Below are 997,539 nucleotides of genomic sequence, written 5' to 3'. Positions count from 1 at the left end.
TTTTTCGTGCTAGTTGTCTTTGTGCTCATTGTTTCGCACTTGTTACCGGTATATTAGGTTACGTTTTGCCACGTTCTGCCCAGAAATGGCTCAGAAAAGATTTTCGTACAGTGCTGAATTCAAGTTAAAAGTGATCCAGTTTGCAAAAGTGAATGGAAATCGTGCTGCTGAACATAAGTTTGGTCCTCCTCCAACTGAGAAAGCAATCAGAGACTGGCTACAGGAAGAAGAAACCCTACTGAAAACTCAATGGCAGAAGGCGGCCATGAGAGGCAGGTCAGCAAAATGGCCTGATTTAGAGAGGGAATTGAAGATATGGATTGAAGAACAAAGGGCAATTGGAATTCCTGTGTCCACAAAGATGGTTCAGCATGAGGCAAGAAGAATTGCTGATGAAAAAGAAGTTACTGATTTCAAAGGAGGACACAATTGGTGCTTCAGGTTCATGAAACGGAATGAACTAAGCATGCGTACACGCACCAGACTTGCCCAAAAGATGCCTGAAAACTATGAGCAGAAGGTCCTTGAATTTCATCGTTTTGTCATTCAATGTCAGGAGACACATCAGTTTAAGTCGGGACAGATTGCAAATATGGACGAAGTCCCTCTTCAAGTCCCAAGTAATAGAACTGTTGATAACAAGGGGGTGAAAACTGTAACTGTGAAGACAAGTGGGCATGAAAAGAGCCATTACACAGTTGTTCTAGCTTGTTGTGCTGACAGAACCAAGCTGCCTCCTATGCTGATTTTCAAATGCAAGACAATGCCAAAAGAAGACATTCCTCGAGGAGTGATTGTCCACGTTTACAACAAGAGTTGGAATCAGGATGGGATGAAGATCTGGTTTGAGAAAAAGTTTGGAGCAGGAGACCAGGTGGGCTCTTACGCAAACCTGCCCTATTGGTGCTTGATCAGTTCAGGGCACACACAACAAAAAACACAAAGGAGATTGCTGCAGAGCAAAAAACAAAATTTGCCGTCATACCTAGAGGCTTGACATCCCAGCTCCAACCACTTGATGTCAGCATTAACGAACCCTTCAAAGCTGCCATGAGAGACGAATGGAACCAATGGATGAAGTCTTCTGGGGACAATTTGACACCAGCAGGAAGAGTGAAGAAACCAACTATAGGAGAAGTTTGTACCTAGGTGAAAAGATCCTAGGATAATATCAAGATTGAGATCGTTGTCAAGACTTATGGCATTTCAAATGACATAGATGGAACTGAGGATGAGGCAATATATGAAGACAGTGATTCGTCATCAGACACAGATGAGGACAAGCTAATGGATGGGAGTTTTGACAGTGATGAGGAGTTGTATGAATTTTATGATGAATAAAACTTGAGTTCAATAACTTTACGTAATATATTTTTTGTTCAAATTTCGGGCCCCAAAATTAAGGTGCGTCTTATACATGGGGAAATACGGTAGTTACTTTAACGAGTTGTTCAACTCTTGAAAACTAAAAACCCGATTTGAAATCTAGTTATATATCCTTGTAGATCTCTCAAAGAGCAACAATTTTGTTGCTCAATTGTACACAACTTGTTGCATCACTGCACTTTTTTTTTGTTAGTTGGCGCATCGGCTTCTGTGGCCATATTGCACCTCTGAAGGTTTTTGCATTTTCTACTCTGATCCAAGCCCAAGACGGGATTTGAACCCGCGACCTTTGGGTTGCCAAGCAGGCACTTTACCCACCCGACTGGCCCGGTCGGCACTGCACTTGTTGTGTATAATTGAGTTTTCTTGGGCCCATGCGCTGTACTTGTTGCATCACTGCATGCAACAAGTACAACGCATGACAAAATCTATAGCCCAGCGTTTGAAGTTATATTGTGAAAGAAAGAAAGGGAAATTGGACAGAAATGTGAATATAGATGACTCTCTCTCTCTTTCTTTCTGCTGCCGACTTTGGTGCTTGCTAGATTTGCGATTCTGTCGAAATCTTTGAACACATTTAGTTGATGTACCTTTAGGCTTGTTGTTGTTGTTTTTTGGTTTTTAGGAGCATTAGCAACTGAGGCCATATTGCTCCAGGAATACGCGGTGGTCATTCCCTTGACCTTTCCGCATCCTCCGTATTTGGTGGTGACGGGCTCGAACCCCGGTCTAATCAAGAAGCGTGTGCTACGCACTGCTGCTCCTTCCCACCTGGCTACGGAGGCGCCGTAACTTTAGGCATCGTCACAACTTAACTAAATGAAACACACCCGCACTTCTCAACAAATGCGAAGTAACTGAACGAAGCAGTTACTTTAACAAGTTTTTCACTCTCGAAAACTAAAAACCCGATTTGAAATCTAGTTATATATCGTTGTAGAGCTCTCAAAGGACAACAATTTTGTTGCTTACTGTTCTTGTCTAACATTTATAGTTTTCAAGATATTGCGAAATCAAACTTGAAAATGCTTGACTTTTTCAACTCTCTCAACTTTGCATTGCTATTACTCGGGAACCATAAGAGCTACATCAAAACTATTTATAGATGTAAAAACTATGTTTCCTACTGAACAATTCTGTCGCTTACTGTTTCTGTCCATCTATCATAGTTTAGAAGTTATTGGGAGTGAAAGTAACCAAGGCGCAACAGCAAATGACCAAAATGTGAACTTTTTAGTGTTTTTGAAAAAAATGATATTAAATATCAAAATTTCTCATTTTTCCTTGCATATTCGTTGATGGCATTATATACCCGACAAAATAAGTATAAATTGTTTATACTATTGTCTATTAGTTTCAGAGATATAACAGCTGTTAGGTACGTTTCACTTTTCATGACAGCCTGAGCACTGCCCAGCACAGATGTTATTCACATCAAAACAATAATTACTAATCCCCAACCACTGAGTTACCAAGATTAATGTATTGCTGCAGGGTCTGTCAGACAACACAGTACTATTGTCAGGTTAAAAAGAGAGTGGATTCTGATCATCATGTTTATAAAGACAAAATTGTTGATTGCAACGTAGCCTACATGTGGCTCTATATCTAACAGACTATATCTCATTCTTGGTTCAGGATGATCACACAGATAAAAGACACAGAGACATTCATACATACATTTTTAATGCTGCAATAGTATTGCATCTGACAGAACAGACAACCCTGAACAGAAAATATTTAATCCTGGTGATGACTCACTGGTTGATGATTAGTAGTTGTTACTTTTTGTACCATTTTATGTCTTTAATCTTGTACATGCTGCTTCCCCCCCATTTACATTGCTGTTCACCTTGTGTAAGCTGAGGGTCCTGTGAGGCTACACAATATCATTTGTTATTCCATCAGATACAGCCAAGTAAAGTTCATTGTGTAGTGAAACTGCTTTTCATCACAAAGGCATGTGTTTTTCTCTATCAAAATGTATCTCTAAGTTTAGCACTCACCTATGTGAGTATTATTACAGAAAATATGGGAAATTCTGGTAGTTTGTGGCCATAAACAGCAAATCAGCTAATCCTAGAATTGCATTTTGGGAAAGTATCATAATAGTATCCTACATTACCCAAAAACTATTAGTAAATTAATAAGAGGAGTTTACCTCAATATAGTACGTGGAACATTTCCGTATGATACCCTCCAGAAATTAGAACGGAAAAAACGAAAAAATCGACAACTTACCGGTACATTAAAGTAAAATATAAATAATTAAATAATCAATTTAACACAATTCAAAATCAATTCAAAACAATTAAAATTCAAATTAACGCAATTAAAAGAATTAACGAAAATATTCAAAACGATTTTTGAATTTTTGGATTACCAATGGGTTTGAGCCTGAGTGGCTTAATGTCAGAGATCTATCTCTCAACGATTGAGCAGATACATTTGACACCTTTTCTTCCCCGTATCACATACCATGGGAGGTATTTAGACGATGTTCTAGTTATTACTGATAGTAGTACTATCCAAGACATTTTACATTCGTTTAATAATATTCATTCTAGACTCAAATTTACATTGGAAAGGGAAGATACGGATACTAAGTCATTAAACTTTCTAAATTTCACGCTTACCCGTGACTCGAACAAAATACAATTTAGCATCTATCGAAAACCCACAAACACCGGTATGCTTCTTCATTATAATAGCTACCACCCGTTCACCTACAAAAGATCGATTATCTTTAATCAATTTCTAAATGCCTATAAATATTCAACGACGGATTCTGCTTTGGACTCAGAAATACAAATATTAACTAGCAGATTCTTGAACAGGGGTTACCCCATTAACACAATAAATCGAATTAGGGTACAAGCTAAGGATAGGATAAAAAATACTACACCAATCAGCAATATCAAAAAATACTTTATTTCTGTCCCATATGTTGAACAGTGGCACAAACAACTTAACAGATTCTTTAAAGATACCGAATTTAAAATTATAGCTAGGCCTATACGGAAGTTACACACTATACTGAACAATCGCTCGGTTCTTTCCGCGTTCGCAACACAAATTAATGATCTAGTATACATTTCTTGCGGTGATTGCGACTCGTCTTACCAGGGTTCGACGCAGTTTTCTCTTAATATTCGTGTAAATCAACACGAAGCCTCAGTTCGTGCTTCTCGGTCAGCAGCGTCAGAATTAGCCTTTCATGCCATTAACGAAAAACATACTTTTTTATTTAACGAGGCCAAAATACTTAACGTTCAACGTAATTATACGCGACTATTAATTGCAGAAACCGTTGAAATTAAATTACACGAGAATTATGTTAATGTTCGGCGGCCATATTTGATCTCCGATGCGTGGACCTTTACGCGCATGCGCGAAGACATATAATCACTATTTAAGTTGCAGGTTTAGCCTGATTCGGTAATTTTCATTCCTGTGATCACGACAGTCGGTCGAAAAGCATTGTCAGCTTCAGGAAGGAAAATCGTTTTGAATATTTTCGTTAATTCTTTTAATTGCGTTAATTTGAATTTTAATTGTTTTGAATTGATTTTGAATTGTGTTAAATTGATTATTTAATTATTTATATTTTACTTTAATTATTTATATTTTACTTTAATGTACCGGTAAGTTGTCGATTTTTTCGTTTTTTCCGTTCTAATTTCTGGAGGGTATCATACGGAAGTGTTCCACGTACTATATTGAGGTAAACTCCTCTTATTAATTTACTAATATTATTATCAACGTAGAACATATTGAGTATTACAGCTCTGATTCATACTATCTAATTACCCAAAAACAAAAAAGCCTAAGCCTAGAATGTTATTATGACATGTAGTGTGCATCACAGCCATATAACTGATGCTTCAACATGAATGAAAAAAACCACAGATCATCACATTTTACAATTCTACAATGGGGAGTGTATTGACATAGCTAGGCAAGTTGCGTGCTACATATGATATCAGCTGCAGTACCATACACTGATTCATGATATTATTTGTTTTTTCCTATTGAATTTAGCACATATCAATTTGCAAGTGACACATCTTAGTAACAATACACATGTAGGTGGTAATGTGCAAGTAAGGCTATTCACAAAAAAAAAATAAAAGTTATTGCAATAAAAAATGGGTACAGCGACGTATTGCCATTATTTTTGTACTTCAGTTTGACGTTACTTCATCAGAAACAGCAAAGTACAGTTCATCATGTAATGAAACTAAAAAAAAAAAAATATATATATATATATATATATATTTGTAAAATAATAAGAGGAGTTTACCTCAATATAGTACGTAGAACACTTCCGTATGATACCCTCCAGAAATTAAAACGAAAAAAATCGACAACTTACATTAGAGTAAAATATAAATAATTAAATAATTAAAAACCAATTTAACACAATTTAAAACAATTAAAAATCAATTTAACGCAATTAAAAAGAATCTAACGAAAATATTCAAAACGATTTTCTTTCCTGAAGCTGACAAAGCTTTTTGAATGAAACATACGGTCTCATTTCGACCGTATGTTTCATTCCTGTGATCACCACAGGAATGAAAATTACCGAATAGGGTTGAACCTGAAACTTAAATAGCGATTATTTGTATTCACGCATGTGCGTAAAAGTCCACGCATTGGATATATATATATATATATTGCCGGTTAATCCAAAAATACAGTAGGTCCCCAACGTATGTAAGAGATACTTTCCAGGACGTCTTACGTAACTTGGGAATGACTAATAAAATATTGCTACTATATCCCTTATGTGTCAAAATTACAAAAACTATGTAATATCCTCAGAAGAATGAAGAAAAATAGCTATATATTTTTAATTAGTTCAATTAAAATCTTTATCTGGGGACAGCAGTGAAGTAGCAGAAGTGGCACATAAGAAACAAAAACATAAAAGGAAGAAAAAGCGCATGTTATTGTACTGTAAAAACTGATTTGTATTTCGTAGCCCTGGTTATTATAGTTGACTTCATTGGTGCCAACCGCTTCTCGTATTCTGTCTTTCTCCTTTATTATCGTGCTAACCGTTGCCACTGACAAATCTGAATTCTGCACGATACTTGTTAACATTTGGCCACTTTCATACATCCTTATTATTTTAATTTTCTGATCCAACTCTATTGCTTTCCTTTTCTTGATAGATTTACTAGTACCACTGTCACTTATTCTCATAATCGGCACCACGATAACGGTCAAAATTAAATTTTCTGAAAAAAACTTCACAGGGTGAAGGCGAAAACTCGCTATTATCACCCCACGCAAGCTCAGATTTACTAAAGGTCATTTCTAGAGATTACTGCCATAAAACAATAAAAACAATTTTTGCACTTTCCGGGTTATTGGGCTTTTCTGTTAATACAATCTATTATAAACGAGTAGTAAACTCGATCTTATTGCATTTGTGATAATACCGATAGCTGAAATTCTGTGGGATTTTACATTATTATGGTGAAATGTGTGACCCCCTTCATTGAAATCTTCAGTCATATAAAAAAAATATAAATAATGCAATGTAAATCCGAAGCTATGTAAGTTGGGGACTTACCGTATCGAAAAATGTTTAGCAACCTACATAAAAAGTATGGCGATAGATAAAAAATTATAAAACTTACCATGCACTACTCGCATGTCCAATATGATGCTTCCCTTTAATTTTTATGATGTCGATTTTAAATCTAATAGCTTCTCTTTATTTTTTACAGTGTTGCATATGGTTTGGTCACCAACATTATAAAGATTCCTTAGAGATTTAACAGATGCACCGTTTTCAAACTTTTGAATAATTTCAAGTTTTTGTTTAATCAAAAGCACAACTCTTGCATTTGCCCATCATTTTCGTGATTTCTAAACAAAACAAAAAAAAAAGTTACTATAAAAAGAAAAATCCGACATCCTTGACATAAATAACGAAACAAAATCTGTCCTTTTGTAGTGCAACGGAACAACAATCGACGCGATGCACTAAAACAAACTAAACATTTGGTCTGTTTTTTTTTTAGCGGCAGGTGTGAAGACAGCGGGGGTTGCAAAATAATAGGCACACTAATAATCCCAATGACGACTTACACTGTGCTGCCACTTTATTAGGTACACCTGCATAGTAGCGAGTTGAGCCTCCTTTAGCCTTCACAAAACACCTGAATTCGTCTAGGCATGGATTGAACAAGATGCTGAAAACGTGCAGGAAGGGAGTACCATGCAGGCATGAGTGTGTCACGCAATTCCTTGAGATTCGATGGAGGTATAGGCCTGCAGTGAACAGCCCTTTTCAGCTCATCCCAAAGATATTCAATAGGATTGAGACCCAGGGCCACTGCAGCAAATAAAAGTCACTGTCATGTTCCTGGAACCATTCCATAGTGATTCGGACTTTGTGCACCAGCGCATTATCCTGCTGGACGTAACCATCTGACTGAGGATAAACTGTCAACATGAACGGTTGGCACATTATAGCCTTAGCTGCTAATGTGCCAATAAAACCCAACCAACCAACCAACATGAATGGATGCACTTGGTCAGCAAACGATGTTTAGGTACAATGTGGCATTCAGATGTGATTCTATGGGTATCAATGGACCCAACGTGTGCCAAGAAAACATTCCCCACACCATAACACGACCACCTTGCACAGTAGTCGTCAGACATGACGGGTCCATGGATTCACGTTGTTTGTGCCAAATTTTGAGCCTTCCATCAACATGATGCACCAGGAACTTTGACTCGTCAGACCAAGCAACTGTTTTCCAATCCTCTATAGTCTAGTGCTGGTGTTGCTGTGCCCACAGGAGGCATGCTCTCTTGTTCTTCATTGATAACAATGGTATGCGATGTGGCTGTCATAGCCCATTCGTGACAAAGTGCAACTAGTGGTCCGTTGCGATATTTTGTTATGTGCACCAAGGTTATATTCTGACATGATGTGTGACATTATGGCCCGTCTGTTTGCTTCCACAATTCTAGCCATCCTCCTCTGACCTCTCTCATCAACAAGCGCTTTACCTTCATTTTCTATTTTCTGTTAACATTTTTCTGAAAATTTAAGTGTAATTAACAAACTATTTTTTATCTTTAAAAAATAAGTATTTCTATTGATCAAAATAAACCTTTGTAAATTTTTAATTATCATCAAAAATAAAAATAAAATAAAATCGACAAGCATTGCAATCTACTGATAAAAGGTCAAACATCAGCGTATTCCAAGCACAATTCGAAATACCATAGTTTTTTTCTACTGCCCAGTTAAGGAAATTTTTTTGTTTAACCCAAGAAGAGTTTACATTTTAATTTGTGATATTTTTTAAGCTAGTTTTTTTTATTTTTAGCAAAGATCAATACTCTTTTTCTGTAAGGAAGTTAAAACTTTGTTAATAAATATGACATCTTTCATCACTGGCAAACCATTGATGCCATGCAAAAACTAAGATCACATTAAGAACCCTTATACCAAGAATAGATTGATAAAGACAACAAGATTTGCAGACAACCAGGTATTGATTGCTAATAATGAGGAAGAATTACAGAGCTCCTTGGACACTTGAACAGCAAAGTAAAGGAGTACAATATGAAGATTAACAGCAAGAAAACCAATATAATGCTAATTTCAAAGTGGCCAAAAGAAGAATCAATGCAAAATTAGATGGAATAATATTGGAAGAGGTCGACAGATACTTGGGAAGCATAATTACAGAAAATGGAAAAGGCCTGGGGGAAATAAAAACAAGAATTGCAGTGGGCAAGGGGGCATTTAGTAATAGATTTTTTTTTAGGAGCATTAGCAACTAAGGCCATATTGCTCCGTGAATATGCGGTGGTCATTCCTGACCTTTCCGCATCCTCCGTATTTGGTGGTGACGGGCTCGAACCCCGGTCTAATCAAAAAACGTGTGCTACAGACTGCTGCTCCTTCCCACCTGGCTATGGAGGCGCCTGTTTTAGTAATAGAAAAGAACTATTGAGAAGGAATTAAGAAAGCACGTGGTGAACACATTAATATGGATTGTTGTACTATATGGCTCAGAGACATGGACACTGGGAAGAGAGGAGATTAGACAGATAGAAGCATTCGAGATGTGGGTGTGGAGAAGGATGGAAAGGGTGAAATGGGTGAACAGGGTGAGTAACGAGGAAGTTTTGAGGAAAGTAGGTGAAGAGAGAATGTTAATAAAAGAACTAAGAAGAAGGCAAAAGAACTTTATAGGACACGTATTGAGAAGAGAAAGCATTTTGAGGAAAGTAACTAAGAGGGAGATGTGTGGGAAGAGAGCTGTTGGGAGAAGGAGAATTGGAATGATGGATTAGAAGGGAAGAGGAAAGCACAAGATAGAGAAGCATAGCATCAATGGAGCCCTGAACCTGCCCGAGGGCAGAGAATTAGAAGAAGAAGATATATATACAGTATTTTTATATTATGGGGAGGATTATAGCAAGATAATCATATAAAGATATATACCTTGATAGTTCTACAGAAAATGCATAGGAAAATATATATACAAAAGGATAATATACAAAACTTATTGTTGTTTACCCACAACTTAGGTGACTTCACCTGGGGTCAACCACCCAAATTGAAAGTAAAACAGCGATAAGGGGTTCTCGGTTTCTGTGATGATCAATATGCACTAAGGCAAAATCAACTTTGAGGTTGAATAACCAAAAATATAATTTGATGTGATATAACAATAAATTTAGAGGTTATATTAATAATTTGAATCTAAACTATAACACAATAAGAAAGTTTTTTTAAAATAATACTGCAAAGCACTCATTGTTGACCCGACAGAGAATGAAGTATGTAAGTTTATAAATTAAAGTAGGAATAAGGTATAAGGCATATTTACCGTATCCAAGCCAGCGAACTACGTGGTTTCTGGTTATTCAACCTCAAAATTGATTTCGCTTTAGCACATATTTATCATCACAGAAACAGAGAACCCCTTATTGCTGTTTTACTTTCAATTTGGGTGGTTGACCCCAGACGAAGTCACCTAAATTGTGGGTAAACAACGATAAGTTTTGTATATTATCCTTTTGTATGCTAAATTTTGAACATTATATTATCCTATGTGTTTTCTATAAATCTATTGAGGTATATATCTTAATGATTATCTTATTATAATACTCCCCATAATATTAAAAATACTATATACAACACATTATGGACATAAATGTTATAACGTAAGATCACTCATCGGTGAAGACAGGATATTAGAGCTGTAAAAGGAATTAGAAAATGTGAATTGGAATATCATCGGTTTGGCTGAAACAAGAAGAAGAAATGAATCACTTATAAGTTTATCAAGTGGAAATCTGCTGTACACCAATGGAAACAGTGAAAGGAGTGAAGGTGGAGTTGGGTTTCTGGTCCATAAAGATTTTAAAAACAACATTTTGGAATTCAAAATTACATCACCAAGGGTGTCAAGACTAATACTCAAGGTTTCTAAGAGGTACAAGCTAAAGATTATAATGATTTATGCACCAACATCGAGCCATGATGATGAAGAGGTTGAAGAAATGTACACCGAAATTGAGTCTTCTAGATGAGAGAGAAAACCCACTACACTATTATTATGGGGGACTTCAATGCTAAGGTTGGAAAAAGGCAAAACAGCACAGAAAGAGGAACTATAGGAAATTTTGGAATTGGTGAAAGAAATAAAAGAGGTGAAAGACTTGTGGAATTTGCAGAATCTCAAGGACTGTCAGTAAGGAGCACTTTTTTCAAGAAAAGGGTGAACAGAAAGTGGACATGGAGGAGTCCAAACGGATTAACAACTAATGAAATCGACTTCATCCTCACTAACAGAAGATATATTGTGAATGATGTTACCGTCCTGAATAAGGTAAATGTTGGAAGTGATCACAGAATGGTAAGATGTACACTTGATATAGATGTAGGAAAGGAAAGGAAAAAACTGACTCGAGTAAATAATACAAAGGTCTTTGAGATAACAGAGGAGGAGAAAAAGCAGTATGTACTGGAACTTAAGAACAAGTTTGACCTTCTCGATACTGCTCAGGACCAAGATATCGACAAGGAATATTACAACTTTCTGAAAGTAATAAAGCTCAAGAAACCTATAGGGAAAAAGAAATCCAAAGAAGAAAAAATTAGTCAAGAAACACTTGTCGTGATGAACCGAAGACGACAAATGAAGAGCAAGAAAAACACTGACAGGGAGAAAATTGAGTATACTGAGTTATGCAAAGCCATTAGAAACAGACTCACAGAAGACATAAGAAGAAGATTTAACACAAGAAAAGTAGAACAAGCATTAAGGGAAAACAAAGGATTTAAATCAGCAGCCATGAACAGTAATACAGAAAGACAAATGATACTGAAACTGAAGAATAGCGATGGTGTACTTATAAACAGCAGAGAAGGCATAATTCAAATAGCAGAAGACTACTATAGAGAATTATACAAGGAGCGAGGGAATGATGCCAGCAGTGGGGAAGATGGATTGCAAAGTAGCAACATATACAACATACCCGATATTTTTCCTGATGAGGTAGAACATTCATTGAAGAAAATGAAGAATCAGAAAGCCCTGGGGGAAGATGAAGTTACTGTAGAGTTGTTAAAATTGGGAGGAAGAGACATAACACAAAAACTGGCAAGGCTCTTCACAAAGTGCATTAGAAAAGGTGTGACGCCTAAGCAGTGGAATAATGCAATCATAGTTTTGCTGCATAAGAAAGGAGATAAATCAGAAATTGGAAATTATAGACCAATTAGCTTGTTATCCCACATCTACAAGTTGTTCACAAGGGTCATTACTAACAGATTAGAAGGAATACTTGATGAGAATCAACCGAAAGAGCAAGCTGGCTTTAGGACAGGATTCTCAACTATGGATCACCTTCACGTAATATCACAGCTAATGGAGAAAGCAAATGAATATAAAACACCATTATGCCTGGAATTTGTGGATTATGAAAAGGCATTTGACTCCATACAGCATAAGGCAATGTTTCGGGCACTGGAAAGACAAGGAAGGCATAGAAACCCCATATATTATGACTTTGAAGAAAATATATGAGAGTGCTACCTCCTTTATTAGACTAGACAAAGACAGTAGCAAATTTAAAATCGAGAAAGGAGTTCAACAAGGAGACACAATATCTCCGAAGCTGTTTACTGCTGCCCTTGAGGAAGTTTTCGGAAGATTAGACTGGTCGCAGAAAGGAGTCAATGTGAACGGAGAGTACCTAAACCATTTAAAATTTGCAGATGACATTGTGGTCATAAGCCACGGTCCCAAAGAATTAGAGGAAAATCTTAATCAGTTATGCACAGTTAGTAAGGATTTTGGACTAAAGATGAATATGGCTAAAACAAAAGTAATGATGAACAAGTATGCCACGGAAAGGGAAATAATGACTGAAGGCGCAGTAATTGAAAAGGTGGAGTCATATACTTATCTGGGACAATTTATTAGCTGTAATAATGATAAATGGCTGGAAGTCAAGAGAAGAATAAATTTTGGATGGATAGCATTCAGGAAATATAGTCACATACTGAAGAGCAATATCCCAGTTTGTCTGAAACGTAAAATAATGAATCAATGTATGCTCCCCACCATGACTTATGGAAGTGAAACTTGGGCACTCACCAAAAGAATGGAAGAGAAGCTGAGAACTACACAGCGAAGAATGGAACGAATTATATTGGGAATCAGACTGTTAGATAAGAAGAGAAACACATGGATTAGGCAGCAAACTCAAGTAAAGGACATTCTTATCAAAACTAAAGAACTAAAATGGTCTTGGGTAGGACACATAGCTCGAAGACATGATGACAGATGGACTAAGAAAATAACAGAATGGTACCCAAGAGGAGCTAGAAGAAAACCTGGAAGACAAAGGCGGAGATGGATAGATGAAATTCTTGAGTTTTTGGGTAGTAAATGGATGGCCGGTGCTCAAAACAGAAGGAACTGGAAAGTTGCTGGAGAGGCCTTCATCCTGCAGTGGATTTAAAATGGCTGATGATGAGGGACGTAAAGCATCCATTGCCACCGCAAGTGCATTAGCCCATAAATACAGTTTATTGATGTCAGTATATTAATGATTACCTTCCATCTACTCATTATATATATATATATATATATATATATATATATATATTTTGTGTATTGTATGATATTAGTAAAAAAAGTCAGTTGTTGGACTTAATTGGCCCATTGCAGTTCGATTTAGCTCAAAGTCATTGTTTGGCTGTTTAGCTAAAGGGAGACAAGTAATTAGGATAGAAATAGGCACTCCTGCCCTGATATTACACTAATAGCTCAGAATGGGGAAAATTTTAGTTATAGGAAAGTAAACGGTATATGACTGAAGAATATAAACATGTAAATAGAATTACTTATTCAATTTTTTTTTCTCATGTGCAGGAAAAATTTCACAAGTACAAAATTTACAAAAGTGTGCAATTACAAAAATTTTACTTTAATATTGTGGTAACCAGCTGAATGCTTAAACCTATAAAACCACCTGTTGCTTGCCAAAAACTTGGCTTGGGATTCACTGTACTTATCCTTAATATCTTCATAAATACTTCTTGCTTTTGCTTGAATGGCTATTAGACTCAGGGGCACTTGCTTCTGAATCTGATTTTCCATCCATATTATTAATAGCTTTCCATCTTCGATACAGCACCTGAATGCTGTTTTGTGATCAGTGTTGATGCTTCAACATGTCCTTTTATATGTGCACTACCCTTTAAAATAGTATTCACTGTTGAAGCAGCGAGACCTAATTCCCATGCAATAGATAACAAACTTTGTCCTGCTTCTTAATCATTTTCATCTTCATTTCTAAATCAATTTTGTTTTGTTTCCTAGCACTGCCACCACTTGCATTTTCAGTTGGTCACTTTCCCTTCATCATTGTGATAAGTAAATAGGAATGAAGAGAAGGTTCTGAAAATTTATTTGTTTTTTATATGATTGAAGATTTCAGTGAAGGGGAAACACATTTCCCCATAATAATGTAAAAACCCACACAATCCAGTTATTGGTATTATCACAAATGCAATAAGATCGAGTTTACTACCAATTTATAACAGATTTCACTAACAGAAAAGCCCAATAAACCGGAAAGTGTTTTTACTGTTTTATGGGCGTGACCTCCAGAAATGGGCTTTAGAAAAATATCACAAAGGCGTTCAAAATTGATTCTTATAACAGAATATATGATAACAAGGAAAGTGTAGCACATTCTCTGGCCAGACCATATAGCCCTTCCTCTCAAGCAATAGTAGAATTTGTAAATGTGTTGGCTGCATATTTTGTTATTTGGTTTTTAAGAGCATTAGCAACTAAGGCCATATTGCTCCAGGATATGCGGTGGTCATTCCCTGACCTTTCCGCATCCTCCGTATTTGGTGGTGATGGGCTTGAACCCTAGTCTAATCAAGAAGCGTGTGCTATGCACTGCTGCTCCTTCCCACCTGGCTACGGAGTCGCCCACATATTTTGTTTATTCATCCTTTAGTTAAAAGTGATTTTTTTTGTATTGTGCTTATTTGACATAAATTTATATAAAACTAACACAATTTCCATTATAAAAATGACCTTTTAGTGAGCTAAACAGCTATGTTATATAGCAAAAATTTCAACTTCTGAGGTCTTGGAACGAATTAACAAAAAAAAAAACCAATGTGTTATTGGGTTCAATTACGATATTTTCACAATACACTGTACCCCCATTTATTCTTACAGGATACAAAATACATTTCCATATTTTTTCGGTTTGCACTGGTCGGCAAAAACTTACATAAAGTCGAATTTATGTAAGTCGGGGAGTGCCTGCATTCTTAAACTTATGCTGGTATAATAATAAAAAAAATTTACTAGCTCTATCTATGCAGCCAGGCGAAAGTAGGAGAGCAGTTTCATCAAATTATGAAAGCAATTATGCAGAAACCTCTCAAATAACGCAAATAACATATATACAGTAAGTCCCATATGGTCATACAGTAAGTCACAGACATACATTCCAGGACTTCTTCTGTAAGTAAAGTTTTATGTGTGTGATTTGATTTTTAGGAGCATTAGCAACTAAGGCCATATTGCTCCGGGAAATGCAGTGGTCATTCCCTGACCTTTCCGCATCCTCCGTATTTGGTGGTGACGAGCTCGAACCCCGGTCTAATCAAGAAGCGTGTGCTACGCACTGCTGCTCCTTCCCACATGGCTACGGAGGCGCCCTCAAGTTTTATGTAACTCAGGAATGACTAATAAAATATTGCTACTGTATCCCTGATGTGCCAAAATTACAAAAACCACATAATATCCTCAGAAGAATGAAGAAAAACAGTTATATTTTTATACATTAGTTACATATATAGAAAAAGTTATATATTTTTAATTAGTTCAATTAAAAACTTTATCTAGGGACAGCGGTGAAGTAGCCGCAGTGGCACATAAGAAAAGAAAACATAAAATGAAGAAAAATTGCATGTTATTGTACTGTAAAAACTGATATGTATTTCGTAGTTTTGGTTATTATAGTTGATTTCATTGGTGCTGATCCCTTCACTGCTTCCTGTATTCTGTCTGTGACCTTTATTATCGTGTTTACTGTTAAACCCTGACAAATATAAATTCCGCTCGATACTTGTTAATATTTCACCATTTTCAAACATCCTTATTATTTTAATTTTGTAATCCAAATCGATCACTTTCCTTTTCTTGGTAGATTTACTAGTGCCACTGTCACTTATTCTCTTAGTTGGCACCATGATAATGGTCAAAACGAAAACATCAAAACGAAGACTATTATCACCTCACGCAAGCTCACATTTTAGCTAAAGCACATTTCTGGAGATCACTACCATAAAATAATAAAAACAATTCGCAGTTTCTGTTTATTGGGCTTTTCTCTTAATGCAATCTATTATAAATGGGTAGTATGCAATCTATTATAAACGGGTAGTAAACTCAATCTTATTGCATTTATGATAATACCGATATCTGAAATTCGGTCGGTTTTTACATTATTATGGTGAAATGTGTGACCCCTTCACTGAAATCTTCAGTAATATAAAAAACATAAATAAATTTTCAGAATTTTTTCTTCATTCCTATCTTTTAAACTTGTTACTCCGTATCCCACTTGTGCAATTTGTGCGTGCCATCCCACTTCATCATTATTGATTGTTTTTTTTTTTTACTTTTTAAATTTTACAATCCTAAAAAAAAAAAAAAAAAGCGGAAAAAAATTTACCTAAGACCGAAGTTATGTAACTTGGGCTAACATAAGTTGGGGACTTACTGTATATGAAATAAAGTAAATTAAATAACTAAACAAAACATAATAATAAACAGAAAATAAACCTGTGTTTCCGTCTTCACAATGTACTAAGCAGCTGATGTTTAAATTTCCCCAAGCTGTAAGCCTCTAACTACTCATGGAAATAACTTGTTCCAATAATTAACATATTGCTGGCTAAAACAAAACTGTTGCATGGAGTAACTCGGCATTTCACTGAGCAAAGAATTTAGCCAGGATGTGGGGGGGGGGGGATTAATTAGATATACTGATATGCAGCCATATTATAAATTTATAAATCTGCAAAAATCACCTATTGTAACCATGTATGTGACAAAATTATTCAAAAAACTGCAACAATTATGAACATATTTTACTTTAAAAAATATAGTTGTGTTGATCAAAAAAAAAAAAAAAAAAAAATATATATATATATATATATATATATGAAATATGAAAACGAAGAAGTGGAAAAAAAGGAAAAACAGTATTCAAAAAAAATTAATTCGGCATTAATTCAGATTTAATTCTACTTAATTTTATATAGGTTCTTAACATTCTTTTTTTCTTCAACTAGGCTCGGCATTTTGTGTTTAATAACTTCTCCATATATATTTTTATTTTATTTTAATCGGTGACACTTATATATATATATCTATACACACACACACACACACACACACACACACACACACACACACACACACACACACACACACACACACACACACACACACACACACACACACACACACACACACACACACATTTGTATATATTTCGAGTTTGGATATTTGTAAAATAATAAGAGGAGTTTAACTCAATATAATACATAGAGGTGTTCTATGTACTATATTGAGGTAAACTCCTCTTATTATTTTACAAATATTGATATCAACGTAGAACGTATTGAGCATTACAGCTCTGATTCATACTATTCAAGTCTGGATATATACACTTAAAAAAAAAGAAAAAAAAAAAAAAAGGTTGATCTGATTCAAACTTTCTCTCCCCTCCCCCCAGTGCTTTTTTTTTTTTTTTGTTTGTTTGTTCCTGGACAGCAAGTTTTGAGATGTAGTTACATAACATTAAAACGAATACTTACAATTATATGCAATTATTTCTTTAGCAGAACTTAAGGCCTCACATGCTGTTTTTTCTAAATTTTCCACCTAGAGATTTTTCCTGAAAAATAAAGATATTACTGTATTTTATATACATAAATTATTTAAAGCATATCATACTTTTTAAACTTACTGAAGAACATAACATCACACATGCACATCAAACGATATGTCCAAAAGAATTACATTCTGAAGATTTCCACAAATATAGTTTAAATGCCTATAGGAAAAGGGAAGTTAGTTCTAAATTCAAATTCACAAGATACTGATAATTTTGCATAAGAACATTAATCATGTGTATTAAAAATAAAGTAACCATAATGCAGACAATAAATAAAAGCTCATATTACTGATAAAGCCACTGAAGAGCATATTTCTACTACATGCTGTAATTCTCTCCTTAGCATAAGTATACCTAACGTAAAAGTACTCCTTTGTTCCACATTTAAAATTGGCCAAAATAAATAAAGGCAGTTTAATTTTTGATGTCATAAAAATAAAGCAACCATAACGCAAACAATAAATCCACTGAAGGGCATATTTCTACTACATGCTGTAATTCTCTCCTTAGTACACGTATACCTAACATTAAAGTACACCATGTTCCACATTTAAAATTGGCCAAAATAAATCAAGGAAGTTTAATTTTTAATGTCATCCTCTATTTTAAATCTGTTATGAACAATCCAATTTTTGAAAGAGTTGGTTTATGCATGGTTACTGCACGTACATCAGAATTAGTAACAAGGATGTTACTAATTCTTGGCGGATACCACCATTCAGACGGCACCACCTCGAAGCTTGTTGACTTACTCATTGGTGGGTGGGCAGGTACCCTATTGTTGCAATAGTGACAACCCAGTTATGAAGTATAAGTCCACAATATGAAAGATGCTTGATGGTGTGCGTAGTTTAATCTAAAAATATTTCTTGACTAAATGTCTGATCATTTAATCGTTTAATTTTATCTCATATTGATTCACAATATAAGATATAAATAAACGATGCATTCATACCATCTGGGTATAGAGAAATGATGTACGTGCATTAACCATGCATAAACCAACTCTTTCATACTCTTAGACATTTAGTCAAGAAATATTTTTAGATTAAACTGTGCACACCATGCAGCATCTCTCATATTGTGGACTTATAGGATACCTGCCCACCCACTGATAAGTAAGCTAACAAGCTTCGAAATGGTGCCATCTGGGTGGTGGCATCTGCCGAGAATAAGTAACATTAGTCTTCTCCACTGGTGAAGCGTTACTTATTCAAAGCAGTGCAATACCTCAGCCACTTGTGAAGGTTGATTCACAATATGAGATATAATTATCATACTAACTGTTTAGTAGAAATGATGTGGTGCAGTAACCATGCATAAACCAACTCTTTCATATTGTAGTTTCTTCTCTCCTTTATTATTTATACACTTGAAAAATTATGCATTATTTTTGGATGATCATTTCAATTAGTGTATGAATGCATAGTGGAGACTGATAAGAATAAAGTAAACATGTAATGCAAGAAGTCTGATTGTTGATGAACTTGCTGAGGTAGCTGACAAACTGAATGAGTATTTTGCATATACATTAACACATGAGGAAGTCTGTAGGGAAGTGGAGGCCAGTAGCTTTTCAAACTCTGGCAGGGAGCTAAATGATTTTATAATAACTGAGAGCAAAGCGGAGGAGAAATTGTTGAAACTGAACATAAGAAAGGCACATGGGGTGGATGGGATATATCCAGTTATATTAAAGGAGGCAGCAAAGGAAGTAAGCAAACCCTTAGCCATAATTATGAAAGCTTCCTTGGACTCGGGGGGGGGGGGGGTCCCCACGGATAGGAATGTGAAAATGTGTCCCCAATTCACAAAGGGGAATCAAAGGATAACACGAGTAACTACAGACCTGTTAGTTTAACTTCAGTTCCAAGGAAAATAATGGAGTCACTGGTTAAAGAAGCAATGTAGAATCATCTAGACAAGACTGCAGTTAGAGTTGAGGAGACACAGCATGGGTTTGTTAAGGGGAAGTCTTGTCTGACAAATTTGACTGGATACTATGATGTGGTCACAAAGATAATGGATGCAAAAAATAATTTTGATATCATATACTTGGATTTTAGGAAAGCTTTTGATACTGTTGCACACGGAAGACTGCTGTACAAACTGGAGCAGTATGGCATTAAGAGCAAGTTGCTATAATGGATAAAAGGATGGTTGAGTGGAAGAAGACACAAGTGGTAATCAATGGACACTGCTCGTCGTGGACTAATGTTATTAGTGGAGTCCTCCAGGGTTCAGTGTTGTTTTCTGTATTTATCAATGATATTGATGAAGATATCAGGGTTAATGTTGAAGTTTGCAGATGATACAAAGGTTGGCAGGGTTGTTAATGGCAGTAATGATAGTACACCACTGCGACAAGATTTGGAAAAGTTAAGCAGATGGACAACTGAAGTTTCACATTGACAAATGTAAAATACTGCATATGGATAGCAGTAACCCCAGAGTAATGCACCAACTGGGTTTTACTTCACTCAGGGTAGTGGAGAATGAAAAGGAACTGGAGGTAATTGTGCAGTCAGAGATGAAGTTTTCTGATCAGTGTAGACAGGTTACAAAAGTAGCTTGTGGTGTCTTGTCAATGATATACAGTAATTTTGCTAGCAGGGATAAGAAGGTGGTTGTCCCCTTGTATAAGGCAATAGTCAGGCCACACCCCGAGTACTGCATACAGGTCTGGAGGCCTCATTTTAGGAAATGATGTTGAGCTACTAGAACAAATACAGAGAAGAGCAATGAGATTGGAGAGTGGAACAAAGGGTTGCTGTTACCAAGAAAGGCTTCTGGGTGCTGCAATTTGCAGCACCCAGAGACTAGGCACCTGCCAGGTGATCTGATTGAGGTATAAAAGGCCTTGAATGGATTGAGCAGGCTCAATGCTGATGAGATTCTTCCTCTTTCTCAGATTACAAACCTGAGGGGGCATAAACTGAAATTAAGGAAAGACAGTTGTCAAAGATGTGCAGAAATTTGCCTTTAGCCAGCAGGTAGTTGATTGCTGGAACAAACTTCCATCTGTTGTTGTGGAAGTTGATAGCTTAAATAAATTCAAGGCAGAACTGGACAAACATTTGGAATGAATAGATTGGTGAAATGGGAAGGAATTTTTTTTTTTTTGCTAATGCTGTATAAGCTTGCATCATATGCCTCTACTAATGCTAACTTCCTTTGTTAAAAACTTTACTTTCTCCCATCTAACTCTCATAATAGTGAGGCAGTTTTCTTTGGCACTTAATGTTCGCATTAAAATCACCAAAGAAGCTGGCTTCTTTTTCTGGTTTCACATTTCCAACTGTAAAAATGCTGAAGCTTTTGTAATTACTAATTACTTTTACATAACTTGTTTGTTTACTTACCAGAATACCAAACAATAACCAAACACCCAACACTGTTTTTCTTTTCCTCACCAACAACCCTTCAAAGTATACATTTAACAATAGTGATCATCTAAGTACTTCAGTTCACAACTTGGTGGATTCCTTATCCAGCAGAACATTCTTCCATAAATATTTTCAGCCTCATATCACGTGGCATTACAAAAATCTGAAATGGGATGATCTAAATGCCTTTGCTCAGACTATGTCAATGAAATTACTGTTGTACGGATAAAATCCTTTATTTCACATTCCACCCGAAAATAATGTCCTGTATCTAAATGTTTTACCAAAATATGCTATGACTGTTCACAATAAGGATGATGTAGTATAACACGAGTATCCAAATCTGAATCTTCATTTTCTACTTACGCAAAAGCCTTTCTAACAGTTGTAAAAAAAGTTATTCAATCCAAACATAATTTTAAATTGTTAAGAGCAAGGTACTTGCTTCTTCTCTAAATGGAGTCAAGCTTTCTGGTCTGTATGCCAAAGCTATTGGCCGCAATTTCTGTTCATCCATAGTTCACCTGTTACAATACAATGGTTCAGCTGCACCGTCAGCAATAAAACTAAATATAAAGCTGACTGACTCACTAACATCCTGTTTTTCCTCTCACTCCATCTTAAAGCGAAGCAATCTTCAGGTCCTGATGGCATTTATTTACTTGTTCAAAATCTGTGATCCAGAGCTTGCTCCTCTTCTGTATTTATTCCTCACACTCTCTTATACAACTGTTTTTTTTCTTCTGCTTGTAAATTTGCCCATATCCAGTAATTTCCTAATAAAGGTTCACAAATCCCCTCCCATCCAGTTATTTCTCCATTATACTTAACCCTACTCTTTCCAAAGTAATAGAGAAATCCAACAACTACCAACTCTTACATTATTTCCAATCTTCCATTGATCGATCATTAGCAACATCTATGTGTTGATCGGTATTGATCCATTGGTGATAATTGGCTTGTGTTACACATCTTTAGGCAGATTCAACAGAGAAGTTCATTGAAATTCAATCAATTGTTTCTGTCATTTACAAAGTTTTTCAATAAGGTTTTCTAAGAAAGCTTCCATACCATTACTTTACTTATTAGAGGGTTAAAGTGGTGAAACCAATGTCAGTCCCCAGAGCAAAGTGTTGCCAACTTCCACCTCTTGAATCATATAGTATGCATGATGGCTTGTTTTAAGTTATGATGGGCATAATGACAAAATCCAAAGTTCCATACATTGAGGGCACAAATGGAAAAAAAAAAAAAAAAAAAGGATTTGCAGGCCAGTCAACACATTATGTCAAGGAGCTGGGTATATTTTTGTTGTTGCATGTATGTCATATCCAAAAATTTCAATAATTCATTAAGTGGTGCTCTATCTACTTTTTTTACTTTATTTACTAAATGCATCATGAATAATCAAACAAAGAGAAAAACCTATCTATGAAGAGATCTAACTCCCAAATGCTTGCATTTCCATGTTCATTTCACAAACGTATGTGGTCTCAGTTACAATCTCAATGATGTCCATTTTCAACTAGTCTGCCTGGCCACACAACTTTTTCGGACAGAATTTCAATTATTGATTGCTTCAACTACTACTCATCTAAGTTGCCCTAATTATTTACTCTACCATTTATTTTGCATCAAAAGGTAGTACTTGTGCACTTGACCACTCTGATACCTCCTCTGGCTTAAAATCTCTCTACCCAATTCTGTCAAATTCATCTGTTACATCTACCATTCTCCCAACTTTACTGATCACTGATAACTCTGACTTCCAAAACTAGACTTTCCTAATAGTGAGGTAATTTTCAAAGAAAATTACCTCTGTTAGGAAAATGGGTAATGCACCTTTTGTCAAATTCATCTGTTACCTCTGCCATTCTCCCAACTTTACTAATCATTTGGAGCTCTGGCTTCCCTTTTCTAAAATTAAACTTTCCTAATAATGAGGTAATTTTTCTTGTGATTACTAATCACTTACCTACCAGAATACCACACAATCAACACATCCAACACTCTTGATCTTTTTCCTGCAAATGACCATCAAAGTACATAGTCAATGTTAGTTTTCCTCTGGGCACCTCAGATCAAAAATTGGTGATGGGCTCTTCTCCAATGGATCCTCTTTCTTGTGGCCAATCTCAGCCTTATGTCATTTGGCACTACAAGAATGTGAAAGGGGATGATCTGTGCAATTTCTATTCCTCATTTGGATTATTTTAAATCTTCTGGTCCCAATGTTTACTAAGAAGATATCAGTAAAATTATTCTTTTAGGTATTAAATCCTTTATTCCGCAATCCAGCTTAAAACTCTCTTTTATCTAAACCTTTTTCTTTTCCTAAATCCTACTTTTCTTCTAACTCTTGTAGAGGTGCTCTTGGTAAACCTCCTAACATCCTCCTAACCTCCTTGGTAATCAATGGACACTGCTCATCGTGGACTAATGTTATTAGTGGAGTCCCTCGGAGCTCAGTGTCGGGTCCATTATTGTTTTCTGTATTCATAAATGATATTGATGATGGTATATCAAGTTTAATGTCAAAGTTTGCAGACGATACAAAGGTAGACAGGGTTGTCAAGGACACTACTGACACTATGCTGCTGCAACAGGATCTGGAAAGGTTGAGCAGATGGGCTGAGAGGTGGCAAATGAAGTTTAACATTGACAAATGTAAAGTACTACACATGGGAAACAGCAACCCCAGAGCAACGTATCAACTCTGTGGTACTACACTGACAATGGTAGAGAATGAAAGGGACCTGGGGGTGGTTGTGCAGACAGATATGAAGTTCTCTGAGCAGTGCAGACAGGCTGCAAGAGTAGCTCATGGAGTATTGTCAATGATATACAGGAATTTTTCCAGCAGGTATAAGGAAGTGATTATTCCCTTGTATAAGGCAATGATCAGGCCACACCTAGAGTGGCCATACAAGTCTGGAGGCCTCATTTCAAGAAGGATGTAGAGCTGCTGGAACGAGTACAGAGAAGGGCAACAAGATTAGTGAATGGAACAAAGGGGTGCTCTTACGAAGAAAGGCTTAAGTTTTGCAAATTACAGTGTCTGGAGACTAGGTACCAGCGAGGTGATCTGATAGAGGTGTATAAAGCATTGAATGGTTTGAGCATGCTCAATGCTGATGGGATTCTTCCTCTCGCTCAGAATAATCACCTGAGAGGGCATAAATTCAAATTGAGGAAAGACAGATGTAGGATAGACGTGCGGAAATTTGCCTTTAGCCAGCGAGTGGTTGGTTGGTGAAACAGACTTCCATCCCTTGTCGTGGAAGTTGATAGCCTAAATAAGTTTAAGGCTCAGCTGGACAGGTGTTTTGAACGAACAGAGGGTTGAAGTGGAAGTGGTTTTTTTTTTTTTTTTGGCTGATGCTGCATAAGCTTGCTTTCTTGCATCAAATGCCTCTACTAATGCTAATGCTAACATACCCAATACACTCCACTCATGCCTCCCATGATCTTCAGACAGTAGGCTGTTAGAAGTCTGAACAATCTTGATGCCAAGAAAGCTTCAGGGTCCTGGTGTCATTTCTTCAGTTGTTTCCAAAGGCGTCAATTTTGTCTTCTTGGAAATTTGCTCATTTCAATCCAGTACCTAAAACGGGTGAAAGTGATAAATTTCTTCATTCCAATTATTATCCCATCGCACTTACCTCAACGCCTTTCAAAGTAATGGGGAAATCCATCAACTGCCAATTCTTAAACTACCTTGAAGCCTTCCATCTGATCAACAATCATCAATATGCATTTCTTTGGTTACAATGCACAGGCAATACATATATTGGCATATGTTACAATTCTTCGGATAAATTTGATGGAACTCAAGCAGTTGCTCTTTACATTAGAGGCTTCTGGTTGCATTAAGCATAAAGGTTTTCTAAACAAATTCCCATTTTTATTTCTTTTTTTTCATAACTGCATACCGGGTGTCTAGACTAGATTTCTCTGCAATCACTCACCATGGTTCATGATAGGTCTCTGCCTTCTAACTTTTCAAATAATTTTGGAAAAATCAAGCATTAGTGGAAAGGTTCGTCTTTTCTATTAATTACCTTCTACTAACCAAAAATTTTATCCACAGTTTTGCTCGTGACAGGCTACATTTCATATTGAGAAACACTGCAGGACAGAGTTTCTCAAACTGCAAGCTTCAACTTCTCAAATATCAACTACCAGTAACTTAAATGCTGAGCTAGTGCTCCTATACTCATCTTTAATGAACACTCAGATTTCTAAACATCACATATCAGTATTAGAAAATATTCTAACTTCTAACATCTTTTGGCATACGCATATCACAAATACTGCTTCTTCATCAAAAAACTGTTTGTTTTTTTTGCCCTCAGTTTTATCTTTCTTCTGAACCACTTACTCTGTACAAATCTCAAACATACCATACTGAAATATTTTTCCAAAACTGGGGTGGCCTTAAAAGCTCTTTTTCTCAAGCTTCTATACTGTTCAAAAGAGAGAAATCACGGTAAAACTGCATTCCTTTTCTATAGATACTTCATGTGCACGGTTCTTTTACATTGACATTTGTAATCCCCCACCACCCTCTTCAAAAACCAGTTCAAACACATGTAGCAAACAGTGAACATCATTTGCTGTCCAATCCAAACTCCACACAATCAACTTTTCCACATTTATCTTCTACTTCTGTTTTTTGGAACAATATTCCAACACTCCTTCCTGAAAATTACAATCTACAGAAATTCAAGTCTAATGTGAACAACTATCTCCTTGTCTTCTCAGCTTTCAATCCATATATAGTAGAAGAACTCTTTATTTCATACAAAAGGCACATGCCCTTCATGGCTACAAGCCAGGGGTTAAAAGTCCAGACACGATAGGAGGGAGTACATGATGAGAGCCTTGTCAATCAATTTGGCCCTGGAGGAAATGTGCAAGGCTCAAGGGGTAATATTATTTTCAGCCTGGTCTGTGCTTCTAAACAGGAGAGACTGCTTCTACAGGATTGGGATACACTTAAATAGAAAGAGTGCAAGAATATTTGCTGATGCTATTGAGCCATTGTTAAGTGGGTCGGAAAACTGCTAGCATGGGGGGGATTCGCAGAATAAAGGGTTAAAAGTAGCCACAGGCAGAGGTGATTCTTGCAAAACTTCTTTTAGAATAAGTAGCGACCTGGAGCGAGGGGTGCTGGGGGTTTCAGGGACTGATGGCAATCATTATGAAACAGGTGGGTATATGGGATGTGTTAGGGTAACTAATAATAAGAATAGGAACATGTATACCAATGCTAGAAGTATAGTAAATAAATTTGAAGTGTTGGTCAAGACATCAAAGGTGGATATTGTTGGGATAGCAGAGACGTGGTGTCACACAGATATAAGGAATGCAGAACTGGCATTTGGGGAGTACAATGTGTACAGAAAGGATAGACAGGATAGGAAGGGAGGAAGGGTTATGCTGTTAATTAAGAAAAACATAAAATCAACAGACGTGCATCCAGTTGATATAGATGAACAGTGCACTGTTGAGTCAGTTTGGTGTGACACTGTGAAAGCAAAAATAAGAGAAGTGTGTTATAGGCCTGATGACTCGAATGAGTACAATGAACAATTGTACAGAGAAATAGTGGGCTAATAAATCAGAATGTCTTGTAATGGGGTATTTTAACTTCCCAGATATTGACTGGAACTTGTGGGTTGGTCACTCACACACTAGTAAGACTTTTGTGGATTTACTGGATGATTGTTTTCTGCAGCAGCATGTTCGAGAGGCAACCAGAAAAGGTATCAGCTCTTGATCTCATTATAAGCAGTGATCATTCGTGTATTAAGAATTTGCAGATAAAGGAACCACTAGGTGGCAGTGATCACAGTGTACTGATGTGGGATTTACTTAAAGATATAATTACCATCCGGGGTAAAGGAAAGGGTTTTTGCTTCCGTAAAGGTGACTGCCGTGGTCTCAGACAGTTTTTAAATTCTATACAGTGGGATCAACTGATGATTTTACCAACAGCAAATTCTAAGTGGGAAGCAGTCAAGGAATTATCGTGGAAGCTACTAAACGTTTCATACCTATTAAGAAATACTGTTCAAGGTTTAGGCCTAAATGGTTGTCAAATAAACTAATGAGACTCGTGGCAGAGAAGAAAAATGCATGGGATACATATAAATTATCAGGCGACACAGAAGCCTATGCCAGATATAAGCTACTCTGTAATCAAGTCACAAAGGAAGTTAGGCAGGCAAAGGCAAATTACGAGAAATCTTTGGCAAAGGATGCTAAGAAAAACAGCAAGGATGTCTTTACTTATATAAACTCTAAAAGGAAAGGGATGAATCTGATTGGTCCACTTGATATCGATGGTTCGACTGTTGATCCTGCTCACATAGCAAACAAACTGAATGAGTATTCTGCATCTACATTCACACATGAAGAGTTATTAAGGTTTGAAAATGCCAAAAGGTTATCAAATTATAACAGGGTGCTTAATGATTTTGTAATAACTGAGAACAAAGTGGAAGAGAAATTGATGAAGTTAAACATAAGAAAGGCACCTGGGGTGGATGGGATCTATCCAGTTACATTAAAGGAGGCGGCAAAGCAACTAAGCAAACCCTTAGCCATAATTATAAGAGCATCCTTGGACTCAGGAGAGGTCCCCATGTACTAGAGATGTGCAAATGTATCCTCAATTCACAAAGGGGGGATTGAAGGGTGACACGAGTAATTACAGACTAGTTAGTTTAACTTCTGTTCCGAGTAAAATAATGGAGTCACTGGTTAAAGATGCATTGCAGGATCATCTAGGCAAGACTGCAGCAATAATTCAGACACGCACGGGTTTGTTAAGGGAAAGTCTTGTCTGACAAATTTGATTACAAAGGAACTGGATGCAAAAAATAATTTTTATATCATATATTTGGATTTCAGGAAAGCTTTTGACACTGTTGCGCATGGAAGACTATTGTACAAATTGGAGCAGAATGGTATTAAGGGTAAGTTGCTACAATGGATAAAAGGATGGTTGAGTGGGAGAAGACAGAGGGTGGTAATTAATGGGTGCTGCTCTTCGTGGACTAATGTTATTAGTGGAGTCCCACAGGGTTCGGTTTTGGATCCGCTGTTGTTTTGTATATTTATCAATGATATTGATGAAGGTATATCAGGCTTAGTGTCGAAGTTTGCAGATGATACAAAGGTTGGCAGGGTTGTTAATGACAGTAATGGCAGTGTGCTACTGCAACAGGATCTAGATAATTTGGGCAGATGGGATAAGAAGTGGCAACTGAAGTTTAACCTTGACAAATGCAAAGTACTGCATATGGGTAGAAGTAACCCCAGAAAAACGTACCAACTGTGTGGTACTACACTTAAGGTGGTAGAAAATAAAAAAGACCTGGGAGTAATTGTGCAGTCAGATATGAAGTTTTCTGAGCAATGCAGACAGGCAGCCAGGGCAGATCATGGGGTTTTGTCAATGATATATAGGAATTTTGCTAGAAGGGAGAAGGATGTGATTGTCCCTCTGTATAAGGCAATGGTCAGGCCGCACCTTGAGTACTGCATACAGGTCTGGAGGTCTCGTTTTAGGAAGGATGCAGATTTGCTTGAGCGTGTACAAAGAAGGGCAACAAGATTGGTGAGGGGAATGAAGGGATCCTCTTACCAAGAGAGGCTTAAGTTCTGCATGCTGCAGTGGCTAGAGACTAGACACCTGCGCGGTGATCTGATTGAGGCGTATAAGGCCTTGAATGGGTTGAGCACGCTGAATTCTGATGGGATCCTTCCACTTGTTCAGATTACAAACCTAATGGGGCATAAATTCAAATTAAGAAAAGACAGATATAGAATAGATGTTCGGAAATTTGCCTTTAGCCAGCGGGTGGTTAATTGCTGGAACAAACTTCCATCTGCCGTTGTGGAAGTTGATAGGTTAAATAAATTTAAGGAGGAACTGGACAGGCATTTGGAGGGAATGGTGTGATTTTTTTTTTTTGGCTGATGCTGCATAAGCTTATAACACTTGCTTTCTTGCATCACATGCCACTATTACTACATGCAAAAAGCCTATTATTCAGCTCTTGTTATTTTCAATCTGTTTTCTATAACATATCAATATTTATTCCCCGATAAATATTTTTCACTAATTTTTTTAATACAATAGTGTTTGCAACTTAAATTTTATATTCTAAATTTAAAAATTTTCACTTCTTTCCCCTCTTCAAGAAGTATTTTAAGGATCAAATATCAACAGCAGCTTGTCTGTTTTTCGCAATATGACATTCCTGTTAACATTGAAGATCTGTCTGGATGACAACACAGAACTAATTTTTCCTGCCAACAAATATGATCCCTTTGTTACAACCAATGGGGTAGTACCATTAGTTGCAACAATGGTTTGGATTCCATCAGTGGCTGGAGGGATTTAAAGGTCTCTTCAATCGAAGCTGTGTTTAGCTGATCCCAGGCAGAAGGAGTAGGAAATTTTCTTGTGGTTATTCCAGGTTTCTCAGCCTCACAAATGCAAATTAGAAAATGAACACATTTGTACAGACATAATACACAATTAAGCAATATGGTCTAAGTCAACAACAAGCATTGACAGTGAGATTCAAAGCCTAATATTTCAGGGGACCATGAAACAACTGCTTGCAAAGACAGACAGCATGAACTGAATGACCATCACGTCAGGAGTTCTGAAGAGGAGATATTAAGAAGGTCACAGAAAACACTGTGGTATAATGGGAGAAAGTCATCTATGTTGTAATGAATGGCATGTGGAGGAACATATGGCCAGAGTGCACTCCCAGTGTTCAGGAACTTTCCAGTGTCCCCAAAATTCAGTTATAGATTGTAGAATTTGCAAATGAGATGGGCTTTGACAAAGAGGCTTCCGCAGCCGAGTGGGCAGGAGCGGGAGTGCAGTAGCACACGCTCTTTGAGTAGACCGGGGTTCAAGCCCCTGCCTGCTGAATACGGTCGATCTGCCAACCCGCACTGGACCAGCGTGGCAGATTATGGTCCATTTCCCTCAGTATGAATTGTTGAGGAGGCTTCCACCCTGCAGTGGGTTGATAATGGCTGCACTTTATTTATTTTTTTTTTGACAAAGTAACAAATATGGTGGAATCACATGATGCTAAGCTGAGCTAATAATGGCTGAGGTAATGGCCATATCGCAGTCTGGATCCCTGGAGCAACAAAGGAAAACGTTCAGGAGCAAGAAGAAATGCAATCAGCACTGCAAATAATATAGCTCACAACAAAAAGGATGATTCAAGCTTTCAGTTTGTTCAAAAATGGGATGGCCATTCTCATTGATAATGACCCAAAAGTGAAACAAAGTACAGTCAGTCCTCGTATAGCACGATAGTTGTGTTCCTAGAAACCCTTGTGCAATGCAAAATCGTGCAATACAAACAACAGGCCCTATGGGAAAAATAGGGTTAGGTGCCGACCACCCAAAATTTAACACACATTTGTAACCAAAACATTACTAAACACAATAAATAATTGTAATAAAATACTGACGTATTTTTTTACGACTATTACGTAATAAAATATTGCTAATGCTTTTGCTTCTATCGTAAGCAAACTTGTTTTTTGTTTGATTTTCTATCCAAACAGATGACAGCCTTTCCATCTCTTCCAATTCTTTGTGTCTTAATCTAATGGATTTTAATTACACTTTGAGTTGTTCCTGCTATGAAAGTTGTTTTTATTTTCTCTGCATTCTTTGTATTTCTCGGCATTGCCTCATTTAGGCCTGTAGCACTTGCAATATCACATGGTCTTTCATTTCGCTCAAAGCGTTTCACAATTTCATATTTTTTCTCTATCGGCAGAGGCAGACTGGCCATAAGCTTTACCAGGGAAACCCCGGTGGGCCGGAGGCCGGTGTGATCTTGGCCATAAACCACTATAAATTTTCCTGGGTAAGAATTTTTGACCCAGTCCGCCTCTGTTTATTGATATTGCTTTTCTTTTTCTCTCTGAATCTGCAGTGTCTTCACCAGGACACTTCCTTTTCACACCTTTTAAGTATTTTACTCATTTTTAGGGAATAAAGCACAATTACAAAACGAGGAATCACGCTTGATACACGCATGTAGCAACTGAATAAACAACACCGTAAAGGCCGAAATACACTATTAACACCTCACATTTCTAGGGGTTACTACCATAAAACAATAAAAACAATTTCCAGTTGAGTTTCTGCTAGTGGAATCTTATAAACTGGTAGTAAACTCTATCTAATTGCATTTGCGATTACACCGATTGCTGGGAATTGTGTTGGTTTTACATTATTATGGTGAAATGCGTTTCCCCTTCACTGATATAAAGAACATAAATACTTTTCAGAATCTTCTCTTCATTCCTATTGTGTTGCGTTTGGTTGGGGTGATTCTGTGTTCGACTGCCATTTCTTGTAAACACAAAGGCGAATCGTGCATAAGCAAATTCAGTTCGTGTTATATAAGATATCGTTCCCCTATTTATAAATCGTGTATGATCGAATTCGTGTAGTGCAAACACGTGTTATACGAGGACTGACTGTAATGTTATTTTTAATTGCTTTCCTGGTATATAAGTTAGTGCAAATGCATCATGACTATATGCAGTAAATAAACCCAAGTTATTACAGCAGTATTGTTTCATTAGATCTCACATTGTGAATTCCTTCAGAACAAGTTGCCTATCTGGTTAAACTTTGAATAAGTAACATTGCCCCAATAGAAAAGCTCAATGGATGCCACCACCCAGACAGCCGTTTCTGGGTGGTGGTACCCACTGAGAATAAGTAAAAATAGTCTTCTCTATTGGGGAAGTGTTACTAATTCAAAGTATAACCATACAAGCAACTTATGGTGAAGGTATTCACAATATGAGATGCAATTAAATTATGCCACTATAATAACTTCAGTTAATTTATTGCATACAGACATGATGCATTTGAACTAACTTATATTTCTGTAAATTTTCCCGCAGTATTAGTATTAGTAATGGCCATACGGTGGAAAGAAGCCTAAGGGTTATGCCGCACCAGCCAAAAAAATAAATAAAAATAAAAAAAATAAAATAAAATAAAATAATTAATAAATAATAATAAGAGAAAAGGAAACAGACAATCTATGCATTTCCCTCCTCCCATAGGTAACTATCCAGCTGACCTTTGAATTTCCCTAAACTGTCAGCCTCAACCACCCATGTAAGGTGGTTGAGGATGACATAACAGATTCCAGTAATTTATAACTCACTGACTAAAATAAAATTTCCCGCAATCCAGTCTAAACATCTCTCCCTGTAACTTGAATTTATGGCCCCTACTTTTAGTATCATTTATAACTGTGAAAATATTTATAACTATTAAATAAAAATTTCAAAAGTAAAAAACAAAGACAAAAAAATGAAAACAAACTCCAAAATAGTATAAAAAATTCTGTTCAGAAGAATCATAGAAATTCCCATACAGGACTGATTACATATTCTTGTGTGACTGCCCTTTTCGTCTGTTGGTCAACAGCAGAACGAAGAGACTGCAAAAAGTTCGGACATAAAAATTTGGATTCCATAATTCTAATGGTGGACCATGTAGTTTAATAAACAACAAATTTGCCACATGCTTAGATTACTATTAATATATATTTTTAGTAGCAATGGGTAAAATAGATATTATTTCTCCCTCTCTTTTGATTATGCCACTGTTCATAATATTAGGTGTATAAATTTAATGATTTTCTATTACGACATTTAGAAAAAAAGTACCAGAACATCGTTCCGGACCGAATACACCACTGATAAGAACGTCCTTTTTCTGATCTCACCAATCTGAGGCGTTTGCCCTGAATTTTTATTAAATATTGCTTTCCTGGTTTAAAATTGATTTGCTTAATTTTTGTGTTTAATGAGTATTCAAGTAAAGCTCATATTACTTTGTACACTGGCAAGACCAAAAATTTTACTACTATAATGCATCTTACTCTTTGTAATACATAAATGTGAATAATCCTGGAAGTTATGCCAGTGGTAGGATAGCTACCAGTAGGGCCTCCTAAGCTGGACAGGTCAAAGATAAGGGAACAGACTAAGAGAAATGCTCTGGTCCTCCAGGTTGGAGGATTAAAAATAGGGACAACAACCCTATCTCGTAAAAATGTATCCATTATGAAAACCAAGACAGTTGAGTGAACAGACTGCCTCTCCATTACCAAGACCCGAGCGATAGAAAAAAGAACTACGACTTGGGACACGGAATGTAAGAAGCCTTTTTAGAACTGGTGCATTCATAAACCTTGTTGAGGGGCTATTAAATACAAAACAGGTATTACAGTAATCCAGGAAACAAGATCGATAGGAAAAGACTGCATGAAAACCCAGCACTTCACGATTTTCTGTTGTGAGGAATACATAGACGTGAATTTGGAACAGGCTTTGAATTTAGCAACAATCTATTAGAAAATATCTTAAAGGTGAAATTCATCTCAGACAAACTATCCTATAAAGAAATTATAATAGGTAACTTGTGCAACATTTTTTTTTTTATCAATATAAATGCTCCAACGGAAGACTGAAGTGAGAAAACAGAAGATAAATCCACCAGTAACTTGAACTATATCAGGGGTGGCCGACAAGTCGATCATGATCTACCAGTCGATAATTATTCAAATTATTTAATTTCGGTCGATCACGACAAATTTAAAAATATATATATAAAATAGATTAGTCAAAATCTAAAATTTATTATTATGCACCCCACTGCATACGCTTATTAAAATCTGTTCAACCACATGACTACGCTTGTCGCCGCGCAGCCGCTAAGCTTGTGTAATGAAAATTCACAGTTACGTTATGGAGAGCATAGTGTATGCATCTAATTCTTATTTAGCTTACTTAATATTAATAACTGGACAGTGTTATACGTTAATTTAATACCCTTTGATTTAAAATGAATACTTAGAAAACAGGTAAAAAGCAAAAAATTACAAAGAGTAAAAAGTATCATTTAATGATAAAAGAAGCATGTTGTTTGATTTGAAATGCTCCTGTGGCTATACCCAAAAAAGGAAATTTAGAAAGGCACTTCAATGCACTCCATGGTAAATACCAATCCGATTTTCTGCCTAACAGTGACCTTAGAAAAAAGAAATTAAAAGAACTTAAATCCAGATTATTCACACAACAAAATTTATTCGTGACACCTAATTTACAATCTACTGTAGTAACTGTAGAATCATTTAAAGTGATTCATCTTCTTGCAAAAAATGCAAACCATTTTCTGATAGTCAATTCATCAAAGATGCATTTTTGAAAATAACAGATTCCCTTTTTGAAAATTTTAAGAACAAAAATGAAATTAAAAGTGCTCGTCAAGATCTGCAATTATCTTGAAATACTGTGATGCGACGCATCGAAAAAATGGGTAAAAATGTGAGCAAATAATTTGCGTGCTCATATTCCTAATTGTGTGTCCTTTTCTTTACAACTGGATGAATCTACAGACGTCAGTAATACAGCTCAACTGGTTTTTGATGATTCTGCCACTAGAGAAGAATTGCTGGGTATGGATTCATTAAAAGAAAGAAATAGAGGTCTTGATATATTTAACGCATTCAAAAATTTTATAAAAAAAAATTAAATTACCACTATTTAAGCTCGTATCAATAACAATTGATGGAACTAAAGCAATGACTGGGAATCTTAATGGATTCATCGCATTGTGCCAAAAGGATGACGAATTCCCAGATTTTTAGAGTTCCTACTGTATCATCCGCCAAGAAGTGTTAGCCACAAAAAGATTAAATACTAAGTGTTATGGACATAGTTTTCAAAAGCACGAATTCCATCAGAGGACAATCTCTTCAAAGGAGACTTCAAAATGAAACTCGATAAAAATGAACCAGATATGATATTACACACAGATGTGAGGTGGCCGAGTCGGAATAAGTTTCTACAGAGATTTTGAAATTTGATGAATAAAATTAAAAAATTTGTTGATCAAAGGGGAGATGATTATCAGTAGCTACAAGATACGAGTGGTTGTGTGATCTGAATTTGGAATTACAATGGAAAAATAAAAATGAGGGTAACATGATTAGTAGTATTTCTGCATATAAATATCAATTTTTGGCAAAGGCTAAGGATCTAAATGAAAAAAAAAAATTCGATAATTTTGCAAATATGCAAGATCATTTGCAAAAATATCATGTTTTTGAATTTAATAAGTGAGAAATATGTTTCTGAAATTGAGAAAGTTGTGGATGATTTTGAAACCAGATTCAGTGATTTTAAAATGATTGAAGACATCAGCATTACCATACGATGCAAGAAAGCAAGCTTATGCAGCATCAGTCAAAAAAAAAAACCGCTCCATTTCACCCCTCCGTTCATTCCAAATACCTGTCCAGCTCAGCCTTAAATTTATTTAGGCTATCAACTTCCACAACAAAGGAAGTCTGTTCCACCAACCAACTACCTGCTGGCTAAAGGCAAACTTCCACACATATCAATCCTACATCTGTCTTTCCTCAATTTGAATTGATGCCCTCTCAGGTGATTATTCTGAGCGAGAGGAAGAATCCCATCAGCATTGAGCATGCTCAAACCATTCAAGGCTTTAAACACCTCAATCAGTTCACCTCACAGGTGCCTAGTCTCCAGACACTGTAAATTGCAAAATTTAAGCCTTTCTTCATAATAGCAACCCTTTGTTCCGTTCACTAATCTTGTAGTCCTTCTCTGTACTCATTCTGGCAGCTCTACATCCTTCTTAAAATGAGGCCTCCAGACCTGTATACAGTACTCAAGGTGTGGCCTGACCATTGCCTTATACAAGGGGATAATCACCTCCTTATCCTTGCTAGACAAATTCCTGTATATCATTGACAAGACACTATGAGCTACTCTTGCAGACCGTCTGCACTGCTCAGAAAACTTCATATCTGCCTGCACAATTACCCCCAGGTCCTTTTCGTTCTCTACCACTGTCAGTGTAGTACCACAGAGTTGATATGTCACTCTGGAGTTACTGTTTCCCATATGTAGTATTTTACATTTGTCAATGTTAAACTTCATTTGCCACTTCTCAGCCCATCTGCTCAACTTTTCAAGATCCTGTTGCAGCAGCGTACTGTCATTAGTGTCCTTAACAACCCTGTCAACCTTCGTATTGTCTGCAAACTTGGACATTAAGCTTGATATACCATCATCAATATTATTCATAAATACAGAAAACAATAATGGACTCAACACTGAACCCTGAGGGACTCCACTAATAACATTAGTCCATGATGAGCAGTGTCCATTGATTACCACTCTCTGTCTTCTCCTCCTCAACCATCCCTTTATCCATAGCAGCAATTTGCCTCCAGTGCCACACTGCTCCAATTTGTGCAGCAGTCTTCCATGTGCAACAGTATCAAAAGCCTTTCTAAGATCCAAATATATGATATCAAAATTATTCCCTGCATCCAGTTCCTTTGTGACCACATCATAGTATCCAATCAAATTGGTCAGGCAAGACTTTCCCTTAACAAAACCATGCTGTGTCCAAGCTATTACTGAAGTCTTGTCTAGATGATCCTTGTTGTTCAAGCATTGTTCAATATATTTTTTATCCAGAAATTGCAGGAGAAAAAAAAAAAAAAAAAAAAAACGCAGAGATTTTTCACATTGCAAAATTATTACATTGCGAAACGATATCTTCCTAAAAGCCAGGTCATCAGAAAAAGACTTTTGGAAATATGTTTACTGAAAAAAGTACCCAAATGTAAAAAAAATGGAGTGAACTTTTAAATTCCTGTTTGGTTCCTCATATCTATGTGAATCAGCCTTTTAGTATTTGAAACAAACGAAGAATCGCTCTTCTCTTATGGACTTGCATATAGAAGATTCTTTACTGTTCGCCTTATCACAGTATATCCCAGATTTTGAAAGCTTGTCAGATGACATTAAGACACAAATTTCATATAAATTAAAAATTTAAATACGTATGAATTTAAAATAAGAATTCTGAATTGTATTTAATTTTAAAATTTATAAACAACATTTTTCAATGTGTGTTGATTAACTTTTTTAACCATTGTGCAATGATATTCTTCAAAATGGTAGATTGCAGCACATTTTGAAGACAAAAAGTAGAACGCATCACAAATTAAGTTGGCCACCCCTGAACTATATGACAAACTGGAATGAAAAAAAATTGCCACCCACATCGTAGAGAAAATCAATAATTTTTTTTTTTTTTTTTTTTAAGATTTCAAGCTTCAGCTGTTTCTAATATAGCTTTCAACTCCTTACAAATTTTGTTCTGTATGTTACAATAAGAATGAGAGAAGGGATATCTATAAATCTTTCTATAACCAGAGAATAGAAAGTGGTAGCAAAGAACAAGAAGTCCTCATATTCTCTCTACATTTTTTAAACTAAAATACGGTCATTAAAATCTCCTTTTTCTGCTAATATTATATAAATCAATGGGCAGAAGAACTTGCTAAAATCAAATATATATTAACAATTTTAATACAAAAAAAATGTTCACTTTAATTATCTACCCACTATACTAACAAAAAATGAATATTTGCAGTTGACTTTCATGATCTCAATGAATGAATAATAGTTACTTATTTGAAGCAACTGGTAATCCTGTGCCTCATTTGTTCTGAATCAGTTTCCCCTTATGAAAATGTTTAACTTTGAGCAACAGCACTCCACCAGGCATAAACAACGGTATGAACTCTACGGACAACTGCAATTAGACAAGCCTGCAAGTTTAAAATAATCTTTGTGTATATAGAAATCAATACTTAATCAAGGAGTAACTCTATTATGCAAGAAAACTACCAATGAAAACTTACTTCAAAAGTGTTATTACATTTTGGTATTCTGTTAAAAATATAAAATTAATCAAAATTAATTAAAAATTAGATGTTGTTCTGAATTATGCAAAGTGCAAACTTGGTTGATATGCATTGTATTCCCAAATCTTGTATTAAATTTAATTGACACATCCCATAAGAAATACCAGTTTCACTAACAACCTTGTGGATAATTAAAAGCAGATCACCCTTGACCTCTGGTCAGGAGTTATTGGTGTTTAACTATTAACTATCCACAAACACAAGTGACTGAATCACTAGCTTTTGATCAAGAAAACAAGTAAGCCAGAGCAAGGCTCAAATTCAATGGAAAAGCAACACCCTTTAAATACTGAAAAACAAGGTGTGGGGGATTTCAGAGACTGCTGGGAGTCATTACAGAACAAGTAAATATCGGGTGGTTATAAAATGTTTCCCTATTCAGGAGACCCTAGTGTCAAAACGGTTATAGATAGCACTGTGAAAATCAGTGGGTGTGTCATTTAGGGTATAGGGAAGCATTCTGTAGAAGAAAAAAATTAGTTCAAATTTCCACCACAAGGGGAGAAATTGGCACTGTAAACATAAAATGGAATACATAACTTAGGATTAGATTTTAATATCAGAATTCTGAAATATACAGATATTATTCTATGTACTTTACTTCACTTGAGATGACATTCTGAAAATGGAGAACTACGTGTGACACAGTTTCACATAGCATCTCATTGGCTATATGCTGTTTAACGCTTGCTTTCAAATCGAAAAGCGGCTGTATGCCACCACGGTAAACTGTCTTTCAGGTATCCCCACAGCCAGAAATCACAGTTGTTGTTGTTGTTATCTGGTTTTTAGGAGCATTAGCAACTAAGACCATATTGCTCCGGGGATATGCAGTGGTCATTCTCTGACCTTTCCACATCCTCCGTATTTGGTGGGCATGGGCTCGAACACCGGTCTAATCAAGAAGCGTGTGCTACGCACTGCTGCTCCTGTCCACCTGGCTACGGAGGCGCCAGAAATCACAGGGATCAAGACCTGATGATCGGGCTGGCCAGAACTGCAGAGTCTCTAGAAATGATTTTCAATTGTTGAACGGAAAGTTCCTTCACTTGTTGACCAATGTGGGGAGGGATGCCATCTTGCACAAACACTATGGTCTTCAAGCATCGCCTTTGTTGCAAAGCGGGAATAAAGTGATCTCTTAGAAGAGCGCAGTACCATTCACTAGTTACCGTACACCTTATAGGGCCATGAGGAGTAGACTCTTCAAAGAAAAATGGTCCAATTATAAATAAACTCTGCTTTGAATCCACACCACACTGTAACGTATGGACTTTATAGTGGTCTTTGATGCACAGCAGATGGATGAGAATATTCGGCAGTTTTGTGCATTTACAGCCCCATGAAGAGTGAAATGTGCCTCATCAGACCACAAGATCATTCAAGCCCATATATCATCAAGTTCCATATAAGCCAGAAATCATAGAGCAAAGTCTATTCGTTGTTGCTGATCACAAGACTTTAATTCTTGCACTACATGAATCTTGTAAGGGAACCAGCATAAAATTATTCAAAGCACTTTATGTATAGTAGACCAAGTCTATGTATAGTAGTTCAAGTCTTTTGACACACCTCTGGCACTATTGACTGGTAGTGTTTCACATTCTGACCATTGTAACCGCCACTTCATCCACTACCTCCGTTCCAATACATGGTCGTCCCTGCCTGGATTTACACCTAACTCCACAGTCGCTTCAAATTTCTTTATTAGTTTTGGAAGCCCCACTGATGTCAAAGGTTCTTTACGTAAACCTTTAAGTTTCAAATTTTCACATAGTGCTGCATTAGCATTACTATCATTCTGGCAGGATAGTTTTACTAAAAGAAAACAGGTTGTCATTTGCATAAACAGTGTGTCTTGAAGTAAATGACAACTTTCCCCCTGGTGGCGAAATTTAAACTATTTTTTTTTTCTTCTACAAATGACATACCTACCTATTTTCAGAGTGCTATATCTAACCATTTTGACACTAGGGTCTCCTGAATAGGGAAACTTATTTTATAACCACCCAGTATGTGGGCTGCGTTACGTAGCTAAGAATAGGTGTGTACACCAATGCTAGGAGTTTGGTAAATAAATTTGAGGCGTTGGTCAAAACATCAAAGGCAGATATTGTTGGGACATCAGAGACATGGTGTCACACAGATATAAGAAATGCAGAATTGGAATTTAGGGAGTACAATGTATACAGAAAGAATACACAGGATAAGAAGGGAGGAGGGGGTTACACTATTAGTTAATAAAGCCTTAGCCATAATTACACTACCCAAAATGATTTTTACCTCCAGCTTTCCAGGATTCAGATGTTTCACATGCTAGTATAGAATCTGTATGGTGTGAGATAGTTGGAAACAAAGGTATAATGCAAGTAGGAGTAATCTACAGACCAGGTGATTGTGAAGATTATGACGAAAGCCTCTACATGCAAATGGAATGGGCAAGTAAGCGTCAATGTCTTATTATGGGTGATTTCAATTTGCCTCTAATTGATTGGAGAAATTGGGGAGGAAACTCGACATGGGGAACAAAATTTTTAAATCAACTAGATGACTGTTATTTGTATCAACATGTCAGGGAAAGTACTAGAGAAAAGAATATCCCAGACCTCATCATTACCCATGAATCAGATGACATAACAGGGCTGTCAGTAGAGGAACCAGTAGCAGGAAGTGAACACGGAGTTCTATAGTGGATGATGATGAGAGAGGTAGCAGCAGTAAAAGGCAAAGGAATGGGTTTTAATTTCAGAAAAGGAAATTCCAATGCCTTAAGGTACTACATGGCTTCTATTAACTGGGTAGATATCGCACAGAGAATGAACACATTTGAACTGTGGTATGCTTTTAAAACATTAATCACAGATGCCTTGAATGCGTATTTACCATTTAAAAAAAAAAAAAAAAAAAAAAAAAAATACTCCACGAGGAGGGTTCCAAGTTGGATGAATAGCGAAGTTGCCACATTACTTGAGCAGAAAAAGGTGGCATGGAAAGGTTACAGAGCAATAAAAAGAACTGAAGCCTATAACAGCTACAAGATGATCTGTAGTAGAGCCACAGAAAAGGTTCGACAGGCAAAGGCAGTTTATGAGAAATCACTAGCAAACAGAGCAGATGGGGGGGGGGGGGATAAGGAATTCTTCACATATATAAATGCCAAGAAGAGCAGGAAAAAAGAAGATCGGACATTGACGTAAGGGAAAGGGGATAGTATTAAATACACCAGCTGCCGTTGCAGATGAACTCAACAGTTATTTTGCATCGATATTTACAAATGAAAAACCTTTTGTGGCAATGGGAAATTGTGGGAGCGAAGCTGAAAAATATGTAATTAATGATATTGAAATTTCGCAAGATTATTTAATGAAAAAACTTTCGAGCCTACAGGCCAGTAAAGCTCCTGGAGTTGATAGAATATACCCTATAATCTTAAGGGAGGCGGCAAGTGAGTGCATTGAACCACTGAGGCTAATTATGCGAGCATCACTAGACTCTGTGGAGATTCACTTGGATTGGAAAAGAAAAAAGATAAGCAATCAATAACAAAGAACACAGCACAGGCAACTTGCAAGTAAAACGATATGCGCAAGTGGGAACGGAGTAACAAGTTACGAAGCTTTAAAAATAGGAATAAAGAGAAGATTCTGAAAATTAATTCTTTTATAAGATTGAAGATTCCATGGAAGTGTAAACACATTTCACCATAATAACCCACAGAATTCCAGCTGTCGGTATTATCGCAAATTCAATAAGATCGAGTTTACTATCCGTTTATGATAGATTGCACTAACAGAAAAGCTCAATAAACCGGTGACTGCTAATTGTTTTATGGTTGTGATCTCCAGAAATCAGACCGAACCACATGGTACAGTCGGAGACAATCATAGGATAATCTCCAGTGCTGCGGTCTCCTGCCCAAATTAAACAGCATGTTGTCCCAATTAAGCAAAGTAAACTCTGTCTATTTTCTCGATTGGGTTCTGTTTTTTAAGATTTGCCCCAAATAAACGGCTGCCCTGATTAACCGGTGGCCCAAATAACCGAATCCACCGTATAAGAATTTCCTATCACGTCTCAGGTTTAAGATTTAAGGTATAGATAGATAACTGGATTCGGTACAAAGATATCATTACTGTTTGAAATACAACTTTTAAGCTTATTAATTTGTTTATTGGGCTAAAAGTTAAGCAAGTATATCACTACTGTTCTTGCAATATAATATATTTTGATTTTGATGCACTTTTCAAGACCAAGTCAGTATTTTTATTAATTTTATTACACCATTCAACTGTTCAATATATAGTGTATTGAACTTCTATACACTATATTGAACTACGCTACAAGAATTGACCTTCTGTTCAAATTTACCAATTGCTTTTACTGTTTTTAGGTTAATACATTGTTAAAATGGAGAAGACAAAGCACAGAACTTGCGTGAATTACCCAGACGACTCTGCTATGTTTGTGGATACTTAACCCCAAAAACTCAAAGGAAGAAAATACATAATCGTCACAAAAGTTGCATATTCATTGTACTTCGGCTGCAAGATTGGTGACCAAGAAAAAAAAATTGGACTCCACATATCTGTTATGTTACTTGTACAACGAACTTAAGCTATGGTTATATGGCAAGCTGAGAGTATTACCTTTTGCCATCCCTATGGTGTGGCGCAAGCCCAAGAATCATTTCGATGACTGCTATTTCTGCATGACAAAAATAAAAGGTATTTCCGAAAAGAGCAAGCACTGCATCAAATATACCATCAGCGATTAGGTCAGTGCCACACGGTAAAGAACTGCCAGTACCTGTACCACCAAAATCTTGGGGTATCGGAAGTAGTGATGAAGGTACAGAAGAAATTGTTTTACCAGATGTCGCGAAACCATGTACTTTAAGCTTACATGACTTGGACTACGAGCCAGAAAAAGAAAAGGCTCCACACTACATAGAACAAGAATTAAGCAACTTGATCAGAGACTTGGGCTTACCCAAAGAAAAGGCTGAATTACTCGGATCCAGACTACAACAGTGGAACTTACTTGCCAAATGTACAAACATTACAATATATCGTAAGCGAAATGAAGGGTTTTCAAGATATTTTGCAATGGAAAACAATGTGTGTCTGGCAAAGACGTTGTTGGTCTTATGCATGAACTGGAACATTGATCACAATACCTCTGAATAGCGTTCGTTTATTGATGCGTCAAAGCTAAGTTTGAAAGCAGTATTGCTTCATAATGGAAATACTTTATCATCAATTCCTCTTGTTCATGCTGTTGGCCTGAAAGAAACTTACGACAGTATGTCCCAGATTCTTGCTGCTGCTGCTGTATGTTACAATGACTATGGTTGGAATATTTGTGGTGGTCTCAAAGTGATTGGACTGCTTGTTGGGTTGCAAGGTAGTTTCACTAAATACTGTTGTTTCCTGTGTTTGTAGGATAGTGGTGCAACAGCCAAACACTACATCGTACAACACTGGAACAAGAGAGATGAACATATTCCCGGCAAAAGCAATGTAAAGTATGTTCCACTGGCTGATCCACAAAAGATTTTTCTTCCCCCTTTACACATCAAGTTGGGCTGATTAAGAATTTCACTAAGGCACTGGATAAAGAAAGTAGAGGATTCACATATTTACTGAAAATGTTTCCAAATTTATCTCATGCAAAGCTGAAGAAAGGAATTTTCATAGGTCCTCAAATAAGAAAGCCTCTAAAAGATGAAGAATTTCAAAGAAACCTGAATGATATTGAACTGGCTGCATGGAAATCTTTCAAGGCTGTGGTACACGGATTCCTCGGAAAGAGAAAAGAAGAGAAGTATGAGCAACTGGTGACAAACTTGCTGAAATGTTACAAGAACATGAGGTGCCAAATGTCATTGAAAATGCATTTCCTTCATTCCCATCTGGATTTCTTTCCTGAAAACTTAGCAGATGTCAGTGATGAAAAGGAGAGTGCTTCCACCAGGATGAATCTGCAATGGAAAAACAATACCAAGGTCACTGGGACTCTGCCATGATGGGAGATTACTGCTGATTCCTTAAATGGGAAAGCAATCTAGAGTATAACATATATTGTGTGTAATAATTACAACCATTTATGCTGATGATGTATAAAAACAAGGAATTTAAAAAATGTGTATATCTTTTGATGTAGACGTGACAGAAGTAAAATATTGATATTTTCATAATCAGGACATTAATTTTGTTCAGAGTAACTAACTTTCGTTCCAGAGGTATGACGAAAAAAAAAAAAAAAAATTTGCCAGGTAGTGAATTATGAGCTTCCTTGGACTCAGAGGTAAATGTATAAATGTGACCGCCCCATTCACAAAGGAGGATCAGAGGGTGACACAAGTAATTACAGACCTGTTAGTTTAACTTATGTTCCAGGGAAATTAATGGAGGCACTGGTCAAAGAAGCACTGCAGGATCATCTAGACCAGGGGTGGGCAACAGCCGGCCCGCGACGATGTTGAATCCGGCCCCCTCGGTAAATGCATAAATATAGAAAATCCATACCTGACTACACGCGCCGTAAACGTTCAGCTTAATTCGGTTCAATCGGGAATCGCGGCCAGTACAACAGTAACCAAGTGATTCTACGCAGCGTCAAAGAGTTATTTCCTAATTATTATTGTAGCATCGATCGAATGAAGTTCCTCTGGGTTTGACTTCTTATTGAAAAAAATAATATTGGTGCGAGATATTTTATGTTTTATGCCTTTTCTAATTATTACAATTTTTAATTTAATATAATTTATAGCCCATAAAATGAGCCAATTAAAAAAAAAAGAAAAATTGATGCTGAATGCCGCATTTTCAATGATAATTGGACATTCAGATATTTTTTTTAAAAATACATTAATAATTTGGTAATTCAAGTAATATAACATTTTTTAGGTTCTGATTTTTTTTATTAAATTGTTCAATCTATTCCGGCCCGCATATGATGCGAAAATTTCATTCGGCCCACATCATGATACGAAAATTTCATTCGGCCCGCTGACGAAAAAAGTTGCCCACCCCTGATCTAGACAATACTTCAGTTATAGTTCAGACACAGCATGGCTTTAAGGGGAAATTTTATCTGACCAATTTGATTGGATACTATGATGTGGTCACAAAGGAACTGGATGCAAAGAATAATTTTGATATCATATACTTGGATCTTAGGAAGGCTTTTGATACTGTTGCACATGGAAGACTACTGTACAAATTGGAGCAGTGGGGCAGATTGATGCAATGGATAAAGGGATGGTTGAGTGGGAGAAGACAGTGAGTGGTAATCAATGGGCACCCCTCTCTCTCTCTCTCTCTCTCTCTCTCTCTCTCTCTCAGGGTAACTCAGAAATTTTTTTTTTGGCCGGTGCAAAAGCCTCAGGCTTCAATGCACCATATGGCTAATAATAATAATATGCATTTTCAATCAATGCAAGTTTCAGTTAATACGGTCACAAACATTTATACCATTCCTCTATATATGCTCCATAAAATTACGAATAGTGCAGCTGATTATGAAACAAAAAATTTTTAACAATGCAAAAAAAAAGACTGCCAAAAACTGTCATCAGTAAACAGTGTTGCAAGATTGTGCTTCTGCTGCTCCATTATCCTGCCATAAGCTCAGTTTCGCTAAAGCAACATCCAAGGCAGACGTGTCAAAGCAGTCTCTTCCCATTACTGTATTTCACACTAAGTAATAATTAATATTTTGTAAAAGTTCATATCCAAAAGGAAAAGTGATATATCAGTGGAATCCGATAAGAAGAAACGTAAAGTTATTACTTTGGATACAATGCATGACATTATTAAACGGTTTGATAATGGTCAAAGCAAGAGAAGCATCAGCATGGCACTAAGCCTCAATGAATCTATGGTATGACTAATCCTGTCTAAATCTAAGGAATACACAGAACAAGTTAAAGTTGCATAAACATCTTTTAGTATGCAGTGCACTAGAACAGAAGTCCTATTTTGGATGAAATGGAGAATCTTTTAATAAACTGGTCATCAGTAAACAGTGTTGCAAGATTGTGCTTCTGCTGCTCCATTATCTTGCCATAAGCTCAGTTTCGCTAAAGCAACATCCAAGGCAGACGTGTCAAAACAGTCTTCCCATTACTGTATTTCATACTAAGTAATAATTAATATTTTGTAAAAGTTCATATCCAAAAGGAAAAGTGATATATCAGTGGAATCCGATAAGAAGAAACGTAAAGTTATTACTTTGGATACAATGCTTGACATTATTAAACGGTTTGATAATGGTCAAAGCAAGAGAAGCATCAGCATGGCACTAAGCATCAATGAATCTATGGTATGACTAATCCTGTCTAAATCTAAGGAATACACAGAACAAGTTAAAGTTGCATAAACATCTTTTAGTATGCAGTGCACTAGAACAGAAGTCCTATTTTGGATGAAATGGAGAATATTTTAATAAACTGGCTGGAAGATTGCAATAAAAAAGGCTTGCAATTGGTACCAAAATAATGGTAAAAGCATTTAGCCTGTTTTCATCACTCAGAGAAAACAAATTCAAAGAGGATAGGATACAACAACGATATTTTCTGCCAGCAGAGGGTGGTTTAAAAAAGTGTGAAGCTCGAACTGGAATGTATAATATCAATTTTAATAGGGAAGTGGTGAATGCCAATAAAGATGCAGCCGCCAAATTTCCAGCACATTTTGAAAAAATAATTGAGGAAAATAATTATGATGACGATCCAAATTTTTAACGTTGACGAAACTGGCCTTTATTGGAAGAAAATGCCATCTAGAACTTTCTTGGCTAAAAAAGAAGAAAGAAGAAAAATCACCTTCAGTGTTTCCTCCCTTCTGTTGGGAGGAAACACTGAAGGCAATTTCTAATTGAAACCTATGCTTATTTATCATTCGCTAAATCCAAGGGCTTTATTAAGAGGTTGCAACAAAGCATAATTTCCTTGTAATTTGACGAGCAAAATAAAAAGTCACTGGTCACACAAGCGCTGTTTGAAGACTGGTTTAAGAATAATTTTTATCCAGCAGTTGAAAACTACTGCAAGCAAAAAAAAAAAAAAAAAAAAATCTTACATTTAAAGCCCTCTTGGTTCTTGACAATGCCCCTGGCCATCCTACTGCACTGAATGATCTCTGTGAAAATGTAAAAGTATGATTTTTACCTCCAAACACTACGTTTTTGCTACAGCCAATGGACCACAGCATAATTTCAACTTTCAAGCCCTATTTATAATAAGAACATTTGCACAGGCAGCGCAGGCTACCTATGGGGGGGGGGGAGGTGCAATTTCATTGACTGAATTTTGGATGAATTTTAACATTAGGCAAGTTACTGAAAATATGAATCATGGCAAGAAGTTACAGCTAGTACAATGAGGGCTGTGTGGACAATGAGGACTGCACAAATAACTTTTATGGCTTCAAAAATTGAGTTGACGCTGTTATTAAATAAATTAGCGCCACTGGAAAGGATCTTGGCTTTAAAGATGTAGATTCCCCTAATGTCAGAGAATGCCTGGATTCGCATTCACAGTCACTCACTGACACGGATCTTATAGAATTGGAGCAACATGTGCCTACGATGAGAAAGAAAGAATTGCAACTGAAGGAGGAGTGTCTCTCCAAGGAAATGTCATTATAAAGGAACTTGAGCAGATGTTTCAAAATTTGGAAACTGTTAAACAACAAAATTATGGATTTAGATCAGAATGTGGAAAGAAGCATGCTAGTTTGCCGAACCCTAGAAAACGGAATTAGCTTATATCATAAATTTTATAAAGAGAAAAAGAAGGCTACAACTATTCAAACAACACTTGAAAAATATTTTTCTTGAAAGTAGCATATTCATTTTTCACTCATTTTGTAGCTCATTTCTTTAATAAAAATTTTTTAGCTTACTTGCTTTTCATTATTCTTTAGATTTCTATCTATGTACACAGTTAAAACATATTTTAAAGGCCTAAATTAAGTCTTCTGATGAATGTTCCAAAACATCATGGATAAATTAAAATTTTATCCATTGGTTTTTAACTTCAATATATGCGGTTTCTAGATATACGGTACACTCGCACAAATTAACTGCATATATCAAGGTTTACCTGTACAGTCAAACTTTTACTGCAGTAGTTTCTGAAGTGATTTTCTTAGTTTTTGTATAGAAATTGGGTGCAAAAACCTGTCAGGTGCCCTACCTGACAACTATTTATTTTTTTTTTTATGGAAACCCCAAACACGAAGGTATTAGAACCTATAATACTTAGTACTTATTAATAATATTCATTAATAAGTACTAACTTATTAATAATATTCATGAAAGTAAATCAGACTTAGACATTAAGCCTGCAGATGATACATAAGCTTGGCAGGGTGGCCAATGCCAGTACAGTTTGTCCCCAACATACGTAACAGGTACGTTCCAGGACTTCTAATGCAAGTCGATTTTTACGTAACTCGGGAATGACTAATAAAATATTGCTATCATATCCCTGATATGTCAAAATTACAAAAATCACATAATATCCTCAGAAGAATGAAGAAAAATAGTTATATACCATAATAATTAAAAACTTTATCTGGGGAGAGCTGTGAATTAACAATAGTGGCACATTTTTTTTTTTTTTTTATGAAAACCCCAAACACGAGAGGTATTAGAACCTATAGTACTTAGTACCGTGCTTGGGTGGGTTGGAGGTTGAGAAGATGAAAGAAGATATTTGTTGACATTAGACTTGAACTTCAGTAGACTGTAATTTTCAGGAAATACGTATGAAGGAAGGTTGTTCCAGAAAACGGCAGTTGAATGAATAAACGAGGAAGATGAAAAGTTGGTTCTGTGAGTCTGGAGTTGGACAGCAAATGGATGTTGGCTGGTGGCTGCACGTGTTCAGACTGTTTTGAAGGAGAGAGCGGGAATTATAGAAGCCAATTCAGAAGAACAGTGCCCATGGAAGTATCTGTACAAAAGGCATGCAGCAGAAACAGTACGTCTATGAGACAGCGAGTGGAGAGACTGTTAGAGAGAAGTGTTAATTAACCTAAATGCCCTCTTCTGAATGGAATTCCAGAAGCCTGAGAGAGGTTTTGGGGCACCACCCCAGATGTCGGTACAGTATTCCATGATAGGGTGGATTTGCGATTTGTACAGAGTGAACAGCTGTTTGGAAGAAAAGTAATGCCAAGAGTGAAAGAGAAAACCAAGTTTTTTAGATGCAGAGGAAGCAATATTAGTAATGTGCTTGTGCCAAGAGAGAATAGAAGTCAGAGTAATCCCCAAAATAGATATATCATTATGCCTAGAAATCATATATCATTATCACCAAAGATAAGCATAGGAGCAGAAGAATCCTTTTTGCGAGATATAAGACAAGACTGAGTTTTAGAAGGATTGAAATCAACTAAGTTGTCTTTGACCCACTGGAGAATTATCTGGAGATCGCCATTTAAGGAATTGTTAGCAGATATTTGAGAAGTTGAAGCTGACTGAGAAGGGAAGGTTTCTCAAAATGGAAAGTGGAATGCAATGTGCTGTCATCAGCAAAACTATGGATAGCATTTCCAGTCAATGGAAGAAAGTCATTAATATACAAGAGGTTAGAAGACAGAGAGCCATCAACCATCACCTTCAAGGGAGCAATCAGAGAGAAAACTGGATAACAAATTACAAACAGTTGGCAAACCATAAGATGAAAGCTTGTTTAGAAGACCTTTATGCCAAGTACAATCGAAAGCCTTTGAGATGTCAAGAGCAACTGCTTGTGTTTCACCGAACTTTTCCATTGAATTTGTCCATAAATGGGTAACGTAAGCCAGAATATCACCAGTGGATCGACACTGACGGAATCCATACTGGTGATCATTGATCAGACGGAAGGTTTCTGGGTAGTTTAAGAGTTGGCGGTTAATTGATTTCTCCATTACTTTAGAAAGAGTAGAAGTAATTGCAATGGGACAATAATTGGATTGGGATTTGCCACCCTTTTTAGGAACTGGTTGGATATGAGCAAATTTCCAAGCAGAAGGAAAAACACCTTTGGAATAAGAAAGTGAAAAAAGTGCGGCAAAGAACAGAAATCAGTTCAAGAGCACAGGTTTTGAGAACAAGTGAAGAAATACCAACAGGACCTTGAGCTTTCTTAGCATCAAGATTCGTCAAAATCCTTGTGACATCCTTTTGACAGAAGATCATAGGAGGCATTGAATGGAGCGTGTTGGGAATGGTGGGAGGTGTTTTACCAAGATCATTAATACACGAGTTGGAAGAAAAATGGGATGCTAGTAGGTCAGCTTTATCCTTGGCTGAAGTGACAACAGAACCATCTGGTTTTGACAGAGGTGGTAGCAAAGATGGGCAACAGTTGCGGCCAATAGCTTTGGCAAGAGACCAGAATGCTCGGCTACAATTAGGGCAAGAAGCAAGTTTTCTACTCTTAAGCCTGTTCAAAATCTAGTTTGGACTCATTAATAACTGATTTACAATTGTTGCGAGCTTTGGTGTAGACAGAAAATGAAACTGAAGAATTGGAAACAAGTCAAGAATAATTTCACTGACACGATCTGAACAAACGTTGAAATCAGAAGTTTTGAAACAGTAATCTGACCAAGGGAAAGAAGAAATGAAATCTCACAGGTCATCCCATTTTGCATTCTTGTAATGCCAAACTACACGAGGTTGGGAACAGCCATGAGATAAAGGCTTCATTTGAGAAGAGAATCACCAAGTTGTGATCTGAGGTGCCTAAAGGACCACTCACTTCGACGGTGTACTTAGAAGGGTTGTTTGTGAGAAAAAGACAAGCGTGTTGGCTGTATGGTTAGGATTGTCCGGTATTCTTGTAGGTAAATGAACAATCTATGCAAGATCATTAGTAATTGCAAAAGCCTCAGCATCTCGACTGGCTGGGTTGATGTGACTAAAAAACGGAAGCCAGCTGGAGTTGTGAACATTAAAATCGCCAAGGAAAATTACATCACTGTTAGGAAAGCTGGACTGGAGAAAGACAAAGAGCTCCAAGTGATTAGTGGAGTTCACAGAACAGTACAGACAACAGATGAATTTGACACAATGGGGTAGAGAGATTTTAAGCCAGAGAAGATCGAAGAGAGGAGATTCCGAATTACCAAGTCTCTGAGAGGGAATATCAGAACGGACATATACACAAGTACATGTGTCTTGTGCATATGTCATTTGAGGCGAAAGGAATCATACAACGAATAATTTGGGCAACTGAGATGAGCAGCAGATGATTCTTTCAGAAAAAGAACATGGGGTTTGGCAGACTGCAAGTGGAAATGGACATCATTGAGATTAGAATTGAGACCACGTATATTTGTGAAATGAATTAAGAAGTGTTTGGAAGGTTTAAATCTTTTCGCAGATAAGCTTGCTCTATTAGTTTGACAATTCATGGTGTATTCAATAGTAAGAAAAAGTGGGGGGGGGCGACATGCTGTATGAAGTAATGAAATTTTCGGATACGGATACACATGGTAAGAATATATACCCAGATCCTTGACATAACATGGCCTCGACACTGCCCCCCCCCACCACATACACACTACTAGGACTCCCTACAGTCACTTATCTGGCAGAGAGAGGTAGCAAGATTATACACTAGCTGATCCGGAAGCCTCCTAAAGAGTTACCAATAGATTCAGTCCAGTGTACTAGCTAGCAGCCGGCCTGCGAACACCATTTTAGAGCTGTACCCTCGAAATGCAAGGAAGATTGGGTCTTGCCATGATGTTCATCATAACCTCAAAAGTCATCAATCATACTGCATGATGGAAGATATGGGGAAGGGTTGACCGAAACTTAGCGCTGGAGACTAAACATGGGTTCCACCACTTCAAGCCTCCAATAAGCAAAGTGGTGGTATTGCCCTGGTTGATGAGTCATCTACCACCTAGTATTGCTGGTAACACAGAGGGGTGGCATTCCTCCATGTTGTGTGGGCACCACTCGTCGATCCCTGCTTACAGGGTTGAGCACGCTAAATTCTGATGGGATTCTTCCACTTGTTCAGATTACAAACCTAAGGGGGCATAAATTCAAATTAAGAAAGGACAGATGTAGAATAGACGTGCGGAAATTTACCTTTAGCCAGCGGGTAGTTAATTGCTCGAACAAACTTCCATCTGTTGTTGTGGAAGTTGAGAGGTTGAATAAATTTAAGGAGGAAGTGGACAGCCATTTAGAGGGAATGGTGTGATTTTTTTTTTTTTTTTGGCTGATGCTGCATAAGCTCATACCCTTGCTTTCTTGCATCACATGCCACTACTACTACATTGATTCACACCTGGGTGGTCACCCACCATGTGCTTGAGCATGGAGGTTATACCCAGGATTACTAACAGTCCCACTTTGTGAAGGTGCAAGCAGAGGATTTGGCTGTCACAGACCAAGACTTTGCCGAAATTGGGTCCACTTGACTTGAATGTCACCCGAATATCAGTTTCATCAGCGTTTTAGACTCCCATGTAGCAAGTACAGCTTGTCTGGCATATCTGAGAGAATGTCTGTGACAACCTCAAGGACCATTTGGAGTTTACTTGAAGAATGATATGGTACTGGACAAGCACTGATGCTGTTCGTTTAGAGTTTCAAATTACTTGTTTTTGCTCTCCCACTAGATGCTGTCACATCTGCCATCTTATCCTAAATAAGATGGTAGACTTTTTTTGTTTGTTATTGTAATATTTAGTATTTATTTAAAAAATCATATTACTTGAAAGATTTATTTTGTTTATTTGTTTCTGAATAATTTATTATTGTTTTCACAGCATAAAGACAAACACAAAACCCAATATTCTCTCAAAATGGCCCAAGTAACACACAGTTTCAAATTCTGCGTGCTGTGAAGTGTGCCAATTTTGAAATAAATTATGAAATAAGCTGGAAAATGGAAGTAACGAATAGTATCAAATATATATAATTTTTTAAATCCTTTAGTAATACGATACGTATTCAAAAAATAAGTTACACCTGCCGCCATCTCTTGGTATAATTGTGCAACAAACGTGGCGCCTGCGTAGAATGGAGTTCATATCGTGTGCCTCCTGGTAGGCGAGTTCCGTTGACATAGCGGTAACAGTTGTGTAGGAGCAAGCGTTCATAATGGCACGTCAGCTAGAATGTTACTCCAAGTTCAAGGTATGTGGGCAAAACATCTGAATTATTCTGAGATTCATCATGAAATAACAGCAGTGTATGGGAAAATGCAATGTCGCGTCCAGCCATAGTGAAGTGGTGCCAGCAGTTTGAAAGTGGTCGCACAGAATTGACAGATGCTGATCGAAAAGGAAGGCCATCAGCGCGAACCACTGCAGACATGATGCAGGTTGATGAAATGATTCACAATAATCGAAGACTGACAGTTGCAGAAATGGCAAAGGAGCTGGATATTTCGATAGGCAGTGTTTATTCCATCGTTCGTGAACATCTTGACTATTGCAAATTGTGTGCATGATGGGTTCCTCCTTCACTGACAGACGAACACAAAGGTCAATGTTTTTTGTCTTCTCTAGCATTCCTTCAATGCTATTCTGTGGAAGGCCGTGACTTCTTATGCCACATCATCACTGGTGATGAAACATGGGTGCACCATTTCACCCCAGAAACGAAGAGAGCGTCTATCGAATGGGAAGACACAACATCGCATGTGCGGAAGAAATTCAAAGTTGCACCATCAGCAGGAAAAGTCATGGCCACTGTGTTTTTCAATTGTGAAAGAGTTGTTTACATGGAATTTATGGCAAAAAGTGCAACAATTAATGCTGCCTCATACTGCCAAACATTACGGTCTTTGCAAACAACCATGAAAAACAAGAGGCTGGAAAGTTAAGCAAAGGTGTTGTTCTCATTCAGAACAACGCAACGCCACGCCACACAATGCACACACAACATGACACTTGCTACAAAGTTTTGGATAGGAGGTATGGCATCATGTGACTATCACATCTTCAGCAAGCTGAAAGAACAATTATTTGCAAATGATGAGCAGATGCAAGCAGCAGTTCAATGGTGGCTGAATGCCCAAACAGTGGATTTCTATCATCAAGGAATCGAACGTTTAGTCACACGTTCCGAGAAGTGTTTACACCAACTCGGTGTCTATGTGGAAAAGTAGTGCAAGGTATGTGCTTTCTATTGCATGTTACATACCTCAATAAATGTCTCTTGGGCTACAACGGTCAAGTGTAACTTATTTTTTGAATTACCCTCATATTTATATACATAATAAGTAATTTAATTTAAGTTTAAATTAAATTTAAGGTGAAAATTTACTGTAGATATTAAAACTCATTCAATAGCCTAGACACATACTCTACATATATGCTACATTGTCGTAGCCTAGGTACGGGTATATATATGCTGCACATATGCCAGTAGCTTCCCTCGGGCAGTCAGTGGCAACAAGTGTTCAGTATTCTTAATTTCATCCTGATGAAACGACGTGAAGCTTTTCAAACTTTTCATTTCACAATTTATTTTTTACCCCTTTAAATACAATCGAAACTATATCTACATCTTGGTTAGAAACCATTGCCAACAATAGTGTTATGTTTGGCAGCAAGTTTTACCCCATTTGGCAAATGATTTCATTGGTTTTGAATCGCAAGTTCAGACAATTGCCGAAGACATTGTGAAGATTGGAAAATACTTTGGACACTGCCAATGTACATGACTGCATTGACTCACATGCAAATAACTTAGATGATGCAACTCTCCTTGAAATTGATGAGAAAATTGCATATGAAGAAGAGAAAAACAATTCTGAAGTGAATAACACTGAAGTGGCACCAAAAGAATTTTCAACAGAAGAATTGAAGAAAGTTTTTCGGGGCTTGACATGGCCTGCGAGACAATTATGAATGGAGATCCAAATGTTGGATATAGCATCAAGATATGGCAAATTTTATAAGATGGGATTCAATGCTACAAAGACTTGTATGCCGAGAAAAAGAAGAGATGACTTCACTAAACTTCATTTTTGAAATACCCAACTAAACAATAAAGCTTTTTTCTCATCTCTCATGATGTAGAAACCTTTTCATTAATAAAATTTTTGCAATATTTTTTATTTCAAAAAAACTGGCTATCAAGCGCAAATTATTTATAGATTTATTATAATTTGTTTATAGACTGTTTCTCTGATACGCATTCATTTAAAACCCATTATAATTATACCTCAATCAGAATGGTTTCACATAACATGGAACAGTTTCAGTACCAATTATCAGTGCTATGTGGGGTACTACAATCCATTAAGAAAAAACAGAATTTAAAAAAAAAAAAGCGTTTTGCAAAAATTAAAAATAAAATGGGCACCAGTCGTGTACCCCACCACTGTCTTTGCTATAAACAGATGGGGATGCCACCAATACCAGACTAACAGAGAACAAACTGTTGGTCATTTCTGATTACATGCTCCAGAACCCAGAGAAATCTCTTGGGCTTACCACAACATAAACTGAACACTTCTTCACACAAATACATTTAAATATAGGGTCAATAAAAATCGTCATTATTAGAGCAGATTGAGAGAAAAAAAAAAAAAGGAATATATTAGCATGATTTCATGTTATGAATATAAAATAAGCCATGTTTCTTGAGAAGTTATAATGAAGAGCTTGGAAAATTCTTGGGGAACTGAGGTTCCTTGAATGTAGCCAATGGTCAAGAGGAAGAGCAGAGTAGCATACACCCTTTAAGTGGACCATGGTTTAAGTCAGTGACTGTCTTCAACCGCATAATGCTGTTGAAGGAAGAGCATAATCATTCTGCCCAAGGTTGTCTAACTGATAGACCTTGGGTTCCTACTGGTCACATGACCTAAAAGCCCTAACTATCTCAGATCTGACATTGGTGAAGTGACAAATGAAAGTTGAGAACTACCCTGGTGTGCGGCAGAGGCATAGCCTGAGGTGTGAATGCTGCTGTTACTGATAAGTGTTCAACTTCAACAGTGAAGGAAATGTGATGAGAAACGTGAAATTATCCACCAGTTTACAAAAAACATCAATAATGCAAACACACACATTTTAGGTAATAGTAACAGAAAAGTGCAATGGCTTTGAAATTACCCTGGAAAATATCTACCATCTTTAAGTTTGGTTTCCCACACTGGGAATGCTTTTCTGATGCCACTCTGAAAAGTATTCTGAAGGCATTCCTATTTGAAAACAAAAAGATTAACTCCCACCCTAAAGGAAACTCCCCTATAAAGGGATACAAGTTACAGCCTAATTTGGGATACCAAGGAATATAGGAATATTGCAGGAAATGGGGAGGGGTGAGAAGACAATGGCATGGCTTTTCACTCCATTAATGAAGCCAACACAGATGAACTTCAAAAAACTCTACCATTCATGGTAAAGAGCCCCCATAAGAAAAGAAGGTAAGAAAACATTTCAATTCAAATTATTATCAGAGAATAAATAGTCTGAGAGAATAAATAATCAGAGAATAAATAGTCTGATTGAGGTGTATAAAGCCTTGAATGGGCTGAGCAAGCTAATAGGACTCTTCCTCTTGCTCAGACTAAGAACATGAGAGGGCAGTTTCAAATTGAGGAGAGATAGTTGTAAAATAGATGTGTGGAAATTTGCCTTTAGCCAGCAGGTAGTTGATTGGTGGAACAGGCTTCCATCTTTTGTTGTGGAAGCTAATAGCCTAAATAAATTTAAGGCTGACCTGGACAGGCATTTGGAATGAATGGAGGGGTGAAATGGAAGGTTTTTTTTGGCTGATGCATAAGCTTGCTTTCTTGCATCGTATGCCTCTACTAATGCTAGGTACAGGAGTAGGGTTACTACTTCCCCAAATGATTCAACCTTTACAAAACTGAAGCAACCTCCCTATCTGTCATGTCTTTTGAAGTTAATGACAGCCATCATGGTGAGATCCTATACTCCTTACATTCTAAGGGCACAGCTTTATAGTTTTTGCAGACTGGCAGCTGCATAATACACCAGACAGAACCTATTAGCAACTCTCTAAGAGGCAACTGGAACAGCTCGTATATAACTGAAATTATATATTTCTTGCTGCCAGCTTGTCACATCACTATAGCTTGTGGCACTGCAGACTTAGCATTGGCATTAGTAGAGGCATATGATGCGAGAAAGCAAGCTTATTCAGCATCAGCCAAAAAAAAAAAAAAAAAAAAACCCCACTCCCATTTCACCCCTCCGTTCGTTCGAAATACCTGTCCAGTTGAGCCTTAAATTTGTTTAGGCTATCAACTTCAACAACAAGTGATGGAAGTCGGTTCCACCAACCAACCACCCGCTGGCCAAAGGCAAATTTCCGCACATCTATCCGACATCCGTCCTTCCTCAATTTGAATTTATGCCCTCTGAGGTGATTATTCTGAGCAAGATGAAGAATCCCATTGGCATTGAGCATGCTCAAACCATTCAAAGCCTTATACACCTCTATCAGATCACCTCGCCGGTGCCTAGTCCAGACTCTGTAATTTGCAAAACTTAAGCCTTTCTTCGTAAGAGCAACCCTTTGTTCCATTCACTAATCTTGTTGCCCTTCTCTGTACCCGTTCCAGCAGCTCTACATCCTTCTTGAAATGAGGCCTCCAGACCTGTATACAGTACTCAAGATGTGGCCTAACCATTGCCTTATACAAGGGAATAATCACCTCCTTATCCCTGCTAGAAAAATTCCTGTATATCATTGACAAGACACCATGAGCTACTCTTGCAGCTCGTCTGAACTGCTCAGAGAACTTCATATCTGCCTGCACAATTACCCCCAGGTCCTTTTCATTCTCCACCACTGTCAGTGTAGTACCGCAGAGTTGATACGTTGCTCTGGGGTTACTGTTTCCCATATGTAGTACTTTACTTTGTCAATGTTAACCTTCATTTGCCACCTCTCAGCCCATCTGTTCAACCTTTCCAGATCCTGTTGCAGCAGCATAGCATCAGTAGTGTCCTTAACAACCCTGCCAACCTTTGTATCATCTGCAAACTTGGACATTAAACTTGATATCCCATCATCAATATCATTCATAAACACCGAAAACAACAACGGACCCAACACTGAACCCTGAGGAACTCCACTAATAACATTAGTCCAACGTTGAGCAGTGTCCATTGATTACCACTCTCTGTCTTCTGCCACTCAACCATCCCCTTATCCATAGCAGCAATTTGCCTCCAATGCCACACTGCTCCAATTTGTGCAGCAGTCTTCCATGTGCAACAGTATCAAAAGCCTTTCTAAGATCCAAATATATAATATCAAAGTTATTCCCTGCATCCAGTTCTTTTGTGACTACATCATAGTATCCAATCAAATTGGTCAGGCAAGACCTGCCCTTAACAAAACCATGCTGCGTCTGAGCTATAACTGAATTCTTGTCTAGATGATCCTGCAGTGCTTCTTTAACCAGTGCCTCCATTAACTTACCTGGAACAGAAGTTAAACTAACAGGTCTATAATTACTTGTGTCAGCCTTTGATCCTCCTTTGTGAATTGGGGTTACATTTGCACATCTCCAGTCTATGGGTACCTCCCCTGAGTCCAAAGATGCTCTCATAATTATAGCTAGGGGTTTGCTTACTTCCTTTGCTGCCTCCTTTAATATAACTGGATAGATCCCATCCACCCCAGGTGCCTTTTTTATGTTTATCCTCAACAATCTCTCCTCCACTTTCCTCTCAGTTATTACAAAATCATCCAGCTCACTGCCAATGTTTACTTTACCTACATCATTCTCCTTCCTGAATAACTCCTCATGCGTGAATGTAGATGCAAAATACTCGTTTAGATTGTTAGCCACCTGAGCAGGATCCTCAACTGTTGAACCATCAATATCCAGTGGACCAATCCGATTCATCCCTTTCCTTCTCGAGTTTAAATATGTAAAGAACTCTTTTCTGTTTTTCTTTGCATCCTTTGCCAAGGATTTTTCGTAGTCTGCCTTTGCCTGCCTAATCTCCTTTGTGACTTGGTTACAGACCAACTTATATCTATCATAGGCTTCCATGTCACCCATTAATTTGTATGTATCCCATGCATTTTTCTTCTCTGCCACATGCCTCATTAGTTCATCTGACAACCATTTAGGCCTAAACCTTGAACAATATTTCTTAGTTGGTATGTAAAGCCTGGTAGCCTCCAAGATTAGTTCCTTGAATGCTTCCCATTTTGAGTTCGCTGTTGGTAACATCATCAGTTGGTCCCACTGTATAGAATTTAAATACTGTCTCAGACCATCATAGTCGCCTTTACGAAACAAAAACCCTTCCCTTTACCTCTGATGGTAGTTACCTCCTTGAGTAAATCCCACTTCAACACACTGTGATCACTGCCACCCAGTGGTTCATTTATCTGCAGATTCTTAATGCATGAAGAATCACTACTGATAAGCAGATCAAGAGTATTGCTCCCTCTTGTTGCCTCACGAACATGCTGATGTAGAAAACAATCATCCAATAAATCCACAAAAGCCTTGCTAGTGTGCGAGTGACCAACCCACAAATTCCAGTCAATATCTGGAAATTAAAATCCCCCATTATAAGACTCTCTGATTTACTGGCCCACTATTTTCCTGTACAATATCTTATTATACTCATCAGAGTCATTAGGCCTATAGCACACTCCTACTCTCAATTCTGATTTCCCTCTGCTTATGTCACACCAAACTGACTCGACACTGCCCCTGTCCATCGATGTCGACTGGCTTCACTTCCTTGGACCTTATGTGTTTCTTAATTAATAGCATAACCCCTCCTCCCCCTCCTGTCCTGTCTATCCTTTCTATACACATTGTATTCCCCAAATTCCAGTTCCGCATTACTTATATCTGTGTGACACCACGTCTCTGATATCCCAACAATATCTGCCTTTGATGTTTTGAGCAATACCTCAAATTCAGCAAGTTTATTTACCAAACTCCTAACATTGGTGTACACGCAGGTATACATGCACCTGTTTCTACTCTTAGCTACCCTAACACAACCCATGTGTTTACTTGTACCGCAATGACTCCAGCAGTCTCTGAAATATCCTGCATCTTGTTTTTCAGGCTTCTGCTCATTTCAATAGAAGCAGTGCAAGAATCACTTCCACCTCTGCCAGTGGCTACTGTTAATCTATTAGTCCTTGTATCCCCCCCCAACTAGCAGTTTTCCGACCCACCTAACACTGCCTCGACAGCATCAGCAAAAATTCTTGCACCCCTTTCTATTTAAGTGTATCCCATCCCTGTAGAAGCAATCTCTCCTGTTAACAAGTACAGTCCAGGCTGAAAAAAATTCTACCCCTTGAGCCTTGCACAATCCCTCCAGGGCCGAATTGATTGACAAGGCTTCACATCATATTAAGAAGCTGAGTATATTCTTGGTGTGTGTGTGTAGGCCATATCCAAAAACTTTAGCAATTTATATGTTCCCCTCTCAACTTTTATCTTAACTACATCAATGCATCACAAATAGTCAAACTAACAGAACAAACTCATCTCCAAAAAAAAATAAATGCAGTTCTTGTTTCCAATCTCAACAATTTCCATTACCACCTACAATCAGTTACTCAATTTGTTCATTTTGTTTTGTGTGTGGGGAAACCTCTATGCTCACTCTGATATTCCATGTCAGAAACTTTCTAACTTGGAATTTCCTTTTTTTTAATCTGTCTTAAAATCTATTCTTTGAAATTTTACTTTCAATTTAATTTTCATACTATGAAATACTTTTCAATGGTGATTTTGGTGTTCACAACTCCAGCTTGCATTCAATTTTCTAAGTTATTTTAATTGTTAAAGCCGATAGAGATGTTTAAGCTTTTGTAATTACTAGACTTCAGATTACATGCAATTGTATATGTGCACCTGCAAATGCATAATGTAGTCATCAGTGCATATAAATGCATATAACACAAATATTATAAGCAATACAGCGTAAATGTTGATCTCGGAACTATATACAGGGTGTTTCAGTTAAACGTTTCAGAACTTCTAAGAGGGGTAGGGTACATCCTGACAACTCGAAATCATATAGCAATGTGGGGTCGGAAATGCTTTCCTGAAGCGGTGTTGTACACAGAAGCACCATAAAGAAAAGAGACCGTAAGTGAGAAATCGTTTTAATAATACATGAAAAGAAGCAAAAGGTACATGGATTAAAGTAAGTGTTCGAAGTTTCTTCCACGGGCTACAATGCACGCCTCACATCTCCGACGCATGGACATCCGAACATTCTGGAATACTCCAGGCGAATTTCTTCGGCAGCTACTGCGATTCTTGCAACCAGCTCCTCAGCATTGTCAACAGGGGTGTCATAAACTAGCGATTTCATATGACCCCAGAAATAAAAATCAAGACATGATAGGTCGGGTGACCGAGCAGGCCAACGCACGGGACCACCACGTCCGATTCCACTGTTGACCAAAATGTGACATCCAGGTAGTTACGAACATCTCCGCTATAATTGGGCAGGGGCTCCATCGTGTTGGAACCACATTGTCTGTTGCGTCGATGCAGAAATCTGTTCATCTCTCAAAAGTTGTGGCAATACTTGCTGCAGAAAGATCAAGTAGATAGGTCCGGTTAGACGACAGGGTAACAGGTAAGATCCGATGAGGTGATCTCCCATAATACCGGCCCATACATTGACCGAAAATCGAATCTGTGCTGCACGACGTCGTATTGCATGTGGGTTCTCGACCGCCCAGATATGGTCGTTATGCGTGTTGAAAATTCCTTCCCTTGTGAAGGATGCCTCATCGGAAAACAACACTTCAGCAGGAAAAAGGGGATTTGTAGCACATTTTCCAAGGTACCACTGTGCGAAAGCAATACGAGGTTGAAGAAACTTCGAACACTTACTTTAATCCATGTACCTTTTGCTTCTTTTCATGTATTATTAAAACGATTTCTCACTTACGGTCTCTTTTCTTTATGGTGCTTCTGTGTACAACACCGCTTCAGGAAAGCATTTCCGACCCCACATTGCTATATGATTTCGAGTTGTCAGGATGTACCCTACCCCTCTTAGAAGTTCTGAAACGTTTAACTGAAACACCCTGTATATAAGTTACTATATTGCAATTAAATTAGAATGGGTATTATTTTCACTAAGCATGGGAAAATTTCTCAAATTGGTGTGGAAAACATTTTAATGCTATTTTGCTATTTGTTCTCATGCTATCAACTATATCAAATGAAATGTTTTCGTTAAACATGTCAAAAATTAAATCTGTTACAAAACTTCATATGGAATCATGGAAATGATTTTACCACAGATGGGATACTACGGATTTGGAAGTCCATCAATGAAACTACAGATGTTTGTGGCTGCTATACTGCACATTTTATAAGCCAAATTAGATGCAGAAGAATCTAATTTGGAAAATTAGATGCAGAACAATCGCATCTGCATTTATTTGTTCGTAAGGCCATCAAAAAGATGAATTGCTCTACAACAGAAAGATTTTGTAATGATTCTTTGCAGTTATTATGGCCAGAATGAACCCATAACAAAACAGTCTGCATTTTTGTTAGCGACACCACTTCGTATATGGTAAAAGCTGCTTGTACATTACAAGTTTTCGATCCAAAACTGATCCATATAACTTGCTTAGCCCATGGCTTATGTAGGTCAGCAAAGGCAATTAGAGAGAATTTGGGTGAAATTAACAAACTTTTTTCTAGTATAAAAAAGATTTTGTCAAAGTGCTTTTGAGATTAGCAACTTGCAGAAATATGCTACTTACTCTTTCTCTCCCACCTGATCCTGTTTTCACAAGATGAAGAATGTGGTTACAAGTGGCATAGTTTTACGCAAAAAATTTTGATTCTATAAAAGAATTTATTGATTCCTTGGATATTACACATGTAGCAGCTACTGTTAGTGCTAAGTCAATGCTTAATAATTCTTTGGCTAGAAAACATTTTTTGTTCATCCAGATGCATTTTAGCTGGTTAACTAGTTGTATAACAAAACTTGAAACATGGGGACTTTCTTTGAACAGAGCAATTGGAGGGATGGAAAAAGTTTAATTGCAAATTTCAACCATGCATGGAGGCCTAAGAGAAGAAAATTACACCCGTTTTAGGAAAGAACTCAGGATTTCACACTTGAAGGAAAATAGATGAATTTATAAATGGGAAAGGAAATGAACTCCTACTTCAAAAGCTCAAGTTTTTAAATATGCCCAGTCACTTTCGTAGAAGTAAAATGGTCCTTCTCTGCGTATAAAATGATCTTGGACAATAAATGCCACAAATTCACAATGGACCATTTTGAGAAATATATTATTGTGTATTGTAACAAAAATTATTCCAGGTGTGACTCTGAAAGGGAAAACTTTAAAAAAAAAATGTTAAAAACTCTTCATTATGGTTTTGTTACTTTAATGCTGAATGAAAGAAATTCTGGATCAATAAACAATTAATAAATGCAAAAATTGTAGTGTATATATTAGCATATATATTTGACCCATTTTTTTGTGCATATAATCCTATGTCTAGTAATTACTAATGACCTTAAACAACTTATTGCCTATCAAACTGTTCAGTTACTCAATACCAGTCATCCTTTTTCTTATCAACGCTTGAATGTACTTTTTCTTATCAACGCTAGGAGTATAGTAAATAAATTTGATGAATTTGAAGTGCTGGTCAAGACATCAAAAGCGGGTATTGTTGGGATATCAGAGACGAGGTGTCACACGAATATAAGCAGTGCAGAATTGAAATTTGGGGAGTACAATGTGTCCAGGAAGGATACACAGGACAGGAAGAGAAGAGGGGTTATGATGTTAGTTAAGAAACACAAAATATAAGGAAGTGCATCCAATTGACATTGATGGTCAATGCAATGTTGAGTCAGTGTGATGTGTCACAGCACTGGGAAAGGCAAAATGAAAGTAGGGTGTGTTATAGGCCTAATGAATCTGATAGGTATAATGAGCAATTCTGCAGAGAAATAGAGTGGGAGCGTAAATCAGATTGCATTAGCATTAGTAGAGGCATTTGATGCAAGAAAGCAAGCTTATGCAGCATCAGCCAAAAAAAAAAAAAAAAAAAAAAAAAACCACTTCCACTTCAACCCTCTGTTCGTTCAAAATACCTGTCCAGCTGAGCCTTAAACTTATTTAGGCTATCAACTTCCACGACAAGGGATGGAAGTCTGTTCCACCAACCAACACCCGCTGGTTAAAGGCAAATTTCCACACATCTATCCTACATCTGTCTTTCCTCAATTTGAATTCATGCCCTCTCAGGTGATTATTCTGAGCGAGAGGAGGAATCCCATCAGCATTGAGCATGCTCAAACCATTCAATGCTTTATACACCTCTATCAGATCACCTCGCTGGTGCCTAGTCTCCAGACACTGTAATTTGCAAAACTTAAGCCTTTCTTCGTAAGAGCACCCCTTTGTTCCATTCACTAATCTTGTTGCCCTTCTCTGTACTCGTTCCAGCAGCTCTACATCCTTCTTGAAATGAGGCCTCCAGACCTGTATACAGTACTCTAGGTGTGGCCTGACCATTGCCTTATACAAGGGAATAATCACCTCCTTATCCATGCTAGAAAAATTTCTATATATCATTGACAATACACCATGAGCTACTCTTGCAGCCCGTCTGCACTACTCAGAGAACTTCATATCTGCCTGCACAAACACCCCCAGGTCCCTTTCATTCTCTACCACTGTCAGTGTAGTACCACAGAGTTGATACGTTGCTCTGGGGTTGCTGTTTCCCATGTGTAGTACTTTACATTTGTCAATGTTAAACTTCATTTGCCACCTCTCAGCCCATCTGCTCAACCTTTCCAGATCCTGTTGCAGCAGCATAGTGTCAGTAGTGTCCTTGACTACCCTGCCTACCTTTGTATCATCTGCAAACTTCGACATTAAGCTTGATATACCCTCATCAATATCATTTATGAATACAGAAAACAATAATGGACCCAACACTGAGCCCTGAGGGACTCCACTAATAACATTAGTCCACGACGAGCAGTGTCCATTGATTACCACTCTGTCTTCTCCCCCCTCAGCCACCCCTTTATCCACAGCAGCAATTTGCCTCCAATGCCACACTGCTCCAATTTGTGCAGCAGTCTTCCATGTGCAACAGTATCAAAAGCCTTTCTAAGATGCAAGTATATAATATCAAAATTATTCCCTGCATCCAGTTCCTTTGTGACTGCATCATAGTATCCAATCAAACTGTTCAGGCAAGACTTCCCCTTAACAAAACCATGCTGTGTCCGAGCTATAGCTGAAGTCTTGTCTAAACGATCCTGCAGTGCTTCTTTAACTAGTGCCTCCATTAATTTTCCTGGAACAGAAGTTAAACTCACAGGTCTATAATTACTTGTGTCAGCCTTTGATCCTCCCTTGTGAATTGGGGTGACATTTGCACATCTCCAGTCTGTGGGTACCTCCACTGAGTCCAAGGAAGCTCTCATAATTATGGCTAAGGGTTTGCTTATTTCCTTTGCTGCCTCCTTTAATATAACTGGATAGATCCGATCCACCCCGGGTGCCTTTCTTGTGTTTATCTTCAACAATTTCTCCTCCACTTTACTCTCAGTTATTACAAGATTCTCTAACTTACTGCTAGAGTTGAATACACCTCTCGCTTTCCCCTCGCTAAATAACTCCTCATGTGTGAATGTCGATGCAAAATATTCATTTAGTTTGTTAGCTACCTGAGCACGATCATCAACAGTTGACCCATTGATATCAAGTGAACCAATCTGATTCATCCCCTTCCTTCTAGAGTTTACATAAGTAAAGAACTCTTTGCTGTTTTTCTTTGCATCCCTTGCCAAAGATTTCTCGTAATCTGCCTTTGCCTGCCTAACCTCCTTTGTAACTTGGTTACAAATTAACTTGTATCTATCATAGGCTTCTGTGTCACGTGTTAATTTGTATGTATCCCATGCATGTTTCTTCTCTGCCATATGCCTCATCAGTTCATCTGACATCCATTTAGGCCTAAACCTTGAACAATATTTCTTAGTTGGCATGTATAGCCTAGTAGCTTCCAAGATAAGTTCTTTGAATGCTTCCCATTTTGCATTTGCTGTTGGTAACATCATCAGTTGGTCCCACTGTATAGAATTTAAATACTGTCTCAGTCCATCGTAGTCGCCTTTACGAAAGCAATAACCCTTCCCTTTACCCCTAATGATCGTTACCTCTTTGAGTAAATCCTACTTCAGCACACTGATCACTGCCACCTAGTGGTTCATTTATCTGCAGATTCTTAATGCATGAAGAATCACTGCTGATAATCAAATCAAGAGTATTCTTCCCTCTAGTTGCCTGCCGAACATGCTGATGTAGAAAACAATCATCCAATAAATCCACAAAAGCCTTGCTAGTGTGTAAGTGACCAGCCCCCAAATTCCAGTCAATATCTGGGAAATTAAAATCTGCCATTATAAGACTCTGATTTACTGGCCCACTCTATTTCGCTGTAAAGTATCTTATTATACTCATCAGAGTCATTAGGCCTATAGCACCCTCCTACTCTCAATTTTGATCTCCCAATGCTTATGTCACACCAAACTGACTTGACACTGCACTGTCCAGCGATGTCCACTGGCTTCACTTCCTTGGATTTTATGTATTTCTTAACTAATAGCATAACCCCTCCTCCCTTCCTATCCAGTCTATCCTTTCTGTAGACGTACTCCCCAAATTCCAGTTCTGCATTCCTTATATCTGTGTGACACCACGTCTCTGATATCCCAACAATATCTGCCTTTGATGTTTTGAGCAATACCTCAAATTCATCAAATTTATTTACTAAACTCCTAGCATTGGTGTACACGCAAGTATACATGCACCTACTTCTATTCCTAGCTACCCTAACACAACCCATGTGTTTACTTGTACCGCAATGACTCCCGGCAGTCTCTGAAATATCCTGCACCTTGTTTTTCAGGCTTCTGCTCATTCCAATAGAAGCAGTGCAAGAATCTCTTTCACCTCTGCCAGTGGCTACTGTTAATCTATTCGTCTTTGTCTCCCCCCAAGCTAGCAGTTTTCCGACCCACCTAACACTGCCTCGATAGCATCAGCAAATATTATTGCACCCTTTCTATTTAAGTGTATCCCATCCCTGTAGAAGCAATCTCTCCTGTTAACAAGTACAGTCCAGGGTGAAAAAAATTCTACCCCTTGAGCCTTCCACAATCTTTCCAGGGCCGAACTGATCGACAAGGCTCTCATCATATACTCCCTCCTATCGTGTCTGGGCAGAATTGCAGACACTTTCAAATTCAACCCTATTTCACGATTGTGTTATAATGGAGGATTTTAACTTCCCACATATTGACTAGAACTTGTGGGTTGGTCACTCGCACACTAGCAAGTGCTTTTGTGGATTTATTGGATGACTTTTCTTCAGCAACATGTCCGAGATGCAACCAGAGAGAGTAATACACTTGATCTGACTATCAGCAGTGATTCTTCATGTGTTAACAAACTGCAGATAAAGAAACCACTAAGTTGCAATGATCACAGTGTACTGATGTGGGATTTACTTAAAGGTGTAACTACCATCAGGGGTAAGGGGAAAGGTTTTTGATTTCGTAAAGGTGACTATAGTGGTCTCAGAGTTTTTAAATTCTCTACAGTGGGATCAACTGATGATGTTACCATGGTGAATTCTAAATGTGAAGCCTTCAGAGAATTAATCTTGGAGGGTAGTAGGCTTTTCATACCAAGAAATACTGTTCAAGGTTTAAGCCTGAATGGATATCAGATGAATTAATGTGGCTCGTGGGAGAGAAGAAAAATGCATGGGATGCATATATTATCAAGCAACACAGAAGCCTATGGCAGATATAAGATAGTCTGTAATCAAGTCACAAAGGAGATTAGGCAAGCGAAAGCAGATTACGAGAAATCTTTGGCAAAGGATGCAAAGAAAAACAGCAAAGAGTTCTTTACTTATGTAAGCTCTAGAAGGAAAAGGATGAATCAGATTGGTCCAATTAACATAGAAGGTTTGACTATTGATGATCATGCTCAGGTAGCTGATAAACTGAATGAGTATTTAGCATCTACATTCACACATGAGGAGTTATTCGGGGGGGGGGGGGGGGAATGACAGAAGTTTATCAAACTAAGAGAGAGCTACATGATTATGTAATAACTGAGAGCAAAGTGGAGAAGAAATTGCTGAAGTTAAACACAAGGAAGGCACCTGGGGTGGATGGGATCTATCCAGTTATATGAAAAGAATCAGCAAAGGAAGTAAGCAAACCCTTAGCCATAATTATGAAAGCTTCCTTGGACTCTGGGGACGGTATGCAACAGTACGACGTACTGGCACTTTTATGGACTGGAGATGTGCCAATGTGTCCTGAATTCACAAAGGGGGATCAAAGGGCGACATGAATAATTATAGACCTGTTAGTTTGACTTCAGTTCCAAGGAAAATAATGGAGTCACTGGTTAAAGAAGCGATGCATGATTTGTTATTTGGTTTTTTTTAGGAGCATTAGCAACTAAGGCCATATTTCTCTGGGGATATGCGGTGGTCATTCACTGACCTTTCCGCATTCTCCGTATTTGGTGGTCACGGGCTCGAACCCAGTCTAATCAAGAAGCGTGTGCTACGCATTGCTGCTCCTGCCCACCTGGCTATGGAGGTGCCAGCGATGCAAGATCATCTAGACAAAACTGCAGTTACAGTTCAGACACAGCATAGGTTTGTTAAGGGGAAGTCTTGTCTGACAAATTTGATTGGATACTGTGATGCGGTGACAAAGGAATTGGATGTAATGAATAATTTTGATATCATATATTCGATTTTAGGAAAGCTTTTGATACCATGGTACATGGAATACTCTCATATAACTTGGACCAATTTGATGCTATAGCATTAAGGGCAAGTTGCTACAAGGGATAAAAGGATGGTTCAGTGGGAGAAGACAGAGAGTGGTTATCAATGGACACTGCTCTTCATGGACTAATGATATTAGTGGAGAGCCCCAGGGTTAGGTGTTGGGCCCATTGTTGCTTTCTGTATTTATCAATGATATCGATGAAGGTATATCAGGGTTAATGCCTAAGTTTGCAGATTACACGAAGGTTGGCAGGGTTGTTAATAACAGTAATGATAGTATGCTACTGCAACAGGATCTGGAAAAGTTGAGCAGATGGGCTGAGAGGAGGCAACTGAAGTTTAACATTGAAAAATGTTTGTTTGTTTGTTATTTGGTTTTTAGGATCATTAGCAACTAAGGCCATATTGCTCTGGAGATATGCGGTGGTCATTCCCTGACCTTTCCGCATCCTCCGTATTTAGTGGTCACGTGCTCGAACCCTGGTCTAATCAAGAAGCGTGTGTTACACACTGCCACTCCTGCCCACCTGGCTACGGAGGCGCCACTGAAAAATGTAATGTAGTGCATATGGGTAGCATTAACCCCAGAGTACCATATCAACTAGGTGATACTACACTCAGGGTAGTGGAGAATGAAAAGGATCTGGGGGTAATTGTGCAGTCAGATATGAAGTTTTCTGAACAATGCAAAAAAGGCTGCAAGAGTAACTCATGGTGTCTTGTCAATGATATACAGGAATTTTGCTAGCAGGGACAAGGGGGTGATTGTCCCCTTGTATAAGGCAATGGTCAGGCCACACCTTGAGTACTGTATACAGGTCTGGAGGCCTCCTTTTAGGAAGGATGTAGAGCTGCTGTAATGAGTACAGAGAAGGGCAGTGAGATTGGTGAGTGGAACAAAAGGTTGGTGTTACCGAGAAAGGCTTAAGTTGCAGCTTCTGGAGACTTGGACCAATTTGAGCAAGCTCAGTGCTAATGGGACTCTTCCTCTTGCTCAGATTACTCACCTGAGGGGGCATAAATTCAAATTTTGGAAAGACAACTGTAGAATAGATGTGTGGAAATTCGCCTTTAGCCAGCGGGTGGTTGATAGCTGGAACAAACTTCCATCTGTCGTAGCAGAGGTCAGCAACTTAAATAAGTTCAAGGCAGAACTAGACAAAACATTTGGAGTGAATGGATGAGTGAAGTGGGAAGGGCATTTTTTTTTTTTTTGGCTGATGCTATATATGCTTGCTTTCTTGCATCATATGCCCTATTAATGCTAATGCTAACACACCTTCAATGCACACATTTAACATTATTGGTTCTTTATGTACTAAGATCACAAGTTGATGACAGTTTCTTTTCCAATGGCACCTCTCTCCCACAGACTTTTCATCCTCTTGCTGTTTATAGTTACAAGCAGTGCTTTTTTTTGGGACGGTACAGTGTACTGGAACCTTTATTAACAGTGGCTTGTGACACTTGGATGCAATACACTTCAAAATTTGTAATATTGTAAATTTTTTTCACATGTTTGCCTATTATTCAAATAAGCTTCAAGTTATTTAACTAAATTTGACTTTTCACTGTCTATTGTTAAGATATTTCTATATAAAACTTTATAACCATTTTTAGAATTCTAAATTACTGAGACCTCTGTTTAACAAAGTCCTTTTATAGTGAATTATTTGAATTCCCCTTGGAAGTTACATTTAAAATAGTTTCCGTTGAGCAAAGACATTTTTCATATAACGAACGGATTAGGACAGACTTAAATCGGTACGCACTGTTTGCATTTCTGGCCTTCAGGCAATTAGTGCTGCAGCACGAATTAAGAGAGCTAACGGGATTACCATTCTAAAACTTAGTGGTACTCGTAAAACCTATCCGACCACCTGACACACATATGGAGAAGTCATGCTGTTCAACAGTGAGCAGATCAAAGGGTATTCCCAATGCTGACAATGGGCTCTGGTCAACCTTCTACCGCAGTGGTGTGGTGTCCAACTTTTTCTTGTACAGGGGCCATGTTCAAAAAAATTCAAAGTTAGATTTCTTTCGTGGGCCACACTGAGTGATTCGAGAAAAATTAGTTGTTACATGCAAAAGTAAAGTTGAAAATATCCAAAAATTTTATTAAGTACAGTACACAATTACTGAACAAAACAAATGAGAAAATTTTTCAATAATTAACAAAATATAAAATGCTGTTTTAATTCACTTTCCAAGCGGACCATAGGTTGGACACCACTATGGATAAAATTTAAGCGACCCGTTCGAGAATTTGGAGAGAGTGATTTTCTCTTACCCCGACAAATAATCATCTGTTGTTTCGCAGTAGTACGTTATCCAGATTTTTCTGTAAGATTTCCCTATCTCTATTTACAATGTCACAGTATCTGAACATCGGAATGACACCGACATTTTGAACAGTTTCAAAGAAAAAAAAAAATAAAAAATTCAAATTTAACAACTAATTCAAAGAACTAGTGACAAAGTCAATGACAAGAGAAGGGAAATGAGGACAACGAAGGTTACCTTCTAGACATGAAATGTTGGCATTTTGTGAAAACGAAGTTAGAAAATTGTCAATTAGGTTTCAGGTAAATGAAAGAGATGCAATTCATGGATTTCGGGAATACCTAATTTTTAAGACAGTTTTGGAAGAATTAAAGCATTTGATGAACGCTCTGAGTACGATACCAATTTCACTGAGTGAATGTGAACGAGGATTTTCACAAATGAATCTGATTGTCAGCACAACCAGAGCTTTGTTGATGACAAAAAAAAATTTCTTCACTACTATTTCTTAAAATTGTAGGCCCACTGCTGACACACTTCGATTCAGGAAAATACGTCAATTCGTGGCTGCTTCGGAAATGTCATTCAGCAATCAACACAAACAGTAAGAAAAGAAGTAATAGGGCTCACATCTGGTAAGTGTGGGCTTGGCACACCCAGGATCCTGAGCTGGATATCATCATTCTTCTCTTTCTTGATGATTCCCTTCTACTTTTGACACATGCTGTCTCTCTCTCTCAGGGTAACTCAATTTTTTTTGGCTGGTGCAGCATAAGCCAAAGTGTGTCGAATGAGAACTTAATAAAAATTTGGTGTATTCTACAAAAACTTTATTATGAAATTATTTTTACTTATTATTTTTCAATTATATTACTTATTATTTTCAATTATTTTTCATTTAGTTTACTCACATTTTACTTATTTTAAAAACATTTTACTTATTTTTTTATATACTTGAATAATAAATGTATGCCTAATAAATTATGTGGTAATATACTTAATTCTTTGTTCTTATTCCAAAAACATTACTACTAAAGTAACAACATAAGGAAAAAAAAAAAATTTAGAGTACTTTTCATAACCTTTTAATCTTTAATTTTTCCTGATAGCAAAGAATGAGTACCGGCACCTATTTTTATACATAAAAAGCACTAGTTACAAGAATGCAAAATGAGATAGTCTGCTATATTTCTATTCCTATTTTCCTTGTTCTAATTACCGTTTATTTAATTTCAATAATCATAACACTGAAATTAGTCTTGTAGAAAAGAAATTCTGAATTCCTCATTCCACCCTTAAATCTCATCCATTATAAATTTTGGTTTTCCAATGAATGCACTACCAGTTCTCAACATAGCATATCACAAATGGCTTGTATCAAAATTAAAGCTTCATCTGCATACACTAAAGTGTGTAACAACTGCAAAAAACAAGTTATTATTCAATCAAAGCTAGATTATTAACAGGTTAAGTGTAGGCAACTTGATTCACGTCCAAATGGTTGTTGAACATTCTGGTCACTGCCAAAAACTACTGGCTGCAACTGTATGTTCATCCATACTTCCACTTCTGTTACAACCTGATGGTTCCAATGCATTCTCAGCTAAAGATATAGCTGAGAATGCCGAGATCTCACATTTATGATCTTGGCAAACCTCCTCACACAAAGCACGTCCAACTCAATGCACTGTGTAGCACTGGTATGAACCAGAACTGTAATGCTCAATACGTTCTACGTTGATATTAATATTTGTAAAATAATATGAAGTTTACCTCAATATAATATGTAGAACACTTCCATATGATACTCTCTAGCAATTAAAACAAAAAAATTGAAAATCTTACATTACAGTAAAAAATAATTAAAATTCAATTGAACACAATTAAAAATCAATCTAACGCAATTAAAAATTAAATAAATTAAAATAAATTTAACAAAAAAAATTGCAAAACAATTTTCCTTCCCAAAGCTGACAATGCTTTGATCGTATGTCGTGATCAGAGGAATGAAAATTACCGAATAGGGGCGAGCATGAAACTTAAATAGAGATTATTTGTCTTTGCACATGTGCTTTTGTAAAAGCCCACGAATCGGAGATTAGAAATGGCCGGCGAACATTAACAGAATTCTCATGTAATTTAATTGACAGCTTCTGCAATTAATAGTCTGGTATAATTACGTTGGGCACTAAGTATTTTGGCCTTATTAAATAAAAAAAGTATGTTTTTCGTTAACGGCATGAAAGGCTGATTCTGACGCTGCTGAACGAGAAGCACAAACTGAGGTCGCATGTTGATTAAAGCGAAAATTCAGCAGAAAACATATAGAACCTTGGTACTATGAGTTGCAATCACCACAAGAAATGTTGTATACCAGGTCATTTATTTGTGTTGCGAACAAGGAAAGGATTGAGTGATATTTCAGTATAGTGTGTAGTTTCCGTATTGGCCTGGCCACAATTTTAAATTCGGTATCTTTAAAGAATCTGCTTAGCTGTTTGTGCCACTGTTCAACATATGGGGCAGATATAAAGTATTTTTTAATATTACGATTGTTGGTTGATGTAGTGGTTTTGTATCCTATCCCTAGCTTATTTGGTTTATTGTAGCAAGGGGATAACCCCTGCTTAAGAATCTGCTGGCTAATATTTGTATTTCTGAGCCCAAAGCAGATTCCATCATTGAATATTTATAGGCATTTAGAAATTTATGAAAGATAATAGATCTCTTGTAGGAGAACGGGTGATAGCTGTTATAATGTAGAAGCATGCTGGTGTTTGCAGGTTAAGATAGATGTCAAATTGGATTTTATTCGAGTCCCGAGTAAGCATACAATTTAGAAAACTTAGAATGACTTTGTATCCGTACCCTCCCTTTCCAATGTAAATTCGAGTCTAGAGTGAATATTATTAAACTAATGTAAAATGCCTTGGATAGTACTACTATCAGTAATAACTAGAACATCATCTAAATACCTCCCATAGTATGTGATATGATAGAAAAGGCATCAAATGTATACATTCAATCGTTGAGAGATATACCTCAGATATTAAGTTGCTCAAGCTCAATCCCATCAGCAAACCAAAAATTTGTTTGTATACTTTGTCTCGAAAGGTGATATAGTTGGCCTCAACTAAAAAATTTCTTTAATAGGAAGCTTTGTATAATTAATCAGTATAGAATTATTATTTAACATATCCCAAATAATATCTAATGTGTATTCAACGTTTACATTCGTATATAACGAGGTAACATCTAGTGAGAATAAATTATCATTATCGACAAAAAATCCCTATTTGAGTTTCATGCTCACCCCTATTCGGTAATTTTCGTTCCTGTGATCATGACATATGGTCAAAAAGCGTTGTCAGCTTCAGGAAGGAAAGTCATTTCGCAATTTTTTTCGTTAAATTTCTTTAATTTTTAATTGCATTAAATGATTTTTAATTGGGTTCAATTGATTTTTAATTATTTTTTACAGTAATGTAAGATTTTCGATTTTTTTCGTTTTAATTGCTGGAGAGTATCATACGGAAGTGTATTCTACGTATTATACTGAGGTAAACTTCTCTTATTATTTAAAAAAAAAAAATGGGAAGTTTTCATACAGGACATTAAAATTCTTAAATCTTGATGCAAAGAAGTCTCTAGGTCCTAACAGCATTTCTCCACTTGTTCTCAAAATCTATGCACCAGATCAGCTCCTATTTTGTCTCAAGTTTTCTTATTTTTACTGGTGTTTTTCCTTTTGCATGAAAATTTTCTTATATCTAGCCATTTCCTAAAAAGGGTGACAAATCTCTCTCTTTCAATTAATGTCGATTGCACTCAACTTTACTCTTTCTACAGTAATGAAGAAACCCATTTTAAGATGGATGGGATGTGACATCACTGATAATGATACTAGACTCTAACACTACCCCGAATCCTTCTCCATCTAACCAATGATCACCAATATGGTTTCATTTCATCAGTGTCAATCCACTGGTGATATCTTGGCTTGTTATCTATCTTCAAACAAATTCAATCAGTTGCTTGTAACATTTCTAAAGTGCTTCTGATAGTGTCTAGCACAGAGATCTAAACATATCTCCACATTATCGTTTTCCTTCTGATTTTTTTTTTTTTTTTTGAACTGGCCGGTCAAGTTTTCTCTCTGACTACTTACCACATATCATGGTAAATATACTGTCTTCTAAATTCAACTAATGCTAGTGTTCTTGTTCCCCAAGGTTCTGTGGAGATGGGGGAAACCCCTGGTGCCATTTGACACTAACCACACTACACTCCCCAAGGTTCATCAGTTTTCTTCCATTCTTTTGTTCTTATATATTAATGACCTTCTTTCACTGCCAATGATGGCACACTACATTCCATCTTTTGTTTAAGAAAATGCACTCTTTACAAACAACTTCAATATCTCAAATATACACTACCAATATTTTTTTAGTGAAAATCCCAAACATGAAAGGTATTAGAACCAGTAGTTCTTAGTGCCGAACATGGGTTGAAGGTTGAAAAGTTTGAAGACACCTGTTGATATTAGACTTGGATTTCTGTAGACTGATTTTCAGAAATACATGTGAAGGAAGGTTGTTCAAGAAAATAAAGCTTGAAGGAATCAACAAGGAAGAAGAAAATTTGTTCTGTGAGTTTGAAGTTGGACAACAAATGGATGCAGACTGATTGCTGTGCATGTTTAGATTTGGAATACAGTGGGGAAATTAGATATGTCAATTAGGAAGAACGTGCTCACGGAAGTATCAACAGGAATGGCATGCAGCAGAAACAGAACAACTATGAGACAGAGTGCTGAGAAAGGTCATTAACCTGAATGCCCTGTTTAGAATGGAGTTTAAACTTGAGAGAGGTTAGGGGATACCATCCCAGATGTGAGAACAATATTCCATGATAGGGTGGATCTGAGATTTGTACAGAGGGGTACTTGTTTAGAAGAAGAATAATGCAGAGAGAGAGAGTACAATTCTTTTAGTTCTTTTAAATGCAGAGGAAGCAATATTTATGTGGTTATACTAATATAACAAAAAAAATAAGTCAGGATAATCCCTAATAGAGATATGTGATCTTGTCTAGAAATCTGAGGGTCAACAAAGACAAGCATAGAAACAGTAGACTTTTTTTTTTATAAGACAGGACTGAAATTCACTAAGTTATCTTTGCCCCACTGGAGATCAGCATTTAAGGAATTGGAGGTGGATATTTGAGATGAAGCTGTTTGTGAAGGGCAAAGTTTCTCAAACTGGAAGGTAGAATGCAATGTGCTATCATCAGCAAAACTATGGACACGATTTCTAGTCAGTGGAAGAAGGGTAATTAATATATAAGAGGAAAAGAGTGGGAGATAAAACTAAACCTTGGGGAAATACCAGCATAAACAGAGAAGTTAGAAGACAGAGCAATAATACCATCATCCACAGAGAGCAGTCAGTAAGAAAACTCAATACTGAATTTAAAAATAAGTCTGCAATCCATAAGATAAGAGCTTGTTGCCAAACGATCAAAGCCTTTGAAATGTCAAGAGCAACTGCTTGAGTTTCACCAAACATTTCCACTGAATTTGTCCATTTACACTGATGGAATCTATATTGGCGATTATTGATCAGATGCGACGCTTCTACATAGTTCAGGAGTTCACAGTTAATTGATTTCTCCATTACTTTGAAAAAGAGTAGATGTAAGTGAATTTGGATGATACTTAAATTGGACGAATTTGTTACCCTTCTTGGAAATGGTTGGATATGAGCAAATTTCCAAGCCGAAGGAAAAACACTAGTATTAGTATTAGAAATTACCACATGGTGCAAGGAAGCCCATGGCTTATGCTGCACCAGCCAAAAAAAAAAAAAAAAAAACCCACTAAGGTAAAGAAAGCCAACATGAGAACCATAGGAAACTTTGACGGACAAACTTGTTTCCCGCTACAGAAGTTTCTCCCTGCATTCTCAGATGGTACATGTTATCGGTAGTGGAAGTAGAAGTCAATATATTGATTAATTTTTCATATTATTAAAAGCAGATTAGTGGAGTTCATAAGTGAGCTAAAATTTACTTACGGATACACCCTCCAGACTGCCTCAGTCTTAGGATCCCCCCCTTTCCACTGTTTTAACCCAATAGGAAAAACGACTTCTACTGCCACTACCGATGTAACATGCACCATCTGTAGAAATCGTTTTCCTATTTTAAAACAGCGGGAAGGGGGGGGGGATAAACACCCTAAGACTGAGGCAGTCTGGAGGGTGTACCAGTAAGTAAATTTCTGCCACAAAGGAATTACACTCATGAACTCCAATAATCTGCTCTTAATACAGTCGGTCCTCGTATAACACGTGTTTGCATTACACGAATTTGATCATACACGATTTATAAATAGGGGAACGTTATCTTATATAACACGAACCGAATTCGCTTATACACGATTCGCCTTTGTGTTTACAAGAAATGGCAGTCGAACGCGGAATCACCCCAACTGAACGCAACACGATAGGAATGAAGATTCTGAAAATGTATTTATGTGTTTTATATCAGTAAAGGGGAAACACATTTCACCATAATAACGTAAAAACCAACACAATTCCAGTTATCGATATAATAGTAAATGCAATTAGATGGAGTTTACTACCAGTTTATAACAGATTTCACTAGCAGAAACGCAAACTGTAAATTGTTTTTATTGTTTTATGGTAGTGTGCTTTAGTAAAATGTGAGGTGTTAATCGTGTATCTCGGCCTTTACGGTGTTGTTTATTCAGTTGCTACAACACGCGCGCAGCTTTGTTTATGTGTATCAAGCGTGCCTCCTCCTTTTGTAATTGTGCTTTATTCCCTAAAAATGAGTAAAATACTTAAAAGGTGTGAAAAGGAAGCGTTCTCTAAGACACTGCAGATTCAGAGAAAAAAAAAAGCAATATCGATAAACAGAGGCGGACTGGATCAAAAATTCTTAACCGGGAAAATTTATAGTGGCCTCATACTACAGTTTATGGCCAAAATCACACCGGTCCCCGGCCCACCGTGGTTTCCCCCGTTAGGCTTCTGTCCACCTCTGTCGATAGAGAAAAAATATGAAATTGTGAAACGCTTTGAGCGAAATGAAAGGCCATGTGATATTGCACGTGCTATAGACCTAAATCAGGCAACGCCGAGAATTACAAAGAATGCAGAGAAAATAAAAACAACTCAGTGTAATTAAAATCCATTAGATTAAGACACAAGAATTGGAAGAGATGGAACGGCTGTCATCTGTTTGGATAGAAAATCAAACAAAAAGCAAGTTTGCTTACGATAGAAGCAAAAGCATTAGCAATATTTTATTACGACTTACGTATTATAATTTATACATTACTTACGTATTATAAAATACGTAAGTATTTTATTACGACTATTTTATTTAATATAATAATTTTTTTAAGAATAAAATACGTATTTTATTCGTAAAAAATACTTTTTTAGTATTAAAAATACTAAAAATACTTTATTATAATATAATATTTTTATTACGTATTTTAATCGTTATAAAATACGTAAGTATTTTATAACGATTAAAATTACCCGATTATTTATTGTGTTTGGTAATGTTTTGGTTCCAAATGTGTGTTCAATCTTGGGTGGTCGGCACCTAACCCTACTTTTCCCATAGGGCCTGTTGTTTATATTGCACGATTTTGCATTGCACGAGGATTTCTAGGAACGCAACTATCGTGCTATACGAGGACAGACTGTAATGAGAAAAAACTAATCAATACATGGTTACTGATTCACAAAAAAAAAAAAATAATAAAAAATAAAAAAATAATAAAAAATAAATAAAATAAAATAATAATAATAAGAAAATTTTTAAAAAATAAATAAATAATAAGAGAAAAGGAAATAGCAACCTAAGCATTTCGCTCTTCCCATAGGTCACCACTGAATTTCCCCAAACTGTCAGCCTCTAACCATCCATCTAGGTAACTCATTCCAGTAATTTATGACTCGCTGGCTAAAACAAAACTTTCTGCAATCCAGCCCAAACATCTCCCTCCCCCGTAACTTGAAATTATGGCCCCTAGTCCTAGAAACATTTATAACCATTAAAATTTCGTCCTCGTTCATTTTACTTATGCCTCTCAGAGCCTTAAATAGTGCCTATTTGCCAAGCTCTGCAACCCACATATTCAAAGTCTTTTCTCATATGGACGCCCTTTTGCTGATCTCACCATATGAGTTACCCATCTTTGGGCCCTTTCAAGAAACAAGTCTTTCTTTAGGTGCAATCTCCTAAAGAAATGGTCTAACAATAGCCTTATAGAATGGGATTATGACATCCTTATCTCTACTAGCAATTGTTCAATAAATCATCAATAGGACACCATGGGCCTTCCTTGCAGCCTGTCTACAATGCTCGCAGAAGTTCATGTCTGACCATATTGTAACACCCAAGTCCCTTTCCTCCACTATCAGCTTTAGTTCAACTCCACCAAGTGTATAAATTATTTTGCGGTTAATGTTGCCCATGCACAGGCGGATTCAGGGTAGAGTTACCGGGGCACATGACCCTCCTGTTGTTTTTCAGAGAAATACACCAATTGTTTAAATTCCCTTTAGATACAATTTTTTTTTTTTTTTTCATTGTTATTTTTGCATTGTGGCTCAGCTATTTTCAACTGACTACAGTTAGCAACAGTGATGCTGATGTAATCACCATTCTAGTTTGAGGAGTCCCACAGTTTGGTTGTGTGTAATGTTTACTTCAGTGTAATTAAGAGTTTAGCCGTATTACTGCGTCCGCTAGTCGCATCATGTTTGAGTGTCATATCTGTTTTGTTCTGTGTGTTATTTTGTGCCTTGTTAGTGCACAAACAAGCATAAAATGGTTATCCCTCTGTCATTTTTTTCTGGATCCACTGTCCCCTTACACTTTGCGATATTAAATCATAGATGCCATTTTTCTGACCATCCCTGAAGTTAGTCTAGGTAACTCTGAAGAACCTCTATAGGCAGTGATCATTAACTCCCCTACCAATCTTTACATCATTTGCAAATTTACACATCACATCCTCTATCCTTTCATCAATATCATTTATGAAAATCAAAAACAACAGTGGTTCTAATACTGATCCTTGGAGCACCCCACTTCTTACATCAACCTAATTTGAGGAATAACCCTTTATCACAACCCTCTGCCTCCTGCCCTGAAGCCATCCAGCTATCCATCTAAGGATTTTCCCTGTGATTCCAACCTGTTCCAGCTTATAGAATAACTGCTCATGTAGAACTGAGTCAAATGCTTTGCTGAAATCCAAATGAACTATGTTGATATTATTCCCTAAGTCCAACTCGTGGGTGACCCTGTCAAAATAGCTAACCAGATTAGTTAAACATGATATTCCCTTTATAAAACCATGCTGAGTATCCTTCAGAATTCCATTTCTAACTAAATGATCCTGAATTCCACCCTTGATCACTGTCTCCATGATTTTTCCTTCTACTGAAGCTAGACTGACAAGCTGGTAATTTCCCACTTCACTCTTAGAACTGCCCTTGTGTATTGGAGATATGTTGGCACTTTTCCAATCCAATGGAATTACTCCTGAGTACAGTGATTCTCTCATAATTAGCCTCAATGGTTCAATGCACTCACTTGTCACCTCCCTTAACCATTAATGAGTCCGCTGGGTAAATATCTACCCAGATAAAATTTCAATTAAAAAATTCTATAAATTTTACACTAATTACAGAGCTGAAACTTGGTATAGCTGGAACCAGAACTGATTTCTTGAATTTTCTCACTTAAAATTTCAAACGTTTCTATTGAATTTCATACAAATTACAAAAATGTGACATCAAGTGAGCATATCTTTAGGCATTTTTCCAGTTATTTTTTTTACTCCCGCCCTAACTAGCCTTGCACCGATATAATGCAATACTCTATTCGTTTTCTTCTATTAGAGAGCAAGTGAGTGAGAACACGCTGTTATTTGCAAAAGGAGAATTTCTAGCGTGAGAATGCTTTCCGCCAACACGTCAGAGCTCTAAGTCCGTACAGCTTTATGGAGAAGGAAAGAAAAAAAAAATGCATGCACATCAAGAAACTAACACAAAATCAAGGAAATTCATCTACCGATGGCTACATTATAAGGGAGAAACTTCAAAAACTGGTACGCAAAAGAAGAAAAAAACATCCACTACGAACAATGGATTTTTGTTGTTTGGTGTTTAGGAGCATTAGCAACTAAGGCCATACTGCTCCGGGATATGCGGTGGTCATTCCCTGACCTTTCCGCATCCTCCGTATTTGGTGACAATGGATTGTTGAAATGTGTATTCTTCACAAAACTGCAATATGTTCTAACAATACAAAAGGTAACAGCTAATGGGCTGTTCAAAAAAGTATTGTTAGAAAAAATATTTCAATATATTTAACCCCAGGGGCTCAACATCTGGTGAGTATAGGCTTGGCACACCCAGGGTCCTGAGTTGGATATCATCATTCTTATCTTTCTTGGTGATTCCCTTCTCTCTCTCTTAGGGTAACTCGGGAAATTTTTTTTTTTGCTGGTGCAGCATAAGCCTCAGGCTTCCTTGCACCATATAGCTAATAATAATAATTCCTTGGTGTGCCATGGAAACACTTTCCGGCAATGCATCAGAGTTTGAAGGCAGAAATTCTTTTATGGTGCCGCCGAAAAAATTCACCATGCAGTGTTTATGCTGTTACGAAGTCTGCATTTCTGTTTTGAGCAGCAATGAAAAGATATACATAATTGAATTTTTTTTTTTTTTCAAATGCATTGTTCAGCAATGCATTTGAAAAAACAAATGCATTTTTTCAAATGCATTTGTATTGTTCAGCTTCAAGGATGAAGCTGAATAAAGCTAAGAGATTACGGCTAATAGGACCAACCAGATGGTTTTTGGTCCCGGTAACCCTAATGGGACTAAAATCAGACTTATCTGAACTTCGGTATCCTAAGATGAAGTTCAATTATTATTCCTGCACACAGATATTGTTGGCTACAGCAATTACATAAAACAACAAAGCAAAACATTGTAACAGAGCTATGTAAAATATTGTTAGAAAGTATAAAAATGCATGTGCCTTGTGTATCATTTTTACACGTTTTTTTTTGCACTTTCGCACTGCATCTGCCAAATCAATAGAGCATCTGTGTTTCAAGCTGGGGGATGGGCAACCTTAAATTCTAAATATGATAAAAATCTTTCTTTATTATTTTATTAGTTTTTATTAGTTATTTTTATTAATAAATAAATTTTATTCCCTCATTTATTTTCGTTAAATATTTTTTTAACTGAGTTTAGTAAATCATAATTAATAGATCACTTTTCAATATAGTAAAAATGGTAAAAATTAACTTTTTATAATTAAAATGAAAAGGAGTGTCTCACAATGTCAAAAAAGAGCAGTATTGTTAAAATGAGGATGTAAGTAATGGAAGGTTAACTTTATAATTCAAGTGATGTCTCCTGAAGTGGACCAATATGTATGATGGTGTGATATGAATAAAATTATCTCCTTTAGCCCAGTAAAGTTTTATTTTATTATTACTAGCAGTTATAAAATTACATAATCACAAGGCATATAGATTGCAATGGCAAGCCAATGCCAAGCCCAAGTGACAACCACTATGGCACAAATCCAGTTTAGTAAAGTCCAATAATCATATTATAGTACACTGAGTCCAATGATCAAGATAGTTGTGAAGGGAAAGTTCAATGGAAGATATTACAAGTGGCTTATATCCAAATCTCAACCTTCATTTTCTGCCTGCATTAAAGCTAAAGACAGCTGTAAAAGATGTTATTATACAAGAAGTAATTTTGAACAAACAAAGATAAGAACAGCAAACAAATGGCAACTCTTTGTTTCAAATATTAGTCCAGCCCAGAACTTTTTTTTTAAAATCATAATAGTTCATTGTTTCTTCTGCATCAAAAACCAACATATGGTTTTATTTTTTGCTCTCAACAATCCTTCTCTTCTACACAGTTATTGGCTACTCACCCTGCAAGTCTCAAATCTGCTCTAGCATGGAATATTGTTCCTACATCTAAGGCAGTATCCACAAAACCTTCTAGGCTATTCAAAAGAGGGCAGTCAGATTAACTAATGACCCATCTTTTTATTTTCTCTTTTTTTTTTTTTAAACAAAACTCTCCACTCTCTGTCAGAGACAATTTGTTTCTACTTCATGCCTTTTTCTATAGGTATTTCCATTGACACCTGTAATTCCACTGCTGTCTTCCAAACCAGCCTGCACACGTCTCAACTAGTCAACATCCATTCACTGTCTGACTTCAAACTCATAGAACTAGGAGATATTTGTCAATGTTAGCACTAAGGTAATAAACCTTAAGTGTCTGAGGTTATTGTAAAACATATAGACACAGATTGTATTTCATAACATGCAGGCTGTACTTTCAGGATCAATTCAGAACCTGAAAACAAACAAAAAAAGTTTATGTATGTATCCAATTTTGAACAATTACAGAGCTATAGCTGTTTCAATTTTAAATATCTATGGACTTAAGTAAAAAATGATAAATAAGAATAAGCAGGCAGACACATACCTACCAAAATGTTTACTTATGCTAGGTACATGTTTGATTGATCTTATTTATTTTTAAAAATTTTTTATCATTAAAAATTCCATAGCCATTTTACAAAATTCAAATAGCCATATATCTGTAACCGTTCAGAATCAGACACATATTTATATGAACATTTTTCATTGTTTTCAAGACCTAAATTGATCCCGAAAGCACAACTCATTTCTCATAAAGCACCTTGTATATCTAAGTTATGAATACAACTAAGATCAAGTTCAGGCAAAAGCCAAGAACAGCGAGTGGAAGAACAGTGGTGCAACAAAAAGTGGATATAAGCCAATATATTGGTTAGATAAGGTGACAAGAACTTTTTTAATCATGTTGTTTCTAACATGTTAGAGAAAGGATTCAAATATGTGGGCCACAGAGCATGGTAACTAGGCAGTTTAGAGTGGATTTCTAGGCAAGCATTAGTGCATATCATGTGATAGGAAAAAAATCACTAACAAAACTGACCAATTTACAAGAAGATAAATCTTCATGTTTTAAATGAAACTGCTTCCTGTTATCTCATATAGATTAAAAGAAAAGGGAAGGGGGCAAAATATAAATCACTTCTTTAAACTATGACCTTTATATCCAAAAGTTCCTTGCTAGATTTCAACCGTTAGAAAAAAAAAAAAAAAAAAAAAAAAAAATGAAAGGGTATATATCCTACTAACCTATCAAATCTTGAATAAAAGTTAAGTGCTAAAATGCTCTTACTCAGTTTCTCATGGCAAGTTATTTTCAGAATATTTTCTAGCCAAAAAATTTTTAATACTATTAAAATATTGCTCACAGCAGAACAAACTGGTGGAATTAAAAATACAACTCTACATTCTAGCTAAACAGAATTTGTCAATTAGAAAAATATAACTTGCATAGCATAACATATCAGAAGTTACTTCATTTAATTTCCTTCTTCAAAGGCATAAATAAAGTGAATTAACAAGGGGGTGTGCATGATCATGCCATCCGATTTATTTCAACAGGTTCACTTCACTGCTTCCTAATGAAAATATGAGTCACTGGCTTTTTAAATCTAAGTGGAGGGGGACACCCTAATTTTAGATCTTTTTCTTCCAATTTGACAGAAGAAAAACCAGATATTTTTGTCAAACCTTTGCTGGAGGCTGACCAATACAGTCACAGCAAAAAGAAAGCACAAAAAGGTTTCTACCTTCTCCAATCCAGCTGACTCAATCCAAGGTAAAAAAAAGGTCACTGGAAAAGATAGCAGCCAAAGTGTTAAACTTAATGTTGATAAAGTATTTCTCAAAAATGAAGCAAAATAATCAAACAGTGCCACCTAGTCAGAAAATCAGGGGAGGAAGTTTGTGTTGCTCTTTATCAATACTTCTAGTTCACCTCTCAGTATCAGTCCTTGTGGTTCAGGGATTAAAGGCAAGTTTCATTCAAGAAGCTGCAGGTTTGATCCTCACCTATGATTATGTATATTCCATATTTCAAATTTGACATTTTTATTTTACCAATTTTTCTTTTCTTTATGCAGTTCAGTACTAATCTGCATAAAAACAAAAGTATAGTGAACTATGTTTATAATTTAATACCCCAACCAACAACAAAATAAGTTCTGTCTCCTCACCTTCCCTATGTTCTTCAACAACTATTTGAAACCAAACCACCAAATCTGGTAGTTTCGTCGCCATACTCAACTTTAATTATTTACTGATCAACTTACTCCTGTACAAGAAGATAAGTAATAAAGTAAGAAACATGCACCTGACTACAGGCATGCTGCAACATTCTTACAATGGATCAATTTAGAATTATAAACAAAGAAATTTTTTTAAAAAAACGTGAAATAAGAGTAAAAATTTTAAAAAATCTCTTTATACATTAAAAACGTTTTCCTCCTAGTGATATTTATTCAAGCCAATGGGAGAAGAGGGCAAAGCAATTATGTCACTACAAATTGCAATTAATTTTTGACAACTTCCTCCATAACGTTCACCAACCTCGTGCACGTGCTTCCCTGTCCTCCAACATTTGATGTTCCATTTTAATGTTTTTTGTATATTAATGAATATTGTATATTTGTAAATACAGTAATTTAGTATTTTGTAAAATATTTTAAATATTTGTATAGTCTGTAAATATTTCAGTGAAATATTTTAGTCCTGCTCTTTGGGATGCAACAATATTCCTCATGCATTATGAAACCCAAAGCAAAAGACCTTTTCCTAAGTGAATTTCCTTGAATAATATTCGACCTTGAGAATGCCGCACACTACAAATGCTGAGGTAAATAATCACATTGGTCATTTCCTGATTAGATGTTGATCGTAGTGACAGTGATTTTTGTCTGGCGGCATCGGAAGTCTTCCCCAACTCAGTGTTTTTACTGCGTAGAATACGATACTCTGCATAAGGCCAGGGCGTGCGTTTTGTGAAGTATTAGTGAGAGTTGTGTTGTTCCTCTGGCCACTTAGCCTGGGGGCCTGTGGAGAGCCACTAACACCCCCAGTTTCCATCACTGCCCCGGGGAGGCAGGCCAGGACACATTAGGAGAGAAGAAAGCTCTCGCGGGGTGAACCCTGGTGTAGAATAGGCATCCAAGGAGAGCCAAAAAAATTTATTGGAAAGGAGATGTGGAGATAGGAAGAAGGTGGGATAAAAGGAGCAGAGAATAGTGGGGGAGGGATACAGTTGAGGCACTTACTTGATTTGAAAGGGGAGACAGTAAGGGGACCTCTGGTACAGGATGCCCATCTTGGTCCAGAGGGAGGGAGTTGAAAGTGGGTGGTGCGGTGAGCCACCAGGCAAAAGGGGGTAGGGGCCACACAGGGTGGGGGAAGGAGATTCAACCGCCCCAGGTGGTAGGAATAAAAGAATAGCCAGGTGGGAAGGAGCAGCAGTGCTTAGCACACGCTTCTTGAATAGACCAGGGTTCGAGCCTGTCACCACCAAATACGGAGGATGCGGAAAGGTCAGGGAATGACCACCACATATCCCGGAGCAATATGGCCTTAGTTGCTAATGCTCCTAAAAACCAAATAACAAACAACAAACAAACAAACGAATAAAAGAACATAGGGAAAGAGATTCCTATGGTAGAGCGTACTTTTTGCAGCTCTGTCCCACACTGCCCTAATGGCCGGTATCAGCATCCCTCCCACACCATGCCAGCTAGGAAAAGCTACAATATGATGTCAGCTTGGATAACCATGAGGCCCCTGAGGCCTGCATAGCCATCAGTCTGTTCTCTCTCTCTCTCTCTCTCTCTCTCTCTCTCTCTCTCTCTCTCTCTCTCTCTCTCTCTCTCTCTCTCTCTCTCTCTCTCTCTCTCAGGGTAACTCAGAAATTTTTTTTTTGGCTGGCACAGCAAAAGCCTCAGGCTTCCTTGCACCATAAAATATTTGACTTACTCCATCATACCTCTACACATTATGTAAAAAAGCGTGCAGGGGGGGTTGGCAAGCAAAGCGAGCAGGGGGAAAAGCCCCCTAGTATATATTAAAAAAAAAAAAAAAAATTGCAGAGCAAAGTTAAGTTCCCAACCTGCAATCTTTGGATTAGGATACATTCATCTTAACCCCAAAAGCCACAGGGGCTGACAGCAGCAAGGGAATTGCAGTGATAAGAAGGCAAACCTTTTCCCTAGATTTTATTGGGGTCATACTACTTGGCCACTTTGTTTCATTTAAGGAATACTTTATCCTAACAAAGTTTAAATAAATTTCAAATAATATGATCACATGCTCCCCTTTGTAAGTTAAATGTCTACAGCCTAAATATGACATACAATAAAATAAAATATATACCTATTATTTGCTGCAGTAGAGGCACACGACTTCAACTATCCTTGCTAATGATTAACACATCTTCCTCCCAGCAGATGGTATGTATTCTATTTTATTTATTCTATTTTATTTTTTGTATATATTTTGTCATATTTTGTGGCACTAGAGATATTTAGTTTAAAGTAGTTTAACTCCGTTCACTTCATCTCTGCTACAGTTGATGAAATGGTTTCAGTGAATGTAAAATTAATAAATGGGTATGACAGATGCACCTAAAAGTGCAAAGCAGCATTAAAGGATGCAAGAGTAAATATAAGTTGTATTAATATACTGAATTAAATATGCATAAATGGATGTGATAGTTATACAAAGTGCCAACAACTGGCAGGGTGAGGAAAGTAGAAAAAGAAGTGTAGTAGATTTATGAAAGGTGAAAGAATGTTAAAATCCTAGAGGTTATAAAAATTAAGAAAAATTATGGGCTGAATTACCAAGCCAATATAAAGTAGGAGGAACTGTAAAGGAACATTAGTACATAAAAATAATAATATAATGTAAATAAAAATAAAAATTAAATGAAAATGTTATAGCTGTCATCAGATATGGGGGGGGGAACATATTTAGAAAATGGTTGAATATAGGTAATGCAAATATGCATGATATGATGTCATGCACAAATTATTGAAACATGACAGACCTGATCATGCATTTTCTAATAGGCTGTGTTCTTTTTAATAAGCAGATATCCTTCCCAATATCTGGGTTGTGATATATGGTTATTCCTCAGATTGGGTTGATGTAAGAAGTGGGGTTCCCCAAGGATCAGTATTCGGATCGCTGTTGTTTTTGATTTTCATAAACGACATTGATGAAGGGATAGAGGTCATGATGTGTAAATTTGTAGATGTAAAGATTGGTAGAGTAGTTAATGATCACCGCCAAGTAGAGCTTCTTCAGAGTGACCTAGATAGACTTCAGGGATGGTCAGAAAAGTGACCACTATCCTCTAATTCAGCAAAATGCAAGGTTTTACACCTGGAGAACAGTAACCCCAAAATAACTTATACACTTGGGGAAGTTAAACTAAAGTCTGTCGTGGAAGAAAGGGACTTTGGAGTTACAATACGGTCAGACAGGCTGCAAGAAAGGCCCATGGTGTCCTATTGATGATTTATCGAACAACTGCTAGTAGAGATAAGGACGTCATAATCCCATTATATAAGGCTATTGTTAGACCACACCTGGAATACTGTGTTCAAGTATGGAGACTGCACCTAAAAAAAGACTGGGCTTCTTGAAAGGGTCCAAAGATAGGTAACTCGCTTGGTGAGATCAGCAAAAGGGAGTCCACATGAGGAAAAACTTCAAATATGTGAGTTGCACAGCTTGGAAAATAGACACCTTAGAGGAAACTTAATTGAAGTGTTTAAGGCTCTGAAGGGCAAAAATAAAATGAATGAGGACGAAATCTTCATAGTTATTAAATAATTCTAGAACGAGGAGCCATAAATTAAAGTTACAGTGGGGAGGAGAAGTTTAGACTGGATTGCTGGAAGTTTATTTTAGCCAGCAAGTTATAAATTACTGGAATATAAAAGTTATCTACATGGGTGGTTGAGGCTGACAGTATGGGGAAATTCAAAAGTCAGCTGAATAGTTGACCTACAGGAGGAGGGAAATGCACAGGTTGTTTCTTTCATTTTCTTTTATAATTTATTAGCATTAGCATTATTATATATACATTTTTTGCATACACCTTAGGCTTGCACCATACGGCCATTACTAATACTATAAATTGCAAGACTTTTTTTTTTTTTTTTGTTTGGCATTTAACAAAATGCCTGCCAAACAAAAGCAATTATCTTCTATGCAACTCATCAAATGCAGACATTGCTGGGATATCAGATGTGTTGTCACTCTGATATAAGGGATGCAGAATTTGAATATGGGAATACAATGTATTAGATAGTATGAACCAGGGCTGTTCTACGTTGATATTAATATTTGTAAAATAATAAGAGAAATTTACCTCAATATAGTACATAGAACACTTCCGTATGATACACTGCAGAAATTAAAATGAAAAAAATACCAAAAAAAAACACGAAAAACTTACACTTCGTTTTAATTTCTGGAGAGTATCATACGGAAGTGTTCTACACAGTATATTGAGGTAAACTTCTCTTATTACTTTACAAAAGAGAATACAATGTACACAAAAAGGGTAGACAGGATGGGAGGGTTATGCTCTTAGTTAAAAAGCATATAAAATCTAAGGCAGTACATCCAGTTGACAAGGGTGGCCAAGTGCAATGTTGAGTAAGTTTGGTGTGAAATAAGTACAGGGAAAGCAAAAATGAGAGCAGAAAGTGCTGTTGTTGTTGTTAGTTGGTTTTTAGGAGCATTAGCAACTAGGCCATATTGCTTCGGGGATATGCGGTGGTCATTCCCGGACCTTTCTGCATCCTCCGTATTTGGTGGTCACGGGCTCGAACCCCGAGCTAATCAAGAAGTGTGTGCTATGCACTGCTGCTCCTGCCCACCTAGCTACGGAGGTGCCCAGAAAAGTGCTATAAGCCAACATATTCTGATGAATATAACAAACTGCACAGAGAAACAGAATGGAGTAGTAAATCAGAATGTCCTATAATGGGGATTTTAATTTTCCAGATATTGACTGGAACTTGTGGGTTGGTCACTCACAGACTAGCAAGGCTTCTGTGGAGTTATTGGATGACTGCTTTCTACAGCAGTATGTTAGAAAAAAAAAAAAAAAAAAATTTGTTTTCTACAACAGCATGTTAGAGAAAAAAAATTTAATACCATTAAAATATTGCTCACAGCAGAACAAACTGGTGGAATTAAAAATACAACTCCTCATTCTGGCTAAACAGAATTTGTTAATTTAGAATTAGGGAAAAAAAAAAAACTTAATTATCAGCAGTGGTTATTTGTGCATTAAGAATCTGCAGATAAAAGAACCACTAGATGACAGTGATCACAGCGTACTGATTTGGGATTTACTTAAAGATGTAACTACCATCAAGGGTAAAGGGAAGGGTTTTTGTTTTGGTAAAGGTGATTTCAGTGGTCTCAGACAGTTTTTAAATTTTGTACAGTGAGGCCAACTGATGATGTTAACATCAGGAAATTCTAAATGGAAAGCATTCAAGGAATTGATCATAGAATGCAACTAAGGTTTTCATAACAACTAAATAATACTCTTCAAGATATAGGCCACTCAGATATAGAATGTCGGATGAACTGATGAGACTTGTGGCAGAGAACAAAAATGCATATAAATTATCAGGCAACATAGATGCCTATGGCAGATATAAACTAGTCTGTAATCAAGTGGCAAAAGAGGATAGGTGAGTGAAGGTAGATTGAGAGAAAACTTTGGCAAAGGATCCAAAAAAAAAAAACGGCAAATGCTTCTTTACTTATGTAAACACAAGAAGGAAAGGGATGAATCAAATTGATCCATGTGATATTGATGGTTCAACTGCTGATGATCCTGCTCAGCTGCTTACAAACTGGCTGCCTATTTTGTATCTACATTCACACAAGAAATTCTTTAGGAAAGCGACTGTCAGAAGTTTACCAAACTTAAGAGAGATCTTAATGATTTTGTAACATATGAGAGGAAATTGGAAGAGAAATTTTTGAAGTTAAACATAAGAAAGGCACCTGGGGTGCCTTTCTTATGTTTAACTTCCTTAATATAATTGGATCTATCCAATTATATTAAGGGAGGTAGTGAAGAAAGTTCTTCTTTTATAAGCCTTTAATGTAATTGCCAAAACAAAATTTTAATTTTAATTTTGTTATGGTCAAAACAGATCAAAGAACAAAACAATCAAAGAAAGATGTTTCAAAATAAATATTTCAGAAAAAAAATGTTATGAACAGCGTACACTTTACTTTTGCACCCATAAGATGATCAGCTTTCTATTTGATAAAATTTTGATAGTTTGTACTGTGATTGCTAACATAACTTACTATCAGCATAATAATTTCTTAAGATTAATATACATATCCAAGAAGTTTACCCTTATCAAAAAGCAATTCATGCATACCTTTTTCCTTTGTGTCAGATTGTAAAGCAGTTGCAAAGTTATTTTTTTATTTGACACAATTTTTTGCAATATATATATACCAGGGGCACCAATAGACTTCCTTGCAGCTTTGTTATGAAATCAAATATATATCCATGTAGGTTGGCTCAGTACATACAATCATTAGTGAAGAGCTGCGCTTCTGAAAAATGCATGCTTTATTCCTTGGTGATTAACAAGGAATAGAACTGAAGGAAAAACTTAAGTGTTCTGTGTTTTTTGGACAGGACAGTATGGGTGCAAAGCAGTTGTCTATTATAATATGAAATTAAGAATTTTAGGTTGCCTCATAAATAACAGTCATTTCTAAAGTAAGTTTAAGCCCAAGCCTTGTTGCTGTCAATGTACAGAATACAGTCTCTATACAAAAGGCAGGGATATAATGCAGAGTAATGTTTCTACTTTCATATTATGACAATAAGCATTTTAAAAAAACTGTGCATGCATATTTGTGACCACAAAGTATGGTAGATGCAGAGTTCTATCCTGTTTCCACAAACTCTGATACTGTGAAGTTATTAACAAAAATCAATTTGTCCCTTTGGATAAATTCAGTTCGTCAATGAAATGCAAATCAACTGTTGCATACAGTGGTGGGGGGGGAAATTAAGGCAAATGCAAAATAAACAAACAGTACAGCAAACTGCAACACAGGAAAGAATCAGAAACGTGAATCTAGTGGTTCACATGCAGTAAATCAAAATATTTCAATGCTTTCCTGTGTTTTAGTCATGTTGTAATTTCAAAAAAAAAAAAAAAGTGCCAGGAAATTTTTGAAATAGTTATCTTTTTGGCATTTCCTTTTTCAGCCAGGACCACAAAATACTACCTTAACTCTACTCATAGTAGAGTTAAGTCACCGGATCTTTTTTTTTCTCTGCTTGCTCAACAACTAACGAATATTCCTCAAATTTTAAATAGACAAATTAAAGAAAATGTTTTATTTATCTTTGTGCGTAGCACAAGTTTCACCTACACAGATAGGTTGCTTGAAGAGCACGAAAAAGCTAAAAATCACTGAGGTCCAAACGACCATGCATGCCCAACTCAGGTTTAAATTTTTTTTAATGATTTACTCTTTTTGCAGATACTTGATAAAAAATTACCTTTAATATATGATTCACGTATGTTTACCATCTATGAGTTTGAAAAAAAGTTTTGCCAGTGCTAATAATACTACATATATAAAATTAAAGACTACATTCTTTATACACACAAAATGCAACGCTTATTTACACTGCATTATAACCTAATAAACACGCACAGACAATAATCTTTCAAAAATAAACCATTAAATTTATAAATTGTAAAATCTAAACAGAAATACTTGAACAGAAATACTTGAACCAGTGCTAAATATCAAATTCAAAAATTTCACCTGAAATATGATTTTAAAAAAAAAAAAAAAAAAAAAAAACGGTCCAGATGAAAAACAGCCTAAACCTAAAAATACACAAGAACCTGGTCCTTGTAGTGAAATGTCCTGTACAAACAGCCTGAAAAAGTAGTTGATGGTTAGCTAACAGATCATAAAGGTGGACAAGATGTACCATGGAGTAGTTACTATATTATGCACACTGTAGTCAGAAAGTTTTTTTTTTTTTTAAACTTTGTTAACAGCCCCAAAGGACACAGTGTCTACACACACACCATATTTGCTTTGTGGAAAGGTAGATACGTGTGTATAACATCACAGTGAACCATTTTCGTATTGCATGTGCTAGGATATTACAATCTGAACAATGAGTAATCATCAAGCATTGTACACATCTTGGAAAAGCTTTCTACTAAATTTTCAACATGAAAAAACCAACAGAAGGAAACCCATGCCTTCAACTGAGTCTAAAATGGTTCCAGTGATTCAAGAAAAGCTAACACCAGATAATGATCAGCACGAGAGAAATTCCCATTGGTGACAGCTCCTCATTAGGAGCTGTCTCCAAACTTCCCTCACCAGATCATCCTCTAGAGACTGCTAATCCTTCTTAAAACACATTTGTAACATATCTGAAGCATGGACACCTCTCCAAAAGCATCTTTATCATGTCAGAAGTCTATGAGAAAGTCATACTCAGACACACAAAACTTGTATGATCTTTGTGCATTTCTTGCAAGTGTAATACAAAACAACTTACTCTGATGAAGAGTTCACATACATCTACTTTTCATATCCTCCATAAAATTAATGGGCATAATGTCCAAATAAATTTGATCAAGTATATTCATATATATCCCTATATGTCAAACATGCAGATGCACACAATGTGCTCCAAGTATTTCAATGTCTGTTTCAAAAATTAAAACTCTTAGCAGACCAGATTTTTTTTTTGTTCCCTTGGCCCAAATGAGATGGGCGGAAGGGGGATTATCAAAAACAGAAGAAACTCAGAACTCAACTTTCACTTTTCAGGATTAGGGACAGAGAATGAACCCTTCATCCACTGTGTGATATCTGAAAGACCCTCCCCCCCCCTTCACTGGTTTTCTTTTTTCAGTTTCTTCCATGCACCTTTCTCCACCAACATTCTTTACACAACGTTACCACAAACATAACAACAACCAAGTGAAACAAAGAAGAGTTACTGTTCATCAGCAACACAGTAACTAGATCTATTAGCCTGTGTCAAGGGGTTATAATGCAGGAAATCAATTAAATGCAAGGGAAGGAGTGTTTTTTAATCAAAGTAAGATTTATTAATTTATATATTTTTTATTACATAAGCAATAAAAGAGTTGCTTGTTTTGCAAATGAGAATAGCTGGAACTGTAGTAAAGGATACAGAATACACAACCATATCTGTATATGCTGGGATACATTAAAAATTTACTATAAGTATATGGTCTATAATCAGAAGTTCGCTATAACGAATTAATCTACTATCACTATGAATAAAGTGAATCAATAAATTAATCTACTATGAATAAGGTGTTTTTGAATTTCGCTGCCAAAAAGTGCAGCATTCAACAAAACTGCAACTTTTGGAGTTATAATGAAAGGCAAACAGATAACAGTAAAATAATTTTGGCAGCATCTTTCAAAAGGTTAGTCATGTAATGTAAAATATGAATGGTTTCTGTTAGTTTAAATTTTTTTTCTTGATCAATAATTTTTATATTATTGACCAAGAAAATGTGAATTGGTAGTAAAAGAATAAAATAAAATTGATAAAAATATTGTCATGTTAGAATTTTCTAAAAATATAATGCAGTTAAATTTTTTTTTTAAAGGAAAAAAAAAAAAAAAAAAAAGCCAACAAGATATTTTATTCTAATAATACTTAGATTTCTGAAATGGAAAAATAAAAACTATTCACTGCTGCTTTATAACTTCCTCAATATAGAATTCAGTTATCGGAAATGACCACTTAAGTTAAAAATTAAACAAATATAACTAACAATTTATGCAAGATACTTTTATGGTATTTAACCCTCTGCTAATAATATGACATCTGACACCACTTTTTTAAATGTTTTTTTTTTTTTTTTTTTTTAAATCTGGAAATAATATAAAATCCTCCCATATACCTTTCCACAGCAATATTCTCTAAATGATTATAGAGCATTTTCTCAGAATGAATTAGAAGTAATCAATTTTTTTCTATGGAATTTAGCAGACACCATGTACATAGCCTGGTGTCTGCTAAATTATAACATTAAGTAGTAACATCAGCCTGAGTGACAATTTGTTTACACAATACTAGGATTAAAAAAAAAAAAAAAATGAAACAGAGATTTTGAAACAAACTACAATCTGGTGTGTGAAGTGGAAGTGGACAGTCTGAATAAATTTAAGGAAGAAATAGACATGTTATTAGAAGAAATGGCGAGATGAGGGAGGTAGTTTTTTTTTTGCTGATGCAGTATAAGCTTGCTTACTTGCCACTACTAATATTCGTGTATGGCCCCATTATAAGCTAGTAAAACTGACACTTCAGATAACCCAGGCATCATCTTATAAAATAAAAAAGAAGTAACATTAAACATAGGACAATTCTACAGTAATAACAAGTAAACTATATAAAATCTTGAAACAGAATTGATAATTTCATTTTTTTCCATATATTCTTGAAAATACAACACTCTTGTTTGTCTTTACAAATATATGAGCAATGAGAAGTAAAAATTCAATTAAAAAAACAAAAAAACATGAATACTGTTTGAATGCCTTGAACCTCCATTCATAATTCTATGGCCAGTTCACTCTTTAACACCTATTATACAAAAAAAAAAATTTGCTCAATTACTTCCAGAGCTTTCAGTAATTCTGCATAGAACAGAATGGTAATTTCATCCCTTTATTAGAAATCAAGTGTCCGTTGTTTACTGTCTATAGTTCAAACATATTGGCAGAGGTGGAATTACATATATTAATTCTTCAGAACAATGTCCACTGAAATATCTGTAGAAAAGGCATGTAGCAGAAACTGTGTATGTGTGTGTAAAAGAGAAAGAGAATTAAATTAACTTCAAAGACATCTTGCAGACAGGATCCATCAATTTGAGAGGGGCTTGCAGGTACCACCCACCCCAGATGTGAGAACAATATGCCACGATAAAACAGATTTCTGATTTGCATAGTCAGTATCTAAAGATATTTAAAGTAAAATTAGCAGAAAGAGAAAACCTAGTTTTTTCAATGCACAGAATACAATATTTGTAATACTCTTATGTTAGGAAAATATGTAAAGGTTATGTGATCTTGGAAATCTGAGTGTTGTTGAAGGTTACCATGGGTGTGGCACAGACTCTGATGTACAAGAAATAAGGTAAAAGTGCATTTTAGAAGAAATGGAGCTAAGTTTTCTTCTCCCAAACTGAAAATTAGCTATATCAGAATTTAAGGGATTATGGTGAATATTTGAGAAGTTGTAACTTCTGAAAGTGTATTATTCAATATAAAGGAGTTGAACAAAAAGGAGTTGAAAAAAAAAAAAAAAAAAAAAAAAGGGGGCTACTAATCTGAGGAAAAAACATCTAAATGCAGCGTGGTGTATTGTTATAGGCAGATTCTTCCATTGAAAGAATCCGGTGGGAAAAAAATCTGAGCCCTTAATTCTTAGTGACCAATATTACAAAGTTCAAATACTTTTTTTTTGCACACTACATTTTGCTTTCATATTGTTACTCAGTTCTTCAAACATTCAGACTGTTCTGAAATTACATTTGAATTAATCTATGTGGGATTAAATTGAGCTTGATAAGCAGCCATATTCTTTGGTACAAAAGCTTTGTTGATTTCCTCAACCAGTTATCTATAAGAAAAATATGAATTAGTAAAATTAAAGAAGTTTTTTTTTTTTTTTTTTTTTAGCACTCACAAGCAGTAAGCCCCAGAGGGAAATGAATTATGTAACAAAAAGTAAAAGACCAATGCATTTCTAACAGCTTAAAAGAGACCAAAGTATCTTTGCCATTATTTCAAAAAGTATTTAAGAGGTTGAAAAGACTCTTTCTATGACTTACAAATCTGATAAATATATAATTAAGATTTTCCCTAAGATTAATAATTTTAAAATTCCCCAAGTTTTCCGGATGAATGGGAACCTTGAGTGAAAAATCTGAAAGGAAACTGACTAACCAATTACAAAAAAAATAGAAAGCAAACCACAAGATGAAAACCTGGTTGGAAGACCTTTGTGCAAAACATGATCGAAACCCTTAAAAATGATGAGAACTGCTTTTCCAACATTTCCATGGAACTAAAAGTTAATTTAGCAATTTATATCAACTCACTGACATTCTTTTCTCCAATCATTTTAATTTTTTGGCTTTAATATAAAATATGGCTGAACTAAATTAATGATATTTCTTCATTCGCATCACAATTTAATTATGTACTTTTTCAGGATAATAAAGTAGGCAAAAGGGAGGGTTGATTCTAATTTTAATTAAAGAGTTTGAAATAACAACAACTGACATCAGATATATAATTAAGATTTTAATTAATTTGTGTATTCAAATTCATCTTCGAGAGTGTAGCAATTAGATCTTTTGTTTTTTATGTAATCAGTTATGATTACTGTTGTGTATTTACCTCCCCACCCAACAAAAACCAAAGAAAATTTTGGTTTCTCTGCTGAAATTGTTCACCCAGCTGTAACTCATAAAACTTGAACTGTTCTATGAGTTATGCACAGTGAACAAAAGTGGTTTACAGCAAAAAAAAAAAAAAAAAAAAAGACTAAAAGGGGGAATCAAAATGATCTGATGTGAGTATCAATGGATTAGTTTTTCTAATACTTTTCAACTCATCTGAAACAGGCAGATATTCACTAAAGGGCACTGGTGTCAAGAGAGCAGGGTCAGCTGCCCCAGGTCTTGTGCAGGAAATGAGTTTTAATTAAAATGTGGGGGGAAGACTCACTATGGTTATTTTGCCACAGGACAACTGGCGCTTGGCAGTTCTGAAAGCGATGAAAAGACTAGTTTATTTAAACCATGTCCATGATTTAAATAAACTAGTCACTTTTTTTTTTAGCTTCATTATAAGGCTAAATATTTGAAGTATTTTTGGAAGCAGTGAAATTACTATAAGATAAGCAATTTTTCTGCTGAAAAGCAACAACTTAAAAAAAAAAAAAAAATATATATATATATATATATATATTAAATAAGATTATATATCAATAACATTTTTCATTGCACAGCTTCAGTATACTAGAAACTGAAATTACATTTAATAATGTAAACTGTTATGATTAAGGTACTTATGAAAACATCACACAATACTAAAACATTGATTATTTGGTAATGAGTACCTGAAACTTAGGTCATTCAAAAAAAGTGAATACTAGCCTTCTATTGATATATTAATAATTATTTTAAAATAAAATGTTGCATTATTTTAACAAATAAAGCAATTCAGCAATAAAACTGCCTTGCTTTTAATTAATAAAGGGGCTCAGAGGAGAGCAGGCATGCTGTTGTGTTATCAAGGTACTTAGTTTAAAACACTAATGGATCCAATATCTTTCTATTTTAGAAGATTTAGAAGTCTGGTTGGCCTGCCTCCCTAAAATCCACTCGTACAGATCTCGTTGGTAAGCCCTGTTACGTTACTTTGGTGGCAACGAACGTGTACAGTGGCTCTCTTCAAGCCGCCAGGTCAGCATTAAGAGGAAAAGATCAAACACTCCAGCAAATATGATAACACGATGAAACAATTGGCCCTTAGTCCCCAGCAGCTTTCACTCTCCCTCTTACAGCAGCAAGAGGATCAGAGTGGAAGCAGAGGGTTCAAAGAATCTCTGGGTACGACCAAGCTGCCATGCATAGAAACTGAACTTAGCCTCTTACAATGTAAGATCGCTCATATTAGAGCTGGAAAAGGAATTAGAAAATCATCAGCTTGGCTGAAACAAGAAGAAGAAATGAATTACTTACAAGTTTATCAAGTAAATGGTACCCAAGAGGAGCTAAAACAAAACCTGGAAGACAACAGCAGAGATGGACAGATGAAATTCAAGAGTTTGTGGGCAGTAAATGGAAGGACATTGCACAAAACAGAAGGAACTGGAAAGTTGCTGGAGAGGCCTTCATCCTGCAGTGGATTGAAAATGACTAATGATGATAATGAACTTAATTTGTCCTTTAGACAATAAAAACTTCACAATTAAATTTAATAGGATTATACAAATATAAAAGTAATTTAACCATAAAATGTCCTTGAAGAATATATAATACACCATAGAATATGGAGTGATGATATAAAGCTTTGTAAAACTAAGTAACACTTAGTGCAAAATTTTTATTTGCTAATGTATACTGGATAACATATTCAATCTATTATTTCAATTCTGATATTAATAAGCACAATCTTAATTAGAAAGGGCTCTTTGTAATCATTTAGTTAAACATAAACAATGCAATTAAATGTACAGTATGATTTTCAGATATTTTGGCCTAACTAGAGATTCTAGGTAGATTAAAATATGATTATATTGAAATAATCATGGCATCCATTATATGATGGAGAAAAAGAAAAAAAAGGACATGTTACAGGATTATAGAAATCAATAAATAAATAAAATAAAATGAAAAAAAAAACTGTAAACAATTCTAATCTTCCACTACAGTCATTTTCCATTTTAGGAAAACTAGAATCTGTTAAAGGATGTAAAACACACATGCTTTTGTGAATGTTTCTAGAGATGATTTTGAGTTTGTTTCGTTGTGATCGATTTTTTTTTTCCTTTTGATGCTCTTGACTAGTAAATTAACTGGACATGTTAAGAAACTTCAATGATATGGATAACATTTCAGACCAACTTCTTTTTTTTTTTTTCTATTTTATCACTGTTCATAACCAATTCCATATTATTACGATATGCTGAACCATCAAAATGGCTTGTCAATATTTATTTAAAATGTCGCCTGAAACTTAACTTCAATGTTTTGATTTTCACTTATTGTATGTCTGATGTTCATCCCGTAAAATCTTCCATTATCTGAAATTTAATAATTTTGAAGTGTTATACAATTCAATTTTTTTTATTATTATTCACGCCTCAAATTGCTTACTCACATTTCCTACAGCGTTATACTATATTTATGTGAAAGAAAAGAGGGAGGATCACTTGAGGGGAAAAAACGCTTTATTTAAAAAAAAAAAAAAAAAAGCTTTTAAATGGGTAATTTAGTCCTGCATAACTACAAACTGAAGACGTTGTAGAAAAGACCTTTGCTGTTATTAAGTTTTCATATCAATTACAAGCAGCACAAACGATATCATTTGTGGAGTATGATGTAAAATTAATAGCGGTTCTAGAGAAATTTATATATGTCGAGCAAACTTCGACGTAAGCGATAAATTATTGTAAGTGGAGGTTGCCGCGTATATAGTGTTCTTTGTGCAGCCTTCATCTCTAAGAACACTTTTTCGCTACGTCCGTATGAATTTTTGAAATGCAAGAAAGTAATAAAAGGCAACTACAATGTTACACAAAGTTAAAGAAAATGAACTGCAATGAAACATATATCCAATGTTCTCAATCACAAAGTTGGCATCTGCTATCCAGAACCAACTTCCGGCCATGTACCAAAGCCCTAACAGGAATGTCTAAATCATAACTACAGTGCTGTAGCTAACTAAACGCGCTACGGCAAACAGCGACAACAACCCGCGCGTTATTTGAACATTTACATAAAAGCTCCAGAAATAAGTACCTGGAATACCAAAGTGGCATTACCTCCACTCTGCTCTTCTCTTAATACAGGAAATAAAAAGAGAACTATTTAGTTTATATATGTGATGAGCACCGGTTTTCCTACAACTCACGGGAAAGTGTCAACCCTAATACCAACATGGCGCCGCTATATCACGTGATAAACCCGCTTTTCAACCCTCTTGTTCTAATCCAGAGCTTAGGAAACGAATCAGATATCCCTTGCTTCGTCACGTGACGACAAAGCCACTTGCCAATCACAGTTCCAATAACCGAGTTCGACCCTTCCGTAGAAACCTTTACCCTAGCCACCATGACTAGCACAATGGTGTCTGCGGTACCACTCATGCGATACCTGCCAACGAGAGTACGCCTATTTTTTGCTTCTGCTGCTGCGTTAGGTGCAAGACCAAGCTGTGTTCATAGCGGCCAACTAAGGCGCCTATCCATGGATGAAGAATTCTATCCGATCGCGGTACTCATTACTGTTAGAGGCCCAATGGAAAAATATTTCGTTTGCTCTGCAGCACGTTAGCTAATTTTTCAAAGATGAATGACCTCTTAAATCAAATGGTTTCAGTACCTGAAGTTTACTCTTAAAAGTAGTCTACGTTTCAAACGGTCTTTGCAAACCTTCCTTCTTCAACTCTGCCCATAATATACAAACTGTAATCCAAATCATAGGTACTTATTATTCTTATAAGGATTTAAGAAAAAACCGCGAAATGGTCACAGTAATACTGTTTCCTCTGATTATCCGAATTTGTCGCCTCCTATATTAAGTTTTTACACAAATATAATCTAAAATAAGAAAATTTTTTAGATCGAATCATGTATATACAAATTTATTCGGCTGGGTTATATTTACACAAATACTAACTATTGCGGAATTCTGTAAGATTGCAATATAAATTAGCTATTTTCTACAACCCAAACGAATTTCACTTATCTAAGCTTCAGCCTGAACTGTTGGGTTGGAACACAAAAAGGAAATTGTTGGAACTGTACAGAAAATAACATATTTTGTTAAGAGCGCAAAGTGTTCATGAGGAAATAAACAATACACCCTCCTCTTCCACTGGAACCCTGTTCAACCTTTTCACCAAATACAGTAAAGGCTACATTAATTTCTACTTTGCATATTATATGCTTATGTTTATTCTCGCTGCAATTTTTATGATGTATTCAAAACATTTTTTTTTTTTTTTTTTTTGGTAGTTGTTGGCGCATAAGCTTCTGTGGCCATAATGCACCTCCCAAGGTTTTTGCAGTACTTTGATCCAAGCCCGAGGCGGGAATCGAACCCGCGACCTTTTGGTTGCCAGGCAGGCACTTTACCCACCCGGCTAGCCCGGTCGGCGTTCAAAACATTAATTTGTCTGTATGTGTTCGGACTTGTTTAAAACTGAGGCGAGGCCACTACAACCATTAGGCGTGTGTGTCTATCGTGTGTGTGTGTGTGTGTGTGTGTGTGTGCGCGCGCTAAAAATGGTTAAAAATGACAAAAAAACCATGTTCTCTCTCTCTCTGAAGAATATCACGGAATCTCCTCCAGGGACCAGTTATCTCAGTCACGATGTGAAAAATACCATACAAACTCCTTCCGTTTCCACAGGCTATTTATCAAGTTCAGATGACAGCAGGAACTGAATTCAAATCTTTAGGAGTGTGAGAGAGAGAGACAGAACACTGACACTGTCCTACTTCGCAAACAGTGAGGCTAATTTTGCGGAATTCACCAACTGGAACTTCAATTATTAAATAAATGACTTTGGTCAATTACAGTTTTTTTTTCTTTTTGTGTATTGGTGCAAATTATATCTGAATAGTTCATTCATTTCTTTAAAAAATTTATGTAAGACTAAATGCAACTAGGCATAATATTTTTAAGAGTTATAATTATCTATATAATATCGGTGTAAAAACACCATAGACAACTCTTAAAGGAAAAAACTACGATAGTCATGTAAATTACATCATTTCAACTGTATCTCATATTGTGCTCATCCTTCACATGGTAACTCGTTGTGAAGGATAAGCACAATATGAGATATAGTTGAAATGATGCCCTTTACACTATTATCGTAGTTTTTTTCCCCTTTAAGAATTGTCTATAGCGTTTTTACACCGATATTATATAGATTTAAAAAAATTATATAATGCTTATGCATACTACATATAATAAAATACACCCAGTGGCGAACTACCATATTTCCACAGCGAATTGAAGGAAGGCAAAGGAGACAGAGGATCAGATTGCTTATTTGGTAAAGTAACCTGCACAGGAATAGCCCGTTCGCGATCTCTAGTAATGAGTCAGAATTTGAAGTCTCATCACTAGATACATTACTATATTTATAACAATGTAGAGAGAGAAAGAGCTGGGAAAGGGTATTACTAAGTCCAAGGTAGATTACACTGGTCAGCATCAATTTCCTCCATGAAATAACTTCGACAGATTCTCGTAGGAAATATGTACTTAAGTTATCATCATCCATTTACAATGGGTTTCCTCAGTCAACAAGTTATTTTTGGTAGGAATTTTTTTTTCGGTCATAAAGTGCGGTTCAAGGTGTCTTGGTCGGTTAAACCTCAGGCTGTCATGCACTCCCGTACTCCATCCATTCATGTCCTACTATGTCTTCCTCTTCTCCTCCTTCCAGGAGGTATCCATTCCAGGATAGCCTTTGGATGTCTGGTTTCTTGCATCCGTTTTACACGTCCGTACCATGTTAAACGTTTTTCTTGGACAGTGTCAATAATATTCTTTTTCACTTCCATTTTCTCTCTTATGTCTTTATTCCGTTTTCTATCTCTTCTAGAAGCTCTTGCTGAGCATCTCTAAAAATCGATTTCTGTGGAGAGCAATTTGTCTTCCCCTCGCCGATTCAACGTCCAAGTTTCCGCTCCATACAATAGAAGACTTTGTGCAATAGTTTGAAATATAAGTTTCTTTGTTTTATTTAGGATATTTCTGCTCCATAGAACAGAATTTAACATTCCGATAGCCTTTCTCCCGTCTGTAATTCTATTATTGATCTCTGCTTAGGATGATCAATCACTTTATAAGATTGATCCCAAATGTTTGAATTTATCGACCTGTTTGATTTTAAAACCTTTAATATTTAGAATTTGTCCTGATCCTCAAGACAACATTTCAGTCTTGCTAAAATTGATTTTTAGACTCCATTGTTTATATTCCTGAAAAAAATTGACGACATGCATAGTCAGCATCTTCTAAGTCTTGTTCTGTCACCACCTGATCGTTTGCAAAAAGTAAATTGTGAATACAGATGTTCTTATTGATCGGCAATCCCATTTTATTGCATTTTTTTTGACCAGCATCTTAGGCAGATGTCGATATAAATTTTGAAAAGTGTTGGTGACGTGCAACAGCCTTGTAATAAGCCTTTTGAAGTGTGGAATTCAGGTGACAAAGCTAATCCCACTTTAATTCTGCATCTATTATTCCTATAAATTGTCTTAATAGTGTTACTCAATCATCCATAAATATTTATCTCTTTCGGTGCTTCCCATAAGAGTTTTCTTGGAACACTATCATATGCCTTTTCAAGGTCAATGAAAATCATAAAGATTTATTTTCTTTTCGATTGGCATTTTTCAAGGATCTGTCGTACTGTTGAGATATGGTCTATACATGACTTCCCGGCTGAAAAACCACTTTGTTCTTCTGACACCTCCATTCGGGCTTCTAAATGGTTCCTGATCCATTTTCCAAGAATCTTTAACAGCGAGTTCAGGGCGCATATTCTTCTGTAATTTGAACAGCTTTTCCAGTCGCCCTTCTTATAAATTGATGTAATATATATCCTGTTGTCATTTCATTCGGTATTTCTTCTCCTCTCAGTATACCATTTAATAGTTTTTGTATCAAAACAGCCACTGCTCTTCCTCTGTATTTCAGAAGTTTCATATAAACTCTTCCAGGTCCAGGTGATTTGCCATTCCTTCCTTCCTTTAGTATGAGTTCCACTTCCCTAACAGAAAACTTTTGGCCCGAGTCTTCCACACCGAAATCCTCCACCGTCTTGAATCTTCCCGGTCTTCTTTTAAAAGTCCTTCATCCAGTCTTTCAAAGGTATTAATTGCAAACCAGCATTGTGTTTATTCTGTTTTCTCAAGTCTTTAAGGACCTTCCACGATTCCGCTGATAGCAAACCCAATTTGCTATTAATAGTCGCGCATTTCCTTTCCCATTCTTCATTTTTCGCTTATACTACCAACCGATTGGCTATTTTCTTTTTTTCTACATAAATGTTCCTAAGTAACCTGCACAGGAATAGACCGTTCGCGATCTTGCTAGAGATGAGCCAGCATTTGAAGTCTCGTCCTGGATACATTACTATATTTTTAACAATGCAGAGAGAGAACTGGAAAAAGGTACTACTTAGCCTAAGGTAGATTACACTGGTCGGCATCAATTTCCTCCCTGAAATAATTTCGACAGATTCTCGTAGGAAATATGTGCTTAAATTCTCATCACCCTCAGTTTTCAAATATCGTAGTTTAATGACCGAAAACCAAGACCTGTCGTCAAAGTTTCATTTCCTACGTTCCCATTTAGAACTTTTTTCCTGAAAACATGGAAGCGTTCTCCGATGAGCAAGGTGAAAGAAAAATTTCACCAAGGTATTCTCAAACGGAAAAAAGATACCAGAGAAAATGGAACCCAAATATATCGGCAGACTACTGGTGGAATCTCTTACGGGAGACTTGGTTTGATTTGATTTGATTTTGGTTTTATCGCGCATGGGCAACTAAGGCCATAATGCACCAAGTCCAGCTTACTGCAGACACGAATGGACGATTATAAAAGGCAAAAAACAACAAGATATGTTTTATCAGATAAACATTTTTTGTAAATATAATAAGGTTAATAGTGTATGTAACATTTAATACTATATGTATTAAATGTTACATACATTTCTTAAAATATAAGAAATCGTTTTTACTTTAATCCTTCTCCCTTAAAATTGGTGGGTGTTACAGCAACATGGTTGCCATATTTCAGTTTAGCAACGTCAAATCTACAAGGATCACTCTGAATTTTATCAGGGAGCCAAAAAAATAAATTTTTTCGCCAACAAGTGCTATTTGTAATCATTCCTGAAGCACCTTCTCCCGAAATACCTATACCACATGAACTTAAATCCATTAAGTCTTGTGCCTAAGGCAGATGCCTGGGTTGCCACAGCCTAATCACGACTATGAATGCTGAATGTTATGCTTCAGATATAAACAGCATAATATACGAATACTTCATAAATGTATAAAGTCCTCTTGCCATTCAAAGGCAATATGGAAAATAAATAGCACAGGATACTATATCTTATTTTTGCAACATAGAAGGCTTCATTAAATTATGTTTATAATTTTACTAACAGCAGTGATCTTTGCTTTATATTAGCTGTGCTGCGCCACTCAAAATGGTCGACCAAAAATGTGGTTGCAATCGCTCGCTCTCTCTCTCTCTCTCTCTATACCCCGTATGGAAAAAGCCTGGGTTTAAATTTAGTGAAGACAGAAGATCTTATGGGGTTTTTGACACTGTAGCTGGCTGGTCGAGAAGAGCAAGGTTCTCTCCCCACCATTAGAAATTTCGACCAAAAATACACGAAATGTACAGCATAGCATAGCACAGCACAATATACAGATAGCTTATGGTTTTATTCGCTTTAACGCAAAACCTCAATGTTTTGTTTTTAGGAGCATTAGCAACTAAGGCCATAATGCTCCGGGATATGCGGTGGTCATTCCCTGACCTTTCCGCATCCTCCGTATTTGGTGGTGACGGGCTCGAACCCCGGTCTAATCAAGAAGTGTGTGCTATGCACTGCTGCTCCTTTCCACCTGGCTACGGAGGCGCCTGGGTTGGTGGAAAGATGGTTGCTTTAAGAGAGAAAAACTCGATTAACTAGCAACTCCATCAGTGGTGACTTTAAAGTACACGCAACCGATTGGGGCTCTGTGCCCGGGTAAAAATAAATTGTACAAAGACGACGACTAATTTTATATTAACAGAATTACAGTTATTAATAGAAAAAAAAAGTCGCTTTCATAATAAGAAATTATATTTCTAGAAAGGCGATAAAGTATGATTTCTGTTATATATCATTATCGAAAATTTAGGCGACGGATAAAAAAAAAATATTGCAGCGTTCGACTGGTTTATTCTACAAGGAGCGACTCATTTTAGTACTCCTCTTGTAAAAGTATTTCTCCACCACCAAAATTGTTTAAAATTATAGGTGCTTCCTGATTGGCAACATGTATCTCAAGTGCTTAAATATCATGGGAATCCTGTTGTCTCGAAACTTTACTAGATATGTTGGACAGACAACTTATGTGATCGAGACCTGTTAAAAGCGGGTCTCCATCACATAACTTGTCTATCCAACATGTGGTTAAAGATCATGATGAATTTGTTATACAGATAAAGAAGACTGTAATGAAATAAATATAAAAAAAAAATTAGAAAATAAATTGAAATAATTTAAAAATTAAATGAAGTGTCAAATAACAGAATACATTATACTAAATGCTATAGCAAAAATAAATTAAATAATAATTGCACCAAAATGACTCCCAAAACACTTTATTATAAAAATATAATATAATATAATATAATATAATATAATATAATTTTCGCCGTGTAAAATAACAACAGTGTTGCATTTATATTTTGTTTTACTTTATAACACACTGCAAACAAACAATCAATAAAAAAAACACATTTTTCTGGATTGACAAAATAATCTATTTAAATAGCCAGATGTGACTTACCCTCCTTGCTGATAGCACAGTGGTTATAACCCCGGTTAGAAAAGTGCCGGGCTTGAATCCCTTCGATTATGTGAGGAACTTTTATAGGCTTTTTCACTTCGTGGTTGAGGTAGTCAGCCTGAAGCAAGGATATCAAGGGGACCCTCCTCGGAAACTGGGATTTTCCGTTCCAGAAAAACAGGCAACCAACGAGACATGCAATCTACAGACAATACAAATGGGAGGATGTGGTTGTTTTCGAGCAAACCTAACAGGACAGTTTCTAATGATGACTTACCACTCTTCAGCCATTTGAAATGGCCCGCTTTGGATTCCCATTTTGGACTGACTCAGTTTTGAGCTCTGCACTGTTTTAGCAATTTTATCTCCACATCTCAGATTGTTTATATGTATGTCTTCACTTGTAAACTTACGGCATACAATATTTGTAAAATTACAGAAAATTGACGATAATCATAAAATTATGATGTTTAAATTTAAGAAGTACATACTGTTTTTTCTCAAAAGCAACTAAAGTTATGATTTTTCAGTGTATTGTGCCAGTAAATTGCATGTATTCAATGGATGATGGTTTGCCATTTTGCTGAATGAAAAACGTCAGTTTCTAGGGTTGTAATAAGAACCATGCAATCCTGGCAAGGGAACAAAATAACCCAAACACAGTATCAAAACAAAAAGCATGCTGAAGAAGGGCAGCAATCGTAATCATTAAGGTATATGCGTGGCTGTAAGAAAGACATGGTCAAACATCTGGGGCGCATACTCAGCATAGTGTTTATATAATGTAAGCACCACGTAACCCCAAAGTAACATACCAACTGTGTGCTACTACACACAAGGTAGTAGAAAATGAGACAAACCTGGAGTAATTAGAAAGTCGAATATGAAGTTCTGTGAGCAATGCAGACAGGCTGCCACGAGTGCTTATGGGATTTTGTCAGTGAAATACAGGAATTTTGTTACCAGGGATAGAGGAGATGATTATCCCATCGTATAAGATAATGCTCAGGCTACATACAGGTCTGGAGGCCTCATTTTAGGATGGATGTGGAGCTGCTCGAACGAGTACAGAGAAGGGCAACGAGATTGTGAGTGGAACAATGTGCTCTTATTAAGAAAGGCTTTATGCTGCAAATTGCAGCATCTGTAGGCACCTGCGATGTGATCTGATTGCAGTGTTTAAGGATTCGAATGAATTGTGCAAGCTGAATGCTGATGGGATTCTTCCTCTTGCTCAGACCACACACACATATCAAAACGGACGCCACCTATGCCTCGACTGTGCGGTCGCGTTTCTATGTGCTCTGATTACAAGTGATTATAGTACGGAATAATTATGGATTTACCGTTCGCCAAAGATTTTAACCTGAAGAACTAAAAATACTGGATCACCAGGTGACTTTATGTAAAATTCTGTGTGGATTTAATGAATTTATGTGAGCCTTTATTCTTATATATGATAGCGTTGTGCTTGGATGTAGCGCATGCTTACGCCAATATGGCCGCCAACCACATCGGACACGTTGTTCATCGCTCAGGCATTTTAGTTAATAACATGTGGATTAAGTGTGTTTCCTTTCAGGAAAAGTACATTAATTAAATTTTAAATTCCAGTGGATTCTTCAGGTGAGAAACTTTTGTGTTTGTCTGGGATTATTAGTTGAATACAAGCATTTTAATCCTTTGTTTGCCAGACGGTACTGGTCACCATGGCGCTGACAACAGGAATATAGATGGTACGTTCAATTATTTCTCGCTGCCGCGCTTGGATCCAGCTCTTGACTGGGGAGGTGATCCATAACAATGTAATTTTGGGCAAAGACTGCTCCAACAATTCCCAAAGATTTCTGTGTGGATACAACGAAGAGAACATGACTTGGTTTCCCTCCTCTCTTCCATAAACATTCTATGATGGAAGGCGATCTCCACAATTACTGCTCCTACCGAAAAACAAATCTCACCTTCGTGCTCACTACCCCTGAAAACCCGCAGGAGAAAGTTGCTCCGGTCCTCTAGGGGTCTAGGGGTAGACCGATCTCACTGTTGGCAAATCTTGGGAAATTATTCGAAAGATTGTTGGTTCCTCGAATCGTTGGAGGTTTAACGGAGAGTCATATGGTCTCGGATTCCCAGTTTGGCTTCAAAAGGGGTCATTCAACTGAGGAAGCAATTTTATCACTAATTAACTATATAAATTCTTCTCCTGAGAAGTATGTGTTGGCTATTTTCGTGGATTTTGAAGGTGCCTTTGATTCTGTTTGGTGGGAGAGTGTGCTGATGTCTCTGAGGAAATCTGGATGTGATAGATATATTTATGGAGTTATCCGTTCTTACTTCAGTGATCGGCTTGTGAGAGTAGTGCAAAACATCTTACGTATTGTAAGTATGTTAATAGGGGATGTCCACAGGGTTCTGTCCTTGGGCCGATATTTTGGAACTCGGTTCTTGATCAATGGCTAAACAGATTGCAGGTTCCTCAGTGTTTGCAGGTGGCTTATGCGGACGATCTGGTCTTGGGAGTTGCTGGTGGCTCTAGAGCCGTATTGAAGTTGAAAATTCAGGAAATTTTGAACAATCTCTCAGAGTGGGCTGTGTTAAACAAATTAAAGATCTCATCTAAGAAAACCAAAATGATGGTATTTAAAAAGCACTTTGATTACAATCGCCCGCCCAGAGTATTGTTGAACGGAAGTCAGGTTCCTTTGGTGTCCAGTATAAAGCATTTAGGTTTGATTTTGGACGACCGGTTGGGTTTCCATCTGCATGTGTCACATTTGAGGGATAAACTGAAGAAATTTACTTCTTTTGTGATGCGTATTTCTAGGAAAGAGTGGGGTCTTAATAAACGTACTATGCTATTATACTACAAGACCATTTTCTTGCCGATTGTTGCATATGCAGCGGGTGTTTGGATGAAGGCTGTGATTAAGGTCAGAATTAGAAATCAACTTATGTCACTGCAGAGGTCTATGTTGCTAACATTGTTGCATGCTCCTAGGACTGTTTCGACGGTTGCACTGCAGGTGATTGCAGGGACTCTTCCTGTCGATTTATATATATTGTACCGTGGTATGTTGTATGCACTGAGAAACGGAATTTCTGCTCAGTGCCTGGACATCTCTATTGACCTGACTGCTAATATTAAAGACGAAAAAGTTAGAATTTGGAATTCCCTCATTGCTATATGGAGGATTCGATGGAGTTCTTCTGCATTTGGTGAGATTACAAGAAAATTCATTCCATTGGCGGATTTTGCTACGTCAAAGACAGTGTCTTCTTGGTTCTGTCCTTCGATGTTTACAAGTTATATATTGACTGGACATGGATCTTTTCGTGATAAACTGTATTCAAGAGGATTAGAGCCTGACCCATGGTGTTCGTGTGGGGAGGCAGAAACTTGGATGCATGTGTTGTTTGATTGTCCTTTTTACGGATCAGAGCGTTGTAGACTTTTTGATGAGGTTTCTCCTTTTACTGAGGTCAATGTGGATATTCTCTTAATAGATGCATCTAGCTTCCGGCTCTGCAAAGGTTTGCTGCTGCTGTATTTTCCAGAAGGACAATCATAAGGAACTTTTCAGATGTGGAGTTGGCAGCTTTTATAAATCATGCATGATTGCATCTGGGTTCGGGAACTTCAGTCTGGGAAGCTCTTGTCCAGTCTGTAGCTCCTGAACATGTACCACTACGGTGGTTTTTTTTTTTTTTTTCTCCTTGGTTCTCGAACTTGGGCGGCCTGAGACCAGGGATGTTGGCACCCAACAGTATTGCACTTCCTGTTGGGTGCAGGTTTGTGCTTTGCACTTCAGTAGAAAATAGTAGAGACAGGTCCGGCTCCACGTGCCGGGGACGGGCATCAGCCAGCAGCTGAAGTTGTCAGCTGCTTCCTGATGGCAGAGAGACCTGACATAAACAACACACTAAGCTCATAAACATTTCTTTAATACAAATTTAATCTTTCCTATACAAAATTGTCTATTTTTACTATAATTAGTGTACTTTATCTACCAAATTTTCTTGTTTTGAATATTCAATTTCTTAGCTATATTTCAGGCCCACTTTACAGTTTTCTGTATTTTAAATGATTTAGGTGGAGATGGGCATATGCCTGGGAACCACCCCGACACAGTATATACACACACACACACACACGGTCCTCTAGGGGTGTTTTCGTGAATAGCTGTTCCCCCCCTCCCCACGTGACAGTGGGGAGCAGCCTAAATCTTCTTTAGTGCACCGAAATTCACCAAACGGCTACGAACTTGTAGCGGGTATCTTTCAACACCAATAACAAAGCCCTATCGTACCAACAGCCCACAGTCTCGGAAATCCGAACTTACCTCGATTATCTGAAATTATTCCAACATGCAGGGAAAACTGACAAAGTCCAAACCACGACACAGGAAACCAGCAAGGATGACATTACAGTCATAGACCATCACGAAGGGCCAGCGGACTGCCGCGTGGGAGCTTCCTCTGCCATAAGAAAAAATTATAAACCCACTATTCTCAAGTTGGATCGGGAAACCCGCTCACAAACCGACATGAGAGAATTAAAAGAGACCTACGCATCGCAACGGGATTCCACCGAGGAGAAACAAGAAGATACACCATTAGACCCACCCAACTCTGCCTGAGGGCACTGTCCCTCGACAAAAATTGATCCTGCGCACCGCCCTTGAAAACCTATTCAAGAAGCAGAGTAACCACCGGATTAAGAGCCGAAATAATTTCCCTGTGGACTAAACTGGAAACAATTTTGGACCAAACCCACATGGAAAATGTAAAAATAACGGCCAGGCTCGATGCCTGGCCGTTATTTTTTCATTTTCTCCCAGTACGCTCTGCCAGAGTATACTGGGAGCAAAATTGGGATGAATCGGTGAACAACATCCTAAACACCATATTCAAAACCCTGGACAGCCAAACCTCCCCTGAGCAAGAGCAAATCTGCCGGGAGAATGACACATATCGCACCATCCTCACAGAGGCACCCTTCACGCAGCTGGACGTAATATACGCAGTCGGCAAACAAGAAATCTCCAGGAATGGAATGATAAAACCTGAAATAGTCGAAAAGGTGGCAGAGCTTGCCCCAAATCTTCCCCTTGATCTAGACTTGTTTGTTTGTTTGTTATTTGGTTTTTAGGAGCATTAGCAACTAAGGCCATATTGCTTCGGGATATGCGGTGGTCATTCCCTGACCTTTCCGCATCCTCCGTATTTGGTGGTGACGGCTCGAACCCCGGTCTAATCAAGAAGCGTGTGCTACGCACTGCTGCTCCTTCCCACCTGGCTACGGAGGCGCCCCGGATCTAGACAACCACTCTCTCCAAAGCGGCCGCTTTCCCACAGACTGGAAAACTGCCAACATTAAACTGATTCTGAAAAGCCAAACCAAGCCAGAACACATGCCTGATTCATACCGCCCAATCGCTCTTCTCTCTGTACTAAGCAAAGTCTTTGAGCAGCTCCTACGTCAAAGGATAGAAACCTACTACAACTCAGCTCAGCTTCCTGCACAGAACCAATTTGGATTTAGGAGAGACCTATCCACCACTGACGCACTTGAAAGAATCATCGCTGCAGCTGAAAACTGCCAACGAAAATACCTCCTCGTCATCTCAGTCGATTTTGTGACTGAGATGGGGCATTCGACTCCCTTTGGCTAACTATTTATGGGGCATTCGACTCCCTTTGGCTAACTATTTATGGGGCATTCGACTCCCTTTGGCAGCCAAGCGTCCTTGCGCGACATAGGTGCTCAAACCTTCCCATGAATCTGTACAACTGCCTGCAGAGTTATCTCACTGAGAGAAGAGTGATGATCCAGGCACCTTACTCTAGAGTTAAAAGACAGATCTACAGAATGCCCACAAGGCTCTGTGCTTTGACCGCTCCTTTGGAACTATGTATTGGATGAATTCCTCTTTATGGACCATGGGGGCGTCCGGGCGCTGGCTTTTTCGGACGACCTAACCCTGATCTTGGAAGCTGACTCAAGGGCTCAGATGGAAACAACAGCAAATGGAGCCCTATCCGTCCTTCAGGAATGGACCAGAAAGCACCACTTGCAAATATCTCCAACCAAGACTCAATCCATTCTCCTCAAAGGATACCTAACACACACAAGGCCTGCACAAATTAAAATTAACAAAACCATAAAACTATTCATGGAACTAAAGCACCTGGGAATAATTCTTGACAGTAAACTATCTTTCCTACTACATACTTTTGAACTACATCCAAACAAAGATGAAGAAATGTGCAGCAAGGATCGTCCGCTGGGACTGGGGCCTAAAGAGGCACACACTCGCCCTCCTCTACAAAAGAGTCTTTATTCCAGCAGCTACATACGCCTCACGTGTGTGGTTTAACAAGGCTACAAAAGCGGCAAATAGCAGGAAACTCAATATTATTCACCGACCAGTTCTTCTTACCATGACGCGTGCCTGTAACACCGTCTCCACCCTGCAGGTGATCACGGGGGCCTTGCCTTTTGGCCTGGAGGTGATACGCACAGGCATACTGTACCAGCTTGGACGAGGAAAGTGCACGACATACAGGGTCCGCATCACGGACCCCAATGGGAATCGATCTGCAGAAAAGAAATGACTACAAAACTACCTCCAATCCGTATGGCAACAACGTTGGATGGAGTCCACAAAAGGGGAGATAACTCGCAAGTTCATTCCAGACGTACAAACAACGTATCCAAAAACGACTTCGTGTTTCTCCTAGAGACTCTATTCCACTTACTTATTAATAGGACATGGTGCTATACAACACTGGGAATAGGCAACAATCCATTTTGCGCATGTGGATCACAGGAGACCTGGGACCACCTGATGAATGACTGCCGACTCTACGAGGCCCTCCGGGGTCTATTCACCACTGAGCTACTGTTTATCCCTAAAGAGAGAGCACCACATCCTAGAGAGTGACAACACCTACACAGCATTCTCCAAATATGCCCAAAGTCTCTTCACAAGAAGGCCGACCCTGCCGCAACCACCAACCCACTTGACTAGACAGCAACCCGCTAGCATAAAACTACATTGGAACAAACCCAAGCAGTAATGACTTGTTGCCTGAACAGAGGCACCTGACCACAACAGGATAGGATGATGCCCTCACGAAAATCAGAGCAAACCAGATTAAGACATACCCAAACCCGGATGTGATTCAAATTCATAGGCGACTGACAGAATTAAAAGTGAATGAACTTGGAAAAATTACCTAACATTTCTCATGGAAGAATGGTAATAATAATACATGAGCACCTGGGTATGTCCAAAGTTTGCACAAGATGAGCTCCAGAAATCTTTCATTCATGACAAATATCAGAGGGCAGAGTCATCAATAAGGAATTTAAATTAACCCACATAGGTTTTTATCCAGTTTGGTGACTATTGATGAAACTTGACTACATTTTTTTACAGTCCTTAGTCAAAATTAGAGAGCATGCAATGAAAACTTAAGGGATTATCAACCCCAAAAAAGTTTCGAACCCAACCTAGAGCTGGAACAGTGTTTGTCTCAATGTTCTAGGAAACAAAAGAATTTTTATTAGATTACCTTGCACCTGAAGTTATAACACCAGCCAGCCTTGTGCCTAAATTAAAAGCTACAATTCGGGAAAAAAGACAAGGAAAGTTGGGTCACTGAATTTTGCTTCTCCATGAAATTGCAGTTGTACACAATAGCCCGGGTTGCACAGGCTAAAATTCATGAATGCGGATTTGAACAATTAATTGGCACCAAGTGACTGTGTATTTGATACCTAACATGAAGAATTTTTTTTGAAGAATTAAACTCTTTGCAAATTAAATACAATAAGCGTGTTGAACTTCAATGTATATTGCCAAGATGTATTCGTTAAAAAATAAAAAAATACAGAATTCTGCACTTTGTCTTTTATACTCTATCCTCAGAACTCTTTACTACATCCCCCCCCTCCCAATATTATATAAATATATATGATGTTTGTTATTTGGTTTTTTAGGAGCATTAGCAACTAAGGCTCCTAAAAAACCAACATATTGCTCCGGGAATATGCAGTGGTCATTCCCTGACCTTTCCGTATCCTCCGTATTTGGAGGTGACGGGTTCGAACCCCGGTCTAATCAAGAAGCGTGTGCTACGCACTGTTGCTCCTTCCCACCTGGCTACGGAGGTGGGAAGGAGCATATATATATATATATATGCTCCTATATTATATATATATACAATATTGAGGGACATATAACCATTTCGCTGAATAATACATCACATTTTTATATCAGCTACATATTAATATTAGCAATGACAAAGTGATGCAAGAAAGCAAAGCTTACATCAGGCATTAAAACCCACTTTGTTGCCCTTCCCTTCTAACAATTTATCCAATCCTTCTTTAAATTTATTTAAATTATCCACTTACGCATTACCTGGTGGAAGTTAGTTCCAACAATCAGGTACTCTCTAGCTGAAGGCAAATTTCTGCACATCTATCGTGCACCATCCTTTTCCATTTTAAATTTATATCCTCTTGAGGGTGTTTGTCGGATAAGAGTAATATAATGGTTTATGCCACCAAAATTGGCTCTTCCTCGCCCGTCGACCATAGAATAAATACCCACAGTCTACAAGCACAATATACTGATAACTCATAGCCTTAAAACTTTGGCACTGTTTAACAATATCACTATATAAATTTATAAATATTATTAGTATATAGGCTCATGAAGTATCTTTATCTTCAGGTAGAGGACGCTGTAATTTATATAAAAAAATATTTCTTTTAGTAGTGATTTGTTTTATTTTCGTTGTTTAAGAAGTCGATGAGGTAAGCTTTTTACACTGATTATATTATTCAAATATTACTTAATTTATTGTTCTTATGGTATATATTGTTCTGAATGTTCAAATTAATAGCGTTTTCAATATATTTTACAATATCAAAAAATTAACAGTTCGGTTTCCACCATTTCAGTGCTGAGGTTCGAAAATAATTATACCTGTTTGTACAGGGTAGTCTTTTGGCGTTCTTAAGCCATATGTACTCTTCATTTGATATTCTTTAATCCATAGGTACTCTTCATTTGGTATTCGTACCCTTCTATAGGCTCATGAAGTATCTTTATCTTCAGGTAGAGGACGCTGTAATTTATATAAAAAAATATTTCTTTTAGTAGTGATTTGTTTTATTTTCGTTGTTTAAGAAGTCGATGAGGTAAGCTTTTTACACTGATTATATTATTCAAATATTACTTAATTTATTGTTCTTATGGTATATATTGTTCTGAATGTTCAAATTAATAGCGTTTTCAATATATTTTACAATATCAAAAAATTAACAGTTCGGTTTCCACCATTTCAGTGCTGAGGTTCGAAAATAATTATACCTGTTTGTACAGGGTAGTCTTTTGGCGTTCTTAAGCCATATGTACTCTTCATTTGATATTCTTTAATCCATAGGTACTCTTCATTTGGTATTCGTACCCTTCATTCCAAGGCCTTACTATATTGAAACAAACATATTAGAATACCCCCGCGTTAAATCTAATTTTTTGGTTTTTAAAGAAATTTGATAGTGTTTCTATAAATGTGTTACTGTAGTTATTTACATAATTATTCCAGCACTAGCCTCCATTACAAACTTTGACAATGTAGTTAATGATTTTGCTAACAGAAAAATATCAAGAAAGAAATTATCATATAAATCTGTAATTGAAAATTGGTTTGTAGAATGTTATTGTAGGAATAAAACGAATTCAATTTGAATTATATTTTTTATAAAATGCCTAATGGAAATAATAGTTTGTAATATGTACAAACTATTATAGTACAACCCATAATAGTTTATACATACTTTCAGCTAAGGCGTATACGTTGCCACTAACAACACTAAAATTCTTAGTCAGCAGCATTAGGTTGAAAATGGCTAAAATACAAACACATTATACCTGCATCCGAACGAAATCGGATCCATAATAAATTATATAAGATCCAATACATATGAATAAACTATTTTATAATAATAAATACAATAAAATTCAAAACAAAAATTCACATTAATAACAATGTGCCATTGTACATTTGTAGCTTACGTCCATCATAGAAATATAGTTTTTAATATTATATTTATCAGAATTAATTGAAAATTAATTTTGCAACGTTTATGTTTACTTACTAAAACATTTGCATCATTGGTATGCTATTTTCTGAATAATTGTGATAATGATAACCTTACGAGTTTTTATGAATTCATAGTCATAATTACAATTATGCCTATGAATTCTGAAATACAATTATGACTATGAATTCTGAAATACAATTATGACTATGAATTCTGAAATACAATTATGACTATGAATAGGTAAATTAATAGTATTATTAATTTACTTATTAATAGTACATTAATAGTAACTAACTGTAGCACGCTTCCACAAATGATGTATTGATGTGTGTGAGTGTAACTATTTATATACAGATGTCTGTGTAACTGTTCATGTTTATGTTTGGATGCGTGTGAGTTAACTATTTATGAAGCATATCTCCCCTTAAGTATTTTATTACGATTATTACGTAATAAAATATTGCTAATGCTTTTGCTTCTATCGTAAGCAAACTTGTTTTTTGTTTGATTTTCTATCCAAACAGATGAGAGCCATTCCATCTCTTCCAATTCTTTGTTTTAGTCTAATGGATTTTAATTACACTTTGAGTTGTTCTTGCTATGAAAGTTGTTTTTATTTTCTCTGCATTCTTTGTAATTCTCGGCGTTGCCTCATTTAGGTCTGTAGCACGTGCAATATCACATGGTCTTTCATTTCGCTCAAAGCGTTCCACAATTTCATATTTTTTCTCTATCGGCAGAGGCGGACTGGCCATAAGCCTTACCGGGGAAACCCGGTGGGTCGGAGGCCGGTGTGATTTTGGCCATAAACGCTAGAATGAGGCCACTCTAAATTTTCCCGGGTAAGAATTTTTGATCCAGTCCGCCTCTGTTTATCGATATTGCTTTTCTTTTTCTCTCTGAATCTGTAGTGTCTTCACCAGGAGCTTCCTTTTCACACATTTTAAGTATTTTACTCATTTTTAGGGTTTAAAGCACAATTACAAAACGAGGAGGCACGCTGGATACACATAAACAAAGCTGCGCGCGTGTAGCAACTGAATAAACAACACCGCAAAGGCCGAGATACACTATTAACACCTCCCATTTTACTAAAGCACATTTCTAGGGGTTACTACCATAAAACAATAAAAACAATTTCCAGTTGCGTTTCTGCTAGTGGAATCTGTTATAAACTGGTAGTAAACTCGATCTAATTGCATTTGCAATTATACCGATAGCTGGAATTGTGTTGATTTTTACGTTATTATGGTGAAATGTTTCCCCTTCACTGATATAAAAAAAAAACAAATACATTTTCAGAATCTTCTTTTCATTTCTATCATGTTGCGTTCAGTTGGGTGATTCTGCGTTCGACTGCCATTTCTTGTAAACACAAAGGGGAATTCGGTTCGTGTTATATAAGATATCGTTCTCCTATTTATAAATCGTGTATGATCGAATTCATGTAGTGTAAAAACGTGTTATACGAGTACCGTATTAACAATGGCCATATGGTGCCTATGGTTTATGCTGCACCAGCGAAAAAAAAATAAAATGAAATAAATAAAAAAGGAAGAAAATAATAAGAAGACAATTTAAAAAAAAATAAATAATTAATAAAAGAAAAGGAAATAGACAACCTATGCGTTTCCCTCTTCCCGTAGGTAATTATCCAATGTCCTTTGAACTTCCCCAAACTGTCAGCCTCTACTACCCATGTAGGTAGTAACTTATTCCAGTAATTTATAACTCGCTGGCTAAAATAAAAAAAAAATTCGGCAATCCAGTCTAAACATCTCCCCCCCCGTAACTTGAATTTATGGCCCTTAGTTCTAGAATCATTTATAACCGTGAAAATTTTGTCGTCATTCATTTTATTTATGTCTCTCGGAGCCTTAAACACCTCAATCAAGTCTCCTTTAAGGTGTCTAGTTTCCAAGCGATGCAACCCACATATTCGAAGCCTCTCCTCATATGGACACCTTTTTGCCGATCTCACCAGGCGAGTTACCCGTCTTCCAACCCTTTCAAGAAGCTCAATGTCTTTCTTTAAAAAATATAAGATATTTTATTAACGAGCGTCTGTTTTGTAAAATTTCGCATTTCGAACCGGGATCAGGAGGGGATTCCTGGAAAAGCTGATTGGCATTCCTCTGAAAAAATGTGTATGTCCACCTATGGGAGTGTAGACTATTATATTTCCCTGCTATTACGTGCCTTAAAAAAAAAAAAAAAAAGTTTTATTTTCTAAGACCAAAACGGAAAACATGCATGAAGCATTAGTATTAGTGGTGGCAAATTTATTAGTATATTATTACTATTAAGTAAAAATTAAATGCAATAAGGCATCATATCTTTAAGAGTATAATAATCTATATAATATTGGTGTAAACACACCATAGACAACTCATAAAGAAAAAACTACGTTAGTAATGTGAAAGGCATCATTTTATCTGTATCTCATATTGTGCTTCCTTCACAACGAGTTGCCATGTATTGCACAACCTCGAATAAGTAACGCTTCACTAAAAGAAGACTATTGTTACTTATTCTCGGTGGGCACCACCACCCAGACGCGGCACCGTTTGAAAAAAAGGTAAGGGATAATGATTCTCAGTTATCCACACACTGCCCCTATTAGACCAAGAGAGCAATAAAGAGGTAGTAAAGTGATAGTAGGAGAGGTAGAGGAAGAGGAAGTTGCCAATGAAGAAGGAAAGGGGCAGTTATTTCTTCAGCTCATTCATGCGATCTCATATTCCTCGAATGGGCAGCACTACCCCAATGAGGGGGGTCTGTTGTTACCCATTCGAGGAGCCTCAGTGGCCATAAGGCCCCTCGGGCGGCGCCGTTTCAGGGCTATTTGGCCCCTCCTCAGTGGGTGGGTAGGTATCCATTGCTTCTTAAAAAAAAAAAAAACCACCTTCTGGTCTCATTTGCACTCATTAAAATGATCTTATAGCCCAATAGGGTTAATCTCATTCAGAAACATTCCGTGGAGGGCCCCGTCCATGTGGCTACCTGCTCCGGAAGCAACCGCCTGGAGTTGGCTTGCCCTACATGAATTCTCAAGTCCTCCACCTCTTTCATTCTTCCATCCTTATGCGGCTTTATTCTAAACGTAAGCTGCCGCATTGTCGGGAGAGGGACAATTTGCCTGCAGCCAGCTTGGTCCATATCCCTTCTAGCCTAAACTAAGAAGATTACTACCCCCTAATCCCTAGCTTTACCACCTAAGCTGCACGTACACCTCATTGTCCACTAGCCGGCATAGTGGTGTAGGGTAACACCATTGTTTTAGGAATTTCTGGTCTTCCAATTGAAGTAGTTACAACACCAGAAATCTCCTAATTGCAGCATGCATGGATTGGATGGCGTATTTGTATATCTCCATGCATGTTCCCTCTATTTTTCTCTTCCTAATCTTCCATGCTTGGTATTTTCCTTAATTTATTACGAACATCAAGATGTGTGTGGTTCTGTAAACTGGCTCCGGAAATTGCAAAAATAGCACCTGATCTCTTGTTAATCGCAGTACTTTAATGATTTTGCGGACCTTGTTCCAGATACGTTGTACAGCTGGACAGGAGAAAAATGCATGGTCTAGTGTTTCCCGCGCTTTGCAATATTGACACTCAGTGTTTGAGTGTCCTCGGAACTTAGCCTTGTTTACTTCCATTGGCAGGTTCCCGTAAATCACCCTCCAGGCTAAGTCATTTCTTGACCCATACCCTATTTGTTTGTGAAAATTTTTAAACATTTGGGTTTCGTCTAAGCTGTACCATGCTCGGGGATTTTGTACTGGTTGCATATATAAGTCAAACAGTTTCCAGTAGATTTTTGAGACTTTTAGTTTTGTTCCCTTGTCTAGACCTACTGCCGATAGTTGCTAGAGATATTTAATAATCAGTTTGTAGAAAGGTGGTATTATTTCTGCCGCAGGTCCTGTATATTCTACTCCTAACAGCTTTGTGAACCTTTCCATGTCATATTTTATTAGTATGGAAACTACATACGTGTCGTATATAATGAATAATGAAACATTCGGACATGTTTCATTATATACGCCCACCGTAGCCACTTTAATTGTGGTATTTCATAACCACCGAGCGCCTTTCTACAAGAAGCGCTGTTGTTGCCTGTTACCTCTTGTTGCCTGTTGTTCCAGAAGAACTTAAATAGTCTCCTGTGCAATTTTTTGTGTGATGTATTTAAAGGTGGTGACCGTCACAATATTCATCACCATTGGGATTAGAATCATCCACATGATTATTAATCATCCACTCTTCTAGAGAACGACACTAGGCCTAGGTTCCATTGGCCGATTTTTTCCTCCCAAGAGCTTCATAATTGTCGGGTTGTTATTTTTGGTTGTCTTGCGAAGGGCACTCCCAGAATGGTGATGGGCTCCGCAGAGAAGGAGAGGCCCACTGGTAACTGTAGTGGAGCATTCTTTCCCCATTGTTGACATTTTGTTTTATGTTTATTAAGACATAGGCCACTTGACAGACTAAAGTAACTGAACAAGTCCAGCGCACTCTGCAAGGAACTGCAATCAGACATGGTTAGAATGACATCATCAGCATGGGCTATGTATTTGCAATCAGGATTCGATCCAGGGAGATGAACTCCTTTGATATTACTGGAGTTGTCTAATTGCCTGAGTATGGGCTCCAGTGCCATTGAAAAGAGAAAAGGGCTTAGTGGCAGCCCTGTCTCACCCCTCTCTCCAGTTTTATTTTATCCGAGCTGTATCCATTAATTGCTAGAGTGGTGCTAGCTGATGATGGCTGCTCTTAACTGTGAGCCCACGTGTACAATATACAACAAATTTTGAAGATAACTCTGAGACAGTTTATCAAAGGCTGTCTCTAGGTCAAGCACCGCTAGGACTATGCTGTAACCTTTCCGTTGACAATATGGTTGCAGATCCCTCAAGAAAACCAGGTTTGCTCCCATGGCTCTGCCTGGCACCCCATATGTCTGGTTTGCTTCTATAATGGATCCTAAATGTCTTTTGAGGCGATTATTCAATACTTTAGCGTATAGTTTATAGTCTACATTTAGTAGTGAAATCTGCCCCCAGTCTCCCACTTCTTGACCCATTCTCCCCTGCTTTCTTAAGAATACCGTCTGAGCCTCCAGAAAGCTTTCCGGAACTTGACCCGCCATGAAGAAATCAGAGAGAATTGTGGCCAAAATTGGCCCAACCTTTTCCCAGGCTTTCTTGTGGAGCTCTGTTGTTATTCCATCTGTTATTCCAGACAAAGCCTGGCGCTTAGTCTGCTTTCATTTCTCCCAAGGCTGTGGAAACTTCCTTCTAAGAGATTGGCTGGTTGTGTTCTTGCTGCTGGGTCGCAGAGAACCATGACATCTCCCAACTTGTTGGCAGCGCTGGCCCTTGAAATGCTGCATACAACTGTTTGTATACTCCATTGAAGTATTCCATGATGTCTTTGGTGGTATCGTACTGACGTGATCCCACTTGGATCTGTTGTATGGGGCTGTTGCTCATTTGCATCCTGTTGTACTGATCGAAAATCAACCCTGCGCTCTTGTCGGCAAGCCTATATCGCAGTCGCATTTGGACTGCTTTATTCTCTGCCTGTGTTTCCAGATGTAGCTGTATTTATTTTTGCACCTGCTGTACCTCTATTTTATCATGACAATAGTTTAACAATCGCCTCACTTCATACAAATGCCTTAGCACTTTTTTTCCTTTCCACTCCTCTTTCCTTAGCTGATTTTTGGAATGCTGTTCTTACTGCCTGCTTAAAATTTGCCCACTTCTCCCATGTCCAATGCTCAGACTGCACTAGCTCATGCGTTAAACCTTCGAAGTTATGCCACCCATCCTTCAAGAGAGCCGAGTTTAAACGCCAAGTGCCTCTGCCATAATCTATTGTTGCGTCTAACGGGAGGTTCATTATTAACAATTTGTGATCCGTGAGGGGGCGTGTCCCAGAAATATTTACATGCTTAACTCTGGTTGCTTTGAATGCCATATTCCTTGGTGCATATATGCGGTCTATTCTTGTGCCTACTGTACCCCTAGTCCATGAGCCTACACCATACGTCTATGAGATCACACTTTAGACAAATGTCGTGCAATTCCAGAGCGCCCCTTGTCCCCCTTGTAGGGTCCCCCGTGCCAGTCTTATCCTTGACTGGATCTAGGACACAGTTCCAATCGCCCCCAAGGATATTCCAACGTGTGCCGATCATAAATGGACGCAGATTATTAATTAACCGTACCCATTCTGGAGCAGCATTTGGCGCATATACATTTATCAACCGTATTGTATGGGAATCTAGTTTCCAGTCTATACAGACTACCCTGCCTTCTACATCTCTTTGAAGGTTGCTAAACCTTCCTACAATGGTTGGTAGGATTATGATGCCGACCGCCCCCCCTGGCATTTCTTGTGCCAAAGCTCCAAAAGCTTAAACATTTAAATCGATTTTGAAATTTTTGTACTTGTAGAATATTATGTATGCGGCTTTCCTGAATAAATAAAATTCTGATACCCATTAGTAATGTCATTCTCCAGATGTGATGTTGTGTGTGCCCCTGGGAAGAGCCCCGGACATTTAGGATTCCGATAATTACCATGTCTATCGATAAAGTAAAGTGTAAAGTGTGTTTAAGGTCTAACGGCACCAGGAGTTTTCCCCAACTCCGTGTATTCTACATTGTCGTGTGTTACTGAACAATGTAAAGGCCAGAGATTTAAAAGTGTATGGATATTGTTGGATGCAGTGTCTTGTACCGTTGTTCATCTGGCCATTTAGCCGCTGGACCCCTACTGAGGCCCAACGTTGCCCACACTTAGCCCCGTGGAGGCAAGCCAGGTACACCAATATTTTTAAATAAGTATTCTGGCAGGTCCTGACACCTAATTTCCTGGGAATTCAGTGGCTAGGACCAAAAAAAAAAAAATGGGGGAGGGGTGCGCTAGAGTTTGGGTCAGACCAAAGGAGTTTTAAGTTATACAGTGTTGGAATTAAGAATTTTGGGTGTAGGGCTAGGATAATTTTGACATGGGATGAACGCTAGTTGGAAAGCTAGAGGGGGAGGGGAGACTAAAGGCTGGGGGGTGAGAGACAGAAGTATAGGGTCGATAGAGTAGATGACCCCAAAATCAGTGAGGCAGGCCCATGCCACACCAGAAGGAAAGAGGGAGCGGCGGGGAGGAGACAAGGGAACCTTCACCTTCTCCCCGCCAGGACAGGGGAGAAACAGGGCCGTGCAAGGGAGCACGGGTTCGGGATCGCCACGTGGCATTGGCAGCAATGCTGCGTGAAGTCATAGTTGGCAGAGTCCAGTCCGAGAAGGTAAAATTCGAGTAGTGCAATCCTGGGACTGACAGGTCCATTTCCAGGTGGTGAAGTCATTTCAGTAGTGAGCTGCATGAAGATATATTTGGTAGAGTCAGTCCAAGAGGATCAAATCCGAGTAGTGTCAATCCTGGGACAAAGAAGTCCCGTCCAGATAGTGGAGTCATTTCAGTGGTGAGTTAACTTGGTGGGAGGCGAAGCCGGAGCGGCAGTCATGGTAGATGGAGGTGATGTTGAGACTGCATTGTAAAGGCACAATTATTGTGCAGGTTGAAAGTCTCCATGGGGATTGCAGTATGCTGAAGCAAGTAGTGGTCTTGACACATGGCTGATTAGGCCGTTTCATTGTCTGCTTGGGTCTGATTCTGTGGTAGTGGTAGGGTATTCCGCCTCGTGAAGAGGCCCTGAGCAAAATTCGAAAAGGCTGTGTAGGTATGGTGGTCTTCCAAGGAGATGTTGCTCCTGATCTCTCGGGATGAAATGAATTTGTGTGATGACAGAAGATCTGAGGTCATCATATAGTAGGCAGTCATGCATCAAGTGGTCCCAGGTTTCCTGGGCACCACAGGTGCAAAGGGGGTTGTCGGAAAGGCCACGAAGGTTCAGTTTGCTGCGAAAGGCACCATGCCATGTTAGGAGGTACGTGGTTAGAAGGCCTGGGGAGAACCAGGATGGTGATTTGGGATATATTTTGCATATGTCCGGTATAAATTTGCGGGTGATGGCCCCTTTGGTGGATTCAGACCATCTAGCTTGCCAGGTCTGTTGTAAGTAGGTTAGGAGTCTGCTTTTTTCACTGGAATAAGTGTTAACAGGATCCGTGGTAAAATCAATAAAGGTGGTAGACTTTCCTCTGCTGAGCTGATACAGCATCCCCACATGGGCCACCTCAAGGTCTAGGGGCAGTACACCGGCGAGGACCTGTAGAGCGTGTGTGCTGGAGGTGCAATATGCTCTGGTTATCGTAAGGAGAATTGGCCGTTGAATGATGTTCAGCTTTCTTCGTCCTACCACAGTGGAGGCTTTGGGGAACCATATGCCAGAACCGTAGGTGATAGCTGGTATGAATATGGCTTTATACAGTAAGGATAGAGTGGGTTTTTTGAGCCCCCAATCTCGGCGGGTCACCGTGGCAACCAGTGCAATGTAATTTCTTATTTTCTTCTGTAGATAGTTGAGATGTGGGAGAAATGTTAGTTTGCTGTTGATGATAATGCCAAGGAGTTTCAGCTGATAACAAGCTTGATGGTTGTGCCATGTATCTTGATTTGAGGCGGCATCCGCGGATCAAGATAGCCCTTCAGGAGAATGGATTGGGTTTTTGTGGATGAGATGCTCAGATGGTTTTTCCGGACCCACACTTGCAGGGTGGTAAGAGCTCTGTTGGCAGATACTTCAAGTTGAGCCCCTGGAGTCCCCTGCCAGGATCAGGGAGAGATCATCAGCATATGCCAAGGTCTGGACATCGCCTAAGCCAGTACTGAGAAGCTCGTTGAGTACAGAGTTCCAGAAAAGTGGGCCCAGGACAGAGCCCTGAGGGCAACCTCGGTGGACACGACGTTCCACACTGGAGAAGGGAGTCTGAACCACAATGCTCCTGTCACTGAGATAGCTGGCAATGCAATTGTAGAGATTTCCTGGGAGCTTAGTGTGTCTCAGCCGTCCGAGGACGCTAGGCCACCATAAGGTGTCGAACGTCCCAGCAAAGTCGATCGAGATGACGAGGAGGTACTTCTGGGTGCAGTTCCTGGCTGCATTTGTAATGGTCTCCAGCGCATCGACCGTAGACATGCCCGGTTTGAATCCAAATTGATTTCGTGCTGGTAGCTGCGCAGTATTCTAGTGGTTTTCCAGTCTCCGTCTAAGGAGCTGCTCAAAGACCTTACTCAGCACAGAAAGGAGAGCAATAGGTCTGTACGAGTCAGGGCGATCGTGCGGTTTAGTTGGATTTTTGAGTATGAGCCGAATGGACGCAGTTTTTCAATCAGTTGGGAACCATCCCTTTAGCAGGCAATGATTGAAGAGGTTTAGCAGGGTTTCTGGAGCGAATTCGGCAACTTTTTTTAATTATTTCGGGCTCGAGCATGTCCAGGCCTGGTGACTTGTTATTTTTCAGTCTCCCAACGGCCATAGAGAGATCCTCGACGTTGAAAGGCTCTTCCACGAGTGTTGAGTTATAGTTGTTATTGTCGGGTCAAAGCTGCTGTTGTTCTGGTGAGTTGTCATCTGGTGGCTGTTTGAAAGAGTGATCAAGTATGTTTGAAATTGAATGCTGCCAGGTGGAGGTCATGTGGCCTTGTGGGTTGATTGTGGAGCGAATAACTTCACCTCTTGGCAGTTTATTTGTTGTTCCCTTGAACACGACACCCCAGGGGTCAGAGTTACCAACTGTTGATACCAAGTGCTCCCAGGACAGTCTTTTACGCTGCCTGATCATCGCGTTGTAGGCGTTTCGAGTTTCTCTGTACTCCTGCCGGAGGGTATTCAATTTCTGCGGGGGGCCAGGATCGCCTGGCCCGTTGGAATGCCCGCCTCTTTTGGTTTACTTCACGTCTGAGGGCCTGAAGCGGGTCTGCCAAGGGATTTCACCTATTTTGTTTGGGATATGCTAAGGCCGTATAGGGTTTTACCAAGCTCTTTTTCTTGCCCCGCAATCCATTTGATTCGGGAGTTACTTAATTGCTGTGTAATTTCTAAGAGGGTCTGTCCTACCAAATTGCCGAAGAAAATATCTCTCCACATAAATTATATTCTCTCCATTTTTCCCTCTCCGCTTTGTTCTAGTATTATTCTGGGTTTCCCCAGACTTTGCTCCCATTCTGTTAGCTTTTCTCCCAGCTTTCCCTGACCTGGCGGTACGTATTTCGTTAAATGCTATACCCCGATTAGCTTTACCTGCCTTCCCCTAACGGCCTTTCCACTTCGGAGTACTCTGAACTCGACTCGCCCAGATCTTCTTCAACGACGTTGTCTTCCTCTGTGGTTTGCTTCTTCCTCTTTTCCCCTACTCCTATCTGTTCTCGCCCTCCGTTTTCTCCCCTCTTCTGCCCTCTTTCTGTTTCTTCTGTTTCCATTAAGGTGGGGGGTGACTTGTTTTATGTCTGTGGCCCCTCCTATTTTTCTGTTATTAAATTCGCTGATTCTGTTAATGGAATTTTTCCCTCCCTGTGGCTTTAGAATAATCATGTTTTCCTCTCTCGAGCTCTTTTCCCTTTTTTTTCTTCCCTTCCTCTAGTGGCATCTGCGTATGACCTCACTGAGCAGCTGCCTGCTTTGTGGCTTGTTTCCCCACATTTGCTGCATGGTTTTGGGCAGTCGCTACTGATATGCCCAACTTCCCTATAGTTAAAACACCGCCCTTTTGTGCAATTCGCCCTGGATGGTCCGAACTGCCGCACTTCAAACATTTTTTTTCCAACCCTCTGTAGTTCAAAACTAGTCGGTTCCCCATAACATATATGATATTGGGGACCGGCTTCATCATTTCCATTTGTATCGGACTTTGCCTGTGTATAGCTCTGGGAAGCCCTCCCACGCGTGCATTTCTATTCATGTAACATTCCCGTATGCGTCTAATGCATTTTTTAAATATGTGTTTGGTATTTCAGTCGGATACCGTTCTATGGTTATATACTTCTTGATACTGCCCACCAAATGGGGGTGTATCATTTGGTTCTCGAAAGGAAACCCTCTGAGCAGTGTGTCCCTGGTCACACAATCCTTACATACTACTTGATACTTCCTCAAGGGCAACAAAGTAAACCCCTGTAGTCTTGATAGGTTCACTCATTTTGCTAATCCGTCTATTACCTGCCTCGGTTCATATTCTGTATCCAAAGTAAACTCCAGAGTTCTTTCACGTATGTAAAAATTCATCTTGGGGGGAAAAAAAGCTACAAGAGTGCCCGCAGGCACTTAATCATACCCTGTAAGCTTTACCAGGGTCAGCAAAAAAATAAACTTAATATCAAAACTTACGGTCTTCAGAAAATCTTCCCTCTTTCGAAATAACACCCGACGAAGTAGTGCCATAACAAAGTCCGTTGGCCTTTCATCGGTGGGTGGTCAGGTACCTGGTATTACAGACATGACAATCCAGTTGTGAAGATAATCCCACAATATGAGAGATGCTAGAAGGTGTACGTGATAATATTTAAGTAAAAATTAAACGCAACAAGGCTTGATATCTTTAAGATATAATGCCTTGTTGCATTTTATTTTTCCTTTGGCATTTTTGTATTTAATTTTTACATCATATCTTTAAGATATGATGCCTTGTTGCATTTCATTTTTACTTAAATATTATCACGTACACCTTCTGGCATCTCTCATATTGTGGGATTATTTTCACAACTGGATTGTCATGTCTGCAATACCAGGGTACCTGCCCACCCACCGATGAAAGGCCAACAAGCCTTGAAACGGTGCCGTCTGGGTACCTGCCCACCCACTGACGATAGGCCAACAGCTTTGAAACGGTGCCGTCAGGGGGAGCCTGATATTCACAGAGTTTCCGAGAATAGGTAACAACAATCTTCTCTAATGGGGAAGCGATGCCTATTCGAGGAATTTATGAACTTTTGACTAGCGTGAGTTGAAGGAGTAACAGTCCCTTTCTTCCATCTACGCATTTCCTTCCTCTACCTCTCCTACTATCACCTTCTTACATCTTTTTTGCTTTCCTAAGTCTAATAGGGATAGTATGAGGATAACAGAGATCTTTATCCCATACCATATTTCAAACGGTGCCGTCTGGGTGGTGGTGGTGGTGTCCACTGAGAATAAGTAACAATAGTCTTCTATTTTAGTTTATGTTGTGCTGTGTTGGTTTTAATGGCGGTGATGTAGTGATGTAGTTGCTTAGATGCAAATTATAGTGATGTAGTTGCTTAGATCACTATGTCAATATGTATAAAAATATAAATATGTACAAGGTAAACTAATATAAAGATATATTTACATACAAGCAAAAAGGTTTATTGATTTTAAAAACCTAAAAACAGCTGACACATTGTCGTTGTCAGATAAAAATCTGACTGAGTATAGTATAAGGCTGTCAGATGGCTAAAAACGTTAAAATACGTAAATCGTTGCTGTCTATATCGTGGACATTTGGTTAAAATATGATGAATGGTTAAAAAGGTGTCATAATCCTCACACATAGGAGAGTCATCTGCTCTCAGCAAGAATACATGCGTAAGATGACTATGTCCTATGCGGAGGTGAACAAGAACAACTTCCTCTCTACGGTTTTTGTGCAGACTCGACTGCCAATGTTGAATAACGGGCTTTATCTGATATAACTTAGTGACCTGCTCATGCCAAGATTGTTGCCATTGGGAGAGTAATGCAGAGTGTATTAGCTGCCATAGTCTGTATAAGAGACTAACAGGCTGCTGTTGTTGGGCTGCGGTGATCTGGCAGCGTTGTTAGCCAATTCATTACCTTTGATCCCAATGTGGCTTGGGATACAGCAGAAATGGATGTCAAAATAATGATCAAAAAGAGCATGTAACCTCTGCTGGACACGGGTCAGACTCTTTTAGTGAAGCGTTACTTATTCGAGGTAGTGCAATACAGCAACCCGTTGTGAAGGAAGAGCACAATATGAGATACAGATAAAATGATGCCCTTCACACTATTAACGTATTTTTTTTTTTTTTTTTTTTTGTTTAAGAGTTGTCTATGGTGTGTTTACACCAATATTATATAGATTATTACTATTAGTATTAGTAGATGCAAGAAAGCAAGCTTATATAGCATCAGCCAAAAAAACCAAAAAAAAAAAAAAAAAACCCACTTCCCATATCACTTGTTTATCCTCTATAACAGTTTGTCTAGTTCTACCTTGAATTTATTCAAACTTTTTACTTCTATACCAGCAGATGGAACTTCGTTCTAACAATCAACTACCCACTGGCTAAAATATTTCTGCACAGTCATCCTTCCTCAGTTTGAATTTATGCCCTTTCAGGTGCAATTGTCTGAGCAAATGACGCTTCCAGACCTGCATGCAGTATTCAAGATGTGGCCTAAACGTTGCCTTATAGTCATCTCCTTATCCCTACTAGCAAAATTTCGGTATATCTGACAAAACCCCACGGGCTGTCCCTGCACCTGTTTGCAGTGCTCGGAGAACTTCATATCTGACTTCACACTTACCTCCAGATCTTTTTCATTCTTCACTAGCGGATACTACACAGTTGGTACTTTTAACATTTGTTAATGTTAAAACTTCAACTGCCATTTTTAATTTATCTAGATTTTGTTGCAGTAGTTTACTCTCTGATTACTCTCATTAACCATCCTGCCAATATTCATATCATCTGCAAACTAAGACATTAGGTCCGATATGCCTTCATCAATATAGTAGAAATCTTTATTGAAATAATAACTAGGGGACTTCGCCCCCTTCTCGCTTTGCTCGTCAACCCCCGCGTACGCTTTTCTACTTAAAATGTAGAGGTATGATGGAGTAAGTCAAATCTTTTCTACGTAAAAGACACACCTGTCGAAATGCACTGATGTTCTTCCTCCCCTTTTTACTCCCATTCTTCAGCTATCTCTCTCACTCATTATTTTATTTTATTTATTTTATTTTTCTCCGTCAAGAAGCTCAGGCGACCCCTGATGGAGGGCAGCCAGAGTACTGTGGACAGCCTGGCTCAACTCCCAGTGGTGGTGACGGGCAACGTGGAATCTCACTAGGGGCCCTGCGGCCAAGAAGCCAGCACAAACAACATAACCCAACACTAAACTACACATGCCACACACAACACTTTTCTGGCTTTTACAGCGGTTCTGTATTCATCCCAAGAGCACTGATGGTGCAGATGTGGGAAACCACAGGTGGCGCCTTACCCAAACGCTATGATCGATATCTAATCAGGGAATGACCTATATAATTATTTACTGTGCATTTGTAGTGACGTAATGCTCCACCTACTTGTACCAGGTGACACGCATCCCTCTTCTCCCATTGTCAAGGTGGAATAAATATCTCTATGTAATTATTTACCTGCGTTTACAAAGGTCACTTAGGAAAAGGCTTTTTGTTTCAGGTTCCATAATGCATTGGGAATATTGTTGCATCCGAAAGAGCAGGACTAAGACATTTAACTAAACTATTTACAAATATACAAACTATATCGGGTCCCTTCATCAGCTGACATTACAATGGAACATCAAATGATGCCGTGTGTGGTCATGTATTACATTATTGATATTTGTTAGTTAAAGCGGCCCCAGCCAATGAATGGCAACCCCACTGTCAGTTACACATAATTTAGCAATACTCTTATATATACTCTCTCCTGTTTGCCCAAGTACAGGGAGGGAAAAAACCTGCCATGACTCAAAAAGATTGATATGAATAAACTGAAAATAATCAAATTGCATAAAAATTAAATATACATATAATTAAATTTCGGACAAAGTCCAGACTTCATTGGAAAGAGCTACATCTGTTCACAGTCTGTTGGAAAGCCAGCAGCGCCAGGAGCTGCCGAGAACAGAAATGTCATCACAGGAGCTGGAGTTGCAGTGGATATAGCAGACTCATGCCTCCACCGAAGCAAAGCCTTTAAGAACGATTTCACAGAACTTTAGGTAATTCGGCACTACACCATACCGCATTACAAATCCGTAGCTTCCAGATGCAGAAGAGTCTTCCGCCTAAGAAATATTGCATTTGCAAAGGCTTGGAAAGCCAAGAAGTTCTCCTGTTTATTAACTAGAATTGTCTCGCAGCCTTCTGCCATAAGATTGAGATTACTATCCCGAGATACCAATTCAAGCATGGTTGCCATTGGTTGGCTGGGACCGCTTTAATTAATAAATAAAAAAAAAATATTTTTTTTTTTCTGGTAGTTGTTACTTCATCAATATATTGTAAATACTGTTTGGAAATCCGTCGGAGTCGAGCTGCCCGGGTGAGCAGCTTGTCCATGTGGTTATTGAAGCAGAGCTTAGGGTCATAAACAACCCCAAGATCAGCATTCTTATTGAATTACATAGTATTGGCTGAATATATGAAGGCGTTTTCTTTAAGGAGAATATCATAAATTCAGACTTTTTTGGGTTCATTTTTCGTTCGAACTGCTAGATGTAGTTTGAAAATTCCAGGAGTGTATTATTAATTAATGCTATCATCACAAGAAGATCATCATATGGAGTAATCAGTATGAGGAGCTTCATGTCATCAGCACAACATAAAGTAGCATGCCTGGACTCAACAAGTGGGGAGATAAGCGCTGTAAATAAGAGCCCAGATAAGACAGCACCCTGTGGCACGCCTGAAGAGATACGTCGCTAGTATGTTTGCCCATGGACAGTAAGCCCGATTTTTCTATTTTGAAGGAGTGATGTGAGGAACTGTACTTCCTCACATCACGTCACTTCCAGATGTGATAATGATCTGAAAGTAGCTTCAGTATTTCAGGAACGTTTATAGAGTCAAAAGCTGCTTCGAGGTCTGCATAGGTGACTGCAAGCTCTGGTTGAGATTCAAACTCAAGGATAGGTATATGTAACGCAAAGGGCTGGTAGTGGCTAAGAGGTTAGTTACAGTGGATCTATAAGGAAGGGAGTAATGGATTTGAGGAGACTGATGGGGAAGAAGTTGTTTAGTTAGAAAAGAGAGGAGTACTTTCTCAAGGAGTTTTAAAAGACTTGAGGCACTGGAGATTAGCAGGTAATGCTTAATAAGAGTTGGAGATTGAATTTTTGTATAGGCTTCACAAGGTAGACGTTACACTGCTGGGGAAATAAATGACTTGAAAGAATAGCATTAAGAGTAGAAGGGTATCCAAAATATATCGGTTAAGGCATTAGATAATGAATTGGGAGATTCCATCTGCACCTGCACTACGAAGGGGCAGTGTGTGCGTTGTGGTATGCTGAATTTAAATCTGTCATAACAGTGCAACGTCAATACCGATGTCGGGGAGATATGCGCTGTAAATAAGAGCCCAGATAAGACACCACCCTGTGTCACGTCTGAAGAGATACGCCGCTAGTATGTTTGACGTCGGTATCGATGTTGCACTGTTATGAGAGATTTAAATTCAGCGTACCACAACACACACTGCGCTTTGTGTTGCACGGTGACCATCTTACTGACACTGATGAGGCGGTGCGTGTAGGAGTCATTCTGCGCACACTCACGGCGCAGCAAACGTCATTGTTGAAGTGTCAAATAAAACTTAGTGAGTTACCACACTGTTTGTTGCTACGATCACAGCAATCGATCAAATATTTCCGAAGATAATTAAAAGGGAAATCACAGACGCCTTTTTCGATGACCCTGTATATCGTAAGAGGAATTCAAACGTGAGCTGGAATACTTAAAATTAGAAATACCTGTTTATTATATCATCAAGATGATACAACATCAGGCTTAATCAGAGAAGGAGGAATCCACTGGTGGGAGAATCATTCTGTAAAGTTAAGTATAACTATCTAAAACTAAATTAATATCAGGAGCATAAACGGACACCATATGCCACAACTCGCGTAAGCGCACTATTTCTTCACTATCATTAATAAATATTGAAAATAAACTAAACTCTGGGGGACTCCACTAATGACAGTTGTCCATGAGGAGTAGTGCCATTCATAACAATTCTCTTGTTTTCCCCCACTTAACCATCCCTTTATCCATAGCAATAACTTGCCCTTAATGTCACCCTGCCCCAATTTGTAGTGCAGTCTTTTATGCACAACATTATCAAAAGCTTTTACTGAAATCGAAGTACGTATATGATATCTAAATTATTTTTTTGCATCCATTTCCTTGGTCACTGCATCATAGTATCCAATCACATTGGTCAGACAAGACCGCCCCTTAAAAATTCCAAGCAGTGACTGTCGTATAAATGCATCTAGTGACTCCATTATTTTCACTGGAAAGATTCAAGCTAACAAGTCTGTAATTACTCACGTCATCCTGTCATCTCCCTTTGTGATTTGGTAATACGTTCGCACATCTCCAATCCATTGGAATTTCCCCCGAATCCAAAGATGCTCTTATAATTATGGCGAAAGGTTTGCTGATCTCTTTAGTTATCCCCCCTTAATATAATTGGATAAATCCCATCCACCCCAGGTGTCATTAGTTTACACTTAGCAAGGCGTATTTTTGCTACCATACATTCAAGATAAGTAAAGATAAAATTAAACTGAATCGATAAAGGACAAAATGATACTCGTAGAGCAAATGCACGATTCTCAACCCAAGGAGAAGCATTCCCACACCCACCAAAGGACGCGTGACAGAGTAAATAAACAGAAATAATGACAGGGAACTTCCAACCATCAGTTCATCAGGAAACATCGATGTTTATGAGTATCAAAAGAATCATTTTTGAGCCGTTGACATCAAAAAGTCGAAGGATAGTAGTAATAGTAATCGTGGCATGTGATGCAAGAAAACAAGCGTATGAGCTTATGTAGCATCAGCCAAAAAAAAAAAAAAAAAAAATTCACACAACCATTCCCTCTAAATGTTTGTCCAGTTCCTCCTTAAATTTATTTAACCTATCAACTTCCACGACGACAGATGGAAGTTTGTTACAGCAATTAACCACCCGCTGGCTAAAGGCAAATTTCCGCACATCTATTCTACATGGAAGGATCCCATCAGAATTCAGCGTACTTAACCCAGTCAAGGCCTTATAACGCCTCAATCAGATCATCTAGCAGGTGCCTAGTCTCCAGCCGCTGCAATTTGCAGAACTTAAGCCTCTCTTGGTAAGAGGATCCCTTCATTCCACTCACCAATCTTGTTGCCCTTCTCTGTACACGCTAAAGCAAATCTACATCCTTCCTAAAATGAGGCCTCCAGACCTGTACGCAGAACTCAAGGCGTGGCCTGACCATGCCTTATACAGAGGGACAATCACCTCCTTTTCTCTGCTACCAAAATTCCTGTATATCATTGACAAAACCCCATTACCTGCTCTGGCAGCCTGTCTGCATTGCTCAGAAAACTTCATATCTGACTGCACAATTACTCCCAGGGCTTTTTAATTTTCTACCACCCTAAGTGTAGTACCACACAGTTGGTACGTTCCGCTGGGGTTGCTTCTACCCATATTCAGTACTTTGTATTTGTCAATGTTAAACTTCAGTTGCACTTCTCAGCCCATCTTCCCAAATTTTTTAGATCCTGTTGCAGTAGCACACGGTCATTACTGCATTATCAACCCTGCCAACCTTTGTATCATCTGCAAACTTCGACACTAAGCCTGATATACCTTCATCAATATTATTGATAAATATAAACAACAGTGGACCCAACACCGAACCCTGTGGGACTCCATTAATAACATTAGTCCACGAAGAGCAGCGCCCATTGATTTCCACCCTCTGTCTTCTCCCACTCAACCATCCTTTTATCCATTGTAGCAACTTACCCTTAATACCATTCTGCTCCAATTTGAACAGTAATCTTCCATGCGCAACAGTGTCAAAAGCTTTCCTGAAATCCAAGTATATGAGATCAAAATTATTTTTTGCATCTAGTTCCTTTATAACCACACAATAATATCCAATCAAATTTGTCAGACAAGACCCATGCTGTATCTGAATTATTGCTGCAGTCTTGTCTAGACCATTCCTGCAATGCATCTTTAACCAGTGATTCCATTATTTTAACCGGAACAGATGTTAAACTAACTGATCTGTAATTACTCGTGTCACCCTTCGATCCCCCCTTGTGAATTGGGGATCTCATTTGCACATCTCCAGTCTGTGGGGACCTCCCCTGAGTCCAAGGATGCTCTTATAATTATGGCTAAGGGTTTGCTTAGTTGCTTTGCCGCCTCCTTTAATGTAACTGGATAGATCCCATCCACCCCAGGTGCCTTTCTTATGTTTAACTTCATCAATTTCTCTTCCACTTTGTTCTCAGTTATTACAAAATCATTAAGCACCCTGTTATAATTTGATAACCTTTTGGCATTTTCAAATCTTAATAACTCTTCATGTGTGAATGTAGATGCAGAATACTCGTTCAGTTTGTTTGCTATGTGAGCAGTATCAACAGTCGAACCATCGATATCAAGTGGACCAATCAGATTCATCCCCTTCCTTTTAGAGTTTATATAAGTAAAGACATCCTTGCTGTTTTTCTTAGCATCCTTTGCCAAAGATTTCTCCTAATTTGCCTTTGCCTACCTAACTTCCTTTGTGACTTGATTACAGAGTAGCTTATATCTGGCATAGGCTTCTGTGTCGCCTGATAATTTATATGTATCCCATGCATTTTTCTTCTCTGCCACGAGTCTCATTAGTTTATTTGACAACTATCTAGGCCTAAACCTTGAACAATATTTCTTAATAGGTATAAAACGTTTAGTAGCTTCCACGATAATTCCTTGACTGCTTTACACTTAGAATATGCTGTTGGCAAAATCATCAGTTGATCCCACTGTATAGAATTTAAAAACTGTCTGAGACCATGGTAGTCACCTTTACGGAAGCAAAAACCCTTTCCTTTACCCCGGATGGTAATTATATCTTTAAGTAAATCCCACATCAGTACACTGTGATCACTGCCACCTAGTGGTTCCTTCATCTGCAAATTCTTAATACACGAATGATCACTGCTGATAACCAGATCAAGAGCTGATACCTTTTCTGGTTGCCTCTCGAACATGCTGCAGCAGAAAACAATCATCCAATAAATCCACAAAAGTCTTACTAGTGTGCGAGTGACCAAACCACATCATCATCTTCATCAGCCATTTTCAATCCACTGCAGGATGAAGGCCTCTCCAGCAACTTTCCATTTCCTTCTGTTTTGTGCAAGGGCCATCCATTTGCTACCCATAAACTCATGAATTTCATCTGTCCATCTCCTTTATTGTCTTCCAGGTTTTCTTCTAATTCCTCTTGGGCACCATTCTGTTATTTTCTTAGTCCATCTGTCATCATGTCTTCGAGCTATGTGTCCTGCCCAAGACCATTTTAGTTCTTTAGTTTTGATAAGAATGTCCTTTACTTGAGTTTGCTGCCTAATCCATGTGTTTCTCTTCTTATCTAACAGTCTGATTCCCAATATAATTCGTTCCATTCGCTGTGTCGTTCTCAGCTTCTCTTCCATTCTTTTGGTTAGTGCCCAGGTTTCACTTCCATAAGCCATGGTGGATAGTATACATTGGTTCAATATTTTACGTTTCAGACAAATTGGGACATTGCTCCTCAGTATGTGACCATATTTCCTGAATGCTATCCATCCAAAATTTATTCTTCTCTTGACTTCCAGCCATTTATCATTATTACAGCTGATGACCTGCCCCAGATAAGTATATGATTCCACCTTTTCAATTACTGCGCCTTCAATCATTATATCCCTTTCTATGGCATACTTGTTCATCATTACTTTTGTTTTAGCCATATTAATCTTTAGTCCAAAATCCTTACTAACTCTGCATAACTGATTAAGATTTTCCTCTAATTCGTTTGGATCGTGGATTATGACCACAATGTCATCTGCAAATCGTAAATGGTTTAGGTACTCTCCATTCACATTGACTCCTCTGCAACCAGTTTAATCTTATGAAAGATTCCTCAAGGGCAGCAAATATTGCCTTATGCTGTATGGAGTCAAATGCCTTTTCATAATCCACAAATTCCAGGCATAATGGTGTTTTATATTCATTTGCTTTCTCCATTAGCTGTGATATTACGTGAAAGTGATCCATAGTTGAGAATCCTGTCCTAAAGCCAGCTTGTTCTTTCGTTTGATACTCATCAAGTATTCATTCTAATCTGTTAGTAAAGACCCTTGTGAACAACTTGTGAACAACAAGCTAATTGGTCTATAATTTCCAATCTCTGACATATCTCCTTTGTTATGCAGCAAAACTATGATTGCATTATTCCACTCCTTAGGCATCACACCTTTTTTAATGCATTTTGTGAAGAGTCTTGCCAGTTTTTGTGCTGTCTCTTCCTCCCAATTTTAACAACTCTACAGTAACTTCATCATCCCCCGGACTTTCTAATTCTTCATTTTCTTCGACGCATGTTCTACGTCACCAGGAAGGATATCAGGTATGTTGTATGTGTTACTAATTTGCGTTCCATCTTCCCCACTGCTGGTATCATTCCCTCGCTCCATGTATAATTCTCTATAGTAGTCTTCTGCTATTTGAATTATGCCTTCTCTGCTATTTATAAGTACACCATCGCTATTCTTCAGTTTCAGTATCATTTTTCCTTCTGTCTTACTGCTCATGGCTGCTGATTTAAATCCTTTGTTTTCCTTTAATGCTTGTTTTACTTTTCTTGTGTTAAATTTTCTTATGTCCTCTCTCAGTCTCTTTCTAATGGCTTTGCATAACTCAGTATACTCAATTTTCTCCTTGGCAGTTGTTTTCTTGCTCTTCATTTGTCGTCCTCAGTTCATCATAACAAGTGTTTCTTGACTAATTTTTTCTTCTTTGGATTTCTTTTTCCCTATAGGTTTCTTGGGCTTTATCACTTTCAGAAAGTTGTAATATTCTTCTTCGATATCTTGGTCCTGAGCAGTCTGCAGAAGATCAAACTTGTTGTTAAGTTCCAGTATATACTGCTTTTTCTCCTCTTCTGTTATCTCAGAGACCTTTGTATTATTTACTTGAGTCAGTTTTTTCCTTTCTTTTCTTAAACCTATATCAAGAGTGCATCTTAATTTGACTTGTGTAACATCATTCACGATATATCGTCTGTTAGTGAGGATGAGGTCGATTTCATTAGTTGTTAATCCATTTGGGCTCTTCAATGTCACTTTCTGTTCACCCTTTTCTTGAAAAAAGTGTTCATTACTGACAGTCCTTGAGATTCTGCAAATTCCACAAGTCTTTCACCTCTTTCATTTCTTTCACGAATTCCAAAATTTCCTATAGTTCCTCTTTCTGCGCTGTTTTGCCTCTTTCCAACCTTAGCATTGAAGTCCCCTTTAATGATAGTGTAGTGAGTTTTCTGTTCTTCTAGAAGACTCAATTTCGGTGTACATTTCTTCAACCTCTTAATCATCATGGCTCGATGGTGGTGCATAAATCATTATAACTTTTAGCTTATACCTCTTAGAAATCCTGAGTAGTAGTCTTGACACCCTTGGTGATGGGGTATCTATGCCTTGTCTTTCCAGTGCCCGAAACATTGCCTTATGCTGTATAGAGTCAAATGCCTTTTCATAATCCACAAATGCCAGGCATAATGGTGTTTTATATGCCCACCAACCCACAAGTTCTAGTCAGTATCTGGGAAGTTAAAATCTCCCATTATAAGACATTCTGATTTATTAGCCAAATTTACTATTTCTCTGTACAATTGTTCATTGTACTCATTCGAGTCATTAGGCCTATAACACAATCCTACTCTTATTTTTTCTTTCGCAGTGCTCATGTCACACCAAACTGACTCAGCAGTGCACTGTCCATCTATATCAACTGGATGCACTTCTTTTGATTTTATGTTTTTCTTAATTAACAGCATAACCCCTCCTCCCTTCCTATCCTATTTATCCTTTCTGTACACATTGTACTCCCCAAATTCACACAGATATTCTGCATTCCTAATATCTGTGTGACACCACGTCTCTGATATCCTAACAATATCCGCCTTTGATGTCTTGACCAACACTTCAAATTTATTAACTATACTTCTAGCATTGGTATACATGTAAGTATACATGCACCTATTCTTATTCTTAGTTACCCTAACATATTCCTTACTCACCGCTTCACGATGACTGCCATCAGTCCTTGAAACCCCAGCACCCCTCGCTCCTGGCCGCTGCTTATTCTTATAGAATTAGTGCAAGAAACACCTTCACCTCTGCCTGCGGCTACTTTTAACCTTTTTCTCAGTCAGTAAATCTCCCCAAGCGAGTAGTTTTCCGACCCACCTAATACTGCCTCGATAGCATCAGCAAATATTCTTGCACCCTTTCTATTTAAGTGTATCTCATCCCTGTAGAAGCAGTCTCTCCTGTTAACAAGCATAGACCACGCTGAAATTAAATTTCATTTTGTTTGTTAAGTTCGCCTATTTAAACTACAGGGTGTCTCAAAAAGTTTGGTACAAACGTTTAGGGGAGGTAGGTAACATCTAAAGGAATGTGAATCGCATAGGAAGCCATAACTGTAAACATCACCGTAAGTCGGTACAAGGCTCTGTTCATCAGTTCGCGAGAGGGAAAATTTCTGGTTTACTCATTCAAGCAGTAGTCGCCGCACGAAGAGCATGCTTCGATATACGAACTGTGAGCTGGCAGACATGCACCGAGTGTATGAATTAGCAGGAAGCAATGGACGAGCCGCTCAACGAATTTATGGAGAACGCTGCCCATACAGACATGTACCGGACCACCGTTTGTTTGCGCGTCTGCATCAAAATTTGTTCGATTATGGGTCGTTTAGAGGTAACAGGAGTAGTGCGGGCAGACCACGTTAGACCCGAACTCCCGGCATGGAAGAAATGGTGTTGAATGCTGTCCAGAATAATCCTACTACCAGCACACGTGCCGTTGCCTCTGCCTTAGGAGTGTCTCGTTGCAGTGTACAGCGTGTCTGGCACCACGATTCCTTACACCCCTTTCATCTCCAAAGGGTTCAGTTACTGCTCCCCCAAGATCATCCTGCCTATGTGGCTTTTTCGCAGTGATTTCTCCAAGAAAGTGTTCAAGACTTGAATTTTTCAGCCTATGTTTTGTTCACGGATGAGACTTATTTCACTCGGGAAGGCTTATTCAGTCAGCACAATGCTCATGTTTGGGCTCACGACAACCCACACCGTGGGCGCCCCCATGCAGCACAACATCGCTTCGCAATAAATGTCTGGGCACGTATGGTCGGTGACTGCTTAGTCGGTCCATACCTGTTACCATCCCGCATGAACTCCGCTAAATATCGAATCTTTCTTGAACAAGTTCTACCAGGGTTGTTCCAGCTAGAACTTGTTCAAGAAACAAGTTCTACATGGAACAACATTTGCTGCGTTTCACATTTGGTTTCAACGTGACGTGTCCGTGTCCATTTGAACAGGCGTTTTGGGCGTCGATGGATTGGCTGTGGTGGACCTGTTGCCTGGCCCCCACGCTTACCTGATTTATCGAGCCTTGATTTCTTTCTGTGGGTGGGGGCCCTCAAATCTATCGTGTATGAATCGCCTGTGGAGACGGAAAAAGATCTCGTGGCGAGACTCGTCTGCGCTGCTGCTACTGTCAAAGAAACTCCAGGTGTGTTCGACCGTGTCCGCCAATCCATGCTGCGTCGGTGTCACACATGCATCGCGTCTCATGGTGGAACCATCGAGCATCTGTTGTAACATAATGAAATGCATCCTCATCTTGTACTACATTGTTAATATTATGGAAAATAAATGTTTGCCACTAATTACTCTGCTTCTTGTGCCTATGCTACTACTTTCCCGTGACATTTCCGGTTATGGGTTCCTATGCGATTCACATTCCTTTAGATGTTACCTACCTCCCCTAACCGTTTGTACCAATATTTTTGAGACACCCTGTATAAAGGATGAGGGCCATAATATGTTACGTTTTTTGGATTTAGTTTGTTCTTTTTATTCTTTTCTCCTCTTATTGTGTTCGGATCATAGAGAGAGACACCTTGACATTTGCCTGATTAGCAGTCAACGACTAAAATACGATTATTTAAGAAGCATAGTTACTGATTGATATTCTCTGATGGTTGGAGTCTCCTTGTCTTCATTTTAGTTAAATTATTGCGGGAGTGACTTGTGTCCTTTGTTCGGTGCGAGGATTCATCTCCTTGGGTAGGAGTCGTTCGCAGAAGTCTCTTTTTTTTATTTTTATGATTTCAGTTTAATTTGATTGTTAGTTACCTTGGACGCCAGGTAGGAAAATCGTACCTTACCAAGTATAAACTGGACATGTGGACATGTGTTTTTGTAATGGGCGGCACCTAGAACGTCAGTTCATCTCCGCCTCGTATCTCTGTGAAGAACAGTACCACTGTAGAAGGGCCAGAAATAAGTAGTGTATGTTTGTGTGTATTATGTGTGTGTTCTGTTGTTGTGTCTGACCGCTTGGCTACCCAGAATCATCAGTCACCTGGACAGATGATTCTGGGTACTCGTCCACACCACGGGAAGGTGGGCCAGTCTCAATGGAGCTCGCACTGTCTCAATTCGAGACTCTGACCCACCTGATGTTGGCAAAAGATGGGCCAGATTCCTCTGGGGGCCCACTCCAGAGGAGAGAAAAAAAAAAAAAAAAAAAAAAGGATTTCCCGTGGTGTTAAAAAAAAAAAAAAAAAAAAAAAATAAAAATAAATAAATAAAATAAAATAAATAATAAACAAATAAATAAAAAGTAAATGAATAAATAAATAAATAGAAAATAAATGAATAAACTAATAAAAAAAAAAAAAAAAATTTGGGAATGTTGCTCCCTATTGAGTAGCTTCACCAGACAAAGAAGTAGAATTATTCGTAGACATATAACAAATTCTTCTTCTTGTGAAAACATCGGATGCAAACTGCTGAAGAGCAACATAAGAATTCTTGTCTCCCACCAGCAAAGTTTCATGCCCATGAGAGAGTGTAGAAACTGACGAACGAAGAACATCTCTAAAGTCATTATACAGCGGACATTCAAATAAAATGTGGCTCCAATTTTCATTTTCCCCGCATTGACAAGCTTCCGTCCTAGAAAGACCAAAACGACATAGTTTTTCGTTAAGAGATCCATGTCCCGTTAAGAGGAAGGATGTATATAAATCCAAAGAGAACCAGACAGGTTTCTGCTTTACACAAAAGGTCACCTCAGGGAAAAAAGTCCTAGTAACAGATCCGACAGATGACGTATCCCAGCGTGTCTGCCATAGATTTATCATTTCATTCCACAAACGATTACGTTCTTGCTTAATATCTGAATTAATGTTCAGAACCAAACCCATAAATTCAGTTGATAGTTGGTTTTTTAACCTATAACAAAGACCTCTGTAAGCAACGTGAAGGTCCAATGGCAATACACCTGCAAGAACCTGCAGTGCAGAAGTTGAAACAGTACGACAAGCTCTTAACATACATAATAATATTGTGCGTTGCATAGTAGCCAACTTCAATCGAAATTTAACAGTTCTAAGCCTGTGAAACCATACACCTGCCGCATAAGTAGCCATAGGAAGGAATACGGCATTATAATAAATTCTCATGGTACGTCTAGAAAGTCCCCAGTCTGAACGAGAAATTTTTACAATAGCACCAGTGAATCTTCTGATCTTTGTTGTTACATTATTTAAATGAGAGACAAAATTAAGCTTTGAGTCGATTGTAATCCCAAGTAATTTAGTTTCAGAGACAAGTGGAATCCTGTTATTATTAATCTTCACTAAAGGGGGTCGTTGAGGGTTTAAATGTGATCCAAAGATCATCATTTTAGTCTTAGACAAACTTATTGTCAATTTATTATCCACTGTCCATTGAAATAAATTTTGTAAGACATCATTGGCATTACTTTCGATAGCAGATCTAGATGAACCATGAATTAAGATAGTGAGATCGTCGGCATAAGCGATGATTTTAGTGCTACTGAAACAACGGGAAATCCAATCCTGTAATACCATATTCCATATAAGAGGCCCTAAGATAGATCCCTGGGGACATCCTCGTGAGACTTCTCTAAACACCTCCTGAAATTTAGATTTCACTAAAATGTGACGATTACTGAAATAGCTTGCGAACAGATGGTACAGTTGCTGAGAGCATCCAGCTGATCGTAACCGTTCGAGAGCACTCTGCCACCATAGAGAATCAAATGCGCCCTCGAAATCAACAAAGGTAGCTAACGTGTACTTTGATGTTGAATTCTCAATGCTGCGAGCAAATTCAACAAGTGCATCTTCACAAGACTTCCCTACACAGAACCCGTATTGATTAGAGGACACCATATTTTTCGACTGAAGAAGATCAGTAACACGCAGAGTCATTAGGCGCTCTAGCAACTTCCCAAGATTTGGCAAAAGTGCAATAGGCCTATAAGATCTAGGATTTAATGCTGGTTTATCTGGTTTTTTAATCAGTTTTAAAAGCGCAATTTTCCACATATCAGGAAAGAGACCTTCTTGAAGACATTTATTAAAAAGTAAAAGCAGTACTTGTGGACGCAATTTGAAAAATCGCAAAATAAATGTATTTTCAACCAGATCTATCCCTGGACATTTCTTAATATTAATCTTTTTAGCAACAGAGGTTAACTCATCAATGGTAAATTCTTCTGTCTGAATATTGGTGGTATAAAGCGAATTTGCAACTCGAATATTTGAATGTACAACAGAATCAGTAGTTAGATCATCCACCGGGAATAGTCTGTCAAGAATAACATTAACTGTATTTATCCAATCAGTAGTCTCCAGGAAATCTTCTTTCACAGTGCCGTATACGTCTAAAGAGTGAATCTTATTACGAGCTATCTTATAAATAAGACCCCAAGGATTATCATTACCAGCACTGTGAACAAACTCCTTCCATGTTTCCCGTTTACGTGTGGCTATAGCCTTTACATAACGTTGTTTGAGTAAAATGTATTGAGAGTAAAAATAAGCTACTTCATCAGAATGCCAATCCCTACGTCGACGCTGATATTTTCGACGGGCTTGATGTACCTTTTTCCTTAAAGAAGACAATTCTGAGGTCCACCAGGAACAGGTCTTTAAACTAATCTTTTTCTTGCTGGCCGATTTGTAAGAGGCCTTAAGTAATGACTGGCGTAATAAGGCAGCAATTCCAGCAGCCGTAAAAGAGTGAAGAGACGAAAAGTCTTGTTCAGGGAAATCTGCAGAAATGGATGAGTCAAATAATTCCCAGTTTATATGATTTATAGAAAATCTGACTAAAGCTGGCTGTAGTAAAAATTGATCTCCAGGTTTAGAAAAATCAGTAACAACAAAAAATAGAACCCGATGATCACTTGTTGTCCAATCAGTAATCACCATCCAATCACGAACAATTGCTTTAAAATTAAAATTAGTTAATGTCACATCAATATTTGATTCTCCAACAGAGCTGGAAAAGGTTGTTACTTCTTGAGGTAGGTTTATTACATTTAAGCTGTTATTAATAATAAATTCCTCCAACATATGACCACGACGATCACTTCCATTACTGAACCAGAGTGGAGATTTAGCATTTACGTCAGAAGTTATTAAGACATTCTGTGGACCCAAGAAATTTAAAGTTGTTTCTAGATAATTCAGGGATAAATTAAAATCTTCTGAGGGAGGGCAATATAGAGAAATTAAATAAAAATTCAAATTCAAATATGTAACCAAAATACAAGTAGCCGTTCTATTGCATAAACCATTGATTATAGTGATATCAAGCTGACTATTTAACACCACAATACATGTTTTAAGTTCCTCAGAGACCGGTTGAATTATACGGGCAGTGAGTGGAAATCCCGTTACCTTTGGAGTATATGCAGGTTGCACTTTAACAGTATAAGGCTCTTGAATTGCAATAATATCAATAGCATTTTGCTCAGCAGACACTCGAATTTCGTCCGATACTGCTCTAGAACGCTGACCGTTAATTTGCATAATCCTAATACCAGCAAGCAAAGACACAGGAGAATCAGCAAGAACATTATTATCTCCAATAACAGCTCCATCTCCGGGAATAAAACTTCTATTGGTATTATTATAACTATTATTCATTGGCGGTCCTTAATCGTGCCGTCTGTAATGCCCGTAAGTACTCGGGACACGTGCCGTCCCTAACCGAGTGCTGATATTCCTTCCTACGTCTCTTACAGTTGATACAACTAGGTGGCTCTTCCTTAAATGGACACTCATTAAATACGTGCCCACTTCGAGCACAATGTCCACAAGACGGGGACTCATGCGAACAATATTGGGTAGTATGTCCATACCCAAGACACAGAAAACATTTAGTGACTATCGTATAAGGACGGTGCTTGTGAGAACTCCAAGTCAAAAACAACCTGTCCAGGGAGGACACATATTTATAAATTTTAGGTGAGAAGCTAACAACCCAATGAACTAGCGATGACGACCTGGCCTGAGTAGTAAAACGAAAAACTGTTTGTTGCTTCACTTCTTCTAATGTGAAACCGTAATCTATCAAGTTCTTGTTATAAAGATTATCCACAATATCGTCCTTTGAAAGATCCCGTGGGACGTCATAAATTATGACTGATGGATTACCTTTACGAGGAACGCCAGTGATCACTCCAGCTTCGGAAAACGCCGCCGTTGAAGTTAAGCAGTCCAAATCTGATTTCGTAGCTGTTTCCACAACCACTCCTCGATTGCGAACAAGTCGCAAAGATTTCACTTTTACATTCTTCAAATCATTTTTAAGAGTTGTTGTAACTACATTTTTCACATCAGAACTTGTTTTCAGGTCACTGTTATCTGAAGCTCTAATTATTAGAACATTATTAGAATTATTAGATGATTTAATAAGATCACTAGAAGAAACACCCTTCTCAATAGTAGCCTTCACAGTATCAGCATAGGTACGCACAGGCTCTTGTGTATGTAACCTATCCGTCAGGAACTCATCTGTATCTACACCTGACTTTGGTTCATCCTGTTGAATGTGTTTGCCGGAGACCACAGATAAAGTTTGTAACACTGTTTGTAGCAATTGGGCTCTTTTATCAATTTCCTCATTAATGGCTTTTAATCTCTCATTTTCTATCAATAGTGCAGTTGTTACAGTCTCCAAATTACACCATTTATCCATAATGATATCCCCATTTTTTTTAGTCACCTTATTAGCCTCTCCGAAAAGAAAACTTGTGATATCTTTTCGCATTTTAGAAATAACCGAATATACAGAGGACGCATCTTGAATATTATCACACTCCTCAGTTATTCTACTCGCATAATTTTCACATTCATCAGTCATTGTACTTGAATCTGTATTCAAAATAGGGGTGGGAATAGACCCAATCCCCTCCACTTCAAATAACTCACCACCTGTGCTCTGCTCTCGTATTAACTGAGCCGCGGGTCTTAACTGCTCGTGACCAATACTTTTGGAATATACAAACTCACCTAACCTTCGTATCTCGCCATGAGATTGAGGAATTTTAGGTGGGAGTAGGGGTGAAGTATCCTCTCCCTCCCCGCTGGATCTGTCTAAAGATCGTTTACCATTAGGATTTCTATCTTCCATAATTCTTTGATATCAAAAACTCACAAATAGATTAATATTAGTAGTATTAAATAAGCAACTTCCAACTATATTAGTAAAAACAACTACAGTATTTCAATAATTCTAACTTCTAAATCCTGTGTTCTTGAACAATTCCTTTTAGGTTCAACGCAAAAAAGGAAAACTGATTTACGTTTCCCGCCAAAACTAGATCCGCCGACGACGATCTTTACCACATGGCAGCCATATTGGCTCTGCCGATGTGGTAAACCACACTCACTTAATCAGATAGCTGTCTTTGTATCACAAAGCTAAGTAATATTTCACCTTGAAACTGTTAATAACACCTAAAGAAATACTTCCACAGTCAGATCACAATAAACCAAAGATACGATCGACAATGCAGGAGCTAGCAGCAAAACAACCAAGTATAAACTAATGTTACAGACATTTGCGGCAATCAGCCTGTGTTATAAGAAAATATAATAATAAAACTGTACAGCGTAAAGTACAGGGCTTTCCGCCTTGCAGTGTTTGCTGGGCTTTCTAATTTTCTATCACTACTCTGCTAATGGAGCATTGTCTAGTGTAAAAAAATATTTTACAAACTAGAAATCGGAGTTAATGAATATGTGAAATTGTCCTAAAATCTCTCGGACGGCTTTAGACGTCTGAAAAAGATGAGTTGGTTGATTCCTTATTGTAGGGTTTTAGGCGCATCAAAAACTTAGGCTATATTTTTCTCCAGATATAATATCTCCAAATTGCATGTGTTCTGTGATCGATTTGCTGAACGAAAAACCGAGTCTCCGTGAGAGACCCATAAAAATTACTCTCATCATTGACGGAATTCGAATTCAGGTCTTTTCCACCATGTGTGTGGAGGATGGTGATTATACCAACTGCTACCCACGAGGTGCAGATTAGAGTCAGTCAATTCTGCAGAAGGAACTTTACTTTAGTGCCTACATTCTCAATGAGATTATTAACGTCAATAAAACGCCATGTTGCCTTCTTGAAAACATTTGTAGAAACATTATCGCTAGTTTGATTATTTTTGATTTTGCGACGAAATAATCAATGCCATGAGATGTCAATATACAAATATCCGGTTATTTGTACAGGGTGTCTTAAAAATACACGGCATATCTTCAGGAATGAGTTCCTCATATGTAGACAATAAAAATATTTTATATCAACATTGTTCCGGAAATGCTTGGTTCCCGAGTTATTAACCGGAATGTCTTATCTCCCGCAGGTGATTTCCTTCATCACAAGGTATTGACAGAATCTGGTGGTTTTCCATTCCAACCATGTACTCTATCAGAAGCAAGCGGATATGCACTTTATGTACGGTTTGGCGGACGGCAATGCTGTGGAGGCTCGTCGTTTGTACCACGAAACGTTTCCCAGCATGAAGATGTCCAGACAGGAAAAAGTTTAAAGATATCCATCACCGCCTTTGTGAACATGGAACCTTTACACCTCGTGCTGCCGACAGAAGACAACAAAGATCTACGACTCCTGAAGTAGAGGAGGAGATTTTGGATGTTTTGCATGCCACTCCTGGAATCAGCACATGCAGAATAGCAATGCAACTGGCTGTTCAACGTTCGACTATTTGGAGAGTGTTGCGAGAACACCAACTGTATCCTTACCATCTGCAACGGGTACAGGCCTTGTCACCAGCAGATTGCCCTGCGTACATAAAGTGCATATCCGCTTGCTCCTGATTTGAGTACATGGGCGGAATGGAAAACCACAAGATTCGGTCAGTACCTTGTGATGAAGGAAATCACCTGCGGGAGATAAGACATTCCGGTTAATAACTCGGGAACCAAGCATTTCCGGAACAATGTTGATATAAAATATTTTTATTATCTACATATCAGGAACTCATTCCTGAAGTTTTGCCGTGTATTTTTGAGACACCCTGTATAGTGGCCGTAAAGTGCATGTTTTTTTGTGACAAAAAAAAAAAAAAATAGAAAAAGTGGATATAATGTGGATGCAGCAGAACAACCTTTCTAGTAGCAGTTAAGCGTACAAACCATAGCAAGAATGGGGAAAAGGAGTGATCTAACAGAAATTTACTTTACTTTACTTAGAGCATGGCATGGTAGTATGTGCAAGACGTGCTGGACAAAGCATCTCTGAAACGGCAGTTCTCCTGAACTTTTCACGCACCACAGTTTCAAGGGTGTATCGAGAATGGTGCAACGAACAGAAAACATCCTCTCAACGGGACTCCTGTGGAAGAAAACCGCTTGTTGATGACAGAGGTCAGAGGAGGATGGCTAGAATTGTGCAAGCAAACAAACGGACCATAATGTCGCACAACACGTCAGAATACAACCATCTTGGTGCGCAGAACAAAATATCGCAACGGACCACTAATGGCACTTTGTCGCGAATGGGCTACAACAGCCGACAGCCACATCGCGTACCTTTGTTATCAATGAATAACAAGAGAGGAGGCCTCCTGTGGGCACAGCAACACCAGCACTGCACTATCGAGGATTGGAAAACAGTTGCTTGGTCTGACAAGTCAAAGTTCCTGGTGTATCATGTTGATGGAGGGCTCAGAATTTGGCGAAAACAACATGAATCCATGGACCCCTCCTGTCTGATGACTACTGTGCAAAGTGGTGGGGGTAGTGTTATGGTGTGGGGAATGTTTTCTTTGCACACTTTGGCAGTAGCGGATTAAGGTCGGTTGAGGCCCTGGGCGCAGAAGAAAATATTGGACCCCTTAAAAAAAGAGAGAGACAAGGAAAATAAAAATACATGTTAACTGTTTTTTTAAATAAATAAAAAATATTATGTACTATTAATGTTTTATTTTCAATAAAATTTGAACATAATATATGTATAATATAATTAATAATAGCATAATAATAATTACAAAGTTTTGAACTAATAGTTGAACATATTAGTTCAACTAATTTGTTGGGGTTTTGCGTGGGCCCTTCAGAAGTCGGGGCCCAGGGCGCGCGCCCGGTGCGCCCGCCGTTAAATCCGCCTCTGCACGTTGGGTCCATTGATACCCATAGATTCACGTCTGATGCTACATCGTACCTAAACATCGTTACTAACCAAGTGCATCCGTTTATTTTGACAGTTTATCCTAAGTCACATGATTACTTCCAGCAGAATAATGCGCTGGTGCACAAAGTCCGAATCACTATGGAATGGTTACAGGAACATGACAATGACTTTTCTTTGCTGCAGTGGCCCGCTCAGTCCCCATTTCTCAATCCTATTTAACATCTTTGGGATGAGCTGGAAAGGGCTGTTCGCTGCAAGCCGACATCTCCGTCGAATCTCAGAGAACTGCGTGACACTCATGTCTGCATGGTACTCCATTCCTGCACAACGTTTTCAGCATCTTGTTCAATCCATGCCTAGACGAATTCAGGCTGTTTTGAAGGCTAAAGGAGGCTCAACACGCTACTAGTTAGGTATACCTAATAAAATGGCAGCACAGTGTGTGTGTGCGTGTGTGTGTGTGTATGTATATATATTCTAGATATATTAAAAGGTTGTATTAATAATCTTAAGTTATCTATGATTTTAAAATCTATAAATAATGCTTCGCCTAACATGAATATATATAGTGTAATGTGCACACACTGGACAAAAAAAAAAAAAAAAAAAAAAAGAAACACGCACAACAGCAAGTATGCGGCGCGGCATGGTTTCCATAAGGTGTTTTAGTCCAATTGTAACCATTCTTCCAGCAAAATATCGTGTAGCTGAGACAAAGTTGAAGGACGTTCCCGAAGAGCTCTCTGCAGTATATTCCACACATTCTCGATGGGAGAGAGGGCAGGGAGGATGGTAAAAATCCTTGTCATGTTTTCCGAACTATTCCACGAGACGCTGTTACGCTGTCATCCATAAAGTGGCCATTATCTTTGGGATAAAAGTGCAACATTGCAGAGTACAGTAGATTTGATACAAAATTCATGTATTGCCTGAATGACATACGACCTTTCACCGGTATTAAAAAAAATTCAGACCATGACCTCCAGATGCTTGGGTTGTCTTAACAAGTCAAGCGGGGTCCATCGCTTCGTGAGGTTCTCGCCACACTCTGTCTACCATCTGTGCAAACTGCCCTCGTTAGTAGCACAGGTGGTAGAATCGATGTCCTCCCCACACCGTGTGGGAAATACCCAAGTTAATGTGCTTCAGTTAGTTGGTCTCAGACAATGGTAGCCTGGTTTTTCTCCCGGAAACTCGGAATTTTTGTCCAGAAAACAAAATCTTCAAGAGAACACACAATTTACAAACAATATACACAGAGCAATATGGCCCTAGTTGCTGATGTTCCTAAAACCCTATTGCAACTACTACAACAACTGTGCAAAACAAAGTATCATGACTCGTCTGATCAAATGCCTTTCTTCCACCGTCCAATCACGACGTTCTCAGCACCACTGTAAGCGGGTTTTTCTCTGAACCAATTGACTTTCGAATTGTATATCGGTAGGCGACTGCCAACATCCAATTCTTTGTGCAATGGTTGAAATAAGGTGGTTCTGGGCATGGTTGAATTCAGATGTTATTTACTGCACACTGGATGTCCTATTTTTCGGTACAATCCTCCTTAGAATATGACGGCTTTTTTCTTGGTGGACTCCAGATCTTGGGTAACCCTCTGTACTTCGACAAAAATACAGGAAGCCGGCAGTGATTGGCAGGTGCCACTCACTACTTTCCCCCTCTCCATCCTCCTCGCCCGCATGTGACACGGCAAAGTCACGTGACATCAGAATACAGGCAGTTCTCGCTTTATGAGTTCCCGGGTTTACGAGTTTTTTTTCCCAATCAACAAAATCGGAAATATGAACATTAATTGAAAAAAATGAATGTTAAACATTCATAAATACGCATTTCAAACCACGTGCGTAGCTACACAATACGGTGTACCCCGCTTTACGATATTAATCAGTTCCAGAGACACCATCGTATTGTGAAAATATCGTAATGTGAACCCAATAACACATTGTTTTTTGGTAATTTGTTTCAAGATCTCGGAAGTTGAAATTTTCGCTGTATAACAAAGCTATTTATCTGTCTACAATGTCATTTTTAAGGGCACTAGCGTGACCTTAAGAGCCACCTAAAAGGTCGTGAGTATGGTTTGTAAATTGTATTAGTTACCATTAAAAGTTAAGGGAAGGATGGGAAGGATGTGGAGTTGCTGGAACGAGTGCAGAGAGGGGCAGGACTTGTGAGGGGAGTGGGGGGGGTCCTCTTGCTGGGAGGGGCTTGGGTTCTGCAAGTTGGGACAGCTGGAGACTGGGCACCTGTGAGGTGGTCTGACTGAGGTGTGTAGGGCCTTGATTGGTTTGAGCATGCTCAATTCTGATGGGATTCTTTTTCTTGTTCATATTCCATACCTGAAGGTGGGGGGGGGGGAATGAATTCAAATTGAGGAAAGACTGTTGTAGAACAGATGCGTAGAAATTTGCCTTTAGCCAGCTGGTATTTGATTGCTGGAACAAACTTTCATCTGTTGTTGTGGCAGTTGATAGCTTAATGTTACATTAACATTAAATACATATTCAAATCATTAAAATGCACTACACTTTCATCCTTATCATATGTTATAAGAACCAATTTTGAAAGGCTTTGTGATATTTTTCTAAAGCACATTTCTGGAGGTCACGATCATAAAACAATAAAAACAATTTGCACTTTCCAGTTTATTGGGCTTTTCTGTTACTGCAAGCAATTATAAATGGGTAGTAAACTCGATCTTCTTGCATTTGTGAAAATACCGATGGAATTGTGTGGTTTTTTTATGTTATTAGGTGAAACGTGTTTCCCCTTTACTGAAAGTTTCAATCGTATAAAGAACATAAATACATTTTCAGAATCTTCTCTTCATTACTCTTTTTTTTTTTTTTAAAGCTTCGTAAACTTGTTACTCCATGCGAATCGTGTTAGTTGCAATTTGTGTGTACCGTTAAAAAATGCTTATGCATGCAATCGTGAAATTTATAATTAAAAGAGAAGATTATCTTGGAAACAAACGCCTCTTGAAACATTTTTGAAGAAGATGACTCCTTGTGCAACAAACCAACGAGTGCTGAGCCAATAATGAGTGATCAACGAGCGTGCATTTAGTCGATGATGATGATGAATAAATTCTTTAACATTTTTAAGTCGTAAATAAATTCTCTATTATTATAATTTGCTTGATTTTGCAGGCTACGTTTTAATTTCTTTTGATAAATCAATCATAGTTTAAACATAAACTAATTAGCTAACTAATTTCATTGTTGAGAACGTAATCCGTATTTTTAACCTTATGTCTATGGGAAATAAATTCCCACTTTCCGAGTTTTCGCTTTAAGATCGCGCGCTAGAAACGAATTAACTCGTAAAGTCGAGAACTCCTGTACTTTGCAGCCTCAATAAAGAAAAAGAGAAACGGCAATACGGCACCAAAATAAATGAAATTTTTTTTAAAAACAACTCTATTTTTTGCTTGAATCCCTCCCGAAGTCGCGTAAAAACAACCTTTTGTCACCAAACAAAAATGATAACTTCAATACAAAGAAACCTCACCTCGCCGCAGCCAACGACCGGTTTTTTGGTCGAATTCCTCCCGATGTCGTGTACAAACCTAACCTTTTGTCACTAAACAAATATGACTTCACCAGTACAAAGAAAAAACTCCCCTCATTAATACGACACTATACTACTACCGGGTAAAATGGAAGTCTTAACGATGTCTAGGAGGAGTTCTTTACTTCGATTATCAACAACCCTAAAGTGCAAATTTTAAAAAACAAGTGCGTTATTTGCTTGAATCCCTCCCGAAGTCGGCTTAAAAACCTAACATTTTTTTTCACTAAATAACAATGGCAACTTCAATACAAAGAAAATTCACCTCGTGAGTCCTGGCCGTGGCCAACGATCGTTTTTTTTTTTTTTTTTTTTTTTGCTTGAATCCCTCCCGAAATCGCAGCAAAGAAAAATATCCAACAGCAATACAATGGCGATAGCAAAAAACAGTGCAAAAGAATAACACCACACTGTAGCACACAAATATCCAACACCACTAGCACAATGGCGACGCCTAACAAGAACGACACACGTGCAAATAATAGTTTCGCATTTTCCCTCCAAATCAGAAGAAAAGCCACATCCATTCAAACAATCAGAAAGACAATTACACATTCATACTAATCACGCAATCACAGACCTCGACCGTACAATCAATCCGTTCTACAACCACGCCCACGACGCGAAAGCAAGGAGTACCCAAATACTGGAGTTCAACGACACACCTTTTTCCCCCCCACATTTACGCCCTTGAGATGTAAAAGAACCGCTTGCTTTCCTGACATTAAAAATATTTGAGACCAATGCTTTTCAGAAATCAGTTTTGTCTTTCATTTCTTGAATCATGGCTCCTGCTAAACGTGCACCCACGATAAGACCCTTTTCAAAGTCTGATAGATCACACGTTTTCCCCATTCCGCTTCATATTACTGCAGTCGATCAGCTTGTGGATTCTTTATACTCAACGATGCAATACGTTGAGTATGAAGGTATATCAGGCAATGTCGAAGTTTGCAGATGATACAAAGGTTGGCAGGGTTGTTAATGACAGTAATGGCAGTGTGCTACTGCAACAGGATCTAGATAATTTGGGCAGATGGGCTAAGAAGTGGCAACCGAAGTTTAACCTTGACAAATGCAAAGTACTGCATATGGGTAGAAGTAACCCCAGAGAAACGTACCAACTGTGTGGTACTACACTTAAGGTGGTAGAAAATGAAAAAGACCTGGGAGTAATTGTGCAAGCAGATATGAAGTTTTCTGATCAATGCAGACAGGCTGCCAGGGCAGGTCATGGGGTTTTGTCAATGATATATAGGAATTCTGCTAGCAGGAAAAGGAGGTGATTATCCCTCTGTATAAGGCAATGGTCAGGCCACGCCTTGAGTACTGCGTACAGGTCTGGAGGCCTCATTTTAGGAAGGATGTAGATTTACTTGAGCGTGTACAGAGAAGGGCAACAAGATTGGTGAGGGGAATGAAGGGATCCTCTTACCAAGAGAGGCTTAAGTTCTGCAAATTGCAGTGGCTGTAGACTAGGCACCTGCGCGGTGATCTGATTGAGGTATATAAGGCCTTGAATGGGTTGAGCACGCTGAATTCTGATGGGATCCTTCCACTTGTTCAGATTACTAACCTAAGGGGGCATAAATTCAAATTAAGAAAAGACAGATGTAGAATAGATGTGGGGAAATTTGCCTTTAGCCAGCGGGTGGTTAATTGCTGGAACAAATTTCCACCTGTCGTTGTGTAAGTTGACAGGTTGAATAAATTTAAGGAGGAACTGGACAGGCATTTGGAGAGAATGGTGTGATTTTTTTTTTTTTTTTTTTTTTTGTTGGCTGATGCTGCATAAGCTCATACATTTGCTTTCTTGCATCACATGCCACTACTACTATTACGTCATCACTTCACGTTATTTACATTTATTTGCTTTTCTTCTATCTCTGATTGTTTTAATACAAAGCTTCGTTTTTTTTTTTTTTTTTTGGCCAGTGTACGTGTATAAATAACACAATACAAAAAAAAGAGATATTCAAATTAATATTGTTAGTTGGGTTTGTTTTGAATTTGTACCAGGGCAACTAAGGCCGTCAAGCATCATATGTGTTGTCTATACGTTTCGTTTATTTTATATCACGAGGTAAATCCTTTTACACTGATTATGTTACTTAGCTATCACTTCCTTTATTGTGCATATGATAATTATTTCTGCGAACGTCCAAGATAGCGTTTTCAATATACACTGCGTGATCACTGAATTATGACTACCTACCTAACACTTCGTAGGTCCTCCTTTTGCTCTCAGTACAGCAGCTATCCGACGTAGCATTGATTCAACAAGATGTCGGAAGCGTTCGGGAGGTATGGCCAACCAAGCTGTGTGTAATGCGGCTAGCAATGCAGGTGATTGGTGTATCCAGACGCCCTGATATGCCTTTCCAGTGTCCCATAAGGCTCTATGCGATTGATATCGGAGGGAGTTCAGAGGTCAATCGATATGCTGGAAGTCAGAATTGTGTTCCTCAAACCATTCCTGCACATCAAGTGCCCGATGACTCGGCTCATTGTCATCTTGGAAGACACCATCGCCATTTGGGAAAAAGTGTAAAATAGCGGGGTGTACGCAGTCAGCAAGCAATTGACGATAGCGGAGACCAGTGATACGTTGTTCCACATGCACCAGGGGTTCAAGTTCCTGCCAGTGAAACATGCCCCACACCATACAACTGCCTCCACCGGCCTGCATTTTTGATACCATGCATGATGGATGAAGAGCCTTATGTTGTTGACGCCAAATCCGTACATGACCATCCATGGTGTGGAGTAAATAACGTGACTCATCCGACCAGCACACCTTCTTCCAGTCTTCTAACGTACAACTTGCATACTCTTTGCACCGGGTGAGTCTTTTACGCCGATGCACCTTGGTTAGGAGAGGATGCCGTAGGGGCCATCGGCTGGTATAGCCCATACGTGCGAGCGTGGGACGCATGGGCTATACCAGATATTGTTCCGGATTGGCCCATGTTATATTGGGTAGTCAACTCTTCAACAGTGCTGTGCCTGTTCGCGTCGTCGGACCCGGCGCTCACCTCTAACATCAACCTTTCGCTGACCTTTGCAGTTTTGCCGTCAGTCGTTGTTTGACCATTTTGACGCGGTCCTGGTACACTAACAACGGTGGCTCTCGAACAACCCCACCGGTTCAGCCGTTTGGGAAATCCAGGCACCAGCTCGTCAAGCTCCCACAATCTGTCCTTTATCAATGTTCGATAAACCCTTTCTTTTACCCATCACTACCTACTTAACCACTGACACCTTATCTATGCTACGTAGGTCGACTAACTGCGCACTCTCGTACCTCACGTGGTCAAAGGGTCGCATTCAGTTTTCATAATTCAGTGATCACTCAGTGCATGTGTGACTGTTTTACTTTTGCTGGATGCTAAATCCTTAATTTTAGGAGAAAAAAATCATACAATTCTCGCTCGGGACTGACTAGCCCTCGGTGAAATTTTCATTGTTCTTTCATTCCAAGACGAAAAAAAGCCCATAAAAGTTTCTTCCGTGGTCACTGAATTCTAATCCAAGCATTTTCTATGGTCAGCGTCAGATTTAAATTTGCCGGTGCCTGGTGCATACATTTTTTATAAGCACAAGAAATGAGGCTTCTGGACCAATGGTAATAGTATTCTTCCGCTGTCTATTCGAACCTTGAGGTCCTGGAGTGCCACTATACCTCAATAAATCCGTTGGTAGGGAATTGGAATTTCACTCAGGCCTTTTTTTAGAGGGCGCGATGCCATGTACTTCAGCAGGTTTGTTAGCGTTTTTCATTAATTAATTGAATAGCTGCTGATGTGATTCTCAGAAATTTAATGACTAAATTGTTAATCATGGAAATACAACAGAGAAAAATCTAACCAAAATTGCTAGGAACTGAACAAAAGGGTTGGTTGGTTAGTTGTTTTATGGCGCATTGGCAACAACTAAAAGAGTATTCAATATTTTCGGATAATGGCTGCCTTAGTTAACCATCACAAGCATTTTTTTAGTAAGGTACGGCAATAATATACGATTCCACGGTCAGCCCTATACTTTTCGATTCGAATAGAAACCCCTATACTTTTTTAGGGGAAAAAAGCAGGATAATGGCTTTAAAAAAAATGGTATCTACTACTGTATTTTCGCCGTACCTCCTTATTTGCGCTAGCAAATAAGGAGGTATGACTGGAAACCATATACAGGGTGATTCACTACTAGTGCGACAAACTTGCAGGAGGTTGTTTTTTGTTGTTTTGGTTTTTTTTTAGGAGCATTAGCAACTAAGGCCATATTGCTCCGGGATATGCGGTGGTCATTCTTTGACCTTTCCGCATCCTCCGTATTTGGTGGTGACGGGCTCGAACCCCGGTCTAATCAAGAAGCGTGTGCTGCGCACTGCTGCTCCTTCCCACCTGGCTACGGAGGCGCAGCTTGCAGGAGGTGTAGGGGGCACAAAGACGAATCGGAATCACATAGCATTGCAGGGTCCGAAATGCCTTCGTCATGCGGAAGGTCGCGCGAACAAAGAAGCAAAGAAAAAGAACAGAAACAGCAACTAGTTAGTGTAACAGAAATCATTTTAATGACAAGTTTTACATTGGCAAAAAGCCATGCTACAGAAGGTGTTCGAAAGTTCGACCAGAAGCAGTCACACAGGCTTCACAGCGCCGCCACATGGAATCCCTAACGTTCTGGAAGATTCCTGGCGTGTCTCGAATCTCCCCGGCAGCTACAGAGATGCGGGCGACGAGGTCTTCAACTGAATCAAAGCGGGTCTCGTACACCAATGTCTTCATTTGACCCCAGCAGAAGAAGTCCAGGCATGATAGGTCCGGCGATCTAGCAGGCCAATGAACCGGACCACCACGACCTATCCAATGCTGTCCAAATGTAACGTTTAGGTGTTGGCGGACGTCATTAGTGTAATGTGGGGGAGCCCCATCATGCTGGAACCACATTGAGCGGCGCAACGACTGAGGAACATGTGCTTCTTCAATAAGTTCGGCAGGACTTGCTGTAGAAAGATCAAGTATGCCCTACCGTCCAGAGGGGGCAGAAGGTACGGTCCAATGAGGTGGTCTCCAACAATTCCTGTCCAAACGTTGACAGAGAAACAGCGTTGAGTTGCACGTGTTCGCGTACCACGGGGATTCTCCAAAGCCCACAAATGGGCGTTATGTTGATTGAAGGTTCCCTCTCTTGTGAAACTTGTCTCATCCGTGAACAATACGGACGCAGCAAATGCGCTGTCTGCCGCACTCTGTTGAAGAAACCAAGTAGCAAAAGTCCTCCGGAGTGGATAATCCGCAGGCTCCAATGATTGGACGCGTTGCAGATGGTATGAACTCATTTGGTTTGTTGACAGTATCCTCCATACAGTGGATTGGGAAATACCCAATCGGTGGCCTATCGCTCGAGTACTCGTACTCGGATTGCCTTCTGCAAGACGTAGGACATTCTCCTCATTGTCTGGCGTCCTCGTCGTTCGCTCTCGATTCATGGTACCTCTCGTGAAACAACCAGTCTCACGTAACCTTCTGTGCACACGTGCGAAAATCGTATGATGAGGAGCACGCCTGTACGGGAAACGTTCCTTGTACAAGCGCAGAGCGGCGTGTCCGTTACAGTCCGCATCTCCATACGCGAGGTGCATGTCGGCCAGTTCAACGTTTGAATACTCGTCCACCGTACAGCCTCGGGAACCGGTTCGCAAATGCTGACTTCCAGCGGGATCGCTGTTCACGCGACCTCCCGTTCAACGTCCTCTACCGCATGACGAAGGCATTTCGGACCCTGCAATGCTATGTGATTCCGATTCGTCTTTGTACCCCCTACACCTCCTGCAAGTTTGTCGCACTGGTAGTGAATCATCCTGTATATGGTTTCCAGTCATACCTCCTTATTTGCTGGCGCTCTCATTTTGTTAAGTTATCGGTTCAGTAAAATCTCAAAAATCCAGTATGAATTTTTGATAATTCCAGCGTAAATATTTTTTCGAAAGCAGTCAACTATACAAGAGCAAAGGGGAAAATGAAGCTAGCCGGACTTAATAAAAAAAAGCAGGTGTTCAGATTTATGCATTACGTTGCCTTAATAATCTTCAAACACCAATTTCTTTTTGTTTTACTTATTTCTTAGACTATATGTCATTGCGGTGCGTAAAATCATTTATTTTGCAAAACATTCAATACTAATTCACAGTATAGCACTTAATAGTACAGTATTAGTGTTTCAAGGCGATTCGATTGTTGAAATCATATTTCATGCTGAATTGCAACACTCCTACCGGATGCAGCTTTCAAACCCAAGATCTTTATGTTTTAGGCAACTACTTTACACTCTGACCAATCCGCAGTATGAGAATAACATTTTGGCTTAACGCTGGTGACTATCGTTCTACGAAAGTTATAAGAATCAGAGCTGCTATTATCTAATAAAAATAACGAATTACCCCTGAATACTTAGGCTTTGTGCATAATCTTAGAATAAAAAAAAAAACCTCAGAAAAAAAAAAAGCTGGTATGTGCTAGTTCCCGAGCATGCAGGATTATGAGCTTCTGCTATATGTTGGAATTCAAAGGCGTTACTAGAAATCCTAGAACTTAGACAAGATTACTTTTTTTATATTACTTCAAGGGAGCTGACTGCATTCTTGAGTTAAAATAATTTGATAAACTAGTATGCATACCAATTATATATTGCCTAAAAGAGAGCCTTTTAGATCAATGGTGTGCAGGTAAAGAGAACTGAATTATATGCATCATTTGGACATTCTTACTCACCCTGGGTAGATCATCCAAATCTGTAATTTCTTGTCAGGAATAAATAATTACAGATCTGTAATTATTAATCATAATTCAAGAGAGAAAGAGGTCACTACGGCACTGACAACTCAGTGGGATTTACATAAAAAAATAATTTTATGTAAATTACTCTACATTAATAGTTCACGTTACGCTTCCTTAAAATATATATAAGGCCAATTGTTTGTTAAATGGGTGCTTGCATGCTGTCTGCATGGCCGGAAATGAAAGAAATATACATTTACCTTTTACTAGATTGTCGGTTCACAGGTTGGCATTTATAACATATACTTCTTCTTCCCCTCTTAGAAAAATGTGGCGACGTTCATTAGCATAACAGTTCACTTGCATGTTTACTAGAGGCAAATAAAGTCCACAGTGCTACAAAAGTTACTTCATAGGAAAAATTAAATGTATTCTAATCGTTGAACATCAACCTGAAAACACCTTGCTTTAGATATAAAAAAGATATTTGAGAATTTTAAGAAATGTTTAAATATCTTGGCACTAAGGCGATTTTTTCCTAAACTGCTTTATATTTCCTGAACGGTATATTGAAACTGACTTCAGTGCTCGCAGAAAGTAGTCAAGGGTGATGTAGTACAGTTAATTAGACATATTCGACTGATCCTCTCTCTTCGATCCACTTCGGGAACTTCTTATTTAAAAATTCCCGATGAAAAATGTGGTAATGGCGTACTTTCCTGCTAGAACCATTGTTTCGTCACTGGTATTAATGAATGTACAATGAAATACGTATATCTCCAGTATTCACTGTTTAGAAGTAAATAAAAAATGTACGGAATAGTTAACCTTCTTACAGTGCTGCCATAACCAATGAATAATATTACACGTGCGTCGCCCACATCCAATTCACGTGCTGGTTATAGTTAATGGTTTTAGTGTTAATACAGTACTAGTATTAGCCATTACGAGCAAAGAAGCTCCCAGCTCTTATTACACCAGTCAAAAAAAAAAAAAAAAAAAAAAAAAGGTTTTATTCGAATATCTCAATATATTGTGTAACTCAATAGTATGGATTATGCCTATTGACTACAGTAGAATATCGTCACTGAGCATCGGGATTGATAATCGTCCGTAAATTGATCCTTGAAGCTGTTACAGACATTCTCTCGGTGTGAAAAGCTGGGCTTACCTGTGAGTCTGAAACGCTGATGGAACTAATATTCAGGTGACACTCAAGTAAAGCGGACCAAATGACGACGAAGTCCGGTCGTTCTGCAACAACTAAATCCTTTTGCTTGCACATTCACGATGGCAGGACATTAGTAACCCCAGGTATAACATGTGCAAGCCCTGAAATGGGGCACGTTGTATACTGGAGGTGACCACCCAGTTGCAAACCAACGTAAGCAGGGCTTGAAGTGTGGCGCCCATACCACACGGAGGAATGCCGCACTTCTGTGTTATCAGGTGGTAGAGAACTCTCATCAACTGGCAGTACCACCACTTTGCTTATAATAGGATTGAAATGGTGGAACCCATGCTTAGTCTCCAGATCAAAACTCCGGTAAACCCTCTTCCATAATGCAGTATGATTGATGTCTTTTGAGGTTATGATGGACATCATGGCGAGATCTAATCTTCCTTACATTTCGAGGGTAGATCTCTGAAACGGTGTTCGCAGACTGGCCGCTAGATAGTCCACCAGACCGAACCTATTGATAACTCTCTAGTAGGCTTCCGGATCAGCTAGTGTATAATCTCGCTGCCTCTGCTCTGCCAGATATGACTGGAGGAGTCTGAGCAGTGTGCATAGGGGGTGGGCATTGCCGAGGCCATGTTATGTCAAGGAGCTGAGTATATTCTTGCCGCGTGTATGCCATATCAAAATATTTCATTACTTTGTACAGTATGCCCTCCCACCATTCCTTACTACTGAATACATCATGAATTATCAAACTAATTGAACAAACGTATCTGCGAAAAAACCTAAACCTCCCAAACAATTCTTCGTTCATTTCACAAATATACGGGTCTCAGTTCCAATCTGAATAATGTCCATTTCTACTTACAGTCTGACAAACCCCACGTACTTTTTCTGACAGAATCCCAATTATCGGTTGATTCAAAAACTGCTCATTCCAGTTGTTCTGATTATGCGTGGTATGATTCCTTTTGCTTCAAAGGTGGCACTTGTACGAACGTCCGCTCTAATATTCCCTGTCAGAGATAATTTAGAATCTCCTCTTTTCGATCTTCTCTGGCTTAAAATCTCTCTCTCTACCACATTTAGATAAAATTCACACAACAGATAAAATTCATCTCTTGCTTCTATATCTTTCTCCCAACTCCACTAATCACTTGGAACTTCTTGATTTCCCTTCTTCGAAAGTTGACTCTCTCAAGTTCAACTTTCCTAAGAATCAGGTAATTTTCTTTGATGATTTTAACGTTCACAACTCCAGTTGTCTTCCATTTTCTAGTCATACGGCCCCATCTGGTCGAGATTCTGAGACTTTTGCAATTTTACTAATGACCACGCACAGATCAACCCTTCCTCATCTCTTCCATCATGCAGTATGATTGATGACTTTTGAGGTTATGATGAACATCGTGGTGAGATCCATTATTCCTTACATTTCGAGGGTACAGCTCTAAAACGGTGTTCACAGGCCGGCCGCTAGTTACTACCCGGACCGAACCTATTGGTAACTCTCTAGGAGGCTTCCGGATCAGCTAGTGTATAATCTTGCTACCTCTACTCTGCCACATGGTGACTGGAGGGAGTCCGAGTAGTGTGTATACAGGGGGCATTGTCGAGACAACGTTATGTCAAGGATCTCGGTATATTCTTACCATGTGTACGCCATATCCAAAAATTTCATTACTTCATACAGCATGTCCCACCCACGTTTTCTTACTATTGAATCCACCATGAATAGTCAAACCAATAGAGCAAGCTTATATGCGAAAAGATCTAAACTTCCCAAACACTATCTAATTCATTTCACAAATATACGTGGTCTCAATTCTAATCTCAACAATGTCCATTTCTACTTGCAGTCTGCCAAACCCCATGTACTTTTTCTGACAGAATCTCAGTTATCGGTTGATTCAACTACTGCTCATCTCAGATTCCCAAATTATTCGCTGTATAATTCCTTTCGCCTCAAAGGTGGTACTTGTGCATAGTCCGTTCTGATGTTCCCTGTCAGAGACTTGGTAATTTGGAATCACCTCTCTTCGATCTTCTCTGGCTTAAAATCTCTCTACCTTATGGTGTCAAATTCATCTGTTGTCTCTACCGTTCTCCCAACTCCACTAATCACTTGGAGCTCTTTGACTTCCTCTCTTTGCAACTTGACTTTCTCCAGACCAACTTTCTTAACAGTGAGATAATTTTCCTTGGTTATTTTAATGTTCACAACTCCAGCTGGCTTCCGTTTTCTAGTCACACCGATCCAGCTGGTCGAGATACTGAAGCTTTTGCAATTACTAATAACCTTGCACAGATTGTTCATTTACCTACAAGAATACCGGACAATCCTAATCATACAGCCAAAACTCTTGATCTTTTTCTCACAAACAACCCTTCTAAGTACACGGTCGAAGTGAGAGGTCCTTTAGGCACTTCAGATCACAACTTGGTGATTGTCTCTTTCTCCAATGGAGCCTTTATCTCACGGCTATTCCCAACCTCATGTTGTTTGGCATTACAAGAATGCAAAATGGGATGATCCGAGATTTCTTTTCTTCTTTTCCTTGGTCGGATTACTGTTTTAAAACTTCTGATGTCAACGTTTGCTCAGATTGTGTCAGTGAAATTATTCTTGCAGGAACGGAATCCTTTATTCCACACTCCACTTTAAAATCTCGTCCTTTATATAAACCTTGGTTTTCCAATAAATGTGCTAAAGCTGTTTAAGAGAAGAACGTTGCATATCTTGATTGGCTTGTTTCTAATTCTTCAGTTTCATTTTCTGCCTACACCAAAGCTCGCAAAAATTGTAAAGCAGTTATTAATCAGTCCAAACTAGAGTTTGAACAGGCTAAGAGTAGAAAACGTGCTTCTTGCCCTAATGGTAGCCGAGCATTCTGGTCTCTTGCCAAAGCTATTGGCCGCAACTTTTGCCCATCTCTGCTCCCACCTCTGTCCAAACCAGATGATTCTGTTGTCACTTCAGCCAAGGAAGTGACAACAGAATCTGACCTGCTGACCTGCTAGCATCCCATTTTTCTTCCAACTCATGTATTAATGATATTGGTAAAACACCTCCCGCCATTCCCAACACGCTCATTCAATGCCTCCTGTGGTCTTCCGTCAAAAGGATGTCAGAAGGATTTTGACGAATCTTGATGCTAAGAAAGTTCCAGATCCCAATGGCATTTCTCCACTTGTCCTCAAAACCTGTGCTCCTGAACTTACTCCTATTCTTTGCCGCCTTTTTTCACTTTCTTATTCCAAAAGGTGTTTTTTCCTTCTGCTTGGAAATTTGCTCATATCCAGCCAGTTCCTAAAAAGGGTGACAAATCCCTCCCATCCAATTATCGTCCCATTGCCGACCGGACTAGCCAGGTGGGTTAAGTGCCTGCCTGCAACCCAAAGGTCGTGGGTTCGAATCCCGCCTCGGGCCTTGGATATCACGATGGTGCCGCACCTCAGTTACGGTTGGATTTCACGGCCACGATACACGAAGGTAGCAGGAAAAAAACTGGTTCCTTCGTGTATTGCTCACATCATACGAAATAAATAAATAAATAATCGTCCCATTGCAATTACTTCTACTCTTTCTAAAGTAATGGAGAAATCAATTAACGGCCAACTCTTAAACTACCTAGAAACCTTCCGTCTGATGAACGATTGCCAGTATGGATTCTGTCAGTGTCGATCCACTGGTGATATTCTGGCTTAAGTTACCCATTTATGGACTCGATGGAAAGGTTCGGCCAAACACAAGTAGTTGCTCTTGACATCTCAAAGGCTCTCGATCGTGTTTGGCATAAAGGTCTTCTAAACAAACTTCCATCTTATGGTTTGCCAACTGTTTTTTGTAATTTGTTATCCAGTTTTCTCTCTGATCGCTCACTGAGGGTGATGGTAGATGGCTCTCTGTCTTCTAACTTCTCCATTAATGCCGGTGTCCCCCAAGGTTCAGTTCTTTCCCCCACTCTTTTCCTCTTGTATATTAATGACCTTCTTCCATTGACTGGAAATCCTATCCATAGTTTTGTTGATGATAGCACATTGCATTCCACTTTCCATTTTGAGAAACCTTGCCCTGCTCAATCAGCTTAAACGTCTCGAAAATCTGCTACCAATTCCTTAAATACCGACCTTCAGGTAATTCTCCAGTGGGGCAAAGACAACGTAGTTGATTTCAATCCTTCTAAAACTCAGTCTTGTCTTATATCTCGCAAAAAAGGATTCTTCTGCTCCTATGCTTATCTTTGGTGACACTCCGATTTCTAGGCAAAATGATATATCTCTTTTGGGGATTACCCTGACTTGTAATCTCTCTTGGCACAAGCACATTACAAATATTGCTTCCTCTGCATCTAAAAAACTTGGTTTTCTCTTTCGCTCTCGGCGTTACTTTTCTTCCAAACAGTTGCTCACTGTATAAATCGCAAATCAGCCCTACCATGGAATATTGTTCTCACATCCGGGGTGGTGCCCCCAAAACCTCTCTCAGACTTCTTTATTCCATTCAGAAGAGGGCAGTTATGTTAATTAATGATTCATCGCTAACAGAGTCTCTCTACTGGCTGTCTCATAGACGTACTGTTTCTGCTGCATGCCTCTTCTACAGATATTTCCATGGGCACTGTTCTTCTGAATTGGCTTCTATAATTCCTGCTCTCTCTTTCAAAACAGTCCGAACAACTGCAGGCACAAGCCAACATTCATTTACTATCCAACTTCAAACTCACAGAACCAAATTTTCATCTTACTCGTTTATTCATTCAACTGTCGTTTTCTGGAACAACCTTCTTTCATACGTATTTCCTGAAAATTACAATCTACAGAAGTTCAAGTCCAATATCAACAAATATCTTCTTTCGTCTTCTCAACCTCCAACCCAAGCACGGTACTACAGATTCTAATACCACTCGTGTTTGGGGTTTACATAAAAAAAAAAAAAAAAAAAAAAAATTGTTCATTTACCTACGGGAATACCAGAAAATCCTAACCATGTAGCCAACACGCTTGGTCTTTTTTTCATGAACATCCATTCTAAGTACCCGGTCGAGTTGAGTGGTCCTTTAGGCACTTCAGATCACAACTTGGTGATGGTCTCTTCTCCATTGGAGCCTTTTTCTCGAGGCTATTCTCAACCTCGTGTTGTTTGGCATTACAAGAATGAAAAATGGGATAATCTGCGAGATTTCTTTTCGTCTTTTCTTTGGTCTGATTACTGTTTTAGAACTTCTGATGTCAACATTTGCTCAGATCGTGTCAGTAAAATTATTCGTATGGGGATGAAATCCTTTATTCAATACTTCACCTTATAATCTCGTCCTTTATTTAGTTTTCCAATGAATGTGCTAACGGTGTTCAAGATTAGAATGTCGCAATTGAATCACAATTGACTTGCATCCAAATCTCCAGGTTCATTTCTGCCTACACCGAAGCTCGTAAGAATTGTAAAGCAGTTGTTAATCAGTCCAAACTATATTTCGAACAAGTTAAGAGTTAAGAGTAAACGAGGAGAAAACTTGCTTTTTGTCCAATTAGTAGTCGAGTATTCTGGTGTTTTGCCAAAGCTGTTGGCCGAAAGTTTTTCCTGTTTCTATTCACACTTCTGTCAAAACCAGATGGTTCTGGTGACACTTCAGCCAAAGATAAAGCTGACCCCCTAGCATCCTACTTTTCTTCTAACTCGTGTATTGTTTATTTTGGTAAACCGCCTCCTATCGTTCCCAGTAACTCCATTCAATACCACCTGTGGTCTTCCGTCAAAAAGCGTCAGAATTTTGAGCAGTCTTGATGTCAAGAAAGTGTCAAGTCCTGGTGGTACATCTCCACTTATCAAATCTTCATTTGAGAATAAGTGGAAATGTACACTGTACTTCTTGTGCTCCTGAGCTTACGCCTATTCTGTGTCTCCTTTTTACACTTTCTTTATTCCACTGGTGTTGTTCGTACTACTTGGAAATTTGCTCATATCAAACCAGTTCCTAAAAAGGGTGACAAATCCCTCGCATCCAATTATCGTCCCATTACACTTCTAATCTTTCTAAAATAATGGAGAAATCAACCGCCAACTCTTAAACTATTTAGAACCTTCCATGTGATCAATGTTCGGCAGTATGGATCCTGACAGTGTCGATTCACTGGTGATATATTAGCTTACGTTACCCATTTGTGGACAAATTCAATTGAAACGTTTGGTGACATTCAAAGGCTTTTAATCGTATTTGGTTTAAATGTCTTCTAAATAAGCTTCCATCTTATGGTTTGCAAACTGTTTTTTGTAATTGGGTATCCATTTGCCAAACCATATGATTTATGCCAAACACTATCAAAAGCCTTTGAAATGTCTAGAGCAACTGCTTCAGTTTCACCAAATTTTTCCATTGAATTTGTACACAGATCGGTAACATTGGCCAGTATATCAACTCACTGGCTACTCACTGCGGGTGATGATAGATGGCTCTCACTAATGTAGATGTTCCCAAGGTGAGTAATATCCACAAATATGTATATTAGTGACCTTCTTCCATTTACCGGAAATCCTATCCAAAGTTTTACTGATAATAGCATATTACATTTCTTCTTCCAGTGTGAGAAACCTCGCCTTGCACAAACAGCTTCAACTTCTCGTATATCCACTACCAATTCCCTAAATGATCGCCAGGTAATTCTCCAGTGGGGAAAAGATAACTTAGTTGATTTCCTTCTAAAAATCAGTCCTGTCTTATATCTCGCGAAATGGATTCTGCTGCTCATATGCTTATCTTTGCTGCAACTCTGATTTCTAGACAAGATCACATATTCTTATTGAGGATTACCCTGACTTCTAATCTCTCTTGGCATAAGCAAATCACAAATATTGCTTCCTCTCCATCTAAAAAACTGGGTTTTCACTTTCGCTCTCGGTGTTACTTTTCTTTCAAATAGCTATTCACTCTGTACAAATCGCAATCCGCCCTACCACTGAATATTGTTCCCATACCTTGGGCAGTGCCAACAAAATTTCTTTCAGGCTTCTGGGTTCCATTCAAAAGAGGACAGTTAAGTTAATAAATAACTTGTCTTTAACAAAGTTTCTCCATTCTCTGTCTCATGCACGTTCTGTTTCTGCTGCATTCCTCTTCTGTAGGTACTTCCACTGGCCTTGTTCTTCTGATTTGGCTTCTCTATTTCCCGCTCTCTCTTCCAAAAAAGTCCGAACATGTGCTGCAACCAGTCAGCATCCTTTTACTGTCCAGCTTCAAGGTTGCAGAACCAACTTTTCTTCTTTGTCATTTATTCCTTCGACTTTCGTTTTATGGAACAACCTCCGTTCATGCTTATTTCCTGAAAATTATATCCACATATATAGGAACTATAAGTTCCAATATCTCTCGTGCTTCTGGTTTTTATTTAAAAAAATAATAATAATTATGGATAATCCTTGAAAATGTGTTAAAATTTGACATGCCCGTGAAGTTCTTAAAAAATATTCAGGTACCCAAAACAATACTGTACTAAGAAAATTTTCAGGGAGTTTAAAAATAATAATACAGTATATACAAGGCTTTTCATTTAAAAGGCATTGGGATCTGGGTCTCGCTTATTTTTAGTTTAGGCTTTTTTTGTCAGATGAACCTTTTTTGAGCTGAAAATTTTAAATATAATGATAAAATTGGCCTATATAATATCACCATACCGATTTAAATATTTATAAAATAAAATTTTGGCTAATTAACTGCTTTTTCCTTAGTGGGAACGTCGGTTCCTCATTCTTTCCTTTACTAGAACAAATCAAACACAAGCGCTGTCTATTTCGCTCTTTATTATTCACATTGATCTCACTAGAACAGCTAGCTATACGAGTCATATGTCACGTCTCACGCTTTAACCATGGTTTTCATTTATTTATTTTTTATTTTTCAATAAAATCGGTTTACATTTGTTTCCGAAGTACATCGAATAAGTTTTTTAGACCAAACCGAGGACGGTAGATAACTTTCCCATTTAAAAAAAAAATGATCACGCAACATTTTAATTTAGAAATCGTAAAATCTAAACAGTAACACTTCGTCCAATTTTAACGTCAAATTCAAAAAAATCATTCAAAATATGAAGTTAAAAATAAACCGAGACTCCTGTACTGTTTAAATAAAACACCCTATACGAGTATTTTCATTTTCTCTCATTTTTGAAAAGATAGAACGGTTAGTTTAATGAGAAACAAGTTAAAAACAAAATCAGAAAACAAGAAATATGCACTGTGGTAAATTTGTTAACACCGGTTGGAATGTAGATATAGTATTTTATGTATGGTGTCTCTAGAATGTTAGTTCAACTTCGCCTTGGTACACTGTGATGATATATAACTCGAAAACCTCCAGAAATTTGTGTAATGTTATATTTTTACAATATAAATATTGCTTATGATGTTTTCCTGTTGGAATGAGCAGTGTGCGCGATTGAATTCCACTCTAGCACATTATCTGCAGAAAACATCCCCATTATTCCCTACTTCTACATTATGTAATAGGTTTTAGGAGCATCAGCGACTGAGGTCATATTGTTATTATTATAATTCTGTTTATACTCCGGGACGACCAAACGGTCAGAGGAGTTCGCATGATAGATTGAATACAAGAAACAGCACCGTATTCAGTAGTCACGGGCTTGAACCCCGGTCATTCAAGGCACGTGTACTTAGGCACCCACGCGCCTGACCACTAGGCTACGGCGGCCTTCCTTTTATACTGTCTGTAAATCGTGTGTTCTGTGGTCGATTTTCTTTTGCTGGACGAAAACCCGAGTTTCCGGGAAAACCCATGCTACTATTGCCTGAGACCGACTAACTTAGCCGCCTTGTGAAAAAGACCCATAAAATTCCTCACGTCATCGATGGACTTCGAACTCAGTTCTTTCAACTCGATGTGGGGGAGTGAAAAAAAAAACAATAAATAAGTAAATAAATAAAAACGAGAAAACGTATCGACTTTGTTCATGAACGGAGAACATTTCAACCCTCGCCTGAGACCAACTCAGCCACGTTGTGAAAAAGGCCTATAAAAACTCCTTTCATCGATGGGACTCGAATTCGGGTCTTTTCCACTTGGTGTTGGGAGGACACCGAATCTACCAACTGTGCTCCCCACGAGGGTACATGTATTTCTCCAGACAGCGCATGACAACAGAAAATATCTAGTGCTTCAGCAACAATACACAGTATATGGATATCGTAGCCTGTGTGATATCATGAAATATAAATAATAATAAACTAGGGGCTCTTCCCCCTCATCGCTTTGCTCGCTAACCCGCGCGCACGCTTTTCTACGTAAAATGTAGAGGTATGAGGGAGTAAGTCAAATCTTTTGTCCATAAAAGACACACCTGTCTAAACGCACCGATCGATATCTAATCAGGAAATGACCTATGTAATTATTTACCTGTGCATTTTTAGTGTGTGGCATTTTCAAGGTCAAAAAATATCACTATGTAATGGTTTACCTGCGATTACATAGGTCACTTAGGAAAAGGCCTTTTTCTTCAAGTTCCATAATGTATGAGGAATATTGTTGCATCCGAAAGAGCAGGCCTAAAATATTTACAAAATACTAAACTATTTACAAACATACAAACTATATCGGGATGATGGATCCCTTTATTAATATACAAAAAACGTTACAATGGAACATCAAATGATGCGGGTGTGGTCATGTATTAGACAGTGAAGCACGTGCATGAGGTTGGTGAAGTAATGGAAGCAGTTGTCTTCAATGCAAGGAAAGTTGCGTGCACCCTACATTGTCAACAGCAAGTGTCTGATTCTGCCCACTAACATATTTGTGTGCCTTCAATTTACAGAAAGTGAAGTACGTGCACCAATCTCGTGCACGTGCTTCACTGTCTAATACATGACCACGCTCGGCATAATTTGATGTTCTTTATAACGTTTTGCATATTAATGTCAGCTGATGAAGGGACCCATCGTCCTGATATAGTAGAGGTATGGTTGTAAATAGTTTAGTAGTTTGTAAATATTTTAGTTTTTTGTTAATATTTGTATAGTTTTGTATTGCATAATGTTATTATTTGTATAATGATAACGTTATACAATAACATTATTTGTATAATAATAACATTATTTGTATAATAATAACATTACACTAATATACTAGCATTATAACGCACTTATCGAAATCTAGCCAATGGGCCCTGTTCGCCCACTGGCCCGAATAAATATAACTAAGAGGAAAACTTTTTTAATGTATAGAGAGATAACAGGATTTGTGTTGATCCGATTGTAATGAAATTTTGGATTGACGAACAAATCTTTCTAAAAGATCCGAATATGATATTTTATGAAAATCCATCCACTAGGATGTTATTACATGCTGACGGACGGACATGGTGAAGACATTAGGCACTTTTTGCATACATGCTAACGTGCCTAAAAAAGTGGACATTTATTAGTGAATTTTGAAAACGTCTATTGGGCTACATCTACAATACTTCCACGATAAATGATCAATATGCGGTCTTTTAAAAATTAGTCCACCACTCTTTCTTTCAGGTGCGCCTATAGAATTAGTTGCAAGATCATTTTTATTTAATAGTCTCACAAACATTTGAAACAACATTGCAATCAGAGTAACCCTTTAAGCATGAGAATTGATCAACCGTTTTTGAACAAAACATTACAGAGATGTTCATCTAGAAACCAAAAAAAAAAAAAAAAAAAATCCATTGTAGGCTGTTGTTGTTTGGTTTTTAGGAGCATCGGTGACTAAGGCCATGTTGCTCCGCGTATATTATCTATAAATTGCGTGTTCTGAGGTCGTTTTTGTGTTTGCTGGAAAAACAACCCGAGTTTTTGGAAGGGAAAACCATTCTACCCTCGCTTGAGACCGACTAACTCAGCCACGTTGTGAAAAAGGCCCGTAAAAATTCCTCCTGTCATCGACGAACTCGAACTCAGGACTTTCCACTCAGCGTGGGAAGACGGCCATCCACCAACTGTGCTACCCACGAGGGCCTATTCTATGCAATAACTCTCATAAAACTGAAAAAGAACATAGAACAGTTGAATTATTTGCAATACGTGCCATGAAACGTGTTTGCCAATTTTTTAATGTAAATATTTTAAATATATATATTTTTTATTAAAAACCTTAGACACTGTAAGTACAAAACAACATAATAATTAAATTATGTCCCAATTTATTTAAGTTATTCAATTTTACTTTTCGTTTTAAAGCAATGTTTAAAACATCAGGTTTTCTAGTTTTATGTTCTTATTTTTTAATAAAAAAAAAACCACTGAAAATAATAAATCAGATTAAAATTTATAACCTGAAATATATAAACATATCATTCTCCTTTTAGCTTTTTCAATTGATTAAATATAAAAAAACGTAGTTCAGTTTTCTGGGCAAAAATGATCCGATGATACTCCAGTATAAGCCTCAGGCTTCCTTGCACAACAATAACAATAACAATAATAATAATAAAAAAAGGGGCACGATGGCCAAGTGGTTACGACACTGGACTACCAGCCTGATGGATTCGGTTTCGAGCATCCGGGTCTTGGTGGAAGCGAACGCGGCTTCATCACGCTAGGAGACCGGTATAATAATAATAATAAATTAGAATAATAATAATAAATAAATTAATAGTAATAAAAATAAATAAACATCGTGAAAGTTGCTCCAAGGGACCTACCTACTCCAAGGTCGGAGTGGCAGCTAAGGCAGATTGTGGCACCATCTGGCATCACTCCCAAGAACTACCACTGGACATAAGCTGAAGCTAAACAGGTCCCCCTCCATAGATGGATGATGTCGCAGAGAAATATTAATCATACTGCATCGAGTGTGGCGCAGGATAAAGTCACTCGCGTTCAGCCCTTAGACAGAGGGGTCGGTTCTAAAAATCAGAGACGGAATCCCGAGGAAGACAGTGGAGCGAGTGGTGCTGTCCCTCGTATGGCTACCACATTTTTCCATTTTCCATTTATTTGTACACACACAATTATTACATATATACAGGGTGTTTCAGTTAAACGTTTCAGAACTTCTAAGAGGGGTAGGGTACATCCTGACAACTCGAAATCATATAACAATGTGGGGTCGGAAATGCTTTACTGAAGCGATGTTGTACACAGAAGCATCATAAAGAAAAGAGACCGTAAGTGAGAAATCGTTTTAATAATACATGAAAAGAAGCAAAAGGTACATGGATTAAAGTAAGTGTTCGAAGTTTCTTCCACGGGCTACAATGCACGCCTCACATCTCCGACGCATGGACATCCGAACTTTCTGGAATACTCCAGGCGAATTTCGAATTTCGTCGGCAGCTACTGCGATTCTTGCTACCAGCTCCTCAGCATTGTCAACAGGGGTGTCATAAACTAGCGATTTCATATGACCCCAGAAATAAAAATCAAGACATGATAGGTCGGGTGACCGAGCAGGCCAACGCACGGGACCACCACGTCCGATCCACTGTTAACCAAATGTGACATCCAGGTAGTTACGAACATCTCCGCTATAATGGGCAGGGGCTCCATCGTGTTGGAACCACATTGTCTGTTGCGTCGATGCAGAAATCTGTTCATCTCTCAAAAGTTGTGGCAATACTTGCTGCAGAAAGATCAAGTAGATAGGTCCGGTTAGACGACACGGTAACAGGTAAGGTCCGATAAGGTGATCTCCCATAATACCGGCCCATACATTGACCGAAAATCGAATCTGTGCTGCACGACGTCGTATTGCATGCGGGTTCTCGACCGCCCAGATATGGTCGTTATGCGTGTTGAAAATTTCTTCCCTTGTGAAGGATGCCTCATCGGAAAACAACACTTCAGCAGGAAAAAGGGGATTTGTAGCACATTTTCCAAGGTACCACTGTGCGAAAGCAATACGAGGTGCATAATCCTCCGGTTGCTGTGTCTGGACACGCTGCACGTGAAACGGATGCATGTCTTGTTCTCGGAGAATCCTCCAGACGCTGCAATGGAAAACCCCGACTGCGTTTGCTAGACTTCGTGTACTCGTTCTTGGATTCCCCTGTACATGCTGCAGCACATTCTGTTCGACGGCTGGAGTCCGTGCTGTTCTTACCCTGTTCCTGTCAGCTCTTTCAAATGAACCTCTCTCAGCTAACCTCTGGTGCAGTCTTGCAAAGAAATTATGACTGGGAATACGCCTCGTCGGATATCGTTCCGCGTACAAACGCTGTGTGGCTGGCCCACTACAATTTGCAGCCCCGTACGCCAAATGCATATCGGCTAACTCTGCGTTCGTGTAATCATCCATCCTACTAACTTGGCGTTCTTGTGCGAAATTAAGATTCGCTGCACTAAAGCTCGGAATTTTCGATTCTGCCCATTGGTATATGATTTCGAGTTGTCAGGATGTACCCTACCCCTCTTAGAAGTTCTGAAACGTTTAACTGAAACACCCTGTATAAGACATTATATTATGCCTCGTGGTGCACTTCGTACGTGTATCCCAGAGTCAAGGGTGACTCCTAGGCCAAAGCCCATCTCCACATAGTTCATCTATTTTGGCGTAGAACCTCAACAAATCTAGACTAAAAACATGTGCGAGGTATTTTACCACCGCCAATATAAGACAGCTGTTGCCCAGTGCCCTTCTCTAGGCCCGGGTTTACGTTATGTGTTTGTGCCGAATGCACAAGTCCCGCACCCACCGGAAGTAGTGCAATACCAGTGGGTGTCAATAAATGAATTACTAGTGGAGAACTTCCACAAATTATCCTCACTTACACCCACTAATTATTATATTAAACAGATATATACAACACTTTTTTTTAAATATGCTCAGTCTCTGAATTATTGAGAACCAAGAAAACAATATATAACATACATCTTTACAATAACAATTGACATAAATCTTGTCAATAACAATTGGCCAAAATCAATGCAATAAATTAATTAACATAAATCAATGCAACAAATTAATTAACATAAATCAACACAATAGCAATCCATATAAGTCAAAACAATAACAATTAACTTAAATCTTCTGTTTACACTTGAACCTTTTGATCATTTGTGAAGTCAGTTCCCAGAAGAAGCTGAAGTTCTTAGCTGAGTTCTCAATATGAAAACTGATCTTGAGAAAGTTTGCAGAGCAGTAAAGTTATTATGGTCTTCAACTAAGATATTTACATTGTTCTCCAATAAGTTTGGAACTGCAGACATTAAATCCGTTCTAAGTTGAAAGTACAATGTACAGTTCGTAAGTACATGAATCCACGTTTCATATTCCCCACATGTGCAGTACGAATCAGGCTCCAGGCCACGCTCAAATAACTTAGCCCTGAGGGACCCATGCCTGTTAGCAGATGACAAGTTGTCATAGAAGGTCTAAACCACGAAATAACTCTAGGGGTTGTTGAGAATTCCACTTGCGCAATATACTTTCTTGTCACAAACCCAAATTCGCTCCCATCCCATCTTTTTTTTGCCAGACAACAGTAAATTCCTTCCAAAGCCTTTTAAAGTCGCTGGCTAGGTCAGTCGTAATTCCAAGCATTCTGTTAGACTGTCCTTTTTTTAGGTAGTAAATCAAACCCGAAAAGCAATATATAAATCTACAGGAATCGTACCACCAAGTCTTTGGAGTGCGTTGTTTGAAACAGTCCTTGGAACATTATTGATCGTCAGAAGAACTGATCTTTGTGTGGAAATAAATTTCTATTTCACTTTTACCTTTGATACTTTTCGTACACTTGCTGCATATGATATAATAGGCAAAAATGTGGTTTTATAGTAAAGGTTCAAGGTTTTCCTTAATAACCCCCACTCTTTCCTTGAGACTCTGATAACTGAGGCTGTGAAAAAACGGATTTTGTCCCTAAGTTTTGACACATGAGGCAGAAAACTGAGTTTATCGTCTAAGGTGATTCCCAAATACTTAGTTTGGAATACATATGGTATTCGGGTATTATTTAGTCGGATTCTGGGCGAGCTGTTGTGGCTAAAATGGTTCTTAAAAGTCATAAAACTGGTTTTACTTGGGGATATTTTCAGTTTGTTGACTGTAGCCCATGACATCAAGTCATCCAAGATAGGCTGTATTTTATTTTCAGTTATTCTCCTTGTGCTTCCATCAGCATCGATCACCAAATCATCCGCATAGACTATCTTACTGATACCATTGTGTTCCCGCGTTAACCATTGATCCAGCACAGCGTTCCAGAGGAGAGGTTCCAACACTGATCCTTGTGGGCATCCTCTTGAAATCAGCCCAGTACATAAGATGTTTTGCCACTACCTTAATATGTCTGTCGCTAAAGTACGAACGCATAACACTGTAGATATACGCATCACACTCTGCAGATATCAAGCTCCTGAGGGCACTTGCCCACCATAAAGTGTCAAATGCTTCCTGAAAGCCACAAACACAGCGAGTACGTATTTAGCAAGGTGAGTTGGACAGATACTTGGTCAGAAGATTTATAGCGTCTTCAGTCGACCGTCCTTCCTTGGAGCCGTATTATGCTTCTGAACATAACTGATGATCTAGCATTTTTTGGATTCTTGGGGCTAACATTCGCTCAAACAATTACCCCAAGTTTGCTAAAAGCGAAATAGGTCTGTAGGCCTGTGGATCTGATATTAATTTCTCAGGTTTGTGCAGTATCTTTAGTAGAGCTATTTTCCATTGACGAGGAAATATTCCTTCTAGTAAACACTTATTCATCAAATTTAAAGAATTTGTGGAAAAAATTCAAAAAATTTAACTATGACTGTGTTCTCAATCAGGTCAATACCGGGGCATTTCTTACCATTGAGCTTTGCCACGGCAGATTCCAAATCCAGGAGTGAAAAGGGTTCAATGTCTGATGGTCCTTTATACTTTTTATTATCATGACGTATTTGCATTTGTTCAGGTCAATCTAGATCCGATATATCTTTGGGGATCAGGTTGTTAATGATGGAATCCACCGTAGACATCCAGTCTTGAGTCTCTTGACCATCTACTTTAACTGTGTTATAAACATCTCCGCAAGCCATTTTGTTCCTTGATATCCGGTAAAGCAAGCCCCACGATCCTTTATTTCCTATATCCGTTACAAAATTTTTCCAACGACTTTCTTTTGAGTTGGAAATTCCCTTTTAATAGTTTTTCCTTAGAGTACTGTAAACTTCCCTGAAGGTCCGAACATCCTCGGCAGAAAGATGCCTATGTCGCTGGAATTATTTTCTAGCCTGTTGAACTTGCTTTCGCAGGTTACTTTAGTCTGAAGACCACCAAGGAACAGAAGTTCTTCTTGTCTGCTTTCTTTTGGCTGAGTACTCCATTGCCAAATACAGGTGGGTCTGGATGAAATTTGTAAATTCCATTGCCGTTATAGCGCTTAAACTATCTACAACATCTGCAGAGAAAATAGTGAGAAGGTAATCTCTGAATTTGTTCCATTTAATGGTATTCATTGAGAAACGTTTAAGATCGTGTGGCTGTGAATCATTATATTGCTGTCGAGGCTTCAAACCAAATACAATAGCGCGGTGGTCGCTACTCACAAGGTTTGGAAAAACATTCCAGTCAGTTAGAATTTCATCTATTTTAATCGTGGTAAGAGTGACATCTATGTTTGATTCGCCATTCACAATAGAAAATGTAAACGGCTTGTCAGACAAGTTTTGCACACTTAAGTTGTAGGATGAAATTAAATCCCTGAGAGCTAATCCTCAATGGTCGGTAAAAGCTCTGTGTCAGAAGTTGGATTTGGCATTTAGATCCGCTCTTATTATAAGATTTTTAGAAGCGAAATTAGTACATATATTGTCCAAACAATGGAGAGTCAATCTTATGTCTTCATAAGGCGGACAGTAAACAGATGCAATGTAAAAATTTATGAAAGGTGTATAAATCATTAAACAGGTCAGAGTGTCTGTGCACAGACCTGTAATATTACTAACAACCAGATCATTATTTATAACAACTATGGCACTTTTTGGAGGTTTGTCAAGCGAATGAATAATTCTTGCTGAGGTGGGAAAACCTATAACTTTGTTATAGGTTTCCCCCCCCCCCTACCTGCAAAGAATGAAAGGGTTTCTGTATGCAAATAATATCAAAATTATTTTCAAATGCTGTCATTCTAATCCATTGTCACTCTGCAGCGCTGACCATTTATCTGAAGAACTTTTATCCCCTCATATATAGTATTACCTAAAATTGGATTCTTATCGGCTAACGCTGTTGCTGAGTGAACCATTATCACTCATGTTTGGTTCTGCTGTCCGTAAGTTGTACTGCTTTTAAGTATTCTAGACACGTGGCATCCCTTACAGAATGATTGTAAACTCTACCACGTCTCTTGCAGTTAATACATTTTGGAGAGTTTTCTTTATGGGGACAATCTCCGTAGACATGACCACCCGCTGCACAGTGTCCACAAGAATCCTAGATAGATTCTATCGCTATCTAAAATATACCGCATCCTGCGAGGACTGAATCCAACCACCCAATTAACTACCTTTGCACCTGATCCAGAACTAAATCTGAAAGTCACCTCGTCTTTAACTTCATCCTGCGAGAAACCATAGTATTTTAAGTTTTTAACGAAAAGATTATCAAGTGTTTCCTCCACAGCATATTCACGAGGGACACCATATATTAACACTGTTGGATCAGATAACCGAGGTTTCTCCATTGTAAGACCTACCTCTTTCAAAGCAAAAGCAGAATAGATCCAATTAGCATCCACCGAATTTGTGGTCTCCACGAGGATCCCCCTATTCCTAAGGAGATGGATACGTTTTACTTTCATCTCCTTGTGGTCACGCTTAATGACTTGTGTCACCTTCTGCTTTATATCTTGACTCGAACTCAAGGAAGGGTCCTCAGTACGCCTAAAAATAATTAGATTCTGAGGATCAGGCACACCTCTAGGAACTGATAAGGATCTATCCCGACTTGCACTGTCAATCCTCTGTTTGGATCTTGGTTTATTCTGGTTGACAACAGGATCAACCAACTTGAGATCCTGCCGCACTACCTCTACATAAGACTTCTTATGAAGTTCAATCTGGCAGTCTAACATTTCTTTTATCTGAGAAGTACTTTCCCCGAGATCCGTAGCGCATACCTTAAGGCGCTCCTTGTCCACAACCAAAGCTGTGGTCACCACCTCGACGTCAGCCTAGAGACCATAAATTCTATTAGACGCTGGTTTTGTTATGTTACTAGAATCTTTAGACATTATTTCTCCTAAAGCCCTTCTTATCTTAGCCAATGTCACATACACCTCCGAGGCATGTAAGGATCCTCCGAGGTTCAAACCATCTATAAAAGAAATCTCTTGGTCCTCCCTACTACAAACATTAAATATTTTATCACCTGTATCACTTGGGGAATCAACAACTGCATAGCCCTCGCTGTTCTTGGCTGTACTAGCTCGAACTTCTTTAACGAGAAACTGACTGTTCTTATCTTCTTCATCATTCAAAGTCTTATTTTTATCCAATTTTGTTTTAAGTTTAGTTTTGTCTTTTTCCCCTTTTGTAACAGTTTTGGGGTACTTTGATTTCCTTTTACCTTTAAGCTTTACTGGTGTCTGAAAAGATTCTTTGTTAGGACACACCTGTTTTGTTGCAAAATCATCAGTAGAAGATTATGCATCAGAAGAAGATGCATATTCTTCAAATTGAATATGTTTCAAATTCCTGGAACTAAGTAATATCTCGGTCTTCTTCTGACATTATGTTTATTAAACAAGTAATTCAGAAGACAACAACCCATTAATTTCAACAGTTTAACAATATATGTCTATACAGACGCTTCACCACCCTTGGGATGAAATTTGGATAAGAGTTGAAGAATTCATCAAGAGTGGTTTACGGGTTCAGTCCCTAACGGACAGGGGGCGCCACATTATTATTTACAAAATGAGTAATTTCAAGTAGATTCTTTTCCTCCAAAGTAAGATGCTCAACTCCAAAATTAAGAGAGTTATAGCCACTTTAAGTTTCTTTAAAATTAGCGCAAAACTAGCCCCACGTTAACCTATGGGACTTTTCCGAAAGGCAAATGTGAAATCTAACTAATAAAGACAGATATATTCCCAGTATATAGTGACATATAAATATGTAATGGCTTCTCCCTACAGGGGGCTACCCCAAAGCCAGTAAATTTCCAAGACAATAAGATAACAAGTCTCAATTTTGCATAATGTTATTTCAATGGGACAATGGAAAGTCTATGGGAATTTTCACAAGGGAAAATCCTCTATGGGAAGCCTATGAGGCTATGGTCTATATATGTCGCTCTTAGAGTTCGAAGACAATTTCCAAACATCGATATCTTGTGTGTCTCTTCAATACCTGCAATAAAATTTTATCCTATGACTCACCGAAGTTATCTCTATCCATATACTTCTATCTCTATTATCCACAGACTTCCATCCCTTGTCGTGGAAGTTGATAGCCTAAATAAGTTTAAGGCTCAGCTGGACAGGTATTTTGAACGAACAGAGGGGTGAAGCGGAAGTGGTTTTTTTTTTTTTTTTGGCTGATGCTGCATAAGCTTGCTTTCTTGCATCAAATGCCTCCACTAATGCTAATGTTAATATCATATATTTTATAAACGTAACCACTCTTTAAACACGCTTATACATTAAAAAAAGCAGCACAATTACATAAGTATTTAACACAACGATCACTACGCCACCTATCCTATGCTACATAAGAGAAGGGAGAGGCCATCCAGCCCCACCAACTGGAAGTGCTTCCTGCGCAACTGCGCTAGTGACCACCCAGAATGGAAGAAAATGCCAACGCATGAAGTGGAGCATCGAAATGAATACGTACATCATGCAAGCACACTACGAAATAACGAAGCTGGAGACCGATATGGCAACTTACAAGGCGAGACTACATACCAAGTGGCTGGAACGATTCCCGGATATTCAGGCCACCGAACAGCGAATAGCGGACCAGAGAAGAACCGTCGTCACGAGGAACCTGATAGCTCCTGCAATCTTGGAAAAGATCAAGCAGGACGTGAACGATCAACTACAAAGGTTAAAGAATACAGAACCACAGGAGAAAGAACATACCACCACCGAAACAGAGGAGGAAGAGCAAGAAGAAATACAACCCACAGCAGCTGAAGTGGAAAGAGACGAGGTCACGATATTTAGAATAGAGGACAAGTGGAAGAAGGCTCTAACAGAATTCGAAGGAATGGACCCACAAAGACTCATGTGATACCGAAGCAGAGGCCGAATAGAACCTTGTGGAGAGTCACAGACCACCTGAATCGGCACATAATACCACATTACCTCGACAGCAATGGTGCAACACTGGAGGCTACCCACACAGCCGTGTATTGTGCTGCGGTAGCAGCCACGAGGATTAACGGAAGAGAAGCGAGAGACCATCCGCAAAAAAACCGAAAACAGACGGAACCACCAGCTTGGGAAAGAAGACTTCAGCAGAAGATAGAAGAATTGAGTCATGATAGGCCAATTGACCCAGTACCAACGATACAGTAGGAGTAAGAAATTAATTGGAAAAGTGAAGAGCATCCTCCAGAGAGACAGCGTTCATAGCAAACATGAAACAAAAAATCAGAGAATAGGAGAGGACTTCGACACCTTGAAGCAGACCACCTTGCACTCAGCAAGAGACTACGCCGATATAAAGAGAGCTACCAGAGGAAATTAAACAACCGAATCTTCGATGAGCACCAAAGAGGCTTCTACAAGAATCTTGGAGAAGATGGGAAAGAACGGAACGGACCACCCGAGAAGAAGACGATTGAGGAGTTCTGGGAGAAACATATGGAGCAGGGAAGTAAGACATAACAACTGAGACACCTGGATGGAACTAGAATGCAAGAAAACAAAGGACGTACAAGAAATGAGACGATGGGAGATCCGGGAAGAAGAAGTAAAACAGACGATCAAGAACTCTCACAACTGGCGAACTCCAGGAATAGATAACGTCCACAACTACTGGTACCAGTAGCTCACTTGCACACACACAAACACCTGGCAGAGCAGTTCACCCGAATTAAAACGCACCCAGATACAATCCCGAAATTTTTCACTCAAGGAATCACATATCTGAATCCTAAAGACGAAGATACAAGAAACCCGGCAAAACATAGGCCAATCACCTGCCTCTCAACAATGTACAAGGTTCTGTCTAGCACTGAACCAGCTATCTACCATGCTTAACAGTAACAAGTACGGATATAACCCAAAGAAGGAAGAACCTGTACACCCTCAACCACCTGATGTACATGGATGACATCAAACTCTACGTGGCAACCGAGAAGCATCTCCGGATCACTAAAGAATTCAGCAAGGACCCAGGATGACGTTTGGTCCAGGCAAATGTAAGACCCACACACTGCACCAGGGAAAATTATTCGGCTAAAACTACTAGCTAGTGACTGGTAAAGAGATCGAAGCTATGACAGAAGGAGAGACCTACAAATACCTAGGGATGATGCAGGCTCAGCAGTTAGAGCACAAGGAAATCAAGAAGTGCCTGACCGAAAAATATCATAAGAGACTCAGAAGCCTGCTGAAAGCAAAACTGAACGGAGGGAACACAGTTAAAGCCATAAACACCTATGCAGCTCCAGTACTAACAAACGCCTTTGGGGTCATAGATTGGACTACCACTGAGCTAGAGGATATCATGTGAGAGACAAGAACAATGATGACCAAGAGCTGCCAACACCACCCGAAGTCAGCAGTGGAGAGACTAACAATAGCTCGGAAATAGGGAGGAAGGGCCAAATAGAGCAACATATAACGGCGGTAGTTAACCTGAAGGATTACTTCCCGAAACACACAGCAGGCCATAAGGAAGATAGATAAGTGGTATACCCCACTCAACCTAAGCGAGGAACCCCCTCCCACCCATACGGCACAAGAAACGAAGCTAGAAAGATGGGCAAAGAAGACACTCCATGGCAGACACTACAATGACCACCAAGATCACATAGATAAAATTGCTTCGAATGCATGCCTCACGAGTGGGACACTCTACCCCGAGACTGAACGATTCATGCTCGCCGTCCAATACTAGGTAATCAACACCAGGAACTATAGAAAATACATTTCGAAGGAGCCCGGAGTGTTCGATAACACATGTCGACGATGCTACCTGGCCTCAGAAACAACCCAACACATCACCGCGGGATGCAAGGTGATCACCCAGACTGAGTACACTCATAGACACGACCATGTAGCCAGGTAATACATCGGAAGCTAGCGAGGAAATACCAGTTGACCAAAGAAAGTGTACCATACTACAAGTACGAACCCCAAGAAGTCCTAGAGACCCCAACCCACAAGCTGTACTGGGACCGCACCATAATAATGGTTAACACCATCCCGCACAACAGACCGAACATAACCCTTGTGGACAAGATGGAAAAGGCTACCTACCTGATTGAAATAGCAATGCCCAACACTAGCAATGTCGAGAAAACCCATGAGGAAAAAATTAGGAAGTACACGAACCAGAAACATGAGGTCAAGGAGATGTGGCATATGCAAGAAGTATCAACCATCCCGATTATTGTGTCAACCACTGGTATAGTGCCAAAGAATCTACATAGCAGCCTAGCGGCAATAGGTCTCCCAGAGAACATCTACAAGGAACTCCAGAAAGTCGCAATCCTCAACACCTGTAGAATAATAATAATAATAGTAATTATTATTATTATTATTATTATTATTATTAGCCATATGGTGCAAGGAAATTTGAGTCTTATGCTGCACCAGCCAAAAAAAAAAAAAAAAAAAATTCTGAATTACCCCAGAGAGAGAGAGAGAGAGAGAGAGGGAATCACCAAAAATAAGAATGATGATATCCAGCTCAGGATCCTGGGTGTGCCAAGCCCATACTCACCAGATGTGAGCCGTTGGGGCGAGAGAGTTTCCCGACCAATAGTAACACCAGACATTACAACCACCCTGTGTACTTGGTAGCAGTACCCATCACGGAGTGGAATCTCCCAATCAGGGAGAAATAATATAAGAGTAACAACAACAATAATAATGATAATAAAATAATAATAATAATAAACATGGTAACTCGTGAAGAGTGAGCACAATATGAGACAAAAGAAATATCAGCCGTTCACAGTACGATCACAGTAACATATTTATGTATTCATAGCTGAGGAAGAGACACACACACAGAGTCAAAAGCTTCTGTAAGTATATTGTTTTATCAAAAGCGAGCAGGGGACGAAGCCCACTAGTCATATTATTATTATTATTCTTTTTTTGTTGTTTTTTTAATTAGAGCTTTGTAAATATCGAAAATGTAATCAAGACTCCCATTTCATACATATATTGGCACAAATCACGCACTTATATATGTTCTGGTACAATTTCTAACACGTGGCGATACATGTATCCAGTTGTAAACATAGCATTAGGATTATATCAAGTAAGATAATAAGAGTAATAATACTGTTATATAACAGTACTGTCGCTAAAAATTTATAAAAATATATAGTGTCATAGTAGGACTATATGAGAACTAACTCATCTCCCCATGTGCAATATGTATATGTATATAAAATATATAACATCTCTCATGTAATAGAAATGAACGCATGGTGTGTACATATTATTCTTATGATAATTCAAAAATTTTATTAAATTTTTGAATTTATTAAATTTTTTGTTATTGAATTTATTAAATTTTTTGTTATTGAATTTATTAAATTTTTCAGGGTCATCGAAAAAGGTCTCCTTGATTTCTCTTTTAATTACCTTCGGAAAAAATTTGATAGATTGCTGTGATTGTAGCAGCAAACAGCGTGGCAACTCCCTAAGTTTTATTTGACACCTCAACAATGACCTTGGCTGTGCCATCAGTGTGTGGAAACTCCTATGGCATGCGTACTCCTACGCATGCCACCTCAGTCAGTGTCAGTAAGATGGCCGTGCAACAAAAATTGGTTCTATGGTTGATTTGTGTTTGCTGGACGAAAAACCCCAGTTTTCTGGGGAAAAAACCTTGCTATCTATTCCTGAGACCAACTAACAGCCACGGAGTGAAAAAAGCCCATTAAAGTTCCTCGTGTCATCGACGGGATTTGAACCCAGGCCTTTTCCACCCTGTGTGGGGAGGACGGTGACGATAGCACTGTGCTACTGCGCAGACTGTGACGTTGCACTGTTATGACAAATTTAAATTCAGTGTACCACAACACACTACCATTTCTGTTGCATGGCTATCTTACTGCTAATGCTTGCTGCACTGCTGTCCACAATTCTGTCAGATTGTTGGGTTGAGGATCCAAAGCTGGAATAGACCTTTATCCCAAAGATGCTCCATGGGGTTCATGTCCGATGAACGGTGAGGCCATCCCATGGTGGTAAAATCTGCAGAATGCTCTTTGAACCATGTTCTAGTCATTATGGCTGTGAAGAGGCACATTGTCCTGCTGAAAATGCCCCTGCGTGGGTAGCACAGTGGTATCATCACCATTCTCCCAACACCAGGTGGAAAAGGCCCGTGTTCGAATTCTGTCGATGACGCGAGGAACTTTAATGAGCCTTTTTCACTCCATGGCTGAGTTAGTTAGTCTCAGGCGTAGATAGCAAGGTTTCTCCCCAGGAACTGGCACACATTGGGACCTCTGGTACTCTAGAAGTACCAGAGGTCCCAATGTGTGCCAGTTGAACACGTCCAAGACCATTACCACCTGCCTGAGCAGTTACTTCTTGACATGATGGGTGTATAGCTTTGTGCTGTTTCCAGTAGGTACGCACTCAGGTTTCAGCCCTCAGGTTGGCTGAAACAATGCGAGGCAGACATCGACGGCCACGTTCTTCCACCACCTTACCTTTCTCCATATACAGTGCTGTCCATGATTGAGATGTTATTCAGGAAATGGTGTATTCCTAATACACTCTTGATATTGTCGAACAGGGATAGTGCAATTTCTGTACCACCTCTGCAATAGAGTGACGTGTGTCAGGCAACCAATATCAACCCTCTTTCAAAGTCAGTATGGATATGCCGCTAACTCACAGCATATCCATACTGACATCGAATTACCATCTACGTGAATGTCTATGAGACATTATCGTATATGAGTTATATAGCATACCTATATGCCTGCCGAGCGGTCGATTTGTTCAGTAGCGAGAGGGGACAGTATCAGATTGCCCAGGAACAGGTATCCCACGAATTATGTCCTCTCAGTATACATTAGAAACACTCCCTTGTGTTGGAATCGACTGATCTCAGATGCTGGTGAAGGCTTGAAGTCAGCAGCTGAGTATTATTGTAGGATTTTAGGCACGTCAGCAACTTAGGCCACATTGCACTGTTTATAATATACACCGTGCTGCCGCCTTTATTAGGTACACCCCCTGCTGTTCACACAAATGGTTTGTCCCACATTGCAAGTCACATGACTACATTTGTGGATATAAATGCAGCAGAACACCCTTTCTAGTATCAGTTAAGCGTAAAAACTGTAGCAAGAATGGGCAAAGGAGTGATCTAATGGACTTAGAATGTGGCATGGTAGTAGGTGCAAGATGTGCTGGACAAAGCATCTCTGAAACAGTTCTCCTGAACTTCTCATGCACCACAGTTTCAAGGGTGTATTGAGAATGGTGCAATGAACAGAAAACATCCTCTCAATGCACTCCTGTGGAATAAAACCGCTTGTTGATGACAGGTCAGAGGCAGATGGCTAGAATTGTGCAAGCAAACAGATGGCCCACAACGTCGCACATCATGTCAGAATACAACCTTGGTGCACAGAACAAAATATCGCAATGGACCACTAGTCGCACTTTGTCGTGAATGGGCTACAACAACTGAAGGCCACATCACGTACCTTTGTTATCAATGAAGAACAAGATAGCACGCCTCCTGTTGGCACAGCAACACCAGCACTGGACTATTGAGTATTGGAAAAGAGTTGCTTGGTCGATGAGTCGAAGTTCCTGGTGCATCATGTTGATGGAAGGCTAAGAACTTGGCGAAAACATGAATCCATGGACCCCTCCTGTCTGATGACTGCTGTGTAAAGTGGTGGGATCAGTGTTATGGTGTGGGGAATGTTTTCTTGGCACACGTTCGGTCCATCGATACCCATAGATTCATGTCTGAATGCCACATCGTACCCAAACATCGTTGCTACAACAGCCAATGGCCACATCGCGTACCTTGGTTATCAATGAAGAAAAAGAGAGCACGCCTCCTGTGGGCACATCAGCACTGGACTATCGAGGATTGGAAAACAGTTGCTTGGTCTGACGAATCGAAGTTCCTGTATCATGTTGATGGAAGGCTCAGAAATTGGTAAAAACATGAATCCATGGACCCGTCATGTCTGATGGTGGGGGTCGTTATGGTGAGGAATATTTTCTTTGCACACGTTGGGCCCATTATTCATGTCTGAATGCCACATCGTACCTAAACGTCGTTGCTGACCAAGTAAATCCATTCATTTTGACAGTTTACCCTCAGTCAGATAGTTACTTCCAGCATGATAATGCACTGGTGCACAAAGCACAAATCACTATGGAATGGTTCCAGGAATATGACAATGATTTTTCCTTGCTGCAGTGGCCCGCTCAGTTCGTGGATCTCAATCCTATTGAACATCTTTGGGATGAGCTGGAAAGGGTTGTTCGCTGCAGGCCTACACCTCTGTCAAATCTCAAGGAACTGCTTGACACTCTCATGTCTGCATGGTACTCCTTTTCTGCACGTTTTCAGCATCTTGTTCAAATCCATGCCTAAACGAATTCAGGCTGTTTTGAAGGCTAAAGGAGGTCAACATGCTACTAGGTAGGTGTACCTAATAAAGTGGCAGCACAGTGTATAAATTGCAAGTGTTCTATGTTCAATTTGCAGTTTCTTGAACAAAAAAAGTGAGTTTCCGGGAGAAAAGAAACCACGTTAGACTGATGAATTCAGCCATGTTTTGAAAAAATACTTGTGATATTTCCTTGCGTCATTGATGGTATTCGAACTCAGGTCTTTTCCAATCAGTGTGGGGAATATAGTGATTATACCAACTGTGCTACCCACAAGGGCAGGGAATAGCTGAAATATTATAGTTCACATACCCAGCAACAAGCTTTTGAATGTCTGTCATTAAGAGTGGGTCAGCATCAAGATATTTACGACTTCGAATGTGGAATGATTCTGGGGACAAGAAGTACAGATGCTAATATCTGTACAACAGCCAGCATGGTTAAAAGCTGCCATTTGTGGTGTCTCGAGTCTGGTTGGTTGTTGTATCAGCAACTTATGCCATATTGTGGCATAAATATGTGTAAATTGTATGTCCAGCACACAGCAGATTGTCAATAGAATATCTATTGACAATCTGCTGTGTGCTGGACGAAAAACACAGTTTCAGGGAGAGAAAAAACCATGCTACCCGCTACTCTCCTGCAACAGACTAAATCAACCACATAGAGAAGAATACTCATAAAAATCCCTTGCGTTATTAATGGGATTTGAACTCAGGAATTTTCCGCCCGGTGTGGGAGGATGGCGATTATGCCAACTACATGCAGATAAGTAAATGTACTTTAATTAAATAAAAAAGTAATTAAATTAGTTATTGTAAGAATCAAGATGACAATGCAACTATCCACTGTGTTAAAGTGTATCTGAATGGTTCAGGAATATTCCCAAGATTTCTGACATCCTCCTGGTTTCCTAATTTTCTGGATCTGAATCCAATTGGCATATATTAAAAGGGCAGTTTGACTTTGCAGTTCTGTACTGATTACTTCAGTTTGGGTGGGTCAGTTGGTTCAAAGGAAGGGTCTGTCACTCAAAAACTCAGGTTTTTCATCCAACACACCAACCAAAATGTTTATATGCATTAAGTGCCAAAGCAACTAGGCTATAAGATGTTGGTATACTCTCTGTAAATTGTATCTTGCAATCAATTTTCCCATTTGCTGCATGATAAACCTGAATTTTTGGGAGCAAAACCATGCTGTCCTTGCCCGAGAACCACTAACTCAGCCACATTATGAAAAATGCCCATAAAATTCCTCAAGTTATTGGAGAGATTTGAATTTAGGCCAATTCCACAGTGTCAGCCAATTGAAAAATACAATCAGACATAATATACTGATGCCTTGTAGCTTTAGTTGCTAATGCACTTATTGGTACATCTTAAAACTCAGTTGAACTTTTACTGAATGTTGTTTAAATCAATATAGAAATAAATAAATTTTGAATATTTTTAAAAATACTTTTAACTTTGTTGTTTAAAGTATTGCTTATGTTCCATCCTTGACACAATTTGAGAAAAAAAAATGTTTATGCACTAATTTTTCTTCAAAAAATATGCTTCCTCATGTCAAGTTATTTAGAATTATGACTAGTTGATGGTACAATACTTGTAAATTCCCCCCCCCCCTGGTTTTCACTATTCTTTGGCAGTTGCTTTCTGCCTTTCAGATTTGCTTTATTTTGTGGGTGTGATTATTTTCACATTCACAAAATAAAGCAAACCTTCAGCCAGCATGAGTAATTAGCAATTTTAGTAGTGGAGATATATGTTCTCTGTGATAGTACAGTGATTTCACCACCTGACACTCATTTAGAAGTCTGGGTTTTAATCCTTTCCCACACTAGATGAATTTATAAAAGCCTCTTCAATTGAAGCTGTAATTGGTTGACTGCAGACAGGGGGAGCAGGGTCCCCCATGAGTTTTTTAACCCCCATTATATTCAGATAGGACCATGAACAACACACTTGTAACAATGTAATATACAATGGTGCAATATGGCATAAGTTTCTGATACACCTAAAAACCAATAACTGGATACAGGAAGCAGTTGAGTAGGGCCAAATATCAAAAATCGAAAGAAATAAGAAAAAACTTTTAAGCAGCATTTCCAAAATCAGCTCATTTTCAGCCCTTGTGAGTAGCACAGTTAATATTGACAATCCTTCCCACACTGGGTGAAAAAGCCTAAGTTTTAATCCTGTCAATGATGTAACTTTTATGAATCTTTTTCATGTGGCTGAGTTAGTTGGTCTCAGGCAAGGACAGTAGTTTTTCTCTTGGAAACTAGGGTTTTTCGTCCAGCAAACTGACCATAGAATACGCAATTTACAGACATTATATACGGCACATATGGTCCAAGTTGCTGATGGGCTTAAAACCCTACAGCCAACCAGTTAATTTTTAAGTTTGAGAAGGAAAGTTTTACTTAGTACTACTAAAATTATTTAATAAACCACTTTTCCTTACGCGCACTATAGCCAGTGTAGCTTATGCACCATTAAACACACTTTTCCATGTGAAATATTAATTTCTTTATTGGTAAAAAAGGATAAATTGATACAATTAGACCCAAACAATCCCAATAACTATATAAAATTGCCTATATTTTGAATTTCCATGTCAAAATACAAATTTGGGTGTGGGCTTTGAGTTTAGAAGATTAGGGTTCTTAGGATTTTGACTTGGATCCTCGGTGAGAACCTAAATATAATGCACCAAGAAACTCAGCCTCTTTTAGCCAGTGTTTCCATGTTATTGCAATTAGGTCCTACAATCGTGTAGTTTATCCATGTATACCAATACACCAATTAAATATTCATGTAGAAAAGTGTTTTTGAAATAATTTTTATTGAACACTTCATTATTCATGTAGAAAAGTATTTCTGAAATAATTTTTATTGAACACTTTATTTCTATTGTCAGCCAGAACTAGGAGTTAATTGTATCAGTGACCAAGAAATGACTGTGAACCATTTGGAGGTATACCAGCATTGAAATAACCATGAAGTACTCAAAAGGTAACACACAACATAAAAATGTTGGCGCAGTACCTGGTGATCCAGCAAACCAAGCAGATTATTACTGATAAATTTATTGACATTATAATAACGATCCTACCTGAAACAAATGTGAGAACCTTGTCGAATAGTTGAACAAAAATAGATTTTTCAACAAATGGTTTTAAGTCTATTCCGATCAGCAAGAATTCTGTTGAAATATCCTGTTCAGCACTTTTCCATTAAAAAAAAAATAAATAAATAAAATTTAGATCTAATGTGGCACAAAATCATTTAAATTTGTTATCATTACTGAAAACTGAAATAATATTCAGCACTGATTATGTCCACGTAATAAATCAGTTTGTTTCTTTAAAGGCTAGTAAAGCCAGAATTAAAAGTCTTATTTGATTTTTATAGTCTAAAATTTTTTTCTATTAATTTCTGCTACTTGTTTATATTTTTATTTTTGTTTAATTAACACACTCATTCACTTGTCAATTCTGTAGTATGAATTGTGATCAAAAAGTTTGGGGGCTGAACCAATATTTTTGTGAAATGAAGCTGATCAGCTATTCAGGATCTTCTTCAAAATGGTCTCCCTTACACTCATTACAATGCTTTTGCAACTCTGGAAGCATTCTGATAGGCTTCTTTTGGAATTGCTAATAGTTTGTCTGTCATATCAATAATTTCTCTAGTTATTGCAAATCTGTGATTTTTCAAGGGGACTTTAAACTTGGGAAACAAAAAAAAAAAGTCATAGGCTAGAGCCGATGGTAGATCAGTGGACTGCTTCTCAAGAAATTTTTTTAATGGAAAGCACTGCATGTGCAGGGGCATTGTCATGATGCAAGCACCATTTTCCTGAAGTTCTGGCCATTTTTTTTTCCTGAACAGTATTACACAATCCCAATAGAACTGTTTTGTAGCATTCCTGGCTCACTGTTTGACTGTGTGGGTCAAACAGTGAAATTCATAACAAATAACATTTCATGAGTCAAAAAATAAGATAAGCAAGCCCTTCACAAATGATCAAAATTATCTTGAGTTTTTAAGGAAGATAGAATCTTCCATTGAGAGGACTAGGCCTTTCTTTGTTTATATATCTAACTATACACACCCATGATTCTTCATCAGCAATGATGGAAAAAAGTGTTGATCTGCAGATGCATGTTTATGAAGATCCTAACATGTAGGATCTTGCTGCTCTCTGTGATCCATGTCACAGGGAGTAGCAAGGATGCATGGTACAGACTTATCTGAAATGTGTCATATTTCTAAATCTTATGTTAAAATTGATTGACATGTTCCATAAGAAATTACCAGTTTAAGAAATTTGTGGATAGTGAAATGTTTGCTCCCAAGCAGATCATTAATTGTGATTAAATCATTGATTTTTGAAGTTGAAAGGCTCTTCGGTGGACAAGCTGGCCTCTTTAAACTTTGCAAACTACTTTAAGATCTTTAAACAATGCATAACATCTTCTCCAAAAGCTATTTTTGACATTCTGTGAGTTTCTGTTGCACTCTTCTCTAATTTGTGTTAAGTACATCGATATATTGTATCTGTAAATTAGCATTAGCAGTGGAAAATGATGCAAGAAATCAAGCTTATACTGTCAACAGCCAAAAAAAAAAAAAAATTTCATTTTTTTCCCATTTCACCTATTCATTCCCACTACTAGTTTGTCTAGTTCTTTGAATTTATTTAAAAGAACTAGACAAACTAGTAGTGGGAATTCGTGGACTAATGTTTAAATTTATTTATTTAAACATTAGTCCACGAAAAAGCAGTGTCTATTGATTACCAATCTCTGTCTTCTCCCACTCACCAGCCCTTTATTCAAAGCAGCAAAAACTTCTTTACTTATGTAAAGATCTCTAGGAGTAATGACCTGAGTATGCGGATGCGAGGTATGTTGGATTGAAGAGCAGTGTTCAGATTCTCAAAAATGGGAAGACATTTAAAAGAAACAAGCAAATTGCTTTATTCAAGTCAGAAGAGAGAAATATAAACCAACTTTCTGCACAAACTGGATTTGACGATGAGTCAGTGCCATTCACTAGTACCCTTCAATTTGCTAACTCTAAAAAGCATTCATATTGAAAAACTACCTCTTTTAAAACTACCTTAACCCTCTGGTTAATCTATCTAGTTATATATTTAACCACAGATGGCCATCTGTAATTAAATATATAACTTGATGTGACTTGTGGCAGAGAAGAAACAGCACAAAATACAGATGCCTACAATAGATATAAACTAGTCTGCACTTGAGTTCCAAAGGTTAGGCAAGTAAAGGCAGAGTCCAAGAAGTCTCTGGAAAATAATACAAAGAAAAGTAGCAAAAACTTCTTTACTTTTGTAAACTCTAGAAGAAAGGGAATGAATCACATTGGTAAACTAGAATAAGGATAGTTAATTGTTAATAATCCTGTTCAGGTTGCTAAGAAACTGAATAGGTATTTTGCATCTATATTCACACAAGGAAATTTTTAGGAATAGGGATGCTGAAAGTGTGTCAAATTTTAACAGGAAGCTGAATAATTTTGTGATAACTGGGAGGAAAATGGAGAAGGTGCTGAATTTAAATATAAAAAAAGCTTCTGCGGTGGGTGGCATTTTCCCGATTATATTAAAGGAGGCTACAAAGGGAGTAAGCAGACCTTTTGCCATGATAATGGGATAGCATCCTCGGATTCAGGAGAAGTCACTTTGGACTGGAGATGTGCAAATGTATCCCCAGTTCATAAAGGGGGGGGGGGGCATTTAAGGGTGACATGAGAAATGACAGACTGAAAGCTTGACTTCTGTTCCAGGGAAAATAATGGCGTCACTAGTTGAAGTAATGCATGACCATCTAGATAGGAATGCAATTATACTGCAGTAACAGCACAGGTTTTTAAAGGGTAATCTTGTCTAACCAATCTGACTGGATACTATGACACAGTAACAAGGGAACTGGATACAAAAAAGTAATTTGACATCATATATAGTAGAGCGTCGATAATCCAAACTAATTGGGACTGAGGATAGTTTGGATTTTCAAACTTTTAAAAAATACTGTACTGGAGACTGAAAAAAAAAAAAAAAGGTTTAGTAAGTTTATAAATAAAAACACTGGCTTTAAAATCTGAGGGACCTAATGTTTGTTAAAATTCAGCACCTTTTCACACAACAAAGGTCCAGACAACAGAGACAAAGTTTAGGGGTTCTCCTAAACTTTGTCTGTGTGTGAAGCACAAATAAACAGCATCTTTGAGGGACAGGTTATTGGCTGCTCTCACAGGTTTTTTTTTTTTTTCTGCACCATCTCAATCAAGTTTAGATGCAAACTTTAAAAATTTTTCCTTGTTTTTAATGTCTGTTATCGTTGACTTTCCAATGTAGTAAATTGCTAGATCTACTTTCTCCCTTTAAAAGTCTATTTAAAATCTCAATCTTCGATTCAATTGTTAAAAATGTCTGCTTCCTTTTAAAAGCCAAAGTAAACTGCAGTATGGTAAAATAAAACCCTGTTCAGAATCTTTTTACTCTGTATCTCACTTGTGCATATCATGCTAGTTGCAAGGCGCCTCCGTAGCCAGGTGGGAAGGAGCAGCAGTACGCAGCACACGCTTCTTGATTAGACCGGGGTTCGAGCCCGTCACCACCAAATACGGGGGATGCGGGAAGGTCAGGGAATGACCACCGCATATCCCGGAGCAATATGGCCTTAGTTGCTAATGCTCCTAAAATCCAAATAACAACATAACAACAGCTAGTTGCAATTTCTGCATGCCGTGTTCTTGGTTGTTGATTGACATGTACCTTTTTTTTTTTTTTTTTTTTTTACTGTTTTAAGATTTTACAGGCGCCTCCGTAGCCAGGTGGGCAGGAGCAGCAGTGTGTAGCACACGCTTCTTGATTAGACTGGGGTTTGAGCCCCTGACCACCAAATATGGAGGATGTGGAAAGGTCAGAGAATGACCACCGCATATCCCCGGAGCAATATGGCCTTAGTTGCTAATGCTCCTAAAAACCAAATAACAACAACATTAAGATTTTACAATCAAAAAAAAAAAAAAGTCAGTGAACAGAAATGTCAGATTACAGATTACAGGGTGTTATGTTTAGTTAGTACTGTATGTATATTAATTAAGCTATGTACGTAAATGTAAATTTATTTTGCTAACCTGTGAATAATATTCTTCTAATTTTCACGATCATTTAATTTTGTTAATTGATAATGGAAAAAAAAAAGGTGTAAATTTGTGCTTTATATCTTCATTTTTATACCCTGTGGATAATATTCCTTTGATTTTTGCTTATTAGAATTGCTGTTTAATAGAATCACAATTCAATTTGCAAATGTGATCACAATAACCGGAGCTTACTGTAATTATTTTATGGCACCAGCATAAAAAAATATAAGATAAAATAAATGTTGACTCGTTCATATTACTGATGTTCAGATTTTTGACGCACTTCCGTATTTATATTTCAGAAAAGTTTTTGATACTGTTGCACATAAAAGACTGCTATACAAATTGGAGTATTGTGGCATTAAGGGCAAGTTATTGCTATGGATAAAGGGGCAGTTGAGTGGGAGAAGGCAAAGCGGTTAACAATGGGCACTGCTCTTCTTGAACAAATTTTATTAGTGGAGACCCCCAGGGTTCAGTGCTGGGCTCATTATGTTGGTTTCTGTATTTATTAATGACATTGAGGAAGGCATATCAGGAGTAATGTCTATGCTTGCAGATGATTAATTGTGGGGAGGTGGTTAATGACAGTAATCAGGGCACTGCAACAAGATCTGGACAAATTAAGTAGATGGGTTGAGACATGGCAATTGAAATTTAATACTGACAAATGTGAGGTACTCCATATAGGGAGCAGTAATCCTGGATTAATGTACCACCTGTGTGGTACAATATACTCATGAAAGTGAAGAATAAAAAAAAAAAAAAATAATAATAAAAAAAAACCCTGGAAAAAGAAGGATGAAAAAATCTGGTAGCCTGTCATACCAGGGCAGATAATTGGAGTTTTGTCAAGTGATATATAGGAACTTTGGATAAGGAGGTGATTATCAGATTGTGTATAAGGCTTTGCTCAATTAGGGAGGATGTGGATCTGTTCAAATGGGTGCAGAGAAAAGCAACAAGACTGGTGAGGGGAGCAAAAGGATGCTCTTACCACTTTCTAGTTCTGAAAGGCTTCAGTTTTGCAAATTGCATCAGCCGAAGACTAGATACCTGTAAGGAGATCTGGTTGAGGTGTTTAAGCCCTTGAATAAGCTCAAGCTAATGGAACTCTTCCTCTTGCTCAGACTATATGGTAGTGCATAAATCGAAACTGAGGAATGATGGTTGCAGTGTAGATGTGTGGAAATTTGCCTTTTACCAGTGAGTGATCAGTTGTTGCAGAGGTGGGTAATTTGAATGAATTTAAGGAAAAACTAGACATAATGTTAGAAGGGATGGAAAAGTGATATGGAAGCGTTGGCTTTTTTTTTTTTTGAACTGATGATGTATAAGCTTGCTTTCTTGCATTATTTGCCACTATTAATTCTAATATTAAAATCTTTTTTACTTTGGTGGCATGCATCAGTTGAAATTGTATAAATCTATCTTTCCTTTTCACAATTTTCTAGATAGTAGTAGTGGATGAATACTTGGTAAGCATTTATTAAATAGTAGTAAATGTTTACCAAGTATTCATTCACTTTCACAGGAAGGCATGTAATTCCTTTTTCAACACATAAATTAATAAAATTAATAAGATGACAAGAACATTCCTGTTACTACCAAGTGTTCAATCTCCTCTTTTAATACCCTTGCTACTCCAGTTTTTAGGCCTACAATAATAACTACATTATCAACACATTAATGCCAGACAATTTTTTGAAGGAATTCCACATGCTTTCAGGTTGTTCAGCAGATGTCCAATGTTGTATCCTGTAGAGTCATCTTCCAGTGCTGAAATGAGGGCAAGCTGATGATCTAATCCTGGGGGCTCACATATTCACATCTTGTGAGTATGTGACACACCCAGGGTCCTGAGCTGGATATCATTATTCTTCTCTTTCTTGGTGATTCCTTTCTACTTCTGACCCTTGTTCTATCTCAGGTTAATCCAGTAATTTTTTATTTTTTTGGCTAGTGCAGCATATTGGTGCAAGGAAGCTCAGGCTTCCTTGCACCAGTTGGCTAATAATAATGATTCAATTTGATGATTTTTTTATTACAAAAGGTTACCACAACAGTATATAGTTTGAAATCATTTTGCTTACTCCCCTGTTTGGCAATTGAAAATGGCTCATTTTTTCAGAGACATCATTACTTCTTTCCATATCTGTCCAATTTCAGTAACACTGCTTGTTATAAACGATTTTTGTTCTTCCACAATTATAATTTTTTGCTGTTTCATTATCAGGAAATATATTTCTGAACAATTCAACTGCATGATCATCACAATGCAGAAGAAATTCTATGCCAAAAGATGCAAATATTTTAATTAATATCATTTGGCAAGTATGAGACATTTTCACTATGAATTGCTTATGCATTGCACATTAGTCTTACGCTTATTTGCTTGCAAATGTCTGATGATTCAATTTGAAGTGGTTTTCTGCCACTTGAATCACATGTGCATATAGCAGTACACAACACAAACATGTTACTTTTTTCATATTTTGCAATACGTTGAAAATATGTCTTCTGAAATTTTATACCATGAAACACGAAATGATTGCATATAACAGAGAACAGTACTGTTATCCTGCATTTTATTTTATAACGCAGAATACCACAGTGCATATAAAATGCCAATTCATTAATGAAAATACGCAGAAATTCACAATTTAAAAAAAAAAATCCAATTTTATTGTAGTTTCATTATTCTTTTGTTAATAGGAAAAAAAGATAGAGAAAAAGTGAGTTTTTACTAAAGGACAGAGAAACTCTTTGTAACCAGCTATATTACAACAGCAAGACAGAGAAGAGGTCAAATTAGTAAAGAAGACATTGCTATAAATATGGAGTTGGGAGCTATGCATATTCATATCTCCTCATAGGCAACAGAATATCTATAGCATGTTAAAATAATAAGATTGCAATATCAGGATGTGGTAGGGTCTTAAATTTCAACTCGTGGATGTATTTTTGTGGTCTGCCAACATGGGGATGATAATTTTCCTATTGCCAGATAAAGCTCCATTTCTTGTTTTTACAATTATTACTAACTGGTAACTGAGGCATCCTTAACTTGGACAGTCTCCAAAAGTATGCTGTTATTTGCACAATGATCTCAGATATGGGTTGACTTACAGTATTTCGTAAGATGGCCATAGTCACTTGAAACACATGGTCACCAAAAATGTTTCTTTTTGTTGCACTTCCTTTGCATATGCTCCCATGCTGTGCCATTTACATGTGATTTCTAATCTGAGATGTTTTCGGTTGAGTCTGCTTATTTAACTTTCACAGTTTCTGTAAATTCTCTAAAGGGCATATCACTTTCTGCTGTATTTGAAACTTAATTCTTGAAAGAATTAATATGGTTTATTTTATTCCCAACCTCATAAACTATTTTGATACAAAGATTGGCAGGGTTGTTAATAACAATAATAACAGAATGCTGATGCAACAGGATCTGGAAAAGCTGGGCAGAGAAGTGGCAACTGAAGTTTAACATTGACAAATGTAAAGTACTGCATATGGGTAGCAGTAACCCCAAAGAAATGTACTAACTGGGTGGTGTTACACTTATGGTAGTGGAGAATGAAAGAGACCTGGGGGTAATTGTGCAGTCAGATATGAAGTTTTCTGGGCAGTGCAGACAGGCTGCCAAAGTAGGTCAAAGGATCTTGTCAATGATATACAGGAATTTTGTGAGCAGGGATAAGGAGGTGATTATCCCTTTGTATAAGGCAGTCAGGCCACACCTTGAGTACTGCGTACAGGTCTGGAAGCCTCATTTTAGGAAGGATGTAGAGTTGCTAGAAAGGCTTAAGTTCTGCAAATTGCAGCTTCTGGAGACTAGGCACCTGCGAGGCAATCTGATTGAGGTGTATAAAGCCTTGAATGGATTGAGCAGGCTGAATTCTGATGGGATTCTTCCTCTTGTTCAGATTATATACCTGAGTGGGCATAGATTCAAACTGAGGAAAGACAGATGTAGAATGGTTAGTTAGTTAGTTATTTGGTTTTTAGGAGCATTAGCAACTAAGGCCATATTGCTCCGGGGCCATATTGAGCCTGTCACCACCAAATATGGAGGATGCAGAAAGGTCATTCCCTGACCTTTCTGCATCCTCCGTATTTGGTGGTGACTGGGGTGGCTCGAACCCCGGTCTAATCAAGAAGCTTCTGCTACGCATTGCTGCTCCTTCCCACCTGGCTACAGAGGTGCCGATGTAGAATGGAAGTTTGCCTTTAGCCAGCGGGTAGTTGATTGCTGGAACAACTTTCATCTGTTGTTGTGGAAGTTGATAGCTTAAATAAATTCAAGGCAGAACTAGACAAACATTTGGAATGAATGGATCAGTGAAATGGGAAGGTTTTTTTTTTTTTTTTTTTTTTTGTGGCTGATGCTGTATAAGCTTGCTACCTTCCATCATGTGCCTCTACTAATGCTAACTTCTGAAACTATGCTCCAAACAAACTGTTGGCTACAGTCCAGTTTATTTCAAATTTCATCTGAAATAATGCCCTGATAGTTTTGAGTAAGTTTCAGGTTACTGAACTCAACCAGACTGGCAGCTTCAGTGGTTTGCCAGCCCAGTGTTCATTCATTATACATGATTGACAAATTGGGTTTAATTTTATACTGCAACTATCAAAGTCATGAGGCATCACTGTATAGTTTTTGTATACTACAGATATCCTATGGTGTTTGTGTGTTTTGAACGAGAGGGGAGAAACAGGCCTCACTTACTCCAGATATGCAATATTTTATTATAAGTCTTTATTTGCAAGTGTTTATGCAATTTCTGAACAGAGAGAAGAAAATTATTTCCTTTTGTTTAAAGAAAAGAAAAATACTTTACGTTTGAGTTTTCCTACTTGACGTTTATATACAAAAGCAAGTCCAACTTTCCAATTAACTTGAATTTGTTTTACTGCTAACATATTTTAATTAATATAACTTAAATTGCCAAACAGTGCTTATTGCAGCTGAGCATTTTTTTTACAATCAAATTCAGAAATTATTATTATAGTTATAAGCATAACTCCAATTTTGACAATATGTTTTCAGTTAACATCATGTTTTCCATGAACACATTTGTAATGTTTTTTTTTTTTGCAAAGAATTCCAAAATGTTTGGCTTATAAAAGTGTAATGCTTATTTAGTTAAAATTGCCTTATTATACTTTACAATACAGTGTTGTGTAGTAGTAGTGGCATGTGATGCAAGAAAGCAAGTGTATGAGCTTATGCAGCATCAGCCAAAAAAAAAAAAAAAAAAAATCACACCATTCCCTCCAAATGCTTGTCCAGTTCCTCCTTAAATTTATTTAACCTATCAACTTCCACGACGACAGATGGAAGTTTGTTCCAGCAATTAACCACCCGCTGGCTAAAGGCAAATTTCCACACATCTATTCTACATCTGTCTTTTCTTAATTTGAATTTATGCCCCCTTAGGTTTGTAATTTGAACAAGTGGAAGGATCCCATCAGAATTCAGCATGCTCAACCCATTCAAGGCCTTATACACCTCAATCAGATCACCGTGCTGGTGTCTAATCTCCAGACACTGCAGTTTGCAGAACTTAAGCCTCTCTTTGTAAGAGGATCCCTTCACCAATCTTGTTGCCCTTCTCTGTACATGCTCAAGCAAATCTACATCCTTCCTAAAATGAGGCCTCCAGACCTGTACACAGTACACAGTACTCAATGTGTGGCCTTACCATTGCCTTATACAGAGGGACAATCACCTCCTTTTCCCTGCTAGCAAAATTCCTATATATCATTGACAAAACCCCATGACCTGCCCTAGCAGTCTGTCTGCACTGCTCAGAAAATTTCATATCTGACTGCACAATTACTCCCAGGTCTTTTTCATTTTCTACCACCTTAAGTGTAGTACCACACAGTTGGTACGTTTCTCTGGGGTTACTTCTACCCATATGCAGTACTTTTCATTTGTCAAGGTTAAACTTCAGTTGCCACTTCTTAGCCCTCCTGCCCAAATTTTCTAGATCTTGTTGCAGTAGCACACTGCCATTACTGTCATTAACAACCCTACCAACCTTTGTATCATCTGCAAACTTCAAAACTAAGCGTAATATACCTTTATCATTGATAAATATACAAAACAGTAGTGGACTCAACACCGAACCCTGTGGGACTCCACTAATAACATTAGTCCACGAAGAGCAGCACCCACTGATTACCACCCTCTGTCTTCTCCCACTCAACCATCCTTTTATCCATTGTAGCAACTTACCCTTAATGCCATTCTGCTCCAATTTGTACAATAGTCTTCCATGCGCAACAGTGTCAAAAGCTTTCCTGAAATCCAAATATATGATATCAAAATTATTTTTTGCATCCAGTTCCTTTGTAACCACATCATAATATCCTATCAAATTTGCCAGACAAGACTTTCTCTTAACAAAATCATGCTGTGTCTGAATTATTGCTGCAGTCTTGTCTAGATGATCTTCTTTAACCAGTGACTCCATTATTTTACCCGGAACAGAAGTTAAACTAACTGGTCTGTAATTACTCGTGTCACCCTTCAATCCCCCCTTTGTGAACTGGGGATACATTTGCACATCTCCAGTCCATGGGGACCTCCCCTGAGTCCAAGGATGCTCTCATAATTATGGCTAAGGGTTTGCTCAGTTGCTTTGCCGCCTCCTTTAATGTAACTGGATAGATCCCATCCACCTCAGGTGCCTTTTGTACGTTTAACTTCATCAATTTCTCCTCCACTTTTTTCTCGGTTATTACAAAATCATTAAGCACTCTGTTACAATTCGATAACCGGAGAAAGGTAGTGGATGGATGTGGCCATTGACATCTGTCTCACATTGTTTCAGCCAACCCGAGAGTGACTGTGGCACAGATCACCGCCAACTTCAACAAGGGAGGTGCCAGAAACATCTCCACCAAGACCATCAGGCGATCATTAGCAGCAATAGGTTTTGGGAGCCGCTGACCCACCAGAGTCCCATTGCTAACACCATGACACAGGACTCTGTGCCTCAACTGGGTGAAAGAACATTGGCACTGGACCATGGATGATTGCAGATGGATCTCCTGGTCTGATGAGTGCCATTTCCAGTTATTTCAAGAGGACAGGAGGGTGCATATCTGGCAGAAAATGCATGAAGCTATGCACCCATGTCAACAAGGAACTGTTCAGGCAGGTGGATGGTCAGCAATGGTCTAGAGCATGTTCAACTGCACACATTGGGACCTCTGGTACATCTAGATGTATCTCTGAATGGTCTAGGTTATGTGTCCACCCTTGCCGACCATCTGCATCCCTTCATGGTCATTATGCACCCACAGGGCAATGGACTCTTCCACCAGGACAATGTGTCTCCCTACAGAGCCGTGGTGACTAGAACATGGTTCTAAGAGCCTTCCGCAGATTTTACCACCATGGAATGGCCTCCTCATTCACTGGACATGAACCCTGTGGAGCATCTTTGGGATGTTGTGGAAAGTTCTGTTCGAACTTTGGATCCTCTGCCCAAGAATGCGATGGTATTACGGACAGCAGTGCAGCAAGCATGGATGGAAATACCTGTGGAATGCTTTTGTGAACTAGTGGACTCGATGCCTCACCATGTGACTGCCTTTATCTGGGCGAAAGATGGGTCTACCCGTTACTAGGTAGGTATCCCATGATTTCTTTCCCCTCAGTGTAATTAGCATTCCGGAAACAAAATGTCAATGATGGGTGGGGGGACATTCTGCAAACAGAAAATAAGAAAGCACAAGGGTTGTCATTGAAATGATAACTCACAAAAACCAAAAAGATAATTATATTTATTTTATGTATCTGTCAAATGTCACCACAGTTTGAGTACAATTTGTATTCATTACTGAAAATGATAAAGCTACACCTCTGTAAACTCCAATTTTTAAAGAAATGCATTGTAATTTAGTATTTTTATTCTCATCTACCTTATTTTTACAAACAATACAAAACTCTTAAGAACATGATTGTACACAAATACAATATTACTTTAATTTATATTATACAAAATCACTTATGTGCACACTTTTTTTTCTTGTAGTTTTCTATAACTTTATATATAGAAATGGTGCAAAAGAATTCACAAAACAATATTTGTTACTGAAAACAGCCATTCATGGAATTTGTTCTTGGCTCATGTCATTATCTAGTGCAACATAGTACAACAAAGACATACAATACTTACACATATACAGAAAATTTTTGAAGTTCTTAATGAACAAACATTACTAACACAGATCAAGAAAAGTAACGTGACAGAAATAAAAATAATTAAAATATCTGGATATTAAACATAACTTTACATAAATGCAATTGCATCCAACTTGAATGCTTCCTTAATTTATTTAAGATTAAATTTTAAGAAAACGCACATGGTAGACCACAAACTGATAAGAACAAAATGTTCCTATTTTATAATAATAATTCTAATAAATAGATCACACAAATAATTAAATTAATATGCTGCCTATTCAGATTGCTTGGGAATAAAATTCAAATGACACTGGTAAAACGGCACTTTAAATAATTTTGTTCATATCTTTAACTAGCTGAAATAAACAGTTATCAAAATATGCTCAATAGGTTTGCACATGTCATCCTTTCTTCTCCTTTCTTATCTACAAAGAACTTGGAAAATTTTATTAATTCTATGAATTCAAAATTTAGTTTACCTTTAGAGTTCTATACACGGGGTTAGTGAAACGCTTTCAGCTTTTTATGTGTATGCCACTTTTATACAACCAAGCCTCATTTATTTATTTTCTCATCCTGTTTCATAGCCATAAGCATAACATGCAAATAAAAGCACAGAAAGCTTTTATGACACATTAAAAAATGTGCCATTAAGAGAGAAATAAAATGAAGTCATTTCAAAAGAAATTTACTTCATTTCAGCATTATTTACATCTATTATTATTATTATTAGCATACAAACAAAGAGGAACACGTGAAGCACCACCTCTGACTATTAAGAGAGCAGGCTAAACACCTGCTAAGTCCTATAAGTTAAAATAACACAGTCAATGATTAAGGAAGATGGGACTAATGAGATGGTCATCTGATGAGGTAGCAAAGTTCTCTCAGAGCTACTTTATCAGTATTAGATGCACATCAACCTCAGGCCACTTGAACAAAACTTCACTTTTCAGGCAGTCTAGTCATGCATGCTATCAAGAAGTTGGTATATTGGGTTGGAAGACAGACTTGCTGCTGCTGAGAGTAACTAGCCACAAAATGCCATTAAATCATGCATGAACTACATACATACAAAGGTTAGAAGAGACCTTTCTTTTTTTCTTTTTTCTTTTCCTTTCCATCCAGCTGGCTGCAAATAGAAAAACTGGATTAATTTGATTTAAATATCAAAAGCTATTATTTGGAAGGCACGAAGCTGCTCTTAAGGAAGAGACCAAAATTTGATGAAAATTATTCACACACTGTTCTTTTTAATTTGCTGTCAACAACAGGCAAACAACAAATTAAAAGCACTACAGTATATAAAACAGGAGGAGCACAAAATAACTTCTCATGATGAATTAAAATTTTTCTATTAATATCACTTAATTATCATGTAATAATTTGCAATACACATACAACAACCTTGGTGTTAGAATGGATCAGGTGCATCCAGCCTATGGGTGGCTCACTCCTTCATATTGGTATGCCCTTGGCTATGTAGGCAACCTTCAGACATCATACATCTTCCAACTTTAAAACTAGTGTGTCACAAAATATGTAGAATTTGATTTTTCGATATTGCTTTCCCATGTTTTATATTCCTCAGAATTTAGCAATATTATTATAACCGTACAATAATAGTTATTAGTATTACGTGATAATGGTGGATTTTTGTATTTAATTATTAAATAAAAAATAAAAAAAAGTAAATGCGAATGTAGATAACAGAAATTAAATTTTACTTAAAAAATGCATAATTAGTGGTAAGGAACTGATCTTGTGGCCTGCAACTCACTTGCCATGACAACTCATGCAGCTGTCAGCATTTTGTTTTGGCCCCTATCCAAAGGAGGTTGGATGTCCCTGGACTAGGATGAATGCTTTGTTTGTTATGTAATTGCTCTGGAATGCCTCTAATGGCAGGGGGAGAAGATATGTTACCCTTATCAGTTGTTAATAAAATGGTTCTGGTACTCTGAAATGCATTATAGCTCATACAAAGAGAGAGAAAGATAAGAAAAGTTCTGGTCCAGCTCCAGTAAAGCACTCATTGTCCTTGTGAAAAAAATTTGAAATGACAGAAAGTGTACCTTATATTCCCAAAAGTAGTAGGCCAACAACCTGTTGTGAGATATCTGAGGAAATATCCCAATCTACTCAAGAAATTGCTTCAATATCTAGTTTAGACAATTGCACACCTGGGATGTTGCCCAATGCCTAGATATAATGCAAAGGATGGTTTAACTAATGAGGCAAGTGTTAAGGTTATATCCATAAAAGATCAAATCTGTTCAGATAATAACTCAGAAAGAAGATACAAGGCGGACAGATTCTTAGTTATTTTTGTTTAAAAATAAGTAAGAATTTATTAAAAAAAAAAGGTTGTAAATGTTGTAAAAAAGGTTGAATAGTGAGAATGACTTAAAAGTTGAACTAACTGAAAACATACCTCAAAAAAGGTACAAAGCGTGTGTTAAAATTAAAGATAAGATTGAAACACATCAATAACTGAAAGAGTGAGTGTTTGAACAAGTTGTCTTCTGCTGATGTAAGATCAAAATCGGATGGTGGAAAGAAATCACGTGGAAAACTTCATTTTGGGAAATCGCATATTTTTTGTATCATTGCAAGTTTGCATTTCGAATTTCTCATACAGAAATGAGAAATTCAGAATGCACTGGAGATGTCAAACAGTATCTAGCATTCAATAAAGAAAAAATTATTAAACTGAAATATTTTAATAGCCAGGATTTCATAAATTTTTAATTTATTGGTTAATTTTATTTTATTTTCCTATTCTCCCTTTAATTTAAAGATGTTAAAATATTGTTGAGTGAATTCTATACCATGTTTTTTTTTCTGTTTTTAGAATTGGCCCCAAATATTTTTATACATAATTCTTTAAATTTTCTTCTATTGCAGCACAGTTGGTTGCTTGAAAGGACTACAGTGCTGCTAAATTGCCAAACTTCTCCACAACTGGAATGCATAGAAGGCAATGTTAGATTTATTTATTCTCCCACATTGGATGTCCTTTTTGTGTTCTTTTAGTCTGGAACTCAGGCATCTGTAGATTGGAGCTGTAGTGGTACCTATGCAGGTATCTTCACAGCTGAAATTTGTTTTATAAATCGGTTCTTTAGGATTGTTGGCCAGATGTTGTAATATCTGTTTCACAGAAGATGATCCTTTGAAAAACACTGATTCCATATTTCCTTGCTTCTTAAGCTGCCTTTTGCTGATGCTAGGTATGTATAGTCTTTTAGCAAATCTTTGTTCCAGTTGTTGTTGTAGGCCTTGATGCTATTCCCTATTGTTTTCTTTATGATATGGAGAGGGAATTCATTATTTAAGGCAAGTTTGGTTATTGCTTTTAATTCTTGTTGGAAGTTTCCCCTTTGCAAATTTAGCAGGCTCTTAAAATAGAGGAGTTCAGTACTCTGATTTTTGTAGAGTGAGGATGGCATGATTTATAATTCAGGACGATGCCTGTATCTGCTGGATTTTTTGTAGACATCCACTTGTATCTTTATGGGTTTTCTGGTAAGCAGGATATCCAGGAAAGGTTGGCTGCCTTTGTTTTCAAATTTATATTTTTAATCTTATCTTGTAAAATTTGTACAATTCCTCTGTCCCATGGATCTAGCATTAGCATTAGTAGAGGCATATGATGCAAGAAAGCAAGCTTATGCAGCATCAGCCAAAAAAAAAAAAAAAAAAAAATCTAGGTGACAATTATTTCATTTATATATATAAAACACTAGAAGTATTATTATTATTATTAGCCATATGGTGCAAGGAAGCCAGAGGCTTATGCTGCACCAGCCAAAAAAAAAATTCCCGAGTTACCCTGAGAGAGAGAGAATCAGAAGTAGAAAGGAATCATCAAGAATATAGGTAATTGTACAAATTACCTATATAATTTTAATTTACTATTTATAATATAATAAAAATTTACTATTTATAGATAATTGGATTTTGTATTAACACATTAATAATTAACTGTTACAATTTGTTTATCTGTCTTTTAGTATAGCCAAGTATGGCCTGATGATGGGTTCTGGGAAGGTTCATGAATTGTTACCTAACTGTATAGTACATTTAGTCAACAGGGTAAATAAACTAACTTAAAAAAAAAAAAAAAAAAACTCATATGGTATACGAGTGGTTATTTAGGGAGAAAATTTTCATGGAAAATCACCACAAAATGTCATTGCCTAACTATATAAAATTTGAAATTAGTGCTGACATCACATTCACAAAACATTCCCCTTAAACAAATAAATTCTGTCCTCAAGTGCCCTTCTGTCAATAAATTAAATATTTATGAAACTCCATTAAAATATTTCAGTTTAATAACTTTTCTCTAATAAATGATACATTAACAATTTACATATCAAATGCATGAGCCCTTACATCAATGCAACAAACACATGATTCCCCAAAATAAAGTTCTCCATGTTGTTCCCATTGCACTCTGTTCTCAAGGCAACAGAAAGCAACTTGTTTAAAACTAATAGTTTCAGTTAAAAATAGCCTCTAACCAATCTTTAATTTCAACAAATAACCTAAAGACCAAGATGACTTCATTTTTTATATGGATGTTTTTAATCATTTTAATTTCTAATTAATTTCTGACTGTTCTAATTCCATTTTAAACCACTGCTACCAGATCTACGAATGGTTTACAGAGGTGTTTTATAAATTTACAAGGTTTTTACCAGTTAGATTTCAAGATTAGATGAAAGCCCAAACTGGCTAAATGAATTATGCTGTGTACAGAAAAGGCTCATGTCTACCTTCAGCACAATCATCAAAAACTGTGCAATACTAGCAGAGAAAAGCAAATTTTTTTCCTAATTAAAAATGGTTCCCACATTAAACATATATAAATGAAGATATGGATATTTTGTTACAAACAGATTTTGCTATATTCTGTATCCCTTAAGGTAATATAAATAGATATCTGCTTGTATAATTTAAATTCATTTGAGGAAGCTATTTCATGCTCACCCTGTGTGCGCACTTGCAATACGTGCGTGCGCGCACACACACACGTGTATATATATATATATATATATATATATATATATATATATATACACACAGGGTGATTCACTACCAGTGCGACAAACTTGCAGGAGGTGTAGGGGGCACAAAGACGAATTGGAATCAGATAGCATTGCAAGGTCCGAAATGCCTTCGTCATGCGGTAGAAGACGTTGAACGGGAGGTCGCATGAACAGCGATCCTGCTGGATGTCAGCATTTGCGAACCGGTTCCCGAGGTAGTAGGATGGACGAGTATTCAAATGTTGAACTGGCCGACATGCACCTTGCATATGGAGCTGCGGACTGTAACGGGCACACCGCTCTGTGCTTGTACCAGGAACGTTTCCTGTACAGGCGTGCTCCTCATCATACGATTTTCACACGTGTGCACAGGTTACGTGAGACTTGTTTCACGAGAGGTACCATGAATTGAGAGCGAACAATGAGGACACCAGACAATGAGGAGAATGTCCTATGTCTTGCAGAAGGCAATCCGAGTACGAGTACTCGAGCGATAGGCCACCGATTGGGTATTTCCCATTCCACTGTATGGAGGATACTGTCAACAAACTAAATGAGTTCATACCATCTGCAACGCGTCCAATCATTGGAGCCTGCAGATTATCCACACCGGAGGACTTTTGCTACTTGGTTTCTTCAACAGAAACGGTTCGGAAATGCTGACTTGCAGCGGGATCGCTGTTCACGCGACCTCCCGTTCAACGTCTTCTACCGCATGACGAAGGCATTTTGGACCCTGCAATGCTATGTGATTCCGATTCGTCTTTATGCCCCCCTACACCTCCTGCAAGTTTGTCGCACTGGTAGTGAATCACCCTGTACACACACACACACACACACACACACTGTTGAAAGTGAGTAACACAGATGAAAGTACCTTAACTTATTACAAATATACAAGATTACCTAATAAGTTATGTGACACAAATTAAATTTAAAATAAATTTTGTATGGATAATCCATGCATATGTATGCACGGGCCCACCAACAACTCCAAACATGAAGCTATCATTCAACGCTCAGTCATTTACTACTGTATCCAATTTTGTGCCATGTCTGTACATGTTGTCTAAGCAAGAATGAATTTTTGCCTACTCTGGCAACATTTCATAAACATGGACCTACTACCATTATGTGTGAATGGAATAATAATTTTAACTCTAATATGCACGTGTCTGTGTTACATTCATTCTGATCTCTGAATGGCAAGGAAAGAAGAAAATCACTGTATGTGTATTTTGCAAGTAGTAGTTGAGCTTTGGTATATTAGGGCCTTTTTTTTTAAAGTAGCAGTAAGAAGTTATAATTATCTCTAAATGCTTCAGAATGGTGTGCTTGGCTTGAGAATGCACTATAAAAATTGGTGAACTCTAATTTTTATGTGACAATAGTCCACCCTATTTTGCAGTTGCCATACACCAGTATGTGATAATGTGTATGATGGCAGTAGGGCCAGATTTAGACATGACGATGCTTTAAACCAGACAAAACATATGAAGAGCCCCAAGATATATAATCATAAATTTTTATTCTCACAAAAGGAAACAGTGAAGCCATGGCTTATGCTTAAATTCAGAACTCACTGATAAAGTGATCAGAAAATACAATTCTGTTGAAATGCCACTACAGTTACTGAACTCACAATGATGGACTTTTCTTGAGGTTATGGATTCAATTTTAAGTTTTGAAAAATTTAAGTTTTTTTAGAGAAGACATTTCACAAAATTGATAGTGCTAATGATCTTTGTGCAAGCACTCTGCAAAGATTTTGATAATTTTGATTTTATACTGTAGTTATGGCATGGATTTGTTAAGGGGCAGTCTTATCTGACCAATCTGAATGGATACTATGCATTGAAGTACTGAAGGAATACAGTTCAAACAACTGAAATAAGTTACTAGGTTAATAAAAAGAAAAATGTACTATCAAATAGTCTGAAGGGACCTTTGGATGCAGGTGTATGCAGGCTATTCCAGAATTCAGGGAATGAATGCAGGAGCACATTCTACACCTAAAAATAATAATAAGAAAAAAAGTTCTCATAAACCTAGATCTCAAAAGTCTTCATTTCTGAGATATTAAACATTAATCAAAGGTTACAAAAGTGTGTAAAACAGCAAAACATTTTTATGTCATGAAAATATGACTGTATAAAATGGGTTTTAAACACTAGAAAACTCACATAACAACACATGTGGTAGATAAACACAGGAATAGTGTTGTCTACTTCATGAATCATATAATAGTTTTTTGATAATTTTCTAGTCTCTTATAGAAGGGAGATTTTTTTTAAGGCTGTTAATGTTTGAATCATTAGCTTGCATAAATGAAAAAAAAAAAACAAAACAAACAAATAGCAAGCATAAAGGGATTATTGAGCCTGGATATTCACGAAGACAAGGAAAATACAGTAAAAGAATCTTCCCCACCATATGCAACTGCTGGAAATTCAGTGGCTGAATTTAAATGTGGTAGAACTAGTACTGAAGCTGTATACCGCAGTGGACTTCCATTAACAGCAAAAACTCTAGAAAACATTAATAAAGTTCATAACATGGTGATGGATGATCAGCAAGTAACTGTTGAGAAATAGTAGAGACTACAGGCATTTCAACTGAATGGGTGAAAAACATTCTGTCAAATGAATTATGCATGATAAAAGGTTTCTGCACGTGGGTCCCCACCTTTTCATACCTGATCAGACATGTCTTTGATTCTAAAACATCAAAGCAACATTTTACTCGTTATTAAGCAGATCCTGTAAACATTTTGGCCAGATACATAAGTATGGATGAAACATGGATTCGTCACTACCAACCAAACTTAAAACTACAATAAAAACAATGGAAGCATGCTGATTCTTCACCACCAAAGGTGGTCAAGTCAATGCCCACACAAAATAGATTACTTTTTGTGGGATGATGTGAAATACATGTTTTAGTTAGCATGTATTACCACACAAAATGAACCGAGAATCTCATTTTGCAAAGCTACTGAAACCATTAGCAATAATCCTGAAATGATAAGACATGCCAGGGAATCATGGATTGTCACAATGATTACTGCACTGAAAAAAACGGAGACCAAGCTGCATTAGACATTTTTCTTTTAGAGGTATATTTCAATTTCATGTATTTTACATTTATAATTAATGTTTAATATTTCAGAAATGAGAACTTCTGAGACATAGCTGTATATGAAAATTTTTTAGTTGTAGAATATGCTTGTATACCGTTAAATTTTATTAGAATAATATTCTAATAATGATGATGCCAAAATGATGCACGAAAGCAAGCCGCAATCATCAGCAATAAAAAAAAAGCCTTCACCACTTTGTTTGCCTTCACTTCTAATAAGATGTCTAATATTTTCCAAATATTGTACTAATAAAGCCAAATGACACAAGAAAATGGGCTTTTTCTGCATCAGTAAAAAAACAACAACAACAAAAAAAAACCCCCACCAGGTGGAAGTTTATTCTGCTTTCCAATTCTGCTTTTAATGAAGATCCAGTTCTCTCTAGGTGAAGATCCACTCTTCTGTTATTCCCTGAGATTTTATATTTGTACCCTACAGTTCTTGTCTCACCTACAAGAGAGAACAGACCTTCCGCATTTATTTTACTTAACCCTTTTAGCATTTCATACAACTCAACCAGATCTCCCCAAGATTCAAATTCCCATTATTTCTTGTTTATTCAGACTACTTGCTTCACAACACCAGGTGGAAGTTTATTCTGCCATTCAATTACAGCTTGGCTTAAAGAAAAATTTCACAGATCCACCTTGCATTTGTGTTTACCCAATTTATATCTCCTTGTGTGTGTGTGTGTGTTTTCTCAGAAAAACTAAGGACACCACAAGCATTTAGCACCTCAATCCATTTAAAGCCTTAAATTTGTTGCTCTTCCCTGCAGCTATCCAAAAAGATTCACATTATTCTTAAAAATAAGGCTTCCAAACCTGTATGCAGTACACAAGATGCAGCCTAATCATTCCTTTAATGGGATAATCATCTCCTTGTCACTGCTGACAAAAATACTGATATATCATTAATAGAAGCCCATGAGTTGTCTTAATAGCCACTCTGCACCCTCAGAGAATTTCATGTCATACAGTACAGTATCCCTAAATCTTTTTCATTCTCCACTATTATGAGTGTGATACTATTTGATTGGTATGACATTCTGGAATTACTGTTAACTGAAGCACCTTGCATTTATTAATGTTAAACTCAATTGCCATTTTTCAGCCCATCTGCCTAATTTATCTAGGCCTTGTTGGAGTAGTACACCCTGATTACTGTCATTAACTTTCCAACCTTTGTATCTTCTACAAACTTAGAACAATAAACTGGATATGCTTTCATCAATATCATTCATAAATACCGAAACCAGTGAGGGGAGCCCACTGAACCCTAAGGGAATCTACTATTAACATTGTTCAAGAAGAGCAGTGTCCATTTATATGAGAAGCAGTCAATAACCATTTACCCTCACCTAGAAATATCTGAGTTAGGGATTTGATATTGTGTGTGTGAGCATGCGCACACATGTTTACTAAGTCTCATAAATTAATCTATATATATATATATATTTTTTTTTTTTTTTTTTTCTCCCTAGGTCCATTTAGTTACTAATCTAGACCCATGAATACATCAAGAGGTGGTGGGCTGGAAAAGGTTGAGGTCCAATCTGTTATACAATTTCTTCATTTGCAGAAGCAAAACAAATCCACGATTTGATTTGCTTCTCTGCCCTTTCTCATCATATGAGATCAAAAAATTGGAAAAGGCAGTTTATCTGTGGGCAAAGCAGTGTGTATGATAACCAAAGAGAAGGAAGACCTATCTTAGCTACAGATCCTGCCATTGTGGCTTAAGTAGAACAGACAGTTGTTGAAGAGCGAAATGTTACAGCAAATAAACTGAACATTAGCCACGAGTCTGTTTGCACCACAATTCATGAGTTCATGCACAGGAACAACGTCCCTGCACACATATTTCCTGAAAATTATAATCTACAGAAATTCAAGTCTAATGACAACAAGTATCTTCTTTCAACCTTCAATCCATGCATGGTACTAAGTAATACAGGTATACTGTAGGTTCTAATATCTTTCGTGTTTGGGATATCCATAAAGAAGAAAAACAATTCTGAATTACTTCTTTAATCACTCACTTGATTATTTTCCTTGGCATGCTTATAAGTCTATAATTACACACTTTGTTCTTTGATTCCCCTTTGTGAATGGGTAAGATAATTGCACTTCTCCAGTCTATACACACCTCCCCTGAATCTAAGGATAGTCTCACAATTATGGCTAAGGGTTTGCTTGACTATTTTTCTTCTTTTAATGTAATTGGCTAGATTCCATCAGCCCCCAGGTGCTTTATTTACTTTTAGCTTTATATTTGCCTTCCTCTTTTCTGTCAGTTATCATTTAATTCTCAGTTAGAATAAGATATACTCCTGGTATCTCTATCCCTAAAAACGTCTTTAAGTGTGAGTGTCGATGCAGAATACTTTTTCGGTTTGTCAGCAACCTGAACTGGATCATCAACAATTATGCCATTTATATCCAGGACCAATGTGGTTCATCCCTTTCCTTCTAGTGAAAACATAAGCAAATATGTACTTTCACACCTAATCACTTTAGTTACTTGATTGCAAATTAGTTCTAGAGCAAACATAAGCACAGAATTCTCAGAAATCTACTTTTGCAAATTAGTTTACACTTGCTATGCAGGTGACCAAGAGGCCTGTAGGATTCTTGTGCTCCCTGATAATTTAAAATCATCATACACATTTTTTTTTTTTTCTGCCACTAGTCTCATCAGTACATCTGACATCCATTTAGCTTTAAATCTTGAACAATATCTCTTAGTTGGTATAACAAGCTTAGCAGCTTCTACAATTACTTCTCTGGACACTTCCCCTTTTAGCATTTGCATCTAACAACATCTATCAATTGAAAAGTTACACTGAAAAGAACTCAAAAATTGTATAAGACCATTGTAGTTTGTAAAAGCAAAATTTCTTCCTTTACCCTTGAAAATAATTGCTTATTTAAATAAATATATCCACACCAGTACATTATGATTACTGCAATCAGCAGTTCCTTTGCCTGAAGATTCTAAATGTACGAAGTTAATGCAGATAATCAGAAAAAAAATACTTCTTTCTCTTTTTGCTTCTCTAACATGCTAGTATAGGAAACAGTAATCCAGCAAATATATGTTAAAATGTTCTACTACTGAATAAGTGGAAAACACACAAGTTCACTCAAAAACTGGAAAGTTAAAATCCCCCATTATATGACATTCTGATTTACTGGGCCATCATATTTGTCTGTAGAGCTGTTCATTATACTCATCACAGTCATTTGGTTTATAACATACTCCAACTCTCAATTTTGTTTTCTCAGTACTTATGTCTCAAACTGACTCAGTATCTACACTGTTCACCTATGTGAACTGGGTACAACACTTTGATTCTATGTACTTCTGAACCAAGAGCATTACCCCCCCCCACCATCTATCCTGCACTGATTGGCTTCTACCATGTATGGTATTTTTAACTTACACACAGCATTAGTCTTTTCACTATTGAAAAATAAATAAATAATAATGTCTTTTCTGTACACACTGCTCCATGTATTCAAATTTTGCATATCTAATGTCTTTAAAGCACACACAAAAAAAATTAATATATTGAAGTATGAATACTTTTGTACACCACATTAACATAACTCTCCTGTTTTTACACTAGGTAGGACCAATTTTAGATATCCTGCTGAGAAAATATATACATTTACTTATGCGTTAATGTGATAACTTTTGTGCCACATCCAGAAATAATTATGAACAGAATAGAATGTACGAAGAAAACCAGAATACTGTAAATGCAAATAAATGCACGCATCAGGATATACTGAGAAAGATAATATTCCTCATGTTCCCTTTCTTTTGGAAATAGATTTAGACAAAACAAAAGTTAAATGATAGCTGGATTTAGAAATATCAAAATCAAGTTAAAATAAGAAGAAATTAATATTTAAAAGTGTGTACATACAAAGTTTTCATTTTTAGGAATCTTCAAAATGCAATAAATACTCCTATTGAAAACTCACTACAGGGAGCTCACACAGGAAAGGGTTAATGACAAATTTCTGACTAAAGTGATTACTTATTTATATTCCTTAATATACGTGTGTGGATGATTAGATGAAGATGCTTCTGAATGGTTGAAAGGATAGCATAAATTAGATAACTCATATCAATTGCAAGTAAAGAACAAGCATGTAACATTACTTTCATATAATATTTACTACAAATAAAATTTCTGAAAACTTCCCTAAATAAATATGGGGTTCTAAAATCTAAACAATCAAACAATATGACATTCTCAAGGGAGGGAAAAAAATATATACACTGCCGCCTAAAAGAATGGAATCACAGTACAACAACAGTTTTTGTTAAATTTTTTGAAATTAGTTATGACAGTGTAAAGGTTTAATATAAAAAACCAACACACTACAAAGTACTTTAAGATTTTTTATTAAGCACTAAAAAATTTCCAGGGAAAAAAATTGAAATGATTAATATTAATACTGATTTTTATTCAAAATATCCTCCACAAGATTTTATCACTGCCTTAGACAAATGTGGTATTCTGGTGATTTATTTTATAATAGTCTTAACTAACATTATTCTAAGCAATCTGCAAGGTTCCCATAAATTTTGTAAAGATGGGCACACTTCATGGACTTGATGGTCTAGATGATCCCATAAAAGCTCTACTGGATTTAAGTCAGACAACTGGGTGGCCACACCATAATTTGCATATCTCCTCCTGTTGTTTAGTTGCTAGAAAGTCCCTGCACAGCTCAGAGCTGTGCTACTGGTCACTGTCTTGTCGTAATATGAAATTTCTTCCACAAAGTCTAAGTCCAGAGGATATTGCATTATGTTCAAAAATGTTTTTGTTAGTCTTCTTTTCTTGAAATTCCTTCATTTCTGAAGGTCACCCACTCCAGAAAAACAGAAGCAACCCCAGATCATGATGGAACCACCACCATGCTTGACTGTAGGAACTAAACCATGTGGCATCATTTTTCCTTCGGTTGACTGTCTCATATAAACTCTATGCTTGGATTCAAAAATTTCAAATTTGGATTCATCCGTCAACAGTACATATTTCTACTCTTCAATCATCCAATGTTGATAGCTCTTAATCCAAGCCAACCATTTCTTTTGATTTTCTGGTTTTAATAAAGATTTTTGAAACACTACACGACCATGAAGTCTTGCTTTTACAGTGGATGTAGACATGGGAATTTCTGTTCCTATTGAACTCAGCTCAGATTTCAGGTACAGTAAGTCATCGACTGCATTTAGAAATCAGTGTTATGGTCTTATCTTGTGCTTATGTTGATTTAGGCATGGTCGTCTTGATCATAGTTGGTCCTTTAAACTGTTAGTCTTGTCGAATGGTAGTTTGCACTCCTTTAAATGAAACGCCTAGTTTTTTTGACAATACTTATCATGGAATGACTTTCTTCACAGAGAAGTATGGAGTGGCGAATTTTGAACATAGCCAAAAGAGACTGAAAAACATGCATGGATTCACCAACAAACCAAGGTCTATGACATCACTGAAAGAACAAAAAGTGCTTAAAATGGAAATGGGCAGGCCACATATCAAGAAGAAATGATGACAGATGGACCAAACGAATTTTGGAATGGGTACCACTTGACTGTAAACGGCCAAGAAAAAGACCAAAGCTGACGTGGATTGAATAAATTGTGAAATTCACTGGTATTCAGTGGCAACAAGACCACCATTGATGGAAGCTTGCTGAGGAGGAGGCCTTCATCCTGCAGTGGATTGACAATGGCTGAAGAAGATGATGATGGTGGTTTTCTTTATAAAGAATTATAATAGCACTTCTTTTTTCAACGCTCATTTCTTTATTTCTTGCCATGTTTATCATGAAACAACACTTTCACCAAACACTCTTTCTGAATGATGGGTGTTCGATTTTATAAATTACAACTCTCAATTTATAGTACTGCAAAACACTCCAGAATCATTTACAATTTTTTATAATATTGAAACAATACTCCCACTTTCTAGAATATTCTAGAAATTTCTTAAATATTATTTCAGTTTTTGATTTTTATACATAACAGAAAATAAATAAAAGTGAAACATGATTGCAAACATTTAGATGTGTGTGCATATTATATGAGGTACATAGTTTGTTTTTTTGCTTAAGAGTTTTATGGCACATTAGCAAGGTACATAGTATGGTGTTAATTATTAATATTAGTATATGGTATTTATGGGCTAGTGCCATTGTTATGGCAATATATACATTATGACCATACAGTATACTAATGTAATATTTCTTAGCATATATGTATTAGTATTAGGTAAAAGAGTAGTAAAAAGAGGAAAACATACTTAGATAAATCTGTGGAGAACATAATAAGCAAAATATGTTAGATTGTTAAAGAATACATAAGATATTAAATAAAAAATAAATAAATAAATAAAAATTAAAAAAAAAAAACCCTCAGACTTCTACACAGTCGACACTTTTTCTTTTCTTTTTCTTTTTAAATAAAATGTATAAAAGTCATATATTTTACATAACCTTAAAACTCTATTAAAATTGGTATTGCCATACTGCATTCTAATCATCATAGAAACAGAGAACCCCTTATCATTGTTTCCCCCCCTTTCAATTTAGGTGGTTGACCCCAGTAGAAGTCACCCAAATTGTAGGTACAGTAAGACCCTGTATCCACGGGGGATACATTCCAAGACCTACCGTGGATGGCTGAAACCACGGATATAAGTGAACAAGTGCTGATCCCATATATAACATGATTTTCTTTACATGCACATATATAATAAAGTTTAATTTATAAATTAAACACACAGTAAGACATTACCAACATTAAATACGGTAATAAAAAAGTACAGCAGACTCTCGATTTACCGGGAAGTGGATTAACCGGGACATTCAAGACTCCAAATAAAAAATTTAAAAAATAATAAAAAAAAAATCAAACAGAAATCATAAAATTCAAGTAAAAACTAGAATTGGCATAAAAAGATATTTTGCAAGTCGTAAATAAGCGACAAGAACTGGCGTTAAGTTGTCATTGGGAGATTATTGTACCTATTATCATGCAACCCCCGCTCTGCCTACCACTCAAAAAAAAAAAAAAAAAAAAAAAAAAAACAAACCCCAAATGTTTAGTTTTCTTTAGTGCATCACATCAATTGTTGTGTTCCGTCGCACCGCAAAATGACAAATTTTGTTTCTTTATTTATGTCAGGGATGTTGGGAATTTTTTGTTTGTTTAGAAATCACAAAAATGACGGACAAACACAAGATTTGTGCTTTCAAATTAAACAAAAACTTGAAATTATTCAAAAATTTGAAAACAGTGCATCCGTTAAACCTCTACAGAACCATTATAATGTTGGTGACCAAACCATATGCGACATTGTAAAAAATAAAGGGAAGCATCGTATTGGACATGCGAGTAGTACACATTAAGTTTTTTCGTTTTTTTCCCTGTGGTTAACTGAATAAGCGGATACGGTGGCACAACTGTATATATTCTAACAAATAATAATAATAATATATATATATATATTTTTTTTTACAAAAATAAAGTTTAAAACTTTCAAAATTCATCCAAAACAGTACGCAAGACTTAATGATTGCTTTCATAACAACTTAAGAGCAATATTACTACAGTTAACATGCAACATTAGGACTAAACCATAATAAAAAAAAAAGAGAAAAAAAAAAAAAAAAAAAGAGCTATTAAGCAAGTCTTTATTAACATGTCATTCAGCACATTCATGCAACTTTTCAACAGCAGGTACTTTGCATTAAAAAAAAAAAAAATGTTCCCAGTACAACAGTCGTCCATATTTAAGATTTCTCATATTTTCTGATTAAGTGCAACTTCTCATAGATAAGGATAGATGCAGATGTTCAGAGATTTTTCTAAGGATGGAGCAGTGAAACAATGATATATGTAGTTATAAAGTACATGAAATATAAGGCACACCTATATAAACCTGTATTCAGTTTTACAAAAAAACAAAAAAACAAAAAAAAAAAAAGGTTGAGAACAATATTATATAGAGCAAATACATAGTACTGTATTTGCTCCAGTTTACTCAGGCTTTAAAGGATCCTTTAATAGAGCCCACCACCTCCCTGATCTGCCACTGCTCCTTGATCATATATTACTATTCATATAGGTATATGGTACTCTAAATAGTATTTATAATCAAAATTAATTAATACTTTTTTTTAAGTAACAAATTTTATGGAATCTTTCATACGAATTTAGAAGAAACCCGTCTATAATTATTAAATTAGTACTGAAAACTAACAAGCAAAGCTCAAATTCTACTGTTAACATTATCATCTATAATGTAATATTTTTGAACACCAGGAGGAAAACAGTGCAAAGAACGCTACAGTGATAATTCCTGGAGTTGAGCTATTTCAATCTAATAACAATAATTAATAACCATTAATAAGATATACAGTAATCCCTCCATATTTTCAGAATTTATTTTACATTTGTGGTTTCACCTATTCACTAGCTTCTCTATATTTCCTCCAGCTGCAGTTCAACATACATGCATTGCAATATAATGAACAGGTAGTGCAAGCATGCTGTACACTGTGCATATGATCAACTGTATGCCAGCATCATTCAATAAGATGTTGTTGTTATTTGGTTTTTAGGAGCATTAGCAACTAAGGCTGTATTGCTCCGGGGATCAGCAATGGTCATTCCTTGACCTTTCCGCATCCTCCGTATTTGGTGGTCACGGGCTTGAACACCGGTTTAATCAAGAAGCGTGTGCTACGCACTGCTGCTCCTGCCCACGGAGGTGCCATGCAATAAGAGATGAGAAAACTAGTTCCTCAGACATTTAAAGAGGAGCGTATGTTTCTTGGGCTTGGTGGCACTACAGGTTTCCCTGCATATTCACCACGTAGCACTGTGCAGTGGAAAAACTCTGCCTAACAAGTCACACATGAGGGGGGCATTTGTGTCATGTCATGTCAGCTATTTGGCTGCCATGAAGCTGCTGGACAAACTTCCACAAACTAGTTAAACACGAAACACAAGGGTAGCAATAGCCAACTATTACATATATGGAACTAATGGGAAAATTGTTTCCACATTATTGGTTTAGTCCAAAAACATCATGAGGTTGTTTGAAGTGTAATATAAACAGAAACTGGTTTTATTTACAAAGAAACTCTCAGTTTGCACTTCATTTTTTTCATAAACTCTCTACTAATTGGTGTGTGTGCACACAGACATGTGCATGTGTTTTATTTCATGGCAATAAAGGAATATATATATATGTGTGAATAGAGTAAACTTCTATTATAGCACTTTTGAAGGACCAGCTAAAAGAGCAGTATAATGCTTCCCCTTTTCTGGTGACTACTTTTCAATATTTTTGGCACCTTCAACCACTCTTTTCATGTTGCTAAAAAGAATGAAAATTTTTAAAAAAGATTGTATTAAATTAAACTAAATACATCTGACTATTAGTGTATAAACGTGATAGATGTAGTATTATCACAATAATGCTTATTAATGAAATTTACTGATGTGCCATCTTGAACACACACAAAAAGACACTGATTACTGTATCAATGAGGAAAGTGAAACGAACAATGTTGAATTAAAAAAAAAAAAAAAAAAAAAAAAAGAGGAAGAAATGCAAATACACTGATAAATTGGGAAGATGCTGGGTTGTCAACAGTGGTCGTTCTACAATCTAAGGTTCAACTTAAATATAAAATAAATGCCACTTGCACTAGGAATGATTTCTATGAAGTAAAACACCTGCATCATTCCTAGACCTTCATCTCTATCATCCCTTCACCAAAACTCAAAAGGAAGGAGGGTTATAGCTGGATGTATTTCTTCTTGGTACCTTAAAAAAAGCATTTAAGCTTTTTTTTAAGCAGGAATGCATTTTAAATGGGAATGCTATAGACATTGAAAAAAAAATTACATAGTACCTTAGAAAATAAAAAAATATTAAAAATGGGGTAGTGGCTATAAGTGGGAGTGTTACCATGTATTGTGTTATAATGTGAGTTTACTGTGTGTGTGTGTGTGTGTGTGTGATATTAAAATATCAAGCAGGTAATTGGTTTTAATTGTGAATCCAATTACCTGCTATTAAAACTATTAATTGTAATGATTTTTTATATTAACTACATAAGAATTTCTAGTACATAAGAATTTCAACAGAATATGTACCTATCTTGTAAAATTCCTATGGATTTAAGTTTAGATCTAGTAACCATAAATGCTTGTTTTGGTTTCAACTTCAATTGCATCACTGTGTATTGTAAATGAGGTAGGCAGGAAAAACTTTTTTTGGATAAAATTATAAAATAAAGTTATTAAAGTTCATTAATTTCAATTATTTCTTGATTTTTATCTGGGGGAAAAAAAAACGAATTCTGTATGCAATAAAACATGTACCTAATCGTTCCGTTGATAACATGGTGCCTGATATGTGCTGCATTTTTATCTATAATTATTTTTAATTTGTAAATATTATATATATATATATATATATATATATATATATATTCACTAATAAGAAATTAGTGAATACAGAATTAAATGTTTATAAAAATGAATATATGGAGGGAGAATACAATCAGCAGGCATGCAGTTTACAGTTGACTCAATAGAGGAACAAAAGGAAAAAGAACAAACAAAAGAAAAGAAAAGTAGTAAAAGAACTCACTGATTCCAATGTGAAACAAACAATGCAAAGGAGATAATTGGAGTATAAAAGACAAAGGCAATAGAGACCTAAAGCAGCAAAAAATGGCAAATACCATTACAATAACACTGGTTAATTTACTGCATATACACATGACTCATATGCACTAGTTTATGTCTTTCAATTTTCCCCAATTTTCCCATTGTCTGAGACTTTTGCCCCAAATTTTTATTATGTGGAAACTATACAATTTGTAAAAATATGTCTAGTTAAATGTGGCAACAGGAGTTTATCAAATGCCTTAACAAAATAAGAGAGAATATAAATTAGATGAAAGTTAGATGGACTAGTTGGATTACTCAACTTCTCCACAGAAACGAATGGTAAGTTACCAGTTATTAGCATAAACATTAGTTGAGGCATACGATGCAAGAAAGCATGCTTATGCAGCATCAGCCATGGAACAACAGCTTGAAGAACAACTTCCTTGTATAACTGAAACAAGATATCACCCATAAAAAAAATTCCACATCTTTTAAATAATAATCTGGTATCAAATCAGGACAAAGTGCAGTAACAACAGGAAGTTTAATCACAGTTTTGAACTGATAATATGAAAAATCAATTGTATGCAGGGAAGACAAAAGGAGAAGAATTTCATAGTTCAGATTTAAGAGATGAAACCTGCAATGTTTTAGATATGACACAATTAAATCACACCAATCTCAAAGATTCAAGTTATGCAGTTTACAGAAGATTTACCCTTTCAAAATTTACTTTACAACTCTTGGCTTTTTGAAACAATTGGAAAATTGCAACCTTTTTCAACCTGCACAGACTCAGGCGGCACTAATGCATAACCAGCATAAGACAGTTCCAGTAGAGTTTTACAATATTGTAATAATACTGCTTAACTTTATATAATGCAGAAAGAGATGGTCCAGCAAGACTTACTAAAGTTTAATGAAAATATCAGTGATAAATGCAGACTATCTGGACCAAGCTTGTAATAACAGAATTTGTAAGTAAAGAGACTATGTAAACAACACAAATAAAAATTCAGTTTAGATATTTGGATTGATCCTGATCACTCTCCCTTTGAGGTACTTTTCTAGATGTAGCACAGCTAACTGCTGAAGATATTGTGAAAAGTACTTCTAAGGGAGAGTGACTGGAATCAAAGTTATTTACATTCTATGCAAACAATGATGCTTCCACATTCTAATTTCCCAGCATCATTCAATGCAAACAACGATGCTGGGAAACTAGAATGTGGAAGGTCCAACTGTGCAACTTAATAAGTGTGAGAAAATGAAAGTTCCTCAAACCCAGCAATTGTGAACTGAACAACCAAGAGTTAAGTGATATTTAAAGCAGTTTTACAAGCTAAATAAAAGTCATCTAGTAAAATTTGACCATTACGATTTTCCATACGTAAGAAGCAAACTAAAACCGTCAAATATCTAATCAGTAATACAAGAACGCAATAAACTGCTACAACTACCAAGTTGTCTGAAGGAGAAATAAACAGTTACTCATACAAACAGTTGCTGTATCAAATTATTTTCTACACACAATGAGAAAAAAAAATTTCCATATGTTTTCCATAAATAAACAAACTCTACTGCCTTTCTTCTTCTCTCTTAAAACAGAAATAACAGTATAATCAAAATTTTCTGCCAGTGGCTGTTAGTCTTTATCTGTAGCAAGCCATGTTTCTATTATTGCAAGAAAAACCATAACTATTTAACGATAAAATCTGAATTAATTCTGATATGATTGCACCTAATTTTATGCAAAATTTCAAAACTCTTAAGTTTAACATAGACTTACACAGAAAGTCTATGTCAAACTCAATGTCATGAAATGTTATTTGGAATTTGTTATTAATGTAAGTTTTGGATAACATAGCATAAAACTATCAACAGACAGTCCATATTAGACATTAAAAATAGAGAAGTCAAGGCTTACAACTCACATTCAACAATAACTAAATTTCCAATTTTTGAGACACTGACAAGTCGAACTAGTAGAGGAGAACAAGCATGGACTTCCTCCTTGCTTGTTTTCCTCTTGCATGAAGCATGGAATGGAAAGGATGGAAAACTGTCAAAGTTTGATCATTTTGCACTAGACAAATTATTTGATCCAATAAGTTGTTTAGTTCTTCCTTGAATTTATTCAAACTACTGACTTCCACAACAGATGAAAGTTTGAACAACACAGCATAAAACTATCCAAGAATCAACCACCCATTAGCCGAAGGCAAACCTCTGCAACCATCCTTCCTCAATTTCAATATATGCTCCCTCATGCACATAGTCCGAGCAAAATGAAAAATACCATCAGCGTTGAGCTTGCTCAATCCATTCAAAGCTTTAAACACCTTAATCAGATCACCTGACGGTTGCTTAGTCTCCAGACACTGCAATTTGCAGACCTGAAGCCTTTCTTGATAAGAGCACCCTTTCATTCTCTTCACCAATCTCATTGCCTGTCTGTGCACCTGTTCCAGCAGATCTACATCCTTCTTTAAATGAGGCCTCCAGACCTGCATGCAGTACTCAAGATGAAACCTAACCATTGTCTTGTATAATGGGATAATCATCTCCTTGTTTCTGCTAGCAAAGTTCTGTATATCATTGACAAAACCCCCATTAGCTATCCTAGCAATCTATCTGCATTGCTCAGAGAACTTCATATCTGACTACACAATTACACCCAAGTCTTTTTCATTTTCCGTACCGAGTATAGTACTATACATTTGTCAATGTATGTTTAACTTCAACTGCTATTTCTCAGCCCATCTGCCTAAAATTTTATTTTTTTTAAATCTTATTGCAGCAACTTACTCCGATCACTGTCAATTAACCATTCTGCCAAGCTTCATATCACCTGCAACTTAGACATTAAGCCTGATATACCTTCATCAATATCATTAATAAATATAGAAAACAACAATGGGCTTAGCACCAAATCCTAGGGAACTCCGCTAATACCATTAGTCCATGAACAGCAGCAGTGTCCATTAATAAATACTCTGTCTTCTCCCATCAACCATCCCTTTATCCAGAGCAGTAACTTGCCCTTAATACCACACTGCTCTAGTTTGTACAGCAGTCTGTTATGTGCAACTGTATCAAAAGCTTTCTTGAAATTCATGTATATATCAAAATTATTTTTTGTATCCAGTTCCTTTACTGCATCATAATATCTAATCAGATAGGATCACCCCTTTAAATCCATGCTGTGACTGCAGTATATTTGGTATATTGATGCTCCTTGTGAAAAAGTGGCCAAATATGTGACCTAACTGAGTTCCAAAAGAGATGGTTATCGGGGCTTAGATTAGCAGAGATGAGCACCAAAGATAAGCTTGCCTTCATTTAGTGTTTCTATACAGCCATGTTTTGTGTGTATATCAAAAGTGAATCAATCACAGAAGTACCAACAGCCATGACATACCAAATGGGTGAGAGAAGAATCTAATGTGTAATCCGACAGAATAGACATGCCATAGCGGAACAAGAAACTACACAATACAACATGGGGATGGCACAACTCATTTCAGCATGGAGCATGCAAAACGTATTAACATGATTGGGCTATCATATGTGATGGCTCACCCAAGTACCACTGCTGATGGCCATTCACAAATAAATGTGTCTGTGAGAGCCACTGGATACAGAATAACTAGAAATGGGTTGCATAGTCTGATGAATTGTGTTCCAACTTCACTTACCTATTCACATAGGTGTAGTGTGCTCAACAAGAGGCTCTTAAACCCTTCTGTACAGAAAGGAGACAGCATAATAATCTGGGAGTGGTGGGCATGTTTGCATAGGAGACCTGGACCAGCTGGTACCTGTTGATTAATGCCACATACAGGTCCACCATTTCCGAATACATGGACCCATCTATGATGACCATCTTCCTGAATAATCAAGGCCTCTTTCGAGAAGGGCAATACACTGTGTCACAGGGATACAGTGGTGCAAGAATGGTAGACTATGGCTCTGAAAACTTCAAAAAGGTTTCAGAGCCATACTCTATTTTGGCCTGCAAGTAGAAGTTGGACACCATATGTAATGATTTATAACGAAATGAGCCAGTAAACTTTTAATAAAAATTTCCTTTAACAAAAATACTGAACTTGAAAAAAGTCAGATAGAGAAAAAAATTTACCACCTCCAAAATTTGGCTCTGTAGGCAGCTGACTGTGATATCAATCTATAAATTCAGGTTTGGGGACAGCCATAGCAACAATATGTTGAATACAACCAGTAAATAATAAAAGGTATTTAAAAGGACAAATGGTATTCAGAAGAGATGCAAGTTCTGCATCATCAAGAAAGTTGAACATTTTTATTTTTTAGTTGCACTTTGTATCTCCACTCCCACAGATATTTTAATCAAGAAAAAATAAATTGTTCTGAAATCAATTTGTAATCAAGAGAAAATTAAATTGTTCTGAAAATGCACAATTGAAAAAGAATAGCACAATCAAACTAAAATAACAACATTAAATAACATAAAAAAACAAAGAAGGCATTTTTATTGTATTGACTTCATGATTCTGTGCAATTTTCCCTAGGCATTTTTGTTCTGAACCTTTTAAATAACTGTAAAAACTCTGATAACCTAATCTCAAAGTTAATGTGCATATAAAGTTCAACCTTTAACAAACTCCACATACATTTGCATTTTATTTTTGTTCCCTTCAAGTTATCACAACTGGTTGGTGGAGAGTGGTGGGGAAAAAAATCATTTATTATATGATCATTAACTTTTAAATTCACTGTAGTTGCAACTTTGATATGTCTTCCTAACTTAAGTTGGTATTATTATTTTAATTTAAAGCTTTGAAATATCTGAATGAATTGTAGTTCTGTTTAATTTCTCCATCTCATTTCCTGTTTTTGGCTTCCAAAGACAAAGACATCAAAGTGGTAAAAAAATGTTCATATAGAGCAGCAGCAGCAGCAGCAGATGATGAATGGGGTAGATCTATTGTCACTACCATTACAGCTTGTCAGAGATGGTTTCAGAAATTTAGAAGGTTCTTGCCTCCTAATGTGAAGTTGACTGGTGAAGTGACACCTGCAGACAATGAGGCAGCAGCTTATGATCTGCAGTTTACACCGAGAAGCAACAAAGATAAAAAAAAAATAATATAAATAAGTTTTACTTTCTTTCCTCTTTTTCTGTGACAACCAAAGCAGTCACATTTATACAATAATGCTAAACAATCATATAACCTTGTACCACAAACACAGTATACTTAATTCTCTACTACAGATTACTTTTTTTTTAATTACCTTTAAAATAACTTAAAAGCTTTTGGTAAGATATGATTTATGACAAAAAGTATACAGTAAAGCTGTTATAAATATTGTGAGGTATAATATTCAGCTGCGGGGAGGTAATTATCAGTACTATATTATCCATGGCAAAACCTTATTCATGGAATCAATTCCTTGCAAATATGGAAGCATTACTGTACTATAAAACAATAGAAACTGCAATCTTTTGAAGGAATATTCACATATTTTTTAAAATTAATTGTATTCTTAATAAGATTAGGTTATATGTATCCAACAGTAAACTAAGAAAAACAGTTAATGAAAAATCCAGCAGGAGAATGTACCTGCAGTATAGTTAAATAAAAATAAATGCTGTAAAACATATCTATAAATACCTTTAAAAAATTAAAGTACTTTTTAAAGTTGATAATAAAAAAATTCAAAACCTGTCTTGATCTCTGACAAATTTTTATTATATAGCATTTTTTTTTTTTTTTTTTTTTTAGAAAGACCCTTAAGTTCATCCTGAAATACAACTGTGGAATTTCTTAAAAATAAAATTGCCTCCTGCTAAATTATTACTTTCACCAAATTCCCCCCCTTTTTGAGTAATTATTAACTACAGCACTAATCAGAAACTAATAAAGTGGCATCCTTCCCTTCTATTTATGCAATCTAGTCTTAAAACCTTTTTGAACTCTGACATATCTTTAACATAAAAATTCACACAATTTAATAAAAATATAAAGTTACGTAACTAATATCCCGACAGTATTTCTTGTAACATCTATTCAAAATATATATTAATTAAAATTTTAAAGAATAAATATGAATACCACAGAAGATAATCATATTTAAAATGACAACTGATTACATTTGACGACAGTCATGTGGAGCTGTAAATGCTTTTGGTCTTAAGGCAGGTGGATCAGACTTTCTGGGTGACTTCTCTGTCCTATATGCAAAATATCTGAATTACAAAATATGTCTTGTAATCCTTAAGACTCACTATTTTGGAATTTCTTTAAAATTAAGGCTGGGCTTTTTTTTCCAGATAAAAGAAAATTTACTGGTGCTTACCGTCAAAATAGTCACATTTCAAACATTTCAATCAAAAACCATTTACATTTTACAATTCATATGTAAAGTTTTAAAAAAAATTAAAATTTACTAAATATAATACAGAAAATACTGAAAAACATGCTTAACATGAAAGTTCTAGTATATATACATATATACTGAGTGATTACTGAATTATGACCACCCCTATGAAAACTGAATGCGACCAGTTGACCACGTGAGGTACAAGAGTGCGCAGTTAGTTGACCTACATAGCATAGATAAGGTGTCAGTCAGTGGTTCAGTAGGTAGTAAAATTCCAAACTTGATGGGTAAAAGGAAGGATTTATCGGACAGATTGTGGGTGCTCGACGAGCTGGTGCCTTGATCTCCCAAACAGCTGAACTCGTGGGGTGTTCGAGAGCTGCCGCAGTTAAAGTGTACCAGGAATAGCATCAAAATGGTCAAACAGCAACCTGATGGCAAAACTGCAAAGGTCAGCGAAAGGTTGATGTTAGAGGTGAGCGCTGGATCCGATGACGTACAGGCGCAGCACTGTTGAAGAGTTGACTATCCAATACAATATGGGCCAATCCAGCACAATATCTGGCATGACCACGTGTTGCACGCTTGGGTTGTGTTGACCATGTGTTGCACACCAGCAGACGACCCCCATGGCATCCTCTCCTAACCAAGGTTCATTGGCGTAGAAGACTGGAAGAAGGTGTGCTGGTCGGATGAATCACGTTATTTACTCCACACTGTGGATGGTTGTGTATGGATTTGGCTTCAACAACATGAGGCTCTTGATCCAACATGCATGGTATCAAAAGTGCAGGCCGGTGGATGCAGTTGTATGGTGTGGGGCATGTTTCACTGGCAGGAACTAGGACCCCTGATGCATGTGGAACAACATATCGCTGGTCTTCGCTATTGTCAAATGCTTGCTGACTGTGTACACCCTGTTATGTTACACTTTTTCCCGAATGGTGATGGTGTCTTCCAAGATGACAATGTGCCAAGCCATCGGGCACTTGTACAGGAATGGTTTGAGGAACACAGTTCTGACTTTCAGCATATCGATTGGCCTCTGATATCAATCCCATAGAGCACTTGTGGGACACTATGGAAAGGCATATCAGGCATCTGGATACACCAATCACCCCGACACCTGTATTTCTGACCACATTACACAGAGCTTGGTTGGTCATACTTCCCGAACGCTTCCGACATCATGTTCAATCAATGCCACATCGGATAGCTGTTGTACTGAGGGCAAAAGGAGGACCTACGAAGTATTAGGTAGGTGGTCATAATTCAGTGTTTATCAGCATGCAAAAAACTGTTGAAAATGAAACCTTAAATTGGTGATGGCAAAAAAGATTCGCTGCATATTACTTTATCTATCCTACATGGCAGAGGTGGCCAACCTTACTAAATGTGTAAGAGAGACATAAGATAATCTTCAAAGACTTAAGAGCCTCATTTATTATCTCTTATTTTTCTATTTAAATAATATTTATATATGCGATTAAAATGTACTTTTCCAAATTCGAACATTTCAAAATCTCAATTAATAGCTTTGTTTTAAACATGCAGATAGTGTTTGTTTGTGTCACCTCATTGACACTACATCAATATCTTATATTATAAGATAATTTAGTTAATATCAGAATGGCTAAATGATGCAAGGAAATAGCCTTTTTGCATCTGTCAAAAAAAAAAAAAATCCACTCACAGATACTTCCCCTATTGTCAAAAAGTGACTATCCAGTTCTGCTTTGAAATTTGGAAAATTGCAATCTTGGTTACCTTGACAAGTAATTTATTCTAATAATTTATAACACACTCTGAACATAAACTTCATGTGATTTAGCCTTCTATTACCCCCTGCGATTTTAATATTTGTGTCCCCTGGTCCTTGTCTCTCCTGCATTCATTTTACTAATATCATTTAAGGCCTCACAGACTTCAGTTAGAAGTTCCCTCTTCCCAAAGGTGTCTAGTTGCCAAGCTTTTCAGCCTGCAACTTTATTAATAAATACATTAACTGATACCCTCAGTAATCTGGATACACTTCACAGAACCCTCTCTAGACGTTCTACTTTTTTTTCTTAGGTGTGGCCTCTAGACCTCAATATTCCAAATGCAGTTTCACCACTATTCTTATACAGAGGAACAACAATTTTCACCTACTGAAAATGCTAATTAGCAACTCCTAAATCATATATAGAACACCACTGCTACTGCTAACCACCTGTTTACACTGCACAGTAAATTTAAGATCTGATTATATCTTAAGTCATTTCCACTCTGAACCACTTTTAACCCCTCCTCCTGTTCATAAATAACTTCTGGATTTCTGACCTTTTATTTAGAAGCATTTTTAAGACCATAACTGCAATTAATTTAAGTTATTTTGAAGCAACAACATGGCCTGGTTCTTAACCCTTTCACGAGTGAGTTTATTAAATATGTGGGCACTGAGGTGTAAACTTTTCTGGAGGAGACCAGTTCTGTGGAGTGTTTCTTCATAGAAATTTAAAAATTTGTGAAAAGAAAACTTTGTATATAATGTATTAAATGCTTTTAAATATTTATTTGCTCTTATTTTGACTTGTTTGCCTGAAATTATAGTCAAAAACTATATCCCAATTTAAAAAAAAAAATTATAAAACAAAGCTCACTGTTACTTTTTTTTTAATGTAATATTTTCTACATTATTTGTATTTATGTACTGCTGATTTAGTTTTATCAACTTCCAAACTGGATCCAAATTCCAGAGAATTTCACCAAATCAATCATAATCAAAGTCTGACAGGTGTAACCTTCTCCTTCACAGAAGACAGCACTTACTGAAAGATTTCAAGACCTGCACATAAATGGACACATTTTTTGAAACAATCTTGAAAAATACATAAATACATACAGACTCAGGGAAAAGTTAACCACCTTTCCTACCTTCAAATCATCAGCATACTTGGAGAGCTTACCCCTCATCAACAAACATCATTAAGGAAGATTAGAAACAGGAGAGCCTGATCTCTCAGTGACTCCACTTGTTACACTAGCTCACTTTTAAAAATGTCCATTTATTATACGAATATCCTATATTGTAGCCAGTTACTGATTCAATACAGGACCTTATGAATAATCCCATTTTGTTCCAGTTTCATGCAAAACCATATCAAAAGTTTTACTAAAGTCAAGGTAAATCATGTCTAAGTTATTTCTTGCATCCAACTTTAATGACTTCATCATTAACAGATTGGTCAGGCAAGACTCTCCATTCATGAACCCATGCTGTGATTCATTAAGAATACTATTCTATCAAGATGCCCTATATTGTATCTTAAACCACAGATTTCATGATCATAACTACCACTAAATCAAACTCACTGATCTATAGTTGCCATCACTTCTTTGAGCTGAGGAGCTATCAGAGATTCTCAAGTCCAAAGAGATCATCTTGGAATCTAATAATATCATAACATTCCCAGTGGTCTGTGCAGCCTTACTTTCCTTGGCTTCAAGATTTCTAATAGATTTATCTCTCAGATCATTATATTACTTATTATTTTACAAGAATCTGAATCCTTGTCACTTTCTCATAGTTCAAACAGTTTTTCATATTGCTGCAAAGTACCTACCTATTCACTACGTTTATGACCACATCTGTGATTATTGAAGTTTGATTGAATAAAGGGTCTATCTGATTCAATTTCTTCTTTCTCTTCTTTTTTTTAGTCCCATTCTTAGCTCTCTTTGTTAGTGACTTCTCATATTCAACTTTCACCTGTCTTACCCCATTGACAGTTTTGAAACACATATGCTTATAATACTCATATAGATTTGTATTTCATGATAATCAACATAGTTGCCAGCTTTTGACTTTCAAAACACTGAAAATTAGGTATTTTGTATGCAGGAGGAAAACAAGATTTTCCAGAAAATAAATTCAAATTATGGAGAAAGAGATTGTAGAAAACCTTTTAGCCAGTGAGTTAATTACTGGAATAAGTTGCCTCTATGGGTAGTTGAGACTGAGAGCATGAGGTAATTCAAAGGTCAGCTGGATAGTTCTTTAATGTGAGTAAGGAAGTCAAACTTTCCTGCGTCTATCCTGCAACCATCCTTCCTCAATTTGAATTTATGTCCTCTCATGTGTAGTATGAGAAAGAGGAAGAATGCCATCAGCATTGAGTTTTCTCAATCCATTCAAAGCTTTAAACACCTCAATTACATCACCTCACATTTGCCTAGTCTCCAGATGCTACAAATTGCAGACCTGAAGCCTTTCTTGGTAAGACTACCCTTTTCTTTCCCTCACGAATCTTGTCCTTCTCTGCACCTGGAATGGGTTTATTTATTTTATATTATATATATAAAATATATATACAGGTAACCCTCGTATAACACGGTAGTTAGGTTCCTATAAAATGTTGTGTTGTGCAAAACCGTGCTATATGGGACTAAAAAAAAGTACAAAAAGGGGGTTACGTTTGAAAAGCTAACAAAAATACATCATTATAGATTTTGTGTATCTTCTACTCTCTTTAAAAAATCAGTAATCTGGGTTTGTTTGCTTTTGCTTGATAAATCTTTGTGAATTTCATCGTATGGAACTAAGCATTTTTGAAGCTCCCTTTTGAACTTTGGGCTCCTTCCAGTCGAAGAATCTACATTAAAAAAATAAGATTCTAATTGATTGGCTAACTTTATGCCTTCCCATATGCTTTTTAGCGTAAAATTTGGACGTTTAGAATTTTCATCTGTGATAGCATCCTCTGAATTGATTTGGTTTTACCTCGGATGCCATTTCCACCAGCCTCTTTTTCTACCAGTAATTCTTGAATATCTACAGTAATCATATCTTTTTTAAATTTTTTTAGGAGCATAGGCAACTAAGGCAATGTTACTCTGTGTATATTGTATATAAATTGCGTGTACCAAGGTTGATTTTCTGTTTTGCTGGACAAAAAACCATGCTACCCTTGCCTGAGAGTTTGTTTGTTTGTTTGTTTGTTATTTGGTTTTTAGGAGCATTAGCAACTAAGGCCATATTGCTCCGGGGATATGCGGTGGTCATTCCCTAACCTTTCCGCATCCTCTGTATTTGGTGGTGACGGGATTGAACCCTGGTTTAATCAAGAAGCGTGTGCTATGCACTGCTGCTCCTTCCCACCTGGCTACGGAGGTGCCTGTTTGTTTGTTATCTGGAGCATTAGCAACTAAGGCCATATTGCTCAGGGGATATGCAGTGGTCATTTCCTGACCTTTCCGCATCCTCCGTATTTGGTGGTCATGGGCTTGAACCCCGGTCGAATCAAGAAGCGTGTGCTAAGCACTGCTGCTCCTGCCCACCTGGCTACGGAGAGGCCCCCCCCTTGCCTGAGACCGACTAACTCAACCACGTTGTGAAAAAGACCCATAAAAGTTCCTCCCATCATCGGCAGGATTTGAACTCAGGTCTTTTCCACCCAATGTGGGGAGGAGGACGATTCTATCAACTGGAAACCAACAATCTAGAAACCCACAAGGGCTTCAGCTGTCATATCATCAAAACCTTCCCCTCCTACCGACGTGGCAAGTTCTACTATCGCACTGATTCCTGAATGAACTGACTCTGGCCATACATTTTTTCAAAATGCATTTAATGTTGACGGTTTTACTTCTTTCAGTGATAAAGCTGTGATTCTGATACAGTCCACAATTGAGAAATGTTTCCATGCCTTCAATAGATTCCGAATCAATTTTTACCAAAATCCATTGTAACGATTATCTGATGTAATGAGTTTTAAAGGTGGATATAATGCCTTGATCTAATGGCTGAATGAAAGAAGTTGTATTAACCTAGTACAACTGTGGTGGTAGGAACATAACTTCAACATTTGGATGAATTAAATCTTTTGGATGGCCTGGTGTGCTATCCAATAGTAATAAAACTTTGAAATCTAGATTTTTCCACAAGTTCAATAGTATAGAATGTAACACTGGGATTTCACAACAAAATAAATACCGGGATCTCTCAATAATTTTTTTTGACTAGAGAGTCAACAGTGAGGATTCAAAAAGAGTGCAAATGTTGAAAAATTACATCCAACATAATAGCAGCGTTTTCCCCGCATAAAAGCTCAAAAATACCGTTATGCGAGATTCACCAAAATTCTCTAACTGCGTTAGAGCGAAATCATGTTATATAAATACCATGTTGTGCAAGGATTGCCACAATTTATCAATCATGTTAGAGCAAAACCATGTTGTAGAAGTACCGTGTTATACGGGGGGGGGGGGGGTTGCCTGTATTTTATTATATTATTCTATTTTATTTTATTATTATAAATTTTCCTTGGCCAGTAACAACAAACGCCTGTGGCTTCCTTTCACTCTATAGTTAATACTAAGTAATATAAGTAATAAGTAATACTAAGCAATAATTAACATAAATAATACTAAGTATTATTTTGATACACGAATTGTTCCCATTAATATTTTTTCTATGAGCCAAATTGGGCTTACCAAACATTCCTGCTATATAGGATAATAATCTAATCAATGGCTGCAAACTCTTGTAGCAGATGATCATTCCCCATCTAAAGTGATTTGGCAAAGTACTGAGTGATTAGGTAATTGATTCTAATGATGTAATTCAAACTTACTACATCACATAATGACAATGAATAATAATCACTACCAATCTAACAGATGCTACATAAACAATTTCAAATACAATGCTGGGTACTATGCTTAAAGGTATGGCTGGTGGTTTGAATATTTGGAAGTTTAGTGGGAGATTTATTCTAGCCAAAATGCACCAGAATGTCCATACACCTTGTTTACAGAGAGAGAGAGAGAGAGAGAGAGAGAGAGAGAGAGAGAGGGAGGGAGGGAGGGAGGGAGCACTTCTACAAAACACTCATGGCATTAAGCATGGCAATTAAGAACTACAGCACAAACATTTCTCACTTTCATATAATATGCTGAATTGAAATTCTAAATAGCAAATAACAAATACACACCTTGCTACTAATATCTGTGGTGCTTTCTTAATTATTCTATAAATGCTTCTACTTCACATGGGCAGTGTTACCCACTTCATTGATAAAGGAGTATCTATACATTTTAAGAGTACAGTATGATTCAGTAAAATTAGAAGACTATGTAAGTTGAAGCCAGGTGTCCTATTATAACTGCAGCTTATCAGAGGAAGATGTGTCTAGGGATGCAATAAGACTAAAAATAATTTATTCCAGCTGAAGTTATCAGTATTAAAATGGCAGAACAATGCAAGGAAACAAAGCATATATAGCACATGCCACCATAAAGAAAATAAATAACACTTTCCAAGTGAAAAAAATCATACATAACCTGCAGACACCACTGCTACCAGGACAAAAACTGAAAGTATGTTCATGATGGATATTTTCTGTGCTGAACACTGAGGAGCCAGAGTCCTTAAGACAAATTTGAAGTCCATAAATAAGTAAAATCTGGTAAAACCAGAAAAGGTGGCAATTGTGTATATTTCTCTTTTGTGGTGTATGGGGGGGGGGGTGTTTTCATAAGACTTGTATAAAATGAAATAAATGACAATCTAGAAGTAATTCAAACCAATGCTTTTGAAAACATTATGCAATTTTCCTTTTTCACTTACTTCATAATCTAAACCTTTGTGAGAAGGTCTGATGAATGACTGGTATGAACAACTGACTACTCTGTTCTTGAGCAGTAAACGACTTTTATATTAACAGGCTTCCACAAGTTGACCAGGCACCTACTGCTTAGTTAAAGCTTTATGCAATGAATTTTTAAATTACATACCAATTTTGGGAGTTTTAAATAGATGCTTGTGTGATTGATTGTCAGTAAGAAAATTGAATAGCTAAAACCATTTTAAACAGTTGTTTTCAAGACCTTTATAAAATGAAATAAATAACAATATTGCAACGTGAGTCTAAAAGTAGTTCAACATTTCTGAAAACATTATGCAATTTGCCTTCATGATTTTCTCAACAGGCTTTACTTTTCAGAGGTGGTCTAATTGATGAATTGTTTGAACAAGTTGCTACTCCATTCTTGAGCAGTAAATAATTTTATATCAACAGGCTGCCACAAATTGACCAGGCATTTATGAGGGGTGTTCAATCTACCTACCTATGAAAGAAATGAGACAGAGTCAAAAATCTGGTTTTACTTTTCAATGTAATTCCCCTGAACTTCAATACACTTGTTCCATTTTATTGGCAATGAGGAAATACCAGACAAATAAAAATTTTTGTCCTGTTCATCAAAGAATGCAGAAACAGCAGACTTTAGTTCATTATCGTCAGAAAAGCGACATCCACGTAAGCTTTTCTTGAGGTGTTTAAACAGGAGATAGTCACTGGGGGCCAGATCTGGCTGTAAGGTGGATGGGTAAGTTCTGTAAAGTCACAGTCTCTCAAAGCAGCAGCAACCAGCAACAGTATGTGACCTGTGCACTGGTGCTGAAGAAGCAGCACACCTCTGGAAAGTTTTCCATAGCATTTTTCCTTTATGACATCCCTTATGTCATAAGTAGGGATGCATATGACTCCCCAATGACTGTCTGCTTGTGTTCCAAGTAGTGAATGTACAAAATTCCCCACTGTATAACAAGCATCCCAAAAATGGTGGCCATAATCATGCCAGGTGAAGGGTGTGTGAAATTTTTTGGGTGGGAGAGAACCCTTGTGCTTCCACTGCACTGATCCTTGCTTGATCTCAGGATCCCAGTGATGAACTCATGCTTCATCACCGGTAACAATTCTGGAGATGAGAGTTTCAGGAGCTCTTCCATAAAGCTCTAAATTCTCCTCATAACACCATACTCTCAATTGCTTCTGCACAGGGGTCAGAAATCTGAGGACCCACCTTGCATTAACCTTAGTCATCCCCAAATGTTCATGGAGGATTATTATATCTGTTCCCTCAGATATGTCACATTCCCTAGAGATTTCAAACACCTTTAAACGCCTATCATTTAGCACAAGGGTTTCCACAGCTTGGTACATTTCTGGAGTGGTTGCTGTCACAGGCCTTCCTGGACATGGATCATCTTTGATGGACTCTCTACCCCACTTGAATTACTTTGACCAGAATTTCACCTTATAATGTGAACGTGTACTGTTGCCACACACACAGCCACCATCCTTTCATGAATGGCCTTTGACCCATTTCTTTCTTTGGTGAGAAACTTGATGATGGAATGATGCTCCAATTTCAGCAAATCCATAATTTGATACAGGTATCTTCCTTCTTTCTATTACAGCAGCACAACCTAAACATAGTGAGATAAAAATTGGTATGACTCAAGTTGAGATATGTAGGAGCACGATAAATCATGAATCATTAAAATATAACTATGGGAAGTACTTTAGGGAGATTATTTACTGAATGCCCCCTCATACTACTTAGTTAAAAGTTAAACTTTTGTGCAATGAGTTTTTATACTGTGTAACACTTTGGGAGTTCTAAGTGAATGCTTGTTGGTTGATTGTCAGTATGCAAAATGAATAGATAAAACCCATTTTGCCATAAAAGAGATATCACTAAGACCATCATAGAAATATTAAATAGAAAGGACCAGCTTTCTTACTTACTCTTTAGTGTTTGTATCTACAGACATCCTCCGAACAGCATCTTCTGCATCTTTACTGCTCAATTCAAATGAAAGTTTTTCCTTTTCAAATAACTGTCTCTTTTCTTCTAATTCCTGGTGCTGCTGTTCTAATGTTTTTTTCATTTGTTCATACCGTCGTTGTAACTGAAAATACATATAATGATCAATCAAGATAATGCCAATGCAAAAAATTATGCTCATTCAGCTAGAAATTTTAACCTTTAGTAGTCATCACAAGCAAATAATGCAACCATTTTATAATTGTTTTTTGGCCTGTGTATTTGGTAATGCTAAAGAAGCTATCTCATTTTGGTAAAACAAAATTGAAACTACCTGATTAAGTTCTATATATTTATCTCCAATTGGCTGGGAAGCATATCTATTAAAATTATAATAATTGTATGACCTCAGAGAAATTTTTAAAAGTTTTGAAGAACTATCCTGCCCTTTCATTTGTTTTCTAACTATGCAGTTTAACTGGTACCACTATTGTATCAGTGTTTTGGCACAGTGGAGTCATATACTTATCTTGGACAAGTCATTAGTTGTAATAATGATAAATGGCTGGAAGTCAAGAGAAGAATAAATTTCGAATGGATAGCATTCAGGAAATATAGTTACATACCAAGGAGAAATATCCCAATTTGTCTGAAATGTAAAATAATGAACCAATGTATACTCCCCACCATGACTTATGGAAGTGAAACTTGGGCACTTACCAAAAGAATGGAAGAGAAACACATGGACTAGGCAGCAAACTCAAGCAAAGGACATTATCAAAACTAAAGAACTGAAATGGACTTGGGCAGGCCACATAGCTCGAAGACATGATCACAGATGGACTAAGAAAATAACAGAATGGTATCCAAAGGAGCTAAAAGAAAACCTGGAAGAAAACAACAGAAATGAACTGATGAAATTTAAGAGTTTGTAGGCAGTAAATGGATGGCCATTGCACAAAACAGAAGGAACTTCATCCTGCAGTAGATTGAAAATGGTTGTGATGATGATGATGATTCAAGAAGTTGTTTGTACAGGGCAAGGTTTCTCAAATTAGATGATGGAATGCAAATGTACTAAACATCAGCAATACTATGGATAGAATTTCCAGTTAGTGTAAGAAGGTCATTAATACGCAAGAGAAAATGAGTGGGAGAAAGAACTAAACCTTAAGGAACACCAGCATTAGCGAAGTAGTTAGAAGACAGAGAGCCATCTACTGTCATCTGCAGCAAGCGGTCAGAGAGAAAACTGGATACCCAATTCCAAAAAAACAGTCAACAATTATACTGTACTGCTTTGATTAATAAAAAGATTTATTAATGATATGAGCATAAAATAACTAGAAAATCACAGCAAAAGCTAAGAGAAATCATTCAATCACAAACTGCTTGGCACCCAGGGCCAAGTAGGTGGGGATTGGCAGAATGTAAGTGAGACCACGTATATTTATGAAATATACGTGGTCTCACTTACTTTTTTTGCTCTGCTTTTACTTTATTATTGAATATGTCGTGAATAGTCAAACTAATAGAACAAATGTATATGCAAAAAGATCTAAACCTCCCAAACATTTCCTCATTCGACTATTCACGACGTATTCAATAATAAAGTAAAAGCAGAGCAACATGATGTATGAAGTAATGAAATTTTTGAATATGGCATACATCAAGAATATACACAACTCCTTGATGTAATTTTTTTTTTTTTTTTTTTTGTTGTTGTTGGCGCATAGGCTTCTGTGGCCATAATGCACCTCCCAAAGTTTTTTGCATTTTTTTACTCTTATCCAAGCCCGAGGCAGGATTTGAACCCATGACCTTTGGGTTGCCAGGCAGGTACTTTACCCACCTGGCTAGCCCGGTCGGCCCTTGACATAATGTGGCCTCGACAATTCCCCCAATACACACTACTTGGACTCCCTCTATTCACTATCTGGCAGAGTACAGGAAGCAAGAATATAAAATAGCTGCTGATATGGATACATCCAGAGAGTTAGCAATAGGTTTGCTCAAGGACTATCTAGTGAACAGCCTGCAAATACCGTTTTATAAGTACTGATTAAAACCTTTAAAATGTAATGAAGAATAGATACTGCCATGATGGAAGGGTTGGGGGTTGTTGGAGTTTTTCTCTGGAGACTGAACACAAGTTTCACCACTTCAAGCCTCCAGTAAGAAAAGTGGTGGTACTGCACCAGTTAATGAGAGTAATTTATCGCCTATTATTGCTTAGTAACACAGAGGAATACTCCTGCTTATGTTGGTTCGCACATGGGTGATTATCTCCAGTATACTAGGTGCAGTATTTCAGGACTTGCACAAAGGGTACAAGGGTTACCAACAGTCCCACCATTGTGCAGGTGCAAGCACTGGGCAACCATGTTTACCATAATATGCAAATATCTCTGAGCAGCTCCAGGATGTGAATACTGCATGGGAATTTGGTATTCTGATAGACATTATGCAACTTTGTATAATGCCTATTTACACTGGAGTAGTTTAGTAGGAACTGCAGTTTGAAAGCATAGAGACAGCTACTTCTCATAAAGCAATAATGAGTTCATTAGCTTCCGCCTACATACCCCAAACAGATGTTTGAAATGCTCCAGTAGTGATACAGATAGCCCGATGATGGATGGGATCCAGCCATCGAAGCATGCGTGTATTTGAAACACACAATATAATTTATATCATGTAAATGCATAGCAAAGGCACAGTAAGATGCATCATCCTGCACCCCACCTCGTAGAGGAGAGGGCAGGAGTTATTCAAACCTCTCGTGTATTTTGTGCGCAGCTGATGAATGTGTTGAAGAGAAGGCTAACTTCTTATTCAATATGAGCCCTAAGAATTTTGTATGAGATACTACTACAATAACATTTTGACTAAGCCTTAATTCAGATTCAGGATGATAATTCTGCTTGTGACAGAAATGTATGCAGTCTCTGCAGCTATTGGCTACTGCCTAAAAGTTGAAAAACAAATAGCTCATTGCAATTGTCTTCTAATGATCCTCATATTACATGACTGGGAAAATGTGCTAAAGTCATGAACACAGGGGTATGGTTTACAGTTGAAGGAAGTTGTTCTGAAATGGAATTCACTTTGATGGCAAAATTCTAACAGTTAAAACTGATCCTCTAAGTACTCTTCCCTCTTGGGAAAAAGACCAAGAGAGTTGATCTTTCACACACTTGGAATTTGATAGTATATAACAGAGCTATGATATTCAATACGTTCTACGTTGATATCAATATGATACGTAGAACACTTCCATATGATATACTATTCAGAAATTAAAACGAATAAAAGATTAACTCAAAATGATTACAGTAAAAAAATCGATTGAAAAAAATTAAAAAATTAATTTAAAAAATTAATTAAAAGTTAATTTAAAAAGTTTAACATAAATTTTGAAAAACGATTTTCCTTCCTGAAGCAGAGAGTGCTTTTCGACCATATGTTGTAATCACAGGAATGGAAATTACAGAGTATGTGAGCTTGAATCTTAAATAGAGAGATTATTTGTCCTCATGCATGCGTGTGAAAGGCTGCGATTATTTGTTTTTGCGCATGCACACAAAAGACCACGAATCAGAGATTAGATATGAACGGTGGATGTTAGTAGAATTCTTATGTGATTTAATTTCAATTGCTTCTGCAATTATAGTTTCGTATGCAATTATAGTATTACGTTGGACCCTAAGTATTTTGGCCTCATTAAATAAAAAAGTATGGCTTTCATTAATGGCATGAAAGGCTAATTCTGACGCTTCTGTACGAGAAGCACATAGTGAGGATGCGTGCTGTCTCACTTTAATATTCAGAGGAAACTGCGTAGATCCTTGGTAAGACGAGTTGCAATCACTACAAGAGGAAAGGACTGAGCGATTGTTTAGTATAGTGAGATCTTATAGGCATTAAGAAACTGATTAAAGATAACAGACCTTTTGTAGTGAACAGGTGATAGCTGTTATTAATGCAAAAGCATACTGGTGTTTGTTGGTTTACGATAGATGTTAAATTGAATTTTATTCGCCTTCTGAGAAAGGTTGAAATTTAGAAAATTTAATGACTTAGTATCTGTATTTTCCCTTTCCAATGCAAAATTGAGTCTAGGACGAATATTATTAAACAAATGTAAAATGTCTTGAATAGTGCTACTATCAGTAATAACCAGATTTTTGGTTTGCCAATGGGATTGAGTCTAAACAGCTTAATATCGGAGGTCTATCTCTCAACAATTGAGCGTATACATTTGATGCCTTTTCTACCTATGGGAGGTATTTAGATGATGTTTTGGTTATTATTGTTAGTAGCACTATTCAAGACATTTTACTTTCATTTAATAGTATTCATCCTAGACTCAATTTTACACTGGAAAGGGAAAATACAGATACTAAGTCATTGAACCTTCTAAATTTCATGCTTACTCAGGATGCCAATAAAATCCAATTTAACATGTATCATAAACCAACGAACACCAGTATGCTTCTGCATTATAACAGCTCCCACCCATTCACTATAAAAGATCTATTATCTTTAATCAGTTTCTTAATGCCTATAAATACTCAACGACGGAATCTGCTTTAGACTCAGCAGATTCTTAAACATGGGTTACCCCCTTACTACAATAAATCGAATTAGGGTACAAGCTAAGGATAGGATACAAAAAAACTACAACAAAAAACTACTCTGTATTGGTCTGTAGCCAGACCATTATGGAAATTACACGCTATATTGAACAATCGCGCAGTCCTTTCCTCTTTTGTTACACAAATAAATGACTTGGTATACATTTCTTGTAGTGATTGCGACTCATCTTACCAAGGATCTATGCGGTTTCCTCTGAATATTCGAGTGAGACAGCATGCGTCCTTAGTACATGCTTCTTGTTCAGAAGTGCCATAATTAGCCTTTCATGCTGTTAATGAAAACCATACATTTTCATTTAAATACTTAGGGTCCAATGTAATTATACAAGACTATTAATTGCAGAAGCAATTGAAATTAAATCACATGAGAATTCTACTAACGTTCCTTGTTCATATCTAATCTCCGATTCGTGGTCTTTTGAGTGCATGCGCAAAAACAAATAATCGTGCTTTCACACACACGTACTAGGACAAATAATCTTTCTACTTAAGATTCAAGCTCACATACGCTGTAATTTCCATTTCTGTGATCATGACATACGGTCGAAAAGCACTGTCTGCTTCAGGAAGGAAAATCGTTTTTTAAATTTACTTTAAACTTTTTAAATTAATTTTTGAAAAATTGCTTTCAATCGATTTTTTACTGTAATCATTTTGCGTTAATCTTTTATTTGTTTTAATTTCTGGAGAGTATCATATGGAAGTGTTCTACATATCACATTGAGGTAAATTTCTCTTATTCTTCTACAAACCTGGAATAAATGAGGGGATAAAATGCTTTTAACAAAAAGAGGAAGATGATCTCTAAAACTAAGGCTATAAAAATCACTTAAGACACCAAATCTCCTGGTTAAATCATATGCATTTTCCATATCAAAGAAGACTAATATCAGTTGGTTGCATTTGAGGAAAGATTTTGGATAGATGTTTCCAGTCTAATTAAATGATCCAAAGTGGACCTGTTCCTCCTCTCCAGCATGCAGTGTATGCTGGAGAGGAGGTTATTTGCTTATAAATAACATATAAGACAAGCATTGATCATATGCTCCAGGAGTTTTGCACAAACAGCTAGTCAGAGTGATAGGTAAAAATTTAGGATCCTTTCCTGGCTCCAGCAAAGGCAAAAAAGCCTTGCACTAGGTATCCCACAACTGCTCTTCGAGAAAGACTTATGTTGAAAGAGCAGGTATCCATAGACTTTGGTGGAAGTTGTTTAATCATTTCATTTCATCTAGTCCAACAGCACTTGCCCTGGAGAGGATGAGAGCAGTTTAGCTCTTTCATGATAAATGGCCTATTGTAAGGCTGAAAAACCCTCTGATGAGAAATTAACTCCTGTTTTTCATTTTTCTGTTTAAGGATCAGGAATTGTGAGGAGTAAGATGAAGTTGCAGTGATATTAGAAAATGTTTTTTTCCTCAAGAGCATTGGCTATTGCAAATGAATCTGCAATAGTGCATCCATTATGTTCCAGGACTGATGAAGGGTGTGATGTGTATCTTCCCGTGACTTTCCAAATTTTGTATCAGACCAGCTTAAGGCTGTTCAACTGGATAACAGAGGAATTAAAACAGATCCACAATTCCTTTTTGCTCTGATGTCAGAAATATGCTTTATCAAATGCACATTAAAGACTATGAGAATCCATGGTGAGATATTGTTGGAATATTCCCAAGCTTTGTTTTGCTTTTTTTTGCATTCTACATCATGGTTTTGAAAGTGATGGAAACTGGGTAGGTGTTTTTGGAATTGCAGCTGCACAGACACTATTATATGTGATATAAGTCACTGCATCATTGATAAGACTGTAGTGAGATCAAAATCTTCCATATGATGGAAAGTATTCCAGTCAGCCTGTTCAGGCTTCCAATGTGATTCCGAAAATGGCAACACGATCTTACCCTAAATAAAGTCACTATTGCAGAAAAGGGATCTCTCCATACAGGTTTGCCTCCACTTCCCCAGTAAGCGAGGAGAGAAGAACAGGATAGCAGACAAAAAGATCAATGGCAGAAAATGTTTGAGTAGGCATCTGGAAGGTGTCAGTTCCCACATTTAGAAGGGAGAGGTCACTGTCAGTGTAGTACCGCAGAGTTGATACGTTGCTCTGTGGTTACTGTTTCCCATATGTAGTACTTTACATTTGTCAATGTTAAACTTAATTTGCCACCTCTCAGCCCATCTGTTCAACCTTTCCAGATCCTGTTGCAGCAGCATAGCATCAGTAGTGTCCTTAACAACCCTGCCAACCTTTGTATCATCTGCAAACTTGGACATTAAACTTGATATACCATCATCAATATCATTCATAAACACCGAAAACAACAATGGACCCAACACTGAACCCTGAGGAACTCCACTAATAACATTAGTCCACGTTGAGCAGTGTCCATTGATTCACAGACTAAAAGGTTAAAAGTAGCTGCAGGCAGAGGTGAAAGTGATTCTTGCACTGCTTCTATTGGAATGAGCAGAAGCCTGGAAAACAAGATGCAGGATATTTCAGAGACTGCTGGGAGTCATTGCGGTACAAGTAAACACATGGGTTGTGTTAGGATAGCTAAGAATAGGAACAGATGCATGTATACTTGTGTGTACACCAATGCTAGGAGTTTGGTAAATAAATTTGATGAATTTGAGGTATTGCTCAAAACATCAAAGGCAGATATTGTTGGGATATCAGAGACGTGGTGTCACACAGATATAAGGAATGCAGAACTGGAATTTTGGGGAGTACAATGTGTACAGAAAGGATAGACAGGATAGGAAGGGAGGAGGGGTTATTCTATTAGTTAAGAAACACATAAAATCCAAGGAAGTGAAGCCAGTCGACATCGCTGGACAGTGCAGTGTCAAGTCAGTTTGGTGTGGCATAAGCATTGGGAGATCAAAATTGAGAGTAGGAGTGTGCTATAGGCCTAATGACTCTGATGAGTATAATAAGAAACTGTACAGGGAAATAGAGTGGGCCAGTAAATCAGAGAGTCTTATAATGGGGGATTTTAATTTCCCAGATATTGACTGGAATTTGTGAGTTGGTCACTCACACACCAGCAAGGCTTTTGTGGATTTATTGGATGATTGTTTTCTACATCAGCATGTTCGTGAGGCAACTAGAGGGAGTAATACTCTTGATCTGATTATCAGTAGTGATTATTCATGCAATAAGAATCTGCAGATAAAGGAACCACAAGGTGGCAGTGATCACAGTGTGCTAAAGTGGGATTTACTCAAAGGGGTAACTACCATCAGGGTTAAAGAGAAGGGTTTTTCTTTCGTAAAGGCAAGTACGATGGTCTGAGACAGTATTTAAATTCTATACAGTGGGACCAACTGATGATGTTACCAACAGCAAATTCAAAATGGGAAGCATTCAAAGAACTTATCTTGGAAGCTACTAGGCTTTACATACCAACTAAGAAATATTGTTCAAGGTTTAGGCCTAACTGGATGTCAGATGAACTAATGAGACATATGGCAGAGAAGAAAAATGCATGGGATACATAGAAATTAACACGTGACACAGAAGCCTATGATAGATATAAGTTGATCTGTAACCAAGTTACAAAGAAGGTTAGGCAGGCGAAGGCAGATTACGAGAAATCTTTGGCAAAGGATGCAGAGAAAAACAGCAAAGAGTTCTTTACTTATGTAAACTCTAGAAGGAAGGGGATGAATCAGATTGGTCCACTTGATATCGATGGTTCAACTGTTGATGATCCTGCTCAGGTAGCTAACGAACTAAATGAATATTTTCCCTCAACATTCGCACATGAGGAGTTATTCAGCGAGGGGAATGCCAGAGGTGTATTCAACTCTGGCAGTAAGCTAGATAATCTTGTAATAACTGAGAGTAAAGTGGAGGAGAAATTGTTGAAGATAAACACAAGAAAGGTACCTGGGTTGGATGGGATCTATCCAGTTATATTAAAGGAGGCAGTAAAGGAAGTAAGCAAACCCTTAGCAATAATTATGAGAGCTTCCATGAACCAGGAAAAGATTCTGTCTGAACAGGTAACATAGGATAAATGATGAAAGGGGTTCCTGAATGAGGAAGTTGTTTCAAAAATAACTGGACAAACACAATACTGTTTATTGCTATGTTTGGTCATAAGAATCAGTTTTGAAAGCTTCTGTGATATTTTTCTAAAGCACATTTCAGGAGGTCACGACCATAAAACACTTTGCACTTTCCGGTTTACTGGGCTTTTCTGTTAGTGCATCTAATTATAAATGGGTAGTTTTACTGACATTAAGTTGTTTGTTATTTGGAGCATTAGCAACTAAGGCCATATTGCTCCGGGATATGCGGTGGTCATTCCCTAACCTTTCCGCATCCTCCGTATTTGGTGGTGACGGGCTCGAACCCCGGTCTAATCAAGAAGCGTGTGCTACTCACTGCTGCTCCTTCCCAACTGGCTACGGAGGCACCTATAAATGTGTAGTAAACTCAATCTTATTGCATTTGCAATACCAACAGCTGGAATTCTGTGGGATTCTACATTATTATGGTGAAATGTATTTCTCCTTCAATGAAATCTTCAATCATGTAAAAAACAAATAAATTTTTAAAATTTGCTCTTCATTCCTATTTTTGAAGCTTCATAAACAAAAATCATGCAGCTAGCAAAACTCGCCACACAATCTAAAATTTTGGTAGTAAATAACTGACCACACAATAATGAAACCGTGCAAATTGAGGGATGACTGTATTTATATACATATTCCTCTCAGCTTTAGTTGGTGCATGGTAAAAAATTCCTACATTATTACTGAAATTAACAGAATTATATTTCTCACTTTCTCTCTCTCTCTCACACACACACACACTAGAAAACATTATAATTCTTACGTCAGATTCTGAATCCTTTAGCTTCTGTACCTTTTCCCTAACTTTCATTTCAAATACTTGTTCCATTTCTTGTTCCATTCTCTTCATTTTAATTTCATGCTCCTTTTTCTCTTCTTCCATCTGGGCCAGAGGATTCCTAGAAAATTTTGTATAACTAATGAGAAACAAAACTTTTAAAGCATTTAAAAAAAAAAAAATTCACACACCCAGATTGTAGGTTTTCCAGCTAAAGGCACCACTTGAATTGAATGTAAATGGGACCACAAGTCGATTTCATTTAATTCATTTTAATTTTATTTTATTTAATCAATCTGGCAATACACAAAAACAGAAGAATGCATATGGTCAGATTTAACTTTAAATTCAAAATAAAGTCCCTTAGTTTCAAAATCTGTTTCACCCTCTATACTTATTTCAGAAAAGTAACAGCAAGTAATTCTCAAAGAGGACCTCTCTCCCACCAATGATGCACAACCAAGAAAAAGAAGATGCTCCTTCGCATACGGTCTGAGGAGTATGAATGTGTGTATATGTGTTATCATAGCAGTGTAGCATTTTAATACATACTAGGGGGCTTGGCCCCTGCTCGCTTTGATCACCCACGCTTTTCTATGTAAAATATAAAGGTATCGGAGTAAGTCAAATCTTTCCTACATAAAAGATACACCTGTTGAAACACACTGATCAATATCTAATCAGGAAATGATCTATGTAATTATTTATCTGTGCATTTGTAGTGCTCGGCATTCTCAAGGTTGAATAAATACCACTGTGCATTATCTACCTGCATTTACATATGTCACTTAGGAAAAGGTCTGTCGCTTCAGATTCCATAATGCATGAGGATTATTGTTGCATCTGAAAGGGCAGAACTAAAATATTTAACTTAAACATTTACAAACTATACAAATATTTAAAATATTTACAAAATACTAAACTACAGTCAGACCTCTCATTCACTAATTTCCATATAGCGAAATTTTCTTGTAGTAACTTTTTTGATTTCCCCTTGGTCATTACATTGAAAATAGTTTCCATATAATGAACTGATTTCGAGAGACCCGGGTATGCATTGTTCGCACCTCTGGTCTTTAGGCAATAAAGCTGATGCTGTAGAAAGCACGAATTAAGAGCTAAAACATTTTACAATTTAATGGTGCCTGTAAAACCCTGCAGGAGGAAACTAGCCAACCACAGTGTGGATAGAAAAAGATGGCAGTTTGGGAGTAAAACCTATACAACTCGAGGCAGAACTAGACAAACATTTGGAGCAAGTGGGTGGGTGAAATTAGATTTTTTTTTTTTTTTTTTTTGGCTGATGCTATATAAGCTTGCTTTCTTGCATTATGTGCCTTTACTAATGCTAATTTATACACTACTATGCTGAGAAGTCCTGCTTGTCAGCTGTCCACGGCCATTGGCAAAGATTAAGGTATATTCCTAACGTGGGCATTGGCTGTGGTCAACCTAAGAATCCTATTAGAGAATTAGGAAAGTGATTTTCCTTTATCTCGGAAATTCATCTGTTTCGAAGAAATGAGTTGTCCCCACTTTCACCTGTCTCTGTTTACATGGTAGCTAGAAGCGGTCCCTAATTTCAGCTTTGTTTTAACTGCTGTGCAAGTAACCTTACAGTGTCTAAGAGGAAGAAATCCTTGAGTGTAGTGTGAAAACGTGGAAGTGCTTAATACTGTAGATCGCAGCATTAAAAAAAAAAAGAAATTGCTTTAAAATTTGATGTCCCTGCCAGTAGTATGTCAACCATTCTGAAAAACTCTGTTTCAATTCTCAAACTGTTTGAGGAAACGGGACCCAGTCAGAAGTGTGCAAAATTATGCCTTTGGGAAGATGTAGATGAAGCAGTTTTTAAGAGGATGAAGTTGATTCGAGACCAAAACATGCTGATACTAGGGCTATTAATAAAATAAAAGGTTATGGAGTATGCATCTTTTCTGGGGCATAAAACATTCCAAGCCAGTTCTGGTAGGCTGGACAAATTTAAAGAGTGTCATGGCATTTAAATTTAAAGAGTGAAAGTGGAGTTGCAATCGAAGAAAACTGCATTGGGAGATCAAAATTGATCCTTACAGTTTTGAAAAAAATTATGGAGCACTAAGAGTCCAAAGACATATTCAACATTGATGAAACGTCTATTTTTTAAATGTTTGCAGAACAAGACACCGACTTTTAAAGGTGATAAATTTTTAGGTGGTAAAAATAGTAAGGAGAAAATTACACTCTTGGTTGCAAATATGGCTGGTAATGAAAAACTGAAGCTTTTGGTAACAAGCAAAAGTAAATAACCCCGATGTTTCAAAGGAATAAAGTCTTTAGAGTTGAACTACAACAAAAAACCTTGAATGACAAGAGAAATGTTTGAGCAGTGGATTTTAAATTTCTATAGAAAGATGATGAAAGAAAACAGAAAAGTTACGGTGATTGTCGAAAACTGCCCCGCCCACCTTCACTCAATAATTTTGAAACTTACAAGTGTAAAGCTTGTTTTTTTTCCTTCTGAGTAATTCATCTTAACTGCAACCAATGGACCAATGCATTATCAAAATGCACTACTGAAGGTGCATACTGAAAAAAAATTGAAACCAACCAAACCTACAGATTCTATTATAGATTTGTGGATGTGCATTTCAGAGTTGGCGAAAGTGTGGAGTCAAGATGTGACGGAAACGATCAAGAATTGTTTTGCAAAAGCAGGTTTTGCTAAAATGCTAATTAACAGAGATGAGAGGGATGAACTACTAGAAGACATTAAAGAATCTTGAGAAGAGTTTCAAGCAAGGTTTGATTGGTGGAGAAATTATTCTTGACGAATTTTTAGGAGTTGATAATGATGTCATAGTAGCTGAATATCCAAGTGACTCCATCATTTTGGAGAGTATTTAAAGAACAAGTGACAATATTGACGATGAGTTGGATGAAAATGAGGGCAATATTAAACCTTCCAAACAAATGTTGGCAGCATTTGAAACTTTGCATTGAGGCCTTCAGTGGGAAGAAAGTGTAACAGAAAATATATCTGAATGTTTAAAGTTTAAACAAATGTGAACATTTTGATGAACGGTGTACAGTAGAATCCAGTGTACAACAAAAAATAACCAAATATTTTACGACATAATTCTTAAAAGTGTACTAATAAATTGCGGGCATCATCAGTCATTTCTTAATATGTACGTATTAATAAATTGTTTTAAAATGTTAGAAAATTTATTCATTCCCACTTCTTTCCCATCTTTTACTATATTTCTGAATTTACGGTATTTTTCATTGTTGAAAAGGTCCCATTCTTTATAATGAAATTTGTGTATAATTAATTTTTTTCAAGGGAACGATTGATTTCGTTATATAGAGGTCTGACTGTATTTGCAAATACTGTATACAATATTCATTAATATACAAAAAAAGTTACAATGGAACATCAAATGTTATACGGGAAAGAGTGTGCACGAGGTTTGTGAATGTTATGGAGGCAGTTGTCAATAATTAATTGCATTACAGTGACATAATTACCTCGCCCTCTTCTCTCATTGGCTCGAATAAATATCAATAGGAGGAAAATTTTTTAATGTATAGAGGGATAATATTATTACATATATATGTACTCCAGTATTTTAAATGGCAGTGCTCATTGCTCCTCTCCTTGGAAAAAAATTTTATTCTTTGCTTTTCTATTTGGAATTCATCTTCAAATTGGTTGTTTGCATCAATAATAATCAATCTGCATGCAATAAATTACAAATATTTAGTAACCACTTAGACTAACCATAAAATCCAAATTCAACTTGATATGTATGAATATTATTGCCTGCATAATGATTATTACAGAAACAGAGGACCTGTGTACTGCTGTTATTCCTTTCAGTCTTGATGGTTGACCCTTTAAAAAGTCATTAAGAGTTATACAATGTTTTGTGTATCTGTGTATACAAGGGCTATTCAATAAAGAATTCTCAATTTTTTTCACAACATACCTTTATTAATAATCCATACTTTGATGGCACTTTTTATTTTGGCATACATTTGAGAATCAACTCAGATGTCTTTACAGATTTTTCTGACAACTGGAAATGTTCCTTTAACAGCTCCTTTAACTTTGGAAATTAAAAAAAAATTGAAGGGTGCAAGGTAGGAGCTGTGGGACAGATGAGGAACACATGAAAATTATTCTGGCTAAGTTAGTGGTCGCCAAAGGGGTTGATATAACATTGTTAGGGGTTGATTCGGGCTCAGGGGTCGACAGAAAAATATAAGACATCATTGTACGGGTAATATTTAATTTGGTTAACTTGGATTGCCTTCTTCCTCAATGACAACGCAATTAAGAGTGAATCGTGGGAACAGTGACATGAATAGGACCTGTAAGATGGAGCAAGGCAATGAAAATAGTTACGGAGGCTAATCAAGTAGGCCAAAATGACGTATTTACCAATAAACATATGTTTATTGGTAAATACGTCATTTATCAATACGTGGTGGGAGCAAGATTGCAACACATGCGTGGTTGCTTATTTCCAAGATCCATCTCATAAATGTAGCCGAACCCACAACTTGCCGGATTTTCGAAAATTCTGGTTTTTTTGAAGATTATGCACATTGATACTGTTGCACATAGAAGACTGCTGCACAAATTGGAGCAGTGTGCATTGGAGGCAAATTGCTGCTATGGATAAAGGGATGGTTGAGTGGGAGAAGACAGAGAGTGGTAATCAATGGACACTGCTCTTTGTGGACTAATTTATTAGTGGAGTCCCTCAGGGTTCAGTGTTGGGTCCATTGTTGTTTTCTGTATTTATAAATGATACTGATGATGGTATATCAGGCTTAATGTCCAAGTTTGCAGACGATAAGAAGATTGGCAGGGTTGTTAAGGACACTACTGACGCTATGCTGCTGCAATAGGATACGGAAAGGTTGAGCAGATGGGCTGAGAGGTGGCAAATGAAGTTTAACATTGACAAATGTAAAGTTCTATATATGGGAAACAGTAACCCCAGAGCAACGTATCAATTCTGTGCTACTACACTGACAGTGGTAGAGAATGAAAAGGATCTGAGGGTAATTGTGCAGGCAGATATGAAGTTTTCTGAGCAGTGCAGACGGTCTGCAAGAGTAGCTCATGGTGTCTTGTCAATGCTATACGGGAATTTTTCTAGCAGGCATAAGGAGGTGATTATCCCCTTGTATAAGGCAATGGTCAGGCCACATCTTGAGTACTGTATACAGGTCGGAAGGCCTCATTTCAAGAAGGATGTAGAGCTGTTGGAATGAGTACAGAGAACGGCAACAAGATTAGTGAATGGAACAAAGGGTTGCTCTTAAGAAGAAAGGCTGAAGTTTTGTAAATTACAGTGTCTGGAGACTAGGCACCTGCGAGGTGATTTGATTGAGGTGTATAAAGCCTTGAATGGTTTGAGCATGCTTAATGCTGATGGGATTCTTTCTCTTGCTCAGAATAATCGCCTGAGAGAGCATAAATTGAAATTGAGGAAAGACGGTTGTAGGATAGATGTGCGGAAGTTTGCCTTCAGTCAGCGGGTGGTTGATTGCTGGAACAAACTTCCATCTGTCATTGTAGAAGTTGATAGCTTAAATAGATTCAAGGCAGAACTTGACAAACATTTGGAGTGAGTGGATGGGTGAAATAAGGGTTTTTTTTTTTTTTTTTTTTGGCTGTTGCTATATAAGCTTGCTTTCTTGAATCATATGCCTTTGCTAATGCTAATGCTAAGAGTTCTTCACTTACACATATTCGATCCCAGTCTTATTTTTGCACATCGACATACAAGTGAGCGTTAATATTCTAAAATTCATCAACATACATATTATAATTCAATCGTTATTCATTCACGAACTAAACTTCTCTATGTTGAAGAGTTGAGCAGGGCTGGTAGTTTTGTACATCAGCCAGTGGGTTAGACTTATTACTTTTGTTTACTGACTTCAATTTTAATTATTTTGTTACAACCCTAGTAACCACAATGGCAGCTTCAGATTCCAAAAGAGAAATGCAGACAATATTCGTTAGAATATCGGAAACTTGGGTTTATTGCTTCATTAACAAACGAAATGGAAGCCTATGTGTCTTCTTTATGAAAAACTTTTAGTAATGATGCAATGAAACTAGCAAAAATGAAAGATCATCTTCAAAGACTCCATCCCCATAAGAAAGATAAAGATCTTGACTTTTTTAAAGCACTGAAAGAGAAATACACATCGACCAACTATAAAATCATTTATGAAAGCACCTGCTGAAGTTGACAATAAAAAAGGAAAACCATAAACAATTACAGAGGACATTGTTATACCTGCAATCGAAGAAGTAATTGAAACCATAATGAAAAAAGATTCTGGCTCTGTTTTAAAATGCTTACCATTGAGTGCAAATACCTGAAGTAAGATGGCTGAAGATGTAGAAAAAACTGTAGTATCAGAACTCAAAAATAGTAAGTTCTCCATCCAACTTGATGAATCTACATTCGATAGTTCTTCTATTCTTATGGCTTATGTAAGATATTATAGTAAAACCAAACATCAAATTATTGACGAATTTTTATTTGCAAAATATCTTGAAAGTGATGGAACTGGGTTGACAATTTTTCAGCGATTGGAGGAATATTTAAATAAGTATGATATTCCATTTACTAATATAACAGCAATAGTCACAAATGGTGCACCTGCAATGGTGGGCCGTTATCGAGGTTTCACTGCCTTTCTGAAAGAAAAAGTTCAAAGTGTACGTACTTTTCACTGTGTGTTGCACCGAAACCATTTGGTGGCAAAAACTCTCAGTGACGAACTGCACGATACTCTAAGAGTGTGTATTAAATCTATTAACCAAATTAGAGCTCATCCTCTTAAATCGCGATTGTTTGCCAAACTTTGTGAAAAAAATGAAGTATCAAACCAATTACTCTTGCATACTGAAGTAAGATGGCTGTCTACAGGTGCAAGTCTACAAAGATTTGTTGTTTCTTACAGATGTTAATTTGTTTTTGAGTGATGAAATGAAAAGAAATAACAATCATATTTTCTACTTGGTCGACTTATTTTCAAAATTTAAGGACGTACAAAGTAAAGATGTCACGATTATTCAAGCTCAGACGATTCTTTTAGGCTTCCAAGCTAAATTAGCCTTATTTAAATCATCATTGTTACGAAAAGGTTTTCAGTACTTTTTGAATCTACGGCACTTGGAAGTAAAAGATGAAGACTTAGAAATATACACAAAAAATCTTCAAAATTTGAGCGATGATTTTAAATTGCGCTTTGCAGATTTTGAAAACATGCACATTCCAGATTAGATTATCATGCCATTTTCTGCAGTTATTGAAAATATCGAATGTAACTTACAAGCGAACTTATTGAATTGTCAGTTCATCTTGAAGTTAAGACGCTTTTTAAAAATAGGACTTTAAGTTACTTTTGGACAAATATAAATGATGTAGAAAAATATCCAAAACTTTCTGAAGTGGTACTCCCCTTTCTGCTTGCATTTTCAAGCTCGTACATGGTTGAAGCTGGTTTCAGCCATGTTATTTTCATTTTAACAAAACAAAGAAATAAGCTAGATATAGAATTCTGTGGTGATTTAAGGTTGAAAACTTACTAATTTTCAACCCAACATTGCTAATCTTGTTAAGAGTCACACCCTTCACATTGACAACGTTAGTAAATTGTATACTAAGTTAATAAAAGTCTTATTTTCATATATATAAGGAAGATTGTACTATTGTTATTTTGTTATCTAAATTAAATTTTATATATTATTTATCCCTCCTATCAAATATGTAATGTTAAGAAGGACATCAAAAACAAAAACGTATCCCTTTGACATTAAGCCAATATAACAATATATACTATAATATACAAAGGGTACTAGGAAAGTTTTGCAATATGATGCAACAATAAATCACAGGAAGCTGCTTGTTGCTGCATGTTGAGACATGTTCATACGTGCATAGTAGCCGCCGCGCCAAGTCGATGGGCTCAGTTATTCATTAACAGTGAGAGTGTAAAGTGCTTGCGATGGCATCATGGTCACGAAATGAGATAAGGGCAGTTTTGCGGTATAATTTCGTGCGTGGTTTAACCAAAGACCAGTGCTTAGAAGAAATGACTCTTGCACTAGATGATGATTGTCCACATCGTACAACGATATTCGGGTGGTATAGAGAATTCCAAAGGGGAAATTTCACTCTGGAGGATTCTGAGAGGCCGGAAAGGCCACGAACGTCAGTTACGGAGGAAAACGTTACTGTTGTGAGGAAAATGCTTGACGAAAACAGGCGAGTGACCTACCAACAGATAGAGGATACTTTGGGCCTAAATGCACCAGCAATTCGTTCGATTCTGCAAGATCATTTGCACGTGAAGAAACTTTGTTCTCTCTGGGTGCCACATCAACTGACTGAAGAGCAGATGACACGACGTGTGACTTGGTGCCGGGAGATGTTAAAAAAGTTTGATAAGGGACAATCTCGGTATGTGAACAACATCGTGACAGGTGACGAGACTTGGCCGTACTATTACGATCTGCCGACCAAGGCTCAAAACAAAGTTTGGGTCTTTGATGATGACGACACACCCGTAATTGTCAGAAAATCCCGATCTGTAAAGAAGAAAATGATAGCTGTATTTTTCAAATCGAGTAGAATTGTGGAACGTGTCGTTTTGGACACGCAGAAGACAGTCACAGCTAAGTGGTATACTGAACAATGCCTGCCTAAAGTCATTGGATCTATGAAGAACCTGCGGCCAAAGTCAAGAATGGACACCTGGTACCTCCATCACGATAATGCTCCAGCTAGCCGCGCCAAAGCCTGCACCGAATATTTGACCACGACAGGACTGAAACTTCTCGAGCACCCTCCCTACAGTCCAGACCTTGCTCCCTGCGACTTTGCACTGTTCCCGCATGTGAGAATGAAGCTAAAAGGGAGGCGGTTTTCCAGTGATGAGGACCTTCTACGGGCTTGGGACAACGAGTGTGCTTTACTCCCTAGTGAAACTTGGCAGAACTGGTTTAAAGATTGGTTTCGGAGGATGGAGAGGTGTATTGAATGTAGAGGAAATTACTTTGAAAAAATTAAATAAACAGAGCTGTATTGCAAAACTTTCCTAGTACCCTTTGTACATATAGTACACACTGTAACTATAAAATAAACAATCTAAAAACTTTTTTGCTTGTCCTATTATAATCACGTAATAGTAAAATAGAGGGGGTCGATAAAAAGTCAAGAAACTCTTGAAGGGGTCGACGGTCAAAGAAGTTTGGTGACCGCTGGGCTAAGTACTTAATGACAGTATGATGAATGTCGTGGTGAGATCCAATATTCCTTACATTTCGAGGGTACAGCTCTAAAACAGTGTTCGCAGGCCGGCCGCTAGTTAGTACACCGGACCGAACCTATTGGTAACTCTCTAGGAGGCTTCCGGATCAGCTAGTGTATAATCTTGCTACCTCTACTCTGCCAGATAGTGACTGGAGGGAGTCCGAGTAGTGTGTATGCCGGGAGCATTGTCGAGGCCACGTTATGTCAAGGATCTGGGTATATTCTTACCACATGTACGCCATATCCAAAAATTTCATTACTTCATACAGCATGTCCCACTTACTTTTTCTTACTATTGAATACACCATGAATTGTCAAACTAATAGAGCAAGCTTATCTGCGAAAAGATCTAAACCTCCCAAGGACTTCCTAATTCATTTCACAAATATACGAGGTCTCAATTCTAATCTCAACGATGTCCATTTCCACTTGCAGTCTGCCAAACTCCATGTACTTTTTCTGACAGAATCTCAGTTATCGGTTGATTCAACTACTGCTCATCTCAGATGCCCAAATTATTCGCTGTATGATTCCTTTCGCCTCAAAGGTGGTACTTGTGCATATGTCCGTTCTGATATTCCCTGTCAGAGACTTGGCAATTTGAATCTCCTCTCTTTGATCTTCTCTGGTTTAAAATCTCTCTACCTCATTATGTTAAATTCATCTGTTGTCTCTACCGTTCTCCCAACTCCACTAATCACTTGGAGCTCTTTGACTTCCTCTCTTTGCAACTTGACTTTCTCCAGTCCAACTTTCCTAACAGTGAGGTAATTTTCCTTGGCGATTTTAATGTTCACAACTCCAGCTGGCTTCCGTTTTCTAGTCACACTGACCCAGCAGGTCGAGATGCTGAAGCTTTTGCAATTACTAATGACCTAGCACAGATTGTTCATTTACCTACAAGAATACCGGACAATCCTAATCATACAGCCAATATGCTTGATCTTTTTCTCACAAACAACCCTTCTAAGTACACGGTCGAAGTGAGAGGTCCTTTAGGCACTTCAGATCACAACTTGGTGATTGTCTCTTCTCCAATGGAACCTTTATCTCATGGATATTCCCAACCTCGTATTGTTTGGCATTACAAGAATGCAAAATGGGATGACCTGCGAGATCTGCTCAGATCGTGTCAGTGAAATTATTCTTGTAGGAATGGAATCCTTTATCCCACACTCCACTTTAAAATCTCGTCCTTTATCTAAACCTTGGTTTTCCAATAAATGTGCTAAGGCTGTCCAAGAGAAGAATGTTGCATATCGTAATTGACTTGTTTCTAATTCTTCAGTTTCATTTTCTGCCTACACCAAAGCTCGCAACAATTGTAAAGCAGTTATTAATCAGTCCAAACTAGAGTTTGAACAGGCTAAGAGTAGAAAACTTGCTTCTTGCCCTAATGGTAGCCGAGCATTCTGGTCTCTTGCCAAAGCTATTGGCCGCAACTTCTGCCCATCTCTGCTCCCACCTCTGTCCAAACCAGATGGTTCTGTTGTCACTTCAGCCAAGGATAAAGCTGACCTGCTAGCATCCCATTTTTCTTCCAGCTCATGTATTAATGATCTTGGTAAAACACCTGCCACCATTCCTAACACGCTCCATTCAATGCTTCCTGTGGTATTCCGTGAAAAGGATGTCAGAAGGATTTTGATGAATCTTGATGCTAAGAAAGCTCCAGGTCCTGATGGTATTTCTCCACTTGTTCTCAAAACCTGTGCTCCTGAACTTACTCCTATTCTTTGCCGTCTTTTCCCACTTTCTTATTCCAAAGGTGTTTTTCCTTCTGCTTGGAAATTTGCTCATATCCAGCCAGTTCCTAAAAAGGGTGACAAATCCCTCCCATCCAATTATCGTCCCATTGCAATTACTTCTACTCTTTCTAAAGTAATGGAGAAATCAATTAACCGCCAACTCTTAAACTACCTAGAAACCTTCCGTCTGATCAACGATCGCCAGTATGGATTCCGTCAGTGTCGATCCACTGGTGATATTCTGGCTTATGTTACCCATTTATGGACTAATTCAATGGAAAGGTTTGGTGAAACACAAGTAGTTGCTCTTGACATCTCAAAGGCTCTCGATCGTGTTTGGCATAAAGGTCTTCTAAACAAGCTTCCATTTTATGGTTTGCCAACTGTTTTTAGTAATTGGTTATCCAGTTTTCTCTCTGATCGCTCACTGAGGGTGATGGTAGATGGCTCTCTGTCTTCTAACTTCTCCACTAAAGCCGGTGTCCCCCAAGGTTCAGTTATTCCCCCCACTCTTTTCCTCTTGTATATCAATGACCTTCTTCCATTGACTGGAAATCCTATCCATAGTTTTGCCGATGATAGCACATTGCATTCAACTTTCATTTTGAGAAACCTTGCCCTGCTCAATCAGCTACAACCTCTCGAAAATCTGCTACCAATTCCTTAAATTCCAATCTTCAGGTAATTCTCCAGTGGGGCAAAGACAACTTAGTTGATTTCAACCCTTCAAATTTGGTTTTCTCTTTCGATCTCGGCGTTACTTTTCTTCCAAACAGCTGCTCACTCTGTATAAATCGCAAATCCGCCCTGCCATGGAATATTGTTCCATCTGGGGTGGTGCCCCCAAAACCTCTCTCAGGCTTCTTGATTCCATTCAGAAGAGGGCAGTTAGGTTAATTAACGATTCATGTCTAACAGAGTCTCTCCACTCGCTTTCTCATAGACGCACTGTTTCTGCTGCATGCCTCTTCTACAGATACTTCCATGGGCACTGTTCTTTTGAATTGGCTCCTATAATTCCCGCTCTCTCTTTCAAAACAATCCGAACACGTGCCGCCACCATCCATTTACTGTCCAACTTCAAACCAACAGAACCAACTTTTCATCTTCCTCATTTATTCATTCAACTGTCGTTTTCTGGAACAACCTTCCTTCATACGTATTTCCTGAAAATTACAATCTACAGAAGTTCAAGTCCAATGTCAACAAATATCTTCTTTCATCTTCTCAACCCAAGCACAGTACTAAGCACTATAGGTTCTAATACCTCTCGTGTTTGGGGTTCACATAAAAAAAAAAAAAAAAAAAGAGCAATGCCAGGTCTCACATTGTCAAAATGTAACATATCCACCCATTTCTGTGCAGTTGTGGTTGTTTGCAGTAACAGTTCTGTAGTAAGGTCTTATAACAGTCATGTGATTTGGCACAAAATGCTGGTAAACCATTCCTTGAATGTAAAAAAAAAAAAAAAAAAAAAAAAGGAGAGAGATGACCTTTCCTGCAGAAGCCATAACTTTTGCTTTTTTCAGTGTTGGCAGAGATGCAACATATCCACCCACTGCTGGATATGTTGCATCACTATAGACTCTCAAACAGAGTTGTGTTGCTTACTCTCTTGGTCAAAATGATGAAGCCATTTGTCATCTGCCCTTATCACCTTGTATAGAACCTCACCACCTTTAGTAACCATCCATTGCAGCTCCTGACAAACCTCTACGTGAACTTGCTGTTGCTCAAGAGTGAGTAGTCTTGGAACCCAGGCCAACATACTGTTCGTCATGTGTCACGTACATTGCTATGTAAGCGAAACTGAACAGGTATAAACTTGACCCAGGCCGTGAAGATCACACTTTGCACATGAGTCAATTGCACAGTTGGTATGTGATGCAGCTTAATTTGGTCTTAAATTCTGCAGCTTAGCTAAAAACAGCAAGCAGTATGGTTAGTCATGAAAAATTATGATCATTCTTCGTTGAATAGCCTTGTATATAGAGCTCACATGCAAATCATTGGGACCGAATGTATAAATATTTCAGGTTTAAGTATTATTTGTTTCAAGCTCTATGTGTATACAACCTTCTTGATAAAGGGAAAAAGAAATTACACGAATTTTCTATTTGTTAAAAGCCTTAATTATACATCTGTATGTATGTCTGAATGCACATACCCCATACACACATTTCGAAGTTGTTTCAATGCAGTATCCAGAAACTGTCTGAATATGTAAAAAATATGTCTTTAAACTCTAGAGTTATGCTGCCTTTTACTAGTTGCATTTACAAGTAACAGTAGCCACTTTTATATTAATATAATATTAATATTATATTAAAATTTCATCCTTTACATCCTTTGGTGTAAAAGATGCAATCTTGAATCAAGGTTAAAATTTATTAAATTTTCTAGAATTCAGATTCAGAAGTTGAAAGTGACTCAAACAATACACAAAGGTAGAAGATATTATTGCATTAAAAACACAAAAAAGTAGCAAATTTTATTATTTAAGTTTTTTAAAAAAAGTTTTACAGTTTTTGAAATACAAAAATTTGAATTTGATTTTATTTTTGACAATAATGTAGCTCTAATGTTCATCTATAAAGTCGATACAGGAAAAATTAATATTTAAAGTATTTATATACACAGTTTTTGATTTTTACAAACTTCTAAATTCCTTAAAAATGCTCACTCCAGATGAGTTACTTATTGTTCAGAGGTGCCTCCATAGCCAGGTGGGCAGGGGCAGCAGTGCGTAGCACACGCTTCTTGATTAGACCGGGGTTCGAGCCCGTGAGCCACCAAATACGGAGGATGTGGAAAGGTCAGGGAATGACCACCGCATATCCCCGGAGCAATATGGCCTTAGTTGCTGATGATCCTAAAAACCAAATAACAACAACAACATATTGTTCAGAAATTCACTTGCAAAAAAGGTTATGAAGAATTTAATTCATGTTTGATCCCCTGGGAGTCCACTATACTGTTTAAAATGTAAAGGAAAATTATGCATTTGAAACTGTTTAATGGATTTACTGTACACACAGGAGCATTTGTAGTTGTTCTGATTGTGGGCTATGCTACAATACACGGATCAAGAGAACTTCCATGGATCAAGAGAACTATTCATCAGTGCTCACTGTTCATCATCATCATCATCAGCCTTTTCAATCCACTGCAGGATGAAGGCCTCTCCAGCAACTTTCCAGTTCCTTCTGTTTTATGCAACGGCCATCCATTTACTACCCACAAACTCATGAATTCATCTATCCATCTCTGCCATTGTCTTCCAGGTTTTCTTCTAGCTCCTCTTGGGTACCATTCTGTTATTTTCTTAGTCCATCTGTCATCATGTCTTCGAGCTATGTATGTGTCATACCCAATACCATTTTAGTTCTTTAGTTCTGATAACAATGTCCTTTACTTGAGTTTGCCTGCCTAATACATGTGTTTCTCTTCTTATCTAACAGTCTGATTCCCAGTATAATTCGTTCCATTCTTCGCTGTGTAGTTCTCCGCTTCTCTTCCATTCTTTTGGTGAGTGCCCAAATTTCACTTTCATAAGTCATGGTGGGGAGTATACATTGGTTCATTATTTTATGTTTTAGACAAACTGGGATATGCTCCTGAGTATGTGACTATTTCCTGAATGCTATCCATCCAAAATTTATTCTTCTCTTGACTTCCAGCCATTTATCATTATTACAGCTAATAACTTTTTCCATTCATTCCCTCGCTCCTTGTATAATTCTCTATAGTAGTCTTCTGCTATTTGAATTATGCCTTCTCTGCTGTTTATAAGTACACCATTGCTATTCTTCAGTTTCAGTATCATTTGTCTTTCTGTATTACTGCTCATGGCTGCTGATTTAAATCCTTTGTTTTCCCTTAATGCTTGTTCTACTTTTCTTGTGTTAAATCTTCTTATGTCCTCTCTGAGTCTCTTTCTAATGGCTTTGCATAACTCAGTATACTCAATTTTCTCCCTGTCAGTGTTTTTCTTGCTCTTCATTTGTCGTCTTTGGTTCATCATGACAAGTGTTTCTTGACTAATTTTTCCTTCTTTGGATTTCTGTTTCCCTATAGGTTTCTTGGGCTTTATCACTTTCAGAAAGTTGTAATATTCCTCGTCGATATCTTGGTCCTGAGCAGTCTGCAGAAGCTCACACTTGTTCTTAAGTTCCAGTACATACTGCTTTTTCTCCTCCTCTGTTATTTCAAAGACCTTTGTATTATTTACTCGAGTCAGTTTTTGCCTTTCCTTTCCTACATCTATATCAAGTGTACATCTTACCATTCTGTGATCACTTCCAACACTTACCTTATTCAGGACGGTAACATCATTCACAATATATCTTCTGTTAGTGAGGATGAAGTCGATTTCATTAGTTGTTAATCCATTTGGACTCTTCCATGTCCACTTTCTGTTCACCCTTTTCTTGAAAAAAGTGTTCATTACTGACAGTCCTTGAGATTCTGCAAATTCCACAAGTCTTTCACCTCTTTTATTTCTTTCACCAATTCCAAAATTTCCTATAGTTCCTCTTTCTGCACTGTTTTGCCTTTTTCCAACCTTAGCATTGAAGTCCCCCATAATAATAGTGTAGTGGGTTTTCTGCTCATCTAGAAGACTCTCAATTTCAGTGTACATTTCTTCAACCTCTTCATCATCATGGCTCGATGTTGGTGCATAAATCATTATAATCTTTAGCTTGTACCTCTTCGAAATCTTGAGTATTAGTCTTGACACCCTTGGTGATGTACTTTTGAATTCCAAAATGTTGTTTTTAAAATATTTATGGACCAGAAACCCAACTCCACCTTCACTCCTTTCACTGTTTCCATTGGTGTACAGCAGATTTCCACTTGATAAACTTATAAGTGATTCATTTCTTCTTCTTGTTTCAGCCAAACCGATGATATTCCAATTCACATTTTCTAATTCCTTTTCCAGCTCTAATATCCTGTCTTCACCGATGAGTGATCGTACGTTATAACAGGCCAAGTTCAATTTCCGTGCATGGCAGCCTGGTCGTACCCAGAGATTCTTAGCACCCTCTGCCTCCACTCTGATCCTCTCGCTGCCGTAAGAGGGAGAGTGAAAGCTGCTGGGGACTGAGGGCCATTTGTATTGTTGTGCTCTCATTGCTGGAGGGTTTGGTCTTTTCCTCTTCACGCTGACCAGGCGTCTTGAAGAGAACCACTCTACACGTTCGTTGCCACCTAAGTGACGTAACAGGGCTTACCATCGAGAAGGTGTGCATGAGTGGATTTTAGGGAGGCAGGCCAACCGGACTTCTCCTAAATCTTCTGTAATAGTGAGATATTGGATCCATCAGTGTTTTAGGCTGAGTGTCTGATAACACACAGGATACCTGTTCCCCTCTAAGCTCCTCACTGTTAGAGGTCATCATCAAAGTGATGCTCACTGTTAGAGGTCATCATCAAACTAACCCCCCCCTCCCCAAATTCCAGGAGGATTAGGTTGAATTTGACATAAATTTCCATATTACTGGCAGTGCTAAATCGGTATTATTTTTGAAAGGGGGGGACCTACTACACTTCAGACATGAGATGTAAAATTGGCCGGATAAAGTTCTTCCTGGACAATGGATTAAGCATTATGAACTAATATCACGCCCAACAGAGTCTCAGACCTAATTCTCCTAGATTTTTGATGTGCAAACATCTATGGCAGCACTAGAGTAAAATCGATTGGTAATGAAATTTTCTTGTAATGGAAATGATGCAATTGATTGTTAACAAAATTTTTGATGTGAAAACATCTATGGTGGCACTAGAGTAAACTCGATTGGTAACGATTTGACTCTAATGATTTACTCTAACATTGGTTCGGTAGAGTAAGCAGCTGGTAGTAATATTATGCAAGAATAAAATGCAAGATTTTGATCAACATCAACCTTCTAAGTAGCATAAATAAGTTTTGATCAAATCGTTAAAAAATTTAAAAATGGTTTTTCTCTAGTGCCGCAGAATCCTGGTAAAAATAACTCCCAGAAAAAATATCACATTTTCTTGTTATTATTATAATAAGATTATTTAAGTAGGTAAAACTCCAGATCTTGGGTACAATTCCATATTTCGACTGGTTACTTATAATATTAAATAGTGAAAAAATCGCAAAATTTGATACTGTGATGCAAAAACCAATACAAACTACTGTTTCACTGCAATAGACGTTGGTGCTTATGGATGCGATGGTGATTCGAAAATTTTTAAAAAAATTCAAATGTTGAATGACACTGTCCACCTATTAACCTAATGGTTACTTCTAATATTAAATAGTGAAAAAATAACAAAATTTGTTACTGCTTTTCCCGCCCACTGTCCTCCTAGGTTGATATGCCTAGGGTGTTTATCCCCCCCCCCCACTTGACTGTTTTTAAATCGCGAACTCTACTAATTTTAAAACAGCGGGGAAACACCTTCCTCAGCTAAGCACCTCTCTTCTCGACAACACAAAACAATCAGAATGAAAACACCTTCACAATACCCAATCACAGAATTCAACCGTACAATCAATCCCTTCTACGACAACGCACACTGCATAAAGTATTATTAAGATTATTTAAATATATTAAGATACTTAAACATTTGATTATAATTTGTATGATTTTTGCAAATTTTAATATGTGATTTTGATATAATTAAATTGTGATTATTGTCAGTAATGTGTGTTAAGTATTATAATAATATTCAGAAAAATGGGACTTTTTCCGGGGATATTTTTACCAGAGATATTTATACCTGTTACCAGTGCCACTATTGATGTTTTCATATAAAATAAAACATCTTTCATGCGTACAGGTTACATATGCTGCTTTTTTTTTTATAGGCTAAAAAATAAAATAAAAAGGTTGTTAGAAGGTTGCCTTAAGTGTGTTGTATTCACTGACTGTTCACGCACCACTGAAGATTTAAAACAATATTTCTGTGTTTTTTATGCAAAATTAGTGTTTATAGTATGGTTTATAGTATAGTATGGTATAATGGAAAAAAAAAAAAAAAAAACCTCAAATTTTTTCTGGCCATATTTCTCAATTAAAAAAAAAAAAAAAAAAAGACCAAGGTTGAAAGTCGACATAATGCTGATTCAATATTAATAATGTCATCACTAAAGTACATATTTTAATAATTCTGCATATTTTACACCACATATCCAGAGAGGGAGTGCCAATAACATATTGCATATTCACATATTCATATTCCAATCACATATTCCAAGTATGAGACAATTATCAAACATCACAGTGAAGTTAAACTGTGAATTAAAAGTTGGATTCTGTACTGATTGCAACAAATTTCTCCTGAACTGTCAATTGAATTTAAAGAGCTATAAAATGAGATGACCTTTTAAAATAACATAATTTACAGTTAATCAAATAATGCTATTTATCCATTTCATAGAAACATGAAAAAATAAACATTAAAAATAAAAATGCTTTATTTCAGAATGTCTTAGCAACTAGACTAAATGGCCTTCGCTTTTTTTTAATATAAAACTATCAAAGCTACAGTGATGACAGTTTAAGAATGGAATTAAAAAAAATTATAATTTCCAACAAAGGTACCGAAATCGTTTGTAAGTAGCTGAGTGGTCAACTACAAGGGTGCAATAATGCACTTGCATTTAATTTAACCATGGTTCAAAGCCTGCATGACTGCTAAATATAGTTAACGATTGTCACCAACGAGTCATTGTAAAATCTGGATGGAAAGTTAGATCCCATTCTTCCTAGTCTAGATCTGGCCCTAGCATTTCTTTGGTCGTTTGAAGGAAGAACTGCAGAGACATTATTACAAAGGTGGCACATTGAAAAATGCCAAGTGACTACAAGTGGACAGTAAGGAAAAGACTGCTCAGAAAGATGGGAGACTATATTGAAAAATTAAGGTACTTTCGTCACTGTTGCTTTGATTTACAAGATATATATGTGAAAATTATACCCACAGTATAATTTTAACATATCTTGTCAACTGCACAAAATAAAATTGCATTAAATGAAAATCATGAGATTTTACTTGTCTTAGTTAAGGACAAAACAAAAAACTGAAGCTGGCACTGAAAGAACAGTGGTAGAGAATGAAAAGGACCTGGGGGTAATTGTGCAGGCAGATATGAAGTTCTCTGAGCAGTGCAGATGGGCTGCAAGAGTAGCTCATTGTGTCTTGTCAATGATATACAGGAATTTTTCTAGCAGGGATAAGGAGATGATTATTCCCTTGTATAAGGCAATGGTCAAGCCACACCAAGAGTACTGTATACAGGTCTGGAGGCCTCATTTCAAGAAGGATGTAGAGCTGCTGGAACGAGTACAGAGAAGGGCAACAAGATTAGTGAATGGAACAAAGGGTTGCTCTTACGAAGAAAGGCTTAAGTTTTGCAAATTACAGTGTCTGGAGACTATGCACCAGTGAGGTGATCTGATAGAGGTGTATAAAGCCTTGAATAGTTTGAGCATGCTCAATGCAGATGGGATTCTTCTTTTTGCTCAGAATAATCACCTGAGAGAGCATAAATTCAAACTGAGGAAAGACAGATGTAGGATAGATGTGTGGAAATTTGCCTTTAGCCAGCGGGTAGTTGGTTGGTGGAACAGACTTCCATCCCTTGTTGTAGAAGTTGATAGCCTAAATAAATTTAAGGCTCAGCTGGACAGGTATTTTGAACGAACGGAGGGGTGAAATGGGAGTGGGTTTTTTTTTTTTTTTTTGGCTGATGCTGCATAAGCTTGCTTTCTTGCATCATATGCCTCTACTAATGCTAATGCTAACAGTCTAATAAATAAATTCATGTTAGATAAACTAATCAATCCATCAAATTCAAGAGTTAACAGACATCAACTCATGGCACAGCTCTGTATGTAAACTACAAAAACACACACACATGATGATACCAAAAGTTAGGGGAATGGTTATGTAACAATAATAATATGAACTTTTTCAGTTATGGTATATTTTCAAGATACTTTATCTTACTGGATGGCATTCATTACTGTGTTAGCCACATATACAAGTGCGGCAATAAAGTTCCTGGGCTGGTGCTGTTGCAGTCCAACACATGGTAATATAGAGATTGTCCAGTAGGCTGACAGGTTGCAAGTAACAACCAGTTTCAATAGTAGTGTTAATGTTTCATGCCACGATTGCAATGAATGAATAACAAATTTTGCTTTAAACTGGAAAATTTTGCACCAGAAAGAAATGAAACATTAAAAACTGTTATGATGATGAAACGTTAAGATGCAAAGACAGATGTGAGGTATTTGTGATGAGGACAAGTTGCAAAAGTTTGAGAAATTGTGGCAAGAGAGTTGGATAATAAAGAGATGAGTTGTCAAATGCCACATGAAGATTTAGGGAAAAGGGAAATCTACACAAAATTTGTGCCACATAGCCTCATGTATGAGCAGATGAAATGAAGGGTATCATCAGGCAAAGACTTTGTCCAGATTTGTCAAGACAATCCTAATTTCCTCGACTGTACTGTCACTGGAGATAAGTGTTGGGTGTTTCAGTACAACTCAGAGACAGTATCAAAGCATGCAGTGAACTTCAAAATCATCACCAAGACACAAAAAGTTTGTTTACAGAATAAGGAGATTTGTCAAGGCAATGCTGATCACATTTTTTGGCAAACGGTGTGATTCACAAGGGGAGAGAATCAATGTTGTGTTCTACATATAGGTGCTTTTGCATTTCCTTCTACATATAGGTGGTTTACTCAATCCACACTTGTTTTGAAGACATTTCTAACTTAAAATGGCATTACGCAGATTCTTCCTCTTTCCCATGGTGAAAACTGCCCTCAAAGGAAAGGGATTTCAGGACAATGAGGACATTAAGAAAAACATAAACTGCTGAACTGAGCATCATCTCTTTGGACATCTTCACTGACTCTTTTCAGAAACTTTTAGAATGGTATAATAAGTGCATTCGAATTAGGTAATGATAATAAAAATTTAGGAGTTCTTTCACTTTGTTCTTTTTATTGCACTTGTCTGGGAACTTTATTGCCACACCTTGTACAAAGCTGTTCAGTGAATGTGTGCATAACTTTTCCAGTTTTTCAAAATTAGCAACTCAAATGACTAGAGTTCAAACGAAGTTTTGTTTCCAACTTGGTAGAACAGCTCTAGAAATATGATGTGTCGCGAACAGCCTTTGGAGATGTTTCTTCAAATGCACAATCAGGCAGTGTTTAAGCTTCTGCATGCTCACACTACCCTGTCTGTCTGACAATTTCTGTCCAGAAACCATAGGTATCTGGTTCTTGACCAGAACCTCCCTCACACATACTTTACATTGTTCCTATGGTTTCTTGTTTCAAGGGATGAAATTGAAGCGTACGGGAAAGACTTAATTATGTCTTTGATATTGAGTGAAAACTGCAGGAAATACCTAACAGCATTTTGAAAAAAGACTTTCATCATGCTTTCAATAATGGTAGAATCAGTGTTTAGTATATTAAGTCCCAAGCTACGTACTCTGAAGGTGATATGATACAAAATAAGTTAAACAAAGCTTTGTTTTAGAATATATATTCATAACCTTTAGTTTGCACTTTGTGCGTGTGTGTTGTACATGTTTGCACATGTACAATACACATTGTTGCACATCAGAATCCTAAAAAAATTATCTTTTAAATTAGCAGTTGATTTAGACTTAATCCAAACTACTGCTTTACAAATAATAAGCTTTTATACTTGTTAGAAATTCTTACTACTTCTGTTCAATTTCACTTTCTGCAAAAGTTATACTTCCCAAGAGTGGTTACAATATAAGAGTCATTCCAGTTCTCAAAAATAACTTACTCTCCAAGAGGACAGGAATATTATTAAAATCATTTAACATACACCAGTTGGATTTTTACTTAATAGTGAAAAAGCCTTGGAAAGAAACTATGCTTAAAACCATCACATTTCATATATAAGCCTCCTACCATTAGATTTGCTGGACATCTTACTTTCTCTTGCTCGAATCGCTTATGTACCAAAATCTTGCAAGTCTGAAATAAGCATTCGCTCTTTTTTTCCTGGACATTTTTTCAGCTTTCAATGCAGTCAAGTTTGCCACTAATCATATTCTTTAGAGATTACTTTTCATTATCAGGCAGTCTGCCACTAATCATATTCTTTAGAGATTACTTTTCATTATCAGGTACAACTTCAAGCAAAGTTTGTATGCCTTACCTGCATTCACTTTCGATCATGGAAAGGTATTCTGCTCTTATAAGACACATCCATGTGTCTTGTGGCTGACTATTTGACTTTGATTTGAACTTATGTTCAACTTAGAGAAAAATACCATTACAGTAAACTATTTAAAATCTGACACCCTTAGGGATTGAGAGGTACAGGATTTTAAAATTTTCCAGATTTTAGAGAGGTATACCAAGTGGTCTTGCAGTTTTGGAGAAGAACATTTCAATAAATATTAAGCATAAGCAACCAAACTTATTTATGCCAGTGAACATTTATACTGACTATTGTGACCTTTCATCTGTTTTTGCAGGAAGCAGGATTTAAACTGTGTCGATAACACACTGGTCTGAATTCTCACTATAGCACAAACTTGCCTTTACAATGAGTTTCCCTGATATTGCACTACTTTCAGCAGGTGTAACTTTAGCTATATTGCAACTTTGAAAACTGATTTTGTATAACACAAGGCAGCTCAAATCAAATAGCTTCTTTATAAGTAAAAGAAGAAATTGGCAACAAGTAAAAAAAACAAAATGTTATGTATACATGTTGCCAACAGAAACTACTACCTGCTACTCAAATGAGAGTTCAGTCAGTTGTGAAACAGGCTGTCACAGCAGTCTCATCTTTTAAACAATGGCCAATTAATCTTTTTAAAGAAGCCATCTGTTTGAAAGTAATGCACTACCAGAGTATTGTTTTAGGGTTTTATGGCGCATTATCATCTAAGGCTATAATGCGCCAAGTCAAAAGGATGTAGAATATAAAACTATAATATTGAAATTATTTGTATATTATTGTAAAATAATATACGATATAAAATGTTCATATAGCATAAAACGATAAAAATATTTTAGATAGAATTATTTAGATCAATAAGTTGTAAAAACTTAAAAATAGCTGACACGTTGTCATTGTCCGATAAAACCTGTCTGAGTGTATAAGGTTCAGACAGATGGCTAAAACATAAACGGCGGTCATTATAAAAGGACGGACATTCAATTAAAATATGACGGACTGTTAAAATGGTGTCACAATTTCTGCATATAGGACGATCGTCTGCCCTCAGCAAATAGCAGTGTGTCAAGTGACAATGTCCTATGCGGAGCCGAGATAGAACAACTTCCTCTTTTCGGTTCCTGCGCAGACTAGACTGCCAATGTTCAATTACAGGCTAAATCTCATATAACTTGTTTGTAATCTGTCCATGCCACGAGTGTTGCCATTGGGATACCAGTTTCTTTCGAATTACCGGCCTGTAGTCTGTATAGGGGACTAACAGGCAAGAGTTAAATAGGTTTGCTGATTTGGCTGCAGTGTCTGCCAAATCATTTCCTGAGATCCCAATGTGGCCTGGGATCCAGCAGAAACGAACATCAAATTTGAATTGTGCAAGAAAATGCAGCTTCTGCTGTATCCGGGTCAGGACAGGATGAGGGTTGAACCTCACCGATGATAAAGCCTGCAATGAACTCAGAGAATTGGTATATATAATATATTTTTTGTGGTGGGTGGTTCGTATGCGATCTAAGGCTAGCTCAACCACATGCAGCTCTGCAGTGAACACACTGCATTCGTTGGAGATCTGCTCAGATACCGTGGTATCTGGGAAAACAGCTGCAGATCCAACAGACATTTCTGACCTCAAGCCATCTGTGTAGATGGGCAAGAAGTTAGCATGTTCAGAGCGATCAGCTAAAAAGAGCTGCAGGTAGACGGTGGACGAAGTATTGTCCTTTCTCCAATTGTTAAGGGAGAAGTTGCAGTTTGAGACACGAGCATGCCAGGGTGGAAAAGGTTGCCCTGGTGATGGGGCAACATTGTCTAATGTGATGTTCAAATCGTTGAGTAGCCTTTGGATACGAATACCGAACGGTTGATTGGCAGTCTGGCGAATGTTGTACAGATTTTCCCAACGTGGCTCAAAAACGGGTGTCCACGTCGGATGGTCTGGCAGGGATTTCAGTTTCAAAGCATACTGTAGATACAACTGTTTCCTGCAAAGCGATAACGAGGGCTCATTCGCTTCGACATAGAGGCTATGGACAGGAGAAGTTCGAAATGCTCCAGTGGCAGTACGGATCGCCTGATGGCGGATGGGATCCAGCCATCGGAGTACGCTGAGTCTAGCGGATGCGTATACCTGGCACCCATAATCTAACTTAGATTGTACGAGTGCATGATAGAGGTGCAAAAGGGTACATCGGTCAGCGCCCCAAGAATGTGAGGAGATTGCACATAGGATATTCAAACCTCTCGTGCACTTCGCACGTAGTTGACGGATGTGTTCTAGAAAGGTCAGCTTTTTATCAAATATAAGCCCCAAAAATCTAGTCTCAGGTACTACTGGGATAGAATTTTGTCCAAGCCTCAGTTCAGGTTCAGGGTGAAGATTGCATTTTCTGCAAAAATGCATGCAAACAGTCTTTTGTGCAGAAAACCTGAACCCGTTATTCGTTGCCCACGAGTTCAACTGGTCAATGGGACATTGCAGTTGCCTCTCAATTACCCTCATGTTGCAGGAATGACAGAATATGCTAAAATCGTCAACATAGAGGGCACAGTTTACAGTTGGAGGAAGTTGTTCTGTGATGGAATTCACTTTAATGGCAAAAAGCTTAACACTTAAAACGGATCCTTGAGGTACTCCCTCCTCTTGTCTAAAAGAGCGAGAGAGAGTAGATCCTACACGGACTTGGAAAGAACGGTGACATAAAAAGTTTGAAGGCTAAGAGATTCGCTGTGGTAGGATATCGTCGGAATATCCCCCAAGCTTTATTTTGTGCCTTTTTTGCTGCTGTGCATTCAGTATTCCACCAAGGTTTTGGAAATGGCGGAAACCAGGTAGATGTTTTCGGAATTGTAGCTGCAGCTGCATGGACAATACTTTCTGTGATGTACGCCACTGCGTCATTGATAGGCTCCCGACTGACTGTACTGATGTTAAAGTCTACCAGGTGTTGAAAGGTGTTCCAGTCAGCCTGATCAATCTTCCATCGTGGTAACCTAAAAGGTGAACATGGCGTCACTTTAAGTAGGCTGGTTATCACAGGGAAGTGATCACTTCCATAAAGATTCTCCTCTACCTCCCAAGTGATTGAAGGAAGGAGAGATGGGGAGCATATAGAGAGGTCAATAGCAGAGAACGTACGGGTAGGCATGTGAAAAAAGGTGTTAGTTCCCACATTTAGAAGGGATAGGTCATTGTCATTGAGCATATGCTCTATGACACGTCCCCTTCCATTAACGTTTGCACTACCCCACAGGGTGTTATGTCCATTGAAATCGCCCAGGAGTAAGACAGGATTAGGCAGCTGCGCAATGAGATCATCAAGGTCTCTCTGGGAGATATCCGCCCCAGGTGGCAAATAAACTGAGCAGACTGTTATTAAGAACCCTACCGTAAGGCGAACCGCTACCGCTTCTATATTAGTTGTGAGCGCAATAGTTTGATATGGGGTATGGTTGCCTAGAATTATAGCAACACCCCCATGAGCAGGTCCATCCCCAATTCTGTCCTTCCAAATGATAGTAGTGTTCCGAAGCGAAGGGTTTTCATTTGCCTTCAGGTATGTCTCTTGTAAGCAAAAGCAGACTGGCTCGTGCTTTTGCAGAAGGGCCTTGATGTCATCATTGTTTCGGTGGAATCCACGACAGTTCCACTGTAGGAATTTAGCCATTATTTTGGCTTGGTGGGTCCATCAGGCGTCTTCCGAGGTGTTGAGGGCTTACCTTTTTCAGTTTTGGCTTTATCCTTCCTGGGGAAGTAGGGACGCTGACCAGTGTCCATTTCCTCCTCAGCAAAGAGCTCCAAAACTGAATCTTCGGGTACTTCCTTCTGCTCGACATCCATCTTTTCTTGGGTACTAGGGGGTACTTCACCTTTCTTATTCTTTTCTTTCGTAATTACTTTTGTTACTTTTGGAGCATTAGGAGGTACCGATATAGGAGTGGCAGCTGATTGGTCTTTCTGTGCAGGTTTTTGGGGACTTAAGAGATAGCGTGCGATGGGAGTGAATGATTCTTTTGGAGGAATGGTCATGTCCGTCTGAGTTCCGGTGGAACATCTCCCTGCTACCTTCTGGGCGTAGGTAGGTTTGTTGATGTTGAGAGGTTTCACCGCTTTCCTTGCCTCCTGGTACGATATGTTTAGCTCTGCCTTCAGCCGTTGAATTTCTTTTTCTTCTTTCCACCTCTGGCATGCTCGTGAATAGGCTGGATGTTCTCCCTCACAGTTAATGCAGGTGGGTTTTGCGGCTGAACATGCTGTTGTTTCGTGGTCCTTTGCACCACATCGAGCGCATGCAAGGACTCCATGGCAGGCCATTTGAGAATGTCCGTACTTCTGGCATTTAAAACACTGTAAAGGGTTCGGAACATATGGATGCACTGAGCAGTTGATGTAGCCAGCTTTAATCTCATCAGGAGGTTTGGGCGAGTTAAAAGTCAGGATAATGCTCCTGGTTTTAACAAGTTTCCCATCCCTACGCGCATTTATTCTCTTAATGGCAGTTACCCCCTGTGGTTTCAATTCTAAGCAGATTTCCTCCTCGGTTACGTTGAGAAGGTCCCATTCCGAAATGACACCTCTCGATGAATTGAGTGTTCTATGTGGTGTCACTGTTATGGGTACTCCTCCGATTGATGTTGCACGGAGTAGCTGCTCAGACTGCCTGTCAGTTTTGGTTTCAATTAAGAGGTCTCCAGAACGGAGCCTCTTAACTGATTTGGGTGACCCTGCTAACCCATCTAACCCTTCCTGTATGAAGAAGGGCGACATTTTGCCAATCGGTTTTTCAGTGGTGGAATGTATGATTAGAAATCTTGGAACAGGCCCTGATGGTATTTCTGTTCGCTGCCTCTTTGTAGCAATAATGCTATCTGGATCTTTATCTATGTTTTCAGATAGGGACCGGGTTGGGGCCCCTGAAGAAGTTAATTTATCAGGATTCATGAAGTTTTTTATATGGTTCAGTGCCCGGGCTCCCCACCCACCACGGAGCCCAAAGGGACGCCCACTACCCGGCATGCAATAAATGCGCTCGGGAGTGGAACGCCAGGGCTACCCAGACACCATACCCGCACCGCCGCCAGCCTGAATCCTGTCCCTCGGACCATGAGGGTAGGGGCGTGGCATTGACACGGTTGACCCTTGCAGGCGAGCCTACTAGCCGATTGATCCTAGCCGGGCCTTCCAGGACCACCCGTCTTGTCGAAGCAGGGGCCAAAGTGGTGTATTGAAGCTGGGCCCCTCAACCACCAGGATCCCCCTTTCCGAATTTCCACGTGTCGCAGCGCACGGCAAACACGCCGGATTCCATTGATGTAAGCCTGGAACCTGGGCTGTGGGCGTTGGATCCCAGTGATGCTAATCTGGAAGTCCAGCAGCGTCACTGGGAGGTCCCCTCACCACGTACAGGTGCCCACATCGAGGGGCACTACCAGAGCAACTCCTTGCAAAGGCAAGTTTGTTGTGCAGTGAGAATTAAGACCATTGCATAATCTATGCATTTTAAATCCTGGTGGCAGCAAAAACCATATTAAAGTACAAGGTAGTCCTGCAAGTATCTTATAATGGGAGATTTTAACTTTCCAGATATTGACTGAAACTTGTGGGTTGGTCACTTGCAAAATAGCAAGACTTTTGTGGATTTATTGGATGACTGTTTTCTACAGCAACATGTTCGAGAGGCAACCAGAGAGAGTAATACTCTTGATCTGACTATCAAGCAGTGATTATTCATATATTAAGAATTTGCAGATAAAGAAACCACTGGGTGACAGTGGTCACAATGTATCGATGTGGGAATTACTTAAAGATGTAACTACCATTAAGGCTAAAGGGAAGGGCTTTTGCTTTTGTAAAGGTGACTACAGAGGTCTCAGACAGTTTTTAAATTCTGTACAGTGGGATCAACTGATGATATTACCAACGTTGAATTCTAAATGAGAAGCTTTCAGGGACTTAATTTTGGAGGCTACTAGGCTTTTCATTCCAACTAAGAAGTACTGTTCAAGGTTTAGGCCTAAATGGATGTCAGATGAATTAATGAGGCTCATGGAAGAGAAGAAGAATGTATGGGATGCATATAAAGTATCTGGTGCCACAGAAGCCTATGGCATGTATAAACTAGTCTGTAATCAAGTCACAAAGTTGATTAGGTAGGTGAAGGCTGATTACAAGAAATCTTTGACAAAGGATGCAAAGAAAAACAGCAAAGAGTTCTTTACTTATGTAAAATCTAGAAGGAAAGGGATGAATCAGATTGGACCACTTAACATAGATGGGTTGGCTATTGATGATAATGCTGGGGAAGCTGGTAAACTGAATGAGTATTTTGCATCTACATTCACACATGAGGAGTTATTCAATGAGGGGAGTGCCAGAAGTTTATCAAACGCTAACAGGAAGCTAAGTGATTTTGTAATAACTGAGAACAGAGTGGAGGAGAAATTGTTGAAGTTAAACGTAAGGAAGGCATCTGGGGTGGAAGGGATCTATACAGTTATATTAAAGGAGGCAGCAAAGGAAGTAAGCAAAACCTTAGCCATAATTATGAGAGCTTCTTTGGACTCAGGGGAGGTCCCCATGGACTGGAGGTGTGCAAATGTTACACCAATTCACAAAGGGGGGGTTCACAAAAGGTGACATTAGTAACTACAGAACTGTTAGTTTAACTTGTGTTCCGTGGAAAATAATGGAATTACTGGTTAAAGAAGCATTGCAGGATCATCTAGACAAGACTGCAGTAATAGTTAAGACAGCATGGGTTTGTTAAAGGGAGGTCTTTTCTGACCAATTTGATTGGACACTATGATGTGGTCACAAACGAACTGATTGCCAAAGATAATTTTGATATCATATACTTGGATTTCAGGAAAGCTTTTGATACTGTTGCACATGGAAGACTGCTGTACAAATTGGAGAGGTATGGCATTAAGGGTAAGTTGCTTACAATGGATAAAGGGATGGTTGAGTGGGAGACAACAGAGAGTGGTAATCAATGGATACTGCTCTTCGTAGACAAATATTATTGATGAAGTTCCCCAGGTTTTGGCATTCAGCCGATTGTTGTTTTGTATATTTATCAATGACATTGACGAAGGTATATCAGGTTTAATGTCCAAGTTTGCAGATGATACAAAGGTTGGCAGGGTTGTTAACGACAGTAAAGACAGTATGCTACTCCAACTGGATCTAGATAAGTTGGGAAAATGGGCTGAGAAGTGGCAACTGAAGTTTAACATTGACAAATGCAAAGTACTGCACTGCATATGGGTAGCAATAGCCAAAGAGAAACGTACCAACTGTGTGGTACTACACTCAGGGAAGTTGAAAGTGAAAAAGACCTGGGAGTAATTGTGCAGTCAAATATGAAGTTCACTGAGCAGTGCAGACGGGCTGCCAGGGCAAGTCATGGAGTCTTGTCAATGATATACCATAATTTTTATAGCAGGAACAGGGAGGTGATTATCCCATTATACAAGGCAATGGTCAGGCCACACCTAGAGTACTATGTACAGGTCTGGAGGCCTCATTTTAGGAAGAATGTAGAGTTGCTAGAACGAATACAAAGAAGGGCAACAAGATTGGTGAGGGGGAACAAAGGGGTGCTCTTACCAAGAAAGGCTTAAGTTCTGCAAATTGCAGCGCCTGTAGAGTTGGCACCTGCGAGTGATCTAACTGAGGTGTATAAGGCCTTGAATGGATTGAGCAAGATGATTGCTCAGACTAAAAAACCTGAGGGGACAGTTTCAAATTGAGGAAAGATAGTTGTAGAATAGATATTGCGGAAATTTGCCTTTAGTCAGCAGGTAGTTGATTGGTGGAACAGGTTTTCATCTTTTGTTGTGGAAGCTAATAGCCTAAATAAATTTAAGGCTGAGCTGGACAGGCATTTGGAACAAATGGGAGGGGTTTTTTTTTTTTTTTTTGCTGATGCTGCATAGGCTCGCATTGTATGCTTCTACTAATGCTCATAAGGAGAGAAATGTCATCCTATTTTGCACTGATTGTTAAAGATAAATGCAACTCTTGATGTGATTGTTGGATTGTTTTCTTAATATGTGCTGGATTTTAGAGTATTATATCCACAGTCTTCTGCCTAAGCTGCTAATAAGGTTTTTTTTTTTTTTTTTAACATCCTTAGGAAGTTCTGATTTTTTCTACATGAAATTAGGATTTGCTGGCATCATCTCTGCTGATGATTATTTTGGAATACAGGCAGGCCTCGCTTAAAGCGAGTTCGATTAACACGATTTTCAGTTACCGCGATTGGAAAAAATGATACCACTTTTTACTTTACGCGATTCAAATTTCCAGTTAACGCGATCTTTCATTTCTGATAGTTGAAAAAGATTCGAATCGCGCACTAAATGTCTGACTGCCAATAAACAAGCGTTTGTCCGCTTCCCGCCTCAGTGTGTTCCATCAACTAAGTAGACGTGTTACTTGTTTGTCTCCACCTAATAAAGTCACGTGCAGACGTATTTAAAAATTCTAATTTTCTACCCCTGTTAATTATGGATAAAAGAAAGAGTGAAAAACAACGTGATTGTAATAAAAAAAAAACGAAAAGTTATTACTTTTCGTTTTTGATGCTGATAAACTTGAAGTTATTAAAAAACATGAACGTGGTGCAAACCATGCGAAAATCGTAAGAGATCTAGGATACAGTGAGTCTACCGTACGAACTATCTTGAGCTGTAAGAACGAATATAAAGAGAAAGGTAAAGTTTCATCATCTTCTTTTGTCTTACAAAATACCAGAAACAGAACTCTAATAATGATTGAAATGGAAAGTCTTATCAATTTGGATAGATGATTGCAATCAAAAAAGAATTCCATTATCTAAGGACAATATTCAGAGCAAAGCTATTAACCTTTTTACTAAGCTCAAAGAAACAAAATATCAAGGGGAGACTGAAATGTTTGTTGCTAGTTCAGGGTGGTTTGGACATTTCAAAAATCGAGCACGACTCCATAATGTTAAAGTAACAGGGGAAGCTGCTAGTGCTGATGAAGATGCTGCAGCCAAATTTCCTGCAGAATTGCAAAAAAATCATTCAGGATGCTGAATACGACGATCAGCAAATATTTAATGTAGACGAAACGGGCGTATTTTGGAAACGGATGCCAACTAAAACTGCAAATGAAGCATCACAACCTGGGTATAAAGTCTCAAAAGATCGACTAACACTTTTATTAGGAGGTAACGCTGAAGGTGATTTTAAATTGAAACCCACACTTGTGTACCATGCACAAAATCCTAGGGCTTTAAAAGGATACAGCCATCGCACTCTTCCAGTCATTTTTCGTTCAAATAAAAAAGCATGGATGACCAAAGCCCTATTTGAAGACTGGTTTATGTCTTATTTCTGTCCAACAGTTGAAGCTTATTGCAAGAAAAATAATCTTACTTTTAAAGCTCTGTTGCTTTTAGATAATCACCTGGACATCCTTCTGCACTTGGTGACTTAAATGAAAATGTGAAAGTTGTTTTTTTACCGGCGAATACGACTTCGTTATTGCAACCCATGGACCAGGGGACGATTGCAACTTTCAAGGCTTACTATCTCCGCAGAACCTTTGCACAGGCACTTGAAGCTATAACAGGAGATAATGCAATTTCTGTACCAGAATTTTGGAAAAAATATAACATACGATTGGCCACTGAAAACATTCATGCAGCATGGGAAGAAGTGACAGCCAGCAATATGAGAGCAGTTTGGAAGCATCTTTTACCCCGCGCAAACGATTTTACTTGCTTCAAAGATGCAGTTCAAAAAGTTATTGAAGACATAACTAATATTGGTAATGAACTTGGTTTCAAAGGCTTGGATGCGGCTAACGTTCGAGAATCACTGAATTCGCATTTAGAACAGCTAAGTGACAATGATCTCCTTCAACAGCGTGCACACGAAGAAGCTGAAGAAAAAGAGTGTGAGCCAGATGAAAATGTTACCTCAAAGGAGATAACGGTAAAAGAACTAGGCGAAATCTTTCGTATCGCAGAGAACCTTAAACAAAAGGTAATGGATGTTGATCCTAACATCGAAAGAAGCATGTTATTTCGCCAGGGCCTAGAGAAGCTTGTTGTCGGCTATCGGAAATTGTATGATGAAAAAACGAAAGCCAAAACTGTTCAAACGACTGTGTTCAAATATTTCTGTAGCAAATAGTTAAGTTTCTCCATTATATATTTTGAACAATAAACATTTAATTCTATAATTTTTAGATGGTATGCAGTTAAAAAGTTATTTAAAAGGTATTATTTAAAAGTTATTTAAAATTCTTTATGGACATTCCAGAAGGTCAAGTACCAATTACAATTTTTCCTATTGGTTATGATATTCGATTAACGCGTTTCCGTTTTGCGCGATGCGCTCGCGGGACGAATTAATCGTGTTAATCGAGGCCCGCCTGTATTCAGATTAGTTTCCATGCCCAGTCATTTTTAATTTTTTTTCTTGCTTAAAAAAAGGAATATGATTCAGGTTTAGTCATTTATTGCAGGGTTTATGAAAATATTTTATCTATATTTTATTTTTATCCATTTAAGTTAATGTTATATTTTTAATGCAGAAACATTATTATTAGGAATATAGTGATACCTCCGAAAAAACTGAAACATTTGTTAAACTAGGATGCAATAAGCAAAAAAGAGGAGCTTTCAGGGCGAGGTGCCCCTTCTTCAGCTGGATAAAGGTACAAATACGTTATATATAGAATAACAATATAAGACTGGATGTGATCATGCATTAGACAAAGTAAGGTGGATGAATGTTATATGAGATAAAACAATGAATGAGTCACTAGGCAGAATCAGACGTCTGGTGTTGGAAATGTAAGGCACAAACATGAGATGTATGCCAGCATTCGTTGTACTGAAAAACAGTTGTCTCCATAATTGGGTGCATGCATACTCCCTTATTACGGTTGAAGACACTACTATATTTGGCTATGTGTAGTGTCTCAAGCCATGAGCATTGGCGATAGTTATGTTAGTGGTCAACGATCTCGATATCACATAGGGGATTGAGGATGTGTTGTTCGGACCAATAGTGCTTGGCAATGGCGAATTGTTCAGAGTCAGCGGACCAGAGGGTCCTTTCATGTTCCGAGACTTGATCTTTTAGCCTTCTAGCGGTTTGGCCTACATAACAACTACTGCAATCAGGGCATGTAATTCAGTATACAGAACTGCTGTGTAAGAAGGAGGGGATCGGTGTTTTCAACCTAGAAACAACTGAATGCAATTTCCTACCAGGAAGTTGTATATGGTTGGTGTGCAGGATTCTGGCAAGGTGTTCTGATATGTCTGGGTAGTATGCAATGCAGGCAGTTGAGATATATTACATGCCCTGATTGTGGTAGTTGTTATGTAGGCCAAATCGCTAGAAGGCTAAATGTCTTGGACAAAAGGGCTATCTGGTCCGCTGACTCTGAACATTCCGCCATTGCCAAGCACTATTGGTCTGAACAACACGACCTCAATCCCTGACATGATGTCAAGATCATTAACCACTCGTGTAACTACCACCAATGCTTGTGGCACTACACAGAGCCAAATATAGTAGTGTCTTCAACTGTAAAAGGGGAGTACGCATGCACCCAATTATGGAGACAACTGTTTTACGGTGTGACAAACGCAGGCATATGTCTCGCGTTCATGCCTTACATTCCCAACACCAGATGTCTGATTCTGCCTAGTGAGTCATTCATTGTTTTATCTCATATAATGTTCATCCACCTCGTGTATACACCTTACTTTGTCTAACGTATTTGTACCTTTACCCAGCTGAAGAAGGGAATATATTGAAAGCTCCTGTTTTTGCTTATTGTATCCTAGTTTAATAAATCAGTTTCAGTGTTTTCAGAGTTATCAATATATTCCTAATAGTTATGCAACCAGAAACCAAAGGCCTTTTCTCAAAGAAACATTTTTATCATAAATTTTTATTAAAACATTATTTGTTTTAATAATATTTTACTGTACATAGTTGCAATTTTTAAATTGCAATTACATCATTTGAAATACATCATTACAATAAAAAGTAATAATAAAAGTACACAATTTTAAACTGTTTCTGGCTTTTATTCCAAAAAACTGAATAGTACAGAGAGAGTGTACAATGCACCTGTTGGTGTTATTTTTTGTATGGAGTACGAGATGATTAATGCTAAATCCTTATATTCTAGAAGTAAAGCCCCTCTGACTTTTTTGACCTTGTTTTTTTTCATAGTCTAAAAAATCAGTTCTTCTCAAATCTACACTGCTTTGTTTCAATTTTATGTAATTCAGTTCAGGATTTTCTTACCCTCTTATGTTTGATGTTCAGTATTTATTCTTTAATGAAGAAACCCTTGCTTTAATGGATAGCATCTACAGGTCCTAGTGACATAACTGCCTCAGTCTGATAGCATTTACAATCAGTTAAAATATTTTCACAATACAGCACTCTGTACACGACAGTGCATGCTTTCAGGATTATCAGTCATACACACTGATGATCCTGAAAGCAAGCAATTGGTTATGCATACAAAAATTCACAACTAAACAGGAGGAATAGCAATGTATCTGTAAAGAGCAGTTAAATATAATACCCAAGTTCTTAACAGATGACTTCATCCCCTCAAAATATGTAAATAATAATAAGAGTATTTCTCTTGTTCCTAAAAAGTTCTTTAACAGATTAGAAACAGTGTAATTGTTCTATTTGTGGTCTCTGAATTCCCAAAAAGCATTACAGGCATGAGAAGTCTAGAGTCCCTATGACTTGTATGATCAAATTAAATAGAAACATATTTTCTATTTATATTTCTAACATGTTTTAGAATTCAAAGAAGACTTTAGTTGCACAAAAAAATAAAATAAATAAAATAAAATAAACAAAATCAACTTGTTACTTAATATCAGTTTCTGTACTTTTAATGCTAAGGGTAACCACCACAAATTAACTTTGCTAGTTTTAATATTACAGCTAACATTTGTACATATATATGCACAATTACAATGGTCTTTTGATAAACAGTTCTTAATCAACTCTTTAGGATACATAGTTCTCTCCCTCTCTCTCTGTATTCCAAACTTTTCTGAAATTATTAATTTTAATTTCCAGTGTTCTATTGCTGTATTTGTTAGGTTGCCAGTCTTTAGAAAATTAATTCCATTGCAGTATGCCACTTGCAAAAACAAACAGGTAAACTCCTCTTACCTTAGCCAGTTAATAATTCTCCGTTAAGATAATTTTGTAATACCTTAATTTTAATAACAGTTCTTGTTTTGCATACAACCTCCAATTCCTTTTTAAAAGCTGGCTGTGGTAGATTTGTCAGAGTTCAATTTACACAGAACAAATTAAATGCCTTATATAGTTTCTAAATAAAGCAACTTTAGATATTAAAATAGCTTACTCTTGAGATTAACCAACATTTTTATTTTATCTCATTGTCCATAACTTCCATGAACCAAGAATAGCTGATTAAAATCACACAAACTTTCTCTATGATGCACAGTACTAGCAATCAGACAGCAGTCAGTTCCATAAATGCAACAAAAAACATGTAAATTTGTGAGTGTGCAAAACGTGAATAAGTAGGCAACAATGTGGAAAATATATGTGAAAGTGAAATAATGTTATACATAATGGATTATCTATGCACCATGGATTTATCTAGAGTGGAATCTAGGATTAACAATGTAAATTCTTTTACAAACTATTTATGAACTAATTAATATATTAACAGTATCCCTTACAACTAGCTACAATAGTCAAGATATACAATAAAATGGCATCAGTTTGTACAGCATATTTCAAATAATGAATGTATACATCTTTCCAGTTCTCTGGCATAAAGTATGTTGTAGAAGGCTCAGTTCATAAAGAAAATTCCCAACAATTCCCATTTATTTACACACACACACACACACACACACACACACACACACACACACACACACACACACACACACACACACACACACACACACACACACACACACACAAGCTGAAGGGAAATCCTCCACATGCAGGTAACATAATATACACATTAAATTGTGTGTGTGTGTGTGTGTGTGTGTGTGTGTGTGTGTGTGTGTGTGTGTGTGTGTAAATAAATGGAAAGTATTTATTGAACAGCAGGAGCCACTCTTCAAAGTAAACAGGCTGAACAGAGTGGCAAATCAAACAGAAATAAGTTAAAATAAAGAAAGTAAATCAAAAGTATAAGAAAGGAAGGTTATTGTTACAGCAAATGTGTTACAGCCTTGAAAAGCAGATTTTGAGATTTTTAGAAAAAAAGAAGAACGGCATGGGTCATATACTTCTGGTAAGTTGGTTACAAGAGCCTAGCATTATCAGCAAACAAAGTAGAAGGAACATTACTTCTGAACTTGTGCCAGACACATTGGTGGGAGCTGTAAACACTCAGTAAACAGGAGCTGTACTGCCTGTGTACTCCAACATGAGAGAGAGAGAGAGAGAGTACTGTGAATTTGCAGATTTACTGATTAGCTCTCAAGAGGACTCCTATCCCAAACCTTGAGATGCTGATGTGCTTCGACATCTCCATCAGCAAACTCTATAACCCCAGATCTGAGAAGGCATCAGCCTCGACATCCTACAGGAGATTAACCAGTTCCTTTGCCAACCCAAGAAAAAGATCCATTCAAACCTCACCACCAGTAAATTCAAAGTTCTGTAGTTACAAAATCTACAAGATCAAGTCTCCCATGCAAGTGAGCTGGACCAAGCCCACCTTTAAGCATTTAAACCCAAACAATTCAGAAACCTTGTTATATTTGCAAGTGCTAAGGTACATAAAGCTGGTCTTTCTACTTGCCTTACTGACACTGGTATGTGCCACCTGGGTCAGTCAGGCACCAAATGATTGTTTGTTTGTTTGTTATTTGGTTTTTAGGAGCATTAGCAACTAAGGCTATATTGCTCCGGGGATATGCGGTGGTCATTCCCTGACCTTTTCACATCCTCCGTATTTGGTGGTCACGGGGTCAAACCCCGGTGCACCAAATGACTCATCTCCATCCTCTCCATGGCCATTCCTTCCAACTTCCTTTCTCAAGAACCTGAAACCTCAGTATCACAGAATCCTCCTCCTCTCCCTATACCCAAAAGACATTTTGGTGAGTCTCAATATTCACTGATGTCCCCCACCCCCACCAGTGATGCCAAAACCAACATTCGCTCCGGCTTTGACACACACACACACACACACACACACACACACACACACACACACACACACACACACACACACACCCCTACCTTCCTATGCCCCTTTTCTGGCCTACTTACAGTTTCAGGGCAAGTTTTTTTTTTTCCTGAACCAAAGGCCTCTGTATGAGAACCCCTATCATCCTTGCTTGCAGGGGTCTTCATGGTAGAACTCGGAAGAACCACCATTTCCTCCTCCTCCCATGTATTATGCACCTAAGCTATGAGCCAAGTGTTGATGATGTGATCTTGATCTGGAATCAGAGATAATCTGAACAAATTTCTATCCCAGAGAGAGGGCACTGCCTTCTGCAAAGTAGTTTACAGAAAACCCACTGAAACTCTTACATCATTCTGGACTTCTTTCCAACCCTACCCCATTTGTAAAAGGCTGTGTTATCTAAGAGCCTGCCCTGAGAGTGTCAAACCTTCTGTAACCCATAGGACTTAGCCCCTGAACTTGAATGAGTCAGAAGACTGCAGAGACCTCCCCATTTCACACCTTCCGTAACTACCCAGGATTGGGTGGAAATCTACCATCAAAATAACGAAATGGCACAGTATCAATGGCAAGAACCTTTTTATCCTTTTAACATAAAGGTAAGAAGGTGCATTTTACCACAAGCTTCATCACATAGTGGTGAAGTTACCCCTTAGAGGTGCATGAGTGTTTACCGAGTTGACTCCTAGTGTGGGAAGTACTATATCAGTCAGCTGTACTGCAAGCTGAGAGATGCACTTAGCTGAACATGCTGGTGCAACCAATAGGGGAAACCTGGCATTTCACAGCATCTGAGAGAGCCATGTCTTCAATCCAGCCATAGTGTCAGGTAACCTCAGATGACTCTTAAAAATAACAATTCTGCATTAACTGTTAATTAATGATAAAAAAATACGAAATTTTTTCTGACTTCCTAAATGTAGTCAAACTTTTACTGCAATAGCTTTTGAAGTTATTTTCTTACAATTTTCATATAGAAATTGCATGCAAGAACCTGTCAGGTTACCCACCACAGTCTTTACTATTTGGCTTTTAGTTTTAAAAATGGTATGGTACTGGACAAGTGCTGATGTGTGTGTTTAAAGTTTCAGATTATTAGTTTTCCTTCTCCCACTAGTTCAATAAACATCTATAGTCTTACCCTAGCTGTTCTTGAAAAATTTATTGTTTTCACAGAGAAAAGATGATAACATGATACCCAGTATTCTCTCCAGCTGGCCACTGGCCACTACACAGTGAGAAGCAAGATACATAGTTTCAAATTTGGAGAACTTCACAGTGCACAAAATTTGAAATATACTTGAAAACAGAAGTAACTAACAGTATTAAATATATGTTGTTGTTGTTGTTGTTGTTTGGTTTTTTGGAGCATTAGCAACTAAGGCCATATTGCTCTGGGATATGCGGTGGTCATTCCTTGACCTTTCCGCATACTCCGTATTTGGTGGTGACGGGCTCGAACCCCGGTCTAATCAAGAAGCATGTGTTACGCACTGCTGCTCCTTCCCACCTGGCTACGGAGGCGCCTATTAAATATATGTAATATGTTTATTTATAATATTTATGTATACTAGGGGGCTTCACCCCCTGCTCTCTGCACTCGCTTCTTTTGATAAAATAAAATACATTACAATATCTATATAATATCGGTGTAGATTGAGGGGTCCCATCAAGCTTTCAGCTGCCCACATCAATGCCAAAGCTTGCACGTGAACACCAAGCAACACAGCGGCAAACCCCAAGGCAGAATGTGCTGGTCCCAAAGGAACTAGTCGTTACAGGTGACTCTATTGTCAGGGAAACTGGGAACATATTGTGCAAAAAGGATAGATGGGACCAGGGTATGTCTCCCAGGGCCAAAGGTTGATGATGTTGTAGAGCAGATATCATCTTTTAAGGGCACAAAGGGTGATATTGTTGTAAACCCTTAACCATAATTATGACAGCATCCTTGGACTCAGGGGAGGTTCCCACGGACTGGAGATGTGCAAATGTATCCCCAATTTACAAAGTGGGGGGATCGAAGGGTGACATGAGTAATTACAGACCAGTTAGTTTAACTTCTGTTCCTGGTAAAATAATAGAGTCACTGGTTAAAGATGCATTGCAGGATCATCTAGACAAGACTGCAGCAATAATTCAGACACAGCATGGGTTTGTTAAGGGAAAGTCTTGTCTGACAAATTTGATAGGATATTATGATGTGGTTACAAAGGAACTGGAAGCAAAAAATAATTTTGATATCATATATTTGGATTTCAGGAAAGCTTTTGACACTGTTGCATATGGAAGACTACTGTACAAATTGGAGCAGAATGGTATTAAGGGTAAGTTGCTACAATGGATAAAAGGATGGTTGAGTGGGAGAAGACAGAGGATGGTAATTAATGGGTGCTGCTCTTCGTGGACTAATGTTATTAGTGGAGTCCCACGGGGTTCGGTGTTGGGTCCACTGTTGTTTTGTATATTTATCAATGATATTGATGAAGGTATATCAGGCTTAATGTCAAAGTTTGCAGATGATACAAAGGTTGGCAGGGTTGTTAACGACAGTAATGGCAGTGTGCTACTGCAACAGGATCTAGATAATTTGGGCAGATGGTCTAAGTGGCAACTGAAGTTTAACCTTGACAAATGCAAAGTACTGCATATGTGTAGAAGTAACCCCAGAGAAACGTACCAACTGTGTGGTACTACACTTAAGGTGGTAGAAAATGAAAAAGACCTGGGAGTAATTGTGCAGGCAGATATGAAGTTTTCTGAGCAATGCAGACAGGCTGCCAGGGCAGGTCATGGGGTTTTGTCAATGGTCAGGCCATGCCTTGAGTACTGTGTACAGGTCTGGAGGCCTCATTTTAGGAAGGATGTAGATTTACTTGAGCGGGTACAGAGAAGGGCAACAAGATTGGTGAGGGGAATGAAGAGATCCTATTACCAAGAGAGGCTTAAGTTCTGCAAATTGCAGTGGCTGGAGACTAGGCACCTGCACGTTGATTTGATTGAGGTGTATAAGTCCTTGAATGGGTTGAGCACGCTGAATTCTGATGGGATCCTTCCACTTGTTCAGATTACGCACCTAAGGGGGCATAAATTCAAATTAAGAAAGGACAGATGTAGAATAGATGTGCGGAAATTTGCCTTTAGCCAGCGGGTGATTAATTGCTGGAACAAACTTCCATCTATCGTTGTGGAAGTTGATAGGTTCAATAAATTTAAGGAGACAGGCATTTGGAGGGAATGGCGTGATTTTTTTTTTTTTTTTGGCTGATGCTGCATAACACTTGCTTTCTTGCATCACATGACACTACTACTACTACGTTGGCACTAATGATATTAAGAGTAAGAGACCAGCGGAATTACTTAACAAGTACAAGTCAATGCAGAAAAAAAGCCGTGAGTTAGGGTTGAATTTGCAGGTGTCTGCAATTCTGCCCATGATAAGAGGGAGTATATGATGAGAGCTTTGTCAATCAATTCGGCACTGGAGAGATTGTGCAAGGCTCACAGAGTAGAATTTTTCTCGGCCCGGTCTGTGCTTGTTAACAGGAGAGACTGCTTCTACAGGGATGGGATACACTTAAATAGAAAGAGTACAAGAATATTTTCTGATGCTATCGAGGCAGAGTTAGGTGGGTCAGAAAACTGCTAGCTTGGGGGGGATACACGGACTAATAGATACATACACCATAGACAACTCTCAAAGAAAACTTATAATCGTAATGTGAAAGACATCATTTCATCTGTATCTCATACTGTGCTCATCCTTCGCGAGTTACCATGTAACTCAAAAAATTGCACTACCTCGAAAAAGTAATGCTTTGCTAATAGAAAAGACTACTGTCACTGATTCTCAGTGGGCACCACCACCACCCAGACAGCACTGTTTCAAAGCTAGTTGATTTTTCATCAGTGGGTGCCTTTCACACTACGATCATAGTTTTTCTTTTAACAGTTGTCTATGGTGTATTTATACCGATATTATATAGATATAGAATCTTAAACTGTTAAAATATTATGCTTTGTTGCATTTAGTTTATTTAAATGAATACGTTACATATGGAAATCAAAACTGGTACCATGTCGTCATGTCAGATAAACATAGTGCACGACCACGCTTAAGCTTGTTTTCCCACAGTAAAACAAGCTTCTGTTACATATTACCACGTAACCTGCATCTCTCTACTCCCATTGGCTGAATAAGTATCATTAGGAGGAAAAGTATTTTAATGTATAGAAAGATAAGTGGAAATATATCCATTTGCACATTTGAAATTTCATGCACTTAAAATTTAGATGGATGTCTTTTAAACTAGAAAATGAAAGAGAATAACAGATTGATGTTTCTATTTTATTTCTATAACTTTTTTTTTTTTTTTAATTTTCAAGGAGAATTAATTTTTTCGTAAATAAAAGGTATAAAACAAATATCATGCTTAAAATTTTAAATTTTATTTAATTAAAACTTAAAAAGTACATACAGTAAGTACCGCAATCCAGTGAGAATAGATGAAATAGCGAAATTCTTTTCACTATTGCATCTATTCTCAATGTTTTAAGTTCTCTTTAAGCAAAACTTTAAAAAAATAAAATAAATAATAATAATAATTTTCAAAAATTAAAAAGAAAATTCGTGACCTGTCAAGTGACTTGCCAACATTTTTGCTACATTTTTGGCGCCTCCGTAGCAGGTGGGCAGGAGCAGCAGTGCGTAGCACACGCTTCTTGATTAGACCGGCGTTCAAGCCCGTGCCGACCAAATAAAGAGGATGCGGAAAGGTCATGGAATGACTACCGCATATCCCCGGAGCAATATGGCCTTAGTTGCTAATGCTCCTAGAAACCAAATAATAAACAAACAAACAAGCTACATTTTGAGTGCCATCAGCACCATTCTCATGAAAATTGCTCCTAGAAAGAGTTTCTAGAAGCTTGGGCCATCCAACATAGACCAGGTGCCAACATGAACAAGACCACCCCCCTTCTTATATTGACCTCTTCTCCAATGTCAGATGCCTTCCCTGAAGATACCTCAGACCTGGAATTCTACAGGGCTCCCCTACAGGTCTCTCTTCCCCCTCTCACATCCAGCATTACTTTTACTGGCATCAGATTCCAAAGGATTCAAGACAGATTTGCGTAGTTAACAGCCAACTAATCAAACTACTCTGTTCATTAATATTCACTCCCCAGCCATCTTGCACAGATCTGATGCATCCAAACCAGGCAAACCACAGCAAATCATATCGATAAAGATATGTCAACTGCAGCTTTCTCTCAAAGCCTCAATGGAGTAACCACACAGTTAAACTCCCTATAACTCACCATTTACTGAATGTTTACAGCTCCCACAGATGTCTGATACATGTTTGGACCTATCAGAATCATCCTTCTACATTGTTTGCTGCCACCACCAGATCCAGTTGACCATAAGAAGTGTGTGTATTTGTTTTTCTAAATCCCCTAAAATCTAAAGTCTGAACACTTCACTATAATGCACAGTAACCTTCTTCCCCCAATACGTTTTTGAGTCTAACAGAAAACTCATTATTCAGCCTGTTTACTTTGAAGAGCAGTTAATGCCTTTTCAGTAAATATTTTGCTTTTATTATATAGAATTGTGTTCTTTCTTATACATAAGGTCTTGTTTAAGTTGTAGTCATACACTACAAGACCAAAAGTACACAAATATCCCCTCTCCCACAAATATTACGCAGTGTGCCAGAATCCCTCTGCACATGTGCATCATTTGTTAACAGGAGAGATTTTCTCAGAGCCTTCCAGTTAAGCTTTAGGAGAAATTGTTAACAGGAGAAATTGCTTCTACAGGGATAAGATATACTTAAATAGAAAGAGTCCAAGAATATTTGTTGATGCTACTGAGGAAACGTTAGGTGGGTTGGAAAACTGCTAGGCTTGGAGAGATTTACAGACTAATAGATTAACAGCAGCTGCAGGCAGAGGTGGAAGTGATTCTTGCACTGCTGCTATTGGAATGAGCAGCAGCCTGGGAAAGCAAGTTGCTGGGGATTTCAGGAACTGCTGGGAGTCATGAAACAAGTAAATAGATGAGCTGTGTTAGAGTAACTTAAACAGTAAGAACAGGTGCATGTACACCAATGCTGGGAGTATGGTAAACAAATTGGATTAATTTTGAAGTGCTGGTCAAGACATCAAAGGTAGATACTGTTGGGATATCAGAGACATGGTGTCACACAGATATAAGGAATGCAGAATTGAAATTTGGGGAGTACAATGTGTACAGAAAGAATAGACAGAGTAGGAAGGGTTATGTTGTTAGTTAGGAAACACATAAAATCTAAGGAAGTGCATCCAGTTGACAGATGGACAGAGCAATCTTGAGTCAGTCTGGTGTGGCATAAGCACTGGGAAACCAAAAACGAGAGTAGGAGTTTGTTATAGGCCTAATTACAATGATGAGTACAATGAAGAACTATAGGGAGAAATAGAGTGGGTCAGAAAATCAGTGTCTTATAATGGGAGATTTTAACTTCCCAGATATTGACTGGAACTTGTGGGTTGGTCACTCACACAATAGCAAGGCTTTTGAGGATTTATTGGATGATTGTTTTCTACAGCAGCATGTTAGAAAGGCAACCAGAGGGAGGAACACTCTTGATCTTATTATCAGCAGTGATTATTCATGCATTAGGAATTTCCAGATAAAGGATACACAAGATGGTAGTGTTGTTGTTGTTATTTGGTTTTTAGGAGCATTAACAACTAAGGCGATATTGCTCCAGGGATATGCGGTAATCATTCCCTGACCTTTCCGCATCCTCCGTATTTGGTGGTCATGGGCTCGAACCCCGGTCTAATCAAGAAGCGTGTGCTACGCACTGCTGCTCCTGCCTACCTGGCTACGGAGGCTCCCCAAGATGACAGTGATCTGATGTGGGATTTACTTAAAAATGTGACTACCATCAGGGGTAAAGGGAAGGGTTTTAGCTTTTGTAAAGGTGACTACAGTGGTCCCAGGATTTTTTTAAATTGTATATAGTGCGACCAACTGATAATGTTACTAACAGCAAATTCTAAATGGGAAGCATTCAAGGAAGTAATCTTGGAAGCTACTAGGCATTTTGTTCCAACAAAGAAATACTGCTCTAAGTTTAGGCACAAATGGATATCAGATGAACTAATGAGACTAGTGGCAAAGAAGAAGAATGCATGGGATGCATATAAATTATCAGCTGATACAGAAGCCTATGATAGATATAAGCTGTAACAAAGTAACAAAGGAGGTTAGGCAAGTGAAGGCAGATTATGAGAAATCTTTCCCAAAGGATGCAAAGACTTCTATACTTATATACACTCTAGAAGGGAGTGAATCAGATTGGTCTACTTGATATCAATGGTTTGACTGTAGATGATCGTTCTCATATAGTTGCCAATCTAAATGAGTATTTTCTATCTACATTTCCACATGAGGAGTTATTCAAGGAGGAGAAGGCCAGATGTTTATCAAACTCTAACAGGAAGCTAAATAATTTTGTAATAACTCAGTGCAAATGGAGGAGAAATTATTGAAGTTTAACATAAGGCACCTGGGGTGGATGGGATCTATCCAGTTATATTAAAGGAGGTGGCAAAGGAAGTAAGCAAACCCTTAGCCATAATTATGAGAGAGCATCCTTGGACTCGGGGAAAGTTCCCACGGACTGGAGATGTGCAAATGTATCACCAATTCACAAAGGAGGATCAAAGGGTGACACGAGTAATTAGAGATCTGATAGTTTGACTTCTGTTTCAGGGCAAATAATGGAGTCACTGGTTAAAGAAGCATTGCAGGATCATCTAGACAAGACTGCAGTAATAATCCAGACAGCATGGGTTTGTTAAGGGGAATTCTTGTCTGACTAATTTGATTGGATATTATGATGTGGTCACAAAGGAAACTGGATGCAAAAATTATTCTGATATTATATACTTAGATTTCAGGAAAGCTTTTGATACTGTTGCACACGGAAGACTGCTGTACAAATTGGAGCAGTATGGCATTAAGGGAAAGTTGCTACAATGGATAAAAGGATGGTTGAGGGGAGAGAAGACAGAGAGTAGTAATCAATGGACACTGCTCTTCGTGGACTAATGTTATTAGCGGTGTTCCCCAGGGTTTGGTGTTTTGCCCATTGTTGTTTTGTATATTTATCAATGATATTGATGAAGGTATATCAAGCTTAATGTCATAGTTTGCAGATGATACAAAGGTCGGCAGGGTTGTTAATAACAGTAATGACAGTATGCTGCTGCAACAGGATCTGGAAGAGTTGGGCAGATGGGCTGAGAAGTGGTAACTGAAGTTTAACATTGACAAATGCAAAGTACTGCATATGGGTAGCAGTAACCCCAGAGAAATGTACCAACTAGGTGGTGTTACAATCAGGGTAGTGGAGAATGAAAGAGACCTGGGGTAATTGTGCAATCACATATGAAATTTTCTGAGCTGGGCAGAGTAGGTCATGGGAGTGTTGTCAATGATACAACGAAATTTTGCTAACAGGGATAAGGCGTTGATTATCCCCTTGTATAAGGCAATGTTCAGGCCACACCTTGAGTACTGCTAACAGGCGTGGAAGCTTCATTTTAGGAAGAATGTAGAGCTGCTAGAACGAGCACAGAGAAGGCAACAAGACCTGTTAGGGGAACAAAGGAGGTGCTCTTACAGAGAAAGGCTAAAGTTCTGCAAATTGCAGCAGCGTCTGGAGACTAGGCACTCGTGAGGTGATCTGATTGAAGTGTATAAGGCCTTGAATGGATTGAGTAGAGGCTCAATGCTGATGGGTTTCTTCCTCTTGCTGAGATTACAAATCTGAGGGGGCATAAACTGAAATTAAGGAAAGACAGTTGTTGAATAGATGTGCGGAAATTTGCCTTTAGCCAGAGGGTAGTTGATTGCTAGAACAAACTTCCATCTGTCATCGTGGAAGTTGATAGCTTAAATAATTTCAAGGAAGAAGTGGGAAAAACATTTGGAGCAAATAGATGAGTTTAATGGGAAGTTTTTTTTGGGTGATCCTGTATAAGCTTGCTTTCTTGCATTATATTCCTCCACTAATGCTAATGATAATTTCAGACATGCCAAAACAACTAATCTTGTGGGTCTACCTGTGCTGCAGACACTACATTAGAAGCCAGTTTGGCCAAAGATTGGAACTTAAGATGGTGATTGGATTTGGTGTTGGCAATCATTCTGTGTGCAAAACTCTGACTCATCTGAATTACCTAAATTCTACTGTGGTAAATATTATTCAAAGAAGGAAGCCCTATCTCAATGGGGGAAAAAAAATAATAAATAAATAAATAAACTGGAGGATGCTTCCCAAAGACTTGGAACATGTTTGACAAACCATACAGAGGATAGTTCATGCCTCACACAGGTTGTTTGTGTTAAACACTCTGGAGCAAGTTCAAGAAGTCACAGGACCCTCCGTCTGTATGTTGACCATCAGAAGGGAGCAGCATGGAAGTGAATTCAATTGTAGGGAAGATGTGGATAAGCCCAGTATTACAGTCAGTATCAGACAGAGAGATTTACAACTGAACTTATCAGTGATAAATCTCACTGCACAATGTTCATTCCAACAGATGTGTTTGAGTGTGTGTGTGGAGATTGCCCTCAGAGTAGTTCCTCTTGGAGTGTATTGACTTGGGGAAGAAGTGGTCTGACAGGATGGGGCTGTTTCAGCTGATTTTATTTTTGATCTGTTGGTGGTAGTGGCTTAAACCATGAAGTCCAACCTATTTGGATATTCTGGACAATTGCATGCTACCTGCACTGTGACACATAGGATTGGTCTGTGGATAATAACATGTAAAAGTTCGACTGACAAGCTAAGAGCCTGCATCTCAACCTCCTCTGAACACCTGTAGGATGAACTGGGGTGACAGATTAGGCCATGGCCAAAATGGCTTTCTTCCAAACTTGATTGAGCAAATTGAATTACAGGATAAATGGGGGTGAATTCTGGCTGATATACAGGGTTATTCAAAATGAAGTCCGGGGTTTCAGAATTTTTTTTTTGGGAAAGCGCATGTGTCATAATCATTTGTAGCCATCTCGAAAGAATGCATAATATCTCAAGTTTCGTTCCCACACTTGCAATGTTCGGTATGCTGTACGGCTAACTACCAGATGGCGTTGGATGCATACAGCCACGCAGTCGTTCGTTTGCCTGTGACGCCAGTTCTGCTCTGTTACGACATGGCTTCGGAATGCAGTGAGAAAGCTTTACTGTGTTGGAGTTTCATGTAAGTAAATCTGTTACCGTTGTGCAACGCCACTTTCGGACAAAATTTAAGAAAGATCCGAAGACGGACAAGACAATTAAACGATGGTATACGCAGTTTAAGGAGACAGGATGTCTGTGCAAGGGGAAAAGTCCCGGTCGCTTGCCCGTATCAGATGCTAATGTGGAACGCATTAGGGAAACTTTTCTAAGGAGCCCAAGGAAATCCAATACGAGGGCAAGCAAAGAACTTCACATCTCACAAACTACAGTTTGGCGTGTTTTGTGCAAGCGATTACTAATGAAACCATATCGTCTAACCCTGTTGCAGTCTTTGAAACCAGATGATTTGTGCGTGAGGAATAACTTCTGCACTGCACTGCAGAGCCGCATGGAACAAGATGACACGTTTGCTGATAGAGTGATTTTTTCTGACGAATCAACCTTCCATTTGTCGGGGAAAGTGAATAAGCAGAATGTGCGATTTTGGGGGACATCAAATCTGCATACACATGTGGAACACAAGTGGGACTCTCCAAAAGTAAATGTCTTTTGCGCCATATCTCAAAGGAAAGTTTACAGTCCATTTTTCTTTTGTGAAAAGATTGTAACTGGGGAGATTTATCTGGATTTATTACGCTTATGGCTTCTACCCCAACTACAGGACGATAGTGCGAACTTCATCCTACAGCAATTTGGTGCCCCATGTCACTTCCATCACATAGTCCGGAATTTTTTAACCGCCTTTTACTGCAGCGATGGATCGGATGCGGGAGTGCTGCAGATCAGCAGATCGAATCCTGGCTGCCTCGGTCTCCTGACCTAACGCCATGCGATTTCTTCCTGTGGGGTTTCGTAAAGGACAACGTTTTTGTCTCCCTTACCTGCGACTATACCAGAACTGAAAGATCGGATCACCAAAACCATTGACATCTTCACTCCTGACTTACTAAGCCGCTTGTGGGAAGAATTCCTTTTCCGAGTTGATGTCTTCCGGGTCACTAAAGGCTCTCATATTGAACATTTATGAGGTATGTAAAAAAGCTTAATTACTGTACAGTAATACCCCGACTTACGCGAACTCGGAGTTACGCGGTTCTTGATTTTTTCGTTTGGCAACACTGCCGCCCACTATCTTCAAGGTCGTTTTTCATATGTTATCGATATATGGGGTGACAGCGGAGAGTGAGAGCGAAAGATGAACAAAATTCAACTTAAAATTCTTGTATATGTGTGCATGAGCTGCACACATATACAAGAATTTGTATTCCAACTGTCATATTTATATGTGTGCATTCGAATTCGTGCTCAACGTTTGTCGGAAATTACATTGTTTTCACGGGAGAAATGGATCGCATCGGTCGAGCTGTATACAGTCAGTCCTCGTATAACACGTGGTTACAGTACACGAATTCGATCATACACTATTTATAAATACGGTAACGATATCTTATAATATAACACTAACCGAATTGGCTTATGCACGATTCGCCTTTGTGTTTACAAGAAACAGCAGTTGAACGCAGAATCACCCCAACCGAACGCAACACGATAGGAATGAAGAGAAGATTCTGAAAATGTATTTATGTTTTTTATATCAGTGAAGGGGAAACACATTTCACCATAATAACGTAAAAACCAACACAATTCCAGCTATCGGTATGCAATTAGATCGAGTTTACTACCAGTTTATAACAGATTCCACTAGCAGAAACGCAACTGAATTTTTATTGTTTTATGGTAGTAACCCCTAGAAATGTGAGGTGTTAATAGTGTATCTCTGTCTTTATGGTGTTGTTTATTCAGTTGCTACATGCGCACAGCTTTGTTAATGCGTATCAAGCGTGCCTCCTCGTTTTGTAATTGTGCTTTATTCCCTAAAAATGAGTAAAATACTTAAAAGGTGTGAAAAGGAAGTGTACTGGTGAAGACACTGCAGATTCAGAGAGAAAAAGAAAAGCAATTATCGATAAACAGAGGCGGACTGGATCAAAAATTTATAGTGGCCTCATACTATGGTTTATGGCCAAAATCACACAGGCCCACCGGGGTTTCCCCGGTAAGGCTTATGGCCAGTCCGCCTCTGTGGATAGAGAAAAAATAAGAAATTGTGAAACGCTTTGAGCGAAATGAAAGAACATGTGATATTGCACGTGCTACAGGCCTAAATGAGGCAACGGCGAAAAGCACATGACAATTGCAAACTTGACAGAAGGTCTCAGCTCAATTGAAAAGGGCTTAAAAATTTTAGAAAACATAGACTCCAACGGAGAACGCGTTATAGCTACAAAGCAAGGAATAAAAAAATTATTAGCTTGCTACGAAGAAATTCTGCGTGAAAAAAAGAAGTCTCTGTGTCATCAGACGAATTTGTTAGATTTTATGAAGCCATCGACATTGAAATAACTTTTTTACGTAAGTCATTTATTTTTTTAATACATATTTTGTTTTAATATGTATAAAGAACTGCAATTTTATTAATATTTTTCTTCTAAACTAATGTTTTTGTTAGTCCTTGGTCCCAATTAAACAAATTTTATATGTATTTATATGCAAAGTTGTACCCCGACTTACGCGAATTCGACTTAAGCGATTTTCGTCGGACCCACCCATCGCGTAACTTCGGGGTATTACTGTACTTGCATTCTGGAAATATTTCTTTCTTCCTATGTCTGCTCATGTGTATTTTGGAATTATCTGAATTGTTTGAAACCCCGGACTTCATTCTGAATAACCCTGTATACTCTATATTGGTAGAAGATATGCCCAGGTGGGCTGAACTTATCACACAGCCTAAAGTGGCCCTGCTGTGTATTAGGTGTGCAGATTAAAAGCCCTTTTTGCAAATACCCGTGTCCCTGAAGACTTTTGGTGTAAGTACTTATCACATTACTGATTCCCAAGTGCTTTAGAATCAAAGGTGCAGTCACGATGTACAGATTGGACAAAACTATTAAGAACACTAAAATCTGTCAGACAAAACATTACAGAAAACAGTAAGAAGTGGAATACAGAGTAAAATGTTAGCATATGAACACCAAGTAACAAAATATCCAGCATAATGAAATTACTTCCTGTCCCCTGTCAATGTATTTTTATGTAAAATATCAGTTAAATAATGAAAGTATCAGCTCAGTACATGAAAAATTCATTCCACTATACAGAATTATAACCATCATAATGAAATTTGTAAAAAGAAAATCCACACACAACATGCCTTATACATTTTGATCTTTAGCATCTGGAAGTGTTGCAATGATTTATTAACTGGGCATTCTCATGTTTATATGGTGTCATTTGATGGTTTCACTTATTATAATTTTATAAAAGAGGCTATAGTTTCACGATAATAATGTTTTTCTCTTCTCTGGCAGAAATGGTAATTTCAGTGAGGTAACTTTCCTTCGTGATTTTAATGTTCACAACTTCAGCTGGCTCCGGTTTTCTAGTCACACTGACCCAGCTGGTCGAGATGCTGAGGCTTTTGCAATTACTAATGACCTTGCACAGATTGTTCATTAACCTACAAGAATACCGGACAATCCTAACCATACAGCCAACACACGTGATCTTTTTCTCTCAAACAACCCTTCTAAGTAAACGGTCAAAGTGAGTGGTCCTTTAGGCACCTCAGATCACAACTTGGTGATTGTCTCTTCTACAATGGAGCCTTTATCTCATGGCTGTTCCTAACCTCGTATTGTTTGGCATTACAAGAATGCAAAATTGGATGACCTGCAAGATTTCTTTTCTTCTTTTCTTTGGTCAGATTACTGTTTCAAAACTTCTGATGTCACCGATTGCTCAGATAGTGTCAGTGAAATTATTCTTGTAGGAATAGAATCATGTATTCCACATTCCACTTTAAAATTCTCATCCTTTATCTAAACCTTGGTTTTCCAATAAATGTGCTAAGGCTGTTCAAGAGAAGAACTTTGCATATCGAAATTCGCTTGTTTCCAATTCTTCAGTTTCATTTTCTGCCTACACCAAAGCTCGCAACAATTGCAAAGCAGTTATTAATCAGCCCAAACTAGATTTTGAACAGGTTAGAGTAGAAAACTTGTTTCTTGCAGTAACGGTAACCGTGCATTCTGGTCTTTTGCCAAAGCTATTAGCCGCAACTTCTGCCCATCTCTGCTCCCACCTCTATCAAACCCAGATGGTTCTGTTGTCACTTCAGCCAAGGATAAAGCTGACCTGCTAGCATCCCATTTTTATTCCAACTCATGTATTAATGACCTTGGTAAAACACCTCCCACCATTCCCAACACGCTCCATTCAATGCCTCCTGTGGTCTTCCATCAAAAGGAGGTCAGAAGGATTTTGACGAATCTTGATGTTAAGAAAGCTCCAGGTCCTGATGGTATTTCTCCACTTGTTTGCAAACCTGTGCTCCTGTTATTTGCCGTCTTTTTTTACTTTCTTATTCCAAAGGTGTTTTTCCTTCTGCTTGGAAATTTGCACATATCCAGCCAGTTCCTAAAAACGGTGACAAATCCCTCCCATCCAATTATTGTCCCACTGCAATTACTTCTACTCTTTCTAAAGTAATGAAGAAATCAATTAACTGCCAACTCTTAAACTACCTATAAACCTTCCGTCTGATCAACGATCGCCAGTATGGATTCCGTCAGTGTCGATCCACTGGTGATATTCTGGCTTATGTTACCAATTTATGGACAAATTCAATGGAAATGTTCGGTGAAACACAAGCAGTTGCTCTTGACATCTCAAAGGCTTTCGATCGTGATTGGCATAAATGTCTTTTTAACAAGCTTCCATCTTATGGTTTGCCAACTGTTGCATTAGTAGAGGCATATGATACAAGAAAGCAAGCTTATGCAGCATCAGCAAAAAAAAAAAAAAAAAAAAACCACTCCCATTTCACCCCTCCGTTCGTACGAAATACCTGTCCAGCTGAGCCTTAAATTTATTTAGGCTATCAACTTCCACAACAAGGGATGGAAGTCTGTTCCACCAACCAACTACCCGCTGGCTAAAGGCAAATTTCCACACATCTATCCTACATCTCTCTTTCCTCAGTTTGAATTTATGCCCTCTCAGGTTATTCTTATTCTGAGCAAAAAGAAGAATCCCATCGGCATTGAGCATGCTCAAACCATTCAAGGCTTTATACACCTCTATCAGATCACCTCGCAGGTGCCTAGTCTTCAGACACTGTAATTTGCAAAACTTAAGCCTTTCTTCGTAAGAGCAACCCTCTGTTCCATTCACTAATCTTGTTGCCCTTCTCTGTACTCGTTCCAGCAGCTCTACATCCTTCTTGAAATGAGGCCTCCAGACCTGTATACAGTACTCAAGGTGTGGCCTGACCACTGCCTTACACAAGGGAATAATCACCTCCTTATCCCTACAAGAAAAATTCCTGTATATCATTGAAAAGACACTATGAGCTACTCTTGCAGCCCGTCTGCACTGCTCAGAGAACTTCATATCTGCCCGCACAATTACCCCCAAGGCCTTTTCATTCTCGACCACTGTCAGTGGGCGCCTTTGTTTGTTTGTTTCGGGATTTATTGGGTGCATAGGCAACTATGACCATATTGCACCATACATATGATAATTATGCATGCCATTTCTTCTCAAATAGAGAAAATGGAAAAAAGGAACTAGAAAGTAATTTTTTTTTTTTTTTTTTAGCTAATTAAAGGAGGTGATATACTTTAATCATCTTGAGAAAGTTATATATGCTTGACACATTTGTTTCATTGTTTAAAAGTGAGGTAAGTGTAGGATATTTTGTTGTGGCTGAAGTGCAAAGATTCTGGCGTTCTCTTGTATATTTTGTGCATTCAACCAGAATGTGTTTCACCGAGAGCATTGTATTACAGTGATGACATTGAGGGGGTATCTCTCCTCTTAAAAGATAACCATGAGTGATATTTGTGTGACCTATTCGCAGACGAGCCAATATTATCTCCTGATGTCGAATTGAACTAAAGCTGGAAGGCCATCGCTCAAGGTTTGGCTTGATACTTCGAAGTTTATTATTAGGTTGATTTTCCCATGATAACTGCCATTGGCACATGCATTTTTCCTGGATTATTGGTCGATAGTCTTGATGAGACACTTTCCACTTGTTCTCGGGTGATAGGTGAGTTAATTTGGCAGTATTGTCCGCTAGTTCATTTCCAGGAATTGCCATATGTCCTGGGACCCAGCAGAAGTGTATGTTTTTTCCAAGTTCTGATAAGGTATGTAAAGAGCTGACTATTCTTTTCACGACTGGGTGGATGATGTTCATGGTGTTTTTTAGTGCTTGAGGTGCACTTAAAGAATCTGTGAAAATGATGCTGTTGTTAATATCAGAGGACACAATATGATCCAGTGCAACCTGAATTGCTATTAGTTTGGCGGAAAATATACTGAACTCGCAAGATAACTAATAAGCTAATGTGATGTTTGTGAAAACTGCGGCAATTCCAATGTGGACATCATTCTTTGATCCATCAGTATGTACTATGGAAAAGCTGGGAAACTGGTCCACTACTGCATGGTATAGTTGCAAGAAGTTTTCTCTATGCAATGTAGATTTATTCCATTCATGCAGATGTAAGTCACATGAGGGTGGAATGATATTCCAAGGAGCAAGAGAGGATGGGAGGCTATGTGCCACATTGTCTAAGGTTAAATTTAGTTCTTCTAAGAGGTGTTTTATTCTCATACCCAAAGGACGATTAGCATTAGGGCGGTTTTGGTATAACCTGCTGTGCTGTGCTGTGATGTGAAAAGTATGGGCCAGTTTGGGTGTTCTGGCATAGATCTAACTTTATAGGCATAACGTACTATCAGTTGTTGTTGCCTGATTGAGAGAGGGGGTTCGTGTGCTTCAGCATATAAGCTATGTGTTGGAGACGTGCAATATGCCCCTAAAGCAATGTGTATTCCACTATGATGGATAGGGTCAAGCCAGTGAAGGGTACTAGGTCTTGCTGAACTATAGACTGGTGCTCCGTAGTCAAGTTTCGATCTTATTAATGCTCTATATACTCTATATAACCGTAATAAAGTAAGGCGATCAGCTCCACAATTAGTTGCAGAGTGAACCCGGATGATATTTAGTTTTTGTTGACATGATGTTCTTAGTCTTTTGATATGCTCAACGAAAGTGAGTTTATGGTCTAAAGTGATTCCTAAGAACCGTATGCTGGGATGAACTGCTATTGGTTGGCGATTCAGTTGTAGCTCCGGATTGGGATGGAGTTTGCATTGGCGGCAAAAATGGATGCAAAATGTGTTTTTAGGACAAAGTTGAAATCCCTTAGTCTGAGCCCATGAACAGATCTTAGTTATTGCCTCTAGCAACTGTCTCTCAATAGTATTCATGTTTTTCGCATGACACCAAATACTAAGGTCGGTCGTCTACAAACAGTGCTTTATCAATAGTGTTTGGAATTTGTCTGGCAATGTTTATTGCAATTATAAAAAGTGAAGCACTGAGTACAGAGCCTTGAGGAACTCCTTCTTCTTGTGAAAATAACTGGGACAGTGAGGTTTTAAATTGAACGTGGAATGTATGCTTGCATAGGAAATTCTGTATGAAAATCGGAAGGTGACCCCGAAGTCCATGGCGATGTAATTCATGGAGTATTCCGTACTTCCACGTGGAATCATAGGCCTGACTGATATCAAAGCAGACTAACACATGATGTTCCGATCTGAGGAATGCATTCTGAATGGAATTCTCTAGTCTGACAAGTATATCTTCTCGATTAGACCGGGGTTCGAGCCCGTGACCACCAAATACAGAAGATGTGGAAAGGTCAGGGAATGACAACTGCATATTCCCGGAGCAATATGGCCTTAGTTGCTAATGCTCCTAAAAACCAAATAACAAACAAACAAACCACTGTCAGTGTAGTACCACAGAGTTGATACGTTGCTCTGGGGTTACTGTTTCCCATATGTAGTACTTTACATTTGTCAATGTTAAACTTTCAACTTCATTTGCCACCTCTCAGCCCATCTGCTCAACCTTGTTGCAGCAGCAGCATAGCGTCAGTAGTGTCCTTAACAACTCTGCCAACCTTTGTATTGTCTGCAAACTTGGACATTAAGCTTGATATACCATCATCAATATCATTTATAAATACAGTAATACCCCGACTTACGCGAACTCGGAGTTACGTGGTTCTTGATTTTTTTCGTTTGGCAACGCTGCCGCCCACTATCTTCAAGGTCGTTTTTCATATGTTATCGATATACAGTGCGACGGCGGAGAATGAGAGCGAAAGATGAACAAAATTCAACTTTGCTGCTTTTATGTTTTTTATATCAGTGAAGGGGAAACACATTTCACCATAATAATGTAAAAACCAACACAATTCCAGCTATCGGTATAATCGCAAATGCAATTAGATCGAGTTTACTACCAGTTTATAACAGATTTCACTAACAGAAACACAACTGGATTTTTATTGTTTTATGGTAGTAACCCCTAGAAATGTGAGGTGTTAATAGTGTATCTCTGCCTTTATGGTGTTGTTTATTCAGTTGCTACATGCGCGCAGCTTTGTTTATGCCTATCAAGCGCGCCTCCTCGTTTTGTAATTGTGCTTTATTCCCTAAAAATGAGTAAAATACTTAATTAAAAGGTGTGAAAAGGAAGCGTCCTGGTGAAGACACTGCAGATTCAGAGAGAAAAAGAAAAGCAATTATTGATAAACAGAGGCGGACTGGGTCAAAAATTCTTACCCGGGAAAATTTATAGTGGCCTCATACTATGGTTTATGGCCAAAATCACACTGGCCCACCGGGGTTTCCCCGGTAAGGCTTATGACCAGTCCACCTCTGTCGATAGAGAAAAAATATGAAATTGTGAAACGCTTTGAGCGAAATGAAAGACCATGTGATATTGCACGTGCTACAGGCCTAAATGAAGCAACGGCGAAAAGCACATGACAATTGCAAACTTGACAGGTTGAAAATTGAAAAGGGCTCAATTGTAAAGGGCTTAAAAATTTTAGAAAACAGACTCCAACGAAGAACGCGTTATAGCTACAAAGCAAGGAATAAAAAAATTATTAGCTTGCTACGAAGAAATTCTGCGTGAAAAAAAGAACGCGCTGTGTCGTCAGACGAATTTTTTTAGATTTTAAGAAGCCATCGACATCGAAATAACTTTTTTACGTAAGTCATTTGTTTTTTTTAATACATATTTTGTATTAATATGTATAAAGAACTGCAATTTTATTAATATTTTTCTTCTAAACTAGTGTTTTTATTAGTCCTTGGTCCCAATTAAGCAAAATTTATATGTATTTATATACAAAGTTGTACCCCGACTTACGTGAATTCGACTTACGCGCTTTTCGTCGGACCCACCTATCGCGTAACTTCGGGGTATTACTGTACAGAAAACAATAATGAACCCAACACTTAACCCTGAGGGACTCCACTAATAACATTAGTCCACGATGAGCAGTGTCCATTGATTACCACTCTCTGCCTTCTCCCTCTCAACCATCCCTTTATCCATAGCAGGACTTTGCCTCCAATGCCAATTGATCCAATTTGTGCAGCAGTCTTCCATGTGTAACAGTATCAAAAGCCTTTCTAAGATCCAAGTATATAATATCAAAGTTATTCCCTGCATCCAGTTATTTTGTGACTGCATCATAGTATCCAATCAAATTGGTCAGGCAAGTCTCTCCCTTAACAAAACCATGCTGTGTTCATGCTATAACTGAAGTCTTGTCTAGATGATCCTGAAGTGCTTCTTTAACCAGTGCCTCCATTAATTTTCCTGGAACAGAAGTTAAACTCACAGGTCTGTAATTACTTGTTGTTATTGTTGTTCTGGAGGCTTAATGGCACATAAGCTGCTAAGGCTATAATGTGCCTATTCACTTATTATATTAAAACATGAGTTTTCCCTAGATCAAAAGAAAATCTGAAATCAGAAATAATTGAAAAGCCCAGTTTGCCGGAGAAAGTCAAAAAATTCAGAAATATTTGCCTTATCACCAATGAGATTTTCAAGAGTTACTGGTTTATGAAGGTTAACCAATGATATCAAGGATGAAGTTCTGGCTTGTTTATAATAGGGGCAGTCAATAAGAATATGTTTTACAGTCAAATTATTAGAACAATGTGTACATTGTGGTGGATCATCTCCTGTGAGTAAATGAAGGTGGGTCAGATGTGTATGTCCTATTCTTGCCCTTGAAAGGACTACTTCTTCTTGTCTCGATGTACGGATACTGGAGCGCCAAATTTTTGGATCACGTTTAAACTGAAAGAGTTTATTATTAGTCTGAGAGTGCCAGAGTGCTGTCCACTGTGATAGGCAAGCAGCATGAACGGTTAGTGCATAATCTGATGCTGGAACAGGGATATTGGTTAAATCAAATGTAGTTGGGTTTTTTGCAGCTTTATCAGCCAGTTCATTGCCTAAAATACCGGAATGGGCTGGAATCCAGCAAAAAGTGACCAGTTGGTTGCGTTCTTTAATTTGCAGTAATAAGCTTCTGATTTCATCAAGAACAGGGTGAACTTTATCTGAGGAATTACATAATGACATGATTGAGCTGAGTGAATCAGTGTAAATAACTGATTTTAAGGAACTGTCAGAATAGAGATTTTCTAAAGCTAGTTTAATTGCATATAATTCAGCAGAAAATATACTAAATTCTGATGGAAGGGAAACTGATACAGTTGTATTCGGAAACACTGCAGCTGCTCCAACATTTGAATTAGATTTAGAGCCATCTGTATAAATTGGAGAGAAATCAGTATATCTTTGAGTGTGAACTGCATGAATTTGGTTGACATTTGATGCTTGCAAAGTATTCTTTCTCCATTGACAGAGGTAAGTGTCGCAGGTTGGAAGAGGAGGAGATGCCCATGGTGGCTGAGTATAAGTTGCCACCTGCTTTACGGAATGGATGGAAATATTCCAAACTTGCACCAATTCAAGAAGGCGAAGACCAGCTGGCTTTACTATACTAGGTTTGTTTCTGTATAGGATTTCTAATGGTGGGTTGAAAAGTTTTGACTGAACGGGATGAGAGGCACAACTTTGTATCTTGACAGCATATTTGAGTAACAGTGTTTTCCTGCGTAAAGTTAGTGGGGGCTCATGAGCATCAATGTAGAGACTATGTGCTGGCGACGTTCTGAATGCACCAGTTGCAATTCTCAAAGCACTGTGCTGAATTGGATCAAGCCAGCGTAATGCGCTCTTTCTGGCAGAATCATAGATTGGAGCACCATAATCGAGACGGGATCTGATTAATGCCCTGTATAAACGAAGAAGCGAGGTACGATCTGCACCCCACGTTTGGGCAGATAAAGCTCTGAGTATGTTTAACTTCTTTAGACATGAGGTCCGTACATTTTTAATATGATCTAGGAAATTTAACTTGTTGTCTAGGATTAATCCAAGAAATCTGATGTTGCTGGGACAACGATGTTAGAAATTTGAAGTTCGGGATCTGGATGAAGTTTGCATTGTCTACAGAAGTGGATGGCAACTGTTTTCTGCTGTGAGAGCCGATAACCATTGAGGCTCGCCCATTGTTGGATTTTATTAAGTGCTATCTGAAGCTGTCTTTCAATAGACCTCATGTTTTGAGAATGACAGGAGATCGAAAGGTCATCTGCATAAAGGTAAGTCTCAACTGTATTTGGAAGCTGCTTAGTGATAGAATCTATTCTCAGAGCAAAAAGAGTGGCACTCAGTACTGATCCCTGTGGAACACCTTCCTGGATGAAAGTTGTGGAAAGGGCATGTTGGTATTGAACTTGAAATGATCTAGTATGTAAGAAGTTCTGAATAAATATAGGAAGGTTGCCTCGTAGTCCGAGAAGGTAAAGATCACTAAGTATACCATACCGCCAGGTGGTATCAAAAGCCTTCTCTATGTCTATTGAAATCATTACTAGATGTTCACGTTTGACAAAAGCATTACGGATGGCAAATTCAGCCTTGACCATAAGATCTAAGCATGACCTGTTTTGACGGAAGCCATATTGGTTATGGCTCATTAGCTGTTCCGACTCAATAATCCAGACGAGTCTTCTGTGGATAATTTTCTCAAGAATTTTGCTGAGGCAGCTTGAGAGAGATATTGGTCTATAGCTATTGGGGTTGGATGGATCTTTTCCAGGTTTCAGGAAAGCCAAAACTGTAGAGTGATGCCAAGTAGCTGGAAAAACATTTTCTAAAAAAATGCGATTGTAAAAGACCAGGAGGCAACGCAAAGCTTTGTCATCAAGATGTTGTAGCATAATATAATAAATCCCATCTGGCCCGGCAGCACCATTTCGGGCGGTTTTAATGACATGTAAAAGTTCAGAATATTGCAGAGGTTTGTTATATGGGAGAAGACGGGCAGTTTTGAAGTGAATACCATGTTTTTCTTCAGTGTTTTTAATTCTTTGGAATGAGGTAGGATAGGCTGTTGCTGCTGAGATTTCGGCAAAAGTATTGCCCAAAGCATTAGCTATATCTACTGGATTAGATAGATCTTTCCCATTCCAAGAGAGAATTGCAGAAGGTATGGTAGGAAACTTACCAGACAGCTGTCTAATTTTTTTCCATATTATTTTGGAATCAGTATTTCTGTGAAAACTTGAGGCAAAACGGATCCAGGATTCTTTCTTTGCTTGCTTTTGTATGAAGCGTGCTTTTGCCCTTAATTTCTTGTAATTAATGAGATTCACTGTGCTCGGACATTGCCGAAACAAATTCCAGGCTTTATTTTTTTCTCTCTTTGCTGTGGTGCATTTGTCATTCCACCAGTAATTATGATGCTTTCGGCCCGGAGGATTTGATAGTGGTATTGTGTTCTTAGCCACATTTAGAAGATGCGACGTGATGTATTCTGTCACTTCATCAATATGTTGGAGGCGGATTTTTTCTTCATCAAGATCGATTGATAATTGAAATTTTGCCCAGTCTGCTCGGACAAATTTCCACTTTCTGCAGGGTGGAATTGATGGAGTCTTTGCTTTCAGAAAGTTGCATACTATTGGGAAGTGGTCACTGCCCATGGGATCATTTATTACATACCACTCTATGGTTGGGACTAGTACTGGTGAACAAATCGAGAGATCTATTGCCGAAGTGTGTCCTGCTGGGGCTGTACGTGTGTCGGTGCACCAGTATTGAGTATACTGAAATTTAGTGCCTCTAAAAAACTTTCAATTAATCGGCCCCGTCTATCCAATTTAGGAGAGCCCCATAATGGGTGGTGCCCGTTCAAGTCCCCTAATATACAGAGAGGTGGAGGTATCTGTATAAAGAGGTCTTCAAGATCTTTTAAAGAGTAAATATGGTTTGGTGGTAGGTAGATTGAGACAAGTGTTATTGCATTATGGAGAGTTATGCGAACAGCAACAGCTTCAATTTTAGTTTGGAGTGTGATATGTCTAGTTGGGATCTTCGAGTTTACTAGGATTGCTACACCACCATGGGCAGCATTAGCGGTATTTCAATCTCTTCGATAAAGGCAATAGTTCTTTATCGAAGGAGAAATTTGTGAGGTCAGGTAAGTTTCCTGTAGACAGAAGGCAGCTGGAGAAAATCGGTTAATTAGGTATTTAATATCGTCAGTGTTGCAACGAAAACCTCTGCAATTCCATTGTAAGATACTGTGGTTCATTTAGGTTTAGTTGAGGATGATTCATCAGACTGTTTTTTGTTTGAGCACTTTTTCCGGTCTTTTTTTGGGAAGCTAGGGCGCCCAGTATCCATAGTGTCATTTGCATGGAGTTCTAGTATGGGTTCTTCAAGATCTGAGTGTACGTCTACTTCCATACTATTGGTGGATGATTCAGGTTTCTTGTTTTCTTTGGTAGTTTTTAATTTTTCTTTATCATGCGAGAGTGTCCGAGTATCAGTTGGGATGTTGATTGGAGTGTTGGTCGACTCACTGGTTTTAGTTTGATGTGTGTCTTTTCCTGAATTAGATAATGTATTTTTAACCCAATTAGCCATAGATGTGCTGGGGGGTATTGATACATCTGTTTGTACTGCTGTTGAAATAAAGCTTCTAGTGTGAGACGCATATGAACAACTGGGCATGGTCAACATAACCTGTCTGCGTGCCTCAGGGTATATGACTTTGTGTTCAATTTTATATTTTTGAATTTTCTTCCCTGTTTTCCACATTTCACAGGATTTTGAAAATGCTGGGTGACTTTCTTTGCAGTTGGGGCAAATGGGACTTGTTGCTGAACAGTCTGCTTGTGTATGTTCCTTGGAACCACAAATAGGACAAATAGCTTCTCCTCTGCATGCTTGTTGGGAATGTCCATATTTTTGGCATTGAAAACAACGAATGGGATTAGGAATATAAGCCCGAATTCGGCAGTTTAAATAGCCAGCTTTTACTGAGGATGGCAAATCTGGGGTACTGAAGGTTAAAATGATTGACCTAGTTGGGACGAGATTTCCATCTTTTTTAGTCATTATGCATTTGGCGTTGGTTACTTTTTGATTACTCAGTTCTTGAACTAATTCCTCTTCTGATATTGTAAGTAGGTCCCATTCGGTTATAACGCCTTTCGAGGAATTTAAGGTGTTGTGTGGAGTAATAGATACTGGCAGGCCACCGAATGTCGTTGTTTTGAGCAGCCACTCGGAATGTTTGGAGTTGGCTGTTTCAATTAATAGGTCTCCGGATTGCAGTCGTTTAACCATTTTTGGTGTTCCAGCAATCGATTCCAGAAATCTTTGGATGACGAATGGTGATAATTTGCCGACAGGTTGGTTGGAGAGAGAGTGTATCACCAGAAAGTTTGGCATTTCATTGCACTGAACTTCTCTTCGGAGCCTTTTCGGTTGGTTCACGTCTTCATCATTTGGTTTGTCTAGCCTTGAGTTTGAAGGCTCTAGAGGTGGATATTCATTTTTATCCATCGTTGCTCCTTTTAGCCCTGGGGGATAACTTTTCCCCCAGATTACCGGCCCCGCCACGGGGAGGCAGGAGCAGTGCCGCTCGGAGGCCAAGCGGTTGAAGTGTTAGTTGGTTAATAGAACAAAAAATATAGGAAAAAGAAAGGTGTGTTTCCTTTCTGTGTTCTAACTTGTGGTTTTCAAGTATAGAACTAGTTATAAAAGAAAGGCTTTTGGTAGAAACGTAGGAACTTAAGAGGAAATAACTTCAATCACTTCAGAAGAGCGCTCTATATATCACCAGAATATCGCTTGGCCTCGAAATACGCTTGGCACCCGGGGCCTGTTATTGTTGTTATATTTTTTTTAGGAGCATTAGCAACTAAGGCCATATTGCTCCGGGGATATGCGGCGGTCATTCCCTGACCTGTCCGCATCCTCCGTATTTGGTGGTCACGGGCTCGAACCCCGGTCAAATCAAGAAGCGTGTGCTACGCACTGCTGCTCCTGCCCACGTGGCTACGGAGGCACTGTAATTACTTGTGTCAGCCTTTGATCTTCCTTTGTGAATTGGGGTCACATTTGCACATCTCCAGTCCATGGGAACCTCCCCTGAGTCCAAAGAAGCTCTCATAATTATGGCTAAGGGTTTGCTTACTTCCTTCGCTACCTCCTTTAATATAACTGGATAGATCCCATCCACCCTGGGTGCCTTTTTTATGTTTATCTTCAACAATTTCTCCTCCACTTTCCTCTCAGTTATTACAAAATCATCTAGCTCGCTGCTAGGATCACCCTGAACAGGATCATCAACAGTTGAACCCTCAATATCCAGTTGACCAATCTGATTCATCCCTTTCCTTCTAGAGTTTACATAAGTAAAGAACTCTTTTCTGTTTTTCTTTGCATCCTTTGCCAAAGATTTCTCGTAATCTGCCTTCGCCTGCCTAACCTTCTTTGTAACTCAAGTCACAGATCAACTTATATCTATCATAGGCTTTTGTGTAACATGTTAATTTATATGTATCCCGGGCATTTTTCTTCTCTGCCATATGTCTCATTAGTTCATCTGACATCCATTTAGGCCTAAACTTTGAACAATATTTCTTAGTTGGTATGTAAAGCCTAGTAGCTTCCAAGATGAGTTCTTTGAATGCTTCCCATTTTGAATTTGCTGTTGGTAACATCATCAGTTGGTCCCACTGTATAGAATTTAAATACTGTCTCAGACCATCATAGTTGCCTTTACGAAAGCAAAAACCCTTCCCTTTACCCCTGATGGTAGTTACCTCTTTGAGTAAATCCCACTTCAGCACACTGTGATCACTGCCACCTAGTGGTTCCTTTATCTGCAGATTCTTAATGCATGAAGAATCACTACTGATAATCAGATCAAGAGTATTACTCCCTCTAGTTGCCTCCCGAACATGCTAATGTAGAAAACAATCATCCAATAAATCAACAAAAGCCTTGCTAGTGTGTGAGTGACCAACCCACAAATTCCAGTCAGTATCTGGGAAATTAAAATCCTCCATTATAAGACTGTGATTTTCTGGCCCAGTAAATTTTGTAATTGATTATCCAGTTTTCTCTCTGATCACTCACTCTAGGTCACGGTAGATGGCTCTCTGTCTTCTAACTTCTCCACTAATGCTGGTGTCCCCCAAGGTTCAGTTCTTTCCCCCACTCTTTTTCTCTTGTATATTAATGATCTTCTTCCTTTGACTGGAAATCCTACCCTTGGTTTTGCCGATGATAGCAAATTGCATTCCACTTTCCATTTTGAGAAACCTTGCTCTGCTCAATCAGCTTCAATTTCTCGAAAATCTGCTACCAATTCCTTAAATGCCGATCTCCAGGTAATTCTCCAGTGGGGCAAAGACAACTTAGTTGATTTCAATCCTTCTAAAACTCAGTTTTGTCTTATATCTTGCAAAAAGGATTCCTCTGCTCCTATGCTTATCTTTGTTGACACTCCGATTTCTAGGCAAAATTATATCTCTCTTTTGGGGATTACCGTGACTTCTAAATCTCTCTTGGCAAGCACATTACAAATATTGCTTCCTCTGCATCTAAAAAACTTGGTTTTCTCTTTCGCTCTCGGCGTTACTTTTCTTCCAAACAGCTGTTTACTTTATACAAATCGCAAATCCGTCCTACCATGTAATATTGTTTCCACATTTGGGGCAGTGCCCACAAATCCTCTCACAGGATTTTAGATTCCATTCACAAGAGGGCAGTTAGGTTAATTAATGACTCCTCTCTAACAGAGTCTCTCCATTCGTAGAGTGGAGAGACTCTGTTAGAGAGTCTCATAGATGTACTGTTTCTGCTGCATGCCTTTTCTACAGATACTTCAATGGGCACTGTTCTTCAGAAATGGCTTCTATAATTTCCGCTCTCTCTTTCAAAACAGTCCGAACATGTGCCGCCACCAGCCAACATCCATTTACTGTCCAACTTCAAACTCACAGAACCAACTTTTCATCTTCCTCGTTTATTCATTTAGCTGCCGTTTTTTGGAACAACCTCCCTTCATACGTATTTCCTGAAAATTACAGTCTACAGAAGTTCAAGTCTAATGTCCATAAACATCTTCTTTCGTCTTCTCAACCTCCAACTCAAGGACAGTACTATAGGTTCTAATACCTCTCGTGTTTGGGGTTTCCATAAAAATAAGTAAATAAATAATAAAAGTTTTGTTCTGTCGAAATTAATAACAATCGTAAAAAACATATATTTAAATTTTTGAATTTTTCATTTAAAAATATAAAATTGAATAAGTTGGTTTCTTTTGGTATAATTATTTTGTAATATGTAACTATTATTCTCACATCTTTTACTGCATTTCAGTGTACATAGATCGATTTCATAAAAAAAAAGTCTAACCCGAAGCGAGAGTTTTTTTTTTTTTGCCAAGCTCACAAGGCTTATAAAAGTTTTTTCCCAAGCTCATAAAGCTTAGATAAGTATACTCATTCTTCTGTTATAAACATCAGTATATGGCTACACAATAAATATGAATTTAAAATTATTATTGGCTTTATATTAGGTTAAAAATATGCAAATTCCAATATTTTATCTATCTAATACAATAGAAACAAGAGAGAGAGAAAAAGACGTGCAGATAAATATATATATATTGCATGCTACTAAGATAACATAGTCAAAGTATGTGATTCAAGAGTGGTAGAGAAATTATATCTTTAGAAATAGAAATGCAACTTACCAGAACACCATAAAAGTGTTCAAAATCCTTTGAGGGCAAAAACTGATAATAAGGGATCATTAATACATGAACTGTTTTGTTAACATATCCAATGCAAATCAAATTTATTCAAATATAAATAAAAATTCAATATAAATTCTTAAATAAATAAATAAATAAATATTATATATACATACACACTTAAAATATTATTATTAAAAAATATATTAAATGATTATGTTTATTCTGGAATTTAAACTAAAACAAAATGGGACAAAAAAACCCCAGTAAATTGAGGATAATAATCTTCGTTTTACTTTTTTTTCATTTTGTTTCATTTTTTAATTCACTAGATATATGACAATCAGAATTTCAGTTTTCTTGTCTTATTTTTATCTTAAGACTATATTGTTATTTATGTTCTATTTTTGCTCTAAATTGAGTATTACTATATTGAACAAATTTCCTCATTAACGAGTCACCTCGAGAAGATTAAATTTAATGCAAATAACATCACTAAAAAGCCAATCTATTATTTTTTTAAAATATGAGACACTGCTATGACAGCCATTTTGACTTCATGGTCTCCCTTTCATCAGATAGTAGTTGGCTTCAATTAGCACATCTCTGAAGCAGTTCCATGTGAGTTTCCATACAAAGAAGATAAAAACTTTGTTTAATAAATTTAATTGTTATATGCTTAGGAAATAAATTTATATTTTATTTTATATGTTGTTCATCTATATATTTAGTGGCTAGCAGAAATTAGCTGCCATAACTAATGCTAAGATTTTAATACTCAAAGTAGAACAAACTTCTTATCCAGAGAACCCAAGTGTCATTTCAAAATTTAAGTCTTATTACACTGGCTGCAAAATTGTGAAAAATCCTAAGAAGATAGAGAACAATTCCATTATGTGAGTGAGTGATTATCAGAAAAAACTACAATGTTGCTGATGCTACAACAAATATAAAGGAATCTCCAGAAGAAATCAAACCAATGACTTGGAATACTTTGTTTCTTTGTTATTTGGTTTTTAGGAGCATTAGCAACTAAGGCCATATTGCTCCGGGGGATATGCGGTGGTCATTCCCTGACCTTTCCTCATCCTCCGTATTTGGTGGTCATGGGCTCGAACCCCGGTCTAATCAAGAAGCGTGTGCTACGCACTGCTGCTCCTGCCCACCTGGCTACGGAGGCGCCGACTTGGAATACATGCCAGAGGAAGTTGTGACTCACTTCAGGGAAAGAAATCTCAGAATAGAAGTAGGGCTGCAACAGACTGTGAGTTTGGTACATGATTTGTGCCAAACTCAGGAGGAGAGAGTTTCAACAATTTCAAAGAAAGCAGTGAGGAAGAAGTGATTAAAAAGCCTCAGGTGTCACTTATGGAGATTTCGGGCTTGTCTAAGACACTGGCTGACAAAGTGTTTGAACTGGATAAGTTTATGGAGAATAATTTTAAATATTTTAAATTTAAAAGATAAAAAAGAATTTGGGGCTCTTATAGTCCTTTATGAAGAAGAGTTTAAGATCACAGCTGCATCTTCTCCTTCTGCAGACTCCTGTAAGCTACCTTCCTGGAAAGATCTTCAAAAAAATCTCTCATCTCTAATTCACCTCCAGTATTATGACCACCCTCATTATTTTTTCAGCATTGGCATTATAACCGAGTTAAATGGGTTTTTTTTTTTTTTGCATTTTAGTTATTTATTTATTTTTTTATATAAAACATATTCCTAGTGTTTATTTTTGTTATTATAAGGATTGTTATTACATGCTAATTCTTATTGTTCATGAACACTCACCTTTATTTCTATAAGAAAGGTCCATTTAACCACCCACCGCACTTTCCATAAGGCTCTGGTTTGTATGATATGTGCATTGATTTCCAGGAATGTATCCACTAGAGATATTGAGAACTTACTGTATAACTTTGAATGTGTCTAACTGTTGGATATATATATCCAGTACTTGATATATATATATAATTCGTTCCGGAAAAACAGAGCGCTAAGTGAATCAGCATTAAGCGAGCGCCGTATTCCCATAATGTATTTGTGAGTTGTGGTCTATACTACCGTGACCCACAAATAATAAATGTCGGAAATAATACTTAATATTAAAATTCTGTACATATAAAATATTCTCCGCTGCATATGCATATAATTGGGTGGTAAGTAACTACATTATGTATCAAAATTAAACTTAAAATGCCAATTAAAATCAGGAATCTATTAATCCGATGGCCCTGGGCTATCAAGTTTTCATATCTTTGGTCAATTTTTGGTTGTACTTTGGCCCTCTTCCTAGTAAACTGAAAGGGGTTTTACTTTAAAATCCCCCGCAGCATTGCCACTCAACAATAAAGTCAATCGATCCTTCGCCGCTTTGAAGCCTGGAATGTTTTTTCTTCTTCTTTCAATATGAAACTTCTTTTAGGCATTCATTTCCAAAAAAGTGCTGTTTCATCTATGTTAAAAACTTGTTGAGAAGTATAACACCTCTCTTCAATAATTTTAAGAAGTTTTTTTTTTAAAGTTTTGGCTCCTTCTTGGTCTGCACTTAACGGCTTCTCCCCAAATTTTAAATCTATCTAATCAGCCCTTAGTAGCTTTAAATGGTTCCACTTTCCCCCCCCCCCCCTTTTTAAAGGTGAGCTTTCTTCCGATCATTATATAGGCTAACTGCTTTTTATTTAATAATATTTAACTTAACGGATTTGAGTATTAGATATTATCTTCAATAAAATTACTTAGAAGTCTCTCCATTTCAATTATAATAGCCGGCCTAGCTAGAACCAATTTAGTTGCTTGCAGTGGAACAGCTGCCTTTTCTGCTGCTAAAATTAATTCTTTATTTTTTTTATAATTGTTCTTATAGTTGAATCTGCCAGTCATAAATGATTGCACCATCCACTTGTCATTGAACGGAATCGATTCGCTTCAAAATATATAATTTAATTTTCAAATTCAGTCTTTTTCTTACCTTAGTAGGCTTTGTACTGAGTCCAGACGTTGCTTTTTAATTCTTATCCGCTATTAGACATCTTCGAAAATGTAACTGCATTCCATTAATTATTATACAATGTTCGAGTAAACTGTCCATTACCTAACACTGTACTGAGTGATGACTGGACTTCGGATAAATGCATATAACGCAAATATTACAAGCAATATACTTGATCATTTTTTAAAATGTTGATCTCGGAACTATGTAACAAGCCACCATACTGCAATTAAATTAGCATGGAAGAAAATTTCACCGAGCGTGGAAAAATTTTGCAAGTCAGCATGGGAAACTTATTAATGCTGTTTTGCTATTAATTTTCAAGCTATCGACTACACCAGATGAAACAATTTCATTAAACATGCCAAAGATTTAATCTGTATGCTGGTAAAAGAGCATTATACTGAGTTGTGAGAGCGTTAGAGTGAGATATGGGTTATAATGTAAGAACAGTATTATAGCGAATCAGCGTAGGGCAAACTGCATTATAACGAGGGCCTGTGGTGTGTATATATATATATGTGTGTGTGTGTGAGTATCAAGTACTGGATCTGGTGAATGCTGCATCATACCTCATGACCCTACTATACAGCCAATTTCTTCTCTCTCTCTCTCTCTCTCTCTCTCTCTCTCTCTCTCTCTCTCTCTCTCTCTCTCTCTCAATTTTTGCATTAGCAGAGGTATATGATGCAATGCAAGAAAGCATCAACCAAAAAAAAAAAAAAAAAAAAAATCAAGAATCTCCCCACTTCACTCGTCCATTCGCTCCAAAAGTTTGTCCACTTCTTCGCTGAATTTATTTAAGCTATCAACTTCCATAACGATAGATGGAAGTTTGTTTCATCAATCAACTACTGGCTGGCTAAAGGCAAATGTCTTTCCTTAATTTCAGTTTATGTCCCCTCAAGTTTGTAATCTGAGCAAAAAGAAGAATCCCATCAGCATTAAGCCTACTCAATCTATTCAAGGCCATATACACCTCAATCAGATCACCTCACAGGTGTTTAGTCTCTAGATGCTGCAATTTGCAAAACTTAAGCCTTTTTGGTTAGAACACCCGTTTATTCCTTGTTGCCCTTCTCTGTCGTTCTAGCAACTCTATCTTTTCTAAAATGAGGCCTCCAGACCTGTACACAGTACTCAAGGTGTGGCCTGACCATTGACTTATACAAAGGGATAATCACCTCCTTATCCGTGCAAGCAAAATTCCTCTAAATCATTTACAAGACCTCCTGACCTGCTCTGGCAGCCTGACTGCACTGGTCAGAAAACTTCATATCTGACTGCACAATTACTCCCAGGTCTTTTTCATTTTCAACCACCCTAAGTGTAGTACCACACAGTTGGTATGTTTCTCTGGGGTTATTTCTACCCATATGCAGTACTTTGCATTTGTCAATGATAAACTTCAGTTGCCATTGCTCAGCCTATCTGCCCAACTTTTCAAGATCCTGTTGCAGTAGCATACTGTCATTAACAACCCAGCCAACCATTGTATCATCAGCAAACTTCGACATAAGCCTGATATACTTTCATCAATATCACTGATAAATATACAAAACAACAATGGGCATAACACTGAACCCTGGGATTCCACTAATAAGATTAGTCCACAAAAGAGCAGTTTATCCATTGTAGCAACTTGTCCTTAATTCCATACTGCTCCAATTTGTACAGTAGTCTTCCATGTGCAAGAGTATCAAAAGTTTTTCCTGAAATCCAAGTATATGATATCAAAATTATTTTTTGCATTCAGTTCCTTTGTGACCACATCATAGTGTCCAATCAAATCGGTCAGACCAGACCTTCTTTAACAAACACATGCTGTGTCTTAACTATTATTGCAGTCTTGTCTATAGATGATCCTGCAATGCTTCTTTAACCAGTGATTGCATTATTTTCCCTGGAACAGAAATTAAAATAACACGTCGGTAATTACTCATGTCATCCTTAGATACCCCCCCCTTTGTGAACTGGAAATACATTTGCTTATCTCCATCTGTGGGGACCTTCGCTGAGTCCAACAATGCTCTCATAATTATGGCTAAGGGTTTGCTTACTTCCCTTCCTTTGCTACCTCCTTTAATATAACTGGATAGATCCCATCCACCCCATATGTTTAACTTCAACAATTTCTCTTCCACTTTGCTTTCAGTTATTACAAAATCAATTAACTCCCTGTTAGAGTTTAATAAGCTTCTGCCCTCCACTTCTCTACAGAATTCCTCATGTGTGAATGTAGATGCAAAATATTCATTCAGCTTGTCAGCTATCTGAGCAGGATCATCAACAGTCGAACCGTCGATATCAATTGGACCAATCTGATTCATCCCCTTCCTTCTAGATTTTACATAAGTAAAGAACTCTTTGCTGTTTTTCTTTGTATCCTTTGCCAATGATTTCTCGTAATCAGCCTTCGCCTACCTAACCAATTTTGTGACTTGATTACAGACTAGCTCATATCCACCATAGGCTTCTGTGTTGCCAACAAATTTATATGCTTCCCATGCATTTTTCTTCTCTGCCATGAGTCACATTAGCTCATCTGACATTCATTTGGGTCTAAACGTTGAACAGAATTTCTTAGTTGCTACGAAAAGCCTAGAAGCTTCCAAGATTAATTCCTTGAATGCTTCACATTTAGAATTTGCCGCTGGTAACATCAACATCGGCAGTTAGTCCCACTGTATAGAATTTAAAAAATGTCTGAGACCACTGCATTCACCTTTATGAGAGCAAAAACCTTTCCCTTTACTCCTGATGGTAGTTACATCTTTAAGTAAATCCTACATCAGTACACTGTGATCACTGCTGCCTAGTGGTTCCTTTATCTGCAAATTCTTAATACATGAATAATCACTGCTGTTAATCAGATCAAGAGTATTACTCCCTCTCGTTGCCTCATGAACATGCTGCCGTAGAAAACAATCATCCAGTAAATCCACAAAAGTCTTGCTAGTGTGCAAGTGCCCAATCCACAAGTTCCAGTCAATATCTGGGAAGATAAAATCCCCCATTATAAGATATTGTGATTTACTGGCCCACTCTATTTCTCCATATAGTTCTTCATTGTAGTGATCAGAGTCATTAGTCCTAATACACACTTATGCCCTCAATTTTGCTTTCCCCGTGTTTATTTCACACCAAACTGACTCAACATTGCACTGTCCACCAATGTCAACTGAATGCACTGCCTTAGATTTTATTGATTTCTTAACTTACAACATAACCCCCCCCCCTCCCTTCCTATCCTGTCTATCCTTTCTGTACAGATTGTACTCCCAAAATTCGAAGTCTGCATTCCTTATATCTGTGTGACATCATGTCTTTGATATCCCAATAATAACTTCTTTTGATGTCTTGTCCAGCACTTCTAATTCATCATATATATCATGTAGAAAGCAGTAAGCCCTGGATATATACATTGAGGGCTTACTGCATAATAAGCTCACTAACCATAACAGCACACAAAAACGCTTTGTTTTAACAAGTTATGTATATAGGTTTGTAATAAGTTGTTATGGAATATGAGCATTACTTTTGGATTCTGCAACGGGACACATCCGATTATACATTAGGTTGCCTGCACAATTCTTATGCGTGAGTTGCTTGCAAGGGACAAAGCTGGCTCTATTGTACACATATTTGTTTGGACACCAGTGGCAACATGGCTTTCCCTTTCATGCTGTATACATACAGTTCACACTGCAGTTGGCCTTTACATTCACCACCCACAAGTCCAAAATTTCGACATGGTGGGTATAGTGGTTCCCAGCGAAACTTCCTTCTTTGCAATGGGCAGCTGTATGTAGCACTGTTGAGATGCAGATCATACAATGGCATAAAAACTTCCACTGATCATAACAGTAAAAAGAATGCTTTGTTTTAACAAGCTATGTACACAGGCTTGTGATAAAATTGTGTATAGCAGCATTAAACACTTTATTTGTGTCAATATTTGAAAAGATGTTAAGCTATGTTTTATATAAAGCTATTTTAAAATAAATACCTTAATATAAACATATACATGCTTCAATCATTAAAGCCAACAGGATGAATAATTCATAATAATCTCATGTCATCTATGTAATTCGAATAGATGGCCTTTGCCTCAGGTGAAGGTTCCAGCAAGTTGGAAATGTGCAAATGTTAAGCTATTACTACACTATCACAAAACAACTGAATGCAAAGAATAATTCTGAATTTAATAAAACAGCGGTCATTTATAACCATTAATTCACATGTGACACAGTATAAAAAGTGTTAATGAAGTCTAAATTATATCACAATTCTTCGTTCCATCCAGCTGTTCTGCAGCAGCAGCAGCAGCAGCAACAACTTATCAGATTTGTCAGACATGATGTTGCTTTAACAAATTGCACTGTCTTTCTTGCATAATTTCAATCCTATTCAGCTGCTTCTGTAAAACATCTTTAATCTGGCCCTTAGTAGAAAGATATGTTCATTTCAGTCATACAGTGAAAGAAACCTCAGGCTTTTGCTGCACAAGTCAAAAAAATAAAGAAACAAACTACCTATGTGATTCCTCCCTCATGTAGGTACCTATACAGCTGACCTTTGAATTTCCCTAAGCTGTCAGCCTCAAATACTCATGACGGCAACTTATTCTAGTAATTAACAACTCAATGGCTAAATGAAAACTTCCCACAGACCAGTCTAAACTACTTCTCCACCCACTGTAATTTGAATTTATGGCCCCTAGTTCTAGAATAATTTATAACAGTAAAACTTTCACTCTCATTTTACTTTGTCTCGTCAGAAATTTACACACCTCAATTAAGTTTCTTTTAAATTTATAGTTTCAAAGTTTTTTTCATAAGATGCCCTTTTACTTACCTCATCAGGCATCAAGATCTGCTTTAAGCAATTTCCTTTCTGAGGGGGAGAGAGAGAGAGAGAGAGAGAGAGAGAGAGAGAGAGAGAGAGAGAGAGAGAGAGAGAGAGAGAGAGAGCCTCCCTGGTCAGAAAAAGGAGCCCCAGTGTCAGCACAGACAGTGAACCCCCTTTGGGGTTCACAGCATCATGATGGAGTGGCTGAGATTTACATACTGGACTTCAGGTAGGAGTGCCTTTGCAATTTCAGATTAGGAGACATGGAATTCTTCCTATGCTTGAGATTCGTTAACTATGTTGCTGAGTGAAGAGGTCTATGAATTTCTCTGGTCCCATATGCAATTCAAACCCAGAACATTCCCAGAACGTGACAAAACAAACAATGGAGATCACATACAAGTTGATTATAAATTAAGGTGGATCACTTCAGCTGGCTGTTGATGCAAAACCATTAACGGATGGTAGAAAGGTGAAATTTTGAATGCACATTCCATTTCTCCAAAGCATGTGGAAAATTGGAATGTGCAAAAAAAAAAAAAAAAACTTCCAAAAAATAAAACTGATGTGTGAAACTGGAAAGTACTGGCTGCATGTACTGCTACACAGAATGAAATGTTCAATGTGGTGACCATTTGTGTCCACTGGAGTGGAGTATGACATGGTCAACTGTTGCCAAACATGTCATGAGAAATGTTAATGATATGCCTTCTGATGCTTTTTTTCAAATCAGCCAGGGATTGGGTGTTCCATGAAATATCCAAACAGTCAAAATTTTCAAAGGTCTTAAGGCCCAGAGATTGAGGTGGTCATCATTGAGTGTGTCATAAAGTAGCTGAGTTACTAGCTAACCAATGTGCAAAGGAATCCCATCCTGCATAAAAATAGTTGTTTCTAAATATCCTCTCAACTGAAGAAAAGGAATCACATGATAATGGAGAAGATCATAATAATGCTTAAGTATCATGGTACATGTCACTGGACTATGAGCTCAAATCTCCTTAAGGAAAAATAGTCCAGTTATGAAATTTACTGTAAATCCACACCAAACAGTAGCACATAGATAATGGACAGGCACTTTGTTGATAATACCTGGAGGTGATAAACATAGGTATTCACACTGCCACTTAAATGGAAAGTGAGCCTCCAGTCTACAGGATGTTCTCTGACAGTGTCATCAACTTCCATCCTTGCCAGAAAACCATAGAGCAAAGTTGTTACTTTTATGTGGATCAGCTCATGTTAACAGTTGCACCACATGGATACTGTAGGGACCATGGAATATTATGCTGATTTTGTGCTGCACCACTACCCACAGCAAGAGTAATCTCTTCAACTAACATCACCATGAATGGAGAAGTTCACTACCATGAGCAACAAGCACATCACTCATTTCAGCTTTTCTCATAATTTTGTGCAGCCTGTTTTGGGAAAGTGGTCCTCTTCTTAATCCTTTTAAATGCCAGTATTCTCAAAGTGCAGCCCTGGAGTTGCAGCTATTCAATAAAACAAGTTTACCAATAAAGTATGGTCCTTCTTTTAGAGTACCATTTTGGGATATGTTGGACACATTCACCATATCCATTTTTAAATTCTCTCTCTGAAGTGTCAGTAATGGTCATGTGATGAGGTTAGATTTGCAGATGCACAAAGTGCCAATCTCTCCAGTGACGCCCCCCCCCCACTTTCCAATTACGAATGTGCTTCATAGTATCCATACCAAATTTAACCTTTTTACCATTTATGGTGTGCAGGTGAAGTAGGAAAGTCTCATAGAAGGTCATCTATTTTACCTTCTGTGATATTATTATTATTTCTGAGATATTATCTACTTCATAGCAGCTTGTAAGAAGAAAAAAACATTTTCTGATAAGTAATTAAAAGATAGGTTATTCTATTTTTTTCATACCTTATATTAATATTTAAAACTGGCAATTTCCAAATGCCAAGTTTCTAATTTTCAGACTTTGTACCTGTAATACAAATTTTAGGTAGCAGCATGTATACCTAGGAACAGAATTTCAAGAAAATGTTCATCATGAACACGTTTTTCAGAAATATTTTATACAGAATTTTTTTTATTGATTGGGTAAATTAGCATTAGCATTAGTAGAGGCATATGATGCAAGAAAGCAAGCTTATGCAGCATCAGCCAAAAAAAAAAAAAAACACTTCCACTTCCTCCCTCCGTTCGTTCGAAATACCTGTTCAGCTGAGCCTTAAATTTATTTAGGCTAACAACTTCCACAACAAGGGATGGAAGTCTGTTCCACCACCCAACTACCCGCTGGCTAAAGGCAAATTTCCGCATATCTATCCTACATCTGTTCTTTCCTCAATTTGAATTTATGCCCTCTCAGGTGATTATTCTGAGCAAGAGGAAGAATCCCATCAGCACTGAGCATGCTCAAACCATTCAAGGCTTTATACACCTCAATCAGATCACCTCGCAGGTGCCTAGTCTCCAGACACTGTAATAATAAATGGAGTGTTATAGGTTCAAGCTAGGGCTCACAATACTGGTCAAAATCTTAATACCAGTATTTCAGTATTTTTAATTTATGAAACTGGGATACTGGTATTCCAAAATAAAAAAAATAAATAATAAAAAATAAACATTTTTCACAATAAATTTTGATGACAATTAGGTGCAATAAAGTAAGGAAAAAACAAGTAATTACTTGAATTCACGTTTTAAATCAAACTTTTATTACAATAATAAATATTCTAGCAAAAATTATTAAATATACAGTTATTCTAAATTCTAAGCATCCACACTACCTGTCCAAATAAAGTGAGCTCTTAAGAAACTCAATATTGTTATCGTTTACACTGGATTTAATTTTGGTACATATTTAATTAGCAGCAGAAAATGTCCATTTGAATGCTGTGCTGGCTGGTGCTTTGTACTGAGATAGTAGTAGATGAGTTGCAGTTTTAACCGCCCCCCCCATTATTCCCTCATCTTCAAAAAATTTTATTTCCTTTATCAAAATTAAAAAATATTTCTTTTTTGAATGTTTATGGCACCATATCCGTATTAATGAAATAAAGGGACTGAAGGTTAAGCTTGGTGAGAAAACCAAATATAAGTTGTGCGGGGGATTATTTATTTATTTATTAATTTTTATTTAGCATCACCATCAGTGGCCACTGTTATGATTTTTGTACAGCAGCTCCCCTCAAGCACTAAGTTAAAAAATGATTATTTCCAGGAGCTGAGGGATATCCCCCCCCACGCACAAGTATATATATTACATATAATATACAGTCGATTCCGGTTATTTGGGACACATCGAGAGTAGTGCATTTTGGCCTGATTAAGCAGCTGCCCCAATTATCTGAAGTTTCATGTAAATAGTTAAAAATACAATGGACCCCCTTCCCCTTTACAATTGGTTCACTGTACTGTACAATCAAATCACGTTACGATGGACTCACCATAGTAAAGTACCGTTCACTATACAATGTGTAGTAAGCGCCGGTCATTGTGATCATGTTTGTAAACTGAATTTTAATTCTATTAAACAGTGATTCTAATTAGCGAAAATAGGAGGAATATTATCCACAGGCTATAAAAGTAAAGATATATTAAGCACAAATTTACCCTTTATTACCTTACCAATTAAAAAATTAAATAATACGTAAAATTCGGAAGAATATACGTGATAATTGGAATAATTAATACGTACTGTAATATGTACATACAACTAGTTGACGTTTCTGTTCACTCTACATTTGTGGGTGGGGATTAAAATTTAAAACAGTAAAAAGATAAGCAATCAATAACAAAGAACACGACACACACAAATTGCAAGTAACACGATACGCGCAAGTGAGAATGGGGTAACGAGCTACGAAGCTTTAAAAATAGGAATGAAGAGAAGATCTGAAAATTAATTTTTTTTTATGATTGAAGATTTCATGGAAGTGTAAACACATTTCACCATAATAACCCACAGAATTCCAGCTGTCGGTATTATCGCAAATTCACTAACATATAATAGATTTCACTAACAGAAAAGCCCAATAAACAGGTGACTGATAATTGTTTTTATTGTTTTATGGTTGTGACCTCCAGAAATCTGACCGAACTACGTGGTACGGTCAGAGACAATCGTAGGGTAATCTCCAGTGCTGCGGTCTCCTGCCCCGATTAAACAGCATGCTGGCCCAATTAAGCGAAGTAAACCCTGGCTATTTTCTTGACTGGGTTCTGTTTTTTAAGATTTGCCCCAAATAAATGGCTGCCCCGATTAACTGGTGGCCCAAATAACCGGAATCCACTGTATATATTATACGTGAGCAGTCAGTTTCTCAAGAGCAATGACACAAATATAAAACAAGTCATTTATCATACAAATCTACTTACAATAAATAAATCATTTACATCTAATCTATTCATTTTTCTCATTTAATCTGTTAATACATGCTATCATTTCCATAAAATTTCTCTCAATTAACAATCTCAACTCTCTCTACAGCTTGAAACGCTAAACTAATTCAATCTTAATCACTTCCTCATATTTCTTTTAATCCCCAATATCAATTCTCTTCGCAACAACAATCCATAAGTCGCCAACTTAATGCTAACAATTCCATGTAATCTCTCTTAATTTAACAATATCAATTTCCTTTACAATTTCAACAAATAAACCAACTCAATGCTAAACATTTCCTTATTTCTCATGTTTCTTCAACCTTACACTAAAATAATCTTCCACTTTATCTAAGTACCATTTCCAAAACAACACAGTTCGGAGGACTTACCTTCCTTCTCTTTCTCGGTGGGATTCCTTTGTGCAGGTTCCTTCCACGGAGTGCGTTACTCTCTCTCTCTCTCTTCTTAGTTGAACTCTGCATCTCAGCTGTATAGCTCTTCCATCTGTCTAATTTTGGGATTTCCAGAACAGTTCTCTGTTAATACTGAAGGAAATTATCACAGCAGTAGTAGAAGCCAGTACACTATCTGACTAGCTTTTTATTCAACTTCCGGATTAACTTCTAGCACAGGAACATGCCGGCAAAGATCTTCACTATATAGCTGGACATTCCTAGAACTGGACCTAAACTGAACCCAGAACTACCACTAGAAGTCTGCAACACCTCCGAACAACAACCACAAACCTCTCTTTTGGTGCGAGCACTTTATTTATTTCCTTCTCATTTATTTATTTATTGAATTGATTGCAAGTTACAATCGCCCCTTGTACTACTTTTTTTATATGCAAGCTTAGGAAAAACCCCAGAGGGTTTTGCACGCATTTACGTATCTCCCCCTATCTAATTTAAAACTGACCCAATCATGGTGTTATTGTTTAAACTCACTCTTCTTCCTTTGGTGGGAAAAACAGAATATTTTTCCCACACAACGAAACGCTTTCATCTTTTACCTCTAGAACTCAAGAAGGATAGGTGGAACAGGAACAGGGTATGTCTGCCAGGGGCAAAAGTTGATGATGTTGTACAGCAGATATCATCTTTTCAAGGCACAAAAGGTGATACTGTTGTACACGTTGGAACTAATGACATTAAGAGTAAGATATCTGCAGATTTACTCAACAAGTACAGGCCAATGTTGAAAAAAGGTCGCGAATTAGGGTTGAATGTGAAATTGTCTGCAATTCTGCCCAGACACAATAGGAGGGAGTATATGATAACAGCCTTGTCAATCCATTCGGCCCTGGAGAGATTGTGCAAAGCTCAAGGGGTAGAATTTTTTTCAACCTGGTCTGTGCTTGTTGACAGGAGAGACTGATTCTACAGGGATGGGATACATTTAAATAGAAAGGGAGCAAGAATATTTGCTGATGCTATCGAGACAGTGTTAGGTGGGTCGGAAAACTGCTAGCGTGGGGGGATACATGGACTAAAAGGTTAACAGTGGCCGCAGACAGAGGCAAAAGTGATTCTTGCACTGCTTCTATTAGAATGGGCAGCAGACTGGAAAGCAAGGTAATGGAGATTTCCAAGACTGCTGGGAGTCAAAGTGGAACAAGTAAATACATGGGCTGTGTTAGGGTGGCTAGGAGCAGGAACATGTATACTTGCATGTACACCAATACTAGGAGTATAGTTAATAAATTTGATGAGTTTGAAGTGCTAGTCAAGATATCAAAGGCAGATATTGTTGCGATATCAGAGACGTGGTGTCACACAGATATAGGCAGTGCAGAGTTGGAATTTGGGGAGTACAATGTGTATAGGAAGGATAGACAGGATAGGAAGGGAGGAGGGGTTATGCTGTTAGTTAAGAAACACATAAAATCTAAGGAAGTGCATCGAATTGATGTTGGTGGACAATGCAGTGTTGAGTCTGTTTGGTGTGAAATAAGCACTGGGAAAGGAAAAATGAGAGTAGGTGTGTGTGTGTGTGTGTGTGTGTGTGTGTGTGTGTGTGTGTGTGTGTGTGTGTGTGTGTGTGTGTGTGTGTGTGTGTGTGTTATAGGCCTAATGAATCTGATGAGTATAATGAGCAATTATGCAGAGAAATAGAGTGGGCCAGTAAATCAGAATGTCTTATAATGGGAGATTTTAACTTTCCAGATATTGACTGGAAATTGTGGGTTGGTCATTCGCACAATTGCAAGACTTTTGTGGATTTATTAGATGACTGTTTTGTACAGCAACATGTTCGATAGGCAACCAAAGGGAATAATACTCTTGATCTGATTATCAGTAGTGATTCTTCATGCATTAAGAATCTGCAGATAAAGGAACCACTGGGTGACAGTTATCACAATGTATTGATGCAGGAATTATTTAAAGATGTAACTACCATCAAGGCTAAAGGGAAGGGCTTTTGCTTTCGTAAAGGTGACTACAGAGGTCTCAGACAGTTTTTAAATTCTGTATAGTGGGATCAACTAATGATGTTACCAACAGTGAATTCTAAATGGGAAGCCTTCAGGGCATTAATTTTGGAGGCTGTTAGGCTTTTCATTCCAACTAAGAAATACTGTTCAAGGTTTAGGCCTAAATGGATGTCAGATGATTAGTGGCAGAGAAGAATGCATATAAAGTATCAAGTGACACAGAAGCCTGTGGCAGGTATAAACTAGTCTGTAATCAAGTCACAAAGGAGGTTAGGCAGGTGACGGCAGATTATGAATGCAAAGAATGCAAAGAAAAACAGCAAGGAGTTCTTTTCTTATGTAAACTCTAGAAGGAAAGGGATGAATCAGATTGGACCACTTAACATAGATGGGATGACTATTGATGTTCATGCTTAGGTAGCTGATAAACTGAATGAATATTTTGCATCCACATTCACACATGAGGAATTATTCAATGAGGGGAATGCCAGAAGTTTATCAAACACTAACAGGGAGCTAAGTGATTTTGTAATAACTGAGAGCCAAAGTGGAGGAGAAATTGTTAAACATAAGGAAGGCACCTGGGGTGGACGGGATCTATCCAGTTATATTAAAGGAGACAGCAAAGGAAGTAAGGAAACCCTTAGCCATAATTATGAGAGCTTCCTCGGACTCAGGTGAGGTCCCCATGGACTGGAGCTGTGAAAACGTATCACCAATTCACAAAGGAAGTTCAAAAGGTGACACAAGTAACTACAGACCTGTTATCTTGGGAAAACAGGTCTGAAATGAATATTTGTCTGTTTGCCTCCAAAAACGTAAATGCAGCCCTGCATGCATGTATGTATGTATGTGAATTATAAAGAAAACTATTTACTGCACTTTATTCCTTCTTCGTAAAAAATTACAACTACATAAATAAAGTCAGTTATAGTCACTTAAATTAAGTTATAAAAATTAAAGTTAATTACATAAATAAGTCATGATATTAATGGAAACAGTTAATTATATTTTAATATTTAATGCGATGGATGAGCTTGGTGGAGATTTATTAGCTTATCAATATTAGGTTTAATATCTGTAAGTAGAAGTCGTAAATCGCCACGTATAACAACATCCAGACAATTTCTTTGTTTTGTCAGCAATTGAGATACAGCACTGAAACCAGTTTTGACTAGATATGATGTCGGAAAAGAAATAAGTAATTTTTTTACAATTCCCCACAATGCAGGATAATGGTCAGGGATTTTCCTTTGTAACCAAAATTCCTGATATGAATTTTGAAATTTTGGCTTCAGTTCAACTTCATTTTGTAACTCAATCAATTCTTCTTCTACAAAACGTTCACTGTTGTCATTAGTTAAAAAAGGATTTATAACCAATCTGGAATTTTCAAATTAAGGAGATCTTCGCACCTTTCCTGCATATGTCTGTGCAACATTTCTAGATGATTACAAAAAGTTTCATCAGCTATTTTTTTCTTTTTTCTCTATTTCCAACAGATTTGGAAATTGATACAATTCAACGTCATCTTACGTTGCACATAAAAAACTTTAATTTTGAAATAAATGCTGAAATTGGAGTTTTCGCCTTAATAAGAGTTACATCTTGTCCTTGTAAATGTAAGATCATTGAGTTGAATTTAGTAAATAAATCTGAAAGATAAGCAATATCAGTTTTCATTTTTTTGAGATAATTTCCAAGGTCGTTGTTCCTATCTTCAAAAAACTCGACAACAGTATCAAATAGTTCATAAAATCTGTTGAGACAGTTGCCTTTTGACAGCCACCGAACCTCAGAGTGAAGTAGCAATCATTCAAAAAATGTGCTTTAATTTTGTTTATAGCAGTAATAACAGTTTGTAGAGAATTGTGCAGTTGATCACCAAGTTTTTTTGCAACTAAATGCAGACAGTGAATGACACAATGAACAGTAATAATATTTGGCACAGCATTTTTTTAAATAAGCCATAAAACCCTTGTAACGGCCAATCATTGATGGTACTCCATCCGTTGCACAAGCAAGTACATTTGTAAGTGGAATTTCCCTGTCTTTAAAAATTGCCCCCTTTCATGCTAACACCCCCCCCATGGATAATTCAAATGCCCCCAGGGGGCGATATCGCCCACTTTGAGAAGCACTGATTTAGACAAGACTACAGTAATAGTTAAGACACAGCATGGGTTTGTCAAAGGGAGGGTTTATCTGATCAATTTGATTGGTTACTATGATGTGGTCACTAAGGAACTGAATGCCAAAAATAATTTTGATATCATATACTTGGATTTCAGGAAATCTTTTGATACTGTTGCACATGGAAGACTGCTGTACAAATTGGAGAGGTATGGCATCAAGGGTAAGCTGCTACAATGAATAAAGGGATGGTTGAGTGGGAGACGACAGAGAGTGGTAATCAATGAACACTGCTCTTCGTGGACAAATGTTATTAGTGGAGTTCCCCAGGGTTCGGTGTTGGGCCCATTGTTGTTTTGTATATTTATCAATGATATTAATGAAAGTATATCAGGTTTAATGTCCAAGTTTGCAGATGATACAAAGGTTGGCAGGGTTATTAATGACAGTAATGACAGCATGCTACTCCAACTGGATCTAGATAAGTTGGGAAAATGGGCTGGGAAGTGGCACCTGGAGTTTAAAATTGACAAATGCAAAGTACTGTACATGGGTAGCAATAACCGAAGAGAAATGTACCAACTGGGTGGTACTACATTCAGGGAAGTGGAAAGTGAAAAAGACCTGGGGGTAATTGTGCAGCCAAATATGAAGTTTGCTGAACAGTGCAGATGGGCTGCCAGGGTAGGTCATGGAGTCTTGTCAATAATATATAGGAATTTTGTTAGGGAGGTGATAATCCCATTATACAAAGCAATGGTCAGGCCACACATAGAGTATTGTGTACAGGTCTGGAGGCCTCATTTTAGGAAGGATGTAGAGTTGCTAGAACGAGTACAAAGAAGGGCAACAAGATTGGTGAGGGGAACAAAGGGGTGCTCTTACCAAGAAAGGCTTAAGTTCTACAAATTGCAGCACGTGGAGAGTAGGCACTTGCGAGGTGATCTGATTGAGGTGTATAAGGCCTTGAATGGGTTGAGCAAACTGAATGCTGATGGGATTCTTCGTCTTGCTCAGACTAAGAACCTGAGGGGGCACAGTTTCAAATTGAGGAAAGATAGTTTTAGAATAGATGTGCGGAAATTTGCCTTTAGCCAGCGGGTAGTTAATTGGTGGAACAGGCTTCCATCTTTTGTTGTGGAGGCTAACAGCCTAAATAAATTTAAGGCTGAGCTGGACAGGCATTTGGAATGAATTGAGGGATGAAATGGGAGGGTTTCTTTCTTCTTTTTTTTTTTTTTGGCTGGCCTGCATAAGCTTGCTTTCTTGCATTGTATGCCTCTATTAATGCTAATGCTAACACCTGTTCATAATACCTTTGAACTGCTCCATACCGACACCTTTTCCCAAAATGTACTAAGTGGCGCATCCTCAAGTAGCGGTGTAATAGAGGGATTAAATTATTGTTCAAACTTTAAATTTTAACATTTCCACATCTGCCATACTCCTTAATTGCACTACCAGGCCTGCTGCCACTAATGTAAATATTTCCGTAATGATGTTTTCATTATTCCTTAAATGCTTTACACCCACACACAGACAGACAGACAACAGAGAGAGAGAGAGAGAGAGAGAGAGAGAGAGAGAGAGAGAGAGAGAGAGAGAGAGAGAGAGAGAGAGAGAGAGAGAGAGAGAGAGATTTGTAAGATTTTAAGTATTACAGTTTCATGACATTTTCAGGTTTCCATTGCATTTGTATTGTGTATAACAATCCCTCATTTGCAAATTCAGCAGTATTAATGATTTATTGTTGTCGACTTTATAACCTTTATGTGAATAAATCATTGATAATTATTTTTTAAATTAGTACCGAAAAACCGGTATTTCTGTATCAATACCGGGATTTGAATACTGGAAAAAAATGACTGGTATCCTGGTATGTGGGATCCCAGAATCTTGGTATTGTAAGCCCTAGTTCAAAAACAACAATAAATAAAAGTTGTGTATTATGTTTGCAGAAATGTAGACTAATCTGCATTTTCTCAGGATGAAAAACCTGTAATTTCTTACATGGGGAAATCCTATCATTAAGCCTAGGACTAACTACTATCCTGAGTATAAAGGTCTTTCAGAAAGTTCCAAGTCAACAGGATTTTAACCTATACCTTCTCAAATAAATGATGAGCAGCACAACCACTATATAATCATGGGAGGGAAGGACAAAGTTTCAGCTTAAATGCACTTTTTTCCATAGATTTCTGTTACAAGTTATAAACTATTGTTAAAATATTAAATCTGCATTGTAGAAAAAAGACAATGCAATGCAGTTGTTGCTGATTATTTTAAAGCTTTTTTCAGGTAGAAAAGTAGGAGCATATGTTTCAATACTCTTTGGAATGAAAATTTTTATTCAGAATTACATATTTAATTTATTAAAAAAAACACCTACTTGTTTGATATCCTTGAAGGCTTTCCATCAGTACCAACACCTGCAAGTTTCCTACATCTATAGTTTTCATAATGAACATTATTTGTGACATCTTTTAGGTCTTGCATATGAGTTCTAGAAATGAGAAATTACATATTAAGTACATCCACTGAAATATGAACTACTACTAAATATAAATCTCTGATTACTTGATGATGATGGTTTGGTTTTTAATGGTGCATTGGCAGCTGGGGCCATAATGCACCAAATCAAAAAATAAAACTAATACAAAAAATATTGGTCAGCCTAAAAACGGGCTACCATATCAAAAAGGTAAATATTATACAAAGGTTATATAAAAGGCATAACATACAAACTTAAACCTTTGTATATAAATTGATCGATTGTAAAAAGTTAAAAACGCCAGACATGTTTTCTCTGTCACCTAAAATCTGACTGAGTGTAAATGGTTCAGCCAGATTATTAAAAGTTCTAAAAAATGTTTCTCTAAAGATAGGGCATTCAATAAAAATAGGACAAACAGTTAAAATAACATTACACATCACACACACACATAGGTGGGCCATCCGCCCTCAGCAAAAAGGAGTGTGTTAGATGGCTATGACCTATGTGGAGCCGAGCAAGAACAACTTCCTCTCTTTGGACCCTGGTTAAAGACTGGACTGCCAATGCACAATTGCAGGCTTCATATGATGTAGTTTATTTGCAGTCTGTCTGTGCCAAGAGTCTTGTCATTGGGAATATAAGTCAGAGCGTATTATTTGCCTGTAGTCAATATAGGGGACTGACAGGCAATGATTATCCAGGGAAATGGCTGATTTGGCAGCAGCATCAGCTAATTAATTTTCCTTGGATCCCAATGTGGCTTGGAATCCAGCAGAAGCGGATGTCAAATTCTGATTCAACGACAGAACAAAGCATCTGCCGCATCTGGGACAGGACCGGATGAGAGTTGTACCTCGTGGATAGTAGAGCCTGTAACAATCTCAATGAATCACAATAAATCATATACCTTTGGTAATCGCTATTTATAATGAACTCAAGGGCTATTTCAATTGCTGATAACTTGAAGAGTAATTTAAAATGGTCACTAGCAGTGTGACAACAGCCTCCCCCCCCCCCCCCCGGAATGGACTGTATTTAAAAAAAAAACAAAGAGGAAGCCGTATTTTTATAATTTTAATAAAATCTAAAAAATAAATCACTGATATAGATTTTTAAGAAGAAGAAGAATCTTTATTGCAATGCTTAGAATGATAATTTACATAATAGTAGTTGTAACAGGCTGTCACGGCGCGGTGGCCAGCGGTTAACAATGTACTATAGAGACATTATTGCCTCAATAAGCCAAAGATACATAAATAAATAATAGCATAATAAATAAGTGAAATAGAGTACAGGAAAATGGAGAAATGATTTGAGTATACTACATATACAGAACACTAAATGAGTGTACAACCATTTGTTTCAAAATACATACTATAGGATATACATTTAAGTGCATAAATATGCATATAATTGGTTGGATTAAGAGTGTATATTCTTAATAAAACCAATTAAAGTATTCTTTTCCTATATTGTCAATCTCAACAGAACTCGATGAAGTAGACATCTAAGTCCTGGACTCGAGATAGCATCTGTTGAAGAAGAAACTGGTCTGACAGATGGAGGCATCTTTGCAAAAGGGCATAGCTGGGAGTTGCTTGTAGCCGTGCCACTGGGATCGTCCATGCACAGTTGTCCCAGAAGAAGGAGGGGGGAGGAGATAAGACTGGTCATGAGTTTGACTGTTGTGACGAGCCTTTCTTTATTTGTTGCACATAAAAGTATTGGAATTTGCATTTTTTATATAATATATACATATTATGTAGCCTGAAAATAAAAAATGGTATTATGAAAATAGAGACTTTCTTTTACACGTAACAAGATATGGAAAATACAGCATACAGCACTTTGGTCCTTGAGGTTGTCACAGACATTCTCTCAGATATGCCAGACAAGCTGTTCTTGCTACCTGGGAGTCTAAAACACTGATGGAACTGATAATCGGGTGACACTCAAGTCAAAGTGGACCCAATTTCGGCGAAGTCCGGACGGTCTATGACAGCCAAATCCTCTGCTTGCACCTTCACGATGGTGGGACTGTTAGTAATCCTGGGTATAACCTTCATGCACAAGTACATGGTGGGTGACCACCCAGGTGTGAACCAACGTAAGCAGGGGTCGAGGTGTGGCGCCCACACCACATGGAGGAACGCCGCCCCTCTATGTTACCAGGCAGTACTAGGTGGTAGATGACTCTCATCAACCGGTGAAATACCACCACTTTGCTTATTGGAGGCTTGAAGTGGTGGAACCCATGTTTAGTCTCTAGAGCTAAGTTCCGGCCAACCCTTCCCTATCTCTTCCATCATGCAGTATGATTGATGATTTTTGAGGTTATGATGAATGTCGTGGCGAGATCCAATATTTCTTACATTTCGAGGGTACAGCTCTAAAACGGTGTTCGCAGGCCGGCCGCTAGTTAGTACACCGGACTGAACCTATTGGTAACTCTCTAGGAAGCTTCCGGATCAGCTAGTGTATAATCTTGCTACCTCTACTCTGCCAGATAGTGACTGGAGGGAGTCCGAGTAGTGTGTATGTGGGGAGCATTGTCGAGGCCACGTTATGTCAAGGATCTGGGTATATTCTTACCACATGTACGCCATATCCAAAAAATTTCATTACTTCATACAGCATGTCCCACCCACTTTTTCTTACTATTGAATACATCATGAATTGTCAAAATAATAGAGCAAGCTTATCTGCAAAAAGATCTAAACCTCCCAAGGACTTCCTAATTCATTTCACAAATATACGTGGTCTCAATTCTAATCTCAACGATGTCCATTTCCACTTGCAGTCTTCCAAACCCCATGTACTTTTTCTGACTGAATCTCAGTTATCAGTTGATTCAACTACTGCTCATCTCAGATGTCCAAATTATTTGCTGTATGATTGTTTTCGCCTCAAAGGTGGTACTTGTGCATATGTCCGTTCTGATATTCCCTGTCAGAGACTTGGCAATTTGGAATCTCCTCTCTTTGATCTTCTTTGGCTTAAAATCTCTCTACCTCATTGTGTAAAATTCATCTGTTGTCTCTACCGTTCTCCCAACTCCACTAATCACTTGGAGCTCTTTGACATCCTCTCTTTGCAACTTGACTTTCTCCAATCCAACTTTCCTAACAGTGAGGTAATTTTCCTTGGTGATTTTAACGTTCACAACTCCAGCTGGCTTCCGTTTTCTAGTCACACCGACCCAGCAGGTCGAGATGCTGAGGCTTTTGCAATTACTAATGACCTAGCACAGATTGTTCATTTACCTACAAGAATACCGGACAATCCTAATCATACAGCCAATACGCTTGATCTTTTTCTCACAAACAACCGTTCTAAGTACAAGGTTGAAGTGAGAGGTAATTTAGGCACTTCAGATCACAACTTGGTGATTGTCTCTTCTCCAATGGAACCTTTATCTCATGGCTATTCCCAACCTCGTATTGTTTGGCATTACAAGAATGCAAAATGGGATGACCTGCGTGACTTCTTTTCTTCTTTTCCTTGGTCTGATTACTGTTTCAAAACTTCTGATGTCAACGTTTGCTCAGATCGTGTCAGTGAAATTATTTTTGCAGGAATGGAATCCTTTATCCCACACTCCACTTTAAAATCTCGTCCTTTATCTAAACCTTGGTTTTCCAATAAATGTGCTAAGGCTGTCCAAGAGAAGAACGTTGCATATCGTAATTGGTTTGTTTCTAATTCTTCAGTTTCATTTTCTGCCTACACCAAAGCTCGCAACAATTGTAAAGCAGTTATTAATCAGTCCAAACTAGAGTTTGAACAGGCTAAGAGTAGAAAACTTGCTTCTTGTCCTAATGGTAGCCGAGCATTCTGGTCTCTTGCCAAAGCTATTGGCCGTAACTTTTGCCCATCTCTGCTCCCACCTCTGTCCAAACCAGATGGTTCTGTTGTCACTTCAGCCAAGGATAAAGCTGACCTGCTAGCATCCCATTTTTCTTCCAGCTCATGTATTAATGATCTTGGTAAAACACCTCCCACCATTCCTAACACGCTCCATTCAATGCCTCCTGTGGTCTTCCGTCAAAAGGATATCAGTAGGATTTTGATGAATCTTGATGCTAAGAAAGCTCCAGGTCCTGATGGTATTTCTCCACTTGTTCTCAAAACCTGTGCTCCTGAACTTACTCCTATTCTTTGCCGCCTTTTTTCACTTGCTTATTCCAAAGGTGTTTTTCCTTCTGCTTGGAAATTTGCTCATATCCAGCCAGTTCCTAAAAAGGGTGACAAATCCCTCCCATCCAATTATCGACCCATTGCAATTACTTCTACTCTTTCTAAAGTAATGGAGAATCAATTAACCGCCAACTCTTAAACTACCTAGAAACCTTCCGTCTGATCAACGATCGCCAGTATGGATTCCGTCAGTGTCGATCCAATGGTGATATTCTGGCTTATGTTACCCATTTATGGACTAATTCAATGGAAAGGTTCGGTGAAACACAAGTAGTTGCTCTTGACATCTCAAAGGCTTTTGATCGTGTTTGGCATAAAGGTCTTCTAAACAAGCTTCCATCTTATGGTTTGCCAACTGGTTTTAGTAATTGGTTATCCAGTTTTCTCTCTGATTGCTCACTGAGGGTGATGGTAGATGGCTCTCTGTCTTCTAACTTCTCCACTAATGCCGGTGTCCCCCAAGGTTCAGTTCTTTCCCCCACTCTTTTCCTCTTGTATATCAATGACCTTCTCCCATTGACTGGAAATCCTATCCATAGTTTTGCCGATGATAGCACATTGCATTCAGCTTTCCATTTTGAGAAAACTTGTCCAGCTCAATCAGCTTCAAGTTCTCGAAAATCTGCTGCCAATTCCTTAAATGCCAATCTTCAGGTAATTCTCCAGTGGGGCAAAGACAACTTAGTTGATTTCAACCCTTCTAAAACTCAATCTTGTCTTATATCTCGCAAAAAGGATTCTTCTGCTCCTATGCTTATCTTTAGTGACACTCCGATTTCTAGGCAAAATGATATATCTCTTTTGGGGATTACCCTGACTTCTAATCTCTCTTGGCACAAGCACATTACAAATATTGCTTCCTCTGCATCTAAAAAACTTGGTTTTCTCTTTCGCTCTCGGCGTTACTTTTCTCCCAAACAGCTGCTCACTCTGTATAAATCGAAAATCCGCCCTGCCATGGAATATTGTTCCCACATCTGGGGTGGTGCCCCCAAAACCTCTCTCAGGCTTCTTGATTCCATTCAGAAGAGGGCAGTTAGGTTAATTAATGATTCATCTCTAACAGAGTCTCTCCACTCGCTTTCTCATAGATGCACTGTTTCTGCTGCATGCTTCTTTTACAGATACTTCCATGGGCACTGTTCTTCAGAATTGGCTTCTATAATTCCCGCTCTCTCTTTCAAAACAGTCCGAACACGTGCCGCCACCAGCCAACATCCATTTACTGTCCAACTTCAAACCCACAGAACCAACTTTTCATCTTCCTTATTTATTCATTCAACTGCCGTTTTCTGGAACAACCTTCCTTCATACGTATTTCCTGAAAATTACAATCTACAGAAGTTCAAGTCCAATATCAACAAATATCTTCTTTCGTCTTCTCAACCTCCAACCCAAGCACGGTACTAAGTACTATAGGTTATAATACCTCTCGTGTTTGGGGTTCTCATAAAAAAAAAAAAAAAAAAAAAAAACTAATTTTTCTCGAATCACTCGGTGCGGCCTGCAAAACAAATCTAACTTTGAATATGGGCCCCATACGGGAAAAGGTTGGACACCACTGGTCCATATTGATACTATTCTTTGTTTAAAATTGAGATAAATCTGAAATATATAATCAGCCAATTTGAGTTTTAGTTATTAGAACTATTTGAATTATTGACAAAGGCAATTACTGACTTTTCAAAACAATTCACACTAACTGCTGTCAAATAATTTCATAAGATTAACATCATATTTGATTCGGATATAAATATTTTTAAGCCCATATCGCAGAGGCTCTACAACTTCCCATATGGCCATCCCCAGCCACTCGTTGTTTGGCATTACAGAAATGTGAAATGGGATTATCTGCATAATTTCAATTCCTCTTTCCTTGGTTGGACTACTGTTTTAAATCTGATTCTAATAATTATTCAAATCATGCCAGTGAAATTATAAGCTGTTCAAATATAAGAATACAGAATATTCTAACTGGTTTTTATCCAAATTTACAGTATAAAATTTCTGTTTTCACTAAAACTAGCAGCAGTTTAAAATAAAAGTATTATTCAATCCAACTCAGTTTAAATTTTGAACATGCTAAGAGAAGGAAAATTTGCTAATTTTCCAAATGGTAGTAAAGCATTATGGTCTTTGACTAAAACTAATACTTCCACCTCTGATGTATCCTAATGGTTCTGTTGCATCCACATCTAAAGATCAAGCTGATTTATTAGCATCCTACTAAATCACTTTCTACCATACCAAACACATTCTGCTCAATGCCACTTGAGATTTTTCACAGGACATAAAAATCCCGAACAGTATTGAATCTATGAAGTCTGTGAATCCTGATGGCATTTCTTCACCTTTTCTCAAAACTCTTGCTCTTGGGCTTACTCCTCTTTTGCGTCACTTTTTTACACTCCTTTGGTTAGTCTGTATGGAAATTTGCTCATATCTAGTAAAGTCCTAAAAAGGGCAACAAATCCCACCCTCCCTCACTTCCAATTATCATCCCAATTGTTTTTACCTCAATGAGAGAAAATATTCATCAGCCACCAGCTTTTACACTAATTGAAATTTTCCACTTGATCAATGACTGCCAATATGGATGCCTTTAGTGTCGAACATGTGGCATCTTGGCTTATGTTACTTATCTCTAGACAAATTCTACAGAAAAGTTCAGAGAAACTCAAGGAATTGCAATTGCTCTTGATATTTATAAGGCTTTTGATCAAGTTTAACATAATAGTCTCTTCCAAATAACCTTCCATCTTACAGTTGTGCATCTGCTTTTTGCAATTTGGTGGCCAGTTTCCTATAACCACTCATTGTGGATGATGATAGATGGCTCTAATATCTCAACTAATGTTGAATTTCTGTTTCTCTTGCTCTTTTTCTTCTGTATATTAGTAACCATTCTCTGCTCACTGAAAATCCTGTCCACAGTTTTGCCAACTGCAGCACACTACATTCCACCTTCTAGTCTGAAAAGACCTACTCTGAATAAACTGCTCAAACTTCTCAAATGTCTACCATGAGTCCTGTCTATTTCTCATAAAAAAGAGACTGCTGCTCCAGAGCTCATCTTTGATAACACTCAGTTTTCCGAACAAGATCACATATCACTATCAAGGATAACCCTGATTCCTAACTTCCTTGACATAAGTATATTTTAAACACTGCTTCCTCTAACTCAAAAAAACTAGCTTTTATTTTTGTTCTCAGTGTTACTCTCTTCTATACAGCTACTGACCCTTTACAAATCTAAAATCCATTCCACCATGAAATACTGTTCTCATATCTGAGATAATGCAATAAAAATCTTAGGCTCTATCCAAAAGAGGGCAGTCAGGTTAATAAATGACCCATCTTTTACCAACTCTCTTCAATCTCATTTATAGACATTTAGTTTCTGTTGCATGCCTTTTTTTTAGATATTTTCATTTCCCTACTGTGCTTCTGAAAATCCACCTCCTCTTCTAAACCAGTGTCCAAATACATACCTCAACTAGTCAACATGCTTTCACTATTCAATTACAAATTCACAGAACTAACTTTTCCTCTTCATTTAACTCTTCTACTTCTGTTCTTCTTTCACATGCATTTCTGAAAAATTTACAGTACACAGATGTTTAAGTCCAGTGTCAACAATTGTTTTCTGTGTTCTCAACTAACAGCACTAAAGTACTATCAGTTCTATAACTCTCATATTTGGAGTCATCAAAAATAAAAAAAAATTCTTCACTCTTCATTAGTCTTGTTTTTCTGAGCATTATTTCAGTGGATCTGGACACCAACTTTGCATTCCACTTGCTGCACTCTACTATTTCAGCCTTTTTCAATATTACAATACTTTATACTATATTTCACCACAGTACCTTCAAATTGCTGGTGTGTACAGTTGGTGACTATATTTTATTGCATTTCTTTGAATTGTTTTTTTTTTTTTTTTTTTTTAATTTGCATCATATTGATGTGGTCAAACAAGGATAGCATAACTGACTTCATTATTACAGAAAAGGGCCTTAAACAGATAGTTGAAGATACAGGCAGTCTCTAATTTACATTGTTTCAATATAATGCTGAAGTTTAAATCTTAAAAATAAAAACAAGCTTTTTTCTTTCCCTTTGTCAAGAATTATTGTAAGCAACAAAATCTCAACAATAGGGCTTTGCTTATCCTGTTAACATTGAAGACCTGGAGGGCAATATACAAGTTGCTTTCATGCCAATAAATACATGTGTTTCAAATGATGAACCAAAGGGTTAGAGAAACATTCAAAGCATATTAATATTAGCCATATATTAAAAAGAAAGCCACAGGCTTTTGTGGCACTGGACAAAAAAAAAAAAAAAAAAAGTGCTTCCCTCCTCAAATAGGTTGACCTTTGAATTTCTTCAAACTTTCAGCATCAACTACATGCAAAAACAACTTGTTCCAGTAATCTATAACTCACTGGCTAAAAACGAAACTTTCTACGATTTAGTTTAAATCTTTTCCCCTGTAATTTGAATTTATGGACCCTAGTGTTGGAATTCTTTAAAACAGTGAAAGTCTTTCCTCATATGGTTGCCCTTTTGCTGATCTCACTGAGTTACCAGTCTTTTAACACTTTCAAGAAGTTCAACGTCTTTGTTACAGATGATGCAACTCCACACAGTATTCCAAAAATGGTCTTATACAGTGTGATTATGACCATATCTTTACAGGACACTGTTTGTTAAATCATTGCTAGGCCACCATGGGCTTTGCTGGCTGTCTCTTTATACTCAGAAAACTTCATGTCTGCTCATATTGTAACTCCCAAATCCCTATCTTCCTCTACTGCTTTTAATTCAACCCCACCCAGTATACATTGTCTGCAAATTTTGACATCGCATCCTTTGTCCCTTCATTTACGTAATTTATAAAAATCAGGAACAACATTGGTCCAAGAACCGATCTTTGGGGCATTCCACCCATGATGTTACACCAATCTGAAGAATATCCATTACCCTACAGCCACCCCTTGTGATCTATTTGCCCTATAGCCACTCCTTATGATCCATCTTAGAATCTTAGAACCTTACCAGTAATCCCAGTATGTTCAAACTTATACAGTAACCTCCCATGAGAGACTGACTCAAATGACTTGCTAAAATCCTAATAAACTACATCAAAATAGCTTACTAGATTAGTTTTTTTTTTACGAAAACTCCAAGCACGAGAGATACTAAAACCTATACTACTTAGTAACGTGCCTGGGTTAGAAATTGAGAAGATGAAAGATGATATCTGTTGACATTAGACTAACTTCTGTAGAGTGTAATTTTCAGGAAATACATATGAAGGAAGGTTGTTCCGGAAAATGGCTGATGAATAAATAAACGAGGAAGATGAAAAATTGGTTCTGTGAGTTTGGAGTTGGACAGTAAATGGATGTTGGCTAGTGGTGGCACGTGTTCAGACTGTTTTGAAAGAGAGGGCAGGAATTATAGAAGCCAATTCTGAAGAACAGTTCCCATGGAAGTATCTGTTTGTTATTGTTATTTGGTTTTTAGGAGCATTAGCAACTAAGGCCATATTGCTGTGGGGATAAGCGGTGGTCATTCCCTGACCTTTCCGCATTCTCCATATTTGGTGGTCATGGGCTCGAACCCTGGTCTAACCAGGAAGCATGTACTACGCACTGCTGCTCCTGTCCACCTGGCTACGGAGGCGCCTGGAAGTATCTGTAGAAAAGGCATGCAGCAGAAACAGTACATCTATGAGACAGAGAGCGGAGAGACTCTGTTAGAGAAGAGTCATTAATTACCTAATTGCCCTCTTCTGAATGGAATCTAGAGGCCTGAGAGAGGTTTTCGGGGCACCGCCCAGATGTGGGAAAAATATTCCGTGGTGGGGTGGATCTGCGATCTGTACAGAGTGAACAGCTGTTTGGAAGAAAAGTAATGCCGAGAGCGAAAGAGAAAACAAAGTTTTTTAGATGCAGAGGAAGCAATATTTGTAATGTGCTTGTGCCAAGAGAGATTAGAAGTCAGGGTAATTCCCAAAAGAGATAGATATATCATCTTGCCTAGAAATCGGAGTGTCCCCCAAGTTGTCTTTGCCCCACTAGAGAATTACCTGGAGATTGGCATTTAAGGAATTGGTAGTGGATATTCGAGAAGTTGAAGCTGATTGAGCAGGGCAAGGTTTGTCAAAATGGAAAGTGGAATGCAATGTGCTATCATCGGAAAAACTATGGATAGGATTTCCAGTCAGTGGAAGAAAGTTATTAATATACAAGAGGAAAAGAGTGGGGGAAAGAACTGAACCTTGGGGGACACCAGCATTAGTGGAGAAGTTAAAAGACAGAGAGCCATCTACCATCACTCTCAGTGAGCGGTCAGAGAGAAAACTGGATAACCAATTACAAAGGACAGTTGGCAAACCATAAGATGGAAGATTGTTTAGAAGACCTTTATGCCAAACACATTTGAAAGCCTTTGAGATGTCAAGAACACCTTGTGTTTCACCAAACTGTTCCATTGAATTTGTCCATAAATGGGTAACGTAAGCCAGAATATCACCAATGGATTGACACTGACAGAATCCATACTGGCAATTGTTGATCAGACGGAAGGTTTCTAGTTAGATTAAGAGCTGGCAGTTAACTGATTTTTTCTCCATTACTTTAGAAAGAGTAGAAGTAATTGCAATGGGACGATTATTCGATGGAAGAGATTTGTCACCCTGTTTAGGAACTGGCTGGATATGAGCAAATTTCCAAGCAGAAGGAAAAACATCTTTGGAATAAGAAAGTGAAAAAAGGCGGCAAAGAATAGGAGTAAGTTCAGGAGAACAGGTTTTGAGAACAAGTGGAGAAATACCATTGGGACCTGGAGCTTTCTTAGCATCAAGATTTGTCAATATCCTTCTGACATCCTTTTGACGAAAGACCACAGGAGGCATTGAATGGAACATGTTGGGAATGGTGGGAGGTGTTTTACCAAGATCATTAATACATGAGTTGGAAGAAAAATGGGATGCTAGCAAGTCAGCTTTATCCTTGGCTGAAGTGACAACAGAACCATCTGGTTTTGACAGAAGTAGTAGCAGAGATGAGCAAAAGTTATGGCCAATAGCTTTGGCAAGAGACCAGAATGCTCGGCTACCATTAGGGCAAGAAGCAAGTTTTCTTTTCTTAGCCTGTTCAAAATCTAGTTTGGACTGATTAATAACTGCTTTACAATTGTTGCGAGTTTTGGTGTAGATAGAAAATGAAACTGAAGAATTGGAAACAAGCCAATTACAATATGCAACATTCTTCGCTTGAACAGCCTTAGCACATTTATTGGAAAACCAAGATTTAAATAAAGGACGAAATTTTAAAGTGGAGTGTGAAATAAAGGATTCCATTCCTACAAGAATAATTTTGCTGACACGATCTGGTTAACATCAGAAGTTTTTAAACAGTAATCTGACCAAGGAAAAAGGAGGAAAGAAATATCGCAGGTCATCCCATTTTGCATTCTTGTAATGCCAAACAACACGAGGTTGGGAATAGCCATGAGATAAAGGCTCTATTGGAGAAGAGACAATCACCAAGTAGTGATCTGAGGTGCCAAAAGGACCACTCACTTCGACCCTGTACTTAGGAGGGTTGTTTGTGAGAAAAAGATCAAGCATGTTGGCTGTATGGTTAGAATTGTCCGGTATTCTGGTAGTAAATGAACAATCTGTGCGAGGTCATTAGCAATTGCAAAAGCCTTAGCATCCCAACCAGCTGGGTCTGTGTGACTAGAAAATGGAAGCCAGTTGGAGTTGTGTTTTTAGCTCTTTCCCTTCCATTGTAATGTATCCGTCAAGCTCGCCACTACTCTTTAAAACAATTACTTTATTCTTCTCCTGACTGAAAACCAGTCCAAATTCATTGGCCATACTGGCCCATATATCAACTTGCCATTGCACTTGTTTCCCACTATCTCCCCATACGCAGAGGTCATCTGCAAAGAGCATGACTTTCATCTGGTCCTGTCCAAGTTGTTCGACCACTCCGCACTACACATCATTCATGACAGCTATGAATAGTATCAGTGACAGGACGCCTCCTTGCCTCAAACCTGATGTTATTTTGAAGCTCTCTGTCAACCCCATCACTGTTCTTACTTTGCTCACTATATTGGTGCACATATTCTCAATTCTCTCCGCAAGATGTTCTGCCGACCGGGCTAGCCAGGTGGGTGAAGTGTCTGCCTGGCAACCCAAAGGCTGTGGGTTTGAATCCCGCCTCGGGCTTGGATCAAAGTACTGCAAAAACCTTGGGAGGTGCAATATGGCCACAGAAGCCGATGCACCGCCAACTAACAAAGAAAAACAAAACACAAGATTGTTGTTTTGTTTGTTTATTTGGTTTTTAGGAGCATTAGCAACTAAGGCCATATTGCTCCGGGGATATGCGGTGGTCGTTCCCTGACCTTTCCGCATCCTCCGTATGTGGTGGTCACGGGCCCGAACCCCGGTCTAATCAAGAAGTGTGTGCTATGCACTGGTGCTCCTGCCCACCTGGCTATGGAGGCACCTCCAAAAAACAAGATGTTCCTCTATTCCCAGGTTTCTAAAAACCTCCCACACTTTCTCTTTACAGCATAAAACACTTTCTTTATATCCAAAAATGCCATCAATAATTCTTTACTGTGCTTATAACACTTTTCCATCAGTTGCCTGATACAGAAAATTAGATCCACCCTTGATCTGCCAGGCCTAAAGCCATACTGTTCCTCGGCCATCCTATTTTCAATCATTCCTATTATCTTCTGCTCTAACACTCTCTCATACAGCTTAGTCACATGTGATGTCAGTGTGATGCCTCTATAATTGGATAGTACACATTTTTCTGTTCCCCTTCTTGAACAATGGGATGATCAAACCTTCTTTCCAGTCCTTCGCGGCACCTGTCTCTCATCCCAGATCTTACGGAACAGTCTGTATGTCCACGCTATCCCTGCCTCGTCTGTAGCGTTCAGCATCTGTCCATTTATCTACCAGCAGACTTACCTGTCTTGATGTATTTCCATGCCTGCACTAGATCATTCCACGTCAAGTCTGTCTGCTCTTTCTCCCTATCTTATCTTCCATCCGCCTCTTCTATGATGAACCTGTCTTTGTTCCTTTTGTTGGCTGTGCTGCACGTTCAACAGATTTTAAAAATACTTCTTCCATGTTTCTCTTATCTCTTCATCCTTGGTTATTAGGTTCTCATTCTCATCCATCAAGTATTTGCTCTGTTCACCATCTCTTCTTCTATTCCTCACCATACCATACAGCATCATTTTATTACCGTTTGATATCTTTTCATAGAGTTTCACTCCATTCTTCCAACCGTCTTCTCTCCTCGTTAACTATCCTCTTAGCCTCTCTCTTCACAGTTTCATATCTCTCTGTTCTCATCATTTCTGTTCTGAAAGTAGGTCCTGAATGCACTATTCTTGATTTTCACAGCCTCTTTTGTCCTATCATTCCACCATGGGGTTTCTTTCCATCTCCTTCTATTGCTTGTCCTTACACAAACCTGCTGTCAGTCCTAGATGTGGGGTTTTCTGATCAGTGCAGGCGGGCTGCCGGGGCGGGTCTTGAGGTTTTGTCGATGATATATAGGAATTTTGCTAGCAGGGAAAAGGAGGTGATTATCCCTCTGTATAAGGCAATGGTCAGGCCACGCCTTGAGTACTGCGTACAGGTCTGGAGGCCTCATTTTAGGAAGGATGTAGATTTACTTGAGCGTGTACAGAGAAGGGCAAGATTGGTGAGGGGAATGAAGGGATCCTCTTACCAAGAGAGGCTTAAGTTCTGCAAATTGCAGTGGCTGGAGACTAGGCACTTGCGCGGTGATCTGATTGAGGTATATAAGGCCTTGAATGGGTTGAGCACGCTGAATTCTGATGGGATCCTTCCACTTGTTCAGATTACGAACCTAAGGGGCATAAATTCAAATTAAGAAAAGACAGATGTAGATTAGATGTGCAGAAATTTGGCTTGAGCCAGCGGGTGGTTAATTGCTGGAACAAACTTCCATCTGTCATTGTGGAAGTTGATAGGTTGAATAAATTTAAGGAGGAACTGGACAGGCATTTGGAGGGAATGGTGTGATGATTTTTTTTTTTTTTTTTTTTTTTGGCTGATGCTGCATAAGCTCATACACTTGCTTTCTTGCATCAAATGCCACTGCTACTACTATTACTACTACTATACAGTCTTTGAATGCTTTCCATTCTGATTTCACGCTGTTCACTACTGTTTTAGGTACAACCTTCCTGAACTCTTCTGTGAACATTGCCCCTTTTCCTCTTCTTTCAACTTCCACACCCTTAGTTTTCTCTTTCTTGTTATTTTGATCCTCTTCAATTTAAGGAATCTTAAAACTCCAACAACTAACCTGTAATCACTACCCAAGGAGACACTAGGAATGACCTTTACGTCCACTAGTCATCTGTGTAGCTCTTTATCCACTAGGAATGACCTTGACGTCCACTAGTCATCTATGTAGCTCTTTATCCACGAGTCAAGGAGGGATTCCTGTTGACTGTCTCAACTGTATTTTGTCACTTTGTGACAAAATACGGTTGAGTCAGTCAACGGTTGTGACTCTTTCTCTTCTTGAACCAGGTGTTTCCTATGACCAAGCTGTTCCGTAAACAGAAATCCAACAGCCTGTCACCATCATCGTTCCTAGGTCCCCAACCATGCAGACCCATAATATATTCTAGTGTTATGTGCCGTTATATAATAACGGCACATAACACTAGCTGCGTACATTGCTGCGTACATTGGTCAATAAGAAAAGTAGTTTTACAATTTCATCCTTTTGCCATTTATCAGGGAACAGAAAACTAATTTAGATGAAAGGAGTATACTGGGCATAATACATATCGTATTCAAAGCATTTTGAAAAGTTGCTGCAAAATCACCATATTCCTATTTTCAAACTGCAAAACTGGTATAAAAACCATTATGATTATGGACATAAATATTGTATCAAAATACTTGTCTGATAATATGCTCTGCAAGTTATCATGCTATAATGAAATGCAAAGTACTTCAAATTCTGCCAATAAAACTGCATTCATTTTTCGGTTAAAATTAACAACACTTGAGGATTTAATATTTTTGACCATTTATACAAATCATATGCAAATTGTGTAACTTACAGCATTTGTGAGGATAGATTTCAGTTTTCCCCAACTACAGGTCAACCAATAAGCAGTTCGCCTTTATGTATCTAAACATATTTTGGACAATTTTCAGAAAATATTGCTTAGCTAATGTAACAAAATAATTAAAAAAAAAAAAAAAAAGAAAAAAGTGCTGACTTATTTTTCAACCCTGGTATGAGTGACCCACTAGCAATAACCCCTTCAAGATGTCCAAGACATTTTCACATACTGTACAGCAATAGTTTTGTTATGCAATAATTTGCTATCTGGAATACTTGGCATCTGTTCAATTTCATATATCTGCAGTGTGTAAGTGCACATATGCCTTGCTTTGGACTTAAGACTACACTTGTAAGTGAAATCTTAAGCTATATTATTAGTTTAGTATTAAGTCATGCTATAAGTGTGATAATCTATTGATTTAGGTGTGTGCCATAGACTGTCCATTGTTTCAGTGTAATATGCATACTTTACGTGTACTTAGAAAATTTTGTGAACCATAGCATGGTTCTCACAAAACTAGTACTAACCATTCATGGAGGCTGGATAACAAAACTTTTGCTGTATTAACTTGTCTATTAGTTTTATTTTATTTATTTTTTATTATTTTCTTTTAATAATCATGAAATTATGATAAAAGTTGCTTATATACTAGAAATATTTTTATTACTTACTTTATTAGAGTATTTCTTAGAGCCAGAAAATCACAGTGTTCCAGGTTTTCAACTATTAAGAGAGGGATTGGGGGAAAGAGGAACAGTTAAAGTAATAAAATTACTTTGTTATTTTTACCTACTTTATTGAGAAATGTAAATTTACAAATCAATTTATAAACTACATATAGTTCACAGAGGTGTTCTCATTTTTATAATATTTCAAGATTAAAAAAAAACACTTAAGTGAAAACATCCTTTTTAAAAATAGTACTGTACTTATGTTCCCTTAAACAGCTACACATTTCTACTCTCCTCAAACGCTTTTGCTACCATTGGCACAATTTTCGGTGGCCACCCTAGAACTGTTCTGGTTGGACAGCTTGGAAAGCATCTTGGGTTGTATCAGTAACCTCTTGTTCACTGCTGAAATAATGTCCTTGTGAATTTTGTTTTATTTTCAGGGAAAAAAAAATCATATGGTGAGAGATCAGGTGAGTAAGAAGAATGACAAAATCAATTACTAGTTAATGAATTAGTAGCATAAGAGTATTGTGCTACTAATTCATCGTGTGTAGTGGGCTCTTCTAGTTACATGAAAAATGACTGTTGCGCAGATCCTAATAGGATAGTACAAGGGGCTTTAATATCCTCAACTGGAACTAATACAAGCTAGTGGCCATAATTTCATAAAACAGTTAGTGTCTAAAAAAATTTCCAAGGTCAAAAGAAAGTTGTGGGTATCAATTTTATGAGAGCGAACTATAAGAGATTGTGGTATTTTGGGGGAAAACATTTGAAGGAGTGGTATTTCACATTATTCCTTCTGTTCCTAAAATCAGCTAGCTGGAGAGACAACTACCCCTACTGGATATGGGTTTATTATGAGAAGTATTCAAGGGATTTATCGTAAAGGCTACAAAAGCATTCATAACAGTGGAGAAGTTCCACAAAACAGAGCTGCCAAAATGAATGACAACGGAGATTAAGAGCTTAATTGAGTAAAACAAAAAATCAGTTATGGACTATTGAGAGGTACAAATTTATATGAGTATTATAAAGGCACACATAACAAAACCAATGACAGGTGAGGTAGGTAAATGCTAGTACAAGAAATCACTAAGAAATTGAACTAAGAATGAAGGCAAAGCATTCTATTGTATTTGAATACATGAAAAACAGAAGAGAGAAAATCAAATATGTCCTTTACTGAATCAGAGTGGAAGATTCATAGAAAGTCCAGGAAAAGCAGCATAAAAGTTTAATGGGTAATTTTCAATGATATTTATAGTTGAAAGACCATTTGAACAAAAAGAGGAACTCTGACAAGGAGTCGCATTGCTATAAAATAAATGACAGACTCTTTTTATCCACTCCTGAAGCTTTATCTGCCTTCAGGTAAGGTTTAAGAAGTGATGGTTTGTATCCTGTTATATTAAAAAAGGGCTGTTTGTGAGTGCACCAGGCTATTCAGAATGCTGAGATCATCATTACACTCTGGGATGATCCCCTGGACTGGAGGAGCGCCAAATCCACAAAGGAGGTGTGAAAGACTGAGTGTAACCAGTGCCGTAGTCGTAAAATTAACAGAAAGTATACTCTGTGAATGTTATGTATGCAGAGAGTATACTATGCTTATTAACACATTGACTGCTATGGCTTTTTTTGGGTGAACCAGTCTCCGACACCAATTCAAGTTAGGCATATTAAATTATTGAAAACCCAAATTATAATATATATTCATCACCAAAACTCCTAAAAAAAGCTTCTTGAATTATCTCGTAGATGGCGTGTGTAATAGAAAATTCCTCGGGGCATCCAACTACGAGTTAACTCAAGACACATTGTTACCTGTAGAATTTGCGGTATATGAGTCACCGCTGTGCGTAAATCCGTAGTAGTAGTGACATAGACTGTGCCGTGTATTTACCTTGTATTACCTTGTACTTAGTAATTTGTTACTTGTTTATAAAAAAAAACAAAACAAAACAAAACCTAAAACATGGATAAGAAAAGACCACTGACCAAAGAAGAGCTTGAGCTGTATGCTAATATGAGCGAATTCAAATTTGAAGAGATTTTTGATGAGCCGTACGGTACTGGTTCCAATAGTGACAACTATGAACCTAACATTTCAAGTGAGAATAGTGAAGGTGAAGCCAGCTGACAGCCTGAAGATAATCCTAATTCCCTGCAAAACGTTGGTTTCAAAATGGACACAACAGAACTTAGTGTACAAAAATTGGTAGAGCTATATTTTTCTGAAGAATTTCTTTCATTATTAGTGGAACAAACTAATTTATACGTTAGGCAAGAAATTGAAAATGTGAACAATCACAAAAATATGCCAGGTAGTCAAAATGGAAGGACACTGACATCTCAGAAATGAAAGTGTTTCTTGGACTTTTGCTACAAATGGGTCCTTGTTCTTTTCCTTCAATATAACATTACTGGAGTACAAATGCATTCTACAATGTTATGTTTTGGCGATCTTTTATGAGTCGAAATAGATTCCAGTTGCTACTGCAATATTTTCACTTTGCAGATAACTCATTACAATCTGCTGACAGGCTATACAAGGTAAGACCTATTTTGAACCATTTCAATAATGTTAAGACCAAAAATTACGTACCGGATAAAAATGTATGTATTGACGAGTCGATGATGTTGTGGCATGGGAGACTGAATTTCCACCAGTATATAAAAAATAAAAAGCACAAATACGGAATCAAACTTTACGAACTGTGCGAGTCCAACGGCCTTGTTATGAAAATAAAAATTTACTCCAGTAAATCAGAAGAAACTGAACAAAACATAGGTCGTAAAGCTGAAGTTGTGCTATACTTGCTTTGGACAATTTTTATAATTCTGTTGCTCTGACGAAATTGTTGTCTGCTAGAAAAACTTATGTATGTGGAACATTACGCACCAACAGAAAAGAAAATCCAAAAGATCTGGTAATGAGAAAATTGAAGAAAGGAGAAGTTGCATGGAAACAAAATGGCCCTGTTGTAGTTTGTAAGTGGAGGGATAAAAGAGAAGTTCTCACTATTTCTAACAAACACATTGTTGAAATAGTTGAGGTATGTAACTGGAATGGGAAACTTTTGATAAAGCCAAATATAATTCAGGATCACAATAGCGGAATGTCCGGCATAGATCGATCGGATCAAATGCTGTCATACTATTCAGTGCTAAGAAAAACCATCAGATGCCGAAAAAAATTCCATTGCATATTTTAGAAATATATATACATACATAACGCATAAATCCTTTTCCATCAAGTTACAGGTTCCACCATAAAATCTCTAAAATTCGGAGAAATATTCATTGAATATTTTTAATTGGAGAAAAAATTCAAAACGTTCCAAAGAAGATTAGATCAGAACGCAACGTTCATTATTTAGAGGCGATACCACCAACTGAAAAAAAAAAGCATGTCCAACTAAGCCATGTCGAATATGTACCAGAAATAAAAAATGCCAAGAAACGCTATTATTGTCCAGTGTGTCAAGAAAAGCCTGCTCTTTGTGTAGAGGAATGTTTCAAGAAATATCATAAATAAACACTATAATATTAATGTGAATTTTAGTTATACACTTTTCTTTATGTATTTGTAAATAAAATATATATATATTTTTTTGTGAATAAATTTTCTGTTTTCTGACGCCGTGGTTGATTTTTCATTCTTATCCCAGACGCCCACTATCCATCAGTTGCACATATTTGCTACAAATATACTCGTAGATGCACCTGAAAGGCAAGTCATACCAGTCCAAGTTAACTCGTAGGTGGTGTCCTGGGCCAGACCGCCAAATATGAGTTAATTCGTAGTCGGCAGTCGACGTGTTAATCGAATTCCAGAGGGTATACAGTGTATACCCGTGTGCGTGTGTGTGTACAGGGTGTCTCAAAAATATTGGTACAAACGTTTAGGGGAGGTAGGTAACATCTAAAGGAATGTGAATCGCATAGGAACACATAACCGGAAACATCACCGTAAGTCGGTACATGGCACAGTTCATCAGTTCGGGAGAGGGAAAATTTCTGGTTTACTCATTCAAGCAGTAGTCGCCAAACGAAGAGCATGCATCGATATACGAACTGTGAGCTGGCAAACGTGCACCTAGTGTATGGATTAGCAGAGGGCCCACATGGTATGCGGCCCCCATGTGGCACAACATCGCTTTGCAATAAATGTGTGGGCAGGTATGGTCGGTGACTGCTTAGTTGGCCCATACCTGTTACCATCCCACACGAACTCTGCTAAATATCGGCTCTTTCTTGAACAAGTTCTACCAAGGTTACTTGACAATGTTCCAGCAAATGTGAGATGCAACATTTGGTTTCAACATGACGGGGTGCCTGCCCATTATGGATGGTTTGTTCGTGACAATTTGAACAGGCATTTTGGGCATTGTTGGATTGGCCGTGGTGGACCCGTTGCCTGGCCCCCACGCTCACCTGATTTATCGAGCCTTGATTTCTTTCTGTGGGAGGCCCTCAAATCTATCGTGTATGAATCGCCTGTGGAGACGGAAATGGATTTCGTGGCGAGACTTGTCTGCGCTGCTGCTACTGTCAAAGAAACTCCAGGTGTGTTTGACTGTGTCCGCCAATCCATGCTGCGTTGGTGTCACGCATGCATCGCGTCTCATGGTGGAACCTTCGAGCATCTGTGGTAACATCATGAAATGCATCCATCTCGTACTCCACTGTTAATATTATGTCAAATAAATGTTTGCCACTAATTACTGTCTTGTGTCATTTCTGCTTCTTGTGCCTCTGCTACTACTTTCCTGTGATGTTTCCGGTTATGGGTTCCTATGCGATTCACATTCCTTTAGATGTCAACTATCTCCCCTAAACGTTTGTACCAATATTTTTGAGACACCCTGTGTGTGTGTGTATGTATATATATATATATATATATATATATATATGTATGTATGTATATATATATGTGTATATATATATATATATATATATACACAGCATATTTACTTACTTATATATATGCCATATATATTAAAAATAATAAAACTCTAAGTATTCTAATATATTTATCTCTTAATTTTCAGTAAATATTTTAATAATATTTGTTTTTTCAAGTCTTTCAAAAACCAGAAGGTATATGCTATTCACCTAAAAAAATCCAGATGGTATACAGCATATACCTGTGTATACTCTCCACTACAGCCATGAGTGTAACTATAAACTAGTAAGTTTGGCTTCAGTGGAAAAATTACAGGCTCCTATCAGTAAGTACGATATCCTTCATGAATCACAGATGGATTTGTGAGTGGGATGCCTTGCCTGACCAAATTAATTATTATATCAAAGTCATAAAATAGTTAGTGAAGAAACAACGTAAACATAATTTACCTTGAATTCAGCAAAGCTTTTGATACAGTTTCTCACGAAAGACTTTATATGCACTAGAACAAATTGCAATTACTGGTAAGATCCTTCTTTGGTTCAGGGGTTAGCTAAAAGACAGGGGAAAGAGAGCAATCATAAATGGACATTATTTGGGTGGACCAGTATAGCAAGTAGTCCCTCGGGGCTGAATGTTGGGGCTCTTCTATTCCTAATCTTCCTTTACTGACTAGGGAGTAAAGTGGAAGCTGTCAAAGTTTGTTGATGACATAAAGGTAAGGAAAATGCTACCAGGCCATGTTGCTTCAAAATGACTTGGATTAGTTGCATACATGGTTTTAAAAATGGCAATTGAGTTTAATGCTTCTAAATGAAATGGCATTCTAAATGTAAAGGATTTAAGTAATTCCCAAATTTCTGTTCAAAATTACTTAAAAGCTAAGCTATGGGAAAGAGGAGTTAAACTGGTTCAGGACACAAACAACTTAGAAGTTATGATACTTTCAAATACAAACTTTATCAAGAAGTGTAAACAGGTGGCTAGGAAAGCATATGGTATCCTGTCTATAATTTATAGGACCTTTGCAAGTAGGGTTTGGTTTGGTAGTTGTTGGCGCATCGGCTTCTGTGGCCATAGTGCACCTCCCAAGGTTTTTGCAGTACTTTGATCCAAGCCCGAGGCGGGAATCGAACCCGCGACCTTTGGGTTGCCAGGCAGGCACTTTACCCACCTGGCTAGCCCGGTCGGCTGCAAGTAGGGAGAAGGATGTCAATGTCCCTCTATATAAGACAATGGTGCAGCTGCATTTTGGAATATTGCATTCATGTCTGAAGAATGGACCAAAAACAAAGACATAGAGCTTCTACAAAGAGTTTATAGAAAGGCAACCACATTGATTAGGAATGCTAATCAATGTCCATTGTAAAAAGCTTTATATTGTGAAGTTAAACTTCATAACTGGGTTGTCACTCGTATCACTGGGGTACCTACCCGCCACTGCTTTGAAACGGTGCTGTCTGGATGGTGGTATCTACCGAGAATAAGTAACATTTACCTTCTCTACTGGGGAAGTGTTGCTTATTCAAGTAATGCAATAACAGGCAACTCATTGGAAGGCATTCACAATATGAGATGTAACAAAAATGATGCCATTTCACCTGCTTTGGTGAAATGAAATCTTTTTGGTGATTTGCAATGAACTAAAATGATGCTTTGCACTAACTTTTTTGCCTTATAAATTTCCCATAGTCTGAAGATTTCAGCTCTAAACCACCTTTTATAATTATGCACTCACCAAAATTATTAAAATAAATGTACATTCTGCCCCATGGCCGCTATTAGATGTAAAAAAAAACACAGAAATATTAAAAATTCAAAAAATCAATTATTCTTTGCCTGAATGAAAATTTCTGTATATCTATTCTGCAATTTAAATTTACATTCCTCTGTATGTGTGCCATCTGAAAAAGGGTAAAGATGCCATTAGCATTTAGTTTACTTAATCTTTTTAAAGCCTTATACACTTCAATTAGGTCATCACACAGTTGTCTAGTTTTGGGAACTGCAACTGACAGAGCCCAGTCTTTTCTTGTTAAGAATATCCTTTTATGCCTCCAGTCAATCTTTTTGCTCTTCTCTGCACCCTTTCCAATAGATCTATGTCATTCCAAAAATGAAGTTTCCAAAACTGTACACATTATTCCAGATGTGGCTATAAACGTTACCTTATACAAAAGGCTAATGACTTCTTTGTCACTGTCGGCAAAGTCTCTGTATATCAATGAAGAACACCACTCACTGTTGTCGCAGGCTATTTGAACTGCTAAGAGAATTTCATGTGAGACTATACAATTACTCTAGGTCTTTTTTGCCAAAAGAAGAAACTTACATTCATTAATGTTAAACTCCAGTTTACGCTTTTCAGCCCAATCTGCTTAATTTATCTAGATCTTGAAGTGGAATACCCTCATTAAGTATTGTAGCCATTTTTGTTTCATTAGCAAATCTTAGACATCAAACTTCAAAAACCTACATAAATTAAATATTAAAAAACAGTAAGGAACCCAAAACTAAATCTTGTGGTAACTCACTCATCTTGTTAGTCCATGAAGCTCAATGGCCATGTATAACAACCATTCTTTGTTTCCTACCACTTAACCATCCCTTTATCTGCAATAGTAACTTTCCCCTAATGATACATATTGCTGCAATTTATACAATTTGCATGTGGTACATACATGCAAATTGTATAAATTGCATGTGAGACTATACAATTACCCTAAGTCTTTTTTTTGCCAAAAGAAGTAACTTACATTCATTAATGTTAAACTTCAGTTTATGCTTTTCAGCCCAATCTGCTTAATTTATCTAGATCTTGAAGTGGAATACCCTCATTTGTATGATATCAAAATTATTCTTTGCATCTAATTCCTTCATAACCTCATAATAGCTAATCAGATTGGTGAGTCATGATGCCCCTTTTACAAATTCATGCTGTAATTGCCTTATAAATAAATAAATCTTTATTACCACAGATTCTAAAATATACATACACATACAAACAGCAAAGTACATATACAAAGGCAAAGTTCCCTTTATGCCTGGAAAGATGGCCAGGGTATTTACATAGTTATAGCTTCACTTCTATTAAGATGACGATGCATTACTTCTTGAACTATGAACTCCATTATTTTCTCTGGCACAGCAGTGAAACTTAAAAGTCTGTAGTTACCCACTTCATTCTTTGAACCATCCTTGTGAATAGGAAATACATTTGCAGATCTCCAATCTATAGGGCCCTCTGAATCTAAGAATGCTATGATTTTTATGGCCAAAGGTTTAACTGTGTCTTCTGCAGCTTCTTTCAGTATAATTGGATAGAATCCATTAGCCAGCATATGCTGTTCATTTTTAGCTGCTGCAGTTTCTCCTCCACTTTCCATTCCATTATTATAAAATCATTTAATTCCAACCTCGCATTAGACAGACTTCTGCTAATCTTGTCTGCAAAGCCTTCTCAATGTGCGAAGAAGTCTTTAGAAAGAAGATTAGCAGAACTTTTAGAGACAAAATAAATATTTCACACCCATAAATGAAAAGCTTTATTCAATTTATCTGCAATCTACACAAGGTCATCAATAGCTATGCCATTTATATCCAGTAGACCAATGTGATTGAACCTTTTCCTTCCAGGGTTAACACATACTGCAGAATTCCTTTCAATTTTCTTTGCATTCTTAGTCAAAAAATTCTTGTAATGTGCCTTGCATGCATAACCACCTGAATAACTTGATTATAGACTAGTTCATATTATTGACAATTTATAATTATCCCATATATTTTTCTTCTCTGCTGCTAAGCTCATTAGTTCACCTGATGTCCGTTTAGTCTAAACCTTGAACAATATCTCTTAGTTCATATAAAATGCTTACTGGTTCCCATGATCACCTTTCTAATTGTTTCACATTTGGCATTTACTCCTTTTAACAACATTCGTTGGTTGCACTAAAAAGAGCTAAAAATACCTTCACTTTACACTTGACAGCAGTTATTTCTTTGAATAAATCAACATTAGTACACCATGATTACTGCTATCTAAAGGTTTCTTTATCTGAATATTCTTAATACATGATGAATCACTGATGATAATGAGATCAAAAATATTGCTTTTTCTTGTTCCTTCTCTAGCATGTTAGTGCTGAAACACAGTCATCAGGCAAACTGAGAGAAGTTCTGCTACTGAGAAAGCTGCCACTCCAAGAGTTCCAATTGATATCTGGAAAGTTAAAATTCCCCATGACAAGACATACTGATTTGCTGGCTGACTCCATTTGTCTATATAGTTGTTTATTATATTTTCCACAATCATTTGGCCTATAAGAGATACCTATTCTCCTCTTTGTTTTTCCAGTATTTATGTCACACCAGACTGATTCAATATTACACTGGCCTGTGTCCACTGGTTTTACTGTTTTAGAATCTATGTGCTTCTTAACCAAAAGCATATCCTCCCCCATCGACATATTCAAATTTTTCATATCCAAAATCAAAATGACATATGTTTCTGTTACACCTATAATGTTGGCATTTGATGAGTTTATCAATATATCAAATTCAAATTTTATTTAATATGCATCTAGTATTAGCGTATTAAAAAAAAAAAAAAGTAAATGAATGCCAGTTTGTGTTTTTAATAACTCTTACAGATCCCATATAATGTCTAGTCTAATGAGGATTCCCAGCAGATCTTGCAATCCTCCACCCTTTTCTAGACTGATGCATGTCCCAACAGAAGAACTGAGGGAATCAATTTTGCCTCTGCTTAGCCATTAGTAAACTATCAGTTTGTGCCCCCCCCCAAAGTTTTCTGATCCACCCAACACTGCCTTAGCAGCACCAGTAAATGTTTTTTCACCCCTTCTATTTAAGTATATCCCATTCCCAATAAAATCAGTCTCGCCTGTTAATAAGCTAATAAGCACAAACCATTCTGGGAAAAATTCTATCTCACAAGTCTTGCACAAATGTTCCCAGTGCCAAGTAGATTATCATGTCTAGAAAAAATTCCTAACACTCAAATTTAATCCAAACTCTTGGCTTTTACTAAACATTACACCATGTTCTTACCACTTATTATCTACAATTATTTTGAAAGACATGATATGGGAGCAGATTTCTAAGGCAATTTATATGGATTCTTGAAGATTTCTAAGACAATTCATACATATTTGAACACGTTATTTGAAAACATACATGTATATATGTACGTACCATAGGTAGCCAAAATATAAAAAACAGTAATATATATATATATATATATGCATGTGCAAAAGGGTTAACTAATTTGCAAAATGTGAAAAATGTATTTGATTTAATCTAAACTTAAAAAACTAGGAAAATGTGAATTAAATTAATTTACCTTCTGCAATACCCCAAGGGTATCTTCTTCCTCTGACCCGTTTTCCATTAACTTCAACAATAGTATTACTTCCAACTACAGCAAAAGGAACTCGTTCCTATTATAAAGTAAATGCAGTATATGTAGAATTTTAACCACAGAATAGATTAATGTATTATTTTACATACCCTTCTAAATCTACATACCTTAAGTGGTTTTTGCAACTTATTTTGCTCTTCATCATCACAGTCTGGAAAGTCATAAATTCTTATTTTATTTTGTGCAATTTCATTCAAAACCTGGAAGTATAAAATAAAAGATCACTAACAATTTATCAATAATGATGTATACACATGAATCACACAAGAAAACAGTGACATACACTATTGTGATTGAAATAGTGTGAGTGTCACTGTTTTTTTGTTATTGTTCTCAGTAACCAGCTTGCTGGAAAATAAGGTTACCACAGATCATAGAATTCATTACCAAAGTAAACAAAATCTATTACTATTACACAGTGCTTTTTTTGTAAAAAAATTTGTGCCGGTACTCATTCTTTGCTATGAGGAAAAATTGAAAATTAAAAGGATATGAAAAGTACTCTAAAAATGTTTTTTTCTGATATTGTTACTTTAGTAGTAATGTTTTTGGAATAAGAACAACAAATTTAGTACATTAACACAGTTTATTAAGCATAAATTTATTATTCAAATATATTAAAAAATAAGTAAAATGTGAGTAAAATAAGTAAATAAATCAGTCAATTGCTGAGTGCCAGGCACTCAGGATGAAAGGTCCGTAGTCACGAATGGTCGTTAGGGTAGTATCTGAAATAGAGAGCTTTATGGTAACTGAAAAAGTTACTAGTACCCCAGCTTGGCCTAAAACTGAGGAACTAACGAAAACGTTGCTTATTAGAGTCTTTCCAGTTGCGAATGACAAGGGTGGGAGAAGCGACTCTGACTTCTTCCTGGAGAAGCAATTAAAGTCTTGGGGGGAGAAGAGACTGTCAGGTGTTGTCGTGCAAGAATCCCCACCACCGCCGCCTCAATACTGGCTCTCTGAGTACCTCCTTGCCGGGACAACTCCAGCTTTGAAAACTGTTAAAATATACTTCTCGTCGCAAAATTTATAAATGACCTTTATAGAAGTATTAACAGTATTTAGCAATCCTTTTTGTCACCAAAAGGAGAGTTACTTAGCACAAAGAATCGAATTGCAATAAAAAATTGATTTTTTTAATTGCAACACAAAGTAAATGATAGATTTCAATCGGAATAGTTTTCCCCTTGATAAGCATCGAATAATGCAAAGCTAATGTGATTTTTAAATTTTTAGCTCCATTAGTGACGGAAATAAAGGGGGGGGGGGCACAAAAATTACTCACATTTTCCTGTCTGGTGCTGCCATTTTTAATTTTAAAATTATATTTTAAACCTACTCGTTGAGCTCTTTCCAATGGCCTATAATAAGCTATAGGTTTCGACGTTTTTTGTCTCCCCTACATTTACCCCCTCAATTTCCCAGACAAATTTTTGTCAACAATGATCAATATGCCATTATGTTGGCCCACATGATGTACAAACCCATGCAAAATTTCAAGTCAATATGTTGAGTGGTTCCGGAGATACAATGCAGTGACAGACAGACAACCGAGTGACATTTATAAGGGTCCTTCGTTAGACTACAAACCCTAAAAATAATAAGTAAAAATAATTTCATAATAAAGTTTTTGGTGAATATTCCAAATTTTTATTAAGTTCACATCCGACTCCCTTGCCGACTTCTTTTCTTCCTCTTTGTGTGTCTCTTGCTTAATGACGTTTCCGAAGCAGCCACGAATCGATATATTTTGCTGGATCGAAGTGGGTCAGCGGTGGGCCTACAGTTTTAAGAAACAGTAGCGAAGAAACTGTTTCTGTCATCAACGAAGCTCTGGTTGCACTAGCGATCAGATTCATTTGTGAAAATCCTCGCTCACATTCACTCAATGAAATTGGTATCGTACTCAGAGTGTCGATCAAATTCTTCTGGAACCATCTTTTCAATTAGGTATTCCCGAAATCCATGAATGGTATCTCTTTCGTTTAACTCTAATTTTCTAATTGAATTTTCACCAAATGCCAACAATTCATGTTTAGAAGGTTTAATACCTTCGTTGTCCTCATTTTCCTTCTCCCATCATCGATATTGTCACTAGTCCATTAAACTAGTTAAATTTGAATTTTTTGAAACTGTCCAAAATGTCAGTGTCATTCGGATATTCAGGTGGACATGTGTATATGTAATGGGCAGCACCTAGAATGTTTGTTCAACTCCGCCTCTTATCTCTGTGAAGAACAGTATCACTACAAATGGACCAGATATGTGTGTGACGTAGGTTTGTGCGTATTATGTGTGTGTTCTGTTGTTGTGTCTGGCCGCTTGGCCCTAGAAGCATCAGTCACCTGGACAGATTATTCCAGGTACTCGTCCACACCACGGGAAGGTGGGCCAGTCCCAGTAAAACACGTACTGTCTCAAAAGAGATGCTGATCCACCTAGTGTTGCCAGAAGGTGGGCTAGGATTCTCTGGGGGGGCCCATTCCAGAGGAAAGGAGAAGGAAGAAAAAAAAAGAAAAGGAAAAGTCACCCGTGGTGCAGGTTATGAAAAAAAAAAATAAAAATAGAGAAAAAATAAATAAATTAACTGATTAATTAAAATAAATAAAGACATTAATTAATTAAAATACATAAAAAAAGTAATTAATAAAAATAAGTAGACAATATTTTTCAATAATATTGTCTACATATTTTTGAATGGCAAATTAAGCAGGGGGAAAAATTTGGTGCGTTTGAGGGGAAAAATAAAATGAAATTAAAAAAATAAATAAATAATAAATAAAAAATAAATAATAAATAAAAAAAATAAATAAAAAATAAAAATAGCTGCACCGAATTAACAACTCCAGGCAGAATGCGATGAAAAAAAAAACAGTTTTTCACTGTGGACTTTCAGTTCGTTGCACGAGTATTTCTAATGCGTCTTGCTTCAGCATGGGTTTGACTTCTACACTTGAAGACTTGTGCATCATAAGTCTGCAGCGCTGAGAGGTTTTCTGGTGTTCGGAGTAGGAGATCCAGTTGATGCTCAGTGATGTTTGGTACTGCCTGTGTAAGAGTTTTTCTTATGTATTCACACAGCGGACATTCAAATAGCAGATGCTTCCAGTTCTCCTTTTCTCCACAGAAACAGCCATCTGTTGTAAACAGTCCTAGCTGAAAAAGCTTCTCGTTGAGGGAGCCATGTCCAGTGACCAAGAAGGAGGATTCCAAGGTCGGCGACAGCCAGGACTTGACAGTTTTGATTGCAGTAAATGAGACCTCTGGAAGGAATTTTCTAGTGATGGTGCCTGTTACAGAGATATCCCATTTGGTCTGCCAAATGTTTATTAGTTCATTGTAGCGCCTGAGTCTTTCGGCTTTGGGGTTGCTGTTTAGATCCAGTTCAATTTCAAGGATTTTAGTTGGAATTTTCTTCTTGATCCTGAAGTTTACACCACGATAGATGATGTACAAATCCAGTGGTAATGTTCCGGCGATCACTTGAATGGCAGCTGTGGACACTGTTCGGCAAATTCTATGAGGAGACAAAAGAATGCTTCACTGAATGGAGTTAAGTTTGTCTCTCATTTTGACTAGCTTCACTCTATGAAACCATGCTCCAGCCGCATATGTCACAATAGGCAAAAAGACCGCTCTGTAGTATAAGGACAGAGTTTTATTTGAGAGTCCCCAGTCACATCTGGAAAATCTAATGATGGCCGCTGAAAATCTTTTAGCCTTGGTCCCTAAGTGTATAAGATGTTGGTGGAAGCTCAGCTTGTGATCAATAATCTTCCCCAGGACTTTCATCTGTGTTACGATCGGGAGTTGCTTTCCAGAGATCTTAATTTGTGGTGGGCATCTGAGATCTAGCTTTGATTTGAAGATCATCATTTTTGTTTTATCCGGATTGATTCGTACATTGCTGAGCACTGTCCAGGAGTTGAGATCGGACAGGATACGATTTGCTTTACACTCTAGGTCAAAGTGGGATTTTCCAGGAACAACGATAGTGAGATCATCTGCGAAAGCCACTATTTTACATTCATCCAAGGGTTTTGTGAGCCAGCTGTGGAGGACCATATTCCAGACAAGGGGCCCTAGGACAGAACCTTGTGGGTACCCTCGAGAGGTCGGTCTGGTTACCTGCAGGTAGTTGGATTTGACTACTATCTCGCGCTCTGTGAAATAATTTCGAAAGAGCTGATATATCTGGAGGGAGCACTGAGCCTGGCGGAGACAGGCCAATGTACTGTCCCACCAGACAGTGTCAAAGGCGCCCTCGAAATCAACAAAGATAGCCAGTTCATATTTGGATGTAGAATTTTCAATGTGGAGGACCAGGTCAAACAGAGCCTCCTCAGAAGAGCACACTGGCATAAAGCCATACTCTGCTGGGGAGAAGAGGTTCACAGAGTAACTGCATGATTCTTAGTGCCATGAGTCTTTACAAGATATTCAGGTACTGTAAACAGAGAATTCGGACATTCAGGACCACGTAAACAAAGAGAGGGAAAATTTACGGCCAATGTGGATAATGCACTTCTGTGAAACAACAGATGATTATTTGTCGGTGTAAAAGAAAAAAATCACTTTTCTAATTCTTGAACGGGCGCTTACATTTGATTCACAGTGGTGTCCAACCTATGGCCAGCAAGGAAAGTGAACTAAAACAGCATTTTAAATTTTGTTAATTATCAAAAAAATTTTCTCATTAAATGTTTTGTTCAGTAAATGTAATTGTGTATTGTGCTTAATAAAAGTTTCGAATATTTAGATTTTACTTTTATATGCAACAAGATATGGAAAAAGGAACACACAAAAGAAATGTAACTTTGAATTTTTTTTTAATATGGCCCCTGTACGCGAAAGTTTGGACACCACTGCAGTAGAAGGTGGACCAGAGTCCACTGGGAATATCCCTTGATCTGCTCACTACTGACCAGCACGATTTCTCCATATGTGGGACAGGTGGTCGGATAGGTTTTACCGGAAGTTCTAAGTTGTAGAATGGTAATCCCTTTAGCCCTTTTAATTCGCGCAGCAGCGTAAATTGCCTGAAGGCCAGAAATGCAAACAGTGCGTACCGAGTATATTCTCTCCTAATCCATTCGCTATATGAAAATTTTCTCGCTCAACGGAAAGTATTTTAAATGTAACTTCCAAGGGGAATTCAAAATAATTTGCTATAAAAGGACTTCATTAAACAGAGGTCTGACTGAGTAATTTAGAATTATAAAAATGGTTATACAGTTTTATATAGAAATATCTTAACAATAGACAGCGAAAAATGCAAATTTAGTTAAATAACTTTAAGCTTATTTGAATAGTAGGTAAACGTGTGAAAAAAATTTACGGAATATTAAAAATTTTGAAGTGCACTGCATCCAATTGTCACACTTCACTGTTAATAAAGGTGCCAGTACACTGTACCATTGCATACCGTCCCAAAAAAAAGCACTGCTATTACATAATGGGCAACATGGATTATAGTAACTCATGATTTGAGAAAACTTAATTCACAAAATTTCTATTATATGAACAAAAAATTTTGACAGTCCACACATTTGAACTTAAAAGATTGATCTTACAAATGTTTTAAGTTCAAATTTGTAATACCTTCAACAACTATTCATTTTTTAAACTTATTTCCCAATCCGTGTGGTTAAAGCATGAGTGGAAATATTAATGAGAAAATTAAAAGTTAGCATATTTTAAAATTATCACTTAGACTAACTTCAGACTTTCATTATACATCACTGGTAGGTCTCATGTTTCTCCTTATTTTCCATAGTCTATGGTTTTAGTTTATACATCGACAAACCAACAAAACACGTGCACCTTTTTCAGAGCAATAATTTTAAAATATGCTGTTTTAATTTTATGATATTTCAATTTCGCCATTCACGATTTAACAAAGTGACCAGGAGGTAAGTTTTGAAGCTGTTGTTGTTTGTAGGGTTTTAAGAGGATCAGTGACTAAGGCCATATTGCTCTGTGTCTATTGACTATAAATTGCATGTCTTCTGTGGTCAATTTTGTTTGCTGGATGAAAAACACAAGTTTCCAGGAGGAAAAAAACATGCTACCCTCGCCTGAGACTGACTAACTCAGCCAAATTGTGAAAAAGGCCCATAAAAATTCCTCCTGTCATCAACAGGACTTTAACTCAGGTCCTTTCCACCCAGTGTGGGAAGGATGACGATTGTACCAATTGTGCTACCCACGAAGGTTGTAAGTTTCGAAAGAAATTAAGCCTTGCTCTATTACAGGAATGTTACACTTTCAAAACTTTAGGCTCATGCTAATAATTGCTTTTATTGGAATATATTAACATATACATATAATTTCGTTGTTATTTTTGATGTGAAACATCCTCAGCACCTCAACCAAGTAAATCTGATTGGCCACAAAAAATGCGACACGGAAGTGACGTCATTGCAGCTTCTGCCAGAAGTGAATTATTGTAAATTGTATTGCTGCAATCATACTATTGAACAAATGGCTACAATCAAATGGATAATTAGGCTATTAGCTTGGATTTCGCTAACATCTTCCAAGCTGATGACGTTTCACATAAAACCATCTACTGCGTGTGGCAAGCACACGTGCCATTTTTTAAAAATTAGTCTTGCTATTATGGTATTTTCCTGTTAATCTTGCAGAAAGTGCTTTTCACAATACATGTTAATTTGGATTTAGAGAAAAACTGGGTACAAGAGAAGCATTATTTTGTGCCCAAGTCATGATGCAAAGGTGCAGGGAATAACAGACTGATGCCCATCTTTGTTTTATTGACTTTGAAAGGCCGTGGATAGAGTCCAACACACCAAACTTATCGAGATCCTTGAGGGATCAGGCCTTGATGAAAAAGGACAACCGAATAATCAGAAAACTCTACTGGAACCAAATGGCAACGGTTGTAGTTGATGGCAGAAAGATAAAAAACATCAACATTGAACATGAAATGAAGCAAGAATGTGTACTTTTCCCCCCTCCTGTTTAACATTTACTCGGATGCCATCTTCAAAAGAGTGTTAGACGGAAGAAATGAAGGAATATCTGTCAATCATAGATTGATTAACAACCTGCGCTATATGGATGACACTGTACTTTGTATAACTAATATGCAGGATTTACAGATACTTCTCAATTGTGCGAGTGAGGAAGGTGAAAGAATGGGGCTTGGGATTAATGTCAACAAGACTAAGCTATGGAATTTAATAGAGAGATACCAACACCTCCTCTCATGTAAATGGAAGGCTGATATAGAGAGTTAACAAATTCAAATATCTAGGCCAGTGGTTTTCAACTGGGGTGCCGCAACAACATTACAGGGGTGCCACGTAATTTGGGTTTAAGTTACTTAAACTTATTTTTTTAAAATGTATATGTTTATTTCATTATAAAAAGGTGTACAGTATCCTTTTAATTTTATGGTGACCTATAATTAATGTTTACTTAGTACCTCTATAAAAAGAATAAAATTATTATTATATACTGTATATATATAATTTGTATTATGAAATGTAATTTTGTTTATAATTATATTATTGTAATAACTATCATATAACATATATTTTTTAGTATTATATATATACACACGCACACACACACAGGGAGAGAATTGGATCTAAAAAAAAGGTTGAAAACCACTGATCTAGGCTGTTGTATCAATGACAAAATTGAACTGGATATGGAAATAAAAGCAAGGATTGAAATGGCCAGGTGGTATTTCCTTAAAATGAGATCTGCATTGTGCAATGGGAAACAGGATCTCCACCATAGAATCAGCAAGTTGAGATGTCGTGATTGCTCAGTTTTGATGAATGGTGCTGAGACATGGACAATGAAAACTAGCACATCCAAGAAACCAGATGCATTTGAAATTCAGACATACAGAAAAATGTTAGACACCAGGGTCAACAAGGGTGACCAATGACAGTGTCCTGCAGAGAAATGGAAGCAGAAGATCAAAATCTATGTCACTGAAGAAAACACTAAGATCATGAATGAAATTCAAAAAGACAAAACAATAACACATGATGAAAACATTAAGATGTTCAAAATAAATATATTAATCTATTTTAAACACATTAGATTACAGGAAAATATGATGCAAATGAGTTAAGCTGTTAACAAGAGAAATTAAATTCAGAGCAGGAAATCTGCCGTGATATTCCAGAAGTACAACAACTTTTAAGATGTTTTAAATGGACTGATAACAGGCAATAAGACCTACATACCCCACTATAACCTTTATTCTAAATGTCATTCTGTGGAATGGATGCATCAGTCAATTTTTATTTCATGGAAATCTATCCAGTGAAAAACTCAAAATGCCAGATCATAACAAAAAATTATGGCCACAGTATTTTGGAACAAAGGCCTGATTTCAGTCGATTTTTTAGAGAAAGGTCAGACTATAAATAAGGACAGATATTTCAAAACATTTGATAAGCATAATAAGGCTATAAAACAAAAACAAAAACAAAAAAAGGGCTCTAACAGAACATTAAATCACATTACGCCATAACAATTGCAGGCACTTCCCACATAACTAACAGGAAAGACTGCTTCTACAGGGATGGGATACACTTAAATAGAAAGGGTACAAGAATATTTGCTGATGCTATCGAGGCAGTGTTAGGTGGGTCGGAAAACTGCTAGCTTGGGGGGATACAAGGATTAATAGATTAACAGTAGCCACTGGCAGAGGTGAAAGTGAATCTTGAACAGCTTCTACTGGAATGAGCAGCAGCCTGGAAAACAAGATGCAGGGTATTTCAGAGACTGCTGGGAGTCATTGAGGTAGAAGTAAACACATGGGCTGGGTAGCTATGAATAGGAACAGGTGCATGTATACTTGCGTATACACAAATGCTAGGAGTTTGGTAAATAAATTTGATGAATTTGAGGTATTGCTCGACACATCAAAGGCAGATATTGTTGGGATATCAGAGACGTGGTGCCACACAGATATAAGGAATGCAGAACTGAAATTTGGGGAGTACAATATGTACAGGAAGGATAAGAAGGGAGGAGGGGTTATGCCATTAGTTAAGAAACACATAAAATCCAAGGAAGTGAATTCAGACGACATCACTGGATAGTGCAGTGTCGAGTCAAAATTGAGAGTAGAAGTGTATTATAGGCCTAATGACTCTAATGAGTATAATAAGAAACTGTACAGGGAAATATAATGGGCCAGTAAATCAGAAGTCATATAATGGGGGATTTTAATTTTTTAGCATTAGCAAGGGCACATGATGCAAGAAACCAAGCTTATATAGCATCAGGCAAGAAAAAAAAAAAAAAAAAAAAACACACCCTTATTTCACCCATCCCCTCGCTCCAAATATTTGTCAAGTTCTGCCTCGAATCTATTTAATCTATCAACTTCTACAAAGACAGATGGAAGTTTGTCCCAGCAATCAACTACCCGCTGGCTAAACGCAAACTTCCACACATCTATCCTACAACTGACTTTCCACAATTTGAATTTATGCTGTCTCATGCGATTATTCTAAGCAAGACGAAGAATCGCATCAGCATTGAGCATGCTCAAACCATTCAAGGTTTTATGCACCTCAATCAGAGCACCTCGCAGGTGCCAAGTCTCCAGACACTGAAATTTGCAAAATTAAAGCCTTTCTTCATAAGAACAACCCTTTGTTCTGTTCACTAACCTTGTTGCCCTTCTCTGCACTCGTTCCAACAGCTCTATATCCTTCTTAAAAGGAGGCCTCCAAACCTGTATACAGTACTCAAGGTGTAGCCTGACCATTGCCTTATACAAGGGAATAATCACCTCCTTATCCTTGCTAAAAAAATTCCTGTATATCATTGACAAGACACTATGAGCTACTCTTGCAGACCGTCTGCACTGCTCAGAAAACTTCATATCTGCTTGCACAATTACCCCCAGGTCCTTTTCATTCTTTAACACTGTCAGTGTGGTACCACAGAGTTGATACGTTACTCTGGGATTACTGCTTCCCATATGTAGTACTTTACATTTGTCAATGTTAAACTTTATTTGCCACCTCTCAGCCCATCTGCTAAACTTTTCTAGATCCAGTTGCAGCAGTGTACTGTCATTAGTGTCATTAACAACCGTGCCAACCTTTGTATCGTCTGCAAACTTGGACATTAAGCCTGTTATACCATCATCAATATTACTTATAAACACAGAAAACAACAATGGACCCAACACTGAACCACGAGGGACTCCACCAATAACATTAGCCCACGAAAAGCAGTGCCCATTGATTACCACTCTCTGTCTTCTCGTGCTCAACTATCCCTTTATCCATAGCAGCAATTTGCCTCCAATGCCACACTGCTCCAAATTGTGTCAGCAATCTTCCATGTGCAACAGTATCAAAGGCCTTTCTAAGATCCAAATATATGATATCCAAGTTATTCTTTGCATCCAGTTGCTTTGTGACAACATCATAGTATCCAATCGAATTTGTCAGACAAGACTTCCCCTTAACAAATCTTGGAAAATCTGAGAAAAAAATAATCTGCGAAAATTTTCCAGATATTGACTGGAATTTGTGGGTTGGTCACTCACACACTAGCAAGGCTATTGTGGATTTATTGGATGATTGTTTTCTACATCAGCATGTTCGGGAGGCAACTAGAGGCAGTAATACTCTTGATTTGATTATAAGTAGTGATTCTTCATGCATTAAAAATCTGCAGATAAAGGAACCACTAAGTGGCAGTGATCACAGTATGCTGAAGTGGGATTTACTCAAAGAGGTAACTACCATCACAGGTAAAGGGAACGGTTTTTGCTTTCGTAAAGGCAACTACGGAGGACTGAGACAGTATTTAAATTCTATACGGTAGGACCAACTGAGGATGTTACCAACAGCAAATTCAAAATGGGAGGCATTCAAAGAATTAATCTTGTAAGCCACTAGGCTTTGCATACCAACTAAGAAATATTGTTCAAGGTTTAAGCCTAAATGGATGTCAGATGAACTAATGAGACATATGACGAGAAGAAAAATGCATGGAATACATATAAATTAACACACGACACAGAAGCCTATGATAGATACAAGTTGATCTGTAACCAAGTTACAAAGGAGGTTAGGGAGGCAAAGGCAGATTATGAGAAATCCTTGGCAAAGGATGCCGAGAAAAATAGAAAAGAGTTCTTTACCTATCTAAACTCTAGAAGGAAAGGGATGAATCAGATTGGTCCACTGGATATTGATGGCTCAACTGTTGATGATCCTGCTCAGGTGGCTAACAAAGTAAACGAGTATTTTGCATCTACATTCACATATGAGGAGTTATTCAGGAAAGGGAATGCCAGAGGTGAAGTAAACTCTGGGTGAGTTATATGATTTTGTAATGTCAGATGGATGTCAGATGAACTAATTAACATTAGCATTAGTAGAGGCATATGATGCAAGAAAGCAAGCTTATTCAGCATCAGCAAAAAAAAAAAAAAAAAAACAACCACTACTCCCATTTCACCCCTCAATTTGTTCGAAATACCTGTCCAGCTGAGCCTTAAATTTGTTTAGGCTATCAACTTCAACAACAAGCGATGGAAGTCTATTCCACAAACCAACTGCCCGCTGGCTAAAGGCAAATTTCCGCACATCTATCCGACATCCGTCCTTCCTCAATTTGAATTTATGCCCTCTCAGGTGATTATTCTGAGCAAGAGGAAGAATTCCATCGGCATTGAGCATGCTCAAGCCATTCAAAGCCTTGTACACCTCTATCAGATCACCTCGGCGATGCCTAGTCTCCAGGCTCTGTAATTTGCAAAACTTAAGCCTTTCTTCGTAAGAGCAACCCTTTGTTCCATTCACTAATCTTGTTGCCCTTCTCTGTACTCGTTCCAGCAGCTCTACATCCTTCTTGAAATGAGGCCTCCAGACCTGTATACAGTACTCAAGGTGTGGCCTGACCAATGCCTTATACAAGGGAATAATCACATCCCTGTCCCTGCTAGAAAAATTCCTGTATATCATTGACAAGACACCATGAGCTACTCTTGCAGCTCGTCTGCACTGCTCAGAGAACTTCATATCTGCCTGCACAATTACCCCCAGGTCCTTTTCATTCTCTACCACTGTCAGCGTAGTACCACAGAGTTGATACGTTGATCTGGGGTTACTGTTTCCCATATGTAGTACTTTACATTTGTCAATGTTAAACTTCATTTGCCACCTCTCAGCCCATCTGCTCAACCTTTCCAGATCCTGTTGCAGCAGCATAGTATCAGTAGTGTCCTTAACAACCCTGCCAACCTTTGTATCGTCTGCAAACTTGGACATTAAGCCTGATACACCATCATCAATATCATTTATAAATACAGAAAACAACAATGGACCCAACACTGAACCCTGAGGAACTCCACTAATAACATTAGTCCACGTTGAGCAGTGTCCATTGATTACCACTCTCTGTCTTCTGCCACTCAACCATCCCTTTATCCATAGCAGCAATTTGCCTCGAATGCCACACTTCTCCAATTTGTGCAGCAGTCTTCCATGCGCAACAGTATCAAAAGCCTTTCTAAGATCCAAATATATAATATCAAAGTTATTCCCTGCATCCAGTTCTTTTGTGACTACATCATAGTATCCAATCAAACTGGTCAGACAAGACCTGCCCTTAACAAACCCATGCTGTGTCTGAGCTATAACTGAATTCTTGTCCAGATGATCCTGCAGTGCTTCTTTAACCAGTGCCTCCATTAATTTTCCTGGAACCGAAGTTAAACTAACAGGTCTATAATTACTTGTGTCAGCCTTTGATCCTCCTTTGTGAATTGGGGTTACATTTGCACATCTCCAGTCCATGGGTACCTCCCCTGAGTCCAAAGAAGCTCTCATAATTATGGCTAGGGGTTTGCTTACTTCCTTTGCTGCCTCCTTTAATATAACTGGATAGATCCCATCCACCCCGGGTGCCTTTTTTATGTTTATCCTCAACAATTTCTCCTCCACTTTCCTCTCAGTTATTAGAAAATCATCTAGCTCACTGCCAATGTTTACTTCACCTACGACATTCCCCTTCCTGAATAACTCCTCATGTGTGAATGTAGATGCAAAATACTCGTTTAGATTGTTAGCCACCTGAGCTGGATCCTCAACTGTTGAACCATCAACATACAGTGGACCAATCTGATTCATCCCTTTCCTTCTTGAGTTTAAATAGGTAAAGAACTCTTTTCTGTTTTTCTTTGCATCCTTTGCCAAGGATTTCTCATAATCTGCCTTTGCCTGCCTAATCTCCTTTGTGACTTGGTTACAGACCAACTTATATCTATCATAGGCTTCCACGTCACCCATTAATTTGTATGTATCCCATGCATTTTTCTTCTCTGCTATATGTCTCATTAGTTCATCTGACAACCATTTAGGCCTGAACCTTGAACAATATTTCTTGGTTGGTATGTAAAGCCTGGTAGCTTCCAAGATTAGTTCCTTGAATGCTTCCCATTTTGAATTTTCTGTTGGTAACATCATCAGTTGGTCCCACTGTATAGAATTTAAATACTCTCTCAGACCAGCATAGTCGCCTTTACGAAAGCAGAAACCCTTCCCTTTACATCTGATGGTAGTTACCTCCTTGAGTAAATCCCACTTCAGCACACTGTGATCACTGCCACCCAGTGGTTCATTTATCTGCAGATTCCTAATGCATGAAGAATCACTACTGATAATCAGATCAAGAGTATTACTCCCTCTAGTTGCCTCCCGAACATGCTGGTGTAGAAAACAATCATCCAATAAATCCACAAAAGCCTTGCTAGTGTGTGAGTGACCAACCCACAAATTCCAGTCAATATCTGGGAAATTAAAATCCCCCATTATAAGACTCTCTGATTTACTGGCCCATTCTATTTCCCTGTACAGTATCTTATTATACTCATCAGAGTCATTAGGCCTATAGCACACTCCTACTCTCAATTTTGATTTACCTATGCTTATGTCACACCAAACTGACTCAACACTGCACTGTCCAGCGATGTCAACTGGCTTCACTTCCTTGGATTTTATGTGTTTTTTAACTAATAGCATAACCCCTCCTCCCTTCCTATCCTGTCTATCCTTTCTGTAGACGTTGTACTCCCCAAATTCCAGTTCTGCATTCCTTATATCTGTGTGACACCACGTCTCTGATATCCCAACAATATCTGCCTTTGATGTTTTGAGTAATACCTCAAATTCATCAAATTTATTTACTAAACTCCTAGCATTAGTGTACATGCAAGTATACATGCACCTGTTTCTATTCTTAGCTACCCTAACACAACCCATGTGTTTACTTGTACCGCAATGACTTCCAGCAGTCTCTGAAATATCCTGCATCTTGTTTTTCAGGCTTCTGCTCATTCCAATAGAAGCAGTGCAAGAATCTCTTTCACCTCTGCCCGTGGCTACTGTTAATCCATTAGCTTTGTCTCCCCCCAAGCTAGCAGTTTTCCGACCCACCTAACACTGCCTCGATAGCATCAGCAAATATTCTTGCTGATGCTATCGAGGCAGTGAGACATATGGCAGAGAAGAAAAATGCATGGGATACATATAAATTAATGAGTGACATGGAAGCCTATGATAGATATAAGCTGGTCTGTAACCAAGTCACAAATTCTGCCCAGACACAATAGGAGGGAGTATATGATGAGAGCCTTGTTGTTCAATTCGGCCCTGGAAAGATTGTGCAAGGCTCAAGGGGTAGAATTTTTTTCAGCCTGGACCGTACTTGTTAACAGGAGAGACTGCTTCTACAGGGATGGGATACACTTAAATAGAAAGGGAGCAAGAATATTTGCTGATGCTATCGAGGCAGTGTTAAGTGGGTTGGGAAACTGCTAGCTTGGGGGGATACAAAGACTAATAGATTAGCAGTAGCCACTGGCAGAGGTGAAAGTGATTCTTGCACTGCTTCTATTGGAATGAGCAGAAGCCTGAAAAACAAGATGCAGGATATTTCAGAGAATGCTGGGAGTCATTGCGGTACAAGTAAACACATGGGTTGTGTTAGGGTAGCTAACAATAGAAACAGGTGCATGTATACTTGCGTGTACACAAATGCTACGAGTTTGGTAAATAAATTTGATGAATTTGAAGTATTGCTCAAAGCATCAAAGGCGGATATTGTTGGGATATCAGAGATGTGGTGTCACACAGATATAAGGAATGCAGAACTGGAATTTGGGGAGTACAACATCTACAGAGAGGATAGAAAGGGAGGATGGGTTATGCTATTAGTTAAGGAACACATAAAATCCAAGGAAGTGAAGCCAGTCGACATCGCTGGACAGTGCAGTGTCGAGTCAGTTTGGTGTGACATAAGCATGGGGAGATCAAAATTGTGAGTAGGAGTGTGCTATAGGCCTAATGACTCTGATGAGTATAATAAGAAACTGTACAGGAAAATAGAGTGGGCCAGTAAATCAGAGAGTCTTATAATGGGGGATTTTAATTTCCCAGATATTGACTGGAATTTGTGGGTTGGTCACTCACACACTAGCAAGGCTTTTGTGGATTTATTGGATGATTGTTTTCTACATCAGCATGTTTGGGAGGCGAATAGAGGGAGTAATACTCTTGATTTGATTATCAGTAGTGATTCTTCATGCATTAAGAATCTGCAGATAAAGGAACGACTAGGTGGCAGTGATCACAGTGTGCGGAAGTGGGATTTACTCAAAGAGGTAACTACCATCAGGGGTAAAGGGATGGGTTTTGCTTTCGTAAAGGCGACTACGATGGTCTGAGACAGTATTTAAATTCTATACAGTGGGACCAACTGAAGATGTTACCAACAGCAAATTCATAATGGGAAGCATTCAAAGAAATAATCATGGAACCTACTAGGCTTTTCATACCAACTAAGAAATATTGTTCAACGTTTAGGCCTAAATGGATGTCAGATGAACTAATGAGACATATGACGAGAAGAAAAATGCATGGCATAAATATAAATTAACACACGACACAGAAGCCTATGATAGATACAAGTTGATCTGTAACCAAGTTACAAAGGAGGTTAGGCAGGCAAAGGCAGATTACGAGAAATCTTTGGCAAGGGATGCAAAGTAAAACAGCAAAGAGTTCTTTACTTATGTAAACTCGACAAGGGGATGAATTAGATTGGTCCACTTGATATCGATGGGTCAACTGTTGATGATCCTGCTCAGGTAGCTAACAAACTAAATGAATTTGCATCGACATTCACACATGAGGAGTTATTCAGTGAGGGGAATGCCAGAGGTGTATTCACTGGCAGTAAGCTAGAGAATCTTGTAATAACTGAGAGTAAAGTGGAGGTGAAATTGTTGAAGATAAACACAAGAAAGGCACCTGGGGTGGATGGGATTTATCCAGTTATATTAAAGGAGGTAGCAAAGGAAGTAAGCGGGCCCTTAGCCATAATTATGAGAGCTTCCTTGGACTCAGGGGAGGTACCCACAGACTGGAGATGTGCAAATGTGACCCCAATTCACAAAGGAGGACAAAGCCTGACACAAGTAATTATAGAGCTGTGAGCATTAGCATTAGTAGAGGCATTTGATGCAAGAAAGCAAGCTTATGCAGCATCAGCCAAAAAAAAAAAAAAAAAAACCCACTTCCACTTCACCCCTCTGTTCGTTCAAAATACCTGTCCAGCTGAGCCTTAAACTTATTTAGGCTATCAACCTCCACCACAAAGGATGGAAGTCTGTTCCACCAACCAACCACCCGCTGGCTAAAGGCAAATTTCCGCACGTCTATCCTACATCTATCTTTCCTCAATTTGAATTTATGCCCTCTCAGGTGATTTTTCTGAGCTAGAGGAAGAATCCCATCAGCATTGAGCATGCTTAAACCATTCAAGGCTTTATACACCTCTATCAGATCACCTCGATGGTGCCTAGTCTCCAGACTAGGCTGAGTTTAATTTCTGTTCCAGGAAAATTAATGGAGGCACTGGTTAAAGAAGCAATGCAGGATCATCTAGACAAGACTTCAGTTATAGCTCAGTTTTGTTAAGGGGAAGTCTTGCGTGACCAATTCGATTGGATACTATGATGCAGTCACAAAAGAACTGGATGCAGGGAATAACTTTGATATTATATACTTGGATCTTAGAAAGGCTTTTGATACTGTTGCACATGGAAGACTGCTGCACAAATTGGAGCTGTGTGGCATTGGAGGGAAATTGCTGCTATGGATAAAGGGGTGGTAATGAATAGACACTGCTCATCATGGACTAATGTTATTAGTGGAGTCCCTCGGGGTTCAGTGTTGGGTCCATTATTGTTTTCAGTATTTATAAATGATATTGACGATGGTATATCAAGCTTAATGTCCAAGTTTGCAGACGATACAAAGGTTGGCAGGGTTGTCAAGGACACTACTGACATTATGCTGCTACAACAGAATCTGGAAAGGTTGAGCAGATGGGCTGAGAGGTGGCAAATGAAGTTGACAAATGTAAAGTACTACATATGGGAAACAGCAATCCCAGAGCAATATATCAACTCTGTGGTACTACTCTGACAGTGGTAGAGAATGAAAAGGACCTGGGAGTAATTATACAGGCAGATACAGTCTGTCCTCGTATAGCACGATAGTTGTGTTCCTAGAAACCCTCGTGCCATGCAAAATCGTGCAATATAAACAACAGGCCCTATGGGAAAAGTGGGGTTAGGTGCCGACCACCCAAGATTGAACACACATTACCAAACACAATAAATAATCGGGTAATTTTAATCGTTATAAAATACATAATAAAAAATAATATAATATATATTTTTTATTATAATATAATAAATAATAAAAAATATTTTTTTATTATTTATTATATTATAATAAAGTATTTTTAGTATTTTTTAATACTAAAAAAGTATTTTTTACGAATAAAATACGTATTTTATTCGTAAAAAATTTATTATATTAAATAAAATAGTCGTAATAAAATTATAATATGTAAGTTGTAATAAAATGCTTACATATTTTATTACGACTATTACGTAATAAAATATTGCTAATGCTTTTGCTGCTATCGTAAGCAAACTTGTTTTTTGTTTGATTTTCTATCCAAACAGATAGAAAAGACAGCCGTTCCATCTCTTCCAATTCTTGTGTCTTAATCTAATGGATTTTAATTATACTTTGAGTTGTTCCCGCTATGAAAGTTGTTTTTATTTTCTCTGCATTCTTTGTAATTCTCGGCGTTGCCTCATTTAGGTCTGTAGCACGTGCAATACCACATGGTCTTTCATTTCGCTCAAAGCGTTTCACAGTTTCATATTTTTTCTCTATCGACAGAGGCGGACTGGCCATAAGCCTTATCCGGGAAATCCCGGTGGGCCAGAGGCCAATGTGATTTTGGCCATAAACCGTAGTATGAGGCCACTATAAATTTTCCCGGGTAAGAATTTTTGACCTAGTCCGCCTCTGTTTATCGATATTGTTTTCTTTTTCTCTCTGAATCTGCAGTGTCTTCGCCAGGACGCTTCCTTTTCACACCTTTTAAGTATTTTACTCATTTTTAAAGCACAATTACAAAACGAGGAGGCATGCTTAATATACACATAAACAAAGCTGCGCATGTGTAGCAACTGAATAAACAACACCGTAAAGGCCGAGATACACTATTAACACCTCACATTTTACTAAAGCACATTTCTAGGGGTTACTACCATAAAACAATAAAAACAATTTCCAGTTGCATTTCTGCTAGTGGAATCTGTTATAAACTGGTCGTAAACTCAATCTAATTGCAATTGCAAATTATCGATAGCTGGAATTGTGTGGGTTTTTACGTTATTATGGTGAAATGTGTTTCCCCTTCACTGATATAAAACACATAAATACATTTTCAGAATCTTCTTCATTCCTATCGTGTTGCGTTCGGTTGGGGTGATTCCGCGTTCGACTGCCATTTCTTGTAAACACAAAGGCGAATCGTGCATAAGCGAATTCGGTTCGTGTTATATAAGATAACGTTCCCCTATTTATAAATCGTGTATGATCGAATTCGTGTAATGTAAACACGTGTTATACGAGGACCGACTGTATGAAGTTCTCTGAGCAGTGCAGACGGGCTGCAAGAATAGCTCATAGTGTCTTGTTAATGATATACAGGAATTTTTCCAGCAGGGATAAGGAGGTGATTATTCCATTGTATAAGGCAATGGTCAGGCCACACCTAGAGTACTGTATACAGGTCTGGAGGCCTCATTTCAAGAAGGATATAGAGATGCTGGAACGAGTACAGAGAAGGGCAACAAGAGTAGTGAATGGAACAAAGTGTTGCTCTTACGAAGAAAGGCTTAATTTTTGTAAGTTACAGTGTCTGGAGACTAGACACCGGCGAGGTGATCTGATAGAGGTGTATAAAGCCTTGAATGGTTTGAGCATGCTCAACGCTGATGGGATTCTTCCTGTTGCTCAGAATAATCACCTGAGAGGACATAAATTCAAATTGAGGAAGGACAGATGTAGGATAGATGTGCGGAAATTTGCCTTTAGCCAGCGGGTAGTTGGTTGGTGGAACAGACTTCCATCCCTTGTCGTGGAAGTTGATAGCCTAAATAAATTTAAGGTTCAGCTGGACAGGTATTTCGAAGGAACGAAGGGGTGAAGTGGAAGTGTTTTTTTTTTTTGGCTGATGCTGCATAAGCTTGCTTTCTTGCATCATATGCCCCTACTAATGCTAATGCTAACATTATTTTTTAAGAGGAACCAATGAAGTGTTTCCATATGAATCAGTGTTAGCACGATTCGTTTGTACCTGAATGATCTATGGTTCAATACCCACTCTGTCTATCCATTTTTTAATTTATTAAAGTTATTTAAGTCATGCTCTTCTTGAGTACTTTTAATATCTTAATTGCTTTTCTTTGCATTGCATTTTTTTAAAAATGTTTTCTTCTTATTTCTAATTTCTTTTCCTTTGTTTCTTCGTTATTTCCATTTCTAATTCTTTTATATGCTAGACTTTCCTTCATAAATTTTATAATGTGTAAAATGTTAAAATTAGGGTAATAGTAATAGTATTCACCATAGGAGGCAAGGAAGCCACAGGTTTTTCCTGTACAGGCCAAAAAAAAAAAAAGAAGTAGATAAGAAAATACAAATTATGTGATTTCCCCCCCACACACACACACACCACAGGTACCAGTTGACCTTTGAATTTATTCAAACTGTCAGTCTCAACTACATGTGACTTGTTCCAGTCAACAACTCGCTGGCTAAGAGAAAACTTCCTACAATCTAGTCTAAACCTCTTCCCCTGTAATTTGAATACATTACACCTAGTTCTGGAATTCTGTTTATAGTTCTGGAACAGTGCAAATTCCACCTTCATTCATTTTACTAATCTCTCTCAGAGCCTTGTAAACCTCAATCAGGTCACCTTTGGGGTGCCTATTTGCCAAGCTCTGTAGCACACATAATTGGAGTCTTTGCTTGTACAGTTGTCCTTTTGCCAATCTCAGCATGCGAGCTGCCCGACTTTGTATCCTTTCAAGAAGCTCAATGTCTTTTTTCAGATGAGGTCTCCATACTTGAACAGCGTGTTCCAAATATGGTCTTACAATTTGGTCTTATACAGTGGGATTATGACCTCCCTCTATCTAAGGATAATATTCAATAAACCATCAATAGGACACATGGGCTTTCCTGGATGCCTGTTTACACTGCTCAGAAAGCTTCAGATCTGCCTGTACCAAACTCCCAGATATCTTTCTTCCTATACTGTTTTTAATTCACTCCCACCAAGTGTAAATTTTTTTTTGGGGTTGCAATTACCCAAGTGTAAGACCTTGAATTTGCCATATTAAAACATAGCTGCCACTCTTCACCATTTCTGAAGTCTGTTCAAGTCATCCTGAAGGAGTGCTGGGTGGCAATGATCATTAACGACTCTACAAATCTTTACATCATCTGCAAATTTTGACATTATGTCTTATATTCCTTTGTCAATGTCATTAATGAAAATAAAAAAAAAAAGTGGTCCAAGAACCAATCCTTAGGGGATCCCACTCCCAACTCTACACCAATCTGAAGACCATCCTCTTCTCTCCCCTTTTGCACCAAAGTGAACGTGTCATCCACGTATCTCTTCCACTTGCACATAGGGAACTCCAAACTTGTAAAAACCCTATTCTCTAACTCTTCCATTGCCAGGTTTGCGACAATAGCGCTAATAGGAGAACCCATAGCTGTGCCATGAACCTGTTTGTACATAACTCCTTTATATAGCAAAGTCGTACTCGAAAGACATAATTCTACGCCACAGCATATATATTCTCTACACTTAGGTGCGATCTAGTACTTAGGGTATCATCTCTTTGTAGTGCCACCTTTACACATTCCACCCCATGGGCTATGGGTATACAAGTAAATAACGAAACCACATCTAGCGACACCATTATTTCATTCTCCCCTACATTTTGACTTTTAACGAAGTTCACAAAATCCACACTGTCTTTAACAACAAACATGGACCGTCCCACTATAGGAGAAATCAGCTGCGCCAGGAATTTTGGGCTCCCAATAAAAGAAACAAAGAAACATAGACCAGTACTTTTCTTTAGAAATCTTACCCGTTTTTAACCAGAGCTGTAAAATCTTATTAACACGTTGTTCTAAACCAGCTAAAGGATTTCTGCGGATGATCTTGTATGTATTATAATATCCTGTAATAAATCTAGGGCTTTTTTATGATAATCATCACAGTTTAATACTACTGTGGATCTACCCTTATCTGCTGGCAGAACCACAATATCTTCATCCTGCTTGAGTTCCTTTAACGCTTTCATTTGATTATGGGTAAGATTAGAGGTAGCCTTTCTGGCCTAACATAGGATGGCTGAGGCCTTTACCCGGATACGATTAGCAATGGGTTCTGGCAATTTACGAATTGCCCTCTCGATACCCATAGCTGTCTCAGTAATCGGAGGTTTAGGGGGTAACAAGGCAAACTTAGATCCTAAAGCCAATACCCCCTCTTGCTCTGTAGTTAAGGGTTTACCACTCAGATTCTGAATAAAATTAGATTTATTGACCCTATATATATTTGTCTGTTCTTCCAATAACGTATTGAATTTGCTAATGTGCCTCATCTTATATAAATGTGCAATCCTACCAACCGTATTATGAACTAACGTCCTGACACCTGCTAAATGTAAAGGGGATAGTCTACTACTAACGTATTAATGTTTATTGGGAGCCCTACCTATGCTTTGTCAAAATTCCTGGCGCAGCTGATTTCTCCTATAGTGGGACGGTCCATGTTTGTTGTTAAAGACAGTGTGGATTTTGTGAACTTCGTAAAACGTCAAAATGTAGGGGAGAATGAAATAATGGTGTCGCTAGATGTGGTGTCATTATTTACTTGTATACCCATAGCCCATGGGGTGGAATGTGTAAAGGTGGCACTACAAAGAGATGATACCCTAAGTACTAGATCACACCTAAGTGTAGAGGATATATGCTGTGGCATAGAATTATGTCTTTCGAGTACGACTTTGTTATATAAAGGAGTGATGTACAAACAGGTTCACGGCACGGCTATGGGTTCTCCTATTAGCACCATTGTCGCAAACCTGGCAATGGAAGAGTTAGAGAATAGGGTTTTTACAAATTTGGAGTTCCCTATGCGCAAGTGGAAAAGATACGTGGATGACACGTTCACTTTGGTGCAAAAGGGGAGAGAAGAGAATGTAGTTAGTTTTCTCAATGATTTCTCTCCTTTTATACAGTTCACCTCAGAGGTAGAAGTGAATGGTTCCCTCCCATTCCTGGACGTAATGGTGTGTAGAGAAGGCTCCAGGCTTAGTACTACAGTGTTTAGGAAGCCCATGTGTAGGAGCCAGTACACCCATTATAGGTCAGCACAGACTGCGCAGCATAAAGACAGTGTGGCCAGGGCACTTTTGGGTAAGGTTAGGACACATTGTAGTGCCTCTGAGGAGAGAGAGAGAGAGAAATTGAGCAAGCTAGGGCGGATCTTATAAAATGTGGTTACCCCCAGAGGGTCATTGATAAATATAATAGAGGCGTGGTGCCTAATCATGGAACTCCGTCCGTTCCAGTCACCACAGTTTATATTCCCTACTATCCGGGCTTGTCAGATCGAATTTCAAGAATGCTACGTGACTTTCAGGCACGCTGTGTGCAACTTCTGGGCCGGAGGTTGCACACAGTGTTGTCACAGGTCAAAGACCCCATTCCTGGGGATTCCAGTAGTGGGGTCGTATATGAGATCAAATGCCCGGATTGTGGGGAATGTTATGTGGGGGAGACAGGACAGCGATTAAAAGACCGTCTGGGGGAGCACATGCGAGCTATACAGACCGCAGAGTTCAATAAGTCCGCCATTGCTGAGCATTATTGGGAGAAACATCATCAGGTCTCCCCTGTGAATGCTGTCATCCTTGACCGGGCACATAGGTTCTGGGACCGTAAGTGGCTGGAGAGTTTGTGGATAGGCTCGTCTGAGAACAATAGTATGAATAGGGACAGGGGTGTTCGATTTCACCCCCTGCTGGAAGCCGCGGTCCTGGCAAAAGACGAGCGTTTTATATTTCCACGCTCACGAGCTGCTTCCGGTCAGCCATGTGTGCTGTGAGCCTGTTACTTAAGGATGTGTTGCTTAAACATCATTGTTGTTGAGAAAGGAGGCGGAAGCCCCCGAAAGCTTCAGTCAATGTTTCGCTTTTAATTTTATTGTATTTTAAATATTTTATCAATATTTTATTGTATATATATTTTAAAATTTTTATCGCAAATTTTATTTTGTAAATCAGTTTGTGCACATATTATTTTACAGTGTAGTATCGTTTGGTACATTCAGTATTAAACCACTATATTTAAACGGTTGGTGTATTTGTTTTAAATTCTGGATGTGTACTCTCCCAACCTTAGAGGCCTTTTTGAAAACTTTTCACTATCCTACTACACTATAATTTTATATATCATAAAGCCATTAGTTTACTGAATGCAACATTTTTTTTTTTTTCGGTAGTTGTTGGCGCATCGGCTTCTGTGGCCATAATGCTGTTTGTTTGTTATTTGGTTTTTAGGGGCATTAGCAACTAAGGCCAATATTGCTCCGTGAATATGCAGTGGTCATTCCCTGGCCTTTCCGCATCCTCCTTATTTGGTGGTGACGGGCTCGAACCCCCGTCTAATCAAGAAGATTGCACTGTGCACTGCTGCTCCTTCCCACCTGGCTACGGAGGCGTCTGGCTATAATGCACCTCCTAAGGTTTTTGCAGTACTTTGATCCAAGCCCGAGGCGGGATTCGAACCCATGACCTTTGGGTTGCCAGGCAGGCACTTTACCCACCCGGTCAGCGAATGCAACATTGAGATGCTATCTTTCAACTATAACATACTTTTCTTGCCTACAGAAAGTTTGGTGACTATTTATCGCTACCTGGAAAGGTTATTATTTCTTTTCTTTTCTGGTTCGTATTATTTCATTTGTTTAATGCCGAAATTGCCCTACATACTCTCGTAATTTTAATTTTGTTTAAATTACTGTCTCCGATTTCTAACACACAGGGGTCATCATGGCAAGATATTTTTTTTTTTTTTTAAATCCTTTGATGTGAGCAACACACAAAGGAACCAGTTTTTTCCTGATTCCTTCATGTATCGTGGCCATGAGATCCAACTGGACAGTACGGCACCATCGTAATATCCAAGCCCAAGGCGGGATTCAAACCCATGACCTTTGGGTTGCTAGGCAGGCACTTTACCAATTCGGTCGGCATGGCATGCTATAAATACTCTGAATTAGCTATGAACAAATCTATTTTATGACTTCACTCCTCTGCAGTATGGCCACTCCTCAGTCCGTATACCGTCTTGACTCCCATATGTTATTTTCCCTTTTCTACCTCATTCAGGTAGGCCACAACATATACATATGCTTTACTCTTGCCTACAGCTACTTTTTGGCCTTACTTCCACAAATTTGCTAAATTCAAAATGGCTTCGCCATTTCTACATGCTATGTATATTTCATATCAGAAACAGGCCATACTTCTTGCTGTCTTTCCTGTGATTTCGACGGTTGACCCTTGACGAAGATGTTGAAATCATAGGATTTGCAGCATTAAGTACTTATTTTTATTTTTTCAGCATTATGTACTTCTTTTCATTATTTTTTCTTGCACCTTCTGTGTATTCTGCAGTTCCAATCCCTGTTTTTGTGAGCTCGTTACACATTCTCTTCCTCATAATCTAGCAACTTATTTATCCATTATGGTCATTGGATTCATTCTGCTAAAATTGCAGTGTCCCCAGTCCATAAACTATTTAAATATACTGTAATATTTCTCTTCAAGCTCTTAAATATTTTGTATATATATATATTTATACTTTATAACAATATTAATACACATGCATCCTTTGTGTATATATAGCATTAGAAGCATTAGTAGCATTAGTAACATATATAGCATTAGCATTAGTAGAGGCATATGATGCAAACTTATATATCACCAGCCAAAAAAAATACATATATATAAAATAACACCTTCCCATTTCACCCGTCTATTCAATCCACATGTTTGTCCAGTTCTGCCTTGAATTTATTTAAATTGTCAACTTTTATAACAACAAATGGAAGTTTTCCAGCAATCAATCACCCTCTAGCTAAAGGCAAATTTCTGCACATCTTTCTACAACTGTCTTTTCCCAATGTGAATTTATGTCCCCTTTAGCGAGCAATCTGGCAACAGAAAGAATCCCATCAACATTGAGCTTGCTCAAACCATTCAAGTCTTTATACATCTCAATCAGATCACCTCACAGGTGCATCCAGACACTGCAATCTGTATCAATTAGGCCTTTCTTCGTAAGAGCAACCCTTTGTTCCATTCACTAATCTCGCCGTTCTTCTCTGTATTCATGCCAGCAGCTCTACATCCTTCCTAAAATGATGTTTCCAGACCTATATACAGTTGATGTTGTTGTTATTTGCTTGTTAGGAGCATTAGCAACTAAGGCCATATTGCTCTGGGGATATGCGGTGGTCATTCCCTGACCTTTCTGCATCCTCCGTATTTGGTGGTCACGGGCTCGAACCCTTGTCTAATCAAGAAGTCTGTGCTACGCACTGCTGCTCCTAGCCACCTGGCTACACAGGCACCCCTATATACAGTACACAAGGTGTTGCCTGACCACTGCCATAATCACCTCATTATCCCTGAAAGCAAAATTTCTGTTTATCACTGATATGCCTACATGAGCTACTCTTCCAGCCAGGTGGGCTGCAAGAGTAGTTCATGTAGTTCATGTAGCTTTACATTTGTCAATATTAAATACTGCATATGATATCATATGCATTACTCAGTTTTGATTCCCCACTAGATCAAAAGTGAGAGTAGGAGTGTGTTATAGGCCTAATATCTATGATGAGTATAATAAAAAAAATTGCACAAATAAATAGTGAGTCTGTAAATCAGATTGCCTTATAATGGGTGATTTTAATTTCCCAATATTGACTGGAATTTGTGGGTTAGCATTAGCACTAGCATTAGTAGAGGCATATGATGCAAGAAAGCAAGCTTAAGTAGCATCAGCCAAAAAAAAAAAAAAAAAAACACTTCCATTTCACCACTCCGTTCATTCCAAATACCTGTCCAGCCGAGCCTTAAATTTATTTAGGCTATCAACTTCCACAACAAGGGATGGAAGTCTGTTCCACCAACCAACTACCCGCTGGCTAAAGGCAAATTTCCGCACATCTATCCTACATCTGTCTTTCCTCAATTGGAATTTATGCCCTCTCAGGTTATTATTCTGAGCAAGAGGAAGAATCCCATCGGCATTGAGCATATTCAAATCATTCAAGGCTTTATACAACTCTATCAGATCACCTCGCCAGTATCTAGTCTCCAGACACTGTAATTTGCAAAACTTAAGCCTTTCTTCGTAAGAGCAACACTTTGTTCCATTCACTACTCTTGTTGCCCTTCTCTGTACTCGTTCCAGCATCTCTATATCCTTCTTGAAATGAGGCCTCCAGACCTGTATACAGTACTCAAGGTGTGTTTCTTTTCTGGTTCGTATTATTGTATAAGACAATTGCCTTATACAAGGGAATAATCACCTCCTTATCCCTGCTAGAAAGATTCCTGTATATCATTGACAAGACACCATGAGCTACTCTTGCAGCCCGTTTGCACTGCTCAGAGAACTTCATATTTGCCTGCACAATTTCCCCCAGCTCCTTTTCATTCTCTACCACTGTCAGTGTAGTACCACAGAATTGGTACGCTGCTCTGGGGTTGCTGTTTCCCATATGTAGTACTTTACATTTGTCAATATTAAACTTCATTTGCCACCTCTTAGCCCATCTGCTTAACCTTTCCACATCCTATTGCAGCAGCATGGCGTCAGTAGTGTCCTTAACAACCCTGCCAACCTTTGTATCGTCTGCAAACTTGGACATTAAGCTTGATATACCATCATCAATATTATTTATAAATACAGAAAACAATAATGGACCCAACACTGAACCCTGAGGGACTCCACAAATAACATTAGTCCACGATGAGCAGTGTCCATTCATTACCACTCTTTGCCTTCTTCCCCTCAAACACCCCTTTCTCCATAGCAGCATTTTTGCCTTCAATGCCACACCGCTCCAATTTGTGCAGCAGTCTTCCATGTGCAACAGTATCAAAAGCCTTTCTAAGATACAAGTATATAATATCAAAGTTATTCCCTGCATCCAGTTCTTTTGTGACTGCATCATAGTACCCAATCAAATTGGTCAGGCAAGACTTCCCCTTAACAAAACCATGCTCTGTCCGAGCTATAACTGAAGTCTTGTCTAGATGATCCTGCAGTGCTTCTTTAACCAGTGCCTCCATTAATTTTCCTGGAACAGAAGTGAAACTCGCAGGTCTATAATTACTTGTGTCAGAATTTGTCCTCCTTTGTGAATTGGGGTCACATTTGCACATCTCCAGTCTATGGGTACCTCCCCCGAGTAAGGGTTTGCTTACTTCCTTTGCTACCTCCTTTAATATAACTGGATAGATCCCATCCACCCCAGGTGCCTTTCTTGTGTTTATCTTCAACAATTTCTCCACCACTTTACTCTCAGTTATTACAAGATTATCTAGCTTACTGCCAGAGTTGAATAAACCTCTGGCATTCTCCTCGCTGAATAACTCCTCGTGTGAATGTCGATGCAAAATATTCATTTAGTTTGTTAGCTACCTGAGCAGGATCATCAACAGTTGGACCATCAATATCAAGTGGACCAATCTAATTCATCCCCTTCCTTCTAGATTTTACATAAGTAAAGAACTCACTGCTGTTTTTCTTTGCATCCTTTGCCAAAGATTTCTCATAATCTGGCTTTGCCTGCCTAACCTCCTTTGTAACTTGGTTACACATCAACTTATGTCTATCATAGGCTTCTGTGTCACATGTTAATTTATATGTATCCCATGCATTTTTCTTCTCTGCCATATGTCTCATTAGTTCATCTGACATCCACTTAGGGCTAAACCTTGAACAATATTTCTTAGTTGGTATGTAAAGCCTAGTAGCTTCCAAGATAAGTTCTTTGAATGCTTCCCATTTCGAATTTGCTGTTGGTAACATCATAAATTGGTCCCACTGTATAGAATTAAATACTGTCTCAGACCATCGTAGTCGCCTTTACGAAAGCAATAACCGTTTCCTCTACCCCGATGGTAGTTACCTCTTTGAGTAAATCCCACTTCAGCACACTGTGATCACTGCCACCTAGTTGATCCTCTATCTGCAGATTCTTAATGCATGAAGAATCACTGCTGATAATCAAATCAAGAGTATTACTCCCTCTACTTGCCTCCCAAACATGCTGATGTACAAAACAATCATCCATTAAATCCACAAAAGCCTTGCTAGTGTGTGAGTGACCACCCCACAAATTCCAATCAATATCTGTGAAATTAAAATCCCCCATTATATAAGACTTTCTGATTTACTGGCCCACTCTATTTCCTTGTATAGTTACTTATTATACTCATCAGAGTCATTAGGCTTATAACACATTCCTACTCACAATTTTGATCTCCCAATGCTTATGTCACACCAAACTGACTCGACACTGCACTGTCCAGCGATATCGACTGGCTTCACTTCTTTGGATTTTATGTGTTTCTTAACTAATAGCATAACCCCTCCTCCCTTCCTACCCTGTCTATCCTTTCTGTAGACGTTGTACTCCCCAAATTCCAGTTCTGCATTCCTTATATCTGTGTGACACCACATCTCTGATATCCCAACAATATCTGCCTTTGATGCTTTGAGCAATACCTCAAATTCATCAAATTTATTTACCAAACTCCTAGCATTGGTGTACACGCAAGTATACATGCACCTGTTTCTATTCTTAGCTACCCTAACAAAACCCATGTGTTTACTTGTACCGCAATGACTCCCAGCAGTCTCTGAAATATCCTGCGTCTTGTTTTCCAGGCTTCTGCTCATTCCAATAGAAGCAGTGCAAGAATCACTTTCACCTCTGCCACTGGCTACTGTTTATCTATTAATCCTTGTATTCTCCCCCAAGCGAGCAATTTACTGACCCCACCTAACAGTGCCTCGATAGCATCAGCAAATATTCTTGCACCCTTTCTATTTAAGTATATCCTCTCCCTGTAGAAGCAGCCCCTTCTGTTAACAAGTACAGACCGGGCTGAAAAAAATTCTACCCCTTGAGCCTTGCACAATCTTTCCATATACTCCCTCCTATCGTGTCTGGGCAGAATTGCAGACACTTTCAAATTCAACCCTAATTCACTTTTTTTTTTAAGAGTGACCTGTACTTGTTAAGTAATTCTGCCGGTCTCCTACTCTTATTATCATTAGTGCCAACGTGTACAACTAAATTACTTTTTGGGCTTTAAAAGATGATATCCGCTCTACGTCATCAACCTTTGCCCCTGGCAGATTGGTCATTTGCCCACGAGCAAGGCTTTTGTTGATTTATTGGATGATTGTTTTCTACATCAGCATGTTCAGGAGGCAACTAGAGGGAGTAATGCTCTTGATATGATTATCAGTAGTGATTCTTCATGCATTAAAAATCTGCAACTAAAGGAACCACTAGGTGGCAGTGATCACAGTGTACTGAAGTGGGATTTACTCAAAGAGGTAACTACCATCAGGGGTAAAGGTAAGGGCTTTTGCTTTCGTAAAGGCGACTATGGAGGTCTGAGACAGTATTTAAATTCTATACAGTGGGAGCAACTGAGGATGTTACCAACAGCAAAGCAAATTCAAAATGGGAGGCATTCAAAGAATTAATCTTGGAAGCCACTAGGCTTTGCATACCAACTAAGAAATATTTTTCAAAAATTTAGGGCTAAATGGATGTCAGAAGAACTAATGACACATGTGGCAGACAAAAAAAATGCATGGTATACATATAAATTAATGGGTGACATGGAAACCTATGATAGATATAAGTTGGTTTATAACCAAATCAAAAAAAAAACAAAAGAGATTAGGCAGGCAAAGGCAGATTATGAAAAAACTTGGGCAAAGGATGCAAAGAAAAACAGTAAACAGGTCATTTACCTTTGTAAACTCTAGAAGGAAACGGATGAATCAAATTGGTCCACTATATAGTGATGGTTCAACTCTTGATGATCCTGCTCAGGTGGCTAACAAACTAAATGAGTATCTTGCATCTACATTCACACATGAGGAATTAATCAGGGAGCAGAATGCCAGAGGTGAATTAAACTCTGGCAGTGAGCTAGATGACTTTGTAATAACTGAGAGGAAAGTGGTGGAGAAATTGTTGAAAATAAATATAAAAATGGCACCAGGGATGGATGGGATCTATCCAGTTATATTAAAGGAAGCAGCAAAGGAAGTAAGCAAACCCTGAGCCATAATTATGAGAGCTTCCTTGGACTCAGGGGAGGTACCCATGGACTGGAGATGTACAAATGTGACCCCAATTTACAAAGGAGGATCAAAGGGCGACACAAGTAATTATAGACCTGTTAGTTTAACTTCTGTTCCAGGGAAATTAATGGAGGCACTGGTTAAAGAAGCACTGCATGATCATCTTGACAAAACTTCAGTTATAGCTTGGACACAGCATGGTTTTGTTAAGGGAAGTCTTGTCTGACCAATTTGATTGAATACTATGATATCATATATTTGGATCTTAGAAAGGCTTTTGATACTGTTCCACACGGAAGACTGCTGCACAAATTGGAGCAGTGCAGCATTAGAGGCAAATTGCTGCAAGGGTCAAAGGGATGGTTGAGTGGGAGAAGACAGAGAGTGGTGATCAATGGACACTGCTCTTTGTGAACTAATGGTATAAGCGGAGTCCCTCAAGCTTCAGTGTTGGGTCCATTGTTGTTTTCTGTACTTATAAATGATATTGATGATGGTATATCAAGCTTAATGTCGAAGTTTGCAGACGATATGAAGGTTGGCAGGGTTGTTAATGACACTAATGACAGTACGCTGCTGCAACATGATCTAGAGAAGATGAGCAGATGGGCTGAGAGGTGGCAAATGAAGTTTAACCTTGACAAATGTGAAGGACTACATATGGGAAGCAGTAACCCCAGGGTAATGTATCAACTGTGTGGTAATACTCTGACCGGGGTAGAGAATGAAAAGGACCTGGGAGTAATTGTGCAGACAGATATGAAGGCTTCTGAGCAGTGTAGATGGTCTGCAAGAGCAGCTCATGGTGTCTTGTCAATGATATACAGAAATTTTTCTAGCAGGGAGAAGGAGGTGATTATCCCCTTGTATAAGGCAATGGTCAGGCCACACCTTGAGTACTGTATACAGGTCCGGAGGCCTCATTTTAAGAAGAATGTAGAGCTGTTGGAACAAGTACAGAGAAAGGCAATAAGATTGGTGAGTGGAACAAAGAGTTGCTCTTACAAAAGAAGGCTTAAGTTTTGCAGATTACAGTGTCTGGAGACTAGGCACCTGCAAGGTGATCTGATTGAGGTGTATAAAGCCTTGAATGGTTTGAGCATGCTCAATGCTAATGGGATTCTTCCTCTTGCTCAGAATAATCACCTGAGATGGCATAAATTCAAATTGAGGAATGACAGTTGTAGGATAGATGGGTGGAAGTTTGCCTTTAGACAACGGGTAATTGATTGGTGGAACAGACTTCCATCTTTTGTTGTGGAAGTTGATAGCCTAAATATATTTAAGGCTGAGCTGGACAGGTATTTGGAATGAACAAAGGGGTAAAATGGGAGAGTTTTTGTTTTTTTTTGGCTGATGCTGCATAAGCTTTCTTTCTTGAATCGTATGCCTCTACTGATGTTGAACAGATCACCTCTCAGCTGATCTGTTCAACTTTTCTAGATTCTTTTGCAGTAGTGTACTATCATTAGCGTCATTAACAATCCTGCCAACCTTTGTATCGTGTGCAAACTTGGAATATAAGCTTATTATATATACTTCATCATTAATAAATACAGCAAACAACAATGGACTCAATACCGATACCTGTGAGGGACTCCACTATCAACACTAGCCCACAAAGATCAGTGTCTATTGATTACCACTCTCTGCCTTCTCCCACTCAACCATCCCTTCGTCCATAGCAGCAACCAATGCCACACTGCTCCAATTTGTACAATAGTCTCCATGTGCAACAGTATCAAATGCTTTCCTAAAATCCAAGTAAATGATATCAAAATTATTTTTTGCAGCCAGTTCCTTTGTGACAATTTGTGACAATATCACAGTATCCAATCAAATTGATCAGACAAAACTTCCTTTTAACAAACCCAAGCTGTGTCTGAACTATAACCGCAGTCGTGTCTGGATGATCTTGCAATGCTTTTTTAACCAGTGCCTCCATTAATTTCTCTGGAACAAAAGTCAAACTAACAGGTCTGTAATTACTTTGTCACCCTTTGATCCTACTTTGTGGATAGGGATCAACATTAGCATATCTCCAGTCCATGGGGAACTTCCCAAATTCCAAGGATGCTCTCATACTTATGACTAAGGGGTTGCTTATTTCCTTTGCTTCCTCCTTTAATATAACTGGATAGATCACAACAACCCCAGATGTCTTTCTTATGTTTAACTTCAACAATTTCTGCTCCACTTTGCTCTCAGTTATTACAAAATCATTCAGATGTTTGACAAACGTCTGGCATTCCCCTCCCTGAATAACTCATGTGTGAATGTAGATGCAAAATACTCATTCAGTTTGTCATATACCTGACTAGCTAACTTCAAAAATTTCTGCTCCACTTTGCTCTCAGTTATTACAAAATTATTTAGCTCCCTGTTACTTTAATAAGCTTCTGTCCTCCACGACTACCCTACTGAATTCCTCATGTGTGAATGTAGATGCAAAATACTCATTCAGTTCTCAGCTATCTGAGCAGAATCATCAACAGTCGAACCATCAATATCAAGGGGAACAATTTGATTCATCCCCATCTAGAGTTTAAATAAGTAAAGAACTCTTGGCTGTTTGTCTTTGCAACATTTGCCAAAGATTTCTTATAATCTGCCTAATCTCCTTTGTGACTTGATTACACGAGCATAGGCTTCTGTGTCACCTGGTAATTTATATGCATCACATGCATTTTTCTTCTGTGCCACACATCTCATTAGTTCATCTGACAACCATTTAGGCCTAAACCTTGAAAAATATTTCTTAATTGGTATGAAAAGCCTAGTAGCTTTCAAGATTAATTCTTTTTGAATGCTTTCCATTTTGAATTTGCTGTTGGTAACATCATCAGTTGATCACACTGTATAGAATTTAAAAACTGTCTCAGACCACGGTAGTCACCTTTACAAAAGCAAAAACTCTTATCCTTATCCCCGACAGTAGTTACATATTTGAGTAAATCCATATCAGCACACTGTGATCACTACCACCTAGTAGTCCTTTATCTGCAGATTCTTAATGCATGGAGAATCACTACTGATAATCAGTTAAGAGTTACTCCTTCTGGTTGCCTCTCGAGCATGCTGCTGTAGAAAACAATCATCCAATAAATCCACAAAAGCCTTGCTAGTGTGCGAGTGACCAACCCAGAAGTTGCAGTCAATATCTGGGAAGTTAAAATCTACAATTATAAGACAACTTGATTTACTAGCCCACTCTATTTCTCTGTACAGTTGTTCATTATACTCATCTGAGTCATTAGGCCTATAGCACACTCCTACTCTGAATTTTGTTGTATGAGCTGTTCAACAAAGAATGATCATAATTTTTCATGAACAACCGTACTACTTCCTATTTCTAGATGAGCTGTTATTGTTGTTATTTTAGTTTTTAGGAGCATTAGCAACTAAGGCCATATTGCTCCGAGATATGCGGTGGTCATTTCCTGACCTTTCCGCATCCTCCGTATTTGGTGGTGATGGGCTCGAATCCCGGTCTAATCAAGAAGCGTGTGCTATGCACTGCTGCTCCTTCCCACCTGGCTACAGAGGCGCCAGATGAGCTGTGGAAATGAAAACGAAACCATGCTGCACCACATAGCAACTGCGCAGTTTACACTTGTGCGCATGGTGTGATCTTGGTGGTTGGTAAAGTACATGCCTCTTCAGTTTTGCCTAAGTAGAAATGGACGTGACAAGCAAGGAACAATATTCTGCTCTCAAATTTTGTTTCCGTCTTAAGAAAACATCAGCTGAAGCATATGCAAGGTTAAAGGAGGCTTATGATAAATCTACACTTCCATATAGCACAGCTCACAGATGGTTTAGAATGTTTAAAGATGGATGTGATTCAATCACAAAAATTGGTAGCCCTGGAGCTCCAACCACTGCTGTCACCAAAGAAACCACAAACACTGCTTCTGTAATCACAAGAGAAGAGCATTGAAAAACAGAAAGGTAAGTGGCAGAGATGTTGAGAATATCAGTAGGCATCATGTGTGGTATTTTCTTGACTATTTGCTTATGACATGTTTGTGCACTCTGGGTCCAAAACTACTTACACCTGAACAGCAAGTTCATAGGGACGTTTGTCAGAAGCTGCAATGGATGGTTACCGAAGATGGTGAGGTTCTATACAAAGTGATAACGGTTACTGAAATTTAACGACACCCAGGGTCATATTGTGTATTTCTAATGGTTAATAGGAAATACTAACTTTATTGTAATACCTGTTACATTTAGGTTTATTCCGTTGTTATTTAGGAAGGCAAACAGTTCTGCTTTATTAGGGTCATCTCCAAGAATATGCATTAATGTTAGTGAACACTGCATTAGCACAGATTTAAAGCTGTTTGAGTGGATATTGAGAAGTGAGGACAGTCCACTAATAAATGACAAATAGTCAGTTGCACATGACATGGTGTGCATTGAGGAACACTGTTATTCATTAGTAGATAGAGGTGTTGTTGTTGTTGTGGGGGGTTTGATGGCGCATAAGCAGCTTTGGCTATAATGCTCTTGTAACGTCAGAAAAGGCTGAAATCAGAAATGACTAAAAACTCCAATTTCCTTCAGAACTTTAAAAAATTCAGGAATATTTGCATTTTCACCAATAACATTCTCTAGAATTACTGGTTTCCGAAGATTAACCAATGATAGCAGGGTTGTATTTCTGTCTTATTTATAGTATGGGCATTCAGTGAGAATGTGTTTGACAGTCAGATTTATAGACCAATGTAGACACTGTAGTGGATCATCTCCTGTGAGTAAATGATGGTTAGTCAAATGTATATGGCCTATTCTTGCTCTTGAAAGGACTACTTCTCGTCTTAATATACGGACACTGGAACACCAAATTTTAGGATCCTGTTTAAATTGAAAAAGTTTATTATTTGTTTGAGAGTGCCAGTGTGCTGTCCATTCTGTTAGGCATGCACCATGAATGATTTGTGGATAGTCTGATGCTGGAACAGGGATATTGGTTAAATCTAAGGTAGTTGGATTTTTTGCAGCTTTATCGACTAGTTCATTACAAGAAATTCCTGAATCCAGCAGAAGGTGATCAGTTGGTGGCGCTCTTCAATCTGCAGTAATAATCTTCTAATTTCATTTAGAAAAGAATGAACTTTATCTGAGGAGTTACATAATGCCATAATTGAGCTGAGGGACTCAGTCTAAATAACAAATTTTAATGAGCAGTCAGAACAGAGATTTTCTAAGGCTAGTTTAATTGCATATAATTCTGCTGAGAAGATACTGAATTCAGGTGGAAGGATGCTGAAATAGTGGTATTTAAGAACACTGCTGCTCCTCCAACGTTTGAGTTAGATTTAGAGCCATCTGTATAACTTGGAGAAAAATCAAAATATCTGTGAGTGTGAATTGCATGAAGTTATTTCGCATTTGGTGTTTGAAGAATATTTTTCCCCACTGGCAAAGGTAAGTGTCACAGGTGGGTAGAGGAGTACGAGTCTATGGTGATTGAGCGCACGTTACTACCTGTTGTATAGAATGAATGGAAACGTTCCAAATCTGCATCAGTTCAAGAAGGTGAAGACCAGCTGGTTTTACTATACTAGGCTTATTTATGTAGAGGTTTTCTAATGGTGGATTGAATAGGTATGACCGAATTGGATGCGAGGCAAAACTTTGTATTTTGACAGCATACTTCAGTAGCAGTGTTTTCCTATGTAGAGTTAACGGGGGCTCATAAGCGTCAATGTAGAGGCTAGGTGCTGGTGATGTTCTGAAAGCCCGAAGTGCAATCCTCAAGGCACTGTGTTGAACTGGATCAAGCCAGTGCAAAGTTGCTCTGGCAGAATCATAGACAGAAGCACCATAATCAAGATCGGATCTGATTAATGCCCTGTATAACTGAAGCCGCAGGGAGGCGCGATCTGCACCCCATGTTAGGGCGGATAAAGTTCTGAGTATATTTAACTTTTTTAACCAGGAAGTACGTACATTTTTAATATGGTCTAAGAAATTTAATTTGTTGTCAAGGATTAATCCTAGAAATCTGATGTTAGTAGTGACTGGGATGGAAACAGTGGAAATTTGAAGTTCAGGATCCAGATGAAGCTTGCGTTGTCTACAAAAAAGGATGGCAACTGTTTTCTGTTGTGAGAGTCGATAGCTGTTAAGGCTGGCCCACTGTTGCATTTTACTGAGTGATATCTGAAGCTGCTTTTCAATAAATCTCATTTTGGGAATGGCAGGAGATGGAAAGGTCATCTGCATAAAGGTACATCTCAACTGTGTTTGGAAGCTGTTTAGTGATGGAATCGATTCTAAGAGCAAAAAGAGTGGCACTCAGTACTGATCCCTGAGGAACCCCTTCTTCCTGAATGAAAGTTGTAGAGAGGTCATTTTGGTACCTTACTTTAAACGATCTATGTGTAGAACAAACGATCTATGTGTAGTTCTGAACAAATATGGGAAGGTTGCCCCACAGACCGAGAGAATAAAGATCACTAAGTATGCCATGCCGCCATGTGGTGTCAAAAGCCTTCTCCATATCTATAGAAACCATTACTAGATGTTCATGTTTAACGAAGGCATTGTGAATGGCAAATTAAGCCTTGATCATGAGATCCAAGCATGATTGTTTTGTTTGTTATTTGGTTTTTCGGAGCATTAGCAACTAAGGCCATATTGCTCCAGGAATATGCGGTGGTCATTCCCTGACCTTTCCGCATCCTCCGTATCCAAGCGTGACCTGTTTTGTCAAAAGCCATGTTGGTTATGGCTCATTAGATGTTCTGACTCAATGATCCAGACGGATCATTGAAATACTGTGACAATTTTTTCAAGGATTTTTCTGAGGCAACTTGACAGAGATATTGGTCTATAGCTATGAGGGTTAAATGGATCTTTTCCAGGCTTCGGGAATGCCAAAACAATAGAGTGATGCCAAGAAGCTGCATAAACATTTTCTAAAAAAATACAGTTGTAAAAGACCAGGAGGAGGTGCAAAGCTTTGTCATCAAGATGTTGCAGCATGACATAATAGATCCCATCTGGTCCGGCGGCACCATTACGAGCTGTTTTAATGGCATGCAAAAGTTCAGAATATTGTAGAAGTTTGTGATATGGTAGAATGAGGGCAGTTTGGAAGTTAATAGAATACTGTTCTCTACTGTTTTTAATTCGCTGGAAAGATGTAGTACAAGCTGATGTTGCTGAGATTTCAGTAAAAGTATTGCCCAAAGCATGAGCTATATCCGAGGGACTAGATAAATCTCACCCATTGCAGAAGAGGGCTGGAGAAGGCCTGGTTGGAAACTTACCAGAAAGCTGCCTAATTTTTTTCCAAATTAATTTGCTGTCAGTGTTTCTGTTAATTGTTGATGCAAAATGGGTCCAGGATTCTTTTTTGGTTTGCCTCTGTATGAAACATGCTTTTGCCCTTAATTTCTTATAATTTATCAAATTGGCTGTGAGTGGATATTGCCGAAAACAAATTCCAGTCTTTGTTTTTTGCATTCCTCATTCCACTAATAATTATATATATATGGCGCCTCCATAGCCAGGTGGGCAGCAGCAGCAGTGCATAGCACACGCTTCTTGATTAGACTGGGATTCGAGCCCGTGACCTCCAAATACGGCGGATGCGGAAAGGTCAGAAAATGACCATCGCATATCCCCAGAGCAATATGGTCTTAGTTGCTAATGTTCCTAAAAACCAAATAACAAAAACAACAACCAATAATTATAATGCTTTCAGCCAGGAGGATTTGATAATGATATTGTATCTTTGGCCACATTTAGGAGATGCGACATGATGTAATCTGTCACATCATCAATAGGCTGGAGATGGATTTTTTTCTCATCTGACTGAAATTTTGCCCAGTTTGCTCGGGTAAATTTCCATTTCCTGCAGGGTTTAGTTAAAGGAACCTGTGCTATCAATACCTTGCATAAGATTGGGAAGTGATTACTGCCCATATGGTCGTTTATAACATACCACTCTATGGTCGGGACCAGTACTGGAGAACAAATGAAGAGATCTATTGCTGAAGTATGTCCAGTTGGGAGCTGAATGTGAGTGTGCGTGCCAGTATTCAGTATGGTGAGGTTTAGTGCCTCTAGAAGGCTTGCAAAGTTGACCCAGTCTATCTAATTTAGTAGTGCCCCATAAGGGGTGGTGCCCATTAAAGTCCCCTAATATACAGAAAGGTGGAGGTATCTGTATGAAGAGGTCTTCAAGTACTTTTAAACATTAAGTATGGTTTGGCTGAAAGTAGATTGACACAAGTGTTATTGAAATATGGAGTGTTATATGAACAGCAACAGCTTTTATTTCAGTTTGAAGTGGGATATGCTTAGTTGGAATCTTTGAATTTATTAGGATTAATAAATCTCTATTAATAAAACTAATAGGACTAATAAAACACCACCATGGGCAGCATTTGCTGTATTACAATCTCTTCAATAAAGGCAATAGTTCTTTATCGAAGGAGAAATTTGTGAAGTTAGGTAAGTTTCCTGAAGACAAAGAGCAACTGGAGAATACCGGTTAATTAGATCATGGATATCATGTGTTGCAATGAAAGCCTCTGCAGTTCCATTGCAAAATACAAAGCATTATTTATGTTTAATTGATGGAGCTTTTTGAAGGTGACTGGCTTATGATGTTCTAATTTTGATTTATCTTTTTTGGAGAAAACTGGCCTACAAGTGTCCATTTTTTCTTCTTCTTCGGCATGGATTTCTAATATTGGATTTTTCTGTATAGATGAGCCATCTGTATCCATGGTTGTGTCCTGGGTATTTTTAATTGCATTTAAATTTGTAATATCGGATGTAGTAGCACATATTGGAGGAGAAGATATCACTGGTATTGTCAGGGGAGTATTATTTGCCTGGTCTGAGAGTTTGGGTGGTTGTTGTTTACACATACTTGATTGTTGCTCAGAGAGGACAGTTATAGCCCAGTCAGATATTGATTTGTTAGTGTGAACTGTGACATATGTTTGAGTGGAAACTGTTTGATATTTTTTTATTACATTAAGCATACGTAATATTTTTGTTTACAATAGGAGCAACTAGTTTTCTTGCTTTTTGGTAGATGATTTTATTCTCAGTCTTGTATTTTACAATTTTTTTCCTCAGTTGTCCATTTTTCACAAGTTTTGGAATATGCAGGGTGGTCACCTTTGCAGTTCAGGCACATCATTTTTGTAGCCAAACACTCGCTCTGATTGTGATCTGGGGACCCACAATTGGGGCAGACAGGAACTCCTCTGCATACACTTTGAAAGTGGCCATACTTTTGGCGTTTATAACATCTTAAAGGATTGGGAATGCACGGACGGATGCAGCAAAGTAAATAACCTGCTTTTACAGAGGCAGGTAAGTTGGGTGTATTGAAGGTGAGAATAATATTCCTGGTTGGTATAAGTTGATTATCATTTTTAGTCATTACACGTTTTGCTTGAATTACATTTTGTCCCTGCAGCTCTTGGGTAATTTCTTCCTCTGTGACATTTAGAAGGTCCCAACTGGATATCACACCCTTAGATGAATTTAGGGTTGTGTGGGGAGATATTTTTACTGGAATGCCAGCAAAGTTTGTGATCTGTAAAAGTTTCTCTGAATGTCTGTGGTTCGTAGTTTCCACTAATAGGTCTCCTGATTGCAGCCTCTTAACAGTCTTAGGAGATCCTGCAATACCTTCCAGAGATATACCATAATCGCCTGAGAGAGCATAAATTCATATTGAGGAAAGACAGTTGTAGAACAGATGTGCGGAAGTTTGCCTTTAGCCAGCGGGTGGTTGATTGCTGGAACAAACTTCCATTTGTCGTCGTAGAAGTTGACAGCTTAAATAAATTCAAGGCAGAACTAGACAAACATTTGGAGCGAGTGGATTGGTGAAACTAGGTTTTTTTTTTTTGGTTGATGCTATATAAGCTTGCTTTCTTGCATCATGAGTCTTTACTAATGCTAAATGTTATGATCATCTTTTTCACATTCAAGGAATAGTTTACCAGCATGTTGTGACACATCCTATGCCTGTCATGGGACCTTACTACAGCACTGTACTGCACACTTTGCAGGATCACATTCATCACAAACGATCACAACTGCATGCAGGCAGGTAGATGCTGCATCGTGACAATGAGAGACTTCACAGTGCTCATACTGTTATCAAATACTTAACTTAAAATACAACTGGATAATACTTTAATATAACTGGATAGAGCCCATCCACCCCAGGTGCCTTTCTTATGTTTATCTTCAACAATTAATCCTCCATTTTGCTCTCAGTTATTACAAAATCATCTAGCTCATTGCCAGAGTTTAATTCACCTCTGAAATTCCCCTCCCTGAATAACTCCTCATATGTGAATGTAGATGCAAAATACTCATTTAGTTTGTTAGCTACCTGAGCAGGATCATCAACAGTTGAACCATCGGTATCAAGTTGACCACTGATTCATCCCCTTCCTTCTAGAGTTTACATAAGTAAAGAACTCTTTGCTGTTTTTCTTTGCATCCTTTGCCAACCTAACCTCCTTTGTGACTTGATTACAGACCAGCTTATATCTATCATAGGCTTCCATGTCACCTGTTAATTTCTATGTATCCCATGCATTTTTCTTCTCTGCCAACATGTCTCATTAGTTCATCTGACAACCATTTAGGCCTAAACCTTGACCAATATTTCTTAGTTGGTATGAAAAGCCTAGTAGCTTCCAAGATTAATTCTATGAATGCTTCCCATTTTGAATTTGCTGTTGATAAGATCATCAGTTGACCCCACTGTACAGTGGGATCAGTTTTTACAGTTGATGTAAAAACTGTCTGGGACCACGGTAGTCGCCTTTACAGATGCAAAAACCCTTCCCTTTACCCCTGATGGTAGTTACCTCTTTGAGTAAATCACACTTCAGCACACTTCATTTCCACCTGTGGTTCCTTTATCAGCAGATTCTTAATGCACGAAGAATCAGTACTGATAATCAGATCAAGAGTATTACTCCCTCTAGTTGCCTCCCCAACATGCTGCCATAGAAAACAATCATCCAATAAATCCACAAAAGCCTTGCTAGTGTGTGAGTGACCAACCCACAAATTCTAGTCAATATCTGGGAAATTAAAATCCCCCATTATAAGACACTCTGATTTATTGGCCCGCTCTACTTCTCTGTACACTTTTTGAAGAATAGCAGATATTTTGGAGTAAATGCATTTTATCAAATAGGGACCTCTCTGAAAAGGTCCATTAAAATATGGATGATTAATAAAGGCATATTATGAAAAAAAAAAAAAAAAAAAAAAATATGATCATTCTTTATCAAACAGCCATCATATGAAAATTTTAATATATTAAAGCTGTGTTGTTTTTAATAAGTAAAAACCTTGCAGGAGAAAAATTAAATGGAATGTTTCACTGCATTAAAGCTTATCCATTAATATTTATTTCTTCTGATTCCCTGGTGCATTTGGCTAGCTCTGATATCAAGGAAACAGTAATGAAGTCTCTCTGTAAACATTGGTGTCATAAATAAGATGCAGGCCTGACGTAGCCGAGTAGTAAGTTTTTTTTTTTTTTTTTTTAATGAAAACCCCAAACACGAAAAGTATCAAAACCTATAGTGCTTAGTACCGTGCATGGGGGTTGAAGGAAAAGTATGGGGGAAGGGGGGTGCCGGAAACTTTGCTCTAGAGACTAAACATGGATTTCACCACTTCAAGCCTCCAATAAGCAAAGTGGTGGTATTTCACCGGTTGATGAAAGTCATCTACCACCTACACGAGTGCAGTAGCACACGCTCTTTGAATGGACCAGGGTTGAAGTCCATGACTGCTAAATACGATTAACATTTGTATTGATTGATTTATTGTAAACTCTACTGACCTGGTGGTCATGCTGGAGTATAAACAAGAACATTTTTTTTAGAATGATTATATATACTTTTTAAAATTAATAAAAAAATTTTAAAAAATATATTTATAAAGAACGTTATAATCATTATAGTTGGGTTTGCTACCATTCTCATACACACACACAGACGGACAAGTTAAGGTTTATACCAAAAGATACTTTATTATTATTATTCATGATAGCAATCAATGTCAGAACCATAACAAATTGACTGATGCTAGCTACGAATATTTACCCAGCAATTGTAGAAGTTTTAACAAAATATTAACTTCATAGCAGAAAAATAAATCTTACAGTTCTTTTGAACAGGAAGCATTCTTCCGGTGTCATGGTATCTGCTTTTGCAATAAGGGGAATAATGTTGACTTTATCATGAAGGCGTTTCATAAATTCAATATCCAGGGGTTTCAAACTAAATTGAAAATAGAAACAATTTTTTAAAAAAACATCTAATTACTGAAATATTCAATTTTTATAAGTTTCTTTAATTTTTTTTCTAATACAGTTTCTCCATAAAATGTGAAAGGCTATATTGATCAAAAATGATCTACATGTATGCTCTAAGACAGATTTGGCACATTCATATTATTTCAGGCCAGAATTATGTCAACATCTCGAGACTGACAGTCTTAACTGCTGCAATATTTTGTATCTTCAAGTCAATTATGATTGCCACTAAGGTTCAGTAAACTATGTCATTAATATATTAACAGTTGGATAGAGTAGATGCAATTTTTGTATGATTCTAAAATATGTCAAGTCGAATTAAGACATAAAAAGGGGCTCAAATCTGATTAAATTCTGTAATATTGTAAATTTAATTTCTGAAATTCTGTAAAGTTAATCTTGTAATAGTTTAGTATTAGTAGCTGCAAATGATGCTAGAAAGCAAACTTATACAGAATCAACCAAAAAATAAAAATAAAATTCATCTCACCTATCCATCCCCTCCTCCAATAGTTTCTTCAGTTCTTCCTTGAATTTATTCAAACTATCCACCTCCACAAAAGTAGATGGAATCTTGTTCCAGCAAACAACCACCATTGGCTGAAGGCAAACTTCTGCAAAGATATTGTGTAACCATCCTTCCTCAATTTGAATTTAAGCCCCCTCAGGTGTGTAGTCTGAGTAAGAGGAGGAATGCCATCAGCATCAGCGTTTGCTCAAGCCATTCAAATATATTCAAAACCTTAACTATTCAATCAAATCATCTTGCAGGTGGCTAGTCTCCAAACGCTGCAATTTGTGAAACAGAAACTTTCTTAGCAAGACCAAATTGTACTCCTGATCAGTCTCACTCCCTTCTCTATACCCATTCCAGAAGCTCTACATCCTTCCTAAAATGAGGCCTCCAGACCTGTGTACAGTACTCAAGTTGTGGCCTGACCACTGCCTTATCACTGCAAGCAAAACTGTATATGATTGGCAAAATCCCATGAGCTGTCCTGGCAGCCTGCCTGCATTGCTCAGGGAACTTCATATCTGACTGCAGAATTACACCCAGGTCTTTTTCATTTTCCGCTACCCTGAATGTAGCACAGTACAGCTGGTACGTTACTCTGGGATTACTGCTATACATATACAGCACCTTGCATTTGTCAATGTTAAACTTCAATTGCCATTTCTCAGCTCATCTGCCTAATTTTTCTAGATCTTGTTGCAGTAGAATACCTTCATTACTGTCATTAACCACCCTGCCAACCAGGACTGGCTTAAGGCACGATCGAGCAGTTCCCCTGAACAGGACGCCAAATGCTCAAAAAATTCACTGATTTGCTATAAATTTCAAGTCCGAGAGGGCGCACCAAAAAATCTTGCATGGGCACTGATAGACCGGCGCCTCCGTAGCCAGGTGGGAAGGAGCAGCAGTGAGTAGCACACGCTTCTTGATTAGACCGGGGTTCGAGCCCGTCACCACCAAATACGGAGGATGCGGAAAGGTCAGGAATGACCACCGCATGTTCACGGAGCAATATGGCCTTAGTTGCTAATGCTCCTAAAAACCAAATAACAACAACAACAACAACTGATAGACCTGGGGCCACTTCTGCTGCCAGCCTTTGTACACCTGCAAGCTTAGACATTAAGTATGATATACCTTCATTAGTATCATTACTAAATACAGAAAACAGCAATGTGCATAACACTGAACCCTGTGGCATTTGACTAATAACATTAACCGACAAAGAGCAGTGCCCATTGATAATCACCTCTTGTCTTCTCCCATTCCAATCTTCCTTTATCCACAGTAGTAACTTTCTCTTAGTACCACACTGCTGCAATGTGTATGTCAGTCTTTTATGTGCGACAGCATCAAAAGTATTCCTGAAATCCAAGTATATGATATCAAAATTATTTTTTGCATCCAGTTTCTTTGTGGCCACATCATAATATCCAATCAAACTGGTCAGAGAAGATTGCCTCTTAACAAACCCACGCTGCATCTGAAGTATAATTGCAGTCTTGTCTAGATGATCCTGCATTACTTCTTTCACCAGTGACTCCATTATTTTCCCCTGGAACAGAAGTTAAACTAACAGGTCTGTAATTATTTGTGTCAACCTTTGATTCCCCCATTTTGAATTGGGGATACATTTGCACATCTCTAGTCCATCCGGAATCCAAAGTCCATTGAATCCAAAGATATTCTCATAATTATGGCTCCAGGATTTGCTTACTTTGCTGTATCCTTTAATATAAAGGATACAGCAAAGTTGATGGACAACTCCCATCAACCCCAGGTGCCTTTCTTATGTTTAACTTCAACAATTTCTCTTCTGCTTTCCTCTCAGTTATTACAAAATCTTTCAGCTCACCATTAGAGTTTGATAAACTTCTGGCATCACTTGTCTAAAGAATTTCTCATGTGTCAATGAAAAAAGAAAAATACTTATTCAGCTTGTCAGCAATCTGTGCAGGACTGTCAACAGTTGACACATCAATAGATATCAAGTAGCCCTAACATCATTTACATAAGAAAAGAAGTCTGCTATTTTTCTTTGCATTCTTTGCCAAAGATTTCTCCTAATCTGCTTTAGTTTACCCAAAATCCTTAGTGACTTTCTTGCAGACTAGTTTGTATCTATCACTTCTGTATCACCCGATATGCATATGCATGCCATGCATTTTTCTTCTCTGCAATGAGTCTCACTAGATCATCTGACATCCATTTAGATTTAAGCCTCGAACAGTATTTCTTAATTGTATGAAAAGCCTAGTAGCTTTTCTGAATGCTTCCTATTTAGAATTTGTTGTTTGTAAAATCGTTATTTTGTTCCACTTAGATAGAATTTAAAAACTGTCTGAGACCATTGCAGTCTTCTTTATGAAAGGAAAACCCTTCCATTTACCCCTGGTGGTATTTACATCTTTAAATCCCACATCAGTACACTATGAACACTGCTGCCTAGTGGTTCTTTTATCTGCAGATGCATATAGAATCACTGCTGATAATCAGGTCAAAAATATTGCTCTCTCTCTCTCTCTCTCTCTCTCTCTCTCTCTTGTTGTCTCCCAAAATGCTACTGTATAAAACAATCATCCAATAAATCCACCATCTTTCCAGTGTTTGAATGATCAAGCCACAAGTTCAAGTCAATATCTGGAAAGTTAATTTCCTCATTATAAGACATTCTCATTTACTGGCCCAGTCTATTTCTTTATATGGCTGTTCAGTGTACTCATCACAGTCATTAGGCCTATAACACACTCCTACTCTCAATTTTGTTTTCCCAGTGCTGATGTCACACCAAACTCAACACAGCACTAGTCGCCCATGTCAACTGGATGTTCTGCCATATATTTTATGTGCTTCTTAAGTAAGAGTGTACTTACCTTCTGTCCTTCTTGTATATACATTGTACTCCCCATATTCAAATTCTGCATCCCTTATATTTGAGTGCACTTCTTATATCAGACACCATGTCTCTGATATCCCCAAAATGTTTGCATTTGATGACTTAACCAGCACTTTAATCAAATTTATTTACTATGCTCTTAGTATTGGTGTACATGCAAGCATACATTGTTGTTGTTGTTGTTATTTGGTTTTTAGGAGCATTAGCAACTAAGGCCATATTGCTCCGGGGATATGCGGTGGTCATTCCCTGACCTTTCCGCATCTTCCGTATTTGGTGGTCACGGGCTCGAACCCCGGTCTAATCAAGAAGCGTGTGCTACACACTGTTGCTCCTGCCCACCTGGCTACAGAGGCAACAAGCATACATGCACCTGTTCTTACTCTTAGTCCCCCAAACACAGCTCATGTATCTCTTTGTTCCAAGATGAGCTACAGCAGACCTTGAAATCTACCTTGCTTTTCGGGCTGTTGCATGTTCCAATATAAGCAATGTAAGAATCACTTTCATCTCTACCTGTGGTTGTTTGTTTGTTTGTTATTTGATTTTTAGGAGCATTAGCAACTAAGGCCATATTGCTCAGGGATATGTGGTGGTCATTCCCTGACCTTTCCGCATCCTCCGTATTTGGTGGCTACCTGTGGTGATTATTAATCTATTAATATATTTATCTCCTCAAGCTAGCAGTTTTCGAACCCACCTAACACTGCCTTGATAACATCAGCAAATATTCTTGCTCCCTTTCTATTTAAGTGTATCCCATCTCTGTAGAAGTAGTCTCTCCTGTTAACAAGTACAGACCATGCTGAGAAAAATTAACCTCTGAGCTTAGCACAATCTCTCCAGGGCTGAACTGATTATTAAGCACTCCCTCCTATTGTGTCTAGGCAGAATTGCAGACAGCCTCAAATTCAGTTCTAACTCGTAACTTTTTCTCAACATTGCCCTGTACTTGTTAACTGTTGTTGTTTTTGGTTTTTAAGAGCATTAGCAACTAAGGCCATATTGCTCCAGGAATATGCAGTGGTCATTCCCTGACCTTTCCGCATCCTCCGTATTTGGTGATCTCAGGCTCGAACCCCGGTGTAATCAAGAAGCATGTGCTACGCACTGCTGCTCCTGCCCACCTGGCTACGGAGGCGTCTCTGTACTTGTTAACTAAGTTCTCAGATCTCCTACACTTAATGTCATTAGTGCCGTGTACAACAATATCACTTTTTGTGCCCTTAAAAGATTATATCTGCTCTACAATGTCATCAACTTTTGCCTCTTGCAGACATACTCCACTCCTATTCCACCTATCCTTTTTGCACCATATATTTCCCGTTTTCCTGACAGAGTCATCAATAGTAGCTATCTCCTATGGGACCAGCGCATAATGCCTTGGTGGTTGCTGCTGTGTTGCCTGGGCGCCTCAGTAGCCAGGTGGGAAGGAACAGCAGTGCGTAGCACACGCTTCTTGATTAGACTCGGGTTCGAGCCCGTCACCACCAAATACGGAGGATGCGGAAAGGTCAGGGAACGACCACTGCATATCCCCGGAGCAATATGGCCTTAGTTGCTAATGCTCCTAAAAAAAAAACAAACAAACAAACAAACAAGCTGTGTTGCCTGATGTACAAGTGGAAGCATTGAGGTGGGCAGCTGAGAGCTTGATGGGCCGCCAATTAATTTAATTCCTTCAAGGACATCTGTTCTTCAAGTTCTCATAAATGTTTGTAAATTTAAGTTCTTTCCTTCATAAAGTTAATTCTATAAGATTTTGTACAGCTAAATTCTTTCCTTAATAATGATTGCTACAAGATCCACTTTGAATACTTCATACAAGGATATCATGCCTCATACAGGAAGAGCCATAGGCTTTTCCTGTGTGCCATGAGTTTTACCTCTTGTACAGCCTGCAGCACATATAACAAGGTCAATCTAGTTGGCAATTCTAATTCAACTAACAACTGTCTTGTGTGTTCACTTAAAACGTAGTGCGCTGTAAGGTGAAACTGAATCACTGAAGGAGTGAGTGAATAACCTTGAAACAAATAAAATTGAAGACTTGATAGGGACGGAAGTATCCAGTGACCTGCAAGACAACGTACCCCTGATTCAGACCACAGAGCAAAACAGTCCAATGAATACCTGGTTCAAAATATAACTAATACTAATAAAGCTAAATCTAAGAGGATTTAGTTTTATTATATTTAATAAAATTAAATATGGTGCAAGAAAGACTGAGGCTTTTGATGCATAAGGTAAAAAAATTAATTAATTAAAAAATAATAAATAAATAATAAAAATAAAATAAACTACCTGTTTATAGCTACTAACATCTGTCTTTTACAAAGCTGAAGATCAGGTATTTCTAAGTAGGGGGAAAATAGGATGTTTCTGGGCCAAAACAGAAGAAAAACAAGAGAAAATCAGATTTCTTTAAAGTCAATGCTCCATCATAAATTAAATTTCATTTGCAAATTATACACAGAGGATTGTTTACTAGTACAGTAAACTTTTAAACATTAGCTTATCTAACAATTTTCAGACTGGAATTATGTTTGAATATTCTATTATACACCAACTGAATTTGGTTGCTTCAAGAAACATTCTTGCAGACTCTATCCTCTTCAGAAAAGTTGAGCCAAAATTTTGTTCATAACAATGGTCCTGCTTGCCAAGACTTGGCTGTCAGGAGCAATTCGAAAGCTTCATTAGAAAAAGATTTGAACTGAGTTTTTGTTTTTCTTAAACCTGGCTGAATATTATCACACTCAGCATTGCTATGAGAAATTGTTAAATACAATAAGTCAAGCAGTGCTTAAATACGATATACTCTTGACATATACATTCATTTCAAAGGTTAGTTAAAGCTAAACAGGTACTGCTTATGAAAAGAAAATGTTAAGAAAATGAAAATGTATGCAGTATGCATACAGACTTCATATATAATCATAATTGTAAGAAAACTGATACATACTACATAATCATTATTCATATACATACTATTCGATTATTATGTTCTAAAACTCTGCAGCTGTTGATGATGTCTGTCCTTTTTCTCTGATTTATGGAAGTACATGTACTTGTCCAGATGTTTGTACTGTAGCTCCTTTCTTCTTGTCATAAATCAGTTTATAACATGCAATAGCACATCACGCACTGCTCTAAACTTTTGCAAACCATTTGGTGTTTGGATCCTGAGCCTCTAAGCCAGACAGTCCTTGGTCAATCATATTAAAGCATCTGCCATCTGCTTAGTCTCAAACCGTTTTGCTGATTCAGCTTCTTGCTCTTCCTCTAAAACGTCATCTTCTCTGGTCCTTCCAAGTTTCATTAAAGTTTTGTTGCTCATTTCCTTTGTATGACTTTGCAACAATTCAATAAAATCATTTTCCTCTAGATTTAATTCAGATTTCTTGGTTATAGTCTCACACAGTTGTTGGGCAACCTGGTGCATTTATCGTATCTTAGGCCTGACGTAGCCAAGTGGTCAGGAGCAAGAGTGCATAGCACGTGTTCCTTGAGTGGACCAGGGTTCAAGCCCGTGACTACTAAATACGATAAATATTTGTATTGACGATTTATTGTAAACTCTACTGACTTGGTTGTCGTGCCAGAGTATAAACAGAAAATTTATTTATTTATTTATTTAAATGGTAAGTTGTTTTCCTTGCAATATTTTTCAACCTTGTGCACAAAATGATGGATAAACCAATCTTGAAAACTTTCTTCCTTGGATTGGATTTCCGTACAAGAGGTGGCAATATCTTTGAAATTTTTGGAATGCCCTTGGGTTTTTGGTAAACTTAACAATGGTTTTATTTTGCAGTCCCTAGCAGCATTTCCACCAAGTAGAAGCATCAGCTTATCCTTTGATATCATAAAGGACAGGCTGATGCTTCCAAAATAACTCTGTCTTGTCAACATTAAAAACTTGTTGTGGCAGGTAACCCTTTTTTTTTTTTTTTTGATGATTTCTACCATCTTAGGGAACTAGGGGTCACATCTGGTGAGTATGGGCTTGGCACACCCAGCGTCCTCAGCTGAATATCATCAGTCTTCTCTTCCTTGGTGATTCCCTTTTATTTCTCTCTCTCTCTCTCTCTCTCTCTCTCTCTCTCTCTCTCTCTCTCTCTCTCTCTCTCTCTCTCTCTCTCGGGGTAGTTCAGAAATTTTTTTTTGCTGGTGCAGCATAAGCCTCAGGCTTCCTTGCACCATATGGCTAATAATAATAATAATAATAATAATCATAATAAACTCCATAGCTGCTACTGTGTCTGCACTAGCAGCTTCACAATAATTTTGATGTTATGTAGTTTAGCATGAATTTAAATTTTTGAAATCATCCATGGCTTGCAAGGAATGTATCGCCAGCAAAACACTCACCATGTTTACACTTTAGTTCTTCAAAAAGACTCCAGGCTTTCTCCTGTATGAGCATAAGGCTTATCGGCACTCGTTATTGCTGCATGTCTTCAATCCAAATCACAATAATTTTTCCATTTCTTCTTTTAACATGCCTCTTTTCTTGAAAATGATCGTGACTGCACTGGTACAGAACTTTTCACGTGTTGCACAATTGGAACTTTATCTTTTATTATAGTTCTAACAGTCGATTCATTCATTTCACAAGCAAGTCTATAAACTTGTTACCTTTTCCATGTCATTTAATTATTTCTATTTTAGTCTCCATAGTTATAACATGCCTCTTTGTACCACTTTGAATATTCTCATCACTTTTATGTTCCTCAGATATGTTTAGGGTTTATATTTTGTTTATAATAAGCACTACGTATATTGACTAACAAGACAAAACTAGCATTCAAGGTAGAACCAAACAAAATGACGATGACACTATCAGCTATGCGTCAGTTTACCAGGAATACTATCTATTAAGCTCCAAGCAGCATTTTGGAGCATCAATGTTCAGTAGGTAATGCTATCTACTGAGCTTGATACAATACCATATTATAAAGTATGCGAGGGTTTACTGTATATAATATATATACAGTTGATTGATTGATTGATTTGATTTGGTAGTTGTTGGCGCATCGGCTTCTGTGGCCATATTGCACCTCCCAAGGTTTTTGCAGTACTTTGATCCAAGCCCGAGGCGGGAATCGAACCCGCGACCTTTGGGTTGCCGGGCAGGTACTTTACCCACTCGGCTAGCCCGGTCGGCTATATATACAGTACACCCTCGCTAACCCAGTTACAGTTAATCTGGATGTCGGATAATCCGGATCGAAATACAAAAAATTCTGATCCGTTGAGTACTGTACTTTGAAAGACACACGGAATTTAGGAAGGCAAATGATTCACTCTTATTGTGCAGAGAGAGATGGAACATAGATTATATTGCTTCCATGTTGTTCAGTATCATTGTTGACTGTGAGTCAGACGGATGTTATTGCTTATATCGTTTCATTTGCATACTTCTTTATATGCATATACGTACATAAGTTAACATTTTATATATTATGGGTTTATATAACTGTTGGTTAAACCACATCATTGCCTTGTCAAGCTCCTTGTATGTAGACGGTTTCATCGTTTTTCTGATAGTCATGCCATTAACGCTATCAGATGTACCCGCAAAATCTAATAGCTTTCCTTTATTTTTTACGATGCCGCGTATGGTTTGGTCACCCACATTACAATGGTTCATTAAAGATTTAACAGATGCACTATTTTCAAACTTTTTTCAATTGAAAGCACAACTCTTTTGCATTTACCCATCATTTTTGCGATTTCTAAACAAAAAAAAAAAAAAAATTACACACCTGGCATAAATAACAAAACAAAATTTGTCTTTTAGCATTGCGACAGAACACAATAATCTAAGCAATGCACTAAAACAAAGTAAATATTTGTTCTCTTTCCACTGTTTTTTAAGTGGTGGGTGTGAAGACAACAGGGGTTGTGGGATAATAGGTACATTCATCTCCCAATCATGACTTTATAATGGAGTTTCTTGTCACTTATTGACAACTTTCAAAACATCTTTTTATACCTATTCTATTTATTACTTGAATTTTATGGTTTTTGATGGCTATTTGTTTTTACTTTGGAGTCAAAGCCTCCCAGTAAATTGAGTCTGCTGTACAACTTCTGAGTTATTGACAGAAAAATGTACTGTCTTTTTATAGTTTTTAAATAAAGGCTCTACAGTGATATTTATTTATTTATTTTCATCAGCAGTACCTATATCATTAAATTTTCCAGTTATTTGTGTTCTAAGATTTTTTTGTCTTTTAGGACTATCTTTTGCTTAACTAATCTGGATTATCGCTTCATCCAGATGACCTCTCCCTCCCAATTAATCCGAATTAATGTGTATAAATTATATATATACACACACACTGTACTGTATATATGTGCTAATGACAGTAGAAGTCAAAGTACTTAAATCGTTTAAATAAAAAATTAAAAAAAAAAAAAACCACTACTGCTGCAACCACATATCTATGAATCCATGTTAGTTGATGACCCACTGTATTTCAATCTTCCTTGTGCACTTGTCAGTTCTCCAACCAAGGACCACTATACATCAATTCTTTCATCTTTCAAAATAGCATCTGTGAAGTTCTCAGATTGAAACTGACAGAACTGATGCTGCAAAAATCTATTTCTTTATATGTTCCTTTAACAACACCAAGGTGTACTGGAAACTTGTCCAAAAAAATATAAAATTTGAAAATGATGCATCTGCCAATTATTGAAATTTGTGCTATGTCAGCATTTATAAGATCATCAGTTTTCAGTGGGAACTTGTGCACCATATAGTCACATGCAGCCATAAAGCACATCCTTGTGAAGCACAGATGCTTCTCCTCTTATTTCAGACTCTCCATGATCCTGGCAGTAGAAATATCTATGACTAAGTCAGAAACAACTGTCTTGTTTAGTTTGTTATGTTGATTACTTTCCAAAATGGAAGTTGAAGATTTGAAAACAGTCGGTAAAATAAATTTTCACATAACATTCTTCAACACACCTAGGAGAAAAGAACTTAGTATATGGAAAAAATAACTAAGAGCTGCATTCAGATTTTAAAATGATGGCATAAGATTTAAAAAAAAAAACAGAAAAAATCCTATTTTCAGATAAAAAGAAAGAAATATAAACCAACTTTCTGCATGAGTGAGGAAAACACGTCAGAATTATCTATCAGCTTGCTTGGCCTGTTTAGGATTATCTCTACCAGAAGTTTGCAATTTGAAAGTTCTTTTTCTTATGTTCAATTTGTCCTCTTTTGGATTACAAACTGGATTTAACCATGATTCACTGCCATGCACTAGCACTTGTAATTTTCAATTTGTTAACTCTGAAAAGCATCCATCTTGCTCTTTTTCACTATGTGTAATCTCTTCTTTAAAGAGACTTGTCAAAGGTTGCCACTATTCTTCCAGTCCAGTTACACATTTAACTATAGATGGCCAATGTATACACACATACATGCTTCAAAATCTTTTTTTTTTCTTTTCTTTTTTTTTTTTTTACTCCAATGGTATGCATCAGTTGAAACTGTTTAAATCTGTCTTTCCTTTTTAGTACTTCTTTCTAGATAGTTCTAAAAAATGGCAAAAACTACTAAAAGCATAATGCAAAGTGTGCCTGGTAAATCACATAACTGAAGAGGTACCTGTTAGACTAAAAACAACAGCAAAAGATAAGTTATTTATAACAGCTTGCAAAACTGTTAATATTCAGATCACTCAAAACCACTAAATATAAATGTAGTGCTCTCCTGAATCCAGTCTTTTTAGAATGTCCAATTTAGTTTCCAGTGACAAGTTTTTCTAATATCTTTTCACCTGTGACACATTATTAGCACTAGTTGGCTCATTTTATCTCTTTGAAGACATTAAAAAAACAAGAAGTCAAAACTTGTACCTGCATGGAAGCTAAAATCAATCACATTGACACAAAATGCATATAAACAATATGTAAACAATATGCATTGCTGAGCAGCACTATTGTGTATTATGCAGTAAAAAGCAACTTCCTGTCAGAAAACAACAGTTCCTAAAGAGACGTTTTATAAACAAATAATCTAGGAAAGAAGCAGCCAATAAATTATTCATATTTTATATTGTTTTTAAATTTTTTCAGTGATATAATTAGAGCAGCTTGACAACTTAGGCTAAATATACAGGGTGTCTCAAAAATACACAGAATAACTTCAGGAATGAATTCCTCATATGTAGACAATAAAAATATTTTATATCAACATCCGGAAATGCTTGGTTCCCGAGTTATTAACCGAAATGTCATCTCCTGGAGGTGATTTCCTTCATCACAAGGTACTGACAGAATCTGGTGGTTTTCCATTCCGACAATGTACTCAAATCAGGAGCAAGCAGATATGCACTTTATGTACGGTTTGGAGGACGGCAATGCTCTGGAGGCTCATCGTTTGTACCACGAAAGGTTCCCAGAACGAAGATGTCCAGACAGGAAAACGTTTGAAGGTATCCATCGCCGCCTTTATGAACATGGGACCTTTACACCTCATGCTACCGACAGAGGACAACCAAGATCTACGACTCCTGAAGTAGAGGAGGAGGAGATTTTGGATGTTGTGCATGCCACTCCTGGAATCAGCACACGCAGAATAGCAATGCAACTGCTGTTCAACGTTCGACTATTTGGAGAGTGTTGCGAGAACACCAACTGTATCCTTACCTTCTGCAACGGGTACAGGCCTTGTCACCAGCAGATTACCCTGCGCGAGTAATGTTCTGCCAGTGGTTCTTGCAGCAGTGTGATACAACTCCTCACTTTCCTGCCTTAGTGATATTCACAGATGAAGCACATTTCACACAAGACGGAATCCAAAACTTTCACAATCAGCATGTATGGGCTGAGGAAACTCTACATGCAATTCGTCCATCACATCACCGACAGCGTTTCAGCCTCAACATCTGGGCGGGTGTTTTTGGTGATAAGTTATTTGGGCCTCATGTACTTCCAAACAAACTCACAGGGCAGGCGTACAGAAACTTTCTGGAAAACAACATGCCACTGATCATTCGTCAACAAGCACACTTCATGCATGATGGCGCTCCCCCACATTTCAGCCACCTAGCCTGCAATTACCTGAATCGAAGGTCCACCTCTACCTATCCACCTGGTCGGTGGATAGGTAGAGGTGGACCAACTGTCTGGCCTCCACCTCACTGATTTAAACCCACTAGATTTCTTCTTGTGAGGCCATTTAAAGTCATTAGTGTATTCAACTCTGGTAGCTGATGTGGAAACTCTCCGCAATCAAAATGTGGCAGGTTGTGAGAAAATACGAAACATGCCAGGAATTTGGCATCGTCTTCGCGAGTCCATGAGATGTTGATGTGAGGCCTGTATTCAGGCAGAAGGTGAACATTTTGAACAATTACTATAAGGTGATGTGAACAGTTAAGTGTCATAGACAGATCTTCAAAACTTGGAAACCAAGCATTTCCGGAACTGTTGATATAAAATATTTTTATTTTTTACATGAGGAACTCATTCCTGAAGTTATGCCGTGTATTTTTGAGACACCCTGTATACTTTAAACTATACCTCAATTTTTGGCAAAATATACATTTCTAGTTTGTACTGGCTGAATATGAAGTGAAAATTTGCCATTTTTGTCCTGTAAAACTTTATAATTCTGTAAAAAAGTGCATAATACATTCTTTCAAACACACTGGTTTCATTAAAAAGGAGAAACTAGCATTCTCAATCTTCAGAGAAATATTTTGCCAGAAAAGAATAAAAAAATAAAACTTCTTGAAAACCATACTTAAATAATAATCATAATAATAATAAATAAAAAATAAATAATTCCAATTAGAATCTAAACTAAATCCTTACCCATGACCGGACGGTGCTAAAAAATAAAGACAACAATTCACACGACTATCGGGTATTGTACTACGATGGACTCGAGATTCTGCATTTAGGTATTCTTCATACTTATTCTCAATATAATTTATTACTGGCTGCCAGCTGAAATAAATAAAACAATCTAATGAAATAGCCATTTTCACATAATGCAATAACATGAAATGGCTTTTTAAAACTGATAATGTTAAAATTATTAGTATTAGTAATGGCCGCATGGTGCAAGAAAGCCTATGGCTTATGCTGCACCAGCATAAGCCATAGGATCATGCACAGGATCATTACTCTTCAGTTTTCCATTAATTACTGTATATTTAACATTGTACATTCTTAGCAGTTGAATAAAAAAGAAAACAGAATATTTGCAAAAGATTGCTGTATCTACCACTTTGATAGATATTAGTACTGTATGCTATGGTTTATAACATTAAGAGCAAAACTGCATACCAATAGGTCATGTCTAGATGATGGATCTCAATGGACGACACTTCCTTTTGGTTGTACCCATCAAGTTGGAGAGGCTTTGTTGATTAAGGCTTTCTGCCAACTAGATGTGCTAACTCAATCCATGTACTGGACTGAGTTAGCAGTTCAAGTTATCAGTTATTGAATTTTAGGATGATTGGGGAAATTAAGGTTGCCCATTGTATGTTCTAGAATGGTACTTTCATTTTCCTTCGGTGCAGATTTTGTGGGATTTCTAATTTGTTAGATTAATAATCCATTTATTAGTAAGTATTGACAACAGTTTGAATCCATGGCTGAAGACAAAAAATCAAAATTTTTCCATTTTTTGATTTGTGCCATTGTTTGATTTGTAAAAGTTTCTATGGGAGAGTTCCTTGTTATTTATGGGACAGTCCTGTACTTTGTTCAAATTCAATAATGAATAAGATTTTTCAACAAAAAGAATGTTAGCCCAACTTTGTGAGCCTCTAGTCATTAACCAACCTTCCTTGTACAGACTGTTCACTATGCAGACCTTGTTGCCAACATCTACTAACCTATCATAGTCAAATGAATTGTTTGAGACATCAACCTTCAAGATCAGCTTGGACTCAGACTTCACTCAAATCTAAATTTGAACAGTGTGGTTTCTTGATGAAACATGTTTTGCAGAAAGTGTTCTGTGTTTTAATTTTGCCTAATCATCATGAGTTTAAATGGCCTCATATAATGAATAGATTTCAAGAATAATGGATAACATCCACTGAAACTTTTCTTTTGACCTGATGACATAACCGCATCAGCTGATGGTACAGGCAACCCCCGTATAACACGGTACTTCTACAACATGGTTTTGCCCTAACACAATTGATAAATTGCGGCAATTCCTCGCACAACTCGGTATTTATATAACGCAATTTCGCTGTAACAAGGTTAGAGAATTGCGACAAACCTCACATAACATGGTATTTTTGAGCTTTTGTGCAGAGAAACCCTGCTATTGTATTGGATGTAATTTTTCAACGTTTACATTCTTTTTTATGAATCCCCACTGTTGACTTGCTAGTTGTTATGCAAAAAAAAAAAAAAAAATTTTTGGGAAATCCCAGTGTTCTCTGCTACTGAACTTGTGCTTGTTTGAGACCATAAAAAATTGTGACTGAAAAGCGTGCAGTTTGTGACTTTTAAGGTATTTTAAAAGTTATTTTGGTTTTTATCTATCATTTATAAATTTTTCTGGGTAGGTATTACTAAACATTGTTCTTAAGAACTGTATTGGAATTTGTGAATTAAATTCCATACCTAAATTATGCCTAAGGAAAGTAAAAAAGCGCCGCTCAAAAGAAACTTTATTTCTCTAGAATCAAAAATACAAATTTTGGATCATCTTAAAATAGGGGAAAGGGTATCATACAAAGCAGATTTGGTGGAAATGGCATCACAGGTAAACCAGATCAATTGAGAGAATGTTAGCGCATATGAAAATTCTGAAGTTCCAAATTTTACACTAAAAAAGCATACAGGAAGGCATAAATGTAGCCGAGCAATTAAATTCTTATTTTTTGAATATACATCCTTCGACTGAAAGGAGCATAAAGTTCAAAAAGGAGTTTCAAAAATGCTTAGCTCCATACCATGAAATTTACAAAGATCTATCATGTAAAAGCAAACAAACCCAGATTACTTATTTTCTAAAGATACACGAAATCTAGATGCTGCAGAAGAAAATTCAAAAAGTCAAGATATCTTGCAACAGTCAAATGTTCTCATTTGATTGTGCTTAGCAGCTATGAAGAGGAAAAAAATTAAATGAACATACATTATCTGACATATTATGTATCACAGTTTGTAAGATGGTTGTTCAGTTACTACTTTTAATAAAAATTAAATTTACGATAATTAAAAAATTAAAAAAAAAAAAAAAAAAATGGCGTATTTTTGTTATATTTTGGAATATAACTTCCCTTTTTTGTATTGGTTCTTAGTTCCGTATAACATGATTTCGCACTACAAGAGATTTTATAGGAACCTAACTACCGCGTTATATGAGGATTATTTCTATATATATTTCTTTTGAGTATTTGTACATATTTGAGTTTAACCATCAGTTAAATATTTTAACATGAGGTTTTTACAGTGTAGCTCATACAAAATTTATATTCCAAATATAAACTCAGATATAATTATATATCTGATAGATATCCATACATGATTTGCCTCTATGCATTTCATCCCAAATATAGCTAAATGAGATGAGGAATATAAATGTTAAGCAAACTTAAACAGCTATTAATTTAAATCTGATTTACACTGATAAAAAAAAAGTTTATATTTTAAACTTTGTTTAAAATATAAACAAAAAAGAAAAATTAACACATGCATCTTAATAAAGAACTGAAAAAAGATGAAAGTATGCATACCAATCAGAATTGTCAACAGCATCACCAAATCCTGGTGTATCTACTATGGTTAATGTTAAATTAACCCCATTTTCTTTTAGAAGTACTTTTGCTGTTTCAACCTAGAAATTATAATAAAATATATTCTGTATGCAGGTCTTTTTATTTAAGAAAAAAGTGATATTAAGATATACATTAACATTTTCTATCTTAAGAAAATACAAGACTATCTTAAAATCTAACTCAAGAATGTATATTTCTAGGGCCACTTAAAAAAAATTTTGAAAATCCAAAAAGGTAATTTGCAAATGCAAAGAAATTTCTTCAATCAAATATGCCACACATTCATTTACCAAGGTCATTACACCAACAGTTATTAAACCTTCTACTTCCATTTTGGATGCTGATTACCATAACAAACTAAAAGATAAGGGTAGCTCTGATTTAAACAGAGGCAACTCTACAGCCAAAGTCATAGAGTCTAAAGTAGGAAAAGAATATTCTGTTCTTTTGATCGGTGAGGAGGAACTCTGCTGCATATGACTACAAGTGGCACAAGTAACCCAATGAAAACTTAGGTTCTTATAAATGCAGAGATAGCACAATTTTCTTTATTTAGCAGGGAATCATTTTTACATCTGAAATTTTATGGACAAGTTTCTAGTATGAACCAGGATTATTGAAAGTAAAGAAATAGATGAAGCACAGTACATGTTTTTCAATATCAGCTCTGTCAATTGTGGTATGTGAACCAACAATTATAATGAAAACAGAAAGAACTGATGTACAGTGGTCCTTGTCTGGGAAACTGACAAGTGTAGAAAGAAACTTGAAATACAACAAATTATCTCAATTTGATAAGAGTCTACATCGCTGTGGGCACTCTGGTCCCCATGACGGAAAATGAAATACTAAGCTGTATTTCAACTTGTATTGAAATACAAGCTTTGCTCATCATCATCATCACGAACTTGGACTGGCTTAGGTCTTTTAAGACCTGTTCCGTTGTGGCTCTTGGAAGTGGTCTTGATCTTGCCATCATTGTCTTGGTCGACCAATATCTCTCTTGCCTGTAGGTTTGTAGTTAAAGGCTAATTTTAGGATCTGGTCTGGTTCATTCTTTCTATGTGGCTGATCCATTTTTCCTGATACCGTTGTATGTCATTTACTATGTTATCTACTTTTAATTTCTCGCGGATATCTAAGTTTCTTTGGTGGTCTAGTCTTGTAAAGCCTAATAATGGTCTTAAAAATCTCATTTGTGCTGCTTCTAGTTTGTGTACAAGCTTTACTACTTACGTAAACTTCAGATATTCAGAAATATCTGAAGTTTATGCAAGATTGGTTCTCAGAAACCTTTCTATCCATGATAAATCTCAGAGGATGAAGCCATTAGAAGAGAATTCAAAATTAATCTTTGCTAATCCAGACAGATTTTTGTCCTATTTGATGACTGATGATGAAACTTGGCTACTTCTTGATCCTCAGTCCAAATTAGAAAGCATATAGTGGAAGCACAAAGATCAACAGTCCCGAAAAAAGTTTCAAACCCAACCATCAAGTGGAAAAGTGATGGCCCCAATTTTCTGGGACACAAAAAGATTGTTGTCAGATTACCTTACACCTAAAATTACAATGAGAGGGCAATATTATTCCAGCCTTATGCCAAAGTTAAAAACTGCAATTCAGGAAAAAAAAGATCAATATCAGCTCTGTCAATTGTGGTATGTGTGTTGTAGGTTGCAACAGGCTAAAATGAATGAACATGGATTTGAACAATTTTTTTTTTTTTAAATTAGTTGTTGGCGCATCGGCTTCTGTGGCCATAATGCACCTCCCAAGGTTTTTGCAGTACTTTGATCCAAGCCTGAGGCGGGATTATTCGAACCTGCGACTTTTGGGTTGCCAGGCAGGCACTTGACCCACCCGGTCGGCTTTGAACAATTAAACCATTCCTGTACAGCCCAGACCTGGCCCTAAGTGACTATTATTTGTTCAGAAATATCAAATCACACCTTCGTGGAACTCATTTTAAAGATGAAGAAATAGAAACAGCTCAGGAAATCTTGTTTGATGCCCTACATTTTTTTTTTTTTTTTTGAAGGATTCTTTGCACATTAAATACAATAAGTTTTTCTGACCAAGAACCACTGTACTTCAATTCTTTCTCCTTTTATAATAGTTTCTGGTGGGTTTATTGCTGTTTTTACAAAAACAACCACATAATGACCTTCCCCAATTAATTTCTGGTAGGTTCACACATTGAAACTGACAGAACTGATTTGCAAAATATCAATTTCTTTACCTTCAGTGATATTGAGAAACTGGAAACTTTTTTTTCTTCTTTTCTTGAAAATTGAATCATTTTAATTTGGTTCCAAAAATATGTTCTCAGAATCATTAGCATTAGTAGAGGCATATGATGCAAGAAGCAAGCTTATGCAGCATCATCCAAAAAAACCACTCCCGTTTCACCCCTCCGTTCGTTCAAAATACCTGTCCAGCTGAGCCTTAAATTTATTTAGGCTATCAACTTCCACAACAAGGGATGGAAGTCTGTTCCACCAACCAACTACCTGCTGGCTAAAGGCAAATTTCCACACATCTATCCTACATCTGTCTTTCCTCAATTTGAATTTATGCCCTATCAGGTGATTATTCTGAGCAAGAGAAAGAATCCCATCGGCATTGAGCATACTCAAACCATTCAAGGCTTTATACAACTCTATCAGATCACCTCGCCGGTGCCTAGTCTCCAGACACTGTAATTTGTAAACCTTAAGCCTTTCTTTGTAAGAGCAACCCTTTGTTCCATTCACTAATCTTGTTGCTCTATACTCGTTATTATTGGATGATGAATTGGATGATGGATCAGTTCTCGATATAAGTTTATGCAAATGTCCGATTACATCATATTTCACCACTTGAAAGTGAAATATCACAACTACATATGGTACACAAGGCAAACACGTTATCTTTTTCAGCACAACCTTGTGCATATGTTTCTGAAATAGTAGCAGTAGTAGTAGTAGCATGTGATGCAAGAAAGTAAGTGTTTGAGCTTATGCAGCATCAGCGAAAAAAGAAAAAAAAAAAAAAAAATCACACCATTCCCTCCAAATGCCTGTCCAGTTCCTCCTTAAATTTATTTAACCTATCAACTTCCACAATGACAGATGGAAGTTTGTTCCAGCAATTAACCACCCGCTGGCTAAAGGCAAATTTCCACACATCTATTCTACATCTGTCTTTTCTTAATTTGATTTTATGCCCTCTTAGGTTCATAATCTGAACAAGAGGGCATAAAATCACACTGAATTCTGAAGAATCCCATCAGAATTCAGCGTGCTCAACCCATTCAAGGCTTGTTATTTGGTTTGGTTTTTTTTTTTTTTTTTGGAGCATTAGCAACTAAGGCCAAATTGCTCCGGGAATATGCGATGGTCATTCCCTGACCTTTCCGCATCCTCCGTATTTGGTTGTGATGGGCCCAAACCCTGGTCTAATCAAGAGTTAGCATTAGCATTAGTAGAGGCATTTGATGCAAGAAAGCAAGCTTATGCAGCATCAGCCAAAAAAAAAAAAAAAAAAACACTTCCACTTCACCCCTCTGTTCGTTCAAAATACCTGTCCAGCTGAGCATTAAACTTATTTAGGCTATCAACCTCCACCACAAGGGATGGAAGTCTGTTCCACCAACCAACCACCCGCTGGCTAAAGGCAAATTTCCGCACGTCTATCCTACATCTGTCTTTCCTCAATTTGAATTTATGCCCTCTCAGGTGATTATTCTGAGCTAGAGGAAGAATCCCATCAGCATTGAGCATGCTTAAACCATTCAAGGCTTTATACACCTCTATCAGATCACCTCGCTGGTGCCCAGTGTCCAGACACTGTAATTTGCAAAACTTAAGCCTTTCTTCGTAAGAGCACCCCTTTGTTCCATTCACTAATCTTGTTGCCCTTCTCTGTACTCGTTCCAGCAGCTCTACATCCTTCTTGAAATGAGGCCTCCAGACCTGTATACAGTACTCTAGGTGTGGCCTGACCATCGCCTTATACAATGGAATAATCACCTCCTTATCCCTGCTGGAAAAATTCCTGTATATCATTGACAATACTCCATGAGCTACTCTTGCAGCCCGTCTGCACTGCTCAGAGAACTTCATATCTGCCTGCACAACCACCCCCAAGTCCCTTTCATTCTCTACCACTGTCAGTGTTGTACCATAGAGTTGATACGTTGCTCTGGGGTTGCTGTTTCCCATGTGTAGTACTTTACATTTGTCAATGTTAAACTTCATTTGCCACCTCTCATTTGCTCAACCTTTCCAGATCCTGTTGCAGAAGCATAGTGTCAGTAGTGTCCTTGACAACCCTGCCAACCTTTGTATCGTCTGCAAACTTGGACATTAATCCCGATATACCATCATCAATATCATTTATAAATACAGAAAACAATAATGGACCCAACACTGAGCCCTGAGGGACTCCACTAATAACATCAGTCCACGATGAGCAGTGTCCATTGATTACCACTCTCTGTCTTCTCCCCCTCAACCACCCCTTTATCCATAGCAGCAATTTGCCTCCAATGTCACACTGCTCCAATTTGTGTAGCAGTCTTCCATGTGCAACAGTATCAAAAGCCTTTCTAAGATCCAAGTATATAATATCAAAGTTATTCCCTGCATCCAGTTCTTTTGTGACTGCATCATAGTATCCAATCAAGTTGGTCAGGCAAGACTTCCCCTTAACAAAACCATGCTGTGTCTGAGCTATAACTGAAGTCTTGTCTAAATGATCCTGCAGTGCGTCTTTAACCAGTGCCTCCAAATTGTGCTACAAACTGCTGCTCCTTCCCACCCGGCTATGGAGGCGCCCCCATTCATGGCCTTATACACCTCAATCAGATCACTGTGCAGGTGCCTAGTCTCCAGCCACTGCAATTTGCAGAACTTAAGCCTCTCTTGGTAAGAGGATCCTTTCATTCCCCTCACCAATCTTGTTGCCCTTCTCTGTACATGCTCAAGCAAATCTACATCCTTCCTAAAATGAGGCCTCCAGACCTGTATGCAGTACTCAAGGTGTGGCTTGACCATTTGCCTTATACAGAGGGACAATCATTTCCTTTTCCCTGCTAGCAAATATATCATTGAAAAAACCCCATGACCTGCCCTGGCAGCCTGTCTGCATTGCTCAGAAAACTTCATATCTGACTGCACAATTACTCCCAGGTATTTTTCATTTTCTACCACCTTAAGTGTAGTACCACACAGTTGGTACATTTCTCTGGGGTTACTTCTACCCATATGCAGTACTTTGCATTTGTCACGGTTAAACTTCAGTTGCCACTTCTTAGCCCATCTGCCCAAATTATCTAGATCCTGTTGCAGTAGCACACTGCCATTACTGTCATTAACAACCCTGCCAACCTTTGAATCATCTGCAAACTTCCACACTAAGCCTGATATACCTTCATCAATATCATTGATAAATATACAAAACAACAGAGGACCCAACACCGAACCCCGTGGGACTCCACTAATAACATTAGTCCACGAAGAGCAGCACCCATTAATTACCATCCTCTGTCTTCTCCCACTCAACCATCCTTTTATCCATTGTAGCAACTTACCCTTAATACCATTCTGCTCCAATTTGTACAGTAGTCTTCCATATGCAACAGTGTCAAAAGCTTTCCTGAAATCCAAATATATGATATCAAAATTATTTTTTGCATTCAGTTCCTTTGTAACCACATCATAATATCCTATAAAATTTGTCAGACAAGACTTTCCTTTAACAAACCAATGCTGTGTCTCAATTACTGCTGGAGTCTTGTCTAGATGATCCTGCAATGCATCTTTAACTAGCAACTCCATTATTTTACCCGGAACAGATGTTAAACTAACTGGTCTGTAATTACTCCTGTCACCCTTCGATCCCCCCACTTTGTAAATTGGGGATACATTTGCACATCTCCAGTCCATGGGGACCTCCCCTGAGTCCAAGGATGCTCTCATAATTACGGCTAAGGGTTTGCTTAGTTGCTTTGCCACCTCCTTTAATATAACTGGATAGATCCCATCCACCCCAGGTGCCTTTCTTACGTTTAACTTCAACAATTTTTCCTCCACTTTGCTCTCAGTTATTACAAAATCATTAAGCACCCTGCTACAATTTGATAACCTTCTGCCATTTTCAAAACTTAATAACTCCTCATGTGTGAATGTAGATGCAAAATACTCATTCAGTTTGTTTGCTATCTGAGCAGTATCATCAACAGTCGAACCACCGATATAAAGTGGACCAATCAGATTCATCCCCTTCCTTTTAGAGTTTATATAAGTAAAGAAATCCTTGCTGTTTTTCTTAGCATCTTTTGCCAAAGATTTCTCATAATCTGCCTTTGCCTGCCTAACCTCCTTTGTAACCTGATTACAGACTAGCTTATATCTGCCATAAGCTTCTGAGTTCGCTTGATAATTTATATGCATCCCATGCATTTTTCTTCTCTGTCACGAGTCTCATTAGTTTATTTGATAACCGTTTACGCCTAAACCTTGAACAATATTTCTTAATAGGTATGAAACTTTTAGTAGCACCCATGATTAATTCCTTGAATGCTTCCCACTTAGAATTTACTGTTGGTAATATCGTCAGTTGATCCCACTGTACAGAATTTAAAAACTGAATTTAAACACCGAACCCTGTGGGACTCCACTAATAACATTAGTCCACGAAGAGCAGCACCCATTAATTGAAATGTTACATCATATATCTTTGGCATCTTACTGAAAGACACTGATTACGCTGCAATGTTTTTGCACCACAGAAGTCTGATGAAATGTCACACATTACAGAGAACAATGCTATTATTATGTGCTTATATTTTGCAATGTAGACTACCATAGCACACCTGATGGACAATTCATTAACAAAAATAAAAAAAAAAATTTTAAATGTAGTTTTATTATTCATTTGTTTATTTGTGTGTATGTGAGAAAAGAAAAATGTGGAAAAACTCTTGGTCATCGACTATATTATGATGGTAACTTGTAGAAGGGTCAAAGTAAAAGACATGGATTCTACGATGTAAACCTAGAGAGTTGGCAGCTATTCCCTAGTTTGTACTTATTGTGTGACTGTATATCCTGACAATTTATAATCATTCCTTGTATATTTTTTCTATGCTATTAAGCTCATCAGTTCATCTGACAGCCATGTAGATTTTTGTCTTGAACAATATCTCTCAATTAGTATAAAACGCTTGGTGGCCTCTATGATTACTTCTCTGAACACTTCCCATTTGGCATTTACATTTTTCAACGTTATCAGTTGGTCACATTGAAAAGAGTTTAAAGAATGTCTGAGCCCATTATAATTACCTTGTGAAAATAAAAACCCTTCCCTTTACTTTCTACAGTAGTTATTTCTTTAAATAAATTCCACACCGATATGCTAAGATCACTGCACCTATAGGTTCCTTTACTTGAAGATTCTTAATACAGGATGAATTCCTGCTGATAACCAGATAAAGTTGTTGTTTGGTTTTTAGGAGCATTAGCAACTAAGGCCATATTGCTCTGGGATATGCGGTGGTCATTCCCTGACCTTCCCGCATCCTCTGTATTTGGTGGTGATGGGCTCGAACCCCTTTCTAATCAAGAAGCGTGTGCTACGCACTGCTGCTTCTTCCCACCTGGCTACAGAGGCACCACCAGATAAAGAATATTGCATTTTCTTGTTGCCTCTTTAACATGTTGGTGTAGAAAACATGTCATTCATTAAACTGAGAAATTAATGGCAGTGCTGCCAAAATAAACAATGTATAATACACAACAGAAAGTATCACACAATTATAGAAAACCTTTCATTTCTCTTAAAGAAATAATACTTCAGAGAGTTCTGTAAAATTAAAATTCATCATTAGAGAAGGTTTCTGTGGAGACCCTTGGCTCTGTGGATAGTTTGGGAATCACTTATATATTGCATAGTTGGAACCATTAAAAACAGGAAAACATGTGGACATTGGTTAGAGCAGTGGTGTACAAATTGTGGTCCACAGCTGCGGGCCATATCTGTCCTGCGAATAATTTTTATACGGCCCATGCAACTAAAGCAGCACTTTACATTTTAATTATTTCAAAAACCATGTACAATCAACACTAAAATAAGTGGAAATAAACAAATTTAAAATACTGTGTTGCTCTTTGCGGCGAATATGCGAGAGTGTTGAAGTTACAAAGCCATGTGTTGGTGTCATGAATTCTATATCTTCTGTATCAAATATGGGCATGTCCGATCAGAAGAGTGCATATATATGAGGTGCTATCAAAATGTTCCGAGATTCCAATTATGGTGTGACTTCTGCTTGACCTTGGTGGCTGCGCAAAAGTGTATGCGCAACCACTTCACTAAAAATTTAACACACCAATTTTTCTTGAATCACCCAGTGTGGCCTATGAAACAAATTTAACTTTGAATATGGCCTCTGTACGGGAAAAGGTTGGACACCACTGGGTAAGAGGATCCTTAGTAGATCACCTGTAGTGGTCACAGAGCATCTGTTCTTATGGTAATAGTAGGGACATGTGAATTTTCAACTATATGCTGCATGTATTTAAGGTTCAGTATGCATATTTTGTGGGTTAAAAAACTCGGAATAACTCGTGGGGGCTTTCTTTCTCCACATGAGACTTGATAATCACAACTTCAACTGAAGTGGCCTTTCTAAGAATTTTTTATCTAGTTACTGAAAGAATTTAAACCCAGATAAATACGATACAAAATCCAACCATCAAATGAGCGAATGAAGTTGAGTTTCATCTGCTCAAGAGGATTTCGTAAGTGATATCATTCATCCTCCACATGACATAGAAAGAACGCAGCTATCTCACTTGCTAAGCTTGGAGAAAAAGACTGGTGAAAATAGTGATTTTCCAACACTGCTCTGAATGATCAGATACTTGTGTAGTAAGAGAAAAACTTGAAAGAGACAGTTAATGCCTATCTAGGCTGAAAGATACAGTGTAAGTGTACAAATAGTCAAATTAAACTGGCAACAACTAAAAAGATGATACTTTTGCTGCTCACTAGGAAATTACATAATTCCACTTGTATAACTATAAATATACCAGAATAATATGAAAGAGACAACAGAGGCTGTACTTTGATTACTTTTATATTATTTCTAATATTTCTAGTTATTTGAGTGAAATTTTATAATTTCTTAGTGACAGCAGTAAGTTTGTCATATTAATTTTTACTGATTTTAATCATTAGTTGTACACCTACACTAAACCTTCATGAAAGAGACAGACGCTGTACTTTTGATTACTTTTATATCATTTCTAATATTTCTACTTACTAGAATGAAATTTTACAATTTGAAATTTATAAGTGACTGGATTATAAAATTATTATAATTTTATAATCCAGTCACTAGGAAATAAAATTTCCTAGTGACAGCAGTATGTTTGTCATATTAATTTTTACTGATTTTAATCATTAGTTGTACACCTACACTAAACCTTCACAGCAAAGCCAGACTAACAATTCTTTTCAGCTTTAATGTAAAGACTAATGTGATTATGTCTCCAAGACTATTACAGAAAAAAGGAACAGTAAATACACCACAAAAATAATATAACAAATTAATACAACAGTAAGGTTATACTTAAAGTACCAATGCAACTGCAATATTCAAAATAAAATAAAACAAGAAAAAGACAAAAGCAACACTCACTCTCAGCAATGCTAACTACATGCCATCTGCCCAAGGAGATGCCATCACACTCACCAAAAGCATCAGTGTCACTTTCATAAAAAATGAAATAAACAAATAAAAATAGGGAACTCGCAAGCACTGCCTCTTTTTAAAGGCTCAACAGCACTTATGAACTCTGAAAAGGGTCACATTTTGGTGTTGACCAAATTCAGCCAAATATCAATGGATGTTACTATCTGAACATGAAAAGAAAATAACCAACTAAATTCAAAATCGCAATGAATGCCATGGCCACAGCCCTCTACATTAAATAAGCAAATGTAACAAATGAAATTCAAATATCAACATTGTCCGAGCCAACTCTTTGCTATACAGCCAAACACAAATATGCAACTTAACCTTGAAAATAAATAATAATAAACAGAATAAACATAAATAAATGAAATATAAACAAGCATATAAATCAAACCCACTGACAGATTAAATTAAAACATAATGAAGAAAGCAAGTGATGGCCATGAGTATTCAAATAAAGAGGAAAGATCAAGAGAAGAAATATAAATCAAAACACAATATAAGGGACTATGTTACATCCATATCAAAAATAATTTTACTATAAAGATGAACTAATACAACCAAATTACATTTTAATTAATTATTTTATGTTAGTTCTGTTTATTATTTAGTTTTAAGGTTAATTTTTATCTTTCTGTTTGGTTTAGACCTGACCTGTTCAGCCAACTGAGGCTGAACCAACATTCGAATTTATATTTTGTTTGCTCATTTAAGCTATAAAGAGGTGGCATTGGCATTTGTTATGATTTTGAGTTTAGTTCATTATTTTCTTTCTGTGTTTAGATCGTATAGGACATTCCTTGACAATTGGCTGTATAGCAATCAGTGACGGAAATATGATTCTGTCATCCTGTTTGGAATTTGCCAGTGCTGATGTCCTTCTGAAGGAGTGATATTTGTAAGTTCTCCATCTTGGGTTGCTGTTACGAAGAAAGGCTTAAGTTTTGCAAATTACAGTGTCTAAAGACTAGGCACCTGCGAGGTGATCTGATTGAGGTGTATAAAGCCTTGAATGGTTTGAGCATGCTCAATGCTGATGCTCTTGCTCAGAATAATCACCTGAGAGGGCATAAATTCAAATTGAGGAAAGACAGTTGTAGGATAGATATGCGAAAGTTTGCCTTTAGCCAGTGAGTGGTTGACTGCTGGAACAGGCTTCCATCTGTTGTTGTAGAAGTTGATAGCTTGAATAGATTCAAGGCAGAACTTGACAAACATTTGGAGTGAGTGGATGGGTGAAATAAGGGTTTTTTTTTTTTTTTGGCTGATGCTATATAAGCTTGCATCATGTGTCTTTGCTAATGCTAATGTCTTCATTTGTTTACTTAATTTATTATGGAAGTGGCACACCTGCTTTGGTGGATTTGAGTGGTGTGTCTATTTGGGAAGAGGACTACATCTGCACTGCTAGAGGGTGAGTGGCAATGTTGTCTTTTTCTTATTTTATTTTATTTTGAATATTGGAGTTATCTTGGTACTTATTAAGCAAAATTGCATCTTGCCTAAGTATAACCACAATTGTAGAATTAATTTCCTGCATTATTTCTGTGCTATGTTTAGTGTTTCTTATCTATAACATTCCCTTTCAAGTTTTCCTTTATTTTCTTTATCTTCAAAGGTGTCACTAGCCATCCAAAAAGTTCTGTAGTAAAATGGAGAACAGAATATATATGCCAATTCTGCCATATATAAATTATGGCAGAATTGTTTTTGTTGCAAGTCTTCATTACATTTCCATCAAATTACTTTATTTTCATTTAAATTGGATGGATGAAACAGCTACGGTGTTCCTAGCAATTTCAGTCATGTGGAGTACAGGTTCTTAAACTTTTTTTTATCCACAATCCTTTTTGATAAGACAAAATTATTAGTGACCCCAGATTCTTTTTTGTAATCCCCAGAGGGGTCGGGACCCACAGGTTAAGAACCCCTGATGTGGAGGACTAGATGATCCCACTTACATAATCCTTTATAGCAGACGAAATGCTGCAGCTCCATTTAATCATTCAAACGACAAGAATTTTAAGCCTTCGAAACATCAATGCATTAAAATTTTGTGTATTGTATTTATTCTTATTCAGTAATAGTCATTTATAAACAAAAAATAAATAAATAAAAAAAGCAAAAGCAGCCTCTAGACCAGTATTTCCCAAAGTGTGTATGCATACTCCCAGTGGTACATGGAAGGGTTTTAAAGGGTATACAGCAGAATTTTTTTTTTTTTATTTTCTCATAGGTTTTTGGCTGCAGAAAACAACTGAATAAAATTTTGTACAATGGATTCTGCTTTATAGAAATCAGTTCAATTGTTGGTTAATTGAATTAGCAGCTTTAACAAAGCAAAACTTGAAAATCCAAACCCTTTATACATTGCAGTGTGTGAAACTTCTATTAGAATCACAATTTCAGTTCATTGAATCATAAAAAACAATAGAACTATATAATCTGTGATTTCGTGGGTTCCACCTCCCCATCTAATTTTGTTAAACTATACTCTTTGATCCGGTATATGCATATTAACTCAGAGAAAGTGCACTGTTTGTTTACTGCTTGTTGTCCCCCTTTCTGCAAATGAACTTTCCTGTGTTGTATAAACAGTAACTGGGTTAATTTTAGAATGCCAGTGACAATAGTCTTCATAAAAAGCGTACTTTGTTAAATTTTAACTAATCATTTATTACTCATTGAACGTTGCAAGTTGTCAAGTAAAATATTAAAAATGTGCATGGTATGTAACAATTTCAACTTCATTAAAATTTATACATTTTAATACCAAAATAGTAAGTATTAAATCTTTGCCTGAGAAGGTGTAAGCTAGTAAAACTATACTCTCAAAGGGGGTACATGATTATTGTAAGTTTGAAAAACACTACTCTAGACTAAAAAATAATTGAATTACCAATAAAAATTACTAATGCTTACCTTAAAAAAAAAAAAAAAATGCATAATTTACTCGAAAAAATATATATCAGAAAGCACATCAAAATATACATTATTGACAGATCAAAGCCAATAAGACTGTGACAAAAGCATTAGATAGTCAGTGAATGGCTCTCTTTCTTGTACAGAACTGGAATAATGGACATTAGATGATAATGCTTCACAAATGACAACGCACATTAGGAGTTTCTTTATATTTTATGACTTAAGGCAGATGTTCGGGATATCAATTTGCAACAGACATGCAAAGAGAAAGAGTGAAGTATTACGTACTTCAATGGGAGCAAAGTTTGACTCTTATTTAACAGATAACAGTTTTAAAATATAAAGGCTTCTGTACAGTGTAGCTCAGGAAAGTAAGAGTCATTAAATTCAAAGAACAAAAAATACTTTAAAAAATGAAAACTGGAAAAATGGTTGTGTGTGGGGGAGGAAAAGAAATAAGATGATTCATCAAAAAATTGTTAGTTCAGGGAAAAAACAATATTATTTACATTTTTATAACAATTATGACTAAATTAGCAACTACTTATCTAGAAAAAAAATTATTATTTATCATTACAATAATTAAGAATACTCTCCACTTTTAATACTATTAAATATGGTAAACACCTTTTTTTCATATACTAATTTTAATATTAATCTTCCACACTAAAAAAAATCCAGTTTATAGCAAATAAATGGAAAGCAATGAGTTATTTTTACTGTATTTAAGAAAATCCTTGCAGCACTCACATTACTATACCCTCTGCCTTGTAGCAGTGCTCAGTAACACAAACATTACTTCTGCATTAAACAGGGAACATGTTACAATAATAATCACGCATTACTCATATAACTGCATGTCACTACATATCTGATTATTCTGTCCACAGCCTTATGCTGTCAGTGTTTTACTCACTTTCAAAAATAAAACTAGATGAAATTCCAAAAAAACAAACAAAAAAAAAAAAAAAAAATCCAAATACCTGTATCTGGTACAATATGGTTGTTAATGCAAAAATATCTAATGAATTTTAGTCGTAACAACAGATAAGTTGAACACGCCAGCAAAAAAAATCAATTAAATCTCAAAAATGTATGCATTAGTCTTGGAAATTCATATGAAGCATAATTTAAATTCTGGATAACATAAATTAAACTGACCTTTTAATATTTGGCAGGTATCAACATTAATGAAATACAACTGTATTATGTTACTGAATACAGATTCAAAAATGCTATTAAGACTTAAAAGTAAATGCATGACTCTACCTGTAACTTGTCAAAAGCACAGAAAAGATGATGATGAAAAATTATTTCAATTGTATCCATGTCTATATTTATTGGCATTCTTCATTTATTAATTAAGTTTGTTAACTCTCAGCTTATGAACTGCCAAAAAGTCTGATAACCAATAGACTGGTAACTACAATGATTAATAATGAAAAGGAAGATAATAATTTTAAAGGTCACAACCCCATTAGGATTCATTAAAATAAATCATTTATTACACACACACACACACACACACACACACACACACACACACACACACACACACACACACACACACAAAATGCTAACAATAAAAAACAAAAAAAAAAAAAAAAGTTTCCAAATATACATACATGGACTGTTTTTTTTATCCTCTGTGATGGACCAGGATATTCATTTGAATAGATGTCTGTCAGGAACATGGAATTAATAAGTGTTGATTTTCCCAAACCAGATTCACCTAATTAATTATTATAAGTACACATTATCTTTCATTTTCTATGAAATACATTGATTAGATAAGCTTATATACTAAGATAGTACTGTAAAATTACAGCCACCCAATAAATGAGTTCAATTAAATAAATATTTATGAAATTATAATATGCTGTACAAAATGCACCAATGATCCAAGTTCCAGTTATATTAAGCAATTACAGCCTCTCCGGGTGGTAACATCATTATTAAAATAACTGATTTGATGTCAGTTAATTCTGATGATGAATTACAAAAAATGGCTCAAGTTTTTCTTTAAGGGAGTTTGTAAGCTCAAAGTTAAAAATGACTAGCAGCCCGCAAAAACCAAACTTTGCTAATCAGAAACTTATTCCACATTTATAATCAAAATTATAGTTAACTAGAATTTAAACTATGAAAAGAAATTCCAATTAACTATAGTCTATTCACTGTTACTTCAACATTGATATAAACAAATATCATGTGGTTGACAAAAGCTATGGTTATATCAAATGCCATGAAACACAATGAGTAAGGTGGCATACAGAGTAATGATTCTAAAAATATGAAGTTCAGATATGAAGCTCTCTGAGCAATACATACAGGCTGCCAGGACAGATCATGGGTTTTTGCAATGTTTTGAGACACATATATACAGGAACTATTCTGATATATACAAGAACTTTGCTATCAGGGATAAGAAGGTGATTATTGAATTGTACAGGGCAATAGTTAGGGTGGATCCTGAGTAAGGTATACAAGTCTGAAGGCTACATTTTACGAAGGTTGTAGATATCCTGGAATAGGTGCAAAGAAAGGAAATGGGATTAGATTGGTAAAGAGAATAAAAGGATGATCTTACCAAGAATGCTTTCAGTTCTGCAAATTACAGCATCTGGAGAATGGGCACCTGTGGGGTGATCTGATTGGGGTTTGTTAAGGTTTTAAATGGATTGAGCAAACTCAATGAGCTGATAGCACTCTTCCTTTTGATACACAAGAGGAGGCATAAATTCAAACTGAAGAAAAATAGTTGCAAAACAGATATAAGGTTTAGATTTAGTTAGTGGGTGGCTGATTGTTGGAACAACCTTCCATCCATTGTTGTGGAAGTAGCTAGTTTGAATAAATTCAAGGAAGAATTAGATGATTTGGATGATTGTTTTCTACATCAGCATGTTTGGGAGGCAACTAGGAGTAACACTCTTGATCTGATTATCAGTAGTGATTCTTCATGCATTAAGAATCTGCAGATAAAGGAACCACTAAGTGGCAGTGATCACAGTGTTCTGAAGTGGGATTTATCAAAGAGGCAACTGACATCAGGGGTAAAGGGAGGGTTTTTGCTTTCGTAAAGGCGACTATGGTGGTCTGAGACAGTATTTAAATTCTAAACGGTGGGACCAACTGATGATGTTACGAACAGCAAATTCAAAATGGGAAGCATTCAAAGAATTAATCTTGGAAGCTACTAGGCTTTACATACCAACTAAGAAATATTGTTCAATGTTTAGGCCTAAATGGATGTCAGATGAACTAATTAAACATATGGCAGAGAAGAAAAATGCATGGAATACATATAAATTAATGGGTGACATGGAAGCTTATGATAGATATAAGCGGGTCTGTAACCAAGTCACAAAGGAGATTAGGCAGGCAAAGGCAGATTATGAGAAATCTTGACAAAGGATGCAAAGAAAAACAGCAAAGAGTTATTTACTTATGTAAACTATAGAAGGAAAGGGATGAATCACATTTGTCCACTGGATATATTAATGGTTCAACTGTTGATAATCCTGCTCAGGTGGCTAACAAACTAAATGAATATTTTGCATCTATATTCACACATGAGGAGTTATTTAGGGTTTGGTTTGGTTTGAATTTTATTGGCGCATTAGCAACTAAGGCTATAATGCGCCAAGACCAGGTAATATCTAAAAATTTAACATCTCAGTGACCTAATTAATTAGGCCACCATGTCCAGATCTAAAAACAAGTTATTTAGGGAGAGGAATGTCAGAGGTGAATTGAACTCTGGCAGTGAGCTAGATGATTTTGTAATAACTGAGAGGAAAGTGGAGGAGAAATTGTTGAAGATAAACATAAAAAAAGGCACCTGGGGTGGATGGGATCTATACAGTAATATTAAAGGAAGTAAGCAAACCCTTAGCCATAATTATGAGAGCTTCTCTCGACTCAGGGGAGGTACCCATGGACTGGAAATGTGCAAATGTCACCACAATTCAAAAAGGATGATCAAAGGGTGACACTAATAATTATAGACCTGTTAGTTTAACTTCTGTTCTAGGAAAATTAATGGAAGCACTGGTAAAAGAAGAACTGCATGATCATCTAGACACTTATAGCAGGGACACAACAGTTTTGTTAAGGGAAAGTCGTGCCTTACCAATTTGATTGGATACTATGATGTGGCACTGGGTGATGTGGCAAAGGAACTGGGTGCAGGGAATAACTTTGATATCATATATTTGGATCTTAGAAAGGCTTTTGATACTGTTACACATGGAAGACTGCTGAAGAAATTAGAGCAGTGTGTGTCACTGGAGGCAAATTGCTGCTATTGATAAATGGATGGTTGAGTGGGAGAAGACAGAGAGTGGTAATCAATGGTTGCTGTTCATCATGCTGTTATTAGTGGAGTCCTGCAGGGTTCAGTGTTGGGTCCATTGTTGTTTTCTGTATTTATAAATGACACTGATGATAGCATATCAAGCTTAATGTTGAAGTTTGCAGATGATACAAAGATTGGCAGAGTTGTTAAGGACACTAATGACAGTACGCTGCTGCAACAGGATCTAGAAAAGTTGAGCAGATCAGCTGAGAGGCGGCAAATGAAGTTTAACATTGACAAATGTAAAGTACTACCTATGGGAAGCAGTAACCTCAGAGTAACGTATCAACTCTGTGGTACTACACTGACAATGGTAGAGAACGAAAAGGACCAGGGGGTAATTGTGCAGGCAAATATGAAGTTTTCTGAGCAGTGCAGATGGGCTGTAAGAGTAGCTCATGGTGTCTTGTCAATGATATACAGGAATTTTTCTAGCAGGGATAAGGAGGTGATTATTCCTTGTATAAGGTGGTCAGGCAGCCCCATTTTAAGAAGGATGTAGAGATGTTGGAACGAGTACAGAGAAGGGCAACAAGATTAGTGAATGGAACAAAGTGTTGCTCTTACGAAGAAAGGCTTAAGTTTTGCAAATTACAGTTTCTGGAGACCAGGCATCAGATTGAGGAAAGACAGATGTAGGATAGATGTGTGTAAGTTTGCCTTTAGCCAGCGGGTAGTTGGTTGGTGGAACAGACTTTGATCCTTTGTTGTGGAAGTTGATAGCCTAAATAAATTTAAAGCTGGGCTGGACTGGTACTTGGAACGAACGGAGGGGTGAAATGGGAGAGTTTTCTTCTTTTTTTTTCCTCTTCTTTTTTTTTTTGGCTGATGCTGCATAAGCTTGTTTTCTTGCATCATCTGCCTCTACTAATGGTAATGAAGTTTTTATGAGTTAATAAAAAAGAGAAACAACCTTAGACTGAACATGGGTCTACACAGTTGATATCATAATCCAGAATTTACGATAATGTTTAAAAAAATATCTCAATCACAAACTTCTTTCTTGCATATAAAAAAAAAAAATAATAATAAATAATAATAATAACGATTCCTGGATATTCAGGTTACCGAACAGCAAATAGCGGATCAGAGAAGGACCATCATCACGAAGAATCTGATAGCTCCTGCAATCTTGGAAAAAAATCAAGCAGGACATGAGCGATCAACTACAAAGGTTAAAGAATACGGAACCACGGAAGGAAGAACATACCACCACCGAACCAGAGGAAGAAGATCAAGAAGAAATACAACCCACAGCAGCTGAAGTGGAAAGAGACAAGGTCATGATATCCAGAATAGAGAATAAGTGGAAGAAGGCCCTAACAGAATTCAAAGGAATGGACCCACAAAGACTCATGTGATACCGAAGCAGAGGCCGAATAGAACCTTGTGGAGAGTCACAGACCACCTGAATCGGCACATAATACCACATTACCTCGACAACAATGGTGCAACACTGGAGGCCATCCACACAGCCATGTATTGTGCTGCGGTAGCAGCCACGAGGATTAACGGAAGAGAAGCGAGAGACCAGCAGCAGAAGAACCGAAAACAGAAGGAACCACCAGCTTGGGAAAGAAAACTTCAGCAGAAGATAGAAGAGTCAAGATAGTCCAATTGACCCAGTACCAACGGGGCAATAGGAGTAAGAAATTAATTGGAAAAGTGAAGAGAATCCTCAAGAGAGACAGCATCCATAGCAAACATGAAACAAAAAATCAGAGAATAGGAGAGTACTTGGACACATTGAAGCAGAACCACCTTGCACTCAGCAAGAGACTACGCCAATACAAAGAGAGCTACCAGAGGAAATTAAACAACCGAATCTTCAATGAGGACCAAAGAGGTTTCTACAGGAATCTCGGAGAAGACAGGAAAGAACAGAATGGACCACCAGAGAAGAAGATGATTGAGGAGTTCTGGGGAAATATATGGAGCAGGGAAGTAAGACATAACAGACGAGCACCCTGGATAGAACTAGAACACAAGAAAACCAAGGAAGTACAAGAAATGAGAGAGTGGGAGATTCGGGAAGAAGAAGTAAAACAGACGATCAAGAACTCTCACAACTGGCGAACTCCAAGAATAGATAATGTCCACAACTACTGGTACAAGTTCACCTGCACACACAAGCACTTGACAGAGCAGTTCACCCAAATGATAATGCACCCAGACACAATCCCAAAGTTTCTCACTCAAGGAATCACATATCTGAAGCCTAAAGACGAAGATAAAAGAAACCTGGTGAAATATAGGCCAATCACTTGCTTCCCAACAATGTACAAGATCCTGACCAGCTACATAACCAAGAAGATATCAGACCAATTGGAAAGCCAGAACATAATGGTCGAACAGCAGAAAGGATGCAAGTGGCTGAGCAAAGAATGCAAGGAGCAATTAATCCTCATACCGTGGTTATGGAGCAAGCCTACAAGAAGTGCCAACAACATGTACACAGCCTACATCGATTACCGCAAGGCCTTCGACTCTGTGCCTCATAACTGGCTAATAGGGGTGATAAACATCTACAAAGTCAATCCGATAGTGACAAACTTCCTAGGAGAAACAATGGCAAAATGGAGTGCCACCATTAAGGTCGAAAACATCAAAACAAGGCCAATCCCCATCAGGAGAGGAATCTTTCAGGGAGATACCCTGAGCCCATCGTGGTTCTGTCTAGCACTTAACCTGCTATCCACCATATTCAACAGGAGCAAGTATGGATATAACCTCAAAGAAGAAAGGAAGAACCTGTACACCCTAACCCACCTGATGTACATGGATGACATCAAGCTCTATGCGGGAACCGAGAAGCACCTCCAGCAACTACTCCAGATCACCGAAGAATTCAGCAATGATATTAGGATGGAATTTGGTCTAGACAAATGCAAGACCCACGAATTGCACCAGGGTAATTAGTCAACCGAAACTACCAGCTTCAGACTGGTAAAGAGATCGAAGCCATAGCAGAGGGAGAGGCCTACAAATACTTGGGGATGATGCAGGCTCAGCAGTTACAGCACAAGGAAGTTAAGGCCAGCCTGACCGAAAAATTACCAGAGACTCAGAAGCCTGTTCAAAGCAAAGCTGAATGGAGGGAACACAGTTAAAGCCATAAACACCTATGCAGTCCCAGTGCTAACATACTCCTTCGAGATCATAACACCAAGCTGGAGGATATAATGAGAAAGATAAGGACAATGATGACTAAGAGCCACCAACACCACCAAAAATCTGCCGAGGAGAGACTGACAATTGCTCAGAAAGAAGGAGGAAGGGGCCTGATAGACCTCATTGAGCAACAGAAGACAGCGATAGTTAACCTGAAGGATTACAGGCCATAAGTAAGATAGACAAGCAGTATTATCCCACTCAACCTAAGCAAAGAGGGCCCCCCAACCAGGAGGCACAAACAAAGCTAGATGGGCAGAGAAGACACTCCATGGCAGACACTACAATGATCTCCATCAAGATCACATAGATAAAACTGCTTCCAATTCGTGGCTCACAAGTGGGATGCTCTTTCCCGAGACTGAAGGATTCATGCTCACCATCCAAGACGAGGTAATCAACACCAGGAACTATAGAAAATACATCACCAAGGGGCCCGGAGTGTTCGATGAAGCATGTTGACGATGCCACCTGGGCCTCAGAAACGATCCAACTCATCACCGCGGGATGCAAGGTGATCACCAAGGACTGAGTACACTCATAGACACGACCAGGTAGCCAGGATAATACATCAGAAGCTAGCAAGGAAATACCAGTTGATCAAAGAAAGTGTACCGTACTATAATTACGAACCCCAGGCAGTACTAGAGACCCCAATCCACAAGCTGTACTGGGACCACACCATAATAACAGATAGGACAATCCCACGCAACAGACCGGACATAACCCTTGTGGACAAGAAGGGAAAGGCTACCTATCTGATTAATATAGTGGTACCCAACACTGGCAATCTGCAGAAAACCTGGGGAAAAAATCAGGAAGTACACGAACCTAAGACAGGAGATCAAAGAGATGTGGCATATGCAACAAGTAACGACCATCCTGATCATCGTGTCAACCACAGGTATGGTGACAAAGACCCTACATAACAGCCTAGCAGCAATAGGTCTCCCAGCAAACACCTGTAGGATAGTCAGAGTTCCTTGACCAACAATAACACCAGACATAACAACAACCACCCTGTGTACTTGGTAGCAATACCCGTCATGAGGTAGAACCCCCAATCAGGGAGAAATAATAATAATAACAATAATACCAGTAGTCGTGGATTATAATAATAATACCAGAAGTTGTGGATTATAATAATGATAATGATAATAATAATAATAATACACAACTACTGGTACAAGAAATTCAGCTGTACACAGAGGCACATAGCAGAGCATTTCACCCAGATAATGCACTCAACACAATCATTAGCATTAGCATTAGTAGAGGCATTTGATGCAAAAAAGCAAGCTTATGCAGCATCAGCCAAATAAAAAAAAAAAAAAAAAAACCCCACTTCCACTTCACCCCTCTGTTCGTTCAAAATACCTGTCCAGCTGAGCCTTAAACTTATTTAGGCTATCAACCTCCACCACAAGGGATGGCAGTCTGTTCCACCAACCAACCACCCGCTGGCTAAAGGCAAATTTCCGCACGTCTATCCTACATCTGTCTTTCCTCAATTTGAATTTATGCCCTCTCAGGTGATTTTTCTGAGCTAGAGGAAGAATCCCATCAGCATTGAGCATGCTTAAACCATTCAAGGCTTTATACACCTCTATCAGATCACCTCGCTGGTGCCTAGTCTCCAGACACTGTAATTTGCAAAACTTAAGCCTTTCTTCGTAAGAGCACCCCTTTGTTCCATTCACTAATCTTGTTGCCCTTCTCTGTACTCGTTCCAGCAGCTCTACATCCTTCTTGAAATGAGGCCTCCAGACCTGTATACAGTACTCTAGGTGTGGCCTGACCATTGCCTTATACAATGGAATAATCACCTCCTTATCCCTGCTGGAAAAATTCCTGTATATCATTGACAATACTCCATGAGCTACTCTTGCAGCCCGTCTGCACTGCTCAGAGAACTTCATATCTGCCTGCACAATCACCCCCAAGTCCCTTTCATTCTCTACCACTGTCAGTGTAGTACCACAGAGTTGATACGTTGCTCTGGGGTTGCTGTTTCCCATGTGTAGTACTTTACATTTGTCAATGTTAAACTTCATTTGCCACCTCTCAGCCCATCTGCTCAACCTTTCCAGATCCTGTTGCAGCAGCATAGTGTCAGTAGTGTCCTTGACAATCCTGCCAACCTTTGTATCATCTGCAAACTTGGACATTAAGCTTGATATACCATCATCAATATCATTTATAAATACAGAAAACAATAATGGACCCAACACTGAGCCCTGAGGGACTCCACTAATAACATTAGTCCACGATGAGCAGTGTCCATTGATTACCACTCTCTGTCTTCTCCCACTCAACCACCCCTTTATCCATAGCAGCAATTTGCCTCCAATGTCACACTGCTCCAATTTGTGTAGCAGTCTTCCTTGTGCAACAGTATCAAAAGCCTTTCTAAGATCCAAGTATATAATATCAAAGTTATTCCCTGCATCCAGTTCTTTTGTGACTGCATCATAGTATCCAATCAGGTTGGTCAGGCAAGACTTCCCCTTAACAAAACCATGCTGTGTCTGAGCTATAACTGAAGTCTTGTCTAGATGATCCTGCAGTGCTTCTTTAACCAGTGCCTCCATTAATTTTCCTGGAACAGAAGTTAAGCTCACAGGTCTATAGTTACTTGTGTCAGCCTTTGATCCTCCTTTGTGAATTGGGGTCACATTTGCACATTTCCAGTCTATGGGTACCTCCCCTGAGTCCAAGGAAGCTCTCATAATTATGGCTAAGGGTTTGTTTACTTCCTTTGCTGCCTCCTTTAATATAACTGGATAGATCCCATCCACCCCGGGTGCCTTTCTTGTGTTTATCTTCAACAGTTTCTCCTCCACTTTACTCCCAGTTATTTCAAGATTCTGTAGCTTACTGCTAGAGTTGAATACACCTCTGGCATTCCCCTTGCTGAATAACTCCTCATGTGTGAATGTCGATGCAAAATATTCATTTAGTTTGTTAGCTACCTGAGCAGGATCATCAACAGTTGACCCATCAATATCAAGTGGACCAATCTGATTCATCCCCTTCCTTCTAGAGTTTACATAAGTAAAGAACTCTTTGCTGTTTTTCTTTGCATCCCTTGCCAAGGATTTCTCGTAATCTGCCTTCGCCTGCCTAACCTCCTTTGTAACTTGGTTGCATATCAACTTGTATCTATCATAGGCTTCTGTGTCATGTGTTAATTTGTAAGTATCCCATGCATTTTTCTTCTCTGCCATATGCCTCATTAGTTCATCTGACATCCATTTTGGCCTAAACCTTGAACAATATTTCTTAGTTGGTATGTAAAGCCTAGTAGCTTCCAAGATAAGTTCTTTGAATGCTTCCCATTTTGAATTTGCTGTTGGTAACATCATCAGTTGGTCCCACTGTATAGAATTTAAATACTGTCTCAGTCCATCGTAGTCGCCTTTACGGAAGCAATAACCCTTCCCTTTACCCCTAATGGTAGTTACCTCTTTCAGTAAATCCCACTTCAGCACACTGTGATCACTGCCACCTAGTGGTTCATTTATCTGCAGATTCTTAATGCATGAAGAATCACTGCTGATAATCAAATCAAGAGTATTACTCCCTCTAGTTGCCTCCTGAACATGCTGATGTAGAAAACAATCATCCAATAAATCCACAAAAGCCCTGCTAGTGTGTGAGTAACCAGCCCCCAAATTCCAGTCAATATCTGGGAAATTAAAATCTCCCATTATAAGACTCTCTGATTTACTGGCCCACTCTATTTCCCTGTACAGTTTCTTATTATACTCATCAGAGTCATTAGGCCTATAGCACACTCCTACTCTCAATTTTGATCTCCCAATGCTTATGTCACACCAAACTGACTCAACACTGCACTGTCCAGCGATGTCGACTGGCTTCACTTCCTTGGTTTTTATGTGTTTCTTAACTAATAGCATAACCCCTCCCCCCTTCCTATCCTGTCTATCCTTTCTGTAGACGTTGTACTCCCCAAATTGCAGTTCTGCATCCCTTATATCTGTGTGACACCACGTCTCTGATATCCCAACAATATCTGCCTTTGATGTTTTGAGCAATACCTCAAATTCATCAAATTTATTTACTAAACTCCTAGCATTGGTGTACACACAAGTATACCTGCACCTGTTTCTATTCTTAGCTACCCTAACACAACCCATGTGTTTATTTGTACCGCAATGGCTCCCAGCAGTCTCTGAAATACCATGCATCTTGTTTTTCGGGCTTCTGCTCATTCTAATAGAAGCAGTGCAATCCCAGAGTCTGACTCCAGAAATCATCTACCTGAAGGCTAAGGACAAAGACACACCACAAACCCAGTAAAGTACAGACTAATTACCTGTCAGAATATATCAGACCACTTGGAGGGTCAAAACATCATGGCTAAGCAGCAGCAGAAGGGATGTAAGCAGATGGACAAAGGATGCAAGGCGCAATTGGCCATTGATACTGCAGTTATGGAGTAAGCCCACAAGAAGCATCACAACCTGTACATCAAACTACCACAAGGACTATGATTTCATTCCCCAGCTGGCTAATAGAGACAGTAAAGATCTACAAATTCACCCTGACACTGAAAAACGTACTAGAAGCACTTCGCAAAATGGAAGACCACTATCAAGTTTGACAACATCACCACCAGAATGATCCCCATCAGAAGAGGAATGTTCCAGGGAGATCCCTGAGCCCACTATGGTTCTGTCTAGCACTAAACCTACTATCCAACATGCTCTATAACAGCAAGTATGGATATACCCTAAAAGAAGGAAGAAAAAACTGTGCACCCCACTCACCTGATATACACGGATGACATCAAACTCTATGCCACAACTGAGAATCAACTCCAGCAGCTACCCCAGATCACTGAAGAGTTCAGCACTGACATCAGGATGCAATTTTGCCTAGGCAAATGCAAGGCCCATGGATTGCATCAAGGACATCCAGCTGGATGAAACTACCAGCTGAAGACTGATGAAGAGATTGAAGCAATAACAGAGGAAGAGACCTACAAATATTTGAGGATGATGCAAGCCCACCAGTAAGAACAGAAGGAGATAAAGGCTCCCCTGACTGAGAAATACCATCAGACTGAGAAGCCTGCTAAATTCAAAGTTGAATGGTGGGAACATGGTCACAGCCATAAACACTTACACAGTCCCAGGAATAACGTACTCCTTCAGAATCACTGATTGGACCAACACCAAGATGCAGGATATTATGAGATTGATCAGGATAATGACGAAGAGTCACCAACATCACCCGAAGTTGGCCATCGAGAGAGACTGACCATAGCCCGTAAAGAAGGAGCAAAGGGATTGATTGACCTTATTGAAGAAAAGAAGGCGATTAAGAACCTGCATGATTGCTTCCAGGAAAACACAATGCCAATCTACCAAGCCATAAGAAAGATAGAAAAATGGCAGCAACACTCAAATTCAACAAGGACACCACACTCATGCACACAGAAGAAACAAACACAGAAAGATGGATGAAGAAGACACTCCATGGTAGACACTACAATGATCTCCATCAAGATGGGTTCCAATGTTTGGCTTACAAAAGGAAGACTGTTCTACAAGACTGAAGGATTCATGCTCACCATCCAAGACCCAGAGTAATGGATGACATGTCAATGATGACATATGGCCCCAGAAAAAAATCCAGCACATCGCTGTAGGATGCACGGTGATCACCTAGAAGGAGTATGCTCACAGACATGACCAAGTTGCTGAGATAATACATCAGAAGCTACAGCAAAAATACCAGACAATCAAAGAAAGTTTACTGTATTACAAGTATAAACCTCGGGCTGTATGAGAGAGAGACCTCTACTCATAAACTGTATGAGAATCGGTATAGCTTATGCAATAACAATGGACAAAACGATCCTGCACACCAGACCAGCCATAACTCTCATTGACAAGAAGGAAATGGCCACCTACCTGATTGACATAGCAGTGCCCAACACCAGCAACCTCCAGGAAACATATGAGGAAAATATCAGCAAGTACTCAGACCTAAGACAGGAAGTCAAAGAAATGTGGCATGTCGAACAAGTAATGATCATCCCGTTCACAAGTAATGACCATCCCAGAAAAAATCCAGCACATCACTGTAGGATGCACAGTGATCACCTAGATGGCGTATGCTCGCAGACATGACCAAGTTGCCGGGATAACACATCAGAAACTACAGCAAAAATACCAGCCGATCAAAGAAGGTTTACTGTATTACAAGTATGAAAGAGAAACCTCTACTCATAAACTGAATTGGGATTGGTATAGCCTATGCAATAACAATGGACAAAACGATCCTCATCGTTTTGTCCATCATTTTGTAACCCTCATCGACAAGAAGGAAATAGCCACCTACCTGATTGACATAGCAGTGCCCAACATCAGCAACCTCCAGAAAACATATGAGGAAAATATCAGAAAGTACTCAGACCTAAGACAGGAAGTCAAAGAAATGTGGCATACGGAACAAGTAATAACGGTCCTGATCACTCTATCAACCACTGGCATGGTGCCAAAGAGCCTCCATAAGAACCTAGCAGCAATAAGCCTCCCAGAGAATACTCATATGGAACTTCAGAAAGCCGCAATCCTGAACACCTGCGAATGACCAAAAAAATAATAATAATAACAGTAACCGGACACAACCAACTACTCCATGCACTTGGTACCAGTACCCATCACGGTGCAGAAAAAATTCCATAAAAGGAGGAAAAAACTTTTAAAATAATAATAAGATTCACACTGGTAAAGAGATTAAAGCCATGACAAGGGGAGAGACCTACAAATACATGGGGATGATGCAGACTCAGCAGTTAGAGCACAAGGAGATCAAGGTCTGCCTGACTGAAAAATACTATCAGAGACTCAGAAGTCTGCTCAAAGCAAAGATGAATGGAGGGAACACAGTTAAAGCCATAAACAACTATGCAGTCCCAATGCTAACGTACTCCTTCAGGATCACTGAATGGACTAACATTGAGCTGGAAGGGATCATAAGAAAGACAATGACAACTAAAACTTCTAACACCACCCAAATTCCACCATAAAGAGACTGACCATAGCTCAGAAAGGAAGGGACTTGTCAGACCTCGTAGAGCAAGAGGAAAAACAACTGAGAACCCGAAGAAACACAGTGCGCTCTACCATATGGAACAAGTAATGATCATCCTGATCACTGTTTCAATTACCAGCATGGTGCCAAAGAGCCTCCATAAGAACCTAGCAGCAATAGGCCTTGCAGAGAACACTTAGATGGAACTCCAGAAGGCCACAATCCTGAACACCAGTATACAGTAAGAGAGTTCCTCAACCAACAGTAATAATAATAATAGTAACTGTACACAACTAACCACCCCCTGCACTTGGTACTAGTACCTGTCATGGGGCAAAAAAAAATCCCATAAGGGGGAAAAAAGTTTTATAATAATAATAAACATATATACTGGGTATTTCATTTAACATATGCTAATTGTTAATTTGTTTACTTTTTATTTAGGAAGATCCTTTTCTGCTGCATTTTTCTGGAGTTTTCAATTAGCTAGTCAAAATTGAAATTGATAAGAAGTTTACATGTAAGATTCTCAATTCTAAAATTTATCTAATATTGTTCCCCCCACCCACTAATGAATAGGCATAATTTTTTTGGCAGTTATGGAGTAAGCCTACAAGAAGAACCGTAACCTGTTCATGACTTACATCAAACTACCACAAGGCTTTCAACTCCATGCCCCATAGCTGTGGGTGGCATGGAGTTTAAGACAGAAATGCTGAAGAACAACAAGATCAACCGAGTGGCGACAGACTTCCTAGAAACAACCATGGCAAAATGGAGAACCATAATCAAAGTCAGGAACATCACAACCAAACCAATCCCACTGTGGTTCTGTTGGGCACAATCTGCTGTCCACTATGTTATCCACTGATACCAGCAAGTTTGGACATACCATGAAAAAAGGGAGAAAGAAGCTGTACACTCTCTTCCACCTGATTTACACAGAAGACATCAAGCTCTACGCGACAACCAAGAAGCTACTCCAACAACTACTCTAGATCACCAAAGAAATTAAAGCCATGACAGAGTGAGAGAACTACAAATACTTGAGGATGATGCAAGCTGAATATCCAGAACAAGGAGATCAAGGCCCACTTCACCAAGAAATACCACCGGAGACTTAGAAGCCTGCTAAAAGAAAAGCTACATGGAGGGAACACAATTCAAAGATAAACACCTATGCACTCCTTTTGAATTTCCCCCAACTCAGTGTTATTCCAGAGTGGAATAACACTGAGTTGGGGGAGATGATGAGAAGGATCAGGACAATGATGATGATGAAGAGCTGCCAACATCATCTGAATGTGACTGTCGAGAGACACTAACCATAGCCAGGAAAGAGGGGTGGGGGGAAGAGGGTTGACGAACCTCATCGGATAAAAGAATAAAGCAATTAAGAACTTTAAAGGACTACTTTCAGAAAAAGAAAAGCAACAATCTACCAAGCTATAAGGAAGACAGACAAATAGTACACCCTGCTGAACCTCGACAATGAGATCCTATCTACCTACCCAACCAGACAGAAGAAAATAATACAAAAAAATGGGCAAAGACACACCATGGCAGGCAATAAAATAACCTCCATCAAGATTACATAGGCCTCCAATGCATGGCTTACCAATGGGATGCTCTTCCTTGAGACGAAAACATGCATGTTCACTTCAGGTGTGGCTTTCAGAATATCTCTGAAAGCCACACCTGAAGATTATTGTAAATATGAAAAATACCTGTTCCTTTTTATATATATATAAAAAAAAATTTCAGAATTGGCATCATAGTTTAAAAAAAAAAGGTTCTGATATTGTTGAAGATGACAGCTCCCACTTGTTTTAGTCTAGTGAACTGTCCACAAGAAAGTCTTAAGCATGTTTCAGAGTTTTTATCTGTATCAGTAACTTTCTTACAACTCCAGTATCAAAATTATCTGAATTTTGTCTGGAGTTGTAAGGAAGATACTGATATTTGTATTTGCAAAGGAAACAAAGCTTATTTCTCAGTAACAGCATATCATAGCATCTTTATGGTTTATGAAATCAAGGATTGTACTGAAGACTGTGACACAGTGCTTTATTATTATTAATTTATTTGTTTATGTTGCTTTGTATAGGGCATATACACTAAGTGATCAATGAATTATGACCACCCCCTATGAAAACTGAATGCGACCCATTGACCACGTGAGGTACGAGAGTGCGCAGTTAGTTGACCTACGTAGCATAGATAAGGTGTCAGTGGTTCAGTAGATAGTAAAATTCTGAGCGTGATGGGTAAAAGGAAGGATTTATTAGACTTTGATAAAGGTCAGATTGTGGGTGCTCGACAAGCTGGTGCCTCGATTTCCAAAATGTATGAACTGGTAGGGTATTTGAGAGCCGCAGTAGTTAAAGGGTACCAGGATGTCAAAATGGTCAAACAATTATCTGACATCAAAACTGGAAAGGTCAGCAAAAGGTTTAAGTTAGAGGTGAGCGCCGGGTCTGACGACTCGTACAGGCGAACAGGTGCAGCACTGTTGAAGAGCTGACTAGCCAATAACAACATGGGCCAACCCAGAACAATATCTGGCATGACCATGCATCGCATGTTTGCACGTATGGGCTATACCAGCAGAGAACTCCTACGGAATCCTCTCCTGGTGCAAAGAGCATGCAAGTTGGATGTTAGAAGACTGGAAGAAGGTGTGCTGGTCGGATGAGTCACGTTATTTACTCCACAACGTGGATGGTCGTGTACGGATTTGGCGTCAACAACATGAGGCTCTTGATCTATAATGCATGGTATCAAAAGTGCAGGCCAGTGAAGGCAGTTATATGGTGTGGGGCATGTTTCACTGGCAAGAACTTGGACCCCTGGTGCATGTGGAACAACGTATCAGTGGTTTCCGCTATCGTCAACTGCTTGCCGACTGTGTACACCCCGTTATGTTACACTTTTTCCTGAATGGCAATGGTGTCTTTCAAGATGACAATGCGCCGAGCCATCGGGCACTTGTTGTGCAGGAATGATTTGGGGAACATAGTTCTGACTTCCAGCATATCGATTTGCCTCTGAACTCCCACCATTATCAATCCCGTAGAGCACTTATGGGACACTATGGAAAGGCATATCGGGCATCTGGATTCACCAATCACCTCCATACCGGCACTGCTGGGTGCATTACACACAGCTTGGTTGGCCATACCTCCCAAGCGCTTCCGACATCTTGTTGAATCAATTTCACATCAGATAGCTGCTGTACTGAGGGCAAAAGGAGGACCTATGAAGTATTAGGTTGGTAGTAGTAGTAGTAGTAGTAGTAGTAGTGGCACATGATGCAAGAAAGCAAGTGTAGGAGCTTATGCAGCATCAGCCAAAAAAAAAAAAAAAATCACACCATTCCCTCCAAATGCCTGTCCAGTTCCTCCTTAAATTTATTTAACCTATCAACTTCCACAACGACAGATGGAAGTTTGTTCCAGCAATTAACCACCCGCTGGCTAAAGGCAAATTTCCGCACATCTATTCTACATCTGTCCTTTCTTAATTTGAACTTATGTCCCCGTAGGTTCGTAATCTGAACAAGTGGAAGGATCCCATCAGAATTCAGCGTGCTCAACCCATTCAAGGCCTTATAGACCTCAATCAGATCACCGCGCAGGTGCCTAGTCTCTAGTCACTGCAATTTGCAGAACTTAAGCCTCTCTTGGTAAGAGAATCCCTTCATTCCCCTCACCAATCGTGTTGCTCTTCTCTGTACACGCTCAAGCAAATCTACATCCTTCCTAAAATGAGGCCTCCAGACCTGTACGCAGTACTCAAGGCGTGGCCTGACCATTGCCTTATACAGAGGGACAATCACCTCCTTTTCCCTGCTAGCAAAATTCCTATATATCATTGACAAAACCCCATGACCTGCCCTAGCAGCCTGTCTACATTGCTCAGAAAACTTCATATCTAACTGCACAATTACTCCCAGGTCTTTTTCATTTTCTACCACCTTAAGTGTAGTACCACACAGTTGGTACGTTTCTCTGGGGTTACTTCTACCCATATGCAGTACTTTGCATTTGTCAAGGTTGAACTTCAGTTGCCACTTCTTAGCCCATCTGCCCAAATTATCTAGATCCTGTTGCAGTAGCACACTGCCATTACTGTCATTAACAACCCTGCCAACCTTTGTGTCATCTGCAAACTTCGACATTAAGCCTGATATACCTTCATCAATATCATTGATAAATACACAAAACAACAGAGGACCCAACACCGAACCCTGTGGGACTCCACTAATAACATTAGTCCACGAAGAGCAGCACCCATTGATTACCACCCTCTGTCTTCTCCCACTTAACCATCCTTTTATCCATTGTAGCAACTTACCCTTAATACCATTCTGCTCCAATTTGTACAGCAGTCTTCCATGCGCAACAGTGTCAAAAGCTTTCCTGAAATCCAAGTATATGATATCAAAATTATTTTTTGCATCCAGTTCCTTTGTGACCACATCATAATAACCAATCAAATTTGTCAGACAAGACTTTCCCTTAACAAACCCATGCTGTGTTTGAATTATTGCTGCAGTCTTGTCTAGATGATCCTGCAATGCATCTTTAACCAGTGACTCCATTATTTTACCCGGAACAGAAGTTAAACTAACTGGTCTGTAATTACTCGTGTCACCCTTCGATCCACCTTTGTGAATTGGGGACACATTTGCACATCTCCAGTCCGTGGGAACCTCCCCTGAGTCCAAGAATGCTCTCATAATTATGGCTAAGGGTTTGCTTAGTTGCTTTGCCGCCTCCTTTAAAATAACTGGATAGATCCCATCCACCCCAGGTGCCTTTCTTATGTTTAACTTCAACAATTTCTCCTCCACTTTGCTCTCAGTTATTACAAAATCATTAAGCACACTGCTACAATTTGATAACCTTCTTCCATTTTCAAACTGTAATAATGACTCACGTGTGAATGTAGATGCAAAATACTCATTCAGTTTGTTTGCTATCTGAGCAGGATCATCAACAGTCGAACCATCGATGTCAAGTGGACCAATCATATTCATCCCCTTCCTTTTAGAGTTTATATAAGTAAAGAAATCCTTGCTGTTTTTCTTAGCATCTTTTGGCAAAGATTTCTCGTAATCCGCCTTCGCCTGCCGAACCTCCTTTGTGACCTGATTACAGACTAGCTTATATCTGCCACAGGCTTCTGCGTCACCTGATAATTTATATGCATCCCATGCATTTTTCTTCTCTGTCACGAGTCTCATTAGTTCATTTGATAACCATTTAGGCCTAAACCTTGAACGATATTTCTTAATCGGTATATAAAGTCTAGTAGCTTCCACGATTAATTCCTTGAATGCTTCCCACTTAGAATTTACTGTTTGTAACATCGTCAGTTGATCCCACTGTACAGAATTTAAAAACTGTCTGAGACCACTGTACTCCCCTTTACGGAAGCAAAAACCCTTTCCTTTACCCCTGACGGTAGTTACCTCTTTGAGTAAATCCCACTTCAGCACACTGTGATCACTGCCACCTAGTGGTTCCTTTATCTGCAAATTCTTAATACACGAATGATCACTGCTAATAACCAGATCAAGAGTGTTACTTTCTCTGGTTGCCTGGTGATCATAATTCAGTGATCACTCAGTGTAAGTCTTTAGTCATGCTTTTAATTTTATGACTTAAAACAACATGCTTTTTTTTATATATTACAGGACAGTTCATGATGATATTACTATTTCAAAAACAGAAGACCACATAAAATTCAAATCTTTCATATGTAATGTGAAACTTCATAAATTAAAGGAATTTTAATTAAAAAGTGTGATAATAGTGTTTTTAATTAATAATCACAATGATTTAATTAATTTAATTTAATTTATAATCACATAATGATTTTTATTATAAAAAAAAGTGTGTCCTTGTTGTTGTAAAGCTAACTCAAATAAATAGTGATCTAAATGAAAGAAAGCTAAATTTTGTTAAATAAAATAACTAACTCAGCAATAAAACGGTCAAAATTTAGTCACATAATTGTATTCCTAATTTTTCATTGATTCCAGATTCTTTGTATTTTTGTGTAGTATACAAAAAAAAAAAAAAATTATTAGTGGCTATGGTTAGCAGCTAAATAATGCAGTGTTCATTTCATAGGATGCTATGGCAAAGTAATAAATAAATAAATAAAGAAAAATAATTAAATTACAAAAAAACTGAAAACACAAGTAAATTACCATATGTATACTTGAGAAATGAATTTAAATTATAAGAAGGGAGAAAAACGTTGAAAGAAAAAAGTAGGGAGGAGAAAACGCCTTCCTTTAGCGTTACCACAAGGCTATCATAACCACTAATTTAAATTTGCCGATATCTTTACATACGTTTATATTTCGTTATTCTTCCATCTTTTATTGTATCTTTTGTATTGGAACGGAACAATAATTAATTGTGAATATTTCATACTAATAATCGGTGAATTGATATATTGTCCATCGCAAATACAATGCTGTAGAAAATTCTTCACGAACTCTTCGCAATGTTCCGGCCTGTTTCTTAGGTCCGAAATTGGTGGCGCCACTTTCTATGTGTTTTAACGTGTAATCGGAATTAACATTATCGTATATGGGAGTGGACACTGTTTTACTACTCTGTGACACAGGCTATCCATGTAACGTAGCTGAAGCACTGGACATTGTTTGTTGCCATGCGCTAAACCGAAATGTTCTCGGCCTGCGCATAAAAGGTCGTTGTTTTTGCTCGTTTCCACCCCGTTATAAATCGTTAAATATCACTAATTCTGCTAACACGCCTGAAATGTAATGCACTCAGTACATTAATATCCCCCTTCCAATGTAACAAAAGCTGATGCTTTCCAAACTATTCGGCTAATACTAATAAAAAGAACCTGAATATCATTGATATTCAACTGAACCTGAATATCTCTGATATTCACGTTCATTTGACTATTTTGTTTACACTTCATTATTATTAGCCATAGGGTGCAAGGAAGCCTGAGGCTTATACTGCACCAGCAAAAAAAAAAAAAAAAAAAAAATTTCTGATTTACCCAGGGAGCCAGAAAATAAATTTTCTGTTTATACTCCGGCACGACAACCAAGTCAGTAGAGCTTACAATAAATCGTCAATACAAATATTTATCGTATTTAGTAGTCACGGGCTTGAACCCCGGTCCAGTCAAGGAACGCGTGCTATGCACTCTCGCGCCTGACCACTGGGCTACGTCTAGAAGGGAATCACCAAGAAAGAGAAGAATGATGATATCCAGCTCAGGACCCTGAGTGTGCCAAGCCCATGCTCACCAGATGTGAGCCCCTGGGGATAGATATTATGAATTATAACCCCGGGGGCTCACATTTGGTGAGTATGGGCTTGTCAAACCCAGGGTCCTGAGCTGGATATCATCATTCTTCTCTTTCTTGGTGATGCCTTTCTACTTCTCTCGCTCACACACAGGAGGGTAACTCGGGAATTTTTATTTATTTTATTATTTTATTTTTTTGGCTGGTGCAGCATAAGCCTCAGGCTTCCTTGTACCATATGGCTAATAATAATAACACGGGTATGTTGCCGCATGTAGTCCATTTCACAGGAGGAGAGGGAGCGGGCAGACGGCATCAGTAAAGGAGGTTTGCTGATGCTATCACCATTTTGTATCTTTACTGTACAATAAAGATTTCTTCTATTTTATCTATAAACGAATGGTTGGCACTTACAACACACAAAATTTATTCATTCTCTTGGACGACCACATAAAACTAGAATAAGAGAACATCACTGTATTAAGTAGCCACGCGAGTTTAAATCACGGTTACTCAAGCGCGGATGTATTTCTGTACCCTCAGCTACAACGATTGACATTTCCCCCCTCCTTTTAATTTGGAAATCTCACGCCCAATTATTTTGAATAGCATTGCAAATAAAACCCTCCTAGCGCAAACGCTGTATAGGGGTTCAAAATGAATAATTAAATAAAACTGTATTCTTAAGTTACAAATAAAAAAATAAAAAAAAATTATTCGCTAATATAATAAAATAAATTAATAAAAAATAAAACAAAAAATAAGAATGTATTTTAAATAAATTTTACACAACCCTTCCAGGGATTCGACATGGATTTTTCACAAACCCCTAGTAATCTGAACCTAAGACATTAGTTTGTTAAAAAGAAAGAAAAAAAAAAAAAAAAAAAGCTGTATTTCAGTTTTTCGTTTCTAACCATTCTCCTAACATGGTGGAATATATTAAAAAGAAAAAGATTGACCAAAGATTATATTGAGCGCTTTCTTTATATGACTAACACCAACTGCTTAATAGTGTTTAATAACAATTTAAATAGTGTTTCGTGGAAGGCGCCACCGGTGATTTCCCACATCTGCGCGATACAATTTAATAATTAAATGAATGACATCACAGAGTAACACAGTGGCTCATAGTACTTCCCAGCTATGTGTACGAGATGTGATCGAAAAATTCATGCGCTGACTTTCTATCTCGAAATTAATTGATATAAATTTGGGAATAGGAAGAGTTTCAGCCAAGTTGTGCTTCCTCGCATGTCAGGATCTTCATAAACATTACTTCGAATACTCACACTTCATTTCTTTTCAAGGTCTAATAACTTCCAAGGTCTAATAACTAACTTTTCCACCACTTTAACAACCGAAAATCTCTTCATCGTCATCTATTAATTTTGGAAATTTCATTCTGATAGCGTTTTGAATTTCGTTAAGTGGTGGTTCAATATTTTCATCACTGAATATTCCACATCCGATAAATCGCTTTTATTTTCTTTCTGTTGAACTTTTAAATTCTGACATTTCGGTGTCGGGAGGCAATGAAACACTTGGGTCTTGAAATTTAGTAGTAAAGTTGTTTTTATTTTTGTTCATTCACTAGACTTATTTTTGATTTCTACGATGTCAACAGTAAAGTACTTATTGTGCGATTCAAATTACAACAAAAGTAGAAACACTCCTACAAACCACAAAAAAAAAAAAAAAAAAAAAAAAAACTTCATAAAAAAAAAAAAATCGTTATTAATGAACGATTGAACCTCTGTCTTTTGTGGTCAGTGTGAATATACCGAAAAAAGGGGAAGGGAAAAACAAAAAACAGATATAATAGTAGCCATTATAATTTTGTCCCACCTTCCTCGGTACTTCATTGTCCTGGTGGATACTTTCCCCACCTTGGCATCACCTAGATTTGGTCTGAAAAAAATCAAAGTGAGAGTGCAACAGCTAGGTGGTGGCTCACTCTCATCAACTGGTGTAATACCGCCACTTTGCTTATTGGAGACTTGAAGTGGTGGAAGCCATGTTTAGCCTCAAGAGCAACGTTACCGGCATCCCCCCCGCAACCCATGCACGGTACCAGTGCTAATACTAACCGCTACCACTACTAATATAAAATAATACTAATAATATAACATTTACTGATACTACACTAGATGGTAGATGAATCTCGTCAATCGGTGAGTGACGAGATTCATCACCACCACCACTTTGCTTATTGGAGGCTTGAAGTGGTGAAACCCATATTTAGTTTCCAGAGCAAAGTTTCCTGCCACCCCGTCCCCATCTTTTTCAATTCATGCATGGTACTAAGTACTATAGATTTTGTAGATTTTGATACCTTTCTTGTTTGCGGTTTTCATAAAAAAAAAAAAAAATATAATAATAATAATAAAAACTGACAGTTAAGTATTAAAAATAATCATCTTATGAGCTAATATATTAATGTTTGGTGTTATTGTATAAAATCATTTCAATTCAAAACTGAAACCAATTCTGACGGCGAACTGCATTGACTGAAAACCCAATCCACACTGCAGGTAACCCGCGGTTACATGACCTAATGCAGGAATCTAATGGAGGATGCATTCCCACCTGAATGCAGTCACCCAAGTAACAGTCTGCCGACAGATGAGGTTCACGTTTTTTTTTTTTTTTTTTTATGTAAACCCCAAACACGAGAGGTATTAGAACCTATAGTACTTAGTACCATGCTTGGGTTGGAGGTTGAGAAGGCGAAAGAAGATATTTGTTGACATTGGACTTGAACTTCTGTAGACTGTAATTTTCGGGAAATACATATGAAGGAAGGTCGTTCCAGAAAACGGCAGTTGAATGAATGAACGAGGAAGATGAAAAGTTGGTTCTGTGAGTTTGGAGTTGGACAGTAAATGGATGTTGGCTGGTGGCGGCACGTGTTCGGACTGTTTTGAAAGAGAGAGCGGGAATTATAGAAGCCAATTCTGAAGAACAGTGCCCATGGAAGTACCTGTAGAAGAGGCATGCAGCAGAAACAGTACGTCTATGAGACAGCGAGTGGAGAGACTCTGTTAGAGATGAATCATTAATTAACCAAACTGCCCTCTTCTGAATGGAATCAAGCAGCCTGAGAGAGGTTTTGGGGGTACCACCCCAGATGTGGGAACAATGTTCCATGGCAGGGCGGATTTGCGATTTATACAGAGTGAACAGCTGTTTGGAAGAAAAGTAACGCCGAGAGCGAAAAAGAAAAACCAAGTTTTTTTAAATGCAGAAGAATCAATATTTGTAATGTGCTTGTGACAAGAGAGATTAGAAGTCAGGGTAATCCCCAAAAGAGATATATCATTTTACCTAGAAATCGGAGTGTCACTAAAGTTAGGAGCAGAAGAATCCTTTTTGCGAGATATAAGACAAGACTGAGTTTTAGAAGGGTTGAAATCAACTAAGTTGTCTTTGCCCCACTGGAGAATTACCTGAAGATCGGTATTTAAGGAATTGGTAGCAGATTTTCGAGAAATTGAAGATGATTGAGCAGGACAAGGTTTCTCAAAATGGAAAGTGGAATGCAATGTGCTATCATCGGCAAAACTATGTATAGGATTTCCAGTCAATGGAAGAAGGTCATTAATATATAAGAGGAAAAGAGTGGGGGAAAGAACTGAACCTTGGGGGACACCAGCATTAGTGAAGAAGTTAGAAGACAGAGAGCCATCTACCATCACCCTCAGTGAGCGATCAGAGAGAAAACTGGATAACCAATTAATAAAAACAGTTGGCAAACCATAAGATGGAAGCTTGTTTAGAAGACCTTTATGCCAAACACTATCAAAAGCCTTTGAGATGTCAAGAGCAACTACTTGTGTTTCACCGAACCTTTCCATTGAATTAGTCCATAAATGGGTAACATAAGCCAGAGTATCACCAGTGGATCGACACTGACGGAATCCATACTGGCGATCGTTGATCAGACGGAAGGTTTCTAGGTAGTTTAAGAATTAGCGGTTATTTGATTTCTCCATTACTTTAGAAAGAGTAGAAGTAATTGCAATGGGACGATAATTGGATGGGAGGGATTTGTCACCCTTTTTAGGAACTGGCTGGATATGAGCAAATTTCCAAGCAGAAGGAAAAATACCTTTGGAATAAGAAAGTAAAAAAAAGGCGGTAAAGAATAGGAGTAAGTTCAGGAGCCTAAATAAACGTAGTTTATTAAATATGTGTGACAGGTTTTAATTTAAGCATACAACAGAAGTTACATGTATTTGTTTTTTCTCATTAATGTATACATTTGCATATAATAATAATCACCATCTCTAATGAGGCGCCTCTGTAGCCAGGTGGAAAGAAGCAGCAGTGCGTTTCGAGCCCGTCACCACCAAATACGGAGGATGCGGAAAGGTCAGGGAATGACCACCGCATATTCCCGGAGCAATATGGCCTTAGTTGCTAATGCTCCTAAAAACTAAATAACAACAACAACGACATCTCTAATGTGTTGTAATAATTTATAAAAGGAAATAAAATAATGTATTATTCTTTTTCTTTATATTATAATAATAAATATTATTATAATATTTATTTCACATTGACCTGATGCAGCAGAATGGTCAACTTGAGAGTGCAAGTAGTACCGACGCCACCGTTAGATAACTGTGGGTAGCATACATAACACATAAATACAGCTAATAATATTCACTGTCAAATGATGGCAAGAGTTGACGGATGTCAACTCCTCTGATTCATATGGTTTTGCCAAAGGTTTAAACAGAACGCCTTTTATTAATTCTATACCATAAGAAATCCGGTATATCAGAGCTAAAAATTAATCAGTATTCGTAGGATCAAATGTTGCAAGAAAGCAGCTTATACAGCATCAGTCAAAAAAAAAAAAAAAAAACTGTCTATACCTCTAACAGTCTGTCTAGTTCTTCTATGAATCTATTCAACTATCCACCTGTACAACACTAGATTGAAGTTTCTTCCAACAATTAAATACCCACTGGCTGAAGACAAATTTCCACACATCAGACTTGCAACCATACTTCCTCAATTTGAACTTATTCCCCTCAATGTGTATTCTAAGAAAGAGGAATGATTTCATCGGCATTGAGCTTACTCAATCTATTCAAAACTTTAAACACCTCAGTCAGACTTCCTCGCAGGTTCCTTCTCTCCAGGCACTGCAATTTGCAAAACTGAAGCCTTTCCTGGTAAGAGTACTCTTTTGTTACCTTCACTCAGGGCAGGCGGAACACGGTAATCCTGGAGTGCAGGACATAGGGGCGCCGAAATTCAAAATTTTTTATTATAATAATATTTAATAAAAGTATCTCAAGGGCGCCAAATACATTTCTGCCTAGGGGCGCCAAAAACTCTAGGGCAGCCTCTGCCTTCACTAAATCTTGTTGCCCTTCTCTGCACTCGTTCCAACAAATCCACAGCCTTCCGCAAATGAGGTTTCTAGATCTGCATGCAGTACTCAAGATGTGGTTAATTAAACACTGACCAATAACAACGGGATAATCACCTCGTTACCCCTACTGGCAAAATTCCTGCACATCATTGACAAAAACCCTACGAGCTGTCCTGTCAGCCTGTTTACACTGCTCGCAGAACTTCATATCTGACTGCACAATCATTCCTCCTACAGGTTTTTTTTAATTTTCCACTACCCTGACAGTAGTACCACACAGTTGGAACGTACGTTAATCTAGGATTACTGCTACCCATACCTGCCACCCAGTACCTCTCATTTGTCGATGTTAAACTTCAACTGACATTTCTCAGTCCATCTGCCTAATTTTTCTAGATCTTGTTGCAGTAGCATACTCTGATTACTTTCATTAACCACTTGGCAAACTTCGTATTACCTGAAAACTTAAATATTAAGTCTGATATGCCTTAATCAGTATCGTTAAGATTCTTAGCAAAGCTTATTATCATAGTACCACCTCTAGATCCGTATTGGTTAGGGTTAAATTTAGAGAGTAAAAGTAAAAAGTTTTCAATTATATTAATAGATTAATTAATTTAAAAACATGTCTCTGGGAAGAGCACCACCTTTTTCCTGGTTGTCATTTATAAAATTATATGAAGAAGATTCGCGTGTTGAAACTCGCGAATATTCTTAAAGTTGCGTGTTGAAACACGTTCAACACGCAACTCTTCTTCGTATAATTTTATAAACAGCAACCAGGAAAAAGGTGGTGCACTTCCTCTTCCTAGACACATGTTTTTAAATTAACTGATCTATTAATATAATTGAAAACTTTTACTCTCTTTACTTTCCTTTATGTAAATTTAACCAGGGCCTAGGGTTAAAAGTTCCCTAACCAATACGGATCTAGAGGTGAGTACTAAGATAATTAGCTTTGCTAAGAATCTTAATAGATAATCAACAGTACTTCAAGTTTTCAGCTGTAAAATTATTCATCACTATCATTAATACGGAAAACAACAATAGACCAGCACTAAATTCTGCAGGACCCCACTAATTAGTTTAATCCATAAACCAAAGCCAGTACCCACGGACAACTACTTTATGTCTTCAAATTCTGTTTTTGATCCGTGATATACAGTATAACAACAGCTTAAATTATGCATCAGGCGTGTTTGTGTTATTAGTTTTATTGTGAAATAAATGATGAAAATATACAGCGCGTTTATATATTTAACAGTACAATTATATAGTACAATGCAAGTACTACGACAGAATTAATACTAACATTATATCAATTAATTTACTGAATTAGACTAGTAATTCCATCATCCCAAATTAAATCAGTTTAGGCTGAACCTGAGACGTGTTAGCTTTATACTAGCCCGATGATGTAAATTACAACGTGAATTCCGAAGCGTAGCCAGATAATTAATCACTTTACTGAATTATACTCGGTGTTGGGATACATAAATACCTTGTGTATTTCAATCATTTAGTTCACAATACACTAATTACATAAACACGATGTACACGTAGCTCCATTATACAATTTTCAGTCGGTATTAAAAATTCGCGTTATGCCTCCTGAAATTAGTCTTTTAGAAATCATTATATTAGTTTTTTTTCTTTGGGTCCTCCTGTTAGGCCCATGCGTTTTTTCGTTTTTTTAACGCAGTGAGACGAACTCGTATCAGTATTTTCGTTACTTAAAAAAAAGGGGGGGGGGGATTTACGAAATTTTTAAAGTAACTTCTTTGTTACTTACTTTCTATACTTGTTCTTAACATTCGCTACTTATATATATATATATACGCCGATGAGCCAAAACATTTATGACCAGCGAGTCCTGATGCAAATCGAAGCAAATGCAGGTGAACTTCGCCGCATGCGCGGGTCGGGCCACGGTATAAAATATACCTGATACTGAGCTCCGTTAATCAGTGTTATTCTTGTTCTTCATATAGGAGAGGCAACGAACTTAGCGAGTTTGACAAAGACCCAATTGTAATGGCCAGACGACTGGGTCAGAGCATATCCGAAACGGCACGGCTAGTGAGATGCTCGCGGTCAGCCGTAGTTAGCACCAACCGAAAGTGGTCTGAAGAGGTAAAATCCACGAACCGCCGGCGAGGTGTTGAACAACCACGGCTCATCAATGCTCGAGGTGAGCGAAGGCTTTCCGGGATGGTACATGGCAACAGAAGGGCAACTGTCGCGCAACTCGCCGGTAATTGGAATGCTGGTGATGGAAGTAATGTGTCACAACACACAGTACATCTAACCCTGCTGAAAATGGGCTGTGTAGTCGCAGGCCGCTCCGAGTGCCCGTGCTAACCACGGTTCACCAGCAACATGCCTACAATGGGCAAGCGAGCATCAAAACTGGACCTTGAGTGATTGGAAGACGGTCGTCTGGTCGGATTAATCACGTTTCCTGTTGCACCATGTGGACGGCCGGGTACGTGTGCGTCATTTACATGGGGGATGCACTGTGGCACGAAAACAAGCTGGTTGTGGTGTCATGCTTTGTGCCATGTTCTCCTGCAATACTCTGGGTCCTGTCATCCATGTGCTCAACACTGACGTTTACCACCTACATAAACATCAGTTTCCTTATCTTCTGTTGTGCATTAATGGAACTCCTCTCTCAGTCGAAGCTCCAGTCATTGATTCAGAGCTGCATTGTGGGTGGTAGTCATTGATTCAAAGCTGCATTGTGGGTGGTACCACCCACAATGCAGCTCTGAATCAATGACTGGAGCTTCGACTGAGAGAGGAGTTCCATTAATGCACAACAGAAGATAAGGAAACTAATACACTCAAACCATATCAAGTGCCATCTGACGATTTGAACTAGGTGCCTAACCTAGTTCAAAGGGGGGGTGAACCCCCCCTCGTGCCGTTAGACACGAACATGCTATACTATACTATATTATAGAGTATAGACTAGGCCTAAACATCATTGCTGACCAGATAGACCCTTTCGTGGGAACGGTTTTCCCCTCTCGCGGTGTTGCCTTTCGGCAGGATAACGCGCCATGCCACACCGCTCGTATTTTTCGAGACTGGCTCGCGGAACATGAGGAAGACTTCCAGGTTTTGCACTGGCCTCCAAATTGCACAGACATCAATACCATCGAGCACATGTGGTTTGTGTTGGAATAGCAATTCTAATCTGCAGTGTCTCAACCACGAACCTTACAGGATCTGCTGGTTACGTGTTGGTACTAGATACCACAAAACACATTTAGAAATCTTGCAGCGTCCATGCCTCTCCGGGTAGGCGCTGTTTTGGCTGCACGTGAAGGACCAACATCATATTAGGTAGGTGGTCATAATGTTTTGGTTCACCGGTGTGTGTGTGTGTGTGTGTTATTTGATTTTTAGGAGCATTAGCAACTAAGGCCATGTTGCTCTTGGGATATGCGGTAGTCATTCCCTGACCTTTCCGCATCCTCCATATTTGGTTGTGACGGGCTTGAATCCCGGTCTAATCAAGAAGAGTGTGCTACGCACTGCTGCTCCTTCCCACCTGGCTACGGAGGCGCCCTGTGTGTGTACGTACAGTATATAACTGGTGAACTCCTCTGACTGCGTGGTCGTCCCGAGTATAAACAGAAAATTTATTTATTTATATATGTCAGCCCAAGCCAAGCGAGACAGAAATACAAACAGACAACAGAGGACGCGAATCAGGTTAACTACAGCAACAAAAGAATTTTGAGGTGGGGGAAATAAATTAAGAATATGGGTGTTGTATAGGAATCATCGGAATAGGAATACTCGGGCTTAAAAGTTTCTGTTAGGGAAGTGGAACTCTACTAAAGGAGGGAAGGAATGGCAAATCACCTGGACCTGGAGGAGTTTATATGAAACTTCTGAAATACGGAGGAAGAGGAGTGACTGTTTTTATACAAAACTGTTAAATGGTATACTGAGAGGAGAAGCAATACCGAAAGAAATGACAACTGGATAGATTACATCAATCTATAGGAAGAGCGATCGGAAAACCTGTTCAAATTACAGTGGAATATGCGTCCTGAGCCCGTTGTTAAAGATTCTTGGAAAATGGACCAGGAACCATTTAGAAGCCCGAATCGAAGTGTCAGAAGAACAAAGTGATTTTTCAGCCGGGAGGTCATCGAAAGGAAAAGAAAACTTTATGATTTTCATTGACCTTGAAAAGCCATATGAGAGTGTTACAAGACAACTCTTATGGGAAGTAAATATCATTGGCAAATATTGTTGGACAATTGATTAACATTATTAAGACAATTTACAGGAATAACAGATGCAAAATTAAAGTGGTATCAGCTTTGTCACCCGAATTCTACACTTCAAAAGGCTTATTACAAGGCTGTTTCATGTCACCAACACTTTTCAAAATTTATATCGACATCTAGATCCTAGTCAAAAAAATGCAATAAAATGGGATTTCCGATCAATAAGAACATCTATATTCACAATTTACTTTTTGCAGACGATCAGGTGGTGACAATGTAAAACTTAGAAGTTGCAGACTATGCATGTCGTAAATTGTTTGAGGAATATAAACGATGGGGTCTAAAAATCAATTTTAGCCAGACTGAAATGTTGTCTTCAGGATCAGGACACATTCTGAATATTGAAGATTTTAAAATCAAACAAGTCGATAAATTCAAACATTTGGGATCAATCTTACAAAGTGATTGATCATCCCAAGCAGACATCAATAAGAGAACTGCGGACTGCAGAAAGGCTATCGGCATGTTAAATTCTGTTCTATGGAACAGAAATATTCTAAATAAAACAAAGCAACTTATATTTAAAACTATTGTACAAAGTCTTCTATTGTATGGAGCGGAAACCTGGACAAACTGCTCTCCACAGAAATGAATTTTTATTTTTGGAGACACTCAGCAGAAAAAGAAGAGGCAGAAAACGGAATGAAGACATAAGAGAGAAAATAGAAGTGAAAAAGAATATTATTGACACTATAAAAGAAAAGCGTTTAACATGATATGGACATGTAAAACGGAAGCAAGAAACCAGATATCCGAAGGCTACCCTGGAATGGATACCTCCTGGAAGAAGGAAGAGGAAGACATGGATGGATGGAGTACGGGAGTGCATGACAGCCCGAGGTTTAACTAAGACACCTTGAACCGCACTTTATGGGGAAAAAATTCCTACCAAAAAATAACCTATAGGCTGAGGAAACACTCTGCAAATGGAAACACTCCTCTTAAAGAAGAAGTATAGGAAAACATTCCTAAAGTAATTTAGAAATTACAGCCAATTGGAACGAAATTTTTAATGAGCGGTAGCCAATTAATTACTTTTTTGCACTGCTCAATGATCCTGTGCTTGCACGTGTCTTATTTGCAATGAAGCCTTGTATTCATTATATTCAAGGAATATAATGTGAAACGTCACTACACCACAAAACACGCCTCAATTACGATAAATTTCAAGGAGCTTTGCGGCAGAAAAAACTCCAAGAACTAACCCAAACTTTTCCAAGTCAACAACAGAAGATTAGAACTTTTACTCGTCAAAATTTATCTGCAGTTAGAGCTAGTTTTCGAGCCTCCCAAATCATTGCCGAAGAAGAAGGGCCTTTACGGATGGAGAATTTGTAAAACGAATTTGTTTGGCAATTGCAGAAGTATGTCCCGCGAAAGTAAAGAATTTTGCGTCGCTGTTATCTTCATCAACTGTAACGAGAAGAATTGAAGATTTAGGAGCCGATGTTCAAAATAAACTCGTAGAAAAAGTTCGTGAATTCACACATTTTTCAATAGCAATTGATGAGAGTGAAGATAAAAGCCATAACAGTTCAATCACTAATTTATATCCGAGGTGTAAATCAAAATTTTTCAGTAACTGAAGAGCTAGTTGCATTAAAAAGCTTGAGAGATACAAAAGATGAAAATCTATTTTTGAGTGTGTCAGAAGCAACTGACAGCCTCAAATTGAATTGGGATTTTCTATCAGCGGTTACGACGGATGGCGCTAAAAATATGGTCGGTATTAAAATTGGGTTCATGGGTCAGCTTCATAAATGTCTTGAGAGTAAAAATATTAAAAAAAAAAAAAAAATGCAATATCATTGTATAATTCACCAGCAGTCTTTGTGCGGAAAATTTTTGGGCGTAGGTTCAGTCATGTCAACTGGAGACCGCCTAAAGAAAGACATTGTTCTTCTTGAAAGGGTCCAGAGACGGGTTACTCGCCTGACCTATCGGCAAAAGGGGCGCCCATATGAGGAAAGACTTCGAATATGTGGGTTGCAGAGAGTGAAAACTAGGCACCGTAGAGGAGACTTGATTGAGGTGTTTAAGGCTCTGAGAGGCATAAGCAAAATGAATGCGGACGAAATTTTCACGGTTATAAATGATTCTAGAACTAGGGGCCATAATTTCAAGTTACGGGGGGGGGGGAGATGTTTAGACTGGATTGCAGGAAGTTTAATTTTAGCTAGCGAGTTATAAATTACTGGAATAAGTTACTGGAACATTGGGGGTAGAGGCTGACAATTGGGGAAATTCAAAGGTCAGCTGGATAATTACCTACGGTAGGAGGGAAAGGGTTAGGTTGTCCATTTCCTTTTCTATTCATTTTTTTTCTTCTTATTATTATTTTATTTTATTTTTTTGTTGTTATTTTATTGTTATTTATTTTTTTATTATTTATTATTATTATTATTTTATTTTTTTGGCTGGTGCAGCATAAGCCATAGGCCTCCTTGCACCATGTGGCCATTGCTAATACTGTACTAACTGTTAATATCAACAGTAAATTTTATTTGCAAGACTGGTCTTAATCATCGGCAATTCAAAAATTTTCTTGAAAATATTGAGGCTGGATATGGTAATTTGTTGTATTACACTGAAGTACGATGGTTGAGTAGCGGTAATGTGTTGAAGCGATTTTTTGAAATTACGATCGAAATAGATCTGTTTATGAACGAAAAATTGAAACCTGTTCCGGAACTGTCAGATCTCAAATGGTTGTGGAACCTTGCCTTTTTAACAGATATATGTGAACAGCTGAATTTTCTTAATATGAAACAACAGGGACGAGGCAAACTTGTCAAGTTGTTTGTTGTTTAGTTTTTTTTAGGAGCATTAGCAACTAAGTCCATATTTCTCCGGAGATATGCGGTAGTCATTCCCTGACCTTTCCGCATCCTCCGTATTTGGTGGTCATGGGCTCGAACCCCGGTCTAATCAAGAAGCGTGTGCTACGCACTGCTGCTTCTGCCCACCTGACTACAGAGGCGACCAAACTTGTCAATGAATTGTATTATGATGTCAAAGCATTTGAAACAAAACTGGAGATATATAAAAGTCAACTACTTCGGAATAATTTTTCACATTTTCCATATTGCGATAATTACTCTAAAAATATGCCTAGTTGCAATTTTTCCACTGAACATTTTGTTCAAAACGTTAGTTTGTTGAAGGAAAATTTTGCGGCTAGATTTTCTGATTTTGAAAATAATTCCAAGGTGTTAACCTTTTCCAAATCCGTTTGACGTCCCCATCAACGATGTTGATTAGAATTTACAATTAGAGTTGTTAGATCTTCAATCTAATGATGCACTGAATACAATACAGTATTTAAAAATGAAAATCTAATTCAATTTTATTCAACATTATCTGAGTCAGATTATCCAAATATCAAAAATTTTGCAAGAAAGGTTACATCAATTTTCGGAAGTACATATATATGTGAGCAGATTCTTTCAAAAATGAAATATGTAAAATCAAAAATACAATCACGCCTAACTGACCCGCATTTACATGACTTTTTTAAGAATTGGAACTAGTACTTGAAAACCCGATATTACGAAACTTAGTCGCACTCTACAACCACATTCATCGCATTAATTATAATTTTCTTGTATTACTGACTGTATTTTTGTGATTAGTACAATAAATAAGTAATAATTAAAATTTGATATAAACAAACTGGTATATTTTATATTACATATCCATCGATTTATTTTTGAATTTGTAATTTTATCATCTCATCTATAGATACAGGTAGGTATAAAACGTTTCTCTGCATAATTTTAATGTTATGAAGAGAATGTAGTTTTCAGTAATTAGGAATTTTATCCGGCACTCCAAATATTACAAAATTTCATATGTGGCCAGCTTCTCTAAAAGTTTGAGAACCAGTGAGAATAGTCGATCACGATGTGATTACATAACTGCCAACTACAGTGAAACTTCTCCTAACGGACATTTTCAAATTCCCCAACTCACCTCTATTGGTTTTAATGTTTGCAACTTCTGTCTAGCGGACATTCTCTGTAACGGACGCGGACAGGCAATCTGCACTGTTTCGTTTAGATTAGCACTTAATTTGATCTCCCCATAACGGACAGCGGGCGAGCTTACGGCCCTTTTTCTAGGAACTTTTCTTCCACGTATTGCCTCAGTCGTATGTTTATTTTCTATTTCCGATTCTCTGAATTTTATCAAGGTTTACGTCGCGTTTCTAAACCCTTTTTCAAGAATTTTAAGGCACGTGTAAAACTTCTGATGAATTCGGTGTATGCAGGAGGGGGGGAATATGGTCGGCCTTTCGTCTTTTCAGTTTTGTTCAGTGTCGTGTGAAGTGCACAATGTCTTCTAGTAAACATTTAACTTTAAAAGATAAAGTCGAACTCATTAATGCGTATGATCGGCAAAAAAAATAGCGTTCGCAATCTCGCTGCAAAATTCAAAATCGGGAAGACGCAGGTAAGCGACATCCTAAAGAAAAAAAAAAAAAAAAATGAACTGCTCAAACAATTTTGGCAACACGGAAACTGTTGGACTTCAAATTGACAATGTTACGTATGAGTGGTTTTGTTGCGAACGTGCTAAAAAAATTCCCATTAATGGGCCTATTATTAGGGAAAAGGCTTTGGAGGTTGCGATATCTATGGGAGTAAATGAGTTCAAAGCTTCTGTGGGATGGCTAGACAAGTTCAAAACTCGGCATAAAATTTCTTGGAAAACCGTAAGTGGTGAAAGTGGATCTGTTGATACTGGGGTTGTAACAGAGTGCACCGTCAAATTGGAAGATATAGGTCGTGATTTTGAAGCTAATGGTATTTACAACTGTGACGAAACAGGGTTGATTTTTAAAGCTCTTCCTGAAAAAACAATGAGTCTAAAAAACGAAAAGTGCCAGGGCGGAAAAATTTCTAAGGAACGCTTGACTGCACTATTGTGTACAAATATGCTGGGAGACTTTGAACAACCTCTTGTTATAGGGAAACCACAAAATCCTCGTTTCAAGGGCATAAAGTTGAATCTTTTGAATGTTGACTGGAAGTCTAATAAAAAAGCGTGGATGACACGAGATATCATGAGCGAATGGATAATTAACTTTAACCAAAACATGATTCATCAAAACAGAAAAATTATTCTTTTCATGGATAATGCTACATCTCACCCGCACATTGAATTGTCCAATATTCAAATCGTTTTTCTGCCACCAAACACATCTGCAGAGTGTCAGCCCTTGGATCAAGGGATAATAAAAAATTTTAAACTTCACTACAGAAAACGTGTTTTAAGACATCTCACTGCAAACATGAACGATGTAACATGTGCGAGTGACCTTGCAAAGAAAATCAGCATCCTAGATGCGATTCAATGGATTTCCTCTTCAGTAAACGCGATTTCCTCTTTAGAAAACAAACTGTTGTGAACTGTTTTGTGAAGTCTGGCTTCTCAAACGCAAAAATTGAAGTTGTGAACAGCAATGTGGAGCACCAAGAACAAGAACTTCAACATCTATTGATAATGTACGATACTTCCGCTACAAGTGACCCTGGCTACAAAGATATAGACTCGAACCTCACTACAGAAGATGGTGCTCTAGATGTCAACGACATTATCATCGATATTTTTCAAGAAGTTCTCCATGAGGATGAAGAAATGGAAGGAGGTCATTCTGTCGAAGAACATATTAACGACGAACCACCGATGAAAATAGAAGAAGTGCTCGTACAAATCAATCGTTTAAAAATGTTTTTCGCCGCTGAAGAAGATACTGAAGGACTTTCGATGGTTTCTTCACTCCAAACAAATGTTGAAAACAAAATTATCAGCCGGAAGAAGGTGCAGAAGAAAATAAGTGATTACCGTATGTATTTTTCTTAAGATAAAGTCATAATATGCATAGCACAATTGTATGTATATTATTTACAAAAAATATTGTTCAAAATCTGTATATATTTTAATTTAATTTTACATTAAACGTTTAACGATTTTTTTCCCCCTCCCTCAGACTTCTTGTTAGCGGACACTTCTCTCTAACGGACACATTTTCGTTCCCCATGGCTGTCCGTTAAAGGGAAGTTTCACTGTATTAACTTTCAAAAAGCTGGAGCTCAAGAATTTATAATCAGGAGGTTTTTGGGCCAAAATAGGAAAAGACATGACATTTTTACCCAAAAAGCAGAAAAATCTGAAAGTAATCCTTCAGGTTAGCTATCGCTGTTTTCTCTTGCTCGATGAGGTCTATCAGGACCCTTACTCCCTCTTTCCGAGCCATTGTCAGTCTCTCCAGGGCTGACTGCGGATAGTGTTGGTGGCTCTTGGTCATCATTGTCTTTGGCTTTCTTATAATATCCTCCAGCTCAGTGTTAGTCCAATCTATGATCCCGAAGGAGTATGTTAGCACTGGGACTGCATATGTGTCTGTGGCTTTAACTGTGTTCTCTCCATTCAGCTTTGCTCTCAACAGGCTTCTGCGTCTCTGGTGGTATTTGCAAAGAAAAAGATGGAGAAAGGTCAAACGAGTATAAAAAGAGGATTCTATGTCGTAAATCCGGAGAGTTGGCAGCTACACGTTTAATACACACATTCAATAAAATACATATTTAAAGTAATAATTTTATTCTTAAGCGACGGTACTCTGGGTTCCGTTAACAACTAGTTTAAAAACAGCCGAAGATTTTAAAACAATTGGAATTTCACACAATTTCAGGGGAAAAACTTCTATAAAAATTCGTGGAACCTCTCATCATTATCATCATCATCAGTAATCCAGTCTTGTGACTGGTCAGTTCGTCTGATGAGCTGTCTCCCCTTTGTCTCTCCTGGGCCGCTTGTTTTAGTTCCTCAAAATTTTGAAGTCCTGCTTCATCCAGCAACGTCCCGATGAAGGTATTTTTTGGTCTTCCTCTAGGGCGTTTTTTCCCTCCATAGCATCCAGAAGCAAACCACAACGTCCAATCACGTAGCTCACCCATTTCATTGATCTTATTCTACCTACCTAGAATATTCCTTTGTTCCTTGGACACGTCTTAATACTTCCACACTACACTTTTTCAGTCCATTTATTTATTTTTTTTTTTTTTTCATCCTGTACCAGCACCACATCTCGAAGACCTCAAGTCTCTTTTTGTCTCTGCTGCGTACAGTGCTATTGACCAGATATATGTGATTGTTATCTTCTTCCTAATTTCCTGTGACTTGTTCTGTGAAATCAACGACAGTTTATTCTTGAAAGATTATTTTGCCATTGCAACTCTGGATTGAATCTGTTTGACATGAAATGTCCTGTGCAAATAATTGTCCTAGATACCTAAAGTGATCTACCTGTTCTATTCTTACTCCATCGATTTCAATTCGGAAGGGGAACTGACCTTTTACCAATCATCATTGCCTTTGTTTTTATCAACGTTTATCTTCATTCCATACTTCCAGCGCTTTCTTATTTAGTCCACTGATAATTTTTTGCAGCATAGCAGGGCAACCTAGTATGGCCTGTACATACTTTTCACCTATTTTAACACCCCCCCCCCCCTCCCATTTCTTATTCCCAAGTGTTTCCTTATTATCACTTCGGCAAAAGCATAGAATAATCCAGGTGAAAGTAAGCATCCCTGTCTTACTCCCTTTTTAACTTTAGCGTTTTCTGTCAGTTCTCCCCTCACTCTTATCACCACATTTTGTCTTCTATATGTAACAGATCGGTCCAATAACCTTCTTGCATCCAATTTTTTCAAGCAATGGGAACAGTTCTCTCCAGATTACTCTATCAAACGCCTTCTCGTAATCCACAAAACACAGGTTTCTTCCCATTTGGAACCTCTAATAAATTGTAATGACGTAATTCGCGGAAGCAGCAAATAATTTTTTGCGCCTCGCAAAAAAATTCACTGCTTTAATTAGGTCTCTACAAGGTTCATCGTCCAATTTGCATGTAATGCCGGCTGAATAAAAGTGAATAAAGTACCCTTGTATCCACCCTGCTTGGCCACAAGGGCTTCAAAGCCAGACTGAAATTCAGTAACAAGTAAATGCATCTGCATCGACTATTTAACGTACACCAGGTTATGTTACGAAAATTCCATGGATTTTTTTTTAATCACTCTTTATAAAAATCAGCGAATTTCAAACTAATACTAATAAACAGATATAATAATAAAATAGATAAATTAGAAGAAGCAAAAAAGACTTACAGATACAGCACTGAAAAATGTAAAGCAAGTAAAAGCGATTCCTCCATTATTTTTCCTTGACCGCGTTTACAGGCGCGGGGGGGGGTGAAATCAGAGTGCAAGAATGGAAGTTATTTTATCTACTTTAATCTACTTTCTTAGAGATGCTAAGAGATCATGTTAACACAGGAAGTCCATGTTTTTTTTTTTTTTTTTTTTTTTACCTCCCTCTTGGCTTTCTCTTTCTATGAACACGCAATGTGACGTGCCAAAAGATCAGTAGGATGACCAATATTGTGCGAAGGGATGTGTAACACTTACTGTCATTTGCCATAATATCTGACGTCAAGCTTTGATGGAATCCTCAGCAATAAACCTATACATTTACCAACTGCTCTGATCCATTCTCTTCTTAAATAAGGCTCACCGCTATTGTGCAAGTCGGCAAGCTTACTTTTGTTGCGTGCTTGATCTGTGGGAACTCGAAAGTTTAAATAACTAAGTTTTAACAGTTAATTCCCATATAATTTATATGGGAATTCACATATACTTTTATAATACTTTTACATATATCATATACTTTTATAAGATACACAAAACAATCAGTTAAAAATAAAGCTAAATTTGGTTTTTGCAAAACCTTAAAAAAGGAGGCCAACTACTGGCTAAACTTTTGTTTCGAAAGCAGTGCAGTGAAACTGCCCTGAAACCAGAGTTTCGTTGTTGAAGGCAAGCAGCAAACCATAACCTTTATACGAGTAATACTAGTTTCTATCGTACACACTCATTTATATTTCAGTTTATAAAATTGTTATCATCTTTTCAAACCACCATTAGATTAAAATATAAAGTTACAAAAATACAAATTAAAATACAAAATTCAGAACCGCAAAATAAACCGATATACAAACGAAAGGTTCATAGATAGTATATTGGAGGAAATCTTGCTCGCTTGAGCTTGTCAAGGAGATATAAAACAAACAGATTTAAATTTAAATAATAATAATAATGAAGTGCTGTAAAAATTTCTACGTTAGATTTCAATTCACTAAATTTATTTCATTTAGTAATTTAACTTTCAGTTAATGCATATAACAGCGTAACTATTGTAATTTTATCATAAGTTTTATTTTCCATGAATATTTATCAGAAATAATTTGTATTACATAGTATTTCCTCTGTTCCTAGTGTACCTTCTTTTATAATAACATTATATTCCCTTTATTAGACTGTTTTACTTACTTTTAATGATAACACTGGTCAGCAAAATAAAATTATAACAGCGTAAATACGCTTTTTCTAAAACGTTTTGCGCTGATTTCAAATATGTTTTCGGTTTTTTCTATCACCCATAGTTTTCGTAATAACACTGCTGATAAAATTTTGGTAGAAGTTAATTGAGACAATTTTATCACAAACCTCATGAGAGTGATTACAGTTACATTAGTAGTGGCATATAATGTAAAAAAAAAAAAAAACTTAATACAGAAAAAAAAAAAAAACACTTCACGTATCACCTATCCATCCCCTATATTTAATCTGTTAATTTCTTCCTTGAATTTATTCAAACTACCCACTTCTCTAATACTACAGTTACAAAACAGCGTACTGGAAAGCTTGTTCCAAAAATCAACTACGCGTTGTCTAAAAGCAAACTACCGCACGTTTATCCTACAACTATCCTTCCTCGATTTGGTTTTATGCCTCCTCATGTGTGTGTAGTCCAAGCAAGAGGAAAAATGCATTTAAACATTTAGCTTACTCGATCCATACAAAGCCTTAAACTCTTTAATCAGATCTCCTCGCCGGACATGCTGCCCCATGTAACCCTGGACATATGCTTAAACTGAAAGGTACAGTATTTGCACACGGTGTTTTTTTTTTAAAACATGTTACTTGTTATTCCAGTTAGTGGGATAAAGAAATGTCCCATAATCAGAAAGATATTAATTTTGTCAAATTAATCTCTTTCTGATTATGTAAAAAAGTACTGCAAAAATATAGTTTATTTGGTTGAAATAGTTCATCATCGGTTGTCGCCGTGGTTTCTCTTCATTTTTGTCAATCTCGGCTTACGATTCTATGCGTATTTTAACGTCCTGGATTCCGAGGATGGAAATTAGTGACGGATTGATTTATTTAATTTTATTTTATATTTATCCTGTTATGGGTAACTTTGGCATCTCGTTTTCTATCAGCTGGTGTACTTGTAGTCATAACGATAGATCATGCATGTTTCCATTAGTTTCTGGCGTCTGTATGCATTCTGCTGGCAGAATTTATCGAGATCAATGGCTAGATTGTTAATCAAAATCTACCGTGTTTCCTGGGAACCTGCGTCTCACCCCTGTGAGGTTGTTAAAAGCCTCGGGTCTACTTGGCTTCTCCCAGCAATTCGGGGAGTTTTTATCACATCCGTGATATCAGGGGCGTCGAGGCGTTTTGTGATTAGTCTGGCCAGTGCAAGAAGGTTAGCTGTCACAATCTTGTTGTTTCCATAAGGTGACTTCGAGACTGATGTAGAGTTGGGCCCTAAAATAGTCTACTGGTTGCCAGTATACTAGTTGAACTATTTCAGCAGCCAGTATTCCAGATTAAGAAACTTGTTGAAATACGTTGTAGGGGCAGAGGACCACACAAAGCATTTAAGACCAAATGCCTTCATCAATATTATTAATATCAAAACAATAACGGGTCCAACACAGAACACTGGTAAACTCCACTAATAACAGTAGTCGAAGAAGAGCAATGCCCATTGATAACCACACTTGTCTCCTCCCACTTAACCATTACTTTATCCACAGCACTAACTTGTCCCTAATGGTTTAACACTGTTCCAACAGCAATTTTTATGTGGAACAGTGTCAAAAACTTTTCTGAAATGTAAAGCATATATCAAAATTATTTTTGCATCCAGTTCCTTTGTTACTGCATCACAGTATCAAATCAAATTAGTCAGATAAGATTACCCCTTAAGAAATCCAAGTGTAAGTACAGTATAATTATAATTGCATTCTTGTCTGGATGGTAATGCATTACTTCTTTAGCCAGTGACTCCACTATTTTTCTTGGAAAAGATGTCGAGTCTGCAATTACTCATTTAGTTAGGCTTTTGATCCCCCCCCCTCTCCCATTGTGAATTGGCGAAATGTTCGCACATTTTCAGTCCATAGGGACTTACCTCGAATCTAAAGATGCTCTCATGATTATGGCTTTCCTTTTGATTATTTGCTTACTTCTTTTGCCAGGGCGCCTCCGTAGCCAGGTGGGCAGGAGCAGCAGTGTAACTTCACGCTTCTTGATTAGACCGGGGTTCGAGCCCGTGACCACCAAATACGGAGGATGCGGAAAGGTCAGGGAATGACCACCGCATATCCCCGCAGCAATATGGCTTTAGTTGCTAATGCTCCTAAAAACCAAATAACAACAACAACTTCTTTTGCCACCTCCTTAAAATAATTGGAATGATCCCATCCACTCCAGATGAGATCATTCCAATTGCCTTATATGCATTTATAAGGCAATTGGAATGATCCAGATGCCTTATATGCATTTAGCTTCGACACTTTCTTTTCCAGTTTCCTCTCAGTTATCTCAAAATTATTCAGCTATTGGAATTTGATGCATATCTGGCTAAAACATCGGCCCTAAAAAATTCCTCATGTATTAATGTAGATGCAAAATATTTATTCAGTTTATCAGCAAAGGAAGGATCATTGATTGTACCATTTAAATCTACAGAACCAGTGTGATTCATCCCCTTTTTTCCCTATTTACTTAAGAAGTCTTTGCGTAACGGAGTGCTAGTGTACAGAAGTCTTTGCTGCTTTTCTTCGCCAGAGGCTTCTCGCAATCTACCTAAGCTAGTCTAACCTCTTTTAAATTGACTGCAGACTAGTTTATATGCATCTCATGTATTTTACTTCTCTGCCACTTTTAGATCTAAGTCTTGAATAGTATCTCTTAGTTGGTATAAAAAGCCTAGTAACTTCTACAATTATTTCCTGAATGCTTCCCATTAAGAATTTTCTCTTGGTAATATTTTTATCAGTTTAAACCCAATATACTTTATACACGATGTTAAAATTATATATAATACACTCAGGGACGTTTCTTGGTGACACAAGCCATAGGCACTCTTAATTCTGAAGCCTCACACCATTACTTTAAACATATTAAAATGCCATTTTTTTTTTTTTTTTTTGTTGTTGTTGTTTTTAAAGAGATTTGAAAGATTTTCTATAAATTTCGTTTTGAGGTTATTTCCACAACACTTATTCCAGCACCGACACACTCGCAATACGAACTTTGATGACGTTGTTAATGATTCTCCCAACATAAAAAAAAAAAAAAAAAAAAAAACAGAATTGATTTTAGAAATCTGTGTTTAAAAATTAGTTGTGAGAGTTTCACTGTTGGAATAAAATTGTTGAATTCAATTTGAATATACAGGGTTGTTAAAATTAAACTATACCTATGTAGAGGGCTCTGGAGCGAGTTCTAAGGTTCGTACTGAAGAGAAATTTGGACAACATGTACAATAAAGAATGCGCTCGCCATGTATTGAAAAAAAAAAATATATATATATATATATACACATATATTAGTTACAAAATTTATCACTGTATAGCGCTGTGTCATTGTATGTGGACATGTGTTTTTGTAAAGGGCGGCTCCTAGAACGTGAGTTCAACTCCGCCTCGTATCTCTGTGAAGAACAGTATCACTACAAATGGGCCAGATGTGTGTGACGTCGGTTTGTGTGTATTATGTGTGTGTGTTCTGTTGTTATGTTCTGGCCTCTTGGCTACCCAGACGCATCAGTCACCTGGACAGATGATTCTGGGTACTCGTCCACACCACGGGAAGGTGGGCCAGTCCCAATGGAGCACGTACTGTCTCGATGCGAGACTCTGAACCACCTGATGTTGCCAAAAGGTGGGCCATATTTCTCTGGGGGCCCACTCCAGAGAGGGGAAAAAAATAAATAAATAAAATAATAAATAAAAATTAAATAAAAACAAAATATATTTCCAGTGGTGCAAAATAAAAAAAAAAAAATAAATAAATAAAATAAGAAAAATAAAATAAATTCCCTGTGATGAAAAAAAAAAAAAAAAGGGAGAGCTGTCTGGCACCAATGATAGTCCACATTCCAGGTGTCAGAACAGAGCGCGAGTAAAAAAAAATAAAAATAAAAAATAAAATAAAATAATAATAATAAACACCCTGTGGTGAAAAAGAAAATATATCAAATAAATAAATAAATTAAAAATAATGATAAAAAAAATAAATAAATAAATTAAAAATAATGATAAAAAAAATAAATTCCCTGTGATGGAAAAAAAAAAAAAAAAGGGAGAGCTGTCTGGCACCAATGATAGTCCAAATCCCAGGTGTCAGACTGCTTTGCTTTTATACACTGTAGTGTATAAAAGCAAAGGAGTCTCTTCAAAATCATACAGCAGATGTTTGCCTGCACTACAGCAGCAATGCCCCCAACGTTGCAGGAAAAGGCGCTATTAGTGCTGTACTATCAGAACAGCAACAATGCAGCTGCGGCTATCAGAGAATTCCGGAGTCAGAAGCGCATAAGGCACAGGTGGACCTATGACTGTTTGTGCTGTCCACAAAATGATTGCGAAATTTAAAGCGACAGGACATCTTGGTGTTCAACCAGGTAGAGGTCGAAAACGAGTGGACTCCTCTCGTGTTGAAGATGTGGCTATGGCTGTCGTGGATTTATCAAGTCAATCTCCATGCGGTAGCGCAAGTGTGCCAGCTGTTTCTCGTGAAGTGGACATGCCGTATTCCACTGTAAGGCTAGTAATGCGTCAGGCGTTGCGGTACTACCTTTACAAGATGCACATGCTACAAAAGCTAAAGCATGGTGATGCAGATATTCGTTTCACATACGCACTTCAGTTTCTGGCGCGAATGACTGGATTTTTTTTTTTTTTTTTTTTTTGATTTGGTAGTTGTTGGCGCATCGGCTTCTGTGGCCATATTGCACCTCCCAAGGTTTTTGCAGTACTTTGATCCAAGCCCGAGGCGGGAATCGAACCCGCGACCTTTGGGTTGCCGGGCAGGTACTTTACCCACTCGGCTAGCCCGGTCGGCTAAGAATGACTGGATATCACTTGGCCATGGAACATCCTTTGGAGTGATGAAGCCCACTTCTGCTTAAATGGACAAGTGAATACGCACAACTGTCGCATTTGGGAAACAGAAAACCCTCGAGTTATCCAAGAGGTCCCGTTGCATTCTCCAAAAGTGTGGTGTGGATTTACGGCCACATTCATGACTGGGCCATATTTTTTTTTGAACAGGTAACACCGACTGGACCCCGCACCTGTTCCGTTACTGGACAGCAATATTATGAAATGTTGGCAAATTTCGCAATACCACAGCTGCAACAACGTGGGTGCCTTCAGGATACAAATATTCATGCAAGATGGTGTTCCACCCCACATCCACCGTTGTGTCCAAAGATTGCTAAGGCAACACTTTACAGACGAACAGGTCATCAGCCGCTGTTTCCAGACATCTTGGCCATCCCGATCACCGGACCTCACCCCATGTGACTTCTGGTTGTGGGGTTTCTTGACGAACCAGGTGTATCGGGAAGGATTTCAAACTCTGGCAGATCTGAAGGACAGCATTATACGTTGTGTGCTGGCTATTCCAGTTGACATGTTACGTTCTGCTGTATAAAATGCTGTTCTTCGAATGGAAATTGTTGTTGACCAAAATGGAGGACACACTGAACAATTGTAGCGCTGTTCAAGTGATTTGTATTGCCACAGCGCCATACATTGATAACTTTTGTAACTATCCCCCCCCCAATAAATGGCGAGCGCATTCTTTATTGTACTTGTTGTCCAAATTTCTCTTCAGTACGAGCCTTAGAACTCGCTCCAGAGCCCTCTACATAGAGATACTTTAATTTTAACAACCCTGTATTTTGGGGCCATATTTTTTTCGTAGGCCGGAGACTGCCTAATGGATAAGATGTTCCTGAATACACTATTATAAAAAAAAGCTTATGTACAATTTAAAAATGTTTAACAGATGATTTCCTGTGGTACAGCTTAATGTAGCCGAGTGTTCAGGGGCGCGAGTGAAGTAGTACACGCTCTTTGAGTGGACCGTGGTTTAAGCCCGAGACTGCTAAATAAGATTAACGATCGTATCCATGATTTACTGTAAACTCCTCCGACCTGGTGGTCGTGCCAGAATATAAACAAGAACGTCGTCCGGAATTTCGAGGTACAACATTCAGCAGTAGTCTGCCAACATACGTTCGTTCCAAAAACCTTTAGTCTTGATGGTAAGCGTTTCCCCCGCTTGTCACTGACTATGCCAAGATTTTAGCAGTGGTGTATTTGGGCCGGAACGTCGTTCCGGTACTTTTTTCTAAATCAATTTAATGATTTTCTATTAAGAAAATCATTAAATTAATACAACTAATATTATGAAACAATGGCATAATCAAAGGGGAGGGAGAAATATCTATTTTACCCATTGCTACTAAAAATATATATTAATAGTAATCTTTAAAATTGACAGATTTCTTTAAAAATTTACTTAAAAACAAAAATATAAATTTCCCAATGAAACTTGAACGTTTCTTACTAAAGTACAATGTGATAGATAAAGAGATCCAACGAATGAGATATACTGTGATGCTTGCGAACGATGCATTTTTATTCGCCATGAGCTGAATGCTAAAACTGGTTGTTCTATGAATCGTGAGTCTGAAGTCTGATTCAGTCACTGTACAGTCGATGTGGCGTTATCATATAGTCTTCTGGAGAACGACCGTTCCGGTACTATTTTTTTTAGCAATACACCTCTGGATTTTAGGGAAAGAAGTGTACATATGAATACAAGAAAGGAAGTTTCGGCAAGACACAACTTCATATTTCTTTGTATGCAATTTCTGAACATCTTTATATGCGAGACCTGTGGCTACCTAAAAAGTTTCCACAAACCGATTTGAAAACCCGACATTCTCTTACTTCTAATACACTGAGACATTTTTCAAATGAATTTTCAAAAACAAGGCAATTTTCAAATCCTGCAGAAGCACTCTGATTTGAGACTCCATAAAGATAACTTCTTTCACTATCGCAGCACCGATCTTTGGAAATTTCTCGCTTAAGTAATGAATTCTCTTGAATTCATCTTACCCACTGCTTTACAAATACTTCATTAGGGCCAGTTTAATGTGGAGAGCAGTACAGGCAACCCCCGTATAACACGGTAATTCTACAACTCGGTTTCACTCTAACATGATTGATAAATTGCGACAATCCTCGCACAACACGGTATTTATATAACCTGGTTTCCCTCTAACACGGTTAGAGAATTGCGGCAAACCGCACAATAACATGGTATTTTTGAGCTTTTGTGTGTGGAAACCACGCTATTATCGTGGATGTAATTTTTCAATATTTGCATTTTTTTTTTTTTTTTTTTTTTTTTGTGAATCCCCGCTGTTGATTCGCTAGTCGCTAAGGAAGAAAAAAAAAAAGAATAATAATAATAATAATAAAATAAAAATAATTATTGGGAAATCCTCGTATTTTATTTTGTTGGAGAATCCCTGTGTTAGGTTCTATTGCTATTGAACTTGTGCTTGTCTGAGACCATAAAAATTTGTGACTTCAAAGCGTGCAGTTCGTAACTTGGAAGGTTTTTGCAAGGTAATTTTGGTTTTCGTTTATACATTTTATACAACTTTGTTCTTAAGAAGCGTATTAGAATCTTTTTTGTGAATTAAATTCCAGCCCTAAATTAAATTCCACCCGGGCAGTTACCCAAATTATGCCTAAGGAAATTAAGCATAATTTGGGTATTTTTAAAGAATGGATTCTAAATTGTTTTTTGCCAGCTGTGCAAAACTATTTAAAGCAGAAAAATCTATATTTCAAAATTTTATTACTATTGGATAAAGCGCCAGGCCATCCAAAAGATTTAAGTCATCCAAAATGTTGAAGTAAGGTTCCTACCACCTAATACAACTTCTTTAATTCAGCCATTAGATCAAGGCGTTATATCCATTACATCAGAAAATCGTTACAATGAATTTTGAAAAAATTTGATTCCGAATCTATTGACGTGGTGATGGCGGCATGGAAACATTTTTCAATTGTGAACTGTATCGGAATCAGCTTTATCGCTCAAAAACGTCTTCATACGCACGTGTTGGAAAAATGTATGGACAGAGTCAGTTCATTCAGGAAATATGGTCCAACTGGCAGAAAACAGAATCGATGCGATAGTAGACATTGCTCAGTCGGTAGGAAGATAAGGTTTTGATGATATGACTACTGAAGACGTTCAATAATTACTGGTAGAAAAGAGGCTGGCAAAGCGGATTTGGTGGAAATGGCATCGGAGGAAAAACAGAACAATTCAGAGGATGATAGTGCACACGAAAATTCTGAAGTTCCGCATTTTACACTAAAAAGCATAAGGCAAGGCATAAACTTAGCCGAGCAATTAGAATCTTATTTATTATTATTTTTTTTTTTTTTGAATGCAGATCCTTCGACTGGAAGGAACACAAAGGAAGCTTCAAAAATGCTTTGCTCCATACCATGCAATTTACAAAGATCTATCAAGCAAAAGTAAACAATCCCAGAATACTGATATTTTAAATAGAGCAGAAGATACACAGAATCTGGATGCTGCAAAAGAAAGTTCAGACGGTGACGATATTCTGCAATAGAGAAAACGTTCTCATTTGATTGTGCTTAGCAGAAATGATAAGGAAGTTTGTTATTTGTTATTTGGTTTTTAGGAGCATTAGCAACTAAGGCCATATTGCTCTGCGATATGCGGTGGTCATTCCCTGATCTTTCCGCATCCTCCATATTTGGTGGTGACGGGCTCGAACCCCGGTCTAATCAAGAAGCATGTGCTATGCACTGCTGCTCCTTCCCAGCTGGCTACGGAGACACCCATGATAAGGAAGAAAATTAAATGAATATACATTATCTGGCATATATGTATCACAGTTTGTAAGGTGTTTGTTCAGTTATTACTATTTTTAATAAAATTTAAGTTTCCAATAGTTATAAAAATGATGTATTTTTGTTAGCTTGTTGCAGCCACAACAAGAAACCAGATGCGACCGCAGCATCTGGAAACTAGGCATCTGCAGTGAGACCGACTGAAGTGTTTTTGGTTTTAAACTAAATGTGGAAGGCTCATGGCATAGAATTTTTCAGTATGGTCTGTTCTTGTTAACAGAAGAGAATGTTTTTACAGAGATGGGATACACTTAAATAGAAGGGATGCAAGAATATTTGCTGATGCTATCAAGGCAGCGATAGGTGGTCATAAAACTTCTAGCTTGGGGGGGGGAGATACTCACTCTAACAGATTAAATAGAGCTGCAGACAGAGGTGAAAAAATTCTTTCACACTCTCAATTGCAGGTCCATCTAGACAAGACTTCAGTTATAGCTCGGACACAGCATGGGTTTGTTAAGGGGAAGTCTTGTCTGACAAATTTGATTGAATACTATGATGTAGTCACAAAGGAACAGGATGCAAAGAATAATTTTGATATCATATATTTGGATCTTAGAAAGGCTTTTGATACTGTTGCACATGGAAGACTGCTGCACAAACTGGAGCAGTTTGGCATTAGAGGCAAATTGCTACTATGGATAAAGGGATGGTTGAATGGGAGAAGACAGAGTGGTAATCAATGAACACTGCTCTTCATGGACTAATGTTATTAGTGGAGTTCCCAGGTTTCAGTGTTGTTTTCTGTATTCATTAATGATACTGATAATGGTATATCAGGCTTAATGTCCAAATTTGCAGACAATATGAAGGTCGGCAGGGTTGTTAATGACACTTATAACAGTACGCTGCTGCAACAGGATCTAGAAAAGTTGAGCAGATGGGCTGCGAGGTGGAAACTGAAGTTTAACATTGACAAATGTAAAGTACTGCATATGGGAAGCAGTAACCCCAGAGTAACGTATCATCTCTGTGGTACTACACTGACAGTGGTACAGAGTGAAAAGGACCTGGGGGTAATTGTGCAGGCAAACATGAAGTTTTCTGAGCAGTGCAGACGGTCTGCACTGCTCAGAGTAACTCATAGTGTCTTGTCAATGATATACAAGAATTTTTCTAGCAGGGATAAGGAGGTGATTATCCCTTTGTATAAGGCAATGGTGGTATGGCCACACCTTCAGTACTGTATACAGGTCCAGAGACCTCATTTTAAGAAGGATGTAGAGCTGTTGGAACGAGTACAGAGAAGGGCAACAAGACTAGTGAATGGAACAAAGGGTTGCTCTTACGAAGAAAGGCTTAAGTTTTGCAAATTAGTGTCTGGAGACTAGGCACCTGCGAGGTGATCTGATTGAAGTGTATAAATCCCTATAAAGCATGCTCAATGCTGATGGGATTCTTCCTCTTGCTCAGAATAATCACATGAGAGGGCATAAATTCAAATTGAGGAAAGACAGTTGTAGGATAGATGTGCAGAAGTTTGCCTTTAGCCAGCGGGTAGTTGATTGCTGGAACAAACTTCCATCTGTCGTAGACGTTGATAACTTAAACAGATTCAAGGCAGAACTAGACAAACATTTGGAGTGAGTGGATGGGTGAAATGAGAATTACGTGTGGTTTTTTTTTGGCTGATGCTATATAAGCTTGCTTTCTTGCATCATATGCTTCTACTAATGCTAATTTTGTTAATTTGTTGCCACTTGTCTACAACTGAGACACACCATCGCCTGCAATTGCTGATGTTATGTCATATTGCTATTAAATCAGTTGTGCATTGTGTATTTCAAAACAAAATTTTTTATCAATTTAATTCTAACCTTACTCTAAATTATGGAAATATTTTCAAAAGTAATTTAAATTATTAATAATGAAAAATGCCGACAATGTCTTCAGATGTTTTAATACATCCTTAATATTATTAATGAATAATCACCTGAGAGGGCATAAATTCAAATTGAGGAAAGACAGTTGTAGGATAGATGTGCAGAAGTTTGCCTTTAGCCAGCGGGTGGTTGATTGCTGGAACAAACTTCCATCTGTCGTAGACGTTGATAACTTAAACAGATTCAAGGCAGAACTAGACAAACATTTGGAGTGAGTGGATGGGTGAAATGAGAATTACGTGTGGTTTTTTTTTGGCTGATGCTATATAAGCTTGCTTTCTTGCATCATATGCTTCTACTAATGCTAATTTTGTTAATTTGTTGCCACTTGTCTACAACTGAGACACACCATCGCCTGCAATTGCTGATGTTATGTCATATTGCTATTAAATCAGTTGTGCATTGTGTATTTCAAAACAAAATTTTTTATCAATTTAATTCTAACCTTACTCTAAATTATGGAAATATTTTCAAAAGTAATTTAAATTATTAATAATGAAAAATGCCGACAATGTCTTCAGATGTTTTAATACATCCTTAATATTATTAATGAATAATCACCTGAGAGGGCATAAATTCAAATTGAGGAAAGACAGTTGTAGGATAGATGTGCAGAAGTTTGCCTTTAGCCAGCGGGTGGTTGATTGCTGGAACAAACTTCCATCTGTCGTAGACGTTGATAACTTAAACAGATTCAAGGCAGAACTAGACAAACATTTGGAGTGAGTGGATGGGTGAAATGAGAATTACGTGTGGTTTTTTTTTGGCTGATGCTATATAAGCTTGCTTTCTTGCATCATATGCTTCTACTAATGCTAATTTTGTTAATTTGTTGCCACTTGTCTACAACTGAGACACACCATCGCCTGCAATTGCTGATGTTATGTCATATTGCTATTAAATCAGTTGTGCATTGTGTATTTCAAAACAAAATTTTTTATCAATTTAATTCTAACCTTACTCTAAATTATGGAAATATTTTCAAAAGTAATTTAAATTATTAATAATGAAAAATGCCGACAATGTCTTCAGATGTTTTAATACATCCTTAATATTATTAATGAAATTAATATAAAAGAGAAATATCCTGGAATCTTTTATGCCATAGCAGAAAATATTCACCTACAGATAGTCTTTAACACATAGATGAAACAGGAATCTTTTGGAAGTGCACACCTCTTATACATTTATTGAAGATGAAAATTTCCTGTTACAAAGAACTTTACAAAGAGAAAGAAAACCAAATTAAACAACCAAAAATCAGTTCTTTCTAATGAAATGAAGCCATATCTGAGTCCTTGCAGACCAGCTGGATTTTTTTTGTTTATTTAGAGCTTAAATTAAATGAAGTTTATACTCATGGGAAAAACAATTGGCAACTTGAGATCATGAATTATGTGGGAGAAGGTCGAGTCACCAATTGTTTTTCTCCTTAGTGATTTTTATGGTTTACTAAAAATGATAAATGTGATCTTAAAGAACATCCATCCATTTAGAAAAAAACATATAATATTTATTTTTTATTATTTTTTGCCTTTGGAACATACCTTTCATGCAATACATGTTAAATGCAAGTACATACATACAGTGGTTGATTAACCCTGCTGTTTGTTGTTTTTCTTGTTTGTCATTACAGTTTTAGAAGCATAACCATGATGAACAGTTGTTTGTTTGTTATTTGGTTTTAGAAGCATTAGCAATTAAGGCCATATTGCTTCAGGGTTATGCAGTGGTCATTCCCTGACCTTTCCGCATCCTCTGTATTTGGCAGTCACAGGCTTCAACCCCAGTCTAAAGCATGTGCTACGCACTGCTGCTCCTGCCCACCTGGCTACGGAGGCACCACGGTGAATAGTAAAGATAAAACGTACATATAACTGTAAGGACAGTGTAAATTTATTTTTTTTTAACATAACTATATAAAATATAGCTTCAAAATTATAAAACAGCTAATGCTATTTGGCCTTAATCAAATTATATGAAGTTGAGAGGACTATTTCGTCTTTTCACGTGTTTTGTCACCAGCAGGACTTAAACTGGCTAGTTAATTAAATGGTCTTACCACACACAGCAAAACATTCTTTTGTTTCTCAAGGCATTGCTTTGGTATTACACTACCTGCAAACAAATTGCATCACCAAAAGGTTAATCAGCCACTTACTGCATTTAAAAGATAATACACTGCTATAATTGCTTGTTTTGAGACTTACTGGTCCCTCATCAGATAGCTTCATTTAAATAAATGATTAATAATCTTAATGTTATTATAAGGAGTAGCGGAAAATGATGCAAGAAAGCAAGCTTATACAGCTCAGTCTGAAGGGAGGAAAGCCAACACGTCTGAGGACGAGAATTGCCGGTGCGGACGTGCCTTTCTGCCGCTCTTGGAACAGAGAAGTTTTTTCTGATTTATTTTCTGCTTTATTAGTTTAAATTGACATATTAACTTATTTTCTAGAGTAGCTTTATATTCCTATTTATGGTACTTAAGTTTAAAGTAACTTAGATAGAGATTTTGTAGGTATTGCTTAGTATCGGAAAGGGTATTAAATCCTCGTGTTTACCATTCGTAAAGAGCCACCATTGTTAAGGGAAAATTAATTAGTAAAATCTATTAATCTTGTCGAACTTCATTGGCAATTAAACTGTACTTTTAACTATACATATAACCACTTAGGTTACGTCACATAAATAATTAGTAAAAATAAATAATTAATACATAACTTGATACGGAAGTTATATAAAGGGATTTCGTAGATAACACTCGTTACTGAAACATAAATATAGCATTATAACTGTGTTGGGATACAAGTTTAGGATTTAATTTTGTACTGAAATTGAAATTTTATTGAAAGTAAATCGAAATCATGACTCAAACCAGAGCAGCAAAGCAAAAGGCTCAAGCTAATGGGAATGCTGTGGCTCAGGGGAGAACTGAGGGGGGGCAGTTGCCCTCTGAATCACAGCCTTTTAAGATGCACTATTTGCTTGATGTTTGCGGAGCAGTCAGGTATGGGACATGATACTGCCATGGGAGATGTCTTTGTATGTGCGCGATGCAAGGAGTGTAAGGAAATCAGGTGACAACTCAGCGTTGTTATGGGCCTATATGAGAGCTTGAAGGACAGTGTGGATGCCCTCGAAGGATTACAAGTGAGGGGCCCATCAAGCTCTCAGCTGCCCACACCAATGCCAGAGCTTGCACTTGGTCATCACGCAACACAGCGGCAACCCCCAAGGCAGAATGCACTGGTCCCAAAGGAACTAGTAGTTGTTGGTGACTCTATTGTCAGGGAAACGAGAAACATGATTTGTAAAAAGGATAGATGGAACAGGACCAGGGTATGTCTGCCAGGGGCAAAGGTTGATGATGTTGTAGAGCGGATATCATCTTTTAAGGGCACAAAAGGTGATATAGTTGTACACGTTGGCACTAATGATGTTAAGAGTAGGAGACCGGCGGAATTACTTAACCAGTACAGGTCACTGATGAAAAAAAGCCGTGAATTAGGGTTGAATTTGAAAGTGTCTGCAATTCTGCCCAGACACTATAGGAGGGAGTATATGATGACAGCCCTGTCGATCAATTCGGCCCTGGAAAGATTGTGCAGGGCTCAAGGGGTAGAATTTTTTTCAGCCTGGTCTGTACTTGTTAACAGGAGAGACTGCTTCTACAGGGATGGGATACACTTAAATAGAAAGGGTGCAAGAATGTTTGCTGATGCTATCGAGGCAGTGTTAGGTGGGTCGGAAAACTGCTAGATTGGTGGGATACAAGGACTAATAGATTAACAGTAGCCACTGGCAGAGGAGAAAGGGATTCTTGCACTGCTTCTATTGGAATGAGCAGCAGCCTGGAAAATAAGATGCAGGATATTTCAGAGACTGCTGGGAATCATGGGGGTACAAGTAAACACATGGGTTGTGTTAGGGTGGCTAAGAGGAAGAGCAGGTGTATGTATACTTGCGTGTACACCAATGCTAGGAGTTTAGTAAATAAATTTGATGAATTTGAGGTATTGCTCAAAACATCAAAGGCAGATATTGTTGGGATTTCAGAGACGTGGTGTCACACAGATATAAGGAATGCAGAACTGGAATTTGTGGAGTACAATGTCTACAGAAAGGATAGACAGGATAGGAAGGGAGGAGGAGTTATGCTATTAGTAAAGAAACATAAAATCCAAGGAAGTGAAGCCAGTTGACATCGCTGGACAGTGCAGTGTCGAGTCAGTTTGGTGTGACATAAGCATTGGGAGATCAAAATTGAGAGTAGAAGTGTGCTGTAGGCCTAATGAATCTGATGAGTATAATAAGAAACAGTACAGAGAAATAGAGTGGGCCAGTAAATCAGAGAGTCTTATAATGGGGGATTTTAATTTCCCAGATACTGACTGGAATTTGTGGGGTGGTCACTCACACACTAGCAAGGCTTTTGTGGATTTATTGGATGATTGTTTTCTACATCAGCATGTTCGGGAGGCAACTAGAGGGAGTAATACTCTTGATTTGATTATCAGTAGTGATTCTTCATGCATTAAGAATCTGCAGATAAATGAACCACTAGGTGGCAGTGATCGCAGGGTTCTGAAGTGGGAGTTACTCAGAGAGGTTTTTTTTTTTTTTTTTTTAGGAGCATTAGCAACTAAGGCCATATTGCTCCGGGATATGCGGTGGTCATTCCCTGACCTTTCCGCATCCTCCGTATTTGGTGGTGACGGGCTCGAACCCCGGTCTAATCCAGAAGCGTGTGCTACGCACTGCTGCTCCTTCCCACTCAGAGAGGTAACTACCATTATGGGTAAAGGGAAGGGGTATTGCTTTCGTAAAGGCGACTACGATGGACTGAGACAGTATTTAAATTCTATACAGTGGGATCAACTGATGATGTTACCAACAGCAAATTCAAAATGGAAAGCATTCAAAGAACTTATCTTGCAAGCTACTAGGCTTTACATACCAACTAAGAAATATTGTTCAAGGTTTAGGCCTAAATGGATGTCAGATGAACTAATGAGGCATATGGCAGAGAAGAAAAATGTATGGGATAGATACAAATTAACACGTGACACAGAAGCCTATGATAGATACAAGTTGATCTGTAACCAAGTTACAAAGGAGGTTAGGCAGGCGAAGGCAGATTACGAGAGATCCTTGGCAAGGGATGCGAAGAAAAACAGCAAAGAGTTCTTTACTTATGTAAACTCTAGAAGGAAGGGGATGAATCAGATTGGTCCACTTGATATCGATGGGTCAACTGTTGATGACCCTGCTCAGGTAGCTAACAAACTAAATGAATATTTTGCATCGACATTCGCACATGAGGAGTTATTCAGCGAGGGGAATGCCAGAGGTGTTTTCAACTCTAGCAGTAAGCTAGAGAATCTTGTAAAAACTGAGAGTAAAGTGGAGGAGAAATTGTTGAAGATAAACACAAGAAAGGCACCTGGGGTGGATGGGATATATCCAGTTATATTAAAGGAGGCAGCAAAGGAAGTAAGCAAACCCTTAGCCATAATTATGAGAGCTTCCTTGGACTCAGGGGAAGTACCCATGGACTGCAGATGTGCAAATGTGACCCCAATTCACAAGGGAGGATCAAAGGCTGGCACAAGTAATTATAGACCTGTGAGTTTAACTTCTGTTCCCGGAAAATTAATGGAGGCACTGGTTAAAGAAGCACTGCAGGATCATCTAGACAAGACTTCAGTTATAGCTCGGACACAGCAGGTTTTTGTTAAGGGGAAGTCTTGCCTGACCAATTTGATTGGATACTATGATGCAGTCACAAAAGAACTGGATGCAGGGAATAACTTTGATATTATATACTTGGATCTTAGAAAGGCTTTTGATACTGTTGTATATGGAAGACTGCTGCACAAATTGGATCAATGTGGCATTGGAGGCAAAGTCCTGCTATGGATAAAGGGGTGGTTGAGGGGGAGAAGACAGAGAGTGGTAATCAATTGACACTGCTCATCGTGGACTAATGTTATTAGTGGAGTCTCTCAGGGTTCAGTATTGGGTCCTTTATTGTTTTCTGTATTTATAAATGATATTGATGTTGGTATATCAAGCTTAATGTCCAAGTTTGCAGACGATACGAAGGTTGGCAGGGTTGTCAAGGACACTACTGACGCTATGCTGCTGCAACAGGATCTGGAAAGGTTGAGCAGATGGGCTGAGAGGTGGCAAATGAAGTTTAACATTGACAAACGTAAAGTACTACATATGGGAAACAGCACCCCCAGAGCAACATATCAACTCTGTGGTACTACGCTGACAGTGGTAGAGAATGAAAGGGACCTGGGGTGGTTGTGCAGGCAGATATGAAGTTCTCTGAGCAGTGCAGACCGGCTGCAAGAGTAGCTCTATTGTCAATGATATATAGGAATTTTTCTAGCAGGGATAAGGAGGTGATTATTCCCTTGTATAAGGCAATGGTCAGGAGACACCTAGAGTACTGTATACAGGCCTGGAGGCCTCATTTCAAGAAGGATGTAGCGCTGCTGGAACGAGTACAGAGAAGGGCAACAAGATTAGTGAATGGAACAAAGGGGTGCTCTTACAAAGAAAGGCTTAAGTTTTGCGAATTGGAGTGTCTGGAGACTAGACACCAGTGAGGTGATCTGATAGAGGTGTATAAAGCCTTGAATGGTTTGAGCATGCTCAGTGCTGATGGGATTCTTCCTCTTGCTCAGAATAATCACCTGAGAGGGCATAAATTCAAATTGAGGAAAGACAGATGTAGGATAGATGTGCGGAAATTTGCCCTTAGCCAGCGGGTGGTTGGTAGGTGGAACAGACTTCCATCCCTTGTCGTGGAAGTTGATAGCCTAAATAAGTTTAAGGCTCAGCTGGACAGGTATTTTGAACGAACAGAGGGGTGAAGTGGAAGTGGTTATTTTTTATTTATTTATTTTACTTTATTTTTTTTTTGGCTGATGCTGCATAAGCTTGCTTTCTTGCATCAAATGCCTCTACTAATGCTAATCCCATTTCACCTGTCCATCCAAACTCTCCAACAGTTTATCTAGTTCTTCCTTGAATTTATTAAAATTACCCATCTCTTCAACACCAGATGGAAGTTTTATCCAACAATCAACCACCCTCTGACCGAAGGCAAATTTATGCACATTTGACTTGCAACCATCCTTCCTCAATTTGAATTATGCCCAATCATGTGTAGCCTGGGCAATGAGCTTACTCAATCCATTCAAGGCCTTAAATACCCCATTCCGTTCTCCTCGCAGGTGCCTAGTTTCCAGACACTGCAATTTTCAAAACTGAAGCCTTTCCTGGTAAGATCACCCTTTTTCTTTCTTCAACAATTTTGTTGTTGTCTGCACCCATTCCAACAAATCCACACGTTTCCTAATATGAGGCTTCCAGACATGTACATAGTATTCAAGATGTGGCCTAACCATGCCTTATATAATGGGATAATTACCTTCTTATTCCTGCTTGAAAAATTCTTATTCCTGTATATGTTACTGAAAAACTCTATGAGCTGTAAGCATGTGTGCTCTGTTCAGAGAACTTCATATCTGGCTGAAAAACTACCCCCCTGGCTTGTTTTCATTCTCCACTGTGCTAAGTGTAGACCATATAGCTGGTAGTTAAGCTGGGATTACTTCTCCCCATATGAATTATCTTGCATTTGTCAATATTAAACTTTATTAAATATTATTATTAATTATTAGTAACCACTATTAATATTTTTTAATTATTAACTATTAAATTGTTCTTGTTTATACTCTGGCATGACCACCAGGTCAGTAGAGTTCACAATAAATCATCAATAGAAATTTTAATCGTATTTAGTAGTCACATGCTTGAATCCCGGTCCACTCAAAGAGCACATGCTACTGCACAATAAATCATCAATAGAAATTTTAATTGTATTTAGTAGTCACATGCTTGAATCCCGGTCCACTCAAAGAGCACATGCTACTGCACTCACACTCCTGACCACTCGGCTACGTCAGGCCTAATTATTTAATAAATAATTTTAAAGCAAAACCAGAGTACCTTATTGTGAAGGAAAAGTTTGTTGTTGTTGTTTTGGTTTTTAGGAGCATTAGCAACTAAGGCCATATTGCTTCAGGATATGCGGTGGTCATTCCCTGACCTTTCCGCATCTTCCGTATTTGGTGGTGACAGGCTCGAACCCTGGTGTCTAACCAAGAAGCATGTGATACGCACTACTGCTCCTTCCCACCTGGCTATGGAGGCTCCCGGAAAAGTTTGTTGAAATGTGAGTAATAAGGACATTGTATTAATTAGGCAGTTTATACCCTGCTAGCCAAAAATAGATTTACATACTGTAAACAGTTTTTGAGTAAGGTTTGTTCAGATGTGAGTAATAAGGCCATTGTATATTAATTAAGCAGTTTATACCCTGCTGACCAAAAATATATTTACATATTGTAAACAGTTTTTGGGTTAAGTTTGTTTACTTTGAAGTGGCTGGTGCATTTAAGAATTTTTATGACTCTGAAATCTACAACAACACCAGAAGTATTCATAGAGGAGAAAACAGATAATCCTACATGCACATGAATGCTGGATTCTCAAACCTATAAGGATACCAGCTGACTCACATGCTGATGCTGAACTTTTGAATTTTACAGAAAATCAGATGCTACACTATTGGACTTCTATTATCCATTCAAAATTTGAAAATTGGGAGTATAAGACATTTAAAAACACAACAGGGAAAATGCAGGACATTTTTTTCAAATATATAAAAAATATAGAACACGTATAAACAGTACATATATTACAGAGAAAGTTTTTATGGATTGTAATGTATTTTGTTAGTGGCATGGTGCTCACCATCATTTTACTCATTCAGATTCAGAAATGGTGCAACAAAGGCACAGCCAACTGTAATCAACAACATTCGTTAGTTTCATGAAATGTTGTACTTCCAAACAAAGTACAACTGTCTTCTTTTAACCACAAGTTAGAAATAAAAATTTTATTAGCTGACTCACATTTTCTAACGAGATGTAAGCTTCACTAAGGTAACATATGTGAGAGAAAGTAAGAAACAAGGGAAAACAGAGAACTAATCAGCAACAGTAGTAATGACAGCAGATAGAATGTGATGGTAAACTCAGAATCCTGGACCATTACTTTGATACAGAATTCAGATTTTGTTATTTTTGTTTGATATTAAAAAGTATCAATTCTTGGAAAAGTGTGTAATATTGATGCTCCCATGCTACAACCCTCAAATGAAAGAGATAACCAGAACACTAATTTTATTGGTACAGATGCCACCCCCAGACCTACATTTTCGTATGAAGTTTGGCTTTCTTTATTTATACTGTTACCTGAGATCAATGTGTATCGTTTTGGTAAGAGGCCCCTACACCTCAAAAGCACCTTGTATGTTTATTTTATTGCTTATTTGCTGTTTCGCATATATTATATTCTTATCGTTTTTAAATGCTGTGATGTGCATTTTTATTTCTTTTTACATCTTTTATGCTTTTAATGGTTTTGTTTCTTTTATACTTATTTTAATGCCTATGTATTTTATTTTTAAATAAATTGTTTAATGTTCAGGTTAGTGGTTACAATATTCTTTTCAATAACACAATCAACTAAAAATTTAGAGAAATGTTAACAAAATGTGATGACATTCATTACATTAAACTGTTCAATTCCACACTATGTAATGTTTACCCAATAAAAAATAAACTAGAGGAATGAAGTATTAGATTTTATTAGTAATTCTATCCCAAGATGTCAATGTTCAGCAAGAAAAAAAAAAATTAGAGCTTTTACAGAATATTTAGAGACAGAAATCTAGAATCATTATGATATTAACAGCGGTGTAATTCTGATTTAAAATTTATTATTTTTATTTTATTTCTTCCATATTTAATTACACACACACACACACACACACACACACACACACACACACACACACACACACACACACACACACACACACACACACACACACTTGATCACCAACTTTTGAGAATACAGATTTCAAGTACGGCAAAAATATTTTTATAATAGAGTAAATGGTACTTACCTTTACTCAGTGGTGAGCTATAGCGGGCTCGCACGGGCTCTTAAGAGACCATTGTTATTTTTTTTTGAGAATTTGCAAGCCCATTGTTGAAATGATTATTTATTTTACAAATGAAATCCTGAATTTAATTATTGAGTATCTAGAGCTGGAACTACGGTGGGGAGGGGGGAAGCATCCCTAGCATTTTAATGGCACAATCAACCAGCTATGTATTTTAAATTTGCTACAATTTTGGGCTAATTACAGTCGGACCTGTTTAACGAACTCCTTCATAGCGAATTTTCTTCAATTCCTCTTGGTCTCTACAGAAACATTTAAAATAATTTCCGTAGAAGGACAGATTATGAGAGACAACTTTGTGCACATTGTCCTCACCTCTAGCCTTTAGGTAACTAGAAAGTGTGAATTAAGGGTGAAAGGGATTACTGTCCCTTTCGCCCACAAAGTTAATGGTGTCCATAAAACCTATGCAGCCACATTCTGAGAAGTCGCGCTAATATGCTTTCCATAGCCAGTCAGAGGATTAAGAAGATTTCTGACACAGATAATAGCCTCTGGTCAACCTGTGTTGTGGTTCCTCTTTACTCCAGAAAGAAGTCATATGTTTTTCGGAGAAGTGAGTGATCCACGCGTTTCAGTAAATTTATCCATCTATGTTTACATGGTCACAGTAGCTGAATATCTGAGTGATTCTGATATTTTGTCCAGTATTCAAAGAACTAGTGAGAGTAGCAACGTGGGGGGGGGGGAATCGAGGTAACTAAGATATTAAGTAAACTTTCTGAAGATGAAATGTTGGCAGATTTGGAAATCGCATCAAGGTGTGAAGAAAATGCTCCAAAATATAATGGCATACAGGCAATTGGAAGATAATTTATTAAAAAAAAAATATATGCATCATCAATCTCTAAAAAACCAGCGTGAGTTAAGGATGATTGCTAAAGAACTTTATGTGGAAACTATAAAGATAAGTCCTGTGTTTGGGCCACGATGGGCAGCTTGTAGCTTACGGATGGCAATGGAGGGCTGAAGAAATTATCACGCTTTGTGCAAATATAATCGTAATCGGAAAAAAAATTTGTTGACAAATATTTGTATTGTTGCAGTCATACTTACTTCAGGAAGTATGATTGTGACATCATACTATTAAAAGGTTAGAACTCGAGATACTATCATATCCAGGTGTCATCGAAAAGAGGGGGGCATAAGGACCACGCTGACTCAAGATATCACACCAGTCACGAAAAATGCATCATGCACTCTAATCACACTGCTAGTGAGTGCTCGGCGCAGACTAATAGTGTGAACATGGGAAACACCTCTGGCGGAAGTCTGCCCGGCAGGAACCCCCAAGGATGTTTCATATCAAAAAGTCGACAAAACTGCGAGCCCATTGTTAAAGTATTCACAGCTTACCGCTGCCTTTACTGTTTGCAATATGCAATATCTACATATCACCAGTGGTATGCAAATCACAGGTAGCAAATTCCTGATATATTATTTTTTATTATTATTAACTATATGGTGCAAGGAACCTGAGGCTTCTGCTGCACCAGCCAAAAAAAATTTCTGAATTACCCAGAGGGAGGGAGGGAAGGAGAGAGAGACAGAGAGAATAGAAGGGAATCACCAAGAAAGAGAAGAATGATGATATCCAGCTCAGGACCCTGGGTGTGCAAAGCCCATACTCACCAGATGTAAGTCCCTGAGGTTATATAAAGGATGAAGCCCAATGTCTGCATCTTACACTTACAAATGAAGATCTTCAGTATGAAAGACAGTGGATCTAATTCAGACTTATCCCACTGTGTGAATGTCACACTCTATTCTATGTAGCCTGCCATGGTGTTTTCAAGTATAAATCTCATTTAACCCTTTACTAGACATGCAGAAAGTATAACATTAGCAGGCACATGGTGGACTCTTTTTCCACCATTGTTTTGCTTGGAATAATGGCATGAAATAATTCAAAACTGTTCACTTTTATGATGGCATCTCTATCATTTAATTTTCAGTCTTTTATGAGCACAACTGTGAAAAATGCATTTTTATATTGAAAGCAAATGATTTTAAGAAATTTTTTATTTAAAATTAATGCACTTTTTCATAATATATGTTTTTTATTGCTCACATTTGGCCATTATCTTCACTGTCAGTGAGCAAAATTTTAAATAAATAAACATAAATAGGAGTTTTCATTCACTTCCTCTTGGTTAAAGGTAATAAAACCAATCTTATTGGACCTACAGATGTCACTAATTTTAAGTTCTTGCTTTGGAGCACTAGATAATTATATGCAAGACCTTCACAAAGCCTAATAAAAACTTTCCTTTATTATTTATTATGGCAAAACCCTTCTCTACAAAAGAATTAGCATTAGTAGAGGCATACAATACAAGAAAGCAAGCTTATGCAGCATCAACCGAGGGAAAAAAAAAAACTCCTCCCATTTCATCCCTCAATTCATTCCAAATGACTGTCCAGCTCAGCCTTAAATTTATTTAGGCTATTAGCTTCCACAACAAAATATGGAAGCCTGTTCCACAAATCAACTACCTGCTGGCTAAAGGCAAATTTCCACACAACTATCGTTCCTCAATTTGAAACTGTACCCCCTTAGGTTCTTAGTCTGAGCAAGACGAAGAATCCCATCAGGATTCTGCTTCCTCAAACCATTCAAGGTCTTATACACCTCAATCAGATCACCTTGCAGGTGCCTACTCTCCAGGCGCTGCAATTTGCAGAACTTAAGCCTTTCTTGGCCCCTTTGTTCCCCTCACCAATCTTGTTGTCCTTCTTTGTACTCGTTCTAGCAACTCTACATCCTTCCTAAAATGAGGCCTCCAGACCTGTACACAGTACTCTAGGTGTGGCCTGACCATTGCCTTGTATAATGGGATTATCACCTCCCTGTCCCTGCTAGCAAAATTCCTATATATCATTGACAAGACTCAGCGAACTTCATATTTTACTGCACAATTACCCCCAGGTCTTTTTCACTTTCCACTTCCCTGAGTGTAGTACCAGCCAGTTGGTACGTTTCTCTTCAGTTATTGCTACCCATATGCAGTACTTTGCATTTGTCAATGTTAAACTCCAATTGCCACTTCTCAGCCCATTTTCCCAACTTATCTAGATCCAGTTTTTATATCATCTTTGATATAAAAACCAACCTTTGTATCATCTGCAAACTTGGACATTAAACCTAATATACTTTCATCAACATCATTGATAAATATGCAAAACAACAATGGGCCCAACACCGAACCCTAGGTAACTCCACTAATAACATTTGTCCACGAAGAGCAGTATCCATTGATTACCACTATCTGTTGTCTCCCACTCAACCATCCCTTTATCTATTATAGCAGCTTACCCTTGATGTCATAACTCTCCAATTTGTACAGCAGTCTTCCATGTGCAACAGTATCAAAAGCTTTTCTGAAATCCAAGTATATGATATCAAAATTATTTTTGGCATTCAGTTCCTTTGTGACCATATCATAGTAACCAATCAAATTGGTCAGACAAGATCTCCCTTTGACAAACCCATGCTGTGTCTTAACTATTACTGCAGTCTTGTCTAGATGATCCTGCAATGCTTCTTTAACCAGTGATCCCATTATTTTCCCCAGAACACAAGTTAAACTAACAGGTCTGTAGTTACTTGTGTCAGCTTTTGAACCTCCTTTATGAATTGGTGATAGATTTGCAGACCTCCAGTCCATGGGGACCACCCCTGATTTGAAGGAAGCTCTCATTAATTATGGATTTAATATAACTGTCCACCCCAGGTGCCTTCCTTAGGTTTACCTTCAACAATTTCTCTTCCACTTTGGTCTCAGTTATTACAAAATCACTTAGCTCCCTGTTAGCATTTGATAAACTTCTGGCACTCCCCTCATTGAATAACTCCTCATGTGTGAATAAATACTCATTCAGTTTATCAGCTACCTGAGCAAGATCATCAATAGTCAACCCATCTATGTTAAGTGGTCCAATCTGATTCATCCCTTTCCTTCTAGAGTTTACATAAGTAAAGAACTGCTTACTGTTTTTATTTGCATCCTTTGCCAAAAATTTCTCATAATCTGCCTTCACCTGCCTAACCTCCTTTGTGACTTGATTACAGACTAGTTTATACCTGCCATATGCTTCTGTGTCGCCCGATACTTTATATTTATCCCATACATTTTTCTTCTCTGCCACAAGTCTCCTCAGTTCATTTGACATCCATTTAGGTCAAAGGCTGGTACAGTATTTCTTAGTTGGAATGAAAAGCCTGGTAGCCTCCAAAATTAAGTCCTGAAGGCTTCCCATTTAGAATTCACTGTTGGTATCATCATCAGTTGATCCCACTGTACAGAATTTAAAAACTATCTGAGACCTCTGTAGTCACCTTTACAAAAGCAAAAGCCCTTCCCTTTAACCTTGATGGTAGTTACATCTTTAAATAATTCCCACATCAATAAATTGTGATCACTGTCGCCCAGTGGTTCCTTTATCTGAAGATTCTTAATGCACGACAAATCACTACTGATAATCAGATCAAGAGTATTACTCCCTCTGGTTGCCTCTCGAACATGTTGCTGTAGAAAACAGTCATCCAATATATCCACAAATGTCTTGCTAATGTGCGAGTGACCAATCCACAAGTTCCAGTCAATATCTGGAAAGTTAAAATCTCCCATTGTAAGACATTCTGATTTACTGTCCCATTCTGCACAATTGCTCATTATACTCATCAGATTCATTAGGCCTATAACACAATCCTACTCTCATTTTTCCTTTCCCAGTGCTTATTTCACACCAAACGGACTCAACACTGCATTGTCCACCAGCATCAATTGGATGTACTTCCTTAGATTTTATGTTTCTTAACTAACAGCATAACCCCTCCTACCCTCCTGTCATGTCTATCCTTTCTGTACACATTGTACTCCCCAAATTACAGTTCTGCATTTCTTATGTCTGTGTGACACCATGTCTCTGATATCCCAACAATATCTGCCTTTGATGTCTTGACTAACACTGCAAACTCATGAAATTTATTAACTATACTCCTAGCATTGATGTACATGCAAGTATACATGTAACTGTTCCTACTCGTACAAAGCCATGGTTAAGCTAGAAGGGTTGTTTGTGAGAAAAAGATCAGGCTGTATGGTTAGGCACACCCAGTCTTGAGCTGGATACCATCATTCTTCTCTTTCTTGGTGATTCCCTTCTACTTTTGTCTCTCTCTCTCTCTTAGGGTAACTTGGGAATTTTTTTTTTTTTTTGGCTGGTGCAGCATAAGCCTCAGGCTTCCTTGCACCATATAGCTAATAATACTAATATTAATACTCTTAGTTACCCTAACACATCCCATGTATTTTCTTGTTCCACCATGACTCCCAGCAGTCCTGGATATCTCCATTACCTTGCTTTCCAGTCTGCTGCCCATTCTAATAGAAGCAGTGCAAGAATCACTTTTGCCTCTGCCTGCGGCCACTGTTAACCTTTTAGTCTGTGTATCCCCCAATGCTAGCAGTTTTCTGACACACCTAACACTGCCTCGATAGCATCAGCAAATATTCTTGCACACTTTCTTAGTTATGTGTATCCCATCCCTGTAGAAGCAGTCTCTCCTGTCAACAAGCACAGATCAGGCTGAAAAAAATCCTACCCTTTGAGCCTTGCACAATCTCTCTCTCTCTCTCTCTCTCTCTCTCCAGGGTTGAATTGACTGACAAGGCTCTCATCATATACTCCCTCCTATGGTGCCTGGGCAGAATTGCAGACACTTTCACATTCAAGCCTAACTTGCAACTTTTTTTCAACATTGACCTGTACTTGTTGAGTAAATCTGCAGATATCTTACTCTTAATGTCATTAGTTCCAACGTCTACAACAATATCACCATTTGTGCCCTGAAAAGATGATATCTGCCCTACAACGTCATCAACTTTTACCCCTGGCAGACATACTCTGGTTCTGTTCCACCTATTCTTCTTACATAGTATATTCCCTGTCTCCGTGACAATAGAGTCACCAACAATAACTGGTTCCTTTGGGACCAGCGCATTTTGCCTTGGAGATTGCCTGATACACAGGAGTGAGCTCTGTTGTTGAGCTGGGCAGCTGAGAGCCTGATGGGCCCCTCATATTAGTTTCTTCAAGGGCATTTACCCTACACCTCAAGCTCTCATAGACGTCCATCAGAACGTTGAGTTGGCGCCTAATTTCTTGACACTCCAGACACCTAGCACACACACAAGGGCATCCTCCTTGGCTAGAATTAACAATGCATATCAAAAGTCAAACCAATAACAAAGGAATAATGGAGGAATACTAAATTCACATTGTATCACTTTAACAGATATTTTTATTTTCAAAGTGAAGTGATTTCATGGACATTTAGCACCAATGTACCAAGTAAAGGGCCAAATTGTATTATAATGAAATTATATGCACTCCAATAATAGGCTAATTAAAAATTAAATAAAACCATAAATAAGAGATTTAATGAAAAATTACACTTATGACTTACAGGAATCTTCAAAACAAGAAATGAGATCCACCGTGAGGATCAAAGTTTGGCTACTCTACACAGCTGAATTATTAAACTTGACATTAAAATATTCTTAGATTACATTGTTGAATGTAAGTATTTGTGTGAATGTATGTTCATACGTTCATTCAAAAACTTTAATTTCCCTTTCCAAGGGCAGGCCTCATGGATCCTATCTCCAAAATCCATAACTCTTTAAGGGCATAAGTTTTATGCTCAGATGCTCTACCTGAAGCCAACCTCTTTTAATCACTTTTATGGCATGCAGAGGGTACAAATTCTAACCTCTGCCCACATGCATATACTATTATTCTTACACACAAGATTAATATCACCAAGTGCTTGATGACAGTATTTATAATCTCGGATACTCTCCATCTGAGAATCAAATATCTAATAAATTGAAAATTTAACTATATGCACTCAATTAGATATTTAAGAAACTAGACTGAACTGCCTCATCTGAATTTAAGAAATTAATGAACTCTTTTTTTCGACAACACTAATGCAAATTGACTGATTGTGTTAAAGGAACAGCATCGACATCAATACAGCTGAACAAAAAAAAAAAAAAATTTTCTCTCACTCAGTCAAAGAATAGGATTCTAGGCAATGCTGTTTTAAAGGAATTCTTGATAACTTATCCTATTACTTGAGTTTACTGAATTTAGCCAAATACTAGGTATAGATTTTTTTTTCTGAAAAAAAAATTTTAATTAAAATTTCAGTGTTATATTATAATTTAGACATTTACTCTGAAGTAAGAAACATATACAGAGAAGAATAAGTTTGGGAAAACAGTTCCGTGCTTCAGTTCTCATGCTGCTTTAAAACTAAGCTGTTCTTGATTTCAGTAGAAACTACATTCCTATAATCTATTACAGAATAGAAATGAATATCAGAAACTCAAATCAGGTAAAATGATTGCTTTTTTTTTTATTATGAATGGAAAACAAAGGGTTAGGAAGGAAAGTGAATAAACTGGGAATCATGCTGCAGATATAAACTAAAACACAAGTGAAAGCTGTACCAGAAACTGAAGGTAAATAAAACTGGTGCAATATAGCCAAAGCAGTTTTTCTGCCATACAACCTAAAAGAACAACAACATGAAACAATTAATGTTGAAAAAGCAGTAGTTGTTTATAGAAGTGCTAGAATCATATATGCAGTCACAGATTGGAAATGTGGATTGCACACTTGTGAACTTTGAAATGTTGCCCGACAACAAGAAATAGCACAGAGTAACATTACTCATCACTACTTATGACAGAAAATTGCCACGACACTGTCTAAAGAGGGGAAAATAATGCTGCCCCAACTTCTTCTTTTTTTTTCTCCTTTATTTAATTTGTCTTTAAAACAATATGTATCTTATTCAGGGGCACATGGTACTTTTACAGATTTTTAATATATATATATATAAATAATTAAATAAATCATTTTATTAACTAGGCATTTTAAAACGATGCTAATATTTAAAATTAAATTATTATAACTTCTATATATAACACAAGAGACTTACCAACAACCATCAGACTAAACTCAAACCCACGTTTTGTTGCTTTTCTGTATACCTGATTTGGCAAGCTAGCAAAACCAATGTAATTATCAATGTCTTTGGTTTCTTTTTCTTTTGAATGAAGTGTTTCTTTAAAATTACTTGCTGTCATTGTAGTAGTAGTGGTGGTAGTAACTAGGCTGGGAGAAGAAGAAGCAGTCATAGCAGTATTATGAATTACTGAAGTGGAATTTGTGATAATATTATTAGCAACTCCTGAAGCTGTTGTTGTAGGCGGAGCGGGGGGACCATCTTGACGGAAAAACAGTTCTCGTTTAGCAGAGAGCTAAGGAAAAGAAATTAAATACATTACCAGTGATAAATATTAACAAATGTACATACAGATGCAAATAAAACATTTTAAGAAAGCAAAAAAAGGAAAAGTTGTAACTGTCTTCAACAATCTTTTTAAATTAACCATAAGATGATGGGTTAAATATTTTGAAGTTTCAAAATTCCATGGAAAAAACTCACTCCACACTGCCAGCCACTATCAAATAATCACTGCAGGGAGCTCATCCACATGTGACATAATTCTATAGTAAATCATTCAGAGATAAAACTATAAATTGTGGACCCCCCCCCCACACACTCAAATCATAAAAACCTGAAGAGTCAGGGTGCCTGATTGTTATCAAGCACTCTTAACTCTTCATTCCCCTCCCCAGTCATGCATTTGCATACCTGGCAGTATGGCAGTTTCACTATTGAAATCATCAATTCCATCTAGACACTTTAGAGAGGACCCAATGAAGATAAAAAGTCACTGAGAGGAGAAAGTAAAATGAATGAGGGCAAAAATTTTTACTGTAATAAATGATTCCAGAAATAGGGATCATAAATTCAAATTAAAGTGAAGAGGTTCAAACTGGATTGTAGAAGTGGGAAATTCAGAGATCAGCTGGATGTGTATATAAGAGAGGAAGGAATCAACACAACTTGTTTATTTTATTTTATTATCATATTTTTTTTTTTTTGGCTGGTGCCGCAAAAGGCCGGAGCATCCTCGTTCCACATAGCACCAATAGTAATAGTTGAAAAATTATGACTTAGATATCTGGGCCAAAATTATGTGTATATCATAAAATCATCCCTCCCCATCATACATTAGCATTAGAAATTTGGGGGGAAGGTGTAAAGTTGCACCTTTTCTTTGTTTTCCTCATTTCAATGATAGGTGGTTTTTTTTTTTTTTTTTTTTTTTAGTTAGTTAGTTGTTGGCGCATCAGCTTCTGTGGCCATAATTCACCTCCCAAGGTTTTTTGCAGTACTTTGATCCAAGCCCGAGACGGATTTCGAACCCGCGACCTTTGGGTTGCCACCAGGCAGGCACTTTATAAACCCGGCTAGCCCGGTCGGCCATGATAGGTGTTTTCATAACTGAAAAGTAACTACATTTCTGTCAATTAAAATACAGTATCTCAATTTTTAAAAATGCATAATAATCTGCATAACATTTCAATGCAAATACTTGAGAAACACATACATCATTACTATTTTTAAAGGAACTATACTTCATTTAAAAAGCATTGTATGTATTATTAAAGAAGATGAACAAATGTACCAAAACGTGCTAAGAAGCTGATTACATGATACCATAGAAGGACTATTCAGCTACAAATAATTTATGTACCTAATCCAAAAAAGAAAAAGTTCTTTATTTGTGCTATAGAAATTGGTATGCTGCAATGTAACTACATTTATGTCAACATTAACTTGCATTAACAAACAAGTTAGTTAATGCAAGCAGTGTGTTACATTTTTAGAAATTAAAGATTAGTAAACAGTAATAATTATGATTTATAGCACACACACAAAATAAAAATAAAAAATGGCAAAAAACTTTTCTGCATGCAGGAACCAAGAAAATCTTCTACAAAAGCAACAAACGAGGATTTAATTAACATAATTTATTAATAGCAGTGGATCCATTCATTTCATATTTGAGGCATTTTTTAAAAAAGTGCTACAAAAAATATGTTCTTGATTCATTTGATCTTGATTATACTGCAGAAACTACGAATGGTGAAGGAACACAGTGGAAGAAACTGAAGAAAGCAAGGACAATGAATAGAGTGAGGAATGTATTTAAATATTAGTAACTCTAATGATTAAAACTCTGAACAAAAATAAGTACGTTTAGACCAGTTGGGGTCCTGACCACTACAAAATTTTATGTATTTGACGTCACCATTTTGTGTAGTCAGACCATTAACAAAAATGTGCCATTTTGACTTGGGATGCTGGCTAAAATTGTGTTGAGAGGGTGTAACTGGTTGACATTTTAAGGGCATTATAATTATCAAAAATAACATTGATATTTTATATATAATATATATAGAATTTTGAAGAGAAAAAAAAAAAAAAAAATCGTTCACCTAATGCAGGCTCCAAATATTGGAACCCTGTAAATCCACTATCTGTATATGTGCCACTGACAAAAATGTTTGGGTTCCCCCCCCCCATATACTCCAGACCGAACAAAAGAGATCTAGAGAATTTTATAAAAATAAGACCATTAGTCACTAATGAAATATGTCCAGTTTAAGGAGAAAATGTTCCACTGCACAATGTTCTGGAGCATTTCTCTCCATTCTGAGCATTGACCATAACAATACATTGACATCATATAGCATTAGCATTAGTAGAGGCATTTGATGCAAGAAAGCAAGCTTATGCAGCATCAGCCAAAAAAAAAATAATAAAGTAAAATAAATAAATAAAAAATAACCACTTCCACTTCACCCATCTGTTCGTTCGAAATACCTGTCCAGCTGAGCCTTGAGATGGAAGTCTGTTCCACCTACCAACCACCAGCTGGCTAAAGGCAAATTTCCGCACATCTATCCTACATCTGTCTTTCCTCAATTTGAATTTATACCCTCTCAGGTGATTATTCTGAGCAAGAGGAAGAATCCCATCAGCATTGAGCATGCTCAAACCATTCAAGGCTTTGTACACCTCAATCAGATCACCTCGCTGGTGCCTAGTGTCCAGACACTGTAATTCACAAAACTTAAGCCTTTCTTCGTAAGAGCACCCCTTTGTTCCATTCACTAATCTTGTTGCCCTTCTCTGTACTCGTTCCAACAGCTCTACATCCTTCTTGAAATGAGGCCTCCAGGCCTGTATACAGGACTCTAGGTGTGGCCCAACCATTGCCTTATACAAGGGAATAATCACTTCCTTATCCCTGCTAGAAAAATTCCTATATATCATTGACAATACACCATGAGCTACTCTTGCAGCCCCTCTGCACTGCTCACAGAACTTCATATCTGCCTGCACAACCATCCCCAGGTCCCTTTCATTCTCTACCACTGTCAGTGTAGTACCACAGAGTTGATACGTTGCTCTGGGGTTGCTGTTTCCCATATGTAGTACTTTACATTTGTCAATGTTAAACTTCATTTGCCACCTCTCACAGCCCATCTGCTCAACCTTTCTAGATCCTGTTGCAGCAGCATAGTGTCAGTCAACCCTGCCAACCTTCGTATCGTCTGCAAACTTGGACATTAAGCTTGATATACCATCATCAATATCATTTATAAATACAGAAAACAATAAAGGACCCAATACTGAACCCTGAGAGACTCCACTAATAACATTAGTCCACGATGAGCAGTGTCCATTAATTACCACTTTCTGTCTTCTCCCCCTCAACCACCCCTTTATCCATAGCAGCAATTTGCCTCCAATGCCACACTGCTCCAATTTGTGCAGCAGTCTTCCATGTGCAACAGTATCAAAAGCCTTTCTAAGATCCAAGTATATAATATCAAAGTTATTCCCTGCATCCAGTTCTTTTGTGACTGCATCATAGTATCCAATCAAATTGGTCAGGCAAGACTTCCCCTTAACAAAACCATGCTGTGTCCGAGCTATAACTGAAGTCTTGTCTAGATGATCCTGCAGTGCTTCTTTAACCAGTGCTTCCATTAATTTTCCAGGAACAGAAGTTAAACTCACAGGTCTATAATTACTTGTGTCAGCCTTTGATTCTCCCTTGTGAATTGGGGTCACATTTGCACATCTCCCGTCCATGGGTACCTCCCCTGAGTCCAAGGAAGCTCTCATAATTATGGCTAAGGGTTTGCTTACTTTCTTTGCTGCCTCCTTTAATATAACTGGATATATCCCATCCACCCCAGGTGCCTTTCTTGTGTTTATCTTCAACAATTTCTCCTCCACTTTACTCTCAGTTTTTACAAGATTCTCTAGCTTACTGCTAGAGTTGAAAACACCTCTGGCATTCCCCTCGCTGAATAACTCCTCATGTGCGAATGTCGATGCAAAATATTCATTTAGTTTGTTAGCTACCTGAGCAGGGTCATCAACAGTTGACCCATCGATATCAAGTGGACCAATCTGATTCATCCCCTTCCTTCTAGAGTTTACATAAGTAAAGAACTCTTTGCTGTTTTTCTTCGCATCCCTTGCCAAGGATCTCTCGTAATCTGCCTTTGCCTGCCTAACCTCCTTTGTAACTTGGTTACAGATCAACTTGTATCTATCATAGGCTTCTGTGTCACGTGTTAATTTGTATGTATCCCATGCATTTTTCTTCTCTGCCATATGCCTCATTAGTTCATCTGACATCCATTTAGGCCTAAACCTTGAACAATATTTCTTAGTTGGTATGTAAAGCCTAGTAGCTTCCAAGATAAGTTCTTTGAATGCTTCCCATTTTGAATTTGCTGTTGGTAACATCATCAGTTGATCCCACTGTATAGAATTTAAATACTGTCTCAGTCCATCGTAGTCACCTTTACGAAAGCAATACCCCTTCCCTTTACCCCTAATGGTAGTTACCTCTTTGAGTAACTCCCACTTCAGAACACTGTGATCACTGCCACCTAGTGGTTCATTTATCTGCAGATTCTTAATGCATGAAGAATCACTACTGATAATCAAATCAAGAGTATTACTCCCTCTAGTTGCCTCCCGAACGTGCTGATGTAGAAAACAATCATCCAATAAATCCACAAAAGCCTTGCTAGTGTGTGAGTGACCAGCCCCCAAATTCCAGTCAATATCTGGGAAATTAAAATCCCCCAATTATAAGACTTTCTGATTTACTGGCCCACTCTATTTCTCTGTACAGTTTCTTATTATACTCATCAGAGTCATTAGGCCTATAGCACACTCCTACTCTCAATTTTGATCTCCCAATGCTTATGTCACACCAAACTGACTCGACACTGCACTGTCCCGCGATGTCGACTGGCTTCACTTCCTTGGATTTTATGTGTTTCTTAACTAATAGCATAACCCCTCCTCCCTTCCTATCCTGTCTATCCTTTCTGTAGACATTGTACTCCCCAAATTCCAGTTCTGCATTCCTTATATTTGTGTGACACCACGTCTCTGAAATCCCAACAATATCTGCCTTTGATATTTTGAGCAATACCTCAAATTCATCAAATTTATTTACTAAACTCCTAGCATTGGTGTACATGCAAGTATACATGCACCTGCTCTTCCTCTTAGCCACCCTAACACAACCCATGTGTTCACTTGTACTCCCATGATTCCCAGCAGTCTCTGAAATATCCTGCATCTTATTTTCCAGGCTGCTGCTCATTCCAATAGAAGCAGTGCAAGAATCCCTTTCTCCTCTGCCTGTGGCTACTATTAATCTATTAGTCCTTGTATCCCCCCAATCTAGCAGTTTTCCGACCCACCTAACACTGCCTCGATAGCATCAGTAAACATTCTTGCACCCTTTCTATTTAAGTGTATCCCATCCCTGTAGAAGCAGTCTCTCCTGTTAACAAGTACAGACCAGGCTGAAAAAAATTCTACCCCTTGAGCCCTGCACAATCTTTATAGGTCCAAACTGATCGACAGGGCTCTCATCATATACTCCCTCCTATCGTGTCTGGGCAGAATTGCAGACACTTTCAAATTCAACCCTAATTCACGGCTATTCACACAATGCCTAAAATCCACACAGCTGTGAAGAAAGTAGAAACAAACAATTGAGCCACATAAAGGAAATGAAACAAATTTAAAAAAATAAAATAAAACAACCTACAGGGGGTCTTCATTATCCAAGGATAATTGGTTCCAGAAAATTCCACTTAAAATGGGGACCAAATTTTCATAATGTAAATTTTTATAGCAAAAAATGGATTGAAGGAACTAAAAAATGAGACAATTATTTTATTAGACATTTTTTATTGTTGTTGTTGTTATTTGGTTTTTAGGAGCATTAGCAACCAAGGCCATATTGCTCTGGGATATGCAGTGGTCATTCCCTGACCTCTCCACATCCTCCGTATTTGGTGGTGACGGGCTCGAACCCCGGTCTAATCAAGAAGTGTGTGCTACGCACTGCTACTCCTTCCCACCTGGCTACAGAGGCGCCAGGGACATGAAATAAAATACAATTAAAGTTATAATGGAGGATATAGACAGCCAGCATATAGTTTAAGGTTGACATGGCAGAGGACCCAAAAATATAATTATATGGCCAATGAAACTAAAACGAACAAAGAAATTAAAACTAGAATAACGACTATAATTGAGACAAAGGCTGGAGGAGATGTGTATAAATCTATTTATATTATAGTGTTTATAGGTAAGAGAGAGAGAGAGTGTGTGTGTGTGTGTGTGTGTGTGTGTGTGTGTGTGTGTGTGTGTGTGTGTGTGTGTGTGTGTGTGTGTGTGTGTGTGTGTGTGTGTGTGTGTGTGTGTGTGTTCAGTTTAATACAAGTGCCTGAAATTTATTACTCGCTGTAGGGATAAGAGAAATAAATAAGTAAGAAAGAAAAGAAAGGAGAAAATAAGGGTGGGGGAAATAATAATACATATATAAGGAATGATACATATATAAACTTCTTGTTTATATGTTTATGACCACCAGGTCAGTGGAGTTCACAATAAATCATCAATACAAATGTTAATCGTATTCACGACTCCCGGTCCACTCAAAGAGCACGTGCTACTGCAATCACACTCCTGACCACTCAGCCACATCAAACCACATTTATTCCTTGAATTTCTTTTTTACATATAAATTGTATGGAAAAAATAAATAATAATTACCAGATTTCTATCTGTTAGATTTGAATGAAATTTAGAATTGCTTGACAAATATTTTTAAAAGGCCTAAATATAAAATTTCGTGAAAATCCCCCCACTGGGAGTCAAGTTGTACTGGGGACAATCAGATGAACATGGTGAAGGCAATAGGTGCACAGTGGCACATTATACCTTCATGAGGATCAAGACAAAATGGAATTTGGGGGTCCATCTAAAGAAAACTCTAATAAAGAACATTTTCAATTTCATTTTATTGCAAAAAACAAAACAAACAAATTATATGACCAAAGAACTAAATGTAAAATTTCATCAAAATCGGTAAAACCATTTAAAAAAAAAACAAAAAAAACAAAACATAATTTTCGAATTAATCTTAAAGTTCATTGACCTTGGCAGGTAGAAAGTTGTTTCCGATAAAAAAAAATCACTTAAAAAATATTAGTAAAAAACAGCAATGAGTTTTTGAAACTGATTTTGGGGACCCCCTCTGATCGGGGCCCTAGGCAGATGTGTTTTTTGCCTATAGGATAACGCGCCACTGTAGACGGGTGTGTGTGAACGCGCTTAAAAATCGAATATTATTAATTAAAAACGGATATTTGCAAAAGTCAATGTAAAACCATATTTTGTGACGCTAGTTTTAAACTCGAGGAAGCATAACACTTAAATGCGGCACATGTGAAGCGCATGCCGCCACGAGTTGGACACCCGTCGACACAGTCAATATCTAAATATTGTGTCTAAAGCACTGGATATTATATGTTAAGGTGAGCTGACTGGAAGAATGAATGGGCAATTAGGCGGGTGCACAGAAACGAAATACTTGGCTTACGACATAAAAGTCGTAATTTTTTTATCGTTTTTTTTTTTTTTTTTTTTTGTTACAGATCATAAATTATTACTATGTCTCTGAAATGTAACGCACTGAGTACACTAACTAACTTTTTTTTCCGTATCATTCCATTTTGTGGACTACTTTTATTATAATGCATTCAAGCACCTATGCAAAATAATCAAATAATCTCACTCTGACCACTATAATAATCACTCCTCAATAAATTACTCCAAAAGTTCCACAGTTCAAAGCGTCATTTAAAAGGTTTTATAATTATTTTTTAAAATTTATTTATTATTATTTTTGCATGAAATTTAACAAATGGCACAGAATAAATATCGCTGTAATTGGCTATTGTAAAGTGCCTTGAGTAACTGAAAGCGAAGTAAGTTTCGAAAACCTCGATAAAGTTAAAAATAAATAAATAAATCTACAATACTGGAGATTCTAAAATGCTGCTTACAAAATTATACATAAAATACCACTTAGTAACTGTGGTATAGATGCATAACTTCCAACAATCGAACGACGTAACCAACAAAGAGTAAAGTAATGAGTGTGTCATTAAAAATAGAACTGGCAATCAAACTTAATTTCAAATCCACATTTTAATTAAGTCCCCTTCCATGAAACGATTACGGGCAAGACATATTGTACTTTGCACATCTTTATTATCGGGTTCCTAAGTTAACCTAACTTTAAGTATCCTAATATCACCTTATCAGAGATCAAACACTCCAAAGTTCTTGTTAATGTTGGTTGGAAATATGAGTGGAGCAGAGAATAGAAGTCCGAAATAATTTTCCATTCAATACTAAAAGTAGAGTATTCTAGAAAAGTTAATCAGAAAGAAATAATATGTTAAAATACATGAAATGAAAACGAATCAGCAGTAAAGTTTAAGATATATTTCTTATTAACAGAATCTAAAAATCACACCATTTGTGTATTCTTTTCTCCTGCTTCTTCGATGATTGTAATCTTGCTATTATACAATCGCAAAAGTACCAACCAAAATGGCAACACCACTTGTGATTCTTAACTCTATTAGTAATAAATAGATCTTCAACTTTACAGGTTATGTGCTTTCATTTTAATGCATGGCTTCTTTCTAATTAACTTTTATTACTAAATTGAAAATTACGTCGGACTTCCTCATATTTCCAACCAAAGTTTTGATTTAGATTCTGTTAATAATAAACAGATTCTAAATAATAAGTACTTTCATTTCACAAGTACTTTCATTTCAAAGTATTCTGATGAAAATAAGCTGTGCAAGATGTAGTTCAAACATTATATTAGTCATGTATTGGTTCCTGCTGTAGTGCTATTTATTTATACGGTACAATGCAGAAATTTAACAATTATTACAAAAATTTGATTTATTTCGATAACTGGCAATCTCTCAGTAATGCTGCCAGTCGGAATACCACGAACGAACAACTATCAAAAGCTATTGAACTTAAGAGATTTATCAAATAATGTTAAAAAGAAAATTAATTTACAGTAAATTATTGGGCGCGTCGGCACATATGCATAATCGCCTGTCGTCTTCGCCATGTCTGTCCAGAACATGTAACTCGACTCACAGTAGACGGATTTGCATAAAATTTTATTATTATTTTTTTTTTCCTTGTAAAAAGATTTGTTGAGCAAAATTTCATTAAAATCGGACCGATATAAATACAGCAATTATTATTTTTGATGCCTTCACAACTCCCAGTGGACGAGTTTTCATTAAATTTTATATTTCACTCTTTTATGACGATTTTTTGATCCTTCCCAAATTTCAATAAAATCGAACCCATAGCAATGCGTAAATTATTATTTATTATTTTCATATATCATGTAGGCTATCCATATACCGTATATTGTAGTACACGTATTGGATATTATGCTTGTTGCCATGCGTGGTTTGGAAAAATGGACAATGTGGCGGAATCATAGAAAAGAAATTTTCTCGTTTCGCGCATAAAAGTCGTTGCTTTTTGCTTTTTTTATTTTTTATAAATAAATCATCAATTATTACTATTTGCTAAAGCATCTGAAATGTAATGCACTGCGTACATTAACCAACTTCTTTTTTCATTCAAAATAGAGCAAAATCTGTTTATAAAATGGCTTGTGCAACTCGCCCCGAACAGATATGTCGCTTATAATTTTCTTGTTATCTTTCAGTTTCTTGTTTTTGGTAGGTGAACATTTTGCTGTAAAACAGTATCCAACCTTAGAGAGCTTATTCAATGCAACATTTTTTTAATTATTGATTACGTTTAACCAACTGTTATGGTCAGTATTGTGGAATTAAAATTGTGAAATAATATTTATCAGTATTTTAGGCTTTGAGCCTCGCGGGATAGCGTTGCTCTAATTCATTTTAAGGTATTAACTTTTCTTCTATTGGATTTAATTGGCCGAACTCAGCCGGATGAAGTAAGCTGGGATTTTTTTTTTTTTTTTTTTTTCCCGTGAAGTATTCCGAATTTTTCGGCCGATGAAAGCACACCTGTGTAGGCATACAACCGATACAGTACCCATATTGATCATAAGACCCCACTCTTTTTAGAAGAGTAATCAATATTTCACTATATGGAGTGAGCCAGTTGTCCTCTACAGGACAGGAAAAGGCTGATGAAGAATCATATATATATTAAAAAAAAAAAAGATAAACTGCAGCCATTATCAACCCACTGCAGGATGGAATTCATGTTGAGGGAAATGGACCACGTGGCGTAGACCATAATCTGTCCAGTGCAAGTTGTCAGATCGACCGTGTTCAGCAGTCAGGGACTTGAACCCCAGTCTACTCAAGGAGCGTATGCTACTGCACTCATTTAATTGACCACTCGGCTAGCTGGACTTGTATGGTGAACGTAGAGCCTTATTATAAATATCCGGCGCCTCCGTAGCCAGGTGGGCAGGAGCAGCAGTGCGTAACACACGCTTCTTGATTAGACCGGGGTTTGAGCCTGTGACCACCAAATATGGAGGATGCGGAAAGGTCAGGGAATGACTAACGCATATCCTCAGAGCAATGTGACCTTAGTTGCTAATGCTCCTAAGAAACCAAATAACAACAACAAATTATAAATATCCACTCGTATGGAAAGTGGTGCAACGTTGGACCGAAAAAGGCTGATAATGAAGAAAAGAGAGATTTGTATTTATTTTTCGTCCCCCCCCCCCACCCCGGGATTTACGGTGCTATTGCTTCAAAAGCACTTGCGTTCAGATTTTTGTTACAGAAGGAAGCCATTTATCTCAAGATATGCTACAAATTCGTATTTCATCGTGTTGCGTAATTTTGAAGAAATTAATATAAACAAAATGATACAAGTAAAAATATCCTTGATACATATTTTAAATAACTTATTTATGTCACTGACTATAGGACACAAAGAATTAAGTGAAACGAAGGTATGATAATACATATTTATTTGCATGAAAACTTGAAACGAGGATTCACTTAACGACACTTATTTTTAAACATACCCTTAAATTATAGAAACATATATAACACAGTATATATATATATATATATATATATATATATATATATATATATATATATATATATATTATTATTATTATTTTTTTTTTTTTAATTGTTCACCACAGTATGCCTAGTCAGAGTAACACATAGCTAAATAGCCCTATGAGGTACAAGGCCACAGTGGTTTCACAATAGCAATACAAGTATTTCCATAAAAGGGATAAAAGAAACGACATTCGCACAATTTAAAAGAACACAAATCAGAGTAGAAGTTAATAACAGAACCATTAAAATATTAAATATTTACACAAAACTATAACAGCATTTAGCTTAACACGTCCTCGACATAATTACTATGGACACTTTACATGTCAATAGTAATTATTCCGAAGACCATACAGTAGTAGTTCTTGTTCAAACTAAACGCAGAATGATCAATGCTGTGGATCTTTTATTTTTAGAGATGGCAGGGAAAAAGAAAACCTATATAGAAAATAAATTCCATCGGCAGTAGGAATTAGAGGCTCAAGGCGGGTGTTCTTTGGTGGAACATTCCACTCCATCCGTTCAAAATTAAAGGGAACTTCAACACATTGGAGAACAGCATTCCAAAGGATTCTTTGAACTAAAGAAGGTGATATCCAAGCGCAAAAGTACTATTATTTATTCTTTGATGGAACAGGAAAAGAAACTGCGTGCTTCTTTTAAAATTCATCCTGACTCTTAAATTGATTCAGTCTACACTTGAATGTTAACAGCTGAATATTGTTTTCTGCCTTAAGCTCTCTACTACTCCCTAATTAGAGCATTTTTCCACCTTTACTAGCAGCTGCAAAATTTTGAAACTGGGCGGGGCTTTAATATGTATTTCAGGTCTTAGCAGTTAAAGGTATTTATGTCACCAGTGAGCCACTATATTCATAATATCGTGAATAACATCTGCCTCTGGTGTCGTGTCAATATTTAATGCATTGAGCAGTTTAACAAGAAGTGATTACCGCGTGCGCGCCTTGGAAATGACTTTCCCTTATCCCATAGGTGTAAATGTGTCAGTTGCAACAGTGATGAGTAACCATCCGCAACACTATCAAAAGGAAAATTAAAACAACCAAAACTATAAAACAATCAGAATAACCTACGGGCCGAAATTTTTATTTCACTAGCTCAATAAGAAAATGCATGGGGGGGGGGGATAATAATAACAAAAAGTGGTTTGCATTTATTGCAACAATATTCTGCTGTAATGACCTGGTTCTCGTTGTGAGCTGTAACTGTATGCCTGGCACTGAACTACTTATTATCACATTTTAACGATCCCATTTTATGTACAGCAATATACCAAAATGAAATTATTTAACTAGTTCATTAAAGGCCATACTTTTTTTGGGGGGGGGATACCATATTGTAATATTAGTTATAAGATAACATAGTTTTACACTTTGTTAAACAAAACTATGTCAAATTGTGTTACATGACACAAAATGAATAAGAAAAAAGAACAACAATCTCCCTAAAATCTTATTTCTGTTTGATTGCTAATGAGATACCAAACAAACAAAATTGATCCAAACAAACAAATAGATACCTAATAAACTCTGGCTTAAAATCTCTCTACCTCATTGTGTCAAATTCATCTGTTGTCTCTACCGTTCTCCCAACTCCACTAATCACTTTGAGCTCTTTGACTTCCTCTCTTTGCAGCTTGACTTTCTCCAGTCTAACTTTCCTAACAGTGAGGTAATTTTCCTTGGTGATTTTAATGTTCACAACTCCAGATGGTCGAGATCCTGAGGCTTTTGCAATTACTAATGACCTTGCACCGATTGTTCATTTACCTACAAGAATACCGGACAATCCTAATCATACAGCCAATACGCATGATCTTTTTCTCACGAACAACCCTTCTAAGTACACGGTCGAAGTGAGAGGTCCTTTAGGCACTTCAGATCACAACTTGGCGATTTTCTCTTCTCCAATGGAACCTTTATCTCATGGCTATTCCCAACCTCGTGTTGTTTGGCATTACAAGAATGCAAAATGGGATGACCTGCGAGACTTCATTTCTTCTTTTCCTTGGTCGGATTACTGTTTCAAAACTTCTGATGTCAACCTTTGCTCAGATCGTGTCAGTGAAATTATTCTTGCGGGAATGGAATCCTTTACCCACACTCCACTGTAAAATCTCGACCTTTATCTAAACCTTGGTTTTCCAATAAATGTGCTAAGGCTGTTCAAGAGAAGAATGTTGCATATCGTAATTGGCTTGTTACTAATTCTTGTTTCATTTTCTGCCTACACCAAAGCTCCCAACAATTGTAAAGCAGTTATTAAACAGTCCAAACTAGAGTTTGAACAGGCTAAGAGTAGAAAACTTGCTTCTTGCCCTAATAGTAGCCGAGCATTCTGGTCTCTTGCCAAAGCTATTGGCCGCAACTTTAGCCCATCTCCGCTCCCACCTCTGTCCAACCAGATGGTTCTGATGTCACTTCAGCCAAGGATAAAGCTGACCTGCTAGCATCCCATTTTTCTTCCAACTCATGTATTAATGACCTTGGTAAAACACCTCCCACCATTCCCAACACGCTCCATTCAATGCCTCCTGTGGTCTTCCGTCAAAAGGATGTCAGAAGGATTTTGACGAATTTTGATGTTAAGAGAGCTCCAGGTCCCGATGGTATTTCTCCGCTTGCTCTCAAAACCTGTGCTCCTGAACTTATTCCTATTCTTTTCCGCCTTTTTTCACTTTCTCATTCCAAAGGTGTTTTTCCTTCTGCTTGGAAATTTGCTCATATCCAGCCAGTTCCTAAAAAGGGTGACAAATCTCTCCCATCCAATTATCGTCCCACTGCAATTACTTCTACTCTTTCTAAAGTAATGGAGAAATCAATTAACCGCCAACTTTTAATCTACCTAGAAACCTTCCATCTGATCAACGATCGCCAGTACGGATTACGTCAGTGTCGATCTAACGGTGATATTCTGGCTTATGTTACCCATTTATGGACTAATTCAATGGAAAGGTTTGGTGACATCTCAAAGGCTTTCGATCGCGTTTGGCTTAAAGGTCTTGTAAACAAGCTTCCATCTTATGGTTTGCCAACTGTTTTTAGTAATTGGTTATCCAGTTTTTCTCTCTGATCGCTCACTGAGGGTGATGGTAGATGGCTCTCTGTCTTCTAACTTCTCCACTAATGCTGGTGTCCCCCAAGGTTCAGTTCTTTCCACCACTCTTTTCCTCTTGTATATTAATGACCTTCTTCCATTGACTGGAAATCCTATCCATAGTTTTGCCGATGATAGCACATTGCATTCCACATTCCATTTTGAGAAACCTTGCCCTGCTTAATCAGCTTCAACTTCTCGAAAATCTGCTACTAATTCCTTAAATACCGATCTTCAGGTAATTCTCCAGTGGGGCAAAGACAACTTAGTTGATTTCAACCCTTCTAAAACTCAGTCTTGTCTTATATCTCGCAAAAAGGATTCTTCTGCTCCTATGCTTATCTTTCGTAACACTCCGATTTCTAGGCAAAATGATATATCTCTTTTGGGGATTACCCTGACTTCTAATCTCTCTTGTCACAAGCACATTACAAATATTGCTTCTTCTGCATCTAAAAAACTTGGTTTTCTCTTTCGCTCTCGGCGTTACTTTTCTTATAAACAGCTGCTCACTCTGTATAAATCGCAAAACCGCCCTGCCATGGAATATTGTTCCCACATCTGGGGTGGTGCCCCCAAAACCTCTCCCAGGCTGCTTGATTCCATTCAGAAGAGGGCAGTTAGGTTAATTAATGATTCATCTCTAACAGAGTCTTTCCACTCGCTGTCTCATAGACGTACTGTTTCTGCTGCATGCCTCTTCTACAGGTACTTCCATTGGCACTGTTCTTCTGAACAGTGCCAATTCCCGCTCTCTCTTTCAAAACAGTCTGAACATGTGCTGCCACAAGCCAACATCCATTTACTGTCCAACTTCAAACTCACAGAACCAACTTTTCATCTTCCTCGTTTATTCATTCAACTGCTGTTTTCTGGAACAACCTTCCTTCATACGTATTTCCTGAAAATTACAGTCTACAGAAGTTCAAGTCCAATGTCAACAAATATCTTCTTTCGTCTTCTCAACCTCCAACCCAAGCACGGTACTAAGTACTATAGTTCTAATACCTCTCGTGTTTGGGGTTTACATAGAAAAAGAGAAAAAAAAAAAAAAAAAAAAACAATGCTGAAAACAAAACGAGTTGAGCTATTATAGCAACAGTTTGTGACGATATCCAAGGGACTGTTGAAAGAGAAGTTCCACCGCCGTCAACCCAGAATTCCAAAACAGTCTAAAATGTACTTTTGCGGAGTAGCGTAGGAACGCCTTGGCATTGGGGCAAGTGCTAAGGGCGCCACTGACAGGCCATATCAGTTCCGAGCCAAGCGATTTCGACACCCGAGGCTAACTGACGAAACGGCGCCTAAAATGATGTCAAATCAGGATCAGAGTAGAGGGCAGGTTGAAAATCAATTTTCGCCCGTTTTCAGGGAGTGATTCAAGCCTGCATACATCCTTAAATCTGAATATATACTGCATTGCAGCGTAGCTCTATTTGCCGTCCAGAACGTACCTTTGAAGGGACCAATTTCGTTATTCCTTACATCATCTAAAGAATAACAAAATTTATAATGTTTTTACTGAAATTGAGGAAACTTGCAAAAAAAAAAAAAAAGGAATATAGTACCAGTTGAAAAGAGGAAGGCGAAACGGGGAGAGAAAAAAAAAAAAAAAGCCAGGTGTGCATGCTGAACATGAATCGTCGAACTTCGATGGAATAATAATTGATTGTATTATAATGCAGTTAAATGAAAGATCTGAATCCCTAAAACCCATAGTAGAAGACTAATTTTTTGATTGGCGAAGTTCCATTCAGTGAAAAGTGAGGATTTAGAAACTAAAGCTATTTTATTGTTAGAAAAATACCCTGAAATTAATCAATACCAATTTAAAACTGAAATAAAATGCTTTAAATTAAACACCAACTAATTGAAATATTAAAAAACAAAAATTCCCATAAAATATATCCCTTAGATATTTTAAATGTATTGGCTAAATGGGAGTTACAAGAAACCTATCCAAATATTGAAAAGGCTCTTAAAATATTCCTTACAATGCCAACAACCGGAAGGAGTTTTAGCAAGTTAAAACTTGTTAAGAATTATTTGAGATCGACGTCAGGACAAGAACGCACATCATTATCTGTCTCCTTTCAATTGAACATGAACTTGCTAGCAAAATAGATTTCGATGAAATTATCACAAATTTTGGTAACACTAAAGCAAGAAAAATTAAGCTTTGATACAATTTAATAATTTTAGTTCCTATATAATAACTTTATGTACTTATCCATTTAAATCTGTGATTTTATATATTAATACTGTTCGCCTAGCAGTTCTTCTGTATTTTTTTTTTATTTTGTTATTAAATAGAAGTTTATTTGTTTTATATTATATATGTACACATAACCAATGATATTATTTATGTTTCAACTCAATAAAACACTGATTAAAATATCGGATTTCTATATAACGAAATCGATTGTTCGCATAAAAAAAATTCGTTAATTAAACAGAAATTTCGATATTTCTTTATATAAAGAAATATGACATTTTCAACAATTAAAAATAATTGTTGAAAAGATAAAATAAATATTCTAACATTTAAAAACAATTTATTAATATATAGATAAGCGATTTCTTAGATAAAGAAACGACTTTTTTCATAGTACATGAAGAGCACAATATCACTACACTTAAGAATTATTATTTTGCAAATTTGCCTATCTTTTGTTGTACACTGCATTTTAAACGTACATCGATTATTAAAAAATGTTCGTATTTGTTTTAACACTCAAATACGTATATGTTCAGGAACATTTTCTTCGCACTGAAGGCCTCAACGAAGTTTCAGAAACAGACAATATTTCATGTTTAAGTCTAATATCTTCGCTACCTTCATTTTATTCCTCTTGTCATCGATATTGTCCTTAGTTCATTAAACTAGTTCTTAAATTTGATTTTTTTTTTAAAGTGTCCAAAATGTGGAGTCACTTGGATATTCAACTACTGTGACCATGTAAAAAGAAATCGGGGAAATTCACTAACGCGAAACAACAGATAAACTAGTTGTTGGGTTAAAGGAAACCGTTCTCTCATAAATCTCTTACAGTGTGTTTACAGTAAGAAGGTTGATCAAAGCCTGTCTGAATGTTGAATACGCCTTGCTCTGCTCACTGGCTAGGGATACACAGAAAGTAGTTGACCAGCACGACTTCTCGGTATGCGGAATAGGTAGTTGGTTGGATAGGTTTTAAGGGTATCACTGCGTTCAAGATGGTAATCTCTTTAGCTCCTAATTCGTGCTAAGCAACAGCACTATTGCCTAAATTGTTTGCAGGCCAGAGATGTGAACAGTGAGTACCCAGTTAAGGCTATCGTAATCCATTCGTTATGGAAAATTTCCTTCATTCTACGGAAACTATTTTAAATGTAATTACCAAGTGCGATTCAAAAAAATTCGCTAAACAGAACCCTACTGTACTTACTATTTATTATGATTTTACCAATTATCGAAAAAAGGCGCGTAGCCACGAATTTGCCGAGGGCGCCTCTGCTTTTGCGACTTCACGATTTAAAACGACGTTCATCGTTCTTAACCCTATTTGCGTCCGAAAAACAAAATGCTGTACCGTAATATGTTACGGGTGAAAAAGAGCATTCCGCAACTCGATACCAGAGCATCTTGATAATGACTAACTTTTAGCAACAAGTGCAATTTAGTAAATAACTGACTCCAGGTGCCTAGACTCACAGTATATTCTGGTGCACACGTCGCATTTTCAGGGGCCAGAAATTACCTCTAAAATTATAGATCGACTTATACGACGGGTACAAAACTTAGAACTTAAATTCATTTATACCTAGTGAGATGTTATATACCGCATATTCCTTTCAAGTAGTAAATCGCATATTCTTGCATATTCCTTTCAAGTACTAAATCGCACGCACGGCGCCTCCGTAGCCAAGTGGGAAGGAGCAGCAGTGCGTAGCACATGCTTCTTGATTAGACCGGGGTTCGAGCCAGTCACCAACAAATACGGAGGATGCGGAAAGGTCAGGGAATGACCGCATTTCCCGGAGCAATATGGCCTTAGTTGCTAATGCTACTAAAAATCAAATAACAAACAAACAAACTAAATCGCACATTCTTGCATATTCCTTTCAAGTACTAAATCGCATATTCATGCGTATTCGTATCAAATATTAAAAATCGTCTAAAATTAAGGTTGACTCTGTCATTCAGCCTTTCTTGTGAATGTACACAAAAATCCCTGCTGGAAACTTTATGGCCTTATACGGCGAGTCGACTAAATGCTGGAACATAAGGTACGCTACTGGTTCCAGATTATTCCTTCTTAGATGTGCCAAATGAACAATCCTGCTCGACTGATAGTGTGATGCAAGTGGTGATATCGTTGGGTAACCACGTGTCTTCGAAGGATGAAGTGGAACAAAAGATGAAACATGTATTTGTGCAAGTGCTGGCCAATATGACTGACTGTCGCTAGATAGTAAGATAAAGTTGTATATTAGGAGTATTTTACTTCAGCTTTTATTATTATTATTATTGCTCTTATATTATTTCTCCCTGATTGGGGTCGCGGGTTCGATTCCCGCCTCGGGCTTGGATCAAAGTACTGCAAAAACCTTGGGAGGTGCAATATGGCCACAGAAGCCGATGCGCCAACAACTACCAAATCAAAAAAAAAAAAAAAAAATCTCCCTGATTGGGGGTTCCACCTCGTGACAGGTATTGCTACCAAGTACACACGGTGATTGTTGTTATGTCTGGTGTTACTGTTGGTAGAGGAACTCTCTAACTATCCTACAGGTGTTCAGGAGTGCGACTTTCTGGAGTTCCTTGTAGGTGTTCGATGGGAGACCTATTGCTGCTGTAGGGTCTTTGGCACCATACCTGGAAAACCCAGGCACCATACCACAGGTTTGACACGATGATCGGGATGGTCGTTACTTGTTGCATATGCCACATCTCTTTTTTTTCTCCTGTCTTAGGTTCGTGTACGTCCTGATTTTTTCCCCATGGGTTTTCTGCAGGTTGCCAGTGTTGGGTACCCGCTATGCCAATCAGATAGGTAGCCTTTTCCTTCTTGTCCACAAGGGTTATGCCCGGTCTGTTGTGCGGGATTGCCTATCCGTTATTATTGCGCGGTCCCAGTACTGCTTGTGGGTTGGGGTCTCTAGTACTGCCTGGCATTTGTGCTTGTAGTACGGTTCACTTTCTTCGATCAACTGGTATTTCCTTGCTAGCTTCTGATGTATTATCCTGGCTATCTGGTCGTGTCTATGAATGTACTCAGTCTGGGTGATTACCTTGCATCCCGCGGTGATGTGCTGGATCGTTTCTGAGGCGAGGTGGCATCGTCGACATGTGTCATCGAACACTCCGGGCTCCTTGGCGATGTAGAACTTATTGATCCTTGCAGTTTTGTCATTTATTAATTACTTTATTTTCATGTACTGTATTTCCCCTTGCGCCTTCGGGGAAGGACAGCTGTTATAATCCCCACCATCCCACCAGGTGCAAAAGGTCTGATTTCGAATTCAATGTCGAGAGGAATTTTTATGGGCTTTTCGAACGTGAGCAATTTAATCCGTCTCAGGTGAGGACAGCATGGTTTTTTTTTTTTTTTTTTAATCCCGCAAAGTAAACTCGGTTTTTCGTACAGAAAACCGACCGAAGAATACTGCAATTACAGACAATATATAAATAAATAAATAAATAAATAAATTTTCTGTTTATACTCCGGCACGACAACCAAGTCAGTAGAGTTTACAATAAATCGTCAATACAAATATTTATCGTATTTAGTAGTCACGGGCTTGAACCCCGGTCCACTCAAGGAACGCGTGCTATGCACTCTCGCTCCTGACCACTGGGCTACGTCTATGGTGTCATCTCAAAGCTCCAAAACAACTGTTTTGGGGTTTCACACACCCACACAATTTCCCCCTTGCACAAAAATACACGAATTCATGACACGCAAAAATTATTAATGTTCGCATAATTTATTAATTTTATCTTTTATATCAGCGTATCTCCTTGAAATACCATTTACCAATCTTTACCTGTAAAAGTTAATAACACTTGGGAGCCGCCAGTATTGCTGACCTAGTTAGAGTTTGGGCTGTGTTCTTGCTGCCTAAATAGCTTACAATTACAGCCGATGGACAGGGTGTGACTGACACGCTTTAGGTTTACTATCGCTACCATGTCGTAAGCCAACTAAAAAGAGGCACAAGTAGTAGCAGAGTGGCTCCAGTAAAAAATCTTAATTACAGGAACTACAGAAATATAAAGTTGAAGAGGAATCCCACAGCTATTGGGATTTTGTTGCCCACGCCTCCTACTATTATGTCACTCGGACAAATGCTAAAAATAAACCAACAATATATCAAATTATGAAGAAATCAGCATCTCACAGGAATGCATGCTCTGTTTATAACAGTTATTTCACTATAAAATATCCTGTATGGACACTTTATTAGGACCATAGCTAATTGCGGGTTGGACTGCAATTGGCTCATGTTTTAGCAGATTAATGCACCTTTTCTCACATAAGCAATTCATCAGGCAGGCTATGAATTGTTTTCCCAACCACTCACGCACCATCCTCTGCAGATATAGTTCCACCAGATCTTCACCATTCTGTCAACAAAAAACCAACTTGTCTGGAAAGAAATTTGGGTCGGATGATAAGGTGACAGCGGCGGCATAAAACTGGAATCACGAATCTCGAGGCCACTGGAAACAGTGCATTGAGTTAAAAGGGACTACATCAAAAATTATCAACTAAGTCTCGTACCATTCACCATTATTTTCTTATGAATTTAACGCTTCAGTAAACACGGCTCACCAGTTTCATATGCCTGATTTAATGAATGCCATTTGTTTAAAAGTACTGCAATAAAGAACTCGGGAAAACAGGAACTATATTCTACTGCAAACAATAAGATGTCAAAATTTTCACCAAGGCATCTGCCAAGTAAAAGATTACTTCATACTAGCCAGTGGTTAACATTTAGCAGCGCCCCTTCAGGTTGACTTAAACAGAATTCAAAGATGGTCAGAGATCTGGCAGCTATGTTTTAACGTTGCTAAATGCAAGGTCTTACACTTGGGGAATAGCAACCCACAAATAAATTACACACTTGGTGGGGTTGAATTAAAAACAGTGGAGGAGGAGGAGAAAAGGGATCTGGGAGTTACAATACGGGCAGATATGAAGTTTTCTGAACAGTGTAAACAGGCAATGAGGAAAGCCCATGGAGTCCTATAGATGATTTATCGAACGTTATCCTGCAGAGACAGGGAGGTCATAATATCGCTGTATAAGGCAACTGTCAGACCACATTTGGAATACTGTGTTCATGTATGGATACCTCATCTGAAAAAAGACATTGAGCTTCTTGAAAGGGACCAACGACGGGCAACTCGAATGGCGAGATCGGCAGAAAGACGACTATATGAGGAAAGACTCCGATTATGTGGGCTAGAGCTTGGCAACGAGGCACCTCAGAGGTGACCTGATTAAGGTTTAGCATTAGCATTAGTAGAGGCATTTGATGCAAGAAAGCAAGCTTATGCAGCATCAGCCAAAAAAAAAAAAAAAACCCACTTCCACTTCACCCCTCTGTTCGTTCAAAATACCTGTCCAGCTGAGCCTTAAACTTATTTAGGCTATCAACCTCCACCACAAGGGATGGCAGTCTGTTCCACCAACCGACCACCCGCTGGCTAAAGGCAAATTTCCGCACGTCTATCCTACATCTGTCTTTCCTCAATTTGAATTTATGCCCTCTCAGGTGATTTTCCTGAGCTAGAGGAAGAATCCCATCAGCATTGAGCATGCTTAAACCATTCAAGGCTTTATACACCTCTATCAGATCACCTCGCTGGTGCCTAGTCTCCAGACACTGTAATTTGCAAAACTTAAGCCTTTCCTCGTAAGAGCACCCCTTTGTTCCATTCACTAATCTTGTTGCCCTTCTCTGTACTCGTTCCAGCAGCTCTACATCCTTCTTGAAATGAGGCCTCCAGACCTGTATACAGTACTCTAGGTGTGACCTGACCATTGCCTTATACAATGGAATAATCACCTCCTTATCCCTGCTGGAAAAATTCCTGTATATCATTGACAATACTCCATGAGCTACTCTTGCAGCCCGTCTGCACTGCTCAGAGAACTTCATATCTGCCTGCACAATCACCCCCAAGTCCCTTTCATTCTCTACCACTGTCAGTGTAGTACCACAGAGTTGATACGTTGCCCTGGGGTTGCTGTTTCCCATGTGTAGTACTTTACATTTGTCAATGTTAAACTTCATTTGCCACCTCTCAGCCCATCTGCTCAACCTTTCCAGATCCTGTTGCAGCAGTGTAGTGTCAGTAGTGTCCTTGACAACCCTGCCAACCTTTGTATCATCTGCAAACTTGGACATTAAGCTTGATATACCATCATCAATATCATTTATAAATACAGAAAACAATAATGGACCCAACACTGAGCCCTGAGGGACTCCACTAATAACATTAGTCCATGATGAGCAGTGTCCATTGATTACCACTCTCTGTCTTCTCCCACTCAACCACCCCTTTATCCATAGCAGCAATTTGCCTCCAATGTCACACTGCTCCAATTTGTGTAGCAGTCTTCCATGTGCCACAGTATCAAAAGCCTTTCTAAGATCCAAGTATATAATATCAAAGTTATTCCCTGCATCCAGTTCTTTTGTGACTGCATCATAGTATCCAATCAAGTTGGTCAGGCAAGACTTCCCCTTAACAAAACCATGCTGTGTCTGAGCTATAACTGAAGTGTAAGGGTCTATAACTGAAGTCTAAGGAAGTTTATAAGGGTCTGAGAGGGATTAGTAAAATGAATGACAGCGGAATTCTCACTGTTATAAAGAATTCCAGAACTAGGGATCATAAATTCGAATTACAGGGGTTGAGGTTTAGATTATATTGTAGGAAGTTTTCTTTCAGCCAGCAAGTCGTTGATTGCTGGAACAAGTTGCCCTCACACATTTAGCTGTGTGAGGAGGGAAGCATATAATTTGCTTCTCCCCCCCCCCCCTTTTTTTGCCAGTACGGAAAAAGCCTGTGACTTCATTGTACTATATGCCGAATACTAATTATTATTACTATTTCAATAACATTTACAGTAATTATGGTGTATATGTCGACTTTTTTTTGTCTTGAAAATTGGTGCTTAAACATATATTCATCGCATTAGTTGATCACTCTTTTATAGCCAACTTGAACGCCTGGAGTAGTAGTGCATCCCAGAAAAATCTGCATCAAGAACCATCGTTCTACTTTTTAATCCAATTATATCTTTTCTTTTAAAAGTTTACATTGTGACATTTTATTACACTGCACAGTAAGCTATAAAGAAAGCGATAAGTGAGCACAAACCTACTATGTGACATTGCTTTGTTAATGTTATATTCGTATGTGTACATGAGACTTTATGTAACCGAGTCATGCCTTGTTGCCTGTTCAGTACTGTATCACAAGTTGGTTTCTTTGTAAACCATGCCTCAATATGGAAGTGCGTTTGTTATAAGCAATTCACAATCTCGAAAAGTAAACCCGGAAACATAACTCCCGACGAATTCCATGATCTGTTTTCGTCTGATGAAGAAGATGGACAAATTCTTGGGCATTAAAAAATGAGCAACAATGTATATTTGTGTTAAAATGTATATGTAATGAATTGTAAATTTATCGGGCACATGCCTTTTTCTCGCAGTATGCCTTTACCCTAGAATTTTAAACGATTTCTGTGTTTTAAATGTAGACTTAGACGCCGGAATATACAGTAAGTCTGAATGCACGCTCTTGATATTAAAAAACAAAAGAAAGTTTCCATATAACTGTATACTTAAGTACAAGTGGGGTCAGATTTATTAAGTTCAAAGTAACTGTTACATGATGCGACATTGAGCCAACACTTCTTTTTCGAGAACCGCTATAAATAATACAATGGGTTGTTCACCCAAGCAAATGTTTCACACATTACGGCAGCATAAGAAAATATGGAAAATTATCTTCTGATTCCCTTATTGTCTAGTTAACTTATACAACCGGAAAAAATAAAACATATTGAGCAAAATATTTCTTTCTTGAGAGCCACTATATAGCATTTACAGCTGGTCTTAAAAAAGAAGCATTTGATGTGTTTCTTTTTTAATCTTATATTTATATACCCATGACCATATCATTACCACACCCAACATTTTTCTAACTGTAATGCATTCGTACTCATTCACAGCAACTGAAAATGCTTCGAACTTTTCAACAACTGTAATCAAATTTACTTGATTCGAGTTGTTGAAAGCGCCATTTCAAAAAACTTCGAACGTACCGCAATATATATTTGTTTATTATTTATTTATTTATTTATTATATTATTATTATTTGTTTTATCTGATTTTTTTCCCCTAACGAATATTGTTAGGAGGCCCAGTTTATTATGAAATTTGCAGTAGCTATTCGTTGTTGTTATTTGGTTTTTAGGAGCACTAACAACTAAGGCCATATTGCTCCGGGATTATGCGGTGGTCATTCCTTTGACCTTTCCGCATCCTCCGTATTTGGTGGTGACGTGTCGAACCCCGGTCTAATCAAGAAGCGTGTGCGGCGCACTGCTGCTACTTCCCACCTGGCTACGGAGACGCTTAGTAGCTATTCGATTTGGTTATTACTGTAAATATATACACTGATGAGCCAAAACATTGACTGCCTACCTAATATGATGTTCGTCTTCCACGTGCAGCCAAAACAGCTCGTAGCCGGCGGGGCATGGACGCTACAAGATTTCTAAATGTGTCTTGTGGTATCTAGTACCAACACAAACCACAGATGCTAGATGGGATTGATGTCTCGGGAATTTGGAGGCCTGGGCAATACCTGGAAGTCTTCCTCATGTTCCGCAAACCAGTCTCAAACAATCCGGGCAGTGTGGCACGGCGCATTATCCTGCTAAAAGCGGGCACCGCCAGAGGGGAAGACCGCTGCCATGAAAGGGTGTACCTGGTCAGCAATGCCGTTTAAGTAAGTGTATTTAGGGTCAAGCGACACCAGGGGTTTCCTCATCTCCGCGTGGTTTATGTTGTGGTGTGTTACAATACGCTGTAAATGCCAGAGATTTAAAAGTGTGTGGGTCTTGGATCGTTTAGTGTCGTGTACCGTTGTTCTTCTGAGCAGCCTTTCTTAAATCCGAATATTTTGGTGACTAGAGGTTCATGCTGGAGTGGTGCTGACTGATTCTGAGGTGGAGAAGATGCTCGAACAGTTTGCTGAGGCCGAATAGCAGGGCTATAGGATGGTAGGAGTCTGGTTGTCCCTGAGGCTTCCTCGGGTTTTTTAGTATTAGTCGGATGCTAATAATTGTCTTCCAGGATGATGGAAAGCATCCTGTTTTTAAGCAATGGTTGAAGATATTTAAAATTATGACCGGGGTATATTCCACGATTTTTTTTTTACTATCTCTGGTTCTAGCATGTCAATTCTGGGAGATCTCCTATTCTTGAGTTTGTTGGATGCTAGGCAGAGGTTTTCCAGTGTGAAAAGCGGATCTATTGTTTGCGTGCGATACTTTTCATTTTTCTGGCACAGGCTGATCTGCTTCGGGGTGGCTGGGGAAGCTGGAGTCTTGAACATGGTATTTAAGATATTATTGATGCTACTATGCCATGTTGTGCTCATGGACCCATTTTTATCAAAGTTTCGGGCTGACCCTCATCACATGGGTTTATTTGGGTTTTTTTTTTTTTAGGAGCATTAGCAACTAAGACCATATTGCTCCGAGGATATGCGGTGGTCATTCCCTGACCTTTCCGCATCCTCCGTATTTGGTAGTCACAGGCTCGAACCCCGGTCTAATCAAGAAGCGTGTGCTACTCACTGCTGCTCCTGCCCACCTGGCTACGGAGGCGGCCCATCACACGGGGGGAGGGGGGAGAGTCCAAGTGAAAAATTACCCCTAGAGCTGCCAAGTTAGCTTCTATCGGGACAGTTGAATGCAGTGAGAGCAGGTTGAACGTGGAAGGGCAGCTATTGCAGGAGGTGATATAGTCCGATCCAGTAGCACTCGCTCTCGCTTCGGCAGCAAGTGACCTTCAGCTATGATTGTAACGAAAAGGTACTTCCTCCAAGTAAAGATTATGGGGGGGGGGACTTTTAAATAATCGCTATAAACACACACTGTTCACAAACTGTTGGGGCACTGTCTCAGCCCAAGTTTACACACGGGGGGGGGGGGGTAAACCCTCCTCAGTCAAATGTGAGAATTGAATAGCCTCTGATGCTTCAGGGGCTATTCTCTCTAATGCTCTGTCAATGGTAGACGTCAGAGTGCCCAGCACATGGATGACTGGACCCAGGGTATCCCAGCAGGTCATTGCCCAAAGCATGACACCGGCTTGTTTTTGTCCCACAATGCATCCAGGCACCATCACTTCCCCAGGTAAATGACTCACACGTATCCGGCCGTCCACATGGTGAAACAGGAAACGTGATTTTCAGCAGGGTTTGATGTACTGTATGTTGTGACACATTACTCCTGTCACCAGCATTCCAATTACCAGCGAGTTACACAAGAGTCGGCGCCTCCGTAGCCAGGTGGGAAGGAGCAGCAGTGCGTAGCACACGCTTCTTGATTAGACCGGAGTTCGAGCCCGTCACCACCAAATACGGAAAGGTCAGGGAATGACCACTGCATGTTCCCGGAGCAATATGGCCTTAGTTGCTAATGCTCCTAAAAAAAAAAAAAAAAAAAACAAATAACACCAGAGTCACCCTTCTGTTACCACGTACCATCTGGTAGAGCCTTCGCCCACCTTGAGCACTGATCAGCCATGGTCGTCCAATACCTTGCCAGCGGTTCTTGGGTTTCCCCTCCTCAGACCACTTTCGGTAGGTACTAACCACGGCTGACTGTGAGTATCCTAACAGCCGTGCCATTTCGGACATGCTCTGACCCAGTCATCTGGCTTTTGTCAAATTCACTTAAGTCAGCTGCCTTTCCCATCTGAAGAACAAAAGTAACACTGATTAATGGAGCTCAGTATCAGGTGTTTTTTATACCGTATCCAGAATAAAGAAATTTCCTTTCCTCTGAAAGAAATTTCAATCAAGCGTAATGATTAGTCTGAATAAAAATAAAACTATTTTTGAGCTCCTTCACTCTGTGTTCCTTTTTTTGCACCTGTCCGGGAACTTTATTTGCACACCTCGTGTATGGGAGAGATATCTTATCCCCACAAGATTGCCTAGATAACTTATTCACTATATTCACCTAATATACAGTGCATGTATATTAGGAAAAGAATAATAGAAAAAAATTCGCGAATGCGATTATCAAATAGGCTTGCGATTATCAAATAGGCTTATATACCAACGTGAACTGTTAATTATTAGGATTTAGGGTATCAGTGAAGTATAATGCAAAATGTGTTGATATTACGGGCTTTTACCAAAGTACATTGGAAACCACTAGAATTTCACCAATCATCTAATTGAAGTACTGTATATTAAACCAGAACTATCAACACATTTCACTTTATTTGCTTTTTTTTTTTTTTTTTTCTTCCCCTGTTATTATTAAACAAGTACATAAGGGAGAAGGATATATCTCTTATCTGCGCAAAGTTGCCTAGGTAACAATCGCTACGTTCTGCGCACCTAATATAAAGTACAGTACTTCAGTCATAATAGAAAAGAGTTTGTAACTGCCTATTAACGTTCTGATATTAAATACTACTATTAATTATCCTAGTAAAATGGATGATAGCAGAATAACTAAGAGTATAACGAAATGGAAACCTACAGGGAGGAAAGCGAGAGGAAGACCACAAAAAAGATGGATGGTTGACGTAGAAAAGGACTTAAAAATCATGAGAACAAGAACAGTAGCCAGAATTTTTTGTCAGCAGGTACATTCACAAAAAAAGGTGCCAGGAGAGATTATTATTAGCCATATAGTACAAGGAAGCCTGAGGCCTATGCTGCACCACCCAAAAAAAATTTTCTGAATTACCCTGAGAGAGAATCACCAAGAAAGGGAAGAATGATGACTGATGATATTCAGCTCAGGATCCTGGGTGTGCCAAGCCCATACTCACCAGATGTGAGCCCCTGGGGTAATTGGTGGAACATCGTCGAGAAGGCTAAGACCCACCCTGGGTTATAACGCCAGAAGTTAATATTATCCGTTTAATAATCGCATTTGCAAATTACTGTGTATTGGGCGCTCCAAATATATTGAAAATGTTACTCATTCAACTTTGTGGGTATGGGAGATTTATCACCCCTATGTCCATTTTAAAAAACCAAAGATGAATGATGCAGAAAATTATGTGCTTGCTTTTAGGCGCAGTCCGATTTCAAAACAAGGGCATAGAGAGGATACATTCTCTATTCTCGGAAGATTACTATTAAGTACGAGAGGGGAAGCAATGATAATTTCCTGGTTCATTCGCTTTTCCAATTTTTAAACAAGAGCATAGGGGAAAACTTATTCATTATATGCCAAAAATGTAGTGAATATATTACTGAAACAACATTGCGGGAATAGCATATATTACCCCCCTCCCATGCTCCTGTTTAAAAATCGGTGATGTTTAAAGGTTCAGTGATGTGGAACTTTTTTTTTTTTTTTTTTTTGTAATTCTCCGTATTCTATATACAGAGTATATCATAACATGTGAGATCATAACTTCAGGAATGGATTTAGGACCTAAAATAAAAAACAGTTTGTGCAAACATAGGTCTGATTTCGCCCTGTTTCGAGTTACAGCAACTATCTAATTAGGTTTACAGGAAACTCTCAAAAACGACCACTGTCCGCCTGAATACAAGCCCGCAAACGACTGATCACAGACTTCCTCACCCACTAAAGAGTTCCAGATGTCTGTCCGATTTGCGGTGCTGATGGGTCTACCACCATCTGAAACTCGTTTTCCGATGGTGATTCCCCAAAGCGTTCATGTATTCTCTGAAAAAATTATTTGGCACATGACGATTAGGGAGTTTTCTGCATACAGTCTCGCCTCGGCTGCATTGCATTTAGCAAGTCCATAAACGAGATGCATGTCTACCATTTTCTCGATTTAAATACGCCTCCGATTATCACAGCAAATGCACAGTATCAAAATCTAAGAAGCTCCCTTGTCAGCAGAACTAACTGAATTTACTCAAGGAACACTATGGGTCTTGTTTACTAAGGCGCATTTAGGGCTAGAGCCTCAAGCTGCGAACAAATTTAGACTATGTATATAAAGTGCTTAGCATCATAATACACAGCCATTTCTGAATAAACAGAAAATTTTTTTTAAGGTGGCATCGTTTTAGGTTATATCTCATATTGTGAATGCCTTCACAACGAGTTGCCATGATATTGCACTACTTCGAATAAGTAACGCTTCACCTAAGGAGAAGACTAGTGTTACTTATTCTCAGATAGGTACCACCACCCAGACAGCACTGTTTCAGGGCTATTTGGCCCTTCGTCAGTGAGTGGGTAGGTACCCAAGTGATGCAATGATGGCAAAAACAGTTATGAAGTATAACTCCACAATATGAGAGATGCCTGATGGTGTATGATGTATTTAGACTAAGGCGCATTTAGGGCTAGAGCCTCAAGCTGCGAACAAATTTAGACTATGTATATAAAGTGCTTAGCATCATAATACACAGCCATTTCTGAATAAACAGAAAATTTTTTTAAGGTGGCATCGTTTTAGGTTATATCTCATATTGTGAATGTTTCACAACGAGTTGCCATGATATTGCACTACTTCGAATAAGTAACGCTTCACCTAAGGAGAAGACTAGTGTTACTTATTCTCAGATAGGTACCACCACCCAGACAGCACTGTTTCAGGGCTATTTGGCCCTTCGTCAGTGAGTGGGTAGGTACCCAAGTGATGCAATGATGGCAAAAACATTTTCTTAATTTCCTTAAAAAAATTTTCTGTTTATTCAGAAATGGCTGTGTATTATGATGCTAAGCACTTTATATACATGGTCTTGTTTACTTAACTATCAGCAAGGTCCTCTATGAAATATTGAACATAATGGAGTAATCTATGCTAACTCAGCTCGTAGAAAGAATTGCTAGAACACAAAAATGGCTGTAACTCTGAAACAAGGCGAAATCAAACCTATGTTCGTGATTTTTTTATTGTTTTTAGGTCCTAAATTCGTCCCTGAAGTGGGTTTCCCATGTTATGATACGCCCTATATACAGTGAAACTTCTCCTAACGGACACCTCTCGTTAACGGACATTTTCAAATTCCCCAACTCGCCTCCATTGGTTTTAACGTGTTTGCAGCTTCTGTCTAGCGGATTCTCTGTAACGGACGCGGACAGGCAATCTGCACTGTTTCGTTTAGATTAGCACTTAATTTGATCTCCCCATAACGGACGGCGGGCGAGCTCACGGCCCTTTTTCTAGGAACGTTTCTTCCACGTATTTCCTCAATCGTGTGTTTATTTTCTATTTCCGATTCTGTGAATTTTATCAAGGTTTACGTCGCGTTTCTAAACCCTTTTTCAAGAATTTTAAGGCACGTGTAAAACTTCTGATGAATTCGGTGTGTGCGGGGGGGGGGAATATGGTCGGCCTTTCGTCTTTTCAGTTTCAGTTTTCAGTTTTGTTCAGTGTCGTGTGAAGTGCACAATGTCTTCTCGTAAATATTTAACTTTAAAAGATAAAGTCGAACTCATTAATGCGTATGATCGGCAAAAAAATAGTGTTCGTAATCTCGCTGCAAAATTCAAAATCGGGAAGACGCAGGTAAGCGACATCCTAAAGGGGAAAAAAAATGAACTGCTCAAACAATTTTGGCATCACGGAAATGATCAGGTTCAAAAATCATTCCCGAAAACTGTTGGACTTCAAATTTGTCGCGCACGTGCTAAAAAAATTCCCATTGATGGGCCTATTATTAGGGAAAAAGCTTTGGAGGTTGCGAAATCTATGGGAGTAAATGAGTTCAAAGCTTCTGTGGGATGGCTAGACAAGTTCAAAACGCGGCATAAAATTTCTTGGAAAACCGTAAGTGGTGAAGGTGGATCTGTTGATACTGGGGTTGTAACAGAGTGGACCGTCAAATTGGAAGATTTATGTCGTGATTTTGAAGCTAAGGATATTTACAACTGTGACGAAACAGAGTTGGTTTTTAAAGCTCTTCCTGAAAAAACAATGAGTCTAAAAAACGGGCGAAAAAATTTCTAAGGAACGCTTGACTGTACTATTGTGTACAAATATGCTGGGAGACTTTGAACAACCTCTTGTTATAGGAAAACCACAAAATCCTCGTTGTTTCAAGGGCATAAAGTTGAATCTTTTGAATGTTGACGGGAAGTCTAATAAAAAAGCGTGGATGACACGAGATATCACGAGCGAATGGATAAGTCACTTTAACCAAAACATGATTCGTCAAAACAGAAAAATTATTCTTTTCATGGATAATGCTGGATCTCACCCGCACATTGAATTGTCCAACATTCAAATCATTTTTCTGCCACCAAACACATCTGCAGAGTGTCAGCCCTTGGATCAAGGGATAATAAAAAATTTTAAACTTCACTACAGAAAACGTGTTTTAAGACATCTCATTGCAAACATGAACGATGTAACATGTGCGAGTGACCTTGCAAAGAAAATCAGCATCCTAGATGCGATTCAATGGATTTCCTCTTCAGTAAACGCAATTAGAAAACAAACTGTCGTGAACTGTTTTGTAAAGTCTGGCTTCTCAAATGCAAAAATTGAAGTTGTGAACAGCAATGTGGAGCACCAAGAAGAACAAGAACTTCAACATCTATTGATAATGTACGATATTTCCGCTACAAGTGACCCTGGCTACAAAGGTATAGACTCAAACCTCACTACAGAAGATGGTGCTCTAGATATCATCGACATTATCATCGATATTTTTCAAGAAGTTCCTCATGAGGATGAAGAAATGGAAGGAGGTCATTCTGTCGAAGAACATATTAACGACGAACCACCGATGAAAATAGAAGAAGCGCTCATACAAATCAATCGTTTAAAAATGTTTTTCGCCGCTGAAGAAGATACTGAAGGACTTTCGATGGTTTCTTCACTCCAAACAAATGTTGAAAACAAAATTATCAGCCGGAAGAAGGTGCAGAAGAAAATAAGTGATTACTAAGCATTTTTCTTAAGAAAAAGTCATAATATGCATAGCACAATTGTATGTATATTATTTACAAAAATATTGTGCAAAATCTGTATATAATTTAATTTAATTTTACATAAAACGTTTAGCGAATTTTCTTTATCTCTTGTGTATGTAATTGTGTATTGTTTACAAAAATATTGTTCAAAATCTGTATATATTTTAATTTAATTTTACATTAAACGTTTAACGATTTTTCTTTCTTTCTTTTTTTTTTTTTCTCCCTCAGACTTCTTGTTAGCGGACACTTCTCTCTAACGGACACATTTTCGTTCCCCATGGCTGTCCGTTAAAGGGAAGTTTCACTGTATATAAATAGTTTAGTGATAAAAGTAATGGAGAGAAAGAGAAATAGAGGAGTGAATAAATGGAAAATTCTAAACTGATTTCCATCGTGGTTGTTTTGTTTTCTTAATTATCAGTGACCTTAGTCCTTGAACGTTTTCCTTAATTTTCTCTCCCTTTACTTCTCTGCTTTCTCTTTCTAAGTATTTTTGTTTTTGTTCAAAACTAACTAAAACTATGAGGCGCCAATGTACTGTCAATAAACTGCGTGTATTCTACGATTGGTGTGTTTCCTTGTTTTGCTGGATGAAAAACTCGAGTTACTGGGAAGGGGGAGGGAGAGTGCAAGAATTTGGAATTATGATAAAGGGCAGTGGAAGGCAGAGGACAAAGTTAAGGCAAAGCCAAGGAGAGATAAAAAGGACAGTAAGCATAAACAGCATAAAAGGAAGTAAGATAAAGCAGACTATGTATTTTGTAAAAATTTTTATTTAAAATAATTTATGCTTTTCAAGGAGGATAACAAATAGTTATCACCAGAATGAAGCTAGACTCGATTTTTACAAACCACTGCACACAGTAAAATTTATGTGGGTGTAACATATGGTGGCATATATGCTGCCCCAACCGCCTTACACAACACACCAGAGAACACAGTGTTACCAGGAATTAATGTCACGCGGTGCCACCTCAAACATGACAAAAAGAGAATGTATGTTACAGAGAAAGTGGTGCTCGTTTCCTACATCTTTCGTAACAGTGTGCTATCAGAGAAATACAATATAATAAATAAATAAATGAAAGGGTTATAGCTGTAATGAGATGCGTGACTAGTCGGCCACTCTATGCATTATAAAAAAAAAGCAAAAAAAATCCCAAGGATACACCCATTTGTTATCATGTAATTGGATGCCCTATTAAAATGTAGCATATGAATGTGGCCATTCAATTGTATTTAAAGCGACCTTGCACTCCTCTGATTTAGACTATCTAAAATATAGCATGTAAAAACACAAGGTTTGTTTAGCTTCGATATTTCAAAACGTTATTACAATTGACGTAAAGATAATTCTGACCTTCGTTGCGCGTACATCGAACAATAAATTTAGAAAAGGCTTTCCTTAGAAGTAAGGGCAAAAAAAAAAAAAGGGGGGGGGGGGGTAGAAAAACAAAGTCTGCGTGTAAATTTCCTTTGAAATTAAAAGCAGGGCCGATTTCTATGGGACTAGCAATGCAGTGGACCGTCAAGGGCAACATTTTGTTGTAAGGCCGAGTTTGAAGGAGCATGAATATAAAACCAAACATTAAAATCTCAAAAATAAATCTGAATTAGGGAATATCAATTCCCAGTTTCTTCGGAATCCCGGTACAAAGGGATTCAAATTTCAGCAAACCCAGGGTTCAGGTAATATTATCTACGACGCTGAACATAAATAAATAAAATAAAATAATAATAAATAATAAAATAAAAAATATAATAATAAAAAAAATAAATAAAATGTAAACATCAAGTGAACGTAACCAAAGAGTGCTTAGAGATTATTTTTAAAATGTATTACCGATATTTATTGGTGATTGCTTGAAACAGAAAATATTATTAACTAGAACGCAAAAAAAAAAAAAAATAAATAAATAATAAATAAATAAACAAAAATTAAATATACTTTGCCAATTTCATTTATGAGTTTACATTACAGCGTTCTGTAAAAAATTGCGCAGAAATAACAAAGCTATTTTGACTTGCAGTGGTTTAAAATGTATTACTATATTTATTGGTGATTGCTTGAAACAGAAAATATTAAAAACTATAACGCAATATAATAAAAAAAATAATAATAAATAAATATACTTTGTGAATTTTATTTATTAATTTACATTACAGCGTTCTCGAAAAAAAATGTGCAGTAATAACAAAGCCATTTTGACTTGCAGTGGTTTAACCATAAGGTAAATGCCTACAGAGCACAACATGGATAACAAACTTCATCATAGTTATATTTTCATATCTTTTAGGGTAATAATATATTCACCTAAATAAAACAGTAGGGGTAACAAAATGGCATGATGAGAGGCAATAAAAATGAACGTAGTTACAAATCACTTTAACGAATACAAGGAAGACAAAAGTCGCTGCATTAAGATATCTCACAGGATACCTAAAAAGAAAAATGACTGAGAAACACTTCAAGTGCATGTTTTCTATGAAGTTGTTAGTGTCGTGATCACTGATGACAGAACCATAGCATGAAGCTGGAATGACGAAAATAGAATGTCTACGCCTTAACCCTGTTTTTCCAAGATAATTAGAAGCCACGGTGCAAATATGGGGAGTCAAGCTTAAAACAAAAAGAAAACCCTGTATTTTATAAACAGGGTGTTCTCTCGTCAAATCCATAAAATTGCATATCTCCCAGTAACGCTTACAGGGATAACGTATAATTTGATTGACATATAGACCTGTTGTATAAGGTCATATAAAATCCGACATTCAGTGCCAAACGCTTTCGAACTCAATGTTCGGAGTCGAACAGTAATTTCGAACTCAATGACTGCACGGTGCAAATATGGGGAGTCAAGCTTAAAACAAAGTTGTTGTTGGTATGAAAGTTTCACCACACAAGGGCAACTATGGCCAATATGTGTCTGTCAGCGTCATTACGTTCATTTTAATGATTTAGGATGGATATATCAGAGTGTATTTATTATTCCTAGATGTTTAATATATATAAAGAGCTCACTTAGGTTTGCTTTGTCACCAAGTACATGAGAGAGGGTTAGAGGAGCTTGCAAGTTTGCTAATGATTGGAAGGATGTGGTTCGAATGGCTGAATAGGATGGACAATCAATCAGGATGTGCCTTACTGTGAGTTGTATCTGACAGACAGACAGAGCAGAGCGGTGGATCTTCTCTTAAAAGTAAATGTTTGTGAGTGAGGAAGGTATGTCCAATGCGCAGTCTTGTTAATATAACTTCCTCCTATCTATTTGTACGTGAGCTAGATCACCACAAACATACATTTCTTTTTATTCTGAGAAGTTTATTGCACGATTGGTCTCTCCAAAGTTGTTTCCAGATGGAAGTATATTTGGTACGAAATATATCCCTATAATCTGTAAATGGTACAAACTGAAAGTTATCTTGTATATTAAGATCTGGATTTTTTGCGGCTTGGTCTGCATGATTATTTCCTAGAATTCCAGCATGGCTGGGAATCCAACAGATAGACATTTGTTTTCTTGCTTTATGCAAAACTCCGAGTTTTTTGATATGCTGAATCAAGGAATTTGAGGAATGTTTGCTGTTCTGTAAAGCTGCTACTGCACTAAGGGAGTCAGTATAGATTAGAGCAGGTAGAAGTTGATACTGGGTAATATCATCCAGTGCTAGTTTAATAGCATATAATTTTGCTGTGAAAATACTGCAAACATGAGGCAAGGAGACAGATATAATATATTCCGGTAAAACTACTGCGGCACCTACTGAGTTGTTCGATTTTGAACCATCCGTGTAAATCTGATGACTGTTTCTATTTTCAAAACTGTGCAGTGCATGAAGCTTCTGTATAACGATTGGAGAGATCTCTTTTTTATTCCTGTTTGTAAGATGTGATATGGATAAAGGCACAGTCGGAATCCAAGGAGGTTCTGGGTTTATATCTACTGCAGAAATGTACTGGAAATGTATTTCTCAAACTTGAGCTAAGTGTCTGAGGCGCAGTCCTACTGGTTTATTTTCATTTGGCTTGCAATCATAATTACTCGTCCATGGTGGATTGTGAATAATGGACGAATTTGGATGTGATGGTTGACCGTATATTTTTGCCGCATACATGCACAGTAGATAATCTCGTCGAAGATGCAGCGGGGGTTCCGAAGCATCTGCATATAGGCTGTAGATTGGTGAAGTTCTAAATGCTCCTAGAGCTATGCGGAGAGCATTATCGTGAATGGTATCTAGGCGACGTAAGATGCTCCTTCTTGCTGAAGCATATACAGGAGATCCATAATCCAAACGAGATCTAATCAAAGTTTTATATAATAGTAATAATGTGGACCTGTCGGCTCCCCAGGCCATTGAAGATACTGTGCGCAAGATGTTAAGTTTTAAGAGGCAACTAGTTCGAAGTCTTAGTATATGTTCATGAAAGTTTAGTTTTCTATCTATTGTTAAGCCCAAAAAGGAGAAATTTTGAACAACAGGTAGAGCAATTTTATTTAAGTATAAGACCGGTTCAGGATGAAGGCCACGCATTTTACAGAAGTGTATAACAACTGATTTTTTCTCAGATATTCTATATCCATTATTTTGAGCCCATACTTCTATTTTGTTTATGGATAATTGCAGCTGTCGTTCAATTGTGTTCATGCTTTGTGATTGAAATGAAATGGAAAGATCATCTGCATCCATATATATTTCCAATGGTAGGGGTATGACCTTTGTGATATTGTTCACCCGCAGTGCAAACAGGGTTGCACTTAATACTGAGCCCTGGGGAACCCCTTCCTGTTGTATATAGATTGTAGATAAACAGCCTTTATATCGTACCTGGAATGTTCTGTCGGCAAGAAATTTTTCTACAAATTGTGGAAGTTGTCGTCTGTATCCTAATTGAAATAGATCTCGTAGAATTCCGAATCTCCATGTTGTGTCAAAGGCTTTTTCAAGATCTAGATTTACCATCACCATATGCTGCTTTCTTATAAATGAGTTTCTAATATTTGTTTCCACTTTGGCATGTAAGTCAAGTGTTGATCTATTTTTCCTAAATCCAAATTGGTGGGGTGATAAAACATTCTCTTTTTCCAACAACCACGTAAGTCTATTATGCACCATTCGTTCAAGGATTTTTCCTAAGCAGCTGGTCAGTGAAATCGGGCGATAATTATATGTATAGATACAGGTTGTTCAGAAAAATTCTATTATATAGAGCTAGCAGGATTTCCAGACAATCAGAGTTTAGGTATTGTATCATAGTATAATAAATGCCATCGGGACCTGGTGCGCTATTAGGTAATTTTGTAATGGTTGTAAGTAGTTCCTCTTTTAGAAATGGTAGATTATAGGAATGAGATATCTTGGTAGAGAAATTCAATTTACTCCGTTCAGCTTGCTCTTTATATTTTTGAAAGTCAGTGCTGTAGCTTGTAACTGCTGATATGGAAGCGAAAGAGTCAGCCAAAATTTCTGATATCTGGTCTGTTTGAAAAACGTCCTGCCCTTTCCAATGGAAGATTGGAGATTGTGTGATTGGATATCTTCCACTTAAAATCCGAATTTTTTTCCACACCAAACCAGGATTAGAGTTCCTAGTAAGTGAGGAAGCGAACACGATCCAAGACTTTTTCTTTGCTTTTTTTCTGAATTCTCCTCGCTTCAGCTTTGGCTTTTTTATATGCAATTAAATTGGTAGTTGGATATTGACGGAACCTATTCCATGCACGCCTTTGTTTTGTTTATGCTGTTGCACATTCTGCATTCCACCAAGAGTTGTACCGTGCCTGCCTTGCCTTAGTTATTTGAGGTTTGTAGCTTTGGAAGCTTCTAGCAGTTGATCGTTGATACATAAGACAGCATCATCTATTGGCAGGGTTTCTATTAATTGCTTATCCAGTTTGATTAATTGCATATATTTACTTCAATTAGCTTTTTTAAAATTCCATACTGTTCTGGTTCCTTCTGTAAGAGTTGATTGTGTCTGTATGGAACATACTATCGGAAAATGATCACTGTTGTAAGGATCATTCAACACGAACCATTCTATACTAGGATAAATTGATGGAGAACATACTGTTAAGTCTATTGCAGAGGTGATACCTGTACCCAAACTGATATAAGTGTGAGATCCGGTATTCAGTAAATTCAGTTGTTGATCATCTATGAAAGTTTCGATTATGTTACCTCTACTGTCTGTGTGAGTAGATCCCCACAAATGATGATGGGCATCATATCTCCCATAAGGCAGTAGGGAGGTTGGAGCTGCATAGTAAGATCGTTTAATTCCGATCTGGAGAGAGGGATATTTGGTGGAAGATAAATGGACGAGATTGTGATAGAAATTCCGATGGCTATTCTTACTGCTACTTCTTCTAAGTTGGTTCTTAATGTTGTTTGCTTAGCTGGTATATGAGTATTCACCAAAATTGCCACTCCTCCTTTGGCAGTTCTGTTATCATTCCTGTCTCTCCGGAAAAGTGTATAATTTTGAAATGTGGGTGAAGATTGAGGTGTTAGATGGGTCTCCTGAAGGCAAATGCAGGCCGGTTTATACTGCTGAATAATATCTTTTATTTCATCCAATTTTCCACGTAAACCACGACAGTTCCATTGTATAATAATATGTTGCATTATTTAGGTCTCGGGACGATTTGCTGAATCTGACTGCGCTTTTGAGTTTTTCCGTTTATCATATTTGGGTCTATCTTTCTTCGGAAAATTAGGACGAGGTGTATCAATATCTTCTGCAGGGTGTAGTTCTAGTACGTTCTCTCTCTGTTCATCAGCATCCATTTGGTCTATGTTTGTTTGTTTCTGTTCACACAGTTTACTAGATGATGTTTGCTTTGTTTTTGAAGATGTTACTTCTGATTTCTGCTTTCTAGGCATGGAAGTATCCTGCTCTTTAGCACTGGATGTTTCTTGTGAAACTGTTTTTGTCATCAATATTACTTTACTCCAGTCTATAATTTGATTTAGAGGTATTGCTACCTCCGGTTCAGTGGCTATAGTTTTCTGTTGTTTCACTGCTGAAGCATAGGAACGTGAAGGTTTGGTTGCAAGTATCTGTTTTCTTGCTTCCAGATAAGACACTTTATTTTCTACTTTGTATTTTTGAATTTGCTTTCCCAATACCCACATTTCGCATATCTTCGAAAAAGCAGGATGATTTTCGTGACAATTGGGACAGAGTGGTGTAGCGGATGTGCAGTTTGCTTGATTGTGGTCTTTTGATCCACAGAGTGGACAGATGGGATCACTGCGACATGTCGCCTGAGAGTGTCCGTATCGCTGACAGTTGTAACACCTTATTGTATTTGGTATATATGGTCGGATTTTGCAATTTAAATATCCTGCTTTAACTGAATGGGGAAGAGAAGGATTGTTAAAGGTGAGAATTACTGATCGGGTTGGAATGAGAATTCCGTCTTTCTTCATCATTATCCTCCTAACATGTACCGCTTGTTGTTCTGTTAGCTCGCTCAGTAGTTCTTCCTCTGAAACAGTCAAAAGGTCCCATTCGGTAATAACACCTTTCGATGTATTTAGGGAATTATGTGGGGTAATTTCAACTGGTAGTCCTGCAAAAGTTTTCATTTGTAGCAATTTTTCCGATTGATGACTTAATGAGGTTTCTACTAAGAGATCACCTGATTGTAATCGTTTTATCATTTTTGGTGATCCAACCATGGACTCTATAGTCTTCTGAACTAAGAAAGGGGATAATTTCCCAACGGGCTGTGATGATAACGAATGTATCACAAAAAAAAAAAAAAAAAAAAAAAAAAAGGGAGAGTAGGCTGAGAGCTGTTTATTTTCATTCTCTTAGCCTGAGACATGTTCAGCTGTAAGTCATCACAATAATTGGAGTTAACTTTCTCCAATCTTGTGTTGTTAGTTTTTTGGTCCATTTTCAATTCCTTTTAGTCCTGGGTGATGTCTTTTCACCCAGGTCCAGCCCCGCCACGGGGAGGCAGGAGTAGTGCCACCAAGTGACCAAGCAAGTAAAATAGAAGGTTAGTACACAGAAAAATTAAGAAAGGTTATTTTCCTTTCTGAAACTTCTTCCTTATGCTTTAAGAAAGAGAGTTCTCATTATATATTTGAATAACAGAAGGAAAAACGTGTGAACTCAAAATGAAAAGCTTATCTCTCTAATATAATCGCAGTAGAATTCGCAGGGAAGATCGCTTGGCACCCGGGGCCTTAAAACAAAGTATAAGAAAACCCTATACAGGGTGTTCTTTCGTCAAATCCATAAAATTGCATATCTCCCAGTAACACTTACAGGGACAACATATAATTTGACTGACATGTAGACCTGTTGTATAAAGTCATATAAAGCCGACATTCAATGCCTTTCGAACTCAATGATTGTTCGGAGTCGCGGTGAAACATGTCCTGGAGAATGACGAAATTAAATCGGTGATGGTGTCCAGTTCTTATATCTAAAGTGGTTTGTTCACAAAATCTCGCTTTTTAAGATATCCCAAAGGAAAAAAAAAAAAAAAAAAATCAGGAGAGGTAAGGTCTGGTGATCTTAGACATCAAGCGATCTTAAAACGCAATCTCACTGTCTGCAGTGGCACCGCAAATGTACGTGCAGTTAATCCCTCCTTAGAAATGCCCGTTTCGACATTCCACGTCGTCCAGATGGTTTACGAATCTCTCAAACACTCCCAAATATCGCTGGTGTTGACTGTTTTTGTATAGAAAACAGTATAGAAAACAGCCTGGCAACCCAAAGGTCGCTGGTTCGAATCCCGCCTCAGGCTTGGATCAAAGTACTGCAAAAAACCTTGGGAGGTGCACTATGGCCACAGAAGCCGATGCGCCAACAACTACCAAAATAAAAAAAAAAAATAAATAAAATAATTCATGGAATGCAACGACGCATCGTATATCGCATGCGGATTTTATGGTGCCCAAATTTTCATGATCTGACTGCTTATAACACTGAGAAACCTTTGCAATATAACAAAAATGTGACTTCGTGCTGGGCGTCTGCCGCTACTGTTGCCACAAAATACATCGTAAGGGCAGAGCATGGCACATGAACAATCAGTAGACCGGTGTTCCACGCGAAGAATGGGCCTAACCTAACAGAACCACCAACGGGGGATGATCGTTGGGTCCAAATTATTGGGATGAGTATTTCGGACGTGGCTGCATTAGTCCAGGGTTACTGTACAGCCATGTTTCGTGTATATCGAATAAACCAGTGGTCCCCAAACTACTGAGATCTACGGACACCTTCAAAAATCACATATATATATATATATATATATATATGTGTGTGTGTGTGTGTGTGTGTGTGTGTGTGTGTGTGTTATAATAATTAAAATTATATATACGTATGAACACTGGGTTTTCTAAAAATAAAATTCAAAGATTTTATGTTTAAAACAACTCAACTTTATTCTTATATAAATATATAATAATAACTTTATTTATCATCAATTTGCTATACATAGAACGAATAATTTGACCAGTTCCAGAGGGTTCGTTCTACGGACCCCACGCTCAGTAAACCACCCCTGAAAATACGTGCCATAGTGGGGCAACTGACTACACAATACAATATGGGCGCAACATGACCAAAAATAGTTGTTAACACAAACTCAGGAACTTGATGTAACATCACAGATAAGCGAGGGACTGAAAGGAGATTAAACTGAATAAACTGGAATTCATTATCCGTGGCTTTTGTTAACCAAATAGAGTACAGTCAGTCTTCATATAACACGTGTTTATACTACACTCATACACGATTTATAAATAGGGGAACAATATCGTATATAACACGAACCGAATTCGCTTATGCACGATTCGCCTTTTTGTTTACAAGAAATGGCAGTCGAACGCGGAATCACCCCAACTGAACGCAACACGATATGAATGAAAAGAAGATTCTGAAAATCTATTCGCGTTTTTTTATATCAGTGAAGGGGAAACACATTTCACCATAATAACGTAAAAACCCACACAATTCCAACTATCGGTATTATCGCAAATGCAATTAGATCGAGTTTACTACGCGTTTATAACAGATTCCACCAACAGAAACGCAACTGGAATTTTTTTTTTTTTTTTTTTTTTTTTACCATAAAACAATAAAAACAAAGGTAAAGTGCAGCCATTATCAACCCATTGCAGGATGGAAGCCTCCTCAACAATTCATTGCTGAGGGAAATGGACCATAATCTGCTACGCTGGTCCAGTGCGGGTTGGCAGATTGACGTATTCAGCAGTCAGGGGCTTGAACCCCGGTCTACACAAAGAGCGTATGCTACTGCACTCCCGCTCCTGACCACTCGGCTACGGAGGCTAGTAACCCCCAAAAATGTGCTTTAGTAAAATGTGAGCTAGTGAGGTGTTAATGGTGTGTCTCTGCCTTTACGGTGTTGTTTATTCAGTTGCTACACGCGCGCAGCTTTATGTGTATCAAGCGTGCCTCCTCGTTTTGTAATTGTGCTTTATTCCCTAAAAATAAGTAAAATACTTAAAAAGGTGTGAAAAGGAAGTGTCCTGGTGAAGACACTACAGATTCAGAGAGAAAAAGAAAAGCAATATCGACAGAGGCGGACTGGGTCAAAAATTCTTACCCGGGAAAATTTGTAGCAGCCTCATACTAGCGTTTATGGCCAAAATCACACCGGCCCACCGGGGTTTTCCCGGTAAGGCTTATAGCCAGTCCGCCTCTTTCGATAGAGAAAAAAAATATGAAATTGTGAAACACTTTGAGCGAAATGAAAAACCATATGATATTGCACGTACTACAGGCCTAAATGAGGCAATGCCAAGAATAAGAAATAATGCAGAGAAAATAAAAACAACTTTCATAGTAGGAACAACTCAAGGTGTAACAAAATCCATTAGATCAAGACACAAAGAATTGGAAGAGATGGAACGGCTGTCATCTGTTTGGATAGAAGATCAAACAAAGAACAAGTTTGCTTACGATAGAAGCAAAAGCATTAGCAATATTTTATTACGTAATAGTCGTAATAAAATACGTAACTATTTTATTTATTGTGTTTGGCAATGTTTTGGTTACAAATGTGTGTTCAATCTTGGGTGATCAACGCCGAACCCTATTTTTCCCATAGGGCCTGTTATTTATATTGCACGAGGGTTTCTAGAAACACAACTATCGTGCTATATGAGGACTGACTGTATTTGAAAATTTTTACGCATAAATAAAACGAAATGTTATTATTCAAACAATACATGAATTACATAGAATTCTTTACTGTATATACAAGGCACACCTGTACATAACACCCTTCGAGGCTATGTCAGCTGTGCAACCATAATCTCGATAGCTTGACGGAGAATATAAAAAGGAATGTAGTACCTCAATGTAAGCAAGTATGTAACCAAACAGGTGTACAATAAAGATTAATTTCATGCATCGTACATTAGCGATTGGGCTATCGCAACCGACGACTCGACGTATTGACGGTCGGTCACAAGCAAATGTGTCTACAGTGGGCACAGACGAGGAGCCATTCAACACTGGATGAATCATGTTTTCGACCTCACCATACAGACAGAGGTGAGCTCCACATGAAGTCTCGAGCACTACAGCAGGAAAGGAATGATGTTTGGATGGAAGATCCTAGCACCCCTCCTTCCAGCCACCGTCTCACCGGAAACACATACGGGAGCATCATGTGCACCAGTTTATGGTAACCAGCTCCTTGGACAATCAAGGCATCTTTAGCGAAGACAACGCATTAGCCACAGGGCTGCAACGGCGTTGTTGCAGCCTTGTGGCAAAGAACTCACTGATTTGAGTTCTAAAGTGTCTTGGACACTTGGAAAGTGTCCAAGATCATTAGTAATAGCAAAATCCTCAGCATCTCTACCGCTGGATTCGTGCAACTAGAAAATTGAAGCCAGTTCGACCTGGGAAATTTTCCAAAGAAAATTACTTCACTGTTAGAAAAGTTAGCCTAGAAAAATCGAATTTCAAAGAAAATCAGAATTCTGATTGATTTACAGAGTTAAAAGAACGACAGAGGGAACAAATGAATTTAGCAGAATAGTGAAAAAATATTTTAAGCCAGAGGAGATTGGAACCAAACAGAGGAGATTCCAGAGGAAGTCTCTGATATTCCTGTAAGGAATATCAGAGAAAGTAAGTCTCAGGAAGTCTCTTTAAGGAATATCAGAGACTTGTGCAACGGTACCAACATTAAAGCGAAAGGAATAAAGTAAACAACTAAGACAAATAAAATGAATGGTGGTTTTTAATTCTGGTTAATACAATGAACTCAGTTCCTCTTCAAGACTTTTCAAGTGGCTTATGATATATCTTTGTAGCAGCAAAAGTCCAGGGCAAAATCGTGGGAAAACATTCAAGTTGCTATTTACGGCGCATCTTAAGAAAACAAGTTAAGTAATACATGCTGTGAGTTACGTTTCAGGCTCGTTTGATTTTTATTTTTTAAATTAAATGATTTTTTCTTTTCTATGATTAACAAAGGTGAAAAGTAAATAACTAAATGTTATTACCAGTTAATTAATTAATAATATATATATAAAAGTAATTGATTTCAATTCATTGAATATACTTCACAACCTAATATTCACTCAACTTTTTGTAATACTCATTTACACCTGAATAAAAATGCAGCAAATATAAGGTCTTCTGTAATTAAATAAAATAAACAAATAGTAACACGCACCTTAAGTTCGTAGCATGAATTCAACATTTTTGCATCTACTTCACTTATTTCCTCCTGGATTTTAATAACAATTGAGCGATAACGCGCATTTCACGGTTCTGCTGTGATTAACGTAATAAAGAAAACAGTAATAATTCATAATTTATATATTTAGTAAACTGATAACAAAAATGCCTCTTCAAAATGCAAATTCTCATATCTGCAATGCTTACACCAAGAGAATTTCTTTTCTACTCATCATATTGTCCATTCATTCTTCCAATTAACGCACAGCAACAAACAATATTGCTTCAGCTACAGCTTATGGCTAATCTATGTGATATGAATGGAGGAAAAATAAATAAATTAAAGAAATAATAATAATAATAATAATTGTATTTGTCCGATTTTAATGAAATTTGTGATAGATCGACAAATCTATTCTAAAACAGTCAATTATAAAATTTTATGAAAATCGTGAATTATGAGTTAAGTTGTTAATGCGGACAGACAAACGCATAGACTGACATGATGAAGATAATAGGTGCTTTATGCACATGTGAACGCACCTAAAAATAATAGAAAAAGAGATTTGTGGGTACAGACAGAATTTTTTTTTTTTTTCTTTGCAGTGCATACAGAGGTGCTCCTGTCGATTTACCGAGCAATCGCTTGTAGAGAAAGGAAAGTTATAATTCCACTGCATACAGCAATTGCGAGATTCAACTTGGTACACTACAGCCAGATAATGGGAGCCACACCTCAAAAAAGACATCAAGCCTTGAAATGTCCAAAGATGGATAACACGATAACGCAACTAGTGATAACGGCAAAAGGGCATCTCATATGAGGAGAGTAATCGAATATACAGACAACAGACTTGATAACTAGGTACCTCAATGGTGAACGCACTGAGGTGTATAAGGCTGAGATTATGAATATAAATTCACACTAACAGGAAAAGAATTACAGATTGGATTGTGGAAAGTTTTTCCTTTAATTTGCAGAAATTAAGTCTTTCTTTGTAAGAGCAACCCTTTGTTACATTCACCAATCTCGTTGCCCTTCTCTGTACTCATTCGAGCAGCTCTACATCCTTCCTAAAATGAGGCTTACAGACCTGTATACAGTACTCAAGGCCTGACCATTGCCTTATACATGGGGATAATAACCTCCTTATCCCTGCTAGCAAAATTTCTGTATATCACTGACAAGACACCATGAGCTACTTTTGCAGACCGTCTGCACTACTCAGAAAACTTCATATCTGACTGCACAAGGTCCTTACCCCCAGGTCCTTTTCATTCTCTACAACCCTGACTGTAGTACCACAGAGTTGGTACGTTACTCTGGGGTTAATGCTACCCATATGCAGTACTTTATATTTGTCAATGTTAACTTTGAATTACCACTCTCAGCCCATCTGCTCAACTTCTCCAGATCCTGTTGCAGTAGCGTACTGCCTTTAGTGTCATTAACAACCCTGCCAACCTTCGTATCGTCTGCAAACTTGGACATTAAGCCTGATATACCATCATCAGTATCATTAATGAATACAGAAAACAACACTGAACCCTGGGAACTGCACTAATAACATTAGTCCACGAAGAGCAGTGCCAACTGATTACCACTCTTGTCTTCTCCCACTCAACCATCCCTTTATCCATAGCAGCAATTTGCCTTTAATGCCATACTGCTCCAACAACTACAGTAGTTTTCCATAAGCGTACAGGCAGAAAAAGGTGCATCCAGTTCCTTTGAATTTTTCCTTTTGCATTCATCAGTTTTTTTTAAGTATTATAGCAAATAAAAATATCAGAATGTCAGAATTAATACTGTTGGTGCTCCTAGACTGAAGAATATGTGAAAAATGCATGACATAATGTGTTATATCTACGTTTAACTTAGATTTAACAATGTTCTGTAATCAACCTAGAGCCGGAAACTTGAAAGAAAATAATAGTAGGCCTGAAGCTGAATGGGCTAAAGAAATATTAAATAATCTATCACCATTGTCTGTTGCTAGCAATAGAAGGTGCCTAGGTAGAAAAAAAGATTCAAAAATTGAAAGGCTAACTTCAGATCTTTACAAAGAAATAATTTTAGAGATTCATAGAAATAATGTAATGGTAGATCTAATTCTCGCTTACGGGGTACAACACTATACTTGAAAAAACATATACATATATATCGACATTCAAAGTCACTTTACATCTAATGAAGCAAAAGTCTCTCCATACTCCCACTCCTTGAATCTCTAGCAGTGACAGAAAATGAGATGAAGTTTATCATGTCTGAGAAAGATTTAAAAGAAATACATTTAGATCAGCGTTTCCCAAACTTTTTTAGTCAAGGGTGACTTTTCATCTCACAACATATTTACGGAACACTTACGAAACACAAGTTTAACGGGAGCCAAAGAACTGTTTGCTAATATTTTATTACAAACGACGCATGTGCATTAGGAGCATCTTTATTTCCACGACACATGTAAAACCGAAATTCAAATAACTGTCATCATACTTTCGTTTTGGTCTTTTATTAGTTGGTTCCTGTTTTTTCACTTCAGATTTCTGGGGAACAAAAGGCTGCAATTGTTCATCCTCACTTTGAAGTGTAACAATATTGTGTTCGTCTTCATCCACCACAGTTGCAATACTAGAAGTACATACTTGCTTCTCGTTTTAAAGTTCCTTTTTTCAATCATAAATCCATGGTCATTTATTTTAATAATATTTCGAAATACTGATAATTATCAAAAAAAAAATTATATAAGGAAGTGAGTTTAGTTATGATATCGGTTCACTTCCCCCTCTCCTGGAGTTCAACCCCTGTACACCAGGCTAAATTGCATACGAATGGCATATACCAGGAGTAGCCTACTTAATTTGTGATGCGATCTACTTTTTTCCTTCAAAATGTGCCGCGATCTACCATTTCAAAAATTACATTGCACAAAGGTGCACAAATCGAGTGATGACTGTATATTTAAAATTCGTCGTGATCGACCGAAATTAAATCCGCGATCAACTGGTAGATCGCGATCGACTCGTTGGTCACCCCCTGGCATATATGATCACTACGCGTCATTACCTCTACGCATAAGTCTCTATGCAAAAGCCCGCCAAAATAAAGTGTTCCGCAGTCTGTTTGATTATTAGTCTATGCCAGTATATTAATAACCGAAAGAAAAAAAAATAATGCTAAAAATTATAATGATACAAAAGTGGTGTACGCTACAAATTTGCAAATTTTATTTATTTTATTTTTTAATTATCAATTACGATTTTTCACGGAACACGGTTTAGGAAACGCTGATCTAGATTGTCCAGGACTATCCTCTATGCTTTGTCAATCAACAAAATGTTACTCTACGTTAGATACATTAAAGTTTAAAAAAAGAATACTGATCGAAAAGGTCTAATTAGTAATGTAGAAAAAGTCCACGTCCTTGCATCATTTAACCGTTATAATGCTAACACTCATCTGTTTCCACACAACGAGGAACTGCTAATTCCCAATCCATCATCCAGAGAGGAGTCTTCAAAATTGGCTGATGAAAATGGCGAACAGGATAATTGGGATTACACCTCAAAAGCCAGTTCAAGTAGAGCTCCACATTTCCCTAATCAGCAAGGACTGGAGAACTTAGCGAGAGACTTGGGTGTAACTAATCTAATGCAGAATTCCTAACATATCACTTAAAAGAGTGGACTCTTCTGGATCTCAGCTGAAAGACTTCCACAAACAGAAAAAGACTAATGAGTTGCTTATATATGTTTTTACACTGTTGCAAAATCCCTATAATATTATTTTGATGATTGGTCTTTACGGAGAAACTGATATTCACAATCCAAAAAGCAGGGTCTTTTCATAGATAGTTCAAGTAAAATTTGGAAAGCTGTCTCTTCACAATGGATTCCCATTTTACACTGTTCATATTAAAGTTACCTTTGAGAGTGAATTTCACTGTGACATTTCATATTAAAGACATTTCCTGGTAACTCTGTTGTTAACTGTCTTGGATGATAATCTTAAACTTTTTTGGCTCTCTTAAAGCTCGTTTTTAGACAAGAAATACTTTAAAACTTCATAGTTTAGAACCCTGCCTAATGTGATCTCATCTAGGATTTAAACCTCTCTTGGACATGTATATTACTTTTGCGTTAACCCTGAAACCTTTTATTTATTGGGCCAGGTTATGGCATTACCCTGGCATTACATTGAACATATCTGTACATAGTGTATATTCTGCTGTATTCCTGAAGAAGAGGATATTGTACATATTGCACATAGTGTCTTTCAGTGGAGCTTTTCAGAATTCGTGGAATTGGCATTCACTGTGTTTTTGTTAGAAGATCAATTATTTCTTCTACAAGTGAAGAAGTTCTGCCTACAAGGGGGTTAGGCAAACTGAAAATTAAAAAAATTTGCTAATCCTAGTTCCTAGAATGGGATTTTCCATGGGATAGGTTCCCATGGTTACAGAAGTTAGTCCACTTCTTCCTATTTTATTCTTGCTTTACTTCTCACTTCTAATTATTGGAGGGTCTCTCTGTTGCTCCTCCTCTATTCTATCCTTTTACCTCCCCAGCTCCCAAACTTCTCCCTCTGTATTCCTCCTTTTCCCGTTCATTCTTTTTCGGGCACTCTCAGGTCTTATGCCCTGGGCTTGTCCAGCAGTAGATCCTGGCCGCCTCCACGTGACGGGGATGGGAGGTATTGACCAGGTGTTACTGCTTCTCACCTGCTAAGAGCCAGGCACCGGCCGAAAACATAACAGAACACATCATAACACTTATACGGCCAACACACTACATACAAATTGCCGGTTTTGGCGTTAGCTTCAACACAAGAAATACAATGCAACAACAACACATGAATATCCCTGTTCATATTAATGAAGACTACGGAAATTTGAAACATGTGTTAGAGAAGATCAAGCATGAAAATTAAGGAAAACGGGATGTCTGTGGGGTAACTGAGATGTGAGGATCCTTCGGTGTTTGCAAGGTGGCTTCACTAAATTCCCCTGTTTTCTCTTCTTCTGGGACAGCAGAGGCAATACTACAAGAGAAGTGAATGATCTGCCAGAACTGTGATGCAGCCTTGCGTGCATAATACAGTAAATCCCTTCGTTCCCTTGATTTATTAAAGCATTGGATCCTCAAGGTGACGCCTTCAGGCATAAACTCGTACAATTTATGTTTCAAAAATTATCTGATGCAAAAGTGAAAGGTGACATATCTATTGGTGCACAAGTTAACCAGATGTTGGCTTAAGAATCGGAAGACAAAATGATTGATGCCGAGCGAAACGCCTGGCAATCATTTCGCCTTGTAATGAATAAGAATAAAAATTACAACGAATTAGTTGACAAGTGTTGACTTAAGATTGAGGAAAAAAGGGATGCGAAATCATGAATTAGAAATCAAGCTCCATTATTATTATTATTTATTATTTAATGAAAGCCTCAACCATAAAAGGTACTAAAACCTATAGCACTTAGAACCATGCATGGGTTGAAGGAGATGGGGATGCTGGAAACTTTGTGCTTTGGAGACTAAATATGGGTTCTAACACTTCAACCCTACAATAAGCAAATTGATGGTACTGCACCAGTTGATGAGAGTCAGCTACCACCTAGCTTCCACTCTCACCCGGATTTTTTCTGACAAAATCTAGGTGATGCCTGCGAAGAGCGTGGGAAGAGTATGATGGGCAACTATATCTGTGGGTTCCCCCCCCCCCCGGTATGGTAACACTGACCACAAAAGACAGACATTCAGATGTTCATTAATAAGGATTTTTGTGGTTTTTAGGAGTATTTCTACTTTTTAATTTTCATTTTTTTTAGCTTGTTTACTTCTAGCAAAGAGCAATACTGTATAGAAGTTGAACACTGTTAAATAAATGTGATTTAATATTGCTGCATATTTGATCTTCTTTCGTTTCCGGTCAAACCACTGATGAAAAACGAGACTCATATTCGGAATCACATACGATTCCGCCAAGTTTTTCATAACGAAATGCAGATAAACAACCTTTTTGAAATTTTGTGGAAAGAGGGTTTTTCATCTGAACCACTTTCTTTAAATGCGTCCTAAATTAATGAAGTGCTGTACATATTGGAATTCTGCTTCTAGGAGTCAGTTTCCATTCTGGCTTAATATGCTATAGTTTTCTTCCTAGTAATGCATGCGCATGCTTGTGCATTCCTGCAGTTTCATTTTCAAATAATACAGCTGCATGCATGGACATTCCAGTAGTCAAGACTATTTCGAATTAGAAATAATTAAATCCTATATGGCCTCCGTAGCCGAGTGGTCAGGAGCGGGAGTGCAGTAGCACACATGATCCTTGAGTAGACCGGGATTCAAGCCCCTGACTGCTAAATATGGTCGATCTGTCAACCCGCACTGGACCAGAGTGGCAGATTATGGTCTATTTCCCTCAACATGAATTGTTGAGGAGGCTTCCATCCTGAAGTGGGTTGATAATGGCTGCAGTTTAACTCTATAAAATTTTGTAGAACGTAGAAAAATTGGAAACATGTAACTGGAAACACAAAACTGAGGAAGCGTCAAAAATTGGGCATACAATCTAAGAACGTAAATATGGAAAAATCCGAAGTTATATACACTACTAGTTTGGCCTCTAATCACACCAGGGCAATTCCCAGAATTTATTCTAGGATATGAGGAGTTAAAACTTTATTTTTCAAAAAAGTAATCCATTAACAGGGGGGGGTTAAAACACACACATTGAATCTTATTTTTTAAACATGCTGAAATTTAATTAACACTTTTAATTAACTGCGCAAGAGCGGTCCCAGGATTTTTTAAAGGAGCAATGTCATCAAGCTGTAATCATCCTGTTACAGATAAAAAAAATAAAATAATAAATAAAACAATCACATTATATTGATTATGCATGGGTGGGAGGGTTAGCCTCTTTAGCTCCTAACTGGGACACCTCCTGACTATGCGTATAATAAGGATACGTATTCCCTCGGTGTCGTTCGTTTTCATTTATTACTTGAACAAATTGCTATATGTATTTGTATATTTTAATTATCTTAATTAATTTACGTTTCTGATTTAACATAATCTAACACATTGACAAACCATTAACATATTGAAAAAGTCACTGAATTATGATTTTTACAGCCTTCTCTTTAAGGCGGTAAGATTAAGCTAGCATGAACCGGCCTTGTTTTTAAAAGGGAGTTACACTCTTATACAGTGTTTAAAATTAAAGCATTCCTTATTTCGAGTGGCTAACTACACGCCACTGATTCCAACTCATTTGGTCAAGTCTGTGTCCTCTCCCACCTTTGACTTCTGAATATAGAAGAACCAACAATCGGAGGTGGGACTCTTAAAGGATTCATGATAGTCTCCATAAGCAGAAAAGTGGTATTTTATATTTTTTGGGACGTATTTCGAACCATCTCTCAAATTAAGTATGTGAGGTTTCTCTATCCAACCCAGTACTTTTTTGTTTTCCTTTCTTACAAAAAAAAAGTGTATACATATTAAAAAAGGTTTACTAAACTGGGATTTTCAAATCAGCTGTGTGGGGGTCTACCACTTCTTTACTTAACTTTACAAATCATTCTAATGATATTCATAATAAACTAACAAACGAAGCATGTTAAGAAAAGTTTATAAGTGATCCGAATACTTACGGAAATTGTATATTCACGTGTCGGTGCATCTGTTTTATCTCCTGTCGATCCAGAGTCAGGGGCTGTCGACCTACCGTCATAAATTTTCTGTCTCTGAACAAGTCGCTCGATGCTTGCAAATCTGTACGGAGGTCCAGCATAGGGGTTACTAGCAGATGTCTGACGTGTAGGAGACGGAGTACGTAGTTCACGAAAACCGGAAGACGCGCCAGATGGGGACTTAAAAGTACTCCCCGACCCAAAAGTCGTACCAGCAGTATCACCACGTGTTTCTAGTTCCTCGAAGCGCTGAAATGCTCTGCGATTTCCATCCACTTGGGCCGAACTTACAGGGGTAGAAGTGAACAATGCCGAACGGGACATGGATTAAAAGTATCGGAAGGGCGGACGCGACAAACAGAATCGAATAAACAATACTGGTTAATTCAAGGGAAAGGTCAGTTTAACATACTCTGGAGCTATAGCAGCAGACAAGTCGAGTTCAGCACTTTATCGATAGCGATGCGAGGTCTAAAGAGTCGAACAGCTACTACTTGCAGAGGCTGTAGTCATTCACGACTAGCGACACGAACGGGAATACAGACAAACGACGCGCGCGGTGTAGGTGGACTGAAAGGTCATTTGAACAGAGTGCGAAAAAAAAAAAAAAAACAATACCACATTCGCCAATTACAGCAATGTGATAATTGTTATCAGCACAGAACGATGCAGATTGGCACACCCAGGGTGAGCTGAATGTCATCATTCTTCTCTTTTTTGGTGATTCCCTTCTACTTCTGACTATCTCTCTCAGGGTAACTCGGGAATTGTTTTTTTTTTTTTTTTTTTTTTTGGCTAGTGCAGAATAAGCCTCGGGCTTCCTTGTACCATGTAACTAATAATAATATAATATAGATGGTTAAGAAATACTTGGCTAATTTAAGAAAAGGCCTTAAATGAAAACATGTATTATCTTATGAATATACTTAGATTTCTTCAAACCCGGTTTCCAAGTTTAATCGTGTTCAAAATTAAATTCAGAATGACAGAAATTCTAATAAAGTCGTTATTATTCCAACTTAAAACACATATAAATAACTTTGTAAACGATACAAAACACTAAAAATCATGTATTAAATACATTACAAAACTGCAAACATAGGTACAGTACACATTGTATTGATTCCATCAAAAGAAAGAAAAAAAGGAAAAGAAACGAAAATCTAAAGATTTGTTTTTAATGTATATACTTAGATAGTATGAATCAGAGCTGTAATACTCAATATGTTCTACGTTGATAATAATATTAGTAAATTAATAAGAGGAGTTTACCTCAATATAGTACGTGGAACACTTCCGTATGATACCCTCCAGAAATTAGAACGGAAAAACGAAAAAATCGACAACTTACCGGTACATTAAAGTAAAATATAAATAATTATAAAGTAAAATATAAATAATTAAATAATCAATTTAACACAATTCAAAATCAATTCAAAACAATTAAAATTCAAATTAACGCAATTAAAAGAATTAACGAAAATATTCAAAACGATTTTCCTTCCTGAAGCTGACAATGCTTTTCGACCGACTGTCGTGATCACAGGAATGAAAATTGAATTTTCATTCCTGTGATCACGACAGTCGGTCGAAAAGCATTGTCAGCTTCAGGAAGGAAAATCGTTTTGAATATTTTCGTTAATTCTTTTAATTGCGTTAATTTGAATTTTAATTGTTTTGAATTGATTTTGAATTGTGTTAAATTGATTATTTAATTATTTATATTTTACTTTAATTATTTATATTTTACTTTAATGTACCGGTAAGTTGTCGATTTTTTCGTTTTTTCCGTTCTAATTTCTGGAGGGTATCATACGGAAGTGTTCCACGTACTATATTGAGGTAAACTCCTCTTATTAATTTACTAATGTATATACTGTATAACCAAACTGCATACATTCTGGACGGTTTGTCAATTTTAAAGGAAGAAACACTGCAGCTTTCCAATGAAATATCATTGGAAATGACGCTTCTACCAACAACTAATTCAAGTACTGGATTAAACTTCTCCAGTGGAGAGAAACATTAATGAGTTCGTAAACTTAATTAACCGGAGCGGCATTACTGCACAATCAAATCAATGATTAATACATATTCTTCGTGACAGTATAGTGCTTTCACAACTTGTCAATCATTTGAGAGAACTAAATTCCAATCCCGTCAGAAACAAGAATTCTTAAAGGATTCACCGATCGGACAACAATTATTCGATCTCAATTAAAAGGAGCGGTTTTTTTTTTTTTTTCCCTGTAAATTATTCCGCGTTTATCAGCTTGTATAACATACAAATCAGCTCTTGAATACAAACTTATACCCATAACACGGACTAAGACAACGATGAACCCCAAAACAATCAAAGAAATACAGTACTTTTTAGCAATCAGCTGCCTATTTATATACTAACGCCATCTTGCGTTGTGCATTCTCAACACTTTCGGAAGGTTCTCTGTTCGCTTCATTCTAGAAAGATCGGTAACCCAATGATTACCGATTCGCCACTATTGTAATAATAGTAATAATAATGTAATAATATTGTAATAATAATAATAATAATAATAATAATAATAATATTGTAATAATAATAATAATGATATACCTGGCCTGCCTCCACGGGGCTGAGTGTGGACAACGTTGGGGTCCAGCGGCTAAATGGCCAGAAGAACAACGGTACACGACACTACACTCATACAATATCCATACTTTTAAATCTCTGGCCTTTCCAGTGAACTGCACACCTACAATGAAAGCAACGCGGAGATGGGGAAACCCCTGGTGCCGCTTGACACTAAATACACTCTACACTCTATTGTAATAATTGATTCAATATTATTTCAGCGTATTTTATTCAAAAAGAAACAAAACTAACATTTTACAAAAAATCTGTGAGAAAAATGGATGTCATTTTAAAATCACCATACACTAATTCCTGCAGCGCTTTTCAAACTTCTTTTGGTCGCAGCAAAGTCGAAACTATAAATTCTGCACACAATGTGATCATTAGCAGCTATACTAAACCAGCCTCGCCGTCTACCCCGCACCCGCGATGGCAGACCTGGGGGTATGGCAGTTTTGCCACTGGGTCCTAGAATCTTTAGCAGTTACAAATAATCCCCGAAACCCTTCTGCACTTCAAAATCTTCCGCGAGTTACAAATTATCTTTAAAAATTAATAATTTAAGAATCAATCAAAAACAGTAATAAATGTACAAATAAAAAAATAATCGATGATAAAAACTTCACGAAATCCCAGGATCACTTTGCGGTACATATTTTGAAAATTCTAGAGTCCCAAACATTTTTTAATCTTTATTAAAATACTGTTGATACATCTCAAATCCCGTAATTCCAGACTTTGCTATACGCTATATTCCCCTCTTTCATTAATAAACAAACATAACAGAGGTGGTCAAATCATCTATCCTCTCCCCCCCCCCCCACGCACAGACATTACAAATCGTGTGCATAGGGGACTGCCTCTCTTAAAAAAGAAAAATCAACAGAGCCCAATTTCAAACCTATGTACTACAGGGCATACACAATTAGCTAGACCACACAAACAGATCGGCTTGGGTCATCGCTAACGCACATGATGACATTCAGAGATTCAGATTTAAATCTACACTGCTATGAAAGTTGAGCATTTGAAAATGCTTGAGATTTGGAGTAGTCCATTATTATGTGTGATTTATACTGTGTCTGCTATAACAAGCGATTAAATTAACTCAGAGCTATCGAAAGTGAGTACCGCCATAATTTGCAATCATATGGGAAACAGTAACCCCAGAGCAACGTATCAACTCTGCGGTACTACACTGACAGTGGTGGAGAATGAAAAGGACCTGGGGATAATTGTGCAGGCAGATATGAAGTTCTCTGAGCAGTGCAGACGAGCTGCAAGAGTAGCTCATGGTGTCTTGTCAATGATATACAGGAATTTTTCTAGCCGGGGTAAGGAGGTGATTATTCCCTTGTATAAGGCAATGGTTAGGCCACATCTTGAGTACTGTATACAGGTCTGGAGGCCTCATTTCAAGAAGGATGTAGAGCTGCTGGAACGGGTAGAGAGAAGGGCAACAAGATTAGTGAATGGAACAAAGGGTTGCTCTTACGAAGAAAGGCTTTAAGTTTTGCAAATTACAGAGTCTGGAGACTAGGCACCGGCGAGGTGATCTGATAGAGGTGTATAAGGCTTTGAATGGTTTGAGCATGCTCAATGCCAATGGGATTCTTCATCTTGCTCAGAATAATCACCTCAGAGGGCATAAATTCAAATTGAGGAAGGACGGATGTCGGATAGATGTGCGGAAATTTGCCTTTGGCCAGCGGGTGGTTGGTTGGTGGAACCGACTTCCATCACTTGTTGTTGAAGTTGATAGCCTAAACAAATTTAAAGCTCAACTGGACAGCTATTTCGAACGAACGGTGGGATGAAATGGGAGTGTGGTGTGTTTTTTTTTTTTTTTTTTTTTTTTGGCTGATGCTGAATAAGCTTGCTTTCTTGCATCATATGCCTCTACTAATGCTAATATTCAGTTGTTTGTACTGTGGTTTCTTTTCACTGCATATATCTATGTTACTGATTGATCAAAATACAAGTATTTTGATAAAATATACAGTGAAGTCTGCTATAACGAGCGATCAAATTAATTAATTCAGAGCTATCGAAGGTGAGTTTCGTCATAATTTGCATCATATTCATAGTTGTTTGTACTGTGGTTTATTTTCACTGCATATACTGATTGATTAAAATACAAGTATTCAGGAATAAATGAAAAAATTATATTGACTGACTTAATCAATTTCAGATGGTGTTGGTTAAGCTAGTACTCTGTACCGCAATCTTTCCTTTCTTACTCTTGTTTGCACGTTTTTGGTTCGAAACAAAAGAAGTCGCGTTTCGTTGGATTTCACATCATCTTGGGGAAGGGGAGAGAAAGCGTGAGGTGTACAATTAGTTTGGGTCAGGACATATTAAGTAAGGGTCAAAAAAGTTTGGAAGGCACTGGATTAACTGATGTTAAATATCGGAAAAATTACTATTATAACGAGTCGAAGTGTGTGTGTAAATACAGAACTTTTCTATAAGGAGTGATTTGAACTGCAAGCAAGGAGTTATGTAAACAAGTTTGTGACTGGAGCTGACGCTCAAAGCACAGGAATGCACGGATAAAACCTAATCTTATTTACTATCGTGCCTCCTTTTCACTTTAAGTAGTATCTGTTGTTTTTACGGCCCATTCGCACCCTTAGTCATACTGCGACAGTGTATAGGTCCGTACAAGTGCAATTACGAATCGATATACATGTTGCAGGGGCTGAAAAACTTTCCTCTACCAGAGATCAGCTAACTACATCTCCAAATGAGGCACCTTTCAGGAATGCCGACAAGCTCTTTTATGAATCAGCAACCAAAGTTATTTTAATGGTGTTATGCAGTGAATTTTCATTGGTAAAAACCGATAAATATTTACCTCTCGAAGTTATTTTCCATGGAAAAAAAGTGTGAGGTACATTTCAAGATAGTAAAAACTTGTTTGTATGAAAACAAGTTTTCCATCTTTTCAAACCAATTTTTCTGACCTAAAGATAATTTGGGGATGGGAGGGGGAATAGAGAAAGCCATCCTGAATTTTTTTTTCACTTAAAGTAGATACAAACATATTAGCTTACTCTGTAAAATAGCATTTATTAAGAAAAAAATATTACAAATATTTCTTTTTTAATAACTATTCAGTTGAATAGATTTTGGCTGCTTAATTGCGCACAGTTAAAATTACCAGTTAGGACCATATCAACGCCATTTAAAACAGTGACATATGTTATAGATATTAAAGTTTTGTTAAGTTACACACTCTCGGAAAAACATTTTATAATAATATACAATAATATCACATTCGCCTCAAAATGGAATAGAATTTTTATTTTTATCTATTATTCTTTGGCTCGAAGAAATGGCAACAAAACGGTAACCTGAACATGGCATGCTTAAACCCAGGTAAAACCGGCGCCACCTATCTAGATGGCATTGGTTTTACCTGGTTAAACCCAGAAAAGCAGCAACTCTGAAAATAAAAACAGAAGCGTTATATTCAATATCTGTAAGTGAGATATCACATTAACCGTATTTCTTTTTATCCTATTGCAGTCAAATGATTGCATATTATAATGGATGGAAATTAGAAATGATATTCTAAAATTATATAAAATAAGTTTATTATGTCCCTTATGTTTTTCTTTTTTTATTTTTTAAGAGTGAGTGTTTCACTTTTAAAAATGTAATTCGGGTATAACCAGAATCCGTTATAACGTGTACATTTTTCAGAGGAGCTAATTAAGTTACAAATTGCTCCTTTGAAGTCGACTTAAGCAGAGTCACTACCTACTGCCCACTAGGCAAACTGGGCGATTGCCTAGTGCGCCAACATCTGGAGAAGCTGCAGATAACGAACAGCCACAAATAAAGAACGAACTTAGATAAAATTACATAACCTAATTAAAAATTGCTAACTTAATTATAAAGGGGGAACAGCTAGAACTGATAACAGTTATGGTATTAAAAAATCTGTTAAGAAAGAATGCTTTATTAAAATGGCAACAGGGCGCAGACTGGCTATAGCTGGCCCTGGTGGCTTGAATCATTTTGTTCCTTTTGGGGGGAGGATGACTAACAAGCTACAAATGCTATGAGCCCTGGCGGCGATGCCACACAGCCACTCTGGCCCTAAATGATAACATTTCATTTTTACAACCAACCAGACTGAATGCTTCGGGGTGAGACATTGAGAAAGCCGAAGTTAACCGCGGACTGAAGTGGGGGACGGGGATTTTAAAAGGGGCAGTGAGACACTTCAGCAACCAAACTGAAAATATCACTTTGGCAACTATGTACTCTGTAGCCAAAGCGAAAGGTTTCTCTGCCTCCATTCTCAGAGTCTCTCGAAGTGATTGGGGCTTGTCCAGGAGAACGCTATCACTATACTACAAAGCAGTATTCCTCCTCATCGTTACTTATGCCGCCGGTGCATGGTTCCACCGTGCAGTTATTTCAAAAAATGAGAGACAGACTCAACCCCATTCAAAAGGGATTGATCCTGGCCACCTACTGAACTTGCGGGACTGTTCTCCAGTGCTGCTATTCAGGTAACTGCGGAAACTCTCCCGCCTGATCTGTATACAGTTTTCCGCTAGCTCTGCTTCGGAATCAAAAAGAAAATACCAACCTGTATTCTGGATGATATTGAGCTTAACCTCACTGCAGCTGTTAAGAAAGAAAAAAACATGATGCTACAACGAAGTAGTCGACATCTGGCAAACCAGGTGGGATGCGTCGCCACACGGCACAGTAACCAAAAGATTCCTCCCCGAAGTAACGTTTGCAATAACCAAAACCGCAAGATCCTGGCTCTCTCTCTCTCTCTCTCGGTGACCGGCCACGGGTTCCTGAATGAAAAGCTACCAACTGGACTTCTAGCTATTGACCTATGCTTTTGTGGAGCCAAGGAAAACTGGCACCATCTTCTTTTTGACTGTAACTATGAGGATCTCAGAGATCAACTTCAGTGAGCAATTCCCAACTTCTCCCCAAACCACGTGAATCAACTAATCCAGACTCCGAACAATCTTTCTTCCCTGTAGGCCTTTGCATCTGGCACTTTTGCCCTGCTGAAGACCTTATAGGCCAATGTCAACATAAACCAGACAAGCGATTCTACAGCCTAGTTTTCACTGATACAGAAAGGCTAAATACCTTAGGTGGTGTTTTTTTTTTTTTTTTTTGCTCACTTTGCCATAACTTCTTTTGTACCCCCCCCCCCCCAGGGAACATGTATGAAATTATTATTATTATTTTAATTTAGCATTATTATTTAAATTTTTTTTATTTATTTGATATTTTTATTATCTCTTTTACCAGCACCACTAATCCCCCCCCCCAACAACTTCAACAAGGGTAATTTTTTGTTAAATTTTATTTATTTATTTCCCATTCCCTCTGGAATGGGTCCCACCTCCAGAGGAGCCTGGCCCACCTGCTGGCAACACTAGGTGGGTCAGAATCTCTTTTGAGACGGTACGCGTTTTTCTGAAGCTAGCCCATCAGACCTTAAATACTATGTCATGGTGGCATAGTATTTAAGGTCAGGCGCCACCGATGGTTTCCCAAATCTGCATCGTATGTACTCTGTGATGAAATGCAGAACTACTGCAAAAGACAGAAGTGTTGTGTCTGGTTTATGTAGTACTGTATTGTGTTTTGTTGTCTCTGGATGCTTGGCTGCGGGGAAACTAGTGGGACTCTATATAGCCCGCCACTACTATTGGGAGGTGAGCTGCCCATCATACTCTGGCTTGTCTCTGCCAGGGTCGCCGGCGCTTCCTGACAAAGACCAAAAATTAGAAGAAAAAAAAAAAAAAAATATATATATATATATATATAGATATAAAAAATAAAATAAAAATAAATAAAAAAATAAATAAATAGAAATAAAAAAATAAATTAAATTAAAACCCGTGGTGTGGACGAGTACCCATATTCATCTCTCCAGGTGGCTGATGCTTCTAGATAGCCAAGAGGCCAGAACACGCACATAATACACACAAATAATGTACATAATACCTACACCAATAATTTTTGACCGTTTAACACGAGGAAGTTGAAGAGACGTTCTAGGTGCTACCGAACTACATAGTACGTACTGCCCGGGCATCCAACACGCAGCTCCTTCCTTCGCATTGTCTGGCCCGCGCTCATGTAAACAATCTTTTTTTTTTCTTTTTTTCCTGAATGTCACCCACCCACCACTTAATCATCTTAACCCCCCCATCCTATTTCCGTCAACAAAAATTCTATATTCCTTGGATGACCCCAGTCTCGCCCAGCCAAGCAAAGTCAACCCGAGTCCACGTCCCCTGACATGGAAGCTGGGCGGTTGCTTTCCAAGTGATTACAACCTCCCAGTAACCGACAGGTCACACAATACGAACAACATATCCCACACATATTATTACTACACACGCTGATCGGCTTTACAGTCTGTATCAACACAAAGACAACATGAAGAGTAGAGGGTTACCCTCTGGTGCCATCTAGACACGTACCATTACTTCGAGGATCAGCATGGGCCTTCTCGAGATAGAGAAGGAAAACGTTGCAGGTCAGGAACACAGTGGGAAAAATGGTATATCAGTAACTTACTGGAAGAGACAGCCTAACTATACATTGTTTAGACGGCTCCCAATCTTTGTGGACATGCGAGAAAGTGTACGGAAATATTTTGACAGTCTTAAGTTTAAGTGTATTTTTTCTACAGTATATTCAAGATACATTGAATATTGAAATGAATAAAATTCTGTTTCTATTCTTTTTCTGTTTTTTAATGCTATCACTGGGTACACGTGATTTTTTTTATGAGAGAAGCATTTGTACAGAGAGGGGAATGGACAGATCTAGATATTGGTCGTTTTGCAGTGTGGTAATGGGTGGATATGGAAATAGGGATTTTAGTCTTGCCATTGGTATTTGGTTAGTTTAGAAAGTTACCAAATTGTATGCACTTACTGGGTAACAAAAAATGTTTGAATATGGTTAGGTTAGTAAATATGTATGCATCAAATGTTTGGAATGAGTGAACTGGTTTCTTGAGTAGTTTGCCCAGACTTTTGGTCAGAGCACACTGGATAATCACAGCTTGGGGGGGGGGGGTTGAAAATAGGACCCAGTCATGGATAAAGTTGGACCTGTTCACCCCATGAAGGGAGAACAGCAGAGCGCTTATGTCTTAAGAAACGTCTATTTAAACTTTTGGTTTGTCGATGTGTGGGTGCTTGTTTGTTTCGGGATTTATTGGGCGCATCGGCAACTATGGCCATGTGCGCCAGATGTGTGGATGCTTAATCCATTCAATCGTGTGGCTACGCGGTTCAGTGAGCAGATGGCTAGGTACGCAAATTTATAGATACAGTATATTCTTATGGTTTTAAAATACATGAGGTAGATCACATTAGCTGGTCAATATATAGCCTATTATGGACCATAAGTTAGTTCTTGTAAACCTGGAGCCATATGAAGTTACTGAAAGGGGAAGGGATTGTTGGAGGTTGAATATCCAATTACTGCAGTTACGAGTACAGTATGTGTATATCTTACGGAGGTCTTTCAGGCTATATAATAATTTTGATCTGATGTCAACTAAATTAAGAAAACCCCTACAATCCTATAATATTGTACCCGCGTAGGAGGCAATTCTAGGAGTTAAAGGTAAACATAACAGTTATGTTAAAATTATTTCCATATGCCGCTGAGCTATTCACTTAGACAAAAATACATTAATTCACAGTTCGGCATATGTTGCTAACAGAGACTGCTCGGCAGCTGATAAGAATCCAGTGAGATTGAAACACACTGGGTTTTGTGAGAGTTTTGCCTCTTGGGATTCAGACAGCTATTTCTCATTTCATGTATATATATCCTCTTTCTTGTCTTCAAATGTTTTCCTTTCGTTTACCAGAAGCATTTTTGACTTACGAAGTTTTATCGCAAAATTAAAACAGCTGTCCTGGCGGTGTCTCAGATTTTTATAGCATAGCGGATTAGCCTATTCTGGTGATGTTATAATTTAAAAAGGTATCAGTTGTTGTTGTTGTTGTTATTTGGTTTTTAGGAGCATTAGCAACTAAGGCCATATTGCTCCGGGAATATGCGGTGGTCATTCCCTTGACCTTTCCGCATCCTCCGTATTTGGTGGTGACGGGCTCGAACCCCGGTCTAATCAAGAAGCGTGTGCTACGCACTGCTGCTCCTTCCCACCTGGCTACGGAGACGCCTAAGGTATCAGTAACTAAGGCAGAACCGCTGACAACAGTACAGTATTTGTCTCTAATTTTAACTACGTGTATAAGACTAACAGGGCCGCCGCGTGCAGGTATTCAGGGTGTGCCCCGCACACGGGCGGTTCATCAAGGAGGCGGCATTTGGGTTCGATTAGTTGAATATTAAAATTAAAAAAATAACAATAAAAAAAAATAAATAAATAAAATAAAAAATATATCGTCTATATTATTATTATTTTATTTTTTTTTAACATAAAGGCTCAAATTTTGTAACGGTACCCCTCGTGTTACGCTACGTGACGAACAAAAGGTTGAGTGACGGACATGACTGAGAAAAACAGTTGTAATTAGAAGGAAAAAGTCAAAAGCAATTATTTGATATACTCGAAATCGCGAAATTCTATTTTTTGCTACTATTGTAGGCTATTTGATAATCAAAAATCACAGTTTAACAGTGAATATGGCTTTAATGATTGGCAATATTTATCAAATATACTAAGAAGACATGAGAGAAGTGCCCTCGATATTAAAAATAGTACAAAGTATTGCGAACTCAAACTGTCTTTAAGTAATAAATGTACAATTGACGTAATAGAACAGAGACTGTACGACACCGAGAAAAAATATTGGTAATCAGTTATTGAACGTTTAATATACATAATACAGTATTTATTAGGGCAGTGTATTGCTTTTAGAGGTTCTTCCGTTGTAGAAATTCACGAACATTTTTTGGGATTTTGCTCTGTCGACGATACCACTGGCCAGGGATTATATACATTTATTTCAAATCATTTAAATTCATTAAATCTTAACATTTCCGATTTACGCGGTCAAGGATACGATAACGGCGCAAATAGGCGCGGTAGACATAATGGGCTCCAACAAAAAATTATTGAAGCAAATTCTAGAGCCTTCTTTGTACCATGTTCTGCTCACTCTATATTTAGTAATCAGTGATGCAGCGAAAATTTCGTTTGAGGCAGTTGATTTTTTTGGCGTTATACAAGAATTATACAATTATTTTTCTTCATCTACTAAGCGTTGGGCTATATTAAAATTCCAAGTTCAAAATTTAAGCCTAAAATCGCTATCAAATACAAGATGGGAAAGTCGGATAGAAGCAATAAAGCCTCTTAAAATTAACATTTTGGAAATTTATCAGGCCCTCTTGGGTATAACTGATGATAATACTAAAGATATCGATTCAAGAGCTCAGGCTAATAATCTTATTTCAAAAATTACTTCATTTAAATTTCTTTGCCTGATCATTATTTGGCATGATATTTTAAGCCAAATTAATGTCATCAGTAAAATGATGCAGAACCCGTCATTTAATATAGAAACAGTTACTGAACTTGTTGAACATCTTAAAAGATTATAGAACAGACCAGAATTAAATAAAAAGACCAAAGAAAAAAATGTGTGAATAGGAAGCAAGGGATGAACCTATAAAAACATGCCAAAGATAATTTTAAAATAGACTTTTTTTTTCTTGATACTTGACACTACTCTGTCATCTCTTACTGAAAGATTTATGCTGTTGAAAGAGAATAATGAAGTGTTTATAATTGTCCATAATATCAACGCATTAACAGAATGGAATGAAGAAGATATATTAAAACATTGCAAAGATTTGCATATGAAATTAAGCGACGACGAAAATTCGAATGATCGTGATATTGACGGCATAACTCTTTTTGAGGAAATCAAATCCTTACAATGTTTTATAAAAAAAAAGAATGTCTCTTCACGATTTATTAAATTTTATGTACGAGAACAATTTACAGGATGCGTTTCCAGATATTTCAGTAGTCCTAAGAATTTTTCTGACATTACCAGTGTCAGTTGCTCCAGGGGAAAGAAGTTTCTCGAAGCTTAAAATTATAAAAAAATATTTACGATCAACTATGGAACAGGAACGTTTAACAAATTTATCTGTAATATCTATAGAAAATGATATAATGGATAATTTGGACATTGGTGCATTAATCAAGAATTTTGTAACAGCAAAAGCCCGAAGAGTACAAATTATGTAGTTATTTTAATTATAATGTGTGTGATTAAATTCCGTGATTATATAAAAATATAATACAAATTTACATACTGCTAAATATATTATTGCAATAGACTGCAATTTGATTATAGTTATTACATATTATATAAGATTAGAATATTAGACTAATAGTTACTTATATACTGAGTGATCACTGAATTATGACCACCTATCTAATACTTCGTAGGTCCTTTTTCCCTCAGTACAGCAGCTATCCAACGTGGAATTGATTCAACAAGATGTCGGAATCGTTCAGGAGGTATGGCCAACCAAGCTGCATTACACACAGCTTGGTATGGCCAACCAAGCTGTGTGTAATGCGGCTAGTAATGCAGGTATGGAGATGATTGGTATATCCAGACGACTGGTATGCCTTTCCATAGTGTCCCACAACTGCTCTTTGGGATTGATATCGGCGGAGTTCGGAGGCCAGTCGATATGCTGGAAGTCAGAATTGTGTTCCTCAAACCATTCCTGCATATCAAGTGCCCAATGGCACGGCGCATTGTCATCTTGGAAGACACCATCGCCATTCGAGAAAAAGTGTAACATAGTGGGGTGTACATGATCAGCAAGCAGTTGACGATAGCGGAGATCACTGATAAGTTGTTCCACATGCACCAGGGGTCCAAGTTCCTGCCAGTGAAACATGCCCCACACCATACAACCGCCTAAACCGGCCTGCAGTTTTGATACAATGCATGACGGATGAAGAACCTCATGTTGTTGACGCCAAATCCGTACACGACCATCCACGGTGTGGAGTAAATAGCGTAATTCATCCGGCCAGCACACCTTCTTCCAGCCTTCTAACGTCCAACTTGCATGCTCTTTGCACCAGGCGAGTCTTTTACGTCGATGAACCTTGGTTAGAAGAGGATGCCGTAGGGATTCTCTGCTGGTATAGCCCATACGTGCGCGCATGGGCTATACCAGATATTGTTCCGGATTGGCCCAACTTGTATTGGGTAGTCAACTCTTCAACAGTGCTGCGCCTATTCGCCTGTACGAGTCGCCGGACCCGGCGCTCACCTCTAACATCAACCTTTTGCTGATCTTTGCAGTTTTGCCGTCGGGTCGTTGTTTGACCATTTTGACGCCAGTCCTGGTACACTTTAACTACGGCGGCTCTCGAGCACCCTACCAGTTCAGCTGTTTGGGAAATCGAGGCACCAGCTCGTCGAGCACCCATATTCTGCCCTTTATCAAAGTCCGATAAATCCTTCCTTTTACCCATCACGGTCGAAATTTTACTACCTACTGAACCCACTGATACCTTATCTATGCTACGCAGGTCGACTAACTGCGCACTCACGTGGTCAACGGGTCGCATTCAGTTTTCATAGGAGTAGTCATAATTCAGTGATCACTCAGTGCATGTAATCTTTTTGTGCTACCGAAAAAATATTTTGTTACCTACTTATATATATATATTTATTATTTTTTTTTGTGATATATTGAACAATAGTTGAACTGAATGTACTTTGATTACTAAAATAATATTAAAGAATTTTAAATTCTTTTTTAGTGATACTAATTATTAACAAGTTGAACTGATTATTATGATAATATGTAATCTTTTTTTTTTTTATGCCGAAGTTTTATTTTGTGACCTATTTATATTTTTTCTGTTTCTATGATATATTTAACAATACTTTGAACTGGTTGTACTATGATTAGAATAATAAATATATAATAAAATTTTTAATTATTTTTGTAACCTCTAATAGAGGGCAGTCTTATGAAAGTTTGCGCACGAGCGGATGACATCCACGTGGCGGTCCTAAAGACTGACCCTTAAAGAACAGTACTTGGGGCTCGATCTTTAGTGAAAGCAGAAGGTCTCTCCATGATTAAAACCGAACACAGATAAAGCATACCAATCTTTATCTGAGCAGGGAATTAGAATCAAAATTAAAAAAAATTTGATTCTAATTCCCTGCTCAGTAAAATCATTCATTTTAAAACATATAAAATACTTTCTATTCAACGCGCGATGATTCAGAATGACTGCAGATAATTGGGTGGTTCTGCATCACTATGCCTAGAAGTCGTTCCGAACTTTTTAATCACACCTCATACCTGGGTATACGTTTGCTTATTATTATTTTGTAATATTGAAAACGCCATACCTATTCCCCCCCCCCCCCCCATGAAATTCAAACAGAAATTCAAACAAATAGCTCCATAACTGATCAGAATGGGATACACTTTATATAATAACTTTTTTCATTGTTTTAAGGACCTGAATCGAACTGAAAGTACTCACATGTGCGCAAATGGGTACAGTGTAAGAGTAATTTCGGGATCGATTCAAGGACAGATTTATGAATCGCTGCGGGTGTTTTTGTTTAAATCTGAACATCACAGGACCGACAATTCCAAAAATCTGTTTCATTTGATCCACCCTTATGGCAATAATGTAATAATAGTACTAAACGTAACAGGTTAGTGCATTAACATCATGTTTGTGCGTAGTGAATAACCGAAAATGGCATCGCTTTTATCATATCTCATATTGTGAATACCTTCGCAACGAGTTGCCTGATATTGCACTACCTTGAATAAGTAACGCTTCGACAGTGGAGAAGAGTACTATTAATTATTCTCAGTGGATACCACCACTGAGAATAAGTAACGAACTTCTTTATAGCGAATTTTTTGAATTCTTTTGGTAATTACATTTAAAAGCTTCTGTACAATGAAAAAAAATTCCATATAACGAATAGATTACGAGAGACTTAATTTTGTATGCTTTGTTTCCCCCTCTGGCCTGTAAGCAATTAGAAAGCGCAAATTAAGGGTTAAAGGGATTACCGTTCCAAAATGTAAGTGGAACATAAAACGTATGCAGCCACCAATAAAAATTTTATTAGAAGAAATACTGCATTATCTTTGTACGTGCTACTTATGATTCCAGAAATTTTTGTGAGAGTGAAAAAAATTATAAATTCGGGATTTATAATCACTTACAAAAAAAAAAAAAAAAATAAAATAAAATAAAAAATAAGGGAGGAACAGTGTTTTACAAATTTCGAAAATAACAGAGAAACTCCAATTACAAACTTCTATAAAGTATGGCCTGTTTTGTTGCACTGGACAAACAAAATTTTTCAAATATCGGTTGACATTTCAACAGATATTTGAAAAATCATGTTTTATCAATTCTGCAGGATATAAAATCTGTAACTCCTTTACAACTTGTCCAATTCGTTCATGACTATTGTCTAATAGAATCTTATCTAAATATAGAAATAGCACTATAATTTTTTTTTTTTTTACCCTGCCTATAACAGTAGCTTCTTGTGAAAGGTCCTTCAAAGCGAGAAAAATTCAATTAAAATAATACACTTTCATTCCATATTTTAAAATATTTAAAAATTTAAAAGTACCATATTTCGTAATATTTTGTTTCTATGAGTTTATACTAGATATATAAGCATAAACTATCCGTTTTCTAATTTTTTTGAGTTATATGTACTTTCTTTGTAGTTTATATAGAATTAAATTCTCTGTAGATATAAACGAATATTTATAAACGAATAATAAAAAGTAATAATCTTTTTCTTTGATATTTTTGTTTTGTTATACTGTATTCATTATATTATTTAAATTATTTTATTAATAAATATATGCAAATCGTAGACCGTTACAATAATAATTTTTATAAATTCATAAAGATTGCAGAGGCATAGCAAAGGGGGTGCAGAGGGGGATTTTCCCCCAGACGCCGAGCTTCAGGGGCGCAAGGAAGACATGTTGCCCACGGGCGTAAACCGACCCTAGCTATGCTACTGAAAGATTGACTACCTGTATATAACGGGGGCGGCCTCCGTAGCCGAGTGGTCAGGAGCGTGAGTGCAGTAGCACACGCTCTTTGAGCAGGCCGGGGTTCAAGCCCCTGACTACGGTCGGTGCTGAATACGGTCGATCTGCCAACCCGCACTGGACCAGTGTGACAGATTATGCTCCATTTCCCTCAGCATGAATTGTTGAGGAGGCTTGCATCCTGCAGTGGGTTGATAATGGCTGTACTTTACCTTTATATAACGGGGGCGTACTTATAACATTTTTGCCCCAGGCGTAGGATTGATTAGTTCCGGCTCTGAGATGAAGATAAATGCTATCAACAGTTTTGCAACAGTTCCAAAAGCAGTCCAATGCCGAAGGCCCTGCGCTAGCCCTGGATTTATTCACTGTAAGACAAACCTTAAGAGACCAAAGAAAATTTTAAAAGTTTCATGGTACATCTCTTTCGGCTTGATTCAAATATAAAATACCCACAAATTAGTAAGTATAGAGTAACAGATAGTCAACTTCCACAAGTGTTTGCAGCGCCTCGCTTGACAACTTGGTGAAATGCTCATTTCTTTTGTGTGTGGTCGTATGTTTTGCGAATATGAATAAATTACATCGAATATTTTTGAAAGCAGGTAATTCAAAGTATTATTTGTATTTTTTGGAGGTCTCCAGGGTTCTCCCTATATGCTGCAGTTGCATTTGAAAGGCATGAGTCAAAGCCGGAAAATATGATTATGTGGGTGTAAGTGTAGGTGTTGTTTTGTTGTATGCCTGCTGCTGTTGTCGAATTTAACCACACATAGGCTGCCAGGGCCATATTGCGTCTTTCTGATGGTGAATACGAAATGTCAGCTTCATTAATATAACTATATTTTATGATATATTCCTATACGATTTAGGAAAGTAAACAGTTCTTTATTAGGGTCATCTCCAAGAATCTGAAATAAATTTATTGATGACTGTGTTTTAGCAATTGATTTAAAGGTGTTTAAGCGGTTGTTTTGAAAGTGGGGACAGTCCACTAACAAATGTTTGTTTGTTATTTGGTTTTTAGGAGCATTAGCAACTAAGGACATATTGCTCCGGGATATGCGGTGGTCATTCCCTGACCTTTCCGCATCCTCCGTATTTGGTCCACTAACAAACGGTCAGTTGTACTTGACATGATGTACGTTTGAGTGCCTGCACCTGGCGTCTTCGCAGCCAGGGATCGGAAGACACCTGGTCCCCAGCCCAAGCTAAGTGGAGGCGCGCAAAAGAAGGTAATTATATATCTGAAAGTTAGCTGATTTGATTGGCGGGAATGAAAGATCGGCTAACCCCGGGGGTTCACATTTGGTGAGTATGGGCTTGGCATACCCAGGGTCCTGAGCTGGATATCATCATTCTTCTCTTTCTTGGTGATTCCCTTCTACCTCTCTCTCTCTCTCTCTCTCTCAGGGTAACTCGGGAATTTTTTTTTTTTTTTTTTCCCGGCTGGTGCAGCATAAGCCTCAGGCTTCCTTGCACCATATAGCTAATAATAATAAAGTACAAAGATGAAAATAAAACTGCGCCACCGCAGTCTGTAGCCCACCGGCATTCTACGTGTAGTCACCGTAAATCACGCTGCGGCAATGTCTATGTCGCGCTGCGGTGGCTACACGGTGAATTTCTAACTTGCGGGCTTCTCTTTGTGTAAATTTAGGTAACTTAACCTTAATATAATAACACTTGTGTACGATTACATTATGCAAACCGCGTTGCGGCAATGTCCGTAGTGTACTGCGGCAACGCCTGTAGCGCGCTGAGGTGGCTACAGCACTTAGCCGAAAGATCTCATATACAGGTTATTTTCCTAGGTAAACCGGTTATTTTTGTACTACCATGGTCGTCTATGGCAGTTGACTATCTGTTTTAAATGCCACTCTTCCCCTTTCAAAACTTAGAAAAATGATTCCTTCCGATTTTTAAACCAATGTACAGTACACGTACTGTAATGTACGATTCTTGAAGCAAAGACAGTGGACGACTAAACGGAAAACGAATTAAGTGACCTTATTTTGAAAGGAAATTCTTTCCCCCTATCACCGAGAACGCAATAAGTACTCCATGGTATTAAAAGAATGGCTGTCATTGTTTACCCACGAACCACTCACGATGAAATGCTTGGGCTGTTAAAATACTGTTAGCGGTTGGATGCTAATAAGCAGTAATGGAAATTTAGCAGAATTTAATTGTGCACTTTCATAGGCGTCGTTCACGTTCAACCAATTAACCTAAATTTACACGAACTGTTTGAAGTACAAGCAAATCACGGAAGTGACTAGCCTATTTTCAAAATAACTGTACCAAATCTGTTTCATAATTACAAAAAATGAGAAGAGAAAGAGGGAAAATCTTTAGGAGGGGGAAGTAGGAGTAAGGGATTGGCGCCAGCCTGAGGAAAACACTGATACCTGATATGATCTGTACAGTTCGAAGTAACCCCCAAGCTAAGAACTCTGTACGTGTCTTTGTTTTCCTTAATTTTCGGTCTATAAATATACAATATATTCTTTAATTTTCGTAATTCACGAGAAATGGGAAGCAGATGGGAGAAAATCGGTAGGGTAGACCGAGGGATTGAAGTGTTAAAAGCACGTATTAAAGTGTTATGCTGTATTTATCTATCACTTTTTTGGGTACACGGGAAAAAAAATGTCCACGGTAAAAATGTTAAACCAACGTCCACGTTTGAAATGCCAAGGACGGGGGGTGGGGTTGGAAGAAGGGATTGGCGCCAGCCTGAGGAAAACAGTGATACCTGATCTTTACAGTTCGAAGTAACCCCCAAGCTAAGAACTCTGTACGTGTCTTTGTTATCCTTAATTTTCGGTCTAGAAATATATTCTTTAAGTTTCGTAATTCACGAGAAATGGGAAGAAGATTAGAAGCAGACCGAGAGATTGAAGTGGGGTACGTATTAAAGTGTTATGCTGTATTTATCCATCACTTTTTTGGGTACCCGGAAAAAAAAAAGTCCACGGAAAAATATTAAACCAACGTCCACGTTTGAAATCCCAACTAAGGAATCCTCCTCAGTACCAGTAAGAAGAACCAGGTGGACCAAACTGTCATTTTTGTACCCTGGTTCTCTGAACTGTTATACTGGTCCTGTTTTAATTTATTCACTTTTTAGTAGCAAATGTGTCCATAACATTAAACGTTCAATAGTTTTGTAAGCATGACAATGAGGTCCTTGCTTATATCTATGTCATATTATTTTAGAGTATATTATTCGGCTGAAAAACATCTAATTTTAACAACCTCTTAAAATCTGGATATAATTTCACGGAGTATCCTGTTTGTAAGCATATGCTCTATTATTCTTTTCATTCATGTGGGCATTTTCACATAACAGTTAATGTTCTTTATTACAGTAACTTTGTTCTCAATCATGTGCATAGAGAATTTCAGAAGAAAAGTCTGGAACTATCATGGAATACTGTTCTTATACTCTAGGTGGTGTCCATGAAAGCTCTCAAACTTCTAGACTATCTAAAAGAGCTAGCATAGGCAAGTAAATTAATGACATCTCTTACAAACTCATTCCCCTCCCTATCATACAAACGCTTTAGGAACGCCATCCTTCAGGCAAAGACATATCCAAGAGTGGATTGCGGAAGCGACCATGTACCAGTAGCAGCCAAACTCCTGGTTAAGCTGAAAAAACTGAAACAAAGCACAAGAACGGAATGTTTTCTATTGCAGAAAGATGATGGCATTAGGAATGCATATGCTGAGGCAATCAGCGGCAGGTATGAGATACTTGCAAATGAAGGAAACAGCAAATGGCACGTACTGAAGGAAGCCTTGACCAACACAGCATGTGAGACCATTCCAAAGAAAGAAAGGAAAAGTAAGTAAAAATCAATGGATGACGAGCAAAATCCTGAGCTTGATGAGGCAAAGGCAACAAATTTTTCCAAGACGCGGCGAAGAATATTGGAAGATGGGCAAGGAAATTAAGAGGGAATGCAAAGAGGCAAAAAAAAAAAAAAAAAAAAAAAGGTTAAATGAGCAGATTGAAAAATATGAACGCTCAGAGCCAGCTACAATGTACAGGAAGATCAAGGAGTTGGTGGGACATAAGATCTGTCCAGCGTCGGGCTGTATAAAAGCGAAGGGCGGAACAGTAATCATGGAAAGGGGCAAAGTGATGGACAGAATACGTCGAAGAACTCTTTCAGGACGGACGAGGGGAAAAACCGACAAGCCATGGGACCCTGAAAGGTCCGGAAATACTGAAATCGGAAGTCAGGGCAGCTGTATCCCGATTGAAAAGTAATAAGGCAACCGGACCAGACTCCATCGTAAAAGAAATGATAAGGGCTTTGGATGATTTTGGCATTGCGATAATAGCTGAGGTGTTAAATGAGATATATGAGAGTGAAGTGATACCAGAGGATCTTAGTAAATCCATATTCACAGCTCTGCCAAAGAAACCAGGGGCTACTGATTGAGAACTACTTCACACCATTAGCTTAAAGAGTAATATTACTAAAATTCTTCTAAGAATAATATTGATGAGGATAAGGAATAAAATAAGGCCGGAGATAAAAGAAGAACAATGTGGATTTATGCAAAATACGGGAACAAGAAACGCTATCTTCATGATAAGGATAATGTCGGAGAGGGCTACTGAAATGCAAAGAGACATGTTTATGTGTTTCATTGATCTTGCGAAGGCATTAGACATAGTGAAACATGAAGAACTTTTCAACATTCTAGATTGTTTAGACATACACGGACGATATTGCTCAAAACACCAAAGGCAGATATTGTTGGGATATCAGAGACGTGGTGTCACACAGATATAAGGAAGGCAGAACTGGAATTTGGGGAGTACAATGTACAGAAAGGATAGACAGGTTTGGAAGGGAGGAGGGGTTATGCTATTAGTTAAGAAACACAAAATTCAAGGAAGTGAAGCCAGTCGACATCGCTGGACAGTGCAGTGTCGAGTCAGTTTGGTGTGACATAAGCATTGGGAGTGTGCTATAGGCCTAATGACTCTGATGAGTATAATAAGAAACTGTACAGGGAAATAGAGTGGGCCAGTAAATCAGAGAGTCCTATAATGGGGGATTTTAATTTCCCAGATATTGACTGGAATTTGTGGGGTGTCACTCACACACTATTATTATTATTATCATTAGCCATATGGTGCAAGGAAGCCTGAGGCTTTTGCTGCACCAGCCAAAAAAAAAAAAAAAAAATTCTAATTTACCCTGAGAGAGAGAGAGAGAGCGAGAGAAGTAGAAGGAAATCATCAATGAAGAGAAGAATGATGATATCCAGCTCAGGACACTGGGGGTGCCAAGCCCATGCTCCCCGGATGTGAGCCCTTGGGGTTCACTAGCAAGGCTTTTGTGGATTTATTGGATGATTGTTTTCTACATCACCATGTTCGGGAGGCACCTAGAGGGAGTAATACTCTTGATCTGATTATCAGTAGTGATTCTGCTTGCATTAAGAATCTGCAGATAAAGGAACCACTAAGTGGTAGTGATCACAGTGTGCTGAAGTGGGATTTACTCAAAGAGGTAACTACCACCAGGGGTAAAGGGAAGGGTTTTTGCTTTCGTAAAGGTGACTACGATGGACTGAGACAGTATTTAAATTCTATACAGTGGGACCAACTGATGATGTTACCAACAGCAAATTCAAAATGGGAAGCATTCAAAGAACTCATCTTGGAAGCTACTAGGCTTTACATACCAACTAAGAAATATTGTTCAATGTTTAGGCCTAAATGGATGTCAGATGAAATAATGAGACATATGGCAGAGAATAAAAATGCATGGGATACATATAAATTAATGGGTGACATGGAAGCCTATGATAGATATAAGCTGTTCTGTAACCAAGTCACAAAGAAGATTAGGCAGTCAAAGGCAGATGAGAAATCCTTGGCAAAAGATGCAAAGAAAAACAGAAAAGAGTTCTTTACCTATGTAAACTCTAGAAGGAAAGGGATGAATCAGATTAGTCCACTGGATATTGATGGTTCAACTGTTGATGATCCTGCTCAGGTAGCTAACAAACTAAACGAGTATTTTGCATCTACATTCACACATGAGGAGTTATTCCGGAAGGGGAATGCCAGAGGTGAGGTAAACTCTGGCAGTGAGCTAGATGATTTCGTAATAACAGAGAGGAAAGTGGAGGAGAAATTGAGGATAAACATAAAAAAGGCACCCAGGGTGGATGGGATCTATCCAGTTATATTAAAGGGGGCAGCAAAGGAAGTAAGCAAACCCTTAGCCATAATTATGGGAGCTTCTTTGGACTCAGGGGAGTTACCCATAGACTGGAGATGTGCAAATGTGACCCCAATTCACAAAGGAGGATCAAAGGCTGACACAAGTAATTATAGACCTGTGAGTTTAACTTCTGTTCCAGGAAAATTAATGGAGGCACTGGTTAAAGAAGCACTGAAGTATCATCTAGACAAGACTTCAGTTATAGTTCGGATACAGCATGGTTTTGTTAAGGGAAAGTCTTGCCTGACCAATTTGATTGGATACTATGACTCAGTCACAAAAAAACTGAATGCAGAGAATAACTTTGATATTATATATTTGTATCTTAGAAAGGCTTTTGATACAGTTGCACATGGAAGACTGCTGCACAAAATGGAGGAGCAGTGTGGCATTGGAGGCAAATTGCTGCTATGGATAAAGGGATGGTTGAGGGGGAGAAGACAGAGAGTGGTAATCAGTGGACACTGCTCATCTTGGACTAATGTTATTAGTGGAGTCCCTCAGGGTTCAGTGTTGGGTCCATTGTTGTTTTCTATATTTATAAATGATACTGATGATGGTATATCAAGCTTAATGTCCAAGTTTGCAGACAATACAAAGGCTGGCAGGGTTGTCAAGGACACTACTGACACTATGCTGCTGCTGTAACAGGATCTGGAAAGGTTGAGCAGATAGGCTGAGAGGTGGCAAATGAAGTTTAACATTGACAAATGTAAAGTACTACATATGGGAAACAGTAACCCCAGAGCAATGTATCAACTCTGTAGTACTACATTGACCTCCGTAGCCGAGTGGTCATGAGCAGGAGTGCGGTAGCACATGCTCTTTGAGTAGACTGGGGTTCAAGCCCTTGACTGCTGAATACGGTCGATCTGCCAACCCGCACTGGATCAGCGTGGCAGATTATGGTCCATTTCTCTCAGCATGAATTGTTGAGGAGGCTTCCATCCTGCAGTGGGTTGATAATGGCTGCACTTTACCTTTTTTACTACACTGACAGTGGTAGAGAATTAAAAGGACCCGGGGGTAGTTGTGCAGGCAGATATGAAGTTTTCTGAGCAGTGCAGATGGGCTGCAAGAGTAGCTCATGGTGTCTTGTCAATGATATACAGGAATTTTTCTAGCAAGGATAAGGAGGTGATTATTCCCTTGTATAAGGCAATGGTCAGGCCACACCTAGAGTAATGTATACAGGTCTGGAGGCCGCATTTCAAGAAGGATGTAGAGATGCTGGAACGAGTACAGAGAAGGGCAACAAGATTAGTGAATGGAACAAAGGGTTGCTCTTATGAAGAAAGGCTTAAGTTTTGGAAATTACAGTGTCTGGAGACGAGGCACCTGCGAGGTGATCTGATAGAGGTGTATAAAGCCTTGAATGGTTTGAGCATGCTCAATGCTGATGGTATCCATCCACTTGCTCAGAATAATCACCTGAGAGAGCATAAATTCAAACTGAGGAAAGACAGATGTAGGATAGATGTGCAGAAATTTGCCTTTAGCCAGTGGGTAGTTGGTTGGTGGAACAGACTTCCATCCCTTGTTGAGGAAGTTGATAGCCTAAATAAATTTAAGGCTCAGATGGACAGGTATTTCGAACGAATGGAGGAGTGAAATGGGAGTGGTTTTTTTTTTTTTTTTGGCTGATGCTGCCTTAGCTTGCTTTTTTGCGTCATATGCCTCTACTAATGCTAATGCTAAAAGACATAAGGATAGTCAGGAACTTATACTGGGAACAAACAGCCAGCCTGCTAATTGGAAAAGACAGGAGGTGATAACAAGAATTCTGAGGGGTGTAAGACAGGGCTGTGTTTGCTCTCCAAATCTATTCAACCTCTACAGTGAGGAAATTATGAGAGGAACACATGGAATTGGAGGATTCACATTTGGCAAACAGAATGTAAACATCAGATATGCAGACGACATCGCTCTCATTGCCGAGACAGAAGGAGAACTACAGGAACTTCTAGACAAAGTAGTGGAACAAAGTAGAAGGAAGAGCTTAACAATAAACATTAAAAAAACAGAGTGCATAGTTTTCAGCAAAAAGAAAATTGTGCCCGAATGCATACTGAAAATAGGGAACAATATCATAAAACAAGTAGAGAAATACAATTATCCAGGGAGTTGTGTTACACAAGATGGACGATTAGATAACGTAATCAAAAGAAGACTGGTATGGCCAAGGCCACGTTTCAGAAACTGGGCAACATATTAAAAGATAGGAAATTGTCAATGAAAATGAAAAACAGAATTTTGAACTGTTATTGTTACAAATTCCCGAGAAATGGCAAAGCATTTAGAGGCGACAGAAATATGGTTTTATAGATGGATTCTCAGAATATCCTGGACTGAAATCATGAATGTAGAGGTACTACAAAGAGCAGGCAGATCATTATTGAAGAACATAAGAGAAAAGCAGCTGAAATTTTGGGTACATAATGAGGAAGGAAGGTTTGGAGGACGTCATCATGACAGGCAAGGTGAGTAGAAAGCGAAGCAGAGGAAGACAGAGAATAAACTATATTAGTAGTATGACCACCTGGATGAATGTAAGGAGTCTAGACCTGCTGAGAACAGCAAAAGATCGAGAGATGTGGAAGACAGTGATCACCAACGTTCTTAATGGAAACAGTACACAGAGAGAGAGATCATACAGACATTCAAGTTCTGCTGCATATCTTTTCTACAGATACTTCTATGGGCACTGTGCTTTTGAATAAGTATGTAATCTATATGATTCTTCTAAATCAGCCTCAACTAGTCAACATCCATTTAGAGTTCAATTCCAAATAATTGAACTTTTCCTCTTCTTCATTCATACCTTCTACTTCTGTTCTCTATAACAATTTTCCTTCATATGTATATCCTCAATCTACAGAAATTCAAGTCAACAAATATCTCTTATCTTCTCACCATCTAACCCTTACACGGTACTGGAGTGCTGTCATAGGAAAACTGGGATCATCAAAAAAAGAGGTCACAGGGCACTGTTAGAAGGTTAGAACTAAAGCAAGATAGCTATACTTGAAATTCAGTAGCTGAACTGAAATGATGAACAAGCATTATTCTGCATCCAAAGGAACATAAATGGTATTTGTGTAAAAAGAGAGCAAGCAAGGATTGAGTCTGTAAACTGTTAATCAGTTTAATTCCATACACACTCAGAAATATTACTTTGATTTCACTCACTCCATGTTACTGTGCATTGAAGGCGTTCAGAAATAATTTTTTTGGATAACAAGACCATCGTCGCTAAAGATTTTATCTGTTATTATTCAATACAGTCAAACAATATAATTATACAATGCACTGTACTCTTATATAATTATACGATGCACCATGCTCTTATGGTGCGCCCCTGCCCATACTCTCACATAGGAAATCTCAACTACAAAGAATGGTAGTCACAGTATGATGACTTGGACTTGGTTTATGTGGTTTTGCAAGTGTGAATGGTTTCTAGAAGAAAAACAGGTAATGCAACCACCTTAATAATGTTTCTCTTCCAGCAGTGACATGATTTTATGGTATAGAATGTTAAATTTTTCAACTGAACAATGCTCCCTGTCATAAAACTTGATGTATGTGTGTGTGGTAGCTTGGTTTATAGAGAATACTGTGACAAACTGATGAGCTAAACTCTTCTCAGCCCCAGTCTGAGCCCCAAACCACCCAGGACTGAAATGGAAAAATATGCAAAGTCCCATCAATAACAATCAACAAATTTTCTCAATTAAAAACTTCTTGGATAGAGGAATGAAGAAACATTTCAGTCATCAAAACATGCCGAAAAGTGATCCACAAAGATTATACACTTGTACTGCATGCCATAAGAGCCTGTATATCTCAGAACTCACTCCTGTGCATCAGACAACACAGCAGCAGCAATCTCCAAGACAGAATGCACTGGTCCCACAGGAGCTAGTTATTGTCAGTGACTCTACTGTCAGGGAGATGGGGAATATATTATGCAAAAAGGACAGGTGGAACAGCACCAGAGTATGTCTTCCAGGGACAAAAGGTGATGATGTTGTAGAGCAGATATCATCTTTTAAGGGCACAAAAGGTAATATCGTTGTATGTGTTGGCACTAATGACCTTAAGAGTAAGAGATCTGCAGATTTACTTAACAAGTACAGGTCAATGCTGAAAAAAAGTCTCGATTTAAGGTTAAATTTAAAAGTGTCTGCAATTATGCCCAGACATGATAGGAGGGAGTATATGATGAGAGCCTTGTCAATCAATTCGGCCCTGGAGAGATTGTGCAAGACTCATGGGGTAGAATATTTTTCAGCATGGTCTGTGCTTGCTAACAGGAGAGACTGCTTCTACAGGGATGGGATACACTTAAATAGATAGAAAGGGTGCAAGAATATTTGCTGATGCTATCGAGGCAGTGTTAGGTGGGTTGGAAAATTGCTAGATTGGGGGAATGTACAGACTAATAGATTAACAGTAGCCACAAGCAGAGGCAAAAGTGATTCTTGCACTGCTTCCATTGGAATGAGCAGCAGCAGCCTGGAGAGCAGGTTACTGGGGATTTCAAGAACTACTGGGAGTCATCACGGAACAAATAAATACATGGGCTGTTTTAATGTAACTAAGAGTAAGAACTTCCTTGTCACATAGATATAAGCAGTGCAAAATTGGAATTTGGGGAGTACAATGTGTACTGAAAAGACAGACAGGGTAGGAAGGAAGAAGGGTTATGCTGTTAGTTAAGAAACACATAAAATCTAACGAAGTGCATCCAGTTGACATTGGTTGACAGTGCAGTGTTGAGTCAGCTGGTGTGACATAAGCATTGGGAAAGGGAAATTGAGACTAGAAGTGTGTTATAGACCTAATGACTCTGATGAGTAATTGTGCAGAGAAATAGCGTGGGCCAGTAAATCAGAATGTCTTGTAATGGGGGATTTTAACTTTCCAGATATTGACTGGAACTTGTGTATTGGTCACTCACATGTTAGCAATACTTTTGTGGATTTATTGGAGGATTGTTTTCTACAGGAACATGTTCGAGGGCCAACTAGAGGGAGTAATACTGTCGATCTCATTACCAGCAGTGATTATTCATGCATTAGGTATTTGCAGATAAAGGAGCTACTACTAGACGACAGTGATCACATGTACTGATGTCGGAATTACTTAAAGATGTAATTACAATCAAGGGTAAAGGGAAGGATTTTTGCATTCATAACGGTGACTACAGTGGACTCAGACAGTTTTAAATTCCATACACTGGGATCAACTGATGATGTTAAAAACAGCGAATTTTAAATGTGGAGCTTTCAAGGAATTAGTCTTGGAAGCTACTCAGCTTTTCATACCAACTAAGAAATGCTGTTCAAGATTTGAACCTAAAAGGAGGTCAGATGAACTAATGAGGCTCATAGCAGTGAAGAAAAATGCATGGGATGCATATAAATGTTCAGGTAACAAAGTAGCCTATGTTAGATATCAGCTAGTCTGTAATCAAGTCACATAGAAGGTTAGGCAAGCAAAGTCTGATTATGAGAAATCCTTGGCAAAGGATGCAAAGAAAAACAACAAAGATTTCTTCACTTATGTAAACTGTAGAAAGAAGGGGATGAATCAGATTGGTCCACTTGATATTGATGGTTCAACTGTTGATGATCCTGCTCAGATAGCTGACAAACTGAATGAGCATTTCCCATCTACATTCACGCATGAGGAATTCTGTAAGGAAGGGGAGGACAGAAGTTTAATAAACGCTAGCAGGGAGCTAAATGATTTTGTAATAACTGAGAGCAAAGTGAAGGAGAAATTGTTGAAGTTAAAGATAAAAAAAAGCACCTGGGTGATGAAATCTATCCATATATATTGAAGCAGGCAGCAATGGAAGTAAGCAAACCCTGAGAACTAATTAAGAGAGCATCCTTAGATTCAGGGGAGGTCCCCATATACTGGAGATGTGCAAATGTATCCCCAATTCCAAAGGAGGTTCAAAAGGTGACACAAATAATTATAGACCTGTTAGTTTAACTTCTGTTCCAAGGAAAATTAATGGAGGCACTGGTAAAAGAAGCATTGCGGGATCATCTAGACAAGACAGCAGTAATAGTTTAGACACAGCATGGGCCTGTTAAGAAGAGGTCTTGTCTGACCAATTTTGATTGGATACTACAATGTGGTCAGAAAGGAATTGGATGCAAATAATAATTTTGATATCATATACTTGGATTTCAGGAAAGCTTTTGATATTGTTGCACAAATTGGAGTGGTATGGCATTAAGGGCAAGTTGCTACAATGGATAAAAGGATGGTTGGAGGGTGGGAGAAGACAGAGAGTAGTAGTAGTAGTAGTAGTGGCACATGATGCAAGAAAGCAAGTGTAGGAGCTTATGCAGCATCAGCCAAAAAAAAAAAAAAAAATCACACCATTCCCTCCAAATGCCTGTCCAGTTCCTCCTTAAATTTATTTAACCTATCAACTTCTACAACGACAGATGGAAGTTTGTTCCAGCAATTAACCACCCGCTGGCTAAAGGCAAATTTCCGCACATCTATTCTACATCTGTCCTTTCTTAATTTGAACTTATGTCCCCGTAGGTTGGTAATCTGAACAAGTGGAAGGATCCCATCAGAATTCAGCGTGCTCAACCCATTCAAGGCCTTATAGACCTCAATCAGATCACCGCGCAAGTGCCTAGTCTCCAGCCACTGCAATTTGCAGAACTTAAGCCTCTATTGGTAAGAGAATTCCTTCATTCCCCTCATCAATCGTGTTGCTCTTCTCTGTACACGCTCAAGCAACTCTACATCCTTCCTAAAATGAGGCCTCCAGACCTGTACGCAGTACTCAAGGCGTGGCCTGACCATTGCCTTATACAGAGGGACAATCACCTCCTTTTCCCTGCTAGCAAAATTCCTATATATCATTGACAAAACCCCATGACCCGCCCTAGCAGCCTGTCTGCACTGCGCAGAAAACTTCATATCTGACTGCACAATTACTCCCAGGTCTTTTTCATTTTCTACCACCTTAAGTGTAGTACCACACAGTTGGTACGTTTCTCTGGGGTTACTTCTACCCATATGCAGTACTCTGCATTTGTCAAGGTTGAACTTCAGTTGCCACTTCTTAGCCCATCTGCCCAAATTATCTAGATCCTGTTGCAGTAGCACACTGCCATTACTGTCATTAACAACCCTGCCAACCTTTGTGTCATCTGCAAACTTCGACATTAAGCCTGATATACCTTCATCAATATCATTGATAAATACACAAAACAACAGAGGACCCAACACCGAACCCTGTGGGACTCCACTAATAACATTAGTCCATGAAGAGCAGCACCCATTGATTACCACCCTCTGTCTTCTCCCACTTAACCATCCTTTTATCCATTGTAGCAACTTACCCTTAATACCATTCTGCTCCAATTTGTATAGTAGTCTTCCATGCGCAACAGTGTCAAAAGCTTTCCTGAAATCCAAGTATATGATATCAAAATTATTTTTTGCATCCAGTTCCTTTGTGACCACATCATAATAACCAATCAAATTTGTCAGACAAGACTTTCCCTTAACAAACCCATGCTGTGTTTGAATTATTGCTGCAGTCTTGTCTAGATGATCCTGCAATGCATCTTTAACCAGCGACTCCATTATTTTACCCGGAACAGAAGTTAAACTAACTGGTCTGTAATTACTCGTGTCACCCTTCGATCCACCTTTGTGAATTGGGGACACATTTGCACATCTCCAGTCCGTGGGAACCTCCCCTGAGTCCAAGGATGCTCTCATAATTATGGCTAAGGGTTTGCTTAGTTGCTTTGCCGCCTCCTTTAAAATAACTGGATAGATCCCATCCACCCCAGGTGCCTTTCTTATGTTTAACTTCAACAATTTCTCCTCCACTTTGCTCTCAGTTATTAAAAAATCATTAAGCACACTGCTACAATTTGATAACCTTCTTCCATTTTCAAATTGTAATAATTCCTCACGTGTGAATGTAGATGCAAAATACTCATTCAGTTTGTTTGCTATCTGAGCAGGATCATCAACAGTCGAACCATCGATGTCAAGTGGACCAATCATATTCATCCCCTTCCTTTTAGAGTTTATATAAGTAAAGAAATCCTTGCTGTTTTTCTTAGCATCTTTTGCCAAAGATTTCTCGTAATCCGCCTTCGCCTGCCGAACCTCCTTTGTGACCTGATTACAGACTAGCTTATATCTGCCACAGACTTCTGCGTCACCTGATAATTTATATGCATCCCATGCATTTTTCTTCTCTGTCACGAGTCTCATTAGTTCATTTGATAACCATTTAGGCCTAAACCTTGAACGATATTTCTTAATCGGTATATAAAGTCTAGTAGCTTCCACGATTAATTCTTTGAATGCTTCCTACTTAGAATTTACTGTTTGTAACATCGTCAGTTGATCCCACTGTACAGAATTTAAAAACTGTCTGAGACCACTGTACTCCCCTTTACGGAAGCAAAAACCCTTTCCTTTACCCCTGACGGTAGTTACCTCTTTGAGTAAATCCCACTTCAGCACACTGTGATCACTGCCACCTAGTGGTTCCTTTATCTGCAAATTCTTAATACACGAATGATCACTGCTGATAACCAGATCAAGAGTGTTACTTTCTCTGGTTGCCTCTCGAACATGCTGCTGCAGAAAACAATCATCCAATAACTCCACAAAAGTCTGACTAGTGTGTGAGTGACCAACCCACAAGTTCCAGTCAATATCTGGGAAGTTAAAATCCCCCATTATAAGACATTCTGATTTACTAGCCCACTCTATTTCTCTGTACAATTGTTCATTGTACTCATTCAAGTCATTAGGCCTATAACACACTCCTACTCTTATTTTTCCTTTCGCAGTGCTTATCTCACACCAAACTGACTCAACAGAGCACTGTTCATCTATATTAACTGGGTGCACTTCCTTTGATTTTATGTTTTGTCCAGTAATCAATGGACACTGCTCTTCGTGGACTAATGTTATTAATGGGGTAACCATTGTTGTTTTCTGTATTTATCAATGATATTGATGAAGGTATATCAGGCTTAATGTCCGCGTTTGCAGACTAGCAAAGGTTGGCAGGGTTGTTAATAACACTAATGACATCAGGCTACTGCAACAGGATCTAGAAAAATTGAGCAGATGGGCTGAGAGGTGGCAACTGAAGTTTAACATTGAAAAATATAAAGCACTGCATATGGGTAGCAGATAACCCAAGAGAAATGTACCAACTGTGTGGTACAACTCTCAGGGAAGTGGAGAATGAAAAAGACCTGGGGGTAATTTTGCAATCAGACGTGAAGTTCTATAAGAAGTGCAGAGGGGCTGCCAGAGAAGGATTTTGGAGTATTTTCAATGATATATAGGAATTTTGCTTGCAAAGACAAGGAGGTGATTATCCCATTGTATAAGGCAACAGAAGTAGTAGTAGTGGTGGTGGTGGTGGCGGCATGTGATGCAAGAAAGCAAGTGTATGAGCTTATGCACCATCAGCCAAAAAAAAAAAAAAAAAAAAAATCACACCGTTCCCTCAAAATGCCAGTCCAGTTCCTCCTTAAATTTATTTAACCTATCAACTTCCACGACAGATGGCAGTTTGTTCCAGCAATTAACCACCCGCTGGCTAAAGGCAATGGTCAGGCCTTGTATAAGGCCTGACCATTGAGGTGTATAAGATTGAGATGTAAAAGGCAATGGTCAGGGCACACCTTGGGTACTGCGTACCCAAGGTGTGACCTGACCATTGCCTGACCATATTTCAAATTATTCAAGTTCGATAGAATTACACTATTATTTTGTAAACTATATCCAAGAAAGAAGGGATCTGTGAGAAAACACACTAAAAAAAGCCCCCTAAGCTTTAATGGCTTGTTTTATCATAATGATTATACCCACAGAAACATTATGTCAAATTCTGAAAAATCTTGTACAACAATTCAGATATGCAAAACTCTAAGTTTTCAATTATTAGTGTAAACTGCTTGGGAATGATGTAGAGTTGCTAGAATGAGTACAAAGAAGGGCAACAAGATTGGTGATAGGAACAAAGGGGTGCTCATACCAAGAAAGGCTTAAGTTCCGCAAGTTGCAGCATCTGGAGACTGATCACCTGTGAGGTGATCTGATTGAGGTGTATAAGGTCTTGAATGGTTTGAGCAGGCTCAATGCTGATGGAATTTTTCCGCTTGCCCAAATTACGAACCTGAGGGGGCACAGATTCAAACCGATGAAAACTAGTTGCAGAATAGATATGCAGAAGTTTGCCTTTAATCAGTGGGTAGTTGATTGTTGGAATAGACTTCCATTTGTTGTTGTGGAATTTGATAGGTTAAATAAATTTAAGGCTGAACTAGAGAAACATTTGGAGTGACCAGATGGATGAAATGGGAAGGGGTTTTTTTTTTTTTTTTTTTTTTTGGCTTATGCTGTATAAGCTTTCTTTCTTGCATCATATGCCTCAACTAATGCTAATACCAGTACCACCTTTATAACAAAAAATTGGGAGGGGGGGGGGAACATCAGGTGTGATGACTGTTAGTTGTTTTTACCTCCATTTATTTTCCAAAGAGGAAATTTTTAAAAGATGCTCAAATTGAATAAAACACAAAAACAAATATAAGATCATTTATGATCTTATATTTGTTTTCATGATGATTTGCAGTCTTTTGCTCCAGGGACATTTTGTAAATGGTTCACTCATTTGGCAAAATGAAATCTTAAAATTAGTAATTAATTCAATTTAATACAATCAGAACCTACATTAAAATTTATGAGCCACAAATACCATATTTCTTAATAAGTGCAATAATTTTGCACTTAACCTTGCCCCGCTCAATCAGCTTAAACTTCTCTAAAATCTGCTACCAACTCCTTAAATGCCAATCTCCAGGTAATTCTCTAGTGGGGCAAAGACAACTTAGTTGATTTCAATCCTTCTAAAACTCAGTCTTGTCTTATATCTCACAAAAAAGATTCTTCTGCTCCTATGCTTATCTTTGGTGACACTCCGATTTCTAGGCAAAGTGATATATCTCTTTTGGGGATTACCGTGACTTCTAATCTCTCCTGACACAAGCACATTACAAATATTGCTTCCTCTACATCTAAAACACTTGGTTTTCTCTTTCGCTCTCAGCGTTACTTTTCTTCCAAACAGCTGTTCACTCTGTACAAATCACAAATCCACCTTACCATGGAATATTGTTCCATATGGGGTGGTGCCCCCAAAACCTCTCTCGGGCTTCTAGATTCCATTCAGAAGAGGGTAGTTAGGTTAATTAATGACTCAGCTCTAACAGAGTCTATCCATTCTGTCACATAGACGTACTGTTTCTGCTGCATGCCTTTTCTACTGATACTTCCATGGGCACTGTTCTGAATTGGCTTCTATAATTCCCGCTCTCTCTCTCTTTCAAAACGGTATGAACACGTGTGCCACCACCAGCCAACATCCATTTACTGTCCAACTTCAAACTCACAGAACCAACTTTTCATCTTCCTTGTTTATTCATTTAGCTGCCGTTTTCTGGAACAACCTCCCTTCATACGTATTTCCTGAAAATTAGTCTACAGAAGTTCAAGTCTAACGTCCATAAATATCTTCTTTTGTCTTCTCAACCTCCAACCCAAGCACGGTACTAAGTACTATAGGTTCTAATACCTCTCGTGTTTGGGGTTTTCATAAAAATAAATAATAAAAGTTTTGTTTTGTCGAAATTAATAACAAGCGTAAAAAACATATATTTAAATTTTTGAATTTTTCATTAAAAAATATAAAATTGCATATGTTGGTTTCTTTTGGTATAATTATTTTGTAATATGTAACTATTATTCTTACACCTTTTATTGCATTTCAGTGCAATGATATACAATAAAAAAAATTATAATAAATTATAAAGATATATTATATATATTTAAAGATAATTTATAATAAATAACTATGAACAAATGTTTTTTTATTTTGTAGTAGGTATTTTGTAATGTTATTTATTTATTATCCATTTTAAATCAATATTTAAATTCGGTAAGAAATAAAGCAGAAACTACAATATATATATATATAAGTTAGTAGTTGTGAAAGGCAATGTGCTAATGTTACGGTACTAGTAAAGCTAATTGTGGAGAACAAAGGGCGAACTGAACAGAAATCGCTATCATGGTGAACAAAGGGAGCTAAGATAAAGGAGAAGTAATAAGAAAACTTAGTGCTGTTCATTCTGTAACCTCAGCACTTTTATTATTATAAACCTTTATTATTATTTTTACTATTAATAATATCCAAAACTTTGCTTCCTTCAAAACATGTTAAGTCTAGGTTTTGTCCAGGTTTTGCTCACGCTACCCGGAATGGCTTTCTATAAAAAACCTTATACTTTCCATATCAGGGGCAACAAAACTACACATCATAATTACGGTTTACATCTTTTTTCACACTTCTTTATATCGGTATCTTTGCCTTATTAGCCAATATTTCTTGCTGTATATTGGTATATTCGCTTTATTAGCTTGCATTTCTCCTTCCTAAAACCTAATTTTTCACACTTCTTTATATTGGTATCGTTGCCTTATTAGCCTACATTTCTTTCTTCATATCTAGAACCTTGCTTTATAAGCTTATATTTTCTTAGTGAAACTTAATTTTGAATTAATACTATACTCAGGAATCTTATTTCCTCGTCCATTTCCGATTTTATTTTTACCATGTTTATTGAGTTTTTTGATTTATTATGTTCACTTTATCTATTGACTTATTATTTGCACTATGTATATTGAACTCGTATATGGATAGACAAAATTTACCAAACATGTTACATGGTCAGAGTAGAATAAGCTTGACCCTGGGAGCCTATGCTCTGTATGGCTCTTCGTTACACTCTACTATTCCTAAACATACACATATTACACACACCTCACAGAGTAAACTAGCATCAAATGCTCCCAGCCTAGCTAGCACAGGGATAACAGACTCCCATTCCATCTCTTCCATAAAAAACCTCAAATTCAACAAATGTAACAATAGGCGATTCCTCACCTGCCCATACATGCACCCCTATCATATTACCAGCAATAGCAATGAACCCGTTTTCTGCAAGTATAGCAATGTGGTATACCTCATCACTTGCCACACTTGCAACGTAAAGTATGTTGGCCAAACCAGGAACAAACTGCATCTAAGACTTAACCTTCATAGATCAGACATCAACAACTACAATAACAGAAAAAACTATGGCAAACAGGAACATGAAATAGAATACAAACATTTCCAGAAGCATTGCTTCTCCAATATCTACATATACCCACTCATTGCCATTTCCTGCTTTGATTTCGGCGGCTGGACCCTGAATAAGGCGCTGAGGTCACAGGATGAACAGCACTAAGTTATTTTTACTATTTCTTATTACTTCTCCTTTATCTTAGCTCCCTTCTTTGTTCTCCACAATAAGCATTACTAGTACCATAACATTAGCACATTGCCTTTCATGACTACTAACTCATGTAGCAATTATGGTCATTGGGTACTTTCTGCATACCGCAGTGTGCCAGGTCCATAAACCTTTATTATTATTATTAATAATATCCAGACAGCAGAACTTATATTAACAAATAATTATTTTTTTAAATTATTTCCAGCAATATTCATTAGAATGAAATTTTGGTACAACAAAATGATTTGAATTCTCAAGAAGTCTACCGCAATGGGAATTTACTATATATCTTTAAAAATAGTAATAATTAACAGTAAATTAAAAACAGGAATTCAGGAATTGCAAAAATTCAATAAAAAGTCAATAATAAAAATTAGTGGAACATTTGAAGAACACAGTTTGTAAATGTTCTTTAACCCCACAGTTCCACAGAACACACTTTCAAAAATAATTGATTTAGACAGTTGAAAAATATCTTGGATATTTTTCAATCCATATTAAAATATTGTTAATATATGTCAAAATCCCAGACTTTTTTTACGTTATCTGTCCCCCTTTCATTCACAAAATAAAAGCAAACATAACAAAGATCATAAAATCATCTCTTTAACGTTACAAATCTCACTGAACCTAGACACTGAAAACTTATAACAAAAGGCATACAACATTTGGAATTGTTGATTATGAACTATAGGATATTTAGACACAGATATCTAAAGTAGAAAGTACAAAGGAGCACTTCCTTAAGTCATGCTTAAAACTGCAATTAGAACCAATTAAACCTAAGCATGTTCCAAATGGTCAGGAGAGAGAGTGCAGTAGCACATGCCCCTTGAGTAAACCAGGGTTCAAGCCCCTGACTACTAAATATGGTCGATCTGCCAACCCACACTGGACCAGTGTGGCAGAATACAGTCCATTTTCTTCAACATGAATTGTTGACATAGCTTCCATCCTGCAGTGAATTGTAAGGACTGCTGCTTACCTTACGTTAGTGCCTAGTGTGTGAAGCAGTGTTCTTCACATGCTAGGTATTAACACGCTTCTTAATGTATAATCTTAATAATAAAACAAACTATGAAGGTCTGACAAATTGTCTTCTTAAGGAGATAAATGTATCTAACTTTTACTGTTATATTTCCAGTTTACAAGAAGCTAATTAAAAAGAGTGCTATATTAATAATGAAATACACACACTCTTATATCATAACATTATATTGAGAACATCTCAATCCATACTGTTAATGACAAAGTCCCTGATTCAAGACAATACCACTCATCTTCAACTCAGACTTTCAATAATCATGAAAGAAGAATTATTCATTGTGCACTGAAATTAAAGAAAGGATGAATATAGTGCCATTGATTGGCACTATATTCGTTTTGTTTAATATTTTATAATATTTTATTTAACAATCAAAAATTTATTTTTGATTGTTAAATAAAATCCTCCCATGCATCAAAATACTGTATAATCAGTAAGAGAATACAGCCACTCCCCGAATAACATAACGGTTGCATTCCACGGAACTCTAAATAAGTTTGAATTTCCCTAAATGCTTATACAGCACTCAACTATGAACGCTGAATTTGACTGAAACAAAAATGAAAAGTTTGACGAACATGTAAATAGAATTATTTATTCAATTTTTTATCTCATGCGCAGGAAAAATTACAAAAATTTGAAAATTATAAAATTACAAAAAGAGAGAGGAGACAGGCATAACATCAGCAAGTTTTACCTTTCGAGCATTGTTACTAGAATTAGCTCTCCAGCTGATAAGCATGCTGCTGTGGAAGTTGAAGACTGTGGAGATTTAAAAGGGGTTTTTTTCTACCACATCACAAAATTTCTCTGCAGAATGGTGAAGTTGCCAGTGCCGATTCTGCAGCTGCAGAATCGGCACTGGCAACTTCACCGCATACTTTAATGTTTTGGAAACCATTGCGTGCAATGCTTGAACCTATTAAACCACCCATTGCTTGCCAAGAACTTGGCTTGGGGTTTGCCATACTTATCCTTAATATCTTCATAAATACTTCTTGCTTCTGCTTAAATGGCCATTGGACAGAGGGGCACTCGCTTCTGAATCTGATTTTCTATCCATATTATTATTAGCTTTTCCATCTTTGATAGGGCACCCGAACGCTGTTTTGTGATCACTGTTAGCATTAGCATTAGTAGAGGCATTTGATGCAAGAAAGCAAGCTTATGCAGCATCAGCCAAGAAAAAAAAAAAAAAAAAAAAACCACTTCCATTTCACCCCTCAGTTCGTTCAAAATACCTGTTGAGCTGAGCCTTAAACTTATTTAGGCTATCAACCTCCACCACAAAGGATGGAAGTCTGTTCCACCAACCAACCACCCGCTGGCTAAAGGCAAATTTCCGCACGTCTATCCTACATCTGTCTTTCCTCAATTTGAATTTATGCCCTCTCAAGTGATTTTTCTGAGCTAGAGGAAGAATCCCATCAGCATTGAGCATGCTTAAACCATTCAAGGCTTTATACACCTCTATCAGATCACCTCGCTGGTGCCTAGTCTCCAGACACTGTAATTTGCAAAACTTAATCTTTCTTCGTAAGAGCACCCCTTTGTTCCATTCACTAATCTTGTTGCCCTTCTCTGTACTTGTTCCAGCAGCTCTACATCCTTCTTGAAATGAGGCCTCCAGACCTGTATACAGTACTCTAGGTGTGACCTGACCATTGCCTTATACAATGGAATAATCACCTCCTTATCCCTGCTGGAAAAATTCCTGTATATCATTGACAATACTCCATGAGCTACTCTTGCAGCCCGTCTGCACTGCTCCGAGAACTTCATATCTGCCTGCACAACCACCCCCAAGTCCCTTTCATTCTCTACCACTGTCAGTGTAGTACCACAGAGTTCATATGTTGCTCTGGGGTTGCTGTTTCCCATGTGTAGTACTTTACATTTGTCAATGTTAAACTTCATTTGCCACCTCTCAGCCCATCTGCTCAACCTTTCCAGATCCTGTTGCAGCAGCATAGTGTCAGTAGTGTCCTTGACAACCCTGCCAACCTTTGTATCGTCTGCAAACTTGGACATTAAGCTTGATATACCATCATCAATATCATTTATAAATACAGAAAACAATAATGGACCCAACACTGAGCCCTGAGGGACTCCACTAATAACATTAGTCCACGATGAGCAGTGTCCATTGATTACCACTCTCTTTCTCTCTCTGTCACTATTGATCTTAAATGCGTTGATCCTTTAACATATTCTGTTATAGTGCACTGTCCCCTAAAATAGTATTCACTGTTGAAGCAGCGAGACCTAATTCAGTGCGATAGATGACAAACTTTGTCCTACTTTGTACTTCTTAATTAATCATCTTCATTTCTAAATCAATTTTGTTTCATTTCCTACCGCTGCCAGCACTTGCACTTTCCGTTGGTCCCTTTCCCTTCAACCATCATAATAAGTAAATAGGAAAGAAGAGAAGATTCTGAAAATTTATTTATGTTTTTTATATGATTGAAGATTTCAGTGAAGGGGAACTCATTTCACCATAATACCTTAATATAAAATCCCACAGATATCGGTATTATCGCAAATGCAATAAGAATGAGTTTACTACCCATTTATAATAGATTGTGGTAACAGAAAAGCCCAATAAACCAGAAAGTGCAAATTATTTTTATTGTTTTATGGTAGTGACCTCAAGAAATGTGTTTTTGAAAAATATCACAAAGGCATTCAAAAAAGATTCTTATAACAGAACATATGATAAAGATGAAAGTGTAGTGCAATTTCCATTATAAAAATTACCTTTTAGAGAGATAAATAGCTTATTTATACAGCGAAAATTTCAAATTCTGAAGTCTTGGAACAAATTACCAAAAAAAAAAACAATGTGTTATTGGGTTCACATTACACATTTTCACGATACCTCCATTTATTCCTACAGGATTCAAAATATGTTTCCACAATTTTTTTAAGTTTGCACCGGCTGGCAAAAACTTACGTCAAGTCAAATTTACGTAAGTTGAGTGTTACATAAGCCAGGAAGTGCCTGTATTGTAAATCAGTATTTAACTAATTATTATGTATTTTGATTTCACCACCTAAATGTGAATAGCCGACAAAAACAGGCATTCACATTGCATATGTCAGATGCCAAACAAGCATCTGAGTTCCAATTTGGGGAGTAACCCTTGAAAAGTTTACAAAAAATATGATAAAAAATTCTTTATTATTATTATTGGTTTCTTTTATTTATTTTTCTTTGATATTTTGGAACTGGGTTTAGCAAATCATGATTAACAGAACACCATTTTCAAATGAGTAGAAAGGTTTTTTTTTTTATTATTTATTTAAATTAAAACAAATTCTCAATGATGTTACAATTTCTTTTCCATACTGAAGAAAATATATTGTTATCTTTTGAGTTATATTGTTATCTTTTGTTTATTGTTATCTTCTAAATCGATCAATCTTTGAAGATACTGACCTATGCTTTGCATCCAGTCAATTTAATTAATAACTGTCCTCTGATACTTTCTTGAATTTGTTAGATAAGACATACTCGTTTTCTCTCAATGTCACCTAAGTTCACACAATTTACCTTGAATTTTGAACATCTGAAGCTTATACAGGGCGATTCTGATTCAAATTTTGCACAAAATGGAAGAGCTAAATTCTCTCATTTTGGTAACCATAAGCAATTCTTACAAAACTATATCAGTGGTAATGCTATATACTCCACATATAAAACAGGCTGTAAGGTTACACTTACACAAACACATCCATACCAGTTTCTTTATGATAGAATCATCATGACATATTCCCTGTCTGAACGTGTTTACAGTAAATCAATACTTTTGATCAAAATAGTACATCAACATGAAAGCCAAATTTTCAGAAAAAATATTCCATTTTCGCAAAAATGGAATATCATATCCTATGAAACAGTGGCAATGCTAAAACATTTTCAGTCATCTCATTTATAAAAATTTTGACCCCCCCCCCTTCCCAAGATCTCTAAATTTAACAGCACTGGATTATTATTTGTAGGGCTTTTTATTGAAATGCAAAGTGTATAAATAAATAATCCACACAAACTGGAGTAATAGGAAGCCAATATATATAGAATGAAACTGCAAGAATCAACATTCAAACATTACAAAAGATTTCACAGAATATGATATAAGGAGTATCATCTGTGCATGTATTCAAGAAGACAGACATTCTAAAAATATTATTATTACTTATCACTATAGTTATAATATTTGATTACATAATCTGATAGTAAAAGAATTAATAAATTTTAATTACTCATATTTACACTGCACAAATTTGGAATCCTCCTGCAATTTTCAGATATGTAATTTGTTAATTCTTTTAACTGCCTAAGTTAATTAATAACATCATTTATCCTATCTTAAAAGTTCAGTTCATTTAGCTTAAAAGATTTTGTTACACCATATTTCCTTTTCCAACACAACTCATTCACGAACTTAGTAACTTTAACAAGTGCTATATTCGTTTTACCTCAGTTCAATTCAATTAAATTCATTTCGATGCAAAACAAAATAATTTCTCTTGATTACTGCAGGCTTGGTAAAGAGATGTAGTAACATCTTAAAATGTAGCATTCTATTCATTCAGGATATGCATTGATATGTTCTTGATAAAAATTTTTAACACAATATCACATGGATAAGAGTGTTTATTTCACTATTATTAATCTTAAAGATGGTTAACTATGTAATGCCCATATTTCAAATTATTCAAATTCAATAGATTTACACTATTATTTTGTAAACTATATCCAAGAAAGAAGGGATCTGTCAGAAAACACACTAAAAAAAAAAAGCCCCCTAAGCTTTAATGGCTTGTTTTATCATAATGATTACACCCATATAATGACAGAAACATTATGTCAAATTTTGAAAAATCTTGTACAATTCAGATATGCAAAACTTGAATTAAGTTTTCAATTATTAGTGTAAACTGCTTAGAATCTTCACATTTATAAATACTTTAAAAAAAAAAAATAATAATAATTTTACACATCTTTTCAATCATTTTAATTTTTTATGTATTATGAGATTGCTATAAGATGGATGTTCCTAAGCTTTTTTTTTTTTTTGGTGGCACAGTAAATATAACAATTAGAAATAAAAATTTTAAAAAGTAAAAATTTCAAAACACTACTTTTTATCAAACTTGTAAAATTTAACAGGTAATTTCTAATACCATTTACAGCTGATTTTTCCCTGCTGCACTATATAAGACTAATATTCCTCTAATTAAAGTATTTCAAAAATAAATAATTACCCTTGCACTTGATCATAAAAAAGATTATTTTATAAAGCAAGGGAAAAAATGAATTTTATGGCTGACTAAAATTAGCTCTGTCTCCTGCAAGAATATTTATCTAAAGTTTCCTACAAATATATTCATTAGAAAATAATAAATTAATCTAGAATTAAAGTTACAGGATAAAATGATTAGAAGATAAAAATTACTTACTACTTCACATATTCCAAAATTCCAAATATGAAAGGCACATGCAAAAAGGAAAAAAATAATAATAATTATGTTTTAATTATAACTTGACAATGAAAGGCTAATAACAATTCATGTAAAGAGCAAATGAATACAATTAGATATAGATATCCACACCATTTTCTATCTGACAGTCCACATTTAGCAGCCCCATATGAGAAAGATTAGGATAAGTAACCAGCATGTTCAGTGTCAGTTTTCAACTGGACCAGTATCTACAGGGTAAAGCCATTTTGCTTACAAGGAGCAGACAGGGCTAGAATGAAGTTGCCTGTAGTTCATCAGGTCACACTGGCAGGAAACTGACTCACTGTTTATGTTTACATTAAAAACATCATTCATTAAGTACATCCACTTAAGTTCTGTCTTGTACAAAACAGTGCCCTTCTTTGTGATTTAAGAAAAAAAAAAAAAAAAACAGTAAGAAAAACCTGATGGAAAGACACTTCTGTATTATTGTAGAAACATACCCAACCAATCTTAAGACAAGAAAATGTGGAATTTGTTTTTAGAATACAAACTGTAAGTGTTGTTACAATGACTTCATAGTCTTACAAGCCTTACAATAGGAGTAATTATCTGAATTTTATTTTACTGTCATATTAAAAAATGAATAGAAAGTGGGGTGCAGTGATTGCATGATTTTTATATTTTTCATTAAAATACATTTTGAGTAACATTAAGATAAAAAATCATTTCTATGCTTACAGCCATATCATCATCAACTGTACTTGGTATTTCTTCCCCCCCCCCCCCAAGGAAAATTCCTGTTTGTATTAGAAGTGAGGAGTAGTAGTGTATAAAGTGAAATAAATAATTTTTGTGATACAAAAAAAAAAAAAAAAAAATCCATAAAACAAACATAAACAAGAAGCTTATGATAAAAATGCAAAAAATAATAATAATAATTATGGGAAGAAGAAGAGAATACAGCAGAACCAGTGTAAGCAGTAACTAACTAAATTTAATAAGTTTTAATATGGCAAGTAGCTTTCGGAGTAACGAATTCCTTCTTCAGCAAGTACATACCGAAATACAAACATGATATAAATCGTTAGAAATGTAATAAATTATTCCATTTCTAACGATTTATATCATGTTTGCATTTCTGTATGTACTTGCTGAAGAACGAATTCTTCAATGCTCTATTCTCTTCTTCTAAATATCAGATATAAGAAATATCTGATAATAAAAATTAATCCTTATACTATAAATATCTGATAATAAAAATTAATCCTTATACTAGATTTGTAATTTAAATAACTAAACTCATTAAATTAACAACACTTAATTCCACATTTTAAAAAGCAAAAATTTATTTGATTCTGCAATGCTGAGAAATCCCACATCAGAACATTCTGTATACTGAATGTATTAATTATTTACAAATGGCATTTCAGAATTCCTTTTAGGATTCCGTTATCAATTCTAAAAAAGTCAAATAAAAAGAAGTAAGGGAACACTGACAATTTTGAACTATGCATGAAAAAAATAAAGGCATAAAGTTGCTAAAACTACTTGAATAATGAATTTTTAAAAACATTTTCAAGAATATGCACAATATATATTAACTTTAAATCAAATTTTAATGTGAAAATTATATGAAAAAAATCAAAATAAACATTAAACCATGGGAAGTATTAGTAATTACCAAAATTGACACAAAGTTCTGTCAAACTTTGCATTGTCAAGGGGATTGCACACTTATTAGATCACATGAAAGTTAATATTGCATTTTTAATCCATTGTTTTCCTTACCACAGAAGTTAGACTGACTAGTTAGTAGTTATTATTTCACTCTTCAAACTGCCTTTATGGATTGGAAACACACTGGTACCTCTCCAATCAAATTGGACCTCCCCTGAACCCAACGATTCCCTGATAATTAATTTTCATAGTTCAGTGTTCTCGCGCTGCCTTCCTAAAAATTACTGGGTATATGCTATCACCTCCAGGAGCATTACTTCAAGTATTCACTATATTTGTGGCAAAAACTAAAGACTACATGCCTTTACAAAAGATCAATCTGTTAAATTTTGGTCTTAGTTTTGCAGCCTGCAGGCTTTCTATCACAAATACATTAATTAAGACCAGAACATTTCCTTACAACAGTAAAAAGTCTGCTGGTCACCAAACATAGAATGTGCTCATTCATACAATGAATGCATGGTGGATTTTCAAAGTTATAATATAGCATCATCCATATTATAACCAACGGCCTCCGTAGCCAAGTGGTCAGGAGAGGGTGTGTGCAGTAGCACACGCTCTTTGAGTAGCCTGGGGTTCAAGTCTCTGACTGCTAAATATGGTCGATCTGCCAACCTACACTGGACCAGCATGGCAAATTATGGTCCATTTCCCTTAGCATGAATTGTTGAGGAGGCTTCCATCCTGCAGTGGGTTGATAATGGCTGCAGTTTACCTTTTTTTTTTTTTATATTATAACCATATTATGGAAGAGTGACAGAGACATTATGGATAAATTGAACAGGTACTTCACATTAATCTTTACAGATGAAAACACCCTTTGTGGAGAGGAAAAACCAAACTGAGCAGTATATAATTAGTGATACTGAAATTCCAGAAGCCAGTTTATAAAAAAAAACTTGCAAACCCAAAGATATATAAGGCTCCAGGAGTTGATAGCATATACCCAGTAATTTTGAAGGAGGCAGCGAGAGAACACTGAACCTTGTAAGATTAATTATGAGGGCATCATTGGACTCAGCTGAAGTTCCTTTATATAGGAGAAGTGACTATAAAATATCAGCTGATATAATATAAAATAAATATAAAATATCCGCTATTGGTATCCGCTGAGAATAAATAACAGTAGTCTTTTCCACTGGTGAAGTGTTATTTATTCAAGGTAGTACAATACCATGGCAACTTGTTGTGAAGGCATTCACAACATGAGATATAACCAAAATGATGCCAATTTAATTAATTAATTTAACTACTTTGGCAGATAGCTAAGTTAAAATGATGCATTTGCACTAACCTACATGTTGGAGAAGTGACATGTTACCAATCCATAAAGGTAGTCCTATGAGCAAGTGAGTAACTACACATCAGTCAATCTAATGTTCAGTGGTAAGGAAAAGCATTTAAACAATGCTTGCAATACAGGTGCATCTTGAAAGAAATTGTATTCTCAAGGAAAGAGCATAGTTTTGTAGAGGAAAAAGACTGTTGTTAACTAATTTGGTTAGCTATTATAACTTTTCTGTTCATACTCTGGGATGACCACATAATGCCAGGAGTTTACAATATAGAGAAAATACAAAAATATCTCTGTATTTAGTAGTCATGTAGGCTTGAATCACAGTCACTCAAGTGTGTGTACTTATGTACCCTCACCTTTAACTAGTAGGTTAAGGTAGCCACTAAGCTGGACTTGAAGGCAGAGGGTTGTGAATAATGGTTACTGTTCAGATTGGGCTGGTGTCAGAAATGAGGCCCCCAAGGTTCAGCTTCGTTGGGACTGCTGCTGTTTCTGATTTTCTTAAATGATACTGATGAAGTGATAAGGGAATGATATCAAAATTTTGAGATAATATCAGTCAGGAGAATTGTGTCAAGTAGAGCCCCTTCAGAACAACTTGGCTAAGCTTCAGCAGGGATGGCCCAAGGTATTTTTGCATCCCGGGCAGAAATATTTTTCGGCACCCCTTTTACTAGGGATATATATATATATTTCATGATTTGTATGTAAAATTTGGCACCCCTTAAAGAATGCCGCCCCAGGCAAGGGCCCTGCTAGCCTGTGCCTAAATTTTCTGGGGGGAGGGGAGGAGAAACTAAAGTAGTGTCCTGAGGAATAATTAAACTTTATTCATCATATAGCAGTTAAAAAAAAAAATTCCATATTATATTGAATCATAAAGAAATAGGCCACTTTTGCACCTACCTGGAACCATCGATAGACTTCATGAATAAGAATGTTCAGAAAAGTAGCAGATATGTTTTAATGATGAAAAATGTAAGGTTTTGCACTTGGAAATAGGAATCCCAAAATGGCATAAATTAAAAGAAATTGAGGCAAAGAGTGCATGAAAGAAACACAGTTCGACAGTAAAGCAAACATCAAGCTCTCCATGCAGCACATAGTTGGTAAGGAGGACTCGCGATGTCCTGTCAATGATTTACAGGACACCTGCTCATAAAGATAACATAATCCCACTGTATAAGGCAATAGTGAGACTGCACTCGCATTACAACTAAATGGATGGTAGTTGACCCCAAGAATTACATAAATCTCACACTTATGGTTGATGGGAGACTGATTGAAAAAGTCAACAGTTATGTCTATTTAGGGAGAGAAATTAATGAAAAGGGGGATGATTTAACTGAAATTAAAAGAAGGGTTGAAATTTCAAGATCAGCCTTTTACAAAACGAAAGGTATTTTATGTAATCTGCAATTGGATCTAAATCTTCAATAGAGTAATTGAGTGCTACATCTGGTCCACACTACTCTACGGTTGCAAGACTTGGACATTAAAGAAAGAACCAATTACGAAATTGGAGACATTTGAGATGTATATGTATAGAAGAATATTACACATTCCATGGACAGCTAAAATTACAAATGTAGAAATGTTCAGATCAGTCAGCACAGAAAGAAAATTGCTGTCTCTAATCAAGAAACGAAAATAAAACTTTTTTTGGTCACATTATGAGACATCAAGAAGAATATAAAAAAAAAAAAAAAAAAAAAATGCAGTTCCACAAATAATTCTGACTGGAAGAAAGAATTAAGAAAAATATATCATGGCTGGATAATTTTGTAGGAATGAACAGGCAAAAATGTGAAACAATTATTTCGTGATGTTTACAACAGATGCTGATCGCCAATCCCAGATGAGATGGCAACCTATGATAATGATGACACTTGGAGTACTGTGCCCACATATGGACACTAAACAAAGACATCACACTTCTTGTAAAGATCCAAAGATGGGGAACCTGCATAAGATCTACAAAAGTGTGCTCATGTGGGGAAAGGTTTTGAATATGTGGGCTATAGTGCTTGGTAACTGGGCACCATAGAAGGGAGCTCAAGATTTCTTTTCAGATATTTTCAAATCTGATGTCAATGTTTGCTCAGATTGTGTCAGTGAAATTATTCTTGTAGGAATTAAATCCTTTAGTCCATACTCCACTTTAAAATTTATATATTTTTCAACTTCACTCCCATAATTTCTCTTTGACATAAAGGATTTTTCTTCTGTAAATATAGATGCAAAGTAACTGTTGAATTCATCTGTAATATCAGCTGGAGTATCTAATACTATCCCAGATCCGATCTGTTTTTAAATTTTTTTTTATTTATTTATTGTACTAGGCAGTCACAATCAGTTTTCTGGGCATCCCCGCCAGTCTGATCTGGTTTGTCCTTCACTTCTTTGCATTTATATATGTGAAGAATTCCTTATCCCCACTCTTTGCCCATGCCTTTTCCACGCTTACTTGCCCATTCCATTTGCATGTAGAGGCTCTCATCATAATCTTCACAATCACCTGGCCTGTAAATTACTTTTCATGTTAATAACGTTTTTACTGGTGTTATTCCAAAAATTTTGTAACAAAAAACCGTCGTGCAGAAAGCGTTACGGAAATGACGTCATCTTCAGTTTCCATCAGAAGCGAATTATTGTAACTTGTATTGGCAACAAAAATTTATCTTCTACTGGACCAAATTTAATGAAATTTTGCACTGAGTTTCATCTTAGCTCTATACTAGAGAAAAAACTTTCAAACCTCTGAAAATTGCAGTAGTTTCTCCAGGATAGCGGAAAATATGAACATGTGATCAAGGAAATTTTCTCACGTAATAAACGGGATAATGTGGACCTATAAGCATATTGTTGGAAAAATAAGGAATTTAGAAACAGAAATATTAAGGTTTTAAGATACAAATAAACTCTGAGGCTGGAAAACAGTTCTGCACATTTATGAAAACAGTCTTCAGCTTGGACATGTCATCATATCTTTCGATAAATACTACACGTAATAGAACAACTATATATTTAGTTGTGAACTAAAAATCTCTTCAATGTAAAAATTATATATCCTACTTTAGTCATCACAGACCAATAGTTTCAGTAACCAATATGTAATTATTATTAATAAAATAAAAATATTGTTATATTATTATCCATGAATTTTATTAATATCTGAAAATTAAAATGTTTTTAACACCTGCCGATGACTCAAATGTAAAACATTAAATATGATAGTGGCAGGACACATTATATACCAGGTAAAGAATTTTTTTTTCTGCTCAAGTAATCTGGCAACTTCATTATTCATCCAACTTGAAATCCTCCTCGTGGGGTATTTTTTTAATGGTATATATGCATTTAAGGATTCTGTAATTAATGTTTTAAAGGTATACCAAAATTCAATTGTATTCACTCTCTGTGCAGTATCTACTCAGTTAATAGAAACAATGTGCACCTTAAAGCATCGTAATTTCCTTTTTTGAAATTATAATCCATTCCTTCAGTGGCGTATCCAGCTATCATCGTAAGGGGGGCATAGCAACCAGGCTTTTGAGTTTATTTTTAGAATGCTTCCTGTGTTCTTTTTCTTTAATTTTAAATTTTTGGTTAAGGAAGGGCATATGCCCCCTCTGCCCACCCCTCAATAAACCCCTGCATTCCTTTGCCTTTAACTACTGCTACCTCTCTCTCTCTTCATCGTCCACCGCAGAACTCCGTGATCACTTCCTGCACTGTCAGCCCTATTATGTCATCTGGTTCATGGGTGATGATCAGGTCTAGAATATTCTTTTCCCTAGTATTATTCCTGACATGTTGGTACAAATAAAAATCATCTAGATGATTTAAAAATTTTGTCCCCTATGTGGAATCTCCTTCCCGTTTGCTCCAATCAATTAGAGGCAAATTAAAATCACTCATAATAAGACATTCATGCTTACTTCCCCATTATATTTGCACATAGAGGCTCTCATCATAATCTTCACAATCACCTGGCCTGTAGATTACTCCCACTGTCATTATACCTTTGCTTCCAACTATCTCACTCCATTCAGATTCTATACTAGCATGTGAAATGTCTGAATATGGGAAAGCTTTTGTCGTGCTCAGGCTGCTTTTGATAAGAAGCATGAACCCATTACCCCTTCTATCTGCCCTATCCTTCCTAAATACATTATACATATCGTACTGAAACTCATCATCCCCCTATCACCGGGTGGCACCACATTTCCATAAGCCCTATTATGTCAGCATTACTTGTCCTAACTGGCAATTTGAATTCACTCATTTTATTGACAACACTTCTGACATTACTGTATAAACAATTAAGACTTAAGTGTTCTTGTATAGTTAACCACCCTGACACACCCCTTAAAGTTATTTAAGCTCGCTTCCCTGGCATTAGCTACCTGCTCACTTGAAATGTTTCTGCCCTCAGAACATCTTGCTAATATGGTCTGTTGTGGTAACAAACAAGAACTCTTCTTTCTTCTTTTCTTTTTCTTATCTTTATTGGAGATTCTGAGCAACATTATTTTTGGTATCCACCTCACTATTCATGGAGGATATATGTGCTGCTCTTAACTTGTGCTTGTCCGGCACCATGGTCATGTTTGGCAATTCCCTCTTCAGACAAATTCACAGCACAGCTATGAGTGCACCAGTCAGCTCCATCGTTGCAAACAAAGTGATGGAGGACTGCATATTCTTGAACCTGATGGTCCCCATCATCCTTTGGTGTCGGTATGTCAACGATCTCTTCACTATTATCCCCCGAGGTTCAGAGAGACAGCTATTACAACATCTCAACTCCTTATCTCCCTTCATCCAGTTCACAATAGAATTAGAATCAAACAACACCCTCTCCTTCCTGGATGTTCTGGTGCAACGTGCAGGCTCACATCTGGAAACTTCAGTCTACCAAAAGCCTACGTGCACTGGCCAATTTACCAACTACAGGTCAACGCATGCCCTCTGCCACCTATCCAGTACCATGTGTACCCTACTCACTCAGGCCTGGACCCATTCCAGCTCCATGGGCATCAGGCATAGCCAAGTTTCTAAAATAAAAACCGATCTCACCAGCTGTGGCTATCCTGCCTATGTCCTGGACAAATGTGATCTACAAAAGCCTGTGTGGGCTTGTAGATCTTACTGCACGTCTGAGGCTCCTCCTCCCATAGTGACAAGACAATCTGTATCTCCTACATCCAGTATCACCCAGATGCTTCAGAATGCATTTCTAAGATCCTATGTGGGTACTGGATAAACTGCCTGCAACTTCACGGTAGAGAATTGCGATCTCTTGCCTCGAGGGTGATGACACCCATGCTCCCACCTTTTGCGCAGTGGCCCAATATATCGCATCACCTACCATGATTGTGGCAGCTGCTATGTGGGGGAAGCTGCCAGGAGACTCCATAACCGTATCTCAGAGCATAAAAGGACCAGTCAATTGGCTGACTCTGTGCACTCTGCAGTTGCAGCGCACTATTGGTCCACGCAGCACAACCTCAATCCCGGGAGTGATACCGAAGCAGTTGACCAAACATGTCACTACCATCAACGACTGTGGCTTGAGTCACTTCACATATCTGGTTGCTATAGTGTTTTCAATTGGAATAGAGGCATGCGGTCACACCCAGTCATAGAGGCTGTAGTGTTGCATTGTGAAAAGCTTACAGCATTAGATGTGTGCTCTCTGTCTGCCTGACATGACCACGCCCGGCACATTTCATATATAATGTTTTTAAGTATTTTTCACAGCTGAAGAAGAGATCCCTAATCTCGAAAGCTTCTACTTATTTATCTCATTTTATTTTATGCCTTTGTAGTCCTATTGAACCTAGGTACTGTTTTTCAGTTGAACTGTATTCTTTATTATTTATGATTGTGGAGCCCAGAACAAGAAGCCTTTTCAATTTCATTATTTTCGGTTTTCTATGAAATATTAAAAGCATGTTCACTTGTTTTTCATTTAGTGTCTAATTTTCTGAGCAATTGGGCAATGCATGCAGACTGTATCTGTTAAATATTTTATTATTATTATATATATTTTTAACTCACTTAAATGATTCACTTTACTTCATGCACCACAGTAAAAATAATGACAAGTCATATCAGCTTCCCCAGTTTTGCTTGGAACCTGGAAATTTTTGACACTGTAGAATCCTGCTTCATACCATCAGAACTGCACAATCCCTTAGGCCAAATAGAAGCATGGTTTCTAAAACGGATCCTTGCCTAATCAAAGGCTTCTGACATTAGAAGTCCTACATGTGAATCTGATATGTTTCGAAACAGGCAGCCAAAATAGGAGTATTTTCCTATAAAAATTCACATCTTCTGCCAAACTGTTCTGCAACAAACAGTTGCAATTCAAATCCAAGTAAAATTTAATCCATGCTCCCTTTGCTAAAATGTGATTGTGTCTTCCAGGACAGTGGAAATCACATTGCCAGTGGGGTGAGAGGAGTGATCCCTGGGCCATTTACCATGATCGATGATAAGACCCTTTTTGGAATTGGCTTAGCAATGAGAGAACTGATATGAACTTGCTGACACATCCTAGTTCCCAGTTTGTCTCTCTTGGTATAAATAGTGGGCTTATAAAGTATCAGTTAAAAAAAATCCCTTCCATCACCTGTCCATCCACTCCAAGTTTATTTCTATTTCTGCCTTAAAGTTATTCAAACCATGCGTCTATAAATCTATGAAATCATTTATGAAAATCCATCCACTAGGAGTCAAGTTATTACAAACTGTGAATGAACGGACATACAGACAAGATGAAGATAATAGGTGCTCTATGCATATATGCTAATGCACCTAAAAATAAAAATGCATATAGCAGAAGACATTTTAAAAAACATAGTGGTATAAATTACATAAATTAATTAATAAAACATTTTCATTTCAGCAGAAAAGCTAAAAATTAGTATTTTATAATAAAAAAACAGAATCTGACAGACAGCATATGACCTTGTATGTTCTCTTTAGAGCTGCAGTGGGTGGGGGAGTGGGAGAATCAAATACAAAACTTCATTCCAATCATCAAATGTGATTGGAATTTTATCTATGAAAAAATTCCAATCACATTTACTCTAGGCATTTTCATTCGAAAAAAGTGATTGGTTTATTTTCCAGTTTTTGGTGCTGTGTTATCAAATATCAAGAAAGCTTTTATTGGCTTCATGCTTTCATTTGATAAAATATTTCTACAAATGACACACTGCAGATTTCACAAAAATTTATTGTTTTAAATATTCAGAAATATATATTTCCCAACAAAATTAAACCTTTACTTTTTCTCAGGAAGGCATCAAGTTCTGATTACTTCTTATTGTCAGTTCTATGTAAATTTGAAGTGTTTGATTTAGTTCAACATTAGATTTGCGAACAAAACCAAAGAATTTTCCTTGAATTTCTTTTCTACTCATTTCAAAATCACTTCTTTTCTTTATCAGTATTTAAACACTAATGTAATATTGGATAAGGAATATACAGAATGAATCATTAAATACAGTACTACAAATCACCCGAGGGACCCACATCTGGTGAGTATGGGCTTGACACACCCAGCATCCTGAGCTGGATATCATCATTCTTCTCTTTCTTGGTGATTCCCTTATACTTCTGATGCTCTCTCTCTCTATTTTTTTTTTTTTTTTTTTTTGTTGGTGGTGCAGCATAAACGTCAGGCTTCTTTGCATCATATGACTAATAATAATTCCTGATTATGTTACTGTGGTTTCTATATACTACCGTCATGCAGTTATTTTTGCATAAATCTCTTCATCTTTTCTGCTTCATATGTTACATACTGACCCAGATTTTTTAAACTATTTAGACTACTAAATCATATTGAGATTTTTATTAACTTTATTCAATTTGCGAACTAAGTGCACCTTAGTTTACTTTTTTAAACATTCATTTTAAGTCATACTTTTAGCTTTCCTTTAATTCATATAGCACCTCTTCTCTAGTTCTTTATGAAAATTTTCTAAGTAAATAATACCATCTGCAAATTGAAGATTATTTAAATATTCATTATCTATTTGAATTACTCTACCCTATTTTAATTTCATAAAAACATTTTATAATGTAGCTATGAATACTTTGGGGGGGAATACTGTGTCTTATTATCAGATCCCTATTTCAATCAATAGCAATCTGCCAAGTAGTGATCCCATTATACAAGTGTTTTGCCCTCTATGTCTCTGCCTTCTTCCCCCCAGCTTTTGGTTCTCCCCCCATACTACCTGCACACAAGTGAATGTCACCACACACAATCTAAATTAAATTATCTAAAATCACCTTTGCTCACTACTTTCGGCCTCCCATTCCTAGTGCCTCCCTGCCATGTGAGCACATAATTTTTATTTTTTATTTTTAGGTCCTAGCCACTGAAATCTCAGGAAATTAGGTGGCAGTACCTGCCAGAGTACAACTAAAACTATTGGGTTTCCTGATCTGCCTCCACGGGGCAAAATGGGGCAACGTTGGACCTCAGTCGGGGTCCAGCGGCTAAACGACCAGATGAACAATGGTACATGACACCACACATGTACAATATCCACACACTTTTAAATCTCTGGCATTTCCAGTAAACTGGCACACCCATCACAATGCAAGCAATGCAGAGATGGGGGCGGGGGGGGATACCCCTGGTGCCACTTGACACCAAACACTTTACACAAGTGTTTTGGACATTTTTATTTTCTTTTTTCTTTTTTTTTTAGTGAAAACCCCAAACATAAAATGAATTAAAATCTACAATAATCAGTACCATGTATGGCAGAAGACACTTGTTGATATTAAACTTTACTTTTGTACTGTAATTCTCTAGAAATACATAGGAAGCAAAGTTTTTCAGGAAAACAGAAGAAGGGATAAATAGGGTAGAGAAAAAGTTTGATTTGTGAGTTTGGAGTTGGAACGTGAATGTATGCTGACTAGGTGTAGCACTGGTTCGGGCTGGGTTTCAAGGAAAACAGATAAATTACAGATACAAACTCAGAAGAACAGTGGTCATGGTTATATCTATAAGGAATGCAACAGACTCAATGTCAATGACACAGGATGTAGAGATATTGCAAAAATTGGTAAATAGTAGTAGTGGTCACAAAAGGAGGAAAGCAAGTACCAGTAGTTGTTGTTGTTGTTTGTTATTTGGATTTTTAGGAGCATTAGCAACTAAGGCCATATTGCTCCGGGGATATGCGGTGGTCGTTCCCTGACCTTTCCGCATCTTCCGTATTTGGTGGTCACGGGCTTGAACACCGGTCTGATCAAGAAGCGTGTGCTACGCACTGCTGCTCCTGCCCACCTGGCTACCGAGGCGCCTAAGTAGTAGTAATCAAGGCATGTAATGCAAGAAAGCAACCTTATATAGCATCAGTCCAAAAAAAAAAAACATTTCACACATCCATTCACTCTGAATGCTTGTCCAGTTCCACTTGACTTTATTTAAGCTATCAACTTCCACAATGACAGATGAAAGTCTGTTACAGCAATCAACTACCCATTGACTAAACACAAATTTCCACACATCTATGATATAGCTGTCTTTCTTCAATTTGAGTTTATGTACATTCAGGTTTGTAATCTGAGCAAAAGGAAGTATCCCATCAGAATTGAGCCAGCTCAAATCATTCAAGGCTTTATACACCTCAATCAGATCACCTCGAAGGTGCCTAGTCTCCAGACACTGCAATTTGCAGAACTTAAGCCTTTCTTGGTAAAAAAAAAAAAAAAAAACCCTTCATTCCCTTTGCCAATCTCGTTGCCCTTCTCTATACTCGTCCTAGAAACTCTGCTTCCTTCCTAAACAATCGCCCCCAAGTCTTTTTTTTTTTTTTTTTTTTCATTCTCCACTACCGAGTGCAGTACCACACAGTTGGTACATTACTCTGGGATTACCGCTACCAATATGCAGTACATTGCATTTGTAAAGGTTAAACTTCAATTGCCACCTCTCAGATTATCTGCCCAACTTTTTTAGATCCTGTTGCAGTAACATACTGTCATTAACAACCCTGCCAACCTTCACATTGTCTACAAAAAATTAGGCTTAATATATCTTCATCAATATCATTGATAAATACAAAAAGAACAATGGATCCAACACCAAACCCTGGGGGTACTTCACTAATAACATTAGTCCACAAAGAGCAGTATTCATTAATTACCACTCTCTGCCTTCTTCCAATGAGCCATCCCTTTATTCATAGCAGCAGCCAGCTATTAATGCTATACTGCTGCTATTTATACAGTAGTCTTCCATGTGCAACAGTATCAAAAACTTTCCTAAAATCCAAGTATATAATATCAAAATTATTTGTTTGAATCAAGTTCCTTTGTGACCACATCATAGTATCCAATCAAATTGATCAGACAAACTTCCACTTAACAAACTCATGCTGTGGCTGAACTATAACTGCGGACTTGTGACCCTTTGTGAATTAAGAATACATTTACACATCTCCAATCCGTGGAGGGGGAAAGTCTGCTGATTCCAAGGATGCTCTCATAATGAGGTTCGGGGCTTGCTTTCTTCCTTTGCTGCCTCCTTTAATATAACTGGATAGATCCCATCCACCAAAGTTGCTTTTGTTATGTTTAACTTTAACAATTTTACCTCCTGTTTGCTCTCAGTTATTACAAAATCATTTAGCTCTCTGCTAAAGTTTGATAAGCTTCTGGCCTGCACTTCCCTAAAGAATTCCTCATGTGTGAATATAGATGCAAAATACTCGTTCAGTTTTGTCAGCTACCTCAGAAGAATTGTCAACTGTCAAACAACTGATGTCAAGGGGACCAATTTGATTCATCCCCTTCCTTCTACATAAGTAAAGAAGACTTTGCTGTTTTTCTTTGTATCCCTTGTCAAAGATTTCTTGTAATCTGCCTACGTTTGTCTAATCTCCTTTGTGACTTGGTTATAGACTAGCTTATATCTGTCATAGGCTTCTGTGTCTCCTAATAATTTATATGAATCTCATGCATTTTTCTTCTCTGCCACGAGTCACTTTAGCTCACCACACTTCCATTTAGGTCTAAACACTGAAGAGTATTTCTTAGTTGGGACAAAAACCCTAGTATCTTCCAAGATTACTTCCTTGAATGCTTCCCATTTAGAATTTGTTATTGGTAACATCATTAGTTCATCCCATTGTATAGAATTTAAAAACTGCCTCAGACCATCGTAGTCACCTTTACAAAAGCAAAACCCTTCCCTTTAACCTTATTGGTAGATACACCTTACAGTAATTCCCACATCAGTACACTGTGATCACCACCATCTAATGGTTCCGTTATCTGCAGTTTCTTAATGCATGAATAATCACTGCTGATAATCAGATCAAGAGTATTACTCCCTTTGGTTTTCTGTCGAACATGCTGCTGTAGAAAACAATCATCCACTAAGTCCATAAAAAGTCTTGCTAGCATGCAAGTGACCAACCCACAAGCACCAGTCAATATCTCAGAAGTTAACATCCCCCATTATAAGATAATCTGATATACTGGTGCACTGTTTCTCTGTACACAATAGAGTTATTAGGCCTATAACACAGTCCTACTCTCAAATTTGTTTTACCAGTACTTATCTCACACCAAACGGACTCAACATTGCACTGTCCACCCACGTCAAATAGATGTACTTCCTTAGATTTTGTTTCTTAACTAACAGCGTAACCCCTCCTCCTTTTCTGTACACATTGTACACCCCAAATTCCAATTCTGCATTCATATTTTATTATATTCTCTCCTTTCTGTGCACTTTGTGCACCCCAAATTACAATTCTGCATTTTCATTTTATTATCATATCATAGCATATCTTTTTTGCACAATATATTTTCCATCTACCTGACAGTGGAGTCACCGACAATAACCAGCTCCTGTGGGACCAGCATTCTGCCATAAAGATTGTCGCTGTGTTGCCTGATACACAAGATGGAGTTCTGGCATTTAATTGGGCAGCTGGGAGTTTGTGGGTTCCCATTTTAATTCCTTTGAGGGCATCTACCCTATTCTTCAAACTCTCATAGAAGCCAATCAGAACAGTGAATTGGCAAATGGATAATTTCTTGACATTCTCTGCACCTAGCCCAAACAAAGGCATTTTCCTTGGCTAGATCATGATCTACAAATCTACAAAGATCTACAATTAATGCACAAGTTGCACATTTTTTTTGGCTGTGATGTGTTGGAAAATTGCCTCGTTCAGTTCTCCCCCGTTCCACAGCACTCCCACCACTTTGTGCCCGTTCCTTTGTTGCTCTAGTCTAGGGCATGATTTCCATTTAAATACAATTTAATTAATTAACAATGAATATTATTAAGGTTAATAAATTTAATTGATAATACTACAGTAAGCTAATTCAGAGTAACGTATTACGCTTTCTAGTTAGCATTTAGCATTAGTAACGGCATATGATGCAAGAAAGCAAGCTTATGCGGCATCAGCCAAAAAAAAAAAACTTCCACTTCACCCCTCCATTCATTTGAAATACCTGTCCAGCTGAGACTTAAATTTATTTAGGCTATCAACTTACACAACAAGGGATGGTAGTCTGTTCCACCAACCAACTATCCGCTGGCTAAAGGCAAATTTCCGCACATCTATCCTACATCTGTCTTTCCTCAATTTGAATTTATGCCCTCTCAGATGATTATTCTGAGCAAGAGGAAGAATCCCATCAGCATTGAGCATGCTCAAACCGTTCAACGCTTTATACACCTCTATTAGATCACCTCGCCGGTGTCTAGTCTCCAGACACTGTAATTTGCAAAACTTAAGCCTTTCTTCGTAAGAGCAACCCTTTATACCATTCACTAATCTTGTTGCCTTTCTCTGTACTCGTTCCAGCAGCTCTACATCCTTCTTGAAATGAGGCCTCCAGACCTGAACACAGTACTCAAGGTGTGGCCTGACCATTGCCTTATACAAGGGAATAATCACCTCCTTATCCCTGCTAGAAAATTTTCCTGTCATTGACAAGACACCATGAGCTACTCTTACAGCCCGTCTGCACTGCTCAGAGAACGTCATTTCTGCCTGCACAATTGCCCCCAGGTCCTTTTCATTCTCTACCACTGTCAGTGTAGTCCCACAGAGTTGATATGTTGCTCTGGGGTTGCTGTTTCCCATATGTAGTACTTTACATTTGTCAAAGTTAAACTTCATTTGCCACCTCTCAGCCCATCTGCTCAACCTTTCCAGATCCTGTTGTAGCAGCATAGCGTCAGTAGTGTCCTTAACCACCCTGCCAACCTTTGTATCGTCTGCAAACTTGGACATTAACCTTGACATACCATCATCAATATTATTTATAAATACAGAAAACAATAATGGACCCAACACCGAACCCTGAGGGACTCCACTAATAACATTAGTCCACGATGAGCAGTGTCCATTGATTACCACTCTCTGTCTTCTTCCCCTCAACCACCCCTTTATCCATAGCAGCAATTTGCCTCCAATGCCACACTGCTCCAATTTGTGCAGCAGTCTTCCACGTGCAACAGTATCAAAAGCCTTTCTAAAATCCAAATCTATAATGTCAAAGTTATTCCCTGCATCCAGTTCTTTTGTGACTGCATCATAGTATCCAATCAAATTGGTCAGGTAAGACTTCCCCTTAAAAAAACCATGCTGTGTCCGAGCTATAACTGAAGTCTTGTCTAGATGATCCTGCAGTGCTTCTTTAACCAGTGCCTCCATTAATTTTCCCGGAAGAGAAGTTAAACTCACAGGTCTTTAATCACTTATGTCAGCCTTTGATCCTCTTTTGTGAATTGGGGTCACATTTGAACATCTCCAGTCTATGGATACCTCCCCTGAGTCCAAGGAAGCTCTCCTTATGCTATCACGTTCGAGATATACACTATCAAGTTACACTATACCATAACAATCACAATGTTAAACTAGTTGTATCTTTAGCTAAGTTGAGAGGATATTAGCATTAGTAAAGGCATATATTGCAAGAATGCAAGCTTAAGCAGCATCAGTCAAAAAAAGAAAAAATAAAACACTTCCCATTTCACCCATCCATTTGCTCCAAAATTTTGTCCAGTTCATTCAATTTATATAAGCTACCAACTTCCACAACAATAGATGGAAGTTTGTACTAACAATCAACTACCTGCTGACAAAAGACAAATTTCTGCACATATATTCTACAACTTGAATTCTACAATTTGAATTCATGCCCCTTCAGATTTGTATGGCAGTGTTAGGTGGGTCGGAAAACTGCTAGCATGGGGAGGATACATAGACTAATAGATTAAGAGTAGCCACTGGCAGAGGTGAAAGTGATTCTTGCACTGCTCCTATTGGAATGAGTAGCAGCCTGGAAAACAAGATGCAGGGTATTTCAGAGACTGCTGGGAGTCATTGCGGTACAAGTAAACACATGGGTTCTGTTAGGGTAGCTAAGAATAGGAACAGGTGCATGTATACTTGCGTGTACACCAATGCAACGAGTTTGGTAAATAAATTTGATGAATTTGAGGTATTGCTCAAAACATCAAAGGCAGATATTGTTGGGATATCAGAGACATGGTGTCACACAGATATAAGGAATGTAGAACTGGAATTTGGGGAGTACAATGTGTACAGAAAGGATAGTCAGGATAGGAAGGGAGGAGGGGTTATGCTATTAGTTAAGAAGCACATAAAATCCAAGGAAGTGAAGCCAGTTGACATCGCTGGATAGTGCAGTGTCGAGTCAGTTGGGTGTGAAATAAGCATTGGGAGATCAAAATTGAGAGGAGTGTGCTATAAGCCTAATGACTCTGATGAGTATAACAAGAAACTGTACAGGGAAATAGTGGGCCAGTAAATCAGAGTCTTATAATGGGGGATTTTAATTTCCCAGATATTGACTGGAATTTGTGGGTTGGTCACTCGCACACCAGCAAGGCTTTTGTGGTTTTATTGGATGATTGTTTTCTACATCAGCATGTTCGTGAGGCAACTAGAAGGAGTAATATTGATCTGATTATCAGTAGTGATTATTCATGCAATAAGAATCTACAGATAAAGGAACCACAAGGTGGCAGTGATCAGTGTGCTAAAGTGGTATTTACTGAAAGGAGTAACTACCATCAGGGTTAAAGGGAAGGGTTTTTTCTTTCATAAAGGCGACTACGATGGTCTGAGACAGTATTTAAATTCTATACAGTGGGACCAACTGATGATGTTACCAACAGCAAATTCAAAATGGGAAGCATTCAAAGAACTTATCTTGGAAGCTACTAGGCTTTACATACCAACTATGAAATATTGTTCAGGATTTAGGCCGAAATGGATGTCATAATGAGACATATGACGGACAAGAAAAATGCATGGGATACATATAAATTAATGTGTGACATGGAAGCCTATGATAGATATAAGCTGGTATGTAACCAAGTCACAAAGGAAATTAGGCAGGCAAAGGCAGATTACGAGAAATCCTTGGCAAAGGAAAAGAGAAAAGAGTTCTTTACCTATGTAAACTCTAGAAGGAAAGGGATGAATCAGATTGGTCCATTGGATATTGACGGTTCAACAGTTGGGGATCTTGCTCAGGTGACTAACAAAATAAACGAGTATTTTGCATCTTCATTCACACATGAGGAGTTATTCTGGAAAGGGAATGCCAGAGGTGAAGTAAACTCTAGCAGTGAACTAGATGATTTTGTAATAACTGAGAGGAAAGCGGAGGAGAAATTGTTGAGGATAAACATAAAAAGGCACCTGGGGTGAATGGGATCTATCCATTTTTTTTAAAGGAGGCAGCAAAGGAAGTAAGCAAACCCTTAGCCATAATTATGGGAGCTTCTTTGGACTCAGAAGAGGTACCCATAGACTGGAGATGTGCAAATGTGACCCCAATTCACAAAGGAGGATCAAAGGCTGACAAGTAATTATTGACCTGTGAGTTTAACTTCTGTTCCAGGAAAATTAATGGACGCACTGGTTAGAGAAGCACTCCAGGATCAATTAGACAAGACTACAGTTATAGCTCGGACACAGCATGGTTTTGTTAAGGGAAAGTTTGTTTGTTTGTTTGTTATTTGGATTTTAGGAGCATTAGCAACTAAGGCCATATTGCTCCGGGGATATGCGGTGGTCATTCCCTGACCTTTCCGCATCCTCCGTATTTGGTGGTCACGGGTTCGAACCCCGGTCTAATCAAGAAGCGTGTGCTACGCACTGCTGCTCCTGCCCACCTGACTACGGAGGCGCCATTAAGGGAAAGTCTTGCCTGACCAATTTGATTGGATACTATGATGCAGTCACAAAACAACTGGATGCAGGGAATAACTTTGATATTATAGATTTGGATCTTAGAAAGGCTTTTGATACTGTTGCACATGGAAGACTACTGAACAAACTGGAGGAGCAGTGTGGCATTGGAGGCAAATTGCTGCTACTGACAGTGGTAGAGAATGAAAAGGATCTGGGGGTAATTGTGCAAGCAGATGTGAAGTTTTCTGAGCAGTGCAGATGGGTGGCAAGAGTAGCTCATGGTGTGTTGTCAATGATATACAGGAATTTTTCTAGCAGAGATATGGAGGTGATTATTCCCTTGTATAAGGCAATGGTCAGGCCACACCTTTTGAGTATTGTATACAGATCTGGAGCCCTCATTTCAAGAAGGAATGTAGAGCAGGTGGAACGAGTACAGAGAAGGGCAACAAGATTAGTGAATGGAACAAAGGGTTGCTCTTACGAAGAAAGGCGGTTTGAGTATGCTCAATGCCGATGGGATTTTTCAGCTTGCTCAGAATAATCACCTGAGAGGGCATAAATTCAAATTAAGGAAAGACAGATGTAGGATAGATGTGCGGAAATTTGCCTTTAGCCAGCGGGCATTTGGTTGGTGGAACAGACTTCCATCCCTTGTTGTGGAAGTTGATAGCCTAAATAAATTTAAGGTTCAGCTGGACAGGTATTTCGAACGAATGGAAGGGTGAAATGGGAGTGGGTTTTGTTTTGATTTTTTTTGGTGATGCTGCATAAGCTTGCTTTCTTGCATCATATGCCTCTATTAATGCTAATGTAATCTGAGCAAGAAAAAGAATCCCAACAGCACTGAGCCTGCTCAAACCATTCAAGGCCTCATATACCTCAATCAGATCACTTTGCAGGTGCCAAATCTCAAGAAGCTGCAATTTGCAGAACCGAAGCCTTTTTAGGTAAGAATGCTCTTTTGTTCCTTTCACCAATATGATTTCCCTTCTCTGCACCCATTCCATTAGATCTACATCCTTCTTGAAGTGAGGACTCCAGACCTGCATATAATACTCAAGATGCAGCCTACCATGGCCATGTACTAAGGGATAATGACCTACTTATCCCTGATGCCAAAGTTACTGTATATCATCGACAGAACCTCATGGGCTGTTATTTTGTGTTATCAACTACACTGCTTAGAGAATGAGCAGTGTAGTTGATAAGTTACTCTGGGATTACTACTACCCATATGTGGTGCCTTGCATTTGTCAATGTTAAACTTCAACTGCCATTTCTCAGCCAACTGACCCAATTTTCCTAGCTCTTATTGCTGTAGCTCACCCTGATCATCATCATCATCAGCCATTTTCAATCCACTGCAGGATGAAGGCCTCTCCAGCAACTTTCCAGTTCCTTCTGTTTTGTGCACTGGCCATCCATTTACTACCCACAAACTCATGAATTTCATCTATCCATCTCCGCCTTTGTCTTCCAGGTTTTCTTCTAGCTCCTCTTGGGTACCATTCTGTTATTTTCTTAGTCCATCTGTCATCATGTCTTCGAGCTATGTGTCCTGCCCAAGACCATTTTAGTTCTTAAGTTTTGATGAGAATGTCCTTTACTTGAGTTTGCTGCCTAATCCATGTGTTGCTCTTCTCATCTAACAGTCTGATTCCCAATATAATTCGTTCCATTCTTCGCTGTATAGTTCTCAGCTTCTCTTCCATTCTTTTGGTGAGTGCCCAGGTTTCACTTCCATAAGTCATGGCGGGGATATATACATTGTTTCATTATTTTATGTTTCAGACAAACTGGGATATTGCTCTTCAGTATGTGACTATATTTCCTGGATGCTATCCATCAAAAATTTATTCTTCTCTTGACTTCTAGCCATTTATCATTATTACAGCTAATAACTTGTCCCATATAAGTATATGTCTCCACCTTTTCAATTACTGCTCCTTCAATCATTATTTCCCTTTCTGTGGCATACTTGTTCATCATTACTTTTGTTTTAGCCATATTCATCTTTAGTCCAAAATCCTTACTAACTGTGCATGACTGATTAAGATATTTCCTGTAATTCTTTGGGATTGTGGCTTATGATCACAATGTCAACTGGAAATCACAATATATCTTCTGTTAGTGAGGATGAAGTCGATTTCATTAGTTGTTAATCTATTTGGACTCTTCCATGTCCACTTTCTGTTCACCCTTTTCTTGAAAAAAAGTGTTCATTACTGACAGTCCTTGAGATTCTGCAAATTCCACAAGTCTTTCACCTCTTTCATTTCTTTCACCAATTCCAAAATTTCTTATAGTTTCATTTTCTGCGCTGTTTATGATTTCTGCAAATCGTAAATGGTTTAGGTACTCTCCGTTCACATTGACTCCTTTCTGCGACCAGTCTAATCTTCTGAAAGCTTCCTCAAGGGTAGCAGTAAACAGCTTCGGAGATATTGTGTCTCCTTGTTGAACTCATCTCTCGATTTTAAATTTCCTACTGTCTTTGTCTAGTATAATAAAGGAGATAGCACTCTCATATATTTTCTTCAAAATCATAATATATGGGGTACCTATGCCTTGTCTTTCCAGTGCCCTAAACATTGCCTTATGCTGTATGGAGTCAAATGCCTTTTCATAATCCACAAATGCCAGGCATAATGGTGTTTTATATTCATTTGCTTTCTCCATTAGCTGTGATATTATATGAAGGTGATCCATAGTTGAGAATCCTGTTCTAAAGCCAGCTTGCTCTTTCGGTTGATTCTCATCGAGAATTCTTTCTAATCTGTTAGTAATGACTCTTGTGAACAACTTGTAGATTGTGGGATAACAAGCTAATTGGTCTATAATTTCCAATTTCTGATTTATCTCCTTTCTTATGCAGCAAAACTATGATTGCATTATTCCACTGCTCAGGCGTCACACCTTTTCTAATGCACTTTGTGAAGAGCCTTGCCAGTTTTTGTGTTATGTCTGTTCCTCCCAATTTTAACAACTCTACAGTAACTTCATCTTCCTCCGGGACTTTCTGATTCTTCATTTTCTTCAATGCATGTTCTACCTCATCAGGAAGAATATCGGGTATGTCGTATGTGTTGCTACTTTGCAATCCATCTTCCCCACTGCTGGCATCATTCCCCTGTTCCTTGTATAATTCTCTATAGTAGTCTTCTGCTTTTTGAATTATGCCTTCTCTGCTGTTTATAAGTACACCATCGTTATTCTTCAGTTTCATTTGTTTTGTGTGTTATTTGGTTTTTAGGAGCATTAGCAATTAAGGCCATACTGCTCCGAAGATATGCGGTGGTCATTCCCCGACCTTTCCGCATCCTCCGTATTTGGTGGTGAAGGCTCAAACCCTGGTTTAATCAAGAAGCGTGTGCTACGCACTGCTGCTCTGTCCGACCTGGCTAATGAGGCGTCAGTATCATTTGTCTTTCTGTATTACTGCTCATGGCTGTTGATTTAAATCCTTTGTTTTCCATTAATGCTTGTTCTACTTTTCTTGTGTTAAATCTTCTTATGTCCTCTCTGAGTCTCTTTCTAATGGCTTTGCATAACTCACTATACTCAATTTTCTATTTGGCAGTGTTTTTTTCCCTCTTCATTTGTCGTCTTCGGTTCATCATGACAAGTGTTTCTTGACTAATTTTTTCTTCTTTGGATTTCTTTTTCCCTACAGGTTTCTTGGGCTTTATCACTTTCAGAAAGTTGTAATATTCCTTGTCGATATCTTGGTCGTGAGCAGTCTGCAGAAGCTTAAACTTGTTCTTAAGTTTCAGTACATACTGCTTTTTCTCCTCTTCTGTTATCTCAAAGACCTTTGTATTATTTACTCGAGTCAGTTTTTTCCTTTCCTACATTTATATCAAGTGTACATCTTTCCATTCTGTGATCACTTCCAACATTTACCTTATTCAGGATGGTAACATCATTCACAATATATCTTCTGTTAGTGAGGATGAAGTCGATTTCATTAGTTGTTAATCCATTTGGACTCTTCCATGTCCACTTTCTGTTCACCCTTTTCTTGAAAAAAGTGTTCATTACTGACAGTCTTTGAGATTCTGCAAATTCCACAAGTCTTTCCCCTCTTTCATTTCTTTCACCAATTTCAAAATTTCCTATAGTTTCATTTTCTGCGCTGTTTTGTCTTTTTCCAACCTTAGCATTGAAGTCCCCCATACTAATAGTGTAGTGGGTTTTCTGCTCATCTAGAAGACTCTCGATTTCGGTGTACATTTCTTCAACCTCTTCATCATCATGGCTCGATGTTGGTGCATAAACCATTATAATCTTTAGCTTGCACCGCTTAGAAATCCTGAGTATTAGTCTTGACACCCTTGGTGATGTACTTTTGAATTCCAAAATGATGTTTTTTATATCTTTATGGACTGGTTTTTAAAATTTTTATGGACCAGAAACCCAACTCCACCTTCACTCCTTTCACTGTTTCCATTGGTGTACAGCAGATTTCCACTTGATAAACTTATAAGTGATTCATTTCTTCTTCTTGTTTAAGCCAAACCGATGATATTCCAATTCACATTAGCTCACCCTGATAACTGTCATTAAACACCCTGCCAATCTTTGTATCATCTGCCAATTTTTACATTAAGCCTTGTATATCTTCATCAATTACCATTAAAGAAATATTAAAATCAACAATGGGAAGCATTGAACCATGGGGGCACTCCACTGATAACATCAGTCCATGAAGAGCAGTGCCCACTTTGTCTTATTCCACTTAACAATCCCTTTATCCATAGCAGTAACTTGGCCTTAATGCTACATTGCTCCAGTTTATACAGCAGTCTTTTATATGCAACTGTATCGAAATCCTTGCTGAAATCCAAGTATATGACATCAAAATTATTTTTTGCACCCAGTTCCTTTGTCACTTCATCATGATAACCTATCAGATTGGTTATCATTAGCATTAGTAGAGGCATACGATGCAAGAAAGCAAGCTTATGCAGCATCGGCCAAAAAAAAAAAAACTGCCATTTTACCCCTCCATTCGTTCCAAATGCCTGTACAGCTCAGCCTTAAATTTATTTAGACTATTATTTTCCATAACAAAAGAAGCCTGTTCCACCAATTCACTACCCGCTGGCTAAAGGCAAATTTCCACACATCTATCCTACATCTCTCTTTCCTCAATCTGAATTTATGCCTTCTCAGGTGATTATTCTGAGCAACAGGAAAAATCCCATCAGCATTGAATATGCTCAAACCATTCAAGGCTTTATACACCTCTATCAGATCGCCTCGCCGGTGCCTAGTCTCCAGACACTGTAATTTGCAAAACTTAAGCCATTGCTCTTTATTCCATTCACTAATCTTGTTGCCCTTCTCTGTACTCGTTCCAGCAGCTCTACATCCTTCTTGAAATGAGGCCTTCAGACCTGTATACAGTACTCAAGGTGTGGCCTGACCATTGCCTTATACAAGGGAATAATCACCTTCTTATCCCTGCTAGAAAAATTATTGTATATCATTGACAAGACACCATGAGCTACTCTTGCAGCCCGTCTGCAATGCACAAAGAACTTCATATCTGCCTGCACAATTACTCCCAGGTCCTTTTCATTCTCTACCACTGTCAGTGTAGTACCACAGAGTTGATACATTGCTCTGCGGTTGCTGTTTCCCATATGTAGTACTTTACATTTGTCAATATTAAACTTCATTTGCCATCTCTCAGCCCATCTGCTCAACCTTTCCAGATCCTGTTGCAGCAGCATAGCATCAGTAGTGTCCTTAACAACCCTGCCAACCTTTGTATCGTCTGCAAAGTTGGACATTAAGCTTGATGTACCATCATCGATATCATTTATAAATACAAAAAACAATAGCGGACCCAACATTGAACCCTAGGGGACTCCACTAATAACATTAGTCCATGATGAGCAGTGTCCATTGATTACCACCCTGTCTTCTCCTGCTCAACCATCCCTTTATCCATAGCAGAAATTTGCCTCCAATGCCACAATACTCCAATTTGTGCAGCAGTCTTCCATGTGCAACAGTATCAAAAGCCTTTCAAAGATCCAAACCTATAATATCAAAGTTATTCCCTGCATCCAGTTCTTTTGTGACTGCATCATAGTATCCAATCAAATTGGTCAGGCAAGACTTTCACTTAACAAAACCATGCTGTGTCCGAGCTATAACTGAAGTCTTGTCTAGATGATCCTGCAGAGCTTCTTTAACCAGTGCCTCCATTAATTTTCCTGGAACAGAAGTTAAACTCACAGGTCTATAATTACTTGTGTCAGCCTTTGATCCTCCTTTGTGAATTGGGGTCACATTTGCACATCTCCAGTCTATGGGTACCTCCCTTGAGTCCAAGGAAGCTCTCACAATTATGGCTAAGGATTTGCTTACTTGTTTTGTTGCCTCCTTTAATATAATTGGATAGATCCCATCCACCCCAGGTTCCTTTTTTTATATTTATCCTCAACAATTTCTCCTCCACTTTCCTCTCAGTTATTACAAAATCATATAGCTCACTGCTAGAGTTTACTTCGCCTCTAGCATTCCCAGTCCTGAATAACTCTTCATGTTTGAATGTAGATGCAAAATACTCGTTTACTTTGTTAGCTACCTGAGAAAGATCATCAACAGTTAAACCATCAATATTCAATGGATCAATCTGATTCTTCCCTTTCCTTCTAGACTTTACATAGGTAAAGAACTCTTTTCTGTTTTTCTTTGCATCCTTTGCCAAGAATTTGTCATCTGCCTTTGACTGCCTAATCTTCTTTGTGACTTGGTTACAGAACAGCTTATATCTATCATAGGCTTCCATGTCACCCATTAATTTATATGTATGCCATGCATTTTTCTTCTCTGCCATATGTCTCATTAGTTCATCTGACATCCATTTAGGCCTAAACCTTGAACAATATTTCTTAGTTGGTATGTCAAGCCTAGTAGCTTCCAAGATAAGTTCTTTGAATGCTTCCCATTTTGAATTTGCTGTTGGTAACATCATCAGTTGCTCCCACTGCATAGAATTTAAATACTGTCTCAGACCATCATAGTTGCCTTTACGAAAGCAAAAACCCTTCCCTTTACCCCTGATGGTAGTTACCTCTTTCAGTAAATCCCACTTCAGCACACTGTGATCACTGCCAACTAGTGGTTCCTTTATCTGCAGATTCTTAATGCATGAAGAATCACTACTGATAATCAGATCAAGAGTATTACTCCTTCTAGTTGCTTCTCGAACATGGTGATTTAGAAAACAATCATCCAATAAATCCATAAAAGCCTTGCTAGTGTGTGAGTGACCAACCCACAAATTCCAGTCAATATCTGGGAAATTAAAATCCCCATTATAAGATTCTCTGATTTACTGGCCCACTCTATTTCCCTGTACAGTTTCTTATTATACTCATCAGAGTCATTAGACCTATAGCACACTCCTACTCTCAATTTTGATCTCCCAATGCTTATGTCACACCAAACTGACTCGACACTGCACTGTCCAGCGATGTCAACTGGCTTCACTTCCTTGGATTTTATGTGTTTCGTAACTAACAGAATAACCCCTCCTCCCTTCCTATCCTGTCTATCCTTTCTGTACACATTGTACTTCCCAAATTCCAGTTCTGCATTCCTTATATCTGTGTGACACCACGTCTATGATATCCCAACAATATTTGCCATTGTTATTTTCAGCAATACCTCAAATTCATCAAATTTATTTACCAAACTCGTAGCATTGGTGTACACGCAAGTATACATGCACCTGTTCCTATTCTTAACTACCCTAACACAACCCATGTGTTTACGTTTACTGCAACGACACCCAGCAGTCTTTTGAATATCCTGCATCTTGTTTTCCAGGCTGCTGCTCATTCCAATAAACCTGTATACAGTACTCAAGGTGTGGCCTGACCATTGCCTTATACAAGGGGATAATCACCTCCCTATCCCTGCTAGAAAAATTCCTGTATATCATTGATAAGACACCACGAGCTACTCTGGCAGCCAGTCTGTACTGCTCAGAGAACTTCTATCTGCCTGTACAATTACCCCCAGGTCCTTTTCATTCTCTACCACTGTCAGGCATAGTACCACAGAGTTGATACGTTGCTATGGGGTTGCTGTTTCCCATATGTAGTACTTTACATTTGTCAATGTTAAACTTCATTTGCCACCTCTCAGTTCATCTGCTCAACTTTTCCAGATCCTGTTGCAGCAGCGTACTGACATTAGTGTCCTTAACAACCCTGCCAACCTTTGTATTGTCTGCAAAGTTGGACATTAAGCTTGATATACCATCATCAATATCATTTATAAATACAGAAAATAACAATAGACCCAACACTGAACCCTGAAGGACTCCCCCTAATAACATTAGTCCACAATGAGCAGTGTCCATTGATTACCACTCTGTCTTCTCCCACTCACCATCCCTTTATCTATAGCAGCAATTTACCTCCAATGCCACACTGCTCCAATTTGTTCAGCAGTCTTCCATTTGCAACAGTATCAAAAGCCTTTCCAAGGTGGTAGTAGTAGTAGTAGTAGCAGTGGCATTTGATGCAAGAAAGCAAGTGTATGAGCTTATGCAGCATCAGCCAAAAAAAAAAAAAAAAAATCACACCATTCCCTCCAAATGCCTGTCCAGTTCCTCCTTAAATTTATTCAACCTATCAACTTCCACACCGACAGATGGAAGTTTGTTCTAGCAATTAACCACCCGCTGACTAAAGGCAAATTTCCGCACATCTAATCTACATCTGTCTTTTCTTAATTTGAATTTATGCCCCCTTAGGTTCGTAATCTGAACAAGTGGAAGGATCCCATCAGAATTCAGCGTGCTCAAACCATTCAAGGCCTTATACACCTCAATCAGATCACCGCGCAGGTGCCTAGTCTCCAGCCACTGCAATTTGCAGAAATTAAGCCTCTCTTGGTAAGAGGATCCCTTCATTCCCCTCACCAATGTTGTTGCCCTTCTCTGTACATGCTCAAGTAAATCTACATCCTTCCTAAAATGAGGCCTCCAGACCTGTACGCAGTACTCAAGGCATGGCCTGACCATTGCCTTATACAGAGGGATAATCACCTTCTTTTCCCTGCTAGCAAAATTCCTATATATCATTGACAAAACCCAATGACCTGGACTGGCAGCCTGTCTGCTTTGCTCAGAAAACTTCATATCTGACTGCACAATTACTCCCAGGTCTTTTTCATTTTCTACCACCTTAAGTGTAGTACCACACAGTTGGTACGTTTCTCTCGGGTTACTTCTACCCATATGCAGTACTTTGCATTTGTCAAGGTGAAACTTCAGTTGCCACTTCTTAGCCCATCTGCCCAAATTTTCTAGATCCTGTTGCAGTAGCAAACTGCCATTACTGTCATTATCAACCCTGTCAACCTTTGTATCATCTGCAAACTTCAACATTAAGCCTGATATACCTTCATCAATATCATTGATAAATATAGAAAACAACAGTGGACCTAACGCCGAACCCTGTGGGACTCCACTAAATAACATTAGTCCAAGAAGAGCAGCACCCATTGATTACCACCCTCTGTCTTCTCCCACTTAACCATCCTTTTATCCATTGTATCAACTTACCCTTAATACCATTCTGCTCCAATTTGTAGAATTTGTAGAATAGTCTTCCATGCGCAACAGTGTCAAAAGCTTTCCTGAAATCCAAATATATGATATCAAAATTATTTTTTGCATCCAGTTTCTTTGTAACCACATCATAATATCCTATCAAATTTGTCAGACAAGATTTTCCCTTAACAAACCCATGCTGTGTCTGAATTATTGTTGCAGTCTTGTCTAGATGATCCTGCAATGCATCTTTAACCAGTGACTCATTATTTTACCCGGAACAGAAGTTAAACTAACTGGTCTGTAATTACTCGTGTCACCCTTCAATCCCCCTTTGTGAATTGGGGATACATTTGCACATCTCCAGTCCGTGGGAACCTCCCCTGAGTCCAAGGATGCTCTCATAATTATGGCTAAGGGTTTGCTTAGTTGCTTTGCCGCCTCTTTTAATATAACTGGATAGATCCCATCCACCCCAGGTGCTTTTCTTATGTTTAACTTCAACAATTTCTCCTCCACTTTGCTTTCAGTTATTACAAAATCATTAAGTATCCTGCTACAATTTGATAACCTTCTGCCATTTTCAAACCTTAATAATTCCTCATGTGTGAATGTAGATGCAAAATACTCATTCAGTTTGTTTGCTATCTGAGCAGGATCATCAACAGTCGAACCATTGATGTCAAGTGGACCAATCAGATTCATCCCCTTCCTTTTAGAGTTTATATAAGTAAAGAAATCCTTGCTGTGTTTCTTAGCATCTTTTGCCAAGGATTTCTCATAATCTGCCTTCGCCTGCCTAACCTCCTTTGTCACCTGATTACAGACTAGCTTTTATTTGCCATTGGCTTCTGAGTCGCTTGATAAAATATATGCATCCCATGCATTTTTCTTCTCTATTACGAGTCCAAATATATGATATCAAAGTTAATCCCTGCATCTAGTTCCTTTGTGACTGCGTCATAATATCCAATCAAATTGGTCAGGCAAGACCTTCCCTAAAAAAACCATGCTGTGTCCAAACTATAACTGAAGAGTCTTGTCTAGACGATCCTGCAGTGCTTCTTTAACCAGTGCCTCCATTAATTTTCCTGGAACAGAAGTTAAACTAACAGGTCTATAATTACTTGTGTCGCCCTTTGATCCTCCTTTGTGAATTGGAGTCGCATTTGCACATCTCCAGTCCATGGGTACCTCCACTGAGTCCAAAGAACCTCTCATAATTATGACTAAATGTTTGCCTACTTCCTTTGCTGGTGTTTTTTTTTTTTTTTTTTTTTTTGTTATTTGGTTTTTAGGAGCATTAGCAACTAAGGCCATATTGCTCCGGGATATGCGATGGTCATCTCCTGACCTTTTCGCATCCTCTGTATTTGGTGGTGACGGGCTCAAACCCTGGTCTAATCAAGAAGCGTGTGCTATGCACTGCTGCTCCTTCCCACCTGGCTATGGAGGCGCTTCCTTTGCTGGCTCCTTTAATATAACTGGATAGATCCCATTCACCCAGGGTGCCTTTTTTATGTTTATCTTCAACAATTTCTCCTCCACTTTCCTCTCAGTTATTACAAAATCATCTAGCTCACTGCCAGAGTTTAACTCACCTCTGGCATTATCTTTGTTCAGCTTCAAACAAGATTTTCACATAAATATACATCAATTTAAATTTTTAAAGAATATATCTCAAAAATATCACAACACAGTCATATCAAAACAGAAACTGTAGAGCTATTATTTAGCCTCTGTCAAGACAATTGTATTATTAGAAATCAAGAGTTTGCTGCAATTTATCAACTGACAGAGTTTCGATCTCTGCCAAGTGGAAAGAAAGTTCTATTACCTTACTTGGTAATCACACTGATAGCCATGCTCTCCAATTGAACACATTTTTTAAATAAAATATTAAAACTTCTAGAGAAAATCTATTTGTAAACAGTAATGAGAGATTAATTTCATTCACACAACAAAAAATATTTCTAAAGTTGGGCTCATAAATACACAAAATTTTTACACTTGATCATAATGTGGGGGACAGGTTTCCTCATCTCCACAAGTGCAATTCTGGGTTTCCAACAGACCAAGCTGATAATGAAATAGCCTAAGGATGCAGCTATGTGTGCTGCATTTGCACTGTGAACAGTATCTCATCATGTGTTAGAATGTATTTCATCAATGAAGCTCAATGACAAGGTTGACAATGTTAACTGGCAATGAATTTGAAAATGTCTGCAATTCTGCTCAGACACGATAGGAGTGAGTACAGAATGAGAACCTTGTCAATCAATTTGACCCTGAAGAAATTGTGCAAGGCTCATGGGTTAGAATTTTTCCCAGCACGGTCTGTACTTGTAAACAGGAGAGACTCCTTCTACAGGGATAGGATACACTTAAACAGAAAGGGTGCAAAAATATTTTATGATGTGATTAAGGCAGTGTTAGGTGGGTCAGAAAACTGCTAGCATTGGGTATATATGGAATGATGGGTTAACAGTAGCTGCTGGCAGAGGTGAAATTGATTCTTGTACTGCTTCTATTGGAATGAGCAGCAGCCAGGAAAACAAGTTGCTGGGGATTTCGGAGATTGCTGAGTCACCACAGAACAAGAAAATACATGGACAGTGGGTAGCTAGGAATAAGAACAGGTGCATGTATACTAATGCTAGGAGTTTAGTAAATAAAATTTAGTAAATAAATTCAAAGTGCTAGTCAAAACATCAAAGGCAGAAATTATTGGGATATCAGAGATGTGATGTCACACAGAGATAAGAAATGCAGAATTAGAATTTGGGGAATACAATTGTACAGGAAGGATGGGGGGGAGGAGGGATTATGCTGTTAGTTAAGAAACAGGAAATCTAGGAAAGTGCATCCAGTTGACATGGGTGGACAGTGCAATGTTGAGTCAGTTTGGTGTGACATAAGCACAGGAAAAGCTAAACTGAGAATAGTGTGTTATACGCACAGTAACCACGATGAGGACAACAAACAATTGTAATAAAATGCATTTACTCCAACATATCTGCTATTCTTCAAAAAGTGTACAGAGAAATAGAGTGGACCAGTAAATCAGAATGTCTTATAACGGGGAATTTTAACTTCCCAGATATTGACTGGGACTTCTGGGTTGGTCACCCACACACTAGCAAGGCTTATTTGGATTTAGATTGTTTTCTACAGCAACATGTTTGAAAGGCAACCAGTGGGAGTAATACTCTTGATCTGATTATCAGTAGTGATTTTTCATGCATTATGAATCTGCAGATAAAGCAACAACTAGGTGGCAGTGATCAGTGTGCTGATGTGGGATTTACTCAAATATGTAACTACCATCAGGGGTAAAGGGAAGGGTTTTTGCTTTCGTAAAGGTGACTACGATGGTCTGAGGCAGTTTTTAAATTCTATACAATGAGATCAACTGATGATGTTATCAACAGCAAATTATTATTATTATTACTAGCCATATAGTGCAAGGAAGCCTGAGGTTTATGCTGCACCAGACAAAAAAAAATTCCGAGTTACCCTGTGAGAGAGAGAGAGAGAGAGAGAGAGAGAGAGAGAGAGAGAGAGAGAGAGAGAGATAAGTATAAGGGAATCACGAAAAGGCATTCGACAGCGTTGAACACAGCTACCTATTTCAAACCTTGAAAGCCTTTGGATATGGACCTTACATCATCGGAACAATCCATCTGCTATATAAGGAAGCCAAATTCTGCCTGAAACTCAACAACCAGCTCACCTGCCACTTTCCGTATTCCAGAGGGATAAAACAAGGCTGCCCACTCTCTGGACAACTCTATGCAATTGCCATAGAACCATTCCTTAATAAAATTGCCACCAGTATACAATCCCGACGAACGCTGCTACCAGAACCCCACCTAAATATAACCTACTCAGCATACGCAGATGACGTCACAATTGCAATACGACACGAGAGTGAATTTGAAGTCATTCAAAAGGCTCATGATCTTTATGCTCAAGCATCAGGTGCAAAACTCAACCACTGTAAGACCAGCGGCCTGTGGGCTGGCAACTGGAAAACTAGAACCGACTCCCCCATCCAAGGCACATGGTCCAGCGAGGGACGGCGCCTCCGTAGCCAGGTGGGAAGGAGCAGCAGTGCGTAGCACGCGCTTCTTGATTAGACTGGGGTTCGAGCCCGTCACCACCAAATACGGAGGATGCGGAAAGATCAGGGAATGACCACCGCATATCCCGGAGCAATATGGCCTTAGTTGCTAATGCTCCTAAAAACCAAATAACAACAACAACAACAACCAGCGAGGGACAGAAATACCTAGGTGTGTACCTCGGCAATACCCTCCTTTTCTCCCAGAAGAACTGGCCCGAATTGCTGAGTCGTTTCAACAAAGTACTCAGAAGATGGAGAAGCGTGTGCGCCACATCTTCGCTGAGAGGGAGAGTGCTTGTGGTCAATCATATGGCGGCAAGCGTTCTCTGGTACACCTTCAAAATTCTCACTCCACCTGCTGACTTCCTCCACCAAATCCAGGCATCTATCCGAAGCTTCCTTTGGAACAAAACCAACTGGATGTCCTGCTCCAAACTTAGCCAACCACTTACTCACGGGGGTCAAGGGTTGGTCTCTTTAGACGACAAAATCACAGCATTCCGGATCACCTTTCTTCTTAAGACGCTGCAAACAAAATACGCACAATCCAACAGTACGGATAAACTACTAGCCACAGCCACTAGAGGACTATCCCTTTCAACAATATTGAGAATGGACATGGCACCAGTACCACTCAAACTACTGCCGTTTTATAAAGACGCACTATACCGCTGGAAAAAGCTAAACCTTCACCATAATCTTGAGAGAACATCCCTTCCCGGAATACTTTCAGAACCGCTCTTCTACAATAAAAGAATAATAGACCCTGCAAATGATGATATTCTCTTCTTCCCTACGTGGAACTGGGCAGGAATAAGAACCATAGGCGACCTCCTGACACCAAGCCTTGAATGGAAAGGATCAGAAGATTTGCCCATTAAAACCATTAATGCAAAGCAGCAACACATACATCTAAAATCAGCGATCACACAAGCTCTTCCAGACATCACTACAACTAAAGGGATTGGAAATGTCACTGGATCCTCGCTTACACCAACCTTCGTCATCACATCACCAGAAGACACGGTACCTCTGTCTCCTGCACCCTCCAAAAAAGTCTATCAGCTAATCATGTCTCGCCATGCAACCACGATTTTCCAGTCATCCACCTGCCAAGCTGTCCCTGCACCCCTCTCCACTCACCACAAGCCACCATCAAACTTTCAGTGGAACCTTCCGTACAGGACGAAATGTTCCAAATCGGACGCAGACATCCAGTGGAGACTGTGGCACAACATCCTTCCCACCCCAGTCAAGCTACAAATCTTCGGGTTACGCTCCTCAAACTACTGCCTCTTCTGCGCCACCCCAGGTACCCTGGAACACATATACCTGGCATGCCCTGTGAACAAGGAACTCGTCAAATACGCTTTGGATGCAGCAAAGCTTGCCTGCAACCACGCCCACACTCCGGAGGACTACTGGTACCTACTTCACTCTGAGCAGACAGCACACACCACCTGCAACTTCCTATTCATTGCGGCCAAGGCTGTCATTTACAGCTTCTACTTGAAGCACACAAGAAGCAGTGACGACGTGCCACCTGTCGACACATCGGCGCAACATCTGAAGTGTAGCCTACGGAGGAAGTTGCAGAGCAGACTTCTACTCGAATTCCACTGCAAAAGACCAGAAACTGTGGATCATCTTAACAGCGAATGGAACAGTGGCGGTCACCTCTTCACCATCACTGAACAGTCCATCACCTTCAACGTGTGACACTTAACAGGAGAACGACCCAACCCCAAGAAACTGTTTTTTTTTTTCTTATTTCCTGAAATTAAAATATTGAAACCTTTGTATTTCTTCTAAAAAGTTTTTCTTTATCTTTCCTTTTTGCTTTGTACATAGAATGTAAATACAGCAGTTGTTGTTGAAAATGTATCTACTGTTCACGTTTTAATAAAAAAAAAAAAAAAAAAAAAAAAAATATAAGGGAATCACGAAGAAAGAGAAAAATGGTGATATCCAGCTCACGGCCCTGGGTCTGGCAAGCCCATACTCACCAGATGTGAGCCCCTGGGGTTAAATTCTAAATGGGAAGCATTCAAGGAAGTAATCTTGGAAACTACTAGGGTTTTTGTTCCAACTAAGAAATACTCTTCAAGGTTTAGGCCTAAATGGTTGTCAGATGAACTAATGAAACTCATGGCAAAGAAGAAAAATGCATGGGATGCATAAAAATCATCAGGTGACATAGAAGTGTACGGGAGATATAAGCCAGTGTGCAATCAAGTCACAAAAGAGGTTAGGCAAGCAAAGGCAGATTATGAGGAATCTTTGGCAAGGGATTCAAAGAAAAACATCAGAGTTCTTTACTTAATCAAACTCTAGTTTGAATCAGATTGGTCCACTCCTCAATCAGATCACCTCACAGGTGCCTAGTATCCAGATGCTGAAATTTGCAGAATTTAAGCCTTTCTTGGTAAGACTACCCATTCGTTCCCCTCACCGATCTTGTTGCCCTTCTCTGTACTCGCTCAAGCAACTCTACATCCTTTCTAAAATGAGGCCTCCACACCCGTAAGCAGTACTCAAGGCATGGCCTGACCATTGCCTTATACAAAGGGATAATCACTTCCTTTTCCCTACAAGCAAAATTCCTGTTTATCATTGACAATACCCTATGACCTGCTCTGTTACCTGGTCTGCACTGCTCAGGAAATTTCATGTGATTGCATAATTACTCCCAGGTATTTTTCATTTTCTACCACACTAAGTGTAGTACCACACAGTTTCTTTGAATTACTGAGATAATAAACTGTTACTCGAAGCTTATAATCGGTTGTAAGCAAATTAAGGTCAATAATTATGGTATGAATTTTTTTCAAAATGTGTTGGTTAGGTTTCTTGATTGCATCTTCAAATTAACTTTCTTCAAGTGAATTGTGAACTATAATCAAAGGATAGTCGCTTTTAGTTTCAGCTGTGACAAAAATCAGATTCATACCATAAAGTTGTAATGACTGTGTTATCAATGGAAACAAACTATGTGGAGAATTTGCAAAGTCGATTCCAAAGTCGTTTCCTTGATCTTGCAACTTTTCAAATAAAATTTGTTTGTTTGTTTGTTTGATTTTGTAACTTTTACAACAAAATTTATCTAAAAAATAATTTGTTAGATGTCTATAACTTAATAATTGTTTTTAACTGTAACTGAAGAAACAGCTGAAAGAAGTTCCCAAAATGGGAGGGAAAGAGGGGTAGGTCTTCCATAAGTCAGGAATAAGCTTGGCACTATTTTCAAATGAACACTGGATAACTAATAATCCTTGATTATCCTCATAGGAGCACCAAGGAGAGTAGGCTAAAGATCACACCACTCCCCAAGAACAGTTTGTTTTATATTAATATAACTGTACTGTCATATGTTGACAAATGTCAACATATGACAGTACAGTTATAGTACAGCAAAGGGCTGTCATGTCAGATGTACATGATATTGACATTACTGAAATAATAACAAAATACATTCAAATCAGCTGAAGACTTAATTAAGGCGGTGTGGAATTTTAAAGCCTTACTGCTACAAAATTTTGTGCGCTTAAAATGTAAATAAGAATATATATGAGGTGAATTTTGTCAGGTGACACAGAAGCCTATGGCAGATACAAGAAAAACAGCAAAGAGTTCTTTACTTATGCAAACTATAGAAGGAAGGGGATGAATCAGATTGGCCACTCCTCAATCAGATCACCTCACAGGTGCCTGAAATTTGCAGAACTTAAGCCATCCTTGGTAAGACCACCCTTTCATTCCCCTCACTAATCTTGTTGCCCTTCTCTGTATTGACATTACTGAAATAATAACAAAACACTTTCAAAAAACTAAATCAGCTGAGGACTTAATTAAGGTGGTGCGGGATTTTAAAGCCTTACTTTTACAAAATTTTGTGCACTTAAAATGTAAATATAAATAAGAATATATCAGGTGAATTTCATCAGGTGGCACAGAAGCCTATGGCAGATATAAGCTGGTGTGTAATGAAGTTACAAAGGAGTTTAGGCAGGTGAAGACAGATTATGAGAAATCTTTGGCAAAGGATGCAAAGAAAAACAGCAAAGGGTTCTTTACTTATGTAAACTTTAGAAGGAAGGAGTGAATCAGATTGGTACACTTGATATAGATGGTTCGACTGTTGAGAACCCTGCTCAGGTAGCTGAAAAACTGAATGAGTATTTTGCATGTACATTCACGCAAGAGAAGTTATTCAGGGAGGGGAATGCCAGAAGTTATGATTTTGTAATAACTTTGTATTCATTTTGTAAATGATTTTGCAATAACCGAAAGCAAAGTGGAGGAGAAATTGTTGATATTAAACCTAAGGCACTTGGGGTGGACGAGATCTATCCAGTTATATTAAAGGAGGCAGCAAAGGAAGTAAGCAAACCCCTAGCCATAATTATGAGGGTATCCTTGGACTCAGGGGAGGTCCCCAAGGACTGGAGATGTCCAAACGTGACAACAATTCACAAAGAGAGATCAAAGAGTGACACAAGTAATTACAGACCTACTAGTTTAACTTCTTCCAGGGAAATTAATGGAGGCACTGGTTAAAGCACTGCAGGATCATCTAGACATGACTTCAATTATAGCTCGAACACAGCATGGGTTTGTTAAGGGGAAGTCTTGTCTGACCAATCTGACTGGATACTACAATGAGGTCACAAAGAAACTGAATGCAAAAGAGAGTTTTGATATCATATACTCGGATTTCAAGAAAGCTTTTGATATTGTTGCACATGGAAAACTACTGTACAAGTTAGAGCAGTATGGCATTAAAGGCAAGTTGCTGCTATGGATAAAGGGATGGTTGAGTGGGAGAAGAGAGAGTGGTGGCGAATGGACACTGCTCTTCTTGGACTAATGTTATTAGTGGAGTGACCCAGGGGTCCGTGTTGGGCCCATTGTTGTTTTCTGTATTTATAAATGATATTGATGAAGGTGTATCAGGCTTACTGTCCAAGTTTGCAGACTAGCGAAGGTTGGCAGGGTTGTTAATAACACTAATGACAGCATGCTACTATAACAGGATCTAGAAAAATTGAGCAGATGGGCTGAGAGGTGGCAACTGAAGTTTAACATTGAAAAATGTAGTAAAGTAATGCATATGGGTAGCAGTAACCCCAGAGTAACGTATCAACTGTGTGGGACTACACTCAGGGTGGTAGATAATGAAAAAGACCTGGGTGTAACTGTGCAGTCAGATACGAAGTTTTCTGAGCAGTGCAGACAGTCTACAAGAATAGCTCATGATGTCTTGTCAATGATAAACAGGAATTTTTCTAGTAGGGATAAGGAGGTGATTATCACCTTGTATAAGGCAATGGTCAGGCCACACCTTGAGTACTGTAAACAGGTCTGAAGGCTTCATTTTAGAAAGGATGTAGGACTGCTCGAACGAGTACAGAGAAGAGCAACGAGATTGGTGAATGGAACAAAAGGTTGCTCTTACAAAGAATAGCTTAATTTCTGCAAATTTCAGTGTCTGGAGACTAGGCACCTGCGACATGATCCGATTGAGGTGTATAAGGCCTTAAATGGTTTGAGCAAGCTCAATGCCGATACGATTCTTCCTCTTGCCCAGATTAGTTACCTGAGAGGGCATAAATTCAAACTGAGGAAAGACAGTTGTAGAATAGATGTGCGGAAATGATAGAATGACGGAAAATAGATGTGGAATGGATGCTGATCCCATATAAACGTGGGAAGAAGGCGAAGATAAAGAAGAAGAAGAAGATGTGCGGAAATTGCCTTTAGCCAGTGGGCGGTTGATTGCTGGAACAAACTTCTATCTAAATGCAAATGGGCCTGTGGTACTGGATTCCATGACTTAAAGAAGAAAATAATACAGTATATATCCAGTAATTAAAATTTTAATGACAAAGAATGAAGCTTTCAGAGTAAATGGAAACCCTTCGTCAGTAAACATATACAGATTATAACAGAATCTGTTCTGAGCTAGCGAAATGAAGGTCTTCTGTAGTTCAAGGCAGAACTAGACAAATATTTGAAGTTAATGGATTGGTGAAATGGGAAGGGGTGTTTTGTTGGTTTTTTTTTTTTTTTTTTTTTTGCTGATGCTATATAAGCTTGCTTTCTTGCACCATATGCCTCTACTAATGCTAATGCGTAAGTATTTAACCCCACAATGAGTGTGCTAAGACTAGGTAACACGTCTTTCCCAAGTGCTAGATTTTAAAAACCCCTTTATCAGCAAGAAATAATTTAAAATTGTTCATTTTTTGACACCACGCTACATTTTCAATTTATTATGAACAAACTGTAAACAATCCATTCTTTTTTTATTGAAAATGTATATTTTTAAATATTTTTCTTTAAATCCTTGAAGTATGCAGATTTGTCTTGTTCAAACATGCTTCCAATCTCTGGGAATGGTATAATTCAGTGTTTCTCAAACTGTGTTCCACTAGTGTTCCGTGAGATGTGAACAAGTGTTCCATGAAAAATCTTAATTAATAATTAAAACAATAAAATATAATTAAAACAATAAAATAAATTCATTTTGCATATTTATAGCATACACCGCTTTTGTATCATTATAATATTTAACATAATTTGTTTTCAGTTATTAATATACTGGCATAGACTAATAATCAAATAGACCGCGAAACACTTTATTTCGGCGGGCTTTGGATAGAGAAGTATGCGTAGAGGTACAATTGATTGATTTGGTTTTTAATGGCGCATTGGCAACGTAGAGGTACGAAAAAGTAGCAATGTGGCGATCTACTATGCCATTCGTATGCAATTTAGCCTGGAGTACACAGGTTAAAAGAGAGGAGGAAGCTAACCGATATCACAACTAAACTCGCTTCCTTGTATAAATTTTTTTTGATAATTGTCAGTATTTCGAAATATTATTATTAAAATATGTGACCATAAATTTGTGGTTGAAAAAGGGAACTTTAAAACGAGAAGCAAAGTACTTCTCGTAGTGCAACTTCTTCCCACAGTGCAACTATGGGAAGAAAAATGCATCACTAAGGCTCACATTAAAAATAGTTGACAGCAGCACTTGTGAAACAAAACTAACGTGTTCTTGGTTATTAGTGCTCCAGTTGTTTACGTTACAACTTTTTGTTTACACTTGTGTTAGTTAGTTAGTTAGTTAGTTGGTTTTTAGGAGCATTAGCAACTAAGGCCATGTTGCTCCGGGATATGCGGTGGTCATTCCCTGACCTTTCCACATCCTCCATATTTGGTGGTGACGGGCTCGAACCCCAGTCTAATCAAGAAGCATGTGCTATGCACTGCTGCTCCTTCCCACCTGGCTACGGAGGCGCCTTACACTTGTGTGAAACTCCCACGTTCTTTGTTATTGGCACTTGAATTGTTTATGTGAATTGACACATATCAGCAATTCAAGCTGCTCCTAAAGCACATGACAATAGCAGACTTCTAGAATTGGACAAAAGACCCCATTAATTTTAAATTCATATAATTTTATTAACTGCATATATTAGGTTTAAAGAAAACATTATTTCATTTGTTTTATGACCAAACTTTTTTGTTAACAAAATATAAAACAATAAACAAAACAATAAAGCACTAAATAGAATACACGTAAATAAAAAAAAGTATTAGCCATATAGTGCAAAGAAACCAAGCTTTGACTTTGCCAACCAAAAAATAAATAAATAAAATTAATAAAAATACAGTTAGAACGTTGGTTATCCAGAATAATTTGAAAAGTTGATCTTTCTTCTTTTTTTTATTAACGGTAGGACAGTAAGCTCTGGTTATAGTGGTCATATTTTCAAATTGAATTTTGATTATAATAAGCGAAAGATTGAGGTTACCACCTGTTTATAACAGATTGTACAAACAAACAGCCCAATAAACTGAAAACTGCAAATTGTTTTTATTGTTTTATGGTTGTGACTCCCTAGAATTCTATGTGACCTTCAGAAATGTGCTTTAGAAAAATATCACAGAGACCTGGGTTTTCTCGGAAACCATGAGTGAATTTCAGATTAGTTTAGCTCCAGATTCGGTAAGAATAATATCGGCCCGAAACTGCGATTTATTATTTTTCTCAATTTTTAACAGTAAAATGTCAACGAAAAGAAAATGCGTAGTTTTAACATTGCAACAAAAAACAGAAATTATTAATACAGTTAAAAAAGGTGAAATTTTAGGAAATCTCTCCAAAGAATTTAATGTGGGGACTTCGACAATTTACAACATCAAGAAAAATTCCAATGCTATAACAGAATTTGTGTCGATTATGGATAGTGAAGGAGGATCTAGCAGGATAAAGACGATGTTGAAAACTGAAAATGCCGCTTTAGACAGTGCACTTTATTTTTTTGTTTTTTTCAGAGAGAAGTTTAGGTGAACCAGTGTCTGGCCCATTGTTGTGTGTAAAAGCATTGGATTTTAATCGAAAATAAGAGGTAATGTAGATTTTAAGGCAAGCACAGGTTGGCTGAAAAACTTTAAATTGAGACATGGTATATGTGAACTAGATATTCAATGCGATAAACTTTCTGGAGAGGAATTAGCAGCAGTGTCCTTTAAAAGTAAGTTCGCTTCAGTTATAGCAAATTACGAGAAAGAAAACATTTATAATGTTGATGAGACGGGCTTATTATGGAAAGCATTACCAAGAAAAGCCTAGCCACTAAAAGAGAAATGCCTGAACCAAGTTTTAAGATGAGAAAAGAGCAAGTTACAATTGCTATGTGTGCAAATGCCACTGGGATGCACAGATTGTCTGTGCTCGTTATCAGTAAGTCGAAAAAAACCAAGAAGATTTAAAAATCTTTCTAATTTTCCTATTTTGTACAAAAATCACAAAATGCCTGGATGGATAATTCGGTTTTCCAAGATTGGTTTATAATTTTTTTTATTTAATTAATCTTATTTAATTTAATCGTAAGGTAAGACAATCTATTTAATCTTACCTTACAATTAAATAAATCGATTAAATTACAATTAAATAAACCTTACCTTAAATTTATTTAATCTTACCAGAAAAATTATCTGGAAATTTTCCGGTTCAATTATCCGGAAAATTTAGCTATCCGGAAGAGATCTGACATCAATTATTCCGGATAACTGACGCTCTACTGTAAAAAAATCAAAAGTAAGAATAAAATTGATAAGGTCAATTCGTAAAAGCACTATAATATAATAACAAACTTTCAAGATAAAATGCTCCTGAAAGGAATGTACAGCATACGGTAATATATTGCTCGACAAAATTAACAGAACAAAATGTTTTTCATGATTATTTTATTGTGAACAGTATCGGCGAAGGTGAATATTTGATTTTTTTATCAAATATGATTGATTTGATATTTGATTTGATTGGCATCCTGGTATGCCAATTCTGAGTATCCAACAGAAATTAATCTACCAACTTACAAAGTTGCACATTATGCAAAATATTCATGCCTATAAAAACACAGGTTGTGATACATCACTTCATCCCCATTTTAAGGCTTGCTCAGTGGGATAGCCATATCTCCAGTACTCAAGATGGCAAATCATCATGATTTAGATGATTCTTTGAGATGGTGGGCCATTGGATGACTTGAAGCAAGAGAGGCACAAACCAGAGGTAGCACGTTGGCTTAATATGTCATGCAGTGTAGCCTAGGCACGATGGAAACAGTTTCAGGAGATAGGAACCATTACAACTAGCCAATTTGCCCAAAGGCTATGCCCTAACAACAAAACGGAACCCTACAATGCCGTCATCAACTGTCTCTTGAGGTTTCTGCGGCCACAGGTGAAAACATTTCCAACCAGACTGTTCAAGTGGACTTTCCACAATGAAGCCAGTGCTTTGTATTCCATTAACCCCTTGTCTATTCTTCTCTAGTTGAGAGAAATGTTAAATTGTTGGCTTTGTAAATAATGTGTATATTAGTTTTACTTTTGATCTGGTTGTGTGGCCGTACCGAATTGCATAAGCTTTATCCACTTATATTCTTTACTCTTTAAACTCTTGCTTTCTCCCTCTTCTGGGGATGCCTATTTCTTTCATCCCCTTGCTTTTCTTCTCTTTTCCATCCATTCTCTTACCCCTACTTCTCACGCTATGTTCCTTCCTTTTCATTTTTCCTTATTTATTGGGATAACAAGAAAACTTGTTATCCCACTAAAAGTCCCGTGCCACGTGGAGACATGCCAGGGACCACCTGTTTGTGGTCCCTGGCATGCCTCCAAGTGGCATGGGAGCCAGGGGGCAGCGGACTAGGTGTTTGCTGCCCCCTGGCTTCAAAGTTGCCAGGCACCGGCACTCAACATAACACATACACCAAAACCTATTCACACTTGCCGGCTTTGGCATGATTGCTTTTCAGACGCTACTGTGGCACATAGGGGAAGCCCTGGAGACCGCCTCAAAAAACAAGAATACCTTAAATTCCATTAACCTCAAAACCACCGCAGAACTCATCAAAACTGGTGCCATGAACATGTAACTTGGAGTCCTGACAAATGGGGTACAGTTCCATTCTCTACTGAGTCCTGTTTTAGCCTACAAACAGATCCTAAGAGTATTTCATCTGGAGACAATGAGGAATGCGGTACATCCCTCTATCAGAGAAAGGAACACTTATGATGGAGGCAGTGTCCTTGTGTGGGGTAGAATAATGATCGCTGCATCCTTCTTCACGTTTTTAATAGAGATACCGTAACTGTACATAGTACCGAGAACGGATTCTCGGAGCCTATGTGCGACTTTTTAGGGGTGCAGTTGGCCCAGATTTTCTTTTCGTGCATGACAACACCACTGCACATAGAGCTCGAGTGGAGGAGGAATATCTTGAAACTAAAGATATCCAACAATTACTGTGGCCAGCATGATCGCCAGACCTAAATCCAATAATCGAATATGTGTAGAACACTCTTGGGCGTCGCATTGCACGGCAACAGCCAACTGCTCAGTCACTTGGTGACGTAAGGTCTGCGTTGATGGAAGAATGGGATTTGTTGCCACAGAATCTTATAAACACCCTTATATCGAACATGGTTCATCACTGGCAGGTACGTTTAGCAAATGGAGGGGATCATACACCACACTGATATTATGTGACCATATTTTCGAGCATCTTGTTTTGACTTCTGTAATGTAACATTTTTGGTAATTCTTATACAACTGCCATAAATGTCCCTTATACCTGTCCAACATTTCTCAGTCTCCTCATTTCATCATTATTCTATGGTTCACCACCATACCAAATTTTGTCCCACTTCATTGCAAGCTGCAAGGGTCACACCATGTTTTCTACACATTCTGCTAATTTTGTCGAGAAGTCAGAGTTCATGACTGTTATAAACCAGAAAGTGGGGTTTTATTTTTTTTTTTTAAACATTGACATGTCCAGTCATTGTGCTTACCACTTTAAACTCTCCAATTTTACCAACACCCCTCCTTTTAAGTAGCCTAAACTGCCCTGCATTTGTAATTTGTAACAATACTCATTTCCTTATCTTTAGATTTAACTAAATTTAATCAATTTTATTCCAAGTGTAGAGTTTGCACTGCTGTTTTCTTTGTTATGTATATACTGTTTTTTTATATTAGTACATGCATATGCCTTCACAATTTCTGACTTTATTATTCTTGCACTTTTGCTAGTTTTAAGCAAATAAAAAAATTATTTTTTATTTTCAAAATATTCTTAGTTATATACCCCTTGGTTCCTTATTCTTTAAACTAATTTCATTTTAATATATTTATACTTTGTAATTATGGGGTAACCTTTATTATTTTAAATTTGAAATGTCAAAATGTCACTAGAGTCACTGGCTTTGAATATTTATTTTCTGTTCACAAGTTTTCTATTTAATTTTTTCACAGCTTTGAGCACTTTGCTGATCAGGACTGTCTGCTTACTGATGGGGCTACAGCCACTCAACTCACATTCTTCTGTAATGAGAGGTTAACACTACATTCATTCTTCTCCTGCCAAGAGTGCCTCAAAGGTCCCCCTTTAAAACAGGGAGCACTGACAGCCAAATTCCTCTTCTATTCTTTTTCAGGTAGTTTCATTTATTCTTCATTAGGTGATCATTTTATAATTACCCTCTCTAAATTTTATTTCAGTTTATGACAGCTTTTGCTAGTCAAGGAGACATATCATCTCACTGCTGTTCTGGAGTTACTACTTCTGAAAAATTTTCATCCATTCCGTCTAGCTTTTCATTTCAGGAAACCCTACACCTGCAAAGAAACACTGTTTCACTGGTGTTTGATGTCTTCCTGTTATTCTTTTTCTGTGGGCGGACTTTATTTTACTTTTTAAAAAATTTTTCTGCTAATATTTCATCTGATCAGTGTCCACAAGGGCATTTATTGTATTTTACTCCCAACCTCTAAAAAATGAGCCATGGTTGTTTAATTTGGCTGTCATAGTGTAAAACAGTTCTGTTTAGAAAGGAATCAAACCCAAGGTTTACTTACCTGGTGTGAAAAAACAGTAACTGTACATGCTGTGCTTGTTGCAAGGGCCTTACAGGTTTGTAACTACATATTTCATATAACTTGGGAATGAAAACTTACAGATAGCCAGAATATTTTGGCTTAACAATAACTTATTAATTCAAATGGGCTATTACTGATCCTCTAGAAAAATCAAAGGAATATGTTTTTTTACATTATATTTCTATTTTACTCACCATATCGCCTTGCAGAATTATAAGGTGGAATATCTGTAAAAAAAAAAAAAAAAAAAAAAAAATGAATTCAGGTTACTGCCAATATCCAGCATACAATTAATATATTAAAGTTATTAAAACTACAAAGATTGTTCAATAAAGAATGTTCGCAATTTTTTTTTTACAACACTTTTTATTAACCTTTTTATACTCAATATTTTGATTGTCCTTTTCAAAGTAGTCCCAATCTGATGTTTTTGCACTAAGTCCAATGTTACTGCCATTCTTTGAAAACAAGGTGGAAGCCATTTTTTGCCATACATTTGCAAATCAAGTCTGATGTTTTTACAGCTTTTGACAGCTGGAAATGTTTTCCTTGCAACTCCTTTAACTTTGAAAATTAAAAAAATAAAAAATCACAGGGTGCAAAGTCACAGCTGTAGGACAGATAAGGAACGCATTTAACATTAATGCTGGCTAAGTACTGGATGACAGTGTAAGCAATGTGAGATCTCGCATCATTATAATGCAGTATCCACCCACCTGCATGCAGTTGTAGTTGTTTAGACGAATGTGATTCGGCAAAGCGTGCAGTACAGTTCTGTAGTAAGGTCCCATGACATGACACAACAAGCTGGTAAACCATTACTTAAATGTCAAAAAAAGATGACCATACCTTTCCTGCAGAAGCCACAACTTTTGCTTTTTATTGGTGTTGGCGATGACACAGACTTCCAAACAGAGCTTTGTTGCATAATCTCTGGGTCAAAATGATGAAGCCATGTGTCATCCACAATTATCTCCTTGTGCAGAACCTTACTATCTTCAATAACTGTTTGAGCTCATTACAAATCTCCATGCAAACTTGCTGTTGCCCAGGTGTGAGCAGTCTTGGAACCCGGCATGCACAAACATGTCATACACAAATGGTCATGGAGAATACTGTGTGTGCTTCCTACTGATATTCTCAACATCTCTGCCTTACCATTTTACCACGATCTTCTCTCACATGCTTGTGCATAGCAGATCACAATTAGCATTAGCATTAGTAGAGGCATATGATGCAGGAAAACAAGCTTATGCAGCATCAGCCAAAAAAAAAAAAACCTTCCACTTCACCCCTCTGTTCGTTCAAAATACCTGTCCAGCTGAGCTTTAAATTTATTTAGGCTATCAACTTCCACAACAAGGGATGGAAGTCTGTTCCACCAACCAACTACCCACTGGCTAAAGGCAAATTTCTGCACATCAATACTACATCTGTCTTTCCTCAAATTGAATTTTTGCCCTCTCTAGTGATTATTCTGAGCAAGAAGGGGAATTCCGTCAGCATTGAGCATGCTCAAACCATTCAAGGCTTTATACACCTCTATCAGATCACCTCGCTGGTGCCTAGTCTCCAGACACTGTAATTTGCAAAACTTAAGTCTTTCTTCATAAGAGCAACCCTTTGTTCATTCACTAATCTTGTTGTCCTTCTCTGTACTCGTTCCAGCAGCTCTACATCCTTCTTGAAATGAGGCCTCCAGACCTGTATACAGTACTCAAGGTGTGGCCTGACCATTGCCTTATACAAGGGAATAATCACCTCCTTATCCCTGCTAGAAAAATTCCTGTATATCATCGATAACATACCATGAGCTACTCTTGCAGCCCATCTGCACTGCTCAGAGAACTTCATATCTGCCTGCACAATTACCCCCAGGTCCTTTTCATTCTCTACCACTGTCAGTGTAGTACCACAGAGTTGATATGTTGCTCTGGGGTTGCTGTTTCCCATATGTAGTACTTTACATTTGTCAAAGTTAAACTTCATTTGCCACCTCTCAGCCCATCTGCTCAACCTTTCCAGATCCTGTTGCAGCAGTATATCATCAGAAGTGTCCTTAACAACCCTGCTAACCTTTGTATCATCTGCAAACTTAGACATTAAGCTTGATATACTATCATCAATATTATTTATAAATACAGAAAACAATAATGGACCCAACACTGAACCCTGAGGGACTCCACTAATAACATTAGTCCACGATGAGCAGTGTCCATTCATTACCACTGTCTGTCTTCTCCCCCTCAACCATCCCTTTATCCATAGCAGCAATTTGCCTGCAATGCCACACTGCTCCAATTTGTGCAGCAGTCTTCCTTGTGCAACACTATCAAAAGTCTTTCTAAGATCCAAGTATATAATATCAAAGTTATTCTCTGCATTCAGTTCTTTTGTGACTGCATCACATTATCCAATCAAATTGGTCAGGCAAGACTTCCCCTTAACAAAACCATGCTGTGTCCGAGCTATAGCTGAAGTCTTGTCTAGATGATCCTGCAGTCCTTCTTTAACCAGTGCCTCCATTAATTTTCCTGGAACAAAAGTTAAACTCACAGGTCTATAATTACTTGTGTCAACCTTTGATCCTCCTTTTTGAATTGGGGTCATATATGCACATCTCCAGTCTATGGGTACCTCCACTGAGTCCAAGGAAGTTCTCATAATTATGGCTAAGGGTTTGCTTACTTCCTTTGCTGCCTCCTTTAATATAACTAGATAGATCCCATCCACCCCAGGTGCCTTTCTTGTTTTTATCTTCAACAATTTCTCCTCAACTTTACTCTCAGTTATTACAAGATTATCTAGCTTACTGCCAGAGTTGAATAGACCTCTGGCATTCCCCTCCCTGAATAACTCCTCATGTGTGAATGTCGATAAAAAATATTCATTTAGTTTGTTAGCTATCTGAGCAGGATCATCAACAGTTGAACCATCGATATCAAGTGGACCAATCTGATTCATCCCCTTCCTTCTAGAGTTTACATAAATAAAGAACTCTTTGCTGTTTTTCTTTGCATCCCTTGCCAAAGATTTCTCGTAATCTGCCGTCACCTGCCTAACCTCCTTTGTAACTTGGTTACAGATCAACTTATATCTATCAGAGGCTTCTGTGTCACATGTTAATTTATATGTATCCCATGCATTTTTCTTCTCTGCCATATGTCTCATTAGTTCATCTGACATCCATTTAGGCCTAAACCTTGAACAATATTTCTTAGTTGGTATGTAAAGCCTAGTAGCTTCCAAGATAAGTTCTTTGAATGCTTCCCATTTTGAATTTGCTGTTGGTAACATCATCAGTTGGTCCCACTGTATAGAATTTTAATACTGTTTCAGACCATCGTAGTCGCCTTTCCGAAAGCAATAACCCTTCCCTTTACCCCTGATGGTGGTTACCTCTTTGAGTAAATCCCACTTCAGCACATTGTGATCACTGCCACCTAATGGTTCCTCTATCTGCAGATTCTTAATGCATGAAGAATCACTACTGATAATCAAATCAAGAGTATTACACCCTCTAGTTGCATCCCAAACACGCTGATGTAGAAAACAATCATCCAATAAATCCACAAAAGCCTTGCTAGTGTGTGAGTGACCAACCCACAAATTCCAGTCAATATCTGGGAAATTAAAATCCCCCATTATAAGATTCTCTGATGTACTGGCCCACTCTATTTCCCTGTACATTTTCTTATTATACTCATTAGATTCATTAGGCCTATAGCACACTCCTACTCTCAATTTTGATCTCCCAATGCTTATGTCACACCAAACTGACTCGACACTGCACTGTCCAGCGATGTCAACTGGCTTCACTTCCTTGGATTTCATGTGTTTCTTAACTAATAGCATAACCCCTCCTCCCTTCCTATCCTTTCTGTAGATGTTGTACTCAACAAATTCCAGTTCTGCATTCCTTATATCTGTGTGACACCATGTCTCTGATATCCCAACAATATCTGCCTTTGATGCTTTGAGCAATACCTCAAATTCATCAAATTTATTTACCAAACTCCTAGCATTGGTGTACACGCAAAGTATACATGCACCTGTTCTTTTTCTTAGCTACCCTAACACAACCCATGTGTTTACTTGTACCGCAATGACTCACAGCAGTCTCTGAAATATCCTGCATCTTGTTTTCCAGGCTTCTGCTTATTCCAATAGAAGCAGTGCAAGAATCACTTTCACCTCTGCCAGTGGCTACTGTTAATCTATTAGTCTTTGTCTCCCCCCAAGCTAGCAGTTTTCCGACCCACCTAACACTGCCTCGATAGCATCAGCAAATAATCTTGCACCCTTTCTATTTAAGTGTATCCATCCCTGTAGAAGAAGTCCCTTCTGTTAATTGGTACTAACAAATGCATGCATCTAATTCACCAATACCAGGTGCAATTTTGCAAGAAAATGCAAATTATCTTGCGACTTCAAATGCAGCATTGGCTGGCTCCAAAGCTTTAAAGACAGGAATAACTTGATTTTGCAAAATGTTTGTAGCGAGTCTGGATTAGTTGACAAAAAAGAGGCAAAACTGGTTGTGTTCCGTAAGGTCCATTCTTGAAAAAAATATGAGGCAAAGGGTATATTTAATCTTGACGAGACAGGTTTATTTTATAATTTGCTGCCAAAAAAACACATATGCTGTTCAAGGAGTCTTGTCATGGTGGAAATTTAAGTAAACAAAGACTCACTGTTCTGTTATGCTGCAATTCAGATGGCAGCACAAAACTATGACCACTTGTGATTGGTAAGTTTTACAAGCCAAGACGTTTTAAAGTTAACCAACTTCCCTATGATTATGAGGCCAATAGAAGTGCTTGGCTTATGGGCAAAATTTTTCAGTCTTGGTTATCAAAAGTCGACAGAAGAATGGCTTCAGAAAAAAGGAACATTTTGATGATTCTAGATTGTTATACAGCACACTCTGCCAAGCCACTTGGTAGAATTTATAGGCATTATTTATAACCAAGGAATCAAGGCATTATTTATAACCTCAAGAGAGCATATAGAGCCCACCTAATAAGGTACTCGATCTGCAATACAGAAGGAAGGAACAATTTGCAGCCAAATTGGAATGTCTTGGATGCTATCTGTAATCTTGTTATTTCTTGTGACAGTATTGCATCAAGTGCAATAATCGACTGCTTCAGAAAGAATGGCTCTGCAAAGAATATCATCGAAAAACACGGTCCAGCAGACGAATGTGATAGCAACATTGAGGAATGGGGAATTTGAAGGAGCATATAGATTTTGTTGGCAAATTTGAAGAGTTTGTGAAGGTGGATGAAGTTGCTACCACAGCAACATCAACACCAGAAGAGATGCTGAGCACAGAGCAAAACAATGATATTTTTGTTACCAGCAACAGTGAAAGTGAAGAAGCACACATACTGCCATCTAAAAAAGATGCCCAAAATGCATTGAACATAATAGGGAATTCGTTGGCCTGCAGTAACGTCGATAAAGAAACAACTATTGTATTTGATAATGTATGTGCTGTAATTAAAAATGCTTATACGACAAAAACTGTGCAAACAACATTGGTTTCTTTCTTTAACTCAGATATTAAAAAGTTAATGGTTTGCGTGTCTCCTTTCATATTGAGATTGTAATTCTTTTTATTGTGATATAAATATTGTATACAGTACGTCCCAGACATATGTAAGAGTACATTCCAGGACTTTTTACATAAGTTTCATGACTCATACCAGAGCAGCAAAGCAAAAGGCTCAAACTAGTGGAAGTGCTGTGGTTCAGAGGAGAACTTAGGGGGGGGGGGGCGGTTGTCCTCTGAATCACAGTCTATTGAAATGCACTGCTTATTTGATGTTTGTGGAGCAATCAGGAACGGGACATGATATTGCCAATGGGAATGTCTTTGTGTGTGCGCGATGTAAGGAGTGTAAGGAAATCAGGCACCAACTCGGCATTGTTATAGGCTTACATGAGAGTTTGAAGGACAGGGAGGATGCTCTCGAAGGATTTGAATTGAGGGCCCATCAAGCTCTCAGCTGCCCACATCAATGTCAGAGCTTGCACTTGAACATCAAGCAACACAGCAGCAACCCCCAAGGCAGAATGCGCTGGTCCCAAAGAACTGGTTGTTGTAGGTGACTCTATTGTCAGGGAAACGGGGAACATATTGTGCAAAAAGGATAGATGGCAGAGGACCAGGGTATGTCTGCCAGGGGCAAAGGTTGATGACGTTGTAGGGCAGATATTCTTTAAGGGCACAGAGGGTGATATTGTTGTACACATTGGCACTAACGATATTAAAAGTAGGAGACCGGCAGAATTACTTAACAAGTACAAGACAATGCTGAAAAAAAGCCGTGAGTTAGGGTTGAATTTGAAAGTGTCTGCAATTCTGCCCAGACAAAATAGGAGGGAGTATATGATGAGAGTCTTGTCGATCAATTCGGCCCTGGGAAGATTCGGCAAGGCTCAAGGGGTAGAATTTTTCCCAGCCTGATCTGGCTTCTTAACAGGAGAGACTGCTTCTACAGGGATGGGATACACTTAAATAGAAAGGGTGCAAGAATATTTGTTGATGCTATCAAGGCAGAGTTAGATGGGTCGGAAAACTGCTAGCTTGGGGAGATACACGGACTAATAGATTAACAGTACCAGCTAGCAGAGGTAAAAGTGATTCTTGCACTACTTCTATTGGAATGCAATTGAGCAGCAGCCTGGAAATAAAGCAATGGGAATTTCCAGGACTGCTGTGGAGCCAACTGATGATGTTACCAACAGCAAATTCAAAATGGGAAGCATTCAAAGAATTAATCGTGGAAGCCACTAGGCTTTTCATACCAACAAAGAAATATTGTTCAAGATTTAGGCCTAAATGGATGTCAGAGGAACTAATTAGACATGTGACAGAGAAGAAAAATGCATGGGATACATATAAATTAACATGTGACACAGAAGCCTATAATAGATATAAGCTGGTCTGTAACCAAGTTATGAAGGAGGTTAAGCAGGCGAAGGCAGATTACGAGAAATATTTGGCAAAGGATGCAAAGAAAAACAGCAAAGAGTTCTTTACTTATGGAAACTCTAGAAGGAAGGGGATGAATCAGATTGGTCCACTTGATATCGATGGTTCAACTGTTGATGATCCTGCTCAGGTAGCTAACAAACTAAATGAATATTTTGTGTCTACATTCACACATGAGGAGTTATTTAGGGAGAGGAATGCCAGAGGTGTATTTAACTCTGGCAGTAAGCTAGATAATCTTGTAAAAACTGAGAATAAAGTGGAGGAGAAATTGTTAAAGATAAACACAAGAAAGGCACCTGGGCTGGATGGAATCTATCCAGTTATATTAAAGGAGGGGGCAAAGGAAGTAAGTAAACCGTTAGCCATAATTATGAGAGCTTCCCTGGACTCAGGGGAGGTACCCATGGACTGAAGATGTGCAAATGTAACCCCAATCCACAAATGAGGATCAAAGGCTGACACAAGTAATTATAGACCCGTTAGTTTAACTTCTGTTACAGGGAAATTAATGGAGGCACTGGTTAAAGAAGCATTGCAGGATCATCTAGACAAGACTTCAGTTATAGCTCGGACACAGGATGGGTTTGTTAAGGGGAAGTCTTGTCTGACTAATTTGATTGGATACTATGATGTAGTCACAAAGGAACTGGATGCAAAGAATAACTTTGATATCATATATTTGGATCTTAGAAAAGCCTTTGATACTGTTCCACACGGAAGACTGCTGCACAAATTGGAGCAGTGTGGCATTGGAGGCAAATTGCTGCTATGGATAAAGGGGTGTTTGAGGGGGAGAAGGCAGAGAGTGGTAATCGATGGACACTGCGCTTCGTGGACTAATGTTATTAGTGGAGTCCCTCAGGGTTCCGTGTTGGGTCGATTGTTGTTTTCTGTATATATAAATGATATTGATGATGGTATATCAGGCTTAATGTCCAAGTTTGCAGATGATATGAAGGTTGCCAGGGTTGTTAATGACACTCATGACAGTACACTGCTGCAACAGAATCTAGAAAAGTTGAGCAGATGGGCTGAGAGGTGGCAAATGAAGCTTAACATTGACAAATGTAAAGTACTACATATGGGAAGCAGTAATACCAGAATAACATATCAACTCTGTGGTACCACACTGACAGTGGTAGAGAATGAAAAGGATCTGGGGGTAATTGTGCAGGCAGATATGAAGTTTTCTGAGCAGTGCAGAGGGTCTGCAAGAGTAGCTCTTGGTGTCTTGTCAATGATATACAGGAATTTTTCTAACAGGGATAAGGAGGTGATTATCCCCTTGTATAAGGCTATGGTCAGGCCACACCTTGAGTACTGTATACAGGTCTGGAGGCCTCATTTTAAGAAGGATGTAGAGCTGTTGGAAAGAGTACAGAGAAGGGGAACAAGATTAGTGAATGGAACATATAGTTGCTCTTACAAAGAAAGGCTTAAGTTTTGCAAATTACAGTGTCTGGAGACTAGGCACCAGCGAGGTGATCTGATTGAGGTGTATAAAGCCTTGAATGGTTTGAGCATGCTCAATACTGATGGGATTCTTCTTGCTCAGAATAATCACCTGAGAGGGAATAAATTCAAATTGAGGAAAGATGGTTGTAGGATAGATGTGCAGAAGTTTGCCTTTAACCAGCGGGTGGTTGATTGCTGGAACAAACTTCCATCTGTTGTTGTAGAAGATGATAGCTTAAATAGATTCAAGGCAGAACTTGACAAACATTTGGAGCGAGTGGATGGGTGAAATAAGGGTGTTTTTTTTTTTTTTTGGCTGATGCTATATAAGATTGCTTTCTTGCATCATGTGCCTTTGCTAATGCTAAAGGAAAGGCTTCAGTTCTGCAAATTGCATCATCTATAGACTAAGCACCTGCTAGAATATCTGTTTGAAGTTTAAGCTTTGAATGTATTGAGTAAGGTCAGTGCTAATGGCATCCATCCTCTTGCTCAGATTACACACATTGAAGCCTCATTTCAGGAAGGTGGATCTGTTGGAATGGTTGAAAAAGCAAAGAAACGAGAGTTGCGAGGAGAACAAAAGGGGGCTCTTATAAGGAAAGGCTTCAGTTCTGCAAATTGCATCATCTGGAAACTAGGCATCTGCTAGGATATCTGATTAAAGGTTAAATGTTAATGGCATCCATCCTCTTACTCAGACTACACACGAGAAAGCATAAATTCAAATCAAGGAAGGATGATTTCAGGATAGTTATGCAGAAATTTGATTTCAGCCAGCTGGTAGTTGATTGTTGGAACAGACCTCCAGTTGTTGTTGTTATAGTGGCTGACAAGTTTGAATAAATTCAAGGAAGAACTAGAAAAACTGTTAGGAGTGAACAGACAGGTGTATGGAAAGTTTTTTTTTTTTTTGTTTATGCCCATGAGGGGGGCTATATAAACATCATTTGTCAGTACTAACACAAATATAATTATAGTATATATTGAAATCTCCACGAAGTGTTTTAGATTTCATTATGGAAGAAGTATTAGTAAATTAATAAGAGGAGTTTACCTCAATATAATATTAGATAGTTAATTAGATAGTTTACCACTTAATTAGATAGTTCACCATAATTAGATAGTTTACCACTATCTAATTATGGAAGAAGGTATGTGTTTCTGTAAAAATATCAGTGTTCTTCTGAATGAACTGAGCATTGAACACAATCCTAATGCATATGTTTATTGGGGCCTCAAAATTAAATTTAAAAACGTTTTTTTGCCCAATGGAAATGCTTTCCCTCAATTTGTCTATTTATGTTCTTTTCTTGAAAGAAACATATGGAAGTATGTACAAGATCCTGAGTAATGTACCATGACTTTCTTTAAAATTTCTGTGATGATCTTAATATAACTGGATTACTCACTGGGTCTACTGGAGGTTTCACAAAATACTGTTGTTTTTTGTCTGTTGTCTCATGTCCCACTTCTGCACAATATATTGTGCAGAAGTGGGACATGAGAGAGAGAGGAATTTTTATTTGGGAGAAGTACTATAAAATATGTTCCACTGGTTGATCAAAATAAATTTCTTCCACATTTGCATATAAAGCTTCAATTAATGAAGAATTTTGTTTAGGTTCTCAATAATCTCAATATTCCAAGAGTGACATATCAACTGTGTGGTACCGTACTGAGCATAGTGAAAAATGGAAGTGAAAGTGGAAAGAACCTGGGGGTAGTTGTGCAGTCTGATATGGAGTTCTCTGAGCAGTGCAGACGGGCTGCCAGGGCGGCTCATGGGGATTTGTCGGTGATATACAGGAATTTTGTTGGCAGGATAAAGAGGTGATTACCCCTGGATACTAAATTGTATAAGGTAATGGTCAGGACACATGAGTACTGCATGGAGGTCTATAGGCCTCATTTTAGGAAGGATGTAGACAAGTGGTGAGAGGAATAAAGGGGTGCTTTTTACAAAAAAAAAAAGGCTTCTGTTATGCAAATTGCAGCATCTGGAAACGAGGCACCTGTGAGGTTATCTGATTGAGGTGTTTAAGGCTTTGATTGGCTTGAGCAAACTCAGTGGTTCTGAATAAATTCAATAAAGAACTACACAAATTATTTGAAGGGATGGATAGTGAAATGGGAATTTTGTTTTATTTTTTATTTATTTATTTTTTTGGCTAATGCTGTATAAGCTTGCTTTCTTGCATCATTTGCCACTATTAATACTAATACTAAGTCGAGTTTTACGTAACTCGGGAATGACTAATAAAATGTTGCTGCTATATCTCTGTTATGCCAAAATTACAAATACCACATAATATCCTAAGAAGAATGAAGAAAAATAGTTATATATTTTTCAATTAATTAGTTTATATACAAAAATAGTCATATTTTTAATTAGTTTAATTAAAAACTATCTCAGGACAGCAGTGAAGTAGCCAGAGTGGCACCCAAGAAAAGAAAAGAAAAGAAAAGAAAAGAAAAGAAAAGGAAGAAAGAAAGCATGTTATTGTACTGTAAAAACGTATTTCGTAGCCCTGCTTATTATAGTTGACTTCATTGGTGCCGATCCGCTCACAGCTTCTCATATTCTGTCTTTGTCCTTTATTGTGTTCACTGTTGACACTGACAAATCTAAATTCCTCACGATACTTATTAATTTTTGAGCATTTTCATAGATCGTTGTTATCTTAATTTTCTGATCCAAATTGATCTCTTTCCTTTTCTTGGTAGATTTACTAGTATCGCTGTCACTTATTCTTGGCACCATGATAACGATCAAAATAAAATTTTCTTTAAAGAACTTCATAGTTACAAGGCAGAAACACACTATCACCTCGCACAAGCTCACATTTCACTAAAGCACATTTCTGGAGGTCACTACCATAAAACAATTTTCAGTTTCTAGTTTATTGGGCTTTTCTGTTAGTGCAATTCATTATAAAAGGTAATTAACTATATAATATCGGTGTAGATACACCATAGTTTACCCATAAATTTGAACTATGTATCTAGTGTGAAAGGCATCGTTTTAATTGTATCTCATATTGTGGGTGCCTTTACGAGATAGCTGGTATTGCACTACTTAAAATGATCATTTGAAGTAGTACCAAGACAATCATTTCGAAGCTATTTAGCTTCATCGTCAGTGAATGGGCAGGTATAATTGTAATGCAACATGCAATCGCAGTTGTGAAGTTATTTCCACAATATGAGAGATGCCAAATGGTGTATAAATATAAAAGAGATACAATTAAAACTATGCCTTTCACACTACATACGTAGTTCAAATTTATAGGTAAACTATGGTGTATCTACACCGATATTATATAGTTAATTACCAAAACTCATAAGAAATTATGCCTTGTGCATTTCATCTGCTAATTATCAGAGGTAGTAATACTCTTATTACTACCTATAAGATCTTATTGCATTTGTAATAATACCAATAGCTGGAATTCTGTGGGTTTTTACGTTATTATGGTGAAATGTGTCCTTGAGGACACATTTCACCATAATAATGTGTGTCCCCTTCACTGAACTCTTCAGTCATATAAAAAAAAACAAATAAATTTTCAGAACCTTCTCTTCATTCCTATTTTTTAAGCTTGTTACTCCATGCTTACTTGTACAATTTGTGCGTACAGTATTCGCTGTTGTTGATTGTTTATATTTTAATTTTTTTTGTTACTGTTTTAAATTTGACAATCCTAAAAAAAAAAAAAAAATTTGAGTGAAAAAAAAATTACATAAGTCTAAATTTACATAACTCGAGCTTATGCAAGTCGGGGATTTGCTGTATATCAAAATATACACTGTGCAATATTTTCATTTCCATTAATTGCTCTTCTCAGTTTATCTTACAAATGAATTAAAATCTTTAAAAAATGTTTTAAAAAATTTATTACTGTATTATTAGACAAGGCTTTTGTTTTTATTATTATTTTTTTTAATTTTATTAATTCAAATTAATTTATTTTTAATATTATTATTCTTAGATATACAGTATGTAAGAAAAAAAAAAACAAAAAAATTTTGACACTTTTCGGAAACCTCATTACTACAGACATTATTACAAAACGTGAAAATTTAGGTCCCTTCAACTTGGCATTAACGACATTCGACTGTACTAATATAGCTAGAAGTTGATTTGTAATAGTACCACAGATAAGGTTAGAGGCCAAGACTGAGCATGAGAATGCACCGGCTAAGAGAGCAAAGAATGGGGAAAGGAGTTATGTATGTGAATATAAAGAAAAGAAAACAAGTCAGATCAGATCTATGTCTATTGGGTATGGGAATGTCTTAAGATAACCCAGCTGATGAATTGAATAGGTACTTTGCATCAGTCTTTACTGATGAAAGACCCTTCATGCTGAAGAGAGGCTGCAGAAATGTGGCTTAGCCACGTGAAATTAGTGATTTTAAAATTACACAACTTTATTAAAAAAACTTTCGAAAAAATTTCCAGTTCATGTTTTTTTTAAAAACACACACTGGAAATTAATATGATGTGTGGCAAGGGTCTTATAGGGAAACAGGTATTCTGTGTGTTGTCAGGCACTCAGTCTAAAACACCGATGGATCCAATATCTTTCTATTACAGAGATTTAGGAGAAGTCCGGTTGGCCTACCTCCCTAAAATCCATTCATGCACACCGTCTCGATGGTAAGCCCTGTTACATCACTTAGGTGGCAACGAATGTGTAGAATGTGTTCTCTTCAAGACACATGGTCAGCGTGAAGAGGAAAACACCAAACCCTCCAGCATATGACAGCACAACAAAACAAATGGCCCTCAGTTCACAGCGGCTTTCACTACCCCTCTTACGGCAGCGAGAGGATCAGAGTGGAAGCACAGGGTGCTAAGAATCTCTGGGTACAATCAGGCTGACATGCACGGAAACTGAACTTGGCCTGTTCAACGTAAGATTGCTGACTGAAGACAGGATATTAGAGCTGGAAAAGGAACTAGACAATGGGAATTGGAATATCATCGGTTTAGCTGAAATAAGAAGAAATGAATCACTTATAAGTTTACCAAGTGGAAATCTGCTGTACACCAAGGAAACAGTGAAAGGAGCAAAGATGGAGTTCGGTTTCCAGTACATAAAGATATAAAAAACATCATTTTGGAATTCAAAAGTACATCACCAAGGGTGTCAAGATATCTATGAGGTACAAGCTAAAGGTTATAATGATTTATGCACCAACATCGAGCCATGATGATGAAGAGGTTGAAGAAATGTACACCGAAATTGAGAGTCTTCTAGATGAGCAGAAAACCCACTACCTGGTCCTTGAGGTTGTCACAGACATTCTCTCAGATATGCCAGACAAGCTGTTCTTGCTACCTGGGAGTCTAAAACGCTGATGGAACTGATATTCGGGTGACACTTAAGTCAAGTGGACCCAATTTCGGCGAAGTCCAGACGGTCTATGACAGCCAAATCCTCTGCTTGCACCTTCACGACGGTGGGACTTTTAGTAATCCTGGGTATAACCTCCATGCACAAGTACATGGTGGGTGACCACCCAGGTGTGAACCAACGTAAGCAGGGGTCGAGGTGTGGCGCCCACACCACATGGAGGAACGCCGCCCCTCTATGTCACCAGGCAGTACTAGGTGGTAGATGACTCTCATAAACCGGTGAAATACCACCACTTTGCTTATTGGAGGCTTGAAGTGGTGGAACCCATGTTTGTCTCTAGAGCTAAGTTCCGGCCAACCCTTCCCTATCTCTTGCATCATGCAGTATGATTGATGATTTTTGAGGTTATGATGAATGTCGTGGCGAGATCCAATATTCCTTACATTTCGAGGGTACAGCTCTAAAACGGTGTTCGCAGGCCGGCCGCTAGATAGTACACCGGACCAAACCTATTGGTAACTCTCTAGGAGGCTTCCGGATCAGCTAGTGTATAATCTTGCTACCTCTACTCTGCCAGATAGTGACTGGAGGGAGTCCGAGTAGTGTGTATGCGGGGAGCATTGTCGAGGCCACGTTATGTCAAGGATCTGGGTATACTCTTACCACATGTACGCCATATCCAAAAATTTCATTACTTCATACAGCATGTCCCACCCACTTTTTCTTACTATTGAATACACCATGAATTGTCAAAATAATAGAGCAAGCTTATCTGCGAAAAGACCTAAACCTCCCAAGGACTTCCTAATTCATTTCACAAATATACGTGGTCTCAATTCCAATCTCAACGATGTCCATTTCCACTTGCAGTCTTCCAAACCCCATGTACTTTTTCTGACTGAATCTCATTTATCAGTTGATTCAACTACTGCTCATCTCAGATGTCCAAATTATTTGCTGTATGATTCCTTTCGCCTCAAAGGTGGTACTTGTGCATATGTCCGTTCTGATATTCCCTGTCAGAGACTTGGAAATTTGGAATCTCCTCTCTTTGATCTTCTCTGGCTTAAAATCTCTCTACCTCATTGTGTCAAATTCATCTGTTGTCTCTACCGTTCTCCCAACTCCACTAATCACTTGGAGCTCTGACTTCCTCTCTTTGCAACTTGACTTTCTCCAATCCAACTTTCCTAACAGTGAGGTAATTTTCCTTGGTGATTTTAACGTTCATAACTCCAGCTGGCTTCCGTTTTCTAGTTACACCGACCCAGCACAGGTCGAGATGCTGAGGCTTTTGCAATTACTAACGACCTAGCACAGATTGTTCATTTACCTACAAGAATACCGGACAATCCTAATCATACAGCCAATACGCTTGATCTTTTTCTCACAAACAACCCTTCTAAGTACAAGGTCGAAGTGAGAGGTCCTTTAGGCACTTCAGATCACAACTTGGTGATTGTCTCTTCCCCAATGAAACCTTTATCTCATGGCTATTCCCAACCTCGTATTGTTTGGCATTACAAGAATGCAAAATGGGATGACCTGCGAGACTTCTTTTCTTCTTTTCCTTGGTCTGATTACTGTTTCAAAACTTCTGATGTCACCGTTTGCTCAGATCGTGTCAGTGAAATTATTCTTGCAGAAATGGAATCCTTTATCCCACACTCCACTTTTAAATCTCGTCCTTTATCTAAACCTTGGTTCTCCAACAAATGTGCTAAGGCTGTCCAAGAGAAGAATGTTGCATATCGTAATTGGCTTGTCTCTAATTCTTCAGTTTCATTTTCTGCCTACACCAAAGCTCGCAACAATTGTAAAGCAGTTATTAATCAGTCCAAACTAGAGTTTGAACAGGCTAAGAGTAGAAAACTTGCTTCTTGCCCTAATGGTAGCCGAGCATTCTGGTCTCTTGCCAAAGCTATTGGCCGCAACTTTTGTCCATCTCTGCTCCCACCTCTGTCCAAACCTGATGGTTCTGTTGTCACTTCATCCAAGGATAAAGCTGACCTGCTAGCATCAAATTTTTCTTCCAGCTCATGTATTAATGATCTTGGTAAAACACCTCCCACCATTCTCAACATGCTCCATTCAATGCCTCTTGTGGTTTTCCGTCAAAAGGATATCAGAAGGATTTTGATGAATCTTGATGCTAAGAAAGCTCCAGGTCCTGATAGTATTTCTCCACTTGTTCTCAAAACCTGTGCTCCTGAACTTACTTCTATTCTTTTCCGCCTTTTTTCACTTTCTTATTCCAAAGGTGTTTTCCCTTCTGCTTGGAAATTTGCTCATATCCAGCCAGTTCCTAAAAAGGGTGACAAATCCCTCCCATCCAATTATCGTCCCATTGCAATTACTTCTACTCTTTCTAAAGTAATGGAGAAATCAATTAACCGGCAACTCTTAAACTACCTAGAAACCTTCCGTCTGATCAACGATCGCCAGTATGGATTCCGTCAATGTCGATCCACTGGTGATATTCTGGCTTATGTTACCCATTTATGGACTAATTCAATGGAAAGGTTCGGTGAAACACAAGTAGTTGCTCTTGACATCTCAAAGGCTTTTGATCGTGTTTGGCATAAAGGTCTTCTAAACAAGCTTCCATCTTATGGTTTGCCAACTGTTTTTAGTATTTGGTTATCCAGTTTTCTCTCGGATCACTCACTGAGGGTGATGGTAGATGGCTCTCTGTCTTCTAACTTCTCCACTAATGCCGGTGTCCCCCAAGGTTCAGTTCTTTCCCCCACTCTTTTCCTCGTGTATATCAATGACCTTCTTCCATTGACTGGAAATCCTATCCACAGTTTTGCCGATGATAGCACATTGCATTCAACTTTCCATTTTGAGAAACCTTGTCCTGCTCAATCAGCTTAAAGTTTTCGAAAATCTGCTGCCAATTCCTTAAATGCTGATCTTCAGGTAATTCTCCAGTGGGGCAAAGACAACTTAGTTGATTTCAACCCTTCTAAAACTCAGTCTTGTCTTATATCTCGCAAAAAGGATTCTTCTGCTCCTATGCTTATCTTTAGTGAGACTCCGATTTCTAGGCAAAATGATATATCTCTTTTGGGGATTACCCTGACTTCTAATCTCTCTTGGCACAAGCACATTACAAATATTGCTTCCTCTGCATCTAAAAAACATGGTTTTCTCTTTCGCTCTCGGCGTTACTTTTCTTCCAAACAGCTGCTCACTCTGTATAAATTGCAAATCCGCCCTGCCATGGAATATTGTTCCCACATCTGGGGTGGTGCCCCCAAAACCTCTCTCAGGCTTCTTGATTCCATTCAGAAGAGGGCAGTTAGGTTAATTAATGATTCATCTCTAACAGAGTCTCTCCACTCACTTTCTCATAGACGTACTGTTTCTGCTGCATGCCTCTTCTACAGATACTTCCATGGGCACAGTTCTTCTGAATTGGCTTCTATAATTCTCGCTCTCTCTTTCAAAACAGTCCGAACACATGCCGCCACCAGTCAACATCCATTTACTGTCCAGCTTCAAACCCACAGAACCAACTTTTCATCTTCCTCATTTATTCATTCAACTGCCGTTTTCTGGAACAACCTTCCTTCATACGTATTTTCTGAAAATTACAATCTACAGAAGTTCAAGTCCAATGTCAACAAATATCTTCTTTCGTCTTTTCAACCTACAACCCAAGCACGGTACCAAGTACTATAGGTTCTAATACCTCTCGTGTTTGGGGTTCTCATAAAAAAAAAAAAAAAAAAAAAAAAACTACACTATTATTATGGGGGACTTCAACGCTAAAGTTGGAAAAAGACAAAACAGTGCAAAAAGGGGAACTATAGCAAATTTTGGAATTGGTGAAAGAAATGAAAGAGGTGAAAGGCTTGTGGAATTTGTAGAATCTCAAGGATTGTCAGTAATGGACACTTTTTTCAAGAAAAGGATGAACAGAAAGTGGACATGAAAGAGTCCAAACGGATTAACAACTAATGAAATCAACTTCATCCTCACTAACAGAAGATATATCATGAATGATGTTACCATCTTGAATAAGGTAAATGTTAAAAGTGATCACAGAATGGTAAGATGCACAACTTGATACAGATGTAGGAAAGGAAAGGAAAAAACTGACTCAAGTAAATAATATGAAGGCCTTTGAGATAACAGAAGAGGAGAAAGAGCAGTATGTACTGGAACTTAAGAACAAGTTTGAGCTTCTCGATACTGCTCAGGACCAAGATAACGACAAGGAATATTACAACTTTCTGAAAGTGATAAAGCCCAAGAAACCTATAGGGAAAAAGAAATCCAAAGAAGAAAAAATTAGTCAAGAAACACTTGTTATGATGAATCGAAGGCGACAAATGAAGAGCAAGATAAACACTGACAAGGAGAAAATTGAGTATAGTGAGTTATGCAAAGCCATTAGAAAGAAACTCACAGAAGACATAAGAAGATTTAACACAAGAAAAGTAAAACAAGCATTAAGGGAAAACAAAGGACTTAAATCAGCAGCCATGAGAATAATACAGAAAGACAAATGATACTGAAACTGAAGAATAGCGATGGTGTACTTATAAACAGCAGAGAAGGCATAATTCAAATAGCAGAAGACTACTATAGAGAATTATACAAGGAGCGAGGGAATGATGCTAGCAGTGGGGAAGATGGATCGCAAATTAGCAACACATACAACATACCCTATATTCTTCCTGATGAGGTAGAACATGCGTTGAAGAAAATGAAGAATCAGAAAGCCCCGGGGGAAGATGAAGTTACTGTAGATTTGTTAAAATTGGGAGGAAGAGACATAACACAAAAACTGGCAAGGCTCTTCACAAAATGCATTAGAAAGGTGTGAAGCCTAAGCAGTGGTATAATGCAATCTTAGTTTTGCTGTATAAGAAAGGAGATAAATCAGAATTTTTTTTTTTTTTTTATGTGAACCCAAAACACGAGAGGTATTAGAACCTATAGTACTTAGTACCATGCTTGGGTTGGAGGTTGAGAAGACGAAAGAAGATATTTGTTGATGTTGGACTTGACCTTCTGTAGATTGTAATTTTCATGAAATACGTATGAAGGAAGGTTGTTCCAGAAAACAGCAGTTGAATGAATAAATGAGGAAGATGAAAAGTTAGTTCTGTGGGTTTGAAGTTGGACAGTAAATGGATGTTGGCTGGTGGCGACACGCGTTCGGACTGTTTTGAAAGAGAGAGCGGGAATTATAGAAGCCAATTCAGAAGAACAGTGCCCAGGGAAATATCTGTAGAAGAGGCATGCAGCAGAAACAGTACGTCTATGAGAAAGCGAGTGGAGAGACTGTTAGAGATGAATCATTAATTAACCCAACTGCCCTCTTCTCAATGGAACCAAGAAGCCTGAGAGAGGTTTTGGGGGCACCACCCCAGATGTGGGAACAATATTCCATGGCAGGACAGATTTGAGATTTATACAGAGTGAGCAGCTGTTTGGAAGAAAAGTAACGCCGAGAGCGAAAGAGAAAACGAAGTTTTTTAGATGCAGAGGAAGCAATATTTGTAATGTGCTTGTGGCAAGAGAGATTAGAAGTCAGGGTAATCCCCAAAAGAGATATATCATTTTGCCTAGAAATCGGAGTGTCACTAAGGATAAGCAAAGGAGCAGAAGAATCCTTTTTGCGACATATAAGACAAGACTGAGTTTTAGAAGGGTTGAAATCAACTAAGTTGTCTTTGCCCCACTGGAGAATTACCTGAAGATCAGCATTTAAGGAATTGGCAGCAGATTTTCGAAAACTTTAAGCTGATTGAGCAGGACAAGGTTTCTCAAAATGGAAAGTTGAATGCAATGTGCTATCATCGGCAAAACTGTGGATAGGATTTCCAGTCAATGGAAGAAGGTCATTGATATACACGAGGAAAAGATTGGGGGAAAGAACTGAACCTTGGGGGACACCGGCATTAGTGGAGAAGTTAGAAGAAGAGAGCCATCTACCATCACCCTCAGTGAGCGATCCGAGAGATAACTGGATAACCAATTACTAAAAACAGTTGGCAAACCATAAGATGGAAGCTTGTTTAGAAGACCTTTATGCCAAACATGATCAAAAGCCTTTGAGATGTCAAGAGCAACTACTTGTGTTTCACCGAACCTTTCCATTGAATTAGTCCATAAATGGGTAACATAAGCCAGAATATCACCAGTGGATCGACATTGACGGAATCCATACTGGCGATCATTGATCAGACGCAAGGTTTCTAGGTAGTTTAGGAGTTGGTGGTTAATTGATTTCTCCATTACTTTAGAAAGAGTAGAACTAATTGCAATGGGACGATAATTGGATGGGAGGGATTTGTCACCCTTTTTAGGAACTGGCTGGATATGAGCAAATTTCCAAGCAGAAGGAAAAAACACCTTTGGAATAAGAAAGTGAAAAAAGGCGGAAAAGAATAGGGGTAAGTTCAGGAGCACAGGTTTTGAGAACAAGTGGAGAAATACTATCAGGACCTGGAGCTTTCTTAGCATCAAGATTCATCAAAATCCTTCTGATATCCTTTTGACGGAAAACCACAAGAGGCATTGAATGGAGCATGTTGAGAATGGTGGGAGGTGTTTTACCAAGATCATTAATACATGAGCTGGAAGAAAAATGAGATACTAGCAGGTCAGCTTTATCCTTGGCTAAAGTGACAACAGAACCATCTGGTTTGGACAGAGGTGGGAGCAGAGATGGCCAAAAGTTGCGGCCAATAGCTTTGGCAGAAGACCAGAATGCTCGGCCACCATTAGGGCAAGAAGCAAGTTTTCTACTCTTAGCCTGTTCAAACTCTAGTTTGGACTGATTAATAACTGCTTTACAATTGTTGCGAGCTTTGGTGTAGGCAGAAAATGAAACTGAAGAATTAGAAACAAGCCAATTACAATATGCAACATTCTTCTCATGAACAGCCTTAGCACATATATTGGAAAACCAAGGTTTAGATAAATGTTGTTGTTGTTGTTGTTTGGTTTTTAGGAGCATTAGCAACTAAGGCCATATTGCTCCAGGATATGCGGCGGTCATTCCTTAACCTTTCCGCATCCTCCGTATTTGGTGGTGACGGGCTCGAACCCCGGTCTAATCAAGAAGCGTGTGCTACGCACTGCTGCTCCTTCCCACCTGGCTACGGAGGCGCAGGTTTAGATAAAGGACGAGATTTTAAAGTGGAGTGTGGGATAAAGGATTCCATTCCTGCAAGAATAATTTCACTGACATGATCTGAGCAAACGTTGACATCAGAAGTTTTGAAACAGTAATCCGACCAAGGAAAAGAAGAAAAGAAGTCTCGCAGGTCATCCCATTTTGCATTGGTGATTGTCTTGAGCAGAGACAATCACCAAGTTGTGATCTGAAGTACCTAAAGGACCTCTCACTTCAACCGTGTACTTAGAAGGGTTGTTTGTGAAAAAAAGATCAAGCGTATTGGCTGTGTGATTAGGATTGTCCGGTATTCTTGTAGGTAAACGAACAATCTGTGCTAGGTCATTAGTAATTGCAAAAGCCTCAGCATCTCGACCTGCTGGGTCGGTGTGACTAGAAAACGGAAGCCAGCTGGAGTTGTGAACATCAAAATTACCAAGGAAAATTACCTCACTGTTAGGAAAGTTGGACTGAAGAAGGTCATTTTGCAAAGAGAGGAAGTCAATGAGCTCCAAGTGATTAGTGGAGTTGGGAGAACGGTAGAGACAACAGATGAATTTGACACAATGAGGTAGAGAGATTTTAAGCCAGAGAAGATCAAAGAGAGGAGATTCCAAATTGCCAAATCTCTGACAGGGAATATCAGAACGGACATATGCACAAGTACCACCTTTGAGGCGAAAGGAATCATACAGCAAATAACTTGGACATCTGAGATGAGCAGTAGTTGAATCAACTGATAACTGAGATTCTGTCAGAAAAAGTACACGGGGTTTGGCAGACTGTAAGTGGAAATGGACATCGTTGAGATTAGAATTGAGACCACGTATATTTGTGAAATGAATTAGCAAGTGCTTGGGAGGTTTAGATCTTTTCGCAGATAAACTTCCTCTATTATTTTGACAATTCACGGCGTATTCAATAGTAAGAAAAAGTCGGTGGGACATGCTGTATGAAGTAATGAAATTTTTGGATATGGGACACACGTGGTAAGAATATACCCAGATCTTTGACATAACGTGGCCTCGACAATGCTCTCCGCATACCCACTACTCGGACTCCCTCCAGTCACTATCTGGCAGAGTAGAGGTAGCAAGATTACACACTAGCTGATCCGGAGGCCTGCTAGAGAGTTACCAATAGGTTCGGTCCGGTGTACTAACTAGCGGCCGGCCTGCGAACACCGTTTTAGTGCTGTACCCTCGAAATGTAAGGAATATAGGATCTCGCCACGACGTTCATCATAACCACAAAAGTCATCAATCATACTGCATGATGGAAGAGATAGGGAAGGGTTGACCGGAACTTAGCTCTAGAGACTAAACATGGGTTCCACCACTTCAAGCCTCCAATAAGCAAAGTGGTGGTATTTCACCGGTTTAAGAGAGTCATCTACCACCTAGTACTGCCTGGTAACATAGAGGGGCGGCGTTCCTCCATGTGGTGTGGGCGCCACACCTCGACCCCTACTTACGTCGGTTCACACCTGGGTGGTCACCCACCATGTACTTGTGCATGGAAGTTATACCTAGGATTACTAACAGTCCCAACATCGTGAAGGTGCAAGCAGAGGATTTGGCTGTCATAGACCGTCCGGACTTCACCGAAATTGGGTCCACTTGACTTGAGTGTCACCCGAATATCAGTTCCATCAGCGTTTTAGACTCCCAGGTAGCAAGTACAGCTTGTCTGGCGTATCTGAGAGAATGTCTGTCACAACTTCAAGATTATAGACCAATTAGCTTGTTATCCCATATCTACCAGTTTTTCACAAGGGTCATTACTAACAGAATAGAAAGAATTCTCGATGAGAATCAACCGAAAGAGCAAGCTGGCTTTAGGATAGGATTCTCAATTATGGATCACCTTCACGTAATATCACAGCTAACGGAGAAAGCAAATGAATATAAAACACTATTATGCCTAGCATTTGTGGATTATGAAAAGGCATTTGACTCCATACAGCATAAGACAATGTTTCAGGCACTGGAAAGACAAGCCATAGATACCCCATATATTATGATTTTGAAGAAAATATATGAGAATGCTACCTCTTTTATTAGACTAGACAATGCCAGTAGCAAATTTAAAATCAAGAAAGGAGTTCAACAAGGAGACACAATATCTCTGAAACTATTTACTGCTGCCCTTGAGCAAGCTTTCAGAAGATTAGACCGGTCGCAGAATGGAGTCAATGTGAACGGAGAGTACCTAAACCATTTACGATTTGCAGACGACATTGTGGTCATAAGCCACGATCCCAAAGAATTGGAGGAAAGTCTTAATCAGTTATGCACAGTTGGAAAGGATTTTGGACTAAAGATGAATATGGCTGAAACAAAAGTAATGATGAACAAGTATGCCACAGAAATGGGCATAACGATTGAAGGAGCAGTAACTGAAAAGGTGGAGTCATATACTTATCTGGGACAAGTTATTAGCTGTAATAATGATAAATGGCTTGAAGTCAATAGAAGAATAAATTTTGGATGGATAGCATTCAGGAAATATAGTCACATACTGAAGAGCAATATCCCAGTTTGTTTGAAGCATAAAATAATGAACCAATGTATACTCCCCACCATGACTTATGGAAATGAAACTTGGGCACTCACCAAAAGAATGGAAGAGAAGCTGACAACTACACAGTGAAGAATGGAAAGAATTATATTGGGAATCACACTGTTAGATAAGAAGAGAAACACATGGATTAGGCAGCAAACTCAAGTAAAGGACATTTTTATCAAAACTAAAGAACTAAAATGGTCTTGGGCAGGACACATAGCTCGAAGACATGATGACAGATGGACTAAGAAAATAACAGAATCGTAACCAAGAGGAGCTAGAAGAAAACCTGGAAGACAATGGCAAAGATGGATAGATGAAATTCGTGAGTAGTAAATGGATGGCCATTGCACAAAACAGAAGGAACTGGAAAGTTGCTGGAGAGGCCTTCATCCTGCAGTGGATTGAAAATGGCTGATGATGATGATGGCAACAGAAACAATATTAAATATAATTTTTTGTCAAAAATTTGTTAGCATTAGTAGTGTAAATGATGCAAGAAAGCAAACTTATAGAGAATCGGCTAAAAAAAATTCCTACCTCACCTGCCCACCACATCTAACATTGTCCAGTTCAGCATTTCCCAACTTTTTTAGTCACAGAACACTTTTCATCTCACAACATATTCATCGAACACTTTTCATCTCCCAACATATTCATAGAACACTTACGAAATACAAGTTTAGCAAGAGCCAAAGAACTGTTGCTAATATTTTGTTACATATAGTGCACTGTGCATCAGGAGCCTCTTTATTTCTGACACATGTAAAGCCGAAATTTAAATAACTGTCATTATACTTTCGTTTTGGTCTTTTATTAGTTGGTTCCTGTTTTTTCATTTTGGATTTCTGGGGAACAAAAGGCTGCGCTTGTTCATCCTCACTTTGAAGTGTGACAATATTGTGTTCGTTTTCATCAACCACAGTTGCACTACTAGAAGTACTTTGCTTCTCGTTTTAAAGTTCCTTTTTTCAACCACAAATCTATGGTCACATATTTTAGTAACAATATTTAAAAATACCAATAATTATCAAAAAATATTTATACAATGAAGTGAGTTTAATTATGATATCAGTTCGACCTGTGTACTCCAGGCTAAATCACATACAAATGGCATATTAGATCACTATATTGCTACTTTTTCGTAGGTGTCATTGCCTCTATGAAGTCTATACCTTTGTATAGACTTCTCTATACAAAGCCCGCCAAAATAAAGTGTTCCGCAGTCTGTTTGATCATTAGTCTATGCCAGTATATTAACCGGAAAAAAATTATGTTAAATATTATAATAATACAAAAGTGGTGTACTCTACAAATATGCAAAATTTATTTATTTTATTTTTTTTAATTATTAATTACAATTTTTCGTGGAACACTTGTTCACATCTCACAGAACATTAGTATTCCACGGAACACAGTTTGAGAAACACTAGTCTAGTTCTTCCTTGATTTATTCAAACTACCCACTTCTAGAATACCAGATGGAGGTTCATTCTAACAATCAACTATTTGCTGGCTGAAGGCAAATTTCTACTCATTGATTCTGCAACCATCTTGCATCAATTTGAATTCATGGGCCCTCGTTTGAGCAGTTTGAATTCATGAATTCAATTCAATTTGAATTCATGCGCCCTCATCTATCCCAGGCACCATATTTACTTTTAGCTTCAACAATTTCTCTCCTACTTTCCACTCTGGCATATCTCTCCTAAAAAATACTTCATGTGTGAATGTAGATACAAAATATCTATTCAGTTTGTCAACAGAGTAAGCAGAATCATCAACAGTTAAACCATTCATATCTTGTTGGCCAATGTGAATCATTCCCTTCCTTCTAGTGCTAACATAAGTAAAGAAGGCTTTGCTGCTTTTAACTGCATCCTTTAGAAGAGACTTTTCATAATCTCCAGATGCCTTTCCTTACTTAATTTCTTATATGACTTGAAGCAGGCTAGTTTATATCTACCACAGGCTTCTGTATCAGCTGATAATTTATATGCATCCCATGCATTTTTTCTTCTCCGCCACGAGTCTCTTTAGTTCATTTGACATCCAAGTAGGTCTAACCCTTGAACAGTGTTTCTTAGTTGGTATAAAAGCCTACTAACTTCTATGATTACTTTAGTGAATACTTCCCATTTAAAATTTGTTGTTGGCAATATCATCAGTTAGCTCATTGCACAGAATTTAAAAACTGTCTGTTTTGTTTTTGTAAGAGTCACTACAGGGACACTTACAAAAACCCTTCCCTTTACCCTCGATAGTAGTTACATCTTTAAGTAATTTGATACACAGACTAATTCATTAGGCCTATAACACATGTTTACTATTATTTTCATTTTCCTATTTTTGCTTATGTCACACCAAACTGACTCAACATTGCACTGTCAATCTTTTCAACTGAATGCACTGCATTACACTATTCTGTGTGATTTTTAACCAAGAGCATAACTCCCTTCACTCCCCCATCCTCTGGAGACACAGTTTGTAAACAATGTACTCACCCTATCCAAATTCTGCATGCCTTATGTCTCCAATACTGGAGACATGCATGCAGCATGTCTCCAATATCCCTACAGTATCTGCATTTGATGACTTAACCAGTACTTCAAATTCATCAAATTTGTTTCCTACACTTCTAACTGCAATGTATACGTACAAATGTACCTGCACCTGTTTTGACTCTTAATGACCCTAACACAGCTCATGTGTCTGATTGTTCTATCAGAACCTCTAGTAGGACTTGCATATCTTTATACCTTGCTTTCCAGATTTCTCGATGTCCCAATAGAAACAGTGGAAGAATCACTTTCACCTCTGTCTATCACTGCTGTTAACCTGTTAGTCTGTATATGTCCCCCTCCTCCTGAAACCAGCAGTTTTCTAACTCATCTAACACTGCCTCAATAGCATCGTAATAGTAATAGGGCAATCTGGGGCCCTACAAAATTGTGCCCAGTCCAGAAGAGTGCAAAAATGCTTGATTTAGCCTGAATAAACAGGATACTCTCAGGAACTAATTCAGAATAATCAACTTAGAAGCAAGCTTTTGAGACAGAATCCATTCATTTGTGCTACATCAAATATAGTAAAGTTTAGTGTGTTAAGTTGTCTGATGGCACCAGGGGTTTCCCCCATCTCCGCGTTGTATTCTTTGTAAGTGACACAGAACTCTGTGAAGGCCAGAGATTTAAAAAATGTGTGGGGAATGGTCTGCTGTTTAGCGTTATGTTTCTCTGACCATTTAGCCGTTGGGCCCCTATTAGGACCCACTGTTGTCCACACAGCCACGAGGAGGCAGGTCAGGCATCCAGTAGATTATTTAAGTACTCTGGCAGGCTCTACCACCTAATTTCAGGGGCAAGGCCTAAAAAAAGGGGGGGTGTACACTAGAATTTGGCCAAAAGAAATTCACAAGAAAACGGTAGAATTTAGACGTTGATTAGAATTTGGCGGCATTGTTAACGGGTGTATTCATTCGGTTTAGTGAGAGAAGGGGGGAGAGACTGAAGACTGGGAGAGAAATAGAAGAATAGGGACGATAGAGTAGGCATCCCCAAAGAGGTCAGTGGAGACAAGCCCCACCAGGGAAGTATGGGGGATAGGCAGGGAGGAGATGAGACAGAGACCTGTCTCCTCCTTCCCCTGCCCGGGGATGGGGTGAAACGCCAAGCTGCCCATCCCGCTCCGGGGATGGGATGTGTTAGTTGGCAGTGGGGAACCCACCAGGCAAAGGGTTGGGAGAGACACACATTTACTTCATTCATAATCTGCATTCTATCAAATATAGTAAATGTGATATCAAGCTAGAATAAAATTTCTCAAAAATTCAAGAATTTTTGAGAAATTCTTGAATTCATTAAATTCAGTTTTTATGGCAGATTACTAGATATGTTAGTGATTGCATAAATTTTCTAGGAGGTTTGGCACAGCTTTCTTTGACTAGACTTTGACGCAAAAAGTTTATTTGGGGTGGTATAACTCCTAATAATGATTTAACCACTTGAAGTGCAACACACTCTTCTGCAAATGTTGCTTAACTGTTAACATCATAAAATAATTTCATCAAAATGCCCTTCAATTCCTCGCTCCCAAACCATTGTCCACTTCAGACCCCTCTGAAGTGCACATCCCCAGGGCACTGTCCCATTCTAGTTCTGCCACTGCACCTGATTTTGGTGATGTTTGGCTTCCACAATGCAGGCTGAGCCTGCATTATGGAAAATAAGAGCAAAATGCTCCCACAATAATTTGAAGCCATATCCTCTCAAACTGGAATACTGTATTGTAGTTTTCAAAACAATCATCTGAATTTTTTTTTTTTTTTTTTTTTGAGGTTGTTTCGCAGTCTTTGAATTCATTTTCATTTAAGCACCTGATATATTGAGCACATCTGTGATCTGTTTGAAGCTCACATCAGCAGATATTACTAAACTTTATCACTGACTGCTGACTCCATGCATAGTGGATAGCTTAGATAAATTGTAAGGCCTATATAGATCAGTATTGGGAAGAGAGAAATATATCATGGCACAGTTTTTTTTTTTTTTCTGATGCAACAGAAGCCTCTGTCCTCCTTGTATTGTATGACTATACAAAATTCTATTTTTATAATTAGTTAATTTACCCTTTGGGAAGTGTAGCTTGATATTCTATTAACTGAATACCCAGTAATGTTATTCAAACCACATGTTGTCACTTAAACCAGCTTACAACATTTCTATGTTTCCGTTTGTATTCTTGTGCAAATCAGTAACCATTTTGATTTGTTAATACATTTCATTTGCATATTTATTTCTTTGTCTTAACAATATACTTCCAGTGCTTGAATTCATCTTGAACACACTTGCTCCAGTTGAGTTCAATTTTTTTTTTTTTTTTTTAAATTAAGCTCAACATATTATAGTAGTTAACCTTCTGTCATTTGCACTCCTAATGTTACACAACTACTTCCTTAATGTCTATTAGATGCCCCCTTTGTTTTTTATAAAATTTAATTTTTGACTTTTTTTTTGTAGAAACCTCATTTTATTCATTAGGATTTACATTATCCCATTCCTCGTCACTTGAAATTTCTTGTGCTGTTATCCGATTTTTTTCACTAATTCATCTTCTGCACTTTCACTAATTCATTTTCTGTTTCTGACTATGAGAAATATAATGAATGATTATACAGACAAACAGAATGGACTGGTAAATAAGAATGGGGAATATTACTTATAATTGGAGTTTTACCTTTCCAAATATTGACTGGAACTTGCAGATTGGTCACTCACATAGTAGAGTGTAGAGTGTGTTTAGTGTCACACGGCACCAGGGGTTTCCCCCATCTCCGCGGGCTATACATTGTGGGTGTGAAACAGAACACTGTCAATACCAGAGGTTTAAAAGTGTATGGATTTTGTACATGTGTAGTGTCGTGTACCGTTGTTCCTCTGGTCATTTAGCCGCTGGGCCCCTAATGGGAGCCAACGTTGTCCACACTCTGCCTCGTGGAGGCAGACCAGGTACACCAGTATTATAGTTATTTACTCTGGCAGGTCCTGCCACCTAATTTCCTGAGATTTCAGTGGCAAGGACCTTAAAAAAATAAATAAAAAAATAAAATAAAAATAAAAAATAAATATTAAAAAATAAATAAAATAATAATAATAATAAAAAAAAAAAACACCTTATAGTTATGGGTCAGCCAAAAAGAAGTACTATTTATGCAAATAAATGTTGTTAAGTTTTTGGGTGTAGGGCTCAAGCAATTTAACAATGGTTCAGACACTAGTAATTATAATTAAAAGAGAGAGAGAGAGAGAGGGGGGGGAGACTGAAGGCTGGGGGGAAAAGACAGAAATAAGGGGTCCATAGAGAAGAGTAGTAAGACTTTTCTGGATTTATTGAATGATCAGCATGTCAGAGAGAGAATGCAATATCGTTGTTCTGGTTATCAGCGACTTTTCATGCCATTAAAAACTGGCTTATAAGCCAGTTTTTAATGGCATGAAAAGTCGCTGATAACCAGAACAACGATATTGCATTCTCTCTCTGACATGCTGATCATTCAATAAATGAACCACAAGTGGTAATGATCACAGTGTATTGAGAAATATTTGCAAAATTGTGACTGCTTGTTCAGACCTCATATATATATATATATATATATATATAATAACAGTGCACTGTTAATTCTACATAATCAACCAGGAAAAGGAGCTTTGGCCAAATATAAATTAAAAACATTCTAAACAGTTTTTCAATCTGAAATTTATTGCAAAATATTTTCATTTAATAGCTGATACTATTATGCCCAAGCTGAATGATGTGCATTCATATAACGTGATGCATGTCCAGAATAATGAAAAACAAAAACCAGTAGTTGAAGAAATTAGCTCACATTACAATCATGGGGCAACTGTATAGTATCTGAAACAGCATATGTTAGTAGGTAGTTAACTGCTGAAAGGAGATTTATCAAATTGTTCCTTCAAATGGCCCCAAAGAAAATAATATAATGGATTTAGATCAGGTTATCTGGATGGCCAGTCTACAGGACTGCTGTGGCCTATCCATCCCAGGGAACATAATAATGAGCTGAGCAGTATTAATATCATCAAGGAAACCAAAGCCTTTTGATTGCTGTGCCATCAAAAGCCTCTGTCTTCCTTGATGATAACAGTGTGGTTCTTACATGATGGTGTCCCTCTACTTTTTGCCATCACAAGCCTGTGACTTGTTAATGGCAGACACCAGAGGAGGCAACACATTGGATGCACATTACATAGCACCTCAGTAACAATCACGGAATAGATAGGAGCCTGTAACTTCAAGGATGCTGGTCCATACTCTATGGTCCCACTAAAACTGAAACCACGATGGGGCAGCAACATGGAGATTTATGTTCCACCAGTAATGCCTGTGGCAGTTCCAAATGTCCGCCCATGTGGCATGCACACTATTGGTCCACAAAATGTGCTCATATAACTGTTTGTCAGTAGAAATTGTTATAGAACTGTCCCAATATGAGATAAACATTTCTATACTTGGTAACACTAGAACCACTGGCTAGCAAAAATACCTGAAACCACCATTGCTGGCCATTTTGACCGCTGTGCATAACAGACTTCAAGTTGTGCTTTCAACACTTTATTATAAGCACTAATATAAAGTAACTGGCAACAATACATAGTGTTGTGCTTATGGTAATATACATAAAAGTAATATTTCTGATAGCAAAGATTTGAACAAAACTTTTTTGTTGACAGTTTTTCAAACAGTTTCTGTACCCTTTCTGCATATATACTTTTTACACATATTGCACATTTCTGAAGTTTTGTTTGCATCACCTAATTTGCCACTGATGCCTTTTGAGAGGTTTAACATGGTTGCTATGTTACTGGTTTCAGCTGCTGCATTCTGTGAATCTATATATTCTTTTCTGAGTTCTTCAGCTAGATTCAATATAAAATCTCTTTTCTTCATAACTTTTCCTGTCACTCCTTTATAATAATCCAAGCATTGATTACTGCAAGGTCTAATATAACAAGTTTTCAAGTGGACCAGCCTCAATGACTACTATAAACAGGAAAGTGTTGTAAGTGGTACACCCGATCCCCCTTTCTGGAAACTATTTTTCATATTTTGTCAATATTTCGATAGGTAACATTCATTTTTCAGTATTTTTTTTTCAACTTTTTTTTATGAAGATTAGAATAATAATTATGCTGTTATTAATAAAACTTATTGATGCAATGCCATGTTGAACACAGTGGCACATCCAGAAACTTTGTCTGGGCAATGCTTGTACATTCCACATTAGCAGCTTTTACAAATGTCATCACATTACAATACAATTATATAATATAAAACAAAATGTCCTTGGGGGAATGTCATCCACCTAAGCCCCATCATGGGTGTGTGACTGCTTCAAGTTAAGAATTTGGTCTCTATCATTCCTTTACTAAAACCAAAATTAAAGAGAAAGGATTACATCCAAGATTTTACTGCATATCATGTAAAAGTTATTTTTTGCATCCAGTTCCTTTGTGACTGCCTATCTTTTTTCTTCTTTTTTTTTTTTTTTTTTTTGGCTGGTGCATCAAAAGCCTGCAGCATCCTTGCACTATTTGGCTTAATATTATTAACATTTTACATGTCTGTAATTACTCACTTCAACCTTTCTTTGTGAATAGGACAGACATTTGCACTTCTCCAGTCTACAGGGACTGCCACTGAAATCAGAATGCTCTCATAATTAGAGCTAAAGATTTGCTTACATCACTTGCAACTTCCTTCAGTATAACTGGATGGATTCCATCAGCCTTGGGTGCCTTATTTACTTTTAGCGCAACGATTTCTCTTTCATTTTCCTCTCAGTTATCATAAAATTATTTAACTCACAGTTGGAGTTATTTATACTTTTTGTAAACACATCCCTAAAATTCATGAAAATAGATGAAAAAAATATATATTTATTCAGTTTGTAAGCGGCCTGAACAGGATCATCAATACTGACTCATAATAACTACAATGGAACACACCAACCGTTGAACCCTACTATTCCTCTGCTCTTGGACCACAAAATCGCCACACTTCAGTAATAATCCAACAAGCCCTGTAAAAATTGTTGAAATACCTTTCCATGTATAAAGTTTCACCCAGACTAAACTAAAATGGCACAGTGTAGCAATATATAGCAATGACTCATACACATGCTCGGATCTGAAGTGGCATGCACCAGTAGGATTTCAGATTTTAGTAAAGCTTTTGAAATTGTTCCTTGAGAAACACTAATGTACAAATTGGAGTAGCATAGTATTAGGAACAAGTTACAGCTATGAATAAAGGGATGGTTGAGTAACAAAAGACAGACGGCAGTTATTAATGGACACTGATCTTCTTGGACTAGCCTAATATTATTAGCGGGGTCACTCAGGGTTCAGTGTTGGGCCTTCTGTTTTCATTAATGATACTGATGAAGGCATATAAAGTTTAATGTCTAAGTCAACTGATAAAAAGATTGAGAGGGTAGTTAATGATAGTAATCAGGATATACCACTCTAACAAGACCTAAATATGGGCTGAAGAGCAGTAACTGCAGTTTAACATTGATAAATGCAAAATACTGCATTTGAGCATTGGATAATGACGATCAAAAAGATCTGTGGCAATTGTACAGGTCTGGCATCATTTTAAAAATGATGTGGGTCTGTTGGAATAAGTGCAGAGAAGAGCAACAAGATTATTCAAATACACAGAATGGTACTCTTATGAAGAAAGACTTCAGTTCTGGAAACTATGCACCTACAAGGAAACCCAATTAAATGTTTAAGACTTTAAATGGATTGAATAAACTAAATATTGATAATATCTTCACTCTTTCTTTTACAAAACATACAAAGGGGCATAAATCTAAATTTAAAATGGATGGCTATAGGACAGATTGTGTGAAAATTTGCCTATGGCCAGAGAGTGATTGATTACAGGAAGAAATTTCCATCTGGGGTTGTGGAAGTGACTAGTTACTAGCACAAGCTAACTTCCTAAAGTTAGGAAGAATTAATCAAATTATGGGGGCTTAGAGGGGAACAGGTATCCTGTGTGTTATCAGACACTCAGCCTAAAACACTGATGGATCCAATATCTCTCTATTACAGAAGATTTAGGAGAAGTCCGGTTGGCCTGCCTCCCTAAAATCCACTCAAGCACACCTTCTCGTTGGTAAGCCCTGTTACGTCACTTAGGTGGCAACGAACGTGTAGAGTGGTTCTCTTCAAGACGCCTGGTCAGCGTGAAGAGGAAAAGACCAAACCCTCCAGCAATATGAAAGCACGACGAAACAAATGGCCCTCAGTCCCCAGCAGCTTTCACTCTCCCTCTTACGGCAGCGAGAGGATTAGAGTGGAAGCAGAGGGTGCTAAGAATCTCTGGGTACGACCAGGCTGCCATGCACGGAAACTGAACTTGGCCTGTTATAACGTAAGAACACTCATCGGTGAAGACAGGATATTAGAGCTGGAAAAGGAATTAGAAAATGTGAATTGGAATATCATCGGTTTGGCTGAAACAAGAAAAAGAAATGAATCACTTATAAGTTTATCAAGTGGAAATCTGCTGTACACCAATGGAAACAGTGAAAGGAGTGAAGGTGGAGTTGGGTTTCTGGTCCATAAAGATCTTAAAAACAATATTTTGGAATTCAAAAGTACATCACCAAGAGTGTCAAGACTAATACTCAAGATTTCTAAGAGATACAAGCTAAAGATTATAATGATTTATGCACCAACATCGAGCCATGATGATGAAGAGGTTGAAGAAATGTACACCGAAATTGAGAGTCTTCTAGATGAGCAGAAAACCCACTACACTATTATTATGGGAGACTTCAATGCTAAGGTTGGAAAAAGACAAAGCAGCGCAGAAAGGGGAACTATAGGAAATTTTGGAATTGGTGAAAGAAATGAAAGAGGTGAAAGACTTGTGGAATTTGCAGAATCTCAAGGACTGTCAGTAATGAACACTTTTTTCAAGAAAAGGGTGAACAGAAAGTGGACATGGAAGAGTCCAAATGGATTAACTACTAATGAAATCGACTTCATCCTCACTAACAGAAGATATATTGTGAATGATGTTACCGTCCTGAATAAGGTAAATGTTGGAAGTGATCACAGAATGGTAAGATGTACACTTGATATAGATGTAGGAAAGGAAAGGGAAAAACTGACTCGAGTAAATAATACAAAGGGCTTTGAGATAACAGAAGAGGAGAAAAAGCAGTATGTACTGGAACTTAAGAACAAGTATGAGCTTCTGCAGACTGCTGAGGACCAAGATATCGACGAGGAATATTACAACTTTTTGAAAGTGATAAAGCCCAAGAAACCTATAGGGAAAAAGAAATCCAAAGAAGAAAAAATTAGTCAAGAAACACTTGTCATGATGAACCGAAGACAACAAATGAAAAGCAAGAAAAACACTGACAGGGAGAAAATTGAGTATACTGAGTTATGCAAAGCCATTAGAAAGAGACTCAGAGAGGACATAAGAAGATTTAACACAAGGAAAGTAGAACAAGCATTAACGGAAAACAAAAGATTTAAATCAGCAGCCATGAGCAGTAATACAGAAAGACAAATGATACTGAAACTGAAGAATAGCGATGGTGTACTTATAAACAGCAGAGAAGGCATAATTCAAATAGCAGAAGACTACTATAGAGAATTATACAAGGAGCAGGGGAATAATGCCAGCAGTGGGGAAGATGGATTGCAAAGTAGCAACACATACGACATACCCTATATTCTTCCTGATGAGGTAGAACATGCATTGAAGAAAATGAAGAATCAGAAAGCCCCGGGGGAAGATGAAGTTACTGTAGAGTTGTTAAAATTGGGAGGAAGAGACATAACACAAAAACTGGCAAGGCTCTTCACAAAGTGCATTAGAAAAGGTGTGACGCCTAAGCAGTGGAATAATGCAATCATAGTTTTGCTGCATAAGAAAGGAGATAAATCAGAAATTGGAAATTATAGACCAATTAGCTTGTTATCCCACATCTACAAGTTGTTCACAAGGGTCATTACTAACAGATTAGAAAGAATACTTGATGAGAATCAACCGAAAGAGCAAGCTGGCTTTAGGACAGGATTCTCAACTATGGATCACCTTCATGTAATATCACAGCTAATGGAGAAAGCAAATGAATATAAAACACCACTATGCCTGGCATTTGTGGATTATGAAAAGGCATTTGACTCCATACAGCATAAGGCAATGTTTCGGGCACTGGAAAGACAAGGCATTGATACCCCATATATTATGATTTTGAAGAAAATATACGAGAGTGCTACCTCCTTTATTAGACTAGACAAAGACAGTAGGAAATTTAAAATTGAGAAAGGAGTTCGACAAGGAGACACACAATATCTCCGAAGCTGTTTACTGCTGCCCTTGAGGAAGCTTTCAGAAGATTAGACTGGTCGCAGAAAGGAGTCAATGTGAACGGAGAGTACCTAAACCATTTACGATTTGCAGATGACATTGTGGTCATAAGCCATTATCCCAAAGAATTAGAGGAAAATCTTAATCAGTTATGCACAGCTAGTAAGGATTTTGGACTAAAGATGAATATGGCTAAAACAAAAGTAATGATGAACAAGTATGCCACAGAAAGGGAAATGATTGAAGGAGCAGTAATTGAAAAGGTGGAGTCATATACTTATCTGGGACAAGTTATTAGCTGTAATAATGATAAATGGCTGGAAGTCAAGAGAAGAATAAATTTTGGATGGATAGCATTCAGGAAATATAGTCACATACTGAAGAGCAATATCCCAGTTTGTCTGAAACGTAAAATAATGAACCAATGTATACTCCCCACCATGACTTATGGAAGTGAAACTTGGGCACTCACCAAAAGAATGGAAGAGAAGCTGAGAACTACACAGCGAAGAATGGAACGAATCATATTGGGAATCAGACTGTTAGATAAGAAGAGAAACACATGGATTAGGCAACAAACTCAAGTAAAGGACATTCTTATCAAAACTAAAGAACTAAAATGGTCTTGGATAGGACACATAGCTCGAAGACATGATGACAGATGGACTAAGAAAATAACAGAATGGTATCCAAGAGGAGCTAGAAGAAAACCTGGAAGACAAAGGTGGAGATGGATAGATGAAATTCATGAGTTTGTGGGTAGTAAATGGATGTCCAGTGCTCAAAACAGAAGGAACTGGAAATTTGCTGGAGAGGCCTTCATCCTGCAGTGGATTGAAAATGGCTGATGATGATGATGATGAATCAAATTATTAGAATGGACAGACAGGCGATCAAGTTTTTTTTTTTTTTTTTGGTTGGTGTTGTATATGCTTGCTTCCTTGCATCATTTGGCTCTAATACTAATTGAGCATTTTTAGTAGCCAAAACCACAGGATTTCCAAATTTTCAAATATTATTAAAAAAATAGAGAAGTAAAATTAATAATCATTGTAATCTACAAGCAAAAGATCATTCATGTTACAAAACAGGGTGATTCTACTGTTGAGTTAGCATTAGCATTAGTGGAGGCATATGATACAAGAAAGCAAGCTTATACAGCATCAGCCAAAAAAAAAAAAAAAAAAATCCCCTCCTGTTTCACCATTCCAATCACCCCCAAAAGTTTGTCCAGTATCTCCTTGAATTTATTTAAGCTATCAACTTTTGTGAAAAATGGTAGTTTATTCCAGTAATCCACTACCCGCTGGATAAAAGCAAATTCCATAGATCTATTCTACACCTGTCTTTCCTCAATTTCAATTTCTGCCCTCTCAATGTGTAATCTGAGCAAGAGAAAAAATTCCATCAGAATTGAGCTTGCTCAAACCATTCAAGCCCTTATACACCTCAATCAGATCACCTTGCAGGTGCCTAGTCTTCAGACGCTGCAATTTGCAGAACTTAAGCCTTTCCTGGTAAGAGCAAAACTTTGTTCCCCTCTCCAAAGTCATTGCCCTTCTCTGTACTCGTTCCAGCAGCTCTACATCCTTCCTAAAATGAGACCTCCAGACTTAGATGGAGTACTCAATGTATGGCCTCACCACTGCCTTATATATACCAAGGGGTAATCACCTCCTTATCCTTTCTAGAAAAAGTCCTTATTACTGACATGTCCCCATGAGCTGCTGTGGCAGCCTGTCTGCACTTCTCAGAAAACTTCATATCTGACTGCACAATTATCTCCGGATGTTTTTCATTCTCCGCTACCCTGAGTGTAGTATACACAGTTGGTATGTTCTCTGGGGCTACTGCTACCCATATGCAGTATTTTGCATTTGTCAATGTTAAATTTCAGTTGCCACGTCTCAGTCCACCTGCCCAACTTTTCTAGATCCTGTTGCAATAGTGTACTGTCACTAACAACCCTGCCAACCTTTGTATCATCTGTAAACTTGGACATTAAGTCTGATATACCTTCATTCATATCATTGATAAATATAGAAAACAACGGGCCCAACACCGAACCCTGGGGGACTCCACTAATAACATTAGTCCACAAAACACAATGGACATTGATCCCTGCCATACTGCTCCAATTTGTACTGCAGGCATTTATATGCAACAGTATAAAAAGCATTCCTGAAATCGATTTTTTGATATCAAAATTATTTTTTGCATCCAGTTCCTTTGTGACCACATCATAGTATCCAATCTAATAGGTCGGAGAAAACTTCCCCTTAACAAAACCATGCTGTATCTGAACTATAACTGCAGTCTTGTCTAGATGATCCTGCAATGCTTCTTTAACCAGTGACTCCATTATTTTCCCCGGAACAGAAGTTAAACTAACAGGTCTGTAATTACTCGTGTCGCTCTGTGATCCCCTTTTTGAATTGGGAATACGTTTTCACATCTCCAGTCAGTGGGGACTTCCCCTGAATCCCAGGATGCTCTCATAATTATCGCTAAGGGTTTGCTTACTTCCTTTGCTGCATCCTTTAATATAACTGGATGGATCCCATCCATCCTATGTGCCTTTCTTATGTTTAACTTTAACAATTTCTCCTTCACTTTGCTCTTAGTTATTACAAAATCATTTAGCTCCCTATTAGAGTTTGATAAGCTTCAATGCCTCCTCTTTCCTACAGAATTCCTCGTGTGAATGTAGATGCAAAATACTCATTCAGTTTGTCAACTACCTGAGCAGGATCATCAACAAACCATCGATATCAAGTGGACTAATCTGATTTATACCCTTCCTTCGAAAAAGATATAGATTTTTAAACTTTGAGGCTTAATTAGTAAAGGCATATACAACCATTGTCATATACAGCCAGGCCTCGCATAACGCGAGTTCGGTTAACGCTATTTGAAAAAATTATACCACTTTACACGATGAAAATTTCTAGTTAACGTGATTTTTTTTTATGCGATAGTTGAAAAATATTTGAATCACGCATTAAGCTTACACATGATACAAGAAAGCAAGCTTATATAAGCTTATACAGCATCATTAATCAGACAGGCAATAAACAAACGTTTGCCTGCTGCTCGCCTCGGTGTGTTCCATCAACCATTGGAAGAAGACGCGTTACTTATTTGTCTCCTGCTAATAAAGTCAATGCAGACTTGCATTTAAAAATTCTAATTTTTAAATGAGTCAGATGAAAGTGTTACCGCAAAGGAGATAACGGTAAGAGAAACTGAATTTCTGAAATGTGATCGCAGAGAACCTCAAACCTTTTGTTCGAGGTTCTCTCCTCAAACAAAAGAGGTTCCCAAACTTTCTCGGTTCGTGGCACCCTTAGTGTCTCAATAATTTTTTCACGGTGCACCCAGACCAAAAGAAATACTAAAAGTTCCATTTATTAAGTAGTTATGTCCAAACAACTTAATAAGAAATGTTGAAACTGTGAACTACCTCAAACTAGTAGTTTGCGCATTGTCCGACAGATATCGAGTATTGCAGTGCTTCCCTTGAAAATTTAAAATATTCCGCGGCGCACAGTTTGGGAACCGCTGTTTTATGCAATAAACATTTAATTCCATAATTATTTTCATTATCTTTTGCATGGTATACAGTAAAAAAGTTATTTAAAAGGTATTTCTAAAATTCTTTAAGGACATTCCTGAAGTTCAAAGACCAATTATAATTTTTCCTATTGATTATTATATTTGATTAACGCATTTCCATTTTGCGCAGTGTGCTCGCGGGATGAATTAATCGCGTTAATTGAGGCCAGCCTGTATATATATATATAAAAATAATTTGACAAATGGAGTCAAATTCACACAGGGGTGGTCTCACATGTGATGAAATTTGTGGGGTACTGGAGGATGGAGCAGATTTTATGGATTTTAAAAAAAAGGAGTCTAATGTTAGTAGAGAGACCACTAAGTCAGCAAATTTCACACATAAATTGAGGAAGAATTGGAATTCTACATGTAAGTTGGAATTTCAGGATGAAAATATAGGAAAATTGCAAGGAAAATTGTCAAAGTGTGTAAGCAGAGAATCTTCTGGGGTTACAGTCTCCAGAGGTGCAGGTGAGAAAATGATTAGAATGGGAAGAGGTTCTCTCGGGTAACGCTGTCACGTTGGCAGAATTGGATAGTGAGAATTATAGGGATGATGAGTGTACTTCACTTTTGACATCATGTAGATCGTCTGAATATCCCATCAAAACATGCCATCAAAGGCAACTGTGAGTGAGTGTTTGCCTGATCGGATGTGTTCTTTAGCTCTGCAGGCTGTCGATTGCTGTGCTAATTTAGTGGGTTTAATCCCATCGTCATCGTTTATTTTGTGTTTAATTGTGTTTTCAAAGTTATATTAATATTTAATCTGAGTTATTTACTAATCAAACAGTTATTTCCTTAACCTGTTGAAATTGCAAGGTAATTACAGTGAAGGTAGTGCAGCAGTTGCCATTTTGAAAGAACGTTGGTATTGTTAGTGTTGCATTGTCTAAGTTCTGTGTGTGTGTGGTATGGTTGTTTATTGGTGCATTAGCTGCTATGGCTATAGTGCGCCTATTCCTAAGAGTATTATAAAATAATCTAGTTTAAATTAGTTTCAGTTTTGAAGTCTATTATATAAGATGATACACTCCAATTTGTTTTAAAAAGCAGAAAAGTTCGTTAACATTTGCGTCTTCTCCAACGACATGGTATAATGTCAATGGTTCGCGACGATTAGCCAGATTTTGAAATATTGCAGCTCGATGTTGTTGATACTGTGGACAGTCAATCAGAATGTGTTTGACTGTTAGATGTTCTAAGCAGTGTGGACACTGAGGAGGATCATCGCCCATTAGTAGATGGAGGTGAGTCAGATGGGTGTGTCCTATTCTCATTCGTGTGAGTACCACTTTTTCCCGCCGCACTGTCTGATTGCTGGAGTGCCAGAAATTTGGGTATTGTTTTAGCTGGAAAAGTTTGTTATTCCTTTGGTTATGCCATAATTCTGTCCACTGTGTAATGCATGCTGCTTGAATTAAGATATTATAATCGGGCGCTGGAATAGGGACAGAAGTTAGGTCTGAACTTGGACTTTTGGCAAATGTATCAGCCATTTCATTCCCTTTTATGCCTAAATGTGCTGGAATCCAGCAAAACTTCACCAGTTGTTGACGGTGATAAATCTGCAATAACAAACTCCTGATTTTCATTAAAATATGGTGATTCTTTTGTGATGTATTCTGCATTGCTTTAATTGAGCTGAGAGAGTCAGTATAAACTATATATTTTGCAGATGGATGTAGAGTCAAATTTTCTAGAGCTAACTGTATTGCATACAGTTCTGCTGAAAAGTTGCTATACCCAGGTGGAAGAGACGCTGATATGATAGCAGAGGGAAACACTGCTGCTGCTCCAACTGTTGACAGAGATTTGGAACCATCCGTACATATCGGCAAGAAGTCAGCATAGGTTTGAATATGGCTAGCATGGAGTTGTTGCATAGTCACAGCCGGTAGACAATTCTTTCCCCATTGAAGAAAATAGGTATCACAGTTCAGTTGAGGAAAGGTAGTCCATGGTGGATGAGAGCAATTCTTTATCTGTTGCCTATTGTGGAGAGGAACATTCCAGTTCTGTGATATTTCAAGGAGCCGTAGGCCAGCTGGTTGGATTTTACTTGGTTTATTTCTGTAGAGATTAACCAGTGGTTGATTAAAAAGGTATGGCTGAATAGGATGCGAATAGCAAGTTTGTATTTTGGCTGCATATTTAAGTAATAACATTTTTCTACGAAGATGCAAAGGGGGCTCATGAGCTTCAATGTATAGGCTCTGAGTTGGAGATGTCCTGTATGCACCAATTGCAATCCGCAGTGCATTATGTTGAATAGGATCCAGCCAGCGTAGCACACTCCTTCGGGCAGAATCATAAACTGGAGCACCATAATCTAAACGGGATCTAATCAGTGCTTTATATAGGAGCAACAAAGTTGTACGATCTGCTCCCCAAGAGAGGGCAGATAAAGCTCTTAGTATGTTGATCTTTTTAAGACAGGCAGTACGTACTGATTTAACATGCTCAAAGAAATTGAGCTTACTGAGAGGATTAGTCCCAAAGATTTCATACTAAGAGGATTAGTCCCAAAGATTTCATATTGCTGGCAATCGGAATGGTGGAATTTGAAATCCGAAGTTCAGGATCTGCATGCAATTTGCATTGACAGCAAAAGTGGATCGCAACTGTTTTCTGTTGGGAAAGACGATATCCATTGAGCTCAGCCCACTTTTGAACTTTATTGAGGGACATCTGCAATTGCCTTTCGATAGATCTCATGTTCTGAGAATGGCAAGAAATAGCAAGATCATCAGCGTACAGGTAAGCCTCTACAGTATTTGGGAGTACTTTTGTAATGGAATCAATTCTAAGGGCAAACAATGTTGCACTCAAAACTGATCCTTGCGGTACTCCTTCTTCCTGCAAGAATGTAGCAGAAAGGGAATTTTGATATCTCACCTGGAAAGATCGGCTCTTGAGGAAGTTCCTAATAAATATGGGTAGGTTGCCTCGTAGACCAAGATTATATAGGTCACTGAGAATGCCATACCGCCAGGTAGTATCAAATGCCTTCTCTATATCAATGGAGACCATGACAAGGTGTTCGTTTTTCACAAAGGTATTGCGAATTTCAGATTCCGCCTTGATCATCAGATCTAGGGATGACCTATGTTTGCGAAAGCCATGTTGACAATTACTCAGTAGATGTTGAGTTTCAATGATCCAAGTGAGTCAACTATGGATCATTTTTTCCAGAATTTTACCAAGGCAACTTGACAGAGATATTGGTCTGTAACTATTAGAATTGGAGGGATCTTTTCCAGGTTTCAAAAATGCCAAAACTGTAGCATGGTGCCAAGAGGTTGGATAAATATTTTCCAGGAAGATCCGGTTAAAAAAGATTAGAAGCAGTTGTAAGTTTTTGTCATTGAGATGCTGCAGCATGACATAATATATGCCATCTGGCCCAGGGGCACTGTTTCGTGTTGTTCTGATGGCCTGTAAAAGTTCACAATATTGCAGAGGCTGATTATAGGGAAGTGATAATGAGGTTCGAAAGTTGATAGGTCTCTGTTCGGTGGCGGTCTTAATTTTCTGGAATTTTGGAGTGTAATTTGATGCAGCCGATATTTGAGCAAAGGTTTTGCCCAAGGCATTGGCTATATCTAGAGGAGCAGAGAGTTCTTGCCCATTGCAGGAGAGAATTGGAGAAGGAACAGTTGGAAACTTACCAGACAGCTGCCTAATTTTTTTCCATATTAGTCTGGAGTCCGTGTTTCTATTGATAGTTGATGCGAACCTAGTCCAAGAATCTTTCTTGGCCTGCTTTTGAATGTAACGCGCCTTTGCCCTTAGTTTCTTGTAGCTAATTAGATTAGCTGTGGTTGGAGATCGACGGAATAAATTAAATGCTTTATTTTTTTCCTTCTTTGCTTTTGTGCACTCTTCGTTCCACCAGTAGTTGAAATGCCGTCGGGACGGGGGATTTGATAATGGAGTTGAGTACTTAGCTGCAACTAAAAGACAGGATGTAATATAATCAGTAACTTCATCTATGGGCTGTAATTGAATAGTTTTTTTGTCAAGAGTGATTGCTGATTGAAATTTGGCCCAATTGGCTTTACAGCATTTCCATTTCCTGCAGGGTTCATCTAATGGTGGTTGTGTAGTCAACAGATTACAAACAATTGGAAAATGGTCACTGCCCATGGGATCATCCAGAGTGGACCAATGCATAGCTGAAAATAGTATCAGGGAGCAAATCGATAGGTCAATGACAGAGGTCTGTCCATAAGGTAACTGTATATGGGTGTGCGAGCCACTGTTAAGAAGAGTGAGGTTTTCTTTTTCCAGTAAAGTTTCAATCAATCTGCCGCGTCTGTCTAATTTAGATGAACCCCATAAAGGGTGGTGGCCGTTGAAATCCCCTAACAGGCAGATAGGGGAGGGTAGCTGCAATAAAAGTTCTTTAAGATCATTATAAGAGTAAGCATGATTTGGTGGGAGATAAACTGAGACTAGAGTTAATGCAGTCTGAGTTATCAGACGCACAGCGACAGCTTCGATTTGGGTTTGGAGAGTAATTTGCTTAGCTGGAATCCTTGTACTAATTAAAATAGCTACACCACCTCAAGCAGAATCGGATGTATTCCGATCTCGTCTATAGACCGAGTAGTTTTTGATGGAAATGGAAATTTGAGGAGTTAAATAGGTTTCTTGCAGGCAGAAACCAACTGGAGAGTAGCGATTAATTAAATAACGGATGTCGTCAATGTTTCCACGAAAGCCTCTGCAATTCCATTGCAAGATGTTAGACATTATTTGAATTTAGAGGAAGAAGCTGTACCTGACGTGGCTGTCTTATGGCGTTCTGGCTTTGGTTTGTCCCTTTTCGGAAAGGAAGGGCGACCAGTGTCCCTCTCTTCTTCAGCAAATATTTCCAGAATTGGATCTTCCTGTTTGGATGGATATTCTGCCTCCATCGATTTGTCCTGGATAATCTTTTTCGAAGTAGAACTATCATTATTTGTAGTGGCATTCACTGGCGGAGATTGAGATTTTGCTGGTATTGTGAGAGGCGTATTATTTGCTTGGTCTGTGTGCTTAACGGCACTGGACTGTTGCTGAGAGAGGACAGCCCGAGCCCAGTCAGAGATGGAAGTGTTTGAAGGAACGGTAACATCGGTTTGTGTGGCAATGGTTTGGTATTTTTTTGTAATATTGGCATAGGTACGGTTAGGTATACTCGGTGCTATTAATTTTCTAGCCTCCTGATAACTAACTCTGTTTTCAACTTTACATTTCACAATTTTTTTCTCTGTTTTCCACCTCTCACATGTCTTAGAGTAGGCCGGATGGTTGCCTTTGCAGTTGGGACAGATCATTTCTTTCACCGAACAATCACTTTGAATGTGATCGGACGAACCACAGTTGGGACAAACTGGGTTGCTTCTGCATGTTGTTTGAGAGTGGCCATACTTCTGGCATTTATAACATCTCAACGGATTGGGTTTGAAAGGACGAGTGCGGCAAAGTAGATATCCAGCTTTTACTGATGAGGGTAGGCTTGGACTGTTGAATGTAAGAATGATATTTCTGGTAGGTGTGAGAATATTGTCTTTTTTTATCATAATTCTTTTTACAGCAATTACATTTTGTTCCTGAAGCTCTTCTTTAATTTCTTCCTCCGTCACATTCATCAGGTCCCAACTAGATATTACACCCTTTGATGTATTTAGGGTTGCATGTGGAGTGACTTGCACTAGAATACCAGCGAAAGTTGTCTTTTTCAGTAATTTTTCAGAGTGTCTGCCATTTATAGTTTCAATAAGTAAGTCCCCTGATTGCAGTCTCTTAACCATCTTGGGAGACCCTGCAACACTTTCCAGGTGTTTTTGGATTAAAAAAGGGGATAGCTTACTGAGAGGCTGGTCAGATAGTGAGTGCATAATTAAGAATGCAGGTATGTCTGTCGCCGAGGGATTGGTTTTCAACCTCTTTGCTTGGGATGAATCATGGTCATTTTCTGTGTTTGGCCGACAGCTCGACGGCTCTAAAGCTGGAAACATACTTTGTTCCATGCTGGCTCCTCTTAGCCCCTGGCAGATGAACTTTTCTGCCAAGGTTACCGGCCCCGCCACAGGGAGGCAGGAGCAGTGCCTGGTGTGGCCAAGCGAAAAGTAGTAAGTGGTTAGTAGTAAACTAGAAGAAATAAAGAAAGGTGCCTTTCCTTTCTTGCTCTGTACAAGTGTTTTTGTAACAAGAGCTGTTTTTAAATGAATAGATTTATTAACGTGAAGCCTCGTGTGCCTCGGTTGCATGGCGAAGGTACTAAGAAAGTTTTAGATAGCAAATATTTGAAGGGTAAGGGTGTAAAATCTAGTACATTAAGTAATGTTATTGCTTCTGTGCCTTCAGCTGCTAGTACCACAGGGACTGCAAATGTTTCTACAGCTACTACTTCAGCCGTTAGGGCAGGCGTTAATTTGGAGGTTGGTGACACAGGTTTGGGAGTATTTGGTGAAAAGCAGGTGGAAGCAATTGAACAAGGAATACAGATAGAAGAAATCCACGAAAGAATTCAAGAATTGCAGCTTTTCTCTGAACAGTGTATTTCTGAAGAGTTGGAAATGCAACATGATTGTTTGAACGTAGATGTTGACAGTTTTTGTGGGGATGTTAGTAGGAGGTCTACTGGAACTCATGTCAGGGAGAGTGATATAATAGTAGCCAACATACATGAACAGAGGTGCCATTATGGTGATGTCAAAAACATATATGAGTTAATTACTAAATAAAAAAAAAATTATTGTTGATTATTCTACAAATGAACTTAATAAGGTGACAAAGTCGGCATCTAACTTTATACTTGATAAATGGGTGGATATGGAGATCGTCATAACTGCGCTTCTAATAGACAACGAAAGATTGAAAGCACAAATTGATGAGCTCCAAGTAAGAGCAAATTTGTTTGACAATTTGAAGAGGGGCCAACCTGTGGTGAATCCTTCAGAAGTTTCAGGGGAGTATCAGCTTTCTTATGCTGAAATGTTGAAGGCAGTAATTACGCAGAACAGGGGTGATGAAGTTGTAAGGAATTCTCATGTAGTAGGGGAGGGGAAGAGTAGGGAAAGTGCCGAGTCTAGAAATGTTAAGCCCGGGGTTAATAATACAGTAATTTTGAGGGCTGATAATGATGCCAAGTTTAACACTAGTCAAGAGGTTAAGAATGCAGTGGTCACTTCTCTGAAAAAGGATTTCAGAGATATAAAAGTACGGAATTCATGAATGATTAGAAATAAGGGTGTACTCATTGAGACAGAAAAAGTTGAAAATCTCGACAGGATAGTCAGTTTTGAGGGGCTGTCAGGACAGGGAATTAAATCTGATAGGGTTAGATTAGCTAATCCAACAATTTTAATATATGATATGCCCAAAGATATAACTAAGGAAGAAATACTGGAAGATCTATATTGCAAAAATTTCAGAGATTTTGGTTTTACAGAGAAAGAGGTACAAGCGGGTGTGACTTTCAGATTTAGTACAGGATCTAAACAGCGGGTGACTAATTGGGTAATTAGCCTGGTCCCAAAGATGTATAACAGTATCTTGCAGAATGACAGAATATTTATTGGATATAATTCCCATAAGTTTCGAAAGTTTGTAATAGTGACTAAGTGTTTTAAGTGTCTCGGATACGGACATTCTTCAGTCTATTGTACTCACAAATCTATAATTTGTGGCCACTGTGCTCAGTCTGGTCATATTTATAATGATTGTCAAAATAAAGATTTGCCTCCTAAATGTATAAACTGTAAAAGGAGAAGCAGGAACTGTGAACACTCTGTGAGGTATTCACGTGTCCAGAATATATAAAAGAATTAGATTTTGCAAGTACGCATGTTTCTGATGAATAATAGCGGTATACACTCTAGAGTTTGTGATGATAATAATGTAGAATTGATTAAGTTTATGCAATTAAATGGTCAAAGATGCAGAAGGGTTACGGATGAGGCTAGAGTTGTAATGATTGATTATGGGTTAGAAGTATTATGTTTGCAAGAACCATATGTTGGTGTATTTGCAGAAACCTATAAAGTGACTGGTTTTCTAGTAACATCCAAGGTAATCCATACAGTGACTGTGAAGCCAAAAACAGCTATTGTTGTTTTCAATAAAAATTTAAATGTCACTGTTATATCCAATTTTTGTTCAGAATGTGCTACATGTGTACATATTGTCACTTCTGTGATATCGGTTTATGTAGTATCTCTATACTGTTCTCCTGCTATTAGTATTGATGTTAGTATTCAATATTTAGAAAGACTTATGGAATCTGTGGCTGGCAGTAATGTAATCATAACATTAGATGCAAATGCTAAATCTAGAATGTGGCATAACAATTTTGGAGACAGCAGAGGGGCACAGTTGGAAGATTTTATTTTATGTTATAATCAGAATATTTTAAATTTGCCTAATAAGCCACATACATTTGAAAATTTACATGGCAGTTCTAATATTGATATCACTTTAGTTAGTCAGTCTTTAGATAGAATTTCTTATTGGGATGTTGAGGATAACTTTACTAATAGTGATCACAGATCTATTTTGTTTTATTTGAGTTTATACAAAGGTCAGTTAAATAAGCCTGTGTTACAAGATCACATTAGGTTAAACTTTAAATCAATTAATTGGAGAAAGTTTATGTTTTGTTTGCATAATAGTTATAGATTCAAATAATGTACAATCTTTGAACAATGTTACAGCGACAGAATATGTGTTTTATGTCCAGTCTATGTTACTGAATGCTTTATGTTTTGCTGTTAAGCATAACAGGCACATTACCCATAAAGTACCTTGGTAGTCAGCTGAATTAACTGTATTAAGGCATAAGGTGTTTGACCTAAGGAGGAAGTATCACAGGTTGAGAAGTTGGGGTGCTTTTGAGGCTGAGGTGTATAAGGATTTGTATAAATTAAAAGGAGGTTGTATCATAAAGCCATTTATAATCATAAGATTAAGGCATGGCAAGATCTGGTTTCTAATGTTGGGAATACTGATCCCTGGGGACTTCTGTTTAAGCTAACCAGGAATGAACTAAATTTAAATAATGCAATAAGTACAGTTACTTCTGATAAGTAACTACTGATTGGTTAACGACTATAACTACAATAACTGATAAATTATTTTTGATGGATGAACATAATGAGGATTCTGAGTATCAGAGGAAGGTTAAAGAGAATTTTAGGTATATTGGTAATAATGATGTTGAATTGTTTAATATTACTGAACTTAGGTCAGTTTGCTCTAAATTGAATGTTGGAATTGATAAGCTTGAGAATAGCTGTATTATTAAAATTGTAGATATGTTTCCTGATCTTATATTAAACATGTTTAATAAATGTTTTATTTCTGGGACTGTACCTGGGTTCTGGAAGATGGCTTTACTAAAATTAATAAGGAACCTGACAAACCAGTTACTGATCCAAGAGGCTACCGGCCTATTTCATTGTTATCAAATCTTGGAAAAGTATTGGAAAGATTGATATTAATCAGATTGGAGGCTTTATTTTTGGCCAGGAATTTAGATTTTCCACATCAATTTGGTTTTAAAAGAAAAAGCTCGACAGAAGATGCAATACACAATCTTGTTAATTATAGTATAAACTCTAATTGCAAATATGTCTTGGCCCTCTTCATTGATTTTGTGGGGGGGCCCTTTGACACTGTTTGGCATGAGAGTGTGTTGGCCTCTTTGAGAACACTACAGTACCCGGATTTATTATACAGAATAATTATAGATTATTTAAATGGGAGGAGAATTATTGTTAAGGCATCACATTCTAAATTTGAATGAGATATTAACAGGGGTTGCCCACAGGGATCAGTGTTAGGTCCAGTCTTCTGGAATCTGGTACTTAATATGTGGCTGCATGATGATACACTTGATTGTCATAAAACCGCGTATGCGGATGATTTAGTGTTGTGCATGCAAGGAAAATCAAGGAGGGATATCGAGGGTAAAATTAAGATGGTTGTGGATAGTCTCGCCAATTGGGCTACAGACAATAAACTTAGTATATCTTCTACTAAGATAGTTATGATGTTGACTAAAGAGAAACTTGATTACAATAGGCCTCCTCATGTACTTATTAATAATAAGCAGATAACTTTGGTCTCTAAGGTCAAGCACCTTGGCATAATTATAGATGATAATATGTCGTTTGTGGCACATCTTGAATACCTCAGTGGCAAGGTTAAAAAATTTACTGCCTCTATAGTAAGGATTACTAGAAAGGCCTGGGGACTCGGTAAAAGGGTCCTTGGGTTATATTATAAGGTTATATTCTTACCTATAGTATCATACACTGCTTCTGTCTGGTTTAAGAGAATTAATGTAATTAAATTTAGGAATAAAATTAACTCTATTTAGAGATCCATGTTGCTCACAATATTAAGAGTATGTAAAACTATCTCTACACATGCAATCCAGGTAATTGGTGGTACCCTTCCGCTAGATCTATATATAGCGTTTAGGGCATTCAGCTATTTCTTGAGAAAGGGAATTCAGATTTCATTTTTGGGTATTACTAATGACATTTTGGTAGACAGGAAAAATGAGGGAAAAAATATATGGTTAAAGTTAAAGGAAATATGGCAGAACTGTTGGAGCACAAGTAATACTGGATATGTTACCAGGCTGTTTATTCCAAAAGTAAGTTTTAATACGGGTAAGAAGACTAAGTGGTTTTACCCAACTATGGAAGTGTCTTATTTGCTAACGGGACATGGCTCATTAAAATCTAAGCTATGTGATCTAGGTCTGGAAACAGATCTCTTGTGCTCCTGTAGGTTCAACAAGACTTGGGATCATGTTTTGTATGATTGCCCAATTTATGAAGAATTTAGAAGTAAATTAAGAGCTAGCTTGCCTACATTGAACAGGGGAACTGAAATGAATGGTTGATTGATGAAAAATGTTTTAAGTTATTACAGGAATTTTGTAGGAGCGTATTCCTTAAAAGGAAGCAGCTCTCTATTTTGATTAGTGTATATTAGGTTTTTAGTATGACTGCACCTTTTTTTTTTTTTTTTTTTTGGCTGGCGTCGGTTAAATATTACTAATGCGGGATTGCATTTTGGGAATATTCTTTCTTTGGCGAGCCTGTAAAGGGGAATTTTTTTATTATTTTTTTTTATTAGTTTTGCTTTGTTTGCTGGCATCAGTAGAAAGTGGGATTATTTCCGACGGGCTGGTTAAAGAGAGGTGGGGGATTTGGGGGAGGATTTTTTTTTCCCCATCATTATTATTTATTTATTATTATTTAATTTTTTTTTTTTTTTGCTCCTAGGTTTGGGCAGCCTAGAAGCGGGAGCGCTGGCACCCATCAGACTTGCACAACTGCTGGTGGGTGCGGGATTTTTGTGTTACTTACACAGACAGTATAGTAGACCCATGTGCGGAGACGGATACCGGGATGTTATTGTTATTTAGTTTTTAGAAGCATTAGCAACTAAGGCCATATTGCTCCGGGGATATGCGGTGGTCATTTCCTGACCTTTCCGCATCCTCCGTATTTGGTGGGCACGGACACCGGGAAGTGGTTGCCTGCTTCCTGGTGGATAAGTGGTGTGCCTACTGTTTTTTTTTTATATATATATATATATATTCCATTTGGATACATGAATATAGGTGGAGCTGGACATCAGTCTGGGCGCCACCAGAGACAGTTATACATAAACTGAACTGAACTGAACTGCCATCAAAGGCAGAAATGCTACTGTGGGGAAGAAAGTTCAGTTGAATCAGTGTGTTCATCGTGCAGTAGGTCTCCTGCTTTAAGAAGCAATAGGAGAAAATTTAAGACCAATACTCCTGAGGGTGATTCAAATGAAGAATTAAGTAAAGTTAAGAAAAATGTTCAGAATGATATGGAGTTGGCTGAGGGAAATAAAATTACTTTAGTAAAATGAAGATAGGAAATTACACTGAAGCGAGTATTTTGTTGTGTTCAAGTGGAATTGGGAGAGAAAACACTATGCAGCATAGCGGAAGGCGGCATTTCAGTGACAGCCATGTGTATTTCAGCCAGTTGGATAGATGAAGCCATGCTGAAGCTGTGTGAAGATGCTCAAGGCAAGTTATGAAACAAACAAGACAACAGAATCAACGGAAAATATTGACCCAACCCTCCCAGTTGGCCCAGTGCTTCAACAGGTCATGACTCTTCGGATCCAACTAAAAAACATAATGAAAGAGTCCAGCAGCCAAATCACCACCACGCTGTATGGAGAGATAGCAGGCCTTTAGACTAAACTGGAGGCTAGTTGGTTGGTTGATTTGGTTTTTAATGGCGCATTGGCAACTAAGGCCATAATGCACCTAAACTGGAGACAGTCTTACTGAATGTACACCTAGAGGCAGAGAAAAATGCAGCAAGATTAGAAGCGTATCTAATGGTAAAGGAAACCAAATGCTACAGTGTACCCCTACCTATGCCGACAAGCTGAGGAATCCAGCACAAAACTCCACATCTGCCTCAAAACAACCACTACAGAAGACAAAGATGCTCCTTCCAAAACCCAACCTTGTGGTCCTAAAGCCTGCCACAGTGGGTGCTTCAAAGACGAGTGAAGAAATTAAGACCACAGTTATAACCAACTTGAGTGGAGACTTTAAAACTAAAATCAGATCGATTAGGAAAATCAGAAATACCGGTGTAATAACTGAAACAGAGACTAAGGAGGATGCAGCCCACATACTGACTAATACAAGAATCAAATCACTAGGATTGGTAGCTGAGACACCCAGAAAGAGAGGATCCTCGATCATCATTTATGATGTTGACAGAGAACTCCCACCAGACAAGAAAAAGCTTTTCCACAGGAATTTGCAGAACCATTTCCCAGACCAGACCATAAAGCAGAAACACTAGTCTTTCCAAAACATAAGAAAACTACAATTTTTTTTTTTTTTTTTATGAAAACCCCAAACACGAAAGGTATCAAAACCTATAGTACTTAGTACCGTGCATGGGTTGAAGGAGAAGTATGGGGGGGGGGATGCCGGAAAACTTTGCTCTAGAGACTAAACATGGGTTTCACCACTTCAAGCCTCCAATAAGCAAAGTGGTGGTATTTCACCGGTTGATGAAAGTCATCTACCACCTAAGATTTGGAAATACTATAAACTGGATTGTAGAGCTTGCCCCCTCAGCATGACCAGTAATTAGCAACCAAAATAGGATATACATACAATAGTGAAACTACCACTTCAGAGAGCATGTTGCATTTTGGCTATTAAGTGTTGCTGTTTTGGTCACACTGTGCACAAACTCCAGCAGCTCACATCTGGTGAGTATGGGCTTGGCACACCCAGGGTCCTGAGCTGGATATCATCATTCTTCTCTTTCTTGGTGATTCTCTTCTACTTTTGACTCTTATTTTCTTTTCTTTTCTTTCTTTCTTTTTCTCTCTCTCAATCTCTCTTTCTGAATTTTTTTTTTTTTTTTGGCTGGTGTGACATAAGCCTCAGGCTTCCTTACACCATATAGCTAATAATAATAATGTGTGCTCAGGCCGTATCTACCAGTGGCCATTGTGCTGAACAAGGGCATGACTTCAACTCCTGCCTGAATAAGTCTGCGGCACCTGTCTGCACCAACTGTAAGGCCCAGTGGATTCAGCATAATCGCTTGATCAGGGACAGTAAGTGTCCTGGCTATCTAAAATTTAAGAGTATACACCAAACCAGAACCGATTATGGGGGGGGGGATGTTGCCTAAAAAGTTCAACAACAAAGAGTTAAAATTTTTTCAAGTAAATGTACAGAGGGCTCGTGCGGTCGTGGAACAGAAACAATAAAGGCAGATGAGAACTGTGGCAGATGATAATGTTGCAAGAACCCTATACCCATAACAAAAAGTTAAGGGGATACCTCCTTGCATATAAGATAATACAAAAGGAAGGTGACACCCCTGGGCTGCCAATGTGGTGTGAAACCCGAACGTCACTGTTACGAGAATAGACCACCTCTGCACGGCCTGGGCCATGTGTGCACATCTGATCATCCCCTTGGGGAATCTCTATGGCATTTCACTTTACTGCAGACCAGGAGACAACATTATGCCAGTGACTAGATACCTCCAAACAGTCCAGCTGGAACTCCCAAACCAGAAGATTGTAATTTGTGCAAACCTAAACTGCCGCTCTCAGTTATGGCACAGACGATCATCATGGGACTCATAATGGCCAACACATGGAGGAATTTTTGGCCAACTCAAACCTTACCGTCATCAATCTGCAAATAACCCTGAAACTTTCCCAAGTACCCTGTGGGAGGCCACTACTCACGTTATCCTCGCCACTAGTCCCTAGCTGGCTACCTACTTGACTGGAAAGTTCAAGAGGCACGGACAACCTCTGACTACAGGGAGAGAGACTCCTTTTCGTGCACCCCAATTCAAAAACAGCTCATGCATAGATATACTATTAATGAAGCAGACTGGGCACTATTCCGTGAAGTACTGATGGCCTACGCAAGCAGACTTCAACTGGAAGACCTAAGACAGATAGGACCTGATCAGCATCAATGCGAAATCACAAACCTGATTACAGCCGCATGTAATGCAGCAATTAAGAAGAAGAACCCTGCAGTGGGCACTGTTCCTTGATGGTGCTTGGAGTTGCAGTTGCTTAGACGTGAGGTCAATCACAAAAGGAAGACATTCCAGTAGGCACGAAGGACCTAGCCTGAGGCGGAGGTCAAGGTGCTCCGGCAAAAAACGAATACACTGCTCTCATTCGGAAGAGAAAGAAGAAATCTTGGGAGGACCTTGTTATCAGGATGGTGCACTTCCGATGGACTTGGAGGTTGTCAGACATGGACTGCTGCATAGACTTTCCAAGGAGAAATCCACCATGTGCCTTGGATTCACAACTGATCCAGCCAATAATACGAAGGCAGAGAAAAACCGGCTGGCACAACAATTAATGCAGACTTGGCAGTCAAGATGGACTAATTCTAATAAAAGAAATATTACTAAAAAATTCATCCCTGAAATTTCCAGAACCTACCAAGAGTCACCTTTGTGGTTCTCCACTGGCCTGTACATCTCACTCCTACTTACTGGCCATGGATCAAAGGAAAATTGGAAACACTGGGTATCATTGATGACCCTCTGTGGCATTGCAGCTCCCCTGAAAACTGGGACCATCTTATGTATGATTGTGAAATCTACGAGGATATAAGATGCACTCTTCTCACAAGGATACATTACCTTACAAAAAACTCTTGAACACCAAGTACTGGAAAACAAAGAAGACTATATTACCCTCAACCTGCTTTGCCCAGGACCTGTTCGAGAAGCGGAAAACTCTGTCTAGGACAAACTTTTAACAATCAGACGATCACTGGATCTAAAAATTTAAACATCATTTAGACTTGACTCAAAGAAAATAACCTGGACTTGACTCTACCTGCCAAATGGCAACCTACAGAGTGCTCCCTTGCAATGTCATTTTTGTTCCCTTTCTCCCACTTTCGCCTCATGGAGACATCTCCATCTCACCTGAGGATACCTTCACTGTAGTCCTCAAGGCTCATCCTATCTCCCTCTATTTTTTCCCCCTAAGCTATACCCTTGTTTTCCTACTCTATCTCTCTCTTTTTTTTTCTTTTCTTGTGGTCTCTGTCAGGAAGCTCAGGCAACCCTGGCAGAGACCAGCCAGACATTTTGGGGCTGCCTGGCTACCTCCCAGAGGTTAGTGGTGGGCAAAGTGGAGTCCCATCAGGGGTCCCGTGGCAAAAAGCCAGATGACAACACAACACAACCTAACCCAACCCTACCCTACACTTCATAAAGCAACACACTACTCACATTTCTGGCTTTCACAGAGTACACGGCAGCTGTCAGAAACCACCGGAGGCACCTCCCACCCAAGACTAGGCCACTATGTGATCACCTTTGTGAAAATAAAAACCCTTCCCTTTACCTATGATGATAGTTACATCTTTCAATAAATCCCACATCAGTACACTGTGATCACTGCCACCTAGTGGTTCCTTTATCTGCATATTCTTAATGCATGACTAATCACTGCTGATAATCAGATAAAGAATATTATTCCCTCTGGTTGCCTCTCGAACATGCTGCTGTATAAAACAATCATCCAATAAATCCACAAAAGTCTTGCTAGTGTGCGCATGACCAATCCACACGTTCCAGTCAATATCTGGGAAGTTAAAATTCCGCATTATAAGACAATCTGATATACTGGTCCACTATTTCTCTGTACAGTTGTTCATTGTACTCATCAGAGTCATTAGGCCTATAACATACTCCTACTCACAATTTTTCTTTCCCAATGCTTATGTCACACTAACCCAACATTGCACGGTCCACCCACGTCAACTGGATACATTCCCTTAAATTTTGTGTTTCTTAACTAACATTAACTGCCGGCGCTAGGCTGGACGTCACCTGCCTGCAAAGCTGAAATGGGTGCCCCTGCATTGCAAGGTGGGTGTCCCCAAACATACTAAACTTCATACTAACACTTCAAAAAAGCGCCCACCTTGTAGGGGCACCCGCCTGCAATACAGGCCCGCTTCTGCCGGACCTGATTAACAGCAATAACCCTGCCTAACCTGTTTGTACACATTTGTACTCCCCAAATTCCAATCCTGCATTATTTATATCTGTGTGACACCATATCTCTGATATCGCAACAATATCTGCCTTTGATGTCTTGACCAGCACTTCAAATTCATCAAATTTATTTATTGTACTCCTAGAATTGGTGTACATGCAAGTAGGGGAACTCTTAGTTCCCCTAACATGGGCTGTGTTAGGGGAACTAATAGATGGGCTGTGTTAGGGGAACTCTTAGTTCCCCTAACACAGCCCATGTATTTACTTTTTCCAGTGGGAATGCAACAAAATGGCATTCCAAAAGTTAAAAAGAAATAAAAATAAAAAATCATATACAGTAAAACCCATATAAGAAATTTCCACATAAGAAGTTTTCCCCTGTCCTCATCATTTTACTGCCTGAAACGGGGCATCACCAAAGAGATCCTCGGCATCCGGTCTGTGCGGTTGGCGGAGAGGTGCTGGAAAGACAACTGTTAACGGTCGAACGGAGGAGGATTGGGAATGATATAGGAAACATTTGGCAGAACAGATGGATCAATACAAGCAAAGGCAGAGAGACATATCATTTTCTCCCCTCCGTTCAAACAGTTAATCTTAGAACAAGACCGTGTTTGCAGTTTGGTCTAAAAGCATGCTTCGTCTTAACTGGGCACGACTTCCAGACTGAGTGAATTTGGTTTATCGGAGACAGGCCTTTGTGCATGCGGAGAAATGGAGACTGGGCTCCATGTCATGCTTTTTTGTCCATTTTATTCAGATTTTAGACTGGTGCTTGAGGTGGCTCTCGGTATCAATCAAAGGACCTTGTATACTTTGTATCAAAGCAAAGAAAATTTAAATTATTTTAATAATTTTATTGAAAAAGTTTTTAATAGAAGATTATCTCAATTTTAAATTAAGTAGAGGTCTTCCTCCCCGAGGAAGGGGCGGAAACTGAAGCCATAGGAGATATTCATTTATCTTCCTATGGCGACAGGCTAAAGACCAGAAAAATTTGTAAATCATACAAACAATAGAGTTTAAAGTTTTTAAGATTTTATGCTTTTAGACTTACTAACAATTTGTTGTTGTTCCAAATTACACTTCATAGAGAAGTATTTTTCAAAATTTTTAAGTACTAATTGTGCATATGGGCACAATTAGTCACAAGATTCTTGCGCCCTCGGGCTAAAGGAAAAGAAACAGTTGAGGAGGTTGGTTCTCAAGATAAAAGTCAAGAGGGTACTCCCCGTGATGGGTTTGAGGACCTTAAGCATGTGAGACAAAGCTTCCGAACTTTAGTTTTGCGACATAAAGTGCCGGCAACGGCGTTAGATGAGATGTTAACATTGTGGGATCACCTTGAAGAGGTGGTTCAAAAGACTCTAGTAGATAATGCTGTGTTGAAAGCTTTATTGAAGGAGAGGACTGCTGGTGGATTACCAGCAGAAAGGACATATTCTGATGCAGTAAAGGCTTTTACCACTCAGAGAGTTGCGACAAAGACTGTGATCATTAAGGCTACGACAGAGAAATTCAGGACCAGTGAAGATGTGTAGTCGGAGCTCCTGAAGACTATCCGTTCGGCTTAGAGTGATACAAAAGTGATAGGTGTGAGGCCTATTCGGGATCGTCGGGTTGCCTTGGAGGCAGCCACAGAATATGACATTCGTAAGATCAAGGAGTGCTCCCAGCTTGGTGAACTAGGCTTGGTAGTGGAAAAGTCTCTAAAGATCAGACCGAAACTTGTTATTTTTGACTTGGACCAGGATGTCAATCAAGAACATCTCCTGCAGGAGATTTGGACCCGTAATCTTAGTGGAACTGAGGTTTCGGAGGAGCAGTTTCGTGGTGAGACGGCTGTTGTGACTAAGAATAAAGCCAGAGGTAAAACTGGCTATAATTTTATTATTGAAACTTCGGGCTTGATCAGGCGAGTTCTGATCGCCCAGGAAAGAATATATGTGGATTGGAGAGTGCATAGGGTGAGGGATCTGATTGTTCCCACGCAGTGCTATAAGTGCATGGCCTTTGGCCATGTTGCTAAACATTGTAAAGGTGAGTCGTTCTGTGGTCACTGTTCTGAGAGGGGGCACTCTTTTAGGAGTTGTGAAAAGCGGGAGGACTCTCCGAAGTGTGTTAACTGCTGGAGGAGAAAACTTCCCTCTGACCATTCTGCTGTTGATAAGATATGTCCACAACATGCTAGGGCTCTAGATATCTTGAAACGCAGAATAGATTATGGAGAGTAAGAATAGTTACTCCATAATTCAGATAAATGGTCAGAGAGCGATTAGTGTGGCCTCGCAGTTGACACGAGTTATAGAGGAGGAACGAGCTGATCTAGTGTTGCTTCAAGAGCCTTATGTGCTTAGAGATAAGGTGGTCTGTTATCCATCAGGGTACAGAATTGTAGCTGCTTCCAGATCTCCCAGTGCCGCAATAATAATAGTTGACTCACGGTTGACAGTAACTGTTGTGTCTACTCTGACTACATCATATGGTGTATGTGTGGAGATTATTGGGGGATTTGGTTGAGTGTATTTTGTGTCCTTGTATTGTAGGCCATCGGAATTAATGGCGGTGTATATAAGATATCTTGAGCAGGTTCTGAGTACGCTTGGATCAGTTCAATTAATTGTTGGTATGGATTCAAATGCTGGATCTACTCTGTGGGGTGGCCAGAGCTCTGATGATAGAGGTGTAGAGCTGGAAGAGTTTTTGGCTGCTGCAGACCTGGAGGTGATTAATGATTCAGAGCAACTGCCAACTTTTTCCTCTGTAATGGGGGAGTCCTTTATAGATGTTACTGCTTGTTCGAGATCCATCTTGAGGATGGTTAAAAATTGGAGGGTGCGGGATTGTCTCACAACGAGTGATCATAGAGTGATTACATTTGATATTGCAACAGGGGAGCCTATGAGGCACTGGAGTGATGTCGACAGATACTCTATGCGTGGTGTTAATTGGATCAGGTTTCTCGCTCTATGGGATTCCAAAATTGATCAATTAGATATGTGGCATGATCTGACTGCGCCAGAGAAAGCCTGGAAATTAACTTGTGTATTGCAGGACCTGTGTAAGCAGTGTTTGCGGAAGAAGAGAAGACCGCAAAGATCGGTACCTTGGTGGACACCAGAACTTACGCGTATGCGGAAAGATCTGCAACATGCGCGTAAGAGATTTCAATATGAGAGGAGGTGTTACTCTCAGGAATCATCTGAGCTGCGTTTGCAGTATCAGATTAAAAGGAATGATTATAAGAACAAGATTATGTTGTTAAAACGAGCTTCTTGGAGAAATTATGTGCAGGAGAGGGGCTCGGCTGATCCTTGGTCTTCTGTCTATAAGATTGTCACCGATAAAATCTATGGTGGTGAGATTATGTCCACGTTTGTGGTGTCTGACAGAGTGACCTTGGGATGGGCTGACTCCGTCTCCTGCTTGATCAATTCAATTTTAGTTGAAGATTCTCCTAATAATTTGCTGCAGAGTCAGATTGTTCAGGAGAATTTAGATTATGTTACCTGTGGGAGCGAGTCTCCTTTTGTTCCCGCTGAGCTCGAGTTAGCCTTAAAGCAGACCAGGGAAGGTCGTGCTCCGGGACTGGACAATATTGTTTTTTTTTTTTTTTTTTTTTTGGTAGTTGGCGCATCGGCATCTGTGGCCATAATGCACCTCCCAAGGTTTTTGCAGTACTTTGATCCAAGCCCGAGGCGGGATTCGAACCCGCGACCTTTGGGTTGCCAGGCAGCTGTGGTAAGGAAAACGTGTCAGGCAAGTCCTGATGTGTATTTAGACCTTTTCAACACGTCTTCGTAAAGGAGTATTTCCGGCAGTATGGAAGACGGCTAACTTGAGGGTAATTCTCAAGAGTCCTGAGAAGCCCGTGGATGAGCCTCGTTCATATCGCCCAATAGCTCTTTTGTCAGTTATCGGAAAGTTGCTGGAGAGGCTGGTTCTTGGTCGGCTGATGGTTCATTATGCTGGCCGGGGGCTGGTGGCCAGCAATCAGTACGGTTTTAAGGCTGGCTCCTCTGCTGAGGATGCCATTTATAATTTGATTAAAGGTGTTAATGAGCTGCCTGGTCGATATGTCCTGGGCTTGTTCATGGACTTTAGGGGGGCGTTTGATGCTCTGTGGTGGGGCAGTGTCCTGCGCAGGGCTAGGGTGTCCCTCTGTCCGGGTAACTTATACCGTCTTCTTGAGGACTATCTCCAAGAGAGATATGTGCTCATTTGTACTCCTTTCATGAAGTGTGAGAGAAGAGTGCATAGAGGATGTCCACAGGGTTCGGTTCTGGGGCCGACTCTCTGGAATTGGGTTCTCGATGAGTTCCTACAAATGCAAGCAGTGGAAGGTACGACCAGAATAGCTTATGCTGATGATTTAGTTATCTTGGTGTGTGGAGAGTCCCGCCGGATGCTTGAGGAGCATGTAGCTGCTTCTCTAAGCCAATTGTTAGATTGGTCTGCTCAGCATAAGCTGGAGGTCTCAGCTGAAAAATCTGTTGCAGTTCTTTTGAGGGGACACCTCAGTGGAACTCGCCCTCCTTTGTGTCGTTCTGGTGATCTCTCGCTTAGAGTGGTTAAAAAGACTAGGTACCTGGGTGTTGTCCTGGGAGAGCGACTTTCTATGGTAGCACATGCTGCCTATGTCCGAGATAAGGTGAAACGATTATATGCCAAGCTCCAGCAAGTCACGCGTGTTGAATGGGGTATAAAGGGTAGTGCCCTCCACCTACTTTATGATAATATCTTTATCCCGATTCTGACTTACGCTGCTGGGGCTTGGGGAGGGTATATAGAACATTCTCATGTTCGTAGAATCTTGTCTTCGGCACAGAGATTTGCTCTCTTAGGTATAACCAGGGCTTGTAGAACTGTGTCCACGGATGCCCTGTGTGTCCTTGCAGGGAAGATGCCTGCGGAGTTGGTTGTGGCGCAGTTTCCTCTGCGATATGCCCTTAAGCGGAGGATTACCAGAGTGATTTTTGGCGTCCGGTCGTGCCCGGTGGGGCGGCTGGCTGGTTTCCCTGGTATAAGTGCGGAACGGGTGCGAATCAATGATGAGTTGAGTACCATATGGCAATTCCAATGGACAAACTCTGAGAAAGGTCGTCATTTGTACACCTTTATGCCCTCGGTCCATGTTGTGAGTAGGGAACGATGTTCCTGGCTCCAATTTGGGTTTGCGGCTGCTGCTGTCGTTACAGGGCATGGCCTGAGGTCAAGGCTGTTTCGTTTGGGGTTGACCCTTACGGAGTTTTGTGAGTGTGGAGAAACTGAGACTGGCCTTCACATTTTGCTATATTGTCCTCTATATGAGGATTTAAGAGCGAGGTTGGACTTTGGGACACTGGCTCTCACAGAAGCAAATTTGATGTATATTTTTGAAAATTACGAATTCTTTTGTTCTTTTTTAAGTTTTGTTAAAATGGCTTATAGTCGCTGCCGGGCGATGCCCGGGTGGTAGTAGTGACCTACCTCCTCGTGGTGGGGACGGTAACTTGTGGTGTGTGGTGTGATTGCCCATCCCCACCACAAGGCTGAATGGTCGATTAGTTTTGATTTATTGATTTTGAGTTGACCAGTTGGTCTTTATATATTGGTTTTTTACAATTAAGGTTTAAGACTGATATACTAAATGAGAATTGGTTGCATATGGATGGAAATCCGGGTGGCAACCGAGATGGAAGCTCACTCAAATGAAATGAAATGAAATGTCCTCATCATTTTACTGCCTGAAACGGGGCATCACCAAAGAGATCCTCGGCATCCGGTCTGTGTGGTTGGCGGAGAGGTGCTGGAACGACAACTGTTAACGGTCGAACGGAGGAGGATTGGGAATGATATGGGAAACATTTGGCAGAACAGATGGATCAATACAAGCAAAGGCAGAGAGACATATCATTTTCTCCCCTCCATTCAAACAGTTAATCTTAGAACAAGACCGTGTTTGCAGTTTGGTCTAAAAGCATGCTTCGTCTTAACTGGGCACGACTTCCAGACTGAGTGAATTTGGTTTATCGGAGACAGGCCTTTGTGCATGCGGAGAAATGGAGACTGGGCTCCATGTCATGCTTTTTTGTCCATTTTATTCAGATTTTAGACTGGTGCTTGAGGTGGCTCTCGGTATCAATCAAAGTACCTTGTATACTTTGTTTCAAAGCAAAGAAAATTTAAATTATTTTAATAATTTTATTGAAAAAGTTTTTAATAGAAGATTATCTCAATTTTAAATTAAGTAGAGGTCTTCCTCCCCGAGGAAGGGGCGGAAACTGAAGCCATAGGAGATATTCATTTATCTTCCTATAGCGACAGGCTAAAGACCAGAAAAATTTGTAAATCATACAAACAATAGAGTTTAAAGTTTTTAAGATTTTATGCTTTTAGACTTACTAACAATTTGTTGTTGTTCCAAATTACATTCATAGAGAAGTATTTTTCAAAATTTTTAAGTACTAATTGTGCATATGGGCACTTTGCTCAGGTGGCACAAGATTAACTCTGTTGCTTATATGATGATATCCTCATCGAAGATCAGAGTCATATCTGATTCTTCAGGCTTTCGCTCAAGGTGTATTTCTTCGAAGGTATTCAGTATCAACAGATCTCAACAGGATACAGCACAATGGCCCTGCTGATGCATAGCTGGTTAAATCCACTTTAATAATGGTTATATAAACTGAAATCCTCAAGAAGTGAAATTTTTCCTCGGCCCGCAGACAATATTAAGTGCTTTTCTTTCTCTCTTTTTTTTTTAGCAGCATCACTACTTTCTTATTTTTTTTTTTGTATTTATTTATTATTATAATTTTTTTTTTTTTAGGAGCACCACTACTTTCTTATTTTTTTTTGTATTTATTTATTATTATAATTTTTTTTTTAGGAGCACCACTACTTACTTTTTTTTTTTTATTTGTTTATTTTTTATTTTATTATTTTTTTTTAGCAGCACCACTACCGTCTTTCTTTTCATTTTACTTATTTATTTTTATTTTATTTATTTATTTATTATTATTTTTTTTATTTTATTTTTTTGTATTATTTTTATTATACGCTTTATTTTATTTTCTTCTACTTCATTTATTATTTCATTTTTATTCATTTCTTTTCCATATCCAGCACCATGGGTGGTCGTCTTTTTTTTTTTTTTTCCCTCTGGAATGGGCCCCCAGAGGATCCTGGCCTACCTTCTGGCAATACCAGGTGGGTCAGAGTCCCTTCTGAGACATTGCGTGCTTTACATGGACTGGCCCACCTTCCTGTGGTGTGGACAAGTACCCAGAATCATCTGTCCAGATGCTTCTGGGTAGCCAAGCGGCCAGAACAGAACAACAAAACACACACATAATACATGCAAACCTACGTCATTCACATTTCTGGCCCTTTTATAGTGTGGTACTATTCTTCACAGAGATACGAGGCAGAGTTGAACTGACATTCTAGGAGCCGCCCTTTACATATACATGTCCTCATCGAAGCTCAACTGAACTGAGATTCACTTCTTACATCCAAGTTCCATCAGGCTGATATCTGCAGGCAAGATCAATCAATCGGGTTGTGATATTACCTGATTTTAACTTTAAAACCACAGGACCTGACTATCCCTTCATAGGAAAGAAGACACAGATTGACACACCTAAAACTAGTATCTAGGTTGAGAATCAACAATTTTGATAATGACATCAATCGATTTGGACTTTGGAAACATCAACACCTGGACAACTCTCTTCAAGAGAAATCCTCAACTCATCATGACAGATCATTGATTTCTTGGTCTAAACTGGGTTCTCTTACCCAGTGTACTTTTATCTCTAATCCTTGGACCACACTAACCTGATGGATTCATTTCATTGTTTCTTTAAGGATGCCTCTATCTACATCCCCAAAACCTCTGTTAAAACTAAGCACAGCCATAATGAAAATCCATACTGACAGAGATAATAACTGCCAACAGCTCTTGCTTGTCGCAAAACTTCTAAATCATCAGGCAGCTAGATCACTACAAAGTCACAACGCATAAGACCAATGATCACTGACAGGACTATGTCCCAGGAAAGACAGTGCACTAAACCAGCTCTACAATGTAATGAGACAACAAGGAATTGATGACAAACCTTGGATGGGACTCTGTCTCAAGTATATCAACACGTCTGGATCCTGAATATGGGACAGCATAAAAGAACAACCATAAACTGGACTGCTTCCCATGAAACACAATCCACCAAATTGTCACCATAATTAGAAGAAACAAGGAAGTGACCACAAATTCCAGACGGACGGGACCTAATCCCACACAGGACTCCAAACCTGGACATTGGAGACACCAGTAGCTTCTTCGCTGCCACAAGCCACACTGGCAATCAAATCAAGCAGCACTCTCCCCGGTTTTCTTTTACTCTCCTCCCTGGCTGGGGGAGAGGAGATGGGTCCCTGTCTTCCCCTTCTTACACCTGGTGAAGCATGGGCCTACCTCACTGACTTTCTTGGGTGGCCATCTCTATCATCCCCATACTTCTGTCTTTCACCTCAAGCCTTCAGTCTTCCCCCTCTGCTCTGTCTAAGTACACCACCAGAGGCACCGGTGGCGAATTTAGACAGGGTAGGGAGTAGACTTATATTCTAGCATTAACTCCCTCTCTTCTTTTTTTTTTTTTTTTTTCACATAGGCCCTTTCCACTCAAATCTTCGAACTAGGTGGCAGGGCCTGCCAGAGTAAAAATAAAATCTACTGGGTACCTGACCTGCATCCCTGGGCCAAGTGCAGTAACGGTGGGTCCCAACAGGGGTCCAACGGCTAAATGGTCGAAGAACAATGGTACACAACACTACACATTCTTCCACTTCTCACACACTTTATAAATCTATGGCCTACACAGAGTTCTGTGCTACACAAACAGAGTACACAACGCAGAGATGGGGGGAAACCCCTGGTGCCCTCAGACAGCTAAAAAAACCCTTTACACTTGTACTAGATTGGTTTCTTAATTCCCAATTTCATCTCTATATATTGTAATGTATTAATTTCCCACGTAAGAAGTTTCCCAGGTAAAAAAGCTCTCCCACATAAAAAGTACATGATAAAGAATACATGGCCTATTATTATTATGACATTTTCCCACTTAATACTTTTTAATATAGAAATTCTAAAAAAATATAAAACTATATAAACAATTTGGTAATTGAACAAGTTAGTGCATAGCATCAATTTAGTTCATAGTAAACAGCAGATACCACCAAGAATCTACTGAATTGTTGCCTATTAATTCTCAAGAGATAGCGTATTTCAGTTCAACGTAATTTTATTTCTGAAGAACAGTTTAATCATCTATTCGAACTAATGTTATTAGTGGAGCTCCACAGAGTTTGGTGTTGGGCCCACTGTTGCCTTATATATTTATCAATGACATTGATGAAGGTATATCAGGCTTAATGTCCAAGTTTGCAGATGATACAAAGGTTGGCAGGGTTATTAATGACAGTAATGGAAGTGTATTACTGCAACAGGATCTAGAAAATTTGGGCAGATGGGATGAAGTGGCAACTGAAGTTTAACATTTAAAAATGCAAAGTACAGTAAACCCCCGCGAATAGCGGGGGTCATGTTCCTGAGAAATGCCGCGAATACTGAGTTATGGCTCCCATAGTAATAGAGGGGTTCCGTTCCAAAGTATGAAATATATAAGAAAAACTAGTCTAAAATTTTTTCTATGTATGTATTATATGTACCTTCATAATATGACTATGTACATAGACAGTACATAGTGAAATGCAAGCATATGGCATCAAAATGAAAATAAGAAACAATTTAATAATAAATGTAATATTTATTAGAAATTTCAAATAAATCTTTCAAATCAGCGCCTTTGCTAGCAAAAAAAACTTATCCCGCCAGTGCTATCACCAGTTTCGCTAAAGTGTTGATAAAGGAGTCTTGCTTTTTCACGAATGATGAGTGAACTTAACGGAATTTTATTTTGAGTTCGGTCTTCTATCCACAGATTTAAAGCTTTTTCCATTTTTTCTAATTTAACATCAAGAGTTACAGAGCAAATTTTTGAAACAATTAGCGTGTTTTCACGGACACTACGGCGGATTTTTTCTTGATTGATCGTACCACTGACTTATTGATTTTATAATGTTTTGCCACCGAGAAGCCACTTTCACCATTAGAAATTTTATTCTCTAATGTCATCACCTTCTTTGATCTTTTCACATTTCCCTTGTTATTCGTAGCCATATTTTTGTACGGTTTAGAAAGAACTTGTCCACAGTAAAGTCATTTTCTTCCATTAACACACTGCAAAACGGTAGATTTATCACTTTTGTAAGCATATCAATTTATAAATTGATAAATTTATTCAATTTATGAGCATATAAATTAAAAGCAAACGACAAAACCTTCCATGACAAGCGCATAACAGATACTGAACAAGGATTAGCAAGAAACATCCACGCTCGTGATTTTGCCACCCCTCTCCCCCCACCCACTAAGCGCTGTTTTGACTGGGAAAGATAATTTTAGCCACGCCCATGTTTTTTTATGCCGGAAAATGTTCACGGTGCTTTAAAATTCATATTTTTAGGTTTCATTTTATATTAAATCAGCGACCGCAAATACGCAAAACAGCAAATAGAGATACTGTGAATAGCGGGGGTTTACTGTACTGCATCTGGGTAGAAATAACCCCAGAGAAAGGTACCAACTGTGTGGTATAACACTTAGGGTGGTAGAAAATGAAAAATATCTGGGAGTAATTGTGCAGTCAGATATGAAGTTTTCTGAGCAATGCAGATAGGCTGCCTAGCAGGTCATGGGGTACTGTCAATGCTTTTGCTAGTAGGGAAAAGGATGCGATCATCCCTTTGTATAAGGCAATGGTCAAGCCATGCCTTGAGTACTGCATACAGGTGTGGGAACCTCATTTTAGGAAGAATGTAGAATTGCTTGAGAATATATAGAGAGAAGGGCAACAAGTTTGGTGAGGGGAACAAAGGGATCCTCTTTTACCAAGAAAGGTTTAAGTTCTGTAAAATTTAGTGGTTGGAGACTAGGCACCTGCGAAGTGTATAAAGCCTTGAATGGGTTGAGTACGTTGAATTCTGATGGGGATCTGCTGCTTGTTCAGATTATGAACCTGAGGGGGAATAAATTCAAATTGAGGAAAGACAGTTATAGAATAGATGTGCAGAAATTTGCCTTTAGCCAGCAGTTAGTTGATTGCTAGAACAAACGTCCATCTGTCATCGTGGAAGCTGATAGCTTAAATAAATTCAAGGTGGAACTGGACATACTTTTAGAGGGAATGGTGTGAAATTGTTTTTTTGTTTTGGCTGATGATACATAAGCTCATATGCTTTCTTTCTTGCATCACATGCCTCCATTACTACTACTACTATTCGAGAATCCACTGTCAAATGTAGCCCAATATCAGGACAACTTGTTGTGAAGACATTCACAATATAAAATATAACAAAAACGCTGCCATTTCACAACACATTTCACCTAGATGCAATATGTTGACATATCCATAATTGGATATGTCAACCGTATTACATTCTGATGACTGTGAACAGTTCTGAATTAGTGGATTGTTGCTGTCTTATTGTAACTGTGGCATGTTGAAATTCCAAAGGAGCTCATTCTTCCAACTTGGTATTGAGTTTAATGAACAATATGTTAAGCAATTAAAAATCCTCAGCTTAAAAATGTTTCTCATAGGCAGAGTAAAATATTTATAAATTCTTAAATAGTACATAAAAATGATCTTTAACTTATATGTATATCTTTTCATTTTTATTTGTGTAGTTAACATTTCATACCCTTAAGGTTATTTTCTCTTCTAAGAAGTTTTCCCTCGTAAGAAGTTCACTCCCTTGGAAAATTTTTTATTCGGGTTCTACAATATTTAAATTTTAAAAAATATTTTAAAATAAAAATTATTTATTATTACTAATGCCATTGGCAGCATGATTTTCTAAATATTTTCCTGGGGAGGACCCCCCCCCCCCATTCCTAGGGGCACTTCATCAGCTTTCCAAAAGTTTATATTTTATATAAAAAAAAAAAAAAAAAAAAGCTCTGCTCTTCAGACTGGATTAACATTAGAAGTGAGCTGTAAAGATCAGTACTGGGACTACTTTTGTTTTTGTTTTTCTTAAATGGCATGGTTGAAGGGATGGAGCTAGTTATGTTGAAATTTGCAGGTGTATGAGGATTGAGAAAGTGGTTGGTGATCAGCCAAACAGGCACTCCTTCATCACAACTCAAGGTTCAAGGATGATCAGAAAAGTGGCACCAATGTTTTAATGAAGCAGAATGCAAAGTCATACACTTGGAAAGTGTATGACTTTGCATTCATACACTTTGCAACACCAAAATAATTTATTCACTTGGAGGTGTGAATTAAAAAGCAGTACAGGAAAAGAGGGATTTGGGGCAGAAGAGGTTGTGATATGGGCAGATATGAAGTTCTCCATGCAGTGTAAACAGGTGGCAAGTAGAAGCCAACGAATCCTACTGATAATTTATTGAACATTTGTTTGTAGAGATAGGAAGGTCATGCTCCCATTGCTTTAAGGAAATTGTAAAACCATGCTTGCTTGAAGTCTCCATGCCTGAACAAATTATTCCATATGTTCAGGCATGAAAACTGCACCTAAAAAAAGATGTCAAACTTCTTGAAAGGGTACAAAGATAGGCAACATGCCTTGAGACAGGTTAAAGAGTGCCAATATGAAGAAAGGCTGAATATGTCCACTACAGAGTTTAGTAACCAGGCCCCATTGAGGAGGCCTGATTGAGGTCCATAAGGCTCTGAGAGAAAATGTAAAATGAACGAAAGAGAAATTAAGATTATAAATGATTCTAGAAGTAAGGGCCATAAATTCAAATTACAATGAAAGAGATTTATACCAGCCCATAGGAATTTTTATTTTAGCCAGTAGGTTGCTAATTATTAGAATAAATTATATCCATGGTCAGCTGTTAGGAGGGAAACATAGAGGTAATTTACTCATTTTATTTTTTAGCTGATCCAGAAAAAGCCTTGGGCTTCTCAGCACCATATGGTTAATACTATTGTATTTCAGTTTCAAATATGTTTTCAAAACCTGTGCTCCTGAATTTATTCCTTAAATTTTTTCACTTTCTTATTCCAAAGGTGTTTCACATTCTGTTTGGAAATTTGCTAATATCCAGCCAGTTCCTAAAAAGGGCAACAAATCCTTTCCACCCAATTATCATCCCATTGCAATTACTTCTACCCTTTCTAAAGTAATATAGAAATCAATTAACCACCATTCTTAAACTATCTAGAAACTTTCTATCTAATCAGTGATCACCCGTATGAATTCCATCAGTGTTGATCCAATGGTGATATTCTGGCTTATGTTACCAATCTATGCACAAATTCAATGGAAAAATACGGTGACACTCAAGCAGTTGCTCTTCACATTTCAAAGGCTCCTGATAATGTTTTGCATAAAGGTCTTCTAAATAAGCTTCCATCTTATGGTTTGCCAACTGTTTATTGTAATTGGGTATCCAGTTTTCTCTCTGACCGCTCACTGCAGTTAAGTGATGGTAAATGGCTCTCTGTCTTCTAACTTCTCCACTAATGCTGGTGAAACCCAAGGTTCAGTTCTTTCTCCCACTCTTTTCCTCTTGTATATTAACAATCTCCTTCCATTAACTGGAAATCCTATCCACAGTTTTGCTGATGACAGCACATTGCATTCCTTCTTCCAGTTTGAGAAACCTTGCCCTGCACAACAGCTTCAGCTTCTTAAATATCCACTACCAATTCCTTAAAAATAACTTAGTTGATTTCAATCCTTCTAAAACTCAGTCCTCATCTCTCTCAAAAAGGATTCTTCTGCTTGTATGCTTATCTTCGATGACACTCCCATTTCTAGACAAGATCATACATTTTTATTGGGGATTACCCTGACTTCTAATCTCTCTTGGCATAAACACATTACAAATATTGCTTCCTCTGCATCTAGAAAAACTGGGTTTTCTCTTTTGCTATCAGTATTACTTTTCTTCCAAACAGATGTTCACTCTGTACAAATCGCAAATCCGCAATACCATGACATATTGTTCCCACATCTAGGGTGGTGACCCCCAAAACCTCTCTCAGGCTTCTAGATTCCATTCAAAAGAGGGCAATTAGGTTAATTAATGACTCATGTCTAAGAGAGTTGCTCCACTCTCAGTGTCATTGACGTTCTGTTTCTGCTGCATGCCTTTTCTATAAATACTTCCATAGGCACTGTTCTGAATTGGCTTTTATAATTCCTGCTCTTTCAAAGCAGTCCGAACACGTGCCACAACCAGTCAACATCCTTTTACTGTCCAACTTCAAACTCACAGAACCAACTTTTGTTCTTCCTCATTTATTCATTCAACTTCTATTTTCTGGAACTACCTTAATAAGTATTTCCTGAAAATTAGAATTTACAGAACTCCAAGTATAATGTCAACAAATATCTTCTTTCATCTTCTCAACCCTGAACCCATGCATGGTACTAAGTACTATAGGTTCTAATACCTCTTGTGTTTGGTTTTCATAAAAAAATAAATATATATATGCTGAGTTAACCAAAGCCATGAAACTTCAGTATAGTGTCTGCATTCTATGGTCAGCCTGTTTTGAAAAATGAAAATCCCAAATTGATTGGAGAAACTCTCCCCACTTCCTGATATTAACTAAGCAAACACTTGAAAAACCCTTTTCCACACATCACTAATCAAAATAAATTACTCTGGATACAGAATGCAGGAGGCAAGGTGATGAAACAGTACACTGCCACAGAGGGCTTGTCTTCTTATTGGGATCCCCTCTACAGAAGGTATAGAGTATACAGTATACTCTGAAATTATCAACTCTAAACTAATTCTCACAACACTTACTGAAAACATGTTCAACAATTAATTATACATGATAAAAGATCTTAAACTACTCAGTCAGCTGATTTAAAAAGCAACTGTATGATTATCTATAATGATTCTTACCCCTCCCTTATTAACTTCATGTGTTATATATATATATATATATATATATATATATAGATATCTGTGTGGGGTTCTTGTGGGCTCCTCTTTTCTCTACTTGTAATCCTTTAATTTCCTGCATTCTCAGTTATCAGGTTTATCATTTTTCTCAATGTGCTGTTAGTATGGATAAATTGACATTAAGAGTCAATTCAATGAGTGATTAAATTTTACTGACCAAATGAGTCACCATAACTCAAATGTTTTATCTCACATTTTTTTTTTCTCAAATAAATATCCAGTTTCATGTATGAACAAGAAACTTATGATTATTACTTTGATTTGTGTTTCTAAAGGTACGCCTTGCCGCTTTGTTACTGTTGTACACGCAGATATGGAAATTAAGTACACGTACGCCTCAACTGTCAAGTTTGAGCAAAATGGTAAAGGCATGGGGGTGGGGGGCTCCATTGCTTAAATGCAAAATCTCCAGAGTGCCACACCCTTTCAAGAGATTTAGTACCTTTTATGCATAATAACCTCATATAATAAGAATAATTTAAAGATACAAATTATTACACATTATGGAGCGCTATCAAACTACCTTTCCTCATATAAAATAACATTCAGTTTAATACGGCAAAGCGACATTGTACTGAAGATATAAAACTAAAACTACATAAAATACGTTAGCATCTTCATCGATCTTCAGAAATATAAAATTTATATTAAAGGTAAACACTTACCACTTTTCTGCATCTCGTGCGAAAACCGCCGCCACTGACAATCTGTTTCGCGCATGCCCTCCAACGGCTATTATACTCTCGCTCCTTATCTGGTCCATTTGTTGTTTTGGAGGTTTGTAAACAAGAGGTATTTCGGAGTGTTTGGTTTTGTATGTAGATTTATTTGTCACTAGGTTTTAAAATTGGTTTCCTCATTTTATCCCTTGCTATCTTCAGAATATTACCTGCTAAATATGAAGAATAGCAATGTGCAAGAATGTGCTTTATGCACGAAGAATCCGTATCCTTGATAAAGTAATGGGATCAAAATTAAGTACTGTAGTTATAAAATCTCTCTGGAAAGTAAGCTTGCTGGAAAATTTGACTTTCATGTGGAATCATGTCTGTGAAGGATAGTTTTTATCCATACCATCTTTTTATTTATTTGCATCAAATGCCATAAACTTTTGCTTTACAATTAAAATTAAGATGTAAACAAATACATTTCGATATAAATCAGAAATAATTGACCGAAATGGAAAAGTACAAAGTAATTAAAAAATTAGGTGAGGGATCATTTGGTACAGCTCTTTTAGTTAAAACTAAAGAAACAGGAACATTATATGTTCTTAAAGAAATTAATATTTCACGCATGTTATCCAAAGAACGAGAAGAGGCAAGAAATGAAGTAGAAGTACTTTCCAAAATGCAACATCCAAATATCGTGACATACAAAGATTCCTTTGAGGAAAATGGAAACTTGTATATAGTTATGGATTATTGTGATGGTGGAGATCTTTATTCACATATCAATTCCCAAAGAGGAGTTCCTTTTTCAGAAGAAAAAATTATAGACTGGTTTGTTCAGATATGTCTTGCTGTCAAGCATGTACATGATCGTAAAATATTACATCGAGATTTAAAATCACAAAATATATTTTTAACGAAGTGTGGTATTGCAAAACTTGGAGATTTTGGAATAGCCAGAGTATTAAACAGTACTTCAGAACTTGCAAAAACTTGTATAGGAACGCCATATTATTTATCCCCAGAAATATGTGAAAATAAACCTTATAATAACAAAAGTGATATCTGGTCATTAGGTTGTGTACTTTATGAACTTGTCACTTTAAAACATGCATTTGAAGCAAAAAATATGAAAAATTTAGTGCTTAAAATAATTCGGGGTTCATATCCGCCAGTGCCACAACATTACAGTTTTGAACTCAGGAATTTAATAAACCACTTATTTAAAAGAAATCCTAGAGATCGCCCATCAATTAATGCTATCCTAAAGAAACCATTCATTGTCAAAAGGATCAAAAAATTTTTAAGTGAAACGCTAATCAAAGAGGAGTTTAGTCATACAGTTCTTCATAAAAATGCTGTACATCCTTCACTTCCTGTTCTATTAAATGGTTGCAATTTGCCCTTGAAAAAAGATCTTAATCGGGGTAAAATTTCAAATCCATCAGCTAAGTATGGCCCATCAGTTGCTGTTAAAAAATCAAAAGTGGTTCAGAAACCTTATGAAAAATGCAAACGGTCTGAAAGTGTACCTTGTGAAAAACAGAAGGCAAAAGATGACCAGAGAAGGAAATCAGAAAATTCTAATAATATGCACCAGAAACTTGTGGAAAAGCAGCGAAATGATAGATTAGAGAAAGCAAAAGAAGACTGGAAGAATGCTATTGGTACATCTCTACAAAATAACTTACCTTCCCTTGATCATTTGCTACCAGAATCAAATAAATTTTCTAAAAATGAAAATATAAAAAATTGTTCTGAAAATAAAGTGGAACAAGATTATAAAATACCCAATTTACCACAGGAAATAAATTTTCCATTCCTTCAACACCAATCACATTCATCAGCAGATTGTTTATCACTTAAGGATGATTGTTATTCTTTCCAATTTATGAATAATTTTATACCTTTTCTTCCAGTACAGAGAGAAAAAAATGAGGACATTGTCAAACTGGAAAACAATAAAGAAAACATAGGTCATCTCCCTCGACCACAATCCTGTGATTCAAGGAACAGATTAAATTTGGATAAAAACACCTCGCCAGCTCAGAGAAAGCGATTACAAAATTATAATGAAAGAAAAGCTGTATTAGAAAGAATGAAGTCAAAATTACCAACAAAATTAAAATTAAATTTCAACAAAGAAAATATCCACATTGGACAACATTTAGAAAAGCATGCTCAGAAACTTAGAAATAAATTAAAAGAAAAATGTAAAGAGGCTTATGAATTAGAAATGAAAAAACTTGAAAACAGTATGCAGAAACAATCTTTAAATTTCAATATTGCCTTACCAGTGCATATTGAAAAGGAATGTCAATCATTACAGTCTCAGCACAGTAATATAAGTAGTATTCCTTCCCGATCAAAATGGAAAGCAGAATCATATGTTACAGCTCTTAAAAATTTACCTTTAGAAGAAACAGCATCAAATATGGAAGCTACAACTCTTGAAGATAAAGTTGTTGTATACAATAAGAGACCATATTCAGCACCTGCTTCTCAACAAGATAACCGGAGGTTAAGAAAACTTGTGATAACTTCATTTAATGCTACAAGCCAATGTAATTGTAATCCAATAAATGATGAGTGTTGTGAAGGAAAATGTAGTCAGAATGCCTTTGTGAATCCAGATGATAAGGTCCCTGCCAAAAATATGGAAGTAAATATTTTTGATATGAAAAAGGTGTTAACAATTTCTGAAAACATACCAAATCAAGATATATCAAATAATAGCAATAATCATGGTCAGACAAATAAAAATGCTGGTAATTCTACCACTGAATCCCTTAAGACTCATTCCAGTCATTTAAATTCTGATTGCAGTTTTCCCAGGTTAAATTGTGGAAATCAGCCTGAAAGTGAAATAAATGGTGATTTAACTATAGATTCTGCTTTTCTTGATACTGATGACCAGAAAGATTATGATAGTTCATCTGCTACAGAAGAAAAAGTAACTAAAGAAAAACTCAACCATGGTGATAGTGATTTGGATAAAGGAATGCATCAAACAGTAATTCGTGTTTGTAAAAGTCCAGATTCCATATCATCTGATGGTGTCATTAATGACAATAAAGACTGTTCATTTGATCGGGATTCTTCATTTCCTCTGTTAAAACCTAACCATATTTCTAAAGATTCAACACTGAAACATAATTCTCTCTCACCAGAAAAAGACAAGATATCTAATTCTGCATCCTTGCCTTCACTTTGGTCTCTGAATGCAGAACATAATGCAGTTAAATCAAACAGCAGAGTAACTGACCCACTCTCAAATGTGATTTGTTGTTCAGAAAGTTCTTTTCCAGCAAAAAACAGCAGAAATAACAATAGCTGTAATTTTTTTCCTGTTCTAGGTAGCATAAATGACCCAGAGAAAAAGTGCCAACACCATGTTCCTGCCCAGACATCTGTTCTAGCCAAGGTTGTAGTAAATGATATACTTAGTAAGGCAGAAACAGTAATAAACTCACATTCATCAGGTAAAATCATCCACAGAACTGCACAAGAAACAACATTGCCAGTAGTTACCCAAGATTTGCTGGCCAATGAGATGTATGTAAATAGCAGTGAAGTTAGAAACTTTCCAGACATATGCCCTGTGATAACGAAAGCTGATAAATGTGTGCAGTGTGAACCTTCTGATTTTAATTTATGTGACACAGAAGAATATTTACATTTTAAAACTCCTAAATTTAATCCATCATCTGGAGGAGTATTTAGCACTTCGAGTAACCAGATTAGTTCTCTATATGTTAATGAAAAAGTAAAGTCATTTACTGTCTCACATGGAAATACAGAAGACCATGCTGTAAATCAAATATCTTTAACATGCACATATCTCCAAAATTATAAGGAAACAACCTTAAAATCCAACTTATCAGAAAAAATGAAGGAGATTATGAGTTCGGATGACATAAAAGTTTTCAGTTCAACTCAAGAAGCTGTGAGAGGAGGATTATCAGGATTTGGTATCACCAGAACACTAGTCCCAGCATCATTTCATAACAGTTTATTATTGAAAATAAAAAGTCATTCAGAAGAGAACTTAAACATGAGAATGCCTGATAACAGTACAAAAACACTTCATTTCCGTACACTTTCATTACCAGAAATTCAAAAAACATCTCTGTATATGCCATTATATTTGCAAGATATTAATATTTCTATAAAAAAAGGAGAAACAGTAGAAATAAACTCTTGTAATAAAAGTGAAACTGGTACATCAGAGCTGGAAACTGATGAAGTAAGTTTAATTTTTATATGAATATAATGTGCTTTAAGAGTAAGTTATATGAGTTTGCTTCTCTTCAAAAAGACCTGAACTAAATATTTGGAAATAATTTTGATGTAGTTGACAATTTCAAAACAAGTATTAATAACCAGATTCTCTCAATGTTGTGCAGATTTCTTGCAAGAAATTTGCAATTCAACATAGTTGGTTGAAGAGCAGATTGCATATGTTTATTCTCAACATCTGATGCATTTTGATTTTTTTCAGGGTGTTTAGTGTTAATATCCATTAAAATTGTGTAATATTTTAGGGAACCTAACAGGTTACCCAAACATTTCACTTATTTTTTTTTTCCATTTAACAAATGCAAATGATCAGATTATAATGGTCTTATAAATCTTAATTTCCATAAGGGAAATTAATACCTAAGATCATTACAATTTTCCTTCTGAAAATTAAAAAAATATATCCCAAAAAGTATTAGTATTATTAGTGACAAATAATGCAGGAAAGCAAGCTTATACATCAGAAACTTGCTACTTTCTAGCCTTTCCCTAAGCTGCATAGCCTAGGTTATTTTGTTTTATTGAATGTAGTCTTAACCCAGCCAAATGGAGAGGTTTAAAATTATTGAAAATGTTGTCCTTTTGTTTGTTGTGACTGGTCCATAATAGGATAGGCCCCAACAAGCAAGCAAAATTCTGCCATACTTTTGTGAATTTTGTGTTTAGTTTATTCCCCTACCCTACACCACTTTTACATATAGTATTAAATATTTTACACCTTATCATGTGTTCTCTAAGTAACTGGGAAAAGTGAGAAAAATCTGAACAGGTTTATGGATATTATGTTAGTGTGTTCAGCCTATTTTAAAAATTACCCACACTTTGAATTTTCATAACTAACAGAAGAAACAAGATAGCCTAAGTTTACAAATAGTGACTTTTCATTGGTGTTTTCTAAAATTTTTCAAAATTGAAAAAATTCAACGTATTGTAAAATTTTGCAAACTATAAATGAGTAGATTATGATTACTCCTAGGGAACCTCAGTTTTGGAACTGCTGACAGCATTTGCACAGCTAAAACAATGAGTCACAAATATATTGTCTGCAAAGTGTACACTTGTCTGTTTTTTTAGGGGGGGGGGGAAACCAACGTTTCTGAGACTGAAAAATCATGCAGCCCTAGTGATACAATTTATAACTTGATAGAGTAATTATTAAGTATACCCTTTCTTTAGTAATTTTAAAATGGAGCATAAGTATCATTCTGATACAGAAAAGAGCTCAAAAAAAAAAGAAAGGATTGTATAGCACTTCAAAAATTTGTTTCAGTGTATTAACGTAAGAAACTGGGATGTCTTCAAAAATTTGTTTCAGTGTATTAACGTAAGAAACTGGGATATCTGATTGAGGTGTATAAGGCCTTGAATGGGTTAAACACACTGAATTCTGATGGGATTGGATTCTTCCGCTTGCTCAGATTATGAACCTAAGGGGGCACAGTTTCAAATTGAGGAAAGACAGTTGTAGAATAGATGTGCAGAAATTTGCCTTTAGCCAGCAGGTGGTTAATTGCTGGAACAAACTTCCATTTGTCGTTGTGGAAGTTGATAGCTTAAATAAATTCAAGGAGAAACTGAATTTTTATTTTATTTATTTATTTTTTTGGCTGATGTTACATAAGCTCATATGCTTGCTTTCTTGCATCACATGCCTCTATTACTATTATCTCGGTCAGGACGGAAGTTTCAGTTATAGTAGTTTCATCACTAATAACTTGTGTGGTGAGGTCCAGATTTGAATCCTGCTGGAGACAAGAGGAATTCTTATAGGGTTCCTCAATCAGGGTTGTACTTGATCTTGAGCAGTGGTGTAGAGGGTATCAACCAATTTAACATGTAAATCTGCCATTAGACATACACGTACAGGCATAATAAATGACAAAAACATATGAATTAGATTGACACAAGATCTGGCATACTGTCCTGTGTGGTTGATGCGCTAAAAAATTCTAAGTATCGAGCCAAAGGCTTTAGTATGATACTAAAATAGGTAATTATCCTGTTGTTTTTATACATAGCCAGGTATACTCTGCCTTTTATTAAAGACAACCTGGGGGTAATTGTGCAATCAGATATGAAGTTCTCTGAGTAGTGCAGACAGGCTGCCAGGATAGCTTATGGAGTTTTGTCAATGATATACAGGAATTCTACTAGCAGGGATAAGAAAGAAGGTGATTATCCAATTGTATAAGGCAGTGGTCAGCCCACATCTTGAGTACGGCATACAGAAAGGATGTAGAACTGCTGGAACAAGTACAGAGAAGGGCAACGAGATTTGTGATGGGGAACAAAGGGGTGCTTTTACCAAGAAAGGCTTCCATTCTGCAGATTGCCGTGTCTAGAGACTATACACCTGCTAGTTTATCTGATTGAGGTGGGCAAGGCTTTGAATGGATTGAGCAAGCTTCTTTGGATTCTTCCTCTTGCTCAGAATATGCACATGAGGGGACATAAATTCAAATTGAGGAAGGATGGTTGCTGGGGGTAGATGTGCAGAAGTTTACCTTTAGCCAGCTGAGTGGATGATTGCTGAACAAACTTCCATCTGCTGTTGTGGAAGTTGATATCTTAAATAAATTCATGGAAGAACTAGACAAAAACTATTGGAGGGAATAGATGGTGAAGTCGGAAGTGTTGTGTTTTTTTTTGGCTGATGCTGTATAAGTTTTCTTTGCCACTATTAATGCTAAAGGATGTAGTGCAAAACATTTTTGTATTGGGGTGTCGTTTGTTCATTGGTAGTTTAAGCATAAGCAACTGGTTAGATGTGCCAACATTATAATATCTAAAACATTATAAATGAATACAAAAAAATATAATAAATAAATATAATAAGAGTAGTGTGCAAAAATCTTAATGACAGTGATGAGTATACCAAACAACTATACAGAGAAACAGATGGGCCAGTAAATCAGATTGTCTTATAATGGGAAATTTTAACTTTTCAGGTGTTGAGTGGAATTTGTGGGTTGTAACTCACATACTAGCAAGGCTTTTGTGGATTACTTGGATGACTTTTCTATAGAAACATGTTAGAGAGGCAACAAGAGGAAGCATACTCTTGATCTGATTATCAGCAGCGATTATCAGGTGATACAGAACCCTGTGGTAGATATAAAGTGGTCTGTAATTAAGTCACAAAGGAGGTTAGACAAACTAAGGCAGATTACAAGAAGACTCAGACAAAGAATATAAAGGACAGCAGCAAAGACTTCCTTGCTTATACTAACAGTAGAAGGGATGGGTTGAATCACATTGTGCTACTTGATGTCAATGTTATAACTCTTGATGACCATGCTCATGTTGCTGACAAACCAAATATGTAATTTGCATCTGTATTTCCACATGGAGAATTCTTTAGGGAATGGGATGTCAGAAGTTTAACAAACTCTAACAGAGAGCTAAATGATTTTATGATATCTGAAAGGAAAACAGAAGAGATTGTTGAACCTAAATGTAAAAAAGGCACCTGTTGTCAATGGGATATATCCAATTATATTAAGGGAGGCAGCAAAGGAGGTAAGCAAACCCTTAGCCATAATTATGAGGGCATCCTTGGATTCAAAGGAGGTCCCTATGGACTGGAGATGTGCAAATGTATCCCCAATTCACAAAGGGGATCTAAAGGTGACACAGATAATTACAGACCCATTAGCTTTAACGTGTGTTTCCCGAGAAAATAAGAGTCGCTGGGTTAAAGAATTAATGCAGGATCATCTAGACAGGAATGCAGTATACTGTAATCACAATGGATTTATTAGGGGGCATAATTATGACGGCATCCTGGGATCAGGAAAGGTCCCTATGGACTGCAGATGTATTCCCAATTTACAGAGGGGAATCAGAAGATGACAGTGTAATTCTGTGTCTTTGGTATCAAAGGTAATAATTCTACAGCTGCATTCAAAGCATGCATTAGAGAACAGTAAATGAAAAAAAGTAAAGTTCCTTGCTCAGTTCAGTTCCTGAAGGCATTGATATCTATTTCGAAAAGGCTGTCCCTGATATGGGTAGAAACTGTTGCTAAGATTAGCCAAACTTCACCCATAGAAGAGAGGTGTCGAGACATTTACATATACCAAAGACAACTATACTCAGCAGCAAACATCCTGAATCCTGAAACTGCACCCTTATAAGTTCAGAACAGTTCAAGAATTGTTGCCATTCAGTTCAAAAGTCCTGAATTTCTTACATATATCGCCAACTTGATTGTAACTAAAAATGACTAATTGCATTTTGTGGTTTGATGAACCCCTATTTTATTTTCTTGAATAACTTTGCATAACTGTTAATGCAATAAACTGGTCAATTATGACTACTGTTTCTTTATCATGAGAAAGGAACAGTATGGTGCAGGTTCACATCTGCTTTCATAATTTCTCCTGAAAACTGCACCAGTTTTCAGGAGGTATAGGAAATTAGACCAGTTATCTATATTTCATATTTTTATGTGTATATCTTATCATTGTTTCTGAAAATATCTAATGGCTATTGGGGTTTATTTTATTTTATTTTTTTGTTTTTGAGACATTAGTTTCTTGAAGAAAAAAGTGTTATAGAAGTAGGGTTCAAGAGAAATTTATTTAATCATCAGTTAACCTGATAGTATCAGAAAGAGTTTCATTATACTTGTAATTTGACAATCATAATGAGTTTCATTATACTTGTAATTTGACAATCGTAATGAGGTTTATTTGTACTTGGTACCTCTTCCCCTCCCCAGCCAAAAATCATAGGTTTAACTTTTGATGTAAAGATTTTTCTTGACTAATTTTATATATGTGAAGTTCTGAGTAATGTAATAAAAAATTTAAATAGTTAACATAATAATATAATCATTAATGGGAATTAGATTTTATAAATTTTTAAATTACGTCAGTGTGTGTGCATATTGAATGATGACTGTTTTTATATGTAGGATTTAGATTCAACTCTTACTGAAGATTGGAATAACAGTGAAGCAGAGGAAGAACTGGAAGAAATAACCAATTCTGAAGGAGTTGAAGAAATAATTAATTCTGAGGGAGATGATGAATTTGATGATGATGATTTAAATAATGTTCGTGCCTCCATGGAACTTATTCTCAATCAGCCCAGTGACTATTCTAGTGCTGATAGCATATCTGTATGTAGCTCTGTTATGTGGCCATTAGGTAACTAACCCTGTTTTTATTTTTATATATATATATCTATAAATATGATAACAGATATTTTAATATAATTTGAGTAGCTAATTAGGAAACTTGTGTTTGAAAAAAAAATGAAAAAAGTTTGTAAACTCAGAATTTTTCATATTGTCCCATGGGTGTCCACTTTCTCACCAGTGAGGTGCCAGTAAGTAAAAAACAGCTGTCTGGAGAGGATAGGAGCATCTGATTACAATAAATAACATCATTATACTTCTCTTTGGGAAAGTTTCATTTATTTGTATGTAGCATTCAGGCAAATTGTGATTTTCTTAACAATGCTTTGATTTTTCATATATCTACCATCATCTGTCAAAAATATGTGATGACATATGTCTATCCATTTTTATTTATTAATTTTAAAAAGTCAGATCAAGTGATCTACTACAAATCTACTACCATTACACAGATTGGACCACAGATGCAATAGATTTGAATAATGGTAGCCCTTATACAGTGAAAAATTATAATAGAACAAATCCTAGCACTTATGTGGCAACACCATACCACTGACAAAGTCACTGTTAAATTAGAATATATACAAAAAACTAGGCTATAGATTACAGTATTAGCATATCATCTTAGTACTAACCATATTATAGATTAAAAATGAATAAATATAAACCAGAAAAAAAAAATTAAAAGAAAATTAATACCGCAAACATCGGTGGCAGCAGTGAAAAATTATAAGTCAGTCTTTGTCTCTAGTAATTTCACATAATTTAGAACTAGTGCTATCTAAATTTTAATTAATTAACTTATTCTAAAATTTTAATTATTTGATATCATGTTTTTGGCTTTTCCAAATTATTTAGGAGCGTTTCTTCTGTAGTACCCTGTATCTTGATCCCTCATCTCCCTTTTTCTGTTTTATTATTTTTTGATCTACTGATTCAGCATATTACTGGTAAACGTTTTATTTTTCCATTAATTAAACTATTTTTAGCAGTACATGGTGGGTTGTGCATATTAAATGTTGCCATTCATGTTTGCTTTCTGGTTTATATTTATTCATAGTTTCTAATCCCTGTTACTTGGTTAATACTGAGAGGATAAGCTAATGCTGCACTCATACTGTCATCTATAGCCTAATTTTTTCCTTATATATTCTAAATTAACAGTGAATTTATTTTCCTATTAATTATTTTTGCTGCCACTGATGTTTGCAGTATTAATTTTCTTTTTATTTTTTTATTTTTTTGGTTTATATTTATTCATAGTTGTTAATCTATTATATGGTTAGTATTGAGACTGCTAATGCTGCCTAATACTGCCATCTATAGCTTAGTTTTTTGTATATACATATTTTAATTTAACTGTGACTTTTTGAGTGGTATGGCGTTTCCATGTGAGTGCTACAATCTGTTCCGTTATAATTTTTCACAGCATAAGGACCACCATTATTCAAATCCATTAAATCTTCATTCCGATGTGAATCGGTTCGATGATACATGGATTTGTCTAATGTTTGAAAGGCAGACCTTGTGTCCTCTGTCAAGATGAGACAATGGTCAATCTATTTTATTTATTTATTCTTATTTTGTTGGTCAAGTTTAGTAGTCACTCTCCATTTCTAGTGATATTTCACATAATTTGGAACTGCTTCTATCATCAGGGGCTCTGCTAAATTTTAATTAATTGGCATATTCTGTTTATTTTGTATCGTATTTTTGGCTTTTCTAAATTATTTTAGGAGTGTTCCTTTTTCCCTACCCTGTGTCTTGATCCCCCTTTTTTTCTGTTTTATTTTGTATGGTTTTATTTTTATTATTTTTTGCTTCATGGGTTTGCCATATTACTGGTAAATGTTTTATTTATCTTCCTATTAATTAAGCTATTTTAGCAGCATGTGTTGGATAGTGCATATTAAATACTGCCACTGATGTTTGCTTTCTGGTTTTTATTTATTCGTAGTTTCTAATATATATACAGTCAGTCCTCGTATAGCACGATAGTTGTGTTCCTAGAAACCCTCGTGCAATATAAACAACAGGCCCTATGGGAAAAATAGGGGTTAGGTGCCGACCACCCAAGATTGAACACACATTTGTAACCAAAACATTACCAACCACAATAAATTATCGTAAGAAATATTGCTAATGCTTTTGCTTCTATCATAAGCAAACTTGTTTTTTTGTTTGATTTTCTATCGAAACAGAAAACAGATGTCTTAATCTAGTGGATTTTAATTACACTTTGAGTTGTTCCTGCTATGAAAGTTTTTATTTTCTCTGCATTCTTTGTAATCTTGGCGTTGCCTCATTTAGGGCTGTAGCACATGCAATATCACATGGTCTTTCATTTCGCCCAAAGCGTTTCACAATTTCATATTTTTTCTCTATCGACAGAGGCGGACTGGCCATAAGCCTTACCGCACCAGTAATCACACCGGCCTCTGGCCCACCAGGGTTTCCCCGGTGGGCCAGAGGCCGGTGTGATTTTGGCCATAAACGCTAGTATGAGGCCACTACAAATTTTCCCGGGTAAGAATTTTTGACCCAGTCCACCTCTGTTTATCAATATTGCTTTTCTTTTCCTCTCTGAATCTGTAGTGTCTTCACCAGGACGCTTCCTTTTCACACTTTTTAAGAATTTTACTCATTTTTAGGTTATATCTCATATTGTGAATACCTTCACAACGAGTTGCCGTGATATTGCACTACTTCAAATAAGTAATGCTTCACCTAAGGAGAAGACTAATGTTACTTATTCTCAGATAGGTACCACCACCCAGACGGCACCGTTTCAGGGCTATTTGGCCCTTCTTCAGTGAGTGGGTAGGTACCCAAGTGATGCAATGATGGCAAAAACAGTTATGAAGTATAACTCCACAATATGAGAGATGCCTGATGGTGTATGATGTATTTAGACTAAGGTGCATTTAGGGCTAGAGCCTCAAGCTGCGAACAAATTTGGACTATGTATATATAAAGTGCTTTAGCATCATAATACACAGCCATTTCTGAATAAACAGAAAATTTTTAAGGCGGCATCATTTTAGGTTATATCTCATATTGTGAATACCTTCACAACGAGTTGCCATGATATTGCACTACTTCGAATAAGTAACGCTTCACCTAAGGAGAAGACTAATGTTACTTATTCTCAGATAGGTACCACCACCCAGACGGCACCATTTCAGGGCTATTTTGTATATGTGTGGGATAATAACTCAACTATCCACTTGTCCCTATTAGACTTAGAAAAGCAAAAAGGTAGAGGGAAAGTAATAGGAGTGGAAGAGGAAAAGAAACAGTGTAGAAGAATGAAAGGGACAGTAACTCCTTCAACTCACACCACTCTAAAAATCATAAACTCCTCAAATAGGCAACGCTTCCCCAGTGGAGAAGGCTGTTGTTACCTATTCTTGGAAACTCCGGACATCATCAGGCTCCTCCTGGTGCCATTTCAGGGCTATTTGGCCCTTCTTTGGTGAGTGGGTAGGTACCCAAGTGATGCAATGATGGCAAAAACAGTTATGAAGTATAACTCCACAAAATGAGAGATGCCTGATGGTGTATGATGTATTTAGACTAAGGCGCATTTAGAGCTAGAGCCTCAAGCTGCGAACAAATTTGGACTATGTATATATAAAGTGCTTTAGCATCATAATACACAGCCATTTCTGAATAAACAGAAAATTTTTAAGGTGGCATCATTTTAGGTTATATCTTATATTGTGAATACCTTCACAATGAGCTGCCGTGATATTGCACCACTTCGAATAAGTAACGCTTCACCTAAGGAGAAGACTAATGTTACTTATTCTCAGATAGGTACCACCACCCAGATGGCACCGTTTCAGGGCTATTTGGCCCTTCTTCGGTGAGTGGGTAGGTACCCAAGTGATGCAATGATGGCAAACAATTATGAAGTATAACTCCACAATATGAGAGATGCCTGATGGTGTATGATGTATTTAGACTAAGGCGCATTTAGGGCTAGAGCCTCAAGCTGCGAAGAAATTTGGACTATGTATATATAAACTCGTTGTGAAGGTGTTCTCAATATGAGATATAACCTAAAATGATGCCGCCTTAAAAATTTTCTTTTTATTCAGAAATGGCTGTATATTATGATGCTAAAGCACTTTATATATACATAGTCCAAATTTGTTTGCAGCTTGAGGCTCTAGCCCTAAATGCGCCTTAGTCATTTTTAGGGAATAAAGCACAATTACAAAATGAGGAGGCACGCTTGATACACATAAACAAAGCTGCGCACATGTAGCAACTGAATAAACAACACCGTAAAGGCAGAGACACACTATGCTCACTAGCTCACATTTTACTAAAGCATATTTCTGGGGGTTACTACCATAAAACAATTTCCAGTTGCATTCCTGCTAGTGGAATCTGTAATAAACTGGTAGTAAACTTGATCTAATTGCATTTGCGATAATACCGATAGCTAGAATTGTGTGGATTTTTACGTTATGGTGAAATGTGTTTCCCCTTCACTGATATAAAAAACAAATACATTTTCAGAATCTTCTCTTCATTCCTATCGTGTTGCATTCAGTTGGGGTGATTCCGCGTTCGACTGCCATTTCTTGTAAACACAAAGGCGAATCGTGCATAAGCGAATTCGGTTCGTGTTATATACGATATCGTTCCCCTATTTATAAATCGTGTACGATCGAATTTGTGTAGTGTAAACACGTGTTATACGAGGATTGGCTGTATATATATATATATATATATATATATATATATATATATATATATATACACAGTCGATTCCGGTTAATTGGGACACATCGGGACTAGTGTATTTTGGCCTGATTAAGTGGCTGCCCCGATTATCTGAAGTTTCACGTAAATAGTTAAAAATACAATGCACCCCTCTTTACAATTGGTTCACTCTACAATCAAATCACGCTATGATGGACTCACCACAGTAAAGTACCATTCACTATAGGATGTGTAGTAAGCGCCAGTCATTGTGATCACGTTTGTGAATTGAATTTTAATTCTATTAAACAGCGATTCTAATTAGCAAAAATAGGAGGAATATTATCCACAGGCTATAAAAGTAAAGTTATATTAAGCACATATTTACCCTTTATTACATTACCAATTAAAAAATTAAATGATACGTGAAAATCAGAATATACGTGATAATCGGCATAATTAATACATACATACTATCTAGTTGACATTTCTGTTCACTGGCATTTGTGGGTGGGGTTAAAATTTAAAACAGTAAAAAGATAAGCAAACAATAACAAAGAACACGGCACACACAAATTGCAAGTAATACGATACGTGCAAGTGAGAACGGAGTAACAAGTTACGAAGCTTTAAAAATAGGAATAAAGAGAAGATTCTGAAAATTAATTTTTTTATATGATTGAAGATTTCATGGAAGTGTAAACGCATTTCACCATAATAACCCACAGAATTCCAGCTGTCGGTACTATCGCAAATTCAATCAGATCGAGTTTACTATCCGTTTATGATAGATTGCACTAACACAATCTATCAATAAACAGACAGAAAAGCCCAATAAACAGGTGACTGCTAATTGTTTTTATTGTTTTATGGTTTTGACCTCCAGAAACCCGACCGAACCACGTGGTACAGTTAGAGACAATCATAGGGTAATCTCCAGTGTTGTGGTTTCCTGCCCTGATTAAACGGCATGTTGTCCCAATTAAGCGAAGTAAATCCTGGCTGTGTTCTCGATTGGGTTCTTTTTTTTTTAAGATTTGCTCCAAATAAACTGCTGCCCCGATTAACCGGTGGCACAAATAACCGGAATCCACTGTATATATATATATAAGTTAGTGGTCGTGAAGGGCAATGTGCTAATGCTACGGTAATAGTAACACACGCTAATTATGGAGAACAAAGGGTGAACGGAACAGAAATTGCTATCAAAGTGAACAAAGAAGGGAGCCAAGATAAAGGAGAAGTAATAAGGAATAATAATTTCCGATTTCTTACACCAGGGGTTGCCAGCTTATACCATAGCCCACATTCAGTCTAAACATTTTATTTCTCTACAGCAGTACAGATCGCTACGACCCCAGTAAGTTATCCCATTTCTTGCTTTTTATTCTTTACTTCCAGCCTCTGTCGGGTCAGCCATGAAATATACGCACGCCTCATAATTAAAATTAAATTTAAAAAAAACTATTTTAACTGACTTTACCTACTTTTCACGTATACCACGTGCGGCATGTATTTTATGTCAGAAACAGAGACTATACCCACTTATTGCCGTTTCCTCCTTTGATTTCGGTGGCTGGCCCTTGAAAAAGGCACTGAGGTCACAGGATGAATAGCACTAAGTTATTCTTATTATTCTTTTTTACTTCTCCTTTATCTTAGCTCTCTGCTTCGTTCACCGTGATAGCGATTTCTGTTCCATTCACCCTTTGTTCTCCATAATTAGGCGTTACTAGTACCGTAGCGTTAGCACGTTGCCCTTCACGACTACTAACTTATATAGCAATTATGGTCATTGGGTACTTTCTGCATATAGCAGTGTCCCAGGTCCATAATCCATTATTATTATTATTAATAATATCTTAAACTGTTGCTTCCTTTAAAACATATATATATATATATATACAGTGGATTCCGGTTATTTGGGCCACCGGTTAATCGGGGCAGCCGTTTATTTGGGGCAAATCTTAAAAAACAGAAACCAATCGAGAAAATAGCCAGGGTTTACTTCGCTTAATTGGGACAGCATGCCGTTTAACTGGGGCAGGAGACCGCAGCACTGGAGATTACCCTACGATTGTCTCCGACGGTACCACGTGGTTCGGTCGAAATTCTGGAGGTCACAACCATAAAACAATTAGCATTCACCTGTTTATTGGGCTTTTCTGTTAGTGAATCTATCATAAACGGACAGTAAACTTGATCTTACTGAATTTGCGATAATACCGACAGCTGGAATTCTGTGGGTTATTATGGTAGAATGTGTTTACACTTCCATGTAATCCTCAATCATATAAAAAAATTAATTTTCAGAATCTTCTCTTCATTCCTATTTTTAAAGCTTTGTAACTCGTTACTCCATTCTCACTTGCGCGTATCATGTTACTTACAATTTGTGTGTGTCGTGTTCTTTGTTATTGATTGCTTATCTTTTTTCTGTTTTAAATTTTAACGCCCACCCACAAATGTCAGTGACAGAAATGTCAACTAGTTAGTATGTAAATATTACAGTATGTATTAATTATTCCGATTATCAAGTATATTCTTCCGATTTTCACTTATCATTTAATTTTTTAATTGGTAATGTAATAAAGGATAAATTTCTGCTTAATATATCTTTGTTTTTATAGCCTGTGGATAATATTCCTCCTATTTTCGCTAATTAGAATCGCTGTTTAATAGAATTAAAATTCAATTCACAAACGTGATCACAATGACCGGCGCTTACTACACATTGTATAGTGAATCGTACTTTACTATGGTGAGTTTGTCGTAACATGATTTGATTGTACAGTGAACCAATTGAAAAGAGGGGGGTACATTGTATTTTTAACTATTTATGTGAAACTTCGGATAATTGGGGCAGCTGCTTAATCGGGCCAAAATGCACTAGTCCCGATGTGTTCCAAATAACCGGAATGGACTGTATATACAGTCCATTACGGTTATTTAATTGGCTGCCCCGATTATCCGAAGTTTCACGTGAATAGTTAAAAATACAATGTACCCCTCCCCCCTTTACAATTAGTTCACTGTACAATCAAACACGTTACGACGAATTCACCATAGTAAAGTACTGTTCACTATACGATGTGTAGTAAGCGCCGGTCATTGTGATCACGTTTGAGAATTGAATTTTAATTCCATTAAACAGCAATTCTAATTAGAGAAAATAGGAGGAATATTATCCACAGGCTATAAAAGTAAAGATAAAAGTTAAGCACTGTACAATCAAACACGTTACGACGTTAAGTACTGTTCACTATACGATGTATAGTAGGCGCCTCCGTAGCCAGGTGGGAAGGAGCAGCAGTGCGTAGCACACGCTTCTTGATTAGACCGGGGTTCGAGCCTGTCACCACCAAATACGGAGGATGCGGAAAGGTCAGGGAATGACCACCGCATATCCCGGAGCAATATGGCCTTAGTTGCTAATGCTCCTAAAAAAAAACCAAAAAAAAAAAAAAAAAAAAAAAACGATGTATAGTAAGCGCCTGTCATTGTGATCACGTTTGTGAATTGAATTTTAATTCTTTTAAACTGCGATTCTAATTAGCGAAAATAGGAGGAATATTATCCACAGGCTATAAAAACAAAGATATATTAAGCAGAAATTTATCCTTTATTACATTACCAATTAAAAAATTAAATGATATTTGATAATCGGAATAATTAATGCGTACTGTAATATGTACATACTAACTAGTTGACATTTCTGTCACTGACATTTGTGGGTGTGCGTTAAAATTTAAAACAGAAAAAAGATAAGCAAACAATAACAAAGAACACGGCACACACAAATTGTAAGTAGCATGATACGCGCAAGTGAGAATGGAGTAACGAGTTACAAAGCTTTAAAAATAGGAATGAAGAGAAGATTCTGAAAATTAATTTTTTTATATGATTGAGGATTACATGGAAGTGCAAACACATTTTACCATAATAACCCACAGAATTCCATCTGTCGGTATTATCGCAAATTCAGTAAGATCGAGTTTACTGTCCGTTTATGATAGATTCACTAACAGAAAAGCTCAATAAACAGGTGACTGCTAATTGTTTTATGGTTGTGACCTCCAGAATTTCGACTGAACCACGTGGTTCCGTCGGAGACAATCGTAGGGTAATCTCCAGTGCTGCGGTCTCCTGCCCCAATTAAACGGCATACTGTCCCAATTAAGTGAAGTAAATCCTGGCTATTTTCTCGATTGGTTTCTATTTTTTTAAGATTTGCCCCAAATAAACGGCTGCCCCAATTAACCGGTGGCCCAAATAACCGGAATCCACTGTATATATTATTTATTAACTTGAACAAGCCACTTTAGTCTTATATGATATAAGAAGCTAATGGTGAAAAAATAATGTATCAGTTTATTAATTGTCCCAAAAATCAAAAAATAAATCACATTGAAAATATGTACATTTTACTAATTTTTGTTCTCTGAAGCTTGTCAGACACTGGTTCCAAATATGACAGCTGGAGCTGCTACTAGGAGTCTATAAAAGTAATGGAACTGATAAAATTAGTCCCACTTTTGAATCAAGTGAACCAAATTTCAGCAAAGTCTGGTCATTTCATGACAATGAAATCCTCCATGTCTGCCTTAATGGCAAGGTCCAGTATTCCCTATATTTTGAGGGTATGGCTTTAAAACAGTTTTCAAAGGCTAGCTGCTAGATAGTCCACTGGACTGAACCTGTTGCTGAATCTCTAGGAGGCATCAAATCAAAATATAGTGGACCCCTGCTTTACAATTGGTTCACTGTACAATCAAATCACTTTACAATGGACTCTCCATAATAAAATACCATTTGCTGTACGATATGCGGTAAGTGCCAGTTACCGTGATCATGTTTGCGAATTGAATTTTAATTCTTAATTATTAAATGGCAATTCTAATAAGCGAAAATAGGAGGAATATTATCCACAGGCTATAGAAGTAAAAATCACAAAGACAAACACTTTATTACATTAGCAATTAACAAAATTAAATGATACATGAAAATTGAAAGAATATTTTCCACAGGTTAGCAAAATAAAAATAAATTTATGCTTATGTACATAGCCTAATTAGTACTGTAATATGTACATACTAATTGATATTTCTGCTCACTGACTCTTTTTTGGGGGGAGTTTGTAAAATTTAAAACAGTAAAAAGGATAAGCAATCAATAACAAAGAACACAGCATGCACAAATTTCAACTTACACAATAGCACAAGTGAGATATGGAATAACAAGTTTACAAAGCTTAAAAGGTAAGAATGAAGAGAAGATTCCAAAAATTTATGCTTTTAATATGATTGAAGAGGAAACACATTTCACCATAATAATGTAAAAACCCACAGAATTCCAGCTATCGGTATTGTCACAAATGCAATAGATCAAGCTTACCACCCATTTATAATAGATAGCACTGACAGAAAAGCCCAGTAAATGAAAAACTGCAAATTGTTTTTGTTTTATGGTTGTGACCTCTAGAAATGTGCTTTAGAAAAATATTACAAAAGCATTCGAAATTGATTCTTAAAACCAAACATATGATAATGATGGAAGTGTAGTGCATTTTAATGATTTAAATTGGTTTTTTGAAATTAAAGCAGCTGATTCCACTAACCAGTGATCATGTTAACCAGCACCTACTTATTTCACTTTACGATGGGTTAGGATTGTTTTGGACCAGACCACATGGTCCTTCCTCTCAGTCAACAACAGTGTTTGTAAAATGTGTTTGCCACGTGTTTTGTTTTTGCATCCTTTAGTTGAAGTAATTTTTTGTGTTGTGCTTTAATCAATATATTAGTTTTAATCAATTTTTTTAATCAACATGTACAATTTCCATTATAAAAATCACCTTTTAGAGAGAAAAATAGCTTAGTTATATAGCAAAAATTTCAACTTCCAAGGTCTTGGAGTGAATTGCCAAAAAACAGTGTTATTGGGTTGACATTACAATATTTTCACGATACAATAGTGTCTCCAGAACGGATTAATATCGTAAAGCTGGGGTCCACTGTAGTGTGTCATTTTGCTACCTCTATACTCTTCCTTTGCCAGCTGTTGACCAGGAGTCCAGGTAGTGGGTATGGGTGGCACTGTTATCCTTGTTATGTCAAGGAGTTGGCTATATTCTTGCTGCATGTATGCTACATCCATAAATTTCATTAATTCATACATATCCCCTCCATCCCACTTTTATCTTATCAACTCAGTGCACCATGAATAGAAAAACAAATAGAAACAGTTTATCTACATAAAGATTTTTGGAAAATATCATTTTGTATGTCTCGGTTCCAATTTCTATTTCCACCTACAGTTTGCCAAGCCCTTTGTGCTTCTTTTTTATTTTAGAATCTCAACTGTCAGTTAATCAACCACCACTCATCCTCATCTCAGTTGTTCTAATTATTTGCTCTGTGATTCCTTTCACTTTCATGGTGGTGGTATTTGTGCATATGTCTGCTCTGATATTCCTTTTCAGAGATTTCCTAATCTGGACACTTCTCTTTTTTATGCCCCCACCCCCAAAGTATTAGACAGGATGGAAACATGGTGTGTGTGTGTGCATTTTTGACTGACTATATAAGCCTGCTTCATTGCATCATTTTTCCCACTACTAATACTCAATATACTCCACCCATTGCCCCCATGATCTGATGGATGTCAAAAGAAAACAATGAAAAGTTCTGAACAATCTTATTGCTAAGAAAGCTCCAGGTCCTGATGGCATTTGTCCGCCTCTTCCTAAAACCTGTGCTGCTGAGCTTGTTCTTGTTCTCTCTCCCTTTTTTACACTTTCTTATTTCACTGTTGTTATTCTGTCTACATGGAAATTTACTCATATCCAGCTAGTTCTTAAAATGCATGACAGATCCCTCCCTTCTAGTTACCATTCCATTGCACTTACCAATACTCTTTCCAAAGTAATAGAGAAGTCTGTCAGCTGCTAACTCTTAAATTAATGGATTTCTGTCTGCTTATACAATTGAATAGCCAGTTTTCTCTCTGAACAGTCCCTACAGATGATGGTAGATTGCTCTGTTTCATAACTAATCAGCTTCTTGATTAGACAGGGGTTAGAGCCCGTCACCACCAAATATGGAGGATGCGGAAAGGTCAGGGAATGACCACCGCATATCCCGGAGCAATATGGCCTTAGTTGCTAATGCTCCTAAAAACCAAAAAAAAAAAAAAAAAAAACTAATCAAGTGTCCCCTAGCTTTCATTTCTTATTTCTCGCAAAAAAGAAGTCTACTGCTCCCATGTTCATCTTCAATGACATTACGATTTCTGGACAAGATCATATATTTGAAGTGGGATTATCCTGGCCCCTAATCTTTCTTGGCATAAGCATATCACAGATATTGCTGCTTCTTTTTTTTTTTTTTTTATGAAAACCCCAAACACGAAAGGTATCAAAACCTATAGTACTTAGTACCGTGCATGGGTTGAAGGAAAAGTATGGAGGGAGGGGGATGCCGGAAACTTTGCTAGAAACTAAACATGGGTTTCACCACTTCAAGCCTCCAATAAGCAAAGTGGTGGTATTTCACTGGTTGATGAAAGTCATCTACCACAGGTGGTAGATGACTTTCATCAATCGGTGTGAAAAATTGTGAGGGGGAGGTGGGTTTTGATACTATTAATAATGTTGGTACAGTAGAGCATCAGTTATCCAGAATAATTGATGTCAGACCTCTTCTGAATAGTCAAATTTTCTGGATAAGCGAACGGAAGATTTTCCGTTCATAAGGTAATAAGTTAATCATAAGGTAAGATTAAATAAATTTAATCTTACCTTATGATTAAATTAAATTTAAAAAAAATTATAAACCAATCTCGGAAAACCATCCAGGCATTTTTATGATTTTTATGCAAAACAGGAAATTTAGAAAGATTTTTAAATCTCTGTTTCTTTGACTTACCGATAACAAGTGCAGACAATCTGTACGTCCCAGTGGCATTTGCACATGTAGCAATTGTAACTCGCTCTTTTCTCATTTTAAAACTTGCCGCAGGCATTTCTCTTTTAGTGGTTAGGATTTTTCTCAGTAATGCTTTCCATAATAAGCTCGTCTCATCAACATTATAAATGTTTTCTTTCTCATAATTTACTATAACTGAAGCAAACTTACTTTTAAAAGAACACGCTGCCGATTCGTCTGCAGAAAGTCTCTCGCATTGAATATTTAGTTTGTGTATACCTTGTCTCAGATTAAAGTTTTTCAGCCAACCTGTGCTTGCCTTAAAATCTTCATTACCTCTTATTTTCGATTAAAATCCAATGCTTTTTTCACACACCTAAACTTCTCCCTGAAGAAAACAAAAAAATAAAAGTGCACTGTCTAAAGTGGCATTTTGAGGTTTCAGCATTTTTTTCCCACTAGATCCTCCTCCACTATCCATAATCGAAACAAATTCTGTTATAGCATTGGAATTTTTCTTGATGTTGTAAATCGTTGAAGTCCCCACATTAAATTCTTTGGAGAGATATCCTAAATTTTCACCCCTTTTCTAATTCTATTAATAATTTCCATTTTTTGTTTCAGTGTTAAAACTACATGTTTTATTATCATTCACATTTTACCGTAAAATATTTAAAAAAATAATAAATTGCACAGTTTCGGGCCAATATTATTCTTACCAAATCTGGAGATAAACTAATTTGAATCACTCATGGTTTCATGGTTTCCGAGAAAACTCAGTACTCTCTGTGACAGCACATTTCTGAAGGAAAATTCTAGAGGTCATAACCATAAAACAATAAAAACAATTTGTAGTATTCGGTTTATTGGGCTTTTTGTTTGTACAATATGTTATAAACAGGTAGTAAAAGCGATCTTTTTTATTATAATTAAAATTAATTTGCAAATGTGACCACTCTAACCAGAGTTTACTGTACTACCATTAATTTAAAAAATAATAAAATAAAATATCAGCCTTTCATATTATTCTGGATAACCAACGTTCTAGTGTATAAAAATTTTATAGCATCTTTTAAAAACCATAAATTTTTATATTAACCATTAATAACTAGTGAGCTGTTGTGTCAGCAAGGTATACTACACTGTAACGGTTAGAATTTTTTTTTATTATACCTTTTCTGGAGTGAGTTCAATGAAAGCTGGGCTCTGGACTAAATGTTTTCTACTAGCAGCTGGCTCTATAGATCCAGTTTCTTCACGAAAAATGAAAGCTTTGTACATAAATGCTTCTAAATATTAACCTGTTCTTATTTTAACATGTTTGTCCAAAATAATAGGCAAATTATTGTGAAAAATCAAAATCGCATCAGAATTTTTAAAAAATTCCAACTAGTTATTACACTTATTTTTTATGCACTAATATCTTCTGTGTCTATTTATACAGACGTAGAAGATATTACAAATGCTGGCAAGAAACCCACACGTCCGTGTACCAACAGTGAACACCAATCTAGTATATAAATGCTCAATCACACGGCCATGTATGCACCAGAGCATGCACAACTCTTGTATCTGTTAAATTTTTATCTCTAAAGTCCATATTCTGTTAGAATCTGTATACGTTATAATGCTGAAGAAAGGGTCTGTTTACCCTGAAAGCTCCATTTTTAGTCATTAAAATTTGTCACTGGATGTATACTGCTATTTTCTTTTAGTCATGGAATCCAGTACCACAAGCCCTTTTTCACTTATACGTTCATTTTATGGCCACAACGTATACTTGTGCTGAACTTCAGAAGACCTTCATTTTGCTAGCTCTGAACAGACAGAATTTATAGATGCAAATCCATCTGCATCATTCCCAAGGGCTTCCATTATAAGGCTCCCTTAACAATGCTCGCATGGACCGTGCCTGCTTCAACTTCAGCCTGCAAATGTTGAAAGTGTGGATTAGTCACCTTCACACCAAAATTCAGAGAGCAAGCTTCAACAAATCAAGACTCTTGCAGGAACTAAGAGATAGGATCTCACCAACGATATTTTCTAACCTTATTCATACTCTTTGTCGCCAAGCTAACTGTGTTTCTGACGCTTACAATTCCTGACAACAACAGAAGTTTATCAATTTAACCAGAGAAGCCCACTCTTCGAGAGCAAACACTTGTCCCACTATTAATGCTACTTTCATTTTGAATTTGAGCAGAAAGCAATTAACCACTGAACAGCTTAACATTCTTACCTCTGGGATGAAGTTTGCTGTCCTACCATCGAGACCACCGATCACACAAATCGCCATGGGAATAGAGGTAAGCATAACCAACCAACCTGAAGAAGCTAATGACATCCACTTCAAAATGGCCTCCATTCTCCGGCACACACGACCTGTCCACTCCAACTTCAACTGTCGAAAGCATGCTGCTCTTTCCTCCATCAGAAGAGACACCATTGTCGTGCTTTCCGCTGACAAGGGACGTTGCACTGTCATTTTAGACCAGTTGGAGTATCTGGAGAAAGCCCTCGTTCTCCTACAGGACTCTGATGTTTACGAACCTGTGACAGTGGGGTCGTTTATAGCATTAAGTGCCCGGATTGTGGGGGAAACAAAGCTGCGTCTCAAGGATCATCTGGGGGAGCACACAAAGGCAATAAGGAATGCGGACTACGGAAAATCTGCCGTGGCCGAACACTTTTGGGAGAAGCAGCACCATATCTCCTCGGACGAAGCAGTTATCATTGACCGGGCGCATAGGTTTTGGGACCACAAGTGGCTCGAGAGCTTGCGGATTAGTTCCATTGAGAACAATATTAATAGAGATGGGTATGCATATCCATCTCCTCTTTGAGGCAGTGATCCTTAGAGGGGATGAACGTTTCCACTTGACGCACTTCCGGTTCTGAACAGTGCACATGCCATCAAATCATGTGACATGTGCCGTGAACCTGCGGGTATTTAAAGTTGCACTGTAAAGTAAAAAGCGTACTGTTGAGAAAGAAGGCTGAGCCTTTGAAAGCTTCAAATATTTTATCGCTTTTAACCTGGTATATTTTAGTGTATTTTATGATATTTTAATTGTTTGTTTTATATAAACTGTAAATAGTAATTTATTGTAAGCTTAATTATAAAGTTATCAAAATTTTGGCTTTCGTTTTATTTCAACATACGGTTGGTGAAAAATACTTAAAATTATACTGTGACTGATCCGCCTATCGAGGTCTTGGGATGCCTTGAGTCAAACGTCAACAAATTAGTCTATGCATGGTTCAAATCTGGGAAGATTCCTGCATTGACTCAGTGGCTATTTCATGCCACAAGCTGTCAACTTCTGCAGTTTTATGGCCTACCTAAGGTTCACAAGCCAGGCATTCCTCTCGGCCTATTGGGTCCTGCTGCAACACACCCGCATATGAGCTGTCTAAGTACATCGCACCAACAGCGAGGCATTTATTTACCTAATTAAAGAATTTACAATCCCTAACAACGAGATTATGGTGTCGTTCAATGTTGTCTCTGTTTACATCGATTCCAGTCCAACAGGCAGTTCACTGCACCAAGCGACTTCTGGAGAATGGCTCAAACCTACCAAGTAGAACATCGCTATCCACAGAGGACATCTGTACTGCCCTTAACCTATGCTTGTCAGGCAGCGTCATATCCTTCGGCAGTTCTCTGTACAAGCAGGTACATGGTACAACTATGGGTGCCCCTGTTGGTTCCATCGTTACCAACATCGCTATGGAAGAATTAGAGGAACAGATATTCCTGAGCCCACCTGTACCTCTTACAGTGTGGTACAAATACGTCGATGACATCTTCACCGTCATCCCAAGTGGTTCAGTGACAGCACTGCTTGAGTACCTCATTTCTCTATCACTATTCATCGAGTTCATTTTAGAACTAGAAGTGAACAAGTCTCTTCCATTTTTAGATGTTCTAGAAAAGTGGGTGGGCCCACGCCTGGAAACCTCAGTATACCATAAACCAATGTGGTGTGGGCAGTTTACTAACTACAGAATGGGCCACGCCCCTTGTCATATAAACAGCACTGCCTGTGCTCTATTCTCCCGAGCTTGGAGCCATTCCAGCTCAGAGGAAGCTAGACACACCAAGATTTCCAGATTAAAAACTGACCTGGTCAATTGCGGTTCCCCCAACCCATATATTAGACAAGTGTTTGCTACAAGTGCAACAGCTTACGACCTGCCTGAGACCATTGTCCTCACATGACAATATGCCTACTACCTATATTCCCTACTATCCGGGCATGTCGGACCGGATTTTGAAAATCCTCCTGAAATACCACATAAAATATGTACAACTACCTGGTAAGAACTTATGTTCTCTGATTTCTAATGTGAAAACTCCAGTCGCCCCTCTTTTGAGTAGCAGAGTGATATACCACATAACTTGCAAAGATTGTGACAGTTGCTATATAGGGGAGAGCTCAAGACATCTTCAAGACCGCCTTGCAGAGCATGACAGATCGATTCACCTTGGTGACACTGACCACTCCGCAATCACAGAACATTGCTGGTCGACCCACCTTGACCTTAACCCTAAACGCGATTAAGAAGTGATTGACCAATCCCGACACTTCCACCACCGCCATTGGCTAGAATCGTTAAACATATCATGCAATTCAAGAACCTTGAATTGCTGCAAGGGCACGAGACTACACCCTATCTTGGAATCAACTGTCTTGAAGCTCAACAAACACTGACAGCAAACCCACACACATGCATGTACCAACAATGAATGCCAATCTTGTATATAACTGCTCAATCACGCGGCCATGTACACACCAGAGCATGCACAACTCTTGTATCTGTTAAATTTTTATCTCTAATGTCCATATTCTGTTAGAATCTGTATATATACATTATAATGCTGAAGAAAGGGTCCATTTACCCTGAAAGCTCCATTTTTAGTCATTAAAATTTGTCACTGGATGTATACTGTATTGTTATTTTCTTTTATTTATACATGTAATCGATTTAATACATCAACTAAAAGTCCTGAATTCCAGGGAATTTCAGCTTTTGTAATTGTAAACCAGACAAAACAGTCTGACAGGTGCAATCCCCCTACTCCTCTGATTTTAAAAACTATTTTCCTGTTGCCATCTATTACAGCTGACTTCAATTATTTTGAAATACACGTAAGAGATGACAGCACACTTACTCGATTATTTCATGACAATTCATACATAAAAGGAACATTATTTAAAACATACTTGAAATAACCTTGAAAAATAATGACCTTAAAAAAATGACCTTGATTGATAGATAATTGGAGACTATAAGTGCAAAGTTGTAGACTTTCTGAGCTCCTGCAAATGCATAAGGATTTTAGAAATTTTTACCATATTCTTGATTAATTAGCATATTCAATTGTATTTTACAAATATATTAAATAGGCTTAGTAGCGTTCTATAACATATTTTTTAAATTTAGCTAATGATTTTATAAGTTACGAATCTCTACTCTTACTGCTATAACAGCATTATATCGGTGTTTTCGTGCAAATTTTGTACGTAACCAGTAGTGCAGAAGAATAGGGTTTTAATTGTGATTAATGAGTAGTTTGAAGGTTTTAATCACTTGTTGGGCATATAGCTTTTGTATTTAGCTACGGATATAACTAATTTAACATTGTTATCATTACAGTATAACTTGATAGCATATATCTCAAACTTGATAAAGTAAAGTATAGCATAAAACAAGACAGCGTAATACATATCACTGCATTACCTTAGCGTAGTATTGTCAGTTAATCAATTAAATTTATTAACCATATTAATTTTCATTTTTAATTAATTTAATTGTATTTAAATGGAAATCATGACCCAGACTAGAGCAGCAAAGCAACACTCACAAAGGAGCAGGAGTGCTGTGGCTCAGGGGAGAACAGAGGAGGGCAATTCTCCAACACATCACAGCCCAAAAAAATGTGCAACTTGTGAAATGTTTGCGGAACTTTCTGGAACAGGACACAATCTAGCCAAGGAGGATGTCTTTGTATGCACTAGGTGCAGAGAGCGTCAAGGAATTAGGCACCAGGTCAGCTTTCTAATGGGCATCTATGAGAGGTTTGAAGAGTAAGGTAGATGACCTCAAAGGAATTAAAATGGGGAGCCCATCAAACTTTGAGCTGCCCAAGTTAATGTCAGAACTCTCTCTTGTGCACCAAGCAACACAGTGGCAATATTCAAAGCAGAATGCACTAGTCCCACAGGAGCTAGTTACTGCCATTGACTCAATTGTTAGGAAGACAAGAAATATATTGTGCAAAAAGGATCGGTGGAATAGGACCAGGATATGTCTGCCAAGGACAAAAGTTGATGACGTTGTAGAGCAGAAATAATCTTTTAAGGGCACAAAGAGTGATATTGTTGTACATGTTGACACTAATGACATTAAGAGTAGGAAATCTGAGGATTTGCTTAGCAAGTACTGGTCAATATTGAAAAAAATTCATGCTTTATGGGTAAATTTGAAAGTGTCTGCAATTTTGCCTGGATGCTTTTGTCAATCAATTTGGCCCTAGAGAGATTGTGCAATGCTCATGGGGTAGAATTTTTTTCAGTGTGGTCTGTGCTTGTTAACAGGAAAGATTGCTTCTACAGGGATTGGATACACTTAAATGGAAAAGGTGTAAGAATATTTTCTGATGCTATCCAGGTAGTGTAAGCCTAATAGGACTGGAGTTTCTGGGTTGGTCACTCACACACTAGCAAGACTTGTGCATTTATTAGATGATTGTTTTCTACAGCAGCATGTTTGAGAGGCAACCAGAGTAATACTCTTGATCAGATTATCATCGGCGATTACAGGAACTCCCTGATTTACATAAGAGTTGTGTTCCACGGAAAGCTACGCAAGTCAGATTTTATTTAAGTCGCAGTTTCCACTATGCTTGTGCAGCACTTGCAACTGTGCTCGCTGAATTGATTGAATCAAAAAGGAAATGTTCGAAGAACATGTAAATAGAATTATTTATTGTATTTATTCAATTTTTTATTTCATGCGCAGGAAAAATTAGAAAAGCACGCAATTTAAAAAAAATTCAAAATTATAAAATTACAAAAAAGAGAGGAGACAGGCATAACGTCAGTAAGTTTTACCTCTCGGGCATCGTTGCCAGAATCGACGTCTTCAGCTGATAAGTATGGCGCTGCGGAGTTTGAGGGCTGTGGAGATTTAGAAGGGTCGGCTGCTCAACCTTACCAAAGAACATGGCGCCTCCGTAGCCAGGTGGGAAGGGGCAGCAGTGCGTAGCACACGCTTCTTGATTAGACCAGGGTTCGAGCCCATCACCACCAAATACGGAGGATGCGGAAAGATCAGGGAATGACCACCGCATATCCCCGGAGCAATATAGCCTTAGTTGCTAATGCTCCTAAAAACCAAATAACAACAACAACCAAAGAACATATTAATGGATGACTGGACGGTGGCATTTTTCTTTTCATCCTAGATTTCTTTGTAGCAGGCAAGCATATCATTGACCCCTCTGTTAACTTTTAAGAATCATTCACTGTCAGGATCCATCTCAAACCTTGCCATTGCCGTCTCTCTGGTGATGAAGCGCCTCGGCTCCTCATTTGGTTCATCTTGAGCTTCGTCAGCAGTTTCTTCTTTCACTATCGCTGCCTGCAAGTCAATAAGTTCCTCATTAGATAATTCCTTCTCTTCTTTTTCTATTAACTCCTCTTTGGCATTAACCTCCAACTGAAGTAGCTCTGCAATCTTTACAATCTTATCTGTAACCTCTTCATATGATTCATCTTTTTCAAATCCTTCAAAGCCTTTTATGTGCCATGGGCATATTTTCTTCCATGCGCCATTTAAACAACATTTAGTAATTTCCGCCCAGGCCTTATTATTGTTTAAGATGGCTTGGTAAATATTGTAAGATTTCCAAAAGTTTCTTAACGTAAAATTTTTCTCATCATCTACTGCAGACAATGCCTGAGCAAATGTTGTGCATAAATAGTATGTCTTTTAAATTCGAAATAACACCCTGATCCATAGGTTGGATGAGTGAAATCATGTTTGGCAGTACAAATATGACTCTCACGTTCAAATTCAAATCATCTAGATGTGTAGGATGTCTGGGAGCATTATCTAATAGAAGCAAAACCTTGAAATGAACTTTGTTGTCTTTACAATATTTTTCAGCCTCAGGAATGAAGCCATTTAAACCAATCTTCAAAGAGAGATATTGTTATCCATGCTCTCTGATTCGATCGGAAATGCACGGGTAGGGTGGGTTTATTGATGGCTTGGTAAATATTGTAAGAATATTTACAATATTCTTACAATATTAAATGCATGAGGATTTCCAGAATCGTACACAAGCAGTGATTTTAATCTGTAATCTCCTGCTGCATTAGCCCCAAGCAAGAACATGGCCCTATCTTTTGACGCGTTGAAACCTGGCATAGTATTTTTCTCTTTGGCAATATATGTTCGATCCGGCATTTTTTTTCCAATACAGAGCAGTCGTGTCAACAATAAAAATTTGCTGCGTCAAATAGCCACCTTCATCAATAATTTTTTCCAACACATCACAAAATTTTTCTGCAGCTGCAGAATTGGCACTGGCAACTTCACCACATACTTGAACGTTGTGGAAACCAGGGCAGTGCTGGAACCTATTAAACCACCCGTTGCTTGCCACGAACTTGGGTTGGGGTTTGCCGTACTTATCCTTAATATCTTTATAAATACTTGTTGCTTTTGCTTGAATGGTCATTAGACTCAGGGGCACTCGCTTCTGAATTTGATTTTACATCTGTGTTATTAACAGCTGTTCCATCTTCAATATAGCACCTGAACGCTGTTGTGTGATCAGTGTTGATCTGAAGTGCGTCGATCCTTTGACATGTTCTTTTATGCACGCACTGTCCTTTAAAATAGTATTCACTGTTGAAGCAGCGAGACTCAATTTCCTTGCAATAGATGACAAACTTTGTCCTGCTTCGTACTTCTTAATCATTTTCATCTTCATTTCTAAATCAATTTTGTTTCATTTCCTGGCACTGCCAGCACTTGCACTTTTCATTGGTCGCTTTCCCTTCATCATTGTAATGCATAAATAGGAATGAAAAGAAGTTTCTGAATATTTGTTTTTTTTTACATGATTGAAGATTTCAGTGAAGGGGAACACATTTCACCATAATAGTGTAAAATCCCACACAATTGCAGTTATAGGTATTATCGCAAATGCAATAAGATCAAGTTTACTACCCATTTGTAATTAGATACACTAACAGAACAGCTCAATAAACTGGAAATTGCAAATTGTTTTTATTGTTTTTTTGGTCGCGACCTCCAGAAACGTGCTTTAGAAAAATATCACAAAGGTGTTCAAAATTGATTCTTATAAATAGGAACATATGATAACTATGAAAGGGTAGTACATTTTCCATTATAAATGAGACCTTTTAGAAATTAAATAGCTTAGTAATATAGCGAAATTTTCAGCATCCAAGGACTTGGAATGAATTACTGAAAAAAAAAAAAAAAAAAAGTGTTATTGGGTTCACATTACTATATTTTCACGATATCTCCATTTATTCCTATGGGATGCAAAATACGTTTCCACGATTTTTTTAATTTTGCACCGGCCAACAAAAACTTACGTAAAGTCGAATTTCCATAAGTCAGGGAGTTCCTGTATTCATGCATAACAAACTGCAGAGAAAGGAACCACTAGGTGGTAGTGATCAGAGATGTGGGATTTACTCAAAGATGTAACTACCATCTGGGAAAAAGGGAAGGGTTTTTCCTTTTGTAAAAGTGACTTCAGTGGTCTCAGACAGTTTTTAAATTCTATACAGTGGGACCAACCAATGATGTTACAAACAGCAAATTCTAAATGAGAAGTATTCAAGGAATTAACATTGGAAGCTACTAGGCTTTTCGTACCAACCAAGAAATACTGTTCAAGGTTTGGACCTAAGTGGATGTCAGATGAACTAATTAGACTTGTGGCAGAGAAGAAAAATGCATGGAATGTATATAAATTATCACGTGACACAGAAGCCTATGATAGTTATAAGCTAGTCTGTAATTAAGTCACAAAGGAAGTTAGGCAAGTGAAGGCAGTTTACGAGAAATCTTTGGAAAAGGATGCAAAGACTTCTTTCCTTCTCTAGAAGGAAGGGATGAATCAGTTTGATCCACATGATATCAATCATTCGACTGTTGATGATCCTGCTCAGATAGCTGATAATCTAAATGAGTATTTTGCATCTACATTCACACATCAGGAATTATTAAGAGAGGAAAATGCTGAAAGTTTATCAAACTGTAACTGGGTGCTTAATGATTTTGTAATAACTGAGAGCAAAGTGGAGGAGAAATTGTTGAAGTTAAACATAAAAAAAAACACCTGGGACAGATGGAATCTATCCAGTTATATTGAAGGAGGCAGCGGGGGGAAGTAAGCAAACCCATAGCCATAATTATGAGAGCATCCTTAGATTCAGGGGAAGTCCCCGTGGACTGGAGATGTGCAAATGTATCCCCAATTCACAAAGGGAGTTCAAAGGGAGATGCAAATAATATAGCCCTGTTAGTTTAACTTCTGTTCCAGGGAAAATATTGGCATCACTGGTTAAAGAAGTTATGCGGGATCACTGCAGTAATAGTTTAGACACAGTATGGGTTTGTTAAGGGGAAGCCTTGACTGACCAATTTGATTGGATACTACAATGTGGTCACAAAGGAACTGGATGCAAAAAATAATTTTGATATCATATACTTGGATTTCAGGAAATCTTTTGATACTTTTGCACATGGAAGACTTGTATAAGCTGAAGCAGTATGGCATTAAGGGCAAGTTGCTACAATGGATAAAAGGATAGTTGAGTGGGAGAAGACAGAGAGTGGTAATCAATGGATGCTGCTCTTCCTAAACAAATGTTATTAGTGGAGTCCCCTAAGGTTTGGTATTGTGCCCATTGTTGTTTTCTATATTTATCAATGATATTGATGAAAGTATATCAGGCTTAATTTCCAAGTTTGCCAATGATACGAAGGTTTTCAGGGTTGTTATTGACAGTAATGACAGTACACTTTTGCAACAGGACCTGGAAAAGTTGAGCAGTGGGCTGAGAGGTGGCAACTAAAATTTAACATTGACAAATGTAAAGTATTGCATATGGGTAGAAGTAACCCCAAAGTAACATACCACCTCTACAGTACTACACTCGGGGAATAGGAGAATGAAAATGACCTGAGGGTAATTGTGCAGTCAGATATGAAGTTTTCTGAGCAGCATACAGGCTGCAAGAGTAGCTCATGGTGTCTTGTCAATCATATACAGGAATTTTGCTAGCAGGAGGTGATTATCCCCTCATATGAGGCAATGGTCAGGCCACATCTTCGGTACTGTATACAGGTCTGGGGACCTCATTTTTGGAAGGATGTTGAGCTGCTGGAATGAGTACAGAGGAGGGCAATGCGATTGGTGAGTGGAACAAAGGGTTTCTCTTATGAAGAAAGGCTTAAGTTCTGTAAATTTCAGTGTCTGGAGACACTTGCGAGATGATCTGATTGAGATGTAAAAGGTCTTCAATGTTTTTAGCATGCTGAAGGCTGATTGGTTTCTTTCTCTTTCTCAGATTACGCACCTGAGGGGGCATAAAATCGAGGAAAGACAGTTGTAGAATAGCTGTGCGAAAATTTGCCTTTAGCCACCGGGTGGTTGCTTGCTGGAAGAAGCTTCCGTCTGTTGTGGAAGTTGACAGCTCTAATAAATTCAAGGCAGAACTAGACACTTTTAGATTGAATGGGTGGATGAAATGGGAAAGGGTTTTTTTTTTTTTTTTTTTTTTTGGCTGATACTGTATAAGCTTGTTTTCTTGTATCATATGCCTAACTAATGCTAACTAAAAAAATGTATGCGTGTGTGTGTGTGTGCGCACATCTCAGGATTCACATGATAAACCAATATATACATATATACTTATTGCTTCTCCAGCATCTAAAAAGCTGGGTTTCTCTTTTGCTCTTGGCATTAATTTTTTTCCAAACAGCTGCTCACTCTGTACAAATAGCAAATCTACCCTACCGTGATATATTGTTCCCACAACTGGGGTGATGCTCCCAAAACTTCTTTCAGGCTTCAAGATTCTATTCAAAAGAAGGCAGTTAGTCTAATTAATAACTCATCTCTAAGAGTCCCTTCACACTCTGTCTCATAGATGTTCTCTTTCTGCTGCATGCTTTTTCTATAGATACATCCATTGGCACTGTTCTTTTGAATTGGCTTCTATAATTCCTGCTCTCTTTTCCAAAGCAGTCTGAATACAAGCCACAATCAGTCAACATCCTTTTTCTGTCCAACTTCAAATCCACAGAACCAACTTTTGTTCTTCCTCATTTATTCATTCAACTTAAGTTTTCTGGAACAACCTTCCCTCATATGTGTTTCCTGAAAATTATGATTTACAGAAGTTTAAGTCTAATGTCAACAAATATCTTCTTTCACTTTCTCAACTTCCAACCCATGCACGATAACTTAAGTGCTGTAGGATCTGATACCTCTCATGTTTGGGATTTTCATAAAAAAAACGTTCTCAAAAAAGTTTAAAAATTTTTGCTAGTTTAGTTCATTTATTCTTAAGTACACCAACATTTAACCACTAATATAAGAGTTAAGAGATACTACTTTAACTTACAGGTATGCATTACCTAAAATGATAGCACTGCTCTGCATGAATACAAATTTGATTAAAAGAGTTAATTTAAAAAAAAAAAATAGCCATACCTTTTGGTTTGGTCTTTTGGTCTTTCAATGGAGCAAGCTTGGGGGAAATACTTGTTCTGTCTTCTTCTTCTTATCCATGTTAGGTTCCAACAGGCCTGCTTGTGTATGACATCACTCATCTCTAAGAGTCCCTTCACACTGTCTCATAGATGTTCTCTTTAGATGTCCTAAGAGAGAGAAACTGGGTTGCTCTGCTGAGATTTTATTTAGTTGTTGTTAGCCATAGTTCCTGCTGCAATCCTTGCCAATCTCTGGACCCTTGCTTTTGCTCGTTTCATGATATTGTTATTCATTGATGTACGGCTATAGTTTTAGAGTTTTGTTGAAAAACTGGATGTTATTGAAAAGAGTGAGCTTGCAGGTCGGGGGATTATGATTCTGTTGTGGTTAATGTTGGTTCTTCAGCTATCTTGTCCCAGATTATCCAGGCTTCTTTAAAATTCCTTCTTTCAGAGTAAACCTTGGGGTTCCATAGTTTGAATGCATCATTTTTAATAAATACTATAGCAATCCATGTTCTCCCATGTAAAAAATCTTGTCATTACTTTTTTTTTTTTTTTTTTTGTATGTAATGCTATCTTCTTTGTCTGTTTATGTATCACTTTATTCAGTGTCATCAACTGCTTGATATGAATTCCAGAGAATTTCAACATTTGAGCCAAAATCAGGCGACAGTGGCTAACAGGCACAACTCTTCCAATTTTCATTAGCATTAGCATTAGTTGAGGCATATGATGCAAGAAAGAAAGCTTATAGAGCATCAGCCAAAATAAAAAACTAATAATAATAATAATAATAATAATAAACCTTCCTATTTCACCCAACTGGTCACTCCAAATTTTTGTCTAGTTCAGCCTTAAATTTATTTAAGCTATCAACTTCCACAACAACAGATGAAAGTCTGTTCCAACAATCAACTACCTGCTGGCTAAAGGCAAACTTGTGCATATCTATTCTACAACTGTCTTTCCTAAGAATCTGCAGATAAACGAACCACTAGGTGGCAGTGATCACAGTGTGCTGAAGTGGGATTTACTCAAAGAGGTAATTACCATTAGGGGTAAAGGGAAGGGTTATTGCTTCCGTAAAGGCGACTACGATGGACTGAGACAGTATTTAAATTCTATACAGTGGGACCAACTGATGATGTTACCAACAGCAAATTCAAAATGGGAAGCATTCAAAGAACTTATCTTGGAAGCTACTAGGCTTTACATACCAACTAAGAAATATTGTTCAAGGTTTAGGCCAAAATGGATGTCAGATGAACTAATGAGGCATATGGCAGAGAAGAAAAATGCATGGGATACTTACAAATTAACACATGACACAGAAGCCTATGATAGATACAAGTTGATATGCAACCAAATTACAAAGGAGGTTAGGCAGGCGAAGGCAGATTACGAGAAATCCTTGGCAAGGGATGCAAAGAAAAACAGCAAAGAGTTCTTTACTTATGTAAACTCTAGAAGGAAGGGGATGAATCAGATTGGTCCACTTGATATTGATGGGTCAACTGTTGATGATCCTGCTCAGGTAGCTAACAAACTAAATGAATATTTTGCATCGACATTCACACATGAGGAGTTATTCAGCAAGGGGAATGCCAGAGGTGTATTCAACTCTAGCAGTAAGCTACAGAATCTTGAAATAACTGGGAGTAAAGTGGAGGAGAAACTGTTGAAGATAAACACAAGAAAGGCACCCGGGGTGGATGGGATCTATCCAGTTATATTAAAGGAGGCAGCAAAGGAAGTAAGCAAACCCTTAGCCATAATTATGAGAGCTTCCTTGGACTCAGGGGAGGTACCCATAGACTGGAAATGTGCAAATGCGACCCCAATTCACAAAGGAGGATCAAAGGCTGGCACAAGTAATTATAGACCTGTGAGCTTAACTTCTGTTCCAGGAAAATTAATGGAGGCACTGGTTAAAGAAGGACTGCAGGATCATTTAGACAAGACTTCAGTTATAGCTCAGACACAGCATGGTTTTGTTAAGGGGAAGTCTTGCCTGCCCAACTTGATTGGATATTATGATGCAGTCACAAAAGAACTGGATGCAGGGAATAACTTTGATATTATATACTTGGATCTTAGAAAGGCTTTTGATACTGTTGCACATGGAAGACTGCTACACAAATTGGAGCAGTGTGACATTGGAGGCAAATTGCTGCTATGGATAAAGGGGTGGTTGAGGGGGAGAAGACAGAGAGTGGTAATGAATGGACACTGCTCATCGTGGACTAATGTTATTAGTGGAGTCCCTCAGGGCTCAGTGTTGGGTTCATTATTGTTTTCTGTATTTATAAATGATATTGATGATGGTATATCAAGCTTAATGTCCAAGTTTGCAGATGATACAAAGGTTGGCAGGGTTGTCAAGGACACTACTGACACTATGCTGCTGCAACAGGATCTGGAAAGGTTGAGCAGATGGGCTGAGAGGTGGCAAATGAAGTTTAACATTGACAAATGTAAAGTACTACATATGGGAAACAGTAACCCCAGAGCAACGTATCAACTCTGCGGTACTACACTGACAGTGGTGGAGAATGAAAAGGACCTGGGGGTAATTGTGCAGGCAGATATGAAGTTCTCTGAGCAGTGCAGACGGGCTGCAAGAGTAGCTCATGGAGTATTGTCAATGATATACAGGAATTTTTCCAGCAGGGATAAGGAGGTGATTATTCCATTGTATAAGGCAATGGTCAGGCCACACCTAGAGTACTGTATACAGGTCTGGAGGCCTCATTTCAAGAAGGATGTAGAGCTGCTGGAACTAGTACAGAGAAGGGCAACAAGATTAGTGAATGGAACAAAGGGGTGCTCTTATGAAGAAAGGCTTAAGTTTTGCAAATTACAGTGTCTGGAGACTAGGCACCAGCGAGGTGATCTGCTAGAGGTGTATAAAGCCTTGAATGGTTTGAGCATGCTCAATGCTGATGGGATTCTTCCTTTAGCTCAGAATAATCACCTGAGAGGGCATAAATTCAAATTGAGGAAGGACAGATGTAGGATAGACGTGCGGAAATTTGCCTTTAGCCAGCGGGTGGTAGGTTGGTGGAACAGACTTCCATTCCTTGTAGTGGAGGTTGATAGCCTAAATAAGTTTAAGGCTCAGCTGGACAGGTATTTTGAACGAACAGAGGTGTGAAGTGGAAGTGGGTTTTTTTTTTTTTTTTTTTGGCTGATGCTGCATAAGCTTGCTTTCTTGCATCAAATGCCTCTACTAATGCTAATGCTAATGCTAAATTTGAATCTATGGCCCCTCAGGTTCTTAATCTAAGCAAGTGGAAGTATCCATCAGCATTGAGCCTAATCAAACCATTCAAGGCCTTGTACATCTCAATCAGATCACCTCGCAGGTGCCTAGTCTCCAGATGCTGCAACTTGCAGAATTTAAGCCTCTCTTGGTAAGAGAACCCCCTTTTTTCCTCTCACCAATCTTGTTGCCCTTCTCTGTACTCATTCTAGCAACTCTACATCCTTCCTGAAATGAAGCCTCCAGGCCTGTACACAATACTCAAGTTGTGACCTGACAATTGCCTTACACAAAGGTGTAATCACCTCCTTGTCTCTGCTAGCAAAATTCCTATATATCATTGACAAAACTCCGTGACGTGCTCTAGCAGTCTGTCTGCACTGCTCAGAGAACTTCATATCTGACTGCACAATTACCCCCAGGTCCTTTTCATTCTCCACTACTCTGAGTGTACTACCACCCAGTTGATACTTTACTCTGGGGTTACTGCTACCTATATACATTACTTTGCATTTGTCAGTATTAAACTTCGGTTGCCACTGCTCAGCCCCATCTGCCTAACTTTTCTAGATCCTGTTGCAGTAGCATACTGTCTTTACTGACATTAACAAGCCTGATATACCTTCATCGATGTCATTAATAAATACACAACAACAATGAGCCCAGCACTGAACCCTGGGGGACTCCACTAATAACCTTTTTCCATGAAGAGCAGTGGCCATTTATTACCACTCTCTGCCGTCTCTAATTAGTTCATCTGACATCCACTTAGGCCCAAACCTTGAACAGTATTTCTTAGTTTGTATGAAAAGCCTAGTAGCTTCCAAGATTAATTCCTTGAAAATGTTTCCCATATAGAATTTACTTTTGGCATCATCATCAGTTGGTCCCACTGTATAGAATTTAAAAACTGTCTGAAACCACTCACCTTTACAAAAGCAAAGACCTTTCCCTTTAACCCTGATGGTAGTTAGTTACATCTTTGAGTTATTCTCACATCTGTGATCACTGCCACTTAGTGGTTCCTTTATCTGCAGAATCTTATATATGAAGAATCACTACTGATAATCAGATCAAGAGTATTATTCACTCTGGTTGCCTCTCAAATATGCTGCTGTTGAAAACAATCATCCAATAAATCCACAAAAGTCTTGCTAGTGTGTGAGTGACCAACCCAGAAACTCCAGTCCTATTAGTCTTACACTACCTCGATAGCATCAGCAAATATTCTTGCACCTTTTCTATTTAAGTGTGTCTTATCCCTGTAGAAGCAATCTCTCCTGTTAACAGGCACAGACCACACTGAGAAAAATTCTATCCTATGATCCTTGCACAATCTCTCCAGGGCCGAATTGATTGACAAGGGGTGTCTAGGCAAAATTGCAGACACTTTCAAATTTACCCATAACGCGTGAATTTTTTTCAACATTGACCTGTACTTGCTAAGTAAATCCTCAGATTTCCTACTCTTAATGTCATTAGTGCTAACATGTACAACAATATCACCCTTTGTGCCCTTAAAAGATTATATCTGCTCTACGTCATCAACTTTTTCTCCTGGCAGACATACCATGGTCTTGGTCCACCTATCCTTGGTCCAGCTTAAATAAATTTAAGGCTGAACTAGACAATAACTAGCTCCTCTGGGATTGATGCATTCTATCTTGGAGATTGCTGCTGTGTTGCGTGATGCACAGGAGTGAGCTCTGGCATTGAGTTGAGCAGCTGAGAGCGTGATGGGCCCCCCTCATATTAATTTACTCAAGGGCATCTATCCTACACCTCAAACTCCCATAGATGCCCATCAGAATGCTGGGTTGGCACCTAATTTCCTCACAGTCTCTGCACCTAGCACACACACACAAAGACATCCTCCTTGGCTAGACCACATCCTGTTCTAGACTGTGATGCATTGGAGAATCGCCCCTTCGGTTCTCCCCCGAGCCACAGCACTCTGGCTAATCTGTGAGTGTTGCTTTGCTGCTATAGTCTGAGTCATGATTCCGTTTAAGTACAATTTAATTAACAATGAAATTTAATAAGATTAATAAATTTTACTGATTAATTGATAATACTATACTAAGCTAACAAATTTCTAATACAGTGCTATGCATTTCACTATCTAGTTTTGTGTTAAATCTTACACTATGAAGGTCCAGATTTACGTTTCGCTATTCCATATTGTATAACAATGGCCGCAAGTTACAAAAGTAAAATCTACAGACACTTAAGTATTAACTTTCAAAATCGCTATCTAAATTCAAAATAAACCAAGGAGCTTGACTAGGACTATAAGCTACTTATAGAAAATAATTTAATATAATAATTAAGTGAATAAAACGACTAGATATAATTAAAAGCTTTGCATTTGCCAGAGCTGCAAAATCTTGTGCAACACGTGGATAACCTCGTACCCGGTCCAATATATATCATTATAATCATCAGTCCATTATAATATATTTTCATGCTGAAATCTGTTAAAAACATATTTTAGCAATAAATCAGCTCATACACCAACCATAAGAATAAGTATTTTACTGTAACTAAAATATTTACAAATTAAAAATAAAATAAATATTTACAAAAACTGCTATTATATTAAATTAAATTATGTACATGTGAAAAACATTAAAACTGTGATGAGATCCTTGTGATAAAATACACTAAAATAAACCGAGATAAAAACAATAAAAATCTGGAGCTTTCGGAAGCATTGGCTTCCTTCCTCAGCAGTAACAAAACTTCCTGCAGCACGTCCACATATAACAGGCTTACGGTACTTATACACGTGGTGCAGTAATTGTATGAGGTGAACTTTAGTATTATATTGCTTGAAAATCCTTGTTATGGTCTTCCCTGTTCCTGGGTGTTATAGAAAAGTAAATGCCAGTCCATTTTCTTTTTCCTATCGTCCAGGAGTTAAGTATTTGAATGAGACCATTCTCAGTGATATCAAAATTTAAATTGAATCAGCTTGTTTGCTCTTGATATGTTCACAGAATAAAATTTTACTGGAGACTCCATGCATCAGGTGCCAGCTTCCCTGATTTTATAGACTGCCCAACATTCATAAACTAGGCACTCTCCTTCCTACCACAATCTATTGTCACCTTTCACAATTTGTGAAACCCCAAATTGTGAGCTGTTCAGGTTTGTTTTCAAATTACCTCTTGTTGGTGAGACTTGTTATACCATTATTCTATACCATTAGTAATAACATTCATTTTATTCATATCATTAGGAAGTTTGATATCACAAGAGATGAAGTTGTCATATTTGTCATGGTTTCCTTGTTCTCATCAGTCCCATTACAGAAGACTGTTGTTTATGCTAAACAACTCTAAAAGAATGATTCTATGTTGAATAGGAAGACCTTACTTTCTGTAGAAAATATTTACTCTGCTTTGGTCCTGTGGCACAATCATTTTCAGCAGTTTTTTATACTGGTAGTTTTAGGGTACAGCTACGGGCACCCCTGTCAACTTCATCATAGTAACATCAATGTGATGGAGGCAGAATATGGAACTTTTTTGAACTTTCCTGTTATTCTAGCAACACTATATTCATGATGTTTTTGCAGTCAATTCCCCCCACCTCTGCAGAGGTCAGAAATGCTTTCCCTTTATCATGGACTTGGAGGCAAATAATACTCTTCCAATTTATGTTATGGTTCAGCAAATCTATCCATGCTTAGAGACCTCCATTTTTAGAAATCCATGTGAGTGTGTCTGTGGACCAATTTACCAACTGTAGGTTTGCACATGCCTTGGTCATTTGCAGCACACTGCTCGTGCTCTGCTCATTTAGAACTGGTCACTACTAGCTCAGATACACACAGAGAGAAAGAAAGACAGAAATTTTTAAGGTGAGGACAGATCTGGTGGTTTTTAAGGTGAGTACAGATCTGTGGGTACCCTCCTTATGTTCTTGTAACAGATTTTACAAGATTACAGGCATGATTATGCGTTTCAGTAAGTTTCTGTTGTTTGCAAACTGAATTTCTGTCAACTCACTGTCTAAACACCTTGCTGAGCATTCTGCATGATTACCATAATAGGTGTGTACAGCTCTCTGGAAAGAAGCTGCAAACTAACTATTATTACTATGCTAGAAACTGTTTATTATTATTATTATGCATATCAGCCCCATGCTACAGTGGTAAATCAGGTAGAAGATTTGAAGATTGTGTGTCTGAGCATGGAGGACATTACAGCTGCTAATTTTGTTCATTCCTTCCTCACTAAACATTTTGGTATGCGCAGCATGGCCAGCTTAACCCCAGTAACTTTAAAGGTGACTGTTCCTGTAATTATCATTTACACTTATGGCTGCACTCCTTATTTTTATATTGAGTCCCAATATCAATTACAATAAGGAGGCTGATATGCATCGTGTTATTATGGAGGCTACAATTTTATGGTGACTTGTAATGATCATTGGCCTCCTTTATATGCAGCTTTTGATACACATTGTTTTGGACTTCAGATCCTGATGGTCTTCATTCCTTTCCATTTTATTTATTTATTTATTTTTGCTCCTCTCCTTCATTCCTCCCTTTTGCTTTTTAATCATAATTGCATTCCATTTGTCCCATGTAAGTAACACAATGATTTATGTTAAGTTGTGACATGCTATGCACATTTAGTAAGTACCAGGCTTTGAAAGCTTTCTTGTGTATTTTTACCACTTGTAATATGTTAAAAATAGTCTTAATAATTTTACATTTTTCTTTTCTTAACTGACTTTATTCATTTTATTTAGCTACTTATTTTATTTCTAATTTTTTTCTTGTTTGTAAGCACTTAGAGCAATTTTTTAGGTAATAAAATTGCAGCCATTATCAACCCACTGCAGGATGGAAGCCTCCTCAACAATTCATGTTGAGGGAAATGGACCATAATCTGCTTGATATGCATCCCTATACCCAAAGCTTTTTTTTTTTTTTTTTGATAACTAAAAATTGCAGTAATTGAATTTTGTGTTTGTGAGGAGAAATTGTGTGAGCCATAGGCTGCTAAGACTGGATGACTCAGAATAGTAAAAGTGCTTTAGATAAATTTTAAATTAAGGCTTTGTTGGGAATTGAGAACATAACTTTGTACTGCATCTTGCTAAGTAAGAAAAATGAATAAATAATAATAATAAATTATTACATGTTGCACATTCCTCTGGCAGAGTCAATTTAAGAGGATAGCAATTCATTTGATCATCAAATGCAACGTTGACATTTTGTAAAGATGACAGAGTACATATTTGTGACTAGGGAAAATGTTCAGTGGGAGTGTGAAAGAGAGAAAACTGAAAAGAAAAAGAAGACAAATGGCTTATCATTAATTTCCACTCATGCATGCACAACAGTAAAATGACATTGCAGCCATATTTCTGCATACCGAATAGTGTCATGATTTTCAAGAACTACTTCAGTTTATGTGGTATAAGATTCGGTATAAATATTTTAAAAATTTATGAATTACTTAAAAATTTTAGCTAATTTATGTAATTTCTTCAATAAAAATTTAAATTCCAGTGTTTTAACATTGTATACTGATTAGGGCTTACAATACCAGTCAAAATCATAATACCAGTATTTCTGTATTTTTAATTTATGAAACTGATCTCGTGAAACCCATCGGTATTCCAAAAATAAAAGTTTTTCTCAATAAATTTTGATGACAGTTAGATGCAATAAAGTAAGGAAAAAAACAAGTACTGTAATTACTTGAATTCATGTTTTAAATAAACTTTTATTGCAATAATAAATATTCTGAAAAAATCATTAAAATACAGTTATTCTAAAAACAAAAAATATATATTGTTACTGCAAAGTTTAGTTATGTTTAAGCATCCACACTACCTGTCCGAATAAAATGAACTCTTAAGAAACATAAGCAATCAATAGTATGATCGTTTAAAATGGATCTAATTTTGGTACATATTTAATTAGCGGCAGAAAACACCCTTTCGGATTCTATTCTGGTACTATTGTACTGAGATAATCGTAGACGATCTCAGTCCATATTTTCTAGGCTTTGAACTTTTTTAGCAAAAAATAGTTAAAAGTATTTCATTAATTTCCGATTCAAGTTCATCTTTTAAAATCTCATTGGAGTCGGGCAGTTTCTTATTTTGGAAAGAATTTGCGGAACACTGATGTTCTGTTCCATGTTGGTCTTCCATGGTTGAATTATGTTCATCATTTTCTGAAGGAGAAAGACCTTTTATTCAGTGAAGTATAATTTTCACTATAGTATCTTTACTGAGTCTGGGAGAGAGCAAAGAGCACAATTAAGGAATTCTTCACATATATAAATGCAAAGAAGAGAAGGACAAATCAGATCGGACACATATGTAATTGCATGGGATAGTATACTCCAACCGATGTTGCAGGTGAACTCAACAGTTACTTTACAGAAGAAAAACCCTTCACATCAGTAAGAAATTATGGGAGTGAAGTTGAAAAAATGTAATTAATGGTGTTGAAATTTCACATGTTGATTTAATGAGAAACCTTTCGCACCCAAAGGCAAGTAAGGCTCCTGTGGTTGATGGCATATACCCTATAATCTTAAAGGAGGTGGCAAGTGAGTGCATTGAACCGTTAAGGCTAGTTATGAGAGCATCACTGGACTCAGGAGAGATTCCGTTGGATTGGTGTAAATTTGAACATAAAGGTGGTTCTAGGAGTGTAACGGGAAATTACCGACCAGCCAGTCTAACTTCAGTAGTAGGGAAAATCATGGAGACAATGATCAGGGGTGGAATTCAGGATCATTTAGATGGAAATGGAATTCTGTAGGATACACAGCATGGTATCCTACAGTAAAGGGAAAATAATGTTTAACAAATCTGGTTAGCCATTTTGACAGGTCACTCGTGAGCTGGATTTAGAGAATAATTACGACATTGTTTATTTAGATATTAGCAAAGCATTTGACTCAGTCCCACATGAGCAGTTACTTTATATTTGGAGCAGGCTGGAAACATAGGGAAAATCCTTAGATGGATAGCACAATGGCTTGAGGGTGCCAGGCAGGGGGTTGTGATAAAAGATTATTCCTCAGATTGGGTTAATGTAAGAAGTGGGGTTCCCCAAGGATTGGGACCACTGTTGTTTTTGATTATCTTAAATGACATCTATGAAGGAACATAAGGTGTGATGTCTAAACTTGCAGATGATGTAAAGATTAGCGGAGTAGTTAATGATCGTCGCCAAGCAGAGCTTCTTCAGAGTGACCTAGATAGACTTCCGGGATGGTCAGAAAAGTGGCAGCTATATGCTTTAATTCAGCAAAATGCAAGGTCTTACACCTGGGGAACAGCAATCTCAAAATAACTTATACACTTGGTGGAGTTGAACTAAAGTCAGTAGTGGAGGAACGGGACTTGGGAGTTATGATACGGTCAGACATGAAGTTGTCCAAGAATTGTGGACAGGTTGCAATGTTGCATGGTGTCCTATCGATGATTTATCGATTTGCTAGTAGAGATAAGGACATCATAATCACATAAAGGTGATTTTATAATCTTTATGTGATTAAATTATAAATTTTTCTTTAAAATTATTACCAAAAAACCCTAATACTGATACTAAAATGAATCTTCGTTATGCATTGAAACTTTTAATTTCATAACACGTAAATCTGGTAATTAATAACTTATAATAATTAGCCTGGAGCATATAAAGAGTTGCTGCTTAAATATGGTTCTTAGTATTCACTTACAATAAAAATCCTTTTTATTGTTAATCATTTTCAGATGATGGAACGCTAGTAGATGATACTAGTGTCTTTGCCTACTTGGAACAGATAAGAGAAGAATTAGAAAATCAGTTAGGATTAGATACATTTATCAGAGGTAAGAATTAGAAAGATATTAATCATCAAAAGTAACTATATGTGCAAAGCAAATTTTTACACATATAATTTTAATGTCACACACTATTTCTTATTATTGCACTTCCTAATAGGTTTCAATTTTTTTTTTTTTTTTTTTTTTTTAGATGTTATATACATATAATAAACTACAGCATACATATATGATTTAGGACTAACATGCCTCAGATTGCAAGAAATGTTTAATGTCATATAAGTTAGTGCAATAGCATCATTTCTAAACACAGTAAACCAACCAAAGTTGTGCAGTGGCATCATTACATAACATTTCATATTGTGGATTCCTTCGTGAATTGCCTATTTCATTATACCTCAAATAAGTAATGTTTCCCTGGTCAAGAAAACTATTGGTACTTATTCTCATTGGGTACCACCACCCAGACAGCCATTTCAGGGCTATTTGGCCTCTCATTGGTGAGTGGGTAGGTATCCCGATGATATAATAGCTGACAACCTCTCACAGATACTTGAGGCTGACAGTTTGAATAAATTCAGAGGTCAACTGGACAGTTACTGTGTGAGGAGGGAAGCATATAATTTGTATTTTCTTATCTACTTTCTCTTTTTTTTTGCCAGTGCAGCAAAATCCTGTGGCTTCCTTGCACTATAATGGTGAATGCTATTACTACTATAACCCAGTTGTGAATTTGTTCACAACTGGATTATGTGAGAGATACCAAGTAGAATGTAGTTTGATACACATGTAGGATAGTCTTGTACAACAAATTACAGCATTTAATATCAGGCTGAATTAATATCATAGAAAATATTTTAACTGGTATTTATTTATATTTTTAGTTCTCTGTTATAATAAAATACATGAATAAAGTGCCTATCATAATGTAATTGGGATGAATGCAAATTTTCTCTGCTGTATGGCAAAAATAAGGTAACAAAAAGGTTATTCCTTTTTTTTATTAACACAGAGTGTGTCTTAAATAATGGCCAGCTAAAAATTGTAATTTAAAATTTAAAAATGTCGTACTGTTCTCAAGAAGTGGATGAAGTGATTTGATACAAATAGTATGATAAAATGAATTGCCAATACCAGTGACGCTAAAATAATTGAATCAGTTGTGATGCCAATAAACCATACAAACAATGTCTCTGAATTTAAAGCTTCTACAATAATTAAAACAGTATTTTTTTGAACATCAACAGTTAAAACATTTTATTAAATGGTTTAGACACACATTATTGGCATTAAAGGAATGCTAATGATGTGCGTGTCACTATGAACAATATATGAATGAAATATTAAGTGTCTGCATTATTGTTTAAGTGGACTAGATCCACAGAACAATAATGCAGGCATTTAATTCATCCATATGTATAATTATATAGTGAGACACACTAAGCAGCTAGTAATACAGGCATTTAATTTTTGGTCTCTCTCTCTCTCTCTCTCTCTCTCTCTCTCTCTCTCTCTCTCTCTCTCTCTCTCTCTCTCTCTCTCATTAATGATACTTTATTTGGCAATCTGGTTTATAAATAATACACAGTCATGCAGTATAACAAAGTTCAAGAATTGATTACTCTTTGGCAAAGCACATTTCCACACACCTGTTCTGCAACCATCCTTTTTCCGATTTAAATTTATAACCCCTTGTGTGTTTCATCTCAGAAAGGATAAAGATGCCATCAGTTTTTAGTTTACAGTTGTTATTGTTGTTGCTATTTGGTTTTTAGAAGCATTAGCAACTAAGGCCATATTGCTCCGGGGATATGCAGTGGTCATTTCCTGACCTTTCCGCATCCTCCGTATTTGGTGGTCACGGGCGCGAACCCTGGTCTGATCAAGAAGCATGTGCTACTCACTGCTGCTCCTGCCCACCTGGCTACGGAGGCACCTTTAGTTTACATAACCCTTTTAAAGCCACATATGCTTCAATTAAGTCACCACATGGATACTCAGTTTTTTAAAGACTGCAATTTACAGAACTCCAGTCTTTCTCAATAAGAATATATAAGAATATCCTTTTGTGCCCCTAAATAATCTCATTGCTCTTCTCTGCACCATTTCCAAGAGATCTATGTCCTTCCTAAAATGAGGTTTTTTCAAACCTCATTTTAGGCAGTATTCCAGAGCCATTGCCTTATACAATGGGATGATCATCTCTTTGCTGTGTAACAGTGACAAAACTCCAAAGACCGTTCTAGCAGCTTCTCTGCACTGCTCAGAGAATTTAATGTTGCCATGTACTATTACCTCTAGATATTTTTTTCATGCTCCACTACTTCAGTTTGGTGTCACCCAGATGTATGTTCTGGGATTACTGCTACCCAAAAGGTTTTCATTTATCCCTCTTAAACTTCGTCATTTTTCGACCTTTCTGCTGAGTTTATCTAGTCCTCTTGAGGTACCAAGCAATCTTATACGTGTGGCACAGTATAAAAAGCTTTACAGAAATCTAAGTGTATGAGGTCAAAATTTTTCTTTGCATCCAGTTCCTTTATAAAAACCTCAAATGTTGAGGAATATTCTCCCTTTAGCAAATCCATGCTGTAGTTCCTTGTGGTCCCATTAAGATGATCCTATTAACCTGATCTTTTGCTACTTCTTTAACTATTGATAGCATTATTTTCCTTGACACAGAGGTTAAACTTACTGGTCTGCAGCATTTTTTTTTTTATGAAAACACCAAACAAGAAAGGTATTAGAACACACATAGTACTTAGTACTGTGCATGGATTGCAGGTTGAGAAGATGAAAGGACATACATGTTGACATTTAGACTTCATAGATTGTAATTTCCAAGAAATATGTACGAAGAGAGGTTGTTCCAGAAAATGGAAAACAAAGGAATAAATGAGAAAGAAGAAATATTGATTCTGTGATTTTGAAGTCAGACAGAAAAAAGATGCTCACTGGTTGCAACACGTGTTCAGACTGGCTTGGAAGAGAGATAGAGAGTGGGAATTATAGAAGCCAATTCAGAAGAACAGTGCCCATGGAAGTATCTATAGAAAAGGCATGCAGCAGAAACAGAACATCTGTGAGTGGAGAGACTTTGTTAGAGAAGGGTCATTAATTAACTGACTGCACTTAAATAGGGTCTAGAAGCCTGAGAGAGGTTTTGGGGACATCAATCCTGATATGGAAACAATGTTCCATGGTAGGGCAGATTTGTGGTTTGTGCAGAGTGAGCAGCTGTTTGAAAGAAAAGTAATGCTGAGAGTGAAAGAGTGAAAGAGAAAACCCAGTATTTAGATGCAGAAGAAGCAATATTTATGATGTGCTTAGGCCAAGAGAGATTAGAAGACAGGATAATCTAATAGAGATGTGCAATCTTATCTAGAAATCTGAGTATCGTCAAACATAAGCATAGGAGAAGAAAAATCCTTTTTGTGAAATATAAGACAAGTCTGAGTTTTAGAAAGGTTGAAATCAACTAAGTTATCTTTGCCCCACTGGAGAATTGCCTGGAGATCAGCATTTAGGGAATTGGTGGTTGATATTTGAGAAGTCGAAGCTGTTTGTGCAGGAAAGGTTTCTCAAACTGGAAGGTGGAATGTAATGTGCTATCATCAGCAAAACCATGGATTTCCCACACCAATTACTGACTTCAACCTCTGAACAACCCTTGTAAATAGCAGATATACTAGGTGGTAGACTAGGGCTGCCACCTCTCTAACCTTAAAAATGAGGACATTTAAGCAGAAAAATCGGGACTTGTGAGGACACCTTTCCCTATTGTACCAAAACACACCGTACATTTTCTTACAATATTTTCAAAAATGCCTATGCCTTTAATAACAGTTTATTATGATAATAGGGTAATAACACAGTCACTGGCAAAGTAATAACATGTTAAATATTTTAAATGAATATCTCAAATCCATTAAATTAACAGAATTCACATTTACCATTCTTATGCAGGTTGCTTAACTTGTAAAAAATGATACACGAAAAAAAACATGAATAAAAAAATAGTTTTATTTTCTCAGCATAATTTCTTTGCTGTTCTCTACATTACTTTTATATTTTTCCGCCGATGCAATTTTTCTCTATAAATCGGTGTTTTTGGATAAATATGAATGGAAATCTTTACATAGCATATCACTAAAATAGAATTTTGTAAGCATTAGTTCCTTAATATAATCCACACTAAACAAGTTTCTATCCTTAGACCACTGCATCTCCATCATTGAAAACAGTCTTTCAATAAATGCATTCTGTGGTGGTATGGAAAAGAAAAATTGAGCAATTATTAACAGCTCTGAGGAAAAACTCTTCATTGTTACAGTGGCTAAAATAATTAGCCCATCTTATATTACAAGGAACTGAAACATCAGAATCCTTAATTTCCGCTGCAATTTTTTTTTAAATTACAAAACTGATCAAAGCACTTCACATCATCCACACACACTCCTTTTGTATAAAGGTACCTAATTGTTGAAACCACACTATTCCTTGGTTCTTGAGGTTGTCACAGACATTCTCTAAGATATGCCAGACAAGCTGCACTTGCTACCTAGGAGTCTAAAACGCTGATGGAATGGTATTCAGGTGACATTCAAATTGGACCCAATTTCGGTGAAGTCTGGACGGTCCATGACAGCCAGATCCTCTGCTTGCACCTTCACGATGGTGGGACTGTTAGTAATCCTGGGTATAACACCTATGCACAAGCACACTGTGAGTAACCACCCAGGTGTGAACCAACATAAGCAGGGGTCGAGGTGTGGCACCCACCTCAGAGAGGACGCTGACTCTCTTCAACAAATTACAACTGGGAGTTACAGGCTCCGAAAAAATGATGTGTTTGCCTTTTTATTTACATAATTGTTATTTTATATTGTACTTAATACGTAGTCTTATAGTTATAGTTATGCTGGTTATTTTTATTTTAATTTATATAAAGAGTTTTTGTGGATTAATACTTAATATAGGTAAAACCGTTATTTCGTTTGAATCTTGCTGTCATTGTTTTTGTATATAGTGGTAGGGAATTCAAATTTTTAATTGAGGTAGCTAGGTAGCTCTAACGTATAATTATATAGAGTAATACGCTTCACTGTTGCTATTAGGTAGCGTAGTGTTGACATTTAATTAATTTAATTTATTGATCTTATTAATTTAAACTATCATGCCCCAAACTAGAGCAGCAAAGCAACTGGCACAGTGGCAGGAATGCTGTGACTCAGGGGAGAACTGAGGGGGGCGATTCTCCAATGCATCACAGCCTAAAAAAATGTGCGACTTGTGAAACGTTTGCCGAACTCTCTGGAATGGAACATGATATTGCCATGGGGGATGTCTTTGTGTGTGCGCGATGTAAGGAGTGTAAGGAAATCAGTTGACAACTCAGCGTTGTTATGGGCCTATATGAGAGTTTGAAGGACAGGGTGGATGCCCTCGAAAGATCTGAATTGAGGGGACCATCAAGCTTTTAGCTGCCCACATCAACGCCAGAGCTTGCACTTGATCATCGTGCAACACAGCAGCAACCCCCAAGGCAGAATGCGCTGGTCCCACAGGAACTAGTAGTTGTTGGTGACTCTATTGTCAGGGAAACGGGTAACATGCTTTGTAAAAAGGATAGGTGGAACAGGACCAGGGTATGTCTGCCAGGAGCAAAGGTTGATGACGTTGTAGAGCGGATATCTTTTAAGGGCACAAAAGGTGATATAGTTGTACACGTTGGCACTAATGATATTAAGAGTAGGAGACCGGCAGAATTACTTAACAAGTACAGGTCATTGTTGAACAAAAGCCGTGAATTAGGGTTGAATTTGAAAGTGTCTGCAATTCTGCCCAGACACGATAGAAGGGAGTATATGATGAGAGCCTTGTCGATCAATTCGGTCCTGGAAAGATTGTGCAAGACTCAATTCTTGAGTATTGCTTATTAACAGGAGAGACTGCTTCTACAGGGATGGGATACACTTAAATAGAAAGGGTGCAAGAATATTTGCTGATGCTATCGGGGCAGTGTTAGGTGGATCGGAAAACTGATAGCTTGGGGGGATACAAGGACTAATAGATTAACAGTAGCCATAGGCATAGGCAGAGGTGAAGTTGATTCTTGCACAACTTCTATTAGAATAAGTAGCGACCTGGAGCAAGGGGTGTTGGGGGTTTCAGGGACGGATGGCAGTCATCCAGAAATAGGTGAGTATATGGGATGTGTTAGGGTAACTAGGAATAGGAATAGGAGCATGTATACCAATGCTAGAAGAAGTATAGTAAATAAATTTGATGAATTTGAAGTGTTGGTCAAGACATCAAAGGCGGATATTGTTGGGATAGCACAGACATGGTTCACACAGATATAAGGAATGCTGAACTGGAATTTGGGGAGTACAATGTATACAGAAAGGATAGACAGGATATCAAGGGAGGAGGTGTTATGCTGTTAATTAAGAAAAACATAAAATCAAAAGAAGTGCATCTAGTTGATATAGATGAACAGTGCACTGTTGAGTCAGTTTGGTGGGACATAAGCACTGCGAAAGCAAAAATAAGAGTAGGAGTGTGTTATAGGCCTAATGACTTGAATGAGTACATTGAACAATTGTACAGAGAAATAGAGTGGGCTAGTAAATCGGAATGTCTTATAATGGGTGATCAGAGACTGCTGGGAGTCATTGCGGTACAAGTAAACACATGGGTTGTGTTAGGGTAGCTAAGAATAGAAACAGGTGCATGTATACCTGCGTGTACACCAATGCTAGGAGTTTGGTAAATAAATTTGATGAATTTGAGGTATTGCTCAAAACATCAAAGGCAGATATTGTTGGGATATCAGAGACGTGGTGTCACACAGATATAAGTAATGCGGAACTGGAATTTGGGGAATACAATGTGTATAGAAAGGATAGACAGGACAGGAGGGGAGGAGGGGTTATGCTATTAATTAAGAAACACATAAGGTCCAACGAAGTGAAGCCAGTCGACATCGATGGACAGGGCAGTGTCGAGTCAGTTTGGTGTGACATAAGCATAGGGAAATCAAAATTGAGAGTAGGAGTGTGCTATAGGCCTAATGACTCTGATGAGTATAATAAGATATTGTACAGGGAAATAGAGTGGGCCAGTAAATCAGAGAGTCTTATAATGGGGGATTTTAATTTCCCAGATATTGACTGGAATTTGTGGGTTGGTCACTCGCACACTAGCAAGGCTTTTGTGGATTTATTGGATGATTGTTTTCTACATCAGCATGTTCGTAAGGCAACAAGAGGGAGCAATACTCTTGATCTGATTATCAGTAGTGATTCTTCATGCATTAAGAATCTGCAGATAAATGAACCACTAGGTGGCAGTGATCACAGTGTGTTATAGTGGGATTTACTCAAGGAGGTAACTACCATCAGAGGTAAAGGGAAGGGTTTTTGTTTTCGTAAAGGCGACTATGATGGTCTGAGACAGTATTTAAATTCTATACAGTGGGACCAACTGATGATGTTACCAACAGCGAACTCAAAATGGGAAGCATTCAAGGAACTAATAATGGGAGGCTACCAGGCTTTACATACCAACTAAGAAATATTGTTCAAGGTTTAGGCCTAAATTGTTGTCAGATGAACTATTGAGGCATGTGGCAGAGAAGAAAAATGCATGGGATACATACAAATTAATGGGTGACATGGAAGCCTATCATAGATATAAGTTGGTCTGTAACCAAGTCACAAAGGAGATTAGGCAGGCAAAGGCAGACTACGAAAAATCCTTGGCAAAGGATGCAAAGAAAAACAGAAAAGAGTTCTTTACCTATTTAAACTCGAGAAGGAAAGGGATGAATCAGATTGGTCCACTGGATATTGATGGTTCAACAGTTGAGGATCCTGCTCAGGTGGCTAACAATCTAAACGAGTATTTTGCATCTACATTCACGCATGAGGAGTTATTCAGGAAGGAGAATGATGTAGGTAAAGTAAACATTGGCAGTGAGCTGGATGATTTTGTAATAACTGAGAGGAAAGTGGAGGAGAGATTGTTGAGGATAAACATAAAAAAGGCACCTGGGGTGGATGGGATCTATCCAGTTATATTAAAGGAGGCAGCAAAGGAAGTAAGCAAACCCCTAGCCATAATTATGAGAGCTTCTTTGGACTCAGGGGAGGTACCCATAGACTGGAGATGTGCAAATGCGACCCCAATTCACAAAGGAGGATCAAAGGCTGACACAAGTAATTATAGACCTGTTAGTTTAACTTCTGTTCCAGGTAAGTTAATGGAAGCACTGGTTAAAGAAGCACTGCAGGATCATCTAGACAAGAATTCAGTTATAGCTCAGACGCAGCATGGTTTTGTTAAGGGCAGGTCTTGCCTGACCAACTTGATTGGATACTATGATGTAGTCACAAAAGAACTGGATGCAGGGAATAACTTTGATATTATATATTTGGATCTTAGAAAGGCTTTTGATACTGTTGCACATGGAAGACTGCTGCACAAATTGGAGCAGTGTGGCATTGGAGGCAAATTGCTGCTATGGATAAGGGGATGGTTGAGTGGCAGAAGACAGAGAGTGGTAATCAATGGACACTGCTCAACGTGGACTAATGTTATTAGTTGAGTTCCTCAGGGTTCAGTGTTGGGTCCGTTGTTGTTTTCGGTGTTTATGAATGATATTGATGATGGGATATCAAGTTTAATGTCCAAGTTTGCAGATGATACAAAGGTTGGCAGGGTTGTTAAGGACACTACGGACGCTATGCTGCTGCAACAGGATCTGGAAAGGTTGAACAGATGGGCTGAGAGGTGGCAAATGAAGTTTAACATTGACAAATGTAAAGTACTACATATGGGAAACAGTAACCCCAGAGAAACGTATCAACTCTGTGGTACTACACTGACAGTGGTGGAGAATGAAAAGGACCTGGGGGTAATTGTGCAGGCAGATATGAAGTTCTCTGAGCAGTGCAGACGAGCTGTAAGAGTAGCTCATGGTGTCTTGTCAATGATATACAGGAATTTTTCTAGCAGGGATAAGGAGGTGATTATTCCCTTGTATAAGGCAATGGTCAGGCCACATCTTGAGTACTGTATACAGGTCTGGAGGCCTCATTTCAAGAAGGATGTAGAGCTGCTGGAACGGGTACAGAGAAGGGCAACAAGATTAGTGAATGGAACAAAGGGTTGCTCTTACGAAGAAAGGCTTAAGTTTTGCAAATTACAGAGTCTGGAGACTAGGCACCGGCGAGGTGATCTGATAGAGGTGTATAAGGCTTTGAATGATTTGAGCATGCTCAATGCCAATGGGATTCTTCATCTTGCTCAGAATAATCACCTCAGAGGGCATAAATTCAAATTGAGGAAGGACAGATGTCGGATAGATGTGCGGAAATTTGCCTTTGGCCAGCGGGTGGTTGGTTGGTGGAACCGACTTCCATCACTTGTTGTTGAAGTTGATAGCCTAAACAAATTTAAGGCTCAACTGGACAGGTATTTCGAACGAACGGAGGTGTGAAATGGGAGTGGGTTTTTTTTTTTTTTTTTTTGGCTGATGCTGAATAAGCTTGCTTTCTTGCATCATATGCCTCTACTAATGCTAATGCTAATTTTAACTTCCCAGATATTGACTGGAACTTGTGGTTGGTCACTCACACACTAGTCAGACTTTTGTGGATTTATTGGATGATTGTTTTCTGCAGCAGCATGTTCGAGAGGCGACCAGAGAAAGTAATACTCTTGATCTGGTTATCAGCAGTGATCATTCGTGTATTAAGAATTTGCTGATAAAGGAACCACTAGGTGGCAGTGATCACAGTGTATTGATGTGAGATTTACTTAAAGATTTAATTACCAATCAGGGGTAAAGGAAAGGGTTTTTGCTTCCGTAAAGGTGAGTACAGTGGTCTCCAACAGTTATTAAATTCTGTACAGTGGGATCAAATGACGATGTTACCAACAGTAAATTCTAAGTGGGAAGCATTCAAGGAATTAATCGTGGAAGCTACTAAAAGTATCATACCTATTAAGAAATATTGTTCAAGGTTTAGGCCTAAATGGTTATCTAATGAACTAAGGGGACTCGTAACAGAAGAAAAATGCATGGGATGCATATAAATTATCAAGTGACTCAGAAGCCTATGACAGATATAAGCTAGTCTGTAATCAGGTCACAAAAGAGGTTAGGCAGGCGAAGGCAGATTACGAGAAATCCTTGGCAAAAGATGCTAAGAAAAACAGCAACGATTTCTTTACTTATGTAACCTCTAAAAGGAAGGGGATGAATCTGATTGGTCCACTTGACATCGATGGTTCGACTGTTGATGATCCTGCTCATATAGCAAACAAACCGAATGAGTATTTCGCATCTACATTCACACATGAGGAATTATTAAGGTTTGAAAATGGCAGAAGGTTATCAAATTATAGCAGGTTGTTTAATGATTTTGTAATAACTGAGAGCAAAGTGGAGGAGAAATTGTTGAAGCTAAACATAAGAAAAGCACCTGGGGTGGATGGGATCTATCCAGTTATATTAAAGGAGACAGCAAAGCAACTAAGCAAACCCTTAGCCATGATGCCACGATTATGAAAGCATCGTTGGACTCAGGGGAGGTTCCCACGGACTGGAGATATGCAAATGTATCCCCAATTCACAAAGGGGGATCGAAGGGAGACACGGGTAATTACAGACCAGTTAGTTTAACTTCTGTTCTGGGTAAAATAATGGAGTCACTGGTTAAAAATGCATTGCAGGATCATCTAGACAAGACTGCAGCAATAATTCAGACACAGCATGGGTTTGTTAAGGGAAAGTCTTGTCTGACAAATTTGATAGGATATTATGATGTGGTTACAAAGGAACTGGATGCAAAAAATAATTTGGATATCATATATTTGGATTTCAGGAAAGCTTTTGACACTGTTGCGCATGGAAGACTATTGTACAAATTGGAGCAGAATGGTATTAAGGGTAAGCTGCTACAATGGATAAAAGGATGGTTGAGTGGGAGAAGACAGAGGGTGGTAATCAATGGGTGCTGCTCTTCGTGGACTAATGTTATTAGTGGAGTCTCACAGGGTTCGGTTTTGAGTCCACTGTTGTTTTGTGAATATTTATCAATGATATTGATGAAGGTATATCAGGCTTAATGTCAAAGTTTGCAGATGATACAAAGTTTGGCAGGGTTGTTAATGACAGTAATGGCAGTGTGCTGCAACAGGATCTAGATAATTTGGGCAGATGGTCTAAGAAGTGGCAACTGAAGTTTAACCTTGACAAATGCAAAGTACTGCATATGGGTAGAAGTAACCCCAGAGAAACGTACCAACTGTGTGGTACTACACTTAAGGTGGTAGAAAATGAAAAAGACCTGGGAGTAATTGTGCAGTTTTCTGAGCAATGCAGACAGGCTGCCAGGGCAAGTCATGGGGTTTTGTCAATGATATATAGGAATTTTGCTAGCAGGGAGAAGGAGGTGATTGTCCCACTGTATAAGGCAATGGTCAGGCCACGCCTTTAGTACTGTGTACGGTCTGGAGGCCTCATTTTAGGAAGGATGTAGATTTACTTCAGCGTGTACAGAGAAGGGCAACAAGATTGGTGAGGGGAATGAAGGGATCCTCTTACCAAGAGAGGCTTAAGTTCTGCAAATTGCAGTGGCTGGAGACTAGGCACCTGCGCGGTAATCTGATTGAGGTGTATAAGGCCTTGAATGGGTTGAGCACGCTGAATTCTGATGGGATCCTTCCACTTGTTCAGATTACGAACCTAAGGGGGCATAAATTCAAATTAAGAAAGGACAGAGTAGAATAGATGTGCGGAAATTTGCCTTTATCCAGCGGGTGGTTAATTGCTGGAACCAACTTCCATCTGTCGTTGTGGAAATTGATAGGTTGAATAAATTTAAGGAGGAACTGGACAGGCATTTGGAGGAAATGGTGTGATTTTTTTTTTTTTTTTTTTGGCTGATTCTGCATAAGCTCATACACTTGCTTTCTTGCATCACATGCCACTACTACTACTACACCCCTGTGTTACCAGGCAATACTAGATGGTAGATGACTCTCATCAACTGGTGCAATACCACCACTTTGCTTATTGGAGGCTTGAAATGGTGGAACCCATGTTTAGTTTCCAGAGCTGAGTTCCAGTCAACCATTCCCCATCTCTTCCATCATGCAGTATGACTGATGACTTTTGAGGTTATGACGGACATCATGGCAAGATCCAATCTTCCTTACATTTCGAGGGTATAGCTCTAAAACAGTGTTCGCAGGCCAGCTGCTAGTTAGTACACAGGACCGAACCTATTGGTAACTCTTCACGAGGCTTCCGGATCAACTAGTGTAGGGGTCCCCAACCTTTTTCATCCGAGGGCCACATAGAAAATTCATAACAAATGGCGGGCCGGAGTCGGTGCAATTTTGACGACCAAAAAAACGCAATTTTAGCGACTTCACCAGGTCAAATGGGGGTGTACGAGATAGGAAAACTATAAAAAATTATAAACAAGGGATATTTATTGTAAATAAAGACGTAGTCATATTAAAAATCACAATTTTTATTATTATAATCACATTTGATATTACAGAAATAGCAAATCAGTGAGATGTTTGTAGTTGTTTTGATTTAGCAATAATTGAAATGTTAGGTTTAAAAGTAGAAGTTCCCAATCTTAAAAAGTCTTGCAAATGTTCATGTGTCATTCTTGATCGATGTTTGGATTTTATATATTTCATTTTTGAATATGTTTGTTAACATAGGTAAGTGCTACCAAAAATAGAAATTATTCTTCTTGCTAATTTTTTTAATTCTGTAAATTCATTTTCTGTCAAAGTTTTATAAAAGTTAATTAATGTTTCATTTTTCAATAATGTTTTTAGGTTATCGTTACTTTGAAGATCTATGATTTCTAATTGTAGATCTTTATCTATTTGTGAAACATTTACATCAAATGGATTCTGAAATGATTAAATGATTTTCTATTGTTTTCGAAATCAGCAAATCGATCAACAAATGCTTCCATCAATAATTCAAGATTTCGGACAAAATTGTCTGTAGAAAAATCACAATTGGGCCTATTATTATATAAACTTTTAAAACACAAAAAATGGGAAAAATTATTTTGTTCAATTTGATTTGTAAATAATTCTAATTTTGCCTGAAATGCTTTAATATTGTAGAAGTCATTTACAAGTAGATCGCGACTTTGAAGTTTTTTATTCAATGTATTCAAATGTTCACAAATATCTGTTAAAAATGCAAGTTCCTATAACCATTTAAAGTCTGTTAATTCTGGGACTGGTTTTAATTTTTCGTTCATGAATATGTCTATTTCGGTTCTGAGTTGAAAAATTCTTTTTGACACATTACCGCGACTCAACCATCGCACTTCTGTATGATAAACAAATCACCATATTCGCTTTCGATTTCCTCCAAGAAAATTTTAAACTGACAATGGTTCAGGCAATTTTTGCGTATAAAATTCACAATGCTAATTATAGTCAATATGATTGAGTTCAAAGACAAAAATTTACCGCACAACGATTTCTGGTGAATAACACAATAAAATTGCATAGGTCTTTCAATGTTTTTGGAATCAAAATATTTATTAACATGGCCAATGAAACCAATATTTTTTCCAGCCATATTCTTTGCACCATCGGTCGTAATTGCTGTCAACAGTTCCCAATCAAGCTGCAGGTCTTCGAACACTTTTGATATGCTATAAAATATGTTTTCACCAGAGGTTCTATTCTTCAAGCTTTCAAGTGCAGCCAGTTCTTCTGTGACTTCAAAATTTTGATTTATACCGCATATGTAAATGAGTAACTGTGCTGTGTTGGTAATATCTTCACTTTCATCAATAGCAATCAAAAAATTTATAAAATCTGTAACTTTTTGTTTCAGCTGATCTTTAACATTAGCAGACAAGTCTTCGATTCTTCTTGCTAAAGTTGTGATGCTGATAAACTTATAGCAGCGAAGTGCTTAACTTGATCGATCAGGGCATATTTCTTCTGCAATTGATAGGCACACTCTTTTTACAAACTCGCCATCAGTAAAAGCCCTACCTTCTTCAGCAATGATTTGAGATGCTCACAAACTAGCTCTAATTAAATTTAAATTCTGATTAGTGAAACATGTCATCTGTTGTTGTTGTTGCCTCTTGAAATCAAAGCTCAGCTCCTGTAATTTCTTGTTTCGCAACTCTCCTTGAAGTTTATCGTAAGTTGAGGCATGTTTTGTCGTGTAATGCTCTTTCAAATTATATTCTTTCAACACAGAAACTGCTTCCTTACATATAAGGCAGGTACATCGGTTATTGTCCCTTATAAAAAAATAATTAATCGACCAAAGTTCATTGAAGACACGGCATTTGGAATCAATTTTTCTTTTGCTTGACATCTTGATTCGCTAAAATTAAAATTAACAATTCTAAGTTAAATAAAATTAAAAATAATATGCATTTATACAAATAGCACTAATAAATTGTTGTGCATGATAATCAGTGCAACGGCCCGACGACTACGGTCTGAATGAGAATAGCTGACCAGGAGAAAGATTAATACGCGTACTCGTCTTTGCATTGCAAACTGCAAAGAACGCATTGCATACAATTCTTTCACTAATACTTACTTGATTAATATTTACATTAGTGTTTAGCAATTGTTTTAACAGTCTTATTTTAACTTTACTATTTCACTTTTTGACAACTCGTGTTTGCTGGAAATACTCGAGGCTATAAACTTATAGCCTTGGGCACTCGCACTGTTGGGATTTCCGACATCGCAAGAAACACTGCTGCGAAGTGGAAGCACACAGAGTTTCAACAATGTTACAAAATTATATTTGGACGCATTTACATTATATTTTGATTAAAAATATCCTTATATACGATGTGTAGCAACCAAAAAAGATTTCTATAGAATAAATTTCATGAGGCGGATGAAAGAGTCTTTCGGGCCGGATGAAATCGTTATTTGTTATTTGGTTTTTTTTAGGAGCATTAGTAGCTAAGGCCATATTGCTCCGAAATATGCGGTGGTCATTCCATGACCTTTCAGCATCCTTCGTATTTGGTGGTGACGGGCTCAAACCCCGGTCTAATCAAGAGGCGTGTGCTACGCACTGCTGCTCCTTCCCACCTGGCTATGGAGGTGCCCAGATGAAATCGTATGGCAGGCCGTAGGTTGGGGATTCCTGAGCTAGTTGTATAATCTTGCTACCTCTACTCTGCCAGGTAGTGACTGGAGGGAGTCCTAGTAGTGTGTATGCGGGGAGGGGGGACATTGTCGAGGCCACGTTATGTCAAGGATCTGGGTGTATTCTTACCAAGTGTACGCCATATCCAAAAATTTCATTACTTCGTACGGCAGGGCCGTACAGCTTTTTCTTACTATTAAATACACCATTAATTATCAAACTAATAGAGTAAGCTTATCTGCAAAAAGATCTAAACCTCCCAAACACTTCCTAGTTCATTTCACCGATATACATGGTCTCAGTTCTAATCTCAACGATGTCCATTTCCACTTGCAGTCTGCCAAACCTCATGTACTTTTTCTGAGAGAATCTCAGTTATGGTTGATTCAACTACTGCTCATCTCACTTGCCCAAATTATTCGCTGTATGATTCCTTTTGCCTCAAAGGTGGTACTTGTGCATATTTCCTTTCCGATATTCCATGTCAGAGACTTGGTAATTTGGAATCTCCTCTTTTCAATCTTCTCTGGCTTAAAATCTCTCTACCTTATTCTGTCAAATTCATCTGTTGTCTCTACTGTTCTCCCAACTCCACTAATCACTTGGAGCTCTTTGACTTCCTCTCTTTGCAACTTGACTTTCTCCAGTCCCACTTTCCTAACAGTGAGATAATTTTACTTGGTGATTTTAACGTTCACAACTCCAGCTGGCTACCATTTTGTAATCACACCGACCCAGCAGGTCGAGATGCTGAGGCTTTTGCAATTACTAATGACCTTGCATAGATTGTTCATTTTACCTAAAAGAAAACCGGACAATCCTAACCATACAGCCAACACGCTTCATCTTTTTCTCACAAACAACCCTTCTAAGTACACGGTCAAAGTGAATGGTCCTTTAAGCACTTCAGATCACAACTTGGTGATTGTATCTTCTCCAATGGAGCCTTTATCTCATGACTATTCCCAACCTCTTGTTTGGCATTATAAGAATGCAAAATGTGATGACCTGTGAGATTTCTTTTCTTCTTTTCCTTGGTCGGATTACTGTTGCAAAACTTCTGATGTCAGCATTAGAAAATAGGTCTTGTGCATTGGGTTACATTATATCATCAAGTTTCTTGTGACGACCGACTAACTGGTTAAAATAAATTTATTAAAATAAAAATAAAAAATTATGTATACATAAGATAAAACAGAAATAAAATAAGTTAAAAGTATTAAAATACAATAAGATAAAACCATTATCTTACAATAAGATGAAGAGACACTTCGAAGCGAAGTGCTTCTTCGTCAGCTAGTCGGTGAATGGTGGTTGTTGTTGTTATTTGGTTTTTAGGAGCATTAGCAACTAAGGCCATATTGCTCCGGGGATATACGGTGGTCATTCCCTGACCTTTCCGCATCCTCCACATTTGGTGGCTCACGGGCTCGAACCCCAGTGTAATCAAGAAACATGTGCTACGCACTGCTGCTCCTGCCCACCTGGCTACAGAGACACCCAGTAAATGGTGTACTTCAGTATATATTGATGGTTACAATAGCACAAGTCAGCTGGGCATGATCATGTATCACGATTCTGGTGTCAGTAAAGGTCTGGTGTCAACACCTGACTTGTGATACATGATCATGCCCAGCTGACTTGTGCTATTGTAACCATCAATATATACTGAAGTACACCATTCACCAACTAGCTGATGAAGAGGCACTTCGCTTCAAAAGCTTCTATGTATTTTAACGCTTTTATCTTATTATATTTTAACGCTTTTATCTTATGTATATATAATTTTTTTTTTTTTTAATTTTTTTATCTTATGTATATATAATTTTTTTTTTTTTTTAATTTTTATTTTAATAAATTTATTTTAACCAGTTAGTCGGTTGTCGCAAGAAACTTGGATGATATTCTGATGTCAACGCTTGCTCAGACTGTGTCAGTGAAATTATTCTTGTAGGAATGAAATCCTTTATCCCAGACTCCACTTTAAAATCTCGTCCTTTATCTAAACCTTGGTTTTCCAATAAATATGCTAAGGCTGTCCAAGAGAAGAACATTGCATATCATAATTGGCTTGTTTCCAATTCTTCTGTTTCATTTTCTGCCTACACCAAAGCTCGTAATGATTGTAAAGCAGTTATAATATGCCTCCTGTGGTCTTCTGTCAAAAGGGTGTCAGAAGGATTTTGATGAATCTTGATGCTAAGAAAGCTCCAGGACCTGACGCTATTTCTCCACTTGTTCTCAAAACCTGTGGTCCTGAACTTACTCCTGTTCTTTGCTGCCGTTTTTCCTTCTGCTTGGAAATTTGCTCATATCCAGCCAGTTCCTAAAAAAGGGTGACAAATCCCTTCCATCCAGCCGACCGGGCTAGCCGAGTGGGTAAAGTACCTTCCCGGCAACCCAAAGGTCGCGGGTTCGATTCCCGCCTCGGGCTTGGATCAAAGTACTGCAAAAACCTTGGGAGGTGCAATATGGCCACAGAAGCCGATGCGCCAACAACTACCAAATCAAAAAAAAAAAAAAAAAAAACCTTCCATCCAATTATCGTCCCATTGCAATTACTTCTACTCTTTCTAAAGTAATGGGGAAATCAATTAACAGCAAACTCTTAAACTACCTAGAAACCTTCCGTAAGATCAATGATCACCAGTATGGATTCTGTCAGTGTCGATCCACTGGGATATCTGGCTTATGTTACCCATTTATGGAAAAATTCAATGGAAAACTTCGGTGAAACACAAGCAGTTGCTCTTGACATCTCAAAAAGGCTTTCGATCATGTTTGGCATAAAGGTCTTCTAAAAAAACTTCCATCTTATGGTTTGCCAACTGCTTTTTGTAATTGGTTATCCAGTTTTCTCTCTGATCGCTCACTAAGGGTGATAGCAGATGGCTCTCTGTCTTCTAACTTCTCCACTAATGCTGGTGTTCCCCAAGGTACAGTTCTTTCCTCCACTCTTTTCTCCTTGTATATTAATGTCCTTCTTCCATTAACTGGAAATCCTATCTATAGTTTTGCCGATGAAAGCACATTGCATGCCACTTTCCATTTTGAGAAACTTTGCCCTGCTCAACTTAGTTGATTTCAATCCTTCTAAAACCCAGTCTTGTCTTATATCTCACAAAAAGGATTCTTCTGCTCCTGTGCTTATCTTTGGTGACACTCTGATATCTAGACAAGATGATATATCTCTTTTGGGGATTACCCTGACTTCTAATCTCTCTTGGCACAAGCACATTACAAATATTGCTTCCTCTACATCTAAAACACTTGGTTTTCTCTTTCGCTTTCAGCGTTACTTTTCTTCCAAACAGTTGTTCACTCTGTACAAATCGCAAATCTGCCCTACCATGGAATATTGTTCCCACATCTGGGGCGATGCCTCCAAAACCTCTCTCAGGTTTTTAGATTCCATTCAGAAGAGAGCAGTTAGGTTATTTAATGACTTCTCTCTAACAGAGTCTCTCCACTCGCTGTCTCATGTACATACTGTTTCTGCTGCATGCCTTTTCTACAGATACTTCCATGGGCACTGTTCTTCTTTTGGCTTCTATAATTCCTGCTCTCTCTTTCAAAGCAATCCGAATACGTGTCGCCACTAGCCAACATCCATTTACTGTCCAACTTCAAACGCATAGAACCAAATTTTCATCTTCTTCGTTTATTCATTCAACTGCCGTTTTCTGGAACAACCTTCCTTCATATTAGATTCTTAGCAAAGCTTATTATCTTCCTTCCTTCCTTCATACGTATTTCCTGAAGATTACAGTCTACAGAAGTTCAAGTCTAATGTCAACAAATATCTTCCTTCGTCTTGTCAACCTCCAACCCAAGCAGGGTACTAAGTACTATAGGTTCTAATACTGCTCGTGTTTGGGGTTTTCATAAAAAAAAAATCCTATTCAATTGGCTCTCTTAAAGACATCCACCTGAATGAAAACTTCTTCCAGTGGTTTCAACCGCATTTCGAAATATTCAGTGTATGATGAATATAAATTCTGGATATTTCTTCTGAAAACTCTACATTTCTCTGTATATCCATCTTCTCCAACATTTCCTTCGCTTTGAGGGAAATGAACTGACATTTACTTCTTTCTGACAGAATATCCCTTACGAAAGCAAGAACTTCAATAACTTCTAACAAAGAATTGTCATTCCTTTCAATGCTGATTATATGTGAATTGAAGATTGACATTACAGTTTGGCAATGAACAAGATAAGTTTCACTAAACTCATCTTCAAAGAAATGTGTTAAAATCTTGGGGGATTTTCTTGATAGAAAAAGAAAGACCTTAGGGCTATATAAATACTTATAATCCTTTCAATTGCAGGTAATAGAGAAAGCCATCGTGTTCTGCTATGATACAGAAGTTTTTATAGGTAACCTCTGTAAATTTGCAGCATTTTTTTAGGTTTTCAACACGTATAGTGCAGACACTGAAATAATTAAAAATCTTAAGAACAATGGAGTCAGTATCTACATCAAGTGCATCTGCTGCATGCTGGATACAGTTATGCAGAATGTGGAGAGGGCAGCCCACTCCATTAGCAATTGACCAAATAATCTTTTTAAATTTGAAAATACATTATTCTCATTGTATCTCCGCACTCCTCCAAACATGGTGTTACAATTATCTCCACCAAATGCAATACATTTCTTATCCAGGCACTTTTACATAAGGTCTCATAAACAAAGCCAGAAATAGTAGCTGCGGTCTCATCTGACTTGTTATTTAATTCTATTAGCATAACCTTTGAGCCATCATTTTTCCAGTCAAAATAATGCACAAGAATAGGAAAAATTTTCAGAAATCAATGATTAGTGGCGTCAGTGGAAACTCCAAAAAAACTGTACATTCTGCAGGGACTTTACAACTTCTTCAACTGAATGGCCTGCTAAGACAGAGTTAATTATGGCTTCAGTCTTTGTTTTTGCACAAGATAACCTAGCAATATCTGAATCAGAGCATATCGACCTTAATAATTCTGCTGTACAAGACATTGATTTATAGCTGTGGTGATGTGCTACTTTATGAAAGGCAAGGGTTCCTTCAGCAACAAAAACTCTTGCATCACGCCTTTTAGAGGCATTTACTAAAAAGTCTTACCTTGCTGCAAGATTTTTCAAATCTGACATTCTTCTTATTTTTCTCTGAATTCATGTGGATGTCCAAATCACCTGAACCCTTGTTAGCAACCAAGACATAGCTTTCTGGACTGCAAACAATGCATTCCGCCTCCTCATCTACTCTTCCCTTTCGAAAACCTGGATATTTCATCCTCCAAAAATATTTCCAAAAAGGAAGTGTAAGTAAACTTGTACTTCCTTTTTGGCATAATGGGTATTCCTGAATTTATGTAAATTAAAGAATTATTTTAATTTAAATAGTAGAAATAAAAAAATTATTTGAAGAAGTGACTGATTACTTCATCAACTGATAATTAAGAAATACTGCATCCATAAGAAAGAATAAATTTGTGAAATTTTTAAAAATTTCATGAAACATTTAAAATTATAAAGCCATTTTGAAACGACTGTAGATTTTGTAAAAGCAGTATTTTTACAATTAGATATTACAAAAACTATGCTTACTCATAAATAAATACAATGAATTGAAGCTGGACGTATCAAATTATTGTTTATAAAAACTGCTGGAAGAAGAATAGAAAATGTTAGATCTCTTAAAAAAAAGTGGAATCGTGATTTTAATTTAGAATAAATTCACTTAATTAGAATGAATTTCAGGTAAAATAAATAACAAGAGAAAATTTATTTTAAATTGTCTATTCAACCAAGAATGTAAAAGAGAATGAAAAAAATGGAGTGAAAAAGTCAAACTGCACAAACGAAATGTCAATAACTCTGAACGCATGATAAACTCCTCAATGTCTGATCTGCATTGTTTACAGCCAGGAGTGGAGATTCTTGGGATTACTTCCTCAAAGCTGATTGGTGTACATCTTACAAATTTTATCATGCAAAATATGGCCTTAGCAGCCCTTGTACCATTAAACAACAAATTTTATCATTGATAAGGATCAGAAGATTTTCAAATTTTAAGAGCCAAAATTCTGATATTTTCAAAATTTTAGAAATTCCTCCTAGACAGTCCATGATACGTAAAAAAATTAGGGCATATCCAGGAAAATGAGGACCGATGGCAGCCCTATGGTAGACTCTCATCAACCAACGCAGTACTGCCCACTTTGCTTGTTGGATACTTGCAAGTGGTGAAATCTATGTTTACTCTCCAGAGCAAAGCTCTGGCAACCCCCATCTCTTCCATCATGGAGTATGATTGATGTCTTTAGAAGTTATGATGAGATCCTTACATTTCAAGGTTCTAGGAGGTATCTGGATTAGCTAGTGTATAATACCACTGCCTCTACTGTGACTAGCATACTGGCCTATAAGCATGTATATAATTCAATTATTATAAGATATATGAAATAAACTATGAACTGACACAATTTGGCTTATAAATACAATGAATTGAAGCTGGAAAATAAATACAACAACAACATCTACTGTGACTGGAAAAAGTCCAATGTGAGGGGGGGGTTGTCAAGACTTTGTGAAATTCCTCCTAGACAGTCCATGATACGTAAAAAAATTAGGGCATATCCAGGAAAATGAGGACCGATGGCAGCCCTATGGTAGACTCTCATCAACCAACGCAGTACTGCCCACTTTGCTTGTTGGATACTTGCAAGTGGTGAAATCTATGTTTACTCTCCAGAGCAAAGCTCTGGCAACCCCCATCTCTTCCATCATGGAGTATGATTGATGTCTTTTGAAGTTATGATGAGATCCTTACATTTCAAGGTTCTAGGAGGTATCTGGATTAGCTAGTGTATAATACCACTGCCTCTACTGTGACTAGCATACTGGCCTATAAGCATGTATATAATTCAATTATTATAAGATATATGAAATAAACTATGAACTGACACAATTTGGCTTATAAATACAATGAATTGAAGCTGGAAAATAAATACAACAACAACATCTACTGTGACTAGAAAGAGTCCAATGTGAGGGGGGGGGGTTGTCAAGACTTTGTCAATAAATTAGGTATATTCTTGCTGTGTTGTCATATCCAAAAATTTCATTATCTCATACACCACATTCCCCCTCTACTTTACTGTCTGCTGAATGCATCATGATAGTCAAACAATAGAATGAACTTATCTGCAAAAAGATCTAAACCTCCTAAAAACTTCCTCTTCATTTCAAAAATATATATAGCCCTATTCCAATTTCAGTGATGTCCATTTCCATTTATAGCCTGTCAACCCCTACTTACTTTTTCTGACAGAATCCCAATTATCAGTTGTCTCAAATCTGCTCACCTCAGTTGTCCAAATTATTTGCTGTATGATTCCTTTCATTCCAAGCTCATACTTGTGCTTAATGCTGCTCTGATATTTCCTGTCAGAGACAGTAATTTGGAATCTCCTCTTTGCAGTCGTCTCTGGTTTAAAATCTTCCTATCCCATTCTGTCAGAATCATCTGTTGCCTCTACTGTTAACCCAACTCCACTACTCACCTTGGACTGTTTGACTTCCTTTCTTTGAAACTAACTTTTCTCAGCCAAACTTTCTAAACAGTGATGTAATTTTCCTTGACAATTTTAAACTTTCAAAAACCTCCAGTGACAAGTTTTTCAGTCATATGAACCCAACTGGTCAATTTGCTGAGGCTTTTTAAATTTTTGAAATTACCAATGAAATCACACAGTTTGTTCATTTACATACCAGACAATTCTAACCACACACCTAGCACTCACAAACAACCCTTCGAAGTAAACAGTCAAGGTGATTTCTTCTCTAGGCACCTCAGATCACAACTTGTAGGTAGTCTCTTCAGTGGAGTCTTTCTCTCATAGCCAGTTTCAGCATTGCATTGTTTGGCATTAGAAACCAAATGATGATCCAAGTGATTTCTGTTATTCTTTTCCTTGGTTGGATTACTGTTTGAAATCTTCTGATGTCAACATTTGCTCAGATCATGTAAGTGAAATTATTCTTGAGGGATGAACTCCTTTATTCCACACTCCACCTTAAATCTTGTCCCTCATTTAAACCTTGGTTTTCTAATAAATGTGCTAATAAGAATGTTGCGTATTGCAATTCCCTTGCATCCAAATCTCCAGGTTTATTTTCTGCTTACACTAAAGCTCAAAACAATTGTAAAGTTATTAATCAATCCAAACTAGATTTTGAACAGACTAAAATCTAGTTTGGATTGATTAATAACTTCCTTGTCTAAAGCCAACCTACTAACATCCTACTTTTCTTCTAACTCTTGTATTGACAATCCTAGTAAAACTTCTATCATTTCCGATACACTCCACTCAATGCCTCCTGTTATCTTAAAGAAAAAAGAACTCAGAAGAATTTTGAACAATCTTGATGCCAAGAGAGCTCAGGTCCTGATGGAATTTCTCCTCTTGTTCTCAAAACTTGGGCACCTTATCTTGCCCCTGTTGGGTTGCCTTTTTTATACTTTCTTATTCCGCTAGTGCTTTTCCTTCTTAAAAATTTCAAATATTCAGCCAGTTACTAAATGGGTGACAAATCCCTCCCATCCAATTATTGTCCCGTTGCATTTCCCTTTACTCTTTCCAGAATAATTATGAAATCTATTGACTGCCAACTTCTAAACTGTCTCAAGACCTTCCATCTGATCGGTGGATCACCAATATGGTTTTCATTACTTTCCCACTAGTGATATACTGGTTTATGTTACCCCATCCATGGAAAAATTCAGTGGAAAGGTTTGTTGAGGCTCAAGCAGTTGCTCTTGACATTTCTAACACTTTTGATTGTGTTTGGCATTAAAGGTCTTCTAATCAAGCTTCCATAATTATGGATTACTGACTGAATTTTTTAACTGTTTATCAAGTTTCCTCTTTGATTGCCCTCAATGGGTTCAGTTCTTTCTTCCACTCTTCTCTCTTTTATATTAATGTTCTTCCAATGACTAGAAATCTTATCCATAGGTATGATAACACATTACATTTCACCTTCTAGTTTGAAAAACCTTGCCCTGCACAAACAATGTAAACTTCTCAAATATCTGCCACCAGTTCCTTCAGTACCAATCTCCAGGTAATTTTTCACTGGGACAAAGATAACTTAGTTAATTTCAATCCTTTAAAACTCAGTCCTGTCTTATACCTTGCAAAAGAGTCTACTGCTCCTATGATTATCTTCAATGACACTCAGATTTCAATGTAACATCTCTATTAGGACCCTAACTTCTAATCTTTCTTGGCATAAGCAAATCACAAATATTGCTTTCTCTTCATCTAAAAAAAACTGGTTTATTGTACAAATCTCAAATCCTCCCTTCATGGAATATTTTTCCTACATCTGTGATGTGCCCTCAAACTTATCTCAGTCTTCTAGACTCCATTCAGAAGTAGGAGTCAAGTTAATTAATGGCTTTCTGTTTCTACACTTTACATAGACTTTCTGTTTCTGTTGCATTCCTTTTCAATAAATACTTCCTTGGACACTGTTCTTCTGAATTGGCATCTGTAATTCCCCCACTTTCTTCCTAACCAGTCTGAACGTGTGCCACAACCAGTCAGCATCCGTTTCCTATTCAGCTTTGAACTCACAGAACCAACTGTTCTTCTTTCTCATTTATCCCTTCAACTTCTGTTTTTTTTTTTTTTTTTTTGGAACAACTTTCATATTTACTGAAAATTACAATCTGTAGAAATTCAAATCTTATATCAACAAGTATTTTCTCTTTTCTCAACCTTCATCCCATGCAAGGTACTAAGTCCCATAGGCTCTAATATCCTTAATGCTTAGGGTTTAAAAAAAAAAAAAAAGTGCATTTGGACATCTGCAGTCTACAAGCATTTCTTCTAAACCTAAAAATTCTCTTGTTATGATGGGTAAAGGTTTAACTATCTCCTTTGTAGCTTTAGTATAATTGGATAGATTCTATCAGCTTCAGGTTCTCTGTTTACATTTAGCTTCAGTAGCATCTCTTACACCTTACTTTCTGTTATTATAAAATAATTTAACTCCCAATCAGTATTAGATAGCCTTCTGCTAGTTTCCATTTCAAAAAACTTCATAAGTGAATACAGAATATTCAGTTTATCAGCTATCCATACAGTATCATCAGCAGTTATATCGTTAATATCCAGTGGACCAATGTGATTCATCCCTTTCCTTCCATTGTTAAGGAAAGATATAGAAAGAATTCTGTGCTGCTTTTCTTTGGATTCTTAGAGAAAGACTTCTAATAATCTGCCTTGGCCCGCCTAATGTATTGAGTAACTCGATTACACACTGGTTTGTATTTATTGTATGGCTGTATCCTCTGTCAATTTATAATCATATTTTATGTCTTAAGTTCCTTTCATGCATTTTTGGACCCATTTTAAAAGGGACTATTAAAAAGAAACCACCAACAAATGTATCAACTAAGCATGGAACAAATGAAAAACAGCATATAGGGTATGTTCTACGTACTAATTTGGCAGTAAATGTCACAGTGATGATTTATTTTTAATCAGCTTGGAGGGCTGTTATCAGATGCCACTATAAAATTGGTACAAATCATTATGTGCTCACTGTTTTGACCATTTGTAAGCATCCAAGGCACCACATAACGAGTGATTCAACACATGGTCAAATCATCACTTAAAATTCCACAGCTTCTAAGCGAAATGTTTAAAGCTTTTACAGGTTGATCAACAGCCACACAGTAGTCCTGATGTAAGTGTTGGCAAAATTTGTTGTTTCCATGATATTTAAAATTTGACATTTTTCAATGTGATAAAATAAATGCACATAGCAACAAAACATGTACTGAATGATTACCAAACTTCTACATGTGCAGATGTAATATAAAATTTGCAATATGACAACAATAAATCATGCTGAATTTATTGACCACAGTGTAATACAGCCAATTCGGGAACTTCTTAACAGTACTATGCATAACAAAAGTTTATTGCTATATTTTGTTATATATTATTATTAAATCATAATATATAATTTCAGAAAAAAAATTGAAAGAATTATATTTATCTTTCCAATAGTTTATAGAGAAATGCAAGCTTTCCATGAAGATGAAGAAGCCAGCATTTCAGATGGCATAGATCGTGTATATAATATACTTGGACATGAAAGAGAATATTTGACAACAAAGATATTGCAGCTAGTTATGGCAGAAGGTATATACACAGAAGGCAATGACTAGCTTGATACATCATGCACAATGTAATTTAAGAAAATATAATTGCATCAAATAAAAAAAAAAAAAAAACAGCCAGGTGATCACTAGATTATAATTATATATTCTACCAGTGCCGTGCATTTTTCCATTTTGTTATAATTTATATACAGTATATATGTGTGTGTACATAAAAATGGTATATTTTATCAAATATATTCTAAGATGGAATTTTATAGCACTGCTGTATTTTCTTTGTACTTTTTAAATTTATATTAAATTAAATGGGACCATAATTAATGATATGTTCAAAATATCAAAGTGTTGTTATAATTTAACCATGTGTAATATAATAAAATATTGTTTTATGTGCCATTAAGTGATACACAGTAAACATAAATTATCATGTCAATTATTCTGAAGAAATTAATTTTAAAGAAAATACATTTAATCCATTGCACCCCAGTCCATCCTTATAAGTATAACTGATTTTAAAATTAAAGCATTGTTCAGCATCAGTGCTGTTGTTATCTTGTGGTGAGCAGTCTTTTATATAAAATATTTAGCTCTTCAAAACTATTAGTAAATCACATTCAAAGTAATTCACTTGTAATGAATGCAGAGTTGCATCTGTGAAGTAAACACATTTTTGTATATAATTTTACTAGTTTATCCTTTCAAGTTTGAGCTGCAGTTTAATTATTGTATTCAGGGATTTATCTGTGATTTCATAAACATATTGTAAACATATTTTAATTAAATTATTCACAGTTGAATGGTCTACTTTGAAAATATTGACTTTTGGAGTAACAGGTTTTTCATTAAACAATAGGAAAACTATAGTAGCAACCACATAAATTGCATCACTTTAAATTTTCTCCAAAAACAAGCATCGGCATTATAATTTAAATAATTGTCCCTATAGCCACAAAAAGAGTTATGCATTTTATTGATAAGAAAATAAATTTAAAAAAAAACTATTTAGATATATTTATTTACAAATAATCACAGAAATACACTGCAGGCCGTATAAATGCCTTTTCGTTGTGACCAATGTTTGAAATTAACATTATGTAATAAGATGGGAAAAAAATATATCAACAACAAAAAAATGGTACCATTAGGTCTTCCATAATAGATATTAGTATTTTTTTGGCCCACCACAAGCTTTAATTACTGCCTTGCACCTGTCTGGCATGGAATGTAGCAGATATAATCACTGCTTAGTTCGTGGTACCAGACTTGAACAATGATTTCTTGCTTTGATGGCTTTTTAGTACAATGAAATAAGATAAGTGTAAATCCAGTAAATATCTTTAATTATGAATACTTTGGAGCTTTTGAGACAATCGTGTCTCTTCTTCAACAGAGTTTAAACTTAACGGATACAGTTATGCATGTATCCATGCCTCTTGCATGTATGCATGAGGCGTGTGAAGGCACGTTATTCAGTCATTAAACTGGCATTCATTGTTGCTGCAGGGACATGCGCAGTTCTTCTCCAGAGCTTGTCGAGGTATAAAACGGTTGTCTCCAAGATGGGGTGCAGTCTCGTGCCCTTGCAACAGTTCATGGCTCTCGAATTGCTCAATATATTGAGTGACTCCAACCATAGGCGGTGGCGGAAATGCTTGGAGTGGTCTATTATTTCGTAGTCTCGTTTGGGATTGAGGTCGTGGTGGGTAGCCCAGAAGTGCTGTGTGATTATGGACTGGTCGGTCTCAGCAAGGTGGATTGCTCTATTGTGTTCCACAAGGTGGCTTTTTAGTAGCAATTTTCTGTTCCATAACACTCCACCAGTTTTCAGTTGGGTCTGTTTCCTGGCCATGATAAGGATCAGATATTGTGGTATTGTATGAACTGCTTTGCCTAGATTTAAAAAAAAAAAAAAAAAAAAAAAATTGATAAACAGCAAGTATTTGAAACAAGTTAAAATTAGCATACTAGAAATTGTATTAAATGGTTATCTAATGTACAAGTTAGTGCATTTGAATCATTTCTGTACCTAACCAACTACATAAGTAGTTATAAATTGCCATTATTAAGTATATCTCATATTGTGAATGCTTTCACAATGAGTTGCCATGATATTGCACTACCTTGAATAGTGGGTTCTCATCATTCCAACACCAGGGTACCTGCCCACCCACTGTTAAGGAGCCAATAAGTTCTGAAACGGTGCTGTATGGGTGATGGTATCCTCCGAGAATAAGTAACAATAGTTTTCTCCTATGGTTGAAGCGTTACTTATTCAAGGTAGTGCAATACCATGGCAACTCGTTGTGAAGGTATTCACAATATGAGATATATACAAAGGGTACTAGGAAAGTTTTGCAATATGACGCAACAATGAATCACAGGAAGCTGCTTGTTGCTGCATGTTGAGACATGTTCATACGTGCATAGTAGCCGCCGCGCCAAGTCGATGGGCTTAGTTATTCATTAGTAGTGAGAGTGTAAAGTGCTTGCGATGGCATCGTGGTCACGAAATGAGATAAGGACAGTTTTGCGGTATAATTTCGTGCATGGTTTAACCATAGACCAGTGCTTAGAAGAAATGACTCTTGCACTAGATGATGATTGTCCACATCGTACAACGATATTCAGGTGGTATAGAGAATTCCAAAGGGGAAATTTCACTCTGGAGGATTTCTGAGAGGCCGGGAAGGCCACGAACGTCAGTTACGGAGGAAAACGTTACTGCTGTGAGGAAATGCTTGACGAAAACAGGCGAGTGACCTACCAACAGATAGAGGATACTTTGGGCCTAAATGCACCAGCAATTCATTCGATATCAACCTCATAAGAAGCCCTTATTTACAAAATCTGTGGGGAAAAATGGCTAATTTGGGCTGAAGAGCATGCTAATTGGACAACTGAGTAATGAAAATCTGTAATATTCTCTGATGAATCCAAATTTAATCTCTACAGATCATATGGTAAATGCTACATTCAGCATAGATCCAATGAAGCTTATCACCCCTGACTATATTCAATCCATCAACAGCAGTTTCCACTGGGCCAGGTGGTTTGAGGATGTATACCAAGCAAAGGAATGGGCAGAATACATTTTGACTACTACTACACAAAAATTTGTAAGGAGACCTCATTATCAGAGACCTCTTTCAAGGAACAGAAAATTGTTTTCCAACATCACTCTGTGCCTTGCCACACATGTAACGTTAATTAAATGGTTATGTAACGTTGTATTATGTACGGTATAGTTTAGGGCTAAAGCCTCAGGTTATGTAAATAGTTTAATTAATGTACAAGTTAGTGCATTTGCATCATTTCTGTACATAGCCAACTTATGTAGTTGCATCATCCATGTTGGAAAATCAATTTGTTTTAAATCAGAAAACCTTTCTTTTAAATCAGCGGACAGAATTTTCAGATGATCGACAATAACAAGTACAGCAGTATCAGTCACTTCACATTTTTTCAGCCAACGAAACTGTTCAAAATTTTGTTACAAATATATTTTTGACATAATTCAATAAATGTAATGAAACCAAATATCTTCGCTTTTGCATCGATAAGAGTTTTATTTGTTCCTTGAAGTTGTTTATTTAATATATTTAGTTTTTCAAAGATATCGGCTAAATAACTCACAAATGCTTTACCATTGACCGTTAACAGATGCTTCATTTCAGGTTTGTCACTTAAAAAGTCACTAATAGTATCAAATAGTTCCATAAATCTTTTCAAGCAGTTCCCTTTCGAGAGCCACCTTACTTCAGTGTGAAGTAAAAGTCTCACATGGTCTGCATTTTGTTCTTCACAAAAAAGCTTGAAGAGACGCTCACATTTGGCATTAGCTTTAACAGCATTGACACACTTTATAACTGATTTCAGTACTTCATTAAGAACAGGCAAAATATTTTTAGCTACCAAGTTTTCCCTATAAATAACACGATGCACAAGAAGCATTTCAGGATTCTCATCTTTCATCAATTTTAAGCAGCCATTTTTCTTGCCCATCATATTAGGAGCACCATCTGCAGCACAAGATGTTATATTTTTCATCGGTATATTATTGTCATCTAAGTAATTTTTTAGCTTATTATATATATCTTTGGAGGTAGTGGTGCTCTCTAATGATTTACAGAATAACGTTTCTTCAGCAAAATTACCTTTATCAATATATCTTACATAAGTTATCAGTACGGCTTCACTGTCTCTCAAAGTTGATTCATCCATTTGCACTGAGAATTTTCTTGTTTTCAGCTTTCCAACAAGTTGCATTTCAATATCTTCACTCATTTCATCTATTCTTCTGCTAACAGTATTGTTATTGAGTGGCATAGCTTTCACGTCTTTGTCATCTTTTTCCAGAACTATTTTAAGAAATGCTGATATTGATGGTTTGATTAAATTCTCTCCTATAGTATGATTTTTCCCAGATTTAGCAATGAGTAAAGAAATTTCATAACTAGCCTCAAGAGTACGATTGACAGTTGCAGTATGAGCAATAAACAGAGACTTTAATATTGCTCTTTTTTCAAAATTCTTCTTTAAAGTTTGAAAGTAATTTAAATCTGAATTTACATGAGCATTGTTTTGCTTTCAAATGCACCTCAGGACGACCTCGCTTCATTGATTCGTTGTTCAAGCATTGTTGGCATAAAAGACAAAAAGGTGACCTTTGATCATGGACAGCGGGTATGAAACCAAATTTTAAGTATTCCTCTGAATACTGACGAACTTTTTTTTTACTTGCACTACTCATTTTACTGTGCAACTGAAAGAAATAAATATAACATAAATCAAAAACTAAAAATAAACTATGCATTAAAGTTAATTTTATTTTATTTTAATATATCAAAATTAATTACTAGTACGCTTTTTGAATGAATAAATCACACAAATTACTGAATTTGGGCTATTAAATCTGTGGTCTCTGTGAACAAGCAGATAAGTCTAATTTGTCAAAAATGAGATAAGTGCATTATAATAAAATATTTATTATTTACTATTATGTGACATGCAGATATCTTTGTTATTGTAGTTTTAGCGTAATAAATATTTGTATATTCGAATATATGCATGTTTATATGAGAGTGAAGTTTATTTTTCCTCTCCTGCAAATTCGAGTTTTTGGACTTATTTGCTTATTTACTGAGACCACAGAAATATACATATATGACAAATACATACCATTGTGTATCAAGGTTCTTCATTAATAATAATTCTGTGTGCAGACCAAGTAATTTTTTATTTTAATCTGAGATCGCCAAACCTATCTAAATGTACAGTTACGACGCCCAAACGAGCGTTTGTATGAAAGGAATTACCTATTTCATATAACATACGGAGTTTGTGGTAGGCTACAGTAGACAACCGCTTTGCTTGCACATTGCGCATGCCATAAGCAATCGTCCAATACAGTACGTGCTATTCCTTCACTAGGCATAGTAAGCAATACTCTCCGAGCAAACTAGCTGATATTACTCCAAACTTTCAAGTGCAGCTCTATAGAAAGTACAACATTTAACGAATGCTTATTTCAAATTGAGATACCAACAATTCTTCTTTTGTACAAGTTAAATCATAGTAGGCGGTTGTTTTAAACTCTAGATGAGCAATTTTTGAATCCCCCCCCCCCCAACAATCAAATTTCCCCCATGTGGGGCGTGAGACCCACGTTGGGAAACACCAGCCTACACCTAAAAATAAGTGAAATATACTCGGTATACCACCTTTGGGGCTGACTGTAGTCCTGTAGTAACATGTTACTATTGCACAACATACAATGCCACAAAATAAAATATGCATAACCCATTGTAAACTGCATGCTATTTAATTAGCTGCCATAATAGTGAAGTTGTCAATTCTTTTCAGGCAAACAAAGAGTATAAAATATACTTTTATATTGCGTAATCTAACTATATTGATCACATATTTTGCAGTTTTTAAATAACCTGTCAGAAGTTGAGGTTTTACAAAAGAGGACAGTCATTATCCATTACCTGTGTTTTGCAGTTTGTTATGGCACAAATTTCAGCTTCTAAGTAGTGCATTACAGTGGGAGAAAATATTTGATTTATGGTCAAAACACAGGAAGATAAGAACCAGAAAGGGATAAAAAGCTAATAGCATGCATCTCATACTAATGTTTTTTTGGAATTTTTTATTTGCTCCATAAAAATGTGAAATTTATTTTGTATTGGCTGCCATAGTCTAGTGCTCAAACATGAAGGTACAGTAGTACATACAATTGAGTTGACCATAGTTCTAGTACACATGGCTTCTAAATACAGTGAGGTTCTTGAATTCTCTGACCCTATGTTGACCATCCCAAAATATAAACAGAACATTTATTTTTATTAATTTTGCATTTTTTATGAAAACTCCAAACACAAACAGTATTAGAACCTATAGTACCATGCATGGGTTGAGAAGACAGATGTTTGTTTACATTAGACTTGAATTTATTTTGATTGTAAGTTTCAGGAAATACATGAGAAGAACTGTTGTTCCATAAAACAGAAGTTGAAGGGATAAATGAGGAAGAAGAAAAGTTAAAACCAGTCCAAACATGCAGCACATGTTTGGACTGGTTTTGATTAGAGTGGAGGAATTACAGAAGCCATTCAGAAGAGACCAATGACAACTGCCATTTTTCAACAAGTTCAGTTATTGGTTATCTAAGAATTATTTTAGCTACATTGAAGAATGGACAAATTTAAAAAAAAAAAAAAAATTATGCTTCTGTCCTCAACATACCATAGGTTATTTCAGTTACTCTCTGATTTTGTCTAACTTAGTAGGTGCCTCCGTAGCCAGGTGGGAAGGAGCAGCAGTGTGTAGCACACGCTTCTTGATTAGACCGGGGTTCGAGCCCGTCACCACCAAATACGGAGGATGTGGAAAGGTCAGGGAATGACCACCGCATATCCCGGAACAATATGGCCTTAGTTGCTAATGCTCCTAAAAACCAAATAACAATAACAAGTCTAACTTAGTTATGTTTGAAAATGCCTCAATAAGTTTCTCACGTAATTCCAACTCAGACCATTCCAAACTAGTAGCAAGTGCCATAGCTACAATAGTTTCATGGAGGTTCCTGTTCTTAAGCATTTTAATTGAAAGAATTTACACCCAGGCCCATGCAAATAGGAGATGTGCTGGATGTAATTCATCCAGGCACCAATACAGAAGGAGGAGCCCACAATGTTTTTTAAATGGTTATATGACTATAGAAAAATAAGAGGGACACCCCAAAACTAATCGTGCACCTGGGTCACCCAAAAACCATTGCACAGTCCTGTTTACACCCAATCTTTATATATAGGACAAGGCAGGGGTTCTTAAATGGTGGGGTGTGCCTCTCCAGGGGAGGTGCAAAAGGGGTCTGTGGTGCCTCCTAGAAAATTTATTGCAATTGCTTTCTCACTGGATAAAATTCTAGTTTAGAATTCTTTATAATATGAAGAATTAATTAAATATATCTACAAGCACATCATGTGTTACATTCTTCCGATGTTACATCACTGAAAATTATAAAATTTTAAATTTCACACATCTCATTCTGTAGTATGAACCTAGATGGCTTCCTTTATGAGTTCCATGCTATACATTTTGCATAGTACACAATCAGTTTTTTTTGCTATTTTTTCCTTCTAAATGGCAAAATACAACTAGTGATAGTGTATATCTAAACAGATGCCTGTTATTCACTTATTACTGCAGCATCTTCACACATCCCATGCGTCAGTTATGCCTGGTTAAGGTCCGCATATGCTTCTTACAGTGCTGTTGTGTACTTTGCCTCCACATACTAGTTTAGTTAGTAGTTTTTCTTCACTGCAGAAGTTGTTTGTGTTTAACTCTACTACGATCGATAGTTTAGTTTAAATTACAGTTTTGTGTCCCCTCAAAAAGACAAAGAAAAGAAAATACAGTGAGGATTATGTGAAATTTGGATCCATCATGCTGTCTTGACTGATGGAACCAAAAAACTTCAGTGCTTTTAATGTGCAAAAATTCTCTGTAATGATGACATGAGGCATGCCAAACTCCAAGAACATTTCACAAAAGTGCACCCAGAAAATTCTAGAATTACTGAGGCATAAGAAAGCTTGATTCCAGTCATCAGGCACTTTATCCAAGTTGGGTTTTGTATCTACTGAAAAGCCACTCCTCGAGGCCTTCTACAAAGTGGCATAACATATTGCAAAGAACAAAATGTCTCACCCAATCATTGAGACTGATCACGCCTTGTGCCCTTGAAATGGTCAAAATTGTTCTAGAATAATATGGAGGAAGCAGATTGCTGAAACAACTTCAGGTTCTTACTTTTCCTCAGACTAAGAACCTGAGGGGGCATAGTTTCAAATTGAGGAAAGATAGTTGTAGATTAGATGTGCAGAAATTTGCCTTTAGCCAGCAGGTAGTTGATTGGTGGAACAGACTTCCATCTTTTGTGAAAACTGATAGCCTAATTAAATTTAAGGCTGAGTTAGACAGGCATTTGGAGTGAATGAAGGGGTGAAATGGAAGGGTTTTTTGTTTTTTTTGGCTGATGCTGCATAAGCTTGCTTTTTTGCATCGTATGCCTATACTAATGCTAATGCTAAATTTGTCAAACGATTTCATCATAAATCAAATTTTGGATATGTAATCTGATATGTATCTTGGATCAACTCATGGAGGGATTCAAGAAAATGACACTGCCCTTTGGACTTCAATTAGATGAAAGTACTGATGAGACTGAATGCAGTCAACTCTCTTGGCCTTAGTGAGATATGCCACTCAAACATGCATCAAAGAAGTTCTGGAGCAAATGAGAATACTGCTGCCTTCCAACAAAAACTGGCTCTTTGGAAGAGATGCATGGCAAAGAACAATTATACAAATTTCCCTACTCTGGAAAATATTTTTCTCTCTGGTGAGGGCTTATTAGAAACAGTCCAAATCGGATTCAAGGTGATATTTTAAGACATCTGGAAAATCTCATGGACTCTTTTGATAAATACTTTGCTCATGATGAACTGAAAATAACCATTGAATTCAAAATCCATTCACCTTTAATTTGGACAATGGATGATGCTGACATGCAGAAGGACCTCTAGATTTGCAGAGCAAGGCTTTGCTGAAGTAGAGATTTTTCAATTATTGATGCTCAACTTTTTCAATTATTGAGATTTTTGGTACTCACAAATAGATGCCTACCCAATTTTGGCAAAGAAAGCTTTTTTAGCCTTGATCCCATTTGCAAAACCTATCTGCAAATCTGCATTTTCAATGTTCGCCAGTGTGAAGACAAAGGCTAGAAATTGGTTGGATGCCCGGCATGGAATGTGCCTAGACTGTCCCTCAAATTTCTGTCCTTACTGACCAAAATTCAAGTTAGGGGGGGGGGGGAATGTTTAGATGGAATGCAGGAAGTTTTATTTTAGCCAGTGAGTTATAAATTACTGGAATAAGTTGCCTACATGGGTGGCAGAGACTGACAGTTTGGGGAAATTCAAAGGTCATCTGGATAGTACCTTCGGGTCAGGGAAGCACATAGGATGATAGGTTTAATTTCCTTTTCTATTATTATTATTTTTATCATTGTTTTATTTGGGGTTTTTTTTTTTTTTTTTTTGGCTGGTGCATAAGCCATGGGCTTTATTGCACCATCGGCTAATACTAACACTAAAAGCAGCAACAATCATCTCATTAAGTTGGTCTTGAAGAACTTTTTATTTACTTTTATATTTATGTATATATGAGGAATTGGCTAGAAATAAAATCTCTTTATCATCTTAATTGCTTAATTTGGGGAAGGATGGGGGTGCAAACATTAAGTTCACTTTCAGGGGAGGTGTGAGAGTAAAATGGTTAAGAATCCCTGGAATAGATATATTCCCTACCCTTAAGATATTGATCTCATCTTGCAGTTCTGTAATCACAAGATACCAGTAGAGCTTTTTCCTTTCCTTGACAGGATGGTATGAATTCTTTTAAAATAGAGTGTAGAAGAATGTTTTGGTAATTAGTTAATCTCAGAACAATGAAAAAAACCATAACCATGGCAACCAAAAATAATGAAGTTAAAACAGCAAAGAAAGATAATTTAGAAGCATGAGGTGAAAGCTTCGTACTTGCTAAATGAAGGATCTAAAGATATCATTAATTCAGCAACTGTGGTGCCACCAATTATAACAAAAAAATAGTGGTGAAAGAACCAAAATTTTCATTTTTATTTCCAAAAAAAAAAATTTTTTTGATTTGTTTGTAGGATATACAGTGGAATGCAATACTTGTATGTGGTTTTTTCCTGAAAAATCCAAATATTTTAAAGAATTGCTTTATACACCCATTTTCAACAAAATAAAACTAATTCCACTGAAAAAAATCATAAAACATAAATATAAAACTACTAGCTTTTTCCATTTTCAAGCTCATAGTGAAGATTAAGTACATGAAAATTCACCATTGCACATGTATTAGTATTAGCCATATAGTGCAAAGCAACCAGCTGAAAAATAATAAAATAAAAAAAATACCAACTATATTTAGAAAACTCAGAAAATAAACTATTTTATGTGTTTCAAACCAATTACAGGTAACTATCCAGCTGACTTTTGAATTTCAAGCTGTCGGCCTCAACTAACCCCTGAAGGCAACTTATTTCAACTTTCTGGCTAAAACAAAGCTTCCTACAATGCAGTTGAAACCTCTCCTCTTTTCATTTCTACATGAGTACAAATGCCTAGTTCTGGAATCAACTGAAAATTTCACCTTCATTTTATTGTCTCTCTGCCTTAGAAATCACAGTCAGGTCTCCCTCTAAGGTGCCTGGTTACCAAAATTCCTAGCTCACGTACTTGCAATCTTTACTGATAAGGGTACCCTTTTGCAGATCTCGCCAAAGTTGCTCATCATTGGAACCTTTCAAGAAACTCTACAACTTTTTTTTTTTAGAGTTGTGGTCTCCACATCATATGCATAGATGCATATGATGCAAGAAAGCAAGCTTATACAGCACCACTCAAAAAAAAAAAAAAAACCCTTCCAATTTCACCCATCCATTCATTCCAAATCTTTGTGTAGTTTTGCCTTGAATTCATTTAAGCTATCAACTTCCACAATGACAGAAGTTTGTTCCAGCTATCAACTACCCACTGGCTAAAGGAAAATTTTCTCACATGTATTCGACAACTGTCTTTCCTCAATTTCAGTTTATGCTCCCTCAGGTTTCTAATCTGAGCAAGAGGAAGAATCCCATCAGCATTCAGTCTCCAGATGCTGCAATTTGCAAAACTTAAGCCTTTCTTCGTAAGGGCACCCCTTTGTTCCCCTCACTAGTCTTGTTACTGCCCTTCTCTGTACTCGTTCTAGCAACTCTACATCCTTCCTAAAATGGGGCTACCAGACCTGTATGCAGTACTCAAGGTGTGGCCTAACCATTGCCTTATACAAGGGAATAATTACCCCCTTATCCCTGCTCACAAAATTCCTGTATATCATTGACATGACCTACTCTGGCAGCCTGTCTGCACTGCTCAAAAAACTTCATATCTGATGCACAATTACCCCCAAGTCTCTTTCATTCTCCACTACCCTGACTAACACCACCCAGTTGGTACATTTCTCTGGGATAACTACTACCCATATGCAGTACCTTGCATTTGTCAATGTTAAACTGAAGTTTCACATTGACAAATGCCACTTCTCAGCCTAACTTTAGCAGATCCTGTTTCAGCAGCATACTGTTATTACCATTATTAACAATCCTCCCAACCTTTGTATCATCTGCAAACTTTGACATTAAGCTTGATATAACTTCATCAATATTATTGATTAATACACAAAACAACAATAGGCCCAGCACCAAATGCTGGGTCACTCCACTAATAACATTAGTCCACGAAGTGGCGAAGCAGTGTTTATGATAACCCAAGTAGAGGAAAACGTATCTCAGCCACAGACTGCCATTGTGGCTAAAATGGAACAATTAGATCTTGAAGACCCCAGGGGCTCACATGTGGTGAGTATAAGCTTGGCAAACCCAGGGTCCTGAGCCGGATATCATCATACTTCTCTTTCTTAGTGATTCCTCTCTCTCTTGGTAACTAGGGAAATTTTTTTGGCTGGCGCAGCATAAGCCTCAGGCTTCCTTGCATCATATGGCTTATAATAATAATAATAATGACCATAAATTTTATAGCAAATGAAGCGAACATTACCCACCAGTTTGATTACACCATTATATGTCTAAGGTGGCAGCCTGATGGGTTCTGAGATTGGTGACACTTCTTCAAAAGCTCCACAAGAGTGTTCCAGCACAACTACTAGAGCTTCGTAGAGAGAATGCTAATGTTTTTTGTGACTGAATTTTGAAGATGGATGAATGCTAGATACATCACTATGACCCAGAAACAAAACTGATGAGCAAACAATGAAACATTCATCATCACCAAACTCCCCCCCCCCCCAAGTCATTGTTCAATTATCTGCCAACAAGGTTCTCTGGAACTCTAAAGGTATCATCCTTACAGATTACTTCTCAAAATGCAGCAGCATCACTGAGGAATACTACAGAAACACGTGGGAAAGTTGAGAGGTTATCAAGTCGAAGTGATGCAAGAAGCTATCCAAAGGTGTCCACCACCTAATCAACAGTGCTCCTGCTCTCAAAGTGAACTTTGCAATCATATGTGGCTTTGAAAATTTGCAGCAACTGCCTTATTCTCCCAACCTCTCATCTTCAGACTTATTCCTCTCCCCTAAAATAAAGCAACCATTTTAGGAGAAGAGCTACAAATTTCAGACTGACAAGGAAGTAATTAATGAGGTGGAGACCTGAGAGAAAGAGAGAAATTATCCAGAAATGGGAAAAATGTGTACTCTAGATACTTATTAACTACTCTGAATACTTATTAACCGCTCCATGTATGTAAAAACGTTTCATTTTAACTAATATCATTATAATGAAAATATCAGTTTAGCACGATAAAAATTAATACCACTATGAAAAAATATAATTATGACAAAATTTGTATAAAGAAAATCCTTAGACAATATGATATCACGATGCAGCATAAAAGTAATGAGACTGAATTCAAATAAAGCAAAATATGGATATGGAAAATACCTTCTTACTTGTCTCCCTCAAAATAGTCCCAAGGGATCAAATAATACAAATGTTACAGCATAGTCTTTGGGAAGATTTGGAAAGTTTGTCTGTTATGGTATTTAGTTCTGCTGTCACATTCTGAATGTGATAAACTATCAAATCAGCACCCTTCCAATCTCAATTTCAACTTCGGAAAACAGAAAGAAGTCTGTTGGAGGCAATAACCCCAGGGACTCACATCTTGTGAGTATGGGCTTGGCACGCCCAGGGTCCTGAGCTGGATATTATCATTCTTCTCTTTTTTTGGTGATTCCCTCCTACTTCTCTCTCTCTCAGGGTACACAAATTTCTTTTTTTGGCTGGTGCAGCATAAGCCTCAGGCTTCCTTGCACCATATGGCTAGTAGTAATAATAATAATAATAATAAAATCAGGAAGTGAGGAGGGTGATTCAGCACTGCAACCTGCTTGAGTCAAATGTCTGCATGATGATCACCACATGAGAAGGCACACTGTCATGAAACTGCCAACCAGCCTTATTACACAAATCTGGCCACATGTGCTTGATTCCCACCAGCAAACATTTCAGTACCTGTATTATTATTATTATTAGTAGCTATATGGTGCAAGGTAACCTGAGGCTTATGCTGCACCACCCAAAAAAAAATTTATGAATTACCCCGAGAGAGAGAGAGAGAGAAAATAGAAGGGAATCGCCAAGAAAGAGAAGAATGATGATATCCAGCTCAGGACCCTGGGTGTGCCAAGCCCATACTCACCACATGTGAGTTCCTGGGGTTAGTCGCTCTTAACAGTTTTTCCTTCTGGAACAAATTCTCTTTGTGATTGAAGAATGAAATCAGCATGATTTTGATATACAATTTCTGGAATTAAAACTTTTTTTTTATTTCTGGTCTTGGTAAGCCTTGTGATCACCATTCTGCACTTTGTCTTTTGGTCTCAGAATCATGCAATTAAGCACCAGCTTTTGTTGCCCATTAAAGTTGCTGTTCAGGAACCAGGTATTTTCCTAGACAGCATTACTACCATTATTTCATTATCAGCTGTTTGAACAAAATCTTTGCAAGCATTCGGTTATCCGATCTTTCATCACACAGTGTGGAACAAACTTTGTGTAATTATTTTTCATTTTGCCAAAGTGTGGTATTTATTAGACCTTAATGATTCCTTATTAATATTTAACTCACCTGCTACCATTCTCGACATTAATCAGCAGTCACATTCTAGTAAATTGAGCATTCTGTCCCCCAGTTTGGGGCTACAGGTCATTTGCAATCATCTACTTTGAGGATTGTCTGCTGCATCCTATCTTTAAAATACCTAAACCGTCGAAATTTGTACTCAGGACAGTGCCTCATCCCCATAAGCTGTTCGTAACATTTTGTTTCAGTGGGACTTTTCCCCAGCTTTACACAAAACTTGATATTGATGTTCCATTCTTCGGTTTCTGACCGTGACATTAGACATGATGCACAAAGAACATTTGTACAAAAAAAAAAAAAAAATTGTGTGCCAAGCACGCAAATTAAATCAAACTTCTTTAGGCAAACATTTATCACTTTACCCAGGATCCTGTATTGACTATGAATACCACAGGCAACCGAATCTGTATGAATGGGAGCCTCGGAGATATGAGATGTTCCATTACCAAATCTAGTTTCAGCAAGTGCTGTGGCATTGGATGATATTTAAAACCATTTGACTTCAATAGAGCCAGAATTACTTTGTTTTTGAGAGAGCCACAACAGCTGTTACAGGCCGACATTTGACTTACATCCTCATTTGGAAATGCTGTTTGAAGATCTCAAGTTGCTACAATCTTCACATTGTTCTTGAACCAAAGCCGATCACACGCAGAACAGACTGAACCTAAATTATTATCCAGGAACGTATGTTTAAACTGTGCGTGGTTGCTTCGGTGTTTCTTAAAATCCTATTGCTGCTCCTACTGTGTATTACGCCCGCATTGAACGATTTGATGGAGTACTTCTGGAAATCAGTTTTGGCTTTTTCACTTTTCATTTACGACTGAGCTTTGAGAACTCTTCATCATTTTCATTTGCAGTATCAACTTCCATGACTCCTTCCAAATTCACTTCTAACATTTCTGAGGAAATGTCAGGATCTGAAGATGTGGATGGACCTTATCTGGCTTCTTTGTTCAACTCGATCAAACACTATAGCTTAGATCTCTGCTTTGTACTCAATGAAGGTGGTTTCGGTGGTAGCACTGCAAGTATACACTCACTATTAGTCTTTGGCAGGTTGAATTATAAATTCTTTTGTAGAAATTTTTTATTAAATATGGTGGAGAATGATGAAAGAAATAGCACGATGCAATCAGTAGGGGCACTGATTGAGTCATGCATCGCTCATGCCTGGTACAGAGTGGTACAATGGTGGTGAATCATTTTGTGTCACATTTTCTCGGCAATATTTGTTAATCTCTGGATGCATTGCCTGTGTACGTGCACTATACGCCTTACAAAGCTCACGACAGTGGATCCTGCTTTACGATTGGTTCACTGTATAATCGATCACTTTACAATGGACACTCCATAACAAGTACGGAAAATGGCAACAAGATTAGTGAATAGAACAAAGGGTTGCTCTTACAAAGAAAGGCTTAAGTTTTGCAAATTACAGTGTTTGGAGACTAGGCACTGGCAAGGTGATCTGATAGAGGTGTATAAAGCCTTGAATGGTTTGAGCATGCTCAGTGCTGATGGGATTCTTCCTCTTGCTCAGAATAATCACCTGAGAGGGCATAAATTCAAATTGAGGAAAGACAGATGTGTGGAAATTTGCCTTTAGCCAGCAGGTAGTTGGTTGGTGGAACAGACTTTCATCCCTTGTTGTGGAAGTTGATAGCCTAAATAAATTTAAGGCTCAGCTGCACAGGTATTTCAAAAGAACGGAGGGGTGAAATGGGAGTGGTTTTTTTTTTTTTTTTGGCTGATGCTACATAAGCTTGCTTTCTTGCATCATATGCCTCTACTAATGCTAATGCTAAAAATATGGTTCACTATAAAGTATGCAGTAAGTGCCAGTCATTGTGATCATCTTTACAAATTGAATTTTAATTCTATTAAAGGGCGATTCTAATAAGCAAAAATAGGAAGAATATTATCCACAGGGTATAAAAGTAAAGATATAAAGCCCAGATTTACAATTTATTGCCTTACCAATTAACAAAATTAAGTGATACGTGAAAATCGAAAGAATATTTTCCACAGGTTAAAAAAAAAAAAGGAAAGGCAACTACACAAGGTATTCTCAGGTGGTCACTCTCCCAACCTAATTTTGCTTAACTTCAGTGATCGCATGAAAACCATGGCATTTAACCTTGTACAATAGTTGGCCGTAAATGCATTATGAGTGCCCATAATGCATTTACTTATGGCAGCAGTCGCATTTTCTGTCAATCCACAAATGTGTAACTCCCATCTGAAAGCTGCCTGGAGCATGCCTAAAGAAGTTTCACTTCAAAAAGCAAGTTAAGACCAATTGGTTTGGGACAGTGGGACTGACAAGGTCACTTTTATGCTTTTCTAGCACCCCTTCTTGGACTGATATTCAATTTTTTTTTTTAAATTCAGTCTACTTTTTTTTGCTGCACTATGTACACCTTTTCATCTTTGTTCTTTAGCACCTGGAAATGTTACGATGAATTGAGCAGTTAGTTATTTATGTAGTTACATATTTAATGAAACATGCTGGTAAATGTGGCACCAGAGGTAAAATTATGTTAGTTTAGATTGTATAATCTGATGGTTGCACTTATTGGGGTTTTATAAATTTGAAAATGAAAGACTGTAGTTTCATGGTAATAATGATTTTTTTTTGTCAAGTCAGAATTAAAATCTTTGTTTTATTAAAAATAACAAGCATAAAACACATCAAATATTGTTAATGAAAAATGTTGGATTTTTCATTTTCACTATCATGTATCTAATTAAGCATAGATACGTGATCCATCCATTCTGTTCATATACTGGACCTGGTAGAATATTCTTCTCTTTTAATACTATAACTTTATATATATATATATAGAGGCATATATATTAGACAAGGCTTTTGTTTTTATTTTATTTTATTATTGTTAGATATATGCACAAAAAAAATTATGCACATACAAGAATACGTATCCATTCTTGTAACCTATTATGCATGCATAAAACTAGGAAAATGTTAAGTTTCTTAGCACATGGAGATTTTAAAGTTATCGGCCTGTTACTCAAATATTTATGTTTTGCTTTCTGCACAAGTGGGATAGTCAAACAAAAAGTAAAAGTGTGACCAACAAGGAAGTCAACATCAGATTCAACGAACATTAAAAATGAACCTCTAGTGGATCAAAACAGCGTATGATTACCTCTTCTGCATATAAAGCTAGCTTTAATGAAGTGCTTCATCCAAGCCCTGAATAAAGAAGGACATTGTTTAAAGTATGTTTGCTCTAAATTCCCATCACTTACACACACACACACACACAAAAAAAATCAAAGGAATTCTTGCTGGACTTCAAATCTGCAGGCTGCTGCTAGATTCTGCATTTGAAGAATACATGAAATAAACCGAAAGAGATGTTTGAAGTGGCTTTAAAAACAGTTTTTTGAGAAACAGTAAACACCCACATTGTAAAGCAGTCATGAATTACATGCAGAAAACTTGGCTGCAGTATGAGTGTTAAGAAAGAACCTCTATACGAAGCTATTTTGAATTCTGTGTTACCAGAGCACCTTGTAATATCTCATCAGAAGCTGAAAAGACTTCTTGCAGAAGCTTTGAAGGACCTTGGAATTGAAGGACCTTGATGACTATATTAATTCTGTTATAATTGGTATGCAACTGAATGTGGACCCACGGAATCCTAGAAGTCATTCCCTGTTCTGAAGTAGAGGATAAGCCAATGAATAAAAGATGTCAATGAAAGAGGGAATACGTTAAGGTGCAGCAGATGTATTGTAAGAACCAGAAATGTTGCACCCATTTTATATTGGATTCAGCCAGGATTGCTAATGACGCGATTAATTCTACAGAATTCTTATCCTTTTGGGAAGATGTTTTCTGTAGTAATAAGGATGAATGTGAGTTAAATATTCCAGACGGCTATGAGAAAGATTCAGAGTTAGCTGTTCTGTATAGTCCCATTTCTAAAATGGAGATAAGATGAGCTTTTCCGGACATGACAAGTAGTCCTGGCCTTGCTAGTTTAACTGCTTGTCAATTAAGGAATACTCCAATTAAAGTGCTAGTGAATCTCTTCAATTTATTATTGTGGATGGATTCGCTCCTGGAAAAGGAGCGAATTTTCCTCCTGAAAAAGAAGACTTCAAGAGGACCAGGTGACTTTAGGCCGATAATGGTGTCATCGGTGATTCTGAGAACTTTCCATAAGGTGCTTGTGAATCGTTTGATGAAGATACTTTGGACTCCAGACAGGCTTTTTTGCCTGCGGATGGGGTGGCTGAAAATGTGACTTTACTACAATCTCTAATATGTTCTGCCAGGAATGATCTAAGACCTCTACATTTAGCATCTATTGATCTACAAAAGGTGCTTGATAGTGTTGGTCATTCTGCCATTTTGGAAGATGTCCCGATATTGTTTTTAAACTGTGTTTAGGATGCAGCAGAAATGTTCGTCCGAGTTAAGGTTCAAAGGTGAAGTGAAGGAGATGCAGCAAACAAATGGGGTGCAACAGGGGGACCTTTTGTCCCCACTTACTTTTAATCTTGCATTGGATTTGTTACTTTTAAAATGCCTTCCTGTTGTATTTGGCATAGGTGGTTTTAAAGTAAATGTAATTGCCTTCACTGATGACCTCCTCTTAGCAGCATCAACATCGGGGCTGCAGTGCCTTATTGATCAGCCTTATAATTTCTTCAAAGATAGAGGATTAGTTATAAATTTGAGTAAAAGTTGGACTCTGTCCTGGGTACCTTCAGGAAAGGAAAGGAAGGTAAAAGTTGAGGGTCACAATTTTATGGTTGGATGATTGGTGTTACTACCGAGAGACTTGTCTTTGAACTGGAAGTATCTTGGCATTCATTTTGATGCCTATGGAAAAGTTCTCCCTGATCTCACCTTGGATAATCTATTGGGGCAGCTTTATAGAGTGCCTCTAAAGCCGCAGCAAAGGTTATTTATCTTGAAAACATATCTATTCCAAGGTTTTACCACCAGTCGACCTTTGAAAGAATGACTACCGGCTAAATTGAATAAATAGACATTCAGGTGAGGAATGCAATAAGGTCATGGTTGAGATTACCAAAAGATATGGTTATAGCTTACCTCCATACTGATGTAATTGACAGACTACTTTTGGGATCCCCTCATTTAGGTGGATCCTTCTTTTAAAGAGAGAACGACTTGAGAAATTGCAACTCTCTTTTGAATTGATAAAATATTTGGTGACCAAGCATCAGTTAAGAATGAATTGAATGCAACAAACAAGTTGTTAAAGGATGGAAGAGAGATAATAGAAAACAAGGCGTCAATGAAGAGGAGATGGAGCTGTCTCTTGCATTCATCTTTTGATGGCAACTGTTTTAAGAATTCAGTTCAGGTGAAGTCACAGCAGCAGTCGGTGAGTGACAGAACCAAGTTGTAATCTTGTCATGCATTTGTTGATCTGGTTCGAACCAGGATCAATGCCCTTCCGACTCTCTCAAGGACATCAAGGGGGCGTGGTTAGGATAGCAATGTCAGGCTGGATGCAATGCAGTCGAGTCACTCGCCCACACTGCTCAAAGGTGCCATCGAACACGTACCATTCGTGTTAAACGGCAAGATGCAGTGGTGAATCTTGTGGCTAACAGTTGTCTCAAAAGGGATTGGGAGGTTCAGTACAAAAGATGGAGTGCATAAACCTGACCTCCTGTGTGCGAGCACTGACTCTGTCTTTCTCTCTCTCTCTCTCTCGGATGCTCAAGTTGTTGGTACAGGGATGGATGGAGCTTGAGAAAGTACATAGAATTAAAGGCTGATATTATGATCAGAATGGTGACTTAAAGCAGCAGGTAAAACACAAGTATGGAAAATTTCCATTAGTTCAATAATGGTCTCATACAGGGAAGTATGGTGCAGACCTACTCCTGAGTATGGGACTGAGTCATTCAGACTTATGAAGATAATTTCTGAGGGCACTGCAGGGAACTCTAACCTGCTGGGGAGTTGATCAGCGAATGACATAAGTTTTACGCTGATGGATAACCTAGCATGTAGCTAGTGTTGTCTAGTACTTTATGTTTGTATGGTTTATTCTTTTGATGCAACTAAAGAAGAAATTTGTAAAAAAAAAAAAAAAAAAAAAATTTTAATAAAATTTTTAAAAAATAATAAAATACATTTGTTGCAGTGTTATCTGAACTATTTTTCTCAGAATATTTAGGTACTTAAGTGAAGGGCATTGGGAAAGATCCATCAGAACATAAAAGAAATGGAAAAAAGGTACCAAGGGAGGTGGGGGAATTTAGTATGATGGCTGACTACTGCTGAATACTAAAAAGAGGCACAGCCACCAAAACTAGTTGCCTGAGGAAATCAAAAAGTTGCAAATTTAATCCAGGCTAGTATAAGAACTCCAGTTTACAGCCATCTGTGCTTGACAAAAGAACAAAAATATCAAAGGCTAACACCATCTGTACTAGCCTTTGATCTTTGTATTTTATATAGAAAATTAACCTATTTGTAAAACTAAAAATATGAAATAAACTAGAAGCACCTCCACCAATATTTTAGTATTTTTTTGTATTACTGCAATTATAGTATGATATACTCCCACATACCCAACCGACCAATTTCTAATTACATGTAAAGGTTCACCTGCAGTGTGTGATCTTGCATATGGACCTCAACTGCTAAACATTCATCACTTCTAAAGTTCAGAATTTATAGTTGTTTCAGCTAAGCATATTCAAATATACCTTGACTGATGTCAAGGTATATTTGAATGATGCTCTAATATCTTAAACAGATTTATTATGCTATTTCTTCAGGAACTTTTTAATTGTTCTAAGTACAGCCTGTTCTTTAACTTTCATCAAATTGTAATTGCTGTCTGTGCACAGTACAATCTTTATGCTTCCTTGTTTGTAAATGCTTAAATGTATCATCTCTCTTAATATACAATAAAGAGAAAAATACATACACATGACTGATGTAAAGAGTTTCAGAAGGGCAGTCAATTGCTCATCTGACTGTGTAAAACCCTTTAAAACACAACTCTTGAAAACAGTATTGTTTCTTTCCCACCTTCTTAAGGGATATAAAACTTCTTAACAGAACACCTCACAGCCAAAGCTAAAACACAGATACACAAACCACACATTAAACAATGACAAAGCCCCGACTGACTCATTACTTGATTAACTTAATGAATATTATTCATGGATTGGTCGCAATTTATTGATATATTTCCATGTGCTATAATTTCTTCGTTGTTATTAATAGTAATAATGAAATTATATCATATGGAAATACATCAATCAATAATGGCCAATCTCTGAAATGGAGACAACCAATATTCAAATGAAGTCTGTGCACTAAATGGAGAGAGTGAAAATGATTAAAAGGGGATGTTATGTGGTTAAGGGATATCTTATTAAGTGTTGGGGGTACTGTGCCCAAATAGCTGGGAGCCATATTTTCTTGCACTTGACTATACACAAGGCATAAATTCAGCAGGTATGTACTGTGACTGCATACAGTTGAACTAATAAAACTTTACAGATAAATGCTCTCATCTGTTGGCTTTCAAATAAATCATCAATTATAAATATCAGATGTTAGAAACAGAAGTTTTAGTTTCTAAACTGTAAATATATCACATAGTTCCAGTCTTTTTGTATAAACAATTAACAAAAACAATTTTGTTAATTGTATAAACAATTAACAAAAATGGATCAGGCAAACTGCTAAAATTTTTTATCATATGAAAGCATCAGAAATATATGAGAATCATGAATCTGATGTTGAATATTCTGAAAATGTTTCATCTGATGAAACAGAGGTTAGCAATGACAAGGAACTATATGTTGAGGAAGTTACAATTCTGTTAGTATTGTTTCTTTCCCATCTTCTTAAGGGATATGATAAAACTTCTTAAAGGAACACCTCACAGCCAAAGCTAAAACACAGATACACAAACCTCACATTAAACAGTCACAAAGCCCTGAATGACTCACTGATTCATTCACTGAAACAAATAAAATGAAATGGCATAGGTATGAATTCATTCCAAAAATATAACTTTGATGACAATAATTCAGAAAATAGTAAAGTGTTTCCTGATGACCATAGTGATCTCACAGAGGACTTTTTTGGAAAATGTTTACAGATGTTGCACTTAGCTGAATAGACAAACATTTAACACCATTAGCATATCTGAACACATGCACCAAAATTTCACACTCATTCAGACAATAAAAGGAACATTTTAGAAATTTATCATTTTATTGCTCCACTTACGCATACTGTGTATAATAAACTATTGCTAAAAGAACACTAACTTTGAAATTGCCAGCGCTCTCTGTGATTATGGCAAGAGACAGATTCCGCTCTTTACAATGCTACATTTTAGTCAAAATGGGGAACAAAAAAAAAAAAAAAAAAAAAAAAGACAATTATACGCACATGCTGAGATCTGTGTGGAATATTCTAAGAAAAGAAAATTTTCAGGCTGCATGCATTTTTATCTATTTGAAAATTTTTGCATCAATAAGAGCTTACATCTGTTCAAAGAATGACTTGGCATAAAACAATACATTCACACCAAACAACACAAATTTGGTGTAAATGAGTTTGTTTTATATGACATAAAGACCAAATACATCTGTTACCTAATAGTTTACACTGGACCCACAACCAAAGTACCAATAAGCTGAGTTATTTAATGCATTTACTTCAATTCCATACCTAAGCAAAGGTCACAGTCTGTACACACAACTTGTATAAAAGTCTGGTGCTTTCTGAGGAATTGCACGAAAAAAAAAAAAAAGTGCAATTTACTGATTCACTGAAAAAAAAACCAAGTGCAATTCACTGATTTTACATTTTATGTAAAAACACAAAATGTAAAATCAGTAAATTTCACTTGTTTTATGATTGATCTGCATGTTTTTTCAAACAGGCAAATCAACCGAGGGAAGCATGTTTTTTTCTGAGAAAAAAAATCCATGCTACTTTCAGAGACCAACTAACTCAACCAATAGTGTTAAAAAGGCCCAAAAATAATCCCCCATGTTACTGACAGGATTTAAACTCAGGCTTTTTCCACTTGGTGTGAGGAGGGCAGTGATATTTATCAACTGTGCTACCTGCAAGGGAAATACAAAAAATGTATTTGTATTTATCACATATCACACCTTACTGTGAAAGGTTTTTTTTTTTTTTCTCCCCCTTCCCCTTTCTTAACATACAATTCTACACAAAAATTAAGTTCTAAAAATATTGGTGTTCGCAATGATTTTAGTCCAATATGTACAGCATGGTTCTAAAAACTCCTTAACAAACCCTAGTAGTAGATCAATTTACAAATCTCCATTAATTTGAAATTCAGTATATAATTCAATGCATCCTAAGAATACAATCTGTGTATGTGCACAAAACACATCTGGAACTCACAACTAAAAAGATCCAAGTTAAAAAAAAAAAAAAAAAATTTAAGGAAAAGAATGGCCTTTACAATCATAATATAATTGTAATAAAGCCATCTTCTTTTCATCACTGAATTTGACTACTGGTATCTTAATCCTGTTAACATGAGTTACTCTTTTTTGTGCTTAAACAGTATTGAAAATGCTTAATTTTTTTTTTTTAATGGCCTCTATTGTATTTCATATCTTGCTATCCTTGGAATAAGAAATACTACTGTAAAGATCATACAAAAGAATGCCTTTATTAATCTACAATAATGCAGAATTGTTGCCAATTCAATGAACATCTTCAGTAGCAAGATTTATGTGAAAACACAAAAAATATATAAATTCATCATCAGATCACTGAATCAAGGTACAAGAATCATTCTGCTGTATTCACTCTGACATATAATATGGACATAATCAGTAAGTAACCTTAAGTGAGCATCAGGGATCACAAACAATAAATTAATGATAAACAGTTCAATTCTATATAATTTAGAGAAAATTTTAATTGATTAAATGAAAAGTCATATTCATATTTCACAGTGCTGAATATACACTGAGAAAATTTTCTATCACTACTATGATAATATAAATTGTAGTTAAATTTATAACTTTAGTTTTTTATTGCATTAAATAAGTTTTTTTCAGATTACTGAATAACATCAAAAAAAAGCATAATTTTGACTTTTTTTTTTGAAGGAACCCCTTTAAATTTGGGAACTCATTTGTTTCTAACATGATAAATATCAGTAATTATTTGAAACATTAAGTATGGATCATTGAATGGGCAGCAGTCTGTAGACCACAAACCCAGCAAAACTGAGGTGGAATGATTGATTTTTCCTCTATAAGTAAAGTGACCAGACATCCCGGATTGTGCAGGACAGTCCCAGATTTAAGTTGTTTGAATTATTAAGAAAATTGCACTCTGCGGAAAAATATATTAAATTTCTGTTGTTTTTATTGTCAAAAGAAGTATGTATTATTATTTCACAAAAATACCTATATAATATAGGTATTTCTGTGAAATAAAACGAATATATGTGAAAAGAAAACAATAATTGTAAAACTGATGTCCCGCATTGGAATACTAAGAACCTGGTCACTTTATCTATAAGGCAATATTTTGCCTTTATTTATGAAAAACTTTCATGTCTAAATTATACATACAGGTGAGGAACTACTGTAGAAAGAATGTTACAAAATTTTGTAAAGGCTTCTGACATCACATTCAACACTAATTTACAAATCATTAAGTGGCTTTATATCAAGCCATAAACACATCACAAGCTACACAAATGACTGGACAGCAGCACAAATTTTTTTTTCTTTTCTTCATTTTTTTATTTTTTTATTTTTTATTTTATTTTTATGGTATGTGTAAGTAGGTGGGAATATGTCAAATTGTCAATGCTGCTTTCAAGTTGCCTCAGTTTATTTTTAGATATACTGCTTTTTAACACACGTTTTCATTAAACAAAATTCAAATCCTACCACAGTAAGTGATGACTGTTCAGTACGTCCTGCAAATACAAACAGAACAATTATCATTTTCCAATGGGCTAGGTATACAAGTCGCAGTGCCTTTGTTATGGAAACTTTAAACTTGACCTGACTTTCCAGTTGTGAAAGTCAGGTCAAGATTAACACCAAAAGCACTAGTTGCATGTAAAAGCCAAAGTTCAGTGATGTGTATTAAGCAGGAAAGAAAAACTCCTGTTTACTAAACGTTGTGTATTATGTTACAATAAATATTCATTTAGTGTAAGAAATACATCAAACATTAAGCTTACACTATTAATATTTAATATAAGATTAACCATAACAAAGATCTTTCACTTTTACAAATAATAGCACTGGGAGAGGAACAGCATTTTCAGTATTAACCTGCAGGGCAAAGTTACCATAACAAAGACAGCAAAACACAATATTATCCCAGTAAAACTGAACAATAAGCTTTTTTTTTTTTTTCGAAAAATTTATCAGAACTTAATTTTTAGTATTAGAATGTAGACCAGTTAGTATCATGAGCAGTCTGAAATGGGAAATATTCAGCACATATTGTCTTAAAGGACATATTTTAGTTTTGTTTACTGAACAATGCCCAAATGGATAAATACCTTTTATATATATATCTTTAATATATGACAATACTTTAATATAACAATCCTAATATAGTGTTTACAAACATTTCTTTTTAAAAGAAAAATACTCAAATAACTGCTTTTGTTTTATCACATCTTGGCCTATCAAAAAAAAAAGCAATTAAAATAAAGCATTCAAATAAAACAAAAATGCACCCCTCCCTTCCCCTCCACTCTCTTCAGTATGATCATTTATATCCATTTGGACAAAGTACATCAACCACTGCTCAGTGGTTTCCCCAATCAGTGCTCAAAGGCAAATGAATTCATGTCATAGAATTACCATTTTTTTTTTTTCATGTAGGTTTATGTACGTGTGCACATATGTCTGTGTGTGTGTGTGTGTGTGTGTGTGTGTGTGTGTGTGTGTGTGTGTGTGTGTGTATATATATATATAAGCTAAAACGCTGATCCCTCAGGTGGCTGGCTGAGCCTCTGATTTTCTTTCAATGTCATTGCCCTACGAAGTTCTTGAAGAACTGTCTTGATAGAGTAGTTACGTTGCCAACGACTTAAAACTGGAAGGCTTCGCCTATCAACCTAGCAAGCAGAAATTAAGGAAATGTTAAAACTCTAGTTTCAATTTTGATTTTTTTCATATACAATCCAACACACAACAGAACAAGAATATGTGATCAGTTCACATAATCTTATGAAACAGACAAACCATATAAATAAAAATTCTGAAGTGTTTTTAATTAAAATGTTTGCCATCGGAATACATAAAGTAGTTTTATGCACACTTTCAAAGTTAATTCCTTTAAATAACTTAAAATATAAATTTATTAGTATATAAAACATTACACTGTGTGGTATCTAAGTGTTTACTGATGAACAAATGTAAAACTTAGTGCATAGAAGAACTTACTTTTATATTTATGATACAACTTCTGAAATTCAGTAACTGCCAAATAAATAAAACTGTTATTAAAATACAAATTAACACAAAACAAAATTCTGGAGCACTGTGGGCATGCCATATGACCAAATAAACTATTCCATACCATGCAGTGCAGTGTTTTCTATATTATTATTATTTTTTCAACTTTCAACAACTACATCAAAAATACTATTTTCAACTAAAATATTTCTCAATTTTTTATAAAAAAAAATGATAAAATCGGAAATTAATTACATCTATATCCAAATTTGTTTTAAACTTTCAATGCATAAATTATGTGCAAGATAAAACTATGGAGAGTGGATTTTTATGTAATTTTCATAAGCAACATACCATTAGTTTAATTCATATTGCCTCGTGCACACACAAGATACATATGGCTAATGCTACATGAGCTTTGCTCCTTTTGCATCAAAATTATGCCATTTTAATATTGACATATTTTACATGAAGGAATTTTAATGTAATAGCTTTCCAAATCTTTGTTTTAAAGTTGAATAATTCATTGCTGGCATTACAGTCAAGTCTTGAATCCTTTCTTGTCATAATACCAAACTACAGGAGCACATTCTATAGAAATGTAACACATAGCATAACAAAATCAGTGAAGGATTAGATCTTTAGCATTTATTTATTTATTCAAATTTTAAAAGACATTTTAGTTTTGTGTTACTGAACAATACCCAAATGGATAAATAAATTATTTTAACTTATGACCTATGAGCAGCTTTTAATATTTTTCATTTGAATTTTTTTCTCCAATCAAAAACAAATTAAAGTAACATGTTATGATACAGATTTCAAAAAATATTGACAACACAATTTGATATAACATCCCTGCAAGTCTCATGACAGTGACTAAAACCATTTTTATTTGGTACTTTTCACTTAATAGTAAAAAGTACTAAATAAAAAACAAAAAGAACACTTTTCACCAAAATTGTTCTTTTATGTTGAATCCTAATCTTTTTATTTAATTTGACGTCGAATTCATGTAAATAATCTTCAAAAAACACATAATCTGTGCTCACTTGTTGATTCTATACTGACATGGCAATGATTTCACAATTAAAATATTACAATTTTTGTGACTTTTTAGTAATGAGCACAAGTAATTTCTCTGTGCCATTTATGTGAACCTTGCTGTTGCATGGTTGCTCTACCTCTCTCCAAGAAGTTCACATTTGGTGAGGGTGTTGTTGCCCCAGTGGAATAAACTGTCTTCCTGGGCAGTTGAAGCTGACAGTCTGGTGAGGGACAACTCAATTAGTACTTTCTGGAGATAGGAAGAGTATGATAAAAGGAATACAGATTGTATAGATAAGATTTTTATTTGGTCATACAGCCTTATATCAAAGGTTCCCAAACTTTTATACCTGTGCCTCCCTTAAAATATTTCATAAATTTCATATGCAACCACCCCTCCCTGCCAGAAGAAGTGCAGATAAACAGATTTGACATAAAATTTAGCTGTGGTATACATACTTTTATAAATTAATATATACCTCAATACATCTAATCTCAAAGATTGAAATAAAATACTTTATACCTGGATTAGTGAGATGAATCCTGAACCCCCTTCCCAAAATGGAGTTCTCCCCAGGGATACCACCACTTTGGGGGGGGGGGTATCTAAAAATTACTTTCTAAAAATATTGTATACAACTACTTTACTGCTTTAACAACTAATCACATAACAAATATACATCACAACTAACCTTGAAGGGTAAAAAAAAAAATTTATTAAAATGCATAGTATAGTGAAAGCAGAATACCTCTTCAGATAACTACACTCACTGGTCAAAGAATTAGTAACTTTTATTCAATAACTAGTAGGGCCACTTCTTGCCCAAATTATGGTTCATGCACATTGTGGGGTGGCTTCCACTAAGTGTCTGGGGGAGTCTAACTCCAGATTTGACCATTCTTCCTTCAGGATATGTCAGCTGTCTGTACTGTACTGTACAGTACAGTTCAGTTCAGTACAGCTGTCTGTACTGTGCTTGGTAGTGAAATGTGGAACTGAACTGCCCTTTCGAACATATCCCAAACATTTTTAATTGGATTCAGATGTGGAAAATTAGGCAGCCAAAGTAGACGCTGGTAGTCTTGAAAAAATACACTGCAATTTGGATAAAAATGGAGCATGCAGGGTGAAGATGGCCAATACAGCAGAAAGATATTCACTGGAGGCAATGCAACCTTCAAGTGGTATGATATGGATTCATGAAGTTCATGCCACACTTTCACCCTACCACCAGTGCAAAGCAGTGTAAATTGAGTCTCATCAGATCATGACCTTTTTCCGCCATTCCCCAATCCAGTCTTGGTGTTTACAGCACCATTCCATTTGAATCTTTCAATTTTTTACAGAAAGTAACAGCTTTCATGACTACCAAATCCAAGATTCTTCAACTCCTGCTGTATAGTTTAGTTAGAAATGGGTCTTTCTTTGTCTAAATCCACTTTGTGTAAATCCACAAAGACAGGCAACATGCCTGCTAAAATCAATAATAGGGAATCCATATCAGGAAAGACTGAGTATGTGGGCCACAGAGCTCTAGACAAGGCTGCAGCAATAATTCAGACACAGCATGGGTTTGTTAAGGGAAAGTCTTGTCTGACAAATTTGACAGGATACTATGATGTGGTTACAAAGGAACTGGATGCAAAAAATAATTTTGATATCATATATTTGGATTTCAGGAAAGCTTTTGACACTGTTGCGCATGGAAGACTATTGTACAAATTGGAGCAGAATGGTATTAAGGGTAAGTTGCTACAATGGATAAAAGGGTGGTTGAGTGGGAGAAGACAGAGTGGTAATCAATGGAGGCTGCTCTTCATGGACTAATGTTATGAGTGGAGTCCCACAGGGTTTGGTGTTGGGCCCATTGTTGTTTTGCATATTTATCAATGATATTGATGAAGGTATATCAGGCTTAGTGTCAAAGTTTGCAGGGTTGTTAATGACAGTAATGACAGTGTGCTACTGCAACAGGATCTAGAAAATTTGAGCAGATGGGCTGAGAGGTGGCAACTGAAGTTTAACATTGACAAATGCAAAGTACTGCATATGGGTAGAAGTAACCCCAGAGTAAAGAACCAACTGTGTGGTACTACACTTAGGGTGGTAGAAAATAAAAGACCTGGGAGTAATTGTGCAGTCAGATATGAAGTTTTCTGGAGCAATATAGACAACTGCCAGAGCAGGTTATGGGGTTCTGTCAATGATATACAGGAATTTTGCTAGCAGAGAAAAGGAGGTGATTATCCCTTTGTATAAGGCAATGGTCAGGTCACACCTTGAGTACTGCATACAGGTCTAGAGGCCTCATTTTAGGAAGGATGTAGATTTGCTTGAGCATGTAGAGAGAAGGGCAACAAGATTGGTGAGGGGAATGAAGAGGTCCTCTTACCAAGGAGGCTTAAGTTCTGCAAATTACAGCAGCTGGAGACTAGGCACCTGTGAGGTGAGCTGATTGAGGTGTGTAAGGCCTTGAATGGGTTGAGCACACTGAATTCTAATGGGATTCTTCCACGTGCTCAAATTACGAACCTAAGGGGGCATAAATTCGAATTGAGGAAAGACAGTTGTAGAATAGATGTGCAGAAATTTGCCTTTAGCCAGCAGGTGGTTAATTGCTGGAACAAACTTCCATCTGGCATTGTGGAAGTTGATAGCTTAAATAAATTCAAGGAGGAACTGGACAAACTTTTAGAGGGAATGGTTGTGTGAATTTCTTTTTTTTTTTTGTTTTTTTGACTGATGCTAGATAAGCTCATACACTTGCTTTCTTGCATCACATGCCTCTATTACTATTACTTGCATGCATGCACCCATTGCAGAAACTATTCCAAAGGCACATGGGCTATATTGGCAGGCTCTATAGAGTTAGGTTTTTGGGGAATTTTCAAGCTTTGCAAAAATTAACACCAAATTTGTATATAAAACATTTTAAATATTAATCCGTTGTTATTTTAACTTTATTGCATTGAATTTAACTTAATTTTTTTTATTTAATTTTTATTAATTTATTTAATTTTATTAATTTATTTAATTTTATTAATTTATTTAATTTTATTAATTTTATTAATTTGTAATTTAATGTAGTATTATTTATTTAATTTCAATTTAATTTAGTTTAATTTAGTGATTAAATTCTGATTTGATTATTGTCAAAAAGCAGAATAAAAAAAAAATCATGCCAAGAAAACATGAAAAATAAAGAAATTGTTGATATTCTTTTTCAAGCAATAATTTCTCAATAATACATCTATATCTGTTACATCTCTAAATCTATTTAAGAGTCACATGATTCGGTTTTATGAATAGGTCAAAATTCCAGAGAATTTGTTCAATTTCTCAGAATGTGCACGTAGCTTTTGTATGGCCAAATTGGACAATGGATACTAACATGTACAGACTTTTCTTCCAATTTTCAAAGCTATTTTCTTACTTCCAGCTTTATAAACTGTGATGCAATTATTTGGAAAGATATAGCAGCAGCCACTTGAAGATTTCTAGACAATTATCTATAAGTTGATAAAACATAAATGTGCACATTATTTGAAACAACCATGAAACATATGTGGGAAATTTGAAAAGTTCGTCGCCTGAGTACAAAAGGTTTATTTGAGGAGTCTGGCAACATGTTACTTTCAGCATAGTTCCCTTTGAAGTCAATACACTTTTGCCACCAATGCTGCAATGTGTTGATTCCAGCTGCAAAGAAAATTCTCTCTTGAGCCTCCATGAATGCTTCCACTATGGCAATGATATCACTGTTTCTTCAAACAGGCCTATGGGGCTGGGAAATTCCATACTGCAATAATTAAAGACAAACACCAGCCAAGGAATAAAAAATTTTTACTATAAAAATAATGAGATACACTATCGGAAATATTACAATAAATTACAATAAAGCGTTAAAAATATAGTTAAAAATATACCGAAGCAATAAAATTATCTAAAATAAACTGGATTAAAAGCGATAAAACCTGAAGCTTTCGGAGACTGTTGTCTCCTTCTTCAATAGTATGAAGTCACTGTTGGTGGGGAAAATAGATGACAGTCAAAGTATTTTTTCAAATTAGGAAATGGATGAAAGTCTGATGGTGCTAGATCTGTGAAATGGGGGTGGGAGTCCAAATTTCAAACCTACACTCATGCAGTGCAGTCATGGCAATGAAAGGCTTGTGAGCAGCGGGCACATTATCCTGGTAGAACAAGACTCCTTTGCTAGGTTTTTCTTGAAATTTGTCATTGATTTTTTCGTTAGTAAAATAATAAGAGGAGTTTACCTCAATATAGTGCGTAGAACACTTCCGTATGATACCCTCCAGAAATTAAAACGGAAAAAACGAAAAAATCGACAACTTACCGGTACATTAGAGTAAAATATAAATAATTAAATAAACAATTTAACACAATTCAAATCAATTTAAAACAATTAAAAATCAAATTAACGTAATTAAAAGAATTAACAAAAATATTCAAAACGATTTTCCTTCCTCATTTTCCTATTTTTGTTAATTCTTTTAATTACGTTAATTTGATTTTTAATTGTTTTAAATTGATTTGAATTGTGTTAAATTGTTTATTTAATTATTTATATTTTACTCTAATGTACCGGTAAGTTGTCGATTTTTCGTTTTTTCCGTTTTAATTTCTGGAGGGTATCATACGGAAGTGTTCTATGCACTATACTGAGGTAAACTCCTCTTATTATTTTACTAATATTATTATCAACGTAGAACATATTGAGTAGTACAGCTCTGATTCATACTATCTGATTTTTTCATGCAAATGCCTCACAAGGTCTGCATAATATGCTTTTGTGACTGTCTGGCTTTTCCAAAGGTAATCCACTGGCAATGCTCCATCAGCATCCCAAAAAATGATGCCATCACCTTGACAGCAGAAGGAACCAACATGGCTTTATCTGGAGGGGGAGAAGGGTTGTGTTTACACTGTTTGGACTATTCCTTTGTCTTTGGGTGAAATTGATGAACGCATGTCTTGTCCACAGACACAAAACTTGCAAGAAAATTTTCTGTATCTGTTTGAAAATGATGCAAATGTTCACTTGACTTGACAACTCTTGTGTATTTTTGATCTGCTAACAAAAACTTTGGGACCCATTATGCTGACACTTTTTCATATCAAGAACATCCGTTATTATGTGGTACACACATGCTTAGATGAGATACCCAAAACGCTGGCAATTACCAAACCATCACTTGTCAATCACCCATCACCTGAACATACACTGTTAACAACTTCTGGAGTGATGGATGTTAGACATCTTCCAGGCTCTCCTTCCCTCATTTGAATTCTGCTGCCCACTTCTTAACCCTGAAATAAGAAGGAGCATCCTCCCCAATCTTGGAAACCAGAAAATTTTAACTATGATCGGCTTTGTTTATTGTTTTGCAAATATTGAATTTATGGTATCAAAATGTTTGGGAACTGAACTAATATATTTGGGAAATAATGAAGCTTGGCATTAGCATTAGTAGAGGCATGATATGCAAGAAAGCAAGCTTATATAGCATCAGCCAAAAAATAAAAATAAATAAATAAAATAAAATCCCTTTCCATTTGACCCATCCATTCACTCCAAATGTTTGTCTAGTTCTGCCTTGAAATTATTTAAGTTGCTGACCTCCACCACAACAGATGGTAGTTTGTTCCAACTATCAACCACCCGTTGGCTAAAGGCAAATTTCTGCACATCTATTCTACAATTGTCTTTCCTCAATTTGAATTTGCCTCCATCAGGCGATTAATCTGTGCAAGAGGAAGAATCCCATTAGCATTGAGCTTGCTCAATCCATTCAAGGCCTTATACATGTCAATTAGATCACCTTGCAGGTGCCTAGTCTCCAGAAGCTCCAATTTGCAGAACTTAAGCCTTTCTTCATAAGAGCAACCCTTTGTACCATTCACTAATCTTGTTGCCCTTCTCTGTACTCGGTCCAACAGTTCTACATCCTTCTTAGAATGAGGCTTCCTGACCTGTATACAGTACTCAAGGTTTGGCCTGACCATTGCCTTATACAAGAAGACAATCATTCCCTTATCCCTGCTAGCAAAATTCCTGTATATTGTGTGTTACATTCTGAATAAGTTCCTCATTTGTTAGAAATGTGATCTTTCAAGAGAATGACAAGATCTGACAAGACACCATGAGCCTTTTTGCAATGCTCAGAAAACTTCATATCTGATTGCATAATTAACCCCAGGTCCTTTTCATTCTTCACTACTCTGAGTGTAGTACCACCCAGTTGATACATTATTCTGGGGTTACTGCTACCCGTATGCTGTTTGTTGTTTGTTTATTTGGTTTTTAGGAGCATTAGCAACTAAGGCCATACTGCTCCGGGATATGCGGTGATCATTCCCTGACCTTTCCGCATCCTCCATATTTGGTGGTGACGGGCTCGAACCCTTGTCTAATCAAGAAGCATGTGCTACGCACTGCTGGCTACCCATATGCAGTACTTTACATTTGTCAATGTTAATCCAAATACTCTTACCAACTATTCAGATGAATCTTCTTCAGCATAGACTCCTTGGTATTGTATATACCAACATCAACACCCCTGCAACTTGTATAAACATTCCTGATAGGCTTCATTTGGAATTGCTAATAGTTTGTGTGTTACATTCTGAATAAGTTCCTCATTTGTTAGAAATGTGATCTTTCAAGAGAGGGGGAAATCACAAGTAGCTAAAGTCATAGTATGGCGGATTCATAAATTCACAGTACGGTGGATGAGAGACCATAATGATGAGTGCTTCAGAAAATGCCAAGTGTGCAAAGGCATTGTCACGCTGCATGTGTCAATTCTGAAAATCCTACTTTTCTGGATGTTTTCTCTGAATAGCATTTCACAATCTCCATAGAACTGTTCTGTAGTATTCCTGGTCCATCAATTGACCATGCAGAAAAAATTCATAATGAATAATGTCCTGTGAGTCAAGAAACACAAAAGCATGATCTTCACATTTTATTGAGATTGTCTTGCTTTTTTTTGGACTTAGGAGAAGACAGTATGTCATTAAGAGGACCAGCCCTTTGTTTCTGGGTCCTTGCCACCCACGATTCATCATTTTGACTGGCAACAGAACAGAAGAAACAAAAAGTGTATGCCATTGGAACCAGCAAGTAAGTTGATAAATATCTTAATATGCAAGAACTTGTTGCTCACTGTGATTATCAGTGAGGTACAAACTTAGCTAATATGCACGCATTCCCAAATCTTGTGCTTAAATTGATGACATATCCCATAAGAAATACTAACTTCACTGGCAACTCTGTGAATTGTTAAATATCAATCACTCCTAATCAAATCATAAGCAACTGAATCACTGTGGTTTTTGAGGTTGAAGGGTGGCCAGAGAGAGAGGATTCATTGATGGATAAGTTGCCCTCTTTTAAACTTTGTGAATCACTGAAAACTCATTGAACATGTAGCATGTTCTCCAACAGCAAATTTTTATGGGTTTTTGTTGCACTTCTCCCAAATTTGAAACATCAATGCACATTTGCTACTCAATAAAATCACTAATTTTAAAACATGACAATACACATAAAACATCTACTCAAATTGTGCTAATTCACACCAACTGCAATAAACAGGAGATTCATGCATTACTGTCTAGATGAATCACCAAACATATTGTGACAAGTCATGACTTTCTACGATTTTATGAAACAATTTCTAGAAATTTGGTTCCCAAACTTTCAGTTAATAGCTTGTAAGTGATAACTGTGATTTACATTTTAGTTTATACAGGAATAATTGTGAGGTTATATTAATTATATCAAAATATAAACTTTTAAACAACAAAAAATACAGATAATTTAATTGCTGCTAATTACCAGTTGAATGCATCTTTGAATGTATGATCCAAACAACTGAACTTGTGCATGTGAAAAAATTAAGTAATCAAAGTAATAAAATCAGGACATTCTAGGGATTCTACAGGAAGGTTTTCTGAGGATTGTGCAAAGAGATAAGAATGCACTGGCAGCAACTGACAGCATTTGCATTCAGTCAGTTTGATAACAAGTTGCAGTGATACGTTGCAAGGTCGACATACAACAATATAACACTATCTATCTCACTACAGTCACCTTTAACCAATTCTATGTAGGTTTATTAATCGTAGATAACGTCTAAGTAAAGCAGCAATTGTTCATATACAACTATTACTAAGTAACTCTGTTAAGAAGTGTAAGGAGGAATTTAAGTTTCTTGATATACACATTCAACACAGGAATACAACTAAACCAAGAACCAAGGGCATATTATTGAGCAGCAAACACCAAAGCAAGAGACAAGTATTAATAGATGTGAAATTGTGTGAAACTGGCTTGTTATGAACATTCACCTTATAAGTTCCTTGGGCATCTCTCTCAGAGGAAAAACATTAATGCTGATGTGGCCAACATATCCAGGAAACAAATGCAGTGTGAGCAAGAATCTTTTCAGATGTATACAAGGCATCAGAGCTAGACATTACTTTCAACATATCAAGATAATTAATTATATTAATAAATAATTTTAATAAAATAATAAATGAGTAAAATGAAAGACTAAATAATGAAGGTAACGGGTGCTATTTTTTCATATAGTAGGCTTGTTGCCAGCACATAACTGTCTCCTCAAACAATCCTCAAAAAAACCTCCCTATAGTATTACATAGAATGACAATCTAGTAGTAGTAGTAGTAGTGGCACATGATGCAAGAAAGCAAGTGTAGGAGCTTATGCAGCATCAGCCAAAAAAAAAAAAAAAAAAAAAAATCATCACACCATTCCTTCCAAATGCCTGTCCAGTTCCTCCTTAAATTTATTTAACCTATCAACTTCCACAACGACAGATGGAAGTTTGTTCCAGCAATTAACCACCCGCTGGCTAAAGGCAAATTTCCGCACATCTATTCTACATCTGTCCTTTCTTAATTTGAACTTATGTCCCCGTAGGTTCGTAATCTGAACAAGTGGAAGGATCCCATCAGAATTCAGCGTGCTCAACCCATTCAAGGCCTCATAGACCTCAATCAGATCACCGCGCAGGTGCCTAGTCTCCAGCCACTGCAATTTGCAGAACTTAAGCCTCTCTTGGTAAGAGAATCCCTTCATTCCCCTCACCAATCGTGTTGCTCTTCTCTGTACACGCTCAAGCAAATCTACATCCTTCCTAAAATGAGGCCTCCAGACCTGTACGCAGTACTCAAGGCGTGGCCTGACCATTGCCTTATACAGAGGGACAATCACCTCCTTTTCCCTGCTAGCAAAATTCCTATATATCATTGACAAAACCCCATGACCTGCCCTAGCAGCCTGTCTGCATTGCTCAGAAAACTTCATATCTGACTGCACAATTACTCCCAGGTCTTTTTCATTTTCTACCACCTTAAGTGTAGTACCACACAGTTGGTACGTTTCTCTGGGGTTACTTCTACCCATATGCAGTACTTTGCATTTGTCAAGGTTGAACTTCAGTTGCCACTTCTTAGCCCATCTGCCCAAATTATCTAGATCCTGTTGCAGTAGCACACTGCCATTACTGTCATTAACAACCCTGCCAACCTTTGTGTCATCTGCAAACTTCGACATTAAGCCTGATATACCTTCATCACTATCATTGATAAATACACAAAACAACAGTGGACCCAACACCGAACCCTGTGGGACTCCACTAATAACATTAGTCCATGAAGAGCAGCACCCATTGATTACCACCCTCTGTCTTCTCCCACTTAACCATCCTTTTATCCATTGTAGCAACTTACCCTTAATACCATTCTGCTCCAATTTGTACAGTAGTCTTCCATGCGCAACAGTGTCAAAAGCTTTCCTGAAATCCAAGTATATGATATCAAAATTATTTTTCGCATCCAGTTCCTTTGTGACTACATCATAATAACCAATCAAATTTGTCAGACAAGACTTTCCCTTAACAAACCCATGCTGTGTTTGAATTATTGCTGCAGTCTTGTCTAGATGATCCTGCAATGCATCTTTAACCAGTGACTCCATTATTTTACCCGGAACAGAAGTTAAACTAACTGGTCTGTAATTACTCGTGTCACCCTTCGATCCACCTTTGTGAATTGGGGACACATTTGCACATCTCCAGTCCGTGGGAACCTCCCCTGAGTCCAAGGATGCTCTCATAATTATGGCTAAGGGTTTGCTTAGTTGCTTTGCCGCCTCCTTTAAAAGAGATTCTTTTAAAGAGATTCTTTATTACAACTGCTATATAAAAGAATGAATAATCATTAATAAACCACAAATTAACATGAATAAATGAATGAATGAATAAAGTAATAAATCATAATTTATTAAATACTGCTTGATTCATCTATTAGAATTATATGACAAAAATATACAATGTATAAACACTTAGATGGTAACTTTTATTACTTAAACACTTCTGAGGCTGTAAGAGTTAAGCATCAGATGGCTTCCCCCCACCAATAATGTTACACATAAACAGACAACATTAGTTTAAGTTCTCCATAATGGTGCTTCACAATGAAGGTCATGGCTTCCTCAGTAATTGAATATTTTCATCTTTAATTTCAATTGTAAATTAGCATAAAAGACCTTGTCGGTATTAAAAAAAACCTGTCCCATAATGTGTGCATTGTCTTTTTACTCCTTTATTTTGTAGTTGCAGCATCTGTGGCCCAGAAAACTGGCTTCCTCACAGCTCAATATAAAAAATAACCATTACCCTATGTACACAAAAACCAAATAAAATCCAGTATAATAATATTTTGCAGAGATCACATAACCAAAATACTACAATGGTCTAACGATTTTTTATTTTCATTACTAAGTAATACAAAAAAAAAAAAAAAAAAGCTTTTGATGCTTAACAAACTAATGAACACTATTTAAGTTAAGTTCCTGTTCCATCACAGTATAACTTTCCATTTTAGCCAGTCTAAGTCTATTACAAAGTACTTAAGTCGAGCTTTTAACAATCAATTCGTTTGTCTGGATTAACTGGGATTGAACACAAAGCAATGATATTACAATATATGTGAGCAACATCATTCCAGTTATATAAGTAAAATCTTATACAATTTCTTTTTTTAACAGTAAATAGCTTTATTTTTCTTTTGTGTATTTTTCGGCCATATATACAATTGAACCTCTATATAATGAAATCGATGGTTCCCTTGAAAAAATTCGTTATAAATAAATATCACCTTTTCAGCAATTAAAAATGCTGTGAATTCAGAAATACAGTAAAAGATGGGAAAGAAGTGGGAATGAATAAATTTTCTAACATTTTAAAACAATTTATTAATACATACATATTAAGATATGACTACTTATATGATGCCCACAATTTATTAGTACACTTAAGAATTATGTCTAAAATATTTGGTTATTTTTTGTTGTACACTGGATTCTACGGTACACCGTTCATAAAAATATTTGCATTTGTTTAAACTTTAAACACTCAGATATATTTTCTGTTACATTTTCTTCTCACTCAAGGCCTCAATGCAAAATTTCAAATGCTGCCAACATCTGTTTGGAAGGTTTAATATTGCCCTCATTTTCATCCAACTCATTGTCGCCATTGTCACTAGTTCTTTAAATACATTCAATGTTGGAGTCACTCGGATATTCAGCTACTATGACATCATTATCAACTCCTAAAAATTCGTCAAGAACAATTTCTCCACTGTTCAAACCTCAGTTGGAACTCTTTCCAAGATTGCTCAATGTCTTCTAGTAATTCATCCCTCTCATCTCTGTTAATTAGCATTTTAGCAAAACCTGTTTTCGTGAAACAATTCTTAATCATTGTTTCCATCACATTTTGACTCCACACTTTTGCCAACTCTGATATGCACATCCATAAATCTATAATAGAATCTATAGGTTGGTTGGTTTATATTCTGAGTATAATATTTTTCAGTATGTGCCTTCAGTAGTGCATTTTCAAATTCTTGATAATGCCTTGGTCCATTGGCGGCAGTTAAGACGAATTATTAAGAAGGAAGAAAAGTTTCACACTTGTAGGTTTCGAAATAACCAAGTGAAGGTGGGCAGGGCAGTTGTCAACAACCAACGCGATTTTTCTGTTTTCTTTTGTCATCTTTCCATCGAAATTTAAAATCCACTGCTCAAAAATTTCGCTTGTCATTCAAGGTTTTTTGTTGTAGTCCAACTCTAAAAACTTTATTCCTTTGAAACATCAGGGTTGTTTACTTTTGCCTATTACCAAAAGCTTCAGTTTTTAATTACCAGCCATATTTGCAATCAAGATTGCAATTCTCTCCTTACTATTTTTACCACCTAATTTCGTCACCTTTAAAAGTCAGTCTTGTTCAGAAAACATTTAAAAAATAGACATGTTTCATCAACGTTGAATATGTCTTTGGACTCGTAGTCCTCCATAATTTTTTTCAAAACTGTTTCTTTCCAATGGGTATAGTCTTATTGTCGAGTAAGTCATGACGCGCTTTAAATTTGTCCAGCCAACCAGAATTGGCTTAGAATGTTTTGTGCCCCAGAAAAGATGCATACTCCATAGCCTTTTCTTTTATTAATATCAGCATGTTTTGGTCTCGAATCAACTTCATCCTTAAAAACTGCTTCATCTACATCTTCTGAAAGGCATAATTTCGCATGCTTCCGACTGGGTCCCATTTCCTCAAACAGTTTGAGAATTGAAACAGGGTTTGTCAGAATGGTTGACACAACTGGCAGGGACATCAAATTTTAAAGCAATTTTTTTTTTAACGCAGTGATCTACACTACTAAGCACTTCCACTTTTTCACACTACCCTCAAGGATTTCTTCTTAGACACTGTAAGATTACTTGCACAGCAGTTAAAACAAAGCTGAACTTGGGGAACCACCTGTAGCTACCATGTAAACAGAGACAGGTGAAATTTAGTGAAGGTGTGGATGACTCATTTCTTCGAAACAACAGATGAATTTCCGAGATAAAGGAAAATCACTCTCTCTCTCTCTCTCTCCTAATTCTCTGATAGGATGCTTACGGTAGAAAATAGGTGGACCACATCGACAATGCCTACATCGGGAATAGGCCTTAATCTTTGCCAGTGGCTGTGGACAGTTGACCAGTGGGACTTCTCAGCATAGTAGTGTGTAAGCTCTATAGGTTTTACTTCCTTTTAGCCCTTGCTGACCTACTGCTGGGCCTCCTCTCCAAAACTTCCATCTTTTTCTATCCCGCACCATGGTTGGCCAGTTTCCTCCTGCAGAATTTACAGGCACCATTAAATTATAAAATGTTTTAGCTCTTAATTCATGGAATTAAGCCTTTAGCTATTAAAAGCTAAAGGGATTAATGCTTAATCCTTTTAGCTCTTAATTCGTGCTTTCTACAGCATCAGCTTTATTGCCTAAAGGCCAGAGGTGCGAGCAATGCATACCCAGGTCTCTCAAAATCAGTTTGTTATGTGGAGATTTTCTTCATTATACGGAAACTATTTTCAATGTAATGACCAAGGGGAAATCAAAAAAGTTTGCTACACAGAAAATTTCACTATATGGAAGTTCGTTAAAGAGAGGTCCGACTGTACATTGGTAGCAAGCTAAGCCTAAATGACAGCATGAGCTTTAATAAACATGAAATGCATATTATGGCTCCCTCTTAATCTACTTACATTTTAAAAACAGTTACATTTTTAAAAACAGCAGTGTCGAAAACTCAAACTAATTTGCGGCCAGGGGTAGTTTGGCCTTCCGATTTGTTAGAATTTTCAAACTTATCAAAAATACTGTTCTGGAGACTAAAAAAAAAAAAAGGTTTAGTAAGTTTAGAAATAAAAACAGTGGCTTTAATATCAGAAAGACCACCCAATTTTTTGTTAAAATCCAGCACCTTTTCACACAACAAAGGTCCAGATATGGGTTCTCCTAACCTTCGTTTCTTGTGAACCACAAACAAACAGCATCTTCAAGGGATGAGCTGTTCAAGTCATTAGCTGTTCTTTTTTTTTTTTTTTTTGCACCATCTGAACCAAGTTTCAATGCAAATTTTTTAAATTTTTTTCCTTGTTGTTTTTGATGTCTGTTATTGGTTGAATTTCCAACCTAGTAAAATTTTGCTAATGAAAACCCACTTTCTCCCTATGAAAGTCTCCACACTTTCATAGGGAGAAATTTTAAAATCTCAATCTTCAATTCAATTGTTAATTTCTGCTTTGTTTTAAAAGATAAAGAAAACTACAGTACAGTAAAATAAAACTCTGTAAAAACTGTGTTCAGAATCTTTTTACTCCAATCTCACTTGCACTATCGTGTAAGTTGCAATTTCTGTGTGCCATGTTCTTTGTTATTTATTGATGCTTATCTTATTTTAATATTTTAGATTTTACAACAAAAAAAAAAAAGTCAGGGAACAGAAATATCAGATTACAGATTATCAGAATAACAGATTACAAAATGTTATGTTTAATTAATACTGTTTCTACAGGCACTTCCCTACTTATGTAATACTCAACTTACATAAATTTGACTTTACATAAGTTTTTGCAGGTTGGTACAAACTAAAAAAAATATGAATATGTATTTTCCATCCCATAGGAATAAATGGAGGTATTGTGAAAATATCATAATTGAACCCAATAACATGGTTCTTTTTTTTTTTTTGGTTTTGGTAATTCATTCCAAGACTTCAGAAGTTGAAATTTTCGCTATATAACTAAGCTATTTAACTCTCTAAAAGGTCATTTTTATAACAGAAATTGTATTAGTTTTATATAAATTTGTCAAATAAGCACAACACAAAAATCACTTTTAATCTGATTCTCAGGATACAAATTCGGTTAACAGTGCACATATAAAAGAACGTTTTTAAAGGAAAAGCAAATTTAAGGTCAACTGTGATCACAAAACAGCATTCAGGTGCTATATCGAAGATGGAAAATCAGATTCAGAAGCAATGGCCATTCAAACAAAAGCAAGAAGTATTTATGAAGATATTAAGGATAAGTATGGAGAACCGCCCCCGTAGCCGAGTGGTCAGGAGCAGGAGTGCAATAGCACATGCTCTTTGAGTAGGCCAGGGTTCAAGCCCCTGACTGCTAAATACGGTCGATCTGCCAACCCACACTAGACCAGCGTGGCAGATTATGGTCCATTTCCCTCACCATGAATTGTTGAGGAGGCTTCCATCCTGCAGTGGGTTGATAATGGCTGCAGTTTTATGGAGAACCCAAAGCCAAGTTCGTGGCAGGCAACAGGTGGTTTAATAAGTTCAAGCATCGCACTGGTTTCCACGTTAAAGTAAAATTTTTGTAATTGCACACTTTTGTAATTTTGTACACTTTTGAAATTTTTCCTGCACGAGATAAAAAAAATTGAATAAATAATTCTATTTACATGTTTGTCAAACATTTCTTTTTTGCTTCAATCAAATTTGGTGCGCATAGTTACGAGTGCTGGATATGCCTTGAAGGAAATTCTGACTTACATAGAGTTCCGCAGAACACAACCCTTACATAAGTCGGGTTGTGGCTGTATATTGATTAAGCTATGTATTAAGCGTAAATTTATTTTTATTTTGCTAACCTGTGGATAATATTCTTCCGATTTTTACGTATCATTTAATTTTGTCAATAAAGTGTAAATTTCTGCTTTACATCTTCATTTTTATAGCCTGTGGATTGTTGATAATATTCCTCTGATTTTCACACTTATTAGAATTACTGTTTAATAGAATCAAAATTTAATTTGCAAACGTGATCACAACAACCGGCACTTACTGCAATTATTTTATGGTGCCAGAATAAAAATATAAATTAAAAACTGGCTTGTTCAGATTATTGACATTTGGATTTTCGATGCTCTACTGTACTCTTCTTTCTGAGAATTACATTAAACATTTTCTAGCTCCATAATAAATTAAATGATGAACTGAATTTCTTATATAGCAATAATACAGACAAGCCAATTTGTTAAATGGGTAATATCAAGATCTGGGAACAGGAGCAGCAGATACCAACCAAGAAAGAGAGCTCAACAGATCAAATGTAATAAAAAAAAATTTTAAAATGAGTATTGATGAATATTAGTGATGATATCAATTTTTACAGTTACTTCCTACAGACAAGGATCAAATTTCCTAGTTGTTGCCATAAGCATGAAAATTAATAATTTGATTCAAATGAAGAGAATTAAAATTTTGAAAAAGTTTGCAAGAAACTTAGCAAGTAAACACAAGTGGGATGAAATAGCCAAACACAATGATGCTATGATTGGAAGTAGCAAAGACAGGAATATTACTGTAAGGAAGCCACAGGCCTTTGCTGCACTGGCCAAAAGAAAGAGTAAAAAGTAGATAAGAAAACAGACAAATTAACTATTCAGTTGACCTCTGAATTTCTTCACACTTCAGCCTCAACAAATAATCAACAACTAGCTGGCTAAAATAAAACTTCCTGTAATTTAATCTAAACCTCTTTCCCTGCAACTTGAATTTTTCACTCCTATTTCTGGAATTCTTTACAACAGTGAAAATTTTGCCTTTATTCATTTTACTAACCTCTCAGAGTCTTTAAACCTTAATCAGATCCCCTATAAGGCACCTGTTGCCAAGCTCTATAGCCCATATAATCAAAGTCTTTCCTCATAAGTTGCTCTTTTGCCAATTTCACAATGCAAGTTGCCCATCTTTGGATATTTTCAAGAAGCTCATTCTTTTTTTGGAACCCTCATCCAAATTTCCATACTTGGACACAGTATTCCAATATTCTTTAACTTAAGTACATATAAATAATCCATATCAGCATTGTGCAGAAGTACTTTGTAAAATAGAGCTCTGAAACAAACAGATTTAGAAATGATAAATAACATTTTATTCACACTCAAAATGCCTCCACTATTTTAGAATATCTACTTTTTTTTTTTTTTTTTTTTTTGGGTAGTTGGTGCATCGGCTTCTGTGGCCATAATGCACCTCCCAAGGTTTTTTTTTGCAGTACTTTGATCCAAGCCCGAGGCGGGATTCGAACCCGCAACCTTTTTGGGTTGCCAGACAGGCACTTTACCCACCCAGCTAGCCCGGTCGGCTAGCATATCTACTGTTCACAATATGATATTGAATGGTAAAATAAAACAAGTCTCTTATGAAGCAAATGTCAAATTTCAGTGAGAGAGCATTTCCAGATTAAATAATTATTCTTTGAGCTGCAGACATTCTGGCCAAAGAACTGAATGTCACTTAGTCATATTAGCTTACATCATTATGGCTAATGTATGTAAAGAACAATGCACTGCTCTTAAATTTTGTGATGGTTTAAAATGTTGTAAAGAAGCTTACTCCAAGTTACATCCAAGCCCGAGGCGGGATTCGAACCCGCGACCTTTTTGGGTTGCCAGACAGGCACTTTACCCACCCGGTGGATAATCTATGCTTCCCTACAACACAACTAGACTGTGGTTTAAAAAAGGATGGTGGTCCAGGTGTTCAAGCATCTGTAGTAACTGAGTAAACATATGGATTTAGGAGTCTTGCTGACATTAGGGTAGGTAGTGCTCATACCAGGGTAAATAACCACTCACAGGGGTCATGTCTAGGCATGTTGGCTCTCAGACTGCAAATGCAAAAACAAAAAAAAAAAACATATGAACCTTAAGATATGTTTGGAGATGAAAACGGTTACTGAATGTGGTAATAATGACTTCCTGAAAGATATGAAAGCAGATGAGCCCTGGCTGCACCATTACAATCTATAAAACAGACAGCACAGCTCCATGAAAAATCTACAACTTCTCCATTGGCAAGGAAAGCAAAAGTGAAACCATCTACTGGTAAAGTTAAGTCAGCTTTCTCTGACATTACTGGAATGGTATACCAAATGATGTGTGACCCTATGCAACTAAGGTCTGGTTAGTATTGTGTTTCTGTGCTTAAGAGACAATGATCACTATCTATAACCAGTGGCTGGATTATGACCACATGTGCCCTCACTGATCTAGTAAGTAATGCTGTTCTTGTAGTTTCCAATAATGTCAAATGTATATCACATTCTTTGTGCAGAACAGACCTGGAACTCTATGACTATTATCTTTTTCTACAATAAAGGGAAATAAGGGAGCATAATTCAATTGTTCAGAAGTAATGATAAAAGTAGCAGGGCAAATATGAAGGGCATGTTAAAGAATGAATTTTCACAAATTATTTAAGAGAATTATGCAACATAGGATTAGGTGTATTTAGACCAACTGGGATTAATTTATAATTCTAACACACATCAAAGTAAAGAAACAAATATATAACCTATAAAGTATTAATATCATATCACTCTTTTTTGAATAGCCCACATAAATGTCAAAATTATTCTTTGATTCTTTTGTGGCAATCTCCCAATAGCTAATCAGCTTGATTAGATATGATCTCCCCTTTAGAAAAGCTATGCTGTCATTCCTTTATAATTCCATTCCAGCCCAGATGATCCTGTATTACATCCTTAATTATGGTCCTCAATTTTTTCTGGCATAGAAGTCCATAGGTCTGCAGTTACACATTTCACCCTTTTAACCATCTTTGTGAATTGGAGAGACATTTTTTTTACACTCTTATACTTCATGTGACTTTTAGCTATAATTACACTGTTGTGATTTTCATGAGGGCTGCTGTGATTTTTTACCTTCACTAAGATATCAGCTATTTGCAGTAAATTTTATGCATATACAGTCGAAGCTCTATATAATGATGCTCCAGGGGAAAGAGAAAAACAATCATTATATTTTTTGGCTGATGCTGCATAAGCTTGCTTTCTTGCATCCTATGCCTCTACTAATGCTAATATCAATCGTTCAATAAAATCTCCAACAAAACAAGTAAAAGCTTGAATATTTAATATAATTCTACTAATATAATGTAGTATAATCTTATTTAAAATATGTGCTACAGTATTAAATTAATAGAGGAAGAAGCATGTGAAACTTCACACACTGCCTCATTCAAGGCGGTCCTGCATGTTTGAAGCAGTTGGCGATTTTTTTATCAGCTGCATTCCATGCTTAACCACATAAATACATTGCCTGCAGGATGTCGATTTTGCATTGACTTTTGCTTTCAAGACAGAGCACAATTTTATTTAATAGCATTCTTCGGAAGTTTTTCTTAAAAAACTAGTTACATCAAGTGGCTGAATGTGGTAGGTACTCGGACAGTGATTGCACACAGGTTGTTTACTTGACAATGCACAATACCACAAACAGCAAAGCATCCACATCAATGTCCACCGTTGCACTTTCACCATACCCTTTTTTTGAAAGATAGGCCATGACGAATCTTAAATTTCTGGAACTATCCATCTGGACTTTTAAATTCTTCAATATCCATTTGATGCGCAAATGATTCAGTCTTAGCTTTTAAAAGAACCATCCACAGAAACGTTTTTTGCACACATCATCATGAGCCATTCCAAAATTATCTTTTCAAGATCCAGATACTTCGCCTTTTGTGCTCAAATTCTACCCAGTGCAGCAGCAGCAGATTTCTCTAAACTTTTTCTAATCTTTTTCCAATCTTTCAGAATAGTGAGAATAAGAGTCCTCTTAGAAATGCTGAACTAATGGTGATGTCAGTCTTAGAATGCACACCATTATCCACAAGCTTGCAGAATCCTAATTTTATCTGCGATTGGCAAAGATATCTGCTTTCTTGGGGCTATACCAATAAACATATGCTCTAACTAATGAAATTAACTTCTAGCCAATGTTCATTTCATTATCACACTGTGAGAAAAGAGTACAGGAAATTTTAACAAATGATTTCTCACAGTCAGGCTGCAAGCTCATCAATTACTTCAATATATTTGAAGCGTTCTGTCATTTTTAAACATGAATATTGTAATAAGTTAAAATTCAGATTAAGAGGCAGAAATTTATGGTCTTTATAGAGAAATCCTTTTATTTTCAAGGCTGTCATACTGAATGTAAAATAGCATTAGGTTAATGAGAAATTGGCTGGGACCATCCACATAGGATGTTATAACATGTTGGGACATTAAAAAAAAAAGGGTCGTTATAAAGAGTTTCGACTGTATTCAAAAATTATTCTTAAAATTTCATGTCATGTCATGTCACAATTTCTACATATACCAGTTTTTGTGTTTACCCACAATATCTTACTACAATTCAGGGCAGTATATATGACACTGATCAGTTGTATTACTTGCAAATAATGTTTAGAATGCTCATAGATGCCAGCAATGTCAAGGAGGGTTAACATATTCAACTTATCTGTCTGCCTCCCATCTTTCTCTTTCAGTAATGGTAAGATAGTTGTAGTGCAAGTATATGTATATAGTTGATCTGGTACTATTGCACACTGTTTCTTCTGTTTTTGCTTAGCACTATATTGTCAAAGTCTTTAAGCAGAAGCAAAGAAAGTGCCTGAATCACCCTAACAGTTTCTGCTACATGTGTGGACAGTTTACAACAAAAACTGCAAGCATAATCTTTGTACTTTGGTTGCAGGATTGGCAATTGGAACAAAACATGGATTCCACACATGTGCAGCATCACCAGCACTACCAATCCGAGGATGTGGCTAACTGAGAAATTAAAAGAACGTCTTTCACTTTTCCTATAGTCTGGCAATAACTGTGCGACCACACTGACAATCACTATTTCTGCATAACAAAACTATAAGTGTCCAGAAAAAGCAAGCACAGCATCAAATATCCTAACACATCATCTGCAACAAGACTTATTCCACACAATGAAGGCCCCTGTCAATACCAAATAACCTCTAAAATCATGGGATAAAGGAAGTAGTGGTGAATACAGCAAGGATTCTTGTGTTGCAGAATCTGCTGGACCATCCACTTAACAGATTTGGACTAATAAACAGAAAAAAAAAAAAAAAAAAAAGTGCCAAACTTAATTAGGCAAGAAAAATTGAGTGATTTAGTTGGTGAGTTAAATTTATCTAAAGAGAAAGCAGAACTGCCTTGTTCTAGGTTACAACAGTGGAGTTACTTGAAGCAGGAACTAAAATTACAGTATACGGAAAACATCACAAAGTTTTTTCAAATTATTTTGTTATGGAAGATGGTATCAGTTTCTATAAATATATTAGTGGTCTTCTGGAACTAGGCATTAAACACAATCCTCATGAATGGCATGTATAGTGATGCCTCAAAATTAAATTTAAAAGCAGTTCTGCTCCATAATGGAAATGCATTCCTCAGTTCCTCTAACTTCATGCTGCTGGCTTGAAAGACACATGAAAATATGTCCAAAATCCTAAGTGCAATACAGTACCATGACTTTACTTGGAATATCTGTGGTGATCTTAAGATAACTGGATTTACTCACTGATTTACAAAGAGGTTCCACAAGATACTTTTGATTTCTGTTTGTGGGAGGTCAGGGAACAGCAAAACATTATATTATGCAGAAGTGGGAAAAGAGTAAGGAATTTTTACCAGGGAGAGGTAACATAAAATATGTTACTTCTCTGCATATAAAGCTTGAATTAATAAAGAATTTTAATAAGGCTCTGAATAAAGAAGGAAGTGGAATATTTACACTGCTTATCTACCTAAGGTAAATGTTTCCCAATTTAACAGATACAAAACTGAAAGCAGGAATTTTTCATTGGGCCTCAAATACAGAAACTCAAAGATGATGTATTTGAAACAAAGCTATATGATACTGAACTAGCAGCAATGCAATCATTTGAAGTAGTTGTGCAGAGATTTCTTGAGAGAAGGAAAGAAGTTAATTAGGAATCTCTGGTATCAACTTTATAAAAATATGGGTAGCCAATTGTCTTTGAAAATTCATTTTATTCATTCCCATCTCAGCTGTTTTCCTCAAAATTTGGGAAATGTAAGTAATGAGTAAGGGGAATGCTTTCATCAGGACATATCCACAATGTAAAAGCAGTACCAAGATTGCTGGGATACTGCCATGATAGCAGATTACTGCTATCATAGCAGTAATCTTAAGAGAGAAAACAGAATGTACTGTAAGAAAACTGGGTGAGAAACATTTCTAAGGAAATAGAATGTATGTTGTATATTATGTTTGATTAAAGTACAGGTAGTTCCCGACTTTATGAGTTGATTCGTTCCTAGTGTGCGCTCGTAAAGTGGGAATTTATTTCCCATAGATAATGTTAAAAACAGGGGTTACGTTCTCAACAATGATTGATTTATCCAAAGAAATGAAAACATAGCCTGTAAAATCATGCAAATTATAATAATAAAGAAATTATTTATGACTTACAAATGTTAAAGAATGTTTATTCTTCATTATCATCGACTAAATGCACACTCGTTGATCACTCATTATTGGCTTGGCACTCGTTGGGTTGTTGCACAAGGCATAGTCTTCTTCAGAAATGCTTCAAGAGGCGTTTGTTTCCAAGATCTCTTTCCTTTATAAATTTCACGATAGCATGCATAAGCATTTTTTAATGGCACCCACATATTGCAACTAACATAATATGTGCAAGTTAGATTGCAACTAACACGATAAGTGCAAGTGAGATTGCAACTAACTTTAAAAAAAATGAAGAGAAGATCCTGAAAATTTATTTATTTATGTTTTTTATATGATTGAAGATTGTAGTAAAGGGGAAACAAGTTTCACCATAACAACATAAAACCACGCAATTCCAGCTGTCGGTATTTTCGCAAATGCAATAACATCGAGTTTATAAACTACCCATTTATAACTGCTTGCACTAACAGAAAAGCCCAATGAACCAGAAAGTGCAAATTGTTTTTATTGTTTTGTGGTTGTGACCTCCAGAAATGTCCTTTAGAAAAATATCGCAAAGGCATTCAAAATTGATTCTTATAACAGAACATATAATAACAATGAAAGTGTAGTGCATTTTAATGATTTAAATTGATAACTAATACAATTTCCATTATAAAATGACCTTCTAGAGAGATAAATAGCTTAGTTATATAGCAAAAATTTCAACTTCAGAGGTCTTGGAACGAATTACCAAAAACGTGTTAATTGGTTCACATTATGATATTCTCACAATACGATGGTGCCAATGGAATGGATTAATATTGTAAAGCGGGGTACAATGTATACTGTACAGCTATGCACGTCGTTTGAAATGCGGTATTTATGAATGTTTAACATTCATTTTTTGCAATTAGTGTTCATATTTTCCATTTTGTTGATACTTGAAAAAAAAAAAAAAAAACTTCGTAAACCAGGGAACTCAGTAAAGTGGGAACTGGCTGCATTTTAAAATGAATGCCACCCATTTTTAATAGAGTTAAAAGTGAGTATTATATAGAAATAGGTTTTTCATTATAACTTCAGTATATCTTTCAATGGAGACAAGGCAGAAACATAATATCAGTATTTTTGGAATCAGTGGATCAATTTCCTCTAGAATCTGCAACTTCTAGAGGTAGGAAAAATTTTTTTTCTTTGCTGGCTAAAAATGTGATTAATTCTTTTGGTTTCCCTTTTTTAAATATAATTGGATTTATTTCGATAACTCCTGGTTCTTTATTTCACTATGATAATTTCCCCTTTCATTTATCATTAAATCGATCCACTATTTGGATCAATTATTCATAATGTTTAAAAACTTCATGTTTAATCTTTATGCAAAATATTTACTCTGCTTATCAGCAGTTCAAGGTTATCAATAGTTACTGTTGATATAAAGTGTACCAATACAAATCACATCTATCATTCTAGTGCTCATATAAACCAAGAATATTTTTCAACTTCTAGTAGCAGGCTTAGTCAAACTCATAATTTTCTTTGGCATTCCTTAATAATGTTATTATAGATTGATTTACTTGTTTTAGTATTTGTGGTTCCTTAACAATTTATAATCATTCCATGCAGCCTTCTTCTATGCCATTAGGTTCATCAGTTCTTTTGCCATCAATTTTGGTCTATGCTTTAAACATCTCTTTGATATTAAATCCCCTAAATTTTTTGAACAAATTGATCAGTAAGAAAAGATTAAGTGCCTAGCTACTGAATCTAGGTACATATCTTTTTTGTTATCCTTTACTTAAAAACATAAAAGCAGGGTTAAAATTATAATAATTCAACATTTCGTTACAAGGTATATAACATATCTGAAACATGCTGAAGCACTAAGAGAGAAAAGAGAGGACAAAAGAAAGAAAGAAAGATAGAGGAAAAAACTTACCACACCTGAATTCTCATTTACTCCAGTTATCTTTATCTTTGAAATAAACCTAACATTGGGTGGATCATCTGGATACTGTGCTCCACATTCAACTTTTAAACTGTAAATCCTATTTTCATATGGTGTCTATAATGAATTTATGTTAAAAAATGAGTAAAGAAAAATTACAAATTTCATAATGATTATAACAGTACAGTAAACCCCCGCTATTCGTGGGGGTTACGTTCCTGAGAAATGTCGCGAATACCGAAAACGCGAATACTGAGTTATGGCTCCCATAGTAATAAAGGAGTTCCGTTCCAAAGTATGAAATATATAAGAAAAACTACTCTAAAATTTTGTCTATTTTATGCATTATATGTACCTTCATAATATGACTATGTACATAGATAGTACATAGTGAAATGCAAGCATATGGCATCAAAATGAAACTAAGAAACAATTTAATATTAAATATAATATTTATTAGAAATTTCAAACAAATCTTTCAAACCAGCGCCTTTGCTAGCAAAAAAAACTTATTCCGCCAGTGCTATCACCAGTTTCGCTAAAGTGTTGATAAGGGAGTTTTGCCTTTTCATGAATGATGAGCGAACTTAAACGGAATTTTATTTTGAGTTTGGTCTTCTATCCACAGATTTAAAGCGTTTTCCATTTTTTCTAATTTAACATCACAAGTTACAGAGCAAATTTTTGAAGCAATTAGCGCGTTTTCCCGGACACTACGGCAGATTTTTTCTTCCGATTTTTTGATTGATCGTACCGTTGACTCATTGATTTTATAATGTTTTTCCACTGAGGAGACACTTTCACCATTAGAAATTTTGTCTAATAACTCAATTTTATTCGCTAATATCATCACCTTCTTTGATATTTTTACATTTCTCTTGTTATTCGTAGCCATATTTTTGTACGGGTTAGAAAGAACTAGTCCACAATAAAGTCACTTTTGTCCATTAACACACTCGAAAAAGTCTGTTTTACACTGCAAAACGGTAGATTATCACTTTTGTAAGCATATCAATTTATAAGCATATAAATTAAAAGCAAACGATGAAAACTTCCATTACAAGCGCATAACACATACTGAACAAAGATTAGCGAAAAACATCCACGCTCGCGATTTTGTCACCCCTCTCCCCCCACTCACTGAGCGCTGTTTTGACCGGGAAAGATAATTTTAGCCACGCCCATATTAAAATTCACATTTTTTAGGTTTCATTTTATATTAAATCAGCGATCGCGAATACGCGAAACTGCAAATACAGATACCGCGAATAGCGGGGGTTTACTGTATATTACTTTTATCCCTAACATTTCACATTTGGAATAACAATTACGAGAGAGAGAGAGAGAGAGAGAGATTTTAATGGCCAAACTGAAATGTAATTAGTTGAACAGAAATATGAGCTTGATTTCCACTACTGCTTTGATAACACATGAAAAAACTTTCTGTGCATTTCTGAATTAGCTGGTCTCAGTTCTCAGGTCAAGTTCACCACTCACAGAAGTGAGAGAATTATTTCCATGAGTGACCACTAGTTACATGCGGCACTGCAATGAGAGAAAAAAATTGTTTATAAAAAAAAATGAAAGGCATAGCCAAAACACCATAAATCTGTGATCGATAAAAATACAGCCATTTTATGTAGTATAAGTAAAATCATAGCTAGAAAAGTATTTTATCCATAAGATACACATTTTTTTTTGGAACATGATGCCTTTAAATTCTCTGCATCTTATAGTTTGAAAGTATACTAGGTACATTCAGCAATGTGTGCATTTTTTTTTTTTTTTTTTTTTTTAAATATACAAGACATTGTTCCATAGCAACAAACTTCATTCCCAAGAAGGTTCTGAAAACTTCCTTTTCTGGAAAGAACTAAAGGAATTACCTTTCTTACCTTGCCTTGCCTTTTCCTATAGTTCAGACCATAACACTAATAATGCCAAATATGAGAATCACAATAATGAGTTTTTTGGAGTTCAACAATGGGTAAACACCTCCTACTAGACCAAAATTTTGTTCAGTAAGCACTTGTGAAATTGTGTATCAAACACATGCAATAAAATCTTTTTTCTCAACATTCACTAGCTGTGAATGTCTTATAGGACAGAAAATATGCTCAGTATCTGAAGAATTTAGGAAAGAATGTCCACTTCAAGATGATTTAATTTTATGTTAACCAAAAAAAAACTACGATTCGTATAATACATTGAAAACCAAAAATGAACTATTTATCCACTAACACAACAACTTTTTTGCAAACATAGGCCACACTTTTGAGAAATGGAACAGCAGTGGGCTTCACAGTTTAACTGAACACAGCAAAATTTATCAAATACATTATGGTTCCATTTCTTCATTTTTATTAAGCATTACAGCACAAGTCCTCTTAACTGACTTGCCATATTAATGAATGTTTTCTCCCCCTTTCCCTCTTTAAAACACAGTCTGATAATCATAGCACATTGATCCAGCATGCTTTCAGCTAGTAGGCTAGGTATGCACTGCAAGCCTATTGAGGTGCATGCTTTCCGAGAGGTCAATTTACATTTTTTCCAAATCTTATTTGTCTACACTAGTAAAATTATTTGTTAATTATAATTATACAAAAATTAATGGAATATGGGTGAAAAAAACAGAGGGTTGTTGTTTCTGTGAAAACTAAGTTGCATGCTCTGGAAAGACTCAATAAAGGAAAATCACTTAAAAAATAGACGTTGAACTAAGTGGGTGAGGTGAATGTAAAATTTGGGGAGGGGGTGGAAAGATCACAAAAAATCTAGGGTTCTGCACTCAATTTGTTTCACAAGGGTCAAGTGGCTCGCTCCACTTTAAACATATCTGAATTAGCAACAGCAGTCAACGGATTATGGTTGTGATTTATGCAAGGAAGAGAGCACAGTACTCCAATCAGTAGACCAATAAAAACAGGATCAGAAAAAAGGCCTTATTCTTACATCAAAAGGAGAAAGTTTAAAAGTGTAGATGGCTCGGACATCTACACTTTTTCATGGTATTCATGTGTTGAGTACCTCATGGAGTGAGAATATCCACTGATCAGCCTGCTACTCAAAAATTTACAGAAAATTTAAGGTAATTTATTAAAATAGAAAAAACAGATTGGAGAACAGCTCTACAATATGGATGAAACAGATCTAAATTGTAATGTATTACTGCCAAAAAAATAATGACAAAAAAAAAAAGCAGAGCCTCCAACACTAGAAACTACAAAAATCTCAAACTGGGAATCACAGTGGCCACCTGCAGCAGTGCAACTGGAACAAACAAACTGCTACTTTTTGTTGTTGATAATCCTTGAGTATTCACAAAAATCAGCATGGATGCAGTGTTGCTATTTTTGATAATGCTGCTTCACATCCCATTTTCAGGAACTTAAAGAAAGGACCATTAAAATCCATGTTTTTACAGCCAAGTGTAACTTACTAAATATATGACATAGATAAAACTTTTTGGGTTCAATTTTGGAAAAAAAAATTGCAACATGCAGATAGATCTAACAGAACTGTGAAAAGTGATCAACATCAAAGATGTGTTTACAACATAGTGTTAGCATAGAAAAAAATTCTAAGTGCAACATTTATTAACTTTTGGAGAAACGTGGGGCTGAAGTTGAAAATACTAATGAAAGTCCTAAACTACAATAAGATAATGAAGAAAGTTATTTATTAACAATCTTCAGGCAAAAATTGAAGGTTCCAAAGATTTATAGCAAGAAGGCATAAAAATTCGATCATGCAGAAATCATACACAATGTGATAGAAAGAGATGGATAAATACAAAGAAGAAGAGATTGAATCAAATAAAGAGCCAAAAAACATCCTACATACAACTTACTACTATGTGAACAGCTTGATTCAGCGGTCAGTGGATGTGATGTTCATAAAAAAGTAGTTTGATTATGCATTACATTTCATAGTCTAAACAGCTGAAAATTACTGATTATTTTTATAAATGAAGGTACATGTGTATGTTTTAAGTGAAAATAAAATTCTTATGGTATGTAGGTATATTTTTCAACGATTCCCTGCTTTAATCTACTTTTTCAATTAACTGACCAACTGCCAATCCTAATCATTTTAGAAAACAACGGGGCTTCTATCGTACCTATTAACAATTCTACAAAAGCTTTTAAAAAAAAACTGAAATAACTAGTAACTGCTACAAACAACAAGATAGCAACTGAATAAAGTTGTTGTTATTTGGTTTTTAGGAGCATTAGCAACTAAGGCAATATTGCTCCAGGGATATGCGGTGGTCATTCCCTGACCTTTCCGCATCCTCTGTATTTGGTGGTCACGGACTCGAACCCCAGTCTAATCAAGAAGAGTGTACTACGCACTACTGCTCCTGCCCACCTGGCTACGGAGGCACCACTGAATAAAGTAAGATGAGCCTAGTTTTAAATACAGGATTTTTGCCTCTAACTGCACAATAACCACAAAAATAGCATATATACCAACTTTTTTTGGAGGGTTCCTACTGTACAGCTTAAGTTTTCTGTGTTACAGTTTAACAATGCTAAACTGTATACAGCTTATAAATTAAAAAATTCAAAACACTTTCACTTAAACAAATTAAAAATCTTGACATTCTACTTTAATGAAAGGATTGCAGCTAAGTTTTATCTTCAGGAAAACAGATTTCCACTGGAAAGTTAGTGCCAATATAAATAGGTAGTGATCCAAATAGTAATTGGACAGGGAAATTTTACAAATTATATTCTTGAAAATGTTTGCTCACATATGTAAATTCTTTGAAAAACTATTAGTTTTTGCTCCAAGTCCTTTGATATTAAGAAATTTTGACTCGGAGAGACATTTGTAAAACTGTACCAGTGGACTGAATGAAACCACAATTTGGGTCATAGGTTGCCAACCCCTGATAGAGGATAACACACAATGTAGGGATAAAGCAATATTCAATGCCATCATTAGTCCTTTTAGCAATCCATGTCAAACCTTTGCACTATCTTTGCACAAACCAATAGCACTAAGTCGTGTTACAGCTGACATTTATGAACCAAAATTGTCAGAAATTAGCTTTTAAATACCAAAGTAAAACTACACTTATGATTCTTCTTCTTCTTAGAAAAACAGCTGGAAATGAATCATAAACTTTTTGATTTTTTTAATAGACAAAAGCCTTTACTGTATCTGTCCACACATGAACAGGGCACTTACGTTATATATTGTAAGACAGCAATGGCTATTTGCAATAGATAGAACAGTATACAGTTTTTTGTAAGATGTAAAAGATATAGCATACGAAAATTGGAAAAAAAAATTTTTTTTTTGTTATTGTATGATTAACTGGAACTATTCTAGTAAACCCTAGGCTTTTGCTGCAACAAAAAAAAAAATAATAATAAAATAATAATAATAAAAAAAAACATACTAATAATTTAAAACCTTACATACTTGTTGTGTAAGTGCTGATCCCAATGATCTCTCAATTTTCCCAAACTTAACTACTCACACCAACAATTTATTCCTCCTACAATCAAACTAATGCAACATATTCCCTCCTACAATCTAGTCTATACCACTTCCATCATAATTTGAAATTATATCCCCTAGTTCTAGCATTATTTATAACCTTGAAAATTTCACCTTTATTCATTTTAATTATTCCTTCTCAGAGCATTATTGTTTGTTTGTTATTTGGTTTTTAGGAGCATTAGCAACTAAGGCCATATTGCTCCCGGGATATGCGGTGGTCATTCCCTAACCTTTCCGCATCCTCCATATTTGGTGATCACGGGATCGAACCCCAGTCTAATCAAGAAGCATGTGCTACGCACTGCTGCTCCTGCCCCACCTAGCTATGAAAGCGTCATCAGAGCATTATATAACTCAATAAGATACCCTCTGTGGTATTAGTCACCGAACTCTGCAGCACACTTATTTGGAGTCAAATGTTTCCTCTCTAAGCTGGTTTCCTCTCTTTGTACCGTTTCATGAAGCTCAAGACCTTTCTTTAGGTAGTAGTAGTAGTGGCATGTGATGCAAGAAAGCAAGTGTATGAGCTTATGCAGCATCAGCCAAAAAAAAAAAAAAAAAATCACACCATTCCCTCCAAATGCCTGTCCAGTTCCTCCTTAAATTTATTTAACCTATCAACTTCCACAATGACAGATGGAAATTTGTTCCAGCAATTAACCACCCGCTGAGGCGCCTCCGTAGCCAGGTGGGAAGGAGCAGCAGTGCGTAGCACACGCTTCTTGATTAGACCGGGGTTCGAGCCCGTCACCACCAAATACGGAGGATGCGGAAAGGTCAGGGTATGACCACCGCATATCCCGGAGCAATATGGCCTTAGTTGCTAATGCTCCTAAAAACCAAATAAACAACAAACAACCACCCGCTGGCTAAAGGCAAATTTCCACACATCTATTCTACATCTGTCTTTTCTTAATTTGAATTTGCGCCCCCTTAGGTTCGTAATCTGAACAAGTGGAAGGATCCCATCAGAATTCAGCGTCATCATCATCATCAGCCATTTTCAATCCACTGCAGGATGAAGGCCTCTCCAGCAACTTTCCAGTTCCTTCTGTTTTGAGAACTGGCCATCCATTTACTACCCAAAAACTCATGAATTTCATCTATCCATCTCCGCCTTTGTCTTCCAGGTTTTCTTTTAGCTCCTCTTGGAGCTAAAAGAAAACCTTAGTCCATCTGTCATCACGTCTTCAAGCTATGTGTCCTGCCCAAGACCATTTTAGTTCTTTAGTTTTGATAAGAATGTCCTTTACTTGAGTTTGCTGCATAATCCATGTGTTTCTCTTCTTATCTAACAGTCTGATTCCCAATATAATTTGTTCCATTCTTCGCTGTGTAGTTCTCAGCTTCTCTTCCATTCCTTTGGTGAGTGCCCAAGTTTCACTTCCATAAGTCATGGTGGGGAGTATACATTGGTTCATTATTTTACGTTTCAGACAAATTGGGATATTGCTCTTCAGTATGTGACTATATTTCCTGAATGCTATCCATCCAAAATTTATTCTTCTCTTGACTTCCAGCCATTTATCATTATTACAGCTAATAACTTGTCATAGATAAGTATATGACTCCACATTTTCAATTACTGCTGCTTCAATCATTATTTCCCTTTCTGTGGCATACTTGTTCATCATTACTTTGGTTTAGCCATATTCATCTTTAGTCCAAAATCCTTACTAACTCTGCATAACTGATTAAGATTTTCCTCTTAATTCTTTGGGATCGTGGCTTATGACCACAATGTCATCTGCAAATCCTAAATGGTTTAGGTACTCTCCGTTCACATTGACTCCTTTCTGCGACCAGTCTAATCTTCTGAAAGCTTCCTCAAGGGCAGCAGTAAACAGCTTCGGAGATATTGTGTCTCCTTGTCGAACTCCTTTCTCGATTTTAAATTTCCTACTGTCTTTCTCTATTCTAATAAAGGAGGTAGCACTCTCATATATTTTCTTCAAAATCATAATATATGGGGTATCTATGGCTTGTCTTTCCAGTGCCCGAAACATTGCCTTATGCTGTATGGAGTCAAATGCCGTTTCATAATCCACAAATGCCAGGCATAATGGTGTTTTATATTCATTTGCTTTCTCCATTAGATGTGATATTACGTGAAGGTGATCCATAGTTGAGAATCCTGAACTAAAGCCAGCTTGCTCTTTCGGTTGATTCTCATCAAGTATTCTTTCTAATCTGTTAGTAATGACCCTTGTGAACAACTTGTAGATGTGTGATAACAAGCTAATTCAGCGTGCTCAACCCATTCAAGGCCTTATACACCTCAATCAGATCACCGTGCAGGTGCCTAGTCTCCAGCCACTGCAATTTGCAGAACTTAAGCCTCTCTTGGTAAGAGGATCCCTTCATTCCCCTCACCAAACTCGTTGCCCTTCTCTGTACACGCTCAAGTAAATCTACATCCTTCCTAAAATGAGGTCTCCAGATCTGTACACAGTACTCAAGGCATGGCCTCACCATTGCCTTATACAGATGTATAATCACCTCCTTTTCCCTGCTAGCAAAATTTCTATATATCACTGACAAAACCCCATGACCTTCCCTGGCAGCCTGTCTGCATTGCTCAGAAAACTTCATATCTGACTACACAATTACTCCCAGGTCTTTTTCATTTTCTACCACCTTAAGTGTAGTACCACACAGTTGGTACGTTTCTCTGGAGTTACTTCTACCCATATGCAGTACTTTTCAATTGTCAAGGTTAAACTTCAGTTGCCACTTCTTAGCTCATCTGCCCAAATTATCTAGATCCTGTTGTAATAGCACACTGCCATTACTGTCATTAACAACCCTGCCAACCTTTGTATCATCTGCAAACTTCGACATTAAGCCTGATATACCTTCATCAATATCATTGATAAATATACAAAACAACTGTGGACCCAACAACGAACCCTGTGGGACTCCACTAATAACATTAATCCACGAAGAGCAGCACCCACTGATTACCACCCTCTGTCTTCTCCCACTTAACCATCCTTTTATCCATTGTAGCAACTTAGCCTTAATACCATTCTGCTCCAATCTGTACAATAGTCTTTCATGCGCAACAGTGTCAAAAGCTTTCCTGAAATCCAAATATATGATATCAAAATCATTTTTTGCATCCAGTTCCTTGGTAACCACATCATGATATCCTATCAAATTTGTCAGACAAGACTTTGCCTTAACAAACCCATGCTGTGTCTGAATTATTGCTGCAAGATTATACACTAGCTGATCCGGAAGCCTCCTAAAGCATTACTAATAGGTTCGGTCTGGTGTACTAACTAGCGGCCAGCCTTAAAACACCATTTTAGAGCTAGCCTCAAAATGTAAGGAAGATTGGATCACACCATGATATCCATCATAACCTCAAAATCATCAGTCATACTGCATGGTGGAAGAGATCGGGAAGGGTTGACAGGAACTTAGCTCTGGAGACTAAACATGGGTTCCACCACTTCAAGCCTCCAATAAGCAAAGTGGTGGTATTGCACTGGTTGATGAGAATCATCTACCACCTAGTATTGCCTGGCAACACAGGGACAGCATTCCTCCATATGGTGTGGGCGCCACACCTCGATCCCTGCTAACTTTGGTTTACACATGGGTGATCACCCACAGTGTGCTTGTGCATGGGGGCTACACCCATTTGGTCCTTGAGGTTGTCACAGACATTCTCTCAGATATGCCAGACAAGCAGTTCTTGCTACCTGGGAGTCTAAAACGCTGATGGAACTGATATTCGGGTGACACTCAAGTCAAAGTGGACCCAATTTCGGCGAAGTCCGGACGGTCTATGACAGCCAAATCCTCTGCTTGCACCTTCACGATGGTGGGACTGTTAGTAATCCTGGGTATAACCTTCATGCACAAGTACATGGTGGGTGATCACCCAGGTGTGAACCAACGTAAGCAGGGGTCGAGGTGTGGCACCCACACCACATGGAGGAACGCCGCCCCTCTATGTTACCAGGCAGTACTAGGTGGTAGATGACTCTCATCAACCGGTGAAATACCACCACTTTGCTTATTGGAGGCTTGAAGTGGTGGAACCCATGTTTAGTCTCTAGAGCTAAGTTCCGGCCAACCCTTCCCTATCTCTTCCATCATGCAGATTGATTGATGATTTTTGAGGTAATGATGAATGTCGTGGCGAGATCCAATATTCCTTACATTTCGAGGGTACAGCTCTAAAACGGTGTTCGCAGGCCGGCCGCTAGTTAGTACACCGGACTGAACCTATTGGTAACTCTCTAGGAAGTTTCCGGATCAGCTAGTGTATAATCTTGCTACCTCTACTCTGCCAGATAGTGACTGGAGGGAGTCCGAGTAGTGTGTATGCGGGGAGCATTATCGAGGCCACGTTATGTCAAGGATCTGGGTATATTCTTACCACATGTACGCCATATCCAAAAATTTCATTACTTCATACAGCATGTCCCGCCGACTTTTTCTTACTATTGAATACACCATGAATTGTGAAAATAATAGAGCAAGCTTATCTGCGAAAAGATCTAAACCTCCCAAGGACTTCCTAATTCATTTCACAAATATACGTGGTCTCAATTCTAATCTCAATGATGTCCAATTCCACTTGCAGTCTTCCAAACCCCATGTACTTTTTCTGACAGAATCTCAGTTATCAGTTGATTCAACTACTGCTCATCTCAGATGTCCAAATTATTTGCTGTATGATTCCTTTCGACTCAAAGGTGGTACTTGTGCATATGTCCGTTCTGATATTCCCTGTCAGAGACTTGGCAATTTGGAATCTCCTCTCTTTGATCTTCTCTGGCTTAAAATCTCTCTACCTCATTGTGTAAAATTCATCTGTTGTCTCTACCGTTCTCCCAACTCCACTAATCACTTGGAGCTCTTTGACTTCCTCTCTTTGCAACTTGACTTTCTCCAGTCCAACTTTCCTAACAGTGAGGTAATTTTCCTTGGTGATTTTAATGTTCACAACTCCAGCTGGCTTCCGTTTTCTAGTCACACCGACCCAGCAGGTCGAGATGCTGAGGCTTTTGCAATTACTAATGACCTAGCACAGATTGTTCATTTACCTACAAGAATACCGGACAATCCTAATCATACAGCCAATACGCTTGATCTTTTTCTCACAAACAACCCTTCTAAGTACAAGGTTGAAGTGAGAGGTCCTTTAGGCACTTCAGATCACAACTTGGTGATTGTCTCTTCTCCAATGGAACCTTTATCTCATGGCTATTCCCAACCTCGTATTGTTTGGCATTACAAGAATGCAAAATGGGATGACCTGCGAGACTTCTTTTCTTCTTTTCCTTGGTCTGATTACTGTTTCAAAACTTCTGATGTCAACGTTTGCTCAGATCGTGTCAGTGAAATTATTCTTGCAGGAATGGAATCCTTTATTCCACACTCCACTTTAAAATCTCGTCCTTTATCTAAACCTTGGTTTTCCAATAAATGTGCTAAGGCTGTCCAAGAGAAGAACGTTGCATATCGTAATTGGCTTGTTTCTAATTCTTCAGTTTCATTTTCTGCCTACACCAAAGCTCGCAACAATTGTAAAGCAGTTATTAATCAGTCCAAACTAGAGTTTGAACAGGCTAAGAGTAGAAAACTTGCTTCTTGCCCTAATGGTAGCCAAGCATTCTGGTCTCTTGCCAAAGTTATTGGCCGCAACTTTTGCCCATCTCTGCACCCACCTCTGTCCAAACCAGATGGTTCTGTTGTTCAGCCAAGGATAAAGCTGACCTGCTAGCATCCCATTTTTGTTCGAGCTCATGTATTAATGATCTTGGTAAAACACCCACCATTCCTAACACGCTCCATTCAATGCCTCCTGTGGTCTTCCATCAAAAGGATATCAGAAGGATTTTGATGAATCTTGATGCTAAGAAAGCTCCAGGTCCTGAAGGTATTTCTCCACTTGTTCTCAAAACCTGTGCTCCTGAACTTACTCCTATTCTTTGCCGCCTTTTTTCACTTTCTTATTCCAAAGGTGTTTTTCCTTCTGCTTGGAAATTTGCTCATATCCAGCCAGTTCCTAAAAAAGGGTGACAAATCCCTCCCATCCAATTATCGTCCCATTGCAATTACTTCTACTCTTTCTAAAGTAATGGAGAAATCAATTAACCACCAACTCTTAAACTACCTAGAAACCTTCCGTCTGATCAACGAACGCCAGTATGGATTCCGTCAGTGTCGATCCACTGGTGATATTCTGGCTTATGTTACCCATTTATGGACTACAATGGAAAGGTTCGGTGAAACACAAGTAGTTCCTCTTGACATCTCAAAGGCTTCTGATCGTGTTTGGCATAAAGGTCTTCTAAACAAGCTCCCATCTTATGGTTTGCCAACTGTTTTTAGTAATTGGTTATCCAGTTTTCTCTCTGATCGCTCACTGAGGGTGATGGTAGATGGCTCTCTGTCTTCTAACTTCTCCACTAATGCCGGTGTCCCCCAAGGTTCAGTTCTTTCCCCCACTCTTTTCCTCTTGTATATCAATGACCTTCTTCCATTGACTGGAAATCCTATCCATAGTTTTGCCGATGATAGCACATTGCATTCAACTTTCCATTTTGAGAAACCTTGTCCAGCTCAATCAGCTTCAAGTTCTCGAAAATCTGCTGCCAATTCCTTAAATGCCGATCTTCAGGTAATTCTCCAGTGGGGCAAAGACAACTTAGTTGATTTCAACCTTTCTAAAACTCAATCTTGTCTTATATCTCGCAAAAAGGATTCTTCTGCTCCTATGCTTATCTTTAGTGACACTCCGATTTCTAGGCAAAATGATATATCTCTTTTGGGGATTACCCTGACTTCTAATCTCTCTTGGCACAAGCACATTACAAATATTGCTTCCTCTGCATCTAAAAACTTGGTTTTCTCTTTCGCTCTCGGCGTTACTTTTCTCCCAAACAGCTGCTCACTCTGTATAAATTGCAAATCCGCCCAGCCATGGAATATTGTTCCCACATCTGGGGTGGTGCCCCCAAAACCTCTCTCAGGCTTCTTGATTCCATTCAGAAGAGGGCAGTTAGGTTAATTAATGATTCATCTCTAACAGAGTCTCTCCACTCGCTTTCTCATAGACGCACTGTTTCTGCTGCATGCCTCTTCTACAGATACTTCCATGGGCACTGTTCTTCTGAAATGGCTTCTATAATTCCTGCTCTCTCTTTCAAAACAGTCCGAACACGTGCCGCCACCAGCCAACATCCATTTACTGTCCAACTTCAAATCCACAGAACCAACTTTTCATCTTCCTCATTTATTAATTCAACTGCCGTTTTCTGGTACAACCTTCCTTCATACGTATTTCCTGAAAATTACAACCTACAGAAGTTTAAGTCCAATATCAACAAATGTCTTCTTTCGTCTTCTCAACCTCCAACCCAAGCACGGTACTAAGTACTATAGGTTATAATACCTCTCGTGTTTGGGGTTCTCATAAAAAAAAAAAAAAAAAAACCCAGAATTACTAACAGTCCCACCATCGTGAAGGTGCAAGCAGAGGATTTGGCTGTCACAGACCGTCCGGACTTCACCGAAATTGGGTCCACTTGACTTGAGTGTCACCCGAATATCAGTTCCAACAGCGTTTTAGTTTACAATAAATCATCAATACAAACGTTAATCATATTTAGCAGTTACAGGCTCGAACCCTGGGCCACTCAAACAGCATGTGCTACTGCACTCTAGCTCCTAACCACTCAGCTATGTCATGGGGATTCTGTCAGAAAAAGTATGTGGGGTTTGACAGACTGTAAATGGAAATGGACATCATTGAAGTAGGAAATGAGACCATGTATATTTGTAAAATGAAATGGAAGTGTTTGGGAGATTTGGATTTTTTTGCTGATAAGTTTGTTCTATTAGTTTGACTATTTGTGAAGTATTCAGTAGTAAGAAAAGGTCAGGAGGACATGTATGAAATTTCTGGATATGGCATATACACTGCATGAATATAGCCAACTGCTTGACATAAGCTGGTCTCGATAATGCCCCTACATAGACACTACTCAGACTCCTTCCTGTCACAATCTGGAGGAGTAGAGGAAGCAAGATTATACACTTGTTGATCTGGAAGCCTCCTAGAAAGTTACCAATAGGCTCAGTCTGGTGGATTATCTAGCCTGAGAACACTGTTTTTGGAGCTGTACCCTCAAAATGTAAGGAAGATAGAATCTCACTGTGAGGCCCATCATAAACTCAAATAACATCGATCATACTGCATAATGGAAGAGATGGGGGGGGGGGGGGGTACCTGGAGCTTTGCTCTGCAGCATAAACATGGGTTCCACTACTTCAAGCCTCCAATAAGCAAAGTGGTGGTATTTCACCAGTTGATAAGAGTCATCTACTACCTAATATTCCCTCATAACACAGAGGGGCGGCATTCCTCCATGTGGTATAGATGCCACACCTTGACCTCTGCTTACATTGGTTTACACTTTGGTGGTCACCTCCAGTATACTAGGTGCCATATTTCAGGACTTGTACACAACGATTATACCCAGAGTTACTGACACTCCCAGTATAGTGAAGGTGCAAGCAGAGGATTTGTTGTCACAGATCGACTGGACTTCACTGAAATTCAGCCCACTTGACTCGAGTGTCACCTGAATATCAGTTCCATCAGCATTTTAGACTCCCTGGTAGCAAGCCTGACATGTCATGCCCGAGAGAATGTTTGTGACCATTTTAATCTATTATTTCTTTTTTTTCCATTCAAATTGTATAGAAAAAATAAATAATAATTACCAGACTTTTATTTGTCTAATTTTAATGAAATTTGGAATGGCAGGACAATTATTTCTATGTAAAATTTCATGAAAATCCGGCCAGTGGGAGTCAAGTTGTTACATGTGGATGGACAGATATTTGAAGACAACAGGTGCTTATGCATATATGTTAATGTGCTTAAAAAAATGAAAAAGGGAACACGATAGATTACTTGATGGATTTAACTACAATAAAAATTGAAAAAACAAGTTTAAAGTTAAAAAAAAAAGAGGAAACATGATAAATTTTTATAGATATAATAAAAAGTAACAGTTACATGAACCAGTAATTACAGCAACTAAATCAAGGGAGGTGGGGGATATCTTACAAGTACTGCAAAAACCAAAGGGTGTGTATTCAGGTTGTTTATGGTTGGCAAGCAGAGGAGATTTTTGTATTAAAATAACAACTATAGAGCTGACTAAGTACCGAGATCTGGGAAAGTAGCCAATAAAAAAATGGCATGATATGGCAAGAGCCAACAACTGCTGTGACTCAGACCACAACTGCCCAGGTTTGTGTTTTTGTTCATCACTTGCCTGAATGTAACAGTATCACTTGTTGAAGAATTAGATGAATACATGAATTCACAGGCTGATTTGCATGTTGAACTCTGAGGCTCTAATTTATTATTAATCTTTATTAAAATAGTCTGGCTGTCATAAATCAGATCGTGTAATTGAAAAATAGTTTATATTATATAATTATTTAAAAGCAAAACAGAAATATGAAAAAGTACTTAAATACAGCTTACTCTGGGTGGGCCTATAATCATTCCAGTCCAATGTGTTAAAGTCATATCACTATCATCTTCCAAACCCCAACTGATTGTTCCATCTCCAACTCCTTTTTGTCCCTGCTCTAGTTCTTCTAATAAACGGAAATTTCGTGGGACAACAACACCTGTAACAAAACAAACACAACATAAAACTGTGTCAAATAACACTGTCTAGCTAATGATGTCCTTCCAAAAAATGATAACTTCATTCTGCAAATATATATCCAAATTTGAAAATGAAAAGTTGTTGCTATTACACAAGAGAAAGTTTGTAAATTATTGTTATACTTTCATATTCCATTAAGGGCATTGCCAGAATCATATTTCATTAATATGAATTTGCAGAGATGCAATTTTAAGTGCAAAAGTAATTTAAGGCAGTGAAAAATCAACTTTTTTCGTTTTCCTAAAATGTGCATGCTGTAAGCAGCTGCTATAAATACTTTCTGCCTCAAACTCAGTGGTATAATATACATATAGGGCCAAGTTTAGACATGAGAGACTCTAACCCAAAGATGGAAGAGACTCCAAAATATGTAATTATTTTTATCTTCACTAAAGGAAACAGGAAAGCTCCCCTCTCACTCCCAACAGTATATTATGGCCCCAAACCATGGCTTATTTAACTTATGCCTAAATCTGGGCTTACAAACATGTATACACAAAAATTTTGTGAATGTTGCAAAAAATTTATATGTTTACATTGTTAATATTCTTTAATATATCTCCTTATGCATTTGTTCCATCACGCTTGTCAGTAATCAATAATTTTTGAAAGTCTTCTTTTGTGAATGCTTTTAGGCATCTCTCACGTCTGACTATATTTCTTGAATTAACTCAAATCATTTTTCATTCACGTTCTGTTTTAATTCTGAGAATAATCAAAAATTGCATGGTACAAAATCAGTAAAATAAGGTGGGTGTGATATGATGGGAATGCTTTTGCCAATCAAAAACTACCAACCTGCAAATAACATGCACATTGTTGTTGTTGTTGTTGTGAAGGAAAGAACCATTTGGCCATTTTTCCCGATTGTTTATGGAGGATTGCAGCTCTTATCTGCTATTAAAATTTCATGGTAGCAAGCTACAATCGATAAGAATGGAACTAATCCCGATAACACAATCCCCTTGCTGTCAAAAAATGCAATCAGCGTGGTATTCATTTGGCCATTTTTCCCAATTGTTTATGGAGGATTGCAGCTCTCATCCGCTTTTAAAATTTCATGGTAGCAAGCTACAATCGATAACAATGGAACTTTGACATGTGTGCCTCTTTTCCCACCTTTGTGACAACACTTTTACATTGGGAGTTTTGAACCAAGATCTCTGGGGCATATCCATACAGACTGCTTGATCTACTCAGATAAAATGAGGACTCAATGCTGCTGTCTTTGATCTGAAGTGAGAATGAATGGAACAAACTTAGGCCTTGCTTGCTTCATACTCAAATTCACAATCAAAAATAGCCTGAACCACACTAAACAAAAGAAACTCTCCCCAACAGTTTCTCAAACAGTTAGTCATGGTTCTGATCAAAAGATAGTGCAGTTTTCACTAATGTTTTGATCAGTTTGGAAAGTTGATGGGCAACCACTTCCTCCATCAAGGGCATTAAGGTTAATAGTTTTGTAAGGAAAAATTCCTCTCACAAAACTTTGAAACCAATTGGAAACTTATTTTCACTGTAGCCACATCTCCACAAACTGTATCAAGCATTTCACACATTTCAGCAGCTGATTCTCCAAGTTTATATCAAGATTTAATGCTTGTATGTTGTTCAGTCAAAGCAACTTTCCACTAGACTGGCACTTGAGGTAAAATTTTGTGCATGCATGCTCAAAAAGATGTCACTGTAGGTCCCTCAACAACAGGGGCTCACATCTGGTGAGTATGGGTTTGGCACACCCAGGGTCCTGAGATGGATATCATCATTCTTCTCTTTCTTGGTGACTCCTTTCTACTTTCTCTCTCTCTCTCTCTCTCTCTCACACAGGGTGACTTGGGAATTTTTTTTTTTGGTTGGTGCAGCATAAGCCTCGGGCTTCCTTGCACCATATGGCTGATAATAATGATAATAATAACTTTCAGCTACCACTACACATTCAAGAACTAAGATCTTTCACAAAACTTTTTTGATCAAACCTTGTATGCAGCGGCTCCCAAAATTTGCTTTTCATTTTCGTTGATTTGGTTCATGGGTTAAAAAAAGATTCCAACCTCTGATCTACAATACACCTGACCACTTTATTTCCCATCAAAATGTGACAGAATATGAAACAAACTGGAACAGTAATCCTCTCTCTAAGTTCTGTTCCCTGGCAATGTTTATCCCATAGTGGCTTTGTATCACTAATTATTTTTTGCTATTTAAGCAATGTAATTAACCAACTCTGCACTAAAAAAAAAATGTCATTGATCTAGGCATGGAGTCATTATATGTATAAACAGTAAGCCTCCAAAGAGCACTATAAGTGGGAACCCCCCTCCCTTTTTGGAGACCAGTTTTCATCAACAATTTGATAGATAAAAATGATTTTTATTTATTATTTATTTTTTTTTTTTGCAGTGTTTATGAAGCATAGTTTAATATGTATTTTTTATGGCCACCATGACCTCAAATGTAAAATATCCCTATCTGAAGGGAGAAAAAAAATGCTTGAAAAATGCTTGTTTTCAGTGTGGTTTGTTTAATCACTGATACTTTTATGTTGAAAATCTATGAACTTAATGTATCGCACTTGCTTTTATTAGCACTTTGAAACTTTGCATTATGTTAAAAAAAATTAATTTTTTAGAAAGATTTTATTAAATTAAATGTATCTAGTATTACTGTATAAATGTAGCATTAACATATTAATAACAATGCTATAAATAATAATAATATTAATTTATAACTCTCTTGTTTATGAAATTTATTGATGCTTGTTGGACAAACAAGTTACTGATTGCTTCATCAGCAAGAAAAGTGGACAAAACACAACAAAAAAAAAAAAAAAAAACCCCAAGGGGAGCATATACAGTACATGAATACGCCAATATATGAGAAGATACTGAATTGTAAAAGGTGGCCTTTCTAGCTTTGAAGTTTTGTGTTAAATATCAAATTAACAAATGTCATCTGCACTGGAAACAATATCTATGAAGTAAACAAACTGCACATAAACGAGCAACCTTTTTTTTCCAACAAAGACCACTTTAATATTTTATATTTCAGGTGGAGGCCACAGGCTATAAAAAATATTAAAACTATACATGCAAATATATTAAGAACGATTTTTTTTTTTTTAAATACAACAATATGTAATCATACTTAACATATGTAGTACATGTTAGGTTTTTATAGGCACAGCTATATTGCCTATCACTGATAATGGGATTCTGCCTACCCTAAAAAAAAGCTCTATTTTATTGTCAAGCCCAACAGCCACTTTCATAGGTTATGCAGAGAACAGTTAGGAAACACTGCCATAAACAATTCCTTGATTTTAGTCTATCATCTATTCCTCAAAACCAAAACTCGGAGTAAGGTGAGTTATATATGAATTTATTCCTTCTTGAAAACTTAAAAAAAAAAAACAATGGAAAGTGTCTTAAATGAGAACAACATAGATATTAAAAAATAGTTAACACTTCATTGGGTTGATTGTGGGATCAGAAGACAGAGCACTAAAAGTAGGTCAACACTAAAACCAAGAGAGTTATAACAGGCGTTTACTGTATATGCTATTCTTTAAAATTGTTATCTCTGTTCATAAACTAGATACTTATTGTTTTACACATAAAATGCATTGTTTTTATGAAACCACTGTAAATTAATATAAAGAAAATAAGTAAACACTTGTTGAAACATCAGGGAATCCCAACTCTTCACCTCAAATGCTTTAAGGTGTTTTAATCTCCAAGCATTTATACACTAATTATTTTTATTACATGTTAACTATTCACAAATTATTTATATGCCATGAAACAAATTACCAAAACAGCTCTATTCATCTGCAGTTCTTGGTATTTCTTTATGAATACTATTATGCTGATTTGGAATGTGATCTTAGTTTTTGCAAAACATCAATTGTTTGCTCAGAAATGAAAGTAAATGTTCAATAAAACTATATTTATTAAACACGTTTATCTTCTGTACAGAAGTGAGTAGTAATCTTTGATAATTAAACAACCTAAAAAAAAATCAAAGAATAAAAGTAGAAACCCTCCTCAAAGTAATCAAAAAATTTCCTTAAAAATGTATATTTGAACGTCTTTGCCTTTTGTGATTGTAATCATCCTGAACCTAAAAGAAGATATAGTTATTCAACACAGCTTCATCCTGCTATCCCTGGTACTTCTTATCTGTCAATTGCATGTCCTGGTGAAATCTCTCCCTATAACTCTTCAGGTGAAAGGCACAAGTAATGGAGCTTAATTGACATTTCACATGATTTTTTCACAATTTTTTAATAAACTTGTCAACCCCTTTGTAATTTTCACTCAATGCTACCAAGAAAGCCACTCCTTACACAAAAAAAATAAATGCCAGACATTTCACTCAGTATCAGTCATTTTGTCTTCCACTTCTTGCAAAGCCAGCCAGCATCTGCTTAACTTGTAAACCAATAAATATGCCATCTTTCACTTCTGCATCAGACAGTTTTGGAAACAATCTATATATGCTTGAAGGAGTTCCCAGAACAAAAGAGATATAGGGGTAATTGCCCAGTCCAACATGAAGTTCTCTGAGCAGTGCAGATAGGCTACTAGAACGATGTGAGGTTAATGATATATGATTAAATTTTTGCCAGCAGGGACAAGGATGTGATTATCCCACTGTACAAGGCACTGATTAAGCCACATCTTGAATATTAGCATTAGTAGAGGCATTTGATGCAAGAAAGCAAGCTTATGCAGCATCAGCCAAAAAAAAAAAAAAAAAAAAAAACGCACTTCCACTTCACCCCTCTGTTCGTTCAAAATACCTGTCCAGCTGAGCCTTAAACTTATTTTGGCTATCAACCTCCACGACAAGGGATGGAAGTCTGTTCCACCAACCAACCACCTGCTGGCTAAAGGCAAATTTCCGCATGTCTATCCTACATCTGTCTTTCCTCAATTTGAATTTATGCCCTCTCAGGTGATTATTCTGAGCTAGAGGAAGAATCCCATCAGCATTGAGCGTGCTCAAACCATTCAAGGCTTTATACACCTCTATCAGATCACCTCGCTGGTGCCTAGTCTCCAGACACTGTAATTTGCAAAACTTAAGCCTTTCTTCGTAAGAGCACCTCTTTGTTCCATTCACTAATCTTGTTGCCCTTCTCTGTACTCGTTCCAGCAGCTCTACATCCTTCTTGAAATGAGGCCTCCAGACCTGTATACAGTACTCTAGGTGTGGCCTGACCATTGCCTTATACAAGGGAATAATCACCTCCTTATCCCTGCTGGAAAAATTCCTGTATATCATTGACAATACTCCATGAACTACTCTTGCAGCCCGTCTGCACTGCTCAGAGAACTTCATATCTGTCTGCACAACCACCCCCAAGTCCCTTTCATTCTCTACCACTGTCAGTGTAGTACCACAGAGTTGATATGTTGCTCTGGGGTTGCTGTTTCCCATGTGTAGTATTTTACATTTGTCAATGTTAAACTTCATTTGCCACCTCTCAGCCCATCTGCTCAACCTTTCCAGATCCTGTTGCAGCAGCATAGTGTCAGTAGTGTCCTTGACAACCCTGCCAACCTTTGTATCGTCTGCAAACTTGGACATTAAGCTTGATATACCATCATCAATATCATTTATAAATACAGAAAACAATAATGGACCCAACACTGAGCCCTGAGGGACTCCACTAATAACATTAGTCCACGATGAGCAGTGTCCATTGATTACCACTCTCTGTCTTCTCCCCCTCAACCACCCCTTTATCCATAGCAGCAATTTGCCTCCAATGTCACACTGCTCCAATTTGTGTAGCAGTCTTCCATGTGCAACATGTATCAAAAGCCTTTCTAAGATCCAAGTATATAATATCAAAGCTATTCCCTGCATCCAGTTCTTTTGTGACTGCATCATAGTATCCAATCAAACTGGTCAGGCAAGACTTACCCTTAACAAAACCATGCTGTGTCCGAGCTATAACTGAAGTCTTGTCTAAATGATCCTGCAGTCCTTCTTTAACCAGTGCCTCCATTAATTTTCCTGGAAGTTAAGCTCACAGGTCTATAATTACTTGTGTCAGCCTTCGATCCTCCTTTGTGAATTGGGGTCACATTTGCACATTTCCAGTCTATGGGTACCTCCCCTGAGTCCAAGGAAGCTCTCATAATTATGGCTAAGGGTTTGCTTACTTCCTTTGCTGCCTCCTTTAATATAACTGGATAGATCCCATCCACCCCGGGTGCCTTTCTTGTGTTTATCTTCAACAATTTCTCCTCCACTTTACTCCCAGTTATTTCAAGATTCTGTAGCTTACTGCTAGAGTTGAATATACCTCTGGCATTCCCCTCGCTGAATAACTCCTCATGTGTGAATGTCGATGCAAAATATTCATTTAGTTTGTTAGCTACCTGAGCAGGATCATCAACAGTTGACCCATCAATATCAAGTGGACCAATCTGATTCATCCCCTTCCTTCTAGATTTTACATAAGTAAAGAACTCTTTGCTGTTTTTCTTTGCATCGCTTGCCAAGGATTTCTCATAATCTGCCTTCGCCTGCCTAACCTCCTTTGTAACTTGGTTGCATATCAACTTGTATCTATCATAGGCTTCTGTGTCATGTGTTAATTTGTAAGTATCCCATGCATTTTTCTTCTCTGCCATATGCCTCATTAGTTCATCTGACATCCATTTTGGCCTAAACCTTGAACAATATTTCTTAGTTGGTATGTAAAGCCTAGTAGCTTCCAAGATAAGTTCTTTGAATGCTTCCCATTTTGAATTTGCTGTTGGTAACATCATCAGTTGGTCCCACTGTATAGAATTTAAATACTGTCTCAGTCCATCGTAGTCGCCTTTACGGAAGCAATAACCCTTCCCTTTACCCCTAATGGTAGTTACCTCTTTGAGTAAATCCCACTTCAGCACACTGTGATCACTGCCAACTAGTGGTTCATTTATCTGCAGATTCTTAGTGCATGAAGAATCACTGCTGATAATCAAATCAAGAGTATTACTCCCTCTAGTTGCCTCCCGAACATGCTGATGTAGAAAACAATCATCCAATAAATCCACAAAAGCCCTGCTAGTGTGTGTGTGACCAGCCCCCATATTCCAGTCAATATCTGGGAAATTAAAATCTCCCATTATAAGACTCTCTGATTTACTGGCCCACTCTATTTCCCTGTACAGTTTCTTATTATACTCATCAGAGCCATTAGGAATATAGCACACTCCTACTCTCAATTTTGATCTCCCAATGCTTATGTCACACCAAACTGACTCAACACTGCACTGTCCAGCGATATCGACTGGCTTCACTTCCTTGGTTTTTATGTGTTTCTTAACTAATAGCATAACCCCTCCCCCCTTCCTATCCTGTCTATCTTTTCTGTAGACGTTGTACTCCCCAAATTCCAGTTCTGCATCCCTTATATCTGTGTGACACCACGTCTCTGATATCCCAACAATATCTGCCTTTGATGTTTTGAGCAATACCTCAAATTTATCAAATTTGTTTACTAAACTCCTAGCATTGGTGTACATGCAAGTATACCTGCACCTGTTTCTATTCTCAGCTACCCTAACACAACCCATGTGTTTTCTTGTACCACAATGGCTCCCAGCAGTTTCTGAAATATCATGCATCTTGTTTTTCAGGCTTCTGCTCATTCTAATAGAAGCAGCAAGAATCTCTTTCACCTCTGCCAGTGGCTACTGTCAATCTATTGGTCTTTGTCTCCCCCCAAGCTAGCAGTTTTCTGACCCACCTAACACTGCCTCGATAGCATCAGCAAATATTCTTGCACCCTTTCTATTTAAGTGTATCCCATCCCTGTAGAAGCAATCTCTCCTGTTAACAAGTACAGTGCAGGCTGAAAAAAATTGTACCCCTTGAGCCTTGCACAATCTTTCCAGGGCGAATTGATTGACAAGGCTCTCATCATATACTCCCTCCTATCGTGTCTGCGCAGAATTGCAGACACTTTCAAATTCAACCCTAATTCTCGGCTTTTGTTCATCAGTGACCTGTACTTGTTAAGTAATTCTGCCGGTCTCCTACTCTTAATATCATTAGTGCCAACGTGTACAACTATATTACCTTTTGTGCCCTTAAAAGATGATATTCGCTCTACAACGTCGTCAACCTTTGCCCCTGGCAGTCATACCCTCGTCCTGTTCCACCTATCCTTTTTACAAAGCATGTTCCCCGTTTCCCTGACAATAGAGTCACCAACAACTACTAGTTCCTTCTGGACCAGTGCATTCTGCCTTGGGGGTTGCCTCTGTGTCACGTGATGCCCAAGTGCAAGCTCTGGCGTTGATGTGGGCAGCTGAGAGCTTGATGGGCCCCTCAATTTAGTTTCTTCGAGGGCATCCACCCTGCCCTTCAAGCTCTCATATAGGCCCACAAGAACGCTGAGTTGTTGCCTGATATCGATACACTCCTTGCATCGCGCACACACAAAGACATCCCCCATGGCAGTATCATGTCCCGTACCCGATTGCTCTGCAAACATCAAGCAAACAGTGCATTTTATAAGGCTGTGAGTCAGAGGACAACTGCCCCCCTCAGTTCTGCTCTGAGCCACAGCACTTCCATTAGCTTGAGCCTTTTGCTTTGCTGCTCTGGTCTGAGTCATGATTCTATTAATTTATTAATTAATTATAATTAATTATGTTAAATATAATTAATTATGTTACGTTTGTAATCTAAGTCGTTATATGTATTTATTTAAAAGTACAATTTAACTGCTAACGAAGTTCAACTAACGCTATCTAGTATGGTATATAACTATTGTATCACAAAGGTGGGAACTTACGAACTTTATATCTACGGACACTTAAGTATTAATTAACTTTCAAATCTCGCTGTCTCAATTCAGAATACACTAACGATCCTTACTAGGTCTATAAGCTACTTACAGAAATAATTCGATGTAAAAAATATTCAATCAAGCGGCTAAATATGGCTAAAGAACTTCTCGTTCAGCGGAGTTGCAAACACGTGGATACCCTTACCGATACTTTTATGCAATTACAAGGCCGAGTAAAGAATAAATACACCAAATTAATCAGAAAATTACAAAATAATGTTATACTACTAAATTTAAATCAAAAGTTTTAGAAAAACTTTCAACCCCCCCAGAAATAATATACACATCTTTTTAAAATGTTTTATATATAAAAAAATATTCATATACAAAATATAAATTAAATACATACTCTTCTTTGAACTAAACTTATAAAATAAAATATCACATTTCTTAAATATATATATATATATATATATATATATATATATAGCTTATATTTGTTTTGTTTTTTCCACAAAAAGGCTGAAATTCATATACAGTAAAAAAAAAAAAAAAAAACATTTATTAGATGGGTCATGTTTTTAATCAATTTTCAATTTTGTTTAGTGAAAAAAGTTTAGGGTTTTTTTTTGTGAAATAATAATACATACTTCTTTTAACAATAAAATCAAGAGAAATTAAATAATATAATTAAATATATTATTCTGCCAAGTGAATTTTTCTTAATAATTCTTCATTATTTGCTATTTCTTCATAAAATTCTTCACAAGAATTAGCAAAATTGCACTAACTTGTAGTACTGCTTTTAGCGTTTCAGAGTTGGTGCTTTTGTTGACATCCACAGCTTATTTACTACCGAAAAAACAAAACCCTTTCTGTTGTACCATTGGTTCCCAGCAAACAATGCAAATGATTTGCATTATGTTTGCCATTAAGTATGGAGGCTACACATGTCCAATCCGGGATATTTTCCAGAACAGTTTGCAATGCAGGGCGAACAATTGAAATCCGGGACTGTTCCCACATAATACGGGACGTCTGGTCACTTTACCAATGTGACTGACTTGTATAAAATTTTATATTTTTTAATAAACAATCTGAAATTTCAAAAATGTTTTCACACATGCAATTTTCAACTAAACAAAACTTGTTTTGTTTAGTTGAAAATTAAAAAATAATAAATAACACAAATTAGTCACTTCCATTTTCTAGTTCATAAATTTGTAAATTATGCAAAATTTAATATATAATACAGTTGAAACTCTTTATAGTGACCCTCCTTTTAATGTCCCAATACAGTATAACGTCCATGTGGTTGGTCCAGTCCAATTTTTCATTAACCTAATGCTATTTTATATTCAGTATAACATTTGAAATAAGAGGATTTCTCTATAACAACCATAAATTTCTACCACCTAATCTAAATTTTTACTTTATTTATTGCAATTTGAAGCATTCTGTCATTTTTTAATGACAGAATGCTTCAAATGTTTATTGGTATGGCTCCAAGAAAGCAAATATCTTTGCCAATTGCAGATAAAATTAGGATTCTGTAAGCTTGTAGATAATGGTTGCATTCTAAGACTAACGTTGCCAAACAGTTCAGCATTCCTAAGAGTACTCTGTTCACTATTCTGAATGATCAGAAAAGATTGAAAGTTTAGAGAAATCTGCTGCACCAGGCAGGATTCAAACACGAAAGGCAAAGTACCAGGATCTTGAAAAGATACTTTTGGGATGGCTAATAATGACATGTGCAAAAAACGTTCTTGTAGATGGTAATCTCTTTTAAAAGCTAAGTCTGAATTGTTTCCACGGTGAATGGATATTGAAGAATTTAAATGTTCGATGGATGGTTCCAGAAATTTAAGACTCGTCATGGCGTGTCTTTCAAAAAAGTGTGTGGCAAAAGTGCAACCATGGACATTGATGCTACAAAGGAATGGAAAGAAAATCATTTAAAAAATGTTTTTCTGACATACGACCACAATGCTGACAAAATTGGACTTTTTTTCTTTCTTTTTTTTTTAAATTGCTACCAGATAAAACACTTACATTTAAAGGTGAGAAATGTAGTGGTGGGGAAAAGGCCAAACAATGGATTACCATTCTCCTAGCAGAAGCCTTTTAATCATTGGGAAAAGCCAGAAGCCTCAATGCTTTAAAGGTTTGAAGACAGTATCAACTATGTATCAAGCAAACCAAAAAAGAATGGATTACATCACAAATCTATGAAGAATGGATCAGAGAAGACCTACGTGCAATCACTGTCGAATACCCACCACCAAATATGACATCAGTTCTTCAGCCACTTGATCAAATTGCAATCCAGTCTTTTAAGAAAAACTACCAAAGAATGGCATTAAAAAAATTTGTACTGTCTTGAAAGCAAAATTAAATGCATCCTGCAGGCAATGTATTTGTGTTTCAGCATGGGATGAAGTTGATGAAAAATTGATCACCAAGCAATGTGTGAAATATTTGAGCATGTGCATCATTAATCCCAGGGGCTCACATCTGGTGTGTATGGGCTTGGCACACCTAGGATCCCGAGCTGAAATTTTCTTTTGGCCTGTGCAGCATAAGCCTCAGGCTTCCTTGCACCATACAGCTAATAACAATAATCACCAAACCTTACAGAAAAATTTAAGCTTCAAACATTACACAGAAGTTGATGCAGACATTGAATGATTCAGGATATGCACAAACAAAGAGGAACTCATTGCAGATGTAATGGAGTCTTCTGAAATTTGTAGTGATGAAAAACCTACTGTGGTTGAACAAGAAGTTTCAGTGAAAGATGCTCATAAGGATTACAACTTGTAGATCAATTTTTTTGAGTGCAGCCTAACTGTAGAAGTGAATAATTCTCTTTTAAAACATGCTCTACCATTGAAACAGTGTGTTTTGATGGAGAATTTTAAAGTATGAAACAATTTTCTTGTTAGATCTTGATAGGTATGTAGCCTATGCAGTGAAATTTACAATTTAATCGTAATCTCACTGCACTCTACAATCAATGCAAAATTTATAATCATAATTTTCTTATTTAATACTGTAGTACATATTGTAAATAAGATTATACAATATTGTATTAGTGGAATTACATTAAATGTTTAAGCTTTTACTTTTTTTGTTCCTGATTTTATGAATGATCGAGATAATCGTTTTTCGCATTCCCCTGGGAAGTCATTATATAGAGCTTCGATTGTATATATAATATATATTTTAATCATAAGATACTACAAGTCACTTCCATTTTCAAATTTTGCATGCTTAATGAGATGTAAAATTCAAAATTTTGTATGTATGCTGTATCATCATTATCAGCCATTTTCAATCCACTGTAGGATGAAGGTTTCCCCAGCAACTTTCCAGTTCCTTCTGTTTTGTGTTTTGGCATCCATTTACTACGAACAAACTCTTGAATTTCATCTGTCCATCTCCATTGTTGTCTTCCAGGTTTTCTTTTAGCCCCTCTCAGGTACCATTCTGTTATTTTCTTAGTCCATCTGTCATCACATCTTTTAGCTGTGTGTCGTGCCAAAGTCCATTTCAGTTCTTTAGTTTTGATAAGAATGTCTTTTACTTGTGCTTGCTGCCTAATCTACGTGTTTCTCTTCTTATCCAACACACTGATTCCAAATATAATTCATTCATTCTTTGCTGTATATTTTTCAGCTTCTCTTCCACGGTGAGTATCCAAGTTTCACTTCCACATTCATGGTGGAGAAGTTTCACAGTCGTGGTGGAGAGTATACATTGGTTCATTATTTTACGTTTCAGACAAATTGGGATATTGCTCCTCAGTATGTGACTATATTTCCTGATACTATCCATCCAAAATTTATTCTTCCCTCGACTTCTAGCCATTTATCATTATTACAGCTAATAACTTATCCCAGGTAAGTATACGAATCTATCTTTTCAATTTCTACTCCTTCAAATCATAATATATTCCTTTCTGTGGCATACTTGTTCATTACTTTTGTTTTAGCCAGATCCATCTTTAGTCCAAAACACTAACTCTGCATAACTGATTAAGGTTTCCCTCTAATTCTTCGGGATTAGCTTATGATCACAATGTCATCTGCAAATTGTAAATGGTCCAGGTACTCTACATTCACACTGACTCCTTTCTGCGACCAGTCTAATCTTCTAAAGCTTCCTCAAGGGCAGCAGTAAACAACTTTGGAGATATTGTGTCTCCTTTTTAAACTCCATGTCAAACAATTTGATGAATTTGAGGTGTTGGTCAAAACATCAAAGGCAGACATTGTTGGGATATCAGCGACGTGGTGTCACAGAGATATAAGGAATGCAGAATTGGAATTTGGGGAGTACAATGTGTACAGAAAGGATAGACAAGGCAGGAAGGGTTATGCTGTTAGTTAAGAAACACATAAAATCTAAGGAAGTGCATCCAGTTGATAAGAGATGGACAGTGCAATGTTGAGTCAGTTTGGTGTGACATAAGCACTTGGAGAGAAAAACTAAGAATAGGGGTGTGTTATAGGGCTAATGACTCGGATGAGTATAATGAACAACTGTACAGAGAAACAGAGTGGGCCAGAAAATCAGATTGTCTTATAATGGGGGTTTTTAATTTTCCAGATATTGACTAAAACTTATGGGTTGGTCACTCTCACACTAGCAAGGCTTTTGTGGATTTATTGGATGATTGTTTTCTACAGCAGCATGTTCGGGAGGCAACTAGAGGGAGTAATACTCTTGATCTGATTATCAGTAGTGATTCTGCATGCATTAAGAATCTGCAGATAAAGGAACCACTAGGGGACAGTGATCACAATGTGCTGATGTGGAATTTACTCAAAGAAGTAACTACCATCAGGGGTAAAGGGAAGGGTTTTTGATTTTGTAAAGGTGATTACGGTGATCTGAGACAGTTGATAAACTCTATATGGGACAAACTAACAATGTTAGCAATAGCATATTCTAAATGGGAAACATATATATATATAAATAATAAGCTGGTGTGTAATCAAGTCACAAAGGACATTAGGCAGGTAAAGGCAGATTATGAGAAATCTTTGGGAAAGGATGCAAAGAAAAAGTTATTTACTTATGTAAACTCTTGAAGGGGATGAATCAGATTCATCCACTTGATATCGATGGTTCAGTCGTTGGTGATCCTGTTCAGGTACTTAGCAAACTGAATGAGTATTCTGCATTTACATTTGAGGAGGGAGTGGAATGCCAAAGGTGTATTAAACTCTGGCAGTGAGCTAAATGATTTTGTAATGACTGAGAGCAAAGTAGAGCAGAAACTGTTGAAGTTAAGGCACCTGGGGTGGATGGGAACTATCCAGTTATATTAAAGGAGGCAGCAAGGGAAGGAAGCAAACCTTTAGCCATAATTATGAGAGCTTCCTTGAATTCAGGGGATGTAGCAAGGGATGGAACTGGATGCAAAGAATAATTTTAATATCGTATACAATTACCCCCAGGTCCTTTTCATTCCATACCACCCTGAGTGTAGTACCACAGAGTTGATACTACTCTGGGGTTACTGCTACCCATATGCAGTACTTTTCTAGAGTACTGTCATTAACAAACCTGCCAACCTTCGTATCGTCTGCAAACTTAGACATTAAGCCTGATATTAGGAAGGCTTTGATACTATTGCACATGGAAAGCTGCTGTACAAATTGGAGCAGTGTGACACTGGGCAAATTGCTGCTATGGATAAAGGGTTGGTTGAGTGGGAGAAGACAGAGAATTGTAATCAATGGACACTGCTCTTCATGGACTAATGTCATTAGTGAAGTCCAACAGGTTCAGTGTTGGGTCCATTGTTGTTTTCTGTATTTATTAATGATACTGATGAAAGTATATCAGGCTTAATGTCTAAGTTTGCAGGGTTGTTAATGACACTAATGGCAGTACTCTAGAAAAGTACTGCATATGGGTAGCAGTAACGCCAGAGTAAAGCAGCAACTCTGTGGTAGGTACTACACTCAGGGTGGTAGAGAATGAAAAGGACTTCGGAGTAATTGTACAGCCAGATATGAAGTTTTCTGAGTAGTGCAGACAGTCTGCAAGAGTAGTTTATGGTGTGTTGTCAATGATATACAGGAATTTTTCTAGCAGGGATAAGGAAGTGATTATCCCCTTGTACTGTATACAGGTCTGGAGGCCTCATTTTAGGAAGAATGTAGAGCTGCTGGAATGAATACAGAGAAAGGCAGAGAAAGATTAGTGAAAAGAACAAACAGTTGCTCTTACAAAGAAAGGCTTAAGTTTTGCAAATTACAGTGTCTGGAGACTAGGCACCTGTGAGGTGATTGGATTGAGGTATATAAGGTCTGGAATGGTTTGAGCAAGCTCAATGGTGATGGGATTCTTCCTCTTGCCCAGATTAATTAATGTCCTGAGGGGACAAATTCAAATTGAGGAAAGACAGTTGTAGAATAGATGTGCAGAAATTTGCCTTTAGACACGGATGGTTGGTTGTTGGAACAAACTTCCATCTGTCATTTTAGAAGTTAACAGGTTAAATAAACTCAAGACAGAACTAGACAAACATTTGGAGCGAATGGATGGGTGAAATAGGAAGGTTTTTTTTTTTCTTTTTTTTTGCTGATGCTGTATAAGCTTCTTTTCTTGCATCATATGCCCCTACTAATGCTAACTCCTTTCTGAATTTTAAGTTTGCTACTGTCTTTGTGTAGTCTAATAAAGGAGTAGAATCCTCATATATTTTCTTCAAAATAATAATGTATGGGGTATTTATGCCTTGTCTTTCCAGTGCCCAAAACATTGCCTTATGCTTTATGGAGTTAAATGCCTTTTCATAATCCACAAATGCCAGGCATAATGTTTTATATTCATTTGCTTTCTCTATTAGCTGTGATATTATGTGAAGGTGATCCATAGTTGAGAATCCTGTCCTAAAGACAGCTTGCTCTTTCGGTTGATTCTCATCAAGTATTCTTTCTAATCTGTTCTATTCTTTCTAATGACCGTTATGAATAACTTGTAGATGTTATTGGACCAACAAGTTAATTGGTCTATAATTTCTAATTTGTCTCCTTTCTTATGCAGCAAAATTATGATTGCATTATTCCACTCTTTAGGGATTTTGTGAAGAGTCTTGCCAGTTCCTGTGTCATGAATCTTCCTCTCAATTTTAATAACTCTACAGTAACTTCATCTTCACCCAGGGCTTTTTGATTCATTACATGTTCTATGTCATCAGGAAGGATATCGGATATGTTGTATGTGTTGAAAATTTGTGCTCAATCTTCCCCACTGCTGGCGCCATTCCCTTGCTCCTTATAAATATTTTATAATAGTCTTCTGCTATTTGAATTATGCTTTCTCTGCTATTTATAAGTACATCATCACTATTCTTCAGATTCAGTTTCTGTATTACTGCTGATTTAAGTCCTTTGTTTTCTCCCTTAATGCTTGTTTTACTTTCCTTGTGTTAAATCTTCTTATATAAAACCCAGAGGCTCACATCTGGTGAGTAAGGGCTTGGCACACCCAGGGTCCTAAGCTGGATATCATTATTCTTCTCTTTCTTAGTGATTCCCTTCTACTTTTAACACGCGTGCTCTCTCTCTCTCTCTCTCTCTCTCTCAGGAATTCTTTTTTTTTGGCTGGTGCAGCACAAGCCTCAAGCTTTCTTGCACCATGTAGCTAATAATAATAATATCCTCTCCGAGTCTCTTTCTAATGGCTTTGCATAAGTTAGTATACTCAATTTTGTTCTTGTCAGTGTTTATCTTGCTCTTCATTTGTCATTTGATTCATCATGACAAGTATTTCTTGACTAATTTTTAATTCTTTGGATTTCTTTTTACCTATAGGTTTCTTGGGCTTTATCACTTTCAAAAAATTGTATTCCTTGTCAATATCTTGGTCCTGAAAGGTCTGCAGAAGCTCAACCTTGTTCTTAAGTTCCAGTACATACTACTTTTTCTCCTCTTTTGTTATCTCAAATACCTTCGTATTATTTACTCAAGTCAGATTATTCCTTTCTTTTCTTACATTTATATCATGTGCATCTTACCATTCTGTGATCACTTCCAACTTTTACCTTGTTCAGGATAGTAACATTGTTCACAATATATCTTCTGTTAGAGAGGATGAAGTCGATTTCATTAGTTTTTAATCCATTTGGGCTTTTCCATGTCCACTTTCTGTTCACCCTTTTCTTGGGGGAAAAAAAAAAAGTGTTCATTACTGATATTTCTCAAGATTCTGCAAATTCCACAAGTCTTTCACCTCTTTCATTTCTTTCACCAATTCCAGAATTTCCTATAGTTTCCCTTTCTGTGCTGTTTTGTCTCTTTCCAACCTTAGCACTGGAGTCCCCCATAGTGATAGTGTAGTGAGTTTTCTGTTCATCTAGAAGTCTCTCAATTTCAGTGTACATTTCTTCAACCTCTTCATCATCATGGCTCAATGTTGGTGCATATATCATTATAATCTTTAGTTTGTAAATCTTAGAAATCCAAACAACTAATCTTGACACCCTTCATGATATACTTTTGAATTCCAAAATGTTGTTTTTTATATCTTTATGGACTAAAAAGCTAATTCCACTTTCACTCTTTTCACTGTTTCCATTGGTGTACAGCAGATTTCCACTTGATAAACTTATAAGTGATTCATTACTTATTCTTGTATCAGTGAAGCCGATAATATTCCAATTCACATTTTCTAATTCCTTTTCCACTCTAATATCCTCTCTTCACCGATAAGGGATCTTACATTGTAAGATCAGATGTACTATATATTGTACATTTATAAAAAAAAAAAAAAAAAAAAACAAGCATACACAGAAGATATATAACATAAAAACATACACAAGCATACATATGTACATATACAGAAATATATTTTTATTTCTTTTAAATTTTTTGTGGAATACCTAATGGGGGATATATACTATGACCATTAAAGAAAAAGGTTGCAAATGGTCATGCTACACTTGCCAGGTGATCTCAAGCAATTAATTTACTTTAAAAATTGGTCTCAGTAAAATAATGTCTATATTTAGAAATGGTAGGAAAGTTGCAGTCAACCTTAAACCAAAAATTTTTGGTTCAAGGTTAAAAATAATAGTGTTCACTTAAGTTCCCTCAGCTGAGCTGAGGGAACTTCTGAGAGTTCCTCTCAGCTATAGCGCAACCACTACAGGTCAAATACATTTTGGTGCTATCAGTCCATCCTGCAAAAAATTTCAGAAAGATACCTAAAACCCAATATAACAACACACTGTTGCATTATAATATCATAATAATAATGAAACTTTATTTAACATACTAATAACACAAAAGTATCCATTGGGTGACAGTGATCACAATGTACTAATATGGGAATTACTTAAAGTGGTAACTACCATCAAGGCTAAAGGGAAGGGCTTTTGACTATAGGGGTCTCAGACAGTTTTTAAATTCTGTACAGTGGTATCAACTGATGATGTTACCAACACGAATACTAAATGGGAAGCCTTCGGGGACTTAATTTTGGGGGTTACTACGCTTTTCATTCTAACAAAAAATACTGTTCAAGGTTTAGGCCTAAATGGATGTCAGATGAACTAATGAGGCTTGTGGCAGAGAACAAAAATGTATGGGATACATATAAAGTATCAGGTGACACAGAAGCCTATGGCAGATATAAACTAGTCTGCAATCGAGTCACAAAGGAGGTTAGGCAGGCGAAGGCAGATTACGAGAAATCCTTGGCAAAGGATGTAAAGAAAAACAGCAAAGAGTTCTTTACTTGTGATAACTCTAGAAGGAAAGGGATGAATCAGATTGGACCACTTAACATAATGGGTTGAGTATTGATGATCATGCTCAGGTAGCTGATAAACTCAATGAGTATTTTGCATCTACATTCACACATGAGGAGTTATTCAATGAGGGGAGTGCCAGAAGTCTATCAAACTCTAACAGGGAGCTAAGTGATTTTGTAATAAAAGTGGAAGAAAAATTGTTGAAGTTAAACATAAAAAAGGCACATGGGGTGGATGGGATCTATCTAGTTATATTAAAGGAGGCAGCAAAGGAAGTCAGAAAACCCTTAGCCATAATTATGAGAGCTTCCTTGGACTCAGGGGTGATACACCTGTTAGTTTAACTTGTGTTCCGGGGAAAATAATGGAATCACTGGTTAAAGAAGCATTGCAGGATCATCTAGACAAGACTGCAGTAATAGTTAAGGCACAGCATGGGTTTGTTAAAGGTAGGTCTTGTCTGACCAATTTGATTGGATACTATGATCTGGTCACAAAAGAACTGAATGCCAAAAATAATTTTGATATCATATATTTGGATTTCAGGAAAGCTTTTGATACTGTTCCACATGGAAAACTGCTATACAAATTGGAGAGGTATGGCATTAAGGGTAAATTGCTACAATGGATAAAGGGATGGTTGAGTGGGAGACGACAGAGAGTGGTAATCAATGGACACTGCTCTTCTTGGACAAATGTTATTAGTGGAGTTCCCCAGGGTGTTGGGCCCATTGTTGTTTTGTATATTTATCAATGATATTGATGAAGGTATATCAGGTTTAATGTCCAAGTTTGCAGATGATACACAAAGGTTGGCAAGGTTGTTAACGACAGTAAAAACAGTATGCTACTCCAACTGGATCTAGACAAGTTGGGCAAATGGGCTGAAAAGTGGCAACTAAAGTTTAACATTGACAAATGCAAAGTACTGCATATGGGGAGCAATAACCAAAGAGAAACGTACCAACTGTGTGGTACTACACTCAGGGAAGTGGAAAGTAAAAAAAACATGGCGTAATTGTGCAGTCAAATATGAAGTTCGCTGAGCAGTGTAGAGGGGCTGCCAGGACAGGTCATGGAGTCTTGTTAATGATATATAGGAATTTTGCCAGCAGGGACAGGGAGGTGATTATCCCGTTATACAAGGCAATGGTCAGGCCACCTAGAGTAGCAACTCTACATCCTTCCTAAAATGAGATCTGGAGGCCTCATTTTAGGAAGGATGTAGAGTTGCTAGAACAAGTACAAAGAAGGGCAACAAGATTGGTGAGGGGAACAAAGGGGTGCTGCTCTTACCAAGAAAGACTTAAGTTCTGCAAATTGCAGCACCTGGAGAGTAGGCACCTGCAAGGTGATCTGACTGAGGTGTATAAGGCCTTGAATTGGATGAGCAAGCTGAAAGCTGATGGGATTCTTCCTCCTGCTCAGATTAAGAACCTGAGGGTGCACAGATTTTTTTTTTTTTTTTTTTTTATGAAAACCCCAAACACGAAAGGTATCAAAAAACCTATAGTACTTAGTACCGTGCATGGGTTGAAGGAGAAGTATGGAGGGAGGGGGATGCCGGAAACTTTGCTCTAGAGACTAAACATGGGTTTCACCACTTCAAGCCTCCAATAAGCAAAGTGGTGGTATTTCACCGGTTGATGAAAGTCATCTACCACCTCTGAGTTAAACTGAGGAAAGACAGTTGTCGAATAAATGTGCGGAAATTTGCCTTTAGCCAACGGGTAGTTGATGGGTGGAACAGACTTCCATCTTTTGTTGTGGAAGTTAGCCTAAATAAATTTAAGGCTGAGCTTGACAGGCATTTGGAATGAACGGAGGGGTGAACTGGGAGGTTTTTTTTTTTTTTTTTTGGCTGATGCTGCATAAGTTTGCTTTCATGCATCATATGCCTCTACTAACACTAATGCTAATTTCAGGAATTTACATCTACCTCATCTGTCGGGGTTCGGGACATTTTAAAAACTTTAAACATCAATGTTAAACTGTGAAAGCTGTCTATAAATTTGGAATTACATGTTGCTTCAAGCCAAAAGCAACAAGACCCAAAATCAAAGGGGTAAAAGCATGCCAGCAGTCTGAGGGAGGATATATCAGAATTGGATACCGGTGAAAGAGTTTGAAGCAACATGTAATTCCAAATTTATAGACAGTTTTCACAGTTTAACATTGATGTTTAAGATTTTTAAGATGTCCCCAACCCCAATAGAAGAGGTGGATGTAAATTCTTGAAATTAAATTATCAGATCGGATCACTTTTTGAGAGCTGCTAAGTTGGTTTTTTTATTACTTAAAAATTATTAGTGCAGTTGATGTTTATGTTTATCTGATAAAGTTGGAAGTTTTTCTTTACTTGGCATTTGAAACATTTTAACAAAAACCAAGGTTGAATTCTGCTGCAACTGTTATTTGTATTGACATATGAATGATATAAATACTGCTTAGTATTCTTCTATGTAATTCTGTAAAAGCATAGCTAATATTAGAAGTGTTTTATCTTAAGTCCATAACTTATAAATTTATCACAATACAAACATGATTTTATAATAACTTACCACATGGTACGTAATGTAACTTAAAATAGCATAGTTCATACTGTAATATCAGGTGTTATTTTTAAATTCAATTTAAAAATAACTGCTAGCTTGGAGAGGATACACAGACTGAACTGCATGGGCTGAAATTTTAGAATTTTATCCAACACCCGCACCTCTTGGATAAGTTGGGCTAAAACACAAAGATAAGGCCAACCAAGCCCGTTCAGACCTCAAAACTTGGCAATCAAGTGGTGTACCTTTCTATACAAAACCACCAATTTTGTTAGGATTTTTTCCTACATCACAGCTGTATCATGTGATTAATCAAGTTATTTTTAGCTCTCCCTTATGTTTGTTCTTAGAAGTAATAATTTCAATTGTGCGTGGCTGAAGTAGACTGATGAAAAATACAGTTCAGTGATGTGAAAACTGTGGTGTTGGGTTCCAAATCAATTATCTGTAATCATTATATACAAAGCTTACTGTTAAAGGACAGACTAACATGTAGGTTAGTGCAAATGTTAGTGCACGGCCTCCGTAGCCGAGTGGTCAGGAGCGGGAGTGCAGTAGCACACGCTCTTTGAGTAGACCGGGGTTCAAGCCCCTGACTGCTAAATACGGTCGATCTGCCAACCCGCACTGGACCAGCGTGGCAGATTATGGTCCATTTCCCTCAGCATGAATTGTTGAGGAGGCTTCCATCCTGCAGTGGGTTGATAATGGCTGCACTTTACTTTTTTTTTTTTTTTTTTACTTTTAGTGCAAATGCATCATTTTAACATAGCTATCTACCAAAGTAGTTAAATTAATTAATTAATTTATGCAACACCAGGGTATCTCTGCCCACCCACCGAAGAGAAGCCAACAAGCTTTGAAACTGTGCCGTCTGGGTAGTGGTATCCGCTGAGAATAAATAATAGTCCTCTCCACTGGTGAAGTGTTATTTATTCGAGGTAGTACAATACCATGGCAACTCGTTGTGAAGGCAGTCACAATAGGAGATATAACCAAAACTATGCCAATTTAATTAATTAATTTAACTACTTTGGTAGATAGCTATGTTAAAATGATGCATTTGCACTAACCTACACGTTAGTCATTCTACCTCGTAGCATGAGGCCTTTGCCCTTAAATACTTTATAGGACAGACTATTAAATTCACATAAATGTATTCTGTAGTACTTTTAGATGACAGCATTTTAGAGAAGGAAAACTACAAACATCTGTAAAAAATTATTTAAAAATAAAAAAGAAGTTGCAATCATTTACAGGTGAATCAATGAAGGGTTAAATAAATTCTCAACTCACCACATTCAACTTACTTTCAAGCTGAATATCCTTCAGGTGCATTTTGTTCCATATTGTTGTGTAAAAACAAAACAGAATCAACAATTTCACTACTTAAAGAGATTTGACACTCCTGCACAACAAGGCTGGCCACACTAAAATTTCTTTCACTGCTTGTGCTGATGGCAAACACGTGCACAAAGTACATGTTTGCCAATTCTTAACAGAAAATTGAATCTGTGTCCATGGTTTCTCTGCTAATCAAGTAAGTGATGAAGTTCAACATAATCTATATAAATATTCATATATTTCTCAATTTCATCTTCTTGACTTTGACTCTTCAGTTGCATCTTCGAACAGGCTGAAATCCAATTTCTTTGGCTTCTTTCTTATATGTTGGTCACTGTTGTTCACACTTTCCTAGCAAAGATTTCTTAACATAATGGCAATCATTCAGAATTCTTCCTGACTAAATGTCAGGAAGAATTTTTTCTATTAAAACTTTCTATCAAAACTTTTCTATTAAATTTCGCACATCACCTTTTGTTTCTTCTTGTTCTTAGCTTAAAAGCGATCTTTACTGGCATAAATTTAGCCATGAACAAAGCAACTGTTCAATTTATGTGCCCTGAATTTTTCATTCAAAAGCACGAGTGCAATTTTTTAATTCAGCCAATTCATTAGTGTCCAAAACCAACACATTCAAGCAATTTAGCAAATTAAATCTTATTGGCAGAACAAGCAAGCGGAAATATCTGCTTCAAGTTGCAATGAAGCATTCTTTGAATGGTGTAAGAAAGTTCGGCAGCATCTGTACGGTCTCATGTTGAATGCAAGACATTCTATCTTCTTCTCAGCATTCTATGAGAATGTTTTCAATATCTTAATAATTAGTATAAAATGATTCATACATGTTTATTCTTCTGTATCAACATTACTCACACCCTTGATGAACAGTGGTTTTCAAGTGATGTACAAGACCAGCTGTTGAGATATGACACAACATCTTTAACCTTGAGTGTTAATAAGTTCACATGAGGTAAGTTTGTTTCCAGGAATTCCTTTTCAAAGGTGTTTCAATGGTACTAATCATGCAAACTGCAGTTTAGTCTGCAGTGGTGATATTCAGCCGGTACGCACCGGTACGGTCGTACCAGTTGCTCATATGTCTAAAAACTTCCATACCGGTTGTTGGGTGGAGTCTGAAAAGTTTACTCACCAAGAAAAAACAAACTTCCCTGTTGATTTTGGCCAGCACTGGGTGAGGGAGTGTTGTAGCACTGCTAATCACACCATAATATATAATTTTGAGGCCAGTTCCCATAGGTTTGCTTTCTAAGGTTGGTAACTCTGGTGAGGTGTGAAACCCTTATGGCAAAAGTAAAGAACGCCCACACAAGAACCACGGGAAAAGTTTACCCATGAAACTAGTTTGCCGTTACGGCATTTGTACTGTTGCTCTCTCGGTAAACAGACAGTGGGTGTTATCGGTCTGAAGTACTGACTGATAATATCCACCACTGAGCTTGTGTTTGTGATCCTTGTTTTGTTTGTTTGTTTGTTTCGGGATTTATTGGGCGCATCGGCAACTATGACCATAGTGCGCCATACATATGATAATTATGCATGCTATTTCTTCTCAATTACAGAAAATGGAAAAAGAAACCAGAAAATAATTTTTTTTTCCCTAACTAAAGGAGGTGATATACTTTAATCATCTTCAGAAAGTTATATATGCTTGAGACATTTGTTTCATTGTTTAAAAGTGAGGTAAGTGTAAGATCTTTTGTTGTGGCTGAAGTGCAAAGAATCTGGCGTTCTCTTGTATATTTTGTGCATTCGACCAGAATGTGTTTCACTGAGAGCAGTGTATTACAGTGATGACATTGAGGGGGTATTTCTCCTCTTAAAAGATAACCATGAGTGATATTTGTGTGCCCTATTCGCAGTCGAGCCAATATTACCTCTTGATGTCGGATTGAATTAAAGCTGGAAGGCCATCGCTCAAGGTTTGGCTTGATACTTCGAAGTTTATTATTAGGTTGATTTTCCCATGATAACTGCCATTGGCACATGCATTTTTCCTGGATTATTGGTTGATAGTCTTGATGAGGCACTTTCCATTTTTTCTCGGGTGGTAGGTGAGCTGATTTGGCAGCATTGTCCGCTAGTTCGTTTCCAGGAATTCCAATATGTCCTGGGACCCAGCAGAAATGTATGTTTTTTCCAAGTTCTGATAAGCTATGTAAAGAGCTGACTATTCTTTTCACGACTGGGTGGGTGATGTTCATGGTGTTTTTTTAGTGCTTGGAGTGCACTTAAAGAATCTGTGAAAATTATACTGTTGTTAATATTAAAGGACTCGATATGATTCAGTGCAACCTGAATTGCTATTAGTTCGGCGGAAAATATACTGAACTCAGGTGATAACTGATAAGCTAATGTGATGTTTGGAAAAACTGCAGCGATTCCAATGTGGACATCATTCTTTGATCCATCAGTATGTACTATGGAAAAGCTGGGAAACTGGTCCACTACTGCATGGTATAGTTGCGAGAAGTTTTCTCTATGCAAAGTAGATTTATTCCATTCGTGCAGATGTAAGTCACATGAGGGTGGAATGATATTCCAAGGAGCAAGAGAGGATGGGAGGCTATGTGCCACATTGTCTAAGGTTAGATTTAGTTCTTCTAAGAGGTGTTCTATTCTCATACCCAAAGGACGATTAGCATTAGGGCGGTTTTGGTATAACCTACTGTGCTGTGATGTGAAAAGTATAGGCCAGTTCGGGTGTTCTGGCATAGATCTAATTTTATAGGCATAACGTAGTATCAGTTGTTGTCGCCTGATTGAGAGAGGTGGTTCGTGTGCTTCAGCATATAAGCTATGTGTTGGAGACGTGCGATATGCCCCTAAAGCAACGCGTATTCCACTATGATGGATAGGATCAAGCCAGCGAAGGGCACTAGATCTTGCTGAACTATAGACTGGTGCTCCGTAGTCAAGTTTCGATCTTATTAATGCTCTATATAACCGTAATAAAGTAAGGCGATCAGCTCCCCAATTGGTTGCAGAGAGAACCCGGATGATATTTAGTTTTTGTTGACATGATGTTCTTAGTCTTTTGATGTGCTCAACGAAAGTGAGTTTATGGTCTAAAGTGATTCCTAAGAACCGTATGCTGGGATGAACTGTTATTTGTTGGCGATTCAGTTGTAGCTCCGGATTGGGATGGAGTTTGCATTGGCGGCAAAAATGGATGCAAAATGTTTTTTCTGGACAAAGTTGAAATCCATTAGTCTGAGCCCATGAACAGATCTTATTTATTGCCACTTGCAACTGTCTCTCAATAGTATTCATATTTTTAGCATGACACCAAATACTAAGATCGTCTACAAACAGTGCTTTATCAACAGTGTCTGGAATTTGTCCGGCAATGGAGTTTATTGCAATTATAAAAAGTGAAGCACTGAGTACAGAGCCTTGAGGAACTCCTTCTTCTTGGGAAAATACTTGGGACAGTGAGGTTTTGAATCGAACCTGGAATGTACGCTTGCATAGGAAATTCTGTATGAAAATCAGGAGGTGACCTCGAAGTCCATGACGATGTAATTCACGGAGTATTCCATACTTCCACGTGGAATCATAGGCCTTACTGATGTCAAAGCAGACTAACACATGGTGTTCCGATCTGAGGAATGCATTATGGATGGAATTCTCTAGTCTGACTAGTATATCTAGTGTAGATCTGTTTTGTCGGACACTGTATTGTGCAGAATGTAGCAGATTGAGATTTTCAAGGTACCAGATCAGTCGGCGGTTCACCATCTTTTCGAGAATTTTGCAAATGCAACTGGTCAAGGCGATTGGTCTATAATGAGTGGGATTTGTAGGGTCTTTACCTGGTTTAGGGAAGGCAAGGACCGTAGCGTGATGCCATTGATTAGGAAATTTATCTTCCAGGAAGAGTCTGTTGAATAGATGAAGAAGTAACTGTAATGATTCGGTACTTAGTTCCTGAATCATGGAATAGTGAATGTTATCTGGTCCTACAGCACTGCGTCTAGATGTTGACAAAGCTCTATGTAATTCGTGAATGGTAAAAGGTAAATTGTATTGTTCATCTCCTTTTGAAGAGAAGTTTAACTTTTGTTTTTCTAAACTTGTTTTTAATCTTCTGAAGGTCGGTGTACAACTTTCTATTGCTGATGTTTTTGCAAAGGTTTCACCTAGTATATTGGCAATTCCAGCAGGATCATTTACATTCTGCCCTCTCCATTCCATGATGGGTAGGGGTATCGGTTTATATTTGCCACTCATTTTTCTGATTGCTTTCCAAATTTTATGTGTAGGCATTGCTTGATTAATAGTCAAAGTGAAGCGGATCCAAGCAGCCTTTTTATTGCAGCGTCTAACATATCTCGCTCTTGCTCTAGCACGCTTATATTGAATGAGATTGGTTGTAGTTGGACTCCGGCGAAAAGAATTCCAAGCTTTGCTTTGCATTTTTTTAGCCACAAGGCATTCATCACTCCACCAGGTTTTTGGATGAATCGGTAATTTTGATGAGGATTTCGGTACGGTTTGTTCTGCTGCATGTAATATCATTTTGGTGACATAGTCAACTGCTTCGTCAGTTGTGGAATTTTGGATTATTTCGGGATCAAGCTTGGTTAATTTTTTATAGGACTGCCAATCTGCTTTATCAGTAAGCCAATGCGGAATTTTAGTAGGATGATGAGGGGGCTTATTAAGTAATTCAATTATTATGGGGAAATGATCGCTATGTAGCGGATCGTTGTTTACCGTCCACTTTAGAATAGGATATAAGGTTGCAGAACAGATAGACAAATCTATTGCAGTGCTTGTTCCTGAAGGAAGGTGAACGTATGTAGGTGAACCGTCATTTAGAAGAAGGAGGTTGTTATTGTCTAGACACTGTTCAATTAGTTTTCCTCTTTGGTCGATGTTGTTGTTACCCCAAAGAGTGTGATGACCATTTAAGTCTCCCAGAATGAGGAAAGGTGTTGGGAGTTGAGCTATAAGATTGTTGAGATCATTTTGCTGGAAGGTATAGCTTGGTGGAATGTATAAGGAGCAGATTGTCATATGGATGTCAGCAGCTATACGGACTGCTATTGCCTCGAGGGGAGAGTTCAGTGAGACCTGTTTGGTAGGAATATGTGGGTTTGTTAAAATAGCTATGCCACCATGTGCGATATTCTGATTGGTTCTGTCTTTTCTAATAATGTTATAATGAGACAGTTTTGGTGTATTTTGGGGTTTTAAATAAGTTTCTTGAAGGCAGATACATATTGGTGAGTATTTACAGGAAAGATCGTATAGGTCATCGATATTGGCGCGGAATCCACGACAGTTCCATTGTATTATTCTGTTCATTGTTTATCTCTTATTAGACTTTCTGAGCGTTTTCGGGTTGTTGAGGTTTTCTGTTTTTCACTTTTGTTTTTATCTTTTTTTGGGAAGGAAGGCCTTTCGGTGTCCATATCTTCTTCAACAAAGATTTGAAGAACAGGGTCATCTGCTGATTTTTCTTTAGTGTCCATTTGTTGTTGGTGACTAGAAGTTAGGATATGTTTTTCTTTAAATCCTTCATCCGGAGTGTGTATGTTTTCTTGTGGTATGGTAATTGGTGTATTGACTGCTTGGGTTTGAGTTGCACTGTACAAAGATTTTACGTAATTTGAGAAAGACTGTTTTGGAGGTACTGTTATTTCAGTTTGCGATCCGGTTGATTGGAATTTTTTGGTGGCTTGGGCATACGTAGGTCTGTCTGCATGAATTGGTGGTGAGATGATTCTTTTTGCTTCTTGGTAAGAAACATTATCCTCAGTTTTATATTTCTGGATAAGTTTCTCACTTTTCCAGCGCTCGCATATTCTGGCATAAGCGGGATGATCTTTTTTGCAATTTGGACATACTGATTGAGGAGCATTACAGTTTTCGCAATCGTGTTCGATTGAACCACACTTTGCGCAAGTAGGGGTTCCCCGGCAAGCTGTTTGGGAATGTCCATACTTCTGACATCGGAAACACCGCAGCGGGTTTGGGACATATGGTCTGACATTACATACCAGATATTCGGCCTTGATGGATGATGGACGATTCGGTGTGTTAAAGGTCAAGATCAGATTGCGGGTAGGGATCAGATTACCATCTTTTCTCGTGGAGATTCTCTTGACATGAATAACTCCTTGTTCTTTCAGTTCTTCTAGCATTTCTTCTTCAGTTACATCTAGTAAGTCCCAGTTTGAGATCACTCCTCTAGAGGTGTTTAGTGATCTGTGGGGTGTTACAGTTACTGGGAGACCTGCAAAGAAATTTGTTTTCAGAAGTCGCTCAGAATGTTTGGTATTAGATGTCTCAATGAGAATATCTCCTGATCTGAGTCTTTTTACGGATTTCGGAGATCCTGCTTTACTTTCCAATTCCTTTTGAATTCTAAAGGGAGAGAGTTTGCCAACTGCATTCTCACCAGTTGAATGGATGATTAGATAGGTTGGAATTGGATATGTCTCTGGCTCAGTTTTTTGGCGCTTTGCCGTTCCTGCTGTGGAACTGTCTTTCTTTTTTGATATCTGGGTTGCGTCTGGCAGCCCAGATAAGTCTGAGTTTGATTTACTCATGATATGCTCTTTTTGGCCCCAGGAGATTGTCTTTTTCTCCCAGGTTACCAGCCCCGCCACGTGGAGGCAAGAGCGGTGCCGCCTAGTGACCCAAGCGAAGAAAAGGGTTAGTAATAACTAAAAATAAAAAGAGGGATTAAAGAAAGGTGGCTTTCCTTTCTAGGTTATAGTATTTGAATATATCTATTTAATTATAATATTCAGGAGTTATCGGACTTTCGAAACTCAGGAGAAACGTATTTACAATTAAGCGTACTAGATAATCACTCTGGAAAGGCGCTGTGGTCACTAATATCGCTTGGCACTCGGGGCCTTTGTGATCCTTAATTCTCAAAAGTTTACTCACAGCAATAAGTAACGCATGTGGAGTTTTACTTTGTGAGTAGTGTTTTTAAATTGCATTTATAATAAATTGTTTAAATCATAATGCTTAGAATGAAAAGGCAACAGTTTAGATAAATTTTTGAATATTTCTACTAAACGTTGTACAACAGAAAGGGAACAAACAAGAGCTATGATACTGTTGATATTGAACTACGACTTGGAAATTCATCTAAAACTGTGCAACAATCAATACAGCCTGAAATATTTTCTCATTCTGAGCAGAAGTTAGTACAAAACGCAATAAACAATTTTTATTTCTGGAATGAAAAGCATTTGGATTATTTCAAAAATAAGTACAAATGGCTTATTATTGCCAGCAATGTGAATGTGGGATGCCAGTGGTGCTCGAAGGCTTTATCTTTAAGCACTTTCGGTGCTAAACACTTACATATTTCATCAGAGTGGCAATCATGTTCTGTCAAAGCTCACGGTTCTAATAAAAAGAATATACAATCATCAACGAGAAAAAAACTGAAAGAACATCATGAGTCAGCTTCACACAAAAAAGCATTACATATAATCAAAACATCCGAAAAAAAATATTATTTCAAAGTATTGACATGACTAATGAAAAATATTTAAACAGCACTATAAACATCTTCTTTAATACCATTTATTCCATAATTAAAAGCAATAAACCATTCACTAACATGGAACATTTAATAGCTTTGCAAAAAAAAAAGAATAACATTGATTTGGGAGTATCTTTGCACTCTAGATTTATGGTCTCACTTGTCGTCAAACACATCTCCACTGAAATCAGAAAAAGTTTTTGGAAAACTGATAAGTCAACATAGTAAAATTTCAGTTATCATTGATGAAGCTTCAACTATTTCACATAACAGCATCTTAATAGTTTATTTAAAATCAGAAATTCAAAACTCTGAAGATAGTTTAACTGTTTTTGTTGATCTTCTGGAGTTAGAAGGAACAACATTGAAATAATTAACCAAACTTTGATATCAGTTCTGGAGAAGTATAGTTTCAATGAAAATTATTTATGTGAAAATCTTATTGGATTTTGTGCAGATGGAGCCAGTGTGATGTTAGGAAAAGAGTCAGCAGTTTCTGCCAAAATTTCTCACCGTATGCAATGAGAGAGGTAAAACAAGTAAACTACTTTCAGCATTTTCTTGATAAACTGTTTATTTTCATACTTCAAATAAGCATCAAAGAGAGTTAAATGATATTTCTAAAGAGTTTGGAACTAAAGTACTGAAAATAGGGAGAATATTTGGACCTCAATGGGTAGCCTGCAGTGCTAGAACTGCAAAAGCTGTTTGGAAGTCCTATGAAACTTTGTATGTTCACTTTAATAAAAATCATAAGTGGGAATTGTGAAACATTTCAAAAATGAAATTTTTTTTTAAAGATTTGGCCTAGGATTATGAAATCCTAGTAGAGATTTCAATACTCTCTACAGATTTACAAGAAAGAAATATTTCATTAATTAAAGCTGATAGATTAATTCATCAAACAATAAAATCAATTGAATATATGAAATCAAATAAAGGACCACATGAAAAAGAAGCAAAAGATATTATGAAAAATAAGAAATATAATATATCATTTGAAGTAAAGCAAAAAATAACATCGATTCCCAGAGAAAAATTGTTTGATCGTCTAATACATTTTATGAGAATGCGATTGCTGTTTGATGATGTAAATGAAAAGTATAATGATCTTCTGAGCTATTAACCCCAGGGGCTCGCATCTGGTGAGTATGGGCTTGGCACACCCAGGGAACTGAGCTGGATATCATCATTCTCTTTCTTAGTGACTCCTTTCTACTCTCTCTCTCTCTGGGAAACTCGGGAATTTTTTTCTGGCTGGTGCAGCACAAGCATCAGGCTTCCTTGCACCATATAGCTAATAATAATAATAATTTCAACCTATTAAACCCTAAAACTTGGCCAGGTCATGTTTGTGAAGCTCCATGGATTGAAGGTGAAAATAAATTACAACAATTAAGTCAACTAATTAAATACAATATTCCAGTAAATGACTTTCATTGATAGCAGAGATGCCATGTATAATAATGTGCCTGAGCCTGACAGTATTTTAAGGGCTAAAAGAATCTTAAAAGTTACCACTGTTAATGCTGCGGAAGCTGAAAGAGGCTTTAGTACTGTGAATAATATTATTGAGAATAAACAAAATTCTCTTACTATGGAAACAAGTCACCTAATGACCATCAATTTAATGGGAAAATTGCTGGAAGAATTTGATGCAATTCCTTATTCAAATCATGGATCAGGCAAGGACATCATCTAGCATGCAATAATCGTGTCAAAGAAAAGGCATCAAAAACAATTTCCCAAAACCAATCAATGATTTGAAAATTACTGGAATAATGTTGTTGTCTAAAAATTATATTTATTCCAATATTATTTATGATAATTAAAATGTTTCTTTTTCTTGCCATTACAGTTTGTTGTTCTTATTTTTCATTACTTGAATTCCCTATACATAATTTTATCTTAGAGTACTGGTTGTTAAATAATTTGAATATCACCACTGTTAGTCTGGTGCACAACTGAAGGGTGCATACAATGTTAGCTCCTTGATCTGTTACAAAAGTCAGCTTGGAAAGAATGTCTGGCTGAAGACCTAATTTCACAAGCCTGCGACTCAACACTTTTCCGATATTAGTGGCAGTTTTACAATCATCATGAAATTCACAAATGAACAGTCCTTTATTCCACAGCTTCCAGTTATCATCAATACATTGCAATGTCAGCTTCACGTAGGATATGTGTTTATAGTCATCTGTCCGCATCTTGGTAGATGCACTACACTGATATAGATCAATTAATGACTGAATATTGGGGATGAGTGTTTTTCACTGCTTTTCAGCTTCCTTTTGTGCATTGTGAGAAATTACAGGAGGATATGGAAAGAAATCTCTAACATTCAGATTTCCGTGCAGTGACCCTACTTTTATTAAAAACTGAGAGTACTCTATGAAGCCAGAACCAATCACAATGTCAAAGGGTCTAATGTCTTTTGTAACATAACGAGACAAGTTTTAGTAGCTTCATCCTTTACTTTCTCTAGTACATGTAAAGAAGGTGGATGTAAGTAGTTCTCTATGCCAGTATTGATTTTACAAGGATGACGACTTAAATGCAAAGTTCCGGGTTTTTTTGGCAGAGTAACTTAAAAGAAAGTGGCATTTTACTGAACGACAGAAATTTTCAATTCAGTAGTTACATTTTGTATTTCATGAAATAATTTCCATACATCACTTTAAGCATTATTTTTTTTCTGTCAAAATATATTCACCACTTTTCATTTTGAGGAGTGTGCATTCTTTTCCATATTTGAAAAAAACAACTAAAAACTCAAACCTAATAAATAAATAAATATTGTTCACATGCTAACTGCAACATTCCTGTTGCAGTTAGCATGTGAATGCGAAATCAGAAACACAAGTAATCCAGAAGTTAGAATTGCCAACTCTCACTAATAAGTTGCCAAATGCAGTTAAAAGTCAATGTTTTCTCATGTTGCCAAATCATATTTTATAACATTAAAATATACAAAAGTTACCTACACAAAAAAATAACATTTCTCTTCATCCACATTTCCTTCTGAAATAACACGAGTCGGGAAACAATGAGATTGAACTGCTGCGGGTGTAAAGTAGCAGGTTATGAACACCTTGCGATTCATCCAATCTTATGCAAATCAGTTTGTGGTATTTAATACAAACAGCAGTTTGTTTCCAAATTTCTTAAAGCATTTATAACCATCTGTTGTTAACTCACTTTACAAATTCTCTACAATTTGCGACTTGTTGCAATTGCCAATAAACTGCAGTTCATCCCTACTTGTATGTATCTGACCTCTACTTCTTCAATGCAACTAAGGGGAAAGGAATGCTTTATTATCATGCTAATTTGTTTCCGTTATGATACTCTCTTTTTGTGACCAAGGCAGTTTAATGCGATTGCATTTGACTGCAAAAACAGTTCCCCATTTCGTTCATATTTCAACATATGTTTTATTTAGCTCTATTGAATAGTCTGTTTATAATATGGGACTTTCCCTTTCTCTTGTACTAATTGGGTATTCCTAGTCCAAGCATTGTCCTCAACTGCAACACAAAGAGTGCCAGATAACTTTCTGTTTATGTTTTCTCTATCACGAGTTACCTGCTAATACAAATAAACTTTTCTTTGAATTAAAAATTGCTCAAGAAAGACTGAAATACTTAATGTTTCATAAAATTTCAACTCAAATATCGCCCAACCATACCCAAACTTGAATGTTATATGTGCTACTCAGTCCAACCCAAGCCCAATTATGTGTGCTAGCAGGCCCAAACCCAGCCCAGGCAGACCTCTAACAGACTAATAGCATCCATAAGGAGAGGTGAAAGTGATTCTTGCGCTGCATCTATTGAGATATAAAACAACCTGGACAAACCCTCCATGTGTAGATGTAAAGTACCATTCATAATAAATCCAATTGATATAGTGCAGCATACATTTTGTAGTGTTGTATTGGGTTATGTTGCTGTTCATGTTGTAAAATTGACCACCTATTGCCAGAAGGAGATGGTAACTGGAGGTCGATAGAATACTATCGACTTCCAGTTACCATCTCCTTTTGGTACTAGGAGGGACAGACAGGATAGGAGGAGGTTAGGTTACTGGTTAAGAAAACACAAGCAGTGCACCCAGGTGATGTGAGTAGCCAGTTCAGCCAATTTGGTGTGGCATAAGCATTGAGAAAACAAGAATGACAGTCAGTTGTGCTATTGGTCAAATGACTGTGATAAGAATGACAAAAAGAGTGAGCCTATAAATCAGAATGTCTTATGAGGGATTTTAATTATCCAGATATTGACTGTATCTTGAGGGTTGGTCACTCCCACAGCAGTATACATTTTCTGCCTCTAATGGATGGCTGTTTTCTACTGCAGCATGTTAGAGAGGCAACAACAGAAAGAAATAAACTTAATCTGATTATCTCTGACTCTTCATGCATTAAGAACGTCAAGGTAAAAGAACTCTAAATGGCAGTAATGGGGTGTTGAGAATCATAGTGGTGTAAGTCAGTAATTTTATAAATATGAGCTGTTCATATTTCCTGCATTCTCTAGGTGTCCACTGTTTAGTTTCATAGCAAAATCAGTAATTTTATAAATATGAGCTGTTCACATTTCCTGCCTTCTCTAGGTGTCCACTGTTTAGTTTCATAGCAAAATAAGTCAAAGTTGCAGTTCTAACCAAGAGATGTCAGCACTTATTTTGAATAGTTAACAATAAGAGCAGAAAGTTTAGAATCATAGTGAAGTAAGTCTGACTTACACCATTCTGTTCCTAAACAGCTTGTATGATGAAGGTTACATTTCAAGTGTGTATTGTTGTAGCAAGATGTCTTTTCATATTTCACGTAGCAATGTCTTTTAAGTTGAAATCTCAATAAACAGAGGATTTTAAGTTGAAATCTTGAGAAATGGAGCACATCAAGAGACCAACCAAGTAGAAGAATCATGCCAGGAAACTTCCTTCAGACCTAGAAAACGTAAAAGGAAAGAGTCAAAAAGAGCTGTAGCCAGAAGACTTTGCAATTCAGGTCGGGTCAGGCATATGTGAACTCAAAAGGAACTCAAGTTCAGTGTAAGCGGTTTGAAAACTTAAGATTGTGGTTGTAAAAAAAGATGCATAGAGTCCTTAACAGAAGAGGAAAGGAGAAAGCAATCTGATAATTTTATATTCTTTTTTGTATCGGATACAACACTTTTGTTGTATCTGATGGAATGGTGACAAGAGCTTTACAAAAATTGTGGAATTATACTTCATAACCGTTTTGCCATCATTACATCACTAGGGTACCGACCCACCCACTGAAGAAGGGCCAATAGCCCTGAAACGGTGCCATCTGGGTGGTGGTATCTGCTGAGAATAAGTAACAATAGTCTTCTCCTTTGGTGAAGCATTACTTACTCGAAGTGGTGCAATATCATGGCAACTCGTTGTGATGGTATTCACAATATGAGATATAACTTAAACGATGATGCTCTTGCAAACATTTGCTAATTCAGAGTTTAGCTGTGTACTAATATGATGCATTTGCACTAAACTGTAGGTAGTTAAGGATCACATTAATATTTTCCCAGTATTTCAAAGTCATTACATTTAAAAAGATAATCCAAACAGGAAGTTCCTTAGCCCTGACTTGAACCTAAGAAAAACGTATGTGCTTTATTGTGAATGGTGTGGGCAAAGAGAGACTGAATCTCTTACTATAATTTAATTTACATTTTCACGTTTCTCGAAAGGACACTTGCAAGGCCTGTGGCAAGTATAAACAGTCAATTGATGCAGACTGATGATTGATTGACAAAGACAGGACAGGTGATTTGGAGGGGCAAAAACAGAGAAATCAAGAAATCAACTAAATGGCTGAGGGAGTAAAGGCCCGAGGAAATTCTGACATCTATACAATCACGATAGATTCACAAAAAGCCTAAAATTAACTGTTTCTGAGGCCTACTATAGGCACAATATCTACTGCTATAATTTAGGTTTGCATGACATCATAAATAACCTTGGCTACATATATGTTTGGGATGAGACCATTGCATTCAGAGGTTCACAAGAGATTGCTTCTTGCCTGACTAAGCATATTAAGTTGAACAAAAAAAAAAAGCGTATGATGATATACAGCAACATATGCACTGGCCAAAATCAGAACATCAAGGTATCCTTATCATTAATGAAACTGATTCAAGAAACTTCGGTTGAAGTCATAGACCACAAATTCATGGTTTCTGGCACTCTTACCTTCCAAATGACTCAGACTTTGGGCTGATTGAGCAAGCTGGAAAAAACAAGATTATCTATGTCCTGGGTGGATGGTATGATACTATGAAGTCTGCTAGAAAACACAACAGGTTTATGGTTGTAAAGATGCAATAAGATGACTTTCTGAAAACAGAAGCTCTTGAAAAAGGCATAACAAAGCAGAAGAACGTTGAAGGTGAAAATGTAACTGGTTGAAGATACAGTGGCGCCATTATGAAACAGGAAAACCCGTTCACGATTTTCTACAAGTGTACATTGAATGATGACATCAGGGAACTGCATGTCAAACCCAATAGGGAGGGTTGACCTAAGAGCTTGAAAAGTACTGAACAAGAAAAGTTGTATGATGATTCTAGCGTTGAACTTACTAAAAAACGCATAGAGAAAAGTCTCTTTTGTCTCTTTTCTTTCTAAAGAAAAGAGACATGCTATACCTTCTCAAATACATCCCTTCTAATGCCTTCTTTAAAGGTATTAGAACCTCAAAGAAAGTTCATGATCTATGTCCCTTATCTGACTAACAGAAAGAAGATGAAGCATAAACAGTAGTTTGTATACGGTAACAGTGTTTTATGATTATCGAATTATTATGACTTTTTAATTGCATTTTTAAAAGAAAATGAGAAAAACAAAAAGCAACTATAATTTTTTTTTTAATTTTGCAACCATCTTTTACATTATTATTATATTTATGTTCGTCTTAGTTTCTTTTATGATCATTTTGCAACAACTAAGACAATCTTAACAATTTTGACAAAAAATTCCCAATGTGTCTAACTCGCAGGTTTTTTTAAAATTTTGTTAGAGTGTAATTTTTACAGGGAAAAATATAATCTCTTTTGTATGAAATCACAGTCATCTCCTTACAGTAATTTACCATTCTAAAATAGGTAAACTACTTAGAAACATAATGGTGTATGTTAATTATATAAACACTGCTGACCAAAAAATTTAATATTAACAAATATCGTCAAGCTCATGTAAATTTTTGAAGTGTTTTTAACCCCCAGGTGTATCACAATTCATTAAATTTTTTTGGTTTTTTATGAATGTAAACACAAAACACCTTGTTCTCAAAAATTAGAATAGACTGACTTACACCACTATGAATCTCAACCCTCCATATATTGGAGTGAAATTTACTTAAGGATCTAGCTACTCAAGGGTAAAGGGAAGGATGAAGAGAAGGAACCAACTGATAATGTTACCAACTGCAAATTCTAAATAGGAAGCATTCAGGAAAGTAATCATAGAAGCTACCGCGTTTTTATACCCAAAAAGAGTATTCAAGGTTTAGATCTAAATGAATATCAGATGATATTCATTTCAGACGATATTCATTTAGATCTAAAGAGACTAGTAACAAAGAAGCAAATGTGTGGGATGATTATAAATTATAAAGGGGCACACAGATGTCTAAAGTACAAACTAATCTGCAAACATGTCACTAAGGGGGTTAGGCAAGTTAAGATATTATGAGAATTCTTTGGCTTAGAATGCAGAGAAAATAAGCAGAGTATTGTGCTTATTTTGTCACAAGAAAGAAAGGGATAAATCACAGTTGTCCACTAAATATGAATGGCATAACTACTAATTATCCTGCAGGTTGCAAACAAACTAAATAAATATTATGTATCTACATTTATCTGTGAAGAGGTTTTAAGGATTTGGGAATACCAAAAGTAAACAGTCATAAAAAAAAAAAGTGCAGCCATTATCAACTCACTGCAGGATGGAAGCCTCCTCAACAATTCATGCTGAGGGAAATGGACCATAATCTGCCACGCTGGTCCAGTGCGGGTTGGCAGATCAACCATATTCAGCAGTCAGGGGCTTGTACTCCGGTCTACTCATAATTGGGAGCTAAATGATTTTGTGATAATGAATAAATTGTTGAAACTAAAAGTAAATAAGGCACCTGGGAGTGTAGAATTGTCCAATTATTAAAAAGAGAAACAAAAGAAGCTAGTAAACCTTTTCCATAATCATGAAATCATCCTTGGATTCAGAGGGATTTCCTATACTGAAGATGTGCAAATGTCTTTCCTATTCACAAAGGAAGATCAAAGGATGAAGTGAGTATTACAGACCTCTTAAGCTTGACTTCCGTTCCATGCCAAATAATGGAGTCAGTGATTAAAAGAAGTATTTCAGGATCATCCTGACAACAACAATTACATGGGAATCAGTACTGAATTGTGAGGGGGGAGATCTTATCTGTCCAATCTGCTACTAAGACACAGTAATAAGTCATTTCCCATCTAGTAAGGTGGTAGATGACTTATTACTGTGCTTTATTTCACCAGTTGATGAGAGTCATCTACCACCTTACTAGGTGGTAGATGACTCTCGTCAACCGGTGAAATACCACCACTTTGCTTATTGGAGGCTTGAAGTGGTGGAACCCATGTTTAGTCTCCAGAGCTAAGTTCCGGTCAACCGTTTGCCCACCTCTTCCATCATGCAGTATGACTGATGATTTTGAGGTAATGATGAACATCGTGATGAGATCCAATATTTCTTACATTTTGAGGGTACAGCTCTAAAACGGTGTTCGCAGGCCGGCCGCTAGTTAGTACACCACAGCGAACCTATTGGCAACTCTCTAGGAGGCTTTCGGATCAGCTAGTGTATAATCTTGCTACCTCTACTCTGCCAGATAGTGACTGGAAGGAGTCCGAGTAGGGTGTATGCGGGGAGAATTGTTGAGGCCACATTATGTCAAGGATCTGGGTATATTCTTACCATGTGTACGCCATATCCAAAAATTTCATTACTTCATACAGCATGTCCCCCCCACTTTTTCTTACTATCGAATACACCAGGAATTGTCAAACTAATAGAGCAAGCTTATCTGTGAAAAGATCTAAACCTCCCAAACACTTCCTAGTTCATTTCACAAATATACGTGGTCTCAATTCTAATCTCAATGATGTTCATTTCTTCCACTTGCAGTCTGCCAAACCCCATGTACTTTTTCTGACAGAATCTCAGTTATCGGTTGATTGGACCACTGTTCATCTCAGTTGCCCAAATTATTTGCTGTATAATTCCTTTTGCCTGAAAGATGGTACTAGTGCATATGTACATTTTGATATTCCCTGTCAGAGACTTGGTAATTTGGAATCTCCTCATTTCGATCTTCTCTGGTTTAAAATCTCTCTACTTCATTGTGTCAAATTCATCTGTTGTCTCTACTGTTCTCCCAACTCCACTAATCACTTGGAGCTCTTTGACTTCCTCTCTTTGCAATTTTTTTTTTTTTTTTTTTTTTTTTGTTAGTTTTTTTGGCGCATCAGCTTCTGTGACCATATTGCACTTCCCAAGGTTTTAGAATTTTGTACTCTGATCCAAGCCTGAGGTGGGATTCGAACCCGCGACCTTTGGGTTGCCAGGCAGGTATTTTACCCACCCGACTAGCCCGATCGGCTCTTTGCAACTCGACTTTCTCCAGTCCAACTTTCCTATCAGTGAGGTAAATTTCCTTGGTGATTTTAATGTTCACAACTCCAGCTGGCTTCCGTTTTCTAGTCACACCAACCCAGCTGGTCGAGATGTTGAGACTTTTGCAATTACTAATGACCTTGCACAGATTGTTCATTTACCTACAAGAATACTGGAGAATCCTAACCATGCAGCCAACACGCTTATTCTTTTTCTCACAAACAACCCTTCTAAGTACATGGTCGAAGTGAGTGGTCCTTTAGGCACCTCAGATCACAACTTGGTGATTGTCTCTTCTCCAATGGAGCCTTTATCTCATGGCTATTCTCAACCTCGTATTGTTTGGCATTACAGGTGACCCCCGCTTAGCGCTGATAATTTGTTCCGGAAAAACAGAGCGAGCGCTAAGTGAATCCGTGCTAAGCGAGCGCCACATTCCCATAAGGTAACATATGTATTTGTAAGTTGCGGTCAATGCCATAGGATATTTCCTAATCAATAATAAACGGTAGTGAAAAGATGCACAAATGTCGGTCAAAATATTTAATATTCAAATATTTGTACATATGAAATATTCTGCATTACATACGTATATAATTATGTGGTAACTACTTATATATCAAAATTAAACTTAAAATTCCAATTAAAATTATGAATTTAATTGATCTAAATTGATTTTAATTGATGAATTTAATCATGAAAAATGTCGATTTTGAGTTGGCCCTCTTGTAAATAAACAAAGGGTATTAATTTTAAATCCCCCACAGCGTTACTACCCAACAATAAAGTCACCCGATCCTTCGCCACTTTGAAACCTGGCATGTTTTTTTTTCTTCTTTCAATATGAAACTTCTTTTAGACATTCGTTTCCACAAAAGTCCTGCTTCATCTATGTTATAAACTTGTTGAGAAGTATAACACACAACACCCCTCTTCAATAATTTTTTTGAAAGTTTCGGTTCCTTGATCTGCACTTGCGGCTTCTCCCTAGATTTTAAATCTATTCAACCAGCCCTTACCAGTTTTAAATGGTTCCACTTTTTTTTTTTTTTTTTTAAGGGGAGTTTTCTTCAGATCATCATATTGGCTAATCTCTCTCTTATATAATATTTAATTTAACTGAATTCTGCATTAGATATTATCTTCAATAAAATTAGTTATGTCTTAACATTTCAATCCTAATAGTCAGGCTAACCCTAGTTGCTTGCAGTGGAACAGCTATCTTTCCCGCTGATAAAATTAATTCTTTATTTTTTTTTATAATTGTTCTTACAGTTAAACTTGCAAGTCCTAAATTATGGCACACATCCGCTTGTCATTGACCGGAATCGATTCGCTTCAAAACGTCTAATTTAATTTTCAAATTCAGTATTTTTCTTACATTTATAGTCTTCACACTGCGTCCAGACGTTGTTGCTTTTTCATTCTTATCGGCCATTATTAACTCTTCGAAAATGTAACTGTGTTGGTTGCATTAATTACGATACAATATTTGAGTAAACTGTCTGTTACGCACGATGTCTAATACTGTATTGAGTGATGATTAGTCTTTGGATAAATGCATATACAGTAAACCCCCGCTATTCGCGGGGGTTATGTTCCTGAGAAATGCTGCGAATACCGAAAACGCGAATACTGAGTTATGGCTCCCATAGTAATAAAGCGGTTCCGTTCCAAAATATGAAATATATAAGAAAAACTAGTCTAAAATTTTGTCTATTTATGTATTATATGTACTTTCATAATATGACTATGTACATAGACAGTACATAGTGAAATGCAAGCATATGGCATCGAAATGAAAATAAGAAACAATTTAATATTAAATGTAATATTTATTACAAATTTCAAACAAATATTTCAAACCAGTGCCTTTGCTATAGCTAAAAAACTTATCCCGCCAGTGCTATCACCAGTTTCACTAAAGTGTTGGTAAAGGAGTTTTGTCTTTTCACGAATGATGAGTGAACTTAACAGAATTTTATTTTGAGTTCGGTCTTCTATCCACAGATTTAAAGCTTTTTCCATTTTTTCTAATTTAACATCATGAGTTACAGAACAAATTTTTGAAACAATTAGCTCGTTTTCATGGACACTACGGCAGATTTTTTCTTCCGATTTTTTGATTGATCGTACCATTGACTCATTGATTTTATAATGTTTTGCCACTGAGAAGCACTTTTACCATTAGAAATTTTGTCCAATAACTCAATTTTATTCGCTAATGTCATCATCATCTTTGATCTTTTCACATTTCCCTTGTTATTCGTAGCCATATTTTCGTACGGGTTAGAAAGAACTTGTCCACAATAAAGTCACTTTCTTCTGTCGAAAAAGTCTGTTTTACGCTGCAAAATGGTAGATTTATCACTTTTGTAAGCATATCAATTTATAAATTTATTCAATTTATAAACATATAAATTAAAAGCAAACGAAACCTTCCATGGCAAGCGCATAACACATACTGCCGACCGGGCTAGCCAGGTGGGTAAAGTGCTTGCCTGGCAACCCCAAGGTCGTGGGTTCGAATCCCGCCTCGGGCTTGGATCAAAGTACTGCAAAAACTTTGGGAGGTGCACTATGGCCACAGAAGTCAATGCGCCAACAACTACCAAAGAAAAAAAAAAAATAACACATACTGAATAAGGATTAGAGAGAAACATCTACGCTTGCGATTTTGTCACCCCTCTCCCCCCCCACCCACTGACCACTGTTTTGACCGGGAAAGATAATTTTAGCTACGCCCATGTTTTTTTATGGCGGAACATGTTCACGGCGCTTTAAAATTCACATTTTTTTAGGTTTCATTTCATATTAAATCAGCGACCGCGAAACCAAGAATACAGATACCGCAAATAGCAGGGGTTTACTGTAACGCAGATATTACAAGCAATATACTTGATAATTTTTTAAAATGTTGATCTCAGAACTATGTAACAAGTCACTGTACTGCATTAAATTAGCGTGCAAGAAAATTTCTCAAGTCGGTGCAGGAAACGTTTTAATGCTGGTTTGCTATTCATTTTCAAGCTATCAACTCCATCAAATGAAACGATTTCGTTAAAAATGCAATCTGTAAAAGAGCGTTATAGTGATCTGTGACAGCGTTATAGTCAGATACGGGTTATAATATAAGAACAGCGTTATAGTGAATCAGCGTAAAGCGAACCGTGTTATAACGGGGGCCTGCTGTATAAGAATGCAAAATGAGATGACCTGCAAGATTTCTTTTCCTTGGTCAGATTACTGTTTCAAAACTTCTGATGTCAACGTTTGCTCAGATCGTGTCAGTGAAATTATTCTTGTAGGAATGGAATCCTTTATTCTACACTCCACTTTAAAATCTTATCCTTTATCTAAACCTTGGTTTTCTAATAAATGTGGTAGTAGTAGTAGTAGTGGCATGTGATGCAAGAAAGCATGTGTATGAGCTTATACAGCATCAGCCAAAAAAAAAAAAAAAATCACACCATTCCCTCCAAATGCCTATCCAGTTCCTCCTTAAATTTATTCAACCTATCAAGTTCCATAACGACAGATGGAAGTTTGTTCCAGCAATTAACCACCCGCTGGCTAAAGGCGCCTTATACACCTCAATCAGATCACCGTGCAGGTGCCTAGTCTCCGGCCACTGCAATTTGCAGAACTTAAGCCTCTCTTGGTAAGAGGATCCCTTCATTCCCCTCACCAATCTTGTTGCCCTTCTCTGTACATGCTCAAGTAAATCTACATCCTTCCTAAAATGAGGCCTCCAGACCTGTACGCAGTACTCAAGGCGTGGCCTGACCATTGCTTTATACAGAGGGATAATCACCTCCTTTTCCCTGCTAGCAAAATTCCTATATATCATTGACAAAACCACATGACCTGCCCTGGCAGCCTGTCTACATTGCTCAGAAAACTTCATATCTGCCTGCACAATTACTCCCAGGTCTTTTTCATTTTCTACCACCTTAAGTGTAGTACCACACAGTTGGTACGTTTCTCTGGGGTTACTTCTACCCATATGCAGTACTTTGCATTTGTCAAGGTTAAACTTCAGTTGCCACTTCTTAGCCCATCTGCCCAACTTATCTAGATCCTGCTGCAGTAGCACACTGCCATTACTGTCATTAACAACCCTGCCGACCTTTGTATCATCTGCAAACTTCGACATTAAGCCTGATATACCTTCTCAATATCATTGATAAATATACAAAACAACAATGGACCCAACACCGAACCCTGTGGGACTCCACTAATAACATTAGTCCACGAAGAGCAGCACCCATTGATTACCACCCTCTGTCTTCTCCCACTTAACCATCCTTTTATCCATTGTAGCAACTTACCCTTAATGGTAAGGCTGTTCAAGAGAAGAACGTTGCATATCGTAATTATGCTTGTTTCCAAATCTTCAGATTCATTTTCTGCTTACACGAAAGCTCGCAACAATTGTAAAGCAGTTATCAATCGGTCCTAACTAGATTTTGAACAGGCTAAGTGTAGAAAACTTGCTTCTTGCCCTAATGTTAGCCAAGCATTCTGGCCTCTAGCCAAAGCTATTGGCCGCAACTTTTGCTCATATCTTTTGGAATGGGGGGAAACATTGGTGACTAAAACTGCTGATTTGTTTAATGTATCCAGAGCAGCTGTATCAAAAGTGATGTCTGCATTCACCAAGTATGGAAAAAATATCTGATAGGACAAATTATGATCAACCAGTAATTAACCATTCCCCCAATAAATATTGAGGTCAATTTCAAGGACACCCTGTGTCCTTGAAAGCCTCCTTTATAAAACTGTTATTGCGTGAATAAGGTATATGAAACCAAGTCCAGGTAATACATAATTTTTTCAAATTTTATTACTTAGGCACCTTTAGTTATTCTGCTAATGTGCCACTTATAATCAAATTCCTCCAGTATTTCGCACAACATATCTATGTCAATGTGGCCAACTGCTTCACAAATGTGTTCTTTAAATTCCATAATGGTTCAGCATAGGTGGAATATACACATGGTCTTTTTTACAAATCCTCAGAAAGTAGAGGCGCCTCCGTAGCCAGGTGGGAAGGAGCAGCAGTGCGTAGCACACGCTTCTTGATTAGACCGGGGTTCGAGCCCGTCACCACCGAATACGGAGGATGCGGAAAGGTCATTCAGGGAATGACCACCGCATATCCCGGAGCAATATGGCCTTAGTTGCTAATGCTCCTAAAAACCAAAACAACAACAACAACAACAACAGAAAGTAGAGTTAAAGCTAAAGGAGTTAGTCAAAAGAAGGGACCATGGGAATTAATTCACATCAGTTCAACTATGTTCTCATAGACTTTTGTTTGGCCACCACCTCAACCAGGTGGTGGCCAAACAAATATGAATCTATAAACAGGCATCCTTTATGAATTTTCCAGAAATTTCCATACCATTACAGGAAATCCACTCTATGGCTTCTTTTAAAACTTACACATAACAGTGGTTGCAGACTAGCTTGTTGAACAAAAGTACACACTGTGCCTTCTCAGAGTTGGTAAATTCTATCATGATCACAGTTTTGTGATTATGGTGCCACCCACAGCAGTGCACACATTATCCATTTGAAAAATCAAAAACTTGAAGATCTCTGATATCCCCTTGGAAGTGGTTTCAGGTTTGTATCATGTACTATTCACACAATGTTTTAGTTTTATAAAGGTTTGTGGGCACCTTGTGTATGTAACATACTATAACATGGATATATCAAAACCTCAAAAATTTAGGCTAATAGATAGAAAGGGTAGTCAAAATTATACAATATATGTAAATACAGAGGTGTATTGCTAAAAAAAAATACCAGAATGCTCATTCTCCAGAAGACTATATGATAACGCCACATCGACTGTACAGTAACTGAATCGGACTTCAGACTCACGGTTCGTAGAACAACCATTTCTAACTTTCAGTTCATGGCAAATCAAAATGCAGCATTTGCACACATCACAGTACATCTTATTTGTTGGATCTCTTTATCTAACACATTGTACTTTAGTAAGAAATGTTCCAAGTTTCATTGCAAAATTTATATTTTTGTTTTTAAATAAATTTTTAAAGAAATCTATTAATTTTAAAGATTACTATTAATATATATTTTTAGTAGCAATGGGTAAAATAGATATTTCTCCCTCCCCTTTGATTATGCCATTATTTCATAATATTAGGTGTATAAATTTAATGATTTTCTATTATGACATTTAGAAAAAAGTACCAGAATATCGTTCCAGTGCGCTCTGGCCAGAATACACCACTGTGTAAATAGTTTTTCGTAGTTCATAAAAAGAAACACATTTATTCAGAATAAAGCAACATGTTAAAACAGATGTATTAGAATATAAATATGATGAAAAGAAAAGAAAAATTTTATGAAAATGTATATATTCAAAATAAAACTGAATAAAAAGAGTTCAAAATGAAACAGAACATGAATAACACAATATTTAAATGATACGCTATAATTAATGTATTAAATATTAATAATTATAAAATTTAATTATGTAAACAGTGACCGTATTCCATCTTCCTTTTTAAAGAAATCAGAAATTTTCTGTTGAGTAAAGATCCTACTGTATTTTAGTTTCTTCATCAAACATAAAATTAAATTCCTACCTGTACCACCAGTGGATGCCACCATTTTGGCTGTGGAAAGCACACTAGGTATTAAGTCAAGGATGACAACATGTGAATTACTTTTATTACTATATGACGCTGAAATTCATTTTCTTCCATGATGCTCTTAAATCCCCCAAATTAATACCCTTATCACTACTGTTGTGCAACAAATTTTAACACTTCATCTTTCATTCCATTTCAGGCTGGATGTGCAGAAATTTGCTTTCCCTCTGTGTTGGTTGATTGTTGGAACAAACTCCCATCTAGTGTTGTGGGGGTGGGTACTTTGAATAAATTCAAGAAAGAACTAGATAAACTGCTAGAGGGGACAAACAAGTGAAATGGGAAGTGCTGTTTTTTTTTTTTTTTCTGGCTGATACTGCTTTCAGCTATGCTTGCTTTCTTGTATCATTTGCCATTACTACAACCAGTTGTAAGTAATGCTTTTCATGTTACAATTTTAAATACTGGCCACTGCCTTTTCTCCTCTTGTGTTCTGCTCAGTCAGAATAAAAAAATAAAAAATAAATGTTTTTATTGCCATAATCACTTCATAAAATTTCAGTGGAAGGATGAACAAGTGCATTATCTAATAATAATGCCTTCATTAAATGCAAATGAATATATAGAGGCAATGATCAAATAACTTAAAATAAAAGCATGTCATCTGTATACAGTTATAATCTAACAATCACAACATTTGCAGATGTTTTCTCCACTGCTTCTCCACCCATGCCTCCAATTTTTAATATTGGGCACTGTTTTTCTCCTCTTGTGTTCTGTTCAGTCAAAATATTATAAAAAAATATATACGTTTTCAAAATGTTTTCAAACATTTGCAAGTTGTTTGAAGGTTATATGGTACTGGGAAGTAAAAAAGCCAGTTAATACTGCCATCTTCAATTCATAAAATTTCAGTGGAAGGATGTTTAAAAAATACAACTCAAATATTATATTGGTCTTATGAAGGTATTTTGCTCATCCCATCTGGATAGATTTACTTCTTTTACAAAATTATTGCGTAACCATTCAACAAAAAGTTTGGAATTGTATCATAAAATTCTCATTTAGGAAAAATTCCCATAAAGATTTTTAAAAGAAAAACTTTAGAAAATAAGCACAATCACAAATGAAAAAGGTACACGAAGAATTATTTAAATGATTTTCTACTACAAAGTTTATCCTCCAAACTTTTGCATTTTCAAAATACTGATTTTGCAGTGAGAACTCTGCTTATTTTCATAATATATAAAAGAAAATTGCATTAACAAATAATTATTATATTATATAATAAATCATATAATAATTTCCAGATATTTCAAAACCCTGTGTAGCCTCCTCAGTGATATATATATATATATATATATATATAACATAAAATAGTTAAAAAGGATCACATGTTACTACTTTGAATAACACAAAGAAAAGTCTTTATGTTATTCAGGCCTAAAGAGAGCTAGAAATTTATTTGCAATGCACTGAGATAATGAAGTGAATGACTTATGTAAAATGATAATACTAACAAAATCACAAAAATTTAATGACCACACAACATAACTGTTTACTTTTTACTGTATGACATAATGTTTTTTTTTTTTTTTTTTTAACTGTAGGTCAGTGGCACTCTAAATGAAATGAAACTACTCACATGGCATCTATTAGTCTGACTTTGTCATAAATGAAAATTTATATTTAGATTTTTTGTTGAAATGGAAAGGGCCTTTTGTTAATTATGAGTTTAATCATTTATCCCATTTGTTGTATTTTATGCATTTTTTCATTTGTCTTTTTTCATGTCCCACTTCCCCTCAGTTTTCAAGTATTTTATATAGTAAACAAATGACAAAATACAACTTTCTGAAAGATAACACAACGGGTATAACTAAGCCAAACTACAGACTGCATAGATGCTGTTCTTACTCTTTCATACCCACCACCCTAAGGGGTTGAGAAGAGGATGAACTATGGTTGCTAGGCAAGAAATTTTATTATTATTATTATTAGCCATATGGTGCAAGGAAACCTGAGGCTTATGCTGCACCGGCCAAAAAAAAAAAAAAAAAAATTTCCCTATTACCCTGAGAGAGAGAAGTAGAAAGGAATTACCAAGAAAGAGAAGAATGATGATATCCAGCTCAGGACCCTGGGTGTGCCAAGCCCATACTCACCAGATGTGAGCCCCTGGTACCAACTATTTCCAAAAAAAAAGGGAGGGCTCTACCACTCCCTAATGCTTATTAGTTGCTCAACAAACCAGCAACTTCTACTAATCCATAGTAAATCAAAACAAAAACTGAAAATATTGCATTATCATTTTTAAAAAAATTGGTGGGAATGAAACATGAGGATAAGATTATACTTCCAAATTAAAAAAAAAAAAAAAACTGTGACTAAGTCTGTTGCCACACAACTGACAAAGAGAAAAGGAAACAATTACTAAACATACAGTACGCCAGAACCAGGAATGGGATGATAGTTGGAAAGATAGAAACTTGTTAGAAGGGTGGTTGTTTCAAAGAATGAAATTTGAATGAAAAGGAAGAAAATTTGGAATGACCATGGGTTGGTGGGTACAATTCGGAAATACCAACATTAAAGGCATGCTGCAAAATGAAAAAATAAAAAAAAGAAAAAAGCTTCATGACGAATATAAAAAAGGTAGATAAAACGACAGCAAAAACTATGATAACAATTATCATATAATTTCTGATCAAAGAAAATGAAGTCCAAAAATAATCCTACTGACCTCCAATTGAAGATGCATGAGTGACAACATACATTTATACACCTGATAACTCTGGTAATTACATTATGGTAACTGTGCAATATATTTTTTCGCACAATAATTTGCTACATGGGGGTTAGCCCAAATTTTACCTCTGGTCTAACCTGTGGAAGACAGTCACTGAAATCTCTACAATCATTTCATTTTTGGTGGGAGATGGGAAAAGCGAGTACAACAATCGTTGCTCTTTAAATACATTTTTTATAACACGGCGTGCATTTTATAACTTTTTATAACATTTTTTTTTTATAACTAAGCCAATGCTTTAGCGACATGCTACCTCATATGGTTCAAAATCCATTATTAATAACTATTACTTAGATATTAATTAACTCTTCCTTTTATTCCCTATCCATTAATATATCGCAGCTTTCCTTGGTCCCAATCTGGTTACTCCTGCAACATATAAAAAAAATTTCAAGTTTTTAAGACTACCCTCTACCACTGACAAATGGCCGACTTGTCAGATATTTTATTTAGATATTTAAAGTTATAAAAAAACAAAAGGAAACTACATGAAGAACTAGAAATAAAGGCAATTATAATAACATCTTCATAATAATCTAGTCACATTTTAAAAAAGGAGCTGTAACTATCAACAAACATAAAATTAAATACCTACCTGTACCACCGGTGGATGCCGCCATTTTGACTGTGGAAACCACACTAGGTATTAAGTCAAGGATGATCAGTGTGCTTCGGCATGTAAACATTAACAAAATATCAAGACATCAATTTTTCCAGAAAAAAAATAGACCAATTTGAAAGACGCAATTGTATGTTACAAGATGCGTTTTGTAATATTTATTTTAAAATTCCGAAGACTATCTGACGTGCAATAAGAAAACGTGATCTGTAATAAGTTGGGTTATACAAATTCTTATCAAGGTCAACTCTCCGTGCCATTTTTGGATATTCTTTGAAGTGTCATCAAGAAGAGGGCAGATAGACTGGATAGATAACACTCCCAGCACTGGGTAGAAAAGTCCTCAGTTCGAATCCCGTCCAAGACAACCCCAGGGGCTCACATCTGGTGAGTATGGGCTTGGCACACCCAGGGTCCTGAGTTGGATATCATCATTCTTCTCTTTCTTGGTGATTCCCTTCTACTTCTGACTCTCACTGAATCAGAGTAACTTAATTTGTTTTGGTTGGTGCAGACTTCATCCTCAGACTTCCTTGCATCAGACTTCCTTCCATCAACCTCAGACTTTCTTGCATTAGACTTCCTGCCATCAACCTCAGACTTCCTTGCATAAGCATCAGACTTCCTTGCATAAGCCTCAGACTTCCTTGCATCATATTGCTACTAATAATAATAATTATTATAATAACCAATAGGCCAGTGGTTATTATAATACATCAGCCATCGTGCCCCAGGTTCGAATCACTGGCTTGGTGGAAGCGAACGCAGCTCTCTATTACGCTGGGAGACCGATATAATAATAATAAAATAATAATAGTAATAATAAAAACATCGCGAAATTTTCCCTATTGAACTTGCCTACCCCATGGTGGGAATGACAGCTGAAGCAAATAGCGGCGCCATCTTCTGTCACTCGAGAGAACTAAAAACCACTGGACATAAGTCGAAGCTAAACAAGTCCACCTCCATAGAGGGATGATGTCGCAGAGAAATATTACTCATATTGCGTCGAGTGTTGTGCAGGATAAAGTTACTCGCGTTCAGGCATTAGGCAGAGAGGTCGGTTCGAAAAGTTGGAGACAGTCTCCCGAGGAAGACAGTGAAGCAAGTAGCACTGTTCCACATATGGCTACCAAAAGAGAAGGGTAAGGCCATCCAGCCCCCACCAACTGGAAGTGCTTCCTGCACAACTGCGCTAGTGACCACCCAGGAAGGAAGAAGATCCTAACGGATCTTAACTGGAGCATCGAAATGAATATGTACATCATGCGAGCATACTATGAAATAAAAAGGATAGAGACCGATATAATAATGTGCAGGTCGTGACTACATATCAAGGGGTTGGAACGATTCCCGGATATTCAGGTCACGAAACAGCGATTAGCAGACCAAAGGAGTACCATAGTGGTATTCGTTTGGTCTGCTCGTACCATCTTGGAAAAAATCAAGCAAGATGTGAGCGATCAACTACAAAGAACAAAGAATATGGTTAGTATGAAATCAGAGGAGGAACAGCATACTACGGAATCAGAAGAGGAACAGCATACTACGGAATCAGAAGAGGAACAGCATACTACGGAATCAGAAGAGGAACAGCAAGAAGAAATACAGCCTTGAGTAGCTGAAGTGGAAAGAGATGAAGTCATGTTATCCAGAACAGAAGACGAGTGGAGTAAGGCCCTAAGAGAATTCAAAGGAATGTACCCTACACAAACCCATGTGATATCTAAGCAGAGGCCAAATAAAATTCTGTGGAGAGCAACAGACCATCTCAATCGGCAAATAATACCATATTACCTTGACAACGATGGTGCAACGCTGGAGGCTGTCCACAAAACCGTATACTGTGCTGCCATAGCAGCCACTAGGATTAATGGAAAAGAAACGAGAGACCAGCAGAAGAACCGAAAACAGAAGGAACTGCCAGCTTGGGAAAGAAGACTTCAACAGAAGATAGAAGAATTAAGAGTCAAGATTGGTCAGTTGACCCTGTACCAACAGGGGAATAGAAGTAAGAAATCGATTGGAAAGGTGAAGACATCCTCAAGAGAGACAGCGTCCGCAGTGTTCGGTATTCAGTGTGTTGAGGGTCAAACGGTACCAGGGGTTTCTCCCATCACGAGAGTTTACATTGTCATGTGATACAGTACACTGTAAATGCCAGAGATTTAAAAGCATATGGATATTGTACGGTGTAGTGTGTACCATTGTTCATCTGGTCATTTAGCCGCTGAGCCCCTAATGGGAACCAACGTTGCCCACACTTTGCCCCGTGGAGGCAAACCGGGTACACCAGCACATTATTTGAAATCTGGCAGGCCCTGTCACCTAATTTCCTAGGATTTCAATGGCAAGGACCTGAAAAAAAAAAATTAAATAAATAACGACTCTGTAGGGATTATACGCTGAAAGGTGTATAAGGCCAAAAAATTGAGCGAACAAACTTTTAGTGTTTTTACGTTTCGACTGTGTGTAGGGCATGCGCTGCGTGAAGTAGACAGGGTGGATGAGGAGAATGAAGACTGCGGGGGGGGGGTAGAAGTTGGAAGTATGGGATCGATAGAGAGATTAACCCCTGCATTAGACAGTGGGACAGGCCCATGTTCCAACAGAAGAAAGAGTGGGGAGGCAAGGAGGGGAGGGACAGGGACCGTATCCTCCCTCCTACCCGGGAAGTGGTAAAAAAGGCACCGTGCAAGAGAGCACTCGTGTAGGTTGCCAAAAGGCCTTTGATGTTGTCAGTCCAGTTGGTTAAGTCCAAATTAGTGGTTGTCAATTCATCAGGTTTTTCTAGAGGTGGTCAAGAATTGTCTTTCTTACAGTTCTGTTATTACAAATGTTCTACTTTACTAATGGGCATCTTCGTTCGGTGTATTTACCTTTCGCTATTGTCTATCATCTATTTCAAGTCTGCCTTTGTTGTGCCAGGAGGGTTCTTCGTCTTGTGAAGAGATCCTTTGCAAAGCAAAAGAAGACATTATATTCATCCTGGGTGTCTAAGAGGCGAGATTCTTGATCCTTTGGAATATATCTGATCTTCGTAATGAAGATACAGCGAAGGTCCTCATATAGCGGCAGTCGTAGACAAGGTAATGCAGCTCTCAAGCCGTCCGCAGGTACACGTTGGGTCCTCTGTGATGCCGAGAGCGGCGAGTTTAGCATTTATAGAACCGTGACCAGTAAAGAAAAACGTTGTGGATAGGCCTGGCGAGAACCATGGTGGGATTATAGGGAAGGTTCAATTGACGTATGGTAGGAATTTTCTGGTTATCTCTCCCTTGGTCGAGTTTGACCACTTGGTCTGCTAACATTTTGTAACCTGAGATGGGAAGCGACCATCGATGTCTCCCTCGCCACTCGAAATATAGCAGGTAACATTTCTGATTAGACGGTTCAGGATGCCTGGAACACGTCCGAGCACAGGGTCCTCACCTTCCAACTCAATAGGAACCTCCACAGGCAGCCAACAACTGGACGGATGCTCCAACGCTATGCCCTCCATACTGCAAACTGGGATCTATTTAAGGAGACCCTAACTGTTAACAAAAACAGAAGAACAATGGACCTAGAAAACGCCAGAAGCTCAGACGAATTGCAAAGAACAATCACAAATATCATCACCGACGCTGCCAACACTGCAATAAAAAGAAAACGACCTACACCTGGCACTATGCCGTGGATTTTAATGACTGCTGCTGCAGCATTAAAGGGAGATTCCAGGCTCTGGATTTCGTAGTTGTCGTTATCAAGGCAGAGTTGCAATTGCTCCTCTGAGGCTGGGGCCAAGGGCTTGTGGAAGGTGACATCTAGAATGTTGCACCGTCTGCTCCGATGAAGTAGTCATGGTACCTTGTGGGGGTCCTGGTGATGGTGATGGTGACCACTTCCCCCCTTGGAAGCTTATTAGTGGTGACTTTGTACACCCCCCCTAGGGGTTGTCATTACCAGTAGAGGACACTAATGTTTCCCAGAAGCGTTTTTTGCATTCTCTTATCTTTGCTGTCTTTCTGTTGCGGGCCTCTCTGTATATGTATGTATGTATGTATGTATTTAACTGTCGAAGGGTGGCACCCGGACATACATCCATCTCCACCAATTTATCATATAATATCATATTCTCATAATGGCCTGTTAGTGTAAGTGTGTGTACACGTGTGTGTAATGTGTTATAAGTCAAACAGGCTGCCAGAGCAGGTCATGGGGTATTGTAAATGATATACAGGAATTTTGCTAGTAGCGAAAAGGATGTGGTTATCCCTCTGTATAAGAGAATGATCAGGCCATGCCTTGAGTACTGCTTACAGGTCTAAAGCTATCATTTTACGAAAGATGCAGAGTACCTTGAGCTTGTACAGAGAAAGGCAACAAGGTTGGTGAGAGAAACGAAGGGAAACTCTTAGCAAAAAAAAGCTTAAATTCTGAGAATTGCAGCTGCTGGAGATTAGGCACCTGCGAGGTGATCTGGTTGAAATGTATAAGGCCTCGAATTGGTTGAGCAAGCTGAATTGTGATGTGATTCTTCCGCTTTCTCAGAATACGAACATGAGGGGGCATAAATTCAAATTGAGGAAACACAGTTGCAGAATAGATGTGCGGAAATTTCCATCAAACTTCCATCTGTCGTTGTAGAGGTTGATATATTAATAAATTCAAAGAGGAACTGGACAAACTTTTAGAAGGAATGGACGTTGAAAATTGGTTTTTTTTTATTTATTTATTTAGTTTTTTTTTTTTTTGGTTGGTGCTGTTTATGCTCATACGCTTGCTTTCTTGCATTACATGCCTCCATTACTATTATTATTACCAATACAGTAATACGTGTTCTACTATACAGGGTGTTTCAGTTAAACGTTTCAGAACTTCTAAGAGGGGTAGGGTACATCCTGACAACTCGAAATCATATAGCAATGTGGGGTCGGAAATGCTTTCCTGAAGCGGTGTTGTACACAGAAGCACCATAAAGAAAAGAGACCGTAAGTGAGAAATCGTTTTAATAATACATGAAAAGAAGCAAAAGGTACATGGATTAAAGTAAGTGTTCGAAGTTTCTTCCACGGGCTACAATGCACGCCTGACATCTCCGACGCATGGACATCCGAACATTCTGGAATACTCCAGGCGAATTTCGAATTTCTTCGGCAGCTACTGCGATTCTTGCAACCAGCTCCTCAGCATTGTGAACAGGGGTGTCATAAACTAGCGATTTCGTATGACCCCAGAAATAAAAATCAAGACATGATAGGTCGGGTGACCGAGCAGGCCAACGCACGGGACCACCACGTCCGATCCACTGTTGACCAAATGTGACATCCAGGTAGTTACGAACATCTCCGCTATAATGGGCAGGGGCTCCATCGTGTTGGAACCACATTGTCTGTTGCGTCGATGCAGAAATCTGTTCATCTCTCAAAAGTTGTGGCAATACTTGCTGCAGAAAGATCAAGTAGATAGGTCCGGTTAGACGACACTGTAACAGGTAAGGTCCGATGAGGTGATCTCCCATAATACCGGCCCATACATTGACCGAAAATCGAATCTGTGCTGCACGACGTCGTATTGCATGCGGGTTCTCGACCGCCCAGATATGTTCGTTATGCGTGTTGAAAATTCCTACCCTTGTGAAGGATGCCTCATCGGAAAACAACACTTCAGCAGGAATCGCAGTAGCTGCCGAAGAAATTCGAAATTCGCCTGGAGTATTCCAGAATGTTCGGATGTCCATGCGTCGGAGATGTGGGGCGTGCATTGTAGCCCGTGGAAGAAACTTCGAACACTTACTTTAATCCATGTACCTTTTGCTTCTTTTCATGTATTATTAAAACGATTTCTCACTTACGGTCTCTTTTCTTTATGGTGCTTCTGTGTACAACACCGCTTCAGCAAAGCATTTCCGACCCCACATTGCTATATGATTTCGAGTTGTCAGGATGTACCCTACTCTTAGAAGTTCTGAAACGTTTAACTGAAACACCCTGTATAGTAGTAGTAGTATTAGAAGTAGTGGCATGTGATGCAAGAAAGCATGTGTATGAGTTTATGCAGCATCAGCCAAAAAAAAAATCCCAGCATTACCTCCAAATGCCTGTCCAGTTCCTCCTTAAATAAATTTAACCTATCAACTTTCACAACGACAGATGGAAGTTTGTTCCAGCAATTTACCATCCGCTGGCTAAAGGCAAATTTCTGCACATCTATTTTACATCTGTCTTTTCTTAATTTGAATTTGTGCCCCCTTAGGTTCGTATTCTGAACAAGTAGAAGGATCTCATCAGAATTCAACGTGCTCAACCCATTCAAGGCCTTATACACCTCAATCAGATCACCGTGCAGGTGCCTAGACTCTAGCCACTGCAATTTGCAGAACTTAAGACTCTCTTGGTAAAAGGATCCCTTCATTCCCCTCACCAATCTTGTTGCCCTTCTCTGTACATGCTCAAGTAAATCTACATCCTTCCTAAAATGAGGCCTCCAGACCTGTACGCAGCACTCAAGGCGCGGCCTGACCATTGCCTTATACAGAGGGATAATCACCTCCTTTTCCCTGCTAGCAAAATTCCTATATATCATTGACAAAACCACATGACCTGCCCTGGCTGCCTGTCTGCATTGCTCAGAAAACTTCATATCTGACTGCACAATTACTCCCAGGTCTTTTTCATTTTCTACCACCTTAAGTGTAGTACCACACAGTTGGTATGTTTCTCTGGAGTTACTTCTACCCATATGCAGTACTTTGCATTTGTCAAGGTTAAACTTCAGTTGCCACTTCTTAGCCCATCTGCCCAAATTATCTAGATCCTGTTGCAGTAGCACACTGCCATTACTGTTATTAACAACCCTGCCAACCTTTGTATCATCTGCAAACTTCGACATTAAGCCTGATATACCTTCTCAATATCATTGATAAATCAAAACAACAGAGGACCCAACACTGAACCCTGTGGGACTCCACTAATAACATCAGTCCACGAAGAGCAGCACCATTGATTACCACCCTCTGTCTTCTCCCACTTAACCATTCTTTTATCCATTGTAGCAACTTACCCTTAATACCATTCTGCTCCAATTTGTACAATAGTCTTCCATGCGCAACAGTGTCAAAAGCTTTCCTGAAATCCAAATATATGATATCAAAATTATTTTTTGCATCCAGTTCCTTTGTAACCACATCACAATATCCTATCAATTTGTCAGACAAGACTTTCCCTTAACAAACCCATGCTGTGTCTGAATTAATGCTGCAGTCTTGTCTGGATGATCCTGCAATGCATCTTTAACCAGAGACTCCATTATTTTCCCCGGAACAGAAGTTAAACTAACTGGTCTGTAATTACTCGTGTCACCTTTCGATCCCCCTTTGTGAATTGTGAATACATTTGCACATCTCCAGTCCGTGGGGACCTCCCTGAGTCTAAGGATACTCTCATAATTATGGCTCAGGGTTTGCTTAGTTTCTTTGCCGCCTCCTTTAATATAACTGGATAAATCCATCCACCTCAGGTGCCTTCCTAATGTTTAACTTCAACAATTTCTCTCCACTTTGCTCCCAGTTATTAAAAAATCATTAAGCACCCTGCTACAATTTGATAACCTTCTGCCATTTTCAAACCTTAATAACTCCTCATGTATGAATGTAGATGAATTGTAGAGCAAACAAACTGAATGAAAATACTCATTCAGTTTGTTTGCTGTCTGAGAAGGATCATCACCACTGGACCCATCGATATCAAGTGGACCAGTCAGATTCATCCCTTCCTTTTAGAGTTTATATAAGTAAAGAACTCTATACCTGAGCTTTCAAGTTCGTGATATACGTTATCAAGTTACGCTAAACCGTAACGATCACAATGATAAATTAGTTATAGTCCTTAGCTAAATACAAAATATATTAGCACAAAAGTGATTAAACCTTCAGAATACTTATTTATTACAAATAAAACGCTGCTATTCTTCTGCATTACTGGATACGCTACGATATTCCAGCCAAAACACCGCTAAGATAAGCTGTATGAATAGCGAGTTGTATCTTACAAACTCACTTGCTAAAATTAAAGAACTACTAAGCTTAGCAGGAACGCTACTAAGCCTATTGAATCTGTACGTAAAACTGAAAGTAATATGTTAACTAATCAAAAGACGATGAAATACAAAAGATATATGCCCAAAAGGCGATTCAAGCCTTCAAAATATTTATTTATTACAAGTTAAATGTTACTATTCTTATGAGCTACTTGATACGCTGCGATATTCCTCAAAATACCCGCACGATAGCGATTTAGACAAATAAGATGGATGAAGTAGTCGCTCTTAGAAACGTTACATGAGAGTTTTTTGTATATCCATTAAGGAAACAAATTGAACTTTTTACCTTCATTAATATACATTGTGCTTTTATGTGTTTCTCCCAGGGTAAATATCGCTTTAACGTGCCCTTGGTAACAACTGTCCCAGTTTGGATAATTATTATATGGATTTATAAACGTAAATAAAATTCATCACCCTTAAAATGCTTAAAACAGTCCTTCCATTTCACCAGTACCACTAAAATCTATTGCACAACACATTGCATATGGCACATCAACGTTGATAGAGCTAATTAAAGTATTTTACCACGGAAGGCACGTTTAGTTCTGGAAGTTATGCGTACCTATGTATAAAATTTAGATAACTAGAAATTTGGTTTCATCTGCCCAAATGTATTATGTTCATGAGTTGTCCTGGGTTCGAATTCCATCAATGACGCGAGGGACTTTTATGAGCCCTTTTTATCCGTGGCTGAGTTAGTCCGTCTTGAGCATAGACAGCAAAGTTCCATTTCCCGGAAACAGGGTTTTTCCTCCAGTAAAACAAGCAAATGGACCAGAAAACACACTCAATTTACAGCCATAAGACACGCGGCACGGCAGATGAATTAATATTATTATTATTAATAGCCATATGGTGCAAGGAAGCCTGAGACTTATGCTGCACCAGGACAAAAAAAGTTCCCGAGTTACCCTGAGAGAGAGTGAGAGAGAGAGAGAGAGAGAGAGAGAGAGAGAGAGAGAGAGAGAGAGAGTAGAAGGGAATCACCAAAAAAGAGAAGAATGATGATATCCAGCTCGGGACCCTGGGTGTGACAAGGTCATACTCACCAGATGTGAGCCCCCGGGTTTGGAATGGCCTAATGTGACAATTTATTATTTATTATTATTATTTATTTATTTATTTGTGTATAGATTGCATGAGTTCTCTGTTCGATATGCCTGGAAGAAAATCTCGGGATTCCTGGTGAAAAATCTTCCTATTTATGTCTGAGACCGACTGACTCAGTCATGGAGTGAAAACAGCCCATAAAAGTGACTTTCATCAACCGGTGAAATACCACCACTTTGCTTATTGGAGGCTTGAAGTGGTGAAACCCATGTTTAGTCTCTACAGCAAAGTTTCCGGCATCCCACCTCCCCCCATACTTCTCCTTCAACCCATGCACGGTACTAAGTACTATAAGTTTTGATACCTTTCGAGTTTGGGGTTTTTCATAGAAAAAAAAAAAAAAAACCATTAGCATTAGAATTAGCATTAGTAGAGGCATTTGATGCAAGAAAGCAAGCTTATGCAGCATCAGCCAAAAAAAAAAAAAAAAAAAAACCACTGCCACTTCACCCCTCTGTTCGTTCAAAATACCTGTCCAGCTGAGCCTTAAACTTATTTAGGCTATCAACCTCCACCACAAGGCATGGAAGTCTGTTCCACCAACCAACCACCCGCTGGCTAAAGGCAAATTTCCGCACGTCTATCCTACATCTGTCTTTCCTCAATTTGAATTTATGCCCTCTCAGGTGATTATTCTGAGCTAGAGGAAGAATCCCATCAGCATTGAGCATGCTTAAACCATTCAAGGCTTTATACACCTCTATCATATCACCTCGCTGGTGCCTAGTCTCCAGACACTGTAATTTGCAAAACTTAAGCCTTTCTTCGTAAGAGCACCCCTTTGTTCCATTCACTAATCTTGTTGCCCTTCTCTGTACTCGTTCCAGCAGCTCTACATCCTTCTTGAAATGAGGCCTCCAGACCTGTATACAGTACTCTAGGTGTGGCCTGACCATCGCCTTATACAATGGAATAATCACCTCCTTATCCCTGCTGGAAAAATTCCTGTATATCATTGACAATACTCCATGAGCTACTCTTGCAGCCCGTCTGCACTGCTCAGAGAACTTCATATCTGCCTGCACAACCACCCCCAAGTCCCTTTCATTCTCTACCACTGTCAGTGTTGTACCACAGAGTTGATACGTTGCTCTGGGGTTGCTGTTTCCCATGTGTAGTACTTTACATTTGTCAATGTTAAACTTCATTTGCCACTCTCAGCCCATCTGCTCAACCTTTCCAGATCCTGTTGCAGCAGCATAGTGTCAGTAGTGTCCTTGACAACCCTGCCAACCTTTGTATCGTCTGCAAACTTGGACATTAATCCCGATATACCATCATCAATATCATTTATAAATACAGAAAACAATAATGGACCCAACACTGAGCCCTGAGGGACTCCACTAATAACATCAGTCCACGATGAGCAGTGTCCATTGATTACCACTCTCTGTCTTCTCCCCCTCAACCACCCCTTTATCCATAGCAGCAATTTGCCTCCAATGTCACACTGCTCCAATTTGTGTAGCAGTCTTCCATGTGCAACAGTATCAAAAGCCTTTCTAAGATCCAAGTATATAATATCAAAGTTATTCCCTGCATCCAGTTCTTTTGTGACTGCATCATAGTATCCAATCAAGTTGGTCAGGCAAGACTTCCCCTTAACAAAACCATGCTGTGTCTGAGCTATAACTGAAGTCTTGTCTAAATGATCCTGCAGTGCGTTTTTAACCAGTGCCTCCATTAATTTTCCTGGAACAGAAGTTAAGCTCACAGGTCTATAATTACTTGTGTCAGCCTTTGATCCTCCTTTGTGAATTGGGGTCACATTTGCACATTTCCAGTCTATGGGTACCTCCCCTGTGTCCAAGGAAGCTCTCATAATTATGGCTAAGGGTTTGCTTACTTCCTTTGCTGCCTCCTTTAATATAACTGGATAGATCCCATCCACACCGGGTGCCTTTCTTGTGTTTATCTTCAACAGTTTCTCCTCCACTTTCGTCTTCAACAGTTTCTCCTCCACTTCTCCTCCATTGGAACTGGGCCTCTTTCACCGTGCATAGGAAAGACGGTTACGATGCTGCACTACTGCACAGACACTTAATATGGGGCATGTTCTCTTGAAGAACTAGTACCGCTGGTGCTTATGGACCAACGATTCGCTGGTGACGTGTTAGAGTTTAGTCTTACAGGTCAAACGACACTGAAGTTTCCATCCAACTCCTCCCACCAGTGAGATCCACTGACAGTTCTTAGGAGACAAAACCAAACCAAATTAATCCAAATAATTATATTACGTTCACCTAATTAATTAATTACATATACCCCTATATGTATTTGGCTGCAAATTGCACGTTTTCTGGACGAAAAATCCCCAGTTTCATGGGAAAACCTTTGCTATCTACGTCTGAGACTGACTGACTCACCCATGGAATGAAAAAAATCCATTAAAGTTTCTCGCGTCATCTACGGGATTCGAACCCGGGATTTTTCCACCCTGTGTGGGCAAGACGGTGAGGATTCCACTGTGCTACGTGCTCATACAGCTCGTAGGAGACAAAAAACCAAACTACTGTTATTTTTAGGCCACCCGAATAATTAAATTCATCAACCGTGCTGTGTCTTATTTCTTTTAATTGCATGTGTTCTATAGTCGATTTGTCTGTTTTGCTGGACGAAAAAAAAAACACAGTTTCCGGGTGGGGGGGGGGTAATCCTTGCTGTCCACAACTGAGACCAGCTTACTCAGCCACAGAATGAAAAAAGCCCATTAAAGTTCCTACGTCATCGACGGGATTCACACCCAGGTCTTTTCCACCCTGTGCGGGGAGGACGGTGACGATACCACTGTGCTACGCATACGGCTCTTAGAAGACCATGTACACCTTGCCATGCTGGTTTTTGTCTCGGACAGAAACGAGATCTTACAAGACGATAATGCGCCATGTCATCGGACCGTCACGGTGTAAGAATGGTTCAAGGAATACATCTTAATGGTTTAAGATATCACCCATCCTCATTGCCCTCCAAATTCAACCCCCCCCCCTTAATCAAATTAAACCCCTACGGGAAGTTTTGGAATGGAGCGCAAGGCTTACGGACACTCAACTATTCGGACACTGTGAAATGCCTTGTAGGCAGCATGGCTTCAGATCCCTACAGACATCGTTAGAATTTTGGAATCAATGCCTAGGCAAATAGTGGCTGTTGTCATGGTGGACCAAAGCGTATTAGGTAAGTGATCATAATTCACATATTATTTAGTGTTTATTTGTATATATATAATACCTGTAACCAGGAAGGGGTAAACTTCATCAGCCACAATTAACAAAACTGTCATATTAGGGCCATCCAAGGGTTATCTTTTCTACTCGTGATTATGTTCATAAAATTGTTCTCTGGTTGAGCCTGTTTATTTCTGGAGGGAAAAATCATCTTATTCACTACTGAGACCGACTAACTCACCCAAGGAGTGAAAAACGGCCATAAAACTTCTTTGTATCATTGATGAGATTGGAACCTGGACTTTTTCTAGCAGATGTGGAAAGGATAGTGATCATAACTACTTTGCACAGAAGCATATTAAATAGGTACATTTTAGCATTGAGGGTGTAGTCTTAGTGTATGAAAGCTACAAATTATTGACAAAAAAATATCATCAATGCCAAAATTCTTCTGCCACCTGCCTGTTTCTGTTCGACCTGGATTTCGGAGTAATTCTTCTCTGCAGGTTGTCACCGTATCCTCCATTTACACGGCATAGTCGGAAACGCGATTCATCAGAAAAATGCACTTTTTTTCCCCAGTCTTCAATGGTCTAATGAAGCTGTTGAGATGTAAATTTTAGGCATCTTTGGGGATTGCTGGCCGTAAGCATGGGTACCGTGATGAGGAGGGTTCTGTGGATCGTGCTCTTGGAAACGCTGCTGGTCGTCCCCTGGTGTCTACGCATGTAGCACAGTGGTATCGTTACCGTCCTCCAGACTCTGGATGAAAACAGGGTTCGAATCCTGTCGATAACGCGATGAACTTTTATGGGCTTTTTTCAGTGGTTGGCTGAGTTAGTAGGTCTTAGGCTGAGGTTGGTAGGTTAGCAACGTTTTTTTCCCGGAAGCCAGGGTTTTTTGTTCATCAAAGCAGGCAAATCGACCAAAGAACACACAATTTACAGACACAATATATATGAATTAACTTTCTGGGTGGCTCTAATATAATGGTTTTTTATATATATATTTTTTTTTTGGTCGTCCCCTGATTAAAGCCTATGATAAAAAAAAAAACTGCTATATTAGGACGACCCGAGAACTAAGTTATTGCCCATCTGTAATATGTCCCTATATATTCCGTGATTATCTGGTCGTATTGCCTGTTTTGCTGAACTAAAATCCCGCATTTACCCACATTCTGTCTCAGGTGCGAATAAAACAAGAAAAACCCTTATTTTATCCTCGCCTGAGACGCAATAACTCAGCCAAAGAGGGAAAAAGCTCATCAAAGTTCCTCGATTAATTGACAGGTTAGAACCCCGGGCTATTCCACCCAGTTCGACGAGGACGGTGATTGTAAACACTATGCAACAACTGAAAACAAAGTCCATGGTAAGCCTTTGCACCATTTTCCGTTCATCGGCTAACCAAGGCGGGATAGGTTACCTTCTGTAAGACCATCGGTGAGGGCATGAGATGTGGAAAATAGACATTGGACCAGCGACTGCTGCTCTCTCCGTACAAATAATACCCAAATACCATATGTATCCCAAACTAAGTATTTGGGAATCACCTTAGATGATAAACTCAGTTTTCTTCTTCATGTGTCAAAACTCAGGGACAAAATCCATTTATCTCAGTTGTCAGAGTCTCAAGGAAAGAGTGGGGATTATCAAAGAAAATCTTGAACCTTTATTATAAAACTATATTTTGCCTATAATATCATACTCAGCAAGTGTTTGGTACCAAAAAGTATCAAATGTAAAAGTGAAACAGAAACTTATTTCCACACAAAGATCAGTTCTTTTGACGATCAATAATATTCCAAGGACTGTTTCAAACAACGCACTCCAAGCACTTGGCGGTACGATTCCTGTAGATTTATATATTGCTCTTCGGGGTTTGAATTACTATCTAAAAAATGGACAGTCTAAGACAATTGTTCCACAGGGTTTTTTCTGTTGTATTGTGTGCTTGCCATCAACCTACTCGTGAATCACTCGGCTTCCAGCAAGACTACACGCTACCATGTGTATCCAGAAAACCTGGGTTTCATATGAAAATTTAGCAGTTAAATTAGGACAAAGATCTTGTGTTCTGAAAACTTACCCAGATGGACGTTGAGTAAGCCTGCAACATCGAAGACCGCGCTGTGATTATACTTTGGGCTCCTTTCTATGTGGTTGGGGCTCTAAAGCACCGCATTAACTATGGTTCTTTTACAAATCTTATTAAGTGAATTGTGTGTAACTAGAGAGAATAGTCAGGACACAAGAGGTTAACTTTGGGTAAGACTTGACAGAAAGGAGTGAGCAGTAAGAGGTTTTGGCCGATTTTTGAGAGTGTGTGAGCGAAGAAGAAGGAGAAGGAAAACAATCTCTAAGAAAAGATGTGAAAAGAGCCACAATGAACGTCTGGTCCAGAACTACTCCCCCCCCCCCGAGTCGGTGCAGAATTATTCGGGGAAGTCAACCTTTGTTGCTTAAGAACAAACTATACTAAATTGCCCAAAGTCGAACCTACCCTTTTGCACTCGTTTTAAGGCATTTACAAGACATCTTTCCTCATAGACTATCAGACAATTGTATCATTTTCTTAGTACTCAGTTTTAACAGATAATGTGACTTATCAACCTAATTGTCAAAATACTAATTATACTATTAAGTTAATATATTTTCCTGTTCTCGCATTAGAACAGTTGTACGTTATGACAAACAACAATCACTCTGGATACTTGTGAGAACAATAAGCAAAAATCCAACATGAAGAACACTATTTTCCAACTATACCAACAGCAGTAATGTTTTAACCTGCTATTTAGTTATATCTAATCTACCTCATACAAGTGTCACACAAATCATGATATATTTTGTCTAATAACCTATTGTACAATTTAGTATTTTAATGAACCTTGTTTTGTTTGTTTGTTTAACTCTCTCGCTATCCCCCTTTTTAAATATATATATATACCTCTGCGTTCCCCACTCTGTTTCCCATGACCTTCTTCTGGATCTCACGGTCAATAATGTGGGGCATGGAATTACACCGGAGCCTGTCGCCTATTGCGACTAGACACTACAACAAAATGATATGTTATCTTAATATGTTTATAGAGTTCTGATTACGCAAAACGTGATGTGTCTTAGTCTGCTAATTCTTCTTCTTATGACAATAGTCACCTTCTGCCCTCACCGTTCCTGGGGATATTACGTGTTCGACGCTTGACCGTAACAACCGAGAGAACGGCCTGACGTCACAGCCGTCCCCTGGGGCGTTCGAAAGAGAAAGTAAAACGCCACAAGCTCCGACGAAGTGACGCTATTTCTTTAGTTGTACAGGCCGTGGAAAAAGTTGGGCACCTAGAAGCATACATGCTTCTTGAAAGCAAGCGAAAGGGATAGAAATGAAAAATATTTTTCATACAATGCTTGGAATTACGACTGACCCAGCCAGCGACTTTAAAAGGGAGAAGAAAAGGCTTTGGAAGGAATTTACTGTTATCTGGCAAAAAAGATGGGATGAGAACGAATTTGGGCTTGTAACAAGAAAGTATATTGCGCAAGTGGAATTCTCAACAACTCCTGGAGTTATTTCGCGGTTTAGACCTTCTATAACAACTTCTTATCTGCTAACATAGCATGGGACCCTCCAGGCTAAGTTATTTGAGCGTGGCCTGGAGCCTGATCCGTACTGCACATGTGGGGAATATAAAATGAATTCATGTACTTGTGAACTGTCCATTGTATTCTCAACTTAGAACGGATTTAATGTCTGCGGTTCTAAACTTATTGGAGAACAATGTAAATATCTTAGTTGAAGACCATAATAACTTTACTTCTCTGCAAACCTTCTCAAGATCAGTTTTCATATTGAGGACTCAGCTAAGAACTTCAGCTTCTCGGAATTGACTTCACAAATGACCAAAAGACAAAAGGTTTAAGTGTAAACAGAAGATTTAAGTTAATTGTTATTGTGTTTACTTATATGGATTGCTATTGTGTTGATTTATGTTAATTAATGTTGCATTGATTTTGGCCAATTGTTATCGGCTAGATTTATGTCAATTGTTATTGTAAAAATGTATGTTATATATTGTTTTCTTGGTTCTCAGTAATTCAGAGACTCTGAGCATATTTTAAAAAAAAAGTATTGTATATATCTGTTTAATATAATAATTAGTGGGTGTAAGTGAGGATAATTTTTGGAAGTTCTCCCCTAGTAATTCATTTATTGACACCCACTGGTATTGCACTACATCCGGTGGGTGCGAGACTTGTGCATTCCGCACAAATACATAACGTAAACCCGGGCTTAGAGAAGAGCACCGGGCAACAGCTGTCTTGTATTGACGGTGGTAAAATACCTCGCATATGCTTTTAGACTAGATTTGTTGAGATTCCACTCCAAAACAGATGAACTAGGTGAAGATGGGCTTTTGCCTAGAAGCCACCCTTGACTCTGGGATATACGTACGAAGTACACCAGGAGGTATAATATAATGTCTTATGTATGCGTAACGGGAATGTTAATGTATATAAAATTGTATATATATCTTTTTTTAATATTATATATATATATATATATATGTGTGTGTGTGTGTGTGTGTGTGTGTGTGTGTGTGTGTGTGTGTGTGTGTGTGTGTGTGTGTGTGTGTGTGTACCAATTAATGGAAACTGGAATGGAATGCTCTCTCCGTACTCGTCCACCCTTGGAACACCTTGACCACAGACCTCGCGAACAGCTCACAAGATTCGCAATTTTTGTAATAATGTACCTCTCAACCGACACGGGACAATCATCTCCTTTTTAAAATCCGTCAGATTAAGTTCCCTTGCTCATGGTGATCAAGTACTTCGCATGGATCCCATGCTACGAATCTTTGATATCACTTATATCAGTTCTCACTGCGACATGTGTTCCACCAGGCAGGGAGGATTCGCCGTTTGACAAAACACTGAGTGGACAGAATATTCTGACTGGAATAGTGCGTTCTGTCTCTGTATAAGCTTGATTCATTTGTATTGGAGTTTCAAGAAAGAAACGGTCAGTCACTAATACTATCTTACTCAGAACGAAAAAAAATGCACAAACATCCTGTTCTCCTAAAAGCAAGTAACATTCCACTTCGTTCAATGATTGGTAATGTAAAATACCCATGCCGTAACCAGAACAGCAATCCTTGGCCTGCTTGACATGTTCAAAATGTTGAACATGTCAACATGTCAACATGTTCAGCATATTGACATGCAATTCAAAAAGTGGATAACATCATGTAGTTTCTTTGAAGATGTTCCAAAATATTCTTTGTGCATAATATCATACTTTTCTTTTAAAAATTTTATTTGGCTTTTGATGCCGCAAAAAAAAAAAAAAAAAAAAATGCTCATTTACACATCTGTACGGTATTTACAAAACTGCACTTCATACAGCCCACCAACAGGGGCATGCTATTTTGTTTAGCACCCGGGTCAAACACTTCATACTGTAAACTTTTATTTCACTTTTGTTACCATAGAAGATTGGTACACATTGCCAATCACTCCATGTCTTTGTAGGACACTGCCTTTCAAGTAGTGCATTTGACAGACAGTCCTTATTCACTGTTAACGAAACGCAACAGACGGTTGCGAACCCTTTGGTACTAGCAGACGCCATTTGACTTTCACTTTCATAATGCGGAAACATAATTTAAAAAAAAGTGTATGGGTATATCTGCTGTATAGGCAGAATGGATTGATTTTGGTTTCTCTCATACTAGCAGACGCCATTTGATTTTCACTTTCATAATGCTGACACATAATTTAAAAAAAGTGTATGGTGGGTATATCTGCTGTATAGGCAGAATGGATTGATTTTGGTTTCGCTCATACTACCAGTTTTACGCGATATTCTTATACAGAATCAGGTTAATTATTAATTTATTTTTAAATGAATTTTGATAAAAGATAACATAATATTAGAAAAAAACAGAAACTTAATTTTTATTACTCATTATTATACAATTAAGATAAAATCCTTACTATTTCTCGGACAATACAGACGTTTAAATTGAAATGGATGATGGTGGGACAAATGTGCAAAATTGATTCAATTTATTCAAACACATAGGGTGACTTCCGTCTGCGGTTGTGGAAGTCGCTTCATGAGTTTGCATAAACTAAAGAAGGAATTCGCTAAATTATTTAGAGGGAATAAACAAAAGAGGTCGATAGGTTTTATTTATTTATTTATTTTTTTTGACTAATGCTGTGCTGCCTTTTTTCTTGAAACATTTTCCATTACTAATAGAAATATTACCCCCCGGGGGCTCACATCCGGTGAGTATGGGCTTGGCACACCCAGGGTTCTGAGCTGGATATCATCATCCTTCTCTTTCTTGGTGATTCCTTTCTACTTCTCTCTCTCTCATTGTAATTCGGGAGTTTTTTTTTCCGCTGGTGCAGCATAAGCCTCAGGCTTCCTTGCACCATATGTCTAATAATAATAACGTCTATACATCGTGCTGTCGATGACATGGACGGTAAATAGTGCGTTTAATGGTTTTGTCTCCTCTGCTTCCCCATTTACAATTCTGCCACATGGTTATCTCTCTGGTTATCTACTATCCACCACAGGATGGCAAACTAGACAGGTCTACATCTATAGCTGGATGATGATGATGAGTTTTAGAAATATTGAACATACTGCAACGAGTGTGGCACAGGATAAATACACTCGGGTGCAGGCCTTGGGCAGAGCGGTCGGTTAGAAAAGTCGGCGACAGGCTCCCGGGAATGACAGTGAAGCGAGTGTCACTCTCTCCCGTATGGCTACCACAACTGAAGGGCAAGACCATCCAGTCAAGCCCACTGGAAGTGCTTCCTACGCAACCGTGCTAGTGACTATACGGGAGACAGAAGAAGAAGCCAATGCATGAAATGGAGCATCTGTACGAATATATTCGTCATGCGAGTATACTACGAAAGAACGAAACCAGAGACAAACGAGACAATGTACAGGACGAAACTACCCACTGAGTGGTTGGAACGATTCCCACTTGTTCAGGTCACTGATCACCGAGTAAGCGAAAAACAGACCAGAGAAGAACCGTCGTCAAGAAGAACCTAATAGTTCCTGCAATCTTGGAAAAAAATCAAGCAACATGTCAGCAACTGACTACAAAAAACATCGAATACAGACACAACGGAACCAGAACTTTAGGAGGAACAGCAACTACAAGAACTACAACCAGGGGCAACAGAATAGAAACAGACGAGATTGCAATATCCAGAAAAAAAGAAGCGTGGAAGAAAGACCTAGCAGAATTCGATGAAAGGTGGGGGAAGACAAATAGTGGTAATCAATCGACACTGCTCATCGGGGACTAATGTTAATAGTGGAGTCCCTCAGGGTTCAGTGTTGGGTCCATTATTGTTTTCTGTATTTATAAATAATATTGATGATGGTATGTCAAGCTTAATGTACAAGTTTGCAGACGAAACAAAGGTTGGCAGGGTTGTTGAGGACACTACTGAGGCTATGCTGCTGCTGCAGCAGGATCTGGAAAGGTTGAGCAGATGGGATGAGGGGTGGCAAATGAAGTTTAACCTTGACATATGTAAAGTACATTTGTAAAGTATGGGACAAATGTAAAGTATGGGAAACAGCAACCCCAGAGCAACGTATCAACTCTGTGGTACTACACTCACAGTGGTAGAGAATGAAAGGGACCACTGTCATTCTCTACCACTGTCAGTGTAGTACCACAGACAGTGGTAGAGAATGAAATGGACCTGGGGGTGGTTGTGCAGGCAGATATGGAGTTCTCTGAGTAGTGCAGACAGGCTGCAGGAGTAGCTCATGGCGTCTTGTCAATGATATACAGGAATTTTTCTAGCAGGGATAAGGAAGTGATTATTCCCTTGTATAAGGCAATTGTCAGGAGACACCTTGAGTACTCAAGGTGTCTCCTGACAAGGTGTCAAGAAGGATGTAGAGCTGCTGGAACGAGTACAGAGAAGGGCAACAAGATTAGTGAATGGAACAAAGGGTTGCTCTTACGAAGAAATGTTATGTTTTGAAAATTACAGATTCGGGAGATTAGGCACCGGCGAGGTGATCTGATAGAGGTGTATAAAGCCTTGAATGGTTTGAGCATGCTCAATGCCGATGGGATTCTTCCTTTGCTCAGAATAAACCCCTGAGAGGGCATAAATTCAAATTGAGGAAAGACAGATGTAGGATAGATGTGCGGAAACTTGCCTTTAGCCAGCCGATAGTTGGTTGGTGGAACAGACTTCCATCCCTTGTGAAAGTTGATAGCCTAAATAAATTTAAGGCTCGCTAGACAGGTATTTCGACCGAACGGAGGGGTGAAATGGGAGTGGTCTTTTTTTTTTTTTTTTTTTTTTTTGGCTGATGCTGCATAAGCTTTCTTTCTTGCATCATGTGCCTCTACTAATGCTAATATTAATGACCCACACTATACAGAAGCAGAGACCAAACAGAAACTTCTGGCCCGTCAGAGACCATCTCAATTAGCGAATAACACAAGATTATCTCAACAACAAGGAAATCACACTAGTAGCCATCTTATAGCTATTTACTGTGCCCAAATAGTAGCACCAGGATTAATGGAAGAGAAACCACAGACCAACGTACCAGAAAACGCAAAGATAAGGACCCATCAGTCTGGGGGAGAGAGCTACTGCACAAGATAGAACAGATTAAGAAGGCTAACGCACCCAATAGCAAGGGTGTAATAGAAGTAAGAAGCTGACGAGACAAATGAATGCCATCTCCCAGAAAGACAACATCCACAGCAAACGGAGACCTATAACCAGAGGATCGAAGAATTCTTGACACCCTCAAGCATAAACTTCTGGCATTCAGCAAGAGATTTTTCCATTAAAATGAAAGTGCCTAGAGGGAAACGCACAACAAGACATTTGATGAAAACCACAGAACCTTCTACAAGAAAATTGGACAAGAGGAGACGGAAGACAACGGGTCACCCGAACCAGAAGGTACTCGAGGAATTTTGGAGAAAACTGTGGAGCAGTGAAGTTAGCCATAATTTTTGGCGCCCTGGATAAAACAAAAAAGGAATAAGAGTAAAAAAGGAAGAAGGAAGAAAGGAAAATCAAGAACATGCAAGAGATGACAGAATAGGAGATTCGGGAGGAAGCAGTACAACAGTCGATAAGGAAGTGCCACAACTCGCGAACCTCAGGAGCAGATAACATCCAGAACTACTGGTAGAAGAAGTTCAGCAGCACACATAGGCATATAGGGGAGCACTTCTCGCAGATAACAATGCAGCCCAGGAGCCACCCCGATATAAGAACACACACAGTACCTTGATTACCATTATATAGAATGGATATATATATATATATATGATAATGTCTATAAAACTGTATAAAATCTTGTATATAAATTGTTTATATCATGAGAATGTACATAATATTGTGCGTGCAAATAAATGGAGAATGGATCAAATAATGCACAAGTATAGAGGGCGATTCAAGCCTGTCATGACATTGTGTTTGTGTCTCTTGTTTTGTTGAATGTATCTACGGATCCACGTCATCCCCCTATTGAAGAAATGTCGCCTCACTTTTACGAAGTATTGGTCTGTTCAGTGCTATAAGTTTGATAAAGATTGGTAAAGGGATTGTTAAGAAATAAGCAGATAAAAATTTGCAGATTTGTAAATTGTTTTTTTAATGAGATCTCTCCCTATACTTTCAGTGGTAATTCTGAAAGCACATGGTATACCTAAGACTAACGTGGCTGACTACCTGTAGTGTACCTTAAGAGTCACATAGGAAAAGCATTGGCAGCCATTGTATTTAATAGAAGAAGCCAATAGAGAGCCCTTATTGAAGTTTTTGGAGGGAAAACTTTCTTGGTAGTGGCCATCTTGTCTGTAGCGCTATCTACATAGAATAATTTAAAATAATATAATTGAAATGGAAAATATAAGACCCTCAAAGTGCTATAGGGTATGAGTGGACAGTATTCGCATACCACTACATAGAAATATAAATTAGATATGGGCTCCTTTGGGCTATTTTCGGCGTGCCCTTTGAAATCAAATATCTCTTCACCTATTGGTTGAATTGGGGCCAAACTTTGTATAGAAATTGCCCTCCAAATTACCAATCTACATAATTATTTTGGTGCCACCTAGTGGCTAAAACCGAAGTTACAAAAGTCATTATTTTGCAATTTCAAAAAATTCATGCTGTTTTTCATCCAGCTGGTTAGACAGACCATAGTTTTCCTGTATATAAAAACTTTATATATTGTTATTTTTAGAAAGGTTATTGGTAAGTAATTTGAACTCAAGGATCCAGACCATAAGAATAGCTTGAAAGAAGATAAATTCAAATTGGAGTGATACAAAATATTTTAATTTCAGGGAAGACTGGAATATTATTTTAAATTATACATTTTGTGTGTACTATTTTATTCATCAAAACAACACTATGGATTCTAGTGTATCGCCTGTGCATGATTCTGATAGGGACTTGCCTTCCTCGGTTGCAGATAAGCCTACTAAATCAGCTGGGAAAAAAATCCCATAATATTAAAATTAACAAGAAGTGGTCAGGACAATTCGGCAGATGATACATCTATTTCATCTGCTTCTGATCCCAGTAGTTCTAATCTGGATAAAAATCCAGATCAAAGCAAAGACACAGTTGCCAACGCTTTGGCTAATGCACAAGAATTCGTGCAAAATACATCATTCACCGAACGCTTGGACCTAGGGGAATCTTTAGATACCTCGGTGGTACTTTCAACAATGACCAAGATTAAACGAACACTCAGAGAGTTTTTGTCTGCAGATAGCAGCAAAGGCACTAAGGCAGCCTTAAACTATATACATCATTTGTGGTGAGACGTGGAGTCGCTTACGAATGCATTATTGATCGACAATGAATGATTGAAAGTAAGAACATCAGAATTACAAATACGCACTGAGATTTTTCACCATCTAATCAAGGACCAACCCAAACAGCGTACCTTTGCTGAAGCAGTTAGAGGATCAACTGCTGCTGCAGCAGGCATTCAACGTTCTGAAAATATTGTACATAAACCAAGAGGAGAAGATGAACAATTACAACATTATTTTTCTCAACTTCCTTTGGACTTCCCCCATCAATAAATAATGACCCAAAAAACATCATTATATTGAGACCTAATGCCGATTCTGAAATTTCATCCAGTCAGTATGTTAGAATTAAAGTGACAGAGGTGTTCAAAAAGAACATCGTGATATTAAAATCAAAAATATGAGGTTGCTAAGAAACAAAGGTCTCTTAATTGAAACTACTAACCCGATAGATGCAAATAAAATTAGTAAAATGACGCAGCTGACAAATGCAGGTTTGTCTATGGACAAACCACGGTTTCTAGACCCCATGGTTTCAATTTACGGTGTGCCGAAGGAATATACAAAGGAGGATATTTTAGAAGATTTGTTTATAAAGAACCTAAAAGATCACCTAAAAGCGGTCATAAGACCGTGTCTTGTGGCCACTGTGGAGGTGGTGGACATGTGTTGCTGAATGCACGCACAGGGAAGAACCCCCTCGGTGTGTCAATTGTAAAAGACGCAACAGAGATTATCAGCCTTCAATCCGAGACAATAACTGTCCGGAGTATAAACGATCTGTTCAACTAGTAAACCAGAAAAGTCATATTAAATAATATGCCTACTACAAATTTTTCTAACGTTGTGGGTGTGAATTTTGACGGTATAAAAATACTGCAAATAAACTGCCAGCGTTCACGAGTGGTCATGGAAGAAGTAAGAGTGGTGATGATTGAAAATAATTATGATCTTATATGTTTTCAAGAATCTTATTATTCGGCCCAAGTAGGGGGCTTGATTCACAGGGTTATGGAACTCCCGTTGTCTCTCAGAATTGTTCATTCTATAGAAACCCCCTCCTAAACCTGCAGTAGCAATATGCAATCATGAATTAATAGTGACAACCATCTCGGGAGAGTGTACAGACACTGCAACTTGTCTTCTGATCTCGTCTCCAATTATTACATTTCATCTAGTTTCTCTGTATTGCTGTCCATCAGCAGACATTTAAACGTCCTTACATCAGCTGGATCGTATATGCACAAAATTTGCTTCAGGGAATTTAAATATATGCGCTGACTAAAATGCCAAATCATCTTTTTGGCAAAGCAGAATTTCAGACAACAGAGGTTCTGCTGTGGAAGATTTAATATTGTCTTTCAATTTAGTAGTTCAAAATTTGCCAAACAGACCTTACACATTCTCTTCCTTAAACAGAACATCAAACATTGATGCAACTATCACCACTGTTAAATTGGACGGACAGATAACTAATTTGAATGTTCTACCATCACTTATTAACAGTGATCACAACGCTATAATATTCAGTATCCAACACACAGGTAGAAATATGGATCTACAGCTGGTGGACCTAAGAAGATATTCCATGGAAAAAAATTAAACGGGACAAGTTTAAAAATTTTCTAAATTTGTTCTTTCGTCCTGAGGTGGCTACTACTTTAAATTCCTTATCAGCCATAGAATATTCAAACTATGTTCAGTCACATTTATTCCTTGCTATGAGCTACTCTGCTAAACGTAAACAATCCAGATGCCCATCTGTCCCCTGGTGGACTTCGGAACTTACTGCATTAAGAACCCAAACCATGAATGCTAGGAAATCTTACCAACGAAACAGGCGCCTGGCAGACACTGATGTCCAGAGACTGAAACAGCAATACAGTGATCTAAGGAAAAGGCTACATAAAGTCGTCGCAGATGCAAAAATTGAATGTTGGCAAAACTTTGTTCGTAACACGGGAAACACTGGTTAAAGAAGCACTGCAGGATCATCTAGACAATAATTCAGTTATAGCTCAGACGCAGCATGGTTTTGTTAAGGGCAGGTCTTACCTGACCAATTTGATTGGATACTATGATGTAGTCACAAAAGAACTGGATGCAGGGAATAACTTTGATATTATATATTTGGATCTTAGAAAGGCTTTTGATACTGTTGCACATGGAAGACTGCTGCACAAATTGGAGCAGTGTGGCATTGGAGGCAAATTGCTGCTATGGATAAGGGGATGGTTGAGTGGCAGAAGACAGAGAGTGGTAATCAATGGACACTGCTCTTCATGCACTAATGTTATTAGTGGAGTTCCTCAGGGTTCAGTGTTGGGTCCGTTGTTGTTTTCGGTGTTTATGAATGATATTGATGATGGTATATCAAGTTTAATGTCCAAGTTTGCAGATGATACAAAGGTTGGCAGGGTTGTTAAGGACACTACTGACGCTATACTGCTGCAACAGGATCTGGAAAGGTTGAGCAGATGGGCTGAGAGGTGGCAAATGAAGTTTAACATTGACAAATGTAAAGTACTACATATGGGAAACAGTAACCCCAGAGCAACGTATCAACTCTGCGGTACTACACTGACAGTGGTGGTGGAGAATGAAAACGACCTGGGGGTAATTGTGCAGGCAGACATGAAGTTCTCTGAGCAGTGCAGACGAGCTGCAAGGGTAGCTCATGGTGTCTTGTCAATGATATACAGGAATTTTTCTAGCCGGGATAAGGAGGTGATTATTCCCTTGTATAAGGCAATGGTTAGGCCACATCTTGAGTACTGTATACAGGTCTGGAAGCCTCATTTCAAGAAGGATGTAGAGCTGCTTGAACAGGTACAGAGAGGGGCAACAAGATTAGTGAATGGAACAAAGGGTTGCTCTTACGAAGAAAGGCTTAAATTTTGCAAATTACGGAGTCTGGAGACTAGGCACCGGCGAGGTGATCTGATAGAGGTGTATAAGGCTTTGAATGGTTTGAGCATGCTCAATGCTGATGGGATTCTTCCTCTACCTCAGAATAATCACCTGAGAGGGCATAAATTCAAATTGAGGAAGGACGGATGTCGGATAGATGTGCGGAAATTTGCCTTTGGCCAGCGAGTGGTTAGTTGGTGGAACCGACTTCCATCATTTGTTGTTGAAGTTGATAGCCTAAACAAATTTAAGGCTCAACTGGACAGGTATTTCGAACGAACAGAGGGGTGAAGTGGAAGTGGTTATTTTTTATTTATTTATTTTACTTTAAATTTTTTGGCTGATGCTGCATAAGCTTGCTTTCTTGCATCAAATGCCTCTGCTAATGCTAATGCTAATGCTAATGCTAATGCTAACCTCTGCAGAACGTTTGTCGCAATCTGTTTTCCCTTGCCTGACCTCCTTTGTGAATTGATTACAGAATAGCTTATATCTACCATAGGCTTCTATGTCGTCTGATAATTTATATGCATCCCATGAATTTTTCTTCTCTGTCAAGAGTCTCATTAGTTCATATGTGGCATATATACAAATGTACAACCTCATTTGTACAACCTCAGGGGATCACATCTGGTGAGTATGGAATTGACACACCCAGGGTCCTGAGCTGGATATCATCATTCTTCTCTTTCTTGGTGTTTCCTTTCTAGTTCTCTCTCTCTCTCTCTCTCTCTCTCTCTCTCTCTCTCTCTCTCTCTCTCTCTCTCTCTCTCTCTCTCTCTCTAGGTAACTCAGAAATTTTTTTTTGGATGGTGCAGTATAAGCCTCACGCTTCCTTACATCATATGGCTAATAATAATAATAATAATAATAATAATAATAATGATAATAATAAAGTTGCTAATATATGGCATATTAAACAAACAATGATCTTTCCGATCATCGTGTGAACCACCGGAATGGGGCCAAAGAGCCTCCGTAAAACCCTAGCAACAATAGGCCTCCCAGAGATAACCTACATAGAATTCCAGAAAGTTACTATCCTGGACACCTGTAGAACAGGAAGACAGTTCCTCGTCCAAGAGTTACAATATTAATAACAGCAACCGGACACAGCCAATTACTCCGTTTGCTTGGTACCAGGACCTGTCATGGGGCAGAAAAATACCATATAAAAAAGGAGAAAATATTTAGAATAATAATTTTCATAAGGGTTTTTTTTTCTCCTATACAGAGAAATTCTATTATAATCTATACTGATGATTTTTTAATAAAGATTGGTATTGATATTACCACAGATTAGAACTATAGTTGTTTATATATATCTAATTAATAATTATTTCTATAGATTTAATTAATGCTTATTTCAATAGTTATATAACTATTAGATTAGATTAACTGTTATTTTTTAGAGTGAAATGTCTGAATTTTAAAGTGTATATGTAATATATAAATTATAGTTCATTGGAATATTTGACATTTGAGACTTCTGAGGTTAGTACTCTTGACTTTACGAAGGTTGGGCTGAGTGTTATTACCCAATGATGTCTTGATACGTCTGGTTAACTTTTTAGACATTTCAGCAAGCAGAGTTTCATATTTGTTAGTGCGTTTTGTCGTGATTAAAGTATGTTGTGAAACAGAAATGTGTTTGCTTGCTAATTGGTTCTTTTAGAATTATTCCGATCTATAAATATGCATATTAGTTACATGAAGCAGCTCCATGCGTTCGCTTTCTTAACTATAAAGCCTATTTCGCTTTGCGAATGCCATATATTAACAACGCAATCACAGAGAGCTTTGTAATAACATCATGCTGGGCTGATTGTTTTGTGTTTGGTTGCTTAGACACAGAATTAAATAAAAACTGAGCTGGATATTGCTTTATATTGGATTGTAATTGCTATCCGAGATTAAAGAAGACATGGATAATCCTATGTTATGGTTCAAAACACTTCCAGTATTCACAAGATATTGGTTTGGATTATCGGTAGTAGTTCCTGTTTTGGGAGGAATTGGTCTCTTACAGCCAAGATATTTGCTGTTTAATTACTATATGTTTCTGTATAATTTTCAGGTAAAGAATTTTTTTTTTTTCATAAATATTAACAGTTACATATTTTATTCTTATAAATAGTACAGCTTATTGATTTTGGAAAATAATTGTTTATATAACTAGTAATTATAAGTTTAAATTTACTACCAAAAGAAATGGTAAGGCCAAGACCTTTTAATTAGTTAAATTCGTTTTTAATAATCAGCAAAAAGTTCAACAAACCTAAAATAATTATTTTTATTTTATTATTATCTTTATCTTATAGATTTATTTTATGTTAGAATTGACATGCTTTTTAACTGTTATATTTGCATTACGTGGGCACACACAAATGCAAAGGAGACCCATTGCACACTTTGTGAGGTCCATTTTACACACGAACACAACAGAAAAGCTGTCATGTAATTAGCACCAAGATCCACATTATTTTTTACGCCCCTGATGATATTCCAGCATTTATAGTCTGTTGGCAGTAATAAACCTCTTTCATGGTGTCCAGGCTTGTAATATAAAAGTATGATGAGAGAGAAATGAAAAATCAGCCAAACTTTCTTCACTCAGTTAATTTTCTTTTGGAGCTTAATTTTTTTTCAGTTTTAATTGAAATAATCATGCAAGTTCACTATATGTTAATAAAATATATATATATATAACAAATTTACTTTGATGTGGAATAGTGGATAGTATTTAGGGTTAGGTGCCACCAGTGGTTTCCCACATCTGCACCATATGTACTCTGTGATGGAATGCAGAACTATTGCATAAGCCAGAAAAAAAGTGTAATGTCTGGTTTATGCAGTATTGTGTTATGTTCTGTTGTTGTCTCCGGCTACTTGGCTGCAGGGCCCCTAGTGGAACCCTACGCTGCCCATCACCACCACTGGGAGGTGAGCCAGGCTGCCCTCATACTCTCTTTGATGTAGAATGTGTTAAAAATTAACATATTCTACATCAAAGGAATAAACCATGCACAAGGAATTCAGAGCCAAATTTACACCTAGACCTATTAAATTGGCAGCCTACAAAATGCTTTCTGTTGGCAGCCTGGTGAACATTCAATGTCAGCAGAAAAATTACTTAAAAAGAATTTCAATTCTAAGTTAATGAATGAAAAATTTATCATTTTTATGTACTTATAAAGTTTTTAAATATAACTGAATAGTTTTTTAAACGTAACTGTAAAAGTTCAGGAAAAAACCGTACTGTTGTGTTTTTTCTAACCCCCATATGTGAAATTATATAGTTACGTAGGAAAATAAATACCTTTTTAATATTTAAATCGAAAGATATTTACATATTTTCTCCCAAAACTTTGAAACTCCCCAAAGGGGCCCTAAATACATTGATTGAATAGACCTGAGTTTTGGGAACTGCCATTTAAATCACATGGGACTCTTATAAAGGCTCAGCTTCTCTGGACTTCTCATCTTCTCTTCTCATTAACTGCATTGTTCTAGGGCTCCTTGACTTTGGAGCTCTGGAGCAACTCTGCCACTGCACCTCAGTAAATCTGCTCTTGGGGCAGGATGTAATTTGGCAGAGCCCATGAAATTTTCTCCCAGATTCTGGTACATTAGATTACCTTCTGTAAATAGGCATGTGTAAACAGTTGCTTTAGACCACAGTATGTTCTGCAGTGATTGTCCATTTTTTAATTATTATTAAAAATAATAATTAATAATGGATTTAGTGTTTCAAGAATCATTACTCAAAATTTTTTCTCATACCCCATATGTAAGGTGCCCATTTATGGATATTTCATCTAAGACCAGTGTATACAGATATTTTGTGTAGGGTCCGCATCTACAAATTTATAAATGCAACCCTGAACAAATTAAGATAATAAAACTTTACTGCCTGGAAAGTGATCTTCAATGATGAGATGGTATTATTATTTGCCAATACCTAACTGTAAGAACTAAAATGGAAAAGTTTTGTTCAGTTAAACATTCTAGATATTCTTTATAAAAATGCTCAGGTTTATATATATTACAGGAAAGACAGGAAAAATAGGACCTAGTATGACTGCTAGGAACAAAACTTAATGATATTATAGAACAGTTATATATTTTAAGGGCATGTGTAGTTACTAATGATAGGTGATCTGACGTTTACTTCATAGATATAAGACAATGTTGAAAAAAAGCCAGGAGTTAGTGATTCAAAGATTATTTAAAAAAAAAAATTTTTTTTTGAGTAACTTATTTTATTGCACACACCACATTACTTCTCATTCTTTTTAAACAAAAGTGTTTTATTACACATGACTATTTTTATAATACCATACATACTAAGGTAAACCATACATACTAACATAAAAGGTAAAAGCAAGTTTTTACTCATCTTCAAAACCTAGAGCCCCATCACTGCTATCATCCTCATGGTCATTGCTGCTGTTTGATGGTGAACTGTCATTCTCATCAAACAGAATATCGTCGTCTGTACTGCCCAAGGTATTACTGATGACACACTTCTTAAATGACTTCACAACTCACTCGATCTTCACTGCATCCCAAGAAATTTTTAACCATTGGCACAACTGAGATATCTTGGTCTCTTCATGCAACGTAGGTGTTAAGTTGTATTTTGTTGCCTTCTTCTATTTAGCCCATGCTTCTTTAATGAAAGCTTTTAAAGGGCTTGTTAATAGAAACATCCAGAGGTTGTAATTGGCCACTGGAATATAGTTTTAACTTTTCCACCCTCCTTTTTCTGGCTTCTGTTTTATGTGTATGAAATTGGTCCCACACCAGTATGGCTGGTTTCTTGAGAAGCCACCAGGACGCCGCGATCACTTTTTACAGCAATATTGACTCCATCTTCTTCTTCCATCCACCCCCATAGGATGAACACTGACAAAAATACTTGTGGAATTTTTTCGTTTGGCAGAGTTTTTCTCTCGAATATGAGGAGAGGTTGAAGTTTCCTTCCTTTGACAACCAAAGCAGCACTATAGTGTGTCTTTTCATGGCCTAATATCTTCATAGTTACTGATTTTATACCTTTAAAATGTTCACACTTCTATTAACACATCAAATGTTAAAGGTATTTCATCCATATTACCAATTTGGCCAAGCTCTTAGTTTTTGTGCTTCCTAGCATTTAATTTATAAATCTGTGAAATTCCACGATTTGGCTTTCATATTGTTCTGGCATTTTCTGGGCTATCCTTGTTCATACCTTTACAGCTAAACTGTTTTGCTTCATAAATCCATAACACCAACTTGTTGTGCCATAAAAATCATCAATTCCCTTTGCTGTTGCCCTGACTTTTGCCCAAAAAATGATTGTTTTTATTGACACAGATATACTACAGTTACTCTGTTCTATTACCAAGTTGTTCAGTTCTTTCTCAAGTCCTGGCTTGATCTTGCTGTTAGTCAACAAAGAGTATGCTTGTTTTTGATTGCCATACTGAGTTTATTCTCTTGTTTCTGCCACCCACAGATCTTTTCTGTTGGTGGCCTAAAATGTCTTTCTGCAGCTCTGTTTCTGTGTTACTTTGCTTAACTGATGACATGTAATATGTAGCCAATTGTGTAAACAAGCTGCTTTTTTTTTTTTTTTTTTTTTTTTATTTATGTCATCATAATAGGGTACTGGTAATCTGAAATTGAATGTTAAAGTTGAAAAAATGTGCATGCACAGGTATTGTGGCTATGGCTACACCATGAAAACATTCATGTAATGAATGTTTTCATGTTCCCACCATAAAAATATTCATTAGATACCTTAACAAATCCAGCAATGTTTTCTCCCCAAAGGTAAAATTTACTAGTAATTTATTTGGACATTTTAAAATTTTAGCAAGAGTTTTGTGAAATTATTGGTATATTGATGAAATCGTTGGCAAGATAAGATATAACAACATGCTTGTTTATTGATAGCCATGACCATCACCTTATAAGATGCAGGGTGATTTTTTTGAGATAGATTTCTAGGGAAAGGGCTCCTGACATGGTGGGAAATATGGTATTTAATAAAATAAATGTAATGAACTAATTGTTCCTAAGGCTTGTTTCTAAAGGTCAGTGGCAAATTGTTTGGATAAATATGTCTCACATGTGTGGATGGGTGGACATAATGAAGCTAACAGGCGCTTGAAACATTTGTAGACAAGCCTAAAAAATTATGATAGATGTTAGAATCACAACCATACTTTGAAACTGGGAAAAAAAAATATATATATATATATATGTATATGTACCAAATTTGTCATGGAAGGATTTAGGGTTGTATTTTGTCATGTGGGAAATAAAATGCAAGTTTATAAAATAGTGAAGTTAGATATTTAAAAGTGGCTTTGTCTTATAATGTTATCTTGACTATCAAGGTGCAAATTTGTTTATAGTTTAACTAGTTGAAAATACACAGTGTCAGTATCTTTGCCTTTCAATCGAATGACTGTGTTTAAATTTTATTTTTCTTTATGGGGAAATAGAAATTTCAAACTGATTTTTTTTTTTTTTTTTTTTTAATACAAATTCTTTACCAGTTTTCTTCTTTATTTTTCAGGTATGGAGACCAGTAACAGCACTTTTCTATTATCCACTTGGCTTCAGATATCTACTAAATTTGTTTTTTTTGTACAATTATTCACTGAGATTGGAAACAGGTATTTCACATAGAATTCTCAAATATGTTTATGCAGATATTTATGATTAATTGTTAGGATTTTATTTTTAATGAGCAGAATAAGAAAATGAATTATAGTGTAGTACAAAGAAATTACGTTTAACTTAGGAGTATAATGGTTTCATATACAAGCTTCATATATATCTGGTTCTTCAGCCTGTCTCAGATATTCTTTCAGGTCTGACAAGCTGAGCTTGCTATGTAAGTGTCTAAAACGCTAGTGGAACTGATATTCAGGTGACACTTAGATCAAGTGGACCAAATTTCAGCTATCTAGTCATTCTGTGACAACCAAATCCTCTGCTTGCATTTCACAATGTGCTTTCACAAATTTGGACTGTTGTAACCCTGGGTATAATTTCATTGTGCAAGTCCTGAAATATACACCTAGTATAGTGGAGGTGACTACCCTGGTGCGAACAAACGTAGCAGTGGTCGGGGTGTGGCATCCACACCACATGAAGTATTTCCACCCCTCATTGTTGCCAGGCAATACTAGGTGGCATACAACTCTCATCAGCCAGTGCAACTTTGCTTAAAATAAACCAAACTGTCCAACCTCTTATAGTGCCAAAGTGAAGTCATGTGATTTCTCCATAAATCACTTGTCGGTTCATGTATATTTTTCCTTGGGTTACCCCTTAGCAGTTTTTGCTATCCTAAATATCTCTAAATATATCAAAGCAAATACAGTAGCTAATTTCTCCTCTTGGAAATACATAATAGGATGTAGTAGATACAAAGGGTACTAGGAAAGTTTTGCAATATGACGCAACAATGAATCACAGGAAGCTGCTTGTTGCTGCATGTTGAGACATATTCATACATGCATAGTAGCCGCCGCGCCAAGTCGATGGGCTCAGTTATTCATTAGTAGTGAGAGTGTAAAGTGCTTGCGATGGCATCGTGGTCACGAAATGAGATAAGGACAGTTTTGCGGTATAATTTCGTGCGTGGTTTAACCAAAGACCAGTGCTTAGAAGAAATGACTCTTGCACTAGATAATGATTGTCCACATTGTACAACGATATTCAGGTGGTATAGAGAATTGAATTCCAAAGGGGAAATTTCACTCTGGAGGATTCTGAGAGGCCGGGAAGGCCACGAACGTCAGTTACGGAGGAAAACGTTACGGCTGTGAGGAAAATGCTTGACGAAAACAGCGAGTGACCTACCAACAGATAGAGGATACTTTGGGCCTAAATGCACCAGCAATTCGTTCGATTCTGCAAGATCATTTGCACGTGAAGAAACTTGGTTCTCTCTGGATGCCGCATCAACTGACTGAAGAGCAGATGACACGACGTGTGACTTGGTGCCGGGAGATGTTAAAAAAGTTTGATAAGGGACAATCTCGGTATGTGAACAACATCGTGACAGGTGACGAGACTTGGCTGTACTATTATGATCTGCCGACCAAGGCTCAAAACAAAGTTTGGGTCTTTGATGATGATGATGACACACCCGTAATTGTCAGAAAATCCCGATCTGTAAAGAAGAAAATGATAGCTGTATTTTTCAAATCGAGTGGAATTGTGGAACGTGTCGTTTTGGACATGCAGAAGACAGTCACAGCTAAGTGGTATACTGAACAATGCCTGCCTAAAGTCATTGGATCTATGAAGAACCTGCGGCCAAAGTCAAGAATGGACACCTGGTACCTCCATCACGATAATGCTCCAGCTCACCGCGCCAAAGCCTGCACCGAATATTTGACCACGACAGGACTGAAACTTCTCGAGCACCCTCCCTACAGTCCAGACCTTGCTCCCTGCGACTTTGCACTGTTCCCACATGTGAAAATGAAGCTAAAAGGGAGGCGGTTTTCCAGTGATGAAGACCTTCTACGGGCTTGGGACAACGAGTGTGCTTTACTCCTTAGTGAAACTTGGCAGAACTGGTTTAAAGATTGGTTTCGGAGGATGGAGAGGTGTATTGAATGTAGAGGAAATTACTTTGAAAAAATTAAATAAACAAAGCTGTATTGCAAAATTTTCCTAGTACCCTTTGTACAAATACATACAGTAACAGTATTCATTTCTCCAGTTTCCAATATGAAATTGCTAGTTCTTTGAACACACTTTATTTTCGTTTTGGTGGACATACCTATGGTATATCTGAAACTGCAGTATGACGAAGCACTGTATTTAAAATAACCCAATACCTACATATTTAAAATAATCCAATTTTCTTTTAACAATAAACACAATTACAAGAGGAAACAAACTACCCATTAACAAGTAACAATAATAGTGTGCTGATTCCCATCTGAATCATTAATGTTATTTACAAAAAACAAGCACTGAAATTAAGATACTAAAAGTTAAACCTTAATTAAAAATCAAATATGTAAACAGGTCAAATACCAAAACTTTTTCATTTTTTCCCCCTCAGTATTTGATGTTATGATTGTCTTACATATTAATCATGCCAGATATATATATATAGCATACTCTCTAATGAATTGTTGAATTTCTGAACTTGATTAGCAGCATTGTCAGAACAAGAAGCAAAGGCTGTTTGTAATGTACTTGGTGGCAGTCTTCGAGCAAATGACCTGTCTGCTTAGATTGATTTGGATACACATTATCTGAGCAAGGAAGAAATTGCAGCCTCTGTAAACAGTGAGGAGACAATCAACAAACAGTAGGCCGCTGACTTAGGGAGTGACTCAGAAGATAATGTGGATGACTCATGTAAGGAAAAGGCATCAGAAATTAACAAAGTGCTTGAAAACATTAATGAGTTTATGGCATAGTCAGAGCATCAGAATGATAGTGAACATCTTCATTTATTGTATCTGACCACTATTAAGAATTATCTGCTCAAAAAATGTCATCAGTTCCGGCAAACTAAACTACATGACTGTTTCAGAATGAATGTTATTACTATTATTAGCCATACAGTGCAAGGAAGCCTGAGGCTTATGCTGCACCAGACAAAAAAAAATTCCCAAGTACCCTGAGAGAGAGAGAGAGAGAGAGAGAGAGAGAGAGAGAGAGGGGAGGTAGAAAGGAATCACCAAGAAAGAGAGTAAAATCTAAGTTCATAACTGCATTGTGTATTAGGATAATGTAAAGTGAATGATATATCCTTTAATACTTCGTATCTTTTAGTCAGTATACTCATAAAATATTAGTAAATAAAGTATTTATTTACTAAGTAAAGTGTATTTATGTTAAAAAAAAAATTGGGAAAAAATGGTAAAAATTTTTTGGCTATAACGCGGGTATTAAAGTAGTCGCCCGACACCCACGTTATATTGAGGTTGCACCTTATAAGGTACTGTATACATTAACTAACTTGTTTCTTTTGCTCGCAAAGTAACATCGATGCACAGTTTGACACTATTTTTCGGAAGCAAAGTGCTTGAAAACATTAATGAGGTGATGGCATGGTTAGAATGTCGGAGTGAGAGTGGACATTTCCATTTATTGCATCTGACCACTTAAGAATTATATACTGAAAAAATGCTGTGCTCGGTTCCGGCAAAACTAAATTACATGACTATTTCAGAACGGATGAGGAAAATGTAAGTCCATAGCAGTATTGTGCATTAGTAGAATGTAAAGGGATTGATATAACCTTTAATAATTTATTTCTTTTAGTTTGTATGCTCATAAAACATGTTAAAAAACTGGGGGAAAATGGTAAACTTTTCAACTTTTTTTTTCTCTTATAACGTATTTCTCTTATAACGTTGGTATTAAAGTTGTTGTCTGACACTTGCATTATATCAGGGTTGCACTGTATGTAGGTATTTGGTTATTTTAAATATGTAGAAATTTTATTTTTTTTCCCAAGAGAATTTGTTTATAAAAGATGATTGTTATTTTAAATTAATTAATTGGGGCAACTGCACTGTGGTGGTTCAGTCATGAAAGTAGGCTTATTGTGCTCTAGTTAGTGCTTACAATACCAGGATCTTGAATACCGGGATACCAGTCATTTTTTTCCGGTATTGATACAAAAAATACCAGTTTTTCGGTACTAATTTTAAAAAAATAATAATTGTTTATAATATAATCACATAAAGGTTATAAAATCACCTTTATGTGATTATGACGTCGTTATCTCTACTAGCAAATGTGCGATAAATCATCGATAGCACACTATGCAACATTGCAACCTGTCCACAATTCTCGGAAAACTTCGTGTCTGACCGTATCGTAACTCCCAAGTCCCGTTCGTCCACTACAAGGCGCTTCCGTAGCCAGGTGGGCAGGAGCAGCAGTGCGTAGCACACGCTTCTTGATTAGACTGGGGTTTGAGCCTGTGACCACCAAATATGGAGGATGCGGAAAGGTCAAGGAATGACCACTGCATATCCCCGGAGCAATATGGCCTTAGTTTAATAATTTTTTCAAATAGATATTTACAGTATACCCAGTATAAAATAAAATATAAGTACAAATTCAGTAGCTTTCGGAACTCGTGTCCCTTTATCAACTGACAAATTTGAATACATTACAAGCAAAGTGTGGCACGTTACTCATTCGTCATTGTTGTAGCACGGATGTGTGCTGCCTTGCGCCAGTGATCATCCATCAATAAAATGGTTGTCTCCATGATGGGATGTATACGCATGCCTTTCTGGCGATTTAATGCCTTAGGGTCCCGTTTCTGGACGTACTAGTGCATCGCGTAGGCCCACATCTAGAGACCTCAGTATACCGCAAACCCATGTGGTGCGGTCAATTCACCAACTACGGGTCCGGCCACGCTCCAAGCCATCTCAATAGCACTGCCCGCACCCTGTTCTCCAGGGCCTGGAGCCATTCCAGCACTGACACAATTAGACGTAACGAGATCTCCCGTGTGAAGGCGGACCTAACCAGATGCGGTTATCCATCCCATGTACTAAACAGATGCTTGTTACAGGCACAAGAACTTACTTCCAACCCAAGACCTCCAAAGCAAGTCGGCATATCATCCGCCTACATTCCGTACTATCCAGGAGTGTCAGGACGTATCTCAAAGATCCTGAGAAGTTACAACATCAAATGTGTGCAATTACCAGGTAGGAACCTACGTTCACTTGTCTCCAGTGTGAAGACCCCTGTCACACCTGTCTTACGCAGCAATGTAGTGTACCGTATCACCTGTAGGGCCTGTAACAGTTGCTACGTAGGTGAGACATCGAGACGTCTCCAGGATCGCCTCACGGAACACGACAGAGCAATCCGGCTTGCCGAAACTGACCAGTCCGCGCTTGCAGAACATTTTTGGGCTACCAACCACGATCTTGACCCCAAGCGCGACTTTGAGATAGTGGACCACGCGCGACACTTTCGCCACCGCCTATGGCTAGAGTCACTAAACATAATAAACAACCCTAAGGCATTAAATCGCCAGAAAGGCATGCGTATACATCCCATCATGGAGACAACCATTTTATTGATGGATGATCACTGGCGCAAGGCAGCACACGTCCGTGCTACAACAATGACGAATGAGTAACGTGCCACACTTTGCTTGTAATGTATTCAAATTTGTCAGTTGATAAAGGGACACGAGTTCCGAAAGCTACTGAATTTGTGCTTATATTTTATTTTATACTGGGTATACTGTAAATATCTATTTGAAAAAATTATTAAACAATGGACCCCAGTACTCCAGGCCCATTTGTCACTATGGCCTTAGTTGCTAATGCTCCTAAAAACCAAACAACAACAACAACCTCCACTACTGACTTTAGTTCAACTCCACCAAGTGTATAAGTTATTTTGGGGTTGCCATTCCCCAGGTGTAAGACCTTGCATTTTGCTGAATTAAAGCATAGCTGCCACTTTTCTGACCATCCCGGAAGTCTATCTAGGTCAATCTGAAGAAATTCTGCTTGGCAGCAATCATTAACTACTCTACTGATCTTTACATCATCTGCAGGTTTACACCTTATGCCATCCATCCCTTCATAGACGTCATTTAAGATAATCAAAATCAACAGTGGTCCCAATACTAATCCTTGGGGAACCCCACTACTTACATTAACCCAATCTGAGGAATAACCATTTAGCGCAATCCTCTGCCTGTGCCTTCAAGCCATTGTGCTATCCATCTAAGGATTTTCCCTATGATTCTAGCCTCCAACTTATAAAGTAACCACTCATATGGGACTGAGTCAAATGCTTTGCTGATATCTAAATAAACAATGTTGAAATTTTCTTAATCCAGCTCACGAGTAACCTGTCAAAATGGCTAACCAGGTTTGTTAAACATTATTTTGCCTTTACAAAACCATGCTGTGTATCCTACAGAATTCCATCTCCATCTAAATGATCCTGAATTCCACCCTTGATCATTGCCTCCATGATTTTCCCTACTACTGAAGTTAGACTGACCGGTCGGTAATTTCCCGTTACACTCCTAGAACCACCTTTATGTTCCAATTTACACCAATCCAACGGAATCTCTCCTGAGTCCAGTGTTGTTCTTATAACTAGCCTTAATGGTTCAATGCACTCACTTGCCGCCTCCTTTAAGATTATAGGGTATATGCCATCAACCACAGGAGCCTTACTCGCCTATAGGCATGAAAGTTCTCATTAAATAATCATTTGAAATTTCAACATTATTAATTACATTTTTTTTTTTTCAACTTCACTTCCATAATATCTCATTTGCACAAAGGGTTTTTTTATGTAAATATCAATGCAAAGTAACTGTTGAGTTCATCTCCAACTTCAGCTATGTTATCTAATACTATCCCACGTCCATTACATAAGGGTCCAATCTGTTTGGTCCTTCTGTTCTTTGCATGCTGTTCTTATATATGTGAAGAATTCCTTAACTGCACTCTTTGCTCTCTTCTTTATTCCTTATCCCCACTCTTTGCTCTCTCCCAGACTCAGTAAAGATACTATAGTGAAAATTATACTTCGCTTAATAAAACGTCTTTCTCTTTCAAAAAATGATGAACATAATTCAACCGTGAAAGGACAACATGGAACAGAACATGTTTTCCGAAAATTCTTTCCAAAATAAGAAATTGACTGACTCCAATGAAATTTTAAAAGATGAATTTGAGTCGGAACTTAATGAAAAACATTTAACTATTTTTGCTAAAAAAGTTCAAAGCCTAGAAAATATGGACTGAGATCATCTACGATTATCTCAGTGCCAGAATAGAATCCAAAAGGGCGTTTTCTGCCACTAATCAAATACTGTATGTACCAAAATTAGATCCATTTTAAATGATCATACTATTGATTGCTTATGTTTCTTGCTTATGTTTCGGACAGGTAGTGTGGATGCTTAAACATAACTAAAGCATAACTAAAACATAACTACAAAGTTTAATTGTTAAACTTTGTAGTAACAATACGTATTTTTTTGTTTTTAGAATAACTGTATTTTAATGATTTTTTTCAGAATATTTATTATTGCAATAAAAGTTTATTTAAAACATGAATAATTCAAGTAATTACAGTACTTGTTTTTTTCCTTACTTTATTGCATCTAATTGTCATCAAAATTTGTTGAGTAAAACGTTTGTTTTTGGAATACCGGTATACCCAGTTTCATAAATTAAAAATACGGAAATACCAGTATTGAGATTTTGACCAGTATTGTAAGCCCTAGCTATAGTCAGCTGCAACAAAGTTATGCAGTGTAGAGATTTTGAATAACCAGGCTATGTGATTGAACAGAACAGAACAGGGTAGTTACAAGATAAAAACACACACTTCAAAATACAATTATTGAATTTTATGGCAACATACATAATTTGAATCCTGCAGCATTACTTTCAAAGAAGAGGCTTGGAATTCTGTTCGGACAGTGCTAGACCAGTTCTAAAACCAGATTTATTTTTAAAAAAATAAATAAAATTCTAGTTTTCAGTTTATAAAATTTTCCAGGTATATATACAATCACCAAAATGATCAGTAAAAGAATACCATGCTTGTCTGTAACTGATCCACATTGTGGTGCCTTAAGATGCAAGGACAGGCCTATAAATTTAACAGATTCAGTAAGATACAATCATCAAATATTGTTATTACCTCACAGAGATAAATTGAAGAATGCTGATATTTAAGAGACCAAGAAGTCTGCAAAAATTCTTATTCTTGCTCTATGATAATCCAATGTCAACATCATGAGCACCAAGGAGCCATTGTGTGGAATGCAGTGGGGATTGCATTATAGCCATATATTGCCTTATGTGCCATTAAACCCCCATAACACAATAGGAGGGAGTAGATGATGAGAGCTTTGTCAATCAACTCGACCCTGGAAAGATTGTGCAAGGCTCAAGGGGTAGAATTTTTTTCAGCCTGGTCTGTACTTGTTAACAGGAGAGATTGCTTCTACAGGGATGGGATACACTTAAATAGAAAGGGTGCAAGAATATTTGCTGATGCTATCGAGGCAGTGTTAGGTGGGTTGGAAAACTGCTATCTTGGGGGAATACAAGGACTAATGGATTAACAGCAGCTGCTGGCAGAGGTGAAAGTGATTCTTGCACTGCTTCTATTGGAATGAGCAGCAGCCTGAAAAACAAGATGCAGGGTATTTCAGAGACTGCTGGTAGTTATTGCAGTACAAGTAAACACATGGGTTGTGTTAGGGTAGCTAAGAATAGGAACAGGTGCATGTATACTTGCATATACACCAGTGCTAGGAGTTTGGTAAATAAATTTGATGAATTTGAGGTGTTGGTCAAAACATCAAATGCAGATATTGTTGGGATATCAGAGACGTGTGTCACACAGATATAAGGAATGCAGAACTGGAATTTGGAGAGACAATGTATACAGGAAGGATAGACAGGATAGGAAGGGAGAAGATGTTATGCTATTAGTTAAAAAACACATAAAATCCAAGGAAGTGCAGCCAGTCAACATTTCTGGACAGTGCAGTGTTGAGTCAGTTTGGTGTGACATAAGCACTGGGAGATCAAAATCGAGAGTAGGAGTGTGTTATAGGCTTGTTATATTCATCAATGGTTTGATGAATATAACAAGAAACTATACAGGGAAATAGAGTGGGCCAGTAAATCAGAGAGTCTTATAATGGGAGATTTTAATTTTCCGGATATTGAATGGAATTTGTGGGTTGGTCACTCACACATTAACAAGGCTTTCGTGGGTTTATTGGATGATTGTTTTCTACATCAGCAAGCATGTTTAGGAGGCAACTTGAGGGAGTAATACTCTTGATCTGATTATCAGTAGTAACTCTTCATGCATTAAGATTCTGTAGATAAAGGAACCACTAGTGGGCAGTGATCACAGTGTGCTGAAGTGGGATTTACTCAAAGAGGTAACTACCATCAGGGGTAAAGGGAAGGGTTTTTGCTTTCATAAAGGCGACTACGGTGGTCTGAGACAGTATTTAAATTCTATACAGTGGGACCAACTGATGATGATCTTGGAAGTTACTAGGCTTTACATACCAACTAAGAAATATTGTTCAAGGTTTAGGCCTAAATGAATGTCAGATGAACTAATGAGACAGAAAAATGCATGGGATACATATAAATTAATGGGTGACAAGGAATCCTACGATAGATATAGGCTGGTCTGTAACCAAGTCACAAAGGAGATTAGGCAGATTATGAGAAACCTTTGGCAAAGGATGCAAAGAAAAATAGCAAAGAGTTCTTTAATTATGTAAACTCTAGAAGAAAGGGGATGAATCAGATTGGTCCACTTGATATCGATGGTTCAACTGTTGATGATCCTGCTCAGGTAGCTAACAAACTAAATGAATATTTTGTATCTACGTTCACACATGAGGATTTATCCATGGAGGGGAATGCCAGAGGTGAATTAAACTGTGGCAGTGAGCTAGATGATTTTGTAATAACTGACAGGAAAGTGGAGGAGAGATTGTTGAAGATAAACATAAAAAAGACACCCGAGGTGATGGAATCTATCCAGTTATATAAAAGGAAGTAAGCAAACCCTTAGCCATAATTATGAGAGCTTCCTTGGACTCAGGGGAGGTACCCATGGACTGGAGATGAGCAAATGTGACCCCAGTTCACAAAGGATGATCAAAGGCAACACAAGTAATTATAGACCTATTAGTTTAACATCTGTTCCAGGAAATTAATGGAGGCACTGGTTAAAAAGCACTGCAGGATTATCTAGACAAGACTTCAGTTATAGCTCGGACACATCATGGTTTTGTTAAGGGGAAGTCTTGTCTGACCAGTTTGATTGGATACTATGATGTGGTCACAAAGGAACTGGATGCAGGGAATAACTTTGATATCATATATAACCCCAGAGTAAAGTATCTTAGAAAGGCTTTTGATACTGCTGCACATATTGGGGCAGTGTGGCATAGGAGGCAAATTGCTGCTATGGATAAAGGGATGGTCGATTGGGAGAAGACAGAGAGTGGCAATTGTGCAGGCAGATATGAAGTTTTCTGAGCAGTGCAGACGGTCTGCAAGAGTAGCTCATGGTGTCTTATCAATGATATACAGGTATTTTTCTAGCAGGGATAAGGAGGTGATTATCCCCTTGTATAAGGCAATGGTCAGGCCACATCTTGAGTACTGTATACAGGTCTCGAGGCCTCATTTTAAAAAGGTTGTAGAGTTGTTGGAATGAGTCCAGAGAAGGGCAACAAGATTAGTGAATGGAACAAAGGGTAGCTCTTACAAAGAAAGACTTAAGTTTTGCAGATTACAGTGTCTGGAGACCAGGCACCTGCGAGGTGACCTGATTGAGTTGTATAAAGCCTTGAATGGTTTGAGCAAGCTCAATACTGATGGGATTCTTCCTCTTGCCCAGAATAATCACCCTAGAGGGCATAAATTCATATTGAGGAAAGACAGTTGTAGGATAGATGTGCGGAAGTTTGCCTTTAGCCAGTGGGTAGTTGATAGCCTAAATAAATTTAAGACTGAACTGGACAGATATTTGGAATGAACAGAGGGATGAAATGGGAGCGGGGTTTTTTTTTTTTTTGTTGGCTGATTCTGCATAAGCTTGCTTTCTTGCATCATATTCCTATACTAGTGCTAATGCTAATAACATCAGTAATGGAGATTTTGGTTCATTTATCATATTAGCCAAATTTTCTACATTGTACAGCTATCTGGATGGGATTCTTCCTCTTGCTCAGAATAATCGCCTGAGAGGACATAAATTCAAATTCAGAAAAAATGGTTTTTGGATAGATGTGCGGAAGTTTGCCTTTAGCCAGCGGGTGGTTGATTTCTGGAACAAACTTCCATCTGTTGTTGTAGAAGTTGATAGCTTAAATAGATTCAAGGCAGAACTTGAGAAACATTTGGAGCAAGTGGATGGGTGAAATAAGGGTTTTTTTTTTTTTTTTTTTGGCTGATGCTATATAAGCTTGCTTTTTTGCATCATGTGCCTTTGCTAATGCTAATCTGTTTTGGTTCTCTGAAATAACACTTGTTTGGATAAGAAATTGTAATTGTTGAAGGTCTCATACAGTCACTGGTCTTTATCAAAGAATTTATTGTTTTTTTTTTGTTTTTTTTTACAGGATTATTTCTGCATCGTCAAGCGGATTACTGTTTCATGCTTATCTTCAATTTTTTTACCATATTTGTATCCTTTTTTTTGTTTAAATAATATAAAACCTGGGTATAAATAATGTCAGTAATATACAAATGTTGCTCCAAAACTAATGCCACCAAATCTTTTTTTAGATGCCACTACAGGTATGCCAATTTAAACTGTATGTTACATTATATACTTGAGTACTTCAGTTTAGTTTTTCACATATTCACTACTTCCATCACTACTTTGTATACATTTTCTTCACTGCTGAAACAGAACCTGTGTCCTCCTCATAAAAAGTTGCTGCCAGTCTCCAAGAACCATTTCTTGATGGTTGCAGTGACAGCATTGTTTTTGGCAAATTGTTCCCTATGAAAGCCGTCCTTCATAGGGCCAAACACATGAAAGTCTGGTGCATGATCAGGATTGTATGGGAAATGTAGCAGAACAGCCCATCTGAATTCCACAATGATCTTCCTTGTCAGGATACTGGTATGGGGTCTAGCATTGTTGTGCTGAAGGAAAAATTTCCTTTCTTCTCTTGCAGTTTGTTTCTTTAGCTTCTCCAGTGTCTCCACAGAGCAAGCAGAAATGATTGTGTCCTTATTCTAAGAAATCCACCAGGATAACCTCTCTCTTTTCTCAAAAAACAGAACGTGATTTTTCCAGCAGAAGGCTATGCCTTGAATTTTGTCATTATATGGATCCTTGTGTCACCACTCCACAGACTGCCACTTTGACTCCAGTTCATAGTGGTGTGTCTGGGTCTCATCTTCAGTGATGATCATGTCAAGATAATTATTGTACGTGGTCTCATGACACTCCGGAAGATCAGCATAAGCCTGCACTCTTCTCCTTGTGTGTGGACTCCACAAATGCTAGCATTTGTGGAACCCACGCAGAGAGCACACATAAGGAGATGAGTTCCACAAATGTTAGCATTTGTGGAACCCATCTGGCACACAATTTCCTCTATTCTAGATTATCCAGAATTATTTTCAGTGCATTAAAGCCTATTCACACTCTTGTACACATTTTTTTGGTCTTAATGCAAAATGAATCAATATTCATGAATCAGTTTTACTCATTCCACATGTTCTGCCATGCTGTAGTGCAAGGATGACCTGACTTTAATATGTTCTTCAAATCGCTACCAAAATACCTAGCCTGCCACCGAACTGTTCTCACATCGACAGTCATGTCCATTTTTTTCAGTCATGTCCCTATAAAAGTATTCTTCAAACATCAGTGAATCTCAGTTGTTCCAGTGTTCTCTGTATTCAGGAAATTAGTAACACACTGCTGCATTTCATTTGCACATTGTCATCTTACATTTTCACAGACTACTACAGCCTTGCCACCTGTTATGCAGCATTCAAACTTTAAAATACTGGCAGTAATGTTTAAATTTTCACCTGATATCATTACATTTTGAGGGAAATGTCACATGAATTTGAAAAAATTTGGGGGCATTAGTTTTGGAGTGGCCTTCATGTGTACAATGAAAGTCCCACTGCTTTACAGACATTTCCATTTCTATTTCTTGCTATATTAGTGTATATAAGAATCCCCAGTAAACCTTGTACTTCCACTGCTGATATCCAAGTTTGTGTGTGTGTGTGTGTGTGTGTGTGTGTGTGTGTGTGTGTGTGTGTGTGTGTGTGTGTGTGTGTGTGTGTGTGTGTGTGTGTGTGTGTGTAGGAAATTACAGTAGGAAAATTCAAAGTTGTGCTGGAATCTAAGCTTCCTCTACTTTTAACTGCCATTATGTACCATTAAGCTAACAGTTTTTCTGTAGCACCTAACTCTGCCTCAATATCACCAGTAAATATTCATGCACTTATTTTATTCGAGTGTGTCCCATCTTTAGAAAAGCAGGTCCTTTTATTAACAAGTTCGAGCCATGCTGAAAAAAAACTTTTACTCCACAATCCATGTACAATTTCTCCATTCTAGAATTGCTCATCAGGGCTCAGGACATATGCCTCCTGCTATGTCTGGGTAAAATTCAAAATATTCACATTGTCCTACCTCATGATTTTTTCAAAAAATCACTTTGTAACTTTGAACTAAAGCCTTAAATCCCCTTTAATAGGGGGTGGTAAAGTTGCTCTCTCTTCCTAATATTGAAATAATTAGTTTCACATTCTTTTGAATTATGTACCTGCATGTCTCTGATGCATATGCACAAAATTAGTCACTTATAATAATACTTTTTTGTTGCAAGTGAGCAACTGACCAAAGGAGTACTACCTCTGTAAGAAATGGAGAAAACTGAGGTTAGAGCTATTAGCAAATATTTTTTAATACAACTGGACTCTAACTGATATTATCAGAGATTTGGAAAAACACTAGATAACTTTCATCTATTCCCAGATCTCAAAAAAGAAGTAAGAAATTTGCAGATGATTCTCCCATGGTGGATACCATTGGATAGCCAAGATTTTTTTTTTTTTTTTTTGGTAGGAATTAAAAGTCCTGGAACATTGTTTGGAAAAATGTTTTAGTGTTGCAGGAGACTGTTAAAAAATAAAAATACTTTCGTTGTTGTCATCCTATTATTATTTCTACATGAGAGGTGGAGCAACTTGTTCACCACTCATATAATTAGTACTTGCATCAACAATATCACCTTTTATTCCCTTCACTCTCCTTGCACCTGGGATACACAGAGGAATCACATGTGGTCCTATTTGACCTAGAGATAGTTTTGAATACATGACACAGTCAGTACAACAAACAAGACTTGCAAGAGAATCACCTACAACAATTCCATTATTAGTCATGCCAATATTGATTACATTATTCTCCCTAGATCTAGTTTTCTGCATAATTATGGCTAAATTTCTAATTACAAATTATAAGAAATTATATATATTGTGCTATGCTACATTATGATGCAACATACTCAATAAAGCTCTTTAATAAGATGAAGTAACCTACTTTACTGTTTTATATCTAATGACGATATTAATTGGAAACTCCTAGTATTGGTTATTATTACCTAACAACTTTTCTTATTTTTAATTATAAGAATTTCTTATAGAGAATTATACAAGGAGCAAGGGAATGATGCCAGCAGTGGGGAAGATGGATTGCAAATTAGCAACAAATACAACATATCCGATATTCTTCCTGATGAGGTAGAACATGCATTGAAAAAAATGAAGAATCAGAAAGCCCCAGGGGAAGATGAAGTTACTGTAGAGTTGTTAAAATTGGGAGGAAGAGACATAACACAAAAACTGGCAAGGCTCTTCACAAAGTGCATTAAAAAAGGTGTGACACCTAAGCAGTGGAATAATGCAGTCATAGTTTTGCTGCATAAGAAAGGAGATAAATCAGAAATTGGAAATTATAGACCAATTAGCTTGTTATCCCACATCTACAAGTTGTTCACAAGGGTCATTACTAACAGATTAGAAAGAATACTTGATGAGAATCAGCCCAAAGAGCAAGCTGGCTTTAGGACAGGATTCTCAACTATGGATTACTTTCATGTAATATCATGAAAGTAATGGAGAAAGCAAATGAATATAAAACACCATTATGCCTGGAATTTGTGGATTATGAAACGGCATTTGACTCCATACAGCATAAGGCAATCATTCAGGCACTGGAAAGACAAGGCATAGATACCCCACATATTATGATTTTGAAGAAAATATATGAGAGTGTTACCTCCTTTATTAGAATAGACAAAGACAGTAGGAAATTTAAAATCGAGAAAGGAGTTCGACAAGGAGACACAATATCTCCGAAGCTGTTTACTGCTGCCCTTGAGGAAGCTTTCAGAAGATTAGACTGGTCGCAGAAAGGAGTCAATGTGAACGGAGAGTACCTAAACCATTTACGATTTGCAGATGACATTGTGGTCATAAGCCACGATCCCAAAGAATTAGAGGAAAATCTTAATCAGTTATGCAGAGTTAGTAAGGATTTTGGACTAAAGATGAATATGGCTAAAACAAAAGTAATGATGAACAAGTATGCCACAGAAAGGGAAATAATGATTGAAGGAGCAGTAATTGAAAAGGTGGAGTCGTATGCTTATCTGGGACAAGTTATTAGCTGTAATAATGATAAATGGCTGGAAGTCAAGAGAAGAATAAACTTTGGATGGATAGCATTCAGAAAATATAGTCACATACTGAAAAGCAATATCCCAGTTTGACTGAAACGTAAAATAATGAATCAATGTATACTCCCCACCATGACTTATGGAAGTGAAACTTGGGCACTCACCAAAAGAATGTGGAAGAGAAGCTGAGAACTACACAGGGAAGAATGGAACAAATTATATTGGGAATCAGACTGTTAGATAAGAAGAGAAACACATGGATTAGGCAGCAAACTCAAGTAAAGGACATTCTTATCAAAACTAAAGAACTAAAATGGTCTTGGACAGGACATATAGCTCGAAGACATGATGACAGATGGACTAAGAAAATAACAGAATGGTACCCAAGAGGAGCTAGAAGAAAACCTGGAAGTCAAAGGCAGAGATGGATAGGTGAAATTCATGAGTTCTCCGGTAGTAAATGGATGGCCAGTGCTCAAAACAGAAGGAACTGGAAAGTGGTTGGAGAGGCCTTCATCCTGCAGTGGATTGAAAATGGCTGATGATGATGACCTAACAACTATTCTGATTTAACAGTTCAGTACTACTAAACTACAATTTGCGACTATATACAGTCAAACTCAGTTATAATAAGCATAGGGATAATGATTCACAGTTATAATGAGCAAATATTATCTCTTAAATTTATGCAAATCTATGTACAAAAATTTCACTGATATATATCGAGCAAACTTGGTCCACTAACTTTCTGTCGTATATTCCCTCAATTTAGATGTTTACTTTTTACATTAAATACAAGTACTTTGAATTTTTATAAACAGTAGAATTTATCTGAGAATAATTATTGTAGACATTGTTTCTTCCCTACCTCCTTCATTTAGAGATTCAATAAAAAGTACATTTACAAAATGTTAATTATGCAGAAAACTTGCAAAAGTAAACATTTATCTCTGAGAGTGTGTGTGGGGGGCGGGGACCAATTATTATATTCATCACCTGCAATTCAATTATTTTTTAAATAAACTTTCATGAACAGTTAAAGTGACTGGGTCCATTGAATACTTAGTGAGGCTCGAACTTACCCAGGTGTTTAGCAGTGTCATATACAGGGTGTTTCAGTTAAACGTTTCAGAACTTCTAAGAGGGGTAGGGTACATCCTGACAACTCGAAATCATATAGCAATGTGGGGTCGGAAATGCTTTCCTGAAGCGGTATTGTACACAGAAGTCGTCGTGCAGCACAGATTCGATTTTCGGTCAATGTATGGGCCGGTATTATGGGAGATCACCTCATCGGACCTTACCTGTTACCGTGTCGTCTAACCGGACCTATCTACTTGATCTTTCTGCAGCAAGTATTGCCACAACTTTTGAGAGATGAACAGATTTCTGCATCGACGCAACAGACAATGTGGTTCCAACACGATGGAGCCCCTGCCCATTATAGCGGAGATGTTCGTAACTACCTGGATGTCACATTTGGTCAACAGTGGATCGGACGTGGTGGTCCCGTGCGTTGGCCTGCTCGGTCACCCGACCTATCATGTCTTGATTTTTATTTCTGGGGTCATATGAAATCGCTAGTTTATGACACTCCTGTTGACAATGCTGAGGAGCTGGTTGCAAGAATCGCAGTAGCTGCCGAAGAAATTCGAAATTCGCCTGGAGTATTCCAGAATGTTCGGATGTCCATGCGTCGGAGATGTCAGGCGTGCATTGTAGCCCGTGGAAGAAACTTCGAACACTTACTTTAATCCATGTACCTTTTGCTTCTTTTCATGTATTATTAAAACGATTTCTCACTTACGGTCTCTTTTCTTTATGGTGCTTCTGTGTAAAACACCGCTTCAGGAAAGCATTTCCGACCCCACATTGCTATATGATTTCAAGTTGTCAGGATGTACCCTACTCCTCTTAGAAGTTCTGAAACGTTTAACTGAAACACCCTGTATAGTATTGTATTCAGATTTTACCAAGAATTTGTGGTGACAAAAATCAGTACCATAATCTGTGACAAAAATAGTGAAGATTTTACCCTTCAATGAGTAACATTAAAGTCCATTCATGAAAAAGTTTGAGATTATTCAAGAATTAGAACATGGTAAAAAACACTGAAGTTGAAAAAAATTTAATTTATGATAATTTACAGTTTCAGATTTATGGAAAAACAAAGACAATTTTATATGCACTAGAAAACAGCCATACTACAGATAAGAATATTGGGGAATGTAATAGGTGATTTGATCAGGCACTGCTGGAATGGTTTAAGGTATAGAGGAATGCTGATTTCCCCATCAATAGCCCCATTTTAAAGAGACAAGTAGAAAAATTTTCAAAACAGCTATATCATGAAAATTACACATAAATCAGTGGATGGCTTGATGACATTGTTTATGTGATAGTGGAGAAGCCCTATCAGAAAATTTATAAAATGGCAAGTGAATGTTTGGGTAGAATGTAAGATGGTTACAGAGAAAAAGATATCTACAATGCAGACAAAACTGCACTGTTTTGAAATGTCAACCATCTACAACTTTTAAATTTGATGGTGAAAAATGTATTGGCAGCAAAAGGTTAACTGTTAACAGTTTTAATGTGTATAAACATGATTGGAACTGACAAAAAAACTTTTTGTCATTAGAAAATCACAAAAATCATGCTGTTTCAGAAATGTAAAGAACTTTCCGTTGAATATGCAGCTATTATGTCCAAAATGTTAACAAAGATGATCTACTGCCTCTATTAGTATGGCTGAAACAAAATGAATTATGAATTTTGCCCATTTAACACATTCACCGAAAGTTGATACATATGCACACGATGGTTTTTAATCCATATAGATGAAAAACCACATAACTTTGAGAACAGTTTTCTTCCAGTTTGCAAAGAAAAACTAGATATTTTTATCAAGCAGTCTTGACCAGAGGCTAATTAATTCAGCCACAGTAAGAAAAAAGCCCCCAAGTATCTGCCCTCCTCATCTAGATGGGGAGAGCAGAGACAGTACAATGATTTTTGAATCCCATGTGTTAAGGTCAGAAGTCAAACTGACAATGAACATGTTAAATGACATTAACAATTTTGTGAATGTTTGTTTATGTGAATGACGATAACTTCTGGAATTTCTACATAGAGTAGTATAATATAGACCCTGCTAAACAAAGAAGATAGTGGCAAAGACAGCATTGAATTTGTTGAAGATCCAATCACTGCAAAATGCATGCCCATGATGCCATGAGACTTTAATTGAATTTTTTGGAAACAGTGGTCCAGTAGCATTTTTAATGTACAAGGCATAATAAAAGGAATCTCTCAAATTGAAATCTATGAAATATGTCACATTTCTAAATTATCTCTGTAAAAAGGCTTCATTAATGATGTGTAACATACCTGAGTAACTTTTTTATTTGCTTTCTTTAAATTTTTTTATTTATCTGCATTTTTATGTTAATTACATATGCTCTTTATTTATTTACTTTTACTAATATATCTGTACTTACTTACTCACTTTTATTTATTACTTCAACACTATTAATACATTCACATTTTTACATTCGTGGGTATTACAAATAATAGCTATACCAAGCAAAACTACACATGGCACTTGTTATAACGAATTCCACTGTACAATAACTACAGTATTATTCATAATGTTTATTTATATTCACTTGAGCATATAATTTATAATAGGTGTTTATCTGTGAGACTAGTGTACTCAGCAGTTTCATTACATTAGTATTAAAGATAAATGGGTGGAAGGAAACTAAACTTATCAAGCATTAGCTTTAAAGTCACCTATTTCCATCCAGGTTTTTATCCAGCTGTTCTTCAAATTTACATAATCTCTCTAATTATACAAGGTTAGATGGTAGTTTGTTCCAACAGCATGTCCTCTAGTTTGTACTACCTGTCAAAAAAGAACTCCAGAAATTACTGCTAGGAGCAGCAGTTTATACAGCCAAATGTAACTTCTGAAATACTTTCTTGATTTAAGGTGTACTTAAGTAATTTCATTATACAGGGTTGTTAAAATTTAAGTATCCCTACGTAGAGGGCTCTGGAGTGAATTCTAAGGCTCGTACTGAAGAGAAATTTGGACAACAGGTACAATAAAGAATGTGCTCACTATTTATTGGGGAAAAAAAATTAGTTACAAAATTTGTCACTATTCAGCTGTTCCACTATATGGCGCTGTGGCAATACAAATCACTTGAACAGCACTACACTTGTTCAATATGTCCTCCATTTTGGTCAACAACAGTTTCTATTCGAATTACAGCATTTTTTCTTTCGAATCAACAGAACGTAACATGTCAACTGGAATAGCCAGCACATGACATCTAATGGTGTCCTTCAGATCTGCCAGAGTTTGACATCCTTCCTGATACACCTGTTTCTTCAAAAAAAACCCACAACCAGAAATTGCATGGGATTGAGGTCCGGTGGCCGGGGTGGCCAAGATGTCTGGAAACAACGGCTGATGACCTGTTCGTCTGTAAGTGTTGCTTTTGAAATGTTTAGATTTAACAGTGGATGTGGGGTGGCGGACCATCTTGCATGAATATGGTATCCTGAAGGCACCCACGTTGTTGCAGCTATGGTATTGCGAAATTTGCCAGCATTTCTTAATATCGCTGTCCAGTGATGGAACAGGTGCAGTTTCCAGTCGATGTTACCTGTTCAAAAAAATATGTCCCAATCGTGAATGTGGCTGTAAATCCACACTACACTGTCACTTTTGAAGAATGCAATGGGACCTCTTGGATAACTCAAGGGTTTTCTGTTTGCCCAGATGTGACAGTTATGCATATTCACTTTTCCATTTAAGCAGAAGTGGGCTTGCTTCATCACTCCAAAGGATGTTCCATGGCCAAGTGGTATCTACTGTCATATTTGCACCAGAAGCTGAAATGTGTATGTGAAACAAATATCTGCATCACCATGCTTTAGCTGCTGTTGCATGTGCATCTTATAAGGATAGTGCCTCAACACCTGACACATTACTAGCCTTACGGTGGAATACAGCATGTCCACTTCACGAGAAACAGCTGGCAGACTTGTGCTACTACATGGAGATTGACTTGATAAATCCACAACAGCTATAGCCACATCTTCAACACGAGAGAAGTCCACTTGTTTTCGACCTCTACTTGGTTGTACACCAAGATGTCCTGCCGCTTCAGATTTTGCAATTGTTTTGTGGACAGCACAAACAGTCATAGGTCCACACCTTATGCGCTTCTGATGCCGAAATTCTCTGATAGCTGCATTGTTGCTGTTCTGATAGTACAGCTTCACTAATAGTGCCTTTTCCTGCAACATTGTTGGCATTGCTGCTGTAGTGCAAGCAAACATCTGCTGTATGATTTTGAAGAGACTGCTTTGCTTTTATACAGTAGAGCTGAGTAACTTACGATTATGCAAATAACTTACGTTATTTGCATAATCATAACTAAGATAGTTACGCCCTATACGGTGACAAATTTTGTAAAACTAATTTTTTTTTTATTCCAATAAATGGCGAGCGCATTCTTTATTGTACCTGTTGTCCAAATTTCTCTTCAGTACAAGCCTTAGAAATCGCTATAGAGCCCTCTATATAGGGATACTTTAATTTTAATAACCCTGTATTAGTATTAATAAAGCGATGGTGAAAGACGATTGATGGAAGATAGACTTATTCAGCATCAGCTTTAAAAAACAAAAAGAAAAGTCACCTGGTTCTGACATCAGGTCTTTTTTTCCAACCCTTCTTTAAATTTACATAATCTCTTCTAGTTATACGAGATTAGATGGTAATTTATTCGTACAGTTAATATTCTGGCTAAAAGGAATTTTTTTTATATCCAATCAATAACTGCCATTCCTTAATTGAATTGTTTTTAAATTTTACTGATAGTTGTCCTCTGGTTTTGTTACCTGCAAAAGGAACAAGTTGCCCATTGTTTACTAAAGTTTTTCAAATACTTATTGCTTGTGAGTAACTCACTAATTGTTACAGTGGTTTCCAAGATGACATTAATATTAATGAGTATCAGTTTTACTCAGTTTATTAAAAATTCAGAAAGTCTCACAAATTGAATAAAAATATGCCACAGAGTTAACACATCTTTTATATGATTTTGTGTGACTATTAATGGGTTAAGTGTGTTATAAATTATTTCACAATCTAAGCTTTTTTTTTTTTAACTTCATACAGGCTAATAATAGGAGAAACAAATAATTTACATTCACTCTGTATTGTGGGAATTAAGTTTATCAGTTTAATTACACCACCATAAAGGGTTTTAACCAAATGTGATTATTTTTGTGGTTTTAACCAAATGTGGTTACTGTACTCAGTAGATCACATCTAAATATATATTTTTTCATATTTATTGTAATAATTATATTCAGTCAGACTTTTAATTTCTATAATGTACATTGAGTGTAAATTATTTCTAAATTTGTTTGTAGACGTGTACAGATCAGTTAATTTAGAAATTAGTATTGCATTAGTACAAGTTTTTTTTTTTTTTTCCGCCTAAAATGGCAAAAATTGCAGTTTGAAGTAATGTTTGCACTCCAGTATATTCTTAACTATCCAACAGATTTGTGGTGCACTTCTTGACATTCCAGTATGTATGCACTTTTTCTATTAAAAACCAAAATGATAAAATCAGTTTTATTTCAAAATGTTAAATTGTATTATTATAAATAGCCTGAGCAGTAATTATTTGCTATAGTTTGGAAAGGATATTATATGGAATATTTGTAATATAGTTCATGTGAGATGTGTTCAAGTTAAAGTCTTCAAATATATTTCTAAAAAAAAAAATTACCCAAGATACAGAAATGTAAAATCATTTTTCAACATAATCTCCTAGTGGAAACACACATTTTTCACCTTTTCTTTCCTGCTGTGAAGGTTTGTTTGGAGTTGTTTAGCTCATGAATGGCCGCAGCATCTGCTGTTAACTAGGAAAAGTTCTGCCGCAAAGAGCATCCTTCATCATTGGAAACAACCAAAAGTCACCACTTGCAAAGTCAGGAAGGTAAGGAGGATGTGGGATAACCTTAATTTTTTGTTTCTGTAAATAAATTTTACACTTAGGCAGCACATAGGGTGGTGCAGTTTCCTGATGTAATCTAATGTTGTGATTCAGTCTATGTGGACATTTCTTCTGAATTGCTGGAAGGAACTTTTTCTTCAGAACCTCTTCACATGAGTTTCCTGTGACAGTAATGTCCTTGGAAATACAAAGTGTAAGGATAGTGTCCCAGAAAACAGCAACAGTCATTTTCTCTGCACTTGCAGCAGCACACTACTTTTTAGGTGCCAGTGGCTTGGCGTGCTTCCATTGGAGGGACCGATGCATGGTTTCAGGATTGAACAGTGGAATCCATGTCTTATCTATCATTATAATGAGGAGGAGAACCATGCATTGAAGCATCTTGAGTGAGAATTGCTTCACACAAGTTGTCGTGAATGTCTTTTTGTTCCTGAGAATAAGTGGGCTAAACACATCTCCAAACAAACCTTTGCAGTGACCTAAATAGCTTGAGGAAAAAATGTGTCAGAATCATGTGTTCCTTCTAGGAGATTATGTTGAAAAATGACTTAATTTCATTTCTGTATCTCAAATACTTTTAGAAATAAATTTGGAGACCTTATAACTTGAATGCACCTTGTATAGGGAAAACAGTAAGACTACATGATACAATACACTGCCAAGCACATACAAACTAAATTTCACTAGCTGTGTGTGGATTCTTGCAATTCCTAACTTCAGGACAATGTTGATTGGGGTTAGGTTAAGATTCAGTTTGGTATGAATCCAGAAAGTCTAGTCACTCAAGTATAGTTTTGAGATGATAAAGTCTCTCACTGCTCATTGAGAGTGTGTTAGGTTCGTTTCTATATGTATGTAATCAAATTTATGTGAAAATTAAAATTTGTTTTAAGGTATTCCTTGAGCGGCATGATGCATAGGTAAACTGTTTTTTGAAGATAATAAAGCACTCAAAACCTACATTGATATTATTATATTTATTTTCTAATTGGGAATATGTATGTAATAATAACAACATAACATATGATGGGATACTTCTGCTTGAGGGGGCATGGATTCAAATTGAGGAAAGACAGTTGTAGAATAGATGTGCAGAAGTTTGCCTTTAGCCAGTGGGTAGTTAATTGCTGGAACAGACTTCCATATGTTGTTGCGGAAGTTGATAGCTTAAATAAATTTAAGGCTCAACTAGACAAACATTTGAAGTGACTGGATTGGTGAAATGGGAAGGGGATTTTTTTTTTTTGGCTGATGCTGTATAAGCTTGCTTTCTTGCATCATATGCCTCAACTAATGCTAATGCTAACATACATTTAGAGTGCTTTATTATCTTCAAACAACGAAATGTTGTTTGTTTGAATGTATTGATTTGATTTGAGTTAATATATCAAGTTCACTTCACAAAGCTGAATGCTCGTCTTTATTCTGAGTTCATAACCGCCAGATCTCCAGATTTGTATTGGAAACACCATCTTATAATATAGTTAGGAGTCCAGCTATATTATAAGATCGCCTATAACTAAAAAGGCCATCTTTTTAACTTGTAGTAGTAGTGGCATGTGATGCAAGAAAGCAAGTGTATGAGCTTATGCAGCATTAGCCAAAAAAAAAAAAAAAAAAAATCACACCATTCCCTCCAAATGCCTGTCCAGTTCCTCCTTAAATTTATTTAAGCTATCAACTTCCACAACAAAAGATGGAAGTCTGTTCCAGCAATTAACCACCCGCTGGCTAAAGGCAAATTTCATCACATCTTTTCTACAACTGTCTTTCCCCAATTCGAATCTGTGCCCCCTCAGTTTCTTAATCTGAGCAAGAGGAAGAATCCCATCAGAATTCAGCGTGCTCAACCCATTCAAGGCCTTATACACCTCAATCAGATCACCTCGCAGGTGCCTAGTCTCCAGCCACTGCAATTTGCAGAAGTTAAGCCTCTCTTGGTAAGAGGATCCCTTCATTCCCCTCACCAATCTTGTTGCCCTTCTCTGTACACACTCAAGCAAATCTACATTTTTCCTAAAATGAGGCCTACAGACCTGTACGCAGTACTCAAGGCATGGCCTGACCATTGCCTTATACAGAGGGACAGTCACCTCCTTTTCGCTGCTAGCAAAATTCCTATATATCATTGACAAAACTCCATGACCTGCCCTGGCAGCCTGTCTGCATTGCTCAGAAAACTTCATATCTGACTGCACAATTACTCCCAGGTCTTTACCAAGCGGTTGGTACGTTTCTCTGGGGTTACTTCTACCCATATGCAGTACTTTGCATTTGTCAAGGTTAAACTTCAGTTGCCACTTCTTAGCCCATCTGCCCAACTTATCTAGATCCTATTGCAGCAGCACACTGCCATTACTGTCATTAACAACCCTGCCAACCTTTGCATCATCTGCAGACTTCGACACTAAGCCTGATATACCTTCATCAGTATCATTGATAAATATACAAAACAACAGAGGATGATCCAACGCCGAACCCTGTGGGACTCCACTAATAACATTAGTCCACGAAGAGCAGCACCCATTGATTACCACCCTCTGTCTTCTCCCACTCAACTATCCTTGTATCCATTGTAGCAACTTACCCTTAATACCATTCTGCTCCAATTTGTACAATAGTCTTCCATGCACAACAGTGTCAAAAGCCTTCCTGAAATCCAAGTATATGATATCAAAATTATTTTTTGTATCCAGTTCCTTTGTAACCACATCAGAATATCCTATCAAATTTGTCAAACAAGACTTTCCCTTAACAAACCCATGCTGTGTCTGGCACCTCCCTCATTGAAGTCGGTGGTGATTTGTGCCACTGTCGCTCTCCAGTTGGCTGAAACAATGCGAGACAGACGTCGACAGCCACATTCATCCACCACCTTTCTCTGCCCATGGCACTCTCCACCAATGAGATGTTATTCGAGAAATGGCGTAGTCCTGATACACTTTTGATACTGTCAAACAGGGATAGTGCAATTTCTGTTCCACCTCCGCAATAGAGTGACCCATGCGTCCAGCACCCACTATCATCCCTCTTTCAGAGTCGATAAACTCGTGACGTTTATCGATACTGACACTGAACTACCGTCTACATGAATGCAGTGTACCTATATACCTGCCAAGCAGTGGGTTCGTCCACTAGCAAGATGGGTGACAGCATCGTGTTGCCCAGGTATCTCGTGATACCTGGTTCTGTCCTTTCAGTGTAGTCCAAGATGAAAATCTTGGCAGCACACAACTCAACAAAGAAGTTGCAACTAGATGAATAACAGACTTTGGGAATTGAGGAAGGGAGAGGAGATTAGAGCAGACTCCCACCAGTAATCAGAACAGTACCTACATTTACTCTGCTAGTAAATATTGATCTGTTCTGATGTTCACAGCCTGTGAGACCTGCACAGATTACAAGCCAGTGTGCTGGTTCAATTTTTTAATAATATTTTTTATTTATTGTACTAGGCGGTCCTTGCCAAATTCAAGTAATCCCGCTGTATATTTACAGTACCATACATACAGCATTACAGATACAATTCATGGTATAGTACAGAGAAGAGTATATTTTCAAAATAGGCAACAATGTCCAACGTCCATCTGCAAAAGAACCTTCCAAGGTGCCTTTCTTTTTCAAATGATTTGGGTGTCATTGTCCACACATTGTAAGCTCCCACCTATAATTAGAGTGGTACCGCGCATCCTGTGCATATCCTGTTGAAATATTGAAATCCATTTTAATGATCAACCAAACTGGTTGATTTCCAGCCACAAGACATGTTACATGATGCAACAATTAATTTCCTTGCTCCTATATTTGTAACTAGATTAACCATTTCCAAAATACTTGGACTTTTGAAATGCATTTCAAAAGTAAAAGATGGTTAAAATAAATAATTCTAACAGGTTAAAATTATTTTGAAATTGGTTTCTGCAAAGAAGCAGAAGTCCACAGTTTTGTGTATATATATATATATATATATATATATATATATATATATATATATATATATATTTTTTTTTTTATTTATTATTTATTTATTTTATTTTATTTTTTTTTTCTTCAAACTTTTTGCAGGTAATCCACAAATTTTTTTTTTTTTTTTTTTTTTAGCTCTTTATGGATCCAATGGTTATGTCTGTTTTGTATATTTGGTGCCATATAAACAAAAACGTCATTGTTAGTTTTTGGTTTGGAACTGAATTTAAGGTAAATATTTATTAATTAATAGTTATTAATTTTAATATATATATATATATATTTATATTTATTTATTTATTTTTCCATTTCCATAATACTCTAATTAATGGACAAGTTCTGAACTACACTTTATGTTTACTTATGCAGTTTCAGTCCTCTTTTTGATCCTTGGTTCTTTTAGTTTCAAAATATAGAGTGAGAAAGATATGCATGTAATTTTTTATACTTTGAAATTTCACAGTTTGAATTTAAAAGTAAACTTTCAAAATGGTGCAGGAAAGAAAATCTTATACAGCATTAGCCAAAAAAAATCCACCTCATTTGCCCATTCCTTCTAATAGTCTGACCAAATCTTTGCAAATAATTTAAATTTACTCAAACTACCCATTTCCACAACACTAAATTTATTCCACCGTCAGTTACTCTCTGGCCAAATGCAAATTTCCACTTATCTATTCTGCAACCATCCTTTTCCAATTTAAATTTATTTGTGTTCCACTGTGTGTGTCATTTGATAAACAGTAAAGATGCTATCATATTTAATTTACTCTTTAATTTACTTAATCCTTTTAAAGCCTTATACACTTCAGTTAAGTCACCACCAGAAGCCCAGTTTTCAGAACTCCAGTCTTGGTAAGAATAACCTAGTTTCCCTAACTAATCTTGTTCCTCTTCTCTTTACCCTTTCCAACAGGTCTGTGCCTTCCTAAAATGTGGTTTCCATACTTGTATGTACTATTCCAGATAGGCCTAACCACTGCATTTTAAAAAGGAAAACCTGGCAAATCTTCCAGTTTAGTTGGAAGTTTCCATAATTTAGTGCACTTATTGTTTCTGATAAGTTTAGTGTTCTTATAATTTTTGGACAAGTTTACATTACTTTTCAAATAAGTGGATATGTTATTATATTTTTTTCATTTATAGACCTACCAAATTTAATGATGTGTACTGAAAAGCAGATATTATGTGACTGACATTCAGTTTCGGTTCTGTGTAGAAGCAGCACAGAATTTCCAAGTAAATGAATGAACACTAATGTTCTACATTAGTTTATTTATTTACTTGGCAGTTCTTCATTTTTAATATGCAAATAAAATGTTATTTTTCATTGAATGCTCTTGGCTATGTAATGCCATACTATTTGTTAATTTCACTAATGTTCATTATCGGTACTTTGGATGGTTTTGTAGGTCTACCTTACAATAATCAAGAAAATATGAAAACTTAAAACAGTTATTCAAACCTTGAATATCAACAATGTCAGATTAATTACTTATATTTAATTCAAGTGTGAGAATTACCATTAGCATTAATAGAGGCATATGATGCAAGAAAGCAAGCTTATGCAGCATCAGTCAAAAAAAACCCTCCCATTTTACCCCTCCATTCATTACAAATGCCTGTCCAGATCAGCCTTAAATTTATTTAAGCTATCAACTTCCACAACAAAAGATGGAAGTCTGTTCCACCCATCAACTATCCGCTGACTAAAACCAATTTTCTGCACTTCTATTCTACAACTGTGTTTCCTCAATTTGAATCTGTGCCCCCTCAGGTTCTTAATCTGAGCAAGAGGAAGAACCCCATCAGCATTCAGCTTGCTCAACCCATTCAAGGCTTTATACATCTCAATCAGATCACCTCACAGATGCCTACTCTCCAGGCACTACAATTTGCAGAACTTAAGGCTTTCTTGGTAAGAGCACCCCTTTGTTCCCCTCACCAATCTTGTTGCCCTTCTTTGCACGCGTTTTAGCAACTCTACATCCTTCCTACAGTGAGGCCTCCAGACTTGTACACAGTACTCTAGGTGTGGCCTGATCATTGGCTTGTACAATGGGATAATCACTTCCCTGTCCCTGCTAGCAAAATTCCAATATATCATTGACAAGACTCCATGACCTGCCCTGGCAGCTGGTCTGCACTGCTCAACAAACTTCATATTTGACTATGCAATTACCCCCAGGTCTTTTTCACTTTCCACTTCCCTCAGTGTAGTACCAATTCACAAAGGGGGTTCAAAAGGTGACACAAGTAACTATAGACCTGTTGTTAGTTTAACTTGTGTTCCGGGGAAAATAATGGAGTCACTGGTTAAAGAAGCATTGCAGGATCATCTAGATAAGACTGCAGTAATAGTTAAGACACAGCATGGGTTTGTTCAAGGGAGGTCTTGTCTGATTAATTTGATTGGATACTATGATGTGGTCACAAAGGAACTGAATGTGATAAATAATTTTGATATCATATGCTTGGATTTCAGGAAAGCTTTTGATACTGTTACACATGGAAGATTACTGTACAAATTGGAGAGGTATGACTTTAAGGGTAAGTTGCTACAATGGATAAAGGGATGGTTGAGTGGGAGACAACAGAGAGAGAGAGAGAGAGAGAGAGTGGTAATCAATGGACTTCATGGACAAATGCTCTTCATGGACACATGTTATTAGTGGAGTTCCCCAGGGTTCGGTGTTGGGCCCATTGTTGTTTTGTGTATTCACCAATGATATTGATGAAGGTATATCAGGCTTAATGTCCAAGTTTGCAGATGATACAAAGGTAGGCAGGGTTGTTAACGACAGTAAAGACAGTATGCTACTCCAACTGGATCTAGTTGCCAACTTCAGTTGCCACTTCTCAGCCCATTTGCCCAACTTGTTGGGTAAATGGGCTGAGAAGTGGCAACGGAAGTTTAACATTGAGAAATGCAAAGTACTGCATATGGGTAGCAATAACCCAAGAGAAATGTACATTTGCACACCTCCAGTCCATGGGGACCTCCCCTGAGTCCAAGGAAACTCATAATTATGGCTAAGGGTTTGCTTACTTCCTTTGCTGCCTCCTTTAATATAACTGGATAGATCCCATCCACCCCAGGTGCCTTCCTTAAGTTTAACTTCAACAGTTTCTCCTCCACTTTGCTCTCAGTTATTACAAAAGCACTTAGCTCCCTGTTAGAATTTGATAAACTTCTGGCATTCCCCTCATTGAATAACTCCTCATGCACCTGTTTCTACTCTTAGTTACCCTAACACAGCCCATGTATTTACTTGTTCCACTATGACTCCCAGCAGTCCTGGAAATTCCCATTGCCTTGCCATTGCTAGGCTGCTGCTCAATTGCATTTCAATAGAAGCAGTGCAAGAATCACTTTTGCCTCTGCCTGCAGCCACTATTAACCTTTTTTTATTCTGTATATTTTTTTATTCTGTGTATCCCCCCCCCCCAAAGCTAGCAGTTTTCCAACCTACCTAACACTGCCTCAATAACATCAGCAAATATTCCTGCACCCTTTCTATTTAAGTGTAACTCATCCCTGTAGAAGCAATCTCTCCAGGGTCGAATTGAATTTGAATGTTGCTATACACAGTCTCAGTGTTTTGGCTATGGCAGGAGCTTTTAAAAGTATTCCAGTTTTTGATTTCTAAAAGTTGGCTGGTATACAATAGGATAATCACCTGTTTATCCCTGCTGCCTATTTGTAATTAACATAATCCCATGAGCTGCTCTAGAAGTCAGTGTGCACTACTTGGAGAACTTCGTGTAGGACTGTACAATTACTTCTGTGCCTTTTTCATTCACAGATACTTGTACCCAAATGATATGTTACTCTGGGTTTATTGCTGCCCAGATGAGGTACATTTCTGTCGGTGTAATACTTCTTGCCATTTTTCAGCCCTGTGTTTTCTAGTTTTTCTAGATCTTTTTGAAGTAGCTTACCCTGTTTAATGCCACTCTGCTCATCTTTATATCATCAGCAAACCTGGGCATCAAACTTGAAATGCCTAATCAATATCATTAAAAACTAACAGCTGGGCCCCTGGCAGATTGCTGACAACCACAGCAAACCAGTCGTTGTCCACCCCTCCCCTCCACACACAGTGCAAACTTGGTGATATCACAGTTTTGCCACTGAGGGCCCAACAGTAAATTAATATTGTGGTACCCATTCACCATCAATCCATGGAGAGAAGTGACCATTTATAACTAACTTTCTCCTACCATTTAACCATTCCTTTATCCATAGTAGTAACTTGTTCCTATTGCCTTATTACTCCCATTTGTACAATGATCATTTGTATAAAACAGTATCAAGACTTTGCTGAAATCTGATTTCAATATGAATACATAAATTTCAAAATTTCTTTTTGCACCATTTCCTTTGTGGTTACCTGTTAGTGACTAATCAGATTTTGTCAGTCACGGTCTCCTCTTAATGAATCCATATTGTGATTGCTGTATAGCTGCATTCCTATCAAGGTGATCCTGTATTATTTCTTTAACCACTAACTCCATAATTTTTCTTGGCACAGAAGTCAAACTTTCAGGTTTGTCATTGCCCACTTCACCCTTTGAACCACCCTTGAATGTGAATACGAGAGACATTCGTGCATCTCCAGTCTGTAGGGACTTCCTTAATTCATGGATCTCTCATATTATAGTTAAACCCTTCCCTATCTCTTCTGTCATGCAGTATGATTGATGACTTTTGAGGTTATGATGAACATTATGGGAAGATCCAATTCTCCTTACATTTCGAGGGTACAGCTCTAAAACGGTGTTTGCAGGCCGGCCGCTAGTTAGTACACCGGACCGAACCTATTGCTATAGGAGACTTCCGGTTCAGCTAGTATATAATCTTGCTAACTCTACTCTGCCAGATAGTGACTGGAGGGAATCCGAGTAGTGTGTATGCGGGAAGCATTGTCGAGGCCACGTTATGTCAAGGATCTGGGTACATTCTCACCGTGTGGGGTTTTTTTTTTTTTTTTTTTTTTTCCTAAACCCCAAACACGAGAGGTATTAGAACCTATAGTACTTAGTACCGTCCTAGGGTTGGAGGTTGAGAAGACAAAAGAACATATTTGTTGACATTGGACTTGAAACTTCTGTAGACTGTAATTTTCAGGAAATACGTATGAAGGAAGGTTGTACCAGAAAACGGCAGTTGAATGAATAAATGAGGAAGATGAAAAGTTGGTTCTGTGAGTTTGAAGTTGGACAGTAAATGGATGTTGGCTGGTGGCGGCACGTGTTTGGACTGTTTTGAAAGAGAGAGCAGGAATTATAGAAGCTAATTCAGAAGAACAGTGCCCATGGAAGTATCTGTAGAAGAAGCATGCAGCAGAAACAGTACGTCTATGAGACAGCGAGTGCAGAGTGAGTAGCTGTTTGGAAGAAAAGTAACGCCGAGAGCAAAAGAGAAAACCAAGTTTTTTAGATGCAAAAGAAGCAATATTTGTAATGTGCTTGTGCCAAGAGAGATTAGAAGTCAGGATAATCCTCAAAAGAGATATATCTTATTGCCTAGAAATCGGAGTGTCACTAAAGATAAGCATAGGAGCAGAAGAATCCTTTTTGCTAGATATAAGACAAGGCTGAGTTTTAGAAGGGTTGAAATCAACTAAGTTGTCTTTGCCACACTGGAGAATTACCTAAAGATCGGCATTTAAGGAATTGGTAGCAGATTTTCGAGAAGTTGAAGCTGATTGAGCAGGACAAGGTTTCTCAAAATGGAAAGTGGAATGCAATGTGCTATCATCGGCAAAACTATGGATAGGATTTCCAGTCAATGGAAGAAGGTCATTAATATACAAGAGGAAAAGAGTGGGGGAAAGAACTGAACCTTGGGGGACACGGCATTAGTGGAGAAGTTAGAAGACAGAGAGCCATCTACCATCACCCTCAGTGAGCGATCAGAGAGAAAACTGGATAACCAATTACTAAAAACAGTTGGCAAACCATAAGATGGAAGCTTGTTTAGAAGATCTGTACGCCAAACACAATCGAAAGCCTTTGAGATGTCAAGAGAAACTACTTGTGTTTCTCCGAACCTTTCCATTGAATTTATGAATTAGTCCATAAATGGGTAACATAAGCCAGAATATCACCAGTGGATCGACACCGACGGAATCCATACTGGCGATCGTTGATCAGACGGAAGGTTTCTAGGTAGTTTAAAATTTGGCAGATAATTGATTTCTCCATTACTTTAGAAAGAGTAGAAGTAATTGCAATGGGATGATAATTGGATGGGAGGGATTTGTCACCCTTTTTTAGGAACTGGCTGGACATGGAGCAAATTTCCAAGCAGAAGTAAAAACACCTTTGGAATAAGAAAGTGAAAAAAGGCGGCAGAGAATAGGAGTAAGTTCAGGAGCACAGGTTTTGAGAACAAGTGGAGAAATACCATCAGGACCTGGAGCTTTCTTAGCATCAAGATTCGTCAAAATACTTCTGATATCCTTTTGACGGAAGACCACAGGAGGCATTGAATGGAGCGTGTCGGGAATGGTGTGAGGTGTTTTTCCAAGATCGTTAATGCATGAGTTGAAAGAAAAATGGGATGCTAGCAGGTCAGCTTTATCCTTGGCTGAAGTGACAACAGAACCATCTAGTTCGGACAGAGGTGGGAGCAGAGATGGGTAAAAGTTGCGGCCAATAGCTTTGGCAAGAGACCAGAATGCTCGGCTACCATTAAGGCAAGAAGCAAGTTTTCTACTCTTAGCCTGTTCAAACTCTAGTTTGCACTTGTTAATAACTGCTTTACAATTGTTGCGAGCTTTGGTGTAGGCAGAAAATGAAACTAAAGAATTAGAAACAAGCCAATTACGATATGCAACATTCTTCCCTTGAACAGCCTTAGCACATTTATTGGAAAACCAAGGTTTAGATAAAGGACGAGATTTTAAAGTCGAATGTGGGATAAAGGATTCCATTCCTGCAAGAATAATTTCACTGACACAGTCGAGCAAACGTTGACATCAGAACTTTTGAAACAGTAATCCGATCAAGGAAAAGAAGAAAAGAAGTCTCGCAGGTCATCCCATTTTGCATTCCTGTAATGCCAAACAACATGAGGTTGGGAATAGCCATGAGATAAAGGTTCCATTGGAGAAGAGATAATCACCAACTTGTGATCTGAAGTGCCTAAAGGACCTCTTCGACAGTGTACTTAGAATGGTTGTTTGTGAGAAAAAGATGAAGCGTATTGGCTGTATGATTAGGATTATCCAATATTCTTGTAGGTAAATGAACAATCTGTGCAAGGTCATTAGTAATTGCAAAAGCCTCAGCATCTCGACCAGCTGGGTCGGTTTGACTAGAAAACGGAAGCCAGCTGGAGTTGTGAAAATTAAAATCACCAAGGAAAATTACCTCACTGTTAGGAAAGTTGGACTGGAAAAAGTCAAGTTGCAAAGAGAGGAAGTCAAAGAGCTCCAAGTGATTAGTGGAGTTGGGAGAATGGTAGAGACAACAGATGAATTTGACACAATGAGGTAGAGAGATTTTAAGCCAGAGAAGATCAAAGAGAGGAGATTCCAAATTGCCAAGTCTGTGGCAGGGAATATCAGAACGGACATATGCACAAGTACATACCACCTTTCAGGCCAAAAGAATCATACAGCGAATAATTTGGGCATCTGAGATGAGCAGTAGTTGAATCAACCGATAACTGAGATTCTGTCAGAAAAAGTACATGGGGTTTGGCAGACTGCAAGTGGAAATGGACATCGTTGAGATTAGAATTGAGACCACGGATATTTGTGAAATAAATTAGGAAGTGCCTGGGAAGTTTAGATCTTTTCACAGATAAGCTTGCTCTATTAGTTTGACAATTCATGGTGTATTCATAGTAAGAAAAAGTGGGGGGGACATGCTGTATGAAGTAATGAAATTTTTTGATATGGAGTACACACGGTAAGAATATACCCAGATCCTTGACATAATGTGGCCTCGACAATGCTCCCTGCATACACACTACTCGGACTCCCTCCAGTCACTATCTGGCAGAGTAGAGGTAGCAAGATTATACACTAGCTGATCCGAAAGCCTCCTAGAGAGTTGCCAATAGGTTCGCTGTGGTGTACTAACTAGCGGCCGGCCTGCGAACACCGTTTTAGAGCTGTACCCTCAAAATGTAAGAAATATTGGATCTCATCACAATGTTCATCATTACCTCAAAAGTCATCAATCATACTGCATGATGGAAGAGATGGGGAAGGGTTGACCGCAACTTAGCTCTAGAGACTAAACATGGGTTCCTCCAATTCAAGCCTCCAATAAGCAAATTGGTGGTATTGCACCAGTTGATGAGAGTCATCTACCACCTAGTACTGCCTGGTAACATAGAGGGGTGGCGTTTCTCCATGTGATGTGGTGTGGGCGCCACACCTCGACCCCTGCTTACGTTGGTTCACACCTGGGTGGTCACCCCCCCATGTACTTGTGCATGAAGGTTATACCCAGGATTACTAACAGTCCCACCATCGTGAAGGTTCAAGCAGAGGATTTGGCTGTCACAGACCGTCCGGACTTCGACGAAATTGGGTCCACTTGAGTGTTACCCGAATATCAGTTCCATCAGCTTGTTTTAGACTTACAGGTAGCAAGTACAGCTTGTCTGGCATATCTGAGAGAATATCTGTGACAACCTCAAGGACCATATGCCATATCCAAAAATTTCATTAGTTCATACATGTCCCACCCACTTTTTCTTACTATTGAATACACCATGAATTGTCAAACTAATAGAGCAGGCTTATCTGCGAAAAGATCTAAACTCCCCAAGCACTTCCTAATTCATTTCACAAATATACGTGGTCTCAATTCTAATCTCAATGTCCATTTCCACTTGCAATCTGCCAAACCACGTGTACTCTTTCTGACAGAATCTCAGTTATCAGTTGATTCAACTACTGCGCCTCCGTAGCCAGGTGGGAAGGAGCAGCAGTGCGTAGCACATGCTTCTTGATTAGACTGGGGTTCGAGCCTGTCACCACCAAATACAGAGGATGCAGGGAATGGTCAGGGAATGACCACCGCATATTCCCGAAGCAATATGGCCTTAGTTGCTAATGCTCCTAAAAACCAAACAAGAAACAACAACGATTCAACTACTGCCCATCTCAGATGCCCAAATTATTCGCTGTATGATTCCGTTCGCCACAAAGGTGGTAGGTACTTGTGCATATGTCCATTTTAATATTCCCTGTCAGAGACTTCGCAACTTGGAATCTCCTCTCTTTGATCTTCTCTCGCTTAATGGAGGCGCCACCTTACGTAGATCTGTTACAGCTGACAGTTACAGGCTCCGCAAAAACGATAAGTGTTTGCCTTTTATTTACATGATTGTTGTTTTATATTGTACTTAATACGTAGTCATATAGTTATAGTTACGCTGGTTATTTTTTATTTTAATTTAGATAAAGAGTTTTTGTGGATTTTACTTACGATAGGTAAAACCGTTATTTTTGTTCGATTTTTGTAGCCATTGTTTTTGTATATAGGGAATTCAAAGTTTTTGTAGGGAATTCAAAGTTTTTAATTGAGGTAGCTAGGTAGCTCTAACGCATAATTATATAGTAATACGCTTCACTGTTTCTATTTCATAGTTTCTATTCAAATACTACTGACATTTAATTTATTGATTTTATTAATTTAAACTACCATGCCCCGAACTAGAGCAGCAAAGCAACGGGCACAAAGTGGCAGGAGTGTTGTGACTCGGGGGAGAACTGAGGGGGGCGATTCTCCAACGCGTCACAGCCTAAAAAAATGTACAACTTGTGAAATGTTTGCCGAACTCTCTGGAACGGAACATGATATTGCCATGGGGGATGTCTTTGTGTGTGCGCGATGTAAGGAGTGTAAGGAAATCAGGCGACAACTCAGCGTTGTTATGGGCCTATATGAGAGTTTGAAGGACAGGGTGGATGCCCTCGAAGGAAATAAATTGAGGGGCCCATCAAGCTCTCAGCTGCCCACATCAACGCCAGAGCGTGCACTTGGTCATCGCGCAACACAGCGGCAACCCCCAAGGCAGAATGCGCTGGTCCCACAGGAACTATTAGTTGTTGGTGACTCTATTGTCAGGGAAACGGGGAACATGCTATGTAAAATGGATAGGTGGAACAGGACCAGGGTATGTCTGCCAGGGGCAAAGGTTGATGACGTTGTAGAGCGGATATCATCTTTCAAGGGCACAAAAGGTGATATAGTTGTACACGTTGGCACTAATGATATTAAGAGTAGGAGACCGGCAGAATTACTCAACAAGTACAGGTCACTGTTGAAAAAAAGCCGAGAATTAGGGTTGAATTTGAAAGTGTCTGCAATTCTGCCCAGACACGATAGGAGGGAGTATATGATGAGAGCCTTGTCGATCAATTCGGCCCTGGAAAGATTGTGCAAGGCTCAAGGGGTAGAATTTTTTTCAGCCTGGACTGTACTTGTTAACAGGAGAGATTGCTTCTACAGGGATGGGATACACTTAAATAGAAAGGGTGCAAGAATATTTGCTGATGCTATCGAGGCAGTGTTAGGTGGGTCGGAAAACTGCTAGTTTGGGGGGATACAAAGACTAATAGTTTAACAGTAACCGCAGGCAGAGGTGAAGATGATTCTTGCACAACTTCTATTAGAATAAGAAGCGACCTGGAGCGAGGGGTGTTGGGGGTTTCAGGGACGGATGGCAGTCATCCTGGAATAGTTGGGTATATGGGATGTGTTAGGGTAACGAGGAATAGGCATAGGAGCATGTATGCTTGCATGTATACCAATGCTAGAAGTATAGTAAATAAATTTGATGAAGTTGAAGTGTTGGTCAAGACATCAAAGGCGAATATTGTTGGGATAGCAGAGACGTGGTGTCACAAAGATATAAGGAATGCAGAACTGGAATTTGGGGAGTACAATGTGTACAGAAAGGATAGACAGGACAGAAAGGGAGGAGGTGTTATGCTGTTAATTAAGAAAAACATAAAATCAAGAGAAGTGCATCCAGTTGATATAGATGGACAGTGCACTGTTGAGTCAGTTTGGTGTGACATAAGCACTGCAAAAGCAAAAATAAGAGTAGGAGTGTGTTATAGGCCTAATGACTCGAATGAGTACAATGAACAATTGTACAGAGAAATAGAGTGGGCCAGTAAATCAGAATGTCTTATAATGGGGGATTTTAACTTCCCAGATATTGACTGGAACTTGTGGGTTGGTCACTCACACACTAGTCAGACTTTTGTGGATTTATTGGATGATTGTTTTCTGCAGCAGCATGTTCGAGAGGCAACCAGAGAAAGTAATACTCTTGATCTGGTTATCAGCAGTGATCATTCGTGTATTAAGAATTTGCAGATAAAGGAACCACTAGGTGGCAGTGATCACAGTGTGCTGAAGTGGGATTTACTCAAAGAGGTAACTACCGTCAGGGGTAAAGGAAAGGGTTTTTGCTTCCGTAAAGGGGAGTACAGTGGTCTCAGACAGTTTTTAAATTCTGTACAGTGGGATCGACTGACGATGTTCCAAACAGTAAATTCTAAGTGGGAAGCATTCAAGGAATTAATCGTGGAAGCTACTAGACTTTTCATACCGATGAAGAAATATTGTTCAAGGTTTAGGCCTAAATGGTTATCAAATGAACTAATGAGACTCGTGACAGAGAAGAAAAATGCATGGGATGCATATAAATTATCAGGCGACGCAGAAGCCTGTAGCAGATATAAGCTAGTCTGTAATCAGGTCACAAAGGAGGTTCGGCAGGCAAAGGCGGATTACGAGAAATCTTTGGCAAAAGATGCTAAGAAAAACAGCAAGGATTTCTTTACTTATATAAACTCTAAAAGGAAGGGGCTGAATATGATTGGTCCACTTGACATCGATGGTTCGACTGTTGATGATCCTGCTCAGATAGCAAACAAACTGAATGAGTATTTTGCATCTACATTCACACGTGAGGAATCATTACAGTTTGAAAATGGAAGAAGGTTATCAAATTGTAGCAGTGTGCTTAATGATTTTGTAATAACTGAGAGCAAAGTGGAGGAGAAATTGTTGAAGTTAAACATAAGAAAGGCACCTGGGGCGGATGGGATCTATCCAGTTATATTAAAGGAGGCGGCAAAGCAACTAAGCAAACCCTTAGCCATAATTATGAGAGCATCCTTGGACTCAGGAGAGGTTCCCACGGACTGGAGATGTGCAAATGTATCCCCAATTCACAAAGGAGGTTCGAAGGGTGACACGAATAATTACAGACCAGTTAGTTTAACTTCTGTTCCGGGTAAAATAATGGAGTCACTGGTTAAAGATGCATTGCAGGATCATCTAGACAAGACTGCAGCAATAATTCAGACACAGCATGGGTTTGTTAAGGGAAAGTCTTGTCTGACAAATTTGATTGGTTATTATGATGTGGTCACAAAGGAACTGGATGCAAAAAATAATTTTGATATCATATACTTGGATTTCAGGAAAGCTTTTGACACTGTTGCGCATGGAAGACTACTGTACAAATTGGAGCAGAATGGTATTAAGGGTAAGTTGCTGCAATGGATAAAAGGATGGTTAAGTGGGAGAAGACAGAGGGTAGTAATCAATGGGTGCTGCTCTTCGTGGACTAATGTTATTAGTGGAGTCCCACAGGGTTCGGTGTTGGGGCCACTGTTGTTTTGTATATTTATCAATGATATTGATGAAGGTATATCAGGCTTAATGTCGAAGTTTGCAGATGACACGAAGGTTGGCAGGGTTGTTAATGACAGTAATGGCAGTGTGCTACTGCAACAGGATCTAGATAATTTGGGCAGATGGGCTAAGAAGTGGCAACTGAAGTTTAACCTTTACAAATGCAAAGTACTGCATATGGGTAGAAGTAACCCCAGAGAAACGTACCAACTGTGTGGTACTACACTTAAGGTGGTAGAAAATGAAAAAGACCTGGGAGTAATTGTGCAGTCAGATATGAAGTTTTCTGAGCAATGTAGACAGGCTGCTAGGGCAGGTCATGGGGTTTTGTCAATGATATATAGGAATTTTGCTAGCAGGGAAAAGGAGGTGATTGTCCCTCTGTATAAGGCAATGGTCAGGCCACGTCTTGAGTACTGCGTACAGGTCTGGAGGCCTCATTTTAGGAAGGATGTAGATTTGCTTGAGCGTGTACAGAGAAGAGCAACACGATTGGTGAGGGGAATGAAGGGATCCTCTTACCAAGAGAGGCTTAAGTTCTGCAAATTGCAGTGGCTGGAGACTAGGCACCTGCGCGGTGATCTGATTGAGGTCTATAAGGCCTTGAATGGGTTGAGCACGCTGAATTCTGATGGGATCCTCCCACTTGTTCAGAATACGAACCTACGGGGACATAAGTTCAAATTAAGAAAGGATAGATGTAGAATAGATGTGCGGAAATTTGCCTTTAGCCAGCGGGTTGTTAATTGCTGGAACAAACTTCCATCTGTCGTTGTGGAAGTTGATAGGTTAAATAAATTTAAGGAGGAACTGGACAGGCAATTGGAGGGTATGGTGTGATTTTTTTTTTTGGCTGATGCTGCATAAGCTCCTACACTGCTTTCTTGCATCAAGTGCCACCACTACTACTACTACTACTACTTAAAATCTCTCTACCCGATTGTGTCAAATTAATCTGTTGTCTCTACCGTTCTCCCAACTCCACTAATCACTTGGAGCTCTTTGACTTCCTCTCTTTGCAACTTGACTTTCTCCAGTCCCACTTTCCTAAAAGTGAGGTAATTTTCCTTTGTGTTTTTAATGTTCACAACTCCAGCTGGCTTCCATTTTCTAGTTGCACCGACCCAGCTGATCTAGATGCTGAGGCTTTTGCAATTAGTAATGACCTTGCACAGATTGTTCATTTACCTACAAGAATACCGGACAATCCTAATCATACAGCCAATATGCTTGATCTTTTTCTCACAAACAACCCTTCTAAGTACACGGTCGAAGTGAGAGGACCTTTAGGCACTTCAGATCACAACTTGGTGATTGTCTCTTCTCCCATGGAACCTTTATCTCATGGCTATTCCCAACCTCGTGTTGTTTGGCATTATAAGAATGCAAAATGGGATGACCTGCAAGACTTCTTTTCCTTGGTCGGATTACTGTTTCCAAACTTCTGATGTCAACATTTGCTCAGATCGTGTCATTGAAACTATTCTTGCAGGAATGGAATCCTTTATCCCACACTCCGCTTTAAAATCTCGTCCTTTATCTAAACCTTGGTTATCCAATAAATGTGCTAAGGCTGTTCAAGAGAAGAATGTTGCATATCATAATTGGCTTGTTTCTAATTCTCCAGTTTCATTTTCTGCCTACACCAAAGCTCGCAACAATTGTAAAGCAGTTATTAATCAGTCCAAACTAGAGTTTGAACAGGCTAAGAGTAGAAAACTTGCTTCTTGCCCTAATGGTAGCCGAGCATTCTGGTCTCTTGCCAAAGCTATTGACTGCAACTTTTGCCCATCTCTGCTCCTACTTCTGTCCGAACCTGTTGTCACTTCAGCCAAGGATAAAGCTGACCTGCTAGCATCCCATTTTTCTTCCAACTCATGTGTTAATGATCTTGGTAAAACACCTCACACCATTCCCAACACGCTCCATTCAATGCCTCCTGTGGTCTTCCGTCAAAAGGATGTCAGAAGTATTTTGACGAATCTTGATGCTAAGAAAGTTCCAGGTCCCGATGGTATTTCTCCACTTGTTCTCAAAACCTGTGCTCCTGAACTTACTCCTATTCTTTGCCGCCTTTTTTCACTTTCTTATTCCAAAGGTGTTTTTCCTTCTGCTTGGAAATTTGCTCATATCCAGCCAGTTCCTAAAAAGGGTGACAAATCCCTCCCATTGCAATTATTACTTCTACTCTTTCTAAAGTAATGGAGGAATCAATTAACCGCCAACTTTTAATCTACCTAGAAACCTTCCATCTGATCAACGATCGCCAGTATGTATTCCATCAGTGTCGATCCACTGGTGATATTCTGGCTTATGTTACCCATTTATGGACTAATTCAATGGAAAGGAAACACAAGTAGTTGCTCTTGACATCTCAAAGGCTTTCGATCGTATTTGGCATAAAGGTTTTCTAAACAAGCTTCCATCTTATGGTTTGCCAACTGTTTTTAGTAATTGGTTATCCAGTTTTTTATCTGATCGCTCACTGAGGGTGATGGTAGATGGCTCTCTTGTCTTCTAACTTTTCCACTAATGCCGGTGTCCCCCAAGGTTCATTTCTTTCCCCCACTCTTTTCCTCTTATATATTAATGACCTTCCGTTGACTGGAAATCCTATCCATAGTTTTGCTGATGATAGCACATTGCATTCCACTTTCCATTTTAAGAAACCTTGTCCTGCTCAATCAGCTTCAACTTCTCGAAAATCTGCTACCAATTCCTTAATAGCCGATCTTCAGTTAATTCTCCGGTGGGACAAAGACAACTTAGTTGATTTCAACCCTTCTAAAACTCAGTCTTGTCTTATATCTCGCAAAAAGGATTCTTCTGCTCCTGTGTTTATCTTTAGTGACACTCCGATTTCTAGGCAAAATGATATATATCTCTTTTGGGGATTACCTTGACTTCTAATCTCTCTTGGGACAAGCACACAAGCACATTAAAAATATTGCTTCCTCTGCATCTAAAAAACTTGGTTTTCTCTTTCGCTCTTCGCGTTACTTTTCTTCTAAACATCTGCTCACTCTGTATAAATCGCAAATCCGCATAGCCATGGAATATTGTTCCCACATCTGGGATGGTGCCCCCAGAACCTCTCTCAAGCTTCTTGATTTCATTCAGAAGAGGGCAGTTAGATTAATTAATGATTCATCTCTAACAGTCTCTCCACTCGCTGTCTAATAGACGTAGTGTTGCTGCTGCATGCCTCTTCTATAGATACTTCCATGGGCACTGTTCTTCTGAATTGGCTTCTATAATTCCCGCTTTCTTTCAAAACAGTCCGAACACGTGCCACCACCAGCCAACATCCATTTATTGTCCAACTTCAAACTCGCAGAACCAACTTTTCATTGTCCTTGTTTATTCATTCAACTGCCGTTTTCTGGAACAACCTTCCTTCATACGTATTTCCCGAAAATTACAGTCTACTGAAGTTCAAGTCCAATGTCAACAAATATCTTCTTTCGTCTTCTCTACCTCCAACCCAAGCACGGTACTAAGTACTATAGGTTCTAATACGCCTCGTGTTTGGGGTTTACATAAAAAAAATAATAATAATAAAGGATTGACCATCTCTCTTTTGTTGCTTATTCAATGAAGTACATTGAATAAGCAACAAAAGAATTATAATTTGATGTATTTCATCAGCCTCAGGTACATTTTTCACTTTTAGCTGCAGTAGTTCCTCTTCCATTTTACTTTCCATCATCATAAAATCAATTTAACCCACAATGAGTATTAGAAATCTGCTAATCCCATCTCCAAAAGCCTTCATGTGTGAACGAAAAGACAACCTGTACAGGATCATCCATATTTGTCCCACTTACAACAAGTGGACCAATATTATTCACTCCTTTTCTTTCTAGTTGCTACTTTTCTTTCCACACTTAGTCACAGACTTCTGGTAATCTGTCTTAGTGTACCTATCCCCCTGAGACTAATTTATACTTACTGTTGGATTCTGTATGCCCTAACAATTTATAGTCACTCACAGAAAACAAAAGGTCAAAATTCTCTGCCATCCTTCCATGTTTTGATACAAATGCAGTTTATTGCTTGCACTTGCTTTTCTACAGACTAAACTTCAAGGAGAAAAATGAAATTAATAGGGTTTTGTCACAAGCACTAATACTAATACTGGGGTGGCTGCAGGTTGGCCACCCCAGTATTAGTATTAGTAACGGCCGCATGGTACAAGAAAGCCTATGGCTTATGCTGCACCAGCCAAAAAAAAAAAATCCGAACAAAACAATGATAAAAAAAAATAAATAATAAATAAATAAATAATAATAATTAATAAATAAAAAATATATATATAAAAAATAATAATAAAAAGGAAATTAAATCTATCATCCTATGCGCTTCCCTTACCCGAAAGTACTATCCAGATGACTTTTGAATTTTCCCAAACTGTCGGCCTCTACCACCCATGAAGGCAACTTATTCCAGTAATTTATAACTCGCTGGCTAAAATAAAACTTCCTACAGTCCAATCTAAACATTTCCCCCCGTATCCTACAGTCCAATCTAAACATTTCCCCCCGTATCCTACAGTCCAATCTAAACATTTCCCCCCGTAACTTGAATTTATGTCCCCTAGTTCTAGTATCATTTATAATCTAGTATTAGCAATGGCCACATAATGCAAGGAAGCCTGTGGCTTATGCTGCACCAGCCAAAAAAAAATAATAATAATAATAATAAAATAAATAAATAACAATAATAATAAAATAAAGTGATAAGAAAATAAAAAAAATTAATAATAATTAATAAATAAGAGAAAAGGAAATGGATAACCTAAGCGTTTCCCTCCTCCCGTAGGAAATTATCCAGCTGATGTTTTAAAGGTATACCATAGTTCAATTGTATTCGCTCTCTGTGAGATATCTACCCAGTTAATCTTCTTCTTCCAGTCACATAGTTCCCTGAGGAGCTGTTGTGGCCACCAACAAATTCCTCCAACTGCATTGATCGTGTGCTATATGAGCAGCATCGCAAAGTGCCATGCCCAGAAGTTCACTGATCCCATCCTTCCACCTAGTTGCAGGTCTTCCTCTGCACCTCTTCCCCTCGGTTTTTCCTTCTGTTATATTCTTCAACAGAAAGTTTTCCCTTCTTGCTATATGACCAAAAGAGTTTTCTTTTGTTGATGCTATGAAGGCCTGCCAATTTTATTCAATACTCACTCATTTGTTCTTCGATCCAAGTAAGAAATATGCAGTATTCTCCTGTAACACCACATTTGAAATGCCTCAGGTTTTTTCCTGTCAACTATTTTCAGATTCCATCCTTCACATCCATAAGTGGCAACTGGAAAAATTAATGAATCAATGATTCTCAGTTTCGTCTTTTGGGGCAGATCATGATCTCTCCATAATTTTATTAGATCAGCAACCAACATTTGAGCAGTCACTGTTTTCATTTATTCTTGACCCTAAGTAATCAAATTCAACTTCTTCTTCGATATCTTGCCCATTGACCTTCACTTTACTGGAATCGAGATTATCATCAATCACCATAATTTTACACACATTCAGAAACAATCCTTTTTTCTTACTTGCTTCACATACTCTCCTCAGAGTTTCTTTAAGATGATCCTTAGAATTACAAATTAGCACAGTATCATCTGCATCACAAAGGTTGTTTATCTTCAGCCCTCCAATTTTTGATGCCAGTCTCTAAATCTTCCAAAGCTTCACACATGATATCTTCGGCATAAAGATTGAAAAGGTGAGGTGACAAAATACAGCCCCTGCCTGACACCGTTACCTATTGTGAAAAAGTCTGTTTCCCATGTTTGTTCTCACAGTTCCTTCCTGTTCCTGGTACAGTAGCTTTATCAGCTGAATTATGTGGGAAACCCATAATAATCATCTTTTCCCATAGTTTCTCATGTTGAATACAATCAAATGCTTTTGCATAATCTATAAAACACAAAATGACTGTAACATTGAATTCTTTGCATTTTTCAATAATCAATCGTAGGCCTAAGATCTGATCTCTGGTTCCTCTACCCCTTCTGAAACATGCTTGCTCTTCTGGCATTTCTTCTTCAAGTTTTCTTGAGATTCTGTTCAATATTATTTTAGCGTGAGAAATCAGGCTAATAGTCCTGTAATTTGACCAAATTTTCAGATCTCTTGTTTTTCGGAAGTGGTTGAAAATTGATTTCTTCCAATCTGATGGCCACCATCCCATTTCCTAAATTTTTACAATCATTTTATGAAAAAACTCGGCACCCTTCACACCTGTAGCTTTAATTAATTCCACTGGGATTTCATCAGTTGCAGGTGACTTGCCACACGTTAGTTCTCTGATGGCTTTTTCAACTTCTTCCTTCGATGGAACTGGTTCATGATCACACTCTTGAAAAGGGGGTGGCAGATCATTAGTGCCAGCAAGTGCTCGGAAGAACTGCTCACAGTATTCTTTCCACGTTCCTTTGATTGTGTTCTCCTCTGTTAAAATTTCCCCTTTGGAGTCCTTAATTACATTAAGTTTTGGTTGGAACTTTTGTCTTAAAGACTTAATTACATCATACATCTTTTTAGTGTTGTTTTGTTTCTTCTGGTGTTCGATTTCTTTACACTTTCGATTGATATAATCCTGTTTGTCCTGGCTTAAACAGCGCATGATGACTTTGCTTAGTTCCTGATACTCTTTGTTTCCTTGTACACGCTGGGCTTTTGCAGTTTTTCTCTGTTCAATAAGTTTAAAAGTGTCTTCTGTAATCCAAGGCTTCCTGATCTTTGACCTTTCTCTGATATGTCTATATGCCGAATCCTTAATAATGCTTTTTGTATTTTCCCACATTTCCTCAGGCAGCATATCGTCATCTAGTTCTACTATAGCTTGAAAACGATTGCCTGTTTCAAGCATATAATCGTTTGGAATATTTTCTACATCCAATCGTCTAGGGAAAACCTTAATCATGATCTTTTTTTAGCTTCAGCTTGAGAATGATGTGGAGTAGCTGATGATCACTGCCACAATTTGCTCCAGGAAGTTTTTGCTGTGATTACACTGGACTGCCACCTTTGAATATAATAATATAATCAATCTGATTCCTTGTTTTACGCTCAGGAGATTTCCATGTGTAGAGCCTTCTCGGGTGCTGCTGAAAGGAGGTGTTACATATGACAAGACTCAAAATGATGACAGAATTCAATTAAACTTTCACCCTGCTCATTTCTGGTGCCAAGATCAAACCTACCACATTTTGGACTAGAAGAAACTGTCTTGCCTACTTTTGCATTAAAATCACCCATGAGTATCAAAACATCCTTTTTTGGGACCAGATCAAGAGCTGACTGCAGATTTTCATAATAAACGTCCATATCTTCGTCTGTGGATGTTGATGCCGGTGCATATGCAACTAAAACTGAGATTTACTGGCTGGCTCTGAAGTCTAACCATCATCATTCTACTATTAATAGGATTGTATCCAAGAAGAGACCCTGAACATTCCTTATTCAAAATGACAGCGACACCATGTTCTTTTACTTGGTCACTTCCAGAAAAAAAAACCAAAAACCCATTTCCAGTTTTGAAATGACCTTGTCCTGTCCACATGATTTCAGTTGCTCCTAAAATTTCAATTTTATACCTATCCATTTCATTGATGACCATATCCATCTTGCCTTCCTTTAAACTTTTTACATTCCATGTGGCCACATTTACTCTCTTCTTTCTTAAATTTAATTTTGCAGGGCACACAGTGGTATCCGGGATCTTGTTAACAGCAGTTTTTGGAGTTGTTTTTGTTGTGGTCTCTGTGGCATCAGATAATGTGGTGGTATGCCATTGCCTACCACATGGCCAATTTTGAAAGGGACCGGCTTTAATCATAGAAAGAGTCATTGTGCATCTCACGAGATGCTCAGGAAGAGAATGTCGACTACAGCAAAGCCATGCTTATTGCAGAAAGGCTGATTACAGCTGGCTTTCACCTGGTTTCCAGAGGTCATTGTTTATATATATATATATATATGTATTTTTTTTTTTTTTTTTCAGTATATTCGCACAATTAATATTTATAACTTCAGTCAATGAATTTATTCATAAGGTGACACTGATTTCATACATTTTTAAATATTCACTCCTATATTTCAAAATTTAAATTCCTTTCATTAACGTTAAACCGCTGCATAATTTTCAGTATTCTTCGAACGCGCTAACCGTTAAAGTTTTATTTTAGTCATAGAGCCTAAATATTTACCACTCAGACAAAATATATGTCTAATGAATCCTCTTTATCTCTTCTTCTTTACGGTACGAGGTACCTTCAGTTTTTTTATGCTTCAAACCATCAAATTTTAATAAACTGAGAGCACACTTAAACACGGCCACCACACGCAGCACCACTGTAGCCAGTCTGCCACCCAGTTAATAATTAATTAGTATGTAAGTTATACAACCTGAAAGAAGTAGAATACAATTGAAATTTTGAAGTGTGTGCGTGCATGTGTGTAATTAGTAATAATTCAGGTATCACTAATTGATGTTTATTTGCTGTATAGGCAGTATATTTGCCATGGGTGTTGTGTATTTTGGAATTCTTCATGGGAAAAGGGTAAGTAAAATTTTTTATGTAAATTTTGTAATGATTTCTGAATATGTAGAATGTGTACATAAATGGTAGACTTTTGTTTAGACTGGTAAAAGTTTTACAAAAGGAAAAAATTTTTAATGTGCAGGAGCTATTTTCTCTTATTACTATCAATAGGAAGACAAGAAAATATTCCACTTCCCTTCCTTTTTATCAAATGTCAATGTGGGGGGAAATTTTTTAAGATAGTAATCAAGTAGTTATTATTGAAACATTTAGCCATTATCACAGCCTCTAGTTCCTGTGGAACACTGTCCACAAGTTTTATGCCAATATCCTCCAGTGTTTTCTGCCATTCAACTTTCAAAGCAGTAACCAGTTCACCTCTGTTTTTTGGGCACTCTCCTAATACACATCCCAACAATCCATTTCATTCCAAAAATTCTTACAGGATTGAGTTTAGGCCTCTCAACTGGCCAGTCCAACTTTTCAACACTCATGTCCTCAAACCAGTCTGTCATGGAGCAAGCAGTATGACATGGGATGCTGTCCTGCTGACACAGGTAAGGGCATCCTGGATGTGCTGCCACAATGTAGGTAACTCATTATTGTTCAGGATGTCTAGATAGACCTTGCCATTTGTAGTTTTGTCCGAAACAGTCAGCGTTCCCAGACCAAATGATGAAAAATAACCCCAGACCATTGTGCTGCCTCCACTAAACTTCATTGTCTGGAAAATACAGTCCAGCAGGTAGCTTTCCCTGGGCATCCACCATACCTAGGCATGACCATCAGATTGGTAGTCCATATACCATGACTTGTCACTCCAAAGCACAGCTTTCTATTATTCTGTGGTTCAAGAATAGCAGGTTTTACACCAAACCAGATGGCATCTGGCGATTAGTGGCTTGTGGAGAGCTTCATGACTGATAACCCATATCTGTACTGGTACTGAATGAGTCTCAATTATCTCACTGAGGACCTGGGTGTACTGCAACAACATCGACCTGAGTTCTAAGCAGATGGTGCTTTGCAGAGCTGTCCTGTCTGTCATGATCCATCAACTTCAGATGTTTTCTGGAGCATTTCATGATGGTTTCAGCACCAGTGTGTTTCCATTTACAGGTCACATCACCAATTGTTGGCCTAGGGATCTTCAATATTGTTGAAATGTCACATACAGACCAGTTGTGCTTATGTAGCATTCCCATTATCATTCTGTGCTGATGGTCTGCTAACTCTGTTGATTGTAGCATCTTTAATTTACAGTTGTACTACTGTCTCCGAAAACACCTACAAGCATATTTATAGTTGTCTGACAAGTGGTGCTTGGGTGGAACATGACCAAATATCAATGGAAGGTTGCCTGGATATTAGTGGTAGAGCAGTGTATAATGCTATAAATTATTATATAAATAGGAAGTTCTTGAAATATCCCATTTCGTGGTCACTGTTAATTACACTCTTTCCACACTACAAAATTTACTGAAACAAGCTTTGTGTGTAGAGCAGTGACCACGAAAGGGATTCCATGGTCACTGATGGCAGGGATTTCTCATGCAATGAGGCTACCTGCAAATTACTTCATTATACACAGAAGACTACCTTTTCTTATGCAGACTTTTGTTTACTGCTCTCTCTCTCTCTCTCTCTCTCTCTCTCTCTCTCTCTCTCTCTCTCTCTCTCTCTCTCTCTCTCTCTCTCTCTCACACACACACACACACAGTATTTTAAACTAAGAATAAGCTTCTCTTTATTATAGTAATTTTACCTGTATTGTTTGATTTTGCATACAATACAAACCATTATCTGAAAAAAATAGGATACACTTTTTTTTTTAACCTTCTTGAAGAGAGAGCATTTGGAGGTTTATTAGACTCGCAAATAGCAGTATCGCCCACACCTTTATAACTGTTGAAATCTTTTGAGGGAGGCTACCCAGATCCACCCAACAGCAACAAGAGAGTGCACTGAACTAAAATTAGCTAAATAAAAGGACTTTCTAAATAAATTAAAGCTATGCTTGTAAGGGAGAATATCCCATTAGTAATCATACACCTGGATTCCACATTCATAAACAGCAACAAGACACTCCAGATAGTCAGATTCCCAGCTTCAGGTATTCCAGCTTATATCAAATACGATGGCACGTTGTTGGTTGCAATTTAGTGATTTTGCCATAAGATTTACTGACTACACTTGTTTGTCTATTGACTTTTGTTGCAATTTTGCACATCTCAAGTTTAGTGACTTTTGCTCAAATCTTGTGTTTGAGTGATTTTATTTATTCACATTAAGCCCAGTGATATAACTAGACATTGGATAATATACACTTAAAATTGGGCAAAATATGCAATAACATTAGAAGTTTTAGAATAAGGATCATCTTACAAGTTGCTTGTGGATTAACCTTTGTTACAGTAAACCACAATATATTTTTCAGTGTAGTTCATTGTAAATCTGTGACATTTATCATCCAAAATCATTAGCAGAGCACAGTCTTTCCACATCAATAGAGCCCTTGTGAGTAGTGCAGTAGTTATAATTAGTCTTTCTACACTAGGTAGAAAAGCTTAAATTTGAATTCTATAAATGAAGCTGAGAATTATTGTGGGCTTTTTTTCACAGCACTGCTAAGTAAGTCAATCTCAGGCAAAGTTTACATGGTTTTTCTCCCAGAAACTCAGATTTTCTCATTTTACAAACTGACCAAAGGATATATGCAGTTAGAGACAATGTACTGATGCTTCACAGTCTCAGTTGCTTTGCTGATTAACACACAACATCAACAGAAGTGGCAGAGCTAAATTTAAAATTTGAGCCTTCAAGGCTTCTACTTGAGGCCCCTCCGTAGCCAGGTGGGCAGGAGCAGCAGTGCGTAGCACACGCTTCTTGATTAGACCGGGGTTCAAGCCCATGCCCACCAAATACAGAGGATGCGGAAAGGTCAGGGAATGACCACCGCATATCCACGGAGCAATATGGCCTTAGTTGCTAATGCTCCTAAAAACCAAAAAAACAACAGCTTCTACTTGAAATGGAAATTACTGTTCATTGCCATTAACAGTCATCAATTTTCCTTAAAATATGAAATCTGAGGTTCTTTTTAAAAACAGTATCAAATTAATTGTTATTTTCTTTCCTGTTCTCTAGGGATTGTAGAAATTTCTGACAGCTTTCTCTACGTGTTCATTTGCACTTCTCAAACTTTCTCCTGCTTCAAATATTAGGTAACCAAGCAAAATGAGTCTCGACGAACACCAAATCTTTTTTGAACAAAGAATCAGAAAGAATTGCCTTATCAGCACCAATAAATAACCTCAGCATCCATAGTATCAATATCACAACAACTTTTAGCTAAGGTAAAGAAAGCCAACACAAGAACCATGGGAAACTTACCAGACAAACTGGTTTGCCGCTACCACACTTTCTCCCTGCATTCTCAGTAAACAAACAGTGCGTGTTATCGGTAGCGGCAGTAGGAGTCGAGAACTATATATTGATTGACATGTAGGCTTGACAGCCAATGTAATGTTTAGTTTTTGCTATTAAAAAAACCATATTATTGATTTATTTGTACGTTTTTAAGGTTAGGTTAGGAAACCTAACCTTAAAAACGGAAAAAAAAGAAAAAGGTTTACCGGTTTCAGCTAACTTCAGAACAGGATGGACACTCCAGACTCTCAGCGTTGTTTTGGTTTTTTTAATAGACTTTCATTTTTGTCTAGTGAAAAAAGATCAGGTTTAAGTTTACGCCACTAATTCAGGATGGATTCAAGCATGCTAGCTTCAGAACTGGTTGCGCACCCTGTTCTAAAGTTTTTATCAAGGTTTCTTTATTTTTCGTTATATTTCCTAAAAATGTTAGGTTAAGAAATAATAGGAAAAGAAAGAAAGATTCTTTATATATATGCTTAAGTCAATCAACCATTTAATGCTATGATGTTATCATCTGTTGTGTTCATGCACCAATCAGTACATAGTCTAAGTGCACTCGATATATCATTCTTGACTTCTGCTGCTGCTACTGATAACATGCACCGTCTGGTTACCGAGAATGTAGGGAGAAACTGCGGTAGCGGCAAACCAGTTTGTGCGTTAAGGTTCCCCATGGTTCTCTTGTTGGCTTTCTTTACCTTTGCCCACCTTTTTTTTTTTTTTTTTAGAATCAAAGTTTCTGACATAAAACAGTGATGCACATGTCATGTTCCCTAACTTTATCAAAACAGGCTTCTGATGAAAGAGGAAGCCAAGTTGTGTTTAAATAGCTGCACATATAGCATATTATGAAGATCTTTTATACACAGTAATTAACTTTGCCATGCACAATAATTAAATTCTCCCAAATTGTTTCTGCAGGTTTAGACAGAAACCTGTAAGGTAGAACTGCTTTTATATATATGGAGCAGCATCACTAACAAAAATGCAGATTTTTTTTGCTGTGGGTTGATCCTTGGTCTGTTTGAAATAACTGCAAAGGTTCATCCACAAATGTTTCAGTTATGTTGTAATATGCATTCCTTACAAGCAAGCAAGCAAATTCAGAAATGAAGATTCTCATTCTAATTTCTCACATAACAAATGGGAATATAACAGCATGTAATGGCTGTCAATGAAATGAGCATCTGCCTTTTCACGAATAAGCATCTAGATGTACTTTTTTCCAATGTCTGAAAGAATTTTGTGAATGATATCATTATAAATAGCATGAAGATAATTCTGTCTCAAGGTAGATTCATCTGGAATGTTTTGATTGATTTCAAAAATCATTTGAAAATTGGATTGCTTAACTCATTGAAAGGGATATCATTGCTTACCATGGCAAGAAATGCTCCTTCGGAAACTCATCTCCTCAAGATGTAAGGCTTAGTTAAAAGTAACTAATCTGGTAATATTTCCTTGCTTTTTCTTTGTTTTTCCATAAAGTATGATGTTGGTCAATCTGGAATTTTGTTTATGCATGAAACATTCTTTTCACAGAGAATTCTACCAAGAGAATACAAAAGATAATACTTCCATCCATAGTGGTGCATTATAACCTTGTTGTTTTTGTGCCACTCAAATCAATCAATCCATCTATCCATAGTAAAACATTTTCCATGTGATAGGTGAGCCACAATTTCATAAGTTTAGCAGCAAATTTGATTTGATATTTGGCATTTTGAACAAAACTAACTGCCTGTTTTTGTAAATCTTTTTATAGCAAAATTGAGTCCTTGCAGGTAGCACAGTGGTTATAATCACCATCCTCCCATGCTGGGTGGAAGAGGCCCAGGTTTGAATCCCGTCAGTGATGGTGCAAGGAACTTTTATGGGTATTTTTCACTATGGCTGAGTTAGTGGGCCTCAGTGATGATAGCAAGGTATTTCCAGCAAAAAAGAAAACCCAACCAGAGAACATGCAATTTATGGACAATAATAAACATATGGGTGGATGTTGTTGTTCTCTGATAACTCAAATACATTTTTTTTATATAGTAAAACTGGTTATATAGTTTTTTTTTTTTTTTTTTTTATTTAATAGCAAATCTGGCTGCTGTGGTTATGTATTCAAAGAATAAATGTACTCTCATTAAAGCAAATACCCAGTGATCAGAGACCATGATTCTGATTATTGTTGGGGGGGGGAAAAAAATGAAATTAATGAAATATGCAGTGTTGCTAGTAATGTTCCAGGTATATGCATATAATCTGATGTGTAGATATGACTGTTCTTAATGTGGTGTAAAAATTTTAAGACCTGGTTGCACTTTCCATTTTTTTATTGAAAAAAAAAAAAAAAAATCAGGTGTTAAAATTCTACAATTTTTCAAAAATTTAATGATTCTTAATATTTGAAAAGTTGGAGAATTTTAACACCAGTTAACTTCAACTTGCCAGTGCAGGATAGAAAGACGTTGAATAATAGTAACAGTAATAGAGGCATGTGTTGCAAGAAAGCAACCGTATAAGCTTATATAGCATCTGCAAAAAAAAAAAAAAAAAAATCACACAATCATTCCCTCTAAAAGTTTGTCCAGTTCCTCCTTGAATTTATTTAAGCTATCAACTTCCACAACAAAAGATGGAAGTCTGTTCCACCAATCAACTACCCGCTGGCTAAAAGCAAATTTCATCACATCTTTTCTACAACTGCCTTTCCCCAATTCGAATCTGTGCCTCCTCAGTTTATTAATCTGAGCAAGAGGAAGAATCCCATCAGAATTCAGCGTGCTCAACCCATTCAAGCCCTTATACACCTCAATCAGATCACCTCGCAGGTGCCTAGTCTCCAGCCGCTGCAATTTGCAGAACTTACCCTCTCTTGGTAAGAGGATCCCTTCATTCTCCTCACAAATCTTGTTGCCCTTCTCTGTACACGCTCAAGCAAATCTACATCCTTTGTAAAATGAGGCCTCCAGATCTATACACAGTACTCAAGGCATCACCTGACCATTGCTTTATACAAAGGGATAATCACCTCCTTTTCCCTGCTAGCAAAATTCCTGTATATCATTGAAAGAAAGCTATGACCTGCTCTGGCAGCCTGTCTGCATTGCTCGGAAAACTTCATATCTGACTGCACAATTACTCCCAGGTCTTTTTCATTTTCTACCACTCTAAGTGTAGTACCACACAGTTTGCATGTTCCTCTGGGGTTACTTCTACTCATATGCAGTACTTTGCATTTTTCAATGTTAAACTTCAGATGCCACTTCTCAGCCCATCTGCCCTAATTATTTTCTAGATCCTGTTGCAGTAGCACACTGCCATTACTGTCATTAATAACCCTGCCAACCTTTGTATCATCTGCAAATTTCAATACTAAGCCTGATATACTTTCATTAATATCATTGATAATTATACATAACAACAGTGGGCCCAACACCAAACTATGTGGGACTCCACTAATAACATTAGTCCACGAAGAGCAGCGTCCATTGATATCAATTGAATGATGATAATTCAGTTGTCCTCATGTAGCGCTGCACTTAAAGATCTTGAATTCTGTTGGCATTAAGTAGAACAAAGCAATTTGTTATATTAGAGTGGGTGGGATAGCAGTTTGACTAACTTTTATTCTTTCTAATCCAGTAGATTAGAAAGAATAGTGGCCCTTGCCGATTCAATTTTGAATTTAATTATTTATTGTTCACGTAATAATTTTTGAATTTCAGATTTATACTTCAGCTTGTTGGTATCCTGGTAGGGCATTTATATTACTTTTTGACGTTCATCTATCCTCAGGAACATGGGGGACGTGCCTTGTTAAAAACTCCTGATTTCCTGTAAGTATCACTCTTCCTTTCATAGAATTTTATATATATAGTGGAAATGTTTTATTATTATGATTTCAGTTAACCAACTTATTCTATAGTACAACAGATGTATAGAAAGGGTACAAATTCATTTTAATTGAAATATTCACATAATATATTACATTCAGTTTGTACTGACTTGGCTTGCTATAATATGTTGAGAGTCTGGGTGCGAGATTAGCCTGTGCAGACATTGCTCCTTAAAGCTCTTCAAACAGAGAAGTTTTTCCTGATTTATTTTCTGCTTTATTAGTTTAAATTGTCATATTAACTTATTTTCTAGAGTAGCTTTATATTCCTAGTTACGATACTTAGTTTAAAGTTTAACTTAGATAGAGATTTCGTAGATATTACTTAGTATCGGTAACGGTATCAAATCCACGTGTCACAAATTGAATTGAACGAGAGGTCTTTTAACCAAATTTAGTCGATTTATTAACCAATTGTTATATCAAATTATCTTCTATAAGTAGATTATAGACCTAGTCAGGATCCTTAGTTTATTCTAAATTGAGATAGCGAGATTTCGAGGCTAATCAATACTTACGAGTCCGCAGAAATACCGTTCGTGAATTCCCGCCATTTTTACACGATAGCATAAGCTTAGTGTGTAGTATACTGCATAATATAGTATTGTCAATTAATCAGTAAATCTATTAATCTTGATAAACTTTATTGTCAATTAAATTGTATTTTTAACTCTATAAATATATATAACGACTTAATCGTAACAAATAATTAATACATAACTATAGTGGTACACGTGATACGGAAGTTGTATAAAGGGAACACTAGATACTGAAAAAAAAAAAAAAATATATATATATATATATATATATATATATATAACATAACTGTTTTGGGATATAACTTAAGGATTTAATTTTTGTTTTAAATTTTATTGAATTAAATTGGAATCATGACTCTGACCAGAGCAGCAAAGCAAAAGGCTCAAGCTAATGGGAGTGCTGTGGTTCAGGGGAGAACTGAGGGGGGCAGTTGCCCTCTGAATCACAGTCTATTAAAATGCACTGTTTGCTTGATGTTTGCGGAGCAGTCGGGTACGGGACATGATACTGCCAAGGGGGATGTCTTTGTGTGTGCACGATGTAAGGAGTGCAAGGAAATTAGGCGACAACTCAGCGTTGTTATGGGCCTTTATGAGACCTTGAAGGACAGGGTGGATGCCCTCGAAGGAAATAAATTGAGGGGCCCATCAAGCTCTCAGCTGCCCACATCAACGCCAGAGCTTGCACTTGGTCATCAGGCAACACAGGGGCAGCCCCCTAGGCAGAATGTGCTGGTCCCACAGGAACTAGTAGTTGTTGGTGACTCTATTGTCAGGGAAACGGGGAACATGCTTTATAAAAAGGATAGGTGGAATAGGACCAGGGTATGTCTGCCAGGGGCAAAGGTTGATGACGTTGTAGAGCGGATATCATCTTTTAAGGGCACAAAAGGTGATATAGTTGTACACGTTGGCACTAATGATATTAAGAGTAGGAGACCGGCGGAATTACTTAGCAAGTACAGGTCACTGTTGAAAAAAAGCCGTGAATTAGGGTTGAACTTGAAAGTGTCTGCAATTCTGCCCAGACACGATAGGAGGGAGTATATGATGAGAGCCTTGTCGATCAATTCGGCCCTGGAGGGATTGTGCAAGGCTCAAGGGGTAGAATTTTTTTCAGCCTGGACTGTACTTGTTAACAGGAGAGATTGCTTCTACAGGGATGGGATACACTTAAATAGAAAGGGTGCAAGAATTTTTGCTGATGCTGTCGAGGCAGTGTTAGGTGGGTCGGAAAACTGCTAGTTGGGGGGGATACAAGGACTAATAGATTAACAGTAGCCACTGGCAGAGGTGGAAGTGATTCTTGCACTGCTTCTATTCAAATGAGCAGAAGTCTGAAAAACAAGATGCAGGATATTTCAGAGACTGCTGGTAGTCATTGCGTTACAAGTAAACACATGGGTTGTGTTAGGGTAGCTAAGAATAGAAACAGGTGCATGTATACCTGCGTGTATACCAATGCTAGGAGTTTGGTAAATAAATTTGATGAATTTGAGGTATTGCTCAAAACATCAAAGGCAGATATTGTTGGGATATCAGAGACGTGGTGTCACACAGATATAAGTAATGCGGAACTGGAATTTGGGGAATACAATGTATATAGAAAGGATAGACAGGACAGGAGGGGAGGAGGGGTTATGCTATTAATTAAGAAACACATAAAGTCAAAGGAAGTGAAGCCAGTTGACATCGATGAACAGGGCAGTGTCGAGTCAGTTTGGTGTGACATAAGCATAGGGAAATCAAAATTGAGAGTAGGAGTGTGCTATAGGCCTAATGACTCTGATGAGTATAATAATATATTGTACAGGGAAATAGAATGGGCCAGTAAATCAGAGAGTCTTATAATGGGGGATTTTAATTTCCCAGATATTGACTCGAATTTGTGGGTTGGTCACTCGCACACTAGCAAGGCTTTTGTGGATTTATTGGATGATTGTTTTCTACATCAGCATGTTCGTGAGGCAACAAGAGGGAGCAATACTCTTGATCTGATTATCAGTAGTGATTCTTCATGCATTAATCCCAGTTGAAGTGGGATTTACTCAAGGAGGTAACTACCATCAGAGGTAAAGGGAAGGGTTTTTGTTTTCGTAAAGGCGACTATGATGGTCTGAGACAGTATTTAAATTCAATACAGTGGGACCAACTGATGATGTTACCAACAGCAAACTCAAAATGGGAAGCATTCAAGGAACTAATCTTGGTGGCTACCAGGCTTTACATACCAACTAAGAAATATTGTTCAAGGTTTAGGCCTAAATGGTTGTCAGATGGACTAGTGAGACATGTGGCAGAGAAGAAAAATGCATGGGATACATACAAATTAATGGGTGACATGGAAGCCTATGATAGATATAAGTTGGTCTGTAACCAAGTCACAAAGGAGATTAGGCAGGCAAAGGCAGACTACGAAAAATCCTTGGCAAAGGATGCAAAGAAAAACAGAAAGGAGTTCTTTACATACTTGAACTCGAGAAGGAAAGGGATGAATCAGATTGGTCCACTGGATATTGATGGTTCAACAGTTGAGGATCCTGCTCAGGTTGCTAACAATCTAAACGAGTATTTTGCATCTACATTCACGCATGAGGAGTTATTCAGGAAGGAGAATGATGTAGGTAAAGTAAACATTGGCAGTGAGCTGGATGATTTTGTAATAACTGAGAGGAAAGTGGAGGAGAGATTGTTGAGGATAAACATAAAAAAGGCACCTGGGGTGGATGGGATCTATCCAGTTATATTAAAGGAGGCAGCAAAGGAAGTATGCAAACCCCTAGCCATAATTATGAGAGCTTCTTTGGACTCAGGGGAGGTACCCATAGACTGGAGATGTGCAAATGTAACCCCAATTCACAAAGGAGGATCAAAGGCTGACACAAGTAATTATAGACCTGTTAGTTTAACTTCTGTTCCAGGTAAATTAATGGAGGCACTGGTTAAAGAAGCACTGCAGGATCATCTAGACAAGAATTCAGTTATAGCTCAGACGCAGCATGGTTTTGTTAAGGGCAGGTCTTGCCTGACCAATTTGATTGGATACTATGATGTAGTCACAAAAGAACTGGATGCAGGGAATAACTTTGATATTATATATTTGGATCTTAGAAAGGCTTTTGATACTGTTGCACATGGAAGACTGCTGCACAAATTGGAGCAGTGTGGCATTGGAGGCAAATTGCTGCTATGGATAAGGGGATGGTTGAGTGGCAGAAGACAGAGAGTGATAATCAATGGACACTGCTCAACGTGGACTAATGTTATTAGTGGAGTTCCTCAAGGTTCAGTGTTGGGTCCATTGTTGTTTTCGGTGTTTATGAATGATATTGATGATGGGATATCAAGTTTAATGTCTGAGTTTGCAGATGATACAAAGGTTGGCAGGGTCGTTAAGGACACTACTGACGCTATGCTGCTGCAACAGGATCTGGAAAGGTTGAACAGATGGGCTGAGAGGTGGCAAATGAAGTTTAACATTGACAAATGTAAAGTACTACATATGGGTAACAGTAACCCCAGAGCAATGTATCAACTCTGCGGTACTACACTGACAGTGGTGGAGAATGAAAAGGACCTGGGGGTAATTGTGCAGGCAGATATGAAGTTCTCTGAGCAGTGCAGACGAGCTGCAAGAGTAGCTCATGGTGTCTTGTCAATGATATACAGGAATTTTTCTAGCAGGGATAAGGAGGTGATTATTCCCTTGTATAAGGCAATGGTTAGGCCACATCTTGAGTACTGTATACAGGTCTGGAGGCCTCATTTCAAGAAGGATGTAGAGCTGCTGGAACGGGTACAGAGAAGGGCAACAA

General features: G+C 37.6%; 4 protein-coding genes across 7 annotated transcripts in view; 2 read left to right on the top strand and 2 right to left on the bottom strand.

Moving 5' to 3' along the window:
- Positions 1-205,311: 205,311 nt before the first annotated feature.
- Positions 205,312-715,972, bottom strand: LOC150078920 (septin-7-like). Of its 3 annotated transcripts, XM_090382840.1 has the most exons (15): positions 715,907-715,972; positions 644,702-644,733; positions 502,987-503,308; positions 434,798-434,904; positions 420,461-420,561; positions 417,564-417,698; positions 404,155-404,272; positions 361,179-361,271; positions 360,994-361,090; positions 350,717-350,768; positions 334,578-334,691; positions 315,401-315,442; positions 249,510-249,645; positions 239,981-240,144; positions 205,312-206,259 (listed from the first exon to the last, which is right to left on the bottom strand). In XM_090382840.1, exons 1-15 carry the CDS (start codon positions 715,959-715,961, stop codon positions 206,208-206,210), a joined length of 1,620 nt encoding a protein of 539 aa, XP_090238966.1. In that variant the 5' UTR covers positions 715,962-715,972; the 3' UTR covers positions 205,312-206,207. The 3 variants fall into 3 exon arrangements, with proteins under 3 accessions (XP_090238966.1, XP_090238964.1, XP_090238965.1); XM_090382838.1 differs by lacking the exons at positions 644,702-644,733; positions 715,907-715,972 and adding an exon at positions 556,103-556,632; XM_090382839.1 differs by lacking the exons at positions 315,401-315,442; positions 644,702-644,733; positions 715,907-715,972 and adding an exon at positions 556,103-556,632.
- Positions 715,973-716,023: 51 nt separating this feature from the next.
- LOC150078919 (uncharacterized) lies at positions 716,024-788,324 on the top strand. The gene is made up of 4 exons (XM_090382408.1): positions 716,024-720,158; positions 725,130-725,364; positions 761,793-761,891; positions 788,113-788,324. The coding sequence occupies exons 1-4, from the start codon at positions 716,421-716,423 to the stop codon at positions 788,271-788,273; spliced, it is 4,233 nt and encodes a 1,410-aa protein (XP_090238534.1). The 5' UTR covers positions 716,024-716,420; the 3' UTR covers positions 788,274-788,324.
- Positions 788,325-814,495: 26,171 nt separating this feature from the next.
- On the bottom strand, positions 814,496-905,261 carry LOC150078918 (ubiquitin-conjugating enzyme E2 variant 2-like). Of its 2 annotated transcripts, none has more exons than XM_090382842.1 (4): positions 905,188-905,261; positions 855,264-855,412; positions 840,212-840,337; positions 814,496-814,668 (listed from the first exon to the last, which is right to left on the bottom strand). In XM_090382842.1, exons 1-4 carry the CDS (start codon positions 905,210-905,212, stop codon positions 814,528-814,530), a joined length of 441 nt encoding a protein of 146 aa, XP_090238968.1. In that variant the 5' UTR covers positions 905,213-905,261; the 3' UTR covers positions 814,496-814,527. The 2 variants fall into 2 exon arrangements, with proteins under 2 accessions (XP_090238968.1, XP_090238967.1); XM_090382841.1 differs by lacking the exon at positions 905,188-905,261 and adding an exon at positions 890,211-890,395.
- Positions 905,262-932,909: 27,648 nt separating this feature from the next.
- The window catches only part of Der-1 (derlin 1), an 82,077-nt gene continuing 17,447 nt past the window's right edge, over positions 932,910-997,539 (top strand). Inside the window, exons 1-7 of the mRNA XM_090383992.1 lie at positions 932,910-933,421; positions 937,916-938,015; positions 949,508-949,572; positions 960,196-960,222; positions 964,759-964,854; positions 985,830-985,882; positions 993,016-993,126. Coding sequence (XP_090240118.1) covers positions 933,269-933,421; positions 937,916-938,015; positions 949,508-949,572; positions 960,196-960,222; positions 964,759-964,854; positions 985,830-985,882; positions 993,016-993,126 — 605 coding nt within the window. The 5' untranslated portion in view covers positions 932,910-933,268. The remainder of the gene's footprint in view (positions 933,422-937,915; positions 938,016-949,507; positions 949,573-960,195; positions 960,223-964,758; positions 964,855-985,829; positions 985,883-993,015; positions 993,127-997,539) is intronic.

Source organism: Mastigoproctus giganteus, chromosome 10 (assembly GCF_048544385.1).
Source record: "Mastigoproctus giganteus isolate SK-2022 chromosome 10, ASM4854438v1, whole genome shotgun sequence".
NCBI lineage: Eukaryota > Metazoa > Arthropoda > Arachnida > Uropygi > Thelyphonidae > Mastigoproctus > Mastigoproctus giganteus.
The sequence above is the reverse complement of the archived record's forward strand: the minus strand, read 5'-3'. Positions and strand labels throughout refer to the sequence as shown.

What these genes read in the sequence shown, in the direction of transcription:
- LOC150078920 (XM_090382838.1), bottom strand. Translation starts at nt 556,465, where the DNA reads ATGTCCCGTTCGGCATTGTTCACTTCTACCCCTGTAAGTTCGGCCCAA. An exon ending in GGATAAAAAAAACAGTCCAT is followed by an intron (nt 420,562 to 434,797) that starts GTATGTATATTT and finishes TATAATTTCTAG; the next exon opens with GTTGAAACAGCAAAAGTACT. An exon ending in AGTTGCAAAAACCACTTAAG is followed by an intron (nt 361,091 to 361,178) that starts GTATGTAGATTT and finishes ACTTTATAATAG; the next exon opens with GAACGAGTTCCTTTTGCTGT.
- LOC150078919 (XM_090382408.1), top strand. Translation starts at nt 716,421, where the DNA reads ATGGAAAAGTACAAAGTAATTAAAAAATTAGGTGAGGGATCATTTGGT. An exon ending in CAGAGCTGGAAACTGATGAA is followed by an intron (nt 720,159 to 725,129) that starts GTAAGTTTAATT and finishes TTTTATATGTAG; the next exon opens with GATTTAGATTCAACTCTTAC. An exon ending in ATTAGATACATTTATCAGAG is followed by an intron (nt 761,892 to 788,112) that starts GTAAGAATTAGA and finishes TCTTTCCAATAG; the next exon opens with TTTATAGAGAAATGCAAGCT.
- LOC150078918 (XM_090382842.1), bottom strand. Translation starts at nt 905,212, where the DNA reads ATGGCGGCATCCACCGGTGGTACAG. An exon ending in TGATTATAGGCCCACCCAGA is followed by an intron (nt 840,338 to 855,263) that starts GTAAGCTGTATT and finishes AATTCATTATAG; the next exon opens with ACACCATATGAAAATAGGAT. An exon ending in TAAATGAGAATTCAGGTGTG is followed by an intron (nt 814,669 to 840,211) that starts GTAAGTTTTTTC and finishes TCTGCTTGCTAG; the next exon opens with GTTGATAGGCGAAGCCTTCC.